Source organism: Ambystoma mexicanum, chromosome 10, assembly GCF_040938575.1.
Source record: "Ambystoma mexicanum isolate Mex_15411 chromosome 10, UKY_AmexF1_1, whole genome shotgun sequence".
Classification (NCBI taxonomy): domain Eukaryota; kingdom Metazoa; phylum Chordata; class Amphibia; order Caudata; family Ambystomatidae; genus Ambystoma; species Ambystoma mexicanum.
Window position 1 is genome coordinate 1,030,259,734 of NC_090932.1, and position 1,145,746 is coordinate 1,031,405,479.

The 1,145,746-nt window shown below is 46.0% G+C and overlaps 1 protein-coding gene across 2 annotated transcripts; it reads left to right on the top strand.

Annotated features, from left to right (window-relative positions):
* The first annotated feature begins 2,700 nt into the window (after positions 1 to 2,700).
* On the top strand, positions 2,701 to 974,426 carry LOC138491964 (cytochrome P450 2J4-like). Of its 2 annotated transcripts, XM_069618852.1 has the most exons (9): positions 2,705 to 3,275; positions 140,571 to 140,733; positions 202,815 to 202,964; positions 268,806 to 268,966; positions 454,835 to 455,011; positions 566,056 to 566,197; positions 707,893 to 708,080; positions 732,391 to 732,532; positions 968,092 to 974,426. In XM_069618852.1, the coding sequence occupies exons 1-9, from the start codon at positions 3,105 to 3,107 to the stop codon at positions 968,268 to 968,270; spliced, it is 1,473 nt and encodes a 490-aa protein (XP_069474953.1). In that variant the 5' UTR covers positions 2,705 to 3,104; the 3' UTR covers positions 968,271 to 974,426. The 2 variants fall into 2 exon arrangements, with proteins under 2 accessions (XP_069474954.1, XP_069474953.1); XM_069618853.1 differs by lacking the exon at positions 454,835 to 455,011 and having other exon boundaries at positions 2,701 to 3,275.
* Positions 974,427 to 1,145,746: the final 171,320 nt, after the last annotated feature.

Below are 1,145,746 nucleotides of genomic sequence, written 5' to 3' on the forward strand. Positions count from 1 at the left end.
CGGCCCGATCCACTCATCCTTCCCCGACCCCTTCCCTTTTGGAGGGGGCTGGGAGACGGACGGCGAGGGGAGCCATAGACAGCACAGACAGGGGGTCGGGTGGGACCGTTACAGTCTTCAAACCCCAGCCCGGCCGCATAGGGCCCAGCTCCAGATGTGGGCGGCTGGAACCTTGGCGCCCACCGTCGAGTAAGCAAGCTGCACCATGGCTCAGGGCTCATGCCTGGCATGCCAGGCCCCTGTCTGCCTTGGGAGGCGCCCCTCGAGAGCAGTCAGGTTTCCCTTGGCTCCCGGCTGCACCCACTCGGGGGCCTCCCTGCTGACCGGGATGTGCCCACCAATGCCCACCCGCTGGCAGGTCAGAGAGAGGAGTGTGTGCCCCCGGCCAGCGCAGAGGCAGGCTCAGTGAGGAGAGGGGCTGCGCAGTGCTCCCTTTCCGGTGCGTAGTTGGGGACATCCCCAGCAGGTTAACCCAACCCTGCCAGGCATCGTTGGCCATCTGCTGGGTTGCGGACCCCTCTCCGGTGGAAGGAAATCCCCGCTCCCTGGCGCCTGGTTGACCAAACGCACCAGACCGCACTGCGAGAGGTGCCCTGGGCTGTGGGTGTGCATGTCTGGGATACAACCGAGGTTGGGCCCACGGCTCTCCCTCCCGCTGCTCCGCTGTTAATGATCCTTCATGCCCCCACCCACAAGCAGATACCATTCACACTCATATGCCGCATTTCTCCTTCCAAACACACGTTCCAGATTCAAATGCCACCTCCATCCTGACCCACATGCCACCATCCCTCCATCCGAACCCGCACAAAGACACCAACATCCGTCCCTCCATACCTACACCAAGATGCTCCACCCTTCAAAGCCACACCCATATGCTTCACCTCTACCTCCAGACTCACACTCAGTTGGCGCCATTCGCCCTCTCTCTATACCCACACCCGATTACCCGATCCTTTCGACCCACACATGCTCCCACCACTCCAATAAACCAACATCCTTCTCTCCAGACAAACATACCCCACCCCACCATTCACACCCAGATACCCCCTTCCTTCCCACCAGAGTGCTCCAGCCCTGACCCACATGTTCCACCATTCCCTGACATGCCCCCATCATATGCCCTGTCCCTCCATTCCAGATCAACAATGCCCCCTCCGATCCAGACTCCAGGATGCCCAATCCCTTCCTCAAGACGCATACCATGATGATCCATGCTCCCTCCACACAGAAAGATCCCCTATCCGTCCTCCGACCAACGAGCCCCAATCCCTCCCTCCAGACCCACACCAATGTGCCCCATCCCTCCCTCCCGGTGCATACCAATGTGTCCTATGCCTCCCTTCATATCCACAGCAATGTCCCCATCCCTCCCTCCAAACCCACACCAATGTGCACCTCCCTCCAGAGCCCCACCAATGTGCCCCCACCACCTCCCTCCAGAGCCACACCAAGATGCCCCGTCCAACTTCCCAACACAAACCTAGATGACCCATGCCACCCTGCAGACCCACTGTGCCCCATCTCTCCCTCCATCCCTCCGCCCACATCCACACCAATGTGCCCCCACCACCTCCCTCCAGAGCCACACCAATGTGCCCCCACCACCTCCCTCCAGAGCTACACCAAGATGCCCCGTCCCACTTCCCAACCCACACCTAGATGACCCATGCCACCCTCCAGACCCAGTGCCCCATCTCTCCCTCCAGAAACACACCCATGTCCTCCATCCCTCCCCAGACCCACACCAATGTAACCCAACCCTCCCCCCAAACCCACACCACTGTCCCTATACCTCCCCCAGATCTACACCACTATGTCCTAACCCTCCCTCCAGACCTACACCAATGTGCCCCCTTTCTCCACATCCACAGAAATGTGCCCCATCCCACCAGACCCACACCAGCATGCCCCTATCCAACCATTTAGACCCCACCAAGATTCCCAATCCCTCCCTCTAGTCTAGACCAATACCATAATGCCCCATCCTCCCTCCAAATAGCAAGATGCCCCTTCCCCCTTGCAACAGATACCTGTGTGCCAATCCCGAATCACACGCAAATAGCTCCAGCCAACTCTCTCTAAAACCACCCATCCTAATAATCACACCCTCATGAAACATTAAATCACTCTATTAGCCCTCGTTGATCAGTTAAACGCCATCATACACTGTCTCCCTGTTATTTTCTTAGCCCTCCATACCTTTCATGTTGAATAGATGAGCATGATTTTAAAAGTAAATGTAATGTCCCGCTCCCGTACCTAAATCGGGTGTCTTGCAGGAACATTCACGGTATCAGGAAGAAAATGCAAATTGTATTTACAGCCAAGAGCACACTGGTTGCCTTGCCGTTCAGGACGCTCCAGTGTCTTGTAGAAACGTTCCCAGCATCCCAATGAAAACGTCGACCCCAAACGCTGCAACCCAAAAGCTGGCAGGGTCCGGTTGCACTTGCACCGGTGTTGCCAGAGCGTTCAGAATTGCCGCTCAGCCCCGGCCCGCTCACTGAACGTGCTTCGGAAGCGCTTCACTGCTCGGAAAAGCACACGGGTGTTATCAGAGGGCAAGCGGGGAAGAGTGGGCGGCCGTTGCCATGGTCCTTTCCTCAGATGGGAAACACCAGGGTGGGTCCGCCCGCGCATCCAATAATTAAGAAGAAGGAGGAACTAGTCGTTACCGTAAAGGGAGGCGGGAAAGTGGGGAGTTACTACACAAGAGATATATGAGAGTAAACACGTGGAGAGAAGCAGACTCTGGAAGAGCACATTGCAACACAGAGACAGGCGGGCGAGGGAGGAGGAGCGCCAGATTCAGCAGGAGAGAGCAGAGAGCAGCGATTAGAGTGACCCTGAGTTGGAAGTGAATAGCCACAATACGTGGATATTGGATGAGTATATAGGTGGGAAGAAGAAAACAGATAACCCACAAGAAGGGATGGAGTGAGACCTATTTTGGGGAGTACGATACTGCGAGATTGCTGCACAGGTGAGAGAGAATCTACAAGAGAGAGGTGCAGAAGAGTAGGCTACAGAAAGAGAAAGGAGAAAAGGGAGAGGTGAAAGAACAGATACGGCTCGTTTCCTGCAGGAGCCACAAGTGCGTCATGGTGGACCTCACTGCCGTGTTACTAGCCCTGCTCGTGGCTTTCATTGTTGGTCAGTATGTCAAGCTGCAATCCAGGAGGGGACAATTCCCCCCTGGACCAACCCCGCTTCCCATCATCGGCAACCTGTGGAACCTGAGATTCGAGCTTCGCCATGAGACCCTCATGCAGGTAATGTGAAGCTTGTAATGCCAGGTGCTTGGCCATTAAAAACTGAATTCTCAATTGGGACCATTATTTTGCAAGAAATGCCATTTCGAAAGACTCTTTAATCTATCAATATATAAGATCACTGCGCCGTTTGTCAGCATACACCTTTGTTTTCCTGTGCTATTAATGGTAGCAGGTCAGAAGTACTGGGTCCTCTGTGCTGACATGCTTTTCTATGGGTTTTGTGGAAACGTTTGGGAGTATGTTATCCGAAAGGGTGAGCCAACGATCTGATAAACTCCATCACTTTGAGTTTGGTTAGCCTTTATGTGGGGCCGAGTGTGTTAGGATAAAAAGAGGATAGCTTTAGACATAGCTTAAACAGTGTTCATGTGCTAACGGCTAGACCTCTTGCGTCTGTCTGCAGGAGATTGTTGTGTGTAGTGTAAGGTGGTAGGAGATCTTCGCGGGGAGTCGGTAAGTCATAGGTAGAAAGGACTCATAATGCAACCTGCACTCGTACTACTGGCCTCTTGCAGACAGGTTCCTCTCTTTCTCTCTTCCTCTCTTTCTCTCCCTCTCTTTCTCAGTCTCTCATTCTCTCTTTCGCTGCCTCTCTCTTTCTCCCTCTCCCTTTCTCAAATACATTGTACCATATGTCCAACACAGATCTGTGAATTAGGAGTTCAGATAAGGAGGCAGTCCCGATAATGAACTCATTGCCATAAGCTGCATGATAAGGGTTAAGCGAGTCAAGGACCTTTGATTCAGAGAAAGGGCTTCTTGAAATAAGAAGACCCCAGGCACCTATTTCACCTTCCTGGATAGCACCTGTACATTTCAAGAGACCTACTATCTTCTCACTGCTACAGTACAAGCTCCTATTGCTGGTCACAGCAGAGCACACAAGGACTGACTGGACAGTGTTTGAGCCTCTTAACCTGCCAAGCAGTTATTCCTTTCACACTCTGGCAGTGTGGGAAACAAACATTGCAGTTGGAGACTTCGGCCGACAGTGCTTTCCATCCAGCTCGAGTTATGGCCTTTCCATCTCCCATGCTTGTCAAGTGACTGGCACTACCCAAGCCCTGCCAGACTGTTAAAGACAGTTTATGAACCACCTGATATCTCAGACTGTATAACCCTTACAGGCATAATATGGCTGGCCAGAGAAAGTCAGCGAGCTTTGTATTCCATGTGACTGATAATGCCCCAAGTTTAAGTCTTCCAGAAGCACTGGCCTGCTAAAGCATATCGTAGTGTAATACCATGCCTACTTAGGAGAAATAGGTTTAAACTGCTGGCTTCATGGTAGCAATCCTGATGAAATAGAGCAGTGGTTTCTTTTTGCTGGTGAAAATATAGAGGTGTGACCTGAAGCCTGAGGTCCAAATTTCAGCTGAGTTAGTCTTCCACTTTTTAACAGGGCTGCAATACTTTCAGCAGGACAATACAGCAGTTCCCAGCAGACCAACAGTGCTCTAATGCATAAAGACAGGTTGTTTGCTTTTGTGTTATTTTTTGCTTTCCGTAATATTTGAATGGGACAGTACTGAGGTTTTTCAGCACGGCTGCTATATGGTATTTGCACTTCTTGGAGAATTGCTTATACTTTTAATAAGAAAGTAGTGTGCTTTTTGCAGCCCACTATTATATTTCCATGGGACAGTATCTGCATTTCTTAAAGGGACTACTATACATAAATGGACAGTACCAGTACTTATCAGTAGTAGTGTTATACTCTTACTTGAACAGTACATTACTTTTCTTTAGCTCTTGTGACAAATCGAGAGAATTTGTCACTTCTCCTCAAGGGGGAGTTCCTTTCTGTGAGGCTAGGTAAGTGAGTCCGCTGCGCAATACCCTCCGTAGGGGTAGAGGCAAGTGGAACATCACTGGGAGAGACTCCCCCTTTGGGGACTAGGACTCCCATTCTTATGAGGGTCTCCATAAGGCTGGTCGGACCATGGTCTACATGGGATGTGTCAAAACAGGAACATATGAATGATCGAGACTGGGACGAAGAAACTCAAGGATATCATTTTCTTGGGAGAAAATCCTTTTATATCCCTATCCCTCTAAATAAGGATGTCCACGTTACAGGGGCGAGTATGTTAAAGGAAGTGATACCGAAGAGTGAAGTGAAAGAAGCACGAGACGTGAGAGAGAAGAATAGGTACAGGTTGTGGGAAGTCCCAAACTGCACTACATCGAACGAGAGATGGAAGAAACCCGCAAGTTTCAAACTCTCTTGCAGTTGCATTTCAGGATGCCAAAGCCATGGCAATCTCGGGACATGAAAAACAGACAGCACAGGAGCACAAGCCCAAGCAGAGGTGGTGGCGAGACCATGGGCAGGAGCCTGCGGTGGATCGTCGGTCCTAATAACGTCACAGAGACCACCAGCAACACTGAAGAAACAGGTGTCCGTGAGTGCAGTCAAGAACGGCAGCTCCAGGAGAAGGAGAGCGAGAGCGAAGATACGAACACCAGAGAAGAGACAGCATTCGTGACAACCAGCAGGAAGGAGAGACCCCGGGATTGAAACCCTCCAATAGCGTTCTTCCTGCCACAAAGGAAGGTAACCGGGTGAACGAGAGGTGTGGGGAGACTCCAGAGACTCAAAATGTTATATATCCAACTCGTCACAGTAGAAAACCAGAAATAGAGTTAGCTTTGAACTAAATGGATACAAAGATTGTAAATCAAGAGAAAGTCATTATAATATACCGCCAATTCGTCACAGTAGAAGATATGTAACCGTGAAAGCAAACGGGTACAAAGATTGCAAAACAAGAACACATCTTAATATTACACAGTAGAAGATGTGAAACTGAGTTAGCTTCACAAAGGAGTAGATTTGAATGTGGTGAACCAGAGAAGAATATTGTTGAGAAACTGGATTATAGAGAACCATTGGGATAAAATATTGTGGGAAAGGGGGAAACCAAGAGCTATCCTGTACAGAACAAAGTAGAAAGAAAGAAAGACAGAATTCTGAATCTATAGAAATACACCCTCTCAGAGAGACAGCCAAAAGGAAGCCAAGGTGAAGAAGGAAAGTGCATCCCAATGAGAGCTCAGGAAAACTATATTCCCTCAGAAGGATACAAGCAGGTCTACGACAAAAAGCATAAAACCCGAAAGAGAGAGCCACAAGGAACCGAAGGTGAAGAAGGAAAGTGCATCCCAGTCAAGAGGCCAATATAAGACCCTGCATTGTCCACAAGGCCTTCCGGGGCCGGGGGCCTCAATACCTTCAATTCTCTCTGCCTAAGTATCTTCCTTCTCGGGCTCTTCGCTCATCCCCCTCCAACTCCCTTAGGGTTAGTCACTTCTCCAAACAGCAAGTTGGTGGTAGATCTCTTTCTTCTGCTGGGGCCTCCCTCTGGAACAGCCTCCCTGCCTCTCCGAAACTTGAGGTGAACCATCTCCGGTTCCAGAAGCACCTCAAGACCTTCCTCTTTGCTTCCGCTTTCTCTCCTCCTCTCCCCTGCTGATCTCCTGGCTGAATCTGAAACTGCACTGGTTACCTGTTACCCTCTGATCTCAGGCCCAGGTCCTCTCCCCGCCAGCTGCACATCTGCACTTCCCCCCTGGCAACTATTGCACTTGGGGACTGTTTCTGTATCCCTACAGCCCCTACTAGCACTTGGCACCTGATGTCTGCACTTAGCCTTGCACTTGCCACCAGCTGGCTGCAATTTTATTTATTGTCTTATTTATTTTACTGTTATCCTATGCCCCCCGACTGTTTTCCCCCCACACTTTTCCCCTTCCCCCCTCCCCTGCACTTGCGCGATCCCAATGTCACCTGGCTTAGTAGGATCGCTGTCTCTGTCTACTCTCTGTTACCCCTCCTTTGCCTCGTCGCGCCTTGAAACTCTTGTGTATAGGCGCGTTATAAATGCCATATCATATAGAAGTCGCAAGAGACTATTTGCGAGTTAGATATTAAAGACTGGTGCAATGAGTACCCACGGGAAAAGGGAGTGCTTCTCCTGACCTAAGTTAGATTTCTCTTAGTAGTAGGGATAGTTTTGGACAGCAGACTTGTTTCTTTGGACTTCACGACTGGCAAACAAGCCCATAGGTATTAGTATAGGCAGAGACCACCCACAGACATAGGGAAAGTTAGGCCTTTTTACCTTTATGTTGATAAATAAGAGTAAATAATGTTCTGAGTCTTCTGACTCACCACACTCTGCTTTGCTTTCATTCGTGCTGTAATGGCAGCTGTTTTCAAGCTCACCAGAGGCCAATCTACGGATGGAAATTGATTCTGAATTCTTCTACACTGCCTGAGCACATATCATGGACACTGGCAGGATCGAAGTCGGACATTGGATGATGCTCCAATTAAATCCAAATAAGACCTAGCTTATTCTGTATGGCCCTAAACAGCTGATTCCCACTTGCCTATTTCTTCTCACTCTGTCCATCTCTTTCAAGGTAAAGAATGTAGGCTGCATTTGGGAATTGAATTTAGGGTGTGAACAATAGTACAATCTATCTTCTACCATCTACGCTTGCTGCAGCATGTACTCCCATTTCTCTCACTATCAGATCATGCTTTTGTGGCGGGCTTCCTTGTCAATTCCAGGTTGGATTATGCAAATGACTTGCCATCCGCATTCCTTTAAAGCAACTGCAGCACCTACAAAGTTCTCAAAACGTGTCAGTTATACTCTTTTTCAAGTTACCTTAAACAGCTTTAGTCTCATCCTGTTAGGACAGTTTTTCTGAAGTCCAACTAAGGCAGTGGGTCGCGCACCCACAGTCTAAAAAATTTGTTAAAAATTATTAGAATTCTTTTTTTTGTTTCCCCGTGGGCAGGTGCTTACTTCACCAGAGCCGCCACCGCCATTCTAATGACTTTCCACCTTTGTGGCGGCTCCAGCAGAGAGGCTGTGGGCATAGAACATATGCCAACCCCCCGGTGGGGGCCTTCTTCCTGGTGTTCAGAAATATTCGCCTTCGTGCCATATGTGCTCCCCCTGGGACCATTCTGCTTTCCAATTTCTCTGCCTCTTCTTAACACACGCATGTAGCTCTAGCTTGACCCTAGCCTGATCCGCCAAGGTGATTACTGTTACCTCATGCGGTAACAGTAACTCGGCACAGAGTTCAGGGTTGTTGTTCGTCCGCCCATATAAGACTCCATTTGGGATAAACTGACTTACTGCATGCACTCATTCTGCCTGGTCTGTTATCGTGGTTTGGCTGGAGGTATTGGCTTTTGCCCACAAGTCAAAGCAGTTTTTTTTTATTTCTCAGGGTTACCAAAGTCTAATCACGAGGATCATTAAACGCATTTATTTCCTTAAGCTATTGCTTTGCACGCAAGGCGAGGTACAGTTTCTCTGTGTATTACGGTCTCGTTGGCCATACCAAGGCAACTGTTTAACAGCTTTACACCTGGTAATTGGCTCCTGTGCCGCTCATTCAACTGGAGTTCAACCTGCGCCGCTCATTCGACTTGAGTTCAACCTTTATTTGTATTCTACTGGTTGGCCTCCTAATACAGCACCGAGAATCCTCATTCTCCATATTGTAGCCTTTGTTCGTCCAGAGGTTTCCTTCACATTACTGAACTATCAGTCATCTCCAGCATCAGGTCGAGGATCCACTATCAATGCCATTTCATCCTACTTTCCAAGGATTTACACATGGTGCACCTAACTGTATGGACGCTCTGCTGCTTAATTCATCCAGTGCACCACCCCGACTCTAGTGCAACCCTCGTACTGTTCGGGTTATTTCCTTTCCTAACCTTCCTAGCCCCTTTACCACGTTTTGTCCTTAATCTCAAACATTTAGAGTACTTTGGAACATCACGGACAGCTGTCTTGGTAAGAGTACACACGTGTGGCCATCTGAGGGTATTATAGAGGGGTTAGGTAGTATCACACCACTTATACATGTAGTTGTTTCCTTCGGGGAAGTCAGGAAGAGTTCCTTCTTTATCCTCCTAGAAGTTCAAGGATCTCCATATCGCAGGTTAGTCTAGACGCCATGAGGGGTAACTTGTTTTTCTAGAGGCCAGCTACTGAAACATTGTTTTCTTGTTTACAGCTGGGTGTTTCCGTTCTTGTGGATTCCTCACCCTTCCAAGTGATTCATTTCTCTAGCCTTTCATTTAGTAGTGACTAGTGAGGTGCATCATTGGGAAGGTTTTTTTCTAAAGCACAGAGATACACAGGGTTTTTGAGGCTGCTTGATCCTTACATGGGTGCAACTGGTATTTCGCCTTACTGAAAGTCCATTCCATGCTCCTGGTAAGTCATACTGTGAATATTACTGGCAGAATTGTGACACTGATATTCCAAACCCTACTAAATAGATCTGGCTGTTCAGAAGTATTATACAAAATAAAGATGTATTAGAAATACAAATAGGCCATGGTAAATCTTTTTGATTGATTGATATTTATTTCTATCGCGCTCGTACTCAAGTGTTTCAGAGCGCGACAAGACAAGGGAGGGGAACAGGGGAGAACAAAACAGCGATCTTACTAGGCCCAGTGACATTGAGAACGCGCAAGGGCATGGGAGAGGGGCGAGGGGAAAAGTGCATGGAAGGGGGGAGAGGTGGAAAGTGCGAAGCAGAGGAGAAACAGATAAATAACAATAAATAAATATTAAAGGCAACAAACAGCGGTAATGCAGCCAGCAATTTGCAAGTGCTAGGTTTAAGGGAGCAGACAGGGTAGGTCCGATAAATGCAGGAAGAAAAAGGGGGGGCTATATGGGTACAGATACAGACCCCAGTGCAAAGGGTGGCCCGGAGGCAGTGCGGGAGGGTGACAGGATGAGCAGGTACCTGGGTCCAAAAGACAGAGGGTGGCCTGGTGCACGGTGCCAAGAGAGAACAGATCAGCAGGGGAGAGGGGGAGCAAAGGCAGAAGAAAAGAGGAAGGACTTGAGGTGCTTCCGTAACCGGAGCTGGTTCTCCTCAAGTTTTAGAGTGGCAGGGAGGCTGTTCCAGAGGGAGGCCCCAGCTGAAGACAGAGATCTACCCCCAGCTTGTTTCTTAGAAAAACGACTGACCATGAGTGAGTTGGAGGTAGAGGAGCGAAGAGTTCGAGAGGGGAGGTATTTGCGAAGGGATAGCTGAAGGTATTTTGGACCCAGGCCCCAGAAAGCTTTGTGGACAATGCAGAGGGTTTTGAATTTAATCCTTGCATCCACTGGGAGCCAGTGAAGAGATTTCAGAGCTGGAGAGATACGATCCCAGGGCTTAAGGCCAAGGACAAGTCTCGCAGTCCTGTTCTGGATTAGTTGCAGAGGGCAGAGGGTAGAGGCAGGTAGATTTTGAAAGAGGCTGTTACAATAGTCCAAGCTAGAGAGAACCAGAGCTTGAGATACCATGAGCTTCTGGGGGAAGGAGAGGAAAGGCAGAGTACCTCTGAGGAGCTGCAGTTGGAAATTTGACTTTTTAGAGACTTTGGAGATGTGGGCGGAGAAGGAAAGGGTGGAGTCAAAGATGTGGAGTCAAAGATGACCCCGAGGTTCTTAGCCTCGCAGGTGGGGGTAGGAGGAGGGCCAAGGGAGGCCAGCCAGAGAGTGAATCTTGGGGTAAGTACTTTGTCATAGAATCATCAACACAATATAAAAACACAGTACAATGCTTAAGGTACACAGACCAACGCATAGACCTTGTTCAGAATAACTATTATTTCTAGGAAAGTCAGACCCAATCCTACACATTTAAAATAGAACACACCCATTCAGGGGGAGTGAAACCACAAGTTACTTTTAGATTACTTACAGTAATTCAAGGTTTGTAGAGCCTGTCAGTTATGCAGTGACTCTCAGTTAAGAAATCACATAGTAAACCAACCCTGTTACCAGGATACTTTTCTGTATAGTGGAACACAAATTCATGTAATAGTATGAACCTATAACTACATTCAGGATAACCCTCAGTTATGCTAGGCGAGCAAGACCTAATGTTGCAATATACTATTACAGTTGCTTTTCAGAGCAGTGGAACACAGACTAAGCTAAGCAATAACTCTGTACACTACTTTTGGATTGCTCTTGGCAGACCAAGGTAAGTAAAATCCACAGTACACTTATTAAGAATGACACACAGCTATTCAAGGTAGGTAAAACCCAAGGCAGACTTATTCTAGACACTATACAGCAGGTCAGGGGAAGCAAGACCCAGTTGGTAAACGTATACTCTTATTTTCTTAAAGAAATAGTTAGGTGAAGCCAACAGCATTTTTTGGGGGAAGTGGGGGAACCAATTCACAGGTGATTAAATAATCTTATATATACTTCTAAGAATTGCAAAACACATTGAAAGAATAGTATGGACTTTTGTAACTGCTCATATTTCAGAGGGACAGTTACCAACCAACTCTTTTACAAGTAAGCAACTTTTCAACACTCGTTATATTCCAGGGCAAAAGGCCCAAACCTTATAAGTATTTCCCTATTCTTGAAGCATGAGTGGTCTCATTGGCACGAGGGGGTCACTAGGGCCAACAGACAAGTCAGGATAGGCACAGATGTAGGAAAATTCAGAGTTCCTGGGGAAAGCTGTTCAAAACAAGTATGTGTTTCACTTTAGAGTTGTAGCAAGCTTCCAGGGACTTCGGAGAAGACACCTTAGAGCGATTTCAGCATTGGGCCTGGGTGAACTGGATAAAAGCACTCCCAATCACATGAATCACCCCAAAAGCTTCACATGAATCACAAAAGACTTAAGGTATGTAATATCCCAGCCAACACAGTACCTCAGCAAAGAAGAGGAATTTGCAGCAGCTATCAATGGGGAAGGCTCCAGGCAAGAGTTTTGTGGATGCCGATCGCAGATCTGTAGTTTTGGCGACCTTTTCAGGAGCCAGGAGAAGACTAAATATCGGATTATCGTCACTAATCTGGTCCAGCACTCTGGTGAGGGGACTTCAAGGGCTCAAATCAAGTATTTGGAGGTCCAGCAGGATGCCCCCAAAGTTTCAGCAAGATTCATAATTCGTAAGACCATGCACCGTGGGGTGGCTTGAGGTCCCATGGTATTGGTGTATTGCAGCCCGGCAATGTCGCAGCTTGTTGTGGGATAGCCCAAAAGGCAGGTATTCCTGAGTCTAGTGGGTCCCAGCAGGCTCTGGGTTGGGGTTATCTTTGGGACCCCAGGTTGCTTGGAAGGAAGGGTAACAGCAGGCTCCGGGTACACAGCAGGCTCTACGGTCACTGGAAATCGTCTCAGCAGGCTTTACTTCATCTTCCTCTTCGGATTTGGTTCCAGTAGTCTACTACCTCTTCAGCTACAGGATCGGACCTTTACACAGGAAGCCAGCCAAACAAATAAGCCTGCAACATTCAAACCTGAGTGGGTAGCAGTCCTTTTAGGACAGCCAACCTCCCAGTTGGAACTGGATTCCAAAGGCAGGCTGGAAGACAAAGGACTGCAGAGTTTTGGACTCCTCTCTCACTTCCTGCTATCCCAGACACTCTGGAGCCTGGGCAGGATTGCCCAAAGTCTCCCGCCGAAGACAAAACCCACACAAAAGAATGTTCCACCCCGGAGAGTAGGGGAAGGACCAAGAAAGGACAAGAAACTCAAAAATGATGAAAAAAGAAGACCGGGCCATTTTGGTACAATGGGCACCCATAGGTGTCTTTACCCCAGTTGTGCAAACAGCCTGCAAGTAAGGTGCACCGAATTAGTAAAAAGGTTCACTGCCACCAGCCATTTAGGTTAAACTTGTCTCTGTAACAGAAATGTTCCAGTGGTAGTGAGAAAGGGGATACACTGTATCTCCCCAGCACTCCACATAAGGTGGGGTATGCTGGTCTCACAGAATAAAATGTAGAAAGGATATAAATATCCTTTCTACCCTTGGGAACTGTAGTTCTCACAAATTAAGCCAGAGAAAATAAAAAGGGAAGTCCAAGGGGCAACACTGCACATAAACTGCGGTATGCTGCAACAATAAAATGTACATTGGAATGGAATGGAAAAGGCATTTATAGAGCGCATATCCAAAGATCCAAGTAAAAAGATGCATCTGGGCGCAGTTGGTATTTAATGATGAACAGGCAGCATTAGTGAACCAGATTACTGAAAAAGGTGGGTTTTAATCTTCTTCCTAAACACCTCCAGTGATTCCACTCTCCTTAATTCAGATGGAAGGTTATTCCAATGCTGCAGAGCCTTGCATGAGAAACATTTGTTCCCATAGCAAACTGATTTATAGGGAACAATTTTAGCTGAAAGGTAGGCTGGTGCCAAACCATTAATGCATTTACAAACAAGAAACAGGGTTTTAAACAAAATACACTGCTATACACGGAGCCAATGAATATTCCTGCTAAGGTGTGAAATGGATGCCCTCCTTAGGAGTGAGAAGATAAGTCTCACTGCAGAGTTTTGAGCAACCTGCAATCGCTGAACCTGGTATTTGGGAATACCCAGGAGAAGGGAGTTACAGTAGTCAAGCCTTGAATTAACAAGGGCACTGACCACTGAGCATTGATCTTTGCCCAGAATAAGAGACATTAGAGGTTTCAACAGTTTGAGTTGATAGTAAACTGTTTTAATAATCTGATTAATCTGGCCATTGAAGTTCATGTTAGCTTGCCAGATACAGCCAAGATTCTTGACTTTTTGCGAATAGTCTGTCTGGACATTAAAAAGAGGAGGACACAGGATTGGCATAAGATTGGCTAATTTGTTTTTTGGACCAAATACAATAATCTCTGTTTTAGATGATTTTAACTGCAGTTTATTTTCCAGCATCCAGGTTTTGATTTCCTTAGCACATTGTGAAACGCGGGTTGTTGCATCCGCCATACTTGTAAACCACACATATATTAATATATGTGTATCGTCCACATATGAATGACATTGTAGATTACAATTTGAAAAGAGTTTCAAAAGCAGGCATATGTACACATTAAAAAGCAGGGGGGACAAGGAGGATACCTGAGGCACTCCACACACCACTGACAGAAGGTCAGAAAGAAATGGGCCCAATTTGACCTGTTTTCGATCCAACAGAAAAGATGAAAACCATCCCAGAGCCCCCTCAGATACATGAGCAACTGTGGAGAGTCTGGAAAGGAGGATCTTAAAATAAACCGTGTCATATGCTGCGGACAGGTCCAACATAACAAGCATGCTAATGTCGTCTTTGTTGGCAGCCCTTAAGATATCGTCCCACACTGTGACCAGAGCTGATTCTGCCCCATGGCTGGGTCGGAACCCTGGCTGGTATATATCCAGAATGGCATGCTCTTCCACAAAGCTCTGGAGCTGTGTTGTCACTGTCTTTTCCCGAATCTTTGCAGGCCAAAGTAGGCCAGCAATTGGACGATAATTAGATAGGATTCTGTGGTCCAAAGATGTTTTTTGAATAGTGGGGTAAGGTACGAGTTTTTTGGCTCAGATGGGACACTTCCTTGACTCAATGAGGCGTTGACTATAAAGTGGACGATCTCACTTAAGGCTGGTATGTACCGTTTAGCCAGATATGCCGGAATGGGATCGTAAATAAGGTTTGTAGGTTGACGTTTTTCATAAGTGATGCCAAAACGTTGTCAAAAAAGGATAAAATCAAGAAGACACTATGGAGAGTCTTAACAATGACACCTGTAAAAAGAGTAAAAGAAAGGGTGAGTGTGGAAAAAGGTTCACACTCACTGAGGTATAAGGAAAAATAATCCATAAATCCAGCAAAAAATTCTGGGGGTTTCACAAGTGAGGGAGATTGAGCACTAAAATGAACATCTTACCTGACACAGCCTTCCTGGCTACCCTTTAGACGAATGATTGATTTTAACATCCTGAAGTATGTCAATGGATGTGCTCCTTATCTATCTATTAAAATTTCACACAACCAGCTGAATCGCTTCCTTTGTTCGGCTAAGAAGCACTTGCTGCTGATTCCGTCATCTGAATACGTTTCTAGAGGCAACCTACGGCCCTCAGTTATGGAACTCACTACCACTATTTCTGCATAAATTGTCTTCTATGGTTGCTTTTAAGAAAGCCCTTAAAACGTATCTTTTCAAGTGATAGGCGCTACATGTATTGATGATCATTAATCTTGGCTAGTGGCTTTTGTGCAGGAAAATCTGCGCCTACATGTGATGTATTCTGCTTGGTGAGCTATATAAATTCATAAAGTCAATCTAATCAATGCACCCTCTACACCTTTGAAAACCATTCTCGTACCTGACATTTGATTGACATTTCCAGGGCTACCGGAAATCTTTCAGAAATGTGTCATGGGGCTTTACAAAGAAAGATGTATGTTGATCTACAATTATGTTGTATTAACAATTCAGAATCGTTACAGTTCAGTTATTACATGCTTCCAGACTTGAAAACCTCATGGTTTTATAAAGCCAAATCCCTGACAGGCTGGCAAATTAAGTTTCCTATGCTTAAGAACATCCTGAAACATAGAAACATTCCAAAGTATATTGGAAGGTCTTGGTATAATGTGACAGACACCCACACCAACAATACCAATTCTAATTGTATTTGGCACATGAAGTATATTAAGCTATTTGTTAGCACAGAAAGGTTGACGTGCATTTCATCTCCTGGGCTGGTATTTGAAACTCGTGTCTTTTCTACTGGCATGCCATCTATTTTTGGCACTATTTCTCGGGGTGGTGGCCCAATTGATAATGCACTTGCATGATCTAATAACGTGCTGCTGCTGTTTCTTGGGGGAATGGATTGGTTTTGCATGGAACATAGAGGATTTTCTGCTGCTGAGAAATGCCCCAGTGTATTGTGACCAGTCTGACATCACCCGACCTGGAATATCTCATGTGGTTACATTCAGGACTGCATTTGTACCTTATAAAGGACTAACCTATATAAAGCACATCGAAGTACCATATGATTCAAAATGTTCTTGGTGGGACAGAACCAATGAAAGAGGAGAGTGGGCACCACCAAATTTTGCTGATAACTATATGACTTGCAAAATAATATGAATGTAGATATGTACTACACAAATGACGCCCCATCTGGTCTGCACTCTTTCTCCTTTCTCCTCCTTGCCCATTAATGGTGGCAGTAGGTGTATCATTAATGTCTATCACAATGGCACTATCATGGCCCTAGATTCTCATCCTACTTTTCTCCTTCTCGACCAGCGCCTGCCTTCTCTCCTAAACGTCCTCCCTTCTCCTGCCACCCCTTCTTCCTCTCCCCTCCCTTCTCTGCCACCACCAATGGGAGTACTACGCCACTGTACACCCCCTCGGAAAACCTTCAAAGGTGGCAACCAGCTTTACTTAGCTACTCTGAATGCTCGCTCTTCTGTCAAACACTCCTCTGACATCTGTCTCCTTCTCCAAGAGTTTGACCTGGATGCCCTCGCTCTTACCGATACGTGGTTCAATGCCAGCTCTATCACTGCTCTTGACACTCTCCTTCCTTAGGGCCACAAAATTCTCTCCAAACCTGGACCCAACAGACCTGGTGGTGGGGTGGTCTTGATCGTCCCTGAGTAGGTCCCTACTCAATCCCACTCATCTGTAGGCTTGGGGACTTGTCTACTCTCGCTCACCCTCGCAACTATCTACAGACCCCCTGGACCTATCTACCTCTAATCCGGTCACCCCTCCAGTCTCCTGGTCTGACCACTCTCTCTTTTCCTCCCACCTGGGGCCCCTTGGCCCTCTATACGAGCTACCCCCTGCACTATCAGCCTCCTTCACAGTCATTCGACAGGTCAAATGAGTGTCAGTTGCTGCTTTTGCCTCCACCTTCATCCCCCCTCCTATCCCTGCCCCTGGCTCTCCCCCTGACTCTGTCCTTGCTAACCTGCACCTTGCCATCTCTAACATCCTTGCCCCTGCCATGAGGATCCACCTAAAACCTGCCACCTAGAAAAACAGCTAGTACGTTATCTATCTGAAAAGCAAGTGCAGAGTTGCTGAAAGGAAGTGGTAGATCTTGGGCTTATCCTCTGACAAAGGGGCTTGCTGCCTGCTCCAGAGGCAATATTGCTTCTCTATCTGCTCCAAGAAGCGGGCCCACATTCAAGCCTGCATCTATGGAGCCACTAACAACACGGCCCAACTTTTCACAATCTGCAAGGCACTCACCAATCTACTTGCAGTCATCCCCTCTCTCCTTCCTTCCTAGGCTCTCTGCACTGCCTTGGCCTCCCACATCCGAAACTTAGGACAAGCTGTCCTCACTCTCCTCCACCCCATCTTCTCTCTCACAGCTGCTCCCCTGCCTCCCTTGGCCCCCTCCTCTCGCCCCCCTCACTTTCCCCCCTCCGGCCCATAGCACCAGATGAGGTCTCTAAAGGGGTCTGGTCTATGATGGCCTCCTCCAAACAGGTACTCGTGCTCTTCCAGAACCATTATGGACAACATCTCCTCTCTCGCCACGGCTCTTGCTGAGTTCTGTAGCCACTGCTTCACCACTGGCGTTTTTCTTCTATCCCTCAAGCCCTCCCTTGTGCACCCTCGCTTTAAAAAGCTGTCTGATGACCCCACCTGCCGGGCTATCTATCGCCCTATCTCTACTACCCCCTTCCTCAGTAAACTCTTGGAGAAGTTGGCCCTCCCCAACTCACCCTCCACACTGATCTTGTTGGTTGCCTTCATGACCATCAATCAGTATTCCGGGCATCCAGAGGCACGGAAACTGCTCTCCTGAACACCTGTGAAACCATGCCCACAAATCTTGAATCTAACTCTCCTGCTGTTCTGATTCTCCCAGTTCTCTCCTCTGCCTTTGACACGGTCCACCATTCCATCCTCATAAAACAACTCTGTGACACCCTCGGCATCACTGACTGGGCACTAGATTGGCTTACCTCTTTCCTCACTAACTGCCCTTCCCAGCTGCAAAAGGGCCCTTTCTCCTCCACCACCACCCTCTCTACTTGTGGCGTCCCCAGGGCTCTATCCTATTGCCATGGTTCTTCAATATATACCTCGCCCCTCTTGCTCACCTGATCTCCTCCTCTCCTCATTTGCAGTGTTATGCCAATGACACACAGCTTTCCTTCAAACTTCCCTCCACTTCCCCCTCTTCTTCCTCCTCTCTTATTGCTGACTGTCCGCCATTCAGGTAGGTATGCAGCAAATGATCTCTGCCTCTATGCCAGTAAGACAGAGATCATCCTCATTGGGTCACCTTCACCCTCTTTTCCTCCTACCCATTCGCCACCCTCTTTGGGCCCTCAACCCCCACCATCTTGTGAGGCCAAAAACCTCAGGGTCATCTTCGACTGTGCTCTCTCCTTCATCCCTCACATCATGGACCTTACCAAGAAGTCCTACTTCCAGCTCCAGCTCCTCAGAGGCATTCGTCCTTTTCTCACCTTCCCCTGGAAGCTCAATGTCTCCAGAGCTCTGGTCCTCTCCAGGATGGACTACTGCAACAGCCTATTTCTCAATCTCCTTTTTTCCTCCCTTCACCCCCTCCAACTAAACCAGAATAGGGCTGCAAGATGTATCCTTGGCCTCAAGCCCAGGGACCGTATCTCTCCAGCCCTAAACTCCCTCCACTGGCCCTGGTGGCTGCAAGGATCAAATTGAAGATGCTCTGCATCACAAGGACTCTGGGGCTTGGAACCACGCTATCTCCAACTGTTCCTCCCTAAATACTCTCCTTCTGGAGCCCTACGCTCCTCCAACTTTATGACTGTCAAACGCTTCTCCAAGCAGAGAGTGGGGGGCAGGTCTCTCTCCTCGGCTGGTGCCTCCCTTTGGACCAGCCTCACTGCCCCTCTCAGACTTGAGACTGACATCCTTATGTTCTGGAAACTGCTCATAACTCTGCTCTTCTCCACCACTATCCCTCTGTCCCTTCCCTGCTAATCACCCCACTGCCGCTGTGACTGTTGGCCTAATCGTCATGACTCCCACAGGATCCCAGACCCTTCCTCCCAGTCTATACCAGCACTCTCTCTGCCCCCTGCATTGCCCTTCCGGACCCTTTTTGGTGGCTTAACATTCCACCCTTGAGAGTCGCCTGCACTGGCACTTAGCCTGAGGTTCTCCTCCTTGGCTCCCCCTTGGCACTTCCCTCCCGGGCCCCCTTCCAACACTTGTCCACTCCCCTGCTCTTTCTTCCACCCTCATCCCCTGCACTTCTGCCTCAATGCACTTGCACGGCAGAATGCCACAAGGTCTAGTAGGACCACAACTGTATACTTATTGTTTTTTGCCGTTGTTATTATTTCCCCTGTTCCCTCCCATTTAGCCTTGTGACGCTTTGAAACACAATTCTGTTGTATAAAGTGCCTTGCAAATGCTCAATAAAATTAAAAATAAAATATCAGGAGCACTGCAGTGACCCCAGTGGCATTCTGGGTGGAAGGTATACACAAGAAGGATTATAGGTGTGTAGCTACAATACCGCATGCTCACATGACGCCTGCCTTAAAGCGCAGTACTATGCCCTCTTTAAACCGGTTCATGAACATATAGATCACAAGTGATTGTAATTACACCACCAAAAATCAATTTTAATATCTAAGAATTGCAAATCATTAAAAAACAGATGAAAAATAGAAAGATGAGGCCAATGCATTTCGGTTCTCCAACAATCCTTCATCATGGATTATCTGCAATGGAGAACAATAAATGAGAAGGCACAAAACAAAAAGTCATAACACCTATACAAAAGGAATATAGATTTAAAATAAAGAAAGAATATCCCCTGTCCCGATACAATAAGACCAATATGATAAACAACCCACCCCACCAAGCCCAAAAATAAAAAGGTGTATAATGTAAAAATCATTAATGATATGTAGACCCACCCAACTCAATATGCACAGATGAGCAAAGGAATACAACACATCCATCAAGTTCAAAATAGATAGTCAATGCAGAAAATCAGTGGAAAAAACCAACAACCAGAAAGGCTTGGTGCTAATCCATGTTAAAATACCTGTTTCCTAATAATCAAAGCACACTGCTAAGCCTAAAAGTAGAGTGCATTTCTGTGAAAGCAAAAGCAGTAACACATAAATGTAATCCATCTTGTATAGTAGACAAAACTGAGCTTCAAATAAAATACCTAACAAAGGCGGTTACCTGAGAGGATGCCAGTGGGGGACAAAAATAACAAAAGAAACATAGCCCAAAGTTCTTGATGGGGGGGGGAGTGGCCAGCAGCCATGCTGTGACGACGCTAAATTTTTAAGCTGCTGCTTGATCCGTTAAGTGGTATGCCTGACACTTCATTAATTTGAAGCCTGGGGAGTGATTTGTAATCCAGAATGGCTCGGGCGCAGAACCACTGAGGTACCGCTGCGTAAATCTTTCGCCCAACACTGAAAATTGGCATATTGTGAAGCTGGTGTAGTGGGCAAGATGGCGGCTGCCATATCGGGAAAGGCCAAGTGAAGCCTTGCTGCTCCCGGTGGGCCTAGGAAGTATGGCTCCAGGCACCAAGCTCAGCTAAGCCGGACCGTGACTGGAGGCCCTGTGCTCGCCGGCTGACTCGGAACGTGGTGGGGTGAGCGAGCGCCTGAGAGCTGCTGGGAGGACTGGAGCGAGAGGGATGCCCGACATAGTAGTGATGTACGGACCGACGACATGGGAAGAAAAGCCTGTGCCCTTGCAACCGCCGGGGTGTATGCAGAGGGCCTACTGCAGCGGATTGATGGTGCGGCATGGGTGAAGAGCTGCTCAACAGCGCCGCAAGTTAAGGAGGGGGTCTGTGTGGGGCCTGTGTCGCTGCAGAACCCCCTGTGCCTGTCACACCGGTGCATGGTATTTGCTGAGGCTCCCCTTCGCTGAGGCACCCGCCGTGGGCACAGCTTCATTAGAGTGAGGTTTGCGCGGGCTCCATTGGGAGGTTGGACACACACCTTGGGTCCGCCACCCGCTTTTTGGCGCTCTGTGCGTGGCAACTCCTGACTAAGAATCCCAGCGAAGAGAGGACTGGGGGAGCGTGGCCAGAAGAGGAAATAAAACCCTGGGACGATGCACCTAGAGAAGTCTAACAGTCCAGCCCGAGTGTGGGGAAGATGAAAAGAGGAACAAGTAGAATAAAGTAGATTAAAATAAACTGCATACCATATTCAAACAGTGAAACGCCCCAGACTGTGACACATGGCCAGCGGCGAGACGATTAACCCTGGCCTCCCCTAGCTGTGAAGTAAGGTGCCAGGCGGGACTCACTGGAGCACCCTACACCAGTGAGTGAATGTGACCTTGATGTCCTGCAGAACCATGGAGTCAGAGATTAATGGCAGGGTAAAAACAGTGCCTGAAGACGAGACAAAGTCACTTTGGGGACAGATGGCGCTGAGTGACGTTGCACCAATATAGATCCCTGAGTACCTATTGGGCAGTCGGTGTGTGTCTTCTAGCTGAGGCATTTTAGTGCAGTTGCAGAGGATATAGTGCACTGGCCCACAGATGGTGAAATTGGCAGAGCACATGCCTTGCTGGTCTGGACAGGGGAAGGTCAAACAGACCAAAATGGAGGCCTATGTCTGTGGCGTGGATAATAAGAAAGCACCTCTTGCTGGACACAAAGCGGCGCCGATGCCCGGGCCGTCAGCACAGCAGGACGTAGGTGAACAGCAGCTCTTGTCTGCCATTGCAGCCCTGCATAAATGCCTGGAGACTAAAATTGACGTTGTCATGATTGATGCCGGTCTACTCTGACAGCATGTTTGTGCCCTAGCTGATAGGACTGGAAAGATTGAAACGCAAGTGGACGACAAAACACAGCAAGTATCCAGAACACACAAACAGAGGTCAAGGAGTTAAAGCAGAAAATACAAGTTCTGTAAAAAAGAGCTGAAGACACTGAGGCCAGGGCCAGGCGGAACAATGTGTGGCTACTAGGCCTGCCACAGGGACTAGATGGCGCAGATCCCACAACATATGTGGAGAACATGCTCTTACAAGAGGTGGGTCCCATGGCGCTCATGCAGCGCTTCACAGTAGAGTGAACACATAGATCCTTAAGTAAGAAACCCCCACCAGGGGCACCCCCGAGACCAATCATCGCCAAAATCATGAATTATAAAGATCGAGAAAAGATCCTGGTGTTCTCCAGAAACTGAGGTATGATCCAAATAGCATCCGTATACCCTGCCATATACCTTGACTGCGCACTCCAAGCCCAAAGGCTTAGGTCACAGTTTGGCCCCACGAATGAAAGGCTCTGGCGGGCTTGGTTGAAGTACATGCTAGTCTCAAGGTGCTCCATAATGGCAGGTCCCTTTTCTTTGACCCCCGGAGGAGGTGCACACATGGATGGACATGAGGAAAATGGCTCAGATAGGGAAATTACACAACTATGGAGGTATGGAGATTGGTGGCAACAAGGACCTAATTGGAATGTGCCCCCTGGGCACAGCTGACTACAATAAAGAGAAAGCAACAATCTATAGGTCAGTGACAACATGTAAAGGCGTTACATATGGATTCAGCTACACGGGCAGCAGCTGAGGCACCCTTTTGAGTTCTTCAAAAGCAGTAGTGCGAACATCGGCAGAACTTTGCACCTCATCACTGTGGGTTTCCCATGGAGGTTAAGCTGCTGAGAACCCACCAGTTGGAACTACACCATAGAATACTAGTTTTGACGTTATCCAAATATAGTGCTGTCATACTTGTGTAGACACAGAGTCGAGATCTAAATTTTGCAAGAGACGCACCTTGCAATAGATAGGCAGAATTTGCTGGCCATGGGGAGGATACACCTTGGGCTCTATATACTCAGCATATGCCAGGGGTGTCTTGATATAGGTGTTACTGTCAGTGCCTTTTAAGGTTTTGCAAACTAAAACAGATGATAAAGGCAGAATGGCCCTTGTGCATGGTTTCATTGACAACAGGTAAACATGCATAATCAATACGTATGCCCCTAACCATGATGCCACTAGCTTTTACCGCTCTCTGTATTCCAGGCTCGGTCCCTACAGAGGCTGTGTCTGGATGTGGGGTGGCAATTTCAATTGTCCCCTTGACCCCACCCTGCATAGTTCTGATAATAAGTTTCTGAGGACGGCCCCACCCGCTAAAGTGTTAAATAGTCTCCAGGGGTCTTTCTAGCTGACTGACATCTAGTGAGTCATACATGGGGGAACTCGAGGTTACTCACACTATTCACACGCAGTTCACACTCGACTTGATTATGTGTTTACATGAACAGAATATGTTGGTGAATTTATTGTGGCCGAATACAAGACCAGCGTCCTGTCTGATCATGCCCCACTCTTCTTCACGTGGGAGAATGTGCAGCCCAGGCCCCCCATTCCAACGTGGAGACTGAGAGGAGAGGCGTTGCATGATGAGACTTTGAGGGAACATATAATGGAAGTGATTAAACAGTACTCTGAGAGCTATACTGGTAGCGTACCTATAGCCAGTACATTGTAAGGCTGTGGTCAGAGGGGAGGCTATATGTAAAATGGGTGGCATACAAAAAGATATAGTGCTTTACCTATCTAGAGCAGAGGCTGATCTGGAGGTGGCGGAACGAGAAACCATGGACACGAAAGGGGCAGTCCGGAACTTGTGTCATGATCTCTGCTTCCAAAAGATCAGGACTTGCCCGACTCCCTTGGAAGCAGACCCATAACCCCGGTTCCGAGTGCCAGCCAGTCCCAATTGGGACCTTTTGGACCATGTCCTGGCGCCAGTGGCACCAGGCTCATAAAGATGCCCAGTCCCAGCGCTGGAAGCGCCGGGCTCATAATGCTTGGGTGGACTTACCTGCAGCAGACCATGCTGCTTACTTACCTGCCAGTTGAACCCCTGATCCTCTTCTGTTTGGGACTACTTTTCCTGTTGGGTGGGGCAGGAGCCACTCCCTAGGTTCAGAACACTGGAACTCTTCTGGAAAGCAGGAACTCTTTTCTTACCTAGGTGTGGCTGTGGAAGGAGACACCTAAGCACTACAGGAGGCTATTTAAACCACACCCGATGGATGAATCTTGCTTTGCGTTATTCTGCATTCTCTGCAGCAGAACGCTCATCGTGTCTTCTGCTTCTGATCCTGGGCCTAAGGGAACAAAGGCTTACCATCCTGGAATCCAGTCTTCAGCAGCACCTGTAAAGACAAAGAAAGAATAGGTTAGCACTACGATCTTCAGTGGCAGCGCATCTCTTACCTGGTCCATCGGCTGTCACCAACGCCTCGCGCTGCATTCCGGCATCTGAAAGACAAAGGCTTACCTACTCTTGGCATGCTCCGGAGGTCTTCGCACTGCATTCCGGCATCTGAAAGACAAAAGCTTACCAGCTCTTCGCACGCTCCGAAGGCCTTCGGCGCTGCATCCCGCATCTGAAAGACAAAAGAAGGTGCGTTTAAAGACATTGGGCAACTTTATTACTCACGTGCCATTACTCCTTCCCACGCCGAATCCAGTGGGTATTCCAGCACCCTTCAGCTTCTCTAAAGCTCCGAACTTGTACCTGCAAGATAAAAGGGACAGTTAGTGCGCATCGTGAAGCAGGCTACAAGCGCTTACTTACGTGCTTCCAGGCGCTTCTATTCCTCACGCGGGTTCGATCCTCAACTCTTATCAGCCCGCCATCCGCCATCGCCGGAACCCTGCAAAACAAGAGATATCATTACAAAAGACTTTTAAGACATTTGAAGTGCCCAGAACTTACCGTTCGTGCAGTTAACGACGGACAGCAGTCCTCTGAGGTCAAGAGGCCTGCACCCTTATCCAGTGAAGAAACTGGTTACGGCATCCTGCCCCGAGGCAGATGGAGAGCTCGGCGTTCACTTACCTAAGGTGAGGGCGTTAACCTTTGGGGTTCTACAGGAGAAGAGAAAGGGAAGAGGAGAGAGGCACCCAATAACCCCAGTTCATTAATCCCATATTTTCTATCTGCAGACATCTTACTCTTGGAGTCAGACATACAGTGCACAGAGGTCCAGCCCAAAGAGCCAACTGTGTGTTACACATCACCTTTGAAGATACGGCATTCACCCAGTCAAGACCGGCGCCTCTGCGGGAATCAGGTGAGCGTTACAGAACGCAAAGCCGACCGCAAAACTCCCACCCAGGCGCTATGGAAACCTCGGATACCGACCAGCTAGCCCAGTTACTTGGGGAAATAAGAGCAGAAGTGCATGCAGCCCGTCAGGAAACGAATGCTCTAAGAAGGGAACTGATTATTTCCAAGGAGCGAACAGACGATCTCGCTAGACAATTGCTACAGTCACAAGCCGGACAAACTCCGTTACCCGCATCAGGGGCAAATCTTCCTTCAACATCCTCTACGAACCCAGTGCAGATCAACCTACCTGGGAATGTACCTCTGGCTCCGCCCGAACGATTTTCTGGTGACCCAAAGAGGTTTGCAGTATTTATTAATCAGTGCCGGTTGCACTTCTTATGCCGGCCAGCAGCCTTTCCAACTGATCAAGCTAAGGTAGCTTTCGTGCTTTCGTACCTTAGTGGCAATGCGGCAGACTGGTCGATCCCTCTAGTTAATCAAGATGATCCTGTTCTCCATGATTTTCAAGCTTTTCAGCTCAGTATGGAAAAACTGTTTGCAAGACATTCACAGGGGCAGGCCTTGGACAATGAGCTCCTTTCATTGCGACAGGGTAATCAAGACCTTTTGGCTTATATTGCGTCTTTCAACAGACTGATAGTGGAAACTCGATGGCCTGAGGACAAAAGGATTACGCTGTTTTGTAGAGGTTTACGTGGAGAGCTCAAAGATGTGTTAGCCCAAGTAGTGAATCCCCCGCAAGACTGTTCGGACTATATTGACTTAGTCGTTCAAATTGACCACAGACTGCAGAACAGGAAGGCCGATCGTTCCAAGTTTGATGCTCGAGTATTTTCCAAATCACCAACTCCTACCAAAGGAGTAGACTCCGGGAACCCATGCAACTAGGGGGCCTGAAAGGACCACTAACACAAAAGGAGCGGGAAAGAAGAAAACAGCTGCAATTATGCCTCTATTGCGGAAACTCGGGGCACTTTCTTCGAGACTGTCCGGTGAAACCAGCCAAGAAGGCAGTAGGAGCTGCAGTTACCAGGGTCACAAACTCTGAGCAGGGAAACGACCTCGCCCGACAAGAATAGAGGGCCTCTTGCCGAGCGTTAAAACCAGTTCCGTGACCTCGCATTTCGTGATACCTATGGTCCTCATTAGCCCTGAACATCCGGATCGATTACATGCGATTGAAGCTTACGTCGACAGCGGTGTCATCGGCAATTATGTGGATCATGAAATGGTTTTGAGGATGAATCTGACTCTTTGTCCAAAGGCTGTAAAGGACGTCATTACTACGGTGGATGGTACGGAGATAGCCTCCGGACCAGTAACGCATACCACCCAAGAAGTGACGCTAGTAAGTCAAGATGGACACCATGAGAAGATCGTGTTCGATGTGATCAAGGCCCCTCAGTTCCAGATTATTCTAGGAATTCCTTGGTTAGAGAAGCACAATCCTCAGATCGATTGGCGAGCAAGAACGGTTCAGTTTCCAGAATGTGTCTCTACTTGTCACCCTCGACCTGGTGTTGCACTGGCAGCAATTTCCTCGGAGGCTCCCCAATTACCTCCTGAATACCTAGAATTCCAAGATGTTTTCCGGAAGGATCAGGCTAACTCTCTACCTCCTCATAGGTCTTATGACTGCCAGATAGACCTGATACCTGATCTACTCCTCCTTGTAGTAGAATCTATGCCCTCACCGAGCCTGAGAATCTTCACCTCCGACAATACGTGGATCAATACCTAGCGAATGGGTTTATTCGTCCTTCCAAGTCCCCTGCTTCCTCAGCTTTGTTCTTCGTTCCAAAAAAAGAAGGGGACCTTAGAACTTGTATAGATTATCGCGCCCTGAACCAGATCACCGTTAAGAATAGATATCCGTTACCTTTGATCCCTGAACTCCTGGACCAAGTCAGAAAAGCATGCATATATACAAAGCTGGATCTTAGAGGAGCCTACCACTTGGTACGAGTAAAAGAGGGCGATGAATGGAAGACGGCCTTCCGCACCAAGTATGGGCTATTTGAATATCAGGTCATGCCCTTCGGACTTTGCAATGCCCCGGCTGCCTTTCAATATTTTATGAACGATGTCCTCAGAGAGCTCATAGATGTGTGTGTTGTTGTTTACATTGACGACATCCTCGTTTATTCTTCATCGGAAACTGAACATCGGAAACATGTGAAAATGGTCCTCGAGAGATTGCGTCAACACAAACTTTTCGCTAAGTTGGAAAAATGTGTTTTCAACGTGACTGAAGTTGAATTCTTGGGATTCATATTATCACCTAGCGGAGTGCGTATGGATTCAAAGAAGGTCGATGCAATTCTCAAATGGCCATTGCCATCCTCCGTAAAAGGTGTTCAAAGCATGTTACGCTTCGCTAACTTTTACCGCAGGTTTATCCCCGAATTCTCTCGAATAGTCCAGCCCATCACCGCCTTGTTAAAGAAAAACAAACGTTTTGAATGGTCTACCGAGGCGGAACAAGCTTTCCAGAATTTGAAGACTAGATTTATCTCTGCACCGATCTTAAAACATCCTCGCCCAGAACTTCCCTACATCGTTGAAACTGATGCTTCGAGCCTTGCCATGGGGGCAGTTCTATCACAAAAGGACCCAGTAACCAATCAGTTGCATCCCGTGGCATTTTGGTCCCGCAAATTCTCGCCTCCTGAAATCAATTACACTATTACTGATAAGGAACTTCTAGCTATCAAGTCTGCCTTTAAGGCTTGGCGGCATTATCTTCTGGGGGCCCGACACACCGTTACTGTGATTACAGATCACCGAAACCTGCAATATTTGAAAACCGCAAAAGCTCAATCCTCTAGGCAACTCCGTTGGGCACTATTCTTTGCCGAGTTTGACTTCATAATTACCTATCGACCGGGTACAAAAAACGGTAAAGCTGATGCCCTTTCTCGGATGGGAGTGGAAGAACATTTCATCAATCCTAAACCTGTACCTATCATTCCCGAACAAAGAATTCTAGGTGTAATCGCCACTCAATCCATAGAGGAAGTTAAGGATAAAGCCAGGCTACTGGTAACTCCAGCAGACATACAGAATTGGCATCTGGAGGGAAAGGACTTTACGGTGAAGGACAACCTATTATATTTCCAAGAACGGTTATACCTGCCCAGCACAGATTTACAGAAAAAGGTAAGCTCTTGTTATCACGATTCTTTAATGGAAGGACATCCCGGTATGACCAAGACCTCGGAAAAGATCAAGCGCTACTTCTGGTGGCCGTCTTGGAAAAAAGATATCAGAGACTTTATAATGTCCTGTGGAGTATGCGCCCAAAACAAGAGTCAAAAGGAAAAACCAGCCGGCCTCTTACGCCCTATTGACATCCCGCCTCGCCCTTGGCATACGCTTTCTATGGACTTCATCACCGATCTACCTCCATGCTCCGGATACAATACGATCCTAGTAATCGTGGACCTATTCTCCAAGATGGCGCATTTCATTCCACTCAAAGGCTTGCCAACAGCAGCAACTCTGGCCCGAGAATTTCTCGAAAACATCGTCCGACTGCACGGTTTTCCTTCAGTTCTAATTTCGGATCGAGGTAGTCAATTTATTTCTCATTTTTGGCGAAGTTGCTGTCGGTCGGCTCAAATTGATGTGAGACTTTCGACCAGCCACCACCCTCAAACCGACGGACAAACCGAGAGGACCAATCAAACTCTGGAACAGTATTTGCGCTGCATGCTACAACAAACTGAAAAAACTTGGAAAGATATCCTTTGGATAGCCGAATATGCCTACAATAACTCTGTCCACTCGGGAACTGGGAAGACCCCGTTTTTTCTTTTATACGGTAGTCACCCTCGAACCTCGGAGTTGGATCCACTCCAAGATCTTGGAACACCAGCAGTAGACCACCTGCATTCTACAATCACCCAAGCCTTTAAGGAAGCTGTTTCTCACCTTCAAAGGGCTAAAGAACAATACAAGAAAGGAGCAGACCAACATCGGAAGGAAGCCCCCCAATATCAAGTAGGAGATCAAGTCTGGTTATCCACCAAATATCTACCTCTAAAAGGACCACGCACATTCAACCCAAGATACCTTGGTCCCTATTCCATCACTACCATAGTAAATCCAGTAGCGGTCAAGTTGGACTTGCCCCCTCACATGAAGATACATCCGGTCTTGCACGTCTCTCTATTAAAACCTGTGCAACCTCAAACCCGACTAACTACATCTCCAAAACCTATTCTAGTTGATGGAGAACTCGAGTTTGAAGTCAAAAGCATCCTGGATTCCAAGATCTCCAAATCTAAACTATTTTACCTGATTGACTGGAAAGGCTACGGTCCCCAAGAAAGATCCTGGGAACCTGCAGAATATGTCCACGCGCCTCGTCTAATCAAAAGATTTCATCGAACATTTCCTAACAAGCCCAAACCCCCGGAGAAGCCCGGTTTGGGAGGGGCCTTGAGGGGGGGTGCTGTCATGATCTCTGCTTCCAAAAGATCAGGACTTGCCCGACTCCCTTGGAAGCAGACCCATAACCCCGGTTCCGAGTGCCAGCCAGTCCCAATTGGGACCTTTTGGACCATGTCCTGGCGCCAGTGGCACCAGGCTCATAAAGATGCCCAGTCCCAGCGCTGGAAGCGCCGGGCTCATAATGCTTGGGTGGACTTACCTGCAGCAGACCATGCTGCTTACTTACCTGCCAGTTGAACCCCTGATCCTCTTCTGTTTGGGACTACTTTTCCTGTTGGGTGGGGCAGGAGCCACTCCCTAGGTTCAGAACACTGGAACTCTTCTGGAAAGCAGGAACTCTTTTCTTACCTAGGTGTGGCTGTGGAAGGAGACACCTAAGCACTACAGGAGGCTATTTAAACCACACCCGATGGATGAATCTTGCTTTGCGTTACTCTGCATTCTCTGCAGCAGAACGCTCATCGTGTCTTCTGCTTCTGATCCTGGGCCTAAGGGAACAAAGGCTTACCATCCTGGAATCCAGTCTTCAGCAGCACCTGTAAAGACAAAGAAAGAACAGGTTAGCACTACGATCTTCAGTGGCAGCGCATCTCTTACCTGGTCCATCGGCTGTCACCAACGCCTCGCGCTGCATTCCGGCATCTGAAAGACAAAGGCTTACCTACTCTTTGCATGCTCCGGAGGTCTTCCCACTGCATTCCGGCATCTGAAAGACAAAAGCTTACCAGCTCTTTGCACGCTCCGGAGGCCTTCGGGGCTGCATCCCGCATCTGAAAGACAAAAGAAGGTGTGTTTAAAGACATTGGGCAACTTTATTACTCACGTGCCTTTACTCCTTCCCACGCCGAATCCAGTGGGTATTCCAGCACCCTTCAGCTTCTCTAAAGCTCCGAACTTGTACCTGCAAGATAAAAGGGACAGTTAGTGCACATCGTGAAGCAGGCTACAAGCGCTTACTTACGTGCTTCCAGGCGCTTCTATTCCTCACGCGGGTTCGATCCTCAACTCTTATCAGCCCGCCATCCGCCATCGCCGGAACCCTGCAAAACAAGAGATATCATTACAAAAGACTTTTAAGACATTTGAAGTGCCCAGAACTTACCGTTCGTGCAGTTAACGACGGACAGCAGTCCTCTGAGGTCAAGAGGCCTGCACCCTTATCCAGTGAAGAAACTGGTTACGGCATCCTGCCCCGAGGCAGATGGAGAGCTCGGCGTTCACTTACCTAAGGTGAGGGCGTTAACCTTTGGGGTTCTACAGGAGAAGAGAAAGGGAAGAGGAGAGAGGCACCCAATAACCCCAGTTCATTAATCCCATATTTTCTATCTGCAGACATCTTACTCTTCGAGTCAGACATGCAGTGCACAGAGGGCCAGCCCAACGAGCCAACCGTGTGTTACACATCACCTTTGAAGATACGGCATTCACCCAGTCAAGACCGGCGCCTCTGCGGGAATCAGGTGAGCGTTACAGAACGCAAAGCCGACCGCAAAACTCCCACCCAGGCGCTATGGAAACCTCGGATACCGACCAGCTAGCCCAGTTACTTGGGGAACTAAGAGCAGAAGTGCATGCAGCCCGTCAGGAAACGAATGCTCTAAGAAGGGAACTGATTATTTCCAAGGAGCGAACAGACGATCTCGCTAGACAATTGCTACAGTCACAAGCAGGACAAACTCCGTTACCCGCATCAGGGGCAAATCTTCCTTCAACATCCTCTACGAACCCAGTGCAGATCAACCTACCTGGGAATGTACCTCTGGTTCCGCCCGAACGATTTTCTGGTGACCCAAAGAGGTTTGCAGTATTTATTAATCAGTGCCGGTTGCACTTCTTATGCCGGCCAGCAGCCTTTCCAACTGATCAAGCTAAGGTAGCTTTCGTGCTTTCGTACCTTAGTGGCAATGCGGCAGACTGGTCGATCCCTCTAGTTAATCAAGATGATCCTGTTCTCCATGATTTTCAAGCTTTTCAGCTCAGTATGGAAAAACTGTTTGCAAGACATTCACAGGGGCAGGCCTTGGACAATGAGCTCCTTTCATTGCGACAGGGTAATCAAGACCTTTTGGCTTATATTGCGTCTTTCAACAGACTGATAGTGGAAACTCGATGGCCTGAGGACAAAAGGATTACGCTGTTTTGTAGAGGTTTACGTGGAGAGCTCAAAGATGTGTTAGCCCAAGTAGTGAATCCCCCGCAAGACTGTTCGGACTATATTGACTTAGTCGTTCAAATTGACCACAGACTGCAGAACAGGAAGGCCGATCGTTCCAAGTTTGATGCTCGAGTATTTTCCAAATCACCAACTCCTACCAAAGGAGTAGACTCCGGGGAACCCATGCAAATAGGGGGCCTGAAAGGACCACTAACACAAAAGGAGCGGGAAAGAAGAAAACAGCTGCAATTATGCCTCTATTGCGGAAACTCGGGGCACTTTCTTCGAGACTGTCCGGTGAAACCAGCCAAGAAGGCAGTAGGAGCTGCAGTTACCAGGGTCACAAACTCTGAGCAGGGAAATGACCTCGCCCGACAAGAATAGAGGTCCTCTTGCCGAGCGTTAAAACCAGTTCCGTGACCTCGCATTTCGTGATACCTATGGTCCTCATTAGCCCTGAACATCCGGATCGATTACATGCGATTGAAGCTTACGTCGACAGCGGTGCCATCGGCAATTATGTGGATCATGAAATGGTTTTGAGGATGAATCTGACTCTTTGTCCAAAGGCTGTAAAGGACGTCATTACTACGGTGGATGGTACGGAGATAGCCTCCGGACCAGTAACGCATACCACCCAAGAAGTGACGCTAGTAAGTCAAGATTGACACCATGAGAAGATCGTGTTCGATGTGATCAAGGCCCCTCAGTTCCAGATTATTCTAGGAATTCCTTGGTTAGAGAAGCACAATCCTCAGATCGATTGGCGAGCAAGAACGGTTCAGTTTCCAGAATGTGTCTCTACTTGTCACCCTCGACCTGGTGTTGCACTGGCAGCAATTTCCTCGGAGGCTCCCCAATTACCTCCTGAATACCTAGAATTCCAAGATGTTTTCCGGAAGGATCAGGCTAACTCTCTACCTCCTCATAGGTCTTATGACTGCCAGATAGACCTGATACCTGGATCTACTCCTCCTTGTAGTAGAATCTATGCCCTCACCGAGCCTGAGAATCTTCACCTCCGACAATACGTGGATCAATACCTAGCGAATGGGTTTATTCGTCCTTCCAAGTCCCCTGCTTCCTCAGCTTTGTTCTTCGTTCCAAAAAAAGAAGGGGACCTTAGAACTTGTATAGATTATCGCGCCCTGAACCAGATCACCGTTAAGAATAGATATCCGTTACCTTTGATCCCTGAACTCCTGGACCAAGTCAGAAAAGCATGCATATATACAAAGCTGGATCTTAGAGGAGCCTACCACTTGGTACGAGTAAAAGAGGGCGATGAATGGAAGACGGCCTTCTGCACCAAGTATGGGCTATCTGAATATCAGGTCATGCCCTTCGGACTTTGCAATGCCCCGGCTGCCTTTCAATATTTTATGAACGATGTCCTCAGAGAGCTCATAGATGTGTGTGTTGTTGTTTACATTGACGACATCCTCGTTTATTCTTCATCGGAAACTGAACATCGGAAACACGTGAAAATGGTCCTCGAGAGATTGCATCAACACAAACTTTTCGCTAAGTTGGAAAAATGTGTTTTCAACGTGACTGAAGTTGAATTCTTGGGATTCATATTATCACCTAGCGGAGTGCGTATGGATTCAAAGAAGGTCGATGCAATTCTCAAATGGCCATTGCCATCCTCCGTAAAAGGTGTTCAAAGCATGTTACGCTTCGCTAACTTTTACCGCAGGTTTATCCCCGAATTCTCTCGAATAGTCCAGCCCATCACCGCCTTGTTAAAGAAAAACAAACGTTTTGAATGGTCTACCGAGGCGGAACAAGCTTTCCAGAATTTGAAGACTAGATTTATCTCTGCACCGATCTTAAAACATCCTCGCCCAGAACTTCCCTACATCGTTGAAACTGATGCTTCGAGCCTTGCCATGGGGGCAGTTCTATCACAAAAGGACCCAGTAACCAATCAGTTGCATCCCGTGGCATTTTGGTCCCGCAAATTCTCGCCTCCTGAAATCAATTACACTATTACTGATAAGGAACTTCTAGCTATCAAGTCTGCCTTTAAGGCTTGGCGGCATTATCTTCTGGGGGCCCGACACACCGTTACTGTGATTACAGATCACCGAAACCTGCAATATTTGAAAACCGCAAAAGCTCAATCCTCTAGGCAACTCCGTTGGGCACTATTCTTTGCCGAGTTTGACTTCATAATTACCTATCGACCGGGTACAAAAAACGGTAAAGCTGATGCCCTTTCTCGGATGGGAGTGGAAGAACATTTCATCAATCCTAAACCTGTACCTATCATTCCCGAACAAAGAATTCTAGGTGTAATCGCCACTCAATCCATAGAGGAAGTTAAGGATAAAGCCAGGCTACTGGTAACTCCAGCAGACATACAGAATTGGCATCTGGAGGGAAAGGACTTTACGGTGAAGGACAACCTATTATATTTCCAAGAACGGTTATACCTGCCCAGCACAGATTTACAGAAAAAGGTAATCTCTTGTTATCACGATTCTTTAATGGAAGGACATCCCGGTATGACCAAGACCTCGGAAAAGATCAAGCGCTACTTCTGGTGGCCGTCTTGGAAAAAAGATATCAGAGACTTTATAATGTCCTGTGGAGTATGCGCCCAAAACAAGAGTCAAAAGGAAAAACCAGCCGGCCTCTTACGCCCTATTGACATCCCGCCTCGCCCTTGGCATACGCTTTCTATGGACTTCATCACCGATCTACCTCCATGCTCCGGATACAATACGATCCTAGTAATCGTGGACCTATTCTCCAAGATGGCGCATTTCATTCCACTCAAAGGCTTGCCAACAGCAGCAACTCTGGCCCGAGAATTTCTCGAAAACATCGTCCGACTGCACAGTTTTCCTTCAGTTCTAATTTCGGATCGAGGTAGTCAATTTATTTCTCATTTTTGGCGAAGTTGCTGTCGGTCGGCTCAAATTGATGTGAGACTTTCGACCAGCCACCACCCTCAAACCGACGGACAAACCGAGAGGACCAATCAAACTCTGGAACAGTATTTGCGCTGCATGCTACAACAAACTGAAAAAACTTGGAAAGATATCCTTTGGATAGCCGAATATGCCTACAATAACTCTGTCCACTCGGGAACTGGGAAGACCCCGTTTTTTCTTTTATACGGTAGTCACCCTCGAACCTCGGAGTTGGATCCACTCCAAGATCTTGGAACACCAGCAGTAGACCACCTGCATTCTACAATCACCCAAGCCTTTAAGGAAGCTGTTTCTCACCTTCAAAGGGCTAAAGAACAATACAAGAAAGGAGCAGACCAACATCGGAAGGAAGCCCCCCCAATATCAAGTAGGAGATCAAGTCTGGTTATCCACCAAATATCTACCTCTAAAAGGACCACGCACATTCAACCCAAGATACCTTGGTCCCTATTCCATCACTACCATAGTAAATCCAGTAGCGGTCAAGTTGGACTTGCCCCCTCACATGAAGATACATCCGGTCTTGCACGTCTCTCTATTAAAACCCGTGCAACCTCAAACCTGACTAACTACATCTCCAAAACCTATTCTAGTTGATGGAGAACTCGAGTTTGAAGTCAAAAGCATCCTGGATTCCAAGATCTCCAAATCTAAACTATTTTACCTGATTGACTGGAAAGGCTACGGTCCCCAAGAAAGATCCTGGGAACCTGCAGAATATGTCCACGCGCCTCGTCTAATCAAAAGATTTCATCGAACATTTCCTAACAAGCCCAAACCCCCGGAGAAGCCCGGTTTGGGAGGGGCCTTGAAGGGGGGTGCTGTCATGATCTCTGCTTCCAAAAGATCAGGACTTGCCCGACTCCCTTGGAAGCAGACCCATAACCCCGGTTCCGAGTGCCAGCCAGTCCCAATTGGGACCTTTTGGACCATGTCCTGGCGCCAGTGGCACCAGGCTCATAAAGATGCCCAGTCCCAGCGCTGGAAGCGCCGGGCTCATAATGCTTGGGTGGACTTACCTGCAGCAGACCATGCTGCTTACTTACCTGCCAGTTGAACCCCTGATCCTCTTCTGTTTGGGACTACTTTTCCTGTTGGGTGGTGCAGGAGCCACTCCCTAGGTTCAGAACACTGGAACTCTTCTGGAAAGCAGGAACTCTTTTCTTACCTAGGTGTGGCTGTGGAAGGAGACACCTAAGCACTACAGGAGGCTATTTAAACCACACCCGATGGATGAATCTTGCTTTGCGTTATTCTGCATTCTCTGCAGCAGAACGCTCATCGTGTCTTCTGCTTCTGATCCTGGGCCTAAGGGAACAAAGGCTTACCATCCTGGAATCCAGTCTTCAGCAGCACCTGTAAAGACAAAGAAAGAACAGGTTAGCACTACGATCTTCAGTGGCAGCGCATCTCTTACCTGGTCCATCGGCTGTCAACAACGCCTCGCGCTGCATTCCGGCATCTGAAAGACAAAGGCTTACCTACTCTTCGCATGCTCCGGAGGTCTTCGCACTGCATTCCGGCATCTGAAAGACAAAAGCTTACCAGCTCTTCGCACGCTCCGGAGGCCTTCGGTGCTGCATCCCGCATCTGAAAGACAAAAGAAGGTGTGTTTAAAGACATTGGGCAACTTTATTACTCACGTGCCATTACTCCTTCCCACGCCAAATCCAGTGGGTATTCCAGCACCCTTCAGCTTCTCTAAAGCTCCGAACTTGTACCTGCAAGATAAAAGGGACAGTTAGTGCACATCGTGAAGCAGGCTACAAGCGCTTACTTACGTGCTTCCAGGCGCTTCTATTCCTCACGCGGGTTCGATCCTCAACTCTTATCAGCCCGCCATCCGCCATCGCCGGAACCCTGCAAAACAAGAGATATCATTACAAAAGACTTTTAAGACATTTGAAGTGCCCAGAACTTACCGTTCGTGCAGTTAACGACGGACAGCAGTCCTCTGAGGTCAAGAGGCCTGTTCCCTTATCCAGTGAAGAAACTGGTTACGGCATCCTGCCCCGAGGCAGATGGAGAGCTTGGCGTTCACTTACCTAAGGTGAGGGCGTTAACCTTTGGGGTTCTACAGGAGAAGAGAAAGGGAAGAGGAGAGAGGCACCCAATAACCCCAGTTCATTAATCCCATATTTTCTATCTGCAGACATCTTACTCTTCGAGTCAGACATACAGTGCACAGAGGTCCAGCCCAAAGAGCCAACCGTGTGTTACACATCACCTTTGAAGATACGGCATTCACCCAGTCAAGACCGGCGCCTCTGCGGGAATCAGGTGAGCGTTACAGAACGCAAAGCCGACCGCAAAACTCCCACCCAGGCGCTATGGAAACCTCGGATACCGACCAGCTAGCCCAGTTACTTGGGGAACTAAGAGCAGAAGTGCATGCAGCCCGTCAGGAAACGAATGCTCTAAGAAGGGAACTGATTATTTCCAAGGAGCGAACAGACGATCTCGCTAGACAATTGCTACAGTCACAAGCAGGACAAACTCCGTTACCCGCATCAGGGGCAAATCTTCCTTCAACATCCTCTACGAACCCAGTGCAGATCAACCTACCTGGGAATGTACCTCTGCCTCCGCCCGAACGATTTTCTGGTGACCCAAAGAGGTTTGCAGTATTTATTAATCAGTGCCGGTTGCACTTCTTATGCCGGCCAGCAGCCTTTCCAACTGATCAAGCTAAGGTAGCTTTCGTGCTTTCGTACCTTAGTGGCAATGCGGCAGACTGGTCGATCCCTCTAGTTAATCAAGATGATCCTGTTCTCCATGATTTTCAAGCTTTTCAGCTCAGTATGGAAAAACTGTTTGCAAGACATTCACAGGGGCAGGCCTTGGACAATGAGCTCCTTTCATTGCGACAGGGTAATCAAGACCTTTTGGCTTATATTGCATCTTTCAACAGACTGATAGTGGAAACTCGATGGCCTGAGGACAAAAGGATTACGCTGTTTTGTAGAGGTTTACGTGGAGAGCTCAAAGATGTGTTAGCCCAAGTAGTGAATCCCCCGCAAGACTGTTCGGACTATATTGACTTAGTCGTTCAAATTGACCACAGACTGCAGAACAGGAAGGCCGATCGTTCCAAGTTTGATGCTCGAGTATTTTCCAAATCACCAACTCCTACCAAAGGAGTAGACTCCGGGGAACCCATGCAAATAGGGGGCCTGAAAGGACCACTAACACAAAAGGAGCGGGAAAGAAGAAAACAGCTGCAATTATGCCTCTATTGCGGAAACTCGGGGCACTTTCTTCGAGACTGTCCGGTGAAACCAGCCAAGAAGGCAGTAGGAGCTGCAGTTACCAGGGTCACAAACTCTGAGCAGGGAAACGACCTCGCCCGACAAGAATAGAGGTCGTCTTGCCGAGCGGTAAAACCAGTTCCGTGACCTCGCATTTCGTGATACCTATGGTCCTCATTAGCCCTGAACATCCAGATCGATTACATGCGATTGAAGCTTACGTCGACAGCGGTGCCATCGGCAATTATGTGGATCATGAAATGGTTTTGAGGATGAATCTGACTCTTTGTCCAAAAGCTGTAAAGGACGTCATTACTACGGTGGATGGTACGGAGATAGCCTCCGGACCAGTAACGCATACCACCCAAGAAGTGACGCTAGTAAGTCAAGATGGACACCATGAGAAGATCGTGTTCGATGTGATCAAGGCCCCTCAGTTCCAGATTATTCTAGGAATTCCTTGGTTAGAGAAGCACAATCCTCAGATCGATTGGCGAGCAAGAACGGTTCAGTTTCCAGAATGTGTCTCTACTTGTCACCCTCGACCTGGTGTTGCACTGGCAGCAATTACCTCGGAGGCTCCCCAATTACCTCCTGAATACCTAGAATTCCAAGATGTTTTCCGGAAGGATCAGGCTTACTCTCTACCTCCTCATAGGTCTTATGACTGCCAGATAGACCTGGTACCTGGATCTACTCCTCCTTGTAGTAGAATCTATGCCCTCACCGAGCCTGAGAATCTTCACCTCCGACAATACGTGGATCAATACCTAGCGAATGGGTTTATTCGCCCTTCCAAGTCCCCTGCTTCCTCAGCTTTGTTCTTCGTTCCAAAAAAAGAAGGGGACCTTAGAACTTGTATAGATTATCGCGCCCTGAACCAGATCACCGTTAAGAATAGATATCCGTTACCTTTGATCCCTGAACTCCTGGACCAAGTCAGAAAAGCATGCATATATACAAAGCTGGATCTTAGAGGAGCCTACCACTTGATACGAGTAAAAGAGGGCGATGAATGAAAGACGGCCTTCCGCACCAAGTATGGGCTATTTGAATATCAGGTCATGCCCTTCGGACTTTGCAATGCCCCGGCTGCCTTTCAATATTTTATGAACGATGTCCTCAGAGAGCTCATAGATGTGTGTGTTGTTGTTTACATTGACGACATCCTCGTTTATTCTTCATCGGAAACTGAACATCGGAAACACGTGAGAATGGTCCTCGAGAGATTGCGTCAACACAAACTTTTCGCTAAGTTGGAAAAATGTGTTTTCAACGTGACTGAAGTTGAATTCTTGGGATTCATATTATCACCTAGCGGAGTGCGTATGGATTTAAAGAAGGTCGATGCAATTCTCAAATGGCCATTGCCATCCTCCGTAAAAGGTGTTCAAAGCATGTTAGGCTTCGCTAACTTTTACCGCAGGTTTATCCCCGAATTCTCTCGAATAGTCCAGCCCATCACCGCCTTGTTAAAGAAAAACAAACGTTTTGAATGGTCTACCGAGGCGGAACAAGCTTTCCAGAATTTGAAGACTAGATTTATCTCTGCACCGATCTTAAAACATCCTCGCCCAGAACTCCCCTACATCGTTGAAACTGATGCTTCGAGCCTTGCCATGGGGGCAGTTCTATCACAAAAGGACCCAGTAACCAATCAGTTGCATCCAGTGGCATTTTGGTCCCGCAAATTCTCGCCTCCTGAAATCAATTACACTATTACTGATAAGGAACTTCTAGCTATCAAGTCTGCCTTTAAGGCTTGGCGGCATTATCTTCTGGGGGCCCGACACACCGTTACTGTGATTACAGATCACCGAAACCTGCAATATTTGAAAACCGCAAAAGCTCAATCCTCTAGGCAACTCCGTTGGGCACTATTCTTTGCCGAGTTTGACTTCATAATTACCTATCGACCGGGTACAAAAAACGGTAAAGCTGATGCCCTTTCTCGGATGGGAGTGGAAGAACATTTCATCAATCCTAAACCTGTACCTATCATTCCCGAACAAAGAATTCTAGGTGTAATCGCCACTCAATCCATAGAGGAAGTTAAGGATAAAGCCAGGCTACTGGTAACTCCAGCAGACATACAGAATTGGCATCTGGAGGAAAAGGACTTTACGGTGAAGGACAACCTATTATATTTCCAAGAACGGTTATACCTGCCCAGCACAGATTTACAGAAAAAGGTAATCTCTTGTTATCACCATTCTTAAATGGAAGGACATCCCGGTATGACCAAGACCTCGGAAAAGATCAAGCGCTACTTCTGGTGGCCGTCTTGGAAAAAAGATATCAGAGACTTTATAATGTCCTGTGGAGTATGCGCCCAAAACAAGAGTCAAAAGGAAAAACCAGCCGGCCTCTTACGCCCTATTGACATCCCGCCTCGCCCTTGGCATACGCTTTCTATGGACTTCATCACCGATCTACCTCCATGCTCCGGATACAATACGATCCTAGTAATCGTGGACCTATTCTCCAAGATGGCGCATTTCATTCCACTCAAAGGCTTGCCAACAGCAGCAACTCTGGCCCGAGAATTTCTCGAAAACATCGTCCGACTGCACGGTTTTCCTTCAGTTCTAATTTCGGATCGAGGTAGTCAATTTATTTCTCATTTTTGGCGAAGTTGCTGTCGGTCGGCTCAAATTGATGTGAGACTTTCGACCAGCCACCACCCTCAAACCGACGGACAAACCGAGAGGACCAATCAAACTCTGGAACAGTATTTGCGCTGCATGCTACAACAAACTGAAAAAACTTGGAAAGATATCCTTTGGATAGCCGAATATGCCTACAATAACTCTGTCCACTCGGGAACTGGGAAGACCCCGTTTTTTCTTTTATACGGTAGTCACCCTCGAACCTCGGAGTTGGATCCACTCCAAGATCTTGGAACACCAGCAGTAGACCACCTGCATTCTACAATCACCCAAGCCTTTAAGGAAGCTGTTTCTCACCTTCAAAGGGCTAAAGAACAATACAAGAAAGGAGCAGACCAACATCGGAAGGAAGCCCCCCAATATCAAGTAGGAGATCAAGTCTGGTTATCCACCAAATATCTACCTCTAAAAGGACCACGCACATTCAACCCAAGATACCTTGGTTCCTATTCCGACACTACCATAGTAAATCCAGTAGCGGTCAAGTTGGACTTGCCCCCTCACATGAAGATACATCCGGTCTTGCACGTCTCTCTATTAAAACCCGTGCAACCTCAAACCCGACTAACTACATCTCCAAAACCTATTCTAGTTGATGGAGAACTCGAGTTTGAAGTCAAAAGCATCCTGGATTCCAAGATCTCCAAATCTAAACTATTTTACCTGATTGACTGGAAAGGCTACGGTCCCCAAGAAAGATCCTGGGAACCTGCAGAATATGTCCACGCGCCTCGTCTAATCAAAAGATTTCATCGAACATTTCCTAACAAGCCCAAACCCCCGGAGAAGCCCGGTTTGGGAGGGGCCTTGAGGGGGGGTGCTGTCATGATCTCTGCTTCCAAAAGATCAGGACTTGCCCGACTCCCTTGGAAGCAGACCCATAACCCCGGTTCCGAGTGCCAGCCAGTCCCAATTGGGACCTTTTGGACCATGTCCTGGCGCCAGTGGCACCAGGCTCATAAAGATGCCCAGTCCCAGCGCTGGAAGCGCCGGGCTCATAATGCTTGGGTGGACTTACCTGCAGCAGACCATGCTGCTTACTTACCTGCCAGTTGAACCCCTGATCCTCTTCTGTTTGGGACTACTTTTCCTGTTGGGTGGGGCAGGAGCCACTCCCTAGGTTCAGAACACTGGAACTCTTCTGGAAAGCAGGAACTCTTTTCTTACCTAGTTGTGGCTGTGGAAGGAGACACCTAAGCACTACAGGAGGCTATTTAAACCACACCCGATGGATGAATCTTGCTTTGCGTTATTCTGCATTCTCTGCAGCAGAACGCTCATCGTGTCTTCTGCTTCTGATCCTGGGCCTAAGGGAACAAAGGCTTACCATCCTGGAATCCAGTCTTCAGCAGCACCTGTAAAGACAAAGAAAGAACAGGTTAGCACTACAATCTTCAGTGGCAGCGCATCTCTTACCTGGTCCATCGGCTGTCACCAACGCCTCACGCTGCATTCCGGCATCTGAAAGACAGAGGCTTACCTACTCTTCGCATGCTCCGGAGGTCTTCGCACTGCATTCCGGCATCTGAAAGACAAAAGCTTACCAGCTTTTCGCACGCTCCGGAGGCCTTCAGCGCTGCATCCCGCATCTGAAAGACAAAAGAAGGTGTGTTTAAAGACATTGGGCAACTTTATTACTCACGTGCCATTACTCCTTCCCACGCCGAATCCAGTGGGTATTCCAGCACCCTTCAGCTTCTCTAAAGCTCCGAACTTGTACCTGCAAGATAAAAGGGACAGTTAGTGCACATCGTGAAGCAGGCTACAAGCGCTTACTTACGTGCTTCCAGGCGCTTCTATTCCTCACGCGGGTTCGATCCTCAACTCTTATCAGCCCGCCATCCGCCATCGCCGGAACCCTGCAAAACAAGAGATATCATTACAAAAGACTTTTAAGACATTTGAAGTGCCCAGAACTTACCGTTCGTGCAGTTAACGACGGACAGCAGTCCTCTGAGGTCAAGAGGCCTGCACCCTTATCCAGTGAAGAAACTGGTTACGGCATCCTGCCCCGAGGCAGATGGAGAGCTCGGCGTTCACTTACCTAAGGTGAGGGCGTTAACCTTTGGGGTTCTACAGGAGAAGAGAAAGGGAAGAGGAGAGAGGCACCCAATAACCCCAGTTCATTAATCCCATATTTTCTATCTGCAGACATCTTACTCTTCGAGTCAGACATACAGTGCACAGAGGTCCAGCCCAAAGAGCCAACCGTGTGTTACACATCACCTTTGAAGATACGGCATTCACCCAGTCAAGACCGGCGCCTCTGCGGGAATCAGGTGAGCGTTACAGAACGCAAAGCCAACCGCAAAACTCCTACCCAGGCGCTATGGAAACCTCGGATACCGACCAGCTAGCCCAGTTACTTGGGGAACTAAGAGCAGAAGTGCATGCAGCCCGTCAGGAAACGAATGCTCTAAGAAGGGAACTGATTATTTCCAAGGAGCGAACAGACGATCTCGCTAGACAATTGCTACAGTCACAAGCAGGACAAACTCCGTTACCCGCATCAGGGGCAAATCTTCCTTCAACATCCTCTACGTACCCAGTGCAGATCAACCTACCTGGGAATGTACCTCTGGCTCTGCCCGAACGATTTTCTGGTGACCCAAAGAGGTTTGCAGTATTTATTAATCAGTGCCGGTTGCACTTCTTATGCCGGCCAGCAGCCTTTCCAACTGATCAAGCTAAGGTAGCTTTCGTGCTTTCGTACCTTAGTGGCAATGCGGCAGACTGGTCGATCCCTCTAGTTAATCAAGATGATCCTGTTCTCCATGATTTTCAAGCTTTTCAGCTCAGTATGGAAAAACTGTTTGCAAGACATTCACAGGGGCAGGCCTTGGACAATGAGCTCCTTTCATTGCGACAGGGTAATCAAGACCTTTTGGCTTATATTGCGTCTTTCAACAGACTGATAGTGGAAACTCGATGGCCTGAGGACAAAAGGATTACGCTGTTTTGTAGAGGTTTACGTGGAGAGCTCAAAGATGTGTTAGCCCAAGTAGTGAATCCCCCGCAAGACTGTTCGGACTATATTGACTTAGTCGTTCAAATTGACCACAGACTGCAGAACAGGAAGGCCGATCGTTCCAAGTTTGATGCTCGAGTATTTTCCAAATCACCAACTCCTACCAAAGGAGTAGACTCCGGGGAACCCATGCAAATAGGGGGCCTGAAAGGACCACTAACACAAAAGGAGCGGGAAAGAAGAAAACAGCTGCAATTATGCCTCTATTGCGGAAACTCGGGGCACTTTCTTTGAGACTGTCCGGTGAAACCAGCCAAGAAGGCAGTAGGAGCTGCAGTTACCAGGGTCACAAACTCTGAGCAGGGAAACGACCTCGCCCGACAAGAATAGAGGTCCTCTTGCCGAGCGTTAAAACCAGTTCCGTGACCTCGCATTTCGTGATACCTATGGTCCTCATTAGCCCTGAACATCCGGATCGATTACATGCGATTGAAGCTTACGTCGACAGCGGTGCCATCGGCAATTATGTGGATCATGAAATGGTTTTGAGGATGAATCTGACTCTTTGTCCAAAGGCTGTAAAGGACGTCATTACTACGGTGGATGGTACGGAGATAGCCTCCGGACCAGTAACGCATACCACCCAAGAAGTGACGCTAGTAAGTCAAGATGGACACCATGAGAAGATCGTGTTCGATGTGATCAAGGCCCCTCAGTTCCAGATTATTCTAGGAATTCCTTGGTTAGAGAAGCACAATCCTCAGATCGATTGGCGAGCAAGAACGGTTCAGTTTCCAGAATGTGTCTCTACTTGTCACCCTCGACCTGGTGTTGCACTGGCAGCAATTTCCTCGGAGGCTCCCCAATTACCTCCTGAATACCTAGAATTCCAAGATGTTTTCCGGAAGGATCAGGCTAACTCTCTACCTCCTCATAGGTCTTATGACTGCCAGATAGACCTGATACCTGGATCTACTCCTCCTTGTAGTAGAATCTATGCCCTCACCGAGCCTGAGAATCTTCACCTCCGACAATACGTGGATCAATACCTAGCGAATGGGTTTATTCGTCCTTCCAAGTCCCCTGCTTCCTCAGCTTTGTTCTTCGTTCCAAAAAAAGAAGGGGACCTTAGAACTTGTTAGATTATCGCGCCCTGAACCAGATCACCGTTAAGAATAGATATCCGTTACCTTTGATCCCTGAACTCCTGGACCAAGTCAGAAAAGCATGCATATATACAAAGCTGGATCTTAGAGGAGCCTACCACTTGGTACGAGTAAAAGAGGGCGATGAATGGAAGACGGCCTTCCGCACCAAGTATGGGCTATTTGAATATCAGGTCATGCCCTTCGGACTTTGCAATGCCCCGGCTGCCTTTCAATATTTTATGAACGATGTCCTCAGAGAGCTCATAGATGTGTGTGTTGTTGTTTACATTGACGACATCCTTGTTTATTCTTCATCGGAAACTGAACATCGGAAACACGTGAAAATGGTCCTCGAGAGATTGCGTCAACACAAACTTTTCGCTAAGTTGGAAAAATGTGTTTTCAACGTGACTGAAGTTAAATTCTTGGGATTCATATTATCACCTAGCGGAGTGCGTATGGATTCAAAGAAGGTCGATGCAATTCTCAAATGGCCATTGCCATCCTCTGTAAAAGGTGTTCAAAGCATGTTACGCTTCGCTAACTTTTACCGCAGGTTTATCCCCGAATTCTCTCGAATAGTCCAGCCCATCACCGCCTTGTTAAATAAAAACAAACGTTTTGAATGGTCTACCGAGGCGGAACAAGCTTTCCAAAATTTGAAGACTAGATTTATCTCTGCACCGATCTTAAAACATCCTCGCCCAGAACTTCCCTACATCGTTGAAACTGATGCTTCGAGCCTTGCCATGGGGGCAGTTCTATCACAAAAGGACCCAGTAACCAATCAGTTGCATCCCGTGGCATTTTGGTCCCGCAAATTCTCGCCTCCTGAAATCAATTACACTATTACTGATAAGGAACTTCTAGCTATCAAGTCTGCCTTTAAGGCTTGGCGGCATTATCTTCTGGGGGCCCGACACACCGTTACTGTGATTACAGATCACCGAAACCTGCAATATTTGAAAACCGCAAAAGCTCAATCCTCTAGGCAACTCCGTTGGGCACTATTCTTTGCCGAGTTTGACTTCATAATTACCTATCGACCGGGTACAAAAAACGGTAAAGCTGATGCCCTTTCTCGGATGGGAGTGGAAGAACATTTCATCAATCCTAAACCTGTACCTATCATTCCCGAACAAAGAATTCTAGGTGTAATCGCCACTCAATCCATAGAGGAAGTTAAGGATAAAGCCAGGCTACTGGTAACTCCAGCAGACATACAGAATTGGCATCTGGAGGGAAAGGACTTTACGGTGAAGGACAACCTATTATATTTCCAAGAACGGTTATACCTGCCCAGCACAGATTTACAGAAAAAGGTAATCTCTTGTTATCACGATTCTTTAATGGAAGGACATCCCGGTATGACCAAGACCTCGGAAAAGATCAAGCGCTACTTCTGGTGGCCGTCTTGGGAAAAAAGATATCAGAGACTTTATAATGTCCTGTGGAGTATGCGCCCAAAACAAGAGTCAAAAGGAAAAACCAGCCGGCCTCTTACGCCCTATTGACATCCCGCCTCGCCCTTGGCATACGCTTTCTATGGACTTCATCACCGATCTACCTCCATGCTCCGGATACAATACGATCCTAGTAATCGTGGACCTATTCTCCAAGATGGCGCATTTCATTCCACTCAAAGGCTTGCCAACAGCAGCAACTCTGGCCCGAGAATTTCTCGAAAACATCGTCCGACTGCACGGTTTTCCTTCAGTTCTAATTTCGGATCGAGGTAGTCAATTTATTTCTCATTTTTGGTGAAGTTGCTGTCGGTCGGCTCAAATTGATGTGAGACTTTCGACCAGCCACCACCCTCAAACCGACGGACAAACCGAGAGGACCAATCAAACTCTGGAACAGTATTTGCGCTGCATGCTACAACAAACTGAAAAAACTTGGAAAGATATCCTTTGGATAGCCGAATATGCCTACAATAACTCTGTCCACTCGGGAACTGGGAAGACCCCGTTTTTTCTTTTATACGGTAGTCACCCTCGAACCTCGGAGTTGGATCCACTCCAAGATCTTGGAACACCAGCAGTAGACCACCTGCATTCTACAATCACCCAAGCCTTTAAGGAAGCTGTTTCTCACCTTCAAAGGGCTAAAGAACAATACAAGAAAGGAGCAGACCAACATCGGAAGGAAGCCCCCCAATATCAAGTAGGAGATCAAGTCTGGTTATCCACCAAATATCTACCTCTAAAAGGACCATGCACATTCAACCCAAGATACCTTGGTCCCTATTCCATCACTACCATAGTAAATCCAGTAGCGGTCAAGTTGGACTTGCCCCCTCACATGAAGATACATCCGGTCTTGCACGTCTCTCTATTAAAACCCGTGCAACCTCAAACCCGACTAACAACATCTCCAAAACCTATTCTAGTTGATGGAGAACTCGAGTTTGAAGTCAAAAGCATCCTGGATTCCAAGATCTCCAAATCTAAACTATTTTACCTGATTGACTGGAAAGGCTACGGTCCCCAAGAAAGATCCTGGGAACCTGCAGAATATGTCCACGCGCCTCGTCTAATCAAAAGATTTCATCGAACATTTCCTAACAAGCCCAAACCCCCGGAGAAGCCCGGTTTGGGAGGGGCCTTGAGGGGGGGTGCTGTCATGATCTCTGCTTCCAAAAGATCAGGACTTGCCCGACTCCCTTGGAAGCAGACCCATAACCCCGGTTCCGAGTGCCAGCCAGTCCCGATTGGGACCTTTTGGACCATGTCCTGGCGCCAGTGGCACCAGGCTCATAAAGATGCCCAGTCCCAGCGCTGGAAGCGCCGGGCTCATAATGCTTGGGTGGACTTACCTGCAGCAGACCATGCTGCTTACTTACCTGCCAGTTGAACCCCTGATCCTCTTCTGTTTGGGACTACTTTTCCTGTTGGGTGGGGCAGGAGCCACTCCCTAGGTTCAGAACACTGGAACTCTTCTGGAAAGCAGGAACTCTTTTCTTACCTAGGTGTGGCTGTGGAAGGAGACACCTAAGCACTACGAGAGGCTATTTAAACCACACCCGATGGATGAATCTTGCTTTGCGTTATTCTGCATTCTCTGCAGCAGAACGCTCATCGTGTCTTCTGCTTCTGATCCTGGGCCTAAGGGAACACAGGCTTACCATCCTGGAATCCAGTCTTCAGCAGCACCTGTAAAGACAAAGAAAGAACAGGTTAGCACTACGATCTTCAGTGGCAGCGCATCTCTTACCTGGTCCATCGGCTGTCACCAACGCCTCGCGCTGCATTCCGGCATCTGAAAGACAAAGGCTTACCTACTCTTCGCATGCTCCGGAGGTCTTCGCACTGCATTCCGGCATCTGAAAGACAAAAGCTTACCAGCTCTTCGCACGCTCCGGAGGCCTTCGGCGCTGCATCCCGCATCTGAAAGACAAAAGAAGGTGTGTTTAAAGACATTGGGCAACTTTATTACTCACGTGCCATTACTCCTTCCCACGCCGAATCCAGTGGGTATTCCAGCACCCTTCAGCTTCTCTAAAGCTCCGAACTTGTACCTGCAAGATAAAAGGGACAGTTAGTGCACATCGTGAAGCAGGCTACAAGCGCTTACTTACGTGCTTCCAGGCGCTTCTATTCCTCACGCGGGTTCGATCCTCAACTCTTATCAGCCCGCCATCCGCCATCGCCGGAACCCTGCAAAACAAGAGATATCATTACAAAAGACTTTTAAGACATTTGAAGTGCCCAGAACTTACCGTTCGTGCAGTTAACGACGGACAGCATTCCTCTGAGGTCAAGAGGCCTGCACCCTTATCCAGTGAAGAAACTGGTTACGGCATCCTGCCCCGAGGCAGATGGAGAGCTCGGCGTTCACTTACCTAAGGTGAGGGCGTTAACCTTTGGGGTTCTACAGGAGAAGAGAAAGGGAAGAGGAGAGAGGCACCCAATAACCCCAGTTCATTAATCCCATATTTTCTATCTGCAGACATCTTGCTCTTCGAGTCAGACATACAGTGCACAGAGGTCCAGCCCAAAGAGCCAACCGTGTGTTACACATCACCTTTGAAGATACGGCATTCACCCAGTCAAGACCGGCGCCTATGCGGGAATCAGGTGAGCGTTACAGAACGCAAAGCCGACCGCAAAACTCCCACCCAGGCGCTATGGAAACCTCGGATACCGACCAGCTAGCCCAGTTACTTGGGGAACTAAGAGCAGAAGTGCATGCAGCCCGTCAGGAAACGAATGCTCTAAGAAGGGAACTGATTATTTCCAAGGAGCGAACAGACGATCTCGCTAGACAATTGCTACAGTCACAAGCAGGACAAACTCCGTTACCCGCATCAGGGGCAAATCTTCCTTCAACATCCTCTACGAACCCAGTGCAGATCAACCTACCTGGGAATGTACCTCTGGCTCCGCCCGAACGATTTTCTGGTGACCCAAAGAGGTTTGCAGTATTTATTAATCAGTGCCGGTTGCACTTCTTATGCCGGCCAGCAGCCTTTCCAACTGATCAAGCTAAGGTAGCTTTCGTGCTTTCGTACCTTAGTGGCAATGCGGCAGACTGGTCGATCCCTCTAGTTAATCAAGATGATCCTGTTCTCCATGATTTTCAAGCTTTTCAGCTCAGTATGGAAAAACTGTTTGCAAGACATTCACAGGGGCAGGCCTTGGACAATGAGCTCCTTTCATTGCGACAGGGTAATCAAGACCTTTTGGCTTATATTGCGTCTTTCAACAGACTGATAGTGGAAACTCGATGGCCTGAGGACAAAAGGATTACGCTGTTTTGTAGAGGTTTACGTGGAGAGCTCAAAGATGTGTTAGCCCAAGTAGTGAATCCCCCGCAAGACTGTTCGGACTATATTGACTTAGTCGTTCAAATTGACCACAGACTGCAGAACAGGAAGGCCGATCGTTCCAAGTTTGATGCTCGAGTATTTTCCAAATCACCAACTCCTACCAAAGGAGTAGACTCCGGGGAACCCATGCAAATAGGGGGCCTGAAAGGACCACTAACACAAAAGGAGCGGGAAAGAAGAAAACAGCTGCAATTATGCCTCTATTGCGGAAACTCGGGGCACTTTCTTCGAGACTGTCCGGTGAAACCAGCCAAGAAGGCAGTAGGAGCTGCAGTTACCAGGGTCACAAACTCTGAGCAGGGAAACGACCTTGCCCGACAAGAATAGAGGTCCTCTTGCCGAGCGTTAAAACCAGTTCCGTGACCTCGCATTTCGTGATACCTATGGTCCTTATTAGCCCTGAACATCCAGATCGATTACATGCGATTGAAGCTTACGTCGACAGCGGTGCCATCGGCAATTATGTGGATCATGAAATGGTTTTGAGGATGAATCTGACTCTTTGTCCAAAGGCTGTAAAGGACGTCATTACTACGGTGGATGGTACGGAGATAGCCTCCGGACCAGTAACGCATACCACCCAAGAAGTGACGCTAGTAAGTCAAGATGGACACCATGAGAAGATCGTGTTCGATGTGATCAAGGCCCCTCAGTTCCAGATTATTCTAGGAATTCCTTGGTTAGAGAAGCACAATCCTCAGATCGATTGGCGAGCAAGAACGGTTCAGTTTCCAGAATGTGTCTCTACTTGTCACCCTCGACCTGGTGTTGCACTGGCAGCAATTTCCTCGGAGGCTCCCCAATTACCTCCTGAATACCTAGAATTCCAAGATGTTTTCCGGAAGGATCAGGCTAACTCTCTACCTCCTCATAGGTCTTATGACTGCCAGATAGACCTGATACCTGGATCTACTCCTCCTTGTAGTAGAATCTATGCCCTCACCGAGCCTGAGAATCTTCACCTCCGACAATACGTGGATCAATACCTAGCGAATGGGTTTATTCGTCCTTCCAAGTCCCCTGCTTCCTCAGCTTTGTTCTTCGTTCCAAAAAAAGAAGGGGACCTTAGAACTTGTATAGATTATCGCGCCCTGAACCAGATCACCGTTAAGAATAGATATCCGTTACCTTTGATCCCTGAACTCCTGGACCAAGTCAGAAAAGCATGCATGTATACAAAGCTGGATCTTAGAGGAGCCTACCACTTGGTACGAGTAAAAGAGGGCGATGAATGGAAGACGGCCTTCCGCACCAAGTATGGGCTATTTGAATATCAGGTCATGCCCTTCGGACTTTGCAATGCCCCGGCTGCCTTTCAATATTTTATGAACGATGTCCTCAGAGAGCTCATAGATGTGTGTGTTGTTGTTTACATTGACGACATCCTCGTTTATTCTTCATCGGAAACTGAACATCGGAAACACGTGAAAATGGTCCTCGAGAGATTGCGTCAACACAAACTTTTCGCTAAGTTGGAAAAATGTGTTTTCAACGTGACTGAAGTTGAATTCTTGGGATTCATATTATCACCTAGCGGAGTGCGTATGGATTTAAAGAAGGTCGATGCAATTCTCAAATGGCCATTGCCATCCTCCGTAAAAGGTGTTCAAAGCATGTTAGGCTTCGCTAACTTTTACCGCAGGTTTATCCCCGAATTCTCTCGAATAGTCCAGCCCATCACCGCCTTGTTAAAGAAAAACAAACGTTTTGAATGGTCTACCGAGGCGGAACAAGCTTTCCAGAATTTGAAGACTAGATTTATCTCTGCACCGATCTTAAAACATCCTCGCCCAGAACTCCCCTACATCGTTGAAACTGATGCTTCGAGCCTTGCCATGGGGGCAGTTCTATCACAAAAGGACCCAGTAACCAATCAGTTGCACCCCGTGGCATTTTGGTCCCGCAAATTCTCGCCTCCTGAAATCAATTACACTATTACTGATAAGGAACTTCTAGCTATCAAGTCTGCCTTTAAGGCTTGGCGGCATTATCTTCTGGGGGCCCGACACACCGTTACTGTGATTACAGATCACCGAAACCTGCAATATTTGAAAACCGCAAAAGCTCAATCCTCTAGGCAACTCCGTTGGGCACTATTCTTTGCCGAGTTTGACTTCATAATTACCTATCGACCGGGTACAAAAAACGGTAAAGCTGATGCCCTTTCTCGGATGGGAGTGGAAGAACATTTCATCAATCCTAAACCTGTACCTATCATTCCCGAACAAAGAATTCTAGGTGTAATCGCCACTCAATCCATAGAGGAAGTTAAGGATAAAGCCAGGCTACTGGTAACTCCAGCAGACATACAGAATTGGCATCTGGAGGGAAAGGACTTTACGGTGAAGGACAACCTATTATATTTCCAAGAACGGTTATACCTGCCCAGCACAGATTTACAGAAAAAGGTAATCTCTTGTTATCACGATTCTTTAATGGAAGGACATCCCGGTATGACCAAGACCTCGGAAAAGATCAAGCGCTACTTCTGGTGGCCGTCTTGGAAAAAAGATATCAGAGACTTTATAATGTCCTGTGGAGTATGCGTCCAAAACAAGAGTCAAAAGGAAAAACCAGCCGGCCTCTTACGCCCTATTGACATCCCGCCTCGCCCTTGGCATACGCTTTCTATGGACTTCATCACCGATCTACCTCCATGCTCCGGATACAATACGATCCTAGTAATCGTGGACCTATTCTCCAAGATGACGCATTTCATTCCACTCAAAGGCTTGCCAACAGCAGCAACTCTGGCCCGAGAATTTCTCGAAAACATCGTCCGACTGCACGGTTTTCCTTCAGTTCTAATTTCGGATCGAGGTAGTCAATTTATTTCTCATTTTTGGCGAAGTTGCTGTCGGTCGGCTCAAATTGATGTGAGACTTTCGACCAGCCACCACCCTCAAACCGACGGACAAACCGAGAGGACCAATCAAACTCTGGAACAGTATTTGCGCTGCATGCTACAACAAACTGAAAAAACTTGGAAAGATATCCTTTGGATAGCCGAATATGCCTACAATAACTCTGTCCACTCGGGAACTGGGAAGACCCCGTTTTTTCTTTTATACGGTAGTCACCCTCGAACCTCGGAGTTGGATCCACTCCAAGATCTTGGAACACCAGCAGTAGACCACCTGCATTCTACAATCACCCAAGCCTTTAAGGAAGCCGTTTCTCACCTTCAAAGGGCTAAAGAACAATACAAGAAAGGAGCAGACCAACATCGGAAGGAAGCCCCCCAATATCAAGTAGGAGATCAAGTCTGGTTATCCACCAAATATCTACCTCTAAAAGGACCACGCACATTCAACCCAAGATACCTTGGTCCCTATTCCATCACTACCATAGTAAATCCAGTAGCGGTCAAGTTGGACTTGCCCCCTCACATGAAGATACATCCGGTCTTCCACGTCTCTCTATTAAAACCCGTGCAACCTCAAACCCGACTAACTACATCTCCAAAACCTATTCTAGTTGATGGAGAACTCGAGTTTGAAGTCAAAAGCATCCTGGATTCCAAGATCTCCAAATCTAAACTATTTTACCTGATTGACTGGAAAGGCTACGGTCCCCAAGAAAGATCCTGGGAACCTGCAGAATATGTCCACGCGCCTCGTCTAATCAAAAGATTTCATCGAACATTTCCTAACAAGCCCAAACCCCCGGAGAAGCCCGGTTTGGGAGGGGCCTTGAGGGGGGGGGTGCTGTCACGATCTCTGCTTCCAAAAGATCAGGACTTGCCCGACTCCCTTGGAAGCAGACCCATAACCCCGGTTCCGAGTGCCAGCCAGTCCCAATTGGGACCTTTTGGGCCATGTCCTGGTGCCAGTGGCACCAGGCTCATAAAGATGCCCAGTCCCAGCGCTGGAAGCGCCGGGCTCATAATGCTTGGGTGGACTTACCTGCAGCAGACCATGCTGCTTACTTACCTGCCAGTTGAACCCCTGATCCTCTTCTGTTTGGGACTACTTTTCCTGTTGGGTGGGGCAGGAGCCACTCCCTAGGTTCAGAATACTGGAACTCTTCTGGAAAGCAGGAACTCTTTTCTTACCTAGGCGTGGCTGTGGAAGGAGACACCTATGCACTACAGGAGGCTATTTAAACCACACCCGATGGATGAATCTTGCTTTGCGTTATTCTGCATTCTCTGCAGCAGAACGCTCATCGTGTCTTCTGCTTCTGATCCTGGGCCTAAGGGAACAAAGGCTTACCATCCTGGAATCCAGTCTTCAGCAGCACCTGTAAAGACAAAGAAAGAACAGGTTAGCACTACGGTCTTCAGTGGCAGCGCATCTCTTACCTGGTCCATCGGCTGTCACCAACGCCTCGCGCTGCATTCCGGCATCTGAAAGACAAAGGCTTACCTACTCTTCGCATGCTCCGGAGGTCTTCGCACTGCATTCCGGCATCTGAAAGACAAAAGCTTACCAGCTCTTCGCACGCTCCGGAGGCCTTCGGCGCTGCATCCCGCATCTGAAAGACAAAAGAAGGTGCGTTTAAAGACATTGGGCAACTTTATTACTCACGTGCCATTACTCCTTCCCACGCCGAATCCAGTGGGTATTCCAGCACCCTTCAGCTTCTCTAAAGCTCCGAACTTGTACCTGCAAGATAAAAGGGACAGTTAGTGCGCATCGTGAAGCAGGCTACAAGCGCTTACTTACGTGCTTCCAGGCGCTTCTATTCCTCATGTGGGTTCGATCCTCAACTCTTATCAGCCCGCCATCCGCCATCGCCGGAACCCTGCAAAACAAGAGATATCATTACAAAAGACTTTTAAGACATTTGAAGTGCCCAGAACTTACCGTTCGTGCAGTTAACGACGGACAGCAGTCCTCTGAGGTCAAGAGGCCTGCACCCTTATCCAGTGAAGAAACTGGTTATGGCACCCTGCCCCGAGGCAGATGGAGAGCTCGGCGTTCACTTACCTAAGGTGAGGGCGTTAACCTTTGGGGTTCTACAGGAGAAGAGAAAGGGAAGAGGAGAGAGGCACCCAATAACCCCAGTTCATTAATCCCATATTTTCTATCTGCAGACATCTTACTCTTCGAGTCAGACATACAGTGCACAGAGGTCCAGCCCAAAGAGCCAACCGTGTGTTACACATCACCTTTGAAGATACGCCATTCACCCAGTCAAGACCGGCGCCTCTGCGGGAATCAGGTGAGCGTTACAACTTGATAGAGTTGAAAAAAGAAATGTATAGCGGGTGGGGAAAGACTGGGTGGGTTTAATTACGCCAAATACACTGAAAAGCTACATGAAGGGGCAACAAACCAGGTAGACTTTTAGCCTTGCTCTGCCGCAGCCAGATTAAACAGGAAATGATTTACACGATTAAGGATGAACGGGGCATCACCCGGAGAAGACAAAGTGAAATTAATGACACCTTTTTTAGATATTTTAGCTCTTTGTACTCGGAGAACACCACTGTCCAAGACACTGACCTTGAGGAGGCCCTGTCTCTTATTAAGCTGCCTCGCCTGAGTAAAGAAGCAGTGGAACAATTAGACGCCCTGGTCCCTGTTGAGGATTTGCAAGCTACAATTAGAACTTTGCCTACCGGCAAATCCCTCGGGGCAGACGGCCTGCCGAGTGACTTTTACAAGGAGTTTGTGGATAAACTGTCCTTGAGATGCCGCTAGAGGCATATGAGGTGGGTATTCTTCCCTTAAGTTTGAGGGAGTCAGTTATAATACCTATCCCCAAGCCAGATAAGCCCCAGATGGAGTGCGGCTCTTATAGACCCCTATCCAGGGTAAATCAGGATAGTAAAGTACTCACTGCTTTGCTGCGAGTAGACTGAGGAGAGTGATTGGAAGCCTGATACACTCAGATCAGACAGGCTACGTTCCAGGCAGGAACACCTCTTGGAATTTGTAGCGCTTGCACCACATAATTGACAGAACTAAGTCCCTGATGGAGCACTATGCAGTAGCGTAACTAGACGCTATCAAAGCATTTGCCTCCATCTGATGGTACTGGCTGTATGGCACTCTTCACCGATTTGGCATTTGACTGGGATACCTGCTGTGGGTTAAATTGGTGTACACTGCCCCCAGGGCCAGAGTAAAAATAGGCCGCTGCATCTCAGCGGGATGGGAGCTTGTTAAGGGCCTGTCTGTTGTCCCCTATGCTTTTTATTCTCGCAATAGAACGGATTGCAGTGTTCTTCAGGGAGGAATATGCAGATGCAGGCATACAAGCAGACAGAGTGACAAACGTGATCACCATGTATGCAGACGATATGCTGCTCTATGTGCAACGTCCGAAGGTTAACCTACAATACATGTTAGATGTTCTTGACTGTTTCTCCAAACTCTCAGGCATTACCATCAGCCGAGATAAACCATGTCTGTTTCCGTTGGCAGGGCTAAGAGGGAAGAGAACAGAACAGAACAACTCCCGGGCCTGGAATAAAGATGGTCCACCGATACCTTCAGATACTTAGGCATAGACGTTTATCATAATGTAAGGGCTGAGCATGAGCACAATACGCAAGGCGCCCTCGACAGGCTGACAAAATCAATAGACTTTTGGGGTTGGCTGCCTTCATTGATGATGGGCAAGGCAGCACTTCTAAAGATGGTAGCTACTATTATACTAATTTACGAACGTACCATACAATGTACCAGAACAATTCTTTCACAAGTTAAACATTATGCTTAAGGGATTTCTATGGAGACGGGGTAGACACAGGATGGCTTTAAGCACACTACTGAGAGCTTATGAAGCAGGAGGTATTAGGGTCTGAATGATATTTTCTAGCTGGACAACTGTAGTTCATAGTCTGCTGGTTGGCTGATGAACCAATGCTGGATACTGCGCTCTTACAACCTACCATAGGGCACTACTATTTGAGGGAGGTCTTGTGGGTGCACAAGTCATATCTTGGTTAAGGCCCGCACCTTCTAACGCTGGCTAAAATATTGTGGCACAGGGCTTGTAGGGTGCTGGGTGTGGCAGGCCCCTTTTCCCCCCAGATCCATTTGGCTTCCATACTAGCGGGGAAGCCACAATGTGAATTGAGTATACTTAGACAATGGGAAAGTAGTGGAGTCATTACAGTGGGTGTCCTGCTGCATGAGGGGAAGTTGATAGACTTTGAGACACTCACAGAGCAATCTGGCATACATAGGGCACCGTTTTTTATGCACCTGAACCTGACACACACACACACACACACATTGGAGCAGAGGTGGCCCAAACTCAGGGGGGCCTCGAAGGAAACACAGGGCTGGAAACAATATATGATATGACTGAGGGAGGACACGTAGTGTCTTGAATTTATGAGCTGCTCTTGGGCACATTAAGTTCCTCAGAACTGTGGGAGACGGACCTAGAGAGACCTTTTTTGGATGCGGAATGGGTATCAGGTAATATTATCCCCATATATATGGTCACCATAAATAATATCGCCGGGAAAAGGTTGCGGCGATATTATATGGGTGACAGGGGCAAAAAAAAAAAGAAAAAAAAAAGTTTGGGGGTTGCGGGGGTGTCCCCCGCATGTTCCATGCAATAATGTCGCCACAAAAAACGGCAATTTTACGGCAATATTTTTGCATGGCGAGATTTCTGTGGCGACATTATTACATGGAACCGCGGAATGGACAAGAGTGAGGCTGTATCCAAAACAGGTCTCTAGGAATGGCAGGCTAAAACGTATACAGCTATACGTAACCCACAGAGCATATTTGACGCCCCACGAGATTTCCCAGTTTAAAGGTGCGAATAGCCAATATTGCCCCAGATATATGCAAGAAAATGCAGGTATGTTGCACATGTTCTGGCCTTGTCAGAAAATACAAAATGTACTGGGTAGAAATTGCAAACAGAGTGACAAGGGGAGGGATAGACTTGGATATAGAGTCCCCAGAACATGTTTATTGGGGTATTCCCACGCAAACGGGGTGCAAAGCACATTGCTAGGATGAAAGACCTTGTCTATGTGCTAGCCAAATGCAGAATTGCGATGACTTGGAAGACCGCAGATGGCCCGAAGGTGGAGGCATGATGGAGGGATCCCGGTTGTTGCCTATGCCCCATCATCTTGAAACAGAACATAGCAAGAGGTTTCCACTGCTATGAGCACTGGTACTGAGTCTAACCCTAGCAACGGCCAGGAGGGAGTGAGGGTTAGAGGAACAAACAACTCCTGAACCTGAAAGGGCACGTGCTAGTGTTAGGAAAGATTTCCCTTAAGTGTAATTTTCCCTCCATTGGTGAACACCCCAAATGTTTTGCTTTTGTTATGGGGAAACTGACACGTCCTTCAGGCTGTGAGTACTGGGAAACTATGTTTCCCTTAGTGTTCGACTATGTTGCCATTTCTTGGTAACTTTTTATTTATGTGTCCTTTGTTTTATGGCCTAGCCACCCTCTAAGGATTTTTTGGTGTTTGTACAAGTGTGTCTAGGATTAACTGGTGGCAGCAGTTTACTTTTAAAGTATTTTTACTTTGTTTTTATGGACAGTACCGCATTTGGGCCGACTTTGTCCAGTGCGGAAAATGGTCGTGCCACGTGTCTTTTGTTCTGTCCTTTGGCCATTTTGTCCCTTTGCCTTCCCCCAGGTCGAGATACCCGGGTATTCCTTATTTGGGCAGGCAGCCTCCCGTGAAAAACGGCATCTTTTGAAGGCTCCTGCATGTCACGTGTATCCCAAGTAGAATCCCAATGTTTTGACCTCCTGTCCAACTTTGATGTTGTTCCTGTCTATCATGAATGAGTTGTAGGCCGGGCTAAGTTTCTTTAAACTGTGCGTAGTTCCCATGATGATCCCATGATGATAAGCTCAGTTTTCTCATCATTCAGGCATAGTCCATGAGTGGCCATCCATGCCTGGATGATGATGTACACCCTATTTAGCAAGGCCAAATCCTTTCCATAATATCCAGAAAGCGGAAGGAGGATCTGAGTATCATCTGCATAATTAGTGTAGGTGATACCGAGATGATCCAAATCATCGAAAAATCATCGAAAAGGGGCTTGGTAAATATGTTGTACAGGGTGGGGGAGACGCAGGCGCCCTGTGGTACACCACAGGTGATGGGTATGGGGTCTGCTGTAGCTGTGGGAGAAAAGACCCTCATGGTTCTTCCGTTAAGGAATGAGGTGATCCATGAAATGGCCTCAGGAGAGAAGTGTGCTGCTGTGTGGAGATGTGAGCATAGGACAGAATGGTCGACCAAATCGAAAGCTGCAGATATTTCAAGGAGGAGGAGCAAGGCAACTTGTCCTTTGTCTCTTAGTGTATCAATCTGAGCTTTCAGGTCGATGAGTGCAGTCTCAGTCCCATGTTGAGGGCGGAACCCTGATTGTCTGGATCCTAAGAGGTGGTGTTCTTCCAGGTGCTTCTGTATTTGTACATAGGCGATCTTGTCTAGGATTTTTAGTAGGAAGGGAACAGTCGTTATGGGTCGGTAATTGGTAGGTATAGCTGGGTCAAGAGTGGGTTTTTTTAGTAAAGGAAGTACCCAGGATTGTTTTAGATTGGTGGGGAAGGAGCCAGTAGTGAAAGAGGCATTGATCAGTTTAGTGATGAAGGGTGAAAGGTCAGGGGCGGCATCTTTGATGAGCTGTGCTGTTATAAAGGCCAATAATACATGTATTTTTGATGTACATCTGTCTAAGAGTAATCTGTGGAGTTTTACTGTGTGTGCTCACTGCCAGCTTCCGATCACTCTCTCCCCTCCTGAGACTTAGTCTTGACCCCCTGCAAGCTACCGAAGATTGGTCTAGTTTGTCCAGAAGGTTCCTCTGTTCCACTAGACCCGAGTGGCCTCCTAACCTTCTGCCCACCAGGTCAGAGTTTAGAAATCAATCTTAACAACTACCACCTCAACAACCCCCACAGGTTCAAAGTGTAGAAATACCATGAAACACGTAACTAAGTCTTCTGTTTCAGCCTGCAAGCTAGCAACATAGGTAATACCCCAGTCTAAGGTTACCTTACCTTATAGCCCAGTTTCTAATATTATCTCTGCACACGTGCAACGATGTAACCACTGTACTTTTGTATTGTTTGTATTATCTCATTGCTTGACTGGCACTTGTGCAACCACTGTACTTTTGTATGTCCATTTCTGTAAGAACAGCGCCTAGGTGCCTCTGGGTTCAATGCGCTATACAAATTCCAAAACTAAAATAAATCACAAATCACTTGTTCTGTGTACACTTTCTTTACAACACCTTAAAGATCCATAAGTGACAGTATGCACAAGAGAGGAATCAGTATTTTAGACATCAGCACTGCAGAAGTCCCGAACACTGAGCCGCATGATGGCACTACCTTGCGCGTTGAACCAATAACTGGGAGGTGTCAGTTCTACAGCAACGTAGTGGATCTGCTAGTGCCATTAGCAGCACCTGCACACAATACAGCCTTAGGGGACAATGACTATATGCCAGCCCAGCTTTAGTGAGTCATTTGAACGCAGTCAGATCATTCTAACTATCCACACGTACAGCTGCTCAATGATACATTGGGAATAATGTTGGCATAGACATTCTGCAATATGTATTTGTTGACAACAAAGGTTACAGAACTGACTGCGAATACGACTGCAGTCTGAGGCAGTCATCCACCGGAGTCTTTCTACAGTTCCACTCTTTTTGCTCGGCGGACGCTTGAACCCTTGAAAAACAGCAGCCCTCCGCGGAGCAGACACGGAGCTGACTGCGGATACGACTGCAGTCTGAGGCAGTCTATGGCAGCGTTGGCAGAGGTGGCGGGGAGAGAGGCTATAACATCAGCAGAAAAATCTTCCGGACCCCACCTAAGAAGTGCTAATCTGCGGCGACCCTGCGTGAGTGAACCGAACTTTTGCGATATGAGCAATGTGCTGAAACAACCTGCGGATTAACCGACTGCAGGTAGGAAAACACATCTAAATGCACACACAGCCCCCACAGCAACCATCACAGCCCCTCGATTGCCAGAACGCTTAAAACCGGGAGGTTCTAATTGCACTTTGACTCAATCATGCTTAATAAATGATTCACCAGACAATGCAGTTTTGCCTTTGAACTCTTCCAACAGCTCTTACGCTCTCCAATTAGTTGAGCCTGCCCCTGTGGGTGAGTCAATGAAACAAGATGAAGTGCCATCTGATACAGAAAAAACAACTACTTTGGTGCCTATTTTTGATTTTCCCGAAAGGCCGGTCCCTCGGGACAAACGAAAATTAACCTCCCCCTGTGCCATATCACAACATGGACTTGTGTCTTCAGAACCAATAAATCCCTCGCCACCTACTCCACCATACCCCGGCAACTCCGAACGATTTAAACAACTGCCTATCATTGAGCAACAACAGCCCACAGTCCACGCTCCCCTAACTCTCTTACCGAGTACCCCCGGAGGGGGGTTCCGGGTGGATGAGTCGGGGACTGTGGCTCCGGCAGCAAAGTGTCGAGGAGGAGCAGGACAGGACGAGGCGGAGGGAGGCAGTGTGGAGGAACCCACGCCCTGTCAGCTGGGTCAGGATGCGGGCGATCCAAACCCGCCAACTGTGGCCGACAACTCAGACCAATCCTGCGGTGACCCAGAGACCCAGGACGCAGTTCAGCAGGACCTCCAAACAGTAACCGCATTGGTCCACAGCAAGCCGAACGCTGGCTATCCACCCCCTCTGACGGGGGACGGCTTCGTACTGCAAGCGACGTCCACCCCATTGTGGGGCCTGGAAGCGGACGCATGCAGCCCAAATTCAGTGAAAGAACCAACACGCTGTTGTCTGCTGCAAGTTTTACAAAAATCAGCGTCCGTAACACAAGATACAGACAACTTGATCAAGGAATTGAATTCTAAGGAACGCCCACGAAATCAGCTCAATGCTGGCTCATTTAGACAAAAGTCTAGTAGAGGAAGAAGAGTCCAAGAAAAAAAGAATGTGCTAACTAATGGTCATTCAAAGAGACTTCTATCTTCAAACAAAACCAAACAAAATGAAAGTGACTGCCTTAATAAAGGAAAAGCAATTGTCAGAATCAGTACCCCACACACCATACTGTCTAACTTTTATAATCACAAACCGAAGCAATATGAGGGCAGAAAAACAGAACTGACAGATTTAGAAATTGTAGAAGCTGTGCTTGAATGCCATCCACTTTACAAAAGCCGCAGGCTTGAAGACAGAGCTTGCATGCAGGCAAACAATTCTACCAGCCCTCCCACCGAGGCGGGCCAGGCCTCTTTGGTTTTACACAAGGAGGGGCAGCTGAAAAAGTTCACAGCATCTGACTCTGAGTCATGAAACGTCTAAGCGTATTGTGGCAGAGGATCTATCCCTTACGCTCATTGGAAGAGAAATAGTACTACCATAAGTAAACGCAACGCCAAACCAGACTGTAAAAAATGCTGATGAAGAATCCCTGCCGATAGCACAGGAGAATCCGGACCTTCCAATGGTAACACAGGTCCTAGACAGCCCGATATTACCACCACCTCAACAGATTCAAATTGAGTACAAAGATTCTCTTATTTCGGAAAGCCTTAGTGCCAAACACCCATTGTCCAATTTACCAACTAACCGGGCTAATCCGATAGACAGCCTGGGAAACCTTCCAAGTAAAGAACAAAACGGATATGTCTGGGAAGACCTACCATCAAGAAACAGAAGAGCTGAGCCATTGGAAAAGGAGCCTTCACTGCTTTTTATGCCTTCAAATCAAGAACATTGGCAGACCAATGACTCAAGATGTTCTAAAGTTAACAGAATGGAAATTGACATAAATCAAAGATTGTCCTTGGACTTACCAGTCAGAAGAAATCCTCGAAGATCCCAGGTAGGTTCCCAACTAAAAACTCCATCTACAACCAAAACCTATACTCAGGCTACACCTACGACCAAAGATACTCCATCAAAAACGCCTGATATTTTTTCAGTTATGTCAGCTATGACCATCGCGCTGGCACCATTTACAAAGTTATATGAATCAATTCACGAGACACTAAAGGACCATACAACCATTCAGGCAATGTTTCACACAAAACTAATATATTTAGAGGGTTATGTAACGGCGATGGATGAGAGATCAAAAACCAACAAGGACAATCCACATCAGTTGTGCAAAAAATTGGCAGAACAAGAAACAACCATGCCTCGGTGCTGGGTCAAATACATCTAAAAGCCTGCAGGTAATGATGAATCCATCTGAGAACCCCCTGTCCAAGTTTCGTCTGACCAAATTGCCACCAACTAACTCCACAAGACAAACACAAATACAGCCAGTGAAAATGAAAAAAGAATAAACGCGAGTGCCGAAAAGGCTAGAAACAAAAAAGAAGTGGTGCTGGTCATCGATGAAGGAACAAATGATTCAGAGGCAAACCCAGGAGAGAGCCTTAGCACTAACCAAATATACTCTTTATTTGCGACTTCCCAGTTTAGTGGTGCTAAATCTACAAATATGGGGCAAACTAAAGGCCTGTTGGAAAATGCTCAGTCAGATCAAATCAGAAAGTGCACTGAAAAAACTACTATACAGAGCACATCTGGCAAATTAAGACCCCAAGTAAAAACTGACTTGAATAGAAAATCCCAAAAAACAACCGCTGTGCCAGAGAAACCGTCAACATCACCAAAAACCAAGGCTGATTTCCTTAATGATGAGACTCTAATGTATCAGAGTCAACATTTAAATGAGGGGTCTCCGATCCAGGAATTATCTGACCACAGTAAACCACCACGGCGACAAACCAAAGCAACTTCCTCACTGCCCAACACCGTAATCAGTATAACTGACGATGAAACGGAAGCTGCAACACTGTTTTTCACATTAGAAGAGCACTGTAATAGAATAATCAAGAGAAACAGAGAATCAACAGATAATAAACAAGACTCTCCGAAAATGCGGAAACCGTCAAGAATGGAGGGTGTTTCAGTGAGATTGCCAACTTCGGGGCAAATTTCCGGATCAAAAGACAGATCCAAAGAGAGCAAAAGAAGAAACCTAAAAGAACAAAACAAGAAGAAACTAAAGAAACCGAGGAATACAATGTATTATGAGGGAAGTCGAGGATCGAGATCAACAAAAACTCACTACAGAACAAAGAGAGAAATATTGGCGGTCGCAGTTGGTTAAAGAAAAATCACAATGGCTTTTCAAGCTAGAACAGATTTTTGAAAACAAATATGAAGTGATCCTAAACAGATGTTCAGTGCTGACTCTATTTCAGCTGGTCTCTAGACTGCGAAAGATCTCAACAGAGGACTTACTAATTGTAGATCCAAGCCATAAAAATGGTAAAGCCCTTTGCCTTGTTTGTTTTTTTGTTTGTTTGTTTGTTTGTTCATTTATTATGCGCACCAGACTCGTAAAGAAAAGGGCGCAGCAATATGAAGATGCAAAGCTTACATAGTTACAAAATATACACCAGATACAACATTTACATAATTACAGAATATACAAAATGTGCAAATATGAACATAACTTCGCCTACGGTCAAAGACCTTCTAAGACAGGAAATGAAATCCTTGCTAAAACTGGGTTACTATCTAACAGAACCCAGAAGAAACGGCTCTCTCCAACAAGAGCAAGACTACAACTTTTATAAATACGAGTCTTCGTACCTGTCGCAAGTGGAACGTAGACATCCACATCAAGACCGAGCAGCTTCCCTCAGGAGATCAGTAACAAGACCAGATGCTGTAAAAGCAGATGCTGCACGAGAAAACCAAACAACTTCTAAGGTAATAGGAAAAAAGGATATGGATAACAACAGGACATCCACCAGAAGAACTCCAGAAAAGCTACATCATCAAGACCAAAGCAATGGTTCCATCAAATTCATAACAAAAAGGACTATCTCGCAGGATATAAAAACCACCAAAACTAAGGAGCCAGTTAATACTTTGAAGTCAGTGATCCAAGGATTATGGTCATGGTTGCCTAAAGCTCTATCAACTAATCGAGAAAAATAGCAATCCAAGTTCGTCAACAGCACCGCCCAGACGAGCTACGAGACGGATAGAGAGAACACTGCTTTGTGTCTGGACTCATGGAATACTAGAGGATTTTTGCATCTGACGAGTCCTGGAGGCGTGAATCTGGGAGCATACGATATCTTGTGTTTGCAGGAGACGTGGCTCTTGAATAAACCCATTCTTGATGGATACGAAATTATCCTGGCCCCGTCAAAAAAGGTAGCATGGGCTGTCCTTCATCAGGCCTTCTTATTGCCTGCTGTAGTGGATCTGGACTTTCGGTGGACAAAGTGATGGTATCTAACCAGTGAATGTTGGCAGTGCTTATTCTATGAAAACAAAAGGAAAACCCCAGTAAAGCTTCAACAATAACACGGGTACCAGTGGTAAACACCTACTGGAAACCGGAAAAATTTGACTCCTTTCATTGCTTAACAGAAATGGAAAGAATAATGATGAAATCATGGCTGAGCATTTAGTCCCCAACATCATAGTGTGTGGTGACATAAATGCAATTTGCCAAATCCAAAAACCTAAACACCCAGTTACCCCAGCAGAACAAAGAGGGAAACTTTGGCTAAAGTTGATGAATTCACGACAATTATTGAACCTTGACACTGTATCAGGAAAACAGGAGCGTTTGCCAACTTGGAGAAATGGAGAATCCCACTCAACAATAGACTATATTTTCGTCACCAGGCCACTGCTCCAACTGCTAACCTCTTTTGATGTTATTCAAACCAAGGCCAGTGATCACAATCTTTTATTCGCAATTTGGAAAAACACCACTCAAATCACCGGAAAATTGCATCTACAGTTGGAAGTAAACAACCAAGGTAACAGACTTAAGTTGACTGAAAATTCCATCGAGGAACTGACCAGAAAATACAACGAAAACCAAGGGAAAGCTTTTGCAAACGTGGTAGAATATGTACCTTTAACGGCCTACAAAACCCAAGGGAAAAAAAAACCTCCATCAATTACCCTGAAACATAGCTATGATAAAATCCTGGTTGCCAAGCGGGGTGAGCATCGTAATCAGAAAAGGAAAGCAATCCAACTGGAACCAAATCTTGCAAAAACAAAACTACAAACGCTAACTAAGAGCTATCAGTCATGGATAAAACAACATCGTGAGAAGCTCTACCAACACGATGCGGAAACAATGTTAAAAACAATCTGCTCAAATAATGCAAGAGAATTTGAGCACTCTTGAACTCCACGACTCCTCTCTGCAAAGACGCGATTTTAAATGGAGTTGGGGAAGCGGCATGGATATCGCATTTTAAAAATCTTTTTGCTTTGCTGACCGGAACAAAAGCAACAAGATCAATGCGTAGCAGTGTGAACTGGGTGAACCTTGATGATACAGAAGACCTACTTCATCTCTTAAAGAAACTGAATAATTTGAGAGCGCCGGGACCAGAGGGAATCACCAATCTGGACCTAAAAACACGTCCAGAAGAGTGGGCAAACTTTATAAGCATGGTCTTCAAGCGGTGTGTGGAATTGAAATCTATCCCGCCGTCGTGGATATCAACTATAGTAGTCCCAATCTACAAGAGAGGCAACAGCAGCGACCCGTCCAACTATCGGCCAATAGCGCTGCCAGATCCCATCGGCAAGGTCTGTGGATCACTGCTTCTAAAGAAATTTCAACAATGGTCAAGCGAAGCCCCATGTAATGACCACTTCCAGACAGGTTTCAAAAAGGGTATGGGAACCACTGTTAACATCTTCATCCTAAACATATTCAAAAATAAGATGTTGGAAGGTGGTCCAAAACTATACATAGCATCAATAGACCTAACACAGGCATTTGACCGGGTGGACAGGGCCCACCTGTGGACCAAACTGACCGACTGGGAGTGTCCAAATGAAATTATAGAGCCCATAATAGCGCTCTACACAAATACAGAACTGAAGGTGCGTCTCAATCAACAAGGATTTGTATCGGAATCTATACCCACGCTCAGGGGAGTGAAACAAGGGTGCCCCCTGGCTCCCGCATTATTTCTGGCTTACCTAGGTGATTGCCAGTCAATGGAAGTCCATATTCGCTCCTTTCCACCGAAGCTTGCTCAGCAGAGGATCAGTCAACTTATGTACGCAGACAACTTGATACTTCTTGACCTTACACCCATGGGATTACAACGGCAATTGGACAACTTATTTCAATGCACAGCATTAAATAACTTAGAAATCAATCAGGGGAAAACCAAAATCATAGTGCTAGAGAAGTCTTCGAAAAAAGTACAACCATTCAAATGGTATCTACAAACAACTGAGATTGAGAGAGTCAAAACTATCAAATACCTCGGAATAAACCTGGACAGCTCAAAACAAGAAACTGCCACACAAGATGCACTTCAGCACAAAATCAGGAAACTGGCAGCCCAGGGAAAGGCAATTGATAGAAAATACGGCCGCTTCTCCACGATTCATTCCTGTAATAAACTTTTACAAATCAAAAGTGGTTCCATCAATCATCTATAGAGCGGAAGCGATGCCAACTCTACCCAGGGATATTTGGCCAAAGCTAGAAGCTTATTTCTGGAGATCAGTCCTAGGCTTGCCTAAATCAACACCGGTAGCATCAATAAGACGTGAACTCAGTCTTCTCTCCCTTGAAGGTTCCATAAACTGTAGTTTGCTGATGCTATTTAGGAAATGTTTGTTAACCAAGAGCCCTCTGTTATACCAATTGATAAACAGTGAAATGCAAAACTCAGTCTGTAAAATGCTTCAAACTTGGAAAAAAGAAAATAGCCAATGCCTCCTTCTCCTGGAAAGTGATAAAGATGAACTACTAAAAAATCCAGTAAAAGTTCTAAAAAAACGGAAGGAGCAAGATTGGATTGCAACCTTGACAAAAGCTTCACACAACAAACGGACTATGCACCTACCCTCAAACATAAAAAAACTGAATGAACTTCAAAACTTCATTAAAAGATTTCCAGGGGGCTTGGTTACATGGCCGCGTGAGTGGACGTGTTCTCAGAGAGCTCCCGCGGATCCGACATCGATCCTTTGAAATGGAGGTGCTTTACCCTGGTAATGCATGCCTGCAGCACACCTACAGAAGCATAAATATCAGGGGCACAAACAGAACGTTGTGACGGCTCGATCCGCAGAGGGACAGACGAGTTACAGCTGCCGAAAGAAGTGAGGAGCCCGAGTCTCGGAGGGGCACAAGATGGCGGACGGCAGACAAAGGGCCATAAACTGACCGATGCATCGCGGTAGAGGTGGCAGGCGCGGCGCAGCGGAGACCAAGCCCATCGTGTCCGTGTGGGACAGGGAGAGTCCAGCGTGTGTGCCGCTACTAGAAGACCTGTGTGGAGTGGGGTCCTGCCGGACCAGGAAGCTGGGACTGTGGTCCGTGATATGTGGAAGTGTGGCATGGAATCACAGATGGCACTGGCTGCGGGACGCTGCGCAAGGTTGGTGAGGATCGCCCCCAGACTCGCTGCAGCAGCGGAGCATTGCGCAACAGTGTAGCTGCTGCTCCGTGTTCGGCGCTCTGCTATTGAACTCCAAGGTTGCCAGTAGAACGGAGGCCCCCGCGGCGCCTGGACCTGAAGGGGGGTGGACGTGCCAGGAGGCACCGGCCTCTGGAGAGACACGGACTGGTGCATGAGGGGTGGCGGCGTCGGCCCTGCATCGGCACAACGGCAACAGATGTGTCAGGGCCCAGTAAGTGCAAGAACCGGCCGTGGTGGGGCCTGTGGAGTTTGGGACCAATATTGGAGGAGTGCATAGATGCCCGGTGTGGGGGATCTCATCTGGCATGGGGGGCCTGAACAGACAGTTGCCGTGCCTAGAGTCCAGCATGCAGCTGGTCTCCCGACAGGCGTCCAGTGAGCGCGGATGTACGCACGCCTGAATCTATGGGCTAAACTTGAGGAAACAGGCCCGAATTACCGCGGCATCCATGGCAATAGAGCGGCACCCAGTAGGAAGCCTTGGCTGAGGTGAGGAGGCTTAGGAGTCAGGACCCACAGACATGAATGGGCTGCACTGGGGCCAGTGACACTGCACACCAGACACCAGAACAGAGCCACAGGCCCAGCCTCCAGCGGGAGGTGATGTGAATGTTCATCACACAGTGCCGGGGCCCCTACACATTAAGCCACGAGAGGCGGACATGACAGCAAGCCGCTAAAATGGGGCTCGCTAAACGCAGCCTGCTTACGAACTGTGCCCAGTGGAAAATGCTACGGATACTACCGCCAGGCGGGAAGCTACAGTATCTTGTTGGGGCTCAGGGCTGACGCGCGTGGGGCCAGCAAATACTCCTGAGGACCCGAACCCAGTGGGGCTGGAGCCCAGAGCTCGTGTGGGTTGAATAAACCCGCTTCATCATGTGGGAGGACACAGCCCATTCCAGGAGCAAAATAGGCAGCCTGCAGATACCCCTGACACTGCCTGACTGGGCCCAGACACTAAGAACCATCTAACTTGACTTAGGCCGGGGGCTATAGGTGGTCGGGTTTGCCCACACTTTACTGATACAGCACGATGACCAACAAACCCTTAAGAACAAAGGGCAAGCATCCCACGCTTGATGACTACGCCAGAACATCGCCGGGTGCAGAAGGGGCCAGGAGCAAAGACAAAAACCCTGTTGGGGCACAGACACCATGGGCATGAACCAGAAGATCCTTGCTGCAATTGCAGATCTGAAAGTGGCCTGGGAGACCAAACTGGGACTGGCCATGAACGAATTGAAAGCAGCACTGGAGCTCAAAGTCGGGGCGGTACAGGAAGAGGTGAACCTTCTTTGACAGGATGTCAGGACACTGGCGGAGCGCACGCGGGGACTAGAAAAAGAGATGGCCCCGAATACAGCAGACTGCGCAGCCCTTAAATCGGAACTTCATGCCCTAGTGCAGCGAGTGGGCAACCTAGAAAGCAGGGCGGAGGAGGTGGACGCGCCCGAAGAAATAATATTCACATCGTGGGATTGCCGGAATGAGCTGAGGGATCCAACCCTACAGAGTATATTGAATCTATGCTGCTGCAGGAGATAACCAGAGGAGTGCTGACCCAGGGGTTTGCTGTGGAAAGAGCGCACAGGGCCCTGATGAGGTGGCCGCCGCTGGGAACCCCCCCTAGGCCGGTGATAGCCAAGTTCCTGAATTATCAGGATCGAGAAAAAATTCTTGAATCCTTTCGGAAGGGCGGAACAATAGAAAGGGGGTCGGCAAAAATAACCGCATACCCCGACTACACCTTGCAGGTGCAAGAGAAGTCGTATGAAATTTGGGACTGTTAAAAGAAGATTGCATGAAGCAGGCCACAAGTATATGTTGATCTACCCGGCCTGGCTGAAGGTCTTCCACAAGAACAGAACTCTGTTTTTTGAAACCCCGGAGGACGCCATGGGGTGGCTGGACACGCAGAGCTGCCCCCAAGAATCGGGAATCCAGACAGGAGAATGAGAAGATAAGTAACATGTGGCTGCATGGGAAGTTGCTGCTACGGCTATACATGCATGCATGATCCGATAGTACCGAGAAACCTTGATAATAGTGTGGGAGCCTTACGGCGCCGACCCTCGTACCCCCACAGCGTAAAGTTTAGTTAGGTCACCGGTAGTCCGGTGACACCCTGCCGGGTTCCTGACCTCGGCACTCCGAGGCAGGACTAAATGCGGGGGGGCCTGAGATCCAGGGATGGAGCTGGGCACTTGTTGGGGTTGGGCGGGGAGGGGGAGGGTAGGGGTTGTGTGCAGTGGTTTGAAGTTGGGGAAAGTGGGGAGGGGGAGTTTGTTGGGAGCGGGAGGGGATCGAGTCAAAGTTTGTGTCATCATGGGTGGAAGGGGAAACTGGCAGGGGAGGCGGGATATCAAATAAATGGCGTCGGGTAGCCTCAAAGTGGTGACCTGGAATGTGAGGGGCCTCAATTATCTAAAGCGTAATAAAGTAATGATGTACCTAAGAAAGATGAGGATTGATATAGCATTATTACAGGAAACCCACCTCACTAGGGAGAAACTGGAGGTGGTCAAGAGGAAATGGAGGGGGAGCATCACGGGAGCTACATATTCAGCTTACGCAAGGGGGGTCATCATATGGGTGGCACCGCATGTACCGTTTCAGCTGATTCGGTCGACAGTGGACCCGGAAGGCAGAATGGTTGTAGCACAGGGGATGCTGGAAAACCGGGAAGTGAGCATTAAATGTATACGCCCCTATCCAAGACACAGTGGCTTACTTTAGGACTCTATATGGCAAAATTAGCCCCCTGTTAGGTGACCCGATCCTATGGGGAGGGGACATCAACTGCACTTTGAATTTGAATCCCAAAATGGACAGATCAGACGGTAAGCTAGACAAACCCACCCCGGCTACTAAGGTGTTACAGGCCGTGCTGACAGATTTTAAACTTGAAGATGTCTGGAGGCGGCTGCACCCAGCAGACAGGCAGTACTCACACTTTGCGGCGCCACATGACTTTCACACGAGGCTGGATTATGTGTTTGCCGCTGCTGAGTTAGTAGGAGAAATGGTGGGCACGGAATATAAAGCCAGGGTGCTCTCGGACCACTCCCCCTTGGTCCTGGATTGGCGACACCAACCCCCTAAGGCGCGGATCCCGACGTGGAAGCTCAGAGCTGAGGCCCTGCAGGATTCGGGATTCCGGGAGGACCTTAGGGAGGCGATCACTGAGTACTTCGACATTAATACCGGCAGCGTGCAATCTGTGGGAACAGTATGGGAGGCATTCAAAGTAGTAGTGCGGGGTGTGGCCATATCAAAATCCAGAGGGCTCCAAGGAGGTATAACACGGGAATTGCAAGAAACGGAAAGGGAGTTGGAGGACATGATGCGTAAGGGCGTGCCTCTTGGGAGGATGGGGTAAGGATGAGGTTGCTGCAACAAGCCAGCAGTGAGCTCTGGGATAGATTATGTAAGTTGAACTATAAGAAATATGTGGAAAGGCAGCATGCGGGTGGAGACAAGCTGGGCAGATTGCTGGCCTGGTTAAGCAATGCTGTGAGTGACAACAATCACCGTCGTGCATTGGATGGGGCCTTCTTCCACGGGCATAATAGAAGGCTGTTTGTCCCCCCCCCAACTTTCAAGGCACACCATTTTGTCCCCCTCATTTGGTAGGGGCCCCTTTCCTTTAGATATCATGTCTGCCCCGCCCCCAACATTTCCAACAAAGTTTCTCCACTGCATTCTTCACTCCAACTAAGTGGCGGCTCATGCGTAAGTTAGATGTTTGCCACGGCCCTTCGGGTACGACAAACAGCATGTGAACCAAAGATCTGTCACTGAGTTAGATACTTCCATTGATCTACGTGTTCAAAGTGAACCTGTCCAATTGATACATGATAACATGAAAAGGTCAGGAATTGCACAGCTGATAAGGGAACTGCTAGCATTCTTTTAGAATAACCTATGTATAAAATGTACAAAAGAAAACATTGTGTATCTTTTGGTCTCATTCGGACCCCCATTTTAATGTTGAATGGGTCCATTCCAGACTGTGGGCACTAGGGTGACATATACACAAGACCTAGATGAAATGTGCAAGACAGAACTAGAGATGAACTAGAGATTTGCAAGATTGATTCCTTGTACAGCAGAAGCTTGAAGGAGAGGCAACAACAAGCAAACATGGCCAGCAGCCAGCAAGAAGGCTGTCTTCATATGGTAGCACCCACTCCACTGGAACTGTGTCAGAAACAAGGGCACCCAATATAGGCACTCACACATATAAACTCATTTGGGACTCCAGAGTCTGCATTTTTCAATTTGTCTGGGAGAAAAACACAGATATTGGATGCGTATTTGAGCGACACATGCCAGCTTGGCATGGTAATGACCCGCTACAGTATCATTTCTCCAAGCAGTCTGTATAGCCAGAAGCACTTGCCTGTGTGCCTATTGACATTCTAAGCGTCCCCCAGCTAGTGTACATTCATATCGTCTTTTTAGTGTGGTTGACTGTATTGTCTCTGACCACAGGAAACGCTTTTCTATAGCTCATGTAGAACAATGGACGTTCATTAATACGAAAGAGCACCATATCCCAGTCGACTATGTCAGGACACCATTGCTTTCACAAGCACAGAAACAGGATCTTAAAAATTAACAGCAGATCATAGTTGAACCAGAGAATGACCTGTGTCCCAGTTGTAATGGTGTCGAAGAAGGAAGCTGGCACAAGGATGGCATGTTTATTGCTATGGACTTTCATTGATAGTAAAACCAGCACTGGCGCACTGCCTGGACTCTGGAAATACAACCATGACCTTTGCTGGTACTAAATACCCACGTAGAGCATGGCTGGGGAGGTGTAAAATTAATAGTGCCAGGGATCAGCGGTTAGATGATTCGCCTTGATGTTGTAGTCTGGTTGTACCTGAGTGTGGAGCTTGCAATGCCCATTAATCCTGTATATTATGAAATTTTGTAATAGGTGTTATTAGCTTTTAGTAGGTTTTAGCTTCATCTGAAGTGGGATACGTTAAGGCCCGGTGCAAATTCCTGCATATCCCTGGGCGAATTCTGATGCTCTTGATCTTGACATAAGTTTGAGACAGTCATAACAGTTGCTAGTTTGAATGTATTTTATATCGATATGAGTTAGCATCTGATTGCACTTAATCAAATAATTTCTAGTTGTAAACTAGGCTTTTTCATTATGTTATGCATAGCTATGTATTGTTTACTCATTTTAACATTTGGGACATACAAGGGAGGATAAATGAGGGAGGATCACATGGGAGATGTTATGACTCCATTGGATAAGACACAGTATCCCCCTCCCCCTTTCCCATGACGCCAAACACCTTAATGGCGTATTGTCAGCTAACGATTCCCCCTTGTAGAGGAAGTCAAGAAACCTTTTCTTTTCACTACTCTGGTCAGGCCCCCACCTTTGACCCAAACACTCACAACTCACACTAACGCCTTTTGTTTCTAATGTGCCTTTATGTGAAATCCCTGAGAAAAACCATGTAAGATTTAAGTCCAATGCCATCCATTAACACCAACTCCCATAACCACCCAGGTACTGAGTCGAGGAGGAGGATGAGGGAGTTTGTGCAAAGTGACAGGAACTCGAAGTACAACGTGTAGGCAAGTTGTTTTTCGAAGTCTTCAATGTATGGGACATTTAAAGATGGCAACCCCACTATGGGATTGAGCAGTGCAGGAGAGAACGTTAAACCCCAGGCTGAGGCTCACGAACGTGAAGCACATGGACCGGCTTTGTGGAACGTAGAAGGCTGCCGGAATAGAAGGCGAGTAGACGCGTGTGAGCAAGAAGAGCAAGAAGAGCCGTGGAGACACTGGGAGCCGCAAACATACTCCTGGATGTTTGGCCGCTCAAGGAGACAGCGTTCTTCAAACCGGATCGAAAAGGAAAGCTGGCGTATTACTGCAGAGCCGCACAGGATGCTGGAAGAACGTCCGCACAGTCTTCAGTGGAAACTGGTGAAGGAACCACACTGTAGAGGCAAAAGCAGAATCAGAGAAGCTGGAAGAGACCAGTGAGTCTGACCAAAGCAACTGGGGACACCAGGGCATTCCGACAAGTGCAACAACAAATGCTTGGAATGGTATGAAATTGCAGAAAATAGCTGAGGTTTGTTTGAATGCAGTCAAGGCAAAGTACACATTCAACACCCAATAAGAAGAATGCTTTACTGCAGACAAGACAAAGTACAAAGGCAAACCCCAATTCAGTACAGATGCATGAGATGCGAGTGTGGGGGAGAAGTTTGAACAAGTGTTACCATAGATAGATGCACCAAGCACCTCATGGTATATGCTGATATGGTATAGCCAAAGAACTGTGAAACGCATAAGAAGTCCTGGCAGGGGAGTACACCAGGCAGTTAAAATTTAATAAAGATTCCTGGCAGGAGAGTATACCAGCTCATCTGCAAAGTTACAAGAAGTTCTACAGAAATACTTTTACAGAACATGTTGCTTAAACAAGAACTGTGTGAGTCCAGAGAAGGCACAAAGGAACTGTTAGTTAAAGAGACATTTTTGCCATGCTACTGAATCCAGGGGAAGGGAACCACCCCCTGGATCCATGGGTCTTTACCTTGGAGAACATTTTTCATTGGAGTCATTCTTGTACTTTTGATTTTGAACACTTTTGCCAACATCAAGTCAAAGACATTTCCTTGCACCCTTTGTTGTTTTGTTTGTAGTTACTGACATCCTGACACAGACAGATCCTTAGTTTTCCTTTCTAGGTAGGGAAATTCCCCTGTAGAATAGGGCTAGAAAGGTATTTTCCCAAACCATTTTCATTGAATAAATGTCTTTGTTTGAAAACCTGACTACCTTGTGTCCGGCTCTCATTTCTGACCCCTCACACTCCATGAGTCACCTCGTCTCAGTACTAGCACAGCCAGTATTCCTCGTGTTTTCTGTGGTCTTCTACGTCCTAGTATTTTCTGTCAAAGCTGTATCCCAGGCACTACAGAAATTCATTGGTTTACTCTCGCTATAGTAGTTTGAAATTGAGTGGGTGTGGTTTGAAAGGGAGGGGGACTAAGGAAGGTGGGGGTGTGATGCTGTTTAACGGGTTGTACCCAAGATGGTCCTCCTTATCCCTAGAGGGGTAGTCCTCCCCCCCATGAGGTTCTCGTACATGAAACCACCATTAGAGGGACTATTAGGTATTGGCTGCACCTCCCTAGCCTCATGGGAAAGGGCTCCCCCCTTAGGCAGAAGTGACAATACCAAGTGAATTGTCACACATTGTCCATGTCATTGATACTACTATCTCAGGCTCCGGATATTAAATTGTATGGTCTAAGTGATGGTTGGCGGTGACCAAGGTGATAATGAAAAACAATTTTGATGACATACCCACCAAGAGTGTGAAGTACGAAGTGTGCTGCTGTTTATGATCCTACTATAACAGAGGTGTGCATGATCAATTTTACATAGAAGTTCCAATGATTGAACAGAGTCATTTACACACTTATTGTTTATGTCTCTCCTCTCTCACAGGAGTTGAGGCACAGCATGAATGTTTCCATATCTTCTGTCTCACAGGGGTGAGGGAACAAACAGAATTTGTGCATATCTCTTTTCTGGCAGTAGGGAGGGCACACACAAACTTTGTTCATCTCTCCTGTCTTGCAGGGATGAGGGCGCAAACTAACTTTTGACATCCCTCCTGCCTCACAAGCGTGTGGGCACATTACATTTTATGTCTCGCCTGTCTCGCAGGGGAGAAGGCAGAGCCTACATTTGCACGACTCTCCTGTCTTGCAGGAGTGGTGACATTCACACAATTGGTTTGTCAATCCTACTTTGCGGGTGTGAGGGCGGAGGCTACATTTGTACATCTCTACTATCTTGCAGGGGTCATGGTGCACACTCAATTCTTATGTCTCCTGTCTCACAGGGCTAAAGATACATCAAATGTGTATGTCTCTCCTATCTCACAGGGGTGGGGACACACACTGAATATTTAGGTTTCGTAGGGGGGTACACACTCAATTTGTCCATATCTCATGTTTTGCAGGGACGGGGGCAAGCACTCAATGTTTCCATCTCTCATGTTTCGCAGTGCAAGGGCGACAGTCTGAATTCATTATGTCTTTCTTGTATTGCAGGAGTTGGGCACACACTCAATTTTAAGGTCTCTCCTCTCACAGGGATACGGGCATATACTCAATTTGGATGTCTCTTCTGACTGGCCAGGTTGGGGGCACACATTCAATTTGAGGTCTCTCCTGTCTCACAGGGTTTGGTTAGGGATTTAGTGTGTACACCTCCCCTATCTCAAAGCAGAAAGAGCAAACAGTACATGTGTATGTCTCTCCTGTCTCACAGGGTAGCACAGCCCAAATTGTTTAACTCACTTGTCTCGCAGGAATGAGGGCACTATTTGTCCATCTCTCTTGTCTCACAGGGGTGGGAATCAACTGAATTTTGAAATGTGTACATCTCTAATGCCTCACGTGAGTGTGAGCACAAACTGAATATTACATCTCTCCTGTTCCACAAAGGTAAGGGTAGACACTTAGTTTGTATGTCCCCCCTGTCTTGCAGGGGTGGGGAACAGCCTGAATGTTTTTGACTGTTCTGTCTTGCATGGGTGGGGGCATAGACTCAGTTTGCATGCCTCTCCTATCTTGCAGGAGTGGGAGCACATACTATATATTTTCATCTCTCCTGTCTCATAAACTGGGCACCGCCTGAATGTTTGTAACTCTCCTGTCTCCTAGGAGTGAGGGCACACACTAAGTTTGTTCAGCACTCTTGTCTCACAGGTGTAAGGGGATCAACTGTATTTTTTAAATTTCTCCTGTCTCACAGGGGTGAGGACCACATTCAATGTTTACATCTCCCCTGTCTTGCAGATGTGAAGATGCACTCAATTTCAGGTTTTTACATTTTACAGGCATGTGGACACATAGTACATTTTTACTTTTCTTCTGTCACGGAGCAGTGAGGGCACAGACTAAATATGTACATATCGCCTGTCTCGCAGGGGTGAGGGCACACACTACTCGTTTACATCACTCCTAATTCATTGGGGTAAGGACGCACTACATTTTTACATCTCTCCAGACTTGCCATGTGGGGGATGTGGCAAAGTCAGTATTCGGACCTTGTCTCAAGCAGATATAACCCCCTCTCTGCCTCGTTGGTGAGGATTAGCAAGTTGGAAGCCAGAGCCAGGGGGAAGGTGGTAGTTGAGGAGAACCCATTTCCTGACCCCTCCTCATATCAACTTGTCAGCCCCATGCTGCTTAACAAATGTTCTCGCCATGTTCTCTTTTTCTTTTCTAGAACTGCCAGAGAAGCAACAACTATTAGAAGAGAACACCTGCAAGACATCAGCCTATCAGTGCCCCACACAATCCATGGGCAGGTCCCAACCAGAGAGAGAAAGCTAATGAAAGAGTATCCAGCGCTCCTATATGGCTGTTACAAACCCTACGTGATAAGCATACAGATGCTGCCGAGAAATAAAAAACAAAAGAGGAGGCTGTGCTTTTATACAGCTGTTTTAGAGGCCACACAGTGATGTCCAGCCTCAGCACACATGGAAGAAAAACCACTGCGGCTGCCATAGACCACCAGGGCCTTAAATCATAGCTGCAACTGATCAACAGTATGGCACTTATCCGGAGGGGGACAGAGCCATGGCCCCTAGACAAACTCAGAACCTTTGCAGCATGGGCCACTACTGTTTCAGCACGGCGTCCCATGCAGAGAAAAGGGGTGGGCCTTAAGCTGCTCTCTGAAACCTTCTTTAATTGTAACCTCAGCCAGGCAAAGAAGTCATAGGGCCTCATTACAAGTACATCGGTCCGGACTTAACGCCGCCGGTATAACCATACCGGCACCTTTTCCGCGTCCGCCCAATCATGACCTGCGGTCCCGGAAATAGCACCACCTCCACCGCAGAGTTTAGGCTCCCGTAAACTCCGCCTGCACGGAAAACCCTCTGTTACCGGCTATACTAATCACCGCAAGCATCACAACTAGCGCGGACATGGAAACACTGCCTGAAAAATAACGATAAAACCATGATCACGGTGGCGGTACCGCTGCCACCATGAACATGACGTTAAACAGTGCCTGCTGACCTGAATCAGGGCACAGGTGCACCAAATCAGCCCAGCTGGACCCAGCAGGCCACTGGGAGCCTACAAAAGGGCCACACCCAGCCCAACACAAAACAGAAACATGCAGACAGCAGCTCTAGTAGCATTGGGACTGGGCCTACTCAACCACCAGGCAGCACTGCACATGATGGCAGTAATGGTGCAGAGGAGGAGGCGGAGGCGTAGGAGGCGCAGTCATGCACTGCCTGAGGGGTGGGGGGGTTGTTAATGGGTCCTTTGTCCCAGTCATGCCCTCAACATATACTCATATGGCATTCATGTTTGCGCACTTACCAGCATTTGCAGGTGGGCTCACTCCTCCCTCAGCCTCCCCGATCCCATGGATGCCCTCAAGGTGGAGGACACTGCTGCAACGCTCCTCCCATGCTTGCAGCCTCAGTGGGGAAGGGGGTCCTCCACCTGTCCCACTGCTGCGTTGGTGGTGTGGACATCAGGTTCCGCACCCTCAGCCTGAGGTCGCCCCCCGTTTGTGGCAGTCCTTTACACTCCTCACAGTCATGCCCACAGCAGTGCACTTGCGTGCTGCTTCCGCCCAACACTTCCTTCCTCCGCTGCTGTGTGGCACGCCATTGATTGGCACTGAACAGCATCTCAGCATGCTCCACTATGTGCTCGACCAGAACAGTTAGCTCCGCCTCACTAAAGCGCTGTTTGGCTGCCTCTGGGCTGGAATCCTGGCAGACATGCTGGTGGTCCCTTTTGGCTTCTCACAGTGTGGATTCTGCTGTTGCTGACTCTGGATGGCAATGGATTGTGCTTTATATGATGGCCGCCTCTCTGTTTCCGGTTTCGGCGATCACGGTAATTCCGGTTCCGTGTCCGTGACGACGGTGGCGGACACGGGTTTTGCGCAACTTGTGGCACCGCTATGTCAATTTCCGTGGGTGTTTCTGTGACGGCGGTTACAATGTTTCCGCGTCTGTGTGGTGCGCGCGACCGACAGCACGTAATCGGACGGTCTTTCCGCAACGATGCGGACGCGGAAACTTTGTTACCGCCGCTGCGGAATCACCACGGTCCGGACCGGAAAAGTTGTAATGAGGCCCATAGTCAGATTGGAACAGAGAACCAAAGATAGGGGACATCAAAGGGATAGAGAAGGAAGATGCAGGCAGTAGAAGGAGTGAAGGTGGGAGGAGTTCAGATAGAAGAGTAGTAAGAGGAGAACATCAGTCGAAAGAGCAGGGAAAGGAATACGTGAGCGTGATGGGAAGCAGCGAATGTCTGAATGACACTATCCACTATCCCCTTTAGAACACTTTACACTGTATAGTGTAGGAACAGTTAGAAATCCTACGAGGGAGGATACACAGACAAGGCACTGGCCGTTAGGTACTTCCCTTCTACCATAAGTCAGAAACTAGACAGTAGGGAGAAACATTGAGTATATACCAACCCATTGAGTAGGTACATCTGCTTTGGGGTGGTATTGGCACATTTAGGCAAGAGAAGGGCGCTCCTAGAGCCTGGCCAAAAAATCTAAATAAAAACTCTTCAACTACCTCTGAGCATTGGAGTATTTTTTGAGCCATCTTCACACATGGTGTCATCATGGGATCCTACAGATCTCCATATAGATGTCACGCACTTCCATCCAGTATTCTGAGGGTAGTGATAATGGAGTAACACTGGGGGCAGCATGGTGTGATTTATACCGAACTGGGCTGTGAATGGAGATACTTGAGGGAACCTATGAAACAGAGGATCACACATTTTCTCTAGAGGTAGTAGCAGAAAGAGCCGAGGATGGGTTTGGCAAATTGACAGAAGCACAGGAAGATGAGTCCAGGCTCAAGGGTTCTCGGGAACCACTTCTTTCGAATTTGCAGAGGCGCAGTAATTGAATCCTATGTTAGAATAGGCTCGAAAGAATGTGATATCAGAAGCTGAAAAATACCCATTTTATAGAAAAAGGGAGACTCCTATACCAAGTTAGTATTAACCCATGAGGAGACAGAATCAACTACCACCAATTATTTCTTTCGAAACCAATTCTGGAAGGCTGTATTGGAGGTAGCCCACTCCAAATTGATGGCAGGACATCTGAGGTTGCAGAAAACACAAAAGCTCAGTCGGTTCTACTGGCCAGTGGGCTATGCTGAAACCAACCAGTTTTGTGCGTGTTGTCTTATCTGACAGAAGACCTCTCCTGATGATGTAGCCCGAGGACCACTGCAGCCTCTGCTCATCATATAAGTCCCATTCCGCAGGATCGGCATGGAAATAGTTGGCCCTCTTGAACCTACCAAGTCAGAAAATGAATGCATCCTGGTGATCATTGTCTATGTGATCTGATATCCCTGAAACATTCCCCCTGAGAAGCAATACCGCCAAAGCTATCTTGAAGGTCCTCATCCCGTTCTTCGCATGGGTAGGTTTCCCAAATGAAATCCTCATGGACCAGTCAAAACTGATAAGTGAAATAAAGGTTTTCATGAACATCCGAACCACCCATACTTCCATGGATCACCCCACAATGATGGCTTAGTGGAACGGTTCAATTATCTACAAGGCTCTCACCATTCGGGTTGGCATATGGCACAAACCTATGTGTATACAATGGAAATGATGAGGGAAGAATTGAAGGTCCCTAGCAGCCGTCAGACTGGTGGACCATCCCATGGTGAGGAACACCCGAGACTATATGGAAAAGGTGAGGCAACTGGTGAGAACTCATCTACAAGAAGCAAAGAGCAGACAAGAAAATGTATACAGAGCAAGCTATGCACATTTCAAGTGGGGCGGGGGGCATGCCCGAAGTGGTCTCCTCACTGACCTACAAAGTCCGACAAGCTCACAGAAGGAAGGAAGCCATCACTGTTGTATCATACAAACAAGCTTAAATGCTGGGAGAAAATATCAATCCACAGCTACTCCAACAACATGAGGAATACACCTTTGCAAATTGAAATATTTGGGGGGGCACCATGCATTGAGGCTATTCATGGTCGAAAATGTAGAGTTGGCAAACTCGATTGATGATGTGTTCTAACTGAAGCTGGGACAGGTGCGAGGAGTGGCCCATAATGTACAAACACCCCCAGGAAGGGTGTTTCAGCTTAAACCTTACAGCTTACCAGAAGACATGAAGCAAAACATCTGGGAGGAACTGAAAAGGATATTAGACCTTTCAGTAATCAAAGGTTCATACAGCAAATGGTCCTCACTAGTCATTCTCGTCCCAAGGCCTGGTCACGCCTGACAATTTTGTATCGACTTCTGCTGACAAAATGAAATATCATACTTCAATTCTTACCCTATGCCCAGGATAGATGAACTGGTGAAGAGACTGGACTCAGCAAGATTCATCTCTGCTTTGGACCGCAAAAAAGGCTATTGACAAGTATTTCAACCATTAAGATGCCCATTGACATGGGATATGATGAAGGCCTGCTTTCATAGTTATATGCAAAATGTATAAGGCTTTGTTCCGCAAATCATTTTTATAACTGGAGAAGTGTAAAAAGCGATTAATGGTTTTCATAGTAGAGGTCAGGGGATTTTTTAGTGTGAAATGAAAATCAACTACACATGACTAACCTTTGTGAATCCAGTCTGTGTTTGCATCCCTGTAGTTACAATATTTTTCTGTGTTGCTAAAGATAGCGGTTTCAGAGCAAGTCAAAATAATAAAGTGGACAATGGGCAGCCCTTGTCTATTGTTTCTCATGATCAGACATATGGTCATTCAAGTGATTCCTGCCCAGAGATTGGAATACAGAAGTTGAACAGTATCTATTAAAGTCTCTCCCAGACTAGTGTCCTAAACAGATATCCACACTCTATGTATTTATTGAGCATTTGTATGGCACCTATACATTAAAAAAAAAGATTCCAGGCGCCACAAAGCAAGGGGAGTTACAGGGGAGAAAATAAAAGTAAAGGTCCTACTAGGCCATGTGACATTCGGATTGTGCAAGTGCAATAACAGGAAGTGCAGGGAGAGGAGAAGAGGGAGAAGTGCAAGGGGGGGCAAGGGGCTGGGAGTGCTGAGGAAGGCCCAGGAGGGTTAGTGCTCAAGATATGGGTCAGCTAGTCCGAGGGAGGGGCGGCGGACCAGACTCAGTAGGCTGGATGGGAAAGGGTGCCCGAGGGCAAGTGCTGGTAAGGGGTGAGGGCGAGACTAGTCGAAGGAGGGCATGCCCCAGTAAGGTTCATGAGGGGTAAAGGCCACCAGACATAGAGGCAGGTGGAGCTAGCAGGGGAGGGGGTGGGGGAAGGAGGTGGAGAAAAGGAAGGTCTTGAGAAGCTTACGGAATTTATGGAGATCCGGCTCAAGATGGAGAGAGTCAGGAAGGCGATTCCAGAGGGAGACTCCTGCTGAAGAAAGAGATCGACCCCCTCACACTCTGCGTATAGAAGCATCTGAGAGAGAGAGAGAGAGAGAGAGAGAGAGAGAGAGAGAGAGAGAAAGAGAGAGAGAGAGAGAGAGAGAGAGAGATCAAAGATGACACCAAGGTTTTTTGCTTCACAAAAGGGTGAGTGGAGAAGCCCAAGGAGGGCGGCCAGAGAGTAGGAGGCAGCGGGGGCAGGAGTCCCAATGAGAAGGCTCTCAGTCATTAAGGAAAGCTTGTTAGAAGCATACTATGCCTCTCTACCCTAATGAAAGCTTTTTCAGCATTTAACAGCAATGCCAAATTGGGACCATTGGCATTTTTTTGCTGTCAGACACTATCTAACAATCCGTGAGATTACCTTTTGCCATTCTACCAAGCACATATGCCACAAGCTATAAATGGATTATTGATGGATAAATGGAACATTATTTCGCAGTCTTGTGACCAATATATTGTCTATGATTCTGACCTCTATATTTTATTTTTTAAGTGAAATTGTTCACACAAGAACTTTATCACAGTACAAATGAATAAAATTGGAAAAACGAAAACATATCTCACATTAAAACCAACATGTTTCATTAATCAATATTTCTGTCTACAAAAGCTTAAAACACATAAACAATTTAAAAGGTATCATACAAAAATTTTGCCCTCATTTGTGCGCCCCCACAGTCACTGCGACTGTGGAGGCGCAGAAAATGAGGGTGACATTTACTGCGCCCAAGCAGAGCAGGGGTTGCGGGGGTGTCCCCCGTTTACCATTTTGGAACGCGGGGGACACGAAAAAAAATAAAAAGCACCCTGCGGCCCCAGCTCCAACCCACCCAGGAAGGTGGTTAGCCAAAGAGGTGCTCAGAAATTTAAGTATTTGGGTAAAACCCCCAGAGACCTTACATCCAACAAAACTCCAGAGTACAGCCGATATTTTCTGACCTCTTGGATAGTAAAAATCCAATTCAATTTCTAAAGTTTCTTTTTCGCTTTCTGTGGAAAGTTTCGAATCAATGTTGCATACCTTCTTCACACTGAGTGATTAAACGGGATACAGGACTTGTTTACCATAATCTTTTTTAATTCCCACTAGATCGTGTGCTCCTCCGATGACATGATCTTGGACAGCAAAACCAAGTTCTTCCACAACACACGCACTGCAACAGAAAGTTGACTTAGTTTGTATCTAATAACAGCAGCATGGACTCCCCTAGGAAGACTTAAAACTTTATGCCAAAAAAGGCCTTCGACTTTAGTCCAATTTGGTAAAACAAGAAGTAGAACAACTGTTTCATATTGTAAAACTCAATCACAGGGCTAAGTGAGAAATATCCACATTTCTTATTGATCTGTATAGCTTGAACTGCCAGCATAGACATTTTTGACTTTTGGTAGTTGTACAATTCGGCTTGACTAATAAATAAATAACCCGAAATGGTAAAATTGGGGAAATGTTCCAGTTCTTACATTTCCAAAACACATTTAAAGCTATTATTGCAAGGTCTCTTTTCTGACCGAAAGCAAAACACCTTTGCTTTATCTTTATTAATGGTAAGGTTGTTTTGTTTGGTATATTCTTTCAAACCAGCAAGTTGGCACTGCAGACCATGTAGTCCATCAGGACCAAGTCATCCTCATATAAAAGATAATTAATTGATTTGTCTGCTTTACTAGGGGGGAAACAACGTGATTCATTAAATGCACAAGCAATATCTGAAATAAATAAATTAAAAAGCATTGGCGCTAAAACTCATCCTTGTTTGAGGCCATGCTTAGTTTGACTAGGCGCAGAAAGAAGCTCCTGCCTGGACAATCTCACTCACACAACAGTACCAGAATGTAGGGCAACAATCATATTTAACAACGATTTTGGACAGCCCCAATATTGGAGTTTACTGCACAGCTTTCTTTTATCTATGCTGTCAACAAATGCCATGGAGAAGACAATAAAGACAATATATATTGGCTTAGACATACCCACAGCTTCTTTTTTAAGAAGGCCGAGTACAAAGCCATTTGTATGCGTTCCGTTACCCTTTCGGAACCGGTCTGGAAAATGCCCAGTCTCCCCACCTTCTTTGCCCATGCTGTCAAGTCTCGCAACAATAATGAAGCAAACATCTTTGAGGGGACTTCCAGCCGAGTTATCGGCTTGTAACTCTAGATCCCTTTTTATAAATGGGTACTATTGTCAAGGGTAACTAAGAATCAGGAATCCTCTTGTTACCCAAGACTGAAAAATTGTTAACAGGGCATTTCCCCCAAAAGACACTTTACCCTTCAAGACCATTGTAGAGAGGCCATCTGGCCCCTGTGCCCTAGAAGTACTGCTACATAAGATGAGACTGCACAGAACATCAAAGTCCATTTCATGCTTCCAGGAAACCACAGTAATGTCTAGTTTTCCAATAGAATCATCATTAATATTTGCGTAAACCTTATGCATTTATCCTCGAAATGGGATTAGCCGGAATACCAGTTTGGACGTTCGAGTCAGCCTTTATTAATCACCAAAAATCTCATGAATCCTTGCTGACAATGGCATGGAGCATTTTCTCTGAATCATTCAGCAGATGTTTATACTTATACAATCTTCTCCAGTTCTGATACTGCGTCCTAATTCTTTTACGCTGTACAGTCTCTGTTTTAGGAATTCTCCTCAAGGCTCTGCGTAAATCTCGTGTTTTACTTTGCAATACGGGATCATACGCAGGTTTATGGACAACTTTAGGCTTAATAGGGCACTGCATCGAACTGTAGACCGCCTTGATGATGTCATGGCAAGGGTTTGTTTTTAATAATTCATAATATCCCTCATCTGTCTACATGGCAGATAATGTTTTATTAAAAACCCAGTTTTAACGGTTGTTCCAGGATATACGATTCCTACAGATGTCTAAGTCAATGGGACAAACATTTTGAGGCTCAGACATAAGCTGAATCCTCCATTTCAAATTAAGATCGAAATGATCATTAACAGTTGCTACTTCAACGTTCAAAGAAACAACATCTGAAAAGATTTCCTCTGATACAAAAACATAATCCAGAACATTTGTCTGTGATCCTCTATTCCAAGTATGGTGAGGCGTTTCATCACCAGATGCGTTTCCATTTAGAATACAGAACCCCCATGCATCCGTTAGTGACATCCATGCCCTACCGCTTGACATAAGTGCATTATTTATATGAGAATAACTTTCTTCCTTTCAAAATGAAACACACAAAGCGTTCAGGTCACCACACAGAATGATTGAATTCGAGTTCCTTTGAACTTGCCAATTAAAAATAATATTCAATTGGATTGTGTCCTCCCACGTATTCCTCATCTTAGATATCTTGTATCCCCAGCTCTGCTGCTTCAGAACATTTTTCCAAAGAGGGCGCTGTGCTTGAAGCCGCAGAGGCCGCCTTCGACATCATCCGCAGTATAAAGGGCTCGAGCCGTTCACGTTACCTCAGTTCCATTTTTCCTAGCACTGCTTCGTGTCACAAAACAGCGCATCAGTTTTTCTTCGATGAAATGTCCTCCTCATCGACTCCAACCACACCCGAGACAGGTGTTAAACTGTTAATGCCGATGGATAAAAACGGTTAATCTAGTGATGATGCTTCTTGATATTCAAGACAGCGTTGAAATATACTAACCCTGGTATAAAGCAATAGCACTAACCTGGTCAGATTGTCGGCCTGAGAGCAGCAACTGCAGAAGGTAAGAGCCTCCCGGTGAATCCTGCACCCCCACCGGGACTGAAATGCCAAGGGAGGAGGAGCATGAACCCCAGGGAAACCCTCTAGGGAATAAAAACCTGGATGACGTTGGTGAAAGCTTCTCGGGTTACTGGTACTCCTTCACATGTGAAATCACTGCGGACTGAGGCTCAGTTTCTACAGGGATAAAGAAAGGACAAGTAAGTGACATATGAGTATGAAAGTATGCAAAAAAGGAGGCAGGAAAAATATTTTTACGAGATTCCAACACGGACTACACTTAGAATAGGAGTTGAAGAACGCTAGGTAAGAATCTGTCTGTGTAGTTTGACCCTGAAGGCTCTGAAGGTTCTGTAAGAGAGTGGGTCTGAATCCTACGGTAATCCGCTCGTTTGAAGCGTAAAGGATCGGATGACACAGATGAACCCGGAAGTGCCTGTTGACTCGGAAGAGTTGTAGAGAGACTGCACGGCAAAGAAACTGGAACGTCTCTGAAAACAGTAGCGACGCTTCGAGGAGAATGTTGACGGTCCTTTAATAGGGTCACGTGACTCGCTGCTGGCGTCAGTTGACAGCGTGAATAAACTAGACTGCTGATACTCGTACAGCTGAGTTCTGCAGCCCTCTGTATTGTAGAACGGTGTATTGCGCCACGTAGTCGCCTCCTGTATACCCCAGACCAGCGTCTGAAAGGTGTAACAACAGGTTTTAAAAAATGTCGTAAGTGCGGTAGAAAAATGTTGATTACCGACCCTCATCGCAATTGCCTTTGGTATTTGAGTCCTGACCATCGGGTCGACGAATGTGCTTCCTGTCAGGCTATGTCCAATAAAGCTCTTAAGGAACAGAAAGGTAAGCTGGCAGTGGGGGAGGAATCTTATAAGTCTTCGAAAAGACAAAGAGAGTTGAGTGGAAAGTCTCGACACGGGTCAAGGAGATCGTGGTCTAATAGTCGCTCGAGGATATCCTCCTCTTCTTCGCCCAAAAAAGAAAATCGAAGAAACAACGTCATAGATATTCTTCCTCCTCTTCCTCCTCGTCTGAGAGAAGGGTTATTTCCTATCCTTCCAAGCATGATTCCCCTGAAAAATGGGAGGCCTTTAGAGCTGTGATGCAAAAAAATGTCGAGAATGCGGCACAGACCCCCTCGAAAAAGCAGCGTGAAGAGCATGCCCCTGTCCACTCCAAAGGTGACAGAGGGAGGTCAAAAACTAAACACGCAGGATCCGACAAAAAATCTCATTGGAGGAAAGTTCTCTGACACCTCATGAAATAAGAATGAAACCACCCGTGCATAAATTGGGAGTAACGGACGTCAAAACATCGAAGTCGAATATCGACTCGACGCAGCCTTCGACGACAGTGTCAAGACCGCCATCGAAGATGGCATCGATACCTTCCGCAGCAGTGTCGAGTCCTCCCTCGACGAGGATGAAGCCTCCTTTGAAAATGTCGAAGCCAGCGTCCATACCATCGACGCCTTTGTCGGGCCTTCTTTAATCCCAGTCAATGCCACCCCCTTTACTAGAAAAAATCTTCCAGCCTCAACCCAGGCAAGAATTTTTCAGATCTATGTCCTCTGTCTTTGAGGAACAGTCCTCTGAAGAGGATGATACTTCAGCTGGGGTTAGATTTGGAACCAAGGAGGTTCCTGAGGAAATAGTAGACCCAAAATCTTAAATGGCTGATCTTTATGACTGCCTTCAGTCAGCCAGTGGCCTAGATACTTCCCCTGAAGTAGAGTTTGAGAGACCAGACCCTGCAGACCATGCAGACCCTGGGTATAAAAATCTAATGGGAAGAGTCATTGACTTCATGGGACTTCATGGGATGGAAAACAGCTTCCCCAAATTTCGATCAGGACAATATGACTGACATTCTTAATGGGGGACCTCAAAGAGACCCTGTCCTCCCTTTTCATAAGGCACTGCAAAAGAGGGTGATGGCAACTTGGAATACCCAAGATTCTGGACCAGCAGTAAATAAAATGTTTGTGGGAAAATACAGACCATCCTTATCAGATCCGGAGTACCTATCTAAGCATCCCTCGCCAGAGAGCTTGGTGGTACAGGCTGCAACCTCCACAAGGCAGTCAGTTTATCCTTCAATACCACCTGACAGCGATGACAAAAAAGTCGATGCTTGGGCCCAGAAAGTCTTCTGTTCGGGCAGCATGGCCCTTAAATCCACAAATGTAACTTGCACTTTGGCAAGATTTACATACACCGTGTGGGACTGTATGACATCAGCGGCTGAACACATCCCGGAGGGTGAGGAACGGGATGGTTTCCTGGTGATAGTGAAAGATGGCAAAGAGACTATGGAGTAATGCCTCCAGTCAGGATTGGACACTGCTGCTAGTGTAAGCAGGTCCATGGCATCTAGCGCAGTCCTACGTAGATTTGCATGGCTGAGAAAATTTGGCTTTGCACCTGATGCGCAGTCCAATTTACTCAATATGCCCTTTGACGGCTTGAGGCTGTTCGGCAGCAAGGCGGACGAGAGCTTGGAGAAGCTGCCGACCTCGAAAGCGGCAGCTAAATCACTCAGCGCTGATATAAAACAGCCTCAGCAACACTCCTACGCAGGGTCATCTTCCTGGTGGAGCCGTCCCTTTCGTTTCTACTCCTCTTTTGGAAGAGGGAGGGGACAGGCCAGTCAAAGAGGCCAACAGAAAAAAAAACTTTTGTGGTGGGAGAGGAAAAGGCACTAGATCAGCCCCAGCAGCGGTTAATTCCTCCGCAGCGGCTGCAAAGCCACTCTGAGGTCTTCACCCACAAGACCCCGTGGGAGGCAGGATCACTCGGCATCTAAACAAATGGTGGGGCATTACGTCAGATGCCTGGGCGCTAGAGATAGTGACCCATGGTTACTGCCTTGCTTTTCAACAAAGACCTCAAGATCATCCACCGGGAGCCAATTCTGTCAAAATTGCAGACCCACTCCTTGTGCAGGAGATTTCAACCCTGCTAGAGAAAGGTGCAATAGAACATGTACCTGTAGCGGAGAGGAACAAGGGTTGGTACTCCCTGTATTTCCTCATTCACAAAAAGGACGGAGGATTGAGACCCATCTTGCACTTAAGACATTTGAAAGGACAAGTTCAAGATGGTGACCCATTCTCAGATCCTTTAGGCTCTTCAACTTCAGGACTGGCTGGTTTCGTTGGACCATCAGGATGCTTATTTTCATGTGCCAGTCCATCTCAAGGACAGAAAGTACCTGAGGTTCGTGGTTGGCAGTTCTCACTATCAGTTTTGGGTTCTGCCATTTGGGCTGACCTCCGTCCCGAGGGTTTTCACCAAGCTGATGGGGGTAGTGGCAGTGAGTATCAGGAGAGGGGGGATTCACGTCTACCCTTACCTGGATGATTGGCTAATCAGGGCAAGTTCGCCCGAATGAGCACAGGAACATCTGGCCATGACCGGCCACTTCTTACACAGACTGGGCTTCTCCCTCAATTACAAGAAGTCACAAATGATTCCAAGCCAAAGATTCCAATTCATCGGAGCAGTCCTGGATACTTCCTCGGGGAAAGCCTCGCCTCCCGAGGAGAGAGCTCACCACATTCTGCAGATGTAACACGGTTTCAAAATGCCCAAAATCTGACGGCCTTTGATTTTCTAAGGTTGCTTGGCCCCATTGCATCCTGCATTTTTCTGATGCCAGAGGCCAGGTTGAGGATGAGATCCCTTCAATGGGCCCTCAGGACTCAATGGTCCCAATTTTTGGGGAGATGTCAGATCTTCTGCAAGTCCCGGCCAGAGTGGCTCAAGATCTTCTATGGTGGGCTTGCAAGGAAAATATCGTCAAGGGAGAACCTTTTTGGCAACCATGGCTGGAGATAACGGTAGTGAAGGATGCCTCATTCACGGGGTGGGGAGCCCACACCAACGATCTGACAATCAGCAGTTGTTGGTCTCCATCAGAGTCCAAACTACACATCAATCAACCTTTTGGATCTGAGGGCAATCAGACTAGCGCTGAAGGCCTTTCTGCCCTCTGTACGGGGAAAATATCTCCTGATAATGAAGGACAACACAGTGGCCATGTACTACCTCAACAAAAGAGGAGGCGTAGGATTACTACCACTGTGCAGGGAGGCAATGCAGCTCTGCTTCTGGGCAATGCAAGAAGGAATCTCTCTGTTGGCAGTTCACCTAGCCAGAGAGCAGAACACGGTGGCGGACGCTCTGAGCAGGCAGAGCACAGTCTCTCACTAGTGAGAACTAGCTCAGGAAGTCCTTAAAGAGATCTTCGCCCTTTGGGGAACCCCTCAAGTAGATCTGTTCGCGACCAGTGTCAACAGAAAGTGCGAACTGTACTGCTCAAGGGAATTTCCCCCAAGAGGAGCTCTAGGGGACGCGTTTGTGGTGGACTGGGTATTTCCACTCCTATACACGTTTCCTCCAGTCCCGGTGATTGCTCATGTAATCAGGAGGTTGAGAAAGTTCAGGAAAACCATGATCCTAATTGCCCCGGATTGGGCCAGAAGGACGTGGTACCCGGACCTTCTGTACATGTCCATCTGCCCTCCAATACGTCTTCCACAAAGAGAGGATCTTCTCTCGCAAGAGGAAGGTCGGGTTCTCCATCCAGAGGTCAAGACACTCAGCCTTCACACATGATTTCTGAGAGGCTGAGATATAAGGATTGGGACCTCCCGGATGATGTAATGGAGGTTTTGCTTTCGGCCAGGAGGCCAGCAATAAAATCCCTGTATCGGTGTTGTTGGAACACGTTCAGTATCTGGTTCAGGGATAAGAATGTGGACCCATTCTTATGTAATACTCCGACAGCACTGTCTTTCCTTTTACACTTAGCCATTTTGGGTCTCCAAGTGGGCACTATTAAAGGATACTTAGCAGCGCTATCTATCTTCAAGCGCTCCTCGGAAGAGGTTTCTTATTTTAAAATGCCTTTAGTTACCCAGTTTGTAAAAGGACTGACAAATGTGTACCCTCCAACCCCTTTTCAGGTTCCCACCTGGGATTTAAATTTAGTTTTAAAATGTCTAATGTGTACCTCTTTTGAGCCTCTACATTCCTGCCCGTTAAGGCTCCTCACTTTGAAAACTATTTTGCTAGTGGCTATAACATCAGCCCGCTGGGTGAGTGAGTTGCAGGCACTCTCTTGTAAGCCTCTTCACACCATTTTCCATAGGGACAAGATCATTCTAAAGGTCAAACCATCCTTCTTACCTAAAATAGTTTCTGATTTCCACCTCTCACAGAAGATTAACTTACCTTCTTTTTACTCTCCTCCACATGCAAGTAAAGAGGAGGAGAGATTGCACAGACTGAACCCAAAAAGGGCTCTCAGTTTCTATATTTCTAGACAGGCAAATTTCAACTATTTGTTGGTTATATAGGACACAAATTGGGCCTTTGAGTGTCTAAGCAAACTTTATCCAGATGGATAATTATAGCAATCTCGGAGTGCTACAAATTGGCTGGGGAAAGTGCCCCCAGATGGGCTAAGGGCTCGTTCAACCACAGGCATGGCAACTTCTATGGCTCTTCAGAGGGGTGTTCCGGTGCAGGATATTTGTGCTGTGGCCACCTGGTCATCAATGCACACTTTTGTGAAACATTACTGCTTGGATTCTACATCCTATCAAGGAGGCTTATTTGCAAAAGCCGTCCTTCGTTCAGTCCATGATTGAAATTTCTGCTACTCCCTCCTCCAAATTCTTACTGCTTTGGGAGCCTATCTAAGATGAGGAATACGTGGGAGGACACAATCCATTCAAAGAACAAGTTACCAACTGTAACGTTACTTACCAACTGTAACATTCTTTCGACTGGATGTTCCTCCCACGTATTCCTCATCGACCCTCCCAACCTACCCCTCCATACAGTTTACGCCAGTTACACTTGAACTTCTTTAAGAGCCAAGGGACTATGAAAGCCTGATCAACTGGTGCGACCATTAACACCGTAAAAACAGAACTGAGGTAATGGGTGCGCCTCAAGCCCTTTATACTGCAGATGACGTTGACGCTCAACGGCGGCCCTCGAGGGACTTCAACTCCGTGGCTTCGAGCACAGTGCCATCTGGTGAAAAAAAATTCAAAAGCAGCAGAGCTGGGGAGACAAGATATCTAAGATGAGGAATATATGGGAGGAACATCCAGTCGAAAGAACGTTACAGTTGGTAAGTAACTTGTTCGTCTCAATACTGTCAAAGAAATCTGATTGAGAAACCTTTGCAGGGTAAACTTTAGTAGTGAATATACAAAAACCTCCCACTCTAATTCAACAGTTTGAACTAAAGCATTTGTTGTCGCATAAAGTGAAGATTGGACATGAAGACTGTTTCTAACACCAACAATAACCAGAGGCAGGGCGCCCTTTATCCCCCTTATATGCTGTTGAAATTAACAAGGAAAATAAGGAGAAGCCAAGTCTCCTGCAAACAAAACATGTCCACAGCACACAAATCAACACTAATTTTGAAACAAGTTGGGGGAACTCCTATTATTCCAAGAAATGAGGTGAATTGTTTGAGTTAAGGACAGCCCTGTTATTGAGAGTTGGATAAACGGGTGTCCAGGGCATTAGCAAGCCAACTCCAGTTTTCGTTTTCACATCCTTGCTGCCTGCCACTAACTGTACCCGTTATCTGTTGCTTTAGATCACTGTCTCTGAAGCATTTAATCTGTAAAAACTGAGCTGGTTTATGGCAAATCCTCTGCTGCATTTCTTTTATGTCACACTTAATTTGGGGACTTGCACGTGGTTTCGGCACAAATATAGAGATGGCAAACCCCCATGACCTAATATAATCTGCCACCCCAGCACTAAATTCATCGCCAGACGAGATGTAAAGTGTGAAATCACCTTGGCTGAGGGATAATCATTCCAGAGGTCCACCCATGCAATGTCTTTGCTGTTGATTAGGGCAAGCACCGGAAACTCTCCTTAATAAACATAAAACGTTTGCCGTATTCAAGACTATAACTTCTTGATCTAAGGGTAACTTTTTCAAGAATTAATCGATTGGAGGGAAAAGTGTCAGAGATGGCCTCACTATTGCTCTGTTGGTTATTTACACTCTGAGCACAACAATTTGATTGTGTTTATTCTTTTAAAGTTAGGAAGGCCCCTCATCAGACCCACAGCACTCTACCCTGCACTTCCTGTTGATTATCAACAAGTTCTTTTATCAATCCTGCCCCATTTGCTCGCTCCTGTGCCACCAGGTCAGACTGGGTCGACACACATACTGTGTGTACCAATGAGGTCATCGATGGAAGTGTCCCTCCTGGTGCCGACCCATTCATAGAAGAGTGTATCCTTCCTGATTCCACAACGGTCTCTGGACTACTGTGGGATTGGAGATCTGTCTACCCAAAGTGGCGTGGTCAGATTACATAAAGTTTCAAGACCCTTTTGAGGTGTTCTTTCTATTAGCCTTTTAATTTTTAGGTTTCTTTGTCTTATTTGGTTCTCCTTTCTTTCCCTTTTTTGGTTTTCTCTGATACAATATTGGAAAAAGATTTGCCTCATCTGGCGACTCCTCCACCACCACTATATTACTTTCACCATGTTCAGCCATTAACTCATTGGCCACCCGCATGGCACTCACACTTAGTGGAGACACAACCATTGGAGTCAATTGTTGATCTTCAGAAAAACTTCGGTTTACAAGAGGAGAGTAAATGTACAACCTTTCTGGCCCCTGAACCTGCTCTGTCTGTACAGAAACGTCATCCCTATTCTGACATGCACCTGTTATTATTAGTACGTCCACCCCCACAATTACTGGCTTGGGGACTTCTCTAGTACCAGTAATAAAACCTAATAAAAAGGAAATGTGTTAGTCAGACAAGCTATCATGGAGCTTTGCTCCCTTACAACACTGCCTACCTTGTCATACAATTTAAGCAGAGCAGAGAGAGCCAAACGCTGCACCACTGAAGTCGCCTCCTGAAATTCACCTGATCGCTGAGGTGTATCTCTACCCCCTCCATTATGTTTCGGGGGATCCTTTACCAAAGAGGAAGAACTACTGCAATAATTCCCTGGCCCACCCAACATGAGCGACAAGGACACACTACTCCCTATTCCGCCAGTGCATGGCAGGCCAAGCACAACTGCGTGGTGAAGCCGCAAAAGTAGAGGCCCATAAAGGAGGACCATTACCGTCCCCTCCCTGAGTACTTCTAGGTGAATTGCAATAACCTGCACATTGTACAGACACGTTTACAGGATTAACCACCTTACAAGGCCCAATATTAAGACCAGCTTCAGGCAGCACCACGGCAGACACAGAGGGACCCTCTGCTTGCACCTCACAACCCTGTGAAGTCTGTGTCACAAGTGGAAACAAGTAGGTGTGAAACATTGTAGGTGCGGAATCACATTCTGGACTCTCTGATCGTATACATTCGGCCACTTCAACCCAATTGTTTTTAAGTTCTGGGCAATAAATTGGAGCTTTAGTAGATGTTGCAACAGAGGCCCCCTCCTTCACCGTGTGATCCTTACTACTCGATGGATCAGATGTAGACTTAAGGTGGGGCAAAGTAGTTCTCTCCTTAAAAATTATCTTGCCTAAGTTTACCCGTACTTTTGCCTGCTTGTAGTGTGAGATAAGTTCAAAGTCTGTGATTTCTTTAAGACGGTCCCTTTAGCTGATAACATGGCTTGAAAAGAGTCGTTCAACGATACTGCAAACCTTGTATTTTATTTTATTTATTGAGCACTTGTATGGCGCCTTTACAGCAGAAAGTGTTTCCAGGTGCCACAAGACAAAGGGGGGGAGGGAGGGCAGGGGAGAAAACAATAGCGGCCCTACTAGGCCTTTTGATATTCGGATTGTGCAAGTGCAGTAATGAGAAGTGCGAGGGGGGGTAGGTCAGCACAAGGGGATAGGATAGGGAGAGGGTGAAGGAGGGAGAAGTGCTGGAGGGAGTTGGGCCAAGGGGCTGGGCAAGTGCTAAGGAGTGCCCAGGAGGCGCACATAGGTGCAGTCAATGAAGTTGAGGGCCCTCCCCCTGCTCCTGCAAAGCAATTTCTCCCCCAAAAAACATTAGGGTTCGGGAAATGGGCCGCAGGGGAGCCAGACTTCGTCAGCACAAAGGCTGTGAGCGTAAAAGGTTTCAGTAGAGTTGGACCAGCCTCAGGGGCTTGGGCCAGCCTGAGCCCCACTTAGGGCTCTCGCCTGACCCCCCCTCTTAGGGCAAGTGCCTGCCCAAAGCAGGGGCTGACCAGGAGCCCCACTGGCTGCTTACCCACTGCTTCCATTAAAAAATATCCATTTTAAAAAAAGACGCACTTGCCTCTGCCTCTATTCCGGCCTGCCTGCCAGCAGATAGAGCAGAGCAGCACTGGCTCAGGGGGTGCAGCCGCACAAAGGCGCCTTGTGGTTGAACAACAGAACTGAGCTTCCTACTGCTCTTTAAACTGCGTTTCAGATGAGGCTCCTTATGGCCCTTTATGAAAATGAAGGCGAGCGTCCCCAGATAGCACGATCCTCCCCACAATGAGCGACAATAATGGACTCTCCCAAGATGGGAATAAGGCTAAGACAAAGTGCGGGTGAGCTTAATGGGAGTTTATATAAGTCAAATATAGGGCATGCAAAGGACTCTGCAAACTCCGAGAGCGCTCTGTTTGACAGTAGCAAAGACAGGCGTATATATTTACAAAACGCGTCATAAGAGCCTACACACTCTAGGGGGCACATGTTTGTGGGGATTGGGTGGCGACGACTAACTATAGGTGCAACTGTGATGTGTTACGCCGTGGTTGGTGGACATCACGGGGTGCCAGCGTGGGGCGGGCAGGTCAGCTGGGCTCATCCGGGTGGCGCTGCGGTGCCAGGCGTGGCCAGTGTCAGAGATGAACGTCTTCCTTGGCTTTCTGCCCTAAGGGCCACGCACACCCCATTCATTCAATACCGCAATATTATCTTTCCCTGTAAATCCTACAATAGGTTATTCTACAGGTTAATGCAACACAGGAGGAATGCACCTAGAGTGGGGTCCTTTGGTGATACATCAATACATGGTTACCATCATCCTGTTGGCCGGGTGTCATAAGTCACGAGGTTAGGTCTCAGGGCAAGGGGTGAGCTGTCCAAGTTTTCATGTCTCGTTAGTAGTCATTATGAATGTGTTCCTACAGTGTTGCTATAATATTGGGTGTCCTAATTTTACAGGGGCCATTAACCTGGGATGAACTGGTGGGTCGTGGAGTCTGGGACAGGGCACCTTTTGGCCTGCGTTTATGGCCGGGGTTTACTGCTGGGTTGTAAATAATTCAGGTGGCTGGTCATGGCCATGGGAGCTGCGGGGGAACGTGAATGCTTGAAGCGGCTCCAGCCGAATTGGGGGAGGTGAGGCAGAGCAGCCCGGGCCTCTGCCTTTCATCTGGCAGGCTTCACTGGGGAGGGAGGGGATGTGGCCTTGGATATGCCCACAATGGTATTTTCCTTGTGTGTTTGCAGGTTATACAAAAAGACATAATAATTCATATACTGTACAATACTCATTGAGCTTCTTCTTCAAAGCTTACATGTCTACATTGTTAGTGCCTTTACATGGCCATTTCAAATGTGTTACCTATACCAATGTTGCTATTGTTAACTATATGTTAAGTATTTAACAACCACGACATTTTCTCACACTTTATGCATGCACGATAAGCGAGGTAGTATTAAGGTTGGTGGAGCACGCAGGAACAACTGGCCAATAAGACAGATGGCATTGACACATGGTGAGCTTGAACATTCGAATACATTCTATGCGCTTTCTTACACAATTTACATGAGCTCCCAATGCAGTTGCACTTGATTCCCGTTGCACTTTAGCAGCATTAGTTCAGTTATGGCATAGGTCCGTGGAATACATTCTTCTCGGAGAAACATATAACATAGAACCCGGGACACTTCTACCATTTGCACATAGCTAAGGGGATATGGGTATTTCAGCCAGGATGCCACATGAACACACACACTCTGCCATCTTCATGGAGTTTACATATTTTATCAAAAAGGTCATGGAGAGAAGAGTTTCATCACAGGCAGTTTGCATAGTAGTATTTCGGGTCTCTACTTTTTGTCGGGGGACCATTTTACAGTTCTTTTCCACCCCGGCCCTGCTGGTCGGGTCATACTGTGGACAGCGATACACTGCGGAAGGTGAATGTTACAGTGTTTGCTTCCAGCACTAGCTCATGTCCGTCTGTTCGTGGGAACGGGCTCTCAGCGGATCTGCCAGGGAGCTGCGGCCACAGGGACAAGTGAGAACTCTCCAAGGGTGGGGGCCGTGCTGCGGCGCACAGGGGCTCATGTCACAAAATGGTTTCCAGGGCCTAGCTTAATACACCACGTTTGGTCAATGTGTCAGCCAGTGGTCCATCCGCTACCTGGGCCCTGGTGGGGGGGTCCCTGATGAGCCATGGACTCCGCAAGGGGGGGCTGCAGGGGAGGGGGTATCTTGGACCTATCCTCCCATACATTTCCCCCCTTTCGTTACTTAAGTAACGAATACTGTAACTGCCTCAACCTCTGGCGTTCCTTTTCTTCAGCTACTGCCTCGTCCCACGCAAGGGTGCCTTCTATGGGCATCCATGCCCTACATACCCCTCGCAAGCTTTCCCCCCTTCTAGCATACTCGTCTGGTGTACAGGTCATATATATACAGCCCCGTCCCCTTCCAAATCCACCCACACCTCCTTATACCACTCGAGTTCATGGGGTTCTTTAATTGTGGTGTGCCATAGCCTGTCTACTACATCCCCACTGTGGTATATGGGCACCATCTGGAATTTTGGTGTGTTTTCTTCTCCTGTTTGCACCTCCACCTCCTGCACATTTTGTACTGCACTGCGAGTGTTGCCCATTGTCACCATCATCATCGCACCATTTGGTACTGCGTTTGCACAACATCGAAGACCCACCTGGCACATACAAAAAATAAAAAGGAGCAACACCACCGTGGCCATCAGCAATTTGACAGTCATTCCCAGCCATGACGGGACCCAGGAGAAGAGGTAGTCGAACCATGTGCTTGCTTCGGCCCCACCTTCCGTTTTCATCCTCTCTCCTAGGTTATGCACGGCTTCGATCACGTGGGATAAGGTACCATTATCTGCATCTTCAGAAGGTACGAAAGTGCAGCAGGCACTTCCAATTTTTCGGCAAACACCTCCGTCCATCGCTGTTAATAGGTCTAAGACATACCTATTTTGCATGGTCATTAGCCTCAGTGCTCTCAGCTCCACTTTTATTACGTTAAATCCTTCTCCAGTGTCATTTGCCAGCTGGATCAGCTCCCAGCGTTTGATTTGGAGCCATTTTGCATTTGCCGGTGCCTGGATGCTGAGGATGAGTGAGGCGAAGAAAGTCTCTGCAGAGCTGAATAATCGATATCTGTCTGGAATCTGTGCCAGTAGTTCTGAGGATGCTTTTGATATTAGTTTGACTAACGTCTGCTCCGAGACAGCATCTCCCCCTTATTGCCGGAAGACAGGACATGTAATTGTGATTCTGCAGTTGGTTGGGCCTCATTCTTCTGAGGAATCTATCACATTTTCTTGCTCCCACCAATGTGGCTCTCTGGTATCACCATTAGTGCAGAATGTAGGGTGGCCAATGAGCAGATGCCGCTCTAGGATTGTGGGAGGTGCAGGTATGCCTGGTTGCCACATACCCAATAAGTGTCCATGAGGGCCGCTGTCCCTTTTCTCATATCCGGGATTGTGAGGGTCTTGTTGCAGTTTTTGTTTACCCCCATGATAGTTTTCCCGTCTCCCTGGAAACACAGTTCATAGTCTATTTCTTTCTGTAGTTTGAATGGCTTTTCAATGGCAGTCACCCAGGTCAATTTTGAGATGTGCTCTTTCCATACTGTTTTTTCTTTCCACTGCAGTTTCTCTGGTGCCACACCTCGCAGCGCCTCAGCTTTGCACATTATTTCTTCATCTTTCCACTTATTTTCCGAGAATAATGTCCCTTTTATTATAAAAAATGGTTCTTCCAAACATATCACTCCTTCCGCTTTCGGGTAACAGGTCTTCTCGTACTGTAGCATTTTAAAAGTTACCTCATGTGCCTGGAAGGTGTTCTTAATTCTGCACAACATGAGATGAAGGAGACATTGGGTATCCACAATAGGCAACTCTTTTGGTAGCAATACTTTGGGTGTACCTGAAGCATGGGGAATAAGGGAGCAGACATAGCAACTCTCATTTGTTGTTTGTTTTGCAGTTGTACTCATGTCTGCATACCATTTATTTGTCTGGTGGGGGTGTCGTGGGTCTTCCATTTTGTCCAGTCCCAACCCGTAATACTTGTCGTATTTTCTCCTTCCCACCTCCCTTTTCCTCCTATTATTTCTAAGATATCTCCTGGCTTCACGGGCGAGGAACAGTCTAGACCCCCCTTTCTTCCCTCCGCCCCCTTTTCCCATTCATCATGTAATGCTGTGTATCTCACTGCCATATCTTCATTCTCTTTCTTTATTCTATCAGGTAGTGTGTTTTCTGTTGTGGGGGTGGTTACATGTGCGGGCACGCTGGTGGGGGTGTTGTACAGCCATGATATAACAGAAGGGTTGCGATCATTTAAACTGTGGGCATTGTAATCGGAGACATTTGGCGGGGAAGTTGTGCTATCCTGCATTTTATCCTGCATTCTTTCATTTGGCAAGGTAGCTGCATTGGGCGGTTTCGTGTTATATCCCCATACAAGTTTAGATCAATCCCACACCAAAAAATCACCTTCTTTGGTATTCGCAGTTGTAGTTTGATTTGTTACATTATTCCCGTTATTCCCTCCCCCCTCGTTCATCTCAATAGAGATGAACGCTATAAACCAATAGGTAGCCAAGCCAAACAGTATTGTAAAAAATAATGTAATGCATACAGACAATCCACACTCATACGAATATCTACACCTTTCAGCTAAAGCATCTCTACATTTAATCAATCTATTCGTTGGAGGCTGCCCGTTTGTTGCCATGGTAGTTCCTGTTTGAAATATAAAAGTGCATTAAGTACGTGCATGTAAACATTTTTGTTGGCACTGTATGTACCAGGAAGTCATAGAAAGGGAGAAGGTCGGGGGGGAAATGGGTGCACAGAGAAGGGAACAGAAAATACATATATTTAACACTGTTATTTTCAATTAAACATTATTTTTTTTCATCATTAATTTTTCTCATTTATCTCGATCAATAACCTGTAATAGAATTGTTTCGTTAACAGCTTAATTTACCAGTTACATTCCTTCATTCATCTGTTCATGTTTACTCATCATTTCCATTATTTTGGTTTGCTGTTGTCTGTGCCTCCCCATCCACTTTTTCCTGCACACTATTATATGCCTTCCGCACGTCTGTCAAATGTATCCAGTACCTGAGTCCCTTCACCTTTACAGCTGTGGGCGTACGAAACACTACTTCGTATGGCCCATGGAACCTTGGGGCATTCCACCGGCGCACAAAGCTCCGGACATAAATGAACTCTCCTGGCATTAATTGTACTTGTGTGTCTGGTTCCATAAAGGACACCGTTGTGTTCCCTTCTTCCCTTGTAAATGGTGGTGAGAGTTGCCTTGAGATGGCACGCGCTGCCCTAGTTAGCTTCTTTAAGTAATCTGTGAATTCATCTCCTAATATTGTGGCGCTTCTGTGTGCATCTGAGTGTTGGCGCAGTGGAGAATGTGCTGTGTGCATCCGTCTTCCCGTCACAATTTCGTGCGGGGACAGATGATGATCCTTGCTCAGCTGATTCCTCAGCTCAAACAGTGCAAGCGGTAGGCAGTAGATCTAGTTTTTCTTTAACGAAAAACATAATTTAGACAATCTTCCTTTTAATAGGCCGTTCATCTTCTCAACAATGCCGTTACTTTGGGGATGATAAATTGAGCAGAGTTTATGCTTTATTCCCAATAATTCAGTCACTTCCTTGAAGAGTTCGTTCACAAAATGAGTGCCGTTGTCTGAGCGAATTACATCACAAATTCCCCAGCGTGGGAACACTTCCCTCACTAGGAACTTTGCAGGGCTCTTAGCATCAGGGCACGCACATGGACCCGCTTCCACCCACCTGGAGAATGGACATACAACCACTATCATGTAGCGTGCCCCATTACACCTCTCCCCCATGTCTGCATAATCAATATGCAGTTCTCTGAAGGGCCCTGTTGGTTTTGGAATTGTCCCCCTGAGTGTCCATAGGGTCATCCCTGAGTTATATATTTGGCAAGTCGTGCACTCCATTGTCAACCTGGATATGTGCTCCTGGAGACATGGCACGAACCAATCTTCCTGTATCTCTGCCGCAATGTGTTCTTTAGCATTGTGCGCTGGAAAGTGTAATTGCTGAAATTCTATTTCTAACAGTTTGATGGGCATCACTACTTTTCCTGAGTTATTTTGGCGCCACAATAAATCTGTTGCCGATTGGCTGCAACCCCTATTTTCCCACAACACTTTTTCTTCCCCACTTGCACTTTCCTGCAGCTCTAGTATTTGTGATATGGGCATTGCATTGTATCCTTCTGGAAGTTCTTTGTTCGTCTGGTGCTGCAATAGGTACTCACCTGTTCCATGTCTTTCAAAATATGAAGCCTCCTTGGCAGCAGCATTAGCTGCCGCGTTCCCCAAAGACACAACGTCGGTATTAGACGTATGTGCTTGGCATTTCACTATTTCTACCATTGTTGGGCCTTTTAGAGCTTCAATTAATTCCTTCAACAGTTCGGCATGCTGCACTCGGCTCCCATCTGCCCTTCGAAACCCTCTCCGCCCCCACCGGGCTAGACCTCCGTGTACGGTGGTCGTCATGTGAGCTGAATCTGTGTATATCATCACTACACATCCCTTAGCTGCATGTAATGCTTCTATTAGGGCCATAAGTTCTGCTGCTTGGGCTGAGAAATGGGATGCAAGGCGGTATTGTACTAACACTTCATACTCACCTTCTTCTAGCCTCACTACTGCTAGTCCCACATGTTTCTCTCCTGTGTCCATGTCAAATGACGCTGACCCATCTACAAAGTACACTTCTCTCTCGCTCAGGGCATTTTCACACACCACCGTGCCCTCCCCTGTTTCTCCTATGTAACTTGCACAATTGTGTTCTTGCATGTCTTCTAGTGTGCGGTTCTGTGATGAATGTTGCTGGGTTTACTGTCCTGCACCTCACTACGTGAATGTTGGCGCTGGACAATATTATCTCATAGGCAGTTGCTCGCTGTGTAGTCAGTGTACTTTTTGATATTTCCAGTATTGCAAACAATGAGTGTTCCACAAACAACGTCACAGGGCACCCCATTACTATCGTGGCACTTTTCTCAATGGCAAATGCGGCGGCAGCGAGAGACTGCTCGCACGCCAAGTGGCCTTGCATTACTGCATCCAATGTGCCGCTATAGTAGACCAATGGTTTGTGTCCTAGGGAAGTCTTTTGTGTCAGCACAGCTGTCATAAGAGTCCCCTTGCATTGTGAAAACAGGTAGAATTTGCGCTCATAGTCAGGGTTGGCGAGTACTGGAGCACTCGAAATTAGCTCTTTTAGTGACCCAAACGAGTCACTCATTTCTTTTGACCACTCTATTTTCCTGTTCTCTTGCTGGGCCTCTTTGAGTACTTGCAGCAAAGGTCTGCTGTAGGCTGCATAATCTAGTATCCATGCTCTGCAATAGTTACACATTCCTAGGAATTTTTGCATCTCCTTCACTGTGGTTGGTTCTCTCACTGACCTTATTGCTTCCACTCTGTCAGGTATTATTCTTTTCACATCCTTTGATATCAGCTGCCTCAGGTACAGCACTTCTGATTGGCAGTATTGTAGTTTCCCTTTGTCCACTTTGTACCCTTTATTGGCCAGCAGTGTCAAGAGAGTGACCGAGTCTCTTCTGCACATTTCCTCACTCTGTGCGCAGACGAGCAAATCGTCTACGTACTGAATGATCGTGCTTTCAACTGTTAAATTACCCAGGTCTTCGTGTAGTATGCGGTTGAATATGCTTGGACTCTCACAGTACCCCTGAGGTAGCCTGCAATGCTCGTATCTCTTCCCCCCTAGTGTGAATGCTGTCAAGTATCTGCTTTCTTCTGCCAAGGGGATGGAGAAGAATGCATTTTTCAAATCAACCACTGTGAAATGTGATGCTGTTTTCGGGATACTGCACAGTATGGATGCAGGGTTCGGGACCAAAGGAAATTCTTTTTGTATGACGTCATTTAGGGGGCGTAAATCTTGGATCATCCTCCAAGCCCCTCCCTTTGCTTTTTTGATCGGATAGATACAAGTGTTACATGGGGAGTTTGAGGGCACTATTATTCCCTGTGCTAACAATGCACTTACTGTCTCTTTTATCCCTTCCTCAGCTTTGCGCGACAATGGGTATTGCTTCACTCGGGGCACAATTGCCCCTGGTTTGAGTTTTATTACTACTGGTGTCACTCCATGCAACAAGCCTACATCATGGGGGCCTGTTGACCACAAATTGTTTGGCACCAGTCGCATGTCATCATCAAAAAATGACGGCGGTGCTCCCACCACTGCCATCAACTGGATGGGCACTTGTCTTGTTTGAATTAAAATGTCACAGGGTATTGCTATTTCCATTATTATCTCGCCATCACTCTCTGAATCAGAAAAGAGATCCTCATCAGACAAGTCACGTAGGGCGATATCAGCATTGATGCACAGTGCAGTGCGCCATTCACACCCATCTATGTCCATCCCAATTACTGCAATCCTTTTGGCTGATACTTGCACAGCATGCAGGTCTAAGGATACCACTGAACCTGGTGCTATTGTTGGACGTACTATTGGGCGGAAGATGAATTCTGCTGGTATCCTCCACTCTAACTTTTTTAGCTCGGGTACTACTTGGGCCAGTGTTTTTAATCCTTCGATGAACATTCTTTCGTCCACTGGCCTTCCCCCGTATTTCTGGTGCTGTTGCTCGGGCATGTACCACTAACATTACGCGTAATGGGCATATCCCTGGGGTTGAGCATACTATCCCTCTTTCTGTGAACGATATTGTCATATTAAGCTTGCTGAGAAGGTCCCTTCCAAGCAGGTTTATTGGTGATTGTTCATAATAAAGAAAGGGTGTCTTTACCGTTTTACCCACCACTGTCACATCCAAATCTTCTGTGTAAGGAACTTCAATTACAGCCCCAGAGAACCCCTGCGTTTCTAACTTCCGGTTAGATAGCGGAAACCGGCCTTCACGGATACATGATTTCTCGGCTCCCGAATCTACCATAAATATGAACTGCTTGTCTCCTATCTGCGCCCCTACCAATGGTTCCTCCGCTGCATCGTAGGTGGTAGATAGTACAGGACATGCAAGTGTTCTCTGTGGGCTGTCCTATGCTGGTTGTCTCATTGTCCCCCCTGGCTGAAGACATTTCCTGAAACTACTGACACACCAGTATAGGGGGCCGGGGCTGGTGCTACATTGACACTCGTTGCAAAGGGGTTGCCTGTGGTGTATTGCATATTGTCGTTGTTTTGTGGGTGATTCTGTGTCCTATAATGTTGCGCTTGTCTTTGCTCTGCATACCCCTGTTCTTGTTCCCTCTGTTGTCGTCCCATTGGAAGACCGTATGGGCTTCCCGGGTGGAGGTTACCATATTGTTCCATCTCTTGAAATCCGTTGTTCGTCTACTCCTGCACTCTCGAGAAAAGTGTCCCCACCTCCCGCAGTTCCAACAACTTCCCTGCGCACCTCTGGGACCTTGCCATCCATTCCCTCCGTTTCCCCCGTACCCTTGTCCACCCCGTCTGTGACCCCTGTACCCACCTCGTCCCCCTCGAGGGGCCCAATCTTGCCACTGCGGACCTCCGTTCTGGTTCTGCTCGTTCCACTGTGGTTGCCCTGCTCTTGACCAATTCGTTGCCATCCACCCCTGTATTGCTACCAGCCCCTCCTCTTCCTCTTCTCCCTCCCTGCTGTGTGGGAGCGCGGCTACTGCTGCAGCGACCTTCACCAGTTTTGTTTGTACTAACTTTGCCTCGTCTGCCAATCTTCTTTGCGCTATTTCCTTTTCCCTCTCCTTTATTCTTTTACAGTTGTGAACTATTATGCTCTGTATTTCGGGCCACCCTTTCGCTTCAATACCTGCAATTTTGTCAAGTGCTTTTTGTACCTCTTTAGGGAGCCCTCTTTTTATTATGAAGTAAAATAATGAGGTTGACTGATACCAGGGCGTGCCCGTTTCCGCTCTCCACATCTCCTGGACCCGAAAAATGTAATCCATAGCATCTTCTCCATCATTCATCGTGCATTGCATGACTGACTGCAAATCTGGGGTGTCTGGAAAGGTTTCTCTTAATGTGTCCTACACCCTTGCACGTACTGTGTTGAAAGAGGCACCATCATGGCGATCGCAGTCTAACGTTACCCCCGGGAAGCCAGCCTTTACCCATACTCTGTCAGCTTGATCCCCAACTGGCGATACTAGCAGACTTTTCACATCACCTATTGCTAGTGGTACTCCGGCTGTGTGTTTCTCAAATGCGTATATCCACTTGCTTGCCCCTCCTGATTTTATTTTAAAATTTATTTATTGGCATTTGTGGTTATATGCATTGCACATTTTCATTGGTCAGGTCCTTAACTCAGGTTGACTGACTTACTTGCAGGTAACATGCCATTATATTCATAAAGGCTAACAACATTAATACAACAAAAGAACATTAACTGTCTCCTTATGGGGGGTAGCTGGAGGTTAGTCCGTCCTTGGAGGGGGGGGTGGGCGGTTGGGCCGGCCTTGGGGGGGCCATCGGAAATCTTCCTGGAATGGCCTGGTTGACGGGGGGCCGTATTCCGCTGTTTGTCCATTCTAGTGGGTCAATAGGGTATTCGGGTTCATTGTTCAAGGGGGTTTATCATCGGAGGATCGAAGTATTTTAGCCATAGTGTCTTTCCATGCCTCTAGTGCCATGCTTGATTCTTCAGTGGATCTGGCTATGCTGTCTTCCCAGGCTCTGGTTTCAGCGTTTGCCCACCTTTCCAGTTCGATGCGCCAGGCTTTACAACTCGGACCCCCAGGTTTTTTCCATGCCATGGCGATGGTCCTTTTGGCTGTTATACATAACAGGTCCATCAATTTCACAGCGTGTTTAAGTTTGGCTAGCCTGGGGTAGCTCCCCAGGAGGCATTCCGCTGGGGTCCATTTGTATCTTGTAACTTCAGCTGCTTCGCAAGTCTGCTTTACTTTTGCCCAGAGAGTTTGTGTCTTAACGCAGTTCCATAGCATATGGATCAGATCTGCTCCTTCTGTCCCGCACCAGTTACATTGTGCTTGATTGTTCTTATTAAACTTTGCTAGTTTACTTGGGGTCAGGTTGGTGCGGTACAGCACATTGATTTGTATTAATCGGAATCTCTGGTTCCTTGACACCTCCTTCGGGAACGACAGTGCCCTGAGCCATTCGTTGTCAGACATTTCCTGCCTCATGTCCATTTGCCAGCGGGTCCTCATTGCTTCGCTTCGAGGGTTGGGGATGTTGCGCAAAATACTGTATATCTGTGATACTACCTTCCCGCCATCGTTCAGGTTGTACATCAATGTCAAGAAGGGATCAGCCTCCGGTTCCTCAGGCCGGTGGCCCATCTCGATCGGGCTATGTTCCGGAGCTTTTGGTACCACAGGAATTGTCCGGCGTGGATATCCTCCTTCTCCCGTATTTCGGCAAATTCTCTAAATATGCCGTCCATGTAGAGGTCTCCCCAAGTATATAGCCCTTTCCTTTCCCACGATCTGATGTTGTTCAGGCTAACGTCTGTTTCGCTCAGGCCAGACAATATTGCCACTTCTTGGTAGTATGGTTGTTTCAGATGCTGGATCATCATAGCTCTGTGCCATATTTTCTTGCCCAGGTCTGCCAGGAATGGTGGTTTGCACATAAGGTTTTTAGGGGCCCAGATCAATTCTTTCAGCCGAAGCGGCTTTATCAGCGCTTGCAGCAGGGGGGACTCGGAAGTGACATCGTCTGCTAGCCATTTGGATACATGGCTCAGTTGAGCCGCCAGGTAGTATTTTTCTAAGTTTGGTAGTTGAATTCCGCCCTGCTCATACGGCAGGACCAGCGTGGATAAGGCCACCCGGTGTCTGCCGTTTCCCCACAGGAATTCCTTGATTATTGCGTCAAGGAGTTGGAAGAAGGGTTTTGTAATGTAGAAGTGCACATTTTGAAATCCGTATAGGAATCTGGGGAGAATGATCATTTTAGCTATTGAGGCCCTACCTAGTATAGACAATGGGAGCTTTGCCCAGAATTTTATGGATTTCCGAAGTATGGGTACCGCAGCCTTCGTATTATGCTCATGCATCAGCTCCGGGGTGTGCATTACTAGGATCCCAAGGTAACGGAAAGCCGTCGTCCGCCACTCAACGCCCACCTCGGGGAGTTCATCGGTGCTTCTATTTTTCAATCCTGCTAGTGGGAACAAGCAGGATTTGGTTTTGCTGAATTTAATGCCAGAGAATTTGGCATAATTGTCAAGAACGTCCAATATTGTCGGGACATTCTTATGGGGGTTGTTTACGTATATCAGGACGTCGTCGGCATATATTGAGACGATGTGGTCTATTCCTGCCAGCCTAATCCCTGCATCAAAGAACTGATTTCTAAGATAAATTGCTATGGGTTCTAATCCCAGGACGTAAAGCATGGGAGAGAGTGGGCAGCCCTGCCTAGTGCCCCTTTGGATGTCCCAGGCTTCCGACACGTATTTCCCAGATTTGAGCCTAGCCCTCGGATTATTGTATAGGATCTTAACCAATTTGATGAACCTTTGGCCAATTCTAAATCCCTCCAAAACCGCTATAAGCCACTCCCAGTATATGGAGTCAAACGCCTTAATGGCATCTAGAGATAGTAGTGCTAGTTGTTCATCACATGTGTTGGTTTGGGCTATGATATGTTGAAGCCTTCGCAAGTTCAGGGACGTGCTTCGGCCGGGTATAAAACCATTCTGGTCTATGTGTATGACGTCTCCAATCACTTTAGAGAGTCGGTTTGCTAGGATTGTCGTCAATATTTTAACGTCATAATTTAGCATAGCGAGCGGTCGGTAGGAGTCACATTTATCGGGAGGTTTATCGGGCTTGAGCATTGGTATCACCAGGGATTCTCTCATGCTGTCTGGTAGGATGCCTTCTTCGTAGGCTTCTAAGAAGACCCGGTGTAGTAGGGGGGTCAGGGAAGGTTCAAATGCTTTATAGAACTCGGGGGGGAGCCCATCGGTCCCCGGGGTTTTACATGTGGCCAGGGAACGAATGGCTTCTGATATGTCCTCTTGTGTGATGTCAGAGTCTAGGGTGTCGGATCGTGTTGGCGATAGTCTGGGTAGCCCTATTTCTTCTAAGGTGTCTAAGATTTGTTCTTGCGGGACTTTTTCTGTATGAGAATATAGTCTGGCATAGTAAGCTTTAAAGGCATCATTGATGCCCTGTTGGGTTCCATGCTCTACACCATGTTCATCCTGTAGTATCGTGGTTATGTGTTTAGGGTGCTCTCTTTTACAGAGCCAAGCTAGTAACCGGCCAGGTTTGTCAGCTTCTGAGTGTGTTCTGTTTGTTCTGGTTATGGAATCAAATTTGGCTAATCTGTCCCATGCCCCTGAGCAGTCCTCCCTAAGAGTTCTAAGGTCATTTTCCCTCCCGGGGGTATCCACTGGAGTGGATTCAACTTTTAATATCTCACATTCTTTCTGTTCAAGAGCGGTCTTTAGGGTTCTCCTGATTCCTCCGGCTTTCGCTATAGCTTCCCCTCTCGTGACTACTTTTAGGGCGTCCCATAATGTACTGGCGTGTTCGACGCTACCTGAGTTTTCGGTTATGTAGTTCTCTATAACTTCATGTAGTTCTTCCCTGAAAGCTGGATCTATTAAGGCCTCGGTGGGCATTCTCCACATGGGGATGGGTGGTCTGGGGCTATTGTGCTGCCAGTCTAGCAGAAGAGGGGAGTGATCGGAGATAGTCCTCCCTAGGTATTGCGTATCTCTTACTTGGGGTAGGTGTTCTCTGCTTATGAAAAAGTAATCAAGCCTGGTGTGGAGTTTGTGAGGTGATGAGTAGTATGAGTAGGCCCTTTCGACTGGGTGTAATTCCCTCCACGTGTCGGTCAGATCTAGTTCCTTTAATAAGGTGACTAGGGATAGAGTGGCTGCGGAGGGACCCTTCTGTGGGGACCAGGATATGTCCAGTTCTGGGTCATGAACACAGTTAAAGTCGCCTCCCCACAAAAAGAAGCCCTCCCTGTACTGCACCATCTTAGAGCCCAATGTTTTCAGGTGGTTGGGGATGTTGTTATTGGGGAAGTATGAGTTGACTATGCAGATCTCTCTGTGCTCAAGGGTGCCCCATATTATGAGGTATCTGCCCTCTGGGTCCGTTTCCGTTTTATGCAGGTGGATTGGTGTTCGTGGGTTGATCCAAGTGTAAACCCCTCTGGCGTATTTAGAGTAGGGTGCTCCAAAGCCCTGTCCCCCCCAGTGCTCATTAAGCTTTGCGTTTGTTTCCTTGTCACAGTGTGTCTCTTGTATCAGGGCTATGTCTACTTTTTTCCTGCGTAGGTAGGATTTGATTCTGTTTCTACGAAGGTAGGTGCCCAGGCCCCTCACGTTCCAGGTTAGTATCCTAATGTGCGTTGCCATCTAGGTTATGTTGAAGGCACGGGAGGGTCTTGCTTCTCCCTGATATGTCTGCATTCTCATCTAGGGCCTCAAGGTCATCCCTTGCTCGTGGATTCCCGCCCCTCTCAGCCGCCGTTCTGGCCCCCTGGCCCTCCAGTTGTGCTTTCTCATTTGGAGAGCAACTAACTACTTCAACTACCATTCCGGGGAATGGATTAACACTACAAAACAACAAGAAGAAACTGCCCCCAGCAGTTGTTTCAAACTCACAACGCTCGGAGGCTCCCAAGCCTTCCATACCTCTCCAGGTCTTCGGGTTCGGGCAGTGTGTAGCTGTGTTGACTACACCTTGTCTGTCGGGGGGGTTCAGCAGCTGTTTTGTGATTGGGGCTCCTGTTTCCTGCCCAATCTTGCTGTTTCCTTGATGCGGGTCTGGGTTCGATCGTTACGTTCGATTTCACTTGCATTAGACTCTTGCGGGATCATCATTTGCTGCTTTTCGCCTGCTCCTCTGTGTCTTCCGCTAGGTTATTGTGTTCGAGCCATAGGTTTGCTGCGATTGGGGTTTCCAAGAAGATCGCCTTCCCTTTGTGTATTATTTTAAGTCTTGCTGGGTACAGCAGCATGTATTTAAGATTCAGTTTGCGTAGTCTGGCCTTTATAGGTACGAAGGAATTTCTTGCCCGCTGCACCACCGGCGTGTAGTCAGGGTACATGACTAATAATGCATCATTTCTTTTGATCTCTCCCCCTTCTCTGGAGAACCTCAGTATAGTCTCTCGGTCCCTGAAATTCAAAATTTTTGCAATCATAGGTCTCGGGTAAGACCCTGGGGGTGGCCGTTTCTGGAGAGATCTGTGGGCTCGTTCCACGGAGAACCCCTGGGTGAGGTTGCCTGCCCCAATTTCCTGTAGCAGCAATGATTCTATGAATTCTGTGGGGTCTGAGCCCTCCATGCCCTCCGGGATTCCCAAGATTCGAACGTTGTTCCGTCGGGCCCGGCCTTCTGCTTCCTCGGACCTTGCTTCTAGTCTTGCCACCATTGTTTCTAGCGCTTTGACTTTCGCTTGTATCCCCTGCGTCGCCTCTGAGGTCTCACGTGTGGTGGCTTCTGTGACAGTGACTCTTTCGGCTAGGTTTCGGGCATCTTGCCTTATTAATTGGAGGTCTGATATTATCTCCCCCCTCATGTCCTCCACCGTTGTTCTCAGTGCTGCGATTGCCTGAAGGATCTGTGAGTCACGAGGGTCCGCCGCCGGTGGTGGTGCCTCGGCCATGTTGTTCTCTGTGTGTGGTATCTGTTGTTTCGGTTTGGGAGTGGTAAATGAGTCCATTGTTATATTTTTTGATCTGCCTTTGGGAGGAGACATTACACCGCCTGATGGTTCTGGTTTTGCCAGTGCCAGTTTTTGGTTAGTAGCCCCAATGAGTTGTAAGGATCTCTCCTCCGGGGATCGTTTCAGAGCTGAGTCACACCTTGGCTTGGTGTTCGTGCTCTCCCCCGTTGGCCGTGAGGGGTGGTTAGGTGGATCCAAAGTCCCGCTACAACCGCGTCACCGTCCGTCCGTGGCGCCCTCCCGGCGCGATCCACGGCGGATTGTCCGTGGTCTTACAGTTCGGGTAGCTGGGTTGGTGATAGCTCTCCCCGGGATTTGGTGGTGTGGAGCAGGTCCGAGGTTCGACCTCAGTTGTGTCCCCGACTTCTTGGGTCTCCCCCCCAACGCTTTCCGCAATGCGTTGGTCGCCGCCGCACCCTGCGATTGATGGGGTGGGCGGTGGCCCCCGCCGGTGGGTGACGGTGTGGGGCCGTGTGTCCGCTCGTAAGGGCAGGCACTTACTTCTAGTATGCTGGTCGGGGATGCGGTTGCCTTTCCTGATCCGGGCCTTGTCCCGGGCTGGGTGATCCGTGGGTTTCCAGCTGGGGCCCTCCCCGATACCCAGGTGCGTCGCTTCTACGTGTGCTCGCGCCGGCGGGCCGGCGGGGACAGCTATCGGCGGCGCAGGATCCCCGAGGGTCCTACCGCCCGCTGCCTCTCTCTGCTTTCTGGTCGCCGCGAGGTTCTCCGCTTTCTCCCTCCGCGGGGCGGTGCAGCAGGGGCCCGACGGTCGTCCCCTTCTTGTGCTTGGTAGAGGAGTGTGGTTATGGCCGCAGTCCGCCATTCGATCCTACGCTCTCGGCAGGCCGTAGCGTTGTGGGTCCCACGGTCAGGCCGCCATCTTGGACGTCATGGGGGGGAGTTTCAGGGCGCTTCATTCTCGGCGTTATCCGCACCGATTTTCTCCGATATTTTCGTCGATGCCCCAGAGGTGGTTCATCTATGGCTCAGCTGAGTTTCAGCGTCAGAGCTGCATTATTTCGGCCGCGATTGTTCGCGCTTCAGGATCATGGGCAGGAGCTTCGTGGAGAGCAGTCTTCACTTCATGCGTGCTGGCCACGCCCCCCCTTGCTTGCCCCTCCTGATAGCGGTGGTAATAGCTTTAACAAATTGGCCTTGTCCATCTGAGCCCAGGGTATGTAGTTAGGCCTTCCTCCTCCCCTGTGTATTAGTGGGAGTTGTAACTTCCCCTTTGTTGCCTTGCCTGTACTCACCTTCATTCCTTTCTTTCCTAGTGGCGCCATTTTCCCCAACCTATTCCTTAGTCGTCCTATCCATTCTTCTTCCATTGTTCTTCCCGAACATGCACCAACCATCCCCTCATTTCCTCCTCCCATCGCCATACTTAATCTTTCACCTTCCTCTGAGTCCTCTTCTATATCGCACAATAGTTCCTCTCTACCTCCTGTGGCCATTATCTCATCGTCAGTATGCTCCTCCCTTTCCTCTAGTTCAATTATTCGAGTTGGTTCTTCTTGTATTCTGAACAGTATCTCCCCCTTCTTCCACCCTTCCTCAATTGTTTTATCATGACCCTGTGTTCTTGTTGTCAGCTCTGACAAAGCAGCGTTAGCCCCACTCTGTTCACATATGCTTTTTATCCTCGAGAGCTCATCTTTTGCTACGGAGAGCCTAGACTCTAAGTCTTCTGTTAGTTTCTCTATATTTACTGTGGGTGTACTTACCTGGTCGCGCTGTCTATGGCTCTCATACGGTGGGGGTGCCGTTGGCCCTCGAGTCGTAGTGACTGTTGTTGGGGGCACATATGTGGGGTCGCTATATCCTTCTGCGGGCACTGGTTTATTCAATATTAGGCACAATCTAGTTACTTCTACTGGTGGTCCTCCTTCTTGCGACACCTTGTCGTCTTCAGGTATCAGCAACGGATTATCAGTGGTAGATGGCAAATCAGTTCCTAGCTCTCTTTTTTTGGGAGGGGGCACTTCTTCAAACAATCTCCATAGATCTAAAATTTCTCTCCTATTATGTAACTGCTTCCCCTTGTATTTTATACAAATGCATGTTGCTACCATATCTAGCACACTCTTGTCAAACAATCCGCCTTCTGGCCATATTTGGGGTAACCCTTCCCCCTTTAGTTCTGTAATCCACTGATCGTGATATTTCTTAATACGTTCAGCAAACCCAGGTAGATTCTTACAAATATGGGCCAGGGGTGTTTCTGCCCCCAGGGTGTGTAGTTGCCCTATATATCACTAGATATATCTATATATGTCTGTATCTATGCGTGTAGGGACCTGTGTGTTTCCGCCACCTGGGCAATATGGGTGTGGGTGTGCACAGCTTATACTCAGTATAATTTAGGGGGCACATACAAAAGCAAACCACCTTTTGTACACTACAGATATCTTCAGCACACTTACTCAAAAAATAGTCAGTTTACTGCATCGGGCTCATCCCCGTAAAAATGTCTTCTGGTCACACTTACCATGACCACACCATAATTATGCACGTTTTACCATTTTTACATATTTATCTTGACGAAGTACGTTCTGACACACATGATGCATACACACCAATAAGCAACACTCTAGTCACAGTTCAACTCGTAATCCTTTTCCTCCCTTCCTAGTTGTCTCTTTCTTTCTTAATTTGATATAAACTCGTCTTTTTACTTAGGTTATCTTCTCTTTTTTTTTCTTTCTTCAGTACCAACCCTGTTTTTTCCCCATAAACCCAGAGAGAATCATAGAAAGAATAGCAGTTACTAATGTATTCACCGTGTCTCCCTTTTTTACCAGACACCTTTATCTTATTTTTCACTTCTTCATATATTCCCAGTACTAGTCAAGATAGCACTATGCGGCGCCGCCTTCCACCCCCTTTCGGAGCTAGGTTCCCGTCTCTTTATCTCTTTTCACCTCTTGATCCTAATGATCATATGTAAAGAAAAAGTAAAGAAAGTCTAGAGTGGTTCTTAGTATTCCCAAAGTGTCCCTTTTTAAATGACCTCGTTCCCTGTCCTGTTTTCCTCCCCTGCTCCCTTTATGGTCGCTCGCACTTAATACTCACGTGCCCGTCTTGAACCGAGAGTCTCCGAACTGGGTCCGTCCAGGCAGCGCTGACGCACGCTCAACGGTCAGCCCCGGCTCCGGCGAGCGGTACTCAAAGGGGATTTTTCAACCGGGATCCCGTACCCTCTCTCTGTGGAGTGCGCACTTCTAAGCGTACCGGTCGCCGTTGGCGGGCAGCCTACCGGAGCCGGCGCACCGTGCGTATCCCTTTTCGACCAGAGATTTTCGTGCCAAAGGGGACGGTAGGGATATATTTAGAAAAATAATCACGCTGTCGGGGTCACCACTGAAGGCGAGCGTCCCCAGATAGCACGATCCTCCCCACAATGAGAGACAATAATGGACTCTCCCAAGATGGGAATATGGCTAAGACAAAGTGCGGATGAGCTTAATGGGAGTTTATATAAGTCAAAAATAGGGCATGCAAAGGACTCTGCAAACTCTGAGAGCGCTCTGTCTGACAGTAGCAAAGACAGGAGTATATATTTACAAAACACGTCATAAGGGCCTACACACTATAGGGGGCACATGTTCGTGGGGATTGGGTGGCGACGACTAACTATAGGTGCAGCTGTGATGTGTACCGCCATGGTTGGTGGACATCACGGGGTGCCAACGTGGGGCGGGCTGGTCAGCTGGGCTCATCCGGGCGGTGCTGCGGTGCCAGGCGTGGCCAGTGTCAGTGATGAACGTCTTCCTTGGCTTTCTGCCCTAAGGGCCACGCACACCCCATTCATTCAATACCACAATATTATCTTTCCCTGTAAATCCTACCATGGGTTATTCTACAGGTTAATGCAACACAGGAGGAATGCACCTAGAGTGGGGTCCTTTGGTGATACATCAATACAAGGTTACCATCATCCGGTTGGCCGGGTATCATAGGTCACAAGGTTAGGTCTCAGGGCAAGGGGTGAGCTGTCCAAGTTTTCATGTCTCGTTAGAAGTCATTATGAATGTGTTCCTACGGTGTTGCTATAATATTGGGGGCCTCATTACACGGTAGGCGGTGAGCCATGGCGCTATTAGCGCCATGGCTCATGCTGGTAAAATACCGGCACCGCCTTGGCGGAAAGGGGATTTACCGTCCCATTCCAAGGTTGGAGGGGCGGTAAATCCCCTTTCCGCCATTGCCCTTCCCCATTCCCATTTCTGCCCCATAGGGCTCTATGGAAATGGGGAAGGCGCTAATTACGCAACCGCAATTTTGCGGTGCCGTAATTAGCTCCGAGGTCCCTTAGCGGGTTGGATTTTAACGCCTGCAAGAAGCAGGCGTTAAATCCTCCAACCCGCAAAGGGACCTCGTAGTACGGCGGTAAGGGTTAACGGTCACCGTTGCCATTAACGGTGACCGTTAACCCTTACCGCCGTCCGTGTAATGAGGCCCTGGGTGTCCTAATTTTACAGGGGCCATTAACCTGGGGTGAACTGGTGGGCCGTGGAGTCTAGGACAGGGCACCTTTTGGCCTGCGTTTATGGCCGGGGTTTACTGCTGGGTTGTAAATAATTCAGTTGGCTGGTCGTGGCCATGGGAGCTGCGGGGGAACGTGAATGCTTGAAGCGGCTCCAGCCGAATTGGAGGAGGTGAGGCAGAGCAGCCCGGCCTCTGACTTTCATCTGGCAGGCTTCACTGGGAAGGGAGGGGAAGTGGCCTTGGATATGCCCACAATGGTATTTTCCTCGTGTGTTTGCAGGTTATTCAAAAAGACATAATAATTCATATACTGTACAATACTCATTGAGCTTCTTCTTCAAAGCTTACATGTCTGCATTGTTAGTGCCTTTACATGGCCATTTCAAATGTGTTACCTATACCAATGTTGCTATTGGTAACTATATGTTAAGTATTTAACAACCACAACATTTTGTCACACTTTATGCATGCACGATAAGCGAGGTAGTATTAATGTTGGTGAAGCACGCAGGAACAACTGGCCAATAAGACCTTAACACATGGTGAGCTTGAACATTCGAATACATTCTGTGCGCTTTCTTACACAATTTACATGAGCTCCCAATGCAGTTGCACTTGATTCCCATTGCACTTTAGCAGCATTAGTTCAGTTATGGCATAGGGCCGTTGAATACATTCTTCTCTGAGAAACATATAACATAGAACCCGGACACTTCTACCATTTGCACATAGCTAAGGGGATATGGGTATTTCAGCCAGGATGCCACATGTACACACACACTCTGCCATCTTCATGGAGTTTACATATTTTATCATAAAGGTCATGGAGAGAAGAGGTTCATCAGAGGCAGTTTGCATATTAGTATTTAAGGTCTCTACTTTTTGTCGGCGGACCATTTTACAGTCCTTTTCACCCCAGCCCTGCTGGCCGGGTCATACTGTGGACAGCGATACACTGCGGAAGGTGAATGTTACAGTGTTTGCTTCCAGCACTAGCTCATGTCCGTCTGTTCGTGGGAACGGGCTCTCAGCGGATCTGCCAGGGAGCTGTGGCCACAGGGACAAGTCAGAACTCTCCAAGGGTGGGGGCCGTGCTGCGGCGCACAGGGGCTCATGTGACAAAATGGTTTCCAGGGCCTAGCTTAATACAGCACGTTTGGTCAATGTGTCAGCCAGTGGTCCACCCGCCACCCGGGCCCTGGTGGCAGGGGGGTCCCTGACGAGCCATGGACTCAACAAGGGGGGGGGCTGCAGGTGAGGGGGTCTCTTGGACCTATCCTCCCATACAAAAACTAGTAGATCCCCACTGGAGTTATGTATGTGGATCTATACACGTGTTTCTTTTGCAGTGGTGGAACTCTGTTTCTGTACCATTGAATCATATTAGCTACATGATCCTTCATGATTGGTTGGCCTGTATATAGAGCATTGGCTCTAGACTAGGCGGGTGTGCCATCGCCCGATTACACGTCCCTACTAGCCAAGATCTTACCAATATACATAACACTTTATTTGCACTATATCCACTTTAGTTATGAAATACACAATTGCACTTTCCACATTGAATAAACATTGTCAGAAAATAATCTGTATAATATATGTTGATAAGTGGATCCTTGTGTTTTTACTTGTTTTTGTGTCAAACTGATTGTATGAATTTGTTATTCTGTATTCAGCCCTTTGCATATGTACTGAAGGGAGATGGTTTGGAGAAAGTGTTTTGTGCAGCCATTTGCCGGGCTTGGAACGTGGCGGGCTCCTAGAGCCAGGCCTGACCCCCAGGCTGGCCCTTCCCATAAAATCTCTGGCTCCCCCACCCGAGGTTTCGGAGTGGAGGGAAGCTGCCGCACTGCATTATTGGTAATCACAGTGGGAGCAGTAAGAGCCAGGGACGCAACGTGGCCCCACCCAGGTGGATCAAGAACCTCAGGGGTAGGCGAGCCTCCCTTCAGGAAAAACAGGCAACGTGTGTCATTCTGTCATGCAAAACCACAACTGGAGACGCTCCCAATGGGTGACGCTGTGCTCCCTTTACTTGATAGCCTATAATGGGGCATACTGCTGGTTTTCTCATAGGATTTCAGTTAAGAAATACACATGAGCTGTATACTACCAGAGGCACAGCGTTGCAGTCAAGTGGTGCACAAATAAAAACCAGCTAGTGTGGCCAACTTCACAAAATGGTTTTGCAGGACACTTTGGACGTGGTAGCGCATCAGAGGCATCCTGCAGTGCGCACAATTCCATATGGTATCATTTGCCCGCCCCCAATCAACTTTTTTGGCAACTTTAGTGGCAGATGGCATTTTAACATATACACATAACAGAAAAAGAATACAACGGTAGGGCCACTACAATGCAGGAAACTCACCTATTAGAGCTTTGTCCAGGCCCTGTGGGGCAAAGTACATGCAAACCAGTGGTGCAGCTGGGGTGGGGGCGTCCCCAAGCTCCCCCTGGTACTCAGTGCGCCCCCCAGCCTTCCCCTGGTGCCCTGTTATCTGCCCCCTTGGCACCAAAAGATGCGTTCCTACTGATACAAACCTCCTAATTTGCATATGTGTTACACCAACAGAAGTGACTTCACAGAAAAGGACATCGCAAGCAGCATCATCAGTCTTTGATACTTGGAGGCACCATGGAAGTTACTTTAGAATAAGTTGCCCTTACTAAGCCAAGTGGTAAATAACTGTGGTGAAAAATACCTAAATTGCACTGAAAAATACCTAAATTGCACTATTATTATATAAGGAGCAACTCTATTGTCATTAGACTTTTTTTTAAATAGCATGATATATTAACATAAGCTATGAAGTGAATCACTTGCGGAGGCTGCAGATAAGACAGAATTGGGGGTCATTACAAGTTTGCTGGTCCGAAATTAACGTGCCGGACCGGCAATAACATTTACTGGCACGTTTCCGGACCGGCAAACTACAAGTTTGCCAGTAGTGTGACCAGAATTACCTCCAGCCAATTCTGCCACCCCACTGGCAGAAAACAGCCAGTATTACCGGCACCAGTATAACCTATGGGACTCCATGGAATGGGGATTAACCACCCATGCCGCCACTTGTAATCTGCTCGTAATTCCGGCAGGCCAAGTGTTGGTAACGGTATTACTGTTTGGTGGTATGCCACTGGATCTACCGGCAGGATACCATCAAACTCGTAATGACCCCCAATGAAATTAAATGATTTTCCCATTTAAATGATTGTGTCCTTCCATATCTGTGCCCCCAGGTGAGGTATTGTTGTTTTGGACCCTCCGAAGCCTTGACTTCTGTGGCTTTCCTTTTAATTAGTGCCCCCCAGGTCCCATGTGCAGCGTCGCCAGTCCCCTTCCCTCCGTGTTGTTCCTCGACTTCCCCTCCCTTCTACCGCCTCCCAGCCCACCCTCCACCCGTGATTGGCTGACTTGGGCCTCCTTTGCCTGGCCTAGCTACCGGCCCTGTTGGTGTGCACTTCCTTCCAACTCTGCGCCCCCAGCTGAGGTAACGTTGTTTTGGACCCTCCTGGGCCTTGACTTCTGCGGCTTTCATTTTAATTAGTGCCCCCAGGCCCTGCATGCAGCGTCACCAGTCCCCTTCTGTCCGTATTGTTCCTCGACTTCTCTTCCCTCCTCTCGCCTCCCAGCCCACCCTCCACCCGTGACTGGCCAGCCCTCTGATCTTAACTGACCTCCCAGCTCAGCCATCTGCTTGGCAGCCCCTGCTGCTAAGGACCCCAGGGAAAAGGGTGGCTCCAACAGAGGCAGCTCCAGGTTGTGTATGCAGGTGTCAGCAGGGGAAGCAAGTGGCCAGCCGTCAACCAGCAGCGACGGTGGGGAGTGGAGCAATCACTCTACTCTAGAAGCCCTGCCACAAAACAAATCTACATATATTGGAACAGTACTGTGATTATTAGCTTATGCCTTCTAGGATAGTACTGTGATTATTAGCTTGTGCCTTCTAAAATACTACTGTGATTATTAGCTCATGCCTTCCAGGATAGTACTGTGATTATTAGCGTGTGCCTTCTAGGACAGTAATGTGATTATTAGCTTGTGCCTTCTAGGATAGTGCTGTGATTATGAGACTGCGCCCGAACCCTCAGAGATTTCAACATAGTGGGCCTCATTATGGGTTTGGCGGTGGCCATGCCACTATTGGCGGGATGGCTGCCTCCAAAACCGGGTCCGGAAAGCAAGGTAATTCCTCCCTCAGGGAACCCAGGCCCGGACCTTCCCCATTCCCATTCGAGCCCCCATAGGGCTCAATTGGAATAGGAAAGGGAGCTAACAACGGGCCGATTACGACCTGCCTGTTGTTAGCTCCCTGGTCCCCTCCCTGGACCAGGTAAGGACGCCTGGTTTTACGTCCTTACCGGGTCCCGCGAGGGGACTTCGTAATCAGGTGGAATGGGAATAACTGGTACGCATCCATTAGCGGACCCTGTTAACCCATTCCGCCTGACTTGTAATGAGGCCCACTGACTTGAATCACATCTAGAAAGCACCACCTTAGAATAGTACTGTGATTATTAGCTTGCGCCTTTCTTGGATACTACTGTGATTATTGGTGTGTTCCTTCTAGGGTAGTACTGTGATTATTGGCTTTGCCTTCGAATATAGCACTGTGATTGTTGACTTGTGCCTTCTGGGATGTTACAGTGATTACTAACTTGTGCCCCTGTGGGATGGTTCTGCGATTATTGGCCCCCGCAGCACCTGTGCAGATTTTGAATGTTAATTTGAATCACATCTAGAAAACACCTCAATAAGAATAGTACTGAGATTGCTAGCCTGTGCCTCTCGAGGATAGCACAGTGATTATCACCCTGTCCCACACTGGGATAGTACTGTGACTATTATCCTGCACCACACTGGGATAGCCCTGTGAATATTGGCCTGCGTCACACCAATAGAGAATTGTGAAGAAGGCCTTTAAAGCACATCTAGAAAGTGCCACATTGGGATAGCACTGTAAGCATTAGCCCTGCCACACCGAGATGGTACTGTGACCATTGACCCTGAAATTCTGATATCGGTGCTCTGAACAGTACCCTGCCACGCACCCCGGAGATCTGTTCGCTCATCCAGGGAGAGCCACATTAGGGACAGCCACTGAAATACCCTAGCGATATAACCCTAGTAGACCCCCCAACCGGACAGCCCCAAACTCGAGGCAGCAACTGGATTACCCTAGCGATATAACCCGACCAGACCACCCCAAAAGAAAAAACTCAAACTTTTATCGGACAACCCCCTCCCACACCAAGTCCAACACCACAAGACAGCCGGACCAAAAGCACAAAGACTGACTCTGCAACAACAAATCGAACAAAACCAACCAGAAAAATGTGTGCAACCGTACGATCATAACAAACCAAGCCAAAAATTAAGCACTTTCCGAGGGCTAACGCCCCAGCAACCGCATCCTCAACCCCAAGGAAACCCAAAGGAAACACATACCAAACACATTACCAAGATTGCAAACGCCAAATAACTCAAAATGCCACGACAACGAATTGGACCAAAGGAAAGACAAAGAGCATAAAGAACAAACCCAACCGAACACCACCGAATACTCACAAATGTAGAACACACGCCCACTGACAAGAACGACAACAGAACCAGCACAGAGAGAAGAGAGAAATCCCTATACCTAGCACCATACCTCGCAAATAACCACTCAACGGACCGACCCAGCGGACAAATCATGAACGACCAACAACCAAACACAACCACGCAGAAGAAGAACAGACAAAGCTAGAGGTAACGAGAACAAAATCTAACCCCTTACATCACCAAAACAAGATGACCCTCCCCTCAACAGCCACAAAATTTAGAAGAAGAACATGATGAAAACCAATACCCAAGACTGAACCTAGAAGAGCTTTTCGACGGCACAGACACAACTATACCAACACCTCAACTAGAGATTGACTCGGAAGGAAACCTAAACACCAGTCAAAAGACAACACCGACAATAAAGCACAAACCAAACTATACCTTAAAAATGCACTGCAACTTAATAAATACAAGATCCATGTCAAAACACTCAACAGAGATTTTCGACCTCCTCTGCGACAATGGTATCATCATCCTATTCATCACAGAAACATGACTGGACGACTACAAAATCACACTCCAAAGCTGCCTCCCCACCAACTTCAAATGCCTTCAGTTAAACAGAAAAAAATAAAATAGGAAGAGTCCTCACAATAGCATTCAAAGATCACATGAAAGTAAAAACAGACGAACCTCTAAACATTGTGAACTGCAAATCCATGGTCATACACCTAGCGGTGATTCCAAAAACAAACATTAAATTCATACTGGTTTACAGACCACCGACATACGATGCAACCTTCGATAACTTCATAGACTTCATTTTGAATGTTAATTTGAATCACATCTAGAAAACACCTCAATAAGAATAGTACTGAGATTGCTAGCCTGTGCCTCTCGAGGATAGCACAGTGATTATCACCCCATCACTAACATAGCCATCCAACATGAGCATCTGATAATCCTGGGGGACTTCAACATTTGGTTCGAAGAAAAACACGGCAACTCTCAAAACTCACTAATCGGCCAGCTAACAACCATGAAACTACCAACAGCTGGTAAAAGGACCAACACACTCGGCAGGACACACCCTAGACACAATCTTCGCTAAGAAAAAACATTTCACCACAGCACCACTAATACAAATACTTTGGAGTGACCATCTCATCATCCCATCCCTGATCACACGACCACCCAAAGTCAGCATCCAGCCCCTCAGGCTCCCAACCACCACAAAAAGAAACTGGAAACCATCAAAGGAAGCAACCTAATAGAACAACTGGAGATGAGCAAACCTTCAACAGCAGAACTGGAGAAGGCAGACCTAGATGGGAAAGTGGAGCTACTCCACAAATGGATTACTGACTCTATAGAAAACATCTCCCTGGAAAAACCATTTACCCCGTCAAGAAAATGAGCAATGGCAAAATGATTCACCCCACAACTAAGCACCATGAAAAAGAACAAGAAGAAGCTGGAATTAGAATGGAGGAAGGAATTCTACCAAGATAAGAAAAACCAGTTCCTGAGACAAATCCGATTGTATAAGAAGTAAATTCAAAAGGCAAAGAAAATGCATTATAATGACCGAATCAGCAATGCCACCAAACACAAAAAGAAATGTTCAACATCACATAAACGAAATAAGAAACCCACCAGGCTGCGACAGTACTCCAATTCCCTCACAGAAACTATGCAACTACTTGGCAGACCATTTCAAAAACAAAATCAACGACATCCGACAAATCATACAAAACAGACCAACCAACCCTATCACTCAGCCAACCCGACCTGGCGAGGAGCCACAGCACAAACTCCAAAACTTCCCGGAAATATCAGTAGAGACATTCATCAAGCTGGTAAGACACACCAAGAAAGCATGATCACCCATGGATCCCTGCCCACCTGACATCTACAAATCAATCCTTCAATCAATCAAAATATTACAGAAATCTCTCAAATCTGTCGCTCTCAACAAGTCAAATCAGCATACATTAAACCACTTCTAAAAAACACAAGTGGTGACATGGAAGACCTCTCCAACTACAGACCGATTTCAAACATTCCCTACCTGGCAAAACTCCTAGAAACATATTTATACAAACTAACCCAAAAACACGTAGAAAAACACCAGCTGCTAGAAAAAGCACAAGTCGGCTTCAGACCCGCAAGAGGAACAAAATCAGCAGTACTATCTATCTGGGATGACCTAAAAACAAATGCAGACTCCAACACAACCTCAGCTCTGATTCTGCTTGACTTCTCAGCAGATTTCGACACAGTAAGCCATGAAACCCTAATCAAAAGTTTAGAAGATATAGGTATAACGGACATGGCACTACTCTGGATTAAATCACTCCTAGCAGACAGAACATAAACCATATGGATAAAACGCTTCAAATCTACGCCACAAGTTAACGACTGTGGAGTACCACAAGGATCCTCACTATTGCCACTATATTTCAACATCTACCAGACTCTGTTAATCAGGATTTTCAAAAAACACATTACATGCTACAACTACACAGACGACACTCAAATCATCTACAAAATCAAAGATACACAAGCCGATCACTCAACCCTAGTAGAATGTCTCAAAGAAATCTATGACTGGATGAACGGCAAAAACTTAAAAATCAACCCAGTAAACACAGAAATCATGATTATATCCAAAGACCAAGAGAACAACACCTACATTCACTGGCGGACAGAACTGGAAACCATGCCCACACCATCTAAAGTAGTAAAAAACCTGGGAGCCCTAATGGACAACGCTCTAACCTTATAACCACAAGTAAACGCAAGAATTAAGAAATACCTTTCCTCCTTCACTCAAGAAGAATCCTACCTTTCCTCTCCTTCACCCACAAAACACTGACAATTGTCGCCCTCATCATGTCAAGAATCAACTATGCAAACAGCCTCTACCTCGGGATGCCGGAACACCTCCTGAAGAAATTACAGCACATCCAAAATGCAGCAGCTAGACTACTCAAACTATACAGTAGAGACCACATCACTCCAGCATTAAAGATACTGCTTTGGCTCCCAATCAAACAACGTATCACATTCAAAACAATGTGCATAACACAAAGGGCAATCGGCGGACAGGGAGCAGGATTCCTACAAAAGAAAATAATCTACAAGCCAGCGAGACTCCTCAGATCAAGGAATGAAATCCGCCTGGAACCAAAACCATACGCCAGGAAAAGAACTAGGGGGCTCCTCTTTCTCCCACCTAGCTGCAAAAACCTGGAGCAACCTCCCAAAAAAGATAAGAAACACCAAAGACCACCTAAAATTTAGAAAACTTCTAAAAACCTGGCTCTTCAACAACTCGGAACCAAACTGAAACAACTGAAACAACCAAACAGGAAACACAAAGAGCAAACTGATGAATATATGATGGCACAGACAACACCTAGTACCGACTAATGGAAACTCCTACAAGAACAGGAGAGACGATGATAGGTGAAACAGAGCGCGAGCGACAACCCCATGAGGACAGAACCATAGAAAACATGCTTTACCAACAACCTTACCCACTCAGAAAGGGCATAGGGTACGGGTGCATTTCGCAAGTAAATCGATCCAAAAAGACTATGTTGCAGCAAAAACTGAATAAACGGGGTGTCCAGCACAAAGATGGAAACACAAAAGCAGCTGACTTAACATAATGACGGAGAGATGAGACAGCCTTATCAGGCTGAAACAAGGTCACAATAGCACCATGCAAATTAATGTGAGCCTAACAAATCCTTTTTGGGTGTTAAAGCCATAGTCATTATTTCATAAAGCATGCAGCATTATGCACCCTTCTTACTTCTTATCACCCCACTCATATTTCTTAAGGGACAGAAGTCCCTGATAATTGTCCCCCTCTGTCTCATCAATGCCTAATGACGCCAATTGAAATGCTCTGCAACGTGTCACGTCCCTTGGAGAGTTGCTCTGTTGCCCAGAGCTCAAACCTTCATACGAACTTGTGAGGGCTGGAAAGGCCGAATTGACAAGTTGGGTCCTGCGTCCTGCAGACCCCCTCACAAACAGCCCGAAGCAAAAGAGGGACTTTTGCCGTCCCGCTGAGGGGGTCTACAGATCGCAGAACGTGACCTGTCATTTTGGGACAGTCCTGCAAAAAACGGGACAGTTGGCCACCCTACCAGCCACCCACAGCTGCAACGAGTGACACTGCTCAGCACTGAGAATACTGCAAAGATACTCTGGCGCTCCGCGGGAAAGAGGGTTTTAAACCCTTGTGCAGCACGCAAAACAGTTTGTGCACCAACGAGGATTGAATCAGCTGGTTCTGCAATGTGCACCAACGAGGATTGAATCAGCTGGTTCTGCAAAGACACTCCAGCATGCCCTGCACTCCGCAGGAAGTAGGGTATTTAAACCCTTGTGCATCACGCAAGGTAGTGCGTGCACCAACAAGGACTGAATCAGCTGCTGCTGCTAAGACACTCCGGCACCCCGCATGCTCTTCTTCTTCTTGTTAGGATTACTCCAGAAACCCGAAGCCGGCGATTTCCATCTATTAAGATAAGGTTCCCCAAAATAAGCAACGATCAGCCATCCACCTCTACTAGATCTCATCCCACTTCCCCGTCTCCCACACAAACTGAAGCAGGAACCTACACTGTTCATCCACCACCCTTCTTTTCCAACCGAACAGATCAGATATCCCCTTTAAACCCCCCCAATGCCACTCATCCTGACTCTGAGCAATTCTTGCTGCACATCAAACCTCACACAGTCCAACATATAATGAGACAACGTCTCTGGGCACCTACAAGCCTCACACGCCACTAATGCAACTCTACCCATCAAACAATTCCATCCCGCCAACCCTGCATGACCCACGCTAAGGCGATTCAGAATAGATTCCTCCCTTCGTGTCAAATCCACCCCCATCAAACGCCCGAACTCGCACTTCCCTGCATACTGCATACAACTGCCGCCCCTTTGAACTCATATCCCACTGATCCTGAAACATATCCTTAATTTTTCCACGCACTATCACCTGTGCCTCAGCCACACTCAATGGGACTTTCACATCCACCTCCTCTCGCAACGTGACTCCATACGCAGCCCGATCCAAAAACCCTGCATGTTCAGCAGGAAAAAGGGGTTTTAAACCCTTGTGCAGCACGCAAGGCAGTCTGTGCACCAACGAGGACTGAATCAACTGCTGCTGCTAAAACACTCAGGAACTCTGCATGCTCTGTGGGAAAGAGGGGGTTTAAACCCTTGTGCATTACGCAAGGCAGTCCATGCACCAACGAGGACTGAATCAGCTGCTGCTGCTAAGACACTCTGGCACTCTGCATGCTCTGCGGGAAAGAGGGTTTTTAAACCCTTGTGCAGCACGCAAGGCAGTCCGGGCACCAACGAGGACTGAATCAGCTGGTTCTGCAAAGACACTCTGGCACTCCCTCTATATCTATTAGCAAACTATGCTTAAAGTTACTGCTTTAACAGTCCTCTATCCTGGTTTTAGGTAAAACCACAACTAAAGCCCCATTGAATTCCGCAATTAATTCACCAGCTAAGCTAGCTTCATTATTCATCTTAGTCAAAAGAGGCACTACATGTGAGCATTGCAAATTTCATAAAATTCGATGTGTACCAATGACCGCCCCCCCCACAACATTGCTGTAGTATTCTCTCATCACGTCCCTAACTTCAGTATATGTTATTGCGACTTCCTACATCAAGCTGCTCTCCTGCTGCATCTTATGTGTAGAGAGTACTATAGAAGGCTGCAAATGTATTTAAAAAGTATCTAATCGAGACAAGTGAACCACTGTCATTAGCTAGAAAGGGATTGTATTGGATGGCTGTGATTTGTGACGTTTTAAGGCCAGACCTGTCTCTGCCTTTCCACCTTCTTCATGCCACCTTGTTCATGGATTGGTTTGATACTGAATAGAACGTATTCCTCTTTCTTTGTGATTTGAGTGTTAAGAACCTATTTGAGTTTTTTCAATATATCTGTCATTGAGTTTGAAAGGGGCATGCGTTGTGCAGTAATATTTATATTGTGTATTTGGGGGCTTTCTATAACTGGCTTCTCTTTTTTTTTGTTGGTGGGTGAGTACTGTAACATCAGTCCCAGGAGATAGGATCTAGCAGAGGCTCATAGCATTTCACCTAAGTCTACAGGACATTGGTCAATCTCTAAATAGATGCTTAAGGCACCGTGCAACACCTTTTTGTCTGCAAGTATTCTGTGCAATTCACAATTCATTCTCCATCTCGTGAAAGTTTTTATTTCCATTCGTAATTAAACCTGAGACTGATCAGAAAGACTCTCTGTCAGAATGCCACAGTCATCAGTTTTAACTAGTAGCCCATTGGAGATAATAAGAAGGTGAAGCATTCCACTTGTACAATACTCTCATGAAATGTGAGTATATGTTCAATCTGTTGGGTGTTAAATGTGCAATGATTCTACTAGATTGTGATTGTGATAAATATATCTAAGAATTGCCCTGTCCTGCTTAGCAGCAAAATCTGGTATTCCTAAGCGATCCAAAACGGGTCACATAGTAGGTTAGAGTCACCCACTAGCATCACAGGAAGAGATCCAATCTATGTAAATACGAAAATAAACTTGCTTTAGAGGATTGTGAGACGCAAGCAGAGCCTACTATAAGGTTGATGGTGGTTGCCTTGCTTATTTCTGCCCTGGTCACCTTCACTTTACCTTATTGCAAGGTCTTGAGGATTTTACAAGGCAGTGCTTTATGGAAAATGCATGGTATCACCACCTTTCCTCCCCTCAAACTACTTTCCCTTATAGCATCATTCTCGACCCAATCGCTGTGCAATGTTGTGGCTTCCTTCACAGTAAAATGTTTTTCTTGTAAGAATGCCCGATCCAGCCTTTCTGATTTCAAGTAATGCAACATTTCCATAATTGTGACATACCCTGTAAGGCTATTGACATTTATAGATAGGACTTTAAAACTCATTACAACAAATTGGACTTAATAATCGCTTAATTGATATAGTATTGAGCAAAGGTGCTACATTGTCTATTAACTGAATACCACAAATTTTGCAAAGGTCGGTAACTAGTAACATAATAGAAATACTTTGGTAAAAACATGTCTGATCCCACTAACCATGAAAACCTGTGTAACCCTAGGAAAAGAAATAGCAAAACAAATGTTGCAAATGCTATCACAAATAACCAACTATTGATAGGAACGCTTTCAACCGGCCTTATCCTTTGATGATGGTTGGTCATACCTTTGCTTCTTCTTTTCATTGTACAATAGACAATATTAAGAATATGGGGCGGGCGTCTAATAGTAGTGTATATTAAAATAAATGGCTGTACCAAGAGATAGTAAATGTGAAATCACCAGTCCCCAGCTGAAATGAGGGGTGTCAGGAAACAAGTCCAAGGGGGAATTCTTGTAATTTTTAAAGGCCATGAGCGGTAAATTGATACATCCTCCATTCCAGCTGACAAGGTCAAGTTAAATGTAGCTGCATTATCATAAATACAGTGTAGAGGAGGTCGCAAGCAAGACCCACACTCCAGCCATCCATTTTGAAGTACCAGGAACTTTCAGGCTGAAATGTGTGACATATGATGAGCAAATAAAACAGCAGAGAGCTGCAGTGGGGCTCTGTCCAGTTCCTATCAACAGAACAGCACCTGTTGAAGTACCAACACCTAAAAACACCTGGACAGTAAGGTACCCATTGAGAAACCATATCGACAAATGAGACCGAATGATGATTGTCAAAATGCAATACCTGAAGAAGCCAAAAAGATACTAAAAGAAGACGAATGATGACATCATAAGAACCCGGACTGACTCACATTTAGAAGAAATGACGACCTGTGAATGATAAGAGACGAAACACCATGGATAAGTGACATCCTGAGTTTAAAGTAAAACAATTGATGTCAAATGTAAGAAACTTATGCCATAAGCGTGATGAAGATATTCAACCAGTTTACATGTGTACATATGCAAGGAACCACAAGAAGCTAAGGAAATTGTGAGGCTTGCTAAAGCTTAGTAGTAAAATAGATTGCGGCAAGCGCCACCTATACATATCTACCTCAAGAAAACAGTTTATATAAGTATACTTCCACTAAGCACAATAACAGAACCGACCAAAGGTTACTTAAGGTCTCAAGAGGAGAGCTTCACAGCAGGAAAATCAAGAATTAAGGACAGAGAGAAAACTCAGACGAAGGCAAGTCATGCCAAGAAGCCAAGGTCGTATCATCTGAAATAGCCCAATAGTGGATACAATTAATGAAGAGAAGAACAGAGTATCGTGTTCAGAAAGGTCAACATAAGCCACAGAAGGCAGATGGCTGGTAAAATTAAATCAAATACACAAATTGTATGAAGAATATGATGATTTCAGTGTCGTAATTCACGTGACCGAGCAAGCAGAAGGGATGAAACTTTCACACCTACGCATGGATTTGTGCCATGCCCAGACGCCTTAACTTTTCCAGATCAAGAAGCAGTCTTGAGGCCAAAATACAAAGAAATAATTGTCACATGACCACTGAAGTGATGATTGATTGTTGCAATAATTGGAGGGAGGCTGGGGGAGCAGACAAACTCCCTGCACCTGGCCGGCTATTCTGCACGCTGCTAAGCTAGTGGAAAAGTATGAGTGGGGTTGTTGCCAACCCAGTCATAGTGGACCAAGTAATCTAGGGTCCTATAGTGAGTAGAACCAATGAGACGCTGTACTTTTAGTAACGTTTACAGTAGCCATTTTGAAGGTAGGGCTAGACGCCCCACCTGACAGTGTTTGTCCAATCCCCTCACTCTGTTACCATATACAGATATAGTACCTATATTAAAGTTACCTTCCCATAACAAATAGAATTGCATGCAACATTTTAAGTGTTACACATCAGTGATGACGAGTTTTTAGTATAAATGATGTGTTTTTTATGAAGTTCGTTGGAGTTGTTGAAGCGAGAAGGAAGAGCGAGCGATTGCTGATATTCATGAACTCCCTGTTTTTTTGTACTTGACATTAAACGGACTTCCTTTGCCAAACAGTTGAGTTGTCATTATTGATTTGATGCTAGAGTATTAATCTGCATCCCCATCCATCTCACAGGTGCTGCTACTCAACTTAAAGTGCTGTTGGGCAACCCCCAGCTTTATGGGCCAGTTGGGGTCCTAGTGCACAACCTAAGCACACATATCTTATAATGCAGCATCTTTGCACATTTTCCGGGCATCTGAAGTCTTTAGAAGGGATCTGGTCTTGCCCCTATCACAGCCTTTTGCTGTCGGAGACATGCAGTAGGGATTCTGCAGTTGTTGCAGAGGGTCTTGGTCTTTCTGTTGCTGCCTGTAGCTAAAGGATTCCCAGCAGTCTTCGTTGTCCATGGCAAAGGCTCAGTCTTTTTCAGTGGATTCAAGCTGTACCAGGTGGATGTGTTACATCCATTTCTTCATTTTCCAGCATTGCAAAGCAGCTTGAAGCTCACCAGGTTCAAGGTGCTCAATTGGTTTGCCATCTTTGGTATCTGTCACCCTGTGTTAGGCAGAATCTCCTGCAGTACCCTTAGGGAACACTACAGACAATTAAGTCTACAGGGGTTAGTACAATTTCACCTTTGGTACAAGCCTGTACTACACAGTTATAGTGGTAGCAGTAGCGGAGCAGCCAGGCTTATCTCAAGAGCAAATGAGCAGTAATAGGAATTACACAAAGGACGACAATTACCTTGACTCAAACACTGACTCAAGGTTTCTGGTTAGAAAATATAAGTACATTTATTTTTAAATCATCTGTTCACAAAACACTTCACTTCTATTTAACAAAATACACTCTAAAATATACTACACACAACCAATTCCTTTGGTTCAGGTCAATTCAAGGTAAGCACATTAGGATTTGACAGACCGGTGTAGTGAAACAAAAGACGTTACCGGGGGTTAAGCAGCACTCACTTTTTGACAGTAATGACAGTTCGGTTTTACGAAAGAAAAGCATACCCACGGGAAGAATTGTAACCGTACTCAAAACACATTTAGCACATTGAATAAAAACCAGGGAATAGGGTATAAAAATCATAGGCAATACTTTTGTCAAGGCACTAGAATCAGAGGACGTGTTCTAAAATTCAGATAAAGTCAATAGGCCTGCACCAGTGTCAAATGGAGCAGGGCTCTGTTGTGGAGGATCACACAATCAGACCAGTTCGAGATTAACGTTGCCAGGAGTACTTGGATATTGTCAAAGGGAGGCAAAAGTTATAAGAGGGAAGGAAGAAAGGACAAGCCTTCGGCAAGGAAAAGGTTTCACCGATTCCTCAAGGTCGGACGGAGAGAACGACCAAATGGACACAGTACCTTATTCAAATGAAGAAAAGCTGGTGCTACGGCAGTTGTTCCTGGTAGTTCCTGCAGACTCACGGTTCCTGGAGCTTCAGTCGTGGGGACAAGGAGGAGGATGTCTGGAGCGATCTGTACTACCCAGGGATGAGGTCAGCAGCAGCAAAGCAACAGTGAATAAAAGGGCGCTCCTTTAAAACAGGAGAGGGCTCTTCTGATGGCTATCCGGACCACTACAGCTTCGTGCAGCGATTTCGACCCAGAAGAGGATTCTCCGGCTGTAGAAGGTGAGCTGGTTGATCCCACCAGGCTCAAGGGAAGAAGACTCCGGACTGGATCTTCTCTGTTGTTGAAGGGTAGATAGCTCAGGACTACAGCAGGGCTTCATCGGGACTCTGGAGGTGCAGCAGTCGTCTTCTTCTCCACTTCTCTTCGGTTCTTGTAGTTCCAGTGGTGAATCTGCCTTCCAGCCCAAGAGCCCTGCCTTTTATGCGAAAATCCCCCATTCACACAGCCTGGCTGTCAATCACACAGTAGGGGAGTTGTCCAGCCCGGACAACCACCCCAGCCAATGGACACAAAGTGCGACTTGGGTCTCCAACGAGACCCTCTGCAGGGGGTTACTAAACCCCTCCCTCACATTCAGCCCATCTAGACACCCAGACGCCAAAGGAGGGCTTCTTCGTAGAAGCCCGCCAAAGGGCGGCGAACAAAGAAGCCAAAAATGGTTTGCCGTGCAAAGTAAAACACAAGAAGGATATTAACAAAAAGAAATGGCGACTAAACCCGACCAGAGCCAAAAGAAAACGTATTTGGTCAAGCGGGTTTATGTTCAAGGGTAATACAATAGCCTAAAACAGTACCACGTTTATATAGTATGATCGCGGTAGAAAAGCTAGGGTAGATACACTGCCACCAGCCAAGGCTTAGTGTTAAGGGAGTGAAACAAAGCTCCAGGAGGTACAGACAAAAAAGGGATCAGAGTTAACCCTTTCCAATACTCCATGTAGGATGGGGTGTACTGGGTCTGTAGGTTAAATGACTACATAAAGTAAATGGCAACTTTACCTGTTTCTGGGGGACAGTAGTTAGCCCCAGAAAAATTGAGTCAGTTGGAAGCCTTAGAGACAACCCTGTGTCACTGCACTGAATAGTGCTGTGTAACACACACAAGAGGTTGGGCTCATGGAGTGGTGTGGCTCCAGAGCCCAATATCACACAAAAAGTAGAAATACACATGGCAAAACACATGTAAGAGTGGGAAAAAGGTTCACACTCTTACCGGGTGGAAAAAAATAAACCCCAGAAATCCAGCAAAGCTGCTGTGCTGAGGGACTCACTAGGTAAGGGAAATTAGCCATAAATGAGAATTCTCCTCAACACCTTGACTGCCTCTAAAAGACCATACTTATGGTCCCACATTTTCAGTCTTAGGCAAAGATCCAGAAAACACTTTTTTGGGTCCATTGCTGGCTTTGAGAAATCAGCAAACAGAAATATGTTATCGCCCTAAAATAGAAAGGGATTATTCTTTTTGGGTTGTTGCAGGATCTAATGAGCGTGTTTGTGCCAAAGTAATCATATGGAAAGATCTTGGTTTATCTGTCTTTTATGGATCTCATTTTCAGATCCTGTGTGTCTCTACTGGATTGCCATCAGGAGCTATTGTTCATGAACTCGGCCTGATCTGAGCCTTCCCGTCTTCAGGGTACACCGAAAAGTTGCATCTTATTCCATACATTCCAGTATCCTTATTCTGCATGTAACAGCCACAGCCTGCACTGCTGCCTTATTTTGCAAATCCTCAAGAGCCTCAACTCTGTATTCCACCATCAAGAGTTGACTATTCATGTCATCCAGACCTCCAGAATTTGACTTGAGGTCATTTTTCATAGGTTGGAGAGCTCTATGTATTGCAGTTCTCTGGTTATCAATGCAATCAGTAGTCATTCAGACTGCCACCATCTGTTTCAAGAATTGTTCCAGAAAAGAAAGTTGTGTCAAGGGACTACTGTATGTATTATCTCTGTTGGTAATGGCGAATAGAGGGCCTCCATCCTCATGTCATCAAATGTAGAACACTATGCCAATGTTACAAAGAGGCAGGCAATCTAGTTGTGATGCATTAGTTGCAGGCCGCCCAATGCCATATCTGTAATAGGGGAGTAAGAGGGAGGCCCACAGATAGACCCTTTGACTGCACATTCTCACTTTCCGCGATTGATTGCAAAGGGGGCACAAAGGGAGAGCTACAGGCCACTAAACAGAAGCTCCTATCTTTCTTTCAAAGGGCAATTGTATTCCCTTTATAGTATAATGCAGCATTTTATTTATTTGTTTTATTTGTTGATAGCTCCCAAACCCTGAGGTGTCACGGCGCTAGTGACATTTAACATACAAACAGTGCATTATGACAGAAAAGTTACATAGTGGTCACAGAAAGTTTTTGTTACAGGAAGTGCATTACAGGAGAGGTTAGGCATATTTGTTAAACAGGGAGGTTTTGACTTTTTTGTGAAAGATCATATAGGAGGGTTCTTCTTAGATGCAGGATGGGAACATGTTCCAGAGAGTGGGAGCGATAACATTGAAGCTTGTTCCTCCCGCTCTTTTTCTGTTGAATCTGGGAGTACTAGTGAGGTGGTGGAGGAGGAGCATTGAACATGTGGTCAGCATTAACGTGGTTCTCACAAGACTCGTTGGCCCTCATTACAAGGTTTTTTTTAAAAAAAAGAAAAATGTAATAACACATTTTATTGGTTTTATAACATACATAACAACAAAGGACTCCATGGAATTCAAACAATAACAATACTAGAAGAGGTCATTGGATCCATGCATTTCGCTCAGTGCACACATTATACTTGTTCGCAACGGTGTCAACACATCACATTACATTGCTTTATACCCATGTCAGATTCAATAGTAAGGCATTTCACTGCGCCTCCTCCCACCTTTGCCAAATCCTTCCGGCTTTCTCGGGACATCCTCTAGCCCTATCCACTCTCTGCTCCATAGCTATACAAACGTTCACATCTGCAATCCATTGTCCAGCCTGCGGTATCACCTCAGATCCCCATAATTTAGCTATATTTCTCTTGATCAGTGCAGTTGCAGTTGCAGTTGAAAAGAGTGCTTTCTCATATCGAGTCATCTCACCTTCACCCTCCATACCCAGTAGTAGCGATTTGGGCTCTCTAGGTACTACATGCCCCAAAACTCTCGTAAGCATATTGCAGCACTGTTGCCAGTACAGTTGGATAACTGGGCAGTCCCATAATATATGAAAAATTGGTTCCCTCTTCCTGTCGACATCGTAGACAGTTGGGAACTGTACTCGTGCCACAACTATAGAGCGCTACTCTCGGGTAGTACACTCTATGTAGTATCTTAAGCTGAATAAGTCGGAGCCTGGATGAAATGGCTGTTTCACGTGGGAACATCAAGGCCGTGATCCAGTCCTCCGGGAGGATATCCCCTATGTCCCTTTCCCATTTAAACTTCAGTCCCACCAGCTCTGGAGTAGCAAAGGAGGTCATACCACTATACATAGTCGAAGTGATTCTATTATCAACTCTTTCCAACACAATGTTTCTTTCCATATGGGTGCAATCTGGCATGTTAGAGATGTCAGGAAGATGTTTCTGTAGTGCGTGTTTTAACTGTGTGTAGTGGTACCTTTCAGTTTCAGGAAGGCTGAATTTCTCCAATAACTTCTCAACGGGCATCACCCACTTTTGTAATCCCTTTTGCTGCCCAGCAAGGACATCTCAGTAGCTTGCCCACCTCTGATAGATTCCCATCCCCCCAAAGTGGTTGAGCTGGGGTTACCTTTTTGTCCCAACCAATGAACTTATATACCTCCGCCCAGATCAGCGTTGATTGGGCCATCATATTTCGAGTGGTTATTGCCCCGGTTTTTGGTAGAGTCCTTCCAGTGAGGTCGGATTCTGTCTCACTGCTATCTCAGCCCTTACATGTGGGAGTATCTTATCCCCATGTAGCATGTAATTCACCACTTCCATCTGATTCGCCGAATAGTAAGTTTGTAGGTGGGGAAGCCCAATACCACCCTCCCAGATCGATCTTTGGAGCGTACTGAGCGCTATTCCCAGGTGCCCACCACCCCATAAGAGCTTCCTTAGTATACAGTCAATGCTGCGGAATACATTTGATGGCACATGGAGTGGGGTATTCTGTAGGGCATATAGAAAGCGGGGCAGCGTTAACATTTTGAATAATGCCACTGTTCCCAAAAGCGTCAACGGCAAGGAGATCCAGTGGCGTACATCTTCTTTGAACCTTTCCACAATTGGTTGCAGATTTTTGACTATGTATTCATTCAGGTTTTTGTCAATTATTATGCCCAGATATCGGAAATGGGTTCGTTCAATTCGGTATGGGCAGTGTTCCGGGATTCCATTACCCATCCCTCTAACCGGGAATAGTACTGATTTGGCCAATTCACCTTTAGCCCACTAAAGGATCCATATTGTTGCAGGAGATCCGTTACTATGGGACAGGAAGCGCTTGGGTCTCTTAGATAGATCAGTAGATCATCCATATATAGGGAGACCTTATCTTCCCATTCTGCCGGTCCCTGGAGACCTTTCCAAGTCTGTGATTCTCTCAGTAGACCTGCTCGGGGCTCTATTGCTAATGCAACAAGTAACGCTGACAAAGGGCAGACCTGCCTTGTTCCCTTGCCCAGCTTGAAGGGTGTGGATGGCCAGCCATTGACTCTAGTTTCCGCCTCTGGGGAGTTGTATAACAGCTGTACCCAGCCCATGAATTCTGCGCCAATTCCCATCCGATGCATTATCTCCCATAACGCATCCCAGTACACTGAATCAAACGCTTTTTCGAAGTCTATTGCCAATAGTGCCAAGGAGTCTCGGGAGTCATGCGATCTTTCTAACACTAGATGTAGTCTGCGTATATTCATACATGTTGACCTATTTGGCATGAATCCACATTGGTCCGGGTGCACCAATGAGGTTATAACCTTTTGTAGTCTAATCGGAAAAATGTTGGCTAATAACTTTGTCTCACTATTTATGAGGGAAATTGGTCTGTACGAGCTAAATTGCTCCAGGGGTTTATCGGCTGCGTGTTTAGGCTAGTTCCTGTGGTGTCAGTGTGTCGACTCACGTCTCTTGTTGTCGAGCCGGCGTCACCGTAGTGGCAGATCGAAACCCCCACAAGCGCAGAAATGGCTTTTGTTCCAGTCCCTAGGGTTGCAAGCACAGGCTGATGCTTTGCCTCCGGTTAGTGCCTTGGGTCCCCTGTATGTTCAGCAATCTTTCAGCGGGGGCCGTGCGGGAGATGCTTCCCTTTGCGTCCCTACTTCTTTATTACAGGGTGCACTCACCGGCCATATATTCTCTGTGTTCCGACCGGTCTTTGGTGGCTCTGGACGTATTTGGTTGCCTGCAGCGATGCTGGCTCAGCTGGATGTTGGGCCGGGCATGTGTATGGCAGGCACTGATTCGTGCGTGGGTCTGTTTCTTTTTACAGTGCTGCACGGCCCGGTGCTGTTCCCATATATGCTTTGGTTTTCCCTGTTGTGGGTTTCTGGCTTATACCCCGCTCCACATGCAGCGGGTTTGCACACAGTTTGGTGTTGAGAGGGGGAACCGCTGCTTATACACAACTCAGCAGTGATTTCACTGTTATTGGATCTGTGTCACAATCCTTTTCCCATTCGGCACTAGGTGGCGCAATTATGCTGGGTTAACTCGCCAGGCACTGTCTCACCTGCTCACACTCCCAGCCGGCTGTACGTCTCCGATAGTTGCCCTGCGTACAGTGCCGACCTTCCGAATCACACTGGGGCGCCCCAGCCGTTTCCCGTTCGGGCTCTTCTCTCGCTGAAGGGCTCACGACTGCGACAAATAGCACGCCGCCATTTTGAGCTTTCCTCTCTGGGTATGCGCGGGGAATGTTATGCGTCTTTTTGTAGCCGTGCTCTCTCACTATGCACGATGGTGTGTCACCAGTACACGCTGCCGCTGTTTCTCATTCCGCAGGGCTATTTTATATCTCGATCCACTATGGATGGCAGGCTTTTCTTTACAGGATTTGTGCGGCGGCTGCAGGAGCTCCGAGGCTCACGTCTGCATTGCTCTGTTGCTGGCCAAGCCCCCGGCCCTCATTACAAGGTTGGTGCTGCAGGTAAATCCGACCACCCCACCACCAAACTTGTAGTTTGGCAGTGCAGGAAAAGTGCCGGGAATAGAATTCCCACTACTTTTTTCTCACACCGCCTAACTTGTGATCTGAGGACCTCTCAAAAATGCCTGGAAGCACTGGCCTCATCTTTCTATGTTCACCTTTGTACCAGAAGTCAAGCCATCCACGTTGGTATATTCTGTGTGCACTTCTCTCTCCTTTACTGATCACCCATGCGCCTCTACTTAAAGGCAATCTTTGCAGTGAGTGGCCACACGCAAACTCTCTGGTCGATTGCAGCTCCTTCCCAAGATCATTGGTATGTGTGATCTCTGCACTAGGCTGCTCAATCACTGCTCTGTCTTCTGCACAGGAGCAGACGCGGCTTCAGATACAGTCTGGTTTGCTGCCAGATTGCTTCCCTCAGCCAGGTGTCGTTATGAGGGTGGGCCAGTGCTGTTGCTTCTCTGAGACTGTGGCCTCCATTTCGTTTCCAATTTCTGCTGTTACTATTGCAGTCACGCCTCTTTTATCAGAAAATGGCAGTTCAGCAGCAAGTCGATAATCCTGCTCTAATCGGTGCATCATCATGCATAAAATGAGCCCGAAACATTGCGGTCTCTGGAGCTAATGAGGGTGCACTGTGTATGTGCTTATCTGTATCCTTCTAATCTATCTGAGTTGGGTTGATAAAGCTATCTATGAAATAGCGCTGCCCTAGAAGTGAAAGACAATTTCATGGAGCAAAAAACGGTCTTTTGAGCAAGCTTGCATACCCAAAATGCATTGCTCAGTGGCTCTGAACTGGAGCTGTACTTCCAGGGATGACTGCAGGGTAGCACTATGACATGTGTGAACATCCAAAATGGCCAGTTCTAATCCCATGTTTCAGGTCGATGGGTTTCTTCATATGTTTTTTTAAACGCACCAAGACATTGAAAGTGTTTGCAAAACATACAGCAACCATATAGATGTCAGACTACAAAGCAGTAATGAGGGTGAGATTTGTATGTGGTTGTCTGCATCCTTGATCTCTGGTTGTCTTGGATTGATAGAGCTATTTATAAAATAGCACTGCCCTAATAAAACAATGGGCCTCATTATGAGGTTGCCGATAAAACGCACCGGTGGGCGGCTGGTCACCAGCAACCCTGTAACACTGTTACCATCACCAACTGTCCCGGTGCTTCAGTGAAAAGCCTGCCAGTAGGGGCCTGAACTCCCAGCAGGTCAGGCCTGCCAGGTGATCCGTGGCCCTCCCCGGCAGACTGAAAGTGAGCCGGGCCAGAAAAGGTGCCGGTAACTTTTTACCGGCACCTTTATTTCCTGACCGGCTCACATGTAATGAGGGCCAATGCCAGGTTTCTCGAGCAAAAAGCATGCTTTTGAGACAATTTTCCATACCTACAATGTATTACTTTGGGGCTATGGACTGGTGGTGAACTTCCAGGGATGACTACTGGGTGGTGCTGTGACATTTGTGGCTTTGATGAAATGGCCTGTTGTACTCCCTAATAAGGGAGTCATTTTGCCATGTTACATGCCACGAGCCTAGAGCCATTTTCCATTGCTGTTCTCCACGCTTCACCGCAGCTAGAGCTTCGATTGATAGCCCTGACATTGTTCACCATTGCGGCTCAATGTTTAAAATTGTACAGTACTTGCCTTTTCCCTTCGGGATGCTACGCCTTTAAGGATACAGTAACTACACTTTCACCAGAGATACTATATCAATAATTGGAAAATACTGGTACATTTTCCCAGGGACCTAACCTTGCATTGAAACAGTACCAGCACTTTCCATTAGGGCTGTAATATTTTAGATACATAGCAAAGGTACCTTTTAGCACAGGGCTCTGCGACCTGCAGCACTCCACTTGTTTTGGACTATACTCCCATGATCCCTCACCACTGACTATGCAGACAACCACTGTTGGGATTTGTAGTACAAAACATCTAGAGAGTCAAAGGTTGCAGACCCCTGTTTTAGCAGGACTGCTTTACTTTTAATGGCACAGTAGCAACCAGAACTGCTATGCTTTAAATTGGACCATACTACCAGACTTCACCAATGCAGTTATGCTAAAAGGGCACTGCCCATTTTCACCGGCAATGCTATTTCTATAGTTAAGAAAGGCTAGTATTTTTCACCAGGACTAAAATAATCCTAATGGAGATAATAAATGGCCTTCCCCATGTTGATGTTCTAAGAAGGAGAGAGTTAGTAATAGACAGCTGTGTCACTGTCAGGTGCTCCAGGGCTTACAGAGATAGTAAGGGGCATTACCTTAGTGGGCTGATAGACCCCAAATATCCTTTCCTTTGTGAGCAGCTCTATGGTTGATGGGGATATTGATAGACTATCCTATTGAACTACCCTAACACTGACAGACCTAGTAATGTGCATTCCCAATGTTGGCCGCTCTGTGGCCGGTAACTATAATAGTGCCTGCTGAAGTTCCCTTTCTCCCATTTATACACACTGCTCCTTGAAGTAATATTTATTTGTAATGTAGCACATTAGGGTACACAAATATAAAAAGAGACTGTATGTATGTGCGGTGCCCTAAGGCTGATTGAGAAGCTTTCAAGGATACTTGTGCACTACTCCTGTGTGTACATCACTAGTGCTTAGAGGGATGGTCATTAACCTGCTCACTGTCGCGACTGTGGCTGTTGTGAGATGTTCAGATGGCATCTAACCATCCTTACGTGGGTCAGCCTTGCCATTGGGGATGAGAGTGGCCTTATTTTCAGGTTGCTGGATCTGAACTTGATAGGTTCCTTAGCTTACAGAATTATTTACTAAACATAAATGTACTTTCTATCCACAGCTTGCAAAGACCTATGGGAACGTGTTTACCGTGTGGATGGGACAGACACCAATGATTGTGCTAAATGGATGCCAGACTATAAGAGATGCCCTGATCACACACTCAGAGGAGACAATTGGGCGACCCACAACCCCGCTCATTGAGAGGTTTTCTGGAGGCAAGGGTAAGTAACTTTTTCTGTTGCACATCATATACATGAGGGAAGCAGAAGAGAGGGGGCATGGAATAATGAGATGAAAATGTATTGGTTAGTAGCCCACAAATGAGTCAGTTACCTCAGCGCTCATATGCCTGTGTATGTTCTCACTTACTAATGATGACTGACTGAGTGTGTTTTTAGCAAAACAAAAGAGGTGATGGCAGGAAGGTTTAGAATTAATCTTAACCTCTGTCATTGCTCTAGGCAACCCTCCAGACCATTGTTCCTCACCTGCAAAGTCATTACAAAAGGGGAAAGACCATATGCAAATCAGGCTTGGTCCCACCCAAAAGGGGAAGTCCAGCCCAAACTGCTTGGTCAAATCCCTTCCCCACTAGACCACAAACATCCCCAAACATATTTCAGCATCGGCGGTCCTCATCAGTGAGGAGTAGCGTGGGTCTCTAGGCCCAGCAGGCATGGGACCCAGGTCTGGGCATACCGTCCCATTCAGGTAACTGCAGAAAACGAAAAGAGGTGATGGCTGGAAGGTTTAGAATTAATCTTACTCTCTGCCATTCTCTAGGCAACCCTCCAGACTATCCTTCTTCGCCTACCAACACATAACAAAAGGGGAAATACCACATGCAAATCAGGCTTGGTCCCACCCCAAAAGGGGCAGTCCTTCCTGAACTGCTTGGCCACATCCCTTCTGTACGAGACCACAAGCATCCCCAGACATGTTTCAGACTCATGTGTGTGTTTTTAGAGCACAGCACTGTGAATGAAATAACCTACAGGCACTTTTGACTAGCAACACTGCTGTTTGGCCTACATACACAGTGCATAGTCACAGTCCAATGCTACACCTATAAACCTTGTAGTGCTAATGGGTGCAGAAGTATTCCTGAGCTTTCAGTGGCCCTTTGGGTGATGCCTGGATATTATAGACCTCTTTATCTTCTGTGTTTCCAGCCCTCAACCTTTTCATAGCAATTAACAATTTTGACTCACCTTGATTGTGCTTTGGAAACCATTTCTATTTACGACTCCCAGCTGGTACATCGTGGACATACCTACTTCAAATATGTCAAGCGCTCAATCGGCATGCCTGAGGAGTCGTAACAGAGAGTGTGACCTGTTATGTTTAAAGTAGGGGAATCACTACGTAATAAAAACAAAGCGGCAAGCAGTGTGGTTCCTTCTCCTTTATTATCACCAGATTAACAAACTGGTTCGGCAGTAACCCCGGCCAGACACGTGAACACCAGCGTTGGTGTTCAGCATAGAAAGAGGACAGGTTTCACCCTCTGACCATAAACATAGGACACTACATCTCCCCCCACTTAACTGAGAACGTCCTCACTTAACCCATTTCTTCAATCCTTCTTGTGGGTTTTTGAATAGTTCTTTTTGATGGGCTCCGAGTCACCGGGGTGCGGCCTTCCCTCTCACTGTCGCTGTCATCAGTGTCCACATCGCCATCCATGAAATCCGAGCAGCTACCATCCATGAAGTCCGAGCAGCTTTCTGAACAGTCCCCTGAGAGGGCAGTCTCCTCACTTTTTTGTGCTTCTTCTCCCAAGGAGTTTCTGGGGATGGTGCCACTAGGGTTTGCCGCATTTACCATGGATCCTTTAACATGGGAGACTGACATGGGCTCAGGACGGAAGGCAGGCATCTCCTTTGATTCTTGAGTTTGGCGCACTAGCACCTGATCTCCTATGTGCACCTCTCTGTCTTTTGCCTTCCTACTGGTGACGGCATACTTCTTCATTCTTTCCTTACTTTCCTTGTCTTTGTCTCAAGCTTTCAGTTCCACATCTGCAGCCACTTCACTGGTAGGCAGGTGTGGAAGGGTGGTTTTTTATGGCTCTGCCAAACATTTGTTCTGAGGGGCACACTCCCGTGGAGCTGTGAGGAGTGTTTCGATAGTCTCTGAGGAGTGAGCAGATGGCTTGCATGAATGATCCTTTAGTAATGAAACACACTTGTAGGGTGCACTTCAGGTTGACCATAAATCTTTCCACAGTGTTGTTTACTTGTGGCCACAGGGGGGTAACTTTCCGGTGTTAAAAAGTGTTTAGCAAACATTGCAAAATCATGCCCACTTAACGGTGGACCATTATCAGACTTTACAATGGTTGGAATGCCATAGTCCGCAAATGTTTTGTCCAATGCTGGGAGGACAGCATGTGCTGCTGTGGAATGTATTATGTGTACTTCTGGGAATCTTGACATTTCGTTCATGATTACTAGAACATATTTACCATTCGGCAAAGGTCCAAACATGTCGACGGCTACTTCATCCCAGACTTGTAGGGGCATCACTGTTATTTTGAGCAGTCCAGGAAACATGCGTGGTACAACTGCTTTGCATGCTATGCAGTTTCTCAAGGCCCTTTCAATTTTTGCGTTCATCTGAGGAAACCATACCTTTGTCTGCAGTTGTCTCTTGGTGGATACTATTCCTCTGTGCCGGTGTGTGCCATACTGATCACCCTGTCCTGCAGCATTACTGGAATCCCAATTTGAGTTTCTTTTAGCAGTAGGCCTACCGCAGATAGAGACAAAGTATGTTTTAACAGATGAAATGTTTGAAGTAGTTTCCGTTCTGTCTCAGAGGTGAACATCTACTTCTGCTTTGATTCATGCCATCTCCCTGAGGACAATCTGTCCTTGACTTTCATGAGTACTGGTTCCTGGCGCATGCCCTCTTCGCAGTCATTTGACCACACAATTTCTTGTCCTTTTTCCTGTGAGATGCCTTAGTGGTGGGCTTACAGAAGCAATTTCCTGTATGTACTGTGTACAATAGCTGGCATGCCCAGGAACGAACGACTGATGTCGACTGGGGCGTGGGCGCCTCAACGAGTGCTTGAACTTTGTCCGGGACAGGTTCTAGCACTTCTTGTGAAAAAAAAATGGCCAAAGAATTTGAGTGTCGTCTAGCTTAGTTCACATTTGACAGCATTCAGGGTCAGATTGGCTTCTTCTAGCACTATACATACTCGACGCAGTGCGTCATCGTGAGCCTCTTGAGTCGCACCAAATGCTATAATGTCATCACTAATTGAGACATTGTGGAATGTGCTTGATTATTTGGTGTATCTCGTTTTGAAAAATGTCAGTAGCGGAGGACACCCCAAAGCTGAGTCGCTTATAGGGAATGAGTCCTAGGTTGGTAGAGAACGTGGTTATATAGCAGGAGTATGGGTGTAGTTCGAATTGGTGATAACCCTTATTAAGGACTAATTTGGAAAAGAATGTTGCTCCATGCAGCAGGTGCATCATGTAAGTCATTCTCGGGGACAAGTGTCTCTCTCTCTCTCTCTCAATGGCCGTGTTTGGTGCCCTAATTTCCACGCAGATGCGGATGCTTTTCACGTTTTCCTTCTTGGGGACTGGAACGATAGGTGATACCCAGGGTGTGGGTCCAGTTGCATGTTCTATAATGTCTTGACTGACGAGTGATTTTATCTCGTCTTTTACTTGCTCTTGGATGTTTAGCGGAATTTCTCTGTAGTACTGTGCGACGGGTTTGATGTCCTTGATGTGCAATTTAATTTGTTTTCCATTGAGTCGGCCCAGCCCCTTGAAAAGAGTTGGGAACATTTTAATCATCATGACTTATGGTGTAGGCCGTCATGATTTGGTACAGTATATACCAACCCATGTGGGTGGAAGATTTTAAGCTGAGGATGCTGCCACCTGCTGGCACCTCACCTTTAACCTCATATATCACCATTTTTGCTTTTTTTGTCCTTGTTTTGTCCTTGTACGTGTATGTGGCTTTGAACATTCCCTTGCATTCCAAAGGTGTATTTGCACCATATGGATAGATGCCAATGTCAGCTGACTTCAAGGCTCTCTTGCATTTGAGTCCTTGGTATGTTTTTTCGTTGACCATGTTCACGGTTGCTCCTGTGTCGATCAGAAATTCCTGGGGGCTTCCGTTCACTTGTAAAAATAGTTTGGGGCTGTATTCCGTTGCTGTCTTCTTGCCCATCGCATGCAAATATCCTTGTTTATGGCCGCCAGTGGATGAGGAGAAGTCAGAGTCATTATGGCGTCTTGGCGAGACTGCTATGTACCTCACCTTATGTCTCATCAATCTTCTCTGTGTCCCTTGGTGACCGCATTCGTAGTGCGTCTTCCTTCCTGCCCCGCTGTTGTCGGGTTCTGTGCGGGGATTTCTTCCTTCTGCTCGTTGACCGATGTCTTCTGCTGGTGGGAGACCTCCATTGTCTGGAGTGAGAGCTTTCTCGCTTCCTGCTTTGTTCTCCGTAGCTGGCAGACTTTTGGAAATATTTGACATTCTTACATAACGACTGAAAATGATTCTTGCCCACACACTTGTCACAAGTATGGCCGACTGCTGGGCACGGGCCAACATGAGGGAAGTTATAGGCACACCGGTAACACTTCTTCTAATCTTTGTTGTATGCCTTCTCGGACGATCGTACCTGACACAACAGTGCAGTGGAAGATGTCTGTGTAATTTTTATGTTTCCCAAGTATTCTGTTTGCATTGAGAGTGCCATGTCCGTTATTGCTCGTTGCAATATTTCTTATAAGGATCTAGTCCTCTGTAATAGTTTCTTGTGAAACTCAGCTAACTCACAGCCAGCAATCATTTGTGATTTCAGCGCCTACTCTGTTGAGTAGTGTTCAAAGTCACAGTATTTCACTCTTTTGTGGAGTCTCATGACAAAATTGTCCAGCGTTTCCCCTTTCTCTTGCGTGGACATATGAAAAATGTGCCATTCATACTCTACATTCCGTAGTGGTGCAAAATAGTTGTTCAGAGAGTCAATGATGCCCTGAAAAGTGTTAGTTGTGCCTTCCAGCATTTCAAATATGAAGTCACGCACTACTGGACCTAGAGAGTGCATACGAATTCCTCTGAGGCAACGTTCCTCTCTTACCCCAGTTGCGTCAATGTAGATGTGGAGTTCTTCAAGCCATCTATTCCAGCATGGTGCCAGACTGCTGGTGTAAGTTATGTCAAAAGGTGGCACTGCCTGTAATTGTAAAGCTTCATGATTCCTCTCCAGCCTGTCACTGTGCAGGTACTGGGGGGTTTGAGGGGGGGGGGGGGGTGAAACTTGGGTTGACGAGCTACGGACGGCATCATCATCATACATGGTGACAGCTCACTTGATGAGAGCAGCAGTATTCTGTGCTGCCGCTTGGGCCTCCTGTAGCTGCTGAGACAGTAGCTAAGCAGAGTGTAAATAAACATCCGATTTAGGCCACTGTTCGCCTGCCCTGTGTGGCGAGGATGCAGAGCAAATCACAAGAAGCAGGAAGCTTATCAGATTGGCATTCCACGGCACGGGCTGGGTTTAATGCCTCGTCGCCATTGTTATTTTTAAAGCAGGGCATGCCTGAAGCACTGAGTAATAAAAACAGAGGCAATCAATGTGGTTCCTTCTTCTTTATTATCGCCAGATTAACTAACTGCTTCGGCAGTAGCCCCGCCCACACACGTGAACACCAGCGTTGGTGTTCAGCATAGAAAGAGGACAGGTTTCACTCTCTGACCATAACCATAAACATAGAACACTACACGACCCATCCCATTTTGATGTGAAGAGAAGGCAGTACTTGTGTGCGCATGAGCTCTGGGTCAATCCCTCCAAGGACTTTCTTTTGTGGGCACTGCCCATCAAAGCAGGTCTTGCATGTCCATGAAGGATGCAGGGCAACAAATATCAAAGAACAGAGGATGAGTTAAGGTGGATGGGTGGAGAAGAGATTGGTCTAAGCTACTAGGGAAGAAAGGAGAAACAAGAGCGTGGGGTGTTGTGGAGGTAGACAGGGAGGACAAGGTTCTTGGAGGGGTGCATGGGTGAACCACACCATCAAGAAGATAGGGAAGAAGCAAGAGGGGGAGTGGAGAAGGATGCTGGAAGGAGGTTTGGTACAGCAGACAGAAAAGCGGGTCAGGAGTGGTTATAGGGACAAGGAAAACGGGGTTCACTCTGGAGAAAGAGCAGAGCACAAATGTGGTGCATCACCCAAATCATAAACACCTTTAAAGAGTGCAGTTTAAAGGGGGTCAGTGGAACAACATAGACCCGAGCCGAATACAGCGTGTGAAAATTGCTGCGGATAGGATGTGGCTCCATTATGGAAGATTAGAGTAGATTTCTAATGCACCAGCTATGGATTGCAGTCACTTCAAGGTGCTAGGATAACTCAACAGTTATCAAACAACAGAATGATACACCTCCAAAGTAAATGTACCCATCACAGTAACAGCCAATGCATGCTGGCACCATGGGCATGCAAACTCCCCACTGGACAGACATGCCTCCATGCTCTTGTCACATGATGCCTAGAAACAAGCCTACACGCAGAACTCGGGGTGCTTTCAGATTGCACCTATCAATACAACAGCAAAGGTATCTTGCATTTTCCCACTCCTCCCACTAGCCTAACGGACTCCCTTCTCTTTCCAAATTGCCAGAACAGCTGGAGACCATGCAGATGGCAGCAGTGCACAGTATAAATACCAATAACATAATATAACATATGCCAAGCCTTTCTTGAATGTCATAGTAACGGCACGTCATGCCTCATGTTTGTGCTGTTGCTGCCACAGGCAAGGTACCAAAATAAGATGATTATGAATCTCATAAATGGTGATTAACGAGGTACAAAAAAAACCCTCGTAAGATGACATTTTAGAGGTTCAAAACTTCTAACCTGATTGGGAATCCATGTTTCTTTTGAGAACTGGAGAACCTTAGGCTGAGGGACAATACACCCAGATCTTGGGAACAAATTGAAGACCCATCTGCCACAGCTTCAGCTACAATCTGACTCCTGATGTGGGAAGCCTTCACATTCCTTCTTTCTGGAGTAACACATCTTGTTCTTGTGTGTGATGGAACCCACTGTCTTAGTGCCTTTTGCCATGGGCCATTCTTTCACTGGTGTAACGGGGGACCCCGCAGCTCCTGCGGTGCGGCGGCCCCACCATCCCTTTGTCCTGGGCGGAGCCCCTTTGGAATTTAAACAAATATAATTTCTCTGCCTTCTAAAAGAAATTATTTCTGTTACAGCGTAACAGAAATCATTTCTTTATGAAGGCAGAGTGACTACAAAAAGAAACTATTTTTGAAGTCCGAGGGCTCCCCCCATCACATAACATGGAAGCCTCTAGGCTGGAGGCCTCCATGTCATGGGGTGGGGAGAGCTCTATGACTTAAAAAAATAAATAGTTTCTTTTTGAAGTCACTCTGCCTTCCAGATGGTTCAGTCCTTAACAGAAACCATTTCCTTATGAAGTTGGTGTGACTTAAAAAAGAAACAATTTTTTTTAAGTAATGGGGAACGCCTCAACCACCATGACGAGTGTGTGTGTGAGTGTATGTTGAAAGGGTGCACACGTAAATGTATAGTTGGCTGCCGTGTCAGTGCATGGTGAAAGGGTGCACAATTAAATGTATGGGTGGCTTGGTGTGCGTGTCGAGTGTATGGTGAAAGGGTACAAATTTACATGTATGAGTGGCTGCCTGGGTGTGCCTATATGGTGAAAGAGTGCACACTTAAATGTATAGGTGGCTGCATGTGTGAGTTTGTGGTGAAAAGTGTGCACAATTAAATGTATGGGTGGCTGGGTGTTCATGTCGAGTGCTTGGTGAAATGCTGCACACTTAAATGCATAGCTGGCTGCCTGTGTGAGTGTATGGTGAAAGGGTGCACGCTTAAATGTATGGGTGGCTGCCTGGGTGGGCCTGTATGGTTAAAAGGTGCACACTTAAATGTATGGGTGGCTACCTGGGTGTGCCTGTATGGTGAAAGGGTGCACACTTAAATGTATGGGTGGCTGGATGTGCGTGTGTGTATGGTAAATGGTGTGTGTGCTTGTGTTCAGGGGTGCAACAAAATCTACATTTCAGGGAGTGCTAACCCTTCAAATGTTGGGAGATGTGCTAACTTCATGGGATGTGGGGGAGGGGCCAACCTATTTGTGTGGGGGCATCTAACTTCTTTATGCATTCTAATGAGACTATTCTAGTGCAGCTTCAATGTTACAAGCAGTTATCTCTCTCCTTTAAGTCTGAAAGCACCCACTTATGGACTGCTGCGAGAATAAGCGGCCCCCTATCCCCTCTCTACCCTTCCAATCACTTCCATGTCATGCAAGTACTAAACCAATATCAAGATTTCAATAGCCTAAAGAATTATGCATTCAAATCCAGGTACTAACAGTGAAATGCTTTACGTTAGCAATTGCCGGGCCTTTGTTAAAAGCGAAACCCAGGTGCCGTTTAACATCTGCGTCCTGTTCTGTCCGGCAACAGGTCTGTAGGTCAGCCAGGTGGAGTCGACATAGCCCAAAATTTCAGGAAGGGGATGGAGGAGGGCTGAAGCCCAGTCAGCTCAATGGTGTTGCACCACTACTTGTGTTTAATCCCATGGTTGCCTAGTGGTCACTTCATTACTCATAGCCCCATTCATCCTCGTCCCAGTACTTGTGTCTGAGGCACTTTGCCTCAGACACAACTACTGGGATGAGGTACAGGAACATGGAGATAATGCCTGGCTCAGTTACCTGTACTCTTTATTACTGCTAGCCCCACTCTTCCTCATACCAGTACTTACCTATGAGATAAGGAGCCTCATACGTAAGCACTGGGTCAAGGAAAAGGGATGTGGAGGTAATTCTGGACTGAGAAGCTGATTTTGGAGGTTGGGGCAAGGGGTGGGAGAGAGAGGGGATGTGTCTGTGGGGGGTGGGACGGGTATTTTATGATAAATCGTAATGGTCATCCATATCCAGACTAAGCAGGCATGATATGTGGTATAAGTGGCTAGAGAGGCATTTTGGTGCAGCCATTCTAGTCATGTCTTAGTTTGGCTTGGCTTTTTCTTAACTGGGCATCTCGGATAAAGCAGTCCTGCTAAGTGTAATGTGGGATGCATTGACCTACTAGGCTCTGCCCTGCGGCATCACTGTGTGCTGCTTTCACCAGAAACAACAGAATGGCCGCTAAAAAGCTCTATGCGTGCTAAAAGCCTCTGAGAAGTGCACAGGGAAACCGGAAAAATAGGCTGCCAATCTACTTTGCCTGTGTCAGTGGTAGAACAGGAGACCACACTGCCAAAACCTGCCATTGGGCTGCCCACAGAGTGAAATAGAACTACATAAAAAGGCAGTGCTTCATTGCCAGGAAAACCCAGAAGTGCTCTAAAATTCGTTATTCCTTGGCTGTTGAAATTGCAAAATAATGGTTCCCAAACATCAGAAAAGATCCAACATCCTTGTTGGGTGTTAACCATCACCTTATTTAAGGAATCCCCATAAGCACAACGTCAGGAGAAGCAGATTTCATCACAAGAATATCCAAATTAAAAAAAAAGGCTTGCCTGGAAAAATCAGTCAGAATATGGGCGCAGTACCGCCGCCTGCCTGTATCAAAGCTGTCATTTAATTACACTGGGAGTTTAAACTTGTACATTAAGATCAAATTGTGGAAAAGAAGTGACTTGCCACCGAACGCAATATAGGTTGGTACTATTCAATCTCTATGTTTTAAAAAGACTGGAATTATGGATCTGTGCGTCTACTTGTTGAAAATGTAAAGTATTTTAGCAAAGACAATTTTAAACAAAGTGTTTTAAAGTGAGCTGATGTCAGCCACAGAACTTCAAAGGCAAATTCCACAGCGTGCCCCAAACAAAGGTGCATTCCTTTTGCTCTCTGCCCAGGAACTCTCAGTTAGATGCTAATGAAAGGAGGACGAGATTTTGCTCTGCTTCTCTGGGGAGAGACAATAGGCTTCCTGGACTGAAAGGGAATGCAAATTCAAGTGTCAACAGAAACCACTGCCAGCAGGAAGAGAGGATTTGATTGCTCTTGGCCCAGCAAAACTTTGGGGGTGGGACCAGACAGATGTGTGTATCTTAACCCACAAGAAAGTATCTTTTTGAAAAAGACTCATAGAGAACTGTGCAAAATGTGTAAAAATCTATAAATATATTATTGGTAACATGAAAATTCTGCTCACAGTTTGAAACTACTCTGAACTCTGTGCTATGTTCAGAGACAGGACTACAGAAATTGTGATTTTGTAGCAATTGTGATGATGCTAGAAATATGAAACTTCACAGGATTATGCCCAGATGTCATGTGCATATATGTAGAAAAATGTGGACAAATCTGACATTGGGTACCCAACCAAAAGCACGAAAAACTGTCAAATCTGAACTAAAGCTCTCACTCGGACGGATACTTGCTCTACTAAATCTGTGATGTAAATATGTATTGCTAGCAAGTTGGTTATATTGTAAATATGATTTATATGAAAATTAGATTTACTGTGCAGGAACAAAGGGGAGGTACTCCCTGGATTGTAATATACAGCATCATCATGGCACCAGAGTTCCTTCTCAAATCAGGAGAGAGGACAGACCCTAACCAATAGGATTCCTAGAGGGTGTGCCTAGTATAATTCAGCCTACCCACCCCTTAGGGGAATACATAAATAGGGACAGTTTAGGACCCACAAAGACACACACAGATTCACCCATCAACTGATTACTGGCGAAGCGCTCTGCAGGAGAAGCCCATATCCAAGACTCCAGAACTTTGAAAGCAGAGACGCCCAATTCCAAAGCTGAACCCTTCTCAGCTTGGCCTTTAAAATCTTGAAACCTGATTTTACCCCAGACCTCCAAGGGGAAACAAACCAAAAAGAACAGCCTGGCTGTGCTGTTTCTGCTTTCTCACGAAGAACTCTTGCTAGAATCCAGAGATCCAAACCAGTAGAGCAGAGCTGTAACCTGATAGCTGCAACCCAGAACCAACCCATCAGATCCGGTCCAGAGTGCCGGGCAGTGTCTGGAGTGCCGTGCTGAATGCAGTAACTGAGCGCCATGAATCCTGTCTGGTGGGCTAGCAGAATTCCAGTCCAGAAATCGTTGACAGATTACTGACGGACTATTCCAAACAGTAGTTGTGAGTATCTATTTCATAGAATTGTCCATAGCCAGTAGCTTATCCTTAAGTAATCCTATCCAACCCATTCTATCATACCCATAACTGCATTGTAGAAAATCTCTTGTTTTCCTGTATCTTTCTCTCATTCCTATAGTCCTTTGATAATAGTAGTGTTAAATCATCTTTGCGCTAATATATTTGCTGAAGAAAGACAAGTGTCTCGGCAGGCAAAAGCCAGACAGAGGCGTCACTGATCTAGTGGCTGTACCGTTGGGTATCTTGTATCTTCATAGACTCCTTAGTGAAAAGAAAATCCTTGTTTGTAATTCAAAGCGCATCTTTCATTTGCAAATTCTGACTCTTTCTGAGAAAAACCGACCTCTACTAGAACCTCCGTAACTTCCGTACAGTGCATGCTAGAAACAAAATTTAAGTGTCAAATTGAAGCTAACATCCTCAGCTAACACCCAAATCCGCATTCCAACTCCTTCTAGGTTTTCCGCAATCGCTTTTTTCGCGCGCGGAAAAGTTTGCTGCAAATTCTTCATTTGGCTGAATTTCCTCACGTGTAAAACAGCTGTTATTTGCATCCGACCTCAGAATTCAGTTTTCAACCTGCTAGTTATTCAATCATCATTGCTAGTGTTTATCTGGAACTATACAAAGCGGCTCCCACTAGTTTTGAATCCTATTTAGTAAATTAAATCAATTTTTCAGTGTTTTTCCCATTCATTCAAAAGCATTTGACCTGTTTGAAATCATTCCTGTTTCTCTCTATGCTTATTGGGAGGGGGGGGATTGGGATTGAAACTGTATTTGTTGAGTTTGTATTTCCTGAAACCTGTGTTCTCTCCTTCCATCTCTTTATCTTGGATATTGGGGGGGATTGAGTAGTGTGCAGGGGGAAAGAGTGACAGTGCATTTGACTGAACCCACACCAAGTATTATTCTATGCTGCATTATTTTTCCTATCTATACTCCTTCTGATTAAAGAGATTGTTGATTGTAACATCACCCCAATGGTGATCCTTGTATAAATATTAAGTAGTGTGATATATATCTATTGTTCAAATTCATAAAATAAATCTTTTAACTTTGCAAAAGAGCCTGCTCCCTGTCCATTTACCATGTAAGAGGTAAATGGACAGGGCAGGATCAGAATATGTGGCTGCAGGCAATCACAGAACAGATCACTGCAACAGGGTTAGACAAATGGCAAGACCAGGGTCCATTACATATGACCCTGAGTGAACCATGTATGGCCCCTAAGGCAAAGGAAGAGCAAAGCAAGATTGCCAGAATAGCGGCATATCTATACCTACATATTGGAGCAATACAGGACAAATATGCAGAAGGCCAAGATCTGGCAAACAAGCAACTGCAGGCATTAGAAAAGGCCCAAACTGATCTGGACTTTTCTGAGCAGAGGCTACAGAGGAGCCAGGAATCAGAAAATGAAAGTAGGCAGTACCTAATCAAAATAAAAGAAGACATGGGTATCCTGCAGCAGGAAAAGGGAGAACAGGACACCAGAATGCTGGCTTTGCAGAAGGAGTACCAAGAAAGTTTGGACTCTCTACTGCAGAGCCATAAAAAGCTGGAACAACAAATAAATTTCAACGGGGCATGCGCAGAGTAGGTAGTCACCCTGAAAAGCCACCTAGACAGAGCGAAGGAAGAGATTAATAAATGAATCCTGAAAGACCTGGATACCCCGGCAGAATTTGATGAAGTGTGCCAGAAAGCTGATGCGCTCCATAGACAGAGGGACGGCCTGGCTGCACAGAGGCATGCTCTTGCTCAGGAAAGGGACACCTTAGACCAGGAAGTCTGTCAATTAAAAGAGAAAATAGAAGAAAATCACCTGGCCCTTCAGGGACTGGGTGACCTCCAAAAAGAGCATGAAAAATTGTTAGAGCACACCAGGAGGGTAGAGGAGGCTCTAGCAAGGAAAGACCAGGCCAGTATGGACATGACTCAGGAGGTAACCCCCCTGCAGCAAAGACTGGCCCAGTACACAGGAAGCATGGAGAGAAAATGAGGCTCTCTGTGAGAACAATGACCGGCTCCACAGACAGGTAGCCATGCAAGAGAGATTGATAGAAACTAGCAAGGCCTCGATAGAGGAACAGAAAGCTCAGATTCTTGCATGGCAACAGGGAGCAGGGGCTGAGAGGGATGAGGTTCACTGGGAAAATGAAACACCTGAGCTTAACCTCTGGAACCCTAGTACCAGAGGCCTTCATCTCTTCCAATCCTGGACTCTGCCACCCCCATGTCCACTGGTGCACATGAGCCAAGGGCCACGGGGATGGCAGATTTCGATCCTATCAGGAATATGGGGCTCATAGACCAGCACCTCCCAGGAATGGATGGGCGGGCATCTGGGTATGGGTTCCCAAGTCAAATTTAGTGGGGAACTCCATGAGAATAGGCCCACTAAGGGCATCCTGAAAACCTCTGCCCAGCTAGGACAGTGGGGGGGTACTCATCAAATCCTGGAAGCAAGGAGGAATCAGAAGACTCCTCTGAGCACCCCAGGACACAAGAGACAAGGTCCCCACATTCTGCCAGCCATTCCCAGGCTTGCAGAATCTGGGAGAGCCTAGAAGACCAGACGGGCACCTCTGGGAGCAGTGCCTCTGAGTCAGAGGAGGAGTGGACCAGGGTCACCTGAACCAAAAAGGCCAATAAGGCAAAAAGGGCCTTGCTCAAGGACCCCCTAAAGCAAATCAAAGCGGTAAGGAGCGCCATCATGCCCTATCATAAGAACGCTAAATATTCTGTTTGGGAGCACTTAGAGCTCTTTGAACAGATGATGGAAACTTTCCATTTGAAGGACAGCCAAAGCTGCATTCAATATGTGAAATGGACCTTCTCTCCAGAGTACTCCAGCTTCTTTACGGGGCTGGAGGACCAAAATCATTCTAGGTGGTCCACCTATAGGGCGGCCATCTTGAAAAAATATTCTGTGCACAGAAATCCTCAGGAGGCTTGCAAGACAGCCTACAACTTGCAATGTGGGGAAGATCAGGCCCCACAAGATTTTGTTCAGGAATTAAAGCGTGCCTTTGTGCAGACCACCAGAAGGGTGCGCACTGACAGCAAGGAGTTTGTGAATACTTTTTTCCACGCTCTCCCCAAGTACATCATGACCCAGCTAGTGGGAGATTTTCAAGAGAAAAGATCACTAGACTGGGTCATTGAACAGGCCACACAAATTTATGAGGTGCAACAGCCCATAGAAAACAAAAATAATGCAAAAAGTCCCAAACCAACCAACACCCCTGCTGCTGCTAAGGTGGCAGAGGTGAAGGTTTCCCCCATTTTAGATTTAGAGATGGGGGGGCCTAAAAAACTGCCTGCACAGAATCAGAATAATCCCAAGCCCAGAAGACCCTCGGGCCAGTCACAAACAGGGAGCCAAGGACGTAGTCCCACAAATGGGACTCCTCACTCCCCTGACTACGTCAGCCCCCGCTACAAGGGGAATAGACCTATCCTGGGTTATGTGTGGACTCCTCCAGCCCAAGAGGGGGATCAAACCAAACAGCAGCTAACCCAGGGAACTTCCCTCCTCACTTTCCCCAGGAGGGCAGAAATTCCCCAAATCCTGGACAGAACTTCTTCCCCAGGTACCCACAAAACGTTCAACCCCAAAACCATCCATCCTTCTTTCCCCAATTTCCTGAGCCCAGACAACCTAATCCAGGAGAAGGGAGGCCAAGGGCGGAGGGGTACCCACATTTTCCAAACCCGGGATATTTTCAGAGAAGGATTAGCTACCCTTCCCAGGATCAGCCCAGGGGAGACAACAGGACCCCGTATCAGCCTGAGCGGGTGTCACAACTAGAGCGCCAGGTCCAAAACATGGCACAGGATCTGGGTCGCATGCTGAGGGCTCAACAGAACCCTCAGATAAGCATGCTGGCGTAGAATGCCTCAAACTCCAGGCCTGGTGCTCCAGAGCAATGATGGGGGAAGAACCCCGACAATACACCGGTTCCTTCCCCACTTGTAAAAAGCCCCTGGAAACCAACGAACCGGAATCAAAATCTCCTGCCCCTGAAAGTCTGCCATCCAAGGAGCAGAGAGGGGGTAGGAGAAACAAAGAACCCAAACAGACCCATTTTGAGGAGGAGGTATTTGAAGGAGAGGGATCCTCAGAGGATCCTGGGAAAAGGATCTTCTCCTTCAGAGATGGGGGAACTCCTCCCAAAGAAAAATAGGTCCCAAAGGATCCAAATCCAGACTGGGTAGATGTGGGGACTGAGCTGGCGCCGCCCATCATCCAACCCCAGAACCAACAGCATGAAAATCCCCTGGTTCAAACCCATCCTGGTGACTGCCTCCAAAAACGGGGGGGGGGCGGCCCAGAACCGGAACCAGGGGAACCCAAAACTTCTTCCATATCTAGTTGTCATCTTTTCTTTTCAGATTCCCAAGACTCCCCAAAGAATTCTGCCCAAATCTCTTCTCTATCAGTGTCCAAAACTAGAAAACTAACCCACTAGTTGTCCAAAAATGTACATTATCTGTGCCCCCTTGAGGAGAAGGGGGGAAGATTCTATGCCCCGGTCCAAATACAGGGGCAGTGTACAATTTTGGCACTGGTGGACACTAGATCCCAAGCTACCCTTCTGTCAAAAAGGGCCTTTGATAAACTGAATTCGGGAAGGGGGGAGAATTACCAAATTCCTCTCACTCTTCTTCCTGGACAACTTCAGAACTTCGACGGGAAGGAAATTCCCGTCGAGGGGACTGCGGATTCGGACATTAAAATTGGGCGACAAGCACCCGGTCATTGTTGTGACTCCAGAGGGCACCCCTTATTTACTAGTGAATGACCTCCTGCGAAGGTTGTCACCCCTAATAGATTGCGTAAACAAGGTCCTCTGGACCCAGACTAGCCGACCCATAAAATTGAAACAGTGTGTCAACCATGTTAGTTTAAACGGCACCTGCCACATGGTTGAACAAAAATCTGACCAAGTAGAATTTCACTTCCAGAACAACCAAATCCCAGATGCGACAGTAATAGCACGTGACAGTAATAGCAGTAGGACAACAAACTGGTGATGAGGGGTCCTCTCTATCTCTGAAAATCAACCTTCCTTCCAGTCTAAGGTGGCATTCCACATTGGAAGGAAACACTCTGAAATTCTTTACAAATTCACAATTAGACATTCCCACTCCTATAGTCCACAAAGATGAAAAATCAGCTCAAAGCCTGGCTGATATTCAGCTAATTGGAGAGCAGTTGTTCATCCCTGTTCAGTTAAATGAAGGGAAGGACTCTGTTCTCGCCCGAGTGTGTGTGTGAACAACGGTAAGAGCTTCATCAGCGAAGCCATGTTCCGCAAACTCCCAAAAGATCAAGCCATTCCCACATTTAAACTGATAGACTAATGGGAAATGGACCTGGAAACACCCAATTCCAAACATCTCCTGCCAAGCAGGTGTATGCTCAAAATCTCCATAGGCAACAAGAGCATAGTCAATAATTGTTGGGTAGTGCGAGACGTCACTGCCGCCTTTTACTTAGGCAGTGACATTCACAATCGCTTTGCCATTAGTGTGGACCTAATAAACTTCAAAGCTTGGTCCCTATTAGCGGATAATCCCATGGGCTTTGATGACCCAAAGAAAGCATTTAGGTCAGCTCAACTGCTGCCTTATGCAGTTGAAATTCAAATTGGAGACGAAGTCACCATTCCAGAAAGGACCCGACAATTCTCCCTGGAAGTGAAAGTTGAAAGAGGACTGAAATTGAAAAACCCTGACGCCTATATTCATCTTAATGCTTACTTCCAAAAGCAAGGGTTGGGGGTAAACCCAACACCACTAGTCAATATAGAACATGACACCATTCCAATAGAGGTGGATAACAGCGACTTAAAGAGTATCACTCTAGCCACAGGCACCATTATTGGAATGGCGGTTGATGACCGACATTTCTCCATACATTTAGACAATGAACTGTTAGGACCAATCCTCAAGGACTGTTTTGACAGTGATAGTGATAGTGATGACAGCACAACACCAGACAGGACCCGGCATGGGGGGAACTTCCTGGTGTACACTTCCTGCCCTTATGGTAAGGAAGATGTGACTTGTGACTTCAGGAGGAATGAGGTGATTTTCCAAGTCCGCGAGGACTGCCTTTCCCACCTGAAGCCACCAGTCCAAATCAGCACTCTGACCAGGGACTTCTTCACCGAGCTGGAGGAGGCCGCTGAGATAGCAAAACCGTAAGTCTTTCCAGGCTTCAGGCAGATGGTTGAAGAGAGAGTCAACCTAGCTGATGCCTGTGAGACTCTGGAGCAGAAGCAAAAATTGAAACAAGTTTTCTTGGATTTTCAAGATCTCTTTGTGGTGGACTCATATGACTGTGGTCGCACCGACATCCACACAACAACAATTCCCACGGACGCTGGCATGACTCCAGTGTTTGTGAAGCAATATCGCTTGCCTCTCGCAACAATGGAGCCCCTTACTGAAATAATTTAGAACCTTGAGTCCCGTGGGATAATCCGTTCAGTCCACAGCACCTTCAATAATCCGGTGCTGGGGATTTTGAAGCCAAACGGCCAGTGGAGACTCTGCACGACCTTAGGGAGCTCAACAAACGGGTCCATACTTCCCGATGGCCTCTTCCCTACATTGACCAAGGGCTGGCCCAGATCCAGGGGTCAGAGGTATTCACTGCAATAGACCTGACCAATGGATACTGGGCTGTACCTGTCAGTAGGGAGGATCAATACAAGCTGGCTTTCACCTTTGGGGGGCAGCAGTACACCTGGACCCGGACTCCCTTCGGATACATCAACTCCGGCAATGAATTCAACATTTTTCTACATAAGGCCATGCCCGACCTGGGTGAAAGGGGAAACCTGGCCTATGTAGATGATGTTCTCGTCAAAAGCTCAACTGTGGAGGAACACATAGCGGAGATCTGTTATGTTCTGACACAGTTGAGGGCTGCCGGAGCAAAACTCTCCTTTCAAAAGGCACAGTGGTGTAGAACCCGTGTCAATTTCTTGGGGCATGAGATTACTCCTCAGGGTCTCTGTCCCCAGGAAAAGAAAGTGGAAGCACTCCAGAAATTGAAAGACCCCACAACTCTGCGGGAAGTAAGGAGCCTCCCTGGACTGACTAATTACAGTAGAAAGTTCATTGAGGACTACGCAGAGATCACAAGACCCCTGATTCATCTTTTGAAGAGGGGGTCAAGTGGGAGTGGGGTCCGGAACAAGCTGAGGCTGTAAGACAACTCAAAAGAAGCCTCTCACAAGCGCCTTGCCTAGCTTACCCTGTCAAAAACAAGGAGATCTTCTTGGAGACATGGTTCTCTAATACATGCTTGACTGCAGTATTATACCAAAAGCACGACAAGGTCAATGAAGTAATCTCCTATGCGAGTAAAACTTTATCCTCTGTGGAGGAAAAATTCAACGACTGTGAGAAGGCACTCCTGGCAACGGTGTGAGCATTGAAGAATTACCACCCGTTTATCCAGAGGGAACACATCATAGTGGAGACTCCACACCAGCCTCTGCAATATCTCCAAAGTGACAGAATCTGGGCCGGAAATGTAAGTAATTCCCGAATTACTTCCTGGATTCTGTCAATGCAAGGCTTTTCTGTGGGGGTCAGATATGGCCAAAACAAGAAGAGTCCCCTAGCGCAAGGTCTGGCTGACTTGCATGATTGTGCCAGAGAAAACTGGCTCGAGGACGAAAGTCTTAAAATCAAGGACAACATGGAGGCATACCTCAATTCCCCACACAAAGACTTTGAAGAAGTTAAGTGTGAGGTAATGCCCACTGTCTATGTGGATGGATGCTCTTACCATGTTGACAACAACGGGGAAAAATAACTTGTGGCCGGCGTAGGGAATGCATGGGTGGATGACGCCCCAGAACCCTCCGCTGGGTACAAGATTGGTGCCCGAGGTAGTCAAGTGGCAGAGTTGATGGCGGTGCATCAAGCCATCCTCACTGCTGTCCAACATCAATTCCATGAACTGGTCATAATCACAGATTCAGATTATGTACAGAACGGGTTCGTGGAGCACCTGGTTAACTAGAAAACCAGAGGCATGCTATGTGCTAATAATAAACCATTGAAACATGGGAAATTAATTAAAAATATTGATGATCTGATCACCTGGAATGGGATGACCATCTACTTGAAAAAGATCAAGGGTCATTCAAAAGTAGACGGACCAGACAAAACTGGAAATGACGTAGCTGATCAGCTGGCCAAACCCGGAGCCATCCAAGGGGATCTGCTTGAGATCGACACCCTGTTGGGGGAAATCCAGGTCGCTGCTATCACTAGGTCCCAGACAAATGCTCGCAATGAACTCTCAAATGCACTATGGAGTAAGGAGACCCCAGATGCTGATTTGATTACGGCTCAAAAAGGGGATCCAATAATTGGTACGTTTTATCAACACATTGAGGACCCTGAGAACTTTCCCCTGACGGATACCGATTACATAGGGAAGGAGGACCTCAGAGTGTTGATGAAATGTCCAAAAATGTTCCAAATCCAAGACGGTTTGTTGGTAAGGAGATCCCTAGCTGGCCATGATCAGTGGGTGGTCCTTACCTCATTCCGAAGCCTGATGTTAAGTCACGCCCATGATGCGCCCGCAGCCGGTCATAGGGGGTTTCATACAACACTTGAAATCTTAAGAGAGGTTGCATACTGGCCCCACATGGGGCATGACCTCGACCAATACTTGAAGGGGTGTCTTGTGTGTGCACAATTTCAGCCAACATCCCTCACACACCGTGCGCCTCTCCAAAAGAGGGACATGGCACTGCCATGGTCAGATTTACAAGTCGATTATATCGGGCCCGTGATTCGCTCCTCCAGGCGAAATAAGTACATGTTGACCGTGACATGCTTGTTTACGAAGTGGATGGAATGTCTCCCGGACGCAAATTGCAGGGCAGAAACAGCAGCTGCCCTGATGATCAACCACATCTTCTCGCGTTTTAGACTACCCCAAAGGATCGAGTCAGACCGAGGTAGCCACTTTACTAGTGAAGTAATGACAAAGATGTGGGAGATACTTGGGGTCGAAAGGAAATTGCACATTGCCTACCAGCTAGCCTCTAGTGGTGCAGTAGAGAGATACAACAAGACAATTGTGAGCATATTAAAAAAGTTTGTGGCAGATTCTTGGCCAAGTTGGGACATTCAATTACCTCTTGTCCTAATGGCCATCAGATCTACCCCTTCACCTGCAACTAAAATGTCACCGTTTGAGCTGATGAATGGATGCAGGATGGTGCTTCCCCAGCATCTGCTCTACAGAACCCAAGAGCAGACATTGATCAATGCCTCCACAACCCTTGAGTATGTTGAAAATCGAAGAAAACAACTTCAACATGCTTTTGCCTATGCTCAGCGAAATCTAGAGAGATCTGCAGACAGCATGAAGACCCACTATGACTTAAAGACTACTAGAAAAGAATACCATGTAGGAGACCTGGTCTACTTATACAATTTCCAGAGGAACCAGGCCAAACAGCATAAGTTTTTGCCTAGCTGGAGGGGTCCTTTTGAAATTGTAGACAAAATCTCACCAGTCGCCTACAAAATCCGCATCCCCAAAGGCAGTTTGGCAGGGGGGGGAAGATAAGTGGGTCCATATCAACCAACTAAAGTGTTGCCATTTAAGGCACACTCTGCAGCAACTGGAGGAGTCTTCTGGAACCCCAGAGGGGGTCACTCCAGCTCCCTAGAATCCCCACTATAAAATATTCCATCTATATAGTCAATAGATTGCCAATAGAAAAATGTGTCCTGATTTGTCAAAATGTATGTGTCCGCCCCACTACATCAATAGTGGTGGGGAAATGTCCACAAATATGTTTTTGCTTTGTCAGCCTAGAATTGGAAACAATGGAGACTAAAACCAAGGAGGACTACCCAGGGACCGGAAGGAAAGATCCAAGGGGCCTGGGGTATCGCTCCATACTCACATCAGGAGAACTGGTCGATCCACCCCTGATGGGAGAAGCTGATGAATTTTGCCAGTTGAACCAAAAGAAAAGAAACGGATCATCCCAGTTTCGCAACTTCTCTTGACAGATGGTCAACGCCAAATCGCGAGGGGGGGCTTGTGGGATGCATTGACCCACTAGGCTCTCCCCTTCGACATCACTGTGTGCTGCTTTCCAAAAAGCCCTATGCGTGCTAAAAACCTCTGAGAAGTGCACAGGGAAACCGGAAAAATAGGCTGCCAATCTACTTTGCCTGTGTCAGTGGTAGAACAGGAGACCCTACTGCCAAAACCTGTCATTGGGCTGAGTGAAATGGAACTACCTGAAAAGGCAGTGCTTCATTGCCAGGAAAACCCAGAAGTGCTCTAAAATCCGTTTTTCCTTGGCTGTTGAAATTGTAAAATAATGGTTCGCAAACATAAGAAAAGATCCAACATCCTTGTTGGGTGTTAACCATCACCTTATTTAAAGAATCCCCATAAGCACAATGTCAGGAGAAGCAGATTTCATCACAAGAATATCCAAATTAAACAAAAGCCCTGCCTGGAAAAATCTGTCAGAATATGGGTGCAGTACCGCCGCCTGCCTGTATCAAAGCTGTCATTTAATTACACTGGGAGTTTAAACTTGTACATTACGATCAAATTGTGGAAAAGAAGTGACTTGCCATCAAAAGCAATGTAGGTTGCTACTCTTCAATCTCTATGTTTTAAAAAGACTGGAATTCGAGATCTATGTGTCTACTTGTTGAAAATGTAAAGTATTTTTCGCAAAGACAATTTTAAACAAAGTGTTTTAAAGTGAACTGATGTCAGTCACAGAACTTCAAAGGCAAATTTGACAGCGTGCCCCAAACAAAGGTGCCTTCCTTTTGCTCTCTGCCTAGGAACTCTCAGTTAGATGCTAATGAAAGGAGGGGGAGATGTTGCTCTGCTTCTATGGGGAGAGACAATAGGCTTCCTGGACTGAAAGGGAATGCAAATTCAAGTGTCAACAGAAACCACTGCCAGCAGGAAGAGAGGCTTGGATTGCTCTTGGCCCAGCAAAACCTTGCGGGGGGGGGGACAGACAGATTTGTGTATCTTAACCCACAAGAAAGTATCTTTTTGAAAAACACTCACAGAGAACTGTGCAAAATTTGTAAAAATCTGTAAATATAGTATTTTTATTATGAACATTCTGCTCACAGTTTGAAACTACTCTGAACTATGTGCTATGTTCAGAGACAGGACAAATAACAAGGGGGGGGTCCTGGGAGAATCTCTGGTAGACATGAGTCCTGGTTTACAAGAGCCTTACCCAGAGTCTTTAGCTCACTATCTTTCACAGAGGAGAAATATCCTAAACATATCAGTCTTTGTCCTGCCCTAGGGCAGTCCAGCACTGAAATGCTAGGCAATTCTCCTCTGAACAAGAGTACCAACAGCAACCCCAGACACGTGTTTCGGTCTGGTTGAACCTCATCAGTAGGGTGTAGCTGTGCCTCTCTAAGAATAGTGAGCAAGGGGTCCACGTCTGGATTCCCCTCGTAACTTAGGGTGAGACCCAAAGTTACTTGAAATATGCAAATAACAAGGGGGGTCCTGGGAGACTCTCTACAGAAAGTGTGATTTTGTAGCAATTGTGATGATGCTAGAAATATGAAACTTCACAGGAATATGCCCAAATGGCATGCGCATATATGTAGAAAAATGTGGACAAATCTGACATTGGGTAACCAACCAAAAGCATGAAAAACTGTCAAATCTGAACTAAAGCTCTCACTGAGATGCGACTCGGCCGGATACTTGCTCTACTAAATCTGTGATGTAAATATGTATTGCTAGCTAGTTGGTTATATTGTAAATATGATTTATATGAAAAATAGATTTACTGTGCAGGAACAAAGGGGAGGTACTCCCTGGATTGTAAAATACAGCATCATCATGGCTCCAGAGTTACTTCTCAAATCAGGAGAGAGGACAGACCCTAACCAATAGGGTTCCTAGAGGGTGTGCCTAGTATAATTCAGCCTACCCACCCCTTAGGGAAATACATAAATAGGGACAGTTTAGGACCCACAAAGACACAAACAGATTCACCCATCAACTGATTACCGGCAGGGCGCTCTGCAGGAGAAACCCATATGCAAGACTCCAGAACTTTGAAAGCAGAGAGGCCCAATTCCAAAGCTGAACCCTTCTCAGCTTGGCCTTTAAAATCTTGAAACCTGATTTTACCCCAAACCTCCAAGGGGAAATAAACCAAAAAGAACAGCCTGGCTGTGCTGTTTCTGCTTTCTCGCCAATAACTCTTGCTAGAATCCAGAGATCCAAACCAGTAGAGCAGAGCTGTAACCTGATAGCTGCAACCCAGAACCAACCCATCAGATCCGGTCCAGAGTGCCGGGCAGTGTCCGGAGTGCCGTGCTGAGTGCAGGAACTGAGCGCCCTGAATCCTTTCCAGTGTGTTAGCAAAATTCCAGTCCAGAAATCTTTGACCATATCCCTGACAGCCTATTCCAAACAGTAGTTGTAAGTATCTATAGCATAGAATTGTCCATAGCCAGTATCATATCCTTAAGTAATAATATCCAACCCATTCTATCATACCCAGAACTGCATTGTAGAACATCTCTTGGTTTCCTGTATCTTTCTCTCATTCCTATAGTCCTTTGATAATAGTAGTGTTAAATCATCTTTGCGCTAATATATTTGCTGAAGAAAGACAAGTGTTTTATTTTTATTTTATTGTTGTTTTGGTCAGTTGAACCCGACCTTTCAACAAATTTATAACAAAAAACAAATAAATTACAATAAGATACATTAATCATCATTACATTATTCGCTCTCGCTCTCATTCCACTTCACATATATAACGGTTGCTTAAGTTTAAATTGCAAGGTTAACCATCAGCTGTGTCATGTATCTTAATTTTCAGGGAATTTAGATAATTAACAACTGCATACCTTGATTTTTTTGAGTGTCCTGTGTACAATACTAACCATAATTGCTCCGGCATAATAACTGCAGTTTCATTGAACAAATGTTTGAAGTAAAATATTCTCTTTGTTAACAACTTGACACACTCAACTACCAAATGTTTTAGCGTCTCAACCTCTTGATTACAAAACCGGCAACTTTGGTCTGATATTTTCTTCCATTTATGTAATATCTCTCTTGTGGGCCATATATTTAATCTAAAACGTAGGAAATCTGAACGGTGATCAGGACCAGGGGATTGCTTCAGGTATTGCTCTACAAGTCCCTGTGATTTTAAACCAAATGGATTCGTACTGAATTTCGATATTTTCATGCACGCTTCCCTGGTCTTAATCCAATCCGATCTCCACAGTTTAGATTTGGCTTTATCTGGGTTTTCAATGAGTAAAATTTCAGTTATATCAGCCCCATCTAGAAAGTTTTTGGCACAGTTTCGCCAATTTTTTGCAAAATTATCATTTGCTAGCAGTAGATATTGAGATATAATGGCAAGTAACCCATTAGTATTATCTTTCATAATACATTTTCTGTATAGTTGGCAGACTTTCCATTTATATACTGCATAGATTGATATTAAACCCATTTCATGTCTAATAATCGGCATAGATTTGAATTGGGTAACATGAGTGATTTTTTCCAAAAAGCACTCTCATATTTGGTCCAATAATAATAAGTTTGACATTTTTTTGTTTCTGACCCATACAGAATTGTGGGGATGTATTTTTGTTTGTAATATATAATAATGGGGTTTATAGTGAATTTACAATATTTTGCCCGAATTATCCGGACTTGTGATATTGCACTGAGATGTTTCAGCTGAATATGATCTTCATAGGGTTTGTCAGATGTATGATTATTCACGCATACTCCTAAATAAATATATGATTTTACAACCAAAAGATCAGTATCTTGTAATTGCCAACTACATGATTTTTGTCTTGTTTTGACACCAAATTGCATCACTTGTGGTTTTGTAGTATTAATACTAATACAATTTTTCTTGGCATATATATCTAGCGCTTTCAACATAGTGCGTAAGCCTGCTGGTGTTTTAGACAAAAGTACCATGTCATCGGCATAAAGAAGCCAATTAATGGCTATTCCAAACAATTTTGGTGAGTCAGTAATCAACCCTTTGAAACTAAGCCCAAAATCTAAAAGAAAAAAATTAAATAGTGCAGAAGCCAACAGACAACCCTGTTTCAAACCCCGCGAGGTATAAATGGGTTCAGAGAGCAATCCATCATTATTCATACGAATCTGAATTGATGTATTTGTATGTAGCTCAACTATCCATTTAAGTATATGCCAGGGACACCCCAGGTCCATCAATTTCTTAAAGAGTAATTCCCTGGGAACAAGATCAAAAGCCGACCTAAAGTCTACATATGCTATATATAAAGGTTGATGATGCTGTTTGCTTTGCTGAATAATAGAATTCAGGGTGATTAAATTGATAGCTGTTCCTAAACCGGGAACGAAACCTGTCTGAAAAGGATCTCTGTGGTTTAGTTGATTTAGCCATTTGTTAAACTCACCTAGTATCATTCGGGCAAAAATTTTTCCCGGGCAATCTAACAATGCAATAGGTCTATAAGAGGCCGGATTAGTCCTGTCGCCTTTTTTATATATGGGAAGAACAATCGATGTTTTCCAATTCAGGGGAATGGAGCCTGTAGCCATTATTTTCTTAAATATGAGATATAATATGGTAGACCATAAATGTCTGTTTTGTTTTATTATAGCATTATGTAAACCGTCTGGTCCGGCTGCTCTTGAGACGCTCAGTTTCGATATAAAAAAAAGTATATCATCACAATCAAAATTCACATTATGGTCGGCTACAATACTGTCCCAGTTTAATCCAATATTTGTGATTGGTGTGGTATATATATTACCAAAAAAGGTCCTCCAACAATGTTGAGAAATAGAATTCACCATGAGGGAAGGTTGATTTTTAATCGCGGTTTTATTTAAAAGAGCCCATATACCCCCTGAGGATTTAAGGATGATCTGTTGCATCATTACCTCTCCGTCATGTTGATATTGGGAGGCACGACGTCCTCTTAACCATTTTTTGTGTTCCCTTTTTAATTGTTTTATCTTATCATGATTTGTCATGGGATTTGACCCACAACCTTTATATAATTTTTTTATATTCCTCCTTAATTCACTTTTCTTGGTTTTAACTTCAAGGTCAAAGGCATGAGGGTGAATTTGTATGCCTCGTTTGGGGTTCAACCCCTGTGTAGTAAATAGTTGCATGGCATGAACATAATATCCACTTTCACATTCGGTATCATCAGTATACCGCTCACACAAGACCTCTCCAAACTGACGTAGTCTTGATTTGGACCATTTTATACGGTTACCAGCATTATTGACCTGTAAGTTCGAGATATTAATATTTAGAGACTGTTTCCTAATTTTAGGCCAATTACATTTCACCCGCAGCTGGCTATGATCACTCATGATGGTTGAGTTGACCATAAACATAGTTATATTGTTTAGGAAGTGATCATTCACAAAAATGTAATCTAATGTTGCATGACTACCAGCATTGTGCCAGGTGGTTTTGGGAGGATAATCCCCTTGCAATGAACCATTTACCATGACAAAATTTCGATCAGCCATGATGGATAACCAACGACATTCATCTGACATGGATCTCGAGTGTTTGGAAGACAAGAGATGTAAATTTAGGTCCCCCATTATGAATGTGTTAATAATGGTTTCATCCATTAACAGTTGATCGAGAATCATGGCTAAGGTTTCAAAGAATACATTTGATGACAAGTGTTTTTCCCCCAATAGATGTTCACTATTGCACAAAACGTTTGACCTAACTGAATCTTAACATATTGAAAACACGGTGATGGAGTTCTGTGCCAAATGACTTCGATGTTCTTATCTTTTCTAAAAGCCATCAGCAGGCCAACCATTGGGCGACCTTGCAGCGGCTCGATGGCAGGTACCACATAGACATTATAATCATCCCACACTGGTATGGCTCGCAGCCACGTCTCCTGGAATACTAATATATCAAATTGGAGAAGCTCTTTGCTTTTGTTGTTAATAAAATGTTTATGGCCTCTGGTATTCCAGGAGAGTAGGCTGATGGATTCCAGTGTCTGGGGTTGTTATAGTCTCATATTGAGATTATCATCTCTCCATACATTTTGTGCTTGCCCATCTTCTGTAAGCAATGAAGTTGCATTATCGCCATACGTTCTAATTCTTGGGCGGTCAGTAATTAATTGTTTTATATCATGAGTAGTTGTATCTTGTGATAAAATAAAACCTAGGTTATAAAATGCAGTTCGGGCTAGCCATAAGGTATTTAGTACAACTCTTGATGGAATAAACAGCCGGGCTTCTGTTAGATTTGTATCATTAACAAATTCCACCAGGCTAATATCGGCTGAGGTCAGATCATCAAGAGCGATAATTTCCGCACAGATGTTCAAAATGCTAGTTCGATTCAAGTCATATGTAGCAAAAGGGTAACCACGACATTTAATAAGGAGACGATGATGATTTTTATATTGATTTTTGCTGATATGCCTCGAAACCCCGGGGTCAGATTCGCTCTGCTGGTTCTTGAGCTGTCTGTTGATGGTTGTAGGCCCCGCGGCCCCCTGATGTATCAGGTCATGCGGGGCTGACTTTTGTAGCATCTTTGGTTCTCTCAACTGGAGCTCCCTATTAGATTTCTCCTTACTTATAATTTGATTACACTGATCAGATTTATTTGATAAACCTTGATTGGCTAATCTGTTAGAGCTTCATTTTCTTTAGCGTATTTTAGAAAGGAAGCTCGTATTTCATCGCGCAGATCTTGTAACACGCTGTCTTTGTCATTTGACACATTTGTATATACCTTTTTTCCTTCTAAAATGTCATCATTCTTTTTGTTAGCCTGGTTTTCTCTATAGGGTACTGTATAAAACTGTACCAAAACCTCATTTGCGTTGGAATGTTTTTCACAAGCGGCTCTTATTTCTTCCCGTATATCCTGCATAATATCAACTATAGTGCTTGATGCATTTTCGTGTAGTGTTTTAGTTTTAATTGGGGCCACAGTGGTACTCATAATCAGCTCTTCATTTGCAACTGAAGAGATTGAGGGCCCCTTTATTAATTTAGCTTTCGTCGCAATGCTCTCAAGTGGGGTTTTTCCAGTAAGTCCCACTGGGGGTTGAGAAGTTAATGTCACAGTGTCAAGCAAGTCATCAAGCGGTTGATATTTTAGTGATTCCTTTCTCCTACAATTATTTTCAATATTCAGGTTCAATTTCCTTTTTTTCTTCGCAGAAATTACTAGCTTTGCAGCTTGTTTTACTTTGGACAGATTTTTCTTATTAATGGTTGTTTGTTGAGTTGCACAATTTGTATCTGGCTCGCGAGACTGGACAAATTCTGAAGGTTGCAATTTCGAGGTAGTAAACATAGGTGCAAAAGATACCCCTTGTATTTTCGGAATTACCTCTGTTAGTTTAACCGACGGTAATTGAACACTTTCTCCCTGAATGACTGCATTTGCAGTTATTATTTGTTTCGGTGTGGTTAGTGGAATATCGACTATCAAACCCAGATCTTGTAAAGAATTGGTTTGGGTCGATTGGTTTTTAGGCCCAAATGTACATGAACAGATTGGTAAATTTTGAGTCTGCGACTCTTTTTTGAGAAGTGAATGTAACATTTGAATCTCTTTGTTCTGACCTATCATTTTTTCGTCCAATGATTCATATAACTTTGCTAACGACAATAAGGCCGTATTCATAGCACTCAGAGTATTATTCAGTGCTGAAGCCTCAGGAAAAGAGAATCTATTGTCTTTGTACGGCATCTGGCTATCGCGTATAAAATACGGATGATTATTGTCAGGTTCGTTAAATCTAGTGCGTCTAGGCGTTGGAGCTATAAATGAAATATTTGATATATTAGATGAAGATTTTTCAAACAGTACTGGTGATTTATATAAATCCTGATTCTCATTCGCCAATGTTGGAGTGGTATTTGGTACTTGTTCTTGGTCGGGGGTAATACTTAGAGGTTTTTGTGAGTTAACATCTAGTTGGATCAGATCACCCGTATTGGAACATATGTACATCACCTCAGGTGTTACTGATTCAAGTGGACTCGATGCATTCAGAGACGCTAAGGTGTCATTACCAAAGGCTCCTACTGCTGTTATTTTTACGTACTCAGCTTGCGGTAGATGCTGAGCTGCAACGGAACAAATAGGTGCAACCGTAGGTGATTTAACTGGACACACTTTAGAATGTTTATTGACATTGTCAGTTGCTTGGGAGATGAGTAATTCTCCTGTTGTGTATGCCATAGTGATCGTGGCGTCTGTTACTTCTCTGATCATTTGTTGTGCATTATCAAGACAAGCTCTTGTATCACTCATTGGTTCCTCTATTTCAGCGAAGGCCGAAGCACTGGGACAGGCTGAATGTGGAGCCATGACCGAGATCGAGCTCGGAATTGGCAGTGTACTGATCTTACTTTGTGGGGATTTAGATGTTTCCAACCCCACAGTATCTTTTGTATAGAAGGTGCGAATATCCATATTTAGGGAATTCGCACGCTTTCTGTCTTTACTATCTTTGAGTCTTTTACCAATTAAAGCTTTCTTTGTTAGAGGAGACAAAGGATTGTAAATATTTGACATGTGCTCTGGCATTCCTGTTTTCAACGAATTAATTTGTCGAGACATGTCACACAATGGAACACAATCAATAATATATAAAAATAAGATAATAACCTCACTTTGGATTATAAATCGTTCTCACATCAAGCAACAAGACAGCTGCCAAAATATTACTCAGGATGGGTTATAGTTAAAAGTGCAAGAGTGATTATGCAATAATATAAAATAAATAATATATATTCCTACAAGCTCAAAAAATTGATGTTCATAGATCCCACCATTTACTAAGACTAATAAGGGAGAAGAAATCTTCGCAGCCCCCAAGAATGAAATAGTATGAGGTCTGGGTATCTTCAAACAGTGTCACTATGAATAGAGCTATCAATAAAACATATTTTAACACACTTTGTAAAATGCGAATGATAAAATATCATTACAAAAAAAGATTAAAAATAAATCAAGCTCAATATTTCATAAATGACGCTTATAAAAAAAAAAAAAATGTATAAGACTAAATTGTTTAGCTTTTTATATATAAACTGTCATCAGTGATGAGTAGCAGTCAAATGAATATAACCACCTGGTTTTGGGAACGCCCGACAGCTTAAGGAGCGGCCTTAGTCCGACTCTCCTCCCCACCAGGATGGTCTTTATACGTGGAAGGTGCAAGTAATTTTCTTATTCTTGATGTGATCAGCGTACATTATTTTTCTACCATGGATGGTAATTCTGGACACAACAGGAGGCACCTTTTGGGTTACGGCACGCAAACGCCACAGTACGCCCAACAGCCTAACAGCACCAGCCCTTCTGCCTCCAGGGCTTACGCCGCGAGGGGGGTTGGGGCGGACTTTTCACTCGGGCTGAGGTCACGTGACTGGTCAGGTGATCGGGTCTGGGCCCCACCTCCTCCAGGAAGTGGAAGCAAGCTGGCAAGAGTTATTGAAAACTCGCAGTGCCAGTAAGAAAAGCACTCCAAGGACTCCCAAAACGAACGTTCAGGGCACAGTTCGTATGCACAGCAAATACGCCTCTCAGGCGGCTGGGGCGGACTTTTCACTCAGGCTGAGGTCACGTGACTGGTCAGGTGATCGGGTCTGGGCCCCACCTCCTCCAGGAAGTGGAAGCAAGCTGGCAAGAGTTATTGAAAACTCGCAGTGCCAGTAAGAAAAGCACTCCAAGGACTCCCAAAACGAACGTTCAGGGCACAGTTCGTATGCACAGCAAATACGCCTCTCAGGCGGCTGGGGCGGACTTTTCACTCGGGCTGAGGTCACGTGACTGGTCAGGTGATCGGGTCTGGGCCCCACCTCCTCCAGGAAGTGGAAGCAAGCTGGCAAGAGTTATTGAAAACTCGCAGTGCCAGTAAGAAAAGCACTCCAAGGACTCCCAAAACGAACGTTCAGGGCACAGTTCGTATGCACAGCAAATACGCCTCTCAGGCGGCTGGGGCGGACTTTTCACTCGGGCTGAGGTCACGTGGCTGGTCAGGTGATCGGGTCTGGGCCCCACCTCCTCCAGGAAGTGGAAGCAAGCTGGCAAGAGTTATTGAAAACTCGCAGTGCCAGTAAGAAAAGCACTCCAAGGACTCCCAAAACGAACGTTCAGGGCACAGTTCGTATGCACAGCAAATAAAGACAAGTGCCTTGGCAGGCAAAAGCCAGACGGAGGCGTCACTGATCTGGTGGCTTTACCGTTGGGTATCTTGTATCTTCATAGACTCCTTAGTGTAAAGAAAATCCATGTTTATAATTCAAAAGCGCATCTTTCATTTGAAAATTCTGACTCTTTCTGAGAAAACCCGACCTCTACTAAAACCTCTGTAACTTTTGTACCGTGCATGCTAGAACCTGATTTAAGTGTAAAATTGAAGCGAACATCCTCAGCTTTACAACAAACCCAAAACCGCATTCCAACTCCTTCTAGTTTTTCCACAATCGCGTTTCTCGCGCATGGAAACGTTTGCCGCAAATTTTTCGTTTGGCTCAATTTCATCATGTGTAAAACAGCTGTTATTTGCATCTGACCTCAGAATTCAGTTTTCAACCTGCTAGTTATTCAATCATTATTGCTAGTGTTTATCTGGAACTATACAAAGCGGCTCCCACTAGTTTTGAATCCTATTTAGTGTTTTTTCCCATTCATTCAAGCCACGTTCAAAAGCATTTGACCTGTTTGAAATCATTCATGTTTCTCTCTATGCTTATTGGGGGGGAATTGGGATTGAAACTGTATTTTTTGAGTTTGTATTTCCTGAAACCTGTGTTCTCTCCTTCCACCTCTTTATCTTGGATATTGGGGGGATTGAGTAGTGTGCAGGGGGAAAGAGTGACTTTGCATTTGAGTGAACCCACACCAAGTATTATTCTATGCTGCATTATTTTTCCTATCCATACACCTTCTGATTAAAGAGATTGTTGATTGTAACATCACCCCAATGGTGATCCTTGTATAAATATTAAATAGTGTGATATATATATCTATTGTTCAAACTCATAAAATACATCTTTTAACTTTGCAAAACAGCCTGCTTCCTGGTTCAATGAGATCGGGGGGGGGGGGTTTCAAAGAGAGGGGCGTGATATAAGGGTACATCATTCAGAAATAAAAGAATTTATAGACACAAATATATAATTAAATGTTCCAGGCATTGACTTAGGTGGAGTGCCGGGTTGAAATCACTTACAGTAATTAGCTAGCTAGACTGGCATTTGGGTGCTGCTAGTCAAGCCATTTCTTACTGCGGCATTGTATATTTTTCTGGGCATCTGTGATAAAATATCCATGATAAGTGTTATTTTGTACATTTTTTTATTAATTGTTTGGTTGATAAATCAACTTTTCAATAGCACACATAATCAACAACAAATGGAAAAAAAACATGTTATAAATATTACATCAGACATTTCATTGTTTCAATACCTCAAATTACACAAATGAAAGCAACTTTTAAATGTTTACATTTTAGAGTCTAAAACGTCTTAGAAGTCATAAAAATTCAACACAATTCATAAGTGTTATTGCTTCGACTGGCATTTTGTGCGACCAGCCTAGGTATGTCTAAATGTGGCCTGGCATGCTTTATTGTAATATGGTATTATGTGTGTAGACTGGTCTACATTGTGCAGCCAGTTGGACATGTTTTCATTGTGGCATGGAATTTTCTTTTTATATAATAATAATTTATTGATTTTGTTACCAACATGAATCCAACAAAAACAAAACACATATACACACAGTCACATCATATAGACTGCAGAGTCTTACAAGGTAAGCATAATAGTTCTTAAAATGAAACTGATCTGTATAATTAACATTTGTAGGACATATCCGTAATGGCTTGTGACTTTTGGTAACCAAGAAGAAAAAAGATCCCCCCAGACTCAGTCCACCCACCCTTCACCTCTGGGGAAAAAAAACTAATTTTCAAATCAAGTATTGTTCATTACACAACACAAGTTTCCTTCCAAAGCAGGCTGTGTACTTTTCAAGGAAAAGAATCACTCAAACCTTTTTGTTCGACCAAAGCTCGTAAGTCTAAATGGATAATGTGCTCTTCCATAAGTAGTCGGGTCACCTTTAACATGCTACAACTCTGCCTGCATATGTGTGTCTCCATGCATAGTGTGATATTCCAGAAGGGGAGACACCTCATGTCTATATGGGAGTGTGTTTCCAACAATGCTGCTGTAATGCTCTCCATCTGATATATCTCATAAGCTTTGCTCAGCCATTCCTTCTTTGTGGGCGATGTGTTGCATTTCCATCGAATTGTCAGACAGACTCTGGCTGCCATTAGAAGGTTTCTAGGCATGTGCGACAGCACTGTTTGTATTCCCTCAGTATCTTTTTCTACCCTGAATAATACTAATAGTGGGGCTACATTTCTATGAATACCATCTATGGCTCGCATCCAACCCAGAATTTCCTTCCAGTATGTCTGAACTTTCTGACAGCTCTACCACTGGTGTCAATAGTCACAAACATCAGGACAACCTATCCGACAGTATGGGGTAACACCAGGGTACGTTCTTGCCAATCTTTGCAGGGTTAAGTGCCATCTCATTAATAACCTCCCATAACGCATCTTGTACTGCAGAGATATCAAAGTGGACCAGACCACGCTATACATCACTGCCATGGTATCTTGGCAGTCCTTCAAGCCCAACTCTGCCTCCCATCTGGTCTGTGTACCTGGGGTTGGTAGATGGCCCCTATTGTTCAAGGAGGAGTATAACTTTGCGACTAGCCCTTTGGAGTCGTGGTGTTCATTCAGAGCGTGTTCTAACGGTGCGAGGGATTTTCAGAGGGACTCGCCCCATCACAAGTGTAATAACACACTCCTCAGTTTTAAGTAATGCAGCAGTGGAATACTGACGCCCTGCTGAGCTGATTCTAATTTTATTTTTGTCAGAAAGGCTTCATTCTTCCACATCTGCCCTGTTCTCACCAGGCCGCCCTCGTATTGGGACTGAAAACCGATTGGGTCCAACAACAGGTCTCTTATGGGAGGGGCCCATATGCAGCTAAGCGGAGATGGCATGTCATTACTCCTTGCATTTTCTGTAATGGACGCCAAAGGGACCACAGCGCTTCAAGAACAAGATGTTCACGAATTCTACGGGGTATAGAACCATAGGGAACCCATAACCATTTGCCCAGTGTTTCTGGGGAGAATAGCCAATTTTGTATCAACACTGGGAAAATAACCTGATAGAGGACATTTTCCAATAACTATGCTGACAAAGTGTAAAAGGTGCCCACATTTTAAACACAACAATCTATAGTGAACTATTCCCAGGAAAAACGAAATCCCAATATGAGACATGCGCTTTGATGACACTTGTATGTGGTCTTCTGCACTGGGAACATGCCAACCTGGGTGAAATCCTGGTAGCCAAACACTTGAGCAAGATTGCTGACCTCAAAAACACCCAAGAGTGTTGCTTCCACCCTCTGAAAACAGTGGGCAGACGCTGTCCATCTACGTGCATCCTCTACTTGTGCCCTGAAAAGCAGCACATGGCCATAACCAGTGAAATCAACCTTTCCAGAATTGCAACCTCTCTTGACACATCCTGGGCAAATACTCATGACTAAACTGGTCTGTCATCATTTCTCCTCCTCGCCCCCATGTTTGGCATTTAACAATACGCTGTTTTGTAAAGAAGACTTGAAAAGTACACAACCCATTTTACGGTACTGACACAAATATATAAATCTTTATAGAAATATGTTAGGCAAAAAGTGTATTGTTCCCCACATTTTGAATGGGAGCCTTTACATCCCAGAATGCAATTCAGCAGAAGGCAAACAATGGCCTTTCCTTTGTACTTTAAAGACTTCGGACCTGATTTACAAAAATGTTTTCAATGGGAATTTCCCATGTTAAAACATTTTTGTAAATCAGGCCCCTAGACTTATAACAAAAGGCACTGTGTGAAAAGGTGGCCTGTTTGTGTTTCAATGTTTGATGTGATGGAAATATTACCTTATAGCAAAACTTTACGCTTTTTTGTTGTGTTAAATAAGAACATCTGAAAATAATGTAATTTTAAATTGTTGTGTGTCATATATTTAATTGGCCTGGGATAGGGCACAGATTTAGGCCGCTAACTGGTGCTTTGTTTGTGCGTTCAGAATTAAAAAAAAACAGCTTTGCATTTCTTACCTTGGACACGTTAAGATGGCCTTGTGCAAAACAATGGTCCCTTAAATGAGCCAATTCTTCTAGATCACCCACTTAAAAACCTCTGCTAGGAAGAAGAAATTTCTAATCAGTAAATGCGGCCCATCACCATCTGATGGGCGCTGGGAGAGTGTTATTTGTTTTACGCAGTAACCGTGGCTTCGCTCTGACAACCCGAAAAGCGAGCATGGAGCCGCCTACGTGGAAGCAGCCCTGCCTCTCTTTAAGAAAGGAGATAGAGCACGAGAGGAAATAGAACGCGAGAGAAAGATCACAAAGGGGCTGGGGAAAGTAGGGAGTAAGCACAGAGAGGCAGGGCTGGGGCGGGGTTATAAACTCAATAGAGAAATGGGGCAGAGTGCACAAAAGAGCGACTGGGGAGATACAGAGAACGGGGAGGCACTATATCCCAATATCTCTTATGTGTAAATGATCTCTTACAATACTCGGGGGGGGGGTGTTAATCAAACCCCCTGTTGTCCATCCAGTGGGAAGGGGCATACACGGGGTCGGAGGGACTGAGCATGAGTGAAAGAAAGGACAGGGGACCCTCAGCACTTTATAAATCTCCCGCAACACGAGATGAAACCTCATAACCACAGTACGCACACATGCCCTAAGGAACAAGCTCCCCCTACAGCTAGGCCTTCCCAAGCTGGCTCGTCTCTGCCCCTTCTGTTCTCTCCAACTAAAACAAGCCAGAGCCAGCAGGTTACTGTTCATAATCAGTGAAGATAAAATAAATCACTATAGATATGTATTAATGTCACGCGCCATACTTCCTGGCGCTTGTGGTCCACTTGGCGGCTCTCCCGCCATTAGGATGTTCCGTTCTGCCTTTTTCTCACTTCCTGGTTCCTCTGTCTAGTCTTTCCTCTGCACAGTGTTGTTTACTTCCTCACTCTATTTAGCCACGCCCCTCTGTTTCCGCATTGCGTTGCAACCCTTTCGATTTGCTTCGGGTTTACACGCTAGTGCCTTTTCTGCCTTGTGCTTTCTCTCGGACTTTGGCCCTGTTTTCGTGCTTACTTTCCTTTGTGGATTTGCCTACTTCCCGCTCTCTTTGCCTCTACCTTTCGGGTTTCGTCCCGCTCTGTTTTCTTTACGGCCGCCCCTCTGGCATTCGCTACTTCTTTGCCTTTCTTACTCTTCATTTCCTTCTTTCGGTTAGGCTTGTTCTGTTCTCATCCCTCCTCTTACCTCTTTCTGCCTCTTCTGACTTTGCCTTCCTTCCAATACCTTGATTCCCGCTGCCAGGCTTTACCGCTTCTGCTTACCTTGTCGTTCCTGGTGGCATATTCCCACAGAACTGCTTTGTCCTCTGTTTCACCGCGGATTCCGTCCCCTGGCGGCTCGTCTGCTATTCTTCCGTGGATCCTCTGACTCTTACCAGAGACACTCAGGTCTCCGCCCTAGACGACTCTATCCGCTGTTCTACCACGGATCCTTTGATTGTCATCAGTGGCTACCCAGGACTTTAACTTCCACTTACCGTCTTCCCTGCCACCGGACCGGATTCTTCCTTTGCCAAGTCACCTATCTGGAACTCGCATTGCACCACTCAAGTCCATAGAAAGGAGAGTTTTTTTTCTGCCCCAGGCTTTTTCCTGTCTGGATCCTTCGGAAGGGAGCCCCATCTGCTTGCCTCCATAGGTACGGCAGCAGAGTGGCTTCTTCTCGAGGGAGACCCTACCTCTTCAAGAAGAGATATAAAGAACACAGAAAGAAGGGAAGACGGAAAGAAGTATCATCTGAAGATACAGCTGAGGAGGAGGAGTTTTTTTTTATCTTGTGAAGAATCTATTACTATAGATAAACCTGACACATCTGACAATTAAGCACAGTAATGTGTCAAAAATTCATATTTAATTCAACAATGTATTTTTGTTTAAAATCGAATTTTATAATTGTTTTAAAAAGAAAGATATGTCATACTGGTACATTTTCAGTTAAATCAGTTGCAATTAAAGACAAGCATTAGCAAAGCCAACAGTTTTGGCCTTTGTGTCCCACTGGATAGGAAGAATCATGGTATATTTACCATTCAAAGATGGCTAGCTTGTTTCCAGAGAGCTTCCTTAGAGACAGTCATCCAAGATGCCTGCTGCCATGTTAGAGCTCACTCAAAATTAAAGAGTTCTGAGATGGGCAGGAATGGGTTGGATTAGCCATAGGGATTACATTGGCTAGGAGTAGGGAATGGGTGGGATTACAACTGTATATCCCTCCTCAAATGTCATCCCCATTGGAAAAGCAATACAGACCTTCATTCAAAGCCCATATTTGAAGCTATTATGTTAATGAAAATAGGTTCCGCTTTTAAGTTAGCGCTTTCTGCACCAGCTAATAGCCCAAACTAATTAAAGGAAGGTGAAGTGAGGGCCTGGAGTTTCCATATCTCTGGCAACTCATCCCATAATCCTTAGCACTCTGTTTATGGTAATGAGTGGTCTCACCAGACTGGTCCCTGCCCATATCTGCCGATTCTTAGAACATTGTTGTACACAGTACAAAATGTATCTATGTGTGAGAGAGAGAGAGAGAGAGAGAGAGAGAGAGAAAGAGAGAGAGAGAAAGAGAGAGAGAGAGAGAGGAAGAGAGAATACTTGAGATTGACAGTCTCAAAGTTAGAAAGTGAAATGTAAACTGTCCAGAGAGGCCAGTGGTAGGAATGTGGGTAGGAGACCAGGCTGTTTTGTCATGTTAGGCCGTTGCATACTTTTTTACAGTGTCTGATGCTTTGTTGTGCCTTGTCATGCCCTTAGCATGCCTTGCTAAACCATGTTAGGCCTTGCTATGGGTGGCTTGATTGTCTGGGCCACCCATAGCAATAGCCTTCCTAACATGCTACTTTCTACCTTATACTATACTCCTCACAGGTGTCCCACTGTGATTCTCCCACTGAAATTCACTCCCGGCTGTCCCACTGTAATTTTGCTCCTAAGTGTCCTACTGCAATTTCCCCCCTCTGACAATGTTCTCCCTGGTGTCCTACTGTCATTTGGCACCCTGTTGCCCAATCTTATTAGTACCGTACTGCGTTTTTGCTCTCTGTTGCCCAACATAATTGGTGTGACTGGCACCCAGATATCACACATTGAGATCGTAGCAGGTGTATTTGTTCCTAGGGACCCAACCAGTATTCGTCTCTCTCTGGAATTCCTACTCTGAAATTCACGCAGGAATTATTCTCATTGTTTGTCTACCTGCTACCCATTTTGAATGCTCTCTGTCTTCACCTCCTCCCTGTGTTACCCTCTCTCATCCAGGGCCAGTCAATGCCCACTGTTCACTGCCAGAGATACCCGCCCACTCAAAGGTGCCTCATAACATATCCTCACTAACACTGGAAGGGCACCACTACTGAGAAGTTAGCAAAGAGGCACCCTACCAAGACATTGCTATGACCACATCTATGCTCTTGTCACGTGACACCTAGAAACAATGTTGCATGCAGAGTTCAGGCTACTTTAGGTCTGCAAATCAGCAAAGATATGTTGCATTTTCACTCCCTCCCCAATAACCCAACCCACTCCCTTCTCTTTCATATCCACCAGAGTGCCTTGAGACCATGCACATGGCACTGGTGTGCGTATAAACCCCTAAAACACCATTTCAAATGGATTGTGTTTTCCCACGTATTCCTCATCTATGATATCTCAAATATCCAGCTTCAGCTGCTTTGGATTTTATTTCGGCAGAGGGCGATGTGCGTCGATGCAGTCGACTCGATGTCCCTCGATGACCTCTGTCTCAAGGGTGACGTCATTGAAGGTATATATGGAACGCGCAGCACTCGTTGGTTTCAGTTCTGTTTTTTTCTGAGTAAGCTTCCGCTTTGCGAACACGGGCACGCTTCATATTTTTCTTCAAAATTGTGAATAATGTCTTCGTCTTCGGCTCCGATAACATCGAAGACCAGGTTTAAGAAATGCCAAGACTGCAACGCTATAATGTCACTGATGGACCCACATCCGGTGTGCTTGTGGTGTCTTGGTGTGGAGCACAATACCTAGACCTGTCAGAAGTGTCAGTCAATGACAGGGAAAGCTCTGAAGGAGCGTAAAGGGAAATTGGTGGTAGGTAGATTCCTCAGAAAATCCCCTTTAACTACCCCATCAAAAAAAAATCCTCCAACAAAGCGAGAGACGACTCACCTTGACAGAAGAAGACTAAAAGATCCAGGTCTCAGAGTGGTTCTCACCACTCCTCGACGTTGTCAAGGAAATCGTAGAAAAGGCATCATAAATCGCCAACTTCATCTTCCTCGTCCGACTCTTCTCCAGAGAGGTCTATATATTGCCTAAGACCTCTAGTCCGGCTGAATGGGAATCGCTCAGGCAGGAAATGCTAAATATTTTCGAGAGTCAGAAACCCTTGAAGGAAGTAGACCATGCTCCTACCACCCCTTCTGAAGCCGGTAAGGAAAAGGCTCGAGACAAATCCTGTGCACCCTTGAGCCCGGGACGAAGGCCAAATTCTCATTGAGAACCATCAAGGCCTCAACACGATGAAAAGTGATCGAAGAATCCTTCGAGCCATCGAAGTCCGTGACGGACAAGTTGACGTCAAAGTCATCAACGCCATTGATGCCAGTGGCGCGTTGACGCCATCAGTGCCATCGACACTCAAGACGTCTTCATCGAAGACATCAACGCAAAAAACAAATTTGGTAACAACTCCATCAGCATCTGGCTTGAAACCATTGAAGCCATCAACGCCTTTACCCGTAATTCAAAAATCCTTCACACCATTGCCTAGAAATGATTTTTCTAAGTCACTCACATCCATTTATGAAGACAATGAGCCTTCAGATGACAATGATCCACTTTTGGATTACAATATGGCACTCCTAATGTCCCTGATAGCTTTATATCAGAGGGATCTAGGTTGCAGGACCTGCATGATAAATTACAAACAGCCATTGAGGTGGACGCCTCACCAGAGTTGGATTTTGACAAGCCAGAACCAGATGATCACGCAGATGCATCTTACAGACAATTAATGACCAGGGTCACTAATTTAATGGGATGGAGCAGGCCTGTCGTCCCGTTTGAACAGGATGACCTCATGGATATCCTGGACAAAGGTCCTCAAAGGTATCCAATCCTGCCTTTTCACCTCATTCTACAAAAGAGAATAAGTGCAAACTGGGAAGTACTGGAATCAAGTCTGGCAGTAAATACAAATTTGACAAAAAAATATAGGCCGACAAGTAGTGACCCCAGCTACTTGTCTAAACATCCTACCTCGGAAAGCCTGGCGGTGCAAGCAGCAACTGCTACCTCCAAGCAAGCTGCCCATCCGACTATTCCACCAGATTTGGATGATAAGCGTATAGACGCCTGGTCAAGGAATGTCTTTTTTGCCGGGAGCATGGCTCTCAAATCAGCCAACTCTGCATGTGCCCTTGCAAAATTCACCTACACCCTATTGGACTGTGCATCCGTGCCGGCTGAATATTTTCTCGAAGGGGAAGAAAGAAATGGCTTCTTGGCCATTGTAAAAGATGGCAAAGAGGCCATGTGTGAGTCTCTAGAGTAAGGTTTGGATTCTGCTGACAGTATCAGCAAAGCCATGGCAGCAAGCACTGTGATACGTAGGTTTGCAAAGAGGCCATGTGTGAGTCTCTACAGTCAGGTTTGGATTCTGCTGATGGTATCAGCAAAGCCATGGCGGCAAGCACCGTGATACGCAGGTTTGCATGGCTAAGGAAGTCTGGATTTGCACCGGACGTGCAGTCTTGACTCCTTAATATGCCTTTTGACGGGTCTCATATTTTTGGCAGCAAGACTGACGAAAGCCTTGAGAAGCTGCAGACCTCGAAGGTGGCAGCCAAGTCTCTAGAGGCCGCTGTTAGGCAGCCTCAGCCTTTTCACCCCAGTTGACATTCTTGGAGGAGTAGATCCTTTCGCTACTACTCCTCAGTTGGAAGAGCGAGAGGAATGGCTGGTCAAAGAGCCCAAAGAAGATTCCCTCGTGGTGGACAAGGTAGAGGTGCAAAGCGCACCCAAGCAGCTGCATTTTTACCATCAGCCACTGCTTCAGCGGCCTCAAAACCTCTCTGAGGTCTTGACTCATGACACCCCAGTGGGAGGCAGAATGCCTCAGCATCTGATAGAATGGCAAGATATTACTTCAGATGCTTGGGCATTAGAAACCATAGCCCAAGGTTACTGCCACCCCTTTATTCAGTGACCTCAGAATCATCCACTGGAAAGCCATTCGTTAAAGGTTACAGATCCGTTCCTTTTGCAGTACATTTTGAGCCTGCTAGAGAAATGTGCTATAGAGCCAGTACATGTAACGGAGAGGAACAAGGGATGGTATTCTGCATTTTTCCTGATCCCCAAGAAGGACGAAGGACCGAGGACTGAGACCCATCTTGGACTTGTGATACTTGAACAAATTCCCCAGGAAGGACAAGTTCAAGATGGTCACACTTTCTCAGATCTTTCAGGCCCTCCAGCTTCAGGATTGGATGGTGTCATTGGACCTTCAGGATGCTCATTTTCATGTGCCAATCCATCTCAAGCACAGAAAGTACCTGAGGTTCGCTGTAGGCAGTTTTCATTATCAGTTTTGAGTTCTGCCATTCGGGCTGACCTCCGCCACAAGGTTTTTCACCAAAATGATGGCGGTGGTGGCAGCGAGTCTCAGGAGAGGGGCGATTCACGTCTACCCCTACCTGGATGATTGACATATTAGGGCGCATTCTCCCGAACAAGAAATGGATCATCTCGGCGTGACCTGCCACTCTCCACAAACTAGGCTTCTCCCTCAATTACAAGAAGTCCCATATGATACTATCTCAAAAGCCCCAATTCATTGAAGCTGTACTGGATACATCCTTGGGAAAGACCTCGCCGCCCGAGGTGAGGGCTCAACCCATTCTGCAGATGGTCACCAAATTTAAGAGTACCCAGCGAGAGTGCGAGGTGCAACTGGACATGCAGGAACCTGGGTCCAAGTTAAGAGGGTAGCCAGGTGACCCATGCGTGGGGCAATCAGGACATCAGTGGGGGAGAGGAATAGAGAAAGCAGAAGCGAAGAGGAAGGTCTTGAGTTGCTTCCGGAACCAGAGGTGGTTCTACTCAAGTTTGAGAGAGGCAGGGAGGCTGTTCCAGAGGGATGCCCCAGCCGGAGATGGAGATCTTCCCCACTCTCTGCTTGGAAAAGCGACTGACACTCAGAGAGTTGCAGGTGAATGATTGGAGCACTCGATAAAGAGAGATGTTTAGGAAGAAAGAATCGGGGGTAGTTTAGTTTATTATTTGTAGAGCATACCTAACCCTTGGGTATCTGGGCGCTTCAGCATAAGTAAATGTTACAGGTACATACATATAGGAACAGAGGACACATAGCTTGTTGACAGGGGTTACAGATTGACCAACGTGTCAATATCAGGCAAAAACATACAACATACAAAAGAGAAGTACTGAGGTAGCTAAAGAGCAACTCACAGTTTTCCTTGGACACAAGATGCGAAGTAGTCAATTTAGTGTTTCTTTGCGAATAGCCAGCCTTTCACTTTAGATCTGAAAGTCCAGAAAGAGGGTTCAGCTCTGATAGCTGGTGGGGGGGGGGAGAGTTCCAGCACTTAGCAGCTAGCACAGGGAAACTGGATCCACCTGCGGTTTTGAGTTTGTACTTCAGGATGTTGAGACAGTGTCCGTAGAGGGATCTTGTGGGTCTGGGGGGTTTGTTCCGACAGAATTTGTCAGCAAAATATTTGAGGACATGAGTTTGACAGGCATGTGTGTGTGATAACTAACGTATGCAGCGATATTCTGTCACGCACTGGGAGCCAGTGTGTAACCCGTCTAATGGCAGAAATGTGATTAAATCGGGGGATATTTAGGACAGATCAGAGAGCATTATTCTGGAGAACTTGTAGTCTCTTCAGATTGCGTTTGGTAGAGCCTAAGAATAAGGTGTTGCAATAGTTCAGTTTAGATAAAATCAATGCACTGTCTAGCGTGAGGCAACTACTAGTTGACAGATAAGGTTTGCAGGCATTGATCAGTTTATTGATATATTATGTGGTTGAGGCTGTGGCATTGGCTTGTTTTTTGAGGGAAAGAGTGGAATCTAAGTAGACGTCTAGGGTTTTGACCTTGTTGGCAACTTTGATGATGTTCCCATCAATGTTAAACGTCTTGTAACGTGTGTCCAGTCTGTTTAGATAAACTTGAGATCCAATGATCAGAAGCTCTGTCTCATCATCATTTAGACAGAGGCTATGTGCAGCCATCCATCCCTGAATTTCGAGGTAAATCTCATTTAGCAATTTGGAATCTGTGTCGTAGCAGCCAGTGAGTGCAATGAGGACCTGAGTGTCATTGTGTAGGTGACACCCAAGTTATCAAGCCGATCAAAGAAAAGCTTTGTAAAAATGTTGCACTGGGTAGGTGAGACGCAGGATCCCTGGGGGACACCACAGTAGATAGGGACTGGATCAGCAGAAGCTGTCGGTGCGAAGACCCTTGTTGATCTGTTTGATAGAAAGGATTGGATCCAGCTAGCGGCACTCGGGGAGAACGCGGCAGCTGCAGTCAAATGTTTGGTCAGGATCTGATGGTCAACAAGATCGAACGCTCTTGAGAGGTCCAATAGGAGAAGGATGGCCAGGTTACCTTTATGTCTGGTTCATCCATTTGGATTTTTAGGTCTAAAAGGGCAGTCTCAGTGCCATTCCTAGGTCTGAAACCAGATTGACAGAGGCCTAGAAGGTCATTGTCCTCCAGATGATTTTGGATTTGAAGATAGGCCGCTCTATCTAAGATTTTTAGGAGGAATGGGACTGTTGTTATGGGTCTGTAATTAGTGGGTATGATTGGATCTAGGTTAGATTCTTTGAGGAGAGGCATGACTCAGGCCTCTTTGAGATTGTTGGGGACTGAGCAGCTTTTGAAGGAGGAGTTAATCAAGGTGGCAATGAACGGAGCTAGGTCTTTAGCTCCATCCTTGATAACTGCGGCTGGGCAGATATCACCCTGGCACCTTCAAAGTTTTAGGTTTTAGATGGATTAAAGTGCCTTCCTCTCCCCGTCATCTCAAGCAGTTGCGATCAGTAGCCAGCACCCAGCCGAACAGAGCCACTCGGAGATATTAAACCCGGTGGAATATTTTAAGCTGTACCAGTCGGATTTTGGAATCTGTTGCGATTTTGCCCGGATGCATAAGGAATTGGATCCAATCCTCTGGTTCTATGGCACCAACATCCTTTTCCCACTTAGTTCTGATGCTAGCCAACTCCAGAGTAGCAAATGCATTTATGGCTTTGTATAAAATAGATGTGACTTTAGTGGGGATGTATTGTGTAAGTAGGTTGCGTTCCAGGGGTGTGCAGTCTGGTGCATCAGTGAGTGCCTGCCAGTGTCCACTGAGGGTGTGTGTCAGTTGTATATTGCTATATCACTCAGTCGCGGGAATTCCGAATTTCTGTTGCAGTGTCTCAAATGGGAGAGTGGAACGGTTGGTTAGGACATCACCTACTGTGGTTATCCCGGCCTCCACCCACCGGGCCCGTGCAGCAAGTTTCCGCACTTCTGTGAGCATATAATTGTGCCACAATGGTTGCACCAGAGTTACCCTATTTCCCCAGCCTATGTGGGTATGTGCCTGCCTCCAGGTGACCGCGATATGTGCTAACATCGTTTGTGGAGGGGGCCTGGGGAGGGTCTGGTAAAGTGTGCCGAGTGGCGGGGTATCTTGGGTGATGGGCATCTCTGCTCTAATGTGCGGGAGTTCACGGTCCCCGTGGAGCAGATCATTGACCACTGTTAGCTGACTAGCCCAGTAATAGGACCTAAGATGCGGGACCCCAATACCCCCCTCCCAGATGGACCTTTGTAGCGTAGTCAACGCAATACGTGCTTGTCTGCCTTTCCATATCAGTTTCCTGAGGAGGCGTTCCACTCGGATGAATTCCGAGTTCGGTATCGCGAGTGGGGCGTTCTGTAGCACTGTTAGGCAGAATCCTGTGTGGTGCCCTTAGGGACCACTACACACAATTAAGACTACAAGTGGTAATACAAGTTCACATTTGGTACAAGCCTGTACTACTATGTTAAAGTGGCAGCAGTAGCGGAGCAGCCAGGCTTATCGCAATAGTATATGAGCAGTAGCAGAGATTACACCAAGGACCACCATTAGTGTGACTCAAGCAAACACTGACTCAAGGTTTCAGGTAAAAAAATATAAGTACATTTATTTTTTAAACCATCTGTTATAAAACACTTCACTTCTATAGATTGGAAACCACACGTAAAATACACCACACACAACCAATTCCACTTGTGCCAGTTAATTCAAGGTAAGTACATTAGGATTTGACAGACCGTTTTTGCGATACTAACGCATACCCGCGGATAGAAATGCTCACAAAGTTAAAACACACTTTGTACTTAAGAATTTAAAACAAGGGAAAAGTGAATAATAATCAAAGGCAATACTTTTTCAAGGCAAGGAGACTCGAGGACAAGTTTAAAGATACAGATTAAAGTCAATAGGTCTGTGGCAGTGTCAATGGAGCAGATGCTCAGTTGCCGAGGATCACACGTTGAACAGTTCGAGATTCGAGATGCCAAGAGTTCGTAAAGATTGTCAAATGGAAGGAAAAGTTATAAGAAGGAGGGAAGAAAGAACAAATCTTTGTGGAGCAAAAGGGTTCACCCTGATTCCGGCTGATCAGACAGAGAGAAAGACCAAGTGTGCACAGTACCTTATTCTGTTGGAGAAAGCTGGTGCCATGGCAGTTGTTCCTGGTAGTTCCTGCAGACTCACGGTTACTGTGGCTTCAGTCGTGGGGACAAGAAGGACGACGTCTGGAGCGATCTGCACTACCCAGGGATGAGGCCAGCAGCAGCAAAAAGGACAACGATGAATAAAAGGTGCGCGCCTTTAAATCAGGAGAGGGCTCTTCTGATGGCTATCCGGACCACTACAGCACAGCAGTGATTTCGACCCAGGAGAGGATTCTCTGACTGAAGAAAAGACGAGCTGGTTGAACCCACCCGGCTCAAGGGAAGAAAACTCTGGACTGGATCTTCTCGTAGTCGTTGAAGGGGTAGATAGCTCAGGACTGCAGCAGGGCTTCACCCGGACTCGGGGTTGCAGCAGCCGTTCCAGAGGCAACTCTCCTTTCTAGCTCAAGAGTCCTGCCTTTTATTCCAAAATCCGCATTCACACAGCCTGGCTGTCAATCACTCAGCAGGGGGGTTGTCCAGCCTGGACAACCACCTCAGACAATCAATACAAAGTGCGACTTGGTTCTCCAAGGAGACCCTGTGCAGGGGGTGACTACACCCGCCCTCACATTCAGCCCACCTAGACACCCAGACGCCAAAAGAGGGCTTCTGGTTAGAAGCCCGCCAAAGGTCGGCGAACAAAGGAGGAAAACCTGGTTTGCCGCACAAAGAAAGAGCCAAGAAGGATGTTAACAAAAAGAAATGGCGATTAAACCCAACCAGAGCCGAAATAAAAAGTATTTGGGCTAGCGGGTTTAAAGTTTGAGGCTACTTAAATAGCCTAAAAAAATACCACGTTATGTAATATAATCGCTGTAGGAAAATTAGGGTAGATACCACTGCCACCAGCCAACTCTTAATGTTAAGGGAGCGAAACAATGCTCCATGAGGTACAGATAAAAAGGGCTAAGAATTAACCCTTTCCAATACTCCATTTAAGATGGGGTGTACTGGATCTGTGGTTAAATGACTATGTAAAGTTAATGGCAACTTTACCATTTTCTGGGGGACAGTAGTCAGCCCCAGAAAAGGAGTCGGTGAGAAGTCGAAACGACAACCCTGTGTCACTGCACTGAAGGTGTTGTGTAACACACAAAAGTGTGGGGCTACTGAAGTGGTGTACTCCAGAGTCCCCAATCACAAAAACAGATGAAATACACATGGCAAAACACAGGTAAGAGTGGGGGAAAAAGCTCACACTCTTACCAAGTGGAAAAAATAAACTCCAGAAATCCAGCAAAGCTGCTGAGGGACTCACTAGGTAAGGGAAATTAGCCATAGAATGAGAATTATCCCTAACACTCGCCCCCCCCCCCAGACTAAGGGACAGGAGGATTTAATCCACTCCTGGATGGATATCATACCTCTAGTCGGTTATAAACATCATAGAGAGACCATCAGCATTTTGGTGGTGACTTCCTGCTCTGTGCTCAATGGAAATATCAAATCATTGTAGGCAGATTGACCATCTGAGTAGCTTCGGGTTTTTCCCTTTCATTTGCATCACCCATCTCAAGGGTTGGTGGTCAGTCTGAATAATGAAGGTAGAACCATACAAGTATGGCCTAAACCTCTTCAGTGACCACACAATAGCAAAACATTCACGTTCTATTGTTGCCCACCTTGTCTCAGGATCCTTTAACTTCCTGCTGATGAAACAAATGGGGTGTTCCCTATCTTTCTCATCCAGTTGACTAAGGACTGCACCTATACCTACATTAGAAGCATCAGTTTGTACAATGAAGGGTTGGTGATAGTCAGGAGCTCTTAGAACTGGAGCTTGACAAAGGGCTTTCTGTAACGCTCACCTGGAATCCACGGGGACGTCACTCAGCCTGTTCTGACCTCTTATGACCTCGAACCCTTCCCTGGAGTCTACTCGACTGGAGACTGGGCCTGAAACACAGGATTGGTAGAGTTTAACTCCCTATTGTCTCTGTGTGCTTGAACCCCTTCTTCCCCGGTGTCCAACCCTTCCCTTTGATCCATAGCTCACCTTGTTTTCTTGGAAAGTGTGCTCTCCGTCCTGCTTTCAGCACAGGGGCGCGTTGATTGATGCAGGCTCGTTGCTGTCTAGTTACTTCACTGGCAAGAGTCCGACAGGCAAGTATAATGAGTCTTTTGAATAGTTCTCTAACTTCGTTCCTTTCCTTCCTTAGATGATGGCCGGCGTCCGGGGATGGCAACGTGCTGCTGAGATGAGTAGCGCTGAAGGTGAGAGAGAGCGCGTTGCACAATGCGACTCTTTCGTATTTGTATTGAACTGAGTTATTTTTCTGTGTCTTTTAGGTGCCGCGATGTTTTCAGCATGGATGCCGCTTATGAAGAAGAAATGCGGTGAGTAAGCGCGGTATGTGGCGCCTCTAGATGTTTCCACGCTAACCTGGAGTGTCTTTTCCCTCTTGCAGATGGATGAGAAGGTCCAGAGACAGAGTTCCCCCAGAGCGGCTGGGATTCAGGTGAGCGTTTGAAGCTCGTACAGTCTTTAAAAATAAGCGATTTGCTGAATGCTTACTAATGCCTTTTTTCTGTTCTTTTCCCTTTTCCCTAGGAAGCGGCATGCCGGGATGGGAATGACCCGGCCGAAGATGCCCGCAGAACAGAAGAAGCGATGAATAATGGGCAGAAACGCCGCAATGTAAGGCTGTTCCTAACGGTGCTCTTGTTCTTGCAAGAGCTGAGCGCTGAAGAAAGATGCAGGCCTACTGGAGACCGATCCGAACACGGCGAGTGTCACGCTGCAGGTGCAGAAAACACAAAGTATGTTTCTCAGCATGGGCGTGGCTTAAATAGTCTCTGGGTATCCCAGGTGTCTCTGGGCTGAACAACACCCAAAAGACTAGACTGCACATGCAGTTCTGGGAACCGAAATATGTGGGGGCATCCATCTTGTCCCCATCAAAGCACTACAAATCCAATCCCCAATGTTATCCTATGGGAGTGAGTGAGTCTGGTGCCACAAGCGCCAAGTCTGACTCCAAGTGGGTCTTTGGAGGGATGGAGAGGCCCTTGAGGGCCATGTAGGTGATTGTGGCCTGGCTCCAGCCTGACATCATGGAGGGCTGGGGACATGAGGGGCAGGAATATTGACACTTTCTTAAGACCTTCAAAGGCTTGATTGCACTCCTCATTCCACCTGACCTTTTTAGGATATTTGGGAGAGGAGATGACATTCAAGGGAGAAGCTATGTTCCCATAGTTCTCAATGACGTTCCTGTAATACCCAGTGAAATCTAGGAAGGCTCTCACTTGGGTTTGAGTAGTAGGAGTGGGCCAGTTTTGTACAGCTTTACTAGGCAATGGCCTTATTTTACCTCCTCCTACCTCATGTCCAAGGTAGACCACTGTACTCTGACCAATTTGATATTTAGTTGCCTTTATGGTCAGATGGGCCTGTTCCAGAGCCTGCAATACATATCCTAGGTGGTCAATATGTTCTTTCCATGTAGAGCTGAACACTGCAATGTCATCCAGGTATGCCATGCAGAAGTCCTCCATCCCATTCAGAACTTGATTGACCATCCTCTGAAATGAACAGGTGCATTCTTTAATCCAAAAGGCATTACCTTGAATTGGTAGAGGCCAGCTGGGGTGGAAAATGCAGTTTTATCCTTGGCATGGTCTATCAGGGCTATTTGTCAATAGCCTGACGTTAGGTCAAATGTGCTGAGGTACTTGGTTGCACCAAGTTTGTCCACCAGCTCATCTGTCCTAGGCAAAGGATGGGCATCAGTCTTAGTGACTGCATTCAGAGCTCTATAGTCCACGCAGAATCTCAACTCTTTGGATCCTGCCTTTGGTACAAGCAAAACTGGGCTAGACCATTATAGAGGGCTCTATAGCCCCAAGATCAAACATCTTGTTGACCTCATTCCTTATATGGATTCTTACATTGTCTGACATTCTGTACCCCCTGCTTTTGACAGGCAAACAGTCACCAGTGAGTATATCATGCTGGCCCCAAGGAGCCAAGCCTGGTGAGAGTGAGAACAGGAAGGCAAACTGATTTAACAGTAATTTGCACTCATCCTGCTGGTCAGATGTGAGACTGGAAGAGTGATTAACTCCTTCCACTTGCTCATCTACAGGAAAGCCTCTGAGGAGGCCGAGCAGAGGTTCACTCTCCTCCTCCTCCTGAGCTGAAGCTAAGAGCAATGCTCCTATGTCAGGTCTACAGACATAAGCCTTTAAACAGTTGGTGTGAAAGACTCTAGGAGCCTCCTTAGGATTGCCTAAGTCCACCAGATAGTTTACCTCTCCAAGTTTACCCGCAACTTTGAAGGCTTGTGGGGACCATAACAAGAACAAGCTGGTCTTGAGTAAACTCAACCATGTTAGCCTTCTGGTCATGCCAATGCTTGACCAGAGCTTGACCAGCCTTCAAGTTATCACTTGCCTCTGCCATCATGTGTGACATTCTCCTTCGGAGACCTATCACATAGTCAGTCACTCTGACTGGCTTGGGGGAAGGACCACTCTCCAACCCCTCCTTAATCAGGTCTAATGGACCTCTGACTGGATGGCCATAGAGAAGTTCGAAGGGACTGTAACCTACTCCCTCCTGAGGGACTTCTCTATATGCAAAGAGAAGGCATGGCAGTAGAACGTCCCACTTTCTTTTAAGGGGTTCTTCTAAAGCACTGATCATGCTCTTCATAGTTCTGTTAAACCTCTCTAGCAGCCCATTGGTTAGGGGTTGGTAGGCAGTAGAGAACTTGTAGGTGACTCCACAGGTTTTCCACATGGCTTGCATGTAGCGGGACATAAAATTTGATCCCCTGTCAGATATCACCTCCTTAGGAAAACCTACTCTGGTAAAAATACCAAGTAGGGCCTTAGCCACAGCCGGAGCCATAACAGTCCTCATAGGTATTGCTTCAGGATACATAGTGGCATGATCCACTACAACCAGGATAAACCTGTTGCCTGAAGATGTGGGAGGGTCAAGAGGACCAACAATGTCAACCCTGACCCTCTCAAAAGGAACTCCCACCACTGGGAGAGGCACCAGGGGTGCCACGTTCTTGGCTCCACTTTTGCCAGAAGTTTGGCAAGTGTGGCAGCTCCTTCAGAATTTGTATACTTCTGAACACATCTTAGGCCAGCAGAAGTAAAGTGAGAGCCTTTCCTTGGTCTTCTTAAAACTTAAGTGACCAGCCAACGGTATCTCGTGGGCTAACTGCAGAAACTGGAGTCGGTTCACTAGAGGTACTACAAGTCTTTTGCAGTCTCCAGGGGTTGACTCAGTCGGTTCACTGTAGAAGTGGCCATCTTCCCAGTGCAACCTATACTTTCCAGGCTCAGTCCCATTGAGCTGAGAAGCTGCCTGTAGGCGAAGACCTTCAAGAGTAGAACACTCTCTTTGTCCTCTGCTGAAATCTGCCCTGTTGGGTCCCCCTTCTGCCAGTAAAGACTGCAGCTCACGATGGTCAACAGGGTCAAGATCTCCAACCAGAGTAAGATCTTCTTCTAGATCTGATTCCTCAGTATCTAGTTGAACCATACAGGGTTGAACCTCACACTCAGCCTCAGCTGGTGGAGGAGTCACTGAAGTGACTTTGGACAGCCTTTGAGATGTCCTTCTGGGCACAGGAGTGCTTGCTGGTTTCCCATCCATGGCCTACAGTTCAGCCCCCAAGAACTGCACAGCCCCATGTGCTCCCCAACTCCCTCCATGGCTGAGCTCAGTACACGCTTGCAGCACTTTGAGCAACAACAGGCCACCCTGACGCAGCTGGTGGAAAGTCAGCTGGAGGAGGCCAGGCTGCAGCGTGAGGAGGCCGTGCATCAGCGGGAAGAGGCCAGGCTGCAGCGTGGCAGCAATGCTATGTCGTTGCGGCGGCTCTCCAGGTCGATTGGACGATTTGCGGCCACCATTGTCACCCTGGCAGGCCATGTCAGGGAAGGGAACAATCCAGCATTGCTCAGTCAATGTTGGTAGCCCAGCAGGAGCTTCAAGGGCGCTTGCCCATAGTCATACCGACAGTCACCTCAGCCAGCACCACCCCATCCAGCTCTGCCACTGCCAGGACACAGAGGCGTTCTAGTCGGGTGACTGGAGCCGCCAGCAAGGACACAGCACCGCATAAGCGCACCCGCAAATAGTGGCATGTGGGGATGCCAGTCAACATGACATTTGGGGACACCATGGGTGTAGGGGGGTAGGTACGTTTGGGTGGTGGGTGGGCACGGGTGTACAGCTTACCTACCCAATGCACTTTCTTACGTGGTTTATCGAAAATACAACACCTTTGAAAAGTACCATAATGAGTGGACATCTGTCATTTCATATGCAGTACAATTAAATGGTATTTCCGGTCCCAAATTTGTATTGTCCCTACGGGTCGGCCATGCGCTTCCAAACATTAATCGGTCGATCGCAGTAAAATTCGCCACGGACCCAACCCGACCCCTCGTCCACTAAACAAATGATAAATCTCACTTTTACATAAATAGACAATTATCTCCATATTTATGGTTCTCTAGGGCTGCAAAGCCTGCAGACAATATACAAAGATGGAGTGTAGAATTCAAGTTCTCAGGGATGGCTTTACACAGAATGTTGCAAAGTAAGAATGTATGCACGTTCACAGTGAAGGTCAGCTGCTTCAATTTATTGCTCGCGGGCCGGAGTGGCCCACGACTCGCAGTATAAGGTTCTATTGTTTTTTGACCTTGACAGACAGGCACCGTGCCTAAAGACTTCTTTTGAAGGAGGGGTGCAATAACGTAAGAGATGATAAGGATGAAATTTCAGAAACGAGAACGATTTTCATGTTTGTTCACTATAAAAAAGATCGTTGGCACAGACGGAGTAGTATTTAGGGACTGCATTACGCCTAGACAATGGAAAATGCAAATCTAATGTAAGTAACCCTTTATCCCGGAATATATTAACAATAGCGTAGCATTAAAGGCCGGTTAAGTTGGAGTTGTTCGTTCAATGTGGCATTTTGTACTGCGCACTATCAACGCCGAAGTGCTCCCCTGGCGCTCAGGCGGCTCTGAAAAAGGCGGAGGAGAGGGGGTGGGTTAGTGGGAATAACGTAACATACTCCGTTGCACTATCCTCGTTAGCAAATAGTTTCAGGCCTAATAAATGAAATGAATAATTTCAATGAAGATCGGCTGGAGAGACTAATTCATGTTTTTAATACAGGTACATCCTTCCCTAGTGCCAATGCCATCATTTCCAGACCCCGGTCGACAGGTTCTTCAGCTGCCAGGTTCAGCTCCATGTCAACAACTTCACCAGCCTGACCATTTTATGGGACGATCGGCAAGGACTAATATTCCCTTACGCGGTACTAGCGGCTAGAAGCAACATACCAACCGTTACGGTGGGGTAGTGCCTCGTTGTTGGAACAGCCTTGCGATTATCAGTGCGTCCATAGTGCTTCTTTTATCATAAACCAACACCGTGTGTACCGCAAAGGAACAGCGCGTGACTCAAGATGAACTTTTGCGGATCGAGAGCAAAGACAAATGCGAATCGCTGAATATTCTCTAAACATTTGACGTCAAATAAATGTACTTTACCAATTGTACAATCTTGCTGTTTGCTTTTAAACCACAGTTTCATATTACGAATTGTTGCGCGCTGTGTTGTGAGACGATCTGCGTTGTTTTACGGGTTCTGTGTGAAGTCGCATAGAAGTCGACTGGGCGTGTTTGGCTACGCAGCCCAGTAACGTCACGGAGAGAGGCTGGGAATATGAATGCATTGTTGATGTCAGGCTCAGGGGAGAGGGATATGATTTAGTGCCGCAAAAGCAGGTCAGCCAGGGCGATCAGGGAAGTGATAGGATTATCAGATAATGTCGGCGCACAGCAGCCTGATTTATCGTTTGTTTAGTGGACGAAAAGTCGGGCAAGGTCCACAGGAAATTTCCCCACGATCGACAGATCCATGCCCGAAAAAACATGGCCGACCCGTAGGGACAATTACAATCTGGTCATGGAAATACCCTTTATTCATTTAGTGGCATCACCATATCCCTGAAATGCTGTGCATGTGCTGTCTCTCAAAAGTAAATGTGAATCAGTGCATCCCATGCTCGTTGTCCATCTAGTGGACCCCCAGGAGGTGGTTGTGCCATCCCATCCCATCCCCATCCCCGTCCCCATCTCCGTCTCCGTCACCATCCCTATCTTCCTCATCTCCGTCTGGGGGCATTGGAATGTTTATGCACTGGCACAGATTGTGCAGCATGGCACAAATGAATTTTACCCGTCTTCACTGGGCTGTACAGCAGTGATCCGCCAGATCTGCTTAAACAGCGGAACTGGGCCTTCAGTAGTCCAAATGTCCTCTCAATCATGCCACGTGTGCGGACATGTGCCCTGTTGTACGCATCCTCATGCCTGTTCCTTGGCCTCCGTACAGGCGTCATCAGCCATGGCGTGAGTGCATATCCGGAATCTCCTACATGGGATGTAGATGTGGGAGACATGGGAGTGTTGGTAGTATCATGTCTTCATCAGATGCAGTGCAATCTTGTGTCATTGTTCATTCATGCGTATGTGTCATGCAGTGTTTTCACTTATGGGTGTTAATCTTCTATGGCCATCATAGTGGGGGTTGGCAGCTGGACATTGACCAAGGCATTAGTGTGCATGTGGCTTGTGAGTATGGCATTGTGCAGTGATGTGCACACATGGCAGGGTCACTCCACAGTGATGATATAGTAGAAGCAGGACGTCTCATGTACAGCCATCATGTGCATTGTGAGTGCTGTTTTGCATATTATGGGGGGGGGGTTGCTGTGGCTCCAGGTGTGTGTGCCAGCGGGAGTTCAGGGTGTGTGTGTTAGGTGGCAGGGTGTGTACGGCCACACTGTGGCTACCTGTCATGTGTTGCTTTGTGAAGTTTGGGTTCTGCTGTCTATTCAGTGGATGGGCGGGGGTGATGCATGTGCAGTCGCAGCAGCCCACTCATGTAGCTCATTGCCCTGGTCACACACACACACACCACTTACACAGGTCCGGAGCATTGGCAGCTGTACTCACCCAATAGCCATGTGCTTTGTCCAGCATAGCATTTCATGTACCGTGGCAATGTTGAATTCCGCAGTACCATTGAGTCATGGGTTGAGCCCGGGAAACGTGCGCAGCAATGTGTAATCACTAGTGTCGCATCACATACCATCTGTACATTCAGTGAGTGGTACTGTTTCCTATTGCGGAACACCATTTCAATTGCATGTGGTACTGTCAGATGAATGTGGGTGCACAGTGCACCTATGCAATTTGGCATGCCTGCTATGGCATGGAAGGCCAACTTGGTGGCAATCACTTGGGGGAGGGTACGGGGTAGGGCAATCTGTTCAGACACATGGCGCAACAGGGCATCCAGTACCTGAACCAGGATTATTGAGAAACAGGGTTGTGATAGGCCGTGCAGCTCACCGACTGTGTGTTGATAGGTACTGATAGGTGTTGATAGGTACCGGTGCCAAGAAAGTGCAGTACAGACACGACCTTCAGGAGGGGGGATGGCGGTGGGGGTGTCTATGTGGCTGCTGATGTCGTCCTCTATCAGGCCAGTGATGTACAGGATTGTTGGACGGTCCAGCCGGTATAATGTGTGGATCTGTCCTGGGGTGAGGTGCCAGGGTGATGCCCTGATGCGTGGTATTGCAGGCTGCCTGCAGGGTGCTGTTGGCTGGACAATGGGGTTTGCCATAGGTACAGGGTTAGCTGGATGCCGCCTGCGCCTCCTATGCCTCTTACGCCTCCTCCTCCTCCTCTGCAACATTACTGCCATCATGTGCAGTGCTGCCTGTTGGTTGAGTAGGCCCAGTCCCAATGCTACTAGAGCTGCTGCCTGCATGGTTCTGTTTTGAGTTGGGCTGGGTGTGGCCCTTTTGTATGCACCCAGTGGCCTGCTGGGTCCAGCTGGGCTGATTTGGTGCACCTGTGGCCTGATTCAGGACACCAGGCACAGTTTAACGTCATGTTCGCTGTGGCGGCGATACCGCCACCGTGATCACGGTTTTACCGCCATTTTGTTGTCGGTGTTTCCATGTCCGCGCTAGTTGTGATGCTCGCAGTGTTTCGTATTGCCGGCAACGGAGGAGTTTCCGTGCAGGCGGAGTTTACGGGAGCTTTAACTCGGCGGTGGCGGTTGGAGGTGGTGCTGTTTCCGGGTTCGCAGGTCATGATTAGGCGGACGCGGAAACGGTGCCGGTATGGTTATACCAGCTGCGTTAATTCCGGACCGGAGCACTTGTAATGAGGCCCAATGTCTTAATTTCTAGTTCATGGTTCAACTCCATTTCTCTGAGCCTTAACTCTTTATGTTTCAAGGCAGTTTGTGCATCAATACGTTTCACTTCCAACTCGAAGTCTCATTTTCTCTAGTGCAATAAACTCAGGAGTAAGTGTAGGACCTCTGGGGGTCCCTGTGGACAGAGATTGTGGTTGCTGAGCAGGCAAGGGGTTGGTAGGAACTCCTAATAAACGGTTATCTACTTCTTCTTCAACACTCTCAGAATCAGAAACATCAGTACCACATTTGCTGGAGGGGTAGGCCCTTCTGACCCACTCTCCAGACTTTGTTTTCCTAATAATTTAGCAACCAGTTCAGATTGGTTTCCTTTACCAGAGAGACTTCTCTCCCTACACATGGTTCTCAAAACCTCAGCAGTGTAGTTCAAGAGACCCTCTTCAGTGTAGCTTTCCATATTTGACATGATTTCTTTAGCTAATAGGATTTGTGGTGTTTAGCCTTGTGGTTAGTTGTACCAAAGCAACAGCAGCACTCTAAGTGTAATCACTATACTTTCAAATCCTCACCGCTGTACACCAGTGTTAGGCAGAATCCTGTGCAGTGCCCTTAGGGACCACTACACACAATTAAAGCTACAAGTGGTAATACAAGTTCACCTTTGGTACAAGCCTGTACTACTATGAGGACCTGAGTGTCATTGTGTAGGTGACACCCAAGTTATCAAGCCGATCAAAGAGAAGCTTTGTAAAAATGTTGCACTGGGTAGGTGAGACGCAGGATCCTTGGGGGACACCACAGTAGATGGGGACTGGTTCCGCAGAAGCTGTTGGTGCGAAGACCCTTGTTGATCTGTTCAATAGAAAGGATTGGATCCAGCTAGCGGCACTCGGGGAGAACGCGGCAGCTGCACTCAAATGTTTGGTCAGGATCTGATGGTCAACAAGATCGAACGCTGCTAAGAGGTCCAAGAGGAGAAGGATGGCCAGGTTACCTTCATGTTTGGTTCATCCATTTGGATTTTCAGGTCTAAAAGGGCAGTCTCAGTGCCATTCCTAGGTCTGAAATCAGATTGATGGAGGCCTAGAAGGTTATTGTCCTCCAGATGATTTTAGATTTGAAGATAGGCCACTCTATCTCAGATTTTTAGGAGGAATGGGACTGTTTTTATGGGTCTGTAATTAGTGGGTATGTTTGTATCTAGATTAGATTTCTTGAGGAGAGGCATGACCCAGGCCTCTTTGAGATTGTTGGAGACTGAGCAGCTTTTGAAGGAGGAGTTAATCAAGGTGGCAATGAACGGAGCTAGGTCTTTAGCTCCATCCTTGATAACTGCGGCTGGGCAGATATCACCCTGGCACCTTCAAGGTTTTAGGTTTTAGATGGATTAAAGTGCCTTCCTCTCCCCGTCATCTCAAGCAGTTGCGATCAGTAGCCAGCCCCCAGCCGAACAGGGCCACTCGGAGATAGTAAACCCGGTGGAATATTTTAAGCTGTACCAGTCGGATTTTGGAATCTGTTGCGATTTCGCCTGGATGCATAAGGAATTGGATCCAATCCTCTGGTTCTATGGCACCAACATCCCTTTACCACTTAGTTCTGAGGCTAGCCAACTCCGGAGTAGCAAATGCATTTATGGCTTTGTATAAAATATATGTGACTTTAGTGGGAATGTATTGTGTAAGTAGGTTGCGTTCCAGGGGTGTGCAGTCTGGTGCATCAGTGAGTGGCTGCTGGTGTCCACTGAGGGCGTGTGTCAGTTGTATATTGTGATATCGCTCGGTTGTGGGAATTCCAAATTTCTCTTGCAGTGTCTCAAATGGGAGAGTGGAATGGTTGGTTATGACAGCACCTACTGTGGTTATCCCAGCCTCCACCCACCGGGTCCGTGCAGCAAGTTTCCACACTTCTGTGAGCATATAATTGTGCCACAATGGTTGCGCCAGAGTTATCTTATTTCGCCAGCCTATGTGGGTATGTGCCTGCCTCCAGGTGACCGCGATATGTGCTAACATCGTTTGTGGAGGGGGTCTGGGGAGGGTCTGGTAAAGTCTGCCAAGTGGCGGGGTATCTTGGGTGATGGGCATCTCTGCTCTAATGTGCGGGAGTTCACGGTCCCCGTGGAGCAGATCATTGACCACTGTTAGCTGACTAGCCCAGTAATAGGACCTAAGATGCGGGACCCCAATACCCCCCTCCCAGATGGACCTTTGTAGCGTAGTCAACGCAATAAATCCTGTGCAGTGCAATTAAGACTACAAGTGGTAATAGAAGTTCACCTTTGGTACAAGCTTGTACTACTGTTAAAGTGGTAGCAGTAGTGGAGCAGCGGGCTTATCTCAAGAGTATATGAGCAGTAGCAGAGATTACACCAAGGGCCACAATTACTGTGACTCAAGCAAACCCTGAATCAAGGTTTCAGGTAACAAAATATAAGTACATTTATTTTTTAAACCATCTGTTATAAAACACTTCACTTCTATAGATTGGAAACCATACGTAAAATACACCACACACAACCAATTCCACTTGTGCCAATAAAAGGTAAGTACATTAGGATTTCACAGACCAGTGTTGCGATACTAACGTGTACCCGCGGTTAGAAATGCTCACGAAGTTAAAACACACTTTGTACTTAAGAATTTAAAACAAGGGAAAAGTGAATACAAATCAAAGGCAATACTTTTTCAAGGCAAGGATACTCCAGGACAAGTTCAAAGATACAGATTAAAGTCAATAGGCCTGCGCCAGTGTCAATGGAGCAGATGCTCAGTTGCTGAGGATCACACGTTGAACAGTTCGAGATTCGAGATGCCAATAGTTTGTAAAGATTGTCAAATGGAAGGAAAAGTTATAAGAAGGAGGGAAGAAAGAACAAATCTTCGTGGAGGAAAAGGGTTCACCCCGATTCCGGCTGGTCAGACGGAGAGAAAGACCAAGTGTGCACACTACCTTATTCCGTTGGAGAAAGCTGGTGCCACAGCAGTTGTTCCTGGTAGTTCCTGCAGACTCACGGTTCCTCCGGCTTCAGTCGTGGGGACAAGAAGGAAGACGTCTGGAGCGATCTGCACTACCCAGGGATGAGGCCAGCAGCAGCGAAAAAGAGAACGATGAATAAAAGGTGCGCTCCTTTAAATCAGGATAGGGCTCTTCTGATGTCTATCCGGACTACTACAGCACAGCAGTGATTTTGACCCAGGAGAGGATTCTCTGACTGAAGAAAAGACGAACTGGTTGATCCCACCAGGCTCAAGGGAAGAAGACTCCGGACTGGATCTTCTCTTAGTCTTTGAAGGGGTAGATAGCTCAGGACTGCAGCAGGGCTTCACCGGGACTCGGGGTTGCAGGAACCATCTTCTTCTCCGCTTCTCTTTGGTTCCTTGTAGTTCCACAGGCGACTCTCCCTTCTAGCTCAAGAGTCCTGCCTTTTATGCCGAAATCCCCCATTCACACAGCCTTGCTGTCAATCACTCAGCAGGGGGTTGTCCAGCCTGGACAATCACCTCAGCCAATCAATACAAAGTGTGACTTGGGTCTCTAAGGAGACCCTGTGCAGGGGGTGACTACACCCCACCCTCACATTCAGCCCATCTAGACACCCAGACGTCAAAGGAGGGCTTCTGGTCATAAGCCCGCCAAAGGTCAGCGAACAAAGGAGCCGCGCAAAGAAAGACCCAAGAAGGATGTTAACAAAAAGAAATGGCGATTAAACCCAACCAGAGCTAAAATAAAAAGTATTTGGGCTAGCAGGTTTAAAGTTCGAGGCTACTAAAATAGCCTAAAACAATACCACGTTATGTAATATAATCGCGGTAGGAAAATTAGGGTAGATACCACTGCCACCAGCCAAGTCTTAATGTTAAGGGAACGAAACAATGCTCCATGAGGTACAGATAAAAAGGGCTAAGAATTAACCCTTTCCAATACTCCATTTAAGATGGGGTGTACTGGATCTGTGGTTAAATGACTATGTAAAGTTAATGGCAACTTTACCCTTTTCTGAGTGTGGGGCTACTGAAGTGGTGTACTCCAGAATCCCCAATCACAAAAACAGATGAAATACACATGGCAAAACACAGGTAAGAGTGGGGGAAAAAGCTCACACTCTTACCAAGTGGAAAAATAAACTCCAGAAATCCAGCAAAGCTGCTGAGGGACTCACTAGGTAAGGGAAATTAGCCATAGAATGAGAATTCTCCCTAACAAGCATGTACAGGAAGCGCGGGAGTGCCATCATCTTAAAGAGCGCCGCCCCACCCATAAGTGTAAGGGGGAGGAGCATCCAGTGTTTCATGTCTTCCGCGAAGTGGTCGGTTAGTGGATGCAAGTTATGAGACACATAGGGCCTCATTACGAGTTTGGAGGTAGCCATGGTGCAATTAGCACCATGGCTGCCTCCAAACCGGGCTCCAATACCGGATTCCTGCAATGAGGAATATCCGGTTCATTCTGACATAGGAGGACCCGGTAATTCCTCCTTGCAGGAACCATTCCCCATTCCCATTTGAGCTCCCATAGGACTCAAATGGGAATGGGGAGGGAGGTAATAACGGGCACATTACAAGTGACTCGTTATTACCTCCCTCTTCCCCTCGCGGGACCCGGAAAAGACGTCTGGTTTTACCAGACATCTGGTCCGGGTCCCGCAAAGGGAACCTCGTAATCAGCGCTCACGGAATGAAGGGGGCCTGTCCCATTCCGGCCCCCTTCATTCCGTGAGCGCCAGGGTTGTAATGAGGCCCATAGTCTGAGAAGTTCCCAGAGACCCATATACCCAGGTAGCAGAAGCCCTCCCTCTCCACTCGATATGTGGCATCTCAGGGAATTGCCAGGTCACCCCCTTTTACTGGAAAAAGAACCGATTTCCCCCAGTTTACTTTCAGACCACTGAAGTCACCAAAGTCTGTCAGCATCCGGGTTATTATCAGACATGCGCGGGTTGGGTCACTCAGGTAAATTAATAGGTCGTCCGCGTAGAGGGAGACCTTATCTTCTCGTCCTTCTGGCCTTCGGAACCCAGACCATATGGCAGTCTGTCGGAGCCACTGGGCCGGGGGTTCAATTGCTAAGGCAAAGAGGAGGGGGGATATAGGGCAGCCTGTTGCGTGCCCCTGCCCAGCGGAAAGTTCCTGGAGGACCAGCCCTTTACCCTGACCTCTGTTTGTGGAGCTTTGTATAGAAGTTGGACCCATCTGAGAAAGGTTTCTCCAATGCCCATGCGCCTCATCGTCGCCCAGAGGTTTTCCCATATCACTGAATCAAACGCCTTCTCGAAGTCAATTGCAAGAAGGGCGAGTGGCGGGTCGAGAATTGGGGCCCGTTGCAGCAATAAGTGAAGTCGGCGTAGATTCATTCTTGTTGACCTGTGTGGCATAAAGCCGCACTGATCAGGGTGGACTAGGAAGGATATGACCAACTGAAGCCGGGTAGCTAGTACTTTGGCTATAATTTTGGCCTCGCCATTGACAAGCGATATCGGCCTGTATGATGGCTTCTGACATAGAATACATAGCCGCAACCCTAGGTGGTGTAGTCACTGTGTTCGGATTTACCTTGCTCTATTTTAAGATACTATAATTCTTGCTGTATAATGCTAAGTGATCTTGCCAGCGAAATCGTATGGTAGATTTTTTTGATGCGGTGTGGTGGGAGCATAAAGGCATTCTTGTTAAATGGCTGTTGGTGTTAGTTGGCACATACCGTATCCCCACAACCTTTGCAATGGTTGATGGTGAACAAATGCCATAAATAGTTTTCTTGATTTTTTTAAAATTCAAACCACGTTTTAAATGAAAAGTAATCTACGTATTTCCCTCAGGAGTCATCTTTTCTTCCGGACACACCTGGAAACAGCAGAGACGCTTTGGGCTGATGACCTTGCGGAACTTGGGCCTCGGGAAGAAAAGCCTCGAGCGGCGGATCCAGAATGAGGCGCAGCACCTGGTAGAGTTCTTTGCACTAGAAAATGGTAAATTGATTTCATGCTGGTGGTGGCATGCTTATGAAGGGAAAAAAAGGTTTGTTCTGATTGTGCATCTAGTGTGATTGACACATGGAATATTATGATGGTGTGAGGCATGCATAGTTATGTATTTATTTATTTGATTATCTTGTTACAAACTGCATGCCACTAGTGGCCTTGGGTGCGAGCACAAGATTAGTGGAACCGAAGGAACAGGTGCCAGAGAAGATGATCCCTTCAGAACAGACATTTTTTAGGCCCTTCCTGAAACTGAGGAGGTTGTGTTCAAGCCAAAGAGTAGTGGGGAGAGTGTTCAAAGTTTTGCTCTGAGATTAAAAAAAAGATCCCTCCACCCAGGGGCGCCTTCATGATTTCTGACACATGGAAAAGTCCAGCGTTGGTAGATTGCAGAGTCCTGTAGGACTTTGGTGGGTGAATTTCGAGGTGATGTCTAGCCTAGATCGGGGAGTACTTTATGGGTTATGCATGCCGTTCTGAACTGAATTTTTTTTGTAACTAGTAGCCGATTGAGGGTCAATAATGCTGGCAAGATGAGATCTCTCTGATCAAGGCGAAGTAGGAGTCTGTCCTCTGCATTCTGCGCTGCTTCTTGGCAAAGAACCTAGTTAAACCGAAGGCCCAGATAGACGCTGATGCCATAGTCCACGTGGGTGGAGATTCAGATATTTACAGGATTGACTCTGTCAGGAAAGGCTAGCCAACATTTTTATCTAGAAAAATGGGACCCATAAGCTCCTGTGAAACGTTCTCAGGCTCTGTCAATAAGTATTAAACAGTCCACCCAGCATCAACCCTAGACTTATCCGTGGAACTGTGGTCTGCAGATAAAAATGCTGTGTACAGTGTTCCTGGGATTCTAAAAAGCAAAACTAATTAATCACTTGCGTTTCCGCAACACGGACCACAGTTTTTATCCTCTCTTGCAGAGCTTATATACATTGATGATCGGGGTGATATTTTGTGGGGCTGCCTCTAGGCCATCATCTTCATTTTGGTGTTGATGGTGAAATGTTTTTGAAATAGTATATCTGCACTTTTAAATAATCAGTTTTGCTTTTGTTGTGTTGCATCCTGCAATGTATCACCATTTCATCAATAACAAGTTCTTTATCTTGTTCTTGTTTAAATTCCAGTTTCCTTCTAGCCGGTTCTGTTTGGAGTTCATCATTGCACAATTTGTTATGTTTAATAATTAACAGCTCTAGCATATATTCTGAGTATAACTGCAATCCTTGTTGCCACTCTTCTGAAAGAGCTGCATTCTCCAGATAGATGGGGTACATTAATATACAGAGTCCTCTAGGTATTATTTCGAAAATCTTCTTGAAGGCTGTAACCTTTCACTATTGATTTTTTTTTTCTGTTTGAATATTCCTATTGTATCAATTTATTCAGTAATGAGGAAAGTATTGAGAGTAGGGCCCTTTGGGTATCGTTTATGCAATGGATGGGTTTGCAGAATAACACCAAATTATCGAACCAATTCATGAACATGGCAAAGGTTACTGTTTTATTAACAACTATCTAAAACAGGGATTAACAACGGAGATCAACAGCGTTCACTCAAGTCTCTCCAACTCACTCAGTGCATTTCATAAAAAACATAACTCGTCGGAGGTGACGTATACTTTATATAAGGGGTGGGACTGTGATTGGTTGTCTACTATCAGGTAGACATCTTATGCCTACCTTTTAAAACATGTAATCTTCAACATTATTAAGTACACGGTATATTATTGGCTCGCAAACTATAAGGCCCTACTCGATTCTTAACTTAGTCATCAGTTTCTGTATGGTGCATGTATTCTTCTTCTGCCAGTATTCTCCAGGCATCACGCTTGTCTTTCGTGACGTCACCAACTCCTCTTTCTCTCATTTCATATTCCTTCGAGGACGGATCTACGTGATTTGTCCACGGGTGAATTACCCGCAATGGAAATGTTCGCAAGGGAAATGTACGCAATACAAAATGTTCGTACATTCCCTGTGCGAACATTTCCATTACAAATCACACAGATTCTCACACACACCCTCACACACACCCTCACTCACACCCCCAACACACCCCCACCACACCACCACCCCCTACTTACCTTTCCTTCAGACGTGCGGTGTCCCTGTGGCGCCGGTTCCCCTTCACTTCCGTGAAAAAATTCTCTTGGTCTATTTCAAGACGTAGGACAAGCAACTATTTAGACATTTGTGTAGTACATGCTGAGATGAATCCAGGGAGATCATCACCTCGCCCCAAGGGGGTACCACCCCGTTTGGGACTAGGGAGGGGACCCCACTACGCTTAACACCCGCAGGGGACAGGGTAAGCGGATCCCTCTGGAGGTGACTGCCTGTGATGAATTGGATTATGCTTTGCAGGAGTACAAGGATGAGTAGGGGTAAAATGGCCCACTCAGCCCTCACACGTCTACAAACCAATACACAACGCAATCATAAAGGTAAAGCAGTGACACTCACAAGATATACCTCCTTTACCTTTTGTGGTAACGCAGGCCAAGGGAGCGCTATACTCTTAAGAACCAGTAGTGACCCAAACAACACAGAATCACAGTCCAAAATAAAGGGAATGTCCAATTAAGGTTCTATGAAAATATAAACACTTTAATAAAACACACCATCTGCACATAGAAAGAAAAGAGATTTGTAAATGTATACCATAGGACTGAGGTTCGTGCTACACAGTCACCGTTCAGCAGAGTGCCTCGGCCCAACAATGACGGAGGACTCACCCATGGGTAAGTTAGAACTGTCTTTTATTATCCAAACAGACAGGGATCATACAGGAAACCAAAAATCTCCAGCAATGTTATGTTATGTTAAGGGAATTTCGAAAGCGCACGGCCAACCGCAGGTATCATGGCGCTAGAGAGGAAAAGGCACACAGACATTGCCAATGCCAATGCACCCCTACACCTGGAACAAATATGTCTAAAGGCCAGATGGTTGGTTTATTTTTTTATGGCCGGCAGAAGCTCATTCCATATCTGAGGCGGCCCCACAGAAAAGGCTCGACCCCCAATCCACACACGATGGAATGAGGGTACGCAAAGCAGATAAGTCGAGGCAGATCGCAAGCAGCGCTTGGGGCAATAGCGAGCAAACTTTGTGCGAAGATATTCAGCACCATGGTCGTGCACCTCACGATGGACGATGCATAACACCTTGAAACTGATGCATTGGGCCACTAGGAGCCAATGCACAGCCCGCAGAACCAGTGAAATATGAGCTCCATAGGGCATGCTTGTAGCGGCGCGAGCTTCCAGGTTTTGCAGACGTTGCAGTCACAGGATCAACCCTTTGGCTGCGCCAGATAGAGGGAGTTACAATATTCCAGCTGGCTTAATACCATAGCTGCAGCCACCGGTGGACGGAGGGGGGCTGGGATCATAGGGAGCACTTGTTTTAGTATTTTGAGCTGAAAATGGCCAGCTTGGCAAACTATTGCAACTTGGGCGTCCATTGACAAGGACGCAGACAGGATCACACGCAAGTTTTTAACCTTCACCGCGGGAATAGGAAGGAGGCCAAGAGAAGAGGGCCAAAAGGAGGACACCCAGAGTGAAGGATCAGGGGGAGAACCCACCACCAGACCCTCTGTCTTGTCTCCGTTCAATTTTAGCCAATTGTGGTTCATCCAGTGCCCCACAGCCGCCAGCCACCTCTGAAGGCACAACAATATCACAGACTGATCAAGATCTAAATGGATCAGGATCTGGGTGTCGTCGACATAAGAATAACACCTGACACCGAAGGAGCGGATGAGACACAAGTGCCCAGATGTAAATATTAAATAGAATCGGAGACAAAGAGGAACCCTGCGGCACCCCGCAGCTATGATGGCAGGGGTCAGATCGAAAAGGGGGCATAGAGAGAGCCTGGGTCACATCCACCAGGAACGAGGAGAACCAGGCCAGCGATTGCCCAGATATACCAAAACGGATTCATTCTATTATCTTCAGAAAACCTACAGATGTGAACAATTCCCTTCACTACAGTAGTTTTCATCCCAGGCACCTGAAAGAGAACTTACTCTACAGGATGAAAAGAATTACATCAGATGCAGAGAAATTACAAGATGAATACGAAACAATGAAATCAAGATTTATAAACAGACGGTTTCCAGAAGTTATTCTTGACAAAGCCATACGCAGAACGGAAGAACATAGTCGTGAGAAGCTGCTAGGAGTTAAAATGAAGAGAGATAAATCAAACTTAATTTACACACTTAAATATTCAAGCCAAAGTTTCCAAAGACACAAATCATCAGCAAGAATTGGGACGTGATAAAATCTGACCCGAATCTTAACCGCCTTTTTCCTCAGCCACCTATGCTTGCATACAAAAGAGGTAACAACCTACGCGACACACTCACCAAAGCTGAGAAACAGAAGAAAACAACACAAAGATGTCTTAGGTGATCATATTCGGCATCCGAATACTGGCAAAAAGATACCCCTAAAGAACTATGCAATCTGTGACACCAAGAATGTGATATATACCATATGTTGCCCATGTGGGAAATATTATGTGGGCAAAACCGCATGGAGAGCCAAAGACCGTTGGACCGAACACAAGTCACAGATCAGGGCCTGTAACATAAAATCACCAGTGTTTCGGCATTTTAGGGATAATCATCACAATATCTTGCAGATGTGGGTTGCCATCTTAGAAGTGGTACATCCTTTCCCAAGGGGAGGTAATTTACCCAAAATACTGTTCAAGCGGGAATTGTTTTTGATCCACAAGTTTGATGCCATGACACCTTTGGGCCTAAATGAAGATTACTACCTAGGTGCATTCCTTTAAATAACATCTGTACTTACCTTTCCCTTTCTGAGGGCTTAAAAATAAACTGAATGAGAATAAATTTGATGACCACTATTTTGTAACAGAATGTATTTGACAAGCCTAACAATAACAATTTGTTTTTTTCATGTATATCCTACTATCTCCATGTTATATGAGATTGTGAACCCAGTAGGGGACAGTATCATTGATGAGTCAACATTGCTATATATACTTAGCACTGATCATGTGGATAGCACTAGAGCTGATTAAGCAACTCGAGTATCTATATCTATCATTTACATAAAGGAAAATCAAAAAGTTCAAGACACACCAATCAGTTGCCGTTGAGTCCACATTCACACGGAGCCTCAGAATCTCCTTTCTTATTCCATTTCTTCTGGCTTTCTTGTAAATAATTCCAACCATCCAGGGCACATATCCCCCCTTGGCTATTGTTGCTATTTCTGTTGCTAATATCGCTTGTTCAACAGACGTTAACTAATTTCTCTAATTTAAGGACTCAGGTCACATCGTGAGTCCCTTGTCTCCCCCTATGACATTAGCTCTTTGCTCAAATTTTCTCACTCAGGACACATCGAGAGCCTCTTTACCTTTATTTTAGAACTGGTTCTACTAAGCATTATACAGCAGACTTGACACCCTTGTTAGATGCAGCACACTAGGGGAACCTACCCTATTAGAGATACTTATATAGTGGGTCTGCGCACAGCGGACACTAGGCACTTTACTTACCACAATGCCCATTTAACTAATCAGAGACTCTAATAGAACATACAGAGTAGATCCATGGTGTCAATAATGACGTAATTCGCGTGCGCACGGGTGTTTGTCATCTATTTGTACATCCCATTGAGCTCCCACCACGAATGCCCATTATTTCTCATATCTGACTGATCTTTAGCACGGTTAGCAGTCACAAGATGATTTACATTCAGCAGGAGTTTTTGTCCAAATAATGATGACGTAATTTGCGCATGCGTGAAATTACGTCATTTATTCTCAATATCCATGAGTTTCCAAAAGTACACACCTGATCTGTCATGATATCCTTATACATGTACAACTAAGACAAAAATAAGGTAAACTGAGATGCAGGCTGATTATTACCGATAGCGGGCAATACAATGAAATCACGCGTGCATGTGCGCTTGTGACGTCAGCACACTGATACACATATATACGGGCCCCATTAGCCAAAAGGGAATCAGACACTCCGGTTGGTCTCCTACCCCGCTGGACCCCTGAGCCCTTCGTTTGAACAACCAGCTAAGAACAAGTAAGTAGCCCATCCTCTATCTCATTCTTCCAGCCTGTCTGCACAGGCTGGAAATAATATATCCTCTGATTCCTACTTATCTTTTACCAGATTTCTAAACCGCCAAGATTAGGCGGATTAGCCTTTATCTCCGGTGCATTGAACCCCCTGGAAGATATTCCAAGAGTGTAAACAGACACATTACAGCAGTCACCGGGCTTCTTAGCCGATCTAAGTAAGTCTATGGACTTTTTATTACTAATTGTTAGATTGCCACCACTAGGCAGTAACCACGTTCTCTTCGTATCAATTAAAAATATCCCGGTTTTTACTATTTTGTTCCCTATCTACGTAGAACATGGGAAGACACACTGTAGGTTGACTCATTTTCCAGTATTTAGAAGAGCCTTCTTGGAAATTGTAAAAAGTCTCACATCAGACCGGCAACTGGTCTATCTTTTGACGACTTATCAGTCGGTAAAATTCTCTTCAAATTTCTTGATTAGATTTTCACTAGCAGTCACTCCTTAGTAATTAAGATTCTTATTTGACAGTTTTTCAGCACAAGCTTTTGAAGATTACAGACATCTGGATGAAGTACATCAGATGACACTATCCGTTGTGTTAACAGAAGTTTTTACGGATCACAAGGTTAGCAAATTCTAATTTAGTATAATACTAAGAATTGAATCCCCTTTAGCTAAAAAGTTCAAGCAGTGATTACCATTGAACCCTATACTTACTATCTCTAGCAGTCATAAATACAACAAGGTAGTAGATCTAGACCAGCTATACACACAATGGTTTTAGGTCAGCAGGTAATGAGATTGTTAACATTGTTTAAGAATAGATGTTTGAGAATATATGCCCACATGGTTACATGTGGTTTCCCAACAAAAAACATGATACTTTATGAATATACAATTGAGTGAAGTACGTGGTACTGTTATGCAAAAACATCTAAGTTTTTGTAAAATTACTGAATATGTTCTATATGTATTTTTTCTATAGAATCACTTATGTTCCTGATGAAGAGTACTTACTCGAAACGTGTTGGGCTTTTTCCAACATCATGAATAAAAGAAGATCCTTGTGATAACAAGACAAATTGTAATTTTTTTAAATTGGTTCTCATGTATATTTGTTGCACACCGAATTATTGTTGAAATACTGTGTATCAAAAAGTACAAAAATGACTAACAAGGTTATTATTCTGCTTTCCAGACCCTAGATAGTGTGCAGGGGACGTGAGTTCCCTAATCTGGGAACTTTCTCTTTTCTCACTTGTGTCCCACAACCCAGTTGCCAGGGTTGATTATTTCTCCTCTGCACCTCAAATTCAGTCAAAAAAATCCTTCAACTCAAGTTTATTCCAAGCGGTCTATACAGAACAGTGTGTGCTCAGTGTTTATAGACAATTCCTTCGCAATTCAATTTAAAACAAATGCAGTTTAAAATGATAGGCAGAATAAAATAAATTGATTAGGCAGTGCAGAGTGGCTCTAAATGGCTGTCCCAAACAGGAGCAGCCTCACCTCTCACTCCTGACAGGCACTCAGAACTCCTGGGTCCCCCCCAGGCCTGGGTCCCTGCTCTGTTCTCAACGCTCAGTGTACCTTCTCAAGGTAATGAAAAAGACTGTGTGTCACAATTGTTGCCATTGGTATATACACCTAGCCTGAGAGAGTGCCTGCGAATTACATGTATCAGTTCTTGTCTGCTTTGCTGGGAATAGCTCCTCTTCCCACCATGGGTAAATGGCTATTTTTCAGCTCGGCTGCGTCACGTGGGTGAGGACCGCAAAACAGAGTCTTTTCGGTCTGCAATTAGTGAGGATTTATTCTGCTATTTTGCAGGTGGCTCCTTGTCCCTGGAGTCTGGAATGTTCCACCCGCCCTTGTCCTAGGCTGCAAGCACTGGCCCTTCATTTCGCGCTGCATAATCTACATCTCTTCGTTCCTTCTTCTGAGGCCTGTGGCTTCGTGCAATTTCACTACAATCGTTCTATGGTTCTTCTATATCTATATACATGTATATTGTATTGCTTTCTCTCTCTCGAGGTCAGTAGTATTCGGCTCTTCCAGGTTCCTTATATGTCCCTGAAATCCCCTATGGTTAGTGCAATAACCGGTTGTAAGCTTGTTTTGTGTGACTCTTGCTTTCTTGCCTTTCTGCATTTGGCTAATGAAAGAAAAAGGTTTCTGACATTATGTACATGTATCTGTCCTCTATCTACAGAGCTGTGTATGCATGTTCTTCATGAGTGCACATGCGTGTCTGTGTAACTTCGTGGCTAACTTTACTATGTCGTGGTGTCTCTAATGACGTCCACATTGCTGGATATTTATCATCAGTCAACCTGTTCCAGTGATGTGGCACCTGTGTCTGCGATGACGTCAGCTGTTAAGGGTTTGAATGGTTGTCTAAGAGAATGGGCCTCATTCTGAGTTTGGAGGTAATGATGGCGCTATTAGCACCATGACTACCTCCAATACCGGTACCGCGTCCGCCCTCGTTCATTGGTGATTTACCGGTCTAGCCTGACCTTTGCAGGACCAGTAAATCCCCATTGAAAAAGCCATTCCCCATTCCCATTTCAGCCCCCATTGGGCTCAATGTGAAGAAGGAAGGCGCTAATAACGGTACTGCAAATTGTGGCACAGTTATCAGCTCTGAAGTGCCTTAACGGGCCCCGTCCATAACGCCCGGTCAAACCAGGCGTTAAGGTCGGGACCCGCTAAGGGACCTCGGAATAGGGCGCAAAGGGATTAACGGCACCGGTGTCCTTAACGGTGCAGGTATCCCTTTGCGCCCACCTCGGAATGAGGTCCAAATCTTTTCACATATGTAGGATGTACTGGCCCTCCTGGGGGCTGGCCAAACAGTGACTGGCATCTCTCATTTCTCAGTCTTCGGGCTGTGATGCGTATAGAGGTCACGAGTGCTATTCCAGGGACCCTCTCTTCAGATTAGTATGCAAAAACCTACTCCAAAGGAAAGAACAGAGAAGATGCGACAGACTGGAGAAAGTAGCACCCTGAGTGTAGTTCCAGTGGTGTTAGGTAAGGTACTACCACAAATAGGATGTTGTACTAAAAACAGGGGAGATCGTGACCCAACCAGCCTCTGGGGTCTGTGGTACGTCAGAAGGAGGAGCCAGACTAAGGCTTGACATTTCAAGAAGTATTTATTATAAATAATGAGAAAATGCCTGACTTTCCCTAGTCTAAGGGTTTCCCTACCTAACACAACCAATCTAGGGTGCTCGTCGACAATTCTTAAGTCCAAAGTAACTATCGGTCCTCCAGCTAAAACGAGTCTATGCTGACCCTACCACTTATACTACACAACTAAAGACCAGGAGAATGTCGTCCTTCTCCTGGGATTGCTTTAAAGCAAAATCCTTGTCAGTATAGGATCTTCAAATTGCGTTTAGCTATTTCTTGTACCAGTTCATTCAGTTCTTGTAGGGGACCTCTCCATGTCCCTCTCTTTATCTCCCCTTGCTTCCTTGAGTTCCTCGCTCTAGGTGCCCAGGCATATGAATACTCTTTTTCTCTGTCCTTCTCAATAGCAGATGGTAGTCTTTCTCTTTCTGATATTAATTGCACAGCTCTCCTTTTATCACTTAATATTGCTTCATGACTATTTGTTTCCTCACTTGGATGTGTGTCATGTATTACTCTCAATATTCTTATGGTTTGTCCATCCACTGGGACAAGTAGGCTGAGTCCCTGAAGGATTCTTACTCTTATTATTATTTCGCCCTCCACTGGAAAGCGCAGGATGACCGAAGGAAGGTTTTTCACTGTTCGTAGTACATGCGCCATTCAGTGCGTCGAGTAAGAATACTCCAGTCGTTATATTCGTTTTTCGTGTGTAAACGAATATGATTGTGCTAATCGTTATATGTGCCACATCCCCAGGTCTCCTGCTATTAAATGGGATTGCATCAGTGTGTCGGTGTTCTCTTTCTGCGGTGCTCCGTGTCATGTTAGGACAGCTCTGTCTTTAACTTCTCTTTCTCCGCCTGTGCCTCAGCATTTCTATTCCAGGGCGGTATCGGCATGGAAAGGTGTTTCCTTCTCCTCCCCCTTCTGGCCACCACTTTGTTCTCGTGTCCTGAGACTCTCCCCAGATGAGTCTACTGCTGGTGCCATGCAGCTCGAGCACTTCAGCGTTCTGGCTTCCTTCTGCCAGTCTTCTTCGGACATCCCTCCTCAGACCCTCTTCTTCTTGGCAGACTCTCATTAGTCTGTTTCTCCTGCAGTCCAACTCAGACAGCTTTTCCTCATGGCTGCTCGCTGATGCGCCATGCAGAGTGCTCCACAGACTTTCAGTTTCCCTGACCCTGAGCCGAGCCACCCACGTCTTGGGTTTGCCTTTGTCACAGTTACAATACAAGTGGTAAGTACATGTTCACAGGGGAGAAATTGGACCGAAACAAGACAGGGCTCTGGCAAAAAACTGTCTTGCTGGAGTGCCGATCTGTGTAGACATGAGACCCAAACTCCCCCAAGTTGAGGAAACTCTCTGTCCCTGACTGCCATGAGTCTCCTGAACATTCAGGACACTGCCATGAGTCTCACCGACAGTTGTTAGGGAACTGCGAATATCGCCGCTCAGTTGCACGCATGGAAACACTGTGGCCCTCATCACGAGTTGTGCTGTATCCCAGCTGTAATACTGCCCAACTGTAATAGCGATAGCGCCAACCGCTCCGGCGCTATTAGCGCCGGTTCACGGGTTGGGCGTTAACAGTAAATCCCCATTGCCCATTGGGTCAGTTGGACCCAATGGGGCATTTTCAGCACAAATACTGCACGCTAATAAAACCAGCGGTAATTGCACCGAAAACAGGGCACTAAATGGGATTTTCACCTCCAGAAAAAAGCTGGAGGCAAAACAGCCAATTTAGCGCCCAACTCGTGATAGGGCCAACCCTTAAATGCGGCAGTAACCCTGTAACCGCTGGCACTTAAGGGCTACCACCCAACTCGTGATGAGGCCCAAAGTCTTTCTATGTATGCACTGCACAGACTGCATCTGAAAGGCATCCTTTGCTCAACAGTCCAAGTTCATTAAACCACCCAAAGCTGTATATGTTTCATGCTTTGCACACATTTTACTTACTATTCTGACGGAGGAAATGAGTACCATACCAAGTGTGCATTGCATTCTCAGAAAGAATGAACGTTTGAATTACTAGCACAGACATGTTTAATACATTGGTGGTCCTTCTTATGTTATGTTAACAAAATGCACTTTATTTTAATGCAAAGCAGCCAGCATCCTATATTCCGGGCCTGCACCTTTCCCCCACGCCACTGAAAATCCCGCCCAGTCCCACCCACACCACTGACAATCCGCTATCCACACCCCAAATTGTTTTACTTTGGGAGCTCCCCTCCCTGGGGGTGGGTGGGAGTTCCCCCAGTATAATCTGTCTATTTGCAGCCAGCATGTTCGTCAAATCCCCCTCAGTGAAAGTCCTCTAGTTTCTCAACATTCCTAGCCGCCTCTCCCCATTCTCCCTCAGCCCTTCCCCATTGTGGTGGGCCTGGTCCAGGTCAGGTCTGGAGCATTAGAAGAATGACACGGACACACCATCTCGTGTCTCAACGGGTACCCTGTTCCGGCTGGCGCATGCGCCCACCTTTATTGGCCTAACATCACGTGACCGCGTGCGTAACACAGTCACTTTAAGGGATACACTACACTCCTTCCTTTTCATATTTTACAAACAAACAACAGAAGGCATGCACTTGTAACACAGGTAAATTAAGTTAAAATACAGATCATTAAGTTCAATGATACCATATGGATAACTGCACCAACGGGTGCCCTCGGGCATCAGGGGAGATCTACTTCAAAGTCACGCAGGTAGCTGCGCTGCCTGCAGCGCTCTCGTACAGGATAGCGCCTTTCCCCACCACAATCGTCCTCAGCAAGGCTTGGCCACCTTGCTATGGGCTTGGTCCTACAGCATCATTCGGGGCTTGACTCTGGCGACTGTCCCATCTTCCTGAAGAAGCAGGAGTTCTGGTCACAGTTGTGTTGCCATCCGATGCGGTCCCCATCGATCCCTTAGTGTCCATCACCCTGAGTGGAATTGGCTTGTGCGGCAAAGACAACTTCCCTCGCACATTTCCTGTTCTCACCAGCACCTGGTCACCTATCTACAGGCAATCACTCCTCAGATTCTTCTGATCGTTCTCCCTCTCGTTGACTCTTCTTCTTCCCTCGGATACTGCGTCATCATCAATGATTCCGGGTGTTCGTTGTGTGTGATCTTGCGGCACCATTGGAATTGCGCTTCAGCAGGGGATACTCCAGTGGAGCAATGGGGAGGTTGCACGATATTCTGCCAAGAATAACACAAATACTCTAGTTTGAAATGGGGGTCCATTGCTGCAGCCTATTTCCATTGGAAGTCCATGCATGGCAAAAGCCTTCTCCAATGCCAGTATTGCGTCCTCGAGGGACGTGGAGTCTATGAACTCGACCTCAGGGTACCTTGACCACTGATCGACGAGGACCACAAAATGGTTGTCCCTGCAGGTCGACCCGAAGTCCATGTGTATCGTGCCCCAGGGCACGCAGCTCCTCTCCATCAACTCAATACACGGTTCTCGTTGGTGTGGCAGCGCCGCCTGGCACCACAGACAGCTGCGGATGAAGTCCTCCACCCGCTCCTCTAGGCCCGTAGACCACACCTTCATGTGGAGCCACGCCTTGGTCTTGGCCACACCCTGGTGACCTCTGTGTGCCAGTTCCAATGATCTGCTTAGGCTGGTCGGGACCGCCATCTTCGAGCCTCTTAACACTTGGCCATCTTCCATGAACGTGAGTACTTCCCTCACTCTCCAGATCTGCTCTAGCACCTTTCTCACCTCTGTAGACCATTTGTCAAGCTTTTCGAGGACTCTCTGCCACTCGCCATTTGTTCCAGCATCCTGGAGAATTTTGAAACATTCATCCTCGACTGAAGCCTTTCTAATGTTGTCAATTGACATGGAGGCGGGGGTCATTGATTCCACTAAACTGTGCAGGTACTCCACTGTTTCTGCCTCTTCTGCACTCTCGTTCCCACGACTAGGGTGGCGTGACAGGTAGTCTGTAGCATTGGTGTTCCCAGGGCAGAATGTCAGTTCGATGTCCTAGCCCGGTAGAGCGAGCAGCCATTTTTCGATCCTTGCCGGCGGCTTGGAGGAAGAGCCGGTCGTGATCGGTACAGGGGCTTGTCGTCAGTAACAACTTTCACGGGTTTGCTGTAGATGTACAGGTGGTAATGTCTGCATCCCCATAGCACCGCCAGAGCTTTCCTCTCAATTTGGGAATACCTATGCTCAGTCGCTGACAGCGCCCTGCTGGCAATTGCCACTGGTTGGTCCAACCCATTCTCATCCAATTGCATAAGCACATCTCCTAAACCAAACGTTATCTCTGATCTCTTCTCGGGGTTCAAAAACGCCATTGTGTCCTCTGCTGTTAAGGCCTCTTTTATGTTGTCAAACGCACTCTGTTCAAGCGCTGTCCACTTCCACGCACATTCCTTCTTTGTGAGGCTCTGGAGCGGCTCAGCGAGGGTGGCCAGGTTTCGTATGAACCTGCTACAGTATGTGACCATCCCTAGGAAGCTACTCACCTCCGATACGTTCACCGGGGCATAGGCTTCCCGTATGTCCTTTACCTTCGCCCGGTCTGGGGAAATGCCACCCTCCTGGAGCACAAGAAATTCGATCCTCCTCTGCATGAGTGCACACTTGTCCCGGTGTAGGGTGAGACTTAGGTGTTGGATGTGCTGTGGGACATTCTGGAGTCTCTCCATATGCTCTTGTTCAGACTCTGCATATACCATGATGTCTCTGATGTTTATCACCCCCTTCAGGCCAGAGAGCAACCCTCTGATGGTGTTTTGGAAGACCTCCACGGCTGACGATATTCCTAAATTCATGTGCTTGTACCTGTACAGGCCTTTATATGTGCTGAATATTGTGATGTAGTGCGATTCCGGATTTAGCACGAGCTGATGGTATCCAGCACGGAGGTACAGCTTGGAAAAATTACGTGCACCCTGGAGATCTACCAGGATGTTGTGCAGGGTGGGCGTGATGTGTCACTCCCGTCGGATCGCTCTATTCGGGAGGCGCATGTCCATACAGATGCGTATGGCTTTGGGTTGTTTGGGCTTTCTTGCAATTACGATGAGTGAAACCCATGGGGTTGGCCCATCCACCTTCTCGATGATGTCCAATCTGACCAGATTGTCGAGGTCTGGTTCTACGCGGTCTCCCAGGTGAAATGGCACCCTGCGATGCTTCAGTGAAACAGGTTGGACTGTGTTGTCGATGTGCAACTGCACTGGGTCACCAACCAGCTTCCCAATTCCGGTAAAGACACTTGCATATTGTCATGTCTTCGGGTCGTACCTCCGGCCATGTCCCGTCACCCAGTCACGGGACCACTCTCTCTCCCTCACCTGTCTCCCGGGACTCGCGCAGGCAACCCAGTCTGGCTCGCGCGCTGGCAAAACAATCGCCATACTCCTTTCAGTCGCGCTTACGGCCGTTTCTCCCTTGGCAGTTGCCATGGAGATTAGGCAGCCGCTCGAGCGGTAACACACGCGCTCGTACCGTTGTGGCCCGGTCACGTGACTTGTCTATACGGTCATGTGCCCCGGGTTCACAGTCACGTGGCTCCATTCAATGTCACGTGACCAGGAAGTAAACGGTATTTAAGCTGTTCAGTACCTGTAATCCACGCTTCACAGCTGATTTCCTTGGAGACTCTGTCTGGCTGACTTACTCGTGTTACTTACCCAGCTTCCTTGAAACCTCGTTCTTGCTTTTGGACTTCTTGTGGATCACGTTTGGCTGCAACGACACCGGCTCCTCTGTTCATCACGGCTTCTGACCTCGGACTGAATCACGGACTCCCTCTGGACCTTGCTCTTTGTTCTTCCATTTTTCGGACGGCTCTTCCTGGCTTCAGACCCTTCTTTTGCTCAACGGATTCCTCTTGGATTTCCCAGATCGCCTCGCTGCACGGTGGGTCACGCCTCCCAAGTGGTGGTTGTCATCTGACCGATTGGGACCCTTTACTCCACTACAACCCTCTGGCGAATGACAATTGGTCCTATCCCCGAAGGTGGGTCCCTTGCCTGCGTGAGTCCTGGAACCATCCTCCCTTTCAGGTTCAACGTCCTTTTTCACCAAGTCCCCGGTAAGACTCTGATTGTTCTCTGTTTGTAATACATGTAGTGCCCTGCCTGCTTAGATTGTAATCATTGCCTTCTTTCACAGCTGCCTTGGGGTTCCTAGTACTTCGGTTCCGGCTTCGGATCTTCTCCACCTGTGGCCTCAAGGGTTGCACAGGGAGTGATAAGTGATTCTCCCTGTGTGGCACTTGGGGACGGAGGTCTCCTATATCTTCACGACTATCAACGCACAACACATATCTGGCAAGCAGGGTCTGTACGTCCTCGAAGTAGACCCCAAATGCAAAGTTTACTATGCTCAACGCTACAGCAGCAGCGCACCAGAGTAGGGTCACCTCACTCACTTTGGTGACAAAATAACAGGCTCTGATGGATGCGTCCTCATGGCGGACACGGGCCACCAACACGCCTTCCAGGGGCAAAGGGTGTTTTCCTTCCAAACCTGAATATTCACACCTTTGTTTGCTTAGGGGTGGTGCGTTGTTCAACTATCACTAGTGGTCCTCGGCCATTACGCTCATGGAGGCACGGGTGTCAATCAGTACGGGGACCGGGGAGTCACAAATATGGACCACGCATCTGGGTTGGCACCGTTTTGACCTTTGCAGCACAGACATGCTTGTGATTAAGAACACATCCTCCTCATCTTCTTCCTGTTCCTCTGGCTCGTCCTCTTCTGCCATTGGTTGTTCCACTTGGGCCACATTGCGTTGCAATCTCTGCATCACTGGCCTCGTGGACGCCTGTCCTCTCGAGTGCACTGATGGTGCGGACACTCTGCAGTAACGCGCAAAATGGTTTGCTATGCCACAGCGGCCTCACAGTCTTTGAGATGGGGTAGGTCATAACCGAAGTTGAGGCACAGGGTCATCTCCCCCACTTTATCTTCTTTCCTGCTCCACTACTGGTGCCTGTCACCTCTCTGAAACTGCCTCCGCCCTACTGCACATGCGTCCTCCACCTTGACAGCCTTCATCGCCGAACACATTTTGTTCGCCCGGTAACCAGCTAGTTTGTGAGACCTCCCCAGATCAAGAATGCGCATGAGCGTGATTCCGGGATCACAGAGTATCTGACACTCAACTTTACAGAGAGGCAGCCCTGTATGACATGTTGGCGCACCTCATGCTTCACGTCAGGCCAGGCACACGCCACTGACATGCGCCGTAGCCTGCTGTGAAAGGCGTCGAGAGACTCCCCCTCCATCTATACAGCAGTCCTCATGAGGGTCCTCTCACAGTCCACGTTCGCCATGGGCATAAAGTATTGTAACAGAGCAGCTTTGGCCGCAGCAAAAGAATTGTTCGCAGGTTGCAGAGTCTCAAAAATGTTGTGGACACCCGGGCCTGCCGAGTAAAGCATTACAGATGTCATTGTCTCATCGTCATCTTCACCTGTGGCCTTGAAGAACATGTCCAGCCGCTTCTCCCATGCGATCCATCTGTGACCCAGCGACGACGGGCCCCGTAACGTCACATTTTTGTAATGGGGCATGGTTCGCTGATGAGTGTGGTGTTCTCCTCCCCCATGGCGCACCGCAGTGGTGGTCCTCTAAAGGAGTACGCCCTGGGGGTCGCCTGGGTGAGGTATACATTAGCAAAGTCAAATGTGGGGCCAGAGCGCACAAGCACTCATTTTAGGAGCTGCAACCCTGCCCACCGTCAACCTCCAGGGTGGTGGCGTCTCGCCTGGGCGCTCAAGAACTCCTCTAAGGAGCTGCAACCCAAATTTGCGGTGGCAGCACGTGGTGCTGGATGGGAGACTGTCCTCAGCACACTGCTGGCAGTGCGTGGTGCTGGTGGAGGAGCTGCCCCTCACAAAAAGTGCTGGTAGCACGTGGTGCCAAACGAGGGGTTGGCCCTAGATGATAGGAAGCTGGGAGCTGCTTGATGCACGTACCACAGAGATACATTGAAAAGGGCCTGGGGCCATGCACACGTGCCCACGTGTTGGTGCTGCAATCCGGAGACCACGGATTGATTATAATTTCTTTTTTTTAATTCCCGCTCTGGAAACCGAAGCAGGGTGATGTGCCCCTACCCAGATACTTCCACGTATACGGCGTCTGCCGTTACTTGGGCCACGTGGCAGAGGAGGTGGAGGAGGGGCGTTGTGCCAGTAAGCCGGGAGCCTGCATTAGGCAAGAATGGTCCGCTGGCACACGTGCGGGATCACCCGCCTCTTCACGAATGTGGTGGGCCTGGTCCAGGTCAGGCCCGGAGCATTCTAAGAACGACACAAACCCATCAGCTCCTGTCTCAATGGGTTCCCTGCTTCGACTGGCACCTGCACCGCAGGGGCCCACCTTTATTGGCCTAACATCACGTGACCGTGTGCGTAACGTAATCACTTAAAGGGATACACTACACCCATCTTACTCTTTTTTGCCACGGCTCCCATCCTTTATTCTGAGCGCGTCCGGTGGTCGCTCTCCAGTCTCCCACTCGTAACCTGGCCGGGCCCAGGCCCTCATCCGAATCTCCTGTCTCTTCTTTAGTTCCAACTCCTGACCCTCTGTGATTGTGCCCCTCAGTACGCACCCACAATTAGCATGCAATCCTGTTTGTAGACAAACATTTCGAAACAATAATTTGCTAAATGTTGGTGTGTGCCATTACTGTACTGAGGGACAAAACATGATAGCGGGGCAGACTCGGGACTCGAGCATCTGAAGTCATGAGACAGGGTTGAGGCAGCTGCGGATGGTTTTCGTGAGTGCCCTTTCCCACTCCTCGGCGCACCTCATGCAGTGAGGACTTCGCTTGTTTTTCCCTGAGACTTTTACTTGAAGTATAAGTTGTGATGCACTGCGCATGACAACTTCTCATGTAGCACCTATAAGCAGGAGTTATCTTATCTGGCATAAGGCGCTACATAAAAACGTGATATTTTTAATAACTTTATCCCAACTAAAAACCACCCTTGCCTTTCTTTCAATAATAAAGCCTCAGAGTGTGCCTTTCAGCCATAATGTGCCAATGTTAAAATCCTGGCGGCTCGTACTGTGATCAGGGACGACATTTCACCAAAATGCCTGGGGTAGTGGAAGTGACATCACATGACATTTGACCTCGGGTGACATCATAGGAAGTGATGTTATTTGAACCCACCCCATGTGACATCACGGCAAGTGCTGGCACACGACCTTTCTCCCTTTGACAAAACACCCTTTTGACAAAACAGGAAGTGGCGTCACATAGCATTGTTCCAGTGCACTATGAATAACATGGTTACGATATCACTGTAATATAATATACATTTCATACAAGAATGGATCACCATATGTGGCATTAATATCAGTGTGTCTAGCGCCAACAACCGTAAGGTAATAAAGCACTGTCAACCGGCCAGTGACAAACTGTTTCTGCTGGAACGGACACAGTGCATGAACAGCCAATATAGTGAGAAACACTGAGATCAATAGCACCTGAGGACAGGCCCACCCTGCACCCCAGGGCAGGCCCACCTCCAACCCAGCGCAAGCCCACCTCACACACCAAGACAAGGCCACCTCGCACCCCAAGACAAGGCCTCCTCGCTCGCCAAAACAAACCCACTCCATGGCAAGCTCATCTCGCACCCCAGGGAAAACCCACCTCACACCCCAGGACACGCCTACCAAATTCACCCAAGTGAAGCCTACTTAATATACCCAAGTGAAGCCTCCCTAATGCACCCAAGTGAAGCCTACCTAATGCACCCAAGTGAAGCCTCCCTAATGTACCCAAGTGAAGCCTACCATATGCATCCTGGGGAAGCCTACCTTTTGCATCCAAATGAAGCCTATCCTATGCCCCATGACAGATCCACTGAATACCTTAGGACAAGCCTCCCTAATAACCCAGGACAGAACTTGCATATACATGAAAAAGGCTGCCTCACAACTGCTGGAAAAAGCCACTTTGCACCTCCCGTCACAGCTGCCTCATACCTCCATCTGCAGCCAACTCGCACTGCCCACCACAGTGACCTCGCACTCTCAGGCAAATCCACCTTGCACCGCCCAAACAGTACCAGTGTATGCTGTAAGAAAAGTCCTTCATAAACTATATGACAAATCATTATTGCTTTCCTCAAAAAAAGCATGCATCTAATACTGCAAGTAAAAGAAGATCAGGCACGCAAGGTATCTATAGAGTGACAATAAACTCAGGCGGCAGGACAAGAACATGTGGACGTCAAAAGATCGCCAGTGGCATGATGAAACCACATCTCACACAAGATACGATGATCTTCTAGTATCTCACAACAGAACATTGCACACCTCAGAACAAGCCCCTCCCCCCCCTCTTAAAGGTCAGGCCGTTTTAGACTCCCCAAGATCATGACAAACACACAAGTAGCAGTACACAATCACAGCTCAATCGGGCCCTAAAATGAACGTGTACAAAAAAAAAACACTATTGCCTTTTTATCTTATCTTTTCCCCTCTGTCACACGCATTGAAATGATATGGGGCACAACAATGAAACAATTGGCCATCACATGAGTCCAATGCGCAGAGCAACAAGAGCAAAAAGTGAAGGCCTCTAACGGGGCAGGAGGGAAATTATCTCATGAAAGAGCCCTGTCCAATATCCACTAAATTGTACAGTACATGTCCAGCAGGATGAGCAGCAGCCTCATCACCCTACAGCTACCTTCATTTTAAAAGAAGCAAGTTCCTAAGGAGGCACACCAGCTGACCTTAGACTGATGCATCCCAGCCCAACGGGTCTATCCAAGGCACCACCCCTTCAAGAACTCTCATCTCCCCATTAACTACCTCCTTCGGCTTTTCATTTCATTGGATCCCCGCTTGAAGGAGCAAGAAATTCAAGCCATCCAATCCTTGGCACCACTCTTAATAAAAAGGGCCATTATCGCTGGTGCACTCTTGCTCTTCAATCCTCGTTAAGTGACTTCACTTTCACCTGCATGTGTTTGTAGTGTTGTTAAATCTTCAGGAAACGTGTATGGCAACAGCTGAATAGGGCTTTTTACGGGGAGTACAATGACCTCCTCTGTGCTATATTATACTGTGTGCACAGCATTAGGAGGGGCCCATCATGCAGACGCTCCCCTTCCGTGAACCCTGCTCTATTGTGCAAGAGCCTACCGCCTGACTGTTTGAGCACACACAACTGAACAGCCAAGTTTATCCAAACTCCAGAACAAGCCCAGGGGTGATGGCAGGCCATAGAGTCCGGAGTCCTGCAGCAGGGTGAGTCATGCAGGGTCACTGTGCACCAGAAAGTGAGGTGTGAGCTGCTCTGCACTGGGCCGGAAATCAGTCTTCTCCATCACTCCTCCCATTTTTAAGCACGTCAATATGTAATCAAGTGCCCGAAGGGCCGAGGTTCACCCGCAAGAAAAGAAAAAATAATGCTTTTTGGGCCCCGGATTGCAAGGGAGACAGCAGGGGTCACAGCTGAGACAGTGACCCCCAAATGACGTCCCTGGCTGTGATTTCTTTTCTGCCTTCCCGCTCCAAACGAAAATGAAAGCAGCATCATTTGTTTGCAATCAAGAAACATGCTTGCAGTAATGGAGACAAATGCACAAGGAACGAGTGAATATTTGTGTCCAGAGCAAGAAAATGACTTTGCTTTGCTGCTCCTCTTTGGAGCCAGGCGGGATTGGGTGCTGATGGCTTAGTGCTGCCTCTCTGGCACTACTATTAATGTTGTTAGCAAGGGCAGCGCCATTGTTTGCAAGAGTTTTACTGCAACACACAGCTCCAAATGCTGATGACCCTTTAAAACATGACTGCATCGTCCTGTGTGAACCTTTGATCTTGGTGAAGGAGGTTATGATTGACAATCTCCCTCACACTGCTGGAATCTTGGTACCCATGTGTAATGGTGGAATGCCTACTTCCCATATGCGTTGGTTGGCCAGGTTCTGTGGAAGGAGCAGGTAGGCCTTTGCTGCAGTCTTGCTCATGCTACCGGTTTTGCTGTGTGGGCATCTTATTATGAGGCTATAAACTGTATCATAGGCCTTTTGGCAAGGCAGACGCAGCTAGTTTGTACCTGTCCATTTCCATGTCTCAGTGCTGACATACTAGATGACAGCATGGAAGATGTGGGCATGAGCTGATCAAACACAGATATGATGAGAGAGGCTAACGTTATGATGTGCCATTTATTAGATGCTGGGATATGTGGTACTATGTTGTTTTGTTCTATTAGTTTATCTTGTAAGGTTCCGTTCCCTTGCCTGTTGGAGGACATAGCAAAGTGGCACGACTTGCGTCATGTTGCTATCTCAAATAGGGCTGGGCAAAATTGTTAATTCTGTTCCTCTAGCCGCAGAAGCGAAATCTGTAAGATTTCAAACCTTTTCCCACCCCTGCATATTGAAAGAGCGGCGCAACATTTCTTGTTCCGTCATGCGTACCGAAACGAGCCGCACAAGGTTTCTTGTGCCGCCACACGCACCTAGCACAGATCGAATAGAGCGGCATGAACTTTCCTATATTGCTGCACAAACTTACCACACATCGAACTAAGAGATGCACAAAGTTTCTCGTGCTGCTGCGTGAACCTAGCACAGTTAAAAAAAAATTGCAAAGTTGCTCGTGTCGCAATGCGAACCTAGCAGAGCTTCCAAAGAAACTTGCAAAGCTTCTACAAACTAGTACAGATATAAAATAAACCTGCGTGAAGTTTTTCGTGTCGAAGCGCTAAACTACCACGGATCTAAAAAGACCTGCAGAAAGTTTTGCATGTCACAAACCTGGCACGGGTCGAAAAAAGACCTACACAAAGTTTCTTGTGTCACTGCACAAACCTATCCTGAATCGAAAAACGTGCACAAAGTTTCTCATATCGCTGCACGAAACTAGCATGGATACAAAAAAAGACCTGTGAGAAGTTTCTCGTTGCGCAACACAAAAATAACATTGGAACTAAACATCACGCTCAATGTGAAACCGGGAGAAATTTCAGTGGGGGTGGAACCGTAATGCTGATTCCGCAGAACGGGTGGAATCAGATTTACCAGTGCAAATTCTGCACTTTTCGCTTCACAGGTGGAAATATCGCTCACCCCTAATGTCCAAGTCCTCCTACAGGCAAGGGAAACAAATCACAGCAGACAGGACGGGATCCTACCCTGTACTCACCGGCTATTCCCTACGATGAGGGATTTATTGCTTAGTTGCCAACTCTCCTGACAAACATGCTGCTGTGCCCTGCAATTAGTTGAGTGGGCATTGCTGCCACTTTTGTTAATGCTTACATTTGTAACCCTCCAGCATTTAGCCATTTTGAGCTTGAAACAAAAACAGATAATTTGACATTTTTAAATGTGCTACAAAATTGCTAAAATGCTACTAATAAGGCACACAATGTTACCCACCTGTCATTAGCCTGAAGGACAAAGCAATGCTAACATTTATGTCTGCTTCCCACAGCACCAGCGTTTCCAAGATAGGCACATCACTTAAATTTTATGATTGCAAATCCAGCATCCCAAGCATGAGAGAAAGTACAAGTTAAGAAAATCTCGATTGCATGTGATATGGGCCACGCATGTGGCCAGTCACCTTGCTATTGTGCATGCGCATGTAGGCCTCATGTGAAGCTGACAAGGGATAGATGAATTTCTGAGAGCAGTTAATGAAGAACTATACAGTAGAATCCGGAAGAATTTATCATAGTGAGCGTGCAAAACATGCAGTGACTGCAGCAGAGCATTAGAAATAGGATACACTTGTAAGTAGAGGGAAGGGCATATGGCACTTCCAGTTGATGAAAACCTGTAGAAGTAAAGTAGAGAATAGTATAGAAAATAGTAGGGAACATATAGAAATTGGTGCTGGCAAGCTAGTGTTTACTAGCTGAAGTTCATGCTCTTTTAGAATGACTCGCATTTCTAAAAGCAGCCTTTTGTGGTAGTTAGAAAACTAGGCCGAAGAGAAGCATTTAGATTTTTCTTGGTCAAATACACTTCGTTTCTTCTTGTGTCAGACGGTGCGAGAGAAAAGGATAGAGACCTTGAAGGAGGTGCAAAAAGCTACGCAGGGATTGGTCAGATCCATAGGGTGAAGCAGGTTTTCAAGAAAAAAACGAGAGAAATTATAACAAATAATGTTCTTACACACTGTTTGGTGAGATAGTGTGCTGAGATGTGCACAATGGCAGAGTTGATCAGGCAGGAGACACTGCCTCCTGGTGGAAAATGGTCACCTAAATTGAAGCTGCAACTGCCAAGCAACACGGGCACTGTGACTAAGAATATTGGAAACAGGGATTCATGACACTAGAAGCAAGCAGACACTTGTTCAGGGCAGGGAATGTAGGAAGGGGCCATGGAAGGGTCGGGGTAAAATAAGTATATTTACACCTCCCTAAAATTCCTGGCCGCTGGCGCACGTGACCGCTGGTACGTGCGTGGGCGGGTAGGAATGGTCCACGGGTGCACTTGCAGGATCACTCGCCTCGTCGCCAATGTGGTGGGCCTGGTCCAGGTCAGGCCGGGAGCATTAGAAGAACAACATGGGCATACCAGATCATGCTTCAACGGGTTCCCTGCTCTGACTGGCACATGCGCCACAGGGGCCCACCTTTATTGGTCTAACATCACGTGAACACATGCGTAACGCACTCACTTAAAGGGATACACTACACACATCTCACTCTTTTGCCACGGCTCTGATCCTCTATTCTGAGCGCGACGGCGGTCGCTCTCCAGTCTCCCACTCGTACGCCAGCCAGGCCCAGGCCCTCATTCGAATCTGCGGTCTCTTCTTTAGTTCCAACTCCTGACCCTCTGTGATTGTGCCCTTCAGTACGCACCAATAATTAGCAAATGATCACATTTTGAAATGTTTGCTTAATGTTGGGAAAACATTTTCAGATATGATCATTTTCTAATAGTGGGTGTATGGTGTTACGATTACTGAGGAGCATGACGAATTAGGGTTGACTTGAGCAGCTCATTCGGGGGCTCATCCTATGTCCTGCGATGATCCTGTCACTCTCCAGTCTCTCTCTCGTGCCCCCATCTCCAGTCTCTCTCCTCATGCCTCTCAGTACACACCAACAATTAGCATGCAATCCTGTTTGTAGACAAACATTTCGAAGCAATCATTTGCTAAATGTTGGTGTGTGCCATTACTGTACTGAGGAACAAAACATGATAGCGGGGCAGACTCGGGACTCGAGCATCTGAAGTCATGAGACAGGGTTGAGGCAGCTGAGGATGGTTTTCGTGAGTGCCGTTTCTCACTCCTCGGCACACCTCATGCAGCGAGGACTTCGCTTGTATTTCCCTGAGACTTTCACTTGAAGGATAAGTTGTGATGCACTGCGCATGACAACTTCTCATGCAGCACCTATAAGCAGGAGTTATCTTATCTGGCATAAGGCGCTACATAAAAACATGATATTTTTAATAACTTTATCCCAACTAAAAACCACCCTTGCCTTTCTTTCAAGAATAAAGCCTCAGTGTGTGTCTTTCAGTCATAGAGTGTCAACGTTAAAAACCTGGTGGCTCTTACTGTGATCACGGACGTCATTTCACCAAAATGCCAGTGGTAGTGGAAGTGACATCACATGACCTCTGACCTCTGATGACATCATAGGAAGTTATGTTATTTGACCCCGCCCCAAGTGACATCACAGGAAGTGCTGGCACACGACCTTTCACCCCTTGACAAAATAGGAAGTGCCATCACATAGCATTGTTCCAGTGCACTAAGAATAACATGGTTACCATTTCACTGTAATATAATGTACATTTCATGCAAGAATGGATCACCATATGTAGCATGAATATCAGTGTGAATAGCGCCAACAACCGTAAGGTAATAAAGCACTGTCAACCGGCCGGTGACAAACTGTTGCTGCTGCAACGGACAACAGTGTATGTACAACCAATATAGTGAGAAACACTGAGATCAATAGCACCCCAGGACAAGCCCACCTCGCACCCGAGGACAGACAGGCCCACCTTGCACCTCAGGACAGGCTCACCTCGCACCCCAGGGCAAGCCCACCTCACACCCCAAGATAAGGCCTCCTCGCACCCCAAGACAAGACCACCTCGCTCGTCAAAACAAGCCCACTCCATGGCAAGCTCATCTCGCACCCCAGGGAAAACCCACCTCACACCCCAGGACATGCCTACCGAATTCACCCAAGTGAAACCTACCTAATACACCCAAGGGAAGTCTCCCTAATGCACCCAAGTGAAGCCTACTTAATGCACCCAAGTGAAGCCTACCTTATGCATCCTGGTGCAGCCTACCTTATGTTCCCCAGTGAAGCCTATCCTATGCCCCCAGACAAGTCCACTGAATACCTTAGGACAAGCCTCCCTAATAACCTAATAACCCTAATAACCCAGGACATAACTTGCATTTACATGAAAAAGGCTGCCTCACAACTGTTGGAAAAAACCACTTCCCACCTCCCGTCACGGCTACCTTATACCTCCATCCGCAGCCAACTCGCACCGCCCACCATAGTGACCTCGCACTGCAAATCCTCCTTGCACTCCCGAAACAGTACCAGTGTAGGCTGTAAGAAAAGTCCTTCATAAACTGTATGACAAATCATTTCTTTCCTCAGAAAAAGCATGCATCTAATACTGCAAGTAAAAGAAAATCAGACACCCAAGGCATCTTTAAAGCGACAATAAACTGCAGGACAAGAACATGTGGACAGCAAAACATCGCCAGTGGCATATTGCAACCACGTCTCACACAAGATAGGATGATCTTCTAGTACCTCACAACAGAACATTGCACACCTCAGAACAAGCCCCCCACCTTCTTAAAGGTCAGGCCATTTTAGACCCCCAAGATTAGCACAAACACACAAGTAGCATTACACTATCACAGCTCAATCAGGGCCTAATTCATGCGTACAAATAACACAATGGCCCTCATTACGAGTCTGGCAGTAACCGTGCCGGAAAAACCAGCAGGCTGCCACCGGACCCGTAGTGATTTACTGGCACAGACTTGCCGGAATTACCGGGGCATTACAACCCCGGTGGTCCGCTAAATCCGGCGCCGGCAATTCTGTAAATCCCCATGCAATGGGGACCGCGGAAACACCAGCACCATGTTGTAATGGTGCCAGTGTTTCCGTGCATCTCTGCGTGCGGGAGCCGTTCCGCCCGCCAGGTCAGATCTGGCGGGTGGGACGGCACCCACCCGCAGAACTCATAGTTTGCTGGTCCGGAAAACGGTGCCAGTACAGTTCTACCGGCACCGTTAATTCCAGACCGGCAAACTTGTAATGAGGGCCATTATTGCCTTTTTATCTTATCTTTTCCCCTCTGTCACACGCAATGAAATTATATGGGGCACAGCAATGAAACAATTGGCCATCATATGAGTCAAATGTGCAGAGCAAAAAGAGCAAAAAGTGAAGGCCTCTAACGGGGCAGGAGGGAAATGATCTCATGAAAGAGCCCTGTCCAATATGCATTAAATTGTACAGTACATGTCCAGCAGGATGAGCAGCTGCATCATCACCCTACAGCTACCTTCATTTTAAAACAAGCAATTTCCTAACAGCTGACCTTAGACTGATGCATACCAGCCCAACGGGTCTATCCGAGGCACCACCCTTTCAAGAACTCTCATCTCCCCATTAACCACCTACTTTTAGCTTTTCCTTTCATTGGTTCCCCTCTTGAAGGAGAAAGAAGATCAGCCTCCATATGTGCCCATCCAATCCTTGGCACCACCCTTAATTAAAAGGGCCATTATCGCTGGTGCACTCTTGCTCTTCAATCCTCGTTAAGTGACTTCACTTTCACCTGCATGTGTTTGTAGTGTTGCTAAATTTGCAGGAAACGTGTATGGCAACAGCTGAATAGGGGTTATATTATTATTCTGTGTGCACAGCATTAGGAGGGGCCCATCATGCAGACGCTCCCCTTCCGTGAACCCTGCTCTATTGTGCAAGAGCCTACCTCCTGAATGAGCACACACAACTGAACAGCCAAGTTTATCCAAACTCCAGAACAAGCCCAGGGGTGATGGCAGGCCATAGAGTCCGGAGTCCTGCAGCAGGGTGAGTCATGCTGGGTCACCATGCACCAGAAAGCGAGGGCTGAGCTGCTCTGCACTGAGCCGGAAATCAGTCTTCTCCTTCACGCCTCCCTTTTTGAAGCATGTGAATATGTAATCATGTGCCCGAAAAGGGCCAAAGGGCCACCCGCAACCAGTTTTTATGAAAAGAAAAAATTATGTATTTTGGGCTCTGGGTTGCAAGGGAGACAGCCAGTGGCGTAACACAAAATGTGGGGGCCCCCCTGCGAGCCATGCTGAGTGGGCCCCCCCCCCAACTCGGCAACAAATCACTGGTTGTGCCACACTCTGGGCCGGCATAGATGATCACGCATGCGCAATACGCACAAACGTGCTGCTGAAGGGATATGCCGCACACTGCTATAGGAGAAAGATATAAATATGTGTTTTAATGCGATATACAGCACACTTTCTGAGAAAAATTGGCTAAAAAGCCAGAGTGTTTGCAATTGTTTTGTAGGGTAACACCAATCCAATGGATGCAAGTCATCAACAGTGCACAGGAACATTAATGCTTTGCTATTAAAAATGCCATGCCACAATAAAAACATGTCCAAATGGCTACACAATGTAGACCAGTGTAGACACGTAATATCGTTACAGTAAGCATACCAGGCCACATTTAGACATACCTAGACTGGTTGCACCAAAATGCCAGTAGAAGCAATAACACTCATCAAGAAGAGAACACACACTCAAGCCGTGGCGTCTAACAACACGGCCAAGCTCTTTAACATCTGCAAGCACCTGGTCAATCCTGTTGCAGCCTTTACCTCTCCTGTTCCCTCGAAAGCCCTCTGTATGGCTCTGTCATCTCACCGCTAAAACTAAGGACATCTCCTCTTCCTCCTTTCTCCTCTTTCTCTCTGGCAACACATGACAAGGTTTCTAGATAAGTGTGATCTATGAAAGTACCATCCCAACGGGTGCTCCCCTGCTCCTCCAGAACCATCAAGGACCATATTGACACCCTCGCTTCAGCCTTGGCCGATTTCTGTAATCACTTGTTTGCCACTTGAACGTTCCCGTCTCCCCTTAAGCACTCCCTTGTGCACCTACTCCTCAAGAAGCCATCTGCCGATCCTGCCTGCCCGGCAAATTATCGCCCAATCTCCATCACCCATTTCTTGGGAAAACTGTTGGAAAAGCTGCCATCTCCCAGCTTACTCTCCACACAGAATCTGTTGGTTGTCTCCATGACTTTCAGTCTGGCTTCAAAGTTGCCAGAGGCATGGAAATTGCTCTCCTGAACACCTGTGAAGATCTGCTCTCTAACCTTGATTCCAGCATTCCTTCTGTCCTCATCCTCCTTGATATTTCCTCTGCTTCCAACACGGGCAACCATGCCACCCTGATCAATCCTGATCAATCGACTCCATGAGAACCTGGGCATCATGGATCAGGCTTTTAAGTGGCTGACCTCCTTCCTCTTGGACAGCCCCTCCCAGGTCCAACTTGGTCCCTTTCTCTCCGCCCTGGTTTTTCAACCTCTACTTGGCCCCTTTGGCCCACCTGAACTCTACATTCTCCTCTAACTTTCAGTGTTATGCGGATGACACTCCACTTTCCTTCAGGCTCCCCTCAGACTCCTCTCCTTTTTTGCTCATTCCTGACTGTCTATCCGCGATTCAGGATTGATGTGCCTCCAACGATCTGTGCCTTAATGTCAGTAAGATAGAGATCCTTTTCATTTGGACTCCTGACCCTGCTTTCCCCTCTCTCAATCTGGCCGTCTGTCTTGGGCCCTCTTCCTTTGCCTTCCTGTGAGGCAAACAACCTTGGTGTCATCTTTGACTGCACTCTCTCTTTCTCTCCTTACATCTCGGATGTCGCCAAGAAATCCCACTACCAGCTGCCCCTCCTTAAAGGGACTCTTCCCTTTCCCACTTTCCCCCAGAAGCTCACTGCCTCCAGAGCCCTGGTTCTCTCTAGGCTGGACTACTGCAACAGCCTCTTTCTCAATCTGCCTTCCTCTACTCTCCACCCTCTGCAAATAATCCAGAATAGGACTGCAAGATTTATCCTTGGCCTCAAGCCCAGGGATCGTATCTCTCCAGCCCTGAAATCTCTCCTCTGGCTCCCAGTTGCTGCAAGGGTCAAGTTCAAGTCCCTTTGCATGGTTCACAAGGCTTTCGGGGCCCGGGGCCCGCACTTCATCCAACGCTCTCTTCCAAAATATCTTCCTTCTCAAGCCCTTTGCTCAGCTACCTACAACTCTCTAAGGGTTAGATGCTTCTCCAGGCAGAGAGCGGGGAGTAGATCTCTCTCCTCTGCAGGTGCCTCCCTGCCCCTCTCAAACGTGAGCCGGACCACTTGAAGTTCCAGAAGCAGCTCAAAACTTTCCTCTTCTCCTCTGCTTTCTCTCTCTCTCTCTCTCTCTCTCTCTCCCTCTCTCTCTCTCTCTCCCCTGCTGGCCTACCTGACCTACCGGTCTGCTGTACCGACTGATTGCTTGGCTACCCTCAGAGTCTCACTGTGTCTAGACTCTTTCTTGATCAGTCACCCTTGCACTGCCTCTGGGCCTACCACGCACTTAGGGGCTGTAACTGTAACCCTACAGTCCCTTGTTCTCCTTGCACTACCCAGAGCCACGCTGCCCTGGCTGCACTTACTCAGAGCATTGCTGCCCTGTTTTTCCCTCCCCTCTTCCTTGCACTTCCCTCTCCCTTTCCCCTTGCACTTCTCATTCTCGCACTTGCATGATCTGAATGATACATTGCCTAGTAAGATCATTTGTCTTGTCCTCCCTCTATCTTCCCTCCCTTGTCTTGTCGCACCTAGAAACACTTGTGTACAGGTGCGTTATAAATGACTTATATCATTTGATCACAGATGCCTAGAAAAATATACAATGCTGCAGTAAGAAACAGCTAGACTGGCAGCACCCAAATGGCAGTCTAGCCAGGTAATTCACTTAGCGGGACTGCTTTATCAGAAATGCCCAGTTAAAATAAAGTTGTACCAAACTGAGGAATGACTAGAGTGGTTGCACCAAAATGCCTCTCTAGTCACTAATACCACATATCATGCCTGCTTAGCCTGGACATGGACAGCCATTATGATATGTTGCACAATCCTGCCCCCACACATCCCCTCTCCCTGCCACCCCTACCCCAACCTCAAAATCAGCTCCTTGGCCCAGAATTAGCACCACATCCCTCTTTGTTGTCCCAGAGCTTACGTATGAGGCTCTTTGCCTCATAGGTAAGTACTGGGATGTGGAAGAGTGGGAATAGGAGTAATGAAGATTACAGGTAGCTAAGTCAGGCCTTATCTCCATGTACCTCTACCGCATCCCAGTACTTGTGTATGAGGCAGAGTGCCTTATAAACAAGTACTTTCTCATACACACTGGGACAATGAAGAATAGGGCTCGGAGTAATGAGTAATCAAGGCATTAAACACAAGTATTGGTGCAACACCATTGAGTTGACTAGGATTCAGCACCCCCCCCCTGAAATATTGGGCTATGTTGACTCGACCTGGCTGACCTTCAGAGCAGTTGCCAGACAGAACAGGACACAGGTGTTAAATGGCACCTGGGTTTCACTGTTAACAAGAGCCCAGCAATTACTAACATAAAGCATTTCACTGTTAGTACCTGCATTCAAATGCCACATTTTTAGGCAATTGAAATTGTGATGAAGGTTTAATACTTGCATGCCAGGGGAGTGATTGGAAGGGTGAGAGGGAAGAGGAGACCACTCATTCTCACAGCAGTCCATAAGTGGGTGCTTTCAACCTTAAAGGAGAGAGTTAACTGCTTGTAATATTGAAGCTGCACTAGAATATTCTCATTAAAATGTGTTAAGAAATTAGATGCCCCCAAACAAATAAGTTTGCCCCTCCCCCCACCACCCATGAAATTAGCACCTCTCCCAGCATTTGAAAGGTTATCCCCCTGAAATGTAGCTTTTGTTTCTCCCCTGGACGCAAGCACACACACCAATCACCATATACACACGCGCATACCCAGCCATCCATACATTTAAGTGTGCATTCTTTCACCATACAGGCACACCCAGGCAGCCATCTATACATTTAAGTGTGCACCCTTTCACCATACAGGCATACACACCCAGGCACCCACGCATACATTTAAGTGTGCACTCATTCACCACACACTCACACAGGCGGCCATCCGTACATTAAAGTGTGCACCCTTTCACCATACACTCACACACGCACACGTCATGGGCTTGAGGGGAGTCCCAATTCTTAGAAATTGGGCCTCATTACAAATATGTCAGTCTGGAAACAACGGTGCCCGTAAGCTTACCGGCACCGTTGTTTCCGGACCTGCATATTACAGCTCTGAGGGCGGTTGCCGTCCCGCCCGGCAGCTCAGACCTGCCAGGCAGAACAGCACCCACCCGCAGAGTTTTCACAGAAGCACCGGCACCGTTATTAACGGCACCATTAATAATGGTGCTGGTGTTTCCCTGGTCCCCATTCCCTATGGAAATGGGGACTTACTATTTGCCGGCGCCTGACTTCCCGTACCGCCGGGGTTGTAATCCCCTGGTGTTACCGGGAAGTCAGGCACCAGTTAATCATTACAGGTCCGGCGGCAACCTGCCGGTAGCACTGGCACAGTTACCACCAAACCCGTAATGATGCCCACTGTTTCTTCTTGAAGTCACTCTGACTTCATAAAGAAATTATTTCCGTTAAGGACTGAACCATAACAGTAATAATTTCTTCGTGAAGCAGAGTGACTTCGAAAATAAACTATTTCTTTTTGAAGTGATAGGGCTGCCTCTACCCCATGAAATGGAGGCCTCCAGACTAGGGTCTTCCATGCCATGGGGAGGGCAGTGCCCTCAGACTTCAAAAAGAAATTCTTTTTGTAGTCACTCTGCCTTCATAAAGAAATGATTTCTGTTACAGAAATGATTCTGTTACAGAAATCATTTCTTTATGAATGCAGAGTGAATTCAAAAAGACCATTTTTTAAAAAAAATATATATTTGTCTTTTTTTTCTCCAGTGGGGCCCCCTCCCAGGACGTGTGCTACGGGGTTGCAGGGGCCACTGCTGAGACAGTGGCCCCAAATGACGTCCCTGGCTGTGATTTCCTTTCTGCCTTCCCTCTCGAAACGAAAATGAAAGCAGCATCATCTGCTTGCAATCAAGAAACATGCTTGCAGCATTGGAGACAATTGCACAAGGAACAAGTGAATATTTGTGTCCAGGGCAAGAAAATGACTTTGCTTTGCTACTCCTCTTTGGAGCCAGGTGGTTATTGGGTGCTGATAGCTTAGTGCTGCCTCTCTGGCACTACTATTAATGTTGTTAGCAAGGGCAGCGCCATTGTTTGCAAGAGTTTTACTGCAACACACAGCTGAAAATGCTGATGACCCTTTAAAACATGAATGCATCGTCCTGTGTGAACCTTTGATCTTGGTGAAGGAGGTTATGATTGACAATCTCCCTCACACTGCTGGAATCTTGGTACCCATGTGTAATGCTGGAATGCCTACTTCCCATATGCGTTGGTTGGCCAGGTTCTGTGGAAGGAGCAGGTAGGCCTTTGCTGCAGTCTTGCTCATGCTACCGGTTTTGCTGTGTGGGCATCTTATTATGAGGCTATAAACTGTATCATAGGCCATTTGGCAAGGCAGACGCAGCTAGTTTGTACCTGTCCATTTCCATGTCTCAGTGCTGACATACTAGATGACAGCATGGAAGATGTGGGCATGAGCTGATCAAACACAGATATGATGAGAGAGGCTAACGTCATGATGTGCCATTTATTAGATGCTGGGATATGTGGTACTATGTTGTTTTGTTCTATTAGTTTATCTTGTAAGGTTCAGTACCCTTGCCTGTAGGAGGACATAGCAAAGTGGCATGACTTGCGTCATGTTGCTATCTCAAATAGGGCTAGGCAAAATTGTTAATTCTGTTCCTCTAGCCGCAGAAGCGAAATCTGTAAGATTTAAAACCTTTTTGCCACCGATGCATATTGATAGCGCGGTGCAAAATGTCTTGTTCCGTTGTGCAAACCGAAACGAGCCGCACAAGGTTTCTCGTGCCACCACACGAATTTAGCACATATCGAAAAGGGGAGCATGAACGTTTATTATGCTGCAGCACAAACTTACCACAAATCAAACGAACAGATGCACAAAGCTTCTCATGCCGCTGCGTGACACTAGGACAGTTAAAAACAAATCTGCAGTTTCTCGTGCTGCAATGTGAACCTAGCATAGGTTCCAAAAAACTTGCAAAGCTACTAGAAGCTAGTACGGATCTAAAATAAGCCTGCATGAAGTTTCTTGTGTTGCTGCGTTAAACTACCACGGATCTAAAAAGACCTGCACAAAATTTTGCATGTCACAAACCTAGCAAAAAGTCCTACACAGAGTTTCTTGTGTCGCTGCACAAACCTATCCTGAATCTAAAAACGTGCACAAAGTTTCTGGTACCGCTGCACAAAACTAGCATGGATTATAAAAAAGACCCATGCAAAGTTTCTCATTGCGCAACACAAAAATAACATTGGAACTAAACACGACCCTCCATGTGAAACCAGGAAAAATGTAGTGTGTGTAGTAGAACCGTGATGCCGATTCCGCAGAACGGGTGGAATCAGATTTACCAGTGCAAATTCTGCACTTTTCGCTTCACAGGTGGAAATATCGCTCACCCCTAATGTCCAAGTCCTCCTACAGGCAAGGGAAACAAATCACAGCAGACAGGACGGGATCCTACCCTGTACTCACCGGCTATTCCCTACGATGAGGGATTTATTGCTTAGTTGCCAACTCTCCTGACAAACATGCTGCTGTGCCCTGCAATTAGTTGAGTGGGCATTGCTGCCACTTTTGTTAATGCTTACATTTGTAACCCTCCAGCATTTAGCCATTTTGAGCTTGAAACAAAAGACAATTTGCCATTTTTAAATGTGCTAGCTGAAGTTCATGCTCTTTTAGAATGACTCGCATTTCTAAAAGCAGCCTTTTGTGGTAGTTAGAAAACTAGGCCGAAGAGAAGCATTTAGATTTTTCTTGGTCAAATATACTTCATTTCTGCTTGTTTCAGACGGTGCGAGAGAAAAGGATAGAGACCTTGAAGGAGGTGCAAAAAGCTACGCAGGGATTGGTCAGATCCATAGGGTGAAGCAGGTTTTCAAGAAAAAAACGAGAGAAATTATAACAAATAATGTTCTTGCACACTGTTTGGTGAGATAGTGTGCTGAGATGTGCACAATGTCAGAGTTGATCAGGCAGGAGACGCACTGCCCCCTGGTGGAAAATGGTCACCTAAATTGAAGCTGCAACTGCCAAGCAACACTGGCACTGTGACTAAGAATATTGGAAACAGGGATTCATGACACCAGAAGCAAGCAGACACTTGTTCAGGGCAGGGAATGTAGGAAGGGGCCATGAAAGTGTCAGGGGTAAAATAAGTATATTTACACCTCCCTAAAATTCCTGGCCGCTGGCGCACGTGACCGCTGGTACGTGCGTGGGCGGGTAGGAATGGTCCACGGGTGCACTTGCAGGATCACTCGCCTCGTCGCCAATGTGGTGGGCCTGGTCCAGGTCAGGTCGGGAGCATTAGAAGAACAACATGGGCACACCAGATCATGCCTCAATGGGTTCCCTGCTCTGACTGGCACATGCGCCAAAGGGGCCCACCTTTATTGGCCTAACATCACGTAAACGCATGCGTAACGCACTCACTTAAAGGGATACACTACACACATCTCACTCTTTTGCCACGGCTCTGATCCTCTATTCTGAGCGCGACGGCGGTCGCTCTCCAGTCTCCCACTCGTACGCTGTAATGTCCTACCTCTATTGTTAGTATACGTTCAGAGGAACAGTCCTCTTTTACTGCAGTTGATAGTGGGCTGCGCCCCACGTGATGCGGGAGGCGGGGTTACCGCCGGGGGTCAGTTCTTCGTTTGATTAAAGTCCAGTCAACACCCCTGCGTGTCAGCTCCTGATTTATTGCTCACGCTTTGCCTACTAATTGTATTTATGCGTGTTCACCCTCCGATAGCATATGCTAAAGGATAACAATGGCGACGAGGTCTTCTTGAAACGGTACCGGAGCCAGAAAGTCCTGCCAGCCGTTAGTCGCTGACTTCAGGACTCCTGCCGCCCGACTTGCAGCACCGGAGCCGTTCGCTACGCACGCGGCGCAAGCATCCGCTCGAGCAAGAAGCCCCGGCTCATTACCAGCGTTCACCCGAGCAGGTACGAATGAACAACCCACGTGTTACGCGCGCAGCGTAATACACGTGGAGACCTGCTGCACCATTACGCGCATCCCGAGACGCGGTTAAAGAACTGCGTTCAGGCCCAGCACGAGGAATTCTGATGCAACACTAACATCTAGGGCCAGCCACGCGTGCGTGCTAAAGCACGCGGCCCGCTTTGAAACACACGGCAAGGCTCGCAGGCCCAACCACGTGTGTGTGCTCCTGATAAAAGCACAGTGCCTCACCAAGACAATCTCCTGCACACAACTAATCTCCTTCCCAATAGTCGTCATTATAAAACTGCACGTCAATAGCAGTCAGTCAAGGCGTCACTGGCAGTGATCAAGAAGCAACCATGTCTGATGATAACCCGGACAGTGGAACCCTGAGCCCCTCCTCCAGCTCTACACCTCGCCAAGCCACTCACAAAGAGGATTATGGCTCAGAATCACTTCAACTACTAGCTGTGCCACCATTTGACATGACAGATACCAGCAGCCTTGCCCCCAGATGGGCCAGATGGCTCAAAGAGCTGCATGTCTACATAGACGCATCAGGGGTAAGGGAGGAGCGCCGACTCAGAGGAATCCTACTCCACTCTCTAGGACCAGTTGTACGGGACATCGTTTTTGAAATGCCTGAATCTAACACAGACACTTTTCAAGGCATCATTGATGCTCTAAATGCATATTTCGCACCATTGCGAAACGTCGACTACGAACGACATATTTTCCACACCTCCACACAGGACTGCAGTGAAAATATGGACAGCTTTGTAATGCGTCTAAGAAAAAGGGCAAAATATTGTGATTTTGACAGATATTCAACAGAAGAAGCTATAAAGTCCCAAACCATTGCCGGCTGCGCATCTCAGGAATTCAGAAAGAAACTATTGCAAAAGAACAGGACATTAGAAGAGATACTACAACTAGCACGAGCTGATGCTGCCCTCACGCAACAGACAGAATCACTTGATAATATCAAAATCTCACAGTCCGTTTCCACTGCATCACTATGCCCCATCAGAACATCAAAAGAATCACACCCTACTGAACAAAAGAAATGCTACAGGTGCGGCTTCAAATTTCCACATGTCGGTCCATGTCCCGCCATCGGACACAACTGTGACAAGTGCGGAGGTGAAAACCACTTTCAATCTGTGTGCAGAAACATAAATTTCTTCCAGCCGACAGAAATGCACAGGAACACGAGGAGGCTAGACCGACCTTCAACAAGAGAAAGCCCGAGATCTCGCAGGAGACAGTCACCCACAGTATCCAGACACCATCTCCAAAGCTCATCCCGCGACACGCCACGAGAGGGGAGAAGGCGAGAAGAAAGAAGAGAACACGCGAGCCATACTAGCACCAGGCATGACTCACAAAGGAGATCCTCCAGACAGAAAATCAGACACCTAGAAAATTCGCCTCTCAGAAGACGAAACTCGTACTCATCCTCATCCAGCGGGGACAGGAAAAGAGGATACGTGCATGCTATTGGAAACAGCATTGCCGCGGAATACAGTCCCACTCTGCTACTACAAATAAATGGGCAAAACAAAGAATTCCTGATCGACACGGGGGCAACAGTTAATGTCATAAATGATGAGACTTATGAACGCCTCAACCACAAGAAATCATTGAAGGAAGCGGATACACTAATATATTCATATGGTTCCAACAAGCCTCTCAACTGCCAAGGAATGTTCATGGCACACTGTCAGTACAAAGACAAAAATCAAAAGATCAAAATATATGTCATAAAAGGGGACGTACCAGGCGGCAGCATCTTGAGTTTCAAGTCTGCAATTCAAATGGGACTCATTCAAATCATGTATCAGTTAATGTCGGCATACACGACCAGCCCCAAGGACATGATAAAACAAATGTTTCCCTCCCTATTTAAGGGGTTGGGAAAATTAAAGGACAAACAAATAAAGCTACACATTAATCCGCAAATAACCCCGACAGCGCAGCACTACAGAGGCATACCCCTGAACATACAAAGACACGTGGAGGACGAGATTCAGTCACTATTGCAGCAAGACATCATAGAGCCAGCATCGGGACCAACCCCCTGGGTGTCTCCCATTGTACCCGTGCCGAAAAAGGACAACAAGGACAGCATTCGCATTTGTGTAGACACGAGGGCCCCGAATGTGGCCATAGAGCGGGAACGACATCTGGCTCCAAGAATGACCGATATGATGCACCTACTGCATGGATCCAAGGTGTTCTCCAAGTTAGACTTAAACAAGGGATACCACCAGCTAGAGTTGCACCCAACTTCAAGGTATATCACCACCTTCTCAACGCACTTAGGTTTGTTCAGATACAAAAGGCTCAGTTTTGGGGTATCGTCGGCTGCCGAAATTTTCCAAAATGAAATCCATCAAGTAATAAAACACATCCCTAACTGTCTAAATTACTCCGACGACATCCTAATTTTCGGCACCACACAAGAGAGCCATAATGACACACTGAGGAGAGTTTGCATGGCGTTAGAAAATGCCCACCTCACACTCAACCCGGACAAATGCGAAATCAGCAAATCCACTCTTAAATTTTTTGGACACATCTTCTCAAAAGATGGCCTAAAACCAGATCCGGAAAAGGTTCAAGCACTAGTGGAGACTCCCACACCCACATCAGCCTCAGCGGTACGCTCATTCCTGGGAATGGCGAGCTACTGCACCCGATATATACAAGATTTCGCCTCAGTGAGCACGCCCCTGCGACTACTAACAGGGAAGCACGAAGAATTCAAGTGGTCGGATACATGTGAAGAAGCATTCCAAGAAATCAAGAAAAGAATCGCAACGGCCTCATGCATGGCATATTACGACCCTGATTTTGACACGGAACTCACAGTAGACGCTAGCCCAGTGGGACTAGGAGCAATCCTAGCACAATCCAGACGCGGAGCATCACCTGACTCACCAAAGAGAATTGTAGCCTATGCCAGCCGCAGCCTTTCCAAGACAGAATGCGCCTACTCCCAACCTGAAAAGGAGAGTCTAGCGGTAGTGTGGGCGTGCGAGCATTATCATTTATTTCTGTATGGACGACCATTCACCATAGTCACGGACCACCAAGCTCTCACCACCATCTATGGAAAACCGACAGCAAGAATGCCACCACGAATTGCCAGATGGGGTCTGAGGCTACAAGAGTACTCGTTCAAGATAATACATCGACCGGGTAAGGACAACAATCCCGCAGATTTCTTATCACGCTACCCACTTCCAGCTCAAGATGAGCGCCAATCACACAAAGCAAACCAATACCTAAGATACCTGATCAGCAGTGCGCTACCCAAATGTATCACCACGGCACAACTGGTGGAAGCAACCCAAAAGGACGTACTGCTCCAGACCGTGCAATCTTGCCTAAAATCGAATAAATGGCAGATCAGAGCACAAGGGGCATCTTCCTTATCCACGGAAGAGGAACTACACTTTCGTACATTCAAACTTATCCGCCACACTCTATCCACATCACCGGAAGGCCTACTATTAAAAGAGAACAGAATAGTCATTCCAGAATCCCTCCAAGATCAGGTACTAGACATCGCCCATGCAGGACACAGAGGAATAGTGTCGACCAAGAGGCAACTCAGAACAAAGGTATGGTTCCCATCCATAGACGAACGGGTAGAACAACTACTACGAAAATGCCTAGCATGTCAGGCAGTGGCCCCGCGCACGTTCCCTGAACCTCTCAAAACATCGGAGATGCCGCTGCAAGTGTGGGATGAGGTAGCAGTGGATATGTTTGGACCGCTGGCAAACGGCAAATACGTGCTGGTGATCATTGATGAAATGTCGCGATTTCCAGAAGTACATCTCATTCACTCAACCAGTGCACAATCCGTCATACCCGCGCTGGACAAGACGTTTGCTGACTATGGCATCCCGTCCAGAGTCAAATCCGATAATGGACCTCCTTTCACGAGCCATGACTTTGCCATGTTCGCAGAACATCTAGGTTTCCAACACCACAAAGTCACACCACTGTGGCCACAGGCAAATGGAATGGTGGAACGTTTCATGGGAAACCTTAAACGCACTCTACAAATCTGCTCCATCACAAATGGATCATTCATGCAAGCCATCTGCACCTTACTACGAGAGTATCGGAACACACCGCATAGCTCAACTGGTGAATGTCCATCAATGCTCATGTTCGGGCGCGTCATCAAGACAAGACTTCCACACCATGTACGAGCAAAGGATGAGTCCACGCACACAAAGAAGGCCAGAAACAAAGATCAAGAAAGTAAAGACAGGATGAAGAAATACACAGATGCCAGAAGACATGCCAGACCCAGCACTCTTTGCATTGGTGACCAAGTACTAGTACGACAAAAGCAGGTCACGAAGGACATGCCTGCTTTCAAGCCAGACCCCATGACAGTGACTCACATCCAAGGGTCAATGATAACTGCCGTCAGCCCAAATGGCACAATCACCAGAAATTCATCCTTTTTCAAGGCCTTCAACAACACTGACACCACCATCAACACCTCAACAACAACGATAGATGACTCGTCAAATACGGACTCTGAGTATCATGAAGAGGACGGAGACGCTGATGACAGTGACAGTGAAAGTGACAGCACACCAGCAAAATCAACCCAGGTACGCAGCCCGTCCAAGAGGGTCATCCGTAGACCCATCAGATGGATTGAAGAAGGTAATTGAATGTCGTTGAAGTGTTTAGTTAAGGAGGGGGGAGATGTAATGTCCTACCTCTATTGTTAGTATACGTTCAGAGGAACAGTCCTCTTTTACTGCAGTTGATAGTGGGCTGCGCCCCACGTGATGCGGGAGGCGGGGTTACCGCCGGGGGTCAGTTCTTCGTTTGATTAAAGTCCAGTCAACACCCCTGCGTGTCCGCTCCTGATTTATTGCTCACGCTTTGCCTACTAATTGTATTTATGCGTGTTCACCCTCCGATAGCATATGCTAAAGGATAACATACGCCAGCCAGGCCCAGGCCCTCATTCGAATCTGCGGTCTCTTCTTTAGTTCCAACTCCTGACCCTCTGTGATTGTGCCCTTCAGTACGCACCAATAATTAGCAAATGATCACATTTTGAAATGTTTGCTTAATGTTGGGAAAACATTTTCAGATATGATCATTTTCTAATAGTGGGTGTATGGTGTTACGATTACTGAGGAGCATGGCGACTGAGGGTTGACTTGAGCGGCTCATCCTGGGGCTCATCCTATGTCCTGCGATGATCCTGTCACTCTCCAGTCTCTCTCTCGTGCCCCCATCTCCAGTCTCTCTCCTCATGCCTCTCAGTACACACCAACAATTAGCATGCAATCCTATTTGTAGACAAACATTTCGAAGCAATCATTTGCTAAATGTTTGTGTGTGCCATTACTGTACTGAGGAACAAAACACAATAGTGGGCAGACTCGGGACTCGAGCATCTGAAGTCATGAGACAGGGTTGAGGCAGCTGAGGATGGTTTTCGTGAGTGCCGTTTCTCACTCCTCGGCACACCTCATGCAGCGAGGACTTCGCTTGTTTTTCCCTGAGACTTTCACTTGAAGGATAAGTTGTGATGCACTGCGCATGACAACTTCTCATGCAGCATCTGTTACATGACACCCCTCCTGGGAGCATGGTAGCTCCCATGCTGGTGTAATGGGTCATGTGGCAGTGGCCATGTGACCAACCTAATAAAAGTGACAAGCCGCTTCCGGCTAATCAGTCGAGACCAACGAGACTCTGTGGTGTGTGTGTGTGTTCTTGTGTTGGCGCCATGGTGGCGCCCCACCACGTGTGCTGGGCCCACGGACGGGGCCCAGCTCCAGGACGGTGCCCCTGCCGGGCAACGCCGTCCGGACGGTGCCCCTGCCGGGCAACGCCGTCCATGTGTGTTTCCCTGGCCCTGTGAGTCGGGCCAGGGTGGCGACCCAGGCCTGGGTGCCCCCAGAGCCGGGGCCGCGGTGAGCCGGTTGCCAGCCGGCCATGTGGGTAGCTCTGGTGTCCCGGAGCGGGTGGGATGAGCCCCCACCCCCAACCGAGGCGGCGTGACCGCCGCACCTGTGTGTGCCTCGTCGGGTGCCACCCGACCCAAGTATGGGGCTGCCCGGTGATCCGGAGCAGCCCCCAACAGCATCTATAAGCCATCTTATCTGGCATAAGGCGCTACATAAAAACATGATATTTTTAATAACTTTATCCCAACTAAAAACCACCCTTGCCTTTCTTTCAAGAATAAAGCATCAGTGTGTGTCTTTCAGTCATAGAGTGTCAACGTTAAAAACCTGGTGGCTCTTACTGTGATCACGGACGTCATTTCACCAAATGCCAGGGGAAGTGGAAGTGACATCACATGACCTCTGATGACATCATAGGAAGTTATGTTATTTGACCCCGCCCCAAGTGACATCACAGGAAGTGCTGGCACACGACCTTTCACCCCTTGACAAAATAGGAAGTGCCATCACATAGCATTGTTCCAGTGCACTAAGAATAACATGGTTACCATTTCACTGTAATATAATGTACATTTCATGCAAGAATGGATCACCATATGTAGCATTAATATCAGTGTGAATAGCGCCAACAACCGTAAGGTAATAAAGCACTGTCAACCGGCCGGTGACAAACTGTTGCTGCTGCAACGGACAACAGTGTATGTACAACCAATATAGTGAGAAACACTGAGATCAATAGCACCCCAGGACAAGCCCACCTCGCACCCTTGTGTCAGACGCTGCAAGCGAAAAGGATGAGACCTTGAAGGAGGTGCAAAAAGCCGCAGAGGGATTGGTCAGATGCATAGGGTGAAGCAGGTTTTCAAGAAATCAAGAAAAAAACGAGAGAAATTATAACACATAATGTTCTTACACACTAGTCAAGGCCTGCGAGGTGAAGGCCGCAGTTTGGTGAGAACGGGGTAGTGTCCTGAGATGTGCACCAGTCAAAGTTGATCAGGCAGGAGACGCACTGCCCCCTGGTGGAAAATGGTCACCTAGATTGAAGCTGCAACTGCCAAGCAACACTAGCACTGTGACTAAGAATATTGGAAACAGGGATTCATGACAACAGAAGCAAGCAGACACTTGTTCAGGGCAGGGAATGTAGGAGGGGGCCGTGGGGAATAAGTATATTTGCTGCCTCCCTAAAATCAATATATTCACAAGAACCACTACAACCCCCCCCGCCAACCCCTCTCCCCCACACACACACATTTGTATACTCAAGAATTGTATTCTGGCCTAGAGTGATGTCTTAGAAGTATTTCTTTGGAGGTTGTGTGTTCCCATGATGGGAAGGGAAGGATATGTCCTTGAAGGTGAAACATGTTTCTGAAGAGAAGTCGCAATATTAGCTGTCATTTGTATAGTCACAAGGCTGAGAACGTTCAGAGGGTGCCAACATTCAGGTCTCATTAGAAAGTGATGAGGTATTTTTATTTTTTGCCACACTATCTGAACCTCACAAAATGATTGGTCAATGAAGAGGGGTGAAACTCACCATTGAACACTCGCGGGTGGGACAGCCAATGGAGAAATGATCCACATGTTGCAAAATATAAGAATTTACAGCAACCAATAAGAAGGAAGAAGGTTGGATAACCTGATTATTAAGTCATTATTAGAAGAAAGTTACTAATCTGATCATGAGGGGTAGTTTAGGCCAATATGGCTAGGCAATGTATATTAATGTGTAGAATAACAATGAATAGCCAATTGGTGAATAAGAATGTACATGTTCCTTGAAACATTGTCAAAGGCAAGATGTCACACACACCTATATAAACCACCATTTAATGATGACAATTTGAGTGATAGCTGTATTATTCCCGGTCAAGACTGCATGCAATAAACTTTTGTTTTTCTTGACACTCATGCACTTTTACTGCTCATTGGATTGATTTCTTGGCTGAATGGGTTTTTGAGCCTACCTTTACAAAATGCAAAGCTATAAAACCTTGTTTCGCACCTTGTTTTCCTGAGGTGTAATAAGGATGCGAGCAATGGTATTCTGCACGTTTAATAGATACACAGTACTATTTTAATTAAGAATCAATTCCGCAAAATGTACAGATTTATGCATGCATATTTCCTTTTTCTTGCTGAAAAATGTTGAAGTTGGTGCCACTATATTCTGTGGGTTTTGCCTAGAATGGCATTCGCCATAATGACACGACTACTGTCATATCTACAATAGCTGACACTCGCAAGCCTGTTGCCACTGCCTCTTCCACTTTCTTCGCACCTGTTGCCTGTAGCTTGCCAAAATAATGCACACACAATGGTGGATGTGGAGACCTGTGCAGGATTGCCTTTCAGCTAGACTGCCAAATGTGGGGGAGCCCAGGAGTTCATTAGATCTTTGCAAGGGGTCCCCGTGCTTTTGCTTTTGTGATAAGTGGGGTTTCTGAAAGGTGAAGCTGGGGTCTCCAACTATGCATCAGTTCAAGTGGCATGCTGTCATAGAGTCTCATATTTCAGTCCAAAAATGCTTCTAAGTGATAACCAAGATGTTTGCAGGAAATGTTAATGTTATCTCTTCAGTCCCACATGTTTAGGTAATGTATTGAAGTAGAGAAATTCTTGGAGAGGGTTTCTAGTATGTTCCCCGTTTCCATAATACCTTGGGGATAGTACATTGGTTAGGCGCTTGCCACTTACATAGGGCAAGTCTGCACTTTGCAAGTTTGAATCCCAGGTCAACACAGCCCTTCATCCTTCTAAATTAGATATGTTAAGTACCATTAAAATGAATAGTAGCAGATTTCTTGTACAGCTTTTAGGAGGAGGAGGAGGGTGGCATGGAGCATAATAAAACAACCGATGATATGATTATGTATTGCACTCTGTGTACTTTATTTTTATTGTAGGCCTCATAGCACATCTTAGCATCTAACACTAAGTTGAGAAAATCTCACTGCCCAGGGAAATAATTTATCTGCTTCAAATGTGTATTTCACATTTGTGTGATGCTGGTACATATTTTGGCATAGTTCTGCAGGAACATTGCATGTAAGAAATCATATTTGAATCTGTTCTGTTCATGAATATGTTTCCCAACAAACATGTCCTACATTGCTGTACATGTCCTACATTGCTGTACAGACCATACAGCAGCAGAAATATCCTTTTCTATCGTGGACTAAATATATTCAGGTCTCCTGAAATTCTTAAATGTAATCACACCCTGTCCTCTATTCAGCTTCAGGAGTACTGTCCCAACCCTCATCATTGGTAATGATGTATTGATGCATTTAGCACCAATGACAAATCAATATGAAGTCTTGAGAGGCATCAATATCCTTCTTTACTTTAATAAACTCAGCTTCACACTCTTCAGTCAAAATAAAGTAGCAACTTTCTTCAAGGCTTTGTTTATTAACTTCACAATGAGAAAACAAATCAATTCCTTTTTAATGCTTCTTACTTATGTTAAGCACAGTGATCAACTTGTTTTTACTGGGGGGACTGGCGGCATTGCAATAATGCCTTAAAAAGATCAGCCCTGGAGAATACTTCTTTTTGTGAGACCCTCAATTTACCCTTCTCTAAATGTAAGGTTACACTAGTCGCTTAGTAGTGACACAAATGTGTGACCCCCCATATGATGCTCCTTCCTAACTCTACCACTCGTTTCCCTAGATGCATTTAAGCCAGCATTCCTCTAAGACAAGTACATATTTCATGAAAAAATGTAAACATGAATGATACCAAACTAAAAGCCTCTGACAAAACTCCACTCTGCATGATTAATGAAGAGTTACCTTTGGATCTGAGGTCCAATATCACTTGATGAGAATCATTTTCCTTGAATTTAAAACAGCATATTGTTCAGTAATCAGGCTTCTGTTGAGTTCCATTAATCCGCACATAAACTGATATTTGTAGAGGGTTTACAAACCACCACAATAGGTGTAGCTTCCACTGGCTTTAGAGCACCCTAATAACACAAACTTCCAAAATAGTGTGTTCGATATGAACCACTGCTCAGGTCCTTCCTAGCTACTTACATAGTTTGTGCATGATATGATATGATATTTTATTTGTAACACGCTCGTACACAAGTGTTTCAGAGCATGACAAGGCAAGGGAGGGGAACAGGGGAGAACAAAACAACGATCTTACTAGGCCCAGTGACATTGAGAACGTGCAAGTGCATGGGAAAGGTAAAGGGGAAAAGTGCATGGAAGGGGGAGAGTGGAAAGTGCGGAGGAGAGGAGAACAGATAAATAATAAGTACATAGATAATGGAACAATAAACAGGGGTAGTGCAGTCAGCAAGTGGCAAGTGCTGTGTTTACGGCAGCAGACTGGGTAAGTCTGATAAGTGCATAAAGAGTAGAAAATGGGTGTTGGGGGACTGTATGGGTACAGATACAGTCCCCAGTGCGAGGGGTGGCCGGGAGGCAGTGCAGAAGGGTGGCAGGATGAGCAGGTACCTGTGCCCGGGGGACAGAGGGTGGCCAGGTGCACAGTGCCAAGAGAGAGCAAATCAGCAGGTCAGAGGGGGAGCAAAGGCAGATGCAAAGAGGAAGGTCTTGAGGTGCTTCCGGAACCAGAGATGGTTCTCCTCAAGTTTTAGAGTGGTAGGGAGGCTGTTCCAGAGGGAGGCCCCAGCCGAAGACAGGGATCTCCCCCAGCTCGTTTCTTTGAAAAATGACTGACCCTGAGGGATTTAGAGGTAGAGGAGCAAAGGGCTCGAGAGGGGAGGTATTTGCGGAGGGATAGCTGAAGGTATTTTGGACCCAGGCCCCAGAAAGCCTTGTGGACAATGCAGAGGGTTTTAAATCGAATCCTTGCATCCACTGGGAGCCAATGGAGAGATTTCAGAGCTGGAGAGATACGATCCGAGGGCTTGAGGCCAAGGACAAGTCTCGCAGTCCTGATCTGGATTAGTTGCAGAGGGCGAAGAGTAGAGGCAGGTAGATTTAGAAAGAGGCTGTAACAATAGTCCAACCTAGAGAGGACCAGAGCTTGGGAGACAATGAGCTTCTGGGGGAAGGAGAGGAAAGGAAGAGTACCTCTGAGGAGGTGCAGTAGGAAGTTTGACTTTTTAGATACCTCCAAGATGTGGGCGGAGAAGTAAAGTGTGGAGTCAAAGATAACCCAGAGGTTCTTAGCCTCGCAGGTGGGGATAGGAGGAGGGCCAAGCGAGGCCGGCCAGAGAGAGGGGGGAAAGGATGGAGAAGGTGTGCCAATGAGGAGGATCTCCGTCTTGCTGGCATTCAGACAAAGATCATTGGCGGCACACCAATATTTATGGCAGTTAGGCAATCAGAGATGAAAGAGGGAGAGGAGGTGGCCGAGGGCAGCCTGAAAATGAGTTGAGTGTCGTTGGCATAGCACTGGCGTAGCACTGGAAATTTGATCATAGAATGGCAATGTAGTGGGCGAGAGTTGCCAGGTATTCGTTGAAAAGCTAGGGCGAGAGGTTAGACCCCTGGGGAACACCACAGGTAGAGAGGAATATAGATGATAGGAAGGACCCCAGTTGGACCTGGGAGGGTCGATCAGAGAGGAAAGAGGTCAACCAGACCAGAGCCTGATCAGTGATGCTCAGGTTCTCATGGAGACGGTTGAGCAGGATGGTATGGTTGACCGTGTCGAAGGCAGAAGAGAGATCGAGTAGGATGAGGACAGAGGTAATGTTGGGGAGCAGGTGCAAGTGGATCTAGGTCACCTGGCCTAAGCCCCGCCCACCTGGTGCCTTCCTGCCTGCCGCTCTTTTTCACCATTTAGCAAGCCCCGCCCACCTGGTGCCTTCCTGCCTGCCGCTCTTTTTCAGCACTTAGCAAGCCCCGTCCACCGGGTGCCTTCCTGCTTGCCGCTCTTTTTCACAACTTAGCAAGCCCCGCCCACCTGGTATCTTCCTGCTTCCCGCTCTTTTTCACCACTTAGCAAGCCCCACCCACCTGGTGCGTTCCTGCTTCCCGCTCATTTTTACCACTTAGCAAGCCACGCCCACCTGGTGCCTTCCTACTTGCCACTCTGTTTCCCTACTTAAGGAGCCCTCCAGCTTCTTTTCCTTTGCAGATGGGGAGCAGGTGCAAGTGGATCTAGGTCATCTGGCGTAAGCCCCGCCCACCTGGTGCCTTCCTGCCTGCCGCTCTTATTCACCACTTAGCAAGCCCCGCCCAACTGGTGCCTTCCTGCTTGCCTCTCTTTTTCACCACTTAGCAAGCCCCGCCCACCTGGTGCCTTCCTTCACCATCACTGTCTTGTGGCCAATGCTGGATTTGACTTTTATGGACATTCATTCACGGTGTGTCACTCTTTCTCAACTCTCATGCTGGACTTCCTTTGCATCTTGTACTCATGGTGGCCCTGAATCATGCTGTTCCCATCTTCATCTTGTATCCTGGCTTGCAACATTATGTGTTACTACTGACTTCTGCAATTGTATTCGCTCTCCACTCTTGCTTTTCCACTCTTTTTGACTGCTTACTCTTTTCTCTCCTCCTTTCCCTTCTCCCTTTTCCTATCTCCTCCCCTACTTTCTTCTATGCACTTACTCTATCAGAATTGTCCCTGGACCTAATATGATAGCAACCTCGTCTGTTTCCTCCACCCTCCCATTACTGTTTTTTTTCCTCCCCACCACCCTTCCAGCACTATCTGAAATGTCGTCAGGCCTAGAATGATAGTCGCTTGCTTTGTTCCTCCCCTCCCTTTCTGCACCCCTCTCCCTCACCTTTTGTTTTTCTCCGGCTCTACCAGAAATGTCATCAGCCCTAGTATGGTAGTCGCCTGTCTGTTTCCATTTCCTTCCCACTCTCCCCCTTTCTTCCTTATCTATGTCTTAGCTCTTGCACTATCTGAAATGTCGTCAGGCCGAGTATGATAGTTAATTTCACATCCTTAATGTTCATGGCCTGTAAGAATGTGGTTGTATTTTCCCTTGTTCCCTCCCTTGCCTTGAAGCGCTTTGAAACACATTGTGTATAGGCGCTATATAAATAAACGATCATATCATATCATATCATGTTAGAGTCAAGGTTGGAGAGCATATCTTCACGGATGTTCAGGAGAGCAGTTTCCGTGCTCCTGGACGCTCTGAAACCAGACTGGTCGTCATGGAGACAGCCAACAGAATCAGAATGAAGGTTAAGCTGAGAGATGGCCAGCTTTTCCAGGAGTTTGCCCAGAAAGGGAGTAATGGAGATTGGGGGATAGTTAGCCGGACAGGAAGGATCAGCTGCAGGTTTCTTGAGAAGAGGATGCACAAGGGAGTGTTTCAGATGGGTGGGAAAGGATCCTGAGGCAAAGGAATGGTTGCAGAAATCAGCAAGGGCCGGAGCGAGGGTGTCAATGTGGTCCTTGATGGTTTTAGAGGAACAGGGATGAACCTGTTTTGATGAGGCTTTCATAGATCGGACTTGTCTAGCGACCTCATCAGGGGAGAAAAGAGGAAAGGAAGAGAAGGAGGGAGGGGGGGTGCTTAAAGGGGGGTTAGCAAGTGCAGTATGAGGGGGAATAGGAAGGGCAGGGGAGGAGAGAGTGGACAAGATGTCCTGGGTTTTTGAGATAAAGTGAGAGGCCCGGTCATTGCAGAGAGCCTGGGAGACAAGAGGAGGGGTAGAGACTGCAGCAGGGTTGGCAAGCTCTTTGTAGATTTTAAAGAGTTCGACCAAGTTGTTAGATGCCGCAGAGACACAAGCTTGAATGTGGACTCTCTTCTTGGTGCGGACGGAGAGTCGGTATGGCCTTTGGAGTAGGCGACAGGCCCGTTTGTCAGAGGATGAACAAGAAGCCCTCCATTTCCTCTCAGCCGCCCTACACTTACGTCTAAGTGTAGCTAGGTCGGAGCCATACCAGGAATTACACTTGACTTTGGACTTCAAGTGGATCCTCATGACAGGAGTAAGAGCATCAAGAGTATCATAAATAGAAGAGTAGAGAAGGGACAGGGTTGTGTCAGGGTGTGAGTCAGCCAGAGGAGGAGGAGGGGGAGAAGATGGCCGCGAAAGCCTCAACTGACACACGCTTCATAGGTCGGATGTCCGAGAAGGTAGGCTGCAGTGTTGGGGTGAGCTTGGCTTGGGGGGAAGAGAGTGAGAGATGAAAAGAGAGAAGGTAGTGGTCACTCCAGGACAGAGGAGTGGTCAGAGGGATAGAGAGGGGGAGGCTAGAGGAGATCAGGACATCGAGTGTGTGTCCAACAGAGTGCGTCGGGCCAGAGGGGAGGATAGAGAGGGAGAGGGAATCTCAAAGGTTGCGAAAGACCAGAGATGAGGGACAGGGAGAATCGAGGTGGATGTTGAGGTCACCAAGGAGGAGGAGTTGAGTGGTAGAGGTCAGGAGGGAGGAGGAGAGGTCAGCCCACTCAGAAAGAAAAGAGGTGATTTGCCTAGGGGGCGGGTAGAGAGTAGCAACAGTAAGAGAGTGGCTAGGAGAGATTGAGAGCCTGTAGACAAGGCATTCGAAAGAGGAGTAAATCTGAGTGGGAATGATAGTGGCAGGAATCCACTCTGGAAAGAACAGGGCTACACCCCCTCCGGGCCGGGTGGATCTGGGTGCAGAGAGGATCTTGTAACCATCAGGGATGAGAGTGTCAAAGCTTGTGACAGAGCTGGCCGTGAACCATGTCTTCGTAACATCAAGGTCCAGTTCTTCAAGGGGGTGGCAGATGTCAGAGGAGTGTTTGACAGCAGAGCGAGAGTTGAGAGTAGCAAGGTGAAGAAGGTTGCCGGCCTTAAAGACCTTCCGGGGAGGGGTACAAATCAGAGGTACGCCCTGCAGAGTTGTGGAGGTAGCCTGCAGAGGGGCATAGGCGGAGCAAAGAGTGGGCAAGGTATCCAAGGAATGAGAGGAGGGGACAGCCGGAGAAGAAAAGAAGTTGATGAGGAGAGGGAACTGCATATCAAAGAGGAGGAGATTGGCCTGAGGACCTTGGACCATGACAGTGCCGTTTAGGTAGAAATTAAGGATGACTCTGGAGGAATCGAAAGAAGCCATGAGGACTTCCCAGCGAGTGCCACCATTCATGGGAGAGGAGGAGACAGGACGGAGCACAGAGATCATATGGGGGGTCCATAGATCCGGCGAAGGAACAACAAAGAGGATGTTGGTGAGGGTCTGTCTGAAAGAGGCGCTGGTATAAGTATCAGCGATAGGGAGACCAGGGTTTGAGGCCAAGATATCCTTTTTAAACTTCTTCTTTCCAGACTTAGTGAGAAGGGAAGGATAGTTGATAGAGAAGCAGTTAGAATAGATGGGGGAAACAGAAAGAGCCATGAGTGGGAAGAGAGGAGGCAGAGGGAGGAGTAAGCAAGTACAGCGGTATCGAGCAGTCACTGGGCTAGCAGGTTACAATCAGTGGCCAAAGGTAAATGCAAAACACACCCAAATTTGACTTTCTAGATAAATGCAAAACACACCCAAATTTGACTTTCCAGATAAATGCAAAACAAACCCAAATTTGACTTTCCAGTTTAAATGAGGGCCCAGTGGTTTCGGAAATTAAAATGGGAGTGCATGATACTGTTAAGGCAGCCCACATTTTCACAAACACTGCACAAACTGCTTGTCCCATATCTCCTCCTTGTGACCCTTTGGTAAAACTGGCCAAATAGTCTAAACATCATAAAAATAGAGCCTATTCATATTGGCATTCACTATACCTGTTTGGATGAATGTCTGTCCTTTCCAACTAAAGATGCTTGATATCACAACTTTCTTTCACCTTGTGCATCTCGTTGAAGGAGCAAAAGACACATACATACTACGCCACCTATCAACTAGTTACACATCACAGTGCCACCACTGAGCCACCCACTATAACCTAATATCCTCACTACCATCAGCACCCAATGCAACTACTGTCTTTCAAACATTTTAAAGCGCATAATGTATACCCCATGCACTGCACAGCACATCATTCTTGGTGCTGGGCACATTTTGGAATTTGGTACATATTGAGGATTTCCACAACGAAAGATCTTTTTTCATCCTTGCTCCTTTTCCATCATTTCCCCTTTGCAACGTTTTCACACAACTAAGGGTATGGTCCTCTCTCTACACAACTTAAATCGCTTGAAGACACATTACAAGTATAGCATTGAGATCAAAAATTGGTGGTAACAGAACTACCACCAGGTTCACTGCACTGCCTTTCTTCAAGTTTAGTTCTAATGGTGAGTAGATGCCTCCATCAATTGGCTGGAGGTATTAGCCCAAAAACTGGAGGAATAATTGCAGTGGAATCAACACTTGTAGTAATGCCTACAACAACCCCATAGAGTCCTATCTACCCCGAAAATTAGGATTGAAGCCACTGTTCTGCTACTTGTATTCGTGTGGCTTTTGCCCAATTACAAGTGGTGTTTACAGTAATCAAGTTTAGCCAACATTCCTTAGGAATGACCACCGAAGTTGTAATCCTCCTCACCATTTAATTGATCACATTTCCTTTGTTGAAAATTATGTTAGCTAATCACATCTATTTTCTACCTAGTTGAGGCATATACAATTTTCACATCACACAATGTATGAGGAAGAAACATGGAAATTCTACAGGGTAAAATAAAATATCAGTTGAAAGCAATAGACACCATTCAATGCCACTAACTAGTTCCAGGAAGCAGCTAGACCAAAACGCAATTGTCTCTGTAGCACTTATAAATCATCCAGAAACCCATATGCCCACATCTGGCCAGTAGAAACGTTTTGTAACTGCTTACACTATCAGCATGTAACACTCATCTTTTATTCTTTGATTACAACTTTAATGACTGACTGAATGCACTGATCACTAATATTCTCATGACATCTAAATCCATAAACAAGTTGCAGCTGAAGCTTGAATGGATGTATATGATTTGACCGTGGCAGAATTCTTTTGCGGCCCAATTGACATGGTCAATTTTGCTGCAAAGACAATTTTGCCAGGGCCAAATCTGGCAAAACATTAACCCCCCACGGCACCCAATACATCCCCCAACCGACCCCCTACTTACCTTCTACGCAGGTCGGATCTGACGCCACAGGGTCCGCTTTTCTTCTTTTTTTCCGTCAAGCGCCTCAGAACCTCCAGAAGCGGGGTACACCCCTGCTGCCCCAAATGTTCATCACTACCAAACATGGGGAGCCGGGGACACCATAGCAAACCCGGCTCCCCATGTTTGGTAGTTATTACCGAATTTGATCGTTTTGAATCAATCGAATGGTACTGGCCTAATTCTACCAGATGTACCGTATGATCAATTAGAAATGATCAAATTGGGTACTACCGCTTGAAGAACCGTCTGAACTTCCGGTATGCATTCAGCATATCACTGAGACATTCTAACACAATGGAACACTTCCAATCCAGCACATGCAGTTATAATATTTATTTATGGCACAGTATCAACATTTAGCCTTCCTCGGAAAACCCCAGATGTGTTTCAATACAATATGCTCTCAAACAGTGGAAAGAAGAGGTTTTCATGTCAATCATTGAATGAGGTCCACAGTCACTAACCACAGAGTTTATGAAGACTTTTCCCCAGTAATCCATGTTGAAGGCTGCAACAAACAACACATTGGGCCTCATTCCAAATACAGCGGTCCGAAAATAAGGGTACTGTGAAAACAGAAGAATAATATGAGGCCGGGAAGCCCAAAAAGAAACACACCAACACAGGTTACAAAGAAACATACAAGTGCTTTATTTCAAGCTACAACAGTTACCAAGTCAATTGACAAATGGATAGCTATTCGGCTCTCAGTATAACATAACGAACTTCAACGAGGGTTCGATGTGTTAGTGAGAGAGCGTACATTGGAATACCCGGGCCTTTTATACAATTTGTCCAGCCCTTGGCCAACCCTCTTGCGGGTTAACCATTCTGCGAAATATAATTCTGGTTTTAGGGTTCCTTGCCAGGTCAACCCTTTAATATATGCATTTCGATTAGTTTCGCTGATATAAGTAGTACATTTACATATAGGACAAGGTCTCTGTTCGCGACCTCGACAAGTGGCCTGCAGGCATATTAATTATTCAGTTGTACGGAGGTCACAACGGCCAGAATCTTATTCAGAATGTCATTTGGCCTCCATTTTGATGTTCAGGGTGACTTCTACATAACAAGAGAACCTAAAATGGCGGCTTAATCCAAGATGGCGGCTTACATTGATTTCTCTAAGGTCAAGACCTTGTCGTGGAGTTTGTTCGCGCATGATGTTTAGACAACTTGGCGTAGGCCAATACACATACAATTATTACAATGGGAGGCATAATATTGTTTCTATTCCGACAAACCCTCCTTTTGGCCTATGCCAAGTGCTAATACCATTTCTAATGTCTTTGTAAATAACTCCATGCATTGTCGTCCATACATCCTGAATCGTTATCTGTAATATCAATAGCCATTAGGTCGTTCACCAGAACCTCTTGCAACACAAACTCTTTAGATGCTGTATCTGGAGCATACACTTTATGTCCTATTGTGCTCACCACCTGAGGGCAACATCCCCCTAGCATTGCACATATACTAGGTAGACATTGGATACAGCAACAAAGGAATAGCAGAATTCCCAAAATAACCAGTATGACAGAAAGCACCTTCCAACCCCAGGATCATAGGGAATCCCAGAACCAAGCACCAATACTCCAATCTCCCACAGGAACACGCACTTTTGAACTAAGGACGTGCAAGTTCTGTATTGCTTTGAAAATTGTCGGTGAGGAATCTGGTACGAAAACACAACAAGCGGACCCCACTAATTTACATACTCCACCACGTTCTGCCAGAATGACATCTAATGCCATCCGGTTTTGGAGCGCTACCAATCTTATTGCTTTCTTTTCCAGTGTCATATTATAGAGTATATCCGTGGTCCGGTTGATGGTTCTCTCCAGTACTCTTGCTAGCCCCCTAATATTTTCAGAATTTGCTATCTGTCCCCAAAATGGCACAACTGATTTTGTTATATCACCCAATATTTGCCCAGGGGTATCTCCATTCTCGTCCCGCCGTGGGCGAGCCTTAGAAACTTCCAATGTGCTAGCTATGAAGACCCCAGGTAACAGGATTCCTAAATAACAGGTTCCCTGCCAATCCTTGGGCAACCAGGGAAATGCTGTATTACCGCAAACGAAATAGACAGGCCCCCCTACATACAGAGGCCTGTTTTCTCCGGTCAAATTTACAATGTTCACCCAAACCTCAAAATCTCCCATTGACCGAGTGCCATTTCTTTGTACACAGAAGGGGACTGAATCGGGGCTATGGTTAATGGAGTAGGAAGGAGGCACGGCGTCCTTATTGCCTATCGGAGCCATTTTAAAGGAAATTAGAGTTTGGAAAGGAAGAGACAGTTTATCAGATGGCCTAATAGAAGCAACATTAGGCTTACTTCTATTTGCAAAAAGCGAGCATCCCAAGGGAGTCAATTCACGTTTCTCAAAATTATTTAAATTAGTTCCATCAAAGTTCCCTGAGATGCTGTCATTCCAACGGCCAAAGAATAGTGCTCTAAGAGAGGTATAGCAAGCAGTCGTTAAAGGTAAAGGGTGAATATACCATCCTAGCCCCTTGTTCCCATGTTGCGGTAAACGGGTGCAGGTCCAGCAATTACTCCTATTAAAAATGGCATGCGTTGAATTCATTATTATCATTAAAGTGTTATTATGATACTTTCGTCTATGCTGGGAGTCCCTAGGTGACAAAGTATGAAGGTGTACAGAGGGAGTCAAAGCAGTAGGTACAATTTTGATTGGCAAAAGAGGCTCTAGAGGATAAATTTCCCACGGCAGTAACTATACAAATTCCAATAACTATCATCACAACACAACAATACGTTTTCGGGGCCCAGGCACATTGTTCATTGTCCGAGTTGGTCACCCCCTTATTTACAAGTCCAATGCGAGCAGCAGCAGTGGAGGTGGCAGACATCGTAGTTTTTTCTCATCGACAACCCCAATGTTCGTTGCTGGCGACACTACGGTCGCGCAACTTCTTAGTCCTTCCCCAACCCTAGTCAGCAGAATCCCTTTCTTTTCAAAAACTTTCTTTTGCAAGAACAAAACTCTCAATGACTCTTTTCTTTTCCAGATGCACAGGCAAAACCCATGCCGTAGTTCTATTTTCTTCGTCGAAGGTCGTACCTGGTGATTCCCAGTACTGTTTGATCCGGAAATAAGGTAACGTCACTTCCTGAGGGAAGCAACGTATCAGAGGCGACGGAAGTCGCAGAACTTGAAACAACGTTTTCCGGAAGTGACCTTTCCAAAGAGTGTGGAGACAAAATGGACTGTTCCCCAAGCTCCACGGGCTCAGAGAGATTCTCCGACACACTCACAGCGCTATCTGCTACTCCAGGATCTGAGATTGTAGCATCAGCAAGGGGTTCTGCTTCTTCTGTAACGTGTGGCGTCGGGTGAGGAAGTTTCTTGACATGCGTCGCATGGATCCAATGCTTCTTTCCAGCCACCCGCACTGCTGTCTGGGTGCCCAACAGCACCTGGTAGGGTCCCCGCCAGCGAGGCGCGAGGCAGGAAGATCTTTCGTAGGCCTTCACCAGGACCCAACTTCCAGGCTGAATATTGTGTCCTGGGCCCGTAAACCGTACAGGTAAAGCTGATTGAACCTGATGATAAATGAGATACAGATTTTTAGTCAACTGGTTACAGTAGTCTACAAGCAATACATTTTCAACCTCTCTCAATGCTTTAGGCTTCGGAAGACCCCAAATATTTGCAGGTCTCCCCATCACTACCTCAAATGGAGAGAGCCCAGTCTTAGTTTGAGGTGTGGCACGCATGGCTAACAATACAATAGGTAAGGCGTCCGGCCATTTCAGTTTGGTGCCGGCGCATGTTTTAGCAAGTTTATTCTTTAGGATACCGTTGTCTCTCTACCAACCCAGCACTTTGAGGATGTCTAGCCGAGTGAAATCGCTTTTCAATGTGTAATGCTGTGCATATCTGCAAAATTACTGCTGCAACAAAATGTGGACCGTTGTCCGACCAAATTACTCTTGGCAGCCCAAATCGTGGGAAGAATTCCTTTACCATAGTCTTCGGAGTGGTCATGGCAGTAGCATCCTTAACGGGGAAAGCCTCAACCCATTTACTAAAAGCACAAATGATCACAAGGACATATTTTAGATTGTTACATCGTTCCATCTCAATAAAATCAAAGTGGATGACCTCGAAGGGAATAGAAGGAGGCCCAAAACTACCCCTTGGAGTTACTGTCCCCTTCCCCACATTCTGCTGTAAGCAAATCATGCAATTTTGGACATAGCGCTGCGCGATCTTTAAAATGTTATCATTTACCCAGACTTGTTCTAACATTTTCGTGATCTGCTGAGCACACACATGCGTAGGACCGTGTGCCATCGTAACCATCGCCAGCACATATGAATCAGGGAACAACCATTTCCTTTCAGATGTATCCACCCAACACCCATCTTCATCTAGTTTCCCCATCCCTTCGGCCCACTTTTTAGACTCTTCTATTGTGGCATCAGCTTGGATATCTCGTACAGACCCAATACCCTCATCCATTACATAGGCATCTCTTGCTTCTCTTAGAGCATACAGGTCTGCGCTAAGGTCTGTGGCCGTTTGCCTGGCTATCTGGTCAGCAAAAGCGTTCCCTTTTCCCACATCATCTATGACCTTACGATGCGCTGCACATTTCATGATCGCTAACTGACTAGGGAGCGCCAGTGCCGAGAGCAGTTGCACTATCAGGGGGCCATGCTGAATCTTGGTCCCATGTGAGGTTAGGAACCCTCTTTCCGACCAGAGCCTCCCAAAGTTGTGAGCCACCCCAAAGGCATACTGGCTATCAGTATATATATTTACTGTATGCCCTTCGGAGAATTCACAAGCTCGGGTCAACGCTGTAATCTCTGCGGCCTGCGTGGAATTATGCGGAATTCTCTTAGTTTCAACAACCGTACTCAATGTAGTGACTGCATAGGCAGCTGTAGATGTTCCATCCGGAAGTTTGAAGCAGGAGCCATCACAAAACAGCTCCCCTTCCGCATTATCCAAAGGAGTATCTATAAGGTCTATCCTGCCCTTTGTTTCCTGTTCAGTAGTATACAGGCAGTCATGTGATTCTTCGTCACCGCAAACAGTATTTTGCGTGAAAGGTAGGAGTTCAGCCGGATTAAGAACACAACACCTCTTAATTTGAATGTGAGGGGCAAACAAAGTTAATTCATACCTCGTCAGCCGTGCAGAGGTGAGGTGCTGTGTTTGGGTTTTATTCAATAGGACATCTACAGAGTGAGGTACCATCAGGGTTAAATCATGGCCTAGGACCATTCCCTCATTCTGTTTTAAAGACGCGGCAGCAGCAGCGATTGCTCGCAAACATCTTGGCAAAGCGCATGTGACAGGATCAAGGGCGGAAGAGTAGTAGCCGCACGGTCTATTCTTCCCTCCGTGTTCCTGTGTTAACACAGCCAAAGCACATCCATCACATTCATGCACAAAGAACACAAAGGCCTTATTGTAATTTGGAGTACCCAGAACCGGTGCAGAGCATAACGCGGTTTTGAGAAGCTCAAATGATCGTTGATGTTCCGACTTCCATGGCAGTGGCGAAGAAATGCCCTTTTTCGTCAAGGCCAACATCGGTTTTATCACTAGTGAGAAGTTCGGGATCCACAGTCTACAGTAAGAAGCCATACCTATTAAGGCTCTGACTTCCTTCTGTGTATTTGGAACAGACATGCCAGAAATGTGTTTTATTCTTTCAGGTGTCAATCTTCTCCCCTCCTTTGACAGGAGATAGCCTAAATAGGCGACCTCCTGACAACAATATTGAAATTTCTTAAGCGAAGCTTTATGACCATGTTCAGCCAAATGAATAAGCAACAATACAGTGCCTTCTTTACAAGCACTTTCAGAATCTGCAGCTAAAAGCAAGTCATCGACATACTGAAGCAGTGTACAAGTAGATGGCAATTCAAGGGTGTCAAGCTGCTCTTTCAAAGCCCTACTATAAATGGTTGGACTTTCAGTATAACCTTGAGGTGCACGAGTAAATGTGAACGAACGTCCCCCCAAGGTGAACGCGAACAAATATCTACTATCCTTGTGTATAGGAATACTGAAGAAAGCATTCTTCAGATCCACAACACTAAAGTGAGTAGCTGTAGCAGGGATCATCGTTAGTATCGTTGTCACATCAGGCACAATTGGAAATTGTGGGGCGATAACTTTATTAATAGCGCGTAGATCAATTATGAAACGGAATGGGATTGCATTGTCGCCTTTCTTGTACACGGGTAAAATCGGGCTGTTGCATAAACTACCTGCAATCTCTTCGATCACTCCTCGATGCACAAAATCAGAGACAATGCACTTCAAAGCATGCTCGCCGTCAACTGATATTTTATATTGCGGAATGCGTGGTAGTTTAACTCCATGTTTCAAAACTATTTTAACGGGTTCAACCTGTAGTACCCCGACATCATTGTCGTCAACCGCCCACAAACATTCCGGGACAACGCTAAATTCAGGAGGCAATGGTCGAGTCAAAAACTGACAACTGGGAAGTTGCTGTGGTGAAACCGTCAGTCGCACTCCGTCAGAGGAACAATGAATTACTGCATTTAGTTTCTTCAACAGATTTAACCCCAGCAAATTCACTCCACAGTTTGAAGTCAAGAGGAATGGACAGAGGTCCGTAAAGGGACCCAAAGAAACAGGCACCGGCGAAGAAACCAGACAAGCAACTGGTATGCCAGAAAACCCTACAGAAACATTAGTTTGCCCTGACAGTGGAATGTTTGGAACCCGAGAATGATCAATGGAGCACTTCTGTGCTCCAGTGTCTATCAAGAACTGATGTTTCCTATTCCCCACTAACAATTCAACGTAGGGACCTTTTTGACTAACGGGAATAGGTGAAGGTTCCAAACCCTGCTTCGGGCAATCCTAATAAAAAAAAATGTCGTCGGAAGGAAGCTCTTCAGAAAGGTAGGCAGCAGAAGGGTGATCAAATATGTTTCTCGTGTCCACACTCGAAGTCTGATTATCCTGTGAAAAAGGTTGCTGAGGGTCTTGCGAGAACTGACCTCTATCAGGGCCCCCCACTCCGGGCGACCTCTAGGTCGTCTACCCATACTCCCAAATGTGTAGTTTGACCTCTGTTGAAGGACGGGGCACTGTGCACGCCAATGACCTTCCTGGCGGCAATAGGCACATTGATTAATATTCACAGGACCCAAGGGGACGTTCCCTTTCGGAACATACTGACCTCTGGTCTGTGAATTACCTCCTCTGGGATTTCTAACAATTTGCTGTAACAATACTTTAGTCTTCAAATCTCCTTTCCTCTTCTCTATTCTCTCTTTTTCAGTATTAACACGGTTCTCATAATACTGAGCCATGTGCAAAATTTCAGATTGGGATTTCGCCTGCCAAGCGCTCTCAGAGGACATAATCTGTGACTGGATGTCAGGCAGCAATCCACGCACAAATTTGTCCACAAACAACCTTTTCCCAGACTCTGTGCCCAAGTCCTGTCCACTGAAGTCAGAGAATACCTGAATCCATGTACTTTCTCCTCAGTGTCCCTCAAAAGCGCTAAAGTATTTAGATCCCTCAACCCTTGTGGGAGATCCGTATTATGTAATCTACCCCACATTACACATAAATAAGTCCCCAAACCTTCAATAAAAAAAATGTTCGCGGGAAAATTGCCCATATTTGATAATGTGGAGAAAACATCAGCTTGATCACCCCTCTCCATACAATGCTTAGCCCATGCAAATAATTCCTGTTTCTTTTCTGCAGAGACAGTATTTCGAGTAACAATCTTTGACCCCGCACCCTGATCAACTTCAGTCAGTACCGAACCACTCGGGAGCAGAGGTGCGGGCAAATTCAATGGAGGTGCGACTATTGGCGCAAGGAGAAGGGGTGGTAGAGTAGGTCGATTAAAGAATTCGGTGGCACCTTCAGATTTTCCTTGAACACTGGCCGTAAGCTTGTCCCAAATAATTCTTTTCTCAGGAATTATGGTTTTCAATTTTGCAACAATTCTATCAGGCAAAGTGAGTATCACCTGAGGTGGTTTCTCACCAGCTGGTCTTTCCCCATCAAGCCTAGTTATGTTAGCCCACGTATCTCCCAACCCTGGCACATCGTCTATTGTTCGAACCTGCTTCCATAAATCTACGAGCAGGAGTACAGGGAATAGCAAGTCAATATCACTTAGGGTGAACACAGAGGACTGTAAAACAGGCTCTATCTCTTTGTAGAATCCTGTCGGATTTTTCCTAATATCGGGAATTGATTGTCTAATAGTGTTCACTTCCTGTCGCGAAAACGGGACGTGAACAAATTGCGATACATAATGTGCGGGAATGTCCACAGCGGGTGCACCTGTCCCAGCGTTAGCAGGAATCTCAACCTTTGGGACAAATGTCGGAGGAACCTCTCTCATTGGCAACTGAGATATAGGTAATTCCGATAGCTTACTAAGCAACAGAGCCAGGTCGAGCGCTAAGGCAGCCGAAGAAGTGTCGGGCGAAAAAGCCCTCTTACAAATACTCAATAACTCTGTAGGACAACTAACCTTCTTCCTTACACATTCATCCTGCAGGTACTGTACCATTACCTGAATCACCTTCCTTTGCATTTCTACTGTATACTGACTATACGTGTCATACACTTCATCTGGCGGTATCGATGAATCCGAGATCCATCGAATCGCATCTTTGGTACAAATTCGTACTTCCTCAGATGCCGATTTACGACACGGAAGGAACCGTTTCTGTACATACATACTGTCGTCTTCATCATCCTCATCCCGTAATCTTTCTAAGTGCCTCCTATACTCAAATAACCTCTCAACATGTCCATGTACTTTCTCCTCAGTGTCCCTCAAAAGCGCTAAAGTATTTAGATCCCTCAACCCTTGTGGGAGATCCGTATTATGTAATCTACCCCACATTACACATAAATAAGTCCCCAAACCTTCAATAAAAAAAATGTTCGCGGGAAAATTGCCCATATTTGATAATGTGGAGAAAACATCAGCTTGATCACCCCTCTCCATACAATGCTTAGCCCATGCAAATAATTCCTGTTTCTTTTCTGCAGAGACAGTATTTCGAGTAACAATCTTTGACCCCGCACCCTGATCAACTTCAGTCAGTACCGAACCACTCGGGAGCAGAGGTGCGGGCAAATTCAATGGAGGTGCGACTATTGGCGCAAGGAGAAGGGGTGGTAGAGTAGGTGGAGGAACAACAACTGGAGGAATAGGAACAATAAGTTGTACAGGGGGAACAGGAATAACAGCAGGAAAAACAGCAGGAATGGTCAGAGCACCAGGGAGAGGATCATACAGAGGTGGCGCAGAGGCAGCAGGCCTGCGTTCGTTTAACAATTTATCAATAAATTCTTCAGAAACATGAAAATCTCTAGAGGGATAGATTTTCTGGATACCGAGTGAGAAAGCCCTATCCATACTCTTGACTGATTCTGAATGTTTTTCCTTATCATATAACAACGCCTTTTCGGCATTCGTTTTATGACGGCGTGCATGTTTATCCCTACTTTTAAGCTGCTGCAAAGCTTCTTTTTTCCAATTCTGCAAAACATCAAATGCTGCAGGTCTGGCCTTTTTCTTTAACAAGACCGATTCTAGGTATCCCATACGGGGGATCTCGAAACTACCATTGATTGGCCACAGTACATAGTACACGCCGGCGACCCCTCCTGTGGTGCCGGGCGGCTAAATTCCAAAGATTGTCGATCGCTGCGGAACAGAGCCCTAAAGCAGCTAGACAATTTCCCAGGCATTTCACAAAAAATTGGTGTTACCTGGTCAATAATTGTGTCTGCAGATACAATACGCCAAATTCAAATTGTCAGGGTTAAATTAAGAGTCGGGTCACGACTACACCTGACCAAACCTAAGGAGGACCATACGGTTTACCAAAGAACTTACCTAACGAATTTTACCTTGTGTTTGGTGGTTTCGACAAATCTGCCCGCCTCGAAAATGAACCCTCGTCAAGATGCCGTGTCAGACCACATGACTATCGCCCAAGGATCGGATCGTGCAGCGCTGCCGAGGTATCGCGTCTCGTTCGGTCGGGCCGCAGTATCACATCGTCCGATCCCGGTTCGATAGCCTGCGTCAACATTCAATGATCCAGCATCAATCTTGAGGGTCCCTATTCGGGCGCCAACTATGAAAACTGAATAATAATATGAGGCCGGGAAGACCAAAAAGAAACACACCAACACAGGTTACAAAGAAACATACAAGTGCTTTATTTCAAGCTACAACAGTTACCAAGTCAGTTGACAAATGGATAGCTATTCGGCTCTCAGTATAACATAACGAACTTCAACGAGGGTTCGATTTGTTAGTGAGAGAGCGTACATTGGAATACCCAGGTCTTTTATACAATTTGTCCAGCGCTTGGCCAACCCTCTTGCGGGTTAACCATTCTGCGAAATAATTCTGGTCTTAGGGTTCCTTGCCAGGTCAACCCTTTAATATATGCATTTCGATTAGTTTCGCTGATATAAGTAGTACATTTACATATAGGTCAACAGTAGGACAAGGTCTCTGTTCGCGACCCCGTCAAGTGGCCTGCAGGCATATTAATTATTCAGTTGTACGGAGGTCACAACGGCCAGAATCTTATTCAGAATGTCATTTGGCCTCCATTTTGATGTTCAGGGTGACTTCTACATAACAAGAGAACCTAAAATGGCGGCTTAATTCAAGATGGCGGCTTACATTGATTTCTCTAAGGTCAAGACCTTGTCGTGGAGTTTGTTCGCGCATGATGTTTAGACAACTTGGCGTAGGCCAATACACATACAATTATTACAATGGGAGGCATAATATTGTTTCTATTCTGACAGTACCGGTAGCGACGTACCAGCCCACTTTCCGGGTCGCCATACTACGAGACTGCTAGTAGGGGCACGGATCCCCCGGCAGGCCTGACCTGCCAGGAAATCAGGCCCCTACCGGCATGTCTGACCTGCCAGGAAATCAGGCCCCTACCGGCATGTCTCTCACTGAAGCACGGGTAGCGAAGGTGCCGGTGCTTCAGTGTCCCCATGGGAATGGGGATGTACCGTTCCGCCGCCACTTGTGATATCCCAGTGGCACTGGGATATCAGGCGGCAGAATCCATGTTACGGGGTTGGCGGTAACCGCCGGCAGCACCGCCGGGTTACCGCTAACCTCGTAATGAGGCCCTATAGATTGGAGGCCACCCTCCCTCACCAGTTCTGTGTAAAATATGTACTCTACCCCCAGTACTCAATCAAACACCCACATTTCCCTCAAATGCCTGTCTTTCAATGTCCAGCTAAATCCTGCTGGTGTGTGAACAATAAATGCAACACATGACAGTGCTGGAGAAAATATTCTAGTCTCCCTTACCCATGTGCTTAAATATGACGTATAACCAGGGCTTTAAGTGGCCCAGGGCTATCTCCAAAAAGGGCACCCAAGCCGTGTCCCCATCAGGGCTCACCCCGACTAGCCTCAGCCCCGCTGACATCTCAGGCAGTCCGTGTTGCTGAATCGCTTTACAGTTAAAGGGCTGCCAGCATGTGTCAGCACTTTGTATTAGAAAAAAGGCATTGCCTCTTCTTTTTTCTAAACTGAAGTACTTACACCTGCAGTCAGCCCTTTAACCACATAACTTTCTGCAAAACGGGCTGCCTGCTGCAAGATGTCTCCATACTTAGTAGAAACAGGAGGAGGGCTGGTGCCCCGTCTCTCCTTTTGTTTCTGTATAAAAAGTCATCACTCAGCAGAAAAGGGTCTGTTAAAGGGTTTCCTGCTGTGTGATGACTCTTTACTCAGAAACAAAAGGAGAGACTGGGCACTCCAGCCCTCCTCCTGTCTCTGAGTACAGAGACAACCTGCAGCAGACAGACCTTTCACTCAAGGAGCCTGATGGTTAAAGGGTTGCATGTGCGTTAACCACACTGCTCCTTGAATGAAAGGGCTGCCTGCTGCGTGTGAGAGCTGGGGCGCACTGGTGTCACATCTTTGGTGCTCCCAGCCCCTACTTTCGTGTTAAAGGAGGGGCTGGGTGCACCAAAGGTAATAATGTCAGTGAGCCCCAAGCTCTCCTGCTTTTATCAGTCCCCCACCCCTTAACTGCCAGGCTATTATGTAAGTCTATGCAAAAAGGACGAGCATACTCATCCTTGGCACTTAAGGGAAGCAAGGGGGGGGCTCTCATTAGGGCGAGAGCATCCCCCCTCGATTTAGCATCCCACTTAAAGTACTGCGTATAACCCCAAACAAATATAACTGATAACAACTGAAATAGGAATCATTAAAGTGGCAAGCAAAATATTATGCCTAATCAGTATCCAGGAATAATCCCCTAAATCGTTTAAACCACAGAAATGCAAATGCACGCTTCTACACCCAATTTGACTCAGAACTGCAATTAACAGAAGGCAGTCGTATCCTTTTAATTATGCGCTCCTCTTTCCATGGCAGAGGAAAGCACGCTCAAATCCAGTGTGCGCACATATCAGCAGAAAAAGCTTGCATTGCAAATCGCCCACCACGCCCCCCGCCATCATAAAACTACTATAAAGTATACAGCCTAAGAATAATGCACAATAATTTAGTGGCTATATGTGAGTAATGCCTTTGATTCTTATACCAATGCACCCCTTGACAATGATCAGCCAATAACTCGCAAGGGTATGAGGGACATCCGTAGATTATCAGCACTTGCAGGAGAACATTATAAGCTTGAGAAGACCACCCATGCATCACAGCTGCATTCCTCCAGCATTCTACCTTAGGGGACACACCAAAATATGAACCGCAGCAGCCAATATTTGCCTGTTATGAAGAAAAGTCAACAACATCTACTAGGAAGATAACTCCAGAGTAGGCGAAGTGGAAGGCAGGTGGACTTAGAGTGAACGTACTGGAAGAGGCACCTTCCAGCTTGTTCAACGCTGCCAAATGATAACCAAATATCATGAATTCCCCATCCCACATCACCGAAACAACTTAACATTACAAAAGGGCATCATCAACCCGTAGTCGAGTCACCTCATAGGCCGTGTTTGTTTAATAAAATAAAAGGCAAACATCACAGCCCGTAGGTTTATTCATTCTCAAACCAAAATGATCACACAGTGAAAATGGTATTGTTTTTATTAAGTTATCATGTTGCTTGCTTAGAATTTCTGTCATGTGGTCTGATGTTTCTTATAAAGTTGCTATAAATGCATGTAACCTCTGTCACAATGACTCGTCTTACCCTCTACTTCCCATTCTTTGCCCCTCTCCATTATTTCTCAGGGAAAGCCTTGGATCCTTCTCACACAATCGTCCATTCTGTCACCAATGTGATTACATCCATTGTGTTTGGGTACCGCTTCACTAGAGAGGATAAAGTCTTCGACCAGCTCACTGAAGCAAATGATTTCATGACACAATTTATGGGATCCATGTGGGCCCGGGTAAGTCTCAATTATTCTGATCAATGCATGGTTGGACACAACCAACAAGATTAAACAATTATGTGCTTTTGAAGGACGGATAAAGGGTGAAAGAAGGCTAGAAAATCCAGACTAAGCATATTTTCTGAGCCAAAGTGATGTTTTAGAGGAGAAAGTAAAAGAGAGTGAACAGCACAGGATTGTGAAAGGAGATTCAGAGAGCAACCACCACACTCAATCATGCATGCACGCCCCACCCTGCACTTAACAGACACACTCTTCACACTCACAGAACCTCATTGAAATCCAACATATCACCTTCACCATCCATACAATCATGCAACCTCATGCTCATTAACACACACTCAGCAGTCCTTCGTGCTCTAGACATAGGTGATCTCGGCACCTTACACAGACGTGATGGACTCTTCATCACAGAGAATTGCTTCTCCCATTGTACCACATTTTTCATTGACATTCTGAACCATCTAGCATATAGAACATCAGCCATTCAGGTAAGACAGCAGGAGGCCTTGAAGTCATCCAGAAGACCTCTTTCACCTGCACCATTCAGTAACATTCATCATTATGTATAGGTGCAGTCCCACAAAGTAATCCAAGAAATAATCCAAAAGGAATCAAAAATGGAGTGTACCATGTGCAGGAAAGAACAGCTTTTATTTGCAAAACGGCAGGTGGAAAAACAGACAGCTTGTCAGGAACCGCGGGTGGAAGATTTGGAATCTTTGGAGGCACTAGCATGCTTCACTGTTCGCTCTAGTCCTCACCTAACATGGCGGAGTCACCTATAAGTTCTGGTTCGGTGCGTTGTATCTGTGTTCTTTCACGTTGACGCTTTGTTTACTCCTATGGTATTCCAGCCCTCTCCTTGACTTCTCGTAGTCATATTTTCCCATGTTACTTGCTACTCCTCTTGTGCCTGTCTATTTTTTCTCCATGTCTATCCGCTCCTGCCTTTCGCTTGTTTATTATTCCCGCTTCGGTGTCTGGCGTTGGATTGCTTACCTCTCGCTTGGCGTTCTATCGCCGTTCCATGCTCCGCCGTTTGCGTTCGGCTTCGGCCGCTTACGGCTCTACTTGGCTCCTCTTACTTATTCTTACTTACTACTGCGGTGGCTGGCCATTCCTATCTTAATGCTTGCTTTCTGCAGTATTTCTGCCTTTTGACTGTGCATCTTTCCTTCTATTCCTATTACTTGTCCATACTCTGTTTATATTCCTTCCATCTGTTTTGGGCTTACCTGCATTCAATGTTCTTTCACTCGCTTGTTGTTACTCTTCCTTCTGTATCGGGTTCCTCTGTCTTACCCTTTCAGACCTTCTTGTTTTGTAGTGAGAAATCCTACTCCACTCTACCTGCTCCCTCTATCCATCAACCTTCAGCCACTTACCAAGTTTTCTTTGGGCAACTCAGCTGACGGGAGTGTATTCCCTACAGTACATTGGTTCCGGAATATCCTTACACACCACCTCCTACCAACAAGATCTCCAGGGTTATTTCTGCCTTCCGGCTTTTTCCCTGGGAGTTGAGGCTGGCCCCCCGGGATTCCCAAGGGCAGGTTTACATCTCTGTCAAGGTGGCTTCCGGAGGAGCCAGACCTTATTTACACGAGCGGAAGGTCCGGACACCAAAGGTCAAGGCTTCCAACAAGAAGAAGAACCGTCTCAAGGCTAAGGCAGCCCTTAAGGACCTAACTTCCGAGGACTCAGGTGAGGAGAAGGTGGAGGTAGATCTGAAGCCTGACACAGCTCTGTGGAACTCAACTGAAAACCATCTCAACATGCCCCTTTCAGGTTACAGTATTTAAGGCGGAAAACCGCAAATTAACATTTTCTACTGCAACATGAATGCTAATCCCAACATGGTCATTGGCTGATCGTCATCAGGCCCCTAAAGAGCGCTGAACATCGAGAAATATAATTGGCGGTCTCCTCCCTCGTGTGACCCAAATGTACCACCCCTCTATGATAACATAACTTTGCTAGTCAGCACAAAACATGACATTTTGGTTGGTTGGCATCCTTCAGCGCGCAAGTTGATAACATACTTGCTGCTAATTGGACAGATATGTCTGAGACAGCTAGGGCAGCAGCATCCCACTGAGATCGACTGTTAGGAAAGATTTCTCTTTATAGACACTTTCCCTCCATTTCTATGGACCCCCCAAACTTTTTACGTTTTATTTTTTAATCTGACCTGAACTTTTCTCAGTGCACTGAAGCCTTCAATTTCACTACACTGACTTTTGCTCATTGTTACGGGGAAACTTACACGTCCTTCAGGCTGTCAGTACTGAGAAACTTTGTTTCTCTTAGTCTTCAACTTTGTTGCCACTTGTTGGTAATATTTTATCATTGCGCAAAGTACCTTCCAGTACTGCATAATGTGGCCTCTCTGTTATTATGGCTCTAGACACCGTCAAAGGAACTTTATGTGACTGTACAATGTGCTTGAGGACAAACTGGTGGCAACTGGAGCCTTTTCTCTGATTTGTATAACTTTGTACCAAGTCTTACTATGTTTACTGCGTCTGGCCCCTGACTGTGGCTAGTGTCCAACATGTCATCCCACACGGTAGTTTGTTTGTTCCTTTGGCCATTTTGCCCCTTTGCCTTCTCCCTGCCTTTCCAAGGGTCGGGATTTCCTTTTTTGGGCAGGCATTTGCCCGCGAAGGCTGCTTCTATCACAGGCTTCTGCAGGTCACGTGTGTAGGCACCCAGAAGTAGTCTGGGACTGTCTGGTCCCAATCCACACTACTGGTGCCAGGGTGTCTGGTGTGCATGTGAGCATGAGGGCCCCAGTGGTCCCTGATTGGACCACTGCTGGCGTGCATGCATGAAACTGATCTTGCCATTGGTGGGCTGGGTGTGAGCACTCACCTGAGTGTGGATAAGAACAGGGGTCCTGCATTTATTCGACAGATCTCAAGAAGGAGCCAAGTATCCAGAGGAGAGCCTAGCAGAACAAAGGACAATCTTGATACATACTTGAGAAGGTCTGGCACCCGATTACCGCTGCTGGAATCCTGGAAACCCTGCAAGTGAGCCTGTTCAGAAGAGTTCCTGGACCATCCAGTGGGCTGTCCAGCTCGACTCTAGGCTGCATTGCAGGAGCAACGTTGCTTCGAGTTTCGACCCGAGACTTTTGGGAGACCTAGCTTATCCAACAAGGCACCCTCTGCTGAATTTCATTTTCCCAGCACCTTTGGTGCACAAGATAGAAGGCTGCGTCACTATGCTGCGGCGACAGTCGCTGAAGGCAGCTTTCCCTGGGACTTGCTGCATCAGTGTTTTCTTCTTTTCTTGTCGGAATCAGTGTAGCAGCTCCTGTGCCATACCGGACCTGTACCCACATCTGCAGTGCCTGTGCATCTGGAAGCCGAAGTGGGGGAGGGCGGGAAATCGTACCTCTAGTGACCACCTCTAGACCTGCCACGTCTGGACCAAAACCGAACTAAGGGTGGTGAGTAGTGAAGTCACTTATCAGTGGCCCTTTGTTCATCCAAACACATTCAATCCTTGAGGTCTAATTTTGGACCTTTCAATTGGCTTAGGCGGAACTTGCTGCCTAGAGCACTCTGAAAGTCAGGAACAGCTTTGTTTGTTGTAGCAGATCCTCACCTGACTCTTGGATACGGTTCACCCCTTCAGAATTCTTCTCATAACATTTTCCTGCTCCCTAAAATGTACTTGTAAACTTTACGCCCGACCGTGCGTATTACGCGTGCATTGAACATTGAGCACAAGGCTCCACTCATTTTAGGGCTGGACTCCTAAAGTTAGGATTGTTATATCTGAAGTCTGTCGGTCCTACACAAGTTTCTCACTTTCTTCCTTTGCAGGTATTGGTGGAGTTATTAACTTTCCGCAGTGACTCCAGTGATTGTATATAGATTAAATAGTGCTTTGTTTGGGTGTATTTTGCTAGAGCATTTAATTTCATTGTATTGTTTTTGGGCCTATAATAAATAGTATATTTTTGTATGCTACTGTCTAATTGTAATTCTCAGTGTTTCACTGTGTTTTCACATTGGAGACCCCTGATCTCCTCCTGAGATCTAGCCTTAACTGCTCTCCAAGCTACCGTGAATTGGTCAGGTTATCTTCGCAGAAGTGTCCCCTGTTCATCTAACCAGGGTGGCCTCCCAAGCATCTGTTCACCTGGCCAGAGTTTAGAAATCCATTCTAACATCGACCAATGACATTGTGAGTGGAAATTGGCAAGGTCCAAAACATTATTACATCCCATGGAATATACAGTACCCTTTCTCCTGATTGGATCCCCTGGCTCCTTGCCCCCTGCACTTGCTCGCTGCGCACCTCCCGTGCCGATACATGTTGCACACTCTGGACACAACTTCTAGATATCTTAATTCCTGCTATTTATACGTTGTACCATAACAATTCTATTCCCGACCCAAATGCCCTTTTGGTCATTGGGGGTGCTGTTGCATCTTACCTAGTTCTATATTCTGGTAATGCTGCTGTCTGGACCGTCTCACTATTTGGCATCTCCTTCCATCCTAACCATCGCTACTTGAGCATTTCTGCCCAGCAGCAGAAGTGGAATTCAATTAAAAAGAAGCCTGCAGCCTTTATTCTAGAGTGGCAAACTCTTCAGCTTTTAACACTGGCCTGGTACAACATGGCCGACCTCCTGCTAATTCCAACATTAACAAGTAACCTAACAAAGCTCCATGTACTTGATGAAAACAAGCCCACATACATGGCCTTGTGTCATAATGTAAGTGTGCCGAAAGAGAGAGAGAGCCATGGAAATAAAATATCTTGCTACATGTGCGTCTTTCTGTGCAGCAGCCTGCCTGTGCCCTGCTGTGTGGCATAAGGATATGCATGCTAAATATACTGTGCAACTCTATACCTCCTAAATACACTATGTAACTATATACATTCTAAAAATACACTGTGATGTCACCAAACCACATGACCAGTGTCCTTACCCGGGCCTAATGCCTTGCTAAAATATCTTTCTCAGCTTGCACTTGCACCGCCCTTTGGGACATTGGATTTGCATCTTCACACTCCCCCCTTCAGTTAAGTTTTTAACTGATAACACCTCCTCCTCCTTCCTATCCCAATCATCTTTCGGAATTCATATCTCAAACTCCATGTCAGCGTTTCCCTTTTGCTGCATACTCCACAGGTGTACAGGTCATGAACGAACAATCCCCATTGACATTACAATCTATCCAGTGTTTTGTGTCATTTTCAGGGTCTGGAGGTGGGTTGGACAGCGTCCCCGGAGAACCAATTGGATTGCTAATCTGAACCATACAGTGTTGTGTTCCACCCCTGCCAGTTATCTGTCTGTGTATGAATGTTTATCAAGAGGGGTGTGGCAGTGTCAGTGGACTTCTTCACAGAAAGTGACATCACAGATTTAGCCTTAGCCCCCACCCCTTTATACCACCCAAACCCTATTTGACATTCACAGAGTGGAATAAGAACCACTACAAGAATCGGCACAGGCACGTTTACGATATTTGGTAGCCAGGCGGGCACCCAAGAATGTTGTTAAACCAGTCCTCTTTGACCACTCTGCTTGTGTCCTTTTCCATAGTTGTGTGGAGTGTGTGCAGGGCATTAATTGCTTCAGATAAACTCCTATTATTGATGTAATTTGCCGCACAAGGTACAGCAACTGTTTCCTATCGTTGCACACAACCCTACTTCCATTGCTGTAATGAAATCTAACACATACCTGTTCTGCAGAGTAGTCAGCCTAACTTCTCTCAACTGTTCCCTGATAGCATTCAACCCTCTTGCTGTACCGTTTGCCAGCTGCAGTAACTCATAGCAGGGTATCTGCAACAACTTAGAGTTTGCAGCAGTTTGTGTACTGGGTGAAAGAAGCAATGTAAAGAACACTGCTGCTCTACTAAAAAGGCAAAACACTATAGGGATTGCTGTAATCTATCCGCAGACTCCTGTGACCAGTAATAGTTATTACAGCAACAGGTTAGGGACATTTTCGTGCGTGTGTGAGGCACATCTCAAAGAGCAGGATGTTCAGAAAACAAGACAAGGTCCGAATGAGGTACTACAGGCATGGGGGCATGCAAGGTAGTGAGTGAACATAGTCCACCCCAGCGTGGTGGAAGCTGGGCCTAAGCTCGGGTGCTGCAGGCCCAATAGTGAGTGCCGATGTCCCTGCTTGCAGGCTCAGGAGCTCCATTGTTCTCGCGCATGCTTTATTAATGCCCAGGTTGATGCTCCCTTTGGATCTGAAACATAAAGAATATTGTATGAGTGCCTTTATATGTACTGGTTGCTTTTTGTCAGCGATCCAGGTCAATGCCTGAATATTACCTTCTCATGTGCTACGACACGTTTTGTTAGTTTTCACAGCTACTTCCTATGAAAACCCCACCAATCCTTCTGCCCTACATACTACCAACCCTTCCACCCATTCGTCATGGTAGAACACTGCACCCTCAATATGCATTTGTGGCCTAGTTTTACACCATGGCAGCGTGTGCCCCATTTCGTTCACACAAGACAGTGTGTGCTATGTAGTAAATGATCCCCCCTTCTGGAACCCTTTGTCTCATAATGTAGTACCAATTTTTGTGTTTCTTTTCTGCCCTCTTCCTTAGCTTGATGTAATTATCCTCATAAATAATGTCACCTTCCACCACCCACTGAACTTGGCCCTTGTGTCCCTGGAACAGCCCCCGAACCCTGCACAACGCCACATGAACTAAACAGTGTCCTGCTGTGTGGGCACCTACTGAGGGATCAATAGTTTGTGTGTGCCTGTCGCGTGTGGGATGAGGGAGCAGACATAGCACGTGTCATTGCTCTATCCCTTCCCACTGCCGGCATGTGGTTATAACGCATGTTATCGGTGTACATGTGATGCTCGGCCTTACTGCTGTCCGAAAACAGTTCTGAATTGAATGCCTCCCTCTTACTCCTGGCCACTGATATATTAACATTGCCTGCTATGTGTACATTATTACTATTATTACTATTACATGCTGAAGTTCCCCATTCTATTTTAAACAACAGGAAAAGAAGAGAGAGAGAAAAAAGAAAACATAATACATAATCCATATACTCCAACGCTCCTCCTGTTCTTCTATGCTGTGAGGTTGAACAAAAATCGTCTTGTCACCTGAAAGACAAATTGATGTAAAATGTAATTGTAAGTTGGGTGATACTTCCATTCACTCTCCCCTTGTCTGCTCCTGGACGGGGGTGCGCCTTTTTGCCTGTGTACGTCCATCAGGTGGATCCATGCTTGCCGCCCCCCTACCTTCACTGCAGTTGGTGTAGCGCACGTCACCATGAAGGGGCCCATGAAGCGGGCACGCTCCATTTCCTCATGAAATTCTTTGTAAAGATCTTGTTCCACGGATACAGTTGAGGCTGCTGCAATAGCGATGCTACCTCTTGCAGCATTCGTATTTCTGCTGATGATGCAGCTGGCCCGCTTTGATGAGCTGCAACCTGTCTTGATATAAACTTTGAGTAATTGGCAAGTTCTTTAAGATAACCTTGAAATTTCTCCCCCAAGACGTCTACTAAACTGTGAGCATCAGAGATCGTACTAAACTGTGAGCATCAGAGATCGTACGTGCCGAAGTGAGTGGTGCTTGCAACTTCCTGCCTATAACAATGACGTGCAGGGTTAGGTGGTGATCAGAGCCAGGCTTCTTACGCAAAGCAAATAAAGCAAATGCCAAGCAGTGCAGCCAGCAGTTGCAAAGCATTTCACAGATATTTGCAATGTATTCTTTAAGCAAGCCGTCGAGGTGCTCCATAGTCCCTGTGATGTTTTCTGGATGAGGACAGCTGTCATCACCTGACCATTAGAAAGTGAAAAAAGAAAAAACATGTTCTTATTATCTAGGTTGCTAAAACAGGTGCATTGCTAAGTGCATGCTTTAATTCTTTGAATAAGTCAAATATTTCAGGTGTCCATCTTATGGGGCACTTCGCTTTCTGTGCTTCCTTCGGCCCCTGCAGGATGGGCTTGGTTTAGGTAGAATAATGTGTTCGGTTGTGGTGTGTTTTGCACTGCTGCCTCCCATGTTGGGGGTCACACTCGTCCCCTCTGATGTTATATGCCTTAGATACACTACTTCTTTTTGGTAATATTGCAGTATCACCTTGTCAAAATTGTTATCCCTTGTCTGCTAATAGTGTCAAGAATCCTCTCTGCACTGCTTTTCTGTGTCTGCCTCCACTATATTGTTTAAAGGGCAGAGGTCCTGTATCATTCTCCACAACCCCCCCCTTTGCTTTCTTTACGAGGTAGAGGATAGCTGTGTTGCATTGGAGTTCTGAATGATGCCCTGTCGCCACAGAGCTAATATTGTTTCAGAAATTCCCTCATTCACTGACAGCGAAAGGGGGTACTATTTTGTTCAGGGCAAATTGCCAGTTGTTTCAGCTTAATGCAGACAGCCCCATGTCCCTTTAAAAGGCCAACATCATGGGGGCCGCTGGTCCATATGTCTTTAGGCAGTGTGTTCAAATCCTCTTATAAGTGTGCTGGTATTGTCTTTGAGCAGTATTCGCTCGGGAGCCTCACTGTGTTCTACAACCACCTGACATGGTAGGCATATCTGGAACACGTCATGGTCATAGTGAACGAAGGATAGCACATGGGCAACGCGTTGGTCTTGGAAGCAAGACCACGCAGAGCAACAGAGGTTAAAATTGAAGGCAAGTCCATGAACGCTCACACAAGAGAGAATACAACCCGCTTTGGAAGAAAGGCCCAGGTCGATCTTGTAAGGATAACAAGTTTTAATCTCACACGCAGATGAGAGCAACATCAAAGAACTCTGTTGCTAAGAACGTTCTGCCGAAAAATAGTAGAACCAGAATCTTATAAAGAAAACCATTGTCATACATGACGCAATACATATGGTAAAATCCTGTGCGGCTGTTTGGTGTGTGCCTATACAGGGTCTGCCTGCCCCATAAGGGATGCCAGGCTATTGGTTCCAGCCCAATCCCTCTGTCTTCTGTCGCATGGGTGCTGCGGTGATCATCTTCTCACATCGAAAGTCAGAGAACAAATTAATTATACTCCTACCATACGAATACTTTATCATTCATACTGTGCACTTGGCAGGCCTTAAAACAGGCACAAAGGAGGTTCTGGGGCACGCTAACCTTCACACACATTTCACTCACTCCCTTCCAAACCATCCAGCTCCAAGGTCTCCACCCTTGTTTTTATAATTTATCCCTCCCAGCACCTCGCAATACAAAATCACGCGATTGTCTCTTCAACTGTGTGCCCTGTCCGTCCTCTTTGAACATCTCAGTACTTGTTACTTTGGGGTTGGTGGTCAAAGGGCACCTGGTGCCATGGAATTCAGGGGTCTTAAGTTTTGGTCAGTTATATGATATGATATATGGCATTTATAACGCGCTATACACAAGTGTTTCAAGGCGCGACGAGGCAAGGGAGGGGAACATAGGGAAGACAGAGACAACAATCTTACTAGGCCAAGTGACATTGAGATTGCGCAAGTGCAGGTGTTAAGGGGAAGGGGAAAAGTGCGAGGGGGAAGGGGAGGGGAAGTGCAGTATATAGAATGAACAGCAAATAAATAAGAACAATAAATAAGAAGTGCGGCGAGCTGGTGGCAAGTAAAAGGGTAGGTGCAGGCATCAGGTATCAAGTGCTGGTAGGGGGCTGTAGGGATACAGAAACAACCCCAGAGTGCTAGGGTTGCCAGGGGGTCAATGCAGTGTGCAACTGGCGGGGAGGGGACCTGGGCCCGAGAACAGAGGGTAGCTAGGTGACCAGTGCAGTTTCAGTTTCAGCCAGGCGTTCAGCAGGGGAGAAAATGAGAGAAAGCAGAAGCCAAGAGGAAGGTCTTGAGGTGCTTCCGGAACCAGAGTTGGCTCTCCTCAATTTTCAGAGAGGCAGGGAGGCTGTTCCAGAGGGAGGACCCAGAGATCTACCACCAACTTGTTGCTTGGAGAAGCGACAGACCCTGAGGGAGTTGGATGCGGATGAATGAAGAGCTCGAGAAGGAAGATATTTAGGAAGAGAGATTTGAAGGTATTGAGAAACAGAGGGGGGGTCTGGGAAACTCTCTACCAGCACAAACACAGCCCATTGACTTGTTCTTGGGTGGATGGCCCCTGGGAGAGTGTCAACCAAGTCTTTAGCTCACTGTTCATTTCATAGAGAAGAAATGTCCCAGCATATCAGTCTTTGTCCTGCCCAGGGGCAGTCCAGCACCAAAATGCTAGGCAATTCTCCTCTGAACAAGAGTACCACAGCAACCCCATACATGTGTTTCAGACTAGTTGGGCATCACCAGTGAGGTGAAGCTGTGCCTCTCTAAGAGCAGTGAGCAAGGGGTCCACGTCTGGATTCCCCTGGTAACTTAGGGTGAGACCCAAAGTTACTTGGTATGCAAAACAGAGGGGGCTCTGGGAAACTCTCTTCCAGCACAAACACAGCCCATTGACTTGTTCTTGGGTGGATGGCCCCTGGGAGAGTCTCAACCAAGTCTTGAAGGTATTTAGGCCCCAGGCTTTAACTGATGGTCGCCTGGGGATGGGACGGGTCATGCTTTGGCCATTGTGAGATAACGTGCACACCAGGCGCCGGTCTGTAATCACGGCCTTGTAGGCACATTCCTCTCGAACATCTTTGTAACACTGTTAGAACAATGAATGGACGTTGTGGCAGTTGGCGGTGTGGGCGTTCCTCATGGGAGCTCGGGCATGGCTGGGGATTTCCCTTGTCTCATGATTTGGGCCTAGTGCATGCAATGCGCCATTTACCGTGCATGCCTTCCCTTCTACCTATGGTTACTAATATCTATGCAAAATAGCAACGCTGCTCGCACCTTATGCTGTGCTATGTGGATAGACTATATTTGGGTATACTAGAGTGGGGTCCTTTTATACTGGGAGGTGGTCCTCTCACCATCCCCCATCGGCCTGGCCCATTATAGTGCTTCAAATGCATCTCGCCTCACTCTAAAGCACCCAGGGGGGTGGGGCAGGGCTGTCCCATTCACAGCATTCCCCCACTTTCATTACTTCTACAGTAACAAACTCTGCTATACCTCTGTGCTCCCATTCCCTCTTCTCTGCTTCCACGTATGGTTGAGTTCCCTTTATTGGCACCCAGACCCTAAACACTGACCGCAAACTCTCCCCTATAGGTGCGTACGCTTCAGGGGAGCAAGCCATATAGATGCATGCTCCCTCCCCTGCCAGGTCCCCCCAAACCTCTGTAATTTTCTAGATCAGGGGGTGGAGAAATGATAGTGTGGTATAGATGATCAACTTCATCTCCATACGGGATGGGGAGCATTTCATATTTAGGGCCACCCTGTGGGATTTCAGTCTGTACTTCAATAACTTTTAATATCTTTTGTCTCGCGAGGTGCTTTTGAAACCCCAATTGATACCATCATTCTTGCGCTATTAGGTGCCACATTAACACAACATCGAAGGCCCAGTTTACAAGTGCAGAAAATAACAAGGATGAACATGATGATGGGTATTAATATCTTCACGATCGCTCCGAGCCATGACGGGGCCCAACTGTTAGGGAGAATTCTCCAGAATGGCTAATTTCCCTTGCCTACTGAGTCCCTCAGCAGCTTTGCTGGATTTCTAGGATTTATTTTGTTCACCTGGTAAGAGTGTGAGTCTTTTTTTCCCACTCTTACATGTGTTTTGCTGTGTGTGTTTAACATTTTTGTGTTCATAGACTGTGGAGCCTCACCTACTCCACAGGCATCCTCTTTTTAGTGTGTTTTCCACAGCACCTTCAGTGCAGTGACACAGGGTTGTCTTTTAGACCTCCCAACTCAGACTCCATTTTCTGGGACTGACTACTGTCTCCCAGAACATGTAAAGTTGCCATTGACTTTATTAGTCTTTTTAAATCCAAAGACCTAGTACAAACCATCTTACATGGAGTACTGGAAAGGTTTAATACTTATCCCTTTTGTCTGTTTCTCTTGGAGCATTGTTTTGCTCCCTTTTCGTCAAGACTTGGCTGGTGGCAGTGGTAACTACCCTATTTTTACTACAGCGGTTATCTTAAATAACCTTGGTATTGTTTTAGGCTATCTTGGTAGCCTCGAACTTAAACCTGCTAGACCATATAAGTTTTTATACAGTTTCGGCTGAGTTTATTCGCCATTTCCTTTTGAAAATGTCTTTCTCGTGTTTTTCTCTGCGCGCCAAGCCAGGTTTGGTTCCTTTGTTCACCATCTTTTCGCAGGCTTCTCCACAGAAGCCCTCCTTAGGTGCCTGAAAGTCTGGGTAGGCAGGATGTGAGGGAGGGGTTTTAGGACCCCTGCCATGGGTTCCCTTGGTAACCCAAGTCGCACTCCTGTTTGATTGGCTAGGTGACTGTCCTGCCAGGACAGCCACCCTGCTTTGTGATTGACAGCCAGGCTTTGTGAATGGGGGAAAACTGCATAAAAAGCAGGTCTCTGGGTCTGGAAAGGCAGAGTCGCCAGTGGAACGGAATAACCGACAAGAGCTGATGGAAGAGGACCCCTACCACGACTGATCTGCCCAGTGAAGCCCTGCTGCAGGTCTGAATCTTCAAACTCCAACAGGAATCTTCTTCCCCTGAGCTAGTGGGACCAACCAGTTCGCCCAAACTACAAGCCAGGACTCCCTCCTCTGGTCGAATTCGCTGTAAAGAGCTACAGTGGGCCGAATAGCCAGGAAGGTCGGACCCTGCTTGGGTTTTAAGGAGCGCACCTTTTATTTGTTGCTTTGCTCTGTGGCTGGTTTCTTTCCTGGGCAGTGCAGGACCCTCCAGTCTTCCTACATCATGTCAGTCTGACAGTCGTTTCTGAAACCGTGAGCCTGCAGGAACTGCCAGGAACTTCTGCCTCAGCTACAGGTTCTTCTCCATTTAAAGGTACTGTGCAAATCCGGTTGTCCGTTTCGTCCAGCCGCGGTGAAAGAGTGTGAAATCTTTCTCCAATCAGACGGCTTGTCCTTCTCTACTCTTTAAACTAACTTTTCTGCCGACCAACTTTGTCCGGAAATCTTGGCAAAGACTTAACCGCGAACTACCCTGAACTGTGTGATCTTGAGCAAAATACGTTTGTGCTATTGACTTTGGACCTAAGCCTTTTTGATTTTATTCCATCACTGTAGTTCCTCTTTCTAGATTGCCTTGCTTACTTACCTGTTGGTGCTGCTCAATTTCTGCCTAATTTTCTTTCCCTCCCTTTTTAAATTGCTAGAGTGCCATTTTGCTCCCACTTCATTTTGTGAGCTTAACTTGTCTGGAAACTATTGGGAGTGGTGTGGTGTATGAAGAGTGTGATTTTTGAACTGCTTTACTTTAGTGAAATGTTATACAACTGATGTGTAAATAAATGTATATTCTTTTACTCAGAACCCTATAGTCAGTGTTTGTTTGAATCATAGTAATTGCTGTCCTTTGTGTTACTATTGATACTGCTCACTTGCTCTTGAGATATGTCTGGCTGCTCAGCCATCGCTACCACTTTACTGTATAGTACAGGCTTGTACCAAAGGTGAATTTGTACTGTCACCTGTAGTCTTAATTGTGTGTGGTGTTCCCAAAGGGTACTGCATATAATTCTGCTTAACACTGGTGTCCAGCGGTGAGGATCAAGTAGAGTAATTACACTTTGAGTGCTGCTATTACCTTGGATCAATTAACCACAAGGCTAACATCACTAAAACGCAATATTAATCATGTCTGATATGGAAAGCTACAGTCAGGAGATCCTCCTTAGTTACACTGTGAATTATTTAAAAATCTGTGTAAAGAAAGGAATCTCTCTGCCCAAAGGCAAAAAAATCTGAATTGATTGAAAGGTTGTTAAAGAACCAAAGTCTGGGGAGTGGGTCTGAAATAGCTGACTCCCCAGCAAATGTGGAAAATAATGAGGATGATAGTGTGTCTATTATTGATGAGTTAGAGGAAGTAGATGTGTCTCCAAATGTAGGCCTCACTGCTCCCTTATCTGCTCAGCAACCTCAACCTTTGTCCACTGGGACCCCATCAGGTCCTACACTCAGTCCTGAATTCATTGCTCTAGAAAAGATGAATTGGAAATCAAACGTTTAAATGCTCAAACTGAACAAAAACACCAAGAACTTAAACTCAGAGAAATGGAGTTGAATCATGAACTAGAAATTAAAAGGCTATCTCTTGAAAATGCTTCTCTGCCAGAGTCTTCTAGGTCTTCCAGTCCTAAGAGACCCCATATGCCTAAAGAAATTGTGGGTATGTATGAGCTTAAGCTTGATATTTCGGATTGGTTGGCAATGTTTGAATACAACCATGGGATTCAAGGTTTTACAGGGAATCAGTTGCTTCCCTGGCTGTTCTCTAGGCTACCCACTGTTGCATCTGATGTTGTGATGGAGTTGGGGGAGATGTATAGGATGGATTATGAGTGTGTGAAGCTAGCTTTAATTGCTAGATTTGGGAAGACCCCTTACCAGTACCTTAAGAGGTTTAGGACCCTCAAAAAGCATGATGGTACCTCTTGGGCTACCTGGGTATGTGAATGTTTGAAAAACGTAGATGGTTGGGTTAAGGGTTACAGAGTCAACACTTATGAAGGTATGAGAAATCTTGTTATGTTGGAGTCAATTTATGATGCCTGCTCTCCTGAGCTCAGACAACACTTGGCTGATTCTAAGGAGATAGATCCAAAGACGTTAGCTAAGGCTGCTGGCTTGTGGTTGCCAGCAGGGCTACTCACAAGGATTCTGGGGCAACTCAGAAGAAGGATGAGGGAAAGCAGCCAAAGAAAGATAACGAAGAGAATTCAAATACCTCCAATCCAAAAGAGGGCCACAAACAGCAACATAAGGGTAAACCACAAGGGAAACCGAATGATGCTAGTGCACCATCTGGACCCAAAAATGATGGAGGTCAGAACAAACCCCCATTCATCAAGACATTTGGGAAATGTTATGTTTGTGGGTCAACTGACCATGTGAAAGGGGATACCAGATGTAAGGGTACACCTTCAGGGGTCCACACTGTCTCCTTAGCCTTCTCCCCAGAGGAAAAAGTACCTTTGGCAAGTGGAAACCTTCACCTACTGGCTGATGAACCCATGAGAGTCTCAGCCAGTGTTTCTTTAGTGTCCATGGGCTTGTGGGAACAACAGACTGTAGATGTCTATAATTCTATCCCAGATAATACTAAAGAGTATTATAACGATAGTGTTCTTGTGAATGACCAGGAGACTCCTGCCATCAGAGACACTGGAGCCAGCATAACTGTGGTGGATTAATCAATTTTCAAGGTGGAGGATGTTGCTAAGGCACCCAAACGCATCACCAAGTTAGCTGGAAGCCCTGTGCAAATGCTTCCCCAGTTACCAGCTCTCATCCAGTGTAATGATATGACTGTCAAAATACCTGTTAGTGTGCAGAGTGAAGTGCCTGGGAGGGTCCTGTTGGGTAATGACCTGAAAACACTTGGAGTTGTGTCCAGTACCCCCAGGCCTCCCAAGAAGAGGAGACAGGAGCTCGCTAGGCCTGCAAGGGAGAGGACCTTGAGAGGCTCTCCAGAGGAGTTGATAGAGGAAACTATCACTCCCACTCCACAGGAGTTGCTCACTTCTATTTCTAGAAAGAATGAGGCAAAGGGGAAACCCAAGACCTTGAGGAAAAAGTCAGACAGCACCCCTGTGCTACCAACAAGGACATCCCCAAGATTGTCCAAGATCACACCTGTGATCCCCCCACCTGCTGAGGCAGAGTCTGAGGTGCAACCTTGTGTGGTTGAGCCAGTTTCTGAAGAATCAGATCTGGAAGAAGACACTGTTTTGGTTGGGGATCTTGACCCTGTTGACCATCCTGAGCTGCAGTCTTTACTGGCAGAAGGTGGACGCAACAGGGCAGACTTCAGCAGAGGACAAAGAGAGTGTCCTACTCTTGAGGGTCTTCAACAACAGGCTGCTAACCAACTTGATGGGCAAGAAGTTGGAAAGCATAGGTTAAGCTGGGAAGATGGCCTCTTCTACAGTGAACCGACTGAGGCTATCCCTGGGGACTACAAAAAAAAAAAGTGTAGTGCCCCTTGCCAACAGACTCCAGTTCCTACAGTTGGCCCATGAGATACCTTTGGCTGGTCATTTGAGTTTCAAAAAGACCAAGGAAAGGCTCTCCTTATACTTCTACTGGCCTAAAATGGGTTCAGAAGTTGACAAATTCTGTAGGAGCTTTCACACTTGCCAAACCACTGGCAAGAGTGGAGCCAAGAATGTGGTACCCCTGGTGCCTCTCCCAGTGGTGGGAGTTCCTTTTGAGAGGGTGGGCATCGACATTGTTGGTCCCCTTGACCCTCCCACATCTTCAGGGAACAGGGTTATCCTGGTTGTAGTAGACCATGCTACAAGATACCCAGAAGCCATACCTATGAGAACTGTTACGGCTCAGGCTGTGGCTAAGGCTCTACTTGGTATTTTTACCAGAGTAGGGTTTCCTAAGGAAGTGATATCCGACCGGGGATCCAATTTTATGTCCCACTACATGCAAGCCATGTGGAAAAACTGTGGTGTCACTTACACATTCTCTACAGCCTACCATCCACAGACAAATGGACTGGTAGAGAGGTTTAATCGTACTATAAAGAGCATAATAGGTGCTTTAGAGGAACCCCTTAAAAGAAAGTTGGACCTTCTACTGCCATGCCTTCTCTTTGCTTATAGAGAAGTCCCTCAGGAGGGAGTTGGTTACAGTCCCTTCAAACTTCTCTATGGCAATCTAGTGAGAGGCCCATTGGCCCTGATTAAGGAGGGGATTTTGATTGATTGATTGATTGATAGATTGATATTTTATTTCTATCGCGCTCGTACACAAGTGTTTCAGAGCGCGACAAGGCAAGGGAGGGGAACAGGGGAGAACAAAACAGCGATTTTACTAGGCCCAGTGACATTGACAACGCGCAAGTGCATGGGAGGGGGAGGAGGGGAAAAGTGCATGGACAGGGGAGAAGTGGAAAGTACGAAGCAGAGGAGAAACATAAATAACAATAAATAAATAATAAAGGCAACAAACAGTGGTAATGCAGCCAGCAATATGCAAGTGCTAGGTTTAAGGCAGCAGACAGGGTAGGTCTGATAAGTGCAGGAAGAAAAAAGGGGGGGCTGTATGGGTACAGATACAGACCCCAGTGCAAGGGGTGGCCCGGAGGCAATGCGAGAGGGTGGCAGGATGAGCACGTACCTGGGCCCGAAGGACAGAGGGTGGCCAGGTGCACGGTGCCAAGGGAGAACAGATCAGCAGGGGGAGAGGTGGAGCAAAGGCAGAAGAAAAGAGAAGGTCTTGAGGTGCTTCCGGAACCGGAGATGGTTCTCCTCAAGTTTTAGAGTGACAGGGAGGCTGTTCCAGAGGGAGGCCCCAGCCGAAGACAGATCTACCCACAGCTTGTTTCTTTGAAAAACGACTGACCCCGAGGGAGTTAGCGGTAGAGGAGCAAAGAGCTCGACAGGGGAGGTATTTGCAGAGGGTTGGCTGAAGGATTTTTGGACCCAGGCCCCAAAAAGCCTTGTGGACAATGCAGAGGGTTTTGAATGTAATCCTTGCATCCACTGGGAGCCAATGGAGAGATTTCAGAGCTGGAGAGATACGATCCCAGGGCTTGAGTCCAAGGACAAGTCTGGCAGTCCTGTTCTGGATTAGTTGCAGAGGGCGGAGAGTAGAGGCAGGTAGATTTAGAAAGAGGCTGTCACAAAAGTCCAACATAGAGACAACCAGAGCTTGGGGGACAGTGAGCTTCTGGGGGAAGGAGAGAAAAGTCAGAGTACATCTGAGGAGGTGCAGTGGGAAGTTTGACTTTTTAGAGACATCAGAGATGTGGGCAGAGAAGGAAAGGGTGGAATAAAAGATGACCCCGAGGTTCTTAGCCTCGCAGGTGGGGGTAGGAGGAGGGCTAAGGGAGGCCGGCCATAGAGTGAGGGGAAAGGATGGTGAAGGTGTGCCGATGAGGAGGATCTCCATCTTGCTGGCATTCAGACAAAGATCATTGGCGGCACACCAATCTTGAATGGCAGTTAGTCAATCAGAGATGGGAGAGGAGGTGGCAGAGGGCAGCCTGAACATGAGTTGAGTGTCGTCAGCGTAGCACTGGAAATTTGAGCAGAAAATGGCAATGCAGTGGGCGAGAGTTGCCAGATATTGGTTGAAAAGCCAGGGCGAGAGGTTAGACCCCTGGGGAACACCACAGGTAGAGAGGAAGATAGATGAAAGGAAGGACCCAAGTTGGACCTGGGAGGGTCGATCTGAGAGGAAAGAGGTCAGCCAGGCCAGAGCCTGATCATTGATACCCAGGTTTTCACGGAGACGGTTGAGCAGGATGGTATGGTTGACCGTGTCGAAGGCAGAAGAGAGATCGAGGAGGATGAGGACAGAGGGAATGTTAGAGTCAAGGTTGGAGAGTGCTCCTTCCCCCAAGCCAGTCAGAGTGACTGACTATGTGATAGGTCTCCGGTGGAGAATGTCACACATGATGGCAGAAGCTAGTGATAACTTAAAAGCAGGTCCAGGCTCTGGTCAAACATTGGCATGACCAGAAGGCCAGCATGGTTGAGTTTACTCAAGACCAGCTTGTAATAGTTATGGTGTCAACAAGGCAGAGGGCCTTGCAGGACAAATGGATAGGACCCTTCAAGGTTGTGGGCAAACTTGGAGAGGTGAACTATTTGGTGGACTTAGGCAGACCCAAGGAGGCTCCCAGAGTCCTTCACGCCAACCGTTTGAAGGCATATGTCTCGAGACCAGAAGTGGGAGCTTTGTTTCTAGCTTAAGCTCAAGAGGAGGAGGAGGGTGAACCTCTACCTTACCTCCTCAGAGGCCAACCTTTGGATGAGAAAATAGAAGGAGTCAATCTCTCTTCCCAAATGACATCTGAACAACAGGAGGAGTGCAAAATCCTGTTAAATCAGTTTGCCTCCCTATTTTCACTTTCACCAGGCTTGACTCCCTGGGGCCAGCATGATATTCTCACTGGTGACTGTTTACCTGTGAAAAGCAGAAGTTACAGAATGTCGGGACATGTGAGATCCCACATCAAATGAGAGGTCAACAAGATGCTTGATCTCGGGGTTATAGAGCCCTCTACAAGTCCATGGTCCAGTCCAGCTGTTCTAGTACCAAAAGCAGGATCCAAGGAGTTGAGATTCTGTGTGGACTATAGAGCTCTAAATGCAGTCACTAAGACTGATTCCCATCCTTTGCCAGGGACAGATGAACTGGTGAATAGACTTGGTTCAGCCAAGTACCTCAGTACATTTGATCTGACGTCAGGCTATTGGCAAATAGCCCTGACAGACCATGCCAAGGAGAAAAATGCATTCTCAACCCCAGCAGGCCTCTACCAGTTTAAGGTTATGCCTTTTGGATTAAAGAATGCACCTGCTACATTACAGAGGATGGTCAATCAAGTTCTGAATGGGATGGAGGACTTCTGCATGGCATACTCGGATGACATTGCAGTGTTCTGCCCTACATGGAAAGAACATATTGATCACTTAGGATATTTTTTGCAGGCTCTTGAGCAGGCCCATCTGACCATAAAGGCAAGCAAATGTCAAATTGGTCAGAGCAAAGTGGTCTACCTTGGTCATGAGGTAGGAGGTGGTGAAATAAGGCCATTGCCTAGCAAAGTACAAGCTGTACAAAACTGGGCCACCCCTACTACTCAAACCCAAGTGAGAGCTTTCCTAGGTCTCACTGGGTACTACAGGAACTTCATAGAGCACTATGGGACCATAGCTTCTCCCTTGAATGTAATCTCCTCTCCAAAATTCCCTAAAAAGGTTAGATGGAATGAGGAGTGCACTCAAGCATTTGAAAACCTGAATAAAGCCCTTTGTCAAGCTCCAGTCCTAAGAGCTCATGATTATCAGCAACCCTTCATTGTGCAGACAGATGCCTCCAATACAGGTATAGGTGCTGTCCTTAGTCAACTGGATGAGAAAGTTAGGGAGCAGCCCATTTGCTTCATCAGTAGGAAACTGAAGCAACCAGAAACAAGGTGGGTAACCATAGAGCGTGAATGTTTTGCCATTGTATGGTCTCTGAAGAAGTTTAGACCATACCTGTATGGATCTACTTTTGTGATTCAGACAGACCACCAACCCTTGAGATGGTTAATGCAAATGAAAGGGGAACCCGCAAGTGGATCGTAAGTGGCTGTTGGGCTGCCGTTGGGCTGCTCGCCTGCTCTGGACTTTCTGGCTTCCACGAGTTCCTGGTTCTTACGAGTCGGCATGGAGAAGGACTGCTCCCCTGCCACCGCTCGTAACGCTGATACTAAGGTGAATTGGATTCTAGAACATAGCTCGTGGGTTAGCTGTGACTTCTCTCCTGGGACTTTATTGTTTGGACTTTATTGTGGGACTCGTTGCATGCTGCACGCTGATGCATGCTAACATATTCTTTCTCCTCCCCACAGCATCATCATTACGCTCTGCCCCCTGCCACGCCTACGTATAGACTCCGCCCACTCTATTACAGCATGGCCGCCTACTTATACCACTGGGGCCGCGGACCTGCGCGCGCACCCGCAAGTGGATCGTAAGTGGCTGTTGAGCTGCCGTTGGGCTGCTCGCCTGCTCTGGACTTTCTGGCTACCACAAGTTGCTGGTTCTTACGAGTCGGCAAGGAGAAGGACTGCTCATCTGCCGGCGCTCGTAATGCTGATACTAAGGTGAATTGGATTCTAGAACATAGCTCGTGGATTAGCTGTGACTTCTCTCCTGGGACTTTATTGTTTGGTCTTTATTGTGGGACTCGTTGCATGCTGCACGCTGATGCATGCTAACATATTCTTTCTCCTCCCCACCGCATTATCATTACGCTCTGCCCCCTGCCACGCCTACGTATAGACTCTGCCCGCTCTATTACAGCGAGGCCGCCTACTTATACCACTGGGGCCGCGCACCCGCAAGTGGATCGTAAGTGGCTGTTGGGCTGTTAGGGTGGGAGGGCGGGAAGGCGGGAGTATGTTACAGCAGGTATGATGTTATACGATAACCAATACTGCAACTAACTTTGCCATCCAAGATTACAGTGCCCGCTGTGCTTTGTATATGTTTGGGGCTGCTCTAGCTTCTCTTTTGTAGCGTGTTTATCTCCAAATGGTTTCTAGCCTGCGCAGTGGCCGCTCACTTCGCTCGCCAGTGCCTGAAACGGCTAGTTCAGCCAAATTGCATAAAGCAAAAAGCGCGCCTCTGTCCACGTTCCCTGGAAACTCCACTATGGCATCTGCAGGCGGTGCCTCAAGCTTGCCTGTGAGGGCAATTGTGGCGGCTTCTAATGATTTCATTTGCCACGAAGTGGCGTTCTCTTATGCTCGAGCCCTATCAGAAGCAGCCTTGACTGCTCCTGGTGTTCTTTTGCCTATTGACTCGTCATCATCTGCACGCAAAAGTTTTCTCAGCATGGGTATGGATGAACCATATATTGTGGAGGATGGAAGTAGTGATGCGATTAGCTCCTCTCCCTCTGATAATTCTATTCTTGCTCCTTTTGTACTTGCAGCCCTGGAAAAACGTGTACGTCTTTCTGTTGGACGCTCGACTCCGGTCACCTTGCCTAGTAGCAGGAGGGCTAATGTACACTTGCATTGCAAAGATGGGGGTTTGCCTGCAAAAAGCAGTTGTTAGTCCTTGTCCTCCCCCCCGCCCCCATCAATGATATAACTCCTCCAGTCCCGGTGTCAAGTCCTTCTCTTTCACCTACCATAAAGGCACCCGCACCCCTCCTGGGTTTTGACCTACTTGATCCTTCTGAGGATATGCAGTCTCTGGAAGCCTCATACCCTGTCCTATCAAGGATACTCAATTTACTAGACAGAGGGCACGATTACACTCATTATGAAATAAGGGACTGCAAATCCTCGCTTACTCAAATTTTTCTTAAAATGAATAAGCTGGAAGGGTATATTTTTGCGGATAACTTTAGACGTGAGGGTGGCTGCCAATCCCCCTTGATGGGGGGCTACCTCTTGTCTTGTCTCTGCTACTACCCAAACGGACCCTTTAGAAGATATGGTGCAGCCACCTACACACCAGGAGGCTTTTCCAATGTCTTACTCTTTTGCACAATCTTTTGCTCAAACAGTAGGTGCCCCTCAGGATGTTCCTCCCATGAAAATGTTCACTCATGCCCAACTGTGACAGAAGGGTTCTCTCAACACTGAAAAAATAGAGCAATTGTTATTCTTTCTACAAGCAAAACCCGATGAGCAGGACGGGGAGCATCCTCTTAAGTCAGAGGAAACTGATGTGTGTGAAGTCTCTCATACTGACAGTCCCTCAGCTCTAACAAAGCTGTTTGATATGAATATACAAAGTGCTATCGCCTCTTCCGAGGGGAATGCTGGAAACAGTGAGGGTTACTCGGCTGGTGCTGGCCAGTTCTTTGTCTCTCGGAAGGAGAAATGGCTCTTCTTTCGTGCCTTAAAAAGAAAAGCTGATATGCAAGCAGCATTGACAGTATCTAGTGCAGTTGCACATCAAAATAAAAATAAAAAAATGAAAAAACCAAAAAACTAATCTTCCTAGTCGCCCTACTGGTAACATTGATCCCATTGCACAGTTCAGTTCTGATGGTGAACAGGGCATTAATCTCGAAGAATTATCTGCATAGAGTAAAAATGCTTTGCAACACCTTAGCCATGATGAGCAACAGGCTCCCGTGGGGGGCATTGGCCGCCTCCCGCATAGCAATAAAGGGATGAAGCCAGTAGTGCCAACGTGCAACCACGGCGCAGGAAAAATTCCAGCTGATTTACCAGCCGCTGTGCAACAGAACTTAGCTGGTAAAGTACCACCGACCTTGCAAACTCACTTATCAGCCTTCTACAAACCAATAGATAATAAAGTTGCACAAGTGGGGAAGGGCTCTACCGAGGCACCCCAAATTGGGGATTCTAATCAGTCACTCATGTTAGCTAAGCCTGCTCCTCTAATAGGGGTCGGGAATGCGAGTGTGCAAAATCTGGCTGTGCATCCTTCATCTACTTCTAATGTCATTCCGGAGGAAAGGATGAAAATACTTGGGTCCCCAAAGGAGCCTGGGCATCAACCACCGTGCCCTCCAAGTTCTCAAATTGATGGCTTGGTAGCAATAGACAAGCCCTCAGGAAACTCTTCGACCATTATAGGATGGGTGACCGATCCGGACATTAATGGTGCCAAACGACTCAACCGGTCTGCCCTCTTACAGTCATTCAGTAAAATTCCTGCGTTGAGAACTTTTAATACTACAGATATAGAATGGGTTACCCTTCCAGCAATACACAATCATCGAATGGTGTGCAAAGTTCAATCCGCTATTATTACCGATTTGGTGTGGCAGTATAAACGAGAATTACAATTGGTTGGTTTATCTCCCCACCTCTTTGACTCCAACGATGATGCAATCTGTTTCAATGAAAATCCTCTTCCAGTTATCAATTTGTCTTCACCAAAGAGGAACTGTTCGGATGCTCAGGGAAAGATGAAATCCGCAGTAATCGCACAGCTTGTTGCCCTGTCTAATATCAGCAAAGATTGCTCTTGGTTGTCCTCGCTGGCCATCACTCTAAATCTCACCATGGACAACATCCCCAAGTAGTAAGGCAACCTCCTTGACGATTTTGTCTTGGAATTCTTGTGGGTTCACGAATTTGTACACGTGGATAAAAAATATTCCCTTAACAGTAAAATGGGACATTTTATTATGTCAAGAAACCATGAGCGAACAAAAGCTCCTGTTGCCGGGATTTATTGTGCATCAAGTAATGGCCAAGCGTGGATGGAGGGGGCGACCGTATGGTGGATTGGCCATACGTGTGAATACTAATCTAAAAATTAGTGTACGGGCCGTCCATAAATCTACGGCAATATTGGCTTTGTTAGTCTTCCTAAATGAGGGATCTTCTGCTCCTTATCTTATCATTTCCCTCTACCACAACCCGGCACTACTGAAGATAGCAATTGTGTTTCAAGAGCTTGTTGATTTATTTGATGAAGTCATGTCCCAGAATCGATCATGTCGAATAGTATTGGGGGGTGACTTTAATGCTCTTTGTTCAAATCTGAATGTTTCATGTTTAGCTTCAGTGAGTTCTCCACCAGTGTTTTACAGAGGCCAACTATGGAAAGAGCAACAACTTGGGACATGGGGTTGGTCACCCTAGGTTACCTGGGGGCAACCAGACGTGGACTGTGCTTAGAGAGGCTCAGCTTCACCTCACTGATGATGCCCAACAAGGCTGAAACATGTGTATGGGGTTGATGGTGGTACTCTTGTTCAGAGAGGAATTGCCATAGCATTTAGGTGCTGGACTGCCCATGTGGGCAGGACAAAGACTAATGTGCAAATGGATATTTCCCATCTGTGAAAGGTACAGTGAGCAAAAAGCAGATGGCTGCAAACTCTCAATGTGGTTAACAACCACTTAACAGGTTATCATGCCTTGTTCTTCCGAGAGAGGGGCGCCTGCTACCTTTGTTGAATATGGAAAGAGCATCTAGCATTATGGGATGTTGCATTTCTTGCCTTTGACGCTCCGGATTCTTGTCACACATGGAGGAGAGGCTTTAACTCCTCATGTATCGATCATTATGCTACTTCAGCAAATTTACAGGACAAGTGTAGCAAAATCTTGATACTTGACCCCGGCCTGGGAGACCACCTCATAATTCAACTGGTTTTAGATGTCACTGTTGGGAGTCTAAGGAATGAGCCTAACCAGACCTTTTTGGAAGGCGATCGCCCAGGCATTTCCATTCGTTGGAGCACTAAGCTTTGTGATAAGCTGAATGCCATGATTGATGCCCATCTTTTTTATTATGATGGCAATCTAAAACCTTATTCATCTGTCTAAGTGGAAGCCAATTGGTACTCGAGTGTCATAGAAAGCGTGATGGCAAACTTGCGCAGTGTGGATAGGGATTCTATGGATCGCAATCATAATTCCGGTAGCAAGATAATTCATGCAGTTAAATCCATTAAAAATGCTGCCTTACGTAAACTCAAGGGTGCTTTCCTCTCTATGGAGGAGTTTCATAAGGAAAAAAAGGTTATTTGTAATGCTTATCGCAATAAGTGCGTGAATCACAAACATTACTTACATCACCTGAATAATCAGAAGATGTTTGCTACTTTATGTCGTAACGATAGACGCTTCACGTGGGCGTTGCTTAGGGCGGACACTAACACTTTGAGCACTGACCAGGCCTCGATGATATTTGCTGATACCTGGTTGGAGTTTTTTAAGCTTAAATTTTGTCTGCCCATTACATTTGATAATGTCAACTCAAAGCCCCTGAGCATTCCAAACTTACCACTACCACAATGGTCTAACGAAGATATCGAATGTGCAATTCATGCTTTGAATTATTCTAAAGCTGCTGGCCCTGATGGCATCCCGCCATGTGTAATAAAGCGAAATCCAGTGATTTGGGCCAGGATATTAAAGAGCCAATTCGATAACATCTTACTAACGCTAAATATTCCTCCTTCCTGGTTATGCTCCATAATAGTTCCTCTGCACAAAAAGGGTCCAAGATCTGACCCATCCAACTTCCGCCCCATATCCCTCATAGATGCAGCGGCAAATGTTTTTGCAATTCTACTCCTTCGAGAACTGCGTGCCTTCGTGAAACAACATAACATCCTTTCAAGCTTTCAAATCGGGTTTCGGGCACAGATGGGGATAGCTTTAAATGCAACATTAATGGCGCATCTCCTTGCAAAAGCAAAGGTTCCCGACTCGGGTCCCCTATATATGGCATCCACAGACCTCACAGCTGCCTTTGATTGTGTGGTGCGGGGACTACTTTGAGAAGAAATGGCTCTCATGTGAATCCCTTCTCATATTATATTCCTAATTGCAAAATTACACGAAAAAACTGCTTACTTCGCCAGGGTCAATCATACGGGTGCAATTACTAATGCCATCCCTATTGGGGTTGGAGTGAAGCAGCTGGCGGCTACTTTACTTAATTTATATCTATTTGGTATCAATGAAATTTGGGCAAAGCAAATTAGCTATCCCGCAAGGCTTGCTCACTTGAAAATACATTGGCTCGCCTTCGCGGATGATATTGTGATCTTTGATCTACCCTGTTCGGCCTGCAAGCCAAATTGTCCCTGTTTGCCTCCTATTGCAGTGCCCATAACCTCCACTTCAATGCGGAAAAATCCCACATCTTTATATTCAGGAACCTAGAGAGGAATCCTTGCACTTGGAAATGGACCATCGAAAACATTCCAATTGCAAGAGCCTCTACTATTAGGTATCTGGGGTACTGAATCTCTGACACCAATTCACTTATGATGTGGAAGGAGGAACTAAACAAAAAGATAACATTTCTTGGTACACAAATGTGCATGGTTTACAGCAAATACTGCAAATTCTCCTTAATTCCATTAATTGAATTTTACACCCTCAAAGTTGAGTCATGCGTTTGGGTGCCTTAGCAACATCCTCCACCTTGAAAAATGATTCATCCACCACAGTTATGCTGGCTCCAGTGTCTCTGATGGCAGGAGTCTCCTGGTCATTCACAAGAACACTATCTTTATAATACTCTTTAGTATTATCTGGGATGGAATTATAGATATCTACCGTCTGTTGTTCCCACAAGCCCAGGGACACTAAAGAAACACTAGCTGAGACTCTCATGGGTTCATCAGCCAGTAGGTGTAGGTTTCCACTTGCCATAGGTACTTTTTCTATTGAATTCTATTGTATGCCTTGGATATGTGCCTCGCAGACATTGGTAAATTTCTCGACCAACTCCAAGGGGGTTTATGGAAGGGTGTTTTGCGCTTAGCCAAGTCCATTCCCAGCGCCATATTGAGACAGGAGTTGGGTCTTACCTCCCTGTCAGCATGTTACAACTGCCGATTATTGTCAAATCTAGCAAAAATGCTTTTCCCTCGAAAAAAACGAATTATATGAGGATTTGGGCCAAATGTTAATTGCTTCTAATCCGCCGTCCATTGCAAAATATCATGCCAAAATGGTGGCATTACTAGCGGAAATCGCTCTAATTCCCTTGGATTTGGAATTTCGATTGGCGCATGTAAAACACTGTCTGTTTGATCACGATTGGTGTAAAACTCTGAACATGATTGAGGCCTCCAAACTCTACAGAGAAGCTGCAAAGTTTAGCACTGGGAAACTACCACACAAACTCTATCTAGTACAATTTCCATGCCACAAAGCAAGGGATATTTATCTAAGGTTTAAATTAAACCAAATGTTAACGCCGGAAAGAACTAAGGGTTGGCTGTTGCATATGTCCCCAAATACTCGCTATGGTTGTAGATTCTGCAATGATAGCAGGCAGATGGAGTCCACAAAACACCTGGTTGTTTATTGTGCACATTTCGAAAAAGTCTGTCTTGAAGCTATTGGAATTGATAGTCTTGGTTCTGCATCTAAAAGAGAATGGTTTTGGCTATCCTGTATGTGGGGTAATTGTACAAAAACTATTTTATCGCTTACAAGGCTTCTCACAATCATACATCTGGAATTGGAAAATAAGCTCCCAAACAGGGTTTTAGGCTGAATATTTTGTGAGTAGGAAGTCTAATATGCCGCCATTGCCATTTTATATGGGTCCTTACGTGCCATATTTGTAGAGAATTGGTGCAGTTTGTAGGCGTTATCTCTGCTAAGCAACAATTTGAAAATGCTCTGTGTTTCTTGCTCATAACACGATGCTACAGAAAAGCTTTGGTTGCAAATTTAGGCAAAAAGTGGTTTGTTTGTTTTTTTCTTCCCTCTTTTTCTTATTTTACTATGAGATGTAATTTCTTAATAATTATCTGTTATGTCATTTATGTTGTTCATAGCACAAAGAAGTTAGGGCAAGTTCAGCGGTCCTAACAGTTAGTTATTTCCAGTAGTCAGTTAATGACCTGTTTCCTAAAAGGCTGAAAGGATTTGATGGATTTAATGTTTAATGGCAGGGTGTTCCAAAGTTGGGAGGCGAGGACTGTAAAACTGGATCCGCCAGCTCTTTTTAGGGTGAATCTGGGCACTGTTAAGCAAAGGGTATTGGAAGATCTGGTCGTTCTAGAAGTGGATTTCAGAGTGAATTTATTGGTAAGGTAGGGTGGGGCTAGGTGGTTAAGGGCTTTATAAGTAAGACAGATAGTTTTGAGTTCAATTTTTTGATGAATAGAGAGCCATATACAAGATTTTCTGATGGTTGAGATGTGCTCGCGCTTAGGGATGTTTAAAGCTGCACGGAGCGCAATATATTGTAGTACCTGCAGTTTGTTGGTTATGGACTGGTTTGCGCCTAAGTAAAGACTGTTGCAGTAGTCCAGTTTGGACTGTATAAGAGCCCTGGCCAGTGTAAGGCAACTGTTAGGGGACAAAAAGGGCCTGCTTGCCCTGATCAACTTACCCGTGTATGCAGTGGCGGATGCAGTCATGTTAATTTGTTTAATGGGAATCGAATTACCATCGATGATGATACTCTTGTACGTAGGGCTGAGTTTCAGTAGGCTGTTAGGTGAGCCAACAATGAGAAGCTCAGTTTTCTCATCATTCAGGCAGAGGCCGTGTGTGGCCATCCATGCCTGAATGATGGAGAAGATTTCATTGATCTGCGTGACTTTGGCTTTGGAGTTACCTGAGATGGTGAGGAGTATCTGGGTGTCATCGGCATAATTCGTGTAGGTGACACCCAGATGGTCCAAAATGTCAAAGAGAGGCTTTGTAAATATGTTGTACAAAGTGGGCGAGATGCAGGATCCTTGAGGGACACCGCAGGTGATAGGGATAGGGTCTGCCTCCGCTACTGATGAGAAAACCCTCATGGTTCTATTGGCCAAGAAGGATTGTATCCACATGATAGCAGGGGGGGGAGAAGTGGGCTGCAGAGGAGAGGTGGTTATAGAGGATTTTATGATCGACCAAGTCGAAAGCAGCTGAGAGGTCTAAAAGGAGTAGGATTGCAGCGTTACCTTTATCTTTGATTTCATCAGTCTGACTTTTGAGGTCAACAAGGGCAGATTCTGTACCATGTTGAGGTCTTAAGCCAGATTGGTGTATTCCTAACAATTGGTTAGTCTCCAAATAATCCTGAATTTGCAGGTAGGCAACTCTGTGGAGGATTTTTAGTAAGAAAGGGACCGTGGTGATGGGTCTGTAGTTGGTGGGTACGGCCGGGTCTAATGATTGTTTTTTTAGGAGTGGGAGAACCCAAGATTGTTTCAGGTTGCTAGGGACTGAGTTGGTAGCAAAGGACAAATTAATACGTTTAGTGATGAAGGGGGATAAGTCTCTTGCAGCATCTTTTACAATCTGAGCAGGACAGCTATCCCCTTTGCAATTGGATGGTTTTAGGGAGGCTATAATTTTTTGTACTTCTGGGGTGGTAACCTATTTGAATATGAATCCTGAGTTAGAGATAGTGAGTGGTAGCAAACTGGGGCTAGTGGATTTATTACTGAATAGTTGTTGTCGTTTATCCTCTATTTTAGTTTGGAGTCCTGAGATTTTATTAGCGAGGGCGTTCTGGATGCTGGTGCACTATGGTTAGTCTTTTACACAGGCGTCAGTGGGAGGGATCGGGTTTTCTAATTCCTTTAGTATGTTGAACAGTTCTTTGGTGCAAGATGCTGCCTGGTCTATCCTGACGTTGTAAGCTTCTTTTTTAGTGCAAATTATTTCTTTTTTATATGCTGAGGCTATATTCCTAAGATTCGTTTTATTTTCAGCCGAAGGTGCTGTTTTCCAAAGTATTTCTAGCTTGGTTTTCTCTTTTCTCAAGGTTTTAAGTTCGGGGGTAAACCAGGAGTTCAGGTGAGCTCTAGGTTTTTCTTTACGTAGTTTCAATGGGGCAATGGTATCAATGGCACTGGTCATAGAGTCATTGTAGGTATTGACTAGTAGGTTGAGGTCAGCAGTGGCCGGCAGTGCGTTGAGAGTGAGGAGGATTAGGGGTATTAGGGCTTACACTGTGATGTTTCGCTTGTTCCTGGTAGGGCAAGCTGGAGCGGTATGGGCCTTAATGGGCGCTGTGTAGTTCGTGTTGATCACTATAGGGATGAGGTAGTGGTCTGTCCAGACTAGAGGTTGGGGGACTTTGCAGGTAATTTTGCAATTAAGAGCAGCCACCCAGTCAATGATTCTACCCTTCTGATGGGTGGGCTGAGAGCAGAGTTGGGTGAAGCCATGCTCAACTAGTGTGTCAGCTAAGGAGGAGGCTGGGGAGTCGTTAGGGTCATTGAATCCGAGGTTAAAATCTCCAAGTAGGATAACTTGTGCTGATGGTTTGGAGTTCTCAGCTATTAGTGAGGTGATGTCTTCCTCAAAGGCTCCGAGCTGGCCTGGGGGTCTGTATATTAGGTGAATAAAGATTGTCCTCTTAGGGGAGGTTTGCAACTTGGTAGTAAGATGCTCACATGATTTTAATGTAGAGGAGGTGATTGATCTGAAGTCTAGGGAGGATTTGAAAATTATGGCTACGCCTCCTCCTCGAGCATTGGGTCTGTCAGCTCTGAGGATGGAATATTTGTTGGGAATGGCTAAGGTTAATGAGGTTCCTGATGCCTCATGTAGCCACGTTTCGGTCAGGGCGAGGAAGTCAAGATCGTTAGTTAGGATAATGTCAGCAATTTCTGTGGGGTGGGCAGTAAGGGACCTGACATTGAGTAAGGCTCCGTTTAACGGGGGTGATTTGGGTTTGTCAGGTAAAGTGTCCTTGATGTTGGTTTTGGTGGGAAGTTTGGCCAAGGGTATTTTAACCGTAAGGTGGAGTCTAGTACCTAGTCTGTTATTCCGGATGGGGAGGTCAGGTATAACCATGCGAGAGTTTCCTGGAGACTTGATTGTTGGGTGCTTGGAGATGTGAGGGGTGAGGTTAATTTCAGTGTTAAGGTTGGCTATCCCTGTTAAGCAAGGGTCACTAGGACTAGGTTGGCATACTGTACTACCAAGGATAGTAATGGCAAGGGTAGCCGCTGGGCAGTCGCCAACTTTGGTGGTGGGAGTACAATGGTAGCTGGGTGGGAACGGTGAGGTAGTGGGTAGGAAGGGTGTGGGGCAGGGGATAGGGAAGTGTCTTGGGCATCTAAGTTTAGCTAGGCCATTATAAATGGTTATGTAGTTTTTGCCGCTACATGGTACGTTATCTGGCAAGATGCAGAAAGGGAACATGATAAGTAGGAACCAAGTGAGCATGGTCTATCTGCAAAGAAGGCAATCTTGGTTGTAAGGCTAATAAAGGCAGAAGTGTCTGAGCCGGGTGTAAATACAGTATAGGCTGCAGGTGGGCAATTGGCGCATTGACAGGAGGTACATAAAAGATAAGCAGGTATGACTTTAGCAAGAGGTGCACTGTGGTTAGGTTAAGCTTAGCTAAAGGCACCTGGATAGGTAAATTCCGTTATAACTAGGAGCTCACAAGTATACAAACGGCTCACAGGTATGGCTATTCAGCTTTGACTAGATGAGAGTTATACAGATACAGCTTTGGCTAAAAACTCACAAATATGCAGAATAGATTTTGGCTAAACTCACAGATATGCAGATTCGATATTGGGATCAAAAGTCACAAATATGCAGAATAGATTTTGGCTAAACTCACAGATATGCAGATTCGATATTGGGCTAAAAACTCAGAAATATGCAGATTCAATATTGGGCTAAAAGTCACAAATATGCAGAATCGAATTGGACTGGACACTTGCAAATGTTCAGGATATACTGTACCTGGAGGCTCAGAATAATGTAAGTTCAGTTTAGCTCGTGGCACAAAAGTATGAAAGTGTAGCTTATGGTAGAGGTACACGAGTTAGTGGGATCATCTTTGTCCATGAGAATGCGTTAGTTGGTCGTCTGAAGCACCGCGGTAGATAGATACCAAACGGCGGTGCAGGTGGGGCGGAAGGGTTGGGTCACAAGTAGAGCGCAAGGGGCTATAAAGGGTGCGGGCTGTACGCGGCCGGTAGGGTGACTACGCATATGTAGGGTACGTGGTCATGGAGCGTAATACAGTAGGCATTGGTACAAGTTAGGTTGGCAGTGCTGTACAGATAGGTGGATTAGAGCAGTGCGAAACTTACGGCAGCAGGAGCATGGCGCTAAGTGTGAGGCAGCACAACTTTGAAGATTGTGCATAAATGGTGCAAGTACACGTCCACTACGGGGCATAGGTTCCTGGCGATTGGTGTGGTAGGTCATGGATAGGCTCTGGACAGGTAGGGGGCCTTGCTATCGAGTGCCTTCCTGTGAGAGGGCCGGCTCTCGCCTTCCGGTCGTCGATTGGCCAATATGGCCAGTGAAGCAGCCAATCCACTCGCGTCAGCATCAGCTGTAGATGCTGCATTCGAATTTCTGGGCGGCCATCTTGGAGTAGTCTGGGGCCTGTTAGGGAATTCAGAGCAGTGGCCTCAAAGATCTTTTCCTCGCTACTGAGTAGCTGATGGGAAAGAACTAGCCAGGCAGCATGGATGGCCGTGAGTGGGCAGGATGGTGCGCAATTTGCACGGGTTCCTCTAAGGAGAGGTACCGCTTTCCCGCTTACCTTTAAATAAAGGTGGTGGAAGCTAGAAGGTGAAGCATTGCAGGAGCAGTGTGGGGGAGCTCCTGCTCCTCCGCTGGCGCTGCGATGTGTATACTGGGCTCTGGGCAGGAAGGGAGCCGTGCATTGAGCACAGAGCAGGATGTCACCACCAAAATGCTGATGGTCTCTCTAGGATGTTTTTAGCCGACTAGAGGTAGAGATTCATCCAGGAGTGGATTAAATCCTCCTTTCTCTTAGTCTGAGGGTTTGGGGGGTGAGTGTTAGGGAGAATTCTCTATAATGGCTAATTTCCCTTACCTACTGAGTCCCTCAGCAGCTTTGCTGGATTTCTAGGATTTATTTTTTTCACCTTGTAAGAGTGTGAGTCTTTTTTTCCCACTCTTACATCTGTTTTGATGTGTGTGTTTAACATTTTTGTGTTCATAGACTGTGGAGCCTACTCCACAGGCATCATCTTTTTACTCTGTGTTACACAGCACCTTCAGTGCAGTGACACAGGGTTGTCTTTTAGACCTCCCAACTCAGACTCCATTTTCTGGGACTGACTACTGTCTCCCAGAACATGTAAAGTTGCCATTGAATTTATTAGTGAAGCCCTGCTGCAGGTACGAATCTTCAAACTCCGACAGATAAGATCCTCCAGGAATCTTCTTCCCCAGAGCTGGTGGGACCAACCAGTTCACCCAAACTACAAGCCAGGACTCCCTCTTCTAGTCGAATTCGCTGTACAGAGCTACAGTGGGCCGGATAGCCAGGAAGGTCAGACCCTGCTTGGGTTTTAAGGAGCGTACCTTTTATTCGTTGCTTTGCTCTGCTGCTGGTTTCTTCCCTGGGCAGTGCAGGACCCTCCAGTCTTCCTACTTCATGTCAGTCCGACAGTCGCTTCAGGAACCGTGAGCCTGCAGGAACTGCCAGAAACGTCCGCCTCAGCTACAGCTTCTTCTCCATTTAAAGGTACTGTGCAAATCCAGTTGTTCGTTTCGTCCAGCCGTGGTGAAAGAGTGTGAAATCTTTCTCCAATCCGACAGCTTGTCCTTCTCTACTTTTTAAACTAACTTTTCTGCCGCCCAACTTCGTCCGGAACTCTTGGCAAAGACTTAACCGCGAACTGCCCTGAACTGTGTGATCTTCAGCCAAAGACTTTTGTCCTATTGACTTTGGCCCTAAGCCCTTTTGATTTGATTCCATCACTGTAGTTCCTCTTTCTAGATTGCCTTGCTTACTTACCTGTTGGTGCAGCTCAATTTCTGCCTAACATTGTCTTTCCCTCCCTTTTTAAATTGCTAGAGTGCCATTTTGCTCCCACTTCATTTTCTGAGCTTAACTTGGCTGGAAACTGTTGGGAGTGGTGTGGTGTATTAAGAGTGTGATTTTTGAACTGCTTCACTTTAGTGAAATGTTATACAACTTTACTCAGAAACCTTGAGTCAGTGTTTGTTTGAATCATAGTAATTGCTGTCCTTTGTGTAACTATTGATACTGCTCACTTGCTCTTGAGATAAGTCTGGCTGCTCAGCCATCGCTACCACTTTACTGTATAGTACAGGCTTGTACCAAAGGTGAATTTGTACTGTCACTTGTAGTCTTAATTGTGTGTGGTGTTCCCAAAGGGTACTGCATATAATTCTGCCTAACACCAACTAAATGCCAAAGTAAACCAATCATTGTCATGTACTCCTCCCTCCTTCTTCATGCGAACACCCAGGCCATGGACAACTGCGATGATGTGAGATAATGATGCGTTCTACGTTTCCTCTGGATGCACGAATGTGCAGCAGGAATCGGCAAACTTTTTGCAAACCCCACCTTCTTTTGCTGTTAACATGTCCAACACATACAAGTTTGTATCATCATAGGTTTTAATGGCCGCAACTCAACCTTGATCACGTAGAACCCGTTCTCTGTATCGTTCGCGAGTTGGACCAGTTCCCATCTCACAATCTGCAACCATTTGGCACTTGCTGCGCCTGAACTCCCGGCAAAGGTAAAGATGCAAAAAAGGATTCTGCTGTGCTAAAGAGCCTGTATTCTTCTGGTATTTCAGCAAGCAATGTAGAAGAGTCTTTGGAAATGGAATTCAATCTTTTCATCCTCCTTGGTTGTTGGAACTGTCCTTTTCCTGGCAGGATGTGGAGCTCTTGTGTGGGCAAAAGGTCCTTATCTTCCTCAACTGTGGAGAGGCTGGTTGGTTCCTCGGCAGGCAGTGCTCCCCCTTCAGGTGTTCTTCTGGGATTACTAATACCTCTGTGTGCAATGTGGCCAGCGAACAACAGCCCCTCCATGATGGTTGGAGGTGCAAGTAGGCTCGTTGGCCGCAGACCCAGTAGTAATCCATCATTGCTGCTGTTCATTTCTTCATGTCTGTAATCAGATGAGTCTTATTGCAACGTTTGTTTGGTCGAAAAAGACTGTACACTTGCTGTGGAAACAGTCTATATTCTTCTTCCTTGTGCACTCGCACAGGCTTTTCCAATGTTGCAATCCACATCAACTTTGTGATATGCTCTGTCCAGATTTGTGCACAGAAATTGTCCTCTCATGCTATCCTTTCTTTGCTATATGTTACCAGTCCTTCTGCCAAGCAAGGTAGTGTGGTGTCCTGACAGTTATTATTGACATGCTTATGCCCTTTCACCATCAGATATGGCGCTCCACGCACTTGATGTCTTTTGAATCTCTGCTGCACTGTACAAGATCTGGACCCACCATTTGCAGTTGCACACTATGTGCCTGGAACATTCCCTTTATTATGCATAGCACAAGATGAGCTAGGCATTGTGCCTCTATAATGCTTGTGCTACTTGTGAGCCTCTGACGCATGCGGAATGAGTGAACACACATAACTGCTTCCATTCACAGCGTTTCTTCCCACACCACTCATGTCGGAGTACCATGAGTTGGTGAACTCGGGATGATGAATATCCTCAATCACATCCAAACCCAGACCTTGATATGTGTCATACTTTCTTCGCACTTCTCTTTTCATTATTCTATACATGCTTTCAGGGATGGCAGTTTTATAGTGCTATTGGAAATAACATTATACTGTTTGCATTGGTAGACAATCTCCTACTTGCTGAAAACAACCTTTTCACTGTTCCCCCCACTGTCGTGTTGTGCTTGAAATATTAATTTCCATTATTATTATTAGTGTTCACATTATTACTAATATATGTAACCCCGCTAATATTATCAATATTTATATGTATTGTCCCATTTGGATAATATACAATTCCATTCCCCCCTTTATAGGACCTTCTCCTATAAAGTCTTCCCCAACACAATCCCAATAATACTATCAATATCACACAAAGACCTGCGACAATGATCAACTCACAATAATAAACATAGGTCCATATTCTCTCATTTGTGCATCTACACCTCGGGTCCCTGCTTAACAGATCATTTACATTAGTCACATCCATCTTCTTTTGTCCTGAAATGAAAACACAGACACACAAGACAACAAAAAAGATAAACATACAAGATGTACTTTTTACACAAAAAAGAGGAAAAGAAAGATTAAGGGAGAGAGAGAGAGTGAGAAAGAGAGAGGGAGAGAGAGAAAAAAAGAGAGACCGAAAAAAGGGAGAAAGAGAGAAAAAGAAAGAGAGAGAAAGAGAAAAAGAAAGAAAGAGAGAAAGAAAGAGAGAGAAAAAAGCATTCCTAAAAAAAGGAAGATGTAGAGCTAGCAGCAAGGCTTTGGCCTGCCACTGGAGTGTGCTATTGCACACGTATCGGCCCTGAACATGCCGGTGAGGTAGACAGGGTACAGATACTGCTGCCCCTTGTTTTTAAGATAACTGGTGTACCAGTGTACTATCTGGAGGTGCCCTACGAATGTCGGTGAGGTGGACCCAATTGTCAATTCCTTAACTTTCACTGTGAGGGGAATACAAAACACCACCTTATAGGGCCCTTGGAACCAAGGGTTATTCCACTTGCACACAAACTTTCAGACGTATATGAGGTCCCCAGGCGGCAGCGTCTGTGTGGTCATATGCTCAGGATCTGTCACTGAAGTAGTCGCGACGTCCGGTGTCTCTGTTGTCTCAATCCTGGGAGGTGCAATCTGTTGGGTGACACATTTAATTGCACTAGTTAGTGTAGTCAAATACTCTTTAAACTCATTGCCTAGCACAGGTGCTGCCATATGTGCGTCTGGTGCCCTTCTTAGAGGGGATACGAGGGTATGCATACGCCGGCCAGTGACCACTTCATGAGGTGGCGAATGGTGGTCTTTGCTGTGCTGCAAGCGTAAACTGAAGAGAGCCAGGGGCAAACAGTGCATCCAGTTCTTCTTCAACATGGTACACAGTTTGGATAACTTTCTTTTGAGGAGCCTCCGAAACCCCCTCCTCTTCCAGCAGGGTAGACCAACATGTACTGATTTGTGACGTATGCCAAGTCTGAATATATTGTGATATAGCACAATTTAGACGCTCGTAATGCTTCAATGCGCGTTATGAGTTTGGCCGCCTGTGCAGAATAATGCATGGGCAACCTTTTCATCACCACCGTCTTATACTCTCCTTCCTCAAGTCGTACCACCGCTGCCTCTGTCCGTCTTTGCCCATCCTCCTGATCAATTTTGGAAGACCCGTCAACAAAAAATATTTCACCATCTGACAATGCACAGTCCCTTGCTATGGGAATGTCGTCCTCCTCCCCCTCATACGTGACACAGTCGTGCGTCGTTAAGTCCTCTGTTGTAGGCATGTCTGTTAAAAAGGTGGAAGGGTTCACTTTTTGCACATGAATATGGAGTTTAGATATGACAATCTCATAAGCTGAAGATCTTTGTGTAGTCAGAGTAGATTTTGACCTTTCTAGAATGGCAAATAAAAAATGTTCCACATACAACGTAACTGAACACCCCTATTACAATTGTAGAACTTTTCTCTATTGCGAAAGCAGCAGCTGCTGAAGCTTGTTCGCACGCAAACTACATTTTCATCACTGCATCCAAAGTGCGGCTATAATAGGCCAATGGTTTATGGCCCATAGTGCTCTTCTGAGTCAATGCCGCTGTCATAAACTGGCCATCTCAATGTGAAAACAAGTACAATTCCTGCATGTAATCTGGGGTGGCCAGTACGGGTGCCGAACGAATGACTTCTTTTAAACCATCAAACTGTTTAATCATGTCTGCCGTCCACTGTAACTTGTGGTCCTTTGTTTTTTGTGCTTCTCTAAGGGCCTACAAAAGTGGCCTTGTGTATGCCGTGTAATCTAGGATCCATGCCCTACAGTAGTTGCATAGGCCCAGAAACATCTGCATTTCTTTAACTGAGGTGGGCCTGGGGGTGGCACGTACTGACGCTGCCCAATCTGGTAGTATTCTTTTACCATTCACTGATACGAACTCCCCCGAATAGAGCACTTCCTGTTGACAATTTTGTAATTTAGCCTTGTCAACCTTGTACCCCTTACAGGCCAGCAATGGTGTCCCTGGGGCAGTGCTGTTCACTGTCACTACACACTAACAGGTCATCCACGTACTGGATAATCGTGCTAGGCACCTGGATATTCCCTAAATCGGCATGCAGTATTCTGTTAAATATGCTTGGGCTCTCGCAGTACCCCTGAGGTAGCCTAGTATATTCGAACCACATCTGGCCCTGTGTAAATGCTGCGAGGTACCTCGAATCAGGATTGAGTGGAATCGAGAAAAGTGCTTTTTTCAAGTCCACTACAGTAAAATATGTAACTTCTTTGGGGATGCTACATAAAATTGTCGAAGGATTCGGAACAACTGAAAATTCTTTCTGTACCACGTCATTTAGGGGCTTAATTTCTGAATCATTCTCCAATTGCCCCCTGTTGATTTTTTGACAGGGTATATCGCTCTGTTACACAGAGACATAGATGGCATGATGATCCCCTGGTCCAGTAGGGCCTGTATTATCTTTCTAATACCCTCCTCTGCCTCCCTCGATAATGGATACTGTCTTACCCTGGGCAGCACCGCACCTGGCTCCAGTGTTATACGCACAGTGGACACGTCTTTCAGTAATCCCACATCATGTGGATTTGTAGGCTACAGCTGTAAAGGCACGTATTGTTAGTCTTTGTAAAAAAAAAGAGGTGCAGTTAATACTGCCATCAGGGGGCACTGCACTCTTTGGTACTGTATCATTATGTCACAGGGGATACAAATCTCTAATATTATCTCCCCATCTTTGTCGTTATTCTCAAGCAACTTGTTATCCGTCATTCCCTTTAGCTGTACCATTGGATCTACACAGAGCACTCTGACCCACTCACACCCATCCATGTCAATTCCTAACATGACAACCCTCTTGTCAGAAACCAACAATCCCTGCAAATCCAGCGACAATATTGTTTACGCCTCCACCTCAGGTGACACTGCTGGATGAAAGATAAAATCGGTGGGCACTCACCAACACTGTTTGGCAATCTGGGGCAGGCACTGCCTCCATGAGTACAGTAATACCATAGATGAACATATCAGGGTCCACGGGAATCCCGCAGACCACCACCTCCCTTGTTATTGTGTGTATTATCGACATCGCTCTTATAGCACACATCCCAGGCGTGGAGCAAATTATACCACTATCTGTAAATGATATTGTCATGTTTAATTTGCTGAGCTTGTCTCTGCCTGGCAAATTAACAGTGGAACTTTCAGAATATATTAAGGGCATCTGCACTACCTTCCCTCCCACCTTTACGTCCAGCTCCTCAGTTTATGGAACCATGGAAATAGCCCCAGAGAATCCCTGCGCGTCAGGATATTTTCCTGAAAAGGGAAACTTTCCCTCCATGATACATGATTTTGTTGCACCTGAGCCCACCATAAATATGAACTGCTTATTTCCTATCTCTGCCCCCACCAAAGGTTCCTCTTCAGAGTGGATGATCGTTGACAAGACCGGACACGCGAGTGCTCTCTGTGGGCCGTCCTAATCAGGGTATGTATTTGTTCCAGGAAACAAAAAGGGGTTGCGCCCCATCACTGCCGCTCCTCCAAAGGGAGTGGTAGCACCACTTAGTACCCTGCTCACTGGGGCAGCACCTCCCTGCGTTTGCGGATGCTGCACTTGCACGTCAGCTGCTTGAGGCTGCTGATTATATGTTTGGTGTTGCCCCTGTGAATACCCTTGGTTCTGATATCCTTGACCCTGTTGTGGATACCCTTGTCTTTGTGGCCCTTGGGGGCCCCTGGCCCTGTTGCTGCGGCCCATAATTATACCCCACTGCAGACCCGCTCCTGCATTCCCTCACAAAATTCCCCCACGTTAAACAATTCCAATATTGGGATCGTCCAAATCCACCCCCCTGGATCCAAAACCTCCTCTGCTCCTCAAAACCCCCTTCTTCCTCGCTGCAGCCTTCCTTGCCATTGTGGGCCGGGGTACTGTTGTCCCCCATTCCACTGTCCTTGTCCTCCCTCGGCCTAGAGCACAGCAATAGTGGTGCTCACAACTTGTTGGGTACTTTCTGTCCCCTCTACCTGTACAGGCGTCGACACAGGCACCTGAACAACAACCTTTGCCAATTTCTTTTCTACCAATTTCACTTCCTCCACCTGACACCTTTGAGCTGTAATCCTTTTGCAATGATGCACTATAATGCTCTGTATTTCCGGCCACCCCGTTGCCTCAATATCCACAATTTTGTCTAAGGCCTTCTGCACTTCCTTTGGCAATCCTCTCTTAACAATAAAATAGAAGAACGATATTGAACGATCCCACGATCCTCCTGTCTCAGCCCTCCTCATCTGAATAAATTTTGCTGGATCCTCGTCATCCCCCATTGTGCACTGCATCAGGGACTGTAAATTGGGGGTATCCGTGAAAGCCATCCGTAACGCGTCCCACACTTGTTCTCTAATTCCGTTAAATGGTGCTCCATCATGTTAATCGTCCCCCAGGGTTGTACCCAGATATCCAGCTTTCACCCACACATCCCCAGCCTGGTCCCCAATTATAGCAACCATCAAACTTTTAAGATCCCCTATTACCAGGGGTACCCTTGCTGTTTACTTTTCAAATGTGAATATCTACTTGCTTGCTGTGAGCTGTGGGAGGGCCTTAACTAAATTGTTCTTATCCATCTGGGGCCAGGGCACATACTGTGTTCTCCCCGCCCCCTTATGTATAAGGGGCATCTGTATCTTTACCCCACTTCTCATGGCCGTTTCACACTTCCCCTTTTTCTTACTGTTGCCATCTGCCCGGTCCTATTCCTCAACCTGCCCCTCCCCAAGTGCCTACTGCTCGGGGTGTTACTGCAGCAGCCACTTCACCTCTTTCTTCTTCTTCCCCTGGTCCTCAGTGAACAGGTCACTATCGTCCTCCCTCTAGACATCTATCACCATCGTATCTGACCCAAAATATGTTCATTTACCCCTGCATTCTTCCTTTTCAACAGATACATTTGTTATTCCTCCCTGATACATACTAAACAACAAATCTCCTGATTTCCATTCTCCTGATCCATCTTCCGGTGCGCCTACATCCCTCACCTCTCTTGAGGATTCTTGTAGCCTGTTCAATTCTGTTAATAACTCCGACAACCTGTTTTCAAACTCTCATGACCTGACACACGCAGATGCCGATACTTCAGGCATGTTTGCGTACAGGGGTGGGGGAGCGGTAGCCTGTGGCGTTACCGGTGCTGAAGGGGTCCTTAGCACAGCAGAAGGGGTTGCCTGTCGCAACGGGTACATAGATTGGATTTGTGTACCATTCTGCAGGATATGCTGTCAAGGGAAATAATCCCCCACACTCCATGGGCGCCCCGCCCTCTCCTTCTCCATTCCTGGACTTTCCATCTTTCTGTCTCTGTGCCTCTACTTCATTTCCTTGATCTTCTGTGTCTTCGAACATACCCCAGAGATCTAAAATGTCTTTTCTCTTCTGTAGCTGTGTCCCCTTATACTTAGCTACTAAAAATGTGGACATGTGTTCCAAGATGCTCTTGTTGTGTGAGCCCTGCCTGGCCATGGGCAGGGCATCCCCCCTCCTCCTGTCTCTGCAATACATTGCTTATATTTCTCCACCCTGTCATGATACAGTGGCAGGGCCTTATACAGGTGTTCAATTGGTGTTCCTAGCCCCATGCTAGTGATATCTATCTCTTACAGACCCTGCAAAGTTCCGCTAATGCGCCGCGCACGCTGCCGCTTGCTTGTAACAGGAAAAGAAAATCAACCCCCAGCCTTTTCTGCCCCCTTCCTTGCACACATACACCACTTCACAAAACCATCCAATGCCACACCACACCGCAACGCAGACAATTACCACCCCTTCTAGGGCCTGTTCTGTATCCAATAAAACGCAAATATAATGCAATAAAATAACAAGCTAAAATAACAACCACTACTTATTCCAGGCCTATTATGAGACCACTAATTTTATTTCTATATTCCTCCTTTAATTAAAATACTGTCCTATGGTACCACCTTCCCTCCCCTTCCGAGGATGGGCTCCCTGCCTTACCTTTGCTTTACTTTATAATGCCTTACTGAAATACTCTCCTCCTAGTCCTCATTTTAACAATAAATAATCCTAAACTCACCCACGTCACATCAACGGCATCACTCTCCACGTGCTCACACCTCTCATACTTCCACATGCATCTGTCTCCTACTTGTTATTGCTTACAAGAGTTTACTCACATGTGCGTGCTCACCCGAACTCCTACCTCACCAGGTTCCAACACCGGCCTGCACTCAAAGTGCAGAGAGGACTTCTCTTAAAATAGCTCCTGCTAAACCACTCGAAACACCTGTTTTTTCGGCACCGGTCGCTGTGGGTGGGCACGGCTCCTTCTGGAGAAGCGACCTGGAAGCCTACGCAAATACGGAGGTGCTGGGATCACGTCGGGGTCACCAACTGAAGGCAAGTCCCTGAATGCTGACACCAGAGAGAATACAACCCACTAGGGAAGATAGGTCCTAGTCGATCTTGTAAGGATAACAAGTTTTAATCTTGCACGCAGATGAGAGCAACAGCAGAACTCTGCTGCTAAGAATGTTCTGCTGAAAAGTAGTACAAGCAGAATCTTATAGAGAAAAACATTGTCATACATGACGCGATACATATCGTAAAATCCTGCGTGCTGGTTGGTGTGCACCTATACAGGGTTCTACCTGCCCCATAAGGGTTGCCAGGCTATTGGTTCCAGCCCATCCATCTGTCTTCCATCACGTGGGTGATGTGGTGATCATCTTCTCACGTCGAAGGTCAGAGAACACATCAATTACTTGTCCTACCATACGACTACTTTATCACTCATACTGTGCAATTGGCAGGCCTTAAGACGGCCTTAAGACGACCTTAAGACCGGAACAAAGGAGGTTCTAGGGCACTCTAACCTTCACACACACATTTCACTCACTCCCTTCCGCGCCATCTAGCTTCAAGGTCTCCACCCTTGTTTTTAACTATAATGTATCCCTCCCAGCACCTCCCAGTACAAATCAAATGATTGTCGCTTCAACAATGTGCTCTGTCTGTCCTCTTTGATCATCTCAGGACTTGTTACTTTGGGGTTGGTGGTCAAAGGGCACATGGTGCCATGGAATTCAGGGGTCTTAAGTTTTAGTCAGTTATATGGGCTATAACGCCTGGGCGTATGGGGATGGGCCGGGACATGCTTTGGTCATTGTGAGATAAGATGCACAACAGGTGCCGGTCTGTGATCATGGCCTCTTAGAGCAGAAATCTGCAGAAAGCTGTTCATTAGTGAAGTCTGTCAAGCGTTATGAGAGGGTGAATACATAAGACAGTGGGCCATTGGGGAGGAAAGATATCTCATGGGCAAAGCGTTTGTTTTGTAAGCTTTGCTGTTTCTAAGTGTATTATGATGGTAGTGCCTGGTGCTACTTTCTTGTGTACTGTCAGTCTAAATACAAATTCTTTGGGTAATCTGAACGAACTAATCCTGGGCACCCACTTCATAAAAAAGTAGCTCTGGATAAAGTGGTGTACCTTGCAGAGTGCAGTACGTGCAAAATGCTTGTATGAGCGTGCCCACATGAGTGTAAAACATGCCTGGGATTGAGCACACTATGCCCTTTTCTGAAGATGAAATTGCCATGTTTAATTTGCTCATGATGTCTCTGACCAATATGTTAATTGGCATGTCTCTCAAGTACAACAAGGGGGCTGACATTTCTTGTGTGCCTTTGGTGAGTGGTAAATCTTCATTGATTGGAACCATTACAACAGCCCCAGAGAATCCGTGCATGTCCATTACTTTTTCCAACAGAGGAAAATCTTCCTTTGGTGGCTCCTGTGTCGATCAAAAAATGGCTCTTGGCACCTATCTTCACTGCAACCTGAGGTTCCTCTCCTGGGTCTTCAGTTACCGAAAGGACTGGGCATGCCAGAGCCCTCTGTGGGCTGTCCTATTGGGAATGTGTCCCTGACCCTGGGAATGAGGAGGCGCTGCCGGCGAATACTGTCACTCCTGTGTAGGGTGGTACTGCATTCTGGGGTACTAAATTATTGTCCTATTGCTGGGTAGGTTCTTGTGATTGTGCTTCTGCTTGAAGGGCATTTGGTTGTATATGTGGGCCATCTATGCTATTTAGTGCCCATGCAATCTGTTGTATATCGGTAAAACTAAAACAGAAATTCATCAAAGAATTTGCAAGCACAGATCATGTCTAAAAAAACAGGTACCAAAGAAACCAATGGTTGATCATTTTCAGACACAAAAACATAAATATGATGATTTCATCTGGTTCGTGATTCAAACAACATTTACATCATCACGAGGAGGAGACCAAGACATACGGCTTAGACAACTGGAACAACGTTGGATTCAGCGTTTGAACACAGTAGAAAATGGCCTAAATATGAGCATTGAATGGAGTCTGTTCATTCATCCATGACAGCTCTATAGTATCTAACTAAGAGTCGAAGTGCCTGTAAGACCAGTGCTCTCTGAGTAATGGAAGTGTTCCATTAAATACCTTGTGGGTCATTGAACTTTGTTTCCCTAAGAAGAGACAGATGTACATCCACCCAAGACTATAGTCTGACAACGGGTGGGCACACTGTACTCTCTTTTTACACTTTCAACCTGTTCCACTATGAGTTGTTTTGATTGAAACCAGAAGATGTGAAAATGTAACCAGACACAGAGTGTGAGCCATCAGCTGATTGATGATGTAATTACTTGTATATATAGCGCCCCTGCCCCCTGCAAGATATACACTTTTGTACATTCAACAAGTGTTGGGGCCATGGCCACACACAAATGGCACTGCTCCCATATTTTAAAGCACACAACAAAGATGAGGGGCGTAGACTGTAACAAGTACGCTTCCATAGCCATCGATAGGACTGCAATATTTGGCAAGAATTAGCCTCTAGCAGCCAATTGGGTAATAGCCATGTAAAAACCCCCACACACTTTGTGCAAACCTGCAATGTAGATGAGGCGTGCATAATGCATGCATTGCGCCGCCAAATTTCCACAAATTGCACCAAAATAACAGCAGTCTGTATTTACATGCATTATATAAAGAATATAAATATCAGTCTGGGAGGGGTAATAGGCCATATACATATGCAGAATATATAGCGATCACCTCCTGAGATGCACTGAAACATTCAATCCGTGGATTGACTTTACTTGATATGTCTCCTAAGTATGCCAATAGATGTAATACATTACAAGATGGCTGCCAAGTGTGCAAGTGTGGGCCCAGAGTATGCGGCAAGTCGAGAACATAGAAAAAGGTCTATGTTGGTCACCTGGGAGACCGTTAAACAACAGACCAAACGCGGCATCGAGGATTTTTCCAACGTCATGTCGCGGTGTTCCTGCTGCGTTTGAAGCGAGCAGAAGTTAGTACTCAATGCCATTGAAGTATGTCGAATAATTGTCTTCTGTGCACCATGGTGCCTATCACCTAAAAGCACCTCTGGCTCATTCGGGTGACCAGAGCAACACAGGCAGCCACGGCCCCAAGCACCATGTGGTGCTCGTAGGCAGACGACCAATGAGAGTAGCTGTAAGAAGCAGTGTGTATGTGCATGATGGCAACATAAGGCCATCTAATAATAATTATGCACCGGGAGACTCAGACCATGGTTGGTTTTAATATGAATTATGGCCCTAGGCTACATGACATGCCTTAAGGGCACAACTATCCATACCACTGCAAATCAGACCTTGGGAATATTTGGTTTGAGAGGTAGTCTTGAAAAGACAAACACCATAATCTCCCCCACTGGTAACAAGAGGAGGCGAGTGGCACTCTCGATATGAATCTGATTAGAGTATGATCAAGAGTATATGCAGAGTGTACCCTAACATATATACTCTCTCGACAGCACTCACGAAGAGAAGAAGAAAGAGGCATAAAATAAATCACAGCAAAATCATGCGATGCATGCAGGACTAAGCGCTGCGAGGTCAGTAACCTATACCTGCAGCCCCTATACCTTATATCGGATAAGTATGTGCCAGGATGCACAAATATATATTTTTTCAATTTTTCTACATTTATTGTAGGTCCCCACTTTAAACTATGAAAATATCCTCTAGGAATGATACCTACCTGAACGGAAAGAAATCTCTGCCTGGAGCCATTGTGCATACATCCCCATGTGCTCAAAGTATCTTCAGGTCAGTAGTTTCCCCCGACAGGGTTGACACCAGTAAGTATGCCCAGGTATATAACAACAGTTCTCACACCTCCTTATATGTGTTCTGTCTCACCACAGATTTGTGATACTGAAAGGGTTAGACCAATGATTTAGCCTCAACATTCAATAACCCACCGTCCTGATGAAGGCCCTATTATACCATCTACAGGAGGATCGCGTGGATGTGCAAATCATCGTAAGAGGGGCTGAAACACGGTGTGTCGACAATACTCCACAAGAGAACATCCCGAAAGCAGAAAATAGAGCCATCTGCATTTGATCTGCAGGGCAATGCTTTATTGGAGCCACTTGTGAACAATAATATTTAGCCAGCCATTCAAAGTGGATCGGGATAGAAGATAACCAGCTCTGGATACCTATTTTAGTTGTCCCCGCATAGCCACCAATACGTACTTTATATACTTTTTTTTAACACGCCTTTCACACATGAAGGAAATATCCTTACTAACCCCACACTGTCCCAGTGTATTTATGTATAATTGTATTTTGCATATACTGGGCCTCATTACGACCCTGGCGGTAAGGGGTTAACGCCAGCGTTAGCTGCGCCGACCCCTTACCGCCAATTACGAGGTCCCTTAGCGCCATGGCGCTTTTAACACCTGCTTTTAGCAGGTGTTAAAATCCATGGCGCTAAGGGACCATGGAGTTAATTACGCCACCGTAATTTACGGTGGCGTAATTAACGCCTTCCCCACTCCCATTATGCCCTATGGGGCAAAAATGGGAATGGGGAAGGGTAAATGGGGATTGGGGACTTACCGCCCCGCCGACCTCGGAATGGGGCGGTAAGTCCGCCAACCACCATGGCGTAAACGTAGTTTACGCCATGGTGGTAAAGTCACGGCCCAGGCGGTAACTTACCGCCTGGGTCGTAATGAGGCCCACTGTCTTTTTGAGTTGGACTAAGTAATGTTGAAATAAACCTTTATGTCATGTAACACAGAAGGGTGAGATCTGTGCACCAGAGGGAGGGGTAGCTGTTTACTCTAGTTTTTCCTTATTGTGAAGTCATCTCGTTTTTTTAGTATCAGCCCACCTATAACAAAAAAGTAGGGATCAATGTTTTGTACTGTGGTGACATAGGCCAGTGGGTATCAAGGCAAAGTGCTCGGAGTGGGGTCGGTGGAGGCTGTAGGCGATTGGGTGTGGGAGGCCAGGACCCAGGAGGACACAAAATGGCCCTGGTCACCAATCTCAGCAACTGTAGGATTTAACAGAGGAGGGAGGGAAGGAAGAAGTGAAAAGAAAAGTCTTAAGGACCTTCCAGAATTTGAGGAGATCCGGCTCAAGATGAAGAGGAAGGGCGAGGCTATTCCATAGGAGGGAGCCTGCTGAAGAGAGAAATCGGCCACCAGCTTGCTGTTTAGCGAAGCCCTTAACACAGAGAGAGTTGGTGCCGGAGGAACATAAAGATCTGGAGGGAGAGTATTTAGTGAGAGCAAGTTGTAGATAGTGTGGTCCCAGGCCCCAGACAGCCTTGTAGATGATGCTGAGGGATTTGAATTTGATCCTTGCAGAAAGTGGGAGCCAGTGGAGAGTTTATAGGGCTGGAGAGATGCAGTCCCTGGGCTTGACGCCAAGGATAAGTCTTGCAGCCCTATTCTGGATTAGTTGGAGGTGTTGTAGAGAAGAAGAGGGTAGATTAAGGTAAAGGCTATTGCAATAGTCTAGGCTAGAGTGAACCAGAGCTCTGGAGACATTGAGCTTATGGGGGAAAGTGATCCTCACTTTCCTCCTTTGAGGAGGTTTAGTTGAAAGTGGGACTTCTTGGCAAGGTCCTGAATGTGAGGAATGAAGGAAAGAGAGTAGTCATAGAGGACTCCGAAGTTTCTGGCTTCAGATGAAGGAGAAGGGGGGGGAGCCCATAGAAGATCGCCAGAGTGAGGGACAGAAAGAGGGATCAGGAGTCCCAATAGGAAGGATCTCATTCTTGCTGGCGTTGAGGCAGAGATCATTGGACGTGCACCAGGACTGGCACCAGGACTGGATGGCAGCTAGGCAGTCGGGAATGATGGACAAGTAAGAGAAGGACCAGAGGGAAGTTTGAAGAAGAGTTGTGTGTCATCTGCATAAAACTGGAAGTTTGGGGAGAGGGTAGAAATTAGGGTGTGCAAGTGGAGCAAGGTAGTTGTTAAAGAGCCAGGGAGAAAGTTTGGAGCCCTGGGGGACGCAGCAGGTGGAAATAGAGGTGGGACATGCAAATTAGCCCAGAATAACCTGGGACGGATGGTCACTGAGGAAGGAGGTCAGCCAGTCCAGTGCCGCTCTGAGATACCTGGGGTATTGTGGAGTTGTTTTATGCAGATGGCGTGGTTGACCGTATCAAATGCAGAGCAAAGATCAAGTAGAATGAGAACAGCTGGAGAGTTGGAATCAAGAGCAGTTTCCGTGCCTCTGGATGCTCGGAATACAGATTGATGGTCGTGGGGGCAACCAACAAGTTCAGTGTGCTCGGTCTTTTGGGGGAAGCTTCCGGAGTTTCCGGAGTTTCCCAAGGAAGCGGGTGATAGATATGGGACAGTAGTTGGCTGGACAAGACGGGTCTGCAGAAGGTTTTTTCAGGCGGGGGTGCTTGAGTGAGGAGGGGAAAGATCCAGTAGCAGAAGAGTGGTTGCAGAAATCGGTGAGTGCAGGGGCAAGGCAGATAATATTGCCTTTAATGTTTCTGGAGGAGCATGATGAAACCTGTTTGGAGGAGACCTTCATGGAGCGGACAACTCTGGTGACCTCGTCAGGTGTGATAGGAGTGAAGGAGGAGATAAGGGCAGAAGGAAGATGGGACGCCATAGGCGGCAAGGGTGGTGGGTGAGGGGAGGGAGAGAGGGACGCAAGGGTGCTCAGGATGTCCTGACTTTTCGCAGTTAAGTGTGTGGCCAGTGCGTTGCAGAGGGCCTGGGAGGGGAAGAGGTGAGGAGGAGACTGCGGAGGGGTTGGCTAGGTCTCTGCAGATTTTAAAGAGTTCAGCCGTGTTGGTGGATGCCTGGAGATGCAGGCCTGGTTGTGGGCCCTTTTCTTGGTGCAGATCGAGAGTCTGTATTGCCTTTGGAGTAGGCAACAGGCCAGTTTGCCAGAGGATGAGTCTGAGGCCTGCCACTTCCGTCCCGTAGCTCTGCACTTGCGTTTCAGCGCTGCAAGTTCAGAGTCATACCAAGTGTTACGCCTATAGGCATGTTACAGGCGGATCCTCATGACTGGGGCAAGAATGTCAAGGGTATTGGTAATGGCAAGATGGAGGTTGCTGAGAGCAGAGTCAGAGGTAGAGTCTGTTGTGGGGAGAGAGGTGGGATGAAGATAGATGCAAAGGCAGCAAATGACACTTGTTTCATCGTACAGATGTTTGTGAACGAGGTTGGCATTGCTGAGGGAGGCGTGGTCAGAGGGTATAAAGAACCCATGTGAGAGGAGAGGAGAGAGTGGTCTGACCAGGAGAGTGGGGTGGTCAGTGGGGAGGAGAATGTAATATCGTTGTGGATGAAGGCATCAAGTGTGTGACTAGCTGAGTGGGTAGGACCAGAAGGGAGAATGGAGAGGGAGAGTGAGGTGCAGAGGTCATGGAAGACAGTGGAAGCCGTGATTGAGGAGTCAAGGTGGATGTTAAAATCGCTCATGAAAAGGAGTGGTGGTAGTGAGGATACAGGAGGGGGTAGAGCCAGGTGGCCTGCATATGGTGGCAATGGTCAGTGAGGAGGTGGGAGAGATGACCAACTTGCAAACCAGGCTCTTGAAGGAAGAGTAAGGCTGGGTGGGTATGAGGGAAGCAGGGACCCAGTCAGGGAAGATAAGAGCAACCCCGCCTGCACGGTTAGGGCGAGGCTTGGAGATGATATTATAGCCATGAGGGAGAAGGGAGTCAAAAGTAGTGACTGAGCTGGTCTTGAACCATGTCTCGGTAAGAGCAAGGATATCGAGGTCAAGGTCTTCAAGGAGGCAGATGTCGGCAGAACGAGCATTAAGCGTGGCTAGATTCAAGAGATCTCCACCTTTGAAGGTTTTCCGTGGAGGGGTACAGGGTTGTGGTACATCAGTCGGAGCGGGGGAGACAGAGAGAGAGAGGAAGCAGGAATAGCAGGAGTGGGGAGGAAGTTAATGAGGAATGGCAGGCACCGGGTCAAAGATGAGCAGGTTGGGTTCAGGACCCTAAACCAAGATAGTAATAGTGTGAAAGACATTAATGATACATCTGAATGATGTGAAGCCCGCCAAGAGGACTTCCATTTAGTGCCCCCATTAATTGGTGAGGATATAAGAGGAGAGAGAGATGAGATGAGATGAGGAGTCCATAGATCTGGAAAGGGGACAGAGAAGAGGATATCTGTAAAGATCTGTCTGAAAGTTGCGCTGACATAGGTCTCTGCAATAGGTAGGCCAGGGTTAGTGGTCAGGATATCTTTTTTAAGCTTTTTTCTTCCAGACCTTGTGAGAGAGGGAGGATAGGTGATAGTATAGCAGTTAGATAAAATAGGGGAGCTGGTGAGTGCCAAAGTGGTGGAGGAAGGAGGAAGAAAGAGGAGGGGCTGCACAGCACAGTACGACCACAAACTCACCACGCGGCCTTGTAGCCAAGGGAAGCAAGAAGCAGATGCACTGGAGTAGCAATCAAAACACACAAGCCATATGTAGAGCACCTAAATTCGAGTTTTGGTGCAAGGCACACTAAACGCACAAAATGAATATGGCAGCACAGATGTAAGGGCACCTAAATTTGATTTTCCGTGCAAGGCACTCTAAACACACAAAACAAAATTGGCAGCACAGGTGGAGGGTGCATTTGAAGGAAACCTTTGGCTAGGCAGGCAAACAGAGGCATGTGATACAAGGTGATGATGATTTGTCATATGTGGGAGTAGGAGAGATAAGGTTCATGAAGGGAACACGCCAAAGTGACAGAGATGTTGCAGGGATGTTAAAAAAACACACATCAGGCTTCAAGCTTTCAACAGGACAAAAAGTGATATAGGAAGGAATGAGTGAGATTAAGGGCCTCATCACGAGTTGGGCGGTAGCCCCGGTGCTATTACCGCCGGGGCTATTAGCGCTACCGTCAAACCCCCCGGCGCTATTAGCGCCGGATCACAGGTTTGGCGGAACAGTTGCTTCCCATTCCCCATTGGGCCCATTCGGGAATTCCTCATTCCCAATTGGGCCCAATGGGGAATTTTCGCGCTATTACCGCCAGTGGATTTCCCGCCGCCGGTAATAGCGCCGAAAATCGGCAAATCCGCCAAGCCCATGATCTGGCACATCCTTAAATGCGACGGTAATAGCGCTACCGCCGCATTTAAGGGTTACCGCCAGACTCTTGATGAGGCCCTAAGTAAGGCAAGAAAGTCAGAGTGGTGTAGGCACACCTTGGTTCAGTAGTTTTTAGGGATTGGTGGAGAGTCAGTTCCAATGCTCATGTCAAAATCAGACAGTCCTTATCACAACCCTCTCTTAGCCTGAAGCCAATTTGCAGCCAGACTTTCCTCACAAGAGCACAGTCTGTAGGAGGATGAGAAAGCACCTAACAGATTAGGGGCTTGAGTGAAAAGGCAGGAGCAGCAGCAACAGAGCTAGAGGAAACAACAATAAGAGCTATTTTAATGCTTTATTCAAATATATAAACCGTATCAGACACCACCCCCTTTTTCCCACTCTTACCTGCTCCGTGAAGAACAAGACCCGTAACCTACTTGACCACAATGGAGGAAATGGAATGAAGAACCAAATAATGAAGTTCCAAGAAAAAATCCCGTAATCCCAATGGAAAAGTCGACAAGAGTTTGTGTTGTACTGCAGAGCGTCCTGGTATTAGTGTAAGGAGTGACTGAAGAAGAAAACAGGAGAGCGTCCACAGTAGTCACTCAGGTATCCAAGGTAAACAACCCTCGTGATTCAGCAAAGCGTCCCAAGGAGTAGGCAAGTGAGTCCGTGTATGAGGGTGTGGAAGAAGGGACAAAATAGACAGAGCGGAGGAGAAAAGAAAGGACACTTGAAGGGGAGCAGAATGCATGTAAGTAACTGGTCCAGGCGGAAAATGGGAGGTACTGGGCCAGGTGTCGGAAGCGATATGCTGGGTTGCAGAGTTCCGGGAATGCGACGTAACCAAAACGGTAGGCAGAAGGAATCCAGGTAACGTGAGCCGCGTCGGGGGTAACAGGAATCAATCCGAAGGGGCCAAAAAAAACAGAAATCAGGGACAGTTCCAAGAGGTAATTCCGAAGTAACAGGCCAAGGAGTCAAAAACAGGATTCAATAAACAACGAGATTGCCAAAAAACTGATGCTACAAAACTGGCAGACAACTCAGTTAAGGAGCATCCGTTACGTGCGCACAGCAAGAATAAGTACTATTGGCATACAGACGCGAACAACGGTCCGTGCGTGTCACGTGACCATAGCGCTTGACTCGAGTACTACCGCGGAATGCTGGATGCTACAGTCCGCACAGAACCGCCGTGTTTTCGGCGTTGCGCTAAACGCCAAGGAATCCTCCAAGTACTTGGAGGGGCAATCGCAAGTCTTCGTGAGATGACATAAGGCCGATTCACGACAGCTCAGTCATCACTTACTGGTATCTTACAGGGCGCAATCAGTTGCAGGGGACCAAGTTTGTGTGCTAACAGGTTGTCCACCTGGGGGCTGCTCCATGCTTTGTTGGGGGAAAAACGAGGGTGGCCCTCTGAGCCCTCCTAGGCCCTGACAGGCTCAGACAGGGGCCTAGATGTGGGCCTTTGGTGAGGGTGCCAGCTAAAGCCTGCAGCTTCCTGATAGGCCAAAATAAGGCAGCCATGCCCAATCACAGTTCGGGAGGTGGGAGTGCAGTTCTGCAGATGGCGACCACCTTGGAAGTGCCGCAAGGAGCCCCAGATAATGCTGCACTGGTTTCTTCAAATGTCTGTTCGCCTGCTGCACGCAGTGCCTTAGCCCCCATGAGTGTGGCCCAGCAGAAAATGGCACAGCACAAGTGCACCCAACACATTCAGATATTTCTTTTTTGGAATTTTAATAATGAAATTAACTTTTTCCAAATTTGCCAGTACCGGTTAAGGGTGGTCATAGAAGCTGGCAATGGATGATGCAGTGCTTCTTCTGCTGTGTTTGCATCCTCCGGGCGTCCTGAAGAGGAGAGGAGTCCATTACAAGTGTACCCAACACATTCAGATATTTATTTTTTTAATTAAAAAAATGTAATTCTCTTTTTCAAATTTGCCAATACCAGTTAAGGGTGGTCATAGAAGTTGGCAGTGGATGGTGTGGTGCTTCTTCCACTGTGTTTGCGCCCTGACTTTGGGCCTCATCACGAGTTGGGTGGTATTCCGGCAGAATTTCTGCAGAGCGGAATTAGCATTACCGCCGGGACGAGCAGCAAAATCAGTTCCAAAACAAGGCACTCCGCCAAATATTTGGCACTAATAGCCCTATCGCAAGCGGCTTAGGGTGCTAATAGCGCCGGCGGAAATAACGTCATCGCCGGAACGTGAAGCATGGCAACGGCCATCTTTAAAAACTCAATCCGACCTGAAACAACCACTTCTTGCAGCTATCCGAACCCGAAACTCACTGCCAACATGTGTCAGTAGCGGACCCGAGGGAATTGCCAGAGAACCGGCTGAGAAAGGCAAAATTCAGTGAGGGAGAATCGGTGGTCGTCACAGGGGAGGTAGTAGCCCACTGTGAGGAGCTGTATGGCACCAGACAGCGGGCAATTACAGGACAGTGCAAAACTGCCATCTGGCTGGCAATCAGCCAAAAGGTGAATGCAGTGGGAAGTGTCCCCCTTGATGCAGAGGACTGCTGCAAGAGGTGGAACGACTTCAGGGTTAGGGTGCCGGGACTCAGAAGGCCATGGTCACTGGAGGCAGTACCACTGAGCCACTAGTTCTGGTGCCATGGGAGGAGAAGTCTAGTACCATCCTCGACATGGAAGGCATCAAGGGAGACAGTGGAGTGGAGGCGGGTGCCAGGAGGCATGAGGTGGGTCAACCCCCACCCATCTCCACACAGCAATTGACCATGCATTAATGTCAGCCTAGCACAAGATGCGTAGTAGACAGGAGGACATGCCAGCAGACCCAGCAGCTCGGCCAGCCAATCAGGGTGTAGTGACGCAGTACCACATCAGCCACTGTTCAAAGCTGCCAGGGAGCAAGGCACCAATTGCGCCCCAGAGTGCTACTGCAGTGTGCAGGGGTGGCAAGCGACCAATGTGGTGCACCCTGTTTGTGGTTGTGGGTCCAGTTGGCCTGCCCCATGTTTGATAGGTTTGATATGATAGGTTATTTATAACGCGCTTAATAACCAGAGGTTTCTAAGCGCGGACCCGGGGATCGAACCTGTGTTGCTCCGTGTCGTCTTGCTTCCCAGGCGAGCACGTTGCCCCTAAGCTATCCTCCCGAGACATTTTGGCATGGAAGTACATGTCCCCCTACACCGACATGGGTGCAGCAAGCCGAATACAAAAGAACACAGCGCAACAATGCTAGCTGAACAACAGCATCCCATAGAGCCATGGCAGTGCCATAGACGAAGCCACTGCACCCACTCCCACAAGGCATGCGTCACCCGGGGAGGGGATGTGGGGGCATGAACACATACGACCTTCCCATATGCTGCCATAACCAAGGCTGTGCCTGTATGCCATCACTTGATTATGTGAGCATGCCACAATATGCATTACCCAGCGGTGCCACAAGTATGCATATAATACGTCAGCTGCCCCTGCATAGATATCCTGCCTTCCCCGCACACAGGCCAAAGGCCACTTGGACATGTGTCACACACACACACATGGCTGCAACCATTCCCACAATGGTGTGCCCACTTGCAATGTCCCCTGAACAACCATGCCCATCTGCCCATTTTGTTGGGTGCCAGTTTGTACCATAGCAGATGTGCCTTGCATGCCAACACACGTGAAAGAACCATACCTGACAACATTTCATATGTCCCCTACAGGCACTCACGCATCTCCTGAAGTATCTGAGGAGGATGAGTGGTCAGACACGTTGGGAAGTGGCGCCTCAAGGTCCACCACCCCTCAAGGGCGGCCACATGCCACAACAAGGCGCAAGGTCCACCGTCCCACACCTGGACCCAGCATGGCCAGGTCTGCTGGTGGCAGCGCAGACCCTGCGCCAACCCCACGTGCCACCAGGGCCACCTCCACATCCACATCCACTGCACCCACACTGGCCAGCTGCAGTTGCTGACATCGAGACCACACATGCTGGCAGGGACTCCGTCGACACCCAGGAGGAATCAAGGCAAGTACCACAGGGTGATGAAGGGACAGACACCCGGAGCCAGATGTGGACACCCCCTCATATGGCTCACCGGCCTTCAGCCCTGCCCTCTGCAGAGCCCCCCTCCCATTCACATACCACCGAGCCAATCCATCCTCCAGAACCTGGAGGAAATGGAGAGGCGGCAACGGGAGATGAAGGCCATTGGCCACACAAATTCAATACACCTCCAGGCCATGCACAATTGTATGCAAGAAGCCACCCGCAGGATCGTGAGGACAATGGAGAGGAACTGGGCATAGGCGGCTGCTAGTACTGCTGTCAGGGAGCTGACGGAGGGGATTTTGGCCTTTACAGAGTTGATGCGACAGAGCATAGAACTCACTCTGTAGCACATTCGGGGGCCAGGGTCTATACCCTTAAGTTCGGCCACACCCACTTAGGGGTCACAGCCCACCCAGGCGTCAGTCTGAGCACCATTTGGGGCCGAAATCACTAGGGGCAGCCCTGAGGGAGAAGAGGCCACAAAAGTGACAGTGTCACACCCTTTGCCCACAGTGGGCATGCTGGGGTGTTGGGGTGGGGGGGTGCGGGGGGTTAGTGTTTGGGGGTGTTGGATGGGGGATAGTGTGTAGGGAATTTGGAGGGGGGCTTAGTTAGTGCACTTACATTAAAATAGTTGAACTTCATCAATGCAAGGACATTCCTCATTGTGTCCTGGTTGTGTTTATTCATTGACGTGAGTGTCAAACAGTGGTGCATGGCATGTACAAGTGAATGTCTCAGACATAATTGTCTATCAGTCCCTGGCGAGCCAGTAGGCCATCCCTGATGCCGTCTCTGGCAATTTGTGCAGACGCCTCTGCCACAGGCACTGCATCTTCATCCTCTGGGGGTGGCATGTCCACATCAGGGGGTAGATGCACAGTCCGCGTGAGGCACATATTTTGCAGTATGGCCCACACAAGCACTATTTTACCCACTGTTTCTGGTGTGTACATCGGGACTCCTCCTGTACAGTCCAAGCAGCGGAAACAGGGATTCAGGAGGCCAAAGGTTTGCTCTATGCACACAGATCCTGCTGTGAGCATGGTTGAAGGCAAAATTCTGGGGTGTTTGTGGATAACGCACAGGTGTCATGAGCCAGGGCAGCTGCGGGTATCCAGAGTCACCTGCACGGAGAGAGACACAGCCATGAGTCAGTGTATTGTGGGGGGGGTGGCCTTTCACTGCATCAGGGCAATGGACATCCTTTGCATCCATATGGGGCTTCATTGCATTGCATGTGACTTTACAATATTTGTGCATGTTGTGTCACTCGTATCATGCATTGTACTTACTTAACTTGCACCCTGTCCCCTGTTCCCTTGCAACAGATATTAGGTCATGAATCTGTCGGTCGGTCATGGTGGCTGTCTTGTGACAGTGTATTGCTCTCGTGCATGTGACCTGATGGGTTCCTGTCGTGCCTCCCTAGGCTTCTGGGAGCAGCGGGTCAGCATTGCGGGCTGAGTGTACATGGATACATGACTGTGGTACTGTTAGGGCTGATATTGTGTGATGCGATGTGGCACTTTGACATTGGTTCGGATTATATATGTTACATTGTGGTACTTGTAGTCATGTGTGTGTATGGAGTTGCCAGTGTATGTGTGCATCAGCTTCTCCATCCACGTATGTCTGACATGTGCATGTTCCCTGGGCTGTACTGTGACGTTGGTGCGGGTGGTGGTCAGGTCTGACTTTTGCATTCACTTGTCATTCCATGCTTTGTGGAGTTTTTAGTTAGGTGCATCACTGCGCCTGCGTGCTGACAGTTTTACTCACCCACTATCCACGTCTGTTGTCCTCTGTGCCTCTTCATGTATCCAGGCAGTGTACGGTTCCGTAGGACCATGGCGTCTTGGGTGGAACCAGGGTAGCAGGCTCAGCAGTGGGTGATGTACAAGTTGAGATCACAGGTCACCTGCACATTCAAAGAGTGGTAGGGCTTCCTGTTGTGGTACACTGCTTTGTGGGCCTGGGGGGCCGCCAACGAAACATGGGTTCAGTCCAAGGCTGCAATGACATTTCAGGAATGGTATAGAACTGTGCCTTTATGGCGTGAACCTGTGCCAGGTTGGTGGGCAGAGAGATGTGGCGTGAGACATGCTGCAGGGGAGCATTGAGCACCTGGACCAACACTGCACACAATGTTGTGCCATGCCATGCATCATGGCCATGGAGTGCTGGAAGGTGCCAGTTCCTAGGAATTGTAGGACGGACAGTAACTTAAGCAGTGGGGGCACAGCTGTCGGATGTTAATCCTGCTCCCTATGTTGCTCTGGATTGTGGTGAGCAGATCACTTATGATCTCCCTGTTGAGGCGGATCAGGGTGACCAACTGGCTGTCAGTGAGGGTCCAGGGTGAGGGCCCGACCCTGGGGTCTGTGAACGCCTTGCTTGGTTTCCACCGGCTGTACTAGCGCTGGAGGTAACTGCGCCGGCTGTAATTGTGCCTGCTGTTTTGCAGTCAGCAGTATTTGCACCGGCTCATGATCCGCCAGAGCGGTATTGGCGGCACAAATTCGATTATGGTCACGTTAAGGCTTACCACCCAACCCCTGATGAGGCCCTTTATCTTTAGTTAATTTGTTTAAGGGACAGAAATAGGATTTGACACGACTATGAACACTTATTATTTTAGACCTCCTGACAGTTTCCTTAGTTTATTGATTGAAGCAGAGAAAATCCTCTTAGCATTAGGGATAGCTAGGGTTTTTTCCTTTTCTTTTAAACACAATAAAAGTCTATACCAATCACAATGCCACCTTTTGCGTTGATCTCATTCTTCTGAACCCTTAAATATAGTGTCAGGAGTGGGACCCGACCTGGTTGACACAAACTGGGGGGACCCTTAAATTCACCAGATTAAGTCCAAGAGCAACCAGCCCTTCACTTGCTACATCTGAGTCAATTGGGTTTCACCTCGCTAGTAGTCGTGACATCACCACAGAGCCAGGGAAGTGGGAATTGGTACCCACAGATCTCATTCTGATTGCACCAAAAGGGACATATATCAGGCTCACTTCCAAGTCAGACTTAGCGTGCAGATATGGCATAGACGTCATGGCCGGAGTGTTTGACCCAAACTACAGAGGAGACGTTAAAGCCTTAATTCAGAAAAATGATGGCCCACTACCTTATTCAATAAAAGCAGGAGAAAAGATTGCCCAACGGATTCTGGAAAAAGCCTATTTCCCAAACTACAGGAAGTAGCAGAAGTGGAAGAAACCGGTAGAGGAAATAAAGGCTTTGGAGAAGCCGATATTATACCAGAACCCAAATCTGGTTGAGGAGAAGAAACAGTAGAGATAATACCGGATTTAGCATTTGCTCAACGCAACAATGCGATTCTCGCTAAAGCTTTTCTGAAAGTAATACCTGAAAAGGAAGGTAGAATGAAAAAAGGACCCTTTTTCCATGTCAAACAGGGACTAATGTACAGAGGGGGCACTGGTAAGGGGAAGCTGAGATCCCAAATAGTGGTTCCTCAAAGTCATAGAAAATAGTTCTTGAAATTGCTCGCGCCCATCTTACCTCGAGACATCTAGGTACATCTAAAACACAAGTGCAAGTGATAAGCTGATTTTATTGGCCTGGGGTATCCACTGATGTTAAGAACTTTATTGCGACATATGATTTATGTCAAAAGACGGCCCCACACCATCCCTCTCCTACTCCTTTGTAACCTTTGCCTGTAATAGATGTTCCCATTTCCCGTATTGGGATGGACATTGTAGGACCCCTAGAAACACCAAAATTGGGAAACAAGCATATATTACTAATAGTAGACTATTCCACCCGCTATCCTAAGGCCTTCCCTATGTGCAATAACACCTCTCAACAAATACTGATACATCTCATTCCATTTTTATTGTGAGTGAGATTCCCAAGGGAAATCCTAACGGACCATGGTAATACCTTTATGAGCAAGATCATGGCTGAAGTGAAACAGATCCTACAAATGAAGACCTTGAGAAAATCAGTTTATCATCCCCAGACAGATGGATTAGTTGAACACTTTAATAAAACACTGAAAAGCATGTTGAAGAAATAAGTTGAAGCAGATGGCAGAAACTGGGATCTAATGATCCCTTGGGCTCTTTGTGCCTTCAGGAAAACCCCTCAGTCATCCTTCTATTCTGGGCACAACAGATTTGGTTGCAAATCTTCTAGATCTAGCAAAGCTTCCTACATTAAATCTTTCAATGACAAAAGATTGCCTAACTCAGCAGAAAGGTCATGTGCTTCACTCCTCCCCTCAATTACTGAACTTGAAAGTTTGTATCCCAAACGGACTTTTGCTCATTTGCATTTTTCAGAGCAGAACCTTCAAATGATGACGGCTTCCAGTAAAGTATCCACAAGGAAGCCATAAAAAAAGTAAAGCGTGGTGATTTTGCCATTGGGCTCTGGATCACAATTTACACCCAATGTAACAGTAGACAATGTTATGACCTTCATCTCATTCATATCGTCAGGAGTGAAAGTAGACACTTGTAAACATTACTTATCAGCAATAGGTGCCTATTTGAATAGAGGGCAACAAATGTCTCTCTCTATCAAACTAGTCAATTCAATGACATTTCTAGGGGCCAGCTCTGTTGTAACCACCTATTCTTAATCCTCCACCTCAGTGGGATCTAAATTTGATTTTGCCAGCATTCATGCACAAGCCATTTCAGCAGATGGCCTCTTGTGAAATTGACCTTTACATAGAAAATTGCCTTTTAGTGTCTATTACCTCAGCAAGGAGACCTGTCCTCAAAGGAACCTTGGGCCTCATCAGGAGTTGGGCGGTAGAGCTTAAATCCGGCAGTAACAGGATTAGCACCGCCAATACCTCTCCGCTGGATCTCGAGTCCATGCAAATGCCACCGGACCCAAAACATGCCAGCGCTGACTACACAAAGCGCCATTATAGCCGTATCACAAGTGCATGCACTGCAGTATTGAAACCCGAAAACCGGTGTGTCATGATGCCTACCTCCAAGGAGCCAGGCCGGGCCCAGCAACCCCAGAGGCAGAAATCATTTTCCCCAGGGAAGTCTCAGCGGGCCCAAGTCGGGGCCCTTTGGACTCAGTCCTGGCGCCTTAGGCGCCAGGCTCATAGCGGACCCCAGTCCTGGCGCCTTAGGCGCCAGGCTCATAGAAGAGGATATGTGTTTAAGTGCTTGGGTGCACACTTACCTGATGCAGACCTTGCTGCTTCATCCAGGCCCTCTTGAGGCCTGAATGGGACTACTTTACCTGTAGGACTACTTCACCACCCGGGTGTGGTCGGGGAAGGATACATACCTGATTGGTGGAAGGATACATACCAGGAACTTCTTCCAACGCTATTTAAACCCCACCCGAACAGCCACACGTGCTTCGCGTTGTTCTGCACCTAGCAGCTGGACGCTCACCGTGTCAGCTCCTGCATCCGACTTCAGCCACGCCTGCCAGCACCCTGGAACACCTGCAAGGGGAGAAAGGAAGAGAATAGGAGAAGAAAAGCCCTTACCTGCTAAATCTGCATCCCGGAGTCATTTCTCCAACGGCCCTGAAAAGGAAGACATCATTTTAAAGGCATTTTGTTTCGATCACTGCAGCGCTGCATTTTACTCACCTTTGCAAGGCGCTTCCATCTTCAGCAGCGATCTTCCGAATTCAGCTACGCCCCGGCGCCTAGAGGAAAAAAGACAAGAACAAAGGTGAGTGGGAGAAAAGGAATAAGGAAAGCTCAGTTTCCTTTTAAGTCTTACCTGTTGGATTATTCCCACTGCATTTCGTGTCCTGCCGCTTCCTGGCATCTCCGGACCCCGGCTCCTATGGGGAAAAAAGACAAAGACATTGAATGAGCGAATGCAAAGACATTACCTGAGCGCTCATCCAGAACTGTTTCACTTCGGGTCGGCGCCATATCTCCGGCACTCCGAACCCCGGCCCCTAAGGGGAAAAAGACATAAGCATTAGCGCTTGCTGCAATTAGACAACGAACATTATTATTAAGCTTGAACTTTTGAACAGAACTTTTACAGCGCCTTACCTGAACAGTCAAGCTTACCTGAACTCCCATCAATCCTCAATCCAGTGAAGTAACTGGGTTTCAACGCGCCCCTGCATCAGAAGCAGGATGGAGAGCTCATCCTTCCAAACCCTAAGGTGAGGCTTCACGGGGAATCGTGGAGGAGGTATCGTGGAGGGTTGGAAGGGAGTGGGAGGCTTGAGCATTGTTCCACAGTTGGTAATACTCCCTTTTCACGCACAGGAGGGTATCCAACGAGCCAGGGAAGCCAGAATAGAGGGGCCCTTCCTGTCCATCTTCAGAGTTCTGCGCCTTCGACGCCGCGCCTCCGTGGGAACCAGGTGAGCGTTACAGAACGCGAAGCCTTAACACAATTTCCCACCTGGGCACTATGGAGACTTCCGAGACAGATCAGCTGGCCCATCTTTTAGGGGAATTACGGGCAGAAGTGCACTCAGCCCGCCAGGAGACTAATGCTCTCAGAAGGGAACTAATCCTATCCAAGGAAAGAACTGATGATCTGGCCAAAAGGTTATTGCAGGGCCAGGCAGAGCACACTCCTTTACCTGTTTCCGGAGATATTTCTACAACAATGGGTTCGAATAACCCGGTACAAATCAATCTACCTGGACACATGCCTTTGGCCCCGCCGGAACTTTTTGCGGGGGATCCCAAGAAATATGCCGTTTTTATGAACCAATGCCGTTTACACTTTTTATGCAGGCCCGGGGCCTTCCCCAACGACCAGACCAAAGTAGCCTTTGTACTATCTTACCTCAGTGGCTGTGCTGCCGATTGGTCTATTCCATTGGTAAATCAGGATGATCCCATTCTCCGGGATTTCCAGGGCTTCCAGGCCAGCATGGAAAGATTGTTCGCTCGACACTCGCAGGGACAGGCCCTTGACAACGAACTGCTATCCTTACGACAAGGTAATCAGGATCTTTTGTCCTATATCGCCACCTTTAATAGACTAGTTGTGGAAACCGGATGGCCTGAAAATAAAAGGATCACATTGTTTCATCGAGGCCTGCGCGGAGAGCTTAAAGATGTTATAGCTCAGATAGTAGATGCGCAGACTACATAGACTTAGTGGTTCAACTTGATCACAGACTTCAAAATAGAAAAGCAGATCGGCTCAAGTATGAAACCAGAGTACCTATCAAGACCCACGTTAACTCCAAGAGTACTGACGTTTCCGAACCTATGCAAATTGGCAGTGTTAAAGGACCATTAACGCAGAAGGAACGAGAGAGAAGGCGACAAATGCAACTTTGTCTGTATTGCGGAACTTCCGGTCACTTTCTTCAAATTTGTCCAGTTAAACCACCCAAGAAGGTGGTTGGAGCCACTGATAATGAGTTATTGACACCTGGTTCGGGAAACGACCTAGCCCGACAAGCGTAGGGGTCCGCATGCCGAGCTTGAAAACAAACTCTTTGACCTCGCATTTTGTCATGCCAATGGTGCTTGTGAACCCAAAACAGCCTCAGCAGTTGCATGCTATAAAAGCATACATAGACAGTGGAGCTATTGGAAATTACATAGACCGTGAATTGGCTTCCAGGATTAAGCTTCCTCTCCGCCCGAAAGTAACCCAAGATGTAATTACTACAGTTGATGGAACCGAAATAGCCTCAGGGCCTGTAACGCATTCCACAGTTGAAATCACTCTGGTGGGTCAGGACGGACATCGGGAAGCAATCGTGTTTGATGTGATCAAGGCCCCACAATTTCAAGTACTTCTTGGTATCCCTTGGTTAGAAACACATAATCCGAGAATAGACTGGCGAGCAAAGAAGATAACTTTTCCTGATTGTGAACCAACCTGTTACCCAAGGAATCCAGCTATGGGTCTAGCCTCTGTAACTTCCACCCCTGTACAGCTACCATCTGAATACCAAGAATTCCAAGACGTTTTTCAGAAAGAGCAGGCTAACACCTTACCTCCCCATCGATCTTACGATTGCCAAATCGACTTGGTACCCAATGCACAACTACCTTGTAGTAGGATTTATGCTCTTACTGAACCTGAGAACCTGCATTTGCGCCAGTATTTGGATCAATACCTGGCCAATGGCTTCATTCGCCCATCAAAGTCACCAGTCTCTTCCGCTTTGTTCTTCGTACCTAAAAAGGAAGGAGACCTTAGGGCCTGTATTGACTACCGCGCCCTAAATCAGATAACGATTAAGAATCGTTACCCTTTGCCCCTGATACCTGAGCTTATCGACCAAGTAAAAGATGCTCGTGTGTACACCAAGCTAGATCTCCGAGGAGCTTACCACCTGGTACGTATAAAAGAGGGCGACGAGTGGAAGACTGCATTCCGCACCAAATTTGGGCTCTTCGAATATCAAGTAATGCCCTTCGGTTTGTGCAACGCACCTGCCGCCTTTCAGTACTTCATGAATGATGTTCTTCGGGAACTTATCGATGTTTGTGTCATCGTTTATATTGACGGCATCCTGGTGTATTCCTCCTCAGAATCTGATCACAGAAACCATGTTAGGGCAGTTCTTGAGAAATTGCGCCAGCACAAATTATTTGCCAAGCTCGAAAAATGCGTTTTTCATACCACAGAAGTGGAGTTTCTCGGATTCATCCTGACACCTCAAGGAATCCGAATGGACTCGCGGAAAGTGGACGCCATTCTCAAATGGCCATCTCCTAGCTCTGTGAAGGGAGTGCAAAGCATGCTTGGCTTTGCCAATTTCTATCGAAGGTTCATCCCGGAATTTTCTCGAACTGTTCAACCCATTACAGCTCTCCTAAAGAAAAATAAACGCTTTGAATGGACTCTTGAGGCTGAACAAGCCTTTCAGGACCTGAAAACCAAATTCACCTCTGCACCTGTACTGAAGCACCCGCGCCCAGATCTCCCTTACATCGTGGAAACCGATGCATCCAGTTCGGCCATGGGAGCTGTCCTGTCGCAAAGAGACCCAGAAACTAACCAACTACACCCTGTAGCCTTTTGGTCCAGAAAATTCTCTCCACCTGAACTCAATTACGCAATTACCGACAAAGAACTACTGGCTATTAAATCAGCTTTCAAGGCTTGGCGTCACTATCTTCTCGGTGCAAGACACACCATCACCGTAATTACGGACCACAGAAATTTGCAGTATTTAAAGACGGCCAAAGCTCAATCTTCGCGACAACTCCGATGGGCTTTATTCTTTGCGGAATTTGATTTTGTAATTACCTATCGCCCTGGCTGCAAGAATGGTAAGGCAGATGCCTTATCCCGGATAGGTATGGAAGAACACAATTCGAGTTTAGAACCTGTGCCAATCATACCGGAACAAAGAATTCTGGGCTTGACTTCATTGCAAACCATTGAGGACATCCAAGTTCAAGTAAAACAGCTTTTTGACTCTTCTGCCTTACTGGAATGGAGTCAAAAGGGTCCTCACTACACCGTTAAGGATGATTTACCCTACTTCCAAGAGCGGTTATTTCTGCCAAGTAAAGAATTGCAGGAACTTGTCATTACCCGTCATCATGAATCATTAATGGAAGGACACCCCGGTATCGCGAAAACAGAAGAAAAGATCAAACGCCACTTCTGGTGGCCTTCTTGGAGAAAAGACATAAAGTCATTTGTGTTGTCTTGCGGAATCTGTGCCCAAAATAAGAGTCAAAAGAAAAGGCCAGCCGGCCTACTTCAACCTTTGGACATTCCACCAGCACCTTGGCACACCTTGTCAATGGACTTTATAACTGACCTGCCTCCTTGTGGTGGTTACAACACGATTCTCGTAATAGTGGATCCATTCTCCAAAATGGCCCATTTTATCCCTTTAAAAGGATTGCCGTCAGCTTCCACCTTAGCCAAGGAATGTATGGAAAATATAGTGCGGTTACATGGTTTCCCTTCCATATTAGTCTCAGACCGTGGAAGTCAATTTATCTCCCACTTTTGGAAGAAATGTTGCCAACTAGCACAAATAGACGTGCGGTTATCCACCAGCCACCACCCCCAGACCGACGGACAAACCGAGAGAACCAATCAGACTCTCGAGCAATATCTGCGGTGCATGTTACACCAATCCGAGTTAAATTGGAAAGACATCCTTTGGATTGCAGAATATGCATACAACAATTCAGTGCATTCTGGAACCGGACAGACTCCTTTTTATACCCTGTATGGTCACCATCCTCGGACCTCTGACCTAGATCCTCCTCTGACCCTGGAGATGCCTGCAGTAAATCACCTACATTCCACAATTACCCAAGCCTTCAAAGAAGCTACAACCCACTTACAGCAAGCCAAGAAAAAGTATAAAGAAAACGCTGATTTGCACCAAAGTAAAACTCCTCCTTACCAAGTAGGAGATCAGGTATGGCTAGCAACTAAACATCTACCCCTCAAGGGTCAGCGAACTTTTAATCCCAGATTCATTGGGCCTTACTCCATCAAAGCTATTATCAACCCAGTGGCCTTTAAACTCGATTTACCATCCAACATGCGGATTCATCCCGTTTTTCACGCATCTCTTCTAAAACCAGTACAACCTGGAACCAGACTGTCTGAGCCCCCAGGCCCTGTCCAAATTGATGGAGAATTAGAATTCGAAGTGAAAGACATTTTAGATTCCAAGATAGTTAAGTCGAAACTCTTCTATCTTGTTGATTGGAAAGGATATGGACCTCAGGAAAGATCTTGGGAACCCAGTAACTATGTTCACGCACCACGATTAATTCAACGATTCCATCGAAGATTCCCGCACAAACCAAAACCCCCGGAGGAAAAGACCTTGGGAGGGGCCTTGAGGGGGGGTACTGTCATGATGCCTACCTCCAAGGAGCCAGGCCGGGCCCAGCAACCCCAGAGGCAGACATCATTTTCCCCAGGGAAGTCTCAGCGGGCCCAAGTCGGGGCCCTTTGGACTCAGTCCTGGCGCCTTAGGCGCCAGGCTCATAGCGGACCCCAGTCCTGGCGCCTTAGGCGCCAGGCTCATAGAAGAGGATATGTGTTTAAGTGCTTGGGTGCACACTTACCTGATGCAGACCTTGCTGCTTCATCCAGGCCCTCTTGAGGCCTGAATGGGACTACTTTACCTGTAGGACTACTTCACCACCCGGGTGTGGTCGGGGAAGGATACATACCTGATTGGTGGAAGGATACATACCAGGAACTTCTTCCAAGGCTATTTAAACCCCACCCGAACAGCCACACGTGCTTCGCATTGTTCTGCACCTAGCAGCTGGACGCTCACCGTGTCAGCTCCTGCATCCTGACTTCAGCCACGCCTGCCAGCACCCTGGAACACCTGCAAGGGAGAAAGGAAGAGAATAGGAGAAGAAAAGCCCTTACCTGCTAAATCTGCATCCCGGAGTCATTTCTCCAACGGCCCTGAAAAGGAAGACATCATTTTAAAGGCATTTTGTTTCGATCACTGCAGCGCTGCATTTTACTCACCTTTGCAAGGCGCTTCCATCTTCAGCAGCGATCTTCCGAATTCAGCTACGCCCCGGCGCCTAGAGGAAAAAAGACAAGAACAAAGGTGAGAGGGAGAAAGGGAATAAGGAAAGCTCAGTTTCCTTTTAAGTCTTACCTGTTGGATTACTCCCACTGCATTTCGGGTCCTGCCGCTTCCTGGCATCTCCGGACCCCGGCCCCTATGGGGAAAAAAGACAAAGACATTGAATGAGCGAATGCAAAGACATTACCTGAGCGCTCATCCAGAACTGTTTCACTTCGGGTCGGCGCCATATCTCCGGCACTCCGAACCCCGGCCCCTAAGGGGAAAAAGACATAAGCATTAGCGCTTGCTGCAATTAGACAATGAACATTATTATTAAGCTTGAACTTTTGAACAGAACTTTTACAGCGCCTTACCTGAACAGTCAAGCTTACCTGAACTCCCATCAATCCTCAATCCAGTGAAGTAACTGGGTTTCAACGCGCCCCTGCATCAGAAGCAGGATGGAGAGCTCATCCTTCCAAACCCTAAGGTGAGGCTTCACAGGGAATCGTGGAGGAGGTATCGTGGAGGGTTGGAAGGGAGTGGGAGGCTTGAGCATTGTTCCACAGTTGGTAATACTCCCTTTTCATGCACAGGAGGGTATCCAACGAGCCAGGGAAGCCAGAATAGAAGGGCCCTTCCTGTCCATCTTCAGAGTTCTGCGCCTTTGACGCCGCCCCTCCGTGGGAACCAGGTGAGCGTTACACGGTGCTAATATTGCTGAGATTTACCCCCAGCTGGAGGTAAATGAACCCAGGTGCCAGGAACCAAGCCACAAGTGAACACAATACACACCAGAGGGCTATATAAGACCCACCCAGGCCCCAAACACTTTTTCAAACATCATGCTGCCATTATTCGCTGCAAGCTGGGACAGGCAGGTGCTCAGGCTGTGCCTGGACCTTGAGATGCAGGACAACCAGGGCACAGGGAGTACAGGGGGGGGGGAGGTGAGGAGGCGGAGAGCATCCCCAGCAAGGTGAGCACCCATTCTCAGGGTCAGGCCATCACCCTGGGCCCTCCGTGACACCCAGTTGGTAACTGAGTACTGCCTGGACGTGGAGACCATCACTGAGCTTCTGGCCACAATACATGAAGACATTTGGAGCAGGATTAACATCTGTACAGCCATGCCCCAACTGGTGAAGCTGGTGGCAGTCCTGTAGTTCGTGGGTATGAGCACCTTCCAGCACTCTGTGGCCATGATGCATGGCATGGCACAGTCAACATTCAGTGCAGTCCTGGGCTAGGTGCTGGATGCCCTTCTGTGCCATGTCAACCAACACATCGCAATACCCACCACCCAGGCCCAAGTCAATGACATGAAGGCACGTGTTTATGCCACCGCACAACTGCCCAATGTGATAGCAGCCATCGACTGCACCCATGTTTCGTTGGTGGTGCCGCAGGCCCATGAGGTCATATATAGGAACCAGAAGCACTCCACTCCACGAGTATGACTCCGAGGATCGACGCGCTTTCCCATCTTGCGGCCTCCTCGTCTGGTGAATCTTCCTGGCCTTCAGGCACACACAATCCTGTCTTGGCCCATAGAATAGAATGGTCATTTTTGTACGGTGTGCAGCATGTTTTCTGGCCCGTTCCGTGCCCGGCCCAGCTTCCTGGTTTCGTCCGCCCGCCCGCCTCCCTCCCTGGACGCCCCCGATCCATCATTGCTGCAAGATGCCCCCATTATGTTGCTGGATGCAGTTGTATGACTGCGAGAATCAGTATGCTTTCCCATCTTGCGGCCTCCTCGTCTGGTGAGTCTTCCTGGCCTTCAGGCACATGCAATCCTGTCTTGGCCCATAGAATAGAATGCTAATTTTTGTAAGGTGTGCAGCATGTTTTCTTGCCCCTTCCCTGTGTCTACAGGTGTCCGCAGGGCTAGACAATGAAGCGAGCAGCAAACACACCAACAAAACTGTAAGTGTGGCATGGGTGGGGTGTAGAGCAATTACTCTACTCCAGAAAGCCCCCGCCACTCTACCTTATCTTTCCATAACGTAAACTGCCTTAGACTTACACCAAGCACAACTAGAGAGATTTATTACCACCAACCTTAATCTATTCAAGGCTGGACTGTAAATGTTGTCCTGCATAACATACTAACATACTTGCCAATGTTAACTAGTGCCACACCTAGAGAGAACGGTGAAGATTAGCCAGCCTCACATTTAAACAGGTGTAGCAACTTTTGCATGCGCCACATATAGATGGATTTCTTAAATTCAGCCTGCGTCACATCTAGATAGGATTGTGAATGTCAGCATGTGGTCTAGAAATGTGAATGTTAGCATGCCCCACACTTAGATCGAATCGGGATCACTAGCCTGCCTCACATCTCGATAGGATATTGAAGATTAGCAAGTGCCACATTTAGAAGGAATTATTACATCTAGATAGGATTCTGAATGTTAGCATGTGCCACTTAGATGAAACTGAATGTTACCAAGTGAATGTTACCAAGTGCCAAACAGTTGGAATTAGGAATGATAGCATGTCCCACTCTTAGTTGAATTGTGAATATTAGCAGTCCCTCTTAGTTGGAATTGTGAATGATAGCATGTCCCACTCTTAGTTGAATTGTGAATGATGGCATATACCACTCTTAGTTGAATTGTGAATGATAGCATGTGCCACACTTAAACACAATTGTGATAAATAGCATGTGCCCTAATAGCGTCAATGTGTTAAAACTGAATCTAGAAAGTGTGCCCTAATAGTGTCACTGTGCTAATATTGAAGCTAGACGGTATTCCCAACATCATTGAGTGTGCCCAATAGCATCAGTGTGTTGAATTAAGAAAGTGTCACCAGGTGAAAGCTGAATCTAAAAAGTGTGCCCTAATTGCGTCGCTGTGTTAATGTTGAATCTAGAGAGTGTGCCCGCCCTAATAGCGTCACTGTGTTAAGGTTGAATCTCGAGAGTGTGCCCTAATAGCGTCACTGTGTTAAAGTTGAACTTAGAAAGTGTGCCCCAATAGCGTCACTATGTTAAAGTTTAATCTAATAAGTGTGCCCTAAGATCGTCACTGTGTTAATGTTGAATCTAGAGAGTGTGCCCGCCCTAATAGCGTCACTGTGTTAAGGTTGAATCTCGAAAGTGTGCCTTAGTGGCGTCACTGTGTTAAAGTTGAACTTAGAAAGTGTGCCCCAATAGCGTCACTATGTTAAAGTTTAATCTAATAAGTGTGCCCTAAGATCGTCACTGTGTTAATGTTGAATCTAGAGAGTGTACCCTAATAGTGTCAATGTGTTAAAGTTAAACTTAGACATTGTCCCCTAATTGCGTCACTGTGTTAAAGTCAAACTTAGAAATTGTGCCCTAATTGCGTCACTGTGTCAAAGTTGAATCTATAAAGTGTGCCTTAGTGGCGTCACTGTGTTAAAGTTTGAACTTAGAAAGCATGCCCGAATAGCATCGTAGTGTCACTGTGTCAATGTTAAATCTAGTAGATATTCCCAACATCAATGTGTGTGCCCTAATAGTGTCACTGTGTTAGAGCTGAATCACAATGGTATTCCCAACATCATAAAGTGTGCCCTAATAGCGTCATTATCTTAAAGTTGAATCTAGAAAGTGTGCCCGAATAGCGTCACTGTGTTAAAGGTGAGCTTAGAAATTGTGTCCCAATAGCTTCACTGTATTAATGGTGAACTTAGAAAGCGCTCCCTAATAGCGTCACTGTGTTAATGTTGAATCCAGAAGATATTCCCAACTTCATTGTATGCGCCCTAATAGCATCACTGTGTTAGAGCTGAATCACGATGGTATTCCCAACATCGAGTATGCCCTAATAGTGTCAGTGTGTTAAAGTTGAATCTAAAAAGTGCGCCCTAACAGCGTCACTGTGTTAAAGTTGAATCTAGAAAGTGTGCCCTAATAGTGTCACTGTGTTAAAGTTGAACTTAGCAAGTGTGCCCTATTAACGTCACTGTGCTAAAGTTGACCTTAGAAAGTGTGCCCTATTAGCGTCACTGTGTTAAAGCTGAACTTAGAAAGCGTGCCTAATAGAGTCACTGTATTAGAGTTGAATTAAGATAGTATTACCAACAGCATTGAATGTGCCCTAATAGCGTCAATGTGTTAAAAGTTAAATTTATAAGGTATTCCCAACATCAGTGATTGTGCCTGATCGCATACACTTTACTGATTACCACAATATCACACTACTATGCTTAGTCTCTCCTATACACCACCATTCAACTAGAACACAGCAGTACTTTGACACATTCGGTAAAGCTGTTCTCATAATAACATGACCCATCAAACCACCCATCATCCTAATAAAACACAGCTAGCTAGCACACACCGGCTAGATTAAGCTTCTCTTCAGGCCTAACGCAGCCATAACTCAGTCTGGATGTCAACCCTCCAGACTGAACACATTCAACTGATCTCCTCAGCACCACACCTACCGCTAAGAAGCAGCTATCATGCAACAACCACACCAGCTGCACACATACCTGGTGCGCCCACGCACTTTACGACTCTCTCTCAACTGACTTGAACTGCGGTTCCTGAGGGCGTTCAACCCACCAGCGCTTTGAGATCATATCAATGATACATAAGCCGCGCTATACAAATGCAAAATAACATAACATAACATGAACGTGCAGATGACCTGTGGCCCTGACCTCATCATAACCCACTGCTGTGCCCGCTACCCAGGACCCACCCACGACTCCATGGTCCTACACAACAGAACACTGCCAGGATACATGGAGAGGCACAGTGGACAACAGACCTGGATAGTGGGTGAGTACAAACCCTGCCACATATGCATGTTGAAGCACAAGAGCAAAAAGGGGGGGTAGCCACAGGAAGCATTGCATGTCAAGAGGAGGCACTGGAAGCACCAGTGCAGCCCCTGCACCATCGATGGGGGGCATGCAAGGGTGCATGCACACGTTTCGCCCACCTGGTCATACACATGGTGATGAGCACACACCGCTGCCATCACAATGACGACACATCAGATCACATGTACCACAATGCATCTTGAATGTGGTACAGCACAGATCCACAAAGCAGCACACAACAGCATGCCCACCCATGCCACAGCCGTCTGCCCATGTGCAGTCAACCAGGACATGCCACAGGCCACCCGCCACAAAGTCAGTGGGTGCATGTACAGGACAAGTAATGCATGGCATAATATAGAAAGGATGCACACACTACACATTGAATTGGCCTGATGAACACAACAATGCTCATGGCTAACAATTACCAGATACATTGAGACTGCAGACCCATGCATGAGACAAATGACTTATGTCCGTATTCCCCTCCGCCCCCCCATGCAGGTGACTCTGGATATCTGCAGCTGGCATGGGTGATGACCCCTGTGCATGACTCACGTACACCACATGAGACGTCCTACAACCTAGCCCACAGTCGGACCCGCATATCCATAGAGCGTACCTTTGGCTCCTGAAGGCACGATTCCACTGCATAGACCGCACTGGAGGGGCTCTGATGTATGCCCCTGACAAAGTAGGGAAAATTGGCTTGGTGTGTGCTATGCTCCACAACATTTCCTGAGGACGAATGTACCCCAACCCCCTGATGCTGACAAGCCACACCCAGAGGAAGATGAGGATGACAACCTTGTAGCCGATGCCAGGTCAGACCCCCACAGGGATGAAGTGAGGGAAGGGAGAGTGGCCCGACAGGCGCTAATATATAATTACTTATAGTCCGTTGACCTGATCCAGTACACAACCAGCAAAGTATGACTAAAGAGCACAAGAACACAATCATGAAGGTCCTCATATGTTATTTGTTCAACAGATTTTTATGTAACTTTTTCAAACTCCCTCCCACTCTACTCCCACGCACCACCAACATCCCACCACACAATCTCCCCCCCACCCAACACTGTTTCCATAACATGGCCACTCAGGCCAACAGAAGACATGCCCTTCATGGTGGCGTGCCCTCTTCTCCCGACCCCCAGCATCCGGGGAACGTGAGTGCAGCTGGGTCAGGGACCTCCGCCTAGGGGCGCCTTGTTGAGATTCCTCTGTGTGGGTGTGGAGGTGGATGCAACAGAAGCTGCCACCTGCAGCTGCTGGCGTTTTAGGGCATTGCTCTCCCTCATCTGCTCAGCTAGGGCAGAGACCCCCCTCAAACCCCCTCTGTCCAAACCCTGTCAGTGGGGCTGTGCAGGCTTCCACAACTCTCCTGGTCCACGCATTGTCACGGGCCATCCTCCTCGTGGCCGCTTGGATGGCTTCACTAATGGCCTGCATGTGCTGGCTGTGGGCAGTGGCAATTGTCTCCATTTGGCACTGCTGTTCCTCTATTGCATTCATCTGCTCCATGATAGCGCCCAGGGCGGCCGTCGGCTGGGATGGAGAGGGGAGACATCGCCCGGCAAGTCAGCTGACTGAGGAGCCATAGGAGCTGGTGTCGGTATCTAGTTCTGGGGTGTGAGTGCGCCGCCGGCGTGCTGGGACCTGTGGGCTTGGGCTGCGCTCTATTTCCTGGACTAGGCTCTTGGGTGTGTTGGGTTGTGGAGGGCGGCGACTGCGGGTTGGTGTCGGGGGTGCTGCTGCATGTTAGCCATCACTGCTGCTGCTACTCGCCCCTTGTCCCTTCTGGGTGATGGTTGTCTGGGCTGTGTCCTCCCTGGCAGCCTGGACTGCCACTGATGTGTCCTCACTGGCAACAGGTGTGCTCCTGGCAGGCTGGGCTTGTGATGTGGCCGTGCCCCTGCTGTGACGGGGTGTGATGGGGTGCGTCTTGTGCCTAGGTGACATTTGGCATCCTCTCCGCAGGGTGGTGGTGCTGGTTGTGCCGGAGGGCGCACATGCAGGTGGCCCAGCTGCGTCCTCATCCTCTGATGCCTCTGGTGAAGCTTGTGTGTCTGTAGGGGACATAGGGGATGGCGTTAGGACACATTCCCTTATGTGTTTTGGCATACATGACTGTAATTATATGGTGAGTGGTATGGCACGGGGCAGTTGCACTGACGCACGGGCCTGGCCTGCTTGCGTTTGATAATGGATTGGCAAAAATGGGGACATGTGCTGGGGAGAACTTGGGGGATTGCAATTGGCCGTGGTGGCATGGCAGGGGTACATTGGTGGCCTCACCATTGCTTTACCTGCATTCTTCAGATCCCCATTACCAACTTGACTGTTACACATCATGATTGAGGGGGGTCTGGTACTTATCACTGCCAGGTCCAATGGGGCACAGCTGTGCCCCCGCCATGGCTGTGTGGTGCCTGGTGCTTGGATGTGTCCCTTAGCTGCCCACCCACTGCTCTGGCTCACAGGGGTGGCCTTGGTTCACTGGTACATGGGTGCTGAAGTAGGTGCCTGTAGTGGCTCTCACGCACTGCCCCCAGTTGCACTGCCCGATTCTTGGGTAGTTCCACTGGGGGATGCTGTGCTGGGCTGTTGTAGTTACATGCAAATGGGGTGGGGGGGTTTGATTCAGCTTCTGCCTCCTGGCTGCCAGCACCCGCCTCAGCTCCTCCAACTCCCTCAATCCCCTCCATGTTGATGACAGTACTACACTTCTCCTCCCAGGGAGTCAGGTCAAGTTGAAAAGGTGAGCCTCCCTGATGCTCAGGCTGTCTGGTCTGTACTGGTTCAGGATTCCACTGACCCTCACACGCTGGCCATTCCACCTTTTGCGGCAGTCTTCCCCATCCCGGGGTACGCGGCCGACTGCCGACCTCTTCTGGCTTACCGCCTGCCATATCTGTGTGCGGTGCTAGGAGGATGTCTTTCTCTGTCTATCAGCATATAGCTCTGCATGGTGGGCCACCAAGACAATGAGTCCTGCCCCAGTGAACTTTGGTTTGCGCAACCAATCTTGGGCTGCCTTGCCCTCTCCTGAGACATTTTGGATGCTCTAGAGGTGTGGATGGTTGCCTGGGGCTCTGATTTTGGATGGATTGTGATTTTCAAAATGGCCGTCGCAGTGCTTCCTGTTCTGGCGTTGACACATTTCCTGCCAGCGGTAATAGTGCGTGCTAATTGCGCCGGCAGCGGTAGTGCTATTGGCTGCTGGGTTTTCGGTTGGTATCCTGCTTTCCAGCGCTGTTTCCGCTGAGCAGAATTAGCTTAACTTCCAGGGTCATGTGCATGTGCACGCATGCTTGTGATACAGTGCTATTTGTTCCACGGGTCCCGGCGGTAATGCTAATACCGCTCAGCAGTAATAGCGCCCGCTTACCACCAGACTCGTGATGAGGCCCATCTTTTCCCATAGGGATAAGGCGGTCCTTCGAACAATGCCCTCATTCCTACCAAAATGCCCTCATTCCTGAACCAACAGATCTTTATCCCAGACCACGTTCTTCACTGGCTGAGGAGGCCTTGCTCAATCTGGACATTTCTAGGACCCTAGTTTTAGAAAATCAGAACAACTTTTTGTTACTTACGGTGGTCTAAAGCATCCATTACCATGTGGGTCATTTTTGTCACGCTTACCTGAGTCTCTGCAGGAGCAATGGAGTCCTCCGGTTCCTTCTCTGGTTCTACACCACCCCTCAGTTAGTGGGAAGTCAGGGCTGCCAAAAGAGTGAATGATTTAAAGGGGTTGCCTGACCCTCCTCCTTCCCCAACCCACTTAGATACCTATTTCACTACATTGCGTGTCTCACCTGTGTGTTTATTTTGGTGCGCACTCCATCCTGCTCATGCAGGAGTGCTATTTTCTGGGTGATGCCTCGGATGTTGTTGTTCTTGAGAACTACCTCCGGCAGCTCGATGCCTTAGTCCCAAGAGTTTGTGATTACCCAGTTGCTGCACTGCGATGTCAGTTCAGGTAAATTCAGGTAAGTTCAAGTAAGTATGATCTTGTAACACCACTAGTGCTACGTTGGTAGATTCACCAAGTCCGTCACTGCCCAGTTAACTCACGGGGGTTATTCAATGCAATGTTTTCAGATCTGCCGTAGCGCATTCTGACTTGCGTGCCAGTTACTGCACTGGACTGCAGCAATAGCGGTGAGCGGAGATGGCGCAAGAGTTCTAATTGCTTTTCTCTTTCCTTGCAGGGTTCCCGGAGTCGGGTGAATGGTGGGAGAAATGATGGGACAGCTGGTTCCCGCTCGGAGCGATGCGCAACGTAAGTTTTAGTTCTGTCTTAAAGTGCGCTGAGCAGTGATTTGCATGCGCACGAAACTCATTGCAAAACTAACTGCTTTCTCTCTCTTCTTCTCGTTTCAGGATTTTATCCGATGATGCGAGCGCTGACTCCTGCCGCGGAAAAGAAGCTGGATCCGGAAACTGAAGGCTGAAGACCGAGCGGTGGTAAGCGTGTGCTCTCAAGCTTACAGGAAGCACACGAAGCATGGGATGATCTCCGGGCGTGGCTTTTAAAGGCAGCCACGACCAAAGACTAGAATGCACTGTAGCTTTCAGGATGTCAGGATGTCACACAATGTCCATATTGGAGTGGCAGGAAGTGAAGTAAAACCATGGTTGAACAGGAACAAAGTGTGCAACTTCCTATGTGATAGGAGTGTCAGTTCTGAGTAACTGATGTGAGTGTTTTAACTGCCAGGCCTTCACCCACATTGCCCCTACCTGACTTCCCCACCTGCCTCCACTTGCCTGTGCTAAAGGGGAGAGGGGTTTAAATGGGAGCCCGAGGTTAGTAATCACGACAGTGCTTCACCTGAAGGCCCCTCTCAACGATGTATTCCCTGGTCCGGGTTTAGTGGGATTATCTTGGTGGAATTTACATACCAACCGAGAAGCATGGATATTTGTGCTAGGTTCCCATGATCTAACCTGGGGACCATATCCCTTCCAGTCTAGTAGATAGTATAGGACCTTTTTTACCACTTTGGAATCTAGGATGCTTTTAACCTCGAATTCTGGTTCGTCACTTTCTATTTCTATCGGATCTGGGGCTTTTGGTAACTGAGTCCCTGGGTGTACCAGCTTTATTAATGACACATGGAATACCGGGTGAATGCGCATGTGTGGCAGTAAGGCTAATTTCATGGCCACTGGGGAGATCAGAGCTTCTATGGTGAATGGACCCAGGTATTTGTTACTGCTGCATCTTTGGCTGCTTGCGTAATACGTTCATGAAGGGTTTTGACCGCTGGCATTTTAATTGTTTCTGGTGGATCATAGACAGATGTCTGGGAGTTTCGTCCATATAATGTATAGAAGGGAGTTTGTTGTGTGGAAGTGTGCATTGCATTATTATATGCACATTCAGCCATCCATAAGATTTCCACCCAGTTGTGGTCCGTTTGTTGTAGGAGACAGCAAAGGTATTGTTCAATGGTTTGGTTTGTGCGCTCCGTTTGCCCATCTGTTTGTGGATATTGACTAGTGGACAGGCGGACTTCCACTCCAGCCAGAGAGCAACATTTTTTCCAGAACTGCGATACAAATTGACTGCCTCTGTCAGAGAAAACCATGGAAGGAAACCCATGTAGTTTCACAATGCGATCCAGAAAGACTTGGGCTAGTACTTGAACGGAAAGAAGTCCTTTTAAGGCGATGAAATGAGGCATTTTAGAGAAAAGGTCAACCTCCACTAAAATGGTAGTATAGCCTGAACTGGATGGTAAGTCTGTGACGAAGTCCACTGGTACAGTGTGCCACGGAGCGGGTGGTATTACGAAGGGTTGAAGTAATCCAGTGTAATGGCCACAAGCCCCAGAATACAAAAACCATCTAGTGATGGGGGCAATGGGTCACTTGACTCACTTATGCCCCTTTGGGACTCATAAACACAAGGGCCCTGGCTGGACTCAAAGGCGCCAGGCTCATATAGAAATGTGAGCAGGAACACTTTATTTCAGTGCAGGCGTGCTTTTATTTTTACTTCAGTGCACACTTTATTTCAGTGCAGGAGTGCTTTTATTTTACTTCAGTGCTGGAGTGCTTTTATTTGACAAGAACTTTCCAGGTGCTGAAAGCCTTTATTCCAGAGAACATCCCCATGTGCTGACTCATCGGGTGTGGCTCCATAGGCCTGGTTTTCAAGTGCTGACTTATCGGGTGTGGCAGGGCATGGCTTCAGACAGGCCAGAGCTACTGGGCGTGGCCGGGAACAAAACTATATAAACCCACCAATCCCTCTAGCAAATGCTTCGCGTTACTTTGCAGCTCCGTGCAACGTGACGCTCGCCACCGCCTGGACCAGCGACTTACCTCGTGATCCTGCAACAACAGGATCCTTACCTGGACCTTGGCTCGAATCTCACGGCAACGCTCCATCTTCTTGGCAGATCCCAAATCGATGCCGCAGCACCTGCGCTCTCTGTCCCAAAAAGCCGAAGTCCTGAAATGAGATAAGAAGACAAAAAAAGGTTAGAACTCCCGAAAACACCCAACCTAGGGTTGCGCCGCATTTACAACCCAACGTGCACCCTAAGGCTACTTATCAGCTGACGGGCCATCTCAGCCCCACTCCTCCGTACCGCCGGCTCCGCTTCTTCTACCGCAGCTACCGCCGCCACCGCTACACCACCTGCAAGGGGAGAGAGCAGCGAAAATAGACATTACATACAAAGGACAGAGAACAAACTTTACAAATACAATTACAACAGCCGGAAGACAAGCGGGCAAGTGGAAACAAGGGAAAACACTTACCTACAAGAGAAGTGGACTAGTCACAGCTGTCCTAGACTTCCACGTCAAGGGACCAGTGAAGGAACTCGGTTCCCTTCAACAAGCGCCCCTGCCAGAAGCAGCAAGATGGAGAGCTCATCATCACCATTCAGCAGGTGAGCCTCAAGAGCAGTGCAACCGGGGGGAAGCCACATCCAGGGAGAAGAAGTCTGGAGAAGGGGTCAGGGACCACAGACTGCATACTCATACGACCTCCCCTTATATTCAAGCAGGAACCACACTGTTCATCACTGCAGTTCCCCACACAGATGCAGAGGGAGGAACAGACAAGAGGAGTTTCATCCCTGGGAGAGCTGCGACCGTGCCCCAACACCTCCGCAGAGACCAGGTGAGCGTAACATCCAGCTGGTTTCTGCCGCAATGCTTTATTTTGAGCGCAAGTACCACATGCATTAACGAAATCTGTGGTGTCTTTTCGCCAAGTTGCCCACCAATAGGATCTTCTGATTTTCTTGAGTGTCTTAACTACGCCGGGATGACCTTCTACAGGTTAACTGTGATAACTGATGAGCACTCTTTCTTGTAAAGCAAGTGTCGGAAGGTATAGGCGTTTTTGATAGAATGGAAGGCTGTCTTGAATGGAATAGTGCGATCCTTTCATGTCCCATGTTCTTAACTCTTCCGTGGGTAAGTCTCGTCTAATTTCTTCTTTGAGTACATCCAACAGTGAAGGATTATTCCTGCAGAAGCCTAAGATTTTGTTTCCCGGAATGATTTCTACTGGATCGGGTTTATTAAAAGCTTCTTCACCCTTGCCTATGCGGGAAAGAGCATCGGCTTTACCGTTTTTAACTACGGGTCGGTAGGTCACTATAAAGTCATATTCCATCAGGAACAGAGACCAGCGGAGCTGTCAGGATGACTGAGCCTTGGCTGATCGTAGGTATTGTAGATTTCGATGGTCCGTTATAATCGTAATGGTATGCTTGGCTCCCAGCAAGTAGTGTCTCCATTCTTGGAGGGCATTTTTGATTGCCAGCAGCTCCTTTTCCGTTATTGCGTAATTAAGTTCAGCTGGAGAGAATTTCCTCAACCAAAATGCCACCGGGTGTAAATGACCTGTATTAGGATTTTTCTGGGATAAAACCGCTCCCATGGACACACTTGAGGCATCTGTTTCAAGGAGATCTGGTTGTGGATGTTGGAGCACCGGAGCTGCATTGAACTTGTCCTTCAGGGCACGGAATGCTTCTTCTGCTTCAGATGTCCATTCACATGTTCGATTTTTGCGTAATAAAGATGTAATCGGGTGCACCAGATGCGAAAAGCCAGGTATAAAGCACCGATAAAAGTTTGCAAAATTGAGAAAGCTTTGTACTCCCTTGAGTGATGTGGGGAATGGCCAGGTGAGAATAGCATCCACTTTTCTATTGTCCATTCTTATGCCTTGTGAAGACAATGGGCCTCATTGTGAGTCACCCGGTATGGAAATAATGGTGGCAGTAAATCCGCCGCCACCGTTGTTTCCATACCGCGTGATCTCATTTCTGCAGGCGGATGTGTCATTCCCGCCAGGTCTGACCTGGCAGGTTTAACACGACCCGCCTGCAGGCAGACGTGGAAACACCAGCACCATCACAAGATGGTGCCGGTGTTTTCACTTCCCCATTCCCATTGAGTCCTATTGGGAGGGAGGGATAAGAGTTCATCGTCTAAGGCCTGTCCCTGTGAGCGACGAGCAAAGAGTTTTTCTAATTCATGTTGGAAACCCGCGAAATTACAAAGTAACGGGTCATCCCTATTCACTAATGGGACCGACCAGTCTGCTGCATGTCCCCCCAGGTATGAAAATACAAAGGCCACTTTCGACTGGTCTATAGGGAACAAACCAGGTTTGCACAAGAAGTGCAAGCGTCACTGATTCATAAAGGTCCCGAATCTTTTAGGGTCCCCTAAAAACCTCTCCGGTGACGCTAATGGGATATTCCCCTGGATCACCACCTGTACAGGAGCAACGGGTGGAGACTGTGGTGTCGGTGCTGAGGTAGCTCCACTAGGTAAGGCAGCCAAACCTGCTTGTGTTTGCAGTAGTTGCCAGGCTATCGCATCAGTTTTGTCCTTGTTAACTATCAGCTCCCTCCTCAACGCATTAGTTTCAGCACGGGCTGCATGGACCTCTGCTCTCAAATCCTGAGTAACTGGGATAACTGATCCACCTCCGAAGTCTCCATTGCTCAGACAGAGTAGTTTAAGGATGGCTTTGTGTTCTGTCACGCTTACCTGAGTCTCTGCAGGAGCAATGGAGTCCTCTGGTTCCTTCTCTGGTTCTACACCACCCTTCAGTGAGTGGGAAGTCAGGCCTGCCAAAAGAGTGAATGGTTAGGATTGATTTAAAGGGGTTGCCTGACCCTTCTCGTTCCCCAACACCCTTAGATACCTAATTGACTACAGTGCATGTCTCACCTGTGTGTTTATTTTGGTGCACACTCCATCCAGCTCGTGCAGGGGTGCTATTTTCTGGGGGATGCCTCGGATGTTACTCTTATTGAGAATTGCCTCCTGCAGTTCACTGCTTTAGTTCCAAGAGTTTGTGATTACCCAGTTGCTGCACTGGGATTGTCAGTTCAGGTAAGTTCAGGTAAGTTCAATTAAGAGTGGACTTGTAACACCACTAGTGCTCGGTTTGTAGATTCACCAAGTCCGTGACTGCCCAGTTACCTCACTGGGGTTATTCAATGCAATGTTTTCAGATCTGCCGTAGCGCTTGCTGACTTGCGTGCCAGTTACCGCACTGGACTGCAGCAATAGCGGTGAGCGGAGATGGCGGAAGAGTTTTAATTGCTTTTCTCTTTCCTTGCAGAGTTCCCGGAGTCGGGTGAATGGTGCGAGAAATGATGGAAAAGCTGGTTCCCACTCGGAGCGATGCGCAAGGTAAGTTTCAGTTCTGCCTTAAAGTGCGCTGAGCAGTGATTTGCACACGCACGAAACTCACTGCAAAACTAACTGCTTTCTTTCTGTTCTTCTCGTTTCAGGATTGGATCCAATGATGCGAGCGCTGACTCCCGCCGCGGAAAAGAAGCTGGATCGGGAAACTGAAGGCTGAAGACAGAGCGGCGGTAAGCGTGTGCTCTCAAGCTTACAGGAAGCACAGGCTGATCTCCAGGCATAGCTTTTAAAGGCAGCCACGCCTAAAGACTAGAATGCACTGTAGCTTTCAGGATGTCAAGATGTCACATAATGTCCATATTGGAGTGGCAGGAAGTGAAGTAAAACCATGGTTGAACAGGAACAAAGTGTGCAACTTCCTATGTGATGGGAGTGTCAGTTCTGAGTAACTGATGTGAGTGTTTTAACTGCCAGGCCTTGACACACATGGCCCCTATCTGACTTCCCCACCTGCCTCCACTTGCCTGTGCTAAAGGGGAGAGGGGTTTATATGGGAGCCTGAGGTTAGTAGTCATGACAGTTTTGTGTATTGCAAAAGCTTATGACTTGAAGGGACCCTCGACTCCGCAGAAACTTTAGGTCATTCCACAAGAGCCAAGGCAGCATCAGCAGCCTTAATAAGGCTCATCCCTATTGCTGAAATGTGTAGGGCTGTTACTTGAGCTACCCCTCTTGAGTTATGCACGCATTACGCTTTAGATGCATCTTCAAGGAGGGATGCAACTTTTAGCCATGAGATACTTATCAATCTCTTTGCTTGAATTTTGTATATGCTGTCTCCTCCACCCTTCCTTTAAAGCTTTTGTCTGGTCCCAACCATTTTGAAAGGAGGGTTGACAGGACTATGGAGAAATGAACTTAACTTCAGGGTGATTCAGGTTCGTAGTCCTTGCTCTCCCTCCTTCACAACACCCACTCATCCCCAGTAAAGCATATACTTAATCACAATCACCAGTAGGCAATGAGAGAAAAAATGTAAGGGAACTGAGTGTGGCGGTTGGTAAAGTGGGGGGTGGCAGAGGTGCGTGGAGGGTTGCATGTGTGTAAAACAGTCCTTTAACTTTGCAGGTTCTTTCAGTGACGGCTGTCTTTTGTGGCCAGCATTTTACAGCCTGCCTGCAGATGCAGACTGTGCCGGCCAGTTGTGAAGGAAATTAAGAAAAAAGCGTACTCCCTATTTTTTGATCTCGGGGGATCAAACTTGTATCAGGGGAGAGAAATCTATCAAGAATACGAACAGCAAGATTGACTACCCCACTCTTAATCCCAGATATGTGTTACAGGACAGTGCATATGGTGCCGCTATTAATACTTTTAGCGGACAGACCAGGTCACAATACACGTGCTTCTTTCTCAAGAAAGATTAAATCAGATTATTAACACAAAAATTAATGTAAAAATATTTCATAAAACACATTGAATAAAAACGTAATAGTACTACAGACCGTACAAATCTAAACAGAGGGTGAGAAACATGACTGGCCAAGAGCAAATCAAAATGTCACATAATCATCAAAGCTAATTTCTAGAAAACATTCATGTTAGACAGTGATTATACAAAAACATTGCAAAAGCATATGCATTGCTGTTTATGATTTGAGGTCACAACAAATCATTTTTCTTTTTTTCTTAGAACCTCACGTATATCACGGAATGTTTTCTAAGGAACCCTTAGTTTGGTTTTCCACATAGATACATGAAGCATATATTAGTGCTTCATAGAGAGTCGACATATATTTCGGCCAAGTAATCCATACTGCACTATCCCTAGTGCTGTTGGTAAGGGATATTAGAAGGGCCTTCTTCAGGACGGACCGATTGCTTCTAATCGGGAGGGTAATCCCAACCCAAACAGTCTAGTAATCCTTTTCACACTAGAAAAAATACATGAAAAACTCTAAGAAAGTCATTTAAAATTCACTGTCTTGTGAGCGTAGTCAAGCAGGCGGAAGAATGCTGCCTACTTTAAGCACCGACCTGTAAAACAAATGCTCAGGGACTTGAGCGTATGAATGGCCGACTCCTTAATAGATGTCTGGTCTTAACAGGTACCTTCCGGTTAACTGCACAAAAAGGGTAAAATACAATTAGCTCTACTTGTTGTGAATGACACTCCTTGTCTAATCTGAAGGGGATTACAGAGTTCTAACTCACCTGTAATATTGTATATTTAACACTGTCTCTTCTTAGTTTTCTTCCTATTTTGTTGAAGAAATCCACTTCTTATTTGTACTCAAAATCACTGGAGCGATGTGCTGGGTATCGGCAGCAACTCTGATCTGTAAATAAATAAATAAATAAATAAATAAATAAAGATCTTTTAAAGTTATTTGAAAGTGGCGTGGCGGCATGTCTTTAAAACATGTTTCTTCGCAGCCTATTTCAATATGTCCCGCCTCGAAACTTGCGATCTGCTGTCAGCGTTATTTGAACAGTAAGGTGCATTACCAGACTGGCGTGTTATAGCGTGGCACGTCTACTAACCTAACTAAAGCTGGAGATATGACCCACACAATGAGGCCGCGCAGCATTCCTAGCTCTAGGTTATCTACTTAAAAAAACTGCTGTGGGAGCTTCTGATCGCATTCACTGCATTTTCGCAACACATGTCAGACACAAATTGCATCTGTTACCATATTTCATACCTTCTGCATTTGTATTCTTATTAGAAGCTTACCGTGTTGGAAAACGAGGCCATTCCTAGTGCGTCCATGACCACTATTGGTGCTTTCCGGCAGAGACTCGGATGCGCAAGCTAAAATGCATAATTTTTCAAACCCTGAGTAGCGGTCACGTGACAGGGAAGTGGTCACATGACAGAGACCTCCCTCTGTCACGTGATCGTGTCTATGCTCATCGGTATTAGTTGCCGATATTCTTTTTTTTTCAAAAATGTTTTATAATTCGTAAATATTGTGCCAAAGATTCGCAGACAAAAAAAATCCACTTTTTCTATGGTAATCATATGATTTTATAATTTTATAGGAAGTCTTTCGCCACATTGGGTATTCATTTATTATTCATTAGTGGACTGGCAAAAAAGGGGCGTAAAGGAAACAATTTTTTGTTTTAATTTTTATTTTCCTGTTTCCGTCTGAATGGCCATACAATTGTTCAAATTGTTATTGCCTAGGCCCTTGGCATACAGTTTTCTTTTTATCGCGAGACATGTTATTCAAAATGTCTCCCATTGTATTCGAATTACATCTCTATTTGGACAGGATGCGCGACTAGGTCCATACTTAACGCTTCTGGAAATCGTACTTGTACCACATTGCTCTAACCTAATGTGCTAAGTAACAGATTGTTAATAAACTGAGCACCAGGCATATACTCTGTCGTTGTAGTATGTATTGATCCGGCAGCCAGGCTTTCCTGTAAGGTAAGGTACGATATTACTAGGGAGAATGTTAGCATTTCCAAGCAAGCACACGGCTCGCTGAGCCCAGCCTGCCAAAATAAACGGATCTACTGGTTCCCCCGTGTCTTTAGACCTCTCTGCCAGGTCCATGATTTTTGCGATGGGTCCTGTGAGGTCCAGGATCCTGTCCTGACAAGACCTCCATGCGCGACCCATACCTTTCCTTACCAGTCTTAGTGACAAAGGTGAGCATTTGCGGGTCTAGCTCTGGAGTATCCGTCACTTACCAGTAAGCTCTGATCTAGGGCATTTGGCTCTGAGACGAAGCCTGGTCTCCTTTTCTAATGGCTTTCAAATTTTCTGGGACATATATAGCGCAACTCTTGGAGATGGGGTAGATTCCATGGACCTAGGATGCCTAATAGTATTAGGCTCAAGCATATCGGATATGTCTTCCTCCTCAGGGGTACTCTCCACTATGATGGCTTTATTTTCACAGGTTATTCCCTGCGCTCTTATGCTCTCTTTACTCCAAATTATGTCATCCTCCTCCTGCCCCGCTTTCTGGTCGAACTCCTCAGAGGATGAAAGAGCTTCCCCTATGTTTTTCGCCCCCTGGGGTAGGAGGTACGAGGCTGGGCACTGCTGATTTTGCTAGGAAAGCATCCTTAAGCCTGTTAAAGGCGTCAGCTGCCTCCTGGGGCTTTTCTCTCTTCCCCATATCTGAGCCCAGGGGGGGTAGAAGAGTGTTTCCTCTTCCGGGCGACTTTACTCCCCCTATAGGTGTCTTTCAGAGGCTAAATAGTGGAGATCAACTCACCTGGGTCATCTTGTAAGCCAGCTCTGGTGCCCAATATGTTTTCCAGGACCTGCAGCCTGTCCTGAATTGGTTGCCCTCCCTGGGCTACAGCACGCACCAAGGAATCTCCCAAAACTCTTTTGAAGCTGTGGGAGAGGTCTATCTCCTCCTCATGGAGCTCATGCTCCTGGTCGCTGAACTCCTCCCAATATTCTTCCCCTCTGTCACAGGCCATAACTGTGATCTATATATGTGGGGAGGTGCGATTGCAGACTCCAAAAGTCTGTACAAATCCAATCTGCTGTAAGTATTGACCTCTTGGTTGAGCGTTTCAGAAACCTGTATATTTATTTTTTTTCGTTTTTGACGTTGGCTGTGTAATATGCCTCCGTTTATCTGCTGAAACGCTGTATCGCCGTAGTAATTAAAGGCTTGTGGGCCCTGGAGCACAGTTTGTGGTTTCCCGTTCGACACTGGAACGTTGTAGGAGGAGAAAACCCTACCGCGCATGTGCGAACTGTTAGAGCAGCGCATCACTGTTCCTGTCAGGCGAGCTGGTCGCCGAGGCCAAATGGGATATCTAAGCTTCTACACCATACGGAATATGACCAGCCCTAATGCAAGAGAGGTCGCTCACGGGAAGGTCATATCCGCAATCTTGAAAATGAAACCAAATGAAATTAAATCTGAAATGGATTCCAGACGAACAATCAGAATAATCACTATCAAAACAACGCGGCTTTGCTAGATACGCTGCGCGCTTGAAACAAATACATATATTAAACACATTCGGGCGGTGCTACGCACTTAAGTGTACATTATATAATAATCACTATGACAGAATACAAATTGTGTACTTAGCTGTCGTAAGCAGCAAAAAAGAAGAAGAAGGCACCTAGAGCAGCAGGGATTAATATAAGCTGAGGAGCCCTCATTGGATGATAGGATTGAGGCTAGGGACTACTGGCCTGCTGGGACTCATGGGAGCTATAGTTTGAACTCCCCTTGTTTTCATCAGGTCTTTTGTTGAAATTTCGTTTTTTATGTCAGTTGGGCACTTTCAACTTTAAAATAAATAAATAAATAAATAAATATTTGAAACGCTGTTGTTAAGCAGTAATAAAGGAGAATAAGCATAATGCTCGCCTCCGGTCTTTTCATAGAATAAGGTTTAAACCACAATTGGTGGGGGGGGCGCGAGGGGTAGCAGATTGACACTTAAATCTAGAAAATGCACCACACAAGTAAATACACTTACGTTAGGCACTGTAAGGGTGCAGAAGGAGGAGACCGACACACAGGTGGCATGATTGTTGGCATAGACTTTTATTTAATTTAAAAAAAGAGGAAACCTATCTCTACCGAACTCTAAGAGAGGGTTCCCTGCCTCAGCTAAGGATTTGGTCAGAATGTGCAAGTAATTGAAGAGTCCACGGTTGTGTTCGAAATGCCTACTTCTGTCTTTCATACTTGTAGCTAATACTAAAGAGGTAGTGGATCTTCTTGGTCCAGAAGAATGGCTCCCTTCTTCTGACCAATGGACTATAATTCCAATTGTAGGTGGGAACTTCGCCTGAGAGAATGACTTCCTTCCCCAGGTCTCAGTTCCTTTCCAAGATACAAAACAAAATTCCAGGTTGTGATGCTGTAAAGTTCTCAGTTCCAATTCAAAAGGCAAAGTTCCAACTCAAACGTCATTCCTTATTGTCCATACTTTTCTTTGCTATTGGGTTTCTGGAAAATGTCTCCCTTCTCCAGGTATCCTGTTCTCAATACTTCCACAGTTCCACAGTGCCAGGGGAATGACTTCCTTCCCCAGGCCTGACTTCCCAACTCACAATACCAGAGGGGAGGGTATGGCTTCCTTCCCATGAGCTCCCTCTTGGCTTCACGATACACAACACTAGGGGGTTATGGCTTCCTTCCCCTGCTCTCTCTTGGCTTGCAAATTCACTGTAGTAGGGCGAATGACTCCCTTCCCTGTGTCCTTCTTGGGCACTTTCCCACAGTTCACAAAGGCTGGGGGAATGACTCTCTTCCCTAGGCCCTACTCAAGCTCTTGGTCACAGTTCATGAAGACTGGGGGAATGACTCCCTTCCCCAGCCTTTCTCAGGCTCTTATTTTGGGTGCGGGTCTCAGACCCGCTTAGGCAGAACTGGTTTACTTCCAATGCAACGAGGAAGAGTGGTTGTGATTACCTCTTTCTTCCGTTGCAGGGCCCAGACCCTTCTCTCCTCTTTTTATATCTTGTTCAGGGCATAAAATAAGCGGTGTCACATCGCATTTTGCGATATAATACCAGTGATTTTGCGTTTTATTTAATGAATCATGACGCAAAATGATTTCTAAAGCGAGAGTGGTGCAGCTTCAGTATCTTTCTTTTCCCTCTCAGCACAGTGTGCTGGGAAGGCAGAGGCTCCCGGGCTGGGCTCAAACATTGTATCAATGTATGTACCCACCCCGGGAGCAGAGGCACATGATGCTGTCAGTGGCGTGTATGTGCAGAGTGCCGGACCCAAAATCGGAACTGTTGCTGTGTCCTCATGAATGCAGGTAAGTAAAAGGCTGAGGATCACAGGAGAAGACAAATTCAATTATGGGGGCTTGGTGCCAACATGCACCTTATTTAAGCATCTACTGTGGCGAGGGGGCATTTAGGTAATGCTGGGGCTGGGGGCCATTCCACATGCTGTAGGGGAGTGGGAACACTCCAAGTAACACTTTTGCCATTACAAAGAAAAACAAAATCGCTGCATTTGAAGGTAGGACCTGCAGGTTGTGATTTGAGTTTGGGGCACTGAGGTAGATAGGGGATGGCAATATTTCTACCGACAGATGCAGATAGCATTGTGTGCATCTACCAGCCCATTCTGTTAAATTGTGGGGGTTAGGAGGCCTTGCATGCTGCTGATCAGAGTACTTGAGCTCCTCACAATAGGCCAGTGTGGTCTGTTTCACAGTCCTTCTCAGCAGCACACTGTTGTCCAGCCGTTTTTGTATCCAGCCTCGTAAATTCCAAGTATGGCAGGACGATTGATGCATTCCCATACCTCTCAGCACACGTTTTGGAAGTTGTCACCCTCCCTGTAATCATGTTACTCCCCTGCCAAGCCACTGACACCCCCATACACTTCAATGGGCTCTCACCCCCTCATAACTAAAAAATGTTGTGTTTTCACCTGCTGTTGAGATAGAAAAGGCTGAGACCTATGCATTCCTGTATACCCATCTGTCTCTTTGCCATGGCTGCGGCTTCCCCTTCACCATCTATTCACATTCAGTGCCTTCATTTTCTTTACTAAATGCCCACTATTCTGATGGTTTCACTTTCTAGGTGCGCATATATCTGACCTCTACCTAAATGTGCACATTGCCGTTCCATGCTTTTCCCCTAATAGCAGTGACAGAAAACGACATCCTGTCTGGAGAGACACCAGTCTGATAGTCAAGTGAGTATATCATATGGGAATTTAAATCAAGTTGCCATGAGCGATCCAAGCAGCAAATACCTGTTTAATCATGTGCATGTCGATATGTTCTCTATGGAGCAAGAAGCAGTAGATTCTAAAACTGAGGGCTTTATGAATAATGCAACCAAACCCTTCTAATCTTTATAGATTAAGGAGCAGTGAGAATAAATGGTTTTCCAAGGATCACAGATGTTATTTAGGCAGCAAAGCTGGTATTTGAGCATAGGCTACACTTTAGGGACTGCACTGTGCCTTCATGTCTATTTGTTGGTACAATATGTGTGTTAAGGTTTGGCTTTCATGTGACATAGTAACTGGTTTATTGGACATGAAAGTGCACATAACATAACAAACCAACGATATAAAGCCTGACTTCTCATTGGAGGGCAGGGAGGCCACCACTAGCACGGGCAGTATTAGACTCTAGAGCAGTTAAAACAAATAGTTGAAATAGTCACCTATTATAGTAAACACCTCTGCTCAGCAATGCCACAAAAAAGACTTCTAAGCCTGTTGCTCACATGTCTATCACCAGTTAATAAACTGATGTTCCCTTTGCTCTGAATCCACATTCAAAGACAGCGTGCACAAGCCATGCTCACATTAACAGAACGGTTAATAGTCTATTTTATGTAGTGCTTCTAACCATGCTTCACAGCACTCTTAATACAAATTATCAAACCTAGTAACAAAAATTGATTTGGCCCTTCGTGGGCTTGAACATTGTTATCTACACTGTGAACACAGACCTCGGCAGCAAACACCGAACACAGTGAGATATCTATCCGGATCTAAGTTATAAAACCGAATCCCAAAAACTCGAATTACAAAATTACAAAGAGAAATTTCCAAAACATATCAGTCTTTGTCCTGCCCTGGGGCAGTCCAGCACCGAAACGCGAGGCAATTCTCCTCTGAACAAGAGTACTGAGACAGACTTTATTAGCTTGAGAGGGAACGGGCACGGAGGTGATTACATGCAGGGAGTCAGCCCTAAGCCATCAGAGGACCAGCCCTGGACTCTTTGACGCTAGGCCCACTGGCTCACCTGTTCAAAAACCAATCCATCCATTGCCCACTATTCTGTATCCACCAGCTGGGGTCTTCAATTCCTAACATCCTCCTTGCCCCTCTACCTCCTGCTCGTATGTACTCCACCTCTTCCTCCTGTCTATTTGTACGGTGCCGTGTCTGAAGTATCACCAGTCTTTGATAGTAGATTGCATCATATGGGCTGTGAAGTTGCTGGAGCCAAGTGACAAATGACTTTGTGATCTGCAATCATAATTGGTCACTGTGTTACTTTATGGAGCTGCAACAAGCACTATATTTTAAAATGTTGAAGTGAGTGAAAAATCATTTCCAATATTTGCACAGAAGGCACAGTGATTGAAAATGATAGGTCAAAGAGCACACAAGGTAAGCAGTGAAGCTCGGATTTGTGACCAGCCTACAGTTCAGGTACTGGATTGTGTTCTGGGCTCTAGTTGTTGGTACAAATGTGTATAAAGTTTCAGCGTTCAGCAGGCAAGCATAATGTCTGGTTTTATTGGAATTGTACAGTGCACAACACATGAAAAACCAACCAATTTGAAACCTTGTATGTCCTCCTCTAGCAGAGTTGAATTCAGAAAAGACGGTATGTTTTTTAGCATGAAACATAGATGTCATGCTGGTGCGGCTTAGGAATTGAGACCAAACACTCTGAAAAAGAGCAGATGTTCACCAAGCACATCTCAAGACACATTTTAGCAGATTCCTTTTAAAAAAGATTTGTCCAGTCCTAAACAGGTCCTAAACCCAACCAGCTGATTGTGGCTGTGCACTTTTATACCAAACGCTGGCAAAATGTTCTCACTGGCATGGCAATAAAACAAAAATGGTACACACACACACAAACTGTGAGCCTTCATTGATGTCTTGCTGCAATAAACTGCTCATCCCATTTAAAATATTGATACAAAAATTGCTAATCATTTAGGTTAGATTGCTAATCAAAATATTTTTATTTAGCATTTTTGACTAATCAATTTTGCAAAACTAGTGTATGCCTTGCTTGTTGGTGATAGACCTGGTTCACTCTTCTGCCAGGTACTATCATGTCTCAGCTTATTTAGGCAGTCTCTAAAGTTATGTATTGGTCCCCGACTCTGGTTTCCGGGCTTCTCTTGCCCTCCTTTCTTCCCCCAACAGCCCTTGTACCTTTTGGGTCTCTGTTGGGTCTTGTTCGCAAGTTGGAAGGACTTTTATTGCTCCGCTCAGCTTCTCACGCGCTCTCCCTGCTTGCGCAACTACTGCAGTGACTATGTAGCGTTTGGTGCTGGGCGGGTGGCGAATCTCCCATAACCGTGCGGTGCAACGGCTCTGCTCCGTCGGACTTCCACTCTTTCACCTCTCCAGTCAGCCAGGGTACTGCAGAACGCAGCCAGGGTACTGCAGAACGGGTAGGGATGCCTCTTATCCTGTTCTTGCGTCCCAGTCAGCGGCCTCCACTCTGCTCCACGCTGGGTGTCTTCCAGGCACGCGGATCCTCCTGGGATGGCCTGCCTCCTTGCTTGGTTTTCCTTTTTCTGTTTTGTATTGGCTTTGGCCAATCTGAATTCTTGAAACATAGACTGCTCCATAGTGCCTCCTCGTCCCAGTGTTTCCCTGAGAGCTCTCTCTAAGGTAGACCTGACTCTTCTTATTCCCAGTACCTCTACCATAGATCTCTCTTGGGTCAACTATGTTATTCCTCGTCCCAGTACTGTTACTACTATGTACATGACACATGTACATGGGATGGCAAGGTAAAGGAGAGTTAAGTGAGATGAGGGGGATTGATGTGAAGTGAAGACAGAGGTCCAAGTATGGCCCTATTGACCCCCGCACGACTCTCAGCCTGAAGACTGAGACACGACAGATGCACCTCACTTTAAGGCCCTGTACCACCATTGTCGATGTATCACAGATGCGAGAAACGTTACTCTCTCAGACAGCTATTCAGGCCATACCCAGTCGATGATCTGGAGGAGATGGTGATGTCACCAATTGAACAAGTCGACTCACCGCAAATCAACATATCAGTGATGTCATAACTGACACCACGACATAGCTGCATTTAGACATGAAGTAAATAGCCATCCATTCACGAAGTTACACGAACATGCAGTTGTTTATTGCATATAGACACAAACACATGCTTATGACTGACGCAGGTAGATGAGAGACATAAATACATATCTCAATATATGGTCACATTCTTTGCCAAAGCTGAACCGCAAGACGCCAAAGTATAGGTATACGAAGCTTGCATATGCTTTACTGTCACTAACATTGAAAAGCCATGAGGAAGAATGTGGAAGCCACAGGTCCACTGGAATGGATAGGCAAGGGGAGACCGGCTTCGAATACATGGATGGGCTTGTACGATCGCTGAAGCCAGACTCGAGCAGAAACAATGCACCCAGCCAAGGATGAGTGGAGGCGGAAAGGTCCTGGTTACCAAGACGATAAGCCACTTGTGAGAAATTCAGACTAAAACCCACATAATTAGAGGCAAGAGAGCTCCATTTTGTGGTCTCAACACACCTGACCCAGCAGAGCAGGACAATGCCCATTCAATCATGGTGGACGGAGAGAAGCTGTTTCCACCAAATCAGAGGTGGAAAAATACAAGTGTTGCTTACGAACTGCCAACTGAATGCACTCTCCCAGTCTTAGGTGATCAGGGATGGCAACATTAGGAAACAAACAGCCCCTCTATGTTGGTTCTCATTGCCTTGAGAAGGTACAGTCATCCTGGTAACTGTCCAAGGTCCCAGGGCTGGGAGGACACATTCTGTCCAATCCAAAGTCACCTTTCACGTGGAGATATAATGTGATGCACGAGCCAATGGTCCCTGCGCGACCATGCATCATTGTAGATTGACAATAGAACAAGTTCCCGTGAATGGGAACTCCCGTCCTCTGCAATCTGTTTAGTGGCTCTGTAAGGAGTCCTAATATTTATTTGTTTTTTGATAATTATTTGGTTGTTATTTTCGTGTTTTTCTGAAAAAACACCTATGAGATTAATATAACCTGAAATCAGGTAATTGCTTAGTAACATTTATCAATACATATAAACACAATTTGATACTTAAGTAACAATCAAAAATATTTATTAGAGGCCCAACGCGTTTCGTGAAAACATTCACTTCTTCAGGGGCAATTTGCATAATTTTCAAAACAATCTGGAAAACATAATATCAGAATAATACATATTAGTTCCAATAATCAATGTAAATTGCAATTTTAGCAGTGTCATCAAAAAAGTAAACCAAAAAATACCGTATGGTCAACCCATCTGTTTACATCTTCAAAAACCTGAGTGATTTAATATTTTAACCCAAGTAAATCAGCCAAAAGGCGGCTTAAAGTTTATACATCAGTGTCTGACCTTAACAAGGTGATATTTCTATGAACAAGACAATTACCTAGGGTACTATTTACATAAACCACATGTCAGTAGCTGATCATCCAAAGGGCAAGCTGAGATTGTTCTCCTATTGCAAACTGTGTTTGTAGTGAAGTTCTAGCAAAAAAGCTGTTTTAAAAGAGAAAGGGATCTGAAAAATAAGGTCAGAAAGGTGGTATATAAAGTAAAGAAGAACGATTAAAGGTAAATAATGGAAAAGGTGACTTACCACCCAGTGACTGAAAAATAACGGCAGACAAGAGTGCTGTGAAAATCTCCAACCACCCTAGGTGATACATCTTAGCCGTAAATCCCTTGTCATCCATGTAGTAGAAATGAAACAGGTAATTGGGGAATGCCTGTAGTCCTAAGAAGAATAAGAAATGTTGTTTAAACTACTGAGGAAGTGTGGAGTAGTTCTGGAAAAAAGGAGTCAGTCCGCTGCAGCAACTAAGTCCATAAATCCATAAGTACTTACTTCAAGAAGTAGTCCGTACTCAAAAAATGTAGGGAGTGGGTGGAAGTCCTCCGAATCCAGAGCTCCCTCTCTGGATCGTGAGGAAAGTCTCATACCAGACATCCTTAAATAGTCCTGAAATGACAGCAGAAACGATTAGCGTTGTGCGTCAGCAACGCGCGACATCACGGTGTAAAGACCATGACGTCATCGCGCGCATGCGCACTGCATTTTTAGAAAAAATGACGGCAGAAACGATTGGCGTCGTGCGTCAACGACGCATGACATCACGGTGTAAACACCGAGACATCTACGCGTGCATGCACACTGTATCATTAGGAGAAAAATCAGTTGGTATTTGAAAAATATACCTAAAGGTATTAGGACAAAATCGGCTATAGGCTAAAAGGCCATCAGGATGACTGTAGTCATAATATGAAAAAATGGCATGCATCAAAGACGCATGTGTTTAACATAAATCCGAAAAAAACCTGAGGGTATGTCGTGGTTGTACTGAGTCATAGTAGGAGGTCTGATTAATAAATCTCATTTATATGAAAAATGGGAGAGAATCATATATGAGAAAACGTCATCAGATGTTTTTTGGCGCATGCGCGCTATGTCCATGATGGTGCACCTGCAGAGAAAGTAAGTGGTAATACTTAGAAAATAAGAAAAAGTCATAAATAACAGAAAGGCTGAGGAATAATCTAAAAGGAAGTGCAAAGAGATAAGAAGATAAAAAGATAAAAGAGCGGGAGTTATAAAGATCAATGATCTATTCGGATGTTCAGAAAAGATGTGATGTGGATGTATTAATTAATGTCCCATAGGGTGGGGATCTTGCCATATAAAAACATAGTAATGTATATAAAACACATGAAAAATGTAAAAACGTGGTTAAAGATGTTGTAAAAGGTCTGAGTCAGGTAGAGAGATAAATATTAGTAAACACATAGTAGCAGATGTATAAGTGACCAAGTAAAAAGGCAGATGGTGTAAACACATAGTCACAGATGTAATAACAGAATGCTACAACTAGGGAGTTTTTAGCAAATGAAGCTGTCTCGTTAAGGGCTCACATTCTAATTAGAAAATAACAACAGTAGTGTGTTTCATAACATACTCAAAAGGAAGGACTTATTGAATCTGATCAAAGTTTTAGCCTTAAAGCGTGGCCCTCTTGTTGTTCATATTTCCAATAATTAAAAGGATGGCGAAATTTTAGGAAATGCAGGTAAACAATATTTTCTGTAGGTGTTGGCCTATAAAAATGGACCCATATAGAAATCCTCATTAAGCCCCAGTGGGGCTAGAGAATCCAGTCTGTGGATCCAGTATAGTTCTCTCTGAGCAAGTCGTTTGGCCAGGTCACCACCTCTAGGTAACCGTTTCATAATTTCTAAGATGACCCATCTGATTTGGGAGATGTTGTGCCTGTTTTCACTGAAATGTCTAAAGACTGGCGATTTCTGATTGCATGTTCTTATGTTGGATTTATGCTCTATGAGCCTTCCTTTGATTTTTCTTGAGGTCTTTCCAACGTAGTATTTGCCACAAGGGCATTTGAGGGCGTAGATAAGGTTTTTACTTTCACAAGTAGCAAAATCCTTAAGGGGGATTTTTTTTACCACTGTTGGGGTGTCGAATATGATCACCTTTTAGAATATTTGAACAGTGTTGACAGTTCAGACAGGTAAAAGTGCCATACTTCGGTGTGGATAAAAATGTCTGTTGTTGACTCTTCAGTTTTTCTGCTTTGATCAAAGAATCTTTGAAGTTTTTGCCCCTTTTAAAGACTAACAAGGGAAGTTCTGGAAAAAGTTTATTGAGATTTGTATCTGAATTGATAATGTCCCAATTTTTCTGGATAACATTTTTGATTTGGAAGCTCTGGCTCGAGAATTTGAGAGTGTGGATCAGTCTCATATTTTCCGTTTTTGTCTTCTCCTTTAAAAGTTCCTTTCTTTCCAGATTTGTTGTACGTTCAATAGCTGTGTTTAGAGTGTGTTCAGGAAAGCCTCTTGTCTTGAATCTTGCTCTCATATTGTCAAATTCACGTGTCAATTGTGTTGCATCCGATGTAATCCTTTTAGCTCTTAGGCATTGGCTGTAAGGTAGGTTCTGCTTAAGATGTGAAGGGTGGAAACTCTAAAAGTGTAAAGTAATGGTGGCATCTGTAGGTTTTCTGTAAATTTCAGTGACAAATGTGTTGTTCATTCTTATAATGTTAACATCTAGAAAGTGAATCTGCGGATTGCCAATTTCTAGTGCAAACTGAATTTTCTGGTGGCATCCATTTAACTAGGTAAAAAATTGTTGCAAATCTTCTTGAGTTCCATACCAGATACCAAAGATATCATCTATGAATCGTTTCCAAAAGATCAGGTTCTTCTTCCAGGGTTCTTTGTTCAGGATGTGTGTTTTTTCGTAATGATACATGAAAATATTGGTGTACGCCGGGGCCACCGAAGAGCCCATCGACGTACCCGAGATTTGAAGATAGAATTTATTGTTGAAACGGAAGTAATTGTTCAATTCTATGGCGAATTCTTTATGTATTGTAATATCTTCATGTTGTAACAAGAACTTCCAATGATGTAATACCTTCAGCATGAGGGATCGAAGAATAAAGACTATTTACATCCAATGTAAATAAAAGAAGTTGCTGAGTTTCATCAAAATGTAGGTGCGAGGTGTACTTTAGGTAAGTTTCAGTCTTCCATTTTCTGAATTAATTTGAAGATATTGACCTCTTCTTCAAACAGTGTTGTGTAGGTGGTAGGAATGAAGGAAATTCCCATGTTAAGAGTATCCTCTTGCGCTTTGGTGAGATGTTTAGATGAGATATTAAAGATGATTGAATCATTTACTTGTTTCTCTTTCTTGGTTTTCTTCTTCCCTCTTTAGTTTTTCGCCTCCTTCTAAAAAAGGAGGAGGACCACTGGTGGAAGGTGTGAGTGTTGTGGAATTAGAAGGTTCAGCCTCCCTTGGTGTTGATTGGTTTTCACTGGTACCAGTATTTAGATTTTCACATTCACCACTCGTAACATCAGAACTATCAGTATTATCCTGTGGGTTTGGATGTCTAGATGGTCTTGCTGGTGGTTTATGGGGTCTTAAATTATTGTAATATTCCTGCCATGAATAAACGATATCTCTAGCATAGTCCAGAGTATCCCTTCTAAATTAGCGAATTTTCCTTTGCTCGATTTCCTGTTTGTATGATGCCAATTTTTGATTTGTATCATCCAGTATTTGTTTTAATTCCTCTTCTGTTTTCAGTTTGGTAAATTGTGATGTGATCTCTTCAATTTCCGAATTAATGAATTCAACGACTTTGACAATTCTTCGATCGTTAATAGGATTAAGTCCAATGAGCATTTGCTAAGTATCTGTTCCCATCATTGGAATGGTTCTTGTTACAACATGAAGATATTAGAATACATAAAGAAGTCACCATAGTATTGATTAACATCATCCTTTATAACAATTACTTCCGTTTCAACAATAAATTCTATCTTCAAATCTCGGGTACATCGATGGGCTCAGCGTACGCCAATATTTTCATGTATCATTTCGAAAAAAACACATATCCTGAACAAAGAACCCTGGAAGAAGAACCTGATCTTTTGGAAACGATTCATAGATGATATCTTTGGTATCTGGCATGGAACACAAGAAGAATTGTAACCATTTTTTACCTACTTAAATGGATGCCACCAAATAATTCAGTTTACAGTAGAAATTGGCAATCCGCAGATTCACTTTCTAGATGTTAACATTATAAGAATGAACAACACATTTGTCACTGAAATTTACAGAAAACCTACAGATGCCAACAGTACTTTACACTTTTTCGAGTTTCCACACTTCACATCTTAATCAGAACCTACCTTACAGCCAATGCCTAAGAGCTAAAAGGATTACTTCGGATGCAACACAATTGACACATGAATTTGACAATATGAGAGCAAGATTCAAGACAAGAGGCTTTCCTGAACACACTCTCAACACAGCTATTGAACGTACAACAAATCTGGAAAGAAAGGAACTTTTAAAGGAGAAGACAAAAACGGAAAATACGAGACTGATCCACACTCTCAAATTCTCGAGCCAGAGTTTCCAAATCAAAAAAATTATCCAGAAAAATTGGAAATCAGATACAAATCTCAATAAACTTTTTCCAGAACCTCCCTTGTTAGCCTTTAAAAGGGGCAAAAACTTCAAAGATTCTTTGATCAAAGCAGAAAAACTTAAGAGTCAACAACAGACATTTTTATCCAAACCAAAGTATGGCACTTTTGCCTGTATGAACTGTCAACAGTGTTCAAATATCCTAAAAGGTGATCACATTCAACACCCCAACAGTGGTAAAATAATCCCCCTTAAGGATTTTGCTACTTGTGAAGTAAAAACCTTATCTACGCCCTCAAATGCCCTTGTGGCAAATACTATGTTGGAAAGACCTAAAAATAAATCTAAGAAAGGCTCACAGAGCATAAATCCAACATAAGAACATGCAATCAGTATTCGCCAGTCTTTAGACATTTCAGTGAAAACAGGCACAACATCTCCCAAATCAGATGGGTCGTCTTAGAAATTATGAAATGGTTACCTAGAGGTGGTGACCTGGCCAACAACTTGATTGAGAGAACTATACTGGATCCACAGACTCGATTCTCTAGCCCCACTAGGGCTTAATGAGGATTTCTATATGGGTCCATTTGTATAGGCCAACACCTACAGAAAATATTGTTTACCTGCATTTCCTAAAATTTTGCCATCCTTTTAATTATTGGAAATATGAACAAGAGGGCCACACTCTAAGGCTAAAACTTTGATCAGATTTAATAAGTCCTTCCTTTTGAGTATGTTATGAAACACACTACTGTTGTTATTTTCTAATTAGAATGTGAGCACTTAACGAGACAGCTTAATTTGCTAAAAACTCACTAGTTGTAGCGTTTACACAATCTGCCTTTTTACTTGGTCACTTATATATCTGCTACTATGTTTTTACTAATATTTATCTCTCTACCTGACTCGGACCTTTTACAACATCTTTAACCACGTTTTTTCATTTTTCATGTGTTTTATATACATTACTATGTTTTTATATGGCAAGATCCCCAGCCTATGGGACCATCAATTAATACATCCACATCACATCTTTTCTGAACATCCGAATAGATCATTGATCTTTATAACTCCAGCTCTTTTATCTTTTTATCTTCTTATCTCTTTGCACTTCCTTTTTGATTATTCCTCAGCCTTTCTGTTATTTATGACTTTTTCTTATTTTTTAAGTATTCCCACTTACTTTCTCTGCAGTTGCACCATCATGGACATAGCACGCATGCGCCAAAGAAACGTCTGATTACGTTTTCTCATATATGATTCTCTCCCATTTTCCTATAAATGAGATTTATTAATCAGACCTCCTACTATGACTGAGTACAACCACGACATACCCTCAGGTGTTTTTCGGAATTACGTTAAACACATGCGTCTTTGATGCATGCCATTTTTTCATATTATGACTACAGTCATCCTGATGGCATTTTAGCCTATAGCCGATTTTGTCCTAATACCTTTAGGTTTATTTTTCAAATAACGACTGATTTTTCTCCTAATGATACAGTGCGCATACGCGTGTAGACCTCACAATGTTTACACCGTGACATCACGCGTCGCTGACGCACAACGCCAATCGTTTCTGCCGTCATTTTTTCTAAAAATGCAGTGCGCATGCGCGCAATGACGTCACGGTGTTTACACCGTGACGTCACGCGTTGCTGACGCACAACGCTAATAATTTCTGCCGTCATTTCAGGACTATTTAAGGAAGTCTAGTATGAGGCTTTCCTCACGATCCAGAGAGGGAGCTCTGGATTAGGAGGACTTCCACCGACTTCCTACATTTTTTGAGTACGGACTACTTCTTGAAGTAATTACTTATGGATTTATGGACTTAGATGCTGCAGCGGGCTGACTCCTTGTTTCCAGAACTACTCCACACTTCCTCAGTGGTTTAAACAACATTTCTTATTCTTCTTAGGACTACAGGCATTCCCCAATTACCTGTTTCATTTCTACTACATGGATGACAAGGGACTTACGGCTAAAATGTATCACCTAGGGTGACTGGAGATTTTCGCAGCACTCCTGTCTGCCGTTATTTTTCAGTCACTGGGTGGTAAGTGACCTTTTCCATTATTTACCTTTAATCGTTCTTCTTTACTTTATATACCACCTTTCTGACCTTATTTTTCAGATCTCTTTCTCTTTTGAAACAGCTTTTTTGCTAGAACTTCACTACAAACACAGTTTGCAATATGAGAACAATCTCAGCTTGCCCTTTGGAAGATCAGCTACTGACATGTGGTTTATGGAAATAGTACCCTAGGTAATTGTCTTGTTCATAGAAATATCACCTTGTTAAGGTCAAACACTGATGTATAAACTTTAAGCCGCCTATTGGCTGATTTACTTGGGTTAAAATATGAAATCACTCAGGTTTTTGAAGATGTAAACAGATGGGTTGACCATACAGTATTTTTTGGATTAGTTTTTTGATGACACTGCTAAAATTGCAATTTACATTGATTATTGGAACTAATATGTATTATTCTGATATTATGTTTTCCAGATTGTTTTGAAAATCATGCAAATTGCCCCTGAAGAAGTGAATGTTTTCACGAAACGCGTTGGTCCTCCAATAAATCTTTTTGATTGTTACTAAAGTATCACATTGTGTTTATATGTACTGATAAATGTTACTAAGCAATTACCGATTTCAGGTTATATTAATCTCAAAGGTGTTTTTCAGAAAAACGAAAATTACAACCAAATAATTATCAAAAAACAAATAAATATTAGGACTCCTCACAAAGCCACTAAACAGAGTGCAGAGGACGGGAGTTCCCATACACGGGAACTTGTTCTATTGTATATATATATTTGCAACCCGTATGCCAGGGTTGTTGTTTATCCCCTCCGCACCTTAAAACAACCCAGAAGTATCACACTTATCTCCTAACTGATCGTTTCTAACAATAAGGAGTGCAGATTGATTTATCTTTTGTTTTTGTATCATTGTAGATTGAAACATGTAGAGGTGATTCCAGGAGGAACCACCAGATGTGGCTACAAAGTAGGAGAACTAACCCAAATAGAAAGTACATATATTTTTCCTAAGCTGACCAAAGTAAATGCCCAATAGGTTTCGGGGACGGAGCTTGGTTTTGTGACGCCACACCTGAATAAAACCGAATGACACATACTCAGAAGATGTGAACTCTGGAGAATTTATTTTTTTCTTCTGTGATCCCTGTCATTTGTTGGATCATATAGACAGTAAACCTTTCCCTATGTCTGAGTCTTCCCTTCTTGCAGCGGGAGTTTTTGATGGGCTTAAGTGTCTCACTGCTGGTAATTGGGATGACCGCTATAGAGCCCCTGACGCTCCCCAACAGAAGTATACTGCATTCTCCCTGGATAGTCGTCCCTGCTCCCATAAGGGGACCCTCCCCATGAGACCCTCCTTGGGTAGCAGCCTCACCTCCCTGGCCTCATGGGAAGGGGCTCCCTCAGGGAGAAGTGACGAAAGTCCATTTCTAAAAGGACACACTTCACCCCACTGCCTACATGTGGGCTCACTATCTCAGGCACCAAACATAAATTAAGGGGGTGGTTGGAGGAGAGAACAAGGTGTAAAGCTGGATTTATAAACTCTGGTCTGTGGACAGAGTTTAGGAGGCCACCCTGATTATAGTGAACCGGGGGAAACTCTGGGAGTTGAGCCAGACCAATCAATACATTTGCACTCTGACCTGCACCTTTGGCCATCATCTGTTTCTGTGCATTTTTTCTTTTGCTTTTATTGTGCAATCGTCTTTCTCTTGTTTGTTTCCTTTCTATTTTGGCCCATTGTTTGTCCCTCCCTCCACCTCCCTCTATCTCAGTTCCCCATTGGTGCTTGTGTGCAACACGTGTCTGGTAAACTTTTTCTGCAGCTTTCATAGGGCAGCCTTTGTCCAGGCAGCCTGGCAAAAGCTACAGATAAGGGCAGTTCCCACTTCCCTGTTTGCCCCTGTTCACCCATGGACGCCTACAAAGCATCCTACAGTGATGAATCAGGTAAGGTGGTACGGGCGGAGAGCACAGCCATTTCCGTGCTCTTGTAAAACCCCTCCGCTCTTATTTTACTAACTGCTTCTAACACTGCACTAAGTTACAATGTGCCCTTTAGCTCACCATTGCACTGCCACTACATCACATATGGAGGATCGGGCAGGGTGACTAAACTGTTAAGCTGGGTTAAGAGGGGAGGGTAGGTATGCACTACACTCAGTAAAGTTTGGATTTCAGGTTGACTTATACTTGTGCATTTTTGGATCTCACACAGTCTATAGTGCATCTCCCACAACAGTGTGTTGTTTTCAATTTAGGTGCATTTCCACACAGTGTATGTTTCGAATCTAGGTTCAATTTTCCACACGGTGTATGTTTTAAATGTAGGTGCATTTTCCCCACAGTATATGTTTTGAATCTAGGTGCAGTTTTCAACCTTTGTATTTTTTTATTTTATTTTCATTTATTATATGGTTAAAACATTCATTCTTCAATAACAATGTAATGAAATAAGACGATAAACATTTCTTTCACAATAGAATGACCTTAAAATACATCTGAGGACAGGTCAATTCCTATCTTAAAATCTTTAAACCAATAAAGTCAATTGGCATCAATAACAGTTAAATCTTACAGTAAAAACAAAAACAAAAAGAAAAGGTTAAAATTTCATTATCTAATGGCCCATTATACAGCATTATTTTGTAAGTTAAATAATTTTATGAAACCAAGTACAGCAATTACAATGGAGGTTGTCCGCCCAGCCAAACATGAGTGCCAAAATCACTCAGTTCCAACAAAGGAAATTGTTGATAAAAATGTTTCAAAGTAAAGCAGCCAAGCACCCCCCCAGAGCCATACATTCAGTTACTCAATGCCTAAGAGTTTCACATGAACATGGTGCATTAAAGAAACAACATGTAACCTGTTCAGAGGAGATAATACCATATCTGGCAAGGATTTGTTTGGTGAGCAACAGGTTCCATCGAAATCGTAGAAAGATGGCCTTTGTTATTTTGTCCAGATAGATGCTTAGAAAAGGTGCTATGATTCCCAGCTTCTTATGGTCAGTGCACACATGAGTGAATAATAAGAGTGTACAGAATCAATTGTTTTGATCCAATCATAGTTGTACAAAGAAACTTTAACCTTTGCTGGAGTATGCACCAAGTCTTCAATTGAACAATGAATGGCCTCTAGAGTAGTAATGCACCTTTCGAATGGATTGTGTCCTCCCACGTATTCCTCATCTTGGATATACTCTGATATCCTGCTTGCAGCTCGGAAACATTTTTCAGCAGAGGGCGCCGTGCATCGTCGTCGACCTCGTGTCCATAGAGAGCCTCCGTCCTCCTCGAGTATGACGTTGACGCTGGAATATATGGCACCCACCCCGCCAGTTGCCTCAGTTCCATTTTTCCGCACAGCTGCTCCAAACGTCTGCATCAGCGTGTTATTTACTGCGTAGTTATGAATCTTGTTACAAAAAATGTCTACTTATAACCCAAAAGCGGGCTTCAAGAAATGTGCTGAGCGTTCAGCTAAAATGTCCATAGCCGATCCTCATCGAGCATGTCTCTGGTGCCTGGGGTTGGACCACATCGTCAAAAATTGTGGCTCGTGCCAGTCTATGACTGGAAAAGCGTTAAAGGAGAGGAAGGGGAAACTTCCATCCCCAAGTTCGTCCTCGGTGACCCCCACAAAAATGTCGTCTTACGATAAGAGTCCAAGAGAGAGATCTCCGCACCGGGCCAAGAGGCACAGTAAAAGTTCAAAGCATTTGAGATCTCAGCGATCCTCTTTGTCATCTTCGAGGAGATCGAAGAAAAGGAGCCATCGCTCCAGGTCATCCTTTTTGGATTCTTTGCCTGAAGGGAAACGGGTAAGAATTCCTAAAAATGGCACTAGTCAATTGGAACTGGGAAAGTTCTGATGGCAGATGTTGAAGGGGTTTGAGAAGGAGGCAAAGCCAGCCCCTTCGTTGAAGTCGTTAGAGACTTCCGACACCGTCGCGTGAAAAACCGACAGGGTGTCGTCTGTAAAAACCACAGGGCCCGGACAGTAGGTCGAAGGTTTCGAAGGCCTCGAAGGCATCTCGCGTTCTACTCATGGCCTCGACGCCTCAAACAGATCCTCCTTCTCCGACCCATTCGTCGACGTCAAAGGCGTCAAAGTCGAGTCTATCAATGCTGAAACATTCAGGGTCGAAGCCCTCAAGGACTTTTGAAAGTCCTTCGAATGTTTTTAAACCTCAGGGGAAAAGAGACTTTTTCAAGTCCATGGCCTCTATTTATGAGGAAGAGGTGGAGGAAGAAAGCCCTATTTATAGTTTTGGTAGGGAATACAGCACTCCTGGTGTTCCAGAGGAGCTTACATCCCAGGAATCCAAAATGAGAGACCTTGTGGATACCTTGTAGGATGCCAGTGGTCTAGACACCTTTCTAGAGGTTGATATTGGCACTCCTGAAGGTTCAAGTCATGCTAATGCATCTTATAGATCAGTAATTGCAACGGTTATTGGATACCTTGGATGGGGTAGATCATGTGTTGACTATGAACAAGATGACCTTGCAGATATTTTGGACAGGGGACCTCCTAAGAACCCAGTTCTTCCCTTCCATACAGCAGTGAAGAATAGAGTTCTAGAGAACTGAAAGAATCCTGATACCATCCCTGCAGTTCACAAGCATTTCACACAAAATCAGACACTCATCAGTGTATCCAGAGTTTCTTTCAAAACATCTGAGTCCACAAAGCCTTGTTGTGCAAGCAGCTACTGCTGCATCTAAGGGAGCAGCCTATCCCACAGTCCTTCCAGACATGGAGGATAAAAGGCTTGATGCCATGGGAAAGAATGTTTTCTCCGCAGGGAGTATGGCACTGAAAGCAACAAATGTAACTTGTGCTATAGCAAAGTTCACCTACACTTTGTGGGAGGTGATAGCCATGGTATCTGAACCCATCCCAGAGGGTGAGGAACGGGGTGGCTTTATGAGCATTATTCAGGACGGTAAGGATGCTATTTGCCAATCATTGCAGTCAGGGCTAGACACTGCAGATTGTATTAGCCGTTCTATGGATGCTGGGACTGTGCTTAGACGATTTGCCTGGCTTTGTAAATCAGGGTTTGCTTCCGACATGCAATCCAGATTATTGGGTATGCCGTTTGAATCTAAAGCAGATGAAAGTCCTGAAAAGTTGCAGTCGTCTAAGACAGCGGCAAAATCTTTGAGTCAGGTCATTAGACAATCACAAGAAGGTCGAACAGTTCCATCTTCTGTTCAGGGATAGAGAAATCGTTCATTTAATAATGCTCCTCAGTTAGCAGAGGGAGAGGTACATTTAACCAGAGGGGACAGAGAAGGCAACCTCGAGGCGGTACAGGACATACAGGCAGAGAAGCTGAAGCAGTATCTGTTGCCTTGCCTTCTGCACCAACCTGTGCCACAAAACCATTTTGAAAACTTGAATCATTTGACAGTGCTGGGAGGCAGATTTATCCCAGCATCTGAAAGAATGGCAAAGTATTACAACAGATGCTTGGGCACTACAAACAGCTTCCCATGGTTACTGCCCTCCCTTTTCTAAAGAGACCACCAGACTGTCCCCTAGGAGGCCGGCCCTTGAAAGTACCATATCCGCTCCTCCTACAGGAAGTTCAGACACTGTTGGAGAAGGGTGCAATCGAACAGGTACCTGTAGCAGAAAGAAATCAAGGCTGGTACACTCCTTATTTTCTGATCCTGAAAAGGACGGAAGGTTGCGACCCATCTTGGACTTGAGATGCTTGAACAAGTTCCTCAGGAAGGACAAGTTCAAGATGGTCACTCTCTCACAGATCCTCCAGGGCCTTCTGCTCCAGGTTTGGATGGTGTCACTGGATCTTCAGGATGCTTATTTTCACGTGCCGATTCATCTGAAGCACAGAAAATACCTGAGATTCGCAGTTTGCAGTTCTCACTATCAGTTTCGGGTACTGCCGTTCGGGCTGACCTCTGTCCCAAGGGTTTTCACCAAGCTGATGGCGGTGGTGGCAGCTACAGAAGGGGGGATTCAAATCTACCCCTACCTGGACGATTGGCTGATCAGAGCCTGTTCAAAAGAACAGGCTGTGAAATATCTAGGCTTCTCCCTCAACTTCAAGAAGTGTCATGATGCCTACCCCCGGGGACCCAGACCAAGTCCATTAACCCCGGAAGCAGGCATCAAGTTATACTAAGCAAACCCAACACCCCCTGCTAGGGGCTATTTGGGTGCAGTCCTGGCGCCTATGGCGCCAGGCTCATATGGAGAGTCAGTCCTGGCGCCATAGGCGCCAGGCTCATAGATTAAAACTTACCTGATGCAGACCATGCTGCAAGAGCTCCAAGCCAAAGGAGGCTTGGAAGGGACTACTTTACCTAAGGGACTATTTTTTTACTCGGGTGGGGCTGGGGAGGAATACTTACTTGGGACTACTTTGGAGGCTATTTAAACCACGCCCGAAGAGCAGCGTTATTCTGCATCCAGCAGCGTAACGCTCACCGTGCCTGCAAGTCTGCATCCAGTCTTCTGCCATGCCCGCCTCGAGTCCGGAGCTCCTGGAAAAAGGGGAGAGAAGGAGAAAAGGTTAGAACAAGAGCAATACCTTTGATCCTTACCTGAATTCCCGATCCATCGCGCCTTCGAGCTGGAAAAAAGAAGTTATTTTATGCGCGTCACCTCGCCTGCAGCAACGCCGCGCTGAACTCACCGGACTTCGCAGCATCTTCACATTCCACTGCATCCTTCTGCATGCTCCTGCCACACTCTGGAACTTAAGGGGAAGACAAGAACAGCAAGGTGAGCCAAGGAAATACACAGAGGCAATATTAGTTACCCCCCATAGACTTACCTGATTTTACCACCGGGGGTACTATTACTCTTCACGGGTCGGCGCAGCTTCCACTGCATCCTCGCCGAACCCCGGTCCCTAAGGGAAAATGAAAGGACAGCAAGGCGAAACAAAGGGACAAACAAGGGGAAACCTCCTCACCACAGTAGACTTACCTGATTTTACCGCCGGAGGCATTATTCCCCGAGACTTCATACTTTCTCTCAGCGCCTGAATAAGGGAGAAAGCAACAGGTTACATATTGACATTATTTTATCAAACTGTGTTGGATAGCACAAATCCTTACCTGAATATTACCGGTTGCCACGAGGAACTCTTCGCTAGGGTCAAGCTGCAACCTGCACGGAATCGGACAAGAGTGAAAGTCAGACATTTGAACTCTTACGAACTACATACTTACGGCGTCTTGCCGGGAATCTCAGAGTCAATATTGTTCTGGAACTCACCAATTCCTTCGAGCCAGTGAAGCAACTGGTTATCTACACGCCCCTGCGCTCAATGCAGGATGGAGAGCTCATCTTTCCAAACCATCAGAAGAATATTCCTACGGGCCAAGCAAACGAAGCTGGGTGGGCCAGTCCAGTCCGTCATCTCGGCACTACGCGTCACATTGGTGGAGACCACAGCTGTCCAGTTCAGATCAACGCCCCTGTGGGAGCCAGGTGAGCGTAACAAGAAGTCCCACATGACACCTTCCCAGAAGCTGCAATTCATTGGAGCAGTCCTAGACTCTTCCTCTGGAATAGCTTTGCCACCCAAGTTGAGGCCTATCCACATAGCGCAGCTGGTAAACAAATTTCAAAGTGCCTCAAATCTTCTGACCTTCAATTTTCTGAGGTTGCTTGGCCTCATGGCATCCTGCATTTTTCTGATGCCAGAGGCCTGTCTGAGAATGAGGTCTCTTCAGTGGGCTCTCAGGACTCAGTGGTTACTGTTCTCCGGCAGGATGACGGATCTAGTACGGAACCCGAACAGGGTCGCGCAGGATCTTCTGTGGTGGTCAATCAAGGAGAATGTGTTGAAGGGAGAACCCTTTGGGCAACCATGGCCGGAGATTACAGTGGTGACAGATGCATCCCTGGCAGGTTGGGGAGGTTGTTATTGTTATTGAGCTCATACCGCGCCAAAGCAATGGTCTAACAATCAGCAAACACTGGCCTCCGTCGGAGTGCAAACTGTATATCAACCTTATGGAGCTGAGGGTAATCAGACTAGCACTGAGGGCCTTCCTGCCCTCTGTACGAGGAAAGAGTGTCCTGATAATGATGGACAACACTGTGGCCATGCATTAACTCAACAAGAGAGGAGGTGTGGGTTCACTGCTTCTGTGCAGAGAGGCAATACAGCTCTGGTTTTGGGCACTGCAAGAAGGAATCTCTCTGTCGGCAGTTCATCTGGCCGTAAATAAAAATACGGCGGCGGATGCTCTGAGCAGGAAGAGCACAGTCTCCCACAAGTGCGAGTTAGCTCAGGAAGTCCTACAAGAGATCTGCACCCTTTGGAGAACCCGACAAGTGGATATTTTAGCTACCAGTGTCAACCGGAAGCACAAACAGTTCTGCTGTAGGGAATTTCCCCCCGAGAGGAGCTCTTGGGGACGTGTTCGTAGTGGACTGGGAATTCTCACTTCTGTATGCATTTCCGCTGAACCCCGTCATTCCTCACGTTCTCAGTAGGCTAAGAAAATTTTAGAAATCCATGATTCTGATTGCCCCAGACTGGACCAGGAGGTACCTGGAACCTCTGGAAATATCCATCTGCCCTCGAATTCATCTTCCACAAAGAGAGGACCTTCTCTCGCAAGAGGAGGGGTTGCATTCTTCATCCAGAGATTAGGACCCTCAATCTCCACGCATGGTTTCTGAGAGGTTGAGGTACAAAGATTGGGACCTTCCAGAAGATGACATGGAGGTGTTGCTTTCGGCCAGAAGGCCAGCACCTCAATCGTTATACTGCTGCCGTTGAAACACATTTTGCAGATGGTGTACCCCTGCGTAACGCCACATGCGCGTGGGATAGGTCTAGAAAGACCACTGGTGTGATTCAGGTGAACATGTATATTGGTATCGGTGTAAAGTCCCACAGTAAGTTTAAGGATACCAGGAGGACTGCCCCAGGCCTGAAGCTTGAGCCAGAGTCTGTTGCGATCAACTGCATCAAACGCAGAGCTGAGATCAAGAGAAGCAGCATAGATAGATTAATACTTGCCACCCCAAGCCAGGTGTTGTAGGCAGTTCACCATTAGACCATTTATAGATGTCCCTAAATAGCCCATAAATCCCATTTGCCATTTGCCAGGTACCTGAGAGTCAGGAATGCAAGACTCAAGATGGTTCAGTAGTATGGAGGCAAATACCTTACTTTCTGCATCTTGGATTGCAATTGGTCGGTAATTCAGGGGACATGTTCTCGCACCTCTTTTATAGATCGGTATTACTGGGGCAGAAGACCATGAAGGTGGCAACTCACCAGTGATAACTATGTTCTGAAATAGAGGAGACAAAGCATCAGCCCACTTCTAAACAAAAGTTGGAGAGCCCACTTGCAGCCGGGGCACAGGAAGAACTAAGGTGCAATATAGCCCTATATACCACTTCGGGCTCATATTCTTCCAGGTTCAAGCAAATAGAATTATTGTTTTATAAAAGCATGCTACTGTGAGAAACCTGAAGGTGTCTCACCCGCTAGTCCCTGGGGATCTGTCATCCAGGTGGCCAGGACACGGCCAGCGCTATTGGATTCAGTTCATGGGGTGGACCAGTGTGGGAGGATCACCTGGATGAGGGGTCTTCGGGAGAGTGGAAGTGGGACCCCAAAGGGAGAGACGTGGTATCCCCTTCCTTATGACACATTTTCCCCAAGGATACTTAGAAACTCCCCCTCCCCTTCCCGGCACGAACACCTTCTCACGGACAGTTCATCGTGAATGACAATGGACTAACACCAGAGCCGTATACCTGACATGTCCCAACGCAACGGTCAGGCAGAGTCAGGCAATAACTGATAATTACACACACCTGGCTTCCATCACATTTCCCCACACGGATAAAAGGCAGAGCATGAAAGCACACTCTGAGCAAGGCCATATGCACGAGGAAGCAGCTATTCCGGGATGGCAGTTTAAACCGAGGAAAAAGGCGGCGAGACCAGAGAGGACGAAAAGGAGGGAGTTACCCTTGTCCTTTTCATGAAAGGATCGCGACTTTCAAGAAGCCTCAACGAAAAGAAACATAAGACCAGGAATTACAGCTGGCAAACGTGTGTCAAAGGTACACAGGGCCCTCCCGCTTTAATAGCCAAGGCGGGCAGAAGCGATTGCCACTGTGGTACGGTCCTTGACTCCGACAGCAAAGCATCGCCAACGAGTTCAGCACAGCCGGTGAGTCGAGAGAAACTGATAGCAGACCAGACTGTGTTATGCTCAAGGTTACAAGCAGCAATATTGAATGAACAAAGAACTTGTGTGTGATTGAACTTTATGAAACCCAGTTAGATACCAGATACAGAGTGGTCAGGCGCCACGTGGGTGCTCACTGGAAGTGCTCTGTTTGGTACCCCAGAGCGTGTAAATATTGAATGGTGAAATTGAAGTGGTCCTGCAGCGAGTTAAGTTAAATCCTGTACACATTTGAAAGACTTTGATTGCCTATGATCAGAAATTGGTCTGAGCTCAGAAGAGTGGGACTAATTGGTTAAAAGGGGATCTGAGCTCGGAAGAGGGGGATCTGGGGAACAGTAAAACTCACCCGTGAAGATATTGTTCGCAAATGTGAACCAGAATGAGGGATGCCTGTGAATTAAAGTTGGTCCGAACCCGGCTGAGGGAGGCTAATTGTGAAAGAAGGATCTGAGCCCGGCTGAGGGGGATACCGGACGAAGAGTAAGTCGCCCAACTTGATTTGTGGAAAGGAACTTTTCTTTGTTGTTTTGGTGCATCAGGCCCTCTGAAGCAAGAGACTTTGAATAAAAGAGACTTGGGCACAGAAGACTCTGATGTTGGTAAAAGGAACTGTGACCTCGTGCCGAAGAAGCCCATGAGTGTGTTGTGCTCGAGTGACCCGCCTTGTCCCGTGCTAAAAATGTGGGGAAGGGAGGCAAATGGCCTAAACATTCTGACTTATCATTTTGTGAACACTTCTTTCTTTTTGTGATCCGTTATCCCACATTATTTTGTAGCATAGCGGTAAGGATTGGCAATAGGTTATTTTAGCATAGGCCCTTTTCATTTGACTAGACTCCAGTGGAACTGTATTATTATTATTTGATGGTTCGTAGCTTGCTCCCATCTTAGATTTAGGTTTAGATAGGTGTTTTTCAGACCTCTGATAAAGTTCAATAAACACCCTTGAACTGTGATCACTTGTGTCTGTCTTACTTTGATACCATGCCTTCATTACAGTACCTAGCTCATGCTCATCTGTAACAGAATAAACAGTCTTAAAGTGAGCAACCCATACTGATTCCGTCCCCCCATTAGTTTGCATGCTGGGTTATGACAGATCGATGTTTCAACATGTGTATGCAATTGTATGGCTTGAATCTTGGTGATTTCTTCCAACAGGAGGTTATGTTCTGGTGCTAGGTGCAATTCTCCACACAGTGTATGTTTTGAATTGGGACATCTTTTCAGGAATTGCACTTGTTTTCAATTTAGACAATTTACAAGCATTGTGGATGTTTTGATTTTGGATAATTTTTCAGGAATTGCTCTTTTCTTGAATTTAGACAGCTTGCAAGCATTGTGTATGCTCTGAGGAGGGCAGACCCCATCCTCCCCAACCCTCCCAATCACCCTCCTTGTCGGGCAACACTGTTAATGTCTGAATCTAGGCATTTCCTCGCACCGCTATTGTTTTTAATCTAGGCACTCTCTCACCTTGCTGATGGTTTGAATGTGGACACATTTGTTGTACTGAATCTAGACACCTCAGGCACTGTTCCTACTGATCCTAGCTCCTGCCCCAGGCTTCTGAGATTCTGATATGGTGATCACCGTCCTGACCGGATCTAACAGCAGCACCACCTTCTCTAACTCTACCCAATCCGATCCAACTACCAAACGTTCAGAACATAGCCTCATTATCATGCCTCATTCTTCGCAGATCAGAGCTGCACGCTGGGGTGCTGAAAAAAACAAAGCCAATGACACACCCTGTCATTGACTCCCCCTCTCCACTTTCCACTCCCGTCCCAACTCTACTTCACTCACTCCCCTCACCCATCCTTACCAACCAAACTCCCCCAATCCCATCCTTCTTACCCCACCTCACCGCTCATTCTCTAAAACCCACTCCCTTGGTGCCCCTACACCTCCAGGAACATGGTGACATGCATTCGTTCTACTGTCCAGTACATTCGCTCCTTCTTCCACTCCTCAGTCCAAGTTCTCACTAACCCACACCTCCATCACATACCCAGACACTACCCCTGGCGCCATCCTCCTTTTTCAACCCTCCACCCTCTCCCCACTGCACCAACTCCCAATACCCCCAAATCACGCTTCACCTCTCTAAGTGCAGCACAGGGTGGCCTGGTTCAGAACCTCTCACTCAACATCCCCTCCCACACTCACTCACACCCCTCTGCCCCCAAACTACCCCCAAAACACACAAGCCTCAGGCACCATAGGTATTCATGCCCTCGGTCTTCTCCTCAGTTCCGCTCAGGAGTCCAACATACACCCCCTTTTTATACCTCCCAATCCTCTCCTCCCACCTCTAACCCCGTCCTGGCTCTCTTCACCTCCCTGATAAAACCTCAATACCCGCCTTGCATCCCACATACCCCACGCCCCCAGGAAACGCTGATGTGCCTCCCACCACTCACCCGTCATCATCTTCCCCCTGCCAAGTACCCACACCCTCTCCCCCTTCCAGCACCACAACTGCTCACCACCACGCTGACCTCCCCCCAGACCATCCTCCCTTCTCCGGCCCCCACTACACCATCCACTCCTTTCATCCCCAATCCAACACCACATCAGAAACCACACCAACTTTCCTGCATTCTCATTAATGCCAGATTTGTCTAAAAAAACAAATACACAATGTTTGACCTTATTTCCAATGAAAACCCTGACAGCCTATTCATCACGGAAACATGGTTCACCGACGACTACAAACCCATCGCACACAAGGCTTTCCCCCTGACTATTCCCTGATCGTACAAAATAGGTCCAGCAGAGCAGGAGGACTAGCCATCCTCCACAAACAACACCTCTGAGTCGTATTTAATGAGAATCTACCCTGTAACACTGAATGCAAATCAATACTAGTAAAGATCTGCCTTCTCCCCTTGCTCACCCACAGCTTCCTAGTCCTGTATACACATGGAAGATGGCGGCAGTAGCAAAACGCTCTAACACTAGAGATGTACGGATTTCGAAAATAATTCCAGACTATTTAAAACAAGAGAAGCACAAAATCTTCAGCGCTCCATACCCGGGTCCAAAGGGACAGGCCGGCAAAGGAGATCTAATTGACATTTGGATAGAAACAATGAGAACAAAGAAGGAAGCTCTCCCTGAGGGTCTACGCCCATAAAATACCATGCAACAATAGGAGCACTTTTTGTGACGAGAAGTCCCAGTAGACTGGGACGTCCCGAGCTAGGGATGTGAAAAAAAGAAAATAACGGCAAGCCGAGCTCAGGGGTAGCTGTGAAAAATTGAGAAAGTGTATGCGAGAAATACAAGACACCATGAATACCGAAGTATAATAAGAGTGGCATTGTATTGTGATGCCACTCCTTGTCATGATGATGGTTGGAGCAGTATTTAGCATGAATGTATGGCTAACGAGTTCCGCCTGAAACACCTGTTGATGCTGAGTCGAAAAAACAGATCTACTATTTGTAAATTAGTGAGAGGAAAACGCTAATAATTCATTCAGAAATTTGAGTGCGTTGTGTAGGTTTTTGGACTGGATGTGGTATTTTACCTAAGAGGGTGTGTGTGGTCAAAGAAATGAATGTGTATGATGTTGTGATATACATGTATTCAGTAAAATGAAGTGTGGTGTTAGTACTTATTTAATACAGTTGTGTAGATTTGTAAAGTATTAATATGAATTTGTACAAAAAGAATAAATGAATAATAAGTGTAAACTGAATCACTTTTTCAAATCAAAAGTGGCAAAAACACTAATCTAGATGTGCTAAGATCTGTTCTGTACAATTGGTCTTGATCAATATTATGTATATAAATGTTATGAGAGCCTGGAAGATCAAGACTGGATCAGGTACCCTTGTTTATTATATACTACTCCTATATAGGCCTCCAGGTTATAATAGGAACTTCAATGACTCCCTCAGTGACTCCCTATCAGCCACCCTAATCCAGCACCCATCCCTCACTATACTAGGGAGACTTCAATCTCTGGTTTGATGTCCCCATCATCCCGATGACCCACTCTCTCACTGACAACTTGGAAGCTCTGAGCTTGACACAGCTGATTTCCCACCCGACACTCACTGCAAGGCACACCCTTGATGCCTTATTCAGCACATCAGACCTAATCTCCATCCTCCCTCCTCGTATGCTAATCTGGACGGATCACTGCGCTATATTTTTCTCCCTTGTGCATCCATGCTTTTCCCTTCCAACTCCTCCCCTGCCCCTACTCCTACCTCTGCAGTCTCTCTCTGGAATAAAGTTGTCATAAACCCTGATGTGGCCAATTCCTTTCTAAACCCACCTCCAGACCTCCCACTCTAGGAGGGACACCCCTCCATCGATATTTGGCTCACTAGCACCCTGATCCCCCTCACCCCGACTAGACGCACCCCTTAGAGATCAGGCCAAGCAGTTCACAACATCTCTATTGATGGACACCGCTCCAAACTAGATTTAGTCACCCCCCTGCTCCTTCTTCTGGCCTCTACCCTGTCCTATTGCCCCCTGACCACTTGGCCAGTTCTCGCCTCGTTCACATCTATTTCCCTATCTGAACGTCTCAAACTCCTAGCTCTAAGCCAGCCCTCAGGCTCCCCCATAGATCCCTGTCCTGCTGCACTTCTTAAAAAAAGCCTAACTACAATGTGTGCTGGCAAAGTGGCTCGGACCATTATTCCCAATTCTCTCCCATCTGGTATATTCCTGGAGGCCTTCAAAACCTCCCATGTCAAGCCTCTTCTCAAAAAACCCTCTCTCGACCCCCTCCTTCCTTCAAACTACCGACCTATCTCTAACACCCGCTTCATTGCAAAACTCTTAGACCGCACTGCTTACAAGCTACTAGGCCTATTCACGGAAGTCAAGAGGCTCCTTGACTGAGCCCAATCAGGCTTCAGACCTCTTTGCGCAACCAAATCCTCTCTTGTGTCCATCTGTGATGATCTAAAAAGAACATCTGACTCTGAAGGATTTGCCACACTCATCCTCCCCGATCTATCTGCTGCTTTTGAAAACCATTGACCGCGCGGTTCTAATGGCCAGGCTTTACACACAAGGCATCCGAGACTATGCTCTAATATGGATCTGCTAATTTCTTTCTTCCGCCCCTCGCCCTGTCCCGATAAGGGTCCCTCAGAGATCCTGCATGTCACCACTTCTCTTTAATCTCTACCTCAGCCCACTTCCGGCACTCGTCCGATCTCATAACCTTTCATGCTATAACTATGCCGATGACCAGATCATTTTCAAGGTCTCCAAAACATCAACATCTCCCCGACTCGACCTCTCCTCCTGCCTCACTGCAATCAACCACTGGATGACAGCCAACCACTTTCTCCTCAACCCTGACAAAACTGAAATCCTACTCTGCAGCAAAACTGCTCTAATCGCCGAACCGATACCCTGGCCAAAAGCCCTTGGAGCCGAACCAGCAGCTTCCAGTTCTGTAAAAGAATCTTGGATGCACAATGGATGCAAAGCTATCACTCTCCCCATACATCAACTCCGTGTCCAAAGCTTTCCACTTCCACTTATGCATCCTAAGTCACATTTTCTCTTACCTCTCCTACCCTCATAGACTCTCTGCAGCACTTGCCATCATTCTCCAGGGTTCGAAATTGAGGGGAGCTGGGAGCTATTTAGCTCCTGCATATAGCCTAGAAGAGCCTGGTTAGCTTAAAACCAACAGCTATCAGGAGCTACTTTTGGCTCCCTAGGCCAACTGATGCTGAACAAACACAACTATTTGAATTTAACTTTGTGCATTTAGGACAATCTATAAATAAACGTTAGGCCACATCTATATGACATTTAAAGCATAAGGGTTCATAATAATGAATGCAATTATATGTTTGCATTTTATATGGGAGGTATATTTGCCTGACGCTATTTGCTAGCTCCTCATTCCACAGTGGTAGCTTTTGGTGAATGGTTACTACTGGATACCCAGGAGCTGTTTGTAGCTCTTGTTTATCTAATCTTAATCTCAAGTCCTGTTCTCTCCCGTTTAGATTATGCCAACGCCCTCTATCTAGACGTCCCAGCACATCGGCTCAGGAAACTCCAACAAATCCAAAACTGTCCAGCTAGACTCCTCCTCGCCCTCTCATCCAGAGAACATATCACCCGTGCCCTCAGAATACTACAATGGCTCCCTATCAGCCGATGTGCCAGCTTCAAAGCCATGTGCATCACACACTGCGCCCTCCATAATACTGGACCAGAGCTCCTCCAGGACAAGATCACTCTCTACCTACCAAATCCCTCCAATCCAGCTCGGCACTCCTTCACTTTATCCCCCCTCACAACTCCACAAGATTTGGAGGATCCACCTTCTCTATCCAAGCCCCCTCCATCTGGAACTCCCTTCCACCCCCCCCATCTCCACCACGACAGTATCACTCATCCAGCGACAGGCGCGTTCCTCTCCAAACCTGTTGCTCTGCAAGTTGTAACATAACACAGCCTAGCCATATCCATCTCTCTAACAACGCCATTGCGAAACTCCTCCCAGGTACTTAACGCTGAAGGGTATCAGAAGCAGCTGTTGTTGACAGTGCGGCTTGACACCGTGAAGCTCTGATGTTTCCAGGTCTGGGTCCGCTCCTCTAATCGGATCAATCAGAGCATGGGCAGGCAACACGGTTTGCGGATTTCAGTGTCTAACGTGAGCGTTCACGCGGATCGCTGCCTTTGGACAGTGTCTGCTGCCTTTTTGCCCCTTTGGTGTTTTCTGCAGTGCAGTGTTTCATGGCTGGCGGCCTGCTCCCATTTTTATTGTGCTGCTACGGAGTTAAGGAGCTAACGAGGACACAGCCACAGATACAGATGTAGAGCACAAGCACAGAGCGTGTTTAGGAGCCCACCCAAACTGCCGCCAGCATCGATTTGCCTGGTGTCCGAGGGCGGGGGTGACGCTGGTCAATTGGTGAGTCAGTGATGAATCTGTGGTAAGGGTGCAAGGCTCGCAGCACACCTGTCACAGCACCCTACTCTGCAGATTGGATTGGAGCAGATAGGGTAGTCTGCCTTTGCTCTGTGCTCGCTCTTAGTCGGCGCCTTTATAAGCCTGTTTCTTTTTTTTTGCCTTTACCGTCTTTAGCTGGCCTCTTCATTTCTGACCCCCATATTCAGTGTTGAATACTTGCCCCTGCCCTCGGCCCCTCTGGGGTGCTTCTATCCACTTTCTGAAGCGCACAGGGTCCAAGGACATGGGTGTTGAGCTCCTGCAGGGTGTTCGGTGCCCACAGAGGAGCGGGGGCCACTTGCCACAATATGCTATTCAACCTTGGAGGCAGTATTATTTTATTTTATTTTTTAACATACAACAAGGCGAGGAGAACTGTATCCTGTGCTAAGTGACTTGCAAACTGCTTACTCTGGGGATAAGGGCACGCTGCAAGGTGTCTGCGCTCTGCAGTCACTGGTGTTCCATTGAGTTACAATTTTGCAGTTACAGAGGCAATTTGAAGCTAGATCAGGTGACACAATCCTCTGACCTCTGTTATCGTGTCCTCAACTGCCTCTGTCCATTGGCTTTTGCGATTAATAAATCACCTCCAAACAGCGTTTTTACATATTGGGGATACCGATATCAGAATAGCGGTGCACTGGTGTAGCACTTATTGGGTGCCTGCAGATCAGAACCCTTGATAATCTGGGTGAACTATTATTCTCTGGACTTTCTCTTGTTCAGAGGTGGTGGCAGTTTAACTTTGGTGGTCACAATGGTGAAAAGAAAGGCAGAAGGAACTGCTCTGCCTGGGGCCAGTCAAAGCAAAATCTCAAGGATGTGCAGCCCCATTAAAGAAGTTAATACTCTGATCACCGAGATAAAGGGTTTGTTCTTGGATATTGATGGAATTGAAATGGGGGCCAATCTGAACTGTCAGGGAGTGAATTTAAAGAGAACAAACAGCAAGAATGCAACGAGCTACTAATAGCCTCAAAATCTAACTGTGCTGTTGTAGACGATGATGTGGACTTGATTTCCTTCTGTGACACTGAATCTGTAAATATCAAACCATGTAAAGTCACTAGAATTCCCATCTCGAAGGACGATAACTTGACTCTGTTTGAAACTGCCCAAAAACCTGGCCGAATAGGAGGAAGACAATAGTCTGGAAGGGGGGCCTCTGGCATCAATATCATTGAATTTCATCCATAGGATAATGATCAGAACCACGTTGTCTCCCTGGTAGATTAGGCTCTTACTATTGTGGCCCCCCTATGCAGCTTATTTCGCGTAGCCCCCCATCTGCAGGAACTAGTGAGGTGCTAAATCAAACCAATGCAGCTACTCTCCAATATATCTCTCTGTTATCACTCAATAATCGTTTCAAGCCCCTCTCATCTGAGGCGCAGCCAGTGGGTTGCCAGCCAGGACCCTTGGCTGAGCCCCATTGGAAAACAGTGGCCCACAGGAAGAGGGGTAAACTGGATGGGGTAAAGCCATTCGGGAGGAGGAAACGGGGGAACGAACAGTCTGGAGGTGTTAAGACGTGTCAGGATTTGGGCTCACAGACCTGTTTCATCGACATGTCGAATTTGAAAGTCGAGGAACTTCTTAGTGACCTAAAAGAGACAATTGCCCACAGTATTGACAAATGGTCGAGGGAGTTGGTGGGTGAAATCAAGGGAAAAGGTAGATCTTTTGGGTGTACAGCCTTCAATGTCTTACGTCCCTAGCTTAGGTGCTGTGGAGTCTTGTTCGGATACTGACACTCAAGCCCCCAAAGCAATCTCCCATAGACTGTACAAGAGTTTACCGTCTGCTATGGGAGGAAGCATTACCAAAAGTAATGATGACCATCCCCCTGTTCCTACGTGTCCTTCGTGGGGGTCTTATATTCAGAATGCCTGCTCCTCTGGTGACCATATTCTCCCTCTGACAGGTGCTAATGTACTACCCCAGGGTGGTCCCACTGTTTTTATTGGACATAAAACCACTCCCAACATTGTTGTGAGCTATTCTAGACACTCAGTTGTTATGGTGGGCGTGCCTAGACTAGCCTGCCATTTTTTTGAGGACCTCGAATCGCTTAAGAACAAATGCATCCATTGGATTCGTCATTCCAGGGGTTGTCTCTCTCTTATCGGAAATGACATCACGCACAGCATAAGGGAAGCCATTCTGAATACTGACTATGATTTAATTAATGTGTTTTTTTCATCATGGTTTTTAGCTGAGGGTCTTCTCAGTATTGGTTGTAGAACTTATTCCCCTGGGAATGTCAAGATTACCACTAAGGTCCCCAGATACTTTCTCCAGGTTTTTAGCTTCTTATAGCCACCTGTCAGCCATAAGAAGGTTTCTTCACATCTCCCAAGGGCGTAGGGGGAGGCTGCCATGGGAAAGTCAACTGGCAATAGTAGGGGCAACAACCCCAGCGACTTGGAAGAAGTGGATTATCTGGGCAAAGGAGATGGTAGGATTGTGGGAGGTACCCATGACTACAAATTACTATCTTGGAATATAGCGGGAGTTCATAGGTTGCTTGATATCCAGATTGGTGTCACTATGTGCGTAACTTTCAGATGATAGTACTACAAGAAACATGGTCAACCGATCCAACCCTGTTCCAAGGGTATCAGACCTTTTCCATTCCAGCAATTGAAGGTCCTAAAGGACGGCGTAGTGGCAGCCTTTTGGTATGGATCGACATTACACTTGGATGGAAGATTGAGTCAACCTCTATAGATTCTCCGGATCATCAAGTTTTTTCTATGTGGACCGGAGCAAATGAAGTGCTGCGTTTGTACAATATCTACAACAAGTCATCAGCCTTACGGGGACCAGCAGGACTCTCTCTCTCTTCTCCAGGAACACAAAGATATTAGTAATTGCCAATTCCCCCAACATAACTACATTCTTCTGGTTGCCGATTTGAATCTCAAGATTGAACCCCTCAAAGTGCCGGTATGTGGGAAATCCTGTCTCTGGTAGCCAACCGTCCTTCAAGAACACACCGTATGGCCCTAGAATAAGCCTGTATTATTTTTAAACTTAATTTGAGGGTCTGTAATGGGCGATTTATTAAAGATCAACCCACAAGAATTACTTTCAAATGCTATAATGTGAACCCTCTTATTGATTACATTTTCATCTCTGGGCTAGTTTGGGCAAGCAGTGGCGATTTTGAAGTGTCTGAGAGAATGGAAGTGGTCACCTTCCGCTTACCCTTAGTATGGTGGGATGTAAAACGTGGATAGGCAATTTGTGTGTAATCCCTAATCTCCGGTCTTTGGAGCTTCATGGTCATGTACGCAAATCTGTAAAATTGATCAATCTAAAGCAGGATACCAAGTCTAATATGTACACCTTCATTTTTGACAATCTCAAAACCATCTGTGTTGAGAACACTAGCAGTTCAGCAATTTTAAGTCAATATGAGATTCTAAAAAATAAATGAATTCCTCATATTTTGGTCCCCGTGAAGGTTAATTAAGAAGAGAGCCCTAAGTAAGCTTGGTTGGTATGATCATGCATGTCACTCATATTGGGACTGAGACCCCTGTTCCCTGATGTGTGTTTCTGTTCCCTCTTCTGTCCATGGTACCCTGTCGGTGAAAGTAGATTGTTGTTGCCTTTAACTCTATAAAGAGTGGCAAAGCTGCAGACCTTGAATTTATCCCTTTAAACCTACAGGAAGAGGTGGAAATCTGGGCCCCCATCCTTTGAAAGGTTTTTAATGGTATCCTATGTAAGGGGGAAATTCCAACTTCTTGGCGTTTGGCCGTGATTCTACCAATGTACAAAAATGGTGGAAGAGATTTCCCAGGCAATTATCACTGGATTTCCCAGCGCTGGAAAGTTATTTGGGAAAATAATTTTAAAATACCTTCCGGAATGGGCAGATAGGGAATGTATAATTAGTGATTTACAAGCTGGCTTCTGGGAAAACAGGGGTACGATAGACCAGTGCTTTTTGTTTTTCATGTTAATTCAAAAATATACAGTTCTAAACAAAATGCACTTATATGTGGTGTTCTTAGATTTAAGGACTACGTTCAACTGTGTTTCAAGAGAGAATCATTGGCAGATACTTTCTACTTATTAGGCCCCAACCAATTTGAGCACAATAATACGTCAATTATACTCAGTAAACAAAGCCAGTGTTCGCTACGGGCTGAGAGGGGAGCAGACACGATCCTTTGATACCAATATGGGTGTTAGACAAGGTTGCGCCTTGGCCCCTCCCCTTTTTAATATTTATGTTCAAGAGATTATAGATGTTTTACTGAGAGAGTGTCAAGACTGCCTCAAGATGGCATCTGAGAAATACCCAGCACTATTTTACGCCGACGATGTGGTTTTGATATCTACAACACAACAAGGTTTGATAAAGTTGCTTTCTATTTTTTTTAAATAAACGCAATGAGCTGCAAATAAACTTGAACATTGACAAATCCAAGGCAATGGTATTTAAACCTCAATTTTCGAAACGCAAGCTTGTGAGGTTAGAAGTGAAGGGTCTGTCGCTCAAGCAGGTTGACCATTTTGATTACTTACGGTTGCAATTTCAGGAGTCCGGTGGCTGGGTAGATAAATAAATCTGCCATTACTCTGGAGAAAGTAAGTGGAGCGATATTGTCTTTTTACATAAAACATGGTAGTGATGCTGTCTCCCCAGTCCTGGACTTATATTCTAAGCATGCTGCGAGAAGGCGCTAGAGGGCCTCCCAAGATGGCCGCCAAGGCTTGAGCTCCACCGCTGCCCCTGATTAATCCGAAAGAATCCTACTGTTCCAGAGTTGGTTTTTCTCAACCAAGTGGTGTCCCCGGCTCCTGAACTCCTGGTCCCCCCTGTCTCCAAATCCAGAAGAAAATCGGCTCTCCTACACGCCGTTATGACCCATCAAGTGCTGGGATCCGGCGAGTCGCGTGGGCCTGGCGGGCCACCCCGGCGTGCAAGCCACTCCGGCGAGGCGGTCGTTCAGGGTGTCCCTGGCCCTGGTGCAGCGGCACTGCCCGGAGCGCGAATGGAGGCAGATCATCAGTGCGAGCCCCCAATGAAATCTCGACGGCCCCGCCTCCCCGTCGCCCGCTCCTGCCGTTAGACGGAGGCGGTGAGCTGCGCTCCAGAAGGCGGCCGCACCTTGATACCAGACGCGATGAGGGGCTGAAGCGGCCCAAATCGGGGGAACCAGAAGAGAGAGGCGACGGTGGAGCGAGGCCCGGACCAGTGCCAAAACCCAGGTACGGGTGGCTGGAGGCGGGACGGGGAGAGGTGACTCATCATTCTTAACATCCTGCTTCATTAGGCCCTCTCCGCCCCGGAGTCGATCCCCAGCGACCCCGTCCGCCCCCGGCAGCCCTGCCCTCCGGCACCACAACAGAGGAGGCCCCGCGACCCTAAGAACCCAGGACTAATACAATCCACCCACTACCCCCTGTAAAATCAATTTGCCTGGACAAAGCACCCACACGGATGGAGGTACAGCGGAGGAGATAGCGCTGCCAGAGGGACTCCACCAACCAGCGCTCCCCCAAACTCACCACAACTATCACATAGCGGCCAACTTTTGGACTGAAAGTGAGCCGGCCCCCGCTCCTGTCCTTCTCCCTACCGACAGAACGGGCCCAGCACGTCCGCATACTCATGGCCGAACCCTCACAACCACACCAGACGGCGCCATTTTAGAAGGCATCCTCACTTGCCTCCACCCTTGGCTTCTATCGTGGCTCTTGCCCCTTCTAAGGGCTTCACAGAGAACCCTCTTCTCAGCCTACGAACCTCACCCATTCAACAAATCACGATGGGGAAAACCGATAAAATGCAAAGGAAATTGAACTTTGACAATGGCACTGCAGCAAAAACACCCCTTCTACAAGGCGATGACGATCCCACACCGGAAAGCTCACAGCAATCGGAACCAGGGAACAATTCGCTGGAAATAAAAGAACTCCTCCTTGAACAGAAGGTGGGCATCGGCAGCCTGAACAGTAAAATGGACGGCCTATCATCTAAAGTGGACCAATTACAACACTGCATCGACACCCACACAGAGCGCCTAAATGAAGTCGAACAGCGAGTCTCTGGCTTGGACGATGGCACAGCCTCCCTGTCGAGCAAGGTATCCAGACTGGAGAGCCAAATGGCTAAAACTCTGGCCAAATGTGAAGACTTAGAAGGCCGATCTAGACGGCATAATATCCGCATCATCGGAGTGAGTGAGCAAGAATCCCAGTCGAAGATGGAAGAATGGGTTGAGTCACTCTGTGTGTGTCTCTCTTTGGTCTTGAAAACCTCTCCCATCTGTTCATAGTGGAGAGAGCGCACAGAATCCCGTCCGCCAGACCAGCCGCTGGAGCTCCTCCCAGACCGATTATTGCAAAATGACTTAATTACAGGGACCGGGACACCATCCTCCGGCTGGCTAGAGAAAAGGGAGAGCTGCTACACGAAGAGAACAAAATCCACCTCTACCCCGACTTCTCTCCGGCAGTCCAAACACAGAGAAGGGCATTCACCAACGTCAGACAAAGGCTCAGAGACAACCAGATAGCCTACTCAATACTGTTCCCAGCACGGCTCAGAGTGCAATACAACGGAAGGATCCACTTCTTCCAATCTCCTGAAGAGGCCCACACATACCTCGACCAGAACGGATGCCCTGACCAACATCCTCATCAACCCCGTCCCCTAAGAGAAAGGAACCCTAGAAACCCTCCTTAAAGAACCGGAGACCAACACACTCTAATAGACCATAACAAACCCACCGGTGTGTGGAGCGGATGAGTGTATGTTGAGCGGTTGAGTGTGTGGACCGGATGAGTGTGTAGACCGGATGAGTATGTGGACCGGATGAGAGTGCGTACCGGATGGGTGTGTAGATGGGATGAGCGTACAGAGCAGATGAGTGAACAGAACGGATGAGTATACAGAGCGGAAGAGTATACAGAGCAGATGAGTGCATAGGCAGACAGGAGTACATGCACGGGGTAGACTGGAGTGCATGCGCGGGGAGGGCGGGAGTTCATGCCAATGGAATACATGAGAGCATGCGTGAAGCACACTGGAAAATGAGGGATAGACTAGAGCACGCAATGTGAACTAGAATGCGCGAGTGTGTCGAGCAGGCAGGAGTGTGTAGGACAATCTTGAACGCCTGAAATGAATAAAATGCATAGAACAGACCTGATCGCATAAATTGCGTGACGTACATAATATGCATTGGTATGCGGGAACATTTGAAAGAACGTATATCATACCACACCCCACGCCTACTCTCTTCTTTACACCACCACTCAAATAGAACACAGGGGTACTATGACACCATTCGGTATAACTGTTCTCATATCAACATCTCCCGCTCTCTCCCCATCACTCTAAGTAAACACTGCTGGTTTAACACCCCCAGCCAGGCGTTTCTCCTCAGGCCTAACGGAGCCACACTCGAGCTGATTAAATTCTGCCAGAGCGAACACATTCTCCTGACCTCTCAACCACCACACCTACCGCTAAGAAGCAGCTACCACATGAACTCCGCACCAGCTGCACACATACCTGGTGCACACACGCACCTTTTGACTCTCTTCACTCTCTCTACTGACCCGAACTTCGGTTCCCAAGGGCGTTCAACCTACCAGCGCCTTCAGACCATACCAATGGTATATAAGGCGCTATATAAATGCAAAATAACAATAACAACAAGAACAAGATGGAAGAAAGTGGGGCAGGGACAATTGGGAGGCCCCAAGCGCCCCTTACACAGTATTTTATACTTAATTCAAGTTGGGAGGGGTCCCGACGGACAAGTTGGGGGTTGTCCGCGTAATGGGAAAAGTTCTATGGTTACAGGGGGGGAGACCGCTGCAGGCAGCCTGGAGACCCCCGGGAGGGTCGTCCGGCGTCAGTTCGTTTACGGGCCAGTTGGGGTTGCTCAAAAAGACAGTTCACCAAAAGCAGAGGGGGGAAGCTGCACCACTCACCCGCTGTCGCTCGTCGCCCCGCCATCTCTCATCTCATCATCGGTACCAATGCGCCGTCCAACAAGAACCTCACAAACAGTAACCAAGGCGATCAATTCAAGGTTGGCCTTGACGCTCCAGGTCCATATAGGCCAATCAAACGGCAAGATATACCCTAACCCGCTCCATTCAAAGTTGCAACTTGGAATATAAGGGGTGGTAACATCCCGTCCAAAACACGGAAAATCCTACAGTATCTGAGAAGACGTAAGGTAGATGTGGCTATGGTCCAAGAAACACATCTAATCCCTGGCAAAGACCACACATGGGCCAAGTCCAGGGGCTGCCACAGATACTTCTCATCTTACTCGTCCTACTCCAGGGGAGTCGCTAATTCACAAGAGAACTAACTTTCGCCTAATCAACACAACAAAAGACTCAGAAGGCAGAACCATCCTGGTGAGTGGCATTCTAGCAGGCAGGAGGATAACCTTTGTCAACTCTTACGCACCGAATGTAGACGGCCCGAATAATTTTGGCTGGGTTCTGTCACAACTCTCCTCACAAGAACCCTCAACAATAATATGGGGTGGAGACATGAATACGGTTCTTGATCCAATTAAAGATAGATCGAGAGCCATACCTCAACCTAAATCTAAAGCCAGCCTACAAATAGCGGAGATATGCAGCGCATTCGATTTAAAAGACGCTTGGAAAGCGGCCAACGGAGAAAGGCGTGACTATACATTCCACTCGACGGTACACAACTCGAGCTCAAGAATTGATTATCTGTTCGTCTCAGCAAATGGCCCTCTAAAGTCTGGTCCTTGCCACATACTCCCAAGAACTCTCTCCGACCACTCCCCGGTTATCCTAAACCTCAAACCCTGTCATCCTAAATCCACGCTGCAACGCTGGTGCTTCAAAACTGGTTCCATGCAAGACGAGGTGTTCGCTACTGAACGGAAAGAGGAGATTGACAAATTCTTAGAAGCCAATATTGGCTCAGTCCCCTCTGCCAGCACGATCTGGGAAACTTTCAAGTGCTTCTTAAGAGGAGTGTGTCAAGCCAAGGAAAACGGCATCCTCAAACTCATTAGACGAGAGCTGGCAGCCAGTGAGGGCCTACTCAAAAAACTCGAATGCCAGGACATGAGCTCAGATAACCCGAGAGTAAAAGCTGCTCTGCGAGAGGAACTTCAGAAATTCAATGCCACGGCAGAGCGTGAAATAAAATTTCTAAACCGCGGCTACCAAATCAGACAGTACGGCGAAGATCAAAAACCCGGTGCCCTACTAGCAAAATGAATAAAAGCCGACCGCAAGCTAACTCCAATCGAATGCATCCGCAATACGCAGGGAGCACTAATGTACACAGACGAGGAAATGGCGGAGGAATTTAGACTCTACTACCAAGACCTCTATAACACCCAACAGAATGGAAACTCAGATCTACCACTTGAGTATTTAGAAGACACAGAATTGTTTTGGGTCGAAAGTCAGCTACGGGAGCCTCTCAACCAACCTATCACGCAAGAAGAAATCCATGAAGCTATCAAATCTCTTCCTAAATCCAAAGCCCCTGGCCCGGACGGCCTCACCGGAGAATTTTATAAAGCCTTTGCGAATACTCTGGCCCCGCTCCTAGCAGCTGTGTATGAGGAAGCCCTAGAAAAAGGCGATCTCCCACAGTCTACCTGCGAAACCAACGTTGTCCTCTTGCATAAACAAGACAAACCTCCAGAGCAATGCGCAGCCTACCGTCCTATCTCCTTGCTAAACCTAGACAATAAAATACTAGCGAAGGTTCTCACGAGCAGGCTGATGCCACTGATGCCCGCCCTGGTACTTGCTGACCAGGCTGGGTTCATACCAGGTCGCAACACAACATTTGGAATCAGACGGCTGTTCGCCGTCATGGAGGCGTTGGATCCATCCCAGCAAGCAATTGCCGTCCTGCTCGATGCAGAAAAAGCACTTGATTCGGTGGAGTGGCCATTTCTGTTTGCAGTGCTCACCAGGATGGGACTGGGAGCACGCTTCATTAAACTAGTATCCCTTTTATATACCAATCCACAAGCCAACATCATAGTGGGGTCAGCAAAGTCAGCTACCATCAATCTGCAACGAGGTACCAGGCAGGGCTGCCCGCTGTCAGCTCTTTTATTTGCCTTGCTGATGGAACCACTTGCCTCTAACCTGCGAGAACAGCGACAACAAAGAGGACTCATCATTGGCCCACACAAACTCATCATTTCACTGTATGCTGATGATGTCATGCTATTTGTACGAGATCCCGCGGATAATCTGAACCCGGTCATGAGGGAGGTGATCAAATTTGGCGCAGCGTCTGGGCTGAAAGTCAACCAGTCAAAATCCATAGTATTCCCACTGACCTCGGCGACCAAACCCTTTGCAGATGACTTCATGCTCCCGTGGAAGACATCCAAAGTCTGGTACCTTGGAATACAACTGTCACGAAATCACCAAGAAGTGTTCCACGACAACTATGAAGTAGCCGCCAAATCACTACAGGAGAAGGTAGCTTGTTGTAAAACCCTACCGCTAACCCTCTGGGGAAGGGCCTCCCTAGTTAAAATGGTGATCTTGCCTAAAGTGCTGTACTTATTCACAAACATTCCCTTATTATTGCCACAATCCTTCCTGAAAAAAATGGAAAAGTATGGTCCTCGATCTGCTGTGGGCAGGCAAACCAGCTATAGTGGGGCACTCAATACTGACTCTCCCAGTGACGAACGGAGGCCTGGCCCTGCCAGACCTGGAGAAATACTTCTGGGCGACACAGGCGCAATTTCTTGGCCATTGGTACTCGACACAAACAGTCAGACCCCACGTGCAGGTGGAGCGAGCCCTAGTGACACCCAGCTTACTGAGGGCGGTTATCTTCAGCCAGATCCCAGTCGCCAACAATACCATGAATGTTGTACTCTCGACGTATAAAATCTGGAAGAAACCCGCACAAAAATGTGAAGTACGATCGAGATACTCTCCACTCCTCCCCATCAAATCCCACTGACGTCTGAAAGAGTTTTGCATCAGTGGGTGGAAAAACTAAAGATAAATTCTATTGGAGACCTGTTCGCCGATGATACCTTCCTGACTCCAGAAAAGGCGAAAATGAGAGGCGGGACCACAGCGCTTGACATCTTTATCTATTTCAGAACTCGCTACACATTTCAAGCGCTCCTACCCGACTTCCCTCACCAACCTCCGACCTGGCAACTTCTACACAACGTAATACAATCACAAGGAGAAGGTAGACTGGTCTCACAATTATACAAAGCCATCATCATCAACACAACCTCCGACAACTCGAGAGCAAAAATCAGATCGGAGAAGTCCTTCGGTACAACCATCCCTGAAGAAGACTGGGCGTTCATCCTCAAGCAAACGCAAAAAATTGCACTCAACACTCGCCTCAAACTAATCCACTTTAACTTCCTTCATCAAACCTATCACACACCAGCAAAAACAAATAAACACCATCCTGAAACTCCCTCAAGATGCGAGCGATGTGGAGCAGCACCAGCCGACTTTGTCCATCTCGCTTGGGACTGTCCCAGACTGACCACGTTTTGGAACCAGGTTCTAGATACTACTGGAGCAATCATCGGAGAAGCCATTCAACCTGCCCACATGGCAGCCCTACTGGGATTGACAAAAAAGCTATCAGCACCAACAAGAAGACTGGCTGGTCTACTGTTAACACTTGCCCGGAGAAGGGTCGCCATGGCATGGGGCCGGAGCCCGCCCCCCACAGTCTCCGCCTGGCGTAAAGACATCCTCTATTGCCAAGATGTTGAAACTGACTTTGTCAAACTGCTGCCTCTCCACGCCTGTCCTCCTGACATATGGGGCCCACTGACGCTGTTCCTGATGAAGGAGGCCGAGGATGCCCCAGCCTCCCCTGCCAGCACTCATTAGTTATTGACTGCGACGTTGTTAACACTTAAGCCCAATACTCAGTGGCACCCTATGACGAGGAACTGGCCTGGTGCAGAGTGAGCCGCCATTGATACCGAACACCATGATGGGGGACGCAGGGCGGGGTGCGGGGAGAGGGGAATGGGAATGGTGCAAGTTAATTCCACCCTAATGTGGGTGAGAAGTTTTATTGTGTTCAGAAAACCAAAAATAAAGGTTTTAAAAAAGAAAATATTCTAAGCATGCCTTGCCTGCCGCATTGTATGGTTCAGAACTGTGGGGTACAGTGATGTTACCAAGCTGAGCACTTACGAACATACATTTTTTAAAACAACTGTTGTTGCTCCCTTCCGGTGCCTCTATGGCTCTAGTTCATCTAGCGCTTGATAGCATCTCGGTTACCTCACTGATTGACAAACCGGACCTTTTTTGGGCCAGACTGTGGAAACAACACAGCCTTGAAAGGTACAGGGATGCACTGCTCCATCTAATGGCTCTGGAGGGTGGCAAGAGTTTAAAATGGGTGGTGCATGTCAATACTACCCTTCAAGCCTTGGATGCGACTAATTTGTTGGGAAAACCCTGAGTTTCTACTCCATCACCTAATAAGAGCTTGAAAAACATTGTAAAGTTGAGAGCTAGTGAGTCACTTATAGCTGACACTGTTACCCTGAAGTTGGGCCCTGACTAACTCGCTCTTAGGATGCAACCGGGATTTAAAACATCTGGATGTAATTTTTCCTCCACTTGAAAAATCCTTATATTTTGCATTTTGAACTAGGTATAATTCCTGTGGCCTCCTTTACCCAAATTTGGAGGGCCTGTGTCCATTGGGTGGGGCTAGTAATGAGACAATCTTTCATTTTTTATTGATTTGCAACAACACTATCCACCTGAAAAGAATGTACCTCAAACACATTCTGAGGGAATCAGATTCGTAATTCTGCTATAGCTGTGAGATTTCTGAGTCACTGTCTAAACTCCTATGTAGTTTTCGCTACTGACCATTATATCTATAGGTCATGGCAGCTAAGAGGTAAGACTCTGAAACAGATACGTCCCAACTCTGAAGACAGTTGAGGTTTAGGCTAGACTGCAGGATTTTCTCTCCTTGCTTTTCATCTTAAAGTGCTTCTACTTTCACTGGGCCTTTATGGGCTTTAGCATATATATCTTGCACAAAAGGGCTGATGAATTGTTTTGTTACCCAGTGCTTTTGAGCCTCTGCACTTTGCCCTTCTTATGCTGTCATCGTGGAAGCCCCTCCTAGGGACACCCCCATCCCTCTAAATACACAGTGCACATCAACAGTCTATAAACAATAGTCCCATGAGCAAAATTGAACAAACCCATTGCTATCGCACACAAACTCGGCCTCCTTGTCACCCATCTACATGCCCAACCTCTTAGAAGCCCCACTGGAGCACAGTCGCCAGCCTAACTGCTTACCTTGACCTAAGCTCACATGTATTCTAAGCCTTAAGACATCCTTACCTTATTTGAACCCGGTATTAGGATGCCTTATCCACTGCACTGACCTCTCTCATTACACCTAGAAGACTGCGGACTTTAGCCCGTCTACTGCATTTATATGTATGAGTAGTGCCAGCGCATTGCAACTAAAGTTAAGCGGCTAGCCTAGATATCACACCTAGAAGACAGTAAGATAACTGGTCCATCATGCCTAGAGGGTGCATTATGATAGCTTGTTCATGATGACTAGAAGACATATTATGGCGATCCGGCCAGTGGTCCTAGAACATTCTCTGACACGGACAACCTGACCAAACAGTGGCGCCAATAACAAAGCTCCATTCGTACCTCAAGGTATGTATTAATATACCACTTCTGTGGACATCTGCCACAGGCATTGCTACGCACACACATGCACCAGAATGCAGCGATGACCTATGACAAATACGGTCTAACTGGGCACATAAAACTTTTGCCTTCTTACACCAGGCTAATCCTCAACAGCTGGACACATAAGGAGTCTCCTGCACCGACTGAAGGGGCCCCTGAGGGACCCTCGGATGTGGAAACAAGGCACAATCACCACACACGAACTGATACGCCAGACACAAGGTTGTATTCCCCAAATCTAGGGTTTATTGCAAAAACAAATAGTCTCAGTTGGCCAAATGGTCCCACGCCCCGCGACGTGTGTCTAACAGACCTCGGGGGATGCAAGAGAGCAAAAATCGCACATCAGTTACATATATACAAAATGAGCATCTTACAATCAGTAATGACACATTTGACACATTCGATGCCGCCCCTAATTCATTCCCTTTGAAGTGGAGGCTATGATTGACCATGGTGACGAATATGACACTTTAGATCACCATATTTAGTAACAGTTTGCAATCTCGAATTTACAGACACTATTCTTTATTTGTGAGAACACAGCGCTTCTGTTTTCATGGACAAGCTGCGCGTAGGTGGACTGGCACATTCCAGGCCTTACTATCTCCTGGTTTCGATTCACGCTCTAGAGGTCAGCTTGCTCTCCGGGGGCTCACAGCTCTCAGAAGGGGGGCCGTAAAGAAGAACATAATTCAAACCCTTTAATATCAGTTTTGTGCATTTCTATTCTTTTAAGGAGACTCACTGGCATCCGTGTACTGATAAGAATGCCTTGCTCCCTGCTTCCAAGGATATGTGAAAGAGGAAAACGGGCTTTTCTGTCTGGCTCCTCGCACAATGTTTCAACATGTCTTTAATAACCTTGGACCATTGAAGCTGAATAATATCTACAGCAAAGCAGTTTTACATGAGGCATAAGTGGCGATGTTAAAGAGAAACAGAGAAAACAAAATGGCGATTCTAGTTACCTTAAAATGGCCGCACTCTAGTTGAACTAATAGCTACGTAATAAGTAATGGGCATATATTCTTTATACTTTAAATGAGGCGGTTGGTCTTCGGCCAACCAATTATCTTGCATTGCCTTCTGTTCGAGGGGTGTCTACTTTTCTAGACTGACAAACCCTCCTCTTGGCCATATGCCAAACGCCTCATCCATACATTGCATCTTCCTCCGACTAAGTGTTTAGATCAGACCCGGAATCTGATTCGAACTCTGACTCATATACGCTCTCAGATTCCTCCTTTTCATCATTTTAAAAAAAATAAATTTTATTAATTTTATTCAAACCAAACAACAATACAAACCAAACATGCAGTGCAATTTATGACAGTTCCATTAAACACATTTAGTCTTTAGTCACTGCTCCCCCAATCCCACCGCCCTTTATGAGCCTGTTTGTTCTTCGCATTCTGTACCTGCTTCGTGTGGCAGGGTTTCGCTGCCCTCGGATTCTGTTGGATCCGATACTACTCCAAACATTTCCGCTATCAATGATTCTAAGAATTTGTCAAATCTCTTCCTAAATCCAAAGCCCCTGGCCCGGACGGCCTCACCGGAGAATTTTATAAAGCCTTTGCGAATACTCTGGCCCCGCTCCTAGCAGCTGTGTATGAGGAAGCCCTAGAAAAAGGCGATCTCCCACAGTCTACCTGCGAAGCCAACGTTGTCCTCTTGCATAAACAAGACAAACCTCCAGAGCAATGCGCAGCCTACCGTCCTATCTCCTTGATAAACCTAGACAATAAAATACTAGCGAAGGTTCTCACGAGCAGGCTGATGCCACTGATGCCCGCCCTGGTACTTGCTGACCAGGCTGGGTTCATACCAGGTCGCAACACAACATTTGGAATCAGACGGCTGTTCGCCGTCATGGAGGCGTTGGATCCATCCCAGCAAGCAATTGCCGTCCTGCTCGATGCAGAAAAAGCATTTGATTCGGTGGAGTGGCCATTTCTGTTTGCAGTGCTCACCAGGATGGGACTGGGAGCACGCTTCATTAAACTAGTATCCCTTTTATATACCAATCCACAAGCCAACATCATAGTGGGGTCAGCAAAGTCAGCTACCATCAATCTGCGACGAGGTACCAGGCAGGGCTGCCCGCTGTCAGCTCTTTTATTTGCCTTGGTGATGGAACCACTTGCCTCTAACCTGCGAGAACAGCGACAACAAAGAGGACTCATCATTGGCCCACATAAACTCATCATTTCACTGTATGCTGATGATGTCATGCTATTTGTACGAGATCCCGCGGATAATCTGAACCCAGTCATGAGGGAGGTGATCAAATTTGGCGCAGCGTCTGGGCTGAAAGTCAACCAGTCAAAATCCATAGTATTCCCACTGACCTAGGCGACCAAACCCTTTGCAGATGACTTCATGCTCCCGTGGAAGACATCCAAAGTCTGGTACCTTGGAATACAACTGTCACGAAATCACCAAGAAGTGTTCCACGACAACTATGAAGTAGCCGCCAAATCACTACAGGAGAAGGTAGCTTGTTGTAAAACCCTACCGCTAACCCTCTGGGGAAGGGCCTCCCTAGTTAAAATGGTGATCTTGCCTAAAGTGCTGTACTTATTCACAAACATTCCCTTATTATTGCCACAATCCTTCCTGAAAAAAATGGAAAAGTATGGTCCTCGATCTGCTGTGGGCAGGCAAACCAGCTAGAGTGGGGCACTCAATACTGACTCTCCCAGTGACGAACGGAGGCCTGGCCCTGCCAGACCTGGAGAAATACTTCTGGGCGACACAGGCGCAATTTCTTGGCCATTGGTACTCGACACAAACAGTCAGACCCCACGTGCAGGTGGAGCGAGCCCTAGTGACACCCAGCTTACTGAGGACGGTTATCTTCAGCCAGATCCCAGTCGCCAACAATACCATGAATGTTGTACTCTCGACGTATAAAATCTGGAAGAAACCCGCACAAAAATGTGAAGTACGATCGAGATACTCTCCACTCCTCCCCATCAAATCCCACTGACGTCTGAAAGAGTTTTCCATCAGTGGGTGGAAAAACTAAAGATAAATTCTATTGGAGACCTGTTCGCCGATGATACCTTCCTGACTCCAGAACAGGCGAAAATGAGAGGCGGGACCACAGCGCTCGACATCTTTATCTATTTCAGAACTCGCTACACATTTCAAGCGCTCCTACCCGACTTCCCTCACCAACCTCCGACCTGGCAACTTCTACACAACGTAATACAATCACAAGGAGAAGGTAGACTGGTCTCACAATTATACAAAGCCATCATCATCAACACAACCTCCGACAACTCCAGAGCAAAAATCAGATCGGAGAAGTCCTTCGGTACAACCATCCCTGAAGAAGACTGGGCGTTCATCCTCAAGCAAACGCAAAAAATTGCACTCAACACTCGCCTCAAACTAATCCACTTTAACTTCCTTCATCAAACCTATCACACACCAGCAAAAACAAATAAACACCATCCTGAAACTCCCTCAAGATGCGAGCGATGTGGAGCAGCACCAGCCGACTTTGTCCATCTCGCTTGGGACTGTCCCAGACTGACCACGTTTTGGAACCAGGTTCTAGATACTACTGGAGCAATCATCGGAGAAGCCATTCAACCTGCCCACATGGCAGCCCTACTGGGATTGACAAAAAAGCTATCAGCACCAACAAGAAGACTGGCTGGTCTACTGTTAACACTTGCCCGGAGAAGGGTCGCCATGGCATGGGGCCGGAGCCCGCCCCCCACAGTCTCCGCCTGGCGTAAAGACATCCTCTATTGCCAAGATGTTGAAACTGACTTTGTCAAACTGCTGCCTCTCCACGCCTGTCCTCCTGACATATGGGGCCCACTGACGCTGTTCCTGATGAAGGAGGCCGAGGATGCCCCAGCCTCCCCTGCCAGCACTCATTAGTTATTGACTGCGACATTGTTAACACTTAAGCCCAATACTCAGTGGCACCCTATGACGAGGAACTGGCCTGGTGCAGAGTGAGCCGCCATTGATACCGAACACCATGATGGTGGACGGGCGGGGAGAGGGGAATGGGAATGGTGCAAGTTAATTCCACCCTAATGTGGGTGAGAAGTTGTATTGTGTTCAGAAAACCAAAAATAAAGGTTTTAAAAAAGAAAATATTCTAAGCATGCCTTGCCTGCCGCATTGTATGGTTCAGAACTGTGGGGTACAGTGATGTTACCAAGCTGAGCACTTACGAACATACATTTTTTAAAACAACTGTTGTTGCTCCCTTCCGGTGCCTCTATGGCTCTAGTTCATCTAGCGCTTGATAGCATCTCGGTTACCTCACTGATTGACAAACCGGACCTTTTTTGGGCCAGACTGTGGAAACAACACAGCCTTGAAAGGTACAGGGATGCACTGCTCCATCTAATGGCTCTGGAGGGTGGCAAGAGTTTAAAATGGGTGGTGCATGTCAATACTACCCTTCAAGCCTTGGATGCGACTAATTTGTTGGGAAAACCCTGAGTTTCTACTCCATCACCTAATAAGAGCTTGAAAAACATTGTAAAGTTGAGAGCTAGTGAGTCACTTATAGCTGACACTGTTACCCTGAAGTTGGGCCCTGACTAACTCGCTCTTAGGATGCAACCGGGATTTAAAACATCTGGATGTAATTTTTCCTCCACTTGAAAAATCCTTATATTTTGCATTTTGAACTAGATATAATTCCTGTGGCCTCCTTTACCCAAATTTGGAGGGCCTGTGTCCATTGGGTGGGGCTAGTAATGAGACAATCTTTCATTGTTTATTGATTTGCAACAACACTATCCACCTGAAAAGAATGTACCTCAAACACATTCTGAGGGAATCAGATTCGTAATTCTGCTATAGCTGTGAGATTTCTGAGTCACTGTCTAAACTCCTATGTAGTTTTCGCTACTGACCATTATATCTATAGGTCATGGCAGCTAAGAGGTAAGACTCTGAAACAGATACGTCCCAACTCTGAAGACAGTTGAGGTTTAGGCTAGACTGCAGGATTTTCTCTCCTTGCTTTTCATCTTAAAGTGCTTCTACTTTCACTGGGCCTTTATGGGCTTTAGCATATATATCTTGCACAAAAGGGCTGATGAATTGTTTAGCAACCCAGTGCTTTTGAGCACTTGCACCTTAGAATGATGACTTTTGGCATAGACATTCTGTATAAAAGGGTTGATGAATTGTTTTGTTACCCAGTGCTTTTGAGCCTCTGCACTTTGCCCTTCTTATGCTGTCATCGTGGAAGCCCCTCCTAGGGACACCCCCATCCCTCTAAATACACAGTGCACATCAACAGTCTATAAACAATAGTCCCATGAGCAAAATTTAACAAACCCATTGCTATCGCACACAAACCCGGCCTCCTTGTCACCCATCTACATGCCCAACCTCTTAGAAGCCCCACTGGAGCACAGTCGCCAGCCTAACTGCTTACCTTGACCTAAGCTCACATGTATTCTAAGCCTTAAGACATCCTTACCTTATTTGAACCCGGTATTAGGATGCCTTATCCACTGCAATGACCTCTCTCATTACACCTAGAAGACTGCGGACTTTAGCCCGTCTACTGCATTTATATGTATGAGTAGTGCCAGCGCATTGCAACTAAAGTTAAGCGGCTAGCCTAGACATCACACCTAGAAGACAGTAAGATAACTGGTCCATCATGCCTAGAGGGTGCATTATGATAGCTTGTTCATGATGACTAGAAGACATATTATGGCGATCCGGCCAGTGGTCCTAGAACATTCTCTGACACGGACAACCTGACCAAACAGTGGCGCCAATAACAAAGCTCCATTCGTACCTCAAGGTATGTATTAATATACCACTTCTGTGGACATCTGCCACAGGCATGGCTACGCACACACATGCACCAGAATGCAGCGATGACCTATGACAAATACGGTCTAACTGGGCACATAAAACTTTTGCCTCCTTACACCAGGCTAATCCTCAACAGCTGGACACATAAGGAGTCTCCTGCACCGACTGAAGGGGCCCCTGAGGGACCCTCGGATGTGGAAACAAGGCACAATCACCACACACGAACTGATACGCCAGACACAAGGTTGTATTCCCCAAATCTAGGGTTTATTGCAAAAACAAATAGTCTCAGTTGGCCAAATGGTCCCACGCCCCGCGACGTGTGTCTAACAGACCTCGGGGGATGCAAGAGAGCAAAAATCGCACATCAGGTACATATATACAAAATGAGCATCTTACAATCAGTAATGACACATTTGACACATTCGATGCCGCCCCTAATTCATTCCCTTTGAAGTGGAGGCGATGATTGACCATGGTGACGAATATGACACTTTAGATCACCATATTTAGTAACAGTTTGCAATCTCGAATTTACAGACACTATTCTTTATTTGTGAGAACACAGCGCTTCTGTTTTCATGGACAAGCTGCGCGTAGGTGGACTGGCACATTCCAGGCCTTACTATCTCCTGGTTTCGATTCACGCTCTAGAGGTCAGCTTGCTCTCCGGGGGCTCACAGCTCTCAGAAGGGGGGCCGTAAAGAAGAACATAATTCAAACCCTTTAATATCAGTTTTGTGCATTTCTATTCTTTTAAGGAGACTCACTGGCATCCGTGTACTGATAAGAATGCCTTGCTCCCTGCTTCCAAGGATATGTGAAAGAGGAAAACGGGCTTTTCTGTCTGGCTCCTCACACAATGTTTCAACATGTCTTTAATAACCTTGGACCATTGAAGCTGAATAATATCTACAGCAAAGCAGTTTTACATGAGGCAAAAGTGGCGATGTTAAAGAGAAACAGAGAAAACAAAATGGCGATTCTAGTTACCTTAAAATGGCCGCACTCTAGTTGAACTAATAGCTACGTAATAAGTAATGGGCATATATTCTTTATACTTTAAATGAGGCGGTTGGTCTTCGGCCAACCAATTATCTTGCATTGCCTTCTGTTCGAGGGGTGTCTACTTTTCTAGACTGACAAACCCTCCTCTTGGCCATATGCCAAAAGCCTCATCCATACATTGCATCTTCCTCCGACTAAGTGTTTAGATCAGACCCGGAATCTGATTCGAACTCTGACTCATATACGCTCTCAGATTCCTCCTTTTCATCATTTTAAAAAAAATAAATTTTATTAATTTTATTCAAACCAAACAACAATACAAACCAAACATGCAGTGCAATTTATGACAGTTCCATTAAACACATTTAGTCTTTAGTCACTGCTCCCCCAATCCCACCGCCCTTTATGAGCCTGTTTGTTCTTCGCATTCAGTACCTGCTTCGTGTGGCAGGGTTTCGCTGCCCTCGGATTCTGTTGGATCCGATACTACTCCAAACATTTCCGCTATCAATGATTTCCATGCCATCAAGGAGCCCACTTCTTAGTCCCCACCCATGCTGCTCGTCTCTTGCCATACCATCGTTTCAGCCTCCGCCCATTTCTGTAACTCTTTCCACCATACCTCCACCCGTGGCTTGTGACACTTCTTCCATCCCATAGCAATCCTTCGTTTTGCAAGCACATATGCCAAATCTTTCAATTTCCCAACATGTTTAAATTTCCGTGATCTGGGGAACCCTCCCAGCAAGCAGGCCCAGGCCGTGTCTATGACGAGGGTGACCCCTTTCTCCGCTAGTTTCCTCCTTTTCATCATTGATATTAATTGCCATGAATTCTTTAATTGTTTTGGGTTCATTATCATTGTGGGTATTTGGTCTAGTAATGGGTTTTCGTTCTACCATTTGAACACATTCCTCGCTAATTTCTGTGCATACTATGGGGAGACAATGTATGCAACAACAACACGTCATGAATATTCCTAAAATTGCTACTAAGATTGCAAATAGCTTCCATCCCCAGGACAGTAACACTTCCCAGAACCAGGAGCTTATATTTAACTTTATACATGCAATTTTCTTATCGCTTCGAAAATCGTGGGGGAGGAGTCACTTACAAATACGCAACACACTGATCCCACGATTTTGCAAACACCGCCGCGATCAACTAAGATTATATAAAGGGCCATTCTGTTTTGCAGTGACATCAATCTAATTCCTTTTTCCTCAAGAGTCATATTATATAATATGTCGGTGGTTCCATTTATTGTTTCTTCCAATATTCTAGACAGTCATCTTATGTTGTAGGAGTTTATCGCCTGGCCCCAAAATGGTATGAATTATTTTGCTATGTCCCCTACAATCAACCCGTCTTCAATATTCCGGCGAGGTCGTGACCTGGTCAATTTGGTTAGGTCTAATGTTTCTAAAAGAAACACCCCAGGAAACAGAAAACCTAAATAACACGTGCCTCCCCAGTTCCTACGTAACCAAGGATATGCTTTTTCTCCACATATAAAGTACACAGGATCTCCCACATATATTGGTTCCACTTCTTGATCAAGGAATGCTATGTTCCTGCATCTGGTAAATGTTCCTACCTGGAAAGAACCCTTTTTGTTTAAACAGAATGGGACAGAATGAGGGTTATAATTCACTGTATATGAAGGGGGTTCCGCATCCTTATTCCCTTCTGGGTTCATGTGGAACGTGATCACAGAAGATTTATAAGGTACAGACAATCTATCCTGTGGCATTATTGCTGGTGTAATTAATCATCTTTTATGGAATATGGAGCAACCCACTGGTTTCATAATCACTTCCTCAAATTCATTCATGTTTGTTTTGTCTAGTTGACCAGTTTCACTTTCATTCCATTTCCCATAATATAAGGCACTCAGAGAAGCATAACATGCAGAATTCAATGGTAGGGGCTGTACATACCACCCTATTCCCTTACCACCATGCTGCGGCAGGTGGGCACAGACCCAACAGTTGTTCTTTCTTAATATTGAGTGTGTCATGTTCGTTATCAATAGTAATGTGTTGTTCCCATATCCTTCCCTATGTCTCTCTTCCATTGGGGACAAGGTATAGGAAATCACATGGACTGGGCTTTCCGTCGTGGAAATGTTCACAATAGGCAACAGTACCTCAAGGGGGTGCATTTCTTCTAGGTACCATAATGCTGATATGGTCAATATTGGGGCTAATATACTCATTATACACATTATTATCGTTAAACCCAACATACAATTCTCTCCACCATGTCCCTTTTTCACCTTTCTGTATACTGCGTTTAACTCGCTATCAGCGTTGGTGCAGAAGGAGACGTTGGCTGGCTCTGGCATCTTCCCTCGTCGTTCTGCTCTCGCCGTGTTCGTCGTGAATATCTCCTGCCGATGCACTTGTTGGGATGTCAGAGAGTTCGATAAATGTCTACAGTCCTTCCATGCCAGTTCTCGTTCAGCCTGGATTGCTTATCTGTTTAGTAAGATTCCCGTGCATTTGCACATTGCTCTAGAGTTTCAGAGCAATTGCCTTTGTACCATGTGCACCCCGCTTGTTCGCTCGGGTTCCGGACACATGGATTTAGCACCGAGGAGTTGCGTTTGTTGAGCTGTCTAGCTTGCACAACTCTCACGTCATTCTCCTTTAGGCCTCCGGTTACTACTTCATCCGAGAATAGGAAACAGAGGCAATAAAATCACAAAAAGCTGAAGATGTGATCACTCCTTTTTTCTCCTCCGCAGGTTATACCGATTTGTTCCCGGTATCGTGTGGTCGACAAATAGTGCAGGTGCACTTCTGGTCTCAAGCTTAGAGTCAGCCTGTGGCACAATGGCAGATGATGATGAGTGCCCAGGCGACGATGCAGGCTGCGGCGCAACAGAAGATGGTGGGCACCACATAGCTATATGCTTGATATCGGCCAGCAGTGATGCAGAATCTGCTGGACAACGTTGGGGCGCCCTTTGCCCTTCCTCTCTTATGGCAATCTCATCAGGCTTTGTTTCAGGATCAGGCAGTTTTTGTGGCAAAGAAACTGGCAATTGCATTTTTCGTTTCTAGAGCCGCTGCTCTCTCTTTCTGGTCTTTGTCCCGATCAGTCAAAGTGTCAAATGGCGGTGGGACTTTCTTGGCGTGCGTGGCGTGGATCCACGCTTTCCGCCCATCCACGTGTATTGCTGTCTGCGTGGTCAAAAGGATTTGGTAGGGCCCACGCCACCTGGGTGCCAGCGATGTTTTCCACTCATAATTTCTAATCAGCACCCAGGTTCCAGGCTCCAATGCATGTCCTGGACCAGTGTACCTCAGCGGTAATGCCTCCTGCACCTGTTGATGAATCAAACACAGTTTTTTTACTAACAGATTACAATAAATGCTGAGTACAGGGTATTCTACCTCTCTCATTCTTTTCGGCTGGGGTGCACACCACACATTCGCCGGTCTTCCCATTATGATTTTGTATGGGGAGAGCCCAGTTCTGGCTTGCACTGATGTTCGCATACACAGTAACGCTATTGGCAATGCATCTACCCAACTTAGCTTGCTGCCTGCACAAATCTTACTTTTTTTGGATTTCAGGATGCCGTTATGACGTTCAACAAGTCCGGCACTCATGGGATGCCTGGAGCAATGGAATCGCTTATCGATTTGGAGACCTGCACAAATCTGCAATATTACTGCACCTACAACATGCGGACCATTGTCCGACCATATGACACGGGGCAGACCGAAGCGAGAGAAATATTCTTTTAGCATTACTTTTGCCGTGCTCATGGCTGTGCAGTCTTTCAATGGATACGCTTCCACCCATTTGCTGAATGCACATATGATCACCAGAACATACTTCAGGTTTTGGCATCTCTCCATTTCTATGAAGTCAAAGTGGATCACTTCAAATGGCATAGAGGGAGGTCCAAAACTTCCTGTTGGAGTCACCGTTCCCTTCCCCACATTGTGCTGTAGGCACGTTATGCAGTTCTGTACTAGCCTTTCGGCATTCTTTTTTATGAGAGGATTTTCCCAGACCGTGGCTAAATGTTGGACTGTGAGCCATTGTTACCATCGCATTTACATAAGCATTCGGCAACATCCAATTCCCGCTCTTCTTGTCCACCCAACAACCCTCCAAGTCTAGTTCTGCAGAGCCCTTGGCCCATCCCTGTATTTTGTCGGCGGTAGCTTCCGCCTGCATCTCTCTAACAGTTACAATTCCATTTTCTATCATACAGGGTACTTCCTTCGATTGTACTGTTAACATTTTTGTATTCAAATCAGTGGCAGTTTGTTTCGCAATTCTGTCTGCAAATGCGTTTCCTTCTCCCACTCTGCATGTTACCTTTTTATGCGCCTCGCATTTCACTATCGCCAGGTGCTTTGGACACGTAAGTGCAGACAGTAATCGTACAATCAAAGGGCCATGTTGAGTTCTAGCCCCATGTGATGTTAGGAAACCTCTCTCGGCCCACAGTCGACCGAAGTTATGATCCACGCCAAAGGCGTAGGTGTAGATATTCACGCTCAAGTTCTCTGAAATTTCCCAAACCCTTGTTAAGGCAATTATCTCTGCTGCTTGGGCAGAGTTGTATGGGATTCTTTTACTCTCCACAATGCTTTTTAACGTGGTGATAGTGTATGCAGCGGTTGAAGTGCCGTCAGGTAATTTAAAGCAAGAACCATCACAAAACAGTTCTCCATCTGGTTCTTTTAGTGGCATATCATGTAGATCAATTCTCCCTTTTGTTTCTTCCTCAGTAACCATTAAGCAATCATGGGGAGGTGATTCAGTCTCATCAATGTTTTCCCCGGGCATTGGCATTAATTCTGCTGGATTCAAAGCACTACACCTCATGATTTGGATGTGGGGGGCGAACAATACAATTTCATATCTAGTCAATCTAGCAGAGGTGAGGTGTTGCGTCTGAGTTCTACTGAGTAGAACATCTACGGCATGTGGCACCATTAGAATTAAAGTGTGCCCCAATACCATCCCTTCTGTTTGTTTCACTGACGCAGCAGCCGCTGCAACAGCTCGCAAACATCGTGGTAGTGCGCGTGCTACAGGGTCCAGCGCGGAAGAAAAATAACCGCACGGCCTATTTCTTCCACCTTGTTAGGACAGACAACGCACATCCTTCGCTCTCATGCACTAACAGCCTAAAAACATTGCATTAATTCGGTGTGCCCAAAACTGGAGCAGAACTCTAAATGGTTTTTAGCGAGTCAAATGTTTTCTGACATTCTTCATTCCACTGCAAAGGCATCACAGCATCCTTTTTTGTCAATTCCACCATTGGTTTTACAATTAAGGCGAAGTTCACAATCCATTGACGGCAATATGAAGCCATATCAGTTATAGCTCTGACTTCCTTCTGCGTCTTTGGAATAGGCATACCAGAAATGCTCTCTATCCTCTCTGGCATTAATCTTCTCCCTTCCTTTGAAAGTAAGTAACCCAAATAGTTCACTTCGTTCTGACAGTACTGGAATTTCTTTAAGCTTGCTTTATGGCCATGCACAGCTAGATGGGTCAATAATGAGACAGTACCTTTTTTACAAATTTCTTCTGTGTCAGCAGTGATTAACAAATCGTCAATTTATTGCAACAACACACAGTGTTCTGGTAATTCTAACATGTCTAGCTGTTTTTTCAATGCTCTACTGTATATGCTCGGACTTTCAGAATAGCCTTGTGGAATGCATGTGAATGATTGTCCTCCTAAAGTGAAAGCAAATAAATACCTGCTTTCTCTGTGTACTGGAATGCTAAAGAAAGCGTTCTTCAAATCGATAACACTAAAGTATTCTGCCGATGCAGGGATCATTGTCAATATCGTAGTGACATCTGGCACTAACGGAAATTGGGGATCTACTACTTTGTTTAGTGCACGGAGATCAATTATGAAACGGTACGGTACCTCATTACCCCCTTTCTTAAACACTGGGAGAATGGGGCTGTTGCATACACTGCCTGTAATTTCTTCAAACACTCCCAATGTCATCAAATCAGAAACAATACTTTTCAATCTTTTCTCCCCGTCTGCTGAAATTTTATACTGTGGAATACGTGGTAACGTCACTCCTTCTTTCAAAACAATTTTCACTGGCTCTATTTTCAAGCATCCCACATCATTGTCATTCATGGCCCAAATACAAGTTGGCACCTCACTCAATTCCCCTGTTAAAGATTTCGTCACAAATTCAGAAGTCGGCCCACTCCGAGGAGAAATAGTCAAAATACCCCATCTGGTGTGCAGTGGATAACCGCGCTTAGCTTTTTCAATAGATTCAATCCTAGGAGGTTTTCCCCACAATTCTCTGTCAAAAGAAATGGACAATGTTCAGTAAAAGGCCCTATCGACACTGCTACTGATTTGGACTCAGGATTTATTACTGGGGTGCCTGCGAACTCTACTGAGATATTTTGTCGCCCTGACAGAGGTACATCTGGAACCAAGTGATGATCTATCGAGCACCTCTGTGCCCCTGTGTCTACGAGGAATCTATGCTCTTTATTCCCAACTTTCATTTCTATGTAGGGTCCTTTCTGATTCACGGGAATGGATACTGTTTCCGACCCCTGTCCTGGGCTGTCCTATTGGGGAAACAACACATCATCCGAGGTGTAATCACTACTATTACTATAGTATGCACCTGTCTGAGTATCAAAAATATTTCTGCCTCTTCCTCTGTTTCCACTTTGATTGACCTGATGATTTTGACTCTGACAATATTGGCCAGGCTCATAGAGTAGAACTTACCTGATGCAGACCATGCTGCAAGAGCTCCAAGCCAAATGAGGCTTGGAAGGGACTATTTTACCTAGGGACTATTTTTTACTCGGGGGGGGGGGCTGGGGAGGAATACTTACCTGGGACTACTTTGGAGGCTATTTAAACCACGCCCAAAGAGCAGCACATGCTTCGTGTTATTCTGCATCCAGCAGCGTAACGCTCACCGTGCCTGCAAGTCTGCATCCAGCCTTCTGCCACGCTCGCCTCGAGTTTGGAGCTCCTAGAAAAAGGGAGAAAGAAGGAGAAAAGGTTAGAACAAGAGCAATACCTTTGATCCTTACCTGAATTCCAGATCCATCATGCCTTCGAGCTGGAAGAAAGAAGTTATTTTATGCGCGTCGCCTCGCCTGCTGCAGCGCCGCGCTGAACTCACCGGCCTTCGCAGCATCTTCACATTCCACCGCATCCTCCTCCATGTTCCCGCCGCATTCCGGCACCTAAGGAGTAGACAAGAACAGCAAGGTAAGCCAAGGGAATACACAGAGGAATATTAGTAACCCCCCCATAGACTTTCCTGATTTTACCACCGGGGGTACTATTCCTCTTCACGGGTCGGCGCAGCTTCCACTGCACCTTCGCCGAACCCCGGCCCCTAAGGGGAAACAAAAGGACAGCAAGGTGAAACAAAGGGACTATCAAGGGGAACCCTCCTCACCACATTAGACTTACCTGATTTTACCGCCGGAGGTATTATGCCCCAAGACTTCATACTTTCTCTCAGTGCCTGAATAAGGGAGAAAGCAACAGGTTACATATTGACATTATTTATCGAACTGTGTTGGAAATACAAATCCTTACCAGAATATTACCGGTTGCCACGAGGAACTCTTCACTAGGGTCAAGCTGCAATCTGCAAGGAATCGGACAAGAGTGAAAGTCAGGCATTTGAACTCTTACGAACTACATACTTTTCGGAGTCAATATTGTTCTGGAACTCACCAATTCCTTTAAGCCAGTGAAGCAACTGGTTATCAACGCTCCTCTGCGCTCAATGCAGGATGGAGAGCTCATCTTTTCAAACCATCAGGTGAGACTATAAGAGGGGACATCAAAGGTGATCCGTGGGGAGAACAGCCAGAGGTGTGGGGGGATTTACACTCAACTCCACGGGTGGTTAATTCCCTTTCTCCATTTGCAGAATAATATTCCTACAGGCCAAGCAAACAAAGCTAGGTGGGCCAGTTCAGTCCGTCATCTCGGCCCTCACAGGTCACATTGGTGGAGACCGCAGCTGTCCTGTTCAGATCGACGCCTCTGTGGGAGCAAGGTGAGCATAACAGAACACGCTCACCTGGCTCCCGAACGCTTTGCCGGAGATCCCAAAAGGTTTGCCGTGTTTATGAACCAATGGCGCTTGCACTTTTTATGCAGACCTGGAGCCTTCCCAAACGATCAAGCCAAGGTAGCCTTTGTATTGTCATATCTCAGCGGCAGTGCAGCTGATTGGTCAATTCCACTACTTACTCAGGATGACCCAATTCTTCGGGATTTTCAGGGCTTTCAAACGAGCATGGAAAGACTATTTGCCCGGCACTCCCAAGGACAGGCCCTGGATAACGAACTTTTGTCCCTACGACAAGGTAACCAGGACCTTCCATCCTACATCGTGACGTTTAATAGGTTGATAGTAGAAACTGGATGTTCGGAGGTAAAACGAATCACGTTATTTATTCGCGGGCTTCGAGGAGAACTCAAGGATGTCTTGGCTCAAGTCATGAACCCACCTCAAGACTGCACTGAATATATTGACTTAGTGGTCCAGTTAGATCACAGACTTCAGAACAGAAAGGCTGATCGAGCCAAGTTTGAGAATCGGGTGTTGGTCAAAACCCACGCTAACCCCAAAGGAGCAGATGCTTCAGAACCCATGCAAATCGGAGGGGTTAAAGGACCCTTAACCCAGAAGGAAAGAGAAAGGAGACGTCAAATGCAATTGTGTCTATATTATGGAACTTCTGGGCATTTTCTACGGGATTGCCCTGTAAAACCACCCAAGAAGGTGGTAGGAGCTGCTGATAAAAGGTATATGGAGTCAGACTCGGGAAACGACCACGCCCGACAAGCATAGAGGTCCGCTTGCCGAGCTTGAAGAAGGATACTCAGACCTCGCATTTCATCATACCAATGGTCCTTGTATATCCAGGGCAGCCATCGCGTATGCACGCAGTAAGGGCATACATTGATAGCGGGGCCATAGGAAACAATGTGGATTATGAATTGGCTTCCAGTATGAATCTACCTCTCTGCCGAAAAATCACCTCAGATGTCATCACCACAGTCGATGGAACTGAAATTGCCTCTGGGCCTGTAACTCATTCTACCGCAGAGATGACACCATTGGGTCAGGATGGGCATCGAGAGACTATTGTGTTCGATCTAATCAAAGTCCCACAGTTCCAAATAATACTGGGGATACCTTGGTTGGAAAAACATAATCCTTGAATTGATTGGCGAGAGAAGAGAATAACCTTCCCGGATTGTGCACAAACCTGTTACCCAAAGAAAAATCAGAACGCAGGCCTGGCCACAGTAACCACAGCAGTCATGCAACTACCTCCAGAATACCAAGAATTCCAGGATGTCTTCCAAAAAGAACAGGCAAACACCTTACCTCCTCACAGATCGTACGATTATCAAATCGATCTCATACCCGTTGCACAACCCCCTTGTAGCAGGATTTATGCCCTTACGGAACCTGAGAACCTTCACCTACGACAATACTTAGACTAGTAACCTTGCCAATGGCTTTATTCGCCCATCCAAGTCCCCTGCATCTTCAGCTTTGTTCTTCGTGCCCAAAAAGGAAGGTGACCTCAGAACGTGCATAGACTACCGCGCATTGAACCAGATAACTGTTAAGAACCGATACCCATTGCCTCTGATCCCTGAACTACTAGACCAAGTGAAGGACCCTTGTATATACACTAAATTAGATCTCCGGGGGGCACACCATCTGGTACGTGTAAAAGAGGGCGACGAATGGAAGACTGCTTTTCTCACTAAGTATGGGTTATTCGAATACCAGGTGATGCCTTTCGGGTTGTGCAATGCACCAGCAGCCTTCCAATACTTCATGAACGATGTCCTTCGTGAACTCATTAACGTTTGTGTTGTCGTATCTATCGATGATATTCTAGTATACTCCTCTTCAGAATCTGACCATGTGAAGCACGTCTGAGCAGTTCTTGAGAAATTGCGCCAGCACAAACTATATGCAAAACTAGAAAAATGCGTTTTTCATGCCACAGAAGTTGAATTCCTTGGGTTTATCCTGACCCCAAAGGGAGTCCGAATGGACTCACGAAAGGTGGACGCAATCCTTAAGTGGCCATCACCAAGTTCAGTTAAAGGAGTACAAAGCATGCTCGGCTTTGCCAATTTCTACCGCAGATTCATCCCAGATTTTTCACATGTCGTACATCCCATCACAGCACTCTTGCGAAAAAATAAACGCTTTATGTGGACTGAAGAAGCTGAAAATGCCTTCCAAGAGCTGAAAGCGAAATTCACGTCTGCACCTGTATTAAAACACCCGCGCCCTGACCTTCCATACATAGTGGAAAATGATGCATCCATTCTAGCCATGGGAGCTGTCCTGTCTCAAAAGGACCCTGAAACTGGCCAGCTTCACCCAGTAGCATTTTGGTCCAGAAAGTTCTCGGCACCCGAGTTAAACTATGCGGTTACCGACAAGGAGTTATTAGCCATTAAATCCGCCTTCAAGGCTTGGCGGCACTATCTTCTCGGTGCCAGGCATACCATTACTGTGATCACCGATCACCGGAACTTACAGTATTTAAAAACAGCCAAGGCCCAATCGTCACGTCAACTCCGATGGGCATTGTTCTTTGCCGAGTTCGATTTCGTGATAACCTATCGACCAGGTTGTAAGAATGGTAAAGCAGACGCCTTATCCCGAATAGGGATGGGAGAGGCAGAAGTGAACCCAGAACCAGTACCTATAATTTCCGAACAAAGGATTCTTGGCATGACTACTCTACAGACACTAGAGGACATTCAGGTAAAGATCCAGCAACTCTTTGATCCTACAGCCCTGCCGGACTTGGTAAAGAAAGGCCCGGACTACTCTGTCACCAATGGTCTGCCTTATTACCAAGGGCGGCTATTTCTGCCACACAAGGAACTACAAGAGCCAGTCATTTCCCGTTATCATGATACCCTAATGGAGGGGCACCCAGGTATTGCAAAAACTGAAGCTAAAATTAAAAGACAATTCTGGTGGCCCACCTGGCGAAAGGATATTAAATCATTTGTGATGTCTTGTGGCATTTGCGCCCAAAACAAAAGTCAAAAGAAAAAACCAGCTGGACTCTTACAACCTTTAGACATTCCGCCTACACCATGGCACACCTTATCGTTAGACTTTATTACTGATCTACCTCCTTGTAATGGATTTAACACCATTCTAGTTATTGTGGATCTTTTTTCCAAGATGGCCCACTTTATTCCTTTAAAAGGATTACCTTCAGCCTCAATCCTGGCCAAATAATTCCTCAAAAACATTGTTTGCATACATGGATTACCGTCCGTGTTGGTCTCTGACCGGGGCAGTCAATTCATTGAAACACTTGTGTATAGGCGCGTTATAAATACCATATCATATCATATCATTTCACATTTTTGGAAGAAATGTTGTCAATTGGCGCAAATCGACGTGAGATTATCGACCAGTCACCACCCCCAGACCGATGGTTAAACGGAGAGGACCAACCAGACTCTTGTACAATACCTGCGTTGTATGTTACATCAAACTGAGAGTAATTGGAAGGACATTCTTTGGATCGCAGAATATGCATACAATAATTCAGTACATTCTGGAACTGGACAAAGCCCCTTTTATACCCTATATGGGCACCATCCTCAAACCTCAGACCTTGACTTACCCCAACACTTAGAAATGCCCACAGTGGACCATCTAGACGCTACGATTACACAAGCCTAAGGAGGCAACTGCACATTTAAAACAAGCGAAGGAGAAATATAAGAAAGATGCTGATCGGCATAGAAGTGATACTCCACAGTACCAGATAGGGGATCAAGTATGGTTGGCCACAAAACACATGCTTCTCAAGGGAACGCGGACCTTTAACCCTAGATATTTGGGACCTTACTCTATTAAGGCCATTATCAAACCGGTGGCCGTCAAGTTGGACTTACCTGCTAATATGCGAATTCACCCCGTCTTTCATGTGTCACTTTTGAAGCCAGTGCAACCAGGGACAAGACTAACCAAGCCACCAGACCCCATCCTTATAGACGGGAAACCCGAATTTGAGGTTAAAGACATCCTGGACTCCAAGAAGGTGAAGTCAAAACTTTTTTATTTAATCGTCTGGAAAGGTTACGGACCACAGGAAAGGTCGTGGGAACCTAGTGACCACGTGCATGCACCTCGATTGGTGAAAAGATTCCACTGAAATTTCCCAGACAAACCAAAACCACAGGGAAGAACGACTTTAGGAGGGGCCTTGGGGGGGGGGGGAGTGCTGTCATAATGCCTACCCCCGGGGATCCAGACCAGGTCCAGCAACCCCAGAAGCAGGCATCAAGTTATTTTGGGCAAGCCCAAAAACCCCTGCGAGGGGCTGTTTGGGTGCGGTCCTGGTGCCTATGGCGCCAGGCTCATATGGAGAGTCAGTCCTGGCGCCTGCTCATAGAGTAGAACTTACCTGATGCAGACCATGCTGCAAGAGCTCCAAGCCAAATGAGGCATGGAAGGGACTATTTTACCTAGGGACTATTTTTTACTCGGGCAGGGGTGGGGAGGAATACTTACCTGGGACTACTTTGGATGCTATTTAAACCACGCCCAAAGAGCAGCACATGCTTCGTGTTATTCTGCATCCAGCAGCGTAACGCTCACTGTGCCTGCAAATCTGCATCCAGCCTTCTGCCACGCCCGCCTCGAGTTTGAAGCTCCTAGAAAAAGGGAGAAAGAAGGAGTAAAGGTTAGAACAAGAGCAATACCTTTGATCTTTACCTGAATTCCCGATCCATCGTGCCTTCGAGCTGGAAGAAAGAAGTTATTTTATGCGCGTTGCCTCACCTGCTGCAGCGCCGCGCTGAGCTCACCGGCCTTCGCAGCATCTTCACATTCCACCGCATCCTCCTGCATGTTCCCGCCGCATTCCGGCACCTAAGGAGTAGACAAGAACAGCAAGGTGAGCCAAGGAAATACACAGAGGAATATTAGTAACCCCCCCATAGACTTACCTGATTTTACCACCGGGGGTACTATTCCTCTTCATGGGTCAGCGCAGCTTCCACTGCATCTTTGCCGAACCCCGGACCCTAAGGGGAAACAAAAGGACAGCAAGGTGAAACAAAGGGACTATCAAGGGGAACCCTCCTCACCACATTAGACTTACCTGATTTTACCGCCTGAGGTATTATTCCCCGAGACTTCATACTTTCTCTCAGTGCCTGAATAAGGGAGAAAGCAACAGGTTACATATTGACATTATTTATCGAACTGTGTTGGAAATACAAATCCTTACCAGAATATTACCGGTTGCCACGAGGAACTCTTCACTAGGGTCAAGCTGCAATCTGCAAGGAATCGGACAAGAGTGAAAGTCAGGCATTTGAACTCTTACGAACTACATACTTTTCGGAGTCAATATTGTTCTGGAACTCACCAATTCCTTTGAGCCAGTGAAGCAACTGGTTATCAACGCGCCTCTGCGCTCAATGCAGGATGGAGAGCTCATCTTTTCAAACCATCAGGTGAGACTATAAGAGGGGACATCAAAGGTGATCCGTGGGGAGAACAGCAGGGGCGTGGGGGGATTTACACTCAACTCCACGGGTGGTTAATTCCCTTTCTCCATTTGCAGAAGAATATTCCTACAGGCCAAGCAAACGAAGCTAGGTGGGCCATTCCAGTCCGTCATCTCGGCCCTACGGGTCACATTGGTGGAAACCGCAGCTGTCCAGTTCAGATCGACGCCTCTGTGGGAGCCAGGTGAGCGTAACATTGGTTTAACCCCAGAGGCCCTCCATGCATATTCAAATTGCCCCTGCTCTGCACATTTCCCCTTCCCCTGTTATGTCCTGTTACCTGCTGAAGTAACACTCTTGTTTTCAAGTTCATTCTATCCTTCGCTTCTCTTTCTTTCTCAGTTTTTACCCGGTTCTCATAATATTGGGCCATGTGTAAAACTTCTCCTAACGTTTTTGCTTGCCATGCACTTTCTGATGTCATTATCAAATTTTAAATCGGGAGTATTAATCCCCTCACATATTTATCAACAAATAACCTTTTTCCTGCTTCCGTCCTCACATCCTGCCCACTGAAATCTGTAAATACTTCTTCGAATCTGTTAAAATAATCTGTGGCCAGCTCGTCTTTACCTTGAACGCACGCAATCCTTTTATCCAATTGAATTCTTTTCTCTGGGACAAATTCTTTTAACTTTTGTACTATTCGTGCCGGTAATGCTAACATATTCTCCCCTGGCTGTGCACCCACCTCTTTATTTCTATCCTCCAGTATTAAATTTGCTCAAGTGGCGCCATAGGCCGTCTCATCATCTAACTTCCTTATTCGTTTCCATATATCCGCTGGCAGAATCACAGGGAATATTAGATCTGTATCACTCATAGTGAACACTGAGGATTGCAATAAAGACTCTACTTTTTTATAAAAACCCGATAGATTTTTCTGTATGTCAGGGATTGTTTGTTTTATATTATTCACTTCCTGTCTAGAGAAGGGAACGTGCACATATTGGGCTGTGTAATGTGCTGGAATTACCTGAGGTGGCGCATTGCCTACCCCGGGAGTCTCTACCTTCGGTACAAAGGTAGGGGGCACGTCTCTCATGGGGAATGCCATATACACTGTTCCTCCCCCCTCTCTCATATGCAACAATATTCCCAAATCGAGGGATAAAGCTGTCTCTCCTGTTCCCCGTTCCATTGCCCACTTATATACCGCCAACAGCTCAGGAGGGCTGACCTTTCTCTCGCTTATATCTTTGTTCATCAAATATTCAACCATTGTCTGTAATGCTCTCCTTTTCATTGATAGAGTGTATTCATCAAAAATGTATTTCCATTGTGGGAGTACTAGGATCTGAAATCCATTTTAGTGCGTCTCGTATACATACTTTTAGTTCCGCACTTATTTGCGCTGCTGGTGACAAGAATCGCTGCTGTCTACCCCTCTCAATGTCTTTTCTCCTGTACCCCGGTGTGGCAAGTATTTCAGAATATATTTCATCAAGTTCATTCTTTAATTCAAACAGTCGCTTCACATGCTCTTCTATTTCCTCATCTCTCCCTCTACAACGGGCCAATGCATTCAAATCCAACAATCGCTGAGGTGGTAACTTCCCATCTAACTTTTTCCATTGCGCCAACAAATATTCCCCCATGCATTCCAACAATACCTGTTTTTCGTTGCTCTTCCTGAAGTCATGTATTGACGCTAACGTGGCCGTCCCATCGTTCTCGTCTATGTACATTTCCGCCTGCTCTTGCAGCTCACGCTTTCTCTCCTTGCTAATCGCGCTGCGGGTCACTCTCACACACTCGCTTTGTTCTAATTCGCTTATGGGGGGCGCAGTCGGAAAAGAAATACCCCCTTGAGCGGAATGTGTGGAAGGGGCAGTGGGCACGGGAGAGGTCTGCTGGGGTTGTGATGGTTGCGAAACACTCAGGGCTGGCTGACTATAGGGCTGCCTGTGACTGTATTGGAGTTGGGACAGGCTGAGCAATAGGAGGGGTTTGGGTGGCGGCTACTGACGTGGTCTTCTTAGTTTCACTTCTCGGGCCTTGTTTTGTCTCGGTTAGTATTTTGTTTATTAATTCATCTGATGAATGAAACTCTCTCTGTGGATATATTTTTTCAATATTCAACTGGTCGCGTCTATTTGCCTTTCTCAAACTATTGCTCCACTCCTCCTCCTCTTTTTCCTCCGCTCTCTCTGCTTTTGGCTTATGCCTGAGCGCATGTTTCTCTCTACTTCTAAATCGGAGCATCCCTAAAGATATCAAGTGCCGCAGGACGCGCTTTCTTACTTATCAAAACCTTTTCCAGGTTATCTATGCGATCCATCTCAAAACTACCATTCCTTGGCCATTGAAGGTCTTCCTGCTTTCTGGTTTGCTTATGCCAAATTTCACAAAACATTATCGCTCCCACACCATACTTCACATACATATCATAAGCCGGCGTTCCCCCCAGAGGCGCAACCTGGCCAGTTTCCAAAGATTGTTTGCCGCAGCGGAAAAAACCCGCTAAGGTGGACAATACCCCAGGCATGTTTTAACCTTACCCTTGGCTAATCAAACTTACTCTGGGCGTTTGATTTTGCAAAATCAACTCTCAACCAATATCAGGATTACTTACGAATCGGGTAACGACTCACCTGATTAGTCAATTTGTCTTTTCAAGACACAATTCGTCCGTATACTGACGCAACCAATGACGTTGTGTCTGCGTATCTCGGCACTGCCTCGTTTCGGGACCCTCGCCCCCGTGTTCACTGGCCAGTCACGTCGATCAGGGATCAGCTGTGTGCAGATCTGCAAAGGAGTCTCATCACTTTCGCAGGAAGCCCCGGACAACCTCTTGATCCCGGTTCGATCGCTCCCGTCCTCGCCGTTCTTGCCGCCTTCATCAATTTGCAACGTACACGATGGAACAAGTGGGGGAGGGTCCCTATTCGGGCGCCATTGAAGGTGCCCCTGAGTGACCCTCGGATGTGGAAACAAGGCACAATCACCACACGCGAACTGATATACGCCAGACACAAGGTTGTATTCCCAAAATCTAGGGTTTATTGCAAAAACAAATAGTCTCAGTTGGCCAAATGGTCCTACGCCCCGCAAAATGTGTCTAACAGACCTCGGGGGATGCAAGAGAGCGAAAATCTTTCATCAGTTACATATATACAAAATGAGCATCTTACAATCAGTAATGACACATTTGACACATTCGATGCCGCCCCTAATTCATTCCCTTTGAAGTGGAGGCGATGATTGACCATGGTGCCGAATATGACACTTTAGATCACCATATTTAGTAACAGTTTGCAATCTCGAATTTACAGACGCTATTCTTTATTTGTGAGAACACAGTGCTTCTGTTTTCATGGACAAGCTGCGTGTAGGTGGACTGGCACATTCCAGGCCTTACTATCTCCTGGTTTCTATTCACGCTCTAGAGGTCATCTTGCTCTCCGGGGGCTCACAGCGCTCAGAAGGGGGGCCGTAAAGAAGAACATAATTCAAACCCTTTAATATTAGTTTCGTGCATTGCTATTCTTTTAAGGAGACTCACTGGCATCCGTGTACTGATAAGAATGCCTTGCTCCCTGCTTCCAAGCATATGTGAAGGAGGAAAACAGGCTTTTCTGTCTGGCTCCTTGCGCAATGTTTCAACATGTCTTTAATAACCTTGGGCCATTGAAGCGGAATAATATCTACAGCAAAGCAGTTTTACATGAGGCAAAAGTGGCGATGTTAAAGAGAAACATAGAGAAAACAAAATGGCGATTCTGGTTACCTTAAAATGGTCGCACTCTAGTTGAACTAATAGCTACGTAATAAGTAAGGGCATATATTCTTTATACTTTAAATGAGGTGGTTGGTATTCGGCCAACCAATTATCCTGCATTGCCTTCTGTTCGAGGGGTGTCTACTTTTCTAGACTGACATGACGCACTATCCTGACCTCCCTCCCTCAGCACCCATCCACATGCCTGTTCTCTTGGGTTGCCTGGGTTGCTTACTGGAGCCCGGACAGTGCACCTAATTCCTTATCTTGGCCAAAATGCACAACTCTTTCTAGGCCTTTATGAGAGTTTTCCCATACTGTGGACTATGGTGCCCAAGGGCGTTTCCAACACACATGCGTTGAGACCACAGTAATGGGAAAATAACTGCAATACAATACAGTTAGGATCTTCACCCTTTGATCTCATATATGGTAGGGATCCCAGAGATATCATGCTTATGCTACATGAGACATGGGAAGAGAGGGAAAAGGCCATACTACCATTATCCCAGACAGCACAAAGTATAAAGGATAATACGAGTATGGTGAGGGATATAGTCCATGACCATCTGACCAGAACCCAAGAAGGACAGAAGATCCATTTTGATAAGAACGCTGTCATTCGATAATTTTCAATCAGGCAGAAAGTGCTTGTGTTATTGGTCACCTCAGAAAACAAGATTCTATCTCGATGGTATGGGGCATATGAATTCTTGGAACCAACCGTCCCTTATAACTATTGAGTGTCCCAACCCGATCGAAGACTTAAGTCTCAAATATATCATGTGAATCTACTTAAGGAGTGGAAGGAAGACCAAGCAGAATCCTCTTCCATAGTCATGGCCAGTCTTCTATCAGAAGACATAGGTGGAAGTAATCTAATACCATCAGACCTCTCCACCTCCAAAAAACAAGATATGGAAGCCTTGCTAAACTAATTCTCAGATATCTTTAATGACAAGCCGGGAAGAGTAAAACGTACAGATCACCACATATGCACTGCACCCGGAATGTTAGTACATTTTAAACAATATACAATACCTGAAACCCGCCAAAACATCATTGCATAGGAGGTAAAGAAAATGTTAGAAAAACAACAATATAGAACCCTCCTATAAACTGTGGCCTTCACCAATAGTACTCATAACAAAGCCAGTTCAATCGTGGAGATTCTGTCTTGATTTCCAAAAACTGAATGCAATTTCTCAATTCTATAAGTATCGAATGCCTTGCATTGATGACCTCATCGATCGGTTGGGATCTGCCATATATCTTTCCATGATTAAACTGACAAAAGGCTACTGGAAAGTGCCATTAAACCCGGCAGATAAAGAAAAGACTGCCTTTTCCAAACCAAATGGATTATTTCATTTTGAAGTCCTTCCATTCAGGCTACATGGTGCACCAGCCACTTTCCATAGACTAATGGATAGGATATTGCGTCCGTATTCTAGCTTCTGTGTGGCCTAACTAGATGATAGAATCATACGTAGTAAGAAACGGGGAGGAACATGTATCCCACCTATATAAAATTACAAGAGCCATACAAAAAGCAGGCCTTACAGCAAATCCCCATAAAGGCCCTCTTGTGCAATCAGCCGTAAAGTACCTAGGATTCATTATTGGAAATGGATTGCTTCAACCTCAGACAGAGAAAGTTAAAGCAGTCCAGGAAACCCCAATCCCAAAAACCAAACAAGACCTGAGCGCTTTCCGGCGGTTAGTGGGATATTATCAAAGATGTATTCCAACGTACTCCCCTGCCACCGCCTGCTTAACTGACAAATTGAAGAAAGTTGCCTCCCAGCTTTGACACCCTAAAGACCATACTGTGCAGCGAACCAGTATTAAAAACTCGCAATTTAAATAAAGATTTTTTTCTTTGGACCGATGCCTCCAAGGTAGGGATAGGGGCAGTCCTATTCCAAGAACATGAAGGGGTAGAGCATCCCATACTCTATATCAGCCGAAAACTCTTCCCTAGAGAAAGAAATTATGCGACCATTGAATTGGAGGCATTGGCCATTAAGTGGGCTATTTGACACCATAGGTACTACCTTACAGGGTGGAGGTTTAGACTGATCTCTGACCATTCACCACTTACGTGGCTTAGCTTACTCAATGGACACGAGAATATCCCACGAGTAAATAGGAATAATGCGTGCATGGCACATCACAAGATGACCACTGCTTTATTACCTTTATGACTGTCAATATACAAGCATAGCCACGTGATACATAAATGCAGCGGTGCAACCACAGGCCTTAGCATTAATGTAAATGCTGGCCTGTCGCGCATCACAGTAAGTATCACCCCGCTGCCCTGGCACCTTGCGAGTTCATACTAGGTGAAAACAGGTAAGTTAACAGCCCAGAAGCGCTGCACTTTGCTCTCAAAAAGCATTACAAAAAGTGTTCCCTTTATTATTCCTCTGACTGAGAATTTAATATTCACAGAAAAAAAAGAAAAACTACAGTGAGTTGACTCAATGAAAAGTCGCCTGTTCAAAAAAGTCTTTCAACAATAACAAAGTTAAGGTGAGCCCTCCTCTCTTTTTCTTTGTACTTAAATTAAGCCACTAAACAATATTGATGGACTGAAACTAAAATAAATAAGAAAAATCTGCTCAAGAAACATTATTACAAGTCATTAAGACTTGGCACATATGTTTGCCGTCTCCCTTTAAAGGTGCCCAAATAAAAATAAAGGTAATCAAAAGTAAATTGCTTTACAAGACTTGAGGCCTGAAATCCTTTGACCATTGGCTTTATGGAATTACAGATAAGTGACCATGGCCCCTGAAGAAAGTGGCAAAAGTAACCAAAACACCACTGAAGCCGGTCGACCGTCCTAATGGGATGCTTATGTTTTAACTGAGTGCTTGTTCTAATCGCTTTGTTTTTAACACATTAAGCAGATGAGAGTGGAGTATTACAGATTTGGTAAACAACTCCCTTCAATGCTCACATATTAGGGCCTATGTGCACCAAATTGTTAACCCATGATGGGTAGAAAACATGTCTATTTTGAGACATGGTTAGTTTTTCTCTTTCTATCTTTCACCCTAGATAGGCATACCCTAGGGCTAAGGAATCACCCAGTGCCGGTTAGTATTGGTTGGAGGGATAGAACACTGTGTAGAAAAATTAGGCAAAAGAAAAAGTAAGATAATTGAATTAATGGAACAATACTTCTGTTGTGTGTGATGGTTGGCTTAGACAAAGACACGAACCCCAGAATAAAGCGCTGTGATGAAGAGGCGGTGCAAAGCAATCTGGAGTGCACCGCAGAAGGAGTGCAAACGCACTAGTCATTTTGCATCAAGCAGCTTTGACGGCAAGATAAAAAGGGAAGAAGGACTTTGTAAAAAAGAGATCCTCCCAGGAAGCAGGAGATTCTAATCTCACTGGAGGAACCAGGACGTCGAGAGTGCCGAGAGCGCGATGCTTGCCCGTCAGCAGAGGCATCCCCAGCACGTCTGCTGTGGTCCGAGGGCAGAGAGAAGCAGATGCATGGGCCACCAGCCGTAGAGGAAGGCTGGAACGCATGGAGAAGTCGAGACGCGTGGCCTAGAAGCAGGCAATCGCTGCAGAGCTGCTGCAGTCCCTGGAAGAAGCAGAAGGCGGCCACAAGGCCAGGATACTCCCGCAGACAACCGAGCATCGCCGGTAAGCCCTCCACTGAGTTTGGGGAAGCCGGGACAGTTGGTGGGAAGTCAAAAAGAAGGGGGGGGCATGAAGACAGTTGTATGCCTCCAAGAAGATCTTAATAGTCACAGTACCTGGTCGACTAATATACCAGGTGGACAGAATCCCATGAAATGTGAGTGTGAGTCTGGGAACCGCACCCACAAAAATAGACTCCAAGAAGAGCTTTATAGTCACAGCACCTAGCAGGCTAGTGAACCAGGTGGTCCAAGTCAAGAAGAAAACAGGTGTGAGTCTGGGACCTGCACCCACAGAGGCAACCAAGGTCTCCAAGAAGATCATCATAGTCACAGTACCTGGTAGGGTAGTAAACCGGTTAGGCTAAACCTAGAAAGAAGCAAGTGTGCATCTGAAACCCAAACATACAAAAGTGAAGAAGAACGTAGCAGTCCTCATCCTAGTTACGCATTACCGGCCCAACAACACTTAAGAAGTACAAAACCCCAAAGCATAGAGGTGAACACAGAAAACCCAAGGAAGCAAGAGGATCATTCCTCTACTTTCAAAGGACTTTGTGTTGAGCAAGAAGAAACCAAAACCATTGTGGAGAACTTGAATAAAAGCCAGGAGAAGGGAGATATTTCACCTTGTATTAACTCAAGGAACTAAAAAAAATCCTCTGTCCAGAGGGGGGGAGACATCCTTCTGGACTCATCAGAGACTTTATCGTTAGTTCATTAGTGTAAGGGACGGTGCAAATAGCGTTACTGCCGGGTCGTGCGGCGCAATCATTGCGCTATCACAACCTGACATGAACGCGCCCCTGACACCGACAGCAATGCTATTAGCGCCCGGCGGTAATTGCACCGGAATAAGAGCTACCATCAAGGTAGCAGCACTAAAAGCGCTACCGCTGGCAAACCCAGGAAGCATTGCGGTGGCCATTTTTAGCAACACAATCCATTAAATATCTACACAACCTGCAGTCATCCGGTCCAGTAAAGCTGCAAATATGTCCCAGGAGAGGCTATGAGGCAAGGGGGCTGAACATCGCCTGAGAAAGGCCACATTTAGTAGGGGGAGCTTGTGATCCTCACAGATGAGGTAGTGACCCACTGTGAGGAGCTGTACAGTAGCAGCAAAGGAAGGCCAGTGGCCAGCGGCAAACAGTAATCTGGAACACCATCGCCCAGAAGGTGTCAGCAGTTGCCAGTGTACCCCGTGATGGTGAGGACTGCTGCAAGAGGTGGAACAACCTGAGGGTAAGGGTGCGAGGACTGCTGTCCCATCACCGCCTTGATTCCCTGGCGACAGGAGGAGGCACATTTCGAGCCACTGGCCCGCACTGCCTGGGAGGAGAAATGCAGCACATTGCTGGACCTCGAGGGGATAGAGGGAGTCGGCAGTGCAGAGGCGGGAGCCAGCAGCCAGGAGGCAGGAGGTGAGTGAAACCCCCCTACCCCAGAAAATGCATGCACAAATGACAACCCAGCATAAGAAGCCCCAGTGAACAGGGGCACAAATCAGCAGACCCCGAAGCTGAGCATGCCAACAGGGCAGAGTGATGGGGTGGAACATCAGCCACCCTCCACAGCACCCATGGTGCATGGCGCTGTTAGGCAGAATCACATGCAGTACCCTTTGGAAACACTACATGCAATTAAGACTACAAGTGTAAGCACAATTTCACCTTTGGTACAAGCCTGTACTACACAGTAAAGTGGTAGCGATGGGTGAGCATCCAGACTTATCTCAAGACTATGGGCCTCATCACGACTTGGGCGGTAACGGTAACGCTATTAGCGCGGGCGGTATTAGCCCTACCACCGAACTCCCCGGCGCTAATAGCGCCGGATCACAAGTTCGGCGGTAATGTAAGTCCCCATTCCCCACTGAGCCCATTCGGGAATGCCCCATTCCCCATTGGGCTCAATGGGGAATCTTCGCGCTAATACCGCCGGCGGATTTCCCGCCGGCGGTAATAGCGCAAATTTTCAGCGGATTTCCCCCCAGCTCAGAGCTGGGGTGAAATCGCCGAAGCCCTGATTCGGCGGACCCTTAAATCCGGCGGTAATAGCGCTACCGCCGGATTTAAGGGTTACCGCCGAAGTCGTGATGAGGCCCTTTAAGTGAGCAGTAGAAAAAGTTACACAAAGGACCAACTAATACAGTGATTCAAATAAACACTTACTCAAGGTTTCTTGGTAAAATAATATACATTTATTTACTCAGTCTGTTAGAAAACATAACACTAGTATAGCAGCTTAATATCACACACTACTAAACCATAAAAATACAACCGGTAAGTAAATGAAAAAGTTTAGCTCCCCTGAAGTGGGAGCAAAATGGCCCTTACAAAATGTATCTTGAATGAATTACTTTACAAAAACACGTAAAACATAGAATACAATCACTTAACAAGCACTTAATACATACTCATAAAATACTTAATTACCATGTACAAATAATTCATATTATTAATACATTCATAAAATCTTATATTTTGTATTTGTATTTATTAATCTTATATAGCGCTTTATACCAAAGCGCTGTACAGTTACAACAACAAGGTACAGATAACATATCAAAAATTGTAACAGAAGCAATTTACAAACATGAATCAGTCACCAAAAACAGAATGGAGAGCAATTATTCAGAGGGGGAAGGGGAGACGAGGGGGAGGGCTAGGAAGAAGAGGGAGGGAAGGTAGGAGGAGGATGGAAGGAGGGGGTTGGGAGAGCATAAGGGGGGAGGAGGGGAAAGGGGGCAGCAGAGAGGAGTGGGAGGAGGGGGGTGTCATGGCGGGGAATGGAGAAGGAGAGATTTGAGGGAGGTGTGGAAAGTGGAAAGAGTAGGAGAAGAGCGGATAGAGAGAGGTAAGGAGTTCCAGTGGAGGGGGGCCAGGAGTTGGAAGGAGCCGAAACGGGAGGAGGCACAGGGGGAGGGAGGAACAGTGAGGAGGAAGTGGTCAGTGGAACGAAGGGGACGAGAGGGCGTGTAGAATGAGAGAAGGGAAGAGAGATAAGGGGGAGCAAGATCGTGGAGAGATTTGAAGACCAGACAGAGGAAGTGAAATTTAAGTTGAGAATGAAAGGGGAAGCAGAGATGGAGTCATGGGGGGAGAGGAGACTGAGAGTACAGATGGCAGAGTGATAAATAGATTTGAGGGGGGCAAGATTTGAAGTAGAAAGGCCAAAAAGTAAGGGCGAGCAGTAGAAGAGGCGAGAAAAGACAAGGGAGGAGATTAAGAGTTTAGTAGCATGAAAAGTAAAAGAGGGGCGAACTTTGCGAATATTGTAGAGGTGGTAGCGACAAGCACGAGAGGTGAGTGAGATATGGTGGGAAAAAGTGTGAGAAGAGTCAAAGTGAAAGCTCAGGTTACGAGTGTGGGGGGAGAAAGTGAGGTTAGAGGGAGGAAAATGAATGAAAGGGGGAGGATGGGCAGGGGGAAGGGAGTTACAAGGGAAGAAAACTAATTCAGTTTTGTCAGAGTTAAGGGAAAGAAAGCAGGAAGCCATCCAGTTTTTAATAGCAGTGAGACAGGAGGAAAGTTTAAGGTGGAGGTCAGGAGAAAAGGAAGAGAAGGAAAGAAAGAGCTGTGTGTCATCGGCATAGAAGTGGTGAGAGATGCCAAAAGAGGAGATCACAGGGGCAAGGAGGGAGGTATAGAGTGAGAATAGGAAATAATAGGAATATATAAATAGGAATTATATAAAATCCAAACATCACAAATTACACATTACATCTTTAAAAAACCTTTCAGATTAAAACAATACAGTGTGCAATAATTTATCTTTAAGTAATTCATGATAGATTGCAAATAACCCTCAAAAATTCATTAACGTGTATTTTCAAAACAATCGAGTTACACCGTGAAGCATCTCATACCAAATGTTGTCTCTGTTCACCCTGGAGATGTCATTTACAAATTTTGAGAAATATTCAATTATTTGTTTCAACAAACTCGGACATATCAGTAACAAATGTAAAAGTGACTCCTTAGTTCCAGTTACCTTACAATGACTGCAGGTTTTGAAATCTGCTACATTCTTACCTCGAATACTTTGGATTTCAAAGGTGTTCATTACATTGAACCGAAATCTCATTGTTGAATTACGAAAGGCTCTGGAAGGGTATTTTACCAAATATTTTTCTGGAACTACTTTCCATTTCCAAAAGGAAATCAACTGTGAATACAGGGGGGAATTTAAAATCACCACATTATTTTCGAGCCAATCAAACGCTTTTATCAATTCTTTACCCTTAGATGAATTTTTTATCAGATTCTCAATTGAAAGGCCCAGATCAAATAAGTTTTTGTCACAAACACTTTTTAGATTTTTCATAAATACACCCTCCAGGTCACTCCCCAAGCAATGATACAATGTTTTATTTTCGGAAACAAGACACTTACGCAATAAGGATAATTTCTTCCAAGATACAGCACTTTTTAAGGATGACAAACCCAACTCATAAGGTATCATTTCCATGGGTATGCATTTCGGGATATGCCTTAGTACCTTTCTCCACACACACGCTTCAATAGATTTCAGGTAAGGTAACAGATCGTCAGAGCAAAACTCGAGCCCATATATCAGTCGTGGAATGGCTTTGGTACGGTAGAACAGGATACATGGACTCAATGTGAATTTCCCGCATTTTCTTTCTATAGTTTTCATCTGGTTAGCAATGCATGAGGCCTTCATTTTAAGATTATTCAACATATAACCAAGTGCATATGCACTGGTGAAGGTATAGCCCAAATATCTCAACACCGATTGATTTCTTAACTTTATACCACCACAAAACATTGCTAAAGAACCTACTTTCAGTGGTTTTGTACCAGTATGGAATATCACCGTTTTGATTGGGTTTATCAGCAATTTTCTTTCATTAATAAAATCGTCAAATGAGGCCATCATCCTCTGCAAACCAACCTTTGTACCATCAAACAACAAAAAGTCGTCTGCATACGCAACCCACTTTATAATTGTACTACCTATTTTTGGGGAAACTAAACCACTTGAGTCCAGAATTTTACTAACCTGGGATACATAAAGATTAAAAAGAGTAGCTGCCAATCTACATCCCTGCCGCAAACCATTATTAGTCTTAATTTGCTCAGATAATAAACCTCTGTTATTTAGACGTACCCTTACAACTGTACCGGAATATAGCATTATTAACAGCTCTAAAAGACCTTTATCAATTCCCAGATCGTGGAGTGTCTGCCAGAGTGTGCACCTGTCCACCATGTCAAAAGCCATGGATAAATCCATTGAAGATATATATAGAGAATGGTTAGCTTTATATCTTACCTTGCTGTGCAGACTCGCAACAAGTAATCCACCCACATCTTTTCCTATAGAGTGCCTGAAGCCTATTTGTCTTATGTCCAAAATGTTGTTAAATTCAATATGTTGTTTGATTCGACATCAGACAACATAATTTAGCAGTAGTTTAAAGGGCTAAGACTATTGCCTTTTTTAAATATTAATATAGCATATGACAATTTCCACGATGCTGGAATCCACTTCTCCTTTATAATCCCATTGAACATACAGTTCAATAGACCAGCCCACAATGCAACATTGTGTTTCAATGTAATATAAGATAATTTGTTTGGACCTGGTGTAGCTGAGGTCTTAGCCTTTTTAATGTGTTGCGAGATATTTTTTATTGAGATATCCAATGTCCACACCTGATTACTATTGTAGTTAGCCATCATGTAATACTCAGGACATTTGTACAAATTCTCAAAATAATTCACCCACACATTTTCTGCTAGAGGGTTCATTGTATGCTGCAACTGTGTGACTTCAGTAACATTAATTATAGTCCACATTTTCCGTACGTTAACACCCTCCATGGCAGATAACAATGCTTCTCTATCTCTTTGAGCCATATGTGCACGATGAGACAAGACCCAATTTTTATATGTTTGTTTACAATGCTTAATTTTTTTTATAATTTCAACCGAGTTGAGTTTTACATTTTTTATGTTACGCATATCTTTACGCAGTTGCACCTTTCTGTTTTTTAATTAAATACCAAACACATGGACACAATGGCCCTCATTACAACTCAGGCGTTAAGGGTTAACGCCACCGTTAACCCTTAACGCCTGATTCCCACCTTAACGCCTGCTTTTTGCAGGCGTTAAGTTCCATGGTGCTAAGGCACCTTGGTGCTAATTACGGCACCGTAATTTACGGTGCCGTAATTAGCGCCTTCCCCACTCCCATTATGCCCTATGGGGCAAAAATGGGAATGGGGAAGGGAAAATGGGAAATGGGGATTTACCGCCCCACTCACCTTGTAATGGGGCGGTAAATCCGCCATCCACCATGGTGTAAACGTAGTTTACACCATGGTGGTAAAGTTGGTGCACTTAGCACCTCAGTTGTAATGAGGGCCAATGTTTCATAGGGATTTGTTCAGATATTTTTGTGACATTGGCCCTTTCTAGCGTTTGAGATATATATTCCTTGAAGTCATCGCCTGAATATGTTACCAATTTCCATTCAAGGGGATGAGAGTTGAAGTCCTGATTTAACATAGCATTAACTTTTACTAGATTATAAGGGGTCCACTTGGCCCTATTGCCAGCTACATTAATTTCAACATTCACTTCACATGTAGCCACATCCTTTTTTTGTTTAAGCCATGGAAAATTTGTTGAAATCATTGCGTGATCGCTTTCATCAAGTCTGCGAACTTTCATGTTACATATACCTGAATTGAAATGCACACTCACGAGTATATAATCCAGGATTGAGCTAAAACCTCTGGTATGCCATGTAGGACTGATATTATTCATCGGCTACATTCCCCAACTGGACATGAATTCAAGCCATAGGCTACCTCTAAATACTTTATTAGCTGCTGCTACAGAGTCAGGTTTTGTGGATGCCAGGATCCAAGATGCTTCAGTATTCACCCGGTTCCAATCTGCATTCCGATCACCTGAAAATAGAAGTGCTCCACTAGGATGTAAATCAAGCCAGTCGCTTATCCTACAATTCAGCAACTCAGACAAGTCTACAAGCTGTTCATTTCTGTGTATGGCTGCATTCCAATATATGTTTAATAACATAATGTCAATACTCATGTGTTCAGTCCTTAGTTTAAAAGTCCTGATTATAACACAGTCCATTAACAGCTGCTCAGTAATCATAGTGATGCCTGTATCGGACCTATATGCCAATAGGAGACCTCCACTGGGTCGACCAATTAAACCTTTATGCACCTTCAGATTTAAAACCCCATAACCATCCCACAATAAGTTGCCGGTCACCCATGTCTCTTGTAATAAAACAAAATCACGCTCTTCCAATAACTTGCCAATTTTGATTTCAGCAACTAAGTGTGGGCAGCCCCTTGTATTCCATGAGATAAGACTAAATGGCGTGTGCTTGCTAAAGTGATACCTTAGCCAATTTCAATTTGTCTATAGATTCTCTCAGAGACATAGCAAGCGTCCTCCATTCCTGCATGTCAGCCAGATGAGACCTAGCTTCAGCTATGGCAGACATACCAACCTCCTTACTAGGATGAATCTGTGAACCAATTATTGCCATACCATAACCACCATAACCTACAGCGTCCTGTGTGTTATTTTCAGGATATCTGAAGGTGTCGACACTTTGGGGTCCATCGTAATGTTGCAGTACGTCAAAACCTCTTTTTTGCAGGGCACCAGCCTCCTTTAGTATCAAGGCCCTCACCAAGGGAGATGCTATAATTAACCTAACATAGTCAAACCTCTCATTGTGGATGTAATCAACAAGCTGAATATCAGCAGAGGATATCAGACTTAATTCTGCTATTTCGCTAAACAGATTTAAAAGGTAATGCCTGTTTAGGGCCCTTGGGCCGCCTTTATCAAACACATAGTATATCACTAGACTTGGTTCATTCGGATAAACTGGACGTCTGCGGTTTTGACCATCTGACCTCATAGCATCTTTATCCCTGTGAGTACAATCTGATATTGCTATACTTGTGTAACCACCATTTTGCATTCCGTTAGCTGCTGATCTTCCTTGTCTTGGGCTTTCTTTTGTGTTAGACGCATCAATCGATCTGCGAGCTAAATTCTGACTATAGTATTCACATTTGCTTCATTACCTTGTGATAGATCAGATATATTAGGTAGCAGCCGTTTTGCGTCATTGAGTTTTTGGTTCAAAAGATCATCAATAAGTGAGCTAATTACTTCTCTGGTAAGCTGCGACTCACTAGCCACATTTTTGTTAGCCACCTCATGGACTTCACTTAAATTGTTTGGGGCTAACGCTTTGTTTTCAACATATTGCACGGACTGGGGACACACTGTCTTTTTATCAGAGAACCTGGATTTGTGTTCAACCACTTGAGCAGTAGCACATGTCGATGACTTTCCAACTTTATTACCTTGCATGCTTTGCACACTACTAGTTGTGTTATAGTCGGGCTGAATCAAAGGGACCAAGGGTTCGGCATTAACCGTGGTAACTGGAGTATTAGGTCTAGATGGAGCGTCTGGATTTTTAAAGATATCAAAAATATCTTGAACTCCTCTTTCCAAGGCACGCAAATTGCTATCAATCCTGTCAGAGGTTACTTTATTCTTCATTACCTCTGAGAGCGTGGTGGTGCCCTCACTATATTCAGTTGGTATTAAATTGCTGCTGTCTTCTGTAGTGTCCGCCTCCCTTTTACTAGATGTCGCGATAGGGAGAAGGACATTGTTATTGCTGGATTCAATTGCCTTCCTTCCCTTAACGCAAACCTGTCGTTCAGACCAGGCATCGCGTATGTCGACATTTCTCATAAATTTCCATGAAGAGGTGTTAATTCCCTTTGAAATTTTAGCCTGTTTTTTTCTTAGCTTTTTCTCTTTTCTCTTAGATATTTTCTCAACAAATGCAGAAGTATCATCATCACTTATGATAGTTACACCATCCGGTTTCATAATACCGTCGTTTGGGTTGTGCAAAACTTTTTCTTGATTTGGGTCTGCTATAACCCCTAAGGTAACACAGCTTAAAGTACTCGCCAAACAAACACCTGAAGACAACATGTTGACAGTTGCATCCCTACTATTTTTTGATGCTTTTTGCGTTTCTTTATCAGCTACCGTACATGTTTTAGCAGGTACAGAATCACACACAGACGATGATTCTTGCATATTAGATGCAACCTCGACGTGTGTTTTGCTTAACAGATTGTTAATTAGCTCAGGCAGAGCTGTGAAGGCCATCACCATTTCATTTAACAACCTCGACTGTGTTTTCAGTTCTATCAACATTAGGGATTGCATTTCAGAGCAGGAAGCATCAAACACACATTTGTTTTTAGTAATAGAATGCACCGGCTCTGCATACTTCGTTGTCCACATTTTTATCCAGGTGCTGCGACAGAGCCAATAGCGAGCTCTCACCTGAATAAAAAATCTGTGGAGTATCAACAAACGGATAACACTCTTTCTCAGCCTTGTCGTCATTATATGCTGAGGCATAAGCTTGATTCACCACATGCATGTTACCGTCTTGCGCAAACAGTGATTGAGAACTTTCAGAGATTTGAACAATGCTAGCATCTATATGAGAATCTTCATTCATTCTCTGTTCCAATGAACATTGTTGTGCACATTCTATAAGTTCCTCTGCTAAATAAGGTTAGTCTGAAAGAGACGCAGCAGCAGCACGCGCAACTCTCATTCTAGTAGCCATTTGATTAACAAGTGTCGCAGGCGCAGGATGTTGTTTACTTTTCACAGTTTTTTTCAAACTCATGTTTTGCAAGTTGCTCACTAACGAGTAGCAGCCAGTTGCCTTCTAATCGGCTACAGATTTCAGGAGCACACAGTGATTGACTGAAGCATGGAAAGTACGGGACTTAAACCAGAATCATATGCATCCATTATCAGAACTCTACAACAAAGACCAAATTACCTGGCATCCCTAACAGCCCCACAGACCAAACAGACACAACAGGCCACATAAAAGGCCACTTTGCATGGGCCCGCGCGCAGCAGTTTAAGTAAATTTCACCAGCGTTGGGGGCGTGGCCTAAATAAATAATTAATACGGCTCTAAATAAGCGTATTTTTAAGTGAACATATAGCCAGTTAATGTTGTACAAGTGTCCTTAAGTGAAGTATTCACCAGATCAATGTCTGTCATATGCAGCAGAGTAAATAAAATCCTCGGGACGTCTTCAGAGCAGGGTCACGGCAGGAGCAACAGACAAAGCAAGCCACTTCAAAGGCCACTTTGCATGGGCGCGCATGGGCGCGTGCATCAGTCTTTGTATAGGATAGCAAAGTTCTGGTAGATAACGGTTAAGTCTTTGCCGCACAGTTTAGAAGAATTTGGCTAGGAGAAAAGTTTGATGAATGTTTAGGGAAGACAAGCCTTCAAAGTTGAGGAAAGTTTCATGCACTTTCTCGATGGCCGAAAAGTTTTCCGGACCGCGTTTGCACAGTACCTTGTTAATGAAGAAGAGCTGTAGCTGAGGCAGTTATTCCTGGCAGTTCAAGCAGGTCTCGCTGTTCCTGAGCTTCAGTCGTGGTGACACGAAGGACGACGTCGGAGGTTCCTGCACTGCCTAGGGATGAGGCCAAAAGCTTAGCAAGACGTTGGTTTATGGTGTGAGTGCCTTAAAGTCCACAAGCTGGTTTCCTTCCCTCTGGCTATCCGGTTTTCAACAGCACTCTGATGAAAGTTCGACCAGATGGGGACGGTGACAGGTGGCTTGCAAATTGGTTGTTCCCACCAAACTCAAGGGAAGAAGTTAACCTTGAAGGGCTTCTCTGTCGATGGAGTTTCAGGCAATTCGGACCTGCTGCAGGGCTTCACCAGTTGTCCAGGAGTTGCAGCAGTCCTCTTCCTTCGGTTCCTTCGGTTCTTTCGTTCCAGTGGCTGACTCTGCTTTCCAAGTCCCAGAGACCTGCTTTTAAACAGTTTTCCCCCATTCATTCCAGCCTGGCTGTCACTCACACAGCACGGTGGCTGTCCTTGCCGGACAGTCATCCGGCCAATCACGCCAGAGTGCATTCAGGTCTCCTAGAAGACTAAGCACAGGGAGATTCGGGCACCTCCCTCACATCCTGTCCACCCCAGACACTCAGGCGCCAGAGGAGGGCTTCAGCATTGAAGCCCTCCAAAGGCCAACGAACAAAGGGACCAAACCTGGTTTGGCGCACAGAGTTAAACACGAGAAGGACTTTTCCTAAAAGAAATGGTGAAAAAAGATGACCGGAGTCTGTTTTTACAGATAGGTCTAGGGCGCCATATTGAAAAACATGGCTGACCCGATTTCTAGCTACCGTTGTTAGCGGTCGTGGAAAATCACGGTAGTTGATCTAAACCACTGCCACCAGCCATTTAAAGTAGGAAAAGGTAACATTTGACTTTTACATGAGTGTTTCGACTCAGGGGAAGCTAGGCAACCCCTCCAGCACTCTATAGTAAAATATTGTGTGCGCGATCAGTAAATTTAAAGAGACTAGTAAAGTCAATTTAACTTTACATGCTCTGGGAGACAGTAGTCAGTCCCAGAGAAGGTATTTAAACCTTGGGAAGTCTGGAAGACATCCCTGGGTCACTGAACTGAAGGTGCTGTGTGACACACAGAAAAAGATGATGCCTATGGAGTTGTGTTAAAACCCCATAACCAAAGAACACAAAAGTAAAACACACATCAAAATACATGGAAGAGTGGGAAAAAAAGGCTCTCACTCTTCCCAGGTAGAAAAATCAAATCCTAGAAATCCAGCAAAGTTGCTGGGGGTCTCAAAAGGTAAAGGAAATTAGCACATTTTGAGAATTCCCCCTAACAGGCGCCAAGGGCACCCCTGAGCGTCACAGCAGCAGGAAGGGCAGGCAAGTGAACCAAACAAAGGCCATGCGTACCACACCCCTACTGGTGCACCCTGTGCCAGCGGGTATGAGGTGCATGATAGACCATGACACAGTGCAGCAGTCACCCCAGCAAGAAGCCGTCCCATTAGGCCTGCCCCATGAGGGCATGGCAGCCAAGCCACAGGGAACTACACTTCCCACATACAGACATGTTCCCAGAATGCCAATCATCATGTGAACCACAGTACAGCCCCGCTGGCAGCACAGTATTGCCGCATAAAGCCATGACAGTGTCATGGAACAAGGCACCTCCCCAACTCACCATGTGAGTGCCACCCAGGGAGGGGATGTGGGGCCATGAAGGTCCACAAGCATGCACGTCAGACATAGGCCAGTCCAGCATGGACACCCTGCCCTACCCAAACACAGGCCAATGACCAACAGGTCAGGACAAAGACTGATATGTTTGGGTTATTTCTTCTCTGTGAAAGATAGTGAGCTAAAGACTCCGGGTAAGTCTCTTGTAACCAGGACTAATGTCTGGAAGAGGGACTCCCAGTACCCCCCTTGTTAATTTGCAATGACCAACAGGCCATGAGTCTCACACCCATCGCCACAAGCAACCCCATGACGGGGTCCCACATGCATCCTTCCATGACCAACAAGGCCCATTTGCCCATATGTGTAGGGTCACACTCTGTACCATTGCAATTGTGTCTTGCATGCCTACACATGTGGGTGAACATACCTGACGACATTTCCTATGTCCCCTACAGGCACTCACGCATCAGCAGAGTCCTCCTCCGAGGAGGAGGAGATTGCAGGCCCATCAGGAAGTGGCTCTTCAAGGCCCTTAAGGTCTCCCCACGAAGACACACACACAATCCTCGCCTAGGCCCGCCGATCGTTGTGCAATGCCTGGAGCCACCGGGAGCATTGCAGGCTAAGCTGCACCCACACCTGCAGCCGTATGCACAGACACAGAGCCAACACCTGCTGCCAGTGCCACTGAGAAGCCACAGGGGGGACACCAGCCCAGAGTAACACCTACCGAAGGCCTACACTCCCCAGGAAGCCCTCCACGCCACTAGCGCAAAGCAACACCAGAGCCAGATGAGGACACTCCATCTTATGGCTCACCCGCATACAGCACTGGCCCAGTGCAGAGCCCCACACCCAGACTGCATAGTCCGTCTCGCAGCATTCTGATGCAAAGGCTAGATGACATGGAGCGCAGACAGCAGGCGATGGATGTGATTGGGCACACTCACTCCGCATACTTGCAGGCCATCAGGGAGAGTATCCAGCGGGCCACCCCAAGGGTTGTGTTGCAAATGGTACGGAGCAGGGCAGAGATGAGAGCCAACACGTCCGCCCTGACACTTATATGCGCAACCTGTCAGAGAAATGACAGAGGGTGTCTCTGCCCTAGCGGACGCCATCCGGCAGGGCAATGAGTTGCAACGGCAGCAGAACCTGGTGACAGGCTCCGTCCTGTCCACCTCCTCAACACCCACGGAGGGGTCACACCAGGGCACGCCACAACGACAGTCCCAGTGCATTCTTCGTGCAAAGTCATCAGGTACAGGCGGGGTGGGAGGGAGAGGCTCCAACTGTGAATGATCGGGACACTGGCCACCATGAGTGGCCATGCTGAGGAGTTGGTGGTGGGAGGCGAAGGGGGGATAGTGTGCTGGGGAGATGGTGGTGGGAGGGGTGAAGGGGGATAGTGTGCTGGGGAGTTGGTGGTGGGAACGGGGACAGGGGTTAGTGTGCTGGGGAGTTGGTGGTGGGAGGGGAGAGGGGGATAGTGTGCTGGGGAGTTGGTGGTGGGAGGGGTGATTGTTGGGGCACTTAATTCCATAAAAACGTAAAAAGTCTTCAATGCGAGGACATTCATGATGCTGTCTTTGTCATGTTTGTTTATTAAGGTGGTGTCACACAGTGGTGCATGGCTTGTGCCATGTGAAAGTGTCAAAAGAAATTGTTTATCAGTCCCTAGTTTGCCACTCTCCCGTCCCTCACATGAACAGAGTATAGCACAGGGGCAACGCGCTGGTCTTGAAAGCAAGACCACGCAGAGCAACAGAGGTTCGAATCCCCGATCCGCGCTTAGAAACCGAACTCAGTTATGGTATTAGGGGTGTTATAAAAAACAATGAAACAAATAATTAAATAAATAAGTCTCTAGCAATGCGTGCACTTGCCTCAGCCACAGGCACTGTATCCTCATCCTCTGGGGGTGGCATGTCCACGTCAGGGGGTAGCGGGACATTTCTCTTCAGGCAGATATTGCGCAACATTGCACACACAAGAACAATTACATCAGGGCTCCACCGTTACGGTCGAGACAGCGGAAACGTGCCTTCAGGAGGCCAATGGTACACTAAATAAACACACAGGTCCGCCTCTCTGGGTGATTGTAGGCATTCTCTTCAGGTGTTTGTGGATCATGCACAGTGGTCATTAGCCAGGGCAGCGGTTGGTATCCGGAGTCACCTGCATGGGTGTAGGCACAGGCATCAGTCACGGTGTAAGGTGTGGGGTGGACTTACAGAATATCAGATCAATGGACTACTTGTGCATGCAGATGGGCCTTCATTTCATGGCATGGGTCTATTCTATGACTGTGCATGCAGTGTCACTCGTGCCATGCATTGTTTGTGCTTCACCTGCACCCTGTTCCCTTGCAGCATATGTTGCATACGTTGTCTGTTGGTGATGTGTGCAGCCGACATGGTGGCTGTCATGTGGCTGTATCTTTACACCGTGCATGTGGCATGCTGGTTTCCCCATGGACCCTCCCTGGGCATCTGGTGGCTGTGGTTGGGCATTGTGGGCTGGCTGCACATGGGTGCTTGGCTGTGACACTGGCAGGGATGTAGTTCTGTGTGGCAATTCGGACATTTGTCTGCATTGCTGGGTGCATGTTGCATTGTGGTACCTGTAGTCATGTTGGTCTATGATATATGATATGATATGGCATTTATAACGCGCCTAGCCACAACTGTTCAAGGCGCGACGAGGCAAATGAGGGGGAGCAGAGAGAAGACAAAGACAACTATCTTACTAGGCCAGGTGACATTGAGATCACGCAAGTCCAGGGGAGTGGGGAGTGGGTAAGTGCGGGGTGAAGGAAGAGGGGGCAGTGCAATGCATAGGATCAACCGTAAATAATAAATGAAATAAATAAAACAGTAGATAAAAGTGCAGCCAACTAGTGGCAAATGCAGGAGTAAGTGCAGACATCAAGTATCAAGAGCTGGTGGGGACTGTAGAGATACAGAAACAGCCCCCATGTGCAGGGGTGGCCCGGGAGGCAGTGCAGGTGTGAAGCTGGTGGGGGAGGGGACCTGGGCCCGAGATTAGAGGGTAGCCAGGTGACTAGTGCAGTTTCAGTCAGGAGTTCAGCAGGGGAGAGGAGGAGAGAAAGTAGAAGCAAAGAGGAAGGTCTTGAGGTGCTTCCGGAACCAGAGATGGTTCTCCTCACATTTCAGGGAGGCAGGGAGGCTGTTCCAGAGGGAGGCCCCAGCCGTAGAAAGAGATTTACCACCAACTCCTTGCTTGGAGAAGTGACTGACCCTGAGGGAGTTGGAGGCGGATGAGCGAAGAGCTTGAGAAGGAAGATATTTGGGAAGAGAGAGTTGGAGGTATTGGGGCCCAGGGTCCCAGAAGGCATTGTGGACAATGCAGAGAGTTTTGAACTTAATCCTCACAGCCACTGGGAGCTAGTGCAGATATTTCAGTTCTGGAGAGATACGGTCCCTGGGCTTGAGGCCAAGGACAAGTCTTGCAGTCCTGTCCTGGATGAGTTGCAGAGGACGGACAGTAGAAGCAGGCAGATTTAGAAAGAGGCTGTTGCAATAGTCCAGGCTAGAGAGAACCAGAGCTCTGGAGACAGTGAGCTTCTGGGGGAAGGAGAGGAAAGGAAGAATACCTCTGAGTAGGTGCAGCTGGTAGTGTGACTTCTTAGAGACGTCAGAGATGTGAGAAGAGAATGAGAGAGTGGAGTTGAAGATAACCCCAAGGTTTTTAGCCTCATAGGTGGGAGAAGGAAGAGGGCCAAGAGAGGCCGGCCAGAGAGCGACAGGAAAGGAGGGCGCAGGTGTGCCGATGAGGAGAATCTCAGTCTTACTGGCATTAAGGCAGAGATCGTTGGCAGCACAACACTCCTGGATAGCGGACAGGCAGTCAGGAATGAGATAAGGAGAAGAGGTGGCGGAAGGGAGCCTGAAAATGAGCTGAGTGTCGTCCGCATAGCACTGAAAGTTTGGGCAGAGAGCGGCAATGCGGTGAGCAAGAAGTACAAGGTATTGGTTGAACAGCCAGGGAGAGAGGTTAGACCCCTGGGGGACACCACAGGTAGAGATAGAGTAGAAAAAGGAACCAAGTTGGACCTGGGAGGGTCGATCAGAGAGGAAAGAGGTCAGCCAAGCCAGGGCCTGATCAGTGATACCCAGGTTATCACAGAGACATTTGAGCAGGATGTCATGGTTGACTGTATCAAAGGCAGAAGAGAGTTCAAGTATCTATCTATTTGATAGATACTGTATGTGTACTACTGCTTCTCCATGCAGGTAAGTCCAACATGTGCATGCTACCTGTAATATGACGTTGGTGCGGGAGGTGGTAAAGTGCAGATTTCACATTTGCTTGCCATGCCATCCTTTGTGTGGTCATTCACCCCCACAGCATATGTGCTCACCCACTATCCATGTCTGTTGTCCTCTCTGCCTCTCCATGTATCCTGGCAGTGTGCTGTTCCGTAGGACCATGGCATCGTGGGTGGATCCATGGTAGCAGGCACAGTAGTGCTTGCGGTTTCGGTACACTGCTTCATGGGCCTGGAGGGCCACCAATACAACATGGGTAGAGTCCAGGGCAGCGGTCACATTGGGCATTTGGCCAAAAGCATAGAACTGTGCCTTCATGGCATTTACCCTGTTGAGGCAGTACAGGGTGACCAACTGGCTGTCAGTAAGTGTCCAAGGTGAGGGCCTGACCCCGGGGATTGAGACACGCCTTCCTCCTCCTCTTGCTCAACCCCCACCCTGTACTCCCCGAGCCCTGTCCTGGTTATCCAGCCTCTCTACTTCCAAGCGCAGCATGAGCAGCTGCGCGTCCCAGCTCACAGTGGCTAGTGGCAGCAAGGTGTTGGAAACTGTTTGGTGTAGGGGTGTCCCTTATGTAGCCATCTGGGATGTATTGGAATAACCTGTGGCTTCATTTCAGGCACCTGTGTTCACTCACCTCCAGCTGTAAGCTGCAGGTAACAGCACAGTGTTTTTGGCAGTATTAGCACCAGTTTTAGTTTTCGGCACTAATAGCACCGGACATGGACTTGTGATGCGGCTGTGTTTGCGCCTCATGTGGCCGGCTGACATAGCGCCGGCTGTAATTGCACCTGCTGATTTTACAGTCGGTATTTGCGTCGGCTCATGATCTGGCAGAGCAGTATTATCGGCGCTAATTCCGTTACCACCACTTTTAAGGGTTACTACCGGACTTGTGATGAGGCCCTTATTATTGTAGACCTCCTGACAGTTTCCTTAGTTTATTGTTTGAGACGGGGAAAACCATCTTAGCGTTGGGGATAGCTAGGGGGTTTTCCTTTTCTTTCAAACATAATAAAAGTCTATACCAATCACAATGCCACCTTTGTGTCAATCTCATTTTTCGAAACTTTTACAGTGGCCTACAAATAGGCGTACATGTGCTCTACCTTATCCAAGGTGCCCTGTCCGGGCCATGATTTGAACATCCTTTGTGCTTCGCCCTGTACCTACTCAGCGTGGTACTTCAATATTTTGTCCCTATTTTATAGCAATTTACTGCACAAGTGCTCTAACAAAGTTTCCATGATCCCAATTAGTTCCATCCCTCACTACTTCATGTCAACCAATGCTGTTCTACCAGTGTCATGTATTCCCCCTTCTGCGTCAATTTAAGACCCAATTTTTGAAAACATCCATCATCATAAACCAATTTCACCAAATCCCAATACAATTTAAAAAAAAACTACTATTGTCAGCCGGTTTTCTTTTTACGGCGCCAACACCCACACCTCAACCTCCACTTTTCTCACCCCTCACTTCTCCCACCACACAAATCCATCCTCACTCACACCTACACACCTTTAACCACACCACTTTACCAACTCCAATACAATCACAAAAACCTAAATCACCTCACTAACATCAAAAACACAAACAAACATCACCACTATTTACAGCAACAATATCCTCCCACCCCCTCTCATGTGACCGTTGGAATATCTCTACCTGTAAACAGTGCTGTCCTTCCCTTAATAAGGAGTTCCCAAATCAATTCACAATTCTAGTCTACTTATGATGTAATATTTCCTCACAATGGAAAGCTTCCCATCAATATCTCCTTTAAATGCATGCACTGCTACACAGCGCCATCTTTCCCAAGCGGAGAAGATCCCTATCCACTCAATGGGCCTCATTCCGAGTACGGCGCTAACCAATGGCGCTATTAACGCCTTGGTTGACGCCGTACCCGGACCGGCAGCGCCTTGGTGGATGGCGGAATTACCGCCCCATTCCAAGGTTGGTGGGGCGGTAATTCCCCATTCACCAAGGCTCTTCCCCATTCCCAAATGAGCCCCCATAGGGCTCAATGGGAATGGGGAAGATGCAAATAACGGTGACCGTTCATTATGGTCACCGTTATTGGCTTGGAGGCCCCTTTGCGCCCTCGACTTTAACACCTGCTCAAAGCAGGAGTTAAGGGCGAGGGCGCAAAGGGAACTCGGAGTATGGCGGTAAGGGATCACCGCCACCGGTCTCGTTACCGGTGGCCGCTATCCCTTACCGCCATACTCGGAATGAGGCCCAATGTACTTAACCAATACTATAATAATCCATGCAGTAGTACACTTGCATGCTCTAGGAACTCTGAGTCCCCTTGCTGCTGAGTCTCCCCTCTCAACTGACTGCACCACCCGGGTCACGGCCAGTGTACTGGAGCAGACAGACCTTTGGGAAAATCAGCATCTGCAAAACCTCCTCGTTTAGTGCACTCAATCTGCTCTCTCGCGGCCGGCGCCGTGCCCTCAAGGTATGCGGCAGGGAGCCCGAGCTTTTCATCAGAACTGTTGATCTCACTGGAGTCTCCAAATGTAAAGGTGCAGTCCCCCAAAGTAATCCAAGAAATAATCCAAAAGGAATCAAAAATTAAGTTTACCACATACAGGAAAGAACAGCTTTTATTTGCAAAACAGCTGGGAGAAAAACAGACAGCTCTGTGGAAATGCACTGAAAATGATCTCAACATGCCCCTTCCGGTTTACAGTATTTAAGGCGGAAAACCGTAAATTAACATCATCTCCAACTGCAACATTAATGCTAATCCTAACATGGTCATTGGCTGATCGTCATCAGGCCCCTAAAGAGCGCTATACATTGAGAAATATAATTTGAGGTCTCTTCCCTCGTGTCACTAAAAAGTACCACCCCTCGATGACAACATACTAGTCAACACAAAACACAACATTTTGGTTGGTTGGCATCCTTCAGCGTGCAAGTTGCTAACAAATGCTCCATGCTAATTGGACAGATATGTCTGAGACAGCTAGGACAGTAGCATCCCACCGAGATCGACCAATGACATTGTGAGTGAAAATTGGTGAGGTCAAAAACATTGTTGCATCCCCTGGAACATACAATCCACTTCTCCTGATTGGATCCCCTTGTCCCTCGCTGCCTGCACCTGCTTGCTTTGCACCTTCCGTACCGATACATGGTGCCAACTCTGGACACAACCTTCTAGATATCTTCTCTTAATGAATAGATGCATGAAAAAATATGTGTCAGCCCTGCACATAAAAATGAATTCCTGCTATTTACTTGTTCTACCATATGATATGATATGGCATTTATAACGCACCTATACACAAGTGTTTCAAGGCGCGACGAGGCAAGGGGGGGAACACAGGGAGGACAGACAACGATCCTACTAGGCCAGGTGTCATTCAGATCTCGCAAGTGCATGGGAAAGGGGAAAGGAGAAGTGCGCGGGGGGAGGGGAGAGGGGGAAGTGCAGTACATGGCAAAGCGGATTAAATAAGATAAATAAGACAAATAAGACAAATAAAACAGCCAGCTAGTGGCAAGTGCAGGAAGTGCAGACATAAGTGCTGGTAGGGGGACTGAAGGGATACAGAAAAACGGTCCCCAAGTGCAGGGGTTGCCAAGGAGGCAGTGCAGGTGGGCAATTGACGGGGCCTGGGCCAGAGATCAGAAAGGGTGGCCAGGTAACCGGTGCAGTTTTAGTCAGGAATTCAGCAGGGGAGGGGTGGGGAGAAAGCAGAAGCAAAGAGAAAGGTTTTGAGGTGTTTCCGGAACTGGAAATGGTTCTCCTCGAGTTTCAGGGAGGCAGGAAGGCTGTTCTAGAGAGAGGCCCCTGCCGAAGAGAGTGATCTGCCACTAAGTCGTTGCTTGGAGAAGCGACTGACCCTGAGGGAGTTGGAGGCAGATGAGCGAAGAGCTCGAGAAAGAAGATAACAGTTCTCTTCCCGGCCCAAATGCCCTTTTAGTCATTGGGGGCACTTTTGCTCCTTACCTAGTTTCATATTCTGGTAATGCTGCTGTCTGGGCCTTATCGTGCAGGGTACTGTGTCCTTCATGACAATTGTTTATTAATTTGCTTATCGTCTAGGAAGGCACTTGGTGTCTGGAGTGTAGCTTCATGCCCATGAGAAAGTACTCCCTTGCAACAACTAATTGGACACTATTTGACATCTCCGTCCATCCTGACCTTCAGTACTTGAGCTTTTCTGATCAGCAGCAGAAATTAAATTCAATTAAAATGAAGCCTGTTGCCTTTATTCTAGAGTGCCGACTTTTATTTATTTATTTATTGGGTATTTATAATGCGCCTACACACAATTGAGGCACAACAAGACAAGAGGGTGGGGGGAAAAGGGAGGACAAGACAAAAACGATCCTACCAGGCCTTGTGACATTCGGATTGTGCAAGTGCAGTAATGAGAAGTGCAGGGGGGAAGGGAGGGCCGGGGGCCAGGTGGACAGAGCCTGGTGAAGCAGAGAGTGCAGGGGACGGAAGGTACACAAGCTAAGTGTGCGATAAGGGGCTGGAAGGGCTACAAGGGTGCAGGCCCAACCAGGCTAGTGCAGGTTGAGGGGGGTCAGGGGAGACCAAGTGCAGGGGGAAGACTGGACTAAGGGCACCTAGTGCCCTGTAAGACTCTGAGGGAACCAGGCAGCCAGTCAAGGGCAGACAGGGAAATTAGCAGGGGAGGGGGAGAGGGAAGGAAGAAGAGAAACAGAAGGTCTTGAGCATCTTTCAGAACTTAATGAGATCTGGCTCAAGTCTGGGAGCGGCAGGGAGGTGATTCCAGAGGGAGGCACCTGCCGAAGAGAGAGATCTACCCCACTCTCTCTGCTTGGAAAAGCGTCTGATCTGCAGAGAGTTAGAGCTAGATGACCGAAGGGCTCTATCAGGGAGGTATTTAGGGAGAGAGAGAGTTGGATGGATGTAGCGGGGTCCCAGGACCCAGAAAGCCTTATGGATGATGCAGAGGGTCTTGAACTTGATACTCGCAGCAACCGGGAGCCAGTGGAGAGATTTTAGGGCTGGAGAGATGCGGTCCCTGGGCTTGAGGCCAAGGATAAGTCTTGCAGTCCTGTTCTGGATGTGTTGAAGGGGGCGAAGGGAGGAGCTAAGCAGATTGAGGAAGAGGCTGTTGCAGTAGTCCAGCCTGGAGAGAACGAGAGTTCTGGAGACATTGGGCCTCATCATGAGTTGGGCCTTAGCCCTTAAATGCCGCAGTAATGCTATTACAGCCGCATTTAAGGGTTGGCTCAATCATGAGTCGGGCGGTAAGTAGGAGTTTTACCTCCAGCTTTTGGCTGTGGGTAAAAATGGCCCCTTAACACCCGTTTTCTGCCGTTTTCTGCGCTATTACTGCCAGCGCAATTACTGCCAGCGGTAATAGCGCCCCCAAGCCCATCTGGTATGAGAATTTACCGCTGTACCGCTACTCGTGATCCAGCGCTAATAGCGCTGGACCGAGTAGCGGTAACACTATTTGCACTGGCAGTATCCTAGTGGTATTACCGCCAGGGTTACCGCCAGACTCCAGATGAGGCCCATTGGGTTTCTGGGTGAAGGAGGAGGAAAGGCAGAATGCCTCTGAGGAGGTGCAGCTGAAAGTGGGCCTTCCTGTCAAGGTCCGTGATGTGAAGCGAGAAGGAGAGAGAGGAGTCGAAGATGACGCCAAGGTTTTTGCCTCCAGGAGGGTGAGGGGAGGTGGAACCATGGAGGGCAGCCATAGTGTGGAAAGGAAAGGGGGAGCTGGGGTCCCAATGAGAAGGATCTCTGTCTTGCTGTCATTAAGATCGTTAGCAGAGCACCATGCCTGATTGCAGACAGGCAGTCACAAATCAGAGAGAAGGAGGTGGAGGAGGGAAGCTTGAAGGAGAGCTGCATGTCCTCCGCATAACACTGAAAGTTAGGAGAGAAAGTGGAGATCAAGTGAGCTAGAGGAGCCAGGTAGATATTGTACAGCCAAAGCGAGAGGATGTAGCCCTGAGGGGCTCTGCAGTTGGAGAGTGAGATGGTGGAAAGAAAAGGGCCCAGTTGAACCTGGGAATGTTGATGCAAGAGGAAGGAGGTCAACGAGTCCAGAGCCATGTCCGTAATGCCAAGGGTATCACGGAACCGATTTATCAGGGCGGCATGATTGACCGTATCAAAGGCAGAGGAAAGGTCATGAAGGATGAGACCGGAAGGAGACCTGGAATCGAGATTAGAGAGCAGGTCTTCACGGTTGTTCAGGAGAGCCGTTTCCGTGCCTCTGGCAGCTCTGAAGCCAGACTGGTGGTCGTGGAGTCAACCAACAGATTCAGTGTGGTGGGTAAGCTGGGAGATGGCCAGCTTCTCCAAGAGTTTTCCCAGGAAGGGGGTAACGGAGATAGGGCGTAGGTAGGTAAACTAACATAGCTACATATACCTAATAAAACAACCCCACATACATGGCCTTATGTCATAATGTAAGTGTGCTGAAAGAGAAAGAGAGCCCTGGAAATAAAATATCTTGCTACACGTGTTGCTCTCTGCAGCAGCCTGCCTCCAAACTCCCTGATGTGTGGCATAAGTATATGCATGCTAAATATACTCTGTAACTCTATACCTCCTAAATACAGCTTGTGACTCATTGCATTCTAAAAATGCACTGTGATGTCACCAAACCACGTGACCACAGCATCCCTACCCAGGCCTAATGCCTTGCTAGAATAGCTTTCTCAGCGTATATTTGCACCCCCCCCCCCCCCCACACTTTGGGACGTTGGATTTGCATCTTCACAATTGGACTACTTCATACTACTTCTCTGCTGCTTGTAGCACTCTGAAAAAGAGACAGCCCCTTCCATCTAATCTTTATACTACTCAGAAAGACACAAGGACAAGGCGATCATTAACCTCATCGCCGCATCAGCCACTACCAGTTCTTTGTGGAGAAGTGGGGGGGGCGGGAGGGGTGCACAATCTGCCCGGTAAACATGCAACCAAGAAATCCAATAAAACATCCTCAACACACTTCCCATCAAACAGTGTATCCTAGATGCCCCCCTTCCACACCTGTAACAAGTGAAACATATTCTATATGGTATTCACAGCTTCTTAAACCAGCAAGTGCTTCCCATGTCTACTAATGGACTGGATTGATCCTACTGCTAAACCAATCATCATGCAGAACATGCTTCCTTGCCACCACAAGCAATCAAAATCAACTAAGACCCCCATCGCTATTTTAACAAATTCCTGATGAGTTTATATGATGAAAACCTCACCTTTTGACCAGCCAACTTAAACGCCTCGGCTAACATCAGCACTTTTCTCAACAAACTTTACTATGCCCTAAGGTAGGCTAGCAACACACACACTCCACTGAGGATTCAAACTAATAGAGCAAATCACCTTGCTTCATGGTCCATACAAGAGTCCACTGACAACAAACACTGCGTATGCAGACAAGAAAAGCTCTTGAGAGAATTACAATGTTCAGAAGAACTCCTCACTCTGAAAGCTCTTAACTTTGCATATCGCACCCACATAACCAGAGCAAAGCGAATATTGGCTGGCAACCAAGTATCACAGATTTTTTCAGCGATGCATAGGCTGATACTATTAATTCTAAATCCAGAATAAAGTAACCAACGTAATTTTTTATAAGGGTAAATGTCATGATGAACTGTTTAAATTGGGAATGATTTGCAGTTAAATGTTTTATGCAAGAATATTTATGTTCTGTTTATATAACGAGTATTTGATTGCATTGTGTAAGGTTTAATTTTTTAACCAGCACACTGTTACCCAATAAACAAATAAAATAAATAACCTAAGCAAAGAAAAAAATCAAATTAACAACTATATCAGAAGCCTCCAAAAAAAGCAGACCACTCTTTAAGGCCTTCAAAACACGGTATCATTCCCCTTAACAGTACAGTCAACACATCACTCCACAAACAAATAAAGAGTAATCAATGACTTCTTCACAAATAAAATAGACAACATAAAATAATGCAATGAAGCATGGAGCACCACACACACATCACCCTTGAAGAACTGACCAGCATACGTGCAGCGCTTAGGACCACTAACTATGAAGATGACATCCACCGTGCCTCCATCAGCAAGATAATTCTGAAAAGGCACACGCTCCTTTTCTCCATATGAACAATGCCTCCCTCATTCAACATACCCAACAAGTCTTCCTCCGCTATAGAAGGCTTTGATCAACTCAGCTAATTTGGAAAACTACAGACCAATCATACACCTTCCCTTCATCAGAAAGATCATCTTAAAAGCACTCAACAAACAGTTTCATGAAATGATCGCCAATCACAATCTCCTAGTAAGTTATCAATCTGGATTTCAGTCAAGATGCAGCACCTAAACACCAACATTTATGTCATTGACTATGGTTTATTAATCAAGGATAAAGATGATCCCTGTCTACTGGCTTTACTTCACCTGTCCCCTGCCTTCAATACTATCAACCACAAAGAGCCTATAAACATACTTACCAGCCTTATGAAGTTCAGCAACACAGTTCCACGATGGGTCATCTCCTACCAAATGGTCAAGCGCCAAGTTGCCCAGATAGACCATAATAAATCCAAATGTACCCCGTTAATCTACAGAGTCCTGCAGTGGCCCATCCATGTGCCCAGTCATTTTCAAACTCTACTTGGGACGACTGACAGAACATCTTGCTAACCTTGACATCTATATCCACCAATATGACAAAGCTACCCATCTCTTTCTAAAGATCAATGCCATCAACAACACTTATCACTTTGCCCCTCAATCAATCATGCATGGATGCAAAGCACATACCTGAAGCTGTATCCCACAAAGACAGAATTGGACCTCCTCACTGGCTCTACCAAACATTTTCAAATCCAGAATTGGCTAATGGTATCAGAACTTGATGGCTCCTCTTGTCAGCTCACATTCAACACTGAATCGATCAGTTTCCTTATCAACGGCAATGTTTTTTCAAGTCCTACATCATGCGGAAAACCCAGAGCTGGTACTAGCTTTGTCCCCTTTGTAAAATCAATCCCACTGCCCCCGACTTCTGAACCAGTATCCCAGCTTTGATCCCTTCACACTGAGACAGGAGTGGTGCTCTCTTCGTCCGAGACTCGACCTCCTTATTGGCCCTTTGTAAGCTGTCCTGCCCAGCAGCTCTTCTTCTCATTAGTACTGAAGAAATACAACTACATAAACTGTCTAACCCTGCATCTCCAAACTGGCCTGCATGACATACAAGAAAATGACAAAGAACCATTCTATCTGGCTGAATAAAACACTGTCAGGAGGAACTACAGAGCACCAGAGGTTACAACATTGTACGACTATCACCAATGAGATGCAAGAAGGAAAGAAACAGGAAACAGTCCTTCTCTAGCAACACACGGGGGCATAGCAATGTGCACACACATCCTGCACTTCAGGAAGGAACTGAAGATTCTGCTCTGCAAGAGGCACCTTGTTGTCACCCTGCCAGCACCTCTTCCCTTTCACGCCCTCTCCCTATTTCTCCCTCACCCAATCTTCTCTCTCTGTATTCTCCATCCTTTTTATACTGTGATCCATTGTTTGCTAGATAGATCGTACTTGCATACGTTTAGAGGCATACAGGTTTCATAAAGGATATACGGTGTCATGTGTAATGTGCTTGTTTTGGAAACAAGGCAACAATGGGCAGGTACCAAGTCCATCCCTTAGAGGATGGAGTCATAAAGCGTGATATAAAAAAAAGATTTTTTTTTAAAATTCCTCTAGCGGTTTCTGGTTTTCTTTCATATGCACATATTGCCAGTTAGTTCTAAGTTAATGACATCATGAATGGGCACCCCTTTGTTCTCACATCATACCATGGGTATGTTATGTTTATTGTACTATATTATGGCCTCTGCTAATTTGACAGATATCCCCGAGGATGCTGGGGTCAGACTCACATTAGGTGCATTGAACTTCTCTGACCCACAATAGTGTAACTGTTAAACCACCTCTTTGGCAATATGGCAATCACCCCCACGTTGGGGGGCAGACATGGCCGGTAACTGCCCGCCATCCACCAGGGCCTCAGCAAGGGCTGTGGGCCATTACCGCCCAAGTCCCCCATTCCTCAAGGGGGTGATAGCCATTCGCACCCGAGGGTTCATCAAGCGTGCAAATGGTTTATTGGTTTTTCTTTGCAAGATGATCTCTGCGTATATTGCGCGAGCCCATTCTCCCGAAAAAAGAAAAAAAAAGATGGCCACCACCATAGGTAAAGGGACGTTTGCTTTTCAAAGAAGAGCCTGTTGAGCCCCATCTGTAACATCAAAACTGGGACATGCTCACAAATTGGCACACAAGTGGTGAAATGTTGTTATTGCACCAGCTCTTGTGTTTACCACAGATTTGACTACATGAATGCTAAAGCCTATTCCATGCTTTTTCTTTGGGGCTTTGACTGAAATAATAATGTATGAATATTGTGTCACCATATAGTTATGTTTTCTTCTGTAATGAGAGAAAGTAACAACAGAAGTCAGCATCTCCCCCAATATTTTTCCTTTCAGCTTTTCGATGCGTTCCCATGGCTGGTGGAGCGAATTCCAGGACCTTTGCAGCATTTTTTTAGGCACCATAATTTTATTAAGGAATTTGTGAAACGGGAGATTGGAAATCACAAAGAGAATGGAATTCCCGAGGAGCCTGAGGATTTCATTGACTACTACCTGGCTCAAATTGACAAAGCAAGTATCTATGTTCTTTGTGAAAAGTGCCCTCTTCTGTTCCACAGAGCAGTAAACATGAAGTGAAGAACAAAATGAGAAAAAATTGCATGTAACATTTTCTGTATGATTTACAATGCCCTTTTTGGGTGAAATCCAAATGATATCTAAAATGAATACAGATTGTCTTCCCTATAGAAGCCTAAGATCAGGCAGGGTCTCAACACTGATGGTTCTCTAACTACAGATAACCAATAAAATGGTGAACATGACGGTGGAGTAAGTGGCCTGGCAAAGGCTCCAAGTAGACCCAGGAGGACCGACAGTGCATACTGCATACTAAACACAAATCTGTATTTAGATGCCCTTCTGGCTGCTCCATTATCTGACTCATGGGACAGCACCTAGAAGGGATTTGATCTACAGAGCTGATTTGGCATATAATGTGCACTGTAGAAGTCTTTGCACTCAAGCATGAATCATTGTTTTGATAGATAAAAGTTAAACATGGGGACCAATAGTAACATTTCAAATCATGTGGCTGACATCCCAAAGATCAAAAAGTTAAGACAAACATACACACATTTCTGAATTCTGTTTAGGTAGAAAATAGCCCGTGTGCGAACCCTTTTATCTAGTCTACATACACATACTCATCTAGGTGCTGTACATATTGGATATGAACCCCGCAATCATATGGCCTGGTTATACGAATTACCCTAAGGGTACACGGCTCACAACTGTGAGACTTCAATTTGGTGTTTTTTAAAATTGTGACTTTTTACAGGGAAATAGTATTGCAAAAGAAATTTCTTGGATTCAACAGTCGGTCTACAAAAGGTCATACAATTAAAGGAGGTACCTCTCGTAATGGGTGAGAATGTATTCTCGTCATTCAGGATCGCTGTGAAATTCATCAAAGTTCAACAAGCCCCTTTATCATGAACAATCATCTAAAGCTAGAAGAAAGAGGATCCTCAGTCTTTCCTCATCCACTTAAATATGTAACATTTTGCCCAACAACATATGCACTTCGTAACTGTCTGCTCTGACGGCAATATCATCACTACCGTCTACCGCAAACCTACTGATGCCAAAAACCTCCTTCACTATACCAGCCTTCACCCCAAGGCAATGCTCAAAAGCCTACCATACAGTCAGATATTGATATTGAAAAGGATTATCTCAGATCCGGCTGGTTTGGATACAGAATTCTCGACACTGATAGAGAAATTTCAATCCAGGGAATACCCGGAAACAGTTCTCATGGAAGCCAAGCAGAGATCAAATACAATCACTAAGGACCAACTATTGACTCCAAAAGTCAAGAACAAGGAGACCCCCCTTCTCTACATATCGAAGTTTTTCCCATCAGAGCTTCCAGATAAGCAAAACCATTAAGAAACAATGGGGAATTCTGGATAACGACCCCTTGCTGCACAAACTATTTCCAAGGGCGCCCATGATGGCCTTCAAAAGAGGATGCAATCTGAGGGATAAGTTAGTGAGGGCAGAGAGACCGCCGGAAGAAAAACAGCTTCTCTTGAAGACAAAGAAGAAGGGCACATTTCTGTGCCGCAGTTGCACACATTGTAGTAGTGTGCAGGGGACAGGAGGATTCGAATTGTGAATCTTCTTTCTTTCTCTGTTTATGAATTTGGTTCTGTGCCAGGACCTTGGCTCCTCCCCTGCACCTTTGAATATTCCTAAATAGGATGCAGTGAGTGTTGGAAAGAATTCATATCCACAATCGGTATGCACCAATAAACCCAAGTTTCTTAAAAGGTTAGGTTAACATATTGTAAAGTTGATAGTGCCAAGAGTGGCCAATATTAAAGATATGTATAGAGAGAGAAAGAGTCAAAGAATACACCTAGATTACATGTCGAAGTGGATAGAGAGAGTGCGGTGGAAGAAAATGAGATCGAGGCGGCAGGGAGAGGGAGGCTCAGAAGAGGTCATGAAAAAGAGGATCTCTGTCATCTCCTTTCTCCTCTGTTGCATGACTGTTCTCTGAACTCTACCTTAACTGCTTCGGATTTTGGTTCTTACTTTTCTTTAAAAGTGGCTACTCTACGAGCTGCCATTGGTCCGTCCTCTTTTTCTTCTTCTTATTCCTCTTCTACATCTTCTTCTACCTCAATCATCTCATCGTATTTCCCTTTCTCTAATTCTGACACTTTTATTCTAGTTCATGCCCATCTCACAGCCTCTCCTTCTGATCCTATTCCTTCATTACTACTTATATCGAATGTTTATCCCTCGCTGGTTTCTTATCTTACTTCTCTTTTTAATATTTCTCTTCTTATTTCAACATTTCCTTCCTCCTTTAAGCACTCCTGAATTTTCCCTATCGTGAAGAAACATTCGTCAGAGCACTCTCTTACTGCGAACATTCACCCAATTTCTCTTCTTCCTTTCCTTTCTAAGCTGCTTGAACGTCTCGTCTATTCTCAGGTTTCCGTCTTTGTTAATGAGAACTTTATTCTACCTTGTTAGCAGTCAGGTTTTCGGCCTCTTAATTCTGCGTAAACCACTCTTCTTTCTGTTTGTGACTCACTCCTTTCTTTTTGCTATTCTAAACACTCTTCTGTTCTTATTCCATTGGATCTGTCCGCTGCTTTCGACACAGTGGGTCATACTTTACTTCTAACTTTTAACTTCTCTATGCTGTTTTGGTTTTTCTGGTTCTGTTCTATCTTGGTCTATCTTGGTTTCGTTCTTATCTATATAACCGCACGTATTCAGTAACGTGGGCTGGGACCTCTTCCAATATTTTACCTCTTCTTCATGGTGTTCCCCAAGCCTCTGTCCTTGGACCTTCCCCTTTTTCTCTCTACACATCTCCTCTAGAAGCTATTATCTCATCTTTCGGCATCAGCCATCACTTTTATGCAGATGATACCCAACTCTTTCTGTCCTTTTGTTCTTTCATGTCATCTATTCATGATAATCTTGCTGCTTCTCATTCAGCCATCAAAACTTTGATGTCTGACCATTTTCTCGTTTTGCATGCAGCCAAAACTGAGGTTCTTTTTTCCCTGCTAAATTATTCCTACTTCGTCTCCACCTCCTTTTGTTTCTTTCCCGCTTTCTATTCCTAGTTCTGCTCGTAATCTTTGTCTTTATCTTGATACTAATTTATCTTTCTCTTATCATATTTTGACTATATCACACTCTAGTCGTAATCACCTTTTCAATATTCGTAAAGCTTGTTCTTCACTTATGTTTAATGCCACAACATTTTTGATTTCTTCACTTATTTTCTCACGTCTATTGTAAGGAACTCATGGTGGCAACAGTAAAGACAGACCCAAGTGATCACAGTTCAGTGGTGTTTATTGAACTTTATAAGGGTGAGATAAACACATAATCTAAACCTAAATCTAAGATTGGAGCAAGCTACGATCATCAAATAATAATACAGCAGTCCTAGTGGCGTCTAGTCAAATAAAAAGGGCCTATACTAAAAAAAAAAAAATGATTGCCAATCCTTACTACTAAATCACAAAAAAAGAGTGTGGGATAATGTTCAACACAAAAGAAAGAAATGTTCACAAAATTATGTCAGGATGCTATGGCTGGGTCTCCCTTCCCCACGTTTGAAGCTCGTGACAAGGCGGGACTCTCAAGCACAGACCACTCCTTAACTTCGTCAGCACGAAGTTTACAGTTCCAGTTCAACAATATCAAAACCTTCAGAGGCTAAGTCTCTTTCCTGCCAAATTCTCTTGCCTTAGAAGGTCAGCTGAGTAACAAACAAACCCTTTGGTACTCCTGTATCTTGTTTGATTGCTCTTCACCCCTTGGATCTCCCTCCGCCGGGCACAGATTCCTCTTGCAACTTGGGCCTGCCTCTGTCGGGTTCACTAAAGCCTTTCAAATATTGCTTGTATTAATCAAAATTACTTTTTAAACAACTTCCACTGTGCAAAACCCTCGACCGGGTTCACTCTTGTCGGTCTTGCACCTTGGCAGATTGCCTTTCGTCCCTAGAATCTCCCTCTGTCAGGCTCGGATCGTCCTTGCAAAAATTGGCCTCCCTCCGTCGGGTTCACTACTGCCTTCTTTAACAAAGTTCATGTATTTTCAACACAGTTCATGTTTTACGCAATTTCATCAGAAAGCGTTGGTTCCCTTCTCCTAGCTTTCTTTCAGCATCCCTCTGTTGTGTCCACACTTGCCTCATTCCACAGTTCACAATCTTATTGGAAAGCAGGGTTCCCTTGCCCTAGCTTTCCTTTGGCAATGGGTCAGAGACTTTGCTGAACCCATTGGCTTCTCTGATCTCTGGAGTCAAGGATAGTACCAAAGTAGACAGCTTGCCTCCCGCCTGCGTTATCAATGCGGGAGGCCCCCCATGTACCATTGACATCTGCTGCTCCGCACGACAGCTGTAACTTCCAATCTTATAATTTCCCTTTCAGAGGCTTCACAGGTTTGAGTTAAAAAGGGCAAGGGCGGGGGGCGCTGTTGCGCAGCTGAGAAATGGCTGCCTGACTCTGAAGCTCTGCTTCGGGCCATATCCTGTATGAATTAATATCCTGAAAGGTGCCCCCTTCGATTGAGAAAACCAGATACAAAGCTGTCTGAAGGGTTGGTGCAGAGGCTGTTTTGCTTTGGTACTCAACCAATGTCCGAGGGCCGTGCAAACCGCAATGTTGAATCACTGGTGAAGACAGAAAACGCGATCCGCCTTTGCCATCCATGCAGTGAAGCACCCTGGAGAAGGAAAGAGCGAGGCTCCAGAGGCCGCATTGAGGGAGGGGCTGACAAAAGCACATTGACCGAAACAGTAAAGCGCCCTTCCCCGCGCAAGTTTCAAGGCAGCTGCGGACACAAGGGAGGCTATGGAAGCTCGGCTGAGTGAGCTGGTCCCTATCCGCTGGTGTCCCACACATCGTTACCCGCTGCACCCGGACCGCCTGTGCGACGGGGGCATCCTTTGCCCCCATGGGAGTCTGACATGTGGAGAGCGGACCACGCGGCTGTTGTCAAGAGAATCGAACAACGGATCCCGCAACACATGTGAGGGGGACCGAGTCCTGCTGAGAAGCCACATTACAGCACTGCTGAGGTTGCTCTTACCTTGCCGGACACGCGACACGCTAACTGCTGGGCTACAACTGGGGACAAGGATCGCAGCGGTTAGGCGGCCCACTTCAGATCTTAACACTGGATATACAGTGTTGCTGCATCCCGTCGGGACGAGACGTCGCCATATTCGGAAGCAGCTGAGACTGTAGAAGGTACGTGCGGAACCGTAGGGCTATTGGGGAAGGCAGTGGGCTGCGGCAGTCCCCCCCACATGACCACGCTGGTGTGAGCAGCCTCTCATGCCCTGGCAGGACACTCATCCCTGTGTCTCCCGTTGTCCTGGAGGAGTGCACGTAATGGCCCGTCACTTATCAGTGACTACTGAACGTACAACTAATGGGCCTATGCGGATTCTATCCTACACTTGCTGGCGGGATCTGCTACAGTCAACATGGACCGGGGCGAATGAGGCAGAGGGATCTGCTGGTACTCCAGTGTGTGGTGGTGAGTTCTCTATGCACAGTAGCCTACGGCCCTTCCCGCCTTGTACAGAGTGAAACGAAGGCGGCGCGGGTGGAAAACAAAAAAGTAGCGTTTGAACTCTGCAGGGCTTCGGGAGCCATCAGCACTATCCCTCAACTCAGCGCTAACTTTGAGGCAAGCCCCACTGCATGTCATTTTCCCACTGGGAGAGCAGTCTGCGAACCCTGCTGGAGCATGTCCTGTGCCCTCAGCCAGATAAGGCAGCAAGTGAGGTTTTATTAGGCACAGACCAGGGAAGAGCTTGTGTTGTGCATCATTACTCCGGAGTAGAGGCCTAGCTACGTGGGAGGCCGCAATCCACCTTACTCCTTCAAGGCGTGGCAGCCGGAGGTTCTCATCAGATCATTAGAGGAATTGCCACCCAGCCTACCTGGATTGCCTCCTGTGCTTACAGTTTGGGGACGTTGCGATTTATAGTTTAGCTAGACACAGAGGTGGGAAATCCGCGTCAGGGGCTGAAAATACGGGGAGTTGTTCTGACTACACCGGAGTCTACAATCCATTCTGTCCCATACAGTGTGGCAATCAAGAAACCACTGGGGGATTGTGGTGAGACTGCTTAATGTGGGCTGTGGGAGCAGCAACGCTACAACATCTACTGTATACATATGGAGCTGGCTAGCAACTCCTCTCTCTTCATAAGATCGGCCAGATACACCACATGACCTGAGTGCCTGTTGTGCTCCACGGATTGTCGCCCGCTGACCCCTGAAGCCCCAAAGCGGTTGCAGACCCCGCTGGAACACACCCGCATAACATAATCCGTTCAGAGAGTGAGGGGGGTCACTCTGTGAGAAGAAACTATTAGCTCTAGCCCTCACTGCACCCATTGATTGTGGTGGAACGATTGGGTCCTGCCCCAACCATAAAATGTGTAAATAAAAGCGAGACGGCCCTTCCTCCTACTTCCTTGGGCTTTGGGTCAGTTATCCTTTTAATCCCCACCACCGAGTAGGCTGTAAACTGTGATGCCCTACTTGATTCCCCGCATCTCTTGCGACATGCTTGAACCCCTGGTCTATTGAACTGTTCTGTCCTATTGGCTGGAGTCCTTGCTTTGAAGATTGAGGTACGGGCCTCTTTACCTGGGGATTCCACCGAACCAGCTTCGACCCCCCCATCACTGTGCCCTACCGCAGACTCATATATATCCTGGCACGGTCATGACTAAAGGGGCCAGCAAGAAACAGAGCTCTATTAATATGTTCGCCAAGTCAACACCAAAGCCGGGTGAGGCCCAGCCAGAAGCCGAAGCTCCCCCTTCAGTGTCCACTGAATTCACAGAACTCCAAAAGATGATGGAGTAAATGCGGTAGGGGTTTACTACTCTCAACACAATGCTTGACAAAATGAGTGGAACAATCAGGTCTACCAAAGCCCGGATGGAGAAGACTGATACTCGGGTGACAGAGGTAGAGTCCACAGTCGGCCTGGCAGAAGATAATGTCATGACACTTCGATCTGAGGTGGCCTCACTGTCCAGACAAGTCCAGGTGGTTAGTAAGAAGAATGAGGACCGGGAGTCTAGGTCCAGGCGCAATAACCTGCGCATCATTGGCGTTCCTGAAGAAAGAATTGACGGCCCCGTGGAAGATTATGTCGAATGCATCCTTCGCTCTTTGCTGGATACCCCTAAGCTCTCACCACAATTTGTGATTGAATGGGCCCACCGATCCCTGGCTGTGAAACCCAAGCCCGGTACTCCCCCTGTCCTATCATAGCCGGAGTGCTAAACTATTGCGACAGGGATGCTCTGCTAAGAGTAGCCAGAGCTAAAGTTGAACTAGTACTTGGCTCCGCCAGGATCCATTTGTGTCCAGACTTTTCCATTGCCATTCAACAGGAACGAAAAACCTTCCTAGCTGCCAAGAAACGTCTTTGTGAACTAGGTGTTTAATACTCCATGTTATACCCAGCAAAATTGAGGATCGAACATGCAGACAGGGTCTTCCTTTTCACTATCCATTCATTGACAAACATTTTCCTGGCTAGCAGCTGTCTCCCATCACTCTTGAGGATCACTCCAGATTCCTTTCGATATATATGGCCCTTCCATGCAACCCCGGGAGATCGGTGCTAGGTCAGCCTGTGCAAACTCCTCCTACCTTTAATGGATACAAATCTGTGCTCTTAAAATGGTTGGAAGCCTGTACCGGCTTCGTTTAAGTCCCGTATAATGCTTCTTTGTCAATATCCGAGTTGTGCACCACATTATGCTTTCTTATGGCCTACGTCAGTGTGAACACCATTCTAGGACAGCGCACAGACCCCATGCAGTGTTGCGATTGTTGTTTTAGTTTGAGGTTCTATTGTGGTTTCACCCCTCTAATTGGGGCAGAGGGGAGGGTGAAGGGGAGGGACACATGTTTGAAAAACTGCTTGACTTGCGATTGTGGAGATGAGTTGAAACTTACCCTCGAGTTAAGTACACCATGATTCGACCCTTTGCAGCCTGGTCAGGATTTCGCTGGCCATATGGATATTGGGTTATGCTTCCATTGACATGAGCCTACCGGCTGGATGGCGGATGAAGGCATAGTATGTATGAGCTGGAATATTAGAGGTCTGGGTAACCCTACTAAAATGCTTAAACTGCAACTGTATATTGAACGACATAAGGTCAAGGTGCTTTTCTTACAGGAAACTCACGCATTAGCTAGGCGGTGTGGCAGGTTTGACGGGTCATGGGGCCCCCAGCGATACTATACCACCTACTCCACCCAAAGCCATGTAGTTATGATCCTAATCCATAAGTCCCTCAAATTCGCTCTCAAGGTTACACACATTGACCCTCTTGGACGCTATGTCTTACTGTTTGGCTCACTTCTTGGCGGGAGGTGGTTCTACTCAACGTATATATGGTCCTAATATTGATCATCCTGATTTTTTCTCACATCTCTCTTCCCTGTTTGGTTTCCCCCTCGTTCCTATACTGTGGGGCAGTTATTTTAACACCATAGTAGACACTGATCTAGATAGGTCTGGTACGAAAACTTGCCAACTCTCCAGGGCTGCTAAAACCATTATAGAAGTGCAGGCCTTGCTGAAGGTGGTTGACGCATGGAGACTGATGCACCCCGGTTCCCGTGCCTCCTCCTTCTACTCATCGGTACACGAATTGCATTCCTGTATTGATAGATGGCTAGTATCTGATATACTCATCAGAACTATAGGACAAATGACCATCCTACCTAGGGCCTACTCAGATCACTCTCCGGTCACTGTTTCTCTGAAGTGGGGGGCACGTTCATGGAGACTGAAGCCAAACGCCTTGTTGGACCCGGGTATTTTAATCGAAACTGGGGTCCAATATTGATGACTTTTTTGCATTCAATATGGGGTCGGTGGAGACTCAGGCCACTCTCTGGGAGACTTTCAAAGTCTACATTCGTGGGGTTGCATTGGCGAAGGAGGCAAGGATCCTTCGAGTGATTCGTAAATACATTGGGGAGAGTGAGTTCCTACTTGCCAGGGTAGAAACGCAATATGCCTCATCCCAAAACCACGGCTACACTCAGTAAGATAGGGGCAACTCTAGATATCTTCTGAGCCCTGGCGGACCGGGAACGCAGGTTCTTGGACGATCCCCAGGCCGCCAGGAAATAAGGTGAGGGTGAACGTCCCGGACGTCTATTGGCTAGATTGATCCGGCAAGAGATGGGGACTCCCCATGTACCAGCAATTGAGAGAGCGGACTGCACTCTTGCCCTCTCAGCACAAGAAATTAACGACAAGGTTTGCCCTTTCTACGAAACGCTCTATGCTAATTTCGACACCTCCCCTACGGCAGATAACAAATCCTTCCTCGACAGTCTTCTGCTCTCTGTGTTATCCGCAGAGACCAGGGAGGCACTTGACAGCCCAAGATCAACGGAGGAAATATCTGTGACTCACTATCGACCGGGAGGGCTCCTGGAGCCGATGGGCTTACTACCGAATTCTATAAATGTTAAATCGGTCGTCTGGTGCCCAGGCTGGCAGCTGTTTGGGAGGAGGAGTGTTGTGTCTGTAAACTCCCCCCCTCGCTCCTTGAGGTGGTTATTTCAGTATTACTGAAAACTGACAAGCCAGCCACAAAATGCAGTTCTTACCGGCCCCTTTCCCTCATTAATTGGGATGTCAAAATATTTGCCACGGTGTTGGCCCTCCGGTTAGCACCATATATGTCGTTTATCATCCACCCCGACCAGTCGGGATTAATCCTGGGGCGCTCCACTGCTCTTAACCTGCGTCGCTTATTTAACATCCTGGCCCGGATCGACCCAGAGGTGCGGGCTGTAGTAGCCACACTAGACATGTAAAAGGCGTTTGACTCATTTACCTGGAGGTTTTTGTGGTTGGTACTAGAAAGAGTAATTTTGGCCCCCGCTTCTTGTCCTGGGTGAATTTGCTATATCCGTCCCCTGTCGCCAGGGTCCGCACTGAAGATCGGTGCTCCACCCAATTTGAGATAGCGAGGGGCACCAGAAAGGGCTGTCCCTTCTCGCCTTTAATATTTGCACTGGCCATTGAGCCTTTGGCAGACAGGGTTTTTCAGCGACATGCCCATAGGAGTATAAGATTCTCGGGGTACCCAGAGATAATCTCACTTTATGCAGATGATGCATAGCTTTACATCCGCTCCCCTGACGAGAACCTGGCACCAATATTGGAAGACGTTATCCTCTTTGGCGAGCTATCCGGGTTAAAGGTTAACTGCACTAAATCCACACTGTTCCCGTTGACCGACGCCACCACGGCCCTCGGGGACCTTCATGGGTTTTCCTGGTCTCTATCAGAGCTGAAATACCTGGGGTAGTGGTCACGCGTCACCGGGCCTCATTATACGACCATAACTATAGAAATTACCTCAGCTCCCTCACCCAAAAGGCTGAAAGCTGGGCTAAGTTGACGATCACGCTAGCCGGGAGAGTGGCAGTTCTTAAAATGGTGATACGCCCACAACTTCTATACAGATTTCTGAACATCCCGCTTTGGCCTGGAAGTGAATTCTTCAAATCACTAACCCGGACGGTCAATGCATTCTTGTGGCACTCCGGTGCGGTCCGCCTTAAGTTGGACATGTTGTCTACCCCTTTTGCGCAGGGAGGGTTCGCCACCCCTAATTTTGAGCAACACTGGATTGCTCCCCAGGCCCACTTCACAGCGTTTTGGGTTGAGTCTGGTGGATCCTTTCCTCATGTCAAACTTGAGCGCTTGGAAGCCGGGAATCTGGATGTTCGTTCTCTGATTCTCCCACCTTCACGTTTGAAACTAGAACCCACCGACCCCACCGGAGTCAAGATGACAGCATGGAGCAGACTTTGGAAACTGGTAGACACTCCTCATCCATTTCACAGTGACTTCCCGATGTGGAATTGCCTGCCCGGGACCCCACTTGTGGATGGCGTAATGGTTCACTAATGGTCGGTTTGGGATTTGACACTATCCGGGATGTTTTTACTATGGGATCTTTCACGGAATGGCAGGACCTGCCGGAGCCCCTGAGATGGCACCCTTCCCGATGGTTACAATATGCTGACCTCCGCCAAGCGCTCAAATGTAGCTTGCACAAATTACCCTCGACCCCCCCTTGATGATTCACTATTATCTGAAATATTATCCAGTGAGGGGGAGGGTCGCCAGGTTGTATGGTCTTCTTCAGGGAAGAGCAGGCCACCCATTGGTTAGGCTCCAGGGCGCTTGGAGCAGGGACTTGGGTATAGATATAACCAACCAGTTATGGGAATCCATGTGCGTCCATACCCACGAAGTCTCCTTCAACTCTAAGTTCAAACTGATCCAGTTAAAAGTACTTCACAGGTACCACTATACCCCAACTAAACTGCATCACATGGTAAGAGATCAGCCTTCTGAATGCCTGAGATGCAAAGCAGACAACGCTGATTATATACACATGCTCTGGTCCTGTCCTAAAATCACTTAATTCTGGGAGAAGGTTTGTGAGGCTGTGTCTCTAATACTAGACTGTACTATTACACCAACCCCAATAACCTGTTTGTTTCATGAGTTCCCTCGCACCGGCCGTGACCTCAGGAGACTGTCTGTCTCTGTATGCTGCTCGCAGCCCGCTGTGTATTGTTACTCTGGTTACGCCCTAGGGTCCCTACTTTCGACCAATGGCTTCAGGCTGTAACTTGGGCCTCTGATGTGGAGGAGCGCTGGTCAGCCATGCAGTCGGCGACGAGTAGACCCAGGAACATCTGGGCCCCCTTTTAATCCTACCTATACTCCCTGACTGCTGACGATGGAAGTGACAGTGACAGATCACTGTCCCCTGACCTTGGTCCCCGTTAATGGGTATCTATGAATATATTTGACACCTACCTTCATAATGTAAAGTTTGCAGGTTCCTCTGCTTAGACCCTGCATGGTTGCACTGCTTTTTCCTATACTCTCAATTTCAGATGTCAATTGTTTATACAATGCTCGCTGCTCCCTGTTGTAATGTGAAGCAAGTTAAATAATGTTTTTTTTGAAAAAGAAAGAAAAAAGGTCAAGAGCATCTCCCCCTTTGTCGTCCTTCCAGGCCTCACTGCCTTTCTCCTCCGTTTAAACTGACGGTTTGGTGTGGCTGTCTCCTCGTGCGTTCGGCCTTGCTCGAAGTGTGCTTTCGTGCTCTGCCTTTTATCCCTTTGGGGAAAGTAAAGGGATGTCAGGTGTGTGTGGTTATTATTAATTGACTGACCCTTTTGTCAGGACATGTCAGGTAAACGGCTTTGGTTTTAGTCTGCTGTCTGTCACGGTGTGAGAAAGTGTTTGTATCAAAAGCGGGGGGGTGGTACATTTTCCAGATATCCTACGGGGTAGGATGGGGAAATGGTGCTATATGGAATTATAGTCTTTGTACTAGGGGGGTTGGTACACCTAGAAGGGTGAGATTGGTAGGATTTGTGGAACAAGCAGGAATGACCGGGATTATTATCTTGAAATGAACAAGGGGCATTGTAGGAACGGTAGTGTTTGATTAAAGCTGGGAGTTCGGGAAATAATAATCAGAGGGATGGTGAGAAGAATGACTGGGAGTGCCCGGTAGACAACAGGATGACAGGGATTTTGGGTGATGTAGTTTCTCACAGCCGCAGGGTTTAGACGTGGAGGGGTTGTTGGATCTAGGCAAAGGAGACTCATGGGGTGGAAGGGAGGTTGATCTAGAGTTGTCTAGAAAAACCTCAGGGACTTGGTCCTCTTCGTCTTCTACCCCTATGTCATACCACGTCTCACCTGGGGTATTTTCCCGGGCTCCCCTACACAGGTGATCCTCCCCCACCGGTCCACCCCCAGGAACTGGATCCAAAATCAATGGCCGTGTCCTGGCCACCTGGATGAGGGATTCCTGGGTCCTACTCAGGAGAGTACCCTTAGGTTTCTCACATGCCCTTCCCCTGTGCTGATTGGACTGCAGTGTTTTACTTGGAGATTCCATTGTGGAACACCCTGATTGCTGGTCCAAGAATTCCAGCATACAACCTGGATTGTTACTGCAGGGACTTCCAACTTTCTCCCGGTCAATTAGGACTGGCATAGGAGAAGATTTTAAGAGTTCTCGCCTCTCCCTTTCTCTCTCTATTTTTCTTTTCCTCTCATGAGTGTCCATTAATTCTTCTTCTACTCTGTCTCCCCTATACATTTTTACAGGGCTCAGGGGGAAATTCAGAAGTAGGAAGGTTAGTTCATCCTCGTGAGAGAAAAGAGGTAATATTTTTACTCTGCTTTCCTTATAGGGCAGAATAAAAAAGGACCAACCCAAGGGATATTTTATTTGTATTTGCAAAGAGATTAAAGCCTTCCCTGTAACAAATAATTCTTGCCCTCCACATTCCTTCTGATAGGGGAAATGGATTGAGAGGGTCAGGGGAAGAAATTGGACTCCCATTCTTTGTTCCAAGGGCTGGAAGGGTTGTGTCAGGTTTTCCATAGATTTCTCCCCATTTATATAGGGCCTTATGTACCATTGGTATGATCTCAAGTTGCTGGTAGGTTGAACGCCCTCGGGAACCGTAGTTCAAGTCAGTAGAGAGAGAGAGTCATAAGGTGTGTGTGTGCACTGGATGTGTGCGCAGCAGGTGTGGCACTCGTATAATAGCTGCTTCTTAGCGGTAGGTGTGGTGGTTGGGAGATCATGAGTATGTGTTCGTTCTGGCAGGGTGATACCAGACTGATTCTGGCTGCGTTAGGCCTGAGGAGAACGCCTAGGCTGGCGGGTGTGCAGCCAGCTGTGTTTAGTTAGGATGATGGGAAGTATGTGGCAGGTGTTGGTATGAGAACAGCTATACCGAATGTGTCATAGTATTGCTGTGTTCTAGTTGAGTGGTGGTGTATAGAAGAGAGTAAGCGTAGTGATGTAATAAGGTGGTTTTCAGTAGGTGCTTGAGATCGAGCGCCTTCATGCTCCATGCATTCCATGCACTCTGACCGTTCCATGCACTCCAAGCGTTCCATGCACTCCAAGCGTTCCATGCACTCCAACCGTTCCATGCACTCCAACCGTTCTTGCACAATGTCCGTTCTATGCCCTCTATCTGTTCCATGCATTCCATCCGTCGCTTGTACTCCCTCAGTTCTATGCAATCCAACTGTTCAATCAGTTCCACGCACTCCATCCGTCCCATGCACTCCATCCGTCCCACGCACTCCATACGTCCCAAGCACTCCATCCGTCCCACGCACTCCATCCGTCCCATGTACCCCCACGCACCCCCATCCGTCCCACGCACCCCCATCCGTCTCACGTACCCCCATCCGTCCCACGCACCACCATCCGTCCCATGCACCCCCATCCGTCCCATGCACTTGATTCATCTATTTAATTTGTTCCGTTCATTCCATGCACTCTGTTATTCCATGCCATCTATCCGTTCCATGCACTCTATCTATCCCGTGTACTCCATCCGTATCATGTACTCCTCCTTTTCATCCTCTCGTCCACTTTATTCCTCTCGTCCACTTCGATCCTCTCGTCTATTTCATTTATTTCATCCATTTCCTTAATTTCATCCACTTCTCTGCTTCATCCAGTTTATTCCTTTCATCCGCTTCGCTATTTTCATCCACTTCACTCGTTCTATTCAGTTTATCCGTTTTAATTTACATCAGTGGTTATTAGTTTTCGATTTCTCGCTCGGATCATGCTGCTGGGTTGTTATTTATGATAAAGCAGCTTTGGTCTAAGGTCATTGATTGCTGTTATCGAGTTTGAGTTAAGAGTCGATTTTAGGGGAAGAGCCATGTTTTCAGTAATTTGCGGAAAGACATGAGTTCCTCGGTGAGTCGGATGTGGGTGGAAGTGCGTTCCACAGAGTGGGGGCCAGGGCTGAGAATGATGATCCACCTAACCTGACTGAGTTGGTTTTTGGGATGACTAGGAGGCCGGCAGAGCTTGATCTTAGAGTGCGTGGAGGATGGTAGGGTTTTGGAAAAAGGGGTTTGATTAGGTTTGCCTCTTGACTCCAAGATTTCCGAGTCACCTTGGGGAGGGGTGTTTACTCGATCTACCTCTAACAACGTGGGTGAAACATAGACATTTCCATTAGGTATTTCTTCATATAAGTGGGTTCTGCAACTAGTATCAATTGAATCATATCCCACCCTGACACCACATGTAAGGAACTCATGGTGGCAACAGTAAAGACAGATACAAGTGATCACAGTGGGTGTTTATTGAACTTTATAGGGGTGAGATAAATGCCTAATCTAAACCTAAATCTAAGATGGGAGCAAGCTATGACCATCAAATAATAATACGGCAGTCCTAGTGGTGTCTTGTCAAATAAAAAGGACCTACACTAAAAAACAACTATTGCCAATCCTTACTGCTAAATCACAAAAAGAGTGTGGGATAATGTTCACCAGAAAAGAAAGAAGTGTTCACAAAATGATAAGTTAGGGATGGTCTGGCTGGGTCTCCCTTCCCCACGTTTGAAGCACTGGACAAGGCGGGACTCTCGAGCACAGCACACTCCTTGACCTCGTCAGCATGAGGTTTACAGTTCCAGTTCAATGATATCATAACCTTCAGAGGCTAAGTCTCTTTCCTGCAAAAGTCTCTTGCCTTAGAAGGCCTGCTGATTCAAAGTAACAAACAAACAAACAAAAGTTCTTCGCCCCTTGGATCTCCCTCTACTGGGCTCAGACCCCGCTTGCAACTTGGGCCTCCCTCTGTCGGGTTCACAACAGCCTTTCAAATATTGCTTGTAATATTCAAAATGTCTTTTTAAACAACTTCCCACTGGGGATAACCCTCAACCGGGTTCACACTCTTGTTGACACAATGTTCACGGGTGTATTACTCTTGATAGACAAACAACAAACAAACAAAAGTTCTCTTGGTGGTCTTGCACCTTGGGCGATTGCCTTTCGTCCCTAGAATCTCCGTCTGTCGGGCTTGGCTCTTCCTTGCAAAAATGGGCCTCCTTCTGTCTGGTTCACTACAGCCTTTTTCAACACAGTTCATGTTTTACTAAATTTTCTCAGAAAGCGTTGGTTCCCTTCTCCTAGCTTTCTTTCGGAATCCCTCTCTCGGGTTCATACTTGCCTTATTCCACAGTTCACAATCTTATTGGAAAGCAGGGTTCCCTTCCCCTAGCTTTCTTTTGGCAACAGGTCAGAGACTTTCAATTGTACAAGGGATTTGATGTAACCCATGTAGGACCACTTTGACGTCTCTCGCCACCCCCTCCAAGGGCCTTCTGGTTCTTGTAGTTTCAAAAAAACAGGTCCCGGTCAGAGTCTTTCGAATGAGCGCCCACGTGGCGCGGGACCCCTCTACACATGGACCTCAACCGGGCTTTCTTTAAAGTTCAAACATACACACAAGTTCTTTCACTTTCAAATTCCTTGCGTTAGAAAATGTTGCTACTTGCAACCTTGGGGTCAACACAGTTTGGTCTGCTATCAGCTTCCCCCGACTCACCGGCTATGCTGAACCCGTTCGCTTCTCTGATCTCTGGAGTCAAGCATAGTACCACGGTAGCCAGCTTGCCTCCCCGCCTGCGTTATCAATGCGGGAGGCCCCGTGTTTCATTGACATTGGCTGCTCCGCACACCAGCTGTAACTCCCGGTCTTTTAATTGTCCTTTGAAGACTTTGCAGGTCTGAGTTAAAAAGGGCAAGGGCAGCTCCCACTTTGTTATCCTTCCAGGTCTCACTGCCTTTCTCCTCCATTTGAACTGCCGGTTTGGTGTGGCTGTCTCCTCGTGCGTTCGTCCTTGCTCGAAGTGTGCTTTCGTGCTCCGCCTTTAATCCCTCTGGGGAAAGTAAAGGGGCGTCAGGTGTGCGTGGTTATTGTCAATGGCCTGACTTTGCCTGACCCTTGTGCCGGGAAATGTCAGGTAAACGGCTTTGGTTATAGTTTGCTGTCTGTCACGGTGTGAGAAAGGGTTTCTATCAAAAGAGGGGGTTTGTAGATTTTCCAGATATCCTATGGGGTAGGATGGGAAAAGGTGTAGTCTTTGTACTAGGGGGGTTGGTACACTTAGAAGGGTGAGATTGGTAGGGTTTGTGGAACAAGCAGGAATGACCGGGATTATTATCTTGAAAAAGCAAGGGGGAATGTGGGAACGGTAGTGTTTGATTAAAGCAGACTGGGAGTTCAGGAAATAATAATCAGAGGGACGGTGAGAAGAATGAAATGATTAAATTAAATTATTTTTTATTTGAAGAATGACTGGGAGTGCTCGAGTAGGCAACAGGATGACAGGGATTTTGGGAGATGTAGTTTCCCACAGCCGCAGGGTTTGGATACCTAATAGGCCCACCAGACACAGAGAGGTTGTTGGATCTAGGCAAAGGAGACTCATTGGGTGGAAGGGAGGTTGATATAGAGTTGCCTAGAAAAACCTCAGGGACTTGGTCCTCTTCGTCTTCTTCCTCTATGTCATATCGCATCTCAACTTAGGTATTTTCCCGGGCATGATCCTGGGCTCCCCTACCCAGGTGATCCTCCCCCTACGGTCCACCTCCAGGAACTGGATCCAACAGCGATGGTCGTGTCCTGGACATGCACAAGGGTGTCTAACTCAGCTGACGAGGGTGCTCCCGATAGTGGTGACACAGACCACAGCATTGAAGAGGCCCTGCCCTTCAGTCCCATGGACCCAATGAGCCCCCAAATTCAACCCTTCCTCAGTGTGAGGGACATAGAAAGGCGTCTAACCCGGATGGAGCAACGCCAGGATGCTCTCACATCACTGGTGCAACAGCACCTTAATGAGGCACAACTAATGCGTGAGAGCGTGCAGGCCTGTTCCAGGAGATATGCACGGGCACTTAGTCGATGCACACTTGTCATAGTCCAAATGTCACAAAGGGTGCGGGAGGGCAACAGCGTCATGTCCTCAATTGCAGACACTAGGCCCATGTTCCTCCAGGCCTTCCAGGACCAAAGGCCCCTGGCAACACCAACAGCTCCCTCAACTAGGACCACACCAGGGAGTTCAGTATAGAGCAGCCCTGCATACAGCCGCACACTAGGGCACAAAAGGGGCCGCAAATAGGCCATGGACATAGGTGCCCTGTCAGTGACTGTTCCAAATGTTCATAGTAAAACAGGACAGGAGTTGGCTATAGACAGTTGGGGAGGAGGTGTGGGGAGGGATAGTTGGGGAGGGGGTGAGGGGTAGGATGGTTGGGAAGGGGGCGTGGGGAGGTTTATTTGGGGTGCACAGTATTAGGAGTGTAGTCATTTCACAATTGCACATATTTTCAATTCACGAAATATAGTTGGTGTTGCAAACAGAAATAATGACTGGACATTGATTATTCAGTGTGAGTGTATTTATTTACATGCAGTGCCCAGTGCGCCAGGTGGCCTGTGCCGCATGTGTGACAGGTGATTAGAAGTAGTGCTGTATAAATTAATCTCGTGCAACACAGCCATCCATGCCATCACGGCGCTGGCCAATTGCCTGATCATCATCACTGTCCTCAGCCTCTGCTGGGTGCATGTCCTTGTCGGGGGACAGGGGGACGATGCGTCTGATGCACATGTTGTGCAACATGGCACAGGCAAGCACTATCTTTCCCACCTTTTCCGGGCTGTACATCAGTGCTCCCCCCGATCTGCTCAGGCAATGGAACCTTGCCTTCAACGGGCCAAACTTCTGTTCAATTGGTCCCCAAGTCCATACATGGGCACGATTGTATGCCTGCTTGTGGATGTTGTGTGGTTGCCTCACGGGTGTGATCAACCATGGCATCAGGGGGTAACCAGCATCACCTGCACGGGGGCAACAGAAAGTGTACCATGTTATTCTTCTGGCCATGTCATGTTAGCACAGGCTCTATAGTGTCCATTTGAGTGGACATACATGAACATGCAACATTAAGTTAAGCTGCCAAATGTCCTTTATCAGGTACCTGAAATGCACTATGTCAAAATGTGTGTGGGGTGTGTGGTCTGCAGTGGCATTCACTTGGGCCATTCACAGACAACATGACCTATGACCCTTTTAGTACAAAAGACATAAATTGAAATCCTGGATCTGTCATTATTGTGTTACGATGAAAAAATTAACAAACTGTCCATGTACCAGCGTACTTTTAGATTTGAAATGAGATGCATGTGTGATTGTGTGGTTCTAAAAGGCAGGGGACATGGACAATTGGTGTGGTGACAAACACTGTTATGTGGGTGGATGCAGAAGTATTCTCTGTCTGTGCCTCAGGTGTTTTGCGTTTGCTTGACTGTGTGATTGCTTCTTGTTATCATTCTGTTGTGGTGCATTGTGGTACATGTTGTTCTTTTGTTTATAGCTGTACAGAATTGTTGATCTCATGCATGCACTGGATCTATTTCCTAAATTGTTGCACGCCTGTCAAGGCCTTGCACTGAGGCATGCTACTACTGTCTTTGTATTTGTATTTATTGATTTATACAGCGCTCTACACCAAAGCGCTGTACAATTGAACAACTTAATACATAAAAACATAAACAATATAACGGTAGAAGCAAATTACAATATGAATCAGTCAACAAAACAGTGAGAAGAGCAATTAACTGGAGGAAATAGGGAGAACAGTGGAGTAGGACTGGGTGGGGGGATGGGTGATGATGAGTAGGAGGAGGAAAGGGGAAAGGTGAGAGTGGGGAGGTAGGGGAGGGGAAGGAGATAGTCAAGGGGAAAGATAAAGGAGGGAGGGGAGGCAGGAAGGGGAAGGGGTTTCAAGGAGGAGAATGGAGAAGGAGAGATTTAAGGGAGGTGCGGAATGAGGAGAAGGTGGGGAAAGAGCGGATTACAAGAGGAAGGGCGTTCCAGTGCAGTGGGGCTAGGAGTTGGAAGGAGCGGAAACGCAAGGGGCACAGGGGGACGGAGGTACAGTGAGAAGGAAATGGTCAGCAGACCGAAGGGAACGGGAGGGCGAGTAGAAAGAGGGAGGGAGGAGAGATAAGGGGGAGCAAGACCATGGAGAGATTTGAAGACAAGGCAGAGAAAGTGAAATTTAAGATGGGAGTGAAATGGAAGCCAGCCAAGGGAAGAGAGGGAAGTAGCGATGGAGTCGCGGGAGGTAAGGAGACAGAGGGTACGAACAGCAGAGTGGTAGATAGATTTGAGGGGGGCAAGATGAGAAGTAGGCAGTCCAAAGAATAAGGATGAGCAGTAGAAGAGGCGGGAGAAGATGAGGGAGGAGATTAAGAGTTTAGTAGCATGGAAGGTGAGAGAGGGACGGATTTTGCAAATATTGAAGGGGTGGTAGTGACAGGTGCGAGAAGTGAGAGAGATATGGTGGCAGAAGGAGAGAGAGGAGTCAAAGTGAATGCCTTAATTACGAGCATGGAGAGAGATAGGGAGATTAGAGGGGGGAAAGTGAATGAAAGGGGGAGGTGTAAAGCACCTTGAGTCACACCTGTACACTTTCATGTTTAATGCACGCAAAACACAAAGTAGATAGTTCTCTGCTTCTATTTAGTAACTATACGTGTTGTACTATTGCCTTGAATTAATATCATTACTCCTATTCATGGTGATTCATCCCCTTTCACCTCCCTATCCTGCACAAGTTCAATTTCATGGTGTATTTATAATTTACGGATTGCAGAGACGTGGGATGAAAGATGGCTTGAAGCATTCAATGTGCACAGCCACTGGTGAAAGGTGTTATACATGGCCCCAATTCAACTGTGCACATGGCTTTGTAGTTAAACTCACCCAGCAGCCAGGTACACTATGCTGTTTCCTGCCCCCCCGCTGCTCCAATTCAACTGTGCACATGGCCTTGTAGTTTGACTCACCCAGCAGCCAGGTACACTATGGTGTTTCCTGCCCCCTCACCCCCAATTCAAATGTGCACATGGCTTTGTAGTTAGACTCACCCAACAGCAGGTACACTATGCTGTTTCCTGCCCCTCCCCCAATTCAACTGTGCACATGGCCTTGTAGTTGGACTCACCCAGCAGCAAGGTACGCTGTCCACCGTGACATGCCATGTAGCGAGGTAGCGTGGCGTTGCGCAGCAGCATGGAGTCATGGGTGGAACCGGGAAATCTGGCACAGCAATGGGTGATGATGAGGCGGGCATCATACACCATCTGCATGTTCAGTGAATTATAAAGTTTTCTGTTGCGGTACACAGCCTCCACAGCATGCCTGGCCACCAGCTCCACATGTGTGCAGTCCAAGGCACCAATGACGTTCGGCATGCCTGCAAGGGCATGGAAGGCTTTTATTTCTTTCTTAAAGAGCCAAAATTGACTATAATCAGAGGAGCAGGGTAGGGAGGAGAGGTGGGACTGAAGAGAGGGGGGAAAGAACTTGGGCACATATGTCGGAAGATAGGGAGACATGGGGTTTGGGGGAGTGTGAGAAACCAAAGGGTGTTCCACCGACTAGTCCCTTGGGATCTGTCATCCAGGTGGCCGGGGCACGGCCATTGGTATTGGATCCAGACCCCGGGGATGGACCGGTGCGGACGGATCACCTGGATGGGAGTTCCCGTGGGAGTGGGGCACCCGGAGGAGAGACGCGGTATCCCTGTACCCATTTCCCTATAGAACACCTTCATTCCATGTACTATCTAGGAACTTTATTCCCCCTTTCCCCACACACACTATGCTGCAAGGACAAAGCGCTTCAGGGAAAGACGGACTCACACACAACCAGTCCGTTTGACATGTCCCAACATCAGGGTCAGGCAGAGTCAGGCACCTAACTTTAATGTCCCGCACCCGAATCCTGTTACCTTTCCCCACTGGGTTAAAAGGCAGAGCATGAGAGCACCTGGAGAGCAAGGCAAGAAGGGCAACTGAAGCGAGCAAGACCACCAGAACTCTCTGCAGAAGAAGGTCTGAGCCCGGAGGAGGGGGACCTGATTGAACCAGTGAAAGTGAACCAAATATTTGTTTAATAAGACATTAGGAGTTTCTGAATGCTATAAGCTAATATAACTGGTAAAGTTAACTGACTGTGATTTGAAGACTACAGTGAACTCGACAGAGGGATGCCAAGAGAAAGCAAGGGAATGTGAATCCCACATTTTGATGAAGTGACTGAACAGTGGGGTAAAGACGAAGGTGAACCCAACAAAGGGGTATCACGAGAAAGCCGCAAAAGAGGGGAATCCCGCATGGTGAGAGCTTGGGAAAAGTCTTGCGCTGCCAGGCAAAAGACATTGATTCGAGGGATCCTTCCTTTTTGGAAGAAACGGCTTCCTGATGCCTAGAGACTCCAGGGGTGCTCACGGTCATGCCACTGTACTGCCTTGTCCCATGATACAACGTGAGGAAGGGAGTGTATTAGTTCAGCAGCGCTGAACTACCAAAACCCTTTTGGACATTTTAGTTTGCATTACACTCTTTTGTTACACATATTATTGTCCCGCACCCTTTTGTTAAATAGAGTAAGGATTTGGCAATAGGTTTTTTTAGTGTAGGCCATTTTGTTTTGACACAACACCACTAGGACAGCGTTTTCTTTACTTTGATGGTCGTAGCTTGCTCGCATCTTAGATTTAGGTTTAGATTAGGCGTTTTTCTCACCAATATAGTGTTCAAATAACACCTTGGAATGTACTCCTTGTGCCTGTCATGCTTCTGATAACCATAACTTCCTTAGAGGAGACGTCAATGGAGAGGAAGAGTGGACTAAGAGGGGGAGGTTATGAAGGTGATGCTTTGTATTGGTTGAGATGCCTTCGGAAATGTATTATTTGACTATATTCGCAGCTGACACTTTGATATTTTTGTTTGATTGGGCGGTGGAGAACTATAAAATAAAATAAAAAAAGAGTCATAATTTAGAGAAAACAACAAAAAAATGTGGCAAATCTTCATCTGAAGGCCTCTCACAAATACATGTGCAATATTTATGTTTTCTTACCCCGGCAACATGCTATAGGAGCTAATGGAAGCGTGTTCATCCCCAGTCTGATTGAAACTGCCCTGTGCCTCGGTTTGATCACCCATTCCAAGTCATTTTCATTATATGTGACAGGTAGAATTTAAGTGTCGATTTTTAAGACTGCAATTTCTCCATCCCAATCCCGGATTTCCAGGAAGCATTTCTGAATCTGCCTGACACTCATTTTCAGAGCACTCGCTATGTCCGTAAAAGGATGCAACTCCACTTTAAGCTCTACAAGACAGTTGTAACTTCAGTCTAGTCCGTTTGAAACACCACACATTTCTCCACCACATGGGCTTGACACTCTGCTTATATTCAGACGTATGCTATTTCAACTGTGCACATGGCTTTGTAGTTAAACTCACCCAGCAGCCAGGTACACTATGCTGTTTCCTGCCCCCCCGCTGCTCCAATTCAACTGTGCACATGGCCTTGTAGTTTGACTCACCCAGCAGCCAGGTACACTATGGTGTTTCCTGCCCCCTCACCCCCAATTCAAATGTGCACATGGCTTTGTAGTTAGACTCACCCAACAGCAGGTACACTATGCTGTTTCCTGCCCCTCCCCCAATTCAACTGTGCACATGGCCTTGTAGTTGGACTCACCCAGCAGCAAGGTACGCTGTCCACCGTGACATGCCATGTAGCGAGGTAGCGTGGCGTTGCGCAGCAGCATGGAGTCATGGGTGGAACCGGGAAATCTGGCACAGCAATGGGTGATGATGAGGCGGGCATCATACACCATCTGCATGTTCAGTGAATTATAAAGTTTTCTGTTGCGGTACACAGCCTCCACAGCATGCCTGGCCACCAGCTCCACATGTGTGCAGTCCAAGGCACCAATGACGTTCGGCATGCCTGCAAGGGCATGGAAGGCTTTTATTTCTTTCTTAAAGAGCCAAAATTGACTATAATCAGAGGAGCAGGGTAGGGAGGAGAGGTGGGACTGAAGAGAGGGGGGAAAGAACTTGGGCACATATGTCGGAAGATAGGGAGACATGGGGTTTGGGGGAGTGTGAGAAACCAAAGGGTGTTCCACCGACTAGTCCCTTGGGATCTGTCATCCAGGTGGCCGGGGCACGGCCATTGGTATTGGATCCAGACCCCGGGGATGGACCGGTGCGGACGGATCACCTGGATGGGAGTTCCCGTGGGAGTGGGGCACCCGGAGGAGAGACGCGGTATCCCTGTACCCATTTCCCTGTAGAACACCTTCATTCCATGTACTATCTAGGAACTTTATTCCCCCTTTCCCCACACACACTATGCTGCAAGGACAAAGCGCTTCAGGGAAAGACGGACTCACACACAACCAGTCCGTTTGACATGTCCCAACATCAGGGTCAGGCAGAGTCAGGCACCTAACTTTAATGTCCCGCACCCGAATCCTGTTACCTTTCCCCACTGGGTTAAAAGGCAGAGCATGAGAGCACCTGGAGAGCAAGGCAAGAAGGGCAACTGAAGCGAGCAAGACCACCAGAACTCTCTGCAGAAGAAGGTCTGAGCCCGGAGGAGGGGGACCTGATTGAACCAGTGAAAGTGAACCAAATATTTGTTTAATAAGACATTAGGAGTTTCTGAATGCTATAAGCTAATATAACTGGTAAAGTTAACTGACTGTGATTTGAAGACTACAGTGAACTCGACAGAGGGATGCCAAGAGAAAGCAAGGGAATGTGAATCCCACATTTTGATGAAGTGACTGAACAGTGGGGTAAAGACGAAGGTGAACCCAACAAAGGGGTATCACGAGAAAGCCGCAAAAGAGGGGAATCCCGCATGGTGAGAGCTTGGGAAAAGTCTTGCGCTGCCAGGCAAAAGACATTGATTCGAGGGATCCTTCCTTTTTGGAAGAAACGGCTTCCTGATGCCTAGAGACTCCAGGGGTGCTCACGGTCATGCCACTGTACTGCCTTGTCCCATGATACAACGTGAGGAAGGGAGTGTATTAGTTCAGCAGCGCTGAACTACCAAAACCCTTTTGGACATTTTAGTTTGCATTACACTCTTTTGTTACACATATTATTGTCCCGCACCCTTTTGTTAAATAGAGTAAGGATTTGGCAATAGGTTTTTTTAGTGTAGGCCATTTTGTTTTGACACAACACCACTAGGACAGCGTTTTCTTTACTTTGATGGTCGTAGCTTGCTCGCATCTTAGATTTAGGTTTAGATTAGGCGTTTTTCTCACCAATATAGTGTTCAAATAACACCTTGGAATGTACTCCTTGTGCCTGTCATGCTTCTGATAACCATAACTTCCTTAGAGGAGACGTCAATGGAGAGGAAGAGTGGACTAAGAGGGGGAGGTTATGAAGGTGATGCTTTGTATTGGTTGAGATGCCTTCGGAAATGTATTATTTGACTATATTCGCAGCTGACACTTTGATATTTTTGTTTGATTGGGCGGTGGAGAACTATAAAATAAAATAAAAAAAGAGTCATAATTTAGAGAAAACAACAAAAAAATGTGGCAAATCTTCATCTGAAGGCCTCTCACAAATACATGTGCAATATTTATGTTTTCTTACCCCGGCAACATGCTATAGGAGCTAATGGAAGCGTGTTCATCCCCAGTCTGATTGAAACTGCCCTGTGCCTCGGTTTGATCACCCATTCCAAGTCATTTTCATTATATGTGACAGGTAGAATTTAAGTGTCGATTTTTAAGACTGCAATTTCTCCATCCCAATCCCGGATTTCCAGGAAGCATTTCTGAATCTGCCTGACACTCATTTTCAGAGCACTCGCTATGTCCGTAAAAGGATGCAACTCCACTTTAAGCTCTACAAGACAGTTGTAACTTCAGTCTAGTCCGTTTGAAACACCACACATTTCTCCACCACATGGGCTTGACACTCTGCTTATATTCAGACGTATGCTATTTCAACTGTGCACATGGCTTTGTAGTTAAACTCACCCAGCAGCCAGGTACACTATGCTGTTTCCTGCCCCCCCGCTGCTCCAATTCAACTGTGCACATGGCCTTGTAGTTTGACTCACCCAGCAGCCAGGTACACTATGGTGTTTCCTGCCCCCTCACCCCCAATTCAAATGTGCACATGGCTTTGTAGTTAGACTCACCCAACAGCAGGTACACTATGCTGTTTCCTGCCCCTCCCCCAATTCAACTGTGCACATGGCCTTGTAGTTGGACTCACCCAGCAGCAAGGTACGCTGTCCACCGTGACATGCCATGTAGCGAGGTAGCGTGGCGTTGCGCAGCAGCATGGAGTCATGGGTGGAACCGGGAAATCTGGCACAGCAATGGGTGATGATGAGGCGGGCATCATACACCATCTGCATGTTCAGTGAATTATAAAGTTTTCTGTTGCGGTACACAGCCTCCACAGCATGCCTGGCCACCAGCTCCACATGTGTGCAGTCCAAGGCACCAATGACGTTCGGCATGCCTGCAAGGGCATGGAAGGCTTTTATTTCTTTCTTAAAGAGCCAAAATTGACTATAATCAGAGGAGCAGGGTAGGGAGGAGAGGTGGGACTGAAGAGAGGGGGGAAAGAACTTGGGCACATATGTCGGAAGATAGGGAGACATGGGGTTTGGGGGAGTGTGAGAAACCAAAGGGTGTTCCACCGACTAGTCCCTTGGGATCTGTCATCCAGGTGGCCGGGGCACGGCCATTGGTATTGGATCCAGACCCCGGGGATGGACCGGTGCGGACGGATCACCTGGATGGGAGTTCCCGTGGGAGTGGGGCACCCGGAGGAGAGACGCGGTATCCCTGTACCCATTTCCCTGTAGAACACCTTCATTCCATGTACTATCTAGGAACTTTATTCCCCCTTTCCCCACACACACTATGCTGCAAGGACAAAGCGCTTCAGGGAAAGACGGACTCACACACAACCAGTCCGTTTGACATGTCCCAACATCAGGGTCAGGCAGAGTCAGGCACCTAACTTTAATGTCCCGCACCCGAATCCTGTTACCTTTCCCCACTGGGTTAAAAGGCAGAGCATGAGAGCACCTGGAGAGCAAGGCAAGAAGGGCAACTGAAGCGAGCAAGACCACCAGAACTCTCTGCAGAAGAAGGTCTGAGCCCGGAGGAGGGGGACCTGATTGAACCAGTGAAAGTGAACCAAATATTTGTTTAATAAGACATTAGGAGTTTCTGAATGCTATAAGCTAATATAACTGGTAAAGTTAACTGACTGTGATTTGAAGACTACAGTGAACTCGACAGAGGGATGCCAAGAGAAAGCAAGGGAATGTGAATCCCACATTTTGATGAAGTGACTGAACAGTGGGGTAAAGACGAAGGTGAACCCAACAAAGGGGTATCACGAGAAAGCCGCAAAAGAGGGGAATCCCGCATGGTGAGAGCTTGGGAAAAGTCTTGCGCTGCCAGGCAAAAGACATTGATTCGAGGGATCCTTCCTTTTTGGAAGAAACGGCTTCCTGATGCCTAGAGACTCCAGGGGTGCTCACGGTCATGCCACTGTTCTGCCTTGTCCCATGATACAACGTGAGGAAGGGAGTGTATTAGTTCAGCAGCGCTGAACTACCAAAACCCTTTTGGACATTTTAGTTTGCATTACACTCTTTTGTTACACATATTATTGTCCCGCACCCTTTTGTTAAATAGAGTAAGGATTTGGCAATAGGTTTTTTTAGTGTAGGCCATTTTGTTTTGACACAACACCACTAGGACAGCGTTTTCTTTACTTTGATGGTCGTAGCTTGCTCGCATCTTAGATTTAGGTTTAGATTAGGCGTTTTTCTCACCAATATAGTGTTCAAATAACACCTTGGAATGTACTCCTTGTGCCTGTCATGCTTCTGATAACCATAACTTCCTTAGAGGAGACGTCAATGGAGAGGAAGAGTGGACTAAGAGGGGGAGGTTATGAAGGTGATGCTTTGTATTGGTTGAGATGCCTTCGGAAATGTATTATTTGACTATATTCGCAGCTGACACTTTGATATTTTTGTTTGATTGGGCGGTGGAGAACTATAAAATAAAATAAAAAAAGAGTCATAATTTAGAGAAAACAACAAAAAAATGTGGCAAATCTTCATCTGAAGGCCTCTCACAAATACATGTGCAATATTTATGTTTTCTTACCCCGGCAACATGCTATAGGAGCTAATGGAAGCGTGTTCATCCCCAGTCTGATTGAAACTGCCCTGTGCCTCGGTTTGATCACCCATTCCAAGTCATTTTCATTATATGTGACAGGTAGAATTTAAGTGTCGATTTTTAAGACTGCAATTTCTCCATCCCAATCCCGGATTTCCAGGAAGCATTTCTGAATCTGCCTGACACTCATTTTCAGAGCACTCGCTATGTCCGTAAAAGGATGCAACTCCACTTTAAGCTCTACAAGACAGTTGTAACTTCAGTCTAGTCCGTTTGAAACACCACACATTTCTCCACCACATGGGCTTGACACTCTGCTTATATTCAGACGTATGCTATTTAATGGTTCTATGCGTTTTGAAAGACTTTATTCTCCTGTGTATTTATAAAGCGCCAATACAGCAAATGGTGTTTCAAGGCGCTACAAGACAAAAAAATGGGGGGAACAGGGATGAAAACAACAATAACGGTCCTACTAGGCTTTGTGACATTCGGATCTTGCAAATGCAGTAACAAGAAGTGCAAGGGAGAGTGGAATGGGGAGGGGGGAATAGGGCCTCTGGGGCTGTGCAAGTGCTAAGGGGAGGCCAGATGGCCAAGTGCCAGGGAAAACAGGGAGTGAGGTCCACATGCTAAGTGTGAGGACAGGGGTGGACTGGGCGTGGAGGGCCTGGTGCCCTCTTAGACTTAGAAGGAACCAGGCAGCCAGTCAACTGTGGCAGAGGGGCTATTAGCATGGGAGGGGGAGAGGGAAGGAAGAAGAGACAAGGAGGGTCTTGAGGAGCTCGAGGAACTTACAGAGATCATGCTCAAGCCGAGGAAGGGGCCAGGAGGTCATTTCAAAGGGAGACATCTGCGGATGAGAGAGATCTACCCCCCACTCTCTGCTTGGAAAAGCATCTGACCTGCAGAGAGTTGGAACTAGAAGACTGAAGGGCTCGGCTGGGAAGTATTTAGGGAGAGAGAGTTGGATGTAACGGGGTCCAAGGCCCCAGAAAGCCTTGTGGATGATGCAGAGGGTCTTGAACTTGATCCTTGCAGCAACCGGGAGCCAGTGGAGAGATATTAGGGATGGATAAATGTGGTCCCTGGGCTTGAGCCCACAGAAAGTCTTGCAGTCCTATTCTGAATTAGTTGAAGGCGGCGAAGGGAGGATGAAGCCAAATTAAGGAAGAGGATGTTGCAGTAGTCCAGCCTAGACAGGACCAGTGCTCTGTAGACATTGAGTTTCTGGGGGAAGGTTAGGAAAGGGAGAATGCCTCTGAGGAGGTGCAGCTGAAAGTGGGCCTTCTTGGCAAGGTCTGTGATGTAAGGAGAGAGAGGAGTCGAAGATGACAATAATGTTTTTTACCTCACAAGAGGGTGAGGGGACCCATGGAGGGCAGCATATGGAAGGCATGGTATCAAAGCAAGACAGACACAAGTGATCACAGTTCAAAGGTGTTTATTAAACTGTAAAATGGGTGAGATAAATGCCTAATCTAAATCTAAAATGGGAGCAAGCTACGACCATCAAATAATAAGAATACAGTCCTAGTGGAGTCTAGTCAAATAAAAAGGGCCTATACTAAGAAAACCTATTGCCAATCCTTACCGCTTTGCTACAAAATAGTGTGGGATAATGTTCACAAGAAAAGAAAGAAGTGTTCACAAAATAATAGGCAATCGTATGAAAAGAGCAGCAAGATCTGATTGGGCCCGTGCGCCTACTTGTTGAGCGAGTCACCACCGGATGGCGTCAGCCGGCCCGCATACTAAGGCCTGCATATCAAAGTCAACCCCTGTCTTTGCCTGTCGTTGCCGTCGCAGCCGTAGGGCCAGGGACCATGCCTGTCTCACTGTCTACCTGGGTAAGAAGTAAGCAGTAACGTCCCAGATATACTTTTATCATCACCAGCTCCATACTTCTTACCTGTTCCACTACCTGTTCATCGTGTCATCTACACACCTACCACCACTCAGAACTTAAACAGTGTGAGAACCCGTCTACAATTTGTAGTCAATTGTATCTGCTTGGCACACCCATAGTACCTGCCAATATGTACTCTATTCGCTCTTGGCCCGTAAGACGCATGCATAGGTAAATGCACTTTTGTAGCAACACGTATACTCTTTGTTTCCGACCAATTGTCCATAACACACCTGTGTTGCCCACTCTCGTTACTGCATATCGTGCAGCCCATGTCCAGTTGAGAGCCGTAGGATCAAAAGGCCTTCGCGCCCGTTCTGCACCCAACGTTCCTCTGACTGCTATGCTATGCACAATTCATATGATGCATTATAATGTTAACTTATCCTCCTCAATAGTCTGTTATTCCCTTGCGTCTCAGCTAAATTGTAGTGTGACCTTCTGCGTACTTCAGACTTGCATGGCACTGTCTATATATTGCAACAAGGCCTAGTCTTCATTAGCGTGAAGCTGCATACTGCCACTGGGAGTAACCATTCATTTTGTAAGCCACTTTCATCTTTTAGTTCATAGTGCTGTCTTTTTTCAAATGTACATAGTGAGCTGCTTTTTGCCATAACTGTGCTGAGCCATTGTGCCGCTAGCCATTGAGTTGTCTTTACCACAACTATGCTTAGCCTTTATTAACACCACCATCAGTTACCCAATACACATCAGGCCCTATATCGCAGCAATACTACTATTTCTAGTATGTTCTATGCCTTACACACTGCTCTGTTGATTTGCTGATTTCACTTTTGTTCTATGATGTATTAATTGTCCAAACATAACATGGATGCCTTGCCACTACCAGTGCTACTTTTGGGAAGCCTTAGCCTGGCCTTCCAGGACCACTCACTGCTAACAACGGCTGACTTCCCCCGCTCAATTATGAATAGAGCTAAACTCTCACCTATCATGATTGGGGACTCCCCTTTCCTACCATTGCTTCAACTTAATCACTCGGATGCCTTAATAAGACCTACCAAATTCTTACCGAAGTTAGAACTAGTTACCAAGACACCAAATAGAGCCCTATTGACTGATACTAACTCACTGACCCCACCAATTACTGGCGGGCCTAAGGGCCAATACACCTACCCTACTACTAATAGTCTATCCTGCCCTACTAAAGCCATAAATAAAAAAACTCTGTTCTAGACTTGTAACTAACAACAAACCCGTCTCTACTACCTCCTATAAAATATCATTACCAATTACTACTAAAAACGTCTTGGCATCTAGTACAAAAACAAAGACCAATATAACTAACAAACACAGCAAGAAACTAAAACAGGCTAAATTGAGTGCCCATTCGACTGGCACAAATACCCAAACTGCCTTAATAAATGCCAGATCCTGGATAGCTCATGGGACAGATATCGCCGATCTTATCACCTCTGAACACCTCGACTTCCTGGCCATTACGGAATCATGGTTGCATGCGGCAGCTGGCCCCTCACTCTTGCTCGCTGTACCAGATAATGAAGATTCCCCCTGCTAATAGCGCAGGGAGCTCTTGATTCTATTAAAGACAAGGAGGCGAGCATTATGCTTCATCTTCTCATTTATTAGCTCTCCATCAGTTTCAACAAATCAATAAAATGTCCATCTTTTCATTGAAAACAAACACATTTTTTTTTTCTTTTTCAAAAAACTTAATTTCCCATCAACCCTAGGTCCCTGTTCCCAGTGTCCTGGTCATGTGACCTAGTCCTTCCTCTTCCTGTAACCTCCTCTACTTTGACTGCTTTTCAACTGCAATCTTAACCATTACTGAACTGTCAACTTGTTCCGTAAAGTCTCTGAACTGTAGAACTCTGCGGAAAATCCCTCGCATTCTAACTTGCGATCTTGATCAACGTGTCTCTTTCTCACCTTGAACATCTTCAGCTGTTCTTCTGATCATCTCCTAAGACGGAAACAACAGTACATGTTAGGGCGGCGGATACACACCCTATTCTGAGAGGAAAATCTTGTTACTCATTCAGATACATATCACAGTACATTTCTTTATCATCATCTTGTCTCTCCCGTGTATCTAGGGCGGGAAAGTAATGCTCGCCTCCTTGTCTTTAATAGAATCAAGAGCTCCCTGCGCTATTAGCAGGGGGAATCTTCATTCTATGTCAAGACGGAGGCGAGCATTATGCTTGTTCAAAGCTTCTTACCATAGCTTCTGCCAGTGTGTTAATCGGTTTAAAATAAAACGTTCTGAACGTATTATCACTCGCCCAATCAGCTGCTTTCAGTATATCTTGTAACGTTGCACCCTGCCTCAGTGCTTTGGATGCCCCTGCTCCTCGCACTGAGTGTGCTCCAAATTTTGCCTTGTCTATTCCTGCTAAAGTCATAACTTCTCTAACCCTTCTCGCTATGGTGGCTGTCGCTACGCCCTTATTCGGCTTCCTGCGCAATATCAGCAATTGCGTCGTCCCCATCGGTCTCAGCTCAGCTGTCTTATTTACATACTCTTTTATACATGCGGCAACGCACCATTTTGGATGATCTTGCATATATGGGTATGTTATTGATGAGGAATCTGTCTTTGTCCTCCTGGCCAGATGAAAAGTCACTCCGTCTGGTCCATATACCATTCTGTATATTTCCAGTGCTCTGACATCTGCCACTCTTCTACATGAAATCATGCACAGAAGCATTGCCAACTTTTACGACAGTCTGCCTAACGATAAGTATCTATTACTGGGCCAGTCTGCTAATAGTTGTAGTACGACTGTTACGTACCATAGAGATTTGTTTCTCGGTTGCAGCGGCTTCCTAAATCTAATCCCTTTTAGAAGTCTAATCATCGCTACATTCTCCCCTACTGGGGCTCCCTCTATAGGAGTATGACCTGCTGATATTGCGGATCTATATACTCCTATCGTTCGGTAGGCTTTGCCATCCTGCAAATGTTCTGCTAGAAAATTCAGAATCTCTACTAAAGGGGCAGAAACAGGATGAAAACATCTCCTTTTGCACCACCTTGACCATCTGTTCCATGCTGCGTCGTAGCTCCTTCTAGTCGACGGAGCCCATGACTCTGCGATGAGGCTCGCAGCGTGCGCCGAAATCCCTGGGAGATTCCAGCGTCTCCTGCTATCCTGTACGCCATCAGCGGCAGCGTCCCCTTCGCTCCCAGAGGGTGATACGACCCAACTGAGTCAGTGAGAAGGTCTTCTCTTTGCGGCAACACTCTTGGATAGTCGGCTATCAGCTCCATCAGCGCTGGAAACCATACTTGCGACTTCCATATCGGGACTACTATTATCAGATTCGCTGCTTCTCTGCGAACTTTCGTTAAAGCTCTGCTTATCATTACGAATGGAGGAAACGCATATAGTGTCTCTTCTCTCCAATATTGTAGCAAGGCATCTGTCCCTGCTGCTGCTGGGTCTAGCCTCCAGCTGAAAAATCTGCTCTTCTGTGCGTTCAGTCTAGACGCAAACAGATCTGTGTGAATTGGTCCCCAGAGCTTTTCTATCTGTTGGAAGATTGCTCTGTCCAGCATCCAGTCACTGGAGTCTGTTAGATGTCTGGAGTTCCAGTCCGCCACTACATTCTGAGCGCCTGGTAAATATTCTGCTATTACTGCAGTTCCTGACTCCAGGCAGGAGTGCCAAAAGTCCTTGGCTATCTCCGCTAACAATCTGGACTTCGTTCCACCTAAGTGATTTAAGTATCTGACTGCCGAGATGTTGCCCATCTTCAGTAGGATACATGAATTCACTTTGTCCTTCGTGAAGGCTCTGATCGCAAAAGAGCTGGCTAATAGTTCCAGGCAGTTTAAGTGCAGTTTGAGCTCCTCCGAGCTCCATCTGCCTCCCATTTGGAGCTCCCCACATTGGGCTCCCCAGCCTGCCCTGCTGGCGTCAGATTCTATCACTATGTCCGGGTGGTCGCCGAAAATGACTCTGCCGTTCCATGCCTCCATGTTCTGGAGCCACCACTCTAGCGCTGTTCTGGACTCTTGGTCTAACGGCACTAGCTGGTGGTAGTTGAGCCCCTGCTGAAGGTGTCTTATTTTCAGCCTCTGTAGTGCTCGATAATGCAGAGGCCCTGGAAATATCGCTTGGATTGATGCTGCTAACAGGCCTACAATCAGTGCGATCGTTCGCAGTGATGTGGTTGGACTGCCGAGACAGTTCCTTATCTCTCTTTTTATGTCCCGAATCTTCTTGTTCGGCAGTTCCAGGGTCGCTGTCCTGGTATCTATGATAAAACCTAGGAATTCTATCCTCCTTGCTGGCACCATCTCTGACTTTTCTCGATTCACTAGGAAGCCCAGAGAGGCTAAGAGGTTCACTACCCAGGTGGTCTGGTAGCGAAGAACGTCTTCGCTCTTCGCCATTATTAGGATATCGTCTAGGTAGATGATGATCCGAATTCCTTTCTCCCTGATCGCTGCTGCTACCGGCTTCATCAGTTTCGTAAACGCCCAGGGAGCAGACGCTAATCCGAACGACATTGTGGCAAACTGCCATAATTGCCCGTCCCAGTCGAACGCCAGGAAGGATCGGTATTCTTTTTCTACTGGGATCGTGAGATATGCATCTTTCAGGTCTATCCTTGTGAGCCAGTCGCCCTGCCTGAGTGTGTATCTCAGCTGGTGAGTCCCTTCCATTTTGAAATGGTTGTCGACTACCCACTTGTTCATGTCCCCCAAATTTATGACTGGTCTCACTTTTTCTTTTCTGTGGACCAGGAACATATTGCTGATGAACCTCAGGGTTTTGCATGGCTCGATAGCTCTCTTCTTCGCTAGACTCTGTAGTTCTACATGTAACAAATCTTTCTCTGTTCGCGCTGATACTGTTGGTCTGGGGGCATTGTACTGGGTTGGGGTCTGGATAAATTGTATGTGCAAGCCTCTGACTGACTGTAGCACCCAAGCGTCGTTGGAGAGCGTGCGCCAGTTTTCCCAGTACTTCGCTGTCCTCCCCCCTACTGAAGGATATGTGGAAACTCTCACCTGTGGGGACGTACTGTCCTCTTCCTTGTCCTCTGCCTCGCCTTCCTCTGGGGAAGCGACCTCTGGGTTGGAAGAAAGTGCCTGGTTTCTTATCCTCCCAGTATTGTGCTCTGTTTGATTGAGGCCTTCTGGACGTCTGATAGCGACCGGTCGCTCGGCCTCTGTACCGGCCGGTCCCTCGAAAAACTCTTCCCGGGAAGATCTTTCGAATTGGGGCTTGTGCTTTTTCCAGCGAGGTGTAGGTCCCTACGAACCTCCCCATCTCTTTTCCGAATGTTTCGCCGAAGAGCAGCCCTTGTGCTGCTTCGCCCGCCTTGTAAGAGGACAGGTCTCCCAATTTCTGGTCTATTTTCAACAGTAGTCCTCTTCTGCGCTCAGAGGATATCGCACAGTTTGCGTTCCCTAACAGACATACGGCTCTTTGAGCCCAGTTTGCTAACACCTCTGGGTCAATCTCATCCCCTGTATTTTTCGCCCGCTCTGCCAAGACCATAATTTTGGCCAGTGGACCCGCTAGATCCAGGACCTTCTCCTGGAAACTCCTCCATCAGCGGTCGATCCCTTTTCTAGGATCTTTGTTTGATTTAGCTACGAAAGCTAGCATTTTAGGATCCAATTCTGGTGCTTCTGCCACCTTTCCTGGGAGTTCTGGTCTAGGGCATTATGCCTTCATCCTTTGCCTCACCTCCTTCTCAAGCGCTTTGCGCAGCCTCTGTGTCATGTATCGCTCCACTCTTGGAGAAGGCACCCATTCTGAGGATTTTGGGTTTCTGATCTCCTCTGGCTGAAACATATCTGAGGTTTCCTCTTCAATATTGTTCAATTTCCTCAGTCTCTTTTTCGGAGGCGGAAAACTCCCTTCATCTCCTTCCTTATCACCTTCCTCTTGCGAGGATGTCGGAGATTCTGCTAGTTCCTCTTCATGCGGAACCTCTTCTTCTGTGTCTCCCATATTTTCTTCCCCTGGGGAGGGGGTCATGAGGCTTGGCACCCCCGACTTGGACATAAAGGCTTCTTTTAGCCTAAGGAAAGCGTCAGACACCTCTGGGGCCTTTGGATCTACCCCTTCAAGTTGGCCCTGGGGGTCAGAAGAGTTCACGCTCTTCCGGGCCTTAATACACCCCTGTGGGCCCTCTGGTGCGGCCCTTGTGGATGTGCTTGCACGTGGTGTGGTGCTTCTGTCTCTTTGACTCAGAAAAGATTCAATTGTCTGCAGGCGTTCCTGCAGGGGTCTAACCCCTAGAGCCACTGCCTCTACGAGTGATTCCTTTGGAGTCTCCGTGTCTCTTGCGTATTATTTATGACTGTCACTGTCAGGAGACCGGGGTGCAATGCCCGCGAAGCGTTTCGGATCGTTTTGGCCCCTCCTCTCCAAAGGAGGGAGCCGCACGCTCCTCCAATCCCTATGCCGGGACTCCCGGCATTAGGTCCCTCCCCCGCGAGGGTGGGGGCTGCGAGCGCGACTCTGCTCGCGCTCCTGCTCTGCCCCCCCCCCAGGATGGGGGCTACCGCTTCGCTCGCGTCTCCCGCGAGCGGGCTCAAAGGCCCTGACAGGCTCACGGAGCTTCTGCCACTCCGTCGCTACAAGGGTGGGGCCAATCCCTCGCTCGCGGCTTGCGCACGCGAGGAGAGGAGACCTTGTCAGGCTCCTTTAGCTTCACTCCGCGTTCCTCCAAGGGTGGAGGCCCTCTGATCCCTCGCGACGCCCGCGAGTCGCAATACAATCCTCTGGCGAACCCCTAATGTGCTGGATGAGCAGCACGGGCCCGCCGCCATACAATATTATCTAGATATCGTAATCTCGGAATACTACGCAGCGCGGTCCCTGTGCTTATGCCATGAAAACTCAATTACACAGTAAATCCGGTCAATACCCTTGAACAAATGCTGTAAATTTACGCAGCTAAATGAAAAGGGTACTTATCTCTGGAGAGCAGGAAAAGAAGAGGAGGTTACAGGAAGAGGAAGGACTAGGTCACATGACCAGGACACTGATTTGTTGAAACTGCTGGAGAGCTAATAAATGAGAAGATGAAGCATAATGCTCGCCTCCGTCTTGACATAGAATTACTCTATCATAAGAGTGGATAGGCCAGAATCTAGAGGAGGGGGCATTGCCATCATATCTAGGTCTAACCTTGACCTAAGATTAATCAAGACACCTATGCTCTCTTCTTGTGAAGTACTCACTGCCAAACTACCAGTCTCAAGTACACGTACTTTAACAATCCACCTAATCTATACACCTCCATTACGCATTGGCTCCTTTGAGGAAGACATGACAGTACTACTCTCAGATCAGACTAAAACATCCTCCCAACTACTAGTACTAGGAGACTTTAACCTAGGTTTTAATTACCCTAATGATCTTCAAGCTTCTATAATCGCTAATACCCTAACAGAACATGGCTTTAACAAAAACACACAGCCTACCCATGACAAAGGGAGGACCCTAGACTGGGTAGCTGACCTAAATTGCGATACTGTAATTATTACCATCGAACCACTACCATGGACAGATCATTACTTTCTATCTTTTATGCTCACAGCTAATACGCCAAAAAAGTAAACCAAACCCAATAGCACCTCTTTGCCCTACAAGGAATAAACGGAACATCACTGTGGATGCCATCATGCCACATGTGACTCCTTTCCTAAATGCTGCAGATAATTCCACAGATCCAATACTAGTGGATCTCTATAATGATACAATGACAAAATGTGGTTAACCACAGAGTACTCTGCGATCACCTCGCCACAGCAGCACATTTCTCACAAAAAGCAATCACATGGGTCGAATCATTCCTAAACAATAGAACCATGAGAGTTTTCTCCCTGTCTGCTGCTGCTGACCTTATCCCCATCTCTTGCGGGGTACCTCAAGGATCCTGTGTGTCCCCCACCATGTACAATATTTTCACAAAGCCTCTATTTGACAAGCTGGATCATCTGGGTGTCACATACACTAACTAGGGGATGACACCCAGATCCTCCTACCCCTAATGGGTAACTATGATGGAGATACAAGGCTTGTGAATAAAATGTATCTAATCATTCAGGCATGGATGGCCACCCACGGCCTCTGCCTAAATGAGGATAAAACTGAACTGCTGCTCCTAGGTTCACCAACTAACTTGAACAAACTCAACACAGAATATACATCCTTCAATATAGATGGGAACAATATTCTTGTGGCTAAGGAGGTAAAAATGTTAGGTTTTTACCTAGACTCCACTTTAAACTTACACAAACAAGTCAACGCTACAGCTTCAGCTACAGCCTATACGGGCAAACTGATAAGGGCCTGCAAACCACTGCTCTCTACAGAAGGTAGTCTTACACTGGCAAGTGCGCTCATTCTGTCCAAGTTGGACTATTGTAATGGTCTATATCTAGGTGCAAGTAATTTCGTTCTCAACAAACTTCAAATCATGCAAAATAATGCACTTAGGATGGCCCTTAGCATCCCTAGGAGAGAACACATTTCTGTAATCAGGAAACAGCATAAACGGCTGACAATTAAGGAGAAGATCCAATTGAAAATGATGTCCCTCACAATCAAATCTCTGAATCAGGCTGCCCCACCTTACCTAACATAGAAATTCACCATCAGATCTACCCGAGTCAGTAGATCAGCCAACTCCTCTAGCCTGGTAGTCCCAAGGTATAAACTAGAAAAGTCAGGGGGGAGCAGCTTCCCAGTTATGGCTGCCAAGCTTTGGAACACCCTCCAACCTCAACTCAAAAGGACCCAGTCCTTATCTAACTTTAAGAAGAAATAATCTTAGCGACAAGAGCTAACATGTCACTGTCACCTGCATTTTACTCTGCCTGTCTAACCGTATGCTTTTTAACCCATGCAACTAGTACAGTGCTAACTTATATGTAAATATCCTTCTCTTCTGTAACTATGGCCTTAAACTGTAATTTGCGATTTGCTGACTTGTATTCCTTTACTGTACGTGATGTGCCATAAATGCATAACTGCACCTCTGTACTACTGTAACACATGTTAAATGCACCCAGATACCTCCGGGCTCGGCGCGCTATAGAAATAAATAAACAAACAAACAATAAGTCAGGATGTTATGGCTGGGGTCTCCCTTCCCCATGATTTTAGCATGGGACAAGGTGGGACTCTTGATCACAGCACACTCCTGGGCTTCTCTGGCACAAGCTCACAGTTCCTTTTCTCTATATCAGGGCCTTCTGTACCCATGTCTCTTCCCATGCAAAGTCTCTTGCTTCAGAGGCCTGATATGCCAAAAAAACAAAACAAAAGTTCCTTCTGATAACCTTCACGTAGGGTGAATACTCTTCACCATTGGATCCCCTCAGCCAGGCTCCAATCCTCTTTTAGCGTCCACCTCTCAAAGCACTTGCCAATTTAACCAGAGACTTCCGAAGGGCGATCTCGTCTCTCTTGGTCGCTCTGTTAGCCTATGATGAGTGCGGGCTTTTCAAAACACAGTTCCTACGGCGTTGTTTTCAGCCGGGTGCAACTGTCTGTTTCACAGTTCTATTACCATCAAAACATCCACCACGTGTTAAGGACTTCCGATTGTACAAGGGGTTTTGCTTTACCCATGTATGACCACCTTGACACCTCATGCCAGCCTTTCCTAAGCCTTCTTGGTATTTGGAATTTTTCACTCCTTTTGTTCGACACAGTCTCTTCATTCAAGAGAGGAGTATCAAGTTAATTCACAAAAGACCTCTCTCTCTTAAGCTTCTTTATGTTGCCACTGCAACCTTGAGTCTAACACAGACCGGCCCACTATCAGGTTCGTCTGACTCACCGGCTGTGCTGAACTCGTTGGCGATCCTTCTGCCGCTGATGTCAAGAACGGTACCACAATGGAAACCGCGTCTTCCCGTACTGGCTATCAGTGCGGGAGGGTTCCATGTACATCTGACATCCATCACACCACTAAACAGCTGCGATTCTTGGTTGTGCGTTTCTTTCATCGGAGGCTTTGCAGCTCTGGTTTGAAAAGGGCATGGGTTATTCCCTCCTTAACATCCTTTCAGGTCTCGCCGCCTTTCTCCTCCGTTTGAACTGCCGTCCTGGAATAGCTGCCTCCTTGTGCATTCGGCCTTGCTCAAAGTGTGCTCTTGTGCTCTGCCTTTTATCCCAGTGGGGAAGGGAAAGGGCAGTCAGGTATGTGTAGTTGTCAGCAATTGCCTGACTCTGCCGGACCCTTGTGTTGGGACACGTCACATGTCAGGTAAATAGCCTGGGTATTAGTCCGTTGTCGCTCACAGTGTGAGAAAGTGTTCGTGTTGGAAAAGGGGAGGGGGGGGGATTTGAGTTTCTAAGTATCCCACTGAGCAGGATGGGGAAAAGGTGTAATAAGGAAGGGGATACTGTGACCCACTTCCACTCCCCAAAGACCCCCCATCCAGGTGACGCTCCCGCACTGGTCCACCCCCACAAACTGGATCCAATAGCGATGGCCGTGTCCTGGCCACCTGGATGACAGATCTCCGGGGACAAGCAGGTGAGACACCTTCAGGTTTCTCACAGCGGCCAGAGGGTAGGAGGGAGCTGGGGTCCCAATGAGAAGGATCTCAGTCTTACTGGCATTAAGGCAGATATCGTTAGCAGTGCACCAAGACTGAATAGCCGTCATACCGTCTGGAATGAGAGAGGAAAAAGAGGAGGCAGTGGAGGGAAGCTTGAAGGAGAGCTGCGTGTCGTCTGCATAACACTGGAAGTTAGGAGAGAAGGTGGAGATTGAGTGGGCCAGAGGGGAAAGGTAGATGTTGAAAAGCCATGACGAGAAGATAGATCCCTGGGGGAAGCCACAGGGGGAGAGTGTGATGGAGTAGAGAAAAGGGCCCAATTGAACCTGGGCAGGTCAGTCAGAGAGGGAGGAGGTCAACCAGTCCAGTGGCAGGTCTGCGATGCAAAGGGCATCACAGAGCCGATTTATATGGGTGGCATGATTGACCAAGAAGGATGAGAACGGAAGGAGAGTTTGAGTCAAGATCTGAGAGCAAGTCATCACAGGTGATCAGGAGTGAGATTTCCGTGCCCCTGGCTGCTCTGAAGCCACACTGTTGGTCGTGGAGACAACCAACAAAATCAGTGTGCTGAATCAGTTGGGAGATGGCCAGCTTCTCCAAACGTTTGCCCAGCAAGGGGGTAATGGAGATACGGTGGTAGTTAGCCGGCCAGGAGGGGTTGGCAAAAGGCTTTTTGAGGAGGTGGTGCACAAGGGAGTGCTTGAGGCATAGCGGAAAGGAGCCAATGTTTGCAGAAATCAGCCAAGGCTGGAGCAAGGGAAGCAATGCTGTCCTTGATAGTTCTGGAGCAGCAGGGAGCACCTGTTTGGAGGACTTTCATAGAGAGGACTTGTCTAGAGACCCCATGGCTAGAAAGAGGATAGTTGAAGGGAAGGGGAGAAAGGGGCCAAAGGAGGCCTGAGAGCGGGTGAGGGAGGGGAGAGGGGTGCAGAGGTGATTGAGGACAGGATGTCCTGAGTTTTAGTTAAGAAGTGGGAGTCCAGTGCAGTGCAAAGGGTCATGGATGGCAGAGAAGGATTGGCGAGTTCCTTGCTTATTTTGAACAGTTCAGCGATGTTGTTAGGGTCCCCAGAGAGGTGGCCTTGGATATAGGCCTTCTTCTTCGAGCAGATGGAGAGTCTGTATTGCCTACGGAGCAGGTGGCAGGCCAGTCTGTCAGAGGATGTGCCTGAAGTCTGACACTTCTGCTCCGCAACTCTGCACTTACGTTTCAGAGAGGCTAGGTCGGAGTCATACCAAGTGTTGCTCTTCATGCAAATCCTCGTAACAGGGGCAAGGATGTCCAGAGTGTTGGAGATGGAGAGATGAAAGTTAGCAAGGGTTGTGTCGGTGTGAGAGTCAGTTGCTGGAGTGGGAGAGGGAATGAAAGTGGTGGCAAAAGCAGCAACTGACACTCGCTTCATTGGTAGAATGACAGAGAAGAATGATATGATGTGAAATAATATGGCATTTATAACGTGCTGGTACACAAGTGTTTCTAGGCGCGACAAGACAAGGACGGGGAAACAAAAGGAGGACAAAACAACAATCTTACTAGGCCTTGTGTCATTCAGATCGTGGAAACGCAGGCAGGGGAGAAATGCAAAGGGGGGATGGAGGATTGCAAAAGGGAGGGGAGAGGGAGAAGTGCAGGAACAGAGTGCAGCAAATAAGTGCGGAGAGTGGGTGGACTGTAGGGTTACAGATACAGACCACAAGTGCTCAGGGGACAAGAGGCAGTGCAAGGTGTAGCTGGACAGGCAGGGACCTGTACCCAATTTCAGATGGTGACCAGGTGCATGGAACAGATGGGTCATCAGTAGGGGGCTGATGACCCGTCTGTGGCAGACAGGCAGTGCGGGCAAAGGCTTAGCCGGGAGACCCAAGAGATCCAGGTGCGAGGACAGGAGAGCATGGTCAACCCAGGAGAGAAGTGTAGTGAGATGGTTGGAGATGTGGATGTCTGATGAGATGAGAGATGAGATGAGATCATTCAAGTTGTGTCCAGCAGAGTGCTTCGGAGCGGAGGGAAGAATGGTGAGGGAAAGAGAATCACAGAGACTGCAGAAAGGTTGAGCGGCCGTATCAGGAGAGTCAAGCTGAATATTGGAATGTTCAAGGAAGAGAAGCTTGGAAGTGGAGTCCCGAAGAGAAGAGGTGAGGTCAGACCCCTCCAGAAGTAAGAGGGAGAACGGACCTGGGGTCCTGTAGATGGCGGCTAGAGTCAGTGAGCGGATTGGAGAGACACCAAGCTTGCAGACGAGGCATTCGAAGAATAAGTCTGAGTGGGCATGATAGTAGCGGGGACCCATTCAGGGAAGATAGGGGCCCCTCCGCCTCCAGACCGTATAGTCCTGGGCTTAGAGAGGATATTGTACCCTCAGGGAGGAGTGTGTCAAAAACAGTGACAGAACTGGCAGTGAACCATGTCTCAGTGAGAGTGAGGACGTTGAGGTCTTCAAAGAGGAGTCAGATGCCAGAGGAGTGTTTGACAGCAGAGCGAGAGTTGAGGGTAGCTAAGTGAAGCTGATTGCCACCTTTGAAGGTCTTCCGAGGAGGGGTACAGGAATGTGCTACACCCGTCGGTGGTGGCAAAGGGGCAGAATGAGGAGGTTGGGCTGAGAGCCCTGGGCCATGGCACTGCCATTCTGGTAGACATTAATGATGCACCTAGAAGATGTGAAGTAAGCCAGGAGTACTTCCCATCTCGTCCCACCATCAATGGGCAAAGAAGAGAAATGGGAGAGGACTGAGACCATGTGGGGAGTCCATAGGTCCGGGGAGGGAGTGACGAAGAGGATGTCACTGACAGTCTGCCTGGGAGAAGCGTGGACATAGGTGTCAGCGAAGGGCAGGCCTGGATTGGAGACCAGGAGATCCTTCTTGAACATTTTCCTTTCAGGTTTCGAGAGAGAGGTACGATAGGTGATAGAGTAGCAGTTAGAGTAAATAGGGGAGATGGAGAGCACCATGAAGGGAGAGAGCAGAGAAATGGAAATTGGTAGAGAGAGAGATGGAGAAACTGCACAATGCACGATAAACTCACCAGGTGGCCTAGCAGCAAGACAGGTGCAGACGAGTCAGGTGCACAAGATGTCCCAAAGGTCACGAAAGACGGAGTGCTGCGCTGCTCCAGCAGCAAGAGGGAGAATGCCACAAGGCACAAGCATGAAAGAGGAGTGATCTGCAGAGTCTCCCTATGGTAGGGAGACACGAGGTGCCAGGAGTCGGGGGCAGCAGGGAAGGGAAGGCAATAGACACAGGTGGAACAAACCTCTCTCCGAAATATGCCCAGTGTGTATCTTAGCACAAGCTTCCATGGTAAGGAAGGACAAGGCCACTAACATGTTGGACCCACACTTGTTTGCATTTGCAGGTCATTCAGGCCACCAAAATATGCCCAGCGCGTATCTTTGCACAAACTTGAGTGATAAAGGAAAGGGCAAGGACACTGACACATTGGTCCCTGAAGCAAATTGTCTTTCACTTCTCCCAGGCAACCCAGACACTCTGCCGGACCAGATCTGGCTTAGTTCTGTGCCACAAAGATAGGGAGGGCTGTAGTAATACTGTGGCTCAGTACTGGGGGCTCTACCCCCTACTCCCACTACACCAGCGTGGGGCTCATGGGTATCCAGGTCCCATTAATGCGTCACGCCACCTGCTAAAGGACCTTGGCCTGCTGCTGGTATTGATGCTTGTCGATCAGGCCAAGCCACCTGGTGTCCACCGACAAGAAGGTGACTCTCAGAGCAGTGGGGGCCCGGCTGCTCGGGAGACTCCCACAATACTATGCCTCAGCTTCAAGGGTGGGAGGGGGACGTAGTGGATCCTGCCCCATGCGGCCGCCGGCCCACCCGCAGGCAGTCTTCTCCTCCGCGACTTGATGTGGGGTACTTTGTACTGACTGCAAACGTGGGCCTGGGGTAGGCACCTGGGGCCCAGCTGAGGATGAAGACTGCGACCTCAAATGGGGTGGTAGTTCCCACGTGGGCCAGTTTGCAGAGGCTCGGCATGCCCAGGAGCTGCACACCAACATCATCCCTGCATTCCCTGGAAGCGTTGTGGAGCCTGTAGCAGGGTCGGGATCAGCGCTGCCTCTGCGCATCCACAAAAAGGCAACCAGTTTTGAGGGCGCATTAGGCCCTCTGCTCTTCCGTCTTCGTTCCTCCCCAGCACCGGACTCACACAGTAGCTGACGGATGGAATATCCAGCGGTGCGAGCGGGTGAGGGGCCTAGACCGGGGGGCCAAAACAGGATATTTCCAGGATATTTCTGGAAATACATGGGTGGTGGAGCAGAGCTCGGAAAGTGTTGAAGTTATAGATTTCTAGAAGAGGGGACGCACTTCCAGATATTGAAACCTGGAATTTCATGACTCCTCCCCAAAGGTCCAGCAGAGGCTTAGCCAGTACATTGCTATTCCAAACTCAAGCAACATATAATCCACATCTTACACTGGGGTGACTCTACCAGTTTGGAGTCACGCAAAAGTCTGCTTTTTGTTCATGCACTTTTGGTTGAATCGACCAATTACATATATAGGTGTAGGGGAGTGAAGTTGGGATGTGGGGTGGGGAGGGAGGGACGGGGGCAACAACAACGAAAAATCGGGTAGAATTCATGCTCTTATGTCCCATCCCCTTTCCTCCATACTCATGGGACATCCCTCGGAATGGGGAATGAGACCGGAGTGTGTTGCAACCCAGTCTTAAAGAACATTGTGCATGGAGCACCCTGCCAAGCTGTGTATGTTACCTCCTCCACACACCCTGCCCAAGCGTCAGTCCATTTCTCTGCATCTGACGGGATGGAGCGTTGCGCTTGCAGCTGCACTGTGTTGTGCACAGAACAATTAAATAGCATATTTCTAACATTAAGCAGAGTGTCAAGCTCATCTGGTGGAGAAATGTGTGGCATTTACAAAGTAGTAGACTCACTGACAGCGGTTGCTTTCACTTACTAGATACAATTCTGAGCCAGACATCTCTTCCAAATGTGAATTTGCGTCAAAATGATTAGAGGTCACTATCGGACATCATTTATCCTTATTAAACTCTTTCCACTTTGACATAGCAGCGGTTTTACCAGGTATCTCCCATCCCTGGAGGACAAAGTAGCTAACCTTATTGATAGACCTAGTAGGAGACAAATAGCTAGATTCAAATTAAACAACATCTTGATGATTCCTGAATTGGCTAACAAAAATGCGACACAATCACTATCCAGGGAATTATTCGAGAATCCAACCCAGTCCATTCGTCTATCCTTTCTTACCAAAGTAGAATCAATCAGTTGACAATTGAGGTTGACATTAAACCCGTGAGTTACTTTGTTGATTAAAGAAATGGTGGATTGACCAGTATCGCCATTATAGTGTCATTACAACCACCAATGGATCAGCCTCCGGTGACAAGGAAAGAAAACACGATTGTGCCAAATTCACTTTAATGCAAGACTAAATTGTATGGTTTCTTGACACAGGCGCAATAATTGGGTTATTATTTCCACATTAATACAAGGCAGCAACGATTTCTTTGTTAAAGGTTATAGTAGTTTATTTATTTCATTAGCATCCATAAGTGTTTTTTTCTTCAATAGCTTCAGGTCCATACCCTTCGTTATTCCCTGCTTTAACCATACAGATATTAGAGACTTAAGAGTTTGTACCAGACGTATGCACTGCCATGCTGGTGTTGGTTCATCCACAACATTCTTAGAGAAAAAGTTATCTTTCCCTTCCAAAAACCATGCAGCACTCAGTGCATTGAAGGGGTTTTACATCTTCCTCCTCTTCGACACGACAGCCTCTTTTACAGGTCCTTTCAGAAGCAGGTAACCTCACAAGAGCCTGCCGCAGACGGCCTTAACACTGCCTTCACACCACAGTTAATGTCTGGGCCGGGTCACAGGAACTTGTTCAGTGTTTGAGCACAATAATGAGCAATTTGTTTCTATGGCAGCCTGTGCAAAGAGTTGTGTGGCTTTTCGAGTGAGGAATCGGTGGCCCATGGATAGACTATTGTATCATCTGGCCAAGCATTTCTGTGAAACAGACTGTATTTAACTTTGGGCAACAAGTTGTGGATAGGGCTTTATCCCAAGCAATAATGACTCTTCAAGATGTTTACAAGGCTGACCGAACCTTGTGGCCAAATGCAATACAATCAAATATTGTCTCCAATGCTGGCTTGTAAGGTGCTGCTTCAGCCAGAATCAGTATAATAAGGTGTATAATAAAGCATTATTCCCTGGAACTGTGGCCAACTGCCTGAGGGTAGCAAGTGTGCATAAAGGCGGTAAGGCCTCTGTGGAACATGCATTGCCCCCCTCGTCTGGGTAAATAAAACGGTTAGCACCCAGCCACCAGGCTGCATGCTGCAGTGAGGTTAGAAACCAAATTAAAAAGGGCAAATTTATTCTGGTATGTCTGTCTAGCCTCAAACACTAAGGGGCAAAGTCCATTTTGTTTGTTGGTGTTCTAGAAATGCAGAGCTTGGTGGCCTTGCCAGCTGCCACAACAGAGCTGAGAGGGATGCCTACGAGGCACACGAGTGAAGGTTTTGGAGCACAGAGGTATGACAAGAGCGGTAGGGTGCAGAAAGGGGAGGCAAAGCTTGGACAGAAGGGTGCCAGTGTGGAGGTGACTTCCTTTTGGCCAACAGTAATGAAGGCATACCTGTGAATAATGCCTTGAACTTCTCGATTCTGATTAGCCCAAAGTAATTTGGTGTTCCATCTCGAATGCCAACAGTGCTTATTGACTTCACTCTGAGCATTCTGATTGGTTTAGATGAGGTAAATGGTCCATATGCCAATAGTGAATAGTCACCCTTATGTTTATTTCTTGTTTAAAATTCATAGCATCGTAGAACATGGAAATATTTGAGGAATAAATACAATGTAATTGTGGGCAAAAATGAATCATAACTACATCTGTTAAATAAGTATTCTGCCAAACTGTAAACAGAAAGTTCATAGCGGGCAAAAAATACAATTACACTATACCCATATTCAACTTTCCAAAATAGATGAGTTTCTCACAAATAGTATCCCAAATCAAACTACTTTTTAAAAACTATTCTTTATGCATGACAAGAATGAGGTACCTACAGGCACTTATCTCAGTAATCAAAGGCAGGAAGTTGAAGACTGGTCAATGCAGAGTTGTACAAGAACCCCAACATATTGATCTAATCAAGCCAAAGGTCTATCATATGAACTTAATAGTAGTAAACCTTTTGGGATTCCATTGGAAAGTCATTTGGAAGAGCAAAAGGTTATGTGGATAAAACAAAAGCCAAGTTGGAACAATAGCAGAGATGCCCAGGGATTGAAATAGTGAGATGCTAGATTGGGTAATCAGCAGTATCAAAGGCAGCAGACAGATCTAATGGAACTAAGAGAGAAGATTGCTTATTGTGAACTGCATGCAGAAACAGAAAGAACAACAGTTTCAGTCAAAAAGCCAGACGTCAACCACGATTGAACGGGGGACCAAAGGTTATGAATAGTAAGTAAAGTTGATAATTGAGACAAACTTAATCTTGCAAGGATTTAGGCAGATCTGGAAGTAGAGACATATAAATAAATTAGATGGATTAGAAGTGTTTAAGGACAGCTTCTTAACTAAAGGAATGCCTGCTGCCTAGGCACGGATGGCATCTAGATAACACCATTTCTGAAAGAGGGTTCAAGGGTTTTTAATATCAGTGTAAAGGGGGTCCATCTAAGGGCAATCCCTCTCTCTGTTTACGTAGGCTCCCTCCAGCCTAACCCAGATTTCCTTAATCCCCAAAATGGTCACTAGAGGTCAGCAAACCATCCTATCTAGACTCTGCCTGGTTGGCGATGAGGGCCTAAAGGCAACAGGCATACCTATCTGACTCCCTCAGAAGTCTTCCTGGTGGATCCTAGCCTGATGTTCCCAAGAGCTACAATGGTCGTCAAAACAGGAATTTGCTGCCTTCCACTCACTCAGTTTTCACTTGATCTTCTCCTTCTCATGCTCTCATATTCCTTACCCTGATGTTCTTTCATTCCTTCACCTTCTTTCTACTCTCTCCCGTCTCTTCCTCCAAATCTCTTTTCTCTCCCTCTCTCACTTTCATCTGTCCCTCAAATGTTAGTCTGTCTCACGTCTACTCCTTACTCGTACTCTCCACTCTACTCTCCACTACTCTCTACAACTCTCCAGAACTCTCTACCCCCACTGCTCCCTATTACCCACCACTCTCACCACTCTCCATTACTTTCCACACCCAAGAGTCTCCACTATTCTCCACTCCGAGTACTCTTCACTCTAGACTACACTCCACTCCTCCTCTTACACTCAACCTCCTTTCACACTCCCAGTCACCTTTCTCACTCAGCCTCCCTTACCCTCTACTCTACCTCTTAGTCTCACTCATTCATCTTACTAACCAGACACGTGGTCATGGACCCAAGTACCACTTTATCTCAACAACCAATACCTCACCTTCAATACTCGCTCTCTTAATATCCTCCACACTCCGCTCAACCGTCCTTCCACCGCCTGGTCTCTTGGTCTGCCTCCTCACCCCTTGACCTCACCTGAACAACCCACACTTTCTCGTCCTGCTCATCCCTTTTTTATACTCATCCTCCCCCTTCCATTGACCTTTGTGCCCACATGGTTCCCATGGCCAATCTCTACCTTGCTCTCACCCAGAGGCCAGATTACACAGGTGGGAATCCATAAAGAGCCCTTTAAGCCGCACCCCATAATCAAATGTAAGTTGGCAGATGTTTTGTGGTTGCAGTTCTGTACAGCAAATATCAATTTCATGGTCCATAATTGGTGTGTTTGAGCACCCTGGTTGCAGGGCCACAGTAAGCAATGTTCTGCTGACTCTGTATTAGCTGCTGATTCTCCCGCCAGTGGGTTGCATATTCTGTCCTTTGCCTGGGATTGGTAGTTCTGAAATGAAGGAGAGAAAACAATGGGCAGCATATCGCACGGTGGGTGTGGGATGATGAAAAGTGTTACTTCCCACTTGCAACTAGTCCCATAAGTGGGGAACAGAGACTGGAGCCCTCTGTGAGGAGCTCATGGTGGCAACAGTAAAGACAGACACAAGTGATCACAGTTCAAGGGTGTTTAAAAAACTGTAATGGTAGGTTGCAAAATGCCTAATTTAAACTTAAATCTAAAATGGGAGCAAGCTTCGACCATCAAACAATAATAAGGCAGTCCTAGTTGTGTCTTGTCAAAAATAAAAAGGGCCTATACTAAGAAAAACCTATTGCCAATTCCTTACGCTAAATACAAAAGAACTGTGGGATAATGTTCATAAGAAAGAAGGAAGTGTTCACAAAGAATATGTCAGGATGTGGTAGCTGGGGTCTCCCTTCCCCACGTTTTAAGCACAGGACAAGGTAGGACTCTGAAGCACAGCACTCGCTTGAGCTTTCACAGCACGAGCCAACAGTTCCGCTTTCAGCTATCAAGACATTCAGAGGTTAAGTCTCTTTTCTACAGCAAGTTTCTTGTCTCCAAGGATCTGATGTATTTCAAAACAATAAACAATAGTACATTTCTGCTTGCACATTGGGGAATACCTTTTCACTTCTGTATTCCTCTCTTCCGGGCTTATGTCCACAAAAAGTTCTTAATGATAACAGGACCTTCAGTAGTTATGTTCTTCTTGCTTCCGAGAGCCTAACGGGTTCAAAACCTTAAAGGAAAGTTCAACTAAAGTTCTTTTCTGGTTGCACTTTGGGTGATAATTCCTCACCCTTGGGTTCCCCTCTTTCGGGCTCAGACCCCTCTCAAATAGCTTCCGTCCGATGGGTTAGCTGTGCCTGCATTCAATGACTTGGTATGTTACTCTCACGTGTTGGTAGGTGTCGAGTTCACCCTGCTCTCACTCTCACGATTTCAGGTTTGGCATTCACCAGTCTTCGGGTGACAGCTGTTCAACCCTTGGATCCCCCATCTCTGGGCTCAGACCCTCTCAAATGTTTGTCTTCTCAACCTAATCTCATCTTTGATATTCACGAATCATAATGTCTTCCTAAACAGTTCACTGTGGACTTCCCTCTGTCGGGTTCACTCTTGTCAACACACTGTATATCAGGACTTTAGACTTCGCCCCTGTTGATCGGCTCCCATCTTTAGGGTTCACTCTTTGCAACTTTGTTAATCATGTATTTTCCTCATCCAAGGCAATGGAGGATTTAAAAAAGCTGAAACAAAAATACAGAAACTGGGTGGAATCCCAAACATTTAACATGCTTCAGAAGGTCGCAGAGAAAATGCTCAAAACAGTGGCCTCTAAAAACATTACAGAGATGTGGCGAATTATTAATTACATAAATGCCCCTCAAGATTCCGTGTTATCTAATTCGGTGCCATCCAAAATATGGGTTGCCCATTTTACATTGCTGTTTGCCTCATCTAACACGGTATCACCTCTTGAGGATGATCATAAAACTACGGGATGGAGCATCCGCACTGATGAAGAGGACATCCTGGACCTGATTGGATCTGCAAGTGGTTCGAGGGCCGAGGGCCCGGATGGTTTGTCACACCTTGAAGCAAAACCCAGAGGCATAGGTGTCCTTTATGTGGGAATTGTTCGACCAGATAAAGCACGTTCAGAGAGTGCCCACTTCATGGACTACCTCGATTATTGTGACAATTTTTTAAAAGGACAACAGGACGAATCCTGTAAATAATAGGCCCATAGCACTCTTGGATGCAATGGGCAACATTTTTGGCACTAATATTAAAAGAATTGATGGCCTGGAGCATCCAGTCCAACCACTTCAACCGTTTGCAGTCGGGACTCATTAGGGGCATAGGTACAGCCCTTAATCTTTTCCTGATTGGTATCTTGAAGACGAGGGTCAAAGCCTCCCAGACGTCTAAAGTATTTTTGCCATCAATTGACCTTGCTCAGGCTTTTGACACTGTTGATCGCACAATACTGTGGAAGAAACTCAAGGATTGGAATTGTTCCCAAGAGCTGCGTTGAAAGCATTATACTCGGATACCACTCTAGCAGTCCATCTGGACAAAGTGGGTAATGTTTCTGCCCATATCAAAACATTCAAAGGACTGAAGCAGGGGGGTACCTTTGCCTCCGGCAGTGTTTAATTTATATATATCAGACATAGCCAAGGCATTCGAAAATATCAGATGCTTCCCACCAAGGATAGCAGGCTATCCTGTTAGTTGACTGTTATATGCTGACGACTTAATACTGCTGGACTAAACTCAAGTAGGTCTGCAGCGGCAATTGAATGCATTGGCAGCTTATGTGGAGTCTAATGCGTTGAAGATCAACGTCAAGAAGTCCAGAATTCTTACTCTTGGTGGAGAGTCAAGAATTATTATTATTTTTTTTTAAATGGTATCTGAATGGGGAAAAAATTCTTGAAGTGGCCACCCTTCCCAATTTGGGCATGTGCTTAAACAATAGTACTTTACGAACTAAAGTACGAACCGTGGCAGTACAGGCAAGTAGGCTATTCACGGGTCATTGCAAATTTACGTTACTTCCGGTGATAGACTATTACCGCATGAAGGTTATGCCGATATTGACATATGGTGCAGAGACCTTGTTCTCATTGCCATTCCAGCTTTGGCCAAAATTGGTAGCCCTTTTTTGGAGAAAAGTAGTGTGGTTACCAAAATGCACGCCAGTACAGGCCATCAGGCTAGAACTGGGCCTGACTTCATTGTCAGCCACTATCTCTTGGAAGACCTTGGCACTCTATCGTAAATGCATTGTGCCATTGGAAGCAAAACATTTTTCCACATTGAAGAAGGCTTTGCTGGAGGAAGAAGAGCCCTCGCTGCAGGAGTGGAAGATGATCTGTGTTTCACTCTGAATGCTTACAAACAAAGTGGAAAAGGACTTGCTCACCAATCCGGATTGGTGAAGCAGAGACTATTTGACCTTGATTGGATCCACACCCAGGCAGTAAGCTCTCTTAAACTTTATGGAAGAAGGTTGCCGGAAACAAGAGCCAGAAGTACAGTTCCTAGCTATGCGTCTAAGTTTCCGTGTCCCCTTCTGCAGAAACATTTTATGTGTTTTCGGCTGCATCTACTTCCAACGAGAGAGGTGTTGGAAGTGAGATCTGTCCCAAAATTGCAGATTCCCACCTGTCGACTTTGCAATGGCAATTGGGAAACTCTGCAGCACTTAATACTAGTATGCCCAGCACTCAGAAATATAAGATCGCATTTGCTGGGAAAATTCTTCAATGAAGCAACATCCCTGACTGTTGATGAATGGTGGTCCTTGGTAACATAGGGGGAAAAGATCTAATTGACATTAGCACTGTTGTCTTTCCTGAAAAAGTTATTTGCAAAGATAGAGGAACTCTGTGACCAGAGAACCCCGGCTGAACTTCGCCTCACATCTTAGGATCTGATTGTATCCTATGCCAGCAGAGGGAATTCAGCTATGGTGGACAGCTGGTTTGAAGGATAAACATGTTCCTTCTCGTTTAGTAGTATTTTATGAATTTTTTTTTTATCTTGTTGTTGGACTGAGGAAAAATGAATTTTTTTTCTTTTACTGGTTGTTTTAAATGGCTAAAAACCATAGTATGAATTGTTCTGTATTGTTTTGCTTCGAAGCTAAAAGGTTTAAATACTAAACCAGAAGCTTACTAAATAATAAATAAATAAATAAATAATCGTATATTTTCTCCCTCAATTGACACGACACAGGATTCACTTCCCTTAGCTTCACAATCTTCTGTCGGTCAAAAACCTTCGACTGTACCGAGGATTTTACGAGATCACTGTATGACCACTTTGATCTCTTTCTCGCCTTTCCCAAGGCCTTCTGGTAACAATATTTTTTCCATTTGGGTAATCGGCCAGCGTTTCCTGAGTGAGCACCCACGTGGTGCCAGACTCCGCTGTTACTGATTTCCCCCTCCTGATATCAACAGTTGTTTGTACTTTCACAGTTCAATTAGCGGTTTGCTACTTTCTTTCAACACAGTTCGGTTTCTTATCGGCTTTCCCCTCGACTCACCAGCTGTGATGAACCGCTTGGCTTTTTTTCTCTCTGGAGTCAAGGTTAGTACCACAGAGATAAACGTCTCTCCCTTACTTGGTTATCAGCAGAGGAGGGCCCCGTGCACCGTTGACATCTGCTGCAACACACGTTGGCTACATTCCTTCTGCAGAGGTCTCCCAGGCTTTGGTCAGAAAGGGCAAGGTCACTTCTCTCCTTGTCACCCTCTTGGTTCGCGCCGTCTTTCTCCTCTTGAATTGCTGTGCTGAATTAGCTCTCATGTCGTGTGGTCTGCCTTGCTTTTATTGTGCTCTCGTGCTCCACCTTTTATTCCTGTGGGGAAAGGAAAGAGTCATCAGGTGTGTGAGGTTCTGGTCAATTGCTGACTTGATATGACCCTCGTGTCAGGACATGTCAGGTAGACAGTTTTGGTATTAGTCCGTTGTCTTTCGTGGAGTAAGACAGTGTTCATGTCAGAAAGGGGAGGGGTAAGTGTGTCTGATTGTCCTACGTGGTAGGATGGGGAAAAGGTGTTATATGGAATTACAATCCTTGTAACATGGGGGCTGAAAAAATCAGAAGGATGAGATGGGTAGAGTATGGGAAACAAACGGAAATGACCAGGATTGTGGGAACGGTAGGTTTTTATCAACGCTGACTGGGAGTTCATTCACAGAATGTTTTACTCTTTCTATGGGTGTCATTTTTAAGATTCTCCATAGTGTCTTTTAAAATGTATCCTCTTTGACAACTTTTTGGCAATAAGTGCCTATTGTTGCTGGGTTGCCCTAGCGGCTCCCCTTTTAACTTTCTTTGGCCAACCTTGTGATTACTACAGTTCCCATGGGTAGAAAGAATATTTGGATACCTTTTACATTTTCTTACGTGAGACCAGCACCCACCACATTATGTGGAGTACTAGGGAGATACTGAGTATACCCTTTCTCATTTTAAATGTAACATTTATGTTACAAGGACAAACTTACCTTCAATGACTGGTGGCAGTGACACCTTTACCACGGGCTGTGTGGTAAAGGCACCCATGGGTGCTCATTTTACCGAAATGGTCCCTGTCTTGTTTTTTTGCCATTTTAGTATTCCTTGTACTTTCTTGTTCCTTCCCCTGACATCCAGGGTGGGAAATTCCTTTGTATGATTTTTAACTTCAGCGTAAGTCCTGTGGACTCCACACCCAGGCTGTAGAGTGTCTGTGAAGGCAGGAAGCGAGGGAGGAGTTAAAAACTCTGCAGCCCTTTGTCTTCCAGCCTGAGTGCAAGATTCCAGTTCAAACTGGAAGGCTGGCTGTCCTGAAAGGATTGCCAACCCCCCCATGTTTGAATGTTGCAAGGCTGTTTGATTGGCTGGGTCTCTGCATAAGAGTCGGATCCTGGAAGCTGAAGAGATAGTCGACCACTGGAACCAAAACCAAAGAGGATGATGAAGCAAAAGCAGCCGAGACGATTTCCAGCGACCGCAGAGCCTGCTTTGTGACCACAGCCTGCTGTAGCCCTTCCTTCCAATCTACCTCGGGACTCCGAAAACAATGACCATGACCCAGAGCTTGGTAAGATCCACTATACTCACGGAGACCTGCATTTTGAGCCATCCCACACCGTGCTGCGACGTTGCAGGTCTGCATTACTCCAATAGCCTGGGACCTCGAGCCATTGTGAGGTGCATGGTTTTCTGAATTTCGAATCTTGCTGAAACTTCGTGGGCTTCCTGCTGGATCACCAGAGGTATGATTTCAGTCCAAAAAGTCCCCTTACCAGAGTGCTGGACCTTTGTAACAATGAGAATCCGACCAGTGATATTCTGTCTTCTTCGGTGCTCCTGAAAAGGTGCCAAATCCACAGAGCTGCTTCATCCATGAGGAAAACCTTGCCTAGAGCCTTCCCCATTGATCCCTGCTGCAAAGTCCCTTCCAAGGTCTTGTTTTCAGTCACCATGACAAGGAATCCACCGACCAGGTTTTTGGCTGCAGATCCTGAAGTCCTCCTGCTGCAAAAACCTCTTTGAGGCTGAGGTACTGTGCTGGCTTGGGTATTTACTTACCGTAAGCCTCCTGTGATTCCTGTGTAGTTTTGGGGGGTTTACTGTGATTGGAAGGCCTGTCGCCCAGTTCACCCAGGCCCACTGCTGGAATCCTCCTAGGGTGTCTTCTGTGAAGCCCTCGGACCCTCAACTAACTCTAAAGTAAAATACTCATCTGTTTGAACAGTCTTGCTTAGGAACTCTGCCTTTTGCTACTTAAGAACCTATCCTGACACTGCCTGTTGGACACTAGACCCTAGTGACCCCCCTTCTGCCACTGAGAACACTCATGCTCCAAGAATAAGGGAACTACTTTTAAAGGATTGGGCCTTTTGCCTAGAAAAGAGACTAAATGTTTAAAAGTGAATTACTTATAAAAGAGTTGGTTGGTAACTGTAACTCTGAGAAAGAACAGGTACAGAAGTTACTAGTTCGCTTAGAAATGTTCTGCCATTCTGAAAAGTATTTATAAGGTTGGTTTACGTACCTTAGAAATGTTCTGCCATTTTGAAAAGTAGATATAAGGTTATTTTACTCACCTCTGAATTGGTTGTGCCTCTTTGCCAAAAGTAATGCTTTTGGCTTCACTTAACTATTTAATTCAGAAAATTAGTGTGCAAGTTTCCCAACTGGGTCTTGCTTCCCCTGACTTGCTGTTAGCCTGTCCAGAATACGTCTTTATTAGGTTTTACCTACCTAGAATAACTTTGAGTCACTCATTAAGTGTAACACTGGGTTTTGCTTTCCCTGGTCTGTTTTAGACAGACTCCAAAAGAGTCTTAGGTGTTCACCCGCCTTTAAGATGCTTATAGCTCCTGAAGAAAGTGTATAGGTTTTACTTACCTTGAGTATAACTGTGTTATCCTAAAATAAGTTAGAATTATTGCTTGCTTTAGTCTGTGAACTGAAAACCAACTGTAATTGAATATTACACCCCAAGGTCCAACTACCCTAGAATAACTGTGTTATCCTGAATCAGAGTTATAGGTTTATACTGTTCCTAGTATCTGTGTTTCACTAGATCAGAAAAGTATATTTTCTAATTGATATTACTATCTAAGCATCATGGTACAACTGGTAGGGTCTACTACCCTGGAATTACTGAAAGTAATCTAAAAGTAACTGTTGGTTTTGACTTCCCTAGAACTCCTGTTAGGTGTTCCAAATAAGGTTATATGCTTTGGTCTGTGTAGCGTCAAGCATAGTGTTGTATAATTGTGGTTAAATATAATGTGATAGTACTTATTTCCCCCAAGATTTATTTGGGTCTACTTGTATTTAAATAAACCATTTAATGTTTACAATACATAGTGCTTCAGTGTTTCTTTCGACCATTTGTATTACAGTATCATTTGTACTGATTCTACAGCCCTCTCTCCCTCCTAAGATAAACCGGACTGTTCTGTCTACGCTACCATGAACTCAGGTGGTGCACACTTATACTAAGAGTGGAATCTTATACTGCCTCAGTTGAATGGTTTTACTAAGCCCTTAGTTGGACTTCAGAAAACCTGTCCTAACACCAGGAATAACTTATGCTTTATACAACTTATCCCTTTCCTGGTTTACTCGACTGACGGGAATAAATTCTGCTAGTGGCAATCCTTGTTCAAATTTCTCTACACCAATATCCCATGTGAGGAGATTTGTACAATGTTTGCCTGACTTTCTAGTTTCTTGAATGTTCACAATGTGGATTATAGGTCTTCCCAAACTGATATTTCATGAGAGGAGAATTGCTCCCTGGTTGCCCTTTTATCTCTTCTTGATAGTCTCTTGGCTTTTGGCAATTTGGGCTACAGGTTTACCCAAACTGATATTTCATTACAGGAGAGTTGTGCCCTTTTTGCCCTTTTATCTCTTGTTTACATTCTTATGGCTGTTGGCAATGTGTGTTAGAGAATTCCCCAACTGATATTTCATGGAAGGAAAGTTGCACCCTTTGTTCCCTTTTATCTCTTCTTTATATTCTCTTGTCTGTTGGCAATGTGGGTTACAGGTTTCCCCAAACTGATATTTCATGAACAGGGAGTTTTGCCCTTGTTGCTCTTCTTTTCTATTTGTTCGGTATTCAAAACTATCATTTCGTGACAATTGTCCTGCTCAGAGCGCCCCAGGGTTACCTCTCTCTCGGCCAACTCACCAGCATCTTTCAGCGTCTCTGCGTCACTCCTTGATGTTGGGTTGTGGTATCAGTGAGAACAGGAAATCTCTCCTGTGAACGCTGTTGCCTGCCCAGTCCTTCTCTGGTGCTCCGTCGGGTCACTGCATCCTCCAGAACACCTGAGCAACTCTCCTTGGGTTGGGAGCACCTCTCCCGAACTGCTGGGTTTCTTTCCCTGCTGCCGTCTTCCCCAATTCTGCTTCCTGCTGTGTGTACTCTGCAAAACCGCACACCTTCTCATCCTGCATCTGCTTCAGCTGGCGCTTTCAGGTCCGCTTCTACTACAACTGCTTCTCAGCTTTCCGTGGCTTTTTCAGCTGCATCGGTTTCTCTTCTGGCGACTTCTGCCCCTGCTACTCCCTCTTCCACCTGTAGATGATTCCCACATTTAAATGCCCTGCTTAGGTGATTTTAATTGAAACAACTAGACAGCACGATTTTCTTGGTAGCACCATTGATCATCATCAACTCTTTGTTCCTCTTTCTGGTCCCAGCACCATAGGCATTATGGTTCTTGAAGTATATAATGGTTTTAGGTTTTCAATGGTTATTTAGTTTTGATTGAGCATTGAACTGAACGTTATCAGGGCTATGAAATGTTATGTGAATAGTAGGTGCTTTGCCATTGGGGTTAGGATTTCTACCTAAAACAAAGTCATGATAATTAGAGGAGGTCACATTTTATTCAAGGTATGAAACATATTCTGTTTAGGTGAATTTTCATAGAATGTTCTTTGAGTTTTCTTATTGGAGGAATCCGTGCAGTGACAGCATGCCATTAGATATTTTTCAAATTACAAGATCCTCATCCTCATAAGAAGAGGAAGATTGTGTCTCTCATAAGGGAGTTGCCACTTCACCCCAACAGCCATCTCCTCCCACGTGATCCTCCCTCATAATGCCAGCCCCCAGGGTTAGGAACAGGTAGTGGATGCCTTGCCCTGGCCACATGGGCGAATGTTTTAGGCTGGGCATCAGTGATGTTTCCACCAGTATCCCAGAAATCAGTAATTCCATAGTTATTAATCGAGCCAAGTTCAGTCATGAAATACTCATTCTATTCAAGTGACTGAAGCCATTTTGAGTGAGCGTTAAATATAAATGGTTCCAATTGTTCAAGAAAAGTTGAACCTCCATTGTTTAGAATCTGATTCTAGCTGTCTCGCACATCCGTACCTAAAACTGTAGATGTAGAAGTGAGTGGAAGTAAAAGCACAAATGTTTTTATTTTATCAACGAAGTAGAAGCAAAATCATGAGCTCAACGTGTAGATGATAAAGATGGATCAGGAGGTGGAGAAATGAGTAATTTGTTTATAGTCAAGGTTAGATAGTGAGGGGGTGGAAGAATATGCTGACATGAGAGTATGATAATGAGATGTTGCCTCAGTGAATAGCTAATGAGTATGCCGTTTGACGTAAAGAAAATATAGAGAAGCCTTCAAAGGGGTATGAAATAAGTTACACTTTATTCTCAGAGTTTATTGTTACATGATAAATAAGGATAACAGGTAAATAGGTAATCTATACTGTAGATATCCGCCAGTACATCTGCTACATAGCAGCCCAGCCCCAAATTGACACACCCAGAACACTCATACTTCACACACACCTAGTATGCATGTGCTCCCTTATAAGTTAAACTGCATATGGTTATTTACATATTTAATTTCATTTAGCGCATTTAGGTATTTGTATAGCAGTATAGCAAAAACCAAACCCCAATCAGTAATGAAGTGTTCCTCATAGCAGTAGATTATCAATAAATGAGGACTGTGTTTCTATGAAAGGCCATCAACATAGGAGAAAGAGCGGACAAATTCTCAGATGACAATTATCAAAGCGTGGAGAAGGGATAAGATGGGGATGAGAACGGAAGGGGAAGAGATAAGACAGGTTGAGGTGTGTTTGTAATGTCTTTTCTAAATGTTTGGATAAGAGGGTCTGCAACCTTTAGCTCTCCAGATGGTTTGATCTACCACTCTTATGACCCCTCATCATTGACTATGTTGGCTAGGGTTAATGGGAGTTGTAGTCCAAAACACCTGGAGAGACAGAGATAGCAGACCCCTGGTTTGGATGGAGCGGCGAGTCTTAGTTGCAGTTCCTGTCAATGGAAAAAGCTTGTTGCATGGTATTTTCCTTATTGCTGGCCAGATGATAGTGTTTCAAGTTGGAGCTTCTAGTGTTGCATGAACATGAGATGGAAGTTGTGCCAACTAGGTAATTGCTTTTCTTTGTGTTTACTGCTTTGCTAATTGCACACAAAGGGTTTTATAGTAAAGGTTTATGAGGTTTGGAATATTGTGTTTGTATTTTATTGTGTTCTGCGGGAGGAGAACATGGGAGGGGACTCAGGTCAGGAGAATTGGGAGAACCCTCTAGCCAACTTCCCTTATGAGCCCACAGTCTTAATGGACTATTGTAAAATTGAAGCCTTTGATGAAAAAAGGAAAAATACCATTAGGGACTTCAAGCCCCATAATGCTGTAGGTACTGAGACAAGCAAGAGGGGCCAAGAGGTGCAGAACTGTAATATGCAGTCTAGTGGTTTTAATGACCCACAACTGAGCAGGACTTTTAAATATTTAAAGCCCCTTCAGGTGCAGGCGATAAGAAGAAGGAAGTAGACGCCAGAGTCAACACTGTGTTTCCAGCAGGTAGAAGTGCTGAGAGAGTCACAGGAGTTGGGAATTGGAAGTGCAGAGATCACGCAGAGGTAAGCAGTGCTGATACTGACTGTCACGTGGCAGAGAGGAGCTCTCCTAATTCTGTGCCTTGCTCCGGGGACTGGCGTGCACCAGAGTATGCAAGGAGCGAAGCAGGCTCCCTGTACAGAAGGGGGCAAGCACCGGGAGTGTGACCAGAGCTGTAAGACGCCCAAGTCCTGATGAGAGAAAAAGTATAAGCAGCAGCGGTTGGAACGGTTGCGCTGGGAAAGACCAGTGAGTTGGCCTTTGCTAGGTAACCACGGGGTGCTCCGTAATAGACTGCTGACTGGAAATAAGCCTTTTGAATACCAAACTAATGAATCAAAGCAATTTTGGAGTAACAATTCTATTGAGAGACCGAGTGAAGAACGATTGTAATCATCATTGCCAAAGGAAAGAGGGGGCATTATTTGAACAAGAGTGTAACCATCATTGCCAAAGTAAAGAGGGGGCAATATTTGAACAAGATTGTAACCATCATTGCCAAAGTAAAGAGACGGCAATATTTGAACAAGATTGTAATCAGCATTGCCTAAGCCAAACAAAGGCAATTATAAAAAGAGGATACTGTTTTCCTAGTAGTCTACCAAGAAGGAGATTACCTGAAATGGGAGATGACAACCAGCAATGCCTAAGCCAAAAAGGGGCAATTATAAATAAAAGGGGAAACAGCTTTCCTAAAGAGAGTAACTTTAACAAGAGACGTTAGCAGCAGTTAACTGGTGTAGTAGAAGGAACCCAAAGATGGCAGGAAAGAAGCCCTCCTTGTAGCAATCATAAAGGGGAAGAGGAATATAACCTGCATTGCATGTGGCAAACAGATCAGTAGAACAAACAGTATAAAAGTATATTGTATCCTTATGAAAGAAGTTGAGAACATCAAGGTTGTTGAAAGTTAAAAACTTTTCTAGAGGTTTGAAGCAAGCCTCACCACAGTGTACTTGTAGTAATGGTAGGAGATTGTATCCAGGCAGGCGAGTATACCAGGAAAGGGACTGTTAGTGGTTAGTCCTGGTTGTAGGTGAAAGGGTCGACTGCAATTGATTTGAATGCAATAGTTTCGAGTCAAAAGGACTGAGAAAAAAAAGGTTGCATTTTTTTTTTCTTTTGGGGTGTCCCCCCCCAAACCCCTGTTTCTGGTGTAAAACAGAGTTTTTTTACCTATACGGAAGCCAAAAAATCAAAATACATTTAAAAAAAGGCATTCAACCTTTTTTTTTCCAGTCCTTTTGTTTCGATATGTTGGGTGTCCTGACCCACGTTTAAGCTATCATGCCACCACATTTGGTGCTGTGGGCTTAGAAAATTCAAGATGGCGGAAAACCCACATGTGCGCCGAAATCCAGGAAAGCTGCGCAGTTTGTGCGCACACTAAAATGGTTGCCTCACTTGCCACCCACCAGTGCGGGAATGAAAGGCCGGGTTGCCATGAGGGAAATGGGTGGCCAAAGGAAAAACAGTAGCGCCGGTTAGCTTCAAAGCGCTTTAAAACCACCATTGGACTACCCGCACAGTAGTCTGAAACCATTGGGAATGGAAATGCTGATTGCCAAATGCAACCCATAACTGTTGGGAATTCATTTTCTTAAATCCCAAAAAGGGGTGCAGTACCAGTACTCACCACTATCCAAAAGCCGGCATTTTAAAACAACACCAGATTTTACTTTTTGTGTAAAACTGAATGAACCCAGGCTAAAGAAAGACTTACTGAGAGGTGGATACAATGTAAAGTTATATTCTGAAGTGACTTGAAGGTTTATAACAAGACTGGCTGCGCTGTGGATTTCAGCAGTTTAAGTAAATTTGGACTGAAAGACACTAAAGAAAATCTAAATGTTTAAATTGACTGAGTGACCTACTTTTGAGTGTCACATAGGTTGCAATTGTTTAAATGTCATAGTTTTAAACTTAGAATCAGCCTTCTAGCTGCATATGTGAAAATGTTTAGTTTTATTTGAATGCAGAAACTGGGGAACAGAAATGACAGCTTAAAGAGATTCCAATTTGCCTGGCAACTACCCCCATCAGGAGTGAAACTTGAGTCACAGCTGTGTTCCCAGGCCTAGCTGCCCTTTTGCTGCTCACACTAAGGATATGCCATCTATCTGATAATTGAATTACCTGTGCTCTGCAGGAAAGTGAACAAAGCCCTGTCCTGGCTCAGGCAAAGGTTTTATTGGCAGGAGTCGTAAATGGTCGTAAAAAGTGGCTTCCTCCTGAGGAAAGGGGAGGAGCACTGCCTGTGAGAGCAAGCTGGCTTGGCAGAACTGGAAAAACCAGAAATTCAACCTTGTGCTGAGGGTAAACCACACCCCTTTGGAGCCAGAACATAACTTTAAAAAGATGAATAACTCATAGAGCGGACATGTGAAAATTTTATAAATGATACCATAATTCTTGTGATTTTTCTGCCCACAGTTTAAGAGGTTTTTAGAACCGGTGGTATGTTCAGGGGGGTTTTAGCGGAAAAGTGGATATTACTCTAAATGTATGCATGTTAAAAGTCTGAAACTTCATCAGTTAATGTCCCTACTCCCTGCACACATGTATGTAAAGTTGGGTCAATGTCAGAAAGTGAAAAATCAGTTAAAAAGTCAATTATGTGCCATTTCTGAATGCAAGCTCTTAGAAACAGCAGATTTGGACAGAGACATGGCTAAATTCAGCCACACCATGTATATGTAATTTCAAGCAACTGTGTAACTGTGAAATATGTCTTTTATTATCAAATATAGAATGTGTGCAATCTGACAGGGGAGTGCCCTCTTGGCAAGCCATAAAATGACATCACTCTGACTCACAGTTCATTCCCCAATCAAGGGGAGGAATGAAAGCTGGACCAATGACAAGTGAGAGGGGCAAGTCTAGTGATGCAACACACACACCCACTCTCAAAAACACATAAAAGCAGAGAGTCAGGACAGATAGGGACCTTCAATTCCATTTGCTGCAACGCACTCTGCCGGACCATACAACATCCAGAGATCCAAACTTCAAATTCATCAACCTCCAGAAAGCCAAACTAGAGACTTCAATCTATCCAGAGCAGAGAGAAAGCAGTGCTGTGCCCAGAGAGAGACCAGAGCCCAGTCCAAAACCCTGACCAGATCCGTGATGAGGCCCATTTAATTCAAGAATATAGTGTGAGTACCCAGCAGAACTGTGTAGAACCAATCTCTTAGTTTAAATTCATCTAATTCAATCTATTTAACCTAAGTAGAACTGCAGCTTAGCAATTGTGTTATTCTGCCATCATTTTTAAAGCTGAAAAAGTGTGCGTTTAAAATTTGCAAAAACCAAAAACGACCTCTAGTAAATCGGTCATATCTCCGCAACCGTTTGTGCTAGAGACTTGCAGTAACTTTCATTTTGAAGCTGAGATCCTAGGCTTTCCTAGGACCCCAAAACGATAGAGATAGTCCTTGTGGTTCCTCTGTAATAGCGCTCGGCGCATTCGCGAATTTTACCGCGATTTGCAAATTTCTTCACATGTAAAAACTGCTGCTGCTTGCCTTCCATTTGCCAGAAATTCGTTTAACCTGCTAACTATCCCTGCCTCATTGCTAGTGTGAGCCTGGACTAATATTAACTAGATACCACTCACCCTGAACCTCTGAAAAGGGAATTAAAAGCATTTTAGCATATTTTTTAATTCATTGCCAGCACATATCAAAGCAATTTGGGCCTGTGTTTTCAAACTTATGTAGTCTAAGTTTGCTGGATTGAACTGAATTACAGTTGATTGCATTTCTGAGAACTGGGTGCTTCCTTCCATTTCCTTGCCTTGCATCAAGGGGGGAAGGGGATTGCCAGAGAAAAGTGATTACATTGTTTTGCTGAAATCATATCAAGTTGTTTTCTATACTGCATTTCATTCATTCAACCTTGCATTTCCTTGAACCTTATAAAGCATTCTCTACCACATTATACTTCTGTACCTATTTACCAGTGTGCTACCTTATCCATTTCATGTCAACTCCTTATTGACTATAGAGAAGCGTGTTAGTGCCAGATTCTCCGTTATTAATCTTTATCATATCAGATTAAGTGTGCTAGTCAATTATTAATTTATTATAAAGTATGATATATATCTATTGTTTGAATTATCAAATAAACCTTTTAAACTTGCAAAACAGAACTACTTCTTGGCTCAGTGGGGTCAGGGGGATTCCAAGAGAGGGGTGTTATATAGGGGTAGTCATCCAGAACGCATGAACTGGACCTAAAGATATATCAATAAGGGTTTTCATTCAGTATTATAGACTAGGCGTTGACTTAGCTGTAGTGTTGAATTGAATCCCCTTACAAATTGGGGGCTCGTCCGGGATGTTGGGTTAGAATTACCACTTGTGCAGCTTAATACAGTGTGCGAACTGACGGGATACATACATCCGGTCGGATCACCACGCTGCATTACGCTGTGAAGCATTCCTCAAAAGGGACACTCCAAGAAAAGTTCTGTTCTGCAAAAATAAAATACAAACTTCTGTAAGTCAGGACAGAGACCAATCTCTAGAATGACGACCTTAGTAGACATGAAAATAGCCAGAGAGCACCTCTTGCATAAGCTATTTGTGAGAGGTGAATGGACCGAACAGGGCCAGGATGTGTGGTTGCAGGCCATCACACAACAGGTCACTGAAACAGGGTCAGACTTATGGAGAGATCAGGGTCCATTACATGTGGCCCTGAGTGAACTATATATGGCTCCTAAGGCCAAAGATGAACACGACAAGATTGCCAGGATAGCAGCATACCTGTACCTATATATGGGAGACATGCAGGATAGATGTGCTGAAAGCCAAAATCTGGCAAATAGGCAACAGATGGCATTACAGAAGGCCCAATCTGATCTGGACTCTTCTGAGCAGAGGCTGCAGAGGAGCCAGGAGTCAGAAGATGATAGTAGGCAGCACATCATTAAAATAAAGAAGGATATGGATGTGCTGCAACAGGAAAAGGTAGAACAGAATACCAGATTTCTGACCTTGCAGAAGGAATACCAAGAAGGTTTGGACTCCCTACTGCAAAACCAGAAAAAGCTGGAGCAACAACTGGACTTCAACAGGGTATGTGCTGAGCAGGTAGTCACCCTGCAAGGCCACCTAGATAGAGAGAAGGCAGAGAGCAACAAACTAATTCTGAAAGACCTGGATACCCAGGCAGAGTTTGATCAGGAGCGCCAGAATGCTGGTGCCTTCCAAAGGCAAAGGGACGACCTGGCAGCACAGATGCAGGCTCTCAGTCAGGAAAGGGATACCTTAGGCCAGGAAGTCTGCCATTTAAAAAGAAAAATGGAAGAAAATCACCTGGCCCTCCAGGGGCTAGGTGACCTCCAAAAAGAACACCAGAACTTGCTAGAGCACACCAGGAGGGTGGAGGATGCTCTAGCAAGAAAGGAGCAGGCCAATAGGGACACAGCTCAGGAGGTAACCCTCCTGCAGCAAAGACTGGCCCAGTTCTCCAGGACCAACCAGGAAGCACAGAGGGAAAATGAGGCCCTCTGTCAACACAATGATAGGCTCCAACAACAGGTAGCGATGCAGGAGAGACTGATAGAGTCGAGTAAGGCCTTAACAGAGGAACTGAAAGCACAAATGCAGGCTCTTGCATTGCAACAGGGAGCAGGGGCGGATAGAGATGAGGTCCGCTGGGAAAGAGAGACTCCTGACCATAACCGCAGGAGCCCTAACACCAGGGGCCTTCATCTCCCCCAGTCCCTGGACTCTACCACCCCCATGTCCCCTGGCGCACATGAGCACAGGGCCGCAGGGATGGCAGATTACTATCCAGCTAAGAGTATGGGGCTCATAGGCCAGTACCACTCAGGAATGGAGGGGTGGGCATCCGGGTATGGGCACCCAAGTACAGTACAGTTCAATGGGGAACCCCAGGAGAGTAGGCCCATTAAGGGCATCCTGAAAACCTCTGCCCAGTTAGGTCAGTGGAGGGGGTACCCATCAAATCCTGGCAGCAAGGAGGAATCTGAAGACTCCTCTGAACTGCGCAGGACACAGGAGACCAGGTCCCCACATTCTGCCAGCCATTCCCAGGCTCGCAGAATCCGGGAAAACCTGGAAGAACAGACGGGAACCTCTGGGAGCAGTGCCTCTGAGTCCGAGGAAGAATGGACAAGGGTTACCCGAACCAAAAAGGCCAATAAGGCAAAAAGGGCCTTGCTTAAGGACCCCTTAAAGCAGATTAAGGCGATCAGGAGCGTCATCACGCCTTACCATAAGAACGCTAAGTATTCTGTTTGGGAGCACTTAGAGTTGTTTGAACAAATGATGGAGACTTTCCATTTGAAGGACAGCCAAAGCTGTATTCAATATGTAAAGTGGACCTTCTCCCCGGAATACTCCAGTTTCTTTGCGGGGCTGGAGGACCAAAATCATTTAAGATGGTCCACCTATAAGGCGGCCATCTTGAAACATTTTTCTGTTCACAGAAATCCTCAAGAGGCTCGCAAGGCAGCCTACAATTTGCAATGTGGGGAGGATCAGGCCCCACAAGAATTTGTGCAGGAGTTAAAGCGTGCTTTTGCACAGACCACAAGAAGGGTGCGCACGGATAGCAGGGAATTTATTAATACGTTTTTCCATGCCTTGCCCAAATACATCATGACCCAGCTCGTGAGGGATTTTCACGAGAAAAGATCTTTAGACTGGGTCATTGAACAGTCTACCCGGATCTATGAGGTGCAGAAACCGGTAGATAGCAAAAGTAATGCCCAGAAAAACCCCAAAGCCAACAGCACCCCTGCTGCTGCCAAGGTGGCAGAGGTAAAGGTTACCCCCGTTTTGGATTTGGAGATGGGGGGGCCTAAAAACCTACCTGCACCTAATAATGCTAGGCCCAGAAGGTCCTCGGGTCAGTCACAGACAGGGAGCCAAGGAGGCAGCCCCACAAATGGGGTCCCTCGCTCTCCTGATTATGTAAGTCCCCGTTACAAGGGAAATCGACCCATCCTGGGTTATGTGTGGACTCCTTCAGCCCAAGGGGGGGGATCCAGCCAAGCACCTAACCCAGGGAACTTCCCTCCAAACTTCCCACAGGAGGGCAGAAATTCTCTAAACCCTGGGCAGAACTTTTTCCCCAGATATCCACCCGACTTTCAGCCCCAAAACCATCCATCCTTCTTTCCCCAATTCCCTGAGCCCAGACCACTGAATCCGGGAGAGGGGAGGCCAAGGGTGGAGGGGTACCCAAATCTTCCCAACCCGGGGTATTACCAGAGGAGGGACAGCTACCCTTCCCGGGATCAGCCCAGGGGAGAAAACAGGGCCCCGTATCAGCCTGAGCGGGTTTCCCAGTTAGAGCGCCAGGTTCAAAACATGGCGCGGGATATGGGTCATATACTGAGGGCGCAGCAGAACCCTCAGATCAGCATGCCGGCGCAGAACGCACCCAACTCTGGACCTGGTGCTCCAGAACAATGACGGGGGCAGCACCCCGATAACTCACCGGTTCCCAGGGAGGAGGCACAAAGGGGAGGGGGGTGTAAAGCCTTGGAGGAAGCTTCCTTCCTCACTTGTAAACAGCCCCTGGAAACCCAGGAACCGGAAACAAAATCTCTTGCCCCTGAAAGTCTGCCTCCTAAGGAGCAGAGGGGGGGTAGGAGAAAAAAAAAGACCCAAACAGACTCAGTTTGAGGAGGAGGTACAGATCTTCCAATTCGAGGGAGAGGGATCCTCAGAGGATCCTGGGAAAAGGATCTTCTCCTTCAGAGAGGGGGGAACTCCCCCCAAAGAAAAATGGGTCCCTAGGGATGCAAATCCAGACTGGGGAGATGTGGAGACTGAGCTACCGCCGCCCACTATCTCATCCCAGAACAAACAGCAAGAAAACCCCCTGGTTCAAACCCATCCTGGTGACTGCCTCCAAAAAGGGGGGGGCGGCCCAGAACCGGAACCAGGGGAACCCACAATGGCTCTGATCTCCAGTTGCCAACTTTTTCTTTCAGATTCCCAAGACTCTCCACAGAATTCTGCCCAAAATTCTTCTCTCGCGATGTTCAAAACCAGAAAGTTAGCCCACCAGTTGTCCAAAAATGTGCATTATCTGTGCCCCCTCGAGGAGAAGGAGGGAAGATATTATGCCCCGGTACAAGTACAGGGGCAGGGTACAATCTCGGCACTGGTGGACACTGGATCTCAAGCTACCCTTCTGTCCAGAAGGGCTTTTGACGAACTGAATGCAGGAAGGGGAGAGAATTACCAAATTCCTCTCACCTCTCTTCCGGGACAACTACAGAACTTTGACGGGAAGGAAATTCCCGTTGAGGGGACTGCAAACTTGGACATTAAGATCGGGCGACACAAGTTGAAACACCCGGTCATAGTTGTGACCCCAGAGGGCACCCCTTGTTTACTAGGGAATGACCTCCTGAGAAGGTTGTCACCCCTAATTGATTGCGTAAACAAGGTCCTCTGGACCCAGACTAGCCGACCAATAAAATTAAAACGGAGTGTCAACCATGTTAGTTTAAACGGCACCTGCCACATGGTTGAACAAAAATCTGACCAAGTAGAATTTCACTTCCAGAACAACCAGATTCCAGACGTGACAGTAATAGCAGTAGGACAACAGACTGGTGATGGGGGGTCCTCTCTATTTCTGAAAATCAACCTTCCTTCCAGTCTAAAGTGGTATTCCACGCTGGAAGGAAACACTCTGAAATTCTATACCAATCCACAATCTGAAACTCCCACTCCTATAGTCCAGAAAGATGTGAAATCAGCTCAGAGCCTGGCTGATATTCAGCAAATTGGAGAGCAGTTGTTCATCCCTGTTCAGTTAAATGATGGGAAGGACTCTGTTCTCGCTCGAGTGTGTGTGAACAACGGTAAGAGCTTCATCAGCGAAGCCATGTTTCGCCAACTCCCAAAAGATCCAGCCATTCCCACCTTCAAGCTGATAGACAAATGGGAAATGGACCTGGAGGCACCTAATTCCAAACATCTCCTGCCAAGCAGGTGTATGCTCAAAATCTCCATTGGCAACAAGAGCATAGTCCACAATTGTTGGGTCGTGCGAGACGTCCCTGCCGCCTTTTACTTAGGCAGTGACATTCTCAATCGCTTTGCCATTAGTTTGGACCTAATAAACTTCAAAGCTTGGTCCCGATTAGCGGATAATCCCATGGGCTTTGATGATCCAGAAAAAGCATTTAGGTCAGCTCAATTGCTACCTTATGCAGTTGAAATTCAGGTTAAAGAGGGAGTCACCATCCCGGAAAGGACCCGACAATTCTCCCTGGAAGTGAAAGTTAAAAGGGGACAAGAGTTGAAAAACCCTGATGCTTACATACATCCAAATGCTTCTCCCCAACAGCAAGGGTTGGGGTTAAACCCAACACCATTAGTCAACATAGAACGTGACACCATTCCAATAGAGGTGGATAACAGCGACTTAAAGAGTATTACTCTAGCCGCAGGCACCATTATTGGAATGGCGGTTGATGACCGACATTTCTCCATTGATCTTAGAAATGAACTGTTAGGACCAATCCCCAAGGACTGTTTTGACAGTGACAGTGAGGACAATACAACACCAGACAGGATTTTTACCCGGCATGGGGGGAACTTCCTGGTGTACACTTCCTGCCCTTATGGTAAGGAAGATGTGACGTGTGACTTCAGGAGGGATGAGGTGATTTTCCAGGTACATGAGGGCTGCCTTTCCCACCTGAAGCCTCCGGTCCAAATCAGCACTCTGACCAGGGACTTCTCCACCCAGCTGGAGGAGGCCGCGGAGATAGCCAAACCAGAAGTCTTTCCAGGCTTCAGGCAGATGGTGGAAGAGAGAGTCAACCTAGCTGATGCCTGTGTGACTCTGGAACAAAAGCAAAAGTTGAAACAAGTTTTCTTGGATTTCCAAGATCTCTTTGCGGTAGACTCATATGACTGTGGTCGCACCGACATCCACACAACAACAATCCCCACGGACCCTGGCATGACTCCTGTGTTTGTGAAGCAATATTGTTTGCCTCTCGCATCAATGGAGTCCCTTACCGAAATAATTAAGAACCTTGAGTCCCGGGGAATAATCCGTCCAGTCCACAGCACTTTCAATAATCCGGTGCTGGGAATATTGAAGCCAAACGGCCAGTGGAGACTCTGCGCCGACCTCAGGGAGCTCAACAAACGGGTCCATACTTCCCGATGGCCTCTGCCCTACATTGACCAAGGGCTGGCCCAGATCCAGGGGTCACAGGTATTCACTGCAATAGACCTGACCAATGGATACTGGACCGTGCCTGTCAGCAGGGAGGACCAATACAAACTGGCTTTTACCTTTGGGGGCCAGCAGTACACATGGACCCGGACTCCCTTCGGATACCTCAACTCCGGCAATGAATTCAACATTTTCCTACATAAGGCCATGCCCGACCTGGGTGCGAGGGGTAACCTGGCTTATGTAGATGATGTCCTCATCAAAAGTTCATCTGTGGAGGAACACATAGCGGAGATCCGTTATGTTCTGACACAGTTGAGGGCCGCCGGAGCAAAACTTTCCTTTCAGAAAGCACAGTGGTGTAGAACCCGTGTTAATTTCTTGGGGCATGAGATTACTCCTCAGGGCCTCTGTCCCCAGGAAAAGAAAGTGGAAGCACTTCAGAAACTGAAAGACCCCACAACTCTGCGGGAACTAAGGAGCCTCCTTGGACTGACTAATTACAGCAGAAAGTTCATTGAGGGCTACGCAGAGATCACCAGACCCCTGATTCATCTCCTAAAGGGGGGGGTCAAGTGGGAATGGGGTCCAGAACAAGCCGAGGCAGTAAGACAACTCAAAAGAAGCCTCTCACAAGCGCCTTGCCTAGCTTACCCTGTCAGAAACAAGGAGTTCTTCCTGGAGACGGGGTTCTCTAATACGTGCTTGACGGCAGTATTATACCAAAAGCATGACAAGGTCAATAAAGTAATCTCATATGCGAGCAAAACTTTATCCTCTGTGGAGGAGAAATTCAACGATTGTGAGAAGGCACTCCTGGCGACGGTGTGGGCATTGAAGAATTACCGCCCGTTTATCCAGGGGGAACACATCATAGTGGAGACTCCACACCAGCCTCTGCAATATCTCCAAAGTGATAGAATCCGGGCCGGAAATGTGAGTAATTCCCGAATTACTTCCTGGATTCTGTCAATGCAAGGCTTTCCTGTGGAGGTCAGATATGGCCAAAACAAGAAGAGTCCCCTCGCGCAAGGTCTGGCTGACTTGCATGATTGTGCCAGAGAAAACTGTCTCGAGGACGAAAGTCTGAAAATCAAGGACAACATGGAGGCATACCTTAATTCCCCACACAAAGTCTTTGAAGAAGACAAGTGTGAGGGAATGCCCACTGTGTATGTGGATGGATGCTCTTACCATGTTGACAACGACAGGGAGAAAGAACTGGTGGCCGGTGTAGGGAATGCATGGGTGAATGAGTCCCCAGAACCCTCCGCTGGATACAAAATTGGTCCCCGAAGTAGTCAGGTGGCAGAATTGATGGCTGTGCATCAGGCCATCCTCACCGCTGTCCAGCATCAACTCCACGAACTGGTCATAATCACAGATTCGGATTATGTACGGAACGGGTTCGTGGAGCACCTGGTTAATTGGAAAACCAGAGGCATGTTATGTGCTAACAACAAACCCTTGAAACATGGGAAGTTGATCCAAAACATTGATGATCTGGTCACATCGAATGGGATGACCATCTATTGGAAGAAGATTAAGGGTCATTCCAAAGTAGAGGGACCAGACAAAACTGGAAATGACTTAGCTGATCAGCTGGCCAAAACCGGGGCCATCCAAGGGGATCTAATTGAGATTGAGTCCCTGTTGGGGGAAATCCAGGTCACTGCCATCACTAGGTCCCAGACAAATGCTCACAACGACCTTTCAATTGTACAATGGAGTAAGGAGACCCCTGATGCTGATTTGATTACCGCTCAGAAGGGGGATCCAATTATTGGTAAATTTTACCAGCACCTTGAGGACCCTGAGAACTTTCCCCTGACGGATACCGATTACATTGGGAAAGAGGACCTAAGAGTGTTGATGAAATGTCCAAAAATGTTCCGGATTCAAGACGGTTTGCTGGTAAGGAAATCCAAAGCTGGCCACGATCAGTGGGTGGTTCCTACCTCATTCCGAAGCCTGATGTTAAGTCACGCCCATGATGCGGCCACCGCCGGTCATAGGGGGTTTCACACAACATTGGAAATCTTAAGAGAGGTTGCATACTGGCCACACATGGGGCAGGACCTCGACCAATACTTGAAGGGGTGTCTTGTGTGTGCACAATTTCAGCCATCATCCCTCACGCACCGTGCGCCTCTCCAAAAGAGGGGGATGACACTGCCATGGTCAGATTTACAAATCGACTTTGTAGGCCCTGTGATTCGCTCTGCTAGGGGGAATAAGTACATGTTGACTGTCACATGCTTGTTCACCAAGTGGGTGGAATGTCTCCCAGCCCCAAATTGCAAGGCAGAAACTGCAGCTGCCTTGATGATTAACCACATCTTTTCCCGTTTTGGTCTACCTCAAAGGATTGAGTCAGACAGAGGTAGCCACTTCACCAGTGAAGTAATGACAAAGATGTGGGAGATACTGGGGGTCAAAAGGAAGTTGCATATTGCTTATCGGCCAGCTTCTTCTGGGGCAGTAGAGAGATATAACCGGACAATTGTGAGCATCTTAAAAAAGTTTGTGGCAGATTCTGGGCCAAGTTGGGATATCCGATTACCTCTGGTCCTAATGGCCATCAGATCTACCCCTTTATCTGCAACCAAAATGTCACCATTTGAGTTGATGACTGGACGCAAGATGGTGCTTCCTCAGCATTTGCTCTACAGGACCCAAGAGCAGACACTGATAAATGCCTCCACTACTCATGAGTATGTAGAGAATTTAAGGAAACACCTCCAACATGCTTTTGCTTATGCTCGGCGGAATCTAGAAAGATCGGCTGATAGCATGAAGACCCATTATGACCTGAAAACTTCCAGGAAGGAATATCAGGTGGGAGACCGGGTCTATCTATACAACTTCCAAAGGAACCAGGCCAAGCAGCGCAAATTTTTGCCTACATGGAAGGGACCCTTTGAGATCGTCGATAAGATCTCCCCTGTGGCCTACAAGATCCGCATCCCCAAAGGCGGTTCGGCAGAGGGGGAAGACAAGTGGGTACACATAAACCAGTTGAAGTGTTGCCATCCCAGGCACAGTGGTGGAAAAACGTCTATGAGTAGGTATTGCCGCTCTTCCTTTGTCGTCCTAGGAGAAAGAAAACCTGAAGACGGGCCGAGGAGGGCGATCCGGAGACCGGGAACGAAGATTCAATGGGCCCAGTGGACCGCCCAATATTCCCATCAGGACCGGCGAGGAGAACCATCGATCAGTACCGGATGGAGAAGAAGATGCTGAACTGTGCCATCTACAGAAGAGGAAGAAGATTATGCGGACAGACCGGTGCATGGGTCAAAACCCTTGTGCACGCGACTCCCCATCGACTCAAATTCAAGGGGCAGTCACGTGGGGGGGCTTGTTGGGTGTCCTGACCCACGTTTAAGCTATCATGCCACCACATTTGGTGCTGTGGGCTTAGAAAATTCAAGATGGCGGAAAACCCACATGTGCGCCGAAATCCAGGAAAGCTGCGCAGTTTGTGCGCACACTAAAATGGTTGCCTCACTTGCCACCCACCAGTGCGGGAATGAAAGGCCGGGTTGCCATGAGGGAAATGGGTGGCCAAAGGAAAAACAGTAGCGCCGGTTAGCTTCAAAGCGCTTTAAAACCACCATTGGACTACCCGCACAGTAGTCTGAAACCATTGGGAATGGAAATGCTGATTGCCAAATGCAACCCATAACTGTTGGGAATTCATTTTCTTAAATCCCAAAAAGGGGTGCAGTACCAGTACTCACCACTATCCAAAAGCCGGCATTTTAAAACAACACCAGATTTTACTTTTTGTGTAAAACTGAATGAACCCAAAGCAGGCTAAAGAAAGACTTACTGAGAGGTGGATACAATGTAAAGTTATATTCTGAAGTGACTTGAAGGTTTATAACAAGACTGGCTGCGCTGTGGATTTCAGCAGTTTAAGTAAATTTGGACTGAAAGACACTAAAGAAAATCTAAATGTTTAAATTGACTGAGTGACCTACTTTTGAGTGTCACATAGGTTGCAATTGTTTAAATGTCATAGTTTTAAACTTAGAATCAGCCTTCTAGCTGCATATGTGAAAATGTTTAGTTTTATTTGAATGCAGAAACTGGGGAACAGAAATGACAGCTTAAAGAGATTCCAATTTGCCTGGCAACTACCCCCATCAGGAGTGAAACTTGAGTCACAGCTGTGTTCCCAGGCCTAGCTGCCCTTTTGCTGCTCACACTAAGGATATGCCATCTATCTGATAATTGAATTACCTGTGCTCTGCAGGAAAGTGAACAAAGCCCTGTCCTGGCTCAGGCAAAGGTTTTATTGGCAGGAGTCGTAAATGGTCGTAAAAAGTGGCTTCCTCCTGAGGAAAGGGGAGGAGCACTGCCTGTGAGAGCAAGCTGGCTTGGCAGAACTGGAAAAACCAGAAATTCAACCTTGTGCTGAGGGTAAACCACACCCCTTTGGAGCCAGAACATAACTTTAAAAAGATGAATAACTCATAGAGCGGACATGTGAAAATTTTATAAATGATACCATAATTCTTGTGATTTTTCTGCCCACAGTTTAAGAGGTTTTTAGAACCGGTGGTATGTTCAGGGGGGTTTTAGCGGAAAAGTGGATATTACTCTAAATGTATGCATGTTAAAAGTCTGAAACTTCATCAGTTAATGTCCCTACTCCCTGCACACATGTATGTAAAGTTGGGTCAATGTCAGAAAGTGAAAAATCAGTTAAAAAGTCAATTATGTGCCATTTCTGAATGCAAGCTCTTAGAAACAGCAGATTTGGACAGAGACATGGCTAAATTCAGCCACACCATGTATATGTAATTTCAAGCAACTGTGTAACTGTGAAATATGTCTTTTATTATCAAATATAGAATGTGTGCAATCTGACAGGGGAGTGCCCTCTTGGCAAGCCATAAAATGACATCACTCTGACTCACAGTTCATTCCCCAATCAAGGGGAGGAATGAAAGCTGGACCAATGACAAGTGAGAGGGGCAAGTCTAGTGATGCAACACACACACCCACTCTCAAAAACACATAAAAGCAGAGAGTCAGGACAGATAGGGACCTTCAATTCCATTTGCTGCAACGCACTCTGCCGGACCATACAACATCCAGAGATCCAAACTTCAAATTCATCAACCTCCAGAAAGCCAAACTAGAGACTTCAATCTATCCAGAGCAGAGAGAAAGCAGTGCTGTGCCCAGAGAGAGACCAGAGCCCAGTCCAAAACCCTGACCAGATCCGTGATGAGGCCCATTTAATTCAAGAATATAGTGTGAGTACCCAGCAGAACTGTGTAGAACCAATCTCTTAGTTTAAATTCATCTAATTCAATCTATTTAACCTAAGTAGAACTGCAGCTTAGCAATTGTGTTATTCTGCCATCATTTTTAAAGCTGAAAAAGTGTGCGTTTAAAATTTGCAAAAACCAAAAACGACCTCTAGTAAATCGGTCATATCTCCGCAACCGTTTGTGCTAGAGACTTGCAGTAACTTTCATTTTGAAGCTGAGATCCTAGGCTTTCCTAGGACCCCAAAACGATAGAGATAGTCCTTGTGGTTCCTCTGTAATAGCGCTCGGCGCATTCGCGAATTTTACTGCGATTTGCAAATTTCTTCACATGTAAAAACTGCTGCTGCTTGCCTTCCATTTGCCAGAAATTCGTTTAACCTGCTAACTATCCCTGCCTCATTGCTAGTGTGAGCCTGGACTAATATTAACTAGATACCACTCACCCTGAACCTCTGAAAAGGGAATTAAAAGCATTTTAGCATATTTTTTAATTCATTGCCAGCACATATCAAAGCAATTTGGGCCTGTGTTTTCAAACTTATGTAGTCTAAGTTTGCTGGATTGAACTGAATTACAGTTGATTGCATTTCTGAGAACTGGGTGCTTCCTTCCATTTCCTTGCCTTGCATCAAGGGGGGAAGGGGATTGCCAGAGAAAAGTGATTACATTGTTTTGCTGAAATCATATCAAGTTGTTTTCTATACTGCATTTCATTCATTCAACCTTGCATTTCCTTGAATCTTATAAAGCATTCTCTACCACATTATACTTCTGTACCTATTTACCAGTGTGCTACCTTATCCATTTCATGTCAACTCCTTATTGACTATAGAGAAGCGTGTTAGTGCCAGATTCTCCGTTATTAATCTTTATCATATCAGATTAAGTGTGCTAGTCAATTATTAATTTATTATAAAGTGTGATATATATCTATTGTTTGAATTATCAAATAAACCTTTTAAACTTGCAAAACAGAACTACTTCTTGGCTCAGTGGGGTCAGGGGGATTCCAAGAGAGGGGTGTTATATAGGGGTAGTCATCCAGAACGCATGAACTGGACCTAAAGATATATCAATAAGGGTTTTCATTCAGTATTATAGACTAGGCGTTGACTTAGCTGTAGTGTTGAATTGAATCCCCTTACAGATACTAATGTCATTAGAAACAATGTATTCGACCCTTTGACTGGACATCGTTAATCCTGGCAGGTTAGTGGACCAGCAAGAGGACATTGAAGTACTGCATTATGGTAAAAGGTTGTGGTGGAAAGGAAGTGGCAAGTCCACTAATGTGTTATGATGATCTGTGGTAAAACCATCCTGACAAAACATTATTGTTTATGAAGAAGAAATGTGAAAGTAGTTGGACCTCAAAGAAGAGAAGTTATATTAAATACTGACTAGAAGTGTGAAGATAATGTGCCTCATTATGAGGGTGGCAGTCCGGAAACAAGGGTGCCGGTAAGCTTACCGGCAACCTTTTTTTCTGGACTGCCACACTCCAAGTCTGCCTGCCGGGGCCACTGTGCGTGGCAGGTCGGACCCTGCCGGGCGCAGTGGCCCCAGTAGGCAGGGTTGTCATGGAAGTACCGGCGCTGTTAGCAACAGGGTAACCGCCGTACTCGTAATGAGGCCCAACGTCTTTTGTTTATTAAGCAGAGCTTGCAGACACTTTTGACAATCATTTTGAAGAGTGATGAATCATGTTTAACAATAAGACAATCCAAGTGCCTTGTGAAAGACTTAAGGAGCGATTAGAACTTTGTGTCACATTTGGAACAGAACTTTGCTATTGAAAAGAACTTTCTTGATTGGAACTTTGGTTTGGAAAATCCTGCATTAATCCTGGGGAAGGGGATCCGGCCCAGGTTACAAGGATACATGTTTACAAAGTTTATGTATGAATATAAGTTATTTTGGTGAGTTTGAATGGCCATATGATTTTGGTATGATCTTGTTGTATGTATAAGTGTGAGGGACAGATACATTTTGATGTTAGATTGTTTTCCTTTAGTCTTAGCTTAACAGGCAGGGAAATCCTCGTTAGGTTAGGGAAAGTGATTTTTTTTCACCCTTATTATTTAATAAAATGGCAACTTGTGAGAAAACTACTTGTCCGCCTGACATTTCTGACCCCTCACATGTGATGTCAGTCGTGGGATCAGAATCAATTGAAACAATTTCGGGGAAACTCTTAAACATGAGAAACTTAGCAAAAGAGCCTCTGATTCTACTGTTGCTACGGAACAATCTATAGGATTTGATATCTATAGCAGTAGAGGAAAATTAATTCAACGTGGAGATAGAGCCTTGATATCCACAGATTTAATTATTCTTATTGCACCAACTGGCACCTATATCAGACTCACCTCTAAGTCACGCCTAGCCTGGCGCTATTGCTTGGATGTATTGGTCGAAGTAATTGATCGTGGCCATAGGGGAGACATCAAAATATTGATACAAAATAATGGGAAGAAAGCATATCAAGTTAAAGCAGGAGAAAGAATAGCTCAATCAATATTGGAGAAGGCTCTTTTTCCAAAACCATTAGAAGTCTCATACTGAGAGAGGTACTCAGGGTTTTGGTGAAGCTGATATACTAACCTCCTGAGGAGCCAATAATGAAACCCAATGTTGATGAAGAGAAAGAGATTATCCCTATCTTAGTTTTTGCTCAAAGAAAGGATCCTTTGTTAGCAGAACCCTTCATTCCGGTAATATCAGAAGATGAAGGCAGGGAAAAGACACCCATTTTTTTCCAAAGTCCGGATTGTTATATAGAGGAGATATGGGACCGGCAGGTATACCCTAGTCACAAATTGTACTGCCTGAAAGCTATACAAATATTGTTCTGGAAATACCTCATTCTCATTTGGCAGGAGGCTCTTTAGTAACTACAAAAACAAAGACACAAATTGTGAATAGATTCTATTGGGTTGGGATCATTACAACCCGTGCCTATTATAGATATTCCCTTTTCACAGATAGGAATGAATATAGTGGGTCCTTTAGAAACATCAAAGCTAGGGAAAAGATATATACTGGTAATTTTAGACTACGCAACACGTTACCCTGCAGCTTTTCCTTTAAGAAATAACACCTCACAACAGATCTTGAAACATTTACTACCTTTCTTTTCTAGAATTGTATTCCCAAAAGCAATTTTGACAGATCAAGGGTCCCCATTTATGAGTAAACTTATGATATGATATGATATGGCATTTATAATGCGCATATACACATGTGTTTCAAGGCGCGACAGGCAGAAGTTAAGGAGATTCTTCAGATTAAAATTTAACACACATCCATTTATCATCTTCAAACTGATGGATTAGTGGAAAGATGTAATCAGACTTTAAAATATATCTTAAATAAATTAGTAGAAGCAGACGGGAAGAATTGGGACATTATGATACCTTGGGCCCGGTTTGCCATTAGGAAAACTCCTCACTCTTCCACGGGTGTTACCCCCTTTGAGCTATTATATGGTAGAGGACCTAGAGATGTGTTAGATATTTTATGTAAAACATGGGAAGAGAGAGCGAGAGAGAGAGAGGGCTACCATACCATTAACCCAAACAGCTCAAAGATTGAAAGAACATATGGCAGCAGTTCGGAATATACTTCAAACTAATTTGGCACGGACTCAAGAACATCAAAAAGAATATTATGGGAAGAAAGCAGTAATGAGATTTTGTTCTGTAGGTCAAAAAGTATTGGTTTTACTTCCATCTTCTGAAAACAAAATGCTTTCCATGTGGCATATCCCTTATGAAATCCTAGAACATATGGAACCTTTCAACTATAAAGTCTCTCAACCAGACAGCAAAATCATAACCCATATTTATCACATTCATCTTTTTAAAGTGGAAAGAGGACCCTATTAAAAATACTTCAGTAATATCAACCAGCGTATTAACTGAAGAAAATTATACTAGTGAATTAATTTCTCCTGACCTACCACAACATCAAAAAACAAGACCTAATAGACCTCCTCAAAAATTCCCTGATGTATTTAGAGCTGAACCAGGTAGAGTTAAAGGGATATATCACCATATTCGTACTCCTTAGGGGAAGGTTAGTAATCAGAAACCTTATAGAATCCCTGAGAGTAGAAAACAGATTATTCAAGAAGAGCTAGAGACCATGTTAAAAGTGGATATTATCAAACCCTCTCAAAGCCCTTGGTCTACCCCTATTGTGCCGGTTGCTAAGGCTGATAATTCATGCCGGTTTTGTATTGACTTCAGAAAGGTTAATGAAGTATCACAGTTTGATAGCTACCCCATGCCCAGGATAGACCACCTCATTGATAGGTTGGGAGATGCTGTAAATCTTTCTACCATTGATTTAACAAGTAACCGCGTAGACAAACCCAAGCCTGACATTTCCACTCCGATGGGCTTATTTCAATTTAAGGTTTTACCCTTTGGGTTGCATGGTGCCCCGGCTACCCTCCAAAGACTAATGGGCCAAGTTCTTAGACAATACACTTCATTTTGTGGCACCTATATTGGTGAGATCAACATTCATAGCAAGTCATGGCCAGAACATATGTAACATTTACTTAGGGTCACTCGAGCCCTCAAGAAAATTGAACTTACTGCCAATCCAAAGAAGTGTCATCTTGCTAGATCTGCAGTAAAATATCTAGGCTTCTTTGTGGGAAATAGATTAGTTTAGCCTCAAAATGAAAAAGTTAGAGCAGGTGAACAAACTCAGGCTCCCAAGACCAAGAAAGAACTACAGGCCTTCCTGGGTTAATACAGATGATTCATCCCTAACTACGCTTCCATCACTTCACTTCTCACAGACAAGATTAGAAAGGTAGAACCTCAAAAACTAAAATGGTGCCCTGAAGACCAAGTATGTTTTGATAAATTAAAACATATCTTATGTAGTGAACCTGTTTTGAAGGTGGCAGACTTCAATAGACCATTTGTCCAATAAACAGATGCATTGCAAACTGGTCTTGGGGCTGAATTGTCACAAGTCCATGATTGTTTAGAACATCCAATTCTTTACATTAGTAGGAAACTATTCCCTCGAGAGAAGAATTATGTCACTTTACAACTTGAAGCCTTAGTCATTAAATGGGCTATAACTTATTTAAAATACTAACTGACAGGTAGACAATGTTGCCTGTTACTGTGAAGGGTCAATATGCAAACCGGACAATTGCTTGTGATTTCTCGAAATGTGCCATTTTGTTTTCAAAATATATTTTTATTGGCATTTTTACCACATTTACAACCATTAAACTTGCCCCCCCTCCCATCCCAGCACACCGTTGGTTAACACAGTGTCCTGGGTGATGAAGTCCTGCTAGCATACTCTTTTCCTGTTTTTTCTATGGGGCCTTAAACGATCTCCATATACGTTCACCGTAAGTTCAGTATCTTCAGGTTTTGTGGGCACCATGGTACCTTGATTCACTTTTCAGGTAATCTATCACCTCACCCCAATCATTCCTGAATGTTTCTTTTTCACCTTGTATCCGGTATGTGATCCACTCCTTTGCTACTATATCCCAGATCTTATGCAGCCGGCCCGTCACTGTGGCTTGATCTTTTTGTTTCCAATGTTTTGCTATCACCAGCCAAGCTGCTATCAATATCATCATCAGGGATCTGCTTTGGGGTTTCGAGATTGAATGTAATTCCGGATCTAATAGTCCACATACGTTTTCACCCAGGGATAGGACATGCAGTTCTGGCATCATACTGGTTATCTGACCCTTAATGTCCTCCCAGAATCTCTTTATCTTGGGGCAGTCCCACCGCACATGCCTCCAGTCCCCTACCCCCTTGCAGCCCCTCCAACATTCCTGAGAGACTGTGTTATACATTTTGTGTAGTTTACTGGGTGTGCAGTGGCATTGTAAAATCATCTTGTACCATGCCTCTCGCAGTTGTATGCACCTGGTCAGCTTCGGAATGTTCCTCCACAACCCTTCCCAGTGCTCCCGTGGGATATCTTCTCCTACTGTTCCCTCCCAGGCTACTTGGTATGGCCAAATCTTATGGTCTGAACATTCCTGAAGAATCGAATAAAAGTTTGAGGTTAAATGTTTGTCTCCGGAAAGTCTGCTTATTATTTGTTTCGAATTTTGTCAGTTGTCTGGTCCCTGCGTGGCGTATCTCTGGCTGCCTTAACCAATGCCTCAGCTGAATATATTCAAATCTATCTGTTTCCTTAATACCTATATGAGTCTTGCATTCTTCAAACGTTGCTACCTCTCCATCCCACACAATGTCTCCTATCTTCAAGCACCCTTGTTTCCGCCATTGGCTAAATTTGCCCTTTTCCTTTCCTGGGGATACGCTGGGATTCCCAAACAAGGGAGTAAATTGGGAGGGGCAGGTTGATAGGTGGCCCTTCTTTAGCCATCTCTCCCAAATGCTGCATGTTGTTCAGAGGACAACAGTATGTCTGGCCTTCTGGGGCCTATCGTTCCCTTGTAGCCATAATAACCCTGCCCTAGCCACCCCGCTACTGTCCTGTGCATCCGGACCCAGACCCTTTCCTTGCTTTTCGTGAACCACTCTTGCACCACTCTCAGTTGAGCCGCTTCATAATATCTGTTTATATTTGGCAATCCTAGCCCTCCTCTATGCCTTTGGGTCCTAAGTAAGTCTAGGGCAACCCTGCAGCGTTTATTTTGCCAAATGAATTTGGATATCATTGCGTTCATTGTTTTAAAGAATTTCTGCGGCACTGCAATCGGGAGAGTTTGAAACTTGTATAGAAACCTGGGGAGGGTCACCATTTTGACTGTTGTTATTCGCCCCAGCCAGAGATCCGAAGGGGAGTCCATCTTGAGAAATCTTCTTGTGCGTTCTTAATTAGATCCTGGTAATTGGCTTTATATAGTAAAGAAATTTTGCTGGTTAGTTTTATCCCTAAGCAAGTAATGCTTCCACCAGCGGATCTGAAGGGAGAACACCTGCTCAAGGCAGTAGCTTGTTCCTTTGTTAAGCCCAGTTCTAGCACATCTGACTTAGCCATATTTATTTTGTTTATTTGTTCTTATTCCTCCAGTGCCGTATTGACGTTTCCGGTTCCACCAGTATCATCAGCATGGTGTCTGCGTATGCTGCTGTCTTATGTATTTCACCTCCGAACGGGATACCTTTCTTTTATAACATGTTTTTATTAACATTTTCAAACCAACAACAAATTACAAACAACATCATACCTTTATTAATCTCGTCCCCACCCCAACCAACCCCAGTTCACCTGTCATATCAGTGTCCCTTGGATTCGCTGCTGTCCCTCCACTCTAGAGGCCGGTATAGGTTCCTCTTCGTTAATACATGCAAATAGAGTCACAGTGAGCACGAGCCACCGTTGGATACAATCCCGGAGTCCATGTCTTGGTTCCCCAATGCTTTCTCCCTCACCCTCTCCGGCGTCTTTCCACTTCATAGCTATGCTACGTTTAGCTGTGATATACATCAAGTCTTTCAATGTATTCATCGGTTTATCTTTATCGCTCCTCTTGAATCTACCCTGCATGGAAGCCTCCGGGGTCTGGATGTCTAGTTCTATCCCCCCCCCCCGCAATACCATGTGTGCTACCTTATTCCAGAATCCCTGCACTACTGGGCGTCCCCAAAACATATGTAGGAGTCCAGCATTTTCCTCTCTACATCTAGGACAATACTGCACGCCTGCCCCTTTAAATGTAGCAATAATCGCAAGCATAGGGTAGGCTCTCTGTGTAACATAGAATTGAATCAATTGTAATCTGTCATTCCTGGAGACCTTCTTATCGTATCGCAGAATTCCCTTCCATTCCTCCTCTTCCATAGTTCTGCCCACATCTCCCTCTCATCTCTCCCTACATTTCAAGTCTGCTCACGAAGCCCCTTCTATCAGCACATCGTAAATCCTTGAAATTGCATGTCCATCCTCTGCCACCGTGATTAACATCTCTATTTCATTGCTTTCAATAGTCTCCTCTGTGCACTTAGGCCACCTCTCCTTCAGTATTCCCAGTATAGTATTGTGCAGTAGAAACTGGCCCTGGTGTATCTCTGTGGTGTCCCGCAGCTCGCCAAAAGTCATCAACCTCCCCTCGTTCCGTAAATCCCCAATTGTAGCTATCCCGCATCCCTCCCATCTTGTTCTTACCATCGCCTTTCCACTTGGTGTACCTTCTAATATAGCCGCAATGGGGGCCTGTGGTGATAGCAGGTCTTTCAGTCTCAGGACATTACAGGCTGTCCTCCAGACCTCAGTGCCCAATTCTACCATGTAGGGGCATCTCCCTAGTGCTTTTGCCGGGATCCAGAGTAGATCCCGTAAATACCTCTTTTTAAATGCCGGCTGCAGGAGCGTTGTTTCTATCGTGGGGTCATCAGCCGGGATACCTTTTATGTTTTGGTCTAGTCTGATTGAAGCTAACAGTGATTCTAAATAGATTGCATATAAGTGGGGAGATCGAGGGCATCCATGCATTGTCCGACGCTCTATTTGTATTGTGTTGGATAGGTGTGTGTTAATGGATAACCTTATTGATGGGTCTTTATAGTTTGCTTCTACCATTCGAAAATAATTTGGTCCATACCCCATATGTTTCATTACATGGAAAAGATATGGTCACTCTACCCTGTTGAATGCCTTTTCGGCATTTACAGATATCAGTTTCGCCGGGGTCTGTGTGATATCTAATTTCTCTCTAAGGTGTATGACCTTTCTCGTATTATCACAAGTTTGTCTCCCAGAAATGAAGCTTGATTGGTCTTGTGCTATCACATATGGCAGTACGCATTTTAATCTGTCTGCCAGGATCCCTGTGTATATTTTGGCATCTATGTTTAGCAACGCAATGGGCCGATATCAACTGCAGCTTGTTAGATCTTTATTCGGTTTCCCAAAGAGGATCACCTTTGCCTCCGACATAGAGCATGTTATTCTCTCCTCATGCCGGATCGAATTGTATAATTTCGTTAGAAATGGTGTAAGGTCTTTACGTAGAAATTTATAGAAGGCCGCCAGGTATCCATCTGGGCCCGGCGCTCTGTTGTTAGGGAGTAGCTTTATCATCTTTTCTACCTCCTCCTCAGTCATTTCCCTTTCTAGGGTTTCCCTGTCTTCCTGGGTCACCTTAGGCATCTGTACCTTGTCTAGGTAATCCTGTATCATTTGTTGATCAGGTCGCTCTGAGGAGTAGAGCTGTTTGTAAAAGGTCGAGAAGGTGTTTATGATGTCCACAGATTCTGTTGAGACTGTGTCATCTGCTTGCTTGATTCCGTCTGCTATGCTTACTGCTTTGTTGCTTCAAAAGTCTCGCTAACATTCTGTCTGCCTTGTTTGCCTTGATGTAGTATCACTGTTTAAGATTAAGTAATGATTTCTCTGCCCTGCCTTTCTGTAGCAGTTCTAATTGTCTATTTATGTCTTTTCACCTGTTATAATTCTCCTCTTTCTTCTTTTCTGCTAATTCTCTTTGGTCTTCTCTCAGTTTGGCCTCCATGTCCTTTTCTAGCCTGTCCTTATCTTTTGACCTTTGTGCTTTGAGAGATATTATTTCGATTTTATTTCACCCCTGAGCACTGCCTTAAAGGCATCCCAAACATTTTCCAGGGTAGCTCCTTGTGTGTGATTTATTTCAAAGTATTTTATCTCTCAGTGTTTCTCGTACTACTGTGTCGTATAATAGTTCTCTAGGCATCTTCCATGACCTCACTTGGCTATGCGGTTTCATTCCTCTTTACTGAACTCTTATGGGAGCATGGTCGGACAGAGAGATCGGGTCTACCCCTATCTCCATTAATGACACCAGTACCCCTGGAGTTCCCCAGGCATAATCTATCCTGGAGAATGTACGATGAACGTGGGAGAAACATGTGCTTCCTGCCTCATTCCCTTTTTTGGCTCTCCAGAGGTCTTTCAGCACCATATATGTAAGCTAATCTTGTAAGGTGTTCGACGGGCCCGGACCCCTGGTGATCACTTGCCGCTCGTATCTTTACCAGGGTCACAGGCTAGGTTGAAGTCCCCAGTCAGGAGTATCTCCCCTTCCGCAAAGCTTTCCAGCTTTCCCAGAACCCTGTATATAAAAGCATTGTGTCCCGAATTCGGAGCATATAAGGTTTCTATAGTTAATACACTGTTCTCGAGGAGAGTTTGGTGGAATATGTATCTACCATTTGGGTTAACTTGAGTGTGGAGTACCTTGGCTCCAAATGTATTTTAGAGGCCTATCAGGACCCCGGCTGTTTAATTTTTAGCATTCGCCTGGTATATTTGTGAGAACTGGTGTATGTGTAGCCTAGTAGTGTCTCCCCTTTTAATGTGAGTCTCCTGTAGCAGTATGATATCTGCTGCCACTCTGTTAAGTTGAGCTCCCAGTTTTTTCCACTTCACTGGGGTGTTCAGGCGCCATATGTTATGTGAAAGAATTTTTAATGGCCTTGTCACTGCAACTGAGTATTTTCTTTTGGTCCCCTTGCATCTGGTTCACCTGAAGTCTCCATGTAGTCGGCCACTGCGTTCCCCTATTCCCTGTCCCCTCAACCCTCCTCCCAGCCCCCAAAAACAACTTTACCCCCCCACCCTGTCCACTTCCGGTCCAGGCTCAGTATCCTGCGATTCATCCCAAGGGACTTGGGAACCGGCTCACGTTTTATCCCGGATAAACTAAGGTGTCACTAACCTTCTAAGGATTCAAAATAGTACCCCGATTTCTGACCCCATCTGGCCAGTTTAAACCAGCTGGATTTACTCTCAGCTACCCTTCTCCTGCATTTTGTGTTAAACCCACCCCCCCCATGTTTCCCCATGAGTTCCTGGTGCATCATAAGAGTCATTTCTTATGATTCCCTGCGTTACTGCTCTTTATCGATCATCGTCCCCTCTCCGTTTTGTGGCAGGGCCTTTTAGTTTATCTCCTCTTCTCCCACTTGCGGTAGGCCAGTCCCATGGTTTGTTCCTTTGCCGAAAGGCCCCTCACCTATTCTCACTGGAGTCTGCCTCCACCTCCTTCATCCCTAGGATTGAGAGGCCTTTGGTGCATGTAGTGGCCCTCTGTTACTTCCCATCCCAAGAGAACAGTAAGCCAAAAGGGAATGTCCATGTGTAGGAGATTTTGTTATCTCTTAGTGCCTTTTTCACTGGACCCATTGCTCTTCTTTTCTGTAGTGTAGTCGCCGTCAGGTCTTGGAACAGGAGGACTTGTGATCTGTTTATTCTGATATATGTCTGTCCCCTAGCTGCACAGAGGATTTTTTCCTTCTCTTCGTAAGAGGCCAGTACCGCCAGTACATCTCTTGGTCTATTTCCTGGTCCCGACCTTTTGGGGCCCACCCTATGAATGCGGTCAATACGAATGTCCTCTGGAGCTGATTCTGTCAAGAGGGTCACGAAGCATTGTTACACAATTAGTTTTATGTCTGCATCCGTGTTTGTCTCCGCAAGGCCTTTGATTCTTATGTTCGACCTTCTGGAACAGTGCTCAAGGTCTTCCACGTGAATTTTCAAACTGTGCATTGCCGTGGCAATTTGCCGAACATCATTGGACATTTCAGACAGACCCTGTTCCATAATGTCTACCCTGTTTCCCAGGGTGTTGATTTCTTCCATAACCTCTTTCAAGAACTTTTTTAGTGCTTCTTTCAGGCTTGCCATTTGATCCTGAAAGGTCGCCGTCATCCTCGCCTCCCTTCAGGTCTTCCTTGCCATGTCGCTGTTCTCCTGGGGACCTTCGCCTCCCTTGTGTTGTTTTTCTGTCTCGCTTACTGAGTTTTCTTCAGGGTTTTGCCGACAGCACCTTTCCAGTTGGCCCCTTTTTGTGCCCTTATTAGCTCCCTGAAGGGCTGGAGTCAGGTTCCCTTTCAGTCTTGGCATCTGATTACGATAAAAGGTACCCAGGAGCTCTTTGCGATCTCCCCGTATGTCCAGAGGCCCTTGGCAGTTCTTCTGCTACTTTTGTCACCCTAATGGCACTTTCCAGGGGCTTCAAAGGGTACGATTATGTATACTGTTGCTGACATTGGTTGGCCCTGCCTCGCTTTAGTGGCTGTTAAATTGCAGCTCCTCTCTGTGGGCTTCCTGTGGCTTGAAAATTATTCTGACGCCCCAAGTGCTGCCCCCGGGCTCCGTGCGTATGGCACACCACACTGTTACCCCTTCTTCTGGGTGGCCTTTATTTGCCCCACTAACTCTGTGTATCTGTGTATCTGGGACTCACCACCCGACTTCCTGCTTGTTTCCTTTGTGATACTTTCCCCCGTGAGGTATGGCTTACTGGGTTCCACTTCTTTTTCTTATGACAGGGGAGGCGGAATGACTTGGATCGCCGCCGGGCGTTAGTTTTGTTTTTTGCTTTGCAGCTAGGGGCCAGAGTCTACGATCCCCCACCATGCGCACGGGAGACGGTGAAGAACAGAAGTGCATGCATGGTCCGGGGGACACATTCTGGGAGAAAAGGGTGCATGTAGTTCAAGTTGTTTCAGCTAATCTTTTCATGCACACTTCCATGAATGGGGAATTTACACAACCAGCATACATCATATGATACTCAAAATGCCTGAAAGGTGCCCAGATTATGATTTTCCATTCGCAACCAGATTGTTGATATAAAAGGGACACATTCTCCATAAATTCAGTTTGATAGAAAACATCATCATCCCACACCCATATGCCAGAATATCACTGATCAATCCTTCATTTTTACATTATTCAATCATTGTTAATCCTTTCATCGATGTAATATTGGCCACTTTTAGGCTTGAAAATATGCGATGCCTTGCCAAGAGACTTCGGCTGAACAATGAGTCTATTCTGGAGATAATCCTTCAATTCCTCGTTCTAAATCTCAAACGGGATACCCATGTGAGCAAATGGGACCACATTTTCAGGTTAAAAATCAGTAGCACGATCACTTTTTGGTGGAAGGAAATTATTCATGGGTTTATTTATTTTATTTATTGAACTTTTGTATGTCACCTATACAGAAAAAAGTGTTTCCAGGCACCACAAGACAAAAAAGGGGGGGTCAGGGGAGAAAACAACAATAACAGTCCTACTTGGCCTTGTGACATTCTGATTTTGCAAGTGTAGGTGGAGGGGGCAGATCAGGGTGAGGGATGGGAGAGGTAGAAGTGCAGGAGGGAGAGGGCCGCATGTATGGGAAAGTGCTAAAGGGAGCCCTTAGGGTAAGTGCCTGGGGTCAATACGGCGGGATGAGGGTGGACAAGACTCAGTAGGCTAGTCGGGAAGGGTGCTCGAGGACAAGTGCTGGTAATGGGTGCAGGAGAAGTGTGGTCGAAGGAGGGCCTCGCCACTGTAAGACTCATAAGGGAAAGAGGCAACCAGTCACAGAGTCAGGTGGGGACCAGCAAGGTAGGGGGAGAGGTAAAGAGGTGGAGAAAGAGAAAGTCTTGATAAGCTTCCGAACTTAAGGATATCCGGTTCAAGTCAGGGAGTGGGGTGGAGGCCATTCCAGAGGGATGCCCCTGCCAAAGAAAGAGATCTACCCCCCACTCTCTGCTTGGAAAACCGCCTGATCTGCAGAGAGTTGGAGCTAGAGGACAGAAGGACTTTAGCAAGGAGGTATGTAAGGAGAGAAAGTTGGATGTAGCGAGGTCCCACACCCCAGAAAGCCTTGTGGATGATGCAGAGGGTCTTGAATCGGATTCTTGCAACCACTGTGAGCCAGGGGAGAGATTTTAGGGCTGGAGAGATGCAGTCCCTGGGCTTGAGGCCAAGGATGATATGATATGGCATTTATAACGTGCCTGTACAGAAGTGTTTCTAGGCGCGACAAGACAAGGAGGGGGAGACAAGAAAAGGTAGGACAAAGCAACGGTCTAACTAGGCCTTTTGTCATTCAGATCGCACAAGTGCATGAAGCGGGCCAGGGGAGAAGTACAGAGGGTGGGGGGAGGATGGAGAAGTGCGGGACAAAGGAGAAACAAGAGTGCAGTCAACGGGTGGCAAGTGCGGGTACAAGTACGTGCAGCCAACGGGTGATAAGTAAGTGCAAGAGAGGGGACTGTAAGGTTACAGATACAGACCACAAGTGCAGGGGAGCCAAGAGGCAGTGTAGGATTGCAGCTGGACAGGCTGGGATCTGGACCCAAATTCAGAGGGTGACCAGGTGACCAGTGCATGGATCAGGCAGGTGAGCAGCAAGGGAGAGGCACAGAGAAGGCATAAGCAAAGAGAAAGGTCGTGAGTTGCTTCCGGTACCGGAGATGGTTCCCAACTCTTTTGCTTGGAAAAGAGACTGACCCTCAGAGAGTTGGAGATGGGGGAATGAAGAGCTTGAGAAGGAAGACATTTAGGAAGAGAGAGTTGTAGGTAGTGTGGTCCCAGGCCCCAGAAAGCCCTGATGACAATGCAAAGGGTCTTGAACTTGATCCTTGCCGCCACCGGGAGCCAGTGAAGGGATTTCACAGCTGGAGAGATACGATCCCTGGGCTTAAGCCCAAGGACAAGTCTTGCACTCTTTTTTCTGGGTGAGTTGTAGAGGGCGAAGAGTAGAGGCAGGAAGATTTAGAAAAAGGCTGTTACAGTAGTCCAGCCTAGAGAGGACCAGAGCTCTGGAGACAGTGAGCTTCTGGGGGAAAGTGAGGAAGGGAAGAATACCTCTGAGGAGGTGCAGCTTGTAGTTTGACTTCTTAGAGACATCAGAGATGTGAGGAAAGAAGGAGAGTGTTGAGTCGAAGATAACCCCAAGGTTCTTAGCCTCACAGGTAGGATCAGGAAGAGGGCTCAGGGTGGGCGGCCAGAGGGCGAGATGAAAGGAGGTAGCTGGTGTTCTGATGAGGAGGATCTCAGTCTTATTTGCATTAAGGCAGAGATCATTGGCAGCACACCACTCTTGAATTGCAGAAAGACAGTCAGGAATGAGAGATGGAGTAGAGGCGGCTGATGGGAGCCAGAGGAGAGCTGAGTGTCATCTGCATTAAACTGAAAGTTGGAGCAGAGGGCGGCTATGCGGTGGGCAAGGGGTGCAAGGTATTGATTGAACAGCCAGGGAGAAAGATTAGACCCCTGGGGAACACTACAGGTAGAGAGACAGATAAAAGAGAGGAAGGACCCCAGTTGGACCTGGGAGGGTCGGTCAGTAAGAAAAAAAGTCAGCCAGGCCATAGCCTGATCAGTAATACCCAGGTTATCACAGAGCCAGTTGAGCAGGATTGCATGGTTGACCGTATCGAAAGCAGAGGAAAGATCGAGGAGAATGAGGACAGAAGGGAGGTTAGAGTCGAGGTTTGAGAGCAGGTCATCACGGATGTTCAGGAGAGCAGTTTCCATGCTTCTGGCCGCTGTGAAGCCAGACTGATGGTCATTGGGACAACCAACAGTTTCAGTGTGAAGGATAAGTCTCACTGTCAAACTCTGGATTAGTTGAAGAGGGCGGAGGGTGGAAAGAGGCAGATTAAGGAGGAGGCTGTTGCAGTAATCCAGCCTGGAGAGAACCAGACCTCTGGAGACATTGGCTCTCATTTTAACCTTGCCAGTCTGGAAACAACAGTGCTGACATGCTTACCGGCACTGTAGTTTCCGGGTCGGCAAAGTACAAGTCTGAAGGGCGGGTGCCCTCCCGCCCGGCAGGTCTAACTTGCCGGGCGGACCCGCACCCGCCCACAGACTTTCACAGAAGCACTGGCACCGTTATTAACGGTGATGGTGCTTCCGTGGTCCCCACTCCCATAGTGTCCTATAGGGAATGGGGAACAACATAGTTACCGGCGCCTGACTTACCGGCAGTCGCAGTTGTAATACCCCGGTGTTACCAGCAAGCCAGGTGCCAGCAACTGTTTATAGGTCTGGCGGCTACCTGCCGGTTTTACTGGCACGGTTACAGCCGGACCCGTAATGAGAGCCATTGAGTCTCTGAGGGAAGGTGAGGAAAGGGAGAATGCCTCTGAAGAGGTGAAGCTGAAAGTGGGCCTTCTTGGCAACATCAGCGATGTTAGGTGAGAAGAAGAGAGAGGAGTCGAAAATGACACCCAGGTTTTTAGCCTCACAGGAGGGTGAGGGGAGAGGGCCCAAGGAGGGCGGCCAGAGAGTAGGAGGGAAGGAGTGGCAGGAATCCCAATGGGAAGGATCTCCACCTTACTGTTGTTAAGACAATGATCGTTAGCAGCACACCATGCCTGAATAGCAGTCGGGAATGAGAGAGGGGGTTGGGAGAGGTGGGAAGCTTAAATGAGAGCTGTGTGTCGTCAGCGTAACACTGGAAGTGAGGAGAGAAGGAGGAGATCAAGAGGGCAAGAAGGGCAAGGTAAATGTTGAAAAGCCAGTGTGAGAGGATAGAGCCCTGGGGGACGCCGCAAGTAGAGTGAGGTAGAGGGGAGAAAAGGGCCTACTTGCACTTGGGAGGGCCAATTCAAAAGGAAAGAGGTCAACCAATGCAGCGCCCGGTCCGTAATGCACCCCATGCAGAATCATTTGATAGTGAGATGGAACACTGGAGAATTTAGAGTAATCAGTGGTCCATCTATGCTATTGGTGGCTTCTCCTGACCTGTTCTGATTTTTTTGTGGAGCCCAATATCCTGCTTCCAACAAACAAGGAAGAGACCATTATCCATGAGCAGATACTCCAGGACCAAAAATAGTCCCTTCTGCCTAGTCTATATTATTTCTTATAGAAAAAAGTAAAACGTCATGACTAACACACTGATATCATGGAAAGTGGCAGGGTGCACTTCTCTTGTAACATCCTCCATAATCATCTTTTTGAGCCCACAATTAAATAATGTGAAACACATCCTATATAGCTACTTGGTTTTGGCACCATGAATCATAGAAAAGGACATCTATGAGGCCTTGCTTTTTGTCACACAAAGCCTCCAGGACTGTCAGGACTCCCAAGCATCTGGCAAATTGCTGCCAAAAAAACAGATTCTTATCTAAAATGTGTCACCTGGACCTACTAAGGCCATAAGCAAAATTCGGGACCTGTAAAAGTCACAAAACATCCTCTGATTCAATCACTGAGAAATGTTAAGGTTTAATTTAAAACTGAATCAAACCATTATTTAGGAAATCCTTGAGCTTGTCAAAGTCTGTACTCAAGCTGGGATATACTAGTATCCCAGCTAGTGCTAGTGCCAAAGGTTCCTTTACTCTCAAATTAGTGTTCACTGACCTTTTAAAAAACATGGTCCCATTATAATATCAGCAGATGTCATTTCCTGTAAATGATCCATGCTCATAATTAAATTCCGTTGGTGATTCATTTAACATGGCAGGCTGCAGTATTGGTGGGTGTTCTGGCAGAGGGATGTGTCTGGTTGGTGGTGTCGGAGAAACGAGGAACAAACATCAATTTCTGGTGATAGTAAACCAAGGGGATTTATTTTTTGGCTTGCAAGTCAAGGAAAACAATATCCTGCATCTAATGGGACCCCACCTAACTTGCCTAGCCCACCCTCCAGACGGCTTACCTTTATATGTCACTGGTCACATGGCAAGGGAAGATTTGTGAATAAAATACCTGGGCCTTTCAGCACACTTATCCCACTTCCTGGCAAAACATTACCATAAATTATAAAACATGACAGTCCCTCTTTATTGTTCATTGCCAGACGTGGCGTGCAATGTTGCCTTGCTGGTCAAGCAGGCTTGTACGATGGGAATAAATTCCTCAATCTGTGATATCTTCCAGTCTTTACCCCCTCACCTGAGTGACCTTGTACCTTTCCCCATGACAGTATCTACTTTTGATGAACAGGTTATTGTCTTAACCAGTTAATACTGGTTCTTACCGCGATGCCAGGCTGCCAACCTTGCACAAGTAACCCCAGCTGGTCCGGGACCTGCAGTCCTCAATCCTTATGTGCATGGATGAATGAAACTATAGTTCGAACAAGCATTGTCCAGGGCCAACATGGGGAGGGTCGGCCTAATGAGTCAGCTAAAAGAAAACGTGTCACTTCAGTTCATATTCTTAAGGGTCCACCTACAAGAGAAAAATCTTGCTCCTCATTCTCCTGAAGTACACCAGAGAAATTCAGGATTTGCAATAACAATGTCCTGAATTAGTGTTACGCTCACCTGGTCTCTGCGGAGGCGTTGCGGCACGGTTGCAGCCCTCCCTGAACTTGAATCACCCCATTCAGGCCTCTCCCGGGAGAAAAGCTGTGAGCAGTGAGTGGTAAGTGGTGATACTGCTCCTGTGAATTATGGAAGGTAAGCTCTCCGTCCTGCTACTTCTGGCAGGGGAGCGTTGAATGGGATCTAGTTCCTTCACTGACCTCTGATAAGGATTAGTCCAGTCCAGCTGCGACTATGCTTCTCGTTATGATTGGTAAGTGTCTCTTGAGCTCTTGTGATTCTGTTTGTTCTGTTTAATGTCTTTATATGTTGCTCCTTATGCCTTTGCTGAGGAACAAGACCTACCACTCTGCTGGTAAAACTCCCTAGGCTGGGACCACAGAGACTGAAAAGGACTCACCTTTCCCTAGTACTGCCTGCAGTGGGTCTCATAGTTTCCAGAGAGCCAAAGCAGCTTGGACACCTGATTTCATTGTTCAAAATACTTTGAGCCACTTTCTAAATTTGTTCACCACTTTTGAACCACCAGAACCCGAGGGACAGCCTTTGGCACTCATCTTTGAACTTCAAAACCGCTTCTTGCATACTCCAAAGTAGTTTGATGAGGCATCTCCCCAGCAGAGCCTTGTCACCTGAGCACCAGCACCTTGTGCAGAAGTCTTTGAACCAGCGCATTATCGAACCAAGCAAGGAATCAACAGGGCTTCGCACCGCAGCTCGACTCAACGTGCAGTACTCATGATTTTGAACCATATTTGATTGTCGCACTACTGCTGGTGATCCATTGACCATTGTCGCTTGATGATGCTTTCAAAGTGCGTGGAGCACCTCTCGAACCTGACTCTCCACTAATTTGCCGTCTCGGATTAACACAATTTGCCAACTTCAAACCCAGTCGACAAGCATAACGTTGCATCTCGAAGAACTGGAATCAGGTACTATTGAGAGCCCCTGTTCCCTTGATCAATTTTATGGGCCTTACAGACTGGTTAAAGACCTCGCTGCACCTTTTTTCCTAAATACTATATCCTTTTATGTGACATTATTGCAATTATTACCTTTATGCTCCTTGCTGAAGTATTCAGTGTCTAACCATATTTGTTCTGCATTTACTGTCTTCTTTTAAAACGGTAAGGTATAGTCTTTATAACAGTTAGTTGAATGATTGATTTGTTAAATTAAAGTATATATACTTTTATAGAACCTTGGTTGGACATTCTTTTATTTTCGTACAGTTGTACTATTGGTGTTTGGGTTGCTACTGTCTCACTTTCACACCCTTTCTAAGAGTAGAGCCTTCTCTCAGCCAATGTTACCTCAAAAGGCAAAGGAAGCATATCTCTTGCCTGGCCCTTGTTTTACCTTTAGGATTGGGACCACTATTGGTTTGTAGAAGTGTGGGGATGGAGTAGGCAATTTAGCCACTACTCCTCCTTGTGCTCGTGTCATCTCGTCATACAGAGATTGCAAACCAATACTAGTATTGTTAAAGAACTCTGTACCTTGGAAAGCATGTGAAACCACATACTGTATCAAAGAGCATGGTTGATTTCCCCTGTACATACCATATTGACAGATTATTTGAGACACATTAGAATAAACCTCAACTGCCTCTGTGTTGCTCCTAGAACTCAAAGTCGTTTTTAGAAAATAGAACAATTAAGCAATATTACTGAAATCTGTTTCTGACTCTTGCTTTTTCACTTCTCTACTACACCTAGTAGTTACGGATTTTACCTAATGGAGATTTGAACGAATATATTTCACCGAAAAACGAAATTAACTTTTTACTTTTTCTACTATTTTTTTATAATGCCAGGGGTTAGCCCCCGGAGCCCTCCTCACCCCTCCCTACCCTAACCTATACCCTTACCCCACACCCCACCTATTATGCACTCTACATATACCACTTTACCTACCATTTTTGGTGAAATAAATAGTGAAATCCCACTAGGTAAAATTGTATTCAGTAAAATGTAGGTATACAGCTAGTTACAGCCACTGTGTGGGAACTGAAGGGGATGTCTACTGTTCTGGTAATTTTTCTCTCTTTGGACCTTTGTGCCTCCACATTCACCACCTCCATATATGGAAAAGACAATTTTCCACTTAATTTCTCAGTTGCCTGTCCTAAAATGTAAAACAGAAAAACAACAAGACATTACATCAGAAAGGAGTGTTACCTCAGGCAGGTTTTCAATAGTATCAGTAGGATTGACAAAATTAAATGAAGTCACTGTCTGAGTAACCGTGGGTGGGTTCAGTGTCTGGCGCTCCGCAGCTAGAGCTTTTGCATTTCTCTCATCAGAGAGCTAATTTGCCAGGGCGTCACATGGGCAGGGAACCTGTCCTGGCTGACATTAGGCTTACTCTGGTAAGAATCACAAAAGCAGATCGAGGCCACACTCCATTTAAGTCACAAGTTCACCCTTGCCACGACACAGATCTCTGCGATACCAGAGCCACAATGCAAAATCAACTTTGATTACTACGTGTGATAAATTGTATTTCCGCCCAGGTCCATGAGAGTGGGAATGGGTTTCAGTTCAATCAAAGTAACAGAACAGTTTGGTACAACAACCAGGCAGCAAAGTGTATTCAGTAGGGATTCCTTCACTAGCTCATAGACAGAACTGCTACAGACAATACGGGATCTCACATACAGGAGAAGGGGAGATAACCCTGCCATGGAAAAGGCAGTATTTTGCTTTTACAGAGGGAGAGAGACAAGGACAGAAGGATCGAAAGAGAGAGGGAGAGGCAGAGAGAGAGATGAAGCTGGAGGGAGAAAAAGTGAGTACAAAAGTGAAAGAAAGAGAGAGCAAGGAAGGGTGGCATAAGAAAATACCTTTAGTAAGAACGAAGGGGTGCCCTAACACTCACAGTAAACTGGAGCACTAAAACTCCACTTTAGGAAGTAGTGTGTCAGAAACTATCCTTCTGTTGTGATTTACAAATAAGCAGGATGGCATGACCTTGTGAAGAGAAGTAGGTTCAACTACTTGTTGAATTAGTCTTATTTTGCTCTACGATTGAGGCAGGCACAGATGGCGGGCTCAGCAGGGTTGCCAGGGGGACATGATTGGTGGAGTCAAGGGCGGAAGGCTCCGGATTCCACAGGGATGGCCCAACCGCCTATACCAGTGGTCACAACAGGGGCACCGGCGGGCCAGATGGAATGGGGGCTGGGGCCAGGGGCGGTTGCTCCAGGGGTGCGAGCGCAGCGCAGCTCCCAGCAACAGGCCCGACCAGCATCGATGCAGGAGGGGTCTGGGGCCAGACCACCCCTTAATGGGAGGCCCATTCTGGTTCGCACCAATGCGGGCAACAGTGAATTCCTTAGTATGGCATATTCCATGCGAGGTCAAAGAGAGGTTGTGGAGGAAGGAATTCATTGAGATCTTTGACTTGTTGGGGATTGTACCCATGGGGGGAGGGTTGAAAGAGCTGTCAGAGAAGGAGAAAGAAAAGAGGGACAGAGAGAGCACCAAGGTGGAGCACTCCATTAACAATTAGCTTATAGGATGTACATGTCAGTAATGTTGGAAAGGTATCCGCATGATGCACTGGCAATGATAGCGTATGAGCAATATGTGCATGACTTGTATCAGAAATATGGCGGCGAAGGGTGGTTGGAGTATGACTGGGGTTTTAGATTAAAAATGCAGATATGGCCAGCAATGTCATGGGACGAAATGGATGTCGGGGGATACATGGACAAGGTGGTACCCTGCAGGGAGCCGGAGGAAAATCAGTAAGGGGAGAGGTCCCGGGCAGGGAGAGGGAGAGGTGGGTACATTCAGCGGGGAAGGGGGTCCTTTCGCGGGCCCTCCATACTGGGTGTATCGCCCAGCAGCTCGCCAGGGGGAGCAAGAGATCTGCTGGAGATTTGCAGAGGGCTACTGTTCTTATGGGAAGACATGCAGATACAAGCATCAAAGAGGTGGCAGCACTGGTCCCCGCAAAGCCACCCCAGGCGAAGCCAAGCTCAGGGACAATAGCAAACCTAAAGAGAAAACAAATATTGATTAATATGCCGGCAAAACAATGCAATGTTGGGGAAATTGTAAATGACAAACGTATGATTAAAGGGACATTACCCACACCAGTTAGCCTCCTTGCCATGACTCCCTTTCTGAATATTTATCACAACAAGGCGATGCAAAATTTTTGTGGCAAGGGTTCAGGTGGGGCTTTCAGATCCCGGGGGCAGGTAGCCAAGGGGGGAAGGAGGCGGCCAACTTGCGGTCAGCATTGAAGAAACCCGAGGTGGTAGAAAGGAAGGTGGCGAAGGAGGTGCAACTAGGGAGAGTGGCGGGCCCATTCTCGGCACCGCCCATGAGAAATCTGGTAGTGTCCCCACTGGGGTTGGTACCAAAGAAGGAAGAGGGCCAATTCCGCTTGATCCACCATCTATCCTTCCCCGAGGGGCAGTCTGTGAATGATGGCATGCCCGAGGAGTGGTGCAGGGTACAATACGCCTCCCTGGAGGATGCGGTACAAATGGTGAAAGCAGCAGGGAAAGGGGCGCTGTTAGGGAAGGCCGACATAGAGTCAGCCTTCCGACTGTTACCAATCCACAAAAACAGTTACCACTTGCTGGGTTTAAAAGTAGGTGACAACTACTACTATGACAGGTGCCTGCCAATGGGTTGCGCTATTTCATGCGCATATTCTGAAGCATTCAGCTCCTTCTTGGAGTTTACAGTGAGGCTGGGGAAGAAGGAAGGGGGAATATTGCACTACCTAGATGATTTCCTCTTCATTGGGAGAAAGGGGACGGAGGAGTGCATGGCCCTGATGGGGGAATTTCAAGGGCGTATGGAACAGTTGGGGGTGCCTTTGGCACCAGGGAAGACCATGGGTCCAGCTACAACATTGACATTCCTGGGGATTGAGATTGATTCAGTGAAAGGGGAGTGCAGGCTCCCGCAGGACAAGGTTCAGAAGTTACAAGCCCTGATACGAGGCCTATTGGGGAAAAACAAGGTGACCTTGCGGGAGCTACAGTCATTGGCGGGTAACCTCAATTTTGCAGGGAGGGTAATCCCATTGGGTAGGGCATTCGCCAGAAGTGTGGAGCTCAAAACAGTAGGCTTGCAACACGCCGCTCAGCACGTCCGGTTGGGAACCGAGGTAAAAGAGGACCTCAGGATGTGGGACAACTTCCTAACGGAATCTAATGGGGTGGCGATCTGGCGGGCGGAATGGGCGAGCAGTCAGAGACTTAAACTATTTACCGATTCATCGGGGTCCTTAGGTTTTGGTGCGATCCTGGGGGACAGGTGGTGTGGCGTGGCGTGGCCAGTGGAATGGCACAAGGAAGGGGTGACTAAGGACATCACACTATTGGAACTATTCCCCATAGTAGTGGCATTTAAATTGTGGGGGAAGCACCTGCTGAATACAAGAGTTGCCTTATGGTCGGATAATTTGGCGGTGGTCCAGATTATTAACACAGGGTCGTCAAGCAATCCGAGGGTGCTTCGGTTACTCAGGGAACTGATCAAAAGCCTGTTAAGTCTAAACATTGAGGTCAGGGCACGGCACGGCACATTCCCGGGGTAAAAAATACGGCCGCTGATTCTCTGTCTCGTTTACAGTGGGACCAGTTCCGGGAAAGCTGCCCGAAGCAAGGAAAGAAATGGCCCCGTTCAAAGAACAATGGTGGGAAATGATTGGGCCAATCTGAGCTCTCTGGTAGAGACAGCACTGGCGCCTGGTACAGCTAAAAGGTACAGGGCATGTTGGGACCACTTTACGCAATTTCAGGAAGAGGTGCTAACAGGCGACCGGGGTGAGAACCCGGTACGGGCATTTGTGGGATGGTGCTGGAGGACGGGGAAGACCCGGGCATGGGTAGGATGCCACTTGGCGGCCCTTGTGCATTATGCAAAGATGAAAGGGGAGAAGGACCCCACCAAGGAACATTACATCACGCTAGCCATGAGAGGATGGGCAAAACAAACGGTGACAAAATCGGATGAGAGGCGGCCAATTGACATTTTTAAATTGCACGGATTGGTTAAATGTCTGGGCACAGTATGTACCAACGAGGCCGAGAGTGTACTGTTCACAGCCGGCTTCAGGGTGGCATTCTTTGGGGCGCTTAGGGTCAGCGAGCTGGTGCCGGAGAACAAGGATGGCAAGGGTAACAGGTTTTTGGGCTTAAGGGATGTACAGGTAACCAGCACCCAGGTTGTCATCTATGTGAGAAGGTCAAAAACGGATCAGAAGGGGAAGGGGGCGGCATTAACGCTGCAGGCCATTCAGACAAGCAGAGTATACCCAGTGACAGCGGTGGCCAACTTTCTCCGGCAGCAGCTGCCATCTGAGGCAGAGGCACCGTGGCTCTTGCACAGAGACGGGTCCGCATTAAGGCGCTTTCAATTTAAAAAAGTGATGGTGCAGGGTTTGGCAAGGATGGGGCTGACAGGGGGCCGGTTTGGGACACATTCATTCCGAATAGGGGCCGCCACCTCCGCGGCAGTCGGGGGATTGGGGCGGAGGACATCAAGAAATTGGGGAGATGGTCTTTGGGATGTTACAAACGTTATATCAGGCCTGAAAAAATGTAAGATAACCATGCCGTTCCCTCCATTTGTCGTTTCCCAGCAGCACAAGGAAGCAGGAAACGGACCGTGTGGGTAGTGGGGCACTCATTCATCTCAAGGGCCAAGGCAAGCTGGACTCAGCAGCAGGAGGCGCTGACGGCCGGCGAGTTCAGGGTTGAGTGGCACGGGGTGCCAGGGATGAAGTGGGCGCAGCTAAAGGGGCAATTGCGGAGATTACTGAGTAGGCAGCGGAAGCCAGAGGTGTTGGTAATACACTTGGGAGGGAACGACCTGACCAGCCTGGGGAGGGGGGTCCTGCTGAGGGACATTACGAGCTCAATGTAGGAAATCTCAGCACAGTTGGGCGAAACGGAAATTGTATGGTCTGAAGTTATTCCCCGGGCGCAATGGAGAGGGGCAGAGAGCCATTCAGCAGTTGAAAAATCAAGGAGGAAGCTGAATGGGGCTGTTGCAAAATTCTGCAGGGGCAGAGGTTTCCATCAAATCAGGCATGGCTTGATCGATGAAAAGTCACCTGAGTACTTCCTGAAGGATGGAGTACACTTGTCTACAAAGGGAATGGAGCTCTTTTTCTGGAACATTTGTACAAATTGCTGGAGTTATGAGAAGGAGACAGGAAGGAGGGGAGCCACAGTGGGCGAGAACCCACTAAGTGACATGGCAGTGTTTGGGCAACCAAGCACAAATGATAGACTCCGGACGAGCCAGAAGGAAACGGAATGGGTCTTTGCTCTTCCGGACCAGCGCCTCTTGGGGGCCTAAATGGCAGGGGCGTCTGGTGGCAACGAACAAGGCTCAGCTTCCCCCAAAACAAACGGCGCTCTCCCCACCCACGGACACCTGCACGGGCAGGATAGGCTCAGGTACAAAGGGTCGGGGGAGTTGAGGGCCTACTATACAAAGTATAGGGGGAAGCAAGGGAAAGCCGGAAAGCAAGCGCCACACTTGCAGACTGAAGGTCACAAATGTGTACAATATGCCTGTTGTCATGCAAATAAAACTGCGGCCAAGTTTGCCATTTGAAATACTGTGTCATGCCAATTGATTGTGGGAGAATAACAAAGCGCAGCAGGGTGCATGCACAAAGGAGTAATTGGCAGGAAAAGGCAAATGGACAAATGCAGTGGTTATGTCGCTGACGATGAAAAGACGACCCCAAAACAAAATGGAGGAGGCAGCCTTGTAACCGCTGCGGGGTCATGCCCAACAACCTCTGACCCTTCCCCTGGGAAAGGGAGGGCAAGGGGCGGAACGGCGCCAGGGTGCCAAACAACACAAAAAGCCTGCGAAGGGCTGACAAAAGAAAGGGGCGGGGCAAGCACCTTATAAGCGGCGGGGCCAGCCTGCAGAAGACATCTCGCTCCTGCAGTGGGACCCCGCTGACTCGCCGGACCAGAAGGATTTCCTTTTCCACCCACCCACCCACGAAAGGGCAGGGAAGGAGGGTGATACCTGGACTAAACTGTCGCAGGAAGGTATGGACTATTGAGGACAGTGTTGGCAGTGTTTGGGCAACCAAGCACAAATGATAGACTCTGGACGAGCCAGAAGGAAATGGAATGGGTCTTCGCTCTTCCGGACCAGCGCCTCTTGGGGGCCTAAACGGCGGGGGCGTCTGGTGGCAACGAACAAGGCTCAGCTTCCCCCAAAACAAACGGCGCTCTCCCCACCCACAGACACCTGCACGGGCAGGATAGGCTCAGGTACAAAGGGTCGGGGGAGTTGGGGGCCTACTATACAAAGTATAGGGGGAAGCAAGGGAAAGCCGGAAAGCAAGCGCCACACTTGCAGACTGAAGGTCACAAATGTGTACAATATGCCTGTTGTCATGCAAATAAAACTGCGGCCAAGTTTGCCATTTGAAATACAGAGTCATGCCAATTGATTGTGGGAGAATAACAAAGCGCAGCAGGGTGCATGCGCAAAGGAGTAATTGGCAGGAAAAGGCAAATGGACAAATGCAGTGGTTATGGTAACTGTAGCCTACACAAGTTACATATCCCGCGAAAATGTCAATTTGGCCACGGAGAGAGAGAGTATACCTGCACTGAAGTAGGGAAGTGGTACGATCAGTTTGGGTATGAGGTGTGTGGAGGAGGGAGCTATTAATTAAGTGTGCCCCCTGGAAAATGGAGGAAAACCATACGAAAATAGGCGCAGGAAGGGTGGAGTCTGGGCTCTGCCTCCCTAGCCAGCAACCCCCAAGCATGTGCATTGATTCGCAAAGGCCTAGTATAAACAACGCTCTCGAGGAGTTGGACATTGAACTAATTTGCTTATTGGCTTTTAATATGATATGAATTTCATTGCAGAGAGTGTTTTTTTAATAAAATCATATTGTTGTATTGTTGCATTAATATAGTTATTTTTAATAGTTGGGTTTTGATTAGTTTTAAAACTATTCATTTGACCTAGCGGTCCATTAGTTTGGCTGTGTGCATTTCAAGTTTCTGCGTGTTTTTGCTTATAAAAGGTACTCTGTTCCAGCAATCCGGGGAAATGACAAAACGTAAAGCAGCACAGTCTATTCCTCCAAAGGGAGGTGGCAAGAGGGTATTCAACCTATTCCAACCAATAAGGGATGTCAAAATATTCATAACTGAAATAAAAGATCTATTGCATGACATCAAAGGTCAGAGTGGCAAGAAAGCAGGCGATTCAAAATGCAGAAGGCCCGCAACTGCTACGTATTGCATGTCTGTATTAGAAGACAGTGAAATTCTATCGGAAAACATAGCACCTGTATTAAAACCTACCCCTCACATAAATATCTTGGGGCATTTTGGAAAGAAAACACATCCTATGGATGTCTACGAGATAGGACAACTTGAAGGGGAAGGGGGGTGGAGAAATTATGTCCTCCCCATCTTAGCATATAGAACTACAGGAGGGGCCCAGGTTATCGAACTTCATATACATGATGAGGATACATGATGAGGATCTATTAATTCTTGTCAGTCCAACTAGGGCAACTGACGGCGAGAGTAACCAAGTCCGAAAGAGTGAGATGATGGGGTGGGGGGTGGGTCTTAAAGCCCATCATTGAGAAGGGGACAGGTGGAGATAGAAACCATGATCCCTACATCCAATAGTTATCAGGCCTTGGGGGATGAGTTACCCCTAGCTGGTAATGCTAATAAACACAATGGTAGCCATATAGTTGTGGGATTTGCTGGAGGAGTAATGGGAACATCACAGGGATCAATTGATAATGAGGCTGTTAGTATAGGTATTAGCATAGGGGCCTAAACTAATGATGTTAGTGTGTCAAGTCTCTGTGAGCTGCAGTTGGGGAATAGACTATTAGAAACATTATGGGACGACTTACAATTGATGAAAAACATATGTGGAACAATGGAAAAAGTAATTAAGGAGCAGTTCCAACTTTTTGGTATTGATTTGGCATGCATTAAGGAGAGGCTGTCAAGGGCACTCTCACACAACGGCACCTGCAGTTCGATAGTGAATAGGACTAATAGTAATTTAATGACTGAGCTAACATCTAAAGTCGTCCCAGCCAAAGTATGGCCACCTGCCCACAGGTCAACACCAGGAAAGAAAACTAATGGAGGGAACAATGCACCCAACCAGGTGGTCAGGGAACACATAAAGGGGCACAGAAATTCACCCACCCCTTGGACGGCAATTTGCGAATTGCTGGCTATGTGGGTGGAGGTCACAAGAGAGGGCATGGAAGGTCCCCCCATCTTTTCGCAGGAAACATGCAAACCCACAATCTGAATATCCCAAAATACACACCAGCATGGATCACTCCACCAATACAATCCCCTTGGGGAATAGGATGATGGAAGGGCCAACACATGACTCCTATAAACATCTCACATTACCCCTCACCATGCGGGCACGGCAGACCAGTCCATCTGTTACACAACATAATGTGGGGAAAGTTGTAAATGTTTTTTATGAAACACAGGAGTCCCTGGTAAAAAAGTGCATTAATTATTTCAGGCATGTAAGAGGGTGCATGACCATCATTAGAAGTGATATACTAAAGTGTGCGATACAGAACATGCCCAACTGTGATGAGGGTATGGTCTTGGTCCTTTAAAAAATGAGTGGCTGATGGAAGGCTTCTTGTCTATAGAACTTCGGCATATCCTCCTCAGGGGTCAAGAATCTCGATTAGGCCAACAGGTAACATGCAGTCCATGGATGTCCAAATTGCCAATTATGCATTCCGTGGCAATGGATTTATAGCAAGGGGTTTAAATAGGCAGGAGGTTGTCAGCAGCCAGGCAGGCATCTACCTGGAAGCTATAGACAGACAAACCCTTGTCCCCCAATTGAAGCAATAGCCAAAGGAGAGAGGAGTTAGTTTAATCTCCTGGAATATAGCTGGCTTCAGGAAAAACTTGATAGATTCCGACTGGTGTATCTTCATTCAGGGATATGATGTGGTATGCTTCTAGGAAACCTGGTAACTGGGTTCGATTATATTTTACGGCTATGAGGTATTCCAGGTCCCAGTTACCAAGGGGCCTAAGGGTAGGCCCTTCAGCGGGTTGGTAATGTGGATCAGCACTAGCCTTGATTGGCAAATTTCCAACACTGAGTCTAGTTCCCCTGATGTCTAGTACATGGTCCTTAGTCTATTGGGTATTCAATCAATATCTATGTTGAATGTGTATAACCGGGTTACAAATAAATTGACGAACCATGTGATTGAACTAGCACAGGATCTTGTAGAAACAAGAGAAATACATGAGGATTCGAAACATCGAACCATACTTGCTGGGGACTTGAAACAGCAAATCAAGCACCTTCCAGATCTGGAGGGGGCTTGGGATGATCATGACGAGGTATGGGATATCCCTTCCCTGGAATCACCTTTGACGGGAAGGGTCCATCCGAAGGCCGTTGGTTGTGCTGCTGCTCTTCTTCTCTAGGTTTAAGGGCCTGTAATGGGTGCTCTAGAAAAGATCAGCCGTCAAAATCTACCTACCAAGGGAATAACAGCACCTCACATATAGATTATATTTTCCTATCTATGAAACTGTTGGCCAATGGTAAAGATTTCAAGGTCCTGGAAAAACAGGGACGTGATCATAAGCCACTGTCCCTAACGTTAACTAATCTGGGCAAATATGAAAGTAACCACCAAACTAATCCCAGCTATTCTGTTCAAATTCAGGGACAATCTAAACAAAGAATTAAATTGCTTGATCTTGACCTGGAGTGAGTGAGACCAAACATCTACGAGTCGGTCCTGCCTGATTTGGAACGGCTCTTATTATTGGATTCTGGCAATGCAGATATCTATTACGTATATGACGACCTGGTCCTGTCTATACAACCCTTTGTCACCAAGCCTACTAAGAGTATAAAGAAACGTGCTATAAAACATAACATCTGGTTCAACGAGGATTGTAAGATAGCCAAGCTTCACATCCTAAATTGTTTAAAAAGCCATCAGGGTTTGGACAGAATGGAATTGAGGTGCCTTATGGCAAAGTATAGATATTTGATACAGACCAAAAAAGATAATTATGTCTGACGAGAATGGGATAAATTGCATGAAGCTTCCCAATCTGGGGATATTTGTATGTTCTAGAAGATAGTGGGAATAAAGAAGGGTGTGGCAAGGATGTGGCCGTTAGCATAAGCCCCATCAACTGTAGAAAGCACTTCCAGAACCTCTATGGAACAGGAGTTCCATTGGATATCCAGGGCATCTTATTGAAGGACCAGAATAGAGGGAATGCCCCAGTTCCAATTCAATTTGAACTACAGGAAGTTCACAACGCCATCCGCTCCCAGAAGCTGGGAAAAGCCCCCGGAACGGACTTAATACTGATTGATCTAATTAAGGATGGACTAACCATATGGCACTTGTTTAATACAATCCTTAGATCCAATAAGGTTCCCCCCTCCTGGCCAAATGCAACAATAATCCCAATTTACAAAAAAGGTGGGAGAGAAGATCCGGGGAATTTCAGGACAATTTCCATACTGGACGGAATGGAAAAAGTATTTACCAGAACTGTCTATGAGCATCTTCAGGAGTGGGTGGTATAGGAAAATGTGGTAGATCACCTCCAGGCAAGGGTTCGGTCTAAAACGAGTACCATGTACCGGGCATTCTGTTTACATATGGTCACACAGAAATATACGCCCCTGAGGATCATGAAAGTTTTCTCTGTGTTCATCAATCTCAGGAGCGCTTTTGACTGCGCACGAAAATTGCTGTGGTCAATATTGATAAAGAGAGGGGTACCAGCTGACCTATTGCGAATCATAGTAGAACTCCACTCTAACAATAGCGCCTCAGTATGTTGGGGATTAGGGGGTGAACTAACTGAAACATTCAAGGTGACCAGAGGGGTGAGGCAAGGATGTGTCCTGCCCCACACCTGTTTTTGGTATACATTGATGAGGTAATACACCATGTGAGATCAAAAAGTCTGGATCAACCAAAACTAGCGAAAGAAGCAGTTCCAATACTCCTTTTCGCAGATGATGCCCTTTTATTTACATCTGCAAGGGAGCTTGTAAAACACTTGAAGCTTTTGTGGAGAAATGCTCGCAGTTCCACTTCAATATAGGGAAAACAAAATCATTAACATTTCGCCCAAAATTTAAAAAGTTTGTGAAACTCTATTTGTGTGATGCTATGATTACCTTGGGGGTAAGATTTAATGACCAAGGCAACTGCTCATCACAGATGCTTAAATCCAGTTTGACACTGGAAAAATATGGGGGGGCTATTTGGAGATTTTTTCTCACTCGTGGTCAGGGCGCCATCTCCCTAGTTCTTAGAATGTATGTAGCTCAGGCCAAATCTGCAGCCCTGTATGGGGCTGATATTTGGGGCTATTCAACCAGTTATGAATTGGGCTTGGTCAAAAGAGGTTTCCCGAAAAGGCTGCTTGGGTTGCCAACAATTTGCCCTGGCTACCCTGTCCATTTAGAACTGGGCCTAAGGTAAATCCAGAGCGATGTCATTCTTAGACTGGTACTTTACTGGCTTAGGCTATAGCTAACCCCCAAACTTAAAACATATCGCGAGGCACTGATATACATGTTAGATAATGAGGGTGGTAGATCTTTACCTTGGTTTACACATGTTAAAAAATATCTGATGGAAATGAACCTGGAAGACAAGTGGCACAACCCCCCGGTTATTACCCCAGGTGATGTGGAAAAAGCTAAGAGAACATCACAGGAGACAGCTGAGGCCGAATTGGTTAAAACTTGTAGAGGGCTGTCTATGGGAGTAACATATCTGACCAGTAAACTGACCCTGGAGTTTGAGAAATATTTAGATCTTGTTAATCCCCCTCTTGCATGTAGTCTGTTCCTGAAGTTCTGGTTTTCTCAATTGAATTTGGCATATCGCACTAGAAAGTGGGAGCCCACTGGGAATTACGTATGCTTGGTGTGCGGACTAGCCAGGGGATCGATAGATCATTTCCTGTTTTTCTGCAAGGATTACTGTGTGGCCAGGTGTAAGTACCTAATGACATTATGCAATGTATATGGCATACATCGTACAGGTGACGCTCTTCTGCTCCTTGGCTGCAGTAACGATATAAATGTAGTGTTTTTCGTAGCAAGCTATATCCACCAAGCATGGCACATAATAGCATAAGAGCTAGAGCAATGAAAGCTGGAGGATTTGGGATTTAGTATGTCATAATTGTAAATGGCGTCTACATTTGATTTCATATGGTTATTATCATTACTGTGATTAATAGAATCAAACTTGCCTGATCATAGATCATTAATCATGTAATTTTTGTATGCACTTTACAGCTATTTGTACTTTCATGATGCTACCTATTAACACACTTTATTGCAATATTTTACACACAGTGTCGGGATTGGGCATAAAGTTTGGAAGGTCGTATTGTCTACTTTGGCCTCCTAATACACCAGCCACTTATACAAGGCACTGAGGCTTTAATCCGCAAAGCTATTGTAGAAATGCTATGGTCCCTTGAACTCCCTTGCACATTGTTTTTTTTTTCCTCATACCATTTTTTACAGGAGGATTATAATCAGGATTGGCTGGGATTCTTTTTACATACCTAATTGAACACTATTAATTACAGCTCGAGATGATCCTTAGAATGTTGTCCAGTACTAATCAATCACCTCCTGTATAACATAATTGTAAAATTAGATGTACAACATGATGCACTGTTTTATATTATGTGCTGTGTATTATGAAGTATAGTTTTAGCTGTTTTTTAGAATGTTGTTTTGTACCCTTATCACTCTGTGTATAGTATGATGGTATAACAAGATGTCCAATGATGCTTATTTATCGCACTATGCCCTGTATTACCTTTTATTCATTTTATTACAATTGTGATATTATGTGTTTTTGGCAAATGACAAAATTGTCGAATAAAAGGCCATATGATGATAGAAGTAGGTTTAGGGGCAAGAAAAGAGAAAGAGAGGAAGCACAATGGGGAAAATGCTTTTTGGTAATAGAGAGAAGAAATTGAGACTGAGTGGAGTGAGCACAAAGGCTGATGGAAAGAGACCAGGGAAGAGAGGAAGAGCAGAGAGAGAAGATGTGTACACTAGAAAAGTAGCGGCGAGTAAAATAGGAGCAAAGAGATTGAGAGAAGGGTGTGAGTAAAAGAGGTCAGAGAGGAAAGAAAATAAAGAATGCGGCTTGCAGAATTGAAGACAGAACAAATAGGGGCACAATAAGACACATTGAGTCCGACTAAGACAGCAGAATAGTAGTCAAGGCAGAAAAAAGAAGCTTAATAGCATTAAGAGAAATGAAAGAACAAGCCCTGGAGATGTTAAGATAAAAACAAAAGGTGTAAGGAGTATTAGAGATGTGAAGTGAAAAAGAAAGAGATGAGCCAAAGTGAGACCCAGATCATGAGCGGAAATAGCATGGGTGGAGGTTGGGGGGAGGGAGAGAGTTGAAAAAGAGTACCTTCGGTTAGGCAGGGGTAAGGTGGAGGAAATGGGAATGCATCCAGGACTGAATGGCAAGTAGGCATTTGGACAGTTTTGCATGCAGAGTTAGAAAAAGAGGAAAAAGAGAATAATATCAGGTCGAAGGCAAAGAGGTGACAGGAAAGATCAAAGATGCAATAAGAGCAGAGGGAGGAATGTTGTAAAGGGAACGAGAAGCAGAGAAACCTGGGGAATGCTAGTCAGTGAAGAAGGAGAGAAGGATCGTTTACCAGCCCGAGTGAAAATAGAGTAACTCTGATTGTCTAGAACGGAGTGTAAGCACTGGAGGTCAGAGCCCGAAAACACAAGTGATGAATGAAAAGAAAGATGAGTAGGGCAATCAATAGAGTCAAAGGCAGCAGACAGATGAAGCAGAACCAAGAATAATGATTGTTTAGAGCAGCGAGTAGAGAGCTATAAATTACAGATATATAGAAGACCTGTTTCACGGGAGTGATTAGGTCAAAATTCAGACTAGTAGAGAGAAAGGAGAGAGTGTTGGTGAAACAAAGAGGAGACACGCACATAGACCACACCCTGAGGAACTTCAGAGAGAAAGGGGAGAAGAGTACTATGGTTAAAGTTAACTTATCTTTATCTTTAAGATAGGAAGGATAGCGTGTTTGAAAACTGAAGGAAAGGAAGCAGTCGCAGGAAAGAAAACTGAACACAGTTGTTAAATAGGGGAGAAGAAAATAATAAAAAAAGATGAGGAGTGAAGAGGATCATGAGGTGAGGCAGAAGGACGAGTCCTAGCTAGGCACGTAGCAGTATCGGAGTCTGATAGAAGTGAAACAGTTGAGAGGGTTGAGAAGTGGAAGAAGATGAAGAAAGGTGAACTAGAGGTGAGTAGATGCACAAATGGAGCATATGACATATACTTTAAAGGTACAATAGCTGTCAAAGTTACAGGAAGTGAGGGAAGAGGATGAAGAAGGTTCCATCGAGGAAGGAGTTACAATGCGATCGAGAAGTTGAAACAGACCCATGGGGTGGATAGAAAAGGAAAGAGCAAGACCAGAGAAGTAGCATTATTTAGCAGCAAGTAAAAAAGACTCATAGGAGGAACGGAAAGTGAAACAGTGGCATAGTCTGAAGCATAAGAGGGATTTTTCCACCACTTTTCTGCACAATGAATTGAAGTGCAGAGAGTGATAAGAGTAGGGGATCGGCAAGGTTGGGGAGGCTTCTGGGATGGGGTGAACGGGTTGGAAGAATAGAGTAGATTGACAATAGAGAGAAGTCCGGAGTGGAGTGAAGAATGAACCGGGTTAGGAAGAAAGACAGAGAAATCAGGGTGTGAGGAAAGAGACAAAAGTAGACATATCAAAAAGGTGCAGATAATGATGAAAAAAGTTAGAAGAGGAAAAAAAGATGGAAAAAGAGGGACACTTGAAAAAATAACGTTGCCATGGGAGTAGATAGGAAAAGCAGAAATAGGAATATCAGTGGTAAAAGAGCAGAAAGTAAGGTTAAGGGAAGAACCTGAGACACGAGCTGGAGGTGCCGGAGAATGAAAAAGATGGTGAGAGTCAAGAAGTGTATTCTTCTTCACCTGTTCCCCTTAGTCCTTTGCACATTAATGTATTTCCATCAATCGCTTCCCATGCTGGAGGTCTTTATAGCTGGTTTATACCTACTACAACACTGTTATTTTAATTGGCTTCAATCTTCTGAACATATCTCTGATCATCTGTTTCAGGTATCTGATGATGGAAGTTCAACATTTGACGAGTTAAACATGATACACCTTGTGGTGGAATTGTTTGGGGCTGGTGTTGAGACCACCACAACTACCCTTCGCTGGGCATTGCTCTATATGATAACTCAACCAGTTATTCAGGGTAAGTGCTTGAGAAGGTAAACACGAAACACACATGATTGCATGTTTTATTTCTACTTGATTTGAAGCACAACTCTAAGATAAAAACCAAATTCACCAGACTTTGCACCGAAATCAAGGATACAAAAAAGTACCCCCTGCTGAGGGAGAATGGGGACCCCTTTCAGTGTGAGGCAGGAGGCCTTCTGAGATGTTGGCCTTAGACCGTCCTGCCCCAGATGAGTGGTGAGGGAGCCTGAAGGGCCCGATCTTCATTCCTCCCACAAGTACCTGGTTGAAAATGCAGAGTACCACTCCTTATCACCCCAATCCCTACTCTTCAAAGTGCTGGCCAGTGTACCCTCTTTTACTTTGCCGAAATGTCTATGATGCACAAACAATTCAAGCCACAAGAGAGCGAGGTGCCGAAACTACAACTATCAGACTTTCCAGTGGGGATCGTGAAATGCTCCAAAGTCACTAAGGAAAGCCGCCATGAGACAAGAGCAAAACAACAAACAACTTGCTGCTCACCTGTAGTACCAGCGCCTCACCACAGCATGCCAGGAATGCATTGACTGGGACGGGCTTAAGGACTATTTATGCTATCCCAACTGTGTAAACTGGCCCCTGGGGAGAAGCCAAATAGAGATTGGCCCAAGGGGACATATGAGCACTCCAGCCAATGGGTGGGGTATGAGAAGGATACAGCACAGTATAGAAGGGAGAGGTGAAAGTGCTGAGTGTGGGTTGTTCGGATTAGGTCAGGGGTGAGGTGGCAGACCAAGAGACCAGGCAGTGGACAGATGGTGGAGTGGAGCATGGAGGAGACTAGCAGAGAGAGTGTTGAAGGTGAGATATTGGTTGGTGAGAGACAGTTGTACGTGGGGTGAGAGAGTGTGTGTAGACTTAGAAAAGTGAGTGAGTGAAGCTAACTGGGAGAGTAGGGGAGTACATTGGAGTGCATGAGAAAGATGATTGGGAGAGTGAAAGGAGAGTGAGTGCATGAGCAGTAGGCGTGGAGTGTAGAGTTGTGTAAAGAAGAGGAGAGTTTCGAGCAGTGGAGGGTAGAGGGGAGTGGCGAATCATTAAGAGCATAAGGAAGGAGTGGACTTGAGACAGAATAACAGTGGAGGGACAGACGAGAGAGAGAGAATACAGAGTGGGAGGAGGAGGTTAGTAGAAGAAAGGAAAGAAGGAGCATCAAGGTCAAGAATATGATATCATGAGAGGGATTCAAGCAAGTGAAGCCTGGGTGTCTGTAAGGCACCATTTCCTGTTTTGAGGCCCTCATAATTCTTGTGTGACCCAAGGTTAGGATTTAGTGAGAAGCACTCAGAGGCAGGGCGATAGATGAGGCTATTGCCTTTAGGCCCCCACTTCTAGCCGGTAAGATTTAGTATAGCAGGGTTTTCCATTCTCTAATGACCACCTTGGAGATTAGGGAAGTCTGGGCGAGGTTGTTGGAGGTCCACGAGAAGACAAGAGAGAGACAGGCGACCCTTGGTTGGACTGGCTTAGAAATGATGAAAAAAAAACACTTGAACTGTCTCTGAGTTGTGCTGTACATTTGACACCATCTGTGACACTTATCACCACCCTCCAAGACACAGAGGGTACCCAAGAGTCGAAATGGACCTGAACAATCAGGGAAACACTTTGTTCTCGGTGGGTGGGCCACTGATCTGCAAGCTAGGATCTTCATGAGACCGGGTTAGATTGTTGTTGGCATGCAAATGCAACAGGTTAATGTAGGGGGTGGGCACAAAAAAGAATACCACCTATAATAACCCGAAACACAGTCATTGCTTCAGAAGAGGATTGAGACAGTGCACACAGAAGGTGAATTCGCACCTGGGAAAGGTGATTTAACCAATCAGAATCCGCCTTTCCTGTGCCCGATTCTGCCTTCACCAACCAACACAGGGGAACCAAAAAAAAAGCAAAAAGAAAAGGCCCGCTGCCATTCAAATAGAATAGGGACTAGGCCCCTTTTCTGATGACGGCAGACATTTTTTAACATGTTTTCAATGGCCGCTGTCATCCAAAAAGGGACCATTTCCCTTTTCCTTTTTAATGGCAGCAGCAATATTTTTGTCGGCTCCCATCAGACAAAAAATAAGAAAACTATCTGCACTCTGGGAAATCTTGGGGTGCGAATAGCTTTCATGCCCCGGCACCAGGGCGGACAAGGTGTTGCTTTGCTTGGCCTACAATGCTCTGGCTGGCGGCGGTTAAACACCATGTGTGCCCTGGGGCATGAAAGCTATAGTCATATTGGCAACACAGGGAGACTCAGATGGTGAAAACTTTGAGTAACTAGACAGTGATAAGGAAGCAGAGCTCAATTATAGCGGGAGTAAGGGTAGCAAGCAAAGCAAGGAAAGAGAGCTGAAGACAGCACAAAGGGGGTACAAGGAAGAAGCGAACACCCGGACGCTGTGGACAATGGTGTCGGACCTATGGAGGACTCAGATCTTCAGCATGAGAACTGAAATTTAACTAGTAGCACACGCAGAGGAGCAGACCATTCTTACATTGGAGACGGAGGAATAACAGGGAAGAAACTGAAGAGACATCTCAGTCAAGGAATCCTCTGGAATGGAGCATGTTGCAAGGTATGTGCTTTAGACGTGCATCTCTTTAATGAGATTTCCATATGTGAGCACTTTCGATTAATTGGCATGGGTTAGCCCTGCCTCTGCCGCTACCTGCCAGAGCATCAGATATCCCTGACCGCAAAGAACAAAGGCAAATCCTAGGTATTTGTTACCAAGAAGTCCCATGATTGTAGAGTCCAATTGTAACACTTTAGACTAATCCTAAACTCTGTGAGCCAGCTGCCAAGGCTGATTTCATTGAGGGTATACCAGGCTCTGCTAACAGACACATAGCATAACCTCTGCTATTTGATATACACCAATCACCATTCACAGATCCACGCCTTGAGGCCATACCTCTTTCGCTGTGTGTTCGCCAACCACCAATCATAAACAGTTTAAGTAAACAACAGTTTTTGTATAACCTTCAGGAGTAAGAGTGCACCAAGTGCCATTCACACTAAGACCAAGCTTCGGACATAGCATTTGAGAATTGTTGCAAACCATGCACTATGCACAAATGGAGTGCATGCTTTGCAGGGAATTTACTAGTTCAATTCATAAGGTGAAACTAGGGGATCTCTGTGTGAAAATTAATTACGTTTTTATTATTAATAAATAGATTACACCATTAGTTGTTTATCATATGGATGCAGGGAGAACAATGACTTCACCTTACTGTGTTGAATCTAGATCAACTCTAGATCTATCTTTACAAAGGTCTACCGTTCCCCTTATTTTAACATTCCCTCTCTCTCACGGTTAGATCAACACCTCAGAATTCTCCCATGCGATCTAGAACTGTAAACTTCTAAATGTATTCTTGAATGGTTACATTGAAGCAGTATAATATAATTTCTTAATGCATTTTGCTAATGTGGAGTGTTCCCTTGGTAAGAAAAACATTTGGTTTCCTTAGTAACACAACTAAAGCAAAAGCAAATGGCTGATTCGTGTTTCACACTGAGAGGAAAGAGATAAGCCTGCCATCTGCATGTGCTTCAGGGCCAGTATTTCAATATAAATCAATATACTGTTCTAATCAATATATAGACAATAAACATGGTAGTACCGCTCAGTTTAAAAATAAGAAGAAGAGAGCAACGATTATGAAGAGACAGGAAGTAAAACAGAAGAACAAAGAAAAGTAACATAATTCTTTTTTAGTAACATGTAAATGAGAAAATGTGTGAGAATAAAAACAAATAAAGCATTCTGGTCTTTTGATCAGATTTCTAATATCAATATAATGTATGTACCCATTTTCACATGTTTGCTATTTATCATGAATACTTCTAGCATTACACACATTCTCTAATATTACAGAAACACCTGGCCATCACATGAACTGTTCACTTAAGCAGTGGTCAATGGTAGAACATTTCTATTTGTTTACTTGAATTACCATCTTCTGTATATTTCCTTATGTTGTGCTTTGAATTATGCCACCATTAAGGATAGATGACATTCTCCTGATGTGAAGATGATGATATAAATTAATTGGTAGTAAATCTATAAACTAGATTATATACCTTATGTACTACTTTTTCCATTTAATATGGCATCATATATTGCTGAAAGTTAAAAAAATGTATTGTCATCTGTATCTGGTTTGTTAATTATACTTTTAATTTCTTTCTGTATGGACAATTAATGAAACCAATTATTTATGTTAACATTTTCTGAGAGGCATATAATATGATCGATCTTCAGAGTACTGGTTGCTGACTTTAGTTTTTTATTGCCTAGTTCCATATTCTTACATAAGAAGTATAGTCGTACTTTTAATTCAGTCAAGTGATTTTGTTACTCACGTTTTATGGTGAACATTCAATAATTTCTCAGTCATGAAAAAAGTAACAATTTACAGGGTTCTTTTACAGAAAATATTCCTGTTTAAAAACTCTCAAATATATTCCACCTTGTAATTGTGAAACATACCCCCCTGTTGGGAGAATGGTACCATGCGCTAAGATAGCCACAGGATTTTGGTGTCTTTTCATTATGCAGCGCCATTTTCAAATCCCTTATTGAAAACAACATCAAAGTACTACCAAGTGTGCTGAGTTGAAACAGTTTGTGTAACTTAAATCTCTATGGTTTGCCAATGTGTATTAGAAATCATGCAGGACTATTTAGTCTTTTGTAAGTGTGGCGCCATCTTGGAATGGATCAATTTTAAAAATACCATATTGATTATTGCATTCTTTTCAGTATCCAACCAAGACCAAATACTGTTTCTATGCGGTAGTTTCTGTGACCTGCTAATCTGAGTCATGTTTATATGCTTTCAATGTTATTAATAAACACAGTGACAAAATGTCATACTCATTTTTATTTTATGATGATCCTTTAATGCATAGTGAAACCAAAGACAAACTTTTTCTTATTTTCGTATAGAACAACTTTGGGTGTCCTTTGATTGCTTTACACTATTTTGAAGTCCCTTATTTCTTGTTCAACAACATCAAAGAAGTACCAAGTTTGTTTGTGCCACAGAGTTCTAATGGCTTGCATTGAGACAGTTGTTGCGAATCAACTCTCTATGGTTTTCCTATGGGTACTAGAGATAGTCAAGGGACTATTTAGTCTTTTGTAAGTGTGCTGGCATCCTGGAATGAATCAATGATAAAATTCCATAGCAACCTGTATCTTATTTCCCTTAATAGTGTTTTAATCATCACCCACACAAGGCATAGGTCGGCGGTAGAACCCACCGGTAGGTGGCTGGCTACCGCCGACCCCGTAACACTGTTTCTGACGCCTGACATCCCGGTACCATCAGGATATCATGGTGGCGGTACAGTAAATCCCCATTCCCGTGGAGTCCCATAGGTGCTAACGATGCCGGTGCTTCAGTGAAAACACTGCCGGTAGGAGCCTGAACTCCCAGCAGGCCAGGCCTGCCGAGACTTCCGTGCCCCTACCGGCAAACTTGCAGTTTGGCGGTCCAGAAAGGGTGCCGGTATGTTGCTACCGGCACCCTTATTTCAGGACCGACAAACTTGTAATGATTCCCAAAGAATTGTATGGATACGATAGTTTTAGTGACTTGTTAATGTAGATGTAATAATTATAATTTTTCTTTTATAACTCACTTAATATTGGATACCAGTTTCTAAGCATGAGACCGGGATTCAAACCTGTGTTGCTATGCATTGTCCTGCTTCCAAGACAAACGCGTTGCCCCTGAGCTATCCTCCCGGCCCTGTTGTAGTTATATGCTTTCCTTGTTGGTAGTAAGCATTGTAAAGAAACTTCATATTTATTGATATTTTTATGTTGATCTCTTAAAGATAATCTTAGTCTTATTTTTGTTTAAAACAACTAAACGTATGTTGATATCCTAACAGGTTGAATTTATCACAACAATGTGATTAAATGCCCATAGTCATTGTGGTACTTAAAGGGATATAGGGGGTCATTACGACCCAGGCGTTAAGGGGTTAACGGCGCCGTAAAAGGTTGCAGCGCCGTTAACCCCTTAACGCCTTACTACGAGGTCCCTTTGCGTGTGTGATGTAGGGGAGTAGGCAGGTGTGGCTAATGGACAAAGGTAGTGTGGGGTAGATAGAGAGGGTATGGGGACCCCATTACAAAATAATACCCCTTTAGGTCGACTACAGTAAGTCGAACAAATTATCGAATGATAATCTATGTAACAATGTAGAACAATATTATGACACCAATTTTCTTATGCAAAAAAGGAATTCAATTGTCTTTGTTGAGCCCCGTACAGTGGTTCAAAGATAGAAAACTCTTTTGACTTCCTGCTGTCTTCATTTTCTTTCTCTGCTTCTATCCCGTGTGAAAGGTTGTTTTTTGTCATTTCCAAAGACGTGTACTTCAGCAATCCCTTATTCTGTATATCCAACTGTCCAATGGTTTGCAAGTTGGAATTCTTTGGTCTTGAATTTGTACGCATCTCAAATGTTCATACATTTTTTCCTTTAATGGTCTAATGATGCAACCATTGTATATTTGTTTGCAAATACAAACTATTGCGTATACTACAGAAAATACTGTTACAGTAAATGAATTGTAATGCACTGTAATGTAAAGCAGTGTTCTATAGAAAAGGGGGAGGATGTGCAAATTGGATAGCAAGAAGCCAGATGTGTAACCTTGTGGTGTTGATGGATGCAGGACGGAAGTACCCATTACCTACGGGCTGATATGAAAATCTATGTTTGTGGTTGGTATGGACGGGGGCAGGTTATCCATATGGGCAGCCCCAGGTTGTGGGGGACACAATTTACAGAATGGGCAGGGTGACATTCTAACAGTCTTACCAAATTCATCTTTGTTTTTCAAGAAATTCATTGAATTTAATTATTTTTTGTCATACTAAATGTAGTGTCATATACTATTGTAAAAGTGCGCAGGTATTTGGTAAAAAAAGTTTGCTTGTATCCCCCACCAACATTTACTAGCTAGTTAGGCTAATCCATTCAAAAAGAAAGACAAGACATTATATCCATATAAATACCACTGTGAATATGGTCATGTAGTCACATGGTCATGATAGATCCAACAGGATATGATATAATCATACTTATAGTTGGTCTAAAGAACAATACTACTAATTGTATCCTTAGTTTCACAAAAGAGCACCATAAAAATATCAATACATATTAAGTTTTGACTGTGTTTACTGCTAACACGGAAAACCTAAATGTTAACAAGTCATTAAAACGAATGGTAGCCTGCACAAAGGGCACGCTTGTTGCTGTGGAGAGAGAAGCCCATCTGTAGAACCATTTGAGGTGGCAGCGGGAGGCGGTGTTCAGGAAGAGAGAGAGAGAAGCCTGGCTGTTGGAGGAAAGCCCCAACACCTGAATGGAAATCCCAGATACATGGCTTGCCAGCCAAAAGAAAAGCAAAGTGCGGATACCTCTAGCAGTGAGGGACCCATATACTCAACACCTAAATGATATTTACTGTGTCGGTACTTGACAAGTTGGAAAGGAGATCTGTGCCGCCAGGGTAAACCCAAACAGACCATTGCTACTGCTGGTCTCATGGAATAGGACATGGTCAGTGTGGGCATCCTATTAGATGAAGTCCAGCTATGCCAGGAAGTGGCTGCATGTTTTCTAGATACTTGGAGATGGTATCGGGTCTCCAGGGAAGGCTCTAGTTCCCGCCACTACTCAAATATTTGTAAATGCATTCATAATTGGGAAAGGACTCCTGCCTTGTTTGACAGGGCTGCTAGTGTGAAATCTGTCAGGCACAATGGGTGCAACCTGGGCAGTATATAGACCGCCCGATCACCAAGTCAGAGGGTTTGATTGCCACAGCCAATACCCGTTGACCATGATAGAGCTTGGTTGGAGGTGGAAAACATCAATTTGCTGAGTTGCAGTCAAAGATTCTATTTCAGTACAGTGTATGTTAGGTAATGACCTTCCTGATCCAGACATAATCGAAAGACTCACTACAGCAAGAGCTCTGCAGGCAGCCAGGGAAGACGCATTTGAGGCCCTAGGCACTGAACTCTATTTCTGATGGAAAGTGTGAGTGACCGGTCTCACCATTAACCCTCAGTACATATCTGAAGTCCTTTGAGGTGCCTGGTCCTGCTGGAGAGGGCCCAGAGGCCATTGATGTGCCTACTGCAACAGCACATGATTGCAAGTCCTTACCGTGGGCTACTGCCCTAGAACCGGAGCTTCAGCTGTAAGACCAGGTAGCTTTAGACTCTAAGGACCTGTCAGAACTGGGGGAGTTGTCCTCAGCTGGAACGCTAAGTTAGGCTTGCATTTGCCAGGAACAGAGGGACTGTCCAATTCTGGCTGGTCTGCAGAAGCAGGGTAGGGTAAATACAACAAGGGTGTCCTGACAGGAAAGACAACGGATCAGTTCCAGTGAACTGAATCATTGTATGTGCAAATGAGTGTAAACATTTAGTAATATTATTTTAAACTTCTTGAACCTCAGTAAAACTGCAAGTCCTTATAGTTGTTCTGTATCTATCAGAACAAAGCACACTGTGCTGTCTCTCCAAGATTTGTCAAATTAACATTTATTAGGTATAATTAGATTGACCTGGCAAAGAAAACATACACAAATTATTGTACACATGAAGTTATGCTAGATGCATATGTCAGATAGGACATTAGAAAAGTACAACGCTAAAAAACTGTACAAGAGCACATAGACGAAATAACAACACATCCTATGTGAACCGTTGAAGCTAATACAGGTCTCAGATGTGACATAAGTGAAACTACTAGTTAGACAATAAGTCTTAATACAAACAGTTAATCCTGTATACAATATAGCTAGAGCATGGCAGTCCTGTTGTTTAACTTGTATGCAATTGAAAATTAATAAGCTTCTTGTTATACATCGATTATGTATTGATAGTTCAATAGCTCAGGGGTCTACGTAGTGCACCGGTATGAGTCTGAATGCAGCACGGCCCAAATGCGTGAATCAATCAAGGAGCAAGGTCTTTATGTTTCGGCGGTTTAAGTAGATATGTCTGCCTTCCTCAGCAGGGTAGGGAGCAGCCGCTGGTCAAGAGCCCTGACATGTTTCATAACGGGGAGCAGGTGCAGGGTGAGAGTCTTGTACTGTTCCAAGACAGTGAATTCAAGAATTTAGATGCAGTGTGCAGCTAGATATTGGTTATTTTTCCAGGCCCCATTAGGTTTCTACAAGACTTGGCTCCTGTCATTTTGGCTTGTCACTTAGAGGTGGCTGAGACATCTGACAGTCAGATCATTTTACATGCCCCAGGTTAGTGTAAAAATTAAGGAATCCTCCCAGTCTTGCCACAGTTCTGGTATGTTAGGTGGGGCAACTGAGACCCCCTTAATTCCGCTACCTGTAGTTGGGTGGTCTTGTGAGTGGAAGGAAAAGTTCTCTTAGTTGGGATCCCCTAAGAAGTACTCTTTGGCAGTCTACACCACTTTGTGTCTGTTGCTATCCCGATACCATAGAAAGGCCACTGGCCCTCTTCATGCCAAAAAGCTTTACAGTGCCTGAAAGATTAATTGTGCAGGCCAACAGTTCCCCAACTATGGACATGAATTTATATGCTGGACAGGCACCTGTAAATCTGGAATTTGAGCAGTTTTTCCACTGCTGAACTCAGAAGGGTAGGATCATTCCATTGCCTACCTTAGCATGCAGCTGATTGTCAGAGAAAGAAACTGGACCACAGTTGAGAAGAATCCAAAGATGTATCCCAACATATATTTCATGTGGACATGCCACCTCAGCCTGGATTGCAACACTTTAGGCTAGAGGTCCTCAGAAGATATTATCGCCCGACTCTTACAAGAAGAGGGGGGTGCTCAACCATTTTCGGCTGGGGGAGATGTGACAGAATGCCTGCTACCAAGGTTAAGTAGCCTGAATATTTTTGATTTTTAGCAAGAAAATGATAGGAGTTGAAAGTAATCAGACCCCCCTTTCATAATGTTCCAGGCCAAAAGCATAATGCAACCATAATGCAACCATGTCCCAGACAGAGAAAGAGGTGGAGTTACAGTATCCCAGAGGAGAGATTTAGTCCAGGGACAAGTTCCACCATTTTAGATTTTGCTGGTGTTCCCCAAACTTCATGCACCCTCACCACGTCATGCAGGCAAGGCACTCTGGGTATGACACCAGAAGTCAAGGGACACTTTTTACAGCAGCATGTAAAGGACCCCTGACAACAGACGTTCTTTGAACCAATCCACTGTAGCATTCTGCTTATTTACGGTGTGGAGAACTTCCCCTTAGTTGATTCATCTTTGGACTTCAAAGCAAGAAGGATTCACCTGGAACTTGGTTGGGGATTGAACTTATTATAAAGTCTTCTGCCATGGAGTTGAAGACAAAACGCTCCAATCAAGGGAACATCTCTTCTTCCTGCCCATCCCAAGGGCACATTTGGGGTAAAAGTGTCATGTGGACAAGGCCTACTGCAACTGAGGCACTGGTACCCAGGACACTGCCACTTGAGTTGATAGAACCCGTGCAATTATTTACAAACCTTCTTGCTTGAAAAAGGCAGAAGAAAATACTCACCTTGGCATGGAGACACTGGACTGGGCCTCTCCGCAACCCAGAAGGAAAGGAACAGTGGTGGGCCTTAGTTCCTACCTCGATCTCCCTGTCACTCATTACTGAAGGAAGTATACATGTCGGTCTGTGCCTGTTTCGAATTTATGATTGGGATCACTGCTAGTTTAGAAGTGGGGATGAGTAGGCCCTTTGGCCAATGTACTCCTGCAGTTATTTTGTCACAGCGTATAACTTGGTTTCTGAGTAGGATGAATCATGGAGTTAAGCTTCAAGGAGGCCTGAAAGATGGAGAAGCAAACTTTAACTGCAGATTTCGTTGACACAGTTGACCTCCAACAAGGGCTGCATGCCATTTGCTTATTGGTACGTTTTGCAGGATCCATGTGGGGATTGAAGATGACATGGGAGAGATTGGAGCTTTGTGGGATTTGGGAAGTTGCATAATGTTCGAGTGATCTCTTGGATACCATCTGGACAACGTGGTGCTTGTTTGCTTAGTGGGGCACAAACCATTAATGGGCAGTTTTGTTGATACCCATGAAAGTTGCTAGGATACTGAGGAGTGCTTTGTCGTCATCTGTATCAAAAGCAGCAGAGAAGGCCAAGTAGGATTTGAAGTCTGGGATCTCTGTTATGTCAATTCGCCAAAGGCCCGGAATAGAGGAAGTGACTTCATACAACAGACGACATCACAGGAGCTGTCATCACATGACCTTTGATGCCAATGGTATCACAGTAAGTATCTTACACAGAGTTCTAATGAAGAAATGGTGGGCCATCATTCAACCTGAAATTGTGTCAGCCCTGGACACCATGCAGGTGGGAAACAGTCAGTTTCCATTACAGTCTATGGCTCCTTATACACTAGCATGGCATCCACAGCTGTGAACAGGCTGACAACCGGCTGCCTCTCTTTTATTTTGTCATTAAATATGGAATGTTAGTCCTCTAGTTCTTTGCTAGAGCTCTGTAGTCTCAAGACCTGGCCCTGATTACATCCCAGGAACTGTCATTACAAAAGTAAAGTAAACTACAATACAAGTGTGATCAATATGAGAAATAGTACTGCAGTAGACACGCTTGTGTTTTAGTTGCCAACCATCTATTAACTACAGGGCAGCTTTGATATGCCATGGATATAGTCATGATATGCCAAGGGCCCACCAAGCTGATTTGTCGTAGAGCAGGGGAGCTATCTACATATCCAGCCATCTACTCCGATATTGTGCCAGTTAAAACACCACATTCAATATTTAGATATATTGTTACTTCAGCCCCACATGTGAACATACTGTCAGAATATAACATGTGCCCATTCATATGCTAGGCCGTACCTCCTTACGTCACGTTAAGTCTTATATGCCAAGTATAGTCATCATATGAAATCTACAGCCTCAATAGCCTAAGTACTACCATCCTCTGCCGGGTAAAGCCTGTAATTTCTGGTGAGGTCATCATATAAGTTGCAGCTCCACATGGGCATGTGCATATATCATATGCCATGTGTAGTCTTCTTTCCCAAGGCAGACCCAGGAGCAGCTGGTGCCAGCAGAGATGATCAGAGCCTCAGTACTGAGTCCAGATCAGAAACCAGAAGGTTTGAGTTTTGAAATTCTTTTCTTCATGGCAAAGGTTTTCTCTATGAATTGGAAGGTGTGTGATGGGGTAGTTGGATTAGGCTGTCTGGGTTGAGGGTCCGCTTCGTCAGCACTGGGATAATCTGGACTGTCAATGCATTGGGGTAAATGCCTCATGAGCTGAAGTGTAGTATAGTGAGTACTTCTCCTGAGACCGATTTTGACACGAATGAGGGTGAATTATATTTTTGTAGGTGGAGGCTTTGAGGACAATAAGACTGTTTTTAAAGTTTTCATTCTGAAGCAAGTCGATCATGGGGTGTTGTGAAAAGTGGTGTATCTGAGGTGAGGTTGAAGCCCTCAATGCGTTGCCTTCTTCAGTCTATTTTTATCAGTGAATAACTTGATGAAGGCATTGGGGTTGTCTGTCTATTGCAAGATTGCCTGTTGTGATTGAAGATTGGTGCAGTGTTTGACAAGCTTGATGGGAGTTGCGCGACTACTGAATTGCATTACACAACGTTGGTAGATGCTTTCTGGTGGAATGGTGATTCTTCTGTGAAGATTTCAAAAGACTTGATGCCTGTAGAAACTGGTTACATAGAAGGACATTTTCTTAGCCTTATGGGTTGATGGTACCCTCACAAATGTCTCTGACAGTTCAACTTCTCCTCCTGAAAGTGAGTTTTTCACCATACATGTTCTAGTTGCAGAATACTTCTTTTCATGAGTGCATATGCAGTGGGAAATCAATTATTTTCTTTCTTGCAGTAGTTTCTTCTTATTTATCGCAATGTGGTCCAGTGTTCTGGACATCTTATCCTGCAAACTGCTGAGTATGTTTTCTGGCAGGCCATCGTTACAACTCGCTTTATGGGTCTCAAATGAATAAAACACATTGGCCTGGGCTTTAGCATGACAGAGATTTTGACTACTCGGGCTAGTTTAGATGCAAGTAGGTGTGGTCTGGCTAGGACCAGGGTGACAGAGGGGCTTACACAAATGTTCCACTGAGTCAGGTTTCAAAAAAGAAAAATGTCCAAGATGCGACTGCCTGTGTGGGTAGGCGTGCAGGGCCAGATGGAGCAATGAATCTTTTTCAGGTATGTCCAGCAGTATATACAATATGATCTCCTAAAAGAAGATTTTATTGTAGATGTTTATCCAGTGTGCTATATATATGTGTATATAAATATATACTCATAGGAAGAGCACTTTTTCGGCGGCTTATAACTTCTCTCCCCTTGTACGAATCCTCACCAAACTTTGCAAAAAAAGTATATGGGCTGCTATGGTTTTATTTCGCCAAGGTGGGTGAGGTTTCGTGTGGGGTGGGGGTGCAAAGATATAAGGGGTGTAGCAAATTTATTTTTTCCCATAGACTGAATGGGGAAAAACTTTGTGCACGGCTACAGCCCGAATGGCTGGACGGATTTTCACCAAATTCGTGGCAGGAGCGGGGGCTTTGGTTAGAAAGCGTGCTTTTGTGTGTTTGGTGGAAATTTGACCAGTACTTTATTTACAAAACACTGAAATGTATGTCCCAAAAAATGTGTGATATCTGGGTCCGCTCTGTCTCATTGGCCTGCGGTACGCCGTGATGTTGGCGAACATTGGACGCGTCCGGTGGTTAGCTGGGGAGAAGCGTGCTGTGCATGAAAGATTTTGGGAAATGCTGCCATGATGTATCGGAAGATAGTGGCTCCCCGAAAGGCGCTGGAAAACATGATTTGCAGCATCGTCTTGGTGAAAGAGGGCGAGGCAAAGATATTGTCAATGTTTTCTGCTGTAGCACATGGCAGCCAGTGGTTATGTTGACTTAGTGCGTTTGCGTTGTTTTGCGGCAGTGGGTTTGTGGCGAAATGTTCGCCTGCTTGTCTGACTTGGCTTGTAGTGGTTGTGGGTAGGGCGTAGCCTTTTTACTGCATGGGCATGGCATGTAGAAAGAGCCTAGGGCTTGGGCACCACCCTCGCAATGTAATGCCTCCATGCTTGGGAGAGCAGTGAGGCACTTAGCGGTTAGGTATGCGGCCGAGTCTGGGCACATCATTGCTGCAAGGGAGGCCATAACGACATGGAGAAATGGAAGGATTGTTTGGCAGCACACTGTTGTGATGTCGACCATTCCCGCAGCTACTGTCATACACTGCATTGGTGGTTAGGTGCACAGGGGACTATCATATGTTGGTTAGTGTCGGCAGACTGTATAGGGGATGGGGATATGATGGAGATAATATGAGAATATTTGCAGTCACTGTACTATGTTGTGTTGTGCCTGCAAAGGCCCTACTCTCTTGTGTGCATGGCTACGGCCCTTGGCCGTAACAGTGTGGGCACTGGTTGGAAGTAGGTGTGAGAATGTTGCCTTGTTTGGGTCTGTTGGTGTAGCTATACCTATTTTTAGGCAGGAAAGCACAGTGGGAAATGTTACCATGCATGCCTCTATTGCCTTCCAGTGCGTGTGTAGTAAAACTAGGCAATTGGGTGCATGGGCGGAGGCCTATGTACTGAAGAGCCCAGGGCTTGGGCACAGCCTTGCTTTAGGGAGGGCAGTCATACATTGGCACATGGAAGGAATTTGTACGCAGGTACTCACATATACTTTATTGGTGGGCAGTTGTGGAGGTGACTATCCTTTTTTGGTGAGTGCAGGGAGACTCCATTGGGGATGGGGAGTGGATTGGAGACAATATGAGGATATTTGCAGCCCGAGTGCTATGTTGTATTGTGCCTGCAAAACCCATACTGGCTTGTGTGCATGGCTAGGGCCCTTGGACATAACAGGGTGGGCACTGGTTGGAAGTAGGTAACATAAAGTTGCCTTGATTGCGTTCATTACTGAATCAATATGTACGTGTGGACAGAAAAGGTAAGTGGTGAAATGTTTCCATGCATGGGTGTATTGCTTTGCAGTGGGTATGGCGAAGGAGTAGCCTGTTGCTAACAAACCGGCAACGCAATGCTGCTATGTATGGGAGTACTGTGATATTGGTATGTGGATTGCAGACATATGTACAATAAGTACTTTCACTTTGCCTTAGGTCATTTGCATAAGTTATTATAAGCATACCTTGTGCAATACACTACAGTAGTAAATATGTAAGTGTCGTAAGGTTCCCGCCTTTGCAGAATCACTGTGGAGGACATGGTGCAGTTCGTAATGGAGCATTGGTGAGATAAGACACCATTTGCGGTAGGAGTGGTGTGGACGTGAACAGAGCTTTGCTTCAGGGAGTGTAGTAAGAAAGTGGGACATGAAAGGATTGTTTCACTGCATAACGTATGCAACATGGCCCATGTACGTAGATACTAACATATAATGTGTTGTGACAACCTTCAGAGACTATTGGGGATGGTGCGTGTATTGCAGATGATATAGGGATTTTTGTAATCGATGTACCGTGTTGTGTTGGATGGGGCAAGCACCTATTGCCGTGTATGGGTGGCTACAGGCCTTAGAAGTAACAATGTGGACATTGTTCGGAAGTAGGTTTCAGAATGTTGCCTTCTTTGGGTCAGTTCTTATACTGATATGTAACTCCAGCGTACAAGGTTAGAAATATGTATGTCTCCTGTGGGTGCACACTGTGACAGCATGGTTGTGGAGGACATTTTGCAGTTGGCACACCAGTAGAGGTTGCGTGAGTTGACTGCACTTTAATATGGTGAACCTCATTGCCTTGTTGTCATTCACATACTGAGATGCCACAATTAATGTACAGTATGGTATACCTCTCGTAATACCCTGTACTTTGAGAGCGAAGGAAGGTAGTGCAACATGACACGAATTAATAAGCATTACACACGTAAAGTATGGATAATGTACAGTCGACCATACATACATTTGCAGCCGATAACATCATGAACGCTGTTAAGTCCAGCTATATACAGGATGGCAAGCCATCAGACTGTTACCTTTGTTTGGTGTACTTGTTGAGATGGGCAACGGAAGAGAGTGGAACTGTTAGTGTGTGAAGTGTTAATGTGTGCATCGCTTCCGTTAGCTATGTCTGTGTGCTACATACACCATCGCAACAGTCACTGGCAGCAAAAGAAAGTACAATGACAGTTGCAATTTAAGGGTGGAGACATGGCAGTGTAACAGCGTTTATTTTACTGCCGTCACACAGGTCTGTGTAATGTAGAGAGAGGAAATGAGCGGTAGAGAAAATGATTAAATATGCATACTGAGGAGCACGTTAATAAATGTTAATCGTAATACACATGTGATGTAAAGTTGTACTTACATAACTTCAGCAAATTCCATGCTTCTATTTGGGTAGGTGTGAAATTGCAGTGTATACCATATGGGATCATTGCAGACTATGTTTGGGGCACATGGACAGAGGAACTGCAGTGTAAGTTCTGTTTCTTTTTTTGCTAGATTTCTATACAATATCTGAACTTGGAGCTAAACATGCTTCCCCCTCAAGGCTGTTTTATAAAATGAGTGTATGTTCTGTTGAAGGAGAGTTATGTTAGGTTTCGATTTCCAGAGATGATGGAGGAAAAAAAGGAAGGAATCAGCCGGCAATGTGGTTCGATTGTAGCATGTATTTACGAATGTTGGTAGTGTCATTACGGTGAAGGTAGTGCAATGTACAAGTTGAAATGATGGTGCCGTACAAATGGTCCCATGAATGCACAGATGGCAAAATACATAAAATGTGCTTTTACAGTGGGTAAGGACCAGTTATATGTGCAGTGTGTTAACAGGCAATGGTGAGTACTTTCAGACTGTGTTCGCTGTTTCAGAAGACATGGGTGTGTTGTCGATTGTACGCAGTTTGGTGTTGTGCTGTATGACCTTGTTTGGGGCTACTGTTCAGGAAAGGAAAGCAGGTAGTGTGAGCGTTTGTCTAACATTGTAAGGCGGTTATGGGCTTTAAATGGTGTTTCCCTTACACAATACAAAAGGGAAACAGAAGTTTAAAAAGTTCATTATTTCATTATTTTTATTTTTGCATGTAGAGGGCGCAGCGTGAGCATTTCATGTGAAATTTCTTCTGTTTTCATAAGTTGCTCCAGATTGTCTTTCCACTTAGCGAGGATTGTGTTATTCATTTCTCCGTCATGGGACTACAAGATTTGAATTGCCGGTGTTTTCTCGTCGGTGAGGAGCTTGCGGTATAGGTCTAGTTGTTTCCATAAGACAATTGAGCTGATGGACTGTACTGCTACTTTGTGTCTGATCCTAGGCATAGGGAAAGAAGATGGCAGCTGCAGGATCTTACACCAGAAGAAGACTTCTAGTTTTGTCCAGCCATAGTCTGTTGCTTTTATCATGGCTTCTATTCCATAGACTATTGTTGTAATCACCTTTTGTTTATAGTATGTAGTTATCGATTTGAATGAGTATTTGGCAAATTTGCGCTGGATCACACATCCTTGTCTTGACTGAGATTGGATCCTAATTTCAGAGTCCACTCTTTTTCGGATTTGGATTGATTTATATGGATTCCCAGGTATTTGAATGTTGTTACTTCTTTCGAGCTGGTTGTCATTTAGATATATTTTTAGTTTTTTTCCATTGTTATTGATCGATCTGGTCAATTGCATGATTTTCATCTTTTTTGTATTGATGGTGAGTTCATTGAGGTTCATGTAGAGGTTTAGCTGACTGAGGCTGTTTTGTAGGCCTGAAGGTGTCTTGTCCAGGAGAATAATAACATCCGCATATGTCATGATTTTTACCGATCTTTGGGGGGTTGAGGGCATCGGACTGTAGATTAGTCTCGATGTCTGCAGTAAAGAGATTGTACAGCGTAGCTGCTAGAGGGCATCCTTGTTTTAGTCCGTTTTTGGCTTTTATTTTTTATATGTGCAGTGTGTTAACAGGCAATGGTGAGTACTTTCAGACTGTGTTCGCTGTTTCAGAAGACGTGGGTGTGTGGTCCATCGTACGCAGTTTGGTGTTGTGCTGTATGACCTTGTTTGGGGCTACTGTTCAGGAAAGGAAAGCAGGTAGTGTGAGTGTTTGTCTAACATTGTAAAGCGGTTATGGGCTTTAAATGGTGTTTCCTTTACACAATACAAAAGGGAAACAGAAGTTTAAAAAGTTAAGCAGTAAGGCAGTGGTTGCAATATGGCTGGGGAGCTTTGAAGTATGCGCTTCAGTGAAATATGGGTTGCATACATTTCTTGGAAATGGTGTTCATGAAAATGAAAATGATCTAATGGCCTACACGGTGCCAGTGCCAGTGGAAAGCAAGGAGCCAAATGTTGTAGCAGTTAGGACATTTATGTTAGATGTATTGATGCATGCATGAAGTTGCATTGTTGTGATTGTGCAGATTATAGGGTAGGTTACTGTAGGGTTGTTTATTCAGTGTATGCACTTATGATAGGCTTAGGTGACCAGCGTACGTAGGAAACACGTTATGTATTTTTGGAAGAAATAGCAGCCAATGTCAACTGTAGTGGCTAAGGGGTAGGTGGCTGTGTTATGTGTGGGGTTAGTGGTACGTGGATAGATGTTTGTATGTATAGTTCTGCAGCGCAGCTGCAATAGTGGGCAGGATGTACAATGTTTAGTGTATGGCTGGAGGCCCTACAATGTTCTGGGTGTAGTGAAGCGTGTAGGGCATAGGCACAAGCTGCATAGTGTAATATACGTGTGCATTGTAAATGGTGGTATTGGTATGTGTATAGCAGAAATATGTGCACTTATTGCACTGTGGATATTGTATAGAAGTATAACAGCAATTGTTGCAGACTTACTGTTTGGAATGAGGAAGGCCTGCACTGTGTTTTGTGTATGGAGTGTAAAATGTTGTGGTGCTGGTTACATTTCTTTATTTTGTTGTGGACCCTCATAACTAGTACGTCGTAAGTACTATACTCTGAACCAGTGTAGTGTGCAATCAGCGCAGAACCTGTGGTTCTTTGCATAATCATTGGGTCTGGGGGGGGAAATCCATGTTGGATTAAAAAAAAACTTCAACATTTCATTGCTACTATTTATTTTATTTATTTATTTTAATTCTTGATGGAGCGCCAAATCGCCTGCAGGCCTCACGGCGCACATAAAACAAAACAGAACAGACAATGAGAAGTGACAGAGATCAGAATCAGAGACAGAGAGAGAAGCACAGAACTAGGGAGCAGAGAAGAGAAAGGTCTTCAATTTCTTTTTAAAGTCAGATAAGGAAGGGGAGGACTTGAGGTGAAGTGGAATCAAGTTCCACCATGCTGGGGCAAAAACATCAAAGTTTGTTTTTTCAACTTTGGCAAGACGGAAGCAAAGCTGAGAAAGTCTTGCCTGTTACACTGAATCCGTGCTGAGAGGTAACTGGGTGCAATGTCATTCAAGCATTTAAATGTGAGTGTGAGTATCTTGAAAGAAACCCTGTGCCGGATAGGAAGCCAGTGTAGTTTTTTCCGGGCTTTGGTAATGGAATGCGGTCTTGATAGACCAAGTACGGCACAAACAGCGCCGTTTTGAGTGGTCTGAAGAGCTGCAATTTTGGCGGAAGATGTGCCGGCCAGAAGGCTATTGCAGTAGTCGAACCTTGAGTTAATAAGGGCAGAGGCCAGGAGGAACATGCAGTTTACATATATAAAAAGGCGCTGTGAACAGAGCTGTTTGTTGATCCAGCCGCATGTGGCTCAGATTTTGGCCACATGAGGACGCATAGAGAGTACGGCGTCAATAGTGACCCAGAGCGTCTTGATGCTTTGAACAACAGGGATGCAGACATTGGCTATACAAAATGAAGTATAGTCGGCAGGGAGGTTCTTTAGCATGTGACTGGAGGCAGCAATGAGAAGCTCGGTCTTATCAGCATTTAAGGCCATTGAGTTATAAGCCATCCAGGAGTGGATGATTGAGTAAATGGCCGAGATGGCCTTAGCATCGTTGGGGTAGGAACCAGTGAGTTCAAGGATGACCTGGGTATCATCAGAGTAGTTGGTGTACAAGACATCCAGGTCATCAAGCAACAGAAGAAGTGCGAGTATGTAAATGTTAAAGAGGGTGGGAGAGAGAGTACTATGGTGCACAATCAATGATAGTGACGTTTGAAGTGGTTAGAACACTTTGTAAGGTGTACTCTTCAAGTAGGAGGAAATGTAAGGGTGTACGATATCTGGATTATACAGGTTGGAGGATGGGTGGCGTTGTATAGCAGGTGCTGATATGTAAATGTTTTCCTGCTTCCTTTTTGTACCACTGTTTGTTTATGCGTTGGGTTGCTGCTGCTGGTTTGCAAGTATTATGAAATTGTTCTGTGCTAATGCAGAATTCTGACTGTAGTTACGTACCTGTTGGTGTACTGTAACTGCTCATACTTTGGAAGTGTTTTACGCTATGTTTGTAGCACAGTAGTTGTTGAAGATTGAGTTGGGTAGTTGTGATGCTGCAAGTAACATTGTCGTATTCAGGTTGCATTTAGATACCAGGTGGCGTATTCTAACTGTTTACAGTGTCCCGTTTGTAAAGGGTATCTAGAGAAGCTTGTGCATTCCCGTGGTTACTTGGACATCTGTGTACATTTTGAAGTGGTACTGTCCAGTTACGGATTTACATGGTAGCACGTCCATATGTGTTGGAGTTGTATGACTATTCTCGGAGAGCTGGTGACTCATTTGCGTAAGTGTTGATTTGAGAGGTTACTGAGGATAGTTTTGAACCCTCATACTTGGCACTTTCCCTTCCACGTATCCAGTGGAAAATACTGGTACTGTGCTTTATGTACACCTACTGTTTGTGTGACTGTACTCCTTGAGTTCAATGGGGAGAAAATTGTCCAACAAACACTGTAGTGCATTTCGTCAATGCTGCTAGTATGGTAAGTTGCTTTAGGTTGATAGTGTGGAAGGGAAAACATTTTTTGTCCACTTACGAAGGTACTGGTTGGTGCTGGGGAGTAAGGTATAGTATGTTTGGACATCAATGAGTACATTTTAGCTTCAAGAATATTAAGTAGGCATTTGCAAGAGTTGCAGGTAGTCTGTGCTTTGGACTGATGGAAGTATCATTGCATTCCCACGATTACTATTTCTTTCTAATGTATGCAGTATAGCTGCCTTCATTGGAGGAGTCCCTTCTAGTGCAGAATTCTGACAGTAATTACATACCTGTTGGAGTACTCTAACTGCTCATACTTTGTAAGTGTTTGACGCTATGTTTGTAGCACAGTAGTTGTTGAAGGTTGAGTTGGGTAGTTGTGATGCTGCAAATAACATTGTTGTATTCAGGTTGCAGTTAGATACCAGGTGGCGTATTCTAACTGTTTACAGTGTACCGTACGTAAAGGGTAGGTAGAGAAGCTTGTGCATTCCTGTGGTTACTTGGACATCTGTTTACATTTTGAAGTGGTACTGTCCAATTGTGGATTTACGTGGTGATATGTCCATATGTGTTGGAGTTGTATGACTATTCTTGGAGAGTTGGTGACTGATTTGCATAAGTGGTGATTTTAGAGGTTACTGAGGATAGTTTTGAACCCTCATACTTAGGACTTCCCCTTCCACGTATACAGTGGAAAATACTGGTACTGTGCTTTGTGTGCATGTACTGTTTGTATGACTGTACTCCTTGGGTTCATTGGGGATAAAATTGTCCAGCACACTCTGTAGTGCATTTCGTCAATGCTTCTAGTATGGTACATTGCTTTAGGTTGATAGTGTGGAAGGAGAAACATTTTTTGTCCACTTACGAAGGTACCGGTTGGTGCTGGGGAGTAAGGTATAGCAGGCTTGTACATCGAGTACATTTTGGCTTCAAGAATATTAGTTAGGCATTTGAAAGATTTGCAGGTAGTCTGTGCTTTGGACAGTTGGAAGTAATATTGCATTCCCACCATGACGATTGCTTTATAAAATGTATGCAGTATAGTGGCCTCCATTGGTGGAGTCCCCTGTGTGTAGATTATGGCTACAGTTGTGAAGGTTTTTTTGCCAAGTGATACTTGTCTGTGTGTGAAGGCAGTAAGTTTGCAGTTGTTTTTGGTACCGTCTGCATTGTATCTTAAGAGCATTAATATCACATATTAAGTGTATATGTAACATCGAACAAATATGAGAATTGCACAACTTACACCACATGCTATGGTTTGCATTTTGCACCAGTTGCTGAAATGGAATAGAGTCACCGTTAGGTATTGATATATACCCAAATAATTTGTTAGGGACTCGCTCGTCAATGGCATGGTTGCAAAGAGTGTATGGCCCTCATTACAAGTCAGGCGGTGGACCATGGTGCTATTAGCACCATGGTCCATACCGGATTCCGTCATGGTGGATGGCGTAAATTACCGCCCCATTCCAAGGTGAGTGGGGCGGTAATTCCCCATTCACCATTTGCCCTTCCCCATTCCCATTTTTGCCCCATAGAGCATAATGGGGATGGGGAAGGCGCTAATTACTGCACCGTAAATTACGGTGCCGTATTTAGCACCAAGATCGCTTAGCGCCTTGGACTTTAACGCCTGCAAAAAGCAGGCGTTAAAGTGTGAATCAGGCGTTAAGGGTTAACGGCGCCGACGGCGCCATTAAACCCTTAACACCTGACTTGTAATGAGAGCCGTATGTTTCACCATGTAGGAAATGTGAAAGATTTCATTTAGAAGTATGTTTTTTTCTTTCCAGTATTTGTACTAAGTACATTAAAAATTGCTGTGGATCTTCATGTCGGTTTAAAGTGTATTTCACCATTACAGCACTGTAGTCCAATTCTTGCCTTATTCCTGAGACACTGTAAATGGTGTCAGGATTACTTACTGCATTTCTGTGAAGGACGAGCATTTGCAAACACAACTGGTCTGCGGCATTTAAATAAATGTTTTCAACCACTGCTGTTATTTAGAATAGATATTTATTCATAAATAAAAAGATAGGACACTAAACATCAATAAACAATTGTAGGTATCAAATTGGGAACTCCAACATCTTTCTAAATGATGTACCGGTACTTGTATCTTGAAAATATAGATCAAGTACAACCAAACTATCCAAAAATATATAATTTATTATAAACAGTACAAGACCCTACATTTGCACAATACTTGATCGTAAAAAATATGTGTTTCTCAATTTTCATAGAAAATCACAAGCTAAACAAATACATAGACACAAATATAGCAATATATAACAACATCATAAAACAAATGTGTCACAGACAACATATATATTCCCGACATGTAACATGTTTCAGTTCTTGATACCTTTATGTGGCTGAACTTTCTTCAGGGGAAAACACTTCTTTTTCGTTAAAATCCTTTCAATATTGTGCAATTCACCAACCAATGTTATCAAACAAGCTGAAAGATAGAACAAAAAGGCAAAAAAGCCTTAGGAACCCAGTAGTACCATATGGAGTATTAATCACACCCTTCACCTCTACAATCCGACCAGCGTCTAAACCGTGAGAGAAGGTAAACACCCATCACCATGTGTCATGTCACGCGGGAGACTGGGGTCTGCCGCTCCCATTTCCTCCTGGCGAGTCTACCCGCGCGTTCGCGTCTGGGGACTCGCCGGGAGGGGAGCAACGGATTACAGGGCCGGCGGCCTTCGGCGCATGCGCGGAGGTCCTCTCTCTCGGTTCCGCGCATGCGCCGTGGGGGCTTGCCTTCCAAGCCTCGTTCTGGGTTCGCCGGCGCCCGGAAACGGAACGGTTTGCGTTCCAGGCCTCTCGGGCGCCGGCGGCCCATAAAAGAGGCCGCTAGTCAAAGCTGCCCGCGTCTCAACGCGGTTTGCTTCGCTTTCCTCGTTGTTCCTGCCCAGCCTTACCTGTGGCCTGTCCTGGGCCTACCTGCCTCCAGCCTTACCTGTGGCCTGTCCTGGGCCTACCTGCCTCCAGCCTTACCTGTGGCCTGTCCTGGGCCTACCTGCCTCCAGCCTTACCTGTGGCCTGTCCTGGGCCTACCTGCCTCCAGCCTTACCTGTGGCCTGTCCTGGGCCTACCTGCCTCCAGCCTTACCTGTGGCCTGTCCTGGGCCTACCTGCTTGCCTCCAGCCTTACCTGTGGCCTGTCCTGGGCCTGCCTGCCTCCAGCCTTACCTGTGGCCTGTCCTGGGGCCTGCCTGCCTCCAGCCTTACCTGTGGCCTGTCCTGGGCCTGCCTGCCTCCAGTCCTTACCTGTGGCCTGCCCTGGGCCAGCCTGACTCCAGTTCTTATCCGGGTCCTGTCCTGGGCCTGCCTGCTTTCAATCCTCACCTGGGTTCGGCCCTGGGCCAGCCAGCCTCCAGCTACTACCTAGGTTTTGCCCTGGGTCAGTCTTCCCTCAGCCCATTCCGGAGTTCTGTCCTGAGTCATCATTGTGTAGAGGGGACTTATCCCACACTAGCCTGCATTCCCCCTGTTCCATCTTGGGCACGTTCCTACAGTTCTCTAATTGGCCAGACAACTAGTTCCAACTGTCCTCACTCTTTCCTGTCTTGCCTGACTCCGAATCTCATCCTGTGTACCATTGGAACTATCTGCACCAGCCAAGCTCCTTTGCCTACTACGAATACCTTTCTGCTACACTGGTCTATCTATCAACTGTCGCTGCACTGAGGTTCTTGGAAGATTCATGGTCTGGACAACAAGCTCTACCTGGACTATGGTTCCCTCCATCTGAGCCTACATCCTCTTGTCACGCTTACCTGGGAGAGTGCCTTTGTGACATTGGGGGTTGGTCCATCCTTCACCCAGTTCCTCATTTGGGTGGTGGAGAGGCTGATTCCTCGTGCCGCTATCTCATCAGTTCCTGGACTCCAGACTGGCGACCTCTGCGAGACCAACCACCAAGACTACAGGTACGCGGTCCTCTCGGGCCAATCAGCTTGACACCATGACAGATCACTCAAGGGTCCAACGAGTCACCCCTGAAGTAAGAAGTAATACCAAAGATTACTTAGGAGGGTGATCAATTACCCCCTCTGAAAAGGCGACATGACACTAGATAAGTTCGCCAGACCACTATTACTTAGGTCCATTTAATATCTTAGGTGCACCAGTCACCCAGGGTGTGTAAAGGAATGAAACCCATCACCAGAAGCACATGGTGAAAGTTACATTTAAAAACATATAGACTCCAAATAGTCAGGAGTTCCTGAAAAGTCTCAAATAGCCAAGAGTACCTGAAGAATCTCCAAACTTGGTATGAGTAGAGCCTCAACAATAGTCACTTTGAACCTTGACTCCTTCATGGACCAAAGAACGAGCCCTCACAGTCTATGTGCCTATGATCACCGATCTGGAAACAACGTATATAAACATCCCATAAGAAAGGAAGGTCATAAACATAAAGCTCAATAATGACAGCCTTCTATGTGTATCCTAGGTTAGAAAAATGGCTACACATATTTCCTTCATATGAGAGTGAAAATACATTCCTCACTGACACAGGCCCTCATTACGACCCTGGCGGAAATCGAAAAACGATGGCGGAAATGCAATACCGCCATCGAATAGCGCTCGGTGCGACTATGACCCGTCACCGCAAAGTACGAAGCCATTAGCGACACCGTAGTGAACGCCAACGCTAACTGCACCAAGCACGCGCGCGCGCGCCATGCCAAACCGCAAACACCACCATGGCGCAAGGGTACGTCAATTCCGACCCTAGCGGACATGTACCTAACGCCATCAGGCATGGCGTAATGTACCATTCCGCCATGGCGAGAAGTACGGCATCGCGAATCAACCGTAAACGGCCCCACTGAGTGCCTGTACACCGCTCCCTGCCCACAAAGTACAACTCCCCGTAGGTGCAATGAAGTCACAATGCAACCATTGAAATGTACAAGTCACCCATGCATGCCAACGAACAAAAGAAACACAAGAGGGGCCAATGGGAGCTGCAGGGCACAGATGGCACGAATACAGAAGCCATCCCAATGGACATGACCACAGTCCCCCACCAAGAAACGCACGCAAACACAGGCACCTGTGACCAGCAATATTCCGAAAATCACATCATTCCACCAGTCCACCTGGCTGACCGGCATCTGTTACACAAAACCCAATCCCCCGCCCCTGAGCATGACAACATTCAAACTGTCATATAGGCAGCCCCCATCCCTGACCTCACGGGCTTAGTAGGCAAACGCGCCCAGTACAGTACCACGCAACTAAACCCCGAAGCCGGAACCCAATGCAGATCTCCTCACAATACATCGCCCCCCAAATAGGCATATGCCACATCACTTGCAAAGAAAAACACTACACGGGCCAAATCAGAATAGAAATTTATGCACATCAAAGTCACCAAGCCCATACAGCCATCAGGCCATGAACTCCAAAACACTAATCACCATTGTGGGCTGCATCCGCAAGAAATGACCAGCCACTACTTGTGTGTCGCCCTGTTCCCCCATGGTACACAGAGCCACATTCACGTACGAAAAGGCAACATGGAAGCGCACAGAACCGCAGGGCCGTCCCAATGGGGAGGCACTAGTCCAGCTGAAAGGCCGAAATGTTGCTCCGAGCCACCAGTACTGCGTAAGGGCATGTGGGCCATTGGCGATCGTCCCATAAGATCGTAATGCTGCTCCACTGATTAACACGAAGCAGCAGGTGTCGGGAGTAAAATCCATCTGCAGGAGTGGCATACAGATGGCAGTGGCAAAAGGGGAGGAGATACCTGTCAACCAAAAGAAAAGAAAAAGAACAGAATGGCCATCAGAACTACATTCGAACAACTCACTTCAATGATCACACGAAATCCACAGCCATATGCATGCTAGCCCACTCAAAAGGATCATCACCACCCCAAAACCACTTGCGACTCATAACCATCTATATCGAGGTGCAAACACCATCACAAACGAGTGTACCTGTGCATGCGTCTGTCAAAACAGAATCCATCAGATGGGAATGTTAACGTGCATGGACACAAGTGTCTGAGGGCGCCTCGAGACAGGGAGGGCTCAACAAGGCCAGATAGACGATGGTCCCACTATGGCAGCCCTGCATCACATAGCGTAGGGGAGGCGGATAGATCCCAAGAAGCCCTGTACATGGCAAACTCTGTATCAAATCACCTGCCCATGCATCCATTCATCATTCCCTCATCCCGGGATCAAAACGCCTGAATAATTACTCACATAACATTAGAAACATCCATTGAGTCTGTGCGTTATGCAGCCTGCAAAATCCACAGTGCCCCAGCCCGTAATTCCAGTGTTGTGAAGTAACATGTATTTGGGAACGGCCGGCCTCATCGCCCACGTAGCTATTGCGCATCCCAAACTATTCATATCAATCATTGCTCCCTCGCCATGGGCCCTGTCTCAAGGACATTGAACAATAGAACGTTATATTTGCAGTCAGACCTGTGGGCATCTCCTCGCCGCTAGCTGGAAACCGAAAGCGCCACCCTTCGAATTCCTCATTTGCAACACCACGTCGGAAAGGCATCTGTGGCCGTTTGAAATCACTAATTATTCCATCGAGTGCGGCTGTGTGTGAAAATGGCAACTGCCTTCACCCACGAATGGGACGCCCCGCCCGTCGTTGCAACTCGGTACAGTGATGCATGAGGGCCCACCGTTACTCGAGTACTACGTTCCACTGACCCTTCACAAGTCTGTTCGCGACTGCACAGATAGTATGGGAAACAATGGGACCACAGCAGAATGAACATATCAACCAATCTTACACGGCCATCGGGTACAAATACATGATAGCAATAGCAAGATACCATTCCCCGAATTGCAGCGTTGTGCGCGTGACGTGCTCGGCCAAAGGGGAGAGCAGTTTGCACAGGTGGAATGAATCACCACAGGTGGAGGCCATACAGCCTGAAAACACATAAATTGCACAGCCAGTCTCCTCCCACAACCACACCGAAATGCTACCGGCAGGACTCGCGATGTTGGCCCTGGGGGACCTGATAGCACTGCAAGTGCTCCAACTCCAAGAAGAAGACGAACACCAACTACAACCAGCCGCACGGAGGAGACGCAGGAGGAGGAGGAGGCCAAGGCAGGGCCAGCAAGGCCCACCAGCACAGCCACTACCACCACGCAGGCAGCCCGCAATACCACGCCTCCGAGCACATCCGTTCAACCTCACTGATGAGCAGATCCACACCCTCTACCGTCTGGACCGGGACACCATAGCCGCCATTGTGGACATGACACAGGCTGACCTTGTCAGCATGATAGATAGCCCAACCGCCATCCCACCCCTACTGAAGGTGGTGTCTGTACTCCACTTCCTGGCCACAGGCACCTACCAGCACACAGTCGGACAGTTGCATGGCATTTCTCAGCCACTGTTCTCACGGACACTATTGCAAGTGCTCGATGCCCTCCTGCAGCACGCAGACGACTACATCTCCCTACCACGCTCGGAGCAGGAAATTACAAACACGAAAGTGGGATTCCATGCACTTGCCGGCATACCGGGTTGCATTGGTGCCATCGACTGCACCCATGTTGAATTGGTCGTCCCACATGCCATGGAGGCCCAGTACCGCAACCGAAAACAATTTCATTCCCTGAATGTACAAATGGTGTGTGACTCCAACAGGATCATTACACATTGTTGTGCCCGATTCCCTGGATCAACCCATGATTCTATGGTCTTGAGGAACTCTACAATACCACGCTACATGGAGCGACACGCAGGGAACAGATCCTGGCTACTCGGTGAGTCTCATTACATGCATGATGATGTGGGGTATGTGAATTGGCAATGACCTGGCAGGAAGGGGGGGGGGTGTGCGTACGTATCAATGGCATTCCACATCATACGTTTCTCGTCCACATACAGGTGATGCTGGATATCCACTGAAGAGATGGCTCCTCACACCAGTCCGGAACCCACGGGACCAGCATGAGGAGGACTACATCCATGCCCACTCACGTACCCGTGTAGTCATAGAACAGGCATTCGGCCTACTGAAGGGCCGTTTCCGCTGCCTCAGCAGGTCTGGCGGGGCACTCCTGTACCGCCATGAGAAGGTTGCAAAGATGGTGATGGCATGTGTCATGCTCCACAACATGTGCGTACGTAGAAATGTGCCCATGCCCCCTGACGCAGAACTGCAAGCACCTGAAGATGGTCATGATGAGGGTGGGGATGTGGCAGCACCTCATGGAGTCTGCGAGGCACCGGAGGCCCGTGACATTCGTCAGCATCTCATTGATGTATGCTTCTAGCACTCACGCCTGGTGGCTGATACATGGACACGGGACTCGTGGCACTGCGTGTGTCTGGGACATGCACAATATGGACTGTACGCCTATGATGGCCTAGTACACAAAGATCAATGTCCACACATCTCATTGGTTGATCGTGCACTTTTTATGGCATATGTGATGTCATGTTGAACACCCTATCGACCCGCCACCCAAGTGAGCCCAACACACCCCCTCCACCCTCCTACCTCCCCCCCGAACACCAGTGTCCAAAGATGCTCATTGTCAGTGGGCTGTCGCTATTGCATGCCCCCTCTGCGGGTATCAGGGGCACCCCTGCCTGTGGAGCGCAGGTTCCTTCCAGATCTACGTTGGGGGCTGCCCTGGACGGAACTTGCAACGGATGATGTGTCTGCCTGCTCACGTCCATGCATGTCCCTAAGGGTTTGCGAGAGCTCAGTGAGCACACGGCGCACTGCGGCAAGTTCGGCACATACGTCCTTGGCCGTCGCATGCAGTTCCCCCCTGAGGCTCTCGGTGCTTCTCTCCATTTGGACTCTCAGGCTCTCGGTGCTACTCTCCATTTGGACTCTCAGGCTCTCGGTGCTACTCTCGATTTGTGCCCTAAGTGTCTCAGTTGATGTTTCTATGTCTGCCTTAGTGCCCCCACATTCATCAGCATGGTCCTTGAGGAGCGTGGCCAGTTGCTGCTGTTGTTCGATCAACTGGTCGAGGGACTGTTGCCTCTGCTGGGCCATGGCCATTTGCGGGGGTGTCACAGAGGGGCTGTTGTCCTCATGTTGCCTTGCCACAGGGCTTGTGGGGGATGGCCAGTCGTCGTCTTGTGGGTGCCCCTGCGTGGTATCCTCATGTTGTACGGGATGGGACAGACAGGGGGATTGGGACAGGTCATGGATGGATCTGACTTCGGCATCCCCGTTTTCTGTGTCCGAGCATGCTGCCATCAGTGGGGTGTCACCTATGGTGCTGCTGCCACCAGAGGCAGTGCCTTCTGTGGCATCCATTGGGGGGACCTGTGGTGGTGGTGTTGTGGGCATGCTGGCTGCTGGGGTGCCTGTTGATGTTCCCTCCTCTGTGCTGCCACCTGATTTGTGCTGCTGCCGTGTCTTGATGCGTGCAGCTGAGGTGGAGGGTCTCTGGCCGTTGGTCTTGGCCCTCTTTGCAGGTGTGCTGGTAGGGGTGTCCTGTAGCTCGTCGTTTGGATCGGACCCTGTGGTGGAGTAAAGGAGGGCGAGGGTTATTGATGGGTCTGTGGGAATTGGAATGGCATTGTATCACATGCATTGGGGTGGTACCTGAGGGTGATTTGGGTCGGGGCCTTGGAGGTGCTTTGATTTGTGTGTGGAGTGAGGGTGCAGTTGTTTGGCAGCCTGCAGTTAGGGTGTGCCTGCTGCACGTGTAGTGCGTGTATTAGGGGTTTTTAATTATTTATGTATTTATTGTGGGTTTTAACGTGCGCTATCAGGCCGATGTGTGTGGACGTTCTCCTGGACATGTGTTTCTGTTGCACTATGTGGACGCATGTTACTTCACATGGATGGACTGTGTGGATTTGGCATTGTTTTATCTGGCCCACCTACCTGAATCTTCGGATGTCTGCACTCCTTTCTCCATCCCTCCGACTCCCTCTATGCTCTCCATTCCGATGGTGGAGGCACAGATTTCTTCCCAGGGGGTCAACTTGATGGGTGATTCAGGACCTCCCCCGGTGGCTGTGGCAATGTTGCAGTTGGCAGAGAGTATGCTGCGGACGCGTATCCGCAGGTCGTCCCATCGCTTGCGGCATTGCTGTGGGGTGCGGGGTGAGGTCCCCACCGCACTTACCCGCTGTGCCACCAGAGCCCATATGGCCTTCTTGTTTGCAAGTGCCGTCCTGGTCATTTGCGTGCAGAAGACGACGGCAGCATTCTCCTGGAGGGTCTCTGTTAGCACGGTGAGTTCCTCACGGGAGAAGTGGACCTGCCGCTTGCGGTCGCACGCTTTCTTCGCTACTTTTCCCATTTTTCTTGGTTTCGCTAGGGTGGTTGACGGGTTGGGGTGTGTTTCAGGGTAGTGATTTTAGTGGTTGTGTGGTTTTAGTGTATTTATAGGTGTACGCCGGGATGTTTCCCGTTCCGGGCCCATGTTTTAACTTCCGTTTCCGTATATTTCCGGGCACCGTACTTTCCGGTAGGCGCACTCTGCGGTGACCGCTAAGAGGGGTGGCGGTATTGCACCTAGGGCGCCGTACGGCGGCGGTGTGGGCCGTTTTGGGGTCATTTCCGCCATCGCGGACTTTGCACTTCCGCCATGCCGTGGTGCTCGTGCCCGATGGGTCGGAATGGGCCGCACTTTGCTCCTTCGTGCAATGGCGGAAATGCTATTTACGCTGTGGCGCTCCGGTCAGTCGCTTTCCGCCAGGGTCGTAATGAGGGCCACAGTCACTAATGCGCATATGTCTATCAACAAAACAGACCACATTTATGTTCCAGAAAGATGCAAAATTAATGCACTAGGTTGTTATGAACACCCCCGAACACTCAGGCACCCGAATGTAAAGCGGATGTCAAGAACACGCACTCACCAGTTGCAAAACTTCTAAACACGGTAAACGCTCTCTTTCAAAAACGAAAAGCCAGGCAAAGTGCCGGGAGAACACGCTGTCGCCTCGGAGCGAAAGAGGACTACAAGTGTGTCCAATGTTATACATAACACAGTGCTATGTTGTAGGTAAAAATGGTGGTGTGACCATAGAAAATACAGAGATGTTACTGCCAACACGCCCTCTGAGGCACAATATTGTTAGGATGTCACGTACATCATCAAGACCTGGCAGGATGAAAAACCTACGCTGGCAGCAAGGGTTTTCATTTACATTTGCCCCGATCTAGACTCTATATACATAATACAGGATCCAAGTGTTTACACTATATTTTTGTACACATATATATATTTTCAAATTCATTTACGGTACAGTTTTAAAAAAATATACATACAAAATATTTCTACATATGCTGCATCAGCAAAAATGGAAGGATACCAGCATGGTCCTATGGCTTGCTATTCAAATAATAAATAACGACACATGCTAAATGTTTATGTATATTACAAAATTGCAGTACATATTCCTGAAATGGATCATGTTCATAATACTCAGACCAGATGCATGTATTGGAAAAGGTATGAAACAGTGAAACATCATTATATTTGGCAACCCATAGCAACGCTATTTCAAAGGTGGACTTGGTGCCAATCAACACTCTCATTGAGCCCTCTGATGTGGCTTTGTAGTTTGAAAATCAGTTTTTGTTCGAAATTCAACAATTTCTGATCAACCTCATTTTTGTTGTTTCCTTCCACTTTCTTTAGAATTACCCATTCAAAGCTAGTGTGGTCATGCTCCTTATCTACAAAATGTTTTACCATCGGAGCTGCTAGCACCTTATTTTTAATGCAGCTGCAATGTTCAATCAATCGGATTCGACATTTTCTATTGGTCTTACCAATGTAGCGGAGTCCACAGGGACAAGTGATCATATAAACCACATTTGATGTATTACAATTGGTCATACCGCTCATATTCCATAGCACCTCAGGATTAATCTGTACAGACTTGGTGGCTTTAGTAGAATCACAAATGGTGCATTGGCCACAGGGCAAATGCCCTGTGACAGGAGGAAGGCCCCATAGTGTAGTTTGTTTCACAGGCGTACTGGGTTTAATAGTGACATCATTTCTGATGAGTATATTTCACAAGTTCTGACTTCTTTTATATGCTACCAATGGGGGCAGTATTTCTTTATTGTTATAAACCTTCTTCCAGGTCTTACTGATGATAGTCTTGATTTTATAAGACAAATTTGAAAAGGTGTTCACAAATACCATCCCTACTTCTCTTCGTTCTTTGTTGGTTTTCTCAAGTAGAGCATCTCTGTTGTTATTAGAGGCCCTTTTTTGAAGCAATTTTGACCAGTTTAGGCGGATAACCCTTATCCAACAGTTTCCGAGACAGGACATTGGCACTAAAAACAAAATCCTCTTTGAGGCTGCTGTTTCGTTTAAGCCTCAAAAACTGAACAAAAGGCAGATTAGATTTGAGATGGTTAACATGATGACTGTTGTAATGTAGCAAGGCATTTTTGTCAGTCTTCTTGCTGAAAGGTTTAACCTTAAGGACACCCAGATGATGAAAAACAGTGATGTCTAAAAAGTCAATTTCGGGTGAATTTCAAAAACCTATTTTGGAGGTTCAGCCAATTGACAAAATCTTTAGCCTGTTCCTTGGTCCCGTCCCAGATGATGAGGACATCATCTATGTACCTTAGCCACTTTCTCAGAAACTGTTGGTATGGACTCTCTGTGGAATAGATCACACTTTTTTCAAAGAACTCCACATATAAATTAGCCAGATTAGGAGCCATGGCTGCACCCATGGCCGTGCCTTCGGTTTGTTGGTAAAAGGTACCCTGAAATTGGAAAAAGGTCTTAGGGCAAATTCAGTACACCACAGGATAAATCCATTGCTAATAGGGTGGCCATCTTCCCTGTTCAACAGTATTTCCTCAATCACTTCTAGAGTGGCTTGTTGCGGAATCATTGTGTACAATGATTGAATGTCTAGACAAATGAGCAAGCACTGCCCTGGTTCAAAAGACAGGTTTTCTATTTTGTTTATGTCATCCGTAGTATCTCTCAGGTAGCTAGCCATTTTAAGTACAATAGGTCTAAGATAGAAGTCTGCAAACTTAGACAGGGGCTCCAGAATGGAACTCACCCCGAAACAGTGGGTCTACACGGGGGGTTCACAGGATGTTTGTGTACTTTTGGCAGTATGTAAAAAACCAGTACTCTGCCTGTTTCACGGATAAGAAAATCACATTCTTGTTTAGAAATCATTTCGGATTCAAAGGCTCTCATCACCTTGTCTCTGATTATTTGGCTCAAATCAGGCGTAGGATCACACTGTAATGGGGTATAGCTGTTACCATCTGATAGCAGTCTTTTACATTCATTCACATAGTCTGTGCGATTTAACAGTACAATGGCGCCACCCTTGTCTGCTTGTCTTACAATGACATCTTTATCCTTAGACAATTTAGTAATCAATGCACGTTGGGTTTTGCTAAAGTTCGAGTTGTAGCATTTCTCCTTACCCTCCAGCTTTGATACCTCTTTCAACACCTGTCTCTCTGGTAGTTGGAATAGAACATTGATTGTTACATTTGCATAGCAATTAACACCTGTTGTATTGGAAAATTTGAATGGTCCAGGTACTTCTACGTCCGAGTCCTTTGATGTAAGGGTACATGGTTTCTTTGCAGAGGAATTTTTTTTTTGTGGGTGGAGTTGGGTTTGGTTTGTCTATTTTACTCCTTTTGTATGTGCTTTTGGTCATTGCTATACTATGAGTTTCTTTCAATTTCTTTGATGGTAGTGTGGCAAAATCATTTAATACTTGTGATGGAATGAGCCTTCTTTTCAAACCTTTTGGTTTTTGAGGAATAGGGTACATGTTTAGATGGGGTGTGTACAGTGCACATAGTCTATTGTACGCTATGATGCAAGGAATTTCTGCACTGACTGCAGTTGCATCAAAATTAACTAGATACAGTCCTTCCAGTGTACGTAGCCATGACAGTGCTACGTAACTCATGCCTTCTTTGAAGATTGTGTTGTCAATATCAATCAATGCTTCATCTAAGGTTAGACCTTGCGATTTATGAATAGTTACTGCATATGCTAGCGAGAGAGAAAACTGTTCTCTGCGTACATACATGTCTTTGAAAAGAAGGAATCTCGCAGTTGTTCCTCCTATATTTTTGATTTCTGAAAGTTTATTAAACTTGATGTTTACAAACGGAATGCTGTTGTCCTGTCGGTATGTCTGGAAGCTAACAACTGTACCAAGTGCTGCATTAACTAAACCTTGCTCTACGTCAATGTTATGATTTAGCATAACTCTACAGTTGATACATAAAGTTAAAATGTTCTCCAAACCAGCTGTTTTGGAGATGGAGTTCTCTAAGGCTTGTAGTCGTGCTATGCCTTGTTGACACATAGGTATTGTCATACCGTGTACGTCCAGTTTGTTTGTGGCATGCATTTGCACTAGTGGTTGTTTTTCTTTTTGCAGCATTGTTGCATTAAATTGGGCACAGCTTGCTAGAGTTTTTCTGAGCTAATTGTTCCACGACATCAGTAGCACTTGTGTTACGCCCGTACAGCTCATGGATGCATCTACTATTGAGGGTAGACTGCGCCTCCTTTGATAGTACACCAATCCATATGTTTTTTAAAATGTTGGCATAGGTGAGGTCTGCTGACTGACACATGTTTTGAGTTAGTTCTCTGAATTGGAAATGTTGCCAAAGATTTACATTCCCGATGCTTCCAAGACTTTTACGGCACTGTTTGTGTACTAAGGTTTTGAAGACAGGTTCACCTTTGACTGGTGTCAATTGAAGGAGATCTCCGAATACAATGTCATGTTTTCCTCCTAAGAGTTCTTTGTAGTCTGTTTTGAGTACCTCTTGCAATCCGAGATGAATCAAAGCCAACATTAGGTTGGAGACCATGCTCACCTCATCTATTAGGAGCATTTTGATTCATTTCAAAACTCTGCGTAGATCCATAGGAGATTCTGCTGAAAGTTTATAGTACTTTGTTTCTGTGTTCTACTGGAAGGAGTACCAATCGGTGTAGAGTGACCCACCTATGTTGTAGGCAGCCAAACCTGTAGGGGCGGTTATAACCGCAGAAAGGTTGTTGTTTGTTAATTGTTGGGTGTATTTACTGATCATTTTTATTAAGAATGTTTTACCTGACCCAGCTTCACCACTTACATACAGCAGTACAGTTTTGTAGTTGTCACAGGTGCAAGTTTTACTTTCATGCTGTATACCATGTTCAATGGTTTTACTTCTACACAAATGGTACGCTGTTCATCATTTAGTTGTGATTTAAGTACTTCCAACTCTTCTGTAGAGCGTTCATACTGTAGCATAGTGGTGGTTAACTCTGTCATGGCTAATTCTGCCTCATTTGCCATGAGTGGCTCTCCAAGTGGTTCTTGGCTGCCTGGTTGTGAAGGTTCACTGCTCTCAGAAGTGTCTACAGTTAGTTGTACTTGAAGTTATTCTTCTTGTTGGCGTTCACTGTCCAATATGATTTTGTATTGTGTAAAGTTTTCATCTCTAATTGTACTTTCAGTGGCTTTGAAAGCATCTTCATTAGAGGTGTAGTTGGCTAATAAATGTTCTTCTTTTCTCCATGGTTTGAAAAGTTGCAGTAGAGATATGTAGTCCAGTTCTTTGTATTGAGGAGTTTTTAAGGACAGCTTCTTATGATTAATTAGGCTGAATTTGGTAAGTCTCAACAGGCTGCCTTCACAACTTTCCACTCTGTATCTACCTTTTTCCTCATTTGGTGTAATGTTGTTTTTGTATGAGATGTTTTGAGCTACCTGGTACAAGCACAAGGCTTCTAAAGTACTACTTCTGTTTGGGTAGTATGTGTCCAATAAGTTGTTTTTCTAAATGTCCTGGCTGTTGGGATCGCATTTGGCTATTGTTTGTATGTCATTGTACGATTTAAGTACTCTTCTTCTGGATGCAGCAGGGCCAAGGCTTAGCCACATTATGTTGTCAGATTTCCCATATAAGGCTGTGCCGGTTAAGCGGTCAGCGACTTCGTAGCTGCCACATTCTCTATTGGAAAGCATTTTAATGCCAAAGCTGTACAAAACTTTGTGGCAGTGTTTTGTCAGAGGATATGTCATCGCAGAGGTCTTTGAGCTCTGTTTTCTCTGCTTTGGTTAAGTAGGCGGTGACATATCGTGCTACAGCAGTGGAATTGTCTGCAATGTACTATACATCAACATTGGCATTCCATAAAAGGGCAATAATTGCATTGTAATCATTGATGTACTTTGATGCTTTGCTTCTTTTCATGCAGTATGTGTTTTTAGGAGATTTTCCTTTCACACTGTGTCGAACCGAAGACATGAAGCTGCTTACTTGGCCTGTTGTTGATACTGGTCTAGAGAAACCAAAGCGACATTTGGTGTAGTATTTTCCTCTGTACTTATATTTGCGTCGACAATACTTGACAAACTTGTGTCTGTGGAATTGCAAAATGTGTGCTCGTAGGTCACTATGGGTACTTTCCGAAGGGATTTCGCAAGTGACATGTTTGTGAATGAACTGCAAAACAGTTTCATCACTTTCCTCACCAAATTTAGGAGCATTTTTAATCCACTAACGCATGTGGATGTGTGGTGCTCCTCTGGTTTAATATTCTTTCCTCCAAAAGAAGTGTTCCACAGCTCTTCTGGTCTTTTCATGTCCACACCTGTTTTGTTTGTTTGCTATGCGTAGGAAAGTGTGCAAGTCTTCCCATGCATACTCAGCACAACTTAAAGTGACAAACCATGTGGGAGGGCCAAGGTTGCATAGCATACACCATACGTGCCATCGGAACCAGTTCTCTTTCGTATCACGCATGTTTGCCAAGAGATTTGTAACACTTGACTGTAAAACTTTGTCCTTCTCTTACACCTTTTGAAGTAGTTGTGTAGCAGACATGTTTTGTAAATGGGAACCTGTTTGTAATGTGTGGGTAACACCATAACATAGCATTGCTAGTTCACTTTCAAAGAGCATATGGAATATGTACTTCACGTTCTGTCTTAAATCTAGGGTCTTCACAATACATTCGTAAAATGCGGTATTCTGGTGCTGTTATTTGTGTGCTTCTTTCATCTTATCTTCGAGTAGAGGAAATTGTGCTTCCACACTTTTTTCCATATACTGATTGGCGCTCCTTTGGCACTAGGATATAGACGTTCAAATTGGCCACATGTTGAGGAGTCGTGAATTATTTAGGTTGTTTCTCTCAGGTTTTCTTGAACGTTTATTTCCATGTAGTATTCATTGTTTTCTTTAAGGTACTGCAACGCCTCTCTATCTTTGGTTAAGTTCACTAGGTGTTGCCAATTTTTTTTTCTTTGGTATGTACACCTTTACCAGGCTAATCAAAGATTTGTGTATTGGCCTTTGCACTCGTAGAGTGTCTACATTTTCTTTGAGATCTAATGGTAAATAGACAACTTTACCGCAAATGCCTTTCAGTAATTCGGTGGGAGGTAATTTTGCAGTTTTTGTTTGAAGACGTATTATTGCTTGAAATGGGTGCACTGTTTGTATTATAATGCTCTCATAAAAATTAAGCTGGCTGCTGCAGTGCGTTTGGCAGTGGAAATAGTTTCAAATGATTACTAATTGCCCATGAAGGCCTTTGGTTATTGTCAAGTTTTGCAGTGCAGTGTGTGCACAGTATGGAGGTGTTGATAATATCGTACTTGTTTTCTGCTAGAAGGTACAGAGCTAATTGAAACCATTGGGATTCTTCATTGCCTTCTATTTTCTGCATTATATCTATAGTTTTGGTGCTCTTTTTATAGAAAGTTCTACGACAACACACACATACTTGGTTTGGCATTTCAGCAGAAGTGCTTTTGAACTTTTGTATTTCTATTCTGTATGTGTGATATAAAAAGTTGATAGCTGCACTGTTGTCAGTACTGTTGTCTGAAAATGTTGGAGTGTGTAACTGCTCTTCAGTTCCACAGTATTTCCTTTGGATGTGTTGAATTTCATCGAGCACTTGCTTGGCTGTACCGTGCAGGAGAATATCATTTAAATGTTGGAGTGCTAAAGCTGGATTGTTCTGCATATAGAGTTTGTACACTAGATTTCTGACTGTTGAATGGTGGGTTGCTAACATTTTAATACGGTGGAAGGTGCTTTTGCAAGCTGGTCCAGAAATATAGGCTAAGGAATGTCCTTGTATTCCAGTGTAGTTGGGCACTGGACAGGAGTCCATAGTTTGCAGTATTTTCATTTTTCTTTTGTCGTTGCCTTTGACATACTGATTGAGGAATTGCTGCACATTTTTTATTAGACTTTGGCAAACGTTGCACATTGATGTGCAAGGCCATTTGTAGGTGAGGCGTGTTGGTTTGTTGGATTGGAGAGTGACATCTATGGTTGATGGGGATATTTCTGAAAGTAGTGTTTCCTCTTCCATTATGGTATTGTGTATCTTTTCATACCCTCATCCACTCCGATGCAAGGCAATTTGGTTAGTTTGTTGTTGTTTGTATGATTCTTCATTGAAGTATGGCTCTGTGTTGGTGGTGGGACTCCACTTACCTGTACAGATGTGGCCAAACGTATCTATGCTCACATTGCATTTGTTTCAAAGTTGTGCTTGCAATTTACTAATTAATCTTGTTAGTGGTTTCATTCTCTTCAAAATTACTATAAACAATTTCCGCTTCACGCTTATAGCAATGTCTACAAGAGCTTCTAGGATGACTTTTCTGCAGTAAGTTTTGAGGGTTGAGCGTGATTTCTGCCCGCTACTTGTAAGGTTCTGAAGGACTATCTGGTGGAATTTTTTTGTAAAATTACTTTTTTAGAATGCTTGCTTGTGATTACATTACCATTTGGACGTGCTCTCTTAGCAGTAGTGTGTGTTCCACTTTATGTAGTGGTTTTCTTTACATTCTCACAATTTGCCAGATCGCCTACACTGTCTTTACTGGTAGATGCATCAGTTTTCCTTAATGACTGAATTACCTCTTTTCCTTCACCTTTCTGTTCCCTTTTAGCTTGCAGTGGATGGCTACTTTCTGTGTTTGTAGGTTGCATGGCTCTCTTTCTGTGTTGCTTTCTACGGAATTGCCATTTATTAGGCTTTGTGTAGTAGCTTGTTGGCGAAGAAAAGGAAGTGTGGGTGTGCACATTTTCACATGTATATGTGTGTAATGTGAGTCAGTGGGTGAATGGGAGGGTAGGCAGCTATTTAATTGCAAGTGTGTGGCTGTGCAGTGGTGTGGAAGGTTAGGTTGGGGACACTATGTTAGTATTTGGGCATTATTCTAATGGTGGCGACATAACAAACAGTTAGCACCTGTAGAGGTGTGATAAGTAACATTGAAGTACATACTGCTGGATGTGCACACCTCTGTATGCTACAATACTACAATAGTGCACTCGTTTAGTAAGACGTACAAGAGTATACATTGTTGATTGCAGAGAGTAGGTTTATTGTAGGCTTTATTTAGAAGTGCACACTCCAGTGGCTTTCCAGAGACAGATGGGTATTGCTCCTGCATAATCAGATAGTAAGAAAATATGTTGGCTAATGACATAGTGCTTACATTTATAAATTACATTTTTCAAAACTATAGGGGGATGTCTTGGTAGGAAGACGAAGTGTGCATGTATAAATGGAAGGTGTACAATATGGAGGGCGCTTGGGAGCATAAGCATGTTTGTTAAAGGAGTAGGCGCGCTATTTGGGAGTTTAGTGTATCACTTGTTATGAAAAACGTGTGTGTATTAGTCTAGGCCTATTTATTTCACAAATGCAGTAATGCGCATTTTGGAAGGATGAGACAAAAGGTGCAGAAAGATGTACAGATGTTTTCGGGCATCCATTTGCATGCAGTTCTTTGCATATGTATACTTAGTACATGAGTGCAGGCATTGCTTTTGGGTTTTAATTTCATTATGCACATTTGCGAATGTTACTGTTGTGGATGTGGCGCTAACTTTATTTATTGTTTAACTGCTGTTGTTATGTATAACGTGCGGGTGAAAACTGTCGTTAAGCTTGAAATGTATACACTTTGTATAGTTTGGTCGGAAAAGGCTGCCTGATAGTTTTGTGTGCGATTTGTACACATTTGCTAGGTGTTTTAATGGGGGAAAGCATTGTAAAAATGACTGAACAAAAGAACAGAGTAAGCTTTTTCGTATACCAATTCCTGTTGTGGGCAAATGGAACCTTTGGAACCACCTACCACTGTAGGAGCAATTTAATGGTAGGTGACGGGAGACTTAACAGTACACATTTTTTGCATGTTATGGAGATGTACTCCTAGGTACACTGCTGCTACGCACGTATAACACAGTTGTCACTGTACTGTACAAATAATTGTATTACCTACTGGGTGTGGTGATGGGTAGCAATGCTGATGTTTGTGGGTGCAGAACGTGTAGATCGTTGTACAGTACTTTCTCGTGCAGGTACTTTTCATTTACAAGATATTTCACCTCTACTTGTTTAACGGCTGTTACGCACTGTTCAATAGATCTGATAGCATTACATGCACAGTTCTTGGATGTAATTGGTGGATGCGTATGTAATACTTTAACAGTAGCCAATCAGGGAGTGCTACTGAAAGAGTACTTGAAAGGGAAGAAGGACTGGCCCTGATTTACTGGGCCGCGGCCCTCATGGTATTTGGGGAAATCGCACGTGCTACATGCTGTCCTTCATAATGTGCTTGCTATGGAAATGGGACTACGGTTTAGCGATTCACGTGTGTGTCTGCTTTTGTGTTCCATGGTAGGATGTCATTTTGTGCCGATAACAACGTTAGTGCTTGTAGTGTGGCGTTTGTCAGTGGCAGTGATTTTTTTTTTCCCCTATTGCAATTAGTAATCTGTTGCACTGTGTGCAATGTACGCTGCAGACACACATGTAGTAATGTACGGAGGACAAGCTGAGAGCAACCCTTAACCAGCAGCACACAAAAAGGTGTTCTTTACGCGTCCCTTTAGCAAAATTAGAAAAAAACACTTTTCACAACTTCTACGAAGACGCCCACTTTCTATGATGCTTAAAATGTGTCTGTGCAGCCCCGTATACAGGGCAATATGTTGGTGAAAGACTCGCCTTTTGGGGGCGTGCATGTGCTACATCTAGGTCTTTTGAGGGTGGCTGCAATGGAAATGGGACTGTGCAGGAGTTGGGATTGGTCAATATAAATTTATGGGTGTGGTATGTAGCAACAGATTGTGCCAGAACATCTGTTTGCCAATAGGAGTGGACATAGGTACGGGGACAGGTGTGCCGTTAAGTATGTGGACTATATGGCTGTTGGGCGACTCGTGCATATATTGGGTACAAGTTTACGCAGAATGTGGTGCTCTAGCAGCACACCTTGGTTTCCATAATGTCGATGTGCACTGGTACGGAATACATCTGATGCAGTGGTTCCATGTGGGTCCTCTTTGTGCCAGTTTGGTGACGCTTGCTCATCCAGACATTATTGTTATTCATTGTGGAGTGAACAGTTTAGGGCGTGTTACCAGCATTTCACTGCAGTTTGCAATAAAGGGGACATTTTGGCAACTCATCGAAATGTTTCCAAAATCACACATATTTTTTTCTCGCATTGCCCAGAGAAAGATGTGGTTGCGTTCTTCCTTCTGTGGCCCACAAATGGAGAAAGTGCAGTGTAATGTGAACAAAGCTGTTTGCGCTTTTTTGTGTGACGTTGGCATGTTCTCCTTCCACAGTGAAAACATTGGGCCTCATTACGAGTAGCGCAGTAAAAACAGGGTCATTACCGGCATGGAGGAACAAGCGGGTCCGTGCTCGTATGACGTCACTAATAGCAGGTGATTACGAGTGCACGAGCACGCGCGAACCCCGATGGCGGTAATGGCCATAACCGGCATGCCGGTAAAGGCCCTCCAACTCCCCGATAGCCCCATCACGGGACCCACCGATATCGCCACCGCCTAGGAGGAACCCCTCAATACTGACCCGGTAATACCAACATGCTAATACCGGGCTCGTAATACCAGACCCGTAAATAACGTCATCGTGTCGGAACGGGAAATGGGCCGGCGGCCATCTTTAAAAACACAATCCATTGCAATCCTCCCAAACCACCAGTTGTTTCCTGGAGAGCTCAGTGGCAATACTTCGATAATGTCTAAGGCAACCCGGAAGACCACCCCCCGGCTGTGGAAACAGCGCTTTTCCTAGGTTGAATTAAATATGCTTGCGGACACCCTTGCAGCACATGCAGATGTCATCAAATCCCAGAACCTGAAGCGTGAGGTGCAGCAGCAAAAGAAGGACATCTGGCAGGAGGTAGCCCGCAAGGTGTCCGCTGTGGGAACCACCACACGTAGTGTCAAGGATTGCAAGAAGAGGTGGGACGACCTCCGCCTTGGGGTCCGTAACATCATTGCAAGCAACAGGAGGGAGGCCATGGCCACAGGCGGGGGTCCCCACTCTCCTGCCAAAATGACCACCTGGGAGGAGACCGCAAGCACCTTCATTAATCCAGAGTCCATCGAGGGATTTGAGAGATGGAGACGGGTGCGGCGGCATCACCAGAAGGAGGTGAGTGACCCTGCAGATCCCTGTAGGGGAAGCCATGACGTAGCACAATTGATGTGGAAGAGAGTCTTGGCAAGGCAATAAATGTCCCAACACCCACATGAACATATCCAAGTCCAGATGGCAGGCCAAACCTTGCCAGACAGAAATGCATGCTGAGTGCCAATCCCATAACCAACACACAGCCAACACACATGGACCGTGCCCATGTAATACATCACACAAACCCCAACTCAACGGCATGCCACCTGCCATGCAGCAAATGGCAAAATGCCCCCTCAGACTACCCTGTGTGACACACCTGTAAGCCATGAATGCATGATTAAATGAATAATGAACAGCACCATAGTATGCTTCTGGCATGTAACACCATCACTGATGCCCTGCATCTCTTCTACGCCCCCAGGCACCGACGGAGAAGATGCCAGCCAAGACACCACCGCGAGGGCATCCACGCAGCCCACACCTACAGGCAGTGTGCCTGACACAGTCGAGACTCAGCTCACAACACCTACAGCCAGTGTGCCTGACACAGTCGAGACCCAGCTGCCCACAACCACACCAGTGGAAGGGGAGTCTCTACAAGCACTGGCCACCACTGAAGATGACTTGGAGGAGAATGTGGACCAGGAGGGAGTCACGGAAGTGCCATGTCCACCCACCCTAAACCCTGTGTCTACCCCACACCCCAAACTCAGCCCTCACCCACCTACAGCAGTGCTGATCCCTGCCTGCATGATTCGGACCTGAGCCCCTTTCTGAAGGACAGCACTGAAAATGCAGGCCCCATGACAGCACCCCCCACCACTCCTGCTCCTACCAACACCCTTGAGTCACGGCTGGCAAGGGTGGAGGCCCGACAGGAGTCGATGTTGGAGCTCCTGCGGCAATACATAGCGGATGGTGAGGACACCAGGCGGGGAATTACCACAGCCATAGCGGGGACCGCTGCCGTCATTACAGCCAGCACAGCCGCAGTGAATGCCTTGGCAGTGCTGATGAGGGACTGTCTGGGGGCCATAACATAAGTACTAACATCCATCCTGCTGCACATGCAGCGGCCACGACTTGCAGCAGGCGTGGAAGTCCCCACCGACTCCTCATCAGCCACCACACCTGCTTCCTCAGTCCCCACCAGCCCTGTGCATCCTACCAGAAGGAGTGCAAGGCACACCGAAATACAGCCCCCGGAGAGCAAAAAGTCCTGCAAGTAGTGTGGGCGGACAATGGGAGTGGGACACATGTTGTTGGGGGTGGATGAAAGCATTTGGGGGAGTTTATTGGGGGGGTTTGGAGTTCACTGGTGGGGTTTGGGGGGGGTTGTCACATTTTTGCAGTTTGAACCAATACACCCGTTGTGAGAAAAAACATAATGCCTGCACATTGTTCATTTCGTGTGTATCCATTTATTGTATGACGGTGTTCAGTGCCCAAATACCAACATTCCCTGTGTGCATGTCCACATGGACCCGGTGTGTCACTGACACATGTCTGTCAAAGTCCCTGTGGGTCAGAATTATTTGTGGATCAGTGATTGGCATACTGCATGGCCATCCTGTGCATCACGTACTGGCACGTACTCTTTCCATCCTCATCATCCTCACCCGGTGCATGCCTGTCAATGTCAGGTGGCAGTGGTACATTTCTCCGGACGCACATGTTGTGCAGCATGACACAGGCCATGGTGATCTTTGCCACCTTCCCAGGGCTATAAGGGAGTGCTCCACCAGACCTGCTTAGGCAGCGGAACCGCGCCTTCCACAGGCCAAAGGTCTGCTCAATCACTACACGGGTACGGGTCTGTACCCGATTGTACTCCTCTTCATGGCTGTTCCGCGGGTTCCGCACAGGGGTAAGTAGCCATGGCCTCAAGGGATATCCTCCATCACCTGCAAGCAAATACAAATAGGTGTGTCACTCTGAGCTGCCACCTTCAGGAATCACAGTCATGGCCGCAGCTATTTGCTGTGGACATGCACATGTCCCTGTACATATGCACGAATGTCATCTAGATGCATACTATACTGCTATGAGGCGTGGTAGTCTGGATGGCGTTCAATAAATGATGCAGGGTGAAATGATGCATGCTGAGGGGGATGTACTGTGGTTGTACGACAATGTTTAGGCTCCCATTTATGCTGTGTATACTACACTGTGCACGGACACAGTAGCCACATTGGCACAGTTGCAATCCTGTTTAGTCATGCATTGCTTGACATACACATGGTGGTCAGGTTCTGCGTTTTACATGTGTTCATTGATATGCGTTAATGGTCAGATGTGTGCCAATGATGTGTCCTTTTCGGGTTAGGGGGTTCAGGACCCGGTGTCATTAGTTCAGCATGCATTCTCCACTCACTGTCCATTCCCACCCAGGTGGTGTATGCATCCCCCCCATTCCCACCCAGGTAGTGTATGTATCCCCCCATTCCCACCCAGGTGGTGTATGCACCCCCCCATTCCCACCCAAGTGGTGTATGCATCCCCCCCATTCCCAACCAGGTGGTGTATACATCCCCCCTTCCCACTCAGGTGGTGTATGCATCCCCCCATTCCCACCCAGGTGGGGTATGCATCACAACACATCCATACCCCAATGCACTGCCATGGCCCACTCAGGCAACTCACCAAGCAGCCAGGCACGTGGTCCAGCATGTCGCTCCATGTGACGGGTTAGCGTGGAGTTACGCAGCACCATGGCATCATGTGTTGATCCGGGAAATCGGGTGCAGCAATGTGTGATGATCTTGCTGGAGTCACATACCATCTGCACATTGATGGAGTGGTATTGCTTGCGATTGCGGTACACCGCCTCTACGGCATAGGGGACTACCAATTCGACATGGGTGCAGTCCAGGGCACCAACACAATTGGGCATGCCTGCCAGTGCATGTAAGCCTACTTTGGTGTCGACTATCTCCTGGGCAGTCCGTGGTAGGGATATGTGTGTGCTAGCGTGCTTCAGGAGGGCATCCAGCACTTGGGTCAACATGCGTGAAAATAGTGGTTGTGAAATGCCATGCAGCTGGCCCACTGTGTGCTGGTAGGTGCCTGTGGCCAGGAAGTGGAGCACAGACACCACCTTTAGTAGCGGGGGTATGGCAGTGCGTATTTCTATGAGGCTGGCAATGTCGTTGCCTATCATGTCCACTATGGTGGTGATGGTGTCCTGGTCCAACCGGTACAGGGTGTGGATCTGCTCAGGGGTTAGGTTGAATGGACTGGGTTTGATGCGAGGGATTGGCGGCTGCCTACGAGGGACTACTGGCTGCACTGGTGGTAATTGCTGGGGCTGTCTCACCCTCCTTCTCCTCCTGCGTCTCCTCTGTGCTGCCTGTTGTTGCTGCTGTAGTTGTTGTTGTAGTTGCTGTTGTTGCTGTAGTTGTAGCAGTATAGGCATGTCCTCCAGCGCCATGATTGCAACAGCTAGTGGTAGCATTTTGGTGTGGGAAGGGGTGTGGTGTGTGGGTGTACTCCTTTTATGCTGGGCCAGACTCCATTGAGTGCACCTGTGGTGATTGTGTGCACCTGTGGCAGTTGGGTTGATTGCTGATTGCTGTTTGTGGGTGGTCTGCATTGCCTGTATGGCCGGCATCGTGCAGCCCCTGATTACTGCCTTCGGGATGCCGGTATTTGCATGTCCGCGTGGGTTGTGATGTCCTCCTATTACTGGCATGCCGGTCTTTGCTCCCCGAAGAGGCACGTGTATGCGCACATGCCGGTATGAGGGGGCACGATACGGGCGGTGCCGGTATTGACGGGTTGTCGGGTCGGAATGGACCTGTTAACGATGCCGCTATTACCATTCCGCCTTCCTTATTTCATTACCTCCATTCTCGTAATCAGGCCCATTAAGTTTAGTAGTAGGAACATTTTTCGTTCAGATGGAGTTCATCTGACTGATGCTGGCAATGAGATCTTTCTGCGTAATATCCAAAATGCTGTGCAGCACTTCCTGCAAGTGTAGGAAGCATTTTCCCTGTGGTTGTTCACTACTTTTACCTTTGAAAATACAACCAGCACCAAAAGACTCTTTTAAGAGCCACCACTTCTTTTAGTAAATGCGTACAATGCTTTTGATGGCGTCCCGCCATCCATTTTTGCCATCTTTGTACACAGCGCTTATAGGCAGCGTCACCGCCTGCATGCTTGCATTCAACTTTTATTTTTGAACAGTGCAAGGTGGCTCTGAAAAGAGCCTTTTTGTTCCCCCACCTTCTGGCTGTATAGCATTTTCCTGTTGTTATAAAACATGCCAGAAAAGCCAGCAGTGGAAGGGAGATTTGGCAAAGGGTACCAACCACAGGGATAAGAAATTGTACATGGAGAGCAGAATATGTGGGGTGTACCTTACTTGGGTAGGGGCAGTTTTTGCCATGCTCCCGGACAAAAGCCTCAAAAGCACTTTTCATAAATGTTCTCTCCTACACAGTACTGTGTCACAGTATATGCAAAATACAGTGGCCCTCATTACGACCCTGGCGGAAATCGAAAAACGATGGCGGAAATGCAATACCGCCATCGAATAGCGCTCGGTGCGACTATGACCCGTCACCGCAAAGTACGAAGCCATTAGCGACACCGTAGTGAACGCCAACGCTAACTGCACCAAGCACGCGCGCGCGCGCCATGCCAAACCGCAAACACCACCATGGTGCAACGGTACGCCAATTCCGACCCTAGCGGACATGTACCTAACGCCATCAGGCATGGCGGAATGTACCATTCCGCCATGGCGAGAAGTACGGCATCGCGAATCAACCGTAAACGGCCCCACTGAGTGCCTGTACACCGCTCCCTGCCCACAAAGTACAACTCCCGGTAGGTGCAATGAAGTCACAATGCAACCATTGAAATGTACAAAGCACCCATGCATGCCAACGAACAAAAGCAACACAAGAGGGGCCAATGGGAGCTGCAGGTCACAGATGGCACGAATACAGAAGCCATCCCAATGGACATGACCACAGTCCCCCACCAAGAAACGCACGCAAACACAGGCACCTGTGCCCAGCAATATTCCGAAAATCACATCATTCCACCAGTCCACCTGGCTGACCGGCATCTGTTACACAAAACCCAATCCCCCGCCCCTGAGCATGACAACATTCAAACTGTCATATAGGCAGCCCCCATCCCTGACCTCACGGGCTTAGTAGGCAAACGCGCCCAGTACAGTACCACGCAACTAAACCCCGAAGCTGGAACCCAATGCAGATCTCCTCACAATACATCGCCCCCCAAATAGGCATATGCCACATCACTTGCAAAGAAAAACGCTACACGGGCCAAATCAGAATAGCAATTTATGCACATCAAAGACACCAAGCCCATACAGCCATCAGGCCATGAACTCCAAAACACTAATCACCATTGTGGGCTGCATCCGCAAGAAATGACCAGCCACTACTTGTTTGTCGCCCTGTACCCCCATGGTACACAGAGCCACATTCACGTACGAAAAGGCAACATGGAAGCGCACAGAACCGCAGGGCTGTCCCAATGGGGAGGCACTAGTCCAGCTGAAAGGCCGAAATGTTGCTCCGAGACACCAGTACTGCGTAAGGGCATGTGGGCCATTGGCGATCGTCCCATAAGATCGTAATGCTGCTCCACCGATTAACACGAAGCAGCAGGTGTCGGGAGTAAAATCCATCTGCAGGAGTGGCATACAGATGGCAGTGGCAAAAGGGGAGGAGATACCTGTCAACCAAAAGAAAAGAAAAAGAACAGAATGGCCATCAGAACTACATTCGAACAACTCACTTCAATGATCACACGAAATCCACAGCCATATGCATGCTAGCCCACTCAAAAGGATCATCACCACCCCAAAACCACTTGCGACTCATAACCATCTATATCGAGGTGCAAACACCATCACAAACGAGTGTACCTGTGCATGCGTCTGTCAGAACAGAATCCATCAGATGGGATTGGTAACGTGCATGGACACAAGTGTCTGAGGGCGCCTCGAGACAGGGAGGGCTCAACAAGGCCAGATAGACGATGGTCCCACTATGGCAGCCCTGCATCACATAGCGTAGGGGAGGCGGATAGATCCCAAGAAGCCCTGTACATGGCAAACTCTGTATCAAATCACCTGCCCATGCATCCATTCATCATTCCCTCATCCCGGGATCAAAACGCCTGAATAATTACTCACATGACATTAGAAACATCCATTGAGTCTGTGCGTTATGCAGCCTGCAAAATCCACAGTGCCCCAGCCCGTAATTCCAGTGTTGTGAAGTAACATGTATTTGGGAACGGCCGGCCTCATCGCCCACGTAGCTAATGCGCATCCCAAACTATTCATATCAATCATTGCTCCCTCGCCATGGGCCCTGTCTCAAGGACATTGAACAATAGAACGTTATATTTGCAGTCAGACCTGTGGGCATCTCCTCGCCGCCAGCTGAAAACCGAAAGCGCCGCCCTTCGAATTCCTCATTTGCAACATCACGTCGGAAAGGCATCTGTGGCCGTTTGAAATCACTAATTATTCCATCGAGTGCGGCTGTGTGTGAAAATGGCAACTGCCTTCACCCACGAATGGGACGCCCCGCCCGTCGTTGCAACTCGGTACAGTGATGCATGAGGGCCCACCGTTACTCGAGTACTACGTTCCACTGACCCTTCACAAGTCTGTTCGCGACTGCACAGATAGAATGGGAAACAATGGGACCATAGCCGAATGAACATAACAACCAATCCAACACGGCCATCGGGTACAAATACATGATAGCAATAGCAAGATACCATTCCCCGAATTGCAGCGTTGTGCGCGTGACGTGCTCGGCCAAAGGGGAGGGCAGTTTGCACAGGTGGAATGAATCACCACAGGTGGAGGCCATACAGCCTGAAAACACATGAATTGCACAGCCAGTCTCCTCCCACAACCACACCGAAATGCTACCGGCAGGACTCGCGATGTTGGCCCTGGGGGACCTGATAGCACTGCAAGTGCTCCAACTCCAAGAGGAAGACGAACACCAACTACAACCGGCCGCACGGAGGAGACGCAGGAGGAGGAGGAGGGCAAGGCAGGGCCAGCAAGGCCCACCAGCACAGCCACTACCACCACGCAGGCAGCCCGCAATCCCACGCCTCCGAGCACATCCGTTCAACCTCACTGATGAGCAGATCCACACCCTCTACCGTTTGGACCGGGACACCATAGCCGCCATTGTGGACATGACACAGGCTGACCTTGTCAGCATGATAGATAGCCCAACCGCCATCCCACCCCTACTGAAGGTGGTGTCTGTACTCCACTTCCTGGCCACAGGCACCTACCAGCACACAGTCGGACAGTTGCATGGCATTTCTCAGCCACTGTTCTCACGGACACTATTGCAAGTGCTCGATGCCCTCCTGCAGCACGCAGACGACTACATCTCCCTACCACGCTCGGAGCAGGAAATTACAAACACGAAAGTGGGATTCCATGCACTTGCCGGCATACCGGGTTGCATTGGTGCCATCGACTGCACCCATGTGGAATTGGTCGTCCCACATGCCATGGAGGCCCAGTACCGCAACCGAAAACAATTCCATTCCCTGAATGTACAAATGGTGTGTGACTCCAACAGGATCATTACACATTGTTGCGCCCGATTCCCTGGATCAACCCATGATTCTATGGTCTTGAGGAACTCTACAATACCACGCTACATGGAGCGACACGCAGGGAACAGATCCTGGCTACTCGGTGAGTCTCATTACATGCATGATGATGTGGGGTATGTGAATTGGCAATGACCTGGCAGGAAGGGGGGGGGGTGTGCGTACGTATCAATGGCATTCCACATCATACGTTTCTCGTCCACATACAGGTGATGCTGGATATCCACTGAAGAGATGGCTCCTCACACCAGTCCGGAACCCACGGGACCAGCATGAGGAGGACTACAACCATGCCCACTCACGTACCCGTGTAGTCATAGAACAGGCATTCGGCCTACTGAAGGGCCGTTTCCGCTGCCTCAGCAGGTCTGGCGGGGCACTCCTGTACCGCCATGAGAAGGTTGCAAAGATGGTGATGGCATGTGTCATGCTCCACAACATGTGCGTACGTAGAAATGTGCCCATGCCCCCTGACGCAGAACTGCAAGCACCTGATGATGGTCATGATGAGGGTGGGGATGTGGCAGCACCTCATGGAGTCTGCGAGGCACCGGAGGCCCGTGACATTCGTCAGCATCTCATTGATGTATGCTTCTAGCACTCACGCCTGGTGGCTGATACATGGACACGGGACTCGTGGCACTGCGTGTGTCTGGGACATGCACAATATGGACTGTACGCCTATGATGGCCTAGTACACAAAGATCAATGTCCACACATCTCATTGGTTGATCGTGCACTTTTTATGGCATATGTGATGTCATGTTGAACACCCTATCGACCCGCCACCCAAGTGAGCCCAACACACCCCCTCCACCCCCCTACCTCCCCCCCGAACACCAGTGTCCAAAGATGCTCATTGTCAGTGGGCTGTCGCTATTGCAAGCCCCCTCTGCGGGTATCAGGGGCACCCCTGCCTGTGGAGCGCAGGTTCCTTCCAGATCTACGTTGGGGGCTGCCCTGGACGGAGCTTGCAACGGATGATGTGTCTGCCTGCTCACGTCCATGCATGTCCCTAAGGGTTTGCGAGAGCTCAGTGAGCACACGGCGCACTGCGGCAAGTTCGGCACATACGTCCTTGGCCGTCGCATGCAGTTCCCCCCTGAGGCTCTCGGTGCCTCTCTCCATTTGGACTCTCAGGCTCTCGGTGCTTCTCTCCATTTGGACTCTCAGGCTCTCGGTGCTACTCTCGATTTGTGCCCTAAGTGTCTCAGTTGATGTTTCTATGTCTGCCTTAGTGCCCCCACATTCATCAGCATGGTCCTTGAGGAGCGTGGCCAGTTGCTGCTGTTGTTCGATCAACTGGTCGAGGGACTGTTGCCTCTGCTGGGCCAAGGCCATTTGCGGGGGTGTCACAGAGGGGCTGTTGTCCTCATGTTGCATTGCCACAGGGCTTGTGGGGGATGGCCAGTCGTCGTCTTGTGGGTGCCCCTGCGTGGTATCCTCATGTTGTACGGGATGGGACAGACAGGGGGATTGGGACAGGTCATGGATGGATCTGACTTCGGCATCCCCGTTTTCTGTGTCGGAGCATGCTGCCATCAATGGAGTGTCACCTATGGTGCTGCTGCCACCGGAGGCAGTGCCTTCTGTGGCATCCATTGGGGGGACCTGTGGTGGTGGTGTTGTGGGCATGCTGGCTGCTGGGGTGCCTGTTGATGTTCCCTCCTCTGTGCTGCCACCTGATTTGTGCTGCTGCCGTGTCTTGATGCGTGCAGCTGAGGTGGAGGGTCTCTGGCCGTTGGTCTTGGCCCTCTTTGCAGGTGTGCTGGTAGGGGTGTCCTGTAGCTCGTCGTTTGGATCGGACCCTGTGGTGGAGTAGAGGAGGGCGAGGGTTATTGGTGGGTCTGTGGGAATTGGAATGGCATTGTGTCACATGCATTGGGGTGGTACCTGAGGGTGATTTGGGCCGGGCCCTTGGAGGTGCTTTGATTTGTGTGTGGAGTGAGGGTGCAGTTGTTTGGCAGCCTGCAGTTAGGGTGTGCCTGCTGCACGTGTAGTGCGTGTATTAGGGGTTTTTAATTATTTATGTATTTATTGTGGGTTTTAACGTGCGCGATCAGGCCGATGTGTGTGGACGTTCTCCTGGACATGTGTTTCTGTTGCACTATGTGGACGCATGGTACTTCACATGGATGGACTGTGTGGATTTGGCATTGTTTTTTCTGGCCCACCTACCTGTATCTTCGGATGTCTGCACTCCTTTCTCCATCCCTCCGACTCCCTCTATGCTCTCCATTCCGATGGTGGAGGCACAGATTTCTTCCCAGGGGGTCAACTTGATGGGTGATTCAGGACCTCCCCCGGTGGCTGTGGCAATGTTGCGGTTGGCAGAGAGTATGCTGCGGACGCGTATCCGCAGGTCGTCCCATCGCTTGCGGCATTGCTGTGGGGTGCGGGGTGCGGTCCCCACCGCACTTACCCGCTGTGCCACCAGAGCCCATATGGCCTTCTTGTTTGCAAGTGCCGTCCTGGTCATTTGCGTGCAGAAGACGACGGCAGCATTCTCCTGGAGGGTCTCTGTTAGCACGGTGAGTTCCTCACGGGAGAAGTGGACCTGCCGCTTGCGGTCGCACGCTTTCTTCGCTGCTTTTCCCATTATTCTTGGTTTCGCTAGGGTGGTTGACGGGTTGGGGTGTGTTTCAGGGTAGTGATTTTAGTGGTTGTGTGGTTTTAGTGTATTTATAGGTGTACGCCGGGATGTTTCCCGTTCCGGGCCCATGTTTTAACTTCCATTTCCGTATATTTCCGGGCACCGTACTTTCCGGTAGGCGCACACTGCGGTGACCGCTAAGAGGGGTGGCGGTATTGCACCTGGGGCGCCGTACGGCGGCGGTGTGGGCCGTTTTGGGGTCATTTCCGCCATCGCGGACTTTGCACTTCCGCCATGCCGTGGTGCTCGTGCCCGATGGGTCGGAATGGGCCGCACTTTGCTCCTTCGTGCAATGGCGGAAACGCTATTTACGCTGTGGCGCTCCGGTCAGTCGCTTTCCGCCAGGGTCGTAATGAGGGCCAGTGACGTTTGAAAGGTAGGGGCCTGTTGCACTGCGTATGGCGTCGAAGGTTGCTTGCGGAACGCGGTGGCCCACTGGAGTGTCCCTAGTCCCTAGTGGTGGCAGGAGCAGCTGCGGAGGATGCTGTAGAGGACAATAACCTACTGCCTGCTTGGAAGGGGACTACCCTCCGAATAGCTGCCTGGTGGCTAGCTTTCAGGTGCCGTTGCATGGAGGTGGTGCCATAGCTGTACAAGCCAGGTTTTCCGCGACTGAGTACTCAGTGCACTGCACCTGGTTTGCACGACATTTTGGCACATCTCCAACGGTCCTAAATAGTTTTCACACCCAGGATTGACGCCGGCTGTCGGCAGTGGGGATTCCTTCTACTTTATTCTCGTTTCCTTTTTGATGTCCCTCCACATTATGACGCCTGTCCCCTTGCTCAGGACTTTCAGAAGAAGGTGTTGGTGGTGAGGGTGTGGGTGCTCCTGAGTAAGAGGTAGTAGTAGAAGCTCTGGTGGCCATTACTTGCAGAAGTAGTTTGCAGACACACAACTGGTGAGAAAGCAATTTCTGCCCCAACCAATTTGCACCAGTGGTCTTCTCTAGAAAGCCAAACAGAGCACTTGTGGGGTGTGCCCTTTTATAGGGTTGATGTGGAGCATGTGACACCATAAAGTGGCACTAACTCTTTCCCTACAATATCTACATGTAGAAGGAAGAGTGGAGGATATCTGTAAGGGTGCATTATCACTGTAACACTCCAGACAGTGCAGAAAAATGTCCTCTTTCGATGTGTACGGATCTGGGCCGTGTCTGCCAAATAAGGGACCATGCACACCGTTGATCCATTACCATGGTGACATCACCATTGTTCTCCATTTGCAAGATGGTCTGCCGGACATACATTGCCCGTTATACTTTGTGGCCACGTGTATAGTTATCCTATCTATACTCCTGCCATCCCCGGACTACTTAAACATATGGCTCCCGCACATGGCACATTTCTACCTATGCTTGCTGTGAGCATGATAGTAGGTGGATTGTTTACATGAAAAAATACTCGCAGGACGTGGTTGCACGCTTCCAGCTAGTACAACTACGTCACACGTTTATTTGCATATGTTCATCAGGGACAGTGTTACCAGGCATCACAGGACAATATTCGCATGTGCGCAGTTGTGCCACAGATAAACGGACGCTCATGCAACTATTTACAGGCGGTTGTGTGCATGCAAACATGCTGCCCGTAGTGGCGCCCTACAGATGGCTTAATTGTGATTACGCATAGGGAAACCAGGTGCGGCATTCGTCCGCCTCCTCCATTTTTCTTACTTGCAATCATCCCCACTAGTGCTCTGCCCTTCACACTTAAAATGGCCTTGTTAAATGAAAATAAAAGGAACATACACAATCATTCCAAATTAACATATCAATCTTTATTAGCAAACATTCATAGCGACTATTCAGACAAGAAACAGATACCTATATTGGGGATTTTTTCATTTCAACAAGATGCCTGTGAGTGGAAGAAGGGATTGAGGTCTCATTGAAGCGTCTCTCATGGCACTCAATTTGCTGGGAAATGGAGAAGGCGGGCATGTGCAAGTTGGGCAGTGCTATCTTATTTTCCCCATTAAATGTTCTTCTACAAACTTACTCAAGGCAGCAAATTGGAGGAGCAACTGATCGATTTTGGCGTCCAGGTGGTCAACTTGCATATGCCCAGCGTTCACCTCAGTTTCGGTGGCCATATGTTCATGTGGTAAAGGGGATGCTTCTGGTGTACTGCTTTGCATTCCGGTATGTTCTGTTAAAAGACAACAAATGTGGTTAATTCACATGAAGTATTACATTGTGATTGTGTTCATCTTGCTACTTTGTTCCCTACCTATGGGGTTACTATGCTCACTCATTTGGTCATGCAGGAAATTCTCCTCCAGCCATTCCAGGGTGCTTGCCCCTGCTGTAACTCTTTCCCTTTTTACAGTGTGGCGGGTAACAATGGGCCTATCATCATCACTCATTTCTTCATGCAGAAAGTTCTCCTCCAGCCATTCTAGGGTGGAAGCCATTGCTGCGGACAAACAGAAAACATCATGCTTTCCTACTATTGTACACTACCGGACCTGTGCAATTACAACATAAACTTTTGTGTACTTACCACGTTGCTCTGACATTCCGTTCTCGGTAGTTGTCATCTGCTCCTCTGCCTCTTCGTTCTTTGTTTGATTCTGCAGCAGTTGTGCGGTAACATTAATGAAGGCAAACGTCACTTCTCTCGTTGGTGCTTTCCATTATGCTGCATACCCTATGCCTTTAAGCACTTTGTATTTAGTATTTTTTTTTTTTTTTTTTTTTTTTAGTATTTTATTTATTTCTATAGCGCACCAGGCCCAGGGGCAACCGGGCGCTTAACTTAGTTACAACAAGATGAAGGCATGACAAGGCATGTGACAGAGTATTACAGGAGTATTACAAGAAGATTTACAAAGTATACATTCAAGCGAATATAGATAAGGCAGTGATATACAGGATAGTTAATAATGGATGCAGAGTAGGTCAAAGTGCAAGTAGGGCAGTAAGCTGGTGTTAGCTGTCTTGGGCGGATAGCCAAGCTTTGGTAAGGTGTTTGAATTTCAGGAAGGAAGGTTCTGCTCTAAGGTCATTGGGGAGTGAGTTCCAAAGTTTGGCTGCCAGGATGGGGAAGCTGGTTCCACCTGATCTTTGGAGATTAAAACGCGGGATGACAAGGCAGTTTGCTTGGGCCGCTCTGCGAGGTCTGGTGGAATTGTGGAAAGAGAATCTGTTTGCCAGGTAACGAGGGGCTTGGTTGTGGAGGCATTTGTGTGTGAGAGCCAGGGACTTCAAGGAGATGCGATGTGGGATAGAGAGCCAGTGCAGGTTGCGCCTGGTGTCAGATATATGCTGGCGCCTAGGAATGTTAAGGGCCGCTCTGATCGCATTGTTTTGGACAGTTTGTAGCTTGTTTAAGTTGCGGAGATTAGTACCTAGGTAGAGGGCATTACAGTAGTCGACCTTGGATAGTACGAGGGTCCTGGCCAAGGTTACGCAGTTGGCAGTGGTTAGGAACGGGCGACAGGCGGTGATGAGCTTGCAAGTATACGCTGCTGCAGATGAGACTGCGTTGGACTGTCTAGTCAAGGATAGGGTTGAGTCGATGTAAATCCCTAGGGTTTTCGTGTCCTTGGCAATGGGGATGGTGTTCCCATCAATGGTGAAAGACTTGAAAGCAGGGTCAAGTTTAGTGAGTTTTTGTGGTGAACCAAGAATGAGGAGCTCTGTCTTTTCATCATTTAGGCATAGGCCGTGTTGGGCCATCCACGCTTGGATGACCTGGTAGATGGCGTTGATGGCGCGGGAGTCAGTTGTGTAGTCTCCTGTGATGGGGATTAGTATCTGTGTGTCGTCAGCGTAATTGGTATACGTGACGCCCAAATGGTCCAGAATATCGAAAAGGGGTTTGGTAAACACGTTATATAACGTGGGCGAGACACAAGACCCTTGAGGCACACCACAAGAGACCGGAGCGGGTGGTGCGGCCGCAAGTGGGGAAAACACGCGCATAGATCTATTATCCAGGAAGGATCTGATCCAAGTAGAGGCATTTTCTGAGAAATGTGCGGCTGATTTGAGGTGATGGCAGAGAATTTTGTGATTGACAAGATCAAAAGCAGCAGAGAGGTCCAGGAGAAGTAATAACGCCAGTTTGCCTTTGTCTTTGAGCTCTTCGATCTGCATTTTTAAATCGATAAGGGCGGTCTCAGTGCCATGGCGAGGCCGGAACCCTGATTGCCTGAGTCCCAGAAGTTTATTTGATTCAAGGTATTCCTGAATTTGTAGGTAGGCCGCGCGGTCAAGGATTTTTAGTAAAAAAGGTACAGTGGTAATTGGTCTGTAGTTAGTGGGTATGCTGGGATCCAGGGTAGGTTTTTTCAGAAGCGGGATGACCCACGCATCCTTAAGATTGTCCGGTACAATCCCAGAGCTAAAGGAGGAGTTGATGAGCGTAGTGATGAATGGTGCTAGGTCGTGAGCTGCTTCCTTAATAATAGGTGCAGGACAAAGGTCACCCTGACAATTGGACGGTTTAAGGCTAGTGATGATCTTTTCCACTTCGAGAATGGAGAGTGGAGAGAAGCTAAAAGGAGTCAGAGAGTCTGTGCTAGAGAGGTTTATGGTAGGTATAGGGATCTGTAGAGGGTTGGATTGAAGGCTAGATTGTTTGTTGTTGATTTTAATTTGGAGAGTGGCAATCTTACCTAGGAGAGCTTCTTGGATTTTGGAGCACCAAGTGCTATCTTTGGTACAGGTGTCAGGTGGAGTAACAGGAGTTTCAAGTTCTTTTAGGATTTTAAACAATTCTTTGGTGTTAGATTTGGCTTGTTCGATACGTTTGTTGTATGTGTCTTTTTTTGCCTGGAATATAGCTTCCTTGTAGTTAAGGGTGGCCAGGAGTACGCGTGATTTGTTAGCTGGCGAGTGATTGCTTCTCCAGTGGGATTCTGCAATTCATTTTTCTTTGCGCAGGGCTCTGAGATGGGGTGTAAACCAAGAGTTTAGGTGGGCTCGAGGTTTAGATTTTCTCAGTTTCGAGGGTGCGATGGTGTCTAAGGCTATAAGCATGGCCCGGTTGAATGTGTCGACCAAGGCCGTAGGGTCAGAGCATGAGGGATCCCGGTCATTGAGAGCTGGAAGGAGGAAGGGGAGGAGTCTATCGCAGGTAATGTTGCGTTTGTTGCGGGTGGCCATAGCCGGGGCAATGTTGTGAGGGAGGCTGATAGGTTTGGACTCAATATTGAATGTAATTAAGTTGTGGTCTGTCCAGGCGCACTGTTGGTTAGAGGTGATGTTGATGGGACAGTTGAGGGCGGCTAGCCAGTCAAGGGTTCTGCCCTTGTTGTGGGTGGGTTGGTTTAGGAACTGAGTGAATCCAGCATTAGTGAGGATGTTGTCAATAGACGAAGCAGCAGTGTCCTTGGGGTCGTGGAGGCCTAAGTTAAAATCCCCCAGTATCAAGACCTGGGAGATAGCTTTGGTGTTGTGTGTGAAGATGTTAGAGAGGTCCTCCGCGAAGGTGGATAGTGGGCCAGGTGGCCGGTAGAGTAGATGGAAGGTGATAGAATGGTTAGGTGTGACAGCTAGTTTAGCTGTCAGTGCTTCCAGAGTGGAGGAGTGATGTGTGGCTGAGAGGTGGAAGTTCAGAGCGTTTTTGTGGATGATGGCGATGCCACCTCCTTTAGATTGGATGGAATTACGGTCATGTCTGATAATGTTGTAGCCTGGAGGGATAGCGAGGGAGAGAAGAGGACCTGAAGCTGGGTGGAGCCAGGTTTCAGTGATTGCTATAAAGTCGAGGTCAAGGTTGATGATCAAGTCAGCTACTTCTAGGGCGTGAGCCGGGAGTGATCTGGCGTTGATTAGCGCGCCTTTGATATTGTTTGAGTTAGGGGAGTTGGAAGATGGGGGTAGATTAGGTGAAAGTGTGGGTGGTGACAAAGGGAGAGGCAGTTTGATGCGGTGAGCTAAATGATGGGAAGCGTGGGTAAAACGCGAGCCAAGTCTAGCATTTCTCAAGGAGATAGAGCAGGGTAAGTTAGGTGAAGGTCTGGTGGCGAAGTGCTGGATCCAGAGGGCTGGGTTGTTAAGATAGGGGTTGGTGTGGTGAGCGTGGGATGGCATAGTAGAGGTGTGATGCAAGTAAGAGTGGTAGATAGAGGTGGTGGTAAGGTATAGTGCAGTGCAGCCAGAGTGCAGTATAAGGAGGAGAAGGGTGGGCAGCAGTCTGGTAAGTAGGATACTGAGAGAGTACAGAGGAGAGTTTGCAGTAGTTAGACTGTTGGTGGGGGGCATGTTGACCTAGTAGAGTCTAAGCGCGCATGGTCTGGTAAGGATCGTGAGGGCGACCATATGACACTTACACAATTACAGTAGTCCGTTAGCGACCATAAGGCACAACACAATTGCAGTGGTCCGTTAGCGACCATAAGGCACAACACAATTGCCGTGGTCCGTTAGCGACCATAAGGCACAACACAATTGCAGTGGTCCGTTAGCGACCATAAGGCACAGCACAATTGCAGTGGTCAGTTAGCGACCATAAGGCACAACACAGTTGCAGTGGTCCGTTAGCGACCATAAGGCACAACACAATTGCAGTGGTCCGTTAGCGACCATAAGGCACAACACAGTTGCAGTGGTCAGTTAGCGACCATAAGGCACAACACAGTTGCAGTGGTCCGTTAGCGACCATAAGGCACAACACAATTGCAGTGGTCCGTTAGCGACCATAAGGCACAACACAATTGCAGTGGTCAGTTAGCGACCATAAGGCTGCGAAAGTACAGATTTTGTAAAGCTACGGCCTTCTCCCTTCCTATTCACGCACTTGCTGGTGTTTGTATATGTTTTTTGTCTTTGCTGCATGTTAATACGTTTTATGACCACCCCTCCCTTTCTGAGCACGTTGGACTCCACCTGATCTCCACAAACGGACGCAGTGTTCCCAACCTGTGAGCCTATTACTATACAGTGACCGGCTTCAGTATGTTGTACAGTACATCTTTACCATCTAAGCGTATCCTGTAATAAAACGAATGAAATTCACTGAAAGTCACATTATAACAGCGACGCTATGGTTCACTTGTCCAACTCAAACTCTATCACCTTTCATCAAAAAACTATAAAATGCAAACATTATGGTTAAAGTGCCCTACTAAAAACCTATGAAATTCACTAAGAAAAAACATTGTTAAAGGGACATTCTGGTTATGTTGCACTACTAAAAACATTTCTCCTTTATTGAAAAAACTAGCCTAAAGCAACATTATGGTTAAAGTGCCCTAGTTAAAACCTATAAAACTCACTAACAAAAAATGTTGTTAAAGGGACGTTATGGTTAAGTTGCACTACTAAAAAACCCGTGAACTTTGATGGAAAAACGTTGCTACAGGGACGTTATGGTTACAGGTAAAACTTAAAAACCCCAGAAATTCGCAAGTTATGGTAAGGTACGCTACCACTGTGCACTGCAAGGACTAACACCCATGACATCAAATTTAATTTTTTGTTCATGAATTTCATAGGTTACTAGCGCACTTTAACCATAACGTTGCTCTAGGGTAGTTTTTTCAATAAAGGGTAAATGTTTTTAGTAGAGCAACTTAACCATAACGTCCCTTTAACAATGATTTTATTTTTGTGATATATACATAAAGTCTGACCATTCACTGATGGAGAAATTGGAATCACTTAAGGACCTGTGCTGTAACTATCCTCAAGAGCCCTTGGCTTTGCTCTTCAATGCTTCTCCTCACTTTATCTTCATGGCATTGGTATATGTGAAACAGTTGTTTCACTGATTGACCTCTGTTCAGTTATTCATTTTTCCCTCTCGAATATGGCTAAAGAGAGAATAACTGCAACTCTGCACTCTCTCCACAGTTTGGCGCTCTACGGAAGCACACTGCCCATGCATAAAACAAGCAGGCTGGTGTCCTAGGCAATGCAGTATGCAGCTAAATCTCTTAGCTTGGACGCCAGTGAGGAAAATTTGACTGAGGGTAACAATTCCACCTCTCCGTTAAGGGCCACTTTTCAAACTCCTTGTCAACCAGCACCATGTTTATTTTATTTATTTGTATTTATGTGCTTTTGTTAAAGTCAAAGTTTAGTCCACAAACAGTATAAATGGGAATAGATATGAATTACATTTCTTGATTTTACAATTGTGTTCTAGCGGTACTGTGAAAAGGTAAGCCCAAACCACTTCAACTAAACAGTTACAGAAGGAACCCCATTGTGAGTATTATTGTATTGCCGAAAAGCTGAAAAACGGCATTGGTGGCTGCAGCTAGTCACTGGGCCTCATTACGAGGTTGGCTATTAGCGCCATTATTACCTCCAATACCGGTACTATTATGTCCGCCCTCGTTCAATGGGGACTTACCGGTCTATTCCGACCTTTGCGGGACCGGTAAGTTCCCCATTGAAAAAGCCATTCCCATTTCAGTGCCCATAGGGCTCAATGGGAAAGGGGGAAGGCGCTGATAACGGTACCGCAACTTGCGGTACCGTTATTAGCTCTGAAGTCCCTTAACGGGCCCCGTCCATAACGCCTGGTAAAACCAGGCGTTAAGGAAGGGACCCGCTAAGGGACCTCGGAATACGGTGCAAACGGACTACCGGCACCAATGTCCTTAACGGTGCCCGGTATCCCTTTGCGCCCACCTCGTAATGAGGCGTTATTGTTAAAAAAAACTCAGCAAGATAGTATTAAAAATGCCAAATTCAACAAAAGAGTCGTACACCGCTCCATTTGTCACAATACTCACTGTACACATTTTAGCCTGAGCAGGGTGCATGGTGATGAAAAATAATCAGGCTGGTGTCATAGACGGAATAGGACAAAATGACAGAGGGCAAAGATTCAGAGGCCCAAAAGTCTGACCCCTATTTCTTCATAGATATATATGTGGGGGGGTAAAGTTAATAAAAATGTATAGGGGTAAGGTGGGGGGGATGTGGGGGTCTCCCCCCACATATATATTTGCAAACAAATGGAAAAAAAGGAAAATAAAAGTCAGACTTTTGGTAGTCGTACTTTTGCATTCAGTCATTTCACGCAGATCCGTCATAGACAACGCTGCATGCAGCTAATTTTGTGGCTTGAATGGGCAATGTGATTTTTATAATTGGTCATACCGTTTTTTTCTGTTTCTCCATGTTTCAAACCCCCTCACCTTCCAATGCCATTTTTATTAGATTTTTAAAAAAAATGGGATCTGCTTTTGTGAAGTGAAAGCTTAAAACTGCAAACAATAGATATGAGCACATTCCTGTGCTAGAATTATTCATATTATAATTATCATAGGCAGGGCAGGGCGAGTCGGGCGACTGCCCGGGGTGCCATAGCCCCCAGGGCGCCAGCTCGGGGAGAGCCTTTCAAGGGCTACCCCGAGCAGGCATGGTGGGAGAAGTGTCCTTTAACAATTAAATGCGGGAGCGGGCGCATTTAACAACAATAGGGTGCTGGCACCCTATTGAGATAATTACCTCCCTTCTCCAGCGCAGGAGCGGGGACATAATCATCTTCTTGTTAAATGTGTCAGAGAGTGCATTTAATTGCAAAAGGACGCCTTCTCCCACCACCGAAAAGAAACATTTGTTGCCTCCAAATCCGCACCAAATTTACCAGGGTTGCGGGGAGTGGAGTGGGCGCCAAATTGTTGTTTTTCTGCCCGGGGCGCTGCCGCCACTAAGGCTGGCACTGATCATAGGCAACACACTGCACCAATGCCCTGAAGTTAGTCTCGGGAAGATAGCTCAGGGGCAACGCGCTCGCCTTGGAAGCAAGACAATGCGGAGAAACACATGTTTGATCCCTGGGTCCATGCTTAGAAACCTCTGGGTATATAAATAACCAATTAAAATAAAATAAATAAAAAACATAAAGCCAGGAGAAGCATAGAAGAGCATCAACCGATCCTCCACATGTCACAAGGTGCTCTGTTATATTTATACTTCTGCAGGCCTGCTCCGCAGTCCGTTGCATTGGCAAAGTAAAATCAATATGGACCTCTGATTGAGCACGTGTGAGACCAGGGTTCCCATACTGCCTCCATCAATGCCGTTTTGGATTTGTTCTTGTATTATTTTGATTTTGGTAGCGAACTACACTGCTGCAAGAAATGGACCATAAGCGAGAGTTCTCATTATTAAAATGTATTTTTTTTCTTTTCATGTTTTGTTTTCATTTTACTTATAACAACAAAACATGAAATAACAAAGAAATTCGTAGCAAAAACTATATACATAATTACAAACACATAAATACCCCTTGCCCCCTCTTACAGATGCCAGGTACAAACTGCACTTCTTATATCACAATTGTGATGCTTGTTCTATTTTATATTAATAATAATGTATTAATGTGTTACAGTTTATAAATAAACTTTTCACATAATTACAAATCATATATATATATATATATAAATTCTCTTAAATCACATATAAAAAATATATTGCATAAACATACTTAATAAGTCACATCAAATTAACTCAGATACAATACAATATATCATCTTATTATATGTTTTATTTTATTGCTGATGTGGACTTGCAGCTACTGTGGTCAAGTTGGGATTTTTAAAGCTTGTGTTTTCTTTTATTTTAGTTCTTACAGGGTAGGATTGTGACCCCGGTATTTTTTAAAGGACCGCAGGATAATCCAAGTAATCAGACCTGATTTGTATCTGATTTGTATTGGTCAAAAGAAGAAGACTTCCTTTTTAAAATGCATAACACACTTTTTCCAGTAATTACTCAAGCATTTCCATTCCTATTTGAATGGTGTAAGGGTGCTATTCTCACATGTAAATGTAAACCACCTTCAGAGTGCCCGTCATAAGCTGTGGTCACTTGTTGTGCCATGAGTGGGAGGAGAATGTGATGTAGGCAGGTTTGAATGCTACGAAGTGTACCTATGATAGACGGAGGATCAGGGCTCGAGCCTGGTATGAGCTTTATCAATTGGACAAACATCTCATCAATTGAGTGACACCTCAAACATCTGGGTTCCAGGTTTGATAAGCCTACTGTTGCTACTTGTATTGCATTCATTAATTCAGACATTTTACACCTATGGCTTTTATTCAAGATGATTTGTACTTATGATTTTCAGGTTTGATTTGTGCTCCCCTCCCCTACATTTTTCATACTTTAGAGATTGTTTATTGTTATTTGTATTCTCATTTCTAGAGAACATCATGAAATGCATCAAAATACATTCCAAAAAAATCCTATTCCGAAAGGCATTGCCGGGAATTGAACCCAGCTTCTCGCCAACAGAATTGAACAGTATTGTTGCTTCACAACTAGTGCTATAACGATAAAGCCTGGAGAAGTGTAAATGAGCTTCAACTCATTCCCGTATGTCACAATGCGCTCACTAATAAGCTGACTTTTGTGGGACTATATTATACATGGGGAAGAAAGCTGAAAGCTGGATGAAGCACCACACTTTGCATTAAACATTGCTTCTGTGGGTATTAACATCCCTACACATTGTTAGTCTAAATGGTGAGGGCAAGTATAGGTTGTGGACACAGACAGACTTACAAGTGGAACTATCTCACTCAGACTTTCCTTAGTTTTATTCCGATTGGGAAATCCCACCTTAGTATAGGGAAACATAGGCCTTCAACCATCCTGACATTTGATTTACTACAGTTCTTTAGTTTGAAATATAAGTCTGTTGTCTATGTCTTGCTTCATGATGCCTTCACAGCATACATCTAATATCAAAGCGTCTGTTTGGTACTGGCATTACAGTAGTGATATTGAGGACGTGGGAAGCAGTCTTTCTACACTCTTCTCTCTTCAAGGAGGAGGAGCTTTCAATTCAAAGTCTCAGACTCAACGTGGAGCATTTCGTGGAGTCATTCGCAGAGTCCTGTTGGTCATTTGCGAGTGAGGCTATGAAGCGCCCAAACTCTGGATTTCAGTAGGGTTAGAGACGTCAAGAGTTTTCAATTTGTATATAAATCTATGTGTTCTCACTTTTAAAAAATTCCAGATAGGGTTGCTTGTTGTTTCCAATCATACTATGCCCAAAGTGACCCATTTCTGTGTTTATGTACCCCCACCTGGTGTACATCTTCCTGCACACTTTTACCATTTAATCCTGGAGAAGAATATCTGCGGGTGAGTTGCGAAGCACTTTTTCTTTCATCCATTACTTTGAAGCCCTTTGAGTCCTCCAGCCTCCAATCTCGACAAGTGACTCTGACTTGTGTCTGGGTGACTGCGGGCGTGATATATCTCTAGCCCTTTGAAACCCAGTACACACTATAAACAGATACCTGTCACTCGAGCGCTTTTTGTAAAACAGCCAGGCACGCTGTACTGCCGGAGAGCTGTTCACATCTTTGCTTGTCTCACAGGTGCTCCACGTGAACAGACTTTGTTCTTCGGGACTTCCACCAATATATGAACAAACATAGACTAAGCACTATTCCTTAGGAATCGTCATTAGATATGCGAAAAATACTATATGAAACCAAGTCCCCCTACATCCTTAGCGGCCAATCAGCAACAGGCCAGTTCTCTGTAATGCTTGGAAATGCCCACGCACTCTCATGGAAAAAATAGTGATCTTTGTATACGAATAATGTGTCCCATTCCGCAACAGCTGATCAAAGATATTGCTGTTGAAGATCTGGAATATACTATCTCAACGACAACCATGAAAAAGACTATCTCTAACCTAACTGGAAGTAAGTGCCGGACAAAACATCTTGACATAATAAATAATTCAATATGTGCCATAGGATCACTACAACAGCGTCCTTTGGTTGATAACACGCAAATAAATCCACCAATGCAAACAGAAGCTGATGAAGAGATCTTCACATTAATGGGTAGAGATCCTTGTGAGAGTTTAATCTATCAGACTGAAACTGAGAATGCATCATCTATACATAAAACACCACAGAACATCCAGCCAGTACCCTTGAGTAAGAGCACTAATTTGAGAGAAAGCTCTACAAGAGTACATTCTAATAATACCATGTTACAAGATGAAAATACAGCTGAGAAAATGTACAAATCGTCTCTAATGGCATTGACCTTTGTCCTTAATTCCTTAGTTAATGTGCTTGACACTCTGAAAAAAGAGGTCCACACATACTTAGGAATCCTAATGGAAGTTTCCAAAGAAGTAGACTGCTGCAAGTCCGCCCTGTTAGGTCTAAGTACAGAAATAAACACTCAATTAAAAAGCTCCATTGACATATTATATACTATGAGCAAAGACCATGGATACATTTTGCAGGATTTAAAATTGGACCTCAATTCTCACAAAGATCATAGTGAGCACATGTGGAGGGACTTAAAATCTGTACTAGCTAAATTTAAAACAAAATTGGATAATGAAATGAAAGTACCAGCAGCACTTATCAATGACGAACAGTTCTATGGAGATGATACTCCTCTCTCTTCCTCAGCTTCGGAAGAATTCATGAGGCTCTCTCAAATGGATGATGACTTGGAAGTAGAACAACCAAATGTGCCAAAGGATGATGTAATTATTCCTCTCAAAGACTTAGAACATGTCCATGCCCTCTCAACTGATAGCGCAAATAATAACACAATTGCAGTAAAATAGAAAATTCTGCATGTACATAAAGAAAAATAAGAATACACAATTAATGAAACACAACAACGTAGAAAAAAGTAATTAAAAAAATCAACATATTACAGTTGAAGTCTCAGCTGAAACTCCACATCTAGCAGACACATTAAAAAGAAGGCTACTTGAAAAGGAAACAAGTAAAATAAATGTCTGTAAAGCGTTAAATAAACTTGCTGATTCTGAACAATCGAAAGTAATTAAATCAAAAATCAATGACAAATTACCCATTATGAAAAATGCAGAAAGGAAGCAAAGCACTACAATTGGTGAATCCACAGAAAACTGATGAGTTATTCGATCAAGCATCATTAGAAAGACCTAAAACAAGATGTAGTACTGGCTGTCAAACAGACGAGATTATTACCGAGCCAAAAGCTGTTACAATTCCTTTGCGCATTGCTCCAATTTTCTGCAAGAAAAATCTAACTAAAGCGAAAGATTCGATGGAAAATAAAATTGCTCAAATGAAATCCATCAAAGTAGCACCAAAACCAATTAACCAAAAGGAAATAAATATGGATCAAACTCAATTGTCATGTGAAAAAGAAGTCAAATCGATGCATAAAGCCACAACAATAAAACCATTTGCTGCACCAAAACTTTGGTTGTGCCATCTCAACCAAAAACCAAGACATGGGGCACTCAATCGCAGCAATCTCTTATCATACACTAAGCAAGTCCCAGATCTTTACCTGTTTCCAAGTAAGGATATTGAACGCATTTCCTTTCCCCATGAAAAATGCACATCCATCGTGGAATTTATCTTGAAAGCAAATGATGGTATGAATGCATTACTTACATTCTCTGAAGACCTGGCACAATTGGGCATTGAACTATCCAAGAGTCTACCAACTGTGGCATCTATTGAGCCTTCAAGCAGATGAGAAACTGCATCAATGACGGCCCGGAACATAGTTACCAGTAAGGGCAGCACATCAAATGGATCTGTAAGAAACATCAACAGTAACAATTTGTCCAAAGAAAAAGCTAGAATGTGGACTTTACTTCCAGAAATCCTCACTGAAGTGCTACATAGGCTCAATGTCACTGAATAACTACTCAAGTGAAAAAAGGACTTGCACATATTTAGCTGGAACTCAAGAGGCCCAACGCCCTATAAAGACTGTGAAACGATTAAGGAGATGTTTAACACCAATGATATGATCTTTGTCCAAGAGACTTGGTTGATGCAAAACTTACATATGGATTGTTTCTCAATAGTAAGCGAACTTGCCACATGTCCGAATGGGGGAAGACCTTCAGGCGGTCTAATGATCGCAATTAGAAACACCATTGCCAGTGATATTAAGCGCTTGAAGTTTGAAATACAAGGTATTCTTGCAGTAAAATGTGCTGTTAAATGTGGAGAGAGAATAAGAGGGCTTATTGTTACGCTCACCTGGTCTCTATGGAGGCGTTGGGGCACGGTAGAAACCCTCCCGGGGGTGAGGTCGCTCGGGTCGGACTTCGCCCTCTGCGCTTACGTGGTGACTGGTGGTAATATGTGATGCTGCTCGGGACTGCTCCTACGTGGAGAATAGGGGGCGTGAGTATGGCAGCTTGTGCGCCTGATCCCCTTCCAGACCCCTTCTCCCAAACCGTGGTACTCGTGGGATGCACTGTCCCTCGAAAGCTTACCTTCTGATTAGTTTTGGCGAGCACTCCGTCCTGCTGCTTCTGGCAGGGGCGCTTGTAGTATCTGGACCGAGTTCGTTCACTGGTCCCTTGCACGTGGTAGTCCAGTCCTGCTGCGACTAAGCCACTATACTTCAGGTAAGTGTTCGGGTTTGCCTTTGTCTTTCCTCGTCTGTTTTTGTTGTTTTGTGACTTTTGTTGTTTTGTATTGCTGTCTGTTCCATTTTTGATGTTTGCTCTTTTGCTTTCTTCCCTTGCAGGTGATGTTGCCTGGCCGGCAGAAGCTCCGGAGCTCGAGGCGGCAGCCCGAGGGAATGTGGAACAAAGCTGCATCTGTACAGTAGCTGGTAAATTGTTAACTAGGGGGTGCGCAGGGTTCAAATGCGGCGCGGCCCTAGGACGGACATTCTAACCTTGTCTTTCTTCTTCTTCTTCACAGGGTCCAAGTTCGTGGATGCCGAGTGTGGTGCTGCGGCGTCGGGATCAAGATCACTGGCTGTCAGGGGATGAGTCTGCAGATTAAGCGATGAAGCACCGGTTTCCTGTGGGTGAGTTTGCAGGAGAATGCCTGGTTTCAAAGGTAAGTAAACTGGTCCAAGCGGCGGGGAGCGTCACGTTGCACGCGAGTGCACAGTAACACGAAGCACCGGCCTTAAGGATGGAGCAGCTTATATAGCCGAGCTTCTGAAACCACGCCCACCAGGTTCAGCCTGCCTGCCACACCCGATGAGTCAGCACATGAAGACCAGGCCTAGGGAGCCACACCCGATGAGTCAGCACATGAGGATGTTCTCTGGAATAAAGGCGTTCAGCTCCTGGAAAGGTCTTGTAAAATTAAAGCACTCCTGCACTGAAATAAAGTGTTCCTGCTCACGTCTCTATATGAGCCTGGCGCCAAAGACCAAAGGCGCCAGGACTGAGTCCAGCCAGGGCCCCTGTGTTTATGGGTCCCAAAGGGACATAAGTGAGTCAAGTGACCCATTGTCCCATCACTAGAAGGTGTGGTGTGGCCATGACACTTATATTGATTAATGTCTACTGGAATCCACCAAATAAGGCTATTCGAAGGGATTGTGTCCCCCGACGTATTTCTTATCTTTGATGTTATCCATTCCAGCTTGCTGGCCTCGGAAATAAATTTCAGTAGAGGGCGCTGCGCGTCGACATCCTTCGAGTCGGTGTCCCTCGACAGCCTCCGTATCAGCGCCGATGTCATCATGAGTATAAATAGACTTGCGCAGCATCCGTTGCTGTAATGCTCACCTGATTCCCGCAGAGGCGCCGGTCTTGACTGGGTGAATGCCGTATCTTCAAAGGTGATGTGTAACACACGCTTGGCTCTTTGGGCTGGACCTCTGTGCACTGTATGTCTGACTCGAAGAGTAAGATGTCTGCAGATAGAAAATATGGGATTAATGAACTGGGGTTATTGGGTGCCTCTCTCCTCTTCCCTTTCTCTTCTCCTGTAGAACCCCAAAGGTTAACACCCTCACCTTAGGTAAGTGAACGCCAAGCTCTCCATCTGCCTCGGGGCAGGGTGCCGTAACCAGTTTCTTCACTGGATAAGGGTGCAGGCCTCTTGACCTCAGAGGACTGCTGTCCGTCGTTAACTGCACGAACGGTAAGTTCTGGGCACTTCAAATGTCTTAAAAGTCTTTTGTAATGATATCTCTTGTTTTGCAGGGTTCCGGCGATGGCGGATGGCGGGCTGATGAGAGTTGAGGATCGAACCCGCGTGAGGAATAGAAGCGCCTGGAAGCACGTAAGTAAGCGCTTGTAGCCTGCTTCACGATGCGCACTAACTGTCCCTTTTATCTTGCAGGTACAAGTTCGGAGCTTTAGAGAAGCTGAAGGGTGCTGGAGTACCCACTGGATGCGGCGTGGGAAGGAGTAATGGCACGTGAGTAATAAAGTTGCCCAATGTCTTTAAACGCACCTTCTTTTGTCTTTCAGATGCGGGATGCAGCGCCGAAGGCCTCCGGAGCGTGCGAAGAGCTGGTAAGCGTTTGTCTTTCAGATGCCGGAATGCAGTGCGAAGACCTCCGGAGCATGCGAAGAGTAGGTAAGCCTTTGTCTTTCAGATGCCGGAATGCAGCGCGAGGCGTTGGTGACAGCCGGTGGACCAGGTAAGAGATGCGCTGCCACTGAAGACCGTAGTGCTAACCTGTTCTTTCTTTGTCTTTACAGGTGCTGCTGAAGACTGGATTCCAGGATGGTAAGCCTTTGTTCCCTTAGGCCCAGGATCAGAAGCAGAAGACACGATGAGCATTCTGCTGCAGAGAATGCAGAATAACGCAAAGCAAGATTCATCCATCGGGTGTGGTTTAAATAGCCTCCTGTAGTGCTTAGGTGTCTCCTTCCACAGCCACGCCTAAGAAAAGAGTTCCTGCTTTCCAGAAGAGTTCCAGTGTTCTGAACCTAGGGAGTGGCTCCTGCCCCACCCAACAGGAAAAGTAGTCCCAAACAGAAGAGGATCAGGGGTTCAACTGGCAGGTAAGTAAGCAGCATGGTCTGCTGCAGGTAAGTCCAGCCAAGCATAATGAGCCCGGTGCTTCCAGCGCTGGGACTGGGCATCTTTATGAGCCTGGTGCCACTGGCGCCAGGACAGGGTCCAAAAGGTCCCAATTGGGACTGGCTGGCACTCGGAACCGGGGTTATGGGTCTGCTTCCAAGGGAGTCGGGCAAGTCCTGATCTTTTGGAAGCAGAGATCATGACAGCACCCCCCCTCAAGGCCCCTCCCAAACCGGGCTTCTCCGGGGGTTTGGGCTTGTTAGGAAATGTTCGATGAAATCTTTTGATTAGACGAGGCGCGTGGACATATTCTGCAGGTTCCCAGGATCTTTCTTGGGGACCGTAGCCTTTCCAGTCAATCAGGTAAAATAGTTTAGATTTGGAGATCTTGGAATCCAGGATGCTTTTGACTTCAAACTCGAGTTCTCCATCAACTAGAATAGGTTTTGGAGATGTAGTTAGTCGGGTTTGAGGTTGCACGGGTTTTAATAGAGAGACGTGGAAGACCGGATGTATCTTCATGTGAGGGGGCAAGTCCAACTTGACCGCTACTGGATTTACTATGGTAGTGATGGAATAGGGACCAAGGTATCTTGGGTTGAATGTGCGTGGTCCTTTTAGAGGTAGATATTTGGTGGATAACCAGACTTGATCTCCTACTTGATATTGGGGGGCTTCCTTCCGATGTTGGTCTGCTCCTTTCTTGTATTGTTCTTTAGCCCTTTGAAGGTGAGAAACGGCTTCCTTAAAGGCTTGGGTGATTGTAGAATGCAGGTGGTCTACTGCTGGTGTTCCAAGATCTTGGAGTGGATCCAACTCCGAGGTTCGAGGGTGACTACCGTATAAAAGAAAAAACGGGGTCTTCCCAGTTCCCGAGTGGACAGAGTTATTGTAGGCATATTCGGCTATCCAAAGGATATCTTTCCAAGTTTTTTCAGTTTGTTGTAGCATGCAGCACAAATACTGTTCCAGAGTTTGATTGGTCCTCTCGGTTTGTCCGTCGGTTTGAGGGTGGTGGCTGGTCGAAAGTCTCACATCAATTTGAGCCGACCGACAGCAACTTCGCCAAAAATGAGAAATAAATTGACTACCTTGATCCGAAATTAGAAATGAAGGAAAACCGTGCAGAGAAATTCTCGGGCCAGAGTTGCTGCTGTTGGTAAGCCTTTGAGTGGAATGAAATGCGCCATCTTGGAGAATAGGTCCACAATTACTAGGATCGTATTGTATCCGGAGCATGGAGGTAGATCGGTGATGAAGTCCATAGAAAGCGTATGCCAAGGGCGAGGCGGGATGTCAATAGGGCGTAAGAGGCCGGCTGGTTTTTCCTTTTGACTCTTGTTTTGGGCGCATACTCCACAGGACATTATAAAGTCTCATTATAAAGTCTTTTTTCCAAGACGGCCACCAGAAGTAGCGCTTGATCTTTTCCGAGGTCTTGGTCATACCGGGATGTCCTTCCATTAAAGAATCGTGATAACAAGAGATTACCTTTTTCTGTAAATCTGTGCTGGGCAGGTAAAACCGTTCTTGGAAATATAATAGGTTGTCCTTCACCGTAAAGTCCTTTCCCTGCAGATGCCAATTCTGTATGTCTGCTGGAGTTACCAGTAGCCTGGCTTTATCCTTAACTTCCTCTATGGATTGTGTGGCGATTACACCTAGAATTCTTTGTTCGGGAATAATAGGTACAGGATTAGGATTGATCAAATGTTCTTCCACTCCCATCCGAGAAAGGGCATCAGCTTTACCGTTTTTTGTACCAGGTCGATAGGTAATTATGAAGTCAAACTCGGCAAAGAATAGTGCCCAACGGAGTTGCCTAGAGGATTGAGCTTTTGCGGTTTTCAAATATTGCAGGTTTCGGTGATCTGTAATCACAGTAACGGTGTGTCGGGCCCCCAGAAGATAATGCCGGCAAGCCTTAAAGGCGGACTTGATAGCTAGAAGTTCCTTATCAGTAATAGTGTAATTGATTTCAGGAGGCGAGAATTTGCGGGACCAAAATGCCACGGGATGCAACTGATTGGTTACTGGGTCCTTTTGTGATAGAACTGCCCCCATGGCAAGGCTCGAAGCATCAGTTTCAACGATGTAGGGGAGTTCTGGGCGAGGATGTTTTAAGATCGGTGCAGAGATAAATCTAGTCTTCAAATTCTGGAAAGCTTGTTCCGCCTCGGTAGACCATTCAAAACGTTTGTTTTTCTTTAAGAAGGCGGTGATGGGCTGGACTATTCGAGAGAATTCGGGGATAAACCTGCGGTAAAAGTTAGCGAAGCCTAACATGCTTTGAACACCTTTTACGGAGGATGGCGATGGCCATTTGAGAATTGCATCGACCTTCTTTGAATCCATACGCACTCTGCTAGGTGATAATATGAATCCCAAGAATTCAACTTCAGTCACGTTGAAAACACATTTTTCCAACTTAGCGAAAAGTTTGTGTTGACGCAATCTCTCGAGGACCATTTTCACATGTTTCTGATGTTCAGTTTCCGATGAAGAATAAACGAGGATGTCGTCAATGTAAACAACAACACACACATCTATGAGCTCTCTGAGGACATCATTCATAAAATATTGAAAGGCGGCCGGGGCATTGCAAAGTCCGAAGGGCATGACCTGATATTCAAATAGCCCATACTTGGTGCGGAAGGCCGTCTTCCATTCATCGCCCTCTTTTACTCGTACCAAGTGGTAGGCTCCTCTAAGATCCAGCTTTGTATATATGCATGCTTTTCTGACTTGGTCCAGGAGTTCAGGGATCAAAGGTAACGGATATCTATTCTTAACGGTGATCTGGTTCAGGGCGCGATAATCTATACAAGTTCTAAGGTCCCCTTCTTTTTTTGGAACGAAGAACAAAGCTGAGGAAGCAGGGGACTTGGAAGGACGAATAAACCCATTCGCTAGGTATTGATCCAGGTATTGTCGGAGGTGAAGATTCTCAGGCTCGGTGAGGGCATAAATTCTACTACAAGGAGGAGTAGATCCAGGTATCAGGTCTATCTGGCAGTCATAAGACCTATGAGGAGGTAGAGAGTAAGCCTGATCCTTCCGGAAAACATCTTGGAATTCTAGGTATTCAGGAGGTAACTGAGGAGCCTCCGAGGAAATTGCTGCCAGTGCAACACCAGGTCGAGGGTGACAAGTGGAGACACATTCTGGAAACTGAACCATTCTTGCTCGCCAATCGATCTGAGGATTGTGCTTCTCTAACCAAGGAATTCCTAGAATAATCTGGAACTGGGGGGCCTTGATCACATCGAACACGATCTTCTCATGGTGTCCATCTTGACTTACTAGCATCACTTCTTGGGTGGTATGCGTTACTGGTCCGGAGGCTATCTCCGTACCATCCACCGTAGTAATGACGTTCTTTACAGCCTTTGGACAAAGAGTCAGATTCATCCTCAAAACCATTTCATGATCCACATAATTGCCGATGGCACCGCTGTCGACGTAAGCTTCAATCGCATGTAATCGATCCGGATGTTCAGGGCTAATGAGGACCATAGGTATCACGAAATGCGAGGTCACGGAACTGGTTTTAACGCTCGGCAAGAGGACCTCTATTCTTGTCGGGCGAGGTCGTTTCCCTGCTCAGAGTTTGTGACCCTGGTAACTGCAGCTCCTACTGCCTTCTTGGCTGGTTTCACCGGACAGTCTCGAAGAAAGTGCCCCGAGTTTCCGCAATAGAGGCATAATTGCAGCTGTTTTCTCCTTTCCCGCTCCTTTTGTGTTAGTGGTCCTTTCAGGCCCCCTATTTGCATGGGTTCCCCGGAGTCTACTCCTTTAGTAGGAGTTGGTGGTTTGGAAAATACTCGAGCATCAAACTTGGAACGATCGGCCTTCCTGTTCTGCAGTCTGCGGTCAATTTGAACGACTAAGTCAATATAGTCCGAACAGTCTTGCGGGGGATTCACTACTTGGGCTAACACATCTTTGAGCTCTCCACGTAGACCTCTATAAAACAGCGTAATCCTTTTGTCCTCAGGCCATCGAGTTTCCACTATCAGTCTGTTGAAAGACGCAATATAAGCCAAAAGGTCTTGATTACCCTGTCGCAATGAAAGGAGCTCATTGTCCAAGGCCTGCCCCTGTGAATGTCTTGCAAACAGTTTTTCCATACTGAGCTGAAAAGCTCGAAAATCATGGAGAACCGGATCATCTTGATTAACTAGAGGGATCGACCAGTCTGCCGCATTGCCACTAAGGTACGAAAGCACGAAAGCTACCTTAGCTTGATCAGTTGGAAAGGCTGCTGGCCGGCACAGGAAGTGCAACCGGCACTGATTAATAAATACTGCAAACCTCTTTGGGTCACCAGAAAATCGTTCGGGCGGAGCCAGAGGTACATTCCCAGGTAGGTTGATCTGCACTGGGTTCGTAGAGGATGTTGAAGGAAGATTTGCCCCTGATGCGGGTAACGGAGTTTGTCCGGCTTGTGACTGTAGCAATTGTCTAGCGAGATCGTCTGTTCGCTCCTTGGAAATAATCAGTTCCCTTCTTAGAGCATTTGTTTCCTGACGGGCTGCATGCACTTCTGCTCTTAGTTCCCCAAGTAACTGGGCTAGCTGGTCGGTATCCGAGGTTTCCATAGCGCCTGGGTGGGAGTTTTGCGATAGGCTTTGCGTTCTGTAACGCTCACCTGATTCCCGCAGAGGCGCCGGTCTTGACTGGGTGAATGCCGTATCTTCAAAGGTGATGTGTAACACACGGTTGGCTCTTTGGGCTGGACCTCTGTGCACTGTATGTCTGACTCGAAGAGTAAGATGTCTGCAGATAGAAAATATGGGATTAATGAACTGGGGTTATTGGGTGCCTCTCTCCTCTTCCCTTTCTCTTCTCCTGTAGAACCCCAAAGGTTAACACCCTCACCTTAGGTAAGTGAACGCCGAGCTCTCCATCTGCCTCGGGGCAGGGTGCCGTAACCAGTTTCTTCACTGGATAAGGGTGCAGGCCTCTTGACCTCAGAGGACTGCTGTCCGTCGTTAACTGCACGAACGGTAAGTTCTGGGCACTTCAAATGTCTTAAAAGTCTTTTGTAATGATATCTCTTGTTTTGCAGGGTTCCGTCGATGGCGGATGGCGGGCTGATGAGAGTTGAGGATCGAACCCGCGTGAGGAATAGAAGCGCCTGGAAGCACGTAAGTAAGCGCTTGTAGCCTGCTTCACGATGCGCACTAACTGTCCCTTTTATCTTGCAGGTACAAGTTCGGAGCTTTAGAGAAGCTGAAGGGTGCTGGAATACCCACTGGATTCGGCGTGGGAAGGAGTAATGGCACGTGAGTAATAAAGTTGCCCAATGTCTTTAAACGCACCTTCTTTTGTCTTTCAGATGCGGGATGCAGCGCCGAAGGCCTCCGGAGCGTGCGAAGAGCTGGTAAGCTTTTGTCTTTCAGATGCCGGAATGCAGTGCGAAGACCTCCGGAGCATGCGAAGAGTAGGTAAGCCTTTGTCTTTCAGATGCCGGAATGCAGCACGAGGCGTTGGTGACAGCCGGTGGACCAGGTAAGAGATGCGCTGCCACTGAAGACCGTAGTGCTAACCTGTTCTTTCTTTGTCTTTACAGGTGCTGCTGAAGACTGGATTCCAGGATGGTAAGCCTTTGTTCCCTTAGGCACAGGATCAGAAGCAGAAGACACGATGAGCGTTCTGCTGCAGAGAATGCAGAATAACGCAAAGCAAGATTCATCCATCGGGTGTGGTTTAAATAGCCTCCTGTAGTGCTTAGGTGTCTCCTTCCACAGCCAGGCCTAAGAAAAGAGTTCCTGCTTTCCAGAAGAGTTCCAGTGTTCTGAACCTAGGGAGTGGCTCCTGCCCCACCCAACAGGAAAAGTAGTCCCAAACAGAAGAGGATCAGGGGTTCAACTGGCAGGTAAGTAAGCAGCATGGTCTGCTGCAGGTAAGTCCACCCAAGCATTATGAGCCCGGCGCTTCCAGCGCTGGGACTGGGCATCTTTATGAGCCTGGTGCCACTGGCGCCAGGACAGGGTTCAAAAGGTCCCAATTGGGACTGGCTGGCACTCGGAACTGGGGTTATGGGTCTGCTTCCAAGGGAGTCGGGCAAGTCCTGATCTTTTGGAAGCAGAGATCATGACAGTTGCTCAGTTCTGTTTTTCCGCGCTTCGTGGGCCTCGGAAATGTAACGCTCGGTTCCTTTCTTCAGAAAAACCTTCTTATTCTTCAAAGATTATTACCATGACACGATGGCTTCTTCATCTGAACCATCGACTCCACGGTCCGGTTTCAAGAAATGTTGTGACTGTGGGAAGAAAATGTCGTTTTACGGATCCTCACAGGATCTGTTTGTGGGATAGGAGCATCACTGTTCGGAATGCGAGGACTGTATGTCCATGACGGCGAAAGCCTTGAAGGAGCGTAAGGGGAAGTTAGAAAGAGGTAAGGACTTTAAAACTTCCACTCCTTCGAAAGTTTCTTGGGCTGAGTCGAGACATTCATCTCCTCGTCGACAAAAAAACATTCCCGTTCAATATCTCAAAGCGGTTCTCATCAGTCTTCGAGATCAAAACACTCTAAGAAGAGGCGTCATAGATCTCCCTATTCTTCTTCCTCTACTTCCCTAGAAAGGGTCACCTGCCCCACGAAACACGGCTCTCCGGCTAAGTGGGAGGAATTCCGTAACAAAATGCTTAGCGTCTACGAGAAAGCGGCCTCGACTCCCTCGGAGTTTCACCGATGCCCTCTTCGACGCCACTGTCGACCCCGATAAAAGACAAACCTACAACTGTCACTACGTCACAGGAAGTAGAGGTGTCGAAAGCTCCGACCATGACGTCGAGGATGCCATCGACAATCGCAACAACGCCGAGTAGGATTCCGATCCTTCATCGAGGTCTTTTCAAACTTTTTCGATGCCTTTTTCAGGATTGTCGAAGCCTATGACGTCCACGTCGACAACCTCAATGTTTTCTCAGGCAGTGACAACAAATTTAGCTCCTTCTGCTCTAGAAATGGGTTTTAAACCATATCCTAGATCTGACTACTTTAGAGCCTTGTCCTCTATATATGAGGAAGGGGAGGATTCCGACAACGAGAGACCCTTTGGTTTGCAAAGGACTACAATACCCATGCCAGAGGAATTAATCTCTGAGGAGAACAGGTTAAACAGACCTTCAAGAGTCTCTACATGAGGCAAGTGGTTTAGATACTTCTCCAGAAGTAGAGTTTGCTAAACCAGACCCTGGAGAGCATGCTGAGACTCCTTATAGGACTCTGATGGCCAGAATAATTGAATTCATGGGGTGGACTACACTTACACCTTCTTTTCAGCAGGATGACCTTACTGATATTTTAGATAAAGGTCCACAGGAGGATCCTGTTGTTCCTTTTCATACTGCTCTGCAAAGAAAAATATCTGCTAATTGGGAAACTCCTGAAGTTATCCCTGCAGTAAATAAAAAACTTTCTGCTAAATACAGCGTATCAGCTTCAGATCCTGAATATCTGAGCAAGCATCCAACTCCAGAGAGTTTAGTTGTACAAGCAGCGACTTCATCTAACAGTAAGTTGGCATACCCTATTATTCCACAGGACAGGGATGATAAAGGATTTGATGCCATGTCAAAAAAAGTATTTTCGGCATTTAGCATGGCGCTTAAGTCTATCAATGCCACTTGCACGCTAGCAAGATTCAGCCACACATTTTGGGAGTGTGCTTCATCTGCAGCTGACTGTCTCCCAGAAGGAGAAGAAAGGGATGCATTCTTAAACATCATCAAGGATGGAAAGGATGCAATGTGCGAGTACCACAATCCTCAGATTTGCATGGTTGCGGAAGTCTGGTTTTGCTCCAGATGTGCAAGCCAGACTTCTGAACATGCCCTTTGACGGCACTTCTTTATTTGGAAAGAAGGCTGATGACAGCCTGGAGAGATTACAAACATTCAAGGCAGCAGCGAAATCCCTTGGGGCTGCAATCCGGCAGACTCCATCTCGTCCCTCAGGAGCTTCCTGGAGGGGTAGGTCCTTTTGCTTTTACTCCACATTCGGAAGAGTCAGAGGACAGCCAGCTCAAAGGGGCCAAAAACGATTCACCCGTGCTGGACGGGTCAAAGGTACAAAAGCCGCAGCAGCAGGTGCTACTTTACCCTCGGCATCTGCGTCAGCCGCTTCTAAATCCCTCTGAGGTCTCCCCTCACAAGACACCAGTAGGGGGCAGGTTAACTCAACATCTGGCAGAATGGCAGGCTATTACGTCAGATGCTTGGGCATTGGAGACAGTTGCCCAAGGTTACTGCCTGCCCTTCCTACACACTCCTTAGAGTCATCCAGCGGGGAACAACTCTTTGAAGCTTCCAGACCCGCTCCTTATGCAGGAGATTTTAGACCTGCTAGAGAAGTGTTCCATAGAACCGGTACCCGCAGCAGAGAGGAACAAGGGTTGGTATTCTCCCTACTTCCTAGTACCAAAGGACAGAGGACTGAGACCCATCTTGGACTTGCGAGAATTGAACAAATTCCTCAGGAAAGACAAGTTCAAGATGGTAACCCTTTCTCAGATCCTTCAGGCCCTCCAGCTTCAGGACTGGCTGGTATCTCTAGACCTTCAGGATGCTTATTTCCATGTGCCAATCCATCTCAAACACAGGAAATACCTGAGGTTCGCAATTGGCAACTCTCACTATCAATTTCGAGTTCTGCCATTTGGGCTGACCTCCGCCCTGAGGGTCTTTACCAGGCTAATGTCGGTAGTGGCTGCAAGTCTAAGGAGGGAAAGGATCCACGTCTACCCCTACCTGGACGATTGGTTGATCAGAGCAGTATCTTCCGGAACAAGCTCAGATCCAGCTAGATTATGTCTGCCACTTCCTTCACAAGCTGGGCTTCTCCCTCAACTTAAAGAAGTCACAGATGATACCATCACAGAGACTCCAGTTCATTGGAGCAGTCCTGGACACTTCCCTGGGAAAAGCCTCGCCACCAGAGGTGAGGGCTCAAGATATTCTTCAGATGGTCACCAAGTTTCAAAATGCTCAACGTCTACCAGCCTTCGACTTTTTGAGGTTGCTAAGCCTCATGGCATCCTGCATCTTCCTAGTGCCAGAGGCTCGCCTGAGAATGAGATCCCTCCAGTGGGCACTAAGAACCCAGTGGTCGCAATTCTCAGGAAGAATGTCAGATCTCCTACAAGTCCCGGACAGTGTAGCTCGAGACCTTGAGTGGTGGGCCTGTCGGGAGAACATCTTGAAAGGAGAACAGTTTTGGCAACCATGGCACGAGATAACAGTAGTCACGGATGCCTCACTCACGGGGTGGGGAGCCCAAGCCAACGACTTGACCGTCAGCGGTCGTTGGTCTCCATAAGAGTCCAGACTACACATCAACCTGTTGGAGCTGAGCGCAATCAGACTAGCGGTGAAAGCTTTCCTGCCATCTGTACATGGAAAGAATGTCCTGATAATGACGGACATCACAGTGGCCATGCACTACCTCAACAAAAGAGGAGGCGTAGGGTCACTTCCACTGTGCAGAGAGGCAATGCAGCTCTGGTTTTGGGCAATTCAAGAAGGAATCTCTCTATCGGCAGTACACCTAGCTGGAGAGAAGAACTTGATGGCGGACGCTTTGAGCAGGCAGAGCACAGTCTCCCACGAGTGGGAGCTAGCTCAGGAAGTCCTTCAAGAGATCTTCACCCTTTGGGGAATCCCTCAAGTGGATCTGTTCACCACCAGCATCAACAAAAAGTGCGATCAGATTTGTTGAAGGGAATTTCCCCCGAGAGAAGCTCTAGGGGACACGTTTGTAGTGGACTGGGAGTTTCCACTTCTGTACGTGTTTCCTCCAGTCCCTGTCATTACTCAAATGATCAGGAGGTTGAGAAGATTCTGGAAAGCCATGATCCTAATTGCCCCGGATTGGGCCAAGAGAACGTGGTACCCGGACCTTCTAGACATGTCCATCTGTCCTCCGATTCGTCTTCGGCAAAGCGAGGATCTTCTCTCACAGAAGGGAGGTCAGGTTCTTCATCCAGACATCAGAACCCTCAACCTTCACGCTTGGTTTCTGAAAGGTTGAGATACAAGGATTGTGATTTCCCAGATGACGTCATGGAGGTGTTGCTTTCAGCTAGAAGGCCAGCAGCAAAGACTTTATACCACTGCCGTTGGAACAAATTTTGCAGCTGGTGCAGAGAAAAGAATATTGAACCCTTTTCATGCAATACACCAATGGTGTTATCTTTCTTGCTTTACTTAGCAAATTCAGGACTTCAAATTGGTACGATCAAGGGCTACCTTGCAGCGTTGTCTATCTTTAAGTGTACTGCTGAGGAGCCTTCATATTTCAAACTACCCATAATAATCCAATTTCTGAAAGGATTATCAAAAGTCTATCCACCAAAACCTTTTGTGGGGCCTAAATCTAGTCTTAAAGTTTCTAATGGGTACTCCTTTTGAACCACTTAATTCTTGTTCACTAAAGTTTCTCACTCTTAAAACAGTCTTTCTAGTGGCCTTAACTTCTGCTAGAAGAGTGAGCAAATTACAAGCTCTATCCTGCAAACCTCCTCATACAATCTTTCATAAAGACAAGGTTGTCTTGCAAGTGAAGCCCAATTTTCTCCCAAAGGTGGTCTCTGAATTCCATATTACTCAGAAAATAACCTTACCTTCGTTCTATCCTCCTCCCCATCCAGGGAAAGAGGAAGAGAGATTACACAGGCTGGATCCAAGGCGTGCCTTGATTTTTTATATTAGCAGACTTGCTAGGATAAGGCAAGCAGACCAATTCTTTGTAGGATATGCAGGGCACAAATTAGGATTGCCAATCACAAAACAGACCATTTCAAGATGGATCATTTTAACCATTCTATAATGCTACAAATTGGCAGGAAAAGAACCTCCTCAACAATTAGGGCTCATTTAACCAGAGGTATTGCAGCCTCTTCGGCTCTCCAAAGAGGGGTCCCAATTAAAGATACATGTGCGGCTGCCACATGGTCGTCCGCACATACTTTTACCAAATTTTACAGCCTGGATTCCTCCTGTAGCCAGGAGACAAGATTTGGGAAAGCTGTATTGCATTCCGTACATCTTTAAAGGGAAATATTTCATCTTTACTTCGACCTCCTCTTTACACTACTGCTATGGGAGTCTATCAAAGATAAGGAATACGTCGGAGGACACAATCCCTTCGAAGAACAAGTTCCTTACCAAACTGGTAATGTTCTTTCGATGGGATGTTCCTCCGACATTTCCTTATCGCCCCTCCCATCCATCCCCGCAGTAAAACTTTGCTTGTAGTTGCAGCTTACGCTCCTTCAAGGTTACTAACCAATTAATGCAAAGCAAATCTGAACTTCAAAACGGACCTGAGCAGCGGACGCTGCGCAAGTCTATTTATACTCATGTTGACGTCGGCGCTGATACGGAGGCTGTCGAGGGACACTGACTCAAAGGACGTCAACGCGCAGTGCCCTTTACTGAAAACATTTTCTGAGGCCAGCGAGCTGGAATGGATCACATCAAAGAAAGAAAGAACATTACCAGTTTGGTAAGTAACTTGTTCTTCTGACCTTATTAGAAAATCTTACCACCATTTTTACTGATATAAACATCTCCTTTTGTGAAGATCTCATTATTTTAGGAGGTGATCTTAATGTCTATTGCTTGAGTACTATTAGAGATAGAACACAATCTAGAGCTAACTGTTATAATGGCAATGTGTTAGAGAGTCTGTTCAATGATTGGAACCTGGTAATTTTGAATGGTAATATCGGTACTGACTTGCCTCCTGTCTCAACGTGGAAAAATTGGAAAGTAGAATCAATAAATGATTATATAATAGCATCGCAAGAATTATTCCATCACTGTACACAATTCAATGTGGTCCACATGAAATACAGCGATCACCTTTCGCTTCCAGACCTTATATCTTTTAATCTAACTCATGATCCAACACCCAGCATAAAAGGAATTAAATGGTCTCTAACGATATCCCTTGAAGAAAAAAAGCATCTTATTACTAAATCTTCTAGATCTCGAGCCCTAATGCAATCTTAAAAGCAGACTCGAGAACTAGATCTGAGATTCTTTTCAGTCTTTTTCAGAACATTTTGTACACTTCTACTATACCTGACTCATGGCACCATGCCATTATTATTTATGTATTTCTTTATTTATATAGCGCACCAGGCCCATCGCACCTATATTTTCTATTCACAAAAAAGTCAACAGAATGGACCCCTCTAACTATCGGCCTATAGCCCTTCTTGACTGCGATAGCAACATCTTCGCCGGTCTATTCTTGATAGATCTTGAAAAGTGGGCCAATAGAGTACCAATCCTTGTCAAACAACAAACGGGTTTTCGAAAAGGGCTCTCTACCTTACTCAATGGTTTAATCCTTCAGACCATTAAAGATCAAAGTATTCATGATAAACTTAAACCTGCATACATATAGACTTGACTAAAGCCTTTGATCTAGTCAATGCAGCTAAACTTTGGGCTAAATTATGCAACTGTGGGATTCCATAACGTCTACTATCCATCTTAATACCTCTATACCAAAATACCTCAATTCGAGTAAGACTAAATCTAAGTGGAGATTTGCTCTCAGATATACCGACAACCCATGGAGTGAGACAGGGCTGCATATTAGCTGCGTTCCTTTTTAATTTGTAGCTTGCAGATTGTTAGGGAGAATTCTCTCTTTAGGCTGAATTTCCTAACCTAGTGAGTCCCCCAGCAGCTTTGCTGGATTTCTGGAGTTTGTTTTTTTTCCTCCTCCCAAGAGTAAGACTCTTTTTCTCCCACTCTTGGACATGTTTATGGTGTTCCTTTGACTGTTAATGTGTTTTATGGGCTATGGGGTCCTTTACTCCATAGGGTCTCATGTGTTTTTCTTATGTGTGTTACCCAGCACCCTCCGTGCAGTAACACAGGGGTGTCATAGTAATCACCCACCATAGACTCCATACCCTGGGACTGACTACTGTCTCCCAGGGCATGTAAAGTCACCATTGGCTTTACTAGTCCCAAATTAAATTACTAAAAGAAACCAGTTCAAACCATCATATTGTGGACGTAATAGTCGGGGCAATTCGATTGCCCCGGGGTCTGTTAGTCGAGGGGGCACGTCTCCGTCCCCCCTGATCGAGTTTTGGTTGGTGGCAGTGGAAACTACTTTTTATATTCGACCGCAAATATTTTCCTATGGGATTTTCCCATTGTTCGAGGCTACCAACTTTAATTATTTAATTCTCATAGCCTCGAACATACCGCCGGTTTATTTGTTTAATATTAATTCGCCGGTTGGTATTTTTTGCCAGGACTCGATTCTAAAATGGCATCTGTGTTCTCTTCTGTGACTCCAACCCAAGTTGAGCCCTTTGTTCAACTTTTTGGCGGGCTTCTCCACAGAAGCCTCCAAAAGTGGTGCCACTCTGTCTGGGTACCACAGGGGGTGTCGGAGGGGGTTTAGGCACCCTGGACTGAGTTACCTTGGTAACTCAAGTCGCACTCTTGTGTGATTGGCCCAAGTGGTGAGCCGGCATGTTTGATTGACAGTTAGGCTGAGTGAATGGGGGTATGCTGCATAAAAGCAGGGCTTTGGGGACTGGAACTTCAGAAGTCACCACAGGGCCTGAGAATTCGACGAGGGAGAAGCTGAGCCGACCTACCACGACGACACCACCGGTGGAGCCCTGCGGAACCGACTCACCACTTTCCGACGACAGAAAAGATATCCCGGCTGCAGAGGCTTCTTCCCCTGACTGGTGGGCACAACCAGTTTTACCTTCCTTCTTCGCACCCCAGACCGGTTTGTGGGCGAACTGCCCGTGCCAAGCACCGCGGCGGCCGGATAGCCACTCACCACTGAACCGCGAATCAACAGACTGCTCCTTGTACCTGAGAAACTCTGCGGCTGGTTTCTCTCTTCCCCTGGACGAAGCACCGACTTGCATCCGCTGCCAGGAACAACTGCCCCCGCTGGAGTGTTCTCACCACTTTAAGGTACCGTGTCCACCAGGCCTCCCTTTCTAAAGATTGCTACAAGGTAATGATAACTCCTTAACCTTCTGGCCGCCTTGACCCTCTAACTGGTCCCTTTCTTTGGTCCAACTCCTTTTTGAACCGTTACAAGACTTTTGTGCACTGCAACCGTGTGACCTTGGACACATTTCGTTTGATCCTCTGAAAGTGGATCCGGCCTTTTGAACTCTAACTTCACGGTTTTACTTTGCCTTCCTCTCTTGTTATGTTCTTGTAAAAGTGTTGGGATCTGTTTCAACTTGTTCTCTGCTTTTCTCTCCCGTTTAAAAACAAACTATTAGAGTGCCATCTACGTTAAGCTCTCACCGCTGTCTGAAAATAAGTGGGGCTTTACTTAAGACTTGTCTAATATTCTTTTAAGGGAGTGTATATCTTTTAGTGACCGTGTTTTTGAATTGCTTACTATTGGTGCCTGTGTGTTTTTCTAGATGTGGTTTTTAAATAAATAATTATATCTCTTTTACACCAAGCCCTGGTCAGTGTTTACTTGTTCTATTGTGTTCTCTTGACCTATTGTGAATACTCTGTATACTGCCTAACTCTTCTTGAGGGAAGTCTGACTGCTCAGCCACAGCTACCAAGTGAATCTGTGTGGTACAGACTGCTACCAAGTGGGTTTACTGCCAAACACCTGTAGTCTTAAATCTTTTGCAGTGGTCCTACACTTTAGAGTGCTTGTTGAACACTTTAGGACAACTACCCACAGAGTTTAGCACTAAAAAGCTGATTTTCTAACTATGTCTGCTATGGAGAGTTATACCCTAGAATAATTGTCTGCCAAAGCGGCTGATTGCTTAAAAGTATTATGTAGACATAAGAATCTCTCTGAGAAGGGCAAGAAAATGGAACGTATAGAAAGATTGTTAGAAAACCAAAGTCTGGGTGGTACAGAGGAATCTACCCCCCCAGCAAATGTAGAAAACAGTGATGGTATTGATCTGAATCAAAGTCTTGATAATGAGTCAGAAGAGGAAAGTGAACCTAATGAAGTTAGCCACTCTGAGCCTCTGTCTGCCTTACCTACTGTACCTACTGGGCCTATACCAGGTCCTACATGTAACCCTGCTTATTTTGAACTTGAAAAAATGAAGCTTGAATTAGAGTCCAAACGTTTTATTGCTGAATCTGAAAGAAACCAAGAGCTAGAGTTCAGAAGAATGAATGCCCAGGCTGAGCAGAAGCAAGCTGAATTAAGACTCAGAGAAATAGAGCTTAATCATGAACTAGAAATGAAAAAGTTGTCTGTGGAAAATGCTTCTCTCTCCTCCGGTTCTTCTAGGAGTTCCAGTCCCAAAAGACCCCGGATGCCTAAGGAATTAGTGGGTATGTATGAACCTAGATTGGATATGTTGGATTGGTTGAAAATGTTAGAGTATAATCATGGGCTCCAGGACATCACAGGGAATGAGTTACTTCCCTGGTTGTTCTCTAGGCTTCCCCCTGTTGCAACTGATGTGGTAATGGAGTTGGGGGAGGTGGATAAGAAGGATTATGAATGTGTGAAACTAGCTTTGATAGCTAGATTTGGGAAGACCCCTTCCCAGTACCTTAAGAGGTTTAGGACCCTCAGAAAGAATGATGGTACCCCTTGGGCTACCTGGGTGAGTGAGTGTTTGAAAAACTTAGAGGGATGGATTAAGGGTTACAAGGTGAACACTTATGAGGGAATGAGAAATCTTGTAATGTTGGAGTCAATTTATGATGCCTGCTCTCCTGAGCGCAGGCACCACTTGGCTGATTCAAAGGAATTAGATTCCAGGAAGTTAGCTAAGGCTGCTGACTTGTGGGTTGCCAACAGGGCCACTCACAAGGATTCTGGGGCTACTCAGAAAAAGGATGAGGGAAAACAGCCAAAGAAGGACTCCAAAGAGAATTCTAATAATTCCAATTCCAAAGAGGGCCCCAAACAAAACCAAAAGGGTAAGCACCAGGGAAACCAAATCAGGCTAGTGTACCTCCTGGTGTCAAACCAGAAGGAGGTCAGAACAAGCCAGCGTTCCAGAAAGCATTTGGTAAATGCTTTGTTTGTGGCTCTACTGACCATGTGAAAGGAGATCCCAGATGTAAAGGTAAACCTTCAGGGGTCCAACTTGTCTCCTTAGCCTTCACTCCAGAGGAGGAAGTCCAAATGGCAAGTGGAAACTTTCTATTACTGGCTGACAAACCCATTGGAGTCTCAGCCAGTGGTTCTTTAGTGTCTCTGGGTCTGTGGGAACAACAGAACTTAGATGTCTATAATTCTATCCCAGATAATACTAAAGAGTATTATAAGGACAGTGTCCAGGTGAATGGTCAGGAGACTCCTGCCATTAGGGACACTGTGGTGGACAAATCGTTTTTTCAGGCTGAGGATGTTGCTAAGGCACCCAAACGCCTCACCAAGTTAGCTGGAGGGCCTGTGCAGATGCTTCCCCAATAACCAGTTTTCATCCAGTGTAATGACATGACTGTGGAGATACCTGTCAGCATACAAAGTGAGGTGCCAGGAAGGGTTCTGCTGGGTAATGACTTGAAAACTCTTGGAGTAGTGTCACACACACCCAGACCTCCTATTCAAAGGTTATAGGAGCTCACCAGACCTGCAAGGGAGAGAACCATGAGAGGTACTCCCAAAGAGATGATGAAGAAAGAGATCACTCCTGCTCCACTGGAGATGTCAGCTGCTGTCTCTAAGAAACTAGAAGAAAAAGGGAAACCTAAAACTTCTAAAAAGAACCTCACAGCCAGCACTCCAGTGCAGCCAACAAGGACTTCCCCTAGGTTGTCCAAAGTTACACCAGTAACTCCCCCTCCAGCTGAGGCTGAGAGGGAGGTACAACCCTGTGTGGTTGAACTAGACTCTGAAGAAGAGCTAGTGGAAGGCCAGGAACTCATTGGAGATCTGGATCCTGTTGACCATCCTGAGCTGCAGTCTTTACTGGCAGAAGGTGGACCCAAAAGGGCAGACTTCAGTAAGGGACAGAGAGAATGTCCAACTCTGGAAGGTCTTCGCCACCAGGCAGATGCTCAGGCTGAAGGGAAAGAGCCTGGGAAATATAGGTTACACTGGGAAGATGGCCTCTTCTACAGTGAACCAATGGAGTCTGCAACTGGGGACAACAAACGACTTGTAGTACCCCAAGAGAACAGACCACAGTTCTTGCAGTTAGCCCATGAGATTCCTTTGGCTGGTCACTTGAGTTTCAAGAAGACTAAGGAAAGGCTCTCACTCTACTTTTATTGGCCAAAGATGGGGGCTGAAGTAGATAAATACTGCAGGAGCTGCCACACCTGCCAGACTTCTGGTAAGGTTGGCTCCAAAAATGTGGCACCTTTAGTGCCTCTCCCTGTAGTGGGAGTCCCATTTGAGAGAGTAGGGATTGAAATTGTTGGTCCCCTTGATCCTCCAACCTCCTCAGGCAACAGGTTTATACTTGTTGTAGTAGACCATGCTACTAGATACCCTGAGGCAATTCCTATGAGGACTGTTACAGCTCTGGCTGTGGCTAAGGCCCTCCTTGGTATTTTTACCAGGGTTGGGTTTCCTAAGGAAGTAATCTCTGACAGAGGGTCAAATTTTATGTCCCACTACATGAAAGCCATGTGGAAAACCTGCAGAGTTACTTACAAGTTCTCAACCGCATACCACCCTCAGACAAATGGGCTGGTTGAAAGGTTCAACAGAACCATGAAGAGCATGATAGGTGCTTTAGAGGACCCCCTTAAAAGAAAGTGAGACCTTCTACTGCCATGCCTTCTCTTTGCTTATAGGGAAGTCCCTCAGGAGGGAGTAGGTTATTCTCCCTTTGAACTTCTCTATGGTCATCCGGTCAGAGGTCCATTGGCCCTGATCAAGGAGGGGTTGGAGAGTGCTCCTTCCCCCAAGCCAGTCAGAGTGACTGACTACGTGATAGGTCTCCGAAGGAGAATGTCACAAATGATGGCAGAAGCAAGTGATAACTTGAAAGCTGGACAAGCATTGGTCAAGCACTGGCATGACCAAAAGGCTAAAATGGTTGAGTTTACTCAGGACCAGCTAGTTCTTGTTAGGATTCCAAGAAGGCAGAGGGCCTTGCAAGACAAATGGATGGGACCCTTCAAAGTTGTGGGTAAACTTGGAGAGGTCAACTATCTGGTGGACTTGGGCAACCCCAAGGAGGCTCCAACAGTCTTCCACACCAACAGACTAAAAGCGTATGTTTCCAGACCTGATGTAGGAGCTTTGCTTCTAGCATCATCAGAGGAAGAAGAAGAGAGTGAAGCTCTTCCTGATCTCCTCAGAGGCTTACCTTTAGACGAAAAGATTGAAGGAGTAAATCTCTCTTCAAATCTAACACCTGAGCAACAGGAAGAGTGCAAATCTATGTTAAATCAGTTTGCCTCTCTGTTCTCACTTTCACCAGGCTTGACCCCTTGGGGACAGCATGACATACTCACTGGTGACTGTCTGCCAGTCAAAAGCAGAGGATATCGAATGTCAGAAAATGTAAGGACCCACATCAAAGGTGAGGTCAACAAGATGCTTGATCTCGGGGTAATAGAGCCCTCTACTGGTCCATGGTCTAGCCCAGTTGTGTTAGTACCAAAGGCAGGATCTAAAGAACTTAGATTCTGTGTGGATTACAGAGCTCTTAATGCAGTCACTAAGACTGATGCCCACCCTTTGCCAAGGACAGATGAGTTGGTGGATAGACTTGGTGCAGCCAAGTTCCTCAGCACATTTGACTTGACGTCAGGCTATTGGCAAATAGCCCTGACAGACCAGGCCAAGGAGAAAACTGCATTTTCGACCCCAGTTGGCTTATACCAGCTTAAGGTTATGCCTTTTGGATTGAAAAATGCACCTGCTACGTTTCAAAGGATGGTAAACCAGGTTCTGAATGGGATGGAGGACTTCTGCATGGCATACTTGGATGACATAGCAGTGTTCAGCAATTCCTGGGAAGAACATGTGGACCACCTGAGATATGTTTTGCAGGCTCTTGGAAAGGCCAATCTGACCATAAAGGCAAGTAAATGCCAGATTGGACAGAGTAAAGTGGTCTACCTTGGACATGAGGTAGGAGGTGAAGAAATAAGGCCTTTGCCCAGTAAGATTGAAGCTGTGCAAAATTGGACAACACCTACTACTCAGACCCAGGTGAGAGTCTTCTTAGGTCTCACTGGGTATTACAGGAATTTCATTGAGAACTATGGGTCCATAGCTTCTCCACTGAATGTCATCTCCTCTCCTAAATTCCCTAAAAAGGTTAGGTGGAATGAGGAATGCAATCAGGCCTTTGAAACCCTGAAAAAGGCTCTTTGCCAAGCCCCAGTACTCAGAGCTCCTGACTATCACCAAACTTTCACTGTGCAAACAGATGCTTCAAATGTAGGAATAGGTGCAGTCCTCGGTCAACTGGATGGGAAAGGTAGGGAGCACCCCATTTGCTTCATCAGTAGAAAACTGAAGGATCCTGAAACAAGGTGGGCAACCATTGAACTAGAGTGTTTTGCTATTGTGTGGGCTCTGAAGAAGTTTAGGTCATACTTGTATGGTTCTACATTTGTCATTCAGACTGACCACCAACCCTTGAGATGGTTAATGCAAATGAAAGGGGAAAACCCAAAACTATTGAGATGGTCAATCTGCCTGCAAGGGTTTGATTTCACCATTGAGCACAGGTCAGGGTGTCACCACCAAAATGCTGATGGTCTCTCTAGGATGTATGTCATCGAGTAGAGGTATGAGATTCATCCAGGAGTGGATTAAATCCTCCTGTCCCTTAGTCTAGGGGGGGGGGCAGTGTTAGGGTGAATTCTTTCTCTAGGCTGAATTTCCTAACCTAGTGAGTCCCCCAGCAGCTTTGCTGGATTTCTGGAGTTTGTTTTTTTCCTCCTGCCAGGAATGAGACTCTTTTTATCCCACTCTTGGACATGTTTATGGTGTTCCTTTGACTGTTAATGTGTTTTACAGGCTATGGGGTCCTTTACTCCATAGGGTCTCATGTGTTTTTCTTATGTGTGTTACCCAGCACCCGTCATGCAGTAACACAGGGGTGTCATAGTGACCCCCCACCATAGACTCCATACCCTGGGACTGACTACTGTCTCCCAGGGCATGTAAAGTCACCATTGGCTTTAGTAGTCCCAAATTACTAACAGAAACCAGTACAAACCATCATATTGTGGGACGTACTGGTCGGGGCAATTCGATTGCCCCGGGGTCTGTTAGTCGAGGGGGCACATCTCCGTTCCCCCTGATCGAGTTTTGGCTGATGATATTTTCCTATGGGATTTTCCCATTGTTCGAGGCTACCAACTTTAATTATTTAATTCTCACAGCCTCGAACATACCGCCGGTTTATTTGTTTAATATTAATTCGCCGGTTGGTATTTTTTGCCAGGACTCGATTCTAAAATGGCGTCTGTGTTCTCTTCTGTGACTCCAACCCAAGTCTAGCCCTTTGTTCCACTTTTTGGCGGGCTTCTCCACAGAAGCCTCCAAAAGTGGTGCCACTCTGTCTGTGTACCACAGGGGATGTGGGAGGGGGTTTAGGCACCCTGGACTGAGTTACCTTGGTAACTCAAGTCGCACTCTTGCGTGATTGGCCCAAGTGGTGAGCTGGCCGGCTCACCACTTAGCATGTTTGATTGACAGCTAGGCTGAGTGAATGGGGGTATGCTGCATAAAAGCAGGGCTTTGGGGACTGAAACTTCAGAAGTCTCCACAGGACCTGAGAATCCGACGAGGGAGAAGCTGAGCCGACCTACCACAACGACACCACCGGTGGAGCCCTGCGGAACCGACTCACCACTTCCTGACGACAGAGAAGATCTCCCGGCTGGAGAGGCTTCTTCCCCTGACTGGTGGGTACAACCAGTTTTACCTTCCTTCTTCGCACCACAGACCGGTTTGTGGTCGAACTGCCCGTGCCAAGCACCCCAGTGGCCGGATAGCCACTCACCACTGAACCGCGAATCAACACACTGCTCGTTGTACCTAAGAAACTCTGCGGCTGGTTTCTTCCCTGGCAGTGCAACGGACTCCTGTCTTCCTCCCCGACGAGATCCTCTCTTCCCCCGGATGAGGTACCGACTTGCATCCGCTGCCAGGAACAACTGCCCCCGCTGGAGTGTTCTCACCACTTTAAGGCTCTGTGTCCACCAGGCCTCCCTTTCTAAAGATTGCTACAAGGTAATAATAACTCCTTAAACTTCTGGACTGGGCTGGCCGCCTTGACCCTCTAACTGGTCCCTTTCTTTGGTCCAACTCCTTTTTGAACCGTTACAAGACTTTTGTGCACTGCAACCGTGGGACCTTGGACACATTTTGTTTGATCCTCAAAGTGGATCCGGCCTATTGAACTCTAACTTCACAGTTTTACTTTGCCTTCCTCTCTTGTTAGGTTCTTGTAAAAGTGTTGGGATCTGTTTCAACTTGTTCTCTGCTTTTCTCTCATTTTTAAAAACAAACTATTAGAGTGCCATCTACGTTAAGTGTTCACCGCTGTCTGAAAATAAGTGGGGCTTTACTTAAGACTTGTCTAATATTCTTTTAAGGGAGTGTATATCTTTTAGTGACCGTGTTTTTGAATAGCTTACTATTGGTGCCTGTGTGTTTTTCTAGATGTGGTTTTTAAATAAATAATTATATCTCTTTTACACCAAGCCCTGGTCAGTGTTTACTTGTTCTATTGTGTTCTCTTGACCTATTGTGAATACTCTGTATACTGCCTAACTCTTCTTGAGGGAAGTCTGACTGCTCAGCCACAGCTACCAAGTGAATCTGTGTGGTACAGACTGCTACCAAGTGGGTTTACTGCCAAACACCTGTAGTCTTAAATCTTTTGCAGTGGTCCCAGAGGGAACTGCACAGGTTTCTGCCTAACACAGATTTTGCAAACTTTCTGCTTGTGTAGTGATAAGCTGCTAGGCGCTTGCAGTAACCTGCATTTGCACTAACCCACTGAGCTATCTTGTGTGTATTAGAGCCTATTCGAAGCGTGGAGGAAAATGCTGACATCAACCAGGACTCTCAAACTGGGTGAGCCTGCATGCTTGCAAGGGGTTAATTGCAAAGGCCTTTTTTGAAGACATAAAACATCGTGCTTTAGCAAGAGGCTCCATGCAGTTCGTGGGAGCCAGGCATTGCTTTGCCCGTCTTCGCTCTGCAAGTCAGGTGCACTGATAAGACAAGAATGCAAAGAAACAGTGCCCGAAGCCTGGGAGCCAAGACTGGCTGTTTCCAGTCTTGTAACTTTCCAAGCAAAAAACATGTTTACTGCCAGGAGGGAAGAGCCTAGAAGCTTCTCGAAGAGCTGACACGTCATGATGATTGACGTGCAGCTCCTAATAAGAGAACTATACTTGGACCAGGGAGGGGGGACTCATCCTGGACTGTTGGAAAGACGTGCGTATCAAGGACAGTGCCTGGACGACCAGCTGTGCGCTATCAGGGCCGAGGCTCCTAACATCACATCCCTGCTCTGGTGTAGGACTGTGGGGGCTTGGCCAGTCCTCCCCTCCTCTGCTGAGGAGTGCCGGGCACCAGATAGCGGCGAGGGTCCTGGATGTGATCAGATCGTATCTTCATCTACATTTCATTAGGAGCGTAAGACCAAATAATTGCATATTCATCTGTGATTGATAATTGGCATTATATAGCTTGCACTCTCTATTTCCACATTATTATAAATTGCTGCTTAGTTTTCATTAGTCATTGTAGATAATAAATGCAAGCATCATATTCTGTGTGATTGGCTTTTTTCCAGACTGAGTTCATCGTGCTTCTTAAACCTTATTTGTGTGGGAAGGTAATTAGGAGTGATTTACTTTGCACAAAGGGCTGGATCCCAGGGAGGTGCGGGTACTGTTTATCACTACATTTGGCGCTGTGAGTTTGGGTTTTCGAGCACGATGCCCTTCTGGAAAAGAAATACAAAAGATGAATGCAATGGGGAAGATAGTGCACTCTGTCACATTCCAGGATGGCCGGCATCAAATGCTTGGTCGGGTGTGGCAGATATTTTGCATCGGTACTCGGCACCGATGGCATGGGACATGCTTGAAAATGATGTTTCCCCGGCGGTAATTAGTAAGTGCTTGGAGAGTTTACCGCTTGAGAAATGCAGAAAGGAGCTCAAGGCAGCAGGAAATATAGGCTGGTTATTCCTGCAGGCGCTCAGAAAGGTGCATGAGAATGAATTGCTTAAAGATGCTAAAATTAGTAAATTAACAGACGAGATATCCCTGCTCCAAGAGCAACAAATTATTATGAGAGAGACCCTTGAATCGTCCGTTAAACGGGCTGATCAGATGGAGGACAGGTGTGCCTCTTTAGCTGTGCGTGTAGCCACGCACAAGCGCAGACAGCAGCGGGGCAATCCATCAAAGATAAGGATTCGCGCGCTAATTAGGAAAGATAACTGGGACCCAAATTTATGGTCGGGTGAAGTCAGTGATAGTGAAACTGAGCAAGCACATGACTGGAATGAGTCTGTTGAGATTAGACTTGCTGAATTAAATTGGTCTGATGGAGAAGAGCTGGAATGTGTTCCAGAGAAATGTGTTTATCCAGCACGGCCATTAATCACTAACAAATCAAAGGGCCAAGCTGGCGGTGCAAATATTCAAAATACAAGGATTGTCCGTGATTATACACAGACAGAGCTTTTAGAGATTGCTAAGTTATTTAGACAGAAGCTAGGTGAAGCACTTTTGACTTGGTTCCTTCGCATCTGGGACACGGGTGCCGATAGTATCTTCTTAACCCCAGAGGAACTGTTAAAGATGGGTTCACTCACTACTAATGTGATGTTGGGACAGATAGTGCGCGGTGCGCTCGGACAGCAAGGTTCTCATTCCTTGTTTAATTGGCTTCAGACTGCCCTAATGAATCTGTATGGGAGTCCAATGGATATGGAAGAGAGTTGGGGCTGTTGGCAGTCACTAACTGAAGCAACAAACCAGCTTAGAGAGATGGGTTTGCAGTGTGCACTGTACAGTGCAAATTTTGCAGGGCCTGACATGGAGTTGTTTACAGCTGGCATGCGCGCACGTTTGTTAAGAAATGCACCGAGTCACATGAAGGGCGCATTGCTTTCATTGCTGGGTCCAGCGCAGGGCAAAGCCATTGGTGAAGTGGCACTTCTGTTAGGGCAACTAGAAGGGCTGGATGTACGCAAAGCAGCACGTCTAGTGGCTGCAAACAATGATTCAGAAAAAAAGCGTGGTAAAAATGTAAAGTATAAAGAGAAAGCTGATACTGTTGAGATCACACGCAAACAAATGTGGGTGGACCTGCTAAAGGCAGGAATTCCAAGAGATGAGATAGATGGTAAACCCACATCTGAGCTGCTTGAGAAATGGAAAAAAATTAAAAGACAGGGACGGGAAAAAACTAAGCCCTCTGCACCCTCTGAAGAGGAGGTGTTAAAGCCCAAAGTGCGAGCAAAGGGTTACCCTGATTTGGCAAAGAACAAGTGGGAGGTCCCAGACCCCATTTTTGATTGAAGGGCTGGCTCTGTCTTTGAGGTACGGTTAATAAAGAGAACTAGCCCCAGAGACAGACGCCCTTTTGTGCCACTTACCTTGTACTTGGATGAGAAAGTAAAACATGTTTTGGCTCTATTAGACACAGGAGCTGAGGTAACCATTCTGAATGGCAATCCCAGTAAATTGTCTGGTCCCAGAGTTTTGGTCAATGGTTATGGGGGAGCAGAAACTGTTGCAAAAGCCTTTAATGTAAAAATGTCAATCGGTGAGGGATTGCCTTTCACAGCAAATGTTTTGATTGCAGATATACCAGAGTACATCCTTGGCATGGATGTGTTGTTGGGCAAAAGTGTGACTACAGATTTAGGCGAATTTGTTTTTGGCAATCGGAAAATCCATGTGAGAGTTGTTAACCCTGTTGTGGTTGGGCATGCCAAATGGTCCCCCTTGCATTTACCTCCTCCTGCTGACCCAGTGTGTGTGAAACAGTACCGGTTGCCAGGAGGACATAAAGAGATTGGTGAAACTATTGAGTCATTGGTGAAAGCTGGCATAATGAGGCCGGCAGTCAGTCCATTCAACTCGCCGATCTGGCCTGTCCGCCGCCCGGATGGGGCATGGCGTCTGACAATTGATTACCGCATTTTGAACAAGAAGGTGCCGCCCTTAGCTACGGCGGTGCCAGACATCATTACTCTGATTGAAAACCTTACAAGAGAAGTGGGTGAATGGCATGTGGTCCTTGACCTGGCCAATGCATTTTTCTCCATTGATATTGACACTGAATCACAAGACCAATTTGCTATCACTTGGGGAGACAGACAGTTTACCTTTACTAAATTGCCCCAGGGGTATGTGCATAGTCCCACTCTGTGTCATGGATTGATTGCCAGGGACTTAAAGATGATGCAATTGGATGATGTATTTATTGCTCATTACATTGATGACATCATGCTGACCAGTGTTGAGAAAGAACATGTAGAAAATGCTGCTGAAAAGTTGATCACACACATGCAAAATCGGGGGTGGGCCATAAATCCCAAAAAGGTACAGGGGCCTGCTCAAGAGGTGAAATTTCTAGGTGCAATCTGGTCTGGGTCAGTTAAGAAAATTCCCGACCCGGTAATTGATATGGTTCAGCAGATGGCTCCACCAGCAGATAAAAAAGAGGCACAAAGATTCATTGGGTTAATGGGGTTTTGGAGAAATCACATACCTCATTTAAGCCTGATACTGAAACCCATTTACAAAGTCACCAGAAAGAAACATGACTTTACATGGGGCCTAGAGCAACAGACTTCCTTCCAACAGGCTAAAGATGCATTGCAAAATTACATCACGCTGGGGCACCTGACAAAAACTGATCCTTTTGAATTGGAAATTCTTGTCTACAATGACGTGGCTGTGTGGAGCTTGTGGCAAAAGCAAGGACATAAAAGAGTGCCACAGGGGTTCTGGTCAAGGAAACTCACAGATCCTATGACAAGATACACTCCTCTTGAGAAACAAGTTGCTGCAGTGTATTGGGCTCTAGTTGAAACTGAAAGAATCACAGGCGAGCAACCAGTGACAATTTGCACAGAAATTCCAATCATGGGCTGGGTGCGTGACACTGCTGCAAATGGGAAAAGTGGCAGAGCACAAGACGCCACTCATGTCAAATGGAAATGGTATTTACAGCAACGTGCGAAAGCTGGCCGCACAGGGGTTTCCAGACTGCAAGAACAAATGCTGGAGGCAGTAGATCTGGATGCGATGCCTGAACCAAACACCCATGTGGCGTTGCCAGAATCTCCCTTCAAAGTCGCACCAGCCTATGATACATTGACAGAAGAAGAACAAAAGTCTGCATGGTTCACGGACGGCACGGCAAAGTATGATAAAGGGCAAAGACACTGGCAAGCTGTCGCATTCCAGCCCCATCGAGAAACACTGCTAATGAGGGAAGGTGTGGGAGGATCAAGTCAGTATGCTGAACTGCAAGCAGTGGCCTCCGTGATTGAACAGGTGAAGGAAACAGAGACTGCATACATATACACAGACAGTTGGGCCACATATCAAGGCCTGACACATTGGGCACCGGCATGGAGAAGAGATGGTTGGCAAATCAAGAACACGCCGATCTGGGGAGGGCCAGACATCTGGGAAGAGATGTGGTGCAAAGGTGAGAGGTGCAAAATCTGCATTGGGCATGTCGATGCACACATGCCCCCTGACACCTCACTGGCTGCCCTGTTCAACAATGAAGTGGATCAAATGGCAAAGATTCGCCCAGTGACAACACCGCAAGAAGCTGAGGTGCTGCAAGGGATGGCGGATTGGGCACACCAAACCTCAGGGCATCTAGGGCAAACAGGAACTTATCAATGGGCAAAAAAGAGACAATTGCCCATTACCATGGATCAAGCCAGACAAGCTGCCTCCCAATGTTCCGTGTGCAGTGAAGTGAAGCACTACCCTCTGGAGAGGAAGCCACAAGGCCCTTTGAGAAGAGGTGAAAGAGCTGCTAGCGTATGGCAAGTTGACTACATTGGCCCTTTACCGCCCGAGAATGGAAAGCATTATGTGTTGACCATGGTAGACACATACTCTGGACTGTTATTAGCTTATCCAGCCGCCCATGCAGATCAAAGGGCTACCTTGCAAGGCATGGAATACCTCATCAGACACTATGGCATCCCGGATGAAATCCAATCAGACCAAGGCAGCCATTTTGCTGGACACAATGTGCAAGACTGGGCACTAGAGCAAGGCATAAAGTGGACACTGCACATCAGCCGATACCCAGAATCCTCTGCTTTGGTGGAACGTAGCAATGGGCTGCTCAAGCAACAAATAAAGAAGCTGACTAAGACTCACACTCTCAAGGGGTGGTCCAAACATCTGGCAGATGCACTGTTTGAACTGAACAATCGTCCACTGGGAAATCGCCAGACACCCTTTGTGAGACTGACAAGTGAGAAAGTGGAATCTACAAAGACTCTTGTTGTGTGGAAAACTGACAAAGAAGCTAAGCTGCCTGTGCAAGCCACTGCAGGCAGCATTGGACTTGATCTATCTACCTGTGAAGATGGTGTTATACCGGCGGGGCAAACCAAATCCATCTCGCTGGGTATTGGCATCAAATTGCCGGCTGGCACTTATGGACGCATTGCTGCACGATCCAGCCTGGCAAAACAAGGCATTGACATATTAGGAGGTGTGATTGATCCTGATTATAGAGGGACTGTTTCGGTACTTTTACATAATGCTGGTGCATCTGCAGTACCATTAACCAAATATGACCGAATTGCACAATTGATTTGTGAACAAGCAGTTGTCCCCCTAGTAGTAGAAAGCAAGCAATCTCTAGACACTACATTGAGGGGGGAAGGAGGCTTCGGTAGCACAGGAAAAAAGGTGTGGGTGCACCATCCTAACAAAAAGCCTGAGGCTGGGGAAGTGTTAAGTCAAGGTGTTGGAAGTACTTATGTTGTACTTTTGCATAATTCTGATGTGCCTGTTTATATTCCCGCTACTAGGCTCACACCACGAACGTAGAGCAGTATGAAGGGGATGGGACTTGCCTTGCTGTGGGTGCTCCTGGCCTGCCAAACCAACGCTTTCTCTGTAAAGAGTGGGTTATTGCAAGACACTACATGGACTCTGAGAATCGCATGCACTACACCTGATGCTCCAGTCCTGCGTGATAACTACAACCGCACCGTAACCTGTGAGAAAAGTGTTACAAATGAGTATCCACATGGAACTGCAAGAGTTCTAGATTGGCACATTGTTGGACACCTTTTATCACTAACTCATATGACTGGCGCCTACGAGATTTTAGGTCCAGAAGTTTCAGTGAATGGATCAAATAATTTGTTTGATGTTTCATGTTTCTTTTGTCCCAAGAACTGCAACGAGTGTACTCGCCAAGATTTTCTGGACTATAACTTAGCCACATGTTCTTCATATAATTGTACGTTGAAACAGCCTATACCAGATGGTAGTATGGTGTTTGTATCAAAAACCAATATTGTACTTGGTAGGCATCCCACTTGGAGGATGGTGTTTTTTAAATCTCACAAAGAGGAGTTGGTAAAACTGCTAGATTTTCCAATAGTAAGACAACATTTAAATTGCAGACATGTGATGCACGCTTCCATTATTTCAGAGGTACACTTAGACATAGACTTGTCACGGGGCAATGTCTCCTTAGTACTACCAAGCTGCTATAAATGGAGTCAATTTCTATGGCCCATCACCAAATTGCGCGTAGCTAGGGGTTTAGATTCCTTGATTGCGGGTGCAGCGGGAGTGGGAACGGGGGCTTTAAATGCTTTTGACATAGAAACTGTGCGCAACAAGTTAGCCACTATGGGTTCTGATGCCAGCGGCGCTATAAAACTTCTGGCTCAGTGGGGCCCATTGATAAGTCCTACCCTGCGCAACACTGCTACAAGTATTGGCAACCATTGGAAGTGGCAGAATTTCAGCTATGAAGACATTTTCTCTGCCATAGGACAGGTCAACAAAACTGCTAAAGACACACGATGTATTTTATGGCAAACTTTGCTAAATCAGCAGGTGTTAGCTTTCCGCTCCGAATGGGGGCGACTATCTTCAACCCACTGGCACACAGAGCTACAGTTACCAGCAGACATATGGATTAAGCCGCTTGCTTTTGATTGCATGAATAACACCTGCCATGCGTTAATGCAAGTGAGTAGGACCGCTTATGCTCTAGAAATATGGTGCCCTTTTATAGTACTGCCTATGAAAATCAATGGTTCCTGGTGGGTTCCGCAAATACGAGGGGAATGGTTAGACAGCCAAAACTACACCATCCACAGTCACACCTGCATGCCCTGGGATCAGGGGTGGGTGTGTCCCCTAACTGGGAGGGTTCCAGACCCATGTATACATCCCGTAGCAGGGGAGTGCACCTGGATGCAATACCACATAAATGGGACTGACATCTTTCAGATAGATCAGCATACAGCTTGCGTAGTTACTAATCATTCCTTGCTTATTAACAATTATAGGTTATTAGGGAATCCTCAAGTATTTTGTGTAGATCAAGTTGTGACTATCCTAGACATTGTTACTCATACCCTATATTCTCTAACCCAGTGGTCTCACACTACTCTGCATGCTGAGCTCACGCATTTGCTTAACTGGACTCTATCCTATGGAGTGATTACTGCCCGGCTTCAAGCTATTAGACAATTTGCTCAAACTGCTTGGAAAGATTTCCAGACGCTAGCTACCTCAGTTATTTCTGCAGAGTACAAGCTAATAATAGACAGAAACCAATTAATCAAAACTGCTGACCATCTGCAATCTGTTACTACTCACCACTGGTGGGATATATTCACTGGATGGTCTCCCTCCTCCACTAAACTGCTTAATATAATACTGCACCCATTGCTGTGGTTGCTGATTTCCCTAATATTAATACTTATCGTCTTCATTGGACTCTTGCGCAGAATGTCTTTCCTTTATACTAGAATGTCTGCGCTAGAGAAACGCTTAATTGGCCTACAGCACACTGTGCATGCTTCCAGATCATGGAACTGAGTCAGCATTTTCAGGCCTCACTTCGAAAGGGGTGGAATGTAGTGATAAGCTGCTAGGCGCTTGCAGTAACCTGCATTTGCACTAACCCACTGAGCTATCTTGTGTGTATTAGAGCCTATTCGAAGCGTGGAGGAAAATGCTGACATCAACCAGGACTCTCAAACTGGGTGAGCCTGCATGCTTGCAAGGGGTTAATTGCAAAGGCCTTTTTTGAAGACATAAAACATCGTGCTTTAGCAAGAGGCTCCATGCAGTTCGTGGGAGCCAGGCATTGCTTTGCCCGTCTTCGCTCTGCAAGTCAGGTGCACTGATAAGACAAGAATGCAAAGAAACAGTGCCCGAAGCCTGGGAGCCAAGACTGGCTGTTTCCAGTCTTGTAACTTTCCAAGCAAAAAACATGTTTACTGCCAGGAGGGAAGAGCCTAGAAGCTTCTCGAAGAGCTGACACGTCATGATGATTGACGTGCAGCTCCTAATAAGAGAACTATACTTGGACCAGGGAGGGGGGACTCATCCTGGACTGTTGGAAAGACGTGCGTATCAAGGACAGTGCCTGGACGACCAGCTGTGCGCTATCAGGGCCGAGGCTCCTAACATCACATCCCTGCTCTGGTGTAGGACTGTGGGGGCTTGGCCAGTCCTCCCCTCCTCTGCTGAGGAGTGCCGGGCACCAGATAGCGGCGAGGGTCCTGGATGTGATCAGATCGTATCTTCATCTACATTTCATTAGGAGCGTAAGACCAAATAATTGCATATTCATCTGTGATTGATAATTGGCATTATATAGCTTGCACTCTCTATTTCCACATTATTATAAATTGCTGCTTAGTTTTCATTAGTCATTGTAGATAATAAATGCAAGCATCATATTCTGTGTGATTGGCTTTTTTCCAGACTGAGTTCATCGTGCTTCTTAAACCTTATTTGTGTGGGAAGGTAATTAGGAGTGATTTACTTTGCACAAAGGGCTGGATCCCAGGGAGGTGCGGGTACTGTTTATCACTACAGCTTGTACATACGTTAGCATGCCCAAAAATAGGAAAGAGCCCTGTACACTTCTTAGCCTACGCCGATGATATTTCTCTGATCAATCACACTCCAATCGGGCTTCAGCACCTTACAAAAGCAACAGAACAATATGCTGACATAAACAAACTGAAAATGAATCTGTGCAAATCAAACATAATGATCTTAGGATCCAAACTGAATCGGAAAAAAATACCCAAATGGTGCATGACTAACTGTACCTTACCCATATTGAATAGGATGAAGTACCTCAGATTTATTCTGAGGACAACTAATTCTCTAAAAGATCTCACTGAAGAATTAGATAGTAAGATCATACAATATGTAAGTCTGCAAAAAACCTACTGAATTCCTTTTGTAGATTTTCAATCTCACCATTGTTAAAAGTTTATAAAGAAAAAGTAATTCCAGCAATTTTGTACAGTATGGAATAAAACCCCATTGTATAGCTATTTAGTGGCCGATACTCGAAGGGCACCTGTGGAAAAAAACCTTGTCACTCCCAATGTCATTAACCACTACCCACCTTAGATATGAACAAGGCCTATATTCTTTACAATCACAATCTGATTGGAAAGTATTACTTCTACATAGGTCTATTATAAATCCATGCAAATATTCATTATATAAAGACATACAAGATCTAACAAACTGACAAAAAAACCTTTATCTTTCTAAATTACGGCAATTTGCTGAACAAATTCTTAGTAAATGTGAAACAACTAATGAGATTCTTATCACGAATCCGGATAAAGCAAAAGAGGCCCTAATGAAAATGGATTGGATCACAACCAGAGGATCATTTTGTGATCTTAAAACCACCAGAAATGTTGCGGTTTGCGAAAAATCCAGTAAATATGTTTTACCACATCTAAGGAGATTTCCTGATCCTCAGTGGTGCGCCAAATTCCTGTCACTTCTGCCTCAATTTGGTAAAAACTAAAGGAACACTAAGAATATGGCAAAATTTAGACTTGAAGGAAGGAGAATGCGACCTTTGTAGCGAAGGCTTGATTCAGGACGTCAGGCATCTCCTGATAACCTGTCCAGCCACAAAATTAACATGCAAGAGGTATTTCTACAAATGTGTCCATGATAACGATTGGGTAGACACACATGAATTCTGGCAAAGTCTTTCATCGCGAAAGAAATCTCCTTGGCTAGAGCATTGTTAAAATTATTGAATGAAATGAAGCTTATAGAAATGTCTTTGCAAAAAGTAAGTCGACTTGCATTGTGTGAGCATCAGTTAAATAAGCAAGCTCTCAGTTGATTGTCTACATATCTCTCCATATTCTTTTTTAAATGAAATGTATTGAATGCAATGATACATTTATCATTTGTTATTTTTAATGTAATTTTGTAAATTGTTTAAGAAAACTGTGTAAAACGTCTTTAATATGACTAAATAACACAATAAGAAAATAAAAATATATCAAATTATTCATAAACGTTCACTTTCTCCTGGGATTTCCCCTTAATGCTAGCTTTTTTCACATGGCTCTCTTCTTCGCCCAGATTATGTATTGATTACTACTATTTTTGCTGATCATTAATAAGCAAAAGTTAAAGGACTAAGGCAAACATCATTGAGATATCCAAGTTGACATCTGATGGCATGATGTTTGAATCCTCATAAACAGGGAACATAGATGACGTGCAATAGCACAGCCTTGCCTAACAGTGATTATTTTTAAATTGGCATCTTACCTCCCCCTGTCGACAAATCCATACCCTGATGTTACTTCTATGTTTGTATAGTGATTTCTAGGACATGACACCCAGTCCTACAGACTGAAATGTGAATGTAATGGAGAGGGGAAGATGCTACAACCATAAATAGTATCTAAGCGCTCACAATGCGGTCAATCAACACTGATGAATGGCATGGTTAAATAGGCTTAAGTGGGTCTCCCCTTTACTTAGCCCATTGAGAGCTGCTACATCCTTGGCTGCATAGTATCTGGAAATGCCGAACACCAAGAACAAAGGTGGACAAAAAGGTACTATCATGGACTCCTTTGACCCTAAAACTGTGCGGAAAGAAGCTGCGGCATCACCAAGTTTTCCTGGTCAGCAGCATTCTGATCCTTTGGGACAAGAACATGAAGACAGAGTCCTGGCTGCGATCGCAGCTTTGCACAGCTTGTTTAATGCCAAAGTAGATGAAGTCGAAGATTGATGTCAGCTTGTTGCATCAAGAGGTCCACTCTCTATTGGAACGAGTGACAAATAATGAATCAGTGCTGGCTTAATATACCTCTGCCACTAGCAACTTAGAGGCTGTAGTGAATGACTTTGCAAAACACCACGCTGTTTTGGAATTGGATGCTGAAGAGACTGAAGGATGATCCCGATGCAACAACATCCGCGTGCTGAGCCTGCCGAAGGGCTAGTACAGATATGACCCCACTATATACATTGAGAACATGATCCTACTGGCCCGAGTAAATTGTCCCAGGGATTTACAATTGAGCAAACACATCGATCGCTACAACGTAGCCTTCCTCCAGGCGCCAACCGACAACCTAGCATTGCTCGGATACTTAATGTTTGCAACAGAGTAGTGGTCCTCCAACACTCTAGAGAAGGAGGGTTAATAAGGTGTGGCAACAATACATTTGCTATTTTTCCTGACTATACTCTGCTTATACAGAAAAAGAGGAACATGTTTGTCCCGACGAAAGAGAGGCTTTGCATATTGGAACTCAAATATATGCTCCTTTACCCTGCTAAGCTTAAAGTGATTTATAAAGTGAAAGCTCTCTTTTTTGAAAATTCTGAAGACGTGAACAGCTGGATGGACACACTGGAATGGTGGACAGAGCTGCTGAAGATGGAGAAGATGGCTCCCGGAAGAACTCATGAGTGCCTGCAATTATTAGTTGATGCAAAGTCGCAAATCTGAACAATGGTACATTGTAGACATGATTGTTTTGTTGTGCACTGACGTCTCCTGATGAGGTATTGCTTACATTGTATAGGGGCCACACCGACCCTCATGGCGAGGAAATGTCTAGCAGCCCCCCAAACTTGACCGGCTAGGAGCAAGCCACATACTGTGCTTCTGCCTGCTGTCCTAATGGTGACGTTTCACTACGTGGAGACAGGTCAGCTCAAATGGTTTGTTGCTGTTGAGCTAGCATGGTGCCAAGATGTCCTATGTTTGAGATCTTGGCTTTGGTTTTTTTGTTTATGTTTGTTTAGTGACTTGTTGGGCACTGTTGAGAAGGTGGGATTATGTGACGTGCATCACTGTAGTGTTGGCGACTTAAGGCCTTGTGCAGCTGGAAACATATCCGCTAAATATCTTCCGTGGGCCCTGGTTTTATGCGAACGGAAATGGGTGCGCTGTTTTGATCCTGAGTGTGGTATGGGGATAACAGTGGGACCATTCTATTTGTGATTTGGCGTTATTAAAATTACTGAGTAGAATGTCAGAGGTATGAATACCAATCTGAGACTCAATAGAACTGGATCCTACTTACGTAGGAAGAAAATCTCAATAGCACTGTTGCAGGAGGCCCATATGCTGACTGAGCAACAAAAGCGGGTGGTGGCACGATAGGATGGAGTGGGTTACAGATCTACATACTCAAGGTTTTTGAGAGGCGTTTTAAAATGGATCAATGTTCCTTTCTGGTTGATAGATACTGACATAGACAGGGAGGGCAGAACGGTTGTGGTCCATGACCACTTTGAGTATTGGGAGATTTACATAGTCAATTCGTACTCCCCCAACCACACACAGGCTGCATATTTCTGGGCTTTGACTGGTAAACTGGCGCATATGATGCATGTGCCCTCTAAACCCTATGATGTATAGATCCAGTTGCGTGACTGCGACTCCTTCCCCTGCATCACTGGCCCTTAAGGACTTGTTGAAAGACCTATCACTTGTAGATGTGTGGCGGTCCTTAAACACTGACAGTAGATGCTACTCATGCTACTCTGCCCGCAAAGGGTGAATACTAGAAAAGACTACCTGTTTGTGGGTGAGGAATCCATGCATGAGTTCACAGAGGCAACGTACTGTGGCTGGTCAATATTACCATTAGTGGCACACTGGGATCAGGCAGGGATCCCATCACCAGTCCGGACATGGCAGATGTCTACTGGCGCCTTGTTAGATGAGGTCTTTAGAGACCATTTGGAAGATACCATATTTCTTTTTCTGGAACAAAACATTGGTAGTGTCGATACTATGTAAACAGTCTGGGAGACTCTCAAGGTGGTAGTCAGAGGACAGTCAGTTGCTAAATCAGGGGTTATTAAGAATTCCTTGCAGCTAGAACTAGAGGAGTTGGAAAACCGTATTCTTGTTCTGGAGGCAGAAGGGATGTTGGAACCTGGTGATGAGAGGGCCCTTATAGAGCTACGGACACAGTGCACTGCGTCGTGGGAGAGACTCAGTAAGTTTGAGTTTGGCACCTATACTTCATGGCAAGGGGGACAAATCAGGGAGTTTGCTTGCTTGGTTATGTAGGAATTAATCTCTGCATTGCCCCCTAACAGAGATTAAAGAGGAATATGGTGACCTGTAGCACTCCCAGGCGATGATCATTGATGCCTTTAGTGCGTATTACAAGAACCTATATGGGTGTGCGAGGATTGTGGGCAGTGCAATGGTGACTGATACGCTGACACATATACAGCTGCCAAAGCTTACCCCCGAACAGGCATGTGGTCTTGACGAGCCACTGAGAATGGAAGAAATAAAGGAAGTGATCCGGTCCCGAAGACTGGCAGGACTCTGGGTGGGAATAGCATTCCCTCAGAGTTCTATAAAGAATAAGGCGATGCTCTGGTTGCCTTCTAGACAGCATATATGAAACAGTGATTATACTGGTATTAAACGGGGTAAGACCAAATCCTATGCAAATCAGACAGGCCTCTTTCTATGCTGAACCAAGACGTAAAGATTCTTATGGCAATGTTGGCTTGACGTCTTAACTGTATAATAAGTTCATTAATACATGAGGACCAGGCCAGCTTCGTGCAGGGCAGAAGCACCTCCCTGAATTTACGCAGGATACACTGCATTATTGATAGAATAAACCCAGAGGCTGCCCGCTATGTAGTAGTGTGGTTGGACGCCATTAAGGCGTTCGATTCTGTCTATTGGGAATGGATATATGCAGCACTACAGGAATTTCGATGTGTTAAGGGTTTCATTAGGTGGGTGAAATTACTATATTCAAACCATATGGCTAGGGTACTGTAAGAGATCAAGAGTAAGATTTGGACACAGTGGCATTTCTGGAATTGATAAAAGACTTTTATTATAAAAACCAAAAGAGGGGTTGGGGAAATCATACCTACCCCTAACTCTAAAAGGGGTTTCCCTGCCTCAACAAAATTAAGGAACGTCTGTGTCAGACTGTCTAAATTAAAAGAGTTATCTGTCCTGTGCCCAACATCTTAAGCTGACCCTCACACACTAAACTCAATATACAGCGAAATAGGGATGTCTTTTAGCTGAACACATGCAGTTTCCTTCCAAAGTTCCAAACATAAAGTTCTAAAGTGAAGAAAAGAAAATAAAAAGATTCCACCAGAGATTTCTCTGGTGCCACGATTTCTATTGTCTTGCTACTTGGCTGCGGGTCCCAGACTCACTGTGTCCCTGGTTTACTCTTGTGCCAGGGTTGTTTATACTTGTTCAGTATTTGAGTCCAAATCCCAGGTTTATACTCTTTGTCAACATTCACTCTCTTCTGTATCCAGGAAATGATATGCTTCATGTATCCTTTTTTCGACTGTATTCAATGTCCCAAATGCCTTTTTTGGGTTTATACTCTTTGCTAGCAGTACATGGCATCTGCCCTGAAGCACCCCAGTGTCCCAATCGATTTATGTGGGCTTACCGGTCTTCTTTGCCAGCGTTAGCGTGTCTCTGTTTCCACAGCTGCCCGTTTGCTGACTGGGAGCGCGTCTCGTCAGCTTCTCGGTTCCCACCTTGTCTTCTCCTTCTTTTGGCAGCTCCTACTGTCCATGGTGACAGTACAGCGAACACTTTCCTGCCCAACTTAATTAGACATTGCTCTCGCCAGTTTTCCTGCGGTCTGCAGCCTGCTTTCCTCCTGTATCCCAACCAGCACCAGGAGGACTGAGTCTCCCCTTCTGTTCAGGTGTGCCATATTTGAATGTCCAGGCATCTGTTAACATCCGCCAATGATTAGAATGCGACATTGGCTTGCGACTTCTAGTGATCTTCATCCCTCCATTCCTCTTCCTCATCTCAGTGCTATTCCAGGGTGGGGTCGGGGGGTTTCATATGGTTGGTGCTCAGTAAATAGTGGAGTTTCTTTATCCACTGTACAATATTCCATACAAGAATTGAGGAAAGGTAAATGATTGCTATTAAGGAACCTAGGTAAAAAATGATTCTGATCTCATGTCTTCATCCTGCCTCCCTGGAGGTTGTCCTCCCCCATGTGGTCCTCCCGCAGACAGCCACCCCAGGGTCAGTGTCATGTAGTTTCTGCCTTTCCCTGGCCACATGGGGCAATGACAACAAGACAGAGCTCCTCATTCTAGGCACACAGCAAAGACTTAACAAGCTGAACCCCTTGTTCAGCTCCTTTAATATCGACGGAAACTCCATAAAAGTTTCCAAAAATACTAAAACTCTCGGAATCTACCTTGACTCCACCCTCTCCCTCCACAGACAAACGAATGCAGTTGCTGCCGCCACTGCTTACACCTGCAAGTTGATCACAGCATGCCGCCCTTTTCTTTCCACCCATAATTGTACAATCCTTGGTAGGACTTTGGTCATGTCCAAACTGGACTACTGCAATGCACTGTACCAAGGCACCAATCAAGGCAACCTAGACAAACTCCAGATCATACAAAATAACTTCATCAGAGCAGCCCTCAATATCCCTAGATCAGCCCACATCTCGGAAACCAGGAAGAACCTTCATTGGTTGTCAGTCACCCAAAGGATCTCACTAAAATCGCTTCCCCTGACCTACAAATGCATGAATAACCTGGCCCCCATCTACCTCTCCTCACGGTTCACGCAGTATACCCCATCTCGATCTCTAAGATCTACCCGCAACCAGAGCCTACTGATTCCTAGATACAAGCTCCAAACAGCCGGGGGGTCTAGCTTCCCAGTTCTGGCAGCCAAACTGTGGAACTCTGTCCCCCTTACTATCAGAAACCTTCCTTCCCTAAATCTATTCAAACACAAAGCCAAATGCTGGCTAGTCACATCAGATGACCAAGCTGCACTCTGATAACTGGATGACCTATGTATTTCTGTACAAACTACCAATGTGTTTGATTACTATGTCAATTTAAATGTTACCTGAAATGTCGCAATATTATGTAACCACTGTTTCTAAGATATGCGCCCGGTAGCCTTCGGGCCTGGTTTGCGCTATACAAATAAATAAAATACAAATACAAATACAAATACAAGAATTGCCCCAGGAAAGGAGTGATGACATTGCCAGATTCATCACAGTACATACAGGTAAATACATGTCGATGATCTGGGGGATTAAATGAGGCACCAGACAAGGGTGGCCACCCTTGCCAATGCTATATGTACTAGCACTAGAACCACTGGCGGTCTGTTTGAGGAGCAACTTTGGGGACTCTTCCATAGGCCTAGGAGGGTCCAGACACCTTATTTCCCTTGATGCCGATGATGTGCTACTGTATCTCTGTGAGCCGGAACACAACTTGCCTTGGTTTTCAAAGTACTTGACCAATATGTAGAGCACTTGGGCATCTTGTTCAACAGAAATAAGTCGTGCATATTCTCTTTGGCTGAGATGAGATGCCTTCATCCCTGTGGCTTACCCGACTTTAGACTTAAATGGGAGATACATACATTTTGATATTTAGGGGTCAATATTTCATACGCGGCTGGAGATATGCACATTTGTAATACAGTCAGACCTGTGGACGGTATAATTCGGCCCATTGACTTCTGGAATAGGCTGCTGCTTTCACCAATGGGACATATTGCACTTGTGAAGATGGTTATTCTGCTACGCCTTCTTTCCTTCTTTGTTAATGTGCTGTTCCTCATTCAACTGTTATTTTTATAGCTTTAGACTCGCTATTCGGAGCTTTATCTTAGGCAACGGTAGATGAAAAATGTCACTTTGTCAGAGATATGAAGATGGGGGTGTGCCGCTCATGGGGCTGGAGCTATAGTATTTGTCTGATCAGCTCCAATTTGTGGTGGGTTGGTTGGCAGATGATATGAGGCTAGACGCTAAGTTGCAGGCTGTAAGTCCAGTCTCAATCAAGGAGGCCCTCTGGATCGGATGGACAAATTGTCTGGGGACTTACCACACATGCTGCCGCTGGGTAGGCAAATCTGGGGTAGAACCCGGAGGACCCTACGCTCTTCTCTTCTCTTCTCTTCTCTTCTCTTCTCGCATTCTACACCCCCTCTCGCTCTCTTCGTTCCGCCAATCTCTTCTCACTCTTGGTCCCCCTTCCCCTTGTGCCTCCTCTCGTTTCCGCTCTTTTCAGCTCCTTGCCCCCTTACACTGGAACTCCCTACCTTTTTCTATCTGCTCCTCCCTCACCTATTCCTCTTTCCGCTCCTCACTGAAATAACTCTTCATTCCCCTCCCTGACATCCTTTCCCCTCTCACCCTTCTCTCCCTCCCTCTAGTATCCTTCCTTTGGTTCTCTTTATCTTTCCCCTTCTCTTGTAAATTATCCTTCCTCCTACTATTCACTTTACTCACTACTCTCTCTCCCTCTTCCCTCCCCACCTTCCTCTCCTTTCCCCTTTTCTAATGCAAATTGGTCTACATGGCGATTTTCTGGTTTGATTCATGTTTACTGTAATTGCTTCTACTGTTCCATGTTTAATGTTTTTTTGTTGTTAACTGTAATGCGCCTTGGATTAAGGCGCTATATAAAACAATAAATATAAATACAAATACAAATACAAATACCCTTAAGATAAAAAGAATGCCTTTTCCCCTCATACGCCCTTGGTGGTCGATGAGTGCCTTGTACTAGTTGACCCTTATGACTATTAGACACTGGGAAAATGTAGGTCTCTTGTTGTGGGCGGATATGTAGAAAGATGGAGTGTTCAGGGACTTTGAAGATTTGGTGGATGTGGAAGGGTTACACACAGGTCTATTTCTGAGATACCTGATAATTGTCAAAATTACTAAGACAAAGTGGCCTGATTGGCCTGAGGAACTGAAATCAAATCCAATAGTAACACTGATGTATGACCTTGGGGATGGCTGGAGGCCAGTGGCCGTCTCTATGAAAACATGTTATCGCACATGTGCACTAAAGAGACTGAGGTCAGGCATGGGATAGGGATCTGGGTTTCACACTGAGGCGAGATGCCCCGAGGTGGCGGTCCCACCCTGTGTGTAATGTGTCACTGTACCATTTGGCACAGCTTTACTGTTTGGTATGTGAGGGCCCTGCTGTGGTCCTTGATGCACTGCATACAGTGGCATGTTGCTAGAACCGTTAACTGAAAATGATGGTGGGGGAGCAGGCGGGGCAATAAGCACTGGCGACCATAAGGAACTGCCGGTGGTCGTTGACCATATGACTGTGGGTCTGGGGCCGGACCTCCCTGGAGATAGGGATATATCTGTTGCTGAGGGTATGCAAGCGATTGCCTACTTCTGCACTCTCTTGAAAAGTGGCCCATTCGCCCGCATGTTCAACATTGACCCGCTCCTCTGTCTTAAGCACCCATGCCGCCAACACCTCCTCATCCTCCCTTGGCCCCGGGAAGCCCCCATCTTCCTCGCTCAAACCCCTCAGAAATCCCCCCTGGTACTAGGACTGGTATCCACCTGCCCATCGTTTTCAACCCCCCACCCACTCTGGGGCCGCTCGCACTTTGGCCTGGACCGCCCTAAACTCTGCCGGTCCGTCTGTCTGCACTGCTGATACAGTTCCTTCCAGCACAACTTTTGCTAACTTCTTTTGATCCGTTTCGCTTCCCCCGCTTGCACTCGCTGTGCCACTTCCTTCTCCTTTTCTTTCAATTGTTTACAATGATGAATAATAATAGACTGGATTTCCGCCCACCCTTTTGCTTTGATCACCACTATCTTGTCAGGCGCTTTCTGTACCTCCTTCGGAAGTCCTCTTTTCACAACAAAATAAAAGAATGGAATCACCAAGTCCCAAAAGTCTCCTGTTTCTGCCCTCCACATTTCCTGGATGTGAAACATATACTGAGCGGAGTCCTCATCAACACGCATTGTTCTTTGCATAATTGATTGGAGATCAAGTATATCTGGATATGCGCGTTGCAGCGCCACCCACACTTGAGGTCTAATGTAATTAAAGGGCGCCCTGTCATGGCTATCGTCATCCAACTTCATGCTTGGTTAACCAGCTTTAACCCATACGTCATCGGCCTGGTCTCACAGTATCGAAAAAAACAAGCTTTTCAAGTACCCTACAGCCAAAGTTGTGCCAGCCATTTGTTTTTCAAAAGCATATATCCACTTCCCCACCTCAGCAGTGAGGGAAAAGAGCACCTTCATAGGATTATTTTTATCCATGTGGGCTCATGGCATATATTGTGCTCTCCCAGGTCCCTTGTGTAACAACAGAAACTATGCTCCTACTGTCTTCACTTTCCTTTTCAATGCCCCGAGGTGGCGGTCCCACCCTGTGGGTAATGTGATCTTTTAGCCACCGCAATGCGGCCATACCTGTTTCGTAACCTAGCTCCCTACAGGCTTTCCACTTGCGGGGAAATGACAGGTGGCCGTTCCTCATCTTCCATCTCGTCTACAGTGTCCCACTCGTCTTCCCACTCTCTTGTACGATCATTCTCCTCATCCAATCGTACAGTACCATAATCGAAATTCTCACGTGGTCTGCTCCTTTCTTCTCTGGCCTTTTCTATATTTACATCCATGATATCTGTGCTGTTTATTGAAAACAAAATATTTCCCGCACTCCATTCATCCGTTCCTACAGGGCCGAATTGTCCGTCTCTCCTATCCAACTTTAACCACCCCAGTTAGCCTTCCACTTTCTTTAATGTGTCCACTAACTCCTTTTGCTGCTTTGTATCAGTATTCTCTGCTGGCATTTGTCCCTTGCTGCAGCAGACGCTATAGGGTTAAAGAGATTCTGGTATTGAAACGGCATATGTGGCTGGGGAGCTGAGGTGGGTAGTGGAACATGTGTGGGATTTGGATATCCTGAAGCAACACGCGTAGGATAACATCCTAACGTGGGACACAGGACCACCTCAATGTGGGGAGTGGGGGCGCTTGGGACGGTGGGCATAGTTGCTGTCAGGGCACAAGAACTTACTAACTTGCTTGCCATTTTAAGAGATTATGTAGAGACATCTTCTTAATACTCCACCATTTTCCATAATTCTAAAACTTCCTTTAAATGTTTCAATGTTCTCCCCTTATTTAGCTGCCAAAAATGTATACATGTGACTTAGTATGTCCCTGTTATTTGTCCCTTGTTTCGGCTATGATTTATACTTTCCTCCTTTTATTTCCGCAAGCCATTCCTTATGATACTTAAGAATCTTTTCTCGATACAAAGGACACCCTCGCCCCAACCCAACAAACAAAACCCTTCCCAAATGTTCCTCCTTTCGCCACCGCTCACCCCCTCCGCTCAATACTCACTCCGCTGCACACTTTCCACACACAATGCACACATCTATTCACTCCTCTCACTATTCCTATAATACACCACAACAGGCCTTCCTGGGGCCTCAACTAATTACAGCAACAATTAACCAACACTACAAAATCACAAAAATGTCTACTATTTAGTTCCAACACCTCCCTTATATTGGGTGAGGAGGTTTCAGGCCCCAAGTGCCTCTACCACAACTACTTCTCATTCTAATGCCCCCCTTATGTTTGGCAGAGAGATCCCAGATGCACTAAATATACAGTGTCTCTATCTGCATCCTTTTTATTCCGTTACACAGTGCTGTCTTCTTCCCTAATGTCATAGGAAAGGGTCCCATTACACCACAATCCTTTATATGTAAAATAAACAAAACCAATTTAACATATGTCCAATACAACATAGTTTTCTGGCCTACCAATATACACAACACTCTTCATGCCCTCAAACACTCATGCTCCATCCCCATGTGCCACTTGTTTTTCTCCAAAGAAAGTGTACTTACATTTATGTGTTCACCCAAAATCGTCACAGGGTCCCATTAACGGTCTGCACAATCTGGGCACAGCGCCCCACTCCAAAGAACAGTCAGGAATTCTAATAACATGGCTCCTGTAAAACTCTCAAAGGTGCGCAGAAAGGAGACTGGTTGCTGCTATGGAAAAAGGCAAGTGCAACCTTTTTCGGGAAGAATAAGAGCTTTATTTTGTATCAAAAAGGAAAATGGTGGCAATGGTATATAAATCCACTGCTACAGAGCTCTCTCCCCTCTGTCCTCTGTAAGAAAGCAAGAACTAACAGTAACGCAGCTACTTCTGTTAATCACCCTAACACCCCCCCACAACATTGACCCACTTTTCTCATGTTCCAAGATCCGTATGACCCGCTTCCATTCATTCACAACAAAGCACCACTTACAAGTATTCGTGGAAAGGCAGAGGTTTAATACGGTACGATAAAATTGGGAGGTTGCCATGGAAATTGTGCCGTTTGTATCGTAAGACACGTTGAGCTCATTCAACACCTCACGTCTGTCATGTGACTGATAGTATTTAGGCTCCTCCGTTTTCACAGTCGGTGCTTCTGATTGAAGTTCGTCTGGTTGTTACTTTGCTTCGTTTGTTCTCGGATTTCCTTGTGTTTTGACCTACGGATTGTTTTGCTAACCTTGTTTATCCGTCTCAACCCTTGTTTTCTGACCCGGAACGCTACACAGATCGTTGTTTGTGCGAGGATGGCACCCAGCCCGACTGGACTTGCATCGACCACGATTTCCGTGTGCCAGCTGGGGTCAAAGTAGGCGAGTTTTCTGGCTTCCGCTAGGTATTGTTTTATGGAGTCGAACGCATCTTGGCAATCGGCCGTCCAGGCGAAGAGCATCTCTTTTTGAAGGAGTTTCCTGAGCGGTTCCGTGATTGTGGCGTAATGGGGTATGTATCTCGCGCAGTAGCCTGCCATCCCCAGAAACGATCGTACGTCCGCTATTTGCCTTGGTTCTTGTAGGCTGAAGATTGTCGCCACCTTGTCGGGATCCGGTGTCATTCCATCCGCGGAGAATATGTGGCCAAAGAACTTCAGCTTGGTCTTGCTGAATCGACATTTGTCGACATTGAGGGTGAGTCCAGCCTCTTGAATGGCTTTGCAGGTGGCGCGGAGAGCTACATCGTGTTCCTCCTTTGACTTGCCAAATACTAGGATGTCGTCGCTGTAGTTAAGTGCTCCTCTGATTGGGCGAATGATTTGCCTGATGGTTTCGTGGAAAATTTCTGCGGCGGACGAAATGCCAAAGTTGAGGCGCTTGTACCGGAATAAGCCATCGTGCGTGGCGAATGTGGTTATGCCTCTGGATTCTGGATGGAGTACCAGTTGATGGTAACCCTGATTAAGGTCCAGTTTTGAGAAAAGGGTGGACTTGTTTATCTGGACGATCATGTCCTCGATTCGGGGCCCGGGGTGACGCTCACGCTGGATTGCGGTGTTGGCGACGCGCATGTCGACACAGAGTCTGAGCTGTCCCCCCTCTTTTGGCACTATGACTAGTGGGGAGACCCACGGGGTCGGGCCCACTGCTGGTTCAATTATGTCATTATCTAGGAGTTGTTTGAGTTCAGCTGACACGGCAGCTTGGAGGTGGAACCCGACTCTCCTCGGGTGCTGGGGAACCGGGCGAACTGCGGGGTCAATATGCAGTTTAACTGAGGGTCCTTTCAGCTTTCCTAGGCCCTTGCAGATGAGGGGGAATTCTTTTACGATGGCGTCTTTTGATATCACGTCCAACTCCCTGGGTTCCGCTTGGACGTTGGACACGCTCTCTTTCGCTCCATGCGTCGGTTCTGATGAGTAGATCATGTCACCCTCTCGGACGTGTATGTCTATGAGTCCCAGGGAGGAGGCCGTCCTGTAGCTAAGGAGGCACCTTCCTTTCGTTGGGCTGCGAATTACGTGTATGCTTGTCATTATAGCCCGGTTGCCGTGAACGAGTTGACGGGCGAAGAAGCCAATTGAATGTAGTGGAGTGTCGGCGCCCCATTGGTATATCTTGGACTCAGAAGGCACTAAGGTCGGTTTCTTGGGAATTTGGTGGAACTCCTTTTCTCCCATTATGTTGACCGTTGCTCCTGAGTCAACCAGGAAACAGAATTGGTGGCCTCCTATTTCCATTGGTATCTTGGGTGCCTCGCGTGCTTGTCCTTCGTCCATTATGAGGTTGACGTATTCATCTTGCCGATAGTGATCAAACTGGTACCCTTCCTCTTCGGGGTGCTGTTGGTGTTGGTCCACCTCGTAGTGAGATATGGGTGCTGGGGGCCCGTCGTATTCATCTCTAATGCGGGATATCTGTTCATATTCTCCGTCGCCTTGGGGTTCTTCCGAAGGGTAGACATCTTCAACTACCCTGACATACCTTCTCGGGTTTTGTTGAAACGGGCGCGACTGATAGCCTTGGCTTTGTGTATTCCTGTAGGGTATTTTGAATTGTGGGGCGACTGGCGGTCTTTGGGTTGGGAACGGTTTGCCCTCTCTGCAAACTGCTTGGAAGTGTCCCTCTCTCCCGCAGTTGCCGCATTTCTGGGACAATGCGGGGCATGTCCCTGCATGGGGATACGGCATTCCGCAACGGTAACACTGGCGTTGCATTCTCGGAATTGTTGAGTAGGTGAGGTTGGGTCCTCTCTCTGTTGTCCTGGCATTACTGGTCTGCATGGCTGCAATCACCTCGTTATTATCATGCTTGGAGGCGGCGGTGCCGGTTATCTGCGTCACTTGCTTTTCGACTCTCTCGAGGATCCTTGCCATCTGGCTGACTTCATCAATCGTGACGGGTGTTTTTAACAGTTGCTTCTTTAGCGTCTGAGATACGCACCCTTCAATCACTCGCAACCTAATGGCTTCGTCTAGGGAGAACGCGTGGAACTGGCAGTTCGCACCTTTTATTCGTAAACGGGTGATGAACTCGTCGACTGTTTCATCTGCCCTCTGTTTGCACTGATTGAAAATGTATCTTTCGTAATCCCTGTTGGGTTCAATCACCAGTCTTTTGTTCAGTGCTGCAATAAGGGCTGGGAAGTCTGCTTGCTCGGCTTGTGGGATGGTTTTCAGTAGTATTTTAATGTCGTTCCCCGCTAGGTTCAGAAACATGCTGCGTAGTCTTGGGGACTTCTCTTCACCCGCGGCGTCAATGAAGGTGTTGAAGTCTTCCAACCACTCGACCCACCTTGGGCCTTTATCTGCCTGTGGCATCATGGAGAAGGGGGGTGGCATGCGCCATGCCGTGGTTGCTGTGTTCCCCGCTGGGGCAGGGGGGCCCGGGGCCTGCTGATCTTGGGGTGCGCTCATTGTAGCGGTGAGCGGTGCCGTTCACTTGCGTGCGTCTGTCCCTGGGGGGGCCGTTGCCCTGGTGGTAAGTGGTGTGGGCTGATGGGCAGCGCGGGGTGACACCCACCTTTCACCGGGGTCCCGGTGGCGGTCTCCGGAGCCTGTATGGCTTGGCAGGCGGGCGGTCGTACCCTCGACGTCAGTCTCTTGTTGTGGGTGGCCGGGCCTAGGTCAGGCGTGCTGGTGGGTGCCTGGGCCTGGGTCTGCTGCTGGGTTGGGCCTGGGGTCAGGCTTGAAGCTGTAACGTGCGTGGAGGGTCCGTTTTGATTTTTAAAAAAAAATTTTTTTTTTTTTTTTTTTTTTTTTTCAGGGATCGTACACACGCCCTTCCTGCGTGTCATGGAAGCCTCGAAGGAGTAGGTTGCTGGTGAGCCGGGATCGGCGTGTCGTAGGAGCCGGAGTGGAGGAGGATGCAAGTGCTCGCAGGTCGAGCCGTCGGCACCCAACGTGCGCTGTGGAACTGGGTTGGCGCCGTGGGCGAGGAGGAGGAGGACTCGGAGGCCCTAGGAGACACCTCGTCGCCAGTTGTTGGGCCCGGATGGGCCTACGCAATAAAGACAGGCACACCGAGTCGTAGGGAACACGTCTTTCTTTATTCCTTTACAAATTCGTTCTGCCCGCAGGCACTCCCTCCTCCCCACGTCACGCGTCACGTGGCTAAACCACGTGACCCGACCCATGTCCCTTAAAGAGACAACTCGGTGTAACAATCGTTTGGTCTTCTATTTTCATCTTTGGTTCTGTCAGCCCATTGCCGACTCGGATTTCGTTCGGACTGCTTTGGATTGCGATTTCACATCAGGTTACCTGCAAATTACTCCTTGGAAATCTTTATGGACGTGCTGAAACCTTACTGAGTTTTGCAATACTCCCTATAAATCCCACGCCTGAACTAGAGGCTCCCGCAGCGCTGGGAAGCCATTAGGCGTCCGCGTGCCGTTGGGCATACGGAACTGGGCTAGAGACTTTTTGCTTCCCGTTAGTTTACATCTTTGTGCCATCGGGTATATCTCTGTACATCTCCCCGCTGCTTGCAAGAAAAGACACCTACTGCTGAAGTGATTACCCTTCACCTCTTCTCATATCTACTACTGGTAAGGATTAGTTAATACAGAGTTACACAACCCTCATTGTTAATCGCTATTTATACACTAGATTTCTGAATACATCTGCTATATTGCAGGCAGGTACTCCAATGGTTACCAGTGTTAAACATTATCACCGTTCTTCATTTAATATCCACTGGATTCAGGTCAGATTACACCCTGTTTGTTTGTTTTCTTTTCACAAACCACGTTTCCTTGCTAAATGCTAATCACAGATTCTTGTTATTTGTCCTAACAGCCTGGTGTTGCATCACGTCCATATCTTCCTAGGAATAGATCCCTCTGGTTTGTTCTGTTATTCAGACAGAGGCTTACATTTTTTGGAAGAATTCTTCCACTACACCACGGGGTCAAGTCTACAGGGAATTCTGACACCCTCATCAAAATGGAGTCCACTTTATAAACACAAACATCGTCATTCATGACACATTCAGTATACAGTATTAATCGCCCACCCTCACTGGTTGCCGCCTACTTACCTGATAATGGTTACATATAACCCCTGTGCCGATTGGTTGTCTCGTCTTTTTTGCCATCTTCTCCACACGTGGGTGTCGAGTTTTTCACCTCACAGCGCAGGTAATTCGTTAAATTTAAAAAGGAAACATCGTATATTCACTCCTAACCACATAGTATGCACCTGGTCATCAGTATGAACTCAGCCGATAACTTCGAGTTCAGTCTGGTCCTTGCAAACAAGGCAACTCCTTTCTCATCCCAGACACGTAGGCGCCCCATTGTGCCTCCCCGTCATAATCTTATAACTTGGCATCACCCTTTCCTCTCCCTGGTACAATTTACGGACCTTGTTGTGCTCAGCTCCCCCTTGTATCAGCTACCCCTCCCTGGGGATAGACCTGGGGTCCTACTAATCCATGCACTTCATTAACGATTTAAGAGCACAATTTCTGTGTATCTGGTAATTCAAATAGAATGACCATTCACCTGGGGAGTGCTAGTGCTCCAAATCTTAGTTCCTGGTTTGGCAGCTCAAGACCTCTGCTACGGCTCCCATGGGCATGGCCTTCATACTGGGCCGCAGCAGTGTCTTCCGTTTACTTGTCACATTCCTACCTAATTATTCAAAGGGCTAACTTGCTACAATTGTATATGTGGGTGTACGTACGTGCGGGTTACCTGCTGCACCGAAGAATTGGAATGTGATAATCAAGCAAAAGATTAGGCCGCATTGTTCCGTGTCTCCAACAAGGCCTGCAAGTATTCAGGCCTTTTATTTAATGCAGCCCTAGTTTATGTTGTGAATGTCGCATACATGCAATGTATTCTAAGTGGCACTATCGCAAAGCAATGGTTAATCTTCGCTATGAGTTCCTAAAATACATGTGTTCCCTGTCAACTACTTCCCCCTCTGCACCACCCTTTAGGCATTCTCTGTAGTTTAGTATATTTTGTGCAATCTGAATCGTTTGGAAGGGGCAGTAATCTGAAGGTGCATCCCTTCAGTAAAATGCAGGAGAGATTTTAGGGAGCAAATTAAATAATGTCTAAAATTATCAAAAATGGAAAAACAGCAGTGCTACAAACAATCTAGCTATGCGAATCAGGAACCAGCGTATGTGTCTAATCAAACAGGATGGCACTAATACGCCTGCTAGCTGTTTAAATTCCCTTCCTGGTAGTTTGAATGCTACTACTGGGTTGGTGGAGAGCCTCTCGAGCCTGCCTCTCCTCTAGCCTTTTATCCCCCTGGGTCTCTCGTATCTCCCGTTACCTTTGTTGGGACTCTCATACGATACTGCGGCTTCCTGGGACTAAAGCACGTCTCTCCAACTCTTTGGGCTTCTTTTCTCTGCCTCTGCAGTAGCGCGGCAGCTCCGTGCTCTGCTGGACTGCTCGGCTTCTTCTTCCTGCAACGCCTTTGGGTCCCTCAGCACCTTGTTAGGGAGAATTCTCATAAATGATTGATTTCCCTTACCTAAAGAGTCCCCCAGCAGCTTTGCTGGATTTCTAGGATTTATTATTTTCACCAGGTAAGAGTGTGAGCCTTTTTTCCCACTCTTACATGTGTTTTGCTGTGTGTATTTTCACTGTTTGTGTGATATTGGACACTGGAGCCTCACCTACTCCATGTGCACCACTTTTTGTTTGTGTTACACAGCACCTTCAGTGCAGTGACACAGGGTTGTCTTTGAGACTTCTCACTGACCCCATTTTTCTGGGTCTGACTACTGTCCCCCAGAAACAGGTAAAGTTGCCATTAACTTTATATAGTCACATTAAACCACAGACCCAGTACACCCCATCTTACATGGAGTATTGGAAAGGGTTAACTCTTATCCCTTTTTGTCTGTACCTCTTGGAGCCTTGTTTCACTCCCTTAACATTAAGACTTGGCTGGTGGCAGTGGCAACTACCCTAACTTTTCTACCGTGATTATATTATATAAACGTGGTATTGTTCCAGGCTATTATATTAGCCTCAAACATAAACCCGCTTGACCAAATACATTTTATTTTGGTTCCGGCTGGGTTTATTCGCCATTTCTTTTTGTTAAAGTCTTTCTCGTGTTTTACTGTGCGTGCCAAACCGGGGAAGACTCCTTTGTTCACTGTCTTTTCGCAAGCTTCTGCACAGAAGCCCTCCTTAAGGCGCCTGATAGTCTAGGTGGGCAGGATGTAAGGGAGGGATCTTCGATCCCTTGCCATGGGTTGCTTTAGTAACCCAAGTCACAACTCTTGTCTGATTGGCTAAGGGGACTGGCCTTGCCAGGCCAACCACCCTGCTGTGTGATTGACAGCCAGACTGTATGAATGGGGGAAAACTGCATAAAAAGCAGGTCTTTGGGACTGGAAAGACAGAATCGCCACTTGAACGAAAGAACCAACGAAGAACTGAAAAAAGAGGACCCCTACCACGACTGAACCGCCCGGTAAAGCCCTGCTGCAGGTCCACATCTCTGAATCTGACAACAGAGAAGATCCTCCAGGAAACTTCTTCTCTTGAGCTGGTGGGACCAACCAGTTCGCCCAAACTACAAGCCAGGACCCCTCCTCTGGTCCAATTCGCTGTACAGAGCTACAGTGGGCCGGATAGCCAGGAAGGTCGGACCCTGCTTGGGTATTAAGGAGCGCGCCTTTTATTCTTTGTTTTGCTCTGCTGCTGGTTTCTTCCCTGGGTGGCGCAGGACCCTCCAGTCTTCCTACTTCTGATTAGTCCGACAGTCGTTTCAGGAACCGTGAGCATGCAGGAACCACCAGGAACGTCCGCCTCAGCTACAGCTCCCTGTCCGTTTTAAGTTACTGTGCAAATCCGGTTGTCCGTTTCGGTCAGCCGCAGTGAAAGTGTTTGAAATCTTTCTCCAATCCGAGGGCTTGTCCATCGCTTCTCTTTGAACTAACTTTTCTACCAACCAACCTCGTACGGAATCTGTGCCACGAACTTTACCGCAAACTGCATTGAACCTATTATCTTGTGCAAAAGACTTTTGAACCATTGACTCTGGCCCTAAGCCTTTTCTACCTGATTTTAACCTTGTAGCCTCTCTTGTTCAATTGCTCTGATTACTTACCTGTTGGTGTTGCCTAATTTCTAATAACTTTGTCTTTCCCTCCCTTTTAAATTGTTGGAGTGCCATTTTGGTCCCACTTCATTTTGTGAGCTTAACTTGTCTGGAATTTAAGGGACTTGGTGTGGTGTATTTATGATTGTGATTTTTAACTTGCTTAGAATAGTGAAATGTTATACAACTGTTGACTAAATAAATATATATTCTTTTACTTAGAAACCTTGAGTCAGTGTTTGCCTGAATCATAGTAATTGCTGTCCTTTGTGTAACCATTTGTAATGCTCACTTACTTTTGAGATAAGTCTGGCTGCTCCGCTACTGCTACCACTATAACTGTGTAGTACAGGCTTGTACCAAAGGTGAAATTGTACTGTCACTATCTTCTTATACAAAGATGCCAGTGCCACCCTGGCGCGTTGTCAAAGTTCATTGTTGTTCTTGATGGATTGATTTGCATGCATCCTCTGGGCCAACTCGTACAAGTACTAACAAACTAAGTAATCTCTCTGTCTCCTTTGCTCTTCTTCGTCCTGGTACTTTCTGTTGTGCTTGTTTCTCCTACACTACACAAATACATGGATCTATTTCCAAGGATGTTGGTTGGTTCTTAGTAAGCCAAATGGGTATAAAAAAAGCAGGCTTTTCAGGTGGAAGGGTCGCACAGCAGGCTGGAGTGTGGAGCCGGCTGGAAGCTAGCGATCCAGCGAGACAGGATTGGGAGACGCAAGTGCGGGAAGCCGTGTCAGGCGAGAACCAGAGAAAACGGAGCCGAGGCAGACTCAAAGAAGGTCAGGAAGTCTTTTGCACCCTCTGTGTCCAGTGCAAGCAGGAGTGGTGGGGCGTCAAAGAACTCTGGTCGTCGTGGACAAGAGGGAAAAGCGCCTAGTCCAATTGAATCCCTGCATTGGAGCAGTAATACAGAGCCACAGCCAAGAAAGGGTTATCGGTTGCAGGACCGTGTGGTCTGTCAATTGTGCCTAGACCGAGTGCCCTCTATGAAAAGCAAGTGAAAGGAGGAATCAAGTGTGTGAATATCCAAAAGTAGCAAGTTGATGGAAATGTCAAAAGACTTGTGTTGTAGCAAACTTGAATTGGTGAACCAGAGAAATCACCCTTGCCAGGAGCGTTGGGGAGGACCCAAATCCTTTGAGAACTGTTTGAACTGTGAACTTTCTGTCTTCAACTTGGGGAAGGGAACGCCAAGACTTTGTGGAACTGTCATAAACTTTGGGAAGGGAACCCTGAGAGTTTTGTTTAGCTTTTGTTGTGAGGGCAAGCATATGTTTTGGACACAGACAGACTTTTCAGTTGAACTCTTTGACTCAGACTGTCCTTAGTTTATTCGGATAGGGAAATCCCACCTTAGCTTAGGTCAAGTTAGGCCTTCATTCATCCTGACATTTAAGTTAAATAAAGTAAGTTTGTTTAAACGTTGCATCTGTTGGCTTTGTCTTGCTTCATGATGCTTTCTCAAATGGTGTCAGTAGTGGGATACACTTAATATAAACGGCATCACCTGTATGTGAATAGTAATTCAATATTGGGGAAGGGCTGGACACCATCTCCACCGAAGTCTCCTTCCACCGCCACGACCTCTAGAAACTCTCATCCCGGACCGGGGAAACGGAACAACGAATCTCCAGAGTGGAGGATGACCTGAGCGGGGTACACCAACAACTCGCGCAAACGTTGAACCGACTGAAAACCCTGGAGGCTCGAGTCGACGAGGGAGAGGGAAGGTCCTGCCGCAACAACATTCGTTTCCTGGGACTGCCGGAACGTGCAGAGGGACCCAGCGTGGAACTCTTCCTGGAGGAATTGCTGGCGGATCTCTTTGCACCAAAGACCTTCTCAAAATTTTTCTCGGTGGAGCGTGCATACCGCATGCCCACGGGACGCCCGATCCCCGGGGCTCCCCCGAGAACAATCATCGCGAAATTGCTTAATTACCGCGACGGAGACGCGATCCTACAAATGGCCCGTACCAAAGGATCAATGACATATAACGGAGCGAAAATAGCCTTTTTTCCAGACTACACCCGTGAGGTCCAACGGGCCAGGCAATCCTTTGAACACCTAAAGAAGAAACTATGCTCAATGAACGTGAAATAGGGACTGCTGTTCCCAGCCCAACTGAAAATCCTGCATGAGGGCAAAACTGTCCATTTCACTGACCCGCAGGAGGCCTGGAGATGGGCAGAAACTCACATTGGGGGGGGACTGAACTGGACCGAATCCAAATTGCAGAAGTAGATTAAGACCCCGACCACGGGGAGAAAGACCTGCGCAGCAACCCAGACCAGAGGTCCCAATCGAACCAGACGGAGACCCCAATGAATAACGAATGCTTAAGGAAAAAGAGGTGCAGCGGCCGGACACGTGAACGGGCTGATTCATGGCGTACTCAATGCCCGGTCACTTCCCCCGGCAACGACCTGCAAGGAACACTCCTCCGGGAATATCACTGACGGCGGTTCGCCCCCGTCCCCCTGCAACGGATCAAATGAACAGCAAGCAGTCACCTGTAACACACCATGCTATCGGCGGCCGCCATGCCCCCGACTTGAGACCTGAGACACCAGACCCATACGGGTATAGTAAGTCGGAGGGGTAGTGTGAACAATTCATGTTAAATTAACCTGGTGACATAGTTTTAAGCGCCAGTAGAGTTCAGGCGACAGATACTTCATGTTGGGGAGGAGTATGGGGAGGGGGGAGGGGAAGTTGTATTATGTTTATCTTTTTCCGGGGACCCATACCAGGCACACGTCCATAGCGAATTCACCAAACACGCAGTGCTCGCCGCCCACGCTCCCACCAAATGCAAACACAATGTTTCTAAGTTCATATACACCACGCGCCCGCAGAGCACAACACCATAAACCTCTAGACAGTAATAGCTACACAACGACATAGCGACCCCAACTATCAAGATACACAAGCCTCATCGATGTCTAATGAACGCCATAGGTCTCTTAAGCTCCTCACATGGAATGTGAATGGCATGGGCTCAAGTATAAAACGCTGACTGATCCTACAGTTTCTTAACAGACGCTCCCCTGATGTAGCTCTTCTAACTGAGACCCACTTAGCAGGCTCAAACTGCCAGTTTTTCCGCAGATACAACTATCGGGCGACATACCACGCAGGGTATACTATGGGCTCCCGGGGGGTCCTGATCCTCCTGCATAAACAACTCCCCTTTGAATTATCTGCTGTGGTGCAGGACCCCAATGGCCGTTTTGTGATGATTCGAGGTACACTCTGGGGGGAGACAATGACTATTCTAGCGATATATTCCCCACCGGGATTGGGGGAGGCTCTCCTGGGCGAAGGTGACGGCCCTGATGGCGCAACAACAGACGGAGCTGTGGATCCTGGGAGGGGATTTTAATGACGTTATGTGTAACACACTCGACCGGACACATATCCGCAACCGAAACCCGCGCCAGCCCACGGGTCTGGCGACCTTCGCATCGGCGCTCGGTCTGAGCAACGTGTGGAGAGAACTACACCCAACAGACCGGGGATTCTCCTTCCACTCGGGAGCACACGCATCCCTATATTTTTTCCTCCCAATCCCCGAAGCATATAGGGTAAAGGCGGCAGAGCTCCTCCCCCGCGGCCTATCAGATAATTCTCTCCCCTCGAGGTGACGCTCCACACCGAGCGTCCCCTACCGCCCAAAACATGGAGATTAAATAACTACTACCTGGGCCTCCCTGAATTCATGGAGCACATTACTGTAAAGTCAGACGAATTCTTCGAAATTAACACGGGCTCGGTGGAGGACCCAGTGACACTTTGGGAAGCACACAAGGCGGTACTTAGAGGGGAGATGACGGCCTGGATATGCAACAAAAGGAGAGAACAGCATAGGAAAGTAACTGAGGCAGAGGCTGAGGTAGAACAGTGGGAAACCAACTACATCGCCGACGCTACCCCAGAAACACACCGCTCCCTGTTAAAGGCTAGAGCTACACTGCATAACACAGCGCTGGATAATGCCATACAGGCACACAGGGAGTCCATAACCAGAATTTATGAACAGGAAGATAAAGCGGGTAAACTATTGGCATGGCTGGAGCGACGGGAGGAAGGGCAGAGACATGTTGGATCAATTAGAGATAACCCAGATAGACCTGCGCAAACAGACCCAGAAATAGCTGAGGCATTTGCCAACTTTTATGCCTCGCTCTACGCCGCTCCAACGGCCCCCACGGACTCATCCCTTCTGGAAGAGATCACGCTCCTGCAGTTGTCGGAACCCCAAAGAGCACACCTAGATAGGGAAATAGACGAAGCCGAGATCGCGGAGGCCATGACCCAACTACAATCGGGGAAAACACCAGGCCCAAATGGCTTCCCGGCCGAGATCTGGAAGAAGTTAGGCACCAACAAGATGGCGGCCCCCTTCATGATCTGTTCCTAGCCGCCAAGACGCAGGGCACCCTTCCCCCGGACCTACGAACCGCCAATATCGTGGTCTTTCCCAAACAAGGGAAACCTCCCAACCAATGTAAATCGTATAGACCGATATCGCTAATTAATAGGGAAACTAAAATCCTGGCCAAAGTATTGGCAAATAGGCTCCAAACGGTCATAACGGCACTTGTCCATCAGGATCAATGCGGTTTCATGCCGCAAAGATCAACCAGAATGAACCTGCGACGTTTACACCTGCCCCTGGAAAGGGCCCCAACCCTTAATACACCACTCGCATTGCTTGCAATTGATTTTGAGAAAGCGTTCGATTCGGTGGTATGGGCAAGTCTCTGGTCAATAATGAGACGTATGGGCATAGGCGAAACCTTTCTCAGTTGGGTTCAACTTCTATACGAGGCCCCCTTGCCCGCAGTTAGAGTAAACGGTTGGACCTCTAGAACCTTCCCACTGGGCCGAGGCACTCGACAGGGCTGCCCACTGTCCCCCCTTCTCTTCGCCCTGGCAATCGAGCCACTAGCCCGATGGCTCCGACAAGTAACTACATGGTCCGGATTCCAATGGCCGAACGGACGGGAGGACAAACTCTCCCTTTATGCAGACGACCTACTGTTGTATTTGAGCAACCCGGACCACGCATGCCCCATCATAGCCCGAATGCTGATGTCCTACGGGAATTTTAGTGGCCTCAGGGTAAACTGGGGGCAATCAGTCCTCTTTCCGATTAAAGGTGATGATCTGGCAATTCCCCGGGACACCCCATGTCGAGTGGAGAGGGAGGGTTTTCATTACCTGGGCATATGGGTCACTGGGACACTATCAAACTATGTGGTGCATAATTTACACCCGCTGATCGACCGTTTCGATGGTGACGTACAGCACTGGAGGCTCCTGCCACTAACACTCATGGGGAGAGCGGCCCTATTCAAGATGATGGCGCTTCCACGTTTCCTCTATGTCCTGCAGAATGCCCCGCTAGCCATAACAAATTCGGAGTTCACCCGGGTAGAGGGCCTCTTAAGGAAACTAATATGGAAGGGGGGGCAGCCCCGAATAGCACTAGCCACGCTGAAGCGCTCTGTTTGGGAGGGGGGCATAGGAGTCCCACATCTCAGATCCTACTACTGGGCCAGTCAGTTAAATATAGTGAATAACCTCCTGCATAGGGACCCATAACTCCCACATATCAGAGCGGAATTACCTATAACCCAGGATACCCCGCCAATCCGAACACTATACCAAAGCCTACCCAGACCCCCCGCACAAACCACTTCATCCCATATCACGACTGTCTGGAGGCAGGCCCATAGTCACATAGGCTGGGAGAACAGGATCACCACGGCACAACCACTATGGGGCAATCATATGATGACGGAGGTTAAAAAACTGACCACATGGACCCGATGGGTGAGGGCCGGGATAACAACAGTGGGAGATGTTATCACGGATGGCGCCATCCTTCCGTTTGAAACACTTCAACAAAAATTTGGAATCCCGGCGGCAGAACAATATCACTACACACAACTAACACACGCTCTCTGGGGTTACAGGCAAGAACTTGCCGACGCACCAGATTATACACCCCTGGAACGTAACCTACTGCCACAGCATATCCTCACCAAGGTAACGACTATACTGTATAAGGCCATCAATGCATTCGCTACTCCGGAACTGGCCAACCTCAAAACCAGATGGGAGCGGGAAATTGGGGATATTGACCCTGAGGACTGGATTCAGGTCCTCATGCACCCTCGCAAAATCGCAATAGACTCCAGAATAAGATTGGTACAGCTCAAAATACTTCACAGGGTATACTACCCCTGCGTGGCCCTTTTCGGTTGGGGGAGGGCAGCAGACCCCAATTGCCTGAGATGCCGGGGGGAGGAGGGCACTTTTTTTCATCTCCTCTGGGACTGCCCCAAGATCAGAAACTTCTGGACACAATGCTCAAAAATACTTACAAGAACGCTGGGCCGCACAATAACACTAGAACCCGCAATAATGCTACTGGGTGCTCCGGATGAAAGCGCCTCGAACAAATGGGAGGGTATTTTTCTCTATACAGCAATGGGCTTGATAAAGCGGGACATAGCACAGAAATGGGGTGCACAGGAATGCCCAACAGTCGACCAATGGGCCAACGAAATGGACATCTGCGCGACAAAAGAACATAGAATATACACGGCACAGGGGTGCCGTGCAAAAGCTACGAAGATCTGGGGAAAGTGGGAAGAACGTGAAATCTGAGAACTATTGGTGGGCGATGGCGGGAGCGCTGAGGCCCTATCTTGAACATTACAGGCGACATACCACTGGAGGTGATGCATGGCGTGACAAACATGAACAGATTAAGGAATCAACCCAGGGTGGGGGGGCGTAAGGAGGGAGGGGGGAAACTGTTGATATCTTGTATGAATGTGTTTAAATCACCAATAAAATATGTTTATAAAAAAAAAATATTGGGGAAGGGCACTATTGTAAAGGTTCAGGATCAGGTGTCAACACTTAAAAGGCAAATACATGTCAAGACTTATTCTATAGGTCCCAGGTCCTCCTTGATACCCTTCACCTGGCTACCTATCACTTGAAGCCTGGGGATAAAGTTCTGCTGTTAGTCAGAGAATCCCAAACCTTTATTCAACCTGGAGCCTTAGGTCCCAGAAGCTTAGAACAGGGGAACTCCTCCATCTCTTTTCCTTCCTCTCCTGTAGAGATAATAAAAAAGGACCCAACTTCCATTAGTTTAGGGGAAATTGAGTTAAGATTTGACACCACCGAAGAACCTGAATTGTTTTCTATGTCCAAATCTGAGGAGGACTCAATTGACAAATTATCCTCCCCAGACACAATGGCATTGTTAGAGAACTATTATCTTGGCTAGCCACCCATCAGATAGAAGCTGAACAGCAACTGCAATGGGATTAGAACGACTGATTGCCCAAGAAAAACACAGTATTCCACACAGAGTCCTGCAGCCCTACAAAGAGGGAGAAGATCGATCTTGGAAAATATTTCCTGAATTTCGAGAGGCTAGCACACCAATTCCAGTGGGGTGACGAGCTAAAAGTATGTTATCTGTGGCCCCTCTTGAAAGGAGAGTTACAGACGTCATACCAACTGTTAAGCCTCCCAGGAACCGCCTCTTTTCCTGACATTAAAGAAGGGGTCCTGCAACGGGTAGGTCAAACTAGCAACTTCTACCACCAAAAGTTTAGGAGTTTGAAGTTAGTTCCCGGAGAAACACCAATTGTACTAGGCGAGCGGGTTAAAAACACTGTCACTATGGTTAGGTAGAATAACATTGCCTGAGGTATTAGAAGCTTTAAGCTTAGAATAGTTTATTAATTCTTTACCTCCCTCACTCCAATGGGCAGTTTTGTAATTCAATAAACCTACCCTTTCACTAGCCATTGAGACCGCCCAAAATTTCTCTGAAGAAAATAAATATTTTAATTCCTTACATCGACCCGAGGAAAGAAGAGACAACAAAGGACCTCCTAATCTGAGTTTTCCTCCTAAAGAGAAGGTTGAATACCCATATCGGTTCCGAGAGCCACATAGCGTGGAAAAGGCCAAGCTAGAAAAAAGACCAGAACCCGAACCCAGGGAGGAAATGAAAAGGGAAGATAGTAAACCAGTGAAACCCATAATGATGACCTGTTTTTCCTGTAAAGAACCCAGACATCTGGCTAGGAATTGCCCACAGAATAGAAAAGAGGAACCCATGGAGATCGGGTGTATGCTGGGGGATGAATGGGAACCTCTGTAATATGATGATAGGATGGAGGTTCAAAGTAATTTGTTCTGTGGGGCATCCTCTAAAATCTACCTATGAATCAACCAGTCAGTGGATTCTGGTGGTAAGCAGACCACGGTCAGGGCTGACTTAGTACCACCCGAAAGTTCCATATAAAAATATGTGTTCATGGGGACCAAGAAATTTACCCCAAAACAAGGGTGCCTATTGAAATAAAGGGAAAAACTATCAACTTTCCTTCGGCCATTATCTGGGGACTACCAGAGGAAACCATTATCGGTACCGATTTCCCTGATTTTTCATAATTATTGAAGGAAACCAACTCCCACCAACCCTCTTTTTCAGCTACTAACACTTGGCAAGCAGATGTGTTTTAACCAAACAACTTGGTATGGGATTGGACAGCAGTCCAGGAGAGATCACAAACTAGTTAATTCCCTGAGAAGCTACTAACATCTGTCCCTTGTGCGGGAGGCTATGTTTATAGGGGAAGGGTATATGAGAAACCTGAGGGCGTCATCACATCTACTCCCCATGGGTTCTCTTCTCAGTTGACCAGGGAAAGGCCATCGCTCTTGAATCCTAACCCTGGGGGTGGAAAAGCAAGGGAGGATAGCCTGGGTGGAGGGTCCTTGGCGATTGGGGAGAGGACATCCTTGGAGAGATGCGGTATTCCTCCCTTCCCATTCCATAATGAACCCGAAATCCCAGGGTATTCCTCCCTTCCCATTCCATAATGAACCCGAAATCCCAGGCATCCTTATGGGGTGTTGTTACCCCTTTTCCTCTGGCCAGGGTAACGTCAGGAAGTATTATAAAACCAGAAACCACAGAAGGAAGGTAAAAGAGAGGAGGGTTAATAAGGATACATGGTATCCCCTTTTCCATATTGAGGACCAGCCTAACCCTCCCCCAGCCTTTATGGGCTATTGTAACACCTTTCCCCACATTTTCCATCATTCAACACACTATGGTAATAGGACGAGGAAGAGGCAACACAGAGTGATGAACACTTGTAGGTAATTTCACCACTCTAGTACATAGATGAGGAAGAGGCCTGCAGAGTATTGTAAAGATCAGGCATGTCTCTTTAATTATGGTGAGGTAATTGGACTAAGTGACCACCAACTGTGGCAACTTAGTAAGCCCGACGGATATAGAAATGCTGGCTTTTCCGGTAGAAGGGGTCGCATAGTTGGCTGGAACGTGCAGCCGACTGGATTGAAGCTGGTGAGCCGAACATTGTGAAAAGCAAATTAAGTACATTTGAATGCTGAAGCAATACTTATTATCTTGAAAAGAAGTAAAGGTAGTTTTAAGGGTGAAACAGATAACCTTGTGAATACCGAACAAACTGAAAGAATTATTGAATACCATACAGAATTAAAGCAACATGAACGTATGATTGAAATGAGCATTTCCGAATGCTGCAAAGAGATGAAGCAAATTATGAGAATGTTTGGAATGAAACAAAAGTAACGTGGTGCAAGTGGCAAATACCACATAGCAAGTTGATTGGCAAAGCAAGTAAAATCCAAAGATGGGTTTGAGAAAAGAAACAAGTATTTTTTTTTTTTTTTTTGTGTTTACCAAAACTATTTGGTTTTACAAAGACGCCTTCTAACTTTGCGCTCTTCTTCTCTGTGGTTTTGAAATTTGATTTTCAGTTTCCTACAGTCCTTCTGTTTCTATTTGCGCTAAGGCAGTTTGTAGAATTTTTGCTGAAGCGATTGTCCATGAAGTTTTTTGCCCACTTATTAGGCGTGTCCACCATGTCTCTTCCTCGCGTACTGAAAAGTGCTCCAGGACGGTTGACAGATAGATTTGTCTGATTTTTTGTAGCGCCGGACACGTCGTCAATAAGTGGTGAACTGATTCGACTTCCTCTGCCTCTTTGCATAACCTGCAGGTGTTTGTGTTTGCGATGCCTCTGATGTGAAGGATTTCATTTGTTGGTAAAAAATGTAGTCTTGCTCTTAGGAAGATCTGTCTCAGTGGTCTGCTGGGGAATGTTTTGTAGGTTTCCGCTAAATCATTTAATTTCCTCTGAAGTGCTGGCAGGTGGCTTAGAAGTTTGTTCTTTTCTGCCATCTCTAGGGTGCCTATCCAATCCAGTTCCTCTATTTTATTTTTTTTATCCTGAGAGGATTTTGGAGTAAATCATCCTGTGTACAAGCAATTGAGTTCAGTTGTTCTCTTTTTTTGGCTGCCCATGTTAACATCATTTTGGATCCACCTGTGTTGATTTTTGTGCATATCAAATTGTACAGGGGTGATGATTCTGGTAGCAGGATTTTCCCGTACAGTGACATGCTGCTGTTTTCCACTATTGCTTTTAGAGAGGTGAGCCCTAGCTCTCTCCTGATTGCTGGTAGTGAAGTTGATTTAGGTAAAGACAACATTGATCTCCAGAAGAAACCTTTGATCTTTTGCCAGACTGCCTCTGGTATCATTGGCATTCCCTAGGCACCGTAGATCAAGCACGGGACGAATTTCGCTTTGTAGTACTTGAGTACAGGCATCAAGGAAAATCGTCCAAATTTGTTGTCCAACATACAGGCTTGTGTTGTAATTTCGAGCTTTGGTCCAGATGAATCTTTGCATGCTCACTTCTAATCTAGTATTGTCCAGCATGACCCCCAGGTATTTGAATTCGGAGACTGTTTCTATTTTTGTGTTTTCTATTTGCCAAGATGTAGAGATTGCACGTTTCTTCTTTCTCTCCATGGTTATATCTTAGTTGTTTATTTGTTGATTTGCAGCTTGTTTCTTTCAATGTAATGTGATAGGTTGGCTAGTTGACGTTTGAGACCAATCAGTGTTTGGTCCAACAGGGTGATGTCATCCGTCTAGAGAATTCTGGGGACTAAAGTCCCCCCAATTTTCAGTGGAAATGCTTTCACAGCTTCAGTGGAGTCTTTCTAGTCTCCTATGAAAGCTGTGAACAGTGCCGGGGCCAGGGGGCAGCCCTGCTTCACTCCTCTTTTTATCGGAATTTCATCTGATAGAGTGCCGTTTCTGTTCAACTTCACCCGCATTGAGGATCCTGAGTAGAGGGCTTTTATGGGCTCCAGGATCTTTTCTGGACAGTTTCCTGACGAAAGTTTGGCCCATAGCAGTGGTCTATTGACCTTGTCAAAAGCCTGGGTGAGGTCTATGAACGCTAGGTACATCTTTCTAGTCTCCTCATGTGCTTTACTTTTCAGAATGCTCAGGATCATAATGTTGACGATAGTCCCTGAATATTTCCAAAAGCCGGCTTGGAAGGAGTCTGAGGGGGGCAGACTTGGCCCATGCTTGGAATTCCCGCAGTAAAAGCATACCAAACTCTTTTCCAATGGTGTCGAGTAGAGTGATTGGTCTATAGTTAAGCGGGTCTGCCCTGTCACCCTTTTTGAAAATTGGGACCACCACGGATGAGGTCCATGATCTTGGGAGTGCTCTTGCAGTGGCGCATTTTTCAAAGACCATGCCATTAAATGGAGCCCACTCTTCTGGAAAGTTTTTGAGGTCAATGTTAGTCACTCCGTCCAGACACCTGGCCCACAAAGTTTTTAATTTGCGAATGATTGATTGAATATCCTCTTCTTTGCTCTTGAGGATGTCGTCAGTCCCAACCTCGGCTGAGCCGCTGAAGAGGGCCGTAAAATGGGCTATCCAGCTTGCTTCGCTCACGCAATTCGACTGAGATGGTTCTGTGTGCGCTCCCGATGTTTTGATTAAGGTCCAAAAATCTCCAGCGTTTTTGCTCCCCAATTTTTTCAACATCGCTTCGGAATCTCTTTGGTAGAGGGAGATCCAGTGGTTTCTCAGCCATGCATTGTAGGACTTTGCTTCTTTTTTATGCTCAGTTAGTGCCGATTATGAGTTTGTGTTTTTTGCTTTTCTTTTTAGGCATCTTAGGAGGGCTCTTTTTGCAACCAACTGCTTGTCATATTGGTGCAAACTTAATTCTCTCAGTACTGTTTTTTTTCCTGTCCCTGTCTTGTACGGGCTTAGTAGTGGTTGGTAATCTGGTTCTATTGGGGTGTTAGCTATGTTGCCAACCAGTTGCCTTTGGTAGTTGAGGGTTAGGTCTTTTATTTTGGTCGCTGTGAGCTTGAGGCAATTTCCTTAGGTGTTGCACTCAGTTTGTGTTTCACAAGTCTCGATCACACGACTCGGAATGGCCCAAGTGGCTTTTAGCAACTTGTGGTCACTTGCATCAGTCTTGATGATTTCAAAAGACGTGGCCAGCTCCAGCATGTTGTCTGACGCAAAGATGTAATCAATTGTTGCGCTTGAAGTGTCTCTTTCCCACATTGGCCACCGCTCTGAGTTGGGGAAAGCCTGGGCAAAGTTGTAGCAGCCCCATGACTCCATCAGCTCTAACCATCGAGCTCCTCTTTGTTCGGCGGGCGTTTTGTCTTGCTTCTGCCCTCTGGGGATAGAGGGCATCTGGCATTCAGATCTCCGCAGATTATTATGTGTACCACTTCTGTTTCTGCGTATAGGTCGTCAAGTACTTTCTCGATGCTATTTAAGAATAGTTCGTCCGATATAGTTTGAGGGTTCCAGTAGACGTTGATAATTGCTACCGGTAACTCTTTTGCAAGGTTTGTTTTCATATCGAGGACAGTCCAGTTTGTCAGCACTGCCAGATGGTTTAAGGATGCCGACAATGGGCCTCATTATGAGTGTGGCGGAAAGGCAATAATGGCGCTGGTAGTGCTACTGGCGTCGTTGTTACCTCTCCACCACACCACGAGTTCTGCTCGCAGGTGCCGGACTGCACACCTGGTCTAACCAGGCGTGCATACCGGCACCCACGAGCAGAACTCATGATTGCACCAGCACCGTTATTAACGGTGCCGGTGCAACCATGCTCCCGACCCCCATTCTGCCCTTTAGGGCAGAATGGGGGTGGGGAGGCCGGCCATAATGGTACCTGCAAATGGGCAATTACCGGGTCCGCCAAACTCGGCATGACCCGGTTATTGCCCATTTGCGGGTGCCTGAAAAAAAACAACTCCGGCGGCAGCCGTGACCTTAATAAGGGAATGGCTACCGCCAGAGTTGTAGTGAGGACCAATGTCCTTTGGATGCTGATTCTGCTTCCCGAGCGAACCGCCAGTAGAATTCCGGCTGAAGGACGGGGTAGGGCGTTTTTTTTTGCTGGCGAGATTTCGATGCAAAAGCCATCGAGATGAGGTTTTTCTATTAGCCACGTTTCTTGAAGAGCCAAGATGTCGAAGTTCTCATATTGACGTTGCCCTTTTTCCTCAAGTGTTAATGTCCCCGCGTGTTCCACGAACCCATATGCAATCTGGAAGGTGACTGGGTGAGATCTTCTAGCATCCCCTTCACTTGCCCATCATTGCCATGGGTGGCGAGTTGCTATTTCTTGGTGTAGGACGATAATGTTTTTGGCAACCATGCCCACAGTTGTTTCATTGGCGAAGGAAGGATTGTTTTTTCGGCCGGTTTTTGTGAGTTAACCGCAGTGGTGCGTGGAGGATTTCGGGATTTTGCTGTGGAACAGTCGGCTATTTTCTTGCAGGCCTCGTTTTGGAGACTCTGGTTTATTTGCAGGGGCGTTGTTGGAGCCCTCTGTGATAAATTCCCTGTCTTTCTGTCCCCCTTGGATTCATTCGATGTTGAAAAGGTCGAATTTCTGTTTTCATTTGTCTTTGAATCTAAGTGCTTAAGTCTGTGTCTAGGCATTCTATTGGTGTTGTACAGGTCTTCTGTTTTGGACGTATAGTGGCTTTTTTTGGATGTGTGCTCAAGCCTGTAGTCCCAAGCGCTCGGTGTGTGGTTGGCGTTTGCCAATATTGACAGATGAAAGCCGCAGTGTGACAGCTCCTCCAATGCTGTTTTGGTGGAAGAGGGGGGAGCAGCAGACTTTATGTGGATGTAGGCCTTCACAATCGTCCCTCTGTGATATGGTTTGACTCACGCATAGTCCTCTGATCTCAGACTTTTCAAAGTGGTGATTCTACTGAAAATGTTCCTCACGGTTCTTCTGTTGAGCACAATCTTTGCGTGGTTTTGAGAGGATTGTTCTAATTTCAGGGTTAAAATTGCCGAAGTGTGCCTGCTATTGACCGATTTATGTCGCCTGTCTCGATCCGTTGATTTGTAAGTCCTCGGATCTAGTTCTTGGGGGCCTCTCTCAGTTTGTGAGTGGTCTCTGTTGGAGATTTTCAGTGTAAATTTGTCGCTTTGATTGTCACGCTTTTTGTTTGCTTCTTTTGCTCTACGTTCGCAACGTTCAAGAGTTCCTGCTGGAAAGGCTCGGTTGTTTCTGTTGTTCTTTCTCCAACTGTTTTCTGGGGTTCTTCGTGAAGTCGTCCTGGGGTTTCAATTGTCTCTCTGGGCTGAATATTTTATTCTGATTTTCTGTTTTCTCCAGAAAATTTGTGATTCTTTATATGTTGTTTTATCGTGCTGAGTCCTGTCGTTCCCTTCTTCGGAGTCGCTGTATAAATGCTGCGAGTTGTTCATGGTGGACCTGTCTGCCAGAAATTCGTCTGCAGTTCTGGGGGATTTCGTGCTGAGTTGTCGTTTTCGTTCCTCCGTTGTAAGCCTTTTTTGATCGTCTCTGGTTTGCAACGTTTCTTTCCTCTTTGCAAGTTCCTTGACTTTTCTGGGTGTCGTTGCAGTGCTGGTTACTGTCAGCGACCGCATTTGGTTACCTGCCAGATCGTGAAGTTTCAGGAGAACCTGCTTTTTTGGAGTTGTGGATTTTTGGGCACTTTGTTCCTTTCCAGATAGGCCTGAAGAGATTTCTGCCCCTGCGTTTCTTCGCGGGAGGGCGGATTCCCCTTTCTGCGCATTTGCCTTTGTGATGCCTTTTCTTGGTGGACTTTCTTTGTAGAAGAAGACCTCAGGTAATCTGGGACCTCCACCATGGTTGTTACTCTGTTGGAAATTGAATATACTGAAGTTTTCCCAGTTCAAGTCCTTCCTTAATGCCGACTTAGGCTTTTCCTGCTCGGTTTGAGTGCTTTGAGAATTGTGCAATCCTGTTTTTAGTTGTCCTTTTTGATTGCTGGAATTCGTGATTTTTGCTGGACCCTCTGGGTCGTTTTCAGTGGTTATTCTGGTGTTTGTGTCTTTGCTGAGCGCAATTGTTTTTTGTTCCATCGCTGGTATATACCCTTCTAGGTATATAAGTTTAGTGTGCATCATTGCTGCCATCGTGGAATGATCTTTCAAGTTGTCGTTTATTGCCTCATATAGTTTACAGAAAGGGGCCAACGCGATGGTGATCGCTGACATGATCGTTGTCATGTCGAGTTTTTTGTCGGCGTCTCCTTTTGAATTGGAGGCCAGTGGTCGCAATGACTCTGGCGCCTCTGTGAGGTATTCAGGAACATATTGGTGACTGATGTTTTGTGGAGTTTCTGGTGTTCCTGCGAGGATGGCATTGAGTTGTCGCCGAGGTCTCTTGCCCTCACTTGGCTCTGGGGGCTTGTGTTGTCTCCGGGCTTTTGTAGATCCTCTTGCATTGGTTGGGGTTCGTTTCTGCTCGTAGCTGGACGTGAAGGCCCTTTGTTTGAGTCCAGCTTTCGTTCGGCTTTCTTTTTGGGAGAGTGTGGTTCTCTTGATGGCGGCTCTTGAGTGGTTTGCTCTTGAGCTATCCTGGGGTTCTCTTCAGGTTATCAAGTGACTGGTCTTGTGAGAGCTTTGCTTCAGATTTTGGGCTCTCCTCTATGTTCAGACAGAGTGAGTTTATAGTTTTATCTGAGGATTTTTCCTTGAATTCCAGACTGCCTTGGACCGCAGCTGGTTCCGTCGGCTTGCTGGAGGGCAGTTGCGTTAGAGCTGATGCAAGCTCTAAGGAGGCACCGGTTTTCTGGATTTTTATGGCTGGTGGGGGCTCCTTGATGGCCTCTAAAATCTCGGCGTCGGAGAGTTCATCTAGATGGTCATGGTTCTTCTTCCTGTGATTTTTAAAAAAGTCTTTCACGAAATTACGCTGCCCTGTTTTTGAGAAGGTTTTCTTTAACGTTGATATTTGTGGTTTTCTGTACTTTATTGCCCGCCGGTTGGCTGAGTTTTTTATGCTGGGCATTTGGGGATGTGTGCGCGATTTTTCTGAGGGCGAGTGTTCGCTTTGTGGCCGCTCCTCAGAGTTGCTGAAATCCCCAGTTTGATGGCCTATTTTTGGCAAAGAGTGTGGTAGAACAACATTAGCCTTCGTGGCTTGATTTTTTGTTACTGCCATGCTTCTCTCTACGGCACCATCTGCCTGCAGTAGATCATATGCTATCGGCGAGTCTGATGTGCAGACACAGCCATTCCTGGGAGCTCTGAAGCCAGCTTCGCTCCCGCTTGCCCCGCCCTCCAGGGTGGAACCTCAGCCGCGAGTTGGCCTTGTGGCTTGTAGCTCGGCGTGGAGGGGCAGAGGAACTTGGTCCTGGGCACCGCGGGGCATAGCGCTGGTAAGTGAAACGCCGTCTTGTTGCTCAGGGCTCACGTTGTTTGAGTTTTCAGCAGGCGGGAGTTCCATTGCAGGATTTTTGGTCCTTGCTGGGCTGCTTGCTTCCACAGTCCTTGTAGTGGTGTCTGCTCGTTCAGCCAGGGCAGTCCACCCCACCAGCAGCCCTCCGGCTGCCGGTGTCGGGGGTATGCCTGCGGCATGATTTGGCAGTCTGTCATTTGTAAAGAAGCTTTTGTCGGCGTGTCGTGGGTCTTTGGACTGGGTTTCTTCTGGAGTGCAGATCATCTGTTCAGATCTTCCATTTAGCTGCACCTTGTGTGTGTTTGTGTATGCGGCAATGATGAGGGCGGTGCTTCTTCACTTTGTGGATGTGGATGCCCGCTGAACTTCGGGGGTGCCGACTGCAGGCGGCTTCTGCTTGCGGTCTGGCCCGCCGGCGAGTCTTTCATTCCCGTTGGGGCCTTTGAGCTCCGGAGGCACAGTTTCTTGCCATCACCTTCTGCTTGCAGATTCACTGAGGGGTTGGTCGTGGGAGGAGGCACGTCTGCTAGTCCTGCAGGCCTGACAAGGACTGCAAAGACTACTCCTACGGCTGCGACTAGCTCCGCACAAGTACTGACAAAATCCAAGTGGTCAAGGAAATGGAGATTGAATGAAAACCTGTATTGGCAAGGGCCAGAGAATAACCAAGTGAATGGTGATCAATCTATCCAAGATAAATTGTTGAAAGAGGATAATTCTGATACAAGAAGTATTTTTCACTGTCAAGAGAAAGCAGTGAACAATTATGGCAAAAGCTGATGAAGAGGGGTAAAGGTTGCGTGACCTTTGATGGTTGGACTGGGTGGTCTGTTAACTGCGTCTAGACAGAGGGAACCCCTGCATGGGAGCAATAATAAAGAGCCACAGCCAGTAAAGGGTTATTGGTTGCGTGACTTGTAATGGGTGGACCGTTTGGTCTTTAACCTGCACCTAGACTAAGTGTCGTACATGAAAAGCAAGTGAAAGGACGACTCAAGAGTGTGAAAATCCAGAAGGAGCAAGTCTATGGAAATGTGGAAATACTTGTGTTGTAGCAAACGTCCATTGGTGAACCAGAGAAATATCCCTTAGTAAGAGGGTTGGGGAGGACCCCAATCCTTTGAGAACTATTAATTTTCAACTGTGAACTTTCTGTCTTGAACTTGGGGAAGGGAACTCTAAGACTTTGTGGAACTGTTTTGAACCTGGAAAGGGGTGCTGAAAAGTAAGCTTGGAGCTGGAAGAAGCTCAGAACTTTGTTTGGAACACTATTTCTTTTATTGCTGACATACCTACACATTGTTTAGCTTTAGTAGTGAGGGAAAGCATAGGTTTCAGACACAGATAGACTTTTAAGTTGAACTCTTTGACTCATACTGTCCTAAGTTTCTTTAGGTAGGGAAATCCCACCTTCGCTCAGGGCAAATTAGGCCTTCATCCATCCCGACATTAAACTTAAATAAATTAAGTTTGTTTAAACTTTGAATCTGTTGTCTGTGTCTTGCTTCATGATGCCTTCACAGCATTAAGATATATATTGAAGCATATCATTAAGCCTTATAAAATCTGGCACGAAGATTACTATTTTGGCACATGCACTTTAAACAGGTTCTGCAAAACGGCATATATTTTAAATTATGCAACATATTAGATGAAAGAGTAGCACTGGTAACACGCTAGTCTGTTAGAAATTGCTGTTAACAGACTCAGGGGGGATAGTTCGTCCTGATGAAGACCCTAAAAATAATCAGAAAGTGTTCAAACATGCATGTTGACATATGGCTGATGTAGTGTTTCATTTAAAAATCAACATGATTTGCGTTTTGATGTTTTTTTAACTGTTGTTTTATTGTCGGTTGTTTTGTTTGATGGTTTTATTTTTGGTTCAATTTCCGGGCACTTAACAGTATATTGTGTAGGCACAGCACTCGCCCTATTCTTTCACACATCTGGTTTAACCACCTGAATTAAGCGAGTTTTGATGACTGTTCCTTACAAAAATAATTCATATGGATTATTAATGAATCAAAAATAATGAATTATAGTGTTTGAATACACTCGCGTGATTGTCTATCCCATGCCTACAGAAAACTCAACCTGTTGGTTTGCCAAAGATTGTTTTCTGCCCTTTCTATGTACCCAACACCTCACATGTAAACATAGTCTAAAAGACATTTTCAGTTGACGTTAAGAAAATGCCAGGGTGTGCATCACTTGCAAAAAAGGATCAGAGTAGAAAACCCGAATTGTGCTCTTGGTCTGTGGTCACTTAATGAATAACTTCATGTGTATTTTAATTCAGTTTTTTTGCCTGATTTGGCAAACTATAGGAGTCGTTATAATGGGTAACAGTCACTTGCACAGCGAATAATGCACATTTTCTCCACAGAGAAAGTTCAGAAGGAGTTGGACGCTGTTCTGGGTGATTCCCAGATTATCCAGTACGAGGATCGGAAGAGGCTTCCGTACACCAATGCTGTGATCCATGAGGTCCAGCGCTACAGTAACATGCAATCAGTGGGTGCCTTTCGGCAGACGGTGAAGGAGACTTCGCTTCAGGGATTCAACATTAAGAAGGTACAGATATACTAGCCTCACTCATTGCAGTGCTTTCTTCCTGACCAGGCATGCAACACCTTTATGGTAAACTTGCGTCTGAAGAACACTCTCTAGGATTCATCATACTGCTGTCTATACTATCTGCCACAGGGCAGGCACCTCAGCATTATGAGGAACACTGGCATAGTCAATATAGCTTACCTTCTGCCATGGCACAGTCATTGTAGCATTATCAGCCATGGCAGCATATACTTCAGAGTTTACCATCTGCCACATACAGCCACCAGTGATATACGTGCCTCAGCAGACAGAGCTAGCCAGGGTGATGGATGCGAAATCCGAAATGCATTGGCTTCTGATTCTGACACTCATATTATAAAGAATGCACGATGTGCGTCATTAAAGGATGTCACATAGGCAGGGGTCAAGACCTAAAAGTGGGGGGGCTCATCACCAAAAACAATGGGATGCGACATAGTCAGAAATTAGCATATCAATGTGAAATATGCACATTTCATTAAATTGGCTTTGTATAACCACCCAAATTTCACAGGACGAATGGCATTTACCTTTCATAAAATAAACACACACAAAACCAAGAGGGGATATTTTTTTCTAATAGGTTTTTGAAAACGTTAAAAGATGTGCATGCTTTAAACTTCAAGAACCAATACAAATGTTTTCCTTGGGACTTGCAGTACCGAAATGGGACATTTTACCCTTAGTTGTTTATTTTTCATCAGGTTATATAGTGGAGTGGTGAAGTGTCCGGCCTGCAAGCTTGACGACTGCGGTTGGCTTTAATTCATACATTCAAAAAGAACATTCAATGTTTCTCATTTTAGCTGGGGGGCGGGGGGAGGACTGAGTCAACCCTCTGAAAAAAAGTGGTTGGACTGGGCCCACTCCCGTGTACCCTCGACTTGAGTCCTGCATGCAGGAAATAAGAAAACATCTATCTATCTATCTGGACTCTTCTATTGCGCCACTAACCCAAAGGCCTCAGGGCGCACACAAAAGAGGAGAAAAAAGAAAAACATAAACAACTGTTAGGCAGAAACCTGTGCAGTTCCCTCTGGGACCACTGCAAAAGAATTAAGACTACAGGTGTTTGGCAGTAACCCCACTTGGTAGCAGTCTCTACCACACAGATTCACTTGGTAGCTGTGGCTGAGCAGTCAGACTTCCCTCAAGAAGAGTTAGGCAGTATACAGAGTATTCACAATAGGTCAAGAGAACACAATAGAACAAGTAAACACTGACCAGGGCTTGGTGTAAAAGAGATATAATTATTTATTTAAAAACCACATCTAGAAAAACACACAGGCACCAATAGTAAGCAATTCAAAAAACACGGTCACTAAAAGATATACACTCCCTTAAAAGAATATTAGACAAGTCTTAAGTAAAGCCCCACTTATTTTCAGACAGCGGTGAGAGCTTAACGTAGATGGCACTCTAATAGTTTGTTTTTAAACGGGAGTGCACAAAAGTCTTGTAATGGTTCAAAAAGGAGTTGAACCAAAGAAAGAGACCAGTTAGAGGGTCAAGGTGGCCAGCCCAGTCCAGAAGGTTAAGGAGTTATTATTACCTTGTAGCAATCTTTAGAAAGGGAGGCCTGGCGGACACGGTACCTTAAAGTGGTGAGAACACTCCAGCGGGGGCAGTTGGTCCTGGCAGCGGATGCAAGTCAGTGCTTCGTCCGGGGGAAGAGAGGATCTCGTCGTGGAGGAAGACAGGAGTCTGTTGCACTGCCAGGGAAGAAACCAACTGCAGAGTTTCTCAGGTACAAGGAGCGGTCCTTTGATTCGCGGTTCAGTGGTGAGTGGCTATCCGGCCGCCGGGGTGCTTGGCACGGGTAGTTCGACCACAAACCGGTCTGAGGTGCAAAGAAGGAAGGTAAAAACTGGTTGTGCCCACCAGTCAGGGGAAGAAGCCTCTCCAGCCGGGAGATCTTCTCTGTCGTCGGGAAGTGGTGAGTCGGTTCCGCAGGGCTCCACCGGTGGTGTCGTCGTGGTAGGTCGGCTCAGCTTCTCCCTCGTCGGATTCTTAGGTCCTGTGGCGACTTCTGAAGTTCCTGTCCCCAAAGCCCTGCTTTTATGCAGCATACCCCCATTCACTCAGCCTAGCTGTCAATCAAACATGCTAAGTGGTGAGCCGGCCGGCTCACTACTTGGGCCAATCACACAAGAGTGTGACTTGAGTTACCAAGGTAACTCAGTCCAGGGTGCCTAAACCCCCTCCCACACCCTCAGTGGTACCCAGACAGAGTGGCACCACTTTTGGAGGCTTCTGTGGAGAAGCCCGCCAAAAAAGTGGAACAAAGGGCTCGACTTGGGTTGGAGTCACAGAAGAGAACACAAACACCATTTTAGAATCGAGTCCTGGCAAAAAATACCAACCGGCGAATTAATATTAAATAAATAAACCGGCGGTATGTTTGAGGCTATGACAATTAAATAATTAAAGTTGGTAGCCTCGAACAATGGGAAAATCCCATAGGAAAATATTCGCAGTCGAATATAAAAAGTAGTTTCCACTGCCACCAGCCAAAACTCGATCAGGGGGGACGGAGACGTGCCCCCTCGACTAACAGACCCCAGGGCAATCGAATTGCCCCGACCAGTACGTCCACAATATGATGGTTTGTACTGGTTTCTGTTAATAATTTGGCACTAGTAAAGCCAATGGTGACTTTACATGTCCTGGGAGACAGTAGTCAGTCCCAGGGTATGGAGTCTATGGTGGGGGTCACTATGACACCCCTGTGTTACTGCACGGAGGGTGCTGTGTAACACACATAATAAAAACACATGAGACCCTATGGAGTAAAGGACCCCATAGTCCATAAAACACATTAACAGTCAAAGGAACACCATAAATCATGTCCAAGAGTGGGAGAAAAAGAGTCTCACTCTTGGCAGGAGGAAAAAAACAAACTCCAGAAATCCAGCAAAGCTGCTGGGGGACTCACTAGGTTAGGAAATTCAGCCTAAAGAGAGAATTTTCCCTAACAACAACAAACAGAACAGAGAGAATCGAGAAACAGATACACACAGTAGACCAGGATGAGACAACCTACAGAGCCTACACAAAGTGTTGATAAATGTTACAAGAGGCAGAGTAGGGGAAGATTGTTAAGGCAGTCAGGAAAATTAACCATGGCCTGCATCAAAAAGAAACTTTTTAACTGTTTTTTAAAAGAAGTTAGTGAGTTGCTCTGAGCCAGATAACTAGGAATGGAATTCCACAGGGCAGGAGTCCACGAATTGAAACTAGCACCCTCAATTGTCTTCAATGAAGACAAAGGTTGAATCAAGGAGATGTCACAATTGGATCGTAGTATATGTCCAATAGGCTTCTTTTTTATCCTAGCTGTAAGGTAAGATGGGGCGTCGCCTCGCAGGCATTTAAACACAATAGACAAGCCCTTATACTGCAGCTGCTGTTGAACAGGCAGCCAGTGCAGGCTCAGAGACGTGCATATTACATTTGATGCCAAACACAGCACGCACAGCACTGTTCTGAACCACCTGCAGAGATTTAAGATTGGCCTGAAATGTTCCAATAAAGAGACTATTACAATAATCCAGCTTGCAATTCACAATTGATGCTGCAATTAGGGCAAGATTTTCTTTAGACAAATAAGGCTGTATTTGCCAGAGAAGCTGAATGTAGAAATGGCAGGAGGATTTCAAATAACTAGTCTGGTGATTGAAAGACAATTGGGGATAAAAAAAAACTCCAAGTGTCTTAACAGTTTTTGAGACTTGGGTAGTATTTTGACCAATCAAAAAATTCTCATATCTTACATCCAGTCTCTTTAACCGTTGTAGAGTACCTAGAAGAACAAGTTACTTACCAACTGTAACGTTCTTTCGAGTGGATGTTCCTCCCACGTATTCCTCATCTTGTGATAATTCGTTATCGTCAGCTTCGCTGCTTCGGAATTTTTTTTCCGGCAGAGGGGGCTGTGCTCAAGGTCGTGGCATCGATTGTCCCTCGACGGGCTCCGTTCCTCTGTGTCGACGTCACTGTTGGTATAAGTAGCTCGAGCCGCGCCCGTTGGCTTCAGTTCTGTTTTTTCAAGGGAATACTCGTCGAAAATCCAGGCGTATGCTGTGACTGATAGGCCCATCGTGAGATGAAGTTGTAAGAAAATGTAAACTGTCGTGCGGGGGTAGGCTGGGAGGGTCGATGAGGAAGAGGTGGGAGGAACATCCAGTCAAAAGAACGTTACAGTTGGTAAGTAACTTGTTCTTTGAATGGATTGTATCCTCCCATGTATTCCTCATCTTGTGATAGACTCCCATAGCAGTGATCAATTTGGAAGTGGGAGTGCTAGTACTTGTTTTCATGGATGGAGTGAAGTATCGCTCTGGCAAATAACCCCTCATTGGAGGAGGAGGCATCTAAGCAATAATGCTTGATAAAGGTATGCATTGATGCCCATGTTGCAGCTGAGCAAATGTCTTTTGCAGGGACTCCCCTCTTCAAAGCCGCAGAAGTAGCCATTCCCCTAGTGGAGTGTACGTGTAGCCCATCCAGTGGGTCTTTTCCTGCTAATCTGTAGCATTCCAATATAGCTAGAATGATCCAGCGGGATATAGTTTGTCTTGTCACCGCTAACCCCAATTTACAACCTGTGTAACCCACAAAGAGTTGGTCATTTTGTCATTCTCGAAATGTAAAAGCTTAGGGCCCTCTTGGGGTCCAGTCTATGTAATCTCTCCTCTTCTTTTCCCAAATGAGGGGGAGGATGGAATGTTGGTAAAATAATTTTCTGTGACAAATGGAAGTTGGAAACTACTTTCGGTAAGAAAGATGGTTTAACCTTAAGAACTACCTTATCCTTGTAAAAAATGGTATATGGAGGTTTACATGAGAGAGCCTGTAGTTCACTAACCCTGCAGGCTGATGTTAATGCCACAAGAAGGACAGTTTTTAGTGTTAAAAGCATCAATGGACAGGAGTGCAGAAGCTCAAATGGTGTACATGTTAGGAATTTAAGGACTAAGTTTAAATCCCAAGTGGGAACATGAAATGGTATTGGTGGATATACATTGGTAAGTCCTTTCAGGAACTGTATGATTAATGGAATTTTAAATTAAGAAACCTCTTCCGAGGAGTGCTTAAAAATGGACAGCGCAGCAAGATATCCTTTGATTGTTCCGATTTGGAGCCCCAGATTGGCTAGATGTAACAGGAAAGAAAGCACCCTTGGGGTGCCACATTGAAAAGGGTCCTCAATCCTATCTTTGCATCAGATACTGAACTTGTTCCAACGACACCGGTGCAAGGATTTTGTTTCTGGCCTTCTGGCCGAAAGCAAAATCTCTGTTACGTCATCCGGAAGATCCCAATCCTTGTATCTCAACCTCTCAGAAACCATGCGTGAAGGTTGAGTGTCTTGACCTCTGGATACAGAACGCGACCTTCCTCTTGCGAGAGAAGATCCTCTCTTTGCGGAAGACGTACTGGAGGGCAGATGGACATGTCCAGAAGGTCCGGGTACCACGTCCTCTTGGCCCAGTTCGGGGCAATTAGGATCATGGTTTCCCTGAACTTTCTCAACCTCCTGATTACTTGAGGAATGACGGAGACTGGAGGAAACGCGTACAGCAGGGAAAAATCCCAATCCACCACTAACGCGTCTCCTAGAGCTCCTCTCAGGGGAAATTCCCTTGAGCAATACTGATCACACTTCCGGTTTACCGTGGTTGCGAACAGATCCACTTAAGGGGTTCCCTAAAGGATGAAGATCTCCAGAAGGACTTCCTGAGCTAACTCCCAGTCGTGGGAGACTGTGCTCTGCCTGCTCAGAGCATCTGCCGCCGTGTTCTGCTCTCCGGCTAGGTGAACTGCCGATAGAGAGATTCCTTCTCGTATTGCCCAGAACCAGAGCTGCATCGCCTCTCTGCACAGAGGTAGTGAACCTACGCCTCCTCTTTTGTTGAGGTAGTAAATGGCCACTGTGTTGTCCATCATTATCAGGACATTCTTTCCCTGTACAAAGGGCAGGAAGGCCTTCAGCACTAGTCTGATTGGCCTCAACTCCAATAGGTTGATGTGTAGTTTGGACTCTGATGGAGACCAACGTCCGCTGATTGTCAGATCGCTGGTGTGAGCTCCCCACCCCATGAGTGAGGCGTCCGTCACTGCTGTTATCTCCGGCCATGGTTGCCAAAAAGATTCTCCCTTGAGGATGTTGTTGTTACAAGCCCACCATAATAGATCCTGAGCAACTGCACTTGGGACTTGCAGAAGATCTGACATATTCCCCGAGAATTGGGACCACTGAGTTCTGAGGGCACATTGGAGGGATCTCATTCTCAGTCTAGCCTCTGGCACCAGAAAAATGCAGGATGCCTTGAGGCCGAGCAACCTCAGAAAATCGAAGGCCGGCAGATGCTGGGCTTTCTGGAATTTTGTTACCATCTCCTGGATGTGGAGAGCTCTTACCTCGGGTGGCAATGCTTTGCCCGAGGAAGTGTCCAAGACTGCTCCGATAAACTGGAGTTGTTGGGATGGTATCATGTGGGACTTCTTCAAACTGAGGGAGAAGCCCAGGTTGTGGAGGAAGTGGCAGGTGATCGACAGATGTTCCTGAGCTTGTTCTGGAGAACGTGCTCTGATCAGCCAGTCGTCCAGGTAGGGGTAGACGTGAATCTCCCCTCTCCTGAGACTCGCTGCCACTACCACCATCAGCTTGGTGAAAACCCTCGGAGCGTAGGTCAGCCCGAAAGGCAGAACTCTAAACTGATAGTGAGAACCGCCAACTGCGAACCTCAGGTATTTTCTCTGCTTGGGATGGATTGGCACATGAAAATATGCATCCTGAAGGTCCAATGATACCAACCAGTCTTGGAGTTGGAGAGCCTGAAGGTTCTGAGAAAGGGTTACCATCTTGAACTTGTCCTTCCTGAAGAACTTGTTCAATTTTTTAAGTCCAAGATGGGTCTCAGTCCTCCATCCTTCTTTGGGATGAGAAAATAAGGGGAGTACCATCCTTTGTTCCTCTCCGCTACAGGTGCATGTTCTATTGCACCTTTCTCTAGCAGAGTTAAAATTTCCTGCAAAAGGAGCGGGTCTGGAATTTTGGTAGAGCTGGCTCCCGGTGGATGATCGTCAGGTCTTTTTAGGAAGGGAAGGCAGTAACCTTGAGCTACTGTTTCCAGTGCCCAAACATCTGAAGTAATGCCCCGCCATTCTTTCAGATGCTGAGAGATTCTGCCTCCCACTGGTGTTTTGTATGGTAAGACCTCAGAGTGATTTGGAGGCGGCTGCAGGAGCGGCTGAGGGCATGGATGCTGTTCCTGATGATGGCTTTGTAGTCTTTCCTCGTCCACCACGAGTGACATTCCTTTTGCCCCTTTGAAAAGCCTGTCCTCTTCCTCTACCAACAGAAGAGTAGTATTGAAAAGGGTGACTCCTCCAGGAAAATGAGCCTGAATAGGGTTTCTGAGGCTGTCGCATGGAGGCACTAAGGGGTTTAGCTGCTGATTTTGAGGTCTGTAGTTTTTCTAGGCTCTCATCAGCCTTACTACCAAACAGCCTCGAGCCATCAAAGGGCATGTTGAGAAGTCTGGTTTGCACATCTGGTGCAAACCCCGACTTTCTCAACCACGCAAATCTGCATAGCACTGTGCTTGATGGCATGGATCTGCTAATACTATCAGCAGTATCCAGTCCAGACTGGAGACATTTCCCCATTGCCTCCTTCCCGTCTTTGACTATATTCAGGAAGCCTTCCCTTTCCTCGTCTTCCGGAATATGTTCAGCCGCACCGAAATGCATTCCCACAGGGTATGTGTGAACCTGGCCAGGGTACAGGTGACATTGTTTGATTTCAAGGCCATGCTACCTGAAGTAAAAACTTTACGAGCCCAAGCATCAACATTCTTATCCTCCCTATCCTGAGGAATGGTTGGGTATGCTGTCTTTCTCGAAGAAGTAGCAGCCTGAATAACCAGACTTTCTGGAGTAGGGTGTCTATTTAGGTATTCTGGATCAGAAGTAGAAGCTCTGTACTTCTTTGGAAGATTGCTGTCTACAGCAGCAATATTATCAGGTTTTTCCCAGTTCCTTTCAACTGTCCTTTGAAGCGCCCTATGGAAAGGGAGAACTGGATCTTTTTGGGATCCCTGGACTATTATATCCGTCATATCATCTTGCTCAAAAGTAGGTGAGGCTCTTCCCCAACCCATATATTCTATCACCCTGTTCATCAAACTCCTGTACCTTGAGTCTGCATGTTCTGCAGGATCAGGTGCAGCAAACTCTAATTCAGGTGATGTGTCAACACCACTAGCAGAATGTAGAGTTTCGCATAGGTCTCTCATTTTTGATTCAGGGTTTATAAGTTCCTCTGGAACTTGTCTAGTGCCATATTTTAGTCCAAAAGGAGTGACATCTTCATCCTCCTAGCCAGATTCTTCAAAAATTGAATACATGGACCTAAAAAAATCTGACATGGGTAAAGGTGTAAACCTTCTCTCTTCCTCCTGATTTTTTATGGAAGGAATTGGTGTTTTCTTCGAAGGGGTCGAAGGAATCTTCTACGCACTCGACGGAGTCTTTGATAAGGGCGCCAAAGATAATATAGGCTTCGTTGTCGAAGCTGTCGGAGCCGATGGCGTCGACAAAGTTGCACTCGACTTCGGCAACTTCTGCTTTTTATGAGGGATCGGAGTAACACTCGATCCTCGAGGATCTCTCGACGATTTGTTGACTCGAGTTTTATGGGTAATACTGGGTTTTACTGCCGCAGTTCCCGACTTCCCTGTGTTGTCCCGTGGCGCAACCGGGGTCTGGCTTTTCTGAGGTTTCTTTGAGGGGGTCGAGGCCACATTCTCAAAGACCTGCATCATTTTTCTTCTAAAATTCTCCCATTTTGTAGGGGAATACGATCTTGTTGGACATCGAACCAATTCAGTCGATGTATCGGATGATGACGATGGAGATCTATGTCTCCTTTTTAGTTTTTTAGAAGAAGACAAAGAAGATCATCTTAACCTACTACGAGATCGGGATCTCTTCGAATGTTTTTTATGACATTCCAATTCCTTTGAATCGGACGATTTTTTTGCCTTTTAGACGAGGCAGGGTTATAATTTCCTGCAAAAGGAGCGGGTCTGGAATTTTGGTAGAGCTGGCTCCCGGTGGATGATTGTGAGGTCTTTTTAGGAAGGGAAGGCAGTAACCTTGAGCTACTGTTTCCAGTGCCCAAGCATCTGAAGTAATGCCCGCCATTCTTTCAGATGCTGAGAGATTCTGCCTCCCACTGGTGTTTTGTATGATAAGACCTCAGAGTGATTTGGAGGCGGCTGCAGGAGCGGCTGAGGGCATGGATGCTGTTCCTGATGATGGCTTTGTAGTCTTTCTTCGTCCACCACGAGTGACATTCCTTTTGCCCCTTTGAAAAGCCTGTCCTCTTCCTCTACCAACAGAAGAGTAGTATCGAAAAGGGCGACCCCTCCAGGAAAATGAGCCCGAATAGGGTTTCTGAGGCTGTCGCATGGAGGCACTAAGGGGTTTAGCTGCCGCTTTTGAGGTCTGTAGTTTTTCTAGGCTCTCATCAGCCTTACTACCAAACAGCCTTGAGCCATCAAAAGGTCGTCCCTGTGTCGTCCCGTGGAGCAACCGGGTCTGGCTTTTCTGAGGTTTCTTTGAGTGGGTCGAGGCCACATTCTCAAAGACCTGCATCATTTTTCTTCTAAAATTCTCCCATTTTGTAGGGGAATCCGATCTTGTTGGACATCGAACCAATTCAGTCGATGTATCGGATGATGACGATGGAGATCTAGGTCTCCTTTTTAGTTTTTTAGAAGAAGACAAAGAAGATCATCTTGACCTACTATGAGATCGGGATCTCTTTGAATGTTTTTTATGACATTCCAATTCCTTTGAGTCGGACGATTTCTTATGCCTTTTAGACGAGGCCTTCAAAGTGGCCTTTGACTCCTCCCGTCCCACCGCTAACTTACTTTTCCTCTCACGGAGGGCCTTCTCCGTCATCGACTGACAGGAGCCACAGTCGCCGGTTCGATAATCCGAACCCAGATACCAAAGACAGATTCAGTGAGGATCGGTGATAGACATCTTCGACCCGCAGTCGATACACTTCTTAAACCCAGTTTTGAATGTAGAAGCGGTTGATGATGAAGACATTTTCTGACAGAAAATCTCGAAGCGTGCCATTCACGAGAGCGAAGCAATCGGAAAAACGGAACTGAAGCCAACGGGCGTGGCTCGATCTACTTATACCAACAGTGACGTTGACACGGAACGGAGCCCGTCGAGGGACAATCGACGCTACGATCTCGAGCACAGCGCCCTCTGCCGGAAAAAAAATTCCAAGGCAACGAAGCTGGCGATAACGAATTATCACAAGATGAGGAGTACGTGGGAGGACACAATCCATTCGAATTAGCAGTTCAGTTTTGGCATTGTTAAGAGCCAACGAGTTAATGGACATCCAGTTCTGGATTTCCGTAAAGATATAGTTGATACGCTCCTGATCTTGAAGGTAGTCACCAGTTAGCTTAATAACTATCTGCGTATCGTCGGCATAGTTGGCAAAATATATGCCTATAACTGACAGAAGTACTCAAAGAAGGCGGGAGTAGATATTAAAGAGTAAAGGTGACAAGCATGATCCCTGAGGAACACACATAAGAGAGCAATGGAAAAAGCATTTTCTTTGGTTACTCTCATACTATGTGGTCCCAGGAAAGATTTAAACGAAGCAGTTGCTTCTTTAGAGCATTTGCCCACTGAAATAAGTCTGTCCGCCAAAAGTTGATGATCAACGAGATGGAACGCAGCGGACAGATCCAGGAATAACAATAACGCACTGTTACCTTCATCCACGATCAAGCAATGTATGATTTTAAGTCCAGCAACGCGGTCTCAGTCCCATAATTTGGTGGAAAACTGGATTGCTGGGCAGCCAGTATATCATGTTCTTCAACGAAAGACTGATATTGACAGTAAGCAATCTTATCTAAAATATTTAAGATGAAGGGGACATTTGTGATAGGACGATAACTACCAGCCTCTGAAGTGTCCACATTTTCCTTCTTCAGCAGGGGTGTTACCCATGCATCTTTAGTGCTTTCAGGAACAAGTGACTCACAAAAGGAGCGATTAACAAAAGTAGTCACCCATGGGGCGAGAGTAGAGATGTATTCTTTGAATAATGCAGCAGGGAAAGTATCCCCTTTGCAAGAGGTGGTTTTAAGTTTGGAGACTACATCAATTACCTCCTCTATAGAAACTGCTTTGAAAGAGAAGGCAGGAGAGTCAGCACTACATTCTACACTCTTTGTAATAGGGGTGATATGACCAGATAATAATTTAACCTTGGCCTCAATATTCTTTTGATGAGTTACAGTTTTGTTTGAAAAGCTATCATGAATATTTTGGCACCAGGAGCTATCAACATGAGGTAAATTGGGCACAGTACTGCCCTTCAGCTCTTATAGGATTGTGAAAAGCTCCTTATGCCTAGATTTTGCTTTAGCAATCCGGGAATTCAGGTGTATCTCTTTGGTCTGAGAGATAAGAGTCTTATAATGTCTGACAGCAAGCATATAGGTGGATAGGCTTCCCTCTATTGAATGCTTCCACCATAAACGTTCTAATTTGCGTTTTTGAGCACGAGCTTCAATTATCTCGGGTGTGAATGGTATGTGAGATTTAGTAGTACCTTCATTTATAGAGGATTTGAGGGGAGCAAGTATCTCAAATGCTTGGTACACTGCAGATCTTATATTGGCTACAAAGACTCCAAGAGTCGATTTTTCAAGTGATGGAAGCAATGGGAGACTTATGGCATGAAATGCATCTTGCGTAACTTTTCGTATGTTCCTAGTCATACATGGTGTGGGGGGCAACTGATCAACAGGAAAGATGTTATTATGAATCATCTCAAAGCATATAAAATGGTGATCCGACCAGATACAATTGCTTATTTGGATGTTTGTGATGGGAAGATTTTTGGATGAAACCCAATCTAAGGTGCTTCCGCCTATATGTGTAGGAGCATTAATACGTTGCACAAATTGTAAAGAAAGAAGAGATTCCGCTAGTGAAGTAGCAATTCCATCTGTAGGGTCATTTGCCCAGAGATTGATATCACAAAAAATAATAGTGGGGGAGTGTAACGTACAAGAGTTGTTAAACATTGTTTCAGTTTATGATTATGTTCTTGTAAAATGCAGTAGTGTTTACTACAAGAGGTGTCACCAGATCTGATGATGACATTCATCGGTTTGTTCTCACTATACCGCCACTTTGGCATTAGAATCCTCAGGAGCATGTACTTCAGAGTTTGCCCTCTGCCATAGTAGACCACTGAGCATTGTGTGTCACAGCAGCACAGGCTGCACAGTTTACCATTTACCATGGTACAGCAACCTTAGCCTCATGAGTCACAGGGCGTAGACAGCACAGTTTACCATTTACCATGGTACAGCAACCCTAGCCTCACGAGTCACAGGATGTAGACTGCACAGTTCAGCACCTTTCATAGTGCAGTAGGGAAACAGCAGCTTTGTTGGGAAGGAAGTTAAGCAAACCAAGCTGTGGTTGCCTGTGATAAAGGTAGAGCTGCTGCCCTCCTTCTTGAATATGTAGTCACCTTACCATGATGTAGTGCATCTGCCGATAGCAGGTCCCAAAGGACCAAACAGGTTTGAATGGAGAAGTGGTTGTCTTTTTCTTGCCCTTGCCACATGATCTGACCATTGGTACCAAGTTGAAGGTTACAAAGGGTAGTCCATTGCCTAAGCACCCTCGAAGTATTAGATGTTTTCCATCTCTGTAAGGAGTGGTGTGACATAAACTGCAGGTATTCTCTCTCACCTGCGAGAAATACAAGAATTGTGAGACGCGCTCCTACAGGAACTGAGGTCTATACCACCTGGTAGGGTGAAGACGCATCTGTATTGTCAGCTGATGTGTAGGAGGGTATATGAAAGGACATACTTTCTTTAAGAGGAAAATCATAAGTAATAATAGTTGATTCTTCTCTTCTGGTAGGACAAACCAATAAACAAGCAGCCCATCATTTCCTGCAGGAAAAAAAAGTATGACTGACCCCTACTGCTGCAGAGGGCCAATTTTCTGGCATCCACTTTACATTTTCTTACAGTGAGCAGAACCAGAAGAAGCTATTCTTCTTAAAGGGTATACCTTAATCACCAATGACCCTTTTTGTTCGGATTGAAAAACCGTAAAACACCACAATGGTCCTTGTTTAGTCAGGAGGGTTTTGGAAAAGCAACAATACCGTTGCAGTTTATGCCCACTCCCTCGTGCACACACACAGCAGTTCCTACATTGTGCAAGGTGCCTCTGTCCTGACAGAATACTCTGCCTAGCACTCAGGGACCCCTCTATTTCGAAAAGTGACTCTGTCCTGGCACAAGACATTTCCTGGCAAGCAGCAGCCCGTCCACTGAGCAAGATCGCTCTGTCGTGGCAATCGAGCCGTCCTAGCACACAGGAGCCCCTACAATCTGCTAGGTGGCTTTGTCATGGCACAAATAATGTCCTAGTACAAACCACCTTCACCATTGAACAACGTGGCTCCATCCTTGCACAACAACCTTTCTATCCCATAGCAGCACCTCCACTCATCAGGTGGCTCTATCCTGGCATATGAACTTTTCTAGCACACAGCATTTCCTCCATTGAGCAAGGTGGCTCTGCTCTGTCTCACTGCTTTTCATAGTACATAGTGCCCCTCCATTGAGCAGGTGGCTCTCTCCTGGAACAAAAATCTTCCTAGCACAAACCAGCTCCCCACTGAACAAGCTGGCTCTGTACTGGTACAGAAAACCTTCCTAGCACATACCAGCTCCCCCATTTAACAAGCTGGCACTGTACTGGTACAAAAATCTTCCTAGTACAAACCAGATCCCCATTTAACAAGCTGGCTCTCTACTGGAACAAGAACCTTCCTAGCAAATAGCAGCACCTACATTGATCGAGGCGGCTCTGTTCTGGCATAAGAACTTTCGGAGCACACTGCAGATTCTTCCTTTTGGGCTGGCATGAGTCTGCTGGGGCACCGAGATTGACTTATGCATGGAAATTGGCAAACAGAGGGTGGTGACCTCAGCACTTTGTGATGAATCCTGTGGAGTCATCACGGATTCCCCGGCGGCAGGGGCGTTGCTAGGTGGGGGCTAAGGGGGCTACAGCCCCGGGTCTTTTGGTTGTAGCCCCAGATAGAAGCTCAGGGTTACAACAAAAAAGCTAGCTGGCCCCGATTCCTGACAGTCCGACATTAGCGTAGCCCCAGATCTTTTCCAGACCTAGCAACACTCCTGCCCTGTGGTGACCTCGGGCCATGCGGCCAGGTGAAAGCAGCCACTACCTGATCCTGACCCTGGGGACGGTTTCATGAGGGAGGATTCCATGGAAGGAGAGAGCTACCGCGGAGACGTTTTGACTCCATTGGACAAGACGCAGTATAACCCTCCTTTCCATGAGGAAGAACCTCTGATACCTGAGTTCTTAATGGCCTTTTGTCATTTCAGTCAGGCCTCCACCTTTGATCCAAACACCCACAACTCACACATACCATCTTTTGTCTCTGATGAACCTTTATATGACATCCATAAGATGAACTATCAAAGAGTTAAAAGTCCCAAGACAACTATGGACTCCAACTCCCATAACCACCCAGGTACTGAGACGAGGAGGAAGACAATAGAGTTTATGCAGAGTGACAGCTGCTCAAAGTTTAACATGCAGACTAGTTGTTTTTCCAAACTTGTAATGAGCGGAACATTTAAAGCCGGCAACTCCAATGTCAAGTTGAGCAGTGTAGGAGTCATCATTGCCTCCCACACTGACAGAGCTGGCATAACAGAGAGATCGGCTGTGTGAAGAGGAGAAGTACTGCATGTGAGCAAGAAGTGCCGTGGAGACTTTGGGAAACACACAGGAGTTCCTGGTGGTTGGGTCACTTAGCGCGACAGCATTCTCCAGCCGAGGCCGAGCAGGAGAGATGGTGTGTGAACGTCTTGCCGCACAGGACGCAGGGAGAACATCCACACACTCCAAACTGGAAAGCGGGCGAAGGACTCACACTGCAGAGGCGCAAGCAACATCAGAGTCACTGGAAGAAACCAGTGAGTCTGCCCAAAGCATCTGGGGACCCCAGAGCATTCCGACAAGCGCGCCATTAAGCACATGAATGCTGCAATATTGCTAATGCAGAAAATGCACGAAGGATGTTTAAATGCAGTCAAGGCAATGCAGCAATTTAGCAAAGTTAAAGACCAAGTTTGTTTTGAATGTAGACAAGACAAAGTATACTCAATAAGAAGAATGTTTGAATGAAGACAAGACAAAATATGAAGGCAAACCCCAAGCAAGTATAGATGCATGAGATGCAAGGTGGGGGAGCAGATTGTAAAGATTTGTGAAACGCATAAAGAAGTCCTGGCAGGCGAGTACACCAGGCATCTGAAGCTATATGAAGATTCCTGGCAGGGGAATATACCAGGTGGTCTATAAAGTATCAGAAATACTATAGTAAGACTGTTACATAATGTATTTGTTTAAACAAGAACTTTGTGAGTCCAGTAAAGCCACTAAGGAACTATTTGCTAAAGAGACATATTTCCAATTAATCTAAAAATCCAGGGGAAGGGGAACAACCTCTGGATCCAAGAGTATTTTCCTTCGAGAACATTTTCGTTGGAGTCATACTTTGAGTCTTGGTTTTGAACAGTTTTTGCCAACATCAAGACACAGACATTTCTTGCACTCTTTTGTTGTTTTGTTTAGTGTGAGGGTCAGAATAGGATGTTTTGGACACAAGGACGACTTTCTTTAATAACTGCCATCCTGACATAGACAGATCTTTAGCTTTAGTTTCTATGCAGGGAATTTCTCTTAAGAAATAGGGCCGGAGAGGTATGATCCCAGCCCCTTTTTTCATTTAATAAAATGTCTGATTTTGAAAATATGACAACTGTGTGTTCGGCTTTCATTTCGGACCCCTCACATCTTAAACCACCAGAAGTTATTTCTATCATCTATCAATGTAATGACATAGAAACCATGCAAAACCCAATTCTATCACAAAATATAAAGGCAGTTTTATGTTCAAAATAAAAAGAAAGAGGCCTTATTTGTTAAATAGACATGAACACATTGGTCACTTTAAATGTCATATCCAAAGTGAATATACATTTTGATCGATGAAGGAGATAAACATGACATGCTTGCTATGGCCAGAGGTGTGGCCATTTTTTAGAACCATTGCAAGGAAGATACATTTTAATCAATGTAGCTCACATTAAGACCAAGTCCAGGGGTTAGAACAAAAAGATGCAAACCCATATGAGGGGTGGTTGGGGGGGGATGTCTGTAGAAGGCTGCCCTTTTCATTTACTGGGAGGTTGGATTTTAGGTCTCGGGCCAGTGGGCTGATCATTTGCAAACAAGCACTCTCACAATCACCCAAGTGTGGGGAGGTGTCTTTCTTTTAGTGTTCTTTTTGCTGCTGCTAGATCTGTGTATGCCCACTTGAGTCATATCAGTCAAGAAGGTCCCAGCAGCACAGTATGTGCTGGAGTTATAGGATCTTTCCTCGTGCTCTAAGTTGCCCTGCATTACTTTTCTGAGACCCCTACTGAACTTGGGAGCACGTGCCATAAGGTCCTACTCAGATGAGAATTGGGAATCCCTTCAATTGTGGCCAGGAGTGATATATTAGATACAACTATGGTTGAGCCCCCCACAGAAAGATTTAAAAGAAGCATGTTTGTGAACTCATGGCACTCCATGGGGTTAGGAGCTGTCCTGGTTTAGATATCTGAAGAAGTACTTGGGCCACCTGGATGCACCCTACATGTTCAAATAACCACAAAAGATAGTAGTAAGGGAGCTTGTGAAGCATTCTGGCATATTTGCATGGTCCAGTCTGGAGAAGGCTTCAGCCTCCCCTATCTGACTGGCCTGTAAGGAAAGTATCCCTAGGCGGAGAGGCAAGGTAATTATACCTACAGTTAAGATTAGGCACCCCAAGGCTGGCCACAGTCACATGTGAAGGGGACAAACTAAGCAAGGCTAGTTCAAACTGTTCCTGCGGCACATGCTTTCTTGTGACTGTCACGTATACATTTCTGATTTTCCTCTTTTGTCAGGGTTTATCAAGAGTGTCGATCGAGGGAGGCCGAGACCACCATTCAATGTTTTAGGAGTAGGTGTCATGAAGGGTGGCGCTGCAGAACGCGTTTTCATCCCCTTCCAGAGCCACCCAAATATCGATCATTTGCTTCCCGTGGGAAGATCGGAAAGATAGAGAAAAAGCGAGATCCAGGGTGGGCCGCAAAGATTAGCATCTCTCCCCCTTTTACCTACAAGGCATTGGGAGAGGTTAGCATCTGCTTGGGTAAGAGGGGAGCGTGCTGAATTAGCCAATGAACATCTTAAGCTTATCCTACGGCCTACATACATACCAGACTTTTTACTTAAACAATGTGTACGATTTTAACATTTATCACACGATATTTACAGTGAAAGTGAACACGACTTGCCATGCTCGTATAAAGGGAGGATAGCTCAATGACAACGTGCTCGTCTTGGAAAAAAAGACGACACGAAGCAACACAGGTTCGATCCCCGGTCCGTGCTTAGAAACCTCTGGTCTTTAATAATTGGCGTATTATAAATACACAACTTAGACATATTCCTGTAACAGCGCCTCCATGCCCCTGGGCTGTGTGAGTGCTTTAAAAATGCAACAAAAAAAGGTAGCTAATGAAGTGGTAGCAGTGGAACTATTCTTACTGCATTAAGTGTGTATGCATGTTGCGGATGTTTGGCCTTATTTCTCGATGATGGCTTTTATGCTAAACTGTAGTAGCGACTCGAGGATGATGTTTTGTCTCCTGCTGTTAAGGAAGCATTTTTATTTCTGAAATACATTTTTATGATGATGATGATACTGTTGATAATATAAATACATCTCTATGATTTACCTACCCCGGATGTGTGGCGCTTTTATCTTTCCACTGAATTAAACCGTTTACAACTTCAAGTCATGCATTGCTTATAATTAAAGGCACTTCCACTCCGTAAGCAGGGTTCAAGGCACTATGCATGTAGTTCTTTCTTGTCTTTCATTGGCAAAACAGCAAAGTTGTTTTTCCAACCTCTTTTTCAGTTAAATAGTATCTGTACTTCCAAAGATGTTAATGGTTAATTACATAGGACCGCCAGGGGTGTAGGAGACACATATAACCTGGGGGGGGGGGGGGGGGGGCAGGGGACATCTTGGGGACTTTGCTTTATTTATTTAATTATTTATTTGTTTTAGAAAAAAACTCGACTTTTCACAAGATTAGAATTAAAATAGCAGTATGTATTAAATTACAAATATCACTGTATAAAACAAGAGAAAAGAAGAAAAGAAAACAGAAGAAAATTAAAGGCTGCAGCAGCAAAGAACATGTCTTTGTATGTTGCATTTCTGGATTCATCATCTGACTATGAGCTCATGGTAAGAGAGAGGAAATAACAATTACTTCCAGTGGGCCACAGCTAGGACGCCAGCTCGTTTAGAGGCAGATCACCTGTAAGTGGACTCCTGCCAAATAAAGGAGTTGCAGCCTTTTCTACCAACTGCAAATTGCTACTTTTTTTGTGTGGGGCAAGGAGACGTGCGTGTCCCTTGGAATGGAATGATGGGGGTTTCAAAGAAAGAGGAAATCTTTTTTGTACCTCTGAATAAGCCCTGTTATGGGTGTAGAGGGACAATGTGTGTGATGTTGCTGCTTTGACTGTCCTCCGGAGGGGGGGGGATACAGCAAATAAGGAGGATGAGCGATCGCAAGCCCCCCCCCCTTATAAGCACTCCCGAGGTCCGCGGCCACCGCGGCCAGATGTGTTGGACCCAGGGGATGCCTAGTAGGTGGGGTGTATGTGGACCCAGGGGGGTGGCCAGAGGGGCAGCCCGCTATGTGGGCTGCCCCTCTAGCGCCCCAGCGAGGGCCGGGCCAGCCTCTCACAATGAGTCTGGTCCCTCTTATTCCATCTCATGCTGGCTTCATAGCCTAGCCTTTCTTTGCCTTTTTTATTCTGAATGCAGAGCTGGACTCTGTTCCTTTCTCGTTTAACATTTGCTGCAAAGCCTGATTATTTGATTCTCTCATATGTTACTAGGACGGCAGAGCATGGGTCCTCTGCCCTGTTATATTATTCAAAGAGCCCCTCTGGCCTTTCTTTGCCTCTCCCTTGTCTCACTGCTTGCTTGCTTAATACATACCTCCTTGCTTGAACACTCAACATATTCTCCCTAACACAGCAATGGCAGCTGCAGTCTGTCTTAACTTCAATTTGTTCTGTATCTTGAATTGGCCTCTTATTTCCTCTTTTCTGTCTGCAGGGGAAAGGCATTTGCCAGTCACTGCCATGATGGTTCTACCTGGCCATAAGAGGGCAACAGCAAGCCAATATTGGAAGAACATGGGCATATTATATCAGAGGCTGGCTACTGCCTTCCTAATGCCTACACAAGAGACAACTCTTTCCTTTGTTTCTAACAGTAATTCAGCGGATGAAGAAACGCGAGAACACACATATTGCTTATAAATGAAGGGGATGATGTCACACTTGGTTAAGGCATTTTGATCATGCCAGGAGCTCATTTCCAGCTCCAATTAAGCATTTACGGGGCCTATTACCTTTGGTTGTACATACCCTTTGAGGGTGGGCAGACATTGCCTCCTGCTTTAGCCCACTAACAGCTCTGCTTTGCAACTTTATCACACATACCTGTCAGGTGGCATGTAACTCAATGCTACTAATGCTATCAGCCTCAGAAGTCTGGAATCCTTTGCCACATCAACTAGGGTATAGGCTTGCTACCTGAGACTTGCCCATGTCTGAGTCAGCATCTGTCGCCCTGTGGGGAAGACACACGCAGAAAGAGCAGGGCACAGTGCCCTTGTGGGTTTTTCACACTTCTTCCTTGGGGTGGGCGTAATATTCACTCCGCAGAGAAAGTGGCACATGCTGGGCAACATTCTCCCACTTTGACAATTTCACCCAAAGAGCGAAATTGGCCATTTGAAATACCTCTGTCGACTTATTATTGCGCAATCCACACTGATGGGTTTAAGCACCTGCTTAACGCGAGATGGCAATTAAGGGCATTTTCCAACGCACTCAAGAAGCACAGGACACCCTCTTACCAGCGACATGCCATGCTCACTCATTCTGATCACGAATTGCCATTTATCTAGGGTCATGTTAAATGTATTGATTTATTTATTACATGTGTAGCATCACGTAAAACCCCCAAGCATCAAGGCGCAAAGTAAACTGCATGGAGTGGACCACTTCCATTGGCCCACGTTTTTACTTTTCCGCCACAAAATGGAAGATTTTAGCGTAAAAGGCAGGTGAAATCACATTGCTTTTCCACTTTGGAAGAGTGTAAATACCTTGCACAATTAGCAATTGCTGGCAGAATTGAAAATGGCTTCCTCTGGACTCTGCCCGCATTCACCAGGTTTCATTTCCAAGCAGATCCCAGAGGAATCCCTTTCCTAATTTACAGCATGAGAATCCATGCTGGCAGTAAGGCCGCATTTGTCTGGTGGAGCGGGAAATACAGGAGGTCCTGGTATGTCCACTCGGCTCCCGAACTCCACCTAGAAAATGCACGAAAATCTGGCTAATTAGAAAAAGCGACAGTAATAGTGTTTTCCACCACTTTTTCTGAACCAATTGACCTGGAAAATGCTGTGTTGCATCGGAAGCTGAATGCATTCACTCTGCCTATTATCCCACCGGAAGATTAAGCCAGGAAGTGAACACAGGTGTTACATATTCCTGTGCACAATCTGCATTTGGAGCATTAACTAACTGAGCTACCTTACAAATGATATCTCCTCTGGGGCTTTACCGTCTTATCCCCTTAACTGCCATGGGTATTTCCCCCCAGTGCCAAGGCCTTTTTTAGTGATTTCGGTATGTCGCCATTCAATCCCTTGTAACTTCATAGTTACATGAGATATCTCGGCCAAAGTTGGCCCCTTTTTTCCCACATGTAGACGGTCGTAACGCCACCCAGGAATCCTAGTTTGCTGTAGGGGGGTGAGAGAAAATAACCAAAAAGGAGAACATTTGTTTTTTTTCAGAAAATGCCAATAAAATGTACAAAGAAGCCTGTGGTGTTTTCCTTGTAAAAGCTAGGAACAAATTATTTGCTGTGCTGGATTCGCCATTTTCCAGGCTTTCAAGAACAGATTGAGTGGAAACCAAAATAACATATTTTGATATGCTAATCAGCCATTTATTGAGAGGTAGGTGATTTTGGCGTTTTTGTGTCCAATAGGTCACGAGTGGACGGAATGGAAGAAAAGGGTAGGAAAGCTGAATGGGAAGCCAGAAAGGCATACATTTCTGAAAAGTAGACAATATTCCAAGTTTAGGGAGGGGTGATTTGCGCAGGTCATGCAACAACTATGTAGGGAAAGATTCCATAGTTTGGGGGGAAATCGGGAAAATGACAGAAAAAAACACAATTTCCACACATTTCACTCTGGTCACCCACCGAAACACGCAGCCAACAGCACATGGCCTACCTTCCCGCGTTCCCACAGGTTTCCCAACAAAAACAGTACCTCACATGTGTGGGTGCACCTACCTGGGTGCAAAGGGAAAAGCCTAAAACACTGGTAACCCCAAGTCTTTTCGCACAGCAGATTTTCAGGAATTTTGCTTATGTGGACAACCTACAGATTTGGGCCTAGGGTGTCAAAGCCACGAAGGAAAATAGGGAACCCCATGCATTTCCGAAAAGAAGACACCCGTGGGCACCCCCTTTGCTCTAAAAACATCCATGGTGGTTTAGTGACCCCCACACCCACTCAAAACAAGTTATATTTTTTTAAATTTTTGTTTTTGTTTTGCCTCTTTCCTAGGTGCAGATCCACAGAGGTCTGACTTGCGCGAATTGCCCCATAATTTATGACCCACAATCCCTGACAAAGCCTGAAATTTGGTGGAAAAAACACAATTTTCATTTTGTCTGGGATTGTGGGTAATAAATTCTGGGGCAATTCACGCAAGTCAGACCTCTGTGGATTTCCACGGGTGTCTTCTTTTCGGAAATGCATGGGGGAATCCTGTTTTCCTTTGTGGCTTTGACACCCTAGGCCCAAATCTGCAGGTTGTCTCCCCAAACCCTTTGGGGGTTACCAGTGGTTTAGCCTTTTCCCTTTGCACCCAGGTAGGTGCACCCACACATGTGAGGTACCATTTACGTCGGAACACCTGTGGGAACGTGGGAAGGTAGGACATGTGGAGTTGGCAGCGTTTTTCTGTGGGTGGCAAGAGGGAAATGTCTGAAAATTGTAGTTTTTTCACTAAATTTCAGACTTTGCCAGGGATTGTGGGTAATACATTCTGGGACGATTTGCTCAAGTCAAACCTCTGTGGATTCCCACGGGTGTCCTCTTTTTGGAAATGCATGGGGTTCCCTGTTTTCGTCGAGACACCTGTTGGAATGCAGGATGGTAGGACATGTGTTGTTGGCGGTGTGGTTCAGTGGGTGGCCAGAGTGAAATGTCTGAAAATTGTGTTTTTTTCCACCAAATTTCAGAGACATTTCCCTCTGCCCACCCACCGAAACTCGCCGCCAACAACAGATGTCCTACCTTCCCACGTTCCCACAGGTGTCCCGACGAAAACGGTACCTCACATGTGTGGATGCACTTACCTCGGCGCAAAGGGAAAAGGCTAACCCACTGATAACCCCAAGCCTTTCGGCAAAGCAGATTTTGCAGATTTTGCTCTTGTGGACAACCTATAGATTTGGGCCTAGGGTGTCGAAGCCACCAAGGAAAACAGAGAACCCCATGCATTTCCAAAAAGAAGACACCCATGGGGACCCCCTTTGCACTAAAAACATCCATGGTGGTTTAGTGACCCCCACACCCACTCAAAACAAGTTATCTTTTTTTTGTTTTTGTTTTGCCTCTTTCCTAGGTGCAGATTGTGCTAGCAATCTGCCCCCAGGGAGGGCTCCATTAGATGCTCCCCATCCATTTGGGGTGGGGGGGGGGGCCAACCCTCTTTCCACTAAAAACATCTATGGTGGTTCAGTGGCCCCCCACACCCACCCAAAACAAGTTATAATTTGTTTTATTTTTGTTTTGCCCATTTCCTAGGGGCAGATGGGCACATGTGTGTGGCCATCTGCCCCCGGGGGGGCAAAATGTACTGCCCCAGGCTTGGGGGGTGGCTCTGCCAATATTTGCAGTGGCCTCCCCCACCCCAAATGGATGGGGGCGTCTCATGTACCCCTTGCTAGGGGCAGAAATCTGCCCCAGGGAAGGCTGCATAAGGTGCCCCCATTCACTTAGGGTGGAGGAGAGGGCCACCCACCCTTTCAAACACAAAAAATCCTTGTAGTCTAGTGGGCCCTCCACCTCCACCCAAAACAAGTTATAATGTATATATTCTTGTTTTGCCCTTCCCTAGGGGCAGATGGGCACATGTGTGTGGCCATCTGCTCCCAGGGGGGGTCAAAATGTACTGCCCCAGGCTTGGGAGGCTCTGCCAATATTTGCAGTGGCCTCTCCCCTCACCCCAAATGGATGGAGGGTATCTCATGTACCCCTTCCTAGGGGCAGAAATCTGCCTCCAGGGTGGGCTACATAAAGTGCCCCCCATCCACTTAGGGTGAGGGGGAGAGGGCCACCCCCATTGCAAAAATCCCTGGTGACTAGTGGCCCACCCACACCCACCCCACCCAAAACTATGTTTTAAAAAGAAAATATATATTTTTTTGTTTGCCCCCCTTCCCTGGGGGCAGATGATCACCCATCTGCCCCCAGGGTATTGCCCTATGCTTTGGGGGGCCATGGGGGTGAGAGAGCATCTTACACAGTAAGCAGCCCCTCCCCCACTTCAAAAACAGATCCCTGCATGGCACACCAAACATATATTCTGGGGGGGACAAATGACATTACACCCCCCCCACTTAAAATTGTGGGGGGATTTGTCCCCACTACCCCCTCATGTCCTACGCCCATGAGGACTGCCTCAGATTGCAGGTGCTATATATTTGACATATATTTTTCCCTTTCTTATCTTAAGACAAGTACATTATGCTATGAAATGTTGATATGCCTGTTCTGTGTTTTAGTTATTTTCTATTTCCTTTCTCCCTGGCTTTCATGTGGGTGAATGTGATGGTCTGAGCAGCCAAACCTATACTGAGGATAGTGATGATGAGCAGAGATACTGCGGTGGCTATTACCCAATGGTCTGATGTTATTCCTTGCAGGGCACCATCATTATACCAAATCTTTCCTCTTCCCTGCTTGACCCTGATCACTGGGAAAAACCCAGTGAGTTCAACCCTGGCCACTTCCTGGATAAAGAAGGGAACTTTAAGACGAATGAAGCCTTCCTACCATTTTCTGCAGGTGAGCCATGTTCAGAATTGAAGTTCATGTACCATAAGCACCGTCCTCTCATCATTTTCATTATCATGATAAGGTTATCTGTCATTGTTCAAAATTATATACCTGATACATTACATTATTTGATTGTTGGTACTAAGCAAGTGGATTTCTGGCTATGGCAGCAGTCTCCATTTGTTTTGTTAAAGTAACAGAGGCCTACTTTAGCGAGCCATCAAATTTCATACCAGTCATGTGTACTAGAAGCCACTTACAGAGGAAGGACCTGCACATTTGATCACCACAAACACTTGCATTAGTGTATGGCTTTATGTAATGCACCTGAAGCACGTGATAATGTCTAGGTACTGCCATCATATGACTCATGTAGCCTCATTTGTCCAGGTAGTAACATCATATAGCAGGTGCCACTTCAAATGCTCAGAATCTGTCATATGACACACATGACCATATATTCCAATGCACATCGAACAGCTGTCCAGTTCCCTCTTCATCTACCAAGAAAAGCCATCATATGCTGAGGTATAGCTCATATTCCAGATCCAGCCTCGTATGCTACGTACAGCCATTTACGCTCAGGTACCATCATCAAATGGATGGTTTTGAATTAAATAATAAGTTAGGCATAATAGTGAGTAGCATAGAGAGAGGCCTACCACATTATACCACCAGGCTGTCCCACTAATGGAGTCAGGCAAGGTCAGACACTTTACTTTGATCATTAACACCTGACTCCTGTTGACCATTGGTTAGGGTATAAAAGGTGTGGTTCTGCGCAAGAAGAGGGAGGAGCAAGCTGGGTTGCTGGTTCAAACTTGGAGGCTCCAGCACGAAAAGCATGGACATTCCAGAGGAGAGCAGGACGCTGAGGCACTGACTCTGTGTGGCTGAAGGGTTGCACCGTGGTGAGGGAGCTGTGTCTCCATGGAGCCAGAGTGAGGTGAATTGCTAATTATTGTCCGTGTCCAGGCCAGTGCTTGTCTCCTGGGATGTGTGCCAGTCCCAGGGGTATCTGAGGGGCAGGTGGTGAGACCATGACCTCGGCCCACAGATCCCAAGTAGCTGCCCGGCAGCACTGCGCTATCTGTCTGAGTATCGTAGCAGAAGAGAGAGAGAAGCCCAGTGGCGTGCGTGTGGCTGGAGCGGGAGCACAGATTTTTTAAAGTAGAAAGCGGCATGGAAATAGGAAAGCAAGGAAAACAAAGTGTGTGAGCGGTGCAAAGATAGAGAAAGACAAAAGAGGGGGTGTGAATGACCCGGAAGCAGAAGAGAGGGTGCGAGCTACCCGAAAGACAGAAAGAGTGCATTTGAAATTTGAAGGAAAGCAAAGGGAGGGCATGAGCGACCCGAAAGCAGAAAAGAGGGTGCGAGCGACCCAAAAGACAGAAAGAGTGCATTTAAAAGGTTGAAGGAAAGCATAGCAACTGGCTTACTTTTGTATCCAATCTAGTCCGCCGGGTGGCGCAAGCTGGCCCAATGAAGAAGACCACAGAAAAATGCCCTGTCTGCGCTCTGTGGCAGACTCTTCACCTGCGCCGCGGTGAGGGCAGGAGTTCTCCCCTACCCCTGCATCGAAGAAGGAACACTGTGCTCCCTTCATCCTACGACCGATGCACCATCACGTTAGAAGCATCAGCGACACTCTACATTGATCATTCCAGAGTGCCCCTGCTACTGCTAAGGCACCAGCATCTCTGTACCTGATTCCAAAGCATTATATTTAATCTGGAAATCAGCTGTGAGCCGCTCGTTCATCCGAAGCACATTGCCGCCTAATTGTAAAATGGTGGGCGGGCTCTGCAATAGAAATCGAGGCTGTTTAGCCATTGCATAGCAACCAGCTTGCTTTTGTATCCAATCTAGTCCGCCAGCTGGCAGAAGCCGACCCAACGTAGAAGGCTACAGAAAAGGCCCTGTCTGTGTTCTGTCCACGCTAGGGCCGTGCAGCTGTCATGTCCCCTTTCTCTGATCGAGTTGGATGTGGCCTTTCTCATTCCTCTTAGCCTAAGGTAAGCGTGCGTTGCTTAAGTCCCCCTTTCTGCTAGAGCCTGCTGCATCTATGCTGCTCTTCTGAATTAACGCTGCCAATATCACTACAGAACCTTTCCTCATATACCTGACTGCTTCGTATCTGCTCACCAGCTTGTGAACTCTAGGTTCATTGGTGCACAGTGCATCCTAGCCGATTAAGTCTATGAGTCGATCAGGCCATTCACACGCTTGAAACTACGCTCACTGACGTCTTGGAGCGGTTTACGCTAATGTACTGCCTCTGTCACCGTATGATCTCTACTGCTTATTTGTATTTATGAAACTAATGTGCCTCAGATTCAGCCCCACTTGAGTATCTTTGCTAATGTGTCGGGCTAATTGTTGCTGCTCCTCTGCAGGCCGTAGCAGCTGTTCATTACTTACCTGTCTGCCATTGAAATACTCTAAAGTGTAATATTGTCTATCTGATGCGCACATGTTAGAGCCTTTGCCATAGCCAGTTTAGTAGTCACACTAGCTACTAAATTGTCTGTGAAGTATCTTCTGTGCTAAAAATCTTGGATGCACCCTTGACTCTGACCTAACACTCTCGCGCCAAGTCAACAACGTCTCAAAGTCCTGCCACTATCACCTTAAAACCCTTATGCGCATCTTTCCATATCTCTCATTTCCCAACAGACTCTCCGTGGTCCAATCAATCGTTATATCAAGACTGGACTACGCAAACCCCCCATACCTCAGAGTCCACGTGTACCAACAAAATAAACTCCAAAGGGCACAAAATGTGGCAGCCAAAATGCTACTTGTGCTCGGCCCAAGAGACCACATCCTCCCAGCCCTTAAGACGCTACATTGGCTTCCAGTATCCCGAAGGGTGACCTTCAAAACCTTATGCATCTCCCATCGAGCACTGCATAAAACTGGACCTCAATATCTTCAAGACAAACTAAAACCTTATCATCCCACTCGCACCCTAAGATCAAGCTCAGCCGGCCTCCTAGTAATTGCTAAAACAAACTCAGTCAGGTTAGGCGGATCATCATTCTCAGCCCTGGCCCCAACCCTGTGGAACTCGCTCCCACCCCACATCCGCCTAACTGAGGATTTAGCGTCTTTCCGCAAACTACTGAAAAGCTGCCTCTTCCCCTAAAACCAACCGGTTTCCAAACTAACAGCGTCGCAATGACACTGACCCAACAAACTACCTGATGCGAAAAATCGACAGCTAATAAACTCGAATGTAAACTAGAAAGACAAACAGAACTGAACGAGTAAAGTAGATCAAAACAGTGAAGTGGATAATATGAATAAATCATATGGAAAAGTAAGGAGAGCTAAACTGCTGAAATGGACATAATGCATGAGGAGGGAACGAAGTAAATGGCGTGTATGAAATAGTTAGAACGGATGAAGCGTGTTGAACAGATGAATGCACTGAGTGGAAGAGTGCATGAGTGGAAGAACAGATGACTAGATCAAATGAGTATGTAGATCGGATGAGTGTATAGAATAGATAAACATGCTAAGCGGATGAGTGTGTAGAGTGGTTGGGTGTGTAGAGCGGACGAGCGGGTAGAGCTCATGAATACCTAAATACAGAGAAGCGAATAGAACGCAGGAGTGCGTAGAACTGATGACTATACACAATGGACAAACGTATAGACCGGATGAACGTATAGACCGGATGAGCGTGTAGAGCGGACAAGCGTGTAGAGCAGACGAATGTGTAGAAAGGATGAGTGTGTAGAACGGATGAGTGTGCAGAGCGGATGAGTGTGCAGAGCGGATGAGTGTGAAGAGGGGATGTGTGTGGAGAGTGGATGAGTGTGTGGAGAGCGGATGAGTGTGTGGAGCGGATGAGTGTGTGGAGCAGATGGGTGTGTGGAGCAGATGGGTGTGTGGAGCGGATGAGGATGTGGAGCAGAAGAGTGTGCAGAGCGGAAGAGTGTGCGGAGCGGAAGAGTGTGCGGAGCGGACGAGTAGTATGTAGAGCGGATGAGTGTGTAGTGCGGATGAGTGTGTAGTGCGGATGAGTGTGTGGACAGGATGAGTGTGTGGACCGGATGAGTGTGTGGACCAGATGAGCGTATAGATCGGGTGAGCATGTAGATCAGATGCGCGTGTAGATCGGACGAGCGCACAGAGCAGGTGAGCGTACAGAGTGGATGAGTGTACAGAGCGGATGAGTGTACAGAACGGATGAGTGTACAGAGCGGATGAGCGTACAGAGCGTACGATTGTACAGAGCGGATGCGTGTACAGAGCGGATGAGTGCACAGAGCGGATGAGTGCGTTGTGCGTATTAGTGAATGACTTTAGATGCTGTTGAGTGCATATTGCAGATGAGTGTGGGTAGGGCGGATGCGGAGAGCAGACGTGTCGAATATGTGGAAGGCAAGAAATGCATAGAGCGGTCGAGTGCTTAGAGCGGATGAGTACATAGTGCGGATGTGTGCTGAGAACAGATGATTACGGAGAGTGGATGAGCACGGGGAGCAGACGAGTGAGGCGAGCGGATGAGTGAGGCGTGCGGATGAGTGCGGAGAGCGGAAGAGTTGAATGCGTGGAAAGCACAAGTGAATAGAGCGGATAAATACATAGCGGGGAGTGCGGGGAACCGATGAGTGGGGGGGCGGATAAATGCAGGGAATGGATGAACATAAAGAGTGGATGAGTATGGCGAGTGATTGAGTGTGGCGAGCGGATGAGTGTGGCGAGTGGATGAGTGTGGCGACCGATTGAGTGTGACGAGCGGATAAGTGTGGCGACCGTTGAAGGGTGGCGAGCGGATGAGTGAGCCGAGCAGATGAGTGAGGCGCACGGACGAGTGCGGAGAGCGGATGAGTTGAATGTGTGGAAAGCACGAGTGCATAGAGCGGATGAGTACATAGCAGGGAGTGCGGGGAACGGATGAGTGCAGGAAGTGGATGAATGCAGGGAACAGACGAACACAGAGAGTGGATGAGTGTGGAGAGCGGATGAGTGTAGAGAGCGGATGAGTGTGGCGAGCGGATGAGTGTGGAGAGCGGATGAGTGTGGAGAGCGGATGAGTGTAGAGAGCGGATGAGTGTGGCGAGCGGATGAGTGTGGCGAGCGGATGGGTGTGGCGAGTGGATACGTGCGAGGGACAGGTCAGTGCGGAGAGCGAGTGAGTGTGAGGAGATGGTGACTGCGTAGGGTGGATGAATGCTTAGAACAGATGAAAGTGTAGTGCATCCGAGGACATAAGGCAGACAAAACCTAGGGCGGATGAGTTGCATTGACCGGGTGAGTGCGTAGAATGGATAAGTAGGAAGAACGAATGAGTATGGAATGCATGCAGAGCTGATGAATACATAGAACAGATGAGTGCGGGATCGGATGGATAAGCAGAGCGAGATTGATGAGCTGGGCAGTAGAACGTGGAGTGGAGGACTGCATAGAACAGACTACTGCTAGTTCCGACAAATATATAGAGCAGACGAGTTCATATGAGTGAACAAGTACATACGAATAGAAAGGCGCGTAGAGTAGACAAGCGCCTAGAAGGGACAAGTGTCTAGAGGGGACTAGCGCCGAGTGGGGACAAGTGCGCGGTGGGGTCGAGTGCGCAGTGGGGACAGGAGTGCGTGTAACGGAACGAAGCACATGTGGCGGAAAGGAGTGCATGCGTGGGAAGACAGGACCACATGCGTGGGGAATACAGGAGTGCATGCGTGGGGCACACTGGAGCGCGAGGGATGGACTAGAGCACACAAGGCGGACTGGAGTGCGTGAGTGTATCGAGCAGACCGGAGTGTGTAGGGCAATATGGGACACATGCAATGAATAAAAGTGCATAGAACGGACTTGATCGCATAGAATTGCGTGATGTACATAGTAAGGTTTGGAATGCAGGGAACAGTTGAAAAAAAGCATATATCTCATCATACCACACCCCACGCTTACTCTCTTCTTTACACCACCACTCAACTAGAACACAGAGATACTATGACACCATTCGGTATAACTGTTCTCATATCAATATCTCCCGCTCACTCCCCATCAATCTAAGTAAACACTGCTGGTTACACACCCCCCAGCCAGGCGTTCTCCTCAGGCCTAACACAGCCACACTTGGTCTGGTTAAATCCTGCCAGAACGAACACATACTCCTGATCTCTCAACCACCACACCTACCGCTAAGAAGCAGCTACTACACGAATTCCGCACCAGCTGCACACATACCTGGTGCGCACACGCACCTTTTGACTCTCTCTACTCTCTCTACTGACCCGAACATCGGTTCCTAAGGGAGTTCAACCTACCAGCGCCTTCAGACCACACCAATGGTATATAAGGCGCTATATAAATGCAAAATAACATAACATAACATAACTATATCACATGAGTCTTTCTATGATTTTTGTTTAACCAACGCTTCCCGATTGCCTTCCTCAGTACAATATCTATTCTCCTCGCTACATTCCGCCTGTCTCACCTACAGAGCCAGCTGGCCTCTTCACCTATATTATGTGTGCTTCCATCTGCCTCTGTGTAAAACTCTTGATTGCCTTACAGGTTGCCAGTTGTTATGCTATAGTTGTAGTCCCCCCACATGCTGAGTGTCAGCTCTCTACCATGACCAGTCCTACCTCACTGCCACCATGGATTAAGCTACTACATTTTTACCACCCCTAAAGCACAGCCGCTGGCCAATAACTATTAGACCTACATCATTCCTACCAGAGTTCAATTGGGAATTAAGCACCCCAATACAGAGGCCGTTACTGATTCCGGTTCAGAATGTACCCTGACTCCTACCCAATGGATTAATCGTTTTGCCACTAGACCAGTACCTAACAAACCTTGCTCTACTGATGCTAGAAATGACAGGCTCGGCTCAAGATTTATTAGTACCCACTCTAGTCAGACTAGCCTGCCTACTAAACTTAGCCCCACCTCTGTACCCAACAAAGCCACCACTAAGACGGATATTATAAAGAAAAACAGAATAAGTCAGAGAAACCTTTCTAGCAACCACCCTAACATTGCCACCCCGTTCATCAAAGGTGCCTTAATTAACGCAAGATCTATGGTAGCACATGCTATCGACAAACCTGACCTGATCATCTCTGAAAAATTAAACTTTCTAGCAATTACCGAGACATGGCTTCATGCATCAGCTGGTCCGTCTCTCCTACTCGCTATTCCCAATAACTACAGTATCCTGAGAGTGGATAGGGAGGCTTCCAGAGGTGGCGGCATCGCCTTCATTGCGAAGTCTAATCTAGGTCTCAGAGCATCTACATCACCTCACATCCAGTCCTGTGAACTACTCACAGTGAAACTCCCTATCTCTAATGTTCGTACCCTATCTGCCCACCTAATCTATAGACCTCCAGGTCCCATTGGCTCCTTCGAGGACGACATTACAACTATTTTGTCTGCAAATACTAAACCCACCTCACAAATACTACTGCCAGGAGACTTTAACCTCGGCTCCAACTACCCTAATGACCAACATGTTCTGGCATTGTAGACCTTACACAAAGAGTTAATCACCCCACCCACGAAAAAGGCAGAACCCTAGACTGGGTGGCCGATCTTAACTGTGAGACAACAATCACCTCCATTGAACCTCAGACTTGGACAGTCCACTACGTACTGCCCTTCACTATACAGGCCAGCATACCGCCTACTAGGACAAATCTAATAGCGCCACCACTCCTCACTAGGAACAAAAGGAACATTACAGCAGACAGGCTCATGCCACATCTGCTCTCTATCTTAAACTCTATGCCGGATACCTCAAACCCAGCTAACCTAGTGGATTTATATAATTCTGCTATCACACAAGCCCTAGATACTGTTGCCCCCCTTAAAATGTGCAAAGGTAAACCTAGAGCCCACCTGAATAATTGATTAACATCCCAACTGAAAACCCTGCAGGCAGAAAAAAGGAAAATGGAAGTCCAATGGCAAAATCTCCCTAGCAAGGATAACAAATGGAACCTACTGAAAATATCAGCTAAATACAAAGCCGAAATACTACTAACTAAACGTGAGACATGTAACGACAGGATAAACAAAGCTAGTTCTAGCACCAAGGAACCCTTTGTTATCCTGAGAGAAATGGAAGCCCTTTTCCCCCGGTGGACACTTGCACAAAGTATGAAGTATGGTGCACCAATACCCAAAATGCACTGTCTAACATAATCGCCCTCCTCCGAACCAAAATAGCTGAAAAAAAGTTGAAACTTCCGAAAACAGGCACCCACCAAACAGCCAGAGAGCCACCCCCAAAACCCCTTCAGCAATTCAATTTCGCCCAAGTCACTATCCAAGAGGTGGAAAAAGTCATTGCTTCCCTCAAACCTTCACGATGCCAAGGAGATACTTGCCCAGCCCAGATCATCAAAGAAGTGGCCAGAGACTTGGCTCCCTTCATTACCAAATTAATCAATGCCTCTTTTCTAACTGGCAATGTCCCTACTAACCTTAAGGACGCCTTGCCACTCTTAAAAAAACATAATTGGACCCTGCTATCCCCACTAACTATAGACCGATTCCAACTGTTCCGTTTCTACTCAACATATTAGACAAAGTAGCCTACCTCCAAATACAAGCATACATGGAAACCAACAACCTCTTAGGGTTTTGGCAATCCTGTTTTAGACCACAACACGGTACAGAAATGGCACTGATAGATCTAAAAAACCAAATTGATGAACTGATGGACAATAGGAAACTTGCCCTCCTACTCCTATTAGACCTATCAGCTGCGTTTGATTTACTAGATCATAAAGTGCTGTTCAAACACTTGTCCACTGCGGCTCATTTCTCCCAGGGAACCACAGCATGGATTCATTCATTTCTTTATATGTCAATGAGAGTGTTCTCACCTTTGGCCTCAGCACACCCCTCCCCAATCACATGTGGAGTACCACAAGGTTCTTGTATAATGTCTTCACTAAACCTCTGTTTGACAACCTTGACCATCTGGGTGTCACCTACACAAATTATGCAGATGACACCCAGATCCTCATACCACCTACTGGAGACTGTGATACAGACTTGACTCTAGTAAACAAAATCTATCTTATCATTCAGGCATGGATGGCCTCACACGGCCTGTGCCTGAACGATAATAAGACGGTGCTCCTGATTTTGGGAGCACCGGCCAACCTGAACAAACTCAGTAACAAATACCTATCGTTCCACATCAACAGCAATGACATTAAAGTGGCAAAGGAGGTAAAAACCTTAGGTTTCTACCTAGACTCTACTCTCAACCTAGGTAAACGAGTCAATGCCACTGACTCAGCAACACCTTACGCTTGTAAGCTGATACAGGCCTGAAAACCATTCCTTTCCACAGAAAGCTGCATTACTCTAGCCAGACCTTTAATCCTATCTAAACATGATTATTGCAATGCCCTTTACCTAGGTGCTAGCAAATATATAATCAACAAACTTCAAATACTTCTAAATAATGCACTTAGATCGGCCCTCAGTATCCCTAGGAGACAACACATCTCGGGGGCGAGACAAAAGCATAACTGGCTCTCAATTAAGGACATAATTCAGTTTAAAACTGTCTCCCTCACCCACAAATGCCTTAATACCTCGGCCCCTCAATATTAAATGTGAGAAATTGTCAAAAAACCTTCAACACGCCCTACAAGGACCACTAATTCTTTCTGCCTTACAGTCCCCAGATTCAACTTGAAAAAAGAAGGGGGGAGCAGTTTTCCTGTTATGTCCGCCCAGCTATGGAACTCACTCCCCACTTCAATAAGATCTGAACAGTCATTCCCCAGCTTTAGGAAAAACACCAAAAGTGGGCTCTTCACTTTGGACATTTAATTACATTTTTTTTTTGTGTTAACAAAATTAATTGTTTTTACAAAGAACAGCTCTTTTCGGACCTTCTTTTAATTTCTTTTCCTTTTCTGATTCGTATGCTGATTCTGCTACTTTTGTCCTGCTATTCTTATTTATCTTTTCCAGTCTGAGTTTCTAATTCGATTTTCCCTAAGGCAGTCTGTAGGATTTTAGAAGCAGCAATGGACCAAGCGTTTTTTTGGCTGCTGATTATACGTGGCCACCAACTCTGTTCTTTGGGTTCCCCGTAGGGTTCCAGGACCGGTTTTAGGTAGCTTACTCGTATTGTTTGGATTGCCGTTCACGAGGTTACTAAATGACAAATTGATTCTGTTTTGTCCTTCTCGTTGCATAATCTGCAGACATCCGTGGTTGCCAGTCCTCTGATGAAGCGGATTTCATTTGTCGGCAATAGGTTCAATCTCGCTCTGAGAAAAAAGTTTCGAAGCTGTTTACTTGGAAATTTTTGGTATAATTCTACTGGATCGTTTATTTTCCTAGCAAAGGGTGGCAAGTGCCTTAAAAGCTTGTTCTTGGCCGCGTTGTCTTGAGTCTTGATCCAGTCTAGTTCCTCGAGTTTTTTTTTTAATTCTCAACGGATTCTGCAGCAGTTCTGTCTCTGAGCATGCAATGGTCACCAGCTTGGATTTTCTCTTTGAAGCCCAGGCACTAAGCATTTTGGATCTGCCTGACTTAAGTTCTTTTTGTAGCAGGATATGTAGAGGCGATGCTTCCGGAAGCAAGATGTTTCTGTAAAGGGACATGCTGTTGTTTTCTGCCCGAGCCTCCAAGGAGATTAGGCCTAGTTCTCTCCTGATGGCCAGCATCGAAGTAGAGTTAGGGAGTGACAAAACTGATCTCCAAAAGAATCCTTCGATCTTTTCACAGATCTCCTCTGGGAGTGCTGGCATGGCTTCAGCTCCGTACAGTAGAGTAGGGACCACTTTTGCTTTATAGTAGCTTAGCAGTGGGGTCAGGGAGAACCGGCCGAATTTGTTGTCTAACATACGTGCTTGGGTTGCTAAAGATCTTACTTTCATCCAGATAAAGCGTTGCATACAAGTCTCTGAGCGAGAGTTGTCCAACATGACGCCCAGGTATTTGAATTCCTTCGCAACTTCAATTGGGTTGCTTTCAAGCTGCCACAATGGGCACTTCGACTGGTTAGTTGTTTTTTTGGGGGGGGTTTTCCCAGGATCATTATCTTTGTTTTCTTGATGCTAATTTGCAGTTTGTTTGCTTTGATGTAGCTTGCTAGATTGGTAAGTTGCCTCTGTAGGCCAATAGGTGTTTGATCCGCCATGGTGATGTCGTCCACGTAAACTAACCTTTCAACTGCCACATCTCCAATTTTCAGAGGAAAGCTTTTCACCGTTGCTGCGGAAACGCTGAAGTCTCCTAGGAAGGCAGTGAACAGAGCCGGGGCAAGAGGACAGCCCTGCTTCACCCCCCTGGACGTTGACATTTCTTCGGATAATAGGCCTTTCGTGTTCAACTTTACTCGCACCAATGTGTTCGTGTGGAGGGCCTTTGTCGGGTTCAATATCTTTTTAGGGCAGTTAGCAGCTAGCAGTTTGTTCCACAATAGTGGTCTGTCCACCATGTCGAATGCCTGTGAAAGGTCGATGAATGCAAGGAACAGCCGTGCAGAACCCTCCTGTGATTTGATTTTGAGGGTGCTTAGAAGCATGATATTAACGATTGTCCCAGAATTTTTTCGAAATCCTGCCTGAAACGGATCGTTGAGGGTTGCCGTTTTGAACCAGAATTGGAGTTCACGTAGCAGAACTGAGGCGAACACTTTCCCGATTGCATCCAAGAGTGCAATTGGGCGGTAGTTTTGAGGGTTAGTTCTGTCGGCCTTTTTGAAAATTGGGACAATCACAGCTGTTGTCCATGATCTCGGCAGCAGACTTCTGGTGGCACATGTTTTGAAGACTTTGGACAGAAAAATGGCCCATTCTTCGGGAACATTTTTCAAGTCTACGTTTGTCACCCCATCAGGTCCCGGGGCCCTTGAGTTTTTTTGTTTACTTATAGCGGTTTAGATGGATTCTCTGTCCGCTACATCTACCCATTCTTCGCTTGTTTCGGATCTCCTGCATTCATGGATTTCGGTGGGACCTCCGAAAACTTCGTTGAAATGGGTCGTCCAGCGAGTTTCACTCACTCTGTTGGTCTGACTAAACTCGCCGTGGGCACCCGAGGATCTGATCAAAGTCCAGAAGGCTCTAGCATTTTTGCCCCCCAATTTTACGAGCATTGCTTCTGAGTCTTTTTGGTAGAGGGACAGACATTGATTTCTTAACCAGGCTTTATAAAGAGTTGTCTCTTTTTGCCATTCCAGATGAGCCTCTTCTGTGTTTGCGTTTCTTGCCTTTCTCTTAAGACGTCTTATCATTGCTCTTTTAGCCACCAGTTGTTTATCATATTGGTGCGCAAACCGGTCGTTCGAAGGGAATTTTTTCATTGTCCTTGATTTATAGGGGCTCAACAAGGGCTGGTAGTCCGGTTCGGAAGGCTCTTGGGTAGCATTATGGCCCAAGCTGTTGTTGTACCTGGCTGTTAATTCTTTTATTCTGTGTTCCGTTAATTTCAATCGGGACCTCTGTTGGTTGCACTCCGTTTGTGTTTCAGTCCACTTTGCTTCGAAAGGGGACACAGTCCAGGTAGCTTTAAGCAAGTTGTGATCACTTGCAATTGTTTTTAGAACTTCGAACGAAGTAGCCAGGTTGAGCATATGATCGCTCGTAAAGTTGTAGTCGATGGTGGCGTTTGAGGTATAGTTCTCCCATGTTGGACAACGGTTTGGATTAGGGAATGCTAGGGCAAGGTTTGCGCATCCTCTCGACTTCATCATCTCAACCCATCGTTTGCCTCGATTTTCCGCTGGAGTAATTTTGTGTTTGGTGACTTTCAAAGTCGAGGAACATCTCGCATTTAGATCTCTGCAGATTATCAGAGCAGACACTTCTGGCTCTGTGTACAGCTTATCAATTATCTCTTCAATGGAGTGAAGAAAAACGTTGTCCGCTATAATTTGGGGGTTCCAATAGACTATAATGATTGCAATCTGTAGTTTTTTAGTGACTCCGTTTTTTATAGGATCAGGCAACATCCAACTAGTAAGCACTGCAATATGGGTTCTAGATGCTGACACAGTCTGTTCAAGGGTAATTCCTCTACCTGATTGAACTGCGAGGAGGATACCTGCTGAAGGACGACCCAGGACGTTTTTTTTTTGCTGGAGAGTCCACTATGGTGACTCCGTCGAGGTAAGGAGTTTCTGATAGCCAGGTCTCTTGTAGGGCCAAGATGTCGTAATCGTTCAAGTTAACGTCACCTCTTTGCATCAGGTTTCTGAACCCGCGCGTATTCCATGATCCAATAGTTAAGACAGTTGGCGAAAGGTCTGGTTTTTCGTGCTTCCCCGACGGTTGTGCCGCAATTCCGTCGGTAGCAAACTGCTATTTATGGCTTCTGCTTGACATCTGTTTCGGCAACCACGCCCATAATTGTTTCAGAGGTGAGGACAGTAATTTGCTTCTTTCCAGGTTTTGAGATTTAGCTGCTGGCCTATCAACCCTCTCACAGGTTGCTATGAGCGACGAGGTGCTAGTGTTGCTCTGAGTTCTATTTGACTTAGGTTGTCTGGTTTTCTGATTATTTTTGTCGGTCCCAAACTCGGGTTTTGGTGATCGTCCATTTTTGGACCAGACTCTATCGCATGGATGGTTTTGCTATGACCCAGTTGCCGCTGGACCGTTGGTTTGATTTTGTCACTCGGCGTTCTTCTCAATTTATGGGAGTCTGTTGTTGTGGACTTGTAGTGAGATCTACTTGGCGATTGTTTTGACCTGTGATCAGGGGCTGCAGGGGCTGATGAAGATTCAGACAATATTGAGAGGTGGAAACCATGTGAGGTTAAGTCGTCCAGGGCTTTGTTCATTGAGGTCGGGGGGCCATGGCTCTTATGTGGATATAAGCTTTCGCTATTGTCCTCTTATGGTAAGGTTCAATCCTCAGGTAGTCTTCCGTTTTCAGGTATTTGAGTTCCGAGATTTTACTGAAGATGTATCTCACCGTTCTTCGATTCAGCACCATGTCGTCCTTATTCCTTGCTGATTGTTCGAGCTTCAGGGTTAAGATCGATGGCGAACGGGCTCTCCTGTCCCGAGTTTCAAAGGGTGCTGTCTTTTGATTTTCTTCAGATCGGCCCCTATGCGAAAATTCACGAGGGCTATGTCTAAGTGTCGACCCGGTCCTGATGGATTTGCTGCGCTTTTGTGCTTTAAGGGCGAGGCGTTTCCCTCGCGACAATGGTATTTGGAAGAAGTTTTCGATGGAGCTCTTTTAGCTCTACCGTGCTCCAACTCTTCCCACCTCTTACTATTGCGCCACACTTCTTCCTGCGGGTATCTTTGGTGCTCTCCAGTATGTAATTTAGGTGGTTGCTCTGTTGCTGTCTGATGACTTTGTGTAGACCTGGCAGTCAGCGGTGTCCTTTGTATTCTACCTTCATCACCTAACACTGTGTCGTTCAGATGCTGTGAGAGATTCATTAAAGATGCATCAGCTAGAAAATCTTCTGTTGTTCTAGGAGATTTTGTGTTAGGCTCAAGCAGAGTAGCAGGATTTGGTGTCGTCGAGTCAATCTTTGGTACATATTTTCCCATCAGGGGCTTCAGTTTTTTTGGGGTAATCTAGCGGCTGACTTCAACTGGCCTGCTCAACCCGCTGCTCTAGCTGGCCCGATGAATCATTTAATTTCAGAAGTGGTTGTTTCTTTTTAGGCGATCTGTGATCGCTGTGAGTAGATTCCAGCAAGCTCTTGGCCTCCTGCTGAGCCCCTACCAGTTGTTTCTTGTTGGGAGGGCCTGCCGAGACGTTGATGTCGATTCGGCCTTTTCTCTGTGAACTTTCCTTGAAAAAGAAGACCTCTGGCAGGTTTGCGCTTTTGGGGGACTTGGGCCCGCTTGAGGAATTGAAAATACTGAAGTTTTCCCAGTGTAAGTTTTTTTTTTGTTGCTGGTTGCGTTTTTCTTTGGTTAGTTTTAGTGCTTTGAGATTTCTTTATGAAATTTCTCTTTTTCAGCGAGTCTTGATCGGTATTGTTACATTAATCCTCTAGTTCATTGTTCGTGGGCTGAGAACAGGTAGTAGGTGTGGCAGAACTAGCTTGCTTTTTTTCCATCGCCTGAATATAACCTTCTAAATAGGTTAGTTTTGTGTGCATCATCGCTATTAAAGTTGTTTGGTCTCTCTGATTATCGTGTAAGGCCTCATATACCTTGCAGTATGGGGCCAGCGCGATGGTAAGTGCTGACATGATGGTTGTCATATCTTTTGATTTCGTTGGAGTCTCTTTGTGGGTGAGCGGCCATTGGTTCCCTAGGCTCTGACGTCTCTGGGCTGTGCCCGGCGGGGAAGACAGATTAGATGCTCGGGGGGGAAACGGTTTGGTTATTGAATGTCGGTCGGGCCTGCCCGAAGGTGCTCGGAGATGATCACTTGCGGAGCCCCTGTCCTGCTGGTTAAAAGACTCGGGGAGCTTTGTTTTTCGATGATATGATATGATAAGATCATTTATATAGTGCCTATACACAATGGCCCTCATTACGAGTCGGGCGGTACAGGTTTAACGGCACCGGTAAAGGTGCCGGTGCCATCAACCCCGCACCGCCCAATTCCGAGTTCCCCTCGCGGGACCCGCTCTGCACGTCTGGTCTCACCAGACGTGCAGAGCGGGTCCCGCGAGGGGAAGAGGGAGCAAACAACGGGCCAACTCGTAATGGCCCATTGTTTGCTCCCTCTCCCTTTCCCATTCAGCCCTATTGGGGCTGAAATGGGAATGGGGAAGAACCGGGTCCGGGTCCTCGGAGGGAGGAATTACCAGGCCTTCCGACCTCGGAATGGCCCGGTAAGTCCTCATTCCGAGGACCCGGACCCCGACGCGATTTCGGCGGCAGCCATGGCACCAATAGCGGCATGGTTACCGCCGAACTCGTAATGAGGGCCAATGTGTTTCAAAGCGCTTCAAGTCAAGGGAGGGAACAAGGGAAAATACAACCACATTCTTACACGCCATGAACAGTAAGGATGGGAAATTAAAAATTGTACTCGGCCTGACGACATTTCAGATATTGCAAGAGCTAAGACATAGATAAGGAAGGGAGGGGGAGAGTGGGAAGGAAATGGAAACAGATAGGCGACTACCGTACTAGGCGTGACGACATTTCTGGTAGAGCCAGAGAAAAACAAAAGGTGAGGGAGAGGGGTGCAGAAAGGGAAGGGAGGAACAAAACAAGTGACTATCATACTAGGCCTGACAACATTTCAGATAGTGCTGGAGGGGTGGTGGGGAGGAAAAAAACAGTAATGAGAGGGTGGAGGAAACAGACAAGGTTGCTATCATATTAGGTCCAGGGACAATTCTGATAGAGTAAGTGCATAGAAGTAAGTAAGGGGAGGAGATAGGAAAGGGAGAAGGGAAAGGAGGAGAGAAAAGAGAGTAAGCAGTCAAAAAGAGTGGAGAAGCAAGAGTGGAGAGCGAATACAATTGCAGAAGTCAGTAGTAACACATAGGGCCTCATTACACGGAAGGCGGTAATGGTTAACGGCCACCGTTAATGGTAACGGTGACCGTTAACCATTACCGCCTTACTACGAGGTCCCTTAGCGGGTTGGTGCTTTAACGCCTGCTTTTTGCAGGCATTAAAAACTAACCCGCTAAGGGACCTCGGAGCTAATTACGGCACCGCAAAATTGCGGTGCCGTAATTAGCGCCTTCCCCATTCCCATAGAGCCCTATGGGGCAGAAATGGGAATGGGGAAGGGCAATGGCGGAAGGGGGATTTACCGCCCCTCCAACCTTGGAATGGGGCGGTAAATCCCCTTTCCGCCAAGGCGGTGCCGGTATTTTACCGGCATGAGCCATGGCGCTAATAGCGCCATGGCTCACCGCCTTCCGTGTAATGAGGCCCATAATGTTGCAAGCCAGGATACAAGATGAAGATGGGAACAGCATGATTCAGGGCCACCGTGAGTACAAGATGCAAAGGAAGTCCAGCATGAGAGTTGAGAAAGAGTGACGCACCGTGAATGAATGAAGTCTGAAAAAGTCAAATCCAGCATTGGCCACAAGACAGTGATGGTGAAGGAAGACACCAGGTGGGCGGGGCTTGCTAAGTGGTGAAAAAGAGCAGCAGGCAGGAAGGTACCAGGCGGGCGGGGCTTAGGACAGGTGACCTAGATCCACTTGCACCTGCTCCCCATCTGCAAAGGAAACAAAGCTGGAGGGCTCTGTAAGTAGGGAAACAGAGCGGCAAGCAGGAAGACACCAGATGGGCGTGGCTTGATAAGTGGTGAAAAAGAGCGGGAAGCAGGAAGGCACCAGGTGGGCGGGGCTTGCTAAGTGGTGAAAAAGAGCGGCAGGCAGGAAACGCCTTTGGCAGGATGATTCAAAGCGAAGTGGTGAATTGGGGCGCCCTCAAAAGCAGGGCTGGAGGGCCTGTCCGTAGGCGTTAACTGTTCCACGACATTCCCATCTAGCGGATCCAATTCCCTTGGTGATTTTGCTGATGGGATTGTTCCCAGGTTCTCTACAGGTTCCGCAGATTTGTTTGCTCCCTCGAAGTTGTTAGGAGACAGGTTCTGGGGCAGGGCAATACTCATTCTGACTGCACTGGCCTGATCTTCTAACGCTGCTTGGGGATTCTTGTTTGAGTCCTTGGTTTCCAGGTGCTTCGCAGCATGCGCCGCGAGACCCTTTGATGTTATGGCCGGTTCTTTTGGAGGAGCGATGATATTATTAGTTTTCCTGATTTTTATGGCCGGGGGAGGCTCCTTTGTGGCCTCTAAAATCTCGGCATCTGGAAGCTCGTCAATTTGGTCATGGTTTCGTTTTCCCTGTTTTATGAAAAAATCTTTCAATGAGTTCAGTTGGCCCATTTTCGCGAAGGTTTTCTTTTGTATACTGATTTGTGCCTTGTTCCTGCTCATTCCTCTCTTTTGGACTGCAATGGTTTTGTTTGGACATTGGTTATTTGGCTGACCCACATCAAAACTCAGCTATTTGTGGGGTCTTTTTGAGATTGAGGGTTGCTGAGTTTAGATCTTGATTATGTGAACTCATTTCTACAGTTCCTTGACTCCGTTGATCAACCCATGAACTCTGTAGTTCTTGCATGGAGGAATTGGAATAAGGCATGTGAGAAACAGTTTGGCTCATTGAGCCATCGTCGGCCGGCAATCGTGCTTCTACAATCAGCTAGTCCGCCATGCGGACGCATCCATTCCCGTGATTCGCCCTTCCAGTGGGCACCGCGCCTCCCTCAGGAAGCGCGCATTGATCTACTGCACTTGCCGTCAGGAACTCGCCGGGCTGAGAACCTCCCACGCCGTCCACAGAGCCCTGAGGCAAGGAGCAGGTAAGCGGTGGGGGTTCCATTAAGACTGTTAAGTCCGTTGCTATTTCCGGACTCATCGTAGATATCAGCGGGGTCTCCAAAATTGTTGTGATCGCTAAAGTTGTAGTGGATTTTGCACTGGGTGACTCCTACAGCGGAACTGGCGTGGCGCCATGATTTCCGTTGCCCGAGCCCGGCTCATGCACGGTTCTGTGATTTCCACGTTGAGCACGGCGGCTGTCAGAAGCTCCGACTCCGAAGGCCCTCCAGCCCTCAGGGTCAAAGGTGTCTGGGCCAGCTGAGAGTCAGGCTTGGGGTGAGGGAAGCCCGCGGCCCTGCTGGTCTCTGGCAGGTTTTCCGCGTGGTGTGGTAACTCGTTGGTAGGGTCCGTGTAATCTGCGGGAATCAGCGTCGAGAGATGAGTAACTTTGGCTGGCGCTGGTGCTGCCGCGGTCTCCAGACGTGCTCGGACAGGGGTAGCCAGAATAATCCTCTCGCTCTCGCACAGTGATGGGGGCAATGATGGAGGCTGCTTGCAAGCAAAGTTTTGGTGGTGCAAACTGTAAACGGCTTCGTTGAGGGGAGCAGCTTAGATGTGAGTCCATTCTGTGCTGGTACGGTTTAGAACTGCGAAGAGTTTGTTTAGCTCCTTCACCGTCACCTTCAGTTTGCAGCTTTGTCGGTGTTTTGAGCCCAGGGGCGCCGAGGGAGGAGGCATGTCTGGCAAGTCCTAGCACAGACTGCACTGACTGCAACTACCTCAGCGACTAATGTTCTCCAAGACACACTAGGATGTCCTATCATCCTCAAATAATGTCCTTTGCCATCTAATCTGCTGCTGTGTTGTTTTCTACCTGACGCAATATTTTGTCTGCTCCCGTCAGTATTTTTGTATATTATGTCTTTAACGATTTATTTGTACAACTTGATATCTGTCATTTCTATACAGTGACTGTAACTATTTCTTTGTGTAACCCGAAAAGTGAAATTTACTTGTAATGCACCCAGATACCTCTGGGTTTGGCGCGCTATATAAATAAATAAACAAACAAACAAACAAACAAAGAGAGGGCATGAGCGACTCAAAAGCAGAAGAGAGGGTGCTAGCGACCCGAAGGACAGAAAGAGTGTATTCGAAAGAACTGGAGGGCAAAGAGAGGGTGTGAGCGACACGAAAGCAGAACAGAGGGTGCGAGTGACCCGAAAGCAAGAACAGAAGGTGTAAGGGTGCACAACAAAGTGAAAAGAGTGTGCCTGGGGCACCACAAAGCAAGAGCAGTGTGCAAGAGGCCCAGCAAAGAGAAAGAAGTTTCCCGGTTGGGCACCAGGCTCCTACACGGCCAATAGCCCCTTGCACTGCCTCGAGACTATGTGCACTTAGGGACTGTATCTGCAAGCCTACAATCCCCTGCATTCTAGCACTTATTTAGAGCCATCCACCCCGGCGGCACTTACCTGAGCTTTGCCTATTGCACTCTCCCCCCATGCCCCTGGCACTTCTCCTCTCCCTCTCCGTTGCACTTGCATGATCTGAATGACACAAGACCTAGCAAGATCGTTTGTTCTGTCCTCCCTTTGTCTCCCCTTCCTTGTCTTGTTGTGCCTAGAAACACTTGTGTACAGGTTCATTATGAATGACTTATCATATCACTGCAAAGTGGAAAGAAAGGGGAAAGTGAAACAAGACAGAAGAAAAGATACAAAGCGTGAGGAGAGGGGTCAGAAGTCGGAGTGGTCGTGCAGGGGTGGAGCAAAAGCCCAGCGTTTTTGAAAGTCTCTGACACTGCCCCATGGAAGGAACTGTGTGAACTTTTGTTTGAGACCAGAGGGGCCTAAGCTTGGGGAATGCAAACCCTGAGAGGCCTGCAGAGACATTTTTGACCCTTTGCAGGGGAATGTCACGCCTGTTGTGCAACTAGCTCTCACCTAGTTCTTGATCTGTGTCAGCAGAGGCATCTGTGTTGGATCCAGTCTTCTTTCCCTTGGTCTTGTTCCTGGACGAGGAAATCTCCTTGATGTGATATTGGCGATTCCATTCAAAAGCCACTTTGTCAGTCTCCCTGAACCGGCTGACACAAGTGGTCACTGAAAGAATAGTCCAAGAATTGGGGAAAAAAGCATCCGCTCAAAAGTAAATCAACAAAATGTGATAACGTGTTGTGCAGGTAATTCGTCTTCCGATTTGCAGCAGTTGATAGGATTCCAGTGTGTAAAGGATAACTGAAGAGGTATGCAGTGGAGAATCCAAATTAGGAAGCCAGAAAGAGCAGGAGGCTGGAGTGGAGCGCTCTGTGGAAGAGCACAGAGAAAAGTAGGCAGCAAGGAAACAAAGGCACAGGAAAGCACACTAGACTCGGTACCCAAAGCAGAGGAAAAGAATTAACTGTGTTGCAACGCGACGTGTGCCACTCTCTGGGTAGCAAAATACTTCCGTCTGCCATCTTGCAAAAAGACTAACCCGATGCCTGCGTTTGTGACTTGTGCGTGCCGGCACAGTAACGTGGAGCCATTTCCACCTTTTCCATAATGACCTGCATGGCACCATGACAGAGAGGTCTAGACTTTGGGAAGGGAACCATGAGAGGCCCGACAAGAAAAGTGTCTTTTTGTTTGGAACTGGAAGGAGTAAAGCTTGGGTAAGGGACCCCCAGGTGGCCCAGAGACATTGTGAATTTTATTTGCTACAAGAGCCCCACGAGGAAGGTTCTGAGGGCAATCCTTTTTGTGTTGAACTATCTTTTTGACACTGGCAGAACTACACCTGATGGTAAGGCCACCTAAAACCAGTTGTGCGTTACAATTGTTTTTTGAGCCACCATTTTTCTTTAAGAAGATCCCAGAACACATTTTGTCTAAGAGCGAGGGCAAGCATAGGTTTTGACACAGACGGACTTTGGTTTTGGGCATACGGATATCGACGGCCCTTAGAAACATCAGTTGAGGGAACAACCTCTTTAGAGTTAGGTCCAGTTAGGCATTACACCAACCCAAGAAAAATTGACAATAAAGGTTTTCAAACGGTTACTTTTGAGTCTGTGTCTCTCTTGATACCATGCCTGTCTCACAACATCTACTGGGGGACACAGAGTTAAGATGGTACTCACTTCCCACATCCGCTGAATTTCAAGGGTTTTGTTGGGCTAAATCAGATCATGGTAGCTCTCTCTTAACTAAGGTTTTTTCACCAAATTTCAAGGGTTTTGTTATACTATAGTTTATTCAGGACCCACTAGCCATGTCTAGTGGCCACAGCATTCAGCTTACCTTGATATCCCAGTGGGAATCTCTTGCATCTAGCAAAACAAAACACAATTTCAGATTTTCATTTCTGAAAAGCCTCTTTGCTCCTCTGCTGCAAAGCACCACAGGGTATTTGAGAAACTGGAAGCTACTCTCCCATCTACTCCCAAGGGATCTTCTGTTCAGGTGGCCAGGAAAGGGCTATCGCTTTTGGATCCTGACCCTCGGGGTGCACTAGCCAGGGAGGATCATCTGGGCAGAAGGTCCTTGGGGATTGGGGAGAGAGTGCCAGAGGGCAAGACATGATAGCCATCATTTCATGACAGTGACATAATTCACCCTACCTCAGTTTTCATAGGATATCGTCACTCTTATCCTATAGATTCCCCCGAAGTGAAGTCCAGTACTGGGAAGAAGAAGATCATCCCAAGAGTAATGCAGGTTACCTATACAAAGTACCATTATAGTACTGAGACATAGAAGAGGTAATCTAAGAGTTGCAGATCTGAAGGTCTGGCACGTCCCAATAATTGGCCTGGTTGGAGTCAGGCGAATAAGAAAAGTGGTGCACTCCTCAAAACCCTTGAAGGGACACAGGTGTTTATTAAGAGAGACCTGAGAGCAAAAGTGGGGGAGGAGAAGCTACAGTCCGGAGGAGCATGGGACATCAAGATGCTGGAATGAGACATTGCCAGGTGGAGTGTCGATGCATGGCGAGGGAGGCGTGTCTCTAAGGTGCCAGAGTGCGAGAAGGAAGGGAGCCATGGAGAGTGGTGGCCCCCTTATCCGTGTTAAAATGCTGATTCCCCTGGGAGGAAACATCCTCCAGGGGTGTCTGAGGAGCAGGCAGTAAGACCCTGACCTCAAGTATCAGGAAGCTGTTGAAGGGCTAATAGAACGCGGCAGCCGGTGAGTTTCATAGAACTGTATTGAAACCCAGCGTGCATATAAAAGCAAAGACAATTAAAGGTATTATATTGTATCAGAGTGGTTGCGTGCAGCCGGCACGTTTCGGAAGCCTCCAATGGATCTCAATTGAAAAGGCTTAAAGTTCCGAACGCTACCATAGTGAAAGAAACAATGTTGCTGGGAAATAGAACGCTAGTGGAGTAAATGCGTAGCCCTGGGGAGCTAGCGAAGTGGCAGCCAAATCCATCATCCCTATCGATTTCTCTGTCATCTTGCGCCATTGGGTGATGCAGATCTTTATCACACATAGTCCTACTAGTACCAATATTAGTATCCCTAGTAATACTTTCAGTCCGTCTGCCAGCCATGAAGGCATCCATGACCAGAGGAACACTATCCAGCTTTGGTCTTTTCCAGTCCTCTTGGGTTCTTCCTCCATTTTGGCATGCATCTTGGACAATTGTGTCAATGCTTCGGTCAGTGTGCCATTCTCTCTGTCATTGGCAGGTACGAACGTGCAACAGGAACTCCCAATTTTTGCACAAACTCCTCCTTCCATTGTTGTGAGAAGGTCCAGAACATATCTATTCTGTAGCACCATCAACCTTATTGCTCAGAGCTCTTCTTTTATTGTGTTGAATCCATTCACTGTTGAGTTTGTCAGCATCAACTCTCACCTGGTAATCTGCAACCATTTCATGTTTGTATATGTCTGTATTACTGGAACCACTGACGTGAAGAACATTTCCATCCTGCTAAATAACTTATCTTCAAGTAATACATCATCTAGGATTGTTTCTGACTCTGATGAGAAATAATTGTCTCTTTTCACACTACTAACTTGCACTGACTGTTTCTCTTTTCTTTATTCTCCTACTCCCACCAACCTCTTCTTTCTTGTATTAGTGTCCATCGTTGGGAAGTCATAAAGCTTTATATCCTTCTGGGGCAATACCAGTGATTGCATATTGATGTGCACCAATGAGCAAACCCCTCCCCAATTGGATGGCAGCTTCTTGTATGCACTGGATCCACACGCCCAGTATTGATCCATCAGTAGTGCAGTGCATATCTTCATTGCTGGATGCTTTTCTGTATACCGACATTCTGTGTTATCTCCATCTTTCACTTCTCCCTCATTCTTGTATCACAATGCTGGTTTCTTCAGAAGTATTATAGGCATTGGTCCAGCTTTATTCTCTATCCAGGTGAGCAACTTGGCACTTGCATCCCATTCCTTCAGGCACCTGTCGTTCTCTCCTTGTACTGTATTCACTGGTCATTGTACTAAGGTGTGTGCTTTGCTTCCTACAACTCCATCTTTCCATCCTTCTTCTGTGTATACTTGGCCATACACAAGCATTGTGGTCTTTTCCAGCATCCTGGTTCTCCTCTTATTTCCTTCACCCCCCTCTTCGGGCAGGGCAGCTCTTTCAGTATTATAGTTTTTGTGTCGCCTTTTTGTGGCTCGTCATTTATATATTGTATAGCTTGGTCTAACTGCCAATAATTGTTTATCATGTCGAGTGTCTTAATCTCACTATCTTCGTAGGGGAATGTCGCTTGAGACATCCATCTCAATGTTGCCATTTTCCCTTGAAATCTTCCTTGAGTTGTTCATGGTACATAAGGCATTGGACTCTTGCTGCTGGTATTTCAGTTGCTATGAACATTCTGGAGGCACTCATGGCATAGGATATTAGTGAGCAGACATAGCAGCTCTCCCCAATGGTTTCCTTACCTACTTTTATCATGTGCTTTTACCACATGTTATTAGACACTCAAGCAGTGTCAGTGGGATACAGATCTACTCCCCTCATGTCTGTGTCAGCACTGTGCTTTCCTTTCCTTACCGTGCTTTCAGTGCTCTGTCCACTAGACACGGTCGTTCCACCTGCTGGGGTCGGGGTAATGTTAGTAGAGGATACATCGGTTTCACTAGATAAGCACATTGTGGCAATAAGCCCCGAGACGGCGGGCCAATACCGCCCCAGGTAATGCCCCCGGGGCCCTAGTTACAGGCCTGAGCATAGCGAGTGCCTTAGCGAGGGCCCAGGGGGATTACCGCGGGTGGTATTGGCCTGCCGTCGAGGGGCTTATTGCCATTAGTACCCTGGCCCGTTAGACCAGGGTACTAATTGCATTTGTTTCTGTTCCAAAACGCTTCTGCGTTTCGGAATAGAAAAAAATAAAATAAAACTGAAATAAAATGGCCACCGGGAAAAGGGAAACAAAACTACCTGAGGCCCCGGCAGGGGGCAAAGGCAGCCTCCAGCCATGGGGAGGCTCGGAGCAGGGATTGCCCCCATTCGAGCTTCCTCATTGGCTAAGGGGCCACCACGCCCCCTGCTGGGAACAAACGCAGACACGTATGTACGTCCACGGGATTACACTGTGGTATGGCTCGGAAACTAGCCAATCTATGTTTAGTGTATCACGTGGACGCCGCATGCCGAGTACTAATTTGTATTATTTCATCAATTTTTACCTGTGCTGCTGAATCCTTGTACAGCTTCAAGATATCAGTTTCCCGCCTGAAATGCTCAAAACTGAGTGTTACTTTGTTAGTGTTAGATTGTGGCAATAAGCCCAGAGATAGCAGACCAATACCGCCCCAGGTAATGCCCCAGGGGCCCATAGTTAACGAAGCCCCGGGGGCATTACCATGGGTAGTATTGGCCCGCTGTTGAGTGGCTTATAGCTATTAGTACCCTGGGCCGTTAGACCAGGTTACTAATAGCATTTTTCTCTACTCCGAAACGCTACCGTGTTTCGAAACAGAAGAAAAAAAAAAGTAAAATAAAATGGCCGCCGAGAAAGGGAAAACTTAGTCTGTTTTCCCTTTCCATGGCGGCCATCGGGAGTGGACACACTGGGAACAGAAGTGTTCCTAGCACGCTCGCTCCTGATAAAAGAAGATAAAAGAAGGTAAGTGGGGTTGGGAGGGTGGTGAGGGGATAGTTTGCAGGGGAGGGGGGTGGAGGAAAAAAAAACTTACCTGAGTCCCCGGCGGGGGACGAAGGCAGCCTCCAGCCTTGGGGACGCTCGGAGCGGGGATTGCCCCGTTTCGAGCCTCCTCAATGGCTAAGGGGCTGCCACGCCCCCCCGCCGGGAACAAATGCAGGCACATATGTGCGTCCACGGGATTACACTGAGTTATGGCTCGGAAATGAGCCAATCACCTTTCAGTGTAATGCCGTGGACCGCAGTGCCGAGTACTAATTATGTTTAAGTCCTGTGGAACATTAAGCCCTGTTGCTCTCTTTGCTGGCTTCAGGGCCTCCCTGATGTCATTGTATCTGGTGAGAGATAAAAGAGGCACTAGCAATCAAGGAAGTAACACAGTCGTACTTGGCCTAAAACAGTTGCACTTCTCTCTGCATCTTTTAGTTCCCTATTGGGAGGAGCCAGGGAAAGTTGCATGCGCCGTCCTGTCACCACCTTGTGCAGGGTTAAATGATGGTCGGAAACCAAAAGCGCACCTGAATACATAGTACACCCCAGAACTTAAACTCCTCCGGCAACAAAAAAGTAAACTTGAAGCACTATGGAAATCAGCGCCCTCAGCAATTAACAAAACGAATCTCACTAATATCTCCACTCTCTACAAAAATGAGATTATACGCGCAAAGAAAGAATCGCTCAACTCCAGGATCACGCAGGCAAGTTCCAGCTCAAAGGAGCTCTTTAACTTCCTAAAGGAATTAGAAAACCCCATTCCTCCCACGGATAGCTGCACTAAAGATAAACCATGGTGCACAGGGATCCAGAATGCCCTTGTTAACAAAATGTCAGGGCTCCAGTCTAAAATTGACAATAAACAACAACAACTCACTTATGATTCGACTTCCAGCCCCACCCCTCCCCCCCCTACAGCCACCAGCCCAGGGTTTACCTTCAAAAAGGTATCCATACCCGAAGTACAAAAAATTATAGCATCATTGAAACCCTCGAACTGCAAGGGGGACAGCTGTCCCGCACAGATCATAAAAGATGCTGCAAGGGATCTCTCCCCGTTCATTACAAAATTAATAAACATGTCATTCTCTGATAACTCTGTACCCAGCAATCTGAAACAATCCTGGGTCCTACCACTACTAAAAAAAACTACCCTCGACCCAGATATACCCACGAATTACAGACCCATCACCACTGTCCCATTCTTACTAAAAATTCTTGATAGAGTGGCCTATCTACAAATCCAGGATTACCTCGAGACTAACCATTTACTAGGAATTCGCCAGTCCGGCTTTCATCCACTACACGGGACAGAAACGGCCCTGGTTGATCTCAAGTGCCAGATAGACGACCTCAAAGATAAAGGTAAAGCTGGCATCCTTCTTCTTCTTGACCTATCCGCTGCCTTTGATCTGGTTGATCACAAAATCCTGTGCAACCATCTGTCATCGGCAGTACACTTCTCCCACTCCGCAATTTCATGGATCCAATCCTTCCTGGACAATAGGACCATGCGGGTCTTCTCACCCCTAGCAGCTGCCGACCCTATCCCTATTACTTGTGGTGTCCCACAAGGATCTTGTGTATCACCTACTTTGTATAACATTTTTACAAGGCCCCTATTCGACAAGCTGGACCATCTGGGTGTCACCTACACCAACTACGCAGATGACACCCAGATACTCCTCACCTTATCCGGCAACTATAATTCGGACGCCATTTGGATCAATGAAGTCTTCTCCATCATTCAGGCATGGATGGCCACACATGGCCTCTGCCTGAATGATGACAAGACTGAACTGCTCCTTGTCGGCTCACCCAACACCATTCGGAAACTTAGTCCCAGCTACACTAGCTTTACCATTGACGGCAACACCATCCCTATCGCCAAGAGTGTAAAAACCCTTGGTTTTTACCTCGACACGAATACTAATCTAGCCAAACAAATTAATATGACTGCCTCAGCCACGGCCTACACGGGCAAACTAATCAGGGCCTGTAGACCGCTGATTTCCCCTAACAACTGCCTCACCTTAGCCAGAGCACTTATACAATCTAAACTAGATTACTGCAATAGTCTCTATGTAGGTGCCAACAAAACGGTAATTAATAAATTGCAAGTTCTACAAAATAATGCACTCCGTGCCGCCCTGAATATTCCCAGAAGAGAACATATTTCGGCTACCAGAATTGCATGCAAATGGCTCTCCATCCAACAAAAAATAGATCTAAAAACCATCTGCCTCACCCATAAAGCACTCAACGGCCTTGCCCCTCCCTATCTCACTAACAAATTTACACTAAGACAGAACACTAGAACCACTAGATCCTCTAATACACTACAACTGACTGTGCCCAAATTCTCCCTCAAAAGAGCTGGTGGTTCCAGCTTCCCAGCTCTGGCTTCACAACTTTGGAATACCATTCCACTGGATATCAAATCTACACCCACCTTCCAGCCTTTCAGAACAAAGGTCATCACCTGGTTACTCAACAATTAACCTACCATGATTGAATGCATACCCTCTGCAAGAATGTATTTTGCACTATGTCAGAATATTATTGTCTATGCACTAATTGCTATCTTGTCAAGTATACCTTTGCTTCATCACTGTACAATTGTGCCCTACCTTGCCTGTAACTCGAAGCTTAAGCGCCCATATACCCTTGGGTCAGGTGCGCTATACAAATTAATAAACAAACAAACAAACAAACAAACCCGGACTTGTTGCGCAATGCAAATACTGCTATGGGTAAGCAGTGGAGCCAATTTTTGCATGTGCTCTTTTTGTTTTTTGCAATGCTTGCCTTCAAAAGGCTGTTTAGGCATTCACACACCCCATTTTCTTGCAGGTGATAAGCAGAGGAAAAGTTGTGTTGAATGCCCAGCAACGTTGTGATATGCTGGAACATCTTGTTGGCAAAGTGAGGGGCATTGTCAGAACGCAGGACCTCACACATGCCCCATCGAAGGAATACTTCCTGGACCAGAAATGACGCTGCCTGAGGGCGTCAGAATGGGAACAGGGCCCTGCCTCAATTTACGGAGAGAATGGGCATACAACCACTATCATGTAGCGGTATCCTTGGCATACTTGGATCATGTCGACATAGTCGACATGGAGATGTTGAAATGGACCAACTGGGCGAGGTATGGCTCCTCTGACAACTCTCAATGTTTGTCCTGCAGTATACTGCTTGCAAATCAGGCAGTTGGTCATAAATTCAGCCACATGTTATGCCAAATTAAGACAGAACCATGTTTCTCTAATATATATATATTTTTTTTTTTTTTTTTTTTATTGTTTGATCAAAAAATAAGATTTTACAATACAGACTATAAATTCTGTCAACACCGTTGTCATCGGAAGCTTTGCCAGGGTTTTTCTCTCTTTTGTTGTTAAGTTTGTTGTTAAGTTCGCGCAGTTAGTCTATATTACAGCGTCCGTTTTATCTGGTTCGGTTGTCTATTGCTTATCATTTTCATTTAATAGATTGTTTTCGATATGTCGGACCATTTGTGCCATTGCAATTTGCCATGTTGTTCTTTCTTCTCCTATTAGTCGCGCCCACCATGTCGCTTCTTCTGCCAAAATGTCAAACCCTGCCATAGGTGCAAGATATTGTGATCTGATACTAGCTGTGGCTGAGCAGCTCATGATTAAGTGCCTTAGTGTTTCTTTTGGAGGGTCGGAATTGGTTTCGCAGAAGCGGCATCCATTTGTTGTGGCTTATCCGCGGATGTATAGGATCTCCCTTGTTTTGTACAAGTTTAGCCGTGCACGCAGGATTGCATTTCGTGTGTGTTTACTTGGGCATTGGATGACATATCTTTGTAGCTCATTCCTTTTTAGGATGTTACCAGGGAGATGCGAAGTGAGTTTCAGTTTAGATGCGTTATCTATTGTCATTGCCCAGTCATTGTCTTTTAGTTTTTTTAGTATTTTGCATGGGTTGCTTATGAGCTCCTGATCTTCGCATGCGATGATCTTCATAATTAGTTGATTTTTGACTTGCCAGTCATTTAGCATTTTACATTTTCTGCTGTTCATTTCGCATTTTAGTAGCTTAAAGACTTCGTTATTGTGTGCAAGTAGACATTTTCTGTACAGCATAAGGGAGTTGCAGAGGACTGTACATTCTAACGATAGTAAACTCAGTTCACGCCTGATTGCTGACCCTGATACTGACAGTGGAAGATGTAGTACTGTGCGCCAAAACAGCGCTTCCAACTTAGCCCATAGACCTGTTGGCAAGGTGGGCATCGCTTCTGCACCATACGTGATTGACGGTACCACTTTCATTTTATAGAAATTGATGGTTGGTACTAGGGAGAATTTTCCAAATTTGCCATCCACAAATTTAGCTTGGGCAGCTAGTTTCTTAGTCTTTGCATAAAGTTCTGTCTGCATAGCTGTTTCCTTTTGAGAGCTGTCCATTAGTACTCCTAAGTATTTGCATTGGGCGACGGTCTCGAGATTGATTTCACCCAAATGCCATTTAAACGTATTTCTTTGTTGAATTCTTTGTTTATTACCGTGGTTTTGGAGAATCATAACTTTGGTTTTGCTCGTGTTTATTTCCAAGTGGTTTTTTGTGGCATAGATTTGGAGCGCATCAAGTTTTCGCTGCAGACCTATTTCCGTCTGATCGAATATGGTTAGATCATCGGCGTACAGAAGGTGCCCAATCTTCGTTTGCCCCAGCTTTGGCGGGAATGCTCTAGTTGTTTCGTTTATGCAGTTAATGTCGCCAATGTAAGTCAAGAAGAGTGCAGAAGCTAACGGGCATCCTTGTTTTACACCTCGAGTGCTATGAATTTCGTCTGATAGCAATCCATCATGGTTCAAACGCACTTTCATTGAGGTGTCGCGGTGTAGTGCTTGGATTGGGGCAAGTAGCTCCTCGGGACATTGCCACGCTTTTAATTTGGCCCATAGTATTGATCTTTCCACTCGGTCAAAGGCTTGAGTGAAATCAATGTATACAACATATAAATGTTGCTTGTTTTGCAATGCGTTTGCTTTTAGCGTGCTGCATAATAAGATGTTACAAGTTGTACCTGCGCTTTTCTTGAATCCTGATTGAAAGGGGTCATTGCACCTGGCTCCCTCTGCCTATTTTTGGAATTTGGACATTAGGAGTGAAGCATACACCTTACCTATTACATCCAGTAGGGCAATCGGGCGAAAATTCTCGGGATTGCTCATATACATTTCTTGTAGATTGGAATGATTATCGCTTTGGTCCAAGAATGAGGTATGGACTGAGTTTCTGTACAGCGCTGAAATATGACACTCATTAGCTTTGCCCAATCTTTTGGGTGACTTTTTAACTCTACATTCGAGATCCCATCTGGGCCTGGTGCCCTAGAGTTTTTTAGTTTAGTGATGATGTTCACAATGTCATCTTCTTGTTCTAATTCAACCCAAGGGACTGTGTGTACTTGTTGTTCTTTATCAGGTGTGCGTAAGGCTGATTTGAAAACTTTGGTGAAATGCGTTATCCAAGTTGCTTGATTGATGTTATTTAGGATCTGATTGTTCGACGTATTATCGGCGTCCTTTATTAGAGACCAGAATTCTCGGCTGTTGTTAGTGACGAGAGCTTTAGTTATTTTCTCAGCATCCGCTTGATATAATTTGTGTCGATGAAATTTCACCTAGTCCTTGTACCTTTTCTTTACGGCATTTATGGCGTGTATGGTGTCTGTATTCAGGGACTTACGTATTTCTCTTATCGCTCTTCTGTAGTTGCGCCTTGTCTCCACTAATTCCTTGTTGAAGACGTGTTTGGAACTCTGGTCGGAGACTAATCTGTTTCCTTGTTTTTGATGCATATATGGAATCAGTAATGGTTGATAATTTATTCCGTCAGCAACCTCTAAAGTTTTGTTTCCAATGTATTTCTTTGTTACTTCGCAGATCTCTGCAGGCTTTATTCTTAGTCGTAGGCCTTGCGGATTGGCTTCGATTTGAGTGTTGTGATACGTGTTTGTTTTGCTAGTTAAGAACCAGGCTGTTTCAAGTAGGTTATGGTCACTCATGGGCGTACGATGTATCGTAAATGCTTCAGTAATTGGTAATAATGACTGCGATACAAATATGTAGTCAATAGTGGCTGTTGCGGGTAGACGCTCCCACATAGGTGGCCTGTCTAATGCTGGAAGTGCAACGTCTAGGTTATGAAGACCATGTAGCTCACAGAACTTTAGCCATTCTTTCCCTCTATGTGCTGAAGCCTGTTGTGCTGCTGTTGTTGATTTTTTTGTCTCATTACAAGTTGCGTTTAGATCACCGCACATGATGATATCTGCTGCGGGATAGTCAATCAATGCAGCTACAAATAGGTTCTCGCACAAATCAATGAATGTTTTTGTTGTTATTGCCGCTGGGTTCCAGTATCCGTTAGCTATGACTACGTTTCTGGATTGTGCATTTTGGTTGTTCTGAACCTGCACCGAGATTACAATTGCTAGCAGAAATTGATTTGTCAGTAAGATTTTCTCAATTTGCATTCTAGTTCCATTGCGACATGCTATCAGCAATCCTGAGGTTGGGCGCCCCTTGTTTCCTCTGATGGCCGGGACTAGAGTGATTTGATATCCTTCCAATCTTGGGGTTGTTTGAAGCCACGTTTCCTGTAGGCAGATGATGTCATATTCCCCTAAGTTAGGGCCACCTGGCATCGTTAGGTGGGAGTGACCTCTGGTGTTCCAGGAGCATAGGGTGAGTCGTGTCGGCCTTTCGTTTGACGTGTCGCATGTAGATGGATCTCCTTTCATGGATGGCTATTGAGTCCGATGATTTGCGAGCATTTTGGGCAGCCAGGCCCATTGCCCTGTTTTGGTGTTTCGAGATGTGTCTAACTTTGTTTGTGCGCACTTCTGTAGCTCCGATGTTTTTGGGACCGTTGTGTTTGTTAGTTTCTGGCTGTTAGCTGGCCTCTGTTCTTTTCTGTCTCAACATCCCTCCCTTGAGTTGTACGGTTTTTGATTGTGTTCCTTTTCTTTGTATAGCTTGTGACTGTTGTCTGATCTTTGTTCTTTTCTATTCCGACTTCTCTCTTTTGGGTAGTGGGTTTTCAAGTTACGTTCTGAGTTTTGTTGCTCATCCCTCCGTGTGGTGTTTTGATCCTTATCTAAATATGATTCTCGGTTAACTGTTTTTTTTTTGATTTTTGACTTTTTCTGATTTTCTCTTTCCCCCTTTAGGTTTAGGGGAGACTTGTGTCTGGGGTTCTCATATCTATCTTTTGAGGCACTTTGTCGTCTACGGGATAGAGCTTCAGGACTTCCATGTGGGAGCTGAATTGAGACATCCTCGGTATGGAATCCCTGTCTATAGATATCAACTTTTTGGTTTAAAATTTTTGTGCATATTGTGTTTGAGTTTATATGGAGTAAAGTGATTGCTCCCGACCTGTCGTGCCATGTTTCTCTAATATTGGCGGCAAGCACCTCCTTCCCTGTGTTTGTTGGATAATGTTCCTGTGTTAATGCTGTGTGCAACAATACGAGTGGCATGACCACTTTCCCTGTGTTGCCACCATAGGCATCTGTCGAAGATACTGTACATCCCCTCCTACTCCATAGGTCTTTTTCCTCCCTGGGTGCAACTCCCTGCAGTTCCATTATTTGTGTTGCTGGCAATACATTGTACCCCTCTTTTAGAATCATTGTCTTTGCATAGTCACGGGCATGTGACGAGGCCTCCATTTCTAAGCGCTCTCCAAAATATGCGGCACACTTTGCTTCCATGTCTGCTGCTTTATTTTACCTTGTGACGGGGTCCTCCCCATGCGCGTGTGCTTGGCATTTCACTATGGCTATTTGCTCAGGATAATGTATAACTTCTACTAGCCTGCCCAATAAAAGTGCATGCTGTACTGGCGACCCGTCAGCCCTCCTGAAGCCCCTCCTCATCCATTGTGACAGTCCTGAGTGTACTGTGGACGTCACGTATGCAGAATCTGAATACATTGTCACCTCCTTCCTTCTGCTGTGCTCCAATGCCAATATTAAGGCCACTAGTTCTGCTGACTGTGCTGAATAATGTGATGGCAATCACGCACTGACCATTACCTCACTGGTTCCATCCTCTCATAGCCTCACCACTGCCGTTCCTGTATGTCTGACCCCATCTGTCTGGTCAATCATTGATGAACCGTCAATATAAAGCACGTCTTCCCCCCAACTCTGTACTCCTATACCTTGCGAGTACCACTGAATTCCTGTATGTTTTCTGTGCATAGTCATCGTCCTGTCAGATGGCAGCGAGAGCATTCGCTGGGTTAACGAGTCTGCACCTCACTACCTTAAGTGATGGTTTGATAGTAACACCCCGTACCCTGATGCTCTCTGTGTTGTCAGTGTGCTCTTTGGCTCCTCCAGTATTGTAAAGAGGGCATGCGCCACATAAAGAGTGGTACTGCACCCCATACTAATACTTGCTGATTTGTCCACTGCGAATGTGGCAGCAGCCAAAGCTTATTCTCAAGCATAGTGTCCTCTCCCTAATGGGTCAAGCTTCCCACTGTAGTATGCTAGTGGCTTGTGGCCCAAGCTTCTCTTTTGTGTCAATACTGCTGTCATCACTACCCCATCGGAGTGTGAGAACAAGAAGAATTCCTTTTTGTAGTCTAGGATCCCTAACACTGGAGCTGTGCATATCACTTCCTTCAGCTCATCAAATGCCTCAATCATTTCTGATGTCCATCATATTATTTTGGGTCCCTTCTGTGCTTCCTTCAGAGTGCTAAGTAGAGGTGGTGTAAGTGCTGTAGTCAAAGACCCATGCTCTACAGTAATTGCATAACTCCAAGAATTGCTTCATCTCTCTCACTGTCATGGGTTTTGCTGTCCTGCGTATTGCCTCTGCCCTTTCTGGCGTGACCTGTCGGCCATTTTGGGAAATCACCTGTCCAATGTATAGCACTTCCTTCTGACCGTACTGTAGTTGGGCTTTGTCCATCTTGTAACTTTTGTCCGCTAACACTGTCAGCATGTGTACTGAGTCATTTTTACACTGTCCTTCTGTCGTGCTGCAATTCAAAATGTTGTCTACGTACTTTATGACCGGGCTCTCCATCTGTACATTGCCTAGGTCCATCTGGAGGACCCTAATGAATATGGAGGGTTACTCACAGTACCCATGAGGAAGTCTTGAATGTTTCCACTTCTTTTTCTATACATAAAAGAAGTCAAATATTGTGAGTCTGGGTGTAGTGGTATAGAGAAGAAGGCATTCTTCAATTCTATGACCGTGAAACAGGCAGCTTCTGCTGGAAAGCTGCACAAAATTGTCAATGGATTCAGAACCAATGGATACTCTGCTTCTACAATATGGTTAAGAGGGCGCAAGTCCTGTATGAAACGCCATGGCCCCCATTTTGCTTTCTTGACTGAGTACACAGCAGTGTTGTACAGTGATTCTCATGGTACAAAAATGCCCCCCTCCACTAGTGCTGCAATTGTCTAGTAAATTCCCTTGTCTGCCTCCCTTGAAAGTGGGTATTGTTTTACTCTGGGTAAAATTGCTCCTGGTTTCAGCTTGATTTTCACTCCTCCCACTCCCTTCAAAAGGCCCACATCATAGGGACTAGTGGTCCATAGGATGCTGGGCACCTTGGCCAAATCCTCCATGCAGAAGGATGGAGGTGCTTTCAGCGCCATAGCCATCCTCTTTGGTACGTCTCTGTAATATATCTTTATCCAATATGTCACAGTCATTTCAAACACCATCTCATGGTCTCATCTGTTGTCTCTGAAAAGTTATTTGTCTATCACTGTGGTCAATCTGTACCCTTCAGCTACCACGATCACTGCTCTCCATGATTGTCCCGTGTTGTCCATCCCATGTACTGCTATCCAATCATCTCCCACAATCACTGCCTCGATCTCCAGTGGTATTATTGTCCATTCGCCTCATCCAATGGTATCTCTGGTCTGAACAAATACTCATTTGGAATGCGCCACATCTTCCCTTGAATCCCTCGGAGCCATGCAATTGCAATCTCAGTTCCGTATTGGAACAGTTCGTCATCCACTGGCACCCCTCTCTGTACCTTCTGTCCACAATAGGCTTGAATGATTTCCCTTATGTTAAGAAATGGATCCCTGGTGTGGAGCACACTTTTCCATTGTCTGTTAATGAGATCGTCATGCTAAGTCTGCTCATAATGTCTCTCCCTAGTATGTTTACAGGTGTCTGTCGAGAGTAAAGTAGAGGCAAAGATAAATCGTGTTCGCCTATAGAAAGGGAGATATTGGGCCTCATTATGAGTTTGCCATTCCGGTAACAACAGTACCAGTATGCTTGCCGGTACCGTTGTTACCGGACCAGTAAACACCAAGTTGTGCCGTGGGTGCCTTTAATTCTGCCAGGTCTGCCCTGGCGGAATGAAAGGCACCCGCGAGCACAGCATGCCTGTAGCACCGGCACCGTTTTCAACGTTGTCGGTGCTACAGGCATCCCCAATCCCATTGAGCCCTATGGGGCTGAAATGGGAGTGGGGATCTCCCGGCACCGGCACCCGCAAAAGGGCAATTACTGGGTCCGGCAGGGTCGGAATACCACGGTAATTGACCATTTGCGGGTGCCAGACTTTCATGCTGGTATGGAGGTAGCCTTGCCACTCTTACCGGCAAGGCTACCTCCAACCTCGTAATGAGGCCCATTGTCTGTGAGAGGAACCACTTCCGTAGCCCCAGAGAATTCTTGAGTATTCAATGCATCTCCTGATAACCTATAGCTTCCGACTCAGATGCAGGATTTAGTTGCATCTGTGTCTACAAGAAAGGAAAAAGTCTTGTCACCTATTGACACCCCTATGCGTGTTCCCCTGCAGGGTTCTTCCGCAGGGTTGGGTGTGATTGACAGGATAGAACACATCAAGTCCATCTGTGGGCTGTCCTATTGAGGGTATAAGGACATCCCATTCCCAGAAAAAGGAATGTTCCCCACCATGGTGACCCCTCACAGGCACCTATTGGGGGTTATTCTATGGAGTCTTTGCATGCCACAGTCCTATTACTTGGTTGCATGCTGTTTTGTAACTGCGGCGTCTGTTGTGCCATATACACATGCACTGTGTTACGCTGAGTGTGGGGTGATTGCACATACCGTGGTATGGGTGCTTACATCTGTGCTATCTGTGTCATAGGCTGGTGTGTCTGTGGGTGTGCACTCGGTGTCGGTCCTTGCTGTTGTTGTGCTTGGTCCTGTGTGTAATACTCATCCTGTTCTCCTTGATACGCTGGCTGGTGCTGCGCTCCCCCATTCTGTTGCACCCCCCTGCTACTGCACACTCTCGGAATTTACCCTATTTGCCCGCGCAACCAGCACTGTGATGGCTCCCTCCCTTGGAAATCCCCTGTATTATCCCCTGCACCTGTTGCCCATACCCTTGAAACCCTCCTGCGAAACCCCCTTGGTTGTGATGTATCTGTGACCCATACCCATGTCCTCTGGGTGGCCCCCATCTTCCTCGAAACCTGTGCTGCATTTTCTCCGCCCCATAAATCCTCCCCCCGCGGGGGGCAGTGCATACTGTTGCTGTGGTGTTCCCTGCGCTCGTCAGTACCGCCCCTTCCAAGGCATACTTGGATCATTTATTTTGCACTAGCCTTGCTTCCTCTTGCTTCCTTTCCACATTCTTCTTCCTTATTTTCTCCTGCAACAGCCTACAATGGTGTACTATCATAAGCTATATTTCTGGCCAAGATTTTGCCTCCATGCCTGCTAACCTCTTGAGCTGTTTCTGTACTGGCTCTGGCGGCTCCTGGCACAATATGTGGTAATGTAAAGCTACTGTTTTGTCCCACGGTTCTCGCATTTCAAGGCGCTTGGATCGCCTGAACATAGTGTAAGGGGCTTCTTCTTGCCCCCTCGTACGGGCCATAATCACACTAACGTCTGATGTGTCTGGGTATTGTGTCCTTAAAACTTGCCATATGGCATCTTGGCAATTTGCAAATGGCAAACCATTGTGTGCCGTGTCCTGGATGGTCACTCCTGGAAACCCTGCCTTTTTCCATACATCATCAGTGGACTCTCTGAGGATCGCCACTAGTAGTCCCTTTACGTCCCCACTACTAATCTCTGTCCCGCTGTCATTCTTTCCACTTTGTATATGCATTTCCCTGCACCCGTGGTCAATGAAGGTAACCTACATTCCACGTTTTATTTGTCAATATTTTTCCATGGTATATATTGAGGTTGCCCCGCTCCCTTTTCCAGTAGAAGCTCCTCAAGTTAGCCTAATGTATTTGTCAGCATCTCTAATGTCAGTGTGTGCTCTTGCTGGCTCTCTAGTCACTCGTGAACAGTTGTTAGACCCCCCCCCCAGAATCCTAGTGTTAGAACATGCTATAGCCGTCTCCCCTTCCTTTGTCCTGGGAGATCCCTAATTCTCTCAATGTATGGGAGATTGCCGTCAGGGTTGGTTGTTGTTGCTCTGTTCCTTGGCGCCTGATTGTCCTGGTCGTCCTTCGTCATCCCTGTATTCCTGCCCCCTTTTCATGTCACACTCCTTTCCGTGCTGTCCCCAGGGACCCTATACCTTGGCTACCCTCTTTTCTCATCCCCAATTCTCCCTGCGTCATCTTCTGACTGTCTCCATATCGCTGCAAAAATAGTCCATGAAGCTCAATCTCCTAGAGGTTATGTCTTCCCCAGACTTCCCTCAGGAGTTTATCAATTCTATACCACCTCCATCCCCATAAGATCCTATGCCCATCCCGTCCGATACTATAGTAGTCCTGCTTGGCAAGGTTGTACCGTCTGACTCTGAGTGCCTACCTCCTCCCTCCATGCTGTCTCCCGTGCCTAGTGCCCATCAAGCTCTTATGTCTTTAATTGCGCGCTCCTCCTCCTCCTTGCGTGTGCGTTATCGTGTCATTCGCTCTGTCTGCCATGTCCCCCATTCCCTGTCTATTAACATTAGATTTTCCTTCTCATCTGCTTCCTTTTGCTTCTCAATCTCTTTTTGCTCCTTCCTTCTCTCTCCCGCTGCTCTTGCTCTTTCTCTTCCTACCTTTTCCTTTCTCTGTGCTCACTCTCTAGCCTCTCCTCTCTTTGCCTCTCCTTTCTGTCTACCTCCTCCATTATTTTTGCCAAGTCCTTTGCTTCGCTGCTCCCTTTAAGACCTTGTATTTCTTTGGTTGCTTCCTCTGCCTCTCCGTTCGCCTTTCCTTCCAGTTTTAGGAGTATCTGCTCCCCTACCCACTCGTTTGTGGTTATGCCCTCTAGCCCCTCCTTCGTGCCCTTCTGTGCCTCACTGCTCGCTCCCTTCTTGCCGATCGGCTGCCCCATTCCTTTCTGTCCCTCTTCCTTGGTATATGGTGGTGGTTTATTGGGTTTTACTATCCCTCTGCCACTTTTAGCTCCCGGAGTGGGTACATCCCCTGCTCATCGTCTGTATCCTCAGAGTTCTTGCTTGCAGGAGAGGGTGGGGGAGCTGAGGGTGGTGGCGCAGGTCCCTCTTCCTGCGGCAGGCTCAGCATCCACTGATGCATTGCAGCGTCCCCCCACTCGTCCTCCTGAAGCATCCTCCACAACTGGAATATTGCCATGCGGCTCACTAGCTTCTTCCCCTTGTAGGTACCCTGTAAATGTGTCAGTAGGGATTGCTGCACATCCTTGGAGAACTTCTGCACGGTGGCCATGGTTTGGTCATTTTACCACCTGTGCTTTTAGTGCATTTTATGCTATATTAACAAATTGTATCCTCATAAGATTGGTGGGTCTTACACAGGTGCTGTAGGGGTGTGTCACCCATGCACTTCCCTTGATACATTGGTCTTGCTCTTACCTGACCTCAAATCGAGGATTTCGATATTCCGCTGTTAGGGGAATACCAGTGTAATCACAATTTTTAAAATGTATTCCGAGCCTCTCTGGCTCTACAAACACCTGTCAGGCGTGCTCTGTGCACCGCCCCTTTACGATCTCTGCCTCCTCAGGCACACTCACAAATCTTGCACATGCCACTTCTGCGCACTGTCACTGGTCAACCTCGTCTGTCAATCTCAAGCTTCCCAACACTGATTCCTCACTGCTTTGTGTTCTCCAAGTCCTATGCACAATCCTACGGGTGACGTCACCAATTCACTAAGCAAGGTAGTGCTAAGAAATTAATTACAGCACGCAAAATACTAAAACCCTGTTGCCCAGAAATACACGCAACTCCAACCCAAACCCCAAAGCTTTCTTCCTGTCGCCTAAACGAGTATACCAATATTTTCTGGTGTTCGATCTGTACCTGCAGCGTCACCTTACAAGTAACTGCCTCCTCGAGACTTAACCAGAAGAGTCACCTCCCGCAATCTAGGTCAGCTCCCTTGCTAAACCTTACAGGGATACCGTCATCGATGACACGAGTTAAAACCCCCAACCCACAGGAAATCCACTATTTACATAACTTCTGTCATCTGTGCTCTCTGAATGTGCCCTAACCACACAAAATTACATCTACCTCCGCTCCTGTCCCTACTTAATTTGACAATACTAGACAAAACGTGACAATACTAGGCAATACTCCCCAATACTCGATACCCCACTCACACCCCCAGTTGCTGTGTGGCTGGGTCAATACTTAGACACCGTGGTCTGCTGACGCTAATCGTCTGCCGCGTCCCCCAAAGCTGCCACTTCGCTCTTCTGGTCTGCTGGACTCCTCACAGACTGCGGGCAGGATATTCCCCAGGCTGGCTCCTGATTACATGCTTTACACGGGGTGCGATTTCCCCATTCTATTGAAACCTGCAAGGGGTCCAGCAGCCTCAGACTCTTCAGCTGGAGAGTCGGCTTCGTGCCAGGCTAACATAGCCCAACCATCCTCTGCTACCAACTTGTTGGGGTGATTAACCATGTATACCAGAGGTCTTCGGAGGTCCATCCGACTCCCAAGAGCCCAACAGCCATCCCCAGAATAAACAAAGCACTCAGTCAACGGCAAGTAAGAACTGCGGTTTATTACAAAAACCAACAGGGATCATACAAGACAATCAAGATTCTCCAGTACATCTCAACTTTGCAATGCGTGCTTTCCACCTTAGTTGTGACATTGCGTCATCACCTGGGCCCTTCCCCAAAAATCTATCCCCGGATCGGATTGGGTGTTGAGAGTGGTATCCCTTATGGAAGTTCCCGATAAAGGTTATTCTAATGGTCCACGCATGTCAGGTGGCTGGCCTGTCCCGTCCCCAAGAAACTATCTATTACACGGTTGCAGAGTAGTGGCCTTACCATTGGTTTTTACCCCTTTCTATCCATCCCTTATTTTGCTATTTCGTGATTGGCGAGAGCTGGTCTCGCCAGGACTGGGACTTGTTTAGGTTCTCAGCTCTGTGTGCACCTCTTCAAGGTGATGTGAAACGATTATGTGTCTGTATCGTATCTGGAAGTGTACCACCTTTGCCTATGCGAGTGCGTACCCATGTTTGCAACACTTGTTTCACTCTTCGTCTGGTTTGCTGGGATTGGTTCTTTTTTCCCACCAAGGGTGAATGCCCATTGTCTGACTCGGCTGCATCATGTGCTTGTGGACCACAAAATCTAGCTCTTCAGCCTGCATTTATGAGGATGTATTCAATTTTTCTGCAGCTGGTCCCTTGTCGTCTGGAGTTTGGAATGTGGCGATTTATTTCTGACCTTGGCTGTGAGCCTGCCTTGAGCTCCGTGCAGCCTGAGTCAGCTCCTCTTGTCTTGTGTTTTGTGCTTGAAGCCTTCTGTAATTTTTCTTAGACTTATAATATGATTTCTACATGCTTGTGTTATTTTAAGTAACCTATAAGTTAGTCACACATGGTCCTACAAGACTCCATATATACTCCTGTAGTTCCATTGGGTTATTCGATTTAAGCATCTGCAAGCTTCTTCTGGATCTCTTGTTGCCTTGCGTTTCTGTCTTACTGTGTTTGGCTAATGAGAAAAGTAATAAAAGCTTTGACGGTATGTAAATGTATCCATCCTGTAGCTATAGAACTGGGCAAGCATGTTCTTAGTGTATGCGAATGTGTGTTTGTGTAATGCGGTGCAGGGCTGCGAGTGTGCTTCAAGACTAATGCTGCTATGTCGTGGTGTCACTAATGACGTCAGCAAAATAGCTTCTTGGTGCTTAATCAAGACTGTCCATTAGAGTATTTCCATCCACAATCTCGGTTGTCTCCCCTATCCCTGTAAGAATATGTACTGGATTGGGTCTGTAAGGTTGATTGAGGGGAAACCTTTCTGTGTACGTGTCAGCAAACGTTGCACTTGGGATTTTTCCAAAATAAGATATGACTTCAAGCATTCCTGGCTCTACGTCCTGTCATGTGGCTGGGGGTGAGGATGGAAATTCCTGGGACCCTCTCTCCAGGAGCATGTGTTATAGCAGGATGTGATGTAGGAGCACATGTCGTAGGAGTGTGCGTCATTAGAGTGTATGTCATAAGAGCATGTGTTGTGTAAGAGTGTGTGGTAGGAGTGTGTGTGTGTGGTAGGAGCATATGTCGGAGGTGCATGTGCCGAGGGTGCATGTGTCTTAGATACATGGGAGAGCATTTGTCATACGTCAACATTGTAAGCTGCAGTAGGTGCACGTGTAGTAGGTGAGCGTGTCATAGGAACATGTATGATAGGAATGTGTGTTGTAGGAGTGATTGTTATAGCAGCACGTGTCATAAGAGCATGTGTCATAGGAGCACGTATCATAGAAATGTGTGTCATTAGATTGTGTTGTAAAAGTGTGCAGTAAGAGTGTGTGTGTGTGGCAGGATCATGTGTCATAGAAGCATGTGTCGTAGGAGCATGTGTCTTAGGTGCAGGCTGTGTGTACAGTTCGTATGAAAAGTGTATATTTATTCTATTAACTTAAAACTGACATCAAATTTAGCCCTGACTTACCTTTGATGTGAGTTTTCAGGAGATGTTAATTTTGTAATATACGAACTGTAAAACTCATACGCTCTGTGTACGTGCTTGCAGCTCATAGAGAATTTGTCTTAACCTTAACTATGCCTTGCTGAAAGAAACTTAGTTAAGGTGCCGTTCAGTTGTGCAGATTAAACACAACAACACCTTTAAATTCAGCAGAGGTAGGAAGTCATGACCAGCTTAAGTCCACACGCACCTGTTGATGTCTCCCATAATGCAATTTTTTTGTGATTGTGAATCCCTCCCCTTATAATATGTATGGGCTCATTGGCTTTGCAACGGAAACATGTTGAGTTAAGCTCGTCATGACTTCCAACATCCTCTCGATTTCAAGTGTTTTGTTGTGTTTAATGCACACAACTTAACTGCACCTTTAAATAAGTTTTTTTCAGTGATTTTCAAGGGTTTTGTTATACCATAGTTCTTTTACAGGCCACTAGCCATGGCCTTCGGATTTGTCCTCTGTACATGTTCCCCCAATATGTTTCTTTTGGACCTACAGGATGTGGCCACTCTACATGTCTTTTGGGGCCCAATAGTCAGGGCCTTGGGCCCTGGCAAGGGCGAACAGTCTTTGACCATGCCCTTTGTTGGGAAGGCCTTCACCACTGTATCTTTTAAAACACTATCTTTCTTTCTGACCATTGGCCCCTGGATTCGGCCATGACCCCTGTGATGTTGCCCCACTAGCTTTCTTTCAGTCCCACTAGCCATGACCTTTGGCCATGTTCACTTTCCATATTGCACCATTCGGTTCCTTAAAGTAGCCCAGTAGATCTAGTCTTCGGCCACACCCATTACCCCCCACCTCAATGTAGCTGTTACATTCCCCTTTTTTTGTGTTACATTTCCCATAGTTGCAGTTAGTATAACCCTGATGATATTAATTTATAATAATACTATAATTATAAATATTTATAAAATAACACTGGTTGTTTGTAAAATAACTGGTTATTCAATATGACACACTTTCTTTCCCGATCCCGTTTAATACTATAACCTGCTTATGCGAAAATAACCCTGGTTATGAGAAATCGTTTGAGCTCTCAACCTGGTCCCCTCAGAAGGACAATTCCAATGGGTAAGTTTGTCCCACAAGGCTTGCCTGTTAGCTTTGTTGAATGCAAGCTGCAGATCAACAAAGGCCACATATATGTGTATTTTTGTTCTTATCGCTTCTTGTTTTAGTAGATTTAGTAGAAACAGGTTAATGCTGGTCCCAACTTTTTCGGTAAAAACTGTTTGTCTAACTGCCAAACCCCAATTTCACATGGTGTCCTGTTCCCCCCACCCCCACCTCTGGCCTGATGCCATTTCATCCTTTTCCCCCCTCCAAATTGCATTTTTCACACTTTTTGTTTTCGGCTAACACAGTTAATTTCTGAAATAACCCTGGTTATCTCTCGTATCGAACGGGGTAAAAAAATTGCGTCTTTTTCATTTGTGAAATGCCTCTCTGCTGCAAAGCAACATGGGCGATATAGCTATCATCTTGGAAGAAGGCGGCACCCCTTCTTCATCAAATACTTTAACAACTACTGGATGGAATAAGACTCTTCCCGGAAATCGAGTCAATGCTTGGTGCCCAAGTTGTTTCGTACATGGTCCAATTCCGTCCAGTGAATTTTGCTGTGCGCTGAGCAGAAATGTGGAATTTTTCTCTACAAGGAAATTAATGCTAGTAGGCTGAAAACAGTGTTTTTTTGCTTTCTTAATAACTGTTTCATTTTTTCAATGAATCTTTCCCAACAGTTCCAGTCTGGGGGGGCCTGTGACAAACTCCATGTTTGCAAAATAGCAGCTAAATCCATCATGCGAGTCAAAAGCTATTATCAATTTAATGGTCGGGTTTCCTATGGAACTTGATACTCAACTTAACTATGGTGCAACGACCGCCGCACTATTATGTATATATATATAGATATCATTATTTTCCTTCCTAGTGCCTTCTGTGGTGCTCAATCTTTCTCTGCAGTTATGTCTCTGAGTTTGGATAAAGGCAATCCCAAGTAAAAACTGCCCATGGATCACAAGGTAGGATTTTCCCATAAGCAAGTGCTCCAATGGCTTCCTAAACAAAGGAGACTTGTGAACTCATTTTCAGTTAAGTGCTACATGCAAAATGTGCAAACCTTTCATGATGTTTGAGGAATCCTTAGCTGTCGTCTTCCCATGAAGCCAGGGAGGTGAGGCCGCTACCCGATAGTCTCCCTAGGGGTGGTACTCAGCGGGAGGATCTGATGGGGAGAGACTGCCCCTCTAGTGACAGGGACGACCATCTAAGGGAAACAGAGTATGCCAACCCTTTATCATCTCCACCCACTTGCTACCCAACCTCTTATCCATTCATTCAACCCTCTGTATCCCACACTTCTATTTGCCTGTGTAGCATTAATAACCCGAGATTAACTGGGATGAGGAAGAGTAGGGATGACTTTAGAAAGACTCCCCTGGAAGATGCTGGAATGAAGAAGAGTAGGGATGGCTTTAAAAAGACTTCTGTGGAAAGTTCTGGGACGAGAAGAACATGTGGAGCAATGAAGAATCCTCAGGAGAACTTACATACATGTTCTAGTTGTTTTGCTGGAATCAAAATAAAAACAGTCAAAGGACTTACCAAGTATGTAGCCCATCCTGGAGGAACCGCGAGTATGAAGGCGGTACAGCGTGAGATGAGGAAGCAGACTGGGATGCAGAGGAGGGTGCCGAGAGGTCCGAAGCTGGTCCAAGTAGGAAGGACAGCACGGCAAGCTGCCGGATGGAAACTACAGGCATACCTGAAGCCTGGGAGGTGCACAGAATTAAAGCCAACCAACCCAGAAGAAATCAAAGACTGCAGCGGAACCTCCACAGGACAGCAGAAGACCACAGAAGCCACAGGAACCTCACAACTCTTGGCAGACGCCCGTGGAGAACCGCAACACTCACGGACCATGCACAAGGTTACGCAGACTACCGAGAAGGCATTGGGGACCCAGGATTCTTGCTGGGATTGATGGGGAAGCCAGGAAGCAGAGAAAGCCAGAATGGGTCGGTTGGGAGACTTTATCCAAATAGTGGGAAACCAAAGGGAAGGTAGAGGACATCTTCCTTGTCACAGTATTAGTGGGAAAACTGAAGAACAAGATAAAAGTGGCGGATGCTCACCCAAACTGAGAAAGGCTAGCGGAAGGGAGTAATTTCCCCTGGCATTGTGGACTGTGATAAGAAACCTGAGAATAGACCAAAGGAACTGAGACATCCCCCCTGGTGTTGTGAACTGCATAGTAAACTTGAGAAAAGGCCATGGGAAGGGAGACATTCCCCCCAGGGTCGGGCCGAAATCGTCCGTGGGGGCCGGTTTTTGGCCATGCCTGGGCTGGTTTGGAAGAAAAGAAAATTGAATAAACATTTTTTTTATTTTTTCACATTTTTTTCTTCTTTTTTTCAAAAAGCCTTTCATCCTTCTTAGGTAGATAAATGAGTACCAACAGAGGTTGGGTGATATTGTGTGCATATTTGTTCTATAAAAAAGAGCTTAAGCGTAAGTGCTATACCATAACATATTATCATTTGGCCTTGGACGTCTGCTTGGATTCACAGTAATTTAGTGTACTTTGGAACAATGCTATTTGATGCCACTTCCTGTTTTGTCAAGGGGTGAAAGGTTGTGTTTCATCGTTTCCCGGGATGTCATTTTGGGGTGGGGTTAAATGACATCACTTTCGGTGATGTCATCAGAGGTCAAGGGTCGTGTGGCGAGGGGTGGGCTACTTTTTTAAAGCGAGGGGGGGGATTTTTCTTTGGGTGACCGGGCCTATTTCTTGTCCCAGTCCGACCCTGATTCCCCCTGGTGTTGTGAACTGTAAAGTAAGCCTGGGGAAATGCTAGGAGAAGGAGACATTATCCCTGGTGTTGTGATTTGTGGAGTAAGCTTGAAAGGGGCCAGGGGAAGGGAGCAATTTCCCAGGCATTGTGAAAACACTGAGAGTAAGATACCTGGAGAAGGGAAGCACTCTCCAGCAACCCAATAGTGAAGAAACAACTATGGACAATAAGGAATGTTGATGTTTGAATGTAAACTTTAACTTTTGGGTTTGCATTGAGAACTTTACTGCTTTACAATCTGAGACATAGTTTGCACCTTAGAAAGGGATTGAGGCCTGGGGAAGGGAGTCATTCCTTCAGGTAAAGATCCCACCTAAGAATTGGAACTGTGAGCCATTGTTCAGAAGAAGGGATCCATTCTTCTGAACCAAGAAGAATCATTACTTCCTTGTGTAAGGGACAGAAGTAGGAGTTTTGACACAGGACGGTGGACTCTTGATTTACAAAGACATCCTGACTGACCCCTTAGTATTTTAGCTGAGGTACGGAAACCCCTCTTAGAGGAAGGGCCAGATTTATTTCTGATATAATAAACGTTTATGCCAACAACCATGCCACCTGGTTTAATCTCCTCCCTCTGCACTCTTTCAAATGGTGTTCGAAGTGGAATCTGACCTGCTTGATACAAACAGGGGGACCCTAAAATTCACCAAATTAAGTGACCAAGCCTCTAAGCCATCTATGGCCACTACAGAGTCTATTGGGTATGTCTATCTACCTGGAGAGAGACAACTCATTCCCACTCATCTAGTCTTGGCAGCACCCAAGGGCACGTACATCTGATTACTTTCCAAATCAGGTCTCTCTTGGAAGCATGGGTGGGGTGGTGGTCCCAGGCTATATTCAGAGATATTTTCTTTTTTTTAAGTTTAAAATTATATAGTTTATTTCTAAACTTTTCATTTACATACACTTTGCTATTCTCATCTTAAAAAACATGAACACATTAATCGTGTCGGAAGCGGCCTCTGTTACGTGTTGTTACGGACGAGCAGAGGTGCGGCTTGACACGCATTGCGACGCTCGCGCTAGAGCGAGGGTCCTTTTCTCTAACGGGAACTGCAGAGCTGCAGGAAGGACTCGAACGGACTCGAACGCGACGGGGGAAGAAAGAACGAAAAGAAGGAAGAAAACGCGACGGGGCTGGGCCTGTGCGACGGGGCCGGGCTCCAGTGGGCTCCTGTGGGCTCCTGTGGGCTCCTGTAGAACTGCAGAACTGCAAGAGGGCGAATAGGGTGCCGTGTATTGTGTTGGGGCACCCTGCTCTGTTTGCACAGAAGGACGACGCGAGGCCCTCCTAGAGTGCGGCACAGGGGAAGAGCCCCGACGAGTGGGGTTGAGGCATTCTGCCCACCCATAAGGTGAGGAGGGCAAGCACTGAACTGCCTCTTTGTATACTAGTGGGCAGTCCCCCCCCCCCCTTCTACATCTCTCCTCCCCCTACCCAGTGGGTGTCCTTCCCTGGTCAACACAGAGATCGAGCTGCCTCTCTATATCCTGCAGACAATTCGGAAGTAAGGGGAGTGAGTGAGTGGCTGGGGGTGGTGGACCTTTGAGCATACCTCTTGTGCAATTTCTTGTTGGGGCTCTAGAGGCAACTGCACAACGTTAGCCTCTAACTACGTGCCTGTTGGGGCGCTCTGGGGGTTTGATACCCAGTGCGCATATTTGCAAGTACCCTCTTATACGCCCTGAATAAGAAATAAATTGAGGTACATAAGCCGGGGACTGCAGGCTTTAGCCTTTGACCCGGCACCTGCCAGTACACTTATCCCTTTGAAAGAGGGTGAAATAAAAAACGCCGTAATGCAGCGGGGAAAAAGAGCGCAGCATTCGACTTATAATCTACGGAAAAATAGGATCCCTACTACAAAAGAACCAAAGGAGACTCACAGAAAGGGAGGCAAAGTAAAGAAAAATTCTAAATATACCTTACCTGCAGCACAGGGTGCCATTACAGAGTTTTTTCCTGTTAACCCCCCCCCAGAGACTAATTCTACCGCAATTGAGGAGACGACCGAACCGACAAATATAGGAGGCACCTCTCTAAGTTCATCTAACTTCGATGACATCGATAATAATTCACTGTTAGATCTATGTTTAACGATTCAGAGAGGGATGCAGACTCCTATGCCTCAGATAACATCCAAAGTTTCCTCTCCCCTGAAAGAAAATAATGTGAATATGGAAGCAGGAAGACATAACATACCTGGAAGCGGGGAACGCCTATCCCTCTCCCCGAACCTCGTAATGGCTTCAATGGAGGATGCGCCAGACCTTGAGATGGCTGAGAGCACAGGTTCTCAATCTACTGCTACACAGTTAGCCGAGCTCCAAACTTCTGTAACTTCACTCCAATTTGCCTTGAAGATACTTCTACAGATGACGGGACGCATCTTATCCAACACTAATTCTATCTCCACGACATTAATCTCGAAGGATATCTTACGAGAAGAAACCGAAGCGAATCTATCGGATGCTCTCCTAATAGCCGAGGCGATGGAAGAACAAGCTGACGAGAAGATGAGGGAATCGGTGCATGGGACATCCCATAATAATATCCTAATCAAAGAAACTCCCTTGGAGGCAGAGGAACAAGATTTGGAACAACGTCCCCCACCTCCCCTCACGCGCAAACAACGCAGAATGGCCAGAAAGGCCCTCAAAAATAAGCCGACCACCATACATGCTCCATCCCCTACGACAGGGCCAGGACCTTTATCTGAAACCCGCTCTAAAAAAGCTAGGAAAAGACAGACTAGAGCCGCCCTGCGAGCAGCAACAAAAAAAGGTTTGCTCACGGACTGGTTAGTCCCTGAAGATAAGGCTCAGGGTATGGTCCTTGAGGAAACGGTACTGGAGGACACAGAGCCTGTCGTTGAAGTAGGCTCGTCCTCCGACCTTGAGCCCGCCCCGGAGAAACGGTCCTCCGAGGATGAGACTAAGCATGCTCTTTTGGAACAGCAGGAGCAAGTGCCTGAAATCAAGATTAATCGTATATGCTTCATCAAGAACCTATATCCTAGGAAAAAGAACTCCTGGCTGGCACGCTCTGAACTTCTAACTCGGCTACAACATATTCCACAACTGCGTATCTTGAAATCTGATGATTTTCTCTTTATCGAACCGTTGTCGGGCCCGAATCCGAATGTATCTGCCCTACATTGTGCTTTTCTCAATATTGTACAACTATTGAGAAGCTATAAAGAAGAACTGAGAGCGGTGGATATAGACATTGATGTAGACCCGCAAGAGAGGGACCCCTCAGCTTTCCCTGAAGAACCTGTTGGGATCACATCTGTTAGTAATGAGTGCAATACAGGAGTTAGAGAAAGTCCTTTATTGGTAGAAGTACAACTAGCACTCAAGTCCTTGTTAGATTCCTTACCCCAGCTATTGCAAAATCATTGATGCTCATCATTACTTTCATGGAACTGTAGAGGCTTCTCACATCTTCTAAGGACAGACGGCTCCTCTGCCTTTTTACAGCAACACAGCTATATTTGTCTACAGGAAACATGGTCAATTGACGCTCTGTTGCTAGACGGTTTCGCTATACATCAATCATTTGCGAAACGAGGCTGTAAGGGCCGCCCGTATGGTGGCCTATTGATAGGGGTTACCAATACTATGAAGTCCCGGAAAATACAGTGTAATGCTGAAGATCAGTTACTGGTGGTGGAAGTAGAATATCCCTCTGAAAATGGTAGTAGTAGATTTCTACTTATCAATCTGTATAATCCTCCAGGGGCGGTAGCCAGGGACAAATTACACGAGGCCTTACAGGATGTACTGTCAACTTGGACATTAAGAACTTGTAATATGGACATCATTGTCGTGGGAGATTTCAATTGCCACATGACGGACGACACTCTTATATCTACCAACCAAGGGCTTAGTGAGAAGTGCCTGATGACCCATTGTAAGAGGGATAACGAAGGACTTGAGTGGTTACAATTGTTTGAATACTGGGACTTGGCGATGATTAATGGCCGCACTTTGAGCGACAGACCTGGGAAGCACACGTGGACAAACGGATCAGCATTTAGTACATTGGACTATATATTTATGACCCCCGAGATCCTATCCAAAGTAAGAGACATGTGGGTTAAGACTAATGGATGGAGTGATCATGCTGCGTTGCACTGTATAATATCTATGCCGATTCCCATTAATCCCCCAGTGCATATTGGAGAGATACAATCCAATTGCCAAGGAACTAGAATCATATGGTCAGAGAAAAACATCAGAGCGGCTTCTGATGCTCTCAAATGCACCACCATGCAAGGCCTCCCTGACTTTCACGTTATGACGATAAATGAAATAGAAAATTGGATATCGGGCTTCTCAGGCCATCATGCTTCTGCCAAAAAGGGCCCTATATTAAAAGCGGGAGGAATTCTACCTCCCTTCAATAGAGAAATTAGAGATGCTAAGAGAGAACATAGAAGAGCGATCCGTGCCCTAAAAACTTCGAACCCTTCTGAAATCCAGTACCGTGACAAACTAAGATCCCTCAAAATCCAATATAGAGCCGTGATCAAAAATATTAAGAGAACAGAGCAAAATAACAGAGATCATCGACTCATAACCACGATTTGTTCTAGGAACTCGCGTAGCATTTGGGCACTTCTAAATGAGAATAGAGGGAAAATCAGAGGCCCTTTAGTCAACCCTATTGATGAGATTACATGGGTAGAGTTCCTTTTAAATCGTAATTCAAAAGAAGAGAAGTCTTGGACTATACCTATAGAGGAGGCCCCGTCCTTTCCCCCTTTCGACGTTTCTCCGGAAGCAATTTTGAAAAAAATCTCCTCCCTTAAGTCCTCGAGAGCCCCTGGCCCTAATGGATTAGCTAATATTGTGATAAAAAATAATCCGGTATTTTGGGCAGAACTAATCTCCTTACTCTTTAACAAGATACTAGCCCAGGGAAATATCCCCAGTTCCTGGCAAACTGCTATTCTCATCCCAGTATTCAAAAAAGGTAGGCGCTCAGACCCTAATAACTATAGGCTATTATCTATGTTAGATATCACAGGGAAACTATTTGCCTCTTTACTACTTTCTGAGTTGCAAAAATGGGTTGACAATACTAATATACTTAGCAAATTCCAATGTGGCTTTAGACGGGATTTCTCTACATCCCATAACTTACTGGTAATGGACATATTGCGCACGAGAGCGCTCTCAAAAGAGCAGCCCCCGTTGTATGCCCTCTTCATTGATTTTAAGGCCGCCTTCGATTCCATCCCTCGTGAGCGTCTCTGGACCAAGCTAGAAATAATGAGATGCCCTTCTGGTCTACTTTATTATCTTAAATTACTCCATTATGATACTTCGGTGCGCCTTAGACTCGACCAAGAGGGAAATACAACGCGCAAAGTGCCTCAGAATAGGGGGGTAAAGCAAGGATGTGTTTCAGCACCCCTTATTTACAACCTATATGTCTACGACATTCCTGCGGCTCTAACAAATGTAGATAATTGCCCACCAAAATTGGGGGATGCACTATGTCCCGTCTTGGCCTATGCCGACGATCTAGTAGTCCTAGACAACACCATAGGCGGCCTTAGGCGCTCAGCCCATATTCTTTGGGACTATGCTAAGACTAATGGGCTGTCCATTAATTTGGATAAAACTAAAGTACTTAGATTTACCAAGAAAAGGGTAACCCGTATAACATTGGTAGTACATAAAAATCCTATCCTATATGCTCCCTCTTACCGATACTTAGGAGTGGAAATAGAACCACTAGGTGACTATACACTATGTAAACAGGGGCGGATTACACGTGCATTACAAGTAATATCATTAGTCTCATCTTTTACTAACAAACAGGGTGGCTTCACCCTATGGGGGACCCGCCATCTTTATATGCAAGTATTTGCCCCTATGGTTATATATGGTATTGAGTCGCTGCTCACAGCTGAGCTAGAGTGGCTCCAAGTGATTGAAGGCAAGTTCTGGAGACGCATGCTGGGACTTCCTCCGGGGGTACCTATGGCTATAATAAGATTGGAATTGGGCCTACCTTCTCTAAAAGCGTTGGTTTTAAAAAAAAGAGCTGGGATATACTTGAAGATGAGACACTCCTCCAATCCCCTACTGGCGGTTATTCAGCAGGAACTAACTAAAAAAAATACCACTTTATCCTTGCATAAAGATATGAGCAAATTCCTCACCGACATTGGCTGGATTTGCAGAGGGACTTGTGTATCGAATGAAACTTTACACGCACTTGAGAAAAAAATAGAACTCTGGGATTGGTTAGAAAACTTCTCCCATTTGAGTAAACTCAAGTCATATAGTTTTGTGAAATACCGCACATATCAGTATAGGAGACCTCAGGCCTATATATATCTCTGCCCTACCAGAAGACTCCGTCGATTTATCATTCTGTTTCGGTTAGAACAGTTGCCTACTCTAACCAACAGAGGAGCTAGAAATAATATCCCTACTAATGAGCGGACATGTCGACTCTGTAAATCTTTATCATGCCTAGAAACAGCTAGGCATCTTCTGACGCAATGCAAGGCCATGAAAGACCCGATTATAAAATTTCTGGGTGAATTTGTACATGATTTATTAGCCATTCATGAAATGTCGTTCTGGCAGTATTGTACCAATACTTGTAACATGCATTTATTCATTGCACTTTATAATGTATGGCAAATGACAAAATTAGGCTTAGGACCTTAACTGGACCCGAATGACAACCGCCTAATTACTTGCTTGCTTTCTTATTTATTTTATTCTATCTTTATTCAATTTAATTTTATATGTATTGCATACTGATAATTTATGATCTTCAAAACGGTTTTTATATTTGATGTTGATTTTTATGGTTGTATATTTAGGATGTGTTTATAATATGTGTAAAGTTTGAATTTATTTTCAACCTGTATCACATTAAAGAATAATAATAATAATAATTAATCAAGCAAACATAAATGTCACAACTCATAAAAACTGTCCTTTCAGCTCTTATTCTATTATACTGTTCCAAAATAGAATAATTGTGTAAATTATTTTTTGTTATTGCCCAACAGAATTTTCACCCATCGATCTTTTGATTCCAGTTGTATCTCAGACTTAAGAAACAGGTCCTTAAAAAGATCTTGCTTCGCTGTCAGTGCTGTGAATTCCATTATTATATGAAAAAGAGATTCTGTGGTTTCCATTTGTTTGCAAAATCGGCAGAATATATAGGTGCTCGGAATTTGTGCTGTTTTTACTTAAAGTTCTCTTGTTGGTAATAAGTTGAGTTGAAAACGTAAAAAGGTATCTCGTATCTCTTTGTCTGGAAAAAACATAAGATGTGCTGGAAGATGGTTAATTGGCCTGATCTCAACTTCCCACTTAATGTCCATTTGGTATTGTGTCTTTAGATGTAGCGTAGATATCCAATCATTTAACATTATTCGTTTTTTCACATGCTGGGGAAGCAATGTCAGCATTTCAACTGAAATGTCTGACATCTGAAGATGATTGGCCTTCGCACTTTTCCATTAGTTCAGTATCAGGTTGTTGGCGGCATTGGCTTTGTGGCACAGAATGTCAATAGCAGGAATGTGTTAATCTGTCATGATTTTCCTATACAGGTCCAGCTGTTTCCAAATCACAATCGATTGCAACAAAGGTGTAGCAATTTTGTAGCATATGCGTGGCATAGGGAACGAAGGAGGCAGCAAAAGAACTTTCTGCCAAAAAAATTGCTTCCAGCTGTTGCCATATTGCAGGATCGAGATTGATCATTGTCTCGCTTCCATACGCTATAATTGCAACTACCTTTTGCCTGTAAAAGGTTACAACTGGTTTCAATGTAAATTTCCCATATTTGTGATGAATGAAAGCTCCCTGTCTGGCTAATGCAAGTGCTTTTGATTTAATATGTTGAGCCCATTCCGCTTCTGCTTTGGTTTGATTAATCCATACCCCTAGATATTTAATTGTTTTCACTTGGGACAATTTTTTGTTTTCAACAAACCAAGACAGCATGGTAGTTCGTTTCGTGTGCATCTTCGTTAGTGGCATGATTTTCATTTTTGAATGTTGATCTTTAATTCCTTTTTATGTAACTTTCCAGCTGATTAAGACAAATCTGGAAAACCCATGGAGTTTTAGCAAAAATACATAATTTGAGGCAGTTGGACAGCATTTATTTTAGGGGGATTACGTGTTGGAACATTCATGTCATCGTCAAAGTCCGAAGTGAAAAGGTTGAAAAGAGTAGCCACAAGTGGACATTCCTGTTTGAGCCCATTCCAGGTTTTGATTGGAGCCGTCACTATACCATCAGTTTTCATGCGTATATGTATGGTGGTGTTGCTATATAGTTCTTTAATAGGCTCTACAATTTCAGAAGGACAATTCCAATGGGTAAGTTTCCCACAAGGGTTGCCTGTTAACTTTGTTGAATGCAAGTTGCAGATCAACAAAGGCCACATATATGTGCATTTTTTTTCTTATCGCTTCTTGTTTTAGTAGATTTAGTAGAAACACGTTAATGCTGGTCGCAACTTTTTGGGTAAAAACTGTTTGTCTAACTGCCATTCGGTTGCTGTTCGCCACCCAATTTGTTAGTTTTTGTAGGAGAAATGTGGCAAATATTTTTCCCAGTGGGTCAAGCAATGCAATCGGTAGATAGTTGCCCGGATTCTTTCTATTACCTTGCTTGAAGATAGGGATTAGTATCGCTGCTTGCCACGTGCGTGGACTGATGTTTGCGTCTGCAATTAGGTCAAATATTTGCACACATAAGTCTGTCCACTCTTGGGGATTAAGCTTGATCACCACGTTCGAAAGCCTGTCAGGTCCGGGTGCACGGGACGTCTTCAATTTATTAATTATGATTTAAGGTCCATTGCGTTGCTTGAGTTTGTATGGGATCATCGCTTTGGCTGGCTCTTTCTTTATATATCTCTGTAAAGTGCCTGATCCACATTGTTTCTGACACATCTGGAATCAATATTGCAATGTTGTTCTGTTCTTGATTAGGTATGCTCCAAAGGTTTCTAGAATTTTGGTTCTTTAGCGCTCATAGCATCTTTTCAGAGTCATGTTGTAGTGCGAGAGATCTATTTGATTTTATCTAATTGGCATATCGTTGTTTTTCCAGCTTGATGAGCTTATGTGTGTGTTCATCTGGACCCTTAAGAATAACTCTCAGTTTCCTTTGTAATTCCGTTTTCTTTTCTTTGATTTGCGGATTGAAACAATGGATATGTTGGGGTCTCTCTTTTATATCCTTCTTTGCTGTTTGTTGGAATGGACGTAGGAGCCATTCATAGTTTATTTTATCTGGTCCGTGACGTGTAGTCCTTTGAAATGTATCTGCCAGATTCGTTACTTGCTGTTGGGTTAGGCGTAGTCTGGAGAGTTTTCCATTGAGTTCGAAGGCTGGTAGTCTGACTTTTATTCTCGTCATAATCTCTGTTGACCAGGGAATTGATAATATCCCATGGTCACTATTGTCTGAATAGGTATTATCAGTTTTTTGGCGATTATCTTTGATACCTTGGGAGATATAAATATAGTCAATAGTCACTGTAGACTTTCCACATGACTAGGTAGGATGCATTAGGCCCTTTTTATTTCTTGGGCTAATCGTGAGGAATAGATTTCTATTGTCTATTTCCCTGGACCATCGATGTGCTCTTGATGTAAGGTTGGCTGTTTCATGTCTGTCACCGAGTTGGTTGAAAAGATGCAGATTCAGGTCTCCACATATGATGAAATCAAACCGTGGGAATCTCAGTCATTTTATCGACGGCTGTAAAAACGATGTCCAAGAAAACTTCATTGTTTATAGCTGTGTCATGATTCCTGCCCCGCATGTCCCCAGCCCTCCAAGATGTCAGGCTGGAGCCAGGCCACGATCACCTACATGGCCCGCAAAGGCCTCTCCATCCCTCCAAAGACCCACTTGGAGTCAGACTTGGCGCTTGTGGCACCAGACTCACTCATTCCCATAGGATAACATTGGGGATTGGACTTGTAGTGCATTGATGGGGACAAGATGGATGCCCCCACATATTTCGATTCCCAGAACTGCATGTGCAGTCTACTCTTTTGGGTGTGGTTCAGCCCAGAGACACCTGGGATGCCCAGAGACTATTTAAGCCACGCCCAGGCTGAGAAACATGCTTTGTGTTTTCTGCACCTGCAGCGTGACACTCACCGTGTTCGGATCGGTCTCCAGTAGGCCTGCATCTTTCTTCTGCGCACAGCTCCTGCAAGAACAAGAACACCATTAGGAACAGCCTTAAATTGGGGTGCTTCTGCCCATCATTCATTGCTTCTTCTGTTCTGCGGGCATCTTCGGCGGTGTCATTCCCATCCCGGCACGCCGCTTCCTAAGGAAAAGGGAAAAGAACAGAAAAAAGGCATTAGTAAGCATTCAGCAAATCTTCGCTTATTTTTAAAGACTGTACGAGCTTCAAACGCTTACCTGAATCCCAGCCGCTCTGGGGGAACTCTGTCTCCGGAACTTCTCATCCATCTGCAAGAGGGAAAAGACACTCCAGGTTAGCGTGGAAACATCTAGAGGCGCCGCATATCGCGCTTACTCACTGCATTTCTTCTTCATAACCGGCATCCACGCTGAAAATGTTGCGGCACCTAAAAGACACATAAATAGAACTCAGTTCAATACAAATACGAAAGGGTGGCATCGCGCATCGTGCTCTGACTCAACTTCAGCGCTACTCATCTCAGCAGCACGTCGCCATCCCCGGACGGAAGCCATCATCTAAGGAAGGAAAGGAACGAAGTTGGAGAACTGTTCAAAAGACTCATTATACTTACCTGTCGGACTCTTGCCAGTGAAGTAACTAGGCAGCAACAAGCCTGCATCAATCAACGCGCCCCTGCGCTGAAAGCAGGACGGAGAGCACACTTTCCAAGAAAACAAGGCCCAGTCTCCAGTCGAGTAGACTCCAGGGAAGGGTTTGAGGTCGTAAGAGGTCAGAACAGGCTGAGTGACATCCTGTGGATACCATGTGAGCATTACAAGCCGCTGGATTCCAATACAAGTACAAAATTGGTAACGTTTCCTTTTCGCTAAAGCAATACTTGTCTTTTTGTTTTTGCAAGGTTGATGTATGATATTGGAGAACAGCGAGTTGCACCCACGGATTAAAGTTAGTGGATTCAATAACTTGGATATTTGAGTCCACCCTCACCAGTGTCAATAGACCTGCCGATGGATGCCCTTTATTGCGCTGTATTGCTGTATTAATGAAAGTCAAGAACCCTTCACAGACGGGCTGGTTTGCCAACCATGTCGCTTGAAGACAGACTATCTGGAACTTATTGAAGTCGAATTTGTTCTGGGAAAATAAATGAGTGTGACCTCTCGATTTCCATGAACATAGGGCAGTTGATCCACTCCCTCGCTTGTTTAGTTGTTAGTCCTTAGAAACATGGATTGTACGTTGGGTCTTCCATGTAGTCCATATCTCTCCATATCATATGTTTAGTATAGTTAGTTCTCGGAATACCGCCAGTTCTGTCGTCTCTATACTGTTTAGAGACTGTTTCTCCCCGCAGTTGAACACATACTTGTTCATCTATAATTGTGAGACCTTGTTGTTGCTTGCCTTTGTCTGCTTTCGTGTTCTAACTTCACATTTTCATAGTACCAATTTGTGTCCAGTGTATTTTTTACAGTAAAAACATAGATGGTATAGTAGGTTTTTGTGACGTAAAATGTCATCCATTACAGTTTTTGAGTAGTGGTCTATCCAAAAGATATCCAAGGGCAGTTCTTCTATGAACTGCACTAATTTCAGATCTTTTGAATGTATAGTTTGTAGCTGTGGAATTGCATGAAATAACCGCAGAATGTTGGTTCTATTTAATATCAATTTTTCATTGTAGTCCGCAGTTTTTTCCAATTTTATCCTGTTTATTGTTTGCTTATTTCTTGGATCGATAAAAGCGGTTAGTTTCAATTGTATTTTGTTTGGTGGAGATTGCCGACATCTTTCTTGGCTTTGAGTTCTTTGAGGGAGAGCATTTCTGTTTTCTTTTGAGGTAATACTGGTTCTAATCTCCATTGCTGATCTCTCAGTGTCAGATGTTAGATCGATTATCCCCGACTGATCATTGTGGGAAAGATCTAGGTTGTCATCTGTTATATCTTCACAAGAAAGATTACTGCTTGAGGTACCTAAGGTATCATCTGTTATATCCTCACAGGACAAATTCACATAAGCTGGGTCTTGCAATCCACCTTCCTCATATTGATCAATTGTCATGAGCGATATAGTGTTTTCATTTGCATCACTTTCATTTACCAATTGAGGATCCCCCTCAGAGTATGTTGAACGATTGAGGAGCAGTTCTTACTGTGCTTGCTATTCAAGGTAGATTGCCCCTACTGTTTGGGCCATGGTGCCCTTTGTTAATGTTGCTGCTGATAGTCCAAAAAACAAAGTACCTTTGCTATCAGAGGTCAATTTTTTACTTTGTTGCTTCTTTGTGTCAGGTTCAGGCAGGGATACATTCTGTAGAAAAGCTCTATAGCCTTTCTATTTTTTTTTATTTGTCCGTTAGATCTTGTTTACCTTTCCTCTTACTCTGCATGTTCCTAGGCATGAAAATATCAAAGGTCCCTTTCTCTATAGTTGATGATGGTCTTAGTGGTTCTTTCACCGTACTCATTTAATTGTTGGGATCAATCAGATTTCCTGCCAGTGGGATGCCTTTGGTGGCCCTGCTACTGGCTTCATTTGAGCAGTCTGTGTTTGGGTTAGATGTCACGCTTGCCAGACCTAACCTTTCTTGAGTACTTTGTTGGTTTCCATCCTTCTGTTTGTTTATCAGCAAATGTGGACAGGGTGCTTGAGCGTTAATCATACTCATCATTGTGATGAGTGCGTTGGTCATATGCGTTTTGTCTGCTCGATCGTTTCTTGCCAGATCTGCTAGGCGTGTTTGCCACGTCTTACTTGCTTCAACTTCTATATTAAGTCACTCTGAAATTGTATTCATGACATTTTCAATATGAATTTGTTTTGAGTGGATTAAGGCGAGCAAAGTTACTTGGTCCTTCAATGTGTCCACGTTTGTTTCTTGTATTTTCATGAATGGTATAAGTGACTGTGTAGTAGTCGCAATCGGCAAGTTTTGAAGATCAAGCATTGTGGTTGGAATATGGACTTGTTGACAATGGGGAGCTGGATCACACATGCATTTACTATGCATACCATCTTCATCTCTTTCCTCTGTCTCTTGGGTAATGCCCCATGATGTTTTGGGTATTTGTCCCAGGAGTGGGGTGCTCGTTTTTTCGTTTGTTGTATACTGGATCGCGTTTTTGGCCTCCCAGGAGAGGCTGGTGGATTTGCCTTGGACGAGATCGGAGTGTTTAGCTTCTTTCTCTCATGCAGTTTGCCAAAAACAGCTCTTCTTTTTTCGTGGTTTTGCATCAAACTCTCTATTTCTGTAATGTCCAGAGAGAGTCGTGCTATCAGCGAGTTTGGCGGAATGACGCTTGGCAGTGACCAATGCTCTGATTGTCTCTGGCTCTAGTAAGTCGATTGCCATCTCCATTTCACCATTTTAGCTTTATCTTTTGGGGAAATGTTTGTCAAACATGGCTCATACAGTGCCAGTTGAACTTGAGCAGGTGTGGGCTCATCCAGGCATTCACTATCTTTGAGCAGGAAGTGTATTGGTTGTTGGCTCGGGGATGTCACTTTGGCTCGTTTGATTCAATAAGGTTTGTTTATTTGAGGACTCTCCATTCCCACAGTGAGCCTGTTTGGTTCTGAGAAATGATGTAGTTATAATTGGTGTTTTATCGTTATTTGCTAATTTGGTATTATTCGGACTCAGATTATGCCTAAACCTCTCAGACGGTGGAGTCTTTAAAGTTGTTTTTCCATTGCAGTTCAGTATTAGCGTCTCCTCATCTCTATGTCCCTCTTGTCTTACTGCCTCCAGGCCAGTTTGTTTTTTTGTTTCCCCCTTCCTTTTTCAGTTTGTCTTCGTCATCAAATGATGTAAAAATATTGTTGGGCTGGGGGATGTTCGTCTGCCGACTGTCTTTATGCTTTGTTGTATTCAAAGCATCAAAGCACAGGCCTGAGATCTTAAGTTGTGATATTTCCAGTTTTATGGATATTGGGCGTTTAGGGGCTGGGAAGTCTGTTATCGGGAGGGTCTTAGTCCGATGTCTCGTCCGTGGCCCAGGAAGGTGCTCCATGTGGTAGCGAGAGCCGACAGGTTGCGGCTCTTTCCAGGTTCTCCAGGTGAGTTCCCAAACCGAAGGATTAATGCACCAGCACGCACTCACAGGAACTCAAGTGCACGGGTTGCCGAATGCTCCAGCGTGGGTCAAAGGCACGTGGCCCGCAGTCCCCACCGAGCGAACACTGTAATTATTAGAGGTCTCTGCAGATCGCCGGTTTACTTATTAGTGAGCTGAAATTTCCAACCATGTGGTCGAAATCACCAGGCCCCAAAAAGGATTACGGGGAGGATGGCACGAGAACGATGATAAGCACTCAGGTAGGTTCAGTCTGCTATTACAGGATTTGAATTTGCTGGATCTATCACCGTCTGTCACTGTCTATTTTCACTTTGTGATCGACTCAGCGGCGAGTATGGTGCATTTTGCAGTACGGTTAATGTGTGTGACTTACTGCGATGCCTTAAGGTCAATAATCGCCAGGGAAAACGTGGGTTGCCAGGGCTGAGTGATAGATGAAAAATTAGTTATTGTTTCAGGCACACAGCTTACCTCTCTCCTTGGGTGCCGAAGGACACCGGCAGCAACTTGGCTATTGGAGATGTTGGACGCTGGCTATGGTAATGATCTAGGTTGCTGGGGAGCTGGGCGCACAGGGACCATAACCCGCTCCGCTAAAAGGGAGAGAAGGTGTGGGAGGACCACCAGTTCCACCGGCTAAACACTGCAAACAGCCGTTAACTGCCAGTAACTGCCTCGACTCACATCCGACTCCGCCTCGCTAACCAGCCAACTTTAGTAGGCTCCACCTCCAGTAGTACAGGATACAATAGGCAGTGAAGAAAGTGCTGTGCCAGTAACTACCTCGACTCACATTCGACACTGCTTTCACTCCGCTTCGCCACGCAGACCAGCCAACTTTAGTAGGCTCCACCTCCAGTAGCACAGGATACAATAGGCAGTGAAGAAAGTGCTCTTCCAGTAACTGCCTCGACTAGCATCTGACTCTGGGGATTATTCTGAGATATTAAAATCCTGCTCTAGAACAACGGTAAATATGCTTATCGTGCAAAACCCAAGGAGAAGATTGCTCAGGGAATTCTACAGAGTGCACTATTTCCTAAACTCCTAGAAGTACCAGAGTTAGATTCCACAGAGAGAGGGGCTAAAGGCTTTGGGTAAGCTGACCATGACCCGAATCCAGGCCCAGAACTACCCAAACCGAGTGTTGAAAAGGGGGAAGCTGAAACAATCCCAGATACAGCGTTCCCACAACGCAATGATCCCATCTTGGCTGAAGCTTTCCTCAGTCATCCCTGAGGAAGAAGGCAGAAAGAAAGATGGTCCATTTTCTTTCTTAAAACAGGGATTGTTTTCAAAGGAGACTCCACCAATCAGGGAACCCCTCAGTCCCAAATAGTAGTCCCCAGAAGCCACCGCACGGTGGTGTTATAAACTGCCTATGCCCAACTCACTTCAGGACATTTATTAACTGCTAAAACACAGGGACTACTAGGAAGCCGGTCCTATTGGCCAGGAATATATATACAGACATTAAAGACTTTGTCACAACATACTGCTTGTTTCAAAAGACTGCTCCCCATAACCTCCTACAGCACCTTTCCAGCCTCTCCCAATAATAGAAATCCCCTTCTCCTGAATAGGGCTGGATATTGTGAGACCATTAACACCTTCAAAACTTGGGAACAAGTATATCCTAGTTAACTAGACGATTCTACCCATTATCCTGAGGCCTTTCCAATGCAAAGTAATGCCTCGCAACTAATTCTGAAGCACCTCATTCACTTTTTATCACGGGTAGGCTTCCCCAAGGAGATACTGACAGACCAGGGAACATCCTTCATGAGCAAAATTATGGTTTAGCTCAAGCAGATTCTTCAATTTAAGACCTTGTGGACTTCTGTCTACCACCCTCAGACAGACGGGCTGGCTGAGCGCTTTAATAAAATGCTCAAAAATGTTCTAAAGAAATTAGTGGAAGCTGATGCAAAATATTGACATGTGATGTCCCTTGGACCTTATTTGCCATCAGGAAGGCTCCCCAAGCTTCCCTCAGGTTTTCACCCTTTGAACTCCTTTATGGGTGCAATCCCAGAGATGTACTAGATATACAAAGGGAAACCTGGGAGGAGAGAGAGAAGTCTATTTTACGGCTGTCCCAAACCGCACAGGTCCAAGAACACCAGAAGGCCGAATACAGCAAAAAAACAGTCACCTCGATCTTTCTCTATTTCACAGAAGGACCTAGTGCTGCTACCCACCTCTGAACAGAAAATGTTGTCTCACTAGCACAGGCCTTATGACGTATTGGAACAAACTGACCATTGTAACTATCGTGTCTCCCAACCCAATAGTTTCCTTAAGACTCATATAAACCATGTTACCCTCTTAAAAGAGTCGATAGAGGACCTAGTGGAATCTGTCTCCATGGTAATGGCCTGTCTATTGACAGAAAAGACAGATGGTTTCAATCTAGTACCAGTAAACCTCCCGCCATCCCAACAACAAGACATCAAAGATTTTTAAAATCAATTTCCTGGTGTCTTAAGCCAGAGGTCAAGATTTATTCTAAACCTTCCAGCCATTAACTCTTTTGTTTTGCTATTGTCACCCCGAGTGGGAAGGGTATGCGCAGACGTGGGTCCCTTGCCTGCTGGGCCTAGAGACCCAAGCTACTCCTCACTGATGACGCCCAACAAGGCTGAAACATGTCTGGGGATGCTTGTGGTCTCGTGCAAAAGGGATGTGACCTAGCAGTTCGGGCTGGACTACCCCTTTGGGGGTGGGATCAAGCCTGATTTGCATATGGTCTTTCCCCTTTTGTAATGGCTTGGCAGGCGAAGAACGATGGTCTGGAGGGTTGCCCAGAGCAATGCCAGAGGTCAAGATTTATTCTAAACCTTCCAGCCATCAACTCTTTTGTTTTGCTATTGTCACCCCGAGTGGGAAGGGTATGCCCAGACGTGGGTCCCTTGCCTGCTGGGCCTAGAGACCCAAGCTACTCCTCACTGATGACGCCCAACAAGGCTGAAACATGTCTGGGGGTGCTTGTGGTCTCGTGCAAAAGGGACGTGACCTAGCAGTTCGGGCTGGACTACCCCTTTGGGGGTGGGATCAAGCCTGATTTGCATATGGTCTTTCCCCTTTTGTAATGGCTTGGCAGGTGAAGAACGATGGTCTGGAGGGTTGCCCAGAGCAATGCCAGAGGTCAAGATTTATTCTAAACCTTCCAGCCATCAACTCTTTTGTTTTGCTATTGTCACCCCGAGTGGGAAGGGTATGCCCAGGCGTGGGTCCCTTGCCTGCTGGGCCTAGAGACCCAAGCTACTCCTCACTGATGACGCCCAACAAGGCTGAAAAATGTCTGGGGATGCTTGTGGTCTCGTTCAAAAGGGATGTGACCTAGCAGTTCGGGCTGGACTACCCCTTTGGGGGTGGGATCAAGCCTGATTTGCATATGGTCTTTCCCCTTTTGTAATGGCTTGGCAGGCAAAGAACGATGGTCTGGAGGGTTGCCCAGAGCAATGCCAGAGGTCAAGATTTATTCTAAACCTTCCAGCCATCAACTCTTTTGTTTTGCTATTGTCTTTAGCTGTGAACCTGGGAGATCAATGGGGATTTTTCATCAGATACTTACTCCTCCTCGGAAAGTTATTAACCTTAAACCTTACCAGATCCCTGAAGTACGAAAAGAAATAGTCCCCCAAGAGATGGAGAAAATGCTGGCCGCGGATATCATCGAACCATCCCAGAGTCCAAGGTCCTCTCCAATAGTCCTAGTGGCAAAACCTGATTAATCGTGGAGGTTTGGCATAGACTTTAGAAAACTCAATGCTGTGTCCCAGTTCAACAATTACCCAATGTCCCGTATTGACGATCTCATTGACCAAGGGCTATTGACAGGTACCATTAAATCCAGAGGACAAAGAAAAAATAGCATTTTTCACCCCTATGGGACTATTTCTGTTTAAGGTCCTTCCATTCGGGTTTCATGGCGCTCTCACTGCTTTCAAGAGGTTAATGGACCAGATCTTGCAGCCCTATTCTATTTTTTTCTGAACCTGTCTGGACGATATTGTCATCCATATCAAAACCTGGGAAGAACATATATACCATCTATACAAAGTTACCAGAGCCCTAACTCGAGCTGGACTAACCGCAAACCTGAAGAAATGCCACTTGGCCCAAGCAGCACTTAAGTACTTGGGTTTCGTTGTGGGAAATGGACTGGTTCAGCCACAACTTGGAAAAGTCAAGGCCGTTCAAGAAATGCCAATTCCTAATACTAAAACAGATCTGAGGGCCTTCTTAGGACTTACTGGTTATTACAGGAGGTTTATCCCCAATTACTCCACCATCACAACCTTTTCAACTGATAAGTTAAAGAATGCCGAACCCCAGAAGTTAAAGTTGGGAAAAGAAGATCAGACCTATTTTTATACTTTGAAGTCCATTCTGTGTAGCAAGCCCGTCCTAAAAGTCCCTACTTTTAATAAGGAGTTTATATTCCAAGCCAACACCTCCAAAGTAGGATGGGAGCAGTTTTATCTCAGGAAATGATGGGGTGGAACATCTGGTACTTTACATCAGCCGAAAACTGTTCCCAAGAGAGAGAAATTATGCTACCATTGAGTTGGAAGCTCTGGCGATAAAATGGGCCATTAACTACCTTTAGGTATTACCTCACAGGTAGCAAATGTACATTAGTTACAGACCACTATACCCTTACATGGCTCAGTCTTAGGAAAGACTCCAACCGAAGGTTAATGCGCTGGTTCCTTGATTGCCAACCCTTCTGTTTTAGCGTTGAACACAGAAGAGGAAAGAACAAGGAAACATGGATTTCCTATCCCATTTTCCTGTAGGAGATGAGGGAGCCCTTTCCCATGAGGGCAGGGATGTGAGGCCACCATCCGATAGTCCCCCTGGGGTGGTACTCAGTGGGAGGATCTCACAATGACGACCATCTAAGAGTAAAGCTGTATGCAACCCTTTATCACCTCCACAGACCTCGTAACCATCCTGCTATCCCTTCACTCAACCATCTGTAGCCCACACTTCCATTTGCCTGTGTAGCATTAATAAACCAAGATTTACTGGGAAGAGAAAGAGTAAGGATGGCTTTAGAAAGACTTCCCTGGCAAGTACTGGGACGAGGCAAACATGCAATGAAAAGTCCTCAAGAGAAAGTACATGCACGTTGTAGTTGTTTTTCTGGAATAAAAATAAAAATAGTGGAAGGACTCAACAAACCGTGTAGCCCTCCCTGGAGGAACCGCTAGTGTGAAGGCGGTACGGTGCGAGAAAATAAAGCAGACCTCGACACCGAGGAGGAAACTGAGAGGTCCAAAGCCGGTCCAAATAGGAAGGATAGCACATCAATCTGCCGGACGGAAGCTCCAGGCGTTCCTAGTGCCTGGGAGGTGTGGAGAAGAAAAGATGCACAACCCAGAAGTCAAGGACTGGGGCAGAGCCCCGCAGGACAGAAGAGGTCCACAGAAGCCGCAGGGACCCCACGGCTGTTGGCAGATGCCCAGGAAAAACCGAAACCCGTGTGGACCTCGCACAAAGGTATGTATGTTGCTGAGAAAGCATTAGGGACCGGAGATGGCTGTGGCAGATACAGAGTTGCCATTGAAGAGGCACCAAGCTCTTGCTGGGATTGGCGGGGAAGCCCAGGAAGCAGAGTAAGGCAGAATGGGTTGGCTGGGAGACCCTACCTAAATTCTGGGAAACCAAGGGGAAGATAGAGGACATCTTCCTTGTCACAGTATTAACGGGAAGACTGAAGAACAAGATCAAATTTGCGGAAGCCCACCCAACCTGAGAAAGGCCAGGGTAAGGGAGTTATCCCCCCTGGCATTGTGAACTGTGATAAGAAACTTAACAAAAGGCCAGGGGAAAGGAGGCATTCACCTTGGTGTTGTGATCTGTGGAGTAAGCCTGAAAGCGGCCAGGAAAAGAGAGCCATTTCCCTGGCATTGTTAAAAAAACTACGAGCAAGATACCTGGGAAGGGAGGCATTCTCCAGGAGCCCAAAAGTGAAGAAACAATTATAAGGAATGTTGATGTTTTAATTGGAACTTTACCTTTTGGGTTTGATCTGAGATCTTTACTGCTTTACAATCTGAGACATTATTTGCCCCTTGCAAATGGATTGAGACCTGAGGAAGGGTGTCATTCCCTCAGATAAATATCCCACCTAAGAATTGGAACTGTGAGCTGTTGTTCAGAAGAAGGGAGCCATTCTTCTGAACCAAGAAGATTCATTACTTCCTTAGTTTGGCTATATGTGTAAGGCACAGAAGTAGGTTTTTCGACACAGGACAGTGGACTCTTGATTTACAAAGACATCCTGACTGACCCATTAGTATTTTAGTTTTGGTAGGGAACCCCTCTTAGAGTTAGGGAGAGATAGGTTTTCTCTTTTAATTCTGGTATGATAAAGTTTTAGGCCAACATGATAAAGTTTTAGGCCAACAAGCATGCCACCTATGTGTCGTCTCCGCCTTATGCACCCTTACACATAGTAAAAGAAAAGTCCAACTGCTTTTGCTTTGGCTATGGGTGTATAATGAAATGACAATCACCTGTTAAATAAAGAAATCGTCGCATGTTCTGCCCACTTGCAGAACTTCCTCAGGCTAGTATAAATGTCTGTTGTGGCGCTACGTTTAAACCTATCATCCACTAACTGCTTCTTGTTTTTAGGTCCTGACCATGTGACTCCAAATTTTCTCTCACTTTTTGTAGTTCAGGCAGTCACCATCTTAGCCTTGCTAATTTTTCATGGGTGTACATAAAATTTTGGGGCAACCATTTTGTAACACAGTATGCTTATATTTAAAACCTTATCTAATTTAATTTAGGAAGCCAATATACAATACAAGCCTTATACAATTATCACAGCTATACAGATTAAAAGTGCAAGTTTAAAACTAGCATCTCAAACATCTGTAATCAATAATTAATTTCACATATGTAACAATTTGACAGGATGGAAGCCAATGATCTCGATCTGCTCAAGTTTCAATAATTCTTTTAGGAGACTTTGGCATATTTGTACCTCACTCATATTGAGCCCCATTGGTCTTAATGTGTTGGTAAATCATATTGGGCAGGTATCTTTGAAACAATATATACAAATATTAGACCTCTCATAGTCCTCTAAACCTTTTTATTTTTCAGTGTAGAAATACATGTAGTTCTTCGTCTCCGTTTAGGGCATTTGGTTTTAAAGTTCCAATTTCTACAATCAGTTTAGTCTAATTGGTGTAATTTGTGTTCCACTTTCTTATGTGTTCGGGAACACGTGCCAATGCTCAAAATGTCATGCATTCAACATTCTTGTGATGTTTTTCAGAGAACCGCATTGTTAAGGGAAAACTAGTGTCTCCATTCTTAATAGCCCTGTAATGTTACAGAATACGTTATTTCAATGATTTAATACTAGACCCAATGGGCCTCATTACGAGTATGGAGGTAGCCATGCGAGTATGGAGGTAATAAGGGCATGGCTGCCTCCATACCGGGTTCCAGTACTGGGTTCCTCCAATGAGGACTTACCGGGGTATTCCAACCATGGAGGACCTGGTAAGTCCTCATTGGAAAAACCCATCCCCATTCCCATTTGAGCCCCTATCGGGTTCAATGGTAGCGGCCGTGTAGTTATGGTTAAGTTGCTCAACTCATACGAAGAACACTTTTTGGGCAGCTTATAACTTTGCTCTCTCTGGATGAATCCTTACCAAACTTTACAAAAAAAAGTATATGGCCCGCTCTGAATTTTGGTGAGGTTTGTCAAGGGGGGGGGCAAAATTATAGGGGGGCCCCCACATTTTTTTTTCCACAGACGCAATGGAAAATACATTTTGCTCATGCCTACAGCCCAAACCGCTAAATGGGTTTTCACCAAATTTGCAGCAGGAGCATCAGCTTGGTCCTAAAAGTTTGCTTTTGTAAATTTGGTGTTAAATCCGTTAAGTACGTTTCTTTAAAACAGGCAAAATGTAGGTCTCCAGAAATGTGTGATATCTGGTTCCGATCCGTGGATCCATTTCCCTGTTTGCTTCATGGACAGGACTCCAATTGGCCTGGAGGGCGCCGTCATACCTGTGGACACCCAACGCGCCTGCCAATTGGCTGGTGAAAAGTGTGAGGTGTGTCATATTTTTCCGGGCATTTGGTGTTGGGAAGAAGGGCTGAGAAGGGTGGGGGAGTGAAAGATGGTTGATATAATGTATTTGTTTAGTTGGTAGAAGAGCATGCAGTCCGCGGACACCACAGTAGTCTTCATTATGGTAGGGGAGTAGAATGTAGATGATATGAGAATGTTTGCATAGTTTAAAAACAGGACAAGCACCCAAGAATTTAGGCACTGGCACAACTATTGTAGTATCATATGGCCATGCAAGCAAGAATGTACCTACAACTTTTGCAGTAGGTAGTGTTTGGTGGCCAGTTGGAGAAACATGTTTGGGGTTATTTGGTCACTGCAAGAGAGCTTCTTAGAGTAGGGGAGTGGAATCTAGAGGATAGAATGATATTGCCATTGGTAAAAAAATAGGTTTGGTGGTCTACTTTGATATCTGCAGATGGTGTTTAAATGGGCAAGTTAAGGGCAAGTTGTGTGTTGGTTGCATGGCCGTATTATGCTGTGGTGGCTGTGGCCAGTGGCTAAATGCTTGGGTGCATGGGCGTAGGCTGAAGGCCAAGCACCCAAGAATCTAGCCACTGGCCACAACCACCACATCATAATGCAGCCATGAACCCACGATTCTGGCAACTGGCCACAACCATTTTAATAATATGTGTACAGAAATTGAATTTGTCCATTGGAAACAACCATTATAATAATATGAGTACAGTAATTATATATATTGTGTAAGGAGTGTATAGTTTTTTTTTGACATGGTGATACAATACCATTGAAGTATAAATGGTATTTTTGATTGATGCATCATTGGGTGTACAGGTTGAGTTTGCTGTACATGGTAATGCAATCTTTGCTTCTTTCTCTGTGAAAGAAACATAGCATAAGGTGTTAGGTAATGTACTTCACAATGTCGCACTGCACACAATCTCACATATTCATGTACTTTTTAGACCCTTATATTTAGTACATTACAAGTACTAGGCTTCAAACAACATTACTGTTCGTTTTGCACACTTGCTGTGTTTGGTTGCATAATCATTGGATCTGTGGGGAAAAAAAATGTCCATTTAGGATTTTAAAAAACCCAGTACATTTATTTGACGTTACGTGTCACAATATGTTTATTTGAAGTGTGCACTACTTACAGGAATATTTGAGGTGCACAAATAAGTGCATTTGCTGTTACAAGCACTGTTGCAGTAGGAGGAATTGAAATGGTATATTTGTTTTGCTTTTCGAAAGTGGAGGTGGTATGGCTGTAGTTAGATACCTGTTGGCGTATTCAAACTGTTTATCATTTTGCAATTTCTAAGAATATCCTTTGATGTAGTTTCATTCCTTTTGGTGCATTCTAAGTACTTTACTATTGAAAACTAATATTGTAGTACTGTGGGTTCAGTTAGATACCAGTTGGCGTATTCTAACTGTTGACAGTTTTACAGTTTTTCAAGGGTATGTTTTGAAGCACTTTCATTCCTGATGGTGGATTTTAACTGTTTCACTATTGGAAGTAATATTGCAGTACTATGGATGTAGTCAGATACCAGTTGGCGTATTCTGACTGTTGATAGTTTGAGATTCTTGAAGGGTATGATTTGAAGCACTTTCATTCTTGCTTGTGGATTTTTACTTTCCCGCTATTGGAAACTAATATTCCAGTATTATGGGAGCAGTTGGATACCAGTTGGTGTGTTGTAACTGTTGACAGTTTTACAGTTTCGCAGGGTATCCTTTGAAGCACTTTCTTTCCTGTTGATGGATTTCAAGTCTTTCACTATTGGAAAGTGATATTGCAGTATTATGGGTGCAGTTAGATACCAGTTGGCGTATTCAAACTGATGCTACTTTTATAGTTTGTAGGGTATGTTTTGAAAAAATTTCATTTCCGTTGGGGGATTGCAATTTTTACATTATTGGAAACTAATATTGCAGTGTTATGGGTGCACTTACATACCTGTTGGTGTCTATCGTGGAGTAATTTATGATAGTTTTACAGGTCAGTGACTACATTTAGGTTTAAGGAATATTAAGTAGGCATTCATTAAATTTGCTGGTAATCTATGTTTTAGAGTAATGGAAGTGTCATTGCAATCAACCCAACCACGTCTTTTTTAAAATGTATGCAGTATAGTGACCAGTACTGGTTGGGGCACCAGTGTGGTAGATTATGCCTACTGTTGTGAAGGTTATCTTGCCAAGAGACACTTGCCCGTGTGTGAAGCTAGTAAGATTGCAGTTGTTTTTGGTACCATGTGCGTTGTACCTTAAAAGCATTACTATCACTATTGGCTATGTGAGTTTATGTGTAAGGTGGAACGATTGTCTGAATTGCAAATAGTACATAATATGCCATTATTTGCATTTTGCACCAGCTGCTGAAATGGAACGGATTCACAATTAGGTATAGATAGATATACACATTGTTCATTTGGGACTTGCTCCTGTGCAATATGGTTGCAGAGAGTGCATGTATGATTCCACGTATATGAAATCTGCAAGATTTCACTTATAGGTATATTTTTGCTTTCTAGTACTTGCAGCAAGTACATTATAAATTCTCGTGGATCTTGTGTTTATGGTGAATCTTACCATTCCTGCACAGCAGTCCAATTCTTGCCTTATTCCCGAGACACTGTAAGTGTTGTCAGGATTGTTTGTTGCATTTCCATGAAGGAGGAGCATTTGCAAACACAACTGGTCTGCAGCGTTCAAGTAAATGTTTTTGAGCAATTGGTGGCAATTGGAACAGAAGATTGATTGCTACATTTGCATGTAATTTACACCAGTTGTGTTGGAAAATGTAAATGGACCAGAGAGTTCTGTGTCTGTGTCATTTGCTGGACCTCCACCTATTTCTCTTTGTGCTGTGGGATGTGCACTTGCGTTTGCACTACATAGTTTTGTGGTTGTGCTACTTGATGGAGTAGCAGCTGTTTTTACTTTCTTTGGTGGTACTATTGGGAGATCTCTTATAAGTTCTGTTTGCATTACTTTTCTTTTAACAAGTATTCCTTTTTGAGGAACTGGGGACATATAGAGACGGGGTATGTAGAGTGTGTGTGGTATGTTGTACTCCAAGATGCAAGGAATGTCAGCCTTGACTTTGTTAGTATCAAAATTGCCTAGAAATAGTCCTTCGAGTTGTACATAGATGTGACAGTGCTACGTAACGCATACCTTCTTTAAAGACTGAGCTGCCAATGTCAACCAATGCCTGATCTAGGGTTAGACCTTGCGATTTGTGAATAGTGATTGCATATGCAAGAAACTTGTTTTCTGCGTACGTACATGTCTTTAAAAAGAAGGAATTGTGCTGTTGAGCGTCCTATACTTTTAATTTCTGAAAATTAGTCTAAGTGGATGTTGACAAACTTTTGTTGTCACGTGGATATGTCTGGAAGCCAACAGCTGTTCCAAGTGCTCCATTAACTAAACCTTATTCCACGTCAAGGTTACGTTTCAGAATTACTCTACAGTTTAAACACAATGGCCCTCATTACGACCCTGGCGGATTTTTTCTGCCATCGGCGGACTTTTCCGCCATGGCGCAAAGTCCCTTTACGCCATGGCGGATGGCGGACTTACCGCCCCATTCCGAGGTCGGCGGGGCGGTAAGTCCCCATTGACCCATTTACCCTTCCCCATTCCCATTTCGGCCCCATAGGGCTCAATGGGAGTGGGGAAGGTGTTAATTACGCCACCGTACACTACGGTGGCGTAATTAACACCGAGGTCCCATAGCGCCATGGATTTTTACGCCCGCAAAAAGCGGGCGGAAAAGTGACCATGGCGCTCTGGGAACTCGTAGTTGGCGGTAAGGGGTCGGCGCAGCTAACGCTGGCGTAAACCCCTTACCGCCAGGGTCGTAATGAGGGCCAATGTTAACATTTTCTCCAAACCAACTGTGTTGGAGATACAGTTTTCTAATCTATTCAGTCGTGCTGTTGCTTGTTGACACATAGGGAGTATCATTCCGTCCACTTCCAATTTGCCTGTGGAGTTAATATGCACTATTGGTTGCATTTTCCTTTTTTAACATTCTCTCATTGAATAGTGTACAGCTTGCGAGGGTTGGCATTAAGGACATACATTTCACATTTCTGTGTGCTAATTGTTCCATGACATCAGGAGCAGATGTGTCATGCACATTTAGCTCAGGGATTAGTTTACTATTTAAGATAGTGCATCTTTAGAAAGAAGAGCAATCCAAATGCTTTCGTAAATGTTAGCATAGATGAGGTCTGCAGACTGACGCATGTTTTGATTTAGTTTTCTGTATTGGAAATGTTGCCAGAGATTAACATTTCCTATGCTGCCAAGTGTGTTACGGCACTGTTTGGTCTTAAGGTTTTAAAATATGTTCACCTTTCACTGGTGTTAATTGTAGTAGATCTCCAAAAACAATTACTTGCTTTCCTCCAAAGAGTTCTTCGTAGTCCGTTTTAAGGACCTCTTGCAATCGGAGGTGAATCAAAGCCAACATTAGGTTGGAGACCATGCTCACCTCATCTATTAGGAGCATTTTCATTTGTTTCAGAATTCTGCGTATCTCCATGGCAGCTTCTGTTGAAAGTTTGTAGTATGTTCCACTGGAAGGATCAGTAGTCTGTGTAAAGTAACATCTATGTTGTAGGCAGCTAAACCTCTGGGGGCTGTTGCAACAGCCGAAAGCTTGCCGTTTGTTAATTTTTGGAGGAATTTGCTGATGATTTTTTTATTAAGAATGTTTTTCCTGACCCCGCTTCACCACCTAAATAGAGGAGTACAGGTTCATAATTTTGACAGCTACAAGTTTTACTTTTATGCTGCAAACCATGTTCAATTTCTTTAGTTACTTCTAGGAAAATGCTACGTTGCTCATCATTTCAGCAGAGCCAAGTTTTCTTCTGATTCCTCATATTGAAACATGGTGTGTTCTACTTCAGCCATGGCTAATTCTTCTTCATTTACAATGAGTGGCTCTGCAAGTGGTTCTTGGCTTCCTGTAACAGAAGTTTGACTGCCATCAGGAGTTTCTTCATTTAGTTGTGCTTGAAATTCTTCCTCTTGTTGGCGTTCATTGTATAACCTTTTTTTGTACTGCTTGAAATTGATATTTGTTACACTGCTTTCATTTGCATTAAAAACATCTTCAAAGGAGTCATGGGTGCCTAATAAATCTTCTTTTCTCCATGGTTTAAAAAGTTGGAATAGGGACATGTAGTAAAGTTCTCTATGTTGAGGAGTTTTAAATGATAGCTTTACATGAGTAATTAGGCTGGGTTTGGGAAGTTTAATGAGGCTGCCTTCACAAGTTTTGATTGTGTTTTTACTTTTCTTTTACTCTGTTTCAATGTTGTTCTTGTACGAGAAATTTTGGTCTATGTGGTATAGGCAGTTATATCCAGTCAATGTTCATATTGTTTATATATTTCGTGCGTTCAGTACTTGCGACTATCTTTGGTTGTCAAATTCATGACTTCATTTGCATGATAATTAAAGAAACAGTTATTCATAAATGTTTTTATATATCTCCACTGTATTAGTCACATACATGGTTTTTGTACCATTGAGGCACTTTGTGAACACAGTTTCATGTAGGGTTCAACAATTCAAAAATACAAAATTCAAATTTTAACATGATCATTACAATCAATCAAATAAAACTTAATCAGAGATGGAGAGAGTCCGTGTGTGTGTGGTGGCAGATTGCTTTGTGAGTGATATGCAGAGCTATGCAGAGAGAAGTGGCATTTCTGCTAATCTTGGATTTGAGAGAGTGGAGGCTTTGTGGTGTGGTGTGCCTGGCCGCAATCTGCAAGGTGTGCTTGCACTTTGTTGGGATATGGCCACTTTCAATACTCCAGATGTTCTTGTTGTGCACTGTGGAGGACTGCATTTGGGGTACATCAATGCAGTAAGTTTGGAGAGTGCACTCAAGGACTTGCTGAAGGAACTAATGCTACTTTTTTCATGTGCCAAGCTGCTATTTTTACAGATAGCGCCTAGAGCACTGTGGAACTGCTCCAATGTCTTTTGGCCTCAGCAAGATGCAGGAAGGTGTCTGGTGAACAGAGGAATATCTTCCTTTTTGTTTCATGGCGATTGAATGAACAAGTATGTGCAAGACGAAGTGAACCCAAAGCAACAGGTCCGTTAAGAGAAAAAGTAAGGACAATACAAAATGTGAGCAACAGATTGAAAATTCACAATTATTGAATACTGAACTGAATGAAGGCTTTTGGCAAAGCTAAGACCTGATGACAAGATTGTGAGAAATTCAGATACCCGCCATTGATAGGAAAGTACGAGTCGTATGAAATGCAATGGAAAGCCAGTGTGGAAGATTGCAAGAGAGTATGAAAGCAAGCTGGTAAAGGAGAAAAAACACCACAAAGCGAATTATATATGTGACAGCCTAGAGACTAGCGAAGGAAGAGGACACTGTGGCAAAGTTAAGAAACTGGCAAAGGAAAGAGCACCCAGTGGCAAAACCAGCCTAGCAAAGGAAAGAACAGATTCTGGCAAAGCCATGAGGCTGACAAGGAAAGCCAAGTGAGTGTGAACTATTACACATGCACAGATACAGAAGAACCTGTGTTGGTTAGAGAGTATAGGGTTCTTTGCTGCATGACCTGAATTGGTTGGACCGTGTGGTCTGACATCTGCACCTAGACCAGGGAACCCTAACTGTGAAAGCCAAAGAAGTTGCTGAAGTGAAATAAGAGAAAGCAATCTGATTGAACTGTTAAGGAACCAGAAGGAGTTTAAAATTGGGCTGGAACTGTTTGAACATTGAAAGATTAAGAATAAGTACAAACTGAACTTGAGGAAGGGAACCCTGAGGATTTGTGAAACTGTCTTGAACTTGGGGAAGGGAACCCAGAAACTTTGTGGAACTATTTTGAACTTGGGGAGGGGAAGCTGGAAAGCAAACCAGGAGCTGAAAGAAGATCCGATTTTTATTTCAAACACTGTTTCTTTATTATTGACATCCCTACACATTGTTTAGCTTTAGTTGTGAGGGCAAGTATAGGTGTTGGACATATACAGGTCCTCATTCCGAGGTTGGTGCTAGTCATGGTGCTATTAGCGCCATGACTAGCACCAATACCGCCACCGACTTGGTAGTATGGGGACTTACCGGTCTATTCCGACCATTGAAGGACTGGTAAATCCCTATTTGAAAAGCCATTTCCCATTCCCATTCGAGCCTCCACAGGGCTCAATGGGAAGGGGGAAAGCGGCAATAACGGTACTGTAAATTACGGTACCGTTATTGACCCCGGTATCCCTTTGCGGGTCCCGTCCTTAACGCCTGCTAAAACCAGGCGTTAAGGAAGGACCCGCAAAGGGACCTCGGAATAGGGCGCAAAGGGATTACCGGCACCGGTGTCATTACCGGTGCCCGGTATCCCTTTGCGCCCATCTTGTAATGAGGGGTGCAGACTTTTAAGTTGAACTTTCTGACTCAGACTTTCCGTAGTTTCTTTAGGTTGTGAAATCCCACCTTAGTATAGGGCAAGTTAGACCTTCAACCATCCTGGTGTTCAAGTTAATAAATAATTTCTGTTTGAACTTTGAATCTGTTGTCTGTGTCTTGCTTCATAATGCCTTCAAAAATGGTGTTAGGAGTGTTATGCGACTCAACTGATGCAAATTAGAGGACCCTAACATTTGAAAAGCTAATTGCCAGAGCATCAGACTTCTCAGTAGCCACCAAGAGCTCTATTGGGTTTGATATTTGTAGCAGTAGGGACACAATTATTCCCCCAGGTGAAAGAAGACTGATACCCACTGATTTGATACTAATTCTACCCCCTGATGCGTACATCAGACTAGCACCCAAATCTGGGCTGGCATGGAGGTTTGGAATTGATGTATTGGCTGGAGTTATGGACCCCGGCTTTAGAGTTGATGTTACAAAATCACAGGAAAAACCCATTCCAAATGCATTAGGGGCATACAATTGCTCAAGGGGTGCTTGCGAAAGTAATGGTCCCTAGGGTTAAGGAGGAATCTGGGAAGGAGGTAACAGATAGAGGAACTTAAGGCTTTTGAAAGGTAGATGAAACATCTGATGGCCCTCCCAATCCTGAACCCAGACAAACTAAAGAGAAAAAAAACAGAGACACGCCAGGACCTAGATCCCTTATTGGCTGAAGCATTTGTACAAGTCCTATCTGAATCAGAGCGTTGTGAGAAAGGGGGACCCTTTTTCTTTTTGAAACATGGACTACTATATAGGGGAAAGCCCCCTTCTGAGGGCTTGTTAAAAACACAGTTGGTTGTCCGTATAAGGCCCAAGGAGGTGGTCCAGGATACAGCCCATTCGCATCACGGGGGCCATCTGGGACAGTCCAAAACTAAGGCCCAAATAATGAATACATTTTACTTGCCCGAAATTCATATTGACATTAAAAACTTAATTCAGGCTTGTGAAATCTGCCAGAAGCCTAGCACTTATATACCACTACCAGTTCCCTTACATCCACTACCAATAATTGAGATTGCATTCTCCCAGATTGGTATGGACATTGTGGGACCCCTAGAAACTTCCAAACTGGGAAATAAATACATTCTGATCATTGTAGACTATGCTACACGATATGCAGAGGCCTTTCCCCTGAGAGCCAACACAACACAACAAATACTGGAACTCCAACTCCCTTTCTTTTCCTCAGTAGGGTTTCCAAAGGTAATATTAACTGACCAAGGCTCTACTTTAATGAGCACACTTATGGGGGAAGTTAAATAACTATTGCATATCACCACATTACGAACATCAGTGTATCATCCCCAGACAGAAGGTCTTGTGGAAAGATTGAATAAAACCCTAAAAACAAACCTACAGAAGTTAGTGGAACAGGATTGTAGGAACTGGGATTAAATGATACCATGGGCATTGTTTGCAGTTAGGAAAACCCCTCAGGCATCTACAGGATTTTTCCCTGTTTGAACTCCTTTATGGATGAGAACCCTGGGATGTCCTGGATATGTTGAGGGAAACATGGAAGGAGACAGAAGAAGCCCCAATTCCACTCTCCCAAACTCCAACTTGGCATAAAGAACATATGACAGCTGTTATATCTTTGGTTCAGACTCACATGGTTAAAGCACAGGAACAATAAAAGATCTCTGTGAGAAACCTGAAGGTGTCTCACTTGCTAGTGCTTAGGGATCTGTCATCCGGGGGGCCAGGACACAGCCATCACTATTGCATCCACTTCCTGGGGATGGACCAGTGTGAGGGAGCATCACCTGGATCGGAGGTCTTCAGGGAGTGGAAACGAGACACTGACAGTGAGATGCGGTACACCCTTCCTTGTGACACCTTTTACCCATCCTACCCTGTAGGATATTTCAAAACTCTGCCCCCCTTCCTATACAAACACTTTCTTATGCCGTGAAAGACAGGAGACTAACACCAGAGCTGTTTACCATACATGTCCCAACACAAGGGTCAGGCAATTTCCAATAACTACACACGGCTGACGGCCTTTCCCATCGCCACAGGGATAAAAGGTGGAGCATGAGAGCACACTCTGAGCGAGGCCGAACGCACGAGGAAGCAGCTATTCCGGGACGGCAGTTCAAATGAAGGAGAAAGGCGGTGGAAACCGAAAGGACGACAAGAGAGAGTTGCCTTTGCCCTTTTCAACCCACAGCCGCAAAGCCTTCGATAAAAGAACAGTAAGCCTGGGAATTGCAGCTGGCGATTGGTGTGAGAGATGTCAATGGTACACAGGGCCCTCCCGTAGTGATAGCCGGGGAGGGAGAACTTGCTGCTGTGGCATCGTCCATGACTCTAGCCTGCAGCAGTGCGCCATCCCGGGACAAACGCACTCCTGAGCGCACACATCAGCAAAGCTTATCTCATCTGGGAACCATTGCCCAGACAGCACGACTTTGGAAGTGCTACATGAACGACTCCCCAGGAGCAGCCTGACACCAGTCCTCCAGCTGCCAGAGCCCTATTTCAGATACGGTGACGGCACAAGTGAAGTCTCGCCTCGTCCCACCAAATGAGTGACATCCAAACCCAGGGAGCCAGCTACCTTTAGCCCAGAGCAGGTTGGTTCCTGTGCCACCTTTTCGTGAGGACTGAGTTCAGCCATACACACTCACCACTAGCAACAAATAGTGCAGTTTGACTGGCCCGACCTGGACGGGGAGCCTGCCTCACAGTGAGAGTCACTACAAGGTTTCCGTGGGGCCACCTACTTGCCCTGATGAAGGCGGTTCTTGTTGAACAACATTTATCCCTCTGATGCATTTTCAAGTTGGATAACTCTTCCGCCGAAACGTGCACTATGTACAAGGGGGTTGCACAAACCAACAAGTCCCCTTGGGGTCCATCAATCATATGTTATTAGGCCAGCACTTGACATTGACAATCTGACCAAGGTTTTCTTTCCCCTGTCACGTTGGCACCTGCAAGATGAGATGCTTCCTTGAATACAAGCTACTCTAGGACCTAGATGGTTACGGGTCCATTAACTTTCACAACTCCCACATGTGTTACACATGGGGCATGCTTTACTCTTAGAATCATTTGTGTACCTTCCCCTCATGGGTTACGTTGAATACTTGTCATTTAGCAAACACTAAAGAGCCCAGATGGGCATTTTATTAGTTATTGATGTTTAGATCATTGAAATTTGTCATATGTATGTTGTTTACAAATGTCTTTTTGATGTTCTTTGTTTTAATACAAATCATGTATCTTCACAACCCTTGATATGTGTGAGTTTCCTTTTTCTACCTTTTTTCTTTCTGGACAATCTCATGGGTTACAAACGTAGGGATTTAATCCATTAGTATCAATATACCAGGCTCCCCAATTCCCACCACATATTTGTTTCATTTATTGACAAAAATTGGGTATGAACCTGGAACGTAGCAGTTCTATTTCCTTTTTGGTTTTGTAATTCTTATGCCCGAGTCTGCTACTTGTCACCCAGGGCACACCGAAGCTCCCAGTATATATCGTCCATGACTTCAGCAGAACAAAAGCCAATGAGTTTAGCACAGCCAGTGAGTTGGAGTAAACTGATAGTGGACCAGACTGTGTTTAGCTCAAAGTTGCAGTAGCAACATTTGCGTAAAAGAAAAGAAGATAATAGACCAAGGACTTTTGTGAACAACCTCGGTATTAGGGTTAGAGTGGTCTGGCGCCACGTTGGCGCTCATTCGAAAGACTGTAACGAATTCTTCGCTCCTGAACAAGGAGAATATGTTGATTTGAGGAAACTACAAGAACCAAGAGGCCCTAGAGGAGGCCGGCGTGAGAAGTTAAAGTGGCCATACAAGAGTCAAACCACACCCATTTTACATTCGAAAGTGTTTGACACATTGAGAAAGTGAAGTGAACTGTGACACTAAGGGGAACGCCGTAAAAAGTGTGATAGCGTGAAACCTGTACTTGCCAAAGAATAACGAAGTGACACAGCGAGACGTAAACACCCTTTGGAAGTCTCTGGATGAATTGACAAATGGTTTGGGAGGCAGGTGAAGGAAGGTCTGAGCCGAACAAGGGGGACCTAAGTAAAGTAGGGGAATGTAACCCGGAGGATTGTTTAAAAAGACATAAAGATTGCTGAATATTACAAGATGATGATGTGAATTGAAAATCTAAGTGAACTGCATTGTGGTGACAAACGTGAACCCGACTGAGGGATGTCAACAGTGAGCTTTTGGTCTGAGCCCAATTGAGGGAGGCTGACGTTGTGAAGGGGATCGGAGCCTGGCTGAGGGGATCCTCAGGGGGAGAGTAATCACGCGACGTGAAGATTAATAGAAGGAACTTTTGTTTGTTGTTTCTGATACTTTAGGCCCTCTGAAGCAAGAGACTTTGCATAAAAGAGTCTTGGGCACAGAAGGCCCTGATACTGGAAAAGGAACTGTAAACCTGTGCCAGAGAAGCCCAGAAGTGTGTTCTGCTTGAGAGTCCCGCCTTGTCCCATGCTTCAAACGTGGAGAAGGAAGACCGCTAACCTCAGAAAATGCAAGCTAGCCCAAACTGAGGTTAAATATTAGTTTTTTTTTGTTTTTTTGTTGGTAATGGTACTGTCCAACCACAACAGGAGAAAGTGAGAGTTGTTCTTGATACCCCAACTCCAAAAACCAAGAAAGATCTGAGGGCCTTTTTTGAGACTAATCAGTTACTACCACCAAATCATTAGACATTTCTCCATTAAACATCACAACTGACAAATTAAAAAAATCTGAGCCCCAAAAGATCAGTTAGGAGGAGAAAGAAGAGATCTGTTATGCAACCTTAAAACAAACCCCATGCCACAGCCCCATTTCGAAAGTAGCAGATTTTACCAAGGAATTCATCCTTCAGACTGATCCTTCTTTAATGGGGTGTGGAGCTGTCGTATTTCAAAACCAAGATGGATTGGAACACCCAATTTTGTACAACACTCAAATGTACTCATTCATCGAGTTAGAGGCACTGGCAATCAAGTGGACAGTGATACATCTGAAGTACTACCTCTTGGGTCGAAGGTTTCGATTAATAATGGATCACTTTCCTTTGGTGTGTATTAGTCAGAGTAAGGAATCCAATCCTAAGGTTATGCGCTGGTTCCCAGTGGAACACCGGAAAGCTCGAGAGCAAGGTAAGATAGACTTTACAATGGATTGTGTCCTCCCACGTATTCCTCATCTATGATATATTCAAGTTTGCTTGCAGCTTGGTTCAGAATTTTATTTTCGTAGGGTCGAGCGTTGTACGGCATGACGAATCATGGCCCTCGATGCCCTCCAAAGCGTCCTCGGCTTTAACGTTTAAGCTGATATATGAAGCACGCGCAGTGATTGTTACCTCGGTTAATTTTTTCCCGCATGATAGCATGCTTGGGAGCGATCGCCTCAGCGAAATCTCAATTATGTTTCACCTCAAAACAATGTCAATTCAACATCTACTCGACATGTCTTTGACACCGAAGACTGTGTTTAAGTGGTGTGCTGACTGTGGGGCAAATATTTCCATTACAGACCTGCACTTAGTCTGTCTGTGGTGTCTGGGGATAGGACACAAAGTGGACGAGTGTGGCTCGTGCCAGTCCATGACGGTGAATGCCTTCCGGGTAAGGAAGGGGAAACATGAAGCAGGTAAAGCCTCTCCCAAATCACCCTCCATTACCCCGTCCAAAAGAAAATTGCCTTGCGACTGTAGGGATGTATCCCCTGAGAAAAAGCATTCCAAACACCGGAGACACTCCATATCAAGGTCACAATGCTCATTGTCATCATCTCACAAAAAAGCAAGAAGCAATGCCATATATCCTCATTGACTTCTTCCTCCTTTTCCGATAGTGTCTTTTCCCAAAAACTCTTCGACTCATATGGAATCGGAGGATTCCTGCCTAAATATGCTCAACATTTTTCAGAGGCAGACTCCTCTGAGTGCCGCTCTGACGGAGTCAAGCCACCCCTCCGCGTCGAAACAGAACAGCCGGGAGTCTGATGTGTCTCCTTTCGGCACGCCTAAGAGCCCGGGAATGGAGGCTCCTCGACACAAGTCTAAGGAGTCTTCATTGATACATAAGATGAAGCCGTCATCTTCCTTCTTGAAGGAAAATGTGTTCAGAGCCTTCAACTTCGGTCTTGAGGCTTTCTCCAAAGCTGTCGAAACCGTCAATTAGTTCACTAGAACCGTCAAGGCATTCACTGGCCGCTTTCTCAAAGTCATTGAGGCTCTCAGCGCCATCAATGCCAATGAGGCATTCTGTGCCTTAGAAGCCTTTAAAGACTTCAACTGACTTGACAAAGTCTTACAAACCTTTGTTTGCCGAAAAGGCCTGTATAAACCTGCGATAGAAATTGGCAAAGCCAAGAAAATACTGTAAAGCCTTCCTTTTCGTAGGAACGGCCATTCTAGCACTGCCTGCACTTTAGAAGAACTCATCTGTACGCCACAGTCTGTGATGTCATAAACCAGGAATTCAACTCGCCTAGTATGAAAGATGCACTTTTCGAGCTGGTGACGTGTTTGATGTGTGTCTCCACAGAAGGTGAGTATATCAAGATGTCATCTAAGTATATTATGACAAACTGATCTAACATATCCTGGAATATATCATTCATACATTTCTGAAACATAGCTGGGTCGTTACAGAGCCCAAATGGCATAACCAAATACTCGTATAATCCGTACCTTGTTTTGAATGCTGTTTTCCATTCATCTCCCTGTCGGATACGGACCAAATTGTATGCTCCCCTCAGGTCTAATTTGGTGTAAACAACTGAGGCTCCCAACTGGTCAAGTAACACTGAAATTAGTGGTTTGGGGTATTGATTATGGACTGTTACTGCATTGAGCTCTCTATAATCGATACAGGGTCTTAGATCCCCCTCTTTCTTAGGTACAAAGAAGAGTGGGGATGCCGCAGGGGATTTGGAAGGGCGGATGAACCCATTTTGAAGTGCCTTATCAATATATTTCTTCAACACAGCATCCTCCTTCTGTGTCAAAGAATAGATCGTCCCAGAAGGAACCTTAGCTCCAAGCAACAATTCGATAGGGCAATCATAGGGGCGGTGCTGAGGAAGAATATCAGCACCCCCCTTATCAAAAAACATCCTGGAAGTTCCTGTATCCCTAGTACCGGCTGTATCCAAAATAGCCTGACACGGACCAAGAGATTGCGTAGACTGTGTAGTACACTGTCTAAGACATTGTGGAGCATAGAATTCCAGAGTCCCAGTACCCCAATCTACCAAGGGATTGTGGAAGCGGAGCCACGGAAGTCCTAAAATGAGATGATACTGTGGTGCCATGATGACATCGAAGGAAATAGATTCTACGTGGCACTCATTAGTGGTCATCTGCATATCGATGGTTTGTTCAGTGACCAACCCTGAAAGCAGTGTAGTGTCATCCACGGCATTAACAAGCTCTGGACAGGATTTAGAGATGAACGGCACCCCTCTGTCCTTGGCAAAGGTCGAGTCTATGTAATTGCCCGTAGCACCGGAATCCACAATGGCTCGGGCCGTCCACACTTCCCCTGAAGGCATTGTAAATACAATAGGGATAGCAAAAGGACTAGATGAACAAGAGTCAAAATGTGACATGCCCGGCAACTGGACTCTACTCATTGCTGGGCTTTGGCATTTCCTGGCTTCTTGGCGAGTTTCTTTGGGCAAGAACGCGGGAAGTGCTCAGCTGAACTGCAATAAAAGCATAAGTTGTTCTTTCTTCGTAATTCTCTTTCATTGGAAGATAAGGGATCACGCAAGGTCCCAATATGCATAGGCTCACCATTCCCTGCAGTTGGTAATGGAACAGCCTGGGAAGGCAGGGGTGCAGCACTATGTTCCCCTTTTCTTTCAGTTTTCCGGGCATCAATCTGCAGAACAAGGTCCAGAAGTTCCGGAAACACTGTGGGAACGACAGGGACCGTGGACAAGGTATCTTTCAGTTCGTCTGAGAGCCCCTTGTAAAACAGGGCAGCTCTCTTCTCATCGGGCCAACCTGTTGTTAGGGAGAATTCTCTGTTTAGGCTGAATTTACTAACCTAGTGAGTCCCCCAGCAGCTTTGCTGGATTTTTTGGGGTTTATTTTTTTTCTCCTGCCAAGAGTGAGACTCTCTTACCCTCACTCTTGGACATGATTTGAGTGTGTTTCTTAGAATCTAGATGTGTTTAATGTGCTATGGGGTCTTTTACCCCATAGGGCTTCATGTGTTTTTGTGATGTGTGTTACACAGCACCCTCAGTGCAGTAACACAGGGGTGTCATAGTGACCCCCCAGTATAGACTCCATACCCTGGGACTGACTACTGTCTCCCAGGGCATGTAAAGTCACCATTGACTTTACTAGTCTTAAATTCTGAACAGAACCAGTACAAACCATCATATTGTGGACGTACTGGCTGGGGCAATTCAATTGCCCCGGGGTCTGTTAGTCAAGGGGGCATGTCTCCATCCCCCCTGATCGAGTTTTGGCTGGTGGCAGTGGATACTAACTTTCATATTGAACCGCGAATATTTTCCTATGGGATTTCCCATTGTTTTAGGCTACTATCTTTATTTAATTATTTACGGTAGCCTCGAACATACCGCCGGGTTATTTAATTAATATTAATTCTTCGGTTGGTATTTTTTGCCAAAACTTGATTCTAAAATGGCGTTTGTGTTCTCTTCTGTGACTCCAACCCAAGTCGAGCCCTTTGTTCCACTTTTTGGCGGGCTTCTCCACAGAAGCCCTCCAAAGTGGTGCCACTCTGTCTGGGGTACTTAGGAGGGGTGGAGGGGGATTTAGGCACCCTGGACCTAGTTGCCTAGGCAACTCAAGTCGCACTCCGTCCTGATTGGCCCAAGTGGTGAGACGGCCGGCTCACCACTTAGCATGTTTGAGTGACAGCTAGGCTGAGTGAATGGGGGTTTTCTGCATAAAAGCAGGGCTTTGGGGACTGGAACTTCAGAAGTCGCCACAGGACCTAAGAATCCGACGAGGGAGAAGCTGAGCCGACCTGCCACGACATCACCACCGGTGGAGCCCTGCTGGACCGTCTCACCACTTTTCCCAACGACAGAGGAGATCTCCCGCCGGAGAGTCTTCTTCCTTTGACTGGTGGGGATAACCAGTTTCACAGTCTTTTCACCTTCCCGACGTACCTCGTGGCCGCCTTGCCTGTGCCAAGCACCCCGGCAACCGGGATACCATGTTTTACCACAACCGCGAAACAAAGGTACCACCTTTAACCGGAAAACTCTGCGGCTGGTTTCTTCCCTGGTAGTGCAACGACCTTCATCTTTCCTCCAAGTCGAGATCTTCTCTTCCCCTGGACGACGACATGACTTCCACCCACTGCAAGGAACAACTGCCACCGCTGGAGGATCCTTCCCACTTAAGGTACCGTGTCCCACCTGGCTTCCCTTGCTACCGACTGTACGGGGTAGATTTAGCCCCCGGCTTTCGAACCTGGGTTAGCCTGGGACACCCTGGCTAAACTTTCCTAAAGCCTCTCTAAACTCTTTTTGAACCCTCTGCAAGACTTTCTAAGCCTAGTGTAACTGTGTGATCTTGGGCGCATTTGTGCTCTGCTCTCTCTAAGAGTGGGCCCAGCCTTTGGACTTTGGCTCACCAGTGACTTTTGCTCTTCTGCCTTGCTAACAGTGTTCCTGAACCTTAGAGTGGTGTACCTTTTCCATATTCTGTCTTTTTCCCTCCCTTTCTCACAAACTTATTGGAGTGCCATCTAGTTAAGCGCTCACCTCTGTATGAAAATAAGTGGTGTTTTACTGTGACTTATCTGATAAGGAAAAAGGGGTGTATATATTACAATAGTAACTGTGTTTAGAATATTTTTACAATAAGAGTGCTGGAGTGTTTCAAACAGTGTGTTTTTAAATAAATAATTATATACTTTGATACCAAAGCTCTGGTCAGTGTTTGCTTGTATTGTTGTGTCTAAGTGCCTATTGTGTATACTTTGCATACTGCCTAACTCTTCTTGAGAGAGGTCTGACTGCTCAGCCACAGCTACCAGGTAAATCTGGGTGGTACAGACTGCTACCAAGTGGGTTTACTGCCAACACCTGTAGTCTTACATCTTTTGCAGTGTTCCCTAAGGGAACTGCACAGGTTTCTGCCTAACACCTGTTTCAGATACCAATTGGTGGAACTTTGCTACATAAGAAAGTAAGGTCGATTTTCCTTGTTGGAGGTTCAGTAACTCAAGATCAGTGGTCTGAGTCCTATAACGAGTATCAAAGACTCTCCTTAGGGCCGTGATAAGAGCGTCACAGTCATACAGTAAATGACTTCCTTGGTCTAGCAAGGGATTAGCCCATATTGCTGCAGTGCCTTCCTAAATAAGACAATACAAAGGCTGCCTTGGTAGTGGAATCAGGAAATGATGCCGCCCGACACAAGAAATGCAGGTGACATTGGTCACTGAAGGTATGGAATTTTTAGGGTCACCCATAAAACACTTGGGTGGGGCCAACGGAAACTTGGCAGCCAGATACACGGTCCCTGAGTCATGCCTAGGTGCCCCTGAGCTACGGCCAGCCACTGGTATTGGGGGGTGCTCTGCTGGTGGTTGCATTCCGGACTGAAGGTCGGCTATTTGCCGTTGTGTAGCTGCATGAGCGGCGACCATATCAGTTCTGAGGTCTGCCACTAACTGGGCCAATACAGTCAAAGGGTCTGTGATATTCATTTAGGGCTTCTGATTTTGTCAGCACTCCCTCTGTCACGTCTATCCTGTGCCAGGTCCTGAATACTTCAACTGGTAGTGTAGAGGAAGATTTCTTCCTAATAATGTACCACTCTGCCGGATTATACAGCAGAGCAGTCAATTAAAAGAAAGACGTGGAGGGACACCACTAGAACACCGCTGACTGCAAGGAAAACTCTGTCAGTTAGTATAACAAAGGCAGCATTAATGTACAAACACCAGAGACAACAAGGCTCACCTGAGTTAACCCAATCAGGTAGGGAAAAGTAAGCAGAAGGTGTAGCAGTCAGAAATCCCCCCCAAGGCAGCAAATAAACAACTTAGTAATAAGCAATTGCTAACCCACTTCCCAATGCTACTAACTGAATTATTGAGGTCAAAATCAGCTTACCGAGGTGAATGTAGTGTTTTAGGCTTCAGGGAGTTGTGGTCTTTAGTTGATGCAAGCAGAGTATCCAAATATCCAGGTAGAACTAGGTCCTGAGAACCCTATTCCCGACGGCACGCGGACGTCTGGTTAGTTGTTGCAAACAAAGTCCAAAATGTGCATATGAATATAGGAAACGAGAACCCTGTACCCGCCTGCATGCGGATGCCTGGTCTTGACTTGAAGAAATCGGGAAGAAGAGTAGAGCAGGTAAGCATGCTTGATAGTTCACTGATGACGGGCAATACATTGGAACAAGAAACGTCTGAGGAAAAGGTCCGCCGAGAGGGGTAAATGCAATTGACAGCACTCAAAGTCACAATAGGCAGAAAGCACAATCCGGAAGCAAGCTGAGGTTGGCAACAGGCAGTAACAACTGATCCAAGGGGGCAAGACTAGACAGTCCAGTAAACAGGCAGAGGTTCATAACTAGCTGGCAAAAACCAATCAAGAGGGCAGAGCAAACAGAGGTCGGGAGACAAAGTGCAGGTTCGGTAATCCAAGAAATCCAAGAAACTAAATAAACACAATGCGCAGACTTACCATAATCAGAAGCAAATGCTGGCGGTCAAACAAGCTCCTTAAAGCACCGAAGCCACATACCATTGTGACGACAACTTCCGGTACTTCCTGTTCATCCTGCGTGTTTTCCAGCGTCTCCTTGACAACCACCAGCTGGAACGCAACGCATACTTGCGGGCTAATGCACTAGCAGGAAACCATGTAGCAGCCCATAACGGAGGTCTTTTGGAAATATGACGGAAGCATTTAGATTTCAGAGTTGGAGGAGATCGTGAGATGGTCTGTGCTGCAGTATTAAGTTTCGTGTTCCTGACACCCTCCCTTGCCTTGTCACGCTCTGAAACACTTGTGTGCAATATAAATAACATTTCAATTCAATACCCTTCTGGAATATTTCACTTGCTGGCAGCATGCAAGCTGGTTACCCCAGGTGCTAGGAGGGTCAGCTTGGTCATGCCTCCCCACCCAATTAGCCCAACATCTATCATCACTCCTGCGGTCTGCCATTCAATTAGGCTTTGAACTTGGCCTTGCAGAAACTCTCTGTGCCTGAGAATAAAAGGGAGTGTGGCATGGTCTTATCTTCTGGTTTCGGTGTAGCTTGAACCACAGTCTATTTCTATCTCACCATGTGACTGGAGATCATGTTTTCGAGCTCTACGTTGCATATAATACCATTAAATGATGAACTCTTGATGCCTTTAGTGTTTTTTCATTCCACCTCAAACAGAAGTTTGTTTCTTTTTCACGTTCATGTAGCTTCTTGACAGACATCCAGGCTCACGGTGGCCTCGACTCTTGGTGCCGGGCAGCCAAACTTTCTTGAATTCTCGCAAAACAAGGGGGGGGGGTCTGGGAATCTCTGTACCAGCACGAACACAGCTCAATGACCTGTTCTTGGGTGAATAACCCCTGGGAGAGACTCTACCAAGTCTTTAGCTCACTGTCCCTTTCACAGAGAAGACATTTCCCTGCATATCAGTCTTTGTCCTGCCCAGGGGCAGTCCAGCACCAAAATACTAGGCAATTCTCCTCTGAACAAGAGTACCACAGCAACCCCATACACGTGTTTCTTGAATTCTCCTTCACCATTAGCTATTTTCCAACTGTGCCACACTCAAGCCCTTTACATTAAAAGGGTTCAAGTTTGCTAAAGTGCATTGTGGAACATCCAGATTCTATATAATCCTATGCATATACATTGGCATATCGCCGCAATCTATTCACTACATAGCCAGCCTCAGGATTACTTTGTCTACTTGCTTTACAGCATCTGTACAAGTGTAAAATGACTTTTCACTTTCTTCAGTGTTTCTCCGCACGAACATCTTCATTTTGTTCCCGAAATGTTGCATTTGTATCTTTTCTGGGTGTGTCAGTTCTGCTTTTCATGACGTCACCATTCCTCTTTCTCATCCATTTTCATACTTCCTCTGGGATTCTGTCCAGTAGACCATAATTTCTTCGTGAATGCATATAAGGTTTTCTCAGTGGATACCTTGTCTCAAGAATTCTTTGCGGTATAGGCATCCTCATTGGTACTGCACATGTCGCAATTTCCGTTTCCCAACATATAGGCAACATGGGGCGAGCTTTTGGTAGGGGTATTTGGCTCCTCCTCTACAAATACATCTCTGACCGCTCTTCTATAGTGTACCAGCTTACTATTGGACCACAATCTAGCCCAAAGGAACACTGACCTCATCTGGCAAATGAAGCCAATGCTCTGCATGCCCAGGTCCCACAATACCGGGACACTTGGTGCATACATTGTTTACATCAAAGTTCCAATAACCCCCAAAAGATCAATTCCCCTACACTCATTTACAAGGACGACTTAACATTTTTCCATCTGAACTTATGGCCCTTGGCGGGCGTGTCATGCAGTAGATGGGATGCAGAGTAACTGTTACACCAAATAACCAAACCAACTCAGGAAGATGGCAAAGTTCATTTGACTGTTTTAATATCAATTGTCTAAAATGGGGAGTTACAACAGACATCAACTTATGTAGCAAAAATCTGTAATGCGTGACTTCATACTACATGGCAAATAAGCCAAACCTATGGGGGGTTGTGATACGCTCAATGGGATTGTCTAAATACACTTTCTATAAGGTGTTGCGTTGAGATTGGACCTCTACTGTCAGGTGGAAAACTCATGCCCATCCATAGTGCAAGTCATCTTCAACAGTTATTAGATACACGGTACATCATTAGCTCTCAAACTATAAGTCCCTTTGTTATATGGCTCTCTATAATTGGTTGGCATGCTTGTGCCCTTCTGGAACATTCAGCTCACTAGTAGCACATAAGTTCATACCCCAGGTGTCAGGAGATGGACTTGACCGTGTCTCCCCGCCCAATTAGCCCACCATCTCTCATCACCCATGCCTTCTGCCATGAAGATTGTCTTTGAACTTGGCCTTGCAGTGTTTTCACATCTCTGGGAAGATAAGGCAGTGTGAGCCCTCGCTATCATAGTTCAAGAACTGCATGCCCAACTTCTATTTTCATCCTTGGCTGACGTGACAGGGGACCGCAATTGGGCCCATTTTGTAGCATTTCATTGTATTAAATTAATAAACTTGGCACTCAGTGTTCTTTCTTTGCACCTTAACAAGGGATGATTCAGCATCTCACGTACCCTGTTCTTCAAGGATAGATAACCAGTTCTTTGGCAGCTCCGTCCAAGACACCTGGCCAGACAGCCCTTCTCAATCCTTCCACGATCACAGCTACTTTTTTGCTGCAACAGAGCTTCAGCCTTCTTCTTCATGGGCTTGAAATTACTACAGTTGTGACACTGATGTCCAGCTTCTATATTATGGCGGCACTGCCTGCAGTCTATTCAATATGTATAGCTAGCTTCTATGATCACTTAATCTACTTGCGTTGCTCCATCTGTACAGTTATTGAACGGCTTGCATTTTCCACAGTGCTCTTCACACGTGCAATCTTCATCTTGCATATGAAAGTTTACCTGATTCCTTATTTCGTCATCAGTTTCTATACGGTCCATACACTCTCTTCGTCAGCTAATCTTCTCAGTGCATCACACTCGTTTCTTGTGACATCACCAACTTCTCTTTCTCTCATTGTCATATTCCTTTGGGGATCTCCTCCATGAGATTGTCATCTGTTTGGGAATACATCTGATAGAGGTTTCTTAATGGATACCTTTTCTCAAAGATTATCAGTGGAATAGTCACAATCGCTGGTGTCAAGCATGGCACGATTTCTGGTTTCCAGCATATAGGTGGGAGGGGGCAGGACTTGTAGTTGGCTGCTCGTCTACACTCCCCCCTCTGGTTGATTCACACCTCACTAATCTCCACATTTTGGTGTCTTCTCTTGAAGAAGTGCTTCTTTGGGGTCCTGATCTTTACTACTCCCTTCTGGGATACTGCCGATTTTACCTGTTCATCCACACTCCAGATCATGTAGCTGCACTGTCCATTCGGATTACAATAGACCCATCGTCCTATGTACTTCTTGTGATTTCTCAGATGTAGGAACTTCATCCCCTCAGGTGCTACGATGCTGGACTCTAAATATTTTCTGATATCTTCATCTGTGAACTCCTTGGTTCCAAACACTGATTTGACATCGATCATAATCTTCATTCCTACAACCTTCTTTGCTGTCTTCTTACACTGTGTTCCTGGTCTCACAGAATCCAAACATCACCATCACTAACACTGCTCCAAGAAACTTGAAGATGTTCGCAATCCACTGTGGGACCCATGAGAAAATAGACGCAACCAACTGTCATCTTCAATGTCTGCTGCCTCGTCTTCCATCTTGTTGTGCAGGTTTGTCAGCAACGTCATGTCCTCTGTCAAGGTCCCATTTGCGTCATCGTGAGAAGGTATGAACGTGCATCATGAGGACCTGATTTTGGCAAAAACTCACCCTTCCATTGCTGTGACCATGTCGAGGACATATCTGTTCAGCAGGGTCATTAATCTTATGGCACTCAATTCTTCCCTGATAGGATTGAATCCCTTTATGGTGGTGTTGATGGTCTACAGAAGCTCCCATCTGGTAATCTGCAACCATTTGGCGTTGGCCATCGTCTGGATCCCAGGCATAAAGATAGTTTTAAATATTGCAGCAGTCTGGCTCAACAAACTGTGCTAATAAAGAATAGCATCAAAGGCTTCTATTGATTTTGCCAAGAAATAATTCTCCCTCTTTGTCCGTTTGAGAAATTCAAATGACCTTCTCCTTCTTAAATGGGCATCTGTTTTCGGAAATTCCCCAATGTTCAGGTCACTCTGAGGAATCACTAATGCTGGAACATGGATGAGCACCAAGGAACATGTCCCTCCCCAGTCCTTGGGCAGCTTCATGTATGCTCTGGACGCACAAGCCCAATAATGATCCATCAGGACTGCTGTTCCTTCCTTCATGCCTGGTACATCAAAAATTCGGCCACACTGGTGATTATCTCCAACTTTCCCCATACCATTATTTCTGACACATAAGGATGCATTCTTCAGGGGTGGTATCCGCAATGGTCCTCCCTTATCGTCGACCCGTGTCTTAGGCAGAATTATATGCAGTACCCTTTGGGAACACCACACACAATTAAGACTACAAGTGACAGTACAAATTCACCTTTGGTACAAGCCTGTACTACGCAGTAAAGTGGTAGCGATAACTGAGCAGCCAGACTTATCTCAAGAGCAAGTGAGCAGTAGCAATAGTTACACAAAGGACAGCAATTACTATGATTCAAACAAACACTGACTCAAGGTTTCTGAGTAAAAGAATATACATTTATTTACACATCAGTTGTAAAACATTTCACTAAAGTAAAGCATTTGAAAAATCACACTCTTAATACACTACACCACACCCAATAGATTCTGGACAAGTTAGGCCCAAAATGAAGTGTGAGCAAAATGGCACTCCAGCAATTTAAAAGGGAGGGAAAGACAAAGTTAGGCAGAAATTAAGTAACACCAACAAGTAAGTAAGCAGGGCAATCTAAAAAGAGGAACTACAGTGATGGAATCAAATTCAAACAAGGCCTGGCCCAAAGTCAATGGGTCAGAGTCTTTTGCTCAAGATCACACAGTTCGGGGTAGTTCATGGTTAAGTCTTTGCCAAGAGTTCTAGACGAAGTTGTTCGGCAGAAAAGTTAGTTTAAAGAATGGAGAAGGACAAGCCCTCGGATTGGCACCTTCGCCGCGGCTGGACAAAACGAACAACCGGATTTGAACAGTACCTTTAAATGGAGAAGAAGCTGTAGGTGAGGCAGACGTTCCTGGCAGGTCCTGCAGGCTCACGGTTCCTGAAGTGACTGTTGGACTGACATGAAGTAGGAAGACTGGAGGGTGCTGCACTGCCCAGGGAAGAAACCAGCAGCAGAGCAAAGCAATAAATAAAAGGTGCGCTCCTTAAAACCCAACCAGGGTCCAACCTTCCTGGCTACCGGTTCACTGTAGCTCTGTACAGCAAATTCAACCAGAGGAGGGAGTCCTGGCTTGCAGTTTGGGCGAGCTGGTTGGTCCCACCAGCTCAGGGGAAGAAGATTCCTGGTAGATCTTCTCTGCCGTTGGAGTCTGAAGATTCGGACCTGCAGCAGGGCTTCACTGGGCGGTACAGTCGTTGTAGCGGTCCTCTTCTGTCAGCTCCTTGTCGGTTCTTTCGTTCCAGTGGCGACTCTGCCTTTCCAGCCCCAGAGACCTGATTTTTATGCAGTTTTCCCCCATTCACACAGCCTGGCTGTCAATCACACAGCAGGGTGGCTGTCCTGGCGGGACAGTCACCTAGCCAATCAAACAGGAGTGCAACTTGGGTTACCACGGGAACTCATGGCAGGGGTCCTAAAACCCCTTCCTCACATCCTGCCTACCCAGACTTTCAGGCACTTAAGGAGGGCTTCTGTGTAGAAGCCGGCAAAAGGACGGCAAACAAAGGAACCAAACCTGGTTTGGTGCGCAGAGAAAAACACGAGAAAGACATTTTCAAAAAGAAATGGCGAATAAACCCAGCCAGAACCGTATAACAAAGTATATGGTCTAGCCGGTTTAAGTTTGAGGCTACCAAGATAGCCTAAAACAATACCAAGGTTATTCAAGATAACCACGATAGGAAAAATAAGGTAGTTACCACTGCCACCAGCCAAGTCTTGATGAAAAGGAAGCGAAACAATGCTCCAAGAGAAACAGACAAAAAAGGGATAGTATTAACCCTTTCCAGTACTCTACGTAAGATACTAATAAAGTCAATGGCAACTTTACATGTTCTGGGAGACAGTAATCAATCCCAGAAAATGGAGTATGAGTTGGGCAGTCTAAAAGACAACCCTGTGTCACTGCACTGAAGATGCTGTGTAAAACATAGTAAAACGATGATGCCTGTGGAGTAGGTGAGGCTCCACAGTCTCTGAACACAAGAAAAATGTTATACACGCACAGCAAAACACATGTAAGAGTGGCAAAAAAGGGTTGCACCCTTACCAGGTGAAAAAAATAAATCCTAAAAATCCAGCAAAGCTGCTGAGGGACTCAGTAGGTAAGGGAAATTAGCCATTCTGGAGAATTCTCCCTAACACCATGTCAACAATCATGCAATCTTCGGCCATTGTTCTTTGCATTCTTTTTCTGCATTTGCCACAACTGCTTTCCAAAGTCCAGTTAATGCTGCTGCTTTGCACACAACGAGTCCTTCAGCCAATCCTTCTTGAGTAAGCATTGTTCCTTTGATTTGTAGTTGACCTCTTTCCCAGCATTTTCATATTTCATATGTCCTTCTTATTCTTGTCTTTGCATTGCAGAATCTTGTTTTCTTCAATCTTGATTCCTGCTCCATTTATTCCAGGCTGTTCATATTTTATTATTTGGTGCTTTGTTTCTGGCTTCTGTCTTGTCTTTAAATCGTGCACATAATTGTCTTCTGTTTGAAATATCCTATTCATCCTCACTATCACTATGGATGCTGTTCTGCCTTGGAACTGTCCTCTTGTCAGGCAAAGTGCGAGATGTGTCAGGCAATGTTCTTTTTCACTGATACTTCTGTGGCTATGAATATTTTAGAGGTTCCCAAAGCATAAGGTATTAGGGAACACACGTAGCAACTCTACTTAGATGTTCTGTCTCCCACCATTTTCATGTGCTGATGCCACATGTTATTGCCCAATTGTGCTGTATTATCTAGATATGTGTGTATCACTTAATTATCTTCCTATGCCTTCTCATTATTTTCCCAAATGCAAGGTTTGTTTACTGACCACGCAGAGAATCAAAAGTGGTTTTCATAGTGGGGAGAACTAAAGGGACATCTGCCTTATTAGGACCAATGTGATAGAGAGTGTTAAACAGGAGAAACAGAAAGACAAAATGTGTAATTGAACAGGCGTATACTAGGCACAATACCATGCACATCCACATCGCTCTCCATCCTGGGATTGGTCGGGCTTGCTCATTCCCTAAAATGTTACTAATTTCAACATTCCTCATTTTTACTATGATCATTTAAGGAAAAAAACACTTTTATTCCTGCAACTGCAATATCTCCTCTATTATCGCTAGGAGCAGTCTTCTGATTACAGGGCCATTCTTAGGATCCTGTAAAAAAGTGCGAACATCAACGTCTCTTCTGACAAGAGCCGAATAAGCTTGAAGGATAAACACAAAAACAGCATATACAAGTCTGTGCACAATCCCGTCTGTGAGCACCATAGGGCTAACCAAATAGATACTCAGTGAGACATGAATCTGGATATTGCTCTTGTTTCCAATCTTCAAACTTTAAATCACATTCAGGCATAAATGTGATACATCAATATATTTCTAAAGTTCATTTTTTCAAGATTCCTGTGACTCTCAATAAAGGTTTGCACTCCCGCTGAAATATCTATAAGGAGTGTCCGAATGAGTCACAGTCGAATTGCAAAATCTGCATTAGCAGCTGGTTGATTTGTCGTCCTTCTTCTTCATCATCGATCGAGTCTGCACATGCTGAAATTCTTCTTCTTGTCTTGCTCCTGGATCAGCAACAGTCGGATGGGCGGTCTCACCGTTCTACAATTTCACGTCGTTCAAGTGAAGCCAAGCTCGTCTGCCTTGGATGTTTACTGCTGTAGGGGTTATATTTTCAATGCAAAAGGGGCCATTAAACCGTGGCTTGTGGCACTTTCAGGTGACATTTTTAATTAGAACAGTGTCACCAACAAATAATTTAGGTGCCGATAATAGTTTGCATGATCCGGTTGCTGAATGGTCTTTATCTGTGTTCTGAGACCGACCCCCCTGACGCTTGAGTTGATCTGAAATGCGAGAGATGCTAGAGGTCATGCATGTCAAATAATTATGAAGCTAATCACCTAACAGTTTTGCTGTACTCTGGGCATCACTTCTACTCCTCAATAGAGGTGTAAGAGGAGTTCTCATTTGCCTCCCTGTTACTAGTTCATGTGGGGTGACGTAGTGGTCCAAACCAGGCTGATTCCGTAGGGCACATAAAGCTAAGGGCAGGCAATATAGCCATCCCTTCTTCAAAGTTAGTTTGATCTTGCAATCCTTTCTTTAAGGAGGCCGTTGAGTCTCTAAAATATACAGTTTGCTTGCGGGTGATAAGCAGTAGAAAACCTGTGTTTAATACTCAATAACAGCCCTATCTGTTCGAACACTTCATTGACAAAATGTGACCCATTATCGGATCTCAGCACTTCACACACACCCCATCTTGGAAAGACTTCACATACTAAAAACTTTGCTCCAAAAGTGGCGTCAACGTGTGTACAGTGGCCTGTGACCCCATTGCTGCTCCATCCTGCCTGGTCCTTGCACACACGAAAGCCTCCCCCCGACCCGCTTCCGTGCTTGTTTCTGTGTATTTATTTTTTGTTTTCTCCCTCTGATCCGGTCTGCCAATCCCCTCTCTCTCTACCTTTTTCTCCTGCCTCCCAACCCGCCCAGCACCTTCTATTGGCCCATAGGCCCTGCTAACACCACCTGCAGTGGCCTGTGACCCCCATTGCTGCTCCATCCCGTGTGGTCCTTGCACACACGGTAGTGTGCTGCCGCAGCTCCGCCTTCCTCTTAGAGCCTCTCTGCATTTTCGGCACCACTGGTAGGTGAAAGCCTCCCCCCAACCCACTTCCGTGCTTGTTTTGGTGTATTTATTTTTCATTTTCTCCCTCTGATCCGGACCTCCAATCCTCTCTGCCTCTACCCTTATCTCCCGCCTCGCAAACTGCCCAGCGCCTCACATTGGCCCGTAGGCCCTGCTAACACCACCTGCAGTGGCCTGTGACCCCCATTGCTGCTCCATCCCGCATGGTCCTTGCACACACGGTAGTGTGCTGCCACAGCTCCGACTTCCTCTTGGAGCCTGTCTGCATTCCGCCACCACTGTTAAGGGAAAGCCTCCCCCTAACCGCTTCTGTGCTTGTTTCTGTGTATTTATTTTTTGTTTTTCCCCTCTGATCTGGTGCTTCAATCCCCTCTCACTCTACCCTTTCCTCCTGCATCCCAAACTGCCTAGCACCTCCCATTGGCCTTTTGAGCCCTCTTGAGGAGCACATCCTGGGCAGCCCCCTGCCCTGCAGCCCCTGTGGCTAAGGGCCCCTAGGCAAAGGGCGGCTCCAACAGAGGCGGCGCCAGCTAGTGTCTGCCGGTGTCAGCAGGGGAGGCCAGTGGCCAGCCGCCAATCAGCAGCGACTAAGAAAGGTAGGAGAGGCTTGGGTTAGATTTAGAACCTCACTATACCCTGCTATCCTGCCCTTTTAGCAGACTCTCAAACTTATGTGCGTTTTTCTCCTGTTTTAAAGTTGCACTGTGACAGTATTTAAAATTGCATTTTGAACCCTAGGCCTTTTCCCCTCTATTCAGGACTGTCAAACTTAGGTGCGTGTTTCTCTGGTTTTAAAGTTGCACTGTATAAAGTATTTAAAATTGCATTTTGAACACTAGGCCTTTTCCCCTCTATTCAGGACTCTCAAACTTAGGTGCGTTTTTCACCTGTTTTAAAGTTGCACTGTGGAAGTATTTAAAATTGCATTTTGAACCCTAGGCCTTTCCCCTCTATTCAGGACTCTCAAACTTAGGTGCGTTTTTCTCCTGTTTCTAAAGTTACATTGTGTAAGTAATTAAATCCAAGCGCCAGTCGTCTTGCCCTATTGTCAACTTGTCTCATCTGCTTGCACCCTGCACTGTGTTCTTCCCTAGTGATCTTCCCTAGTGTGCTCCCCTCCCCACTCCTTTCCTCTTCTCTCTTCTCCCTACCTACTCTATGGTGCTCTCTGTTTCCCCCATCTTTTCTAACTGCTTCTCTATCGACTATCCTGCTCTCCTTACGAAATCTGGTAGGAAGACGTTTAAAAAGGACATTCTGGTCTCCAACCCAGGCCTCCCTTTCGCTGACACCTATACCAGTGCCCCCTGCAGGCAAATTTTCACCAACTACCTGTTTGTCATTCCCGCGCCAGACCTATGGACCCCTCATATGGTCGCTGTACTCTCTCCTTTCTCCTCTTCTTGCATTAATAGTGGCACCAGGTGAGAGGCCCTGCTGGCCTCTCCCACTCCTCTAAGGTCATCATTAATGTCTACTTGAATGGCACCGTCTTGGTCAAAGGCCCTCAAGCCAACCTTCTCCTCTTTGATAGACGCTTCCTGTGCCTCGTCAATTCCCTTTCCTCTCCTGCTGTTCCCTCTCTTCCCCCCCACAGCTTCCTTGCCTCCCTCCACTGTCTCCTCTTTGGCTACCTTGCCCTCTCCTACTTCCTCTTCTACCTCCCCTCTGGCTGCTTCTACACCTCCGCAGGGCATACCTCTGATTTGTACCCCTCTCCGGAAGTCTTTCAAGGACGGCAACCTTCTCCATATTGCCACACTAAACTCTTGATCTGCTGTCAAACACTCCTCTGACATCCACTGCCTCCTGGAGGAACTGGACCTCAATGTCCTCAGTCTCACAGAGACAGGGTTCACGGCCAGCTCTGTCACAAGCTTTGATACTCTCCTCCCAGATGGCTACAAGATCCTCTCCCAGATCCAACTGCTCCGGAGGGGGTGTACCACTGATCTTCCCTGAGTGGATTCCTGCCTCTGTCATTCCTACGCAGGCATACTCCTCTTTCGAATGTCTTATCTGCAGGCTCTCTCTCTCTCTCCTGGCCATTCCCTTACTGTAGCTACCATCTATCAGCCACCTGGTCAGATCTCCGCCTCCCACTCTGAATGGGCGGACTTCTCCTCTTTCCTCCTGGTCTCAACCACTCAACTCCTCCTTCTTGGAGACTTCAACATCCACCTGGATGCTTCCTGTCCTTCCACTGGACTCTTCCTTGATCTCTGCGACTCTCTCTCACTCGCCATTCTTCCCTCTGGCCCGACCCACTCTGCAGGGCACACTCTGGATGCTCTGATCTCGTCAGATCTGCCCCTTTCTGTCCCTCTCACCACTCCTCTCTACTGGAGTGATCACTTTCTCCGTTCCTCCCATCTCACCCTCTCTACACCTCAGGCTAAGCCAACTCCAGCACTGCCACTTACCTTCTCGGTTATCCAACCCATGAAGCGTGTGACAGTTGAGGCTTTTGCCGCCACTTTCTTACCCCCCATGCTACTTTGGCTGACTCACACCCTGACACAGCCCTTTCCATGCTCTACGCTGCTATATCTGTCACTCTTGATGTACTAGCCCCTGTCATGAGGATCTACTTGAAACCCAAAGCAAAGTGCAACTTGTGGTACGACTCAGACCTCATCACCCTTAAACGCAAGTGCAGGGTGGCTGAGAGGAAATGGCATGCTTCCTGCACATCCTCTGACAAACTGGCCTGCTGCCTGCTCCAAAGGCAATACCGGCTCTCTGCCCGCACCAAGAAGAGAGCCCACATCCAAGCCTGCATCTCCGCGGCATCTAACAACTCGGACGAACTCTTTAAAATCTACAAGGAGCCGGCCAATCCTGCTGCAGTCTCTACCTTTCCTGTCCTCTCCCAGGCCCTCTGCACGACCCTGGCTTCTCATTTCATCTCTAAAACTCAAGACATCCTGTTCTCTCTCTCTTCATCCCCCACCCTCTACTCCCTGCTCTTCCTCTGGCCCTTCTACGGCCACTTCTCCTCCCTCCTTCTCTGCCTTTCCCCTGTTCTCCCCAGACAAGATTTCTAGACAAGTCCAATCTATGAAAGTCTGATCAAAACGGGTTCAATTCTCATCAAAACAGGTTCACCCCCCTCTGTTCCTCCAAAACCATCAAGGACCACATTGACACCCTGGCTCCTGCCCTGGCTGATTTCTGCAACCACTCCTTTTCCAATGGAGTCTTCCCCTCCCCCTGAAGCACTCCCCTGTGCACCCTCTTCTTAAGAAACCCTCTGCCGACCCCTCCTGCCTGGCTAACTATCACCCAATCTCCATAACTCCCTTCGTGGGCAAACACCTGGAAAAGCTGCCCATCTCTCAGCTCAACCTTCACACTAAATCTGTTGGTTGTCTCCATGACCATCAGTCTGGCTTCTGCCAGAAGCACGGAAACTGCTCTTCTGAACGTCCGTGAAGACCTGCTCTCCAACCTCGACTCCAACACCCCCTGTGTCCTCTTCTTACTTGATCTCTCTTCTGCCTTTGACACCGTCAATCATGCCATCCCGCTCAACCATCTCCGTGATAACGTGGGCATCACCGATCAGGCCCTGGCTTGGCTGACCTCCTCCCTCTCTGTCAACCCTCCCAGGTCTACCTGGGTCCTTCCTCTTCTCTATCTCTACCTGTGGTGTTCCCCAGGGGTCTAACCTCTCTCCCAGGCTGTTCAACCAATACCTGACTCTTCTTGCCCACCGCATTGCCGCCCTCTGCCCCAACTTTCAGTGCTATGCGGATGACACCCAGCTCCTTTTCAGGCTCCCTTCCGCCACTTCTTCTCCTTCTCTGATCTCTGACTGTCTTTCTGCTATCCAGGAGTGGTATGCCGCCAATGATCTCTGCCTTAATGCCAGTAAGACCGAGATTCTCCTCATCGGCACACCTGCTCCCTCCTTTCCTGTCACTCTCTGACCGGCCTCCCTTGGCCCTCTTCCCGCTCCCACCTGTGAGGCTAAAATCCTTGGAGTTATTTTCCACACTTTCCTTCTCTCCTCACATCTCTGACGTCTCTAAGAAGTCACACTACCAGCTGTACCTCCTCAAAGTTATTCTACCTCTCCTCACCTTCCCCTAGAAGCTCACTGTTTCCAGAGCCATGGTTCTCTTTAGGCTGGACTACTGCAACAGCCTCTTATCTATCTGCATGCCTCTACTCTCCACCCTCTGCAACTCATCCAAAACAGGACTGTGAGACTTGTCCTTGGCCTCAAGCCCAGGGATCATATCTCTCCAGGACTGAAATCTCTGCACTGGCTACCAGTGGCGGTGAGGATTAAGTTCAAAACTCTCTGCATTGCCCACAAGGCCTTCTGGGGTCTCGGACCTCAATAACTTCAACTCGCTCTTCCTAAATATCATCCCTCTCGAGCTCTTCGCTCATCCACCTCCAACTCCCTCAGGGTCCGTCACTTCTCCAAGCAGCGAGTTGGTGGTAGATATATTTCTATGGGGGGGCCTCCCTCTGGAACAGCCTCCCTGTGCCTCTGGACTTGAGGAGAGCCACCTCCGGTTCTGGAAGTGCCTCAAGACGCTCTTCTTTGCTTTTGCTTTCTCTCCTCCTCTACCCTGCTGATCGCCTGACTGAATCCGAAACTGCACTAGTTACCTGGCTACCCTCTGATCTCGGGCCCAGGTCCCCTCCTCGCCAGTTGCACACCTGCGCTACCCCCCTGGCAACCCTGCACTTGGGGACTGTTCTGTACCCCTACAGCTCTGACTAGTACTTGGTCACCTGATGGCTGCACTTACCCTTTCAATTGCCACCTTCTGGTTGCACTTTTATTTATTTACTTAGTGTCTTTATGTATTAATTGTCTTTATGTATCTTACCATTTTCCTATGTACTGCACTATGCCCTCCCCTTTCCCGCCGCACTCCCCCCCCCCATCCCCTGCACTTGCACAATCTCAATGTCACCTGGCCTAGTAGGATCGTTGTCTTTGTCTTCACTCTGTTTCCCCTCCCAGGCCTTGTCACGCCTTGAAACACTTTTGTACAGGTGCGTTACAAATGCCATATCATATCATGTCATACACGGACCTGCCTCGATCCACCTAGAGAAGGGACACACCACCACTATCAGATACTTGTATCCATTACACACCTGCAGCATATCAACATAATCAATATGTAAATACTGAAAATGACCATTCGATCGAGGTATTACTCCTCTAATAGATCTCAGTGTATGCCCAGCTGTAAACTTCTGACACACGATGCAATTCACTACAAATAATGCAATGTGTTCTAACAAATTCGTAACAAACCAGTGTTCTGCAATCGTTGCAGCAAGACTCTCCCTAGATACATGCACGGGGTAATGCAGCTGCTCTAGTGTGATCTTTAATAGCGTTACTGGCATCACCGGCTTTCCAGTGCTATCCTGTGGCCATAATGCTTCGGTGGGGAATAAAGAACACCCCTTCATTTCCATAATTCCTGCTCTTCCTGCGGTGCACTTCCTTGAATCTCCATTAGTTGGGTTTTTGGCAAATGATGAAACCCTTCTCGCGATATCATGGACATGGCTACCCCCTCCCTTACACTTAGAGTATCAAAACTCGATATATCTAAAGAACATGCAACACTTATGGCTTCTACATCTGTGGCTTCATTCCCACAAGAGATAAAATCTGTTTGCTTAGTGTGAGCTGCGCATTTAACTATCGCTATGGCCGCTGGAAGCTGTATTGCCTTAATAAGCCTGTCCAATGAAGATGCGTGTTGCACTGGACTGCTATCCGAATGGAGGTAGCCCCTCCTTTTCCAGCATGCTAGCCCTGCGTGTACGGTTGACGTCACATAGGCAGAGTCACTGTACAACGTCACTTCTTGTTCTTCATGTTTCTCGAGCGCGACAATAAGCACTATTAATTCTGCTGCTTGTGCTGAAAAATGAGATGGTAGCCTTATACTCACTACAACCTCTTTACATTAGTTTAGTTGATTTATACCGTGCAAACCATGGACCCGTAGTCTTAAGGGAGCACACTACACAGAAAAATCAATGAACAAATCTAAAATTCCCCATTTGATTTATGCCTCACTACAGCTGAGCCAGAATGTCTTTCCCTGCTTGTCCGATCAATTTTTGAAGAACCATCAATAAAAAGAATTTCCTCTCCTGCCAAAGCATTTTCTTTCACACGTGGTATATCATCATACACTCAACATAATTGGCACAGTCATACACATGATCGCCCTCTGCAATTTGCTCAGCTACAAATGTGGCAGGATTCACTATTTTACATCTGGCAATTTTGATGATTGGATTCGAAATCATTACTTCATAGGCAGAAGCTCTCTGGGATGTTAATGTACCTTTGGGTTTCTCTAAAATGGAAAACAGCATGCTCTACGAAAAGCGTCATAGAGCAGCCCATGACAATACTCGTAGACTTCTCAATTGCGAACGTGGCGGCTACCAATGACTGTTCGCAAGGAAAGTGTCCTTTCATAACTGGGTCTAAAATGCCACTGTAATATGCTAGAGGTTTGTACCCTAATGTAGTCCTCTGTGTAAGCACTGCTGTCATGACTGTCCCATTTGGGTGCGAGAATAAGAAACACTCCTCAGCCTAATTGGAAATTCCCAAAACGGGCTGTACAAATTGCTTTTTTCAACTCCCTAAACCCTTCTTCCATCTCTTCAGTCCATTCTATTGTAACCCCATTCACCTGTGCTTTCTTTAAAGCCTGCTAAAGGGGTCTTGTGTACGAACTGTAGTCAAACACCCAGGCTCTAACATAATTGCATAGTCCTAAATATTGTTGCATCTGTTTCACTGTGTGAGGTTTTGCAGTTCTCATAATCGCCTCAGCTCTTTCAGGTGTCAACTTTTTCCCTCATGTGAAATCAACTGTTCTATATATTACAGCTCTTCTTGAATGTAGTTTCTCTTTGTCTACCTTGTAGTCATCAACTGAATCGAGGCTTGCCTGCACTCATCCTCTGTGGCACTACAAATTAAAATGTCATCTACGTATTGTATCACCACACTTTTCAAATCAACATTGCCTAAGTCCATCTGGAGGACCCTGTTAAAGATCGATGGAGACTCACTATACCCTTGAGGTGGCCTAGAATGTTTCAGACGAATCTGGTGGAACATAAATTAAGTCAAGTCTTGTGAGTCTTTATACAACGGGATTGAGAAAAACGCATTTTTCAAATCAATCACAGTGAAATATCGTGCTTCTACTGAGATACTGCATAGTATTGTTGCCTGGCTAGGAACTAAAGGAAACTCGGCCTCTATAATCTGGTTAATCGGTCTCATGTCTTGTATGAATCTTCACGACCCTCCCTTTGATTTTTTGATAGGATACACTGCAGAATACCTTGTTTAATCAGTGCTTGAAATTATCTTGAATATACCCTCATCGGCCTCCTGAGACATGAGGTACTGTCTTGCTTGAGGTACAATCGCCCCTGGCTTCACCTTTATTTTGACTTCCCCTATTCCCTTTAATAATCCTATGTCATAAGGAAGGACCTGTAGGCCATAGGACGCTGGGCACCTTTTCCAAGTCTTCCTCCAAAAATGCTGGACATTGCTGCATTATTGCCATTCGCTGTGGGATCTCCCTTTTCTCTCTTCTTATCCAATATGTGATGCTCATAAAGAACAATACTTCATCATCTGTTGGGTCTTCTCTAAACATATCATCATCAGTAATGTCAGTCAACCTGTACCCTTCTTCGAGAGCTATTACTGTCCTCCATGGTCTACCTTCAGCATCCGTTCCTTACAGCATCGCCACTTCCCTTCGTAGTATCACTGCTTCTAACTCTAGAGGGATATTCTGTCCCCCCTCTTCGTCCATAGCTATCTGGGTCCAAACAAGAATTCATCAGGTATCCTCAGTTTTCCCCCCTTAGCCAGGTAGCCATGTCAGTAGAATGCTCACTCAATAAAGAAAAACTTCTGGCTCTACTGGTACGCCTCGCAGAGCCACCGGCCCTGTGAATGCCTGTAAAATTCACCCAGATTTAAGTCGAGTATTCCAGGAGTGAAACACACCATTCCTTCATCCGTAAATTAAATCGTCATGTTACGTTTTGTCATCAAATTGCTTCCTAATATGTTAACTGGTGTCTGTCGTGAATACAACAATGGAACAGACATGTCACATTCACCTATAGAGACTGGTAATTCATCAGTAAAAGGAACTCGACTTGTGGCTGCAGAGAACCCTTCAGCATTCATGGCAATTTCTGACATTGGATATTTTCCCTCTCGTATACATGAACGAGTAGCCCCAGTGTCTACTAGAAAAGAAAAAGATATGCCTCCTATCGTCACATCAACCCTTGGTTCCTCTTGGGGGTCTGGTGTCACTGATTGTCATGATGCCTACCCCCGGGCATCCGGATCGAGTCCATCAGCCCCAGGAGCAGGCATCCAGATACTCATTAAAACCCCAACAGCCCCGGCTGGGGGCTGTTTGGATTCAGTCCTGGCGCCTTAGGCGCCAGGCTCATCATAGGAATCGGTCCTGGCGCCATAGGCTCCAGGCTCATAGACTTTACATACCTTATGCAGACCATGCTGCAAATGAGTCCAAGCCAACGTGAGGCCTGGATGGGACTATTTTATTACAGGGACTATTTTTCACTCGGGTGTGGTTCTGGGGAACATTTTACCTGGGACTACTTTGCAGGCTATTTAAACCACGCCCGAACAGCAGCCCATGCTTTGCGTTATTCTGCATCCAGCAGCGTGATGCTCACCGTGTCTGCAAGTCAGCATCCAGTCTTCTGCCACGCCCGCCTCAAAACCGGAGCTCCTAGACAAAAGGCAAAGAAAGGAGAAGAGGTTAGATCACAGACATTATTTGATTCCTTACCTGATTCCAGACCCAGCACATTTCTGAGTCCGGAAAGGACATTATTTCAGCACGCCTAGCTTCGCCAGCAGCAGCGCTGCGTTATACTCACCAGTCCACCGCATCTTTCGACTCGGCGCTGCCTCCATCATTTTCTTCGTCGAAACCCAGCACCTGGGGGGAAACAAAAGGAATAACAAGGTGAGCCGAGAAAACCAACAAGGACAATCTTTTTGCCACCATAGGCTTACCTGCTTTACCACCGGAGGTATTATTCTTTAATTCGCCGCATCTTCCTATGCCACACCTATAAAGGGAGAGAAAACAGCAAGTTAAACTCATGCAACTTTTACCGGACAGTGTTTGGTAATACAGACTCTTACCTGAACGCCATCAGCTGCCTCCAGGCAATATTCTTTTGGACCCAGCTGCAACCTAACGAGGGAATGGAACAAGAGAGAACATCGGACATATTGAACTCTTTGAACTTTACAGACACTGCAGTCAATATTCCTCCGGAACTCCTCCAGTACCTTCAACCCAGTGAAGTAACTGGTATCTATGTGCCCCTGCATGCCATGCAGGATGGAGAGCTCATCATTTAAAAACATAAGGTGAGGTTACCAAAAGGGAATATCGGAGGTGATTAGTGGGGAGAACGAGAACTGTTGGGGGGACATCACTAAAGTCCACGGGTGGCTAAATCCCTTTCTCCACTTGCAGGAGAATACTTCTACGAGTCCAGCAGACAAGATTAGGCGGGCCAGTCCAGACTGTCATCTCTTCACTACGCATCACGTTGGTGGAGACCGCAGCTGTCCGGGTCTGATCGACGCCCCTGTGGGAACCAGGTGAGCGTAACAGAACGCAAAGCCTATCTACAAATCCCCACCCGGGCGTAATGGAGACCTCAGAAACCGACCAACTAGCCCAATTGTTAGGAGAACTTAGGGCAGAAGTGCACTCCGCGCGCCAAGAAACTACTGCCCTCAGGAGTTAACTGATTGTGTCAAAGGAGCGCACTGATGATCTTGCCAGACAACTGCTGCAAAACCAAGCCGGGCAAACACCACTACCTGGACTTGGGGGGAATTCAACCCCTGTTTCATCGAGCAGCCCTGAGGAAGTGATTCTACCAGAGAGCATTCCTTTAGCTCCACCCGAACGCTTTGCTGCGGACCCGAAAAGATTTGCCGTGTTCATGAACCAGTGCCGCTTGCACTTTTTATGCAGACCAGGAGCTTTTCCAAATGACCAAGCCAAAGTAGCCTTTGTACTGTCATACCTTAGTGGCAGCACAGCGGATTGGTCAATTCCATTAGTCAACCAGGATGACCCTCTTCTTCGGGATTTTCAGGGTTTTCAATTGAGCATGGAAAGATTATTCGCCAGACATTCACAGGGACAGGCCCTGGATAACGAACTTCTATCCCTACGACAAGGAAACCAGGACCTGCTAACTTATATCGCAACCTTCAATAGGTTGGTGGTGGAAACCGGATGGCCAGAGGTAAAGCGAATTACATTATTTCATCGTGGACTTCGGGGTGAACTCAAAGATGTTTTGGCCCAAGTTGTGAACCCACCTCAGGATTGCGCAGAATATATAGACTTAGTGGTCCAGCTAGACCACCGACTTCAGAATAGAAAAGCTGATCGAGCTAAGTTCGAGAATTGGGTATTGGTTAAACCCAATGTTACTCCCAAAGGAACAGATGCATCAGAACCAATGCAGATCGGGGGGGTTAAGGGACCCTTAACTCAAAAAGAAAGAGAAAGGAGATGACAGATGCAGTTGTGTCTTTACTGTGGGGCCTCAGGACATTTTCTACGGGATTGCCCTATAAAACCATCCAAGAAAGTAGTCGGAGTTGCTGATAGAAATCAAACAGAGTCTGATTCGGGAAACGACCACGCCCGACAAGCGTAGAGGTCCGCTTGCTGAGCTTAAAGAAGGACACTCAGACCTCGCACCTAATCATACCAATGGTCCTTATTGATCCAAGGCAGCCATCACGTATGCACGCAGTTAGGGCATACATTGATAGCGGGGCCGTAGGAAACTATGTGGACCACGAATTGGCTTCTAGGATGAATCTACCTCTCTGCAAAAAGACCACTTCGGATGTTATCACCACAGTCGATGGAACTGAAATTGCCTCTGGGCCTGTAACTCATTCCACCACAGAGATGACACTGTTGGGTCAAGATGGGCATCGAGAGACTATTGTGTTTGACTTAATCAAAGCCCCGCAGTTCCAAATAATACTGGGGATACCTTGGTTGGAAACACATAATCCTTGTATTGATTGGCGAGAGAAGAGAATAACCTTCCCGGAGTGTGCACACACCTGTTACCCGGAAAAAACCTTGAACAAAAGCCTGGCCACAGCGCTAATCCAGTCATGCAGTTACCTCAGGAATATCAAGAATTCCAGGATGTTTTCCAAAAAGAACAGGCAAACACCTTATCACCTCATAGATCATACGATTGTCAAATCAAGCTCATATCCGGTGCACAACCTCCATGCAGTAGAATCTACGCCCTTACGGAACCCGAAAACCGTCACCTACGACAATACTTGGACCAATACCTTGCTAATGGCTTCATTCGTCCATCTAAGTCCGCTGCATCTTCAGCTTTATTCTTCGTGCCCAAAAAGGAAGGTGACCTCAGAACGTGCATAGACTACCTCGCATTAAACCAGATCACGGTGAAGAACCGATATCCATTGCCTCTAATCCCCGAACCACTAGACCAAGTAAAGGATGCTTGCATCTACACTAAATTAGATCTCCGAGGTGCATATCATCTGGTACGTGTAAAGAAGGGTGACGAATGGAAGACTGCTTTTCACACCAAGTACGGATTATTCGAATATCAGGTGATGCCCTTCAGGGTGTGCAATGCATCAGCATCCTTCCAGTATTTTATGAACGCTATCCTTCGTGAACTCATTGACGTCTGGGTTGTCGTATACATAGACGATATTCTAGTGTACTCCTCCTCAGAATCAGACCATGTTAAGCACGTTTGTGCAGTCCTTGAGAAACTACACCAGTACAAGTTATATGCAAAATTGGAAAAATATGTTTTTCATGCTACAGAAGTTGAATTCCTTGGATTTATCTTGACTCCAAAAGGAGTCCGAAGGGACTCTCGAAAGGTGGATGCAATTCTCAAGTGGCCATCACCCAGTTCAGTTAAAGGGGTGCAAAGCAAGCTTGGATTTGCTAATTTCTACCGCAGATTTATTCCTGACTTCTCATATGTTGTACACCCCATCACAGCACTTTTGCGAAAAAACAAAAGCTTCTTGTGGACCGAAGAGGCTGAAAAAGCCTTCCAAGAACTGAAATTGAAATTCACGTCAGCACCTGTCTTAAAGCATTCACGCCCGAGCTCCCATACATAGTTGAAACCGATGCATCCAGTTTAGCCATGGGAGCTATCCTGTCCCAGAAGGATCCAGAAACCGGTCAACTTCATCCAGTAGCATTTTGGTCCAGAAAATTCTCAGCCCCCGAATTAAACTATGCGGTTACCGATAAAGAGTTGTTAGCCATCAAATCCGCCTTCAAGGCTTGGCGGCATTATCTTCTCGTTGCCAGGCATACCATTATTTAAAAACAGCCAAGGCCCAATCATCGCGTCAACTTCGATGGGCCTTATTCCTTGCCGAATTCAATTTCGTGATCACTTACCGACCAGGTTGTAAGAATGGTGAGGCAGATGCTTTATCCCGATTGGGGATGGGAGGAGCATATTCGAACCCGGAACCGGTGCCTATAATTCCTGAACAAAGAATTCTTGGGATAACTACTCTACAGACCTTAGAAGATATTTATTTAAAGATCCAACAACTTTTCGATTCAGCGGCCCTGCAGGACTGGGTTAAAAAGGGCCAAGATTATTCAGTTGTCAATGACCTACCTTACTATCAAGGGCGTATTATTTCTACCACACAAGGAACTACAAGAACTACAAGAACAAGTCATCTCCAATTACCATGAAGCTCTGATGGAAGGGCACCCAGGTATTGCAAAGACTGAAGCTAAAATAAAAGACAATTCTGGCGGCCCACCTGGCGAAAAGATGTAAAGTCATTTGTACTGTCTTGTATCATCTGCGCCCAGAACAAAAGCCAAAAGAAGAAACCAGCTGGTCTTTTACAACCTTTAGATATTCCACCCACACCATGGCACACTTTGTCTTTAGACTTTATTACAGATCTACCGCCATGTAATGGATTCAACACCATTCTAGTTATTGTGGATCTTTTTTCCAAGATGGCCCACTTTATTCCTTTACAAGGATTACCTTCTGCTTCAATCTTGGCCAAGGAATTTCTCGAAAATATTGTTCGAATACATGGATTTCCTTCCGTATTGATCTCTGACCGAGGTAGTCAGTTCATTTCACAATTTTGTCAGAAGTGTTGTCAATTGGCACAAATCGACGTAAGGTTATCAACCAGTCACCATCCCCAAACCGAGGGTCAGACGGAGAGAACCAACCAGATTATTGATCAATACCTACGTTGTATGCTCCACCAAACCGAAGGTATTTGGAAGGACATTTTATGGGTTTCTGAATACGCATAAAATAACTCTGTACATTCAGGAACCGGACAAAGCCCCTTTTATACCATATATGGACATCATCTGCGAACCTCAGAACTCGATTCGCCCCAGCATTTAGAAATGCCGGCAGTAACTCATCTGCATTCTACTATTACACAAGCCTTTAAAGAGGCAACAAAACATTTGAAACAAGCAAAAGAGAAATACAAGCTGTCCGGGTCCGATCGACGCCCCTGTGGGAACCAGGTGAGCGTAACACTAATAGTACTGAACAAATCAAATCGCCCTGTGAGCTGTCCTATTGTGGGTACATGCATACCCCTGTACCTGTGAAAGGATTTCCTCCTACCACAGTGGCACCTCCTATTCTGGGTGTCAGTAGTTGTCCCGTGTTTGCATACCGTTGTCTGCATGGGGGTGTGTTGCGACTGCCCTTGTGGTGGATTCATTTGCACTTGCTTGTGGTTGCTCTACCTGCTGCACTCGTGGCACTTGTGTCTGATTCACTGTCTGATCTTGGGTAAACCCTTCCCTAGTTGGTGTGCTATATGGTAGAGGATAAGCTGTCGCCCTCTTGAGAATTGGCCATTCTGTACATTCCCTTGGCTCCCACATACGCGTGCAATGTGCCCTGCCATCCCAGAAGTCCAACATACCAGAGGAGGATGCCTGACTAGTATCCCTTGGTTAAATCCTCCTGGTGTGTTCTGATTCTCATTCTGCGCATTTTGAAACCCACCTTGATTGTTTTGGAATCCACCCCTTCCTCTATAGCCCATACTTCTGTCTCGTGGCATGAACCCATTCCCTCTTTGGTCCATCAGGCGCTGATTATTCACCTGCGATGCACCCACTGCTTGCTGCATTCCCAATCCTTCTCCGCTTGTCAATACCGTCCCTTCTATGGCAAATTTTGACAATTTCTTCTGAACCAATTTGGCCTTCTCAATTTTCCTAGCCTCATCTTTCTTCATGTTTTTCTCCTGCAATAACCAACACTGATGCACTGATCGCCAGCTGTATTTCAGCCCACGGCTTTGCCTTCACTCCCCCTTGTTTATTCATTTGCCTCTGTACTTGCTTGGGCAACACCCGACATAAAATGTGGTAAAACAATGCCACTGTTTTGTACCACAGCTCACGGGTTTGAAGTTGCCAACGCTCTTGAATATCCTGAATGTAAGCAATAGGGTCTTCATCATCCTTCATCTTATGTGTCATGATACTGCACTCTGAGAGCCCTCCAAACAACTGCAATGCAATTATTAAACAGCACTCCATTGCGCGCCGTGTTTTATGCTGTCACACTTGAATAGCCTGCTCTCTTTCATATGTCATCAGCTCTCTCCCAAAGAATAGCTGCCAAGAGATCCTTAATGCCCCCTATGGCCAATGTGTTTCCTCCTGTCATTTTCTCTAACTCATAGATCCATTTCCCAGCACCTGATGTCAAACTCAGGAATTTGCACCTTAAATGATCCTTATCCATCTGTGGCCATGGAATATACTGTGGTCTTGCTCACCCTTTTTTCAATAAGGGAAACTGCGTGAACCCTAATCCGCAATATGCTCCCATCATCTGCCTATCGATGGCAGGGACAATCATCCCTGGTCGCCTCCTCGCTGTAGCGACCTTAACCTGCTCACATATGGTGGTGATTCTCCCTTCTCACTATACGATCGTCCTTTGGGACGCTCTGGATATGCTATGGGATCTGGCGTCCTATCCTTAGAATGCTCTAGATCTGACCATCTTACTTCTTTTCTGTCTGCAGGCTTCCCTCAGGGGCACACACACTTCTTCCGTCTTCCCCAAGGAAGGATTCTCTCTCCTTATCTGACATGTCTAGTCCCCAACTAGTGTGACTCTCGTCCCCTTCACCCTCATCTAGGTTCAGTCTGCTTAACGATAAGGCTCTGTGCTCTAGGCTAAACAGATTTTCTCCTTTGCCTCGTGATTTAAATACTTGATCCCCCTTCCCTCGGCTTCCAGTTTTGCTACCTTCCTTTAATTCTCGATAGGCCTTATCGATCCTTTCTCTGATGCTTCTTATATCAAAGTTCTCTTCTTCTAATGCTACTCTAGATGCCCCGGACGCTGCTCCCTTTAACGGATGGAACTCTTCTATTCTGTCCCATCGTATTTCTGGGCTTGGCCCTACTGGCTCCTTTCGAATGATACTAATATCAAGATCTCGCTGTCTCCTCCTTCGTTCTAATCCTTCATCTAATTCTCTTTGCTTTCTCGCCTCTCTTCTAATTCTCTCCTCCTCTTGTCTTCGCTTTTCTCTCCTCACACCTGCTCTCTTTTCTTCCTCTTCTCTTGGTCTCTGTATTCTCTTGTCCCTTAATTTTTGTGCTTCGTCCTCCTCTCTCTTCCTTACTTTTCTATCCCTATCTTCTATTGCTCTCTGCCTATTGTCGTACTTTCTCTGCTCCTCTGCCCGCTCTTCTTTCTTCTCTTGCTCCTCCTGATACATCTGTTCTCGTCGCTCCCTGCTCTTTCTGTTATGATAGTCTCCCTTCAACCTCTTCTCTCGTTCCCTGTCTTTACTATCCTGTTCATCCTTATCTTCTCTTTGCCTTACTTCCTCGATGCTTTCCCCATCTAACTTGAGTAATATCTGTCCTCCCATCCATTCATTCTGCACGAGCGTTATCTCATCAGCTTTATCCTTCTCCCCTTTCCATATCTTAATCTCTCGTTCTCTCTTGGTCGATACATTCGATCACTCACTCTTCTCTTCTTTATTTTGTATGATCTTAAAAAGCTGCTTTTTCTCTTACTCTCCTCGGGACTATCGTCACTGCTATTAGTGGGAGGTTTGTATATCGGATTACTATATCCCATCGCCGCTTGCAGTTCCTTTAAAGGATATAACCCTTCCGCACTAGCGCTTTTCACTTCAGGCGAGCTAAGGGGAGCTGAGGACTCCACCCCTTCCTCCTTACACTGGTTAAGCTGCCACTATTCAGGCAGCAGATATTTCCTTTCTTCCTGGTACATCTTCCAAAGCTCTAGGATCACTAATCTTTTCTCCAATTTCCTCCCCGTGTACGCAGCATGCAAGTATATGGTCATGTGTTGCAATACCGCTTTTGATAGTGATCCCCTTGTGGCCATGGCATGAACATCTTATCTGCCATGCCTTTCACCCATTTCGCACTATACTGTTTGAGCTTGGGCATGTGCGTTGGCAATGTCTCACATAAATGCATCAGAGGAATGTCTCCCATTCTGATGAGTTTCAATTGACTGTCAATACTTACCAGAGTTTATAAAATACTTTTGCCACTTTTCAGTACTTTTAAAACAACAAATATGAGTGCGTCCCAAAGACCGCTGCTCAAACCTCCTATTTTTTCACTTATCTCTGTCTATCTTCGGATTTGTACCAACCACTTCCATAGATAGTCCCTATAGCTCCTTAACCTCGTTTCAAATCCTTCACAACATATATCACTTTTCGACACCTTTTCTCAACACAAATACACAAACAGACTAGTCGACTTTACACATGTACTAAACATACCCTGTGATCTCCATTTTCTCCTTCCCTCTATTCAAATACTCCGTCACAGAGTTTAACTCGTCTCCTTATGTGAACCTGTTCACATGTAGCCTAGTGACTCCCATTGGAGTATGAGACGATTTGTTCTAGACCCCCTTAGGTTAGGTTTCTCATGCACTATCTCTTCACACAATATTTCCTATTACTTTAAAATTACCACAACCCCGTCCCCTTAATTTGCCATTCCCCTTAGTCTACTCATCATTCGGTCATTATTTGACTCCAGGCCCTCGGTATCATCTCCTCCTCCAACCAACCACTTTCACCTTCCATCCGCAGAATGCCTTTGGAAAGCAGGCAGGGATTTCGTCAAAGAGGGACCCTGCCCACCTTCTCGGTTCTTCTTGCAAGATTTCTATTTGGCCGCCCTTCACAGGAAACTCTGCGAACCTCTGGCTAGATGGTGGAGGATGTCCGATTGTCCAAAATTTTGGAGCTTAACAGATCGATGGGTCTACAACCATCCTCACTGCTACCACATGTACTTATGGCCCTTGGCGGGTAGCGTGTCATGCAGTGGATGGGATGCAGAGTAACTCTTACACCAAATAATCAAGCCCACTCAGGAAGATGGCAAAGTTCAATTTACTGTTTTAATATCGATTGTCTAAAACAGGAAGTTGCAACGGACATCAACGGACGTCGCACAGCATTCTCTCAAAGCATTTCATAAAAAATTACACTTATATATCAAATATTCATCACACGTGATTTCATACTACCTGGCAAATAAGCGAAACCTACGGGGGTTGTGATACGCTGAAAGGGATCATCAAAATATACTTACTATAAGGGGTTGGGTTGTGTTGGATCTCTACTGTCAGGTGGACAACTCATGCCGACCCCTAGTGCAAGTCATCTTCAACAGTTATTAGATACACAGTACCTCATTGGCTCTTGAATTATAAGGCCCTTTGTTATATGGCCCTCCACAATTGGTTGGAACGCTCATGCTCTTCTGGAACATTCGGCTCACTAGCAGCATGTAAGCTCATACCCCAGGTGTCAGGAGGTGGACTTGACCGTGTCTCCCTGCCCAATTAGCCCACCATCTCTCATCACCCATGCCTTCTGCCATGAAGATTGTCTTTGAACTTGGCCTTGCAGTGTATTCACATCTCTGGGAATATTAGGGAGTGTGAGCACTTGCTATCATAGTTCAGGAACTGCATGCCCAACTTCTATTTTCATCTTTGGCTCACATGACAGCAGACTGCAATTCGCCCCATTTTGAAGCATTTCATTGTATTATATGAATACACTTGGCACTCATGGTGTTCTTTCTTTGCATCTTAACACGGGATGGTTTAGCATCTCAAGTTCACTGTTCTTCAAGGATAGATAACCAGTTATTTGGCAGCTCCATCCTTGACACCTGGTCAGACCGCTCTTCTCGATCCTAGTGAACCTGGACAACGGGTCCTTTAACACAAGGTAACAGTATCTGAGATGGATGGGGATGCAGATCCTACTCAAACATCAATAATCAGACCGACTCAAAAAGTTGGCAAAAGTAATAACAAGTCCTTAAAACAGGTAGTACAACAGACATCAACGGATGCTGCACAGACTTATCTAAACATAATTCATAAAAAACATTACCTTTATCCTAAATATTCGTCATGAGTGATGTCAGAATACGTGGCAAAATAAGAAAACCTACTAGGGGTTGTGGTTGGTCAACGGAGAACATCTACATATACTTAATATGGGATACACAGATGTAATTGGATCTCTAAGATCAGGTGGGCAACTAAGCCCACCCCAAGTGCAAGTCATCTTCTGTGTCATGAAAATATACGACATACTATTGGCTTGCCAAACTATAAGGCTCTTTGCTACATGGCCCTCTATAATTGGTTGGCAGACTTGTATCCTTCTGGAAGTTTACACACGCTAGCAGCACGCAACTGGGACTCCAGGTGCTGGGGGGTTTGGCCAGGTCATGCCTCCCCACCCAATTAGCCCAACATCCATCATCACTCATGCGGTCTGACATTCAATTAATACCTTTGAACTTGACCTTGCAGAGGCTCACTGCAGCTGGGAAAAAAAGGGAGTGAAGCATGGTCTTATCTTCTGGTCTCGATGTAGCTCAACCCAAAGTCTATTCTCATCTGATCATGTCTCTGGAGACCACATTTTTGAACTGTTCATTGTATTATAATACCATTAAATGAAGAAATCTTGGCACCCTCGCCGGTTTTCACTATACCTCAAACTGGAGCTGAGGTCGCTTGTCATGTTTTTGTACCTTTCTGAGTACATGACAAGGCTCTCGGTGGACCTGAGTCTTGACTCTGGGCCAGGCGAGACTTTCCCGAATGTTCCTTCACCGTTAGCTATTATTCTGCTGCACCACACTTCCAATTCTGCCATTCACGGTGTCCAAGTTTGCTAAAGTGCGTTTGTGGAACAACCACATTCTATATATTCCTATGTATATACATTGGTGCATCACTGCAATCTATTGACTACATAGCCAGCCTTATGATTACTTTGACTGCATCTGCACAATTGTAAAAAGGTTTTGCATTTTCTTTGGTGCTTCTTCACACATGCAATCTTCGTTTCAGGGCCGAAATGTTACAAACTTCATTATTGCATCACCAGGTTCTATAAGGTTTATGTTCTTACTTCATTTATATCTCTTCTGTGTGCGTCACCTCTACTTCATGTGACGTCACCAGATAGTTCTTTCATTCATTTTTGCGCTTGTTCCGGAACTTCCTCCAGAAGTTCATCATTTCTTCGCGGATACATATATGATTTTCTTAATGGATACCTTGTTTCAAGGACTTTGCACTGTATTGGCATGCACATGTCGCAATTTCCGGTTGCCAACATATAGGCAGATTAGGGACGGAACTTCTGGTAGAGGTACTTAGCTCCTCCTTTACACTCCCCCCATTGGGCGATTCATCAACTACTCTCCCATCAGTCTTCATATCTAGACATCCACATCTGAAGAAATGTTTCTTTGGAGTTCATATCTTTATAACTCCTTTCAGGCATCCTGCTGACTTCACATGCTCATTAATATTCCAGGTCACATGAGTGCACTGTCCATTGGGACTGCATTCAATCCATCTTCCCACATACTTCTGTGGTTTCATGGATACAGGAATTTTTTTCCCTCAGGTGTGCAAATACTGGTCTTTACATAGTCTCTGATTTCTTCATCTGTCAACACTTTTGGTTCAAATCCAGCTTCAACATCAATCATGATCTTCATTCCTGTCCCTTTCTTTGCAGTCTTTTTGCACTGTGCGATTAGAATCCTAACCACACAGAATCCAAACATGATCATCACTAACAGGGGTCCAAGGAACTTGAAAATGTTTGCGGTTCATTGTGGAACCCATGAGAAAATTGACACATACCAGCTGTCATCAGCAATATCTTCCAGTTCATCTTCCATCTTGACCTGCAAGTTTGCCAACATCGTTATGGCCTCTGTCAAGGTGCCATTCTCATCATCATGAGAAGGTATGAATGTGCAACATGATTCTACGAATTTGGCAGAAACATCTCCATCCACAGCCGTAATCATGTCCAAAACATATCTATTCTGAAGAGTCATAAGTCGTATAGTTCTCAGCTCTTCCTTGATAGCATTGAATCCCTTTATCCTAGTATTGATCGTCTGCAAAAGCTCCTATCTGGTTACAATTTACCATTTGGCATTTGCCATTGTCTGCATCCCAGGCATAAAGATAATTGTAAAAACTGAAGCAGTCTTGCTGAATAGTGTGTGTTCATATGGGATAGCATCAAAAGCTTCTATGAACTTAGCTGAGAAGTAATTCTCCCTCTACATTAGATCAAGGAGTTCAACAGATCTTTTCTCTCTCAGGTGAGCATCTGCTTTTGTAAACTCGCCAATATTCAGGTCACTCTTTGGAATCACTAATGCTGGAACATGGATAATCACCATAGAACATAGTCCTCCCCAATCTCTGGGCAGCTTCATATGTGCTCTGGATCTGCAGGCCTAGTAGTTGTCCATAATCAGTACTGTCCCATCCTTCATTCCTGGTACATCGAAGATTCGCCCACATTGTTGATTTTCTCCAACTTTACTTGTGCCATTATTTTTGAAGCACAGGTCTGCAGTAGCCAGATGCACTATCTGCAATGGGCCTCCTCTGTATTTGACCCATGTCAGAAGCTTTGCAAGCCTCAGCCAGAGAGGTTTGCATCCTTTTTCCACTCCATCTATGACTGGTTTAGGATGTCAGTTAGTGCCACAGCTCTGCGTAAGCCTATGCCTTTTCGCAGCCATCTAGAGAAAGTACTGTTCCCCAGATCTGCATCTGTCCTCTTTCCTTCTTCGTATTTCTTCATCAGTCGTTCCTTGGCAATTGAGCTTTTTATTTATTTCCCATTGGATTCCTGCTCCTTTCATACCTGGCTGTTCATATCTTATCACATGATCTCTAGTGTGTGCTCCTGCTCTTGTCTTTAAATCTTGAACATAGTCATCTTCTTCTGGTGCTGTTCATTCAGTTGCCCAGACTAAAGATGATGTTCGACCCTGCAATTGACCTCGTGTATGGCAGAGGGCAAGGTGAGTTAAGCAATGAGCTGTTGGGACACTTATTTCTATAGCTATGAATATCTTACACTTTCCCATAGCATAAGTTAGGAGAGCACAAACATAGCAATCCTCCTCAGAGGTACTCTTTCCTACCTCTTTCATATATTGATACCACATATTGCTCGACAAATGTGCTGTGCTGTTTAATAATCATTTAACTCATTGTCCTCCCATGCACTCCTCTTGGGTGTCTCTCTTGTATAATGAGTGTGTACAAAATGATCATGGATCATGTCAAAAACAGACCTTCCTACAGGGGGAATCGTAGGAACACTTGTCAGAGAAATGGGTGACCTTTCATGTGTCACTGATCTAGGAATGATCACATATGCAGTGACGCCACCAAGGGGGATCACAGAGGGGCCACTGCCACCCTTATAAAAGCGCTAGCACCCCCACCAACTCCTGCCTGCTTCTTAGAGTTAATGTCTGTGCCACCCCTAGAACCTCATCAGACCACCCCAATGAAAAAATGTTTGGGGGCGCCACTGCATATATGGTCTTGGCTTTCTTGCAACCTCTAACTCTGCATAGGTCACTGGAGTGGGGAGAATCAAAGGGACTTCTATCCTTTTAGAACCAACAAGATATGCAGCATGAATCAGTAAAAATAGAAAGACAATCACAGATGCTATGCATATATAAATTATGCACCAATACATAAAGCCCCACACGTCGTTGAGTTTGCTCACTTTCTGGAACTGCATCATGCTCAATAAATCTCATTGTGCCTGTGTACTTATTCTTTAAGGAAGAAACCTTTTTAATCAGGCAACCTTGTTAAATGCTCAGGTAGCTGCCGAATCTGCTCGATTAATGCTGCCAATAATCTTCTAATCGCAGGGCCATTTTTAGGATCCTGCACAAAAGGGTGCACATCAGTACTGTGCCCAACAAGAGCAGGATAAGCTGCTCCCTTTTCCAATTATCAAAAAAGAATTCCAGATGAGGCATTTTCCATTTATCTCAGCACTTCATAAGGTCCAATTTTCAACAAATTCCTGTGGCTCAAGAACAGTAACTTTCTCACTACCAGATGCATTTATTTATTCCATAATCTTTGCGTCCTTCTTCCTCGTCATCGATCGAGTCTGCACGAGCTGAACTGCTTCTTCTTGACTTGCTTCCGTGAGTGGGGATGTTGCGGTCTCACCAGAATATGGCTTCACGTCATTAAAGTATATCCAGGCATGCCTTCCTTGAACTTTTACTGCAGATGGTGTAACGTTCTCCACTTTAAAAGGACCACTAAAATAGAGCTCATGCCACTTCCTTGTGGAATTGCAGATCAATATGAGATCTCCACTAAATAGTTCAGGAACAGGTCATTCTTGGTATCCGGTTGTTGAATGGTCTTCATCTGTGTCCTGATACTGACACCCTTTACGCCTGAGTTGATCTGAAATGACAGAGATACTATTGGTCATAAATGTTAAATACGCATGTAACACATTTCCTAACAATTCTGCAGTTGTCTGGGCATCACTCCTAGTCCTCGATGGAGCAGTCGGAGGCATCCTCATTTGTCTCCCTGTTAGGAATTCATGGGGTATGAGGTGGTGGTCCGACCAGGGCTGATTTCTCAATGCATATAATGCAAGGGGCAGACAATACAGCCACACATTCTTCAGTGTTATTTTCAATGTGGCAATCCTTTCTTTGAGAAGGCCGTTGAGTCTCTCACATACTCTGTCACTTGCAGGTGATAAGCAGAAGAAAACATATGTTTAATACTAAGCCATAGACTAATTTGCTCGAACAACTCATTAACAAAATGGGGCCCATTGTTGGATCTTAGCATCTCACATACTCCCATCTAGGAAATACTTCTTGGACTAAAAACTTTGCTGTGCAAGTGGCATCGGGATGTGTGCATAGATCAGCTTCAATCCATCTCGAAAAGGGGCACACTACCACTATCATATACCTATATCCACTAAATACTTGCAGCATATCAACATAGTCAATATGTAAATGATGAAAAGAACCATTCGGTCTAGAAATCACTCCTCTAATTGTTCACAATGTGTGCCCAGCAATAAACTATTGACATACAACGCAATTCACTACATAAAATGCAACATGTTCTAACCGGTTCGGCACAAACCAGTCTTCCGCCATAGCTGCAGCAAGACTCTCCCTAGTTACATGCGTTGGGGAGTGTAACTGTTCTAACGCTACCCCTAATAAGGCTACAGGCATCACTGCTTTACCAGTGCTGTCCTGTCACCACAATGCTTAAGAAGGGGTTAAAGAACACCACATCTGTGCCCACAACTCTTTTTCTTCCTGTGGAGCACTACCTTCAACTTCCAACAATTGTGTTCTTGACAGATGATTAAATCCTTCATTTACAATCATAATTGTGAAAATGTTTTGTTTCATATCAGGAGTATAAAAACTAAAAATATCAGATGAATATGCAACTTTTTTGGCCTCTTCGTCTGTGGCTTGGTTTCCGCGTGAAATAAAGTTAGTTCTCTTAGTATGTTCTGCTCATTTAACTATTGCAATGGCCAGTGGGAGTTGTAGTGCCTTAATAAGCGTGTCCAATAATGCAGCGTGTTGCACAATTGAGTGCTGTCCCCTTGTAGTTAGCCCCTCTGTTTCCAACGTGCTACCCTGCGTGTACGGTTGATGTCACATAGGCAGTCACTATACACCGTCACTTCCTGCCCTGGGTAATTCTTGAGCGCGACAATAAGCACCACCAATTCTGCAGCCTGTGCTGAAAAGTGAGACGTAGTCTTGCACTTGCTACCACTTTAAATTCCCCATTATCTCTGTGCCTTAGCACAGCTGAACCTGAATGCCTTTCTCCATAAGTTTGATCAATTTTAGAAGACCTGTCAATAAAGAGAACCTCCCCTCCTGCTAGAGCATTCTCCTTTACCCTCGAGATTTCATCATAAAACTCCTCATAATTCAAGCAATCTTCACCTGCTCGTCCTCTGTCACAGGTTCGGCTACAAACGTGGCAGGGTTCACTATTTTACACCTGACTATTTTAATTGCTGGGTTCAATATGACTACCTCATATGCAGAAGCCCTCTGTGATGTTAGTGTACCCTTCGGTTTCTCCAAGACAGCAAACAAAGCATGCTCAACAAATAGAGTCATGGAACGCCCCATCACGATGCTTGCAGACTTCTCAATGGCGAACGTGGCTGCAGCCAGCGATTGTTCGCAAGGAAAGTGTCCTCTCATAACTGGATCTAGAATCCCACTATAATATGCTAAGGGTTCATACCCAAGCATGGTTCTCTGTGCGAGTACTGCTGTCATAAATGTTCCAGTTGTGTACGAGAACAAAAAGAATTGCTTTCTTCAATTCCTCAAACCCTTCTTCCATTTCCTCCGTCCATTCTATTTTCTCATTGTTCACTTGGGCTTTCTTTAATGCTTGCAAAAGTGGTCTTGTATATAATCAAATACCCATGCTCGAACATAGTTGTTTAATCCCAAAAACTGCTGCATTTGCTTTTGGGGTGTGGTTTTGATGTTTTTATAATCACCTCAGCTCTTTCAGGTGTAACCTTTTTTCCTTCATGGAAATCAACGGACCTATATACAACACTTCTTCCTGGCAATATTGTAGCTTCTCCTTATCTAACTGATATCCTTTGTCTGCCAAAATAGTCATCAATCGGATTGAATCTTACCTACACTCATCTTCTGTCGTGCTACGAACTAAAATATCATCTACGTACTGCAGCACAAAACAAATCAATATTGCTTAGGTACATATGCAGGACTCTATTAAAGATCAATGGGGACTCGCAGTACCCCTGGGGCAAACAAATACTTTTCAGCTTAGTCTGGCGGAATGTAAATGACGTGAGGTCTTGAGAGTCCTTATGCAGCGGGATTGAGAAAAACGGATGTTTCAAGTCAATCACTGTGAAATATCGTGCCTCTGTAGGAATACTACATAAAATCATTGCAGGATTCAGAACGAAAGGAAACTCTGCCTCTACAATCTGGTTAATCAGCCTCATATCCTGAATTAAACGCCACAACCCTCCCTTCGATTTATTTCACAGGATACACAGCGGTATTGCACAGTGACTCTGACGTCAACAAGATGCCTTGTTCCATCATATTTGATATAGGGCCTCATTACGAGTATGGAGGTAATGAAAAAAGGAAAGCGGAATGGCATTACCTGCATCGTTAACGGGTCCAGGCCATTACGAGGCGACAACCCGCCAAAACCGCCACCGCCCATAACGTGCCCCTTCTTACTGGCATGTGCGCGTACACGCGCCTCTTCACGGTGCCAATAACGGGATGCCGCTAACATGAGGGCATCACAAATTACGCGGGCATGCACTTACCGGCATCCCGATGGTGGTAATTAGGGCCTGCACGATGGCGCCAATACAGGCATTGTGGACCACCTGCAAATAGCAACCTGCAGTGCAGGCAACTGCCACAGGTGCACACAATCACCACAGGTGGAGTCAATGGAGCCTGCCCCAGTACAAAAGGAGTGCACCCACACACCACACCCCTTCCTACACCAAAATGATCCCACTAGCTCTTGCAATCGTGGGGCTGGAGGACATGCCTGTACTGCTATAACAACAGTAACAACAACTACAGCTACAACCACAGGCAGCACAGAGGAGACGCAGGAGGAGAAGGAGCGTGAGACAGGCCCAGCAAGTTCCACCAGTGCCGCCAGTGGTACCACGTAGGCAGCCACCAATCCCTCGCATCAGACCAAGTCCATTCAATCTAACCCCAGAGCAGATCCACACCCTGTACCGGTTGGACCGGGACACCATCACCACCATAGTGGACATGATACACAACAACATCGTCAGCCTGATAGAAATCCACACTGCCACCCCCCTCTTCTAAAGGTGGTGTCTGTGCTCCACTTCCTGGCCACAGGCACCTAGCAGCACACAGTGGGCCAGATGCATGGCATATCGCAACCACTCCTGTCCCGCATGCTGACCCAAGTGCTTGATGCCCTCCTGAAGCATGCAAGCATCCACATTTCCCTACCACGGACTGGCCAGGAGTTTGCCGACACCAAAGTAGGCTTCCATGCACTGGCAGGCATGCCCAATTGCTTTGGTGCCCTCGACTGCACCCATGTAGAATTGGTGGCCCCTCATGCCAATGAGGTGGTGTACCGCAGTCGCAAGCAATACCACTCCATCAATGTGCAGATGATATGTGACACCAGCAAGATCATCACACATCGTTGCGCCCGATATCCCGGATCTACACTTGATGCCATGGTGCTGCGTAACTCCACGCTACATGGGGCGACATGCTGGACGACGGGCCTGGCTGCTTGGTGAGTTGCCTGACTGGCCCATGGCAGTGCATCAGGGTTGTGAGGTGGGGGGATGCATACTCCACCCGGGTGGGAATCGGCGTTGAGTGGACAATGCACCCACAGCTAAACACTTATGACCTGAACATCCCAACCCGAACATGACACATCAATGCCATACATAAGACCAATGCCGTACAGCAATGACAAAATGCAAGACGCACAACCAGGCCATATTTCAGTACACAATTTATCAAATAAATCTGTGTGCATACATACAGGGACATGTGCATGTCAACACCAAATAGCTGCGGCCATGGCCGTGAATCCTAAATGTGTCAGCTCTGATTGACTCACACATACCTCATTGTGCTCACATGCAGGTGATGGAGGCTATCCCTTGAAGCCGTGGCTACTTACCCCTGTGCAGAACCCGCGTAACAGGCACGAAGAGGAGTACAATCGGGTTCATACCCGTACCCGTGTCGTGATTGAGCAGACCTTTGGCCTGTTGAAGGCACGGTTCCGCTGCCTAAGTAGGTCTGGTGGAGCACTGCTTTATGGCCCTGAGAAGGTGGCAAAGATCACAATGGTCTGGGTCATGCTGCACAGCATGTGCATCTGGAGAAATGTACCACTGCCACCTGACAATGACATGCATGCATCGGGTGAGGATGATGGAGGAGAAGCAGCAGCCCTGCCAGTACGTGATGCACAAGATGGCTGTGCTGTACGCCAATCACTGATTGACGATTACTTCTGAACCACAGGGACGTTGATGGTTTTGTGTCAGTGCTACACTGAGCACTGGGACCGTGTCGACATGGACACAGGGTGTGTGGGGAGTTGGGCACTGTGCGCTGTCATGAATTGAATGGACATACACGAAATGAACAATGTCCAGGCATTAAATGATTTCAAACACAACGGGTTTATTAAGGTAATTTACAAAACTGTGCTTTCTCCCTCCACCACTCACATGGCCTCCCCACTCCCCCCAAAACACCCAAACAGCCCATACCACCAATGAACACCCCCTTAATCCCCTTTATACCACCAACACCACCTCCCCCCTCACCCATTGTCATCCCACACTATTTGCAGGCGTTTTTAGTGTCCGGGGCAGCATTTCGGTCTGCTTTGCACTCCGGCTTATCATCTGCACAGGGCTGGAGGGGGGGAGGATGCATGTGTGGACGATGGGGTGGATGCAGATGGTATTGGTACCGCTGGTGCTGGTTGTTGGCGCTTCATGTGCTGTAGCATGCTGGTTAGGACTTGCGTGACGGCCCCCAAACTGTCACGGATCATGACTGCATTGGTGTTAATGGCCGCAATGGTTCCAGCATTGGCCTGACGGATCTCTCTGCGTGTTTCCTCCCCGTCAGCCACATATTGGCGAACCAGCTCGATCATCATGTCCTGCCTTGCCTCCACCCTTGACAGGCGTGCCTCCATGTCATTGGGGGCTGCTGAGGTTGAGGGTTCTGTGGCTGGGTGGGCGATTGCAGGGGTGGCCTCTGGGGTGGTAGTGAGCTCTGAACTGGGCAGTAGAACTGCAGAATCCAGCATGGGGCTCGAGAGTGTGCCCTGAGTGGCATGTTGGGGGGTGAACAGGGGGCTTGGGGTGTGTGGACATTCCACATGGATTCTTCCATCTAGGTCCATGTACTCCTCTGCTCCTACATCCACGTCACTGAGTGGGGCTGTGGCTGCTGCCTCACCCACTGAAATTGTGGCAGTGGACTGGGTGCCATCAGCCTTCCCTTCAGCTGTTGTTGGCAGCTTTGTGGTCACAGTCTCGTCCGCTGCTGTGGTGTCCTCATGTGCCTGCATGGCCTGTGCACTTACCCTGGGTTGGACTGTGGGCCGCGGTGCTGCCCTGGAGGTGGATTGGCCAGTGCCCGGCGGTCTGGCACTGGACGTAGATGGCCTTGTGGCAGGGTCCTGACTCCCACCTTCACCATCAGTGCCTGTGGGGGAAGAAGAGATGCAGGGCATCAGTGATGTTATTACATGCAAGATGCATGAGATGGTGCTGTACGGCATTTCATTTCTCATGCATTGCAATCTTATAGGTGTGTCACACAGGGTAGTTTCAAGGGGGTGCAAATTGGCATTAGCCGTGGCATCTCCATTCGGTACAGATGCATACCCGGTGGTATGCCATTGTATTGGGGTTTGTGTGATGTATGATATGCAAATGGTCCATGTGTGTTGGGTGTCTGTTGGTAATGGGATTGGCACACAGCATGCATTTCAGTGTGGCAGGGTTTGGGCCTCCATCTGGACATGGATCTGTAAATGTGTGTATGATGGGCCATGCATTGCCTTGGCTTGGCTCACTTTCACATCAGTTGTGCTACGTCATGGTTTGGCCTACTGGGGTTTGCAGGGTCACTCACCTCCATCTCCAGATGTCACGGCACCCGTCTCCATTTCCCCAAAGCCCTCTAGCGACTCCATCTGGATGGTTGTGCTGCAGGTTACCTCCCAGCGCATGAGTTTCACCGGTGAGTGGGCACCCACGCCTGTGGCCATGGCCTCTGTACGATTGCTGGACAGGATGTTCCAGACCCTGAGATGGAGGTCGTCCCATCTTTTTTTACAGTCATTGACTGTGCGGGGGTGGTGCCAACCACTGACACCTTGCGTGCTACCTCCTCCCAGATTTCCTTTTTCCTCAGCTGCACCTCCCTTTTGAAGTTATTTGTGAAAACCTCATCGGCATGGGCAGCAAGGGTATCTGCCAGCATGTTTAACTCCTCATCAGAGAAGCGCTTCTTGCACAGGCGGGGGTAGTTTTATGGGTAGCCTTGGACATAATGTATGCAAGGGCCCTGGTCTCTCCTCTGTAGCAATGGTGGATTGTGAGGATTGTAATGAATTGTGTTTTTAAAGATGGCCGCCGACGCATTTCCCGTTCTGACGCGATGATGTTACTTGGGTCCGGTATTACGAGCCAGGCATTTGTATGTTGTTATTACCGGGTCGTTATTAAGGGGTTGCTCTTTGGCAGAGGTGGTATCGGCGGGTCCCGTGATGGCGCTATCGGGGGGGTTGGAGGGCCTTTAGTCTGTGGTCTGAACAAAAATTCATCAGGTATTCTCATAATCTCTCACACTAAGCCAGGTAACCATGTTAGCAAAATCTGTACCCCATAAAGAAAAGCTTCTGGCTCTAATGGCACTAATCGCAGAGCTAGCTGCCCTTTAAACGCCATAATAAATTCACCCATGTTTAAATAATGTATCCCTGGAGTGGAACATCATCAGTGAAGGAAATTGGCATATATATAATTTCGTCATTAAATCTTACCCCCGAATATTAACTGGCGACTGCCTTGAGTAAAATAAAGGTACAGGCATATCACACTCTTCTATGGAGACTGGCAATTCATCAGTAAAAGGAACTCTACTTGTAGCTCCAGAGAAACCTTGAGCATTCATGGCATTTCCTGATAACAAAAACGTTCCCTCTTGTGTACATGAGCAAGTTGCTCCAGTGTCTACTAAAAAAGAAAAAGATTTGGCTCTGATGGTAACATCGACCTTTGGTTCCTCTTGAGGATTTGCTTTCACTGATAGTACTGAACACATCAAGTCATCCTGTTAGCTGTCCTATTGTGGGAACATGCTTATTCCTGTGCCTGTGAAAGGACTTTCTCCTGCAATAGTGACACCCCCTATTCTAGGAGTCAATAACTGTCCTGTGTTTGCACTCTGCTGTATCGGCATGGGTGCATGCTGCAATTGCCCTTGCAGGGGATTCAATGGTGCTTGCTGTGGTTGTAAAGCCTGTTGCGTTTGCGGCACTCATGCTTTATACACTGCCTGAACTTGGACAAACCCGTCCCTACCTTGTGGGCTGTATGCTGGAGGATAAGCTTTCCCCCCTCTTGAGAATTGCCCATTCTGTACATAGCCTTGGCTCCCACATGTTTGTGCAATATGCCCTGTCATACCACATGCCCAACATATAGGAGGGAACCTCCTCAATTTCCCTCCCTGCACATTTTGGTTATCATTATGCAGATTCTGAAACCCGCCTTAATTATTTTGAAAACCACCCTGATTATTCTGAAAGTCACCTCTTCCTCTAAAGCCTGTGCCTCTGCCTCTTGGCATATACCCATTTCCTCCTTGATCCAACTGGCGTTGATTATTTGCCTATTGCACACCCGCTATTTGCTGTGTTCCCAGCCCCTCCCTGATCATTTCTTCTGGACTAACTTAACTCCCTCAAGTTTCCTAGCATTCTCCTTCTTATTTGTCTCTGGTAGCAGTCGGCAATGATGCGCGATAGTCAGCTGTATCTCTGCCCATGGCTTTGCTTTCATTCCCACTAGTTTCTTGAGCTGTCTCTGTACCTGCTCTGGCAACCCCTGACACAAAATATAGTAAAATACTGGCACAGATTTTCCCCAAGGCTCTTGAGTTTCCATGGTCCACCGTTGCTGAAAATTTTAAATATAAGCAAGAGGATATTAATTTTCCACCTGGCAATGACCTCAACCTGATCACACATGGTGGTGATTCTCCTCTCGCGCTGTGTGATCGCTCTTTAGGTCGCTCTGGGTATGCCATGGGGTCTGGCGTCCTATCTTTAGGTTGGTCTAAATCTGACCATCTTACTTCCTTATCTGTCTGTTTCTCTTTCTTCATCTGACATGTCTAGGCCCCAACTAGTGTGGCTTTTGTCTTTCTCATCTCTGTTTAACTTTAGCCTGTCAAATAGGCCCTGTGCTTGAAACTAAACAGGCTTCCTTCCTGGCCTTGTGACTGGGTACATGTGAGTCGATTTTCCTTTCTCTTACTTCTCGACTCATTTTTTGTCCTCATCTCTTGATAAGCTTCATCGATTCTATCTCCAATACTTCCTATTTTAGAAATCTTATCTATGATCACCTTAGATGGTCCTGGCATTACTCCTTACAACGGGAAAAACTACTCTGTCGCCCCATGATATTACTGGACTTTGTTCCATCAGCTCTTTTTCGATGCGATCAATATTGTGTGCTCTATGTTTCTTTTTTCATTCCATTTCTTCATCTAATTCCCTTTGTTTTCTTGCTTCCCATCTTATCTTCCTGCTTTTTCTCTTCCCTTCTTTCATTTGCTCTACGCACTTCTTTGTCTCCTCGTTTTTGGATTCTTCTATCTTGTGATTTCTGTTCTTCCTCTTCTCTCTTCTTCTCTAACCTGTCTCATTTTTTGATTGCTCTCTGCCCGTTGTCATAGTTTCTCTGTTCCTCCACCCTTTCTTCCTTTCTGAGTTGCTCCTCCTGATACATTTGCTCTCGCCTTTGTCTATTCTTCCTTTTGTGCTCATACTCTTTCAATCATTTCTATCGTTCCCTGTCTTTTTTATCTTGTTCGTCTTGATCTTCCCCTTGCCTTAATTCCTCGATGCTCTTCCCATCGAGTTTGAGCAATATCCGTCCGCCCATCCATTCATTCTGTACGAGCGTAACCTCGTTGATTCTATCCCTTTCTCCTTTCCATCTCTTAATCTCTCATTCTATATCTAGAGATACGTTCGATCGTTCACTCTTCTGCTCTTTATCTTGGAAGACCTTAGAGGTCTCCTCCTTTTCTTTAACCCTTTCTCTTTCTGGACTCTTGTCTCTGCTACAAGCAGGCGGTTTAGATATCGCTTTACTATATCCTATCAGCCCTTTTAGTTCCCTCAATGGGTACAACCTGTCATCTTTCATACTATCACCATTTACTTCAGGCGCGGCAGGGGGAGCAGAATGCTCAACACCCTCCTCCCTGCACTGGTTAAGCAACCAATCCTCAAGAGGCAGATCTTTTCGTTCCTCCTGGTACATTTTCCAAAGTTCTAAGCTAGCTAACCTTTTCTTCAATTTCTTCCCTGTCTATGCAGCGTGCAAGTATGTGGTCATGTGTTGCAAAACTGCTTTTGACAACGATCCCCCTTGTGGCCATGGAATGAACATTTTGGCTGTTGTACCCTTAACCCATTCCACACTGTACTGTTTAAGCTTCTGTGCGTGTTTTGGCAGTTGTTTGCACAAATGCATTAATGGAGTAACATCCCCCATTGTGACAAGTCTCAATTGACTGTCAATAATTACCGTTACTTTACACAAAATACATTTTCAGAAAAACAATAAATATGAGCGTGCACCAACAGTCACCGCTCAAAGCCTCTAGTCCACAATTTTACTTCAATCTACTTATTTCAATCAGCGCTGATAATAACTAAAGTACAGAAATTATAGCATTTTGATCTCTACCCAACACAACCTGTCCTTGTCGTTCTTCAACACTTCTCCTCTCCTATACATAAAATACACAAACAGACAAACTAGTCGACTTTCCAACATATGCTTCCTCAGCGCTCTTTGCTACTATTACTTGCCCCTAATTACTCTGATAGGAGTCTGAATCATCTCCTCTTAAAGATATATCTATATGCAGCTTCGTTTTACCCATTTGGGTTTTGAGACGACTCCTTCTAAACACTTCGTAAGTGTAAGACACTGGGCTTCATCTCAGACGCTCTTCGTCTCTGATGCTCCTCGTCACATATATATATTAATTTACTCAATCAACCTCTGTTACTCTTGACTATCATTACAATTCCCAGTTCTCACATTTCTCACATCTGTTTGCCACATCATTCAATCCACTCGCCTTTTGGCTCTTGATACTCAGGATCTACTCCTCCAATTGGTCACTACCGCCTTCGGTCCGCTCAGCGCCTGTGGACACCAGGAGGGATTTTGTGAAAGAGGGACCCGTCCCACCTGTATCTTCTTTACTTTCAAGTTTGTCTATGTTTGGCCGCTCTCCACAGGAAGCCTTGCGTTCTTCCAGCTAGATGGCAGAGGACACCCGATATTTTGCAATCTCTGAGGGTTTACTGAGGTCGATGGGTCTGAACCATCTTCTCTCTACTACCAAGTGAGCCTGGACAATGGGTCCTTTAAGACGAGGCAACAGTAACTGACATGGATGGGGATGCAGATCTTACTCAAACATCAATAATCAGACCGACTCAAGAAGTTGGCAAAAGTGAAAGCTGTTTTAATAATAAGTCCTTAAAACAGGAAGTACAACAGACATCAACCGACGCCGCACAGATTTATCTCAACATAATTAATGAAAAACATTGCCTTTATATTAAATATTCGTCATGAGTGACGTCAGAATACGTGGCAAAATAAAACCTTCTAGGGGTTGTGGTTGGTTAACTGGGAACATCTACATATACTTTCTATGGAATACACAGATGTGATTGGATCTCTAAGGTCAGGTGGGCAACTAAGGCCACCCCAAGTGCAAGTCATCTTCCGTGTCATGAAAACATATGGCATACTATTGGCTTGTCAAACTATAGGGCTCTTTGCTATGTGGCCCTCTATAATTGGTTGGCACACTTGTATCCTTCTGGAAGTTTCCACAAGCGAGCAGCACGCAACAGGGACTCGGGGTGCTGGGGGGTTTGGCCTGGTCATGCCTCCCCACCCAATTAGCCCAACATCCATCATCACTCCTGTGGTCTGCCATTCAATTAATACCTTTGAACCTGGCCTTGCAGAGGCTCACTGCGGCTGGGAATAAAAGAGAGGGAAGCATGGTTTTATCTTCTGGTCTCGGTGTAGCTCGACACAAAGTCTTTTCTCATCTGATCATGTGATTGGAGACCACATTTTCAAGCTCTTCGTTGTATTTTAATACCATTAAATGAAGAAATCGCAACACCCTCAACGGTTTTCATTATACTTCAAATAGTTTTTCATTATACTTCACGTTTTAGTATCTTCTCGAGTACATGATAAAGCACTCGGCGGCTAATGTCTAAACACCTAGCACTCCTATGTATCTCACAGAATTTGTTTAAGACTTAGGTCTCTAATGTACATTCTAGAAAGTGAGTTTTAAACTTAAGGTGCAGAGGAGAAAATAATTAACCCTGGCATATGGGTTGTAAGTCGAACAGAAGAAGAGGAAAACCTGTTTAAATTAATTCGGAAGATGGAATTAAAAGTATCCTTTTCTAGTGACACCCTTCCTGAGTCACTAGATGAACAGAACAGACCAGATAATGTGGAAATGAAAAACAGAAGTACATTCCATCCGCAAATTAACCATCCAGTGATTAACTTGTTTAATCTTAAATCCACCAAAGATCTGAGACGACTGAAGTATACAACAACTACCAAAATAAACATCAGAAGACATCAACTAAAGTTGATTAAGGAACTGGCAGAGGACAACACCATCACCCTCAACCCAGCTGATGAAGGTGGTGCATTAGTGCTAATGGACACAACACTCTACAACCAAGGCTGTCTAAAACTACTACAGAATACCAGAACATACCTGATCTTAGATAGTGATCCTATTATTACTATAAAAGACATTGGGCCTCATTACACGGAAGGCGGTGAGCCATGGCGCTATTAGCGCCATGGCTCATGCCGGTAAAATACCGGCACCGCCTTGGCGGAAAGGGGATTTACCGCCCCATTCCAAGGTTGGAGGGGTGGTAAATCCCCCTTCCGCCATTGCCCTTCCCCATTCCCATTTCTGCCCCATAGGGCTCTATGGGAATGGGGAAGGCGCTAATTACGGCACCGCAATTTTGCGGTGCCGTAATTAGCTCCGAGGTCCCTTAGCGGGTTGGATTTTAACGCCTGCAAAAAGCAGACGTTAAATCCCCCAACCCGCTAAGGGACCTCGTAGTAAGGCGGTAGGGATTTACCGGTACCGGTATTTTACCGGTACCGGTAAATCCCTAACGCCATCCGTGTAATGAGGCCCATTGTCAAGGAAACAGTTGATAAAGCATTAGATATGGAATGGATCCATCTCTGAATGCACAAGTGAATTTCTAATCAAAACATTTCCCATCACTCCGGTGATCTATGCACTACCTAACAGACATAACAGCAGTGATCCACCCTTTAGGCCTATTTTAGCAGGCACTGAGAGCATTGTTCATCTATTGGTTATCTATCTGGATACAGCGCTGCAACCCTTTGTACAGACAACAACAACCTACCTTACGGACACGCACATTTTTACAACTTCTGGAGGGAGTACAACTTGATGATCCCACTTTGATACTATTCAGACTTGATTTGAATATTTTATACACATCTATCCCCCATAATTAGGGAATAGAAGCTTTGGAATGGTTCCTTCTGAAACATGAAGAAACTGTGATACAGAGTGTTCGCCATCAAACCCATCAACATAATACTGTACAATAATTACTTCCGATTTGACAGAAAGTTCTATCTACAAATAGCCGGTACCTTAATGGGTCATCAGTAGCACCTTTGTATGCAAACATTTATATGTTTTATTTTGAACAGTCATATGTACTAAACATCAATTTTTTGGATTTTAACATCGATAAAGCAGGAGTAGGACTTACCACCAACATCTACAGAAAACCAACTGATGTAAAAAATACTCTACATTTCTGAAGCTTCCACCCTGCACATCTGAATGATAATCTACCCTTTAGTCTGTTCCTATGACTGAAGAGAATAACATCAGATGCAACGCATCTGCAAAACGAATATGACAACATGAAATTGAGATTCAAAAAATTAGGATTTCCTGGTGAGATTATTGACAAAGCCATTTAAAGAACTGAGCCACTTACAAGACATAGGGCCTCATTACAATACTGGCGGTAGCAGTGCCGGTAAAACCGGCATGGCAGCCGCCGTTATTTTTTTTCCGGCACCCCCGAATGGCCAATTACCGGGTCATTATGGCCTTGCCGTGCCCGGTAATTGCCCATTCGCAGGTGCCGGAAATAAAATGCTCCCCATTCCATTCCCATTGAGCACTATAATGCTCAATGCGAATGGGGAGATTGGATGCACCGGCACCATTCAGAATGGTGCCGGTGAATCCAATATGCTCTGCTTGGGGATGCCGGTACGCCCGCTAGGTCAGACCTGGCGGGCGGGAAGGCACCCGCAAGCAGAACTCATAGTTTGCCAGTCCGGTTACAACAGCACTGGTAGCTTACCGGTAGTGTTGTTACTGGACCCTCAAACTTATGATGAGGCTCATATTCCCCTGTAAGAACAACCTAAAAAGGAAAATACTAGACTCATACATGTATTAAATTTCTTCAGTCAAAGCTATCAGATGAAAAGAATCATCAAAAAAAATTGGGATCTGATCAAATCAGACCCCAGCCTTAATCGACTATTTCCTGAACCACTGATTCTGGCATACAAAAGAGGCAAAAACCTCAGCGATATCTTAATCAGAGCAGAGCAAATAAAAAAAACAAGGGCAAACAGCTCTGAGTAAACCAAAACTGGGCACTTCTGCCTGTCCCAACTGCCAACATTGTTCCAGCATTATAAAAGGGGGATCACATTAGACACCCCAACAATGGCAAGAAAATATCACTAAAGGATTATGCTACCTGCGAAAGCAAAAATGCGGTGGAAGCACTACGTTGCCCATGTGGCAAATATGATGTCGGGAAGACGACCTGCAGAGCTAAAGAACGGACTGAACATAAGTCCAACCTTTGAACTGGCAACACAAAATCACCAGTGTACAGACACTTCCAAGAAAATAGATAGAGCATATCACAATTGGGATACATTATCTTGGAAGTAATGCACCCTCTACCAAGAGGTAGAGACTTGGCAAAAAGATTGGCTCAGAGAGAACTATATTGGATACACAAATTGGATGCCATGACACCATTGGGAATACATGAGGAATATTACCTAGGTCCCTTTCTCTAAACACATATGTGAAGGACTCACTGTCAGCAGACAATTTAGGCACAAAAGAACAACTCATTAATCTCACAACTTCTTAATGGTAAACAATTATGAGGTAGCCCAACATATTAATATGATTGATGGAAGCACTTCACCTAACATGTACTCGACATTGGAGATAGTAATGTATTCATCCACTAAAAATATAAACTCCATTTTGGAGACCTATATAAGTTTTTTTGAAGATAGGACCTCGATGATTGGGTTAGCTGTTTAAAGATTTTGACTATATTTGGTCTTTCCTTACTCTGGAAAACATGTATAGTGGATACAAATTACTTGGAAACTCAATATCCAGTGAAACTTGTCCCCCAAAGGCCTTATTGTTAGAAATAATGACATTCCACTCTTCTAGAAATACTAATAAACTCACCCACTGAATCGCGGGTGATGTTTACAAGTATGACGTCACTCACGTTAATATGTGATGACATCATCATAAACTGCCACTATAATAAGATATCTTGCTGCTACTACAGCTAGTCTGAGTAAGTATTCTTGAAGGGCTTCACCCCTTCTATCCCTCACCCCTTTCATCGACAATATATTGATATTAGCAATACCCACGAGGCTATTGCTTCAAACTTAGATACTTCCTATTATTTCTTAACAGAGACAAAACGCGATGTTTTCTTCTGAAAGTCTAAACCGGTAGACATCATACCTAGACATTTATCACTGACCATTAGAGAGGGTAAGAATATTTTTACAGAATAAATAGGATTAGTAGTTATTGTATGTGAAAGGACAGTCATTTAATAGGACTCGTGCTTTTCAGAAAATTTGGAAATCCACTTTTGATATCTGGCAACCAGTGTACATCTGGAAACACTGTCCACTCAGTTCAACTGACATCTGACAACAGGCAACAAACAAGGCCCTATCTTTTGAAGGGGAAGAGTGGTTTCTTTTACACGATTATCTATAATTGTTCAAATAAAGATAGCTGTATGAGTCCCTCCATATATTATATCATTTCTTACAGGTTGGGAACTTCCTATAGTTCCAGTGAAAACTGGAGGATTGGTCATGATTTTTTGGAACCTAGAAATGTATTCCTAAACTCATTCTTGGATCAATAGGAATAGAATTAAGGTCAGCATTACCTCTATTAAACACATAGAATTGCCAGTATTAAAATGGAAATGAATGAATAATTGCACATAGAACTATCAGTGTTACAAAAAGCAGGATTAGACTATTGTACTTATTCCCGGAAATCTGAGCAACTTGAAATTTAGGGTTCTGACCAATCATGTAGGATACTATATGGTTAGCAAGTAGGAAATTACTACTGATAAATTTAGGCTATCTGAAACTCCAAGCTCTCTGCTCCAACAAAGTTCGGATAATATTCTTGAGTTAGTAAGCTGATTCAGTATTGAATGATAATATTACTATTGATTACATTTTGAAGCTTTCTATGAATGTATAAATTATTCACTGTGGTTATCAAGCAACCGAATATTGAAAAATTAATACGCCCCTGATGAAGAGAGTGTCTCGAAACGCGTTGGGCTACACGAATATTAAAAATGTATGTGTTTTATATATCATATTGTGATGTTTATTGAAAAAAAGTTTAGCAATCTAATGTTACAAATTGAAATCATCAAGACTTAAAGAGATAAGGATCCTTTGGGTACGAAGGACCAATATTGTCTCCTTAACAGTTGGGCTCACTCCTGGGGCCATTGATAGTGTGCAGTGGATGGGAGTTCCCCAACAAGGCTCTCGGCGGCCCCAACTCTTGACTCTGGGGCAGGCAAGCCTTTGTCAAATCTTCCTTCGCCGTCAGCTATTATTCTGCTGTGCCACACTTCCAATTCTACCATTCACGGGGTCCAAGTTGGCAAAAGTGCGTTTGTGGAACATCCAGATTCTATATATTCCTATGTATATACATTGACGCATTGACGCAATCTATTCACTACATTGCCAGCCTTATGATTACTTTGTCTGCTTGCGTTACTGCGTCTGTACAATTGTAAAATGGTTTTGCATTTTCTTCGGTGCTTCTTCACACATGCAGTCTTCATTTCATGGGCGAAATGTTACGTATTTCATTACTTCGCCATCAGGTTCTTTAATGTTCATGTTCTTACTTCATTTATATCACTTCTGCGTGGGTCACCTCTACTTCATGTGACGTCACCAGTTATTTCTTTCATTCATTTTCACACTTCTTCCAGAACTTTCTTCAGAAGATCATAATTTCTTTGTGGATACATATATGGTTTTCTCAATGGATGCCTTGTTTCAAGGACTCTGTGCGGTATTGACATTCTCACTGGTATTGCACATGTTGCAATTTCCGGTTGCCAACATATAGGCCAGAATAGAGGCAGAACTTCCGGTAGAGGTACTTAGCTCCTGATCTATACTTCCACGTACTCAGCTACCTGTTTGCTGTGACACAGCTTCAGCCTTCTTCGTCATGGGCTTGAATTTACTAAAATTGTGACACCGATGTCCAGCTTCTATATAATGGCGGCACCGCCTGCAGTCTATTCACTACGTATAGCTAGCTCTATGGTCACTTAATCTACTTGCGTTGCTAAATCTGTAGTTACTGAATGGCTTGCATTTTCTGCAGTGCTGTTCACACGTGCAATCGTCATCTTGCATATGAAAGTTTACTCGATTCCTTATTTCGTCATCAGTTTTTATACGGTCCATACACTCTCTTCTTCAGCCACTCTTCTCAGTGCATCACGCTCATTTCTTGTGACTTCACCAACTTCTCTTTCTCTCATTTTCATATTCCTTCAGGGATCTCCTCCATGTCATCTCTTCGTGAATACATCTGATAGGACTGTCTGAATGGATTCCTTTTCTCGAGGATTCTCTGAGGAATAGTCAAAATCACTGGTGTCTAGCTTGGCACGTTTCTGGTTTCCAGCATATAGGTGGGAGGGGGGCGGGACTTCCTGCACGGCCAGTTTGCTGCTCCTCTACACATCAATCTATTGTTCCATACAACCTTGTTTCTTTTCACATACACAGTACAAAATGCCAAGGAAGGTATGTATGCATTGTAGCCAATGGGGGATGAGTGGAGATTGACATTAAAGAAAACAAGAGCATGATCTCCAAACCCATTAAAACTCATTTGGATGTCGGAGGAATTCATCAATATATTCTTAGATACGAAAATGTGGTCTACCAAGAAGTTTGTGAGCCTCTTTTCCAAGATACTGGTTGATCTGGTATAGATTTCCCAGTGGGTGCAAGTAATGATAAATCCCAGGTAGACATATAATGGCACCACAAGGCAGCTTGGTCATTCAATCTAGTGCCCAAGGTGGAAGGAGCCAGAGGAGGATGTCCTGAGCAATCCACCAGATGGTGAGCACAAGGGGAATTAAAATCACTGGTGATAATGATGTTGTTTTGGTGCCCCTCGCCCAACCAAAGTGTCAAAATACCACTAATCTGTTTGTGCATTTTGCAGATATTGTTTTTTGTAGAGTTAAAATATAGATTGATAGTGGACACCATTACACCAGGACAGGCCAATTGTGGCTATGCAGTTATCAACAGACGCAACGACTGGGCTGGAGATTTAACTTTAAGTCAATGGCCATTGACACCTCCCCCCGAGGGTCGGCCACTTATACCATTAGTAACTAAGCCATTATTATTATAATAGCCTTAATTATAAAGGCTAGCTAGCCATTTATTACTGTGATTTTGCATGTTTTACTGGGCATCAATGATAAAGCAAACCTATTAAGTGTTATTACATGTCTAAAAATGTCTACATTGCTGCAACCACGCTTGACACGCTTTCTTATTGCTGCATGCCATTTTTAGTGTCAAAGCCAACAGGAGTATGTTCATAAGTGGGGTTGGTGGCATAGTGGGTATGTTCTTTTGTGGGAATACTGGCATATATCGGTGCAGCCAGCATGGACATGTATGGGCACAGACAGCGTGAACATTATTTTATACTGACATATCCTGTGGGGAAAGCACCATGAAAATGTTTAGGGAAATGCTCCTGTGCACTGTTGGTGACTTGCATCTATTAGATTTTTTTCACAGGAAGTGTGCTGTATAATCAACCCTCTTAACCAATTGTTCAACGATTGTGTGTGGTTCAGGATCCTTCGCTAGGCTCGGTTGCTCTAACATATTTGAGGCAACCAATAAAAAATGTCACCAGCTACCACTGCTTACATGTACACTGATATATGTCTGAAAACTCTCATGCAATTCAGCACTAACTTTGATGTCGGTTTTCAGGAGCTGCAAATTGCATACATGTGTGAACTGTAAAACTCATGTATCCCTCTTGCAACTATTGAAACTCCACATGAAAGTCAAATCTGACTTCAATGTATGTAACAGAGATCTAAAAGAGATGTACATTTTGTTAAGTCGTACTCTCACATGCCAGACACGTATACAACAAACACTCATAACTCCTTACACCACACAGCCTTATGACACACAATTTTTTACGACACAGACGCCTACAACATACACTCTTATGACACACACTCTTTTTGCATGTATGCTATATGTATGATAAGTAGTGCATACATTTACCAAATGCAAAGCGTATAGTTCATATGCCATAAACTCATATGCTAAAACGCTTATTTGGCAAACACTCATACCACATTTACTTATACAACACACATTCACACACCATAACCATACATCCCATAAAAAAACCTATTGATATTATAGAAAGTAAAATAGCTTTTTAGAGATGCATACTTTGCTGTACAGGTTATTTGTCCGTGTTCATTCTCGGGAGAGGGGCTACATTGCCGAGGGTAATCCAGACATAGACCCCTTGCTCACTGTGATTAGAGAGGCACAGCTTCACCTCACTGATGAGGCCCGAATAGGACAAAACACGTGTCTGAGGTTGCTGTTGGTACTCTTGTTCGAAGGAGAATTTGCATAGCATTTCGGTGCTGAACTGCCCTTGTAGGTGGGACAACGACTGATATGCAAATGGATATTTCGCCTCTGTCAAAGGTACAGTGAACTAAAACGTGATTGTAGACCCTCCCGAGTGGGCTGCTTCCTATATAACAGGTTATTTGGCTGTGTTTGTTCTCGGTAGCGGGGGCTCCCAGACCTTTTTGTTGTTGCTTTTTTTTATCAATAGTTAAGGTTGATGTAACAAAAACTCAAGCGTGCAAAGAGTGGGAATAACAACAGTAAGGTACAAACACTTTCTTCGTACCACTATAAATTGAACCATAAAACTTGAAGTATAAATATTAACTCCATACCACTACAATTCAAACCTGAACACTCACTTGGAGTATAAGGCAGGTTACATCAATGCCATAGTTCACATGGTTACATCCCTGCACCCTCTAAAATCTTAGGAGTATTTGCATGAATTGTCAAAGACTACCTTATTTTGTTTGTCCTTTGTGTTTGTTTATTAGTACTCAAGTCTAGATCCCGACGTTTATGCATAAGCACTTCACTCTACTTCATCCTCCTCTATAGTACTTACACATGCTTGACAATCAGTCTGGTTTGTGGTTGAAACATTTTTACTTCAAGCTTTTAGTATTCGGAAAAGAATATTGAGATCGCATCATTGTTTTAACTGGTTTTTATATACCTTTCAGCTATTATTTAATATTTCTTTTCCTTTTTTTACTTTTAACAATGCATGTTTTTTTATCCAAAATAAATCTTGACTTGAGCTGACAATTTATGGATGAAAAGTGATCACTTTCTTTCCCAGGCTGAACAGTCTTATTTGATTTATGTTTAAATGTATGTGTACTCATGAAAAAAGTAATCTAGAGTAGATGCGGTTTCACCGTTAGTTCTAGTATATTGACCACAGACTTCTTCAGGAGAACAGCCAGCTAGCATTATCAAATCTAAGGGCCTCATTACGACTTTGGAGGTAGCCATGGTGCTATTAGCGCCATGGCTGCCTCCAAAATCGTGTCCGGGTCCGGTCTGGTGGAGTGGGGACTTACCTGGACATTCCACCCTTGGCGGACCCGGTAAATCCCCATTCCAAATGCCATTCCCCATTCCCATTTGAGCCCCCGTAGGGCTCAATGGGAATGGGGAAGGCGCTAATTACGGGCCTGCTAATAGCAGGCCCGTAATTAGCGCCCTGGTCCCCTAACGGGACCTTTAAAGGGCGTGTGGTCCGACCACACGTCCCTTGCGGTTCCCGCTAAGGGACCTAGGAATTGGGTGGTAAGGGATTACCGGCACCGGTCTCTTTACCAGTGCCTGGTATCCCTTACCGCCCACCTTAGAATGTGGCCCTAAGTCTCTAATATTCTTTTGCCAGAATTGTCCCTATGGGTTGCCGTTTGCTTGGAGAAGTTGTTTGTTTGGTACATCCTTCTTAGGAACCTGCAAACCACATTACATACAAAGTCACACTGAAAGTGACCATGTGCCCAATAAATAAAAACACAGTACAAACATATAGTTACAATTCATACAATAGGTTCATCAGAAGATGCCACAATAACAAAGTGCACTTGTACAATCGTTGGTACAAAATATAAGCTGTTCAAAAAAGCAAACTACACCCAGACCCCACAGGATACAAGAAAAGGAGGAAAGCCTCGATTCAAGGTAATACAAAACGGGTCAAAGAAAAAATGTCACTTATTGGTGTACAAATTCATAGACCCTTATCTACCCCATACATGTTTTGATCCCAATAACCAATTGACAGGATCTTCTTCAGGGGCAACAACAGTTGTGTGGTGTGTAGTACCAAGGAGAACTCATTCAAGGAGTTAAATAGGGGACTAATGTAAAACGATGTCTATTGTTAAAATACAGGGTAAAGACCACAAAGCAATGTCTTACCAATCTCTCAAAGTGAGAAATGCCATTAAAGTGTATTCAACCCAATGTGTTTTTTTAGTGGCCAACATAATAGGCCCACAAAAGGCACCTTAACTGTAGGTAACATAGCTAAATGTAGAACAAATAAAATGAGGGAAAAAGCACTACTTAAGTTTCATGTAAGCAAATAATAGATTGAGCCAAAGAGAAGTTTTCATGTATGAAAAACACAGAAGACCTACTCACCAATACCTTTATAGGGTAGGCCCATCATAGGTTGGGACTTATCTTGTGTGGCACCACTGTAATTGAAAAACATACAGCAAAGTAAGCATCTGCAAAATAATATCCTAAAAACGATCATATACCTTCTTATTTTGAAAAGGTAGGAACAAAATACTGTGCAGCGTTCCTAATAACCCGAGATGGCACTTACTTGGCTGGATGACTGCATGGGCAGAAGGAGCCCAAAGGATTTAAACCTTGGACAGACTTAAATAAGGTTTGGGTAAGTGGGGTAAATAGATTAGTTAGTTAGTGCGCTCTACCCCTTCTGGTTCCTGGTTCCTCAGTTTATGATTGTTCTAACAATGTGGAGGCCAGTAGTTGCATGGCTACATAGCTGTCATGATCTCTGCTTCCAAAAGGTCAGGGTTTTCCCAACTCCCTTGGAAGCAGATCCATAACCCAGGTTCCGAGTGCCAACCAGTCCCAATTGGGACCTTTTGGACCCAGTCCTGGCGCCAGTGGCACCAGGCTCATAAATATGCCCAGTCCCAGCGCTGGAAGCGCCGGGCTCATAATGCTTGGGTGGACTTACCTGCAGCAGACCATGCTGCTTACTTGCCTGCCAGTTGAGCCTCTGATCCTCTTCTGTTTGGAACTACTTTTCCTGTTGGGTGGGGCTGGAGCCACTCCCTAGATTCAGAACACTGGAACTCTTCTGGAAGGCAGGAACTCTTTTCTTACCAGGAACTCTTTTCTTACTTAGGCGTGGCTGTGGAAGGAGACACCTAAGCACTACAGGAGGCTATTTAAACCACACCCGGTGGATGAATCTTGCTTTGCGTTATTCTGCAACCTCTGCAGCAGAACGCTCATCGTGTCTTCTGCATCCGGTCCTGGGCCTAAGGAAAAAGGCTTACCATCCTGAATCCAGTCTTCAGCAACACCTATAAAGACAAGAAAGAACAGGTTAGCATTCCGGCATCTGAAAGGCAAAGGCTTACCATCCTGAATCCAGTCTTCAGCAACACCTATAAAGACAAGAAAGAACAGGTTAGCATTCCGGCATCTGAAAGGCAAAGGCTTACCTACTCTTCGTGCGCTCCGGAGGTCTTCACACTGCATTCCGGCATCTGAAAGACAAAAGTTTACCAACTCTTTGCACGCTCCGGAGGCCTTCGGCGCTGCATCCCGCATCTGAAAGACAAAACAAGGTGCGTTTAAAGACATTGGGGAACTTTAATACTCACGTGCCATTACTCCTTTCCACATCTAATCCAGTGGGTATTCCGGCACCCTGCAGCCGCTCCGAACTTGTACCTGCAAAATAAAAAGACAGTTAGAGCGCATAGTGAAGCAGGCAACAAGCGCTTACTTACGTGCTTCCAGGCGCTTCTATTCATCACACAGGCTCCATCTTCAACTCACTTCAGCCCGTCATCCGCCATCGCCGGAACCCTGCAAAACAAGAGACATCATTACTAAAGACTTTAAAGACATTTGAATGACTCGAAACTTACCATTCGTGCAGTAAACGACGGACAGCAGTCCTCTGAAGTCAAGAGGCCTGCGCTACCTATCCAGTGAAGAAACTGGTTACAGCACCCTGCCCCGAGGCAGATGGAGAGCTCGGCATTCACTTACCTAAGGTGAGAGCGTTAACCTTTGGGGGTCTACAGGAGAGGAGAAGAGGAAAGAGATAGGGACACCCCAATAACCCCAGTTCATTAACCCCATATTTTCTATCTGCAGACATCTTACTCTACACGTCAGGCATACAGTGCACAGAGGTCCAGCCCAAAGAGCCAACCGGGTGCTACACATCACCTTTGAAGATACGGTAGTCGCCCAGTCAAGACCGGCGCCTCTGCGAGAATCAGGTGAGCGTTACAGAATGCAAAGCCTACCGCAAAACTCTCGCCCAGGCGCTATGGAAACCTCGGATACTGACCCCCTAGCCCGGTTACTTGGGGAACTAAGGGCAGAAGTGCATGCAGCTCGTCAGGAAACGAATGCTCTAAGAAGGGAACTAATTATTTCCAAGGAGAGAACAGACAATCTTGCTAGACAAGTGCTACAGTCACAAGCCGGACAGACCCCGTTACCCGCATCAGGGGCAAATCTTCCTTCAACATCCTCTATGAATCCAGTGCAGATCAACCTACCTGGGAATGTACCTCTGGCTCCGGCCGAACGATTTTCTGGTGACCCAAAGAGGTTTGCAGTATTTATCAATCAGTGCCGGTTGCACTTCTTATGGCGGCCAGCAGCCTTTCCAACTGATCAAGCAAAAATAGCTATTGTACTTTCGTACCTTAGTGGCAATGCGGCAGACTGGTCGATCCCTCTAGTTAATCAAGATGATCCGGTTCTCCATGATTTTCAAGCCTTTCAGCTTAGTATGGAAAAACTGTTCGCAAGACATTCACAGGGGCAGGCCTTGGACAATGAGCTTCTTTCGTTGCGACAGGGTAATCAAGACCTTTTGGCTTATATTGCATCTTTCAATAGACTAATAGTGGAAACTCAATGGCCTGAGGACAAAAGGATTACGCTGTTTTATAGAAGTCTAAGTGGAGAGCTCAAAGACGTTTTAGCCCAAGTAGTGAATCCCCCACAAGACTGTTCGGATTATATAGACTTGGTCGTTCAAATAGATCACAGGCTGCAGAACAGGAAGGCCGATCGTTCCAAGTTTGATGCTCGAGTATTTTCCAAACCGCCAACTCCTTCCAAAGGAGTAGACTCCGGGGAACCCATGCAAATAGGGGGTCTGAAAGGTCCTCTAACACAAAGGGAGCGGGAAAGGAGGAAACAGTTGCAATTATGCCTATATTGCGGAAACTCAGGGCACTTTCTTCGAGACTGTCCGGTGAAACCTGCCAAGAAGGCAGTAGGAGCTGCAGTTACCAAAGTTACAAACTCTGAGCAGGGAAACAACCTCGCCCGACAAGAATAGAGGTCCTCTTGCCGAGCGTGAAAACCAGTTCCGTGACCTCGCATTTCGTGATACCTATGGTCCTCATTAGCCCTGATAATCCGGATCGATTACATGCAATTGAAGCTTACGTCGACAGCGGTGCCATCGGCAATTATGTGGATCATGAAATGGTTTTGAGGATGAATCTAACTCTTTGTCCCAAGGCTGTAAAGGACGTCATTACTACGGTGGATGGTACGGAGATAGCCTCCGGGCCAGTAACGCATACCACTCAAGAGGTGACGCTAGTAAGTCAAGATGGACACCATGAGAAGATCGTGTTCGATGTGATCAAGGCCCCTCAGTTTCAGATTATTCTAGGAATACCTTGGTTAGAGAAACTGTCATGATCTCTGCTTCCAAAAGGTCAGGGTTTTCCCAACTCCCTTGGAAGCAGATCCATAACCCAGGTTCCGAGTGCCAACCAGTCCCAATTGTGACCTTTTGGACCCAGTCCTGGCGCCAGTGGCACCAGGCTCATAAATATGCCCAGTCCCAGCGCTGGAAGCGCCGGGCTCATAATGCTTGGGTGGACTTACCTGCAGCAGACCATGCTGCTTACTTGCCTGCCAGTTGAGCCTCTGATCCCCTTCTGTTTGGAACTACTTTTCCTGTTGGGTGGGGCTGGAGCCACTCCCTAGATTCAGAACACTGGAACTCTTCTGGAAAGCACAAACTCTTTTCTTACCTAGGCGTGGCTGTGGAAGGAGTTACCGAAGCACTACAGGAGGCTATTTAAACCACACCCGGTGGATGAATCTTGCTTTGCGTTATTCTGCAACCTCTGCAGCAGAACGCTCATCGTGTCTTCTGCATCCGGTCCTGGGCCTAAGGAAAAAGGCTTACCATCCTGAATCCAGTCTTCAGCAACACCTATAAAGACAAGAAAGAACAGGTTAGCATTCCGGCATCTGAAAGGCAAAGGCTTACCATCCTGAATCCAGTCTTCAGCAACACCTAGAAAGACAAGGAAGAACAGGTTAGCATTCCGGCATCTGAAAGGCAAAGGCTTACCTACTCTTTGTGCGCTCCGGAGGTCTTCACACTGCATTCCGGCATCTGAAAGACAAAAGCTTACCAACTCTTCGCACGCTCCGGAGGCCTTCGGCGCTGCATCCCGCATCTGAAAGACAAAACAAGGTGCGTTTAAAGACATTGGGGAACTTTAATACTCACGTGCCATTACTCCTTTCCACATCTAATCCAGTGGGTATTCCGGCACCCTGCAGCCGCTCCGAACTCGTACCTGCAAAATAAAAAGACAGTTAGAGCGCATCGTGAAGCAGGCAACAAGCGCTTACTTACGTGCTTCCAGGCGCTTCTATTCATCACACGGGCTCCATCTTCAACTCACTTCAGCCCGTCATCCGTCATCGCCGGAACCCTGCAAAACAAGAGACATCATTACTAAAGACTTTACAGACATTTGAATGACTCGAAACTTACCGTTCGTGCAGTAAACGACGGACAGCAGTCCTCTGAAGTCAAGAGGCCTGCGCTACCTATCCAGTGAAGAAACTGGTTACAGCACCCTGCCCCGAGGCAGATGGAGAGCTCGGCATTCACTTACCTAAGGTGAGAGCGTTAACCTTTGGGGGTCTACAGGAGAGGAGAAGAGGAAAGAGATAGGGAGACCCCAATAACCCCAGTTCATTAACCCCTTATTTTCTATCTGCAGACATCTTACTCTACACGTCAGGCATACAGTGCACAGAGGTCCAGCCCAAAGAGCCAACCGGGTGCTACACATCACCTTTGAAGATACGGTAGTCGCCCAGTCAAGACCGGCGCCTCTGCGAGAATCAGGTGAGCGTTACAGAAACACAATCCTCTGATCGATTGGCGAGCAAGAACGGTCCAGTTTCCAGAATGTGTCTCTACTTGTCACCCTCCACCTGGTGTTGCACTGGCCGCAATTTCTTCAGAGACTCCCCAGTTACCTCCCGAATACCTAGAATACCAAGATATTTTCCGGAAGGATCAGGCTAACTCTCTACCTCCTCATAGGTCTTATGACTGCCAGATAGACCTGATACCTGGATCTACTCCTCCTTGTAGTAGAATTTATGCCCTCACCGAGCCTGAGAACCTTCACCTTCGACAATACCTGGATCAATACCTGGCAAATGGGTTTATTCGTCCTTCCAAGTCCCCTGCTTCTTCAGCTTTGTTCTTTGTTCCAAAAAAGGAAGGAGACCTTAGAACTTGTATCGATTATCGCTCCCTGAACCAGATCACCGTTAAGAATAGATATCCGTTACCTTTGATCCCTGAACTCCTGGACCAAGTCAGAAAAGCATGCATATATACAAAGCTGGATCTTAGAGGAGCTTACCACTTGGTACGAGTAAAAGAGGGCGATGAATGGAAGACGGCCTTCCGCACCAAGTATGGGCTATTTGAATATCAGGTCATGCCCTTCGGACTTTGCAATGCCCCGGCCGCCTTTCAATATTTTATGAACGATGTCCTCGGAGAGCTCATAGATGTATGTGTTGTTGTTTACATTGACGACATCCTCGTTTATTCTTCATCGGAATCTGAACATCGGAAACACGTGAAAATGGTCCTCGAAAGATTGCGTCAACACAAACTTTTCACTAAGTTGGAAAAATGTGTTTTCAACGTGACTGAAGTTGAATTCTTGGGATTCATATTATCACCTGGCGGAGTGCGTATGGATTCAAAGAAGGTCGATGCAGTTCTCAAATGGCCATCACCATCCTCCGTAAAAGGTGTGCAAAGCATGTTAGGCTTCGCTAACTTTTACCGCAGGTTTATCCCCGAATTCTCTCGAATAGTCCAGCCCATCACTGCCTTGTTAAAGAAAAACAAACGTTTTGAATGGTCTACCGAGGCGGAACAAGCTTTCCAGGATTTGAAGACTAAATTTATCTCTGCACCAATCTTAAAACACCCTCGCCCCGAACTCCCCTACATCGTGGAAACTGATGCTTCAAGCCTTGCCATGGGGGCAGTTCTATCACAAAAGGACCCGGTAACCAATCAGTTGCATCCCGTGGCATTTTGGTCCCGCAAATTCTCGCCTCCTGAAATCAATTACACGATTACTGACAAGGAACTTCTGGCTATCAAGTCTGCCTTTAAGGCTTGGCGGCATTATCTGCTGGGGGCCCGACACACCGTTACTGTGATTACGGATCACCGAAACCTGCAATATTTGAAGACCGCAAAAGCCCAATCCTCTAGACAACTCCGTTGGGCATTATTCTTTGCCGAGTTTGACTTCATAATTACCTATCGACCTGGTACAAAGAACTGTAAAGCCGATGCCCTTTCTCGGATGGGAGTGGAAGAACACTTGGTCAACCCTAAACCTGTACCAATCATTCCCGAACAAAGAATTCTGGGTGTAATCGCCACAGAATCCATAGAGGAAGTTAAGGATAAAGCCAGGCAACTTGTAACTCCAGCAGACATACAGAATTGGCATCTGCAGGGAAAGGACTTTGCAGTAAAGGACAACTTATTGTATTTCCAAGAACGATTATACCTACCCAGCACAGATTTACAGAAAAAAGTAATCTCTTGTTATCACGACTCTTTAATGGAAGGTCATCCCGGTATAGCCAAGACCTCAGAAAAGATCAAGCGCTACTTCTGGTGGCCGTCTTGGAAAAAAGATATCAGAGACTTTATAATGTCCTGTGGAGTATGCGCCCAAAACAAGAGTCAAAAGGAAAGACCAGCAGGCCTCTTACGCCCTATTGACATCCCACCTCGCCCTTGGCATACGCTTTCTATGGACTTCATCACCGATCTACCTCCATGCTCCGGATACAATACGATTCTAGTAATCGTGGACTTATTCTCCAAGATGGCGCATTTCATTCCGCTCAAAGGCTTGCCAACAGCAGCAACTCTGGCCCGAGAATTTCTCGAAAACATCGTCCGACTGCACGGTTTTCCTTCGGTTCTAATTTCGGATCGAGGTAGTCAATTTATTTCTCATTTTTGGCGAAGTTGCTGTCGGTCGGCTCAAATTGATGTGAGACTATCGACCAGTCACCACCCTCAGACCGACGGACAAACCGAGAGGACCAATCAAACTCTGGAACAGTATTTACGCTGCATGCTGCAACAAACTGAAAAAACTTCGAAAGATATCCTTTGGATAGCCGAGTATGCCTACAATAACTCTGTCCATTCGGGAACTGGGAAAACCCCGTTTTTTCTTTTGTACGGCAGTCACCCTCGAACCTCGGAGTTGGATCCCCTCCAAGATCTTGAAACACCAGCAGTAGACTACCTGCATTCTACAATCACCCAAGCCTTTAAGGAAGCTGTTTCTCACCTTCAAAGGGCTAAAGAACAATACAAGAAAGGAGCAGATCAACATCGGAAGGAAGCCCCTCACTATCAAGTAGGGGATCAAGTCTGGTTATCCACCAAATATCTATCTCTAAAAGGGCCACGCACATTCAACCCAAGATACCTTGGTCCCTATTCCATCACTACCATAGTAAACCCAGTAGCGGTCAAGTTGGACTTGCCCCCGCACATGAAGATACATCCGGTCTTCCACGTCTCTCTATTAAAACCCGTGCAACCTCAAACCCGACTAACCAAATCTCCAAAACCTATCCTAGTGGATGGAGAACTCGAGTTTGAAGTCAAAAGCATTCTGGACTCCAAGATCTCCAAATCTAAACTATTCTACCTAATTGACTGGAAAGGCTACGGCCCCCAAGAGAGATCCTGGGAACCTGCTGAATATGTCCACGCTCCTCGCCTAATCAAAAGATTTCACCGAGCATTTCCTGACAAGTCAAAACCCCCGGAGAAGCCCGGTTTGGGAGGGGCCTTGAGGGGGGGTACTGTCATGATCTCTGCTTCCAAAAGGTCAGGGTTTTCCCAACTCCCTTGGAAGCAGATCCATAACCCAGGTTCCGAGTGCCAACCAGTCCCAATTGGGACCTTTTGGACCCTGTCCTGGCGCCAGTGGCACCAGGCTCATAAATATGCCCAGTCCCAGCGCTGGAAACGCCGGGCTCATAATGCTTGGGTGGACTTACCTGCAGCAGACCATGCTGCTTACTTGCCTGCCAGTTGAGCCTCTGATCCTCTTCTGTTTGGAACTACTTTTCCTGTTGGGTGGGGCTGGAGCCACTCCCTAGATTCAGAACACTGGAACTCTTCTGGAAGGCAGGAACTCTTTTCTTACCAGGAACTCTTTTCTTACTTAGGCGTGGCTGTGGAAGGAGACACCTAAGCACTACAGGAGGCTATTTAAACCACACCCGGTGGATGAATCTTGCTTTGCGTTATTCTGCAACCTCTGCAGCAGAACGCTCATCGTGTCTTCTGCATCCGGTCCTGGGCCTAAGGAAAAAGGCTTACCATCCTGAATCCTGTCTTCAGCAACACCTATAAAGACAAGAAAGAACAGGTTAGCATTCCGGCATCTGAAAGGCAAAGGCTTACCATCCTGAATCCAGTCTTCAGCAACACCTATAAAGACAAGAAAGAACAGGTTAGCATTCCGCTGAAAGGCAAAGGCTTACCTACTCTTCGTGCGCTCCGGCGGTCTTCACACTGCATTCCGGCATCTGAAAGACAAAAGTTTACCAACTCTTCGCACGCTCCGGAGGCATTCGGCGCTGCATCCCGCATCTGAAAGACAAAACAAGGTGCGTTTAAAGACATTGGGGAACTTGAATACTCACGTGCCATTACTCCTTTCCACATCTAATCCAGTGGGTATTCCGGCACCCTGCAGCCGCTCCGAACTCGTACCTGCAAAATAAAAAGACAGTTAGAGCGCATAGTGAAGCAGGCAACAAGCGCTTACTTACGTGCTTCCAGGCGCTTCTATTCATCACACGGGCTCCATCTTCAACTCACTTCAGCCCGTCATCCGCCATCGCCGGAACCCTGCAAAACAAGAGACATCATTACTAAAGACTTTAAAGACATTTGAATGACTCGAAACTTACCGTTCGTGCAGTAAACGACGGACAGCAGTCCTCTGAAGTCAAGAGGCCTGCGCTACCTATCCAGTGAAGAAACTGGTTACAGCACCCTGCCCCGAGGCAGATGGAGAGCTCGGCATTCACTTACCTAAGGTGAGAGCGTTAACCTTTGGGGGTCTACAAGAGAGGAGAAGAGGAAAGAGATAGGGACACCCCAATAACCCCAGTTCATTAACCCCATATTTTCTATCTGCAGACATCTTACTCTACACGTCAGGCATACAGTGCACAGAGGTCCAGCCCAAAGAGCCAACCGGGTGCTACACATCACCTTTGAAGATACGGTAGTCGCCCAGTCAAGACCGGCGCCTCTGCGAGAATCAGGTGAGCGTTACAATAGCGACTGGTATCCACCAACCAGTCCAGGGGCCAGGAAATGCAAGTTGTGGGTTCTATGTAGGCCTGTTCGCTTAGTATTAAACTACTTACAGGGTTGCCTCTTCAATGAGTTGATTTAGACTTATTTGTTACTAGTGTACAGGAGGAGCCAAGTACCCCCATCTTGCCCACATTGCCTATATGTTGGGAACCAGAGTGTGAGACACGTACAGTACCCGTGAAAATACCAATACCGAGGAGAATTCTGGAGGCAAGGTTCCCATTAAGGAAGCAATACCTGCATACAAGACCGTATGATGGCCATTTGAATGAAATCCCAGAAGAGGCATGAAAAGAGAGCAAAATAACTGATTGGTGACGTCACACGCAAGGCTGCACCGATGCACATGGAAGACATGCAGAGACAAGAGAATGGAAATATTCTATAAGGCATCAAGAAAGTAATAAAGATAAGTGACATCTTGGGCCCAAGATGAAGAAACTTGTGCTACAGAAACAATGACAATATCAAGTAATTTTACACGTGTACATATGCACGAAACGCAAGCAGATGAAGTATTCTTAAGGCTAGCTATGTAGTGAATAGATTGCGACAAGCGCCAACGTATACATATAAGAATAAACAAAGAATTGATGTTTTCCACTTTGTGTTAAAGCAGAGCTAGACCAAAGACCAAAAAAAGGAAGGCATCTTTTCCAGTGTGTCGCAGTTGAAAAAGCAATTGAATTACAGAAGCGGATCTCAGAAAGGCGAGGTTGAATGGATACCAAGAAGCCGAGGTCTTATCAGACTTGGATGAGCAGAAAGTACTTACAAATCATGTGAAAGAACAAAACTCCTGTTCAGAAGGCATGGACAAAACAAGGAAGACTTCAGAGGTCTATTGAAAAATAGTATTTTAAATGCACCAGAGCTCGAATTTGTGGTCTTCAGTCACGTGGAAGAATGAAGTTGGACAAACATAACGGACCACACCTACGCATGAAGGCAGAGGGTGCCTTCACTCCACTGAATTCTCCAGAGCGAGGAACATTTCCAAGAACAAGTTCAAAGCCTTAATTGATAGCAGACCACTGAGGTGATGATGGATGATATGCTAATTGGTGGGAAGCTATGGTTATGACCAGCTCACCAGCACCTGGAAGTCTAGCCTGCATGCTGCTAACAAATGTGGACAAGTACTGACAAATGTAAGCGTGCCAACCAATTGTAGGGGGCCGCATGATTAAGAGCCCTATAGTTTGAATAACCAATGGGACGTCAAGGTAAGCCCAATTACTGTGCGCCATTTTTTTCCTTCATCATCATGTCCATCAAGCAAAACCATTTCCCCTCGCATTATGGCTGCTTGTATCTCTAAGGGAAAAACCCGTCCCTTTTCTTCGAGCATAGGTATTCTTGGTCTAAACAAAAATGTATCTGGAGTTCTCATTGTTCTGCCTGCTAGGCCTGGTAGCCATGGCAACAGAATGCATACTCCATACTGGAAAACCTCTGATTCTTATGGAATTGCTCTCACGGCTAGTTGTCCTGCAAACGCCATGATCATTTCGCACACGTTTAAATAATGCATTCCTGGTTTTGAACACACTATACCTTCATCAGTGAACGAGATTGTCATATTCAACTTAGTCATTAAATCTTGTCCCAATATATTGACAGGTGTTTGACTCGAATATAGCAGTGGCACCTTCATTTCACATTCTCCTAAAAAAACAGGTAATTTTTCAGTGAAAGGAACTCTGCTTGTAGCTCCTGTGAACCCCTGAGTATTCATGGCATTGCCAGACATTGAAAACTTTCCCTCTCGTAAACAGAAGTGTGTTGTACCCGTGTCTACTAAAATTGAAAAACGTTTGTCCCCTATACTGACGTCCACCCTTGGTTCCTCATGAGGGTTTGGCGTCACAGATAGTATTGAACACATCAGGTCTCCCAGTGAGCTGCCTATTGCGGGTGCAGCCTCATCCCATTACTTGTGAAAGGATTCCATGCTCTCCATTGGTAGTGACATTCCCTATCCCAGGAGTCATTAACTGACCTGTGTTTCTGTTTTGCTGAAGCTGCATAGGTGATTGCTGCGACTGTCCTTGTGGCGGATTAACTGCTACCTGTTGTGGTTGCAAACTCTCGGCGCATGCTGCTGCATTGTTTGATTCTGCGCAAATCCATCTCCATTCTGCTGCGAATATGCAGGTTGATTTGACATCCCCGCTCTTGAAAACTGGACATTTTGCACCACCCCTTGACTTCTACACGTGTGAGAAAAGTGCACTGTCATTCAACCACAAGTCCAACATATAGGTGGAGGCCTTCCAACCTGGCCATTTTACATACTTTGATTACCATTCTGCATATTTTGAAACCCACCTTGGTTATTCTGAAAGTTTCACTGATTATTTTGCCAATTCCCTTGATTACCTTGACAACCCCTTCCTCGAAATCCTCTTCCTGCAGGAGTCTGCAGTAATGCGCAATGGTCAGCTGAATCTCTGACCACGGTTTAGCTTCTATATCCACTAACTTCTTGAGCTGCTTCTGTATTGGCTCTGGCAGCCCTTGGCATAATATGCCATAGATTACTGGTATAGATTTTCCCCAAGATTCACGCGTTTCCAAGGTTCAAGATTCCTGAAGGTTTTGAATGTAAACCAACAGATCATCTCCTTCCTGCATCTTTTTTGTCATTATAGCTCTCATATCGGACGTGTCCGAATATAGTACTCGAAGCGCTTTTCAGACTGCAGCCCTATAGTTACTGAATGGTGCTCCGTCGTGAGTAGTATTGACTATAGTCACACCAGTGTATCCTGCCCTTGTCCACACGTCATCAGCTCTCTCACCAAGTATGGTGATTAAAAGACCGTTAATGTCCCCTATAGACAATGTATTTCCTCCTGTCATTTTTTCCAATTCATGTATCCATTTTCCAGTGCCAGAAGTTAAACTCGGGAGTTTGCACATTAGATTATCTCTATCCATTTGAGGCCATGGTATATACTGTGGTCTCGTTCCTCCTTTCTCTAGCAAGGGAAACTGTGAAGTTCCAAACTCATTCTCATTTCTCATCATTTGTCTATCTACTGCAGGGGTAATGTTACCATATCGCCATCTACCTGGTAATGATCTTAACCAGCGGCGATTCTCCCCTCTCACTATGGGGTTGCCCCCTAGGTCGGTCTGACTGTGCCAATAGCTCTGATGCCTTAGATACTGTACATTTAAATCTGACCATCTTACTTCCTTATCCATAGAAAAGCATCCCTCGGGACCACATGCATCATCTCTCTCTTCCACATGGAAGGTTTCTCTTTCCTTGTCTGTTATTTCCTGTGCCCAACTCGTGCAACTTTTGTCTTCTTCATCTTTATTTAAAGTCAGTCTGTCTAAAGACAGCTTCTTATGTCGCGCACTACATGAGGCTTCCACTGTGTCATACAACTGAGTGTTCTCGAGACGGTCATTTATTCCCTTCCCCTCTGACTCCTTCTGAGCTCTCATTTCATGGTATACTTTATCAATCACTTCCCCAATGCTCCTCGAGTCAAACTAGTCTTCTAGATTTGCTCTAGACGGGCCTGGTAATGACTCGTATTCTGGAAATAATTGCTCTATATCGTCCCATCTTACTTTTGGATAAGGATTTCTTATTTCCTTTCCTAGGTAATCGAGATTGCGTGCTCTCTGCCTTCTTTTGCGTTCCATATCTTTGTCCAATTCTCTTTGCTTTCTCGCTTCCTCTCTCACTCTTTCTTACTCTTTTCTTTTCATATCCCTTCTTTCATTTGCCCTTTGTATCTCCTTATCCCTTCATCTCCGTATTCGTTTTTCTCTTAACTTCTGCTTTTCCTCTTCTGCTTTTTCTTTCTAGCCTCTCTTGTTCATCAGCTGTTCTTTGTCTATTGTCACGTTTTCTTTGCTCTTCTGCTCCCTCTTCTTTTTTCGCTTGCTCGTCTTGATATAACTGCTCTCCTCTGTCTATCTTTTCTTTTCACTCCTTCATCTTTCAATCGTTGTTCCCTTTCTTTGTCCTTTTTATCTTGCTCGTCTTGATCTTCCCTGTGTCTTACATCCTCAATGCTTTTATCATTGAGTTTAAGCAAAATCTGACCTCCCATCCATTCATTCTGTAAGAGCGCTATCTCATCAGCTTTATCTCTTTCTCCCTTCCATCTCTTTATTTCTCTTTCTATATCTAGAGATGTGCTTGCTCGATCGCCTCTTTCCTTATCGAGTCTCTCCTTGATCCTCGGGACTTCAGAGATTACATCTTTCTCAGTATTTTTCTCTGGGCCCTCGTCACTACTCTACTTTGTGTAGGTGACTCATATGCCGGATTACTATATCCTGCCACTGCTTTAAGTTCCCTTAATGGGTATAACCCATCGTCTTTCTTACACTCGTCTTCTATTTCAGACAGGGCGTATCCAATCTAAAGGAGGAGGCTTATCTCGCTCCTCTTGGTACACTTTCCTGAGCTCTAAACTCGCTAAGCGCTTGTCTAGCTTCTTCCCAGTATATGCTGCATGCAAATATGTCGTCATATGCTGCAAGACTGCCTTCGATAGTGACCCTCCTTGCGGCCACAGCATAAACATTTTATCTGCGGTTCCTTTAGCCCATTCTGCACTGTACTGTTTAAATTTGGGTGCGTGTTTCGGCACCTTTACACTTTGCACGTTTTCAAGGCACACTCTGGAACTCCAAAGAAAGTGTCCCCATCTACCACCCATGGCCAGGAAGGAAAACCATGTGCACAGCTACTTCTGGAGGTACGCGCAATGCTAAAAAAGGGTGCGATAGAACTCGTCCTAAAGAGACTCCGGAGTATACTCGCAGTACTTCCTCATCCGAAAGAAGACCAGCGGTTGGCAACCTATCCTGGACCTTCGCTGCCTCAACAAATACATCAAGTCCCAGAAGTTCCGGATGGTCACCCTTCAACACGTGCTGGGACAACTGGAGGAGGGCGACTTCCTATCGTCGCTGGACTTGGAGGATGCCTACCTCCACATCCCCATACACAAAGGACATCGAAAGTTCCTACGATTCGTAGTCCAAGGGCAACACTACCAGTTGAAGGCCCTATCATTCAGTTTGAAGTCGGCACCGAGGTTCTTCACCAAGTGCCTGGCACCGGTGGCAGCGCGGCTGCGCCTGCAGGGTATCCACGTATATCCCTACCTGGAAAATTGGCTCATTCAAGCAAAGTCAAGAGAACTCGCCGTCGATCACACATCGAAGACCATTCAAATGCTCACAGATCTGTGATTCTCGATCAACTTCGCGAAATCCCACTTTGTACCGTTGCAAGACACTGGGAGCCAGACGCGACACAGTGGCGCGATTGGATTCACCGTCAGAGGAAAGGATGAAGGCCATCCTGGACAAGGTACAATGGCTGTTGACCATGGAAATGGCCAGGGTGAGGTCCCTCAAGTACATACTCGGCATGATGTCATTGTGCATCTACCTCGTGCGCCTATGCAGGATGCGGATGCGGCCACTGCAGGAGTTCTTTGACGCCCATTGGATGCAAGCAGCGGGCAGCTTCGAAGACCAGATCTCCCTCAATGAGACGTTCCGCCAAGCGATCTGGTGGTGGGGCAACTGCGTGCATCTAGCGGCGGGTATGGACTTCCAGACCCTGACACATCAGGAAACGGTGACGACGGACGCCTCCCTGGAAGGATGGGGAGCGCACACCGGAGATCGCCAAGCAAGAGGCCTTTGGCTCCCGGAGGAGAGGTCACTACAAATCAACGTCCTGGAACTCCGACCTGTGTTCTGGGCCCTCAGATCGTTCCTCCAGTCCCTCAAGGGCAAGGTGGTGAGGGTCTTCACTGACAACACCACCACGATGTTCTACATCCGGAAGCAAGGGGGCACCAGATCCCCAGCCCTATCCAAGGAAGCGCAGGATCTGTGGCACTGGGCCATTGCCCACGGGATGTTCCTGGTACCCTTCCATCTGGCAGGAATAAAGAACACCATTGCGACTCACTCAGCAGGGAGCTGTGCTCCTGCAACGAGTGGGAGCTTCGGCAGGATCAAGTGGATCTCCAGTTCCGATCATGGTGCAATCCCCAGATTGATCTAATCACAACGGCGACAAACACCAAGTGCCAGAGGTTTGCCAGCAGGTTTCCCCAGCCGGGGAGCATGGGCGACGCATTCTCATTGCCCTGGGACGGCCTGTTCGTGTATGCGTTCCTGCCGTTGTCGTTGCTGCTGTGACTCATCAGTCAACTCAGACGGCCCCGGTGCGGGATGATCCTCGTCGTACCGGCGTGGCCGAGGCAGACCTCATTCCCGGACCTTCTGGACATGTCAGCGTCCCCCCCAGTCAAACTGCCGACGGACGCAAATCTTTTTGCCAAGGAAGGAGGCGCCATCCTCCATCACTACCGTACTTGCTATCGCTGGCCAAGGTGGGGCTGGCGCACGCCGCCATTCCAGCCTCTGCATTCGGCACTGTTGATGTTCCTATCGTGGAAGACAGAGTTTCCTGTGGCCATCACCTCCGCACAACGAGTGGGAGAGATCCAGGCCCTCTCCTGCAAAGCTCCATACCTGACATTCCACGAGACAAGGGTAGTGCTGAGGACGCACCCTTCCTTCATGCCCAAGGTGCCCTCGGACTTCCATCTCAATGAGCCCTTGGTGTTACCTATTTTCTTCCCTTCACCTTCGTCGCCGGCTGAGAGGACTTTGCACTCGCTGGATGTAGCTAGAGCGCTGAAGTTCTACATGGACCGCACGAAGAGTTTTCGGAAGACATCACAGCTGTTTGTGAACTTTGGACCTGTGAACCAAGGGAAGGCCCTCTCGAAGGCTTCCATTTCCAGATGGCTCTCCGGCTGCATCATGCACTGTCACCGGTTGACAAACCGACCGTTGCCCGTCTGTCCGAGAGCCCATTCAACCAGAGAGATCGCTGCTATCACGGCGTTCCTGTCTGGTGTGCCCCTGCTGGACATCTGCAGGTCCGCTACGTGGAGGTCGGCACACACCTTCACGAGATTCTACTGCATCGACCGGGATTCCAGGGAGGAGTCCAGAGTCGGCCAGGCAGTGCTGCACAACCTGTTTACCTGAAGGTGAGCCTGGTGAGGAGGTAAGAGATGCTTAATGTTGAGTTGTTGAAATGCTTAATGTTGAGCCTTGCCACCTCCTGTGGTTGTGCATGTGTGTACTGCTATGTATTCTTGTATTCATGAGCATGTGAATCCATGCCAGACCCCATGCTGGAGAAAGAACAAGTTACTTACCTGTAACTGTTGTTCTCCAGCATGGGTCTTTTAACAACCTAGAGCATGAAGGTTTTCTAGAGGTTCCCATGATCTGTCTTGCGGTCCATAACCCTTCCAGTCAACCAAGTATAACAATTTGCGTCGCACCAATTTAGAGTCCAGAATTTCCTTAACTTCAACCTCTGGTTGATCGTCTTCCAATTCTGCTGGTTCTGGAGCTTGTTGAACTCGAGTATTTGGGCTAACTGGTTTTAACAACGAAACACCGGATAAATTCTCATTTTTCTTGGACGTGTCAATCTTATAGCCACAGGGTTCATAACAGCTTCAATGGTAAAAGGACCCACAAACTGGGGAAGACATTTCTTGGACCCTATCAGAGCAAGGTTTCGTGAGGCCAACCATACCGAAACCCCCAATTGAAATTCTGGAGTGGCACTACGATGGCGATCAGCAAACTTCTTTTGAGAGTCTTTGTCTGAGGACAAACTAGCTTGAGCCTTTACTATTGCTGTGGAAATATTGTTGTGCAGAGTCTTGACTTCAGGCATCTCCAAAGGTTCCGGAGGATCATAAACAGAGATTCGAGTGTGTCGACCATTCAGAGTGTAGAAAGGAGAGAGACCAGTGGACAAATGCATCAAGTTGTTTTAAGCATATTCTGCCACCCACAAGATGTCCAACCATGAGTTATTTGTCTGATGAAGCATACATCTCAAATACTGCTCTAATGTCTGATTTGTGAGTTCAGTCTTCCCATCAGTTTGTGGATGGTGACTGGTGGATAATCGCACATCGATCTTGGCCAATGCAGAACATTTCCTCCAGAATCTCGAGATAAATTGACTTCCTCAATCTGATATCACAATTGAAGGAAATCCATGTAATTTACGATGTTTTCCAGAAAGGCTTTAGCTAAAACAGAGGCTGTGGGAAGCCCCTTTAGGGCCACAAAATGAGCCATCTTGGAAAATAGGTCTACCACTACCAAGATGGTATCAAATCCTTTTCATGGGTGTAAGTCAGTGATGAAATCCATTGACAGGGTATGCCAAGGACTGGGCGGCACAGCCAAGGGTTGAAGGAGACCGGCAGGTTTCTTTTTTTTAGTCTTGTTTTCCGTGCAATTACCACAACTTTGAATAAATTGAACCACACCCTTGCGCCAAGTTGGCCACTAATAGAATCTCCTGATCTTTTCCATAGTTTTGGCCACCCCTGGATGGCCTTCAATTAAGGAGCCATGGTAGTTTGCAATTACCGGAGTCTGCACTTCATTAGTGGGTAAATATAGGCGTCCTTGAAAATAAGGCAAGTCATCCTGAATACCATGTTGAGTCTTTTTATTTGCCCATTCTTGTAGTTCACTCAGTCATTCTCCTCTTAACTTCTTCTCTTAGGTCTTCAAAAAAGGGATCCAGGGTGCTAATTACACCCAGCACTTTTTCTCCAGCAATGATGTCAATTGGAACGGGAGGAACATAGGCCTCTTCACCTTTTCAAATACAAGACAAAGCATCAGCCTTGCCATTTCGTAATCCTGGTCGAAACGTTATGATGAAATCATACTCAGCAAAGAAAATAGCTCAACGCAGTTGCCGTGAAGATTGAGCCTTAACTGAACATAGATACTGTAGATTTTCAATGGTCAGTAAGGATGGTAACAGTGTGTTGAGCACCTAACAAATAATGTCTCAATTTCTTTAATGCATTTTTGATGGCCAACAACTCCTTGTCAGTAACCGTGTAATTGAGCTCTGCTGCGGAGAATTTCTTTGACCACCGGGTGTAGTTCATGAGTGTCTGGATTGCGTTGTGACAAGACTGCGCCCATAGCCATGTTGGAGGCATCAGTTTCCACAACGAAGGGTAGATCAGGTCGGGGATGCTGTAAAACTGGGGCCACTGTGAACTTTGCTTTCAAACTTTGAAAGGCCTCTTCTGTCTCTTTGGTCCATTCGAATTTCTTGTTCTTCCGAAGCAGAGATGTAATGGGATACACTAATTGAGAAAAATCAGCCACAAAACGTTGATAGAAATTTGTGAACCTCAAAAAACTTTGGACTCCTTTTACAGATGTTGTGGCTGGCCAAGAGAGGATTGCATCCACCTTTCGAAAGTCCACTTTAACACTCTGAGAGGATAACATAAATCCCAAAAATTCAACTTCAGAGACATGAAAAGAACATTTTTCCAATTTGACATAGAGGGAGTTTTCTCGCAATTTCTTAAGAACAGCCTTAGCATGCTTCATATGTTCCTGAGGGTTGGCAGAAAAGATTAAAATGTTGTCGACGTATACAACAGCACAGACATCCAGGAGTTCCCTTAAAATGTCATTCATAAAACATTGAGAGGCCATATCTAGGACGAAAAGCTGTCTTCCATTCGTCGCTTTCCTTGATACGGATTAAATGATAAGCTCCTCTGAGATCAAGCTTTGTGAAGATTTGAGCCCCCTTAACTTGGTCCAATAAATTTGAGATAAGAGGAATTGGATATCGATTTTTCACTGTAATTTGATTGAATGCGCAAGGCAAGTTCTTAGATTTCCTCCTTTCTTCGGTACAAAAAAGAGAGGGAAAGCAACGGGGGATTTAGAAAGCCTGATAAATCCATTGGCTAAATATTGATCTAGATATGCTTTTAGGTGTGTGTCTTCCTTCTCAGTTAGTGCATATATCCAGCCGCAAGGAATTTGGACCCCAGGAAGAATATCAATTTGGTAATCGTATGGCCGATGTGGCGGTAACACCTCTGCTAGTTGTTCCTCGAAAACATCCTGGAATTCCCTACACTCAGGAGGTAAACTGCCTATTAGTCCTAGTGTAGATTCTGCAGATTTCTTGACTTGTATAGACATTTCAAGATCTTCCATCAGCTAACAGGATTCTTTACATTCTTGGGCAAAGGTCAAAGTTCTAGTCCGCCAATCAATTATGGGATTATGCTTCTCCAGCCAAGGCATTCCTAAAATAATCTGAAACTGTGGTGCAATGATAAGGTCAAAAATAATCCTCTCACTATGTCCCTCCTGGCAAAGCAACGTGAGATTGTCAGTGCGCTGTGTGACAGGGACAGACAGTAATGGAGTACCATCCATTGCTGACACATTCTTGGCCTCTACTTTATCCACTATGGGAAAACCTACTTTACTAGCAAGATTCAAATTCACGTAATTGCCAATAGTGCCACTATCTATGTAAGCTTGAAAAGCATGCATTTGAGTGGGTTGCCTTTGTCTGATTAGGATAATTTGGAGCACAAATAGTGAGGTCACAGAAACCTTTTCCATGCTCGACAAGCTGACCTCTAAACTTGTCAGGCGCTGGAGTTTCCCGGTTCTGGTCCTTATCCTGGTTGAGCCCCCACAAGGGGTTTTCGAGCTGGCTTAGCAGGGCAATCCTTGAGGAAATTACCAGTTTTACCACAGTAAAGACACTATTGTTGTTGACGCTGCTTATCTCTCTCAGCTTGAGAGATGGGCCCCCTGACAACTCCCAATTGCATTGGTTCAGAGTGATTCTCGATTCCCGATCTCACTTGATTCTCTCTTGGACGGACATAATAGGTTCTGCTCTCAGAACAGGCACGGTCATCTCTCCGATCTTACAAACGATGATCCAATTTATGGTCAGGTCAATGTATTCAGCAATACCCTCTGATGGATTGACCACCTCGGTCAGCACATCCTTCAGTTCGCTGCGCAACCCTCTATGAAACAAAGTTGTTCTCTTTTCTGCAGGCCAATTTGTCTCTGCCACTAATCTGTTAAATGTAGCCACATAGGCCAATAGCTCCTGATTACCTTGCCGGAGCGACAGCAATTCATTATCCAATGCCTGTCCTTGGGTATGGCGGGCATTTCTTTTTAAAATTCTTGAAAATTCTGTAGCATAGGATTATCTCTATTGACTAATGGAATGGACCAGTCTGCAGCGTAACCACCCAAATAAGATAGCACAAATGCAACCTTGGCTTGATAGGCTTGATAGGTGGGAAAAACTCCTGGACGGCAGAGAAATTGTAACCTGCATTGACACAGCAAATCTTTTCGGGTCCCCCGTGAAACGCTCTCAGGGTGGCAAAGGTATGTTTCTAGGTACTATTACTTGAACAGGAGTAGGTGGCATAACTGGAACTGTAGCTGGTGGATTGCCTAGTGGTAAAAGGAACTTGTCCTGCTTGTGTCTGGAAAAGTTGACGGGCCAGTTCTTCTGTCCGATCCCGATTGACCACTAACTCTCTCCGAAGAGCACCAGTCTCAGAACGAGCAGCGTGGACTTCCGCTCTTAACTCGCCCAACAACTGCGCCAACTGATCTACCTCTGGAGTTTCCATAGCGCCCAGGCAGAGTATTTTCAGTTTGGCTTTGCGTTCTGTAACGCTTACCTGGACTATGCAGGACCGCCCTGTGATGCAGGTGTTTGGAAGTCTTTTCTTAGATAAACAGGTCAGGTGGAATCTGTAATAATTGTACAGTGGCTTAATATCCTAACCCCTCTTCAATGTTCACCTTATATCACAATGCCTGGAACATTAATAATCAGAAGGATTCTCCTTATTGAGATGGAACGCTCACCTGAGTCTTGATTGAGCTATCCATCCTGCTCTGGTGCTGGGGCGCAAGTTCTGTAGTGTGATGATAACAGCTTCTGATTTATGGGAATGAAGATATAACTAAGAAGCCAAGAGAAACTTCCAGACTGGAATCTATTATTTTAAACCCATGTAAGTGCGGTCTAAGAATAGGCTTAAACTATTATAGGAGGGAGAAAGATGCCTAATTTGAATGAGAGCGCACACCGCTACTCGATATGTATTAATGGAAAATACTAATAGAATGTAGTGAAGACTTATTCTTTCCTTTTCTTTAGACCTACTATGATAATGCCTGGAATTGCATTAATAATGTGAAAAGGAGCGGTAAAAAGAAATAAGGTAAATAATTATGAAAACTGAGCACGTATAACAAATGTACCCTAGTGTTGTTTGTTCTAAATGCTGCCTAATAATATAACTGAAAACTACCGCAACTGAGCGGATCTCTGCACTCCTAATAACGTAACTATGCACAACTGAGGTAATGTTCATAGAAGAATCATAGGCACAGTGATAAGGCAACACAATGCCTACAAATAGAACTTGTATTTGCGTGAAAACCCCGAAATGTAATTCTAAGCAGTTCCGACGAGGAAGCCTGAAGAAAAAACTGTATCCAAGCATCTGACAGGAATGCTTCAGTAATGGCTGAGGTAAAAAATGAAATTGGAATACTAAAACTGAGGGCGGAAGTGAAGGGGAATAAGGAGGGAGAGCTGAAAGGGAAAATAGGTACTAATGTTGAGAGGAATTAAGATAATAAAAAACTACGAATTCTGAGGACTTCTATGGAACCGCAGTAAGCGTTGCACTGCGGCTGCAGTAAGGAACGCGAAGCGCAGACCTGCAGGGGGGGCGGGGCTAATAAGGAGTCGGCGCTAAAAGGTATAGACCTACACTGTAAAAACCCAAGGCTCCTAGCTGGTGGCCATGTTTAGAGAATCAGGAAGTAATTATTCTTATTTGGAATTTCAGATAAAAAGCTATCTAGTGTAGTGACCCAAGAGTGCCAGGCTAAGGACCAACCCCAAGGAGATTTTTTCTTTTGGGGACCAGAATATGGAACCTTGCCAGTGATCATGGCAGTTTTTGCTTTAACTCGATGCTAAAAGCATTGAGGACATAAGGCAAAGGGAAGATCGAGATGAACAGGACAAAAAGGATAGAGAAAGAGAGGAACGATTGAAAGAAGATGGGACGAAAAGATAGACAAAAACTGGAACAGTTGTATCAAGATGAACAACTAAAAAAGCAGGAAAGAGCAGAGGAGCAAAGAAAATATGACAACAGACACAGGGCAATTGAAGAACGAGAGAGACTAGAAAGGAAAAGAGAGGAAGAGGAAGAACAGAAATTAAGGGATAAAAGAATACAAAGACGAAGAGACGAGGAGATACGAAGGGAAAATTAAAGAAGAGATATGAAAAGAACAGAAGAGGACAGGGTGAGAGAATAAGCAAGGAAACAAAGAGAGCTTGATGATGACATAGAATGAAAGAGAAGGCAGAGAGCACGTGATCTTGAGCATATAGAAAAGGAATTAATGGATCCTAATCCAGTAGTGGCATGGGAGGACATAGAATAATTCTTCCCAGCACAGGAGTCCGTAGCAGGTCTGCCTAGAATAGATCTAGAGGATGAGTTTGACTCTGGAAGCAGTCAATAAAGTCTATCAGGATATGAGGACTAAGAAAGAACTAACGGGAAAGGGCAAGAACGAGTGTCTTGAGAGTACACAGCTATACGACAGAAAGGGAGGATCGTGTAGTTTTGAGCCTAAAGAGCTGTCTTTAGATAGACTAACTCTGAATAGAGACAAAGAGGAGAGAAGTCACACAAGTTGGGGATAGGATATGTCAGACGAGGACAGAGAAACCTTCTGTGGGGAGGAGGGATGTAATGCATGTGGTCCCGAGGGATGCTCTCCAAGAGATCAAGTTGTAAGATGGTCTGATCTAGATCTACCCAAATCGCAGGCGTCAGAATCTCTGACGGACTAGATCAACCTAAACGACGATCCCATAGTGAGAGGGGGGACTTGCCACCTTATGGTCATTGCCAGGAAGAAGGTGGAACGGAACCATCGTTCCTGCTATGGACAGATAGGCAACGGGGAATGAATGTGAATTTGGGATTTCACAGTTTCCCTTTTTAGAAAAAGGGGGAGCCAGACCACAGTATATACCATGGCCACAGATGGATAAGGATAATTTAAGGTGTAAACTCCTGGGTTTAAATTCTGGAGTTGGGAAATGGATACATGAGTTAGAAAAAATGACAGGAGGAAACACGTTAACTGTAGGGGACATTAAAGGTCTCCTAGTCGCTATCCTTGGGTGGAGGGGAAGCTGGTGACGTTTGGTCAAGGGTAGGATATTCGAGTGTTACCGTGTTGAGCACCGCTCATGATGGAGCACCGTTCACCAACTGTAGGCCGGCAGTCTGGAAAGCGCCTAGAGTGCTGTATCCGGACACGTCATATATGGGAGCTATAATGGTAAAAAAGATGCAGGAAGGGGATGATCCTCTTGTTTGCATTCAGAATTTTCAGGAGCAATGGAGCTCGGAAACTCGAGACCCATGGGGGAAATCTATACCTGTATTTTATCATATACTATGCCAAGGGCTGCCAGAGCCAGTGTAAAAGCAGCTCAAAAAATTGGTGGGTATGGAAGCAAAGCCATGGTCAAAAAATTCAGCTGACCATTGCGCATTAATGCACACTTTTGCAGGAGAAGATTTGAAAGAAAGACAATAGTAAGAAAGGTGAATAGGCAAAGTTAGTGCAGAAAAAGTTATCAAAGTATGCCATTGAAGGGGCAATGTTAACTAGCGGAGAAGGATTGGGTCTGCAGCAAGCAGCAGGAATGCCACAGGTGAATAACCAAAGGCAGTACGATCAAGGAAACAGTAGATTCGTACCATGGGTTAGGGGAAACCTCTGAGGTAGAGGCTTCCAGAATAATCAGGGACATTTCCAGAATAACCAAGGTGAGTTTCAAAATACGCAGATTATTAGTCAAGGCATGCTGGATGGGCAAATTAGAAGACCTCCGGTATGTTGGACATCTGGTATGACAGGACATATTGCACGTATGTGTAGAAGCCAAGGGTTTGTACGAAATGGGCAATTCTCAAGAGGGGGGGACGCATACCCGGAACAGAATGAAGGTGGGTTTGCTCAAAATCAGACAGTGCAGCAAACACAAGTTCTGAGAGCAAAGCAAGATTTACGCACGCAGCAGACAGCAATGAATCTGCCGCAAGGGCAGTCACAGCAGTCACCCATGGAGATACAGCAAAGTACAAGCACGGGACAATTAATGACTTCTAGGATAGGGGGTGTCACTGTCAAAGGAGGAAATCCTTTCACAGGTACAGAAATGAGAATGTACCCACAATAGGACAGCTCACTGGGAGACTTGATGTGTTCAATACTATCTCTAACGCCTAACGCTCAAGAGGAACCAATGGTTGACGTTAATATAGGGGGCAAATCTTTTTCTTATTTAGTAGACACAGGTGCAACACGCTCATGTATATTAGAGGGGAAATTTGCAATGTCGGGAAATGCCATGAATACTCAAGGTTTCACAGGAGCTACAAGTAGAGTTCCTTTCACTGAAAAGTTGCCAGTCTCTATAGGAGAATGTGACATGTCTGTGCCATTGTTATATTCAAGGCAGACACCTGTCAATATATTAGTTTGAGGTTTAATGACAGAATTGAACATGACGATTTCCTTTACTGATGAAGGCATAGTGTGTTCAACACCAAGAATGCATTATTTAAACGTGAGTGAATTTATTATGGCATTTGCAGGGCAAGTGACCATGCAAGGAGTGCCATTAGAATCAGAAGTTTTTTACTGTTGAGTACGCATCCTATTGACATGGCTACCAGGTTTAGTGGGAAGAACTATGTGAATACCTGATGAACTTTTGTTCAGGCCAAAGATACCCATGGATGAAGAGGAAGGATGAGTCTTTCCTTTAGAATTACAAGCAGCCATAGTGCGAGGAGAAATGGCTTTGCTTGATGGAACTGATTATGACGACAGACGATGGCGCACAGTGATTGCCATTGGGGAAGGTTATAGATTGACTAATGTCACTGATGAAGATATGTTTAGAGACCATCCGTCAGATGACGAAGTAGTATTTGAAATGTGTATTACCTTTTGGGTACGAGCAATTTGACGCGAGGTTCCTCAAAAAATGATGCTAACATTGAAACATCACGAGTTTTTTATGAAGATATGGCAAATGTGCCATGATGGATCAGGGTATCTTAGTGACATCAGAGTCAATGTGTAATACGTCAGTGTATCCGATCACAAAAAGTAAAGGGGGGTTGTGGTGTTTAATTCAAGACCTTCGCCCGATTATCCAGATTTTAGAGGCTCAGTTTCCACTAGTTCCTAATCTTGCGACAATCTTATGTAGTATCCCTGTTGAGGCGCGATATTTCATGGTGATGGACTTGAAAAATGTGTTTTTCTCAATCCCATTGCATAAAGATTCTCAAGATCTGACGTCATTTACGTTTCATCAGACTAAGTTAAAAAGCACAAGATTACCTCAAGGGTACTGTGAGTCTCCATCATTTTCAATAGAGTCTTACAGATAGACTTAAGCAATATTGATTTGGAAAGTGTTGTGTTGCAATATGAAAATGACATACTGGGCCGCAGCACCTCAGAAGAAGAGTGCAGACGCGATTCAGTTCAACTGATGATTATTCTTGCAGAGAAAGGATATACAGTAGACAAAGAGAAATTGCAGTATTGTCAAGAAGAAGTGTTCTACATCGGTCAGCGAATTTTGCATGAAGGAAAAAAGGTTACTCCAGAGAGAGCTGAGGCTATTTTAAAAACTGTAAAGCCACACACGATAAAGCGCATGCAAAGATTCTTGGGATTATATAATTATGTGAGAGCATAGGTTTTTGATTACAGTTCATACATAAGCCCCTGTTGCAAGCTCTAAAGAAAGCACAGGCAATGCAGAAATATTGTTTGGACTGAAGAAATGGAAGAAGGGTTTAATGAGTTGAAAAAAGCAATCTGCACAGCTCCAGTTTTAGGGATTCCCAATTATGCTGAGGCATTCTTTTTTTTTTCGCACACGAATGGCACTGATATGATGGCCTCAAGTGGGCTCCAAATGTTTTTCGGCCTTGTCCGTTGCCCGCCATATTCTTTTTCCAGATTGCACAGCCTGATCAGATTTTCCAGCCACCCCTGGATAGTGGGGGGGCAGGAGGGAGGCCCAGCTGGTCCACCGCATCAGTGCACATTTCCTGGTCACAATCATACAGGTACTCAAAAGTTTTTCTGTGAGACCCCTGGAACCCCAGGAGCCAACCAAACATGCAGCACAGCTAGTCTTCAGGCACATCGTAGTCCAACATCCCCGAAAGGGTACCCACCATATCCTCCCCAGAAACTCTCGTAGCTGAGGGCAGGACCACAACATGCGGAGGAAGTCCCCTGAATGTGCTTGGCAACGCGGACACTTGTCACACTCAGTGGGGTCAAACAAAACATGGTGCACAGGCATGCAACTATGTATTAACATGTTATTGTGTAACTAAGCCATGTATGTAACAAGCGCCACGATGCCCCAGGGCTGCTGTGCGCTTTACAAATCTGAATAAATAAGGGGCTAAGTAAACCCTGTGAAGTGTCTTAAGCTTGAGATGAGTGTTAAACGCCCCCCCCCCTATGTGGTCTCTCACACAGCCCTGCCCACGGTGTATCACTGAATGGTTCCCCAGCATCTTGTTCCCATTGTTGTCTACATTTCAACATCATCCGGGGGACTCTCGTTGTACTGTCCCATAGATGGAGGACACCAGCCACCTGGCAGCAGCCGAGTTCAGGAGATATTGTAGAAGGGGAAGCCGCGGGGTAGACTCCAGAAATGTTGGAGACCATGCTTTAAAGGCCGCCCTCATACGGAAGTACTAAAGTCCCGCGCATAACCCATTGTCCATCCTAGCCGCAAAAAAATCTTGCATGGCAAACAGCCTATCAGGATACATATCAGTCATAGTGCTTATCCCTGCCCCCCTCCATTCACTCATTAATGCTTTATCACATGTAAGTTGAAGACATTCAATAATCCAAAGTTGGAGCCTGGGATCATATGGGATGTCTACAGCTAGTTTCTTGAGGAGCCTATTCCACGCAAGCACTGTGCATGTGACTGGGTCGAATTTACATCCATCCGCCACCTTCCTTGACACCAGAACCCCTTGAACTGCATAAGGACGCACCAAGCACTTTTCAATGCACACATGAGGGTATACCGGAGATCTCTGCATACAGTAGGAGACAAAGTGCACCTGGGCTGCTAAAAAGCACAATTCCATATCTGGCGCACCTATGCCGCCCTGGTCCCACCGTAGCAGCAGAGTGTCCCCGTTTATTCTTGGGGATTTGGGGTGCCACGCCAGTCGCACCAGCAGCATCTTCATTTTCTCAAAGAAGGCTGCCCTCGACCATAAGGGCACATTCAGAAACACATATAACAACTTCGGGACCACTATCATCTTAGTAATTGCCACCCGGCCCAACAGGGACGGGAAGCATGGACCATCTGTCCAACATGTCTTTTGGGTCCTCAAATGTGCCAGTTGATTATCCTCCAACAGAGACTGGGAGACCCCTAGATACTTCAGATAGGACTGCTCCCACCTGAACCCCTCGAACTCCCCCGGGCGCACCGTGGCCTCCATCAGCGGAAACCAGTTCACAAAGATCCCCAACCGCTGACCAAAAGCCACCACCTCCCATGATAAACATTGAAGATTGTCCCCAGGGTCCTTAAAATATAGCACAGTGTCATCCGAATACAGGGAGACCAGCTCTCTTGTTCCCCCCAATGCGAGTCCCCGCGCTATTTGAAACTTTCTTAACCTTGCCGACAGGGGTTCTATGGCAAGGGCAAAGAGAAGCAGGGACATCATACACCCATCTGGTACCCCACCCCAGTCCAAACACTTTAGACTGTTTCCCGAATAGACTAATCCTAGCTACCGCGCCCGAGTACAGGAGTCGCACTCCTGAGAGAATATAGTCTGGCAGCCCCACCACCCGCAACACCTCTGAACTGCATAATCCAGCTCCTTTGATGAGCAGCAATTACCTTTGAGATGGATGGGGGTGCAGATTTTACTCATACACCAAAATCAAAATGTGTCATCACTGATGTCTAACCTACGTGTTACCAACGTCATCCTACGTGGCAAACTACAAAAACTTATAAGCATGAGTGATTGGCTCTGAGTGAACTTCTAAGTATATAATCTATACTAATTTTAAAAAGTGTAACTATGTGATTGGTTACTTGACATCAGGTGGGCAACTAGGCCCTCCTCTAAAAATGACCACTATGAATGTCACTAAATATACAGCGTCCAATTGGGTTATTCACTATAGGACCCCTGAATACACAGGGACTCTACAATTGGTTGGCACTCTATCAATCTTCAGTATTTTTCCACCTGCAGGCTGGCCGTCCGTATGCTGGTGAGGTTGCCTTAACTTTAGCTTCCCACTAATTAGCTCATCAATCCATCATAACCTCTGTGGTCTTCTGTCAATTAGGACTTTGAACTTCGTCCTTGAGAGTGTTCTTAGCTCTGAGAACATTAGGGAGTGAGCAGCACAGTCTGCCTCCATGTGCAACCATCTTGTTTGTCCAACTTCATGCTTCCATGTGGCTAGAGAGCATAAAATCAAACTTTTTTTTGTACTTAATATTTTAATCCAATAGACCTGTGTCATCTTCATTGTTATGTTCACTCCTTCTGGACAGGAGGTTTGTTCTTTTCACACGATTTGTATCCAAAGTCCGTTTACTCCAGTTTGATAAGACCTTGGGCCTCATTATAACAGTGGCGGCCACGGTATGAACGGTGCCGGTAAGGCACCGGCACCGTTCACACTGGGCCGCCACATTAAGAGTTCTGCTTGCGGGTTCCTGACAGCCCGCCAGGTCTTACCTGGCGGGCTGTGCATCAGCCACGAGCAGAACTCGTGTTTGCACCGGCACCGTTATCAACGGTGCCGGTGCAACCATCCTCCCCACCCCTATTCTGCCATATGGGGCAGAATGGGGATCGGGAGCCCGGCATTACAGCCTCCCGCGAATGGGCAATTACCGGCCCACTCATCTCTTAATGGGCCGGTTATTGCCCAATCGTGGGAGGCGGTGCCAGTAGCAAGCATGGCGGTAGCCGTGCCTGCCATACAGGCACGGCTACCGCCGTGCTCGTAATGATGTCCCTTGACTTCCTGGGACTCATCTAACCTTGCATTTCTGAGCTTCGCTTCTGTAATTTAATGTCTGATTTTTTAATTGCGACACACTTAACTGAGGCCTTTTTAATAATGTCCAACCTGTTTTAATACGTTTAGTGGAAACATCCATAAGTCTCTCATTCCGACGATGTATATATACGTTGGCGCTTGCCCCAATCTAATTTACTATAAGCTTAGAGGTAGCTTCACGATTACTTTGCTGCTTGTGTTTCTTCTGCATCTGTACATGTGTAAAATGACTTAATATCTTCATCTTTTTCTCTGGCATAAGTTTCTACACCTTGAGCCCAAGATGTCACTTATTCTTATTACTTTCTTGATGCCTTATAGAATATCTGCATTCTCTTATCACTGCAAATTGTTATTTCATCTGTAGCTCCATATAACATATATTTTGGAAATGGCTAGTAATACTACCATTCATCCTTTCCGTTTATTGGTTCTGTTTCTTCATGGATCTCGTTCAGATGGCCATCATATTTCTTTGTATGTAGAGATAGTTTTCTCAATGGGTACCTTAGCTCCCAGATTCTCTTAGGTACTGTCCCTTTCACAGGTACTGGACTGAGTCCATATTCTGCTCTTTGTCGATTCAGCTGTTCTGTATATGTCTCATACTCTGGTTTCTAGCATACAGGTAAACGGGGCGGGTCGATTGAGGTGGGGGTACTTGGCTCCTTCTCTACACTCCCCCCTCTGGGCAATTCATCGACCACTCCCACATCATCCTTCACATCCATGCAACTTGGCCTGAAGAACAGCTTTTTTGGGACCCATATTTTAATGACTCCCTTCAGGCATCCTGCTGTTTTCACATGTTCATATTTATTCCATGTCATAAGCTGGCACTGTCCACTTGGACTGCAGTAGATCCAATTTCCTACATATTTCTTATGATTCTTTGGATACAGGAACTTTGTCCCCTCAGGTGCATGGATACTAGCCTTCACAAAGTCTCTGATCTCTTCATCTGTCAGATCTTCGGGCTCCCATCCTCATTTGACATCGACCATGATCTTCATCCCGATGGCCTTCTTTGCTGTATTCTTGCATTGTGAGATTATTATCTTGATCACGCAAAATCCAAGCAATATCATCACTTTCAGGGCTCCAACTAACTTGAAAATGTCTGCCATCCATTGTGAGACCCAAGAGAAGAGTGGTCCAAACCAACTGTCATCAGCAATGTCTTCTACCTCCTCTATCATCTGGGCATGGGTTCTTATCAGCATGTCTATGGCCTCTGTCAATGTTCCATTTTCGTCATTATAAGAAGGTATAAATGTGCAGCATGATTCTCCAATTTTTGCACAAACACCTCCATCCATCGCTGTGATCATGTCCAGGACATATCTGTTCTGAAGAGTCATCAATCTTATGGCTCTCATCTCTTCTCTGATTGCATTGAATCCTTTTATTGTTGTGTTAATTGTCTGCAGCAATTCCCATCTGGTGATTTGTAGCCACTTGGTGTTTGCTCCAACCTGAACAGCCAGCATGAAGATCAATGTGTACAAAGATGAGGTCTGGCTAAACAGTCTGTGCTCATATGGTATGGTGTTGAAGGCTTCTATTGACTAAGCTGAAAAAGAGTTCTCTCGCTTTATCCTCTTGATCAGCTCCACAGATCTCTTCTTCCTCAGGTGAGCATCTACTTTTGGGAAATTGTCAATGTGTAAATCTCCTTTTGGAATCACTAAAGCTGGAACATGAACATTCATCCGGGGTGCATATTCCTCCCACATTTGCAGGCAATGTGATATAGGCTCTGGCTGCACAAGCCCAATAATGATCTATGATGACTGCTGTACGTGTACCATTCCTGGAACATCAAAGATTCGACCACAGTTCTTATTTTCTCCAACTTTTCTTGTGCCATTATTTCTGAAACACAGCTTTGAACTTTCCAAGGGTACAATCTACAGAGGTCCTCCTCTGTCTTCAACCCAATTCAGTAATCTAGCAAGCCTTGGCCATAATGGCTTACAGCCATTCTGCACAATGTCAATGACTGGTTTATAACATCCAATGATCACCCAAGCTCTGCCGATGACCACCCCCTCTTCCCATCCATCGGGTGATAACACAGATCTCAATTTGACCTCTATTCTTCCATCTTCAAGTGTCTTCTGCATATTTTCCTGCAACCTTCAATTTCTTATTCATTTCCCCATCTGATTCCAGTTCCCTTTACTCTAGGCTTCTCATATTTGATCACATGATTCTTAGTGTGGGCTCTATTTCTTGTCTTGGTATCTTGAACATAGTCAGCTTCATCTGGATCCGTCCATTCAGTTGCCCATTTGAGGTAGGCCCATAAACTCGCCTCTGGTTTTGCAAAGCGCTATGTGTGAAAGACAATGGGCTGTTTGGACGTCTATTTCGATAGCTATGAAGATTTTAGACTTCTGCATACTGTATGGCATGAGTGCACACACAAAGCACTCCTCACTCTAGGTCCTTCTTCCTACTTCTTTCATGTGCTGGTACCAAATGTTGTTTCCCAAATGTGCTGCACTCTCCAGGTAATCATTTAGCTCGAAATCTTCTTCATGAGTGTTTCTTTTAGTTCTCATTCTCCTCATGTGACCTTCCAGAATAATGTCATGAAGTGTGTCAGCATAGCTCCTTCCTTCTGGATAAATCATAGGCACATCTATCAGTGGACGAGGTACACCTGTTAATGTTCCCCCGGTAGGAGAAAGTTCAGAGAGTTTCCTTTGCTCAACTGCCCATTGAGGCATAAAAAATGTCTCGCATAAACTCCATATATGTCTGTATTCTAGGAGTTACCTTTGGGTACTTCATTACAGGAGCAAGTGTATTTGCATTTATTACTTGCATAGGCACATTATCTGGCAGTCCCTCATCTCGCCCATTTTGCCAGACCTGTTTCTTGTGTCCAAACAGAATTTCTACAACCTTTCTTGCATGTGAATGATTCCTAATGGTGCTTATCTCAAACTCAGGTAATTGGTCATCTTTCTTTGAAACAGGAATAACTACATAGGGCCTTGGGTGTTTCGTAGTTGCCACAATTGCTACTTCCTTTTGCTCAGTAAGATTCACTGGAGTCTTAGCCCCATGTATATCAAGGTAGTAGGATGTGCGGACTGTGAGTGAAAGTAGTATGATTATAAACAGAACACATCCATAAATAAGGCAAAGGTATATTGATGTACAACACCTATTCCGTGGACAACATGAATGTCTTTCTGAATCCGGGATCACAAAGTTACTACTAGTACTACCCATTTTTAATGTCTAAGGAAGGAAAAAGTGATTCTTTAATACATCAGCATTACACACTCCTCCTGGAAGCTGCTGTCCTGCCTTGGCACCTTCGTTCTTGATCCAGTGGTCTGCTTGCTGAATAACAAAATGACCTCTCAATCCTTATTTTCCTGGAACCAGTTTTTAACCATGCGAAGTATAAATGTCTCCAGCGAGAAGAAATCTGCTCTTAATATGTCTAGATCAGTTCCATGATATGTATCAGCTCCGAGTCCACTCCTCGAATTTGCTTTAAGTCAGACAACATGATGAACTTCTTTCAGCATGAAACACAATGTCTGTCTTTGCCACCAACCTTCTCGATATGTCCCTTGAAGGAAAGTTTCACAACACTGTCCTGTGGGTTCTCTCAGAATATAGGCTTACTTGGATAATTATTCCCTCCAGGATCAAAGTCAAGGTTTCAGTATTTCTGGGATCCCTTAGGAACGTGAGCACGTCTGTGTGTCTGCTGACAAGATGTGGATATTCTTCAATCAGGCGAAAGAACACCACACTGACAAGTCTGTGTGCAGCCTCAGGTGACAGGGGCATTTGTGCTATGCCCACTATACTCCGGTAACTGCAACACTTGCTCGATGATTACTGCAATTAGTCTGGTTACAATTGGACCATTTTTAGGATCTTCCAAAAATGTATGTATATTAGAAGTTCTCCCCACAATCGCTGCCTATGAGCGCAGCACATAGAGAAAAACTTCAAATATGATCTTTGAAATGTTGTCATTGGATAACACAATCGGCAAATCCGAACAGGAACTCTGTATGGAACAAATCAGGATACTCCACTCTCTTCCAGTTATCAAAGCCACAATCAGAGTCTGGCATCTCTCTTCTTATCAAGGCTTAAACATGCCTTAGTCCAAAGTCAATAAGCTCCTCTGTGGCTCAAAAACCAATACTTTTCTTTCAAGCTGATCATCTCAGTACAGAGTGTTCGGATCAGCTTCCTTTAACCTTTTGAAAGCCATCAAAAGGAGTGTCCCAAATCAAGCCACAGTCCAACACTTTTATCTGTCTTATTTGTCAGCTTCTGTGTCCTTCTTCCTCGTCACAGATCTCGTCTGCACGGGCTGTGGTTCTTCCCCGATGCTTGTACTTGCTTCTCGGTGGGGTGCAGAGGGCAGAGAGGTTTTTCCAGTAAAAATCTTGATGTCTCCAATAAAAATCCAAGAGCGCCTGACCTGCACTTTGATAGCAGACGGCGTGACGTCTTCTATTATAAATGGTCAGTTGAAACGAGGCTCGTCGCACCTTTTTCTCGTGTGGTTTTGAATTAGGACCTCATCTCTGGCGAATAATTTGGGAAGACAAAGTTCTTTAAATTGATTTGTTGAAGCATCTCCTTCTGTGTTCTCTACTGCCCTGCATCCTTGTCGCTGCAGCTGTCCTGAAATGACAGAAATACTGGAAGTCATACAGTTCAAATAATCATGCATTTCTTTACCAAACAAATCTGCAGTTGACTGAGCATCACTTCTAACTTGGAATGGAGGCATTAGGGGTGTTCTGGTCTGTCTTCCGGTCACAATTTCGCGAGGCGTGAGATTGTGGTCAGAACCTGGTTGGTTCCTCAAAGCATATCATGCCAGTGGTAGGCAATGCAACCACCCTTTTTTCAGAGTAAGCTTCAACTAGGCTATCCTTTCTTTAAGCAAGCCATTGAGCCTCTCACATATTCCATTTCCTTGCGGATGATAAGCAGAGGAAAATGTGTGCTTTATACCAAGCAACAAGCTGATCTGTTCAAATATTTGGTTCACAAAATTTGTACCATTGTCTGACCTTATTACCTCACATACTCCCCATCTAGGAAACATTTCCTGCACCAAAAATGTAGCTGTACAGGTGGAGTCTGGATGCGTACAGGGATCTACCTCAATCCACCTTGAAAAGGGACACAACACAACAATCATGCATCTGTATCCATTACATACTTCTCGGAATAACCCCCCTAACTGTGCGCAGTGTATGCCCAGCCGTGAATTTTTGACAAATTATACAGTTTGTCATAAAGAAGGCAACGTGCTCTAGCAGATTTGGTATGAACCAATCTTCAGCAATCGTTGCAGCAAGGTTCCTAGTTGTCTGCGGAGGGTAGTGTAGCTGTTCCAGTGCCACCCTCAATAAGGCTACAGGCATCATCGGTTTACCAGTGCTGTTCTGTCACCACAATGCTTCAGAGGGGTTTAAAGAACACCCTCTTCGTGTCCACAAATCTTTCTCATCTTGAGGTGCTCCCCCCTGAACCTCCATAAGCTGTGCTTTCGATAAATCACCATATTTTTCAACCACTTTCATCAACACAACAATTTTTTTCTTTTATATCGAGTGCTTCAAAGGACATTACATTCTCTTAACATGCAGTGATTTTTGCTTCATCGTCTGCTGCTTGGTTTCCGAGTGAAATAAAGTCTGTATTTTAGTATGAGCTGCGCATTTAACGACCGCGATGGCCACTGGGAGTTGTAGTGCCTTGATAAGACTATCCAATAAGGCTGCGTGCTGCACTGGTGTGCTACCCGCTCGGTGGTAGCCCCTCCTTTTCATACGTGCTATCCTGCATGTCGCTGTACACTGTTACTTCCTGGTCTGCATGATTCTTTTTTTTTATTTGTTTATAGTTACATGGTAACTTTTACAAAACATTTTTTTTTTTATTTGAACATCGAATTACTATAAAATATACATAGGACATAGTTTCTCAATACAAAATTCACATTTTCTACAATACAATTTCATTTCTTACAACAGTATACATTTTAAAAGAAAGAATTAAAATTTAATTTGCCCACGTTCTGTTTCTTCCCTCACAAAGCATCTAAATGCTCCCAGTTCTAAAAAAGTGGCACGTGATACTTGATCGTTTTACCCCATTGACGGTCCATGTATCCCATTTTTTTAGAGACAGCAATAGTTCTTCAAAAACCTAACTACAGCGATTTGTAATTTGACTTGTTTACTGTGCAACATATCAAGCCACAGAAGATCCAAATCCACACACTCAGTGTTTGGTACATGTTTACTAAAGTGACTAATACGTTCTTTCCTTAGTCCATTGCACTCGGTCAGTATGTGCTGCAAGGTCTCCCGGATCTCCTTTTGCTTACAGAATCTGCAAAAGGAGAATCACTTGCTCTACCTGCTTCTGATGTCTAATATGTCAACCGTGCTCAGCACGTTGAAGCGGAATCTCATGTATTCCTGCCTCCACACTCTATCAGGAAATTTTATTACGTATGGTGCCAACTCCCCCATCTTTTTGCATTCAGAAACAATATTATTGTATAAATGGGTCATCTTTACCTCTTGGACAGTTAAATTCCAGTCGGAGTGAAGCAATACTTTTTTTACTTTCATTGGGTTCATAATAAGCATGTCTCTAGGGACCCCCAATTTATCTAGGACTTTGTTTGCTTCCTCCATCATGTCCCTGAGATGCTTAGATGTTGGAGCACCACTCCAGATGCCCCTACCCATAATGTTGTGTAAAGTTGTCTCCTTACTGGTTATCAATTTCCTGTACAGGGCCATTCGACGCCATTCTATGATGCTTCTAATCGAATGGCGAACAAGCTCCTATCTTATTGCCACCAAAGGCACATATTTCGGCAAACATCTCACCATTGATTTTACAATTTTGGATTTGTATACTGCAACCTCGCTCCTACACCATAGAGGCGCTAGTTCTAGTCCATAGCATAGTTGAGGCACTATTCTGTTTTTATACAGGCGGATTGGTATTAACGAAAATTTGCCATATTTTATGTCAATTTTACATAATTGAGCTATCATGGGGCTGATTTTCACTTCCAGTAAGGGCCGGAAATTTGCCTTATTCTTATTTCCAAAGACGGGGTAACCTAGATATCTTATTGCCGTCCTTATTGGTAATTTCTCGTGATTTAGGAACAAAGCAATTGTTTTTTGCTTTTTCTTGTGGGGCAGACATACAATCACTGTTTTTGAATAATTAATTTTTAATGCATTTGTGAGGATATATTCTCTAAAAATTGTTAAAAGTCGTAGGAGACCTATGGGAGTATGATCCTATAGGGTCACATCATCTGCGTAGGCAGTTCATTGGATCTTAGTACCCTCAACTTTAGATGAATTTATGACCAACTTTTTAAAGCTCCCTCCCATGTCAGAAAAATATAAATTAAATATTGTTGGTGCATATATGCACCCTTGCCGGAGGCCATTTTTAACCCTGATTTCTTGTGATAGGCTTCCCTCCACACTAAGTCGCACCTTTAATCTAGTGTCTTCGTACATGTTATATACAATTGACAACAGAGGAGCTGGCATCCCTAAGTTAGCTAGTTTGGTCCACAGGATTGATCTATCCACTAGATCAAAAGCTGATGTTAAATCAATTGACGCTAAGTAGATGGGAAGATTTCCAGGGGTCCATGCTGCTTTTTGCATGATGTTAATTAGTAGGCCTCCTGCATCTGTACCCACGTTCTTTCTAAATCCAAACTGGAAAGGCAACAGAATATTACATTTATCCATCCAACTCCGAATGTGCTCTAAAACAAGGCTTGCAAATATTTTCGAATCAACGTCCAACAGGGGTATTGGTCTATAACTAGTAGGTAGAGCCATGTCCCCTTTCTTATAAATTGGGACTATATATGACAATCTCCAACTATTTGGAAAGAGTTGTACCTTAAGGATGTCTTTGAAAAGAAGAAATAACATTTTGGCCCATAAATTAGCATTCCCCTTCAAAACCCTGTTACAGAACATATTCGGCCCGGGAGCCCTGGGTGGAGAGCTTTTCATAATAATATCTTCAATTTCCTTTACGCAGAAAGGGATATTCCATGTGGCATTTTCAATGTCTGGCAGTGGAATCCATGCCACACTTGGGGGGCTATACAAGCTACTAAAGTGTCCTTCCCATTTCTCTGAGTTGATGCATTTTGTTTGGACTTTAGTTTGCTCTAGCCCTCCATTGTTGACCAGAGCCCAAAATCTACGAGTGTTTACATCACACAACGATCTTAACATATCCTTTGCATCTCCCTGGTAAAGCTTCGCACACAGGCACCTTAATCTATTTTTCCATTTATGTTTTATTGCGTGAAATTCTTGTGATTCCGCTTCTGTATAAGAGCATTCATGATGCCTGCGAAAACAGCGAATCTCACGATTTCTAACCTGCTTGAGTATTTTCATTTCTTCAGAATATATGTGCTTGTGCCGTTCTTTACTTTTAAAATTTTTCTTTATTCCCGCTTTTCCTCTGATTACAGATTCGATGTAGTTCACAAAGGAGTCGTGGGAATACATCTTTTTTTTTTGGGCATACACGTTATTTTGAAAATCTGCCTGGAAGAGTATGTTGACTTTCTCAATATTCGTTTTATGCCATGAAATTCTATTCAATTGGGCATTCACTGCTACTCTTATATTATAATTTTGTGCCTTGTTCCTATCCATATCTACCAACAGTGTCATCTTTAACATTTTGCGGTCGCTCTCCTTTGTACCGGTCAAACCAAAATCCTGGATGAGGTTAAAAGTGTTGGTACAAACAAAAATGTAGTCTATTGTGGATAACCACTTTCCATTTGACCATGTTGATTTGTCCATTGAGTCTTTCATTAAATCATTTACGCCTTGCAGCCCCCATCCTCCCAAAAAATGGGCCCATATGTCCCCTGTTGATGTTTCCGTGTGTCAACCCTTTTATTAATCAGCCGTCCAAACCTACATTCATTCGTACCTTCTTCCAAACATATTTCAGAGTTGAAATCCCCACACATAATGATATATAGTTCCTTATTCATGTCCTGACACTCCCGGATTACAAGATCTATTGCCTCGATGTTTACCTTTAGGTCGCATTCCGGTTGCCAGTATATGTTTATAATTAAAAGGTACATGGGTAGTTTCCTGGGCCCTATTTTCAATAGGACAGCTATGCACCCTTTATTTATGTAGAAATTCTTTAGGGTTTTAAAGTCTATATTGTTCTTAATTGCGATTAAAAGGCCCCGTGACGGTCTCCCCTTTGTTTTTTTTTGGGCTGGTTCCTGAAAGACAGTGAAACCATCCAGTGCTATCAGTGTCTCGGTCCACATTTCTTGTATACATAGGAACGAATAAACAGAGAGTGCCGAGCATGTGTCATGAGAATATAATAGAGCTTGAGATCCCCTGGAGTTCCATGATAAAAAAGTGAGCTTCGCAGTGCTCTAAGTGGCGTCTTTCAGGCATTGGATCTTAGAGATTGATTCTCTCAAGGTCGATGCCAACCATCTGAGCTCAGCCACCTCGTTTGAATGAATCTCTGTGTTCGTATCTCTTACTCCTTCTCGATTATTTCTCCCCTGCATCTCACTGGGATACCAGCCCATTTCCCCTCCCTGTTGATTCCCTGAACCCTGACTGAAATTTACTATATCATACCCAAATCTTTGCAGTGCCACTCCTTCACTAAGAGCAAGTTCGTATGTTGCTCTTGAATGGAACACAATCCTTACACAGTCATATCTTGTTGGGTGTATATAATCAATGAGCTTAATGTCACTGGATGAGATTAGGGAGAGCCGAGGTATCTCATTAAACAGAGAGAGAATCCGCCCTCGAATTATAGACGATGGTTCTCAATTGTAAGCATAAAATTCAATATAACGCTAGGATCGTTCTCAAATTCTGGCTCCCTCCTTTCTCTTCGGTCTTCTGGCCAAGCACTATATAGCGTTGGATCTTGCCCCTCTACCCTAGGGTGTCTGCCTGTCTCCCTCTCCCTGTTCTCACCTCTCTCACTGTCAATCTTACCGTCCTCATCTCGTTTATATTCTCTAGCTTGTTCAAGGCCCTGCTTTATGTTCCATATTTCAGCTATCTCCCGGATCCGCTCTTAGAATCCCTTTGGCTCATTTCGGATTTTATTTACAGTTGGTCCCCCATCCTTACATTCCTCTCTCATATCCATCACACAATCCTGTGTATTTGCCGAAACGGGCCCTTGTTTCCGTATGGTCGCCCGTATAGCTGGGCCAACTTTATTCATTTGGGCCTTTGGTACTTGTTCATTCCGTTTTTTATTTCCTTCCACTATCTCGTGCATAGGGATCCTCTGCTGTTCATCCTCATACCCTTTGCAGTCAAATAATGGTAATGCAGATGGTAAAGAGGGTCCAAACTTAGAGGGGTTTTGAAGGATTTTGAGAAGCGCTTCTTGTACCAGTTTTTTGATATCTTCGCTAGGAATCACTGGCAACTCACTGCTATTAGGGTCCTCCATATCTTTCTCTCCTGCAGGTTCCATCCCCTCATGCTATATAGAGCAGATAGGGGCATTAAGGCTGTCTGCTGACTTAGGGACTATTTTATTATCTTCTGCACTAGCAACCATTTTGTGCACTCTGTCTGCTATTAGCTTTTCCTCTTATGCCAAAAAACTGCTGGATGCTCCTTCTAATTTGCTTCCATTCTGCTTCTTTTAGTCTTTTTTTTGGTTTACTTCAGTTTTTTTTATTTTTTGGGTTAGCTTTACTGATTTTCCCTTTATGGTTCATGGCTTCTGATAGGGTATTCTTGGCTTCTCCATATTCCATACCATACATCTCCAATATACTTCCTACCGTGCAGTCTATGACTCCCTTCTTACTTTGTTCCTGTCTGTCCAGTCCTTCCTTCACCTCCAAAGCTAATTTGCTTTCTTCGTTTAGCTGGGTGAAGTCTAATAGTCCTCCCTCTTCTGATAAGATACATATGTCTTTAATGTTTGTGTTAGTGTTTTTCATCTTGGGAGAGGGTTGGTTTTTCGTTTTTTTACTCGCCATTACATTTCCCCCCTTCTCACTCTTTGCTCTTCTTTTGAGGGCCCTTGCTTGCATTTTCTTTTCTCTGCGTGTGATAACATACACAAACGGGGTCTCTTCTTCCTGATTTGAGTCTCCCCCAGATATCTGCTTCTGTGCTTGCATTTGGGCAGCCTCATGCTCCATCAACTTCAACAGTGCCGTTGGGCTGTCCGGTTTGTTCCCTGCTATCTGATCTGAGATGTTTAGTGTATTATTTTTTATTTTTCCCAGCATCCTTTTGCTTTGATTTTCCACAATTTTGATCTTTTCTTGATTTATTAGTATCATTCTTTTTAGTTCATTCGCATCTTCCCAAGTTATTTTTTCCTTACTTTCATTCTCACAGGGTAGAGTCATCCTGTAGGGTTGTTCTCTTGGAGGCACAGCGTTATTACTTCTGTCTCCTGCCAAAGCCTTATACTGTCTATCTTCATACTCTGTTTGGGAACCTTCGTTAAGCGTCATCTTAATTTCCTTTGGTGTGTTTATGGGGGTTTCTTGTTTGCACATATTTAAAGCATGTACAATCCCTTCCAGCCTGCTTAGTTTTTCTGTACATTCTACCATCATGAATCTTAATTCCTGTATCTCCCGTGGGTCCTTTCATGCCCCTTATCCAGGAGGTTAATAATCCTGGTTAGGACCGGGAAGGACTCAGGTTCAGGCATGATTTCATCCACGTAGAGTTCCTTACTGGGCAGATTACACATCAATTCCTTGAACTCTCCACTCCGAGGGGGAATAGGATAGGTCAGACTAGAGCATTTGAGTGAGGTTGAATTATCTCCCGTTTCTCCACCTTCGAACATGCCCATCCTTTGCCCCATAATATTCTCTCCAGGCCGAGGTTTTAGAGGTGTCTCATGCTCCTCTATTCTTCCAATAATAGATTTATGTAGGTGCACATTTTCGAGACCCCCTCCCCTAGCCCTTGCTGGGGTAGAGTGCCCCGTTGACAGCCTGACCCTTCTGTCCTGCTCGGCAGACACTACAGGGGCCAGAAGGGACGTATCCAGCTGAGGTGTAGAAGGCATGGTATCGTCCATGTTTAAGGCCAAAGGCCTTACAGGTATTTCTTGCATGCTTAAAAAGCTTTTCTGCGCGGTCTCTTCTATGAAATCTATCTTCTCAAATAACTCCATTTGGGCCTTTATCCGTTCGCTTAGTACATTTGGTAATGGCGGGAATTCAATTCCAATTAGTTCCCATTTATCTGTCTCGGCCGCCCCCAACACACCCCTGGTATCTTCATCAATCATTTTAATGGGGAAGGGGCTTGTCACTCGGGGATTAATTGTGTGTGTGAATACAAAGGTCCCACTTGCAATTATTGTATTTTGCCTCTCGGATTTGCCTCTTGTGTTTTGCCTCTCTGTTTTTTTTTGTGGCTCGCACAACGTTGGTATCTTGCCACTCCTTAGGGTTCCCACCATGCTCCAAATATGGGGTCACCCTCACCCTTGAACACCACTTTGCTTTTTACAATTTTTCTTTTCTGTTATTTTCCTTTTCTCCCACTCAAGTTGCCTACCGACATTCACTAAATGCACCTTTCTGTACTCTGAGGACTCCTCCCCCCTACTCATTTCTTCCTTTGTTTGGGTTACCAAACTACTTTCACTTATGAAGATGTAGTGTATAACAAAGGTGAGGCGCTGCACGTTGTGCGCACAGTCCATACAAGGTGACTTGGTTGCAAAGTGCCCAGAAGTATAAACCCCCATATCTTACAAAATCTTACAGAATAGGCGAAGATTCTTACAAGCCGCCGACTTTCTTTGCAGCGTTATGGGAAGCCCCTCAACCACACACAAAATACAATCAGTTCTTCATTTAAGCAGGTATAGTGTTTAAGGCGCTGCCCTTAGTGTTCACAATTCTACGGCATGGCTAAATTTCAAAGTACCCAGCAGTATTAACCACTGTAGCTTACAAAGTCTGCAGAATGGGCACGGGTCTTTCAGACCGCCTACTTTCTTTGCAGCCTTATATGAAACCGCTCAACTATACACAAGATAGAAAACAGTGGTTCAATGATTTACCTCTTAACATGCCTCTAAGATTATGCCAGTTGCTTCCCCTCTCTCTCCGTTTAGAACTCCTATTACACGAGAAGGGTTCCGTGTGCCACACCCCTGGCCCCAGGCCAACAGGCAAAAAGGCACTTCCGGGCACTTCCGGTGCACGCGCGCTGGTGCGCGGGGCCGTGCCTATTTGGAGAGATATCCGGGTAGGTGGGCGGGGCTTTTTTCTATCAATATAAAAATGAAGATTTAAGTATTTGGAGAATACTTGGTGAATGTTTGAAAGTTGATTATATCTAACACTATATAAGCTGAACCTGAGCAACAAGAGAGGCGTTCAAAGAATGTCCACAATAGTCCCCGAAATCCAGTGGATGCAGACATTCACGGACACGGCAGGATACTCTCCAGGCGAACAGTGGCACTTCTGGGCACTTCTCGGTCTGCATGATTCTCAAGCGCAACAATCAGTGCCACTAACTCTGCAGCTTGTGCTGAATAGGGAGCTGGGTGTCATGCACTTACCAATGTCTGAAACTCCCCATTGGCTGTATATTTTACCACAGCGGCACCCGTGTATCTCTGTCCATCATTTTGATCGATTCTCGAAGAACCGTCAATGAAAATAATTTCTCCACCTGGCAAGGCATTTTCTTTTACTTGGGATTTCATCATAGAACTCTCCATAGTTCGAACAGCGGTGCGCATGCTCATCCTCTGCCAGTGGTTCGGCTGCAAACATGGCAGGATTCACTACTCTGCATCAAACTATTTTGATCGCTGGATTTGATATAACTAACTCATAAGTGGAAGCCCTTTGAGAAGTCAATGTGCCCGTAGGTTTCTCTAGGATAGCAAATAGTGCATGCTCTACAAATAGTAGAATCCCACTGTAATATGCAAGGGGCTTGTACTCCAACATGGTTCTCTGCATGAGGACTGCTGTCATAAAAGTACCATCTGTATGTGAGAATAAAAAGAATTCCTCAGCATAATTAGGAATCCCTAAAACTGGAGCTGTACAAATTGCCTTTTTCAGCTCTCCAAATGCTTCTTCCATTTTCTCAGTCCATGTGATTTTTTTTCCTGCGTTGCCTGTGCTTTCTTTAAAGTCTGTAATAAAGGCCTTATATATGAACTGTAATCAAAGACCCATGCTCTGACATAATTGCATAATCCCAAAAACCTCTGTATGTGTTCTACCCTGTGTGGTTTTGCGGTTTTCAAAATAGCCTATTTGGAGTAACTTTCTTTGCTTCATGCGAAATCGATTGGCCAATATACACTTCTTGTTGACAATACTGTAACTTTTCCTTGTCAACCTTATATCCTTTGTCAGCAAGTATTATCATCAGCTGGACAGAATTGCGTCTGCACTCTTCCTCTGTAGTACTGCAAACTAATATGTCATCTACGTATTGCAGAACAACACTTTCCAAATCAATATTGTTCAAGTCCATCTGCAGGACTCTATTAAAGGCGATGGAGACGCGCAATACCCCTGAGGTAGCCGAGTGCTTTTCAGTCGCGTTTGTCTGAACGTAAACAACGTCAGATCCTGTGAGTCTTTGTGCAATGGGATTGAGAAAAACCCATTTTTCAAATCAATCACAGTGAAATATTGCGCTCTAACAAGTATATTACATAGAATTGTGGACAGGTTCGGGACTAGAGGGAACTTGGCTTCTACAATTTGGCTTATTGGCCTCATTTCTTGTATAAGTCTCCAAGACCCCCCTTCCCTTTTTCACAGGTTAAATTGTGGTATTTGACGGTGACACTAAGTTGCCCTGCTCCATCATGGCGGAAATTGTTTTGAAAATACCTTCATCTGCCTCTTGAGACATGGGATACTGTCGTGCTTGAGGTAAAATTGCTCCTGGTTTCAGTTTAATCTTTACTTCTCCAACCCCCTTCAATAGGCCTACGTCATGGGGGCTTTGTGGTCCATAATGAAGCTGGCAGTTTTGCCATATCCTCCTCAAAATATTCGGGACGTTGCTGTGCCAACATCATTTTCTGAGGTACCTCTCGTTTGATTGCTCTCACCCAATAAGTAATACTTATCTCAAATACTACTTCGTCATCAGATAGATGATCGCCAAAAATGTCCTCATCAGTGACGTCAGTTGATCTGTAACCTTATCCAATGGCAATCGCTGCACACCATTGTCTGCCTTTGTCATCATTCCCATCAAGCAAAGCCATTTCACCTCGCACTATGGCTGCTTTTAATTCCAAGGGAAACACTTGCCCTTCTTCTTCGTGCATAGGTATTTTTTCTAACCAGAAATTCATCAGGTATTCTCATTGCCTTGCCAGCTAGGCCTGACAGATATGCCAGTAGAACACGCACTCCATAGTGAAAAACTTCTGGCTCCAAGGGTATTGCACTCATGGCTACCTGTCCTGCGAATGCTCTAATAATCTCACACACGTTTAAATAATGCATCCCTGGAGTTGAGCACACTATGCCTTCATCAGTAAAAGAGATGGTCATATTGATCTTTGTCATCAAATGTCTACCCAATATATTGACACGTGTCTGCCTAAAATATAGCAGAGGCACCTTCATATTGCATTCCCCTATAGAGACTGGTAACTCTTCAGTGAAAGGAACTCGACTTGTAGCTCCTGAAAAGCCTTGAGTATTCATGGCAGTACCAGACATTAAAAACGTTCCCTCACGTATGCAAGAGCGTGTTGCACCCTTGTCTACTAGAAATGAACAAATGCTGCCCCCTATATTGACATCAACCCTTGGTTCCTCATGAGGATTCAGCATCACGGATAGGACTGCACACATCAAGTCCCCAGTGAGCTGTCCTATTATGGGTACAGACTCAGTCCATTACCTGAAAACGGATGCCCTCCACTAACTGTAACACTCCCTATCCTAGGTGTCGTTAGCTGCCCTGTACTTGTACTCTGTTGAATCTGCTTGGGTGCATGCTGCGACTACCCTTGTGGTGGAGCCACTGCTACTTGCTGTGTCTGTAAACCTTGCTGCACTCTCAGTGCTTGCTGCTGCTGCATCGTTTGATTCTGAGCAAACCCATAATTATACTGCTGCGAATATGCAGGCAGTTTTGAAATCCCCCCTCTTGAAAACTGGTTGTTTTGCATGAACCCTTGATTTCTACATATGCGAGCAAAATGCCCTGTCATCCCGCATGTCCAGCATAGGGGTGGCCTCCTAACCTTCCCATCCTATATATTCTGACCGTCATTCTGCATGCATTGAAACCCACCTTGAGTTTTCTGAAAACCTCCCTGATTATTCTGCCAATTTCCTTGATTATTCTGAAAGCCTCTTCCTCAAAATCCACCCCTTCCACGCGGAGTAAACCCGTTATTACTCTGGTCAAACTGCCTCTGGTTATTCACCTGTGGCATACTTGCATTCTGCTGTGGAGTCGGTCCATCTACACTTGTCAACCTTGCCCCTTCAATGGCATATTTAGACAGTTTTTTCTGCACTAATTTTGCCTCCTCGCCTTTCCGGGCATCATCTTTTTTGTGATTCTTCTCCTGCAAGAGCCTACAATAGTGCGCAATGGTCAGCTGAATCTCGGATCACGGTTTGGCTTCAATACCCAGTAATTTCTTGAGCTGCTTCTGTACAGGTTCTGGTAACCCCAGGCATAATATATGATAAAATACTGGTATAGATTTTGCCCAAGACTTGCGCGTTTCCAAAGCCAAGATTCCTGAAAATTTAGAATATAAAGCAACAGATCGTCTCCGTTCTTCATCTTTTTGTCATTATAGCTCCCATATCGGATGTGTCTGGATATAGTACTCTGAGTTCCTTACAGACCGCCGCCCTACAGTTGTTGAATGGTGCTCCATCATGAGCAGTGTTGACTATAGTCACACCAGGGTATCCTGCACTTGTCCATACGTCATCAGCTCTCTCACCAAGTATGGCGATAAGGAGTCCTTTAATGTCCCCTATGGCTAACTGTTAAGGAGAATTCTATGTTTAGGCTGAATTTCCTAACCTAGTGAGTCCCCCAGCAGCTTTGCTGGATTTTTGGGGTTTATTTGTTTCTCCTGCCAAGAGTGAGACTCTTTTACCCTCACTCTTGGGCATGATTTCAGTGTGTTTCTTTGACTCTAGATGTGTTTAATGGGCTATGGGGTCTTTTACTCCATAGGGCTTGATGTGATTTTGTGATGTGTGTTACACAGCACCCTCAGTGCAGTAACAAAGGGGTGTCATAGTGACCCCCCAAAATAGACTCCATACCCTGGGACTGTCTACTGTCTCCCAGAGCATGTAAAGTCACCATTGACTTTACTATTCTCAAATTCTGAACAGAACCAGTACAAACCATCATATTGTGGACGTTGTGGCCGGGGCAATTCGATTGTCCCGGGGTCTGTTAGTCGAGGGGGCGCGTCTCCGTCCCCCCTTATCGAGTTTTGGCTGGTGGCAGTGGATACTACTTTTTATATTCGACCGTGAATATATTTCCCATTGTTCGAGGCTACCAACTTTAATTATTTAATTCCTATAGCCTCGAACATACCGCCGGTTTATTTATTTAATATTAATTCTCCGGTTGGTATTTTTTGCCAGAACTCAGTTCTAAAATGGCGTTTGTGTTCGCTTCTATGACTCCAACCCAAGTTGAGCCCTTTGTTCCACTTTTTGGCGGGCTTCTCCACAGAAGCCCTTCAAAGTGGTGCCACTCTGTCTGGGGTACTTAGGAGGGGTGGAGGGGGATTTAGGCACCCTGGACTGAGTTGCCTAGACAACTCAAGTCGCACTCCGTCCTGATTGGCCCAAGTGGTGAGCCAGCCGGCTCACCACTTAGCATGTTTGAGTGACAGCTAGGCTGAGTGAATGGGGGTTTTCTGCATAAAAGCAGGGCTTTGGGGACTGGAACTTCAGAAGTCGCCACAGGACCTAAGAATCCGACGAGAATCCGACGAGGGAGAAACTGAGCCGACCTGCTACGACAACACCACCGGTGGAGCCCTGCTGAACCGTCTCACCACTTTTCCCAACGACAGAGGAGATCTCCAGCCCGGAGAGTCTTCTTCCTTCGACTGGTGGGGATAACCAGTCTGCTTCCTTTTTCGCTTCCTGGAGCATCTCGTGCCCGCCTTGCCTGTGCCAAGCACCCCGGCAACCGGGATACCACGTTTACCACTACCACGAATCAAAGGGTAGTACCTTTAACCGGAAAACTCTGCGGCTGGTTTCTTCCCTGGCAGTGCAACGACCTTCATCTTTCCTTCACGTCGAGATCTTCTCTTCCTCTGGACGACGCCGTGACTTGCACCCGCTGCCAGGAACAACTGCCCCCGCTGGAGGATCCTTTCCACATAAGGTACTGTGTTCTGCCTGGCTTCCCTTGCAACCGACTGTACGGGGTAGATTTAGCCCCCGGCTTTCAAACCTGGGTTAGCCTGGGACACCCTGGCTAAACCTTTCTGAGCCTAAGTAAAACCTTTCTGAACTCCCTGCAAGACTTTTTAAGCCTTTTGTCATTGTGTGATCTTGGGTGCATTTGTGCCCTGCTCTCTCCAAGAGTGGGCCCGGCCTATGGACTTTGGCTCACAAGTAACTTTTGACTTTCCTGCCTTGCTTAAGAGTTCCTAAATATTAGTGTGGTGTATTTTCCTACATTCTGCCTTTTTCCCTCCCTTTTTCGTTAACTTATTGGAGTGCCATGTATAGTTAAGCGCTCACCTCTGTCTGGAAATAAGTGGTGTAAACTAAGTCTTGTCTGATAATGAATAAGGGATGTATATATAATAATAATAGTAACTGTGTTGAGAGTGATTTACAATAATAGTGCTGGAGTGTTTCAATCAGTGTGTTTTTAAATAAATAATTATATACCTTGATACCACAGCTCTGGTCAGTGTTTGCTTTTGCTATTGTATCTGAGTGCCTATTGTGTATACTGTGCATACTGCCTAACTCTTCTTGAGGGAAGTCTGACTGCTCAGCCACAGCTACCGAGTGAATCTGTGTGGTTCAGACTGCTACTAAGTGGGTTTACTGCCAAACACCTGTAGTCTTAAATCTTTTGCAGTGGTCCCAGAGGGAACTGCACAGGTTTCTGCCTACCACAAACGTATTTTCACTCGTCATTTTCTCTAACTCATGTACCCATTTCCCAGCTCCCGAAGTTAACATGGGGAGTTCACTTCTGAAGTTATCTTTGTCCATCTGGGGCCACAGTATATATTGTGGTTGGGCCCTTCCTTTTTCTAATAAGGGAAACTGCAAAGCCCCAAACTCATTCTCACCTCTCATAATTTTTTTATACAATGCAGGAATGATTGTACCACATCGCCTTCTACCAGGTAGCGATCTTAATCTGCTCACATAAGGTGGCGATTCTCCCCTTTCACTGTGGAATTGTCCCTTGGGTCGATCTGACTGTCAGTGGCTCTGACGCCCTGGTTACAGGTGCGTTTAAGTCTGACCATCTGACTAATTTCTCCATTGGAAAACATCCCTCAGGGCCACACACGTCCCTTCTTCCATCCCCCTCGAAGGTGTCTCTGTCTTCGTCTGACATTTCCTGTGCCCAACTTGTGCAACTTCTCTCATCATCATCTCTACTTAGAGTCAGTCTATCTAGAGACAGCTGCTTTGGCCTCGTACTACATGAGGCCCCCTCTGTGTCATACAACTGAGTACTCTCGAGTCGATGATTTTTTCCCTTCCCCCTTAACTCTTTCTGGGCTTTCATTTCATGATATACTTTATCAATCGCTTCCCCAATGCTCCTCGAGTCAAACTTGTCTTCTAGATTTACTCTAGACAGTCCTGGTAATGACTCCTCTATATCATCCCATGCTGCTTCTGGCTCCGGGTCTCTTATCTGATTTTGATCTCCAGGCGATCAAAATCATGTGCTCTCTGCCTTTCTATATCATAATAAAATTTGCTTTGTTTCCTCGCTTCCTCTCTTACTCTGTCTTCCTCTTTTTTCTTCAGATCCCTTCTCTCATTTGCTGTGCGTATCTCCTCCTCCTTTTGTCTTTGTATTCTTTATTCCTTATTTCCTAATCCTCTGCTTCTATTCTTTTTTGTTCTAGACTTTCCTGCTCATGGATCGCTCTCTGTCTATTATCGCATTTTCTTTGTTCTTCTGCTCTATCTTGTTTTCTCAATTGTTCTTCTTGGTACACTGCTCTCGTCTCTGTCTATCCTTTCTTTTCGCTCCTTCATCTTTCAATCGTTCCTCTTTTTCCATACCTTTTTTGTCTTGTCTTGATCTTTCCGTTGTCTTACATCCTTAATGCTCTTACCATCGAGCTTTAATAAAATCTGACGACCCATCCATTTGTTCTGTAAAAGCGCTGTCTCATCAGCCTTGTCTCTTTCTCCTTTCCATCGTTTGATCTCTCTTCCTATGTCTAGAGATGTACTTGCTCGATCACTCCTTTCTTTATCGCATCTCTCCTTGTCCCATGGGACTTTAGAGATTACACCTTTCTCATTATCTTTCTCTGTGCCTTCGTCACTGCTTTGCACAGGTGACTCATATGCCGGGTTACTATATCCTGTTGCTGCTTTGAGCTCCCTTAATGGATATAACCCATCGTCTTTCTTACTTCCCTCTCCCGTTTCAGCTGGGGCGGAAGGAGCATACATTAAGTATCCAATCTATAGGAGGCTCTTCCTCATTATCCTGTTGGTACATCTTCCAAAGATCTAAACTAGCTAATCGCCTTTCTAGCTTCTTTCCTGTGTATGTTGCATGCAGATATGTCATTATATGCTGCAGGACTGCCTTTAATAGCGAGCCTCCCTGTGGCCACGGCATAAACATTTTATCTGCGGTTCCCTTAACTTATTCCACACTGTACTGTTAAAGCTTAGTTGCATGTTTCGCTAGCTGCTTACAGAGATGCACAAGTGGAGTAATATCCTCCATCCTTAACTCGTTTGCCCTTAGCTTCTGTATGGCACTTCGTTTTACTTTCCAATCACATATTTTTAAACACATTTCAGAAAATAACATAATGTGAGCAAGCACCAATCGTCGCAAGCTCAAATCCCACTACTCACAATTTTTTACTTTAATCTTACTAGAAATAACCATCAGGTTCACTTCTACTCACACAAATAATATTTTCCTTTTATGACATCATTTTACATGAAACCACATAAAAACAAACAGACAGACTCAACCAGTTACATGGATTTTTATAATTCTCTTCTTAATACTTATTAGCCCTCTACAAATACTGTGACTGGAGTTTAAGTTACCCCTTTGGTCCAGTCTTTAACCGGGACTGTATCCTAGTATTCAACTATGGAACCTTGGGTTCAGACTTCTTCTGTTACGCCATAAAAATGGATATTATCAATATCTCGTTCTCCACATATATTATACAGTTACTATTATGTTATATTTTATCCCTCCTCCCCCCGGTTCTCTCTTTTTTCTTCACTCATCACCCATGCTTTTGTCAGCTCGCTCAGTTTTTTACTCACCAATATCATCTTTTCTTCTTCCAACTCTCAGGAGCGTTCACCTTTTTACCACCTCTTCAACCTTCCGATCGATCCGCTTTGCATAGACGTGGGAGGAGATTCTATCTGAAAGTAAGGGACCCGTTTACACTAGCCACTATCTGCGGGGAGCTTCAAGTTCTTTCAGCGGAATGGCAAAGGTCGTACAAAAGTTTACTCAGGTCGATGGCTCTTAAACCATCCTCTCTCTGCTACCAAGTGAACTGGATAATCCAGCTCCTTTGATGAGCAGCAATTACCTTTGAGATGGAAGGGGATACAGATCTTACTCATACACCAAATAATAGAGCCGACTCAGGAAGTTGACAAACAGAAGACTGTTTTAATGTCAATTATTTAAAACAGGAGCATAAGGTACATCAACGCAAACGCTCTGTTAGGGAGAATTCTCATTCTATGGCTAATTTCCCTTACCTATAGAGTCCCCGAGCAGCTCTGCTGGATTTGAAGGGTTTGTTTTTTTCTCCTGCTAAGAGTGTGGCTCTTTTTCCCACTCTTAGGCATATTTGCTATGTGTGTTCTAGGCTATTTTTTGTGTTTAATGTCTATGGGGTTTATCTCACCCCCATAGGAACCATCTTTATCCCCATGTGTTACCCAGCACCCTCAGTGACACAGGGGTGTCTAGCGACCCCCAAACATAGACTCCATACCCTGGGACTGACTAATGCCTCTCAGGGCATGTCAAGTCCCCATTGACTTTACTGGTCAATCTTTATGAACAAAACCAGTACAATCCATCTTACTATGGAGGTACTGGCAAGGGTTAATAGTTTTTCCCTTATGTTCATTTTCGAGAGGGTATCGTACAGTCCCTCTCTCAAAAGTTTGTGGCTGGTGGCAGTGGTTACTACCAAAAATATTCGACCGCAAATATTTCTCTATGGGATTTTCCCATTGTTCGAGGCTACCACATTTACTGACAGCCTCTAACATACCGCTGGTTTATTTTTATATTAACTTTACTCCGTTAGGTTTTATTTGTCAGAACTTTGATATAAATTCTTTCTCGTGTCTTTCTCTAAACTCCTAACCCAGGTCGGGGATCCTTTGTTCGTCCTTTTGGCGGGCTTCTGCGAACAAGCCCTCCTTTCAGTGCCACTGAGTCTGGGGTGGATCCATTGTGTGAGAGGGGGAGTAGGATCCTAGGACAGGGTTGCCTCAGCAACCCATGTTGCGCTCTGCCCTGATAGGCTGGAGGGTCTCGTTCCAGGATGACCACTCCACTGTGTGAGTGACAGCTATGCTGTATGAATGGGGATCTTTTTGCATAAAAGCAGGGTCCTGAGGACTGGAAGGGCAATTCGTCGCCACTGGAACTAAGAAGCCGAAGAGGAGAGAAGCCAAAGACATCTGCCACGACTGAACCACCGGTGAAGCCCTGCTGCAGTGTCTCACCATTTTACTCCACATGACGAGAGAAGATCTTCATCTGCAAGAGCCTTCTTCCCTTGAGCTGGTGGGGCCAACCAGTTTGCCAATCGCCTTCCGGGACCTGCGTTGGTCGAATCGCCAGTACCCTGTACTCGGAGATCGGATAGCCAGGCACCCGTCCTCCATCCCATTCAGAACCTGATTAACCATCCTTTGGAATGTAGCAGGGGCATTCATTAGTCCAAAAGGCATAACCTTAAACTGGTATAGGCCAACTGGGGTGGAGAATGCAGTTTTCACCTTGGCATGGTCAGTCAGGGCTATTTGCCAATAGCCTGACGTGAGATCAAATGTGCTGAGGAACTTGGCTGAACCAAATCTATCCACCAGCTCATCTGTCCTTGGCAAAGGATGGGCATCAGTCTTAGGTACTGCATTTAGAGCTCTATAGTCCACACAGAATCTCAACTCCTTGGATCCTGCTTTTTGTACTAACACAACTGGGCTAGACCATGGACTAGTAGAGGGCTCTATTACCCCGAGATCAAGCATCTTGTTGACCTCTCCTTTGATGTGGGTTCTTACATTCTCTGACATCCTGTAACCCCTGCTTTTGACAGGTAAAAAGTCACCGGTATTGGTATCATGCTGGCCCCAAGGGTTCAAGCCTGGTGCTAGAGAAAACAGAGGGGAAAATTGATTTAACAAAACTTTGCACTCCTCCTGTTGCTCAGGTGTCAGATTAGAAGAGAGATTAACTCCTTCTATTTTCTCATCTAAAAGTTTGTCTCTGAGATGGTCAGGTAGAGGCTGACTCTCCTCCTCCTCTTGAGCTGAAGCTAGAAGCAAAGCTCCCAGTTCTGGTCTTGAGACATAAGCTTTTAGACGGTTGGTGTGATAGACTCTAGGAGCCTCCTTAGGATTGCCTAAATCCACCAGATAGTTCACCTCTCCAAGTTTTGCCACAATCTTGAATGGTCCCATCCATTTGTCTTGCAAGGCCCTCTGCCGTGTTGGTACCATAACAAGAACTAGCTGGTCTTGGGCGAACTCAACCATGTTGGCCTTCTGGTCATGCCAATGCTTCACCAGAGCCTGACCTGCTTACAAGTTATCACTTTCTTCAGCCATCATGTGTGACATTCTCCTCCGGAGTCCTATCACATAGTCAGTAACTCTGACTGGTGTGGGGGAAGGAGCACTCTCCAACCCCTCCTTGATCAGGGCTAATGGACCTCTGACCAGATGGCCATAGAGAAGTTCAAAGGGACTGTAACCCACTCCCTTCTGAAGGACTTCTCTATATGCAAAGAGAAGGCATGGCAGTAGGGGATCCCACTTTTTCTTAAGGGGGTCCTCTAAAGCTCCTATCATGCTCTTCATGGTTCTGTTAAACCTTTCTACCAACCCATTTGTCTGAAGGTGGTATGCTGTTGAGAACTTTTAGGTAACTCCACAGTTTTTCCACATGGCCTTCATTTAGTGGGACATAGAATTAGACCCCCTGTCAGATATTACCTCCTTAGGAAACCCAACCCTGGTAAAAATACCAAGGAGAGCCTTAGCCACAGCCTGAGCTGGAACAGTCCTCATAGGAATTGCTTCGGGGTATCTAGTAGCATGGTCTACTACAACAAGTATACACCTGTTGCCTGAAGATGTTGGAGGGTCAAAAGGACCAACAATGTCGATCCCTACCCTTTCAAATGGTACTCCCACCACATGAAGAGGCACTAAAGGTGCCATGTTCTTGGAGCCACTTTTACCAGAAGTTTGGCAAGTGTGGCAACTCTTGCAATACTTATCTACCTCAGCCCACATTTTAGGCCAATAAAAGTAGAGAGCCTTTCCTTGGTCTTCTTGAAACTCAAGTGACCACCCAAAGGTATCTCGTAGGCTAGTTGCAAGAAATGGAGTCTGTTTTCTTGGGGCACTACAAGTCTTTTGTAGTCTCCAGGGATTGACTCTGTCGGTTCACTATAGAAGAGTAATTGGTCAATAAAAGTACTGGAGGTAAAACTCAAACACAACCAATTGCAATTATAACACAATATATCAAACAAAGTGACAATCTTTTTTTTTTTTTTATTTATTTCATTTAGTTTATACAAAACTTTTTGAAAAGAGATTTCCCATGGCCTGCCCACAGTATGGGGAGAAGTTCCGTGGAGTCCCCAGCTGGTCTTTGGGGATAATTAGCCTCACAACTTCTTCTAATCACCATCATCTCGAGGCCCACTGTTTATCGCCTTTCTTATCCAACTTTTAGTAGTGTTTCTAGTTTTAGTAGAAAGTTTGTTAACCCAAAGATTTCTTTTTGTCTTGGATTGTGGAGTTTGCGCCATAGGTCCTCTCCACATAATGTGTCATACTGTATTACCAGTTTTCCTAAGTGGACAGATCTAAGATCTTTTAGACTTTCACAATACAGTGTGAGGTGTTTGAGAGTCTCATTTTGTTTATCGCAAAAGCGACATTTAAGCATTGCTGTTGCTTTTCGTGCTCTTGTCGCTTGACTCACTCTTGTGTTGAATAAGTTTAAACGGAATTTCATGTAGGTCATTCTGTGTCGAGCGTTGGGTGTCTTTATCAAGTATTGCAGCAACTGTTTACGGTCTTTGGCTTCATTGGGTGCATCATCAAAAAGTTTATGACGATTTCGCGCGTCTACTGTTAGACACCAGTCCTGTTCCCATAGTTTTTTCTTAACATGGGTTGGGTCGTTTTGCAGTGTGAGTTGGTCCGTACCAAGTTGCGTTAGCTGATTTTTACAGCCAGCTGCCCATCTGCACAGCACGGTTTCGGAATTGCCGTTGAGCGCTTCCTGTAAGATCTTAAACTGCGGAGTACAGTCTTCTATGATTATTTTCCGATAGATGGATAGCATGTTCCATAACACTCGTGCCTGCAGCGAGATAAGGTTTAATTCATATCTGACGCACGCGCTCGAGATTCCTTTCTGTATTTGCAGGACTCGTCTCCAGTATTGGTTTTCCAGCTGTGGCCACAGGGTAGCGGGGGCTCCTAGGGCGCTTTCCGCGCCATAAATAAGCGTTGGAGTGGCTTTTTGGTTATAGTGAGCTAACACTGGGAGTAGGGAACATTTTCTGAACTTTTTGTTTATGATGACCCCTTGGCATGCTAGTTGTTTGCATTTTTGTATGATGTTCTCCGTCCAGGGGGCATCATTTATGTTGCTGTTAAACCAGACTCCTAAGTATTTGGCCTTTTTCACACATCTCAGGTTGTCTTTACACAGCCTCCATTTCGGTGTAGTTTTGGGGTTCCGTTTGTTGTTTCTTGTAAGATCTTGGAGGATTATTATTTCCGACTTTGCAGGGTTGATTTTCAATTTGTTTTCTTTTACATAGCCTTCTAGTGCAGCAAGCTTCCTAGATAGCCCAATTGGGGTTTGGTCCAGTATAGCAATATCATCTGCATATAACAACCAGCTTACAGGCATACCATTAATTTTTGGGGGAAATGATGTAACAGCTTCCAAGCTTTCTCCAATGTCAGACAGAAATAGGCCAAACAGTGTGGCTGCTAACGGGCAGCCTTGTTTCACACCTTGATTTGTTTTTATGGGCTGACTCAGTGTTCCACGAGAGTCCAGCCTTACTTTGAATTCTGTATTGGAGTGCAGTTCTTTTATAGGTTGTAGTAGGTTTTCCGGGCAGAGCCATTTTTTCAACTTTGTCCATAACAGCTCTCGATCAATCGTGTTGAACGCGCTAGATAGATCAATGAATGCAACATATATCTTCCTGTTTTGGCGAATAGCTTCCATCTTCAGGAAGTTCAGGATGGTCAAGTTCAGCCCGCAACCGACTCCTTTTACGAATCCTGTTTGACGGGGGTCGTATCTTTTGGAGTCTTTAATCCATTTAAGTAGTTGGATTTGAAGCTGTGTTGCGAAAATTTTCCCAATAACGTCAAGCAGAGCTATCGGCCTATAGTTCTTGGGGTCTTTTCGGTCGCCCTTTTTGAAGATCGGTACCACTATGGCACTCCTCCAGGACGCAGGTATAGTTCGCGACTGTAATAATGATCTGAACAGGGAGTGACAAAATTCTGCCCATAAGTCTGGATGTTGTTTCAAGTGTAGATTGGTTAGGCCGTCTGGGCCAGGTGCTCCTGAGGTACTCAGTCGGGCAATGTTGTTGTATATGTCATCTTTCTTTATTACAACTGACCATTCCTGCTCTTGACATGGGGCTGTTATGGTCTTTGTTGAGTTGTTATTGAAGGCCCCTGCATAGTGGCTTATCCATGTATCTTCTGAGATCATGGATTTTGTGATTGCACCCTGAGGGACTGTGATATTATTCAAGTAGCTCCAGAAGTCGCTTGTGTTCCTGTTTGCAAGTGCTTTCATCATGTGTTCGGCATCTCTTTGCACCATTATGTGTTTATGACTGATTAGCCAATTCTTGTAAGTCTGTTTCAGTTGTTTTGCCTTGTCTAGGTTGCTGCTGACTCTGTTATTTTTAAGCAGTCTTAGGGATTTTCGGAGATTTTTTTTCTTTAGATTAAGCTCTGCATCCCATGCATGTACCTGTTTGAAGTCAGTTTTAGCATTGCCGGGGCACTTTTCTCTGTAGGTCTCTAGTAGAGTTGTGTATTCAATTTGTTCTTTCTCTGTTTTTTCTCCCAGTGTTTTACACAATGATCTCACTTTGTTCGCATTGAGTCTCAGACGGTTACGACCTGGTCCAACTTCAAGAGGATATTCTGACAAGGCGGTTTCACGTCTGCTTTTGTATGAGTTCAAATATAGCTTTAGTATGCAGTGATCACTGGACTCCATTTCGGTGATGGTTAGATGGGATACTTCACGTCTCAGTAAATCATCAGCAAACATATAGTCAATTATCGAGCTAGAGTGGATTCTTCGCCAAGTTGGTTGAGCTGGAATGTCTCCTTTTGTTTGCCCGTTCAGCATGTGTAGGTTCCACGCCTTCATTTCCAACAGCCAGCGCGTAGCGGCTAGTTGGACATTTGTTTCTTTCTTGTCATGCGCAGTGTCGATTTTGTCAATCATACAGTTTATGTTAAGATCTCCACATATAATGATGTGTGTATCTTTATCATTTCTTTTGCTGTTACAAATGAGTTCTGAGACGGTTTCTAGAAATTGGTCAGGGTCTACAGCTAAGTGTTGCCAGTATATGCCAGTATATGTTTATCAACATAAGTATATTTGCTTTCTTCGTTGGTCTCACAGGCAATTGTATTTTGCATACCTGTAGGTACGCAGACACATTGGTTGCAGACAGTATGCAAACTCCACTTTCAATTTTAGCAAAAGTTGCTATTCCTGACATGGGGCGTCCTTTGGTTCCTTTGATGGCTGGGTTGAAAGCGATCTCAAAGCCATCTGCAATGGGAGGTTCCGTTAGCCAAGTCTCCTGGAGACACAGTAAGTCTATGTCTTTCAGGGTGTTTGGGATTATTTATGGTTCCATGACGCAATACATAGTTTGCCATACGCATTTGACTTTTGGCGTTAACTGTGTTTGGGATTATTTATGGTTTTGGCTACCCAAGACCAGTCAAGATCTTCATATCCTGAAGTGGGTTTCCTCCCGCTTGTAGAGTTGAAAGTCCCCCATTGTTGTTGTAATTAATCCGTCCAGTGTCTTTAGGGTAGAGTCATCAGGTAGTCTCCTTAGGATGTCATGTTTGATCTCTATACATGAGTCTTCTGCTAGTGCTGCGGAATTACTGCTTGATGTGGTTTTGCCTCTTGATGGCAGTTGTTTATCCAGCAGATGTTCCGACTCTTTGTGAGTCTGAATCTCATTTATGTCGAACCCCATCAGGTTCATTGTGGCACCGGTATTCAGAAGTAAGTCGCAAATGATTTTGGACGCTATGTGTAGAATCACACAGTCGTTATTTTTTTCATCTTCAAATTCCACAATTTGAATGTCGTCGGACGTGATGGTTCGCAGTTGCGGAATATGATGTAATAATCTCATCACATTTTTCCTGTTTAGGAGGAGACCATCTTGTTCTCTCACAATTCTTTCCAATCGCAGCATGTATGTCCCCATTTTCTTATTGCTTTGCAATTGGTTACCATGATCTGTCCCACCAGCGACTTTGGGTCTTGCAATGGACCGTATGTTTTCAGTCGCGAGTGAGCGCTTATCATGGAGGCTCTTTTTGGGTGGTGATGGGTCTTTCAACATTCGTTGGACTAAGAGATTGTTGTTTTTCCGGATTTCAGTGCCGGGTTTACTCCAGGTAGATAGGGAGATTTCAGAGATATCAGTATCCATTACGGCCATTTTAGCCTCAAGGGCTATGCGGTTAGGCTCGTGTTTTAGGAGATCCATATTGCGAGAGGTGCGAGGCCTGTCAAACGATTCACGTTTCTTTAGGGCTATAATTGAGGCTCTTCTTGCTTCTAACGTGATACACTCTGGGACACTGTTTTCTGGACAAGTTGGCCTGCTTTCAGCTTGACTCAGCATGTCCATTGTAACGCATCTAGTTGGTTTGTTGATTTCTTCACAATTATGTGGCAGGATTTTGGGGCTGATTTGCTTATAAGGTGATCAGGCTGTTGGTGTTTCGAGGATAGCGATTTCTCTTTATTCGGTATTGCACTGAGGTCTATGTTTATAGCAACACTTGGTGGTGCGTAGTCTTTATTTCGAGCCGCCTCGGATACAACGTTCTCGACTTCTGGATTATCCTCGCTGTCTTCGTACGTTGAGAGGTCAAGGAGATCCTCTTAGGAGCTCTGAATTTCAATGGACGGGGATCCGGCTGGGTCCTTTGAAGTTCCCAACTCTTCAATTTGTTGAGCTTTGGTTACTTCCTGGCTGTTTGTTGACGGGGTCTTCACGTTGCCAGAGATGGACTTTGTTGGGACGCCGTCGTTTTGTTTGTCAGGTATTGTTGTGCAAAAGCCTTTTATGTTCCTTAGAAAGGAGCGCACACTTGATCTTGTTTGGGTTTTTTTTTTCTTCGTGTTTTTCGATTTTTTGCTCATTGTGGGCTCCCTCGCTTTAGTGACTGCGTTGGAGTCTAATGATTTTGAAAAGATGGAAAACATTTCTTTGGCGATGACGGCCACATTGTTCATCTGTTCATTCCAGAGCCGTTCTCATCCTTTTCATTTGGTGGATTCACTAAATTTTGACTCTGGGCGTCCATACTAAGATCCTCTTGGGGGGCAGGTGTGTCAGGATTTTCGCTAGAGAATATGGAGGGCTCAGGTATGAGTTGGTTGGCAGGGCCATGATGCTCAACATGCAGTTGAGATGGATTCGTTTCTGTGTCACCTTCTGGGTTTCGAGAAGCACAGTCTAATGAGGCGTTTCTCTCATTCAGCGGCTCTTCACCGCTTTTCTTTGTAGCTTTATCTTTCAGGGAGGTGACATCATTAGGTCGATTTAGTTTTTGTTTACATTTCATGTGTACATTTTCTTCGCCACTCTCTTCACTCCTTGACTCTTTCATATTACTCGATCCGATATTCTCTGAGTTTAGAGATGTGTAGCAAGTGTCTGGATTGGGTGCGTTAACGACCTGTGTCACCTCCTCAGTCGCTACACAGGGATCTTCATTCTCTTTTGGAGCTAGCCACTTACAGGAAGTGTGTGACTTCTGAAGTTTTAGTAGTCCAATGGCTTCACGAGCTACTTCTGCGAATAGTCGTTTGTCGGACGCACTGTTCTTAGTGTGCTCCGTTATTAACCTTACATTTGCTTCAGTTCTTAAGTGTTCATCTAACTTCGCTAGTTTCATTAAGTTTAGTTCTTGTTTCACGTTTATCATTTTCGAGTTTAGCATAGCCAGGAGCGTGGATTGGTCCTTGATGTTCTCGTTCAGTTGTTCATATAGTTTCATATATGGCAGCATCGATGTAGTGTGTGCGGCCATTATCAGAGTATTTAACTCTCTTGTGATTTCTCTCGAAAGACACTCCGCCAAATACTGTGTAGAAGCACTAGCTTTTTCTCGAGTGCTTACTTTTAGTATATCCGCTTTGAGTTTCCTTCTGTGTAATTTGCATTTCTTTGAGCGTGAAACAACAGGGGGGGAACCAGCTAGGACTAAAGAAGAGGTACCATCATGTGTGGCTATGATTTGGAGAGCTGAGTCGCTTACATCCGCGTGTCTTTTTTGTGAGACTGGCAGCTGATCGCTGTCATCGTCGTTCATAGAGTCGGTTCTTTTCCTTTTCGTCAGTGTATTCGCCCACAGGTTGCTCTTTTGATTTTTTCCTCGTGTGGTGGTGGGGAGGGAGACAACGTTCACCTTCACGGGATTAGGGGCACAGCTCGCCTGTTCGTTTGATTTTGAGGGTTCATAAATTTCAGACAGTGGAGGTTTAGCTGTGTTCTCCGAGCTCAGTTGGTTTCCCAATCTGGTGTTAATTTCAATAAGGTCTTTAAGAACTTTGTCTGCCACGGCGATCGAACTCCGTCGGTTAGAGCATATCCCAGGGCTAGAGACTTGATCCAAGAAGTTGGTCGAGCTGGACCAGTCTGTTCTATTTACGGTGCTAGATTCTACTTGCAAGGACCTTAATGGGTTCGCTCTGTCGAGCCCGGTTCCACATTGTAGATTCAACAGTGCTTTGGTTTCAATGTGGTCGTGCGCGATTGTATCATTTTCGTTGGCGTCCACGGGGCTCGCCGTGGAACTGAGCCGGGCGGGGGACCATACTTGCGCTCCCGCGGAGTAGATCACACGCCCCTCCACTGTGTTGTGGCCCCCCGCTGGACTGCTCTTCTTATTTGCCACTGCTAGACCTGCCAGGACTTGTAAGGGTTTAACACATGGGGGCTCACCTGCGCCCTCGCTCTCTCGACTGTAAGTTGTGTATGTTTGTAGCACGTTATTGTGCAATCGTCTGCCCACTTCAACATCAATCTCGCCTTCTAAGAAGCCATCTGGCACTGTGGGCCTATAGTGGTCACCCGCCGGGATCGGACCATAGGCTGCGTGCCTTAGCGTGAGTGAGGGTGCATTCATTACAGTTTTTGGGGAGTTTATTGGGCAACAGTCAGGGAGGGATTCAGTACTTATTGGGGATAAGGGAGGAGTGGAGGCGCTTACCCTTTTGCGATGTTTGCCGTTGCTTGCCATAGGAGGCGCCCGTAGCTCAGTGGTCCCTCCTCCACCGGCTGCCAAGATGCGCCTCTGTTGTCTCGTGAGCGGGTGTGCTACGTCACCTCCTCCTTGAAGGATCGAAACTTCTCCCATAATCAGCCCAGGAGGGCCGGGCTCCAGCGTGGTCATAGAGGTTTCCAGTTTCCAACTGCACTGAGGGGGTGCCCGTGCGCCCCGTGCACCCCTGGCAACACTGCCAACACTCTGCTTCACTCTGCGTCGCTCCGCGACCGACGCAGAGGCTTTGAGGCAAAAAAGGAACTTCCCTGCAAAACGAGGTAGATAGGGTCCAAAAGCAGCGTTTCCAACACTGCCAACACTCTGCTTCACTCCGCGTCGCTCCGCGACCGACGCAGAGGCTTTGAGGCAAAAAAGGAACTTCCCTGCAAAACGAGGTAGATAGGGTCCAAAAGCAGCGTTTCCAACACTGCCAACACTCTGCTTCACTCCGCGTCGCTCCGCGGAGTGAAGCAGAGTGTTGGCAGTGTTGGAAACGCAACAAAGTGACAATCTGTATCGAATGGCGGCCACACATTGGGACATTCTAAAACTAGATAAAGACCTGACTCTTTTTCTTACTGACAAGCTAAAGTTTACTTTCACACAAGCGCCAACAATCCGAAAAAAACTATGTCCATCCTTTCTCAATACGAGATTAGAGACACAGACACTAAGCTGGCTAAAAAGTCAAGGGGCTTTCACAAATGTGGACACTGTAACCAATGTAAATATGCTTGCGATAAATGTAAAATCTTCAGAGATCAGTTTGGAAATGAAATGAATATCAGAGATTACATTAATTGCAAAACATGCTATGTAGTATATATAATTGAATGTGTCTGTGGTAAAAACTATGTTGGCAGTACTACCAGACAGTTACGCGTATGCATCAGGGAACACTTGTCAAGTCTGAAGAATACAGAGCCTAAAACACCACTGGCCACACATTGGAAAAACCAACATCAGATGGATGATATGGATGACTTAAGATTTTTGGGTCTGATGAAAGCTAAAAAAGGCAAGAGAGGTGGTAATTTAGAATTGTCATTACGGAAAATGGAAGCTAATTGTCTTCTACGATCTACAGAATTTGGACTCAATTCAGATCATGAAATGTATGTATTTCTGTGATTGTAATATATACAAGATTTATCAGTAGGTTTGCAAAATCATTGTTGGAAACATGTCGTTTGCAACCAAAAATGAATTCTGATACAAGGGGTATTAAACACTTTTCGCCACAAAGGCCTTCTTTTCATCCACTTTGAAGTGCGCTATAATTTGACATTTTTCACCATTTTGATTATTTAAAATCATGCAATATATGAATCAGTGCACCACAAATGCTAAGTTTCTTCTTTGCCATACGCTCGAATGCCTCATTAAACATCATAAATACAAAGTACACCCATCAGGACATTTAACTTGCAGCTATATACACTAGCAAATCCAAAGCGGGCAGAATCATGTTATTGTATAAAAATACGATCCAAGAACGCTTTTCAGGTGATGACATGTATTGTTTACCCTAAGACGTCACGCGCAGAATTGGGCGTGACGTCATTACGTAACGTGCGGCCGCTATCCTTGTTTTGCCGCCAATAGTACAAACGAAAGGAAACGGAATGGACGCTTGAATCGATGCGGGGAGAGTGGCTGATCTAGGGATTGACCCTCACTAAATGGGTAAGCAGAACTATATTTTATGGCATATCTTTGGTAGTTTAACATTAGACAATGTTAGTAAATTTATATTTTTGATCTACTTAGGATACTGGGATTTACCCCTACAAACGTCTTTTCTTATTGCATTAGAAGACACTTGGTGCTACGACGGGTATAACGAGCAGAATTTGTGGTGGGCATCAACAGTTTGAATTATAGGCATTTACAGGAAGATGAATACTTATCAAACTTACCAATTAATAGCACCGCGATTTAAAGGAGCGTACCTTTTATTCGTTGGGGAGCGCCGCAGATGGTTTCATCCCTGGGCAGTGCAGTAACTCGAACCTCCTCCACGGCAAGAGTCTCTCTTCCTATGCTGGATCACCCGAACTGCAGGAACTGCCAGAAACAACTTGCAATGCAGGAGCCTCTTCTACATTTCAAGTTCATTGTTCCACCAGGCTGCCCTTTTTGCGTGGTAGTGCTAAAGGTGTTTTAAATCCTTTACCTACCTGTTGGGTTGGCCACCCCTATCCTTTAACATTGTCTTTCACCTTCTGCATCCACCTTTTTGAATCGTTAACCAAAGACTTGACTGCAGCTACAAGAACATTTTGCTCCTTGGCCCTTTGCCCTGTACCACTGACTCTAGCACAGGCCTATTGACTCTGGCTAAATTTGTTAGAACTGCCTTCTCTAGATTGCTTCTCAACTAGAACTGTGTTGGTGCACCTACTTCTTATAACCACCTTTTTCTTTCCATTTTTAAAACTTGTGAAGTGCCATTTTGCTCGGTTTTCATTTAAGTATTATACAAACTAAAGTGTAGCCTTGCAAAAAACCTGTTCACAAACTTATGGGAAGTGTTGCTAGGGTGTGTGAAAAGATATTCCTGTATAATTTTTATTTTCCCTCCCTTGTGAGAAATTGCTAGAGTGTCATTTGTGTTTGGATTTCACTGTGCCGTTTTGCTCAGTTTTCACTCTTGCTCAAACTTGTCTACAATTTAACTAGGGAGTTGTGTATACTTTTCTTAACTGATTTTAACTTGCTTTAATAACTGTGATTAATGTGCTGAACTAGAAGTGTGTAATAAATATATATATATTATTTTTAATACAAAGCTTTGGTCAGTGTTTCCTTGTACCCTAGTATTGTAGTCCTATTGTGTAAACCCGGAATACTTCTCATCTCCCTCTTGAGATAAGTCTGACTGCTTAGCCACAGCTACCAACTAAATCTTTGTGGTACAGACTGATACCAAAGGGGATTTATTGCTCATACCTGTAGTCTTAATCTTCTGTAGTGCTCCCTAAGGGAACTGCACAGGATTCTGCCTAACGCACTCGATAACGCATTTAAGAAAAAACAGTATTTTTATAATCAAAATGTGTCATCACTGACGTCTAACCTACGTGTTACCAATGTCATCCTGCGTGGCAAACTCCAAAAAAACGTATAAGCATGGGTGATTGGCTCTGAGTGAACTTCTAAGTATATAATCCATACTAATCTAAAAAAGTGTAACCATGTGATTGGTTACTTGACATCAGGTGGGCAACTAAGCCCTCCTCTAAAAATGACCACTATGAACGTCACGAAATACACAACGTCCCATTGGGTTACACACTATAGGACCCATGAAAGCGCAGGTCCTCTACAATTGCTTGGCACTCTATCCATCTTCAGTATTTTTCCACCTACGTTTACAGCCTGCAGGCTGGCCATCCAGATGCTGGTGAGGTTGCTTTAACTTTAGCATGCCAACAATTAGCATATCAATCCATCATCACCTCAGTGGTCTACTGTCAGTTAGGCCTTTGAACTTCGTTCTTGATAGTGTTCTAGCTCTGAGAAAATTAGGGAGTAAGCAGCACAGTCTGCCTCCATGCGTAGGTGCGACCATCTTGTTCGTCCAACTTTATGCTTCCATGTGACTAGAGACCATAACATCAAGCTTTTTCGTGTATTTAATATTTTATTCCAATAGACCTCTGACGTCTTCCTTGTTATGTTCACTCCTTCTGGACAGGAGGTTTGTTCTTTTCACACGATTTGTATTGAAAGTCATTTTACTCCAGTTTGATAAGACCTTGGCTTCCTGGGGATCATCCAACCTTGCCTTTCTGAGCTTTGCTTCTGTAATTCAATGTCTTCTTTTTTAACTGCGACACACTGAACGGGAGGCCTTTTTAATAATGTCCAACCGGCTTTAATATGTTTAGTGGAAACATCCATAAGTCTCTCATTCCTATTTATATATACATGTTGGCGCTAGCTGCAATCTAATTTACTATAAGCTTAGAGCTAGCTTCATGATTACTTTGCTGCTTGCATTTCTTCTGCATCTGTAGATGTGTAAAATGAATTAATATCTTCATCTGTTTCTCTGACATAAGTTTCTACACCTTGAGCACAAGATGTTACTTATCCTTGTTACGTTCTTGATGCCTTATAGAATATCTGCATTCTCTGATCACTGCATCTTGTTATTTCATCTTCAGCTCCATATAACATATATTTTGGAAATGGCTACTAATACTACAATTCATCCTTGCCATTTATTGGTTCTGTTTCTTCAGGGATCTCGTTCAGATGGCCATCATATTTCTTTGTATGTAGATATGGTTTTCTCAATGGGTACCTTGACTCCCAGACTCTCTTAGGTACTGGCCCTTTCACAAGTACTGAACTGAGTCCATATTCTGCTCTTTGTCGATTCAGCTGTTCTGTATATGTCTCGTACTCTGGTTTCCAACATACAGGTAAAAATGGTGGGTCGATTGAGGTGGGGGTACTTGGCTCCTTCTCTACACCTCTAAAAGATAGCCCCACTCCACTGAGTTGAACACCTTCATATTGAGGAGGGCCGCAACTGCTTGCACCTCGGGGTCTGTCTGAGCCAATATCGAGAAGAGCCTCTGCAGATTCAGTGAGGTAGATCTCCCCAGGATGAAACCAGACTGATCAACGTGAACTGAGCCTGACATAAATGGCAGAAGTCTATCCGCCAGGATTTTAGCAAATATTTTGTGTCCAGGTTGATGAGGGAGATCGGGCGGTAAGAGGCACAGTCCAACAGGTCCTTTCTCGCCTTCAGGATTAAGGTCACCACCGCCTCTTGCATTGTGGGGGGAAACATGCCCGAGGTCATGGCCTCTTCCCAGACCGCCACAATATATTTTGTGACCTCTGGCCCCAGCTTGTTATAAAACTCTGCCAATATGACGTCACAACCCAGGGCTTTAGCTGATGGCAAAGCTCTTGCCGCAGCAAGAATATCATCGACCGAAACCGGCTTACCTAGCGGCTGACACGCCTCAGCGCCCAACCTTGGCAAGGCTGCTTCTTCTAGGTAATCCCCTAGCGCACCCACATTCATCGATACCCTAGACCCATGTACACCCTCATAGTATTGCCGGGACGAGCGCAAGAGGGCCTCAGAGACCGCCATGACTCGCCCCTCTGCAGTGTATATCGCTGCAATGTCAGTGGTCCCTCTTTCCTCCCTCAGCATAGCCATCAGCAGACAACCCCGTCTGCCATACTCACCATATTTCTGCACCATTACAGGGCGCCCCAAATATTTGACCTCACGGTCTGCCAGGTCGGCAAACTTGTCCAGGGCTTCCCTCAATAATGCCCTGGCCACTATGTCATCAGGGGCCCGCAGAGCAGTCTCCCCCACCTTGATTACCCCCCTCTAGCTCTGTCAGTGGTCTCTGAATCGTTTTCAACACCCCCGGCTCCATGGCCATGCATCAACCATGCAATACCACTTTGAACGCCTCCCAGACGGAGGCCATCGAACCGACGAGCCCATGTTGACCTTAAAATACGTGCGCATCACATCCACCACCTCACTGCGATAGACTATGTCTGATAAGGCTGCCGCTTTGAATTTTCAGCGGGGCCTCAGCACTGCTTCCCACACCATATCCAATGACATAATACAGGTGAATGATCCGATAAAGTCGTCGGGAGTAGCGAACAGTCCCGCGTCATACACATCATCGGAGGGCTGGCCAGCACATAGTCCAGTCTAGAGGATGAGCCGTGTACCGACGAGTAAAAGGAGAATTCCAGCACCCTCGGGTGAAGCACCCACCAGGCATCCAGCAGCCCCAACTCAGTCATACCCCGACACGCCCGGTCAGTCGACTATGGAAAGGAACGAGCTGACCCCACTCATCTATCTATCTCCATTTGCAATGCGATATTGAGATTGCCTGCCCAGACGATATTGGTATGTATGCATCTATACCTTTTGGATAGGAGTGCTTAAAAAAAAACGGGTCATCTACGTTCAGGCCATAGATATTAATAAATGTCACCAATGACGAACCTGCCCTGTGGGTCAATAACCTGTCTCACCAGACGGAAGCAGAGAGATTTTTGAATCAGTGTCAGAACCCCAGCTGAGTAGGTTGAGTGTGATGTGTAAAACCTATGTAACCCCCACGCCCTGCCTACCCACTCATTAGTCATTCCTACCAAATGGGTTTCCTGCAGGAGGATCACTTTAGCACAGTGGCGCTCACAATAATTGATCACCTTCCTAGTCTTTCGCGGATTGTTCTGCCCCCTCACATTCCAGATTATTAGGGTACATCCCAACATAGGTTGGTATATGCAGTTTTTAGCACTATTCCCTCTTTCTGAGCACCTGCCTTCCCAAATAGACTGGACATGACTGTTCACCAACCCCGAGCATTTAGACGGGAATCTGTTTTTAACAAGAGCCCTTTCAGCCCCCTGCCCCCTCCCTCTCCCACCAACAGCCCCATACCCTTCAACTCCCCCAGCCGCCCCCACCCACTCTGCCCAACCCCAACTAGCAGTGGACCGCACCCGCCCCGCCATCACCCCCTTCTTGAACAAACAACACTAGGCAACCGGCCAAGGGTGCCGGACTCATCGACCACACGCCCACCTGCTCCAAAACCGCCCCCGAGGGGAGGAGGCCAAACCTTCCAAGAATAGCCAGCTGTTAGCCCGTTTCGTTACATTAAAACAATACCATCACATCATGCCCAGGCGCTCCAGAATATTGAACTTAATATGGGTGCGCAATCCCCCCCAATCCCACCATTATAGCAACACTAGTGTCAAATGGTACTATACCCGCCCCTGCTCCCGCATTCTTATAGCCATTAACCAGTACCATTTCTCCGCTAGGGCCCTGGAAGAGAGTCCACGAATGCAACCGCCTTGGCCGGGCACGTGAAAAAATGAGTCGTTTTCCCATGGATCACACGCAACTTTGACGGATATAACATTGCATATTGCATACCACGATCCCTCAGCAGTCTCTTTGCCGCTAAGAATGACAGATGGCTTCTGGACAGATGGCGTAAAATCCTGGTGGAAGGAGATTCTAGCATCCTTGGATTGCAGCTTGCCTAGTTCTTGAGCCGTGTGCAAAATTAGGTCACAATCCCGATAATTAAGCAGTCGGCTATTACAGGGCGAGGGTTCTGTCCGGTCTGGGTTTCTAAGTTGAAATCCAGTTGCGCCCTCTCTACCAGGAACTGGGCTGACACTGGTGGATCTTGCAGAACCTCTTTGATAAAAGTTTCCATGAACACCTCCATGTTCAGAGCGGGTACCGACTCCGGGATTCCGACCACCTTGATATTGTTCCGCCTCGTTCTCGCTTCCAGGTCTTCATTCTTGTCCCGAATCTCCCTCATCTCGTTCTGCAGACCCCGGATAGCTTGAGTTACCTTATTGCTTGTGTCCTCCAGGACTCCCACCCTATGTTCGGCCTTGCGGATGCAGCTGCTTTCCTTCTCGATCCTCTCCTGCATGCAGTCTATTTTATACTCCATTCCGTCCTGCTTAATGTTCACCGAGGCAAATCCGTACTTCAGCCCTGCCAGTACCAAACTCAGCTCTGAGGGTGGGTCGGCTGGCACCCCAGGGTCGGGTCCCATCATGGCTGGGGGTGTCCCTGCTTCCTGCCGGACAGCCATGGGTTTGCCATCGGACCTCTGTTCAGTGCCACACTTTCTTTCTGCATAAATTGCTAGCGGCCCTGCTTCTTCCCGCCTCTGGCCATCAGTGACCAGCCCACAGTAAGGCTTGGGCCCACACCTAGCACCGACTCAGATCTAGCTTTGCACATCCGCCTCACACACACCTGCAAGCCAGTGGACAGTGTAGCTAAATAGATGTAGGGGGCCTGTAGAGAGTCCAGACCTCAGTCGTGGCCGCCCACTACCAACAGCATGCAGTCTATGGGCCAGGCCGGGACACCACGCTCAAGCCACCAATACCCACCCCTCCAGGCACCGTCCGCCAGGCAGCGCGCAGGACCCAGTTCAACTCCTGCAGTCCAGAGAGCCGCTTTCTGGTCTAGTCTGGGGCTGTCTCCCAGCCCCATCCAAGCTCTGCACAATGGTCCTGCTGCCCTATGAAGGGACCCACTCACAGCCAACTGTGCCCCTCCAGGACCAAAGTCACCTTCTTGATTGGCAGAAGCCCCGTTGTAGTGAGTGCATCAACAGGGCCAATGCGGGAACAGCAGAGGCACCCCCTCCCAGGATATCGTCTCCCAATGGAGGATTCTTTCCTGCAGTGTGGGCTTCAGGCCTGGGTCCGGCCTGTAAACTCTGTGCACCGGTGAGTGCTGTTGCAATGTCCACACACAACTCGTATGCCCATTGGCTGTGGAACTGGCCAGAATGGTCCGGCATGCATTGGACCAAGGGTAATGATTCGCTTCCAGCAAGGCCTGGGGCACGCTATGTGCCAGGTTGACACATTCCAGGTGAGAAGGCAGTCACCGGGGTAGCGCACATATTATTTGCCTGGTGGAGTCTGCTCCCAGCCACAGATCACTCACTGGGCGCAGTCTTACATATCTATGGGAACCGAAAGGCCTCCAACCCCCCTCTGCTCTCCCTCTGCGCTGCCTGGCTCGTCCAGGGGAGGAGACACAGCCCCTCAGGCTTCGGGCTTGCTTCTGCGGTGAGCGCCCATTCCTGCATCATCCACTGAGTCGCCGGCATTGCCGCCTCCACCTACGCAACACTGAATCTTCACCAGCGGCTTGAAAAGGAGATCAGGCGGCCTCCTGTGCCTGGGTGGGTGTGCTGCCACCAGGCTGTGGTCCCTGCCTCGCTGCAGACTCCAGCTGCACCGTCCCTCTCCATCAAGGCGCTGGGCCCACCTCCAGGCTCACTACGTGCCCGGCTCCTTTCCTCAGCTCCTGCGGCTCTCAGCCTTTGCGGCACCCAGCATGCGCAGCCTCAGGGCCAGGGAGGATGGTGGCGCACCTCACACATCAGTCAGCCAAGTCAGCCGCGCAGATCACCTTAAGTCGGTGGCCTGGTCACAACTCCTTTCCGCATCGAATCCTGCAATCTGAGCATCCGACACCGGGCTCCAGCATATCATGGCCTCCTCCCTCCCCACAGGGTCCCCGGAGCTCAAGGAAGAGCGCCAGTCATAGCCGTAAGCTCCCCCGTGAATGATAATATATTAATCAACCATACTCCTATTGGTCTGCAGTGCTCCCTTGGGTCTTCAATAATTATTTAAATGTTGATTACAAAATAAGTAATGGCAGTTTTATAATAAAATACTCATAGTTCAAGCTTTAAATGCTTAGTTACGTTTAACACACCGTTTGCACCCATGTATGAACTACACAGGTGTTAAGGAGTGAGGGAAGAGCAGGTAAGGAAGAGCCCAGATGGGAAGGGCTCTCAGGCTGCTTGGAATGCAGGCTTATACCAGAGAATTCAGCAGCTTCCTGATGGGCCGGCGCCAATTTCCAGGGTGCTAATGTTCGTTAGTTTGGGGAATTGAAGTGTACATGCGCCTCTTTGCCTTCACACATGCTATTGCTTCTTTACTGCTTAAAGGAATGGTTCGGTCAAAATGTTTTATTGCCCCTACGGGTCGGCCATGTGTTTTTAAGCCTAAGTCGCTCGATTTTAGAAAAGTTTCCTATGGACCTTACCCGAGTTTTCGTCCATTAAATGCACGCGAAAACAGGCACCAGGGAGCTGCCATTTTGTGATAATCCTATCATTTCCCCCATCGCCCTGGCTGACCTGCTTTTGCGGCACTAAATCATATCCCCCGACCCTGAGCCGGACATTATCAAAACATTAATATTCCCCGCCTCTCTCCGTGACGTTACTGTGCTGCGTAGGCAAACGCACCCAGTCGTCTTCTACGCGACTTCACACAGAACCCGGAAACCAACACAGATAAGCTCACAACACAGCACGCCACAATTCGGAATATGAAACTGTACTTTAAAATCATCAAACAGCAACACTGTAAATTTGGTAAAGTACATTTATTTGACATTAAATGTTTATAGAATATTCTGCATTTGCCATATGAACTCCGAAAGTCATTTATTTGCTTTTATCTCTATCCGCAAATCCTTAAAATTTCATCATGAGTCACGCGCTGTTCATTTATGGTACACAGGGTGTTGGTTTTCGTTCAAAGAGGCACTTTTGTCGCACGTTGGACCGCAAGGCTGTTCCATCAAGTAGGCACTAGGCCAGCGTAAAGGTTGATATGTTGCTTCTAGCCGCTAGTACCGCGTAAGGGCATATGGGCCCTTGGCGATCGTCCCATAAGATCATCAGAATGGTGCAGTTGTTTACATTAAGCTGCAGCTGGCGGCTGAAGAAACCGTCTGCCGGTGTCTGAAACTGGTGGCAGGGGCAAAATGGAAGGATGTACCTATTTTGAAAACATAAAATTTATAATTAGTCTCGCCAGCCGATCTTTATTAAGATTATTCATTTTATTTATTACGGCCGAGCTGAAACTATTTGCTTTCAAGGATAGTGCAATGGAGTATGTTCGGCTCTAAAATCAATGCGAAAACTAACGAAATAAATCGAGGTTGGTACACAATGAGAAACTACTTTTTGTCTACATGCGTGTGGAATGTGGACCTGCATGCCCATGTGCCCGCTACAAGAACGATCCCACAAACCTTTTCAAAGCTCTTCATTCATTCATTTATTCATGCATCCATTCATTAATTTCTTCGTTCCGGTATAAAAGCGTCTAAAGAGTTACTTACATTATATTTGCAATTTCCATTGTGTCTCTGCGTAATGCAGTCCGTAAATCCCATTGTGCTCTTGACAACGTTTTTTCGTATACTGAACTAACATGAAACTCGGTCTAGTTTAAGAATTTTCTGCCTTATCATCTCAAACGTTATTGCACCCTCGAAACCCCCCTTCAAATGAAGTTCTTTCTGCATGGTCCCTGTCTCTCAAAGTCAAAAAACAATAGAACCTTATACTGCCAGTGCGAGTTGTGGGCCTCTTCAGGGCGCGAGCTGAAAATCCAAGCCGCTGATCTTCACTAGAAATTAGCATACATTCTTTCTTTGCAACATCCCGTAGTAAAGCCATCTGTGAGAACTTGAAGTTTCGTATCCATCTATGTAGTGCGCCTCAATGTGCAAATGCGAACTGGCTTCTCTCCCATCTGCAACGGCTCGCTTGGCGCGTTCTAAGGCCCCAATTTTGTCCTCGTTGTCTGCGAGCTTTGAAGCCCCAAAGAACCATAACTATTGAGACTTTTATTTTTTTGGGGAAGGTCAGGGAAAGTATAAAGTACCCGAGGAGTTGAGTTGAAAGTGAGATTTATTGTTTGTTTGTTTTATTATTTGCGATACGCAAGCCTCCCCTCGCTTAACAATGGCCAGCATTTATAAGAGATTGTGAAAATTAGTTACATCAACAAAAGAATATACATACACATATAGACAAGGTCAGCAATATGAGGTGAATAGAGAGAGAATTCAAAGATGACACCCAGGTAGTTCGGCACCCAGGATGGTGAAGGTAGGGGTTAGGGTTAGCGTACTTTGTATGCACACTGTACAATAACATTTATTTACAAAAAGACAATCGTATTACAATTATTTAAACCGGGATTTGTACTTCACAACCAGCTCTCCTTTGGGTGGACATGGCACAGTGGCAATGTTGGGTGGCAATGGATCAGTGCTCTGCACAGAAACGTTCAAAATTCCATATCTGTGCTTCTCTAATACAGCAACAATAAGGCTTTTGACAAAGTCGAACTCCATTTCCTCATAGACTGGTTTGATCACCCATTGCTTACTTCTTTTTGAAAAGGCCTTAGTGTAGAGAGGCATCCTTACATTACCCTTAGTCCTAGATTGTTCACGCCCGAGATTCTCGTTATGGGCCAAGACGGCAAGTAGAGTCCTATGTCTCAGGCCCTGTATGCTGAAATGAAAGCGCTTTGGACTGTACTTTAGGCACATATTGTGGAACACATCCAAACCTCCTGTGTGACTGAATTCTGTCAGTCCCCTCAAATCTCTTGATAGAGTTTTATCGAAAACAATCTTCTCAATGGCTTTGTGTGTCGGTGAAGATGGATTCAACCACTTCTTCCATGCCTCAACTGGGGATAAAGGGCCATGTTCACATTGGTGGAAATGTAGGTTTTCTGACCGGCGGCGCACGTTGGTACAGTGGTGCATCTGTGACCGCCATTTTTCAAGTAGTATTTCCACTGACCCTTCACATGTTTTGGAGCTCCACCAAAGATGGTTGCGGATAGACTGGGACCACTCTGAAATACTTTCCAAACCTTTTTTTTCCCTGCAGGCGAGATTTTCTTATTGATTGATTTAGCAAGATGCCATACGTCAAATTGATGTTTAATATGTGGGAACTGCTCTCTCATTGTCTTGGCAATTGAAACGTGTCTGTCCGTGGCTATGAGGTCGATGTGCATTCCCCTCGATTGTAGATATTCCACTGATTTTATAAATCCTAGTTTCTCCATGGCCACTGAAGATGTACATTGTGTTACCTGCACGACCACAGAACGCACAATTTTCTTACTATCCATGTCCTGAAAGTGGTAGGTGCAGTACTTGGCAGAAAATCCAGGGCTGTCGCACTGTCCATCGCCAGCTAGCCTGAATCGTTTGTCTTCGAATGTACTTGCTAGAGACAATTGTTCAATTTTCCAAGCATCACTAATGGCCGGAAACAGATGATCATGTTGGTATTTGTAGTACTGCGTTTTTGAAATGAAATGGAGTCCCACAAACTGAAAGAAAGACTAACTTTCTAAAACTGGAGCCACTAAAAAGTGATGCAGCTGCACACAGTAGATTGCCTGCTGGCAGTTTACCCAGCATCGGTTGTGCAGACCATGAGAACGTATGATGTAATCTACAGGCGGCATGTATTGTGACGTTACTGCCTTGTTTTTGACGAGTCACATGAATCAATGGCATCCCACATACTTTCCCTCTGACGGAATGCCCACATTTCAGCATACTTATAATATCCATCAAACAACTGTCGAATACTATGTATTTGCCCTCTTTCGGGGGGCGTGGCTACGAGGGCCATGTAGGAGGACGTGATCTGGAGGAGCTCGCAAGATCCTGTAATGATCCGGGCGAAAAAGTGCGTAATGATGGGCCGACGACCGCTGAAAATACACATGTAGGTGTGTGAATGATCGGGCCACGTGTGGTGAACTTCTGGATGGTGCAGGAAGAACGGCGGCGGAGATCTGTGCGGAAAAGATAAGGAGCGCCGGAGACGAAAGACGACACAAAATGGCCGACCAATGTCCGGAACAAAGGAAGAAGCAGGCCGCACAGTGACCGAGCGAAAGGGGCGTACTGAGTGCACATTTGTCATTTGTGCAAAATACAGGTCCTCTGGGTCATGTCGAATAGAACGGTGAGACCGAAGGCGAAACAGCCTACCTTAGACGACTTCGCTAATACATCCCCGGGTCAAGACAATACCAAGAGCAGGGACAAGCCGCCTGCAAGCGGCATGACGACTTCGGGCGTTAACCAAGACGTCCTAGCTGCGATTGCAGACCTAAGGGCGGCCTGGGAATCTAAACTCGAACTAGCCGTCACTGAACTGAAAACGGCACTGGATCTCAAGGTCGGAGAGGTGCAGGAGGACGTTAATCTACTCCGACAGGGTGTCAGGGCCTTGGCGGAGCGCACAGAGTCCCTTGAGAAGGAAGTTAGCCCGAATACGGCGGATTGCGCCTCCCATAAGGCCGAATTGAATGCCCTGATACAAAGAGTGGGCAACTTGGAGAGCAGAGCGGAGGAGACGGAAGGACGAGCCCGACGAAACAACATCCGCATCGTTGGCCTGCCGGAGGGATTGGAGGGCCACGATCCCACGGAATTCATTGAATCCATGCTACCCGGAGGAGTCCTATCGCAAGGATTTGCAGTGGAAAGGGCACATAGAGCTTTAACAAGGAGGCCGCCGCCGGGGAACCCGCCTAGGCCGGTGATAGCCAAAATTCTTAACTACCGAGATCGGGAGAGGATATTGGAACACTTTCGTAAGGGAGGAATGATTACACGAGGAGCGGCAGACATCACGGCCTACCCGGACTATACCCTGTCTGTGCAGCGTAGCCGCAAGAACTTTGGGACGGTAAAGCAGTGATTGAGAGAGGCGGGCCACAAATATATGTTTCTGTATCCGGCAAAATTGAAAGTCATTCATAAACACAAAACTTTGCTTTTTGAGACCCCGGAGGATGCCATGGGATGGCTCGATGCGCAAGGATGTCCCCAGGAGTCAGAAGTTCGGACGGAGAAAGAGCACGGAAGAGATAAGTAATGCACGAAGATGGCGCCACAAGATGGCGCGGCACGTGGGACTTGAATATAGTCGTTTGAGCAACCTTCAGTAGAGAAGGTCAGACTATTGCACTAAATGTTATAAGCACTGTAGTTATTATTGAATTAACGGGAGCCTTACAGAGCGGTTCTCTTTACCCCACAACAATTTTAGTTAAGTGGCCATTAGGGCGACTTCACCCTACTGAGCTCTGTGCATTGTTTGGTGCTTGCAGGGCTAGATGTGGGGGTGCCTGAGTTCCGAGAATGGAGCTGGGCAACAGTTGGGGTGTGTGATGTTGGGGAAGGGACGGATGGGGGGAGGGGAGGGAAGTTGGGAATTTGTCGTGTACATAGTTATGGGGAGTTTGAGCTGGTACGAGAAGCTACAAGCAAAGTTGTAGAGCTGTATCTGTATCACGTGGGCAAAGGGGAGTCGCTACACGGAAGGCAAGAAGACACTCATGAGCCATGGGGGACCTTAAGATCATAACATGGAATGTCAGGGGACTTAACAGTTACTTAAAGAGAAACAAAGTCATGATGTACTTAAAAAGACAGAAGATTGATATTGCGTTGTTGCAGGAAACACATTTGACCCAGCAAAAATTGGAACTGGTGGGGAAGAAGTGGAGAGGTACTGTAGTAGGCTCTCCGTATTCTGCCTACGCTAGGGGAGTGCTGGTCTGGGTAGCACAGCACGTTCTGCTCCAACTTACACAAGAAGTGGTGGACACTGAGGGGAGGTTGGTCATATTAAAGGCTTTGGTGGAGAATAGAGAGGTGTGCATTATAAATACGTATGCCCCCAACCAAAACACTGCGACGTATTTTAGAACCCTGTGTACTCATCTGGGCGCGTGTATGGGAGGAGCGGTTATCTGGGGAGGGGATTTCAACTGCGTGCTCAACCCAAAGGCAGACAGATCTGATGGGAAGATTGATAGGCCCACCCCAGCGGCCAGGGTATTGCAGACATTACTAAATGACTTTGGGCTGGCGGATGTTTGGAGACTGAAACACCCTAATGAAACACAGTAATCGCACTACTCAGCTCCGCAGCACCTGCACACGAGGCTGGATTACTTTTTTGCCACGCCAGATGTGGTGATAGAGACCACCCAAATAGACTATAGAGCGAGGGTCCTGTCGGACCACTCGCCTCTGGTGCTGAGCTGGCAGTACTGCCGCCCCAGGGCGCGGATACCGACATGGCGCCTCCGGGTGGAGGCGCTCCGAGACCCAGTCTTCAGGGAAGATATCAGGGATGCGATCACACAGTACTTTGAGGTAAACACAGGCAGCGTAGATTCAGCGTGCACGCTCTGGGAAGCCTTTAAGGTGGTATTGCGGGGTGCTGCTATTGCTAAGTCAAAAGGCCTACAGGGTGGGGTCCTAACGGAACTAGAGGAAGCGGAAGAGAAACTGCAGCGCGAAAGCAACAGGGTGGGAGGGGATGCAGAACTTGTACTCGAGTTGCAGCAAAGGTGCACAGAGCTTTGGAAAAGGCTCTGCAACCTTAACTACAAGAAGTATGTCTAGAGGCAACATGCAGGTGGGGATAAAACTGGCCGCTTGTTGGCGTGGTTATATAAGAGCAAAACCCCCAGGCTCCCGATTAGGACAATAACTAGAGAAGACGGGGAGGTAGTTGACACCCAGGAGGGAGTCAACGAGGCATTCTTGGACTATTATAGGACTTTATATGAGGACAGAGGAGGGGACAGTCGGGAGGAGATTAGAGAAACTCTAAAAGACATGGAATTACCTAAGGTTAGTGATGAAGAAAGGGAGGAGCTGGACGCACCGATTACCTTAGAGGAATTAGAGGAGGTGGTGAAGCAGCTGCCCACCTGCAAGACCCCGGGCGCGGACTGATTCCCTGGCGAGTTTTACAAAACATATAAAGTGGAAGTACTCCCCCCTACGCTAGAGATGCTCAATGAGTCTTTTGAGATGGGTCAGCTACCGGAATCGCTCAGAGAAGCATTAATTGTGCCGCTCTCTAAGCCCAACAAGCCAGGGCACAGCTGTGGCTCCTATAGGCCGTTGTCAGTGTTGAACCAGGATAGCAAGATCTTGACGGCGGTCCTGGCCAATAGGCTTCGAAGGGTTATTAGCAAACTGATACACCCGGATCAGACAGGTTATGTCCCCAACAGAAATATAACCCACAACCACAGGCGACTCCACCGGGTGATTGAAGAGGGAAACAGCAGCGAGGGGGAAATGGCGGTGGTGTCCCTAGATGCAGTCAAAGCTTTTGATTCAGTGAGGTGGCCATGGTTGCTGGCGGCCCTGGAAGAATACGGGATGGGGCTGGGTTATGTTAGGTGGGCGAAATTACTATACAGTGAACCACTGGCCAGAGTACGCACAGGATCAGTGATATCTGAGAGGTGGCAACTCAGTAGAGGCACCAGAGAAGGGTGCCCCTGGTCCCCGATGTTATACATTCTAGCCCTGAAGCCCCTGGCAGTGTACCTCAGACAACAATATGACATGGTCGGTATTGAGGTAGGGGGTGAGAAACACCTAATATCCTTATATGCTGACGATTTACTACTATATTTGAAATATCCGGAAGAAAATCTTCAGTATATTCTAGAAGTTATGGAAAAGTATGCAGAACTGTCCGGCATAGCGGTAAACCCCCAAAAATCGAGCATGTTCCCATTGGGGAGCTGCATAGGAGCCCCTCAGGAACGGTTGCCAGTGTTGTCCGTACCTTGGGCGGCTGATTCCTTCCGCTACCTCGGAATAGATGTGTATCACACGGTGGAGGGGGAACACTTGCATAATACTGAGGTGGCTGTGAAAAAAATCTAAACAAATATGAAGTTTTGGGAGAAGCTGCCGCTGGCGATGATGGGACGGGGGGCGATGCTCAAAATGGTGGTCCTGCCCAGGCTGTTACATTTCTTCAGTAATATACCATACTTGATACCCAAAAAGTTTTTTGTCAAACTGAACAGCATGTGCAGGGACTTCCTATGGCATGGCACTCGCAATAGAGTGGCGCTATGGAAGCTACAGAACTTCCATGATAGAGGGGACATTAAGCTGCCGAATTTTGAGGCCTATTATGTAGCTAGTCAGTTGCAATATGTAACCAAATGGCTCTCTGATGAAGTAACTCCTGAATCTAGGCTGTTTGGGCAGGACTGCACCCCGTTTTACCTAAAGGAGATTATCTGGGTGCCTAGACTCGAAATGAAAGAACGCCCGGGTACGCTGTTGCTTGGGTGGAAGATGTGGCACAGAGTATGCGAACTGATGGAGAACCCGTGCCCGTGTTCCCCACAGGTGCCGCTAGTCGCCTTAGCTTGGGGAGACAACCAACTCAGAATGATAATTAGGACCTATTGGGAATCGGTTGGGCTGGTCACATTGGGAGATGTATGGCAAGAAGGGATTATTAAAGATTTCGAAGAACTGGGAGAAGAGACAGGTTTGCATATAGGCCAATATGTCACGTATCTTAGGCTAGTGCAGACTATTCGTAAAACCTGGCCAGAGACTGTACTGGCAGAGGAGCCAGACGTCCTATTGGGAACAATATATGACATATCAGAAGGAGGGCACGAGATCTCTAGACTGTACGAGATGGTGATGACACGGGTGGGGAAGGATTTGACTCATTTGAGGCTGGACTGGGAAGCGGAGGTGGGGGCACAGATGACCGATGGAATGTGGGAACGTGCTATAGGATACCACAAAAAGGTGTCCAGAAACGCCAGATTGCAGCAGATACATTTATACATAACGCATAGAGCCTATATGACCCCGAAGAGAATATCTAAGTTTGTAAACCCAGGAAGACAAGCATGCCCAAAATGCGATGAAGAAGATGCTGATATGATACACATGTTCTGGTCTTTCCCAGTGATCAAAGCTTTTTGGGGGGAAGTGGCACGGAAACTAGCGGATAAAGGGGTCACGCTCAACATAGATACGGCCTGGGCCTGCCTGTTGGGAGGGTTTCCCAGACCACGGAATACTAAACATCTTGGGAAACTGAGGGACCTGGCATATGTGCTTGCTAAAAGAAGGATTGCCATGGGCTGGAAGCAGAGCCACAAGCCACGGATTGAGGTATGGTGACGGGACTTGCAAAAATGGGCGGAGGCTGAAACGGTGGTGTGGCAGGAGGCATGTAGCAAGTGCGGGGAAGAAGAAGTGGGTAACCTGATGGCTTGGAGAATGTTAATAACAGGACTGTTTGGCACAGTAGTGGATTCTGCAGCTTCGGAAGGAAGCGATACCCAGCCACACGCAGCGGATACAGAACGAGAAACGCAAACAAGCTCTTGAGGGGGGGGGGGTTTGGGTAGCAGTAACGTGCGTTAATTGATGTTCACGAGTCTGTTGTAAATAATGCTGCAAGTTTGGATTGTATTGTTTATTTGTTTTCTAAATAAAATTTTTTAAAAAAATGTATTTGCCCTCTTTCATTAGACTGTCATCCTGCATCAAAGTTGTTTCGGCCTGTGACGTTGAGGACATATCACCACATTTGAAAGAAATATCGCTGCTATCAAGTTCTGATGCATCGGTGAATGCTGCTGCTGGTTCATTCTCTGTCATTTCAACATCTGCTACCTCAACATTGATGGGAGAACACAACAATGTCGACAGCTTTTTTGGTGGCAATTTTTTGGCGGGTGTAGATTGTGTGAATCGATCTGCGACTACTTCAGAGCTATCTTCAATACTTCCAGTATCATGTTTTTGCGGCGGTGCGATCGTACTGTAGCAATGGTCCAATGAAACTTTGCTGGATTCTCCGGACACATTCATTTCATGTTCTGGCCATTGGACATGAGCATCTCTAGTCTCAACACGCCGCGTCTGAATTAATAGTTCCTCCATAGCCTCCATAGTGTAAATGGTCTGGCAAGCAACATCTCTCATTCGCTTCACTGTCTGTGTATGTATAGTTCGTAGACCCACGGGTAACTAGAGGACAGATTGGAAAAGGGATGTTCAATTTCAACACAAGATAAAGTATATTACAATTGACTGGAAAAAAACATAAAATAGTCCCCAGCACAAAAAAATGTCTAAAGTTATGAACTGTTTGTAAATAACCTTATTTTGGTTTCTTTTCTTTATAACTTTTTTGACTCGACCTTCAACAACTGCACGCTGTTGCTCTGATACGTATCTGCATGTCTCCCCTTCCTCTTGCGCTGCAACGACTATATTTTCTGTATCCGCATAGACAGCACGGAATGAGGCTCCATCGACTCGCTGAAACATAGTATTTTCATTACTGTGTATCAAAATATTGTTAGCGTAAAACGCACATGAGGACGATCGCACATGTACATCTCAATAGCCAAACATGATTTAAACATTGTGTGGAACAATCAAACGACAAGTATCTGAGCTCTGATGACCTAGTTCGATGGAGATGTCAGTATCCATACCTCTGGCTCTACATGGACTGCCACGAATGATTGTATTGAAGAGGAGGCATCAGCAACTCCCTGAAACACAGTACTTGCGTTAGTATGGTTTTCAATATTTTAAACATAACACACACTTGGGGTCGACGGCACAGGTACATATAAAGAGATAACCACAAATGTTGCATTGTCTAAAAGAATCAAGGAATATTTAAAAATGATCAGATTTAATATACTTATTTCTCCGATTTCTTTACATCTGCATCATCTAAATGGGATCTTGTGATTGTAGTGGAAGCTCAATCATCTCCCTGAAACACACTACTTGCGTTAATAGGGAAGAAAGTATAGCAAATGGAATCACGTTATATGATCACACTCGATGGAGCTGTCAGTATCCATACCTCATGCTGCTGAAGAATATCTAGGGCTGTTGTCTATGTGGTGCGCACTTCCGAAAGATGTTGCGCCAATTCGTATCCGCATGGTCCCGCTTCCACCGGAATTACTTGAATGTCAGGCTCTGCATCAAGTGCGTGGGTTGACGATTCAACAACTGCTTGAAACATAGTATTTGCATTAGTAAGGATTACAATATTGAAAACACAACACACGCTTGGGGTCGACCGCACAGGTACATATCAACGGCTAACCACAAATGAAACATGGTATAGAACAATCAAACGACAAGTGTTCCAGTCCTGATGATCACGGTCAGTTGAGCTGTCAGTATCCATTCCTCGGGCTGCTGAAGAACATCTAGGGCTGTTGTCAATGTGGTGGACGCTTCAGCATTTCCCTGAAAGACAGTACTTGCATTAGTATGGATAACAGTAATTATAACTGAAAACAAACACCAGGGGACGACAACTAAGGTGTATAGCAATTGGAAAGCACTAACCAAACAATTGGTAAAATAATCACACGATACACACAAACTATTACTTGACATGCATAAAACAAGTCTGTAGCGGAATAGCCAAGTATGATTACCTGATACGCGCTAGAAGTGGTTGATAACTCCGAGCACGTGACGGAAGTAGAATGTTCTTGCTTCAGATTCAAGGGATAGTCAAGAAGTTGTAAAGGTAAATTATTGTTTGATAATGAAATGCCAATATTTAAAATTGCCATGTAAGGAGACAGAATACTTGAGTAATGCGCAATATAGCACAGTTCCCTGTGCCCATATATAGATTTTGTTTGTGGTTTATGAAATCTAAAAATAATATATTGATAAATGTCATTATTCAAAAAGCTATACACTCATATCAATGTTGAAAGTATTACAAATTGGAAACAACACCTAAAATATCAATGAATCCATTCGGCTACCTACACACTACCGCAAGGCCTAAAGCTAAAAACGGACACTTGACTCACCAGTGGCGAATTGTGGACGAATAGAGTGGGAATAGCGTTTGCGAGCAATTTTCACGTCGATTGCCGTTTATTCTTCTTTGTTACCCAAGTTGTGGTGTACATGTTCGAGGGAAAGTGCCGGCTGCAGATGCGGTATCGATCACCCCTCTTGTCTTCAAAGACTTGTTGGACTCTACTTTCCAGCTCATCCAGTGGATATCCGCAATGTCTGACCCATTCTCTTATTCGATCAACAGTTTTCGGGAACACATGCATTGTAGTGCCTTCAGATTTAGCATGGGTCTTCGAAGGGCAACCGCTAATCGAACAGGCAGGCATTGTTGAAAATTCTGAAAAGTAAATATCAAGATTATTCTCCAGCATGGGGTCTGGCATGGATTCACATGCTCATGAATATTCCCCGTCGTCAGGCTGGGAATCCTCGGTAAAGAAAAAACCAGTATCAGTTTCGTTTCTGATCTGTCTTTCGTAGTAATAACCAATCACTGGTCTCTGCGTCATACTGACCACAGCCAATGACTGCCCTCTACCTAAGCACCGCCTCTGGCAGCCATCTTCAGATTTTTACCGCACGTTCATGTGTTGGGATCCTCGTGCTATTGCTCTCGAGCGTTAGTGCTATTTTTCGCGCTTTTTTCACAAAAACTTCGATTCTTTCGGTCAAAAGAGCCTCAAGCTCCACCGATCCTACATCCGATCAACGGGGACCCGTGTCGGATTCGTCTGCGCCCCTCAAGGGTGAAGATTTCGTCGAGCTACACTTCGGAGGACTCCAGAAGCTTCTCAGGCCCGGTCTCGGAGATGGCCCAGGAGAAGGGAAGCTCGACGCCCGGAAAGCTGTTCAGGGTCTGCCCTGGATGCCAGCTGCAGAACGTCTTTAAGGAGGACGAACACTCTTTCTGCCTTTACTGCCTTCATGAGGACAAGACGCACGTGGAGAAGGACTGTGCATTTTGCGGCAACATGTCGGAACGGACCATGAAGGACCGCCATCAACGTCTCGCCAACTGGCTGGAGGGTAAGAGCCCGTCTGGCGAGAAGAAGAAGAAATCCGAGCGGTCTTCTAAGACCTTTGAGGGCGCCCCGGCGACGGGGGCCCAACATAAGGCTAAGCACCGCGAGTCCGCTGGCACCGGGAGCGCCGAACGGTCGGGCTCTACGGGCGCCAGGCAGGGCGCACCCTCCCCGGCACCATCAACCACGAGCCAACGCTCTGGGTCGGGTAAGAGGAAGGCCGAGCACCCGGCGAAACTCCTGGAGAGGCCCCGGTCGAGCTCTAAGACAGAGGAGGAGCGTGGCAGTGCCCCCTCCCTCAAGGATAAGGCGGTGAGCGCACCTAAGGTGGTGAAGGCCTTGATCCATCCGACCAAGCCCTCTATCGAAACGGTCGCGGCGGCCCTGGCTCAGCCTGTGGAGGCTGCGCCAGTGGTGGCGACCTCGGGGCCCAGAATCTCCCTGCCTCCTCGGAGGGAGTCTTCTTTTGTGCCCATCGATAGGACCCCCGTGAAACCCTCCGTGGGGAAGAAGAAGGGGGGGCAGGGCGTCGTCGTAGATTCGGCCTCAACCTCAGAAGAGGAGCTGATCGAGGTCTTAAGCCACGGCCTAGGCGTGGAAGAAGGCCAGCCCGTCGGAATGGACCCCGACGCAGGTGACGACGACGACGACATCGTCGAGGATACCGACGGGGCCCCTGCTCGCCCGTCGGATTCCCCTCTGCCAGCGCCGCAAGACAACTCGGCGGCCATTTTGTTGGCCATACAGTCCTTATGCTCCGAGATAAGGACGAGACTACCGTTACCGACGGAGGAACCTCTCCCGTCGGGGGATCCAGAACCGGGACCTTCTGGTGTTCCCCCTACCAAGAAAAGAAGGATCCATCCACCACCTCCTTTTCAACCGTCGCGCCCCGTCCAGCCCTCCTCCCCGTCCACCCGAGGGGATGATACGGGGACTGACACGGCAGCGACGGGTACGGACGACGAGGCATACGACGAGGATATTCCGTCGTCGCCTCCCGCCAGGGCTTCTCCGCCCGACGAGATCGGATCTTTCCACTCCATGATCTCCAGGGCTTCCGAGCTTTTCCAACTCTGCCCTGAGGAGAAGAAAAAGGAAGGCTTCCTTTATCAGCGGCGCGAGGCCAAGAGGAAGATGGTCCTCGCAGTGCCTCTGTTGGACGACATTTGGGATGAGGGCCTTTCCCTCCTCAAGAACCCTTCCACGACGCCAGCTAGAAGAGACCGGTACGAGAAAAAGTACCGGGTCCCGGACACGGCCCCCCTGTGCCTCCGGGCGCAGCCTACCCCGGATTCCGTCGTCTCCGCGGCAGCCAGGAAGAAAGCGGGGGGGGGTGCGGCCTCCACATCGACTTCCCCGCCGGACGGCGAGGGAAAGAAATTGGATGCTATGGGACGTAGAGTCATCTCGTCGGCAGCGACGACGATTAAAGCGGCCAACGCCTTGGCTATCGTGGCTCGCTACGACAGGGAGCTCTGGTACAAGATAGCTCCCCTGCTGGATTTTCTGCCGGACGACAAGAGGGCGGAGGCCCTGGAGATCCTGCAGGAAGGTGAGGTGGCCTCGGACCACGCCATCACCGTGGCGACGGACATCGCCGACACTGGGTTCCGCCAGCTGGGCAACTGCGTTTGCCTTCGACGTCGTGGATGGCTCAAAGCTACGGACTTCCGGCAGGACGTCCAGACCAGAGTCCTGGACATGCCCTTCGACGGGAACAACCTGTTTGGGAAGACAGTGGACGATTCCCTTCAGGCCATCAAGGCGGATACTGAGACGGCCCGGGCCCTCGGAGTTCTGCAGCAACGTCGGACGCCCTTTCGGAGCAGCGGAGGCAAGGGCGCCTCCAGAGGTTCCGGCGGCGGTTTCGCTTCCTACCGTCAAGCGGCCCGCTCGTCGTCGCAAGAGGCCTACAGAGGACGAGGCAAGTCTAGCGGACCCCGCCGTCGTCGCCCAGGAGGTCAAGGCGGCAAGGCCGCGTCCAAGCAGGATTGAACCGGCTGTGGGGTCGGGCCCCCACCGGAGCACCCCGGTGGGAGGCCGGCTGGCGGGCTTCGTCAGCGTGTGGGAGTCCATCTCCACCGACCGTTGGGTGCTGGACGCCCTGGCCCGGGGCCACGCGCTCGAGTTTCAAAGAAGGTGCCCGCGCGTCCCTCCCGTGGCCAGGAAAGAACTTCACGTCCCTCAACTTCTCCTGGAGGTAAAGGCGATGCTCAGGAAGGGCGCCATCGAAATCGTCCCAAAGAGGCTTCGGGGCTCCGGAGTTTACTCGAGATACTTCCTCGTGAAGAAGAAGACGGGAGGATGGCGCCCCATCCTAGACCTCCGACGTCTGAACAAGTTCATCAAGGCGCAGAAGTTCCGGATGGTCACCCTCCAGCACGTCCTGGGCCAGCTGGAGGAAGGGGATTTCCTATCGTCGTTGGATTTGGAGGATGCCTACTTCCACATTCCCATCCTAAAGGGGCACCGAAAATTCCTCAGGTTCGTGGTCCAAGGGCGTCATTACCAGTTCAGAGCCCTCCCCTTCGGACTACGGTCGGCACCCAGGGTATTCACCAAGTGCCTCGCACCGGTGGCGGCGCAGCTGCGCCGCGAGGGGATCCACGTCTACCCCTACCTGGACGACTGGCTCATCCGCGCCAAGACGAGGGAGCTCGCCGTGGTTCACACGGCAAGGACCGTCCAACTCCTCACGGACCTGGGATTCTCCGTGAACTACGCCAAATCCCACCTGGTGCCCGCGCAAGTCGCACTGTTTCTGGGAGCGAGGCTCGAGACAGTGTCCCTTCTGGCCTCCCCGTCGGAGGAGAGGACCAGGACCATCTTGGGTAAGGTGCAACGGATGTTGGTGGCCGACGCGGCCAAAGTGAGGTCCATCAAGTCCCTCCTCGGGATGATGTCTTCCTGCATCTACCTCATTCCCATGTGCAGGCTCCGGATGCGCCCGTTGCAAGAATTCCTGGATGCGCGCTGGATCCAGACGACGGGCAGCTTCGAGGAAAGGATCAAGCTCAACGAGAACTTCCGACGAGCGATACGGTGGTGGGGCACCCGCGCGCATCTGACGGCGGGCATGGACTTCCAGACCCCAGCCCACCAGGAGACTGTGACTACGGATGCCTCCCTGGAAGGGTGGGGAGCGCACACCGAAAATCTGCACGCAAAGGGACTCTGGCTCCCGACGGAGAAGTCCCTGCATATCAACGTCCTGGAGCTCCGTGCAGTGTTTTGGGCCCTCAGGTCTTTCCTTCCGTCCCTCAAGGGCAAGGTGGTGAGGATCTTCACCGACAACACCACCACCATGTTTTACATCAGGAAACAGGGCGGAACCAGGTCCCCAGCGCTGTCCAAGGAGGTGCAGGACCTGTGGCATTGGGCCGTCGCCCAAAGGATTTTTCTGGTGCCGTTTCATCTGGCAGGGATAAAAAACACCATCGCCGACTCACTCAGCAGGGAGCTGCGCTCGTGCCACGAGTGGGAACTACGGCAGGATCTGGTGGATCGCCTCTTCCGACGGTGGGGCACACCCCAGATCGACCTGTTCGCGACGGCGACGAACACCAAGTGCCGGAGGTTCGCCAGCAGGTTTCCCCAGACGAGGTGCATGGGCGATGCTTTCTCGTTCCCCTGGGAGGGCCTGTTCCTCTACGCGTTCCCTCCCTTGCCTCTGCTAATCTGGCTAGTCAACCTGCTCAAGAGGTCACGGTGCAGGATGATCCTCGTCGCACCCTCGTGGCCGAGGCAGATATGGTTCCCGGACCTTCTGGACTTGTCAGCGTCCCCGCCGATCAAGCTGCCGGCGGACGCGGATCTACTCTCCAGGGAAGGAGGTGCCATCCTCCACCACGACCCGAAGTCGCTGAACTTGCAGGCCTGGCTCCTGCAGCGCTAGAGTTTGGAGGATACGACATACCGGCCGACTGCAGAGAGGTTCTTGCAAAGGCCAGGGCGTCCTCGACTCTTAAATGCTACGGACACAAATGGAAGAGGTTCTCTGTCTGGTGCCACGCACAGAAGATTAACCCTCTACGGATTACGGCTCCCCAAGTACTGCCGTACCTGCTGACGCTGGCCAAAGCTGGCCTGGCACACGCGTCCATCAAGATTCATCTTGCTGCGATCTCCCGATACACCAGAACCACGGGGCGGACGTCCTTGTGGTCTCATCGCCTGGTGAAAGAGTTCATGAAGGGACTGTTCAGATCGTTCCCGCCGGTGAAGGCTCCGGCCCCGGCGTGGGAGCTCAACGTGGTGCTGACCAAGCTCATGGGACCTCCGTTCGAGCCTCTGCACTCGGCTCCGTTGAAGTTTCTATCGTGGAAAACTGCTTTTCTTGTGGCCATCACCTCCGCACGACGAGTGGGAGAGATCCAGGCCCTTTCCTGCAAGGCCCCGTACTTGACTTTCCACGACACGAGGGTAGTGCTCAGGACGCACCCCTCCATCATGCCCAAGGTACCGTCGGACTTCCATCTCAACGAACCCTTGGTGTTGCCTGTATTCTTCCCGTCGCCTTCGTCGCCGGCTGAGAGGACTTTGCACTCGCTGGATGTAGCTAGAGCGCTGAAGTTCTACGTGGATCGCACGAAGTGTCTTCGGAAGACGTCACAACTCTTTGTGAACTTTGGACCTGTCAATCAGGGGAAGGCTCTCTCGAAGGCTTCCATTTCCAGATGGCTCTCCGGCTGTATCATGTACTGTCATCGGTTGGCAAACCGACCTCTGCCCGGCCGTCCGAGAGCCCATTCCACCAGAGCGATCGCAGCTACCACGGCGTTCCTTTCTGGTGTGCCCCTGCTGGACATATGCAGGGCTGCTACGTGGAGGTCGACGCACACCTTCACGAAGTTCTACTGCGTCGATCGGGATTCCAGGGAGGAGTCCAGGGTCGGCCAAGCAGTGCTGCGCAACCTGTTCGCCTGAGGTGAGCCTGGTGAGGAGGTAAGATGCTTAATGTTGAGTTTGATGCTATGCTTAATGTTGAGCCTTTGCCACCTCCCGTGGTTGTGCATGTGTATACTGCTATGTATTCTTTATTCATGAGCATGTGAATCCATGCCAGACCCCATGCTGGAGAAGGAACAAGTTACTTACCTGTAACTGTTGTTCTCCAGCATGGGTCTGGCATGGATTCACATGCGAACCCTCCCGCCTACCCCTCTGCGGCTCTTCACTTGGTCATACTGCCACTTCACGTGCTTCCAAATCTGAAGATGGCTGCCAGAGGCGGTGCTTAGGTAGAGGGCAGTCATTGGCTGTGGTCAGTATGACGCAGAGACCAGTGATTGGTTATTACTACGAAAGACAGATCAGAAACGAAACTGATACTGGTTTTTTCTTTACCGAGGATTCCCAGCCTGACGACGGGGAATATTCATGAGCATGTGAATCCATGCCAGACCCATGCTGGAGAACAACAGTTACAGGTAAGTAACTTGTTCCTTATAAAACCTTGATGAATAAAAATGTCATAAAAAAGTAAATGAACCATACCATGCTCAATGCAAGGTTTATTTTGGTCGCCGGAACTATACCAGTTCATCATGTGCGGCTTAGTATTTGCATAAGTTACAGAAATGTTTTACATTATGTGACTAAACTCTGAACATGTGACTCGTCCCTTGGATGTTCTGTCTTGCACGAAAAGGAACCATGCTTACATTATAGACTGGACCCCCGAAGGATGCAATTCGATGACAATTGCCACAGATGAAAATAAATAGATCTATTGATAGCATAACAATTGAAACTCAAGTCAAAAGCAATGAGACCAATGACCATAGCTCTGTTGGGTACTGTAATAGCAAATAGATTGAAATGTAAAAATGACCGAAATATGACTAGGATACATGGCCTTACCTTGACCAACAAACAGTTGGATTCAGCAGGCCGAGCAGTATGTTGCAGGAGAACAGGTAGATGGCCACAGGTAGCACACTGACGAGTTTACTCGAAGCGGTCACAGATAGCACGGCGACGAGCAGATTAGCATAGATCTTAGTGCTTCTCAGGTAGAAGGGTCAGGAGTTGACTTGCAAAGCACAAAGATGTTCTCATGAGACATATCAAGTGGTTTATAAAGTATTAGAAACAGGGGTGTGTTTGTGAATGAATGACGTGTGTATGTCGTGGTATTATGTTTATTGCAGGGGGGCGGCCTGCCTCTGGGGAGGCCTGCATGGAGACACGGGGTCTGAGGAGGCCATGTGAGCGATGGCCCCTGGGCGTGGGATACCTTTTGAAGTGTACATGCTGTTTGGCACCTTGGCCGTTTGCGCCCGTCACAGCCCCCCATGCCAGTGCTCATCCCCTGGTGCAAACCACCTTTGATAGAGGGGGGTGGGATGGATGGGCTGGTGGGCGTGCAGATAAGGCACAGGAAGACTGCTGAATGGAGACACACTTATGTGGATTGCAGGGGGGCGGCCTGCCTGGAGACACGGGGTCTGAGGAGGCCATGTGAGCGATGGCCCCTGGGCGTGGGGTACCTTTTGAAGTGTACATGCTGTTTGGCACCTTGGCCATTTTCGCCCGTCACAGTCCCCCATGCCAGCGCTCATCCCCGGGTGCGAACCGCCTTTGATAGAGGGGGTGGGATGGATGGGCCTGGGGCGTGCAGATAAGGCTCAGGAAGACTGCTGAATGGAGACACACTTATGTGGATTGCAGGGGGGCGGCCTGCCTCAGGGGAGGCCTGTCTGGAGACATGGGGTCTGAGGAGGCCAAGTGAGCGATGGCCCCTGGGCGTAGGATACCTTTTGAAGTGTACATGCTGTTTGGCACCTTGGCCGTTTGCGCCCGTCACAGCCCCCCATGCCAGCGCTCATCCCTGGGTGCGAACCGCCTTTGATAGAGGGGGTGGGATGGATGGGCCTGGGGCGTGCAGATAAGGCTCAGGAAGACTGCTGAATGGAGACACACTTATGTGGATTGCAGGGGGGCGGCCTGCCTCAGGGGAGGCCTGCCTGGAGACACGGGGTCTGAGGAGGCCATGTGAGCGATGGCCCCTGGGCGTGGGATTCCTTTTGAAGTGTACATGCTGTTTGGCACCTTGGCCGTTTGCGCCCGTCCCTTGCCCTTATGTGATGTTAACTTTGCATGACATTCGCGTAGATGGGAACACTGAGCAGGACACGGGGCATCCATTTTTGTACCCCCTTTCCACTCCATTTTGGTGACCAGGCCTCACTGCGATAGTACAGCGCGCAGAGCACATGGCCCACAGCCTCGTTCCCAATCTGACTGGAAAACTCCAGAGGTATTTGCAACAGCTAATAAATGTAACACATCACTCTCTGAGATCACGGTCCAGCATGTGCACCGGCCTGAACCAAGCACATGGCTCGTTCATCTCCACAAACGTGTCCTTGCCCACGCACCCTCGCCAGTGGAAACTTACTGCCATTCTGACCCTGTATCCCTGCAAGGTATTCTCTTCATGTGCCAGACCACTGACCATGCCATGATGGCCACCTAGCAGATGCCCAACTAACATTAGACCCCTACTGCAGTATATTGTTGCCTATCAATAACAAATGCCACATATCGGAGATTCTTGTGAGCACAGACCCACACTTCAAAAACTGTATTATAGTGGTCAAGACCCTTGACCGAAGGCCTGTATAATTCAATGTTCATTGATAGTATTGATATATGTGTGACTTTTATAGAGACATAACCGACTGAAAGACTTTGAACAAGTGTTATTTAGTGCATGCATTATTGATAATATATTATGTTAACTTAGATAGTGACCACCCCGCGTCACAGCGACCTGAACTTCACCCATTCCGAGCACAGGTGTCTGACGTCCATCCTTGAATGGAGACACACTTGATTGATTTAAAAAATCGAAACAACCGTTGTTAAAATATATGTGGTGTTTTATTTTGTAGCTTATTTTGATGACACAAAAATACAAAAGTTTACACATTGTACAGTTCAGGTTGCAGCACAGCGAGAGAAAATCCCCTGTACTGACCTCTGTCACTCGGGAACGTTTCTCTTATGGCACGAACGGCACAGGCGGGTATCAGTCTTCGAATGCGGTGTCCAAGCCTCCCGTGAAGCCACCATGTAAAGGAACGATAGGCCACCAGCCTGTACCACCTGTGAAAAGGAATGAAACAAACTGTTTTTAAATGACCAAGATAAGTTTAATAAACGTTTGTTGTCAATGACAATTCTTGTAACTAATGGCATTCTGCTCGGTCAAATGCTATCTAGACACTGCACACTATTGAAAGACTTATGTGCGTTACAATGATATGTATATGTAATTTTGGATATAGTAGAAGACCATGAAATAGGAGTGGCATGACAAGCAGTGTATACTTACTCGTTACTCGGATTACGAGGACGAACAGTTGCGTGAAGTTTGTGCATGAGCACCATCATTATCCTCAACACGGACCGTGTGAGGCAGGCTGCCCTGAAGTCTGGCAGCTCGGTGATGCATTGCGGTCGTGGCTCGCCTTCCGAAATGTAGGCCACGCATCCCGAGTTTTCACAGCAGCAGCAGTTCTCCTCCTCGGTTGGCATTAGCTCGCACCGATTGCATGTGCACCAGGTGGAAACACCGTCCATGCGACTAGGTCCAGTGTCTTCATCCGTTGATTCGTCCTGCCAACTGCTGTCCGAAGCCCCATTGTTTTCGCGTGTTTCCTTTTCCAGTAGTTCCTCCTCAATATACTCGGGCTCGTACATGTAGGGCATTATTGTATCCATTGTGTGTTGCACAAACTAAAATAATTGATAGCGGTGGTACTGGTATCTGAACACACGGGCTACAAGCAACGAAGGTAGCTGACCAGAGCACAGAAACGAGTCACAGAATACTCAAAGTAACACAGAGAGAGGAATGGAATCGAAAATCTGCTGCTGTACGTTGTGAAACGGTCTGTTAATACTTATTGAGGAAAGAGGCATCCTGCCATTTCCATGGCAACACGTCATTAGCTGAAGCGCAGCAAATGTTGACACGAGATGTGCTTTGGCGTTGTGAAATGGGCGGTACGCGTTGGCTGATGACAGGCTCAGGGGTGGGGGATATGATTTAGTGCCGCAAAAGCAGGTCAGCCAGGGCGATGGGGGAAATGATAGGATTATCACAAAATGGCAGCTCCCTGGTGCCTGTATTCGCGTGCGTTTAATGGACGAAAACTCAGGTAAGGTCCATAGGAATTTTTTTTTAAATTGAGCGACTTAGGCTTAAAAACACATGGCCGACCCTTAGGGGCAATAAAAAAATTTGACCGAACAATTCCTTTAAGCCACAATGTGTGGAAAACAAGTCTATACCAGAGATTGGAGACTGCATTCGAAGCATTCTGATTGGCTGAGAAGCAGCCTGTAATGGAATACATGTGCTATTTTATTTAAGAAGGTTGAAAGTAAGTATGTTATGAAAATGACTGTTTAAAAATTTAAAAATGTTAGTGTTCATTTACGTTTCTTCATTTATTGCCAGTTTTTATTTATAAATTCTGTTATTGGTGCATTTTTAGAATATTATTTTAGCAAAAGAAATCACTCTTAGACTGCAGCCTGATTATGACATCAACTGGAAGAGCTTCACAGCCTGGATTTTCTGTTAGGCCTTTGCATAGTACATCATTTCTAAAATCATGCTGCCACTCTGTCTGTAACTGCTATATAAGCTCACATTTTCTAACTAAATAAGATGAAAAAACCAAAATGTTTTTCTTCATTCATTCATCCATGAGTGAATTGTGACGAATACATGGCCTTACAGCTGCTCTGCATTGCTAAGTCATAGAATGTGATGATAACTGGAGAGTCAAGGCTTGCTGAGGGTTCAGGAAACCATTAACAAACGATGGTAGGGGGCCCAATATCTTTTAGAGGAAGGGGGCCCAATATCTTTTAGAGGAAGGCAGGGGGGTCCCATACTTATTAGAGAAGGTTAGGAGGCATACTAGCTTGAAGTGTTGGGTCAGACTCTGGGAGCCTGCAGGCACCGTCCTTTTGGTTGCTTTGTACATGATACATCAACATCTTCTTCTTGATATACAGTTTAACCAGGATCAATCAGGAGAATGTCGTGAGCAGCTCTTGTACCCTGGTCTACAGTACACGTTCTTACAGAGGTTGGAAGAGAATATGAGAAAGCAGCTGTAAACAAAGGAATTAAAACGAATAATACCCTTGTATTAGACATTTTTCTTGTCACCCTTACTTTAGGCATTCATGTCTCTCGTCATGCACGCCAGGCATGGCTTTATAGACTTTAGTTGGAAGAATGTATTATGGAAATGACTTGAGTTTTTGTCTTCTTCCTCTTGCAGGGCATCGTGTGTGTTTGGGGGAACTTCTGGCCAGGACTGAGCTCTTCATCTTCTTCTCCAGCCTAATGCGGGCTTTCACCTTCCGGCTCCCCGATGGAGTGAAGGAAGTCAACATGGGTCACATTTTAGGCTCTACCTTGGTCCCGTACCCATATACGATCTGTGCCATTCCCCGTTAGGCAGTGAGGCCCTGAAGCAAAATAAATTGTTTATGCTAAGCAGGGGTTTTCTCCTGATATCACGGGTCCTTTAAAGTAATCATGTTTAATTCATTTTCAATTGAAACATAGAAATATGTTTTACATTGTCTGTCTAAAGGAATGAAAACTTGTTTAGAAATTGATTTAAATGTATTTGTATCTCTTTTTTCATGTTTTCATATGTAACATTTTGCACCCGTCTCCCTTCTAACAAACAGCAATACATGTCCCCTAAACCTGGAGAATTCTTCGGTTTTCAAACTCTGTTAAAATGCATTGTGCGTTTCCTGATACTTCTGTCCTTTTATCTTTTCAAGTGATTGCACTGAGATTACAAAAAGGAAGATGTCATGCACAATACAGAGGAAGAGGCAGAGCAAAGATAAAATAATGGTAGTTCTTCTATATGCTCTAAGTAATTGGCTTGGACGATGGTCGAGTAGCAGCACTACGTCTCAGTGGCCTTTCCTCAATGTACAATTTGGTTTATCTCCCGATCCAACCCAAATACTGATAAGAATGACTTGTAGTTTTGCTATTGCCACTATTTGGACTATTTTAATTGTCGAATTCCAGTCCACAATCAACAATGTCAGATGCAAGGTACCCCTGTGCTCTACATTGTCTCCAATCCTCTTCAGCATTCATGTCCATTACCTCATTTTAGGAATGCATGTAGATAATACACAGTGCCACATCAAGCTGGATGGCAGTACTGTGTGAGCTGTTCTAGAAGCAGAAATACTCAAGAAAATTTTTCTACATAAAAGAATGCCTGATTGAAGTAGTGAAGGGGTGCTACTGATCAGCAGCTCACATAACATTATCCCACCCCTTTGCCTTTCTACATGTCCAGGATTCTCTTCTCCTTCATGCTATAAACGAAATGTCTTAAATATTGGAGTACATTTTGAGGATGAGTTCTGTAAAACGTCAGGTCAATGCAGTAGTTAATTGATTCAACTGCCACAATTTCAATGATCAATAGTTCTCTTAAAACGCTATGACTTTAGCAACCTAACAGAGATAATGGATTACAAAGAATTAAAAAGCAGACTGTAAGTTTGGCTCTGAATCTAAAGAAACACCAACACATATCTCTTACTCTAAAAGCTCTGCATGTATTCCTGTGTAAGAGAGGGTTAACTTCAAAGTGTTTTGCATGACACACAAGGCATTCTGGAAATAGGATCTTAAATAGCTACAATAGAGGGCCTCTCACTAACAGCCCAAAAAACCTTACGATCAGGAAATGTGAAATAGTCATGCCATAAAACGGCAAGATAGAAGCAGCACTAAAGCCCCTCATTAACGGGAGCAGCAAGTTCAACTCCAGAAACACTTGTGTACAGGCACGTTATAAATGTCTTATCATATCCTATCATACCTGTCTCTGAAATTCTTTGTAGACTTGAAAACTTCACTATTCATGCAAGCATTTGGGAATTTAGATGTTTTCATCTTGCATTGTTTGTGACTGATTAGCTAAAAATCACATTTATGTGTGTTTTCATCTTGCATTGTTTGTGACTGATTAGCTACAACTCGAATTTGGTGTGTTTTCATCTTGCATTGTTTGTGACTGATTAGCTAAAATTCGAATTTATGTGTGTTTTCATCTTGCATGGTTTGTGACTGATTAGCTAAAAATCGAATTTAGGTGTGTTTTCATCTTGCATTGCTTGCGACTGATTAGCTTAGAATCGAATTTAGGTTATGATCACATTCTGTTTTTCTTCTGACTGTGCTGACTGGTCACTCCTTTTGCCCTCTGTTCTGTCTGTTTTTGCTCGCTTACCCTTTCAGTTCCCATTGTCTTTTCCCAGTCATGTTTGTATTTCCTTGTGCACCTCCTGCCCATTTCCCCCCACGTACCTCAGCTGCTCTTCCTGGTTAAGTGTGCCATACTGTGTGCCCTTCTCTATGGCAATTTCTATCTCTCCCATCTTCTCTGTTTCTCTATTTCCTATCCTTCACCTCTCACCAAGTCTGGCAGGAGGAAACTCAAGAAGGACACACTGGGCTCCAAATCAGGCATACCTATCGCTGACACCTACGTCAGTGCTTCTGCCAGAGAGACTCTCAATGACACCCTCTTTGTCGTTCCTTCACCCGACCTATGGACTCTCCATATGGTTGCTATGCCCTCTCCCTACTCTCCCTCACACATAAATGGTGGCACCCGCTGGGAGGTCCTTCTTGCCTTCTCCTCCACCTCCAGGGTCATCACAAATGTCTATCGGAATGGTACCATCCTGGTACAAGGGCCTCAATCCAACCTCCTACATTTTGACAGGCTCCTCCCTCGCCTTATCAACTTTCGACCTTCCTCCTCACTGCACTGCCTCCCTTGCCACCTGCTTCCACTGACTCCCTGGCTCCCTCACCTCCTCCTGACCATATGGCCTTTCTCATCTCGGCTCCCTTGCCTGCACTCTCCTCTCTGAAATCTTTGTCATCTTCTGGCCCTCTACCTCCTCCTGCCTCTACCTCTCAGGCATTCTCTCTTCTTATGGGGGAACTTCTGCCCCCCCCATAAGTCTTTAAAAAATGGCAACCTGCTCCATGTTGCCACGCTTAACTCTTGCTCTGTTGTCTCTGCTGTCCAGCACTCTTCTGACATCTGCCACCTCATGGAACTCCTGGATCTTGATGTTCTTGCTCTTATTGAGACATGGTTTGAGGACAGCTCTGTCACAAGTTTTAACACTTCTCCATGAAGGCTAAAATACCCTATCCGAGCCCAGGCCCAACAGGCCAGGAGGTGGAGTAGCCCTCATCTTTCCTGAGTGGATCCCTGTTTGTTATTCCCACTCAGGCCTACTCCTCTTTTGAATGCCTGGTTTGCAGGATCTCTCTCTCTCTCCTGTCTCCTCTCTTACTCCGTCCACCTTCTATCGGTCGCCAGGCCAGCCTACCCTCTTCCTCTCGGAATGGGCAGACCTCGCCTCTGCTCTTTTCCTCCTCTTCCCAACTCCTGCTGCTGGGAAATCTTAGCATACACCTGGACTCTGCCGACTCCTCAGGTCCTTTCTGCAACCTATGTGACTCTCTTACTCTCTCCATTCTACCTTCTGGCCCGACCACACCACAGTCCATATCCTGAATGCTCTCATCTCCACAGACATCCCTCTTTCCATCCCTCTCACTACCTCACTCTCCTGGACTGATCACTTTCCTCTCTCCTCACACTTGAAGCTCTTTTCATTTAGCATTGGCACATCCTGCACCGCCGACCACCTTCAAGGTTTTCCGACCCATGAAAAGTGTGTCAGTGGCTGCCTTTGCCTCCACCTACTCTCCTCCTCCGACTCCTGCAGCTCACACCCACCCTAACACAGCCCTCTTGAACTTTCATCTTTTCATCTCCAACACACTCGACATTCTTGCCCCTGTAATGAGGGTCCGATTGAAGCCTGCACAAAAGTGCAACTCTTGGTACAACTCTGATCTGGCTGCCCTTAAACGCAAGTTCAGAGCAGCAGAACGGAAATGAGGATCCTCAGGTGCACCCCTTTGACAAGCTGGCCTGCCGGCTTCTTTTAAGACAATACAGACTCTCCATCCGGTCCAAGAAGAAAGTCCATATTCAATCCTGCATCTCTGTGGCAGCTAACAACATGAACTGTTCAAAGTCTGCAAGGAACTGGCCAATCCTACTGCAGCGTCATCCTCTACTACACCCACCCAGGCCCTTTGCTCAGCCCTGGCTGTACACTTCACCGCCAAGACAAAGGACATCCTGACCTCCCTCGCCTTTGCACCCACATCTCTTGGGCCACCCTCTGGCATCTCCACCCCTACCCCTCTTCTCTCCTTCCTCTCCCCTGTCACACCTGATGAGGTCTCTATACAAGTCAGGTCTATGAAATCCTGTTCCAAAGTGGTGGCCCCTACTCCTCCGAAACCATCAATGACAACGTTGACACTCTCGCTCCAGCCTTGGCAGACCTCTGTAACCTCTCCTCTGCCACTGGTGTTTTCCCCACTTCTCCCAAGCACTCTCTTGTGCACCCTCTGCTCAAAAAACCTTCTGCTGACCCTTCTCTTCCAGAAAACTGCCACCCGATCTCTATCACTCCTTTCCTGGGAAAACTCCTGTAGAAGTTGGCTATCTCTGATCTTACCGTCCACACTGAATCTGTTGGTTGTCTCCATACCATCAGTCTGGCTTCAGTGCATCCAGAGGCATGGAAACTGCTCTTCTGAACACCTGTGAAGACCTGCTCTCAAATCTTGACTCTAACCACCCCTCTGTCCTCATTCTCATTGACCTCTTCTCTGCTTTCGATACGGTAAACCACAACATCCTGATCTCCTGTCTCTGTGACACCCTGGGCATCATAGATCAGGCCCTGGCGTGGCTTGCCTCCTTTCACTCTTAACGTCCTTCCCAGATGGAACTTGGGTCTTTTCTCTCCTATATTACTCTTTCGAGAGGATTGGGTCCTCCGACGTATTCCATATCTATGACAGGTAATGTTCACAGTAGTCCTGCTGACATTACCTGTCATAGATATGGAATACGTCGGAGGACCATCCCATTGAAAGAACGTTACCAGGTAAGAAAGTAACGTGTTCTTCTATTTGTGGTGTCCCACAGGTATCTAACCTATCCCCCTGGGTTTTCAATGTCTACATGTCCCTCTGGCCCACAGGATCTCTGCCTTCCCCTCCAACTTTCAGTGACATGCGGATGACACACAGCTCTCCTACAGGCTACCCTCAGCCTCCTCCTCCTCCCTCATTCCTCAATTCAGTCTTGGTGTGCTGGGAACGATCTCTGCCTCAATGCCAGCAAGACAGAGATTGTCCTCATTGGCACCCCAGCTCCCGACTTCCCACTCTCACTCTGGCTGGCCTCCCTTGGCCCTGCGCCCTCACCCACTAGTGAGGAACAAAGTCTGGGGTTCATCTTCCACTCCACTCTCTCCTTCTCCTCTCACATCTGGGCCATCTCTAAAAAGTCCCACTGCAAGCTGCACCTCCACAGAGGTATTCTACCTTTTCTCACCTTCCCCCAGACGCCAGAGTAGCCCAAACTGGACTACTGCAACAGTCTCTTTCTCAGTCTGCCTTCTTCTACTCTCCGACCTCTACAACTCATCCAGAACAGGACCGCAAGACTTATCCTTGGCCTCAAGCCCAGAGACTGCATCTCTCTGGCGCTGAAATCCCTCCACTGGCTCTCTGTGGCTGCAAGGATCAAGTTCAAGACCCTCTGCACAGTCCACAAGGCTTTCTGTGGCAAGGGCCTGCACTATCTTCAACTCTCTCTGCCTAAATACTCTCCTTCTGGAGCCCTCCGCTCGTCCTCTTCCAACTCGCTGTGGGTGAGACGTTTTTCCAAAAAGAGATTTGGGAGTAGATCTTGATCCTCTGCAGGTACTTCCTTCAGGAACAACCTTCCTGCCCCTCTCCGTATTGACCCTGACCTCATTAAGTACAGGAAACCCAAGATCTTCCTCTTTCTCTCTCCCCTGCTAACTTCTGTCTCTATTCCCTCCTCCTTCGCTTTGCTAACTCCGTCTGTTTTTGCTGACTGGTCGCTTGATGCACCACAGAGCCTCACAGGTCCCAGACTCCTTGCCCATCTTTGCACTTGCCCCCGTGCCTCTGCACTCTGCTCACCACTACTGCACTTCTGGAACTCATTCCATGAGAATGGTAAACTCTCTGCACTTAACCCAGGGCACTGCTAGACTGTGCGCACTTGCTCCCCTCCCCCTTCCTCTCACTTCCTGTCTGCGCACTTAAATTACATATAATGCATTAGGCCTTGTTTGCCTGGCCTAGTACGGCAGTTTTGTTTCTGTATGTTCTTCTCCTCCCCTCCTCACCTCACTATTTGTCATACACTTGCACTATCTGTAACGTCACTGGCCTAGTATGGTAGTCTACAGATTGTATGTCTTCTCCCTCTCCTCCCCTTTCGCCTTCCTTCCTGTCATGCACTTCACTAGTAGTAATGCCGTCAGGCCAGTATGCTAATCATTTTTTGTTAGATCATTCGGAAATTTCAAGGCCTAAGAATGACTCTGTATTCTCTTGTTCCCTACCCGCCTTGAAGCGCTTTGAAGCACTTCACTTGTATATATAAGTGCTTTACAAATAAACAATTACAAATTACCTGTACCTGGCGTCATGGCTCAGTCACTGTAGAGTGATAACTCGGCTGAAAAATCGTTTTGTTATATGTTCTACTCAACTTGAAGATAAACAGTAATGTTCAAATAAGTCTGTGCATATCTGCCAGAATCAAATAACAGCATACGGATGGACTCCTGAAGTGCCGAGCCTGTACCATTGAGTTGGGTATCAATAATCATCTGTAATCAGTGCCGATGTGAAGCCCTGGGATTGAAAGTGTGCTCTATAAATACACCATATATCACTAACAAAAAACCTTTTTAAAGGGACGTTATGGTTAAGTTGCACCACAACAAAACCTATGAAATTCAATGGAAAACGTTGCTACAGGGACGTTATGGTTACAGGTAAAACCTAAAAACCCCAGAAATTTGCATGTTATGGTATGCTACACAAACATAACTCACGCTACCACTCTGCTCTGCAAAGACTAACACCCATGACATCAAAGATGACATCACACATGTCATTGATGACATCACTGATGACATCACAAGTCTGGCACCCTCTTTTTTAGTTTAGTGAGATATGTACAGTAGGCGAGTTTCTTGACTAGCAGTGAGGAATTGCAAAGTGAGAAGGTACTGCATGTGTACACCTTACCGTTCTCATATGTTCTTACACTGCTTTCCTTAGGGTTCAGTGACATCATATGCTACATATATATATGGGAAGAAGGAAGCCTGAAATGCAACACTTATTTCTGTGCATTAAAATAATCTTTTATTATGTACACTTTGTGGTAGTACTGCTACGTTTTTGCTTACTTTACTTTCTTTCTATATGCTGCTATTGGTATGCATTGTGCTGTCTTTCATTTTTGTTTGCAGTAGTATATTTATATTGGTAGCTACTTAGCACATGTTTGACAGTCCGCAAAAGTGTAACAGCAAAGCATGCATCATTTCACTATGCTACATGGGAAAACTGTAGATATTGCATCTGTATTATGCATGCTGCACACACTGCTTCCGTTTGTACATGAGTTCAGTCTTATAATGGAAAGAAATGTGTAATGCAATACTGTTCATAGCAATGCCTTGTGTAATTACCTACTTATGTAATGATAGTTCTCCCCGTGATATCTGATAGTTTTATGGCAACATAGCAAACAATCCCTTTTGGAGTCATTTCATGACAACTACATATACATTTTAGTCCTTGTTAGTCCTTGCAGTGCACAGTGATAGCGCAAGTTATGGTTGCGTAGCGTACCATAACTCGCAAATTTCTGGGTTTTTTAGGTTTTACCTATAACCACCCTGTAGCAACGTCTTTCCATTGAATTTCATAGGTTTTGTTGTGGTGCAACTTAACCATAACATCCCTTTAACAAGGCTTTTTGTTAGTGAATTTCATAGGTTTTTAATAGTGCGCTGTAACCATAACGGTGCTTTAGGCTAGTTTTGGGAATAAAGCGGAAATGGTTGTAGTAGCACAACTTAACCATAATGTCCCTTTAACAATGTTTTTTATTAGTGAATTTCATAGGTTTTTAGTATGGCACTTTAACCATAACGTTGGTATGTTATCGTTTTTGCAGGAAAGGTGAAAGGGTTTAAGGTGAACAAGTGAACCATAGTGTCCCTGTGATAAAGTGTCTTTCACTGAATTCCATTAGGTGTGTACAGGATACGCTTAGTGTATAAAGATGTACTGTGCAACATACCGAAGCCGGAAGCTGTATAGTTAAAGGCACAAAGGTTGGGAACACTGCGTCCGTTTGCAGAGATTGGGTTGAGTCCAACGTGCCCAGAAAGGGAGGGGGGGGTCATAAAAAAGGTGTATCATTCAGCAAAGACAAAAAACATATGCAAACAGCTTCAAGCACGTCAATTAGAAGGGAAAATGCCGTACCTATACAAAATGTGTACTTTCAAAACAAAGTGCACAAAGGCATAAAAGATATAGCATAAAGGAAAGCACCAACATGAAAAGTGACGTTTGCCTTCATCAATCTTACCGCAAACCTGCTGCACAAACAAACAAAGAAGGAAGAGGCAGAGGAGCAAACGGCAACTACGGAGAACTGAGCGTCAGAGCAACGTGGTAAGGAGACAAAGGTTTTTCTTGTAATTGCACAAGTCAGTTAGTGTACAATAGTAGAAAAGCATTATGTTTCCTGTTTTTGCGCAGCAATGGCTTCCACCCTAGAGTGGCTTGAGGAGAATTTTCTGCATGAAGAAATGAGTGATGACGATAAGCCCATTGCCACCCGCCGCACTGTGAAAAGGGAAAGAGTTACTGCAAGGGCAAGCACCCTGGAATGGCTGGAGGAAAATGTTCCGAATGACCAAATGAGTGAGCATAGTAATCCCATAGGTAGGGAACGAGCTGGCAAAAAGAACACAATCGCAATGTAAAACTTCATTTTAAGTAACCACATTTGTTCTCTTTTAACAGAACATACCGGAATGCAAAGCTGTACACCAGAAGCGGAACCTTTTGCACAGGAACATACAGCCACCGAAACGGAACTGTACGCTGGGCATATCAAAGTTGACCGCCTGGACGCCAAAATCAAGCAGTTGTTCCTCCAATTTGCTGCCTTGATAACGTTTGCTGAAGAACATACAAGGGGCAAAATAAGATATCACTGGCCATCTTGCACATGTCCGCCTTCCCCAATTCCCTGGCCCCTTCCCCGCACAGTCAGTCAATCAGTGGCATGAAAGATGCTTCAATGAGAGCTCAATCCCTTCTTCTCCTCAGCAGCAGCTTGTTGAAATGGAAACATCCCCAATATATGTATCTGTTCCTTGTCCCCCTTCCCTTTCCGAATAGTCGCTATAAATGTGCACTAATAAATATTGCAATGTTAATTTGTACAGATTGTGTATGTCCCTTTTTTTTCTTCGTTTTACAAGGCCATTGTATGGGAGAAGGGCACAGCAGTAGTGGGGATGAATACAAGTGAGAAAAATGGAAGCGGCGGAGGACCGCTGCACCTAGCTGCCATATGCGCAATCGCATTACAATCATCCGTAGGATGCCAGTACGGGCTGTATGTTTTCATGCACATGTCTGTCTGGAAGTAGTAAAAGCAGCGTCCGTTTATCTGTAGCACAACTGTGCACATACGTATATCGTGCTGTGACGCCTGGTAACACTTTCCCTGGCGAACATGACCGAATAAACGTGTGTGTAGTAGTAGCCGGAATCGTACACCCTCGTTCTGTGCATATTTTTCCACGTAAACATCCCACCTACTCTATAGTGCTCACAGCAAGCATAGTTAGAAATGGGCAATGTATGTGAACCATATGTTTAAGTAGTCCGGGGGTGGGAAACGTACCGGTTATACAACTATGCACGTGCGACAAAGTGTAATGTGTAATATACGTCCGGTAGACAAGCTTGCAGATGGAGAACAATGGCGACGTCACCATAGTAACGTTGCGCGTCGTCCCTTTTTTGGAAGACACAAGCCAGATCTATGCACATCGAAATAGAACATTTCTCTGCAATGTATGGAGTATTACAGTGCACCCTTACAGCGATCCTCCACTCTTTCTTCTACATGTAGATATAGTAGGGAATGAGTTAATGGCATTTTGCTATGTCACTTGCTCCACATGAGCCCTATAAAAGAGCTCACCCTACAATTGCTCTGTTTGGCTTTCTATACAAGAGCACCGGTGCCCAGTGTTTGGGGCAGAAATAGCTTTCTCACCAAATCTGTGCCTGCAAACAACTTCTCCAAGTAAAGGCCACCAGAGCTTCTGCTACTACCTCTGACTCAGAAGCACCCACACTCTCACCACCAACACCCCTTTTAAAAGTCCTCAGCAAATGGACAAGTGTCATAATGGGGAGGGACATCAAAAAAGAAACAAGAGTAAGGTAGAAGGACTCCCCATTGCCTATAACCAGTGGCAATCCTTGGTGTGGAAACTATTTAGGACCTTTGGAAATGTGCCTAAATCTCGTGCTAACCAGGTGCAGTGCACTGAGTGCAACACAGTACTCAGTTGCGGGAAACATGGCTTGTACAGCTATGGCACCAGTTCCATGCGGCGGCACCTTAAAGCACACCACCAGGCAGCTATCTGGAGAGTTATTGTCCACTACAGCATCCTCTGCATCTTCTTCTACCACCACTAGAGACACTCCAGTGGGCCACCGCGTCCCGCAAGCTACCTTGGAGGAAATACACAATACAGCAGACCCCTACCTTTCAAAGGTCAGTGTATTGTGCATATACTGCGAATCGGTACTGTGTAGGGGAGAACATTGTCGAAGTGCTTTTGAGTCAGCGGTCCCGGACCATGGAAAACACTGCCCACTACCCAAGTAAGGTACACCTGACATCTTCTGCTCTCCACTTATCCCTGTGGTTGGTACGCTTTGTGAAATCTGCCTTCCACTGCTGTCTTTTCTGGCATCTCTTATAACAGGACAAATGCTACACAGCCAGAAAGCGGGGCAAACAAAAAGGCTCTTTTCAGAGCCACCTTCCAGTGTTCAAAAATAGAACTTCAAATGAAGCATGCAGGCAGTGACGCAGCCTATAAGCGCCGTGTACAGAGATAGCAACAATTAGCAGTGAGACGCCATCAAATGCATTGTGTGCCTTTCCACAAAAAAAGTAGTGGCTCTGAAAAGAGCCTTTTTGGTAGTATTTGTATTTTAAACATTACAATTGGGGAAGGACCACTGGGAAAATGCATCCTACACTTGCAGGAAGCGATGTACGGCGTTTTGGATATTACGCAGAAAGATCTCATTGCCAGCATCAGTCAGATGAACTCCATATGAATGAAAAATGTTACTACCATGAAAGGTAATGTTTTCATTGTGGAAGGAGAACATTCCAACATCGCAGAGAAAAGTGCACACATCCTTGTTCACATTGCGCCGCACTTTCTCCATTTGTGGACCAGAGAAGGAAGAACGCAGCCACATCTGCCTCTGGGCAATGCGAGAAAAGATTATGTGCGAATTTGGAAACATTTCCATTAGTTGGCAAAATGTCTCCTTCATTGCATACTGCAGTGATATGCCGGTAACATGCCCTAAACTGTTCCCTCCACAATGAATAATAATAATATCTGGATGAGGAAGCGTCACCAAACTAGCACAAAAAGGACCCACATGGACCCACTGCATTCCACGTATTCCATACCAGTGCACAGCAACATTATCGAAAACCAAGGTGTGCAGCTAGTGCACAACGCTTTGCGTAAAGTTGTACCCAATGTATCCATGAGTCGCCCAATTGCCATATAGTCCGCCTACTTAACGGCACAACCGTTCCCCGTAGCCATGTCCACTCCTATTGGCAAAGAAATGTTACGCCACAATCTGTTCCTACACACCACACCCACAAATTCATATTGACCAATCCCAACTTCAGAATAGTCCCATTTCCATTGCAGCCACCCTCACAATACCCGGATGTAGCATGTGCGCTCCCCCAAAAGGCGAGGCTTTCGCCAACATATTGCCCTGTGTATGGGACTGTCACCCACCACTTCTGCAGATGTCTCACCCGGGAAGCTCCCTAAATGCCCATAACAATCAATGGGCTTTCACACGCCAATGACAACATCAGTTGTTTTCACCTGCCCAAGAGCCATGACAGGTTGAGAACTATACACCATGTGTATCAACAGAGTACCTAGGTCTAAATCTCCATAGCATACTCAAAATGTGTACTATTTTGCCTCGCATCACATACCATGAAATTGCTCCTACAGCGGCAGGTGGTGGCAAAGGTTGCATTTGGCCGCAACACGCATTGGTAGATGAAAAAGGTTACTGTGTTCTTTTGTTCTGTCTTTTTTACAATTTTTTCCCCCATTACACCACCTCCTAGCACTTTTGTACAAATCACAAACACAACTATCAGGCAGCCTTTCTGATCAAACTATACAAACGGCATACATTTCAAGCATAGCGACAATTTCCACCCGTCCGTCATCCATAACAGCATTTAAGCAATAAAAAAAGATATTGCCACGTTCAAAACAGTAACATAGGTAAATGTGCATATTCAAATTAAAAACCCTAAGCAATCCCTGCACTCAGGTACTGAGCATACATATGCACAGAAGTGCATGCAAATGGACGCCCAAAAACATTGTACTTTCCACTCTGTACATCTTTCCGGACCTTTGTCTCATCCTCCCACACTGCATTTGTCAAGTAAATAGGCCTACACTAATACACACACGTTTTCCATAACCTCTGACACACTAAACTCCCGAGTAGGCCACCTACTCCCTTAACAAACATCCTTTTACTCCCAAACGCCCTTCATATTTTAGATCTTCCATTTATACAAACACACATTTCGTCTTCCTGCCAAGTCATCCCCCTACAGTTCTCAAGAATGAAATGTGCAAATGTAAGCAGTATGTCATTAGCCAACATATTGTCTTACTGCCTTCTTATACAGGAGCAGTACCCACTAGTCTCTGGGAAGCTACTGGAGTGTACACTTCAAAATACAGCATAGACGACACCTACTCTCTGCACTCAACAAAGTTAGTACAATAGCAGCATACTCTTGTATTTCTTACTCTACCAGTGCACTAATATTCTACTGTAGCATATACATGTGTGCCCATCCAGCAGTATGTACTTCATTGTTACTAATCACACCTCTACGGGTGCTAAGTGTTTCTTATGTCACCACCATTACAATAATACCCACATACTAACATAGTGTCCGTAACCTAACCTTACACACCACTAGACAGCCACACACTTGCACTTAAATAGCTGCCTATCCTCCCATTCACCCACTGATGAAAATTGTACACATATGCATGTGAAAATATGCACACTCACACTTCCCTTTCTTCGCCAATAGCTACTACACAATGGCTACCAAACGGCAAGTTCCTAGAAGCAACGCAGAAAGAGAGCCACGCAACCTAAAAACACAGAAAGTACCCATCCACTGCAATCTGAACGTAAACAGAAAGGTTCAGGAGAAGAGTTAATTCAGTCATTAAGGAAAACAAATCCATCTACCAGTAAGACAGTGTAGGAGATTTGGAAAAATGTGAGAATGTACAGGAAACCACAAAAAACAATCCAACGCAGACTACTCCTAAAAGAGCACGTACAAATAGTAGTGTAATCACAAGCAAGCATTCAAAAAAATAAATTTTACAAAAATTTTCCACCGCAGAGTCCTTCACAACCTTACAAGTAGAGGACAGAAATCACGCTCAACCTTCAAAACCTATCGCAGAAAAGTCATCCTGTAAGCTCTTGTAGACACTGCTATAAGTGTGAAGTGGAAATTGTTTATACAGTAACTTTAACGAGAATGAAACCACTAACAAGATTCATTGGTAAATTACAAGCATTACTACAAAACAAACGCAATGTCACCATAGATACCTTTGGCCACATATGTGCAGGTGAGTGGAGTCACACCACCAACACACAGACATACTTCAATGAAGAATCCTACAAACAACAACTAACTAACCAAATTGCCTTACATCAGAGTGGACGAGGATATGAAAAGATAGCCAATACCCTAATGGAAGAAGAAACACTTCTTTCACAAATATCCCCATCAAACTTAGATGGCACTCTCCAATCCACCAAACCAACACGCCTCACCTACAAATGCCCTTGCACATCAATGGTCAACTTTCGTCCATGCCTAATCAAAAATCTGCAGCAATTCCTCAATCACTATGTCAAAGGCGCCAACAAAACAAAAATGAAAATGCTACAAAGTATGGACTCCTGTGCAGTGCGCAAGTACACTGGAATACGTGGACATTCCTTAGCCTGCATTTGTGGAGCAGCTGGCAAAAGCACCTCCCACCATATTAAAATGTTAGCAACCCACCATTCAATAATCAGAAATCTAGTCTACAAACTGTACTATGCAAATACTCCAGCTTTAGCACTCCAACATTTAAATGATATTCTCCTACATGGTACAGCCAAACAAGTGTGCAATGAAATTGAGCACATCCTAAGGAAATACTGTGAAACTGAAGAGCACGTACCCACTGCAACATTGTCAGACAACAATACCGACAACAGTGCAGCTATCAACCTTTTACATTACACATACACAAAAGAAATACAAAAGTTCAAAAGCACTTCTGCTGAAATGCCAAACCAAGTATGTGTGTGTTGTCGCAGAATTTTCGATAAAAACAGCACTGTTGATATAATTCAGAAAATAGAAGACAAAGGGGAATACCAATGGCTTCAATTAGCTATGGACCTCCTAGCGGAAAATAAGTATGACCTTACAAACACCTCCATACTGTGCACATACTGCACTACAAAACTTGGCAATAACCAAAGGCCTTCACATGCAATTAGTAATCATTTGGAACTGTTTCCAGTGCCAAACGCACTGCAGCAGCTTAATTTCTATGAGAGCATTATAATACAAACAGTGCACCCATTTCAAGCAATAATACGTCTTCAACCAAAAACTGCAAAATTACCTGCCACCGAATTACTCAAAGACATTTGTGGTAAAGTAGTTTATTTACCGTTAGATCTGAAAGAAATGTAGACACTCTATGAGTGCAAAGGCCAATACACAAAGCTTTGATTATCCTGGTAAATGGTGTACCTACAAAAGACAACAAATGTTGGCAACACCTAGGTTAGAGAGGCGTTGCAGTACCTTAAAGAAAACAATGTTTACTACAAGGAAATAAAAAAAGCGAAAATAGAGTGAGTACACCCTACTAGAACTGGTGCTCTCAGTTGGCCCTAAACCGGGCTGCACACATGAGTACTGTGATATCCGTACGGTTTTCAAAGATAACAAATAACAAATGTTCTCAACAGCAAATCGTTAAGATTTTTCTTAGAGGAACGGTTTATTCACATTCCATTTAGCTTCTTTTATCGAATATTATTGTTTCATATTCAATGAGGCCAGGCAAATATATTGGTTAAGATTTCATTTACATATGCCAATGCATTTCGGTTCAAAACCTTCTTCAGGGCCGTACATAATAAGTTAATTCAGATATGCCTAACATATTCTATCCTTGTGAAATTGGATCACATACAAACAACCAATTTATAGTTCATAAGATTAATGCAAAAACAGGAAAGCACATACCAACGTAGTGTCCATCAATGTGTCCCAAAAGGTAGATATGAAAATAAAAGAAAAACTTAATGTCAGCGATTTTACAAATGTATTCTGTACGATGTAAATACTTCAAAGTAAAAGGGTGTACCTTGTGTTTCAAATGAATCTTCTACTGTCGTGCGGAGCATTCAGCTGCGGTTAAAGCTCCTGCCAAAACGACGTGAGAGCTGATAAGTACGCAGCAATTTCTCAATGAACGAGTAATGGTGTGTGTGGCTAGTCCGCTTACCTTACTCAGCAGAAAACGAAGTCTCAATGGCAAACGCATTCGCCGTAGCTGCACGTACGCCTCAGGCCCCACCTCCGTGTGATCACGGGTGGGTGAGACTGACACCATGGCAACGTGGTCGGTCTAAAGTGAAACTGGTAGTGTCAACGCCGCCAGGTAGCGGTGCTGGGAAACGCTCTCAATCTAATTACTAATCATATTCAGTGTCCGTAAACAACAGGAGACACAATATATTCTGGAGACACATAATTACCGCACCAGTCGGTGCTGGGCAGGATATTGAAGACACAAAATGTATGCTTGATTCAAATTAAATGACAATAGTGGTGGTAAAATAAATATCATTAGCTATAATACTTAGCAGTAATTTTCTGGAGATACATAATTTACGCACCAATCGGTGCTATGCAGAATGTTAAAGGCAAAAAACAAATTAATACTTGATTCAAATTAGAAGATGATGGTGGTGGTGAAAAAATGAAAAAATGAAAATCACTTTAGCAATAACCAGAATCTCACATTGATCGTAAAACAAGTAGCAGTGGTCCATGGTCAATGCAAATTATTCTCTGTTCACAATTATCCACTTGGACCACAGTCGCAGTCTGAGCAGGATTTCAAAGCAAAAAAGTAAAATCGGAACTAGATTATCCTGTTTGTTTGTTCAATCAATGTGCATTGCTAAGCCTATGACCGTTATCTATACATTATCGTATGTTACAGGAAACACATATAGTTTATCTCTTCATTAATCCCTTTGGGTGTCAAAGAATTCAATCGATCAATCCAAAATGTTTCTCATTGATCTAGTCTTTTCTGCAAATTTTCATGTTTGTTAAGTCTCTGGATTACTTCAAGAATCACAAATTTTATCTGTGCCAGACTATGATGTTTTTCTTGCCAGTGTCTGGCTACCGCTGAAGTGGCAGTGTGATTTCTTATACACGATCAGTGTTTGTTCAACCGGACTTTGGCAGTGCGTTGTGTTTGGCCAACATAGAAAAGGCCAAATGGGCATTTGATCCCATAGATGATGATCTGTGTGTCACATGTGGCGTAGTCCTTAAGTTTGACTTTTTCTCCAGATTATGGGTGGTTGACGCTTGCTCCCTTCATGATGTAATTGCAGTTACTACAGTTCAAGCAAGGGAATGTACCAATGCGATCTGTTAACTTCTTCCTACGTGGAGGTTTGGTGCTGACCAGCTTATCCTTCAAGTTTTGGCTGCGTTGATAGGCAAAAGTAGGGTGCTCTTTAAACAAACGTTCTATTCTCTGGTCACAAGTTATTGTGTTCCAGTTTTTCTTGATTATGGTTTTGATGCGACTGCTTTGTCTGGAGTATTTAGATACAAAAACCAATGGGGGTGTTGCTTCTATTTTGGTTTTGACTTTCAATAAGTCTTCTCTGTTTTGCGTAGCTGTGCGTGCAGTAGCCGCCTCCATTTCTTCCTTAGAATATCCTCTCTCTAGAAATCGCCCATCTTTAACTGCCTTTTGGTAGTCTGTGGGGTCACTAACTATCCTTTTGACCCGTAGCATTTGGCTGTAAGGGAGATTTTTAATCAAGCTGGGTTGATGGAAGCTCAGTCGTTGTAGAAGGTTGTTGCGGTCTGTGCTCTTTCGGAAAATTGTGGTTTGATATTCGCAATCTGTGATCTTTATTTCAACATCTAGAAAATGTATGACTTTGCGCGAGTGTTCATGTGTGAATTGGATCCTAGGATCTATACTGTTGAGGGAGTTGAAAAAAACAAAAGTTCAGATTCTGTGTTCGTCCAGACACCAAAAATGTCATCGATATATCATCTGATCCACATTGCCAGATTTTTGTGCCACTGGTGGTTTTGTAGTACATGTTTGACCTCAAACTTGTGCATGAAGGCATTCACATATGAAGGGGCCATGGTGGCCCACATTGCTGTGCCTGCAACTTGTAAATAATATGAGTTTTTGTATTGAAAATAAGAGTTGTTGCCGATGAATTCGAGGAGTGCCATTATGAATTCCTTCTGTGCCGGTATGTCTTCTTCTCGTAAAAGTAACTGTTCCACTGCTTCTCTCCCCAGATCATGCGGGATGGAGGTGTAGAGGCTCTTGACGTCTATTGTGAAACAGATGTTATTGGGATTAAATGGTATTGCCCGTAGCTGTTGTAGGAAGTGTGTAGAATCTTTGATGTAGGTGCTGGTTTTCTGGATGAGGGTTGTAGGGAATAGTCAATGTATTTCCCTAATGGTTCTAAAACGCTGTCCATACCCGCACTATAGGCCTTCCTGGTGGCTTGAGCGGATCTTTGTGAACTTTAGGCAAAGTGTAGAAATGAGGTATCCGTGGATGTGAATTGGTCAAAAACTTCTTGGTGTTATGATTGATCCATTTGAGTTCTTCCGCTCTCTCTAGTAGCTTCTCTAGGTTGCTTCTTATCTCCTCTGTTTGATCGGTGTCCAGTGGGGCATAGGTGTTAGTATCACTGAGTTGTCCTACACACTCCTGATCGTAATTAGAGCTGTTAAATAACACTAGGCTTCCTCCTTTATCCGCAGATCTTATGGTTAAAGATTTGTCTCCATAAAGATCTCTGATCAATTTGAATTCATGTGGTTTCATATTGCGGTTTCTTGGGTGACCGAATTTGATCTTCTCAAGATCTCTAGTAACTTGCTTCTCGAATATCTCAACAGATGGTACAGAAATTGGTGGGATAAAGTTGCTCTTCCCCCTAAATTCTTTAAGATCAAGGATGTCTTCCTCTTCTCTGTGATCTTGTTCTAGCTCACTAAAGAACACTTTCAGCTTCATATTGCGAATCAGTTTATACAATTCAATCTTGGACTCAAAGAGAGTACTGTTGTAGATGGGAACAAAACTAAGGCCTTTCTGTAGGGTCTGGATCTCTTTAGATATAAGGACTCTCGAAAAGAGATTAATTACTATGTTCTCTTTTGTTGTAATCTTGTGTTTGGTCTTCCCTTTTATTTTTCTTTGCCCACTTCTTGTTCTCTTCTTCCGCTCTCTAAAAAAGGAACTCTGTTTCTACTACAAGGAAATAAACATTGAAGAAAACCTGAGAGAAACAACCAAAATAATGCAACAAGTGGGCAATTTGAATGCCTAGAACCTAGTGCAGCCTCCAGTATTTTAGACCACTATACAATTCACCCACTGCACTCCAGAGACACCATAGACAATGCACTAGAAACATATCAATTGCGGTAAGCCAAAGGAGTCCCAAAGAATATATGGGAAAAAGTGTGGAAGCAAGAGCCTTTACCCTACTATTACACACTGGAAAAGGTGGAAGAAATGATGAAAGAAGCGCACAAATAACAGCATCCGAATACCTCTGTTTACAAATGTATGCTGAAGACCCAAGATTTAGACAAAACGTGGAGTACATATTCCACCTGCTCTTTGAAAGTGAACTGGCAACCCTATGTTAGGGAGTTGCCCACAAATTAAAAACAGGTTCCCATTTCCAAAACATGTCTGCTACACAACTACTTCAAAAGGTGCAACAAAAGGATGAAGTTTTACAAAGTAGTGTTACAAATGTCTTGGCAAACAATCGTGGTGTAAGTGATTTCAATCCAGCACACATCCAAGTCAAAGCCCAACATGTAGTGTACAACTGAAACCCTTATTTATTTTTGAATAAAAGTTCAATATTCTGAATGATATACCACTCATATCACACCGTTCGAACGGATTGTGTCCTCCCACGTATTGCTCATCTTATGATAATCGTTATCCCAGTTTCAGCTGCTTCAGAAAAGTTTTTCACCAGGGTGCACTGTGTTCAAGACCGCGGAGTCGATGTCCCTCGAGGGCTGCTGTCAGGCGTCGACATCATCCGCTGTTTAAAGGGCTCGAGCAGCGCCTGTTACTTCAGTTCTGTTTTTCTGACACAACTGCTTCGTGTCACAAACGGCGCATCTAAAACTTCGACAATGTCTTCTTCTTCAACTCCCTCCACACCCAAGACAGGATTCAAAAAATGTCTAAAGTGTGGCAGGAAGATGTCTATTACAGACCCCCATCGGAATTGCCTCTGGTGCCTCAACCCAGACCATCGGGTTGATGAGTGCGGGTCCTGTCAGGCCATGTCAAATAAGGCTCTTAATGAACGCAGAGGTAAGCTGGCGGTGGGGGAGGAAAAGTATAAGTCTTCGAAAAGACAAAAGGATTCGGATGAATCTGTTAGAAAATCTCGTCACAAGTCGAGAAGATCAAGATCGGAAAGTCGCTTGGGGAAATCAAGAAAGCAACGTCATAGGTCTTCTTCCTCCTCGTCCTCTTCAGAGAGGAGAGTGGCGTACCCTTCGAAACACGATGCCCCAGAAAAATGGGAGGCCTTCAGGGCTTCGATGATGAAAATATTCGAGAAAGGGGCCAAGAACCCCTTCGAAGTTGCCGCGTAGTGATCATGCCTCTACTCACTCTAAAAGTGACAGGAAAATCAAGATCCAAACACGCAAGGGTTAAAAAAGAGATGAGAGTATCGTCAAGGGAAAGTTCCCCCGACACCTCAATTCAAATCTAAGCCTACGGTACACAAATCGGGGCAAGAAGAATCGGTATTGATGTCGAAGTTGAAGACTAAATCTGACTCGACATCATCGACAACATAGCGTCAAAATCGATTACAAAGATGGCGTCGACGCCTGTAGCTTCGATAGCATCAAAGCTTTCTTTGACAGCATCAAAGCCCTCTTCGACGGTATCAAAGCCTCCTTCAACTCCTTCGAAGCCAGCGTCTAACTTTACGACGCATTTATCGAGGCCTTTGCTAATTCCAAGGCCCAAGTCAACGCCATTTTCTATGCCTAGACAAGTACCACCTTCCTTGCCTGAAAAGGATTTTCACCCTCAATCTAGACAGGAATTCTTTACTTCCATGTCTTCTATATATGAGGAGTATTCCTCTGAAGAGGATGTCACTCCAGCTGGAGTTAGATGTGGGGCCAGAGAGGTCCCTGAAGAACTAGTGGACCCCCAGTCAAAACCAACAGACTTGTATGATTGCCTACAAAATGCAAGTTGCCTGGACACTTCTCCTGAAGTGGATTTTGAGAGGCCAGACCCTACAGATCATGCTGATCCTAGCTATAGAAATCTTTTGGGAAGAGTCATAGATTTTATGGGCTGGAAAGCAGCTTCCCCAGATTTTGACCAGGATGACATGACTGATATCCTTAGTGAGGGTCCCTTAATAGATCCTGTTTTACCATTCCATAAGGCTTTACAAAAAAGGGTAAAGGCAAATTGGAATAACCCAGATTCAATTCCAGCAGTAAATAAAAAAACTGGTAGCAAAATATAGACCAGCCTTATCAGACCCAGAATATATGTCCAAGCATCAATCGCCCGAAAGCCTTGTAGTTCAAGCTGTAACTTCCACTAGGCAGTCAGCTTACCCATCAATATCACCAGATAGGGACGACAAAAAAGTTGATGCTTGGGCCCGGAAAGCCCTTACTTCGGGCAGCATGGCCCTGAAATCAACTAATGTAACTTGCACTTTGTCAAGATTTACCTTTACCCTGTGGAACTGTATGTCATAGCGGCTGAACGCATCCCGGAAAGTGAGGAACGGAATGGTTTTCCTGGCTATAGTGAATGATGGTAAAGAGGCTATGGAGGAATGCCTTCAGTCAGGATTGGACACTGCGATGGCTTCTAGCACAGTCTTGCGCAGATTTGAATGGCTGAGAAAATCTGGATTTGCACCTGATGTGCAGTCTAGATTACTTAATATGCCCTTTGACGGCTTGAGGTTGTTTGGCAGCAAGGCGGATGAGAGCTTGGAGAAGCTGCAGACCTCGAAAGCAGCAGTAAAATCACTCAGCGCCGCTATAACACAACCTCAACAGCACTCTTACGCAGGGTCATCTTCCTGGAAGAGTCGCCCTTTTCGCTTCTATTCCTCTTATGGAAAAGGGAGAGGGCAGGCCAATCACAGAGGCCAACATAGAAAAACCTTTCGTGGTGGAAAAGGGAGAGGTGCTAGATCAGCCACAGCAGCGGCTACTACCTCCTCAGTCACTCCTGCAGCCGCTGCAAAGCCACTTTGAGGTCTTACAAGACTCCGGTGGGAGGCAGAATCACTCAGTGGGCCTCATTACACGGATGGCGGTAGGGATTTACTGGTACCGGTAAAATACCGGTACTGGTAAATCCTTACCGCCTTACTACGAGGTCCCTTTGCGGGTTGGGGTATTTAACGCCTGCTTTTTGCAGGCGTTAAAATCCAACCCGCTAAGGGACCTCGGAGCTAATTACGGCACCGCAAAATTGCGGTGCCGTAATTAGCGCCTTCCCCATTCCCATAGAGCCCTATGGGGCAGAAATGGGAATGGGGAAGGGCAATGGTGGAAGGGGGATTTACCACCCCTCCAACCTTGGAATGGGGCGGTAAATCCCCTTTCCGCCAAGGCGGTGCCGGTATTTTACCGGCATGAGCCATGGCGCTAATAGCGCCATGGCTCACCGCCTATCGTGTAATGAGGCCCAGTATCTGGATGAATGGCGGGGCATTACATCAGATACTTGGGCACTAGAGATAGTGACCCATGCTTACTGTATTCCTTTTCATCAGAGACCTCAAGATCATCCACCGGGAGCCAACTCTGTAAAAATTCCAGACCCGCTCATTGTGCAGGAGATTTTAACCCTGCTAGAGAAAGGTGCAATAGAACATGTACCTGTAGCGGTTAGGAACAAGGGTTGGTACTCCCCCCCCCTATTTTCTCATCCCCAAAAAAGACGGAGGATTGAGACCCATCTTGGACTTGAGAAGCTTGAACAAGTTCCTCAGGAAGGACAAGTTCAAGATGGTACCCTTTCTCAGATCCTTCAGGCTCTTCAACTTCAGGACTGGCTGGTTTCATTGGACCTTCAGGATGCTTATTTTCATGTGCCAATCGATCTCAAACACAGAAAGTACCTGAGGTTTGCAATTGGTGGTTCTCATTATCAGTTTCGAGTTCTACCATTTGGGCTGACCTCCGCCCCAGGGTCTTCACCAAACTAATGGCGGTAGTGGCAGCGAGTCTCAGGAGAGGGGGGATTCACATCTACCCTTATCTGGACGATTGGCTAATCAGGGCAAGTTCACCCGAACTGGCCCAGAGATATCTGGCCATGACCTGTCACTTCCTACACAAATTGGGCTTCTCCCTCAATTACAAGAAGTCACAAATGATTCTGAGTCAAAGACTCCAATTCATTGGAGCGGTCCTGGACACCACCTCAGGGAGAGCCTCGCCTCCCGAGGAAAGAGCTCACCACATTCTGCAGATGGTAACAAAATTTCAGAATGCCCAACATCTACCGGCATTCGACTTCTTAAGGTTGCTAGGCCTCATGGCATCCTGCATTTTCCTGGTACCAGAGGCTCGACTGAGGATGAGATCCCTTGAGTGGGCCCTCAGGGCTCAATGGTCCCAGTTTTCAAGGGAGATGTCAGATCTTCTACAAGCTCCAACCAAAGTGACTCAAGATCTTCTATGGTGGGCTTGCAAGGAGAATATCCTCAAGGGGGAACCGTTTTGGCAACCATGGCCGTAGATAACGGTAGTGACGGCCGCCTCACTTACGGGGTGGGGAGTGCACACCAACGATCTGACAATCAGCGGTCGTTGGTCTCCATTAGAGTCCAAACTACACATCAACCTTTTGGAGCTGAGAGCAATCAGACTAGCGCTGAAAGCTTTTCTGCCCTCTGTACAAGGAAGGAATGTCTTGAATGACGAACAACACAGTGGCCATGTACTACCACAACAAGAGGAGGCGTAGGATCATCTCCACTGTGCAGAAAGGCAATTCAGCTTTGGTTCTGGGCAATGCAAGAAGGGATCTCTCTATCGGCAGTTCACCTAGCCGGAGAGCTAAACGGTGGCAGACACTCAGAGCAGGCAGAGCACAGTCTCCGACGAATGGGAGCTAGCTCAGGAAGTCCATCAAGAGATCTTCACCCTTTGGGAAACCCCTCAAGTAGATCTGTTTGCGACTGGGACAAACCGGAAGTGCGAACTGTATTGCTCAAGGGAATTTCCCCCGAAAGGAGCTCTAGGGGACGCGTTCGTAGTGGACTGGGTGTTTCCACTCCTGTACGCGTTTCCTCCAGTCCCCGTGATTCCTCATGTAATCAGGAGGTTGAGAAAGTTAATTGGCCCGGACTGGGCCAGGAGGACGTGGTACCTGGACCTTCTGGACATGTCCATCTGCCCTCCAATACGTCTTCCACAAAGAGAGGATCTTCTCTCACAAGAGGAAGGTCGGGTTCTCCACCCAGAGGACAAGACACTCAGCCTTCATGCATGGTTTATGAGAGGTTAAGATATAAGGACTGGGACCTCCCGGATGACATAATGGAGCTTTTGCTTTCAGCCAGAAGGCCAGCAACAAAATCCCTGTACCGGTGTCATTGGAACAAGTTCAGTAACTGGTGCAGGGATAAGAATGTGGATCCATTTTCTTGTAATACCCCAACAGTACTTTCTTTTCTCTTGCACTTTGCCAATTTGGGGCTCCAAGTTGTAACAATAAAAGGTAACTTGGCAGCGCTATCCATCTTTAAGTGCTCCTCGGAAGAGGTGTCCTATTTTAAAATGCCTTTAGTCATTAAATTCTTGAAAGGGTTGACAAATGTATACCCTCCAACACCTTTTCAGGTACCCATCTGGGATTTAAATCTAGTCTTAAAATTTCTCATATGTGCTCCTTTCGAGCCTTTACATTCTTATCCATTAAGACTGCTCACTCTCAAAACAATTCTGTTAGTGGCTATAACATCAGCCCGCAGGGTAAGTGAGTTGCAGGCACTGTCTTGTAAGCCTCCTCATACTATTTTCCATAGAGACAAGGTCAGTTTAAAAGTCAAGCCATCATTCTTGCCTAAAATAGTGTCTGATTTTCATCTGTCACAGAAGATTGTTCTACCTTCCTTTTATCCTCCACCTCACGCTAGTAAGGAAGAGGAAAGGTTACACAGACTGGACCCAAAACAGGCTCTCAGTTTCTATATTTCCAGATTGAAAATCTCTGACAATGTGACCAACTATTGGTTGGATATACTGGGCACAAATTGGGCCATGCAGTAACTAAAACTCTATCCAGATGGAGAATTTTAGCCATCTCAGAGTGCTATAAATTGGCTGGAAAAGAGCCTCCAGATGGATTAAGGGCTCATTCAACAAGAGGCATGGCAACTTCCACGGCCCTTCAGAGGGGTGTCCCTGTGCAGGATATTTGTGCTGCGGCCACTTGGTCATCAATGAAGACCTTTGTAAAGCACTACTGCTTGGACTCTACTTCTTACCAAGGAGGACTATTTGCAAAAGCTGTCCTTCATTCTGTCCATAATTAAAAAATCCTAGTACTCCCACCTCCAAAATTACCACTGCTATGGGAGTCTATCATAAGATGAGGAATATGTGGGAGGACACAATCCATTTGAAGAATAAGTTACTTACCAAATGTAACGTTCTTTCGATTGGATGTTCCTCCCACGTATTCCTCATCGACCCTCCCATCCTACCCCTCCGTACAGTTTACGCCAGTTGCACTCTTAACTTCCTTAAGAGCCTAAAGACTTAAAACCTGATCAACTGATGCGACCATGAACACCGTAAAAACAGAACTGAGGTAACGGGTGCTGCTCGAGCCCTTTATACAGCGGTTGACGTCGATGCCCGATGGCAGCCTTCGAGGGACATCGACTCTGCGGTCTCAAAAACAGCGCCCCCTGGTGAAACATTTCTCTTTTCCGAAGCAGCTGAAGCTGGGATAACGATTATCATAAGATGAGGAATATGTGGGAGGAACATCCAATCGAAAGAATGTTACAGTTGGTAACTAACTTGTTCTTCTCCTGGAACCCCCTCCCCGGTCACACTGAACCAGGAATCAGGCTGGTTTGGAAAGGTAAATATTTATTTATGTATTTAAGATTTAATCACAATATATTTTAATAGGTACACAACAATCACCAATGGGGTTACAGAACACTGAATAATATCTTTAGTACACTAGGAATAGGTAATAAGCAAAAGAAATGCAGCATAGAAATAATACTTTTGTGTTGGTTCAAATCAGATAGCACTGTGGTTAGCAGTTCGCCCTGCAACACCCCTAGACCCCCAATAGGCAATGTAAAGAGATAGGAGGAGAGAGCAGGTAATCAGGAATGCACAAATCAAACAGAATATCAGTCTCCCTTTCCCCCAGCAAACACAAGAGAAAAACGGAATTGACTTTTCAGCTGTCAGACTGGCTTTCAAGCAAAAACACCAAATATGGTCAAAAATACCGAAATTGTTCTAAATTCTTATGGGAGCCACTTTGGATAGATGCACACAAGTACAAACAATGATTTGGTCAGCAATTGAAATCTTAAGGTCCAAGTCAGAAGCAATTTAGAGCTATTTTACACATGTAAACCTTTCAGATTTTTTGAATCGCGGCAAACTTTTCATTGCACGATAAGTAGGAGTTGAAATTTCGTTTCTATCACAAAAAAATGAGGGAGTTATAGAGGTTTTAGTAAAGGTAGTTTTTGTAAAATAGGCACGAGAATGGAAAACAGGAATGCACTTTTGAAAATGACAAATGCGTTTGCTTACACTAGAGGATGACTATGAAGAAGCGAATACCACACAGGAATCTTACAGTCACTGGATCAGGGTGACCCACCTGATAAGGAGACTCGACTTCTTCAGATGAGAAAAGGGTCAGTGCAAAGATAGTTCTAACAATACAGGTTCTGAAGGAAAGAAATGATGGGTTTGAGCTAGGGATAAGACAAGGCAAGGTACTCCTAACAATGCTGGTTCTGAATGAAAGATAGGATGGGTCTGAGATAGGGATAAGACTATGCAAAGTACATATGCTATGGGACACAGTTCTTCCTATTTATACTCACAGGATACGTTTTTAGATGAGACCGTCAGTTCTGGTCACGGATTGGCTCTGATCTAGGAAAGACAGCACATCAGGCATGGGACTGGATCCTCTAGGCTGGTCGCCGGATTGGCACAGGATCTGCTCTCCTAGTCTGTGGGTATTTGGATCAGCTGGATGGCAAGTTCCTCAGTTCCTCAGGCAAGCCTAGTGGTGGCAAGCCAGAGAATTTCTGGATACTGGTTCAAAAGGCCTTCTTACACCACACAGCGCTTTACTGAGTGGAGAGAATGAAATTTGAGGATTGGGGCCTTGCTGGAAATCAATAGTCTCTATTGCTGGCAAGTGATTTGGCATCTGGATCTGGAAGAATATTTAAAGCTGGATGTAGAAAGCTGGATCAGAGTGCTTCGCCGGAATCAGGAAAGTGGCTGGCTCTGTGAGTCCCTATGTGTTGTCAGCTGTCTCTATTTATGCTATAGAATTACATCACCAAGGGTGTGTGTGTGCCGGCTTAGCTAAGCTTGCCCCTGTGAGCTAGGATTGGACCAAACTTCATCTCCACCTTGCAATTTGAGTGATTGGATCAAGGCTGGGTGATGTCAAGTTTTATGATTTGCTTTACAATCCTTAGAGAACTCCCTTTAGCCACTAGTCTCCAAATCTGATTTTAAATTAAATGTACATTTCTACATTGGTCACCTTTATACAAATCACACACAAAGATGCCATATTTTACATAGCAGCTATTCCTCAAAACCCAGCAGTGGTGGGATCTTGTCTACACTTTCTACAGAATTCTGCCCTTTTCGCCATGAACACACGCTCAAATTATTCTGCAAATTTCCACAAATGTGTGTGTTTAACATAGGGATATGTGTGTACATTTTCACAATTCTAAAAGTAATATATTTAGCATAAAACCACATATCTTGCAATTCCTGTCCAGAACATGTCACACAGTTCTACAACCTCTTCACACGTGCAGCCAGAAATTAAATTAACAACTCTGTCATTTTTATATCATCATTTTGAATAGCAAGTTATACGTCTTTTAAAATGTGTTCTTTGTTCATGTTTAGCAACAGATGGTTGCTTGGCTCTGCCTCTTTTTGTCTCCCGGCAGTCCAAGGCATCCCCTCCTGGCTTGTTCCTCCCAGAGGCCATTTACGACCCCCTTTCACACTTCCGATTTCCTGGGCTGCAGCCTTGTCATTTTTCCCTTGCTTTCTGTAGACAAGATTCTGTTCTAACCTACAATTAACACCACCCCGTGAGTTTCTGCTGAGAGGAAGGCCCTAGAAAAACCTGCTTTTCCAGTTTTTTGCAGCTTCAGCCAAGCTAATTAACTTTTAAATTTAGCAAAAACCACATCTGTTGCATCACATACAAATACATTTGTTTCTTGGCCTTCAAATCTGTGGAATCAAAAACACAACTAAAATCTGTATTCCTTTTTGGCAACCATCCTGTTTATGTTTGCTAATTCAGCAGAATTTTTAGTTTTAGGTAATTTTAAAGCTTCCTCAGTACTCCTTTGACAGCTGTTATTCAAGCAGCCCCGGGTACTGCACCCAGATTTTGGCATAGAGGCTGTCAGTTTTCAGGCTTTGTATGTTTCACAATGTTTCATTTGATACATGGATTTTAGCACCAGGCAAGATTGTGAATGTTGAAAAGTGTTGTGTTATAGGCATTTTGGAGTTTTTGGCAACAAAGCAAATGTCATTTGCGGGCGCATTTTGAGGTTTCACTTGCAAAGTGCTGCTTTTCTCTCTGCACTCTGTTTGCTGGTAATGGAACCCACTGACACCTTTCTGCAGGGTGTGCTCTATTCCGCTGCACAAGCATCATGGGTGGTAGGTTGTGCATCCCTCTTTTTGTGTGTTGAAGCACACGGTTTTTGTAGGTTTTTGGCACGCACAAGGGTTTTGCCGCCACTGTGCTGTTTCTTTCCCCATAACTGGCAGGGTGATGCCGCATAGCATATTGGAGTGGGTCAATATATCCTACAGTGGCACCAAAGAGTACTGGTTCTGATGGCACGCAGATGTACAGTGTATGCTACGCAGCCTTGCCCCCCCCCACATGGTTTGTCAATTTAAGTTGTGCTGAGTATGCATTGGAAGACTCGCCCACTTTCCTACGCATAGCAAACAAAAACAAAACAGGTATTGACATGAAAATACCAGTCGGGCTGTGCTCTCTCGATCCAGTAAATGTTTCATGCTACTTTCATCATCGCTTCCTTGCGATGCGGCACTTGTATTGTAATAAAAGACTTCCTCCTCTCAGAGAAGTACAACACTTCTTTTGGAGAAAGGAATATCAAGCCAGAGGAGCACCACACATCCACATGCTTTTGTGGGTTATAAATGCTCCTAAATTTGGTGAGGAGAGTGATGAAACTGTTTTGGAGTTCATTCACAAATATGTCACTTGCGAAATTCCTCCAGAAAGTACCCAGTGACCTACGAGCACAAATTTTGCAATTCCAATGACACTAGTGTGGCAAGTATTGTCGACGCAGATACAAGAACAGAGGCAAATATTACACCAAATGTCGCTTTGGTTTCCCTAGACCAATTTCAACAACAGGCCAAGTAAACAGCTTCATGTCTTCAGTTCGACAGTGTCAAAGGAAAATCTCCTAAAAACACATACTACACAAAAAGTAGCGAAGCATCCAAGTACATCAATGATTACAATGCAATCAGAGAAAGTAGAGCTCAAAGACCTCTGGTATGACATATCCTCTGAGAAACACTGGCACAAAAATTGTACAACTTTGGCATTAAAATGCTCTCCCATAGAGAATGTGGGAGCTATAAAGCTGCTGACTGCTTAACCGACACAGCCTTATATGGGAAATCCGACAACATAGTGTCGCTAAGCCTTGGGCCTGCTGCATCCAGAAACAGAGTACTTAAATCGTACGAAGACAAACAAAGAATAGCCAAAAGCGATCCCAACAGCCAGGACATTTTAAAGAACAACTTATTGGACACATACTACCCAAACAAGAGTACTACTTTAGAAGCCTTGTACCAGGTAGCCCCAAACTTCTCATACAAAAACAACATTACACCAAAATGAGGAGAAAGGTAGATACAGAGTGGAAAGTTGTGAAGGCAGCTTCGTGACACTAACCAAATGAGGCGTAATTAATCATATCAAGTTGTCCTTAAAAACTCCTCAACACAACGAACTGTACTACATGGCTCTACTGCAACTTGTTAAACCATGGAGAAAGAAAGTTTATTTATTAGCCACCTACACGTGCTATGAAGATGCTTTCAAAGCCACAAAGTACAATTACTGATGAAAACCTTACACAGTACAAAACAATATTGGACAGTGAACGCCAACAAGAAAAAGAACTTCAAGTAAAACTAAATGTAGACACTTCTGAAAGCAGTGAACCTTCGCAAACAGGCAGCCAAGAACCACTTGGAGTGCCACTCATAGCAAATGAGGCAGAATTAGCCATGACGGAGGTAACCACCACTATGCTTTAGTACGAGTACTCTGCAGAAGAGTTTGAAGTACTGAAATCCCGACTAAACAATGAACACCGTACCATTATTGAAGAAGTAAGTAAAACCATTGAGCATGGCATACAGCACGAAAGTACAAATGCACATGTAGGAACTACAAACCTATACTACTGTATGTAAGTGGTGAAGCTGGATCAGGTAACACATTCTTAATACCAATTATCAGTAAATATGTCCAACAAACAACAAACAACAACCTTTCTGTGGTTATAATTGCCCCTACAGGTTTGGCTGCGTACAACATAGGTGGAGTCACTCTACACCGATTGCTACTCCTTCCAGTGGAACACCAAAACAAATTAGAGTACTATAAACTTTCAGCACAATCTGCTATGGAGATATGCAGAGTTTTGAAACAAATGAAAATACTCCTAATAGATGAGGTCTGCATGGTCTCCAACCTAATGTTGGCTTTGATTCACCTCAGATTGCAAGAGGTACTCAAAACAAACTACGAAGAACTCTTTGGAGGAAAACATGTCATTGTTTTCGGAGATCTCCTTCAATTGATACTAGTCAAAGGTGAATCTATCTTCAAAACCTTAGGGCACAAACAGTGCCGTAAAAGTCTTGGAAGTATTGGCAATGTAAATCCTTGGCAACATTTAAAATACCGAGAACTAACTCAAAACGTGTGTCAGTCCGCAGACCTCACATATGCCAACATTTAAAAAAATGTACAGATTGGTGTACTATCAAAGGAGGCGCAGTCTACCCTCAATAGTAGACACATCCATGAGCTATATGGGCGTAACATATGTTCTACTGATGTCATGGAACAATTAGCTCAATAAATGTCAGCTGTATGGCCTTAATGCGAACTCTAGAAAGCTGCACACAATTTAATGCAACAATGCTGTAAGAAGAGAAACAACCACTAGTAGAAATTCATAGCACAGACAAACTGGACGTACATGGTATGACAATACATATGTGTCAACAAGGCATAGCACGACTACAAGCCTTAGATAACTCCATCTCCAACACAGCTGGTTTGGAGAAAATGTTAACATTATTTGTCAACTGTAGAGTTATGCTAAAGCGTAACATTGATGTAGAGAAAGGTTTAATTAATGGAGCACTTGGTACAGTTGTTGCCTTCCACACATACCCACAGGACAGCAGCATTAAGTTTGTAAACCACAAGTTTGACAAATTTTCAGAAGTCAAAAATCTAGGATGCACAACGGCGCGATCCATTCTTTTCAAAGACATGTATGTACGTAGAGAACAGTTTTCTCTGTCGCTAGCTTATGTAGTTACTATTCATAAATCGCAAGGTCTCACCTTAGATCAAGCATTGAATGATATTGGCAACACAGTCTTCAAAGAAGGCATGAGATACGTAGCACTGTCACAACTACGTACACTGGAAGGACTGTATCTGGTTAATTTTGATGCAACTGAAGTCGGTGCAGACATTCCTTGCATCATATAGTACAATTGACTATGTGCACTGTACACTACCCATCTAAAAATGTACCCTATTCCTCAAAAACCAAAAGTTTCAAAAGAAGGCCCATTCCATCAGAAGTACTAAATGATTGGGCCACAGTACCGTCAAAGAAATTCAAAGAAAGTCATACGACAGCAACTACCAAAAGCACATACAAAAGGAATAAAATAGACAAACCAAACCCAACTCCACCTACAAAAAAAGCCTCTGCTAAGAAACCAGGTACCCTTCCATCAAAGGGCTCAGACACAGAAGGGCCTGTCCCATTCAAATTTTCCAATACAACAGGTGTTAATTGCTATGCAAATGTAACAATAAATGTTCTATTCCCAATACCAGCAGTTGTTGAACACATTTATTCAAATGGCGCAGACCAATTGTGTTTGCAAATGCTCATCCTTCACAGAAATGCAGTAAGCGATCCTGACACCATTTACAGTGTCTCAGGAATAAGGCAAGAATTGGACTACAGTGCTGGAATGGTGAAATTCACTTTAAATCAACAAGAAGATCCCCAAGAATTTCTAATGTACTTACTACAAATACTGGAAAGAAAAAACATACTTATAATAGAAATCTTTTACATTTCCTACATGTGGAGACATACAAGCACTCTTTGCACCATGTAATTGAGGAGCAAGTCCCTAACGAATGCTTCGTGTATATACCAATACCCAACTGTGACTCCATTCAATTTCAGCAACTGGTGCAAAATGCAAACCATAGCAGGTTCTGTACGTCATGCAATTCTGATAATCATTTGACGCTACATATACACTCACACAGTCAATATGTGATATTAATGCTCTTAAGACACAATGCAGGCGGTACCAAAAACAACTGCAAACATACTGCCTTCACACACGGACAGATATCCCTTGGCAGGAAAACCTTCAGAACTGTAGCCATAATCTACCACACAGGGGACTCCACCAATGCAGGCCACTATACTGCATACATTAGAAAGCAATTGTCATGGTGGGAATGCAATGATACTTCCATCAGTCCAAAGCACAGACTATCTGCACATCTTGCAAATGCCTACTTAATATTCTTGAGGCCAAAATGTACTCATTAATGTACAAACCTAGTATACCTTACTCCCCAGCACCAACCAGTACCTTCGGAAGCGGAGACAAAACGTTTTTCCTTCCACACTATCGACCTAAAGCAATGTACCATACATGAAGCATTGCGAAATGCACTACATTATATTTGCCAAATTCATCCCCAATGGTTCCAAGGTCATGTATAAATGACCCACAGATGATGGAGAGGTTGTTTTGAATGCCATACCCATTCATGATTTAAGAGCATATGATGAAATAAAAGGAAGGTTAATTATTTTCTCTTTACACAATAACGGCTAAGCCGTTTCTTCCGCATAAGGACCATTTATTGCATGGTCCTCTTAAAGTTATATATTTATTCACATGCTATAGTACTTTATTTTTGCCCTTCAGTGTTGGGTACCATTGTTTTACTTTAACATTAATCTGATTTTGCTTATTCCACACTGGGGGAACCCATAGTGAGACACATCGTCTCCAAAACATTATTTTTCTGTTTATACTTCATTAGAGAGGATTACATTTCCCTTTTTGGGACCCTTATTTTGCATGCCCTGCAGAGATCGTGCATTTTTTTTCACAGGTCTGTTTATCTGCTTCTTACTCCAATCAACTCCGTATATAAGCAGGTAGAACTCGCTAATCTGCTTTTTCAATAATATTTTTTCCTATGTGTAACACGCATACCATTCATACCCAACTTCATACTAGTTGGTTTTATATACACAACAGACATTCCGTATGGCGTGCAGACGCAGTCGGCAACCTTATAATTAAATACGAAATCACGTACAAAGTGTTTGGCTTCATATTGTGATACAAGACATTGACTTTAGGCGAGGTTGTTCCCCATTCCCGTTTCCCTGTTTCCAAGGGGATACGGGACACAAGGCTTTGCAGCATCGGCACGCCGGCCAACGTCACGCACAGCCACGCAGGGATCACCATGGCAATGATAAAAACAAGGAAGCAAACGCTATTCAGATTTTTTACAATCTGCGAGAACTCGACCATTAGCGAGCGATAGTGACACACGGTAAGAGTCTCATTGAGACTAACAGACTATAGAATTTAGGATTCCGGTTTATGAGACACCAGCTTTAAATCTTTACACAAGTCTGAACCTTCTTTATGTATCATTCTCACACAGATCACGCAGGAGTTTCACTTACTCCAACTTGAAAATCCGCGCACCAGGTACTACCCTCATTCGGCATTTACACTTTTTTTATATGCAGTACTATTGATACGTTAATGCACAGATTTAAATACTTTTTCAATTTTTTATTTCTTTAGATTATAAATCGTTGACTGACAGGTACAGTGCCCATGTGAACCTTCACTTTTTTGATATTGTGACTCCGTGTAAACTTCTGAATTTGGCAAATTAGATATTGAAGTTTGTATTTGTTGTTTCTTTCCCTATTTTTCATCACACAGCGACACGTGCTGTTTGGTATGTAATATTTTTTATATTATTTATTCATATTGTGAATTTGTTTCTGAATCTGAATTTGTATTTGAACTATGGTTTGATGATGCTATTAAACTAACAGAATGTGGTTTAGGCCCTGACGAAGGAGCTAAACTCCGAAATGCATAGGAATACAAAACCACAACATTTTTTCAGTCTATTAGGATGGCTGTAAGCACATGGATTACGCAGTAAAATCTATGAAAAGAAATATTCTGATATACATATACCACAACAAAATAAATAAATTGTGACGTAACAATTTATCATGAACTCTTTGGATGAATCATTACTGTGCATACAAGTACCATTTGCAAATGTTTTTTAAGTAACTCAGTGTACTGAGCATTAACGTGAGCACCAACCTTAGCTGGATGGTTTATCCAACTTTTCTTTTTCTCCAAGGAATACAGTCACACAAACAGTACATGTCTACAAAACACAGTACCAGTATTTTCCACTGTACACGTGGAAGGGAATTTGCTAAGTGTGAGGGTTCAAAACTATCCTCTGTAACCTCTGAAATCACCACTAACACAAATCAGTCACCAGCTCTCCAAGAATAGTCCTACAACTACCAACACATATTTACGTATCACCAATTAAATCCGCAAATGGACAGTACCGCTTCAAAATGTACACATATGTCCAAATAACCGCAGGAATACACAAACTTCTCTACGTACCCTTTACAAACGGCACACTGCAAACAGTTAGAATAAGCCACCTGGTATCTAACTGCAACCTGAATACGACAATGTTATTTGCAGCATCACAACTACCCAAGTCAACCTTCAACAACTACTGTGCTACAAACATAGCATGAAACACTTCCAAAGTATTAGCAGTTACATTACGCCACCAGGTACGTAACTACCGTGCAAATTCTGCACTAGCAGGGACTCCACCAATGGAGTCCACTATACTGCATACATTAGAAAATAGTGGTCATGGTAGGAATGCAATGAAACTTCCATCAGTCCAAAGCACATACTACCTACAAATCTTGGAAATGCCTACTTAATAATCTGGAAGCCAAACTTTACTCATTGATGTACAAACTTACTATACCTTACTCCCCAGCACCAAGCACTACCTTAATAAGTGGACAAAAATATTTTTCCTTCCACACTATCTACCTAAAGCAACGTACCATACTGGAAACATTGACGAAATGCACTACAGTGTGTGTTGGACAGTTTTATCCCCAATAAACCCAATGAGTACAGTCACGCAAACAGTACGTCTACACAATGCTTTGTACCAGTATTTTCCACTGCATACGTGGAAGGAAAAGTGGAAGGAAAAGTGCTAGGTATGAGGGTTCAAAACTATCATCAGTAACCTCCGAAATCACGACTTACGAAAATAAGTCACCAGCTCTCCAACAATACTCGTCCAACTCTAACATATATGGATGTGGCAGCACGTACATCCGTAATTCGGCAGTACCAGTTCCAAATGTAGAGAGATGTCCAAATAACCATAAGAATGCACACACTTCTCTACGCACCCTTCACAAATAGTATACTGTAAACAGTTAGAATATGCCACCTGGTATCTAACTGCAACCTGAACACAACAATGTTATTTGCAGCATCACAACTACCCAACACAACCTTCAACAACTACTGTGCTACAAACATAGCGTCAAACACTTCCAAAGAATAAGCAGTTACAATATGCCAACCGCTACGTAACTACGGTCAAAATACTTGCAAACCACCAGCAGAAACCAAACACATAAAGAAACAATAGTACAAAAAGGAAGCAGTAAAACATTTACAAATCAGCCCCTGCTTAGAACGCCACCCATCCTACCAACATGAATAGTGCACATATCGTTCACCATTATATTTCCTCCAACTTCAACAGTACACCTTAAAAAGTGCTGCAACAACTCCAAACGTCACTATCACTCATTGTGCACTATATTAGCAACAACACTTTGAAGGTTTATTTTTAATCCAGCATGGATTTCTTTTTCCCCACAGACCCAATGAATATGCAAAGAACCACAGGAACTGCGCTGATTGCACAGTACACTGGTTCAAAGCATAGTACTTACAAAGTGCTAGTTATGAGGGTCCACAAAATAAAGAAATGTATGCTATGTAGTGTACTTCAAAGTAACAAAATACCTGCGCTAACATATTGTGTTCTCTTTTCCCACAGATAATACAGCAACCAGTACGACAACATTTTACACTCCATACCCAAAACACAGTGCAGGGCTTCCTCAATGCAAACAGTAAGTCTTCAACGATTGCTATTATACTTCTGTACAATATCCACAGTGCAATAAGTGCACTTATTTCTGCTATACACATGCCAATAGCACCACTGCCAATGCACACCTATATTACACTATGCAGCTTGTGGCCACGCCCTACACGCTTCACTACACCCTCTATATTGTAAGGCCTCCAGTCATACACTAAACATTATACACCCTAAACACTATTACCGCTGCACTGCAGAACTACACATACAAACATCTATGCATGTACGACTAACCCCACACATAACACAGCCACCAAACCCTTAGCCACTGCAGTTCACATTGCCTACTACTTCCACAGAATACATAACCTGTTTCCTACGTACACTGGTCACCTAACCCTATCATAAGTGCATACACTGAATTAACAACACTACAGTAACATACCCTACAATCTGCACAATTACAACAATACCACTTCAAACTTCTCCAACATTTGCCTCCTTGCTTTACACTGCCACCATGTACGCCATTAGGTCACTTTCATTGTTATGTACACCATTTCCAGAAAACAGTCAACCTATATTTCGGTACAGCGCATACATCATAGCTCCCCAGCCACATTGCAACCACTACCGTACTTCTTTACTTTTTCAACTTCTGTTACCCTTTTTTCTTCTGTGAAGAAAACACCAATTTCAAACCCATAACCGCCTTACAATGTTAAACAAACATTCACACTAACTGCTTTCCTTTCCTAAACAGTAGCTCCAAAAAAGGTCATGCAGTACAACACCAAACTGTGTACTATGGACCACCCACCCACTTGTTCTCAAACAGCAAACACAGTGTCACATTACCCACCGTTGCCTCGTAACACAGTGCACATCTAACTTTTCCTTACACACTGTAAAATCACATTTTATGTATTTTGCCATCTGTGCATTCACATGACCATTTGTACAGCACCGTCATATCTACTTGTTCATTGCACTACCTTCACCGTAATGACACTACCAACATTTGTAAATAGATGCTACACTCAAAACACATTCCTGGCTAAATCCTTCCTCTTTTTCCTGCCTCATCTCCAGAAATCGAAACCTAACATACCTCTCCTTAAACAGAACACACGCTCATTGTAAAACAGCCTTGAGGGGGAAGCATGTTTAGCTCCAAGGTCATATATTGTATAGAAGTCTAGCAAAAAAAGATACATAACTTGCACTGCAGTTCCAATGTCCATGTGCCCCACAGGTACTCTGCAACCATCTCATACGCCGTAAACTGCCATTTAACGGCCTCCCAATAGAAGGATGGAATTTGCCGAAATTATGTAAGTACACCTTTACATCACATGTGTATTACGATTAACAGTTATTTACGGGCTCCTCAGTATGCATATTTTCAAACTTGCTCTACCGGTCACTTTCTTTCCAAACATTACACAGACCTTTGTGACGGCAGTAGAAAAACGCTGTCACACTGCCATGTCTCCACCATTCCCAGTAACTTGCAACTGTCATTGTACTTTCTTTTGCTTCTCGTACACTAAAGCACCTCACCTTCTACGCACTAGTACAATGCTACATTCCCTGTTCTGCCCTTTCTGTGCCCTTTCACACAATTACTACGTCTATGCACCCTCAGTGTAGTATACGTTATAACCGACACAGGTGCACGCAGCGGTCAATTGGCACACAAATATGTACGACTCACATTTCTTTCATGCGCTTCTTACCAAAGCAGCTACTCCATTCTCCAGCAATCCAAGGTAACCCACATTACGTTTCTTATTGTATTACATCCTTTGTAAACACACTGACACATTGCACCGTGGGTCCAACTATACTTGCTACCACTGTCAAATTTTGTAAAAAAGCAACACATTAAAACATCATCTTGTCTCAACGGTTCCAACACATTTTGTTCTGTGCACCCGTGCAATCACTGTATTACCTACAAACCAGACACCAAGGCAGTGAGTTCAGATATGGTGCTATGCACTAACACATACGTCATTGTTCCTCAGCCATTTAGCTATTACCACATTATCCTTCCCGCAAAGTTTTGTCCTGTAGGCTACAACTAGTAGCCGCTACTTACATGTACTCTTATTCCTCTTTCTACTCAGATATGTTGCACCCTACTGCGCATGCCACCCCTTCCACATTCCAATAGACGGCTGGTGGACCAACTATTTGAAGATTACCATAAGCAATGGGCCTCATTCCGAGTATGGCGGTAAGGGATAGCGGCCACCGGTAACGAGACCGGTGGCGGTATTCCCTTACCGCCATACTCCGAGTTCCCTCTGCGCCCTCGCCTTTAACGCCTGCTTTGAGCATGTGTTAAAGTCGAGGGCGCAAAGGGGCCCCCAAGCCAATAACGGTGACCGTAATGAACGGTCACCGTTATTTGCATCTTCCCCATTCCCATTGAGCCCTATGGGGGCTCATTTGGGAATGGGCAAGAGCCTTGGTTAATGGGGAATCACCGCCCCGCCAACCTTGGAATGGGGCGGTGATTCCGCCATCCACCAAGGCGCTGCCGTTCCGGGTACGGCGTCAACCAAGGCGTTAATAGCGCCATTGGTTAGCGCCGTACTCGGAATGAGGCCCAATGTCTTTTCCATCATTATTATCTGGGCCGACCACTATGGGTCGGTATGTCCACTTGCGGTTCCTGCTATACGAACTAACCTGCAAACCTTCATTCTATAAGACATCCCAAAGGCACTGCATGCTACCTTCGCTACCTTTCAAAGACAATGGGCCTCATTACGAGTTGGCTGGTAAAAAAATAAAATTACCGGCATGCTGGTGCAACCGTGTTGCACTGCTGCCGGAATCAACGGTTGATTCAGAGGCAGCGTGTATGCGCATTCCAGCATGCCAGAAACGGCTGCACCGGCATGCCAGTAAGGCACTCCAAACCCCTGATAGTGGCATCATCGATGCTGGAGACACCGGCATCCTTGATGCCGTCAGAACTGGCATCTCTGGCAATGCCGGCACCGAAAGTAAAGGCATCCCGCCGGAATGGGAAATGCACCAGTGGACATCTTTAAAAACACAATCTATTGCAATCCTCTGCCTAAAGCACCTGGACCACTGAACTGTGCAGTGTGTTAGCAAGCTGAGGACCATGGCTACGAGGAAAGTCACAGTGCGGCAGAGAAAGCCATGTTAAAGCGATGAGGAACTGAACATGCTAGCGGACACCCTGGTGGAGCACGCTGATGTAGTTTTCTGTGCAGACCTGCGCCGAGCAGCTCAAATCCGCAGAAAACTGTATGGGAGGAGGTGGCGCAGAAGGTCTCTGCGGTGGGGGCAACACCACGTGCCATACGTGACTGCAGAAAGCGGTGGGACGATCTGCGGCTGCATGCCCGTCCATCTTCTCTGCGAATCGCAGCCATTAAGCTTGCACGGTGGGAGGAGACGTGCAGCACAGTCATGGATATGAAGTCGATCAAGGGTGTTGGCCATGCAGAGATGGGAGTCCCTTCATCGGCCGATGATGGTGAGTGAACCTTAGCGTACTACCAAATTCACCACAGACACCTAATACCTCAAGTACAATGGCAGAGTCCAAATGGCAAGTAGCTGAGAGCAAATACATGGCCCATCATCTCCCACCTAAAGTCAGCCCCTAAAAAACCACAAAGTCTCTGCCATGAACACACCCAACAAACCCCACTGACACAAACCACATGAGTCCCCAATTGCAAACACATGCACCATCTGCATGCGCACACACACACATATACATCACCTTACAGATGCAGGCCTGACCACTGTGCCATCCCATTGCATGGTGCACACATCACCAATTCCGATTGCACACTTGACGCGCCCACCATCACCATGTACGCAGTGTAAACATCAATGCAACTACGCACATAGTCCACGCACATCTGACCCACATCTAAACAACACATGGCATACAGCCCCTGAAGCATGGCTACAACAAGCATGCCACAAGACACCTGTAGGCCACCCAACAGACACATGCACATCATGGCTGCACCAGAAGGATGCCCAAACACTGCACCCCCTAACTCCTGTAAGCACCATGCCTGCCCCTCCAACATGTCCTCAAGAATGCACAGGACTCTGAATGTACTAGCATTGATGTATGTAGGATGTACGTTGACCCATGACTGATGCCCTGCCTCACTGTCCCCCACAGGGACAGGATCAGACGGTGAGGCAGAACACACCCCAACACCCTAGAAGGCACCTGCACGTCTGAGCCAAGGGGACGACGCCGCCTCCAGCCAGAGGCCTTCTACATTAAGGGCTGGCCATAAGCGTCCCACAGCTCCCCACCCACAGCCCCCAGCCAACAGGAAACACAGGCTGGACAGCAAGCCGGGCAGCAACAACCGACACCCAGAAAGGAGCCCCAGCAAAGACCCACTGCTGGCATCAAGGCATACCAGCCAAAGGGCACCCCTGGCACAAAGGCCCCAACCCTATAAACAACATCTGGGGCACAGGAACCACCTCAGGTGAAAGAGGTGGGATCCCCAGTGGTCAGTGATGTGGAGGGGCCACAGTTAATGGCTACCAGTGATCTGGGTGAGGTGGCACAGTCTGCACAACACAGTGCGGAGGAGGAGGAAGTGGAGGAAACAGCCACCACAGGCAATGGCATGCTTGAAGACATGCCAAACACCCCACCCATGCTGCCTACCCCATGGTTCTCACCAGAACTTGGCTCAGGTGGCCACAGCTCTATGGATGACATGGTCATAGGTGCACACAGCCCCAGAGGCACACACACACCACCTCCCGTGCAACCACCTGCAGCACAAACCATAAGGGACCTGGAGGGGCGGCTGACCCACATGGAGGAGTGACAGCAAGCCATGCATGACAGGGCAGGCAGTATGTGGCAGACGGTGAAGCCACACGCCGGGCCATGCAGGAGAATTCCAGGGCAGTCAGCCGGGCTGTGTACTGTGTGGCCCAGTGCATGCGTGAAGGAATGGCAGCCATGACACAGGCCGTCACCCAGTTGGTTGCCAACATGGCCCAACAGCGGAATGCAGACCCACAACCCACACCATCAACCAGCACAACCCTGGCAAGTTCAATGCAGACAAGCCTGGTGTGTAGGTCACTTCGTAGTATGCTCCGCACAGACCAACAACCCCCTCCACCTAAAAGGGGGCATCAATAGCCTGACTCACATGTACATGTCATGAGGGAGTCAAATTGAACTTGCAGTGGGGGTGTGGGTGTTTGGGGGTGGGGTGTGTGGGGGCGTGGTGGTATGGGGGTGTTGGGGGTGGAGGGTGTGGGTGTGTGGGGGTGTTGGGGGATAGTGTGTTGAATATTAAAGGATAGAGGTGCACGTTGCTTCATGTTCAATGCACATAGTTCTCATTTAATTAATACACCTGCTGTGCATAAGAAAAACACATGACTGGACATTGCTTTTTGAGTGTGTGTCAATTTATTTCTTTACAGTGCCCAGTGTCCCCCATTCCCACTGCCTTGTGTTACCCAGTCCATCAAATGTATTGTGTAATCACAGTTTGGAATACAGCTCGTCCTTCATTCATATTGTGCCGTGGGCAATATGCAGCATCTTCACCATCATGCTTCTCATCTTCAGGTGGAATCAGGTCCATGTCAGGGGGCAGGGGTACGTTGCGCCAGATGCACATGTTGTGCAGCATGGCACATGCCAACACTATCTTGTCCACCTTCTTAGGCCTGTTTATGATTGCCCCACCGACCTGCTAAGGCAGCAAAACGGGCCTTCAACAGGCCAAAAGTCTGCTCAATCGTGACACGAGTGTGTGCATGTGCACGGTTGTAGTCCTCTTCGTGCCTGTTGACTGGTTGCCTAATGGGGGTCAGGAGCCACGAATGTGTATTTGTGAACATTTTTGTCATTCCTTGTGTGCACTGCCTGTACAGCGTTCATGGTCACATGCCACAGATTCTTCATGACTGCACTTGACATTTCCTTATAGTAAGATCCAGGTAAGTGTACCTAGGGATGATCCATGGTTGGGGGGGTATGTGTGCCGTTCACGTCTTAGGGACCTTTCCATCAGATACAGCACTCACACAAATGAGGTGAGAAGGTCCATGATGTGCTGACATCTGATGGGTGTGTTGTATAAGAAAATTGACTATACATGTGGAGTGCATCATGACACATTTGCCTGATGTGCTTCATGATACACAGTGGTTTGCTATTCATGCTTTCGAATACTTGATGTCACCATGTACTTGTCCATCAACCCCTTCCCCAAAATGACCATGGCGCAATGGCATTGGTGGTATGGTCCACCAGTGAAGGCAAATGTTTCTGTGATGGGGCTGGGTGTGTACTGGCATGTTGGAAGTGAGGTACTGTGGATGGGTCCTGCACCACTCGCTCATATGTTAGTGGTGGTACGTGATTGATGATTACAATAGTTTCCATGCTTGCACCATTGCATTTGGAAGTGTCCCTTAAGGTGCCTGTGCTGGTATACTGGTCTGCGGTGTACCTGTGGGGTGGGTGCAGTGACAGAGATTTCCATGTAATGTGATGTAAACTTATATAGCGCTGGTAGCCCGCAGGCATCAGGGTGCGTTAACACAACAAGACACATACTATCTAAAAATCTTAGTGATGCAGCTAGAGAAGCAGGGAGTCTAGAGAGTGGGATTACTTGAAGAGGTGAGTCTTCAGGTGCTTTCAAAATTGTAGGTGATTCTCCTGTAGTCTCAATATCACTGGAAGGGAGTTCCACATCTGAGCTGCCTGCACAACGAAGGATCTGCCCATCGCAGATTTAAGGTTGTGTTTGGGGACTGCAAGCAAATTTTTTCCAGCCGAGCGCAGCTGTCTCTTCTGCGTGTAGGGTACAATACTCTTCTTCAGATAGTTGGGTGCTTTCTCAAAAAGGCATTTATGCACGAGCTTGAGGGATTTAAACTTGATCTTCTCGTCCACTCCTAGCCAGTGTAGCGCTTTCATAGCCATATTAATATGGTCTCTTCTCGTGAGGTGCTTTACTAGGCTTACCGCATCATTTTGAATGACTTGACAGATGTGTAGATCTTTAGCGCGAGCACCTATGAGAAGGGCATTGCCATAATCTAGCCTAGACCGCACCACAGCCCTGACGATGGTGGCCAAGTTGTTTTCACTCAAAAAGGGTCTAATAATCCTCATAAGGCACAAATAGTAGGCTGTATTCTTTCGCAAGAGATTGGCCTGGGCTTCTGAGTTAACAGAGGAATTCATCATCATACCCAGGGTTTTGACCTGTCTGGATACTGTTATGATGGCCTCCTTAATCTCAAATGATGTGTACTCTTCCCCCGGCTAGATCCAAACAACATGAGTTCAGTCTTAGGATCGTTGAGGCACATCCAGTTGACTTGCATCCAGTCATCTATTTTACTGTATATAAGTCCTATCTTTTTGCTGTCTGCTCTATGAGATCCATCGAGCTCTATTATAAACTGCGTGTCATCTGCGTGATTGGTGAAAAAAACTGCGGATTCCATCAAGCTGTCACACAGTGCACGCATATAGAGATTAAAGAGCATAGATGAAAGACACTCCAAAGAATATGAGAGTAGGATCAGAAAAATTGTCTCCCCAGTGAACTCTAGCTTTGCGATTCGTGAGAAATGAAAATAGCCACTGATCTAAAAGCATCAAAATCCCAATTTTACCCGTCCATTAGTCCTAGCATATGGTTCTGGAGATCCAGCATGGCCGTGTCTGTGCTGTGTGCTGCTCTAAAACCAGACTTTTGGTGGTGTAGGGATGCATGGGTTTCTACATGGTCCTGCAGCTTCTGGGTGGCTATTTTGTCTAGGATTTTAAGTATAAAATTAGAATTAGTGCTAGGCCGCAGGTTCCCTGGGTCCTTGGGATCCAGCCCGACTTACTTCACTAAGGGTGTAATGGTGACCTTTTTGATTTCATCAGGAACTATATCCTCTTTAAATGAGGCATTAATAATTCTTAGAAAAATGGGAGCAAATTGCTCTTTGTTTTGACGGATAATGTTGGGTGGTAAAACATTTTCCGCACAAGACGTGGGCTTTAAATGACCAAGCACCTCCAGTAACTCTGTTTCGGTTATGGGAGTGAAAGTAAAAGTCTCCTGTCTCTGATTTCTAACAATCTTCGTGGTGCTAAAGTCCTGTTTTAGTTTGTTCCTGGCGTTGATAATGTTCTGTTATTCACTGGACCTCTCCTCACCTTGTTTTTAATGCAGGTGTGTTCTCCGTCCTGCCTTCTTCGCAGGGGCGCGTTGTGCTTGGTGGGCGATTGCGATCGAGTTACTTCACTGATGCCGGCCCGCTTTGAGTCTTTCAGGTAGGTCTTATTGCTGTGTTATATTATTGTCCTTGCATGCCTTTTTGGTTAAACTAATGTCTTTTCTCTTCCTTAGGTGCGCGGAAGTCCAATATGTTGAATAGACTGAATTGGGTCTCGCCGGTAAGTAATGGCGTTTTTAGAGCGCCTTGATTAGGAGCTAAGCGCAGCGCTCTGATGCCTTGCCTCTTGCTAACCGGTTGTCTTGTCTTCCCACAGGTCGCGGTGCTCACCCGGTACATGGAATTCCTGAGGCGATGCTGGTCGAGGAGCGGCTTGCGAGGTAAGCTTTTCGGCACCGTTCATTAAGTTGTAAAAATGTCTGCCTTGTTTCTTCCTTTTTTGCAGATCCGTCGGTTCGGGAGGAGCGCTGGTTCCGGGATGCTGATCTCAAGAACCGTGGACAGCTAACGATGAAATTACAGGTAAGCTGCTGCTGCTAACGATGTCCTTTTTCTCCTTAACAGATGCTGTTCTTCCGAGGTTCGCGGGTGCAGCTGAACACGGTGAGCGTCACGTTGCAGAATTGAAAAGTAGCGCGAAGCGTGTTATCCCAGTCAGGTGTGGTTTAAATAGCTTCAAGAAAGTAGTCCAGGTAAAATAGTTCCTATGGTACCACACCCAAAAATACTATACCGCATAGCTTGGTTCCAAGGAGCCAAGCTATGTGGATGCCTCCCTGTTGTATTGGGAACTACTTTATTTTAATGCCAATCAAGTCCTTTATCAAGTATAAGCCTGGCGCCCAAGGCGCCAGGACTGGCCCCAAGAAGGCCTAGGCCAAGGATTCCTGGTTTTAGTGGAGAACCAAGTCAAGACCCTTCCTGGCCCATGGGCTTGCTAGGGGGTCTTCTGGATGGGGGATGTGACAATTTCTGGAGCAAAACATCACATGTATCCTTCTCCTGAAAGGAGGCGAGTACTGCATTTAAGCATAGCTGGATATGGTCTAATGTCAGATTTTTAAAGTTTCTGCTGGTGACCTTGGCATGCGGGTTATGTCTAGTCAAAGGGGCCTTGAGTTTTATATTCAGAGTGACGAGGTAATGGTCACTCCATATACATGCCTCAGTCTTGCAGTTTTGATATTTCAAGTTATTTGCTATAACCCAGTCCAATTGATTTCCTTGAGGAGTGGTGGGTACCTCATTTACAATCATGAAATCTAGGTTATGTAATGCTTTCTCCAACGAGATAGCTTCCTTATCTTTTGTATCCCCACGCCAATAGTTGAAATCACCTAGCACCAAGGAGGACATGTTGGTCGATTTCAGATTGACTAATTGAGAGCATAATTCATTAGAAAAGTCTGAACTCAGTGATGGAGGTCGATATACAACTATTAAATTGAAACAACTATTGGGGTGAATGTTAGTTTCAAATGGATGGTTTCACAGCCGTCACAGCTAAAAGAGGCTTTAAACAACTTTAGCATTTCCTTAGCTATAATAGCTAGACCACCTCCCATTGCTCCTTCTCTGTTAACATTATAAATATTGTACCCAGGTGCGACCGCTGTTTCGACCTACGGGGTCCTTAAGTCATGTTTCTGTCACAGAGCATAAGTCAAAATCTTTTTCCAGTATCAATTCATTTATGTTATGTGCATGTTTAACCAGTGAGCGTGTGTTGAGCAAGCCCACTTTAAGGTTTATGTTCTGCTTGTTGGTTTTTAACATCACCTCCTCATTAATCAGATTAAAGGCAGTAAGCTCTGTAACCCCCAACTAGTCGGTTGCTTACACTTTTTTCTGTATTAACCATGGTGTCACAATTAGCACCCAACAAGTATGAGATGGAAAATGTACCTTAAATGGGATGAAAAAGGGGTGGCAGAGCAGAGCACACCCGGAGCAAACCGGAGTTAACCGGCCCCTACGTGCCGGCGCTTACGCGCCTCACGTAGAAATAAAAGCATGTGGGAACTACAAGTTTGCTGGGACTCGTAGTTTTCGTATGTTTCAACTACCTAGCAACACGCAAACGTGGTAAAATGCTCCCCTGGCCTCAAAACAAATCTAGCAGGTCCTTGCCTTGCTGTACGCCAATTTAGCCAAGATAGATTATACAGATTTACAGATTTGAGCAATTTAAAACTTTAAAATCAAATTATAACTAAAATGAAAACAAAGTAGTGTTGTATTAAAATAAGATGCTAACTAGCGTTTCCGCGTACCCTGCCTACTTCGATTCCAATTCAAATGAGGAAAAGAAAGAAAATCCCTCGCTTTTGTACCAGAGTTAACCGGCCCCTACGTGCCGGCGCTTACGCGCCTGACGTAGAAATAAAAGCGCGCGGGAACTACAAGTTTGCTGGGACTTGTAGATTTTGTATGTTTCAACTACCTAATAACACGCAAATGTGGTAAAATGCTCCCCTGGCCTCAAAACGAATATAGCAGGTCCTTGCCTTGCTGTATGCCAATTTAGCCAAGATAGATTATACAGATTTACAGATTTGAGCAATTTAAAACTTTAAAATCAAATTATAACTAAAATGAAAACAAAGTACTGCTGTATTAAAATAAGATGCTAACTAGTGTTTCTGTGAGCCCTGCCTACTTCGATTCCAATTCAAATGAGGAAAAGAAAGAAAATCCCTTGCTTTTGTACCGGAGTTAACCGGCCCCTAAGCGTCGGCGCTTACGCGTGTGCAGCATGTTGGATTTGGCTCAGACATGGCTGCATGCCCTGTGATGTACTTTGCTGCGCTCATGTATTTCATGCATTGTGCTTGCAGGGTGGTGCATCGTGTTACCTGTGGTTCATGTCTGATGGTGTTCCAGGTGCATATGCTGGTGTGGGAGCTGTGTATCTTGATAAAAATGTATGCACAGCTGTGTAGGCATGCCACATCTGCATCCATTGGCTGTGTCCCACATTCTGTTTAGGTCATTGGGGTCACCGTGTTTGCCACCCAGGACGCTGTGGTCCCGCCCTGAACAACACCCCTCATACCCCAGCCAGCAGACAGGTTGCCTATGCTTGTGGTCCCCCCCCAGGCAACACCCCTCATTGCCCGTTGTTAGCCAGCAGCCAGGTATGTTGTGCAGTGTGTCGTGGCATGTAGCAGGGAAGCGTGGAGTTGCGCAGCACCATGGCTTCATTTGTGGACCCTGGAAATCTTGCACAGCAATGCGTCATTATTTTGCTTGCATCACACACCATCTGGACATTCAGGGAATGGTACAGCTTGCTGTTGTTGTACACTACCTCCACGGTATGCCAGACTTCCAGCTCCACATGGGTGAAGTCGAGGACACTGATTACGTTTGGCATGCCTGACAGTGCATGGAAAGCTATTTTGGAAGCATTCCCCTCCTCCACAGTCCGTGGTAAATATATGTGGTCCCTTCCATGTTTTAGGAGGGCATCTAGCACCTGGTTGAGCACACGGGAGAAATTATGGTTGTGAGATACCATGCAGCTGCCCCACTGTGTGCTGGTAGGTGCCTGTGGCAAGGAAGTGTAGCACAGACACTATGTTCAGCAAGAGGGGGATGCCTGCCCGGATGTTGGATGAGGCTTACCAGGTCCTCATGGATGAGGTCCACTATTGTGCAAATGGTGTCCCTGTCCAGGCGGTACAGGGTGTGGATCTGTGCAGCGGTTAGGTCAAATGGACTGGCCCTTAGGCGAGTGATTGGTGGCTGCCTGCGGGGTACAACTGCCTGCACTGATGGTATGTGCTGGCCCAATCTCACCCTCCTTCTCCTCCTGCACCTCTGCTGCATTCCCTGGTTCAATGCCTGCTGGAGTAGTAGCAGTGCAGGCATGTCCTCCAGCCCCAGTATTGCAACTGCTAATGGTAGCATTTTGGGTTTGGAAGGGGTGTGGTGTGTGGGTGTGCTACTTTTCTGCTGTGCCAGATTCCATTGCTTCCACCTGTGCTGATTGTGCGCACCTGCGGCAGGTTTCAACACAGCAGATTGTTATTAACGGCTGCCCCGCAATGCCGGTATTGCCGCCATCATGGTAACCGTTCTTACTGACATCTGGATGCTGGTAAGAGTATGTCCGTGCACCTCGTAATGTGCACTTCCTTGCGGCATGCCGGTGTTACTGGCACGGCTGCCGCGTGTCCGCGGTCATTCCAGGAAGGTGCTACCCGGTCACAACGGATCCCTGCTGATGCTGGTGGGTCGTAATGCACCGGTCTGGTAGACTATGCTGGTATTCCCATACCGGTATCATTATTACCGGACCACCAAACTTGTAATGAGTCCAAATCTCTTCTTCCAAACGGACCACCAAGCAGCACTACGTACTCCTTTTCCCCGCTCTGCTACACGAGAACAGAAGAACATAATTGCACAGATGGCATTGATCACTATATTTTGTTTGTGAAATAAAAAAGTGGTGAATCCACCAACTGTGTTTACATTCTGTGGCAAAATAAAGCACTTCTAACCACTCACTGTATTATTAGTAAAGTATGGAATGATCTGGAACCGTACAGTCTGTCTGCGGAAGTCCGCTTTTTCTTTTGTGTATGTTGTTCCTTTCCAGAGCTAGGTGCTCACATGACAAAGTGTGCTACGCTTCGCACGCACATAAAATAAACATCTGGACTGCACGCCGTGAGGAACGACTGTCCACAAGTAAAGTCACTGACGCCAGTGACTGCTGCGATGGTGTATGCGGCACACAGGCATAGCTAACGGAAGCGATGCACACATTACAATTGCACACACTTCAAGCTCCACCGGCTTCCTTTTGCCATCTGAACAAGTATGCCAAACAAAGTTAACAGTCAGATGGCCTGCCATCCTGTATATAGCTCCACTTAATGGCGTTCATCATGTTGCTGGCTGCAAATGTATGTGTGTTCGAATTTACATTCTGCATAGTGTTCATATGTAATACTTATCAACGTGTGTCATGTCGCACTGCCTTCCTTCTCTCTCAACGTACTAGGTATTATGAGAGGTGTACCATACTGTACATTAATTGTGTCATCTCAGTATGTGTATGGCAACAAGGCCAATAACGGTCACCATATTCATGTGCTGTCACTTCAAATCACCTCTACTAGTATGGCACCTGCAAAATTTCCTGTACAACCATGATGTGACAGTGAGCACCCACAGTAGATATACATATTTCCAGCCCTGAACGCTGGACTTAAATATCAGTGTAAGAACTGACCCAAAGAATGGAACATTGTTAAACCTACTTCTGAACAATGTACACATTGTTACTTCAAATGCCCGTAGCCATCCATACACGGCAGTACGCGCTTGTGACTCCCAATACAACATGGTACACCAATTAGAACAATCCCTATACCATCTGCAATACACTCTCCAACCCCAATAGCCTCTCAAGGTTGTCACCTGCGCACCTGCTCTACAACTGTTTATGTGTTAGTATCTGCGTACATGTGCCATGTCGCAACCATTACGTACTAAAACAAGCCTTGCATTTCACACTTTCTTACTGCACTCCCTGAACAGAACCTCTGTTCACGTCCACACCCCGCCTAACACAAATGATGTCTTATCTCTGCAATTCCCCTTTACGACCTGCACCATGTTCTCCACATTAATTCTGCAAAGGCGCGGATCTTACGGCACTTACATATTTACAAGTGTATTGTATAGCACAAGGTAAGCTTATAATTTACTGCCTACAAGTACGTATAGATACAACAACATACTCAAACAAGGCAACATTCTCAGACATATTTCCAGCCAGTGCCCACACTGTTACAGCCAAGGGCCGTACCCATGCACACAAGCCAGTATGGGTTTTACAGGCACAAGACAACAGACTCAAACAAAGCAACATTTTCACACCTACTTCCAACCAGTGCCCACACTGTGACGGCCAAGGGCCATACCCATGCACACAAGCCAGTATGGGTGTTACAGGCCCAAGACAACATGACATTCCGACTGCAAACATCCTCATATTGTCTCCAATGCACTCCCAATCCCCAATAGAGTCTGCCTGCACTCACCAAAAAATGATAGTAAAATGATAGTTGCCTCCACAACTGCCCACCAACTAACTGTGCCTCCATACACATTCCTTCCATCTGCCAATGTCAACCTGCCCTCCCTAAAGGAGGGCTATGGCCAAGCCCTAGCCTCTTGGGTACATAGCCACCCAACTAGCTAGTCCTACTACACACCCATGGAAGGCAATACAGGCATGCATGCAAACATTTCCAGTGGTGCTTGCCTGCCTACAAGTACGTATACCTACAGTGAAGGAGCGAACCAAAACAGCACTGGCACACCTACCTTCAACCAGTGGCCACACTGTTACGGCCAAAGGCCATTGCCATGCAGACAAGGCAGTAGGGCCTTTGGAGGCACAACACAACATAGTACACTGACTGCTAATATCCTCATACTATCTCCAAGGCACTCCCCATCCCCTATATAGTCTGCCTACAGTGACCAACATATACTTCACTGTGCAACTACCCACCAAGCCAGTGTATGTCAATATCTGCAGGATTGGTGCATATCGCGACAGTGTGCTGCCAAAAAATCCTTTTTCTCTGTGTCGTTATGCACTCCCTTGCAGCAACGGTTTAAGCAAACTCGCCCGCCTACCTAATCGCTAAGTGCCTCATTGCTCTCCCATACATTCAGCCCTTACACTAGGGAGGTTGTACCCAAGCCGTAAATGCTTTCTACATGTCATGGCCATGCAGTGAAAAGCCTATGCCTTGCCCAGACCCACAGCAAGCCAAATAAAAGAAGCAGGTTAATATTTCCTCACAAACCCACCGCAACAAAACAACTCAATCACACAACCTGAACATAACCACCGCCAGCCGTAGCCTACAGCACAAAAAATTGCCAATATCTTCGCATACCCCTCTTTCACCAAGCCATTCCTGCAAAATAATCTTTGCAACGCCTTTCTGAGCTCCACTATTCTCCGATACACCATGACGTCGTCTCCCAAAAACAGCACGGCGTACTGCAACCCAATCAGACATCGGTTCGCGGAGCGAACAGGGTAATGGGTCTGCGGAGCTAACCCAGATATCACTAATTTTTAGCGACGTACATTTCAGTATTTTGCAAAATATTTACTGGTCCGATTTCCACCGAACACACAAAAGCACGCTTTCTGGCCCAAGCCCCCACTCCTGTGTCAAATTTGGTGAAAATCCGTCCAGTCGTTCGACCAGTAGCCATGCGCCAAGTTTTTCCCCATTCAATCTATGGAAAAAAAAAACGTTTTGGGACACTTCCTATAACTTTTCCCACCATAAATGAAACCTCACCCAACTTGGTGAATTAATTCAGAGCTGCCCATATACTTTTTTTTGTAAAGTTTGGTGAGGATTCGTCTAGGGGGGGCAAAGTTATAAGCCGCCGAAAAAGTGCTCTTCCTATGAATTTAGTAACTTAACCATAACACTCATAGGAAGAGCACTGTTTGGGTGGCTGATAACCTTGCTCCCCCTGGATGAATCCTTACCAAACCTTTCAGAACAAGTATATGGTCCCTTCTGAATTCTTCTGGCAGGTTTGGTGAGCTTTCATTAAGGGGGGGCAAAGTTATAGGGGGGTCCCCACAATTTTTTTTTTCCATAGACGCAATAGAAAAATAGTTTGCTCACGCCTACAGCCCAAACCACTGGATGGATTTTCACCACATTTGCTGCAGGAGCAGCGGCTTGGTCCCGAAAGCGTGCTTTTGTCAATTTGGTGTAAATCCGTCCAGTAGCTTTCTTTAAAACAGGCAAAAAGTGGGTAAAATAAATTAATGATATCTTGGTTCAGTCCGCGGACTCACTTCCCTGTTCGGTCTGCAGATGGGCATCCGATTGGCCTAGAGGACAACGCGAGGTCTGCGGACATCGGATGCGCCCACTGATTGGATGGTGGAAAGCATGAAGTGCCTCCGATTTTTGGAAACACCCGCCATGTTGGCTTCATGGACAGCTGGGGGTGTCCGCAAACATCGCATTAAAAACATATTAAAAAACACAACTTTGCACTTGTCAAACTTTTCAAATACTCCCTGGGGAGATGAAGGGTGATGAGAATGGGATATGGCTGTAAGAAGACAAAAAACAGGTGTTTTTCATCGCCGAAGTCCGCGAACAGTCCAGATGTTCAGGTACGGTCCTGTGATGCTTGCGAACACTTCAGATGTTCAGGGACATCTATGCCTATTTCTGCATTATAGTGTTGGCGAAAAGCAGTTTTGGATTGCTTATAACTTTGGCGCCTCTCAGTGAAACTACATGAAACCTTGGAATTATATTTCAGACCCGATCCAGAATGGTTCTTGAAAGTGTGGAGCTGTTTTCTCAAGAGGGAACACAATTAGAAGGCGGAGTGGAGGCAACATAATGTAAAGGTTTATAAATGTGGTGTCATTTGACAAATCTACACAAAGGTTTGCAAAAAGATTTTAGATCTAGTTCTTGTATAGTTTGGTGGGATTCTGTCAAGAGGGGGCTAAATTAGAGTGGGGTCTCAACATTTTTAGATGGCTTATAACTTTGTTGCCATTTAACGAATGTGGACAAAGGTTTTCAGAAAGACTATAGACCCAACCTTGAATGTTTGTGTAAAGTGTGAGTGGATTTTGTCAAGTGGGGGCTAAGTTATGTGACTATTGTATGCACATACAGTTTGACACTTTTTAAAAAATAAAACATGGGCAGATTTCCAGCAATCTTGTGTAAGAAGCATTGACAAGGACCTTAAAGCATGGTTTACAAATGTGCCCTTGTTTTACTTTTTGACAAGTGTCATAATGAAGGTACAAAAAATAGTTATATACTTTTGATGACTGAGGTATAGCCTGTGCCATGGGCATGGCATAAGGTCATGACCCGGACAATCTGGCTACTGTCCATGACCATAAGGGGCAACAAATGGGGTTAAAGTGGCCATGTCAACCTGGGACCGGCTAGGTGGTAAAGTTATTTGAAAGTGGGATAGGTTTGAAAGGGAAAAAAATGTGCTCATGGAAATATGGTCAAAGGGTTCTCTCTTCGCCTTCTGCAGGCTGCCATGGAAAGGGAAGAGGGGCTCTGTACGGTGCCCCGCCTTCCCTTTTGATGGTGGCCATCTTGGAAAAGGATTTTACTTTCTACAGCGGGACACCTCAGGCGTCCCTTTGTAGGAAGAAAAGTCCTTTTTTTTTAGCACCCCGGGTTCCCGCTTTGGGAACCCGGGGTGCTAATGGCCTTCATCCCCCATAGCAGGGCCTGGAACAGGCGATAACGGTCCAGAGCCCTCATTATCCGCCCTCAATTCGCTTTGGCCGATAACTTGGGCTGCTGGGCCGTTATCCCCCGTTTCAGTCCCTGGAACGGTGGATGAAGGCCACATTATTCCCATTAGCATAACACAAAATGCTAATGGAAATGTTGGAAAATCTTATTGAGTCTATGTACTTTACTGAGAAATGTAAAGTAGATGGAGTCTATACGATTTTATTTTTAGTTCTATTTTTTAACTGAAAGATGGTTCTTAAAGGAACCTTTGTTTTGTTGTTTTTTGATGTATTTATTTTTGCAGACAGGTTAGAACGTAAGGTGGGCAGGGAAATGATGGAAGAGGCTCCACGCACTAAAATGCAGGGGCAGGTGGACAGGGGAAGATGTTGCACATATGTTAATTCTTTGGTAGGAGGCAGTGTTTCTCATGCTCCTTGGTAACAGCTTCTAAAGCACTTTGAAATTGCGTCTCCCAGCAGAGTGATGTTTTGGAGTATGTACAGAGCACTGTTGTCTTCGAAAGATATGGATCAACAACCCCTTTTATTGCTTGCAAGGTAGCTGGTGGGATTTTGTTTCCCACAGAAGTAGGCTGTGTGGTTACAGTATTGGTTGAGTAAGATGAGGTGGAGGAAGACAGCCTACTACATGCTAAGCAAGGAACAACCTTTGAGAGCATTGCAGTGGTTGGATTTGGTGTGGCGGTGAATGGAGGTGGTCCCGTTGGAGTACTGTCCAGTGCATTTCACTTTGGTAGCTTTAGCCTTTGGTACATTCCCAACAGTGGTAAAGAACTGCCACACCCATGATTGTCTCTGGGTGCTAGAATTAGGCACTTCCTCTACCTTATGTTCTTGGTCCTCTTTATTGTCTTTGGAAGTACGGCACTTTTTTTGTTGTGTAGGTCCTCCAGCTGGTTGTGGTGGTGGGTCCTGGGGAGGAGGGAAGGCAATATCTGATGCCATTTTTAAGATAAATAGCAGTTTTGCTGTGCAGGGGTACATTTTGAGCTTGAAAGTTCCTAGATCAGTAGCAAATGCAGTTCCGAACTTTCCTTGAAGCACTGACCTGATTGCGAAGTCGTCCCGTCATCATGCCGCGCATGGTCAGGTGGCACTGTCCAGAAGGTCTGCGATGACGTCAGATGTTCGTGGACATCAACGGATGTAAAAACTGTGGAAAAAGTTGCAAAAAGTGTATAGAAGTGTTAAAAATGATGCTAGACGGTGGGAAATGCCAGAATTGTAAGGTGAAATTTGTAAATTGGCCACAAATGTTGCTATATTGGGGTAATATTGGGGTAAGTAACAAGTTACTTACCTGTAACTGTTGTTCTCCAGCATGGGTCTGGCATGGATTCACACGCTCATGAATATTCCCTGTCGTCAGGCTGGGAATCCTCGGTAAAGAAAAAATCAGTTTCAGTTTCGTTTCTGAACTGTCTTTCTCCTAATAACCAATCACTGGTCTCTGGGTCATACTGCCCCCAGCCAATGACTGCCCTATACCTAAGCCCCTCCCTCTGGCAGCCATCTTCAGATTTGGTAGCACGTAAAGTGGCTGTAGGACCAAGAGAAGAGCCGAGGACAGGTAAGTAACTTGTTCCTTCTCCAGCATGGGGTCTGGCATGGATTCACATGCTCATGAATACAAGAATACATAGCAGTACACACATGCACAACCACGGGAGGTGGCAAGGCTCAACATTAAGCATTTCATCAACTCAACATTAAGCAACTCTTACCTACTCACCAGGCCCACCTTCAGGCGAACAGGTTGCGCAGCACTGCCTGGCTGACTCTGGACTCATCCCTGGAATCCCGGTCGACGCAGTAGAATCTCGTGAAGGTGTGCGTTGATCTCCACGTATGTCGAGCAGGGGAACACCAGATAGGAACGCCATAGTAGCAGCGATCGCTCTGGTCGAATGGGCTCTCGGACGGCCGGGCAACGGTCGGTTTGCCAACTGGTGACAGTGCATGATATAGCCGAAGAGCCATCTGGAAATGGAAGCCTTCGAGAGGGCCTTCCCTTGGTTCACAGGTCCAAAGTTCACAAACAGCTGTGATGTCTTCCAAAAACTCTTTGTGCGGTCCACGTAGAACTTCAGCGCTCTAGCCACATCCAGCGAGTGCAAAGTCCTCTCAGCCAGCGACGAAGGCAACGGGAAGAAAACAGGTTACACCAAGGGCTCGTTGAGATGGAAGTCCGACGGCACCTTGGGCATGAAGGAGGGGTGCATCCTCAGCACCACCCTCGACTCATGGAATGTCGGGTATGGAGGTTTACAGGAGAGGGCCTGGATCTCTCCCACTCGTCGCGCGGAGGTGATGGCCACCAGAAACTCTGTCTTCCACGATAGGAACTTCAACGGTGCCGAATGCAGTGGCTCGAATGGCGGCCCCATGAGCCTGCTCAGCACCACGTTGAGCTCCCACGCCGGGGCCGGAGCCTTCACCGGCGGGAATGATCGGAACAGTCCCTTCATAAACTCCTTCACCAGGTGATGAGACCACAGGGATGATCGCCCAGGAGCTCTGGTGTAGCGGGAAATCGTAGCTAGATTTATCTTGATGGAGGCGTAGGCTAGACCTGCCTTGGCCAGCGACAGTAGGTACGGCAGCACTTGAGCGGCTGTAATCTGCAGTGGGTTAATCTTCTGTGCATTGCACCAGGCAGAGAACCTCTGCCATTTGTGTCCATAGCACTTGAGAGTTCAGGATGCCCTGGCCTTTGCAAGCACCTCCTTGCAGTCCGCCGGGATATCGTACCCTCCAAACTCTAGTGCTGCAGGAGCCAGGCCTGCAAGTTCAGCGACCCCGGGTCGTGATGGAGGATGGCGCCTCCTTCTCTGGAGAGAAGATCCGCGTCAGTCGGCAGTTTGACTGGGGGGGCGCTGACATGTCCAGAAGGTTCGGGAACCAGATCTGCCTCGGCCACGCTGGTTCGACGAGGATCATCCTGCACCGGGACCGTCTGAGTTGGTTGATGAGTCACAGCAGCAACGGCAACGGTGGGAACACTTACAGGAACAGGCTGTCCCAGGGGAATGAGAAAGCATCACCGGGAACAGGGGAACCTGCTGGCGAACCTCCGGCACTTGGTGTTCGTCGCTGTCGCAAATAGGTCGAACTCGGGATTGCCCCATCGTGGGAAAAGTAGATCCACTTGATCCTGACGCAGTTCCCACTCGTGGCACGAGCGCAGCTCCCTGCTGAGCGAGTCGGTGATGGTGTTCTTTATTCCTGCCAGATGGAAGGGTACCAGAAACATCCCTTGGGGGATGGCCCAGTGCCACAGATCCTGGGCTTCATTGGATAGGGCTGGGGATGTGGTGCCTCCCTGCTTCCGGATGTAGAACATCGTGGTGGTGTTGTCGGTGAAGATCCTTACCACCTTGCCCTTGAGGGACGGGAGGAATGACCTGAGGGCCCAGAACATGGCTCGGAGCTCCAGGACATTGATATGCAGGGACTTCTCCTCCATGAGCCAAAGGCCTCTTGCCTGGAGAGCTCCGGTGTGAGCCCCCCATCCTTGCAGGGAGGCGTCCGTCGTCACCGTCTCCTGATGTGCCGGGGCCTGGAAGTCCATACCCGCCACCAGATGCGCGCGGGTTCCCCACCAACGGATCGCTTGGTGGAAGGTCTCATTGAGCGGGATCCTGTCTTCGAAGCTGCCCGCCACCTGAATCCAGCAGGCGTCGAGGAACTCTTGCAGTGGATGCATCCACAACCTGCACAGGCACACGAGGAAGATGCACAAGGTCATCATGCCGAGCAGGGACTTGATGGACCTCACCCTGGCCACGTCCATGGTCGACAGCCGTCGCACTTTGCCCAGGACGGCCTTTGTCCTTTCCTACGACAGAGAAGCCAATCGCGCCACTGTGTCGAGCCTGGCTCCCAGGGACAGGGCGACTTGCGACGGCACCAAGTGGGATTTCGCGAAGTTGATTGAGAATCCCAGACCTATGGGCAGTTGGACGGTCTTCACTGTGTGCACAACGGTGAGTTCCCTTGTCTTTGCTCGGATGAGCCAATCAACCAGGTAGGGGTAGACGTGGATCCCCTGTAGGCGCAGCCGCGCCGCCACTGGTACTAGGCACTTGGTGAATACCCTGGGCGCTGACTTCAAACCGAAGGGAAGGGCCTTGAACTGATAGTGTCGCCCTTGGACTACGAATCTCAGGAACTTTTGATGTCCTTTTAGAATGGGGATGTGGAAGCAGGCATCCTCCAAGTCCAGTGACGATAGAAAGTCGCCTTCCTCCAGCTGCCCCAGCACGTGCTGGAGGGTGACCATCCGGAACTTCTCGGACTTGATGTATTTGTTTAGACAACGAAGGTCCAGGATGGGACGCCAGCCGCCGGTCTTCTTTCTTACGAGGAAGTATCGAGAGTAAACAGCGGAGCCCTGGAGCCTCTTTGGGGCGAGCTTGATGGCTCCTTTCTTCAGCATCGTCCTTACTTCCAGCAGCAGTTGAGGGACATGGTTTTCCTTCCTGGCCACGGGTGGAATGCATGGGCACTTCTTTAGAAACTCGAGAGTGTGTCCGCGGGCCAGGGCATCCAGCACCCATCGGTCGGTGGAGATGGACTCCCACACGCTGACGAACTTCGCCAGCCGGCCTCCCATCGGGGTGCTCAGGTGAGGGCCCGACGCAATGGCCGGTTCAATCCTGCTTGGCCGCGACCTTGCCGCCTTGGCGACGACGATGAGGTCCTCCAGACTTGCTGCGTCCTCTGCAGGCCTCCTGCGACGAGGAGCGGGTCGCTTGTCGGTACGTATAGGAGCCACCACCGAATCCTTTGGAGGCACCTTGCTTGCCTCCGGAGTTCCGAAAGGGCAGCCGTCGTCGTTGCAGAACACCCAAAGCCCGCGCCGTCTCCGTGTCGGCCTTGATGGCCTGCAGTGACTCGTCCACCGTCTTGCCAAACAGATTGTTCCCGTCGAACCGCATGTCCAGAACTCTGGTCTGCACGTCTTGGCGGAAATCGGTTGCCTTGAGCCAACCGCGCCAGCGAAGGCAAACGCTGTTGCCCATCTGGCGAAAACTGGAGTCGGCAATGTCCGTGGCCACCGTTATGGCGTGGTGCGACGTCACCTCGCCTTCCTGAAGGATCGCCAGGGCTTCCGCCCTCTTGTCGTCCGGGAGGAAGTCCAGCAGGGGAGCGATCTTAAACCACAGCTTCCCGTCGTAGCGGACCACAATCGCAAGGGCGTTGCCCACTTTAATCGTCGTCGCCACTGACGAGATGACCCGCTGTCACATGGCATCCAGTTTATTCCCCTCAGCATCCGGCAGGGAGGTCGAAGTTGAGGCCGCCGCCCGCACCGCCTTCTTCTTGGCCGCCGCGGAGACAACCGAATCCGGGGTCGGCTGCGCCTTAAGGCACATAGGGGTGGAATCCGGGACCCGGTACTTCTTCTCGTACCAGTCTCTCTTGGCAGGCGCCATGGACGGGTTCTTCAGGATCAACAGCCCTTCGTGCCAGATGTTGTCAAGTAGAGGAATCGAGAGGACCCGTCTTTCTCTTGGCCTCACGCCGTTGATATAAAAAACCCTCCTTCTGTTCCTCGGGGCAGAGCTGGAAAAACTCTGAAGCCCTGGCGACCATGGCGTGAAAGGAGTCAATTTTGTTGGGCGGGGAGGCCGAAGGAGGTGGTGATGGGAGGTCCATCCCATCGTAGCCACCGTCGGCATCCATCCCCGTTGTCTCCGTCTCCGTCTCGTCCCTCGGATCCGGGGAAGGAGAAGAAGGCTGCGAAGGCCGAGAAGGCTGGAAGTGCGGGGAGATGAACTCTTCTCCACTTGATTGGAGGGCTTCCCGACTGTCCAGGCTCCGCTGGATCGTCAGTTGGGGGTAAGGGCAACCTTGCCCTTATCTTCGTACACAAGGCCTGGATTGCCATCAAGATTGCTCCTGAATTGTCTTGTGGCCCAGGAACCAGTTGCGACGGTTGGGGAGTGGAATCCTCCATCTCCACAGGTTCCTCGTCGGCACCACCATCGCTTTCTTCGTCCGCCTCGTCGGGATCCCTCCTGTGGGTCTGGACCTCCTCAAACTTCTTGTTCAGGATCTTCACGACTCCAGCCAGCTCCTCCTCAGAGGCTGTATCTGTGTCCGTGATAGCCACCGGGGCCCTCCCCTTCTTTTTCCACCTGTGGTTTCAGGGAAACTCTAGGCCCCGAGGTTGCCTCCACTGGTGTGGCCCCCACGGGCTTCACCAGGGCAGCCGCGACTCCCTCGATAGAGGCCTAAATCAGGGCCTTCACAACCTTGGGTGAGTCCGAGGCCTTCACCTTTGGGGGAGGGTCACTGCCTCGCTCCCCCTCGGCTTTCTCTGTCGGGATCGACCGGGGCTTCTCCCGAAGTTTACCCGGGTTCTCCGATTTCCTCTTCCCCAAGCCAGTGCGCCCTGCCTGGCAGCCGAGGAGCCCGACAGCTCGGCACTCCCGGTGCCCGCGGACTCGAGGTGCTTAGCCTTTTGTTGGGCCCCCGTCGCCAGAGCGCCCTCAAAGGACTTAGAAGACCGCTCGGATTTCTTTCTCTTCTCACCCGCTGCTAGGCTCTTCCCTTCCAGCCAGTTGGTGAGGCGGATACGCCGATCCCTCATAGTCCATTCCGACATGTCCTTGCAAACCGCACAGTCCTTCTGCATGTGCATTTTGTCTTCGTGAAGGTAGTAGAGACATCTGGAATGCTCATCCTCCTTGAAGACATTCTGCAACCCGCATCCAGGGCAGCTCCTGAACAGCTTGGATCCGGGCGTCGCGTTTCCTTTGTCCTGGGCCATATCCATGCGGGTAGGCCTCAAAGATCTTGTGGAATCCTCCAAGAAGTGAAACTCAATGAAGACTTCGCCCTTGAGGGGCATAGAAAATTCCGAAACGGGTCCCCGTTGATCGGAAGTAGAAACGGTGGAGCTTGAGCCTCGATTGACCGAAAAAATGAGAATAAACTCTTTGAAAAATCGCAACACGCAGTAAAAGCTTGAGAGCTATAGCACGAGGACTCCCGACACTTGAACGTGTGGTAAAAATCTGAAGATGGCTCCCAGACGAGGGGCTTAGTTAGAGGGCAGTCATTGGCTGGGGGCAGTATGACCCAGAGACCAGTGATTGGTTATTAGGAGAAAGCAGTTCAGAAACGAAACTGAAACTGATTTTTTCTTTACCAAGGATTCCCAGCCTGACGACGGAGAATATTCATGAGCATGTGAATCCATGCCGGACCCCATGCTGGAAAAGTATGATATTAGTAAGTTGTAGGAAAATAGCATGCACTGGTAAAAGCCCATGAAATTAACTGAAAAACGTTGTTAAAGGGATGTTATGGTTACAAGTAAAACCGAAAAACCTCAGAAATTCACAAGTTATGGTAAACTAAGCAACCATAACTCACGCCACCACCGTGCACTGCGAAGACTAACACCCAAAGCCTCAAAGAACGGCGGCCGCGTAGTTATGGTTAAGTTGCTAAACCCATAGGAAGACCACTTTTTCGGCGGCGTATAACCTCACCCCACCTGGAGGAATCCTCCGCAAACTTTGCAAAAAAAGTATATGGCCAGTTCTGAATTCTTTCGGCAAGTTTGGAGAGGTTTGTTGCAGGGAGGGGCAAAGTTATAGGGGGATCCCAAATGTTTTTTTTCTCCATAGACTGAATGGGGAAAAACTTTGTGCATGGCTAATTTGCAGCAGGAGCAGGGACTTGGTTCAGAAAGTGTGCTTTTGTGTCTTTGGTGGCAATTCGACCAGTACTTTTGTTGCAAATAACTGAAATGTACATCTAAAAAAATAGTTATATCTGGCTCCGCTCTGCAGACCCATTTTCCTGTTCGCTCCGCGGACAGAAGCCTCATTGGCTTGCAATAGGTTGTGATGTCGGCGAACATTGGATGCGGCCGGTGGTTGGCTGGAGCGAAGCGTGCTGTGCGTCAAAGATTTTGGGAAGCGCTGCCATGGTGTATAGAGGATAGTGTTGTGGTGTGTGTGCCAATCCCCTATGGCATTGTGTGCATGGCTGGGGCTCTTGGATGTAACAGTGTGGCCACTGAAATTAGTCATATCTGGCACCACTCCGGCGTCCCATTTCCCAGTTTGCTGTGCGGTCAAAAATGTGATTGCACCGCAGTGTGCTGTGACGTGATGTGCGTCATAGGTTTTCGATAATGCTGGCATGTTGTATCCGAGGACAATGCAGCAGCGAAAGGGCCGGGTAAACATACTTTACGGCATCTGGTGGTGGGAAGAAGGGATGGAAAGGGTGGGGCAGTGAGAAGTGCTTCATCTGCTAAATCTCATTAGAAGAAGAGGGTGGTGTGCCAGTGGTAGCTGTGCTTACTCCGCCAATTCACGGTTACCTCAACAGGCAACACACTTGTGTGGTGATTGCAGGCAGCCTTCGTTATGGCATGACAGCTCCAGCGGCAATCTCTTTCTGTGATGAGTGGTGGCAGGCTGAATTGCAGAAGGGGAGTGCATTCTACATTGCATGAACATTAAAAAATAGCGTGTACTATGGTGTATTCCGTGTGTGCTACCTCCGTAGCCCCTTCGATGCATGGCTGGAGCCCTTGCACGGAAAAGTATGTCCACTGGTTGAAAAGGTAAGTCCACTGGTTACAAGTAGGTGTTACATTGTTGCTTTGTGTGTGTGGTTTGGCTGCATTGCTCACATTGTTGGTTGCATGGGTGTGGTGATTGCTAGAACATCCTACAGTTGGCGGTGTATGGGTGGAGATGCTGCAGTGAGCAGTCCTGCAGTATGTCCATTGGTTGCAATGTTGGAATAGTGTCCATATAGAAGAGGGTATTGTTCAACTGGTTCTTATATGTGCTTGGGTAGTCTGCATTGCGTAGATTAGTAAGTGTTGTAGTGCACTATGCAGTATTGGTTATATGCACATAATACAGTATTGGGAGCAGGACCAATGTTGTGAAGATTTTGTTGTTTGGTTGGCATTAATACAATGCATTGTGAATGGAAGTGGGTAGCGGTGCCAAACACTGTGGTATGTTTGTGCATTATGGTAAGTGGAACATGTGTGCTTGCATCCCTGCTTTATGGTGCGGCGGTTGGGTAAAAGTGCTGGTCCAAATGTTGCCTTTGTGAATTCTGGTACATGGCTACATGTTCGCCTGCATGGCTCTGTTATGTTGTGGTGGGTGTGGCCAATGCCTAGACTGGTGGGTGCAGGGCCAAAGGTAGGGACCTTAACACAATGGTTGTGGAGAACATTGTAGACTTGGTAGAACAGCATAAGTGAGCTGATGTGCGTATGGTGTAGGTCATTGCATGTGTTGCACATTAGGGAGTCACATGTGACCATTTGCATTTGCTAGGGTTTGCCCTTTATAATACCCTTCAAATATTGTTTTGGATGCATGGCTGGAGCCCTTGCACTGACATGTATGTCCACTGGTTGCAAGTAGGTTTGACATTGTTGCTTTGTGTGTGAGGTTTGGCTGCATTGCATACATTGTTGGTTCCATGGGTGTGGTGATTGTTAAAACATCTTACAGTTGTCAGTGCATGGCTGGAGATGCTGTAGTGAGCAGCGCCGCAGCCTGTCTAGTGGGTGCGGTATTGGAATACTCTCTGTATAGAAGAGGGTACAGTTGAAGTAGATGCAATATGTGCTTGGGTATTTTGCATTGAGCAGATTAGTAAGTGTTGTACTGCACTCTGCACTATTGGTTGTATGCAGTTACTTCTTACAGTTGTCGCTGCATGGGTGGAGATGCTGCAGTGAACAGTGCTGCAGCGTGTCCACTGGATGCAGTGTTGGAATAGTGTCCAGATAGAAGAGGGTACGGTTGAACTGGTTCTTATATGTGCTTGGGTAGTCTGCATTGCACAGATTAGTAAGTGTTGTTGTGCACTATGCAGTATTGGTTCCATGCACTTACTAGAATGTTGGGAGCAATGTTGTCAAGATTTTGTTGTTTGGTTGGCAGTAATAGAATGCTTTGTGAATGGAAGTGGGTAGAGGTGCCAACCAGTGTGGTATGTTTGTGGATTATGGTAACTGGAACATGTTTGCATGTATCGCTGTATTATGCAGCAGCAGTTGGGTAGATGTGCCGGTGCCTATGTTGCCTTTGTGAATTCTGGAACCAGGCTACATGTTCGCCTGCATGGCTCTGTTATGTTGTGGTGGTTGTGGGCAAGGCCGTCACTGTTGGGTGCATGGCCAAAGGCCGTAGGACATAGGCCATTCACCCAACAGCCTAGGCCTTCACCACAGCCACCACAACATAACAGAGCCATGCAGGTGTAACTCTGCATGTATTTGAAGTTGGTGACTTTCACACAATGGTTGTGGAGGGCATTGTAGACTTGGTAGAACAGCAGAAGTGAGCTGCTATGCCTTGACTAGCATATGGTGTATATCATTGTACCTGTTGCACATTCGGAGCCACATGTGACCATTTGCGTTTGCTATTGTCAGGCCCTTATAAGACCCTTGCTTTAGGAAGTGCTTAAATATATTGCGGCATGAAAGGAAGTGCTCAGCAGCACACATGTAAAAAATGGCCAATGTACACAGGCACCTATATACTGTTCAGCTCACCAAACGTAATGTTACACAGCCATGCATGCAAATATGTGGCCAGGGTGAAAGCTGGCAGGCTCAATTGCAGAAGGGGAGTGCATTGCACATTACATGAGCATTTAAACATAGGGTGTACTTTGGTGTGTTCTCTGTGGTAGGGGCCTAGCGCCTTGGAAGCATGGCTGGAGTGGAAAGGGAAGACAGACTGTCCCTGCTTTACTGGGGTGCAGCCCACACTGTAGCTGGGAAAGCACATGTGCCACATCCTGCCCTTTTAAGCCTGGTGGGCATGGAAATGGAACTGTGGGAATTAGCCAATCAGGTGTTGAGGGTGTGCCTCACAGGAAGGGCTGGTACTATTTTTCCCCCATCAGTCTGTGTAGTGAGGGTGGCAGGCAGCGATGGAGGGACGCAGAGTCCTAGTAGTGGCCGATGCCTTTGTGGAAGATCTGTACAGGTATGCCGCACAAGGAGCCATGGCCGTTAATTTGACGTTGGAAGGAGTTGAGGTTTTCTGGGGCACTGTCTATGAGGGCAGTTTCGGCAGTATGGTTGACCTTTGCAAATGTGTGGACTTTGTCGGTAATGTTGATGTTGTAGTACTGCATTATGGAGCTCTAAATTTGGGGCACATGTCGTGTGGACGTTTGCTCCGTCGCCTAAAGAAGTTGATGTAAGAAGTGATGCAGATTGTTCCCACTACCAAGGTGGTTTTCTCAAGCATACCACCAAGAGGAGCAGGGGACCATGCCGTTGTCATTTGTCCACAGCCAGAGGTCAGAAGGTGTTTTATTAACAGAATCATGTGTCAATTTATGTCCCCTGCTGGGATGTTCTCCACCGACTATGACATCATTAATGAGCAAAATTTGCACTGGTTCCAGGCAAATGGCATTTCTTTGACCAAAATTGGCAATGCTGTTTTGTCTTAAATGTGCAAAAAGTGTTGAAGACAATCCTGTAAAAAATGTAATGAGGCAAACCAAAGAGAAACTCAGATAAAGAGCAAAAACAAAAAAGGTTCTTTGTAAGCATGTACAAAAAACACAGAAAAAAAAACATCTTTTCCGAGGGACCAATAAAGACCCACACCCCTAACCTGTTTCACACTTCTTCACCCAGCACTTCTACCCAACCGCTGCACCATAAAGCTGGGATGCAAGCACACATGTTCCACTTCCCTTCCTAGCATGATAACTCTGCAGATTCAGTGGTAGTTTCAGGATTAAATGTGCCACATCCACCCCTTTTCAGGATGATGGTAGCCATGGAAATGGCACTGTGGATGCAAAGGGTTTGCTCAATAAGGTTTCTGGTTGTGGCGTGTATGGAAAAACTGTGGCAGAAGGTCTCTGCGTACAGAGAATTGCAGAAGACTATGGTGGAAGTGTGCAAGCTAAGGGGCAGCCATCCTGTGTGTTTGCATGCACTGTATGTACTTGTTTGCAGTTGCTAACATACACTTAGTGTTGCTTTTCTCCGATAACTTTTCATAAGTTTGCAGTAAGTGGGGTGCTGCAGAATTTCTTTTTGGTAAGTGTACAAGGTAAGTGCCAGGCATCCGGTTGTTATGCATGCAATGTGTGTGTATAATATCATATGATGTGATATTGTATGATATGCCATTTATACTGCGCATATACACAGGTTTTTGAATGCACGCCGAGGCAAGGGAGGGGGAACAGAGGGGAGACAGAGACATTGAACCTACTAGGCCAGGTGTCACTCAGATCATCAAAGTGCATGGGTAGGAGAAAGTGCAGTACATGGGAAGAAGAAACAATGAAAATAAGTAAAAATACAGCTCGATGGTGGCAAGTGAAAGGATAAGTGCAGACATCAGGTGGTGCTGGAACTGTTAGGGATACAGAAAACAGTCCCCAAGTGTGGGGTTTGCCAGAAAGCCAGTGCAGGGGTGCGACTGGCGGGGGGAGGTTGCTTGGGCCTGAGATCAGAGGGTGGCCAGGCAACCAGTGCAGAATCAGTTTCAGCAAGGAAGTCAGCAGGGGATAGGAGGAGAAAAAGCAGAGGCAAAGAGAAAGGTTTTGAGGTGCTCACGGAACCGCCGATGGTTCTCCTCACGTTTCAGGGAGGCTGTTGCAGAGGGAAGCCCCAGCCAAAGAAAGAGATCTACCACTAACTGGTTGCTTGCTGAAGCAAGTGACCCTGAGGGAGTTGGAGGCGGATGAGGGAAGATCTCGAGCTCAGAGATATTTAGGAAGTGAGAGTTGCAGGTATTGAGGCCCCAGGGCCCAGAAGGCCTTGTGCATAATGCAGAGGGTTTTGACCTTATTCTTTGCAGCTACTGGGGGCCAATGCAGACATTTCATACCCAGAGAGATACGATCCCTGGGCTTCAGGCCAAGCAAAAGGAGCACAGTCTTCTTCTGGATGAGTTGCAGAGGGCAGAGAGTACAAGTAGGCAGATTTAGAACAAGGCTGTTGCAATAGTCTAGCCTAGAGTGATCCACAGCTGTGGAGACAGTGAGCTTTTCAGACGTTGCTTTAGGTTGGTAACATACATTCAGTGCTGGTTTTGGTGCCGTATTTTTACGATTTATGTAGGAGATGCGTTAGTGGGGAAACAAATTCGTAGTATTGTCGGAAGGAAAGAAGAGAGTTCCTGTTTCAATATTACAGTGGGTGATACGGGTAAATGGAAACATTGTAAGCATATACAATTGAAGTGCCACTTGACGATAGTGGATGGCAGAAAGAAACAGTAACCTTTTTAAGAACCTAGTGGCCTCTCACTGGCAGGAACCGTGCGCACAGGCACTTATAACGGAGTTGTAAACATACTGCAGAAAAAGTTTTCATACCTCCACTTTTTAGTTATGGGTACTCATGTGGATGAAAGTTGATGCACAAATCTTGCATTCTTTTACTGAACTTTCTACTGGACGTGCTTTCCAATGACATGACACTTAGAGGCTCAATGTGCAACGTTACATATGCAGTGTTGTACAGAAGTGACAGTGTTAGATGCTAATGTCTTGGATCCATTGGTGGATGCGTGTGTGACTATTTAAAAGTACCCAATGAGGTAGTGATGGACAAAAAATTGTTGAAAGGGAAGAAGGACTGCTCCTGCTTTACTGGGGCGCGGCCCTCGCAGTACTTGGGGAAGCGCACGTGCCATATTCTGCGCTTCTCACCATGCTCGCCAATGGAAATTGGACTGTGGGGATTGTCCAATCAGGTGCTCAGGGGTGCGTCACAGGAAAGGGCGGCAACATTTTTTTTCATTACTCTGTGTAGTGAGGGTGGCAGGCAGAGACACACTGTTTTGATAGTCAGTGATCCCTTTGTGGAAGATCTGTTCCATTATGCCGTCGAAAAAGGCTTTTATGGCAATTTCGATTTGGAGGGAGTGGAGGCTTTGTGGTGCTGTGGCGATGTGTGCAGTTTCGGCAGTCTGCTTGCAGAATGTCGACGAGTGGCCACTTTTGCAACTGCACATGGTGTGGTCGTGCACTATGGAGCGTTGCATTTGGGTTCCATGTCTTGTTCCCGTGTGTGCCGTCAACAGAAGAAGTTGATGAAAGCAGTGAAGTGCATTTTTCCCACTGCCAGGGTGCTTTTCTCGTGTATACGACCAAGAATAGTATGGGACTATTCCAATGATTTTTGTTGTGTTATTAGCTACTTATTACATGTTTCACAGTACATGTTTTACTCTCGAACATGACAAAAATTTGAATATTGTATCTCCATGATGCGTGCTGCAGACAATGCCTGAGTTTCTTCATGAGTTGTTTCCTATACTGGAAAGAACTCTGTAACGGAAATGGTGTTTATAGCAATGAATTGTGTAATGAATTATGTATCACATAATAGTTCTCCCAATGACCTCTGAAAGTTTTCTGCCAACATTATATTGACACTCCCTTGTGGAGGCTTTTCATGAAAGGTAAATGCACATGTGATGTCATCTTTGATGTCATGGGTGTTAGTTAGTGCACGGTGGGGGTTTTCGGTTTTACTTGTAACCATAGTATGGATAGGCTGTTGTTAGTGCAAAGTAACTGTAACGTCCCTGTAACAAACGTTTTTGCACTGAATTTGCTAGGTTGTTCTTAGGGCAACTGAAGCATAACGTCCCTTTACCAAAGTTTTTTCACTGAATTTGATAGGTTTTTAGTAGGGCACTGAAACCAGAACCTTCCTTTTGCATAGTTTTTTCAGTAAAGGGGATAGGTTTTTAGAAGCTCAACTTAACCATAACGTCCCTCTAACAATGTTTTTTGTTAGTGTATATTCATATATATATATATTCAGTAAAAAAATGTGTTAAAGGGACGTTATGGTTTCAAGTAAATCCGAAAAACCCTTGAAATTCGCCAGTTATGGTAAGTTAAGCAACCATAACTCGCACCACCACTGTGCACTGCTATGACTAACACCCAAGACATCAAAGATTACATCACAAATGTCACTGATGACATCACATGTCTGGCTCCCTCTTTTTTCCTTTACTGATATATCTAGAAACTAAAAAATCATAAACTCATTATTTCTATTCAAGTACTATATTTGTAGAGTTTTCAAATATGTTCTTACAGTAATTCACTTAGGTTTCACTCACAGCATATGAAACATATGCAAATGGGAAAACACAGATTTGGAAAACAGCAATGCTTTGTGTGTATAATCAGTAAGGTTATCAACACGTTCTTATAGTTCTGGCTTTTTTAAATTACTTTACTTTCCTGGATATGCTCATATTTGTATACATTGTATGTACACTACTCTCCTTAGGGTCAAGTCACATTATATGATAGTTATACATAGCGAATTAGTAGGTTTGAAGCACAGCGATCATTTATGTGTATAATGTACATCAGTTGGGGTATGAAGATTGGCTGCTAATACTGTTGTATACTTCATTTTCCCTGTATATGCTCATATTTGTATGTGTTGTTGTTATTTGTGTTTCATTTTGAATAATGCAATTATGTCGTAAGGGGGTTTTATTAGCTAGTTATTAAATGTTGCCCAGTAGACAAAACTGTTATAAGAAGCATGTATCATTTTACTATTGAACATGGTAAGATTATTAATATTGCACATCCATCATCTATGTTGAACACAATGCCTATGTGTCTAAATGAGTAGCTTAGTATACTGGAAAGAACCTGATAATAGAATGGTATTCATAGCAATGCATTACTTAATGCACTACATACCTCATGAATTTTATTCCAATAACCCTTCACACTTTTTGATCAACATTACTATAAGATTCCCTTGTACAGACTTTTTATGAAAATAAATGCACATGTGATGTCATCAGTGATGTCATCAATGACATTTGTGATGTCATCTTTGATGTCCTGGGTGTTAGTCATAGCAGTGCACAGTGGTGGCGCGAGTTATGATTGCTTAGCTTTCCATAACTGGCAAATTTCAAGGGTTTTTCAGTTTTACTTGGAACCATAACGTCCCTTTAACATATTTTATTTACTGAATTTCATAGGTTTTTAGTAGCGCAACTTAACCATAACATCCCTTTAACAAAGTTTTTTTTACTGCGTATACACTTGCATCGTGTGAATTTGGGAGATGTTTACTAGAATTCCCTTACTTTATATATATATATAACATAGAACATACTGAACCCCTGCGCTAATGATTTTTGAAGGCGACGGACTGTGCGTATGTCCGCGGACGGGCGCGGACGACATCAACACTACCCAAACACTCAGGGGGTATCTGAAATTGTTCTATCATACCATAGAAAAACTGCACAAGTTTAAAAAGCAGCACGTAAACACATTGTAAGTAATAATAAATAAGCAGAGCAACCTACACGTCTAACACATCAACCATCCATTTAAATGTCATATGTAATGAAATGGATTATACCATAACTAAAAAGATATGCCGCCAACATAATTTCCTCACAGAAACTGCAGAGCTAGGAGCGACAGTACACAAACACAACACAATGAATACAACTTCATTTTCCTTATATAGTTGTATACTTTTTGTATTTTTTCAGAACAATTAATGTATTTGTGTTTTTCATACAATTAATGTATTTGTGTTTTTCATACAAAAATGTGCAGCACTTTGGATTGGCTCGAGGAGAATTTTCCTCGTGACGAAATGTCGGAAGATAGCGATAATAATGGTACACTTCTCTGCATAAGCAAATTAATAGTCAATACTTTGTGTACTTAACATATATATATTTATTTTTCACAGACCATGCAAAGATTGAAGAAATTCCACCAAAAGACAAAATGCAAGACACCTTGCAACGCATAGAACAGAAAGTGGACATGCTGAAAGATAATTTCAATGGTTTAAGGCAATTTGTGGAGGAGCATGTCAAAGGAAAGAATAGATACCACTGTACTACCTGTACCTGTCCCGCCTCTCCATGTCCCAGTGAACTATCCCCAAACCCTCACGAACAACATAAACGTTTTGACGAAATTTCCATCCCTTCATCCCCTCACACCCATATTCTGGAAAACTCTAATTCCCATATATTTGTTTCAGTTTCTGCTTCCCCCCTCTCTTTCATAAATGCTGTATATGTGTATAATAAAATAAATGTTATGTTAGTTGTAATGAAATTATTTGTGTCTAATTTGTTTCTTAAAAAACAGTTCAAATGGCTGCGGACAGTGCGCCTGTCCGGCCTGTCCGTAATTAACAAAGTATGGATGTCTTAAAGACACTACACCTATCCGTACCATTCGCAACCAAGATGAAACTGTTCTTAGAACACACCAGCTGTCCAGGATGTCCGTAAATCAACGAAATGGGGGTGTCCTAAGGACACTATACCTGTCCGTACCGTTCGCAACCAAGATGGAAATGTCCGTAGAACAGACGCGGTGGCCGCGATGTCCGTAGTCAAACAAAATGGAGGTGCCCTAAGGACACTATACCTGTCCGTACAGTCTGCAGAATATCTACGCACATGTGCACCACACCCGTAAATCCAGTGAACATCGCGCCTGTCCGTAACAGTCCGTCTCACTTGTGTCGCTCTTTTATTTAGTTTCAGGACCCGCACACTGTCCGTAGAACACCCGTGCGCATGCGCACGACCGTTCCTGTGAATTTGGTGTCCTGCGGACACCCATTCACTTTGCGGGCGTGTTCACGACATCATCATGTGACCGCACCCACGCTGAGCGTGTGTCCTAATTTGCGCCCTTTGTCTGCTTCCCCAACATTTTAAAAGCACTTATGCAGACAATCCAAAGTATTTTACAGTAAAAAGTCACCCTTTCACATGTCCCAGACAATGGCCCTAGCTTTCCACATGTTTTTTGTAAATTTTTGATCACTTTTCAGTGATCGATATGGTCACGAGGCGCACCCCTCCACCCCGATAAAAGGCCACACCCCAGAGCTCATCTTCATTATACTTCTGGCTATTGTAGATTGACTTTTGCTGCCTTTAGTGCTCTAGCGGAGATTACCTCACCAACACTAATGGCATCCATGACTGCTGTTCCTACATCAGCCTCAGCACCACCCCCAAACCCTCCACCACCACCACCTCCCCAAGGGCCTGCAGAGGGGAATACGCGTGAGGATGTAGAGAACGAGGATGAAGAGGATGAAGAGAATGAGGTCGAGGAACTCCCTACTACCCTACTACCAGCACTCGCCGGGAGTCAGGGGTGTGGCGGATGTTTACCGTTCATGGTAACGTACCGAAAGCATGTGCGAAAAAGGTCACCTGTAACCAGTGCAATTTGGTGCTGAGTCGTTGGAGACGTGGTCCATACAGCTTTGGTACGTCATCCATGAAGCCACACCTAACTTTGTTCCACGGTGCGGACATTCGCAAAGTTGTACCATGTGAAGAACGTAGTAGGTTGAGTTCCTCCGCAGCACCCTCTCTTTCCAATCCTCTCTCCACAAGAGATACTGCTGCGGGAGAGCGCATCCCCCCAGCTGCTTCACAGGCCACTCGCGATGCTGTTGACCCTTACCTTTCAAGGGTCACAATATTGTGTACGTAGTGCGACGCAGTACTCTGCAGGGGGGAGAGTCTTCGAAGTGCTTTCGAGACTACGGTCAAGGAGCACCAGAAGAGCTGCTACCTACCTAAATAAGGCCCACCCTACATTTTCTTCTCCCCACCTGCTCTTTCTTATCCCTGTGGTTGCTGTCGTTTCTTTACCCTCCTTTTCCCTCCATTCCTAGTGTGTCGGGTGTGGAAATAGCCACAAAAGATATATAAAACAACAAAATGTTTTTTTAAAAAGGCTCTTTTCAGAGCTGCCTTTCTCAGTTTAAAAATAGAACTATCAAGTAAACGGTGCAGGCCCCCGTGCATTATTTTAAAAGTCCACGGACAGTCCTAGGACAGATACAACTTTGGGGTGCAACCCTAGCAAAACCAATGCACTTTTCTCTGGGAGTAAGTGGTGGCTCTGAAAAGAGCCTTTTGGTGGTGTTTTGTGTGTTTCAAAAACTTGGATTAGTCAACATGTAATGCAAAGTAGATGACTATACTTCCAAAAAAGGTCGCAATGCATTTTGAACATTTCGAATAAAAATCTGATCGCCAGCATATGTAAGATGGACACCATCTCTGTGAAAAATGAATGTGCTACGAAACATAATATTTTCATTGTGGAAAGACGACATGCCAACATCTCTTAGAAAGGCACAAACAGCCTTATTCACATTGCGCCTCGCTTTCTCCATTTGTGGACCAAATGAAGAAGAACGCAGCCACATTTGTGTTTGCGCAATACGTGAAACAATTACTTGGGAATTTGGAAACATGTCCATGACCTTCTTAAATCCTAAACTGTTCCCTCCACAATGAATTATAATTATGTCAGGATGACACTCTGTCTGTAAAGTAGAACAGAGAGGTACCAAGTCCAGCCACTTCATTCCACGCACTCCATGCCAGTGCACTTCCACATGAGGGAATCCAAGATCTGCAGATATACCACAACTTTCAACATGCACTTTCAACCAATGTCTCCATGAGTCTCCCAAAATCCAGATAATCTGTTTTTGAGCACACACAGCCATAGCTGTCTGTTCTCCTCTCAGGAAAAAGACGTCCTCACTAAATCTCTCTGTACACAACACACCCACTAAACTTTACTGACCAATCCCTAGCTCCGCTCATTCTCATTTGCATGCCTCTCCACCCCAGAATCCCTGTATGTAATACGCGCTGTCCGCAGACTACCGCCATGTCCGCGGACATGTAGAAGATCTGAGCATAGCGAATGTACATTTAAATAGTATTCCCCCATTTCCCCTTTAGGGTGGGCTCTGAAAAGAGCCGTTTTTTTAGTTTTTTTGCAGATGCCTGACAGACACCTGTTATTTTGTATTTTTTTTGTTTTTTTTCTTCTAGCTTACTCCTAAAATCTTCACATAACCTGTTCCAAAGCAATCCTTACATTCCTAAAAAACATGGCATTTCCTAAAAAAGATAAAATAAACACCATCTGCTTCGAAATAATCTGCATTACTCGAAACAATGTTCTCTTGGCTACAGAAAAACATACCAGCTCTTCGCATGAAAGGACGCATGCCTCAATTAATTGCACACCTAGCAATGCTTTGATCAGGACAAAAAACAGAACTGTTCTCCCATTTTGCTCTAGGAAGTAATCCAGAAAAAATACTTTTGCAGTTGGAAAGATGTTGATTACTGCTTGAACCAACTGTTCCAAATCTCCCAACAAAGTAGGGGAACTCACGTAGCCCAAATGGAAAGCACCATAGTGCAAAACTACCACATGGGGACTGTTCATCCTACGCATATCTCTGCAAACTTGGAGAATTGCCTCTACATTGCAGTCAGTCGCAGCGCTCCACACCACCTCCACTCCTCTGACATCGAAATTGTTTACCACATGTCTGCATTGAGAATAGTGCTGTAAACCATGGACAAACATATCTCTGAGCACCAACACCCTGACTGTCGCCACCTCTGCCATCTTCACTACACACACTCTCTTTCTACACAAATCAACAACGTCAACATCTGATTGGCTGATCCCTACAGTCCCCTTTCCATGCTGGATTTGCTGTAAAACCCTGTATGTGGCAAGCCCCTCCCGCGGACAGGCACGGTGTTCGCGTGGCACGTAATTCTTAGCCAGTCCTTCTACCCTTTCCACATCACTCGCGAATCCATTCCCTCATTGGACACAGCTAAGCAGTCACACAACCATCCACCAATCACATCCAAGACCTCTACAACTAACTCCATCATCAGAGTTCCGCACTTCAAATATACTGTTGATCACTCTGAATACTTGTCTCATATCATTGAAAAGCACCTGCTACAAAAACAACTGTGCAAGTCTCCAAGTTTTCTACTTACAGCTCCATTCATATGCACATGCATGATTACAAAGTACAGGTATGCATATTTTATTCAGAGTACATGCACAACAGTTATAAATCCATATAAACAAAGTAATGCCACTAAATCTGCATAGCCAATACCTACATACCAACGCTCCAGCTTTAAGAGCGAGACTCCCGATTTTTCATTGAAAAATTGTACTACTTTTTACTGTCTCCCCCATAACCTATACATACATGCCAACCCTACCAATTTACGTGCGAAACTCGATTTTTCATTAAAAAATGTCACAATTGTTTAATGTCTCATGCCTAAATTAATACTAATCCCAATGCGATCTTATGAGAAACATAAATGTTCCCGATTGCTATGGTGAAATCTCCCTCTCAGGTGCTCCCGATCGTTCGCATGTCTAGTTATAATATGACATTATTCAAATTTTTCCCATTTACTATAATGAACTATCATTTCCAAACCTCTCTGCTATCTACAACACAGCTGCTAAACAACAAGGGAATTTCATGACCTTAAAATTGTACTCAATTGCGAAGCTGGTTGAACTAACATACTGCAAACAACATATAAAGGCTGCACATAGTCAAATAAAATGCATGCATACACTATGTTCAGATATCAAACGAGAATACTACAACAAAAACATAAAAGTTAACGTGTACATTAACATCAGTGCTATAAACACAAACAATTACTAACTTCTTCCTTTTACAATTGCAGTGAGGACCACTCTCCTGAAAATCAACAGCATCTAAACTACAAACAACATATCCGAAGCAACCTGCTCATTCCACAAAAAGAAAGTAAGTAGAATACTACCTTCATATTCTTACTGTTCCTCAAAGAAACTGTGTGGTTCATTCATGTAATTTGTGCACCAAAAAAAAATATCGATTTCTGAACCATTCTGCCCACAAATCCCCATTTACTAAACAGAGATTAACAGGCAGAATGGCACACAAATCCCTGTTTTTTTTAAACACAAATAACATACTCAAGCCTTAGAATGTTAGTACTACAAAACAAATAACTGTTTTAATTTTATACCATTAGGTTTACTATTAATGCTTCTCCTCACCACTAGCTCATTTTCTACTCTCATCTGAACCTGGTGTAGTAACATACAAACAGAAAAATAGCCTTCCCAACTCATTGTAACTACCCAATGCACATTCACACACCACCACAAACAACTTCCCCATCAAAGGCATGCACACACACATTGTAAAACAGACCAACCCATACCTTCTTTTTTTTTAACAGACCCCAAAGAATGCCTACCAAAAAGCAAGTCCATAGAAAGCAACGCAGATATAGAGCAAATGAAAATAAAAGTGTCCAAAATAAGCATCCATCTCTACCAGAGTTTGTACAAAACGTTCAAACAAAACAGCTAATTCAGTCATTTACCGAAACAAAAGAAGCTTCAACTACAGAAATTTTGCCTCCTCTATCGAAAAGTGAAACGAAACAGAACATGCTTATCAAGAATTTGGCTACCACTACTGCTAACACTGCTCCTATAAATCCTCATATGGTAGCAAGAAACCATACTAAAAAAAGTATTTTAGCAAAAATGTTCCGCCACAGAGTCCTTCAGAATCTAATAAGAACAGGAGCGAAATCATCCACAACCCTTAAAACCTACCGTAGAAAGTTAATCGTAGAAGCTCTCGTAAACAGTGCAATCCTTCTCAAAAGGAAGTTATTTATTTTAGTTTTAAACAGGATGAAACCACTAACAAAAGTAAGTACTAAACTACAAAAGAAACTTCTCAATAAATGGAATGTCAACAAAATATCTGTGGAGGTGAATGGAGTCACACCACAACCACAGAACCATATTATAATGAAGAAGCATACAAACAAAACCAAACAAACACAATGGCCATCCATAGCAGTGGACGAGGATATGAAAAAAATCAATAATACAATCATGCAACAAGAAACACTGCTTACAAAAGTAAGCCGAGAAAACTCAGAATTACCTCTACATTAGACTGAACATGAACGTCTAGTATACAAATGGCCGTGCATGTCAATGTGTAACATTCCCAACAAATCTTTCAAATCTTTACGCCAGTTCCTCAATCAGTATGTGAAAGGTAAAGACAAAATCAAAATGAAAGTGCTGCAAAATATGGATACCTGTCCAGTGTGCAAATACACAGGACTACAAGGGCATTCATTAGCCTGCATTTCAGGACCTATTTGCAAAAGCTCCTTCCAAGATATCAAAATGATATCAACACATCATTCAAATGTAAGAAATCTAGTGTATAAACTGTACTATGCTAAAAGTCTTGCTTTGGAACTAGCCAATTTAAATAATACTCTTCTACATGGTACACCCAAATACCTACAAGAAGAAATCAACCATATCCAGAGAAAATAGTTTGGAAGTGAAAGCCACTTACAAAATGCAATAGCTTTAGAACAGACAAGCAACAATTGTGCACATGGCAACCTTCTATTACACACATACAAAAAAGAAATACAAACATTTAAAAGTACATCCGCTGAAGTACCAAACCATGTGTGTGTGTGTTGCCGCAGAACTTTTCACAAAAGTAACACAAAAACTATAGACGTAACATACAAAATAGAAGACAATGAATAGTCCAAATTGTTTGAATTAGCTCTCTACCTTTTAGCAGAAAACAAATCGGAAATAAGTGAACCCTTAATATGTTGCAGTTACTGCACTACAAAACTTGACAACAACCAAACTCCTTCACGTGCTATCACAAATAACTTGGAATTATTCCCACTACCAAAACCCCTGCAACAACTCAATTTGTATGAGAGCATCATAATTCACACAGTACACCCATTTCAAGCAATAATACGCCTTCAACCAAAAACAGCAAAATTACCTCCCGCTGAATTGGTGAAAGGCATGCGTGTCAAAGTAGTTTATTTGCCATTAGATCTGACAGAAAATGTGCACACTCTAGGAGTGCAATGTCCAATAAAGCATTCTTTCATTGTCTTAGTAAATGGTGTACCAGCAAAAGACAAATAAATTTGGCAACAACTCGCGGATTTACATAAAGTTAGACAAGCCTTGCAATATCTGAACGACAATAATGAATACTAGAGAGAAAGAAATATTGAAGAAAGCTTAAGGGAAACAACTGAAATAATTCAAGAGTCATCAGAAACTGGTCAATTTGAACTTCTGGATCCTGCTGCAGTATCCACTCTTTTGGACCATTACACAATTCCTCCATTGCATTCTAATGAGAGCATAGATGATGCACTAGAAACTTACCAAATGCGACAAACCAAAGGTTCACCAATGAGCATATGGGAAAAAAATATAGAAGCACGTGCTTTTCCACTACTATTTCCTTCTGGCAAAGGAGGAAGACACGATAATAGACCCACTCAGATAACAGCATCAGAATACCGCTCATTAAAAATGTATTCTGAAGATCCCAGATTTAGACAAAATGTGGAATACATATTCCACCTACTCTTTGAAAGTGAACTCGCAATCCTACGTTACGGAGTTGCACATATATTGAAATCTGGAAACCACTTTCAAAATATGTCAGCTACGCAGTTAATACAAAAAGTGCAAGAAAAAGATGACGTTTTACAATCAAGCATAACTAAACTGTTTGCAAACATGCGTGGTACGAAAGAATACTGGTTCCGACATCACGGAGATGTATATTGTATGATCAGAAACCTTGGAACACCCACTTCGTTTGTTACATTAAATTGTGCAGAATATGCATGGGAAGATTTACATGATTTCCTACGCATATCAAACAACAACAAATCCAACATTGTTATACTAACACCTGGAGAACTTTGCTCTCTAGATCTGTTAATGTTGCAAGATATGTCCACCATCGTTTCATTGCTATGCTACACTTTATTTGTAATAAAACTGTTCCTCCCCTCGGAGAAGTGAAACACTTTTAAAGAAAAGAATACCAAGCCAGAGGAGCACCACATATCCACATGCTTTTATGGATTAAAGGTGCATCTAAGTTTGGTCAGGACAGTGATGCCACTGTTTTGTAGTTCATCCAAAAATATGTCACTCGTGCAATCCTTTCACAAACGACACATAGTGACCTTCATGGACAAATTGTACAATTTCAAATATTGTCGTCGCAAATACAAAAACCAAGGAAAATACTACACCAAATGCCGCTTTGGTTTCTCTAGACCAGTTACAGAAACAGGTGAAGTGAACAACTTACTGTCTTCAGTTCCACATAGTGTTAAAGGTAAATCATCTAAGAACATGTATTACATAAAAAGAACAGAAGAATCAAAATATATCAATGATTACAATGTTATCATTGCCCTCTTATGGAATGCAAACATAGATGTGCAGTACATTGCAGACAATTCCACTGCAGTTGCACGATATGTTACAGCCTACTTAACAAAAGCATAAAAAACAGAGCTTCAAGACCTCTGGAATGACCTATCATCAGACAAAACACTATCTCAGAAATTGTACAGGCTAGGCATAAAAATGCTCCCTCACAGAGAATGTGGTGCCTATGAAGCTGCAGATCGTTTAACCGGTACTGCTTTGTATGGAAAATCTGAAAATATAGTATGGCTAAGACTGGGTCCTGCTAAATCTAGAAAAAAAGAGTTCGCAAATCATATGAGGACATAGAAACAATAGTCAAAAATGATCCCAACAGCCAAGACATTTTGAAAAACAATTTACTAGACACATACTACCCGAACAGGAGTACCACTTTAGAAACCATGGGCCTCATTACGATTTTGGCGTTAGGCATGCCGCTATTGGCCAAAATCGGGTCTGGGTTCCCAGAATGAGGAATTACCGGGCCATTCTGAGTTCGGAGGGCCCAGTAATTCCTCCCTCTTGGAACCCGTACCCGGGCCTTCCCCATTCCCATTTCAGCCCCCATAGGGCTGAATGGGAATGGAGAGGGAGCAAACAACGGGCCGATTATGAGCGGCCCGTTGTTTGCTTCCTCTTCCCCTCGTGGGACCTGCTCCGCACATCTGGTGAAACCAGACGTGCAGAACGGGTCCCGCGAGGGGACCTCGTAATCAGGCGGTACGGGGTTGACGGCGCTGGCACCTTTACCGGCGCCGTTAACCCCTTACCGCCTGACTTGTAATGAGGCCCCATGTGTCTATACCACATAGCCCAAAACTTTGCATACAAAAATAATATAAAACCCAATGAAAAAAAAGGTAGATATAGAGTGACAGATTGTGAAGGCAGCTTAGTGAAACTTACCAAACAAAGCTTAATTAATCATGTCAAATTGTCATTAAAAACTCCTCAACAGAAAGAACTATATTACATGTCCCTGCTACAACTTTTTAAACCATGGAGAAAAGAAGAAGAGATACTAGATAACTATGACTGCTATGAAGACGCTTTCAAAGCAAATGAAAGCACTATGACCGATGTGAACTTTACGCAGTACAAAACAATGTTGCACCATGAACACGAAGAAGAACTCCAGGCCCAACTAGATAAGGACACTCCCGACAGTAGTCAACCTTCTGTAACAGGAAGCCAAGAACCACTGGGACAGCCACTAATAGCAAATGAGGCAGAATTAGCTATGACAGAAATAGAAAACACCATGTGTCACTATGAAGAAGATACAGAAGACTTAACTGTACTACAATCAAAACTTAACAAAGACCAGCGCACCATTTTTGAAGAAGTAACAAAAGAAATTGAACATGGTGTACAACATGAAAATAAAGAATGTACCTGCCAAAATTACAAACCTATACTGCTGTACGTCAGTGGTGAAGCTGGTTCAGGCAAAACATTCTTAATCAAAATCATCAGCAAGTTCCTTCACCAAATGACGACCAACAAACTGTCAGCTGTTGTAACTGCCCCCACAGGTTTAGCTGCATACAACATAGGCGGTGTTACATTACACCGATTACTACTCCTTCCAGTAGAACACCAAAACAAATTAGACTATTACAAACTTTCTACAGAAGCTGCAATGGAACTACGCAGAATATTAAAACAAATGAAAATGCTACTAATAGATGAAGTGAGCATGGTCTCCAACCTAATGTTGGCTTTGATTCACCTCAGATTGCAAGAAGTACTTAAAAGAAACAACGAAGAACTCTTTGCAGGAAAACACATTGTTTTTGGAGATCTTCTGCAATTGACACCAGTGAAAGGTGAACCTATTTTTAAAACCTTAGGACACAAACTCTGCCGTAAAACTGTTGGCAGCATAGGAAATGTCAACCTTTGGCAACATTTCCAATACAGAGAATTAACAGAAAACATGCGTCAATCTGCAGACCTCACTTACGCCAACATTTTAAAAAGTATTAGAGTTGGTGTACTATCTCAAGAAGCACAAACAATATTGAAAACCTGGCACATCCATGCACTTTATGGCGATAACGCATGTGCTACTGATGTCATGGAACAATTAGCGCACAAAAATGTCAATTGTATGGCCTTAATGCCAACTCTTGCAAGCTGTTCCAAATTCAATGAAACAATGTTAAAAAAAGAAATGCAACCAATAATTGAAATTTGCTCCACAGACAAACTGGACGTACATGGTATGACACTACCCATGTGTCAGCAAGCCACAACAAGACTAAATACCTTAGAAAATTCAATCTCCAACACAGCTGGGTTGGAAAAAATATTAAAATTATCCTTAAATTGTAGAGTAATGCTTAAACGTAACCTTGACGTGGAGCATGGACTAGTTAATGGGGCACTGGGTACAGTTGTTGGCTTTCAAACATACCCACGTGAGAACAACATTCAGTGTGTCAATATTCTCTTTGACAAACTTTCAGAAGTAAAAAGGATAGGGCGCTCAACAGCTCGATTTCTTCTCTTCAAAGACATGTATGTACATAGAGAACAATTTTCTCTAACTCTTGCATATGCAGTCACCATTCATAAATCCCAAGGTCTTATCCTAGACAAAGCATTGATAGATATTGGGAAGACAGTCTTTAAAGAAGGCATGAGCTACGTAGCACTATCACACTTACGCTTACGTACACTTGACGGTCTATTTCTAATCAACTTTGATGCAAGAAAAGTGAACGCTGATATTCCTTGCATTTTAGAATACAATAGACTACGTTCACTGTACACCCCCATCTAAAATCATATCCTGTTCCACAAAAAGGAAAACGTTGTAAAAGAAAACTAATTCAAACAGAAATACAACAGGATCTGACTGCAAATCCTTCAAACAGTAAAAGAAGCTAATACTTCCTCAATTACCACAAGCAAAGAAGAACCTATTAGTGAAAGTAAATCAGGTACTTCTTCAAAGAAGGAACACAAACTCTGAAAAAATCACTCGGACACAGAACTATCTGGTCCATTCGAATTTTCAAATGTAACTGGTGTAAGTTGCTATGCAAATGTAGCAATGAATATTCTATTTCAATTGCCACCAATTGTTAACAACATTTATGTACACAGTACAGACCAACTGTGTATACAATTGTTAGTCCTTCATAGAAACGCAACAAATAATCCTGACAACACGTATAGTGTTCACGGAATAAGACAAGAATTGGACTACTGTGCTGGAATGGTGAGGTTCACTATAAACTCACAAGAAGATCCACAAGAATTTTTAATGTACTTACTACAAGTACTGGAAAACAAAAACATACCTATAAATGAAATCTTTCAGATTTCATACATGTGGAAACATACATGCACTCTCCGCAACAATGTGACACAGGAACAAATCCCTAATGAGCGATTTGTGTATGTATCCATACTTAATTGTGAATCCTTTGCATTTCAGCAACTTGTACAAAATGCAAACCGTGGCAGATTATGTAATATCTGCAAATCAGAGAATCTCTCCACCTTACTGATACAAACGCATAGTAACTACGTAATACTAATGCTTCTACGTTACAATGCAGATGGTACCAAAAACAACTGCAAGCTGACTGGATTCACACACGGTCAAGTGTCACTTGGTAAGAAAACCTTCACAACAATAGGTATAATCTATCACGCAGGAGCCACAAACAATGCAGGTCACTACACTGCATATATTAAAAAGAAATGTGGATGGCTCGAATGTAATGATAGTAGCATTACTCTAAAGCAGAGATTACCAGCAAATCTTACAAACACCTATTTAATCTTCTTAAAGCCAAAATGTAATAACTAATCGGTACTTCAACATTAACAAAAATGCAATTTAAAGACTATAAACAGTTAGAATATGCCAACAGGTATCTAACGGGCCCAAGATTGTATAACAACCAAACAGATAAATGAATGGCATGGAATTGTAACAAACAATAGACAGTTAGAATACGCCAACAGGTATCTAACTGCTTCAAAAATGTGCAACAAGCCAACAGATAGAACATTAACCAGAAACGACAAGTGAACACTCAAAGGAAACAAACAAATAGTGTGTAGCATAACAAAAAAAGTTTTTTTTTAATCCGACAAGGATTTTCTTTTCCCCCAGACCCAATGATTTGAAAAACAAACACAGAAACTGAGCAAAATGCACAGTACACTGGTTTGTAAACTAAATATGAGGGTCGAAAAAAAGCTAAAATGTCTATTATGCAATGTAATAAGTCTTTATAAAATACATACACTAACATGCTCTTTTCTTTTATCACAGAAATTGATAAAGAATATTTCCTCCAAGTACTAAAGTCATGTAAAAAAAAATATCAAATCTCAACAAATGAAACAGTAAGTATATTTTCAAACATTTTATACATATTCAAATCTATACATGTGATATATGGCTGCAATATGGTGCGGTGGTTGTGGTCAGGGCCTAGAGTCTTGGGTGTATAGCCTATGGCCTACAGCCTTCAGCCATGCATCCAAGACTGTGTCCTGGCCAAACCACTGCAACATATCACACCCATTGTGGCTTATAACTTCAGTACTTATAAATGTAGTCTTGAGTGCATGGCCTTTGGCCATGCTCCCAAGACTCCAGGCGCACCCCACAACCACCTAATAGATATTCGATACCACAAGTGTATCTATTGCTGTGATATGCTGCGGTGGTTGTGGCCAGGGCCTACAGTTTTGGGTGTATGGCCGAAGATATTTGAATCTATGGATGTGATCTATGGGTGTGATATGCACCCAAGACTCTAGGTCCTGGACACAACCACTGCAGCATATCACACCCATTGTGGCTTATAACTTCCATTGTGGCTTATAACTTCACTACTTATAAATGTTGTCTTGGGTGTATGGCCTTCGGCCATGCACCCAAGACTCCAGGCGCTCTCCACAACCACCTAATAGATATTCAATACTACGAGTGTATCTATTGCTGTGATATGCTGCGGTGGTTGTGGCCAGGGCCTGCAGTCTTGGGTGTATGGCAGTAGATATTCGAATCTATGGATGTGATCTATGGGTGTGATATGCTGCGGTGGATGTGGCCAGGGCCTAGAGTCTTGGGTGTATGGCCTACGGCCTAAGGCCATGTACCCAAGACTCTAGGACCTGGCCACAACCACCGCAGCATATCACACCCATGGTGGTTAAAACTCAGTACCACACCCATAGAATAAAAATGTTTAACTGCGCCATGTACTCAATTTTTATGACCGCTGACACCACGCGTGTCCTTAGAACAGTTTCAAATTGCCTGCGCATAGCACGGACGGAAATACTATCCTTATGAGACCCCTTATTTTCAGTAATTACAAACATCCCAGACAGCGCGGCCATGGCGAATACATCATTAGCACCTGCCGCCTAAACAAATACAGTATTTCACCCATCTCTTACTCTCTAAACCTCCCCAAGCACACACCAAAACACTCCCCAAAACTGCATTTCGCCTCTGTTCGCCGCTGCGCTGTCGGCGGATCCACGATTTCGGGCACATCCGAACAATCTGACGCACATCACGCCTCACTCCAGCCAATCGGCAGACGCGTCGCGTGTCAGCGGTCATGACACAAGCCTATTAGCCAATTGTTATCTTGTCCACGGAGCGAACAGGGAATTGTGACCGCGGACAACAGGGAAGTGTCTAATTTTTGAGACATACTTCGTGGTTGTTTTAAAGAAAACTACTGGACGGATTGGCACCAAATTTACAAAAGCACGCTTTCGGGACCAAGCTCCTGCTCCTGCCGCAAATTTGGTTAAAATCCATCCAGCGGTTTGGGCAGTAGGCGTGCGCAAACTTTTTCCCCATTCAGTCTATGGGAAAAAAAGACGTTTTGGGACCCCCCCCCTATAACTTTTCCCCCCTGGACCAAACATCACCAAACTTCGGTGAGGATTCTTCCAGGGGGAGCGGAGTTATAAGCCGCCCAAAAAGTGCTCTTCCTATGGAAACAGCAACTTAACCATAACTACATGGCCACTACCGTGGCCGTGTAATATATATGGTTATGGTTAAGTTGCTCAACCCATAGGAAGAGCACTTGTTGGGTGGCTTATATCTTCGTCCCTCCCGAGCCCCCGGACAAATCTTCACAAAACTTTGCAAAGAAAGTATATGGCCCAGTCAGATCGATCCTGTGTCGTTAGGTGAGGTTTCGTCAAGTGGGGCAAAGTTATAGGGGTGGGGGTTCCCAAAATGTGTGGTTTTTCCCATAGATGCAATGAAAAATAAATGTTGCTCATGTCTACAGCCCAAACCGCTGCACAGAGTTTTCACCAAATGTGCGGCAGGAGCGGCGGCTTGGTCCCGAAAGTGTGCTTTTGTAAATTTGGTGTAAATCCGTCCAGCCGTTTTTTTTTTAAATGACCAAAAAGTAGGTTAAAAAAGAATTAGTGATATCTGGGTTCGGTCCGCAGACTCAGTTGCCTGTTTGGGCCTCCGATTGGCCCAGGGGCTGACATGAGATCCACAGACATCAGACACCCTTGCTGATTGGATGGTGAAAAGCACGAGGTGTGTCAGATTTTTGGAAGCACGCGCCATGTTGGATTCACGGACAATGCCCTTGTCCGTGAACATCATGGAAAAAATATATAAAAAAACACAATATTGCACTTGTCAAACTTATCAAATAATCAATGAAACTGCATGAAATTTCGGAATTTCATTCTAGACCTGATTCTGAATGGTTTTGAAAATTGTGGTGCTGTTTTGTCAAGAGGGAAAACAAGTAGAGGGGGGTCCCAAAATATTGTAAAGGCTTATAAATGTGGTGCCATTTGGTGGATCTGCACAAAGGTTTGTAAACAGATTTTAGACCTAGATATAAATGTTTTAGCAAAGTTTGGTGGGTTTTTGTCAAGAGGGGGCAAAATTAGACGGGGTCTCATAATACTGTAAAGGCTTATACATGTGGTGCCATTTGGTGAATCTGCACAAAGGTTTGCAAAAAGATTTTAGATCTAGATATAAATGTTTTAGCAAAGTTTGGTGGGATTTTGTGAAGAGGGGGCTAAATTAGAGGTGGGGTCTCAACAATTTTCTATGGCTTATAACTTTGTTGCTGTTTAATGACTGTGCACAAAAGGTTTCAGAAAGATTAGAGACCCAACCTTAAATATTTGTGCAAAGTCTGGTTGGATTTTGTCAGGGGGGGCCAAGTTATATGACCATTCTATGTACGTACATTTTGACACTATTGAAAAAATAAAACATGGGCGGATTTCCAGCAAACTCGTGTAAGGAGCATTGGCAAGCTCCTGAAAGCATGGTTTTGCAAATGTGTCTGTTTTTTTTTTTACAATTGTCATAATGTAGGTACAAAAAATAGTGATACACCTTTGGTGACTGAATTATATAGCCTGTGGCCATGGGCAGTGGCCAGATTGTCCGGGTCATAGCATGGCATAAGATCGGATGGCCAATGGGGATAAAGTGGCTATGTCCACCAGAGACTGGCTATGTGCTAAAGTTTTTCGAAATTGGGATAGGTTTGAAAGGGGAAAAAAATGTGCTTGTGGTGATATGGTCATAGGGTTCTCTCTTCGCCTTCTGCAGGCTACCATGGAAAAGGAAGAGGGCCTTTGTAAGGAGCCCCGCCGTCCCTTTCTATGGTGGCCCTCTTGGAAAAGGATTTTCCTTCCTGCAGTGGGACGCCGCCCGTGTCCCGGGTTAGGAAGAACAATTTATTTTTAGCATCCCGTGTTACGCCTTTGGCAACATGCAGTGCTAATTCCCTTCATCCCTCATTGCAGGGGCTGGAACAGGGGATAACGGTCCGGAGCCTTCGTTATCCGCCCTAGTTTTGCTTAGGCTATAACCTGGACTGGCGGGCTGTTATCCCCCTTATTATTCCTATTAGCATAACACAAAATGCTGTAGAAATGTTGGAAAATCTTATTGAATCTATGTACTTTACTGAGAAATGTAAAGTAGATAGAGTCTATACGTTTTTTTTTCTTTTCTATTTTTTAACTGTGAAAGGTGGTTCCTAACCTTTTTTTTTTTCTTTTGCAGGAGAGGTTAGAACATAAGGCGGGGAGGGAAATGAGGGAAGAGGCACCAAGCACTAATATGGATGGGCAGGTGGACAGGGAAAGATGTTGCGCTTGTGTTTCATCTAAGGTAGGGGGATGTGTTTCTCATGCTCCTTGATTACAGCTTCAAAAGCACGTCGATTTTGCTCTCCCCTGCAGAAACATAAGACCGGAAATCGCAGCTGGCGAATGGTGTGACGGATGTCAATGGTACATGGGACCCTCCCACACTGATAGCCAGGGCAGGGAGACACGGTTGCAATTGAGGCACCATCCTTGACTCCAGCAGCAAAAGAAACATAAGAGTTCAGCAGAGCCGGTGAGTCAGAAGAACTGCTAGTGGACCGGACTATGTTAGGATCAAGGTTGCAGTGGCATGAAGGAAGAAGATTAATAGACAGAGGTCTTTTTGTGAACGAACTTGGTAGAAGAGATAGAGTGGTCCGGCGCCAGGTGAGCGCTCATTTGGAGGTCTCTGGCTAGTACCCCAGAAAGAGAACGTAATGAACTGAGATTGTTGAAACTACAAGTGCCAACAGGCCCTAGGGGACGCCGGCATGAGGTGTCAACGTGGTCATACAAGGGTCAAGCCAAACCACCTGTACAATCAAAAGTCTTTGACACATTGCAGAAACCTTTGATAAATGTGAAAGTGTGAACCCGATTGAGGGAACTGTGAAACTGGCGTTTGTGCCTGGCTGAGGGGAATGCTGTGAGAACTGTGATATTGTGAATCACGTACTTGCCATAGAATAACAGAGTGACCCAGTGAGACGTGTTTGCCCTTTCGGATGTCTCTGTTTAAATTTGTAAGTGCATTGGGAGGCTAACGCTGAAAGAAGGATCGGAGCCCGGCGGAGGGGGATCCTAGGGTGAATAGTAATCGCTCAATGTGGAGATAGTAGAAGGAACCTTTTGTTTTGTTGTTTTTGGCATATTAGGCTCTGTGAAGCAAGAGACTTTGCATGAGAAGAGACTTGGGCACAGAAGGCCATGATATTGAGGGAAGGAACTGTAAACATGAGAAGCCCAGGAGTGGGCTGTGCACAAGAGTCCCGCCTTGTCCTGTGCTAAAAATGTGGGGAAGGGATACCCCGGCCATAACATCCTGACTTATTATTTTGTGAACACTTCTTTCTTTTCTTGTGAACATTATCCCACACAATTTGTAGCATAGTGGTAAGGATTGGCAATAGGATTTTTAAGTATAGGCCCTTTTTATTTGACCAGACTCTACTACAACTCTATTATTATTATTTGATGGTCGTAGCTTGCTCCCATCTTAGATTTAGGTTTAGATTAAGTGTTTTTCTCACCCATTTTACAGTTTAATAAACACATTTGAACTGTGATCACTTGTGTCTGACTTAGTTTGATACCACGCCTTCCTTATACTACCTTGCTTCAGTTCTAACAATTCACTGTCTACTCTTTGTCTATCAAACATTTTACTAAACTCAGCTTTGAATAAAGTCCAACTCTGTAACTCCATTGCACCTCCACCTACCAAAAGGAACAGACCAATGTAGCTGTCTCCCCTGACAAATAGGAAATTAAGAAAGCCGTTTTAGAGGCCTTATTAGGAAATGACTCTGGTCTACACATGTAATGCAATTTGCACTGCATTAAGAATTACTTTCGTTGGTCTCCTGAAAAACGCTCTGGTGGTGCTAAGGGTGTTGTCCTCCAAACACCGGCTCCCAATACAAAACAGGGCACATCCCCTTCTGGAATCCACCCCGAAACACTTAGTCTCCCTGCCTCAGCTCCTTCTTTACTAACCTGAAGACTTAATTCCTCCATCTTAGCATTTAATTTCAAAGCTTCCCTCCTTCACTCTTTCATTTCCTCCCTCATCTCCATTAACCTTTAAATTTTCTTTACCACCTTCCCTTGTTACCAGACTATCTCCGCCCAAAGCTTGGAGGCACACTCACTGATCTGTGTGTATGTACTATTTATTTATTTGTTTGGTTGATACAAAACCAATGCAATAGAATACAGTCTGTTTAGAATATATGAAATCTTCTTACATAATGTTTACAGATCATTTCACCTCTAAAGGTTAGTTCGTTCAAAAGCAATCAAATATGGTAAATGGTGATATTAAAAAACAAAGTGCAATATTACTACGTATCAGGAAAAATTGCATCCAAAAATTGTACGGTGGCTATCTTTACTGAAAGGGAGGTAGTTGTGAAAACACATTGCCACATATTTTTCTGCACGTACTGATTCTCAAAGAAATGTTTGAAGCACTTCTTTCTGATGATGGATAATAAAGGACAATGTATTAGGCAATGTTCCAATGTTTCCCTTTGAACGGGATTTTTACAAAACCGACATTGATTTTCAACATTTAGAATTTGCTTCCTACGCGCCAAAACATCTAGGGTTGGCCAGAGGTTCAAGCGGAAGCGAAGAAACTTTTGTCGAAGCTTTGGACAGGGAGCTTTGGGCAAATAGTCAGCCATAACTCTAAAGCATTTATGACCAAATAGGCTTCGATCAAAGTCCTTATATTTTAGGCATTGGTTTTGTATCATACACCAATCATGTTGATGAATTTTCAGTTTTGCTCGGGCTTCATTAGATAAAAGCAAATCTAGTTCAGCAGAAGCATCAGATAAAGCATTCAAGGTGAAATCACACCACTTCCGAGAAAATGTTTGATTTTGCATAAGTAAATGTATGGCCACCTTGCCCAGTATGTCTGGACGCTCCAGTGATAACAGACATTTTTCGAAAGAAAGCGCAATATTTCCAGGTGACATAAGAAACCATTGACTGTGTGTATGTCTTTAAAACGCAGCTTTTTTCTGATGTGGCATAAATGTGATGTCTTTTTCTGTTGGGTTCTTTAGGAATTAATTTTAAAAATTGGTACTGTCTTAAATAACATGGTTCGGCCGTTAAAGTCTTTTGTGCTTCAAAACTTCCATTGTCTGATAGACTTTTCAAAATACTCTCTCTTTTGTTGAACATGTGATACTAGATCTCCTTAGATCTTTTTTTTACAGTAAATACTTTTCCAGTTTTAAAATGTAACTATTTACATAAAACTCCTTTTGGAAATTATCATGCAATTCTACATATCCTCTTGTTTCTTTTTCTGAAGAAGTACTAGTTCAGTTTGTCTTTTCTTTTTCTCTTTACAGGCTCACTTACTCTCTTATATGCTCACGTCTTCTTTCTTTAAACCTTGCACTCCTTGACACTTGTGAAATGTGTTTTCCCACACACGTACAACTTTGAAAAAGAAAACCCAGAATGGGATCTGCCATGCTGCGCGCAACGCTAGAGATGCAATACCAGCATCAGTCCTGAGTTAGGGAAATGATGCGCTGGGCACCAGTGACTTCCTGGCGAACTGCACACTAAACGCAGGCTCTGCCACTCGTAAGACGTTCTCGACGCACGGGCACAAATGAAGGTTCTTTCCTCTAACCCATAGCTACTTGCATCTGGCTCACGCTTTACCTTTGAGTTACGAACTCGCAATTAAATCATTTTTGTTACGCGCGCTGCACACCACTACTGATTTCTTTTAGAATAAACGGAAAAATTCAGTTCATAAAAAAAGGAATAGATGAAATAATGTTTAGAATGGATTGTGTCCTCCCACGTATTCCTCATCTTTTGATATCTCCAATATCCAGGTTAAGCTGCTTCTGAAAAATTATTCGGCAGAGGGCGCTGTTCGTCAATGCGGTCGACTCGATGCCCCTCGAGGGCCTCCGTCTCAAGGATGATGTCATCGAAAGTATATATAGCATGCGCAACGCCCGTTGGCTTCATTTCTGTTTTTCTGAGTAAGCTTTTGCTTCATGAACTACGACGCGCTTCAAAATTTACTTCAAAAATTGTGTATAATGTCTTGTTCTGCTCCGACATCCCCCGAAGACCGGGTTTAAAAAAATACCAAGACTGCAAAGCCAAGATGTCACTGACTGTCGGACCCACATCAAGTATGCTTGTGGTGTCTTGGTGTGGAGCACAAGACATCGGCCTGTCAGAAGTGTCAGTAGATGACCTGAAGGAGCGTAAAGGGATAATTGGTGGTAGGTAGACTCCCCAAAAAATCCCCTTCAACTACCCTGTCGAAAAAATAAAATTCAGATGAAGCGAGGGATGACTCTGCTCGATGGAAGAAGTCTAAAAGGTACAGATCATGAAGTGGCCCTCACCACTCATCATCGTCGTCGAGGAAGTCGAAGAAAAGGCATCATAAATCTCCTACTTCATCTTCCTTGGCCGACTCTTCTCCTGAAAGGAGTATATTTGGCCCCACTAAGGCCTCTACTCCTGCTGAATGGGAATCATTCAGGCAGGAAATGCTAAAGATATTCGAGAGCCAGAAACCCTTGAACCAAGTAGGCCATGCTCCTACCGTGCCTTCTGAAGCCAGTAAGGAAAGGGCTCAAGCCAAATCCTGCACGCCCTTGAACCCAGGACAAAGGCTGGATTCTCATTGAGAGCCATCGAACCCTCAAAACGATGAAAAATCATCGAGGAATAATTCGAGTCATCAAAGTCTGACCAAGTCCACTTCAAAGCCATCTACGGCAGCTGTGCTGTTGATGCCGTCAGTGACATAGACACCCAAGGCGTCTTCATCAAAGACATTGACAAATCCATCAGCACTTGGCTCGAAGCCATCAAAGCCATCAACACCTTTGTCAGTAATTCAGAAAACCTTCACACCTTTGCTTAGGAAGGATTTCTTTAAGTCACGCACATCCATTTATGAGGACAATTAACCTTCTGATGACAATGATCCACCCTTTGGATTCCAATATGGCACTCCTAATGTCCCTGATAGCTTTATATCAGAGGAATCTAGGTTGCAGGACCTGCGCGAGAATTTACTGACTGCCAGTGTAGTGGACACTTCACCAGAGTTTGATTTTGGTTAGCCAGAACCAGATGATCACGCAGATGCCTCTTACAGACAATTAATGACCAAGGTCATTGATTATCTGGGATGGAGCAGGCCTGCCCTCCCATTCGAACAGGATGACCTCATGGATATCCTGGACAAAAGTCCTCAAAGGTATTCTATCCTACCCTCTCATGTCGCTCTACAAAAGAGAGTAAGTGCAAATTGGGAAGCACCAGAATTAAGTTCAGCAGTCAATAAAAATGTCATAAAAAAATATAGGCTGTCAAGTAGTGGCACCAGCTACTTGTCAAAACATCCTACTCCAGAAATTCTGGTGGTGTGAGCAGCAACCGCTACCTCCAAGCAAGCTACCTATCAGACCATCTCATCAGATCGGGATGATAAACTTAGACGCCTGGTCAAGGAAAGTCTTTTCTGCTGGGAGCATGGCTCCCAAATCAGCCAACTCTACATGTGCCCTTGCGAAATTCACCTACACCTTATGGGATTGTGTATCTATGGCGGGTGACCATATTCCAGAAGGGGTAGAAAGAGACCGCTTCTTGGCCATTGTACCTGTGAAGTACATCGAAGTACTGTTTACTGCGGGCGGGTGCTGCTGGAGGCGTGTCCTGACTTCGTTCTTTGTGTTTCAGCTACTGTCTCTGGACCTTCGTGCCTCCGTGCTCCAACACTGCCTTTGCCAAGACAGGAGGACGTCCTTGGCAGTGACACACTTTGCCTGATTTGCGGATAGAGGAACAAGGGAAAAAAAAAAAGGTGACTGTTTTTGTTTCACGAGTGGATTCACTGCCACAGATTGGTTTAAACCATTGACTGTGTCTTTTATAAGAACGCCGTGATCCTACGTGACACCCGCACGCTGTGCTAGTTAAAACTACACATTGAGCCCCAGTGGCTGCTTTTGTCACGCCCCTCTGAGTGACTCTCTGTTTTGAATTTCATTAGCTAATCGGCTCCTAATTGCTTTTCTTTCTTTTTTAGGGTGTGCACTTTGCACGAGGCCCCGCCCCCCTGGCGTGGTGACGCTTCCTTGATTCCCATAAGACACAGGGCCCCAGCGCACCCGCGCGCGCACCCGTGAAGTACATCGAAGTACTGTTTACTGTTCATGGTGCGCGGGGGCGCTGGGCTCGGTCCACGACCCCTCAGTGGGGCCACTTTGTGTAGCTTTTCTTTTTTTTTCTTTTCTTTCTCGGATTTAAGTCCTGGGGGTGAAGGCCTGGGCGGGCAATCCTAAATTTAACCTCTACTGGAATTCCTCTCGACATATGAGGATAGTGGTAAGTGGTTTTCCTCCTCTATGAGGGTCACACCGATCAGGATCCATTGAGGGGGTGATATTTCCTATGTGTTATACTGAAGCTGTTTACCATCCACTGAGTTGCTTCTTCCAGTAATCAGTATTAGAATGATTCTCTGAGTATCTGTATTCGGGATTCTGCTTATTACAAATTACCACACTGTGGATGGGGTGGTGGTTGTTGAGGACCTCACACAGTGATACTCCTTTTCGGTATAGATTAGGAGGGGGTGGATAGTCTGCAACCGAGAAAGGCCAGACTCGGATACTTGGAATATTAGTTCTTATGCTTGCATTTTTTGTGTGTGGTTGGGGGTTGCAAGTTAGACTCTTTAATCCTGCACTATTTTGTATTGCTACCCACCTTGATAAGGAGAGTGTAGAGAATACTGTGTTGGTAATTGGTGGGGGGAAAAAGGCAATTGTGAATTGGGCTTTAAGTGTGAGGGATTCTCCGTATTCGGAGCATGGTGGGAACCCTAAGGAGTGGTACGATACCAACATTGAGTGAGACTCACAGACATCTTAAGCGGCCAAATAAAAGTATCAAATCGGAAAGGCAGAATACAATCATAGCAAGTGGGTCTTTTGTGTTCACACAAACAAGTAAGATCGAATACACTAACCCCCGCTCAACTAAAATGAATGAGGGAGATGTTAGGGATACATTGGGGGGGGGGGGAGACAGAAAAGTGGGAACTAAGTGGAATTGATTTTCCTCCCTTGCCCAATGTTACAAGTGATCGCATAAGGGCCCAAATGGAGTCCTTTCAGAAGGTGGACCTTGTTGAAGAGATTGTGCAGAAAAGCTTTCTAAGCGTCCACGAATTGCATGTTAAACCCTCAGTCTTAAATATGGAGGACTCCATCCTCAACACACCTCAGTTGGATACGTCACTTCTAGCACCTGTGGTGTCTGCCGAACTGGATAGGAAGGTGAGACTCTCTATGGGCCCTTCAACTCCAGAAAGGGCTAGGGGTGGCGGTGTGGATAATGTTTATCTCCATAAATCCATTCTGGAAAGTAGGGAGAAGTTTGGAGACCACAGTAAGGGCCCCTTGTTGGACCTTTTTGGGGATGGCGGAACGGGAGCACATAGGGTAACTGCAAACAAATGCTTGAGTCCGACTAACCCCGTCCAGCCAGGGCGAGGAGATTTTGAGGAAAAGATGCACAACCAGGATAGTAAAGAAACCGTGGTAGAGGATAACATGCTAGAAAAGGAGTCATTCCCGGTATTAACCAGAATCTTGAACCTTTTAGACAAAGGTCATGAAAGGACTCATGGGGAAATTCAGGCATTAAGATGTATGATGGTTGAATGCATAGATAAACTGAGTAGATTGGAAGGTTTCGTACATGCCTTGAGCATGAGAGAAACTGCCCAATTTCCCCTTACGGAAAATATAAGGACTCTCAATCAAGGCTCCCAAACAGGGAACGAACTATGTACCCAGGAAGGAGAGGTAACCTTGAAACATGGGAATGAACTAAAAAGACTGATACTAATTAACCAGGAAAAAATTAAAAAAATGGAAAATCAAAATGAAAATAAATGTGGAAAACTGGAAAATACCACTCTAAGTACCTCAGAGCAGCTGGTAGAGATCAAGCTGGATAGTCCATCAGTACTTGTTGAAGTGATGGAAAATGAGGAAGTTAAAATGCTGGATCAGGAGCAGATAGCTGGGGAAGACGCAACCCAGGATGACGTGACTCCTTTTGTGTATGTTATCACACGAAGAGAAAAGAAAATGCGGGCTAGGGCTCTCAAAAGAAGAGCCAAGAGTGAGAAGGGAGCGAACAAAACGGAAGCCAAAAAACTGAAAAATCAACCATCACCGAAGTCAAAAAACACCAATATAAATTTTAAAGACATATGTAGTCTATCAGGAGAGGGAGGTCACCTAGACTTCACACAGTTAAACGAAGAAAGCAAAATAGCTCTGGAAGTGAAGGAAATGGTAGATAGACAGGGACCAACTAAGAAGGACGTTTCAGAAACTATGGAAGGTACCTCACTGGAGACAAGTGGTAAGGAATATGTTGAAGCCAAGAATACTCTTTCAGAAGCTATGAACCACAAGGGTAAAAGGGGGAATGGCAATCTTAAATTTAGATCAACAGAAACAAATAAGAAAAAGAACCAGAAGAAGATGAATGGAAGTAAATCAGAGGGAGAGAAAGAGGAAAGGGGTATCCAGCAATTTTTTGGTATAAAAAACAAACCAAAGCCAATTACTGATAAAATGCAGGAAATTGTAGAGAAGGTACAAGAGGATTTAACTGTGCCCCAGGTTGGTGAAAGCCTCTTTAAATGCAGCAATCTAAGGCCGTGTGAGGAAGTAGAATCTGAGGGAGGGCCCCTGATTGAGGTGACTAATAGTAGTGTGCCATCTTTGACACCTAGTGAAGATATCAAAATATTGGTTCAAGAGGCACTAATTAAATTATTTGACTTCCCCTCTAAGCACGGACACCCTCCTCACCCTAGAGCAATGTTATATGACGCAAAAGGGATCGAGGGAGAACAGCATAGGTTAATAATGATTGAGAAAGTAGATGGGAATGAAATAGAAAAAAAACAGATTGATCAGAGTCCTAATACTCATACTATCATTAATGACCATGATATGAGGCAGAGTGTACATAACCAAGGGCCCGTCCCTCCTACCACACAGGAAAGTGGGAGGGATTTGAGAGAGGAATGTAAGGATGGGGGGATACTAATAAATAAACCCCGAATCGAGGGTATGAGCTTTGAAGAGATGATACGGGAGATAGCCGAAATGTGGAATATAAAGCAGAATCTAGAACAAAATAGAGAACACAACCGAAATAGGGAATGGATGAGGGATAATGAGAGAGGAGAAAATAGGAAGTGGGAGACAGGTGGACATCAGAGGGCCGAGGGACATGATCCAATGCTATCTAGCGCCTGGCCAGATGATCAAAGTGATTGGAGGGAGCCGAAATTTGCTGATGACCCCAGTGTCATACTAAACTTTATGCCCACAATAGGAGGGCCTCCTTGCTTAAATAGAGGACGGATTCTGTCACTGTTTAATGAGATCCCCCGGCTATCTTTAATCACTTCTAACGACATTAAGCTTATTGATTATATTCATCCAACAAGATTTGACTGTGTCAGGATTGTATTCTACTCCAGGGATACATATGATCTTGCCCTGACAGAAGGAGTGGCTTTGCAACGTTTTGGGTACGATATAGTGAACTTTAGCCTAGGCACACGGAAACAACTGAGGGGTGAGAGGGGAGTGCTCCCCAGAGATATGCAGATGAGATATGACAGAGAAGGAGAAAGAGCCAAGAACGCTGAGATTCACCCAGATGAGGTGGCGGAGCTGAGATGGTTGGCATCAACCTTGAGGGAATCCATATCCAAGATCCAAGACTTGAAAGGCTCAACCTAGAGTAGGGTGATACTTACTCTTGCATCGTGGAATTCGAGGGGATCACGTGCTCTATTGCATTCTTCTAATATATGTAGGGAACTCTTGTCTTATTCGTTCCTATGTATTCAAGAAACCTGGGCAGACAACACAATCGTTTTGGATGATTTTACCACCTTTCAGGAACCTGCAACTAAGAAATCAATGAGGAGACCATCGGGTGGGCTATTAATCGCGATTAAGAATAATATAGCCTTTACAACCCAAAAGGAGTTCCATATAAATAAAAGGTGTTCAGCAGTATTAGTGAAAATTGATTGTAGGAGATCCTCCACGATCCTATTAATTATAAACATTTACTGGTAACCTGAATGTGATTTAAAGGCAAACATAGATGCAATTGATTCCGTAATACATGAGTGCCAGGCTATGAACAGGGATCTACATATGATCGTGGCTGGGGATTTCAATGCTGAAATATGCCTAGTTGAAGGAATAAATGATTGCAGGTTTGGTTGACTGATTGGAGAAAGAATCGACCAACGGAAATGTCACCAGGGGGACATATGGGCCCTCTTCCTGGGTGGTTGGGGTCTGCAGGGGGTGAATGAACTGCTGGATGACTCAGCGGACAATTTTACATGGTCTAATGGAAGATGGTCATCTACCATAGATTATATTTTTGTCTGCACGCATACATTTGACCTTGTTCACGATTTCGGCCTGTTAGATACGAAGGAAAGCGATCATAGATTGCTTAAAATGTCTCTTGTGGTAGATATGGACAGGAGAGAGGTAGAAAAATGGGAAACTCAGGTCACAGTGAATGTCCAATCAAACAGAATTGCTTGGCATATTAATAACATAGAGAAGGTTAATATACTTTTCCAGGCTGACTTTGATAATAATGTTTTTGACGAGAAAAAAAAGATGTATTGTCAGGTTTCCTTTGAGAATTATGTCGAATCGGTAATTCGAGGAAAGGCCGGAATAAAGGAAAAGGCCAAAAGTGATAAAAGACATAGACATATCTACTCTGTGGAAGTGAAATCACTCAAACAGAGTAGAAATAGCGAAATCCGAGTGTTCCGCAGATGCCATCCATTACCCTATAAATAAATGGAAAAATAAGTTACGATTTTTGCGGGCAAAGCTCTATCAGGGTGACGCGGAATCTATGTTGAGTGCGGTGTGCAATGTAAATACACGCAGATTGTGGTCCTTGATCAAAAATGATGAGCAGGAACAAACAAAGTCCCAAACCTCTTGTATAAATTCAAATATATGGGAAGGGCATTTTTCGAGTATTTACTGCCCCCCAGTGTGGCATGGGTTGTTCCGTCAGAGATCGAAAATGCCTCATGGAATATTTCGTTTAGTGTAAAAGAAATTGAAGATATCATTGTAAAGAGTTCACCCTCTAGGGCATCTGGACCGAATTTGCTCTGCAACTGGGTCCTGAAGGAGAAACCAAATTTATGGGCCAAAATACTATTTCTTTTATACAAAGACATTGTTAAGATCCACCTTCTTCCAAACAGCTGGAGAATGTCCTATATTATACCGATTTATAAGAAAGGGGACAGGGTCCTACCCACTAGCTATAGACCTATTGCCCTGTTGGATGTGGACTCTAAAATCTTTGCCTGCCTCGTTCTAGAGCATATTCGGTGCTGGATGGACCAACATCAAATTTTATCGTCCATGCAGTTTGGTTTTAGAAAAAATGTGGGTACCGATGCGGGTGGCCTGTTAATCAATGTTATGCAAAATGCAGCCTCGACCCCTGGAAATCTCCCCATATATTTAGCATCAATTGATCTTACATCCTCCTTTGATCTAGTGGACAGAACAATTTTGTGGAGCAAACTAGCTAATCTGGGGATGCCTGCCCCGCTTCTTTCAATTGTATATTTCATGCACCAAAACTCCAAAGTAAAGTTTCGAATGAGCATGGAGGGAAATCTGTCTCAGGAAATCAAAGTAACTAATGGTCTCCGACAAGGATGCATATACGCACCGACATTATTCAATCTATATTTTTCTGATTTAGGAGCGTGCTTCAGTAAACTGGTTACAAACTCACCTAAAGTGGAGGGCATTAAGGTAAAGTGGACCGCTTATGCTGATGATGCAACGTTTGCTAACTGCTTTTAAAGAATACATTCTTATAAACGCCCTTAAAATTAACTACTCTAAAACAGTGGTATTATGTTTGACACACAAGAAAAATCAAAAAATAACTGCATTGTTTCTTAATCATGTGAAATTATCAACAAAGTCAGCAATTAGATATCTGGGCTATCCAGTGTTCGGAAACAAGAACAAGGTCAACTTCCGGGCTATACTGGAAGCAAAAATTGCCCCTATGAAAGCACAATTATGTAAAATTGACTCAAAGTATGGAAAATTCTCTCTATTGCCATGTGTTCGTTTGTACAAAAATAGACTAGTGCCTCAATTCTGCTATGGGTTGGAACTCGCACCTCGATGGTGCAGAAAGGAGGTGTCGAAGTACGAATCCAAAATTCTGAAATCCATGGTTAAGTGTTTGCCTAAGTGCGTACCATTGGCGGCAATAAGATATGAGTTTGGTTTACATTCAATTAGAAGTACCATTGAATGGCGTAGAATGGCACTAGTTAGGAAACTGTTAACCTGCAAAGACACCACCCTTTATGACATCATGGGTAGGGGTTTCAGGAGCGGTGCTCCTACTTCTAAGTACCTCAGGGACATGTTGGAAGAGGCAAATGAGGTTCTGGACAATCTGGGAGTCCCTAGCGATATGCTTATCGCAAACCCCATGAAAGTAAAAAAATTACTCCTTCATGCTGACTGGAACTTAACTGTTCAAGAAGTCAAAACGTCTAAATTATATAATCACATTGCTTCAGATTGTAAAAAGATGGGGGAATTGGAACCATATCCATCTAAATTTCCTGATAAAAAGTGGAGGCAGGAATATATGCGATTCTGATTTAATGTCTTGAGTACGGGACAAATTGCTGATATTAGAAGTAGACAGAGTGTCGGATTCTCCATCTGTAAACACTGTAAACACTGTAAACAGGTGGAGAATCTAGAGACTTTGCAGCACTTACTGACTGAGTGTGAAGGTTTGAGGAGTGAACGCATCAGTCACTTCAGTAAATATGTGCCAAACACTGAGTGCGTGGATCTGGATTTGCTATGGTTAGACATGTTGCATGGTAATCGAGTTAAGCTTCAGATCGCTGTTGTCAGGTTTTTGAGGCAGTATTGTTGTCTTTAACTTAAGCGAAAGAAGTAGACGATGAGTGAGTATCAAGTCCCTGTATGAATACAGAGAGTAATTTTTGTTTCTGGTCGAGGATGAGTTAGTTTTTAGGTATATGAATTCTTTTAAATTAATGTCTTTTAAATTGTATACTGATGTTTTGTTATTTAGTAATTTAGTAATTGTAATGGCATGTGGTAAATGTGAACTCATGTGTCTGTATATTATCTTGTGAAATATAATGTGATATATTTTTTTTTAAAAGAAAAATACCTTTTGTAAAAGTTACTATGTAACTATAAACAAATAAAAAAAAATTTTAAAAAATGGCAAAGAGGCCATGTGTGAGTCTCTTCAGTCGGGATTGGATTCTGCTCACAGTATCAGCAGAGCCATGGCAGCAAGCACCATGATACACATGTTTGCGTGGTTAAGGAAGTCTGGATTCGAACTGGACGTGCAGTCTAGACTCCTTAATATGCCATTTAACAGGTCTCATCTTTTTGGCAACAAGGCTGACAAAAGCCTTGAGAAGCTGTATACCTTGAAGGCATCAGCCAAGTCTCTATGTCTCGCCATCAGGCAGCCTCAGCCTTTTCGCCCCAGTGGACCTTCTTGGAGGGGTAGATCCTTTCGTTACTACTCCTCAGTTGGAAGAGCGATAGGAATGGCTGGTCAAAGAGGCCAAAGAAGATTCCTCGTGGTGGACGAGGGAGAGGTGCCAAGCCCACCCAAGCAGCAGCATCTTTACCATCAGCCACTGCTTCAGCCACCTCGAAACCTCTCTGCAGTTTTGACACACATCAATCGGGTGGTAGGCCGGCTGTCCCAGCATCTGGAAGAATGGCAGGTTATTACTTCAGAAGCTTGGGCATTAGAGACTATAGCCCAAGGTTACTGCCTCCCCTTCATTCAGAAACCGCAAAATCATCCCCCGGAAGCCATTCCTTAAAGGTTCCATATCCGTTCCTTTTGCAGGAAATGTTTAGCCTGCTAGAGTTAGGTGTTATAGAGCCGGTACCTGTAACGGAGAGGAATAAAGGATGGTATTCTCCATATTTCCTGATCAGCAAGAAGGATGGTGGACTGAGACCCATCTTGGACTTGAGGTACATGAACAAGTTTCTCAGGAGGGTCAAGTTCAAGATGGTCACACTTTCTCAGATCCTTCAGGCCCTCCAGCTCCAGGATTGGATGGTGTCATTGGACCTTCAGGATGTGTATTTTCATGTGCCAATCCATCTCAAGCACAGAAAGTACCTGAGGTTTGCTGTTGGCGGTTCTCATCATCAGTTTCGAGTTCTGCCTTTCGGGCTGACCTCCGCCCGAGGGTTTTCACCGAACTGATGGTGGTGGTGGCAGCGAGTCTCAGGAGAGGGGGGGATTCACGTTTACCCCTAGTGATCTGCAACTCTCTCCACAGACTGGGCTTCTCCATCAATTACAAGAAGTCCCCCATGATACCATCTCAAAAGCTCCAGTTCATCTGGGCTGTACTGGATACATCCTTGGGGACAACCTCGCCACCCGGGGTGAGGGCTCAAGACATTCTGCAGATGGTCACCAAATTTCAGAGTGCCCAGCGTCTCCTGGGCTTCGACTTCTTGAGGTTGCTCGGCCTCATGGCTTCCTGCATTTTCCTGGTGCCTGAGGCTCATCTGAGAATGAGATCCCTTCAATGGGCTCTCAGGACACAATGGTCTCAATTCTTGGGCAATATGTCAGACCTACTTCAGGTTCCAAACAGGGTCGCACAGGATTTCTTGTGGTGGGCCTGCGAGGACAACATTCTGAAGGGAGAAACTTTTTGGCGACCTTGGCCAGAGATAACAGTAGGTACGGTGGGGAGCCCATGCCAACAATCTGACAATCACCGGTCGCTGATCTCCATCGGAGTCCAAACTACACATCCACCTTTTGGAGCTGAGAGCAATCAGACTTGCGCTGAAGGTTTCTCTGCCCTCTGTACGGGGAAAGAATGTCCTGATAATGATGGACAACACAGTGGCCATGTACTACCTCAATAAGAGAGGAGGCGTAGGGTCACTCCACTGTGCAGATAGGCAATGCAGCTCTGGTTCTTAGCAATTCAAGAAGGAATCTCCCTATCAGCAGTTCACCTAGCCTGAGAGGAGAACACAGTGGTAGAGGCTCTGAGCAGGCAGAGCACAGTCTCCCACTAGTGGGAACTAGCTCAGGAACTTCTTCAAGAGATCTTCACCCTTTGGGGAACCCCTCAAGTGGATTTGTCTGTGACCAGTGCCAACCGGAAGTGCAAACTGTTCTGCTCCTGGGAATTTCCCCCAAGAGGAGGGGACGCGTTGGTAGTGGACTGGGAGTTTCCACTTCTGTACGCGTTTCCTACAGTTACAGTCATTCTTCACATGATCAGGAGGTTGAGAATATTTGGGAAATCCATAATCCTAATTGCCCCGGATTGAGCAAGGAGGTCTTGGTACCCAGACCTTCTGGACATGTCCATCTGCTCTCCATTGTGTCTTCCACAAAGAGGACCTTCTCTCGCGAGAGGAGGGTCATGTTCTCCATCCAGATGTCAAGACACTCAGCCTTCATGCATGGATTCTGAGAGGCTGAGGTACAAGGATTGGGACCTCCCTGATGACGTAATGGAGATCTTGCTTTCAGCCAGAAGGCCAGTAACAAACTCTTTGTACCGCTGCCATTGGAATACATTCTGCAGCTGATGCAGGGATAAGAATGTGGACCCTTTTCTATGCAAACGACCAGAGGTGTTCTCTTTTCTGCTGTATTTGGCCAAACTGGGGTTCTTGGTTGGGATCATTAAAGGTTTTTTGGTGGCGCTTTCCATCTTCAAGCGCTCGTCTGAGGGAACGTCATATTTTAAAATTCCTTTGGTGATACAGTTTCTAAAAGGACTCACAAATGTGTTCCCTCCATCTCCTTTTCAGGTTTCGATTTGGGAATTTGCAACTTGGGCGCATCAATTCCTTCAAACATGATTTCATCCCAATGTCCCTCTGCAATTCTCATTTCCAACAGACCAGTAGTTTGTGTGATTGGACCTGAAGTTAGTTGTGTGCCATCTACAGCTCTGACCTGCTCGGGAATTTCCTTGTTTACTAACAGAACATCTAGACGGGCTGCCAAAGTTCTATCCATAAATATTCCTGTTGCACCTGAATCTAAGACACAAGGGCCCCCACATCTCAGCTTACCATCCCAATGCAAGGATACATTCAGTGTTATATGAGCCACAAAAGTCTGAATCCTATTCACCACCAACTGACACTTTCCGGTAGGAGCAGGAAATCTTCGGGGTGCTCGAGGACATTTTCCTACAAAATGATTACTATCCCCTCAATACAGAGATTTTCTTTCTGCCTCCTTTCATTATCTTCCTTAGTAAGTGGTGCTCTGTACTGACTCTCTCACCCCAGGTTTCTAGTCTCCTTAGGCCCTAGCTCTCCCTTAGGGTGCTCTCTCCTAACCCAGGTTCTATTTTCTGGCAAATATCTCCTTCGTTCTAAACGGCTTTCAAACAGCCTTGCATCTAACTTCAACACCAAAGTAATCAGCTCTTCGCAAGAAGCTGGTCTCTCCACAATTGTTGTCAAGGGGTCCTTTAACTCCTCTTGAAGGCCTCTATAGAAAAGAGAGGACCTCTTCAATTCTGGCCAACTGCTTTCCAAGTCCAAAGCCCGAAACTGCATTATATATGTGGTCAGATCCTTACTTCTGTGAGAAACCTGAAGGTCTCACCCGCTAGTCCCGGGGGATCTGTCATGCAGGTGGCCAGGACATGGCCACTGCTATTGGATCCAGTTCCTGGGGGTGGACCAGTGCGGGAGGATCACCTCGATGGGGGATCTCCGGGGAGTTGAAGTGGGACACCAAAGGGTGAGACACGGTATCCCCTTCCTCATGACACCTTTTCTCTATCCTGCTCAGTAGGATATTTAGAAACTCTAACCCCCCCTTTTCCAACACAAACACTGTCTCACGCTGTGAGCGACAACGGACTAACACCAGAGTCGTTTACCTGACATGTCCCAACATATGGGTCAGGCAGAATCAGGCAATTGCTGGTACAACACACACCTGACCGCCCTTTCTCCTCCCCTTAGGAATAAAAGACAGAGCACAAGAGCACACGATTCCAAAAAATAAATGGTACCTGAAAATAATCTACGGTTCTTCAGGTCAGAATACAGTAATAATAATAACAAAATGGACTATGAGATCGAGGATGGCAATATACTCTTAATCAATTATTTACTCAAAAATTGATTTTATTTCATCACAAAAGTTTAAGAAACACAGTGAATTGTATACATATCTAAAAGATACATTCAATTGCCCCATCGCTCATACGATGCAGACGTTGCAGATGTCGCTGATGTTGCGGTTCTTATGGATGTTGCGGGTGTTACGGATGTCGCGGGTGTTACGGATGATGCAGATGTTACAGATGCTGCAGATGTTACAGATGGCATGGATGTTGCGGTTATCGCGAATGTTGCGAATGATGCAGATGATGCGGATGTTAAGGATGGTGCAGATGTTGCCGATAGTGGCAACACCTGTTCACCATGATGTTACCAAATATCTGTATCCCCAATATATCCTATGTACCTGTATCCCCATATATACATGTGTATCCCATATATACCTCTATCCATCATGTCGCTATAAATATGTATGTCACTATGTACGTCCCCACTGTCCTCCTCACGTGCCTGGTCTCAGGCGCTTATACTGATAGCCACCATATCACACCACTACGCCTACTCTCAACTATATACCATCATTCAACCAGAACACAGCTATGCCCCTGTTAATTCAGCCTAGCTGTTTACATACGAACACAACTCCATGATCACCTCATCACCCTAATAAAACAGAGCTAGCTGAAGCACATTCCGGCTAGCTTATGCGTTCCTCAGGCCTAACGCAGCCATAACCCAGTCTGGGTGTCCACCCACCAGACTGAACACATCCAACTGATTTCCTCAGCACCACACCTAACGCTAAGAAGCAGCTATCACCCAACAACTACACCAGCTGCACACATATCCGGTGCACCCGTGCACCATACGACTCTCTCGCTCTCTACTGACTTGAACTACGGTTCCTGAGGGCGTTCAACCTACCAGCACTTTGAGATCATACCAATGATACATAAGGAGCTATATAAATTCCAACTAACATAACATAATATAACACAACTCTGAGCAAGGGTGAACGGACGAGGAATAATGACCACCATTACATCCAAATCAACCTTAACACCAAAAGAGGGCCCTTTTCACCTCCCTCCCCATGCCCAGCAACTTTAGCAAGGAGTTCACGCCAACTTACAGCTGAGAACATAGAACCTTACCTTCTCAACCCTGGCCCTGCAGGCCCCATTCTCCAGCTGGTGTAATGGATGTCAACACTTGTGTACAGGTGCGTTATAAATGCCACATCATATCACATCATAACGGTACATGGGACCCTCCCAAACTGATAGCCAGGGCGGGGAGACACGGTTGCCATAGTGGTAGGGTCCTTGACTCCAGCGGCAACGGAAACACCTACGAGTTCAGCACAGCCGGTGAGTCAGAAGAACTGATAGCGGACCGGACTGTGTTAGGCTCAAGGTTGCACTGGCAACATTGTACATGAAGGAAGAAGATTAATAGACAGAGGTCTTTTTGTGAACGAACTTGGTACCAGAGATAGAGTGGTCCGTGCCACGTGAGCGCTCATTCGGAGGTCTCTGGCTGGTACCCTTCTCCTGAAGAAAGAGAACGTAATGAACTGAGATTGTTGAAATTACAACTACCAAGAGGCCCTAGGGGAGTCCGGCGTGCGGTGCTAAGGTGGTCATACAAAGGTCAAGCGAAACCTCTTGTACAATCAAAAGTCTTTGACACGTTGCAGACACCTTTGATGAATGTGAAAGTGTGAACCCGAATGAGGGAACTGTGAAACTGGTGTTTGTGCCTGGCTGAGGGGAATGCTTTGAGAACTGTGATATTGTGAAGCACGTACTTGCCATAGAATAACAGAGTGACCCAGCGAGACATGATCGCCCTTTGGAAGTCTCTGTTTACATAGGCAAGTGGTTTGGGAGGCTAACGCTGAAAGAAGGATCAGAGCCCGGCTGAGGGGGAACCTAGGGCGAAGAGTAATCGCCCGATGTGGAGATAGTAGAAGGAACCTTTTGTTTTGATGTTTTTGGCATATCAGGACCTCTGAAGCAAGACACTTTGCATGAGAAGAGACTTGGGCACAGAAGGCCATAATATTGAGGGATGAAACTATAACCACGAGAAGCCCAGGAGTGTGCTGTGCACAAGAGTCCCGCCTTGTCCCATGCTAAAAACGTGGGGAAGGGAGACCCCAGCCATAATATCCTGACTTATCATTTTGAGACCACTTCTTATTTTTCTTGTGAACATTATCCCACACTCTTGTGTAGCATAGCAGTAAGGATTGGCAATGGGTTTTTTAAGTATAGGCCCTTTTTATTTGACCAGACTCTACTATTATTTGATGGTCGTAGCTTGCACCAATCTTAGCAGGTTTAGATTATGCGTTTTTCTCACACATTTTACAGTTTAATAAAACACCCTTGAACTGTGATTGTTAGGGAGAATTCTCCAGAATGGCTAATTTCCCTTACCTACTGAGTCCCTCAGCAGCTTTGCTATATTTCTAGGATTTATTTGTTTCACCTGGTAAGAGTGTGAGCCTTTTTTCCCACTCTTACATGTGTTTTGCTGTGTGTGTGTGTGTGTGTGTGTGTGTGTGTGTGTGTGTGTAACATTGTTTGTGTTCATAGACTGTGGAACCTCACCTACTCAACAGGCATCATCTTTTTACTGTGTGTTACAAAGCACCTTCAGTGCAGTAACACAGGGTTGTGTTTTAGACTTCCCAACTCCGACTCCATTTTCTGGAACTGACTACTGTCTCCCAGAACATGTAAAGTTGCCATTGACTTTCTTAGTCTCTTTAAATCCACAGACCCAGTACAAACTATCTTACATAGAGTACTGGAAAGGGTTAATACTTATCCCTTGTTGTCTGTTTCTGTTTGGTATTGTTTTAGGCTCTCTTGGTAGCCTCAAACTGAAGTCCGCTAGACCATATACTTTTTTTATACGGTTCCGGCTGGGTTTATTCGCCATTTCTTTTTGAAAATGTCTTTCTCATGTTTTACTCTGCATGCTGTTAGGGAGAATTCTCATTTATGGCTAATTTCCCTTACCTAGTGAGTCCCTCAGCAGCTTTGCTGGATTTCTGGGGTTTCTTTTTTCCACCTGGTAAGAGTGTGAGCCTTTTTCCCACTCTTACAGTGCATTTTCGTGTATGTTGTACTTTTTGTGCTCATGGGCTATGGAGTGTCACCAAATTCCTAGGCATCATCTTTTTACTTGTGTGTCACAGAGCACCTTTAGTGCAGTGACACAGGGATGTCTTTTAGACTTCCCTTGTGAACTCCATTTCTGGGGATGACTACTGTCCCCCAGAAACATGTAAAGTCCCCATTGGCTTTACTAGTGCTTTTAAAAATACAGATCCAGTACAAGCCATCTTACAAGGGAGTACTGGAGGGGAATATCTTTCCCCTGTCCTTCTGTAACTCAAGGGGCACTTTGTGTCCCCCTTCCCGACTCAACATGGCTGGTGGCAGTGGTAACTATCATTTTTACATGGATTCCCGTGTTAGTGTTCTGGCTGTGGTGACAGACGTGAACATAAAACCCGCTACCGCATATCATTTTTATCGTGGGTCCTAGCGTGGTTTTTCACCATTTCGTGTTGGAAAGGTCTTTCTTGTTTGCTTTTCGTGGCAAACCAGGTTTGGTTTCCTTGTTCGCCGTCCTTTGGCGGGCTTCTGCGAAGAAGCCCTCCTTTGGCGTCTGGGTGTCTAGGTGGGCTGAATCTGAGGGAGGGGTTTAGTAACCCCCTGCACAGGGTCTCCTTGGAGACCCAAGTTGCACGTTGTGTCCATTGGCTGGGGTGGTTGTCCGGGCTGGACAACCCCCCTGGTGTGTGATTGACAGCCAGGCTGTGTGAATGGGGAATTTTGGCATAAAAGGCAGGACTCTTGGGCTGGAAGTCAGAATCGACACTGGAACTACAAGAACCGAAGAGAAGTGGAAAAGAAGACGGCTGCTGCAACTCCTGGATCCCGGTGAAGCCCTGCTGCAGTCCTGAGCTATTTACCTTTCAACGACAGAGAAGATCCAGTCCAGAGTCTTCTTCCCTTGAGCTTGGTGGGATCAACCAGCTCACCTTCTACAGCCAGAGAATCCTCTTCTGGGTCGAAATCACTGAACTGAGCTGTAGTGGTCTGGATAGCCATCAGAAGAGCCCTCTCCTGTTTTCAATGAGCGCACCTTTTATTCATCGTTGTTTGCTGCTGCTTGTGCCTGGGTATTGTAGATCGCTCCAGACGTCCTCATTGTCCCCACGACTGAAGCTTCAGGAACCGTGAGTTTGCAGGAACTACCAGGAACAACTGCCGTAGCACCAGCTTTCTTGAGCCGAATAAGGTGCTGTGTCCATTTGGTCATTCACTCTGTCCGAACTTGAGGAATCGGGGTGAACCCCTTTCCTTTCCGAAGGCTTGTCCTTTCTTTCTTCCGTCTTATAACTTTTGCCTGCCTTTGACAATATCCAGTACTCCTGGCAATGTTAATCTTGAACTGTTCTCACCGTGTGATCCTCGACAACAGAGCCCCTGCTTCATTTGACACTGGCACAGGCCTATTGACTTTAATCTGCCTCTTAGAACACGTCCTCTGATTCTATTGCCTTGACAAAATTATTGCCTATGATTTTTATCCACTATTCCCTTGTTTTAATTCTATGTGCTAAGTGTGTTTGACTACAGTTACATTTGTTACCACGGGTACGCTTTTCTTTCGTAAAACCGAACTGTCATTGCTGTCAAAAAGGGATCGCGTATTAACCCACGGTAACGTCTTTGTTTCGAAACACTGGTCTGTTAAATCCTAATTTACTTACCTTGAATTGACCTGAACAAAAAGAATTGGTTGTGTGTAGTATATTTAGAGTGTGGTTTTATATAATAGAAGTGAAGTGTTTTGTGAATGGATGGTTTAAAAATAAACATACTTATATTTTTTAACCAGAAACCTTGAGTCAGTGTTTGCTTGAGCCACAGTAATTGTAGTCCTTTGTGTAATCCCTAGTACTGCTCATTTGCTCTTGGATAAGTCTGGCTGCTCAGCCATCGCTACCACTTTACTGTGTAGTACAGGCGTGTACCAAAGGTGAAATTGTACTATCACTTGTAGTCTTAATTGTATTTAGTGTTCCCTAAGGGTACTGCATATGATTCTGCCTAAAAAGCGCCAAACCAGGTTTGGTTCCTTTGTTCAACATCCTTTTGTGTGCTTCTAAACAGAAGCCCTCCTTAGGCGCCTGAAAGTCTGGGTAGGCAGGATGTGAGGGAGGGGTTTTAGGACCCCTGCCATGAGTTCCCTTGGTAAGCCAAGTCGCATTCCTGTTTGATTGGCTAGGTGACTGTCCCGCCAGAACAGCCACCCTGCTGTTTGATTGACAGCCAGGCTGTGTGAATGGGGGAAAACTGCATAAAAAGCAGGTTTCTGGGGCTGGAAATGCAGAGTCACCACTGGAACGAAAGAACCGACGAGGAGCTGACAGAAGAGGACCCCTACAATGAGTGAACCGCCTGGTGAAGCCATGCTGCAGGTCCAAATCTTCAGACTCCAATGACAGAAAAGATCTACCAGGAATCTTCTTCCCCTGAGCTGGTGGGACCAACCAGTTCGCCCAAACTGCAAGCCAGGACTCCCTCCTCTGGTTGAATTTGCTGTACAGAGCTACAGTGAACCGGATAGCCAGGAAGGTCGGACCCTACTTGGGTTTTAAGGAGCACACCTTTTATTTGTTGCTTTGCTCTGCTGCGGTTTCTTCCCTGGGCAGTGCAGGACCCTCCAGTCTTCCTACTTCATGTCAGTCCGACAGTCGCTTCAGGAACCATGAGCCTGCAGGACCTGCCAGGAATGTCTGCCTCAGCTACAGCTTCTTCTGCATTTAAAGGTACTGTGCAAATCTGGTTGTTTGTTTCGTCCAGCCGCGGTGAAGATGTGTGAAACCTTTCGCCAATCCGAGGGCTCATCGTTCTCTACTCTTTAAACTAACTTTTCTATCGACCAACTTCGTCCGGCAAAGACTTTACTGCGAACTACCCTGAACTGTGTGATCTTGAGCAAAAAAACTTTTGTCCTATTGACTTTGGCCCTAAGCCTTTTTGATTTGATTCCATCCCTGTAGTTCCTCTTTCTAGATTGCCCTGCTTAAGTACCTGTTGGTGCTGCTCAATTTTAGTCTAAGTTTGTGTTTCGTTCCCTTTTAAATTATTGGAGTGCCATTTTGCTCACACTTCATTTTGAGCTTAACTTGTCCAGAATCTATTGGGAGTGGTGTGGAGTATTAAGAGTGTGATTTTTTAACTGCTTTACTTTAGTGAAATGTTTTAGAACTGATGTGTAAATAAATGTATATTATTTTACTCAGAAACCTTGAGTCAGTGTTTGTTTGAATCATGTCCTTTGTGTAACTATTGATACTGCTCACTTGCTCTTGAGATAAGCCTGGCTGCTCAGCCATCGCTACCACTTTACTGTGTAGTACAGGCTTGTACCAAAGGTGAAGTTGTACTGTCACTTGTAGTCTTAATTGTGTGTGGTGTTCCCAAAGGGTAGTGCATATAATTCTGCCTAATACTGGTGTACAGCGGTGAGGATCAAGCATAGTGATTACACTTAGAGTGCTGCTATTACCTTGGATCAACTAACCACAAGGCTAAACATCACTAAAAAGCAATATTAATCATGTCTGATATGGAAAGCTACAGTCAGGAGACCCTCCTTAGTTACACTGTGGATTACCTATAAAAATATGTGTAGAGAAAGGAATCTCTCTGTTAAATGCAAAAAGTCTGAACTGATTCAAAGGTTGTTAGAGAAACAAAGTCTGAAGGGTGGGTCTGAAATAGCTGACCCCTCAGCAAATTTGGAACATTATGAGGATGATAATGTGTCTATTATTGATGAGTTAGAGGAAGTAGCAGTATCTCATAATGTAGGCCTCACTGCTCCCTTACCTGCACAACAACCTCAACCTTTGTCCACTGGGACCCCACCAGGTCCTACACTCAGTCCTGAATTCATTGCTCTAGAAAAGATGAGGCTAGAATTGGAATTCAAACGTTTAAATGCTCAAACTGAACAAAAACACCAAGAACTTAAGCTCAGTGAAATGGAGTTGAATCATGAACTAGAAATGAAAAGGTTATCTCTTGAAAATGCTTCTCTCCCAGAGTCTTCTAGGTCTTCCAGTTTAAGAGACCCTGTATGCCTAAAGAAATTGTGGGTATGTATGAGGTTAAGCTTGATATTTTGGATTGGCTGGCATTGTTTGAATATAACCATGGGATTCAAGGTCTTACAGGGAGTCAGTTGCTTCCCTGGCTCTTCTCTAGGCTACCTACCGTTGCATCTGATGTTGTGATGGAGTTGAGGGAGGTGGATAGGATGGATTATGACTGTGTGAAGCTACCTTTAATTGCTAGATAAGGGAAGACCCCTTCCCAGTACCTTAAGAGGTTTAGGACCCTCAAAAAAAGAGCACTAGAGCACCTACATAACAAAACCAACACCTTAGACTCTGCAACAGCGTTTAATGATGCCAACAATATCTACAAAAAATCAATAATTTCACACAAAGCTAACACCCTCAATCTGTGGATTACCAGTGCCTTCTCTGACTCCAAGGAGCTCTTCTCCATACTCAGAGAACTAAAGAATCCTTGTAAAGACACAACACCTGTCAGCGCCAGCAAAACCTGGTGTACCAAGCATCCAAAATAATCCTCCTACAAAAGAAAATCGCCAATAAAAAACTAATCCTTGCAGGCAAAACCCCTCCCACCATCCTAGAGGATCCTTCAATTGCCAATCCTAGCGAACCATTCTACTTTACCCTCGTCTCACAAAAGACTGTACTAGACACCACAGCCAAACTTAAAGCATCGAACTGTAAAGAAGACCAATTCTCTCCCCACTTAGTAAAACTTTGTGCCCCCACAGTCACCCCCATTATCACAGAATTTGTCAATGCCTCCTTCAGCTCCAATATAGTCTAAGCCAGCATTAAAAAAGCGTGGGTGACTCCCATCCTGAAAAAGCCATCTCTAGACCCCTCTATCCCCACCAACTACCGTCCAATAACAACGGTCCCTTTCCTATTGAAAATAATAGACAAAATAAGCATACAACCAAATCCAAAAACCCCTAGAACAACACCAACTTCTAGGCGCCCGACAATCAGGGTTTCACCCAAATCACAGCACTGAAACAGCACTACTGGACCTGAAAATACAAATGGATGCCACTAGAGATTTAGATCTATCCGGGGCATTTGATTTAGTTGACCATGACAAACTCTGTGCCACTCTGTCCAACAACTTCAACTTTTCCAATGATGCCACCAAATGGGTCAAATCCTTCTTAGCCGACAGAACATCCAGAGGTTCCATTGGCAAAGGAGTCGGCGGACCCCATACTAGTCCCCATAGGCGTTCCCCAAGGGTCTTGCTTATCCCCCACCTTTTACAATGCCTGTACGAAACTGCTATTCACAGCCCTGGATGCCATGGGTGTCATCTACACTAATTTTGCAGATGACACCCAGATCCTAATCCCCCTATCAGGAAACCATGAGCAGGGCTCACTGCTCATCAACCAAATTTACGCCCTAATTCAAAATTGGATGGCCCACAACAGCCTCTGCCTCAATGATGATAAAACAGAGCTACTCATAGTGGGATCCTCTGCTAGAATCAACTCTCTCCAGCCTGCCTATGTTTCATTCATCATTGATGGCACCACAATTCCTATAGTCAAGCAGGTCAAAACCCTTGGTGGCTACCTAGGTGGAACCTAACCATGACAAAACAAGTAAACGCCCTTTCCTCAGCCACCTCCTACACAGCAAAGCTGATCTCCCTTAGCTGCAAATTTCTCACGCCAAAAAACTGCGTCACCCTAGCGAGAGCCCTCATACTATCAAAGCTTGACTACTGTAATGTACTCGTCCTTGGCACTTCCAACACCAACTTGACCAAACTCCAACTCATGCAGAACAAAGCTATTTGAGCTGCTCTAGGCATAAAGAAATCCGAGCACATCTCCAACACCAGAAAAAAACCCACTGGTTACCTATCAAAGCGAGAATCGTATTTAAAACCTTATGCATTACACATAGATGCATCGCCAACACAGCCCCGAAATACCTTAACAATACAGTCACGAAAAAACCTTTCACCAGACCCCTTAGATCCAGCAACAACTCACACCTAGAAGTCCCACGATTTAAAAGCTCGAGAGCGGGAGGCAGCAGCTTTAAAGTGCTAGCCCCCAAACACTGGAATGCCCTTACAACCAACATCAAGAATGAAGTCTCCGACCAGCAATTCAAAAAATCATTGAAAACCTGGCTATTCAAGCAATTCTAACCTACCCAGATAGCCCATCCGAACATCCCAACTATGCGAAATGTACCTGATTCTCTATGCACTGTATTTTGTTTCCCCTCCTCCTCCCTCCTTCATTTATAATGTACGATTGCAATAACAAACTGTCTGTAACTACGCTGTGATACCTCAGGGTCTGGACGTACAACAAATGTAATAAAATAAAAAGCATGATGGTACCCCTTGGGCTACCTGGGTGTGTGACCATTTGAAAAACTTAGATGGTTGCGTTAAGGGTTACAGAGTAAACACTTATGAAGGTATGAGGAATCTTGTTATGTTGGAGTCAATTTATGATGCCTGCTCTGCTGAGCTCAGATAGCACTTAGCTGATTCTAAGGAGATAAATCCAAAGAAATTAGCTAAGGCTGCTGACTTGTGGGTTGCCAACAGGGCTACTCACAAGGATTCTGTGGCAACTCAGAAGAAGGATGAGGGAAAGCAGCCAAAGAAAGATAACAAGGAGAATTCTAATACCCCCAATCCCAAAGGGGACCACACACAGCAACATAAGGGTAAACCACAGGGAAAACCGAATCAGGCTAGTGCACCATCTGGACCCAAACCAGATGGAGGTCAGAACAAACCCCCATTCATCAAGACATTTGGGAAATGTTATGTTTGTGGGTCAACTGACCATGTGAAAGGGGATCCCTGATGTAAGGGTAAACCTTCAGGGGTTCACACTGTCTCCTTAGCCTTCTCCCCAGAGGAAGAAGTACCTATGGCAAGTGGAAACTTTCACCTACTGGCTGATGAACCCATGAGAGTCTCAGCTAGTGTTTCTTTAGTGTCCCTGGGCTTGTGGGAACAACAGAACTTAGATGTTTATAGTCCCATCCCAGATAATACTAAAGAGTGTTATAAAGATAGTGTTCTTGTGAATGGACAGGAGAGCCCTGCCATCAGAGACACTGGAGCCAGCATAACTGTGGTGGATGAATCATTTTTCAAGGTGGAGGATGTTGCTAAGGCACCCAAACACCTCACCAGGTTAGCCGGAGGCCCTGCGCAAATGCTTCCCCAGTTACCAGCTCTCATCCAGTGTAATGATATGACTGTCAAAATACCTGTTAGTGTGCAGAGTGAAGTGCCTGGGAGAGTTCTTTTGGGTAATGACCTGGAAACTCTTGGAGTAGTGTCAAGTACCCATAGGCCTTCCAGTAAGAGGAGACAGGAGCTCACTAGGCCTGCAAGGGAGAGGACCTTGAGAGGCTCTCCAGAGGAGTTGATAGAGGAAACTATCACTCCCACGCCACAGGAGTTGCTCACTGCTATTTCTGGAAAGAAAGAGTCAAAGGGGATACCCAAGACCACAAGGAAAAAGTCAGACAGCACCCCTGTGCTATCAACAAGGACATCCCCAAGATTGTCCAAGATCACACCTGTTATCCCTCCACCTGCTGAGGCAGAGTGTGAGGTACAACCCTGGAAGAAGAAGACACTGTTTTGGTTGGAGATCTTGACCCTGTTAACCATCCTGAGCTGCAGTCTTTGCTGACAAAAGGTGGACCCAACAGGGCAGACTTCAGAAGAGGATAAAGAGTGTCCTACTCTCGATGGTCTTCGACAACAGGCTGCTAACCAACTTGATGAAGAAGTTGGAAAGCATAGGTTGAGCTGGGAAGATGGCCTCTTCTACAGTGAACCGACTGAGTCTATCCCTGGGGACTGCACAAGAATTGTAGTGCCCCTTGCCAACAGACTCCAGTTCCAACAGTTGGCCCATGAGATACCTTTGGCTGGTCATTTGAGTTTCAAAAAGACCAAGGAAAGCCTCTCCTTATACTTCTACTGGCCTAAAATAGGTTCAGAAGTTGACAAATTCTGTAGGAACTGTCACACTTGCCAAACCTCTGGCAGGAGTGGAGCCAAGAACGTGGCACCCCTGGTGCCTCTCCCAGTGGTGGGAGTTCCTTTTGAGAGGGTGGGCATCAACATTGTTGGTCCCCTTGACCCTCCTACATCTTCAGGGAACAGGTTTATCCTGGTTGTAGTAGACCATGCTACAAGGTACCCAGAAGCCATACCTATGAGAACGGTTACGGCTCAGGCTGTGGCTAAGGCTCTACTTGGTATTTTTACTAGAGTAGGGTTTCCTAAGGAAGTGATATCCGACAGGGGATCCAATTGTATGTCCCACTGCATGCAAGCCATGTGGAAAACTGTGGTGCTACTTACAAATTCTCTACAGCCTACCATCCACAGACAAATGGACTGGTAGAGAGGTTTAATCGTACTATGAAGAGCATGATAGTGCTTTGGAAGAGCCCCTTAAAAGAAAGTGGGACCTTCTACTGCCATGCCTTCTCTTTGCTTATACAGAAGTCCCTCAGGAGCGAGTTGGATACAGTCCCTTTGAACTTCTCTATGGCCATCCAGTCAGAGGTCCATTGGCTCTGATTAAGGAGGGGTTGGAGAGTGCTCCTTCCCCCAAGCCAGTCAGAGTAACTGACTATGTAATAGGTCTCCGGAGGGGAATGCCACACATGATGGCAGAAGCTAGTGATAACTTAAAAGCAGGTCAGTCTCTGGTCAAACATTGGCATAACCAGAAGGTCAGCATCGTTGAGTTCACTCAAGACAGGCTTGTACTAGTTATGGTGCCAACAAGGCAGAGGGCCTTGCAGGACAAATGGATAGGACCCTTCAAGGTTGTGGGCAGACTTGGAGAGGTGAACTATTTGGTGGACTTAGGCAGACCTAAGGAGGCTCCCAGAGTCTTTCATACCAACCGTTTGAAGGCATACGTCTCGAGACCAGAAGTGGGGTTTTGCTTCTAGCTTCAGCTCAAGAGGAGGAAGAGAGTGAACCTCTACCTGACCTCCTCAGAGGCCAACCTTTGGATGAAAAAATAGAAGGAGTCAATATCTCTTCTCAACTGACTTCTGAGCAACAGGAGAAGTGCAAAGTTCTGTTAAATCAGTGTGCCTCCCTGTTTTCACTATCACCAGGCTTAACCCCTTGGGGCCAGCATGATATTCTCACTGGTCACTGTCTCCCTGTGAAAAGCAGAGGTTACAGAATGTCAGAACATGTAAGATCCCAAATCAAAGGAGAGGTGAACAAGATGCTTGATCTCTGGGTTATAGAGCCCTCTACCAGTCTATGGTCTAGTCCAGTTGTTCTAGTACCAAAGGCAGGATCCAAGGACTTAAGATTCTGTGTGGACTATAGAGCTCTAAATGCTGTCACTAAGACTGATGCCGATCCTTTGCCAAGGACAGATGAACTGGTGGACAGACTTGGTTCAGCCAAGTACCTCAGTACATTTGACCTAACATCAGGCTATTGGCAAATAGCCCTGACAGACCATGCCAAGGAGAAAACTGCATTCTCAACCCCAGCAGGCCTCTACCAGTTCAAGATTATGCCTTTTGGATTAAAGAATCCACCTGCTTCATTCAAAAGGATGGTCAATCAAGTTCTGAATGGGATGGAGGACTTCTGCATGGCATACTTGGATGACATTGCAGTGTTCAACCCTACATGGAAAGAACATATTGACCACTTAGGATATGTTTCGCAGGCTCTCGAGCAAGCCCATTTCACCATAAAGGTAAGCAAATGTCAAATTGGTCAGAGCAAAGTGGTCTACCTTGGTCATGAGGTAGGAGGTAAAATAAAGCCATTGCCTAGCAAAGTACAAGCTGTATACAACTGGGCCACCCCTACTACTCAAACCCAAGAGAGAGATTTCCTAGGTCTCACTGGGTACTTCAGGAATTTCATAGGACCATAGCTTCTCCCTTGAATGTGATCTCTCCAAAATTCCCTAAAAAAAGGTTAGATGGAATGAGGAGTGCGCTCAAGCCTTTGAAAACCTGAAGAACGCCCTGTGTCTAGCTCCAGTCCTAAGAGCTCCCCATTATCACCAATCCTTCATTGTGCAGACAGATGCCTCCAATACAGGTATAGGTGCAGTCCTTAGTCAACTGGATGAGAAAGGTAGGGAGCACCCCATTTGCTTCATCAGTAGGAAACTGAAGGAACCAGAAACAAGGTGGGCAACCATAGAGCGTGAATGTTTTGCCATTGTGTGGTCTCTGAAGAAGTTTAGACCATACTTGTATGGATCTACTTTTGTGATTCAGACAGACCACCAACCCTTGAGATGGTTAATGCAAATGAAAGGGGAAACCCCAAAACATCTGAGATGGTCAATCTGCCTGCAAGGGTTTGATTTCATCATTGAGCACAGAGCAGGATGTCACCACCAAAATGCCGATGGTCTCTCTAAGATGTTTTTAACCGACTGGAGGTAGAGATTCATCCAGGAGTGGATGAAATCCCCCTGTCCTTTAGTCTGGGGGGGTTATTATTTCACCTGGTAAGAGTGTGAGCCTTTTTACCACTCTTACATGTGTTTTTGGGGGGGGGGTGGGGGTAGCCTCAAACTTAAACCCACTAGACCATATACTTTTTTATACGGTTCCAGCTGGGTTTTTTCACCATTTCTTATTGAAAATGTCTTTGTCGTGTTTTAGTGCGCGCGCCAAACCAGGTTTGGTTCCTTTGTTTACCGTCCTTTGTGAGGATGTGAGGGAGGGTTTTTAGGACCCCTGCCATGGGTTCCCTTGGTAACCCAAGTCACACTCCTGTTTGATTGGCTAGATGATTGTCCCGCCAGGACAGCCACCCTGCTGTGTGATTGACAGCCAGGCTGTGTGAATGGGGTAAAACTGCATAGAAATCAGGTCTCTGGGGCTGGAAAGGCAGAGTCGCCACTGGAACGAAAGAACCGATGAGGAGCTGACAGAAGAGGACTCCTACAATGACTGAACCGCCCGGTGAAGCCCTGCTGCAGGTCCGAATCTTCAGACTCCAACGACAGAGAAGATCTACAAGGAATCTTCTTCCCCTGAGCTGGTGGGACCAACCAGTTCACCCAAACTGCGAGCCAGGACTCCCTCCTCTGGTCGAATTTGCTGTACAGAGCTACAGTGAACCGGATAGCCAGGAAGGTCGGACCCTGCTTGGGTTTTAAGGAGCACACCTTTTATTCGTTGCTTTGCCTGCTGCTAGTTTCTTCCCTGGGCAGTGCAGGACCCTCCAGTCTTCCTACTTCATGTCAGTCCGACAGTCGCTCCAGGAACCGTGAGCCTGCAGGACCTGCCAGGAATGTCCGCCTCAGCTACAGCTTCTTCATTTAAAGGTACTGTGCAAATCCGGTTGTTCGTTTCGTCCAGCCGCGGTGAAGGTGTGTGAAACCTTTCGCCAATCCGAGGGCTCGTCCTTCTCTACTCTTTAAACTAACTTTTCTATCCACCAACTTCGTCCAGAACTCTTGGCAGAGACTTAACCGCAAACTACCCTGAACTTTGTGATCTTGAGCAAAAGACTTGTCTTATTGACTTTGGCCCTAAGCTTTTTTGATTTGATTCCATCCCTGTAGTTCCTCTTTCTAGATCCTAGATAGATGCTAAGAGTCTTGTCTTCCAAACACCGGCTCCAGATACAAAACAGGAGGCTCCCTTTCCAGACTCCACCACGAAACAGTTGGTCTCCCTGCCTGAGCTCCTTCTTTACTAATCTGAAGACTTAATTCCTCAATTTTAGCATTTAATTTCAAAGCGTCCCTCCTTGACTCTTTCATTTCCTTCCTCATCTCCATTAAAATCTTTCCAAGGGTGCTCAACGTTAAATCTGACTCAGACTGCATCTCTACTCAGGCACGTCTTAACAACGTGGGCCTTTCAGTCTATCAGGTCCCAGCTTTTAAAACACTGCAGGAGCAGACAGTGAGTCTCCATACGCCCTAATCCAGTCCACCCAACAATCTTTGAGTTACAACTGCTGTGGTGACCAGGCCGGGGGCAAAAGGTAAGTGGATAAAATAAAAAATAACCGTTTCCTGCTGATTTCACTGACTCATTAACCTTACGACTCCAGGAAACCTACAATGAAATACAACTTATGGTTACTAACACTTTTTAAAATGACAAACCTTTAAATGTGCTTTACCACCTTCCCTTGTTACCTTACTACCTCCGCCCAAAGCTTGGAGGCACACTCACTGATCTGTGTGTATGGCTTTAAGACGCAGCTTTCTTCTGCTGTTGCATAAATGTGATGTCTTTTTCTGTTGTGCTCTTTAGGAATGCATCTTTAAAATTGGTATTGTCTTCAATAACTTGCTCCGGCTATTAAAGTCTTTTATGCTTCAAAACTTCCATTGTCTGATAGACTTCCCAAAACACTCTCTACGTTGAACATGTGATACTAGACTTCCTTAGATCTTTTTTTACTGTACATAGTTTTCCAGTTTTAAAATGTAACTATATACACAAAACTCCTTTTGGAAAGGATCATGCAATTCTACATATCCTCTTGTTTCTTTTTCTGAAGAAGTACTAGCTCAGTTTATATTTTCTTTTTCTCTTTACAGGCTCACTTACTCTCTTATCTGCTCATGACTTCTTTCTTTAAACCTTGCACTCCTTGACACTTGTGAAATGTGTTTTCACACAGGGATACAACGTTGAAAAAGAACACCCGGAATGGGATCTGCCACGCCGTGCGCATTGCTAGAGATGCAATATAAGCATCAGGCCTGAGCTAGGGAAATGACGCGCTGGGCACCAGCGACTTCCTGGCGAAATCCGCACTTAGTAAACAAATGCAGGCTCTGCTACTCGTAAGACGTTCGACGCACAGACATGAACGCAGGTTCTTTCCTCTAATTCACAGCTACTTGTGTCTGGCTTGCGAAAAGGAATAGATGGAAAAAAAAATTGAATGGATTGTGTCCTCCCACGTATTCCTCATCTTTTGATATCTCCAATATCCAGCTTCAGCTGCTTCGGAAACATAATTCGGCAGAGGGCGCTGTTCATCAATGCAGCAACTCCATGTCTCTCAAGGGCCTCTGTCTGGAGGATGATGTCATTGAAGGTATATATAACACGCGCAGCACCTGTTGGCTTCAGTTCTGATTTTCTGAGTAAGCTTTCGCTTTGTGAACTACAGCACACTATATAATTTACTTTGAAAAAGAATTGTCTATAATGTCTTCTTCTGCTCCGACAACCCTGAAGACCGGGTTTAAAAATGCCAAGACTGCGACGCCAAGATGTCGCTGACAGACCCACATCAAGTATGCTTGTGGTGTCTTGGTGTGGTGCACAAGGCATTGGCCAGTCAGAAGTGCCAGTCGATGACTAGAAAAGCTCTGAAGGAGCTTAAAGGGAAATTGATGGTAGGTAGACTCCCCAAAAATATCCCCTTCAACTACCCTGCCGAAAAAACATTCTTCTGATGAAGCGAGGGATGACTCTCCTCAATTGAAGAAGTCTAAAAAGGTCCAGATCATGAACTGGCTCTCACCACTCCTCATCTTCGTTGAGGAAGTTGAAGAAAAGGCATCATAAATCACCTACTTCGTCTTCCTTGTCCGACTCTTCTCCTGAGAGGAGTATATCGGGCCCCACTAAGGCCTCTACTCCGGCTGAATGGGAATCATTCAGGCAGGAAATGCTAAAGATAAGAGCCAGAAACCCTTGAAGCAAGTAGGCCATGCTCCTACTGCACCTTCTGAAGCCAGTAAGGAAAGGGCTCAAGCCAAATCCTGCAAACCCTCAAGCCCAGGACAAATGCCTGATTCTCATCAAGAGCCATTGAAGCATCAAAACGATGAAAAATCATTGAAGAATCCTCCGAGCCATCCAAGTCCATCACAGGCTAAGTCCCGGGGCAAGTCGACATCAAAGCCATCCACGTCAGTGGCGCCATTGACACCATCGGTGCCATAGACACCCAAGGCGTCTTCATCAAAGACATCGACGACTCCATCGGCATCTGGCTCGAAACCATCAAAGCCATTGACGCCTTTGCCAGTAATTCAGAAAACCTTCACACCTTTGCCTATGTTAGGGAGAATTCTCAATATGTGCTAATTTCCCTTACCTTTTGAGACCCCCAGCAACTTTGCTGGATTTCTAGGATTTGATTTTTCTACCTGGGAAGAGTGTGAGCTTTTTTTCCCCACTCTTCCATGTACTTTGATGATTGTTTTACTTTTGTGTTCTTTGGTTATGGAGTTTTAAAACAACTCCATAGGCATCATCTTTTTCTGTGTGTCACACAGCACCTTCAGTGCAGTGGCACAGGGATGTCTTTCAGACTATTCAAGGTTTAAAAACCTTCTCTGGGGGTGACTACTGTCTCCCAGAGCATGTAAAGTTAAATTTACTTTACTAGTCTCTTTAAATTTACTGACCCAGCACACACTATCTTCCTATAGAGTGCTGGAGAGGTTGCCTAGCTTCCCCTGAGTCAAAACACTCATGTAACAATCAAATGTTACCCTTTCCTACTGGTGGCAGTGGTTTAGATCAAACTACCATGATTTTTCCCGACCGCTAATAAAGGTAGCTAAACATCGGGTCAGCCATGTTTTTCAATATGGCGCCCAAGACCTATCTGTAGAAACAGTCTGCGGTCGACTTTTTTTGCCATTTCTTTTAGGAAAGGTCCTTCTTGTGTTTGTCTCTGCGCGCCAAACCAGGTTTGGTTCCTTTGTTCATTGGCCTTTTGCGGGCTTCCGTGCTGAAACCCTCCTTTGGCACCAGTGTGTCTGGGGTGGACAGGATGTGAGGGAGGTGCCCGGATCTCTCTGTGCTTAGTCTCCTACGAGACCTAAAAGCACTCTGGCGTGATATGCCGGCTGGCTGTCCTGCTGTGTGAGTGACAGCCAGGCTGGAATTAATGGGGGAAAACTGTTTAAAAGCAGGTCTCTAGGACTTGGAAAGGAGAGTCGACCACTGAAACGAAAGAACCGAAGACGAGCTGAAGGAAGAGGACTGCTGCAACTCCTTCGACAGAGAAGCCCTTCAAGGTTAACTTATTCTCTTGAGTTTGGTGGGAACAACCAACTCGCTTGCCACCTGGAAACTCTTTCCCCATCTGGTCGAATTTTCATCAGAGTGCTGTTGAAAACCGGATAGCCAGAGGGAAGGAAACCAGTTTGTGGACTTTAAAGCACTCACACCTTAAACCACAGTCTTGCTAAAGCTTTTGGCCTCACCCCTGGGCAGTGCAGGAACCTCCCAACGTCCTCCTTCTTGTCCCCACAACTGAAGCTCAGGAACAGCGAGATCTGCTAGAACTGCCAGGAACAACTTCCTCAGCTACAGCTCTTCTTCATTGACAAGGTACTGTGCAAACGCGGTCCGGAAATCTTTTCGGCCATCGAGAAAGTGTGTGAAACTTTCCTCAACTACGAAGGCTTGTCCTTCCTTTAACATTCGTCAAACTTTATGCCTAGCCAAATTCTTCTAATCTCTGTGGCAAAGACTTAACCGTTATCTACCAGAACTGTGCTATCCTATACAAAGACTCTGAACCATTGACTTTGGCCCAGGTCTATTGAGAAGAATTGCTGGTTGTATTTAACTGAAACCCTTTCCCCTGCTTATGAATGTATTTGGGCTGTCTAGTCTTATAACCTTGTCTTTTTACCCCTTTATTAAGTATTTGAAGTGCCATTTTGCTCCCACTTCAGGGGAGCTAAACTTGTTCATTTACTTACCGGTCGTGTAATTGTGGTTTATTAGTGTGTGATATTGAGCTGCTCTTGCTAGTGTAATGTTTTCTAATTGAATACATGTATATTCTTTTACCAAGAAACGTTGAGTAAGTGTATATTTGAATCACTGTATTTGTTGGTTCTTTGTGTAACTTGTTCTGCTGCTCACTTAAACTTTTGAGAAAAGTCTGGCTGCTCAGCCACTGCTGCTACCACATAACTGTGTAGTACAGGCTTGTACGAAAGGTGAAATTGTACTGACACTTGTAGTCTTAATTGCAAGTAGTGTTCCCCAAGGGTACTGCGTGTGATTCTACCTAACAGCCTAGGAAAGATTTCTTTAAGTCACGCACATCCATTTATGAGGACAATGAACCTTCTGATGACAATGATCCACCCTTTGGATTGCAATACGGCACTCCTAGTGTCCCTGATAGCTTTATATCAGAGAAATCTAGGTTGCAGAACCTGCGTGAAAATGTGCAGACTGCCAGTGGAGTGTACACTTGACCAGAGTTGAATTTTGGTTAGCCAGAATCCGATGATCAAGCAGATGCCTCTTACAGACAATTAATGACCAAGGTCATTGATTATCTGCAATGGAGCTGGCCTGCCCTCCTATTTGAAAAGGATGACCTGCCACTCTCCACAGACTGGGCTTCTCCCTCAATTACAAGAAGTCGCACATGATACCATCTCAAAAGCTCCAGTTCATCTGGGCTGTACTGGATACATCCTTTGGAACGACCTTGCCACCCGAGGTGAGGGCTCAAGACTTTCTGAAGATGGTTGCCAAATTTCAGAGTGCTCAGCGTGTCCCGGACTTTGACCTCTTGAGGTTGCTCGGAATCATGGCATCGTGCATGTTCCCGGTTCCAGAGGCTCATCTGAGAATGAGATTGCTTCAATGGGTTCTCAGGACACAATGGTCTCAATTATCATGTCAGTTCTACTTCAGGGTCATACAGGATCTCCTTTGGTGAGCCTGTGGGGACAACATTCTGAAGGGAGAATCTTTTTGGCAACCATGGCCAAGATAACAGTAGTTACGGATGCCTCACTCACAGGGTGGGGAGCCCAGGTCAATGATCTGACAATCAGCGGTCGCTGATCTCCATCTGAGTCCAAACTACACATCAATCTTTTGGAGCTGAGAGCAATCAGCCTTGCGCTGAAGGCTTTTCTGCCCTCTGTACAGGGAAAGAATGTCCTGATAATGACAGACAACACAGTGGCCATGTACTACCTCAACAAGAGAGGAAGTGTAGGGTCACTCCACTGTGCAGAGAGGCAATGCAGCTCTGGTTCTGGGCAATTCAAGAAGGAATCTCCCTATCAGCAGTTCACCTAGCCTGAGAAGAGAACACGGTGGCGGATGCTCTGAGCAGGCAGAGCACAGTCTCCCACAAGTTGGAACTAGCTCAGGAAGTTCTTCAAGATATCTTCACCATTCGGGGGAACCCCTAAAGTGGATATGTTCATGACCAGTGCCAACCGGAAGTGAAAACTGTTCTGCTCCACGATAAATACCCTGTTACAGACAAGAGGAGCTCTAGGGGACGCATGCGTAGTCGACTGGGAGTTTCTACTTCTGTACGCGTTTCCTCCAGTCCCGGTCATTTCTCATATGATCAGGAGCTTGATAAAGTTTGGGAAATCCATAATCCTAATTGCCCCCGATTGGGCCAGGAGGACGTGGTACCCTGACTTTCTGGACATGTCCATCTGCCCTCCAATGTGTCTTCCACAAAGAGAGGACCTTCTCTTGCGAAAGGAGGGTGAGGTTCTCCATCCAGAGGTCAAGACACTCAGCCTTCATGCATGGATTCTGAGAGGTTGAGTTACAAGGATTTTGACATCCTGGATGACGTAAAGGAGATCTTGTTTTCGGCCAGAAGGCCAGCAACAAAATCTTTGTACCGCTGTACTTCGAATATGTTCTGCAGCTGGTGCAGGGATAAGAATGTGGGCCCTTTTCTATGCAAAACACCAGGAGGTGTTATCTTTTCTGCTGTATTTGGCCAATCTGGAGCTCTTGTTTGGGATCATTGAAGGTTATTTGGCGCGCGTTCCATCTTCAAGCGCTCGACTGAGGAAACGTCATATTTTAAAATTCCTTTGGTGATACAGTTTCTAGAGGGACTCACTAATGTGTTCCCTCCATCTCCTTTCCAGGTTCCGATTTAGCACCTTAATCTTGTTTTAAAGCTGCTCCATTTGAACCACTCCATTCATGGCCTTTAAGACTACTAACATTAAAAACCATCCTGTTAGCAGCGTTAATATCAGCCCGCAGGGTAAGTGGGTTGCAGGCACTATCTTCTAAACCACCTTTTATAGTCTTTCATAAGGACAAGGTTATCCTTAAGATCTAACCTTCATTCCTACCTAAGATTATTTCGGATTTTCATTTGGGACAAAAGATAGTATAGTCTACTTTTTACCCTCCACCTCATTCTGGCAAGGAAGAGGAGAGGCTACAGAGACTTGACTCATGAAGGGCTCCCAGTTTCTACATTTCAAGGATGTTAAAGTTTCATTTAGATGTTTATAGAATACACGGGTCATAGATTGGGACAGGCTGTGACTAAGCAAATATTGTCTAGATGGATTATTTTGGCTATTACTGAATGCTATAGGCTGGCCGGGAAAGATCCCCCAGAAGGCTTGAGAACCAATTTCACTAGGGGCATGGCTACTTGTTCTGCTCTGCAAAGAGGTGTTCCAATAAAAAACATTTGTGAGGCAGCCACTTGGTCTACAATTCACACTTTTACAAAGCATTTCTGCCTTGATTCCACCTTAGGTCAGGATGGAAGTTTTGGGAACGCAGTCCTTCATTCGGTGCACAACAAACCTTGATGACAAAATTCTTACTACTGCCTCCAAAACAAACTGCTTTAGGAGTCTATCAAAAGATGAAGAATACGTGGGAGGACACAATCCATTTGAAGAGCGAGTTACTTACCCCTGATAATGTTCTTAACACGTATTCCTCATCACCCTTCCCAGCTTACCCTGCAGTAGAATTTCCATGTTATTGCAGCTTACGCTCCTTCAGAGTTTAGTATGGTCGAATCCGTTTTAATGTGGCTAATTCTACTGAATGACACGAAGAAAACTGAACTGAAGCCAAGGGGTGCTGCGCGTGCTATATATACTATACCTTCAATGACATCGTCCTCGAGGGACATCGAGTCGATTGCATCGACGCACAGCGCCCTCTGGCAAAAATGAATTTCCAAAGCAGCTGAAGCTAGATATTGGAGATATCAAAAGTTGAGGAATACATGTGAAGACTGTCCAGTCGAAAGAACGTTGCCAGGAGTAAATAACGTGTTTTATGTAGTAACTCAGTCTCAAATAAACCTTTCCTTTCTGAGATTAATGAAAATATGCAGTTTGTTTTTTGATTCCATGACATGACTTTCACTTAATTACTTCTTTTCTCCGATTTTAAACATCACTTATCTGATTCAGCTGTTTTTTCTTCTGACTGTAGTCTTATATCTGTAGACTTCAGTTTTCTGGCCAATCTCTTCAAGTTCTCACTATTTTCACTGGAGCATAAGTTGCTGTGACCTTCCTTGATCATGGCAGGAATTAAAGGCAGTTTACAGTCTACGTCAAGATTTCAAACTACCTCACAACACCCAGAGCCAATAGTTGCTGCTCTATATGTACTCCATTTCGGATTGGCATCACAGCTGTCTCCTGAAAGGCAATGTTAAGGAAAAAGATAAACCTGCCCCAAGATTACCGCCCTAATCAATTAAACTTGACATCTTACACCTTTCCTGTTCAAAGCACTGTACTTCCAAACCAGATCCTTTTTCTGAAGGAAATACCTAATGGGAACCTGACACTTAACCTGCAGAGTCATTACTCGAGTGTTGTTCCAACCAGGACATTTCAGGTTCACTCAGAATTTAACCGGATTTCCTGAAGTGATGGTAAAATTGGGACAGCACTCCATTTGGCACAGCTTACTTTAAGTGATTACATACTGGACTCCAAGTGCACTGACTTTGAACCCCCGCTGGAGGTTACACAACGTGCTATCACCAATTATGAAACATGTTGGGAGAGTATCAAGTCAGGCACTTTTGTCAATTTAGTAACTTGATCTAGAGTGGGTATTGGTCCTAAAAAATGTCATCAACATGTTTATGATAAACACATTAGAGATAAGATAAGGACCGTACGGAAAGCACTCTGTGATTTGCACATCAGGTGCTCCACCTGGTTATTCACGCCACCAGAGCGAAGACAATAAAAAATGACTATTGTAAATGGCTTAAAAGGCATAAATACCAGGTGAAATGCTCTCATTGGCGGGCCTTGGTTTGCTCTTCTTTAACCAACAACACCACTAAGTTTAGGAAACTCATCAATGGCAATAAACCACTTGTAAGAGACATTAATGGTGTTTCAGAGCAGTTTTGGGTTAATTATAGTGAACTGGTTTTTGGAGGCGATAGAATTGAGAATCACAGTACTGCCAATATTACCACTAAATAGCTCTTTTGAAAAACTCTAGGGACATATCTGGTATGATTAGGACCAGCAAATCGTCACAGGGACCTGGCCCTGACTGTGCTTGCAATTTATTGACCAGGTCTGACACAGAGCTCTGGGCCAAAGCCTTATATTGCTTGTTTCACAGGATCAGTGTGGCATAGTCCATACCATCGTCTTGGTGGGACAATATAATTGTTCAAGTCTTAAAAAAAGGAAGCCACACTGAATCAGGTAACTACCATCTACTGGCAATGCTGGATGCTCCAGCTAAGATCTTTGCCAGAGTGTCAGGTTTTTGGGAAGGCGCGCCACAAGAACTAGACTCTGTGTGAGAATCTCGCAGGCTTAATAGTGTGCAGGCACTAGCAGGGGGTTGGAAACAAAAGAAAATGGCTTCAGTTTTCCATAACCCTTTATTCCAGAGATCTATAGCAGTCAGCTCACTGATTCACAGATGGAGGATTGCTCTATAACCCAGGGCAAGATGGTGCTTTCCCACAGTAAAATTCTGCAATGGAATGTTTAGGACAGGTTGGAGGTGAACACCTTTTCCAACTGCGCTATATAAAACAATAAATATAAAATACAAATACTTCCATAATGGTGTTAAGTGGCCATAAGAAGGCAACAGCTAGAAAATTGAGCCTGGCGATATGCCCAGTGCCAGACATATATCTATCTAATAACTACTCACAAGCCAAAAGTGTTACCTTTGCCAATGCTTGTTTTTAACAAGATTTCAGTATAGGGAACAGATCCAAGGACTCAAAGATAGCCTGTAAATCAAATGGTTAAAGGCACACTTGGTTAAGACATTTTTACTACATCTGTTGTGCATTTGCAGCTGCAATTAAGCCACTAATTCTCAGCAGATTGATTCGAAGTAACACTGTCAAGCCAAAGGTTGATATTATTGCTTGATAGAGCTAGACCAAACAGATCTCAGGAGAATGTGTTTCTGTGGGGAGGGGCTGGTCTTGGGTGGGAATGGCTGTAGTGATTAGCATAACCATATGCAGGCTATGGGTGAGGAAATAACCAAACTACACTCACAAGCTGTATGTTCTACATTATCCCAATTTCCCTTCTATCTGTACTCGAATAAAATAGCCAAAACTAAAAAAGGGAACCAGTGAAAAAGCTATAGCATATTTATACACATGCTGGCTGCGCTCAAAGAAACATTACAATGCCTGTTTTAACAAAACATGTCAGCATTTCCATGCAGAATATGCTCTCTTGCTGAAAGTAGCCAACAACTAATATAGGTCAGTCTTGCCCCGGGCACACACATGGCATGTACACCAACTATGAGGTGAAAGTGATTTCGAGCATTGCCGTAATACAAGGTCAGGCCATCAAAGTTTTCCTTCATACAGAAAGCTACATACACACCCAAGTTCCTCAACCAATCTGACATACAGTCCGTATCGCTCTAAATTGTAATGCTACAAACATTATGTCCTGGTAAAGTAGAAACTATGGGTGCTAAATATCCACGGCAGAGAATACATTTGAAAAACATTTTCTATGCTCATTGCCATACCAGCTATGCAGGAATATAGGAGAGCTTCGACCCTTTTACAGAGGTACAAGGCACCATGTAAGGACATGAAAAGTTTGACAATTAAATACAAGTGGGTAAAAATGACTCAAGGCAAGGTGATTCCCTGCTTTTGAGCATGGATAAGAAGTAAAGAAGGTGCAGGAAAGAGAGGGTGTGGGAGAAAGAACCTAGCCATAGACTCGCGAGACTTCCCGCCGAGAGTGCGAGCGACAAAGACCCATTCTGAAGGCGCCAACACCACAGAGCAGGTCGTGCTCCCAGCGCTCCTCCTTCAAAGGGACTAAAGACTACCACTGAAACCCTGAGTAGTCCAGGACACTCAAGTCCTGCATTACCTCCAACCCTAAGCCATGAACATTTAATGGACTCAGTTATATTGTTATTTACCAGTTCCTGTATTATCACTAATAAAGTTGTCTAATGCAGCAGGCTGAATCTTCATTATTATGCTACATATTTGGCGACGAGAATCAGGACTGAAACCCGCAGATTACCATGCAAGTAGCAACACCTCCCCTGCCGTTTTTGCAAAAACCAGGTAGGCCTGCAACCCATGGCCACAATGGCAACTCCTGTTCACAATTTACCTGGAAGCGCTAGGAGGTGCGGGGTACACCACAGCGAGGCACAGAGCAATGCCATTAAATGCGTTGGGTGTAGAAGGACAACACATTTTCGCAGGCCTTATGCACGAAGCAGGGGTCGATGAGAATGAAGATATGTACAAGGAGAATTGTCAATCGGTTTGCCAGCAAAAAAAACACAACACTACACAGAATTAAAGACGATTACGTAACCAAGTTGCGCGAACTAGTCGCACTGTGCAACTTTTGCAACAATGCAGAAGAAATGAACTGCAACATGTTGACGGTCCACACCAACAGCAGAAAAGTGCAGGACCAATTTATTTTGGAGAAAGTACTTGAAAAAGCCATAGATATTGCGAGGGCAGTAGAAGAAACAGCAGGGCAACGGAAAGAGTATGCAGGAAGCTCCGGCCCAGCATAGGTCCAAGCGTTCACTTTTAAAAATAGGAAGGAGAAACAAGTGACCAACACAAGAGAAGGGAAGTGGGGAATTATGCTCAAGGCAAATACAGTCCCCGTTAAGCATAAAGTACGGCCAGTGCCAGCGACAGCCATGGACATACTAAGAAGCAAACGCAACACAATGGTTAAGGAGGGCACCATTGAAGAAGTGGAAGCCCCATCGTCCTAATTAAGAAACAAAATTCACAAGGCTTGAGGGTCTGCAAAGACCTGCGCAGCCTCAACCTGGAGGTCATTTCAAATATCTATCCTTTCCCCAGCATAAATTGACTCATCCTCATGATGAAGGAAGCCAGAGTGTTTTCCAAGCTGGACGTGGGGGATACATATCAAATTCATCTCCACAAAGAATCCAGCCCACTCACGGTGTTCATCACCTCGTTCGCACGTACCAGTTTACTAAGATGCCATTCGGCCTGTCGTCCACAGCCTCAACGTTTCAGCGTATGATGGACTTACTACTGCGAGACATCAGAAAAGTGTCCTACTTTCAGGACGATATACTGGTGTATGCCACAGATGAACACACGCATGATGTCACTTTGAAAAGAGTCCTCACCAAATTACGAGATGCCGGAGTTAAGCTGAGAAATGAAAAGCGCTTCCTGAGGGCACAAGAGGTTGAATATCTGGGGTACAAGATTTCTGCCCGTCGTATAAGCCCCAAACAAAACCTGGTACAAACCTTAGTCAAGGCTCCAGACCCAGCCAACAAGGAGCAAGTGTTACACTCACCTGGTCTCTGCAGGGACGTTGGGGGACGGTTGGAGCCCTCCCTGGACTTGGCTCCCTTGGATCAGCGCTCTCCCCCAGCTGCTGCAAAGTTAATTGCTCTGGATGCTGGTACTGCCCCTGAGAGAAGATGAGAGGGAATGAGAATGTCGTGGTGGTGTCGTGATTCCCCTGGAACCATTCGTGTCAGAATGAAGTGAGCAAGCGTTTGCCCATGTGAGCTCACCTGATTTTTCGTAATGATGGGCTCTCCGTCCTGCTTCTTGTACGAGGGGCGCTTTGGGTAGACCTAGTTGCTTCACTGGCCAGTGGAAGTGGCGGCCCAGACTGGCTGTGACCACCCACTTAGACAGAACAAGTTACTTACCTCTAACTGTTGTTTTCCAGCATGGGTCTGGCATGGATTCACATGCTCATGAATATTCCCCGTCGTCAGGCTGGGAATCCTCGGTAAAGAAAAAATCAGTTTCAGTTTCCTTTCTGAACTGTCTTTCTCCTAACAACCAATCACTGGTCTCTGGGTCATACTGCCCCCAGCCAATGACTGCCCTCTACCTAAGCCCCTCCTCTGGCAGCCATCTTCAGTAGCACGTTAAGTTGCAGTAGGACCAAGAAAAGAGCTTCAGAGGGGTAGGAGGGAGGGTTCGCATGTGAATCCATGCCAGACCCATGCTGGAGAACAACAGTTACAGGTAAGTAACTTGTTCCTTCTCCAGCATGGGGTCTGGCATGGATTCACAAGCTCATGAATACATGAATACATAGCAGTACACACATGCACAACCACGGGAGGTGGCAAGGCTCAACATTAAGCATTTCAACAACTGAACATTAAGCATCTCTTACCTCCTCACCAGGCCCACCTTCAGGCAAACAGGTTGCGCAGCACTTCCTGGCCGACTCTGGACTCCTCCCTGGAATCCCGATCGATGCAGTAGAATCTTGTGAAGGTGTGCTACGACATCCAGGTAGCAGCCCAGCAGATGTCCTGCAGGGGCACACCAGACAGGAACACCATGGTAGCAGTGATCGCTCTGGTTGAATGGGCTCTCGGACAGCCGGGCAACGGTCGGTTTGCCAACCGGTGAAAGTGCATGATGCAGCCGGAGAGCCAGGGCCTTCGAGAGGGCCTTCCCTTGGTTCACAGGTCCAAAGTTCACAAATAGCTGTGACGTCTTCCGAAGGGCCTTCGTGCGGTCCACGTTGAACTTCAGTGCTCTAGCCACATCCAGCGACCGCAAAGTCCTCTTGGCCGGCGACGGGAAGAAAACAGGTAACACCAAGGGCTCGTTGAGATGGAAGTCCAACGGCACCTTGGGCATGAAAGGAGGGGTGCGTCCTCAGCACTACCCTCGTCTCGTGGAATGTCAGGAAAGGAGGTTTACAGGAGAGGGCCTGGATCTCTCCCACTCGTCGTGCGGAGGTGATGGCCACAAGAAACGCTGTCTTCCACAATAGGAATTTCAACGGTGCCAAATGCAGCGGGTCGACTTGATCAACCTCACCCTGGCCACATCCATGGTCGACAAACGTTGCACCTTGCCCAGGATGGCCTTCGTCCTTTCCTCTGACGGAAAAGCCAATTGCGCCACTGTGTTGAGCCTGGCCCCCAGGAACAGGGTGACTTGCAACGGTACCAAGTAGGATTTCGCGAAGTTGATCGAAAATCCCAGATCCCTGAGCAGTTGAACGGTCTTCGCTGTGTGATGGACGGCGAGTTCTCTTGACCTTGCTCGGATGAGCCAATTGTCCAGGTAGGGTTAGACATGGATCCCCTGCAGGCGCAGCCGTCACTGGTGCTAGGGACTTGGTGAACACCCTGGGCGCCAACTTCAATCCGAAGGGAAGGGCCTTGAACTGATAGTGTTGCCCTGAATCGCCGGAATTTTCGGTGTCCTTTTGGAATGGGGATGTGAAAGTAGGCATCCTCCAAGTCCAGCGACGATAGGAAGTCGCCTTCCTCCAGCTGTCCCAGCACGTGCTGGAGGGTGACCATCCGGAACTTCCGGGACTTGATGTACCTGTTTAGACGATGAAGATCTAGGATGGGCCGCCAACCGCCGGTCTTTTTCCTTACGAGGAAGTAACATGAGTACACTCTTGAGACCCGGAGCCTCTTTGGGACGTGCTCGATGGCTCCCTTTTTTAGCATTGACGGTACCTCCAGAAGCAGTTGAAGGACGTGGGTTTCCTTTCTGGCCACGGGTGGAATACGGTGACACTTCCTTAGAAATTCCAGAGTGTGCCCGTGGGCCAGGGTATCCAGCACCCAGCGGTCGGTGGAGATGGACTCCCACATGCTGATGAAATTTGCCAGCCGGCCTCCCACTGGGGTGCTCAGGTGGGGGCCCGACACTACGGCCGGTTCAGTCCTGCTTGGCCATGGCTTTCACGCTTTGGCCTCCTTGGCGACGAGATCCTCCTGTCTTGCTGCGTCCTCTGTAGGCTTCCTGCGACGAGGAGCGGGCTGCCTGGTGGTACGACGAGGCACTACCGCCAAATCCTTTGGAGGCACCTTGCTTGCCTCCGGTGTTCCGAAAGGACGGCCATCGTTGTTGAAGAACACTCAAGGCCTGAGCCTTCTCCGTGTCTGCCTTGATGGCCTGCAGTGACTCATCCACAGTCTTGCCGAACAAATTGTTCCCGTCGAAGGGCATGTCCAGAACCCTGTTATGCACATCCTGGTGGAAATCGGATGCCTTGACCCAGTAGCGTTGACGAAAGCAAACGCCATTGGCCATCTGACGAAAACCGGTGTCAGCAATGTCCGTGTCCACCGTGATGGCGTGGTCCGAAGCCACCTCGCCTTCCTGTAGGATTTCCAGGGCCTCAGCCCTCTTGTCATCTGGGATGAAGTCCAGCAGGGAAGCGATCTTAAACCACAGCTCCCTGTCGTAGCGTGCCACAATCGCGAGGGTGTTCGCCGCTTTAATCGGCGCTGCTGACGAGATGACCTACCGTCCCATGGCGTCTAGTTTCTTCCCCTGGCCGTCCGGCGGGGAAGTCGAAGTTGAAGCCGTCGCCCCCGCTGCTTTCTTCTTGGCCGCCGCGGAGACGACTGAATCCGGGGACGGCTGCGCCCTAAGACACATGGGGGCGGAGTCCGAGACCCAGTACTTTTTCTCGTACCGGTCCCTCTTAGCAGGAGCCGTGGACGGGTTCTTTAGGAGCGTCAGCCCCTCGTCCGAGATGTCATCCAGTAAAGGAACAGAGAGGACCGTCTTCCTCTTAGCCTCACGCCGTTGGTAGAGGAAACCTTCCTTCTTCTGTTCTTCGGGGCAGAGCTGGAAGAGCTCAGATGCCCTGGCGATCATGGCGTGGAAGGAGCCAATTTCGTCGGGCGGGTAGGTCCGAACGGGTGGTGATGGAAGGTCCATTCCGTCGTCACCACCGTCGTCATCCGTCCCTGTTGTCACCGTCTCCATTCCCATCTCATCCCTCGGAACAGGGGAAGGAGATGAAGGCTGTGAAGGCCGTGCAGGCTGGAAGGGAGGGGGGATGAGTTCTCCTCTGCTTGCTTGGTGGGCTTCCTGACGGTCCAGGCTCTGCTGGGGGTAAGGGCAACCTTGTCCTTATCTCCGTACATAAGGCCTGAATCGCCATCACGATTGCTCCTGAGTTGTCTTGTGGCATAGGCACCGGCTGTGACAGGAGCGATGGTTGAGGAGTAGGCTCTGTCCCCTCCACGGCTTGCGGTTCCTCGTCAGCACTGCCGTCGCTTTCTTCGTCCGCCTCGTCGGGCTACCTCCCGTAGGAACGGACCTCATTGAACTTCTTGTTCAGGATCTTCGCAACGCCAGCCAGCTCCTCTTCAGAGGTGGTATCTGTGTCCGTAATGCCCCCCCCCCCTCTTTTTCCACCTGGGGTTTTACAGGCGTCTTATCGATGGGCTGAAAAGAGGATTCCCTCCGTGGTCGCAGGGAAACTCTAGGCCCCTATGTCGCCTCCACTGGGGTAGCCTCTGTAGGCTTTGCCGGGGCCGCCACAACTCCCTCGATCGAGGCCTTAGCCGGGTGAATCAGGGCCTTCGCAACTTTGGGCACGCCTGAGGCCTTCACCTTGGGGGGAGGGTCACCGCCTCGCTCCCCCTCGGCTGCCTCCATCGGGATCGACCGGGCCTTCTCCCAAAGCTTACCCGGGTTCTCCGATTTCCTCTTCCCCGAGCCAGAGCGTTGGCTCGTGGTTGATGGCATCAGTGATAATGCGCCCTGCCTGGCAGCCGAGGAGCCAGACCGATCGGCGCTCCCGGTGCCCGCGGACTCGCGGTGCTTAGCCTTTTGTTGGGCCCCCGTCGCCAGAGTGCCCACAAAGGTCTTAGAAGACCGCTCGGACTTCCTCTTCTCACCTGCTGGGCTCTTCCCTTCTAGCCGGTTGGTGAGTCGGATACAACGATCCTTCATAGTCCGTTCGGACATGTTCTTGCAAAATGCACAGTCCTTCTCCACGTGCGTTTTGTCTTCGTGAAGGCAGTAGAGGCATCAGGAATGCTCATCCTCCTTGAAGACATTCTGTAATCCGAATCCAGGGCAGCTCCTGTGTCATGATCTCTGCTTCCAAAAGGTCAGGGTTTTCCCAACTCCCTTTGAAGCAGATCCATAACCCAGGTTCTGAGTGCCAACCAGTCCCAATTGGGACCTTTTGGACCCAGTCCTGGCGCCAGTGGCACCAGGCTCATAAATATGCCCAGTCCCAGCGCTGGAAGCGCCGGGCTCATAATGCTTGGGTGGACTTACCTGCAGCAGACCATGCTCAACTCACTTCAGCCCGTCATCCGCCATCGCCGGAACCCTGCAAAACAAGAAACATCATTACTAAAGACTTTAAAGACATTAGAATTACTCGAAACTTACCGTTCGTGCAGTAAACGACGGACAGCAGTCCTCTGAAGTCAAGAGGCCTGCTCCCCTTATCCAGTGAAGAAACTGGTTACAGCACCCTGCCCCGAGGCAGATGGAGAGCACGGCGTTCACTTACCTAAGGTGAGAGCGTTAACCTTTGGGGTTCTACAGGAGAAGAGAAAGGGAAGAAGAGAGAGACATTCAATAACCCAGTTCCTTAATCCCATATTTTCTATCTGCAGACATCTTACCCTTCGAGTCAGACATACAGTGCACAGAGGTCCAGCCCAAAGAGCCAGCCGTGTGTTACACATCACCTTTGAAGATACGGTATACGCCCAGTCAAGACCGGCGCCTCTACGGGAATTAGGTGAGCGTTACAGAACGCAAAGCCTATCACAAAACTCCCGTCCAGGCGCTATGGAAACCTCGGATCCCGACCAGCTAGCCCAGTTACTTGGGGAACTAAGGGCAGAAGTGCATGCAGCCCGTCAGGAAACGAACGCTCTAAGAAGGGAACTGATTATTTCCAAGGAGCGAACAGATGATCTCGCTAGACAATTGCTACAGTCACAAGCCGGACAGACCCCGTTACCCGCATCTGGGGGAAATCTTCCTTCTACATCCTCTATGAATCCAGTGTAGATCAACCTACCTGGGAATGTACCTCTGGCTCCGCCCGAACGATTTTCTGGTGACCCAAAGAGGTTTGCAGTATTTATCAATCAGTGCCGGTTGCATTTCTTATGCCGGCCAGCAGCCTTTCCAACTGATCAAGCTAAAGTAGCCTTTGTGCTTTCGTACCTTAGTGGCAATGCGGCAGACTGGTCGATCCCTCTAGTAAATCAAGATGATCCGGTCCTCCATGATTTTCAAGCTTTTCAGCTCAGTATGGAAAAACTGTTTGCAAGACATTCACAGGGGCAGGCCTTGGACAATGAGCTTCTTTCGTTGCGACAAGGTAATCAAGACCTTTTGGCTTATATTGCGTCTTTCAACAGACTGATAGTGGAAACTCAATGGCCTGAGGACAAAAGGATTACGCTGTTTTATAGAGGTCTACGTGGAGAGCTCAAAGATGTGTTAGCCCAAGTAGTGAATCCCCCACAAGATTGTTCGGACTATATAGACTTAGTCGTTCAAATAGATCACAGACTGCAGAACAGGAAGGCCGATCGTTCCAAGTTTGATGCTCGAGTATTTTCCAAACCGCCAACTCCTTCCAAAGGAGTAGACTCCGGGGAACCCATGCAAATGGGGGGTCTGAAAGGTCCTCTAACACAAAAGGAGCGGGAAAGGAGAAAACAGTTGCAATTATGCCTCTATTGCGGAAACTCAGGGCACTTTCTTCGAGACTGTCCGGTGAAACCTGCCAAGAAGGCAGTAGGAGCTGCAGTTACCAAAGTTACAAACTCTGAGCAGGGAAACGACCTCGCCCGACAAGAATAGATGTCCTCTTGCCGAGCGTGAAAACCAGTTCCGTGACCTCACATTTCGTGATACCTATGGTCCTCATTAGCCCTGATAATCCGGATCGATTACATGCAATTGAAGCTTACGTCGACAGCGGTGCCATCGGCAATTATGTGGATCATGAAATGGTTTTGAGGATGAATCTAACTCTTTGTCCCAAGGCTGTAAAGGACGTCATTACTACGGTGGATGGTACGGAGATAGCCTCCGGGCCAGTAACGCATTCCACTCAAGAGGTGACGCTAGTAAGTCAAGATGGACACCATGAGAAGATCGTGTTCGATGTGATCGAGGCCCCTCAGTTTCAGATTATTCTAGGAATACCTTGGTTAGAGAAACACAATCCTCTGATCGATTGGCGAGCAAGAACGGTCCAGTTTCCAGAATGTGTCTCTACTTGTCACCCTCCACCTGGTGTGGCACTGGCAGCAATTTCTTCAGAGACTCCCCAGTTACCTCCCGAATACCTAGAATACCAAGATGTTTTTCGGAAGGATCAGGCTAACTCTCTACCTCCTCATAGGTCTTATGACTGCCAGATAGACCTGATACCTGGATCTACTCCTCCTTGTAGTAGAATTTATGCCCTCACCGAGCCTGAGAACCTTCACCTTCGACAATACCTGGATCAATACCTGGCAAATGGGTTTATTCGTCCTTCCAAGTCCCCTGCTTCTTCAGCTTTGTTCTTCGTTCCAAAAAAGGAAGGAGACCTTAGAACTTGTATAGATTATCGCTCCCTGAACCAGATCACCGTTACCTTTGATCCCTGAACTCCTGGACCAAGTCAGAAAAGCATGCATATATACAAAGCTGGATCTTAGAGGAGCTTACCACTTGGTACGAGTAAAAGAGGGTGATGAATGGAAGACGGCCTTCTGCACCAAGTATGGGCTATTTGAATATCAGGTCATGCCCTTCGGACTTTGCAATGCCCCGGCCCCTTTCAATATTTTATGAACGATGTCCTCAGAGAGCTCATAGATGTGTGTGTTGTTGTTTACATTGACGACATCCTCGTTTATTCTTCATCGGAATCTGAACATCGGAGACACGTGAAAATGGTCCTCGAAAGATTGCGTCAACACAAACTTTTCGCTAAGTTCGAAAAATGTGTTTTCAACGTGACTGAAGTTGAATTCTTGGGATTCATATTATCACCTGGCGGAGTGCGTATGGATTCAAAGAAGGTCGATGCAGTTCTCAAATGGCCATCACCATCCTCCGTAAAAGGTGTGCAAAGCATGTTAGGCTTCGCTAACTTTTACCGCAGGTTTATCCCCGAATTCTCTCGAATAGTCCAGCCCATCACTGCCTTGTTAAAGAAAAACAAACGTTTTGAATGGTCTACCGAGGCGGAACAAGCTTTCCAGGATTTGAAGACTAAATTTATCTCTGCACCAATCTTAAAACACCCTCGCCCTGAACTCCCATACATCGTGGAAACTGATGCTTCAAGCCTTGCCATGGGGGCAGTTCTATCACAAAAGGACCCGGTAACCAATCAGTTGCATCCCGTGGCATTTTGGTCCCGCAAATTCTCGCCTCCTGAAATCAATTACACGATTACTGACAAGGAACTTCTGGCTATCAAGTCTGCCTTTAAGGCTTGGCGGCATTATCTGCTGGGGGCCCGACACACCGTTACTGTGATTACGGATCACCGAAACCTGCAATATTTGAAAACCGCAAAAGCCCAATCCTCTAGACAACTCCGTTGGGCATTATTCTTTGCCGAGTTTGACTTCATAATTACCTATCGACCTGGTACAAAGAACGGTAAAGCTGATGCCCTTTCTCGGATGGGAGTGGAAGAACACTTGATCAACCCTAAACCTGTACCAATCATTCCCGAACAAAGAATTCTGGGTGTAATCGCCACAGAATCCATAGAGGAAGTTAAGGATAAAGCCAGGCAACTTGTAACTCCAGCAGACATACAGAATTGGCATCTGCAGGGAAAGGACTTTGCAGTAAAGGACAACTTATTGTATTTCCAAGAACGATTATACCTACCCAGCACAGATTTACAGAAAAAAGTAATCTCTTGTTATCACGATTCTTTAATGGAAGGACATCCCGGTATGGCCAAGACCTCAGAAAAGATCAAGCGCTACGTCTGGTGGCCGTCTTGGAAAAAAGATATCAGAGACTTTATAATGTCCTGTGGAGTATGCGCCCAAAACAAGAGTCAAAAGGAAAGACCAGCAGGCCTCTTACGCCCTATTGACATCCCACCTCGCCCTTGGCATACGCTTTCTATGGACTTCATCACCGATCTACCTCCATGCTCCGGATACAATACGATTCTAGTAATCGTGGACTTATTCTCCAAGATGGCGCATTTCATTCCGCTCAAAGGCTTGCCAACAGCAGCAACTCTGGCCCGAGAATTTCTCGAAAACATCGTCCGACTGCACGGTTTTCCTTCGGTTCTAATTTCGGATCGAGGTAGTCAATTTATTTCTCATTTTTGGCGAAGTTGCTGTCGGTCGGCTCAAATTGATGTGAGACTATCGACCAGTCACCACCCTCAGACCGACGGACAAACCAAGAGGACCAATCAAACTCTGGAACAGTATTTACGCTGCATGCTGCAACAAACTGAAAAAACTTGGAAAGACATCCTTTGGATAGCCGAATATGCCTACAATAACTCTGTCCATTCGGGAACTGGGAAAACCCTGTTTTTTCTTTTGTACGGCAGTCACCCTCGAACCTCGGAGTTGGATCCCCTCCAAGATCTTGAAACACCAGCAGTAGACTACCTGCATTCTACAATCACCCAAGCCTTTAAGGAAGTTGTTTCTCACCTTCAAAGGGCTAAAGAACAATACAAGAAAGGAGCAGATCAACATCGGAAGGAAGCCCCTCAATATCAAGTAGGAGATCAAGTCTGGTTATCCACCAAATATCTACCTCTAAAAGGGCCACGCACATTCAACCCAAGATACATTGGTCCCTATTCCATCACTACCATAGTAAACCCAGTAGCGGTCAAGTTGGACTTGCCCCCGCACATGAAGATACATCCGGTCTTCCAAGTCTCTCTATTAAAACCCGTGCAACCTCAAACCCGACTAACTAAATCTCCAAAACCTATCCTAGTTGATGGAGAACTCGAGTTTGAAGTCAAAAGCATTCTGGACTCCAAGATCTCCAAATCTAAACTATTTTACCTAATTGACTGGAAAGGCTACGGCCCCCAAGAGAGATCCTGGGAACCTGCTGAATATGTCCACGCCCCTCGCCTAATCAAAAGATTTCACCGAACATTTCCTGACAAGCCAAAACCCCCGGAGAAGCCCGGTTTGGGAGGGGCCTTGAGGGGGGGTACTGTCATGATCTCTGCTTCCAAAAGGTCAGGGTTTTCCCAACTCCCTTGGAAGCAGATCCATAACCCAGGTTCCGAGTGCCAACCAGTCCCAATTGGGACCTTTTGGACCCAGTCCTGGCGCCAGTGGCACCAGGCTCATAAATATGCCCAGTCCCAGCGCTGGAAGCGCCGGGCTCATAATGCTTGGGTGGACTTACCTGCAGCAGACCATGCTGCTTACTTGCCTGCCAGTTGAGCCTCTGATCCTCTTCTGTTTGGATCTACTTTTCCTGTTGGGTGGCGCAGGAGCCACTCCCTAGATTCAGAACACTGGAACTCTTCTGGAAAGCAGGAACTCTTTTCTTACCTAGGCGTGGCTGTGGAAGGAGACACCTAAGCACTACAGGAGGCTATTTAAACCACACCCGATGGATGAATCTTGCTTTGCGTTATTCTGCATCCTCTGCAGCAGAACGCTCATCGTGTCTTCTGCATCTGATCCTGGGCCTAAGGAAAAAGGCTTACCATCCTGAATCCAGTCTTCAGCAACACCTATAAAGACAAGAAAATCCAGTCTTCAGCAACACCTATAAAGACAAGAAAGAACAGGTTAGCATTACGGTCTTCAGTGACAGCTCTTCACTTACCTGGTCCATCGGCTGTCACCAACGCCTCGCGCTGCATTCCGGCATCTGAAAGACAAAGGCTTACCTACTCTTCGTGCGCTCCGGAGGTCTTCACACTGCATTCCGGCATCTGAAAGACAAAAGCTTACCAACTCTTCGCACGCTCCGGAGGCCTTCGGCGCTGCATCCCGCATCTGAAAGACAAAACAAGGTGCGTTTAAAGACATTGGGGAACTTTAATACTCACGTGCCATTACTCCTTTCCACATCTAACCCAGTGGGTATTCCGGCACCCTGCAGCCGCTCCGAACTTGTACCTGCAAAATAAAAAGACAGTTAGAGCGCATCGTGAAGTGGGCAACAAGCGCTTACTTACGTGCTTCCAGGCGCTTCTATTCATCACACGGGCTCCATCTTCAACTCACTTCAGCCCGTCATCCGCCATCGCCGGAACCCTGCAAAACAAGAAACATCATTACTAAAGACTTTAAAGACATTAGAATTACTCGAAACTTACCGTTCGTGCAGTAAACGACCGACAGCAGTCCTCTGAAGTCAAGAGGCCTGCTCCCCTTATCCAGTGAAGAAACTGGTTACAGCACCCTGCCCCGAGGCAGATGGAGAGCACGGCGTTCACTTACCTAAGGTGAGAGCGTTAACCTTTGGGGTTCTACAGGAGAAGAGAAAGGGAAGAAGAGAGAGACATTCAATAACCCAGTTCCTTAATCCCATATTTTCTATCTGCAGACATCTTACCCTTCGAGTCAGACATACAGTGCACAGAGGTCCAGCCCAAAGAGCCAGCCGTGTGTTACACATCACCTTTGAAGATACGGTATACGCCCAGTCAAGACCGGCGCCTCTACGTGAATCAGGTGAGCGTTACATCCTGAACAGCTTGGATCTGGGCGTCGTGTTTCCTTTGTCCTGGGCCATGTCCACGTTGGGTAGGCCTCAAAGATCTTCCGGAATCCTCCAAGAAGCGAAACTCGACGAGGGGCGTAGGAAATTCCGAAACATTGATCGTAGTAGAAACGGTGGAGCTTGAGGCTCGATTGCCCGGAAAAATGAAAAACTCTTTGAAAAATCGCAAACCGTAGTAAAAGCTCAAAAGCTATAGCACAAGGACTCCCAACACTTGAACGTGCGGTAAAAATCTGAAGATGGCTGCCAGAGGAGGGACTTAGGTAGAGGGCAGTCATTGGCTGGGAGCAGTATGACCAAGAGACCAGTGATTGGTTGTTAGGAGAAAGACAGTTCAGAAACGAAACTGATTTTTTTTCCTTTACCAAGGATTCCCAGCCTGACGACGGGGAATATTCATGAGCATGTGACTCCATGCCAGACCCCATGCTGGAGAAGGTGAGTGTTCTTAGCAATTATTATTGTCCGTATTCTTATTATAGTGTCTTTTGCCGTGATTATAGTTTGTAATTCTTGCAATGTCTTTTCTCTCCTCTATAGGTGTGAAGATGGCTGCCAAGTCACGGTGTTTGGAACGAGTCCAGTTATTCTCCAGAGGATGATGAAGCCTTGGAATTAGATGGTACATTGGCTTGCAGGGTAGAACGCTAGGCTCAGGTATGGCGCGGCCGGGGGTTAGTTATTTATGCGACTTCTAACCTTTTGTGTTCTTTTCTCTTGCAGGGGAAGCCAGGCGACGTCAAGCAGAGGACGACTGTTCGAAGGCCAGTCCGTGGTTGCAGGATGGAGGGTTCTGTGAAGGTGAAGAATGGAAGATAAACTCCCGCTTAGCTGGACGTCTGGAACAGGTGAGAAAGTGCTCCAACTCCGATGACAATGGGAATCAGGTAAAATGCGATGCGCTGCCAACTATGGAGTGCAGGAGACAGGTAAGGTGTGCATTCAGCAGTGGTATAGCTGAAGTCAGGTAAGGTGCGCTTTCAGGGGTGGTGTAGCTGGAGTCAAGTAAGGTGCGCTTTCAGGAATGGTGTAGCTGGAGTCAGGTAAGATTCGCCTTCAGCGATGGAGTAGCTGGAGTCAGGCAGATGCGCGTCGAGGTGATGAGCGGGAAAACAGGTAAGGACGCCAGTAAGTGTTACCCTGCAGATGTGGGCGGGTTGACCTTAAATAGGCTGGCTCCGGCCTCTCCCTTTGGACCCACCTTGTGGCTCCACCTTGCCATTCCCAGAGGTTCTTGCACATGCTCCCCAATGATCTTCTATGGCCACGCCCCGCCCTGATGCACGTGCCTTAGGCACAAAGTGTGCAAAGCACACTTTTTTATGAGCCTTGTGCTAGAGGCACCAGGACTGGGTCCATTTGGACCCTGTAGGTGATAAAGGCATGGGCCCTTGCCCAGTGGCCATGACAGCACTCCCCCTCAAGGCCCCTCTCACAGGCGTTTTCTCTGGTCCTGGTTTGGCGGGGTTATTACGATGGAACTGTCTGATTAGTCGAGGTGCATGGACAAATTCAACAGGTTCCCATGTGCGATCTTGAGGTCCGTAACCCTCCCAGTCGATTAAATAGTACTATCTTAGAATCCAGCATGTTTTTAACCTCGTACTCAGGTTCTCCTTCGATGATTTCAGGCTCAGGTGGTTTTTTAATCCTAGTCTCCGCCTTCACAGGTTTTGGGAGGGAAACGTGGAATACTGGGTGGATCCGCATATTGGTGGGTAGATCTAATTTTAATGGGGTAGATTAATTTTTGATGGGGTAAGGTCCGAGGTATCTTGGACGGAAGACCTGAGGTCCTTTTAATTGTATATTCCTGAATGCCAACCATACTTTATCACCAACTTGGTAATGCAGAGCTTCCCTTCTATGCCTGTCAGCAAACTTTCTCTGTTGTTCCTTGGCTTTGATTAGGTTCTTGATTGCTTCCTTAAGAGTCTGAGTAATAGTCTTATGTAGAGAAGTGATCGCAGGCATTTCTCGTTCATCAAGCGGATCAAAGGAGGACATCCGAGGATGTCGACCATTCATGTTATAGAATGGGGTTTGTCCAGTACTAGTGTGGATGGAGTTATTGTAGGCAAATTCAGTCAACCAGAGAATGTTTTTCCAAGATCCTTCCGTCTGCTGCAGCATGCATCTTAGGTACTTCTCTATCGTCTGATTGGTCCTTTCAGTTTGACCATCGGTTTGGGGATGGTGACTTGTGGATAGGTGAATATCGATTTACGCTATCTTACAACAACTCCTCTGAAATCAGTACCGAGGGGAAGCCATGTAGTTTGATTATTTGTTCTAAGAATATAGTAGCCAGAGTTCCAGCAGTAGGAAGCCCTTTATTGGAATAAATGTGCCATTTTGGAGAATAAATCTACCACAACTAAAATTGTGTTGAAGGTGTCACAGGGTGGCAGATCGGTAATGAAGTCCATGGATAGCGTATGCCATGCTGATGGCGGTATAGCCAACGGATACAATAATCCAGCGGGACTTGACTTTTGAGATTTTTGTTGCGTGCAAACACCGCAGGTTGCAATAAACTGGACTACGTCCTTTCACCAGGTTGGCCACCAATAGTTCTTCTGGATTTTGGCCCGTGCTTTAGTAATTCTGGGATGTCCCTCCACTAATGACTTGTGGTAATTTGCTATAATTTTGTTTTGTATTTCTTTGTCTTTGATGTATAGTCTTCCCTGAAAAAAGGGTAAATTATCCGCTTTATTAAACCATTCTTGTTGGGCTGTTTGGTCCATTTGAGACTGGAGGTCGACCTTCAAGTCTTCCCAGGAGGCGGTTACTGCGATCTAGTTTTGAATTTGCCCTTCGGGAATGATGGGTACTAGTTCTGATGGTATAAATGTGTCCTTGTCCTCTCCCATTCACGACAGAGCGGCTGCCTTTCCATTAGGCACCCCTGGTCTGTATGTCATAACAATATTGTACTCTGCGAAGAAAAGAGCCCAGCGAAGCTGACGTGAAGATTGGGCCTTGGCAGTTTTTAAATATTGTAGATTATGGTGGTCTGCAATAACTGTGACGGTATGTCTACCTCCTAGAAGGTAGTGTCTCCAGGTTTTAAGAGCTCCTTTAATTGCTAGTAACTCATTGTCAGGTATGGCATAGTTCATCTCTGGTGCAGTAAACTTACGGGATCAAAATGCTATGGGGTGTAATTGTCCTGTGTCCGGGTCCTTTTGTGATAAAACTGCCCCCATGGCCACGCTGGAGGCATCTGTTTCAACTACATAGGGCAGGTCAGGTCGGGGATGGTGAAGAACGGGTGCGGAGGTGAAGGCCAATTTTAATTCCTGGAAGGCTTCTTCGGCTTCGGGAGACCAGGAAAACTTTTTATTCTTTCTTAGTAAAGAAGTGATAGGATGAACGATCTGAGAAAAATCCCGGTATAAACCGCCTGTAAAAATTGGCAAATCCGAGTATGCTCTGCACTCCCTTGGTCGATGTTGGGGATGGCCATTGAAGAATAACTTCCACTTTCCGAGTATCCATGTGAACCCCTCGTGGGGTGAGCTGAAGCCCAAGAATTCGACTTCCGTGACCTGGAAAAACATTTTTCCAATTTGTCGAACAGCCGATGCTTGCAAAGCTTTTCTAGAAATGCCCTTACATGGCCCACATGATCTTCCTTGGATGCGGAATAGATAAGAATGTCGTCAATGATTCTCCTTTTTTCAACATGATAGATATGCTACAATGAAACAAATATGAAATTAATATGTGAGCTTTCACCCTGATTATTTTGATTACCTATGTCGATGTAAACGAGGACACAGACGTCCAACAGTTCATGGAGTACATCGTCGTTCATAAAGAACTGCGATGCAACTGGTGCGTTGCATAACCTAAAGGGCATAACCTGATACACAAAGAGTCAGTATTTGGTTCGGAATGCTGTCTTCCATTCATCGCCCTTTTTCACTTTAACCAAATGGTAAGCTCCTCGTAGGTCCAAATTTGTATAGATTTGAGTATTCTTCACCTGATCAAGTAACTCGGGAATGAGTAGCAGAGGGTATCTATTCTTAACGGTAATTTGGTTCAATGCCCTATAATCTATACAAGTTCTGAGTTCCCCTTCCTTCTTTGGCACGAAGAAGAGAGCCGAGGAGGCTGGAGACTTGGATGGGCGGATGAATCCGTTGGCTAGGTACTGACCTAGATATGTTCTCAGATGCTGATTCTCTTGCTCAGTTAGAACATAAATTCGACTGCAAGGGATTTGTGCTCCTGGGACCAGGTCGATTCCGCAGTCGTAAGGTCTGTGTGGAGGCAGGGTGTTTGCTTGTTCCTTTTGGAACACATCCAAAAAGTCCTGATATTCAGAGGGTAATGATCCAGAAATTCCTAGAATGGGTTTCACCTTGAGTTGTAGATTCCTCACGTCCCTGTGGTAGCAACTCTTTACACATTCTTGAGGAAAGGTCAGCTCCTTTGTGCGCCAGTCAATCCTTGGGTTATGGGTTTCAAGCCACGGCATTCCTAGGATCATTTGGAACTGGGGGGCCCCTATAAGATTGAAAGAAATGTCTTCCCGATGACCATCCTGACACATCAGCATCACCTTGTCGGTATGTTGTGTTACTGGACCGGAAGACAACTGAGAGCCATCCACGGCAGTGACGTTTTCCGATTGTGGTTTTTCCTGAAGCGGAAGGCCTATCCGTGTGGCCAAATTCTGATCGATGTAATTTCCCACCGCTGCACTATCAATGTAGGCTTCTAGAGCATGTACTTTTGATAGTTGTTGGTGGTGGATTAATAGTACCGGGATGACCAGGTGTGAGGTCTGTACAACTTTCTTTATTCTGTTCGACAATTGGACCCCTACACTTGACGCTCAGAGTTTTCTGACTTCTGTTCCTTTTCTTCATTGCCGTTGTCCGTGGCACCTACTATTTTCTAGGGGGTTTTATAGGGCCATCTCAGAGGAAATGTCCAGCTTTTCCGCAATATAAACAGAGTTGTTGTTGTCTCTTTTTTTTCCCTTTGGAAAAAAGGAGCCCCCCCTTGGAAATAGGGGCTCGTAATCCCCCAATTTGCATGGGTTCAGTGGGTTCATAAGTTCTGGTTTGGTTGTCTCGAGGACACATGTAAACTGACCTCCCTTTAGCTCTCGAGCGGTCTATTTTTCAGGCCTGTAACCTATGGTCCAATTGCACCGTCAGATGGATATATTCTGCGCAACACTCGGGCGGGTTGACCACTTGAGCTAGCACATCTTTTAACTGACCACGTAGCCCCCGGTAAAAAAGTGTGGACCTTTTCTCCTCAGGCCAATTAGTCTGTGCTACGAGACGGTTGAAGGAGGCAATATAAGTCAACAAATCGTGGCTTCCTTGTCTGAGAGACAATAATTCGTTATCTAAGGCTTGTCCTTGGGTGTGTCTGGCAAACAATTTTTCCAATTCCCGTTGGAATTCCCCAAAATCTCGAAGTATTGGATCATCCTGGGTTACTAATGGTATGGACCAGTCAGCTGCGCTGCCTCCCAAATATGAAAGTACAAAGGCAACTCTTGAGCTATCGTTAGCGAAAGCCCCAGGTCGACACAAAAAGTGGAGGCGGCACTGGTTCATGAATATGGCATATTTGTTAGGGTCGCCGGTGAAACGCTTTGACGGGGCCAGTGCGACTGCCCCTGGAAGCACCACTTGCACTGGTGGTGATGGTTGTGGCAAAGGAGTTGGTGCAATCCCAGGTAACGGAACCTGTCCTGCTTGTGCCTGGGGCATTTGCCTTGCCAAATTACCTGTCTGTTCCCGGGCTACAATAAGGTCTCTCCTAAAGGCATTGGTCTCTTGCCTAGAGGCATGCACTTCAGCCCGCAGCTCTGCCAGTAATTGGGCCAACTGGTCGGTTTCAGAGGTGTCCATAACACCCAGGCAGAGATTCAGAGAGGCTCCGCGTTCTGTTACGCTCACCTGGTCTCTGCAGGGACGTTGGGGCACGGATGGAGCCCTCCCTGGACTTGGCTCCCTTGGATCGGTTCTCTCCCCCAGCTGCTGCAAAGTTAACTGCTCTGGATGCTGGTACTGCCCCTGAGAGAAGATGAGAGACAATGGGAATGGCGTGGTGGTGTGGTGATTCCCCTCAAACCTTTCGTGCCAGAATGAAGTGAGCAAGCGTTTGCCTATGTAAGCTCACCTGATTTTTCATAATGATGGGCTCTCGTCCTGCTTCCTGTAGCAGGGGCGCTTTGGGTGGACCCAGTTGCTTCACTGGCCGGTGGAAGTGGCGGCTGAGACCGGCTGCGACCAACCACTTAGAAGGTGAGTGTTCTTAGCACTGATTATTGTCCATATCCTTATAATAGTGTCTTTTGCTGTGATTATAGTTTGTAATTCTTGCAATGTCTTTTCTCTCCTCTATAGATGTGAAGATGGCTGCCGGAGTCGCAGTGTTTGGAGCGAGTCCAGTGATTCCCCAGAGGATGATGAAGCCTTGGAATTAGATGATAACTTGGCGTTCAGGGTAGAACGCTAGGCTCAGGTATGGCGCGGCCGAGCGTTAGTTATTTATGCGACTTCTAACCTTTTGTGTTCTTTTCTCTTGCAGGGGAAGCCTGGCGATGTCGAGCAGAAGACGACTGTTCGAAGGCCAGTCTGTGGTTGCAGGATGGAAGGTTCTGTGGAGATGAAGAATGGAAGATAAGCTCCCGTTAGGTGGACCTCCAGAACAGGTGAGAAAGCGCTCCAACGCCGATGACTATGGGAATCAGGTAAGATGCAATGCGTTGCCGACTATGGAGTGCAGGAGATAGGTAAAGTGCGCATTCAGCGGTGGTATAGCTGGAGTCAGGCATGGTGCACTTCCAGCTATGGTGTAGCTGGAGTCAGGTAAGGTGCGCTTTCAGCGATGGTATAGCTGGAGCCATGTAAGGTGTGCTTTCAGCGATGGTGTAGCTGGAGTCAGGAAGATGCGCGTCGAGGTGATGAGCGGGAAAACAGGTAAGGACGGCGGTAAGCGTTACGCTGCAGAAGGCAGACTAACGCGAAGCACCAGTATGTGAGCGGGTTGGCCTTAAATAGGCTGGCTCTGGCCCCTCCCTTTGGACCCACCTTGTGGCTCCACGTTGCCACTCCCAGAGGTTCTTGCACATGCTCCCCAATGAACTTCTATGGCCACGCCCGGCCCTGATGCACTTGCCTTAGGCACAAAGTATGCAAAGCACACTTTTTTATGATCCTGGTGCCAGAGGCGCCAGGACTGGGTCCATTTGGACCCTGTAGGTGATAAAGACATGGGCCCTTGCCCAGTGGCCATAAGAACAAGTAAGGTAATTTCTTGGACTTGCAGAATATTATGCCAAGTTTATCCCGAACATTTCAGAAATCACTACACCGCTGAGGAGCCTACTTAAAAGGGGTGCATAGTTCACTTGTCTGATGATCAGAAGGAGGCTGTAGAGACCATAAAAGGATGGATAGTGGAAGCACTGTGCCTACAGCCGTTCAATCCAGCGTGGGATACAGTCATCACCACGGATGACAGTACATGTGGTTTAGGTGCCGTACTCACCCAGAGGAACAGGGATATAGAACATGTAGTGACGTTCGCTTCTAAAGCCCTGTCCGTGGCTGAGAAGAATTACTCCACAGTGGAGAAAGAGATGTTGGCTTGTGCATAGGCTGTAGAGCATTCAGGACCTATGTATGGAGCATCAAGTTTAAATTGGTCACCGACCATAAGCCCCTCATTCATATGCTCAGTCCAGGAGGGACGAAGTCATCGACACCCAGTTTGGCGTGCATTGCGGACAAACTTCAGGAATGCACATTTGAAATAACCCACATAGCCGGGTGGAGAAATGCCCAGGCGGACTGCATGTCAAGATTACCTGGAAACAAAGAGAGTGCCACCACATTTCTGCAAGATGAATGCAGCGTCGCATCCATCCAAGACCTCAGGGGTCCAGAATTCCTAGAGTTGAGTGAAGGACACTGGAATGAGGAGGACTGTAAAGACCCCACCATGGTGATACTTAGAGAGTGGGTCAGGAGTGGATGACCGGAAGGCATGAGGCCATATTGGAAGGTGTCGGAGGAAACATCAGCGGTAGAAGGATTTATCATCAAAGGTGACCAAGTAATACCGCCAGTGGGAATTAGAAGAGTCATCCTGTGCAGGGCCCATTCAGGGTACTTGGGAAACACCATGACATGGCGTCGGGTGAGAGAGGCATACTGGTAGCATTTCGTGGATCAGGAAATACGCTCCATGATAGAGAGATGTCATAAATGTCTAAACAGTGATAAACACTTGAAGACCAGACAAGCCCCAATGATTACCACGGAAATCCCCAAAGCGGTATGGCACAAAGTGGGTCTGGATTTCATTGAACCATTGGAGGCAATGGTTCACGAGCATCGGTATGGCATAAATATGGTAGACTACCTGTCAAAATGGGTAGAAGCAGAATTTGTCTGCAACGTTACCACAGCTAGCGTCATAGAAGTCCTCATGTAAAAGCATATTTCGCAGAATGCTGCCTGATAATGAACATTCGCCTAAGCGCATTTGCATCGTACTGTAAATCGCATTTGAATGAACTTGCAATAAGCTGTCTACGTGTCATGGCCACTAACCAAGGACCCTTTTTTCCTCCTTCAAAAGGGTCCAAATGGACCCTGTCCTGGCGCCTTTGGCACCAGGCTCATAAGAAAGTGTGCTCTGAACACTTGGGGTCCAAGGCACCTGTAACCAGGCCGAGCATGGCCATTAGAAAGCATTGGAAGGCATGTGCAATCATCTATGGGAGTGACAAGGTGCGGCCACAAGGCAGAGCTAAAGGGGAGTGGCTAGGGCCAGACTATTTAAGCCGGCCCCACCCGCATGTGGAGGCTTTGCATTAATATGCTGAATGCAGCGTAACACTTACCACCATCTGAAGCTCTTACCTGTCTCCAGCTCTGCATCTTCTGATTCCAGCTTCACCTCTATGGCGCGCACCTACCTGATTCCAGCTGTACATCTTCAATGCACACCTTACCTGGATACAGCTGTACCCTCGCCCGGAGCGCAACCCATCTCGATCCAACATCCGCATCACGCACCTTACCTGAAACCAGCCATACCACTGCTTGAAGTACTACGAGCTTCACGTCAGTATCTTCGGTGCGCACCTTACCTGTCTCCTCGAATCCACTTTCTGTTGGGCGCCTCTTCCTCATCTGTCAGAGTCTTCATTCACGCAGAAGTCTTCTTCTCGTCAGCATCCATGCAGCTCTTCCATCTCGCAGATGCAAACAGCTTCCCGCATAGCCGTTCTCCATCTTCTGACGCCAGGCCCTCCCTGCAAGAAATAAAGACAGCACAAGGTTAGAAACCGCACAAACATTTAATGCTTAGCCGCACAACACCTAAGCCTAGCGTTTCATTTAGAAACCCTACTTACCTTCTAGTGGGGTCTACTCCATCCCTCTCTGACACCGCATGGGTACACTGTCAGCAACGCGACTCAGCGGAGCCATCTTCAACACCTATTGGGGGAAAGAAAGACATTAAGAATATGGACAATAATCATTGGGAAAGACTTTACAGAAGAATACGGACAATAATCATTGTTATCAACACTTACCTCCCACAAGGATTGGTCACAGCCGGTCTGGGCCATCACGCATGCGGACCAGTGAAGCAACTGGGTCTGTCTATAGCGCCCCTGCTGAAGAGAAGCAGGACAGAGCGCTCATCTTTGTAAAATAACAGGTGAGAGCCTATGGGAAAACGCTTGCATCTCTCATTCTGGCACGAGAGGTTCAAGGGGGATCGCAGTTCAGTCACAGCATTCTCACTGCCTCTTACCTTTCCCCAAGGGTATTGCCAGCAACCTGACCAGACCAAATCGCCACAGCTGGGGTAATGCAAGATCCAGGGAAGCTAAATCCAGGGAGGGCTCCAACCGGGCCCCAACGTCGCCGCAGAGACCAGGTGACCGTAACAATACGCTGCCATCTTAAAGTTATCTGCCATTTTGATTAACTCCTGCTTTCTGCCCCATGCTAGAAATTGTGTTTATGGCTCCAGCAGAGCAAAATTAACTTTGTACTGTGTCAACGTAGATAAGCATGTTGAAGCTTCTAAGGTGGAATTGTTTGTCCTGCACTAAAAAACCTTGGAGCTAAACAAGAACCGTATTTAAACAGTAATCTAGAGACCATCTGTATCAATAGTGCCTTCTCCGTTCAAACAGCAAATCAGAATGTTGAATAGCTGATTATGTGCTTTTGCAGAAATCTGTGTTTTCGCTCCTTGAAACTAAGTGGACTTTAAACTTAAGAACAAACGGTAGACAAATATGAGTAAATGAAACAAGGACTGTTACCATTGTGTTTTATGTGCAGAAAAACATGTCTAGTGTTTGAGGAAAACATTGAACAAGGTATAGTTGTTTGAATCTGTATTAGTTATGTGAACTGGCCACAAACCCTAGTCAACGGATAACACAAAGATGGGCTGGACGATGTGTCCGGGATTGTGAGAGAAATGTATAAATATGCATGCTTTGTAATGTCCAGCACTCTCTCATCGCACGGTGTCTGCTACCACACATTGCGAGGTGTTGAGAGACCAGACAGCTGTTCTGCAAAATAAAAGTGTACTTGTACCATTGTACTCGTGCCTGGCGTGTTTTTATTAAGTGGAATTACCCTCGATATTTCTTTAATCTTTCACTAACATCCATGTTTCAGAGGCAAGGCCTCCCCAAAGACATAGTTACGGACAATAGGGTGTAACTAATATCACGGGAAATTGAGTAATTCCTGCAGAGAGATAACATAAAGCAGAGAAAGGCTGCTTTGTATCACCCCCAGGCCAATGGACTAGTTGAGAGGGTGAATAGGTTTATCAAAGGGGCCATCCAGTTAGCAACTGCTTCTAGCATGGATCCCCTCAAAACTGCCAAGGAGGCCATAGTGGCGCACAGACTAACCCCCAAGTGTAGCTGTTCCGCATGGTCAGGGGGGGAAAAGCGGTATCCAAACTGGTACCACCATGGTTGACCAGAGTAAAAAAGATGATCAAGTGTATATGGAAGATCGTGTAGAGGTTGGAAAACAACAAAGCATGCATGAAGAAATGGAGTGATTGGAGAAGAACGACCCAGTATTGGGAAGTCAAAGAAGGCGACTGGATCAAAATATGCCTACCCTGTAAAGACCAAATGACAGGTTTGAAGTTCAGCCAACCCATAAAAGTCATACACAGAGGAACAAATCACGTTTGCACAGAAGATGGCCGCACGTGGAAGATGTAACGGGTGGCAATATTTGAGAAGCATCGCACAACGGAGAGACCACAAGAGGAGTTCCCCCGTGCAGAAGCCCTGACAGGGATGTCAAGAGAGAGTGAGAACTGGAAACTTCAGCAAGGGAGGGCATGGAGAGAGATAGAAAGAGGAAGCATCCCAAGAAGCGAGCCAAGCACTGGATGCTAGTGGCACAAAGGAAGGTCGTCCCAGAAGAGAGCACAGAAGACCGGCGAAGTATGATGACTTCGTTATGGAATAAATGTTGTGGTGTTATCAAAGGGAGGAGTGTAGGGAGCTTGCGAGACGCGGCACAGCCGTAGTCTCGCGAGACTTCCCGCTGTGAGTGCAACAGCCACGCAGAGCGGCAAAGAGCCATTTTGAAGGCACCAACACCACTTAGCAGGTGGCGCTCCCAGCGCTCCTCCTTCAAAGGGACTAAAGACTGCCACTGAACCCCTGAGCATTCCAGGACACTCAAGTCCTGCATTACCTGCAACCCTTAGCCCATGAACATTTAATGGACTCAGTTATACTGTTATTTACCAGTTGCTGAATTACAACTAATAAAGTTGTCCAATCCAGCAGGCTGAATCTTCATTATTATATTACAAGAGGTGCTAAGAGGACATGGAAAGGAGCAACTCTTCATCCCTGTGGCCTTTAACAATACCTTTGTGCTCATAATTGTTTCCGATTAGCATTAGCTATTTGTTTGGAGCTGATAATTATCACTGTCCCCCAGAATTAAAGAAGGGTAAGAAAAAGAACATAGATGAACAAGAGAAGTTATAAGGCGCACACATGCAACAAAAACAGTGGACTCACAGAGAAATCATGACTATCTGTAATAATGATGTGTTTAAATACAGCTGTTTTTACGACAGCTTTGTATTTTTGCAGCTCTTTAAATAATAAAATATGTGCAGTAAAAGGGTATCCTACCACAAGGTAAGTTTTATGACAATGCTCATATCACTCAAAGTTTAAGAAAATATCTAGTAGCCTTTAAAAATTGGCTATAAGTACCCATTCTAAACACTATCTTGGATGATTCAAAATCAATAAAATAATAAAAAGCTTCCAGTACTTGGACCATCATCACATCAATTTGTTTGTCAGTTTTCAAATCTGGTGGCAGTATGCCAAGATAGCCCCAGGCAAGTCATGGCAGAAGGAGTGACAAATGAGAAATTATGTGAATTGAAAATCAGTGATTTTCCATTATTCAGTCAGACCTATGCTGTCGATCCGTGGTGGTCAGACATTATGGTCTAAATAACAGAGGTCGGCACACACAGTTTGGATTCACTTTTCTTTATGTTTACAATGATCGAAACCCTGCCTCACATATAATGAGGCTGATCAGTTCCTCACAACGTGACATCTCTTAAATGCTAACATATAAAATGTCAACCCATTTCTTCAATGAGTCATAGGTTTTATTTTCACTTGGACAGGCCTTCCTTCTGTCTCGCCCACGGGGATGTGTATTTGTGTAATCTGTTCAGGCACCTCCCACTCATCCTCAGATGCTTCACTTCCTCCTTGACAGGAATCTTCAGAGTCCCATCCCCTTCGACTTCTGCTTGGGACCTTCCACTTATCATGTTCTCCACCACATTGCTTAAAGTGGGATATGTTCCCCGTAACTGTCCCCCCCCTCCTCATTTTCTGCCATTATAATGCAGCCATTCTTCCACATGACCCTTAGGATTTCAAGGCGCAAATGTAGAATCTTCTTTACTGGCAAATCGTGCTTTGCCTCGGTAATAGTTATCATTTACATTCACCCAAACGGCGCCCCATTTTCTGGTAAGACATAGACTGAAATGCCAGGTAATGTCCAACCTATTAGGGGCTGCATAGTCTTAGCGGATAACACCTTTATATGCTTATCTCTGTATCTGTCCAGGACCAACACATTTAGTAATCCAGATCAAGGGTGAGTTTGGTTGTTCATATCACGTAACTGCTCTGCTCTGGGGCAAAGGCAACACCAGGGTGAACGGCCAATATACAGTAATATGGAATGCTCCATTAGTAGCGTAGTCTTTGAGGTTAGCCCTATGACTACATGGGTTAAAACCCAATTTTATTAATTTACCACTCATGCACCTTATACTCACTGTATGCCATGCATCAATCTCCAATTACCTCTATTTATGTTACCTCACAGAGGGATTTGCTGACGGAGGCCATGTAAGAATGGGATGCATTACATACCCACTCCCTAATCACAATTTGTCACTAACAAGTGTGTGATATATTAGAATATTTATGACTTATTCCTCTTGTCTGTTCTTCCCTATTACTGCGTACCCATTCTCATGTGACACAATTTTGGGTATGTAACTATTTTCCTTTACTTTTGCTTTATGTTAATGCTGTAATTTCTTCCTTTTATTATTATCATTAAATCTTTCTATTTTTTCACTCTGTATGTTGGCAAAACTGGTAACATGTGTATGTACACGTTCTGAATTCTTATCAATACTTGAACATTATTTTATGTTTACTATATCAGCCTTGAGGACGTCTTAGGTCAAAACACGTGTCAGCTGACTTTTTGAGAATAACCCACCAATAGATAAATATTTGTCTAGATGTTTCAGTCACTTAAGCATGAACTTTGTGAAATAACTATTGCTGAGGCAAAGCGCGATTTGCCAGTACCAATCCTTTCACTCTTTTACTTATTTGAGGTCTTTATGGGCAGGCCGCGTGGAATTGGCTACGCAGCTTGCTGTATCTTTAATTTTAAGTGGTCATAGAGCACCCTGGAGTGGTTGGACATATACACCATGTTACTTGGATATTACACTGACCAGACGAGTGCTGGCTGGGTACCAATGACTTAGCATTATGGCTGACTATTTACTCAGTCGATATGCAGATAAAGCTGTTCTTTTTGCACCCAGAGGCAGAACTAACAATGCTTTTAAAAGCAGCTGCAGCACCACAGAGACACTAAGACAGAAATGTATCAGATTGATATGATATGAAAGGTTATTTATAACGCGCTTAATACCCAGAAGTTTCTAAGCATGGACCCGGGGATCAAACCTGTTTTGCTCTGCGTCGTTTTGCTTCCAAGGCGAGCACGTTGCCCCTGACTTATTGTCCCGAGATTGGAGCGATTATCTAAAAAAGAGACCAATAAATACTGGGAACAGGCCTCACTTAACAACTGTTTGGAAAATGGCAAAATACATAGAGGATTAAGAATCCTTATCTTTCCTAATTTTGATAATCAAGAGGATCGGATTTAGCCGATTAATCGGAAGAGAACTTTGATCGGAGCTCATGGATCATGATAGAACTGCTGGCAGAATATGCTAACATGGAGCATACCAGACTGACACAACACATAGAGAAATTGAAACAGGAGATTACATATATGACCAATGCAGAAACTACCAAACAGAAAAACTATGACGAAATGCATGATATTTTAAGAACCTATCAAAATGAAAACAAATTAAGGAAATTTAGAACGTATTTCAGAGATGACAGAGACTACTGGGAAGACAGGGTATATACCTTCCAAACATAATTTGATAACAATGAGAGAGTTCACCAAACACTACACCGGGCAGCTCTGATCCAGAGTCTAAAGGGGAAAATACCAACACTTCAGACACCAATTCCACTGACAAGTTTGTGAACAAGGCACATTTTTTTTAAATCAAATTTGCAGGTACAGAAAAGGTACATGAGGAAATACAAAACAAGATTTCATAGTCCATTAGTGCAGAATATCACAACACGAAACATCACACCAGAGGCAGGAGAGGGGTAAGCGGAAACTCAGGCGAAGATGCAGGTCCCACGGGCATATTGACCAGATTGAATGCCAGTAAACAATTAGGGAAATGACAGATAACAACTTGGTAGTGAACCTTTCAAGCAGACCATTAACCAATTGAGAACAGGCAGTTTTGAACAACGGATTATCGTTTGCACCGTGTTCTGACACTAACTTTGTGGATTTTCAAATTGATATTTTCATATGTGTGAGAAAACTTAAATTAAAGACATTTTTTGCGACACAACTTCAAACATTTGTTCCCAGACCATTACTCAACCCTGTGGGTATCCTCACTATGGGAGACATTGACAACACCAACCTTTTGATGTCTCTTCAACCAGACCCATGCCAAGACAAGGTTACTAGTTGCTCTGAATTAGGAGTACAAGAAAGACACTTACACCTAGTGGAAATGAAATCAAAATCTAAATGTACTCCCCAGTTAAGCAACGAGAGTGTTATAGATACATTCCACCAAGCCCTTATTCAGGATATCCATTTACATCTTGACAAAAAAGCTACCAGTAGGGGACGACCAAGAACCAATCTAAGTGCAGAGGATCTAAGATCATTGGACCATCTAGCTGGAGATAATAATATAGTAATTAAGAAAGCAGACAAAGGGGGCAATATTTTTGTTCTAAACACACAAGACTGCATAAACATGGGCAAGAAACATCTAGCCACACCAAGCTGTTATAGAAGCCTGAACTCTAACCCAACCAAAAAGATTGTTCATCACTTACAAGCTTTGATACAGGAATGGCATGGCTTAGGGTGTCTGACAGACGATGAGAAACGTTTTTTGAGCATTACAGAACCAACAATGCCTACATTCTTTTTTTACCCAAAATACACAAACCTTACGAAACCCTTCCAGAGGTCCGACCTATCATGAGTGGAATAGTTTGGGCAACGAAAGGCATCTCACAATATATAGATAATGCTCTGAAAGAACATGTTTTATCTATGCCGTCGTACATCAAGGGCAGAACTCAGGTGTTGCAATTTCTATCAGATATACATTGGCAAGGTGGCTACTTTCTAGCAACTTTAGATGTAACAGCACTGTATACAAGCAAAAATCATGAGCTGGCTACCGAAACAGTTGACTATACTTAACACAAACTATACATACTGCATGCATGTGGAAATGTTGAAAATGTTTTTGAGATTTACTTTGGTCAACAATGTCTTTTTTTTTGAGGAAACATACTACGTGCAGACGAAAGGGATGGGTATGGGAGCTAAATACGTGCCATCTCTTGCATTCCTATTCATGGCACACTTTGAGGAGACTCACGCTCTTAACAGTGTTTTCTCTGAGAACATTATTGCATGCAAGCGATATATAGATGACATTTTAATGATATGATATGGGTCTAAGGAGTAAGGAGTACCTTGATAGAATTATTTCCTATGTCAATGACAATACTTTTGGGATTACCCTGACAGGCCATTGCAATGCAACAAGTATCGATTTTCTTGATTTACACATAGCCATAGTAGATGGTAAGATTGAGACTAGGACCTTTCGGAAACCGACCGAGGTTAATTCCACTTTACATGCTCGAAATTGCCATTGTAAAGACACAATAAACAACATACCGTGTGGGGAATATTTTAGAGCATGGCGCAACTGTAGCAATGATGCGGACTTTACCAATGAATGTGATCTCCTAGCGAAAAGGTTTTGCTTGAGAGGATACGATCAGGATATTATTGAAAAAACATCTCAAAGATACAAGACAGTCGATAGAGCAACAATGGTAAACCCTGTTGCCAAAAACATTCAACCTACAATGAGTATAGACATAATCACAAAATGTTTGCAAGATGCACACATCTTTTATAAACTAGTTTATAAACATTGGAATATTTTACTTTTGGACAAGGATTGAAAACCTTTTTTGGCAGACAAACCTAAGTTTGCGTTCACCAAAGCACAAACCATTAATAACATCCTGAGCCCGTCTTTTTTGGATACGAGGGGCATGAGACAACTGAAGGGTAGTGATTGGCTAAAAACTTCCAAAGGATTCTACAAGTGTGGCACATGCAACATGTGCAAAAATGCACATGTTGACTGTGCAGAATACACTGACCTGAATGGGACAAAAGTGGCGATTAAGGATTTCATCAATTGTCAATCTACTTTTGTTGTATATGCTCTGATTTGTGTCTGTGGAAAACTCTTTGTTGGCAGCACCATTAGGCAGCTACGTGTTAGAATTAGGGAACATCTAGCTAGCCTCAACAGCCAGGATCAGAGGGTCCCATTTGCTGCACATTGGCAAGAAAATCACCAGTTTGCAGGCAAGACAGATCTACAATTTATTTGTTTGCTGAAAAACGAAGAGCGGAAAGAGGGGTGGGGATGTCAAAACTAAGTTGAGGCAATTGGAATGTAAATGCATTTGCTATTTGCGCTGTACAAAAGATGGTCTTAACACAGACCATGAAGTAAATGTTTTGTTATAATCCACATTCGAAATTATGTAGAATGCGCATGGAGTTAGACATATTGTGTAATAGATCTGTCCAACATGTTTTTGTGTACTATCTAGGGTGTACAATAGCACTTTTATCATTCATGTAATCAAGAATTTGGTTTAACAGATTTGTTCAATTGTCTGTATGGCTTATTTAGGATGTTAACACACATCAAGACTGTATAATCCTAAATGCTGGGATTATCTGTGTGACACTTTCATAGACTTATCTGGTCGAGATGTAGACTATCTCACACCGATTTCTATATCTTTCTGTTGTTATGAATGTGGGTTTAGTGTTATGTATGCAATATCCATTCATTTCATGGCCTTGATATGTATAGATTTGATGTTCGTAGCTTACTCTGTGATTGAGCACTCATAAATGCAACAGACCAAGTTTATCCATTGCCATCCGTTACTTAATTCCATCTGGAATATAATTAAACTTGGGACTTACTGATATAGCTAAGTGGACATTACAAAGTGGATGGCATGGACACACAACAAACAAGAGATTTTTACAATGCTAGATCCTTATTGGACGTATATGATAGACCATTTAGGGTTAGTCAAGCAATACCCGAGTTTGCTGCCTTGATGCAAAACTCTTCTATTCTTGACCTATATACCAACAAACTACACATTAGGCGATCGTGCTCAGTTGGCTGCAGCCAATATGCGTGTGACTTCAGGTGTGGGTTGCATATTGCGTCACTCGCGTCACGCGCACAATGTCACACGCACGCCCGCATGTCAGCAATAATAAATATGGCGGTGGCAGGCTATCCGTCGCGTGCAGTGCCTGGGATTCTAGCCCTTCGATTTGGACCACAAGGTTAATAGTCTGAGGTAGGATTTGGTGCAGTAATGAAACACTGCAAAAAAAGGCATGTGTGCGTTAGTGGCAAAAAATACTCTGATCAATAGGTTTGGGTCCAATCCAAACTATTATCTGGTAACATTTCAGTTAGTTTTAGGTTTTACTGAAAAGAGAGAGTTCAATCTGCTTGGGATCTAACCCTAATCTGCGAGGAATTTGCGCTGATCAATTTTATTTAGAGGTTACATTCACCCAACCAGCGTGCCATTTTCTGGTAAGACATAGACTGAAATACCAGGTAATGTCCAACCTATTAGGGGCTGCATAGTTTTAGCGAATAACACCTTTATATGATTATCTCTTTATCTGTCCAGGACCAACACATTTAATAATCCAGAAAAGGGGTGATTTTGGTTGTTCATATCACGTAACTGCACTGTTCTGGGCCAAAGGCCACACCAGGGTCATCGGCCAATATACAGTAATATGGAATGCTCCATTAGTAGCGTAGTCTTTACGGTTAGCCCTATGACCACTGGAGTTAACACTCAATGTTATTAACTCACCACTCATGCACTTTATACTCGCCTTATGCCAGGCATGAATCACCAAATACCTCTACTTATGTTACCACACAGAGGGATTTGTTTACGGAGACCATGTAAGAACGGGATGCATTGCATACCAACTCCCAAATCACAATTTGTCATTAACAATTGTGTGTTATATTAGAATATTTATGACTTATTGCTCTTGTCTGTTCTTCCTGTTTTTGCGAATCCCTTCTCATGTGACACACTTTTAGGTAACTATTTTGTTTTACTTTTGCTTTATGTTAATGGTGCAATTTGTTCCTTTTATTATAACCTTAACTTTTTTTATTTTTTCACTCTGTATGTTGACAACACTGGTAACATGTGTATATACACATTCTGAATTCTTATCAATACTTGAACATTATTTTATGTTTACTATATCAGCTTGGAGGACGACCTAGGCCGAAACACGTGTCGGCTGACTTTTTGACATAAACCACCAATAGATGAAGATTTGTCAAGATTTTCAGTCACTTAAGCATGAACTTTGTGAAATCACTATTACCGAGGCAATGCGCGATTTGCCAGTACCAATTCTTTCACTTGTTTCACTCATTTGAGGTCTTTATGGGCAGATCTAGTGGAATTGGCTATGCAGCTTGCCGTATCTTTGATTTCAAGTGGTCATAGCGCACTCTTGAGTGGTTGGACCCCTACACCTTGATACTTGGCTAGAATCTTCCTTACGCTGTCTTGACTGCCGTGCTACTCCCTGATCACCTACGGAAATTGACCCTTCCCGGCCATCACTTTTCTTATCTGCATACTACTTTATCTTCATCTTTTCCACCCTGTCCTTAACACAGACCTGCCTGTCAGTGTTCTTCCGCCAGTCTTGACCCTGGACTTGAGGAATCCTGATTCTGATTTTCCTGCCGAACAGGAGTTCAGCCGGGCACATCCCTGTGGTACTGTGAGGGGTGTTGTGGTAGTCTCTGAGGAGTTGATACAGCACTTGCGCAAATGGCTTGCCCACCATCTGTGCCACTTTTGGGGTCTCTTTTAATATTTGCCATGAATCGTTCGACTGTGTCATTGGCCTGGGGCGTGTCGAATACACATGTATTAAGCAAAATGTGCAAAGTCCTGGCTCATGAAAGGTGGGCCATTATCTGATTTGATGACCTTCGGAATGCTGTAAGTCGTGAGTATGCAATCCAGTGCCGGAATGGCAGCCGTGGCTGCTGTGGACGAGATGAGTTGCACTTCCGGGAACCATGAATATTGGTCTACCCTGAACAGGACATTGGACCCGTCTTTGATCGGTCCAAATAAATCAATGTCTAACTCCTCCCATATATCTTGCGGTAGTGGTGACATTTGTAAACGGTTGGGCCTGGGACGTGGTGCAATCACACAGAATGTGGCACAGTTCTTCAGTGTCTCTTCAACTCTTATGTCTAGCCGCAGGAACCAGATCTTCTGCCTGAGCATTTTCTTTGTGGATACAATGCCACAATATCCTCCATGTGCTAAATCGATGACTTGTTGGCACAAAGATCTTGGTAACACTATTTTACACCCTTTCATCACTATGTCATGAACAGTTCTTCCTGTACCAATGTCCAACTTTATAATGCCTCTTGAATGTCTGGGTACTGGTATTTGGCCATGTCCTTGGCATGTTTCATTTTGCCTGTCCTGATGCATTTTGCAATTATGGCTAGCGCTACATCTGCTTCCTACTAAAATCTGCAGTGTTCCATGCAATCGGGTACGGTTTCATTTGATGCATGACATAGTTGATACGTGCATCCGCAATCGAGTGCTCAGGCTGTCCCGGGCCTGTGGGATGACGGGACAAATAGTCTGCTGGGTTCTTGTCTTTCCCCGGCCTGTAACAGATCGTGAACTTGTAATCTTGCAGCCTCAGCCCCCACCTCACTATCCTCTGTGGCATTCTTGCTTTCAGGTTCCCAAATATAGCGAGGAATGCCTGGTGGTCCGTAACAACTGTGAATGCTTTTCCGTAAAGACAAAGATGAAAATACTCACACACCCGGATCACTGCCAGGCTCTTCTTCTATGCCTTGGAGTAAGCCTCTTCCGTGCTTGAAAGATTGCGACTTGCATATGACACAATCAGCTTTAGGTGTGGTGTATTCTTGTCATATTGGAACAGGATGGCACCAAGGCGCACCGGGCTTGCGTTAACCATCACCTCCATTTCTTTTGAAGAGTTGAAATAGGCCATATCCTCCACGGAAGAGATGTTTATTCGAATTGTCTCAAAACTTGCCTGGCACTCGGGCATCCAACAGAAGAGTTGTTTTTCACGCAGTGTGGCACTCACTGTGGCATAATTATCCAGATAACGAGCACAGTAGCTGGCTAAACACAAAAAGGATCTCAGATCAGAGACATTACTTGGTCTTGGCGTGTTATTAAGCGCTGCCACCTTTTCGTGTTCAGGCTGCATGTCTTGTTCTGAGAAGATGTGGCCGAAGAATGTGAGGGTTTGTTTGCAGAATTCGATTTTCCCTTTGTTTAGCGTCAGTCCTGTGGCTTCCAAAGTTAGACAGAGACGGTGTAATGTATCATCATGTTCTGGGAGGAAGCATGGCTCAGGGGCAACATGTTTGATTTGGAAGCAAGACAATGCAGTGCAACACCAGTTCGAATCCCAATTCTGTGCTTAGAAACCACTTGCTGGTATTAAGCACTTTATAATTGAACAATAAAAATTAAATTTTACAGAGGTATCATAAACTGAAATGTCATTGCTATAGTTCAAGCAATTTGGTACATGCTTGATGACCTGATGGATTTTTTCCTGAAATATTTCTGTGGCTGAGGATATTCCAAAGCTAAGCCGCTTTTATTGGTATAAGCCCAAGTGCGTTACGAACGTACTGATATATCGGGATTCAGGGGCAAGCTCGAGCTGATGGTAGCCCTTATTGAGGTCTAGCTTTGAAAATACAGTGGCCCCGTTGAGCAGATTAATCATGTTTAAGATTCTTGGTGCCTATTTTCTCTCCCTTTGAATGGCTCCATTGGGCCTGCGCATGTCCACACATAATCTTATGGACCCATCTGGTGTTCTTCTTGGCACCTGGCATTATAAGGGAAACCCATGGCGTTTGTCCAGTGCCCAGTTCTATGATATTATGATCTAATAGATGGCAAATCTCTTCCTCCACCTGTTTTTGAATGTTGATTGTAATGTTGGGCCACTGGTCTGATGTTAGGATCGGTGTGTAATTGCACTTTGCAGTTGCAGAGTTTTCCCAGCCCTTGTAATAACTGGGGGAATGCCTTTACCACATCTCCGTCTCCGGGTACACACTTATGTGTGATGAGGTGGTATAGGATGTGAGCTAAACCCGTGTCCAGAGCTGTCTTGAAACTGAGGATGCACCCGCTGTTTGTTTCAGTGGTGAGCACATGCAGTTGTATGCGGGCTGAGTGCAATTTGTGCATGCACACAGCTGTAAACATGCCCTTGCTGGGTAAAGAAGTGTTTGATCCATGGGGATAATTTCCACCTCCGACGGCTTCAGCTTGGGCGGGTGTGCTAGATGTCGATATGCCTCTTCACACAACACGTTCACCGTTGCACCAGTGTCAATCAGAAATTCTGTTGGTGTTTTGTTGACCTGTAGCACTAGTACAGGGCTGTGCTCCTTTGCAGTCTCATTTCCTAATGCCCATAAATAGCCTTTCTTTCTCTGATCATCAGGAGAGACGGGTGACTCACTTCGAGACCCCCACCCACCTGCATAACGCACATTTTTGGCCCATCGCCAGACATGTGCCATCATGAGGGAATTCAAAACCGCATCTGAAACATGTTTTGCCAGTCTTCCTGCTGCCCTACCCTTGGCTAGGTGTCCGTTTCTTGATGGTTTGATCTTTCGCCATCAGTGACACCTTGACTTTGCTCATTTTTAGTACTTGCTGCGTAATGGCCGACTCTGCTTGCGCCATGGGCAGTATTTCATCCAATAACCGCTGTTTTTGCAGGAGCTTCTTTCGGAAGTCCGACGACTCACAGCCTGCAATTACTTGAGATCGCAATGCCCCTCATTTGAATAGCAGTAGAATGCACAATGGTTGATGCATATGTGTTTTGCCTTTGTCTTGCGTGGTTGTGTGGAAAACATGCTTTTCGTAATCCACGTTGGTGCGTGGCACGAAGTAATTAGATAATGCATCTTTTATTTCCTGAAATGTCTCCTTCTCCTCGTCCACCAGTTCGTACAATATGTCACGCACAGCCGCACCCACTGCCAGTGTCGGCATGTTCTTCCTCTCATATCTCTGAGGCCCATTACCCCAATGTAGACCTTGAAATCCTTGTTCCAGTACACTAATCGCGGCCCAAGGTTGCTGGTATCCATGAGATCAAGCACTGTGGATAGCTGCCAGGGTACAGCCTCTGTGGCGCTGCCCCGTGAAGGGACACGTATGTGGCGGCGTGATGTTGCACGCCGTCGCGTGCAGTATAAATAAACGGGGAGTTCCCGGCCGCGTCAGTGCAACTGGGAAGTCCTAGCAGTACAGACGTGTGAGTGTTTGTCGGTACATGCTGGGGGGCTCACGGGTATCGCTGGGGGTCAGGACAACCCCCCAACATGCGACGAGGATGGGATGATGCCTGGGCCCGGCGGTGACGGAATCTTCAATTTTTTTTCCCTGAAGCGGAATCTTGGCAGCATTTTGTTTCGTGCTGTAGGCTGTGCATCACCCCCACGGCTGGCGGCCATTTTGAATTTCGGGCCGTGGAACTTCACCGAGCTCCGGTTTGAGCGGTGAGTGGCATCCAGGCCTAATTTCTGGACACACTGCAAGCAGGCAGTTATACCTGCAAGCCCATGCCCAAAATTTTGAATTTTCTTGAATTCTGGGACTCCTACGTCGTGTGCAAGTGAGGAGAAGGGATATACTGGCTGGGCCTGCATAGCCCTGATTCTCTTTTGACTCCATTTTTGGAACTCCTGTGCCTACAAGGTGCTGCAGCAGTTGAGGAGTAAACTCTTCATCATCCTCTTCATCATCAGGTTGGGGACTTTATTCTTCTTCATCCTTTTCATCATCAGGAAGGACTGCTGCAGCTGTGGATCTTCCAGGTTTTCTTCATTCTGTTCATCATCAAATCCTGTTGCTGGACTGTGCTGTGGTGGTGGTGGGAGCTGAGTTGCGGCCCCCAAACTTCATGCTGGGGGTGCCGGTGCACTAACGCCCATGAGTGGGACTAGTGATGAGGAAGGTGACTTTCCATCAGGACACCAGCAGCCACCTCACGACGGTGGGCTAGCAGCTGCCCAACAGCAGCTTCCACAGGACGGCGGACAACCGGCAGCTCTGCAGCAGCTGCCTCAGAACGGCGGACAACCAGCGGCTCTTCAAAAACTTCCTCAGGTTCAGGCAGGAGGTCAGGCTCCAGTGCCTCAGGCACCGCCTGTGGTGCAACTCGTTCAACCAGGGCATCCGATCATGGCTCAGGCACGAGCCCATGCGGCCCTGCAGCCCATCCCCGAATTTGACATCTCGGGCCCGGCATCCAGTCTGGGGCCCAGGTGGAGGAGGTGGGTTGACCGCCTTGGCATGTACTTCAGGGCCGCACAGGTGACGGATGATGACAGCATGTTGGCAACCATGTTGTACTCGGCGGGACCTTCAGTCCAAGAAACGTTTGAATCGCTTCCATCAGGGGATGGATCTTATGCGGAGGCAAAGGCAGCACTCCAGGCCCATTTTCTGCCCCTCGCCAACTCGGACTACGAACGATTTGTGATGCTGTCTGCAAAACAAAAGGAAGATGAGACTTTGGACACCTTTTATGGATGCCTAAAGCGCCTGTCGCTCGCCTGTGCATGGGGTGACGCAGACGACATGATAAGGACAATGCTCATACAGGCATGCTCCTCTGGCAAGCTCAGAAGACAGGTCCTAAGAGAACCCATCACCCCGTTACCACGCATCCTGGAGCTGGGGAGGTGCCATGAGGTGTCTGAGGCTCGGGCAGCTAGGATGGAGGCCAGATCACGCTCCATAAAGACAGACGAGGTGTGTGCCGTGTGGCGAGGTGGCAGAGGCAGTCGAAGACCTGGTATGGGACCCCGGACAGAGCTGGAAGAGTGGGTGAGTCCTGCCAAAAGCGCAGGTACGACCTTCCCCACCCAACTGAATGCCCAGCGGCTGGAAGGACATGTGGAATGTGTGGCCTGCCTGATCATTTCTCCCGGGTGTGCAAAGCAGCCCTGCCCATGATGGTGCCTAGAGGCCCGGCCCGGGCCAGATTTCGCCATTGTCGACCACCGAACGTTGCCCAGGTGGACCAGAGTGAAGAGGACGCCCAGGTGGAGGACGTAGATGAAGAGGAGGAAGAGAACATCTTCTTTGTCTCCAGTGTGGGAGCCTTGAAAGGGAAGAACAGAAGACAGCCAAGGTGTGTGGTGGAGGTAAACAAATCGCCAGCCCTGGTCCTGGTCGACACGGGAGCGTCAATCAATGTGATGGCCCGTGGGCACTACGACGCCAGGGACATGCCTCCCAAGCTGGTCACACCGAAAGCTTGTATCTTTGCCTTCGGGGGTCTGGAACCTATCCCACTGGATGGTGCTTTCGTGGTGAAGGTGGAGCACAATGGCTCACAGATCACTGCACGATTCTATGTGACGCCGGTAAGCACAAATACCTTGCTGAGTTGTGCGGCGGCTGAGGCCCTCGGCATCGTCAGTTTTGCATACTCGGTGTACCTGGAGGACATTAGCTACCTGCTTGATAAGTATGCCGTCCTATTTAATGGGATCGGACGGATGGCCGGTGACCCGGTGAGGTTGCACATAGATGATTCAGTGCAGCCCATCTCCTAAAAACATCGCCGGGTACCTTTTCACCTTCGTGAGCATGTGGACAAGGAACTGGACAATCTTGTGAATCTCGACATAATTGAGAAGGTGGAGGGTCCGACTCCCTGGGTGTCCCCAATTGTCATGGCAAGAAAACCCAAACAACCAGATGCCATCCGATCTGTGTCGATATGAGGCTGCCGAACAAAGCCATCAAGAGAGAGAGGCACCTCACTCCAACAATTGATGACATTATTGCCGAAGTACAGGGTGCTTGTTTCTTCTCCAAGCTGGATCTCCGAGCGGGCTACCATCAGCTGGTCCTACATCCTGAGTCAAGGTACATCACCACGTTCACAACACGCTGGGGACTGTACCGCTATAAGAGACTGAGTTTTGGTGTGTCCTCGGCAGCGGAGGTCTTTCAGAATATCATCCGGGGTGCCCTCGCAGATCTGGAGGGTGTTTTGAACATCAGTGATGATATCCTAGTGTTTGCCAGGATGGAGGTGGACCATTTGCACAGGCTGGCGAAGACGTTCGAAAGGCTACAGTCGTTGGGCCTCACCCTTCACAAGGAAAAGTGTGAATTCCTGCGCCCGTCAATCGAGTTCTTCGGCTTTGTGTTTAAAGAGGGAGGGGTGTTACCAGACCCCAAGAAGGTCCAGGACATTAAAAAAGGCACAGCCACCTGAGTCGGTGTCTGATGTGAGGAGCTTCCTCAGCATGGTCACGTACTGTGGCCGGTTCATTCAGAATCTTGCCTCTAGATCGGAACCCCTCAGGGCCCTGACGAAGAAAGACTCTACCTGGCACTGGGGCCCTCTTGAACAGGTGGCGTTTGAGGACATTAAGGGTGCGCTGGCGGCTGAAGACACAATGGCGTTCTTTGACCCTGCCTTGCCGTCGAAAGTCATCGTGGACACCAGCCCGTTTGGCCTGGGTGCCGTGCTAACCCAGATTGGTCATGATGGGGGTGTCCACCCGGTAGCCTACGCCAGCAAGGTGCTGTCGGAGACAGAGCAGAGATACTCGCAAATTGAGCGTGAGGCACAGACGGTGCTCTGGGGCTGTAGACATTTCAAGTTATATGTCCTGGGCCGCCCCGTGACGGTTGTGACTGATCACAAGCCTCTGCTTCCCATCCTGACTGGGTCGTCGTCCAAGCCACCGGCAAGGATCGAGCAGTGGATGCTTGCTCTCCTGGAATACGGGGTCACCTTGGTGTATCGGCCAGGGGCTAACAACGCGGCCATTTATCTGTCTCGACACCGGGGTGAACATGGGGGAGAAGAGCAGAACACATGTGCGTAAGAGGCTGTTGACCATGTCCGCATGGTGGTGGAGGCGGCCACGCCGAATGTGATGCCCTTGGGGGAGCTTGAAGCAGCAGCACCGGGAGATGAGTGCTTCCAAATCCTGAGACAGTCCATGCAGCGGGGCTCCTGGTGGTCGGTGCTGGAGTCCCTGGTGGGGCATACTCAGGAGGCCAAGACGGGACTGGAGCAGCTGTGGAAGGTCAGGGAGGAACTGTCATTCTCGGCATCCGGTCTGCTGCTTAGGGGTGATCGAATTGTGGTGCCTCAGTCCAAGGTGAAGAATGTGATCACTCTTGCCCACCATGGACACCAGGGCGCCGCAAAGACCAAGGCCAGGCTACGACTGAAAGTATGGTTCCCGGAGCTCGAGCCGAGGGTGGATGACTTTGTGGCGGCCTGTGTCTGGTGTCAGTCAGCGTCCCCTCTGCAGTGAGAACCACTCATAGAGGCGATGCCTCGAGGGACGCGCCCCTGGGAGGTGGTCCATGCGGACTTCGGCTCTACAACGATGAGCACCCACTTCTTGGTGATCGTTGACGAATACTCCAGGTACCCGGAAGTGGAATTTGTGGAGTCTGTGGCCTTCGAGCATGTGGTGGTGGCCGTCAAGAAGGTGTTTGCGGCCCATGGGTTCCCCCACACCCTATGCTCGGGCAACGGAGCGCCGTTCCAGAGCGAGCGGTTCTCGGAACTGATGAGCTGCGGGGTACAGCACAGGAAGATCACCCCCCTTTGGCCAAGGGCAAATGGCGAAGCCGAGCGGCTGATGAGGACACTGAACAAGACTTTCAGGATTGCCCAAGGCCAGGGTCAGTCCCTCCAGAGAGCACTCTATCAGTTCCTGCGGGTGTACCACACCACCCCGCATGCCTCTACAGGAGTGGCCAGGGCCGAGGCTCTCTTCAAGCGATGCCCTCGGGGTTTGCTGCCCAAGGTGGGGGAAAAGGAGCCAGGAGTGATCAATGATCAACAGGTGGAGGTGGACAGGCGATTGCGGACTGAGCAGGAAAATGTACGGCGGGGGCTTTGCCCGCAGCGGCTGGAGCCGGGTGATGAAGTCCTCATCCGAAACAGACACCCCCATGGAAAGCTCTCCCTTCCCTATGATCCAGAGCCATTGGATGTCGTGGCAGTAAAGGGGTCCACGGTGACTGCCTCGGACAGAAAATCAGATGTCACCCGTAATGTGAGCTTCTTCAAGAAGCTGGGCGACCCAAGGACTGACCCGCCCCCTGATCCGGACCTGAGGGAGATCCCGGAGGACAGAGGAGAAACTCCGTGCCCATTTGAGTCCCCTGCCATATATATTTGACCAAAATGTAATGGGATTTTGTATTGCAAAATGTAGTGGCATTTTGTTGCTATATATATGTATATATATATATATATATATATATATATATATATATATATATATATATATATATATTTTTTTTTTGCCAGTATGACATGTAAAGATGTTTTTGGTGACATGCAAAGTACAGGTTTTACAACACAGCCCAAATTGAAACTGCAGAGAATGAAATGCACGCATAGAAAAGCTTAGTGCTGCCAGGCCAAATATTGAAGTGCACCATATTTTGTTGGATACCTCATATATGGAGACTACATTAAGTTATATAACTAACATACTTAATATTGCTAAAATACTAAATTCTAACTTCCCTAACATCATAATGCAGTCTCATATGCAAAATTAGGTGAAAATACATGTTTTAGTGGCACTGCTGTAATTCATTTTTAAATGCAAACTGACATTTCTTTTTCTCTATATTAGCTTGTGGTGAGCAGAGGGAAAGAGGCAGCAGGAAGCAAAATTAAACATTTATTCAGGGAGGCCTAAAGCTCTCATTCTTCTAAACATGAGGGTTGATGCAAGACACATTTTTGTTAACCTGATTGGGGGAAATTATAGGCAGACGAGAAACATCAAAAGGGGAAGGACAGAAGGTTTCTTGGGACAAGAAATGCAGGGAAAGAGTTAGTTCGTGCTGGGCTGAGAAGGCTGACAGTGTTCCAAGAGGGTCAGAGCGCTGGCTGTGAGAGATATCTCGCCGGTGCTCCCCACACAAGATTACAGAATCATTTTGCGCTAACACTGGGCCTGCCTTTGCGAGTGGAGCAAGGTCGTGCTGGGAACTTCAAAGAAACACTAATCTTGGTAAGACATGTGCCAAGTGAGGATTATTTGAATGCCGTGTGTTTGGCTAAGGTTTATTACAGGACAGGAAGTCAATGCATGTTTATTTTTTGCCATGTTTAGAATGTGGGAACATTAACCCATGTTTCAAAAGATCTGCTTGTTCTGTTTTGTTTTATTTTTGAATTCCAAATGATGATGCAATGTACCCATGGTATGAATTAATGACATCTGAATATGATTTGTGTATAATATAATGAGTGTATATAAAAACAAATGGGATTTTGGCATCATTTTTCATCTGGGCATTCATTTCTATATATATGAAGCATACAGGGGAGGTTCATATCTGTTCAGTAGTGCATTTGCCAATTTACTAATGCAGGAAAAATAACAAACCAGAGAAAACTAGTAATGAACAGTGATAAAGCAGGTTTGTGTGTGTGTGTGTGTGCCTTCCTTGCATGCTGATGGGAAGGAATCCGATATGATAAATAGATTACTGGATGTTCATGATCCAGTAATGCCCAAGGACACATAGATTACTGGATGTAGATAAGCCAGTGATACCAGCCACAAACTGTAGGTGGCACTCTGAATAAAATAATTGGGTTCTAAAAGTGCATTAGTCTGGGGCTCTCTACAGACAACTAAGAGGTATTCTAATAGAAAGGAACGTTTTGTTTTATGATGAGGTTATAGTATAAAGAAGAAAACCATGCTCACCACTATACCACAGAAATAATTACCGCAAAAACAAAATACCATTAAAATGACCACCAGTATAAGCTAACAAGGTGTGGTCACAAAAATAATGTGATGCCAAACCCAATCTAAGTGCAAGACTAATTTACCACCAAATTACTGCCAATATTTTTGCAGTAAGAAAATACTGCCAAATTCCAAATTTACCCCAATAAGACAAAAATCTATTACAGATAATGGTGTGTTGGCCGGGAAAGTGACTGTAGAGCACCTACTGGCCATGGCAAGTGTGTCTAACACTGACATACGTGTATTGAAGGGAACCCATTTTATGTGAGCAGCATGACACTGGAAGTGAATCTCAGAATGTCCCAAATGGAGGCCACATTCCCAGAGTTAGTGCAGTATCTGGAGGCAAAGTTATACGAACATGGAACATGATCATCAAATAACGCCACAGAGTCGCAAGACCGTATCTATGGTGAAGTGCAGAAAGAACCATTGGATAGCATTTTTGCAGAAGGTAGCATAATCCAGATCTGTTTTTTGAGATTATTAAATGCTGCTGATAAACATGCAGAGAAAGATTGTCTGATACGGCTATGTGCCAAGACATGGTTCATTTTAAATAGGTCTCTGCGAATGCAAGAAAATGATGCCAAGCTGATTAGCAGATTAAAAGTTGAACTGGATGGAGGTAATGAACAAGAGGAAAAGTTAAGAGCAGAACTGGAGGAATGTCAAAAGGACATGCAGTCAAAATGTAAAGATCTCGGCACTCAATTGTCCCAATGAAAGAAACAGTTTGAGGATAGTGAGCAAGAATTAAAACACTTGAAAGGGTTAGTAGGTCATATTAGACAAGATAAAGATGAGGTTATTTTGGAAATGCAGATTTTACAAAAAGAACATTTTGAGAAAGAAAGTGATCTTCAAAATGCTGAACAAGAGATAGTTAAAATGTTTCGAGAAAGAGACACGAGAGACAAAGAATTCTATGAATGCCAAATGCAAATGAGAGGTATGCAAAATGTGATTAATAAGATGGGTGATTAAAACAATTACTTGCGCAAGGAGACAGATAGACTCCTTAAAAAGTGCAAGGATTTGGAACAGCAAATATGTATTTCCAGGTCCCAGGATGAACGACAGGGCACTACATTCAATGGAGTTGAGGTGAATTCTATTTCTACACAGAGAGATAGTGCCCCAGTGGCTGTGCCGGTGTCCGAACTTGGTTGTAGCGCTCTTGGGGGATTTGACACACCCATTCGGGGCCGCCACTAATCCCATACGCCTGAAACAAGGGTTGAATCCCAAGTATCGCAATAAGTAGCCCTATCAAAATAATGAAATCAATCAAGGCCCTAATCAAACCATTCAGAAAAGGAGGGGAGTGCTGCATAGAAGACCACTTAGAAGCGGTGTACGATATATTTAAAGCCCTCCAAATACCTAAAGAACAATACAGACAATACTTTCATTTAACTCTGGACGCCCTCACAGCCAGTATCATTAGAGGATTAAATGAACAGCAGAACATGACATGGGCAGAGTTTGAAATAGAGATTAGATGTCATTTTTCTCCATTCCAGTCATTACAGGAGGCAAAGAAAGTTGCATACACGATTACGGCTGGGCCAAATACGTCCCCTCGCCAGTTTTTGCAAGTCTTAAAAAGAGCTTTTTCTCGATTTGATGTATCTTTTGATCCCAATTCCAATTAATTTAAAACTGCCTATTTCTATGGGTTGCAGAAAGACATTATATCACAGTTAGTCCGTGAATTTGACCGTGACAAGTCCCTTAAGTGGATTGTGCACCAAAGTACAAAACTATATGAAGTGCTATACTATATGACGTGCTATATTGTCAGGGTAGAGAGAGTGATAAAATGAAAGACACTAGACCAAAATCTAAAGAATCCTTGGCAACAGTAATGGAGATCAGGTCAGCCAAAATGTCACTTGAGTCCGCTCAAAGTCCAGGTAAAAATAATGTAATAATGTGTACCGTAGGTACTTAGGAGACAGGCCCCGGCAGGATATTGGCCTGACATGTCAGGTATGAACAATAATCAGAGACAAAGCCAGGATCAAAGAAATAATGGTCCCTACCAGACATTGGGGGCACAGAGCAGATTTGACCCCGACACCATAATCTGTGGTAATCAGGACAGATCCCGGTATGTAGATCGATTTACTGAAAATGTGAATCAGCATAGGGGACAATGCTCACAAAATGAGAGACAGGACATGAGGCAGAGTATGAATTATGCCCCACGTCAATACAATCAATCACCGCCAACGGAGGACTACAACCAAAGGATAGGTGCACCGCGCTCCCCGCCCCACATGAATAAATAGTTCAGAAATAAGTCCAATAGAAATCATTTTCTGGAGAGATTCAGAATAGATTCAATCAGGGGGAAAACAACCAATATCGACCTAGGCCACAGAGAGAAGATTCTAGAGAGATGGAACGATTCCACTGTCTTGAGGCCCAAGTGAAAATGTTGGCTGAACAAATAGGAAAACTATGTACTGGTGGTTTCCGATAATAAGTGACTAAATATTCATGATACCTGCTATGTTAAAAAGACAGATTGCCCTGATCTGGGTTTGCTTAATGACTCTGAGATGCTTAATGATTTCAAAATGAAAATACTGGTAAATGAACATGTGACAGAAATTGCAAATACATCTAAAAAAGATGTTCTTGTTAACCTGGGGTTAAATCAGACGTTGGAGATTTGCACAAATGAAAAAGGAAAACATGAAATTCCAAGAGACCAAAGAGACAGATTTAAGAAAGACAACTCATGCATGGGTAATACAATTGATATGGGAGTAAGTAGGGATGTTAGAACGCTCTCCCTAGACAATCAAAACACTAACAAAATACAGACAGGAAGAATAAGTACTCAAAAGGAGGGTACAGATCAGCCACCGGAAGAGTTCTTTGAGCCACAGATTTTTGAGGAAGTTAAAAAGATTGGTACCATGCCAAATACCCACGAATTCCCAGAATTAGAAAATAAAAAATGATCAAGTAATGTTTCCACGCATATTCAGTTGGAGGATTGTAGTGTGAACTCTGATGATCCTCGGATGGAAGGGCGAACAGTGGCCACACTCCAAAGGACCTCTGAATATGGGGAAAGGAGTAAGGTTTCTCAAATGGAAATGGACAAAACGGAGGGAAAACTGTCCTTTCATTTACCAATGTGCTTAGCCAAAAGTGAAAAAGGTCTGAGAAAAGTGAATCCTGAAATTAGTAAGAATTCACACTTTTTGTGTGTGTTAGAGGACGTTGAGGACAGATATTATGCTCCCATTACTGTGGAAGAAAAATGCATTACATTTGTCATGATTGACACAGGCGCACAGGCCACAATTATGTCCAAAGAATTGGGAAAAAGTATCAATGAAGGGAGATCTCCACAGAATCAGATCACAGTGAGACAGAGTGAAGGCCCAGTGCATAACTTTAACGGTGAGGAGGTGCCTATCATGGGTGTCACTGAGGTTGACATAAAGATAGGAAAACATAGAATGAAACAGGAAGTGTTGATCACATCTTTTTCTGAAATTCCATTCCTAATGGGAACAGATTGCCTCCTCTCATAGATGGGGTAAATGGAGTACTGTGGTCCTTAACCAAAAAAACCATTAAAACCTAAGAAAATAAAGTACCAAAATAGCAATGTAAGTGAATGCCATACTGTTGCCAAAACGAATGATGCAGTGGAGGTATACCTACAGAATAGCTGTGTGCCTAGTGTCACTGTCATTTTGATGTGTCAGGATAAAATGAAAAGTGAAAAAGAAAAATAATCTGTGCAGATTTACTTGGATCCTAGGAAGAAATGGCAAACTGAAATAGATGAACACACAGTGCGTTTCTAATTAAAAGAGAAGAAATGCAAACAGAACACTATTCCTATAGCAGCCACAGAAAAACACATCACGACCCTTGCTGAAATACATATGGAAGATGAACAGCTATGGATTCACATTGGTATAAATGACCATTCTAAGCTACTTTGGCGCTTGAACGGGAAAGGAGTTTTATTAATGAGAAATTACTGCAGAGAAAAATGGAAAGGGAGGAGATCCCAAAATTTAGAATTAGAAGCCAATATGTCTCTGGTTTGGACAATCCAGATTTTGAAAATCGAATTGCAGGAAGGTGCATGCTAAAGATTAACATTGGACAAAAAAACCATCTACTACAATGTGTGGATAGTGATTGGAACACAAAAGGATTTTTACATGGGCAATGATATCATAGACCGAATGTGTATGGTGCTAGATTTCCTTAACCAAAAGGTATTGTCCCAGCTAGGTGGGCCTGCACCTAAATTTGAAGATGAGAGAAAGGCTTATCATTGTGCACAATTGGTACCATATGCAATTGAATTACAGGTGAAGAAGGATATTACTATTCCTGCATTCACCAAGCAGGTTGCTATAACACTAAAGTGCAAGAATGGACAGCAAATGAAAGATTCTGATGCATTTGTGTGCTTAAATGAAGCCATGAAACAGCAAGTCCTGGATTATGAATGTACCCGATTGATAGATGTTGGGGAAGGATCTGTCAAAATATGGTGAATAATAAAAGATGTCAGGATATTCATTTAGAAGAGAATTTTTTATTAGGAATGGCCATACAAAAACATCACATTATACTGCAGATTTCAATAACATGGTGATTGGAAATATCCCTGAGAGATATGTAGATGCACAGGGTGTGTTGCCAGAGTATCTGGATTCTCAACCCAAAGGGATATTCAATCTGTGTACCCTTATGATTCCAATGAGACAGTGTGCTGTCACCAGGAGAATTGTATAATATTTAAGATGAATGAAAATGAAACAGACGATCAGCGCATTGAAATGGAAGCTGATATGCCAAAATATTTAAAAGTGGCAGCTTTACAGAGCGATACAGCCACACAGTTGGAAGAAAGCACAGAGGTTCCTCCACTGGAGGATTTCCCTGAATTTAAAGACGTTTTTGCCAAAGATGCATATGATTGCGGCCTAACTAAGTTACATGTTGCCACATTACCGGAGGAGTGTGGTAGAAATCCAGTATTGGTGCACCAATATCGATTGCCACTGGCATGATTAGAGTAATTGGCAGAGATAATTAAAAACTTGGAGTCTCGGGGAATTATCAGGCCCATGCATAGTACCTTCAACACTCCTATATTGGGTGTGTTAAAGCCAAATGGTCAATAGTGTCTGTGTGCAGACTTGAGGGAGTTAAATAAAAGAGTGCCAGTGTCTAGATGGCCGCTGCCATCCATTGATCAAGGCCTTGCTCAAGTGCATGGGTCAAAGGTGTTTACCACATTAGATCTCACATCTGGATATTGGTGTGTGCCACTGGCAGGGATATTCAGAATGTATTTTCGTTTTCATTTGATAAAACACAATACCATGGGCTAGAA

Coding starts and splice junctions, on each gene's coding strand:
- LOC138491964 (XM_069618852.1), top strand. CDS start 3,105: ATGGTGGACCTCACTGCCGTGTTACTAGCCCTGCTCGTGGCTTTCATT. Junction 3,276..140,570: donor GCCATGAGACCCTCATGCAG/GTAATGTGAAGC, acceptor TTCTATCCACAG/CTTGCAAAGACCTATGGGAA. Junction 202,965..268,805: donor GTTCTTTGCACTAGAAAATG/GTAAATTGATTT, acceptor ATTATTTCTCAG/GGAAAGCCTTGGATCCTTCT.